Here is a 1,153,433-nt window from a genome sequence, read left to right on the forward strand (position 1 = left end):
CAAAATCCTGCATCGCAAATGCTTTCGCAGTTATGGACGACAGCCGAGGCAGCAGCCGAGGCAGGAGCCTTTCGCGAGTTGTTGAGTCCATGTCACGCGGAGCTGCTGCACTACACCGGCAGCAGGAGGTCCGACACGATATTAGGAGTTATCCCATGACTTTTGTCACCCCACTCTATATGAGATGGCAATATTGTATTGCAATTTATCTCACTGTCAGCTAAGGCATGCAAAATTTCACGACTGCACGAAGTGCTGCACACATTCGGTTTGAGGCTCGGCCTATCTCGGCAGGGATCGGCTTTGCTCGGCCCTTCTCGGGTCTAGTCTGTAAAGCGCGACATTTTGTTTAGCAGTTCGGGGTGCACTGTTTTGTACAGAATTTGGTGTGGCATTTTGTGGTTGGAACGATTTCCTTCAGTTCCACATAATCTTGGTGTCAGTGTTGTTAATCCTTTGCTATTTATTCGTGGTATAAAGGAAGTTCGTAGGTGCAGTGGTTGTATGCAGCAAAAGAGGCAATCTACGAGCGATCTATTGCTCCAAGGTTTAAAAATGAATGAGTTTCAGACAAGGAAAGAATGAGAATACTCAGTTTCTACTACGCAGTTGCGTAATTGATGAGTGCCGCAAATCTCCTATGGAACGGCTTTACAACACCATGCAAAATTAATTTAACGATTTAATTGACGATAAAAGAGCAAAAAATCACAAGCAATCGTCAGACGATTTGTACAGGATTCATTATTCTATACATCAAGCATCACTTTCTGCTAAATAGCAAGCACTGAGCACTTAATGAAATTTGTGTTACCAACAGTAAATTTTCTGAAGTCACACGCATTATTACATCGTCATTTGCCACAGTTTTTGGTGGAACTGAACGAAGAATATCTAGACATTATATATTTCTGCAAAGAAAGTTGGTTAAGTCAAGTGGCATGTTTGGAACAATTTTTCGATTTAAGACCTACTATGGGTGATTTTCTGAAGAAGAACGAAAGTTATACTATCCGGAATGGGTTGCAGAAACCTCACTTGAAGAGGGCTTGACTGCACACTACTCGCAGGTAAAATACTGCAAAGTGAGAAACAACTTATACCTGATTTGGTGGTGATGCATCAGAAAGAAAATTGCGCTGTGCAAGGGCCAAAGTTTGACAAAAAACTCGTCCAGTTCCCCGAGATCAGCGCTTTTTCTTTTTCAAGAATTCATTGCGACAAATTACCGAAATAGTCTTCTAAACGTTCTGAGGGCACTGCCAACCTTACACACGTTTTCGAGCTGTTTTCGAGACCGTTTGCCGTTTCAGTTGACAGCGCCCGGTGTATGTGCAGATGGAACAGATCTATCTGCGACGTGGTTCTCTTTTAAAAGACAAATTCCTTTGCGATAAAACTGATCAGGAGTTCTAGGTTGTTTTCCTCGAGAAAATTTCCAAGTCTCCATAAAGGGGCTAGAAACATGGTAAGTTTCGGTCAATGTAAGAGCTTGAAAGCACTTTTACCGTTAAGAAACGGAGTCACAACCACGTGGCACCACGAGTGAAATCAGTCCGTATGCTGACTGTTAGTACCAAAATAAATATTAAAATGCCATAGTTTATTAAATAATATTGAAATTATTTTCGTCTGTGATGTATGTTGTTAAGGAATATGAACCCTTGTCGCATGCAAGATGTGCAGTGTTTGTTGCGTGATTGCATTGCCATCCAAACGGGGCGCGTTCATCGTTTCCCCGATCTTCCCTCTCAAAAAACGTGGCATGATAGTGGCGGGAATGTGCAACCAGGCGACAATACCACCCAGAGGTTTTTGCTGCCCAAAGCCAAAAATAAATAAATAAACAAATAAATAAAAACTCCAAAACACGCTAGAGCGCTGTACACGAGCAGAATTCTTGCTTGTCCCTTATGTAGCTACTAAGTATTATCGTGGGTACAGTTTAACTAATTTATAGCACGTGGTAAGCACAATTCCTCTCACACACACACACACACACACACACACACACACACACACACATATATATATATATATATATATATATATATATATATATATATATATATATATATATATATATATATCAGCACTGCGAAATTCAGCGTGGCTATGATGCTAATTCCAAACTTGCATTTATTCATTGTTTCATTATGCAAACAGTATATTTTCGAAAGAAGATTTCAAAATTGGTCCTGCAACAAATGTTGCAAGTCCACTGCCATGGACGGTACCAACTAGAACCACTTTGGAAGGATACTGTCAAGAATACTGTGATGAAAACAAAAAACTGGTAGTGAAATAAGATAGCTAGTATTTCTTTATAATTTATCTAAATCACAAAGTAAACAAGAGTGACCGTATTGGCAACCGTTTTCGTAGATGGGTAATCCGACAAATTTTTCTTTACTGACTTTATCTTTCGTCGCTCACATTTTTAACGTTCGGCTTACATTCGGGCACGCCTTTTGTTCAGGGCACTACGATGTTTATCCGCAGCAGAAATACTTCTAAATTGTTAATTTATACAGTATTATGACGTTTTAACAATCTGCTTCCGTAGATGAACTAGTTTCGCGTACGTAATTGATAATATTGTACCCCACTTGTGAAGAACGTAGAATACGTTCCTGAATACTAAAAGGGTGACAATCACTGTCTCAGGAAATCCAACACAGGATTACAGAGGATGAATTAACAAAAACTATCTGATTTGAAAAATATACTAAAACTTTTAAAAGATATGATTTGTTCTCATTTATTGTCAGACTTCAGGATCTCTAACCACAAAGGCACTTGGTCTTGTCAGAATTTCATTTGCATTGGAATAGCCTGTTCAACTCCCCCGCTCCTGGCTTTCTTGTAGACCCAAGTCCGTCCATTTTCCTTCGGTCAACAACGCTCTGTTTGCTTCTAGAACTTAGCAGGGCAACACTGTGCTGTGAGAACTCCTGCCCCCCACCCCCCTGGGAGTCTGTTATACATCTGTCCCTAAATAAGGACTGCACTGTCATGGGGTTGGAGAGACCCCCAGCTATGTCCGTACTGTCACACAGATATGATTCAAATGAAAGGCGAAACACTGAATAATTTTGAATCCCTTATTTCACAATCTTGCGTGCTGACAAATTTTCCCACTGTTTACTCTTACTCATAGTAAAGTACACGTGTAATACTTTCTGCGCTTAATTCAGGTACACATATGCTGTTACATTTACTGCGTACAGTTGTTGATGTAGACCAAATGTATCTAAGAGATCGGCGACTAATTCCAGCAAACCTATATTACACGGGGAACTTCACACACGATCTTTTTCTGTGAAAATGGACAAGAAATCATAGCTTCCCTCTCTATCACTACACATCTTTTTTTCTTATAACTGTTTAGACTGCCACTCAGCTCTCAGTCCTGTTTTACACGATCCAGCGAAGTACATTAAAGAATGAAAAACGATGCACTCAAGTGCCCTCACGCACATGTTTAAGCACTATCAGTTCTAAAAACTGAACGTAGCTATTCAGCTAGTGGAGGAGTGTGGCTGGAAACTGTATTTCAAATGTTTTCTGCGAGATTTTATAGTACTGGGGGCCTGTTCGTGCAGAAACGAGGGAGCGGAAGAAATTGAAAGGAGGAGAGCGCTGAATGGACCGGAACTAAAACGTTTCTCCGCGTACGACAGGAAGAGAATTACGTTGTGCGATGTCGTTGGGCGTCCGGATTTTACAAAGCTGCAGATTTAGTACCAGTCTTTTCAAGTAACGGATAAAAATGTAGCCTTAACCGTAGCCAAAATTTGTATAATGCTGAAACACACAGACTCCAAAATTACTATCGCCTCCATACTAAAAGCGAGTTATATGATCAGGGTAATTCCTTCTTCATTAGAATGCGCAAAAATTCTTAATGTATGTTGCGACGGTGACTAGCCTAAACAGCTACAGGTAACGCTTACATTTAGTAAAATAAAATTGATTCACAAACGACAACTATTTGTTCTGCAATATATTACGTATAATTTACGATAAGGACGAATTAGTGTTACGAAGGATGTAGGTCTAATGCTGCAGCTTAGCATTGGTGTTGTTTGACCTTTATATCGGAGAAGGAATGAAGACAGTAATTCATAGATCAATAAATAAAGCGCAATGGAAACAACTAACTATAACCCCAAATTTGTATGTGACATAGACCTTCTTATGGAAGGTAAGGAATAAATGAGCGAATTGAACCAACTACTGTCTCATAATATGAGTTAACAGCAAAAAAGGGAAAATCGGTAAAGAGTAATGAAGAAGGACCGTATATTAGGAACTAAGGAGATAAATGCTTATCTGTAAAACATTGTCAATAATTAACGTCATTTAGACAAAAAATATGAGTAACATATCACAATATAAACGTGAGAGAAGCTAGTCAACATTATTGTATTTCATTAATGTCAATTTAAGGTATTCGATTTGCTGTGGTCGCAAATAAATGCGTTATCGTTATTAGTTGCAGATGGCATACTATAAAAGAAATACATCTGTCTCACTCAAGGCCGTCAGCCACAGAATCTGGGTAATTGCAGCTCTTTGTATATAATTTCAGTGAAGTCCCACAAGCGTAAGTTTCTCGATGTCAACTTCATTCTTCAATATAAATTACTTTTTACAGTAAATATAACAAACCCAGTTTCACGATTTCGTCGCAAACTGGGAAGATAGGAAACATGACTGTGTGGAAACATAAGTAGAACCTTAAAAAACTGAAGATAACAAACAGGCAATGTGAATTATTCTGTTTATTAAAAATGGCGCCGTTCCTGGCTTAGAGCCAACAGTTTCCTCTCCAGACGTTATTGTATTGTATGTACTGAATCCCCCCGCCCCCCCCCCCCATGAACCATGGACCTTGCCGTTGGTGGGGAGGCTTGCGTGCCTCAGCGATACAGATGGCCGTACCGTAGGTGCAACCACAACGGAGGGGTATCTGTTGAGAGGCCAGACAAACGTGGTTCCTGAAGAGGGGCAGCAGCCTTTTCAGTAGATGCACGGGAAACAGTCTGGATGATTGACTGATCTGGCCTTGTAACATTAACCAAAACGGCCTTGCTGTGCTGGTACTGCGAACGGCTGAAAGCAAGGGGAAACTACAGCCGTAATTTTTCACGAGGACATGCAGCTTTACTGTATGATTAAATGATGATGGCGTCCTCTTGGGTAAAATATTCCGGAGGTAAAATAGTCCCCCATTCGGATCTCCGGGCGGGGACTACTCAAGAGGACGTCGTTATCAGGAGAAAGAAAACTGGCATTCTACGGATCGGAGCGTGGAATGTCAGATCCCTTAATCGGGCAGGAAGGTTAGAAAATTTAAAAATGGAAATGGATAGGTTAAAGTTAAATGTAGTGGGAATTAGTGAAGTTCGGTGGCAGGAGGAACAAGACTTTTGGTCAGGTGATTACAGGGTTATAAATACAAAATCAAATAGGGGTAATGCAGGAGTAGGTTTAATAATGAATAAAATAATAGGAGTGCGGGTTAGCTACTACAAACAGCATAGTGAACGCATTATTGTGGCCAAGATAGACACGAAGCCCATGCCTGCTGCAGTAGTACAAGTTTATATGCCACCTAGCTCTGCAGATGATGAAGAAATTGATGAAATGTATGACGAGATAAAAGAAATTATTCAGGTAGTGAAGGGAGACGAAAATTTAATAGTCATGGGTGACTGGAATTCGTCAGTAGGAAAAGGGAGAGAAGGAAACATAGTAGGTGAATATGGATTGGGGGGAAGAAATGAAAGAGGAAGCCGCCTTGTAGAATTTTGCACAGAGCATAACTTAATCATAGCTAACACTTGGTTCAAGAATCATAAAAGAAGGTTGTATACCTGGAAGAATCCTGGAGATACTAAAAGCTATCAGACAGATTATATAATGGTAAGAGAGAGATTTAGGAAACAGGTTTTAAATTGTAAGACATTTCCAGGGGCAGATGTGAATTCTGACCACAATCTATTGGTTATGAACTGCAGATTGAAACTGAAGAAACTGCAAAAAGGTGAGAATTTAAGGAGATGGGACCTGGATAAACTGAAAGAACCAGAGGTTGTACAGAGTTTCAGGGAGAGCATAAGGGAACAATTGACAGGAATGGGGGAAAGAAATACAGTAGAAGAAGAATGGGTAGCTCTGAGGGATGAAGTAGTGAAGGCAGCAGACGATCAAGTAGGTAAAAAGACGAGGGCTAATAGAAATCCTTGGGTAACAGGAGAAATATTGAATTTAATTGATGAAAAGAGAAAATATAAAAATGCAGTAAATGAAGCAGGCAAAAAGGAATACAAACGTCTCAAAAATGAGATCGACAGGAAGTGCAAAATGGCTAAGCAAGGATGGCTAGAGGACAAATGTAAGGATGTAGAGGCTTATCTCACTAGGGGTAAGATAGATACTGCCTACAGAAAAATTAAAGAGACCTTTGGAGAGAAGAGAACGACTTGTATGAATATCAAGAGCTCAGATGGCAACCCAGTTCTAAGCAAAGAAGGGAAGGCAGAAAGGTGGAAGGAGTATATAGAGGGTTTATACAAGGGCGATGTACTTGAGGACAATATTATGGAAATGGAAGAGGATGTAGATGAAGATGAAGATGAAATGGGAGATAAGATACTGCGTGAAGAGTTTGACAGAGCACTGAAGGACCTGAGTCGAAACAAGGCCCCGGGAGTAGACAACATTCCATTGGAACTACTGATGGCCTTGGGAGAGCCAGTCATGACAAAACTCTACCATCTGGTAAGCAAGATGTATGAGACAGTCGAAATACCCACAGACTTCAAGAAGAATATAATAATTCCAATCCCAAAGAAAGCAGGTGTTGACAGATGTGAAAATTACCGAACTATCAGTTTAATAAGTCACAGCTGCAAAATAATAACGCGAATTCTTTACAGACGAATGGAAAAACTGGTAGAAGCGGACCTCGGGGAAGATCAGTTTGGGTTCCGTAGAAATGTTGGAACACGTGAGGCAATACTGACCTTACGACTTATCTTAGAAGAAAGATTAAGAAAAGGCAAACCTACGTTTCTAGCATTTGTAGACTTAGAGAAAGCTTTTGACAATGTTGACTGGAACACTCTCTTTCAAATTCTGAAGGTGGCAGGGGTAAAATACAGGGAGCGAAAGGCTATTTACAATTTGTACCGAAAACAGATGGCAGTTATAAGAGTCGAGGGGCATGAAAGGGAAGCAGTGGTTGGGAAAGGAGTGAGACAGGGTTGTAGCCTCTCCCCGATGTTATTCAATCTGTATATTGAGCAAGCGGTAAAGGAAACAAAAGAAAAATTCGGAGTAGGTATTAAAATTCATGGAGAAGAAGTAAAAACTTTGAGGTTCGCCGATGACATTGTAATTCTGTCAGAGACAGCAAAGGACTTGGAAGAGCAGTTGAACGGAATGGACAGTGTCCTGAAAGGAGGTTATAAGATGAACATCAACAAAAGCAAAACGAGGATAATGGAATGTAGTCGAATTAAGTCGGGTGATGCTGAGGGTATTAGATTAGGAAACGAGATACTTAAAGTAGTAAAGGAGTTTTGCTATTATGGGAGCAAAATAACTGATGATGGTCGAAGTAGAGAGGATATAAAATGTACACTGGCAATGGCAAGGAAATCGTTTCTGAAGAAGAGAAATTTGTTAACATCGAGTATAGATTTAAGTGTCAGAAAGTCGTTTCTGAAAGAATTTGTATGGAGTGTAGCCATGTATGGAAGTGAAACATGGACGATAACCAGTTTGGACAAGAAGAGAATAGAAGCTTTCGAAATGTGGTGCTACAGAAGAATGCTGAAGATAAGGTGGGTAGATCACGTAACTAATGAGGAGGTATTGAATAGGATTGGGGAGAAGAGAAGTTTGTGGCACAACTTGACTAGAAGAAGGGATCGGTTGGTAGGACATGTTTGAGGCATCAAGGGATCACAAATTTAGCATTGCAGGGCAGCGTGGAGGGTAAAAATCGTAGAGGGAGACCAAGAGATCAATACACTAAGCAGATTCAGAAGGATGTAGGTTGCAGTAGGTACTGGGAGATGAAGAAGCTTGCACAGGATAGAGTAGCATGGAGAGCTGCATCAAACCAGTCTCAGGACTCAAGACCAGAACAACAACAACAACAAAAGTTGCCTTTCAATGGGCTACTAAAAATGTTAACCGGGGGCCTAGAAACGACGCCTCACACCGAACCACTCTTTCAGGGTTATTGTGCGGTTCGGCCCCCCCGTGGGTCCCACTCCCCCTCCCCCTCGTATGTTTGCGTTGAAGAGTAATGGTGGTGTGCGCGTACCTGGAGAACTTGTTTGCGCAGCAATCTCCGACATAGTGTAGCTGAGGCGGAATAAGGGGAACCATCCCGCATTCGCCGTGGCAGATGGAAAAACGCCTGAAAACCATCCACAGACTGGTCGGCTCACCGGATTTCGACACAAGTCCGCCGGGCGGATTCGTGCCGCTCTTTCCAAATCCGGAAAGCCGTGCGTTAGACGTCACGGCTAACCGGGCGGGCTCTTCAGACTGTTGTGAAGACCAGTATTACAAATTGGTTCATTAGGGCAACAAGCTGCCGTAACGTTTAGAATAGCATCCAGCGCTATAATACTTTAGAAGCGGAAGTGTTTTGGATCATATTAGTTTTAGTTTTAAATAATTATTGTACAATATTTACCTAACATAAACCATAAATTCAGTTAAGTACTGTGTCAGATGTAAAATTCGAATAACGTTCTAGCTTTTTAACCAGAGTCATCCGACAGACGAAAAGAGCATATCTTCGACAGAACAGTTGAGTTTCTCAGACACTGAATGTAAGGGAGTCTACTGAAACATATCGAAGAAATGAGCGGTGATAAAAGCAATATTCAACCTCCACCACTGAGTTAATCATTGAGCTACCTGTTTCAGAAAGGTTACTTCCAACCTATGATGTGTGTTTCGTTTTCCTTTTTTGAGCGATCAGTCTTCTGAGTGGTTTGATACGGCCTGCCAAAAATTCCTCTCCTTTGCCAGCCTCTTTCATTTCAGACCAGCACTTGAAACATACGTCCTCAATTATTTGCTGAATGTATTCCAATCTCTGACGTCCTCTACAGTTTTTGCTCTCTACAGCTCCCTTTAGCACAATGGAAGTCATTCCCTGTGTCTTAACAGATGTCCTATCATCCTGTCCCTCCTTCTTGTCAGAGTCTTCAATATATTCCTTCACTCACCGATTCTGCGCAGAACCACCTCATTACTTACCTTATCAGCCCACTTAATTTTCAACATTCGTCTATAGCACCACATCTCAAAAGCTTCGATTCTCCTCTGTTTCGGTTTTCCCGCGGTCCATGTTTCACTACCAAACAATGTTGTGCTTCAAACGTACATTCTCAAGAAATTCTTCCTTAAATTGAGGCCTATGCTTCATATTAGTACTCTTGGGCAGGAATGGCATTTCTTCCAGTGCTAGTCTGCTTTTAATGTCCTCCTTGCTCCGTCAGTCGTTGGTTACTTTGCTGCCTAGAAAGTAGAATTCCTTAACTTCATCTACTTCGTGACCATCAATCCTGATGTTACGTTAGTCGCAGTTTCTCTGTTACTTTTTGTTACATTCGTCTTTCTTCGATTTACTCTCAGTCCACATTCTGTATTCATTAGACTGTTCATTCCATTCAGAAGAGCCTGTAATTCTTCTTCAATTTCACTCAAGATTGCAATGTCATCTGTAAATCGTGTAATTGGTATCGTTTAACCGTCAATTTTAATTCCACTCCTAAACCTTTCTTTCATGTCCATCATTGCTTCTTCGATGCACAGATTGAACGGTATGGACGAAAGACTAAATAGCTCTCTTACACTCTTTTTAATCCGAGCACTTCGTTCTTGGTCGTCCACTTGGCTCTCGTACATAATGTATACTACCCGTCCGTCCCCATAGCTTACCCCGATTTTTCTCAGGATTTCGAACATCTTGCACCATTTTACATTGTTGAACGCTTTTTCCAGGTCGACAAATCCTATGAACGTGTCTTACTTTTTCTTTAGTCTTGCTTTCATTAACAACCGCAGCGTCAGAGTTGCCTCTCTGGTGCCTTTACCTATCATAAAGCCAAACTCATCATCATCATCATCATCATCTAACACATCCCCAATTTTCTTTTCCATTTTTCTGTTTATTATTCTTGTTAGTAACATTGATGCATGAGCTATTAAGCTGACTGTGCGATAATTCTCGCACTTGTCAGCTCTCGTTGTCTTCGGAATTGTGTGGATTATATTTTTACGAAAGTCAGATGGTATGTCGCCGGACTGATATATTGTACACACCAACGTGAATAGTCGTTTTTTTGTCTCTTCCCCCAATTATTTTAGAAATTCTGATGTAATGCTATCCAATCCTTCTGCCTTATATGATCTTAAGTCCTCCAAAGCTCTCTCGAATTCCGATTCTAATACTGAATCCCCTATCGCGTGTTTCTTCTTCTATCACATTAGACAAATCTTACCCTCATAGCGACCTTCAGTATACCCTCTCCACCTGTCCGCTCTGTCCTCTGCATTTAACAGTGGAACTGTCGTTGTACTCTTAATGTCACCACCTTTACTTTTAATATCACCTAAGGTTGTTTTCACCTTCCTATATGCTGAGTCAGTCCTTCCGACAATCATTTCTTTTTCGATTTCTCGACATTTTTCATGCAGCCGTTTCATCTTGGCTTCCCTGCACTTCCTATTTATTTCACTCCTCAGCGACTTGTATTTCTGTATTCTTGAATTTCCTTGAACATTTTTGTAATTTCTTCTTCCACCGATCAGCTGAAGTATTTCATTTGTTACCCATGGTTTTTTAGCAGTTAACTTCTTTGTACCAATATTTTTCTTTGCCAGCTCTTGACTGCACTATTTAGAGATGTCCATTCCTCTACAACTGTACGGCCTACTGAGCTACCCGCTTTTTGCTGTATCAATAGCCTTAGACAACTTCAAGCGTATCTCGTCTTTCCTTAGTAGTTCCGTATCCCACTTCTTTGCGTATTGATTCTTCCTGACTAATCTCTTAAACATCAGCCTACTATTTATCACTACTACGATGTGATCTGACTCTGTATCTGCTCCTGGGTAAGCCTTAGAATGCATTATCTAATTCCGGAATCTCTGTCTCACCATGATGTTATCTAACTGAAATCTTCCCGTACCGCCCGACCTTTTCCACGTATACCTCCTCCTCTTGTGATTACTGAACAGAGTATTCGCTATGAATAACTGAAATTTATTACAGAACTCAATTAGTCTATATCCTCTCTCATTAATTGTCACAAGCCCATATTCTCCTTCAACATTCTCTTCTATGACTTCGCCTACACCTGCATTCCAGCCCCCACGACTATTAGATTTTCATCTCCCTTTACGTACTGTATTAACCGATCAATATCCTGATATACTTTCTCCGTCTCTTCATAGTCAGCTTGCGACGTCGTCATGTATACTTGGACTATAGTTGTCGGTGTTGGTTTGCTGTCGATTCTGACAAGAAGAACCCTATGAACTGTTCACAGTAACACACTCTCTGTCCTACCTTCCTATTCATAATGAATCCTACTCCCGTTACAACATTTTCTGATGCTGTTGATGTTACCCTATACTCATCTGATCAGAAATCCTTGTCTTCTTTCGATTTCACTCCACTGATCCTCTCTAAATCTAGATTGAGTTTTTGCATTTCCATTTTCAGATTTTCTAGCTTCCCTACCACGTTCAAGCTTCTGACATTCTACACCCGGACTCGTAGAACGTCATCCTTTCGTTGGTTAATCAGTGTTTTTCTCATGATCATCTTCTTGGCATTCCTCTGCCATAGATCCGAGTGGGAGACTATTCCGAAATGTTTTGCCGATGGAAAGATTATCGTAACACTTTTTCGATTACATGTCACATGTCCTGTGGGTACACGTTATGTGTTATTAATGCAGTGGTTTCCATTGCCTTCTGCATACTCGCCCCGTTGATCTTAGCTGATTCTTCCGCCTTTAGAGGAAGTTTCCCAATCAAGGACAAGAGAGAGTTTTGAACCTTTGTCCGCTCAAAAATGGTTCAAATGGCTCTGAGCACTATGGGACTCAACTGCTGTGGTTATCAGTCCCCTAGAACTTAGAACTACTTAAACCTAACTAACCTAAGGACATCACACACATCCATGCCCGAGGCAGGATTCGAACCTGCGACCGTAGCAGTCCCACGGTTCCGGACTGCGCGCCTAGAACCGCGAGACCACAGCGGCCGGCTTTGTCCGCTCCTCCGCCCTCTTTGTCAAGGTCGTTGACCGAACGAAGATGACTTCCTATGCCGGAAATCTTTGGCCACCAATGCCGCTTACTAATCAAAAGTCAAGTAGTGATGCGTGTCGATCACGGGACCGAGGACGTTTTGATTTCTAATCAAAGAGGCTACCCCTGGACCACGAGTCAGATAAAATAAATAAACAAACAATTCAGATAATTTCCCAAACACTTCCCTACGTCTAGTACTGAAATGTGGCAGAAACCTGTAGAGTGACTGTAAATCAATTAGGAGCGGGAGAGGTTGAATATTCCTTTTATTCTTTTCAGACAGGTGTAAATATTACCGAACACATAGTTCAATGTGCTTTGGTTGTAATATCCCAAAACGAATTGCCTATTGAACAATAGATAGACTGGTGGAAGCCGAACTGGGTAAAATCTGCTTGGATTCCGGAGAAATGTAGAAATACGTGGGAAATGAAATGGACGCAGTAACCGAGGACGAGTGACACAGCATTACAGCTTATCCCACCAGCTGAGAGTCAATACAGTGCGATTTATAAAGAAAAACGAAGAGTAAATTCGGAAAAGAAAAGAAATTTAAGGAGAAGAAATAAAAAATTCATCCTTTATCTGTTACGTTGCAATTCTGCAAGAGGCAGCAAAGGAATTCGAACGGAAAGGATAGCGTCTTAAAAAAAGACGGAAGTAAAATGAACATGAACAAATGTCAAAACGGTTGGGTTAAGTGAACGTCCCAAGCCCGCTGCCTACTTTCCCACAACCCTGGTAACCTTGTAACCTCCCCCTCACTTATCGACCTTAATGACAGTGAAAGATTAAACCGCGTGTACCTAATGGAAATTTGGGAAAAGCAATCGTCACCGAAGTCAATTTGTCGGTAAAGAGGGAGGAAAGGGTTACATCTAAATGAAAGGAAAAATGCAAATGAAACTGGTGAAAATTAATTTCGAAAAGGGGTAAAGTTAATAAAGAAAGTAAATGTGCGGCCGTTACGTTAACAATTAACTAGCGGTAATTAGATATTTGAGATTTGGGGGAAATTACGGTCGCCAGTCCTAAGGACAATTACTATAGTAACTGAAAAAAGAAAGGTTATTACACATATAATTAGCACTAGAAGCGTGGCAACTGAAGATTGACACGTGCAGTGTGAAAACTGAAAGTTTGCCAGAAGTAATAAATTTCGCTAAACTCTGACTTAATTGAGCAAAATAATTAATAAAACCGGAATATTGAAAGTTAATTTAGTGACTGAGATTAATAGTGAACTTTGTTTCTGAAGCATATTGAAATTCAGTAAAATACAGTTAGTCTTGGACTACCTCAACAATCATTTCAAAAGCTACTTGAATCTACGCAATTTAGAAGTAAGAGATTTAACTTCGAACTTGAATTAAATGATTCTGAACAATTAACAATAGTAAAATTTAGTACGTACCAAGCTGAGCTGCAGTCACAGGTAAGCTAAAATATGCTAACAAAACTCGCACTCTTAATTTGTGCTCGTGTAATCTAAATATTGTAGCCAGCTATGAATACTCTAACTGAACTTTGAAATTAAAGCAGTGAAATCGAATTATATTATTTTAATGCTGGCGTTTGAATTTCAACGACACTCGGGTTCATTTCGGAAAAGGAAGGGACCCTGCTTGGCAATGCAATTGGGACAATGAGCAACAAAAGTTCATGCTAAGTTGCTGTAATTTTGTGATGCAACAATTTTAAAAGCTGAGGTCTGCCATACAGTTCTTTTACGTGCTTTTAGTCTTCCTTGTTGGTTGATTTAAGGTTTGAAGTCGTCGATCGAGGAGGTGGCGACAGTCACTCATTGTCGGCCGTCGCTGTTGCAGAAGCTGGATGCTGGCGCGCCTTCTTCTCGACACGGTCACCAGGCGAAACGGGCTCTTGATGTGTGCCAGCTAATGCTTCCCGTCCGCGACACCGTGCTAGAAACTGTTATAGCCAGTCGAGCACAATTACATGCCGTCCAACCCCGAACGCGCGGCAACTCGCGGGAGCGTCACACAACACACCTGCTCCACTCACTACTCCGGCCAGACTCCCCCTGCCCCGCGCTCCACGCGGCAGAGTTAACACTACCAAAGATCCTAAACACTTTCGTTCTTCACACGACCTATCGATGTATTCGTTCGATAGCATAGTCTTCTCTAGGCAAGACCCAGCGTAAAATACAAATAATATTTACAAAACAAACCAATTATACATCGACATACATACATACATATATATATATATATATATATATATATATATATATATATATACAAATAGTAAAACAATTACAATATATAAAGACACGGAAAACGTCATATCTTGGGGTAACAAAACATGGAAAAAAATTGTAGTACAATAGATGGAAATAGGAGGATATGCATTTCCGGCGTTACAACCTACATACACCGATGAACGAAGCATTAAACATGTGGAATAGCAGATAAATTAATGAGGAGTGGGGGAGGTTGATATTCCTTTTATCAATGCTTCATTGAGACAGGTGTGAATATTACCAAACAAACAAGTTAATGAGCCATGATTGTAAAATACTAATACAAATTCTATATAGAAGAATGGAGCGATTGGTAGAAGCCGAACTCTCTGGGTTCCGGAGAAATGTAAAAATACGTGAGGCAATATTTATTTTACGCGGCAGCTGCAAAGATAGGCTGAAAAAAGGCGAACTTACGTTCATAGTAATCGTATATTTAGAAAAAGCGCTTTGAAAATCTTAAGTAATCACAGATAAAATACAAAAAGCAAGAGGTTATCTAGAATTAGTACAAAAACAATACTGTAGTCGCAGGAATAGTAGGAAATGAAAGGGAAGCAGTAATTTAGGAGGCGTGAGAAAGCGTTTTAGCCTGATATGTTATTAAATCAGTACAATGAGAGTCATACAAGAAACTAAAGAGAAATTCGGAAAGAAATTAAAGTTCAAGAAGAAAAAAAATGCTTTGTGCTATACGTATGACATTGAAATTCTAATTCTACAAGAGACGTTAAACGACTTTGAAGATCAGTTGAACGGAATGCACACTGTCTTTTTTTTACAAAAAGAAAGTCGTAAGACGAATATTAGCTACTATTTACTAGGATTGGATGTATCTGTATGTACGAATCCCACTCTCCACTTTCCTACAACCCTGGCAACCTATATATGTACAGGTGAACGAAGCATTATGACCATATGGTTAAGAATGAGTTGATCCACCTTCGCCGGCCGCGGTGGTCTCGCGGTTCTAGGCGCGCAGTCCGGAACCGTGCGACTGCTACGGTCGCAGGTTCGAATCCTGCCTCGGGCATGGATGTGTGTGATGTCCTTAGGTTAGTTAGGTTTAAGTAGTTCTAAGTTCTAGGGGACTGATGACCTCAGCAGTTGAGTCCCATAGTGCTCAGAGCTATTTGAACCATTTTTTTTTATCCACCTTCGGAAACTACCAGATGTCTACGCACAGTTCTGGCAAGCCAAATGACGGTCCAGTGGTTTATGAATGCGGAGTTGGCGCACCAGGCCCACCTTGAAATCCAAATGTGTTCCACAGTCTTCGGGTATGGCGATTTGGGTGGCCAAGACTGCATAATGAGCTCTCTGTCATGCTGCTAAAACCAGTGTAAGATGATTCTTGCTATGAGGAAAAGATAAAAGATGCCATTGTCGTCGGAGAAGACGTAAAGGAATGCAGATGGTCGGCAATACTGTAGACGTGGTGCACAGCTGTCACTGTGTCTTCCATTACTACCACAGGACCCACTGAAGCGCAGTATAACACTCCCTCACCGGCAAGAGGCAGTGCGGTGGTTCATTTTTCGAGCATCCGCTTGCACAGATGATGGCAAATCCGGTCACGATCATCGAACGTGTGTAGAAGAGATGAGATTCATCCGACCAGTTGACATGTTTCCATTGATCCCGGTCCAATCTAAATGATCACTTATCCACTGAAATCGTAATTGGCGATGTCATTGGGTTAACGTGGGAAGATGTACGAAAATCCCATACTCCACTTGTGCCTGGACTTGCACTGCACTCAGTCGTCATAAAGCGGCAGTCACTTTCCATGAATGCTGGATGTTCACGACAACAGTAAGCAAAAAGTCAACCAAATTTGCAGTTTCCGAGAAGTCTGTCATTAGAGGTAGGACCATAAGAACCGGCCTGTTGTCAAAGTCGCTTCCGCCAATGAATTAAACCATCGTGGCTCGCATCGTAGCTAGGATGATCCCCATTCGTCTCGATTGCGCTTATGTACGATGGGCGTTCTATAAGTAATGCAACACTTTTCTTTTCTTAAAGCAGGTTAGTTTTATTCAAGATAGCAATACACCCTACTATTTCCCACTTTTGGCTACAAAATCATATTTTTCAAAATAATCTTCGTTCACTGCGGCGGCCTTGCGCCACCTCACCAGAAGGGTCTGTATGCCCGTATGTCGACGTTTGACCCAAAGTCTTGCTGCATCAATAACCTCTCCATCATCCACAATTTGTGAGCTCCGCTCGAGTGCGGCAGACTTGGTGATGCCTTGCATTGTCATGCTGAAGAAGAAGTTCGTTTTCATGCGTCGATCACTTCGAATGAGAGTGTCCGTACGTTCCAACATTTCAGGAGGCACAGCTGTATGCAGCCGCTGACACACGGCTGTACCGACAGGTTCGTGAGACCTCTATGCGATGGTAAAGGACGCCTCGCCCAATGACTCACCGCGCTTTTTTTTACCGCCAAGTCTCTGTAGACATTCTCCAAGGGCCTATGAATATGTGCGATGCTCTGCTTTTCGAACAGAGAAACTGAATGACAGCGCTCTGCTTGGAGCGCACTTCCGCTACGGCCGCTTCCTGTCGGAACTACATGAAACTACAGAGGATGAGGCGGGAACATTGCACCATGACTCAAAATAAATTCCGCGTTTTGTCAGTCAAAACTGGCTGAGAAAAAAACATATGCTGCATTATTTACTGAACGACTCTCGTACTTTTCTTAAAGAACTCGTTCTCGCGGTGTACAATCATCGTAATGATTTCACTCATCATAGTAAATTAGAAAATGAGACACCAAAGGTAATAGATGACCTTTTTCTCTTTGGGAAGCTAAACAACCAATGCTGCAGAAAGTAAAGAGGATTTAAAATGTAGTGTGGCAGCAGCAAGGACAGATTCAGTGAAGAAGAGAAATGTATTAGCATCAAATACAAATATAACTTTCGGAAGTTTTTTATGAAAGTATTCGTCCGGAGTGTAATCTTATGTGAAAGTGAAACATGTACCAAAAAGAGTGCAGAGAGGAAAGGCATACAAGCTTTTGAAACACTATGTCACATAAGAATGCTGAAGATCACGCAGGTAGGTACAACAGGATTTTAAAAATTAAGTTAAACATCTGAGGCCAAGTACCTTTTATTGAAGGCTGCAACACTCTTCAAAGTGACATAGGTACATAGCGCTGTTTTTCGATATTATCACCAAGTACATGTAAACAACGGTCGGAGCAATCGCAAATTTTCTCCACAGTAGAAATCCTCTCCTTTGGCACGGAGCCATTCGAGAACAGTTGGTATCAAATCGCTAGGGCGGAACGTGACGTTGTACCTGGTCCATGTAATTCCAGGACTTCGGGTGAATGTCTGTGCTCTTTAGACATTTTGTCCACAAGAACATTACTGTTCCATGTACTTCAGCTCTAGATTACATTCCCATTCCCACACTATGATTCACCTGCTGTCCGTATCACAGTACATCTTGTCTGCAGGAAACACGGAACGTGAACTGTCTTCTGACAATACGCCACTCCAGTTGACAACATGGAACGACACGTTTAACTTATTTTTTGTAGTCCCTGAGTAGGGTACCCAATGAAGAGGTATTGAAGGAAAGTTAGTATCGCACAACTTGACAAGAATGAGGCATATGTTAATATGATACGTTCTGAGGCATTTAAGTAATAGTTGATTTGGTAATAAAGGGAAGGTTGCTTTGGGATGGGGAGGGGGGTTAAAAGTTGTGGAAGGAGACCAAAGCTGGACTGTAATAAGCAAACTTGGATGTAGGCTGCAGTAGTTATGCAGTGATGAAGAGTGATGCGGGTCGGATTACCAGGCACAGCTGCTTCTTATCAGTCTTCGGACTGACGACCACAACAATCATCTATCGCGATACCACGGTCGGCACGAAACTGAGATGACAAATCATGCGATAGCGACTTTGAACGCTGTACGGTACTTGGAATGAGATGCATGAGAGATTCCATTTCGGAATTCAGTATTCAGAGATCCACAATGTCAAGAGTGTGCCGACCTTTCACCACGGGCAATGCAGTGGCCGACGGCCTTCATTTAATGACCCAGAGCAGCAGTATTTGCAAAGAGTTGTCATTGCTAACGGGGGTGCACTCAGCCTCGTGATGCCAATTGAGGAGCTACTCGACCGAATAGTAGCGGCTCCGGTCAAAGAAAACCATCATAACGACCGGGAGAGCGGTGTGCTGACCACACGCCCCTCCTATCCGCATCCTAACCTGAGGATGACACGGCGGTCGGATGGTCCCGATGGGCCACTGGTGCCCTGAAGACGGAGTGATTTTTTTTTTGTCATTGCTAACAAATAAGCAATCCTTCATGAAATAACCGCAGAAATCAATGCGGAACGTACGAGGAACGTATCCGTTAGGATAGAGCGGCGAAATTTGGCGTTAATGGGCTATGTCAGCAGATGACCGACGCGGGTGCCTTTGCTAACAGCACCGCACTGTCTGCATTGTCTCTCATGGACACGTGAGCATATCGGTTGGATCGTAGACTACTGGAAAACGTGGCCTCATTAGATGACTCCCGATTTCATTTGGTAGGAGGTGATGGTAGAGTCAGAGTGTGGCGTGGACCCCATACGATGCCAGGTACCCAAGTTGTCAAAACGGCACTGTGCAAGGTGATGGTGACTCCATAATTGTATGGGCTCTGTTCATACGGAATAAACTATATCCTCTGGTCCAACAGAACCGCTCAATGACTGGAAATGGTCATGTTCGGCCAATCGGAGACCATGTGCAGCTAATCATGAGATTCATGTTACCAAACAACGATGGAAGTTTTATGGACGACAGTGCTCCGTCACCATGCCACAATTCTACGCGACAGGTTTGAAGAACACTCTGGACAATACGAGCGAGTGATTTGGTCACCAAGATCGCCCGACACCGGATGTAATAGAGAAGTCAGTTCGTGCACAAAACCTTGCATCCGCAACACATTTGAACTTACGGACGGCTGTGAGACAGCGTGACAGTGACGTCCAACGACCTATGGAGTCCATATCGAGTAGCGGCAGTACGCCGCGCAACTGGGAGTCCGACACGATATTAGGACGTATCCCATGACTTTTGTCTTCTCACTGTCTTCTAACTTTTCGAAAGTTTAGCTCAGTGGCGCTGACTACAGAAGAAGTTTCAGGTTCGTTTCCGGGTCAACACGCCTATTTCTCAGTTTTCACTTGTTTCACCCGTTTGATAATGTTCAAAATGCAGAGATGTATAGTGGTTCTGAGTCCACGTTAAACAAAGGTCCCCGTATAACTGTTTGTGTAAGTCTGGAAGGAAGGGAAAGAAGTATCACTTCCAAGAGGACCATGCTAGAAAAGGACTGCAGTGTTCAAACCAACCTTCGGGTTGATAACGGCTTTATGTGTAAGTTCCTTCCAGAGACATATTGTAAACTTAATGGGCATTTCCAAATTGTGAGCGGGATTTATAAATCGATCTTTATGCACACTCCGCACCACTAACATACGCGTCAGTCTATTTGGCCGCTTACATTCGCGTCACAGAAAGACGATACGAGGCGCCAAACAGCGCTCTCCTGTTGACCCTTACGCTCTAATTAACACACGCGATTCGGCCGCTCCGTGTAGCTACATGCGCCGCATTGTCCATCCCACCGGCGCTGCCGTGTCGTTACAGGCGCCACAGATTTTGCTCCTGTTATTGGTGTTTCGGCTGCCGCCGGTGATGGCGTCACGGCTGGTGATTTCGCTGCCGGGCCCGGTCGGCTGCTGTTATTTATTTTATTCGTCGCCACCGCAAAACTGTTCCCCGGGCAGGACAGAACAGCAGAGAGGCTGTGAGCGCCGCGCTGCGCTTCACGGGCGCTGCATGTGCCACAGCTGTTTTCCAGCCGGTCGGTCTGTGACGGTCGATTGGCGAGCAAGCGGTGCCGAGGTGCTTTTCAAAAGCGGGCTTAATGTGGTTAAAATAATCAAAACAATCGCGACACGCATCGAGTATTTTAATAAGGGCTGGGATGTTGGGGGGGGGGGACCCTAAATTAGTGTCGTCCTGCTAGGGATATTGTCGGGTAATGTGTAGCTAATGGTCTGATTAAAACGTCCCCAAAGCCGCGCGCGGCCGATCGCGTTATAAAAGCGACGGGGCTTTTGTCTATCGCCGATTTCGCACACGCTGTATTAATCACTAGAGCGCTATGAATATAAATATTCATGGAAATCATTACACGAGCTGTTCTCCCCCACCCTCCTCTTCCGTTCACGCCCCTTCTTTCGTCCTCCCTTTGCCGGATGAAACTCGGACAACGGAAATTTGAAATTCACACTATACTACTGGGATGGTAGCCGATGCTCATGATTATGTATGGTAGCCTTCTCGCATCGTACTGACGGCCTCAGTGTTATATCTGCGGCCGCGTCATTTAAAAAATAGATATATATGTATACACCCACATGCTCACGCCAGAAAAAACGACGCGCCTGCATGTGCGAATTCGGCCCAGAGAAGCGTAAACATCCAATTTAAATATTCCTGCCGAAATGATGGAAGTAAATGTGTTTTACACTCGTCCGAGCATGGAAAATGCATTGCGATTTCACGTGACACACTACGGGGCCCGGTGCAGTGCCGTAAAAATACGTAAATTTGGTTTGAATTTTAAACTTCCTCTTTATGAACAGCTTGAAGTTTCGGGCGCGTTTTCTGCACTCTGGTGGTAACTGGAACGCGATAATAGGAGTAACAGAATGCGGGCGGTACAACAGCAAACACGGCGGGTACCTGCAGGAGCTGTTTGCACTGCAGTGAAGCGCTGCGTTTTCGTCATTTCGGCGCCTACTGTCTTACAAGTACTATTCCCTGGGCAACGTCACTGAACTCTGAAAGTCGCACATGCGTTTGCGGTTATCGGAGATTATCGATATTAACATCAAGCACTTCAGTTTCTGTGTCGCTAGTAGAGTACGATGGTGCACAAGCCGTGACAACGAATTCTTACTTGGAAACCGTGATGCGGTGTTGACGACGCTGAACCGTGTTAAAGAAGAAATTATGTATAAATTCCCGACAATTAAACTCTTTGTAGCGTTTCAGGCTAATCTCAAGAACTGCGTATGGATTTTGATACGACTTTCATTAATAGAAACAGATTCATGAGGAACGTTTATGTAGATAATATATTACCACAACGCGAGACTAGACGGCTGACTATAGAAAATTGGTGGTACCAGTGCGAAGCTGGGGTGGGTCCCTAGTTTAAAGCAGTATCTTCTCGATGTTGGAACCATATTTGGTATAAAATTCTCGACCGTTTGGCAGCTGCCTACCACATCGTCCTTAGGAGTACTGACCGCCGAGGTTGGAGCGATGTACTGTTTGTTAAGGTAACCCAGGGGATTATGACTTTTCAGAGGGAGAACGAAATGATGCATGCAAGGGAACACGTGTTGCGTAGCTTCCAACCACTCCGCCTAACCATGGGACCGAACTAGGGACAGGAAAAACCGACCGGTTAAAACTGATACCGGTATTTTAGTACTGGATAGCCGGTATTTTTCGATATATGTTTGGTTTCGGTTATAACAGGGTTTTTTTATTTTTTACTAAAAAACCGAAATATGCACCAGCCATAGCAACAGCACTAAAATTTTAAATAAAACGTTTTTTTAAAAAAGGAGTAATTTTTATTTGTAGAATTGACATTGCTTTGAAGTATCAATTCATTAGCAGCATATGATAAAAAAAGAAAGCAGCTGTTCTGCAGCCTGTGTCTGTAAAATATGCCTTCATCTGCTTTTAGCCCTTGAGAATTGACAAAATAACACGGAAAACAGATTTCTTCAATCTCAGTTTTCACCCTTTAGCACTGACCACTCGTAACGCACAAGTAGCGGTATGATCTCCGAATACAACGTGATTTTTGAGAGGAGTTTCAAAAACTTTGAATGAGTAGGAGAACACTGGTGATTTTTTGCAGTATTCAACCGATTATCACTTTTCGAGGGAAGCAGCGATCGGTGGACACACTAATTTTTCTTTTATTTGCCTATTTAATTTAATATTTTGATTCTATGTAACTTGAAACCGAGAGATTCAAAACGTTTGAGCCTTTCTTCGATGTCTACAATTACACAGTAAATAATACGGATAAGAAAACCGAAAATCGGTTATTCCAGAAACCGGTCGTTTTGGGCGGTTTTAACAGTCATGATAAACTGGCGTGAAAAATTAAAGAAGAGGAAAAAACGATGTAATCGAAAACCAACAGTCATGTTAAACTGGCATGAAAAATAAAACGATATAACCGGAAACCGGTTCTTTGAGCGATAACCATCATCTCTAGATCGAACGTCATCATGTGATGTGAAAGACTGGGACCATGGTTTAAACAGCCGCTCCTGCTTATCTGTATGAGTCAAGCGTTGTTGTTTTCTCTTGGTATCCATAATACACCTCACACCGTACTGTGTTCTCACGATCTCGGTTTAAATTATTACAATTCAGTCTTAACTAATCTCTGATCAGGGAAACACAGTAGGCCTAACACTGGCAGCTCGTGAGACCTGACATCAATTAGTCCCTTAGTAGGCCGGAGTTGGCAGAAGCAGCCATACTCGCCATACTGTGCATGTGTCACATCGGCGAGCCTTTAGAAGGTTCCAGACGCTGCTGGTACACCTGTATAGTGTGAACCCGAACACTACAGACACAATTTCGGAGTGTATTGAGAAATATTTTGTATTCAGGTATAAGAACCCGTGGTACCCGACACAACGAGACGACGGAAACCTCAAGAAGCCGGCCGGAGTGACCGAGCGGTTCTAGGCGTTTCAGTCTGGAACCACGCGACCGTTACGGTCTCTGGTTCGAATCCTGCCTTGGGCATGTATGTGTGTGATGTCCTTAGGTTAGTTAGGTGTAAGTAGTTCTAGGGGACTGCTGACCTCAGATGTTGAGTCCCGTAGTGCTCAGAGCCATTTGAACCATTTTTTTGAAACCTCAAGAGGGAAATGTTTTTACCGTTCTACGAGCTTTTTGCAGTAATAATCGAGTTTTTCAGCACATTTATTCAAGCCTTCATGATGTATTCAGATTATAATGTACTGGACAAACTGAACGAGGTCCACATAAAGTTGCAGCGAGAAAAAACTAATTTCATTAAATCTGAAAATATTGCCAAACTGGATCGTTATACCAATAACTTGACGCGAAATCTGTCGCTTTCCAACTCCTCAAGAAATTGCACGCTAAATGCTGAATTTTAAGTACACCTCAGTACCGATTAGTAATAGGACGGGACTTGAAAAGGAGAGTTACACATGTCTCCCCATGCTAAGACTGTTCCGCAACAAGAGGGGCGCTTTGTCACCAGATAGCCTACTTGTCCTGGATTTCAAACAGAGAGAATCTTCAGCGGTACGGTTAACAGATGCATGAAAATGTGTGGCTGAAATAGAGCGGTAACTCCAAAGCCGAAGTACGCGAAACATCATGATCCTTGTGGGCGAAACGTCTAAATTGTAGTGTTGTTGATAACTTATCGATGTATCGACATATATTCAACCACTATTGATATACACCTACGACACTTCTGAACGAAATATCGATACACCGAATCCGAAATGGCGGCATCGAATGTAGATATTTTTATTTTACCTTATATTTTTTCGCAATTTTTGGTAAATATTTGAAATTGTACTTTTGAAATTTTAGTAAAACATAATTTTTCATTCACTGCGTGAAAGATCTTTACTACTTTTTGAGCTTTCATCAGGTCCACTCTCTCTCTCTCTTTGTGCAGATGGCGCAAAGAAGTAGTCCAATTGCATTGGAGGTGGCGGTGCGAATGGAATAAACAAAAAAAACTTTTTAACGCAACTAGTATTCTATTTCTTCACACCGACATTCTTCAAAAACAGTTGCAGAAACTGATGAACAAAAATCTAAACGACAAGATTGTGTTTGCCGTGGGCGGAGACAGGTGAGGAGAAATGCTTACATAACTGCCGCTCTGTAAAGTTAACTTCACCACCCAATTTTGACACTGCTAGTTCGCTGGCGTTTGCAAAAATTAAAAAAAAAGAAAGTCGACATGAAGTGTTCCAGATGAATCCGATAAGTGACGAAACCGAGCGACGGAAACATCGGACAGCTTCTATTGTGCCAGTTACATGCCGTTACCATTGTCAACAAAGTGGTTATCGCCAAACGTGAACGTGCATCGTCTTCAATTCTTGCTCTAAGGGGGGGGGGGGGGGGGGACGACGACGACAAGTAAGCTGCTAGTTGATGATGTACAGAACATCTAATAATAAACCTATACTTAAATATACAGCTCTAAAACTGGAACAGTGCAGCCGAACTTTTTTTCTTGCCCTTCCTCGATGTCTTTTACGTCGTATATCGATGTATCGACAACTTTTCTCGATATGCTAATAACCGGTAATGGTACTGTTTTTTAAATATCCATACATCGGATTACCAATATTTTAAAAAAATATCAACAGTTCTTCTGAAATGCACACAGATTCACTGTGAATTCCTGGAGATATAATGACCAAATGCAATGTTGCGTCCAGCCATAACGAAACGGAACCAAAACTTTGGCCAAGGCAGCACTGAGGCGGGTGACGCTGATCGAGACGGATGGCAATCGACAAGGCCGATTCTCGACGATCACAGATTTTCCAACGATGAGGACGCTCACACAGGGTTTCTCTAATGACTCCCTAGCCAATCGTCGACGAACTGAGTGGTTGGCAGAACGTTTTTCCCGTTGTCTGCAGAGACTTGGTGATTATAGTGAAAAATAGTGTGGTGCAGCATTCAATGAAAGTTATTTTGGTCTGTCATAATAATGTGTGGCCTACTTTCTGAAGTTCTCTCTTATTAACGATAAACTTATTCATTATTTCAAACAAACAAAAACCAAAAAAGCACAAAAAATTTTCGCCTGCTGAACTTAATTATTAGTGTATTCTTCACGGATTATCCAGTTTTTAACTATTCAACTGGAGGATTTACTATTTTCTTCATTTTTCACAACTTAAACAAACTTGCAGTGCGGGCTTTCACGTGCGGTATTTGAATCCTTCCTGATACTTGTCATGTGAACGTTAGGCTGCGGTCTGTGGCACATTTATATGGCTAACGTTACGTCCCCTAATACTGGTGACGTCACGACCCGACCGTTGCGTGGATACATGCAAACAATTCGTATTACTGAGCTTGTTCAAAAGTGCGAGCGCGTATAGACTCCGGTGAGGTTTCGGCCGTTAGGAGCTGAAACGCTAGACGTAGTTACAGTCCTTAGACCACGGCTTAATACATACAACAAAAACTTTCCAAGAATAATAATCTGTTGAAAGTATTAAATTTGACCGAAATATTCACTGAGGTAACAAAAGCCATGGGATACCTCCCAAAACGTGTCGGAACTCCTTTTGCCCAGCGTCGTGCAGAATCTCGACGTGCCATGGATTCAACAAGTTTGTGACTGGTAGCGTTAATTTAAAAAACCTTTACATACTTCTTTGGAAGTCAACTGCAGAAATATTGAGGCATGTTATCTTTATAATTGTCCGTAATTGCAAAAGTGGTGCTGGTGCAGGATTTTATGCCCGAACTGACCTCTCCACTATGTCCCACAAATGTCCGATGTGATGCACGTCGGGCGCTCTCGGAGCCCAAATAATTCTATATAACTGTCCAGAATATTCTTCAAACCCATTCCGAACTATTGTGGCCCGGTGACAAATCCATCGTTGTGTGGTAACATGAAGTCCACGAATGGCGGCAGATGGCCTCCAAATGGCCGAACATAACCATTTCCAGTCAATGATCAGTTGGATCAGAGAAGCCAGTCCATTCCATGTAAACACAGCCCATGAAGCCACCACCAGCTCACAAAGGACCTTATTGACAAGGCTTCGTGAGGTATGCACCACGCCCGAAACCTACCATCAGCCGTTGCCATTTGAAATCGTGACTCATCTGACGAGACCACGGGTTCCAAGTCTAAATTAAACCGACATGGTTACGAGCCCAGGAGAGATACTGCAGACGATGGCGTGCTATTAGCAACGGTACTAGCGCTGTTCGTCTGTTTTCATAGACCATTAACGTTACATTTCGCCTAACGGATAGATTCGTGCTCCCAGTTATATTTCGGCAGTTATTTCTCGCAGGTTTGCTTGTATGTTAGCATTGAAAACTCTACGCAAACGCTTCCCGCTCTCGGTCGTTAAGAGTAGGCCATCAGCCACTGCGTAGACTGTGGTAAGAGGTAACGCCTGAAATATGATACTCTCGGCACACTCTTGACACTGTGGATATCAGAATATTGAATTCTCTAACAATTTCCGAAATGGAATGTCCCATCCGTCTAGTTCCACCTACTCTGATAACTCCCAGCGTGCGGCCTTTATCACGTTGGAAACCGCTTCACAGGCATCTACTGAGTACAGATAACAGATCCGCCTGTGCACTACCATCTTAAATCTCGTGTGCGCGATACTGCGGCCATATGTATGTGTACAAATCGCTATCCCACGATTTTTGTCACCTCACTGTGTATAGTGTAACGAAACGTGTGAGTCATTTTTGCATCAACTCGATTCCGATACTTCCAGAACCTGTACAGAAAATTGGAATAGAGATCAACATAAACATCATTTCCACCCTTTTTATTGCTGATGAAAAATACACATTGAATGTTGTTCCACCATACAACGAGGCCATCAGAGGTGATGGTCCAGATTGCTGTTCATACCGGTACCTCTAATAACCAGTTGCACGCCCTCTTGCATTGATGCAGGCCTGTATTCGTCATCCGCAGCTCGTGGTCGTGCGGTAGCGTTCTCGCTTCCCACGCCCGGGTTCCCGGGTTCGATTCCCGGCGGGGTCAGGGATTTTCTCTGCCTCGTGATGACTGTGTGTTGTGTGATGTCCTTAGGTTAGTTAGGTTTACGTACTTCTAAGTTCTAGGGGACTGATGACCACAGATGTTTAGTCCCATAATACTAAGAGCCATCTGAACCATCTGTATTCGTCGTGGCATACTATCCATAAGTTGATCAAGGCTCTCCTCAACGGCGATTCGGCGTAGATAACTCAGAGTGATTGGTGGGTCACGTCATCCTTAAACAGCCCTTTTCAATCTATCCCAGGCATGTTCTATAGGGTTCATGTCTGAAGAACATGCTGGCCACTCAGTCGAGCGATGTCGTTATCCTGAAGGAAGTCATTCACAAGATGTGCACGATGGGGCGCGAATTGTGGTCAATGAAGACGGATGTCTCGCCAATATGCAGCCAGTATGGTTGCACTATCAGTTGAAGGATGGCATTCACGTATCGTACAGCCGTTACGGCACCTTCCATGACCACCAGCGGCGTACGTCGGCCTCACATAATTCCATCCGAAAACAGCGGGGAAACTCCACCTTTATGCATTCGCTGGGCAGAGTGTCTAAGGCGTTCAGCCTGACCGGGTTGCCTCCAAACACGTCTCCGACGATGGTCTGCTTGAGGGCATATGCGATACTCATCCGTGAAATGAACGTGATGCCAATCCCTAGCGGTCCATTCGGAAGTTGTTGGGCCCATCTGTACCACGCTGCATGATGTCGTGGTTGCACAGATGGACCTCGCCATGGACGTCAGGAGTGACGTTGCGCATCATGCAGCCTATTGCGCACAGTTTGAGTCGTAACACGACGTCCTGTGGCTGCACGAAAAGCATTATTCAACATAGTGGCGTTGCTATCAGGTTTCCTCCGAGCCATAATCTGTAGGTAGCGGGCATCCACTGCAGATGTAGCACTTGGGTGGTCTGAGCGAGGCATATCATCGACAGTTCCTGTCTCTCTGTATCTCCTCCATGTCCGAACAACATCGCTTTGTTTCACTCCGAGACGCCTGGACACTTCCCTTGTTGAGAGCCCTTCCTCGCACAAAGTAACAATGCGGACGGGATCGAACTGCGGGTTTGACCGTCTAGGCATGGTTAAACTACAGGCAACACGAGCCGTCTACCTTCTTCCTGGTGAAATGACTGGAGCTGATTGGCTGTCGGACCTCCTCCGTGTAATAGGTGCTGTTCATGCATGGTTGCTTACATCTTTGGGCGGGATTAGTGACATCTCTGAACAGACAAAGGGAATGTGTCTGTGATACAGTATCCACAGTCGACAGTCTTCAGGAGTTCTGTGAACTGGGGTGATGCAAAACTATTTTTGATGTGTGTACTTTTATCTTATACATTTGCGTGTACAGTACGGAGACTTCTGGCGGTAGATCGTCGTCTTTTCCTAGTGTTCACCTGAATCTCTTCTTTCTTTGCAAGTGAAACTTTCCTCCACAGTTACTGTTGCAATACCCTTTTGCGACGTCGGAAACGACTGTATGATTCAACTGTCACAACAGCAGACGTGAGGCTATCGGATGGAAGCATTTCAGACTAAATGTCCTAATTGGTCTTTTTGTCTAAGTTTTACTGATGGTTAACCGGTTGTGTCTTTCGCGAATACATGGAATAAAGCCTGCGTCAATTACGTTATATGATTGCTTTTTCTGGTATATGTACTTTTGAAATGGTGCAGTGTCACTCGAACAACAAGACCACTGGAGGTGGAGTACATCCAATATTTAAATAGCATAAGGAAGTGAATGAGGGTTACCAAGTTAACATGACGTCTAGTTATTTTCGTCGATGAGGGAAATTAATCTTTCGTACTAGTGACACCTTCACAATGGTTGATGCACTATACTTGTAGAAATATCATGAATTTAATTTGATTTTAAACTCGATATTTTGGTCCCAAAAGAAGTTAATTAGTCCTTTGCGTAAGGCAATAATTACTTGTTTCTTTGCTATTTGAGGTAGTTGCATTTCCTTTTGGTCCGTCCCCCCCCCCCCCCCCTCCCTTCACGCCCTCTCCACCCACCTCTTTATTTCTCTCTCTCTCTCTCTCTCTTACACACACGCACACACACACACACACACACACACACACACACACACACACACACACACACACATAAAAGCGATTAATTCTGTACGTTATACGTTGCTTTCAGAAGTTGTAAGGAGAACTATATGAGATAGAAGGACAAAATAGGACTGCTCCGTCATAATGTAGCGAGGTACGAAAAGGATACTAAAAGTTAGGACAAAGTTAGAGGAAGCGGAATGAAGTCGTACCTGAAGACGAATTTACGTGAAGTAATTCTGCTATACCGCACCAGGCGCCTACGGAACAAAACTTACGAAGTAATTTTACGAATAAATGACAAATGTTCTCCAAGAACTTTGGGGCGGTAAGTCAGTTACTGGAACGCTACGCTCTGCGACTGTGATTATGTACACTAAGTCTGAAGTTGCGGAGTGAAACTGACAGTCTCCGTACTCGTGTACTCTATGACAATAGGGCGTACTCAACTTTTGTATGAAATGACGCCCCTAATAGATTTTATTGATTGTGACACTGAGCCTTGTTTTATAAGTTTTTTTATCTGGTGATGCCAGGACCCGAAACGACGTTATAAAGGAAGACATAAATTAAGCGATATAGTTTTATTCACAAATTATTCGAGACGATGGCATACTAATTCAGCGAATTTATTTTTCTTATTAATAGATTAATTTAAATAAAGGACTCTTGCACTGCGGAGTGTACATGGTGGTTGTTATTCAAAGATTAGAATGCGCTAGGGGTCTGGAGAGGGTAAGGCCGTCATTGCAAGTACGTGATTTTTTTAAAAAGTCCGCACTCAGTCGCTGTGTTTGATAGTACTGTGTAGGGCAGTGATAAATGCATAATGCGTAGTCTTGTGTTAACTTACGTATCAGTTTCCAACATCATAAAATTTTTCGATTTACTGTGGTTAGTAAAGTTTTTTGTTTACATATGGAATTTGCCACTAGGGTCAGCTTGTCACAGAGAGACACGAACAGAATGCGGGGCGAAAATACTGTGACGTTCTACTTCAGTATACATCACTCGTATGGTATTTTACTTGCGTTATAAGGAAAAGCCAAGTAAGTTTATACGTTATTTTTTAAGTGTAAGCTGTCTGCATAAAACTATGAGGCAGATTTTAAATAGTAAGTGAGGAGAGGCTGTTAGGTTGCGAGTGACTAAGAACATGTCAGACGGTTTTCTCGTAACTACAAAGCCTTCCTGTAATAGTGATTCAATAGATTCAATTCGTACGACGTAGCTGGTACAGAAAATTGTGGCTCTAGTATCAGGTTTTATTTATGTGGCGGACTAGGAATGAAGATTAAACTTACGTCTATACGCCGTAAGCTACCTTACGACGTGTGAAGGAGCGCTTTTCTGGTAACACTATCTTTTCCCCATTTCTTGCTTTCATTCGCCAATGGTGCCCGGCGAGAATTACACAAGCTCCGATTTTTCTGTTTTACTCCTCATGGTTAGTTCGTGAAACTTATGTGGAAGGAAGTAATATGTCGCCTGACTTCTTCCAATTGGCATTCTCGCAATCTGAAGACTCAAAGTCTATGTGATAACACAACGCCTCTCTTGCAGTTTCTTCCATTGGAGTTTGTTGAATATCTCCACATTACTATTCACGTAGTAAATGAAACCTACCACTTTTCGTTGGATTTCGTCTATTAATACAATTTGGGTCATGCAAAATCGAAATGAAAAAAAAAAAGAACTGGAAGATTATGAAAAGATATTAACATATTTTGAAAATACTGATAACGGTTGATTAACTGTACAAGTGTTAAAAGAAATTTAGTGTGTCTATAAGCGTTGTGCAGACCTTTCGGTCTGCAGGTTTGTGAGCTAACATGCCAAAGATGTTCGGGCTCACATGCCGTTCCTCTTCGTCTAAATGTCTTGGCTGAAACTCGTCTAGCGTTTGAACCGCACGTGTCGCATTTCACGCCCTAAATCAGACGCTTGTGACCCTTTGGTTAAACTGCCTGGCTGATGGCAAGTTTGCGAAATACAAAGTTAACATAACATACAGGGTGTTACAAAAAGGTACGGCCAAACTTTCAGGAAACATTCCTCACACACAAAGAAAGAAAATATGTTATGTGGACATGTGTCCGGAAACACTTACTTTCCATGTTAGAGCTCATTTTATTACTTCTCTTCAAATCACATTAATCATGGAATGGAAACGCACAGCAACAGAACGTACCAGCGTGACTTCAAACACTTTGTTACAGGAAATGTTCAAAATGTCCTCCGTTAGCGAGGATACATGCATCCACCCTCCGTCGCATGGAATCCCTGACGCGCTGATGCAGCCCTGGAGAATGGCGTATTGTATCACAGCCGTCCACAATACGAGCACGAAGAGTCTCTACATTTGGTACCGGGGTGCGTAGACAAGAGCTTTCAAATGCTCCCATAAATGAAAGTCAAGAGGGTTGAGGTCAGGAGAGCGTGGAGGCCATAGAATTGGTCCGCCTCTACCAATCCATCGGTCACCGAATCTGTTGTTGAGAAGCGTACGAACAGTTCGACTGAAATGTGCAGGAGCTCCATCGCGCATGAACCACATGTTGTGTCGTTTTTGTAAAGGCACATGTTCTAGCTGCACAGGTAGAGTATCCTGTATGAAATCATGATAACGTGCTCCATTGAGCGTAGGTGAACGAAACTAAAATGAGCTCTAACTTGGAAATTAAGCGTTTCCGGACACATGTCCACATAACATCTTTTCTTTATTTGTGTGTGAGGAATGTTTCCTGAATGTTTGGCCGTACCTTTTTGTAACACCCTGTATAATAACAGTAAGAATAATATCGGGAACTAAATTATCGATCCATGAATGATGTAGGCCACACGGTCGCAATTTGGTTAGAATAATGTTTATTCAGAAAGCAAACAAGCTGAAGTGGTCATACTTAGACTTAATGTTACACTCGAGAGCATATCCATTTGATACAGTTCGGTCATTCACAATCTCACCGCGAAATACAAGTTATCTATTCAAAAAGTAAGAGTTCACACCAGGCGCGCGATTGCTCACTGCTCGGAGACTAAGTCCCATGATACCACACAACGTGAAATTTTCTAAGTCGTTTCACTTCCTAGCTGCCTAAAGACCGACTGTCCGCTTTCGCGTCTCAATCCGAACTGTACCCGTTGGTGTCTCCAGCCGAACTGTCCGCTTTCGCATCTGCACCAACACTGTACCTCTGCCAGTCCCCGGCCGCGTTTCCTACGCGCCGATTATCTTCGCTCAACTGACTAGAGCAGTTCCCTTTCCTGAAGCCGTCCATCTGATAAGCTATAGCTTATTCTTCATTATTATACATTTTAACATACTTAAATAACCAAAGCTTGACCACTTTCACGTTCTAAATAAAGTAACAATAATATCCATTACATAATAAACGTTAAATTCTTTTACATAAAATGAAAACTGTTTCCTTCGTAACTTTGAATGTCACGGCCAGTAGCCTTGCATCAATGTGCTTTCTGCTAAATAAATGAAGAACAAAAGTAAGTATTATGCACTAAACTTTCCATCAAATATTCTATTACATAATGATTCAATACGGTGTCATGCTGTCACCTTTCAATGTGTTCTGTGTGGAGGAAACGATGATCTGATGCTTAACTGAAAATACTGATAATTTAAATTTACAAACGAATAAAGTTAGAGAGTTGATATTTACAACGTTTGTCATTTTAATGATGGACTTCTATATGAAATTTCGATCTTTAAGTTCGACCAAAGAGTCCAGATTTTAGCATTCAGGTCTTTGTTACAAAACTTTTTAATTTCACTTTAACAGTATACCCTAAACTATTATAGATATGATCAATATTCGAGTTTTATTGGGATCACCATGAAAGTTTATGGAGGATGGCAGATTAAAATTACTGTGGCTTCATTCCCTGCATTACTACGAAATTAAATAGTTTTTGTAATGTTTCCTTTTATTGTCAATCTCAGGTTCGCCATAATTAACACTGTTATGTCTCCTTGGCCACAAACGGTTTCTACTTGGTTTCCCTATGAGATAGGTTCCCATCTGTCTCATTCGCACACTGCAACGCTTAAGCCTCAATAGACAATAGATGTCTGTGAGTTTCCCCATCTCATGGTGAATCAGCACCCTTTGTGGCACCCAGTCCTGAACTACAGGGTTCGTTTCACAATTTCTGTAGGCTGACTCTTTCAGCCATATATTGAAATGAGAGCGCAGTGCTCGTTAACTCACAAGTTACTTGTCAGTTTTGATGTTTTTAAATTCATCTATTCTTTTGACCTTACAAGGCCTAGTGAAATGTCTTCCTGGTTCTTTGGACCATAGAAGAACCTGTGGCGGAAACTGAGAACTGAACCTGAGACCACTGTATCATTACCCTCAAATGAGAACACTAGACCATAGAGGTGGCCATGGCTGAAGTTATGAGGAGCCATAAAAATATGAATGAAGCGAGACCACGTAGAATATGGGTGGAATTACAGAATGGAAGTACATTGCTGCAAAATCCATACAGTTGGAAGCAGAAGTGGTTGGAGAAGGAGTAGTAGTAGTAGTAGTAGTAGTAGGAGAATGTGAAGGAGAAGGAGAAGAGGAGGAGATGGAGAAGGAGCAGATGGAGAAGGAGAATGAAGTGAGGTTACATAAAAATGGATGGAATTGTGAGATGGGGCAGCGTAACCCATATGGGAGACCAAGAAGTGAAAGCAGAAGAAGGAGGAGGAGGAGAAGGAGGAAAAGGGCTAATAGGAGAAGGAGGGGAGAAAGAGAACGAAATGGAACCATGTAGAAATGGATGGAATTGCGAAATGGGTGTACACTGCTATGTACTACAGACTGGATAAGAACAAATGGGTGGAGAAGGGAGGAGGAGAAGAAGAACGTGAATAAGAAATGGGTGGAGAAGGAGTAGGATTTAGGAGAAGGAGAAGAGGAGGGGATGGAGAAGAAGGTCATGGGCAAGGAGAATTAAGTGAGATTACGTAAAATGGATGTAATTGCGAAATGGGGCAGTGTACTCCACAGCGGAGGAGAACAATAAGAATTGCAAGGAGAAGTAGAAGGAAGAAGAGGTGAAGGACAAGGGTGAAGAGGAGGAGAAGGGGAAAGAGAATGTTGTGAAACAAAGTACAAATGTATGGAACCGCGAAATGGGATACATTACTGCGTAGTCCACGTGGGAGAAGGAAAAGTAAGTGGAGAAGGAAGCGAGATAGCGTAGAAATGGATGGAATTGCGAAATGGGAGTACACTGCTGTATACCAAATATAGTAGAGAATGAGGTAGGAAAGAGGAGGAGGAGGAGGAGGAGGAGGAGGAGGAGGAGGAAGCGGCGACGAAGGGCTTACGACGGGCGAATTCTTGAAGATGTGGATATATTGGACGGAAATCGTAGCGTGTCCACTTGGGAGGAGAAAATACCCCTCTGATTGTTTCCAGCCTTTGAGCAGGAAGTACACGCCGTCAGTGGAGCTTGCAGAGAACAAGCACTGTGGTAAAGAAAGGCGCCCGGCAAGGATCCGTAAAGCGAGCGAGTCCCTGGGGGCCGACATAATTTATCCACGGCGGCCGCGATATTGGCAGCGGGGTGGTCCCTTTTGTGCGCTAACCACGCCTTTCAAGCTGCCCGTGGCGGCATTATCCAGCGGCGGCCGGCGACAAAGCGGGAACCGCGCGCAATGGAAGCCCGGGCCCGAGCCGCCCACGACGGCTGCGGCTCAGCCACAACCCGGCCGGCGTCTTCCGTCCCGCTACCTGCTGAGCACACCCGCAGCAGACAAGACGTGTCGCTTTTGTCCCGCTTCTTCGTAAGGGTTTAAAATCTCAACAAAAGCCAAAGCCAGACAGAGATCAGAGGCGGCAACTACGGGAAATCAAACCTCCCGGAAAGCTGTGGTACCAATGCGGGACACCCAACAGCAGGCATATAAAACGGGAGATCTAAATAATGATGCCTCAGCCCGCATTTGCGACGTTAGTTCTCACGATTACAAGCTCAGCGATTGCGTCATTTCAATTTTGAAATAATTATTATGTCATGTGCGTGCCACTTTTCTTGAGGCAAGAGTCTGTAATATTTCTGGCTTATTCAGCCATCATATTAGGCTCCAGGAAGCTATTCCCAGGGCAGTGGAGATGCGAGAAGCATAGAGATGACGCAATGTGGGACGAGGTACCGGTGACAGATGTTAGATTCGGTACCATTCCCATGAGAAAGACCGCCTGCATGATGCTGCTGCTCTGTGATTGGCTGCTGTGTTCGGCGGTAGGGCGCCAAAACGTTAAACTTTAGTTGCTAGTATTAATTAAACCTCTCATCCAAATTACTTCATTTTTTTAAATAAACGTCTCTCAGCAGCCAGCTATCAATCAGTCATTTCAAAATTATTGAAATCAAAGTATTACTAAAACAAAAGACTGACGATATTACTGCTGATGCACTTCGGTGGCGTTCGGGTCACGCCTTGCTGGCTTGGCGCGCGAAGTGTCTCGGGCAGTCCGGCTCTCCAGTCCTGACCGTTCCAGTGGACAGACATGTTGTCTGTTATAGCAGTATTTGTTTCATGCAATTTTATTTACTACAGTTCCGACCGTCGCTAGGTACAGACATGTTGTCTGTAATAGTAGTATTTAATTCATGTAATTTTATTCTCCAGTTCTGACGGTTCCAGTAGACAAAAAAATGGCTCTGAGCACTATGGGACTCAACTGCTGTGGTCATCAGTCCCCTAGAACTTAGAACTACTTAAACCTAACTAACCTAAGGACATCACACACATCCATGCCCGAGGCAGGATTCGAACCTGCGACCGTAGCAGTCGCACGGTTCCGGACTGCGCGCCTAGAACCGCGAGACCACCGCGGCCGGCTCCAGTAGACAGACATGTTGTCTGTGGCAGGATGTATTTCATGTTAATTTAGCCAGATATAATGACGGTGGAAAGATATGTTCAATACATTATGATCAAGAGTAGTTTCTCGTGTCTATATCAATAAAAACGCGAGTGGCATCCCAAATGAGTTATAGTTTATTCGTAGCAGCAGTTTCTTGCGAAGTTAATTTCAGCCTCAAGAAAAAGAATCCACGACCTGCGTGCTGTTTTCTGGGCTGGGGACATCATCATCATGAAGACAGCAGGTTAGTGAAGTGTACAAGAACTTACGTATTCCACACAGGGCAGTGGAAACAACTAGGCACCTCACGTGTACTGCATACACAGTACAAATGTGCCAGGTGACACGTTATCTGCAGTAATGCAGAGGAGGTAAAGAAGGATGAAAGTATTAACACTACCTCGCATTTATTCCTTTTTTCTTGCCGTAGGTCTTCTGAACGGTTTGATGTGGCTCGGCACTAATTCTCTTGTGTTCCGCTTTCCCCACTGTCCATGTCACGCTGCTACATAATACTGTGCTCCAAACGTACATTCTCAGAAATTTCTTCCTCAAGTCACTGCTAGTCTGCTGTTTATATCCTTTCTCCGTCCGTCATAGGTTGTTTTGCTACCTGGGAAGTGTACTTCGTGACCATCAAACCTGATGTTAAGTTTCTCGCGTTTTTCATGGCTACTAATTTTCATTTTGGTATTCTTTAGATTTACTCTCAATCCATATTCTGTACTCGTTAGACTGTTCATTCCGTTCAACAAATTCTTAATTCTTCTTCACTTTCACTGACAATACCAAAGTCACCAGCGAATCTTATCATTGACATCCTTTCACCCTGAATTTTAATTCAATTCTTGAAACTTTCTTTTACTTCCTTCACTGCTTCCCTAATGTATAAACTGAACAATAGGAGTGAAAGACTACACCCCTGTCCTACACCTTTTTGACGCGAGCACTTCGTTCTTGGTCATCTAGTCATATTGTTCTCTCTTGGTTCTTGTACGTATTGTACATTACCCGTCCTTCCCTGTAGCTCGCACCTGTTCTTCTCAGAATTTCTAACACCTTGCATCACTTTACATCGTCGAATGCGCTTTCCAGATCGAAAAATCCTTGGGAACTTACCTTAATTTTTCTTCACTCTTGCTTCCATTATCAACCGCAACATCAGAATACTCTCTGGTCCAACTGCCTTTCCTAAAGCCAAACTGATCGTCAACTGATACGTCCTCAATTTTCTTTTCCATTATTCTGTACATCATTCTTGTCATCAACTGGGATGCATGAGCTGTTAAGCTGACTGTGCCTTAATTCTCGCACTTGTCGGCTCTTGAAATTCTCGAAATTGTGTGCATGATGTTTTTCCAAAAGTCAAATGGTATATCGCCAGATTCATTCAGTCTACGAACTAACGTGAATAGTCGTTTTATTGCTCCTTCCCCCAATGATTTTCGATCGTAAGTCTTCCAAAGCTGATTATAATACTGGATACCCTAACGCCCCTGCATCGACGCCTCATTCTTCTTCCATCACGTCATCAGACAAGTCTTACTCGTCACAGAGGCCTTCAGTGTAATCTTTCCACCTATCCGACCTCTTCTATACATTTAACACTGGAATCACCATTGTACTCGTAACGTTACCACCTTTGATTTTAATTTCATAAAAGGTTATTTTTGCTTTTCTATATGCTGAGTCAGTCCTATCGACAGTAATTTCTTTTTCTATATCTTCACATTTTTCTTGCAGCCATTTCACCTTAGCTTCGCTGCATTTCGTGTTTATTTCATTCCTAAGTGACTCGTATTTCTGTATTCCTGAATTTCTTTGACATTTTTGTACTTCCTTCTTTCATCAGTCCCCAACGAAAATAAACTCCGCTATTTACTGTATAGACTTAACGGAAAAGACTTTTTAAAGACTAAGTAACACACTTATTTTCGTTCTTTAACATGCATGGAAACATAAATACGTACATAAAGGCACGCACGCATAATTATATGCACAAAGTTTACAACAATGGTTCAAATGGGTCTGAGCACTATGGGACTAAACTTCTGAGGTCATCAGTCCCCTAGAACTTAGACCTACTTAAACCTAACTAACCTGACATCACACACATCCATTCCCGAGGCAGGATTCGATCCTGCGACCGTAGCAGGAGAGTGGTTCCAGACTGTACTGCCTAGAACCGCTCGGCCATCCCGGCCGGCTCAAAGGTTACACTCATCACGGAGGAGGACAGTGCAGGAAGAGGCCAAGAAGCAGAGGAAAACATTTGCAAAGTTCCAGACCCTCGTCCAAAACCCGACTAAGGTGGCGGAGCTTTGTCGAAGCCCAATGGTCAGCGTAAAAACAATAGGAAACAAAATGGTTCAAATGGCTCTGAGCACTATGGGACTCAACTGCTGAGGTCATTAGTCCCCTAGAACTTAGAACTAACTAACCTAAGGACATCACAAACATCGATGCCCGAGGCAGGATTCGAACCTGCGACCGTAGCGGTCTTGCGGTTCCAGACTGCAGCGCCTTTAACCGCACGGCCACTTCGGCCGGCAATAGGAAACAAGTAAGTAATCAAAACTTGATCACTGTCTCCACACCTCCACCACCATAAAATGTATCTCTTTCCTAGAACCGCTTTTCTAACTATCGCCATCCTTGTATTTTATACCATCTTTCTTTCTGTCACTGTACGTTATTTCCCTGAATAAATAGCAAACCGCCTAAACTTTTTGTACCTGCTAATTACCTAATCTAATTTCCTCAGAATCACTTGAGTACAACTACATACAGAAAACAAAAAAAGCCAGGAAAATGTAGAATATTTAAGTGAAAAAATGACTTACGATGTAGGTGTTTCAAATGTATGAAATGTATTTGGGTAAAACTCATATATCAGACTTCCTTCGAGCTGATGAAGGTCACGGTAGAGATCCCCTAATAAGGAAATGTCTAGTTTTCGAGTGATAAGGCCATGCATTTATGAGCCATACGTCCGTGCTGCTACTAAACGGCAGTATTATTCCCTGACGGAAGGAAACCCTTCTATATACTGCGCAGCCGTAACGGAAAAGACTGTTTAAACAGTTTCATTTATTTTCATCCTTTAACATGTACGAATACTTACAATCATAAATAAGTATATAAATAGATGCATAATTGTGCGTACAAAGGCTACAATCATTCATAATCAGTATAAGATGGAACTTTTCTACAAATACGCACTTATTACTACCCCCTCGTTTGAACCATTTTTTAAAATATATGCTTGACCAGTTCGTTGCTGTCATACCACTTCAGCATCGAATTAGTAGAGAGAATTTTCTTACAATTTACTCTTTACGTTCATAACCTATTATAATATTGGCGTGCAAATCTAAATGATGAAAATAACGTCCATAGCCGCGTGCCTGTGTAACATCTGCCCTCCCATCAGCTATTGCTACCCTTCAATATACTGTGATGAAATATGATCTTAAAATTGAACAGTTTGCTGTTAACATTGAGTTTATTATATCCTGAGTTCAGGAAATGGTCCCCAAAATCATTTTAAAGTCCACTCAGCGTATATAGGCGCACTATTCAGTTGTCCGGTCACATTAAAGAAAATACTGTACAACGTTAAATCATAGATTCGATAAATTATTGTGGTGAAGCTATCTGAGCCTTTACACTCTTCAGTAAAGTTGTCTAAAGGTTGGTCGCAAAGCGAAATCTCGAACTTCACTAGAAACCGAAAATCTTCCCATCAGACAGATCTGACTATTGCATCGAACAGAACACGCTAGTGTAATATTGTACACCATGTTGTAAAAGAATCTACGGGCTATCTCACCCTGTACATCTGGCGTGCTACAACAACAGATTTACACACGAGTGCGTTAGTGACATATCCATGTAGAGTGGCTGCCGGAAGCTGCGCGGGTAGCAGGCAGGCCCCTATACAGGGGCTTAGCGGCGTCGCGGCCATATTTTGTGTCGCATCCCTGCCCCACTCCGCTACGCTCCGGCACCGCCCTGCTTTATTACTTCCTAAAACTTTACGCCGAGATAAATGCGTAAAATATGGCGCCGCTGAAACGCGGTGGCATATTGTCCGATATTACACTGCCGGTGTCTTCCCGGCGCACCGCACGGGCTTAATTACGCCGCCGTGGGCGTTCCATCCATTATACATGCTCAGCCCGCAGGATTAGGCTTTTTGGGTGTTAACTTGTTCCAGAAAATTAGCTAGCTCCTTCTCTTTTTTTCTCGTATCCCCGCTGCAAGCTAAATTTTCAACGCTCTCCTCGAGAAATTTAGAACGAGACCGCTTCAGACCTCTGTAGTGGTAAGAGAAACTTCGGAAAGAAAAAGGAGAAGGCTGTATATGCAAAAGAAGTGAATATAAAAGACGCTATTATTGGCGTTTAGCGCACGAAAAGATCTAATGTTTCAGTATAGACTGAATCTTTAACTCTGGGTTTATTTTTCTTGGAGGCTGAGAATGACGAGATTAACGATTACGAAAGAATAATATTTATAAATTTCCTTCTATCATTATTGTTAAACGGCGTGTTGAGTGAACCTTCCCCAGCCAAAGGTATTCTGATAGTACTGAGTGACTGCATAAACATTTAAGAACAAAACAGCTGAAATATTACCCAACTGTCTATTCTAACATTATCGTCTGGTATGTTGTTGCAGTCGATTCTTTCTTCTTTTGTGTTTATGACGGTTATGATATATTTGTGGTATATGTGCTTCTTTATTTGTTGTCTAGTTACTATCTCGACTATCGACGATTTGATACTAACGTTCTAAAGCTATCAGACTCACTTTAACTGAAAACTGCAAACTGTGAATGTGTAGCCAGATGTAAGTTCTCTCAGCTTGCTCAATGCTGTGTACTAATTTTTGGGCTTGTCCTTCGATTCTACTTTTGTACTTCGCCACTCTAAATAACGAGGTTCACTTATTATAATCATTGCCAGTCCCAATAATATTGACACTGTTACTGCTTCCAATGCCACATTTCCTTATCTTGGTATCCTAGCAACCCGTCCTTTATTTTTTGGTAGTTGTTCTCAGCTGAATAATTTCGTCAGTCATTGCTACTAACAACTTTTCATTTGGTACTCTCTACCTTGGCCAACACCTTCCTGTTGCACAATGGTTTAGATACACTCAGTTTGTAAGTAGCCGTTCGGGTTCCAGACAGTCGATATCTGAGTACTACGAGGGCTGTCCAGAAAGTAAGTTACGATCGGTCGCGAAATGGAAACGACTATGAAAATCCGATAAAGCTTTGCAAAGATGTGTTGGGCAGTGTCTCTAGTATGACTCTAGGTAGAATTAAGTCGCACTTTTCATTCCGGAGCTCTTAGTGAGCGCGTAAAGATGTTATAGAAAATAGTGTCTCCCGCAAAGTACGGGGGCCTGGCGAATATTTTCCCCTGAAGCTATGCAACCAACATTACATAACTGTCGTGCGGTTTCTTCTTCAAGACAATTCTCAGCCTCAGTCTGCTGGGGCAATGAAGATGTTCCTGCATCGTTTCAATTGGAAATGTTTGGTTACCCACAATACAGCCCGTAATTGTCTCCCACTGAGTTTCATCTCTGCTCAAACGAACCACTGGCTATGAAGACAACATTCTGGCACAGACAACGAGCTTTAGGCCAGCGTAGAGAATTGGCGGAAAGCACTGGCGGCTGCCTTCTATGAAGAGGGTATTGGAAAGTTGGTACAACGCTACGACGAATGTCTGAGTCAGAACGGCGACTACGTAGAGAAGTAGCTGAAAGGTGTAGCTAACTGTTACAAATGAAACATTTCTGATTTTCACTGTGATTTTCATTTCGCGATCAATCGTAACTTACTTTCTGTACAGCCCTCGTATATGCTTTACTCCAGAGGTTTACTTTTAGCATCTCCTCCCTCAACGTCATACCAATTCCTGAGGCCTAATAGTTTCGTGAATAACGCTTTCTTTACAAGGCGAGCACAAGAAACTTAACACTCCCATGTATTCATATTAACAATATGTTAAAACCTATTCGCTTCAAACCTTAGCCTGAATACTTCTGTTTTTTTTTTTTTTTTTCCTTTTTTACGTACGGCCGCAATTATTTTGTTGCAGACTGCCGCCGTCAGAGAGTGGTAGAGTAGAAAAAGGCATGACAGAGGTGAGTGCATATTCACCAGGAGGCATCCAGCAGAGCGTTCGCGTCCATATACGCATGGTATAAACCGTTTGGACAGAAGGCTAAAATTCCTGGTGGGCCGTCTGTGTTGGAGGAAATTGTTGAACACGTTCGAGCTGCATTTCAGTGAAGCCCATACAAATCGACAAATCGAGCATATAGTGAGCTGCAAATCCCGCTAACAAGTGTTTCAAAAATTTTGCAGAAACGCTTGTTCATGAAATCGTACAGAGTGCAGTTGGTCCAGGCACTCATGTGGCACGATCTGACTTTTGCACCGAAACGTTGGCAGGAATGGACAATGAGAACGACATGTCAAAGAGGTTAAGTTTTCGTAACGAAGCAATATTTAACACATGGCAAAGCTAATCGGCACAGTGTCCGTTTTTGGGTGACAGGAAACCCCATTTTCCCGATAGAACGTGAATTCTCCAAAGGTCAATGTGTTCTGCGCAACGATGAGAGAGATTATTTTGGGACAGTTTTTTTCCAAGGAGAAAACGGCCACAGCCATTTGCTACCTCTATCTGCTTCCTTGTGGCTTCTGCTCAATTGCCGAAAGAATCCTACTTCTTCATCTTGCAACAATGTGGTGCACCTCCTCGCTTCCAGTTGGATGTACAGAAACACATCTTCCTGGACGACGGTTTTGCAGTGGCAGATGCTGATAATGACGTGTGGTTCAGACGCCAACTGCAGTCAGCAGACTTAACCGCTTGTAATCTTTGTATAATATTAAATGAAAGACAAACTGATTATCCCACCCCTGCCACAATCCTTTGCACAACTAAAGCAGTGGAACGCAGCTGCAGTTGAGTCCGTCACTACAGAAATGTTGGAAGACGTTTGAGAGCTGTGTGAGTACCTTCTCGACGTTTTCCGTGTGACTTGAGCAGCACTTACCAAATACCTGTAACCGGTAAAAAAGTTTCAGGGATAAGATCTGTACAAATCTTTGAGAATGTAAGGTTCTTTTGAGCTCATCACGTATCTCTTGCCCCTCTACAACCGCTTTGCACAATTTAGTTTTTTAATATGTAGGATTCTCTCATGTATTGTTCCCTGTTTTTAATCTTTAAAAGTTCTTGTTGTCGTGTACTGGAAACTTCGTCTTTTTGTGTTAATTATTGTGCCGTTGGTCGTTCAGTAGTAAACAACAAGACTAATTAAATAATTTATACTTTCCTTTCCTTGTCTCTATTCAGTGCTTTATTCAATACTGCATGTAGACCGATCAGAAAGTCAGATATTTTTATTTGACATATAGCTCTACCATTTCTTGCAAGCCTTTCGACTTTACACTACTTCGACTGGCTGCAGCCAAGGTGAAGAAATTTCGACCTCACATCTTGTCATTCACTGATGATATGTCAATGCTAGCCGACAGACAATTCCTCCCGGGCAGGTTTTCCTCCTCTAAATCCTCTCGTTTCAGAGTGTGAATTTTCTGCTCAACTCTCCCAGAAGCCCCTAAACGTATTCATTTACAGCCAGTTGCTGTGGTCGGATTTTCATTCACACGCCTCCTGCAAGTTTTCTCATTATTTTGTCCGACAGAACGACCGGTCATGCCAGGTTCCAAACAAGCTTACCTACTACAGGAACCTTCATATGGCTTCTGGGTGGTCGTATACCTACAGGAAGGTTAGCTTCCCCGTAATTCTTCTCACAGAGGTGCAGGCTTAGCCAGTAATTTGTTGTAATGGAGCAGAAGTTCGGTTGTAAAGCCTCTTCAGTGGGAAATAGAGCTCTTGACGGCATATCCGCTTTGTTCTTCGCTTGCGTTTCGGGAAGGGATTTACAAACCACCAACAAGTACTTTGAGATTCATTTTGTTCGGAAATCCTGTGAATCCCAGCCACACTCTGTCTTTTGTACTTTGGAATTCTTCGTCACTATTATTTAGCATATATGAGAGCAAGCAGGATGCTGGATAACTCTTCGTATAAGGTACGTTCTTGGAATTTCGACAGTTAACATCTCTGTTATGCACAACGTGTATCGTGTAGCATCTCCCATTGGAGTTCGATACTCAACTTCTAAACGCTATCGCACTTACCGAAGATGACAAAATGGTTTTCCGCTATCTCTTCTACACAGTAAGGCTACCACGCCAATGAGTTATCAGTATATATTATAAAAGTAAGTGTACAATATGCGTGCCGCTAAAACTCAGAAATGAGTCCCATTACGACCAAGGGAGTTATATGGTATGGTAGCCCTGTATCCCTAATCTATGAAAAGGGTTCAGGTTTTCCCCTGACGGGCGTGCTTTTGAAGTTGAAGGTCGCTTTTGAAGTTGCTTTGAAGTTGCTTTTGAAGGTCTGGAAAGTTTCGACCTCAAGAAATTTGAAGAACATTCCAGAACATTCGAGAGTATTCGAAAGCTTTCCAGAACATTAGAGAGAATTCTAGAGGATTCCACAACATTCCATAATGTTCCGGAATATTCCACAATGATCCGGAATGTTTTGGAATGTTCAGGAATAGTCTGGAACATTCGACAAGATTCTAGAATGTTCCGGAACATGCCGAAAGGTCCCAAATTATTGTAGAACATTCTAGAACATTCGCCAATGTTGTGGAATGTTCTGGAACACTGTGGACCATTCGAGGCCTTTTTGGTGTGTTCTAGAATTTGCCACTGGTGAGGCTACCCATTGGCAGGGGCACACAACGCAAGAACAGTCGTGGGTTCGAACGTCAGTTTCTTATCAGTGATGAAGGGAGGAACCGAAAAAGTAGTGCAGTGAGTGAATAAAAACAAACACTGAAAAGTGAGTGAGTGTCAAAGTTATACAATGACTGGATACAAATCGAAAACAGAGCGTGAAAAGAATGTAAAATGTACCTAGTGGATCTGTTAACAAAAGTTGATTTGAATATTTTAGACAATGCCCAAATGTGAAAAAGAAGGAGATATTGCCAGTTCTGAAGCAAAACGACGAAAAGAAAAAGAAAAGAAAAAGAACAGACAAAGAGCGCGAGCACGTTTCAGTTCCCAACGAACGACAAAGAGCGCCGTGAAAAGCAGAGAAACCAAAGAACAACGAAATGAACGGATTGAAGAATCGAGAAATGCGACAAATTCTTATAATCTGCACTCAAGCCAGTTATGAAAATATCATACGAGGACAAGTAAACAGTAGAACTTAAGAAATTAAGTACTCTACTACGATCCGACGAATAAATATAGCTAGCATAAACACATCGTAATCGAAAAATGGGTAACATCAGTCAATTTTGCAACGCGAAACAATTGAGCTGAGAAACAGCAGGATTCTGTTGCATGATTAGAAACAATCTATTACCTCCACGAGAAGCACCTCCACCGGAATTTTTACATTACACGATGGGAAAACAAAAAACCCAAAACAAAGTCTTCAAAATATAAAAGCGTACAACACCTGCTCCCAAATGACTTCTTTCTGTGTCACTTCGATCAGCACTAACGGATATGAAATCGATTATGTTTTTTTCCATCCAAGGACAAATCTATCACAACATGGGATCATTACTACCTCTAGCCAATGAGACCACAAATTTCTGCAAGCATATTTCATCGGAAATTAAGAATCGGAAATTGATTAACGATGCACAGTCTCCTATGGCCACACAACAGAATTCATCCCACGGATATCGACTAAATCGTCTAAGCTGAATTTCCTAATCCACAAGAATATGGCGAACTGTACGACTTAGTGGTGAGAAACATGATTCACGGATCATTCGGAACATTAAATCCTAATTCGCCATGTATGAGTGATGGAAAATGTACAAAAAAAATTGCTCAAAACCACACAAACCGGAGTTTATGGCTATCCGAAATACAGAAGACGATCAGCCAATATCAAAAATATGAATACGAGGCAGTGTCGAACTGGAAATAAATAATGAATACTTAGTACCATATAACACACTACTTTCCAAAATGATCGAAGCACATATGAACGTAGAACACCGCAGTTCCGTGAAATCCATTAAATGTATCTGCAGGTATGTTAAGAAAGGCCGTGACATGGCAATATTTCAAACAGCCAAAGACAGCGAACAACAAAACAGAAACGACGAAATTCTTATGTACCAAATGGGAAGATACATCAACAGTAACGAAGCAACATGTCGGATTTTCGGTTTACTCAACCACGAACGCGAACCATCTGTGCCATATCTAGCAGTGCACTTGGAGAATGGACAGAGAGTTTACTTCACAAATACACCGCCATTAGAACTGCAAACCAACAACCTCAGAGCACAACATTAACATCTTTTTATCAACTGTGCAAACGAATCCATTCGCGAAAACATTACTATATGTCGACGTACCTACCTATTACAAATGGCACACAACAAGAAAAATCTTTCAACAACAAAAACAAGGAATTCCAGTAGAATATCATCTACAAATCATGAAAACTGGCGCATTGCGCCGAGTGTAAACCGTACATTGTAACAATGCTGAATGTTTCTATTTCCGTAAATACGAGGACCAACAAGTTTCACAGATCTCAATACTGCTGAGCGTTACCTGTGCTAGACGTAGAGAGAAGCATGGAAACGCTTAGAACTACTGGCAATCGACAACCGCTGGGAAGTAACACTACAACAAGCTTCACTCACAGCCTCAGCTGAACAAACGAGAGACTTACTTGCCATAACTCTAACAAAATGCAACACATTGAATCCAAAACAGCCATGGGACTCAGATTCAGAAAGTGTGAACTTCCTAATATAATTTCTAGACTCTTTGCAAGTACCAGGAATGCCAATACATTGTCTTCGACGTAATCGTGGATCTGCGATCATTCTACAAAAAAATCTCAACTCGCCAAAACTATGTAATGGATGATCATCAAATAGCTATCGAATAGTATCCTCGAAGCCGAACGTATGACAGGAAAGTACAAATTTCACACACTATTTATCCACAGAACACCACTGATCTCTACTGAACCGCCTTTCCAATTTAAAAGACTGCTATTTCCGAGCAAATTACCATACAGCTTTACAATTAACAAAGCGCAATGACAAACTTTAAGGTATTGCTGCTTCAATCTGAAAGACTCCTGCTTGTCTCACGGTCAACCAAGCGTAGCTTGCTCTCAAGTAGGCAGTTCGAAAATTTGTACGCATATACCCCGGATAACAAGACGATAAATGTTCTTTTTAAACAAGTACTGTAAATAGAATACGTTTTCACTCAAAATTTTTTTTATCACTTGTACTTCAAAGTTTATCCTTTTATTCCAACCACCACAATCTCACACAGCTTCCTGAACGAAGCCGGGTACCCCCGCTAGTACTCAATAATTTGTGGAACGAGTGTTCTTTGAGCCATTTGTTACACGGATGAATTACGTTCCCTTACGATTCTTCCAATGAATCGTAGCCTGGCATACACTGTTCTCGCAGTTAATACTTCCTTTTTATCCCATGTAGAGCACCCACTGAATTCATGGTTTGGGTTATTTATTTTACATTAAAACTAGGTTTTTGCCAGCGGCAAATATACTGGTGATACTCAGCCGTGACAGTGACAGGATTTATTCTCGTCACCTGGTTGATACACTGTACAACAAAAATAAGAGACATAGGAGCATAGCGCTTCATACACTACTGGCCATTAAAATTGCTACATCACGAAGATGATGTGCCACAGACGCGAAATTTAACCAACAGGAAGAAGGTGCAGTGATATGCTCTCTTCAGAGCATTCATACATGGTTGGCGCCGGTGGCGACACCTACAACTTGCTGACATGAGGAAAGTTTCCAACCGATTTCTCATTCACAAACAGCAGTTGACAGGCGTTGCCTGGTGAAACGTTGTTGTGATGCCTCGTGTAAGGAGCAGAAATGCGTACCATCATGTTTCCGACTTTGATAAAAGTCGGATGTAGCCTACCGTGATTGAGGATTTATCTTATCGCGACATTGCTGCTCGCGTTGGTCGAGATCGAATGACTGTTAGCAAAATATGGAATCGGTGGGTTCAGGGGGGTAATACGGAACGCCGTGCTCGATCCCAACGGCATCTTATCCCTGAGTCAACAGATGCGGACGTCTGAAAGACAACAACCATCTGCACGAACAGTTCGACGACGTTTGCAGCAGCATGGACTACCAGCACGGAGACCATGGCTGCGGCTACCCTTGACGCTGCATCACAGACAGGAGCGCCTGCGATTGTGTACTCAACGACGAACCTGGGTGCATGAATGGCAAAACGTCATTTTTTCGGATGAATCCAGGTTCTGTTTACAGCATCATTGTGGCCGCATCCCTGTTTGGCGACATCGCGATGAACGCACATTGGAAGCGTGTATTCGTCATCGCCATGCTGGCGTATCACCCGGCGTGATGGTATGGGGTGCCATTGGTTACACGTCTCGGCCACCTCTTGTTCGCACTGACGGCACTTTGAACAGTGGACGTTACATTTCAGATGTGTTACGACACTTGGCTCTACCCTTCATTCGATCCCTGCGAAACCCTACATTTCAGCAGGATAATGCACAACCGCATGTTGCAGGTCCTGTACGGTCCCGTACGGGCCTTTCTGGATACAGAAAATGTTCGACTGCTGCCCTGGCCAGCACATTCTCCAGATCTCTCACCAACTGAAAACTTCTGGTCTATGGTGGCCGAGCAACTGGCTCGTCACAATACGCCAGTCAATACTCTTGATGAACTGTGGTATTGTGTTGAAGCTGCATGGGCAGCTGTACCTGTACACGCCATTCAAGCTCTGTTTGACTCAATTCCCTGGCGTATCAATGCCGTTATTACGGCCAGAGGCGGTTATTCTGGGTAATGATTTCTCAGGATTGCATGAAAATGTAATCACATATCAGTTCTAGTATAATATATTTGTCCAATGAACACCTGTTTATCATCTGCATTTCTTCTTGGTGTAGCAATTTTTATGGCCAATAGTGTACTTTGAAGGTATGTCAATAACAAAATACAGGTAAGAGATACCAACAGGTCGTTTTCGAACCGTTTTGTGTGTCACCCCTGTCATCTCCAGCACCACCCCATTGGAATAATAAAAGTATCTTACTTCCGCATTATTTTTATACAAGAAATACATCACTTACGAGTACCAAACTTGGTTCAATGTGAACAAGGCGCTTTTGAGTTCTGCTTTTCACTGTCTGGTCAAAAGTATATGGACAACTGTTAGCAGACATTAACACAGGCGTGTCCACTCATGATCTTTATGACAACTCTATTCCTGAAATGGACGCTTCCAAGAAGTGTCTTAATGTCTGTGGAGGAATGGCAGCCCGTTCTTCTTCAAAGGTCGAATAAGAAAAGGTATCGATGTCAGACGCAGAGTTCATGAGCGAAGTTCTAACTCTTCCCGAAGGCGTTCTTTTCGGTTCAGGCCGGTATTCTGGACAGGCCAGTCCACTTGATAAATTTTATTTCCACTAACCACTGCTCACAGATTGACCTTTACGTAAGTGTGCAACGCCATGCTGATGTAAACAATTATTTTCTCTGAACTGATCATCTGCTGCACGCAGTCACTATGCAATAAAATGTATTCATAGCCTTCATATCCACAATGGCAGGTATATCGTTCTTACTCCTACAGTGATATGTGCCTCATGTTTGAAAGTGGCAATCATCTGTGAATCATGCAAACTTTGTTTCGTATACTATCTCAATTTAAATGTTTCCGGATCGCATTTTCTGAGGTGAAGATTGGAGACCTGCCTGGTCGTTAAACCTCTGCGCGGAGTCGATCCAGATCTGAGTCACCTTACTGTCCCGGAAGCTCGCGCAGTGGACTTTGTGGGAGCAGGTCAACTAGTTTTATGTTACAATTCCGCGTTACACGGGACCTCTGGTGGACGTTACTGATTTAGCCATGCTGCTCAACTCTCCTTCGTTTACTGGCCAAACACCGGCGATGTTTTCTTTGTCCGCCGACGCTCGTGTAAGCGTGCGTTCAGATGCAGCTTCTGAAGAAGCGGAGCGGCTCGTGCTGCCTACGGCATGGCTGCTCTCAGCGCGGTCGTTATGCGGCCCGTATTTCGAGGCGTTATGTTTTATCTTAACAGCCAGGCACGGGATTATCAAGAGTTACTGCCCTACTTTCACTAGATAATTCCATTTTCGTTTCCCCGCTGAATTCCCATCTTGGGCGTAATCCTGCGACGAAGAACCACGGAAGAGGTCTTACGATGGCGGCCGAACGGCATAGGCGAGCATGCGGGCGAAAATGGTCCACATTTCGACGCTGGTCCTGGTGTGCAGAGTGACTTAAAAATTAATTTCTTGTCCTACGAATTACATGAAACCTGTAAGGTCTTGTGGCAGACAAGGTACTAGGATTACATTTGTTTCTTTAGAGCTTCGGGAACATAACAATATTAACTGAAACAACTCCGTGTTCGAGAAGCCTGACATGTATAGGTGCTTGACGAATGCCATGTATTCGAGATAACGCTGCATACAGTCGCAAAAATATGTTGAGTACACACCTTGAGGGTGTAATTCGTGAGCATCGTAAAAAGCTGTAAACTCTAAAGTTGGTTTGAACACCACAGCCTATTACTATAATGATTTTCTCTACTATACATGATCCTGTTGGATGTGCTATACCCTTACCTTCCTCCAGCCTTCGAATTCACTTATCACGCCCATTCCAAAGAGACCTCTAGTTTTATGTTTACTCTGAAATACTTTGCATTTGTCATTTTTCTGGCTATTACCCACTTTACCGTCGAGCCACATAAGGACGTCATCTATGCCTTGTAATAGAAGTTACTGCGGGGACTGTTAGGCAAAATCGGAACAAGGTTCACAATTGTGGACTGAAAACGGATAACCGTGCAGACAAGACCGACTTCCTGGACATTCAAGGGGACAATGAGGTCGAATATCTGGTATTTATTTAATTATTTGATTATCTGTTTTGTATGGAACGATTAACACTCTTACATTGAATCCCATACACTTCAATAATATATCGCGAAAATTACTAGCGCAGCTATTAAGGAAGGGAGCAGTAGAAATTGTTTGAACAATAATGGCATTCAGAGCAATAGATTTAGTTTGAGAATTATAACAATACTAAACTAATGATAAAAGGTATGATTATAATGAGTACGAATTGGGCCTCGAGACTGTGGAAACAGTGAATATGAAGAATGAAGTATCAAGTGGCTCGTCAGAAGGACAGAAGAATACACGCAATGATGGACGAATCGGATGGATTACATATAATATCAAATGGAAGAAACTTAATGGTGGATAACTGCAGATCTTCTTCATTGTACTGTTCTTGCTATTATTGTGATTATAGTAAAATTGCCATTAGCTAATCCTGAAATGCGATATGATGCTAAATGAGTAAAACGATAACTGCAGTTCAAGTGAAGAGACATAAGCTCAGTTTAAGAACGTTATTAAGTTGTTTTAACTTTTATACTGAATTAAAGGTAGTAAAAATATCCTAACAGCAGTAGCGTGAGGTAAAGGGCACAGAGAAACAGTAAGGGAAAAATTACAAGAAGGGCCAGAAACTAGAACAAGATAAACACGAAACTTGGGAAAGTTATATTAAAATTGAGGGGGAAAAAAACAAGTACTGCGTTCAGGTTCCACCTAGAACTAGACGTTCATCTATAAAAGAAACTGTAGGTAAAGATTTTAGGAAGAAAAATCAATGTGAGGTCATGGAAGAAATCCATTAGAAAATGTAATGGACGAAACAAAAAGGCAGAATTATCAAGACAGGAAGAGGGCAATACAAAAGAGAAATAAAGGCTGCAGCGACAACCTGTTGTTGTGGTCTTCAGTCCTGAGACTGGTTTGATGCAGCTCTCCATGCTACTCTATCCTGCGCAAGCTTCTTTATCTCCCAGTACTTACTGCAACCTACATCCTTTTGAATCTGCTTAGTGTATTCATCTCTTGGTCTCCCTCTACGATTATTACCCTCCAATGCTAAAATGGTGATCCCTTGATGCCTCAGAACATGTCCTACTAACTGGTTCCTTCTTCTTGTCAAGTTGTGCCACGAACACCTCTTCTCCCCAATTCTATTCAATACCTCCTCATTAGTTATGTGATCTACCCATCTAATCTTCAGCATTCTTCTGTAGCACCACATTTCGAAAGCTTCTATTCTCTTCTTGTCCAAACTATTTATCGTCCACGTTTCACTTCCACACATGGCTACACTCCATACAAATACTTTCAGAAACGACTTCCTGACATTTAAATCTATACTCGAGGTTAACAAATTTTTCTTCTTCAGAAACACTTTCTTTCCCATTGCCAGTCTACATTTTATATCTTCTCTACTTCGCCCATCATCAGTTATTTTGCTCCTCAAATAGCAAAATTCCTTTACTACTTTAAGTGTCTCATTTCCTAATCTAATTCCCGCAGCATCACCCGATTTAATTCGACTACAATCCATTATCCTCGTTTTGCTTTTGTTGATGTTCATCTTATATCCTCCTTTCAACACACTGTCCAGTCCGTTCAGCTGTTATTTCTGGTCCTTTGCTGTCTCTGACAGAATTACAATGTCATCGGCGAACCTCAAAGTTTTTGTTTCTTCGCCGAGGATTTTAATACCTAGTCCGAACTTTTCTTTTCTTTCTTTTACTGCTGGCTCAATATACAGATTGAACAGCATCGGGGAGAGGCTACAACCCTGTCTCACTCCCATCCCAACCGCTGCTTCCCTTTCATATCCCTCGACTCTTATAACTGCCATCTGGTTACTGTACAAATTGTAAATAGCCTTTCGCTCCCTGTGTTTTACCCCTGCCACCTTTAGAATTTGAAAGAGAGTATTCCAGTCAACATTGTCAAAAGCTTTTTCTAAGTCTACAAATGCTAGAAACGTAGGTTTGCCTTTCCTTAATCTTTCTTCTAAGATAAGTCGTAGGGTCAGTATTGCCTCACGTGTTCCAACATTTCTACGGAATCCAAACTGATCTTCCCCAAGGTCGGCTTGTACTAGTTTTTCCATGCGTCTGTAAGGAATTCGCGTTAGTATTTTGCAGCTGTGGATTATTAAACTGATTGTTCGGTAATTTTCACACCTGTCAACACCTGCTTTCTTTGGGATTGGAATTATTATATTCTTCTTGAAGTCTGGGGGTATTTCGCCTGTCTCATACATCTTGCCCACCAGATGGTAGACTTTGGCAGGACTGGCTCTCCCAAAGCCGTCAATCACATTTGAAAGCTGATTGAAGAAACAAATTTAGCTTTGTTGTGGTTCAAATTCCACAGTGAACTTTAAATCTATCTGTAAAAAAAAAAAAAAAAAGTCTAGATGATTTTGTTTTTAGGACTGTGATTATGGCAAGGGGATTTACTCTCCACAAGGAACTTAACTGGAAATATTCTACGGTATTGGAACTAAGTTTCAGTATGAGGACAACGTAACTTGTTAGGAATGTTGTGGATAATCTTCTGCAGTTTGAAATACCAATTGCTGACACGAGCCTTGTGATAAATTCCGCAATGAACGTTCATTTTGGTGGTGCAGATGGGACCATCGTTGGTTCGACTGTGGAAAGCCTTGCAGGCTACAGCAGGAACGCTACAAGGCAGATCGGAAGCACTGTGTGTCTGCGTGCAGTGTCTTGCGGGATCACGACCTGAGTGGACGCTGGTCAATACCAGTCCAGAGGACGCCGGCACGCCCAGACGCCGAAATCTGGACAGAGTAGGTGTACAAGAGGCAAAAGCAGCCACCTTAAAAGTGCGAATGTCTGGAGCTGGTGATTCTGCACGTACAAGAATTTAAAATAAAGGGCAACTGCACGAAGAAATCACTGCATCACACGAGACAAACAACACAGAAACCATAGCTGCTAATGCAGACACCTCTACAGAACCCACGCCATACCGTCACCGTAATGAAACTACTGGGATATCCAGGACATCAACCACACAACTAGTCCACTAGTATTAAGATGCCCGAATGTTTTAACACCCTTGACAACAATGAATGTGGATGTTTATAAATTACTTGTGCAATTAGTTTTTAAATTTCGGATTAAATTATTACAGTTCAATGTGTGTGTGTGGGTGTGTGTGTGTTTATTTAAATTTATTAGATATTTCTCGGTTAACCTAAGAGATCAATATATTATCCAATTTGTTATTAGTCATGTCAAAGATATTTATGTTTTAAACTTCTCAGAAATTGAAAAAAAGCAGAAAAAGCAAACTGCTGTCCCCAGGAGATAAGCAGCCACATAAGTTGAGACTGCCTGCATCGAAGAACCCAGAGAGAAAATAATAAATAAAAAGAACATAACACTCCCTGCTCTGTTGACAGGTAGCTGACCTCAGGAACTGTTGTTTCTACACTCATGTGCCTTGCATATGAACTACGTTACTTGAGGAAGGCTCTCAAATTTTAAGAAATTATTTTGTTTCACTCTGTCGATTGTGTGCTTAGCAAGAATTTTTCTTAGGAGGATATAGGGAATCTGCATAACATGAGACATGCAAGCTAGAACCTTCCCTATTCTGTCTACTAAGACGTGTAGCTGTCCTAGTGAAACATCATACCTACACTTGCATGTCTTGCTTATAATTTAAATCATATTACTGAGCCGGCCGGTGTGGCCGTGCGGTTCTAGGCGCTTCTGTCTGGAACCGCGAGATCGCTACGGTCGCAGGTTCGAATCCTGCCTCGGGCATGGATGTGTGTGATGTCCTTAGGTTAATTAAGTTTAAATAGTTCTAAGTTCTAGGGGACTGATGACCTCAGATGTTAAGTCCCATACTGCTCAGAGCCATTTTGAGCCATATTACTGATGACGTCTCTCAAGTGTTAGGAAACATCTGTGTCGTTTATGTACCGCGTAGACTTAACTTTTGTCTTCTAAAGATTCCCCAGAGTTTACGTTCCTTTCCGCGAAGAATTTGCAGAAAAAAGCACTGAGAAAATGTCCCGTATCACAGCTGTTCAGAGTTTTATTTCCAAGAGCAACGTTTCAGAGGACTTGGTTACGCTGGTTAACGAAGCCCTTCTTTAAAAACTGCTCCAAAGATTCAAAACCGTAGCAATTAGGAGAGACGATTCTGAGTGTCTTAAAGGAAGTTCAGTTGCTTTGTGACCTCTACGTATAGTCCTGCAAATGTGTTGTTTAACAACAGTCGCAGAAGAAAATGTGCGCCTTTATCTTCGAGTGTAGTTAGTAATGTTCAAATGGATGTATCACTATTTGTGTGTGTGCCCATGACATTCGTACTAAATGTGTAGGAACTGAAATTTAAAGAAAAGTTCAAAGAAAACATGTTTTGGTGCTAATCACTTTAATGTTTCTAATGTTTTGACGTTTAAAATTTCTCAGCTTTTTCATGCGTCTCAGTTAGTTGGGGAAACATTTGTTCCAGTCTGAATTTGTTACCACAAAGTAACTGTTTTGGATGGACTCAACATCATCTTGAGGTGATGAAAATCACTGTCCAACTATGTTTTTATTTGACACTAAGCGAACAAAATGAAGTCCTAGTCAGGTGAATAATGACAGTGAGACATAAATTCGATATTTCTGTCCGTCAAACAATCAAATGTTTAAAGTACTAGTACGATAACTCGTATTGTCAGGATGACGTGACGTTTCCAGTTGTTTTTCTTGACTTCACTGATGACTTGGGGCTAGAAATTATTATAAAGCAGCTAGCACTAACTGTTCTTCAGTTCTCTGAAGCAATGCTCCTCAGGTGTCCACTGTATCCAAAGAAACAAGTTCTATTTATCCTGAAAGTATTTTGCAGTATAACTACTAGTTAGTTTCTGTTCACTTTGGAACACGTGAACAGTTGATTGTTGCTTAGTTCTCGGCTCATACGAATATGTGAAAATTTCCTCACCTGTCATCATGTTGTATGCGGATTTTGTATTTTCTCGATCAAATTTATCGTCCAGACTACTTAATCTACACTCCTGGAAAAGGAAAAAAGAACACATTGACACCGGTGTGTCAGACCCACCATACTTGCTCCGGACACTGCGAGAGGGCTGTACAAGCAATGATCACACGCACGGCACAGCGGACACACCAGGAACCGCGGTGTTGGCCCTCGAATGGCGCTAGCTGCGCAGCATTTGTGCACCGCCGCCGTCAGTGTCAGCCAGTTTGCCGTGGCATACGGAGCTCCATCGCAGTCTTTAACACTGGTAGCATGCCGCGACAGCGTGGACGTGAACCGTATGTGCAGTTGACGGACTTTGAGCGAGGGCGTATAGTGGGCATGCGGGAGGCCGGGTGGACGTACCGCCGAATTGCTCAACACGTGGGGCGTGAGGTCTCCACAGTACATCGATGTTGTCGCCAGTGGTCGGCGGAAGGTGCAAGTGCCCGTCGACCTGGGACCGGACCGCAGCGACGCACGGATGCACGCCAAGACCGTAGGATCCTACGCAGTGCCGTAGGGGACCGCACCGCCACTTCCCAGCAAATTAGGGACACTGTTGCTCCTGGGGTATCGGCGAGGACCATTCGCAACCGTCTCCATGAAGCTGGGCTACGGTCCCGCACACCGTTAGGCCGTCTTCCGCTCACGCCCCAACATCGTGCAGCCCGCCTCCAGTGGTGTCGCGACAGGCGTGAATGGAGGGACGAATGGAGACGTGTCGTCTTCAGCGATGAGAGTCGCTTCTGCCCTGGTGCCAATGATGGTCGCATGCGTGTTTGGCGCCGTGCAGGTGAGCGCCACAATCAGGACTGCATACGACCGAGGCACACAGGGCCAACACCCGGCATCATGGTGTGGGGAGCGATCTCCTACACTGGCCGTACACCACTGGTGATCGTCGGGGGACACTGAATAGTGGACGGTAAATCCAAACCGTAATCGAACCCATCGTTCTACCATTCCTAGACCGGCAAGGGAACGTGCTGTTCCAACAGGACAATGCACGTCCGCATGTATCCCGTGCCACCCAACGTGCTCTAGAAGGTGTAAGTCAACTACCCTGGCCAGCAAGATCTCCGGATCTGTCCCCCATTGAGCATGTTTGGGACTGGATGAAGCGTCGTCTCACGCGGTCTGCACGTCCAGCACGAATGCTGGTCCAACTGAGGCGCCAGGTGGAAATGGCATGGCAAGCCGTTCCACAGGCCTACATCCAGCATCTCTATGATCGTCTCCATGGGAGAATAGCAGCCTGCATTGCTGCGAAAGGTGGATATACACTGTACTAGTGCCGACATTGTGCATGCTCTGTTGCCTGTGTCTATGTGCCTGTGGTGCTGTCAGTGTGATCACGTGATGTATCTGACCCCAGGAATGTGTCAATAAAGTTTCCCCTTCCTGGGACAATGAATTCACGGTGTTCTTATTTCAATTTCCAGGAGTGTATATATGTAAATGACGCTGCCAATATATGGCAAAAGAAAATGGAAGATCTCTACGCTTCGAGTTGTAGTTTTCAAGTCACTTCTGTTGACAGTTGACTCTGTTATACTCGCGGATACGAAAACATTGCTATAATGAGCTATATGATCCTTAAATACAACGAAAAACTGTATAATCTAACCACATTCACTAAGAAAACTGATGTTATGACTTTTTGTGGAATAAAATGTTATAGAGCTGAATCATAATTGAGAAAAATATGATCAACTACATGGGCTGTGATACATCTTATGCATATGACTGTGATCCTGAAAGGACACTACAAAGTTAATTTCAAAAGTTAGGTACGATTAAGAGACGGCTCCTGAACAAAACCATAAAAGAGGTAGTACATAAATTCCAAAATACTATGACAACACTTATACAGCTCAATGGATGCGAAGAGTGAACTTTAACGCCCAAAAAGTTCGAGAAATGAAGCGAAGAAATGAGACTTCTAAGGCCTTTGGTAGGATAGGAATTAGGAGATCGTATGAGGAACAGTGAGGTGGGAGAGGAGTTCAACGTTCTATGAGTAAAAATCAAAACGCACAGTGCATACCTTTGACATTGTTACTGTTGTACACTATTAAAAATGTTCACAAAAATTTTGGCATGTGAGCATATTCTCACTCTAACATGTAACTCACTTCTCACTCAGAAGCTCCACTAGCCGTATCTCGCTCACATCCACTATTCCATTGACGTCAGTCGCTCATAGCAATTCAGTCTCAATTACCCAACGGATTGTTCTTATTTCTCTTGTCTACTGTCTCACAGCCACAGTTTCCTTCGCCCTGTCCTACTACTACTGTCTCCCCTCACTGTCACCTCTTATCCTTCCAGCTCCCTCTTACTGCCACAATCTCATTAAACCCTTCCCACTGCTGCTGTATCCTCTTACTTTCACTATGTCTGCCTTTCTCGTCGTCATTTTCATAGACTCTGTTTCTAATTATCATTGGCCCTCAGCCACTCCCAGTTTCTCCTTCTCTCTATTTCTCTCCCACTGGCACTTAGCACTGTCTTCTTCACTCTTTCCCTGCCATTGTTTTGTCACAGCCACCGTGTCCTCTTTCTGTCCGACAACCACTATCTTCCAGTATTTATTACTTTCCTGTCTCTTACGCAATGCCACTGCCTCCTATCTAAGCATAAAAAAAGCGAGAAACAAAATGTTTCGGAAAAATTTTACAGGTGCCGAGGAAGATAGAATCAGGCAGTTGGTATGCCACTTTTCAGTCACCGTCTTTCGCACAGGGGCATACTTGCCTTTCTATTTCTTCATTGATTCCCTCCCTTTTCGTGCTACAGCAGGGTATGTCACTATATGAAAAGAACTTTAAGGATCAATAAAATGTTTAAGGCCTACTTATGTAAAATTGAAATAATACCTTCTGATGGTAATGGAGATACTTTAGAGCATATTTATCCGTGCTACGTCACCTTATAAAACACGTTCTCGTCTCACAGCGGATTCTGCATCCGTAATTTACATGTACAGGTAGGGTGACTTTGAACCTGCGTGTCTCGGAAACGGCTAAAGAAATAAAGAAAATTTTTATGGTTGTTAGAGGTCGAAATCTTAGAAATATATAGTAAAAATTTCAGCCGTTTGCTGTGCAAATCAGTCTTAGAAGAATTTCTGATTTTAGATTTTTTTTCTTAATCTATCTGTCTATCTATCTATATCCAGACCCCGCTCCAGCTACTGCCGGGTCTGGGAGCTGACGAGTCCTCTCCATTTGGCTCGGTCCTCCCACCACTTTTCTTCCTCCACTTGCTGCCAGGTCACACCCCTCCTTTCCACAGATATTCTCACTCCCATTTTCCACCGTGTTCTTGGGCGCCCTCTAGGTCTTTTTCCTTCCATCTTTAGTTCTTCTATAATTTTGGGGAGTCTCTGCCCATTCATCTTCTTAACATGCCCATACCACCTTAATCTCTTTTTTTCAATTTCTTCTCTCGTACTTTCTTGTTTAAGGTCCTTACTAATCTCTATATTGCTTCCTCTGTCCATTCTTGTTTCTCCCTTAACTGCTCTGAGAAATTTCATTTCCCTTGCTTGCAGTCTGCTCCAGTCCCTTTCTGTCATTGTCCATGTTTCTCCACCATAGGTGACAATAGGGAAGAAATAATTCTTATACATAACAAGTTTTGCTTTTTCTGAAACTTCCTTATTCCAAATCAGGTGTTTTATTGTTTGGTAGAAATTGTCTCCCTTCTGTAACCTCCTATTAATTTCTTTGGTTATCCATCCCTAGATATTTCACTCCCTAAGTAAGTGAAACTTCGTACTATTTTGAAGGGTTCTCCATTCTAGGTAATATTTCCTTTGATCCCTTTCTGTCGTTCCAAATACCATTACTTCACTCCTATCTTTTTTTATTTTTAATCCATACCTTTTCATTATTTCCTTCCACGCATCAAGTCGTAACTGTACATCTACCTCTTTATCACCCCATATTACCATATCATCTGCAAAAGTCATCTTTTTGTCTTATACCTTTAACTGCCCTATTCATTCCTTCCATCACAACATTAAAAAGTGAAGGAGATAGAATACTCCCTTGCTTAAGTCCTTTTCTTATTTCGAAGTATTCAAAGTTCCTCAGTTGTGTTCTAATTCTACAATTGTGTCCTCTGTACATTGTCTTTATTACATTAATGTATCCATCTTCTATATCTATCTTCTTCATTTCTTCCCAGAGTCTTACCTTGCTAACTGAGTCATATGCCTTTTCTGTGTCTATAAAAACTATTAGCGCCCTTTCGTTATACTCCCAACTTTTTTTCCATCAGTTGACGGATAGAAAATATCAGGTCGATCGTACTTCTTCCCTTCCTAAACTCATGCTGTTCTTCCCTCAGCTCCTTTTCTATCTTTACACTTATTCGATTTAGTAAAATTCTTTCAAAAAGTTTGGCTGTATGACTCTTAAGGGTCATTCCCCTGTAGTTTTTACAAAGTCTTTTAATGCCTTTTTTGAAGATGGGAACAATGTCTCCAGTCGTCAGGTATTGTACTATTTCTCCACACACTTGATAGTACTCTATACAGCCACTGCATTTCCACTGGACCTGCTGCTCTTATCATGTCCACTAATACTTCATCCGGTCCTGGGGTTCTCCCCCCATTCATCTTCTTTACAGCTATTTCCATTTCTTCCAGTGTAATTTTTCCTAATTCTGCTTCCCAACTTCTCTCAATTTTTCCATTATTTGTTGTTTCCCCGTGTACCTGCTACTCAGCGTTTAACAGTTTCTTAAAACGTTCTTTCTAGAGATATTTTTCATTCCCTGGATCTTCAATCCTTATTGGTACTTCAGAAACCTTTCTTTTATTTTTCATCATTTTATGGAATATTTTCTTATTGCTCTTCACATCTTCAGGTTTTTTGTAAACTCTCCCCATGCCTTTTTGTTTGCTGTTTCGACTATTTCTTTGCAATTCTATTTTTCCTCTATGTATCTGGTATGGTCTTCGTCATTTTTAGCTTTCCACCACTTTATCCATGCTCCATTTTTTCTTCTAACTGCTTGGATTGTGGTATCATCCCACCAACTAGTCTGTCTTAATTTTTCCTTTCCAGATGTTCTACCACATACTTTTTGTGCTGCTTTGACTAAAGTGTCTTTAAATAAACTCCATTCTTTTTCTACATCACAAAAAACTTCTTTTGGAAATTTTTGTGTGATTAATTCTCTATACGTCTCTGCACTTTCACTCTCCTTCTGTTTCCAATCCCGTATCTTCATCACTTTCTTCTGCTTTCTATTTTTCACACACTGATTCATTTTCCGTTGTCCCACCAGTGATCTAAGGTCTCCATATGCACTCACACTTAGAATTACCTTCACATTTGTTACTTTCTCTCCCCATTCCCTATCTTCTAGAATATAATCAATTACACTCTTGGTTCTTCCATCCCAACTATATGTGGTGATAACATGACTTTCTCTCTTCATAAACCAGCTGTTTGCTACTTTCATTCCATTCCTCTGGCACAAATCCAGGAGTCTTTCCCCTTCTGCCTCTATATCGTAAACATCCCAACACTTGCTCAAATCCGTTTCTGTCTTTGCCTACCTGTGCATTAAAGTGTCCCATCACTATATTACCACTCTCTATATGGTTTTCTAACTCATTTTCATAGTCTTTTTCTTCTTCGCTACATCCAACTTGAGGTGCTGAAATCTAGATTACTTTTAGTGTTTCTTTTTGGAATAACAGGTTTAAGATCATGATCCTGTCTGATATATATCTCACACTTTGTACATTCTTATTCACCATCACTGCCACACCATTTCTTCCAAACCTGTTATTCCCACTCCAGTACTTTCTTAAAATACGTAAAATGTCGTGCGTAAGAATTACATCCGCATCGATAAATATTATAAAAATGGATGTATTTATGTACGTTCCACTTGGTACACAAATCACTTACGAAATGCACCATTTTGAGAGTAAGAACCACCTACATCTCAGAGGGCCTGTAAAAAAGAATTTATCTACTACGAGCCGTAAGGGTTCTTATTGATCTTGTTTTCTGACTGGAGCTGTAATCGCTGTCTGTGAGCCCATAGCCGCGTCGGGAGTGCCAGATGGCGTGCGTAGAGAGCAGACAGTGTTCAGAGCGCCGGGAGAAGCTGTGGAATGATATGTCAGACGGGCACCAGACAGTGAACAGCAATACCGAGTGGAAGCGCGGAGGCAGGAGTAGGATTTAGGCAGTTGGCCACCTGCGATCCCGTACCGAGCCATCTGCACGGTACGGCCCTGGTCCGTGGAACGGCTTGCTCTTATCAAGCACTTCGATGACCACTGACTGTACTGGCGGTGTTCATGTACTAATTCACCTGGATATTTTCCAAGAATACGTGTGATTCGGTGAGCAATTTCGTTGCTTGTGTAACATGGAGCTGTCGTTTTTATGTAGACGCCAGCGTGTGTCTCAAGTTTAGATTCACTGTAAAAGCTGCAGAGGCAACTTGTTCCATTGTATTACAGGGCAAACAACAAATTAGAAAAAAATTAAATGATGATTAAGTCCACTCGTGTGCGTGTGTGGCGGAATTACTCATTGGGTGAATGCAACACAAATCATGTATGATAGCTTTTGCTTGTTTGGTATTTCGTAATCAACCTTTGAACGAGTATTGACGCCAAGCTGCTGAGCGAATGTTCTGAAGTATTTGTCTTCAGGTTGCATTGTGCTTAATAAGACCAAGTGCAAATGGTTCAGATGGCTCTAAGCACTATGGGACTTAACTGCTGAGGTCATCAGTCGTCTAGAACTCACAACTAATTAAACCTAACTAACCTAAGGACATCACACACATCCATGCCTGAGGCAGGATTCGAACCTGCGACCGTAGGAGCAGCGCGGTTCCGGACTGAAGCACCAAGAGCTGCTCGGCCACAGCGGCCGGCTAAGACCAAGTAGAACATGTTGGGACTTTCGTAAGGAAATTAAATATTTCAAGGTTTAAATTAGTGGTAGCCGTTCATGCTCAGCCAAGCTCATTATGTATTTTTTAAAATTATATCATCTGTCTTCTGTGCCTTGATTTACGATTTTAAGGTGTTTCAGTTCTGTTTACATTTGAAATGTACTTCAAGTTTTTAGTTCTTGTACTGATTTGACTTCAACTGTCCTTCTACTCATACCTGTGGGTCCTGCTGGGTGATCCAGTAATGGGTTGTGACTGTGACCAATGACGCCCATCTAAAGATTTCGTACAAAATCTGATTCTTATTTTTCGTAAAAGCTTTTCAAACAATAATTAAATAGTTTCATTAGAAGTGATGCGTAAACTAATCCTTTAAAATGTTTATTGATATTTGTTATTAAATTGTGAATAGTGTTCGAAATATTATTTCCATTTACAGGCTGTGGCCTAGCGCTCCCACTCAACAGCTAATTATGCTGACGCCGAAGCGGCAAACCACGTTTCACATTACTGTGCTACATTTTCACTGTTTATGCAGTAAAATTACCTCAACAGGCATTCTCTTCCAATTTATTGTTTTTTTTACTATTTGCTCTATTTGCAACACATTTTGCAAATAGTATTCACATAAACCACTAAATGTAACTGCTAAAATATATCATTGTACGACATACAGTTCTGAATATATGACGCCATCAACACTGATATGCAGGGTGTTTCAAAAATGACCGGTATATTTGAAACGGCAATAAAAACTAAACGAGCAGCGATAGAAATACACCGTTTGTTGCAATATGCTTGGGACAACAGTACATTTTCAGGCGGACAAACTTTCGAAATTACAGTAGTTACAATTTTCAACAACAGATGGCGCTGCAAGTGATGTGAAAGGTGTAGACAACAGCGCAGTCTGTGGGTGCGCCATTCTGTACGTCGTCTTTCTGCTGTAAGCGTGTGCTGTTCACAACGTGCAAGTGTGCTGTGGACAACATGGTTTATTCCTTAGAACAGAGGATTTTTCTGGTGTTGGAATTCCACCGCCTAGAACACAGTGTTGTTGCAACAAGACGAAGTTTTCAACGGAGGTTTAATGTAACCAAAGGACCGAAAAGCGATAATATAAAGGATCTGTTTGCAAAATTTCAACGGACTGGGAACGTGACGGATGAACGTGCTGGAAAGGTAGGGCGACCGCGTACGGCAACCACAGAGGGCAACGCGCAGCTAGTGCAGCAGGTGATCCAACAGCGGCCTCGGGTTTCCGTTCGCCGTGTTGCAGCTGCGGTCCAAATGACGCCAACGTCCACGAATCGTCTCATGCGCCAGAGTTTACACCTCTATCCATACAAAATTCAAACGCGGCAACCCCTCAGCGCCGCTACCATTGCTGCACGAGAGACATTCGCCAACGATATAGTGCACAGGATTGATGACGGCGATATGCATGTGGGCAGCATTTGGTTTACTGACGAAGCTTATTTTTACCTGGACGGCTTCGTCAATAAACAGAACTGGTGCATATGGGGAACCGAAAAGCCCCATGTTGCGGTCCCATCGTCCCTGCATCCTCAAAAAGTACTGGTCTGAGCCGCCATTTCTTCCAAAGGAATCATTGGCCCATTTTTCAGATCCGAAACGATTACTGCATCACGCTATCTGGACATTCTTCGTGAATTTGTGGCGGTACAAACTGCCTTAGACGACACTGCGAACACCTCGTGGTTTATGCAAGATGGTGCCCGGCCACATCGCACGGCCGACGTCTTTAATTTCCTGAATGAATATTTCGATGATCGTGTGATTGCTTTGGGCTATCCGAAACATACAGGAGGCGGCGTGGATTGGCCTCCCTATTCGCCAGACATGAACCCCTGTGACTTCTTTCTGTGGGGACACTTGAAAGACCAGGTGTACCGCCAGAATCCAGAAACAATTGAACAGCTGAAGCAGTACATCTCATCTGCATGTGAAGCCATTCCGCCAGACACGTTGTCAAAGGTTTCGGGTAATTTCATTCAGAGACTACGCCATATTATTGCTACGCATGGTGGATATGTGGAAAATATCGTACTATAGAGTTTCCCAGACCGCAGCGCCATCTGTTGTTGACAATTGTAACTACTGTAATTTCCAAAGTTTGTCTGCCTGAAAATGTACTGTTGTCCCAAGCATATTGCAACAAACGGTGTATTTCTATCGCTGCTCGTTTAGTTTGTATTGCCGTTTCAAATATACCGGTCATTTTTGAAACACCCTGTGCGTAAAAAACTGTCGCATTATGCATGGCGTTTCAATTAATTACTTCTTTAGTACTAACTCTATTCGCAACAAACTTTGGAGACAGTAACCCCATAGACCAATGGACATATCTGCAAAATTTTTTCATTGTATGACACGTTGTTCAGGAGATACGACGTCATAAACGTTAAGCTGCTTGAAAATGAAACTGCAGGGAGAAATTCGCTCGAGATACAGGCGTTATATGTGAACAACTGTATGTGAAATGCCTTAAATGTGTGTTAAATATAGGTGACGTGTGTACATGGGCAAGCCACATGCGGAAAACTACTCCTAAACGTCTGTATCGATTTCAACCAAAACTGATGTACATATTACTTATTGGCTGGAAAGAAATACTGTGGGAGGTAAGAACCAGCATCCTCCTATTGGGCCGGCCGAGGTGGCCGAGCGGTTCTAGGCGCTGCAGTCTGGAGCCGCTCGACCGCTACGGTCGCTGGTTCGAATCCTGCCTCGGGCATGGATGTGTGTGATGTCCTTAGGTTAGTTAGGTTTAATTAGTTCTAAGTTCTAGGGGACTGATGACCTCAGAAGTTAAGTCCCAAAGTGCTCAGAGCCATTTGAGCCTCCTGTTGGAGTGGCGGTGGTTAGCTGGAGAGACAAGTGGGGAAGGAAAAGATGGACAGGTAGAGAGGGGGCAAAAGGAGATTGACACACATAGGGGTGGAGGAGGGGATAGGGAGGAGATGGACAGAAAGGGAAGAGGAGGAAGTGGACTGGGAGAGAGAGGCAGGTGGAGATGAAGGCTGGAAGAAATATTTACCTGGGCGATACATGGTACTCAGCAAGTTTAAAATTAAAAAAAAAAAGTGAAAGATACACTTGTAAATAGCAGCGTGTAGCAACAGTTACATACGAATGTATCATGTGAATGTATGACTGCAGTTATGTTCTACCAAAACTATGGTTCGATAGATTTGCTACACTACATAAATCACGTAAATGGTAATATTATCGGTATTGTTGATAGAATTGACAGGGAAAGAAATATAAATGAATGTGTAAGAGAAACTGGTTGCCGACAACTTCTGTTTACTTTTTTTTTGTTTGCTTGTTTTACGCATAATTAGAACCGCACATCGTTCACTATTAGTCCATTTGTAACTTATATCCTTACGCAATCTAAACCGCATTTTATAAGTAATAAAAATTGGTTGCTCGCGTAATTTCTGCACTTCATGTAACGAAAGCAAAGCCAGCCGGTGTGGCCGAGCGGATCTAGGCGCTTCAGTCCGGAACCGCGCGACCACTACGGTCGCAGGTTCGAAATCTGCCTCGGGCATGGGTGTGTGTGATATCCTTAGGTTAGTTAGGTTTAAGTAGTTCTACGTTCTAGGGGACTGATGACCTCAGATGTTAAGTCCAATAGCGCTCAGAGCCATTTTTGATGATCAAATGCAAGAGATTCCTTTCTTTCTTGATAAATGAGAAAGTTGTCTGCGATAAGGAAAACATGCTTTATCTAGTTCGATGAAGTACTGAGGTTTTGTTTTTCTTTAGCATTTTTTTTCAGTTTTGTCTTTTTGTTGAGGAAATTGCGTTTTCTGGGGCCATATGATAAATTTGTAATGTTTTCTTTATTTTCAGTACAGCATCCCTCTACTTGACATTACAAATCAACAATTTTCGGATAAAACAAGAATTAAACATTGACAATTTCAGTTTTTCTGTACTGTTTACTTTTGAATAACAGATAGCAGCATAACTATGTAGAACAGAAATGTTTCGTAGGTAGTTCAGCACTTTGTACTGGGTGTCCGAAGTTCCCGTTACAGACTTCTAGGACTTGTAGAGGAAAGTGAGTACATAATATTTTGAATTGCAGCCCAAGTCCGGAAACGAGCAGCTACCGTGCTACAACTATAAAATTTGTTGATGACTCGACTACCTCTACAAGTAATTGATTAGGCATGACGCAGTACATCACTTTTTTACAATTCCACTCATTATTTACCAAAGAAATTGCTGATGAACTCATTAAAGGGTTCTCTTCAACGTGATTCCAATTCCGTTGTGCGGCGTTTCCGTGCAGCACCAAAGTCACCTCTACTGACGGTGGAGGTACCCCTTTCTCAAAGCCGGTGATTAATTGTGAACGAAAAGGCATGCAATGGAATCGGATGTTGTGGAGAAATATCTTGATAAACGCAACTAGCACATCTTCCATTATCGAGAGCTTCGCCATTCAGAAGGGCCACGTCGGCATATTCTGCAATCGTATACTCAACTCTGTTGATCTAACACTCGTACGTGAACGAGTCGAACCAGGTCAGATGTAGGACAGGCGTCAAATAACATGAGCCGATCCGACGTAGCCCACCGGCCACGTCCCAACCATCATGAATACCCTGCTATAAACAAGTTTTCAAACGGCTGTAGCGTGGAAAATACTATGTACTCATTCCTCTCTTCAAATCCTAGAAGATTTTAACGGGAATTCCCGAACACACTATACGTCGTCACTCAGTCTGTAGTCAATTCACCGTTTCCGTTTTTTTGTGACACTGATTGAGACACTGATCGCATACGTAAAGAAAGCGAGATAATGCCCGGTAGGTATGCAAAACACGTAACGTACAGGTAATGAGGGTACGTACGACCTTAACTGACCAAAGCTAATAGGAAAAATATCGTGGTCTAAGCTTATTTACGATAGCTTACTGTAGTTTTACAGCACTAACAATATCACGCTCCACATCATTAAGATTAATCGTACTAAACATCCATGGAACATGAAAGTAATTAACACGTAAGTTTTCATCAAGCACTTAGAACTGATCACAGTGCTCTTCAAATTCTTTCCGGCAAAAGCAGTTTAATCCAGACTAATTGCAGACAATTTAACCCCACCTTCTTTGACGCAGACGCCGCCGTCGACACTAGAAAAATCTGGATTTCCACGTCCACAGGAGTAAACCGGTAGAGCGGCCGATCTTGAGCCGTAAGTAGCATTGGAGAAATAGCTGCATGCCCTGCTGGTGCAGCGGTGCTCGAAGGCGGGCAGCAGTGCGCGGCTGCAGCGGGCGGCCGCAGCGGGCAATAAATCCACGAGTGGCCGGTGTTGGCGGCCCCAATATCGGCGCAGCACGGCAAACACTGCGCGCTGCGCGCTGGAGGACCGCTAAGTGCTCCACCAACGCAGAGGCTACTGCGGGAGGCTGTACACGCCGGGATTAAACGCCGCCCGAGACCTCATTAGGAAAAAGAGTGCGTCACTCGCTCGCCGCGCTCAATGCGATCTCCTCCGTACGAAATTAAAATCCTTGTTCAAAAGCCAGCTGAATTCGCTTCATCCTCATTTTTCACGTCTCGAAAACTTCCCCGGGGCAACTTACTGCGACTCGTAGTCTGACGTCAGACTATAAAGGTCGCAAATAGTAGCGAAGTTTCACTGCTGTACCTGCACGTATTGAGTCACGTTGGGTAATGCTTTTGCAGCTCGCAGGAACTGTGCAATACCCGGACGTAGTGCTTGTTCGTTGTTTTCATTCTATAACATTAAATTAGATGACGATCATTTTGACTTTAGGAAAGGTAGACGTACCAGAGAGGCAATTCTGACGTTGCAGTTGATCACGGAAGCAAGACTACAGAAAAATCGAGACATGTTCATAGGATTTGCCGACTTGGAAAAAGCTTTCGACAATGTAAAATGGTACAAGATGATTGAAATTGTAAGAAGAATAGTGGTAAGCCCTAGGGAGAGACGGGTAATATGCAATATGTACAAGAGTGAAGAAGGAACAATAAGAGTGGACGAGCAAGAACAAAGTGCTCGTATTAAAAAGCGTGAAAGACAGCGATGTAGTCTTTCCCCCATACTGTTCACTCTGTACATCGAAGAAGCAATGATAGAAATAAATGAAATGTTCAGGAGGGGGGTTAATATTCGAGGTGAAAGGATATCAATGATATGATTTGCTAATGACGCTGCTGTCCTTAGTGAAACTGCAGAAGAATTACATGTACTGCTGAAAGAAATGACAGTTTAATAAGAACAGAATACGGACTGAGAGTACATCGAAAGAGACGAAAGTAACGAGAAGCAGCACAAATGAGAACAACGATAAACTTAACATCAGGATTGATGGTCACGAAGTAGATGAAGTTAAGGAATTCTGTACCTAGGCAGCAAAATAACCAGTGACGGACGGAGGAAGGACATAAAAATCAGACTATCAATGGCATGAATGGCATTCCAGGCCAAGATAAGTCTACTACATAATCAAAAAAAGTTTTGCTTCACCTCGGTTCCGAGAGTTGCGGAACCTGTACAGAAAATTGGAATAGAGATCAACATAATCATCATTTCTGCCCTTTTTATTGCTCATGAAAATCACACATTCCATGTTTTACTACCATACAGCGAGACCTTCACAGGTGGTGGTCCTGATTGCTGTACACTCCTCTTGCATTGGTGTACGCCTGTATTCGTCGTGGCATACTATCCACAAGTTCATCAGGACACTGTTGGTCCAAATTGTCCCACTCCTCAACGGTGATTCGACGTAGATCCCTCAGAGTGGTTGGTGGGTCACGTCGTCCATAAACAGCCCTTTTCAATCCATCCCAGGCATATTCGATAGGGTTGATGTCTGGCCACTCTAGTTAAGCGATGTCGTTATACTTAAGGAAGTCATTCACAAGATATGCACGATGGGGGCGCGAATTGTCGTCCCAAAAAAAAAAAAAAAAAAAAAAAAAAAAAAAAAAAAAAAAAAAAAGGAATGCCTCGCCAATATGCTGCCGATATGGATGCACTATCGGTCTGAATATGGCATTCACGTATCGTACAGCCGTTACTGCGCCTTCCATGAGCACCAGCGGCGTACGACGGTCCTGTATAATGCCACCCAAACAGCGGGGAAACTCCACCTTTATGCACTCGCTGGACAGTGTGTATAAGGCGTTCAGCCTGACCGGGTTGCCTCCAGACACGTCTCCGACGATGGTCTGCTTGAGGGCATATGCGATACTCATCCGTGAAGTGAACGTGATGCCAATCCCTAGCGGTCCATTCGGAAGTTGTTGGGCCCATCTGTACCACGCTGCATGATGTCGTGGTTGCACAGATGGACCTCGCCATGGACGTCGGGAGTGACGTTGCGCATCATGCAGCCTATTGCGCACAGTATGAGTCGTAACACGACGTCCTGTGGCTGCACGAAAAGCATTATTCAACATAGTGGCGTTGCTATCAGGTTTCCTCCGAGCCATAATCTGTAGGTAGCGGTCATCCACTGCAGATGTAGCACTTGGGTGGTCTGAGCGAGGCATATCATCGACAGTTCCTGTCTCTCTGTATCTCCTCCATGTCCGAACAACATCGCTTTGTTTCACTCCGAGACGCCTGGACACTTCCCTTGTTGAGAGCCCTTTCTCGCACGAAGTAACAATGCGGAAGCGATCTAACCGCGGTATTGACCATCCAGGCATGGTTGAACTACAGACAACACGAGCCGTGTACCTCCTTCCTGGTGGAATGACTGGAACAGGTCGGCTGTCGGACCCCATCCGTCTAATAGGCGCTGCCCATGCATGGTTGGTTACATCTTTGGGCGGGTTTAGTGACATCTCTGAACAGTCAAAGGGACTGGGTCTGTGATATAATATCCACAGTCAACGTCTATCTTCAGAAGTACTGGGAATCGGGGTGATGCTGAACTTTTTTTGATGTGTGTATTATTAAACATAGGCCTCAATTTGACGAAGACATTTCTGAGAATGAATGTTTGGAGCACAGCATTGTATGGTAGTGAAACATGGGCTGTGGGAAAACCGAATAAAAGCATTTGATATGTGGTGCAACAGACGAATGTCGAAAATTAGATGGACAGATAAGGTGAAAAATGAGGAGGTTCTGCAATGAATCGGAGAGGAAAAGAATATGTGGTAAACAGTGATAAGGAGAAGGGACTGGATGATAGGACATCTGTTATGATATCAGGGAATGACTTCCATGGTACTAGCGGTAGCTGCAGAGTGCCAAAACTGTATAGGAAGATAGAGATTGGAATACGTCCAGCAAATAATTGATGACGTAGGTTACAAGTGCTACTCTGAGATGAAGAGGTTGCCACAGAAGATGAATTCCTTGCGGGCCGCATCAACCTGTCAGAAGCCTGGTGACCCTCCAAGAAAGAAAAAAAGAAAAAAAAAACAAATTTTCGCGAAGATCCCTGTAGAGCCTTAACTGTAGTGATAAAACGTGTTTTAATTGATTTAAACGCACTGAAATTAAATGAATGTATCGATTCTTCTTTTCTTCACGGAGTACATCGCTATCGTAGTAGTCTTGAGTCCGCAGACTGATGTGATGCTGCCCTCCACGTTACCCTAACCTGTGAGAGCCTCATCATCTCCAAATAACAACTGGCAACTACATCGTTCTGATTCTTCTTATTCATATCTTGGCGCCGCAATTCTATTCAGTACGCTCGTTAGTCACGTGTTCTATCGACCTTATCGTCAGCATCCATCTGTAACACCACATTTCAAACACTTATATTCTCTTCTTGACTGAACTGTTTATCGGCCGTGTTTCACTTCCATTCATGGCTGCACTCCATAGAAATACTTTCAGGAAAGACTTCCTAACACTTAAATCTGTATCCAGTATTAACAAAGTTCTCTTCTTTAGAAACGATTTTTTTTGTCATAGCTAGCCTACGCTTTTTATCTTCCCTTCTTCGGAAATAATCCGTTAGTTTGCTGTCGAAATAGCAAAATTCCTCTATTACGTTAAGTGTCTCGTTTCCTAATCTAATTCCCTCAGCATCACCTGACTTAATTCGACTACATTCCATTATACCTGTTTTTCATTTGTTGATAGTTATGTTATGCCCTTCTTTCTAGACACTGTCTAACCCGTTCAACTGCTTTTCCCAGTCCTTTACCTTCTCTGACAGAATTACTCTGTGATTCCGAACACTCAAAGTTTTTATTTCTTCTACCTGAACTTTAATTCCTACTCCCCGATATTCTTTTGTTTCTTTTTCTGCTCGCTCAGTGTAGTATCGGTGGTAGTCTACAATCCTGTCTCACTACCTTCTCAGTCACTGTTTCCCTTTCATGCCCTTCGACTCTTGTAACTTCCGTCTGGTTTATGTAAACCCCTGTATTTTACCCCTGTTCCCTTCAGAATTTCAAAGAGAGTATTGCAGTTACTATAGCACATCTCTAATCTATTGCAATTTCAATCATTTCCCGGCGTTTGGTTTTTAGTTCAATTCCTTTTTTTTTTTTTTTAGGGTACCGCAGCTCAGTAGATAAAAACAGAACCTTTATAGCACCACTTTGTTGCTTGTCTGTCTGTCTGTCTAATAACACCCCTTTTTTCCAGAACGGGCTGTGGTATCAAGTTGAAATTTATGTCAATTAGTACGGGCTACGGTCCCTTGGCCGTGAAAAATATTTAACCTAAGTCAATGCAACAAAAAGGTACGGCCATTTATTTCATATATTTCGGTATTCGCAATCTCACTCAGCAGAATCTGCATTGCCGATAGAAAGTACTTAAGCTTCTAAGTCCATGTAATCATTACATACGAACATTTATGTTATACACTTCGATACACGCAAATTCAGCCGTATCGAATCTCGGCCGGACCACGGATTCTCCCGTCTTCGTTTTAAACTAGCCTTCGCCTCTAAACGATGAGTCGCCGGAAACAACATGTTATTCGGGTTCCACGTTAAACTGTAGGACCCCTTCCCACGGTCGGATTACTAGCTCAGGACAGGGACATGCACATCGCCGAAATGGCGTCCGATAGGAAGAAACAGGCAACTGAGCCGCAGGATTTATTATTATTATTATTATTATTATCTTTCTTTCTTTCTTTTCTCAGACGTTATGTCTGGTCAAAAATGGAAAGTGACGCGGACGTTGATCAAGCGTGACTTCCTTTTAACTGTACGGTACATGTTATATTGCATTTAGGAACTTTCGGGTAATTGAACATGTATCAATAATTACGGATTTCTGTAGTTGTATATATAAGTTTGGATGTAGCTGTATTGCATTGATGTACTGGTGGATATTGTGTGGTATGACTCCTGTAGTTGATAGTGTAATTGGTATAATGTCAAACTTATCCTGATGCCACATGTCCTTGACTTCCTCAGCCAGTTGGATGCATTTTTCAATTTTTTCTCCTGTTTTCTTTTGTATAATTGTTGTATTGGGTATGGATATTTCAATTAGTTGTGTTAATTTCTTCTTTTTATTGGTGAGTATGATGTCAGGTTTGTTATGTGGTGTTGTTTTATCTGTTATAATGGTTCTGCTCCAGTATAATTTGTATTCATCATTCTCCAGAACATTTTGTGGTGCGTAATTGTATGTGGGAACGTGTTGTTTTATTAGTTTATGTTGTAAGGCAAGCTGTTGATGTATTGTTTTTGCTACATTGTCATGTCTTCTGGGGTATTATGTATTTGCTAGTATTGTACATCCGCTTGTGATGTGACCTACTGTTTCTATTTGTTGTTTGCGAAGTCTGTATTTATCTGTTGTGGTATTGGGATCTTTAATAATATGCTTGCTGTAATATCTGGTGTTTATTATTTGATCCTGTATTGCAATCATGAATCCTTCCGTCTCACTGTATACATTGCCTTTTCTTAATGTCATTCTTAGCCATGTGTTGGATGCGTCTTGATCGATGTGTGGCTGTGTTAGATGATACGGGTGCTTCCCATGTAGTGTTTTCTTTTTCCAATTTACTTTCTTCGTATCTGTTGATGTTATGTGATCTAAAGGGTTGTAGAGGTGGTTATGAAATTGTAGTGGTGTAGCCGATGTATTTATATGAGTGATTGCTTTGTGTATTTTGATAGTTTCTGCTCGTTCTATAAAGAATTTTCTTAAATTGTCTACCTGTCCATAATGTAGGTTTTTTATGTCGATAAATCCCCTTCCTCCTTCCTTTCTGCTTAATGTGACTCTTTCTGTTGCTGAATGTATGTGATGTATTCTATATGTGTGGCATTGTGATCGTGTAAGTGTATTGAGTGCTTCTAGGTCTGTGTTACTCCATTTCACTACTCCAAATGAGTAGGTCAATATTGGTATAGAATAAGTATTTATAGCTTTTGTCTTGTTTCTTGCTGTCAATTCTGTTTTCAGTATTTTTGTTAGTCTTTGACTATATTTTCTTTTAGTTCTTCTTTAATATTTGTATTATCTATTCCTATTTTTTGTCTGTATCCTAGATATTTATAGGCATCTGTTTCTTCCATCGCTTCTATGCAGTCACTGTGGTTATCCGATATGTAATCTTCTTGTTTAGTGTGTTTTCCCTTGACTATGCTATTTTTCTTACATTTTTCTGTTCCAAAAGCCATATTTATATCATTGCTGAATACTTCTGTTATCTTTAGTAATTGGTTGAGTTGTTGATTTGTTGCTGCAACTAGTTTTAGATCATCCATGTATAGCAAATGTGTGATTTTGTGTGGGTATGTTCCAGTAATATTGTATCCATAATTTGTATTATTTAGCATGTTGAATAGTGGGTTCAGAGCAAGGCAGAACCAGAAAGGACTTAATGAGTCTCCTTGGTATATTCCACACTTCATCTGTATTGGCTGTGATGTGATATTTGAATTTGTTTGGATATTAAGTGTGGTTTTCCAATTTTTCATTACTATGTTTAGGAACTGTATCAATTTAGGATCTACTTTGTATATTTCCAATATTTGTAGTAACCATGAGTGGGGTACACTATCAAAAGCTTTTTGGTAATCAATGTATGCGTAGTGTAGCGATCTTTGTTTAGTTTTAGCTTGATATGTCACCTCTGCATCTATTATCAGTTGCTCTTTACATCCTCGTGCTCCTTTGCAACAGCCTTTTTGCTCTTCATTTATAATTTTGTTCTGTGTTATATGTGTCATTAATTTCTGTGTAATGATTGAAGTTAATATTTTGTATATTGTTGGTAGGCACGTTGTGGGGCAATATTTAGCTGGGTTTGCTGTGTCTGCTTGATCTTTAGGTTTCAGATAAGTTATTCCTTGTGTAAGTGTATCAGGGAATGAGTATGGGTCTGCAATGTAACTGTTAAATAATTTAGTTAGATGTGAATATGTTGATGTGAACTTCTTTAGCCAGAAATTTGCTATTTTATCTTTTCCAGGGGCTTTCCAATTGTGAGTAGAATTAATTGCTTGGGTGACTTCATGTTGCAAAATTATCACTTCAGGCATTTGTGGTATCATCTTGTATGTGTCTGTTTCTGCTTGTATCCACCGTGCATGCCTGTTATGTTGTACTGGGTTTCACCGTATGTTGCTGCAGAAGTGTTCCATGTCTGTTATGTTTGGTGGATTGTCTATTTTAATGTGTGTGTTATCTATTGTCTGGTAAAATTTCTTTTGGTTTGTGTTGAATGTTTGGTTTTGTTTCCTTCTATTTTCACATTTTTTGGATCTTCTAAGTTGTTTGGCCAATGCTTGTAATTTCTGCTTCTTTTCATCTAATTGCTCTATCGCTTCTTGTTGTGAGATTTTACCTAACTTTTTTGTTTTTTTTCTGACATTTCATTTCTTATAAACTGTGTTAGCTGTCCGATGTCTTTTCTCAGCTTTTCTATTCTGATCTGTAGCCTGTGTTGCCATGCTGGTTTTGTGGGTTTCTTCTGTGTGTTGGTTTGTTCTGATCTCTGCCTAGTGTGTATATTGAGTGTAGTGAGTGCTCCTAAATAAACCAGTAGTTTAACTCTTCCATAGTTGTGTTTTCATTTATTTTGTTGTGTATGATTGTGTTGATAGTTTTTATTGTTGTTTCGACTTGTGGGTTATTTGGTGGTCTATGCAAGAATGGTCTAATGTCTGTATCTGTGTCTTTGTATTCTATATATGTCAGCTGAAATTTTTCTTCTATATCTAACATGTGTGTCACTTCGTGTTCTATTTGTGCTTGTTCTGGTGGCTGTCTTAAGATTTCGTTTTCCTCTGATTGTTTAATTGATGCGTGTTGTTCTTTTTTTGTTTGCTCTGGGATGTTTGAGTCCATTACTGTATCTTCTTCTTCTTCTGATTGCACATTATTTTGTTCCAGTATTTGTTGTACTTGTTGTTTGATGTTTTCTAATTCTGACTGGGGTATCCTGTTATTTTTTATTATTACACGGATCTGATCAGCTAGTCGTTGTTCTGTTAAAAATTTTAATTCTGGGTATCTGGTAATAAATGTTGTGTATACTTGTGATCTGTATCCAGTTGTGTTGGTTCCCAGGTTTGTTGCTTGGTAATAACAGAACACGAGGTGTCGATTAACTTCATCTGACCATCTCATCCTCTGTCTTTGTTTTCCTTCTAGGGTGGTTGCAGGAAGCATATCCTGCAAAACACCTCTATTTGGATTTAAATCATTTTCCAGTTGGCTAGCAGTGTTTATTATTATTATTATTATTATTATTAAAATTATCTTTAAACATAATTACGTTTGTTCGGAAACCTCAGAGCGCAGACCTACTCATATTTGTCGGGTTTTCTCTTGTATACTATCGTTGTGTTGCAGCCATTTCACATCTTAGTTTAATTAATTCGTTAAATGAATACAGTTGAAACTCAGTTCCGAGTCTTCATTCCCTAACTGATCCATCTGACTACACCCTCACGCCGCAAGCATCTTATAAATTTAATTTCTGCGGCACACAGGAGGATCTTCATCTGCATCTACACTCTGCAAACCAGTGCATGAAAGAGTGTACGTTCCATTTGACAGTTATTAGGGCTCTCTCTCGTTCCATTCACGAATGGACTGCAGGATGAATGAATGCTTAAAGGCGTCAGTAAGTGCTGTTAGTAGCCTAATCTTGTCTTCTCGAATCTGATGGCAGCAATACGAAGATGGTTGTAATACACTTCTAGATTCATTACCGTTGGTTATTGAAACTTTATACGCAAGTTTCCACGCTATAGTCTGCTGTTATGTTCAAGCGTCCACCAGTTCTATTAGTCAGTATCTCCGTGACACACTGCCACGGGGTGAAAAAACCTGTGACCATTCACGCTTCCCTTCCTTGTATCGTTTCGGTATCACTGTTAGTCCCATTTGGTATGGATCATGGGCAAATGCCAGGATGGTTCCTTTGAAAGTGCACGGCCGACTTCCTTTCCCATCCTTCCCTAATCCGCTGTTTGGTCCCTTCCACCAAATCAACCAAACAACCAATCATGTATTTGTATGAGTTGACCGATTCCGACTGTGATTGATTGATGTTATAGTCATATGAGACCATTTTTTTTATTTTTATCAGTTGCACAATTTTACATTTCCATTCATTTAAAAAGCAAGTTCCCAATCTTCGCACGGCTCTGAAATCTTATCAAGATCTGACTGAACACTTGCATAATTTCCTTATAGGTAACGTCTAAATCTGCGAAAAGTCTGAGGTTAGTAGTAACATTGTCTTCAATGTCACAAATATCAAACGTAAACAGCAGGGATCCCTGCGAAAGAGCCGAAGTAATTTCTACATCTGTCGATTACACTCCATCCAGCTGCGTCCTCTGAACCAGAAAATCTTGAATCCAGTAACAAATCTCTCTTGATACCCATACGACCGTACTTTTGATAACAACAGTGGATGTTATTCGGAAATCGAGGGGTACTGCATCTACCTGACTGCCTTGGTCCATGGCTCACATCTTTCTGCATGTTGCAGAGAAACTCCAATAAGAACACACAGATCCCTCGCATAAAGCGCTAAATGTCACACCTGTCCTTGACGGAATGATTAAGCAGACCGGGAAAAGTGTGATAGACTAATCAACAGCGAACAAACATCCAAACCACCAACAGAATCACAACGACGCGTAACAAGGTTCAACTGCCTATATCGATAGTACATCATCTCAACAGCGGCCGCTGTGGCCGAACGGTTCTAGGCGCTTCAGTCCGGAACCGCATGACTGCTACAGTCGTGGGTTCGAATCCTGCCTCGGGCATAGATGTGTGCGCTGTCCTTAGGTTAGTTAGGTTTAATTAGTTCTAAGTTTTAGGGGACTGATGAACTAAGATGTTAAGTTCCATAGTGCTTAGAGCCATTTGAACCATTTCATCTCAACAATGTTAAGTAACTATGACCCAGGAAAACATGAGCAAATCATACAAACAGCTAATATCAGTCATGCCACCATACCTACAAGAGAAATACATGTAGGCTTAAAATAGAAAAAAAAGACATAAATACAAGAAGAAGCAACAAAGAAGATAACAAATCTAACCCCAGCTGAGGTTTTAGTGGTTTCTCTCATATGTCAGACTAATGACGTGATTGCGATTTTCCTCTCACGACAAAACGAATAAGTTACTTGGCTAGCTATCGTTGTTATCTAATGTATCACCAATACAATGCTTTCATTATGTTATACGACCAGAGTAAAGATAAGTAGTTGGAAAATATATATGGTTTGCAGGGGAAATATTTCAGTTTTGGAAAACTTCTTAAATCTCAACGGGAAGTTGCCCAAGCTTTCAAGTGGCAGGATTTCGCAATGTTGGCGTTGCTGGCTGACTCTTAGACGATACGGTAGTAATCTTATGGTTGAGAAATTGGCGTCATTATCCAGTGTGTCTGTGACGGATGTTCGTCGTTCCGGCTGTTTGAATTCGCGCGTCCGCTCGCCCGACGGCGAAGTGGGGTGGCGCTGATCTGCAACTTGGCTCTACGTTGTCAGCAGAGCGTGCTCTATGAGGAGGTAGGAGTGATTGGGACAAGCAAATAGAGACAGTAGGCTCTGGGATTCACTTATCGGAACATCTGTTTGTGAGCTACCGATGTGGTGTAAGGTAGTACGGTGTCATAGCACCATAGTGCCAAATATTTTTCTTCTGGGAACACAGAGTTGGCTGACAGTAATGAACTGCGGATTGCACCTAGTTCTTTGAACTATCCGTCCCAAGGAATCATTTTATTATGCCTGTGGTACTGATAATGCAAAAGCGGACGTTACGTGTTGAAATAAGGTGGTTGTAGCTGACTTGTGGTTTATACTGTTTGTTGGTGAGAGTTCCTAACGTCATTGTAGCAATTGGTCGGATTTGTCAGCTTCTAAGGTGATGTTGGGTGAAGCAAGCACAAGCATTTACTGCAATGTGCCCCGTTACTGAAGCCTTTAGTTTCACGGTGTCTCCGAATGTTCACTTTTGATATAGAATCGAAATCGGTAGCGGAAGGTGGTCTGATTGTATTACCAACAGCTAACGCTGAAAATTGAGTAAGCTACTGGACGGTGTGCACTACAGAACAAATACTGCTGGTTACTACGGGTTTCGTGCAGCATCAATCGGCACGGAACATGATTACTGTTGTTTGAGTCTGATACGGAGTGATATCACGAAGTGTGGGCCTTTTAGCTGTTCCGTCGTAGTCTTGTCGCTCGATGTGATTGGTCTGGTTTTGCCGAATTTACGGAGAGTTGTGCTTTGTTCATTTGTTCTATTTTTCTCAAGGCGTTAAGGGCTTTACAACCTTACTCGGGAGTGTGGTTGTCTGTCCAAAGGACTATCCAGTTTTGCTAAATTATTGAAGCGTTAGCGTCTGGCTCCATCTGGGCAATGCAACGAATTTCCCCTGTATTCATAGCATTGGTTAAGGTGCTATATGCCTTAAGGATTATAGGGATTAAACATTAGGGGTGTGATAGCCCCGCATGACTACGTAAAACCGAGGCGTTAAGGGGCGGTATGCCAGAATGCTGTTTCACTGCTGGCGGGTGTATATTCAAATTCTAAAAAAAAGTTAGAATCGCTGGGTGCCTCTACCTGCCACCTCTTTAATCTTAGAAGTGATGCACCACGGTAATTCAAGTTACTGTTTACCTTTTGGTTTAAGATAATTTATGTCAGAAGTAAGGCTGTTAAGCCAGTATTCTTTAGCATAACGTTATCTTAAGCTGCGCTCAACTATCAAATACCACTGCGCGATTTGTTTGGGTTATGGCGTTTGGGCAGTAACGAGTCAAAGCGCAATGCTGCTTAATAAGCGGGTGTATTGGGCATTAGTACTTGTGTCGTATGTGTGTGGTTTGTAGTGGTTGATGTCCTGCGTGTGTGTATGTCCGTTGTATTTGTTTTACTTGTATTGTGAGTAATTCTTGTCCACGGAGCCGAAGTAATTAAACTCAGATTGTATTTCTGATCATTTTTATTAATTAACGTTTCATTCAATTAACGTTTTATTCAATAAAAATTTTACTAATAAATGATATACTTTAAAGATAGTAATTTCGATAAGTCTGTCAGGACAGATGTTTTAATTTTTTTATTTAAGTTATTGAGAGGTTAAAGGAAATGAAATTCCTTTTGTTATATGAATTCAATTTTAGCTATCCGCAGTACTTTCAAAGTCTGCCTGTATCGCTGTTGGATTAACTTTTTTCATTGTGATTAAAGGCTATGGCAACACTGAAAGTGGCCCGTTGCCTTATATCTATCTTAGGTGCAGGTGCTTATGACTGGAGGAACCATGGTGTCCAACGTGTACCTCTGAGCTAATGGTCCTGCAACAGTGAGACCGGCAGCCTATAACCACACAAGAGTACTTCTTCATCTACGGGATGCTTCCGTTATTCAGCTCAGTCTTATCATTTAATCACTCCAGCCCTCCACCCCAACCTTGAAAATTCCTACAGTGAGTCTCGTGCGAGACTGTTTTCATGATGTCTTCGTGTAAACTCAAGAAACTCGTAGTGTTCTCTCTGACAGAATGTGGAGCACCCAGAAGACGTAGTCGGATATCGCTGTAACTTCTTACATCTACCCACCATCGACAAACATATAAGTGATCAGGTGCAGTTCTCCGTGACAGAACGATCACCGGAGTGCTCTAGTGCAACTGGGGCTTCACAGTGCCTCTGCGAGGGCTCCACCAATATAATACCAGCCTGCAGAACAAAACACAAAATCTTGCTTTACACCGAGAAAAAAAATCTTAATAATGTATCAATTTTGGTTTCATGAAAGTTATTTTTTCTTTAGAGCGTAATAGCCGAAAGAGAGCCGACAAGCATAATAATATATCTTTCATAGACAAGCACCCGCGAGAAAGACGACACCGCCAAATGTAAAATTGGTTCTTGATGAAGCAATAAAATTGATCAGTTACATTAAATGACTCCCTCTTCACTGCCGATTGTTTTCAATACTGTGTGAAGATTCAGGGAGCAAACATAAAGCACTACTGCGCAACACTGACGTTGGATATTTATGTTCAAATGTGTGTGAAATCTTATGGGACTTAACTGCTACGGACATCAGTCCCTAAGCTTACACACTACTTAACCTAAATTATCCTAAGGACAAACACATACATCAACGCCCGTGGGGTGACTCGAACCTCCGCCGGGACCAGCCGCACAGTCCGTCACTGCAGCGCCTAAGACCGCTCGGCTAATCCCGCGCGGCGTTGGATATTTATCTGGGGCTAAGTACATAAAAAAATTATCCGAAGTAAGAACTGAATTATAAATATTTATGACTGACGTTTTTTTAAAGTAAAAGACCATTTGAAAGATGTGACTTGGTTTGCCAGACAAACATGGAAAAAATAACCAATTAAATGTAGCTTAGCAAGGGAAATAGCAAACAATTCTCAATACTAATAACAAAATAAGCTGCCTTAAAAATTATATTTTCGAATTTTTGGTGCTGAAAAGAAAGAACTAGAAAGGTTTAGGACACTGAATGTGTTCTTTGGTGAAACAGTACCATTACCAAATGAAATATTTGAGGAATTGATCCAATATCTCCATCGTATGCGTGTATCTTTAGAAACATGTTTCCCTGAAGAGCAGAATATAAAACAGAAAAGGAATTCTTTTGTAACGAATTTGCAGCAGCCAGAAAATCTCTCAGAAGAAAGTCATGAACCCTTTTGAGTAATGACATGAGATTCAAGTACCGAATCATTGCTCTAAACTATGGCACTTGACAATTTTTGGTGCAGGGTTCGTGATGAATATCCACAGCTTGCCACACAGGCTCTGTTCTTTTCACGTTTCCAACAACTTACTCTTGTGAACGTGATTATCAGCATATGCAGAAACAAAGACAAAATACTGCAACAAGCTGGATACAGAACCTGACATACGTCTTCAGCACCAAAGGTTTCGTGCGACGCTTGATACAAGCCTTTGGTTTAAAAAAAAAAAACAACTTCATAACTCCCAATACACGGAAACAATTTCATCAGTTTACAGTGGAATCATTGCAGTGTTATTTTGTGTATTGTATTACTGTGTGTTACATTGTATATTGTTCTGTAAGTCAGTAGTATACAGTGTATGTATCTTTGTATGAGAATCACTAAATATTTACGTTAAAGAATGAACATAAAACCAGATTTTGCGTATGTTAAGGCTCCGTAAAATATTTAGTATTTCAAAAGGTATCAGTCGCCAAAAAGGTTAGAGAATCGGAATTCTATCGTAGTTCGTGTTTAGTGTGGTTACCCAGCCTCGTAGTCTATATAAGGGTCGCGAACAACGTCAGATGTTACCCTACACTGTGGATCTGATATATGACCTATCGGACACTAAACGATGATGAACCCAAGAGTTAGATGTACGCTGACGCTGACCGAGAAGTCAACACGGGCACCCAGCAGCAGCCGCCGAGTAACACCACCGAACAACGTCAAAGGCATCCTCCTACATAACACCACTAGTAATAAAGCCTAGCCTTGCATGACCTTTCGCAGGCAGCTAGAAAACCGCTACTGCTCTTGCAACACGACCCAACTATCGCAGAGGTTTTTTCCCTTGGCTCTTGCCTTGGCACTTTTTCCTCTGCCCTTCAAAAAGCTACCCTTCGTTCAACTTTTGACCCAATCTATCTCTAGAAGAGCGAGTGTCAATGGTTAATCGTAACCAGACGTACGCATCGCAGTACCCACATCCTGCGAGACCTCACATAGTGGAAAATAACCTATATGCAGAGATGGCAGTAGGCCTTTTGTGTTCACCACTATGCGAGTGTGAGCGTGATGAGGCACCACCCAAGAAAAAAAGTAATCGCCGTGAAGAATACAGAGATACCGCTTACTTATCTGAGGCAGCATTATAAGCATGTGACAGATCTCCATTTGGCCGGCTGGTCGCATCATGCAGTAATAATATTTGTGGGGCATTCGGATGTGACAGCGCCCCGATGTCGGAATGCAAGGGAACGAGAGAGAAAGCCTACCAATGGTCACGTTCCCAGTCGCTCACGACTGAACACTACAAGGGAGGTTCTCAGCACTGTACACGTCACATCCCATTCACATTCGCTCCTGCCATCCGAGAACAGGTAACGGATTCCCTGCAACGTTCTGTGTTAACCCGCAACGATGGTCGGAGGCTAGCAGTACCATTCGTAGTCTGTGTTCAGCAATGAATCGCAGCTCTGAAATACCCCGGATAACCGTCGTCGGGGAAAATGGTTCAAATGGCTCTGAGCACTATGGGACTTAACATCTATGGTCATCAGTCCCCTAGAACTTAGAACTATGTAAACCTAACTAACCTAAGGACATCACACAGCACCCAGCCATCACGAGGCAGAGAAAATCCCTGACCCCGCCGGGAATCGAACCAGGGACGTCGTCGGGGAGTTTGGTGGCAACCTGGGGAGACGTCGCATTCTTCCAATGCTTCATTCTGGCACAGAGGTTTTACTCCTAGCGCCAAGGTGTGGGGACCCATCGGATATGATTCCATGTCACGCCTGGTAGAAACTGACGGAAATCTGACAATACAACACTGCGTCACGGATTCTTGCGTCCTCATGTGATGCAAGGAACGATATCGTGACGCTATTGTTCAACAGGACACTGCTCGTCCACACACGGCACAGGCCTCTATGAATTATGTGCGTGGTGTTCAGGTATTTCCGTGCCCAGTAAGATGCCCACCTTTGCCACTGACAGAACGCGTGAGGGACCAGCTCAAACATCAGCCCTGTGCTACTGCAAGTATCCTTGACGTCAAGGACCAGTTAACAGCAGTTGTGGGCCAGCCCCAGAAGATGATACAAGAGCTTTGTGTTACCTTTCTCAACAGAATCAGTGCGTACCTCTAGACCAGAGGAGGTACAACGTCATTATATAAATGGGCTCAAACTGCCTATTTATTTATAAATTTCATTCGATATGATGATCAATGAAATAACATGATATACACTACCTGCCATTAAAGTTGCTACACGAAGATTACGTGCTACAGACGCGAAATTTAACCGACAGCAACAAGATGCTGTGATACGCAAATGATTATCTCTTCAGAGCATTCACACAAGATTGGCGCCGGTGGCGACACCTACAACGTGCTGACATGAGGAAAGTTTCCAACCGGTTTCTCATACACAAACAGCAGTTGACCGGTGTTGCCTGGTGAAACGTTGTTGTGATGCCTCGTGTAAGGAGGAGAAATGCGTACCATCACGTTTCCGACTTTGATACAGGTCGGATTGTAGCCTATCACGATTGCGGTTTATTGTATCGCGACACTGCTGCTCGCGTTGGTCGAGATCCAATGACTGTTAGCAGAATATGGAATCGGTGCGTTCGGGAGGGTAATACGCAACGCCGTGCTTTATCCCAACGGCCTCGTATCACTAGCAGTCGAGATGACAGGCATCTTATCCGCATGGCTGTAACGGATCGTGCAGCCACGTCTCGATCCATGAGTCAACAGATGGGGCCGTTTTGAAGACAACAACCATCTGCACGAACAGTTCGACGACGTTTGCAGCAGCATGGACTATCAGATCGGAGACCGTGGCTGCGGTTACCCTTGACGCTGCATCACAGTCAGGAGGGCCTGCGATGGTGTACTCAACGACGAACCTGGGTGCACGAATGGCAAAACGTCATTTTTTCGGATGAATCCAGGTTCTGTTTACAGCATCATGATGGTCATATCCGTGTTTGGCGACATCGCAGTGAACGCAAATTGGAAGCGTGTATTCGTCATCGCCATACTGGCGTATCACCCGGCGTGATGGTATGGGGTGCCATTGGTTACACGTCTCGGTCACCTCTTGTTCGCATTGACGTCACTTTGAACAGTGGACGTTACATTTCAGGTGTGTTACGACCCGTGGCTCTACCCTTCATTCGATCCCTGCGAAACCCTACATTTCAGCAAGATAATGCACTACCGTATGTTGCAGGTCGTGTACGGGCCTTTCTGGATACAGAAAATGTTCGACACTGCCCTGGCCAGCACATTCTCCAGATCTCTCACCAATTGAAAACGTCTGGTCAATGGTGGCCGAGCAACTTGCTCGTCACAGTACGCCAGTCACTACTCTTGATGAACTGTGTTATAGTGTTGAAGCTGCATGGGCAGCTGTACCTTACACGCCATCCAAGCTCTGTTTGACTCAACGCCCAGGAGTATCAATGCCGTTATTACGGCCAGATGTTGTTGTTCTGGGTACTGATTTCTCAGGATCTATGCACCCAAATTGCGTGAAAATGTAATCACATGTCAGTTCTAGTATAATATATTTGTCCAATGAATACCCGTTTATCATCTGCATTTCTTCTTGGTGTAGCAATTTTAATGGCCAGTAGTGTATATGTGTCCAATGAACACCCGTTTATCATCTGCATTTCTCCTTCGTGTAGCAATTTTAATGGCTAGAAGTGCATAATCCCAACCCGCGAAGTTTAACTTCGTTTCGTCCCCCTCTTCTAGATGCCTCACTTTTATTTTGGTCAGGCTGTGTTATCAAAGATCGAGTCGATCCTCTATGCCAATATGAGTTGCAAGAAGACCAGAAAGCTAAATAAAGCTTTCACATAAAGGTAGAATTGAAGTTAAATATCCCACCTGGATGCCATGAACGCTTCGTAACTTCGGTCCGTCCCAGCATAGCTTTGATAATGAATTCGTGGCGAGATCAAAAGTGATCTATTACTGAAACAGTTTATTACCAGTTTCGGATGATTCATTAAGCGTTTTAATATTCCTCATCGATATAATTTCCTTTCGGAACATTACAAACAATATAACTCTCTAAACACGCAGAAAGCCTTTATTCTCTTGTCTTGAAACGACAACACACGGTACCTAACCCGAAGTTTTTCGTTTTGAGGTAACTACACATTAAATATCTGGCGTAGTAACAACTCCCATCTTCGTCTTTCACCTGCAGAGGCGCTTTACACAGTTCTAAAATTTCTGTTTTTTCAACAACTTTGAACAAAGTACCAGAAATTAAAAAAAAGGGTGGTTGGGGGATGGATGTACGTCTTGCAGCATGCTCGTTAGCCGAATCCTCTTTCAGAGATTACGCCGTCACATATCCTGCTTTGAAGATTAGCGCATGTGACGCATAACTCCATCTGCTGCTAATGAGGGAGGGGAGGGTTTTCAGAAAGATAAAAAGATATGCTCTGCGCTTCTCTACCTGGAGCCCATGATATAAATCTTGTGCTGTTAGTGGAGGGCCTCCAGTACCAGCCGCGAGAAACACCTGGCACATGTTTATCTGAAAGAAGATGGTGAAAATAATTTCGTTAAACTACGTACTGCGGCCCACTCCATCCAGTGATTTATTGTCTACAAACATTCACGTGTACGTTCCCACAGAGAAAAGTCGAAGAGCAAACATCTTAACAAAACTGCTAGAAAGAGAGTAAGTTACTGCAGCGTTAGGTTGTGAACAATGCATTCATTGTTTTTTCTGTATTCATTAATCGATGTCAGTGGCAGACCTTATCGATATGGCTACTGTTTAGACCTCAGACTTCACCACACAATTTGCTACAAATGAAAGGAACAACATTAGTTATTACTAATTCCGTGGCCCACAAATCAGAGTTCAACACATATGAACATCTGTACGTCCATCTCGATCGTGTCAATAGTCCATAGCGTCAGATGCAGACGGCATGACTCTACAGATTCTTATAACAAGTTACTGAGTGACTTCCTCTAACCCTGAATAATTAGTGTGGTCACTATAGTCTGACTCGACACTAACGTTTTCAAGAGCAGTGTTCCGTATAAAGGCAGAGAAGTTAGTAACGTTTGCTCTAAAAATGCAGTAATCTTCCGAAAAGCATTTGACTCAGTTCCACACCAAAGCTTACTGACGAAACTACGATCATATGGGATATAAAAAAAAAATTTGTGACTGGGTTGAGGATTTATTGGTATAGGGAACATCTTGAATGAAGTGTCGACGATAGATGTAGAAGTAATTTCATCCGTTATAAAGGAAGCATACAATTTTTTGTCCAGCTTATGGAGCCTGTTGATGCGGGTTGAAGCATATAATTTCTTGTCCAGCGTATGGAGCCTGTTGATGCAGGTTTCGCACCAACTGATATTCATTGAAATATCAGCACAAGTTACAACCATGTAAACTACAGCAAAAACGAAATTCTTAATGAAGAAAAAAATTAAAGAAAACTTTCAGAATGTGTTTGATTTTTTACAATGTCACTGCATGTATCACTTTCCCATTTCGTTACACAGTACGTTCAGTTCTTCTGGAAGCATGACGCTTAAGAATCATTGTTTGTGTTTAGAGACACCCTTTCTTTTTCCGCTGGTTTTTCACCGTTCGTTCCTGCGGTCGACTCTTCGTTAGTCTTAGGTTCTCTGAGCGTCTTCTGTCGTACTCACTCTCTTCGTAATATTACTTCTTACATGTCTTTTTCTAATGCATCTATGTTAATCTTTTAATACCATATAGTTTTTTTTTTACTTTCAGTCCATACTACCTATATTTTTATCATTACTAACCTGAGTCTGTTTACTTCCCTGCCATCTATGAAGCCCTCGCCACACGACATTCATTTCATGTCATTATTTTCTTGGGGTACATGAAATGAACCTCCACGAAGATTGCAATAAGAGAAGAACAAAAAATGAGTAGCAATCGGGTGTACCCTGGGCAACGTCAGAAGACGCTACGAAGCGCGCTAACGGCAGATCCTCTCACAACAGGTCTCCATTCAAACGGACTCCATTCCGACCGGTCTTTCTCAAGACCATTTGTTTTTATTTCCATAAACATTGAGGGATTTTCCCGAGAGAAAGAAGTTTTAGTAGCAAATTTATGCCAAAAATATTAATGTGACGTTAAATGGTTCAAAGGGCTCTGAGCACTGGGACTTAACATCGGAGGTCATCAGTCCCCTAGAACTTAGAACTACTTAAACCTAACTAACCTAAGGACATCACACACATCCATGCCCGAGGCAGGATTCGAACCTGCGACCGTAGCAGTCGCGCGGTTCCGGATTGAAGCGCCTAGAACCGCTCGGCCACACCGACCGGCAATGTGACATTATTTTAGACCAGGAAACACACAGGAGAACTACTAAAAACCGTCCAGGAATTGCTGGTATGGAATTAATACGACAAATACGGCAGTGCCATCTTTGCCAGACCTAACGTGAATATCACATCAGCCTCACTGACTGAAAACGACAGCATCGAGCTCCTCGACTTCCATTCTTCTGTGTAACATCCGTCTACAAACCACCCGATCTCAATTTCAGCATTAAAACACCGGCCAACTTCAACGATCAGGACGTGAAGTTTGTCATAGTGGATTTCCATTGCAGAAGCACATCATGGGGATACCCAGCTACCGACACAAACGGAACGAAACATGGGCTGAGGCTCATAACCTACATCTGATCCGTGACCCGAAGCTGCCACCTTCTTTTAACAGTGGCAGGTGGAAAAGAGGGTACAGCCCAGACAACATCTTTGTATCTTCAAAGGTAGCTGTACAATGTATGAAGACTATAGGAGAGCCCATTCGCCGTACCCAACATAAACCTGTCATATGCACAGTGAATCCTGTAGCAGCTCCTGAAAAGGTACCATTCAACAGGAGGTTTAACTTCAAGAAGGCTGAATGGCGGAAATTCAGTGACGAGCTTGACTCAACAGTGATAAACATTCCACCGCAACTTGAAATGTACGAAACCTACATCAAATGTGTCCAACAAGTTTCGAGTAGAGGATGCAGAACTCAGTATGTTCCAGTCATGTCCACTGACGACAAACTGTTGTTAGAAATATGCCAAACCAAAACCAAAAAACGTTGACATGAAGCTGAACAGTAGATACGCCTGGAAACTGCTTAAAACCCTGAGTGGCGACCCTGTGAAATCACAAGACAATTTTACGAGTGTGACTCCTGATAAAGTGGCAACGCTACTCCTGCAGAACGGCAAAATAAAAGGAAGGACGCCCAAAGAAGCTAAACACAGCATTATTTTCTTAGCGGTGGCTGAACTCAAAGATGCCATCTCCAGCTTGAGGATGCATAAGGCTGCAGGTATCGATAACTTTAAGAGTTGAATAGATAAAGAACTTCGGCTGTGAAACGCTGGGGTGGCTACTAAGCCTAAGGAACACATGTGTCCCCAAAATTTAGCGGAAGTCTCGAGTCATTGCAGTGCTTAAGCCTGGGAAGGAACCCAACGATGTGCCCGCATCTCGTGGTCGTGCGGTAGCGTTCTCGCTTCCCACGCCCGGGTTCCCGGGTTCGATTCCCGGCGGGGTCAGGGATTTTCTCTGCCTCGTGATGGCTGGGTGTTGTGTGCTGTCCTTAGGTTAGTTAGGTTTAAGTAGTTCTAAGTTCTAGGGGACTTATGACCAAAGCAGTTGAGTCCCATAGTGCTCAGAGCCATTTTTTGAACCCAACGATCCAAAAAAATTTTCTACCTATCTCCCTTTTATACCACACCTTCCATGACGGACGGAGCAAAGAAGACATCCAAAACAGACAAGCACTGACACTTAGGGTAATTCTGACCAAGAGAAATCTACTTGTATCGAACATAGGCCTTCATTTGAGGAAGAAATTTCTGAGAATGTGCGTTTGGAGCACAACATTGTATAGTAGTGAAATCCGGACTGTGGGAAAACCGGTACAGAAGACAATCGGAGCATTTGAGATATGGTGCTACAGATGAATATTGAAAATTAGGTGGACTGATAAGGCAAGGAATGAGTAGGTTCTGCGCAGAATCGGCGAGGAACGGAAGTGTGGAAAACACTGATAAGGATACAGGACAGGATGAGAGGACATCTGTTACGGCATCTGGGAATGACTTCCATTTTAGTAAAGGGAACTACACAGGACAAAAACTTTAGAGGAAGACAGAGATTGAAATATATCGAGGAATTCGAGGCGGACCGCAGCAAACCAGTCGAAAAACTGATGCAAAAAAAAAAATTAATTCTTTAATCATGGACAAATTTATACAATAATATACAGATGTAATTGTAGACAAGTCATTCTTCAACATTATGATTTTTGAGAAATTATCCGCTACTTATAAGTGTGTTGGGACTCATGCTGTTTGTGTTGAATATTAACTAAGCACCTGTATTAAAGTTCTGGTAGGTAGTGCAAATAACAATTTCCGATATTTTCCAAATGACACAGTTATCTATAAATAAATATTACCAGTAAATAACTGCAGAAATATTAAGGTAAGTCTTGATAAACATTTGCAGTTAGGATGAATGGGATAACGACGAGAGTGCCGGCCGGTGTGGCCGAGCGGTTTTAGCAGCTTCAGTCTGGAACCGCGCGACCGCTACGGTCGCAGGTTCAAATCCTGCCTCGGGCATGGATGTGTGTGATGTCCTTAGGTTAGTTAGGTTTAAGTAGATCTAAGTTCTAGGGGACTGATAACCTCCGAAGTTAAGTCCCATAGTTCTCAGAGCCATTTGAACAATTTTTTGAACCACGAGAGCGCTCCGCACATCGTAACTCCAGTGTGTCTAGCCACAGACAGGTTGGTTGCACCTGGCCTTCTTCTGACCTGCACACAGCCATCGCTGGCACTGAGACAGAACCGGCGTTCATCTAAAAACACAACAAACCTCCAATCAGCAGTACAGTGACCTCTCGCTTGACACCCCTGAAGCTGGAAATGGCGGTGGTCGGGGGCAGTGGAATGATTGCTACATGGCGTCTGGTTCGGGGCTGTCCTTGAAGTAACAAATTTCTAACAGCTTTTTGTTTCGCTCGAATTGCTACTGAAGACGCAGTACGATCGCTGGACACCACGGTTCTCCCTCTCGGTAGCGCCACCTAGCCGTCCAGAGCCCCATTTTCGTGCGACGGTGACTTCTGCCGAGTCGTTCTCCCAATATCGCGGAAGGAACATTCAGATTTTTGTAGCCTTGTCACACGACATGGTTCAAACGCAGTGAGCATTTGATAAAGGCGTCTTCGTCGTCTTATAGGCGTCTTTGATCAAGATCAATTCGCCACTTCCAATCTCAAAGGTAACTAATGCTCACGACCGTTACAGCGCATCGTTAAAGAAAACCAGATTTGCATCCAAGTTGTGGTGCTACTAGCGTCACTTATGCGACTGCCGCGAAATTTGAGTAGACGCCGTCTTTCAGATGCAGAAACACGCCCACCAACTTTCGTTTATCTCGTACAACTCCTTCTTGGTGTTGGGATTTTTTCCCCATTACGTGTAACACTTCCGTTCTTTTTTTTTTATCCCGACCTGATCTGATCGAATAGCATCCCAGGATGGGGCTGGTAATCAGAACTGACTGCTACGGAAGTTGTTACTTTGCAGTTCGTCCTGTTCAATACTACAATACTGAATGTATGGTAATAAGGAACAAAATGGCTCTGAGCACTATGGGACTCAACTGCTGTGGTCATCAGTCCCCTAGAACTTAGAACTACTTAAACCTAACTAAGGACATCACATACACCCATGCCCGAGGCAGGATTCGAACCTGCGACCGTAGCAACAGCGCGGCTCCAGACTGGAGCGCCTAGAACCGCTCGGCCAGCGCGGCCGGCTAATAAGGAACACCAACACAGTTTTACTAATTACGAACTTATATTCTTCTCAAAACACAAAAAGGAGACAACCACTGCCTTCGTCATACATATCTAAATACGGCTAATCTCAGAACAGGCTTTCTTCATTTGCCATTATCGTCACACGCTAATCCATACTGCATCCAACACTGCAATCCAAGGTTAGGCCGGCGCGGTAGAAGTGAAACTAAATATCGGCACTAGTAACGTCACTGATCACTTTTATAAAGATACTTCATCACTTTCCCGGTATTTAGGGGTCTAACCACGACGATGGTGACACCCTTCTCGGTTAAAAACCCTGTATTCCAATAGTGGCCTCCGCACACAGCCCATTCCCGCCAACCACTCTGTCGCATCTCGACACTCGCTCTCGCAACACGTCACAATCGATTGTTCGCCCTATCGACCTGTGCCGAGTGCAAAGTTATAGTAAGGGCCTACGGACCCCTTACAAACGGAGACTGCAGCTGCGCGAAAACGAAGCAGCTATGCAGCGCTTTATTGTTGCCAGGAAACGATAGATCGAGAGGAAAACAGCACAACTGCATGGAGCTCCGACATTTGAGGTGCTTCGCTGCTTTGTCTTCATCTCCTATGCTGCGCGAGAAGTAATAAAAAAACAGAAGAGAGTTAAAATGAGCTTTGCTGCCAACCCGCCGACCGGAACTGCAGCTGGTGCCGCGGCTACTGCTGCTGCCGTCGCCGCCATACAAGAGAAGGCAAGGGAAGGGGCGTCCAGCGCTCCAGCAGAGCAGACAGCAGCCGGCAGCCAGCAGACGGCAGCTCGGCACGCCTTTGTTACATTCGATTAGCGCGGCCCGGCTGCGCCTGCCTTGGCGTGGCGTAGAGGCGCGCAGTTCTTCCTCTGGCCAAATATTTACTTTGCGAGGCGGCGGCGGTGCCTGAGAACAGCGGCCGGCAGCCGCAGCTGGCCGCGCGCCCACTCGCTGCCACCCCTACCGCCCCGCCGCGTCCATCGCCACGGCGCGTCAGTCTTTCGAAAAACACTCGGCTACCTCACGCAATGCTTCACCAACCCCTACCATATCACCGGCTGTCTCATCACTTGCCTCATGCCAAGAGCGATTCCCCAATATACGTCGTGAATACACGAGTCGGACAGGTATTACTCGACAACGCGATCAGACAGCAATGTGTTGCACGTGGGAATGAGAAATCTGTTGGGATTTCCCTAGAGGCCAGTCCTGAGCCCAGACTCTTTTCGTAACATGTCAATTGCATTTCATCGGTTCTGTGGTCCTGTATATACAGGGTACTCTAAAATTCCCCTTACGAACTTCTAGCACTTGTACCTGGTACTGATTAGACAATACGAGGGTGAGTCAAATGAAAACCTTAAATATTTTTTAAAATATTATTTACTGCGCAGAAGTGGTACAAAGCTGTATCACTTTTCAACATAATCTCCCCCACACTCAATGCAAGTCCTCCAGCGCTTACAAAGTGCATAAATTCCTTTAGAAAAAAAATTCTTTTGCTAGTCCTCGCAACCACTCATGCACCGCGTGGCGTACCTCTTCAGCAGAACGAAACTTCTTTCCTCTCATTGCGTCTTTGAGTGGTCCAAACATATGGGAAACAATTGGGGCAAGGTCTGGTGGGTATGGTGGATGAGGAAGACACTCAAAATGAAGGTATGTGATTGTTGCAACTGTTGTACGGACAGTGTGGGGCCCTGCATTGTCATATTGCAAAAGGACACCTGCTGACAGCATTCCACGTTGTTTTGATCTGATTGCAGGCCACAGATGATTTTTTTAGGAGATCTGTGTATGATGCACTGGTGACAGTGGTCCCTCTAGGCATGTAATGCTCCAAAACGAGGCCTTTTTCGTCCCAAAAGAGAGTCAGAATAACGTTCCCTGCTGACGGTTCTGTTCGAAACTTCTTTGGTTTTGGTGATGGCAGCAAAGCTCATTTCCTTGCTCGATCTCTTCATTTACGGTTGGTGGAAGTGAACCCAGGTTTAGTCCCCAGTAACGATTCTTACAAGGAATCCATCACCTCCTCGTTCAAAGCGCCTAAGAAGTTCTTCACAAGCATCGACACGTCGCTCTCCCATTTCAGGAGTCAGCTGCTGTGGCACCCATCTTGCATACACTTTGTAAAACTTGAGCACATCATGCACAATATGGTGTGCTAACCAATGACTAATTTGTGAACATGCTGCAATATCATTCAGTGTCACTCGGCGGTTTTCTTTCACTATGGCTTCAACTGCTGCAATGTTCTGTGGAGTCACAACTCGTTGTGCCTGACTTGGACGAGGAGCATCTTCCACTAAAGTCACACCATTTGCGAACTTCCTACTCCATTCGTAGACTTGCTGCTGTGGCAAATATGCATTACCGTACTGAACGTTCATTCATCTATGAATTTCAATAGGTTTCAGACCTTCACTACGCAAAAACCGAATAACAGAAATCTGTTCTTCCCTGGTGCAAGTCGCAAGTGGGGCGGCCATCTTTATACTGATACTGCGACGGTATGTGTGCATCTGCACTACGCTGCCTCCTACAGGTCATTCTGCACGCTGTTTGTAGCACGCTTACCAACTTACAGGATAACGGCGCGAAATTTCGATTTTTTATTAGAAATTTAAAGTTTTCATTTGACTCACCCTCGTATTTTAAAATGGAACCTAAGTCCGGAAACCATGGTTGTTAGGTAGGTAGGTATGCAGCAGGGTAGCCCTGGCTGGATTGGCTGATGTGTTTCCATGCTACAGCCGTTTGAAAACGTGTCACGGTGCAGTATGCTTACGTCGGATCTTATGATGTCATTTGACTTCTATCCTACCTCTCTGACATGATTCGAGTCTCATTCACGTGTCTGTTAGTGTAAGAGACGCATGGTTGAGTATAAATTTGCAGAATACAACGACATTGTGTTTCTGTATGGCGAAACTCACGGAAATGGAAGAGTGGCTCGTCGCCTTTGTCAAGATCTTATCCGCAACGTCCGACTCCATTGCATACCATTTTCCCCACAGTTGCGCAACGTCTCCGACAAAGGAGGTACCTTCACCGTCAGCAGACGTGATTGGTGCTCCGAGCAGACGCCGCACGCCATAATTGGAAGAGGCCGTACTGCATCACTCGAAGAAAACACAATCGTTCGTAGGCACAATGTGTGCACTGAACTAGGTGTTCGTCACATCGAACCCTACTTGTAGTGGCTCAGAATGCCAACCCTCCATTGAAAAGGACGAAAATTGTTTAACGTTATCTCTAAACAACAGTGTTTGTGAAAACTGATTAAGTTTCCTTTTTGTTTATTTGGTTATTAAATAGGTGTAATTGTAAAATAAGTGATGTACTGGCTCAAGTGTAATAAATTACTTCTACAAGTGGTCGCGTCACCAACATGTTTTAAATCTGTTGTAGCACGGAAACGGTACGTTTCTTGAAGTGGGCACCAATTCAAAATATCATCTAGTTCGTCCCCGCTACAAGTCCTAGAACTTTGAAAGGGGAATTATAGAGCACCATATAAATCAAGTCTATGCCAACGATCTTCCAGTTCACGCAACTGCCAACCTGATGGTATTAATAACGCCATCTTCCACACAAATAATGGTCTTTCGTCTGTGTTAAGATGGCAAGAGGACCTGAGATTTAACTAAACGCGGATAAATGACAAATAACTCTAGCATCTCATCAAAAACTGATTCATCTACATGTACATGATTACTCTGCAATTCACACTTAAGTGTTCGGCAGAGGGATCAAGAAACCATTTCCAGACTATTTCTCGACCCTTCCACTCTCTAACAGCACGTGATGAAAATGATTATGACATTGTCATGCGGCCCGCATCTCGTGGTCGTACGGTAGCGTTCTCGCTTCCCACGCCCGGGTTCCCGGGTTCGATTCCCGGCGGGCTCAGGGATTTTCTCTGCCTCGTGATGGCTGGGTGTTGTGTGCTGTCCTTAGGTTAGTTAGGTTTAAGTAGTTCTAAGTTCTAGGGGACTTATGACCACAGCAGTTGAGTCCCATAGTGCTCAGAGCCATTTGAACCATTGCCATGCGACCTCCTATTTCTCTTATCGTACTACATTTTTTATTTTTTTATGAAAAATATTTTCGCATTCGGAGAGCAAAGTTGGTGATTAACATGTAGTGCAAAGATCTCATCACAACGCAAAACGCCATTGTGTTAACGACTGCCACCGCAAATCGCTTATCATATCCGTGACACTCCCCTTCCTATTTTGCGATCGTACAGTAACGCCTGTCCTTTTTTGAACCTGTTCGCTGTCCTCCGTCAATCCCACATAGTAAGGATCCCGTACCGTGCAGCGAAATTTCAGAAGTGGTTGCACAAGTATAGAGTAGACACTCTCTTTAGTAGATTTGTTATATTTTCTAAGTCCTCTGGCAATAAAATGCAGTCTTTGCCTTCACCTTACTGATGATGTTTTTATGTAACGGCAGAAATTTAAGTTGTTCGTCATTGTAATCGCTAAGTAACTGGTTGAATTTACTATCTTTGTGTGCTTTATTGTGCAGCCGAAATATAAAGTCTTTTGTACAGTGTGGACGACATCACACTTCATATTATTCAGCTCAATTGCAGCTCTTCGCACCATGCAGACAACTTGTCCAAATCATTTTGTAATTCGTTCTGATCTACTGATGACTACAGCAAGCAATATCAACAGATGGACACAATCTAAGAGTACAGTTCAAATTGAGTTGCATTTACACTCCTGGAAACTGAAATAAGAACACCGTGAATTCATTGTCCCAGGAAGGGGAAACTTTATTGACACATTCCTGGGGTCAGATACATCACATGATCACACTGACAGAACCACAGGCACATAGACACTGGCAACAGAGCATGCACAATGTCGGCACTAGTACAGTGTGTATCCACCTTTCGCAGCAATGCAGGCTGCTATTCTCCCATGGAGACGATCGTAGAGATGCTGGATGTAGTCCTGTGGAACGGCTTGCCATGCCATTTCCACCTGGCGTCTCAGTTGGACCAGCGTTCGTGCTGGACGTGCAGACCGCGTGAGACGACGCTTCATCCAGTCCCAAACATGCTCAATGGGGGACAGATCCGGAGATCTTGCTGGCCAGGGTAGTTGACTTACACCTTCTAGAGCACGTTGGGTGGCACGGGATACATGCGGACGTGCGGACGGGATACATGCGGACAGTTCAAATTGAGTTGCATTTACACTCCTGGAAACTGAAATAAGAACACCGTGAATTCATTGTCCCAGGAAGGGGAAACTTTATTGACACATTCCTGGGGTCAGATACATCACATGATCACACTGACAGAACCACAGGCACATAGACACTGGCAACAGAGCATGCACAATGTCGGCACTAGTACAGTGTGTATCCACATTTCGCAGCAATGCAGGCTGCTATTCTCCCATGGAGACGATCGTAGAGATGCTGGATGTAGTCCTGTGGAACGGCTTGCCATGCCATTTCCACCTGGCGTCTCAGTTGGACCAGCGTTCGTGCTGGACGTGCAGACCGCGTGAGACGACGCTTCATCCAGTCCCAAACATGCTCAATGGGGGACAGATCCGGAGATCTTGCTGGCCAGGGTAGTTGACACACCTTCTAGAGCACGTTGGGTGGCACGGGATACATGCGGACGTGCATTGTCCTGTTGGAACAGCAAGTTCCCTTGCCGGTCTAGGAATGGTAGAACGATGGGTTCGATGACGGTTTGGATGTACCGTGCACTATTCAGTGTCCCCTCGACGATCACCAGTGGTGTACGGCCAGTGTAGTAGATCGCTCCCCACACCATGATGCCGGGTGTTGGCCCTGGTGCCTCGGTCGTATGCAGTCCTGATTGTGGCGCTCACCTGCACGGCGCCAAACACGCATACGACCATCATTGGCACCAGGGCAGAAGCGATTCTCATCGCTGAAGACGACACGTCTCCATTCGTCCCTCCACTCACGCCTGTCGCGACACCACTGGAGGCGGGCTGCACGATGTTGGGGCGTGAGCGGAAGACGGCCTAACGGTGTGCGGGACCGTAGCCCAGCTTCATGGAGACGGTTGCGAATGGTCCTCGCCGATACCCCAGGAGCAACAGTGTCCCTATATTGCTGGGAAGTGGCGGTGCGGTCCCCTACGGCACTGCGTAGGATCCTACGGTCTTGGCGTGCATCCGTGCGTCGCTGCGGTCCGGTCCCAGATCGACGGGCACGTGCACCTTCCGCCGACCACTGGCGACAACATCGATGTACTGTGGAGACCTCACGCCCCACGTGTTGAGCAATTCGGCGGTACGTCCACCCGGCCTCCCGCATGCCCACTATACGCCCTCGCTCAAAGTCCGTCAACTGCACATACGGTTCACGTCCACGCTGTCGCGGCATGCTACCAGTGTTAAAGACTGCGATGGAGCTCCGTATGCCACGGCAAACTGGCTGACACTGACGGCGGCGGTGCACAAATGCTGCGCAGCTAGCGCCATTCGAGGGCCAACACCGCGGTTCCTGGTGTGTCCGCTGTGCCGTGCGTGTGATCATTGCTTGTACAGCCCTCTCGCAGTGTCCGGAGCAAGTATGGTGGGTCTGACACACCGGTGTCAATGTGTTCTTTTTTCCATTTCCAGGAGTGTATATAAAACAGAGAGGCCATTAACACTTCCTTGAGCAATTTCGATCTCACTCACGTTTCACTAGATGAAATCCCGTCGATTAGTACGAACTGTGTACTTTCTGATAGCAGATCGTGGAACCAGTCGCACAACTGATACGATACTCCATATGCACCAATAAATTAAATGCCTCTGAGAGGAACAATGCAAAAAGCCTTCTGGAAATCTAGAAATGCAGAATCAATTTGAGATATCCTGTTGATAGCAATGATTACTTTTTTGAATGAAGAACTAGTTAGAAAGAATGGTGTTTTCTAAATCTGTGCTGGGTATATGTCAATAGTTCGTTTTCCTTGAAGTATCTCAGAGTGTTAGAACACGTCATATTTTCCGACATCCCGCTACAAATCGACGTCAGTGAGATTGGTCTATAATCCAGCGGTTGCTTTTACTTCATTGTAACATCTAATTTCCTGATTGTGCCTTATGTGCTCTTCCTTCACCTTGACAATGACAGGGTTGGCTTCTTGGGAAGGAGCCTTTCTCCAGCCAGAGCTGATGGACTGGCGTTTCCGTAAACCTCCTAAACGGATTGTGGTCGGGTCACAGGAGGCTGGTTAACAGGGCGAATAATTCCCCCTTAATGGCCGGTGTTTCCAAACCCAGTGGCATAGAAATTTCTAAAAATACTGCCAGAAAGCCACCTTACAGATTCTCTGTAAACAGGTGCAGGAAATGCCAATGAACAAGCCTACATTGTTCCTCTATTTTGGGCTGACCGGAAACATAAATCAGTTTCGCGGAGCAGGAAGGACCTCGTGAAATGGAGGCGGCGGCTCACATGGGATCAATGGCGTTGGGATAGAGTTTGTGTCTTCTTATTTCGGAAGCCTAGAATTAGTGATCCTGCGAGATAAACGATGTTTTTGCCGGCACACAAAGCCTACAAAGCATTCACAAGTTTCTACCCGTGCGTGGCGTCAAATTCTGCGTAGGCACATCTCTCTTTTCCCCGTCATGAGTTTCGGATTAGTGAGCGTGGGCTTACTAGTTAAAAAGAGGCCTCAAATCACTTCGTGATAGCTGTAACTGGTATTGAACGAAAGTGACCGTCTTCGTCAGTGAGGATTCGTGCCAATAAATATCGTTTGTTTCCTTGTAAATCTGAGAGTGAAGACTTTGAGTGACGTTCCCTATTGGTTCAAATGGCTCTGAGCACTATGGGACTTAACTTCTGAGGTCATCAGTCCCCTAGAACTTAGAACTACTTAAACCTAACTGAGGATATCACGCATACCCATGCCCGAGGCAGGATTCGAACCTGCGACCGTAGCGGTCGCGCGGTTCCAGACTGTAGCGCCTAGAACCTCTCGGCCACCCCGGCCGGCCGTTCCCTATTGTCTTTGAGCTATATTACTGTTTATTGATGATTGGATTGGAAATGAATTCCCATGCTTCTTGACAGAGCGTAGGGGAACGATGCGGGAGACCCGCACCGCCGTACTAGGCAAGGTCCTAATAGAGGTGGTTTACCGTTGCCTTCCTCCGACCTTAAGGGGGATGAATGATGATGAAGAAGACGGCACAACATCCAGCCGTCTTGGGGCAGGTAAAAATCCCTGATCCTGTCGGGAATCAAACCCGGTACCCAGTGCTCGGGAGGCGAGAACGCTACCTCGAGACCACGAGTTATGGACTGCTGATGATTATCTACGGGATGTCAGTTGGAGGCGTGTATGAACTGTTAGCATGTATATATGGAACTCTACAGGGCTTTGTTTATTGACATTGGAGTATTGGCAAGTTTAATACTCTCTCGTGGGTCAAAGCGCAACGATAATGCAACAGAGCAGAGGATTAATTCAGGCACACCAATAAATGCGTCCAGTTTGAATCTGCTGACCAATACGTCACATAGTTAGTCTCGCTCGTCGGAAATCGCCGAGAGGGTGTGGATTCTGGCACTGCCACCTGGTGGTGTTGATTCTGGCCGCTGCTGCAAGTGTGAGCGGTCATGTATGATTGTAAGAAGTGGAGTTATTTCACCAGAATACTCCGAAAGGAAACTAACTGGTACCCAATCTGAACCGGAAGTTCCTAATTATGCCAAAACTTGTTACCTATTCTTGTTAACGTTATCCCAATACCGTATCAGCACACAGTGAAACACTTGGGTGTAACTTTAGACGAGCACATCCAATGAGCGGACACTACAGTCCTCGAACGCTAGTACAATTCCGCTTGCCCCTTCGCCTTCTAGAGGCTTCACACACTATTTCCACGCATTTTGAAACGTATGACTGTGCAGTCACACGTTTTATCGAATCTCCATTATTGCGATGTGATCTAATACAGCACCAATAGGGAAAACGGTAGAGGACTCTAGCGAGTCACGAACGCTTGTGTGTGTGTTACATGTGCAACATCCGTCTGATTGTCCATTCAGTGCTTCCTATGGCCAGTTAGTATGGTTCCTGCCAGGCAGGTTACGTGACTACTACACTACACTGATCGACAAATTTTCACTTTTTAGTTTTTACAGAAACGAAAGTAACTGCGCTTTATAGATTTAGATGCGCTGAACACGAATACCCAGATTAAAATTGCCCCTTAGCTCGGGGTCACAAGTCGATTAGCTGTTTACGTGTCAGTCACACGTATTGGACACTGTAAGAGCTACAGGCAAAGAAAGGTACCGTGACAGCACTTCCTCTGCCGTTAACTGAGTGAGACGGTCGTTTCCAGCACAATTTGGGAACACCGTGATTCACGTGCGCACCATCCAGTCACGTGAACTGATCGAACATAGATACTGAACGTAATTTTAATTGTCGTTTGTCGCAGATGTGTGCTTTTGTGCTGCGCACCCTGAAATGGAAAGCATATGGTGTTAAACATTATCTTTAAACTGTACAACTCTTTTAGTTTATCTATATCATCATCACAGGTCGTCGTGCCCATTGCTGACTTTCGTGATTCTAAGGGCCAACCGTCTCCGTCCTGGAAGGATTCCAACTTCTCTTAGAGCCCTCTGAACAGGCAGATCGGAGATCATCTTGATCTGATCCATCCACCTCGATCTCTTCTTCCACGATTCTCTAGATATTCTCGATCTCTTCTCACAATAAGTCCAAGGAACTGGAGAATTTTTTGGGTGACACGAGAAGAAAGGCTACTAGAGTTACTGAGTTGCTCAATAACGGCCACGGCTGTTATTCTTTCGGTCCACTGTACGTGCAGCATCCTGTGCAAGCACGAAAGTACAAATGCATCAATACGCTGCTTGTCTCTGGTCTTAGGAGCCCATGTTTCACAACTACAAAAGAAGATATTTGTGGTATTAGTTATCGCTCTGTTCTGCCAGATCTTGGTGAGTTTTCGTAGCCACTCGCCCTAGCGCGATGGATGACTTACAGAGCCTTAAATTCATCTGTGAATTGGATCTGTGGTCCTCGATGAGTTGTCTTGACTTAAGTTACTTTGAGTTTTGACTTTCTGAGATTGAAGCCTAATCCATATAATACACTAATATCCTTTACTTCTAATAGTTTACGTGTACATGCAGCTCTGTTTTCTCGTCTGCCATGAGAGCATTGCGCGTATGAAGTCTTAGTTCAAAAGCTTGAGCACGCTGATTCTCGTCTTGTTCAAAACTTTTCATCTGCTTCGTTTTCCATTTACGTCCGCCGTGTAGCGCTGGCGAGCGCTGCTCTGTGAATTGGCAAACAGGGAAGCCAGCGTCTTTAGAATTTCGCTCGCGCTGCCTTGCTGTCGGCTGGCGCTATTTCTTTCCAGTTTTACGAGCAGGGAGAGGAGCGGGCAGGTAGTCGATTGCGCGAGGAAGATGGGCTTGCGGGTTTTCTTTTTACGACGCCGGTGCAGCTGGCGACGTCATTTGTTTACGGTGGATATAAGCGACGCGAGCGCCGCTGCAGCAGCTACCAAGCCGCTGAGCGGACAGGGATGTCGGGTGGTGGGGGCGGTGGGGGTGGTAGTGGGAGTGGGAGGGGGGCGACGCCGCAAGTAGGCATCTGCGCTGTGGTTGGGAACGCTCGTTCACTTTGTCTTCATATGGAGAACTTCAGCTTTATCTATGTAACAATTTTTTAAAAGATGTTTCAGTTCGATTTGTTGGTTGAAAATGAAAATTGAAGAATGAAAAGCAGTAAAAGTTCATAAATGCCTGCTCGCCCAAAAACAGTAACTATAGTAACCGTCCGAAATACGTTAGTGTTGCCTCACGCTAGCACGAAAAGGGATGCATGCGAGAATGTTCCGAGCGCTAGGCGTCAATTCGTCTATCGGAACTGCTTATAGACCTGACTCGATGTAACTGCAGTTAATCTATAATCTAGCACCAAGCAAAAGTTTACATTCATGAACACAGCACAGTTGAGTTACAGAATGTCAGCGCAGTGCTTCTGTCCAAACACAAAATCTGAAATGCTTTTAAAATCTTTAAAATTTGTACACGTTAGCGTTTCACAGAAAACATTGTAAGACCATACTGATGATGTACTGTATTGTGTTGTATTAAACCGGGTACCTAGAAACGACGCAGAGGCTTCGTCCCACCGTAGCCCTCAGTGGTTCACAACCCCACAACAGGCCACAGCAGTCCCACCCACCCCACCGCCGCCCCCCCCCCCCACACCCGTGTCATATCAGACGAGTCTAACCCCAAGTGTTTGTGTGGTAGAGGGTAGAGTAATGATCTTGTTTGCGTAAGTGGAGACAGTGTTTGTGCAGCAATCGCCGACACTGTGCAACTGAGGCATAATAAGGGGAAGCAGCCCGCATTCGCCGAGGTAGATGGAAAACCGCCACAGGCTCGTCAGCACACCAGACCTCGACACTAATCCACCGGGCGGATTCGTGCCGGGGACTGGCACGCCTTCCCACTCGGGAAGCAGCGCGTTAGACCGCGCGACTAGACGGGCGTGCTTATATTGATGTTACTTTGCTCGGATCAGAAAATCTAGAGACGCGGTTTAGGCATAGGTGCAATGCGATTAAGTCTCCGTCACTAGGTTCCCACCCCTTATATGTCCAAAGGGAGTGGATCGCTTACACAACGCTTTCATTTGCTAATTGCCCAGATCACGCAGTGACTAAGTGTCCACATTTGGGGCGTAACCGCCTTTCTGAATTTTCCTATAAAGTAGATCCTCTGCTTTCTCCTCAGTGCAAAGCCCAAGGTGGGGCAAATAAAATTGGCCCGGACAAGTAGATACGATTGGAAGTGAATGCATGCATATAACCACACCCCATGACTCGCACACTACGTGTTCGCCCGCTACATCATCCACACCGGTTCAGAGCGTACTAAGTGCTGTGTCATCGAGAGGGGAGCAGCGCAAAGGGGACAATGGTGGAGCAGAGCGTGTTCGTTGTGAAAACCTAATTGACAACAGTGTCTTGGAAACGGTGTAATCAGTTGTTTGCTGATAAGTTAAATGGTGTTAAAGTGCTAGTAAAGAGTGCCATGCAACTCGTAGTCTGAAAATGGCGCCTGACAGGATCTGTTTCGAAAAAGTCAAAAAACATTCCAAAACTTGCTCGCACACCAGAAAATGAGGCTGCGGTGCACCAGAGTATACTTCAGAGTCCTACCAAATCAAACCAGTATATCGTGTCGATTATGCGGACAAATGCTCCACTTGCATCCCTACCGAGTATCTTTTTGTTTGAGAGTTAAAACTATCAGATGGTCCCCAGCGCCTCCATTTTTGAGTGACTGGTTACTGAGATAACAATGAATGGCTTGGACATGGATCTGTTCTTTATGTCTGGTGATGCCTGGTGTCACCTGTGTGGTTATTGTGGCTATGTGAGACCACAGAATCACCGGTTCTGGGCAACGGAGAATCACCTATAAATCACCTATAACTTCCATGAAACACCATTGCATGTTCAGCAAGTTGAAATTTGGTGTGCAGAGTCTGCACGTCACATTATTGGTCCCATTTCCTCTCATCAGACCCTGAATTCGGCGCGTTAGATGATCATTTGTGCCAGCATTAACGGAGGAGGAAAAGACCTTTACTTCCTACAGTTACATCCAACACCACGGAGCACATTTAAACAATCTTCAAGCCTGACAGAGCTGTTAGCGGAGGTCAGTCTGGTCGCGGCCCTAGCTGGCCACGCAGGTCACCTGATCTGTCAGTGTGCGATTACTTTGTGTGGGGAGCCCTCAAGTCTGTGGTGTATCGCAAGCACCCTCATAGTCTTCAAGAACTGCAACAGAACATTTCGGATGAGAGAGCAGCAATTCCACCAATCCAACTTCGATCCACCTTCAGCAGCTTGCTGACCAGGGCCCAAAAGTGCCAAGAGATGAATGGTGGTCAGGTTTAACATCTGCTACAGTCAGGTTTGTACTGTGTTTCCTCTCCTCGGCTGTGTTTCATTGTACTGTGGAACTCTGTCCTCCGGGCCACTTTTATTTGCCCCTCCCTGTATCTACTAAAGTGTGTCTCTAGGAACTTTTCCAGCTGCCAAAATTTTGCCTTTTACAATTTCTGTGACGTTTAAAAATTCCCATACCCAGGGTTATCCGTCTGAAAGACCTCAAAAGGAACACTTCATCATTTAAACTAAGCTACACATTACCATTAATAGCCTTTACCCCAGACCGAAATAATACTAGATGATCTACAGTGATACGATCAAAACCGAAAGCAAAATCCACTACTCCGACAACAACATTGCACTAACCCCATGATTGCAATGCATAATTAAATCGACATATCAAATCTGGTTTTCGTAGCTTTAATCTTAACTCTAAAACTGTTGAACACAAGAAATTCAGGGTTCTGGGGTATTTAACTGTACAATCACATTTACGTTACCACCTGACAAAAGCCCTAATAACAAGATATTGCACCGCGTACGGTCAGTTAGGATGAGGATCCATAGTCCGAACAGCCACAGATTATCAATGGATTTAAACCCGGGTAGTTTGGCGGCCAGAGGACTGCTGTAAACTCATCTGAGTTCTTCGAACCACGCACTTCCACTGCAAACTGCGTGACAGGTTGCATTGTCTTGTTGGTAGATGCCATCGTGCTGGGAAAAAACAGACTGCTTGGAGGGGTTGACATGATCCCTAAGGATATATAGATGCATTTATTGATGCATCGTGTCTTCCAGAACGATGAAATCACCCGAGGAATGCCACGAAAATATTCCCCAGACCATTATGCACCTTTCTCCGGCCTGGATGTTTGCTTTCAGAGGTTTCACGCTGTACACGCCAATGGCAACCTCTCCGATGGAGCATAAAACGTGTTTCATCTGGAAAGGCTACCTGTCGCCAGTCAGTCGAGGTCCAGTTGCGGTACTGTCGTGCAAATTCCAGCCTTCGTCGATGTGAGCAGCCGTCGGCAAAGGTGCTTGAACTGGACGCCTGCTGCGATTGCCCAGATGCAGCAACGTTCGCTGTTCGGTCGTTGAGGAGACACTCCTAGCAGCCCCTTGGTTCATCCGTGCAGTCAGCTGCTCAACAGTTGCACTCTATTCACCAGCAAACATCTCTCCAGCCTTCGTTCACCCTTGGTCCATGGTGGACCACAGTTACCTGAGCGCCGTTTTACCGCGCATGGTAAACTTTAACTGCGGAGGCGTGCGTACAGTTTATAAACTCAGCCGTTTCGGAAATTCTTAAACTCTTGGCACGAAAGTCAATCATCATCCCTTTTGTTGGGCGTCAGATAAAAAGCACTGTTTCCGTATTACAACAACGACTGCAATGTTTTCGACACCCCCCCTCCCCCCCTCCCCCCCCCCCCCCCCGATTCACTTCATAAACCCTCCACCGCTCCACATCGTTGTGATAAGAACAGATTGTTCTGTACTAACACTAGGAGTACGCCCCTCTCGGCATGTGAAGCGATCTGCAGTTATTTGTTCAAATGGTTCAAATGGCTCTAAGCACTATGGGACTCAACATCTGAGGTCATCAATCCCCTAGACTAAGAAATAATTAAACACAACTTTTTTGAGCAGTCAGATTGCATCGCGCTAGAATATTGTGGGTCAGCGTTGACATGATAAGAAAAATTAAAGAGAAAGTAGGCTCAGTGGGTTCAGTTTTACTCAGCTGTTTCAGAATCAAATAACGTAGAAGTTTCATCTCCTCAGTCATTCAGCAATTTGAGTACCGATACACACATTTAAATAAAGAACTTTCATAGTGATAGCGTCACAATCAGTAGCTGCTATGTGCCAGTTCCACTGTATCAATTCTCCGCGCTAGTCGGTGTCAGGCTGTGTGGTTGTGGGTATGTAAGAGAACAGATACAATTTATCAGAATCACGTAAGTGTTATATGCAGACTTCCTCGGCGAGATACGCAGATGAATTATCGCTAGAGTAAGCAAACGTAGATTACGGTAGGTTTTCAAAGTTGCTTTGGTCACTTAAGGTCTACTCGTATTACCGAATACTGGGTGTGTTGCACACCTATCGGGCGTTGCCTCATACCGATCACTTTCTTTACATATGCGATCAAGGTTAGAGTTCCCTAAAAACGGGAAGTGGTGAACCGTCTAGAAACGGAGTGAAAAGATAAAATAAAGGGCCAGGTAACACAAGGAACATTTCTGTCCTACATAGCTATCCTCCTGTCTGCTATTTTAGAATGAACAGTATTTATAGAAAACTTGAAATTATCAACGTTTAATTGAGGTTTTATTCGAAAATTGTTGATTTGGAACTTGAAACAGAGGAATGTTGTAGTAAAAATAAAGAAGGTTCAAAATGGCTCTGAGCACTATGGGACTTAACATCTATGGTCATCAGTCCCCTAGAACTTAGAACTACTTAAACCTAACTAACCTAAGGACAGCACACAACACCCAACCATCACGAGGCAGAGAAAATCCCTGACCCCGTCGGGAATCGAACCCGGGAACCCGGGCACCCGGGCGTGGGAAGCGAGAACGCTACCGCACGACCACGAGATGTGGGCAATAAAGAAGGAACACAGATTTATCATATAGCTCCAGAATAGACTATTTCCACAACAACAAGGTAAAATTAAAAAAAAAAACGCAAACAAAAATAGATCACACATCGCTTCAACACTTCGAACTTATATAAAATATGTTTCTCTTATTAATAAGCAACTTCCGCATTTACCAATAATAACAGAAAATTCTTGCCTTTGATTCTAATGTAGATTGCTGTTTTCAGTACAAAATAACAACGTTCGTACATGTAAATCGTTCTTCCATCAAAAATAATTCCTTTGGCTGCATAAAAGAGCAGAAGTTACGCGATCAACCGATTTTCATTAATTAAAAAAACTCAATTTATATTCTGTGAGGATGTAAAATAAAGAGCGAACTCATACTGATTAATGTGCGGTTCTAATTACGTGCCGGCCGCGATGGCCGAGCGGTTCTAGGCGATACAGTCTGGAACCATGCGACCGCTACCGTCGCAGGTTCGAATCCTGCCTCGGGCGTCGATGTGTGTGATGTCCTTAGGTTAGTTAGGTTTATGTAGTTCTAAGTTCTAGGGGACTGATGACCTCAGCAGTTAAGTCCCATAGTGCTCAGAGCCATTTGAACCTCAGATGTTAAGTCCCATAGAGCTCAGAGCTATTTTAACCATTTGATCTAATAATGTGCAGAACAAACAAATAACCAACCAAACAAAGAGAAGTCGTCGGCTCCCAGTTTCTCTCTTAACTTTTCATTTATGTTTCTTTTTTCACCAATTCTGCCAGAGAAATCCAGCTAATCCTAACATTCATTAAGTCATTTATGTAGTGTATCAAAACCACCGAACCGTAGAATTGGTGGAGCGCAACTCTAGTTATCACGACATAGAGTAACGTTCATTTCGGAGTGACGCCATTCTTACTCGCCACCTTCTGACAAGGAGATGAGAAATAAAAATACTGTCGAAACGTCGCTCCAAAGCGAACAGATTAGTCGGCTGATTTCCCATGTAGAAGTCATCATCACTAACGAGTTTGCCGGCCGCGGTGGTCTAGCGGTTCTGGCGCTGCAGTCCGGAACCGCGGGACTGCTACGGTGGCAGGTTCGAATCCTGCCTCGGGCATGGGTGTGTGTGATGTCCTTAGGTTAGGTTTAAGTAGTTATAAGTTCTAGGGGACTTATGACCTAAGATGTTGAGTCCCATAGTGCTCAGAGCCATTTGAACCACTAACGAGTTTCCGGTCAGTATGGGTGAATGTAGTGTTTTGACTTGGAGCAGTATATTTTAGAGAGATGTCACAGCAGTTAAATGTGCCCGGCTTAGCGATGTTACTCTGTAGTGCAGACATCAGGTAACCATTGTTACAGTTATAACAAATTAACTAACAAAATCCGCTAAATCCTATTACGATGTACTGCTATTTCTTGTACCGAAATCGCAATTCTTTTTACCAATTCGCTGACAACTTCTAAAAAAAAATAATAATCCATCATGGAGTACATGAGTCTGATGTCCCTCGACATTCTCTGGAGATGGCTCGTTTTCTCTTAAGGCTTTCCCGCATAAAGCAGGATATCGCCGCGGCGAACTGAGGGTCCCGAGTAAACACGGGCTACATGCAGAAAACTTTGCCCGCGGAGAGAGAGATGAATTTCGCCAACTGTGGCGCCGCCGCCGCCGACTACGAAGAAGAAAAGTTCTGTCGCAGGAAAGATATCAGCATTACGGCGGGACAGGAGAGAAACGCTTGTATCGAGGAGGGCAGAAATGGAATACGACGCCCGCGGCCCAAGTTTGTTAGCGGCCGGCGTCGGCGCAGACCCCGGGGGAGAACGGCGGCGCGGCGCGGCGCGACGCGACGCTGAGACAAAGCGAAATTTATAGACGACGACGTGGACGGGCGCTGGCGACAGGCGCTGGCGGCGCTAAGCGTGGCCGCTTTTATTATCCCGCTGCGCGTATTAAAAAGAAAGGGAGGATGGAAGAGTGGGGGGAGGGGGGGAAGGAAAGGCCGGAAAAGTTGCCCAGAGGAGGCGGAAGCTCTAAAGGAAATGGATACGATGAGAGCAGCCACGGTTTGTGAGAGCCACGCCCTGATACAAGCAGAAGACGTAAATATCTGTTTGTATGCGGGAGGGCGGGGGGGGGGGGGGGAGGAGGAGAAGGAGTTGCGACGGCACACAAATCAGACAGCACTGGAGGATTTATCGTGCATACAGACAAGTCAGCACTGTGATGTATATTTTTATATTCCGAGTGACTGTCGTAAAGCACTACAGATGTAACAGAAAGTGCTAGCGAGATTCCAGGCCCTACTATCTACGCAATATCAGTAGAAGAGTTCTGATTTGTAATTCTTGTACTGACATGATGGGTTGCTTACGCAGCTATACAGGGAGATTCAGCTGCCCCTATCGCTGGGTTTTATGCAGCCCTCAACGCCTTCAAAAACCACACACTAGAATTTTATATTCTCTCGCTCGCTTGCTGCAAACTGTTAGCCCTACAGGAAAAATAAACAAGACTATCCTGTGGGAAAATTCTTACAGTTAAATTTTGTACTGGGATACGTTTACGCTGCAGACCACGCTATTCGAGCTATTCAAGAGAAACGTGTTCGAAGATCACTTTTGTACGATTTTCTTGAATAATTCGAGGACTACGGCTTTAGCGAAAACAGGCCTATCCCAGAACAAAATGTAACTAAATTAAACTTCCTGCAAGTAGGTCCCGTTCATTTTTTTCTGTAGTTTGTGCCTTGTGAGCGAGAGAATATAAAACTCTTTCACGTGGTATTTGAAGGCATTATTGCTTGCATAAAAACTCATGGGATGTCTGTGCGGTCTGATCATACAAAGTGTGAGGTGCCACAGGGGGCTATTTCGGACCCGTTGTTTTTCTTGATATACAGGGTGAATCACTGAAACTGCCCCGCAAATATTTCGGAAACGATAGTACTATCGGTATGCAGTATTCACAGAATGGACTGGTAGTCAGGGGCTCCTGTTGCTGACCAATCAAAAGATAGTAACAATACTTAGAAAGTGTATTTCTGTGCAAACATACACTTTTTTAAAAGGCATAGAGCTTATTGACATTAACAAACTAATATTATGGTGTATTAGAATAACAGTGGTGTTTCCTGCAGGATTCTTGTGTGAGACGTGTACGAGATATCGTATTCTGAAAAGTTTCCACACCGACATTTGTTTGTTCAAAAAATTCAAGTGGTTCTGAGCACTATGGGACTTAACATCTAAGGTCATCAGTCCCCTAGAACTTAGAAGTACTTAAACCTAACTAACCTAAGGACATCACACACATCCATGCCCGAGACAGGATTCGAAACTGCGACCGTAGCGGTCCCGCGGTTCCAGACAGGAGCGCCCAGAACCGCTCGGCCACAGCGGCTGGCTTTGTTTGTTCCATTCAGCCTTCGTAGTTGCTTTGTACGATGTTTTTATGTTTGCTTACAGTGTACGTGTGTGTTCCGCGAATGCACTGCGACTTGTTAGTCAGCTGGTGTGCGACTATTCAAGAAGTAGTCCATGACTGGACGATGAAGTTTACCAATGCAGAAAAGCCGACATCCCAATAGATGTAGACCGTCTCGGCAATTATTTATCAGCTTCTTCAAACAGTTATGTGAAAGTGTCAGTGTAATACCTAAACAACGTAACCAAACAAGTGGTGACAGAAGAGGGGGAAATTAACGTTTTTGCTGTTGCATTCGCGCGAAGAAATGGCGAAGTCAGTCAAGTGTCTTAGGCATTCTCCATCGAAATAATTTCCATCTCTATTACATCTCTCTCCATCAAGAGTTGCATGGACACGATTGTGAGAAACGTGTTAACTTCTGTACATGGGCTACCCTATATGTATCATGTGCGTTTTTTAGTGATGAAGCCAGATTTACCAATAGAGGCCAGACAAACCGTCGAAACATCCACTTTTGGTCTGTTGACAATCCCCGTAGGTTTCGTCATGTAGAACGTCAGCATCCTGTAAACGTGTGGTGGGGGGTTGTAACCATCAGCTCACAGACCTGCTTTTCATAGACGGAACACGAAACGCTCACAAATGTCGCAACCTACTAAGAGACCATCTGTAGTGGACTGTTAAGGCAGCCAGTCCACAGTGAAGTAGCCGAAAGGGCACGCGTCAACTCACGCCGTCTGGCGTTAAGTCTGGAACAGGATTCGTAATGAATGTGATAAAGAAAAGAACGTAGCTACTAGAACACTTAACTTTTATATCGTCCTTTGGTATACAGCATTCTTGATGATACAAGTGAGACTATCTTGAGATACATGCAATGGTACAAATGGCGCCTTGCTAGGTCGTAGCCATTAACTTAGCTGAAGGCTATTCTAACTGTCTCTCGGCAAATGAGAGAAACGCTTCGTCAGTGTAGTCGCTAGCAACGTCGTCGTACAACTGGGGCGAGTGCTAGTAAGTCTCTCGAGACCTGCCGTGTGGTGGCGCTCGGTCTACGATCACTGCCAGTGGCGACACGCGAGTCCGACATGTACTAATGGACCGCGGCCGATTTAAGCTACCACCTAGCAAGTGTGGTGTCTGGCGGTGACACCACACCATCATCCACAGACGCAAGATGATGTTCCTCTGCAGACTAGGAAAAACTTGTGGTACCAACATGATGGCTGTCCAGCCAATAGTGCACGAAGTACTACAGCCAGTCTTCCCGAACTGTTTCCAAATCGTTGGACTGGACGCGTCACTGGAGCCTACTCGCGCATTTCCGCGGAAATGGTAGCACGTGTGCAGCAGTCGTTCCATACCAGAATGGAAGTACGCACTACCGCTGCCAGTGATCATTCTGACACAACCTGTAGCGCTGAACTGTCTCGTTACTGGTAAGATTCCATGTAACTAGTGTATGCGCTCGCGTTGTCTTTTGTGTGCATGGCCACAGGTATTGTACAAGTGTCGCTGTGGGAACCTTTCAAAATGTGATATCTCGTAAGTAACTCTACTAGAATCCTGCAACAAGACCAATGACGTTATAATTTACCCACTTTTAGCCTGTTAATGTCAGATTTCGATAAATGTGAGCGATTTCTGTTTGGGAGGAATCGTTATGTAAAATTAGCAAGGCGACGGGAATCTATTCATTTATTAAACTGTAAGACGTGTATATTTCCATTGGCTATTGTCAAACCACTATTTATGAAAGATGTTTATATTTTATTAATAGCATTAAGTAGGAATAATTAATATTTGTCGTGTTGGAAATAACTGTGGTAGCAGGGAATGTCTGCACCGAAGTATTGTTGGCAGGAGAGACCGCACATTGATATAATTTTAAAACTGGCGGGAGAGACCGCGAATGGATACATTTTAAGAAAAGAGCAGGAAAGACCGCGCATTGATACTTTTCGTAATGTTAGCAGCGATTGTCTGTACCAGAAAGCATTGTTGGCGGGAGGGACCGCACCTTAGCGTTCGTAGGAAGTCAGTAGTAAGCAAGAAGTGAAGCGAGTCGGTAGCAGGTCTGAAGCGAGAGGTTGAGAGGAGCGGTGTGCCTGCCAGCCACGAGCTATGATTTACAAGAGATTATAAACGGATGTACGGAGACATCAGCTAACTATTATTATAAGAGGAACTAATATTATTGAATTAATTTTTTGAGAAAATCAAGACTACTGAAGATATGTTTGCGCAATTCTAGTTGTAAGATTATTGTAAAAAGTAAGTCTCATTCGAACGTTTGTAAAATCATATCATTCAGAATATGATTAATTTTTGCAGGCAATATTGCATTATTGACTATAATCCATCCCAAAAACCATCAACGTAAAACTTTGCAAAATTTTATTGTTATCAAGAAAAAGTTTAACTAAGAATTACGTAACTTCAGTAAAATTAATTAAAGAATAAAGTCAGCATTGCTAATAAATACAGCCATTTATTATGACAATCCACCAGCAGCTAATAGAGTATAGTAAAACAGAGTAAGTATATTCATGTCGCAGTTCGATGTAGCAGTCAGATGGCGATCCATTAACAGTAAAAAAGGTAAGGAACAGTTTTAGGTTACTGCAGGTAACGACTGAGGGCCACGACGACGACACATTCTATATTTCGTCGAAATAATCAGAAAGTAACTTTTAATAAGCAGCATTTACATTTGTTTGCGAATATTGAGAAAGAGAAGTAATTTCTGAGGGAAGATTTCATTTGTTAATATTAAGCAAGAGATAGAAATCCTAAGGGAAGGTTTCATAGGTTATTGTAGAAGGAAAGGTTGCGTAACAAAAGAGATATAGAGGAGACGGGAAGGTTTCAAAATTAACTACACATTCACAAAGAGAGTGAGGGGATGATTACTTGCGAGATGACTCTTGTGTATTCTTGAGAAGATGTCAATACTTGCGCGCAGAAGATATACCAGCAATTACCAGAGTGAAAAATTGTCGAGTAGGACAATTTATATTTAATAAGCTGACGATAATTAATCCAACGACCCGTGCTGATTGCTCACGAACTGGTTAACCACGTGTGGCGTGAAGTGGCGCGTGCCGCCAAAGAGAGGCGGCTGCTTCTTGGCGGAGGGTTCTCCCGCCCGACGCCCACGCAGCCACTTGGGCGCACCTCGTACCGGCGACGGGAAATTGAGATAATTTCCTCGCGTTTCCGCCTGGTTTGCGCCGCTCGCCGAGGGGGAACGGCGCACAGTGGCCCCACCCCGCCACTCGCCGCGCCCCACACACAAAGGACGCGCCGCGCCGCGCCTCGCGCCGCAGCCACAACAAAAACGATCGCAGCAGTGGCTGGCGTGGCGTGGCGTGGCCCGTCCTGCCGTCGCAAGAAGCGGCCAGCATTTATCAGGCAGGACGCAGCCGCGCCGGAGCCTGTCCGGTCGGCTCCACATTACTTGTGCCGCCCCACGCCCCCAACTGTCCCAAGGCGGACAGTAAAAACTGCACGCCGCATTACACACGACATTAACTACTACTGTCAATACCTATATTCAGACTTCTTTGAACTGTTGTAACGTATAAAGGAACTATTGTTACACAGACTAGGCATAGTGCTAGACCTGGATCGAATCCGTACAGCGACATTTGGAGGCCTAGTCAACATACAGGGCCTCCCAAAAAACAGCGACGAGCTTGAGGGGCAGGTTCCTTACACCAAAACAAGAAAAAAGTCCTATAAAAAAGGGCTCTAAAATGCACTTGTTCATTTTCGATACTATGAAGTAGATCTAGTCTAACGCAAGGACTTTTCTTTCCATGTTTTGAGAGGCAGGAGTATGGACCGGAACTAGGAAAACGTGTCTAGTAATCATGGGTTCTAAAGTCCACACCTTAAAAGCTATGAGCACACGTGCAGTAGAAGTGATGTGTCACTCACAAGGGAACCTCCCCATCGCACCCCCCTCAGACTTAGTTATAGGTTGGCACAGTGGATATGCCTTGAAAAACTGAACACAGATCAATCGAGAAAACAGAAAGAAGTTGTGTGGAACTATGAAAATATAAGCAAAATATACAAACTGAGTAGTCCATGTTGAAGATAGGCAACATCAAGGAGAACGTGAGCTCAGGAGCGCCGTGGTCCCGTGGTTAGCGTGAGCAGCTGCGGAACGAGAGGTCCTTGGTTTAAGTCTTCCCTCGAGTGAGAAGTTTAATTTTTTATTTTCAGACAATTATTATCTGTCCGTCCGTCCGTCCGATGCGAGGTAACTGCGCCGTAGTATGGGGACGCTACACCTATACAAACATCGTAACACACGACGTCAGTGAAGAGAAAGTCAGTGAAGAGAGAGTATTCCTGCTAACGAGTCTCCCTGGCTGGCAGTTGACAGTTCGCTACTTTGGACGAGAGTGCATTAAATACGTGAGATGTATTCCGTGGGCAATATGAATCCAGCAAATATAGCTCACGACTTCAATAACGAGGTCAATGAATATTTTCCGAACTGTAAGGAATCGGAAAGTTCCTTAAGGGATCGAACGATTGTCGAACATTTGTATGATTATATCTTACATTTGTTGATAAACAGTACTTGTGGTGATGGTTGTCTGAAAATAAAAAATTAAATTATTCACTCGAGGGAAGACTTGAACCAAGGAGCTGTCGCTCCGCCGCTGCTCACGCTAACCACGGGACCACGGCGCTCGTGAGTTCACATTCTCCTTGATGTTGCCTATCTTCAACATGGACTACTCAGTTTGTATATTTTGCTTACTTTTTTCATATTTCCACACAACTTCTTCCTGTTTTCTCGATTGATCTGTGTTCAGTTTTTCAAGGCCTATCCACTGTGCCAACTTATAACTAAATCTGAGGGGGCTCCGATGGGGAGGTTCCCTGGTAAGTAGCGAAGATGAATAAGCTTTCACGTCTCCTGAAGTATGCATTTCAGTGCACATGTTTACCGAAAATTGGCATCCTATATAGAAGAACAAGAACAGAGAGCAAATTAAAGTAAGGCCTGGAAAAACACTGACTTGTTCAACAGCCCGGTACACCTACAGAACTGAAAGTTGAAAATATTTTTAAGAGGTTTCCTTAGCTGCAAGGCCAATTCTCAGTCCTGGGCGAGGTGCTGCAGTGGTTAGCACATTCGACTCGCATAGGCGGGGGATGAACGGTTCAAACCCGCGTCCGCCTATCCTGATTTAGGTTTTCAGTGATTTCCCTAAATCACTTCAGGCAAATGCCGGGCGTTTTCCTTTGAAAGAGCACGGCCGACTTCCTTCCCCGTCCTACCCTAATCCAATGGGACCGATGACCTCGCTGTCTGAGCCTCTCCCACAAATCAGCCAACCAACCAACCAGTTCTCAGTCCCTGTTTTATCATACCACCTCGAAGATGACTATATTGATTCCTTTATGTATTTCTTCAATTTCACCCCGTGGTGTCAGCGTACAGTAACATCTCCTAAATTGCATCTCCTTTGGATTACCTTCCTCTTAATTATTTCAGTTAGCCTTTGTTTCTTTTACTGATCACATTTGTCACAGGGAGCTATCTGCTATCTTTATTTGTAGAAAACAGGCTTACATTCTGTTTTTCTACCGCTGTTTCTATTTCGAAAGTCCGCCCCGATATCTCAGTGGTCAGCATGGCGGTCTGTCACGCCGAGGGGCCCGGGTTTGATTTCAGGCTGGGTGGGAGATTTTCTCCACTCAGAGACTGGGTGTTGTGTTGTCCTCATTATCATTTCATCATCACCAGTGGAAGGCAACTGGAAACCACCACTGGAATCATTTCCCTAGACGCTCATGTGGTGGACCTCTCTGACGAGGCTTCCCCAATGACCAGACCTGCCGTAAGGCAGAACCCAAAGAAGTCTGTTTCGAAATGACCTGTTTCGGGCTCTGTCACTTATTTTCACATCATGTCTAGTAGTTATAGATAAACCTGTCTGAATGGAACATCATACTATCACATGCTTAATGACAGTAAATTGTTAGTTGCGTTAAGTAACTACGAGGTGCGTTCTAAAGATGAGCGACATTGTGTGAAACAGGTCATTGCAAAATAGAGGAGCGTTTGACTGAAAATAGCCTATTTAGTTTCTTTCACTGGCTTTCGTAGCGAAATGGCACGCATCGCATACTGCCCGTGGACAACCCAGTATACTTTCTTGCATCACGGAAAGAGGAGCAGTAATGTTAGGAGTGATTGACGTCTGCAGTCTTATAGAAACGAGGCAGCACTTCGATGATGTATCCAGCACCATGTAGGACGCCGAGTACCTGTGAGCAGTGTATGTAATTCGTGGAATCGAACCCGCAGTGCCGGCGAGTTCGATGAAAGCGCTGCGCCACCTCAGATGCAGATGAAAGAAGGGCGGCCCCTGTGTGGCTGCAGTGCCTGCAGGGGAAGGGGGGGAGGGGAGGGGGAAGACAAGCCCGCAGCTGCGACTGTTTCCTGGTCGTGTTTGTGTGTGCGTGCGGCGCCCAAGAGTCGGCCGCTAGTCACTCAAAGGGTAAACCGCCGCCTCCCTGACACTAACAAATAGACGCGCAGAGAAGTGAAACACGTGGCGCCGGGTCTTAATTTGAACACTTGTAAATACATTGTTAGTGAATGAGCCTGGCGTCCATTACTCACCGGCGCGGCGGCTTCTCGGCGCGTCTGGTTTCTCTCTGGCTGCGCTGTGGAGGAGCCACCTGAAACACAAAGGGCCGCGCGGTCACAGGGCGAAACAACGAGCGTGGCCGGCTGGTCGGAGGTGCTGCCAGTGCAGAGAGCAGCGTGGGCCGTCTGTTAATTCCTACATCAATAAATTAATTTGAAAGGAGAACATTTTGGAGAAGACCAAAGTTTCGGCCTGCACTGTTGTTAAACGTATTTACTTACCATGTGAGTTGTGCACGTTATATTGGCTATTACGTAATTGTTAACTTCTTACTTTCATATATCGGTAAGCACATATCTTAGAGCAAGCCATGTTGATCCACGAACGTTGGTTATGTTGTTACACTGTCTGTCTTCAGGCGCTAACATTATTAGTCGAGGTCCATCGGAAAAAGGACGTGGAACTGAGAGGTCAGAAAATTTCCATCTAGAGTTGAGCTGCTGAATGCTGAATATAGATTTGCTGGAAATGTTTCATTAAGATGATGATGAGAATATTTATTGATTTTGAGAAGAGTTTTGTGCAGAATTGTGATTCAAGGTAAATCTGCGTACTCGTGCGTAGTTAACACTCTGTTGGAAAATTAATTGACGTACCGAGATTTGGCTGAAATATTTATTTCATGGATTGTTCGTAGCCAATTTAGCTCTCCCCAGCCTTACAAAGAGTGACATTTTCCAAGATGTACAAACTCTGGGGATTGATTGATGAAAGGATACGGAACAAAAAGGTTATAATGAACTTACGTACGGAAATGCATGGTTTGCATGCTAGAGACTATTTATCCAATCAGACATTGTTATGGAGGCTGTGGTCTAATATGCGCTGAACCATGCAGCCACTGTTACAGTATACATGGTTTCCCCCCCCCCCCCCCCCCATTTGGACTGTTCCTCTTACGTCATGCCATAGACCCCTCTTCTGCCGTAGTAATTGGTAATGTTGTGTACGATTCACTTCTCTTGCTGACTCAACTTCTAGTCGATATGATACAGCGTTGTACACTATGGTTCCGTATTCGAATCGAGAGCTTGTCGACACGGTGTTACGGGAAGACAGATGGCAGCGGGCGGCGGGCACCAAGGTTGAATCGGAGATCTGTCCCCACCACAAGAACCACAGCTTTTAATGTTTGCAATACTGTTTCGCCGTTTTTTCTGAGGTAGGGTCGCTTCAGGCAGCAGGAAATCATGAAGGATGTACCCGAAATGTTCGGACACCAAACTTGGAGGAAAATGTGATTAACACTATAGAGAGCACCTGCCGTGTCGGTACCAGGCAGCTGGCCCGTCAATACACGATAAACCAGACGACCTTGTGGAACATTCTCCATGACAATTGTTACTACCCTTATCACTTACAGCGCGTGCAGGACTTAACTAGCGACAGACTTTCCACATCGGGAGCAGTTTTGTCACTGGTTTCTTCACCAGGCAACCACAATCCTGGGATGTGTGTGATTCATCCTATGCACAGATGAGCCATCTTTACGTGGAGTTGCATCTTCAACTTTCATAACAATCATCTGTGGGATAGAATGCAGAATCCCCATGGTATGGTGGCAGTGAATCTTCAGCGTCGGTGCAACCGGAATGTGTAGGCTGGGATAATTGGCGACCATATTCTGGACCATCTTCCTTCCACGTCGCCTAACAGGCCGCAACTATTATCGTTTCTTGCGGCTGAATTTGCCTCCCCTACTGGAAGAACTGCCATTGACAATTAGGAGGGTTATATGGCTGTGACATGATGGTGCTCCAGCCCACTTTGCCGTTAACATCCTGACGCATCTTAATCGTGTCTCCCATGGTCGACGGATCGGACGAGGGGGTGCAGTTGCATGGCCTGCTCGTTCACCGAATCTCAACCCATTCGATTTCTCTTCATGGGGCCACCTCAAATTATCGTGGATGCAGAGCCCATTCCAGATGTGGAGACACTGGAGCAGCACATTGGTGCTGCCTTTGACACAGTTCGGGTGCAGCCTGGCCAATGTGAACGTGTGAGACAGAACTTGCTACGGCGCGTACACGCATGCGTTGGCTCACGTGGAAACCATTTTTAATACATACTGTAACTGTGACTGCATAGTTCAGTACGTATTAGACCTCTGTCTCGGTGAAAAAATGTGGCTGAATAAGCAGCCTCTATCATGGAAACCATGTATTCCGGACATTAGACCTATTTCGGTCCATATCATCTCATCGATCAATCCCTACAGTTTGTACACGTGGAAAAAAATTCACCCCGTATTTTGTAATAACCTATCTGTTAGAAATGTTCCTAAAATCTGTCATTTTTGTATAAAGCCAATATTGTTCAGGGTCTTCTAGGTGAGGTGACTCGTTGCTAAAAAATTGATTAAGAAAACTCATTTGTAGAAAGTCAGTAGCCAAAATTATTTCCATGCGAGAAACGCTACGTTGCATTTGTCTACGAGGCGGTACACACGTTTTTGAATATAACTTTTAGCTTCCTATTTGAAGTTAGTTTTGCAGCGGTGCTCCACTTTCCACTTTTGAGAGAAAAATCATACTGTACTGAGTGAGGTCAAGAATAGTTCGGGGGCGCAGTCATACAGTTACTCAACGACATTACACAGTTAAGGAATTAGGTCAGATAGCTTACATTCAGTTTGGAAGTTATACTATTCTTATACAAAGTAGGCCTACACTTTAGTGAGCAGTGTGATGTAACCGTGTGTGAAACATTTTCTGTATTTTAAGTTTTGTTTCGCAAGTTAGCTACGCAAATCATCAGTAGGCTTTTATTAAAGCAATTTGGGAATTTGTTTAGACAAAAATTTAGTAGTGCACTTGACGTGTAATTTTTATTGGTTTTATTTTGGCGTATTTTTGAGATGTTGTCAACTCTCCACTCTTACGTCAGGCAACACAACGCTGTTTACTCGACTCCACAATATAGGGTTTAAGTAAACACATTCTTCAGTAATTAGTTTCTTGCACTTACACTCTAGACTACACACACACACACACACACACACACACACACACACACACACACACAGTTATAAAAAAGAAAAGTTACAACCACGATCGCTATTTTTTCCTATTATACGATCTCAAGTGATAGCTGAAATATCGATCGGTTAATGACCAGTTTACGGACACACACTGTTCCCAAAATGCGTTATAAAAATAAAATTGGTTAAAATATAATTGTATCCTTTCGTGTCCCACTATGATGTGCGTCAATATATGTAGCAGCCCGACTTCTCACATGCCAGCGATAAAAAAATGTCTGTCACAAAATTTCGTCCGGCAACTACATCTGGCAGAAAAAGGACGTTAAGGAATGGCAATCTGGCAACACTGTAACCACATGTACGGTAACTACCTCTGTCTGCAGATATTAACTGTGCTGTACAGTTGGTGCAGAGGGAAGATTTTTGGGTTAACATGCAGCAGGTCGATGGTTCAATTCTGGGTTGAAGCATATGTTTTTTATTTGGTTAATGTAGTCCAGGTGGTACGGTATCTGGCATCTTAATCGTCAACAGCAATTGCAGCGGGTCTTCTAAAAACATTTGTACTTACAAACTACAATCGTAGAAATTGAAGATTGGTCAGCTTTGAAAGAACCCCTTTCCACGTCGTGGGCGTGAATTTATTCGCACCACTTCGTCTACTAGATGCGACACCTGTTCTCTTTGTATTCCCATCCAACGGTCCCATAGACTAGAACCAACTATTATTCATGCCTCGTTCAAGTCCAGTACATTTCGTTAGGGCCTTACGTTACCAGCAGGACTAGCAACGTGCTTTGCAAATAATATCCAAACTCATCTACTATTTGTACGTGTTTTCACCATGGTCCCACTAATTGTGCCTTTCAACATTGAGTCTGGTAACCGCATGCTGTTTAGTACGTATCTCAATGCATTATTGTTATTATTATTACTATTATTATTCTATCGATGGAATTGTGGAAACATCACGTCTGTTACCATTAGGGAAATAGTGTAATTCCAAACCGAACTTTACACAGTTAGCGGTGTCGGGATGAACATGCAGAAAAATATCTGTCAGAGGGATAATGTGCGTTATGTGGAACACTGCGCTGCACTGACGGCGTGTTTATACTGCGTGGGCTGCACACCAGACAGGGACTAGTTGCGAGCGGAGTAACGCGACCGTGACAGACTCCAATGTTTATGCGTACACGTATCAAATTTTCTCATTGTAAACCTCTAGACTAGTATGGCAGACGTATGCCATACACAAACAATGAGTATGTGGATATGCTTCAGGTCCTTGGTACATCTGACGACCGGGCTGGCGTCGCTGTTCTTGAATATGCTGCTAGATATCCTCGTCGACGCCATCCAGATAAAAATGTGTTTCACAGTCTGGAGCTGCGCCTTCAGGAGTCAGATTCTCTCCTTCCACCATCGCGTGACAGAGGTCGTCCACGGACTCGCCATACTCCAGCAACTGAGGAAGCTGTTCTGGAGGTCATACACCAAGAACCTCAGCGAACTACACATAGCGTAGCAAGGCAGCTGCGTGTCTTGCAATGCACGTTCATTAACGTGGTGCACGTGCATAGTCTGCACCCATGCTTACATGGAACACCTACATCCTGCAGATCGCCATCAACGGATGCAGTTCTGTGAATGGTCCCAACAACAACAGGAAGCCAACAATGACTTCGTGAACACTGTAATATGGTCGGATGAAGCAGCATTCACTCGTAAGGGTGACTTCAATATGCACAATGCCCACCATTGTTGTGAGGTTAACCCACACGTCACCCGCGACCGTGGATATCATGTTCTCTATGGTATCAGTGTCTGGGCCAGAATATTGGGTGAAAGGTGTTTGGGCCCCTACATGTTGCCTGACCGGTTAGCTGCATGAAGGTATCATGCGTCCCTCTCAAACTATCTGCCAGATGCGTTGAATGATGTTCCACTACTTGTTCGCCAAAGGACATAGTTCCAACATGATGGTGCTCCTCCACACTCTAGGATTAATATGCGACAGTACTTGGACAGAAAATTTCCAGGGAAATGGCTTGGACCCGGAGGTCCAGTTGTATGGCCACCGCGTTTACCAGATTTCTTCCTGTGGGGACACCTGAAGGAGCACGTATACTCTACTCCGCTGACGAACGTGGAATATCTGGTAGTGCGTGTTCATGTAGCTTTGCTGCGAAGGGTCCAGAGCTGTATGATCCGGCAGGTTGCGCTATGTTTAAACGTGCAAATATGGTTCAAATGGCTCAGAGCACTATGGGACTTAACATCTGAGGTCATCAGTCTCCTAGAACTACTTAAACCTAACTAACCTAAGGACATCACACACATCCATGCCCGAGGCAGGATTTGAATCTGCGACCGTAGCAGACACGCACTTCCGGACTGAAGAACCTAGAACCGCTCGGCCACCGCGGCCGGCTTGGACGTGCAGGGAGGTCGCTTTGAGAATGTGTTGTTCTGAGCCGGCCGCGGTGGTCTAGCGGTTCTAGGCGCTCAGTCCGGAACCGCGCGACTACTACGGTCGCAGGTTCGAATCCTGCCTGGGGCATGGATGTGTGTGATATCCTTAGGTTAGTTAGGTTTAAGTAGTTCTAAGTTCTAGGGGACTGATGACCACAGATGTTAAGTCCCATAGTGCTCAGAGCCATTTGAACCATTTTTTTTGTTGTTCTGAGGACAACGTATTCTGTTGTGAAGGCCATGCAGTTATTAATACGGACATTATTATTGTCACTGGTTGATAATGTGCAACATCTGAGAGCTTATATTATATGAAATAGAAATGATAAGTACATATTGTGTTATTTTTCTGTGCCATCATGTTTAGCATCTCGAAATAGATATTGTTTTTGTAGTTACTCTGCCTATGACAAGTCATTTGTTTCAAATGCCTATTTCTTATTTGTCAGCGTTACAAAATGTAGTTAATTTAGGAAACATGTGACCTAAGAATCGGTGTGTATTACAGAACGATATGTCAGAAAGAAATAAGCAAATAAAAAAAAATGCGCCCCAACTCAGGATCGAACCATCGACTTCCTGCATGCTAACCCAAAAGTCTATCCACTGCACCAGCTTTACAGCGAGACTAATTCGTGAGGACAGAGGTAGTCAGCGTACACGTGGTTACAGTGTTGCCAGAGTGCCACTCATTAACGTCCTTTTGCTGCCGGGTATACTCGCCGGACGATATTTTGAGACAGACATGTTTTTGTCACTGGCATGTGAGGAGTCGCACTGCGAAGCCCGAGTGCGCGTATTTTGATTCGAACGTAGTACTTCACTAACAAGAGAACACTGTGGCAAACCAGATGTTAAGAATGTATTCAGTCACCTGTATTATAAACACATTACTGTCGAAACTGCTATGGAATCCAAGTCATCAGTGAACATATTTTCCACTGCGCGCCCACCACATGGGACATTCGAGAACGTTCCCGTTTTAGTGAAGTGCCCACCCCGCACTGGTGCTCGTCTTTGACGAAAGCCAATTCGAATTCTGGTGGTGAATGGAACTTTCTCTTCCAGTGCTTCGCCAGGAGGGGGAGGAGAAGTGGTGCAGTAAGGTTCCTGATCATCAGTCATTGCGCCAGTTTGCTGGATTAAATTCCGAACCTCTCCGCAGTGTCCCGTGAAGTGGGGACGCGTGACGTTGTTGACGGTAATCCGTCCGTCGAATAACGACGTTAAGCTCGACGGGCCCCTTGGTGGTCTTCGAAAGGAGTAGGCTGCCGGCCGGCAACGCATTTCGTCCTCTTCCTTCTCTCGTCATCATCATCATCATCATCATCATCCAACACAAAAATAACACTACACAATACGTGCATCCATTACATTCAACTACACACCACAAATACACGGCCCCCATCTCGTGGTCGTGTGGTAGCGTTCTCGCTTCCCACGCCCGGGTTCCCGGGTTCGAATCCCGGCGGGGTCAGGGATTTTCTCTGCCTCGTGATGGCTGGGTGTTGTGTGATGTCCTTAGGTTAGTTAGGTTTAAGTACTTCTAAGTTCTAGGGGACTGATGACCATAGATGTTAAGTCCCATAGTGCTCAGAGCCATTTGAACCATTTTTGAACAAATACACGTACGACAAAACTCTCGCATATCCGCAAGGAGGGACGCCAAGGTGCGACTGGTGGTTGAACCAAACCCGTGGGATATCCCAACCAACAATGCTGTACTACATCTACATTTTTTAGTGAAGTGCTACGATTTTATGTAACTGACGAAGACTGTTGTATTACGTACATGGAGTTGCAAACATAGTTCTCACGAGGACAGTGTCTCAATAGGAATATGCATTGACGCGTTTCAAAGTGAGTTAGGAGGAGAAATAATAATTATTTTTAAACAATTTTGCTTTTATAAGTCTTTTGAGAACAGAGCATGTTCTTAAAGCGTAATTGGTTTTTAAGTAATTGTGGCTGTTACATCTGTCACTTCAAACTGGCGTAGTATGTCTGAACCCGCGAAGGTGCTCGATAATTACATTTAACAATAGTTCAGCCGGAAATTATCCTTTCTGAAGTACTGCAGAGCCGTGGTCACAAGTAAACAGAAAACTAATTAACTTCACAATTAAGATTTCAGCGAAGAAAGACAGTCAACCGCCTTCGTCATTATTTCTTTTTATACGGATTACTGGGCTTGACATTTATTTGCTTGTCATTTTCAGATCCGTAACTAATTACTGTGAACTGCACTTCGTCAGCAGGCGGAGGTTTAGATAAATCTCAACTAAGCTGAAACTTCAGCCTGTTCACAAACTACTATTTGGAACAAATAGATATAAATCTGATGATCTGAAAATAAAAGGCGTAAACGGTAACCGAATAAACATAAAATGTGATCCAGACAGTGTCTTGTCTTTCGTCATTACATTAAGTCACGGTACCTAAAGACGTCATGGCTTCGATTAAATAAGATTTAAGTATTCGGCTGATAAGCGCTGTTTTCGGTCAAGGATGACTGCTCTGAAATTTTATACGAGTGTGATCACCTTTGAGACTTAATTTTAATATATTCCTCTTGTCCCATTTCCCCCCCCCCCCATATTATTTAATAGTAGTTTTATGACAGTACGACACAGCACCCACAATGCTGCACAATCTTACGGTCCGCCATTGTAATCAAGGTGGCACTTTGCATTGATGTGCAATAAATGACAATCTGTGTTCTTCTAGCAGAATCTTAGTCCCTATAAACATAACAGTTGTGAAGTTTTTTGAACAAGTAGACGTCACTGTGAGAACCTTCAGGAAATATCCCATTAATATCTCCAACGCTTATACTGATAATAAATGCTAGACTTTTTGTAGTCTGTACCGTTTCTTTTCCTAAAATTTTTTCTGTCATTTTACATACTCTTAACTTGAGAAGAACTCGATGGAATAACGAAGTACTCATTCCACACTACACCACACAAACACACAGAAACACGCCTACACCACACACACACACACACACACACACACACACACACACACACACAAGAGTGTTTGGCATTCCTACGAACATGAAGTCAGAATAACTTGGGAGAGGAAGCTGGATGGAATGCTGAAGCGGCGGAAAGTTGGCCAAGGCGCGGAATGCGCACTGAGCTGTAGCGGCGATCGTCAGCTGTCTGGCATAGCGTCAGCATTCTGCACCTACCGCTAATAGCAGGGGCAGGCTTGCTTTTCACTCTCACAGGCAAGTCTTGCCTCGGAAATGGAAGAGATGATAAAATGGAATGCTTCAAAATTATTACGATAGTACAGGGTGTTGCTTTCGATGTTAATGGGGATGGTGGCGATGATGGTACGGCTGCTCGCTGCTGAAGCTTGTAGCCTTGGTTGTAGTAGTTGTTGTGGTCTCTTCTTTCGTGTCGTACAATTAATATGGCGAAGCAGATACGAGATCAGGACAATTAGAGGAACATCACAGTTTGAGCCCCCATCAATGGTGGTGGTGGTGGTGGTGATGTTATTGGTGATACTGGAGTCATCGAGTGAGATCGTAACATACTGGACAAGCATTTTCGGTCAGAGGCATCATGTTAGCGCCTACTAGTACTGAGATGAGGCCTGCTAGAGGAATACTGATAACGTCTAGAAGTACTGAGATGACATCTCTAATAGTACCAAGTAGGCGTGTTGCATTCATACGTACGACCTTCAGAGCTGCGCTTAGTCCATACTTCCTACAGAGTATGACATGGTTAAAAACTGAAATGACCTGTTGGATGACGTATTCTGAGGGGAGGATGACTGGTGGTCTGCTTAAGATCCGTCTAACATCGAATCGCCTATATCGTTCCCCTCTTCTAAATTAGTTGTGATTGCAGATTCAGTTATTTTCAGCATGACAGAGAAAGACTGTTGGAGTAGTGCAGGGCTGACGACAATAATTAACTTTCTCCATATAAAATCATATATATATATATATATATATATATATATATATATATATATAATTTTAATTGACCTCAGCGTATGTGTAGAAGTTTGATTACTATGTATATATGGGGTTATTACAAATGATTGAAGCGATTTCACAGCTCTACAATAACTTTATTATTTGAGATATTTTCACAATGCTTTGCACACACATACAAAAACTCAAAAAGTTTTTTTAAGGCATTCACAAATGTTCGATATGTGCCCCTTTAGTGATTCGGCAGACATCAAGCCGATAATCAAGTTCCTCCCACACTCGGCGCAGCATGTCCCCATTAATGAGTTTGAAAGCATCGTTGATGCGATCTCGCAGTTCTGGCACGTTTCTTGGTAGAGGAGGTTTAAACACTGAATCTTTCACATAACCCCACAGAAAGAAATCGCATGGGGTTAAGTCGGGAGAGCGTGGAGGCCATGACATGAATTGCTGATCATGATCTCCACCACGACCTATCCATCGGTTTTCCAATCTCCTGTTTAAGAAATGCCGAACATCATGATGGAAGTGCAGTGGAGCACCATCCTGTTGAAAGATGAAGTCGGCGCTGTCGGTCTCCAGTTGTGGCATGAGCCAATTTTCCGGCATGACCAGATACACGTGTCCTGTAACGTTTTTTTCGCAGAAGAAAAAGGGGCCGTAAACTTTAAACCGTGAGATTACACAAAAGGTTAACTTTTGGTGAATTGCGAATTTGAAAACAAGTTTTGCACTGAACGCATCCTCTTCCATGAGCTGTTGCAACCGCGCCGAAAATTCAAAGCGTTTGACTTTGTCATCGGGTGTCAGGGCTTGTAGCAATTGTAAACGGTAAGGCTTCTGCTTTAGCCTTTTCCGTAAGATTTTGCAAATCGTCGGCTGTGGTACGTTTAGCTCCCTGCTTGCTTTATTCGTCGAGTTCCGCGGGCTACGCGTGAAACTTGCCCGCACGCGTTCAACCGTTTCTTCGCTCACTGCAGGCCGACCCGTTGATTTCCCCTTACAGAGGCATCCAGAAGCTTTAAACTGCGCATACCATCGCCGAATGGAGTTAGCAGTAGGTGGATCTTTGTTGAACTTCGTCCTGAAGTGTCGTTGTTCTGTTATGACTAACTGATGTGAGTGCATTTCAAGCACGACATACGCTTTCTCGGCTCCTGTCGCCATTTTGTCTCACTGCGCCCTCGAGCGCTCTGGCGGCAGAAACCTGAAGTGCGGCTTCAACCGAACAAAACTTTATGAGTTTTTCTACGTATCTGTAGTGTGTCGTGAACATATGTCAATGAATGGAGCTACAGTGAATTTATGAAATCGCTTCAATCATTTGTAATAGCCCTGTATATTAGCCCCAACACCCCATATAGGCTGTTAGGGCTATAAGTGCAGATGTAGAAAGCATTCGTATTGTAATATGTACCCACTTCAGCTTCTCTGTTGATTATTTCTCTGCGTCTTGCAGTCTTCCAGCAAACAAGTTACATAATTTGCTACCAGAAGTTGTCTGCACGGTCTTAACTGCACCACCAGCAGGACTACGGCTGTCACTATAGTCTAAACATTCTGCGTCTACACGTCCATATTACAACACCTCATCTGCTGCCCAGATGAAAATAAGCAGTAATGGCTTGCTCTCGTCACATTTATTTGCAGGTACTAAGCAATCGTAAAACATACTACTCCTAATAATTATTAGCCTGCAGGTGAAGTAAATAATGATGTAATGTTGTTCAGTACACTGTCCTCAGTCACCAATAGAAAAATATATGCACGTATACAACTAACATACAACTAACATCAAGTATATGTAGGCCTATAATTAAAATTGTATGCTACTGACAGGTGCAAACTATATCCGCAAAATTTTTTGAAAATTCTCTGTAATAATAAATGGTTCTCTTCCAATAAAAGTACGAGCAGATAATCCAGCAAAATATTATTCTTCACCTCCAGTTAAAATATTCCGCGAGCCCTCTTCTGACTTCCAAGCACGCAAAAATAAATGGGAAACCCGTAGCAAACGTGGTTTATCTGTACTGGCTAAGCCATGTCTCCGCAATTGCATCACGACGTCTTCCGACTCCAGTGTTACGGGCTGCCTGGATATAACTGTAGGTAGCATTGTATGCGCTGTAAGCTATGGTAGATTCTCAAGTACCGCGGCGATTACAGAGTCTAGAATACTTACTCGAAAGGAACGCTTCTTATTGTCTTCGATGATGCAGAGCCACAGTTACACAACATTGGCGTCTGCTGGATGACACCTGTGGGTTTGCGACTGCGAGTAATCTTCGTTATATCCTTCTCTCGACGCTCTCTAAGATAGCATTTGTTCATGGGCGCTGGATTTTACGAGAAATCAGGGTGAGCATCCGATTAGTGTGCACGTCACTTGGTGTCGCGTGGTGGTTATGTTGACTCTGTACCCTGGTTGCCCGTTGTTATATATATAAATGTATTATTTATGAAGATTTTGCCCGGTACTACTTGAGTTCAGTTCTGTCAATGTTGTGGGCTTGTGGTAGTTACTATTCCAAACTGATTTTAGAATCTAAGGGTATAGAATGCAAAAAAAATGGTTCAAATGGCTCTGAGCACTATGGGACTTAACATCTGAGGTCATCAGTCCCCTAGAACTCAGAACTAGTTAAACCTAACTAACCTAAGGACATCACACACATCCATGCCCGAGGCAGGATTCGAACCTGCGACCGTAGCAGGCGCGCGGTTCCGGACTGCGCGCCTAGAACCGCGAGACCACCGCGGCCGGCCTCAATAGTCATGTCAGAGTTTTCTGCTTAGCATTCGTGCTTTTATGCATTCGCAGTATGTTTAACTTTTGCTAAGTAATTAACGAGTTGTCTCTGTGTTACAGGGTAGGTGACTGTATCTCTTGTTAACTGTGGTCAAGTTAAAGATGCCTGTGTACCGTGACTGAAATTGTTAACGAAGGTTTCTAGTACTGTGGTAGCTGGAACCGCCGTCCTATGTTAGCAGAGAAGGAGGAATTATTGCTAGTGGCGTTGCCTCTGCCACCGCCTTTATCATCATAAATTTGTACCACATTTGTCAGTCATTTTGGCTATTGCGAAGGCATTGGATGTTTGATAATTACTGGCAATAGCCGATGGTTGATATTTGTGGCATATTCATTTGATCATATGTTTTGTTGTTTGTAATGTAAATGTATTTTTATTTCATTTAATATTCTTTACCAAAAGGAAGTGATTTTATACTGATGCCATTTTGAAGTGTTTGCTATCATTTGAGTTAATTAAATTTAGTCGTTTCAGTTCTGGAGGCAATTTGTTGATGTTATTCTTAGATTTTTGTTTTTAAAAATAAATTCATTAATGTTATTAGAAACGTTAATAAACTCATTATGTGTCAGTAACTTTCCCCTCAACACCAGCTCCCTGCCGCATTACAACACAGTCAGATGGCGGTTTACTCTTAACCCTTTGACTGCCGCAGCTGCGTGTCCGGATGGCTTTATCGAGAGCGCCCTTGAAGCCGCTTAAGCTGTTTTACCTGCGCTATAGCCGTCTCCGCGTGCTGGTGTCTCAGGCTGAGCTCTTCGCTCGACCACCCCGCCCTGTGCTGAGTACTTCTGGAGCCAGGCGGTTGCGCCTATCTGGCGGTCTGAGTGTGATCACCGACGTTACAAATAAACGCAATGTATCTGGATATTTATTTCACAGCTTGGAATGAATTGCTCGACAGATAATGTACATGGAAACTGATTGTGCTGCTAACATGTAACTACTCATCAACGGCTTTCTTTCGTTTGCAATTAGTTCTTGCGAATCAACCAAAGGTCTTTGAATACATCTGAGTTTTCTTTGACACCCACTTGATTATCAGGTTTTTGTACGTAACGATGTAAACTCTGGAGAATCCGTAACGATCAAACGTTGACGTTCGTCTGAAGTAGCACAATAATTCGTCTGCAAACAACTTTAGAGGGAAAAGTCTGGATGCCGAGACACACTTTCGAAGCTAATCACTACATTTTGAGCTCATTAACCTAATAAATTACCCTCAGGGAAACTTAAAAACCAAAAAGTCAACGTTTCTGAATCCTTTTTATACGCGACGCCATTGTTATTATACAAGAGAAGTAAACATGGTGTATAACTTTACATATACATACATCAAAAAATGTTTTGCATAGCCCTGGTTCCCATAACTCCTGAAGATAGACGTTGACTATGGATACTGTATCACAGACACAGTCCCTTTGACTGTTCAGAGATGTCACTAAAACCATTCAAAGTTGCAAACAACCATGCATGATTATTTGGACGACGTGACCCACCAACTACTCTGAGGGATCTACGCCGAATCGCCGTTGAGGAGTGGGACAATCTGGACCAACAGTCGCAGGTTCGAATCCTGCCTCGGGCATGGATGTGTGTGATGTCCTTAGGTTAGTTAGGTTTAAGTAGTTCTAAGTTCTAGGCGACTGAATACCTCAGAAGTTAAGTCCCATAGTGCTCAGAGCCATTTGAACCATTTTTGATAGTATGCCACGACGAATACAGTTATGCATCAATGCAAGAGGACTTGCTACTGGGTAGTAGAGGTACCGGTTTGTACAGCAATCTGGAACACCACCTCTGAAGGTGTCATTGTATGGTGGTACAACATGCAATGTGTGGTGTTCATGAGCAATAAAAATGGCGGAAATGATGTTTATGTTGATCTCTATTCTTATTTTCTTTACAGGTTCCGGAACTCTCGGAACCGAGGTGTTGCAAAACTTTTTTAATGTGTGTGTATATAATAGTGATAAATATATAAAATGTATAATGTATATAATAATATATATAATACTGGTCAACAAGAGTGACATTCAAAAAAGATGAAGGACACACTTTACACAATTACTCAAGTGGAATGATCCACAATCTTACTTTAAATTTGATGAACCTGATACAGTCGATGTATAAGTTACCACCCCGTCAGTAAATTAAATACAAGCCATGCAGAAATTAAGGAATAACAAGCCTAGTGGTGAACATCAGATATACGCTAACCTATTAAACGTTTAATAGAAACAATTTGGAAGACAGAAACCATACCTGCATACTGGAAAACAGCAATTACATGCCCCATATTTAAGAAGAATGGTCCCCTTGTGTGCGATAATCATAGAGGAATTGCTTTACTGGATGTTACTTATAAAATCCTATCTACGTGCCTATTAAACAGACTGATCCCAATTACTGAAGAATTAGTTGGTGACCACCAATGCGATTTCCGCAGAAACAGATCCACATTAGATCATCTTTTCACTCTAAGACAGACGACTGAAAAGGCGTGGCAATTCGCTGTAGATGTACACATGTTACTTGAAAATTTCAAAAAGGGCTACGATAGCATACACCGACAGACACTTCTAAATATAATGAGGGAATTTGAAAGACCATCAAAGCTAATCAGATTAATTAAAATCTGTACAGATGAAACTTTATGTCGTATCAAGACACCTGTAGGAAAAACAGAAAATTTTAAGGTGTTCACTGGAGTGAGACAAGGAGACGCCATTTCACCTATTTTATTTAATCTCGTCTTAGAGAAGATTGATAGAGAATTTAGTAAAACTAATCCACAAGGGATCCCAAAGCAGGAGATGAACATAACTAGACTTGAATGAGATTTTCCCTCAGCAGCGGAGTGTGCGCTGATACGAAACTTCTTGGCAGATAAAAACTGTGTGCCGGACCGAGACTCGAAGTCAGAAGCTGGGCTGTGGCTAAGCTATGTCTCCGCAATTTCATTTCTTTCAGGAGTGCTAGTTCTGCAAGGTTCGCAGCAGAGCTTCTGTTAAGTTTGGAAGGTAGGAGACGAGGTACTGGCAGAACTAAAGCTGTGAGAACGGGGCATGAGTCGTGATTGGGTAGCTCAGTTGGGAGAGCACTTGCCTGTGAAAGGCAAAGGTCCCGAGTTCGAGTCTCGGTCCGGCACACAGTTTTATTCTGCCAGGAAGATTGATTACAAGTCTTGTCTACACAGATGATGTAGCATTAACAAGTAGTTCCAAAACAGAACTAATCAAAATAATGCAAAATTACTACAAAATTGCTGAGAAAGCAGGATTACATGTTAATGAAGAAAAGACAGAATATCTGGTCCTAAGTAAGAAAAACCAAAGTGATGCACCTTTGGCTGTAGATGGACTCACTTTCAAAACCGTTGACCGCTTCAAGTACTTAGGGAGTCTGTTTAGTAACAATAATGGAATGGATATAGTAGTAAATACCCATCTAGCAAAAGCGATAAAAACACTCTTTAGTTTTATTAAAATCTTACAGAGAGGATCACTTAGTATTAACTTCAAAATCCGCTTGCATCAGTCGTCTATTATACTAGTGACATTATATGGATGTGAAGCAATATTATTTAAAAAGAAAGATGAAGAAAAAATGGTAATATCTGGAAGTAAAATACTAAGAACAATTTTAGTCCTGTGTATGATGAAGATAAAATTGAGTTGAGGATAAGAAAAATTGAAAAATTAAGAGAGTTGTAAGAACACCGTAAATCAGTAAATGCGCTAATGAAGAGAAGGCTGAACTGGGCAGGACATATAGCAAGAATGACAGAAAACAGAGTACCTAACATAGCATTCGGAAGGACGATAGATGTAACGAGAGTAAGAGGAAGACTCAGAAGTAGGTGAAGTGGTATCATCCAGCAGGACACAAGTAGGATGAACACGAACGAACATTAAATGCACAAACAGTGCAATCAACAGAAGGAAATGGAAGTGGCTTGTAGAGCAGGCGTTTGGTCGATAAGGCCCTTACCTCTTGTAAATAAAATTGTATCAACTCTATATAAAAAATGAGCTGCTATGCGTTGTCTCACTAAAACTCGATGATGACTTAACCGATTTGGATGACCCTTTTTTTGCGTTCATAATTGTTAAGGCAAGGTTTGCTTAAAACAAAAGTTTGGAAAACTTGCCTAGAAAATTGGAAAATTCTGGAAATACTGAAAGAGCTATTTTCTATGGGATTTCTCACGATTTACGTTATTCAGTATTGAAAAGACTGATATGAGTAATTCTTTTTTCGTTTTGTGCATTACGGTCTTGGACTTGAAGCATCCAGTCTGTGTTCGTCAGCACAGACTGGATGTTCCACATGTTCGTACGTAAGGTGTTTGGCAGCAAAATAATTCATCTAGAGAGGCTCTTCAAGCTAGATAATTCTGTGTGTTTATTTATTTGCTTTTATTTTTATTTATTTCATTTAATTTAATTTTTTTGCGCTGTTATAGTCCCCATCCTTCTTTCTCATCCGGGCCTTTGACCGGCAATGGCTAAGTTAATGTTTTTTTAATTTTTGTACTCATTTTCTATTCTTTTAATTTTTAAATAATTTTTTTAGAAGTAAAGGCTTAATTTCATCGTTCAGAATAGCATCTTGCCTAAAAGTATTTCCTTCTGAGGTATGTTTCAAAACATGGCACAACACACAAGGGTACACTGCATGTTTTGCATTCATATTTCGTTTCTCTTCGCACATTCCGTAGCAACATCTACGCCATAGTCCACGTTTCCAGGATTGGTCATTTGGAATGACATTTGGGAAGTGCCTTCCAGTAAAGCGCAGAGGATTCTCGTAATCAGAGTATGTTTCCTACCTCTTTTCCGTTCTGTAGCAAATTTTTCCACAAGATCTCGTACCGGACATAAATGAAAATCTGCTAATGGTATTTTTCTCCCTGATTTATGCAAAGATCCAACTGAGCTTAATAGCACGTCAGAGCGGTCTGCTGCACCCATTCTTACATTGTTCTCGACAACACATTGCGCGTTCAGTACTTTCTGAAGAATCATCATTATCATTATAGTCACTGAAGATGCCACACTCACTGACACTGACAGTCCTTGTACCTTCAGTCTCTCTTCGTCAGTGCAACCACGCCGAAGTGCCGTTTGCTTGTGAACTTAAAAGTGACACCACTCTAAAAATCCTGATGAATAGGCAGAAGGCTATACGACATGACAGAAGCAGCCAACTAGCATCAATATCGAACAGCAATTGTGAAATCCGACAGAAATACCACTGAGCGGCTATGGACTCCACAGGATCATAGGTAGCGGAACCGGCTAATGGTAAATGCTGTCATTAGATCGATGTATAATAGTACAGTTCAGTTAGTGATGTAATTTTAATGTGAGTGTCGAAACAAAACGAAACAAATTGCAAATATTGTATTTCTTAGGCCTACAGCAGTTAAATTATTACAAACGTCCGATTCTACTTTACAGTAATAAAATTTGACCCACAGAAGATGATACATTGGTGTCGAAACATGTCTGTGTAAATATAAAAAAACAAACTTACTGTGTTTGCAAAGGCTGATTTCCAAAACCATCCAGTTTTTAAGTCGCAAATACGGAAGAAAGAAAAGAGGAGCTTGAAACCTTAGTAAAATGAGTAGCACTACAACAGCAGCGATCCTGCCGTTCGTCACTAATGGGCAGCGCGTGGTGAATGCAGAGCAGCGGCTGGCAGAAACGGCGCAGGCTCCACATCGAACCCAGGACCTTTTCAGACAGATTAGAGTGTGAGGTGATGGCACACATTCGGTGGCCTCGCCTCGGTGGATGCAGTTCGAGGACTAGAATCATCAGCGGTAGAGGACGGCTAGATCAACGGCTTCACGCAGCTGTTAACGCTCTCAACAAATGGCTGGCATGGAGAGCTCACCAGGTAAAAAGATGCCGAAGGAATGCTGCTATCGGCTGAGCTAGGAGCATTTCTGCTTGTTGTTTTTAATGGGAGCCTTTTACTACAATAAATGGCAATGTATTTTCAAGGAAAGTATCACACCCACTTCTGTTTAGCCCTGCACTAACTTATTTTTCCCGGTAAGAAGTGACTCAGATGGAGTCTTTCTTCATTTGAGCTGGCACAACTGAAGGTGATAGTGTGGATGTGAATCGTGCCTGGAGAGCTTAATAGGTAATAGTAATGCCTGCGCAGCAAGAGCTGTCTCAGTCAGACACATAACTCCCAATATCTGTTAACAAGTAAGTCTTGCCTGACTCCATTTCTCAGTCCGTCTGCCCACTGTACGTTATTATATCGTTCTCAGTGCAAATGTTGACAAATTACGGTCCTCGACCTTGCTAGCACTAGTGTCCCTCTGTTCCTCTGCGCATCGCATTCGTCTACTGGCCGCTGCTGCAGCAGCAACTGTCGAGCAATGCACGCACTCCAGCTGACAACGCCAACAAATAGCCCCGGCAGGCTTGCTTAAGAGCTCGACACCGAGTTTACAGGCAACAGCTCCTCAGAATGCAGTCCTAGGGAGATCCGCCTCGACAACCAACTGCGGCGTCGTCGCTGGGCGAGACGAGGCACTATTCAAACAGAAACAGGCCGCAACGGCGATCCGGCGCGAATGGAGCCGGTCTCGAGTTTCCGAGTCCGCTGCGTTGCCGAGGAAGTGCCTCTCCGCCTCGCCTCATCCCCGGCGCGCCGGAAGCGGAGCGGAGCGGGTCCCGCCTCTTGCAACCGGATAGCGGCCGGCCTCGCCTCAGGGCCGGCGGCTGGTGGCTGGTGGTTGGTGGCCGGCTCCCATTCGTTCTCACACCCCGACAAGCCGCTGCTCCTCCACTGCCGCCTCTTCCCTGTGGAACGCCACCTGCTTCAGCGCGACTCCGCGTCGTTTCCAGAAATACCGTTACCTCTGTGTTTTTACAAGCACACAAAAGGTACCTGACGTAGCTAATCACCTTTAGACGTGAAACTTCCTGGAAGATTAAATCTGCGTGCCGGACCGAGACTCGAACTCAGGACCTTTAGACGTAATTGTACAGTCTCTATACCAAAAATCAAAGATGCACAAAATAGTGAATTGAAAGCATTCAAACTCAAAACGCAAATACTTGGTCATTTCTTTTAATTTCAAAGGCAAATAGAAAATGGTGTTAAATAAAAGTGTTTAAATACAAAACACAAAATACCTAATTTCGAAATACCTTTATCGAAACAAAATAACTTTAGTTAGTGAACGTCTTACATGCCCTGTATTTCACTGATTTTAGAGTGTAAGTAGGCTGTTTAGGTTTTTATGTTGGTAACGCCACGTAGCGCTCTGTATGAAAATCACTGGCTGTGCTGTGTGAAGTCTGTAGCTGGTTGGCATTGTTGGAATAATCGCTATTGTAGTGTTGGGTAGTTGGATGTGAACAGCGCGTAGCGTTGAGCAGTTGGAGGGGAGCCGCCAGCAGTGGTGGATGTGGGGAGTGAGATGGCGGAGTTTTGAGAGCGGATGATCTGGACGTGTGTCCATCAGAGACAGTAAATTTGTAAGACTTGATGTCATGAACTGATATATATATATATATATATATATATATATATATATATATATATATATATATATATATATATATATATATAAAGCACAGGCGGCTGCTTTCTATGACGAGGATATTGGAAAGTTGATACAACACTAAGACAAACTTCGAAGTTGGAGCGACAAATATGAAGAGAATTAGGTGGAAGGTGTGCCTAACTGTTGCATATAAAACGTTTCTGGTTTTCACTGTGGTTTCCATTTCCCGACCGATCGTAACTTACTTTCTGGACAGCCCTCGTATAATGAGTTTTGAACACTATTAAGGTAAATACATTGTTTGTTCTGTATCAAAATCTTTCATTTGCTAACTATGCTTATCAGTAGTTAGTGCCTTCAGTAGTTAGAATATTTTATTTAGCTGGCAGAATTGGCGCTCGCTGTATTGCAGTAGTTCGAGTAACGAAGATTTTTGTGAGGTAAGTAATTCATGAAAGGTATAGGTTATTGTTAGTCATGGCCATTCTTTTGTAGGGATTATTGAATGATTGCGTTGCGCTAAAAATATTGTGTGTCAGTTTAGTGTTGATCAGAATAAGTAAAGAGAGAAATGTCTGAGTACGTTCAGTTCTGCTCAGCTGTTTGAAAATCAAATAACGTAAGAGGTCTATCAGCACAATAATTCACTAATTTTTCTAAGGGGATGTTTCAAGAGAAGCCTGATATTGCCAGGGAACAGACGGAGATCTTAATGTGGTCTGCTAAATAATTTTGTTTAGAGTGAAAAAAAAGTTCCGTGCTTAGACTCTAATTTTCCTACCGCTATTAATGTACGATAGCTAGTTTCTGTTGCTGTTGGAAAACATCTTCATATCGTTCAAAAGGGGAAAAAGTGGTAAATATGCATTGGAAAGCATCATTAGCTGTAGTCATGCAATAGTATGTATTCGCAAATATCAAGACAATAACAGTACGTAGTTTAAAAACATCATCGTGAGCAAGCTAGGTTGTCGACCGTAATCTCACAGGATGAAGGGGGACTGTAATATAGTAAAATATGCAGTTGCCTGAGTAAAAGTAGCATCAAAAGCACATTATTGGCAGTATATAGCAGGTATTATCGTGAGAATATTAGGCCTATATACAACGGTTCCGCAAATTTTCGGCTGTTACTTACCCTGGCCTGCAAAAGAATGATCCCGCACGGCGTAAGGAGTAGTGAACTTCATAAAATGTGCACTGATTGGAGAATAAGAAAAATGCTGCAAGCTCACCAGTCTGACAAGACGAAACAGCTGACAGTTTTCGGAACCGTTGCGTATACTGTTCTCAGGATAATACCTGTTATACTATTGCCAATAATGAAAAAAGCTTTTGATGCAACCTTTACTCATGCCGCGGGAGGTTTTCGTATACTATCGTCATCCTTCGACCTGCGAGTTTAAGTTCTACAACCTGGCTTACTCACTGTGATGCTATTATACTACATGGTGCTACTGTCATGATATTTACGAATGCATGTTATTGCGTGACTACAGCTAATGATGCTTTCCAATGCGTATTCACCGCTTTTTCACATTTTGAACGATCTGAAGATGGTTGCAGATAGCAACAGAAACTAGTTGTCGTACTTCAGTTGTGACAGGAAAATTGCGGTCTGGGCACTGAAAGTTCTTGTTAAATATTATTTTAACACCTATAATTGTTAATGTATTTTACCTCTCCAGTTCCACGTATGTGACCTCATTATTATTCCTCCAAAGGAAAATAATCATTCAAGAGGAGTAGAACTTGAAAACAGAAGACAGGAGGCACGAAATGATCCGAATTGTGCAGATACGGCACGGAAAGAACCAGTGGGCAAGGAGATTTCTTGGCTCCTCTGAACTGTAGACAGACAAAACCTGAGAGTGCTGTAATATTGAGCTTCAGAATCTCTTAGCGTACATTATGGTGTTCACAAAACGACTCCCGAGCAACGCCGGGTACTGCAGCTGGTGTAAATTAAAATTTTTGAATACAAATTTACATGTAACCCAAAGAAGGTTGGTGGAATTTTATTTTAGGTTATATTACTAGAAAAAACTGTACTATGAAGTGTAACAAGTTGATGTCTAGTTAAAAACTATCGATACTAATCTAACTGACGAAAAGAAAAAGCAGTTTTTCAATTACTCTATAGATGTAGGCACTTTTTTACAAGGGTATAGCTGTCACTTTCAGACTGAATGAAGTGTCTTATTTTTGTGACCTCTCAAAAACGCGATACTGAGCTTGTTCCTTTATTTCCTTTTTAAAGCACTAGGCATTATCAAATGATTCCGGTACTATTTACATTACACAAGCAATAATGGTAGACATATAATATGTACTGGAATCTTCCTGTATTTTCTAATACGTAGAGTCATGGTCATATTCACTTTGCAGGTATACCCTTAGCGCTTACTGAGCCAGCTGCATACGCAGTGGAAATACTTTTGCTTAAACAAATGGCTCATTAACTGTTTGAAAACTACGAAATATGAAATTAAAAACATGCAAGAGATGCGTTTTACATTTTAAAAATACAGTATATATATGTTTCAGTATTTCAAATAAAACAGGAAAGGCTTTTAGAAAAAAAATCAGATGCAAAAAATAGGAATCTCAAATACACTATTTCACATAATTCACGTCGCTGCAGAAAACACCGAAGTAGAAACATCTCCACCGAAGCTTACTTACTGACGTGCCCTAGAATTAGCTTTGTGCTTTAGCACCTTTACAGCCTCCAGTTCAGGTGTATCATGTGAAATGAATTAAAAGCACTGGACACTGGAATGAAACGAATGGATCGGTGAGAATGACATATGCAGGGGCTCTTTACACAAACCAAGTAATGAATGCTACCAACACGCCACTCCAAGTCGATTCCACGTTGCTACGTTTTCAGACGGCTTTTCATGTTCTTCCTTATAAGCGTCTTGCAATGAAATGGCGTGCCTATGGAGTAGGGTCTCAGCTTTGCGTCTCGTTTCATAGTTTCCGGTCGGAAATGTCACTGTTAAATGTCGTATAGCTTTGTTGGGAAAGGGTGTTCTTCAAATGGTGCAAATGGCTCGGAGCACTATGAGACTTAACTTCTGAGGTCATCAGTCCCGTTAGAACTTAGAACTACTTAAACCTAACTAACCTAAGGACATCACACACATCCATGCTCGAGGCAGGATTCGAACCTGCGACTGTAGCGGTCGCGCGCCTCCAGACTGTAGAGCCTAGAACCGCTCGGCAACTGCGGCCGGCACAGTGCACAGTAGGTCTTTCCCTGCGGATAGGTGAGACTTCCGTCGTATATGCATTTGTAGGGAGCAGGTGAGTGTAATGGAATACTTGCGTAATGTTATGTTTGTGTTGCACGATGACGAGGGAAGAGAGAGAGACAGATAGATAGAGAGAGAGAGAGAGAGAGAGAGAGTGGGAACCGGTTCTCGCATAGGCCCCGCTATTCTCGAACTATACTAAGGGGGCCGCCAAGCTTAACGCCCTCATTTGACGGACGGATCACCTCCAACAGCGTCACATGCTCTCACGTCATGAGACACTGCGGAGAGGTTTTGCAATTTAATCAAGGGATTTGGCTCAAGGGTTTTGATCAGGGATCTTGCCCGTCGCTTCTCCTCCCTTTGCCTGTAAAATACTGCCAGCGGACATTTCATCCTCCACCCAGATTCGAACCTGCGTGTCGAGGTCAGGCGTGCCTTACCGACCTTGGCTAGATAGGTCGATAAGATTGCACTTCGTAGTAATTGACGGGAAATCACTTAGTGAAACACACGTGGGGTCTGACGTTTCCCAACGAAGTGTTACACGACATCTGCTCTCCTTAACCTATACAAACGATTTAGAAATCTATTTGAGCAGCCCTCTTGGATTGCTTGCAGATGATGCTGTCGTTTACCCTCTAGTGAAGTCATCAAAAAATCAAAACGAATTACAAAACAGACATCTGCGCGGTGCGACAAGTGGTAAACTACGTTAAATTTCGAATTTTATAAGTTATAGATATAGGTAAATACCTATGGATAACAAATTAGGAACAACTTAAATGCAACCATTATACAAAAAATATTGTGGAGAAGGAGAACCAAAGCCAGCGTTTTGTTTGCGAACAGTTAGAAGATACAACAAATCTACTAAAGAGATTTTTGCGTCATTTTCTGGAGTATTTCTATGCGTTGTGGCGTTCTTACCAAATAGAACTGACGGAGGACATCGACAAATTCAAATAGGGGCAGGTCGTTCTACACTATCGCGAATTAGGGAAGAAAGTACCACGAACATGATGGGCGACTTGGGATGGCTAGTTTCGTTGTGGTGAGGACTTTCACGAATTTAGATCACAGCTTTCTCCCCTAAATGGAAAAATATTTTTCTGACTCCCAGCCACATAGAGAGTAATGGTTGGTTGGTCGGCTGTGGCTAAGGAGTCGCTCTAAGACCTTTCGCTTCGGCAGTATCCTCAGTGCCAACCACGCACCTTTGGTGGGCACCTTAAAACTGTGTCTGTACAGGGACACCCACCCCCGGTGGTACAGGCAGTCTTCTCGACACTAGTGCCTGCTGGAAGCTTGCGAAATCAACGCCGAAAGAACTGAGGGATCTCAGAGGGACGCTCTGAGTTTTTGTCACGACCCTTCCCCCCCTCCCACGGGCACAGACCACAGGAGGAAACGAAACGGAGGGATGAAAAAACATGAACACCCTTTTGTCCTCCAGATTACATTCAAATTTCGTCGAATGATTTTAAATGGTGCATATTGGTTCCGTGGTGTATACCAGAGCAAAGACCGTGGTCACATTACATTCCCAGAGGGGTGAGATCACGTTCGCTGGGTTTGCAACTCCAATAACTAAGGTTGCACAGAACGTCCTATGTTGCTCATCGCTGTACCGCTGTGTGAAAATGAACGCACCAAGGGAACAAAAAATGGCTCCAAGCACTATGGGAGATAACATCTGATGTCATCAGTCCCCTTGACTTAGAACTACTGAAACCTAACTAACCTAAGGACATCACACACATCCATGTCCGAGGCAGGATTCGAACCTGCGATCGCAGCAGCAGCTCTCTTCCGGACTGAAGCGCCTACAACCGCTCGGTCACAACGGCCGGCAGCAAGGGGACAGATTCTGGGCCGCGGTGTTTTAGAAATGTTTTCCTAGGCACTCATAAGAAAACCGTGTGATTTCAACTCTGCGCGTCACATTTCAGACAGGCATCAACAGAAGAAGTGAGATGTGAGTAAGGGGAGATGTGACGACCTTCGCATGGTGTGACATACCCACGGTGCCGCTGGGCATAATTGTGGTGAGAGTTGGTGTCAGTGAGACGTGATTATCCCACCTTACACCTCACATAAACGTCTGAGCTCTGATTCATTTTTCCACGCGTCAGAATCTTGCTTACGAAGCGTCGCCGAGCTCGAGGTTCACTACAACGGTCACAGATGAAGCTTGTATAACCTCCGAGCCAAATTTCAATCCGCGTCGCAATAGGAAAAAAATCGCCTTGTATGAGCATACGTCGGCGAATACCAAAAACATCGCAACGGCAATTCACTACAAACGTTGAAAAAGTGATGCCCTGCCAGTGCTTGAGGTTCTCGTTCACCGGAAACCAAATAAATACCTTCTCCAACGCGTCTAACAACGTACACAGATCTGTACCTGCACTCCGTCAGTCAGCACAAAGCACTCTCTTACAAAAACATTGGTATGTCGTGCAAAGACATAGTAAGACGTTCAAAGGCTGCCCCATGACGTGGGTGCTCCACGCAAGGTCTTCGGGAATAACGGCTACAACGGTAACCAAATAAATGATGTGATCGAGGAAAAAAATCACAATAAGACCGCTGAGAGAGGATAGGAACACAGCAGTCAGTCGGAATCCAATTTGCTGTTATTACTCTCGAGTACCCATATTTCAGCTACAAATAGCCATCTTTAGTGCATTATGGCGTACGATCACTGTGGACAACGGTTCCTTATGGAATCAAAGTTGGCTATCAAAACCACTGAGGAGGAGATGGAAAGGAAGTTTGCATTTTTGTCGCTCTGTACCTACACTTCAGGCAAGGTCTTTATCAAAAATCCGCCTATTAGTGAGACCAGTTAAAAATGCGTCAGTCTTAGAACACATGGTGTCCACAAGAATCCCTGCGGTCACGGCCAATCTTACTTCGGACAAACATTGTGCTCTTTACAGCATAGGAAGTAACATGAGACATTTTATCGCCTACGATATCTCGAAATCCTGCTTCAGCTGAATATGCTCTGGAAAACATTCACTGGATCAAGGCTGACGAAACCTCAGTCTAGGCTCGCACTAACGGCTGCTGGAGCAGTTTAGTTAAAGAAGCATCAAAATAAAAATCATTGACATTAATCTTAATGTAGAAAGCGATCTGCAGCTCAGCGCATGTATACATATCTTAAATTTCATGTAATTCAATCGAAATTTCACAACATTGCTATTGTGCGACGTAGTCTAAGCTCCACAGTCCCCAGCCCGTAGATTCAAAACCCATGCCTTAATTAATTACGTAATTTACACATGCAAGTGTCGAACCTTGGCCTGAAGGGCAGGAGTCCTGGGGTTTGAAACAAAGGCCTGTGGGCTGTGAAGGTTAGTCTGCCTCGTACAGTTGCTGCGTTGTTGCGAAATTTCAATTATATTACATGAAAACTGTGATAACTACGTCTGCTGGGGTCGAACCCTGAACCTTCAGGTTGCAGAGCTTAGGTGTTGTTGCGAAATAGTTCGTAACATCGTATGCCCTTCGTCTTTTGTGTTGTTAGTTGCGTAAGACTATTTATGTCGCTAGAAACCAACTGACTAAAAGTGAAAATAAGTCGGTGAAAGTGACCTTCAGATCGTCCGGGAACTGTCAAAGACCCACTACTAACAGCAGTCATTCCACTTGACAAAGGCCAAGGAGTTTATAAGGCAAAACTCTTGGGGCTGCTTAGCCATTTCTCGAAGCTGGAAGGCCGGACTCATATTATTAAATGTTACCGCCATGAAGATCTGAACTATTACAAGTGACGTAATGATGGGAATGGGTCTTTCACCTTAAACTTCAGTGTCATATGATAGGACGGCAGCTCCGCCCTGAAGACAACACGGGTATCTATCATAATTGGCATTAAGATTGGCCAGAAGTGTACTTCTTGGTTTATGCAAAGTATAATTCAGCCATTAGCTTCACAACTGGAGAGCCACACATAAGAGACGACATTGTCGACAAACTAACAACCCCTGCCGGTTTGAATAAGCCAACTTCCGCTGCCGAGACTAGCGCATCCTTGTTTACCGGGACAGACACAGTCGTGGCTGAGAAGCCGCGTAGTTAACCGATGAGTGGAGAGAAACTCGACGAGAGCGGCTCCGGACATGGTGCGCGCGGCCGCCGGGTCGTTACTCGCGGGCCCTCGAGTGCCGGAGTGGGCGCCGCCTTGCAGCCTGCTGGCAGACTCGTGGCCAGTTCAGCCCGGATTTCGCACCTCATTAGGTCGGACACCGGCGCACCTCGTTATCTCGAGCAGCAGCATCAGCAAAACACACCAAAACATAAACTGGCGGTAGCTCACCCCGGCGCTCTCGCGTGACTTGAGAGCGTTATTCAATGTAACGCCAACTCGCTCAGCCTCACTTTCGTGCTTCCGTCTTCGCATTAAACATAGCCACGCAGGCCAAACCAGCTGTACGTGTCCTCGGGATACTACGGTGCAAATGGTGGCCACTAGAGACACGAACAACAGCATACAGTTAGCGTAGCAATTTATGGTTTAGTTTCCAGTGAAAAGAACAGTTTTGTCAGCGGAAGAGTATGATTGTGAACAAGTATTTAAAAACTGCTGAAGAGTAGTTCCCGACAATGTTCGAGAAGTGACAACTTTTTTTTTTTTTTTTTTAATGCGGAGTACAGTTTCTAGTAACAGGCCGCTGGTGGTTTTCCTTCGGACTGTATCACGTGAATACTCACTTCCGTCGTCAAGGGGCGAAAGTTTCAAGTGCGTCCTCAAGTGCGAGCTCCAGACAGCCAAAGCTCATTAGTGGAATGAGATTGATTTTGGTAAGCGTCTCTGTACATGACCTTATACCCCGAAAAGTTTACCAGCAGCACTGTCGTGTTGTCGAGTTGTTACAATTTTTTCAATAACTTTTCTACAAAAATTGTTTGCGAGCTATAGTGCATGAGAAAAAAGTCAAGCACACAGTAGACGTGGTCGAATGTTTATGTAACCTCGTACCATCGGATGGTATGTAAATGATTACACTTCTCTGTGACAGGTGGTACGGTCACCAGAGCCATAATGCCACGTTCTTTGTAAATTTGAGTTGATTTTATAGCATCTGAAATAACATCACATACCCATAGAGCCCGTGTTTGTTTGCTCTTCCTCTGCTGCGTGCTTCCCTTTTCTATTTTACTGTGACGTGCTTTATCATTTAGCACCATCATTGTAGAATCGCCTCGTATTTCTTTCCTTATATTCAACAATTAGGTATGTTACTGATTTGATACAGTTTCCGTTCACGCACATTTTAACAATTTCCTGCCAAATGAGGCATGTTGTTAAAGTGGGCAGTGTAGCCTATCAAGCATTCCAAAACATTATAATTTTGTAGTATTTGCTGTTATTTTTATCTTACATGTAATTTTTGGCCAATAGTATAGGAAATTCGGTTTTGTTTTTACAAAATGCTGGTAATGTTACACCTTTAGGAAGCCTTATTCTAATTTAGTATCTTAAATTTCATTATCAGAAATCCAATTTTTTCAAATTTAATATTTATCAAAAATTGGCACAGTAATCATGTGCCCATTCTCTACATGTAGTACACTGAAACCAAGTTGATGGTTGCACTGATTTGGAACTGGAGTCAGCACAATCAACAAAGAACCAGTCGTCATCTTTCCCAGATGACCTCTTTCTCTCGCTCTCATCCCAACCTACGTCCTCAGTCTCTGTCTTCCTCTACAGCTCCCTCCAGTAGCATGGAAGTCATTCTCTGATGTCTTAACAGATGTCCTGTCATCCTGTCCTCCTGTCCTTTCTCCGTGTCAGTGTTTTCCACATATTCATTACCTCTGCGATTCTGCGCAGAACCTCTTCATTCCTTATCTCATCAGTTCACCCAATATTCAACATTCGTCTGTAGCACCACATCTCAAATGTTTCCATTCTTTTCCGTTTTTCCCACAGTTCATGTTCCACTACCAAACAATGCTGTGCTTCTGCTTACGGCTCACCTAAACTTTGTCAGATACGGAACCTAATTATTATGTGGATTGACGTGGATTTCTTGTTTCGATGTGGGAGGACCTGATTCTGAAGCTGAAGCTGAGCTACTAGAAATAGACCTGTCAGTAACGACGTTCATCCTCAGTAGTTTGGGAGGATCATTCATCGCTGATGGTGAAGTGCCTTCATCACCAACTGTATCTCCACTGAATGGTCAGGTACCAGTCGGCATGAATCCTGCTATGAAGTTTTTTGGTGTTACTGTATTTGCGAGTGCCTTCTGCTTGACAGGACATCGTAACTAGTCATAGCTTTTCCAGGTTATTCGTTATCCACGCATCACATGCACTGTTGGCGAACTTCTACATCTGCTTCCTACACAAATCACCGTACCGTGCGTGGCGGAGGGTACCCTCCACAACTACTAGTTGTAGTTTCCTGGCCCATTCGTACATAGAGCGAGGGAAGAAAGACTATGCCTTCGTAGGAGCTTTAATTTCTTTATATTCGTAATCATAATGGTCGAATCACACTTCCCTGGAGCACTCGGCAGTCTTGAAGACCTGCTAAAAGGCTCTAATTATGTAATGTGTGTGGTGGAAACGACAAAAGAAGTTTTTCTTTGACCAGGTGCGGTGTTTCTAATTCCATATGGAACAGGTGATTTTGCAGAAGGAACGAGACAGGCCTGTCTATAGTGGCCCTCGAATAGCGTACATAATACTTCTCAAAACACTGAAAATCGTATCCAGTCATCTATCCACACTTATTAGCGGAACCTGAACTTCCTTGTGTTGAATTTGAAAGGAAGTGCTGTTTACAGATACTGATACAGAAAATAGTGGCAGAGAATTGCCACTTGAACTAACAGCAAGGGCCAAAATTCTTAAGGTCCCTGTCTCTGCAGAACTAATTTTCATTGGCTTTTGACCTGTTGTCGCAGCATCCTTGTCTATATTGTAGTCGTCTTGATATTGGAATGTGAATCAGAAATTAACATTAGGAAGATTGTTGAAAAAAGATTCGCACTTTCTGATTATTCAGTACGTGGCTAAAGTTGGCCTGTAGGCTGTGGGCTGCGTATGGGCAGTGGCATTCTGCAGATAATAAATGCTGAAAGCCGCCTTAATTCCGCCCATCTGCCACCTGGATTTGTTATTTGATTTTTGATGGTAAACTGGTACGACTATTTCTTTACATCTATAGTAGAAAACCTGTAATAAGAGTATGAGGCAGTTTTCAAGTAATACTCGAACTGCGATTCTTATTCATGTGAAAAGACGTAGAGACTTTTTTTTGTATCTAACATTTGGCAAGGCTTGATATGGGTCTGAAATTGAGAATAATATATTTCCATTAATATCTCCATTAAATAACGGTAATACAGTCTGCAAATAAATATGTTATATTGTTTTATGTATTGGTTCCCTATGTTTGTTGAGGATGATATAAATAACTTTGTAAGTTAATCCACATTAAGATGTCCATTCGATTAATTTCATGTAAAATTATGTCTCCTTAGCTAACTGCACTGCAGAATTACGTGTAATTACAAATATTATTACCAGGAGAATCGGTTTTCATGTTTCGAGCCGGCCGAAGTGGCCGTGCGGTTAAAGGCGCTGTAGTCTGGAACCGCAAGACCGCTACGGTCGCAGGTTCGAATCCTGCCTCGGGCATGGATGTTTGTGATGTCCTTAGGTTAGTTAGGTTTAACTAGTTCTAAGTTCTAGGGGACTAATGACCTCAGCAGTTGAGTCCCATAGTGCTCAGAGCCATTCATGTTTCGACAGAAAAGTAGGAGCGTCGTAAGATTTATTCCATATTAATTAGCGGCCATCTTCAGTGATAAAGCATTCACTACTTATTTTGCCATTGCGCTGTTGTTTCTTTTAGCGTTGTACCTCTGTCTTCTTTTTGTAATTTCTCATGTTACTTTCAAAAATAAAATACGAAATATGAAACTGTATACGACATGGGGCAGAGTGTTACATCGGAACACGTAGCCCCAACGAAATTGCTACAAGTGGGCTCATACGTGTAAATTTTCTATTGGGATATACAGAAGCTTCAATTTTCATTTGTGGAGAATTTCTAACATTGTTGAAGTCACCTTAAATTAAGAAAGGGCTACATTGTTATATAGGAAGGCTAAGTTACTATATAAATAACAAACAAAAACATGGAGACGAAAAAGTTTCAAACGTAGAAACCAACGTTTCCTCTGAGTCTCTCTAATACTGAAAGTCAGGAGAACTGTTCTACCAGTTGCTACCACCTACGAAAGGAAAGTGCGTTGTTACCCTGCACAACAACTAGCCCTGGACTTCACTGCCTTAAGCGCAAGTAGCTAAAAGTGAGTAACCAAAGCTGATAACCTACAAAATATAAAGAAATAGTCGGAAACGCACAAAGCGAACGATGACGTCTAACGGTAAGGTGAGTCGAAGGGAAATGGTTCAGGTGAAAAGAGAAAATCTAGTAAACGAATGAGACGGTTATTGGAGAGTCATTTTATTCAAACATGGGTAGCGCTGCGGGTCACATTTACTACAGTGATTCAAGAATCACCTCCTCGAGCAGCGCGTTAGCTTGAGAGACAACTGTATCGAATCCGCGATAGATTAATGACCACTGATTTATGACACTAGCCCACCTGATGTGCTTTTTATGCGTTTTTTTTTCACGATCGCTTCGTTTTAAAGAAATATTTGTTGTCGGTGACAAATTTCACAAGGTAGTTTGCACATTGCGGAATCCGCGTAAAAATGGTTCAAATGGTTCAAATGGCTCTGAGCACTATGGGACTAAACTGCTGTGGTCATAAGTCCTCTAGAACTAAGAACTACTTAAACCTAACTAACCTAAGGACAGCACACAACACCCAGCCATCACGAGGCAGAGAAAATCCCTGACCCCGCCGGGAATCGAACCCGGGAACCCGGGCGTGGGAAACGAGAACGCTACCACACGACCACGAGATGCGGGCGCGTAAAAATCATAGCTTGTTCAATAGTGAAGACGCAATACGAAACAGGGAGGCAAGCTAGTTCTCTTCATGACAGTAGTGAATTCCAGCGAAAGGCGAGTGTGTCTGATAGTTGCTGTATAAGTATATTCTAGTTTTCATGGACTGAAACTCTCTCTCTTTCTCTCTCCTGCCCTACTCCTCTATTAATCTAACCTGATAAGGATCCTAGACTGATTAGATTGATGAGCAACACTCAAGAATCGGTTGACAAGTAATTTGTAAGATATTTCGTCCACTCTTACTGCAGCATCAATAAAACTGAAATAATAAAAAGTTCCACGTCACTGTTGTCAAGGGTAAAATGCATTTACACAACTGCATAATCCTACACTGCCCATTTATTACACCGCCCATTTCTATATTCACCGCTGCCGTGCGGAGTGTAGTCTGCATACTGACCATCTGGAACTACAGACGGCGTGAGGCAATAAACTGTGACAATCAAGGCAACTGCGTTCCGCGTCCTAAGGAATCACGTGCACGCTGTCTTTGGGTAGAAACCAAATGCCAACGGTTTCACACCAACCTTATCCTCAATATTTGCCCCCTTGCGGTTTTTTACTGCCCCATAACGAATATCTAATGTAAGCCGTGAAGTAATAACCGTCAAACACGTGAAACACTGTTTCCGACAACCAGCCAGAGTGCTTCTTCATGGATGGTGTTTGGTCAACTGAATCAAAACAGTAGAGCCATCTAGCAGGAGAACCCGTCACTGCCACCCACTCCTCCAGCAGGAAAGGAGTCGTAGTTACCTTTTAGTGCCCTATTGTGAGGTTACATACAGTTCTGGGATAACCCTTTAGTCCGCATCTCGTGGTCGTGCGGTAGCGTTCTCGCTTCCCGCGCCCGGGTTCCTGGGTTCGATTCCCGGCGGGGTCAGGGATTTTCTCTGCCTCGTGATGACTGGGTGTTGTGTGATGTCCTTAGGTTAGTTAGGTTTAAGTAGTTCTAAGTTCTCGGGGACTTATTACCATAGATGTTAAGTCCCATAGTGCTCAGAGCCATTTGAACCAGTTGATAACCCTTTAAACTTTCCATTTTAAATTAAATAGTACAAATGTCACACTGATATTGTGAAGGTGTACGAAAGTAAATTTTTCCATGTTAGATTACCGCAGTACAAATAGCAGAGCTGTGTTGCAGAGCTGCGTGAAAGCAACCCAACAGCGTAAATATATAAGCATCCACTGTTCATTCTCGGAATCAAACAAACATATTCTGTTTCAATACAAAGTGGAAATATTCTAAGCAGAAATGAACTTCGTGCTAAAGTGAAGGTAATGATTTTATGGACGTCAGTGACCGAAGCGTTCGCAAAGCTGTCACAAAGGAAATCCGCGAGTTTGTTAATTCAACGATCCAGAAAACATTGATATAATTACTAGCGAAATAATGCACAACATCTAAGTCTAGAGCTTACGTACACATAATGTCATTTTTATGGTTACATAGCGACTATTTATGAATCAATAAATAGCAAGGTGGATTAAATTTAATAGAAATGAATTTGACCTACTACTGTTACTATTGGAAGATACACAAATTTTAAAATAAAAGGATACATGCTTCGTGTACGCTACTGAATTTCTACATTTTTTTTAATGTAGGAAGTTATCAAGATGATATTATTTCAAATTAATATGGAAAGGAAACACTTTCCTGATGTTCGATATAACTTGTTCTGCAGGACTTCAAGAAACTGATACCTTTTTCATATTTTTGTCGTGTTCTACCCAGGCCCGATAGAAAGTTCTGTGTCCCTTAAGGTAACTTGCTTCCAACAGCCCGAAGAAATGCGAACAATTTTCGTAAAGTTTATATGGCTCTAACTTAAAAGGTGAACTCTTAGTAGGATGAAATTTGTAGGACAATTGGAGTGTTTCTTACTGAACATTTTCGTACACAAATAATCATATTATTTCACTCATTGGCTTGATTACAGTTTTTTTTAATATCAGTAATTTACGTTTTTAAATGCCTGTCTACACTTGCAATGCATGCACTGACTAAATGTCTTACTTAGACAAAATGTCTATCTAAAAGGAAGACTATAATCATGTCATTCTAAGCAAACGTTTTTTATTTTAGTAATATTTACATCTGATAGTCAAAATTAAGGTTCTTTTTTACAATTAGTGAGTATATATTTTCCTTACTGTTGATATGTTAGTATGTGAAGTCTACTTCTCTCCAAATAGTATCCTGAAACTTCCCAATAAATTCAGACCTCTATCACATATAGGTTTTTTGCATAAAATATACAGGTTAAAAAGTTTAATTCTATAGAAATTCAATGTTCTGTTTAATCTATGACTCATCTATGTCTGCCGGCCGAGGTGGCCGAGCGGTTCTAGGTGCTACAGTCTGGAACCGTGCGACCGCTACGGTCGCAGGTTCGAATCCTGCTTCGGGCATGGATGTGTGTAATGTCTTTAGGTTAGTTAGGTTTAAGTAGTTCTAAGTTCTACGGGACTGATGACCTCAGCAGTTAAGTCCCATAGTGCTCAGAGCCATTTGAACCATTTTTCATCTGTGTCTATGTCTATACATTCCCCTTGCATAATCTTCTTGCTTTATATGCTCATCATCTTCTCTATTCCTTTTCTTTCCTTTCCTTGTTATTGTGGTGTCTTCAGCTGCCTCAGAGACTCATTTTTAGCTTCAGCCACGCTCACGGAATGAATTATCAACAATGACTGTCTCATATTAAACCCAGAATGTATTCCTAGCAACTCTACAGCCTCGCGCTTACTAACTCCCCACCATTAAAACGAATTACAGGCATAAAAACTTTGGTATGACAGAGAACTTCATGGGGAAAACAACGCCGCTCGAACACCGCACACATAAATTAGAAACAAAAGGGTACCACAAGACATATATTCTAACAGAGCTACCAACTCCAAAAACAGCTGTATAATACGTGTTTCTCGAGAAGGAGTCTAATGACGACACTGACATGTGAAAAGACCGGAAACATGGGTGTGGACACATACCGAGAGATCTTTAAGTTGAATTTTAAACAACCTCCCGATGTCCAGTTCAGTTCTTGTACGTACTATTTTGTTCAAGAAAGTCTAAACATCAGTTTAAGATGAAAAATTATCGACTTTTTTATTCACAAGCAAGTGACCTTAAAAACAACAGAACCCTTGTTGTTAAGAAATTCTATTAGATTCGTTTCGTGCATAGCCCAACCTCAGAACGGCAAATAAAATGCCTTCATACACAATACTGCGTCAGGTAATCACATTCTGATTCTCGATGTCACACTGGTTGTTTAATAATGTAACAATACTAATGAGTGAAATCCACGATTTTTCAAAAAATTTTAGAAGCTATAAACCATCACCTCCTAAAAATAATGTAACACAAAAAAAAGATAATGCGTAGTGGCACTTTATTGCAACTTACTACCGCTTTATCTTGTCTCTCAGTTTTTCTTAGAGCCCGGTGCACTTTTCCAGTCAACTAGTACGCCACAGATGTAATAAGGAAGTCGCCAGAACTGACCAAACACACAAATATAGCGGCCGGCGGGTCGAACTTTGCCTCAGAGGGCCGGCAACTTGGCGGCAACTTAGTGGCCGGCCATTGTAGGAAATAATAGCCCCAGAGTGAGTGGACGAGAGAGCTTTATCTGCGACGCATTATCAGCTCCTACGTCCACTCCAGCAGCAACTCGCCACCCCCACCCCGCCGCGGCAGTTCCTGCAACGGTTCTGTTTGCTTTCTGCCGTAGCCCTCGTGTTTTTCCACTCTCCGTCCTCATCGCTCCGTAAAGGCTCTGTCTCTCTCTCTCTGTCTCTCTCTCTTTTTCGAAAGGTAGCAGAAACCTGGCGTGCACGGCATTTTTGTCAAGTGTGGAGTCATTGGATGCCCAGATGCCGTTGAAACAGACTGCACACTTTTGTCTATTTTTAGGGTTCTCTAGCTCAGTCCGTGCGAATGGAACCCTTATAGGATTACTTTGTTATCCATCTGTCTGTCTGCCTGTCCGACTGTCAAAAACCCTTTTCCTCCGTAACGGGCAGACGTATCAAATTGAAATTCGTGCCACATCCTAAGGTCTACTGTCCCTCGGTGAAGTAAAGAAAATGTGAGCAAAAGATACGGCTGTTTGTGTCAAATATTTTTATAGCTTGCCGATATCGACAAACGCAAAAAATGTCGAAATTTTCCATTTACGGGATAGAGTAACTGTCCGTATACATACATAATTTAGTTTGTACGGAATCCTCGGTGTGTGACTCCTAGTCTCACTTACCCGGATTTTTTTATTTGCAAGTCAATAATGGCAATAATGGTTTAGAAATAGCTTGAAAAGGAGAATCACACAAATAAAATGCGTGTCCCCGAGTACTCTATTCAGGCCAATCGACTGGCGATTTTATACTGTACCATATGGAGGACGTCAAGCGAGGTCTAGGTGAATAATGTGCAGAATGACAAATTGATACATTCATTAACAACAACAGATACGCTAAAACAAGAGATTTTTTTAAACGGAAGAGCATGTCCTCACATCGCAAGTCAACGTTGACCAATCGACTGACCAACTCGTCAAGAAATGATTTTAAAAAACTAAAACCATGACCAATATTTACTTTCTTAAGACATAACCTTACAAAAATGGTTCAAATGGCTCTGAGCTCTGAGCACTATGGGACTCAACTGATGAGGTCATAAGTCCCCTAGAACTTAGAACTACTTAAACCTAACTAACCTAAGGACAACACACACATCCATGCCCGAGGCAGGATTCGAACCTGCGACCGTAGCGGTCGCGCGGTTCCAGACTGTAGCGCCAGAACCGCTCGGCCACCAGCGGCCGGCCTTATAAAAACTGAAACATAATAAAAGATGTACTTCAATGGCCACTAGTTGATACTGATTTAAAATGCGGCGACGTATCAGCTTAGTGCTCTTCTACAACCCAAATACACAGGTAGTTCAGAATGAACTGCGACATGAAATAGTAGCTTGAATTCAGATTAAAAGAAATCGCAACACAATGATGTACAGTTAAAGGAAACACAGTACACCACTGTTTGAATAATGACTAACAAGGGGAGGCCACGACGTTGGGACCACGGATTTACTTCAAACTTTGTACACCTTTGGTAGGCCATTAATGCAACATAACGTGTAAGTAGTAAAGTGTACTACTCTGACATTTCGAGAAAATCACAAGAGAAGTTTTACGCGTCTACTATGTAACTGCTGTATCCGTGCAAAGGCAGCACGTTCGGTCAGAGGATTAGCTGAAGAAATATGCAAATGCAAATGCAACGAACAATACCGAACTAAAAGAGATTAAAAAAGTGGTTAATGTTCGCGCTAGATAACAGGACGTGGACGAAGCGACGTTTCGAATCCTACCAAAACTTACTTTTTAATCTATACTTTTTTCATCGCTGGTCACGTTATTTAATCTATATTACATTTGAGCGGTAATGGAATGTAAAGAAACGAAGTGCATTTTCATGAAGTTATAGTGAATTTCATATGTCGTTTGACTGTTAACTATCTTTAGTTAAATTTTCAAGGATGAGGGAAGGCTTGCAAAGTCCAAGTCAAACTCGATAAATAAATATGTGAATGATTTTATTCAGTTATACAGTAAGTCACAATGTGCCAAACCGCAAGAATAATGTACAATAACTCGTCGGATTTGCTTTTGCCATCACACTAGCAGGATGGAATCTGTCATACATACATGGAAAACATAAACTGAAACGGCATCTACTACATCGAACATACTGTCAGAAGGAGGACTATGAGCATATTAATTTGATTGTGAGATATTGTGGTAGCAGATCTTTGCTTGAACTTTGAATAGTTTCGGAAATGGTTGCGCAGAGAGGCTTTTCATTGTACACTCCTGGAAATGGAAATAAGAACACATTGACACCGGTGTGTCAGACCCACCATACTTGCTCCGGATACTGCGAGAGGGCTGTACAAGCAATGATCACATGCACGGCACAGCGGACACACCAGGAACCGCGGTGTTGGCCGTCGAATGGCGCTAGCTGCGCAGCATTTGTGTACCGCCGCCGTCAGTGTCAGCCAGTTTGCCGTGGCATACGGAGCTCCATCGCAGTCTTTAACACTGGTAGCATGCCGCGACAGCGTGGACGTGAACCGTATGTGCAGTTGACGGACTTTGAGCGAGGGCGTATAGTGGGCATGCGGGAGGCCGGGTGGACGTACCGCCGAATTGCTCAACACGTGGGGCGTGAGGTCTCCACAGTACATCGATGTTGTCGCCAGTGGTCGGCGGAAGGTGCACGTGCCCGTCGACCTGGGACCGGACCGCAGCGACGCACGGATGCACGCCAAGACCGTAGGATCCTACGCAGTGCCGTAGGGGACCGCACCGCCACTTCCCAGCAAATTAGGGACACTGTTGCTCCTGGGGTATCGGCGAGGACCATTCGCAACCGTCTCCATGAAGCTGGGCTACGGTCCCGCACACCGTTAGGCCGTCTTCCGCTCACGCCCCAACATCGTGCAGCCCGCCTCCAGTGGTGTCGCGACAGGCGTGAATGGAGGGACGAATGGAGACGTGTCGTCTTCAGCGATGAGAGTCGCTTCTGCCCTGGTGCCAATGATGGTCGTATGCGTGTTTGGCGCCGTGCAGGTGAGCGCCACAATCAGGACTGCATACGACCGAGGCACACAGGGCCAACACCCGGCATCATGGTGTGGGGAGCGATCTCCTACACTGGCCGTACACCACTGGTGATCGTCGAGGGGACACTGAATAGTGCACGGTACATCCAAACCGTCATCGAACCCATCGTTCTACCATTCCTAGACCGGCAAGGGAACTTGCTGTTCCAACAGGACAATGCACGTCCGCATGTATCCCGTGCCACCCAACGTGCTCTAGAAGGTGTAAGTCAACTACCCTGGCCAGCAAGATCTCCGGATCTGTCCCCCATTGAGCATGTTTGGGACTGGATGAAGCGTCGTCTCACGCGGTCTGGACGTCCAGCACGAACGCTGGTCCAACTGAGGCGCCAGGTGGAAATGGCATGGCAAGCCGTTCCACAGGACTACATCCAGCATCTCTACGATCGTCTCCATGGGAGAATAGCAGCCTGCATTGCTGCGAAAGGTGGATATACACTGTACTAGTGCCGACATTGTGCATGCTCTGTTGCCTGTGTCTATGTGCCTGTGGTTCTGTCAGTGTGATCATGTGATGTATCTGACCCCAGGAATGTGTCAATAAAGTTTCTCCTTCCTGGGACAATGAATTCACGGTGTTCTTATTTCAATTTCCAGGAGTGTATTTTGCTACGGAAGACGACAAGCAACTTCATATGTCAAACTTTAAGATTACTATAAGAGTACGTCCGTGGCTTTGAACTGTGTGAGAGGTGGAAGTTTAAAAAGTGAAAATTCGTAAAACATAAACTGTGAACTATGTTAATCACACGCTGAAGCATAGCTAAGTATGATTTGTTCATAAAAGCTGTATGAAAGAGAGTCGATTTCGTACGCACAGCGAAGTGAAGTTTAAGCAGATAGAAGCTACCGGTTGTAAGCGCTGTTCACGAATTTTACGTGTTGTGTGTAGGCACCAAAATAAATGTGTACCCTCTGATAAAGAGGAACAGCAGTTTACTGTTTACTGTATTAATTGTGTTTAGCACTAACTGGACACCAAATGCACATCCTAGCACCTATCGGTCATTGTTGAGAGATTCAGGGAATCGGAAACTGTCGTAATGTGGACTCCCGGAGCAAAACTCCGAAACGTTCAGTTTAAATCAGCTGTTTATGAATATTAATTAAACGCTTGAAACGCACCATTAACTAGTTGTGTGTTTTGGAGTAGAGGCGGTCCCAGATTTTATTGAAGAATCAGCGAGACTACGGCATCCAAAAGCACGTCATATCCGACATTTGTCACAGGAACGACAAGAAAAATACGTGCAGCGAAAACTTTGTAGTGAATGTTTGAGTATGAGAATGAACTCCACAAAGATATTCTTTATTATTAAGCATAAAAATAACTTATCTGCTGTAGAAGATTTTGTAACGTAAATACTCAACCCCTTGCAGAGGGCGAAGTATTTAAGTGAAAACTTGGCGACAGCATCCTACAAAATTATTCTACTTGAATAGCTAAAACAGAGCAGAAAACAATGTTTATCAGATAGTTTGAAAATGCCAGATATAGAATGTTATACAGACTTATTTCTCGCATTCATGTTCATTACGAGTCATTATATAAGCTAGCGTCACTATCGTATTTCACTTGCGTAACAGCATAGATCACGAATCTTAATGTGTAGCATTATACAGAGAGAGCGCTTGTGTTCTGTATGCACCCCAGTTATGCTTACATTTGACAAACAGGAACTGAATTTAGCATTTTGGTAGAATATCCATTTCGTGGGGGACAACAGTTTCTGATAGGCGCGGACATAGTGTTCCGGGCGATTAATTTTTAACAAGAACAGGCAAGCTGAAATAGGTTTGACTTCAATTGACAGAACAAGCTGCATAGTATTACAAATACATTAGGAGACGGAAACAAAATAGCAGAATTATAACGTCACATCTGTTTTTTGTTGGATTACTCTGTGTTCTGAGTTATATGATTAGATGATTGTATGTTCCACACTTTTCCAGTGCTGCAGAGGGAATCTGACAAACAAGGAAAATGTGGCATCACAGCGAATAAATCATGATTACACGAGAGGGACAAAGAAGGATTTCAGGAAATAGGATGAGCAACGTACTGTCGGATGAAATGCAGTTAGAAGAAGATGAATGGGGAAAGTTATAACTAGTATGGTGGAAGCATCAGAAAGTCTTGAGAGAACCAGTAACCAGAAAAAGTGGAAGTAAACTACCTGATGCAGATAATAGTAAGGAAATTAGCTGCAAAGAAAAATAAAACATACCGTACATGATAAGTGTATACTAAGAAAGAATACACTAAGAAGAAGAAGGTGACTACATAGTAGCAGAGGAGACGAGGAACTGTACGGTAATGGAGAAAGTAATGGAAGAGGACACTGATGGGAGTTACAAGGTCCTCTATGGAATGGTTAAAACTAATAATACAGCCATACAGACTAATAATACACACTAATAATACATAATTTCAGGATGATCAGTAAATAAGGAAAGAAGATCAGAATGTGCAGTAAATCAAGGAGATGTGATGGAGCATTCTGAAGAGTTACCAAACTGCAGTGGAAATATGGAAGACGACGATGGGCGTGTGGAGGCTATCGAGATGGACCTAACCTGGGCAGAAGTAGAAAACAGTCACACTGGATGAAGTAAGTGCGGAGATGGTGAGAGCAGGTGGCACTGTTGGAGTGCAATGGCTACATCGACTCGTGAGAACATTACGGAAACAAAGGATACCTGAAGAATGGATAAAGGGAATCATAGTACCAGTTTCTATGAAGGGTTGCAGAATTATAAGGTAGTAAATTTTATGTGTCCTGCTTTCAAGATTTTTTGAGAAGATTCGGGGTACGGAAAACAGTAGGAGGAGAACTAAGAAAGGAAAAATATGAGTTTGTACCAGGAAGATCTACAGGGGATCTAATTTGTAGGACTACGCCGATCCAAAAGAGATACTACCAACAAGAACATCCTGGAGACTGAAAATTCGTATGTTAGTGTGAAAAGAAGAAAGATCAGGGAACCCCTTCAGAATTCTAAATCCCTTCAGAAAAAGGGGATTCGAAAGCTATGAGAAAGATAAAGCCTATGTATAACGAAATAGTGTAATAGTAAGAGGAGAGTGGAAAAGCTCGTTAGAACAGAAAAAAATGGGCTATGGCATCACCGTTATTGATCAGATGGTGACACAAATGACAGCATGAATAGCAGACGAAAATACGAGTATGAAAACGTTGGTCTTTGCGGATGATTTAATGTTGAGAGGAAATGGAGAACTAGAATTACAAGAAAGGCTGAGTGTATTGAGAAATGTGGTGGAACAGTAGGGATGAGAATTTACTCAAACGAAATGTGAAGTGATTGTTACAACGAAGAAGAAGAGGAGGATAGCAACGGTTATACGTATTAAAGGGCAAGTATTAAAGAATGTGGAACGTTTCACATAATCGGGGAGCATAACACAAAACAGTAGGGAGAATGATAAGTAGGTAAGTGAAAGGCAAAGTCAAGCCCATGGATCTACATCTACATCTACATTTATACTCCGCAAGCCATCCAACGGTGTGTGGCGGAGGGCACTTTACGTGGCACTGTCATTACCTCCCTTTTCTGTTACAGTCGCGTATGGTTCGCGGGAAGAACGACTGTCTGAAAGCCTCTGTGCGCACTCGAATCTCTCTAATTTTACATTCGTGATCTCCTCGGGAGGTATAAGTAGGGGGAAGCAATATATTCGATATCTCATCCAGAAACGCACCCTCTCGAAACCTGGCCAGCAAGCTACACCGCGATGCAGAGCGCCTCTCTGCAGTGTATGAGCAGCCTGTTTTGGAACAAGAAAGTAAGCAATTCGCATGCAAGCCCAAGTTGCTTCGGGTACATTGCACATCTTTCGCTGGGAATTCCTTATGCACCCTCCATACAGTCCCGATCTTTTCCCATGCAATTTTCTTGTTGTTGGAGCCCTGTCGATTTGCCTCGAGCTAAGAGATGGACACCTGGGTGCAATCGTGATTCTATGAAAGCATCGATCTTCTCATATATATTACCAGTTATTGCGATTACATTTGAAGTAACAAACAGTTTAGTTACTTTTTTCATCTGTCCCGTTTTCATTTGACTGCGCCTAATATTTAACAAATAATAATTAGTGAAAGCATAAGTTTTAACACACACGCAGCACCCCTGTGGCCAATGAGATGGCTCCACCGCTGCCGCATCAGCTAAATGAAGTAGCCCACGGCACTATGGTGCCGTGTGCAAAATAACAAGTGTAGTGTTTGTTAGTCATGTACACCAATCAATACTTTCTAATGATGTCAATCAAAAATTGACAGTAATTATGGCTGTAAGGAACAGAACAACATTACAGACTATGGAAAGATTGCTAGTGCAGTTAAACTTTTCGTCTCGCTGCTGTGTTTCTCGCAGAGATCTCAGAAACGGAGATAAGCGACGTGGCTCCATCTGCACGTGCAGATGTTCGAGAAGGGGGTTTGAGGGTAGGCAGCCCGCGGAACGTCGGTGTTTAGCGATGCGGCGTCATTAGAGTGAGTAGGCGCCGGGCGCCGCCGGTGCCGGCTGAATATGCAATCCCAGAGAGGAGGACGGCGCAGCATCTGCGGCGACAGGGTCGCCCCACTAATCTGGCGCCACACAGCGCCGGCCGGCTGCGCTCATCTGCATTTCGCACTCTCCCACGCGCCGCGGCTCACGCTCGCTGCCACTATTCTCTCACTCGGGCGGCGTATGCCAAACTCTTGTTGCAATTTACGCTGCCAAGACAGTTCCAGACATTTGTTGATAAAATGGCTGTCATAGAGACACATTTTACCGAAGTATGACTGCAGATTAATGGATAAAACACAGGGTCTGTAAACATTTTGTCAAAATAAAAAATGTATTGGCATTCGATACAAGCCTGATTACACTTTTAAGGGGCTCCGGAACGCCCTATACTTGCAATGTTAAAATAACGCTTATAAATTACATCTTCCCTCACAAAGTATTTGAGGTAGGAAGTTGAACTTTTTACAGATTATTTATTGGAATATGGGCTACAACTTAACACAGGGATTTTACAAAATTTTAGTTCAGTTATGAAAGATGATTTTTTTCAATTGTAATGAAAATTCTCAACATTTTTTTGCAATTTTTTTATTTATATATTCAAAAATATACAGTTTTTTGGAAAAAGGCTGTGTTAAATTATGTAGAAGGTACTGTGTAACATTTACTGAAAGTTTGAAACAAATATGTTTGGAAGATCCTTAGAAAACATGTAATTAGTATGAGAAAATAAAAGTTTTGGGAATCGAGCGACAAAGATTGGATTAACTTTTTAGTGCATTCCAGGTCCATAGGATGGATTATCTTCATCCTCTGCAAACTCCTCCTCCAGCTTCCTCTTGTTCCTCCTCCTGTTTACTCTTGCTTGTATTTCTAGACTCTTTACAGCCCTGTCTGCAGCCCGAAGGAGTTCCTTGTCTAAAGCAAGCATCGCTCGTACCATGTTAGAACCTATCTTCATTCCCATATTTCTAAATACCTTGCACCTTACAATGTTGCCATCATTGAAAATCGCAACAGCATCATACACACCAAAGTGAAGTGTTTCTATTCCAACAAATACAGTCTTGGGGATTCTCGACCATATAACACTATTTACACTTTCATTGGGGTTTTGAGTTTTTCCGTGAATACACTTTCTCAACAGTTCAGGTGCTGCTAAGTCTCTGAAAAAAGGTTTTATCACCTCCATTATTGCATGAGGCAGACTATGCTTATGAGTGTACACTTCACCAGTTAGCAATCCTTTGTTATATTTACACCAACTGTCTTCTTCTTTGGGACACAAGCTATGTTGGGGATTTTCATCGTCTTTATTGTTACAGTAATAACACATACCTTTGGCTTTCCAGCATTTCTCCTTTTCTTAAAAGCCTTCAGAGGATTTCTAATAACTTTACTTTTACTCATTATTATACTTCAACAAAACAGAGACTCAAGAAACAGAATTAATTACGAATATTTTCGAGATAACGACAGAGTAAATGAACATGAAACAATCGACAATCACACCAGCGATATATATTGAACCATCACAGGTTAGCCACAACACATACTTTATCTCACATCACTAAAATGTACCTGATGAACACGGACGTTAATAATAACACCATTTGACAGCAGTTTAACAGCGCCACAGTGGGTCACGCCCATGTAGAACACATTTCAAAAAAAAATTTAAAAATAGTTATAGTCTTCGGAATTGAATAAATTATATATCTATTAAAAGGTAATAGTCTGCAGATTCAGAAAACGCAAAAAAGTAAAAATTGAACTTTTCATGATTTTGAGCCTTTCCGGAGCCCCTTAAGGCATTGTACAGCACCGTGTTTCCGTGGCACAATGAAAGCTGCACTATCGTGTTTCCGTGGCGCAATGAAAGATCCATCCAATTTCTGGGGTGTAACCTGATATGACGTCCTGTCTTCTCAGAAGTTCAGTTCACAGAGGAGAAATCTGACGCGTGCAGTAGCAGGACGAGCTTCTACACTTAAAACGACTGACATATGTGAACTCATTGACCTATCACACAATTATTTTACTTTTAATAACAAAATTTATAAACAGGAAGATGGTCTTCCAATGGGTAGTAGTTTGGCAGGAATATCTCGAGATATTTACATTAACCACATAGAAAACAAATTTTTCAGATCAGATAGTTCACTTGAAAATAAAATAATATACTAGAAACGGAATGTGGATGATACTATTATCTTGTACAATGGTACAACCGAGGAGATTGAGAATGAGAAATTTGCTAAAGGCCTCATCAGCATGCACAACAATATCAACTTCACTGTAGAACATCAAGTAGATAAAGGCATCAATTTTCTTGACCCTACAATATATAATGTAAACAACAAACATGCCTTCGAGATTTACAGAAAACCTACCACTAGTGACGTTGTCATTAACAACTCCTCATGTCATCCAGCACAACACAAAATGGCATTCTTCAGATCCACACTTAATCGTGTACATAAAATCCCACTCAGCCCCCAGGATGAACAAAAGGAAATTAACATTATAAAAGAAATTGCACGTAGAAATGGATACATCTCAGATGTAATTGATAAACTTAACAACAAGATCAAAAAGAAACAATGCGCACCTACTAAATCAGATTCACAAGGAGGAAAAAACACATTCGCCTGCATACCCTTTAAAGGTAAAATTTCATACCAAATCGCCAACCTCTTTCGGAAAACTGGTATTCAAATTTCTTTCAGCACTAACAATAAGCTACAAGAGCACATCATCCACAACAGTAAGACAAACAACCAATGGCACCACAAATCAGGTATTTACAAACTTTTATGTGACAATTGCCCACCGTTCTACACAGGCCAGACTGGAAGGAGTTCCACTTAAGATACCGTGAGCATATGGCTGCCTTCCAGCTAAATAATTTTGATAAGTCCACCTTTGCAAAGCATCTAAAAGACCATGGTCATTCACCCACAGCCATTACAGAAAACCTACAAATACTACACGCTATGAACAAAGGAAAGAAAATGAATCAGCTTGAAGAGCTAGAAATTTATATCCACAGCTCTAACTCACCAAACCTTATTCTTAACGAACAAGTGGACCTTGCAAACAAATCCTATCTTCACATATTCCATGAAATATTCAAAAACAGAAACTAATTATCCTCTGATATAATAACAAAGTAATATTCTATGGAAATTCGATGTAACAGTCATACAACAGTCCAGGTGTCATTATCATAATTTGTAATAGTCATATTGTAAACACAAGTTGTAACTGTCATTGTATAATGTGTAATAGCTTTCAAAATTTCATGTGTGTAACTTTATTGTACCTTCTAGTTCTAAGTTCTCTGACAACAGTGCAGCTCAAAACAGTTCTAGCTGTCATTTTTTAATTTGTAATAACTTTTAGTAATTTCATATATATAACATCATTGTACTACCTAGCTCTAAGTTCTCTGACAAAAATGTGAATCAAAGAATTTCATAATGTGTATCAAAAAACTTCGCAGTTTATAATAGCTTTTTAAATTTCTATAGATGCAACACCCTTTCACGTCATGTGTCTAAGTTCTTTGACTATAACCTACATGTTTCTGTATGAGCAGCATCTTTACATCTGCTACGTCTACGTTCTTTGACCACTGCCCACATGTTTGTATGTAAACACAGTGTATTTCACGAGCGCACATGGTAATAGTGGAATATGAAGCTATACTAGGTAAAACTGAAATATGGACGTGAAAATGATAGTAAGTGTGTAACTAAATGGCAAAACTGTCACCACAGCGTAACTGTAATAATGGTGCTTCATCTTTATGCAAGTACAGATATATTTTCGTCAAATGCTGCCTTTCCACTTGCCGGCCGGAGTGGCCATGCGGTTCTAGGCGCTACAGTCTAGAGCCGAGCGACCGCTACGGTCGCAGGTTCGAATCCTGCCTCGGGCATGGATGTGTGTGTTGTCGTTAGGTTAGTTAGGTTTAATTAGTTCTAGGCGACTGATGACCTCAGAAGTTAAGTCGCACAGTGCTCAGAGCCATTTGAACCTTGCCACTTACAATTGTCCCACTTGTATCTGTGTAGTCACCAGCAAATAATTTTTTTTTGTATTTATACAGTGATCTCCAGCAGTATAAACATGTACATGAATGTATAAATACCTGAGGATGGGCACAAGCCCGAAACCCGTCGTGAGACAAATAAATAATCTTTTATTGTGACTGGTAGCGGATATTTTTCTACACCCTAATCAGTTCGTTGTCGTATAGGTTGGTTCCATAAGATGTGGTTCCATAATATGTTACAAACATTCAGGGATGATGAAGGGTAAATGTATCAGTTTGATATGAGGCACCACAGTCCTGAAACGGCCGAGTCGGAAGTTAAAGGCGAGAACCCTTCTTATACCTCTGACTGAGGACGTCTTCACTGCAAGCTGTTTTCTTTCCATATATCTGTAGGACTGAGCGTGGACCAAACCAAGGAAAAAATCCAGTAAATATGCATTTTAAAATTCGTAGTCTAAGAGCTATGGGCATTTGTTCAGTATGAGAGGTGTGTTACACACAAGTAAAGATGAAGAAATGCTCATAGCTCGTAAGGTATGCACTTAAGAGCTCATGTTTACTGGTTTTTATTCTTTTGATACGAACTACCTCCTACAAAAATGTGGAAAAAAAAGAACTTTCAGTAGAAAGGTCCACTGCCAGAAGTATCAGTTCTATTTTCACTTACAGCTTTCAGCTCGTTTATTTCCCAACCAGGGTCCCTTACCTCAGATTGATTGATTTACGCTTTTCCCATCATCCTCGAAAGTTTGTAACATCATCACGAAGTCACTCTCTACGACGGTGAAAAGATACTTCAGCTAGGAAATATTACTATGTACCTACGAGATGTGATATGAAGACGAGCGACAGTCAATAAAGCCTTTTAAGACCGGTTGTCTTAGCTGCTGGAGAGCCTTCAAGGTAGTACGACCGAGGTTCAAGAAAATATTCGGTTTCTGATTTGTCGTTCACAGTTACGCTGGACGTGTTCGGAGGTACTGCTGACGACATTGCGTCGATAAAATTCAGCGTCGTCAAGGCAACTCCAAAAATGTCCAGCTCAGGTCTGGACGAAACGCCAGAAACCAAAAGGTTTCTTGGATCACGGCAATACAATTCGGAACAATCATCAACAACGATGAGTGACATTCCTAGAAACTGGTCACTGTGAAATGGAAATCGCGGTCGCAGACAGAAAAAAAGTCTATTTTTATGAATAATGATACGGATAACCATTGAAAATGCCTGGTTATGAAATACCGAGAGACTGACACGATAGCACCAGCCAGCCATTGGGATTTCTGAACTCTGGGATAGAGCTGAAGCAGCATGGAATGACGTTCCCGAATCTGTCATTCAAGCTCAATTTCACTCGGTGCCCAAATGGAGCCATTGTTGTTGCCAGATATGGCGGCTCTTTGTGCTAAATTTTGCACTTTGTCTACCCCCAAATCCCCTACAAATCTATACTCCATATTCTTCCTACAATACCCACAGTCCTTCCTGCTATTACGAATTTAATGGCCATGAGAGCCTGTTGATTGCTGTCATATGTTAATATTGTGCCGGTTGTTGGTGGCGCAACCTGTAGGCCATGTTGGGGAGGCGTGAGCAGGAGCGAGGCAGTCGTTTTCATATTTTTTGTTTTGTTTTGTTTTTCTCCTTGGGACGTGCCCGTTCAGACATCACAGTAGCGGAAATGTGAGTTAAGACGATACGAACGAACATAGGACAACGCAACACCCAGTCCCCGAGCGGAGAAAATTTTCGACGCAGCATATAATCAGACTCGAGCTCCTTCGCAAAGCAATTCATCGCGCTGACGGCGCAGCTACTGAAGCGGACAACGAGGTAGATCTCAACCTCTCTTAATGTAGGCCGTGAGTTGCCCAGCAGGTTGCAGGAAAAGTGTGTTGTATTGGGTCCGGTATACGGTGTGGTGACTTGCTGCAGCACTATGGTGGACTGTACTTCCCGTTCCTGGCACTATTAACGGATGTGGAAACGACTACCCGATGGTAGTGGATTCAGTCACAGCTAACCTTCCTGGAAAGGAGTTACATACGAATCCAGCCTACGCCAGTACCGGGAACGGTGAAATTAGTGGTACGTTTCTTCTAAATTTAAATTGTTGGCCGAGATAAGTAATACTTCAGCTTTTTCCACCCGCTTAGTAACGGCACTAACGGTGTTTGAGATGTGTGACTAATTCGAGATTATTTTAAACGACTCGAATACTGTGTTCACAGACGGCGTCTCCATTTAATCCTTGTGAAGTTTGTGTAATTAGTAGTCGTTCGCACTTGTGCTTTGAAAAAGCTATTGTAAGTGCAAGTGAAATTACGTGCAAGTGGCCATGACTTACGTAAGTCAGCTAAGGCTCAGTGAGTTTACGGGCAATTACTATTAAAGCGCATATGTAATACGGTTGCCTACTGGTTCTTCGAATTGTCAAAACTTAACTATCCAGTATGAGTTGAGTACTACATGCTGTAGGTTATGGTCATTCACGAGAAGTTAAACGAACTTTGCTTTTTTTAATCTGATAACGGTGGTCTTCTCTTGTTTATTACTGCTTTCCCTTCAGGGTAAACATAATAAACCCACCCCAGATTGGAAAGGTAACATTATATTGATGATTGGTGAGCAGTAACTTAAGATTTCTTTTCATATAGACTGAGCTCTTGTGTACCCGGCTATGTAGCCGTACCAGTTGTACAGGGAATCATATTGCGTATGATGCATTCCAAATAGTAATGTTACATGTCACTGTTGATCAAATCTTACATGTTGATAAAAAATATTCATTCCAACGTGATTGGTGACGCTGAGGAAACAGCTCAGCATATCGTCTTTGTGCCTTTCTTCTATGCCATTCAGTGAACGAAAACACGACATGCATATCACCCAAGAATTCATCAGTAAACCTAGCAATAATGCTGTGTGTCACTGTCAACGAATAGTGAACAATGAACCGAACAGTACCATAGCTTGAGGGTGAGAGTAAAGTGGGCAATGCCGTTGACAGCAGGAAACACCATGCGTGAATGGTACAGAGTTGTTTCCCAGCAGGACACACAATAAATGCTGTCACCATTTTCATTGTTGTGCAGATATTTTAGTGCAATAACATTTTCATTTTCGTGCAGATATTTTAGTGCAATAACAACATAAATATAAATGGAGCTAAATCAGACGAAAAGCAATTACTTTGTAACGGAGCAATTGAGACAGTGAGTCGCTTGTGCCAAGATTCTCAGAAAATATACAGGAAAACCCTTCGCAATTTTGTCTGTGGAGTTAAAGGTTCATCCTATTTGCACTAGTGGTTTATGTCTTAACTCGAGTATTTCCATCATTCAGAACACGTCATTCTAATTTAGAATGAAAAAAAAAAACATAAGATAGAAACATTACTGTAATGACCCAAAGGGTCTACCGATTACTAAAACCCTCTCAACCACTAAGAAGATTTAATGAATGCAGTTCCGACCGTACATAGGATATTGCACATAATTTTGCTATCTCGGACATCTAGATACACTAACGGAAAGAAATCGAAATTCCTCTTCCCCAAAAAATATTTGCGTAATACGTCTAAGTAACATATTTAAGTGATTAACATCACAAGATCACACATTGATATAAGCAAGAAGTAAGCCAATCCAGATGTGAAATGATAATACATTGCCGGCCGCGGTGGTCTCGCGGTTCTAGGCGCGCAGTCAGGAACCGTGCGACTGCTACGGTCGCAGGTTCGAATCCTGCCTCGGGCATGGATGTGTGTGCTGTCCTTAGGTTAGTTAGGTTTAAGTAGTTCTAAGTTCTAGGGGACTGATGACCACAGCAGTTGAGTCCCATAGTGCTCAGAGCCATTTTTTTTGATAATACATTAATAACCGATGAACCCCAGAATGTTGAACCCAAGCAGGCATACGTGCATGCATTGTGTTGCACAGTTATCTTACGATAGTTTTTGGGATGGAGGGCCATACCTATTGCACTTGGTCGTTCAACACAAGGAATGGTTAATGCTGGTTGCGGATGGCGCTAGCGTTGTCGTACGATGATGTCCCATACGTGCCCGACTGGATACAGATCTGGTAATCGAACAGGCCAACGCAACAAGTCGACATGTGTAGAGCACGATTAGTTACAAAAGTGGTATGTGGGCGAGCGATATACTGCTGCCCCCCCCCTCCCCCCCCCCCCCCCGAAAATGCTGTTCATGAAAGGCAGCACAATAGGCAGTCAGGGTGCGTGAGATAACCAGGAGAGTGCTCCTGCTGTCATACGAAATCGCACCGCAGACCATAATTACATGTGTGGGTCCATCGTCTCTAGCACGCACAAACGTGGCTGCAGATTGTCAACTGGCCTCCTCCTAACTCCGTCACTGGCACCGGGGCAGAACAAGATTTCATCAGAGAACACAATAGGGCTCTACTCTGACATCCAACGAGCTCTTGCTTGACACCAATGACGTCCCATATGTCAATGGTTTGGAGTCAGTAGAATGCACGCCACACGGCATATGGATCGGAGTTGACCTTGAAGTAAGCGATTTGTAACAGTTCGTTGCGTCACTGTGGTGCCAACCGCTGTCCTAATTGCTGCTGCAGATGCAGTACGATGCGCTGAACAGTACGCCAAGAAAGATGGTCTTCCCTCTCGGTAGTACCACGTGGCCATCCGGAGCCCAGTCTTCGAGCGACAATATGTCCCCTTGGTCACTGCTGCCAGTAATCTGCATTCATGACAAGTCTTTCTACAATATCGCAGCAGGAACTTCCAGCTACTCGTAGCCCTATTATACGACCTCGTTCAAAGTCAGTGAGGTGCTGATAATGGCGCCTTTGTCGCCTTAAAAATGTTCTTCACTAACTTCAAAGCACCACGTCCAATCTCAAATATACCTAACGCCGACGACCGTTACAAAATTTATTTAAAGTGGGTGTCCATTCGTCTCGTGTTTCCCGGGACAGTCCCTTTTTTTACCAAAATGACCCGCTGTCACGAAAGTTTTTTTTGGGGACGTCAAATGTCCCGTTTTTTTATGATTCCGCTTGGCTAGAGTATTTTACGCTACTGGTTGTTTGACTTGCTATTAACTGCGCAATTATTTACGCTAGGAAGCGTGTGATGACTTTCAGCATACCCTAAACATGTACCGAACTGTCAAAAATCGCAAGTAATTTTAAACGCACTGTAGGTTACGAACAACAACGAAGATTCTTCTTTTCTAAATCGATCCACTGAATCCGTCCTTTCGGTCCAGAGATACTCTACACCACTGATACTTGCTCTCTGGCTTTCGTCACCACACTGTTAATGTTTTGCACTGTGCAATCACTGTTTCATTATGCCAAAACGAAAGTGTAATTTTAACAGCAATATGAAAAGCGAGTTTCCTTTTATCACTGGTAGTGGAGAAACTGTAGAGTGTACGTTGTGCAGATCAAAATTTGCTATTGGTCATGGTGGAAGGTCTGACATTGTGAATCACATTAAGACGAAGAAACAACGCATGAGTGATCAAACGAAAAGAGCAAATAAATGCGTGAGTGACTACTATGTAAACTTAAAATCATTAACAGAAACGGATAGGCAGTTGGCAGCACAAGAAGCTACGTTTGCATACCACAGTGCAATGCATAACCATAGCTTTAAGTCAATGGACTGTACTACAGCAGTTGTTAAAAAACTTTTCAATCTTAAATTCACATGTGGACACAAGAAATGTAATGCAATAATTTCAAATGTTATTGCACCGTATGCAGCTCAGCAGGTTTTAAATGAACTGAAAAGTTCTCGATTCATTTCTGTAATGATTGATACATCGAATCATCTGGATTTGAAGTTGGTTCCTCTCCTCACCAGGTATTTTCACCCTGAAAATGGCATCACGGTGAAAGTGCTCGAATTGGTTAATTTAGCTGGAGAAACTTCAGATTTACTTCAGAATTATGCGCTGGAGGTTTTAAAGAAATATGATCTTGAGGGAAAGATGATTGAAGTTTCTGCAGACAATAATAACACCAATTTTGGTGGTAAGCAGAGGAAAGGAAAAAACAATTTGTTCTATAAACTGCAACAGAAAACAGTGAATAATATAGTATGTGTTGGCTGTCCAGCACATGTGGTGCACAATTCCTTACAAACTGGCTAAGGTTGCCTACCCATCGACTGCCAATTGATTGTAAACAAAATCTACCAGCATTTCCACACATATACAGTAACGGTTGAATCTCTGAAGTCATTCTGTAAGTTTACTAAAACTGAATACAAAACTGTAGTTGGGCACAGCAAGACAAGGTGGCTATCTCTGCTACCAGCATTGGAAAGAATTGTAGAGATATTTCCTGCTTTGAAATCATATTTCACTTCCCTTGATAAGTGTCCTGTTATCCTTAAACAATTCTTTGATAACCCTGTGTCTATTGTTCTTCTACATTTTCTTGTTAGCCAGCTAAAACGTTTCTGCACAACAATTAAATGTATTGATAGACAAGAAATCACAATAGTGAAGTTTATCAAGAAATAAACAAATTATTGGGTAAATTACAATGTAGAAAATGTGAAAGATTTCTCACATCCTTTGTACATGAGACTCGAAGAAAGCTGGAAGAAGAGGGTGAAATTACCGTAGAACAATATCATATTTATGCTGACATCTTCTATGACTCTTGCATTGAGTATATTAAAGAATGGTGTTTACCATTTCTCACACCTTTTAAAGCATTTGACTGGGTTAGTACTGAAAAGGAGCAGGTACACTGGAAGGATGTTCAGGACTCTTGTGTTTTTGTTAAAGCTATTGTACCAAATTTTCCTGTTGATGAAGACGAAGTGTTCGATAAATTTTCATGTGCACAGAACTTCATAAAAAGTGAAGAATGAGACAAAGAAAGTGTTAGTGCAACGTGGTTTAAAATATTTGCTTATTTCAAAAGTAAAAACATCAACATGAAAAACATGATTCATTTGGTGGAGTTTTGTCTGGCAATTCCTGGGTCTAATGCTGCTGTGGAATGTGTGTTTTCGTTAGTGAACTCTTTGGTCAGATGAAAAAAACAGAATGAAAGATGAAACAGTGAAGGCCTTGCTCATTGTCAAAACACTTTAATGGTGTATCGTGTACTGACTTTTATGATACAATTTCAAACGAAAATGCACTTATTGATAAAGTACATAAAAGTGAAAAGTACGGTGATAGTGTGGCAGAATAAAAAGTGATTTGGGATCATCTGAGTGTACGTTGGAAAGGTAAAGTTGTATGTGTATTAAATTTAGTCAATACAATATTTATATCCCGTTTTTTTTCTTCATTGTCCCAGGTTTTTCTCTAATTTATTTTAAATGTACCCTTTTTCAATCAAAATGAAATTGACACCATAATTTAAAGCAAACTTGATATGCATCTTCGTAGTGGCGTTACTAGCGCCACTCTTATGCGACAGGCTAGAAATATGAATAGCCATAACCTTTCAAATGCAGAAACTCGCCTACCAACTATCGTTTATGTGACACAACTCATTCTTGGTGTTGCGACTCTTTTTTTTTTTTTTATGTCGGTGTACCACCGAGTCAGGACACAGAATTTCAAAACATAATACGTAGTATGGGCTAGGTGCTGCAATATGTTCCATAAGCGCTGGTTATCTTTGTTTAGATCTTCAGAATCATGCTCAGCACCGTTAACAAATTCCAGAAACGCATGTTTTTTGCACTCACACAGGTAACGGATGGTCGCGTCAGCTAGATTTTCTTTATCCGGTGGATTAGCAATTTATTCACTGTTAATTTACTGAGGCAGAAGGAAAATGAAATAAAAAATTTCACCAACATAACTACAGCACACGTTGCAGGTAACAAGAAACGACCAAAAATAACCAATAACATAAATTGAAATGTTTTGTGTACCTTGTAACTGAAACACAAATTGGACATGAAATTTCAGATTTAGCTACGTCTCCTGTAAAATAAAAACGGCAACGGATAAAGCTGTACACATATCCCAATACCAAGAGCGCGAATGTTCTCGCCGGGACCCGACTCACAGGCGCGCGCGCAAACACACAGTGCAATTACCCAAACGCGAACAACAATAGCGTTGACGCTACAGCCAAGCTGCGTGTCTTTCGGAGACGAGCGGTCTGCACCGCGGCGAATTTTCAGAGCACAGGCGGAACGAATGTGTCCCGCGTACATTTTTTGCCTGTTTTATTTATTTCTGCGGATCTAAATGGAACCAGATTCGGTACTCCTCAGATAACGCTTCGCTGCCTGCTTTTATTACGCTCTCTGTGAATCACACGAAACGAGAAACTCCGTCGCCGTTATTCACTGCTGATAAAATTCGACAACAAACAACTCACTCCACATCAATTATGGGTCCCGATGAAATATATGGCGAAACTAAATCAAATTCCTTCAGAATGGAGGCAGACAGACGCATCAGGCCTCCGACTCGGACACTGGTCCTCAAATTAGGAACTCCGCAGCCGATAGCTGTTTTTTTTCATGTCTACAAAAGAATCCGTATTTCAGCCACTGCACACAAAGCTCTTCGTTACCTCTCTTAGCGCAGTTGTTATATACATGAAAGGCGTAAATATTTCAGCATCGTTTATTCCGTTAACAAATTCGCAGTGTTAACACAAAGGTCTCATTTCGTCCTACATCGTGCTTCGTATATCTTTTGTGTAGACTACGCATCGGTTGCGATATTTGTCTAAAAAATACGGAAATGTGGAAATGATCGTGTAATACTGTCACAGCCAGCAGCAGGTCCAAGATATTCACTCGCACGTACAAAACAGAATATCTGCGTGTGATTACGGAAGAGGGGTTGGAGCAGTCGGAGGGGGGGGGGGGGAGGGGGCGGGAGGGGTTGGAGGGGGGGGGGGGTAGTACACTCTCAAGAAACAAATCTAAGTATGGTTGAAGTGAGAAGTAATATACTATAAATATTCTCCCCGATTATGTTCCTTCTTATACTGGAGTATATAACGTGTGAGCTGTTTTTACTACCATTCGTCCTGGTTTTTTGTTGCAGGGATAACTGGAAACTACTTAATATCTGCCAACACAAACGCTCTGTTTTTAGGCTGTTAAACCGTTTAAAAGTTACGGCACAAGAAGGATCTATTAATGACGTGGGTGCTGTCCTGTCCTTCCTCTTGGGATGTCAGGTTATAGCAGCTACACAGTGATTCCACTTGTCTAGTTCCTGCCTTCTCCATAAAGCGTACTTTTGTGTTTACACCACGTGTTATGTCGTCCACGTACACAATACTACCCAAAAGAGTTCAACAAGCTTTCATTTGCCATGAAACCAATTTGGGCTTTTGCATGTCTCCAAACGATTAACGACTCTGCTTACCGATACAACTGTTCAACGCATCTGCGTTTGCAAAGCACTATCAGATGACTGATGCTGTCATGTTTGGGATGCGTAATCTTCTTAACGAATCTCTCGTGCCTGACATCCACAGTTATGTAAAACTTCTGAAAGCCGTCAGCGCCGCCTTTCACCGAGATAATTATGCATAAACTCCACATTTGAAATTTCGACCGTTAGAATTTTTAAATTATTAAAAAAATTAAAGAAGTATCTGTCATGTGATGTCATGATGAGATAAAAGAAATTATTCAGATAGTGAAGGGAGACGAAAATTTAATAGTCATGGGTGACTGGAATTCGAGTGTAGGAAAAGGGAGAGACGGAAACATAGTAGGTGAATATGGATTGGGGGGAAGAAATGAAAGAGGAAGCCGTCTGGTAGAATTTTGCACAGAGCATAACTTAATCATAGCTAACACTTGGTTCAAGAATCATAAAAGAAGGTTGTATACATGGAAGAATCCCGGAGATACTAAAAGGTATCAGATAGATTATATGATGGTAAGACAGAGATTTAGGAACCAGGTTTTAGATTGTAAGACATTTCCAGGGGCAGATGTGGACTCTGATCACAATCTATTGGTTATGAACTGTACATTAAAAAACAAGAATCTGCAAAAAGGTGGGAATTTAAGGAGATGGGAACTGGATAAACCGACTAAACCAGAGGTTGTACAGAGTTTCAGGGAGAGCATAAGGGAACAATTGGCAACAGTGGGGGAAAGAAGTACAGTAGAAGAAGAATGGGTAGCTCCGAGGGATGAAGTAGTGAAGGCAGCAGAGGATCAAGTAGATAAAAAGACGAGGGCTAGTAGAAATCCTTGGGTAACAGAAGAAATATTGAATTTAGTTGATGAAAGGAGATAATATAAAAATGCAGTAAATGAAGCAGGCAAAAAGGAATACAAACGTCTCAAACATGAGATCGACAGGAAGTGCAAAATGGCTAAGCAGGGATGGCTAGAGGACAAATGTAAGGATGTAGAGGCTTATCTCACTAGCGGTAAGATAGATACTGCCTAGAGGAAAATTAAAGAGATCTTTGGAGAAAAGAGAACCATTTGTTTGAATACCAAGAGCTCAGATGGAAACCCAGTTCTAACCAAAGAAGGGAAAGCAGAAAGTTGGAAGGAGTACATAGAGGATCTATACAAGGGCGATGTACTTGAGGACAATATTATAGAAATGGAAGAGAATTTAGATGAAGAGGAAATGGGAGATACGATTCTGCGTAAAGAGTTTGACAGAGCACTGAAAGACCTGAGCCGAAACAAGGCCCCGGGAGTAGACAACATTCCATTAGAACTACTGACGGCCTTGGGAGAGCCAGTCATGACAAAACTCTACCATCTGGTGAGCAAAATGTATGAGACAGGCGAAATACCCCCAGCCTTCAAGAAGAATATAATAATTCCAATCCCAAAGAAAGCAGGTGTTGAAAGGTGTGAAAATTACCGAACAATCAGTTTAACAATCCACAGCTGCAAAATACTAACGCGAATTCCTTACAGACGCATGGAAAAACTAGTAGAAGCCGACCTTGGGGAAGATCAGTTTGGATTCCGTAGAAATGTTGGAACACGTGAGGCAATACTGACCCTACGACTTATCTTAGAAGAAAGATTAAGGAAAGGCAAACCTACGTTTCTAGCATTTGTAGACTTAGAGAAAGCTTTTGACAATGTTGACTGGAATACTCTCTTTCAAATTCTAAAGGTGGCAGGGGTAAAACACAGGGAGCGAAAGGCTATTTACAATTTGTACAGTAACCAGATGGCAGTTATAAGAGTCGAGGGATATGAAAGGGAAGCAGCGGTTGGGAAGGGAGTGAGACAGGGTTGTAGCCTCTCCCCGATGGTATTCAATCTGTATATTGAGCCAGCAGTAAAGGAAAGAAAAGAAAAGTTCGGACTAGGTATTAAAATCCATGGAGTAGAAATAAAAACTTTGAGGTCCGCCGATGACATTGTAAATCTGTCAGAGACAGCAAAGGACTTGTAAGAGCAGTTGAACGGAATGGACAGTCTCTTGAAAGGAGGATATAAGATGAACATCAACGAAAGCAAAACAAGGATAATGGAATGTAGTCGAATTAAGTTGGGTGATGCTGAGGGAATTAGATTAGGAAATGAGACACTTAAAGTAGTAAAGGAGTTTTGCTATTTGGGGAGCAAAATAAGTGATTATGGTCGAAGTAGAGAAGATACTAAATGTAGACTGGCAATGGCAAGGAAAGCGTTTCTGAAGAAGAGAAATTTGTTAACATCGAGTATAGATTTAAGTGTCAGGAAGTCGTTTCTGAAAGTATTTGTATGGAGTGTAGCCATGTATGGAAGTGAAACATGGACGATAGATAGTTTGGACAGGAAGAGAATAGAAGCTTTCGAAATGTGGTGCTACAGAAGAATGCTGAAGATTAGATGGGTAGATCACATAACTAATGAGGAGGTATTGAATAGAATTGGGGAGAAGAGGAGTTTGTGGCATAACATGACGAGAAGAAGAGACCGGTTGGTAGGACACGTTCTGAGGCATCAAGGGATCACAAATTTAGCATTGGAGGGCAGCGTGGAGGGTAAAAATCGTAGAGGGAGATCAAGATATGAATACACTAAGCAAATTCAGAAGGATGTAGGTTGCAGTAGGTACTGGGAGATGAAGAAACTTGCACAGGATAGGGTAGCATGGAGAGCTGCATCAAACCAGTCTCAGGACTGAAGACCACAACAACAACAATCTGTCATGAAGCCCGCCCGGTTGGCCGTGCGGTCCAACTCACAGCTTTGCGGGTGGGAAGGAGCGCCTGGTCCCCGGCACGAATCCGCCCGGCGGATTTGTGTCGAGGTCCGATGAACCGGCCAGTCTGTGGATGGTTTTTAGGCGGTTTTCCATCTGCCTCGGCGAATGCGGGCTGGTTCGCCATATTCCGCCTCAGTTACACTATGTCGGCGATTGCTGCGCAAACAAGTTTTCCACGTACGCGTATACCACCATTAATCTACCACGCAAACATAGAGGTTACCACTCGTCTGGTGTGAGACGTTCCCTGGGGTCCACCGGGGGCCGAACCGCACAATAACACTGGGTTCGGTGTGGGGCGCATTAGGGGTGAAGTGGACTGCTGTAGTCGTCGTGGGGTTGTGGACGACTGCGGCTGCGGCGGCGACGGAGCCTCTCCGTCGTTTCTAGGTCCTCGGTTAACATACATACGTACATACATACATCTGTCATGTATGTATGAGATATCCACAGCCATATGCTGAGTGTTTAATGCTGTCGCAGTCTTTGACACAAATAACATTAAATCACTAAACATGCTCACTGTTTGATGTCAGATGAGGCTGCTGACTAGATGTCAACAACGTAAAATACGAAGTATTTGGACGTGCTGGTAACGTATATACATGTAAGATTTTTAAAAATTTTGACATGCACTATATCGCACTTTATTTTTTGTTGTACCATCAATCTTCTAACAGAGTTGGTGTGCCCCGCCACCAATTCCTCCCCTGTGACAACCCTTTCATCTCAAAGTAACACTTGCACCTAATCTCCTTGATTATTTGTTGTGTATATTCCAACCTCCGTCTCCTCTTACAGCTCTTACCTTCTACACGTCCTCTAGTAACATGGAAATTATTCCTTGAAATTTTGAGTTACCCTGTAACTCTGTCAATTTCCTCCACATCTTTCTATCCTCGCTGATTCTACAGAAATCCTCCGTATTCCTTATCTAATCTGTCCACCTAATTTTCAACAACCTTCTATAGCACCACATCTAAAACGCTTCGACTCTCTTCGTTTCCGATTCTCCCACAGTCCATGATTCACTACCATACAGTGCTGTGCTTCGAACGTACGTTCTCAGGAATTTTTTCCTATGATTGATTTGAGAAGACATTTCTTGACCAGGGATGCCCCTTTTGCTTGTGCTAGTCTGCTATTTGTGTCTTACTTGTTTCGTTCGTCTTGTGTTACTTTGCTTCCAGTGTACCAGAATTCCTTAACTTCGACTGCTTCGTGGTAAGGAATTTTGATTTTAATTTTATCGCCAACCCCATTTGTGATACTCATCACTACTTTCATCTTTCTTCGGTTTACGCTCAATTTATAATGCGTATTCATTTTGTATTGTTCATTCCATTTGATGATGTAGTCATTGGTATTCTGTTAATCTCTGTAGCTAAATAAGCGCGTAGTCGTGAATTTTGGTGAGAATGGAACATGATGCTACCAGCAAATGCACTAACATTTTGTTGGCAGGGTTGTCCCAGTTTTGCATAATGTTTCCGCAAACGGACCTAAGAACCTCATAGTTAATTAGCAGTCTTTGTCTCAAGTTAGTGATAATTTGTAGTAGCTTCGGTCATCTATGTTTCAGCTGACAACAAAAAATATGCATGTCTGATACATAAGATAAAATTCTTAAAGTTATGTTGTTTATAGGATTAAGACTAAGCAGCATGAATCACATAAAACTTACATCGCAAATCGTTCGATAATGGAAGGCGCCACTGGTATGCGGATTTCACAGATTCGAAAGGAAGGCAGGGGCCCCTCTAAGCAGCCTGTACACAGAGTGTTGTGAATTTATTTAAAAAAAGGTAGAAATATTTCCACGGAACAATCCCTACTCACAGTACCAAATTCAGGAGTCTAGTGCAAGTGGTTTACGAGCTATAGTATTTTGAATATTGTTAACACGGTCTGTTGTTTATTACATGTTGTAGCATAAACGAAAGTGAATTTTGACATGCGTGCGTATGTGGAGCTGGATACATATGTTAGTAAGACTCAAGAGGTGTAGTGTTGTTAAATGAGACATTGCCTACGACAAACGAAAGACAACCAAAATGAATGGAGTACCTGTGCGAAGTCCGATACGTAAAGAACCAACGTACCTTCAAAGCCTGTGCTCAAAATGACCATCACAGCGTCAGCAGAAGCTTGCAGTCTCCCATGCAACGATTGCTGCACACGTTCTAGCATTTTGGCGAAAACTGCAGCGCAGGCAGCGGTGATACGCCGTTTCATATCACCTGTAACTGTTTGAAGAGTCCGACATCTATTGGGACATCTTCCGACCTACACGGTACACGAACGGAAGGCATAGTGCCTCCATCCCCCATAAAACGTGTTATGACTGATTTTTTTTTTTCGCGTTGGGAAAAACATCTTCCAAGCGCGTCTTACTGGGTCCTCTAAAACACAATAAGTTAAAGGACCGTTGGAATGGAATCGCAGTGTACACACAAGACAATAAAAACAAAAATAACATCGTCTCGTAGCATGTAAGCTATAGTATGGAACACACAACTGTCGGTGTTTGCCGGCCGAAGTGGCCGTGCGGTTAAAGGCGCTGCAGTCTGGAACCGCAAGACCGCTACGGTCGCAGGTTCGAATCCTGCCTCGGGCATGGATGTTTGTGATGTCCTTAGGTTAGTTAGGTTTAACTAGTTCTAAGTTCTAGGGGACTAATAACCTCAGCAGTTGAGTCCCATAGTGCTCAGAGCCATTTGATTTGAACTGTCGGTGTTTACAGTGTTCGCAATACGATTACTCGCCAACTACTTGCACTTGGTTTCTGGAACAAACAGCTTTTACATTCTCAGTTACGATACTTTTAGGATTTTACCTTCAACAGGCGTTGTCCCACTTCAAAATTTTTAACGGTTGAAAAAAGCTGCACTTTCTTCAACGTCTCGAAATCTGTGTTTTCGCCGCAAATAGGCACCCTTGCCTCCAATTCAGTTATGCGAAAATAGCGTATCGATAGTGCCTTCCATGACCGAAACATTTGCGGTGCAAGTGTTAGGTGATTCATCCTTTTTATGATACATGTTCGTACATACATCTTCCAGTAGATCATGGAACAACAGCAAGCCGCTGTGACCGAGCGTTTCAAGGCGCTTCAGTCCGGAACCGCGCTGCTGCTACGGTCGCAGGTTCGAATCCTGCCTCGGGCACGGATGTATGTGATGTCTTTAGGTTGGTTAGGTTTAAGTAGTTCTAACCCTAGGGGACTGATGACCTCAGATGTAAAGTCCCATAGTGCTCAGAGCCATTTGAACCATGGAACAAATGCTGTTATTGTATCTTTATAAAGGAGGGATCACACCTTCAGCTGTATTTAAACGTCTTAATTTATTTGCAGTTGATTTCGACATTACATCAACTCATCTTCAGGCCCCTCTGTAAAGTAACAGAAGACTTCATCCCCACTACATAACTATACTTGGCATACCCCCTTGGAGAAGATTTCTCGTTCTTGGCTGGCCACCAACTGATTCCTCAACTGTAGCACGGAACACCAGCGGACTCCATTCAGGGCCCTGCTTACGGCACACACACGGCATGACGAACAGCCGCTGGTGTCCGCAAAACTACTCCGGAAGTACGTTCCTTGCCATCATAGGAATGAAGCGCACCACGCGCTGCCGCTCGCAGTGTAAAGCCGTCGGCACACGGACCGTGCTGTCAAACGTTAACGTTGAGCGTGCCAAGTTCAACGTGCTGCGGAACGCTCAGGAACCATGCGACTTGTGCATACGGTACGTGGGACCCAACGTGGTATACACGATCGCAACGCACTCCATCGGCAGTTGAGGAATGTTTCTAGTTCGTAAATCACACTGTTTGCTCAACTGGCGCCCGTAAAATTCCCACATTAGCTCTATTAAAAGGCACATTTCCTCCATCGTCCACCAAAAGGAAAGTACTATGTTCAATCAATAAGGACACAGGCTTAAAAAAGTTCCATTACAAACAGTGCGGTACACATTTGGAAGACTTTTCCGCATAGGATGGTTCAAATGGCTCTGAGCACTATGGGACTCAACATCGGTGGTCATCAGTCCCATAGAAGTTAGAACTACTTAAACCTAACTAACCTAAGGACATCACACACATCCATGCCCGAGGCAGTATTCGAACCTGCGACAGTAGCGGTCACGCGGTTCCAGACTGAAGCGCCTAGGACCGCACGGCCACAGCGGCCGGCTCCGCATAGGATAAATATTATTTCATCATTCCCACATTTAAGTAAAACCCCAAGGTCGGTCTTACTTGATGCTGTTCCTACCCGATAGCAGAATCTTTGTAACATGTGAATTTCGAAGCGTAAAAGAAAAAGGAGCAAAATATCTTTATAGAAGTAGCGCAAGTTGTCCTGTAGATTAAGCCAATCGAAAAAAGGTGAACTTATATTTACATAACATCAAATATTATAGCTTATGCTTATATTAAAATAATAATAAAGTATCAGATCCTAATAAAAACGCAAATCTTAGAAAAAAACTTGGAAGGGTCGAGACGCGAACCACCGCCGTAACACGCGTTTCAATGAGAAATAGTAACACTACTCACTACCCTACACCTATAACACCCTTATTACTTACAGTCATAGCATCTTACCTCCTACTGAAAACCTTAATCGTAGCTATGTTACTAATAGAAATTTAATTATAACAAATTGTACCAAGAACATTGCATTTTTGGCGGATCTTCAGTCTGTCACTGAGTTCAAACAGCATACTCTCATAATAAGCAAGTTACAATAATTATTTTGCCACGAATATGATGTTTCTCATTATTTTATTGGAATAATGAATCACACAGTTAACAACGGGTTTTCCAGTGATTCTCAATTTGCTGGTGCTGAGAAACGGCATATATACGTATAGGCTTGAAATGAATGCCAATATGGTGCCTCTCAACTCTGTACTGAGGGGAGACGACGTGTGTGTGACGTAGGTGACGTTGTACCATCTCATTGGTCAACGCTCAGACGCACGCTCAGAATATCTGACATGCTAGATATTGCTCTGCACGTTCGAAAAGACTCCCGAACGTGCTATCCCACGCTATGTCAGAAACCCGGCACGCTCAACGCTCAACGTTCGGATGTACGGTCCGTGTGGCGACGGCTTAAGGTCCGACTGCTCTGTCCGGTTCACCCGCTGGTCAGTGATGAAAATTTGTTGCAAAGTGTTATCCGTCCAGTGTTGTGTCCACATCAGCTATTTGGTTTGGCTACAGCAGAAGCAATTGCGTCTGCAGTGACATGTAATTTTCAGGTAACGGCAGACCAGATATGAAAGGAGGAAGAGTCGACGAGGGCCGTGGGAAAGAATGGGAAAGCAAGCCGATGCCGGAGCGATAGGCGGCGTAAACAATACGACTGCTGCATCGTCCCGGTGGAGGCGCACTCCAATCAGCGGCGGTGGCTCCGCGGGGACAGCCAGTTGGCGCGCGACGCGTTTTTCTCGCAGGAGCTGCCGAGTCGGCAATTACCGTCGTCCGCGCTGCCGGAAGAAGTGGGCAGGGCGAGGGGAGGGAGGAGGAGGAGGAGGCGGAGTAACGGCGCGCACAGGGAGGAAGACGGGGCGACGGAGAAACCGCGATGAATGATGATGATGAAAACTGTCGCCGGTGCAGGCGAGGCGCCGCGAGCTCAATCTCCTGCGCGTTAAGGACGGCCAGCGCAAGGAAACCGGCGCGGCCGCCGCTAATGGCGAACGCCGGGAGGCAGCTCCGCCAGGAAACGGTGACGGCGCATGCGCAGTATCGGCGAGGCCCAATATTAAAAAAAATCCTCTCGCAGCTGTTGCTGAGCAGTGAATGCGGCCCTATCACCGCTGCACAGTAGGAAGCGGGAGCGGTGAGAGAGCGTGGGGGAGAGGCACAGAAAAGGGGGAAAAAAGGTAGAAGAAAAGAAGGTTTTGAAAAGAAAAGGAGGACGAGCGCACTAATCTATCGGAGCCCCCCGGCAACACTTTAATTATTTGCACCCTGCTCCGGCCGTGCCTCGCGGGACAGGTAATCTCGGACGAAAGCACAGGTGTGGCGGTGACGGCGCAGATGAAACCGCTGCGCGGGACTGCAGCTTTTAGCTACCGTTGCCGTTCGAATTCTAGCGTCATCACTCCGGCAATGCGAAGGGTACTCGCTCACATAAAGTGAGGAACACGTGTTATAAGTAAGGTAACAGGAACTGTCGACCCCATTTCGTTTTGCGGTTATACCGGGTGATCAAAAAGTCAGTATCATTTTGAAAACTTAATAAACCACGGAATAATGTAGATAGTGAGGTAAAAATTGACACACATGCTTGGAATGACATGGGGTTTTATTAGAACCAAAAAAAAAACCTCATATTGCTAGACGCGTGAGAGATCTCTTGCGCTCGTCGTTTGGTGATGACCGTGTGCTCAGCCACCACTTTCGTCATGCTTGGCCTCCCAGGTCTCCAGACCTCAGTCTGTGCGATTATTGGCTTTCGGGTTACCTGAAGTCGCAAGTGTATCGTGATCGACCGACATCTCTAGGGATGCTGAAAGACAACATCCGACGCCAATGCCTCACCGTAACTCCGGACATGCTTTACAGTGCTGTTCACAACATTATTCCTCGACTACAGCTATTGTTGAGGAATGATATTGGACATATTGAGCATTTCCTGTAAAGAACATCATCTTTGCTTTGTCTTACTTTGTTATGCTAATTATTGCTATTCTGATCAGATAAGCGCCATCTGTCGGACATTTATTGAACGTTTGTATTTTTTGATTCTAATAAAACCCCACGTCATTCCAAGCATGTGTGTCAATTTGTACCTCTCTATCTACATTATTCCGTGATTTACTCAGTTTTCAAATTGATACTGACTTTTTGATCACTCGGTACATATTTACACTACAGGCATTAAAAGTGCATCGCCGGCCGAAGTGGCCGTGCGGTTAAAGGCGCTGCAGTCTGGAAACGCGAGACCGCTACGGTCGCAGGTTCGAATCCTGCCTCGGGCATGGATGTTTGTGATGTCCTTAGGTTAGTTAGGTTTAACTAGTTCTAAGTTCTAGGGGACTAATGACCTCAGCAGTTGAGTCCCATAGTGCTCAGAGCCATTTGAACCATTTTTAAAAGTGCATCAGCAGGAATTTGGCATGGAACAAACGAAAAATTGGTGGTAATTTACGACATGCCTGTAACGGCAAACGATTAGCATTTCAGAGCAGTCGCTCAAATTAAAAAGGTATTTGGTGACCGTAACGGAATGAGTTACGTGATTTGAACCATCCTTTGATGTTGAGTCGCGTCAACAAGTTGTGGAATCTTGTATTTATGAGGAGATGAATACAGAAATTTCCTTTAAGGAAATACGTTCTTTTCTTTGATGTCTAATACCGTCTAGTACTCGTTCAGTACGTCAACCATGATCTCGTGGGCCGGCCGAGTGGCCGTGCGGTTCTATGCGCTACAGGTTGGAACCGCGCTGCTGCTACTGTCGCAGGTTCGAATCCTGCCTCGGGGCATGGATGTGTGTGATGTCCCTAGGTTAGTTAGGTTTAATTAGTTCTAAGTTCTAGGCGACTGATGACCTCGGAAGTTAAGTCGCATAGTGCTCAGAGCCATTTGAACCATTTTTAGAGACAGTCATCGACAGCTGGAATTGTATCCGAGTTTGACGCGACACGGCAACCGACGACTTTTTTATCCACTACTTAAGGCCTTTTTTCAATCGGGACACACGGAGAGATTTACCTTTCTCTTCGAAAATGGCAACACGTGGAACGGATCCTTTTCAGGTATTAGCGACTCTCAGCGGTGGGCGGAAGAAATAACGGGAATGGTTGGGAAGAGGTCAGTTCACACAGAGCAATTCTCGTTCTTTTCCTTTAAAATATTCAATCTATACCTTGCTTTATGAAGGCAGCCATTTTAAACAATGTAGTGTCAGTTGTTTGGTATGGTAACAAATCGTATCGTCTAAAATGTGAGGCATAATTGATACATCTTTAATGTCACGATACGTTAAATAGATTAATAGAAGGCAAATTCTAACACAAAAATCGCCAAATAAGTCACATTAGCATCAAAACGATGTAAAGAGACTGCTCGGTGGAATGAAGTCTTGCGTGGTATTTAGCCAAGTGCGACCAAAAATTCCAGAAAACCTGCTGTTCACATCAGGAAATGCTTCGCAATGCGAGATTCCACGTTATGGGGTCACAAAAGTCGTCACGTTATGCATTCACGTACGCGTTCAACGTCGATGTAAACACGGCTTAAAAGTTCCTTCTACACTCAACATTCGCACTGTGTAAAGTGGTGTATGCCGTAACCTTATAGATAATTCCCGATAATTTAAAATTGTGACCCGAATGAATAATCGCAAAGACACTGGCTGACGCGACTTTAGCAACTCATAAAGCGCGACTGGATAGCAGACACTAAGAGCACGGCATGAAAACCGCTTGGCTTCGATTTTGAAACAGGGTTCGCCACACAAATGGAGTTAGGGAGGTGATGAAGTTAAGCACTGGTACAGAACCAAGAATGCATGTACTGGAATAATACTTTGGAGCAAAGAACTCCACTGAAGTAATACGTAAGCATTTGGCGAAGAGCAAGGTACTACCAATAGACACTATACATTAGATGGATGGAAACAATACTATTTTATTACGAAGAAAAAAAACCGTGAGTAAACCATTATTGATCAACAACGCACACATTTAGTTATGAATTCTGGAGCAGAAAAAGCGGCAAGAAAATGGAAAGAGATAAATGTGCTGAACTGGATGGTCTTCATACAGAGTTATTCAGTGTATGAATGAAAAAGGCAGAGCAGAAATGAGACTTTTTCGCAATGCGATCTAAGGAAGTGACACGAGGCCAGCAAACTTTGTCCAGACAGTGATGGTTGCAACCCCCAAAATATCATGTACAAAGAAATGCACAAAATTCAAAACAATAAACATAATTTCTCTTGTTGCCAAAATTATATTGAGGGTATTGAATCGTAGATTACACATAATATAAGAGACTGTAGGAGAAGAGCAGTTTGGTCTCATAAAAGAGAGAGGTTCAATAGATGCTGCTGGACTAATTAAGATCACTGAGGCGAGATATGTATAGAGAGAAGGGGTGACATTGTACTACATACATCCTGAAAAGACCTTTAAGCGCATGAAATGGGATAAGTTGATGGGGAACCTATACCTGGAGAAGTTAAACTGAAAGGAGAGCGATATTAATTAAAGAGTTAGACGTAAGTCAGAAAGCAACCATGGAGCTATGATATGATAGGACATTCTTATTTTCAATCGATAGAGGATTAAGACAGGGTTTTTGTCTTTCACCAAGTCTATTTACAATATATGTCGAAGACTTGATAACGAAGAAGCTAAAAGCAGAGAACAAAGGAGTAAGTGTAGGAGCCTTGATTTGCTGCTGATATGGTACTGCTTAGAAGACAAAACATATCTCTTCAAGCAACATTATCGACACGTGAAGGATTGCAAGAGTACGGGATGAAAATTAAAACAAAAAAGACAAAAGTTATGAGTGCATGACAAAGAAGAGATGAAAGTGAAAACAACATAAGGTCAATTGAATAGGCTGCACAATAAAGGTACTTGAAGAGAATACCAGATCATAATTGGTCGAGTAAAAAAAGTAAGATAAAGAATTGAAACAACGGAGCAACCTTTCCAGGAAAGGAAGCGTTTTTTGTGGAGCGAACTGTGGCTGGAATTTTTTTTTTTTAAAAAGGCTGCTTCAATAATTTGTGTGGAAAATTTTTCTGTATGGCTATGAAAGCTAAACAATGAAGAAGAGAGAGACAGAGAGAAAACTGAAGCATTCGAGATATGGATTTGGAGGAGAATGTAGCAAATAATATCAGTAGATAAAGAGAGGAACAGTAAAGTACTGGAAAGGATAAGGGATCAAAGATCTGGTTAATAAAAGGATAGTGCGAGGAAATGGAATTGTAACAACAGCTATCGAAGGTGCTATGGAAGGACGGGAGAAAATAGTAAGAAGAAGGATAAATATTCTGGGTGAAGTGAAAAGAAGAAGATACCAGAATACCAAGCATTTAGTCAGGAAGAGGGTCGGACGCGGACAGCAATGGTGTGAGGAAAATAGGCGGACTTAGAGACGTACCCTGGAGTAGTTTAAGTATAATTGGAAGAAACTGTGTATAAGGAATATTAAGGAGGATGATAAACCTGGAATACGTGGTACGGATATCTGGAAAGGTTCCGTCTAGCAGGTAAGTAGAGACGAGCAGAAACACTGGTGAATCAGGGTACATTTTAAACATACACTATGTCTCTTCCTGCATCACGAAATACCAATTCGTAACGTCAAACACGTGATTGCACTGACAGAGAATAACTCGAATTGGTAAGCCTGTTTAGCGAGTTTATTGCTCGTGTACATTTGCAGAGGACATTTGTTATTCTGCATTTACGAGGATTTGAACAGCGCGTCGAATCGTGAGCGTTTGTGACCCACTGCAGTAAGTGGCAGCTTAACATAGTAATCCTCAAATGCGCCTTTCAGAGGCAAATAGTAATGGTGGATGATGGAAACCCGATGTAACTGCATGCGTCGTGAGATGTTCAGTTGCTCTCCGTTTAGAAAACTAGGCGATTTCCTGACTCGTAATTTTGTGAAAAAGGACAAAGGAAGTATAAATTTTAAGATAACGGTCTTTTAGCTTGTCACTATTACATTACATGGGTATGAAATACAAGCAGCAGACGAAACAGAGTTGTAGAATGGCTTTACAGTTACTTCATGCACTCTGTTATAGTATAGGGGCTTAAAGCATATATCTTTTTCTTCTTTGCCGTGTGTTGCCTTAGGGAATTCTCTAATAGCACTGGTTCACCTCTTGGCCGTTATGAAGTACTACAAGATTAATCCACACAAATCTTCAAGTGTATTTATGAAGAACCATATACAAGGTTGTCTCTGCTGAACTCAAACTGAAGAATAGGTCGGAAACATTCATATTTCTCCACTTGGCACTCTGTTTAATAGCGTCCAGAGCTCAACTCACTGTCTCCAAATGACTAAATGACACTTTGTGAATTCAAACTGTAACATGGACTGCAAATAAAAAATGGCGATCGATAAATAGACCTCTACAAACCGGAATAGCAACATACAAAACAAAGACGCTACGAAGTTATGCAGCAACTGGACATAAATAAGTAAAAACATAATTCGAAAAGGTGTAGTAACGAAGTACCATTAACTTAGTAGGGGGGGATCAGCTACATGAAAAGAATGTGCATAAACTGGTCTTTGAGAAACCGCGATCAGTCAGCCTTCTTTGTTAATATGCTGAAATTATTAAAGTTACAAGACGTTTCAAGGTATAACTTCGTCAGTAGACAAAAGAATAAGTGGTTCGAGTAGCTCAGGCGCACAAAAACGCTAAAGTGAAATTAATTTTTTTAAATGCCTTTTCTTGCTTGATGCCGCAACATTAAAAAGTAAGGAAGCACGTAACCAAACACACAAAGTATTCAGATACACGTGGCTTCATAATAAACAAATACACCTAAATGGTGTGTGTGTGTGTATGTGTGTGTGTGTATGTAATCTGGCTAAAATACAAATTACAGGAACAGATTTTTCATAGTTTCCACCAGACAATACAGTCCTCACGACAAGTTGCATATGGTCCAGGAAATAATAATCCTGTAACACCTGTTCGCGTCAAGCCATTCATTCCAGCCACTAAGTAAGATACTAATGATTATGCTACTTTTGCACGGTCGAAATACCGCGGGTCTTTAAAAAACCGCTCAGTGAGCAGGCCAGACCTCAAAATATTTTCAAGAGGACCAGTTGAAGTTGAGCGTGTAGTGGCTCTAAAACTAATCCGTATCGATTTCAAAGAGCGACTGGTTGCACACTATAATCACATAAACCATGCTTCTACATCGTAGTTGCAGTTCGTCATCCACAATGAGCAATGACTGAGTGTGAGACATGAGTTACGGGAATACAAGAGAAGAAAGACGCAAGATATTTCCGACCGTTCCAGTGTTTACTTGCTACTGAGAGCATCCCCACAGAAGTATTCACGGTCAACACTATTGAAATTATTCCGCAGCTAGTAGTATAGTGGTTAACCCCGCTGCCTCAATATCGCGGGTCCTGGGTTCGTTTCTCACTTTCTTCGCTCGGGAATGAATCTTCATGTTGCCCTAGTTATTTCAACTCATCTTGATCGTACAATCACTCAAGTCGCGAAAAAGGCGTCAAGTGGAAAGAGCTGACCAGATGGACGAACATCCCTAGAAGGTGGGAGGGAGAGAGGGGGGGGGGAGGGGGGGAGCGGAGCGAGAGGGCTCCCCGACAGTAATGCCATATGATCATTACATTTCACTGAAATCATAAACTGAACAGGTAAAGGTAACAGAAGCGCAGAGATAGATGGACATAAGGAAAAAGGAGAGGAGCAGCGAAGTTAAAGGGTCCTAACAACTACTGCTAGAAAAGTGAAGAAATGTAATTGTTGTGAGTCGTTTAGCATCGATGCCGAACTCACACCCACCTTCCTATTGTGAACGAGCTACAGTAATCACACAGGCGGGAGTACAAATGATATACCGAGATAGGACAGCCATTTGTCCCCCGTTCAATACTGGAGGTGATTGTGAAGGCTAAGGGTCGTGCGGCGGGCGCTGTGCCTCCTTGTAAGAGGATGAGGCGGCGGCTGAGCCGCCACGGCAATTAGGAGCGGCCGGCTAAGGCCGTACACACACACACATGGCACAGACTGACAAAGCACACCCGCAGCCAGGCTTGTTAGGCGCCGCGGATAAGCGCGCCGCGGTCGCACACACAGCCTCGGCCACCACGTGTGGCGCGCTCCCTCCCGACGGGCCGGTCCGCCCCTAACCACAACGGTGTCGCAGCCGACAAGATTTGGCTACATCGCAATTCCTCAGACGATACAACGAACCCGCTTTTCGGCAACGGCACCAAGTGGATTCCTTCAACATTTTTAACCAGTGCGGTCAGAGCAACACTGTATCCACAACAGGTGTTATTTCCACCATTTGGTAATGTGACAATGTTACAGTCACGAACCAAATTATTTTATTTTAACGCTGCTTGAATCATTACAGTGAAAATCGAGGGAGGTTAATTTCTTTCGCTTACTTACGCAAACGACTGAATCTAATTGACGAGAGAGGAAAATATAAAAATACCGCAGATGTAGCGGGGAAAAGTGAATATTGAGGTCTAAAAAGATTTACAGGTGGTGTAAATTAGCGAAGCAAGAATGGCTAGATGCGAAATACAAGGCCGTAGAAGCACGAATGACTGTGTGAAAGAAAGAGGCAGTATGTGGGAAAATTAAAGAACTCTTTCGGGGAAAGAGAAGTACCTCTATGGACCTCAATGGCCCAACTGGCAAACCTGTTCGAAGTTTACGGGCAACATACTTTATGGCAATACAGTAGAAAGAGAAAATTATTTCTAACTTACAGAATTCCTAGGTGTCCGAATGGTTCGTAAGTTCCCCTCGATATTTCGGCAAACAGATTTGGTGTCATTTTCAGTTGGTTCCTGATGACTGCCACACTGCTAGGGTGGGTTTCGTACACATGATAGTTGTTACTGTCTATGTCAGTACGCTCCTGTCGCTGTCCGTACGCCGGCCGGAGTGGCCGAGCGGATCTAGGCACTTCAGTCTGGAACCGAGCGACCGCTACGGTCGCAGGTTCGAATCCTGCCTCGGGCATGGATGTGTGTGATGTCCTTAGGTTAGGTTTGAGCAGTTCTAAGTTCTAGGGGACTGATGACCTCAGATGTTAAGTCCCATAGTGCTCAGAGCCATTTGAACCATTTTGCTGTCACTCGTCGATATCGCCGCCGTGTGATGATCCCAATGTACGCAAACGCTTTGCTTTTTCTCGGCTCAGCGCCAGGTTCCGCACCTGATTCAGTTGTAGGCCGCTATCTTTGTTAAGACGTCGTCTCGGACTTTGATTTCAATGGTGTCTTTCATCACGCAATCCCAGAAGACAGAATATTGTCTAACTATCTTCGTTTTGTTGTAATCCGCAGCATCGTCAGTTTTCATAACACCGCAGGAAAATATGGTGTCAGCGCTCTCTCTCGCTTTAAGGGAGTGGATTAACACTGTAATATGGACAAAGGCCGACAGTTAACGAAGAGAATCTGGAACTAAGCAGATATGGAAGTAGAAACGTCTTGCATCACGATATGAAGCTACGCAAAACCATCTAAGAGAACTGTGATCAATCTTATTGCGAGAACGATTGACGATGCAGTAACGTCGGTGCTTGGTAAAGGAGTAACTTTGCCCCACCTCCAACATCACTACCAAGTGTGGATATTAGGGGGGCACTCGTTACTCAACATTCAAAATGGTTCAAATGGCTCTGAGCACTATGGGACTTAACGTCTGAGGTCATCAGTCCCATAGAACTCAGAACTACTTGAACCTAACTAACCTAAGGACATCACACACATCTATGCCCGAGGCACGATTCGAACCTGCGACCGTAGCGTTAGCTCGGTTCCAGACAGTAGCGCCTAGAACCGCACGGCCACTCAGGCCGACAGTGTTCATAATAAATATCACAGTTAATAGGAAAACTCTAATATTGTAAGTACAGACGGCTATAGTAGCCAGTTGAGGGTGAGCGAGACCTCTTCCTTATATTAGTTTTGAGACTGCTACAGCCTAGCACTGAACTCTTACAACCAAGCAAAGAGACCACTGTGGTACTCTCAGCGAGCTCCGTGGAGATAGTTGTACGCAATCGTCTGCTGAGTTATTGTTTGTGTTTCGTATACGTGTAATGTGAACAAGTGGAACTCAACCGTGGAATTATCTCTAAACAGACTCGGGTTTTGAAAGAGAGCTAATGACATAATCACTAAAACAGTTTTCATCAAGCGTCGTGAGCTTTTCTGAGAAACACTATTCTGGGGTAACAACACTGAACTCAACAACTCGAAATACAAGTTTCTTTAATAAGACAAAAACGAAGAGGATTTATTTCGTGCATGGAGGGAAGCTGAAGAGTTCTTGCAAATTAAATCTATATGCTCAAAGCAGTTTGGGTTTTCATACTTCAATCTTCAACTTGTTTGAGGAACAGAAATTATATTTTTGCCATTTGTGATTAAAGATTATAGGAGTTCGACAAATTTCAGGTCTATGGGCACAAATTGTCCAACCAGGGCCTCTCGCGTTTTAGAAGGACAGAGAATTACCCCATATTGGGTGTTAACCCTATATTCTGTACCCATTTTGATACGTTCAACGTGCACGGAATATAAGGGTTCACATACAACCAGCGTTATACGTAACATTGTTGAGTGACGTTTTCGACTAGTTTACTAGTGTAGTAAAATGTTAAAGCTTAACAGACACGCCGGCCGAAGTGGCCGTGCGGTTAAAGGCGCTGCAGTCTGGAACCGCAAGACCGCTACGATCGCAGGTTCGAATCCTGCCTCGGGCATGGATGTTTGTGGTGTCCTTAGGTTAGTTAGCTTTAACTAGTTCTAAGTTCTAGGGGAATAATGACCTCAGCAGTTGAGTCCCATGGTGCTCAGAGCCATTTGAACCTTAACAGACAATTGTTCAACACGATGGCATTTGTCAGTCCTATATCTATTCGTTTCTTGATAATATATTTGGCTACCTTTTGCTATTACCAGAAACGTCGTTCGAAAAGTTATGAAAATCTTTTTGTAGAAGATATTTACTTGCATTAATACCAGTGCACACCATATACCGCTTCCACTTCCTTTCTTCTACGTCTGCAGCGGTAATTTTCACGAAACCGAACAATGAGTTGCTGATAGTTCAAAGGATACCGGATGTCATTTCTACCTCTTCATCCTCTTCTGCATAAATTGCCAAACTATCTACTTTTATCGCCATGAGAAATGTGAAAAATGAGTACGACCGGATGCAGATAATTTTGAACCTTCTTCCTTGCAGCATTAGCGTTAACAAATATAACGTACTGCGCATAAATCAGCAAAAAAGGAAAATCTACGGGAAAAAGAGGCGTGAAATATCTGGGACTACAGTCTGGTGTGACCTGAAGTGGAAAGATGACATAAAAGTGTAGCAGGAAAAGCAGATGCCAAGCTGAGAATCACTGAAGAGTTCCTACGAAAATGTAATTCGTACGTAAAGAATCCAAAAGACTCATTTGACCAATTTTTCGGAATCGCTCATCATAAAGACTCTTAGTGACTAGTAACAGCTAAGATAGAAGTGAGCAGAGCGTTTCGTTGCGGGTTAGTCTGGCAATCGCGAGAGTATTAACGGAGATACTCATAAATCTCCTTTGGTAGGCGCTACAATAGCGGCGTTGTGCATTACTGACAGTTTACTATTGAAATTCACACAGGTTCTTGGTGACCGTCGTTCTCCCAACGGAACATTTACCTTCGAAACGGGAAAGAGAGGTACCAGAAGTTCCCTGCACTAAACATCATCAGATGACTTACGAAGTATAGATTCGGATATAAGAGGATGTCCACCGGGGAAGATCCAGTGGGGCAATACCTAAGTGGAAAATACACTTTCCCTTTCATGTAAAGCTATGTGTCTCTTTCCCATTCTCCATAAAAATCGTCACTCAGTTTTGGATTTAGACGCATTGGCCTACTGTGCAATAGACTTAAGTCGAACAACTTTTTTCTCAGCTGCCATCATAGTTTCACACGCTAAACAGAGTGTTGCAACTAAAACGAGAAAGTGACGCATGAAAATCAGTCAGGTGCATTGATGGAAGAACGCTGTTACACCACTAGAAGCTATCCAAGATCACCGAACAAAATGAATGACTTTCTAAATATGTTTGTTAATAGTAGACCACAGAAGGGCATAACAGTCTCTCAGACTGGTTCTATTTCTCTTCTCCACAGGCAGTCTACAACACCCACGAAGACCATAAAAAATGAATGTGGAAAATGTGATGCTGATAGAGTGGGTCATAACACGGGACTAACAATGAACAATACCTGATTAAAAATTCAGTTCACAATTATATTTGAGTAAACTTTACCTTCTTGCACATTTCACGTAGTAATCCATGTACGCATCCCTCAGCGTACGGCAGTACGCACTGTTGAACAGCGTCGCGCGCCGCCAGGAGGTAGGTACACAACAAGCCATCCGAGCCGTCATGGTAGCAGATCTGCTGAGCTATGATTTCATTGTGAAATCAAGGTAAATGAGGCATCGAGTTGAAGTCGTATGACCTTTATTTTGAAACGCTGTTGTCGACATAGCTGTGGATATTCCAGACGGGACAACAGTACGGGCTTTTCCGCCTCTTACTGGGACGTAAACGCGTTGGTTCTTGGTGTGCATATGACTGAAAGATGTTGCACAGAGAGCAGAACTTGTGCTCACTGCGGATTCTGGTTTGGCCTGTATCAGTTTGTCATCGGACGTTGTTTGTTAGTGTGTGGAACGGACAGGAAATGGAGCGCTGTTCTAGCGAGGAAAGGGCCGACATACACTGTGCGTACGAGGTGCCGGATGGAAATGCTCACGTTGTCCAACGTTTATACGTTCGGCGGCTTCCGAAACGTCGAGTGTCAGATCCATGCACATTTGTTGCCATCCACAGATTCCTACCAGAGACAGGTTCACTTGAGGTACGTCTTCCACTGACATGGTGGTGGTTAGTGTTTAACGTCCCGTCGACAACGAGGTCATTAGAGACGGAGCGCAAGCTCGGGTTAGGGAAGGATTGGGAAGGAAATCGACCGTGCCCTTTCAAAGGAACCATCCCGGCATTTGCCTGAAACGATTTAGGGAAATCACGGAAAACCTAAATCAGGATGGCCGGAGACGGGATTGAACCGTCGTCCTCCCGAATGCGAGTCCAGGGTGCTAACCACTGCGCCACATCGCTCGGTCTTCCACTGACGTGTTCTCGTAATGGCACATGTGATTTTAAGGCCTACTTCGAAACCCGACGTATTCATTTTGGTCCAACACAGTGCGTACGCTAGGTCTTTAAGAGGAAGCGTCAGCACTACTGGATGACACACCCTCAATAAGCTCGCGACGTGTTGCACGGGAAATGGGTGTGGCATGAAGATGATTTCCACCCTACCGCCTTCAGAACGTTCACGCTCTTAACCCATCCGATTTTCCACTTCGAATTGAATTCTGCCTGTGGTCTTTGCAAAAGTGTGCCATCCAACATAACTTTTCGAACTGTCTACTTTTTACGGATGAGGCATCTTTTACACCAGAGGGTATGTTAAACAGCCACAATCACCATGTGTGGGCACGGGAAAATCCGCGCGCCGTCTTTGTTCGTGGTCACCAAGATCGCTTCGCTGTCAGCATTTAGCCCACCTTGGTAGGCGATAACCTGTTTGGTAAATACATGTTTCCCTGGCGGCTAAACGCAAACGGATACTTCATTTTTTTACGAGAACTCTACCAGATTTGTTGGAACATGTTTCACTCAACGTGTGACAGCGAACATGGCACCAACACTTCACACATGTAGTGCGAATGCATTTGGATGAAACCTTTGGTGAGAACTGGATAGGGCGCGGTTGGTCGGTAGCATAGCCTGCCTATTTCCCCGACTTGACGCCCACTGATTTTTTCGACTGCGGCCACCAGGAATCCTTTTCTGTGGAACACCCATTGAGACTGATGAAGAGCTGGTAGGGTGCATTATGGCACACTACGATGCAATATTCACTTTTCCAGGTTTGTTTGAAAAAGTGTGACAGTCACTCCTGCATTCAAGCAGGAGGGCATAATTTCGAGAACTTTTTGTAACTCTTTCGAAAAGAAGGCTACAAAACTTCATCCAGATTTCTCATTTACCTTGATGAGACAAATGCTTTGGAAACGCTGCGCTGGAGAACTGCAACCTTGACGGCTCAGATGACACGTTGTGTGCCTACCCTCGTAGTGGCGCGCGACGCTGTTCTACGACGCCTGGCCCTGTACACTAAGGGTGCGGACGTGGTTTGCTATGTGAAATGGAGCGCTATTCTTGCGAGGAAAGGGCAGACATGCACTGTGCTTTGGGGGCGCTGGATGGAAATGCTCACGTTGTCCAACTTTTATACGTTCTGCGGTTTCCGAAACGTCGAGTGTCAGATCCATGCACATTTACTGCCATCCACAGATCCTGTGTTTCTTATGACCCACTCTACCAGCCCTCTCATTTTCTACGTTCATTTCAGATGCATCATGTACATATTAATTTCGAAAGGTGCCTGATGATGTTTACACTTCATCTTCTACTTCCAGATTTTAAGGAAGATTCCAACTGACTGACAGCAGCTACTGTTCAAGTATGTACTATTTTTAACCCAGAGACACAACAGTAAAGCAGCCAACGTCACTATAGTTAAGTAAATAGTTTAATGGCTTCATCAATGAACACGTCTACTTCGTTTCCAGGAACAGACTTTTCCGCAAGAGTATTGCCCAATCGAGAAAATCAATTACATCGGCAGACATCCTGAGTAACATCGAGCGGTTTTTCAGTCACTCACACTAAGTTGCTATTACACTTTTTCAGACTGACAGCACGTACCTGACATCAAACAAAGGCCTTCAATGCATGAGCGATCCATCTAAGGTATATAGCTCTGAGCACTATGGAACTTAACATCTGAGGTCATCAGTCCCCTAGAACTTAGAACTACTTAAACCTAACTAACCTTAGGACATCACACACATCCATGCTCGAGGCAGGATTCGAACCTGTGACCGTAGCAGCAGCGCGGTTCCGAACTGAAGCGCCTAGAACCCCTCGGCCACAGCGGCCGGCCCATCTAAGGTAACATTGGGTTATTTCGTAGTAAAACACTGTTTGTGTGTGTGTAATACCAATTTATTCTCCCGTTTAGGGTTTTCTTGTTCGATTAGGTGGTGGTAGGGTCGCGGTTATTACGCTGTTTTGTCTTGAAGCACATTGGATGGAAGTGATCGGAAGATGTGGCAGTAGCTTCAGCGGTGCTGCAGGGAAGTGTGTTGGGGCCATTACGGTTCATGTTGTATATTAATCACCTGGCAGGCGATAGTATAGTAACCTCGGACTTTTTGGGCGTGATGCAATTATTAGTATTTAAGTACTATGTCAGAAACAGTCCGCCTCCATAGCCGAGGTCAATAGCCCACGCTCCTGCGGTGGCAGTCAACTCTCAGGTAAGTCGTTTCGGATCTTGGAAAATTTTCACAGGCAGTATCTGGCCGTCAAGGGGAGGAGAAGTGGTGACGTAAAGTTCCTGATCACCGGTGTTCGCGCCAACACCCTGGATTAAACTCCAAACCTCTCCGCAGGGTTTCAGGAAGGGCGTGTGGCACTATTGATGGTGAACCATTCCGAGGACGGAGACGTTAAAATCAGGGCCCGTCTTGGTGCTTTTCGAGATGAGGATGTTATAAACCAGAACCGTGTTTCACCCTCTCCGTTCCCTACATCCACAGCAACACAAACCCGAGACCACCACGCGGTACAAGCACGCATCACAATCATCCACAGGGTCGAGATACTTGCTTGATAGCTGATCAGAAGTCGGAAGAAGACAATGGCACATCGCCTTCACTAGGACCTTGCATGAGCGGCGATACATGTTTCCTGCATCTGCATCCAATTCCCTCAGCATGTCACCACTTGAAAATCAAAATACTGCACAAATATTCTATCGGTTCTTGACGAGATGTTAAAGTATTGCAAAGATCGGCAACCTCCTCTAAATGTTCAGAAATGTAGAATAGCGCACTTCAGAAAACTAAAAACACTATGGCTATAGTATCAATTAGTCACAATGATAATCCGTCAATTCATAGAAACAAGCGGCTGTAAAATGTTGAAGGAATATGAAACAGAATTACCACAAAGGCTCAGTCGTAGTCAAAGCGAGTGGTAGATTTCAGTCATTGGCAAGAAACTGGGAAAAAGCGCTCAGTCTACGAAGCACACTACTTACAGAACTATCCTGTATCCCATTTTAGGGTATTTGCTCAAGCGTGTGGCAGACATAGTAAAGAAGACTAATAAGGATGGTGAACGTATAGAAAGACAGCATGAAGGGAAACTGTCATGGATACAATGAGAAACCTGACCTGAGTGACAGCTGCAAGCAAGCGCCAGCCTCGTATCTTGGGAAAGCCTACTGGCAACGCTGGAAGCACTAGCATTAATTGAAAAATTAGGGAGTCGTGGCTAATCACAATGTATAAAGAGGTATTTAATTCATCATTTCTTTTGCGCTCCATACGAAAGTGGAACTAGGAAAAACACTGTGGTATTTCTTGGGGGTTCAGTGCCCGAAGTATCTGAGGTCATAATCGCTCAAATCGTGACTTAAAATGGCCAGTTTTTAGGGTAAGCACTCTGTGGTTCTTGAAGTTTGTTGACACGTAGGTCATTAGAACATGGGTAAACCTGTAACGAGTAGTGGATAGGTCAAATGAATACATAAAACAATCTTTCTATTTTAAAGTGCCTTTTGGTAAAAGTTTCCAGGACAAACGATGACCACAATTAAACATTAAACCTCCTTCGCCATGTCGATAGAGCTACAGAAGAAAAGCAACTAACGGATACAAGCTGTCACTGTGACAGCTTTTTATCCGTTAGTTGCCTCTGTTCGTCCATTGTGGAACTGGGACAGCGGCTGGTCAAATATTAAATAAAGAAATTAGCCAGTTTCGACAATTCATTATGCCTCTTCACACCCCGTAAGCACCCCCTCAAAAATAACCGATATTGGCAAATTATGGCTGGTCAAGTCCTCAAACGAAGCACTTGAGAATTCACGATATCCAGAAACATGTGGCCCCAATATGCCAACATCGATTATTTTTTAGAGGTACTTGGGGCCTGAAGATGGAATAATGAATTGCCGAAACTGTTAGTGAAAATAAAAGAACTTCTTAATTTCCAGTGCATTTCGGCGAATTTATTTGTTAACTAAGGATTAGAAAGTGGCACGCAGTGCAAGGGGCACTTCCTTACGTCATGCACTTGGAAGTGGTTTGCAATGGTAATTGTGGGTCTTACAGAGTCAGAAGGATACCATACCGCAAAAAGTTTGGTTCTGCTTCCTTACTTCGTCTTACCTGGACTCTCAATTCAGGAATGTAATTTTGTTCTATAGTACGGGGACGCTTCACCCTCCCGGAAGCCGCGCGTGTTAAGTGCCACTTATGAGACGGAAGATACGCCGGTCCCATACAGAATCCGCTCGGCGGATTTAGATGGTTTTCCATATGCCAGATCAGGACGGTATCCAAGTGGCTCTTCAGTTAGACGATTCGCAAAAAAATTAGAAAACTTGGGTTCACTTTCACATGAACAACACTACACGCAGACAAGTGAGGCACACACATTCCGTCTCGGGAAGTAACGGAAAGGCGACAGGAAGGACACCGACGATCCTACAAACTAAACAGTCTAAGAGGAGCGTTCAATAAGTAATGCAACACATTTTTTTCTCCTTCAGTTTCGGTTGAAAAAGTGCAGAATTTGTTATGGAACTTTGTGGAATATTCCCGCTTCAGCCCCTATAGTTTCGTGAAATTCCGATGGATGGTTGAGATATCATAACCTTCAAATGGGCGTCTGTAACGAAGGTGCGCCTCCAGCAGGGATCAGTCATTGAGTTTCTTTCGGTGGAAAACCATAGCATTACAAATATTCTGATTTGATCCATTATAAATGGGTTTTGAAAGCCTGCGACTGTAGATACAATAGGTTTGTTTATAAATAAATAAATCTTCTACTACCAGTCACGATTTATTCTTGATTTTACTATTCGCACGACGCGACACACACAACAAACACAATACATCAGCAATAGCAACACACATACATAATACAGGACATCCATTTGGAAAAATAGAGCAAAATGTCAAAGTACTCCACCGACTAAATGAAGGACATAAAATGGATTTCCTTGAAGAACTGGAGATATATTCATATTACAGAAAATATGAAGATAAAATATTAAATGAAAAACTTGAAAGTGAACCAGTGAATTTCTTCACATGTTTGGATAATATACTTAAATAAAAATAGTAAAACATAGAAATAAGCACAATTGTAAAATCAATATAAGTAATTCATGAGCCAAATTGTTAAGATAAATTACCTCTTTACAAAAGCGTATCACAATCTGTGGAAGACCTATAATGTTCTCTCTGTGGACTACCTGTAAGAAGATCTATGTAATTGTTTTGTTTATATAAGATATTTTCGACGTGTAAAGTGTACAACAAGTTGTGTGTGATGTTAAGTGTGTGTGTGTCTCTACACAAATGGACCATTAGAAAACTGTAAGTACAAATTCTTCTAAATTTTAGCCACTAATCTCACAAAAAGAATTGATACCCAAATAAAAATAGCGTGTTTCTTATATATTACAGTAAAAGTCAACAAAATGGACCGATGACCGTCGCAGTCTGGTCCCTTGAATCCCCCAAACCAACCAACCAACCAACCAAACAACAAAATGAAGCAGACTGACAACATCAAAAGAAATGGCTTAATACACACAAAAAACGCAATTGAAAATGGGAATTATTTCTCGAAACGCGTCGTGCGAATAGTAAAATAACGAATAAATCGTGACTGGTAGCAGAAGATTTATTTATTCATAAACAAACCTATTACAAATATTCATTGGCGCTTCCAGAATTTCTACGGACAGCTGGCTGTTAACAAAGTCATCACTGCAACAAGGCCCCACAAACCTGTCCGGACTCCCGCGTGACGGAACGGCCACACACAGCCGTGACTCCTGCAATGTTGGCTCACAAAGCTTCTTTGGACAGTTCTTCCTCATCTGCCCTACAGTTTAGGTCTCGCACCTTCCGTGTGTTTGGCCCAAAGAAGCATGCATTCCCCGGTAAGCGGTTCCTGGATGACGCGGAGGTTACTAATGCAGCAAGAGGTTGGCTCTGACGCCGAGTGCTACCATGCGGGCATACAAACCCTCCCAGAAGGTCGTGTATGGCCGTCACATGTTCAAAAATAGAGGTTTGTAGCCAAAACAAGGGGAATAATATGTTGTAATAATATGTTGTACTTGAATCCTGAACGAATCCAAAGCAGACCGGAGTGACCGAGCGGTTCTAAGCGCTACAGTCTGGAACCGCGCGACCGCTACGGTCGCAGATTCGAATCCTGCCTCGGGCATGGATGTGTGTGATGTCCTTAGGTTAGTTAGGTTTAAGTAGTTCTAAGTTCTAGGGGACTGATGACCTCAGAAGTTAAGTCCCATAGTGCTCAGAGCCATTTGAACCATTTGAACGAATCCAACCTGCTTTTAGGGCAAAAATGTGTTGCATTACTTACTGAACGCCTCTCGTAAAATCGTTAATAACTATTCCGACCCTGAGCCGACGCGGGACGAAGGCACAAGTAACTGACTGAGCTACATGTCCTCCAAAGGAGTAAGATATAGGCAGTGTAATGTTTAACAGTAACCAGATAAACCGAAACCCACCTGTGGTATGACTAACTGCTGGCCGTTGGAAGACTTGGGAACGACGCACTAGCACAGGCAGGTGGCGAGTTGGCGAGCGCGGCGATAAGACCTAATTCCAGCCGGCGGGCAGCGCCGTCTCCGGAGGCGGAGAGCCGCGGGCGGCCTCCGGGCGGCCGTAAATCGCCGCAATTAGGAAGTTTGTTTTATGGCCGAGTCCGGCGCGGGCCTTGTCTGCCTGTTCGTTTGCCGGCGATGACGATCGCGTGCGCTGCCCGCCTCGCCTATCGCCGCCCCTGTACTGCGCCCCGCGGCGGAGAGACCCGTAATTCCGGCCGGTCAGCGGAATCTCTCCAGCTGGCTTCTTATCTGAATACTAATTTACGACGCGTTTCGTAATTAAAAACTAAGCGGATCGTGAATCACGACTGCTACGCTATTATTCTGTCTGCTGCGCTGCCCCGCGGGTTTCTACTTACATGTCCTCGACGCACGAAACCACTTCCAGGATTCGTTGTTCCAACTGGATGCAATGACGGCCTACTTCTGAATCTAAACCGGATGTTAAGTACAGTTTTTTGATCGAAAGAAATGTTAACATTCCTGCAATGTCTTAATAGAGTACCCTTTGGAATTACAAACCGCTTAAAAACGTGTTGCAACATGAGCACGTACACTGTCTGATAAAAACTTCCATAAACCAGTATATAATACGGAACTGACGACTAGATGTCACGAGCGGCGCATCGGCTTTATGAAGTTTGGGGGGGGGGGGGGGGGGGAAGGAGAGAAGTGTGTTGTCAGTAGGGAAGCACTAACACCGTATTTCTTTGAACAATGGTAACAAAACAGGCGGCTGTATTTGAATGTACGTCGTTTATTCTTTTTACCACACGCTACCAGTTCCGACACCGAATGGTCTCGTCTTCAGGTCCCAAGCGCAACCTGCCATCCCCAACCGTTTTCATGTGCAGTGAATAGAATAGTCCGCAGCAGGCCATGCTGGGCTTGTTACTGCCACGGAAGGTACGGAATCGAGTTAATTTTGGCCCGCTGCATACGATTCTGTTCACTACACATGAAAAAGGTTGTGGATGCCAGATTACTCTTGGGACCTGAAGATAACACCTGCTAGTGCGTGTTAAAAAGAATAAGGGAAGTACATTGAAATACAGCCGCTGGTTTTGTTATCATCATTGAAATACTTCGTCTCCGGCTGCAGAACCGCTTTCCTTCATGGATTACCAGGGACTCCCTTCATGGATTACCAGAGACTCGGCAGCGTATTTGGCGAGCACTGTGACTTCGAACGTCACTTGATGCCACCTGAGGACCAAGTATGTTGCATGAGATCTTCCGACAGAAACAAAGAGCATGTTATAAACCAATTCCCCTAAATTCTGATCACTAATTCTAACCTCATAATGCTACTAATCAAATGAATGGAATCACGAGGCGATTAAATATGCATTAAACAAGTATATAAACTTGATATGGATATTTCTCACTGTAAATTAAATATGTGCGAAATTCTATGACTCCCAATCCGTTGTGGAAGGATAAGACTATCAGTCAGTGATGACATATTAATCAAGCGATTATCTTTTATCACTTCTGTTTAAAATCCCTGTAGGGTCCTGCCCACACGTCGCTTATAGGGTGCCTAAAAGATGCTGCGTTCTCGGAATGCTATACAACAATTCAAGCAAATGACATTAATAGTTTTTATTACAAATAAAGCAGATTGACAACACTTAACTCTGAATTTACAACGGTGTCGCAAGCGATGGGTGACATGCAAACAATCAAAGTCCTTTGCTATATATTATATCCATGTAGGCAATTGATATGGATCACTAATAACTGCTATCGTAGTTACGGACTGCAACCGTGCTGGTCTGCGAGTTCCGGTCTGGTATTGTCCTAATACTGTGCGGTCAAGGCTGGCGGGAGCGGCGCTTATATTCTCTTCGGCTAGAGGACGCTCCTGTGGTGGTGCTGTCAGCGGGCTATTGCGTGACGTCATCTCACAGCCTTCTTTGCTCTTGCATTCTTCATCTTCGTGCCGTCGCTTATCGTTACGCCGGAAAAATCACAATATGATGTTGGCCGATAGGAGAAGCTGTTTCCGTTCAAACTTCGTTCGTGGCCCACACGGTCATGGCGGGAGACGTTTATCTACGTGTGCGTGCGTTAGCGTCCTACGGACAGGGGCAAGCCTAATGCTCAAAAAGCCCTCGCCCCCTCTATGAGCCGACCGCTGTGGCCGAGCGGTTCTAGGAGCTTCAGTCTGGAACCGCACGACCGCTACGGTCGCAGGTTCGCATACTGTGTGTGATGTCCTTAGGTTAGCTAGGTTTCAGTAGTTCTAAAGTTCTAAGGGACTGGTGACCTCAGATGTTAAGTCCCATAGTGTTCAGAGCCATTTGAACCATTTTAACCCCTCTATGAAGACTAAGAGAGGTAGCATCGCAGCAGAGTTGGCAACGCTATGTGTTTAAGTGAAGAAACGCTCTAATCAGGTTATAAAATGGCAAGAGATACAGCGTTCTGTCTCCCTGCCATGCTGAGTCATGTCCCACTTGTTTCTCGTTCGTTTGCAGTGGTTCCTTTATTCTTTGCTAACGTGAACACTGGCGCAGCTCTCCACCGTCGTACTAGATAACAGCTTGCTCTGACGTCCATTACCTTTCAGAGACCAGCCTTGCTTATAATTCAGTCGCGTCGCGAGAACATCGTATCGACGGAGGTCAGAGTTCAGGCCGAGCACTCCTGGGGTTGACGCTGCGGGCTGTCGGCCACCGACATGCTGCTGCTATGCTGGTAAGTGCTTCTGTCCAAATCCTACCTCGCAACGAATTCCCTAGAACTCTCGGGGCTAGTAAACACCCCACAATCTCTAAGATTAGTTTTGTCCCAAGCGCGTATGAAATTCTAATTATTTGCTACATATTCTACGGAAGCATGGTAGTTAGTCCACTGGCGTATTATTATTCTGCTTTAACATACAATGGGTTGTAGTAAGTGAAGTTATCTCTCTCTTTAATACTTTTCCAGTTTTAATCTCCCGTTGTCTATAACAGGGCACTTTCCATTGATACTTTGGCACTGTAGATTAGTGGATTCCATAAGACAGACTACCTCAAATCTGATCTATGTCGAAGAACGTAAATTTCACCCTAACTGCTTCATATCAATAAGCTCCAATTTTTCCCGATATATTGATACAGCAAACTCTGGAAATTAACAACTGCGGTATGGTCAGAAATCCGACGCTGTCGCGGTCATGGGAACTGGAAAAAGTTTCACTTGAAGTAAGATATTACTTATCGGAGAGTAGACAAGGAAGAGACTAGGAATCGGGCAAAGTCAGATAAATCTCCTTAATACGAGAGCTATTCAGAAAGTAAGATCCGATAGGTTGTGAAATGGAAACAATGAAAATCCGATGAAGCTTTGAACAGATTTGTTGGGCTGTGTCTCTAGCATGCCAGTGGATCGCGTCAAGTGGCTCTTTTCAGTTCTGAACACCACTGAGCAGATACAGATGCCTAGAACAATAGTGTCTCCCGCCAAGTACGGGTGCCCGCTGAGAGGTTTCGCCTGGAGTTCATACAACCTCGCAGAACGTGCCTATCATGCATTTCCTTCTTCGTGACAATATTCTCGGCCGCGCACTGCAGGGGCAATGAGGACATCCCTGCTGCTTTTTAGATGAGAAGTTTGCGATCATCCACGATGCAGCCCATACTTGTCGCTCTGCTCACATAAACTGCTGGCTATGAAGAGAGCATTGTGGCACAGACAACGAACTGCAGGCCAGCGTTGAGATGTGGCGAAAAGCACAGGCGGTTGCCTTTTATAATGAGGGAATTGGAAAGTTGGTACAATGCTTCAATAAATGTCTACGTCGGAGCGGTGACTATGTAGAAAAGTAACTAGAAGGTGTAGCAAACGTTACAAATAAAGCATTTTTATATTCACTATGGTTTCCATTCCGCACCCGATCGGAACTTATTTTCCGAACAGTTTCGTATTCCATCAGCAGGATTTCGCTAGTTCCTTCATCAGATAGAGTTTACAAAATTCCATCACATTAATCGAACCTATGGTTACTAGATTAACCCCAAGTGTTATAAGGATGTGTGCGAACGTGTGTGGACTTGATGGGAATGAAAGAATAATCCTTATGAAATAAAACCTAACCATAATAATAATAATAAAGGCAGTATGTTCGAAATAGCTCAAGTTAGCATGTCCGTTAACTTGAAAGCTGCTGCTGTGTAACAAATGGTTCAAATGGCTCTGAGCACTATGGGACTTAACTTCTGAGGTCATTAGTCCCCTAGAACTTAGAACTACTTAGACCTAACTAACCTAAGGACATCACACACATCCATGCCTAAGGCAGGATTCGAACCTGCGACTGTAGCGGCCGCGCGGTTCCAGACTGTAACTGTGTAACATGCAGTTCCGTGGTGCTTTACCCTATGCGTTGTAACGTGCACGGAACACTCCTGTAGATGCTCCCACGAGCTTCACGATAAGTTGACGCTCAAGCTTGTTGCACTTTCCGAGGGCGGTCCACCTGTAGGTCATCATGTGAGAATGGTTCATGGGATGATTCATTTCTAAGTTTCAGCTGGTCCCAAGAGCTGTATCCGACGGCCACAGCGATGACTAGCGTAGCTGCGATGTTGATTCAAATGTTCAAATGTGAGTGAAATCTTATGGAACTTAACCGCAAAGGTCAGCAGTCCCTACGCTTACACACTTCTCAACCTAAATTATCCTAAGGACAAACACACACACCCATGCCCGAGGGAGGACTCGAACCTCCGCCGGGACCAGCCACACAGTCAAGACTGCAGCGCCCCAGACCGCTCGGCTAATCCCGCGCGGCTGCTGCGCGGCGTCATTCAGCGGAGCGGCGCTGTTGGACACCGGCACCTTCAGAAGCGGCTTCAATAGCGGACCGCGCCTGCAAGCATCCGTCGATAACCCACAAGCAGAAACAGCTGCCAATAGACGCGTGGCCGTTGCTAACGGATGAACAGTTGTATCGGAAACTTGTGTGGATGTCGGTTATTTTCCGCTATCCACGTAACCTGCGCCAACGCCCGGCTACGAACTAGGGTCCGGAAACTGTTGTTCTGCTACACGACGTCATGTTCGTGACTGCTTTTCCGTGTGTACTCTGATCGTGGACTGCCTTTATTCGACGCTACTGACGACCCAGCTAGCTGACATTTTGTGCATGAACTACGTTCTATGACGATTTGTTGTGAACAGTACTTTTAGATAGCGATTACAAAAGTAGAGGGATTGCGGTATGCACATATGCAGGTGGCGGTAGTATCGCGTACACATTGTATAAAAGATCAGTGCATTGGTGGAGTTGTCATTTGTGCTCCGGTGATTCATGTGGAAACGCTTCCGATGCGATTTTGGCCGCACGACGGGAATTACCTGACTACAGTAGTTTGTAGGTTGAAAATATCGGCTTAGGGATGGGCAAAAAATACCTGTATGTCAAAGTTTATATATTACTTCAGTATGATAACGATACATCTCGATGGCATTTAATTTGTAGATATGTCGATTAATTGTTGTTTAACGTAGGCTATCGATACAGATATTTTTATTGTCTGTTTTTTTCTTGTTCAAAAAAAAATGGTTCAAATGGCTCTGCGCACAATGGGACTCAACATCGTAGGTCATAAGTCCCCTAGAACTTAGAACTACTTAAACCTAACTAACCTAAGGACATCACACACACCCATGCCCGAGGCAGGATTCGAACCTGCGACCGTAGCAGCCCAGCGGTTCCGGACTGCAGCGCCAGAACCGCACGGCCACCGCGGCCGGCTTTCTTGTTCAGACCCGCTATAGTTCTCATCAGCAGATTTCTTGCCCACACGATATCTTTTAAATCTGACAGTAAATGTCTTACAGTGGACTTAATTTAATTTCAAATTCAGTATTCATGAAACCTCGTTATTTCCGTGTTTATTTCTGCCATTGCAAATGATACGTATAGAGTGTAATGAGCACACATTTGGTAATGGCACTGTATGAGAATGACAAAAATTATCTCTCCCTGCTCTCAACTAGAGGCAGAATGTGCGCTTTTCTTACCCCCTGAAACGATAGACGCACTGTAAAAGTAACATTCACTCGATGCAAAAATCACACACATTACGGCACTGGTATTTCATAGCAAATGGACTGTGTTGCTGAAATGTTGATGGTAAGTATAATAGTTCGTGCCCAGAACACATATCAGAAGTATTTCACTCCCAAGAAGCGGTTACTTCTCTCTCGTCAGCCGTTACGCTTTTGCTGGCTCGTCATTTGTCAGGTACGTCTGGCACGAACTACAATCCTAAGAACGGTGCAACTCAGTCTAGCATATCGCATGGCCCATGTCCTCTATTGACGATACGGCGAAGCCATTCAGGTAGTACCTAGAACATGCACTGAAGAATGACGCATCCTGACGCTTTCCTACCAGTTATATCTTTAGTTGTTTAGGCGCTCTGCTATTATTAGCTGGATATCGCGACGTGACACATTGTCTATAGCTGAAATGAACACAGTGTCAGTGTGCGAAAAGAATTAATATGCCAGTAAAAGTGTTTGGTTTGGCTTCAAGTTCATCTGAATTCCCAAAACAACTATGTCATCAATCTGGAAATTCTTTCCAAAACAAGGCAACAACGAACCCGTTTCCTGAGATTTGTGTGGTAAAACTTATAAGATTTGTGGTAACTCAACCAACATGGCTACTCATCTGAAACTTAAACATCACTTTGTCTAAATGCAACTGGCGAAACAAGCAAAATCGGTGTCGTCAGTGCCAACTCCATCAACACCCACAAACAGGCAGACAACTTCTGTTGAAGACGATGTCAATCATGCAACTTTAGATTCTTCACTGATGGGCAAAATGGATGATTCTGCTGTTTACGAGCCGAGCGGTTTAAGGCGCTGCAGTCATGGACTGTGCGGCTGGTCCCGGAGGAGGTTCGAGTCCTCCCTCGGGTATGGGTGTGTGTTTGTCCTTAGGATAATTTAGATTAATTAGTGTGTAAGCTTGGGGACTGATGACCTTAGCAGTTAAGACCCATAAGATTTCACACACATCTGAACATTTTTGCTGTTTACGATGTTAGTATTATGTAATGATCACACAAAATTAACTTAAAAGGTTATTTACACTAATAGCCCAGTTTTTCATATCGCAGATTTTATTTTACTTTCTTGTACATAACGCGGTACAGTCATCTTCAGGTACTCAGTAGTAATAATTATATTTCTGAATTATAGTCATAAACTAGTTGACAAATCCTTTCGTCTCCCTCTCCTTCCCGTCTCACATATGAAAATCGTAGCAATAAAAGAGCTTTCGACGTAACAACGGCTGTTTGCTATTATTATTGTATTTATGAATTATTAGACTATGAATTAACCTTTTCTACCTGTATGTTTTATTTTTACGCTACGTCGTGCAATGGTAATGATTCATATCAGGTCACAGCCAATTCTGAGGCACAGATCTCTTCTCTATGAGGCTCTCATGATGGAAAAAAAAAACAACAAGCAACCGACCGTAGGAGATGTTTTGAGAGATGTACAAGCTTTGAAGGTAAGGTGTCGTATTTGTGAATTTAGTTCGCATTCGTCGAAAATATTTATCTTTTATTCACAATTAAAATTCAGTTTTAACATAAAAATTATCTGAACAAATTATTTAGAGTGATAACATTTCTATTTTAATTTTTCAGACGGTGGCAAAAATTATCGTGAGATTACAAACTTTGATCTACATCATTTGTAAAGATAAATTGCCATTTTCATGCGGGGAAGAAGTTGGTGTGAAAAAAAAATTGTGCACACAGCTTGCCCCCTCTATAACATGCCTTCCACAAATAATGTTTGTTAATTAAATTTTAATTATTTCTATTTAATGAGATACATATTACAATGTACAATAATTTATGTAACTATTCTGCAATTAATACTTATATTTACCTCTAAATTGTAAGTAAAAAGGTAGAAAAGAGATATAACAGTAGAGGTCATTCTCAGAAAAACCTGACTGAAGCATAATCTATTTCTTTTACAAATGACATACTGATTGTCACCAACTCCACAAGGAGTTTCTTCGTATTGACAGTTCACTTGCTTGACAACGGCGGTGGCTCTTCTGTGCTTCAAGACATATCTGCGGACAGACTGTCTCAGATAAGATTTGTTTGATAAACAGGTACTTTCTTAATTACAATATCAAATATATGAAGATAACTAGGTTACGAATAAAAACAAAATTTATATCATAATTGTACTGAATACTCTTTCATGATGGGCATTATTTTTCAGCAACACGCAGGAGAGGACATCGAAAATCGCTGGGAGAAAATTATAGAAGACATTAGCATAGACAGAAAGAAATGTCTATTACTGCTGATGGTAGCGCAAATTTAGTGGTAGCGGCACGATTGTTTTTAGGAGACGAGAAGCGGATTCCTTGCATGGCGCACCTGCTACATTTAGTAGTCGATGATTCACTAAAGGAGAATAATACGTTTTCAGTGTCTATGAATAAGATTAAAATCATTATTTTAAACAATCAGTTAATGTTATGGACTTGCTAAGCGCTGAGCACGAAGCATCTGCAAAAAAAAAAGGACGATGTGTTGACTTTAATACAAACTGTAATCACAAGATGGAACTCCTGCTTTAACATGATAGAGAGATATATGCGATTATCAGCAACTGTAACTAAAATCTTGGCTACGAAAAGTCAGTCACTAGGAATACATCTGATACGGTTGTAACACCGCAGCTTCAAGTGATAAGAAATCTTTTTGACCTTCTTGCCCCCTTCAAATGAGACACAGAAGAGTTTAATGGTGCTAACTAGGTGGTGTAAACTTAGACAATTCTATAATAAACCTAATTCGACCAGAAATGAAGCACTCAACGCCTTCTACTGATTTAGGACGGCCTGTAGAAAACTCTCTATTCACAGAAGTATTTGACTGTTTCGTTTGGAAAGTAAAACTTTTCTGCCGGCCGGAGTGGCCGAGCGGTTCTAGGCGCTACAATTTGGAACGGCGCGACCGCTACGGTCGCAGGTTCGAATCCTGCCTCGGGCATGGATGTGTGTGATGTCCTTAGGGTAGTTAGATTCAAGTAGTTCTAAGTCCTAGGGGACTGATGACCTCAGAAGTTAAGTCCCATAGTGCTCAGAGCCATTTGAACCATTTTTTAAAACTTTTCTTGCCATAGCTACAATTTTTCAACCCCGATTCAAGCGCATTCACTTTCAATCTACCCTTGCGGCGTCAGCTGCAATAGTGGAAATAACTATGCAAATTCCTTCCCAGCATAGGTGGATGGGTCAATTGTCACCTGAACAAAGAGTTTCAGATGGAACAAAAGAAGATCCTAACAAGCCTTCAATTTCATCACGGCATGGAAAACTATTCTCCGAAAGCTCAATCACACAAGAACTTCCCAGCTCTGATTCTCTGCGAAACTAGCTGAAAAAATACCGCAATGAACTATACTTAGGCGCTACAGTCTGGAGCCGAGCGACCGCTCCGATCGCAGGTTCGAATCCTGCCTCGGGCATGGATGTGTGTGATGTCCTTAGGTTAGTTAGGTTTAAGTAGTTCTAAGTTCTAGGGGACTGATGACCTCAGAAGTTAAGTCCCATAGTGCTCAGAGCCATTTGAACCATTTTTTAAAACTTTTCTTGCCATAGCTACAATTTTTCAACCCCGATTCAAGCGCATTCACTTTCAATCTACCCTTGCGGCGTCAGCTGCAATAGTGGAAATAACTATGCAAATGCCTTCCCAGCATAGGTGGATGGGTCAATTGTCACCTGAACAAAGAGTTTCAGATGGAACAAAAGAAGATCCTAACAAGCCTTCAATTTCATCACGGCATGGAAAACTATTCTCCGAAAGCTCAATCACACAAGAACTTCCCAGCTCTGATTCTCTGCGAAACTAGCTGAAAAAATACCGCAATGAACTATACTTAGGCGCTACAGCCTGGAGCCGAGCGACCGCTCCGATCGCAGGTTCGAATCCTGCCTCGGGCATGGATGTGTGTGATGTCCTTAGGTTAGTTAGGTTTAAGTAGTTCTAAGTTCTAGGGGACTGATGACCTCAGAAGTTAAGTCCCATAGTGCTCAGAGCCATTTGAACCATTTTTTAAAACTTTTCTTGCCATAGCTACAATTTTTCAACCCCGATTCAAGCGCATTCACTTTCAATCTACCCTTGCGGCGTCAGCTGCAATAGTGGAAATAACTATGCAAATTCCTTCCCAGCATAGGTGGATGGGTCAATTGTCACCTGAACAAAGAGTTTCAGATGGAACAAAAGAAGATCCTAACAAGCCTTCAATTTCATCACGGCATGGAAAACTATCTCCGAAAGCTCAATCACACAAGAACTTCCCAGCTCTGATTCTCTGCGAAACTAGCTGAAAAAATACCGCAATGAACTATACTTAGGCGCTACAGTCTGGAGCCGAGCGACCGCTCCGATCGCAGGTTCGAATCCTGCCTCGGGCATGGATGTGTGTGATGTCCTTAGGTTAGTTAGGTTTAAGTAGTTCTAAGTTCTAGGGGACTGATGACCTCAGAAGTTAAGTCCCATAGTGCTCAGAGCCATTTGAACCATTTTTTAAAACTTTTCTTGCCATAGCTACAATTTTTCAACCCCGATTCAAGCGCATTCACTTTCAATCTACCCTTGCGGCGTCAGCTGCAATAGTGGAAATAACTATGCAAATGCCTTCCCAGCATAGGTGGATGGGTCAATTGTCACCTGAACAAAGTGTTTCAGATGGAACAAAAGAAGATCCTAACAAGCCTTCAATTTCATCACGGCATGGAAAACTATTCTCCGAAAGCTCAATCACACAAGAACTTCCCAGCTCTGATTCTCTGCGAAACTAGCTGAAAAAATACCGCAATGAACTATACTTAGGCGCTACAGTCTGGAGCCGAGCGACCGCTCCGATCGCAGGTTCGAATCCTGCCTCGGGCATGGATGTGTGTGATGTCCTTAGGTTAGTTAGGTTTAAGTAGTTCTAAGTTCTAGGCGACTGATGACCTTGGAAGTTAAGTCGCATAGTGCTCAGAGCCATTTTGAACTATACTTAGGACGGAATTGTGACCATGTGAAGCTCTGGATTTATAGTCATCGTTTCACACCTGTTTCATCAGAAACTGCGCAAAAATACTTAATATGCTAAGCCTTTTCTATTTCGACCGGATGAGTGCCTTCCTTAGCTAGCTTGGTTGTGCCAGATAATAGGACCAGACTGACAGGGAAACGTATTAAACATAGTGTTCTGATAATGTCTAACGATTTCATTAATTAGTTTTTTGTAAATAACTGAATTTACAGTACATTGTGTCTTTTATCGGTTAATGTTGAATATAATAAAGTATTTTTCAAGTTTTAAATGTATGTTTATTATTCCTGTGACCCTAATCAGTTGTTTTAAAATTCCAGTAAATATTGTAAACAACGAATGATATGAAACTTCCTGGCAGATTAAAACTGTCTTCCCGACCGAGACTCGAAATCGGGACCTTTGCCTTTCGCGGGCAAGTGCTCTACCATCTGAGCTATCGAAGCACGACTCACGCCCGGTCCTCACAGCTTTACTATATCGACTGATATATTAAAATGCCGTCATTTTTGTGTAGATAATATCGGTGTCACTATAAATACCGATACAACAGATATCGGTATTTTTTAAAATTTGCGCATTTCTATATCGGCTCGTGTTTTGACCTCCAGCGCAGCGACCACGACTGTAACAGTGCACCTTAGTACAATGATGTTGTTACCGTGACTACTATGTACCATTGTCCAATTACGATGCGCTGGCACTGTTTGTGCAGTTACAAACACACCGAAAATGAAAACTTCCTAAAGTAGCTGAATGAGACAGGCGAAAAAGTTTTTAAAACATTACTTAAGACACTACTACTGTACACAATGAATAAAATTCAGAACTATGAGGACAAAATCAAAGAATTGCTGTAACGAGAAATAATATTATTAAAATTCGTTTACAAATGCTAACTTGCAATATAGTGAGTATATCAGCTCAGTTAGCAACGCGTCCTCTGAATTGTTGCCATTACAGTGTAATTAATTTACTTGTTTTAGATGTATGTTCATGTTTCACTAATTCTGAAATATCTTTATATTTATTTTCCTCTTACAAATCTGAAAGCTATAAAGCCGAAACAGATTGGCTCCAGATTACAAATTGACCAAATTCTGCCGCTTTATTATACGGAATATTTTAAAACAGAGGAACATTTTTTTCCGTTACAGGTTGACGTAAGGTATCAACTGGACACAACTGCTGCGGAAGATCGGTGAACGTCGCAGGCGGGGGACAGTCAGCCGAAACGGGACTTCTATACTGGCGCTGGAAAAACGCCGACACCGTCGCGCCTGTCGTGGATATTACGCAAGGAATTTGAATGATCGACTATTGACTTGTGAGGAGACGAGCCTCGTCTCTCGGTACCGAAGAATGGAGAAGCGAGGAGCAGAGAATTGAAGTTATTAGTCTAAGTAGGAGGGCCGCGCAAACGAAGTTCCCACTCCAGCGCCCGCAGAAGTGCACACTTCAGGCGGCATTTTTCATGAGACGTTCGCGACTCCTATTTCCATAATTTAAACGATTTATTGTCACGGCGAATGATGAACTGCCGAGTTAGAAATTCATATCGCACAGGTGACCGCGGGAGAGCTGCTGTCTCATTACGTAGGGGCTGAGTACGAGAGACGCGGAGATTTGGCTTCCTTCCTCACTCTGGTGTCTCTGCGCGGTAGCGGGCCGTTCTATGTAACAAAGTCATTGGCAGGTAGATCTGGAAGTTGCTCGCTGTGAGACTCTTATGGAGCAGGGGGTCTCCCTTTTCTGTACATCGTGACAGATTTCGTGGTTCTCTTATCCTATACAGCAGGGCTCCTATAGGACGTCGCCTGTCTTCCAAAGACGTCCATTTAAATTTCCCGAGTGTTTCTCGTACACCCTCGTATGCGCTTTACCGACTTGCGCCTAAAATTTCGTGTTTACTTTGTCAGGACGAAAGGCTGGGACAATACTCCGAAAAATTCTTCCAAGATCTTTTTCGGTAATCGCCGCTATTACTGATTATACTTGTTCTTCCCATTACGTACGACTTCTCAATACTGCTTACAAATATTTAAATTTTGTGATCTGCGCCAGAAATATGTCAGCTGCTTTTTGGCCGGCTGTTATCGGTATTTTTGTCCTTTGTCAGGACTATTACCTTCATTTAAACATATTTAAGAGACCTAGTGTTTATTAAACAAACTAAAAATGGTATTCAAGAGATTATGCATTTTCGTACTGTCCTCCAACAACGATACTTTCTTGTACACAACAGCATTGTGAGAGAGCAGTCTGAATTTGTCACTGTCTCGATCTGATTAAATGTTTACGTATATTCAGCATTTTACCAGTAATATTACTCTTCTTTGGGAACAACCAATGTTGTTGAACGTACACCGCTTAGTACAACATAGTCCGTTCTATTAGTCAACAATTACTAGAGCAAAATCTTCGAATACCTTCCTTAAGGTTGGAGCTTGCTTATCGTTAGATCATCTGGTACAGTGTAAGTCTTCCGGAAGTCTAGAAAAACGGAATCTACTGGTTCTCATGTATCTACTTCCCTTTCTGGAAAAAAAATATAATATCGTTTGTAAGCAAAGCGAGACGTATTTTAACACAACTTGTTCTCCCTGAACCAGTTCCTATTGTCTCAAAGTACGTGCCGTCTTTCGTCTAGGAATGTTACAGTGGTAGAGCCTAAAATATGCTCTAGGATCCTACAAAGCAATATTGTCCAGTGCTTCTGGACGTCCGTTCCTTTGCCATTTATGTAAACAGTTATGCCGCACTATACACTGCGTGTTAGTTTCTGAATAAATACGAGCTAGGAAACTGGGTTAATTCGACAGAACAGCACCTAAGACCCCAGTACTGTATTTACGATGGTGCATTCGATATAAGCTGTTCAGTTAAATCAGTATTGTATAATGCATCCATTTAATGATGTACTTGGTTTTGAGCCATTTTGTGTTTTTTCCTTACTGCACCTAAGAAACGGACACAAATTCCAATGGTACGTTATTGATACAGGGACCAATGCAGCTCTTGACCAGCTTCTGTTTACGAAGTAGCAGTGTCTTTGCATAGTCAATCAGGGAGAATTTGTATTTAAGCGTAGTTTCTTCTCATTTAATGCCGATTGCATTTAGTACCAGTGAACATGTGCTGACCAAATGATTGAGACAATAAATATAAATGAAGTTTATATTACTTTTCTGATCTTTTTTGCAAGTCGTCAGGAGTTAATTGTAGTCAAGTGCAGGGAAATTCTCGGTGTGAACTAAGATACTCGCCAAAGGTGACGTAATGCATAATTTTTAATTTTAGTACGATGTTTGCAAGTATTCAGAATTACATTGTCTTACAAATTTAAATATTTTTTTTAAGAAATTACGGTTTTACAATATGTACAACAAATATAAAACTGTGTCATACCTGATTTAAATGTGACAGAATCACTCGAATAAATGGTAGATACACAAATACTGTATAAAAAACTAAATAAGCGATCTGCACCGCTCATTACGAAAATAACAGAATAAGTTACGCGACGGGGGCAACGAGGCAGTAAATCAAGCGACCGATACCAAGCTAAACGAAATCCTGTTCCTCAAACAATAAGATGTTCCGTTTCCCCGACGACATGAAAAATTTTAGCAGAGATGCTCGATTGGAAATGATTAAGACTGCAACTAAGTTTGGAATGGGTAATTGAAGACGTTTACACACGACGAAGGCTTGAGACAACTGTAACAAAACTATGGCAACCGTCGTTCTGTGGCAACCCTCATTATAAACACAGATGGAGAAACTGGGAATGTATTTTCTAGCAGAAGGACCACCGTCAGTACAAAGTGACGATAGGAAAACAGACCGTAGTAGAAAGGGGGAGGTGAGAGGAGAGGGGGTGTGAGAAATGTGGTGTGAAAGTAAAGGCAAAGGGATGTAAGGCGGTGTTTGGATACGGTGGGCGGCGCTGGGAAGCGACTGCAATATTGTGGCGCGAGGATCACAGCCTGATGGAAAGGGCGCCGAGGGAGATTGGACACGCGGCGGATCGGAAGCGGAGACTGAGGGGTGGCGCCAGCATTTCATATTCGCCAGTCCGCTGGTGCTGCAGCTGGCGACATCGATACCGCACCCGCTGCTCACGCGGCGGTCGCTCCGTCCCCAGAGAGTTTATTTATTGAATACTCCTTCCTCCTGGATACGTGCTCAGTATATCGCGAGGACACCTCCACATTCTTTGCATACCTCCCCCGCCCCTCCAGCTTCCTTTCCCTTCTTTTTATCGTCATTCTTTACGAATTTTCTTTCTTTCCGGTTTCTTTTATTTTTGTGCAGCCTGTGAGAACAGCGAGGAAGGAACACCGCATCATCACCTTCGAACTTTTCCAGCGCTGTATCCCTATCAGCGGCAATCTTTCATTCAAAGCATTTCATCTCAAGAAATTGATGGAGCTCGGCAGTTGTTACTAAAGACACCAAATACATGGAAACAACAAATTACCTCTGATAATATGCGGCAGGCTTTGATGGCCGGTATATACGCCCTTGGTGGTCTCTGTTTTATGGGGATTGGGCTGTGGTCTAAAGCGTGTGCCTAACGTTTCGTATCCTAATGGTGCAATTATCGTAAGATTCTGTCAAGTAGTAGTTAATTTTCAAAGTGAGAAAAGCTCGGTAAAAAAACTTTAATAGCCAATATCACATTAACTATTCTTTAGTTTTGGCAGCCTGTTTCAATAGTCGCAGCTACATACTGGCGTTCAAAATTTTTTAGCTATACTACATGTTCATTGAGAATTACAACCTCATGTCATGTTGTCGTAATTGTGGATAAAATTAGCCCATTACGTAAAAGTTTGTCAGAAATAAAACATTTACTAGCACCTTGTGCCCTTCGCTATGTCCCTAAATATGCGTTCACGCTGCTTTTTAGTTGTAAATGTTTTATTTCTGGCAAACCTTTGTATAATGTACTATATTTTATCCATCATTACGGCAACATAGGAGAAAATTCTGTGAAACAAGCTCAGCAGACCAAGTTATTTATACATAGTGTAACATCCACGTGATAAATTTTTGGCTACAGTGCGACGAGAGTAAATTATGCCTGTAACAGTTATAAACATTTTTTATTCGACATATGAAAAAATGTAATTGGACATATCGATGTGTATCATACAAAGACAATGATAATTGTAAATTCCTTTTATGATCTGCGTTTGTCTTCCTTTGTTTTTACCTTTAGTTGGTTGGCTTTTGTAGGTTCAGCACGCAAGACGCATATCAAATTGAGGTCTGTTAAGAAAATGTAATTATTTGTTAATTATTACTTGAAAATAGAGTTCATTATTGTTATAAATATGAGTGATTAATTATTTGTAACTCTAATTCCTCTCTCAGTAAGCATTATCTGTGTCAATTATTTCTTTCCGCTGCAACGAGCGCAGCCATTGATGATAGCGATTTGTATCGTGTGTTTGTCTGTGTTTTCCTTAGAAACAAATCAAATGTTTGCTTGATGAAGTCTAAATAGTGCACAATACGAAAGTAGAGTTTCTGTAAAGTTCAATAAGCATTTAAAATACTTATTTGCTCTAACAATAGAAAGTCTCTATCAATTGTCTGCCGCCATCTTAACAATTATCACAGCGACAAATTCTAATTACGCAACTCTGCAGACATAAATGCTGAACGTAATACAAATGTGTAAAAATAAATGTGCAGCGGTGGTCCCGAACTCATTTTAATGAAAATGATTCGAATCGGATTGGTTCTTTAAAAACAGTGCTCATAGCACGATCCTTATAAGTAACTTTTCTAGCTGATGTATGGAGCCGAAATCAATTACGCACGAGTTGCGAAGAATATTGTTTCAGGTAACATACGTCAGTGTTGTGCGCGGCTGATATTCGGTGGTTTTAATGATCATTTTGCTGAAGATAACTGCTTCCGTCGTAATCCATAGTTGTATAGAATCTGTTGTATGAACTGTGATTTAGTCACACTTACACAACTTACAGACAACACTTTAACACGACGCCGGCCGCGGTGGTCTCGCGGTTCTAGGCGCTCAGTCCAGAACCGCACGACTGCTACGGTCTCAGGTTCGAATCCTGCCTCGGGCATGGATGTGTGTGATGTCCTTAGGTTAGTTAGGTTTAAGTAGTTCTAAGTTATAGGGGACTGATGACCACAGATGTTAAGTCCCATAGTGCTCAGAGCCAACTTTAACACGACGTTAACTTGGAGTTCTTTAGCAACTTGATCAAATCTTTAGCCGGGATAAAAATTATTTAGTAATTACTCAATGTAATAAAATAAGATTATCATTTCCATTTACAAATTTGTCAAATACCAAACCACTGAATAACACAGTGAACGCCACACTGGCGCCCAACGTGGGGCCACCAATGCACATTTATGCATTTTAATAATTGAAATTGTGATCTATTACAGGTACGGAGTACCAAAACAAACTATTAATAATTGTTTATATACTTGTTTCATGAGCATTGACATTTTCTTACCGAACTGCCGTACGAATCTGTGTCTGCACCGGTGCGACAGTAACTTCTTTCATGTTCTGTAAGTACATAGCAGTACACTAACAACATTCGCAGCGTGTGCAACTTTACTTTGAACTCAGTACCTGCAGCCATAAGTAGTAATAATTGAATATTCTGGCTGCGAGAATAATATTTTTGAGTGTTATTTGTGTATATGTGTTAATTATAAGATCATTTTGTGTCAACTTGTCAGTGATTTATATATTTGTTGTGCTATATTGGTGATAGAATGGTTACACAAAAGAGAAATAAACCGAATGAGCATACTGATGCAGAGATGACATCAGAGTCTCAGGTTAAACAATCTACCCATATTTCTGTCGAATTATCAGAAAATTTAATTATGAATGATAATTTAGAAACTGATGTCCCGAGTGATAGCAAAAACGAGGAGTTTCCAAAACTAACTAACACTCCTGGATTCAACCAGTTAGGAATTAATGACAATATTTGTTCTGGGCAAGGGGCAGAAGTTAGCAATGCTCAAGCTATGTCCATACAGGATATGCTAACAGCATTTTTTGAAAAGTTTACTATTAAAGAGCAGGAGCGTGAAAGACAACGTCAGCAGGAAAAGGAAAAACGTAGACAGGAAAAGCTTATAGAAAAACAGCAACAGGAGCTCAGGGACCAAGAAAAGAGAAAGAAATTTATGGAAAATATAAACAATATTTTTCTGGAAAGAGATAAAGAAATTGTCCATAGGATAAATCAAGTGTTGGTCGATCGTGATAATGCTATTACTACCCATTTTATGCAGGAGATCGATGCGGTAAAAACCACTATTGAACCGTTAACAAACATTCCAGTTCAGGTCAATAGTCTTCAAACTGAAGTCAAAGAGAACCAATTCAAAGCCTTGGCTACCCCTGTGGAAACAATGCAGGAGGACATTCCCTCGGAAATCCGAAAGCAAGTCCGAACAGAATTAGCCAGAGTGCTGAGCTCTGAAAATCAAAACTTTGAAAATCTGACAGTATGCAGTAATGACAACACTGGTAATGACAGGCAAAAGATCGCAGATAATCTGACGGCGAATTTTAATGCACCAGAAGGAAGACCAAATTTTGGTAATCAACCGATATTACCAGAGCAATATGTGACACCAAGGAACAATAATAGTGGAACAGAATGTACTTGTAATAAAGTAACCACACCACCTGCGAATGATAGCAATTCCATGCGCTTAACTACTTTGATGCATGAAGAAAGCCTCATTAAGCATAGACAGTTTCAAATATTTAACGAAGAAAGCAAGAAAAACATACAACCAGTATTTTTCATTCGAAACTTCAAAAGTGTTCTTCCAAAATCATGGTCGGAAGAACAGAAAATACAGTTTGTGGTTTCACATATTTCTGGTGATCCGTCGCTCTGGGCATTAAATGCAGCAGAAAACTGCAAGACTTTCCACGACTTTGAGAAGGCGTTCCTTTACCAATTCTGGTCAGCGTCTACTCAAGAGCGACTCCGTAAAATTGTTTACAATGCAGAAATGTACAATCCGAAGTCAGGTTCCTTAAGAAAGTACTTTGAAAAATATATTAACATGACCCGATACTGGGATGAGCCAGTAATCACCAGAGACGCATTGCGAGTGTTAAAATCTAGATTACCCATACATATTAGAGAAAAATTATTTAATGTTACAGACACCGATCTGAAAGAATTTCTGTCTGTAATTGATTCTCTGGATCTAGTGCAAGAAGGCGCCAGAAAAAATGCTGACGTGATCAGCAATAATAATAGTACTAATAGAAAAAATTCATGGAATGGAAATAATGGAAATAGGGGGGAAGGTAGTCCAAAGAAAAATAAAAGTAAAGCTTATAGTAACGGAAAATACAATAATAATAATAGTAGTAGGATTCCCTAAAACCAAAATTTTGGTTATCCTAATAATAATAACAGTAATTGTCAAAAGGCCGAAGAACACCAGCAACCGAATGGTAATGAGAGGCCGTACCACAATGAAAACCCAAACAATAACAATAGCAACCGAAAAAGTCGAAATGACAACAGGTCAGACAGTCGATATAAGGACAAGCCTAAAAATATGCGGGGTGACAGTGAATATTGGCGACAGCCAGGGCCAAGTCATTGGCAGCCGCAGCAAAATTCTATCAATTCAGGTCAGCCAATAAATTATGTACAGGCTATACCTATACCAAGCAATCAATATCCACCGTGGTGGGATCCAAGCAGGCCTCCTCCGACTGAAAACTCACAAAATGTTAGAATAGTGGAGGTACCTTCGGAAACAAAACAAAACACTCAGAAGCCAACAAACTAATTTCGGTCCCTGTAGGCCTTCGCCAGGTGACCGAGGCCAACAATGAAGGCAATAGGTCGACGGAACAAAAAATAAACATGATACGGTATCAGGATGGCAACAGGATCGAAGATGAGCTATATCAGGAACCTGCTGTCTCTGATAAGCCACAAAGGGAAAATATCCAAGCAAGTGTCACCGGAGCTGTAAATGGTGTGGCAACTACTATTCTGCTTGACACAGGTGCGAATGTATCAGTTATGAACACGCAGTGTTTCAAGAAGGTATCGGAGATAAGTAAATTGCCGATTTTGCCGGTTGCAAATTGTAAGGTTATAGGGGCATTGGGAAAAAAGGCACAGAGTATGAAATACCAGACAAAGGTGGAAGTTTCCTTGGGAAATTATCGCTTATTATGCACGTTCGTACTAATGGATAACTTGTCCATACCGGTGCTTCTGGGTCTTGACTTCCTTCGGGAAAGAGAAGCTGTAATTGATCTCGCCCGTGGGACATGTGCACTTAAGTACCAACAGCGACCCATAACATTAATGCTGAATCGGGAGTTCGGTGTGAACCTTCTGCTGATGAGAAAAATGAATATTTCTGTCAGCAAACAGAAGTTGTTAGTGTTGGATCATAAGCACCCACAGATGTGTCACAAAAATCGAAATAACGATGCACCCAGCAACGTGAGTGACATCGTCACAACAATAGAAGAGAAAGTACAGGAGGCAACTTGCATTAATGCTTCAGAGGCTAGACAATTAACAGAATTATTATCCGGATACCTAGAAGTATTCACTGAACGCCCTGGAATCATAAAAGATTACCAGTATAATATGAAAGTATATCCGCACAAGACCTATTGCAGAGCATGTTACTCGGTCCCCTGTTCTAAGAAAAACGAAGTGAATATACAGAGGACCAATCAGAAGTGCAAATGCACTATCCCATAACTGTAAATATAATGTTTATGGTAAAATAATTAGCAGTAATAATGTGATAATATTATGTATGTATTAGTTTATAAGCTTTTATGTCAAGTATTACACTATAATGTTCTTGAATTATTTGAAAAAGGAGTAGAGAATCCCCAAAATAAATAACTTGATAAACACTTGAGTGTTGTTGCATTAAATGTGAGGGATTTTACCTTTCTATACGTAGCATAGAAATGATTAAAATGCTTAAGTAATATATTTGTTCGTGTGTAAGAATGGATATAAAAAAAATATTTTCATAAGATTAAGCCATGTAGTCCCACACGCGTAGCGAGTGTTGGTGGTGTGTGAGCTGTGTGACTGAGAAAAAATAAATAAATAAATAAATAAATAAATAATAAAATAAACTGCTTTCACCACTAGTGAAGCGAAATCTGAATGTGTACTGATTTACGTACACGGTTTCATTACAAAGTCATTTAAAATGCTCTTATGAGCAACATTCCTGTTAGATAAACCGAACATGGACATCTGTCCCAAAAACATGGTAAATAACAATCCCAATAAAAAAATAAAAAATATAAATATATGTATCTGTAATAAAAATGGAAATGTACTGTTATCTGGACAGTTCAGTAATGATCTCATGGTCAAGATAATTTAGCAGATTCTGAAAGTTTTATATTGTCTCATGTTTATGTGACAGTGCAAAATTTTAAATTTTATTATTCAGTCATGGTGATATGAACTTACGTGCAAGTGTACCAGACCTCATTATTTGAAAAGTGTCATTTGCATATAGATTGTCTGTTAAGTACTCTGGAAAACTACTGACAGCAATCAGAACAGTGAAACGTGTTTCGCAGGAACTAGTGGACGCGTGAAGAACTGTGATTTATATTGTGAATAATGATGAACAGTAATAAAAACTGTGATCATGTAACCTTATGAACGCTCTTGGAGTGTCAAATTTAGCAGCAACGCTATGAACGTTGAGTACTGTTGACTGTATTAATAATTAACTTGAACTGATGACCTTTAGTAGTTTGATATGAAGCGTCTCCGCGTGCCAAATTTAATGTGACAGACTGTACAGCCAGCCGCGCGACAAAATGCAACGTTGGCTACGCAGCGCGTCGCGAAAATATTTACGTTCCGCTTAAGTAAACGAAGCACACTACGGACACTTGTATGATTAACGGTGCCAGTGTTCAAAATGTGCATATTTTGTGAACTTACATGTGAATCACTACATTGTGTTGAACAGTGTCAAAATACAGAACATACTCCAAAAACAGTCTAATTCCATCCGTGTGAATGCAAGTGAAATGGACACTAATAAACTTTTCCACAGGATGAGAATAGTAATTATCTTGTCACTGATGCTTATATTTTGACATTTCATGTACCCGTCTTAAACTGAGGGACGTAGGAAAGGAGAAACAAGACCTGCTGCAGCGCGACTTCTAGCCAGCAGCAGATCCAAACCACGATGCAGCCGACGGCAGCCGACGCCCCACCGACTCGGCCGGGGCGGTCCAGCAGCAGCCACTACCTGTCTGCGGTACAACGGCTCGACACGGGGGCGGTCTTACGACGTCAGCAGCAAATTCTTATGACATTCGATAAATGAGTGATATACTACCATGAAAAAACATTCATTATCTCAGATGCTTACAACAGAGTCATAAATTTGCATTTTCCAACATATTTTATTACATTCGAGTCAACCCTGACTGTTAAAAGGTAGGTGTCTGTATTTTCTTGATGCCCCTTGGACGGTTTTATTCCCGGTTTTCCGAGTCCAGTGAACCCAAATGGAGGGGGGGGATAAGTTAATCCGGGAAGTATCCGCAGCAATTTCCGAGATAATACAGTCACTGAAATCATTTAAAGTACTCAACAATAATTTTATCATGTCTAAAACAACATTGAAATTAACATTTGCATCTTGAGAGTAGCAAATCTACGTGGATTACGTGGACTGATAAAAAAAAATATACAATAGATAAACTAATTTTTTTTCTCAGCCCAAGGGGCATTGTAACATCCACGTGATAAATTTTTGGCTACAGTGCGACGAGAGTAAATTATGCCTGTAACAGTTATAAACATTTTTTATTCGACATATGAAAAAATGTAATTGGACATATCGATGTGTATCATACAAAGACAATGATAATTGTAAATTCCTTTTACGATCTGCGTTTGTCTTCCTTTGTTTTTACCTTTTGTTGGTTGGCTTTTGTAGGTTCAGCACGCAAGACGCATATCAAATTGAGGTCTGTTAAGAAAATGTAATTATTTGTTAATTATTACTTGAAAATAGAGTTCATTATTGTTATAAATATGAGTGATTAATTATTTGTAACTCTAATTCCTCTCTCAGTAAGCATTATCGGTGTTAATTATTTCTTTCCGCTGCAACGAGCGCAGCCATTGATGATAGCGATTTGAATCGCGTGTTTGCCTGTGTTTTCCTTAGAAACAAATCAAATGTTTGCTTGATGAAGTCTTAAATAGTGCACAATACGAAAGTAGAGTTTCTGTAAAGTTCAATAAGCATTTAAAATACTTATTTGCTCTAACAATAGAAAGTCTCTATCAATTGTCTGCCGCCATCTTAACAATTATCACAGCGACAAATTCTAATTACGCAACTCTGCAGACATAAATGCTGAACGTAATACAAATGTGTAAAAATAAATGTGCAGCGGTGGTCCCGAACTCATTTTGATGAAAATGATTCGAATCGGATTGGTTCTTTAAAAACAGTGCTCATAGCACGATCCTTATAAGAAACTTTTCTAGCTGATGTATGGAGCTGAAATCAATTACGCACGAGTTGCGAACAATATTGTTTCAGGTTATGCGCGGCTGATATTCGGTGGTTTTAATGATCATTTTGCTGAAGATAACTGTTTCCATCGTAATCCATAGTTGTATAGAATCTGTTGTATGAACTGTGATTTAGTCACACTTACACAACTTACAGACAACACTTTAACACAACGTTAACTTGGAGTTCTTTAGCAACTTGATCAAATCTTTAGCTGGGAGAAAAATTATTTAGTAATTACTCAATGTAATAAAATAAGATTATCATTTCCATTTACAAATTAGTTAAATACCAAACCACTGAATAACACAGCGAACGCCACAGTAGACGTTTTATTCCATATGACATTTACTTCCAAATATATATGAACACCACACAATCGGCCGGTACCTCTGGTACCACTGTCTGATGCCTCCTTCCCTGTTCCATTTTCTAATGGAGCGTTGGAAGAACGATTCTCGGTAACTCTTTGTACTAGCTCCAGTTTCTCGAATTTTCTCTTTGAGGTCATTTCGCGAGAAGTAATATGTTGTCTGTCTCTTCCCGGAACGTATTTTCTCGAAATTTCGATAGTATATTACTCCGTGATACACAATGCCTCCGTCGTAGTGTCTGCACTGGAGTTTGCTGAGGACCTCGGTAACGCTCACCATCCACTAAACTATCCTGTGACGAAACGCACTGTTCGCGTTAGGTATATTTTATCCCGGTCTGTTTGTCCTATCTGGTGAGGGTCACAGAGTGATCAGCAATTCTCAAGAATCGGTCGAACAAGTGTTTTGTAAGCCACTTCTTTCGTGGATGAGCAACATTTCCCTAAGATTCTCCCTATGAATCTCAGTCGTGCATCTGCTTTTCCTTTTTTTATATGACCATTCCACTTACGGTCGCTGTGGGTATTTACTCCTAGATATTTTACGGAAAATACTTTTCTAGCAATTTGTCATCAATATTGTAGTTGTGCAGCAGTGTATGTCTTTTCTTATGCATGCGCACTATGTTACATTTACTTACGTTCAGGATAACGGCCAGTCCCTGTACCATTCATGAATCCTCTGCACGTGCTTCTGCATACCGATACTGACTTCTGGTGTTGCTATCATCTGCGAGTGGTCATATGGAGCTGCCGCCGCTTTCTACCAGATCATTTTTATAAATTGTAAACAAAGTGGTCCCATCACACTTCCTTAGGCCACTTCTGAAATTACCTTTACATCTGTCGATTTTGTTCCGTTAAGAGCGACGTGAAGTCTTGACCCCAGTCGCATCTGGTCCACTATTGGTAAACTCGGATTTTTTTCATTAAAAGACATTGCGGAATTGTGGAAAATGCCTTTCTGAAGTCTAAAAAAACAGCAACAACCTGAGTACTGATGTCAGAATCTCACTATCTGGCATTTAGATGGTCGTACACATATTTTAACATTGATTGGAAAGGCTAATGAAAAGACACTCCTTAGAAAGTTGTGTCACATATGTTAAACATTCCTAAAGAAAATATCGATTGTTATTAGAGGAGACAGATAACGTATAAAAGCCTCCCCATTAACCAACGACACAGAACACCTAGTAGCCATAGGTATAGTAGATATAAGATTGCTACTTTCTGAGCAACGAAATAAAATTATACACATTAAAAATTACTTATACCTATATGAATTTCTTAATTTTCTGAATAAGTAAAGAAACTTTCGTTTTGTTAGTGAGGAATTCACTGTCTCATAATTTTTTTCTCGTCTTCCTCCATTCTGCTGGAGTTAGTTAACCTCACAGACTCTTAATAGTAAAATAATTTCTTCACATATATATTAGAAGTGACTTTTTACTGTATTATGATCACAGTCATTTATTCCACGGTATCAGATGATTTGGCACTGTGTCATTTTTACGCGCTTACACTATACTCGTAATTTTGCAGTCACTATGCGTGGATGCGCATTGAGACGGCAGTTACAGACAGGGTGATTCATCTGCCTCTACCGATATCGCTTTATGCACCCCGCAATGTTGTATCTGGCCTTCAAAAACCACGCGCGAAATTTTCATATCCTCTCGCTCGCTGTGCACAAACTATTTGAGCAATAAAGAATGAAGAAGACCTTTTTGTAGCAAATTTAATATAGTTTGTACTGTGATACGCTTTCGCTTGAGGCCACGGGTTTCGAGTTATTCAAGGGATACGTACGGAAGTGACCTTCAAACTCACTTCCACCCCCAAACAGATCCCTCACCATACTAAATTTCTAGTCTGTTGTTCGTGACACTCTGTGATCGCTGCAGTTCTTCACCAGGACGATGTCATCTTTTGCTAAAATACTTCTTTAGTAATACTAAGAGTTTCTTGTCTCTCTCTGTTGATGTAATGCATCCTTCACGACTGTCACAGTGGCTCAGCAGGGAGGAGGGAGCCAGTTTCTGGCTGCTTCATAAAATGGAGAGAACTTAGGTGATTTTCCTTTGATCGACTAACAACGTCAGAGAAAGGGCATCATACTATTAGTCGTATGAGTCAATGTTGAAGTTTATATGTAGACTTCTCATCACGGTCGGCTGGTGACCATGCTGTTGCCACATAATGAGTTAAATGCTTCCGCAAAATCGATGTTAAATATGGATATAACAGACAAAGGGGGAAACCAAAGCTATACACTCACATAAAGCCATTTAACCCTTTGCCGTTTTGAATGCGACTCTTTTGTTTCTACTTATTTTACAACAGGTCAGAACAACACAGGTCACCTACTACATGTTTCTCCTACGCCACAGGTTATTCAGGAATCAATATGCGTGTCTGTCAATTATCAACGATACAGTAGACAGAAAGAATGAATACGCACGAAGGAATAAGAACGTATGCGGAGCAACTGAATCAAGTATCGCAATTAGCATCCACGAGCCACGAGTGTGAAGGAATTAACTTTTCCTAAAGATTCTGTATACCGGATTACGAAGGAAAGGGAGCTGGTGACCAACTATTAACTATATGACCTCTGACGATTCGGACGTGGTGGCCAAAGCTTGGAACTCATTAGGGAGCAACGCCCACTGGAGCACGGGTATGATGAAGTGCAAACCATTCCGATTTGATGCCTACGATCATTTGTAGGAACTTCTAGCATATTGGAAGACAAGGGGCTGGAATTCAACACTGTGCTTCATGGTATTATATCATCAGAACGTACGTATTTGGCATTCGCGTGGAAGCTGAAATAAATTAGCGAAATTAGAGCTAATTAATCAGATTCGTCGTTTTATTACCTCGGTCATCTAGATGTGACATAAACAGTCTTTGCTGCCGTCATGCTCCTATGTCGACACAAGGCGGAATAGCATGAAATCTCGGTTCTTACTATAGGGTCGGCAGATGGACCATGGGGGGGGGGGGGGTGAGGAGCTGCTTTCTGAAGTTGGTAGACGAAAAAAAAAAGTCGAACTTCGAAGAGGTGGCACCCCTTTGCACAAAACAAGAAAGATTTTTCAAGTGGACTGGCCGCCACCTCAGTTAACCCTCTCAGATACTCTGGCCACTGTCGTGTACATTAACTTTCGATCTGTGTTAGCTGCAACAGACGTATTTCTTTTCCAGTGGAAACTTGAGGTACATATTTGTGAAAGTTCAGCTTTTCATCAGGAGCAGATGCTGCCAACTGTTGGGCATCACTATGGAAATATCAAAAGGCCACTATAGTAGCGTGCACCAGCTCGTGACATCAGAATACAGAGATGTGGTTGGTTCCCTTTACTCCATTATATAATTGAATATTGGTATTGTTATTTTGCATCATAATCATCGAATGATCATTTTACTTTTTATTAGAACAGGCAATATTTCGTAATTAGTTATTTTAGCCCATAAAATGATGTCGAGTGTACAAAGTACGTTTTGAAAATGGGCACATATTTTTCTGTAAATCATGCATCTAAAATTATTTAAAACATCACCTTAGAGCATTACCACGTAAAGAAAAATTTTCCTTCCTCTAGAAAAAATTCAGGTCTGAAAGAAATAATTTCCTAAATACTAGAAAGCGAGATGATAACTGCACAGAAACCTCTAAGATAATTGTCCCGTTTTTCGGGGGTAGTATGGTTAGTAGATCCTTTAATTCTTTCAACTGGAATGAAATTATACTATCAACTTAAAGAAATTATTGTTTAAACATATAATCAAAATTTTAAAACAAGGATTTCCACATCGATTCCTCAATCACTTTTTACAACTGTTGATTTGAGGCTTTATTCTCTACATCTCTCAGAAACATGAGGCTTCACATATTTTTCACCGCCAGCGTTTCGGCGGCAAGACAGAGGACGGCTGGGCTATGATTTCCGAACACCAGCTTTCAACAGCGCCCTCAATAAAATTCCAAACCTCTACTCCGTGCCTCGGGGAATGACGGCATGCGACTTCCTTGGTGGCGATCCGTCGCTGAGATGGAGACGTTAAGCCCCACGGCCATTGGTAGTGCTGCTCGAGATAAGTGAGCTACGGGCAGGCATGCAGTTTCACTTCCCCCTTCCACTCATCCATAACGAAACACAAACATAGAACTAAACCGTACGAGCATTCATCACAGTCACCCAAACGACACAAATACAAAACTTATACTTCAAAACAGGCCGGAGGAAGGCAATGGCATAGCATTTCCACTGGAACCTTGACAAGGACGGCAATGCTAGATTCGAGCATCTGTGCGCAACATTTATATCCTGTATACGGGACTAACACTGCCCATCATGAACAGGGAATCTTGACTCAGAAAATTACATTGCAAGTGCTATTTGGAAACTACATCGGCAAAAGAGATTTGTACGAAGTATTGATTAAAGAAGTATCTCATTTGCTTCAAAAAATCTACAAATTTTAGCAAAGGATGCACTTTAGATTTTACCTTTCAATATCTTTTTTGTAAAATTTTGGACGGACAAACCACTTTTAAAATAGTGCCTACTGACGATTCAAAGCAAGGGGACTCACTTGCCTGTTCAGTGGTGTCCCCCAACTGCATCTTCAAGATTCACCTTCCCAGTATTAACCACAGAGCTCCACCCGATCTTGAAGGCATTGAAGCAGATGAGCCATTTTCAGAGCAAAAAGTTTCTCATTTTCTCCTATTCCATTACTGCCCCACAAGCAATGATAAAATGACCGATACAGAGGAAAAAAATACACTTCAGGAGAATATGCTTCTTCAGGTACTAGGGAAGACTGTATTATTCCACTGTGTTTCAAGACACTTGGGAATTTGAGAAAATTGAGCAAACCAAGCATCCAAGAAAGCCTACAGGAATGATGATGTGACACGCCATTTCGGTTCGGTTGTTTGAGGAAGGAGACCAGACAACGAGGTCATCGGTCTCATCGGATTAGGGAAGGATGGGGATGGAAGTCGGCCGTGCTCTGTCAAAGGAACCATCCCGGCATTTGCCTGGAGCGATTTAGGGAAATCACGGAAAACCTAAATCAGGATGGCCGGACGCGGGATTGAACCGTCGTCCTCCCGAATGCGAGTCCAGTGTCTAACCACTGCGCCACCTCGCTCGGTACGACCAATAGAGAAGGCCATTTATGTCACATGATTTGATGCAAACTCACTGAACAAAAGCTACAGGGTACTACCGTTGATCTGTAGTCATGAAATTTTCCAAGAAGCAAGGTTTTACAACATAACCAAAGGAAAAAATTCCAGAAATTGTTTATTTGCAATTATATCACAAGAAAAAAATTCTTGACATTAGTTGTAGGACAGTCTGTCCTTCTCTTAAGACCGATTATTCTCAGGTATGGGTAGGCATACCGAGATGCCTATAGTCACTTGGCGGTGTAACAAATGTAAGCTTCTAATCCAGTGTAACCAACAGATAAGGCCATGTATGTCACATATTTTGATAGTCGCAGAAAAACTATATCTTACTTTCCTTAGGCGAAGAATCATTAAAGTTCACAAGAAGAAAGGATTCACAGTAAACGTGAAACAATCAAAAAATTGTTAATTCGCAATTATAACACACGAAAGCAATATTTCTCATTTGTTAAATGACTTCAGACTTGAAACTGAAACATTCTCGAAAGTCCTGTAACCCCTAAGACCAATATCTTGCCAGTGTGAATGTCAACAACAGAGATCTTCGATTCCCGGAATAGCTGAACTTACTTTGTACATAATTAAGTTCGTACAGAACCCTCAGCGCATGAGTTTTACTCGCACCTGGCCAATTTTAATTAAATTTATAATTGTGCTTTTTTTTGTAGTTTGAGATTTTTATCCAAACTCTTCTAATAAAATTTTAGCACCGGTTCTAAAGAGTTTGCTGTGGTGTGGCCAAAGGTCATCACCATCATCCTCATCGATAACAACAGAATCTACAGTACTTGTATTGATTTACAATCACATGATTTGAATAACAAGGAATTGTTTGATGCTCTAATATATCCACTACCAATTATTTTTATGTGGTATTGGGAAACGCATTAGTCAAAAAGTACGTCGCTGTAACGCAGCACACCTAGGCGTGTCAGGTCCGCATGGTGCCGGCTTTAAAGTAAATGACAGCAGTTCTCGAGTGAACAGAGGGCGGGGAGAAGGAGAAGCGGTGTTATTAGGAGGTGGGCGGCGAGTGGCCGGGTGACCGCGCAGTTGAGCTCACGCTAGGCGCCTAACAAGCACAGCCGCCACTCCGCGCCACGCCACGCCGTGCCACACAGGCCGTTGCGTGCTGCGGGAGCATTCGGCAGCTGATGGACGCCGTGACACGCCACGCTCGAACATACCGGCACACCGCAAGCGACTGCCCGCTTCCAGGCGGCGCCCGTCGCCGCTCTGTTGTCTGCAACTACAACTCGTATACGAGGTGTGGCTAGAAAAAAACCGGACTAGTACTGGTGAAACAATAAAACGAATGCAATAAGGCTGAAAGTCGCGTGGCCTGTCACGTGACTCTCGCTCCGCCTACTGCTCGAGTTTCATCTGCCTCCTGCACTCAGTCTGCCTGTGGCGTTTGTTTTAAGTAGTTGACGTTTTGTCTGTGCGTCGGAAAATGTTGAGTGTACAGAAAGAACAGCGTGTTAACATCAAATTTTGTTTCAAACTAGGAAAATCTGCAAGTGAAACGTTTGTAATGTTACAACAAGTGTACGGCGATGATTGTTTATCGCGAACACAAGTGTTTGAGTGGTTTAAACGATTTAAAGATGGCCGCGAAGACACCAGTGATGACACTCGCACTGGCAGACCATTGTCAGCAAAAACTGATGCAAACATTGAAAAAATCGGTAAACTTGTTCGACAAGATCGCCGTTTAACAATCAGAGCAGTGTCTGAGTTAACAGGAGTTGACAAGGAAAGTGTCGAACAAGTTTACCGATTTTCTCAATGTTTGCATCAGTTTTTGCTGACAATGGTCTGCCAGTGCGAGTGTCATCACTGGTGTCTTCGCGGCCATCTTTAAATCGTTTAAACCACTCAAAAACTTGTGTTCGCGATAAACAATCATCGCCGTACACTTGTTGTAACATTACAAACGCTTCACTTGCAGATTTTCCTAGTTTGAAACAAAATTTGATGTTAACACGCTGTTCTTTCTGTACACTCAACATTTTCCGACGCACAGACAAAACGTCAACTACTTAAAACAGACGCCACGGGCAGACTGAGTGCAGGAGGCAGATGAAACTCGAGCAGCAGGCGGAGCGAGAGTCACGTGACAGGCCACGCGACTTTCAGCCTTATTGCATTCGTTTTATTGTTTCACCAGTACTAGTCCGGTTTTTTTCTAGCCACACCTCGTATTTGTAGTCCGTCAGCCACGGCACAGAGCGCGACGGACATTACCAGGTGCGCCAGTGCCATAGTCTCCACAGCTATTCGATAGATTCACTACGGCGCTCGCGATTTCACGATGACCGGCCGTTGCAAAGTATTCGTTACTCGTTAGTTTCTTTCACGACTGATGAAGCCATTGCACATAAATACATTTTTGTTAACGTAGCGAGTTTTGGGTATAGCCGTGCTCGTGGACGCACCATTTCAGTGGGTTCTTTCTTTTTCCCTTACAGATTTGTCTACATAGACGCCGGTAATGGTAATAGGTTACGCTGCAAAAGTTGCACTCCTTGTATTACAATAATGCCAGACGGAATCGTCACACCACTGCGTTAAGTAGGCCACTACAAACAGACACGGCAGTTCTGCCGTACGGTGGGCGGCCTCTGCAGCGGCAAGGTAAAGGCACGGCGACGAACGGTCGCCAGACTGCCGTAGCTGTGTTCCGTCATCTTGTCGCAGCACTACTATAACCCCCTTTTAACACTACGGGATACAGAAGAGCTGGCGACTTACTGTTCCACAGAGTCTTAAAAGAAGGAACTGGAGAGTACGAATTCTACCAAATCCGCTCGAGTAGGACACACGAATTTCACTCCGGGAAGAAAACAAGGCGCTGCCTAAGTGCATTTGGAGCTCTGTGCCACTAACCAGTTCCCCCGTTGAGTGTAATAAACTGGAGGAATACGCAAACCACAGGTACGGCACAAGCGTGAGTGAAAGAAGACGGCAACTAACGACACGTTTCTGTTACAACGAGTTCGCAGAGGGTAACAGAGGAAAATAACTCCCGACTAGAACCGAGTCGTGTTCGAACCGCTTGCGTGGAAGAAAACATTGGAGTAGCGAGACGTTTCAGGCAGTAACGAAACGGTACTTCAGTTCTCGCGGAATACACGTTACCCAGTAACGAGTATATGCGACACGCAACAGCTCTGTTATTGAGTTGTGCTCCTGGGGGCTATCCTTCATTTAGGCCCCATTTCCTCTAGTTCCCACAGCTTACGGTATTAACTTTTGTTTCCTGTACTGCCTCCATCACCAGAGCATAGAGTTATAATGAAGTCTAGACCTTTCGCTGCTTACAGGTGTTGATAAATATCAACGGGGACAGCTGAGAAATGTGTGCTCCTACCGGGACTCGAACTCCGGACCTCGTGATCTCATGGCAGACGCTCTATACGACTGAGCCACCGAGGACACAGGCGATAGTGCGACTGCAGGGACCTATACCTGGCACGCTCCCCGCGAGACCCACACTTTCCAACTTTTTGTCCACACACTACATTTGTAGTGCCCCTGCCCGCATGTCCGAAAGAACAGATACCATCTTCATATAGATAAGGCTTACCTGTAATCACCTAAATGTCTAGATTTCATTATAACTTCACTCTTCAAGAGCTGCAAGATCACCACAGAAACCAGTGCCGTGAAATACCAGCGAAAATTGAAATGGATGGCCGAATACCTTACAACGATTTCTATTCGGACAACGAGGCAGGGTAATCTCTCTGGTTGAACCCCGCTGAACCGACTGTTTGTCTCTAGAAATGTTCCATAGAAATGGAAACACATACTCTTACAAAAGGAGATGGTATTCGTACGAGGATAATACCAAAAGTAAGGACTCCTAATTTTTATAAGTACATAGACCTGTTTATTTCTACAATGGTTTACATAAGTTCACAGCTTGAACATTTAGCTATTTTTCGACATAATCACCATTTCTGTCGATGCATTTTTGTAGCCCGTGTGGCAGCTTTTGTATGCCCATGTCATACCAGCTCGCCGCCATGCTGTTCAGAAAATTTCGTCGTCAAACCCAGGCTTACGTTGTGTACATGTATTGTGATGTTCACTTACTTGTATCTATGTTGCTCCGGCAAGTTTTGTAATATAATCTATCCATCTTCCATTACGTCATGGACTCGTCCTTTCTTATATCTTCGGCTATGATTCTCCTAACTTAATACTGTAACCATCGTCATTCCATTCTAATTACAGTCATAATAATTCCTTCCAACCCACACCCTTTTCCTGATTCATTTACTTGTTTTCTTGCTCCTCCCACTAATTCATGAACTGCAACTGTTCATTGCTTATTATGCTAGTTTTGATTTTTAAATTATTTCGCATCCAAAGCATTTGACAGCTACATGTTAAAACAGTGTGTGCTGAGCGAAAACTTTCCGTTGCAGACACATACGAAGTATAACTAGCATTATTATGCAACGTGCGTTATATTTGAATCCGGGAAAAACTATACTAGTACAATTTCTAAGCAAAATCCTGAACGAGGCATGTGTAATAATTTCCAATCCAAGCAGATTACCACTCCCATTGGCACAGCTGTCGGTTGGTACCTTGTCGGACTCTGGATCAGTTAATGGAGCTATTATGTCAATATTCTATGCGTGTCATTGCTACATAATGTGGTGGTTCAAAATGGTTCAAATGGCTCTGAGCACTATGGGACTTAACTTCTAAGGTCATCAGTCCCCTAGGACTTAGAACTACTTAAACCTAACTAACCTAAGGACATCACACATATCCATGCCCGAGGCAGGATTCGAACCTGCGGCAGTAGCTGTCGCGCGGTTCCAGTCTGTAGTGCCTAGAACCGCTCGGCCACCCCGGCCGGCATAATGTGGTGGTATTAATACGTAAGTGTTGCAATCCATTTCGAAAGATAACGGTGGAAATTCAACGATGTGTTTGTATCAGATTCGTAAACTATGAGGCGGTATACACGAGTACGTCCGAATATCTGAAGCATAATATACGTTCTGACTCATCTCGAAAGAAGACACGACGCTAACACTGTAATTTTGTATGAGAGAATGTGTATCATGCTCTAGGTATTTATTTCGTATCTGCAACCGTAACTGATGATATAAGTCTGTAGCACTTCCACCCTTCCACCCTTCCATCCTATCTTCTTCAGTAAAGATACAACAAACAGATATAAAGACTGCTGTACTTGGAACCTTCACATCTCTCCTAACAAGATTCCTAGGTAAAGACCTCGAGAAAAGAATTAATTAGGTTTGATGCTTTTCTTGTACACTGCCACCATCGTGCATAAACTATTACCTGAATCGTTCAAGAGCATCATGACCCTACATTTGGTACTGCGACAGCAGTATCCATATGCTTATTACGCATGAAGTCCTTCAGCGATAACTCTTAAGTATTTGAGTGTTGTGACTGATACTAACGGCTCGCCACATAAACACAACGCATCAACAGCTTGAATTAGAAATCCAGCTACAATTTCGAATGTTGTTGAGGAATGTTTTGTAAGTGTTTTGGTTGATTCTTGACATAACATTTGCATTTTGTTTGGTCACAGTGGTATTCCTCTCGTACATCAATCTAATCATCTCATCAAGCACTTGCACGTGCGCCCTCAATTATTTTAGTGACGTACTATAAACCAGTATCTTTCCAACAGTTTTCATTCTCTACAGCAACCTCTAGTACCATGGAAGCTGTTCCCTGTTAATACATATCCTACAATCTTGTCCCTTCTTCTGATGTATTTGAGCACAAGTCTTCCAAAGTTTCTGTTAAAGTCCTAAACTAATAATCTCCCTTTATCTTCTGTCACATCTGTATCCTACCCCTCGTAGCGGCCTCTATCCACCTATCCTCTCTCTCTCGCTTTTAATCACACTGAAGGTTGTTTTGGCTTTCCTGTATGCTGAATCAGTCCTTGCGACGAGCAATTCTTTTTCGATTCCTCCATTTTCTACAGCCATTTCGCTTTGGTTTCCCTGTATTTCCCATTTTTCCATTACTAAGTGACTTACATTACTGCATTCCTGGTTTTCTCTGAATAATTTCTGAATGTAAGTCTTCCGTCGTCAATTGAACTATTTCTTCTGTTACCCAAGATTACTTCGCAGTTACCCTCCTTGTACACATACTTGTCTGTATAACTTTTTGATTGCCATTCTTAGAGACGACCACTCCTCCTCAATTAAACTGCCTATTATGGTAAACTTCATTGCAATGTCTACTGCCTTAGGGAGCATCAAAAGCATCTCATCATTCCACAGTACGTCAATTTCTCACCACTTTCCAGATCGATTCTTCCAGACGACTCTATTAAACTTCAATCTGCTCTCCATAATTTCTAAATTGTGGTTGTAGTCTATATGTGCTCCTGGGTACGCCCTACAATCCAATATTTGATTTCAAAATCTCTGTCGGAGTATGATATAATCCAGCTTTTGTCTTCCAATGCCTTCCGGCCTTTCCCAAGTGTATTCCCCCCCCCCCCCCCATTTTTAAACAGCTGAAATTATTCTTTTTCATTCATACTACTAAGTCCACATCCCCCGTAACTCTTCTGTTCCTTCTGCTACGAGAACATTCCAGTCTCCCATTCTTATTACTATCTCCCTTTACATATTGATTTACCGATTCAACGTCATGGATTTTCTCTATCACTTCACTTCTACTTGCGACATCGTCAGCATGTAACCTGAACTATTGCTGTTTGCGATTGTTAGCTTTAGTTTCAGATGAGACAACCTTACCATAGACTAACATGAAAAATAAAAACACGTACGGCCGTCCTTATGATTTTATTTTATTTTGTCGCTACCAGTTGATGGTTCGAGTGCTGACACGTAGGTTTCAGATTATCAGCGTATCCAGTATTGCTGGCAACTGATGTATTATGCATGGGGATCATATCAACCTGTACGCCATCAAAAACAGCCTGATGATGCCACACTGAAGCGTTGAAACTGGTAGTGACAAAATAAAATAAAATCGTAAGGACAGCTGTAGGTGTTTTTATTTTTCACGATAGTAAACGGCCGTCATCCCCGAGACCTCCTGCTAAAAGGATGGATATACAAAAGCTTACCATAGACTGTTCGCAGTAACTCATTCTCTGTATTAGCTTCCTACTCATAACAAATCCTGTTCCCGTTGTAGCACATTCTTCTGCTTTTCATATCTCCTTATAGTCGCCTGACCAGAAATCCACTTCTTCATTCCACTTCAACAACCCACACTATATCTAGATTTCGCCTTTTCATTTCTTTTCAGATTTTCCAGTTTTCCGACAGAGTCCAATCTTTTGAAAGTCTTCGCTTCAACTCCTAGAATGCTACGCTTTGGTCGGTCATTCAGCCTTTTTCTCATGATTACTTCCTCGTTTGCACTCCCTTCCCAGGTCCTGGAGATATGAATGGAGGACTAAACCGAAATCTTTTGACAATAATCAGATCATCATGACAGTTTTTGAATTACAAATCTCATATCCTAAAGATACATATTATCCGCCTTCAATGAAGTGGCTTCCATTGCCGTCTACATCCTCATGCCGTTGATCATTGCTGATTCTTCCACCTTTTCGTAGCAGTTACGCCAGAAGTTCCTGTGAAGCTGTCCGTTCCACGCCAGTTCCCTACCGAGTTTTATTATGCTCCACGATAGTAAATTGAAACGTCTCTTCGACCGTAACATTAAAGCACTGATTTTTTTTGGCAGAAAACGTAAAATGGTATTTCACCTTCATAAACGGCTCCTAGCAGGCCACTCATGTGTGCGCTTATTTTGCAGTTTGCAGAAAATGTAGCGTTTTGCGTGCCATCACTGGAGCGGACGTGTTACCGCATGAACAAAACAAAAAAGTCGTATCCGCAAAATATATATTTTTTTCAAATAATCGGAGTGCAATCACGTAAAAGTGACGAGATGGAAGGGGCCGCTTTTCGTTAATGATATATACTGTTCACTGTTCTGGAAGAGTTATATCGATACGTAATAAAATCAGTTTCGGCGCCCGTTATTTTAATCAGTAACTCTCACAGGGGAACTCTAATGACACGGAATTTATGAACCGGAAATCTGAAGGGCCAAACAGTAAACACACTCTCTCTCTCTCTCTCACACACACACACACACACACACACACACACACACACACACACCGTTTCTGTCTCTGTCTCTCTCTCTCTCTCTCTCTCTCTCTCTCTCTCGATAAAGAAATTTATAAATTCAGTACGTACGAAAAGATTTTGAAAGTCTTTTCATTGTCAATATAGTGTGTTAAGAAAGTGAATCGTGGATTACGGGTGATACTGCATGTGAAAAATACAACGTCATGTAAAAATATACCCAGAAGCTAAAATTGGTTGATATACACGCTGTTTTACTTGTGACGAGAACGGCGAGTATTCAGTGGGGTAGGCTGACGTTCACTGCCCACTGCTTACAGGTTGTGCTTGTATCTGCACTTAATCTTCCAGTTACGATGTTATTTTCAGACACTGAATTCACCAAAATTAATTTTCACTGCAGTGAATATGAAACAACTGGCGGAATTACAGCTGTGAGGACAGCTCGTGAGCTATGCTTTGATAACAAGTCGGTTGAACATTTGCCCGCGAATGGCGGAAGTCCCAGGTTAGAGCCCCAATCCTGAACATAGTTTTAATATGCCATGATGTTTCGTCGAACTTACAGCTATCTCCTACAGGAGCCATTTTCCACGTATCGTTTTCAGCTGGTGCTAGTTTCAGAACACAGCTAGTGTTTCCGTGGAGTGTGAACAACATAAACGTAGAAATGGAGTCCTGTCATCGGATATGACAGCAGGTGTTTTTTATGCACAGAGTGGCACAACATTACCTTCTACGCCTCGTCCGACAGTACCTGGCGTATTTATTGAGGTTTGACTAGTCGAGGAGATCCGGTAGCCTTCTCGCCCGCCCGATCTTAAGTCCGGATACTCCTGTTTATTGGGACATTAAAGGGATTGATGTTCTCCACGCCCATCGATAATGTGCACTCGTTGCATGGGCACGTATACCATGAAAATGAGCAAATCCATCGGCAGTCACGTGTGTGCGACCACGTTCGTGATTCTTTGCGGAGAACGACTAAAGTATTAGTATGGATGAATACGTATTTTGCAATGTCGACAGCCAGATGGATGTCTTAAGTCAAAATGGCCTATTTTCTACAAGTATTTGTTTGCGGATCTATTTTTCAGGAACTGTTTTCTAGGCTTTAGTAGTATTTTATCAAATATAGAAATTTTACATTACTCTCAGGTACTTCTTGTTGTTTTTTATTCACAAATGTCTTGATCGCATATGGCGATTAACCGGTTGGGCTGTAACGAATCATCGTCAGAAGTAAACATTCAGTAAATACAGAATTCAAGTTACTATTATGAGGGTGTTCAATAAGTATTGCAATATATGTTTTTTCTGAAAGAGGGTTGGTTTTATTCAGAATTCCACTACATCCTATTATTTCCCAGTCTTCTGGTTATGAAACCGTATTGTTAACAGACTCTCCGTTCAATGTGATGGCCTAAGGCTACCTTACTGGGATGACCAGTATGCCTGCTTAACATCTCTCTATTGGTCCCCATAACCCACGTACTGCTTGCCGCAGAGTGCATCCCTCATTGGGCCAAACAGATGGAAGTCGGCAGGTGCGAGATCCGGTCTGCAGGGTAGATGAGGAAGAATAGTCCAATGAAGTTTCGTCATCTCCTTTCGGATGCGCAGACTTGTGTGAGATCTTGCATTATCATGAAGTAGGAAAAGTTGAGCAGCGAGGTGAATGATTACGATCCGTCTATCATTTCGAAAGAGAGTGTCCGGACGTTACAACATTGCAGGAGTCACGGCAGTCTGCGGTCAGCCAGCACGCAGTAGATCGGACAGATCCGAGCGCCTCGTTGCAATAGTGACAGCCGCCTCGCCCAATGACTCACCGTGCTTTTGTTCACTGCAATGTCTCCACAGACATTCAGAAAGTGCCTAGAATATCTGCGATCTCTGGTTTTCTGCCAGAAGTGACAGCTCTCTGTTTGGAAAGAACCTCTGTTACAGAAGCCAATTTGAAGGTTACGTATAGCGTCGCCACGTATTAGAACTTCATGCAAGTATAGAGGCTGAAGCCGGAAAAATCAACGTTGATCCATAAGAAATTTCATTTTTTTTCTCTTTTTTATATTTTTTTTCAACCGAAATAGACCAAGAAAAAAGTGTGTTGTATTACTTATTGACCAACCTTCGTAAAAACTAAAATTTAGAAAAGTATTAAAAATATAAGTAAAAAATAAATGTCGTCCACCCCGATTTTGAATCTCTTTCTAGTTGATTAGATTTAAGAGGCATTTTGAATTTTTGTCTTTTTTTTATTTTTGGTTCTGATGGTCATTCAATACAGTCGAAACTCACAAATCAAGCAAATACAATCTTGACATTTGTTCATCAAACTCTATTTTTCAAAATTACGTGTTGTACTCTAATGATCAGCTAGCTGTTCTCAACGTTTTATGGCTGGAGCATTTTCATTTAACCACGAGGTTAGCAACAGTTAGAACTGAGTTTAAATGTTTAGCATGCCTTGGGAGGGATGCAGCCGTGCTCGGGACTGGGCTGTCTGCTCGTGAGCCGCAGCACATGCCGCTGCGTGGCGAGGGAGGAAGCCAAGCCGCAGTCCGCAGCAGTCTGCGAACTTGGGCCTGCGGTCTCGCCCTCCACTGCCGCAGCACATCCACGGGACTAGGCACCCCGGCCGTGCCAGCAACCCGCACAGCAGCGCCATGGCAGCCTTCTCCTCTTAGGCGGGAGTATCTACGACGTCAGCGCGAACCACAACACTGGCACCAGCTGCTGGCGCACCTTGTACTCATCGCTTCTTATTTGGTTACTCATCATACTTTTGCTGGAATCAAAGTATACTGAAGACGGTTCATTCGACAGAGAGTAAAAGTTATCAACATTCGAGGTAAGAATTGAGTCGCGTTTCATGTTGAAATGGGCGAGTAAGCTTTGGCAACTGTCAGTACATTTGACCTTGAGTTCTTTAGTAAAAGGTCCTCATACCAATTGCGCAGATACTTAACTGAATCTGAGTTCATCAAGACTAAAATCCAAAGAAGATGCTACCATATCGATGGTGAATCAACTATCCGCTAAAAGGAGCTCTTGAGTGTTTACGTGACTCGGCACAGTTCCCGTACTGTGCTGAAGGTCTATGGTGAGTTTCAACCTTTTTTACCCCTTACAATCTAATAAATCGAGTCACTGTTCATTGTTCCTTCTTGATGCAAACCAGTAGCGCAGAGAACAGACTTACGTTGTTACCGACAGAATGCAACTCAAGTCGGAGTCGAATGGTGTGTACATGACTACAGTGGTATCAACTGTAAGAGTACATGCGCGAAAGGCAATGTGAGAAAGTTTAAGGTGTGTATTGCAGCCAGTATTTATATTTTGGAAGATGTTGCTTTTATGGGTATTAGACAACAGTTTAAAACTTATGGAAGTTCCTAATGCTTCGTCTCCTTCTATTGAAGACATCTTCAGGGGCTATAAAGACTTGGTTAACTAATATACAAAGCATAAGTATGTTTAAATAGCCATAACACCCATTTACTGATTGGTGATTCGGCCACATAAACAAGTTTACGTTTAACGATTTAAACCTTAAATTATTTCTCAGGTTTAACTCCTAAACTTGAACATTGTGTCCTTGGTTTTATGGTTGTCGGCTCGATCTTGCACGATGTTACATGTATATTTTTGACCTGTGTTTATAGTTTACGTGATGTTAATATTTGCGACTTGACACTGCAATAATTACCGTATGTGCCGGCCGGAGGGGCCGAGCGGTTCTGGGCGCTACAGTCTGGAGCAGCGTGACCGCTACGGTCGCAGGTTCGAATCCTGCCTCGGACATGGATGTGTGTGATGTCCTTAGGTTAGTTAGGATTAAGTATTTCTAAGTTCTAGGGGACTGATGACCTCAGACGTTAAGTCCCATAGTGCTCAGAGCCATCTGAACCATTTTTCTAATTACCGTATGTGCGTAAGGGGGACAGCTTGCGTATAGCGTCAGCCCATTGCGATTGTCATATCTCTACTTATTCCTAGACAAAAATATATACATTTACATCCACATAAGCAGGAGATCTTCCAAATTTTCTATTTCACTTTGCTATGAATTTTTTACTGTCGAATTTTTTACAATCGTCTTGAAATAACGCAATAGATTTCGTTCTGCAACTATACATATCAAAGACTGTTGTGTATGAGGTACATGAAGTAGCAGAAATGAGAATATCTGTGCTTCAATTACCTCTTTGATATCTACTTCGTAACATAGCGTACACCGTACGACAATCAGCTGTTACCTGCTGTTACACCCTCGTAACTGTTAAAGCACTTAGTGTCTTTTATATGTGCATAACTGTGAAGATTTCATGTGTAGTATGTTATTCTCCAGGTCGGTACTGTTACTATATGTTATTAGTATTAATTTTTTCGTAAGTAATACTTCATATACAACCTATAAGCAAACGATGTATTTTCGTGTCTATCTGTGATTGCTTTTGCTTTCTTTTGGTTGACAAGAGATGCCGACCAGTCACCAACTGCGTTACAGGCGAAATCGTGGCAAGTCATGTAGGTCTGGTTGGTAGGAAGGTGTGTACTACTTTTGGCTCTCTTGTGTGTTAGCACATGAGCAGTCTTCCTGCGGAGCAGTGGAGGAGCGAAGCTAGAATGTACAGGAAGGAGTGTTGCACAATTCGCCCTGAATGCATCGTGAAGATGCACACTCGTGCAGTTCACGTAGGCGCTACTTCGGCAGTGTCCCGGAGGGGCAGAGGAATTTGATGCCCAGGGGAGCAGAATGCTGCAATGGCGGATGAGCGGAACCACTGGCTACAGCCAATAACATATCTACTTCACTAGTTAACTATTTCAGCTGTCTTCAAAAGAATTCTTGATCCTGAGAAATAATGTATATTAGAGCTGGACTGAATTTAACGGTTCTGTTCCAGAAATGCGAATACATTTATCTGAAAACAGAGATGTCTTCGAGACATCACTACTACTACAAACCACAAACACGACTGCATTAACCAAACAGGATGTAAATATCCTTGCTTACAAAGGAATCATTCGTCATGACATATAACATAGTCAGCCTTACAATATGTGCACAAGTTGATGATTAAAAGTAAAATGCCACAAGGACAACCAGCGTGGAATGATACGCCAAAACTATAACAACCTGAATGCACGTCATTGCATGATTGCTGTTGATGTTTTTCAATGTATATTCAACTATTTGTTTACGATTTGAACTATCTTAATATGGTTGTTGTACACCACCCAAAAATAAACATGGTTTAGTTATACAATGTAAATTGTGATCTTTGCAGTGGCAGTTTTTTATATTAAAATTTTGTATTCGATAAATGACGTTAAAACAGCAGCCTCCTACCTAACAACGTCAGGTAAATTCGCAGAGTAACATAGATTTGGTTTTTGGTGTTGCTGAAGTATCCTACTTCTGTATATCAAAAATAGAACCATGGACAAATACGTCATCACATAGTCATCATGTTTTGAACGAGAGAGCTAGAAAAGAGATGAAGAGAAAAGACTAATAATTTGCAGACAACATACAGGAATACAGCCGTGGGATGTCTACGAAAATCACCGATAATTCGACAAGTGAACACCATGTCCTACTGAAGGCACAAATGTAACGACACAACGTTATAAAAGCATATATAAACCCTCGATTCGCAAGGTTGCCAACGTTAGAAGTCAATGACAGTAAATATTACTTTAAGAATTACCAGATAACGTAATGCCGTCAAATCTAAACAAAGACAAAAATTTCGTTCAAAGCGTAAAATTTGCGTTTTTCACTTACCTATATCTGCGTTTCTGTGACAAGACAGCGCTTCACCTGCAAGAAAAAACAAATTCGTTACACTTGAAAAATATTAGGCTGGTACGTACAAGTGGGAGCGTTAAGTTATAAGTATTTCTCTTGCAACTTTACGAACATCTTCCATCGGTATTGTACGATTGATACATTTACAATGATTACTGTACACGAATAGAAGTGAATTTAGCAAAGTACAACAGCTAATTATTGTTCATAAATCTACTCACTACGACAGTGCTTGAGGATCTCAAACGTTTCTCCTTAAAACCAAAAGGACGTACCTAAATTTGATTGAGCTCCACTGGCTATCCTTGCTGCTGTTTTAATATCCAGCCATATCGAACAGCTGCACCAAAGTATTTCCTCCGGTATGATTCACAAATTAAATTAGGAACACATGATTTTATTTAGACAGAATACGTAATCATTATCCTCTTTCGCCGCTGTGATTGGGAGTAGAATAATTTATAGACAACAAAAAAAAGATACACGATCCGTTACAAGAAAACAAATTTTATTGTTAATCAATAATCACCATCCAACTCTTCACTGGCGCAATCTACATAAATTTGTGTGCCGAGTTACAAGTTTCATCTTCAAGGGTCAGGCAGGAGAAAGTATTCATCTACTTCAAACAGTACTATAATTTTATGCTATCGCCTCTTGTCTTCAAATATATTCCGCTAGAAGCAAACTAGCGTTGAACACAACCGCACTGATGAAAATATGAATCCCTGTATTTATAGGAATTATTATCGTGTAAGTATCTGAAGCGTCTCCTCGCTGATCAGGACATCGGAATTCATAAAATTGCTATTATTATTAATCAACTATACGGCTTAACTCATTCCGTCGATGACCTACTGTTTCCAAAACCAGAAAATAATTTTGTGAAAAAGAAGAACGATGTATGTGAACTATAGAGACTTTTCGAAGGATATATATATATATATATATATATATATATATATATATATATATATATATATATATTTATTATTCATTCTTTGTGCTGCACGTATTACGTATTTGCTTGTTACGCACTACTGGTTGAAATCATTGCTCTTCCCACTTTTTCCTTGGTTCTCCTAAGGATGTTCTGCCCACTGGCTAGTAACTAATCGTGGCCTAATTAATATGACCACTTCATAAAATTGATGAAATCGCGTAATATTTGAAAATTTCAAAGTTACTAATATTTTTACGAACAGTGTAGGTATTTTTCATGACTATGTGTGTTCTTGTTGAGGGAAATTCCATTAAAACAATTGTTTGGCTTTGTCGTCGTTGAAATAATGGTATCATTTGTATTTTATAGAAGGGAAAACACACAGCCAGAGAGTTCTGTTGTCGTCTACAGCTATTGAAAATTAAATCTTAAATTGGCTCTAAGTTAATATTTTTATTCACAGTATGAATAAAAATAGTTTTAGTTTATTTTAATCTTTTCTGAGCAGGACTGTTGTTGTTATCTTGATTTACTAATATTTTAGTTAACTTAACCTAATTCACTGTGTTGAGAGTGACTATGATGTTGGGTCTGAGTGGGGCACGGTCAAATGGGGGCTGCTACAGGGACCAGTGTTAGCGTTGCTCCTGTTCCTTATTTATGTAAATGACGTGCCCTCTAGTATTACAAGTGATTCTGAAATATTTCTGTTTACTGCTGACACTAGCTAGGTAGCAAAGGTTGTTGTGTGCAACAATGACACTGTTTCAAATGGTGCAGTTCACGACATAACTTTATGTCTTGCAGAAAATAAACTAACGCTAAATGATAGAAAGAGTAAGTTTTTACAGTCTAACTCACATTTCAACAAAATCCGACGTTTCAATTTCACGGTTAGTGAAACTGAACAGTTCAAATTTCCAGGTGTTCAGATAGATAGTAAACTGTCGTGGAAAGCCCACGTTCAGGATCTTGTTCGAAGACTTAATGCTGCCATTTTTACTATTCTAATAGAGGCTGAAGTAAGTGATAGTTCGACACCAAAAGTAGTTACTTTGCTTATTTTTATTCGCTTATGACGTACGATATTATATTTTGGGGTAATTCTTCCCATTCTCAAAAGCTATTTGTGGCCCAGAAGCGGGCGGTTCGGGCAGTGGGTGGCGTAAGTTTGTGAACCTCTTGTCGACCCTCGACCCCTGTTAACTAGTCTGGGTATTCTGACACAAACACACTATATATATATATATATATATATATATATATATATATATATATATATATATATCAGCTTCTTCCCAAGAAATATCAGCTTTCACTCACTTAATCTGGGTATTCTGACACACACACACACTATATATATATATATATATATATATATATATATATATATATATATATATCAGCTTCTTCCCAAGAAATAGCAGCTTTCACTCACTTAATACTAGGCAGAAAGCCAATCTGCATTTATGTCGCACTTCTTTTTGACTCTTTGCAGAATGATGTGCAGTATACCGCTGTATCCATTTTCGATAAGCTGCCACAAGAATTCAGATGTTTTAGCAGTAGTAAACGCGTTTTCCAATCTAAACTGAAGAGTTAGTTCTCGGGTCAGGCCTTCTATTCTGTCGAGCAGTTCCATGAAAAATCAGACGGATTCTGTGTTATATTGTTGATTGCGTTTACATAAACTTATGGCTTGTCTTTTTATGGGTTCATAAACATTTTATCTTATCTCTTATTTGTTGTATCTTGTAATTTCTTGTACAGACACGTTCCATGACCTTGGAGATTTGCTCCTCATTTTGGTCCTTCTTAACTAGACGTGTAAAATAAAATAAAATTAAATTAAAATATTTTTAGGTATCGGATTGGGGTGAAGACCTTTCATCAACAAAAAGGGACTTTTTAAAGATCATGTAACTATTACCAATCTCTCACAACGAAAAATTGCAAAAAATTTGGACTTTACACAATTCAGTGGCTAATATCGCCTCGTGGTATGCACAAGATGAAAGAGAAACTGCTGTAAGACATTTCGTCAACATATACCACTGCCAGAAAGAAACCAGAAAATGCGGTGGTTTCCATGTCTACCACAACTGATCATAGAAGACTGACTGACGTGAGCTATAGAAGTTGCAGACCTCTTCATAACCTCAGACTGAACGGCGGAATGATGAATCGACAACTGAATTGGGCTAAGAAGTACAGGCACTTCACTGTGAATGAGTGTAAATCAGTATCTCCCTAATATTTTCTCTTTGTATTATATTTGAAATTAGATTACATTATTTGTTTTATAGGTATGCGTCAGTGCCGAAATGACCATTCAGATTTTGAAAATATGACAAAGTCAATTATGAGAAAGCCTTCAGGAAAATAAAATGAAAATTCCGTCGTAAAGACTATCAAGTATACAATCTCAATCATGTTATGGTCTTTAGTATCTGGTAAGGAACCGGGAAGACTCTACGTCGTTCAAGGTAGAATGAGACTACAGTTGGACAATGAAGTTGTACGGAAGCGCCCGTTTTAGCAACACGAGATTGGTTCAACAAACAAGAAAATCCAATATTTATGCAAGATGGTGTACCCTGCCACACCGCAAAGCGTGCAGAAATTTCCTGAAGAGTAAAAACACACCTCTAATATATTGGCCAGGCACCTCTCCTGACCTACATCCCACTAAGAATGACTGAGAGTTGCTAAAAAGGGACGTGACCAAAGACCAAGTCACAAAGAAAATACATTTCCAGGAAAGAGACATATTTTACTAGAATCAAAAGGAAGATTTGAGGGATATGTCCGTGCGATGCACAGACAGCATACCTCGCATGGTTCAGCCTGTGATTGCTGTGAAGCGTTGTTTGACTGTTGTTGTCATCTTCAGTTCGAAGGCTGGTTTGATGCTGATGTCAAAAATGGTTCAAATGGCTCTGAGCACTATGGGACTCAACTGCTGAGGTCATTAGTCCCCTAGAACTTAGAACTAGTTAAACCTAACTAACCTAAGGACATCACAAACATCCATGCCCGAGGCAGGATTCGAACCTGCGACCGTAGCGGTCTTGCGGTTCCAGACTGCAGCGCCTTTAACCGCACGGCCGCTTCGGCCGGCCGATGCTGATGTCCATTCTTCTCTGTCCTATGTGAGGCTCTTCATCTCCGACTAACTATTGCAAACTACATCCTTCTGAATCTGCTTACTGTATTCATCTCTTGGTCTTCTTCTACGATTATTACCCCCCCCCCCCCCCCCCCAACGTTCCCTACAACATTAAATTGGTGATCCCTTGGTGTCCTATCAACCGATCCCTTCTTTGGGCAAGTTGTGTCACAGATTTCTTGTCTTCCCAAATCTGTTCAGTAGTTTCTCATTACTTATGTGGTCGACCCATCTAATCCTCAACATTTATCTGCAGCACCACGTTTAAGAAAAGACTTCCTAACTCTTAAATCTATATTCGATGTTAATAAATTTCTCTTCTTTAGAAATACTTTTCTTGCCCTTACCAGTCTACATTTTATATTCTGTCTACATCGGCCATCATCAGTTATTTTGGTTCCCAAATAGCAACACTCATCTACTACTTCAGTGCCTTGTTCCTAATGTAATTCCCTCAGCATCACCTGATTTAATTCGACTACATTCTATTACCCTTGTTTCGCTTTTCTTGAGGTTTATCTTATATCCTCCTTTCAAGACAATGTCCATTCCATTCAAATGCTATTCCAAGTCCTTGGCTATCTTTGATAGAATTACAATGTAATCGGCAAACCCTGAAGTTTTAAAGTTTTTTCCCTGAACTTTAAATTCTACTCCAAATTTGTCTTTGGTTTCCTTTACTGCTTGTTTAGTGAGCGATGTTTGACTATATACAGTATTAATAAAAACGGTAAAGGAGGCTTAAATCTCTTTGTTGTGCGATTATTTTTATTCTGAAACATGTATCTGTATAAGCCCAGGCATACAGTATACGCACGAGCTAACCCACTGCAAATGTGAAATGCTGGTAAATTAATAATCGGTGTAACCGCCAGCATGTTGAATGCACGAATTCAAATGTGGATGCATTGTGTTGTGTCGGAATTCAGTTTGTGGAATGGAGTTCGATGCTTGTGCACTTGGTCGGTCAATACAAGGACAATTAATGCTGGTTATAGACAACTCTGGAATTGTCGTCTCATCATGTCCCCTATGTTCTCTATTAGAAGACAGATCTGGTGATCAAGTAGGCAAAGGCAACATTACAACACTCTACAGAACATGGCCTTTTCTCACATTAGTGTCATTTAATGTTGCCTCACGTAATGGAAACTGCATATCCAGGAACTCGATCGTCCGAACACTTGAGAACCCATCCGTGTGTCAATATTGAGGTCTCTGGCGTGTACGAGTTGTACTGGTACTTTATCACAGGTTTCACTTTTGACGGCTCTTCAGGGCTGAAGCAGCTTAGTGTAACAGTGATCTACCAGAGCATACTTTCATCAGAATGTGTGTGTGTGTGTGTGTGTGTGTGTGTGTGTGTGTGTGTGAGGGAGGGAGGGAGGGAGGGGGGGGGGGGGAGAGAGAGAGAGAGAGAGAGAGAGAGAGAGAGAGAGAGAGTGAGAGAAGGGGGGGGGGGCAACTCGACACGCTGTTCTTTCATCATCCCAAGATTCCTCAGTGGTGGTGCGCTCATACTTTACATTACTATGTCGTCGATAAGGTGGCACCGCAGACTCCTGCCACAGATATTTATCGCCGCGTGGTCAGGATTTTATGCGCCTGCGTGCCGTGAGGGCCTGGTGGCGAGTGTGGGAGGACTCCTTCCGCAGTGGGGGCGTAAATTTTTCGTCAAGCCGCGGCGCGTCCTCTATCACGGCTGCCCGCGCGCTGCGGGACCCGGATGCCGAAGCGCCGGCTCGCCGCTTTATTCACGCCGGTATATCGGCGCTGACGCACGCGGCTCTTACTGCTCACTGGTCCGCATTCGCATCCACTGTCCGCTGCTTCTCACTGTCTCTCTCTGATCGACATCGGTTCCCTTCTATGCCATCCATTATCCGTGTGCCCATTTCCAGGGGTTTTTAGTCTGTTACGCTTAGTGTGGCTCGGTGTTAACACGCTGGACTACGGACGGGATTTTCCTCCGTCATGTATGACTTCTTTCATCTGTGTAATTCAATGTTAACGTGAAAAATGCCAAGCTGTCTAATAGTTCGGAGTATTTCTGTACTAAACATTTTGTCTTCCCATAAATGGGTGGTAAAGTTCAAAGGTCGGAGGAAAACTACGAGATACTACCCCAAAATGTGAATCACTGTGTTCTTCGTGTTGTGTTGGCAGAATCGCCAACACCGTGTTACTAGTGGAGGCCGAAATGCACGCGGTTTAGCTCACGCAAGCTGGCGTGAGGAGGGAAGAACTATACTGACGTGAGGTCTGGAACACGACAAGGAATTAGAATTCAGGAAGCGGACGTAATTAGTTTGATACCTAACTTTAATCCATTAATGATGAACGTCGCTCTTGACGGAAAATGATTCACAATATTATCTGTTCAGAATACATTCATAGTAACTGAATATGGAGCCTTGCTAGGTCGTAGCAAATGACGTAGCTGAAGGCTATGCTAAACTGTCGTCTCTGCAAATGAGAGTGTATGTAGTCAGTGAACCATCGCTAGCAAAGTCGGCTGTACAACTGGGGCGAGTGCTAGGGAGGCTCTCTAGACTAGACCTGCCGTGTGGCGGCGCTCGATCTGCAATCACTGACAGTGGCGACACGCGGGTCCGACGTATACTAACGGAAGCTACCACCTAGCAAGTGTGGTGTCTGGCGGTGACACCACACTTCAAATCAGTTTTCCGGTTGATGACAGCTTCACTATTTACATTTCCCTGGAGAACACATTACGTAACGTTCTACAGCTGTCTGGCTTTAAAAAAGGTTCCATGCTTGTGGAAGCGACGCAAAATTGCAGCTGACACGTCACTGGGATATCAGACGTGTAAACAGTGAACGTTTCCCCTCTGATCCTGTTTCTTTCATAGAGAAAGAATGCTACCTCACTAACTACTCGTACATGCCAAACAAAGTTTTTCGTTGTAAACTGTACCAGGACATTACTTCCTTTCTTTTTGCCTGTCGTCATTCAGGACACTGTTGCTGGAGATTTGTAAGATGCAACTTTTCTACTAAAAACTCTGAAGCCTAACGAGGTGAGTCGTAGTTAAGGGCAGAATGGGATGGCGCAGTGGTTATCACACTGGACCAGCATTCAGGAGGACGACGGTTTATATTCGCGTCTGGCCATACGATTTAGTTTTCCTGTAATTCGCTAAATCGTTCCAGACATACACTGGGATGGTTACTCTGAAATGGCATCCTTTAAAAAATAAGAAAAAGGATCGAACTTGTCCTCTGTCTGTAATGACCTCGCAGTCGATGGGATGTAAAACTCCGTTAGGATACAGTATTAGTGCATTTCTTGACGCATCCACGTCGATTAAATATCAAGGCGTTACGCTACAAAGAGTTATGAAACGTAACGAGCAAAACGTCGGTCGTTAGGGAGGTGAGTGACAACTTCAGTTTATTGGGAGAATTGTAGAATAGTGTAACTCATACATAAAGGAGATAGAATACATAACACTTGTGTGACCTATTCGTGAGTACCACTCGGGTGTTTGGGGTCCCCCTCAGGTTGAAGTACAGGAAAGCATCGTAGAAATTCAGAGGCGCTGCTATTTTTTTTTTTTTTTACCAATAGGTTTGAACATCACGGGACTGTTACGGAAATGCTCCTACCACTCAAAAGGGAATTGCTCGAGGGAAGACACTTCCTTTCCGCGAAACACTATCGACATATGCCAGTATGTCACTCCGTCAGGTATCAGGCGGCATTGAGTTTCTGTGGCAAAATGTAAAGTTTCCGGACGTATCTCACTAGTGTCCCACATGAAGGCTTCTCAAGTGCTTAAAGGCCCATTGCAGGGCAAGGACCTTCCCCATATCATCAATGGTCTGTATAGTTGGCAGCGTTGGCTCTGCAGTCCTTCGACGTTTTCAGTACCGTGCATCTTATTGGATCTAGTGGAGGTGAGTTGGTAGTCAACATCTAGACGACGACAAGGTCATTGACGAATCAGTAAGAGGTTGGAGAAGAAAATCAGTCACGTTGTCTTCAAGGAAAACATCCTGGTATTTGGCTTGTTCTACTTATAAAAACCATGTAAAATATAAATCTGGATCACCAGTTGGACTTTAAGAACTCAGTCCTTTCGCGAAAGAGTCACCTCGTTCGGTTTCACAGGTCTGTATGGATCACAAACCACGCGCGAATAGCGTTGCAGGCTGCCATCCGTATAGACCAAGACTGTCGTCAGAATTCTTCTAACGGAGCCATGTAGTGGGCCTCGCTTCACCTGGTCCAGATCATGTTGACTGCAACCGTAATTCACACCGATGATTGTGTTTCAACCTACGTCGCCGTAACAGTATCAGCTTCTAACGGCAAGTCATGTCACTAAAAAAACTCTACTAAAAACATAAATTCTGCAGCGCACAGACTGAACACCATTTCTATTAAGTTGGCTACCCATACGATAAATAACTTTTCGTCTACAGTGGCTCAAGTAGCGAAAGTTTAATTGTCATCACCCTGCAGGTCACATGGTCTCAAACCAGGAGATGTGCTGTTCTGATTGGGCATCTTTGGACATGCAGTTTTTCACACTTTGCCAATGGCCTCCGCCGTCTTGTATTGTTGCTGGTATACTAAGAGGTCTCGTATTGGCGTACCGTATATGTCACGTATTTCTGTGTAATTTCGCAACAACTTAGTCACTTCTGTGTACCATGACACAGTATTTTGTTCATGTACCCCTAAAATCCTTGTCTTACGTAAAAACAGTTGTCGAAACTGTTCGTCGTTAAGTAAATTTCAATGTCACTTTGCATATCTCGCATAGACTACATCCACTATAATATATAATTAATATAAACATAAACATTATCCATGAACTACATTTAAAGGGAAGGTAAAAATGTTGACGTTAATGAAATATATGAATTAAGATTCAGAACATTAGGATGATGATGAGCAATAAATTTCACACATAAAGCATACACAACTATGTTCTCACAACCAAGGAAGGCGTCTGACTGTTGTCGGTAAGAATACATTAAAACATAAAAATACAAAAAAAAAAACAGTAAATTGATGCGAACAAATAAAAAGACGTAATACTAGAGTTAAACGAATGGCAATTTGATTCTGCCTGCAAAGAGTGCAATTTCATTTAGAAATGGGTAGTTGTTATTACTTGCATTAATAGCCGTAGCTGTTGGTAAATACGTGTAAACAAAGTGAATTTTAGTTATTTCTTTTCCCCACAACATACATATTCGTCATAAGTCGGAGAGGACGTCTTCACCAGCTCCTGAAAGAGGAATGAAACTGACGCAACCTATCCGGAACGCTGTAGTCAGAACTAAACAAAAATATTCTCGCACAAAACAAATAAATAAATAAAAAGAGAGACGAAAATAAGAAGGGAAAAGGGAAACTTTTGAAGAAAACACTGTTTATAAATTTGCTTGATGTTCAGTTTGTTTGAGAAATTTCTTATGAGAAAATTGAAAAGGTTATGTAAAGTACGCATTAGAGCCACTCGCCTTTACTACAGTTCCTTCAATTTAAATTCTCTATACACTGACAAAGCTCCTTTGCCTTGAGGTCATACAGCGTACAATCAAAATAAATTCATTACTTATTTCCACATATCTCCATGAAAGCGAAGATCGGGAGCAGAGCCCATTCAGACGACTAACCTATTTTTAAAACAAAAAGTCATTTTCGCGAAACTGGAGTAAGATGTTGGTTGGTCACGAAAAGTCCAGAAAAAATGATGAATGTATCTAACTTTTTTATATTCTAACTAATTATATATTTTATTTTTGACACAAAGTACTAGTTGTTCGTTAGAACACAATATGATTTCTGTGCTGGAGACTGAACTCTACTTTCTACCTGTGATGGCAATATCACTCTCATCGCATCCTCCCAATAAATTTTTGTATGTATTGGTTCTATACCCATATTTTATTGATCATTGGTATTCTTTATTGTAAAAATGCGCAAAACAGCTAATAAACACATGCATGTGATGTGAGTTTTGTTTCGATGGCTCAGGAAGAGCGTAGTTCATCGACAACTCGCTGACTGGTATATGTTTATTAGTATGTCTTCCATTAATTTTCAAAATAATTGCATATTGGGTCAGTTTTAATCCGTTATCGAAGGAACAGATTGAGCATATGTCTCATTAAAATAAACCTAGAAATTTCCTTTTCGTTGGTGGTCTTACAGTGTCAGTACCTCTTGCACTAGAACATAAAGACACTTGCGACCTCTGCAAGTCCACTTACAATGGCTATAAAAGCGTTCGTCACTGCAAAAATCCTGCGCCTGCCTGCCCCCGACTTACGTCTTCGCACCGTCTGCAGTCTGTCAGGGCGCCTTCTTAAAGCTGTGACCCATCCACCACGTGACCTACCAACTTGGCTTTCTTATAGCTGCGGTGTACCGTAGGTCGATGGAGGAGAGATGCTTTACTGATCACTGAAAAAATAAAAGCGCAGGTTATTCCCATTTCCAAGAGGGTCGTCGAACAGACGCACAAAACTACAGGCTTATGTTACTGATATCGCTCTCTTATAGAACTTTTTTAACCTGTTCTATGCTCGCGTTTTACTTGACTTCCGTAAGGCATTCGATACAGCTCCGCCTGCCGCTAAAACCCAAAATACAATTGTATGGAATATCAGAACAACTATGCGTTTGGATAGCAGTGTTTCTGACAAACGTCACACAGCATATCATTCTCAGCGGAGAGAAAGCTTCAGACGTAAAATTAACTTCGTACGTACCCCAAGAGAGTTTTGATAAAACCCTTGCTATTCACAATGTGTATAAATGAGTGAAAAACGTCGGACGTTCCGTGAGGCTTTCGCGTATGTTGCTGTTGTATACGGAGAAGTCACAAAACTAGAAAACGTTGGCGAAATGCGGAAAGACCCATAAGGCTCTGAGCACTATGGGACTTAACATCTATGGTCATCAGTCCCCTAGAACTTAGAACTACTTAAACCTAACTAACCTAAGGACATCACACAACACCCAGCCATCACGAGGCAGAGAAAATCCCTGACCCCGCCGGGAATCGAACCCGGGAACCCGGGCGTGGGAAGCGAGAACGCTACCGCACGACCACGAGATGCGGGACCCATAAGGGAAATATCTATTATATCTTGCGAAGAGATAATGAAACAAATAGAGAGAGATTGGAGCCCGCACCGAGCCTTAACAGCAGTCGCTCTTCCAGTGAACAATTCGCGACTGGAACAGGAAAAAGTGAGAGTGGCAGTGATAAAGTACCGTTCACCACAACTGCGGAGTACAGATGCAGATAGAGGTGTAGATGCAGATGTAGCACAAAAGCCGCGTGTCTCACAGCAGCGCGGGAAAGTTCGTCACGTCACTAGCATTCTCATCCTATAGACGAAGGACACAAACAAATCGTTTCCATTTATAACCATGTAGTAACAGCGGCACCGATTGATCTGGCGAAGCTGAAGCAGTCGCTGAACTTTCAGTTATGGGACCACCGCAGTATCTTATTGTAGGTGAGACATCATTTCGGCCCTCTAACGCTGGAAGAAGAGAACCAGCGAGGAGCACGAAGAATGGAACACCAAGAGAGAAGTGGTCGGTATACAAAAGGGCATATGGTAGGGATTTATCTCATACTATTCAAACCTGCGCACCGAAGAAACAATGACAGAAATAAATCTTATGAGTGAGATCAACAGTCAGAGTGAAAGCGTATGAATGATAAGATCCGGCCGTTGACATAGTTATCCCTGGTGAAAGTAAGGAAAAATGCCAACAGCCGTCCAATGGACTGCACAGTTTACTGAACACAGAATATGAATTCAGATGGGGTTTGGAACAGTAGTGCGGAGTAACGCTTTAGTGGAGAGACATTTACAGACCCTAGGACTATTTCTGGGTTAAAATGGTTCAAATGGCTCTGAGCACTATGGAACTTAACTTCTGAGGTCATCAGTCCCCTAGACTTAGAACCACTTCAACCTAACTAACCTAAGGACATCACACACATCCATGCCCGAGGCAGGATTCGAACCTTCTACCGTAGCGGTCGCGCGGTTCCAGACTGTAGCGCCTAGAACCGCTCGGCCACTTCAGCTGACTATTGCTGGGATGAGCTACTTTTCGCAGGTAACATACATGCACACTAAGAATTTGTTTCCTGTCTAGCAGTGTAGCACAGCTTGCTGTAGTCTAGGAACTGAATTTAATATATGTTTAAAGATCGAAAAACCTCCGGTTAGTAACTTTTTAATGATATTTATTCAGCCTTAACTGGTTACAAGGAGGTTTTCCCATGCTCAGACGAGGTCTAGGTGAGGTTCGAATGTACCAGTTTGTTAGTGAGTTGGCGAAGTGATCGAACTTGAAACCAAAATATTGCCTGAGTATCTTGTGCTCTGCAGAAATCTCAACACATTCGACCTCCGCACAAATATTAGGCCACACAACTGTCACAAACTCGCTTTGCTGTGTCGCTCGTCTGTCTAGTTCAACTGAACCAGTGAGAACTAAAGCCGTGCGCTGTCTGGGAATCGTGACGGAGCCGCGGCACGGTTAACAGTGAACACTCCACACTGTGTCTTCCCTACGCGTAGCTCTGACCCGAATGTTAGGCTCGTCATCCACGGTCAAGGACCGTGAAAGATCTCATTCATTGTCGCAAAGAGCTACATTTTAATGCTGTGAGATTCGACGGGTGGCCGTAGTGGCAGGGAGGGATCCCCTGGTGTGATGGAGCAGCCTCAGCCTCCCAGCAGGCGGCGGAGGCACGCAGGTGCGTGAGGTGCGTGCGTCACTAATGAGCAGCCTGAGCTCGGGACTTCGCTGGGGCACCTCGTTACACGTTCCTCCACGTCCCGCCGCTGGCCACGCTATTTATACAGCGCGCTCTCCATATTTTGTGTCTATTTTAATGCAGCCACAACGCCCCGCTCTGCTGCTCCTGCACCATTGTCTCGCATCTCGAGCATTTTCTCCCCGCCCTCTCTACCTCCTCCCCCCACCCCCCGGCCACCTCGCCTTGTCCTTCTTGCAGTGGGAGACGGTGCGCTCCTCAGTTCCACAGCTGTACTATCCTCTTCGATAAAGTAGTCTTTTGCGAGCGAACAAATACGCGTCCTTGAGTCACAGAGTTCGCTTGTTATCGCTTATCAAGAAGTCATTAATTTCCTTCATAGCTTCAAATTGCACAATAACTTTATTATTATGCTGAATAATAAATTCAGACCCGGGAAAAATATTTGACCGTACAAGTTCAATTATCTTTTAATTTCGTTTGTTTTAGTGCCTCTGCCAAGTAATACAGGCTGACTTTGAGAAATCAGAGAAACGAGAGTCTGATTCACATACACATCGTTAAAGCACGTATCTGCATCAATCTTATGAATTTGTCAATTATCTTATGAAATTGGCAGATATACTCTCCACAGGTACCAAGACAGTTCGTAAGTCTAAAAACTGCTACGAAATAGTAAGAAAGACCAAACTGCTGACTATTTTGTGTACTGTGCTTAAAGTCATTATTCTCTGGAGTTAAGTAAATACTTTAAATTAATTTTTCTTTGTAGTGAAGTGGACGTTACTATTGTGGACATCAGTCCAGGGACTTATTTCATGCAGCCATCAACGCTACTGTATCCTGTGCAAGCCTCTTCATCTCTTCATACCGATCGCAGCTTGCATCCGTATTAACTTGATTAGTGTAGTGAAACCTTTGTCTCCCTCTAAAATGTTTACCCCTGACCCTTCCCTCCATTGCCAAATTAACTGAAGGCCGGAGTGGCCGAGCGGTTGTAGGCGCTACAGTCTGGAACCGCACGACCGCTAGGGTCGCATGTTCGACTCCTGCCTCGGGCATGGATGTGTGTGATGTCCTTAGGTTAGTTAGGTTTAAGTAGTTCTAAGTTCTAGGGGACTGATGACCTCGGAAGTTAAGTCCCATAGTGTTCAGAGCCATTTGAAACATTATTTGATTTGAACCAAATTAACTGGTCGTTGATAAGAGTTCCCTGTCAACCAACGCTTTCTCTTACTGGCGTTGGACCATAAATTTGTTTCCTCCCTAATACGATTAAACTAATCTTCAGCATTCTGCTGAGACACCAGATTTCACAAACTTTTTGTCTCTTCTCCTGTGAACTGTCTATCGTCCACTTACGTATAAGGTACACTCCAAACCGAAACAATTCATAACACTTCACGTAAGACGTTAAATAATCTCTACTTTTTAGCTATTAGTAATCTGTATTTTACAAGCTCTGTACGTCAGCAACTCTTGTCATGTATTTTGATGCTAATATGGCAAAACTAATTTAATACATTTAGTGTCTCATTTCCTAATCTAACTTCCTCATCATCACCTGATTTAATTCGACTACACCCTGTTATGCTTGCTTTCTTTTTGTTAAGGCTCATCTTAAAGTCTCTTTTTAAGGCTACTAGGTTTCCGTTCGATATATCTTCTAAGATAAAAAGTTGGGCACTATATAAACTGGAGAACCACACCAACACATACGTTCAATTGTATTACGAGAAATCTTGAAAAACGAACGCTCACGTTACGATACTTTAACTCTTTGATAGTATTTAATTACGACGGAGATGAACTGTGTTTAATATGAACATAATACATGATATTTAAAAAAAATTAATGTGTCTTGCAGTTCTTGTGTAGAGCTCAGATTAGGGTTCCTTATTCTGGCTCGTACTTCAATATAAATCTTCCATCTGATGTGGGGAAAGAAACTGAACATTTCTATAATTTCAAAACAAAAATACAATTTAACCTCATAGCAAGTATTCCTAATATCTGTCTAGACCTCGGGAATGAATATTTATTTTGACTGTAAAACAAGCTATAATGTTCACTGCATACGGGTATCTCTTCTTGTTGCACGTATATAACTAATTTTCTCTGAAAAATATGAATCTGACCAAGTAGATATTAAAGCTAGATAGGTGACAGAAAGTAGTTTTTCGTTATAGTTGGGGAAGCAGGCTTTTTTTTCTTTCTTTCTAAGAAAGTAGCTGCTTTCATAAATATTACAGTCCAGTAGCTGTGCCATTACTTCACTTTGTTAGTGTATACCTTCTCTCGTCTATGATGCGATGCACGGATAAGGAACGAACGAATTAAGAGTAATTTTGTTATGTACACGCCTGTTGGTAATCTTGATTATTAAATCAGTGAAGTTCACCCTACCTTACCTTCTCTCCTCACTGATGCGATGCACGGATCAGGTCTCCTCCATGACGTGATGCACGGATGAGGAGTAAATGAATTACGAGTAATTTTCTTGCGGACACGCCTGTTGGTAACACGATCATTAAATCAGCTTAGTTCAGGCTATCAAATTTACAGCTATATTTTGAACTTATCTCCCTTATTTGTATTTACACGTTTTTTGTAAAACTGAATGGAGAAGTGCAGTGATGAAAGATACTAACTGTTCTGCACCACCAATTAAAATCGTTTGAAGCCAAATGAATTGAAACGTGGTTGTGTATTGTAGATCTGACACATTCCAGGTGCCCATTTTCTGCTCTTGCCGAAGAACAGGTCAGTGGAATTCTTGAAGGTAGAATGATTGTTAGGTTGCCTCGCGTACACCTGTTGTCTATTGCAGCAGATGACGTAGTTGAGTTTATGACAGCAAAGTACTGTTTCATCACGAGAAGCGAAAACAATTCACTGAAGCCAGTCAGTCGTTCTGCACCGTTTCGTTAGTGGCATCAGTTCACCAAGTTACGTGCGGTTGCACGTGCTCCTTTCACCCTGTCTTGGACATTTCCTAAGCAAACTGATTCTTCCCGTAAAATATGGTCGGCACATAAAAAGCGGAAAGCTTCTCTTGCTTAATGCCTCTAACTTGTTGCCGGTGTGACTTTCTTCCAAAACGCTACCGACCGAGGAATACGTACCACTTCGACCAGCTGAGCGTTTTAATTTCATCAATATTATACAGTCTGTAGTGTGCGCAAAATTCTCTCAGCTCCAGAACGCTGATGTTCTAGGACGTTACAAATATAACTGTTAAGAAGAAGTACAGTAACTGTGTCATATGGCATCATTTGGATGCATGTGGTCAGCGCACCGCTCTCCCGGGTTTTTCTCAGCTTTCCAGTCTATGGACTCACTGCTTCTCTTGCAAGTAGCTCTTTCATTGGCGTGCATCCCGGTTCAGTCCTGAATGGAAAAATCGCTGGCAGTATCGGGAATCGAACTTGAGTCCTCTATATCGCGGTCTGACGCAATGAGTTGTCGTCTACCGTGCCGGACTGTTGAAGAAAAAAAAAAAAAGTCCTTGCATGAACTGGCACCTACATTTCTGACGACAGCACCGCTCCAAGTCTCAACAGTGTACACAGCATTAAGACCGGTAAACTGTGAAGTAAGGTTTTGACATAGTTACGTTGAACAATTACATTATGCTATCGATACTATCGAAACACATTGCTTGGGAGAAGCAGGTTTGTTAGTGCCTTGTAAAAAGTTTGTCTGTATTGTACTATGTGGACAATGATAAGTGAGGCATAGATGCGAAAGCTGATGCGAGAGCTACTTTAGATGCAATGAAACTGTCTGCGTGTAAAATGTAGCCAGGGTAACAGCATTCGTATACAGCAAACACCTTTCATGGTAGGAAATTCTCGATCTCCGGGCCCCGGATTCGATTCCCAGTCGAGTCGGGAATTTTTTCCGCTAGGGACTGGGTGTGTTTCGTTTCATTTCATTTCATGGCAGGACATTAATAACTAAAAACGGCAGTCAATAAAAACCAATTGACAGTTATCTGGGTCGACGAATAGTGAAAAGTCTCGCGTACAGACAATGCGATACAGGTGGCTTTCATAGCTCACTAAGAATCTCGAAAAAAATGATTCTTCGCATATGAGATAGAAAAGATAGATCTACGGGTAGAGGATAATCTCCAAGCATATGGTAATCCCTCAAACGCATTAGCAGAATGTCAAAACCATGTAAAGGGAATTAAAATCGATTAGATCTCAGGCATTTGTTCCGATGAGCAAACTTTTACCTTGTTCCGGAAAACAAAGCATATCTACGACGAAAGCAACTAGAAAGACGAATTGTCGACTTCCTAAGCTATTTGGGTCATGTCACTGGTTCTACTGGTTACAGTCAAGTCACTTTACCAGATTAAATTCAGACACTCCCAGTTCAACTAACAGAGCAGAAAATATCGTGAATAAAGACAATCCAATGTAAAATAAGGTTATTATATTAACCCGACATTTTCTTGCAGAAAAAGTTTTCGTACCAATGGATTCGGATCGTAAATTTCTGTTTACCAGACCTGTAGCGCAATCCCTGGCTACCCTAGAGCTGTAGCAGAATTCCTCGCTGCTTAGAGCACAGATAATTACGTTAGCACTTCATACTCCTGAAGGATCCCTATCGAAGTGGCATCGGTTGCTCGTCGGGTCGCTAACAATATGATCCTTCAGAAACCAGCAATACTAACACTCACCTTCTCAAACGAATCATAGACCCACGGGTACTGCCTAGCAAACCTATATCTTAACGGACAGCTGAATATAAACAACAGTTGAGTGAAACGATACACAGAAATTGTGGTTACAGAACCAGTACACTGCAAGAAAATAAACGGCAGTATTTATCTAACATTTACCTCATTAAGGCTCAAAAACTGAGACTATACTCCATCCCCCATTCACTATGACAGAGTAGTACCATGAAATACTGATCAGCTGTAAAGTGAATGATACAGTAATATCCGTAATTTGCAGTGCTCATCTAATGCCCATTTGAACCAAAGCGGCAAAGATAGACACACATCAGTGTGATAATAGAATACTTATTCATTGTTAATGGCGTAAAAAGGTTTGTGGATTCAACGTTCTCTAGGCAACAGAAACTTCCCTGTTTCTCTTGGGATGAAACAGAATTAAGAGGTGTATGATATTTGTGGACTTTATAAAAAGACGAAATTATTGCAAAAAAGTCGAAGAATGTCAGGGGTAACGGCGAGTTGTATAATATCATCAAAATGAGGAAAGATTCAGTATGTAGAAAGAATTTGCTATTGATATGAAAACTGCACGTAGTGGATAGACTATTAAAGAAATTTACAGCTAAATGGGATAGATATAAGGAAACTTTCTTCATCCTATTGGTATAGTATACTCCGCTATAGAACGATTACATAGAATGCGGTTGTGAGGAGAGTTTCTATTAATACAAAGAATTTATACAGACATGAGAAGCATCTGAAAATGTATGTTTCGGATAAATTTACCTATGAAAATGCTACTTGGGCCGTGGCTGTTTCTAATTGGGGTTACCTAGGGGTATAATGAAAATGTCCGGACGGGAGTTCGGACACAGCTTCTAATTACCTAATTACGACCATGTGCGGCTCAGTCGCTACATCTTAGACGACTTAGCCATCAAACACGCCTCGTAACGCCAACCCTCCCTCACGAGAGAGTTGTGGACCAAATGAAAAATATCCATGAATTATTACTCTGATACGTGGACGATGAGCAGAAATGCGATGTGTGGTGACACCGCCAGACACCACACTTGCTAGGTGGTAGCCTTTAAATCGACCGCGGTCCGTTAGTATACGTCGGACCCGCGTGTCGCCACTGTCAGTGATTGCAGATAGAGCGCCGCCACACGCCAGGTCTAGTCTAGAGAGACTCCCTAGCACTCGCCCCAGTTGTACAGCCGACTTTGCTAGCGATGGTTCACTGACTACATACACTCTCATTTGCAGAGACGACAGTTTAGCATAGCCTTCAGCTACGTCATTTGCTATGACCTAGCAAGGCGCCATATTCAGTTACTATGAATGTATTCTGAACAGATAATATTGTGAATCATTTTCCGTCAAGAGCGACGTTCATCATTAATGGATTAAAGTTAGGTATCAAACTAATTACGTCCGCTTCCTGAATTCTAATTCCTTGTCGTGTTCCAGACCTTACGTCAGTATAGTTCTTCCCTCCTCACGCTAGCCTGCTTGAGCTAAAACGCGTGCATTTCGGCCTCCACTCGTAACACGGTGTTGGCTCTTCTGCTAACACAAAACGATGTTTAGAAGGAAAACGTATATCGGAATATGTAGCACAGTATGTCTGAATATTCGGCGTGGTACTTTAACGGAACTGAACATGACAAGACACACGACCTACGAAAAGTAGCCGAATGTACTACGGACATATCTTTGTAAACCACTAACGCCTTCCATCACCCCTTCCCCATCTTTTTCATTCCGTGACACACTTAGCACATGCAAGTGATGTAACAATTACGAAGCAAGTATCTGTTGTACTAAAGGATACGGCGATAGGTAGGTACTTTTCGAGTATTTAGTGTGTTTCCGCTAGAGTCTGTCTGGGTACGTCAGACTGGGAATTCTGCGAGCGTTGCCGCCATTACCGGCGCCGCCGCCGTCGCCGCCGCCGCCACGCGTCCGTCCCGGAGGCTCAGGACGGAGGCCGGCCAGCCAGATCGATTGCTTTTTTGCCGGCTGCCGGTCCCAGCCACCCCCGCGTCTCGCCCTCCCCCAACCCTTCTTACTCCACCTCCTCTTCCCCTCGTCATCCTCCTCCTCCTCCTCCTCCTCCTCCTCAGTAGCCGCCGTGCGCCTGTAGCCCCGCCTCCAACACACTCCGCTTCAACTTCAATTTAACTTTTCGTAATTATTTAACTTTTCACATCAGAGCGTCACGTTTTTCTGTCGCCTGCCCTTTTTGCAGAGATGACCCACTGGCACGACGTTTTGCCTATTGAAAATGCTTCTTCGATCTAATTATCTGACTTTAATTACGGGACTTTGGTGAAAAATTCTAGGGACGTAGTAGCCTCGACCACTGGCGCAGCAGATACCATCGAACGTATGGTGTCGTCTACCTATGCCGGCTGTATCCGGTGCGCTACTGCCTAATACTGTTTCACGATCCACAGTCCCGAACATCTCATCTACTCACACGAGGAGGGATGTCACTCAGTTATGGAAAATCAAAATTAATTCTGCGCGTATACAAATGACGGTAGTATCGCGTACACAAGGCACAAAAGGGCAGTCAATTGACAGACCTGGCGTTTGTACTCACGTGACTCACGTGAAAAGGTTTCCGATGTGATTGTGGCCGCACGACGGTAATTAACAGACTTCGAAAGCGAAATGGTAGTTGGAGCTACAAGCTACATTCCATTTCGGAAATCATTAGGGAATTCAATATTCAGACATCCAGAGTGTGAAGGGCGTACCGAAAATAGCACAATTCAGGCATTACCTCCCACCACGGAAAATGCAGTGGTCGACGGACTTCACTTAACGGCCGAGAGCTGCGGTATTTCCGTAAAGTTTTCAGTGCTAAGAGCCAAGTAAATAACCGCAGAAATTAATATTGAACGTAATACGACTGTATCCGTTAGGGCAGTGCGCTGAATTTTGGGTACGACAGCAAACGACCAATGCGAGTGCATCTGTATGAATGCATGGTACTTTTGCTAACGTCTGTAACTCCTATCGTGGGCTCTTTACCATGTTAGTTGAACCCTAGACGACTGTAAAATCCTGGCCTGGTCAGATGTCTCCCGATTTCAGATGGTAAGAGCTGATGGTAGGATTCGAGTGTGGCGCAAACACCACGAAGGCATGGACTCAAATTGTCAATAAGGACTGAGCACGGTGGTAGTGGCTCCAAAATGGTGTAGTCTGTGTTTACATCGAATGGGCTGGGTCTCTGCATGTTCGGCTACTTGGAAAATATTTGCACCCATCGATGTACGTCATGTTCCCAAACGACAACGGAATTTTTATGGATGACAATGTGCCATGTCAACGGGCCATAATTGATCGCAACTGGTTCGAAGAACATTCTGGACAATTCGAGTGAATAGTTTTGCCACCCAGATCGCAAGATGTGAATCCTATCGAACATTTACGGGACACAATCCAATCGAGAGATCAGTTCGTGCACAAAAGTCTGAATCGTTAACACTGCAGCAATTATTCTGTAGCGCAATTCCAACGGCGTATCGAGTCCATTCCGCGTACAGTTTCTGCACTACACCGGGCAAAAGGAGGTCCAACACGATGTTAGGAGGTATCGCTTGACTTTCGTCAGTTCACTGTAGGTTGGTCTACATTACTGCATTTAGCACTCTCAGTATTCCCTGTCTAGAGCACTGAACACCACTCCCCTAAAAGAGGCAATGATGGGGATAGTGAAGCAAGTGAGATGGGAAATACACGTGCACGGTTTGGAAACACTTTCCCTGTAACAACTTGCGGCGACTTGTAGTACTCATAAGTCAATAACAGAAAATAAAATCGTATCCAATGATCGTCATTCGACGAATGAAAAGTAAGAAGTATTTTATACACGCCATTAAAATTGCTACACCACGAAGATGACGTGCAACAGACGCGAAATTTAACCGACAGGAAGAAGATGCTGTGATATGCAAATGATTAGCTTTTTAGAGCATTCACACAAGGTTGGCGCCGGTGGCGACACCTACAACGTGCTGACAAGAGGAAAGTTTCCCACTGATTTCTCATACTCAAACACCAGTTGACCGGCGTTGCCTGGTGAAACGTTGTTGTGATGCCTCGTGTAAGTGGGAGAAATGCGTACCATCACGTTTCCGACTTTGATAAAAGCCGGATTGTAGCCTGTCGCGATTGCGGTTTATCGTATCGCGACATTTCTGCTTGCGTTGGTTGACGTCCAATGACTGTTAGCAGAATATGGAATCGGTGGGTTCAGGAGGATAATACGGAACGCCGTGCTCGATCCCAACGTCCTCGTATCTCTACCAGTCGAGATGACAGGCATCTTACCCGCATAGCTGTAACGATTCGTGCAGCCACGTCCCGATCCCTGACTCAACAGATGGGGACGTTAACAGACAACAACCACCTGCACGAACAGTTCGATGACGTTTGCAGCAGCATGGACTATCAGATCGGAGACAATGGCTGCGGTTACCCTTGACGCTGCAGGAGCGCCTGCAATGGTGTAATCAACGACGAACCTGGGTGCACGAATGGCAAAACGTCATTTTTTCGGATGAATCCATGTTATGTTTACAGCATCATGATGGTCGCATCCGAGTTTGGCGACATCGTGGTGAACGCTCATTGGAATCGTGTATTCGTCTTCGCCATACTGGCGTATCACCCGGCGTGATGGTATGGGGTGCCATTGGTTACACGTCTCGGTCACCTCTTGTTCGCATTGACGGCACTTTGGACAGTGGACGTTACATTTCAGATGTGTTACGACCCGTGGCTCTACCCTTCATTCGATCCCTGCGAAACCCCACATTTCAGCAGGATAATGCACGACCGCATGTTGCAGGTCCTGTACGGGCCTTTCTGGATACAGAAGAAGTTCGACTGCTGCCCTGGCCAGGACATTCTCCAGATCTCTCACCATTTGAAAACGTCTGGTCAATGGTGGCCGAGCAACTGGCTCGTCACAATACGCCAGTCACTACTCTTGATGAACTGTGGTATCGTGTTCAAGCTGCGTGGGCAGCTGTACCTGCACACGCCATCCAAGCTCTGTTTGACTCAATGCTGAGGCGTATCAAGGCCGTTATTACGGTCAGAGGTGGTTGTTCTGGGTAATGATTTCTCAGGATCTATGAACTCAAATTGCGTGAAAATGTAATCACATGCCAGTTCTAGTATAATATATTTGTCCAATGAATACCCGTTTATCATCTGCATTTCTTCTTGGTGTAGCAATTTTAATGGCCAGTAGTGTACAACGATAATTGTCCTACAAAATCAAAGCAAATAATTCACCGTAAAAGTAATTTTAAAAGCAAAATCATTTATGACGATATTACCAGTGATAAACCTCTGGACCCTATTACATCATTTCATTCCCAAGGAGGAACAGTAGAAAGTGATATTAAATGGTGATTTCCTAGAAGAATGCTAAAAGGTGCAAATACCTAGTGCGTCTAATCCTAGAGTACTGCTTCCATTTTCTTTTAATCAAGTCTGCTGACAAACTTCGAACGAATTGAGAGCAACGTTGTAAATTGTAACAGAACGATACAGACTACGTGAAAGTGCAAGAGTGTTTCACAGGGAATTTAAACTCTAGTCTCTGGAAGAACTTCTCCTTTATTTTCGCGAAACCCTTTGGTTTAAAGTTGTGTTACTGATATTCTGTGTAGACTCTACGAAAATTGTACTCCTTCCATGGCATATACGAAGCGTGAAAGTCAAAAACTTTGTAAGAGCAACTCCGATATTTGTCAACAGAATGGAGAGCAGCGTATCTGTATTAGCACACAACTGATTTGTGTGCAAAAAACGAGAAGGTATTCTAGTAACACATAATTATGCCGCTCTTCGCCGGAAAGAATAATGAGACACGTTAGAAAATGAATACTTTATTTAGATCGTTCTAATTACTAGTAAGTAACTTTTTACAATATGATTAATGTAAACGGTACAATTATGTACATGGGCTCCTCCTGTGTGTGTGTGTGTGTGTGTGTGTGTGTGTGTGTAACAAATTCTTGCGCAGAATTACCGATAACTCTTAATGTAAATATACTGGGCTTTTCCAAATTGACAGTGAAAACTGATACCCGCAGAACTTTACGACAATACACGTAAAATACTCCCAGTAGAAAATGGTCTGAAATCGAGTCATTTACGAGATAGTCGCAACTGCGAATATGTAGTTACGAGCTGGCACGTAGTTCACTATGAAATATTGTCTTAGCTAGGGCAAATGTATTTGAAATGTAAATCTTTCGTTTTTGGAAATGGCTGTCTCTCAGCAACCGTATATAAATTTCAACGGAGGAATATCACAGCCAACCGGTTGCAAACAATTTTTAATATATTGACCTAGGTTTCGACACCTCGAAGGATGTCTTCATCAGAATAAAATTTTAACAACCGTAAAGTTACATTGTCAGCAGACAAGAGTGAAAATTACGAGCAGACATGCACAAGCTAAAAAGTAAAGTTGAAAACGTTCCAGCGTTTGTTACGTATACCTTGCAGTGAACAACACAACAAGGTATACGGACCAAACGTTGGAACGTTTTTAATTTTTATTTCTGACTGGAGCATGCTGCTCGTAATTTTCACTGTTGTCTGCTCACAATGTAACCTGACGGTTGTTAAAATTTCATATTGGTGCAGAAATTCTCAGAGGTGTTTATACACTCCTGGAAATGGAAAAAAGAACACATTGACACCGGTGTGTCAGACCCACCATACTTGCTCCGGACACTGCGAGAGGGCTGTACAAGCAATGATCACACGCACGGCACAGCGGACACACCAGGACCCGCGGTGTTGGCCGTCGAATGGCGCTAGCTGCGCAGCATTTGTGCACCGCCGCCGTCAGTGTCAGCCAGTTTGCCGTGGCATACGGAGCTCCATCGCAGTCTTTAACACTGGTAGCATGCCGCGACAGCGTGGACGTGAACCGTATGTGCAGTTGACGGACTTTGAGCGAGGGCGTATAGTGGGCATTCGGGAGGCCGGGTGGACGTACCGCCGAATTGCTCAACACGTGGGGCGTGAGGTCTCCACAGTACATCGATGTTGTCGCCAGTGGTCGGCGGAAGGTGCACGTGCCCGTCGACCTGGGACCGGACCGCAGCGACGCACGGATGCACGCCAAGACCGTACGATCCTACGCAGTGCCGTAGGGGACCGCACCGCCACTTCCCAGCAAATTAGGGACACTGTTACTCCTGGGGTATCGGCGAGGACCATTCGCAACCGTCTCCATGAAGCTGGGCTACGGTCCCGCACACCGTTAGGCCGTCTTCCGCTCACGCCCCAACATCGTGCAGCCCGCCTCCAGTGGTGTCGCGACAGGCGTGAATGGAGGGACGAATGGAGACGTGTCGTCTTCAGCGATGAGAGTCGCTTCTGCCTTGGTGCCAATGATGGTCGTATGCGTCTTTGGCGCCGTGCAGGTGAGCGCCACAATCAGGACTGCATACGACCGAGGCACACAGGGCCAACACCCGGCATCATGGTGTGGGGAGCGATCTCCTACACTGGCCGTACACCACTGGTGATCGTCGAGGGGACACTGAATAGTGCACGGTACATCCAAACCGTCATCGAACCCATCGTTCTACCATTTCTAGACCGCAAGGGAACTTGCTATTCCAACAGGACTATGCACGTCCGCATGTATCCCGTGCCACCCAACGTGCTCTAGAAGGTGTAAGTCAACTACCCTGGCCAGCAAGATCTCCGGATCTGTCCCCCATTGAGCATGTTTGGGACTGGATGAAGCGTCGTCTCACGCGGTCTGCACGTCCAGCACGAACGCTGGTCCAACTGAGGCGCCAGGTGGAAATGGCATGGCAAGCCGTTCCACAGGACTACATCCAGCATCTCTACGATCGTCTCCATGGGAGAATAGCAGCCTGCATTGCTGCGAAAGGTGGATATACACTGTACTAGTGCCGACATTGTGCATGCTCTGTTGCCTGTGTCTATGTGCCTGTGGTTCTGTCAGTGTGATCATGTGATGTATCTGACCCCAGGAATGTGTCAATAAAGTTTCCCCTTCCTGGGACAATGAATTCACGGTGTTCTTATTTCAATTTCCAGGAGTGTATCTAGGCCTACGTATTAAAGCCGGCCGGAGTGGCCGTGCGGTTCTGGGCGCTACAGTCTGGAACCGAGCGACCGCTACGGTCGCAGGTTCGAATCCTGCCTCGAGCACGGATGTGTGTGATGTCCTTAGGTTAGTTAGGTTTAATTAGTTCTAAGTTCTAGGCGGCTAATGACCTCAGATGTTGAGTCGCATAGTGCTCAGAGCCATTTGAACCATTTGAGCCTACGTATTAAAAATTGGTTACATGCGGTTGTCTGTAGTATTTTTCTGTTGTAAATCTTTCGATTATGACATGTAATTCGCCCTAAAATTCGTCCCTGGTCTGCCTGGTTCAAATGGCTCTGAGCACTATGGGACTTAGCATCTAAGGTCATCAGTCCCCTAGAACTTAGAACTATTTAAACCTAACTAACCTAAGGACATCACACACATCAATGCCCGAGGCAGGATTCGAACCTGCGACCGTATACGTCGCGCGGTTCCGGACTGAAGCGCCTAGAACCGCTCGGCCACCGCGGCCGTCTCCTTGTCTGCCTGAACAAGACATTCAGTACGACCTCAGTTCGTTACATGTTACAATCTACGGCACACTCGCACCTGTTAAGGATACTGCACAAGTCACCCTATCATTTGGATGCAATACTGCATTTGTCTGGTGGACCTTGACATGACAGTTCAATTCGCTATTCCAACGCGAATGCAGTACACTACGGTTGTAAGATGACATCAGACAAAAATCCAGAGGAATGAGGGCAAGTGATCTTTGAGCCCAATTCACAGGCTCTGCCCTGACCAGCCATCTTGGACCGTACTGACACGTTAGATATCGCCTCACATCATCATCAAAATAGTCAGGTGCCCATCGCGCATGTATCTCATTCCCTAGTCGTGGGTCACGGGTGAACATTGACTTCAATTAAGTGGGACCTAACCGGGCGGGGACTACTCAAGAGGATGTCGTTATCAGGAGAAAGAAAACTGGCGTTCTACGGATCGGAGCGTGGAATGTCAGGTCCCTTAATCGGGCAGGTAGGTTAGAAAATTTGAAAAGGGAAATGGATAGGTTAAAGTTAGATATAGTGGGAATTAGTGAAGTTCGGTGGCGGGAGGAACAAGACTTCTGGTCAGGTGACTACAGGGTTATAAACACAAAGTCAAATAGGGGTAATGCAGGAGTAGGTTTAATAATGAATAGGAAAATAGCAACGCGGGTAAGCTACTACAAACAGCTTAGTGAACGCATTATTGTGGCCAAGATAGATACGAAGCCCACACCTACTACAGTAGTACAAGTTTATATGCCAACTAGCTCTGCAGATGACGAAGAAATTGAAGAAATGTATGATGAAATAAAAGAAATTATTCAGATAGTGAAGGGAGACGAAAATTTAATAGTCATGGGTGACTGGAATTCGAGTGTAGGAAAAGAGAGAGAAGGAAACGTAGTAGGTGAATATGGATTGGGGCTAAGAAATGAAAGAGGAAGCCGCCTGGTAGAATTTTGCACAGAGCACAACTTAATCATAGCTAACACTTGGTTTAAGAATCATGATAGAAGGTTGTATACATGGAAGAACCCTGGAGATACTAAAAGGTATCAGATAGATTATATAATGGTAAGACAGAGATTTAGGAACCAGGTTTTAAATTGTAAGACATTTCCAGGGGCAGATGTGGACTCTGACCACAATCTATTGGTTATGACCTGTAGATTAAAACTGAAGAAACTGCAAAAAGGTGGGAATTTAAGGAGATGGGACCTGGATAAACTGAAAGAACCAGAGGTTGTACAGAGTTTCAGGGAGAGCATAAGGGAACAATTGACAGGAATGGGGGAAAGAAATACAGTAGAAGAAGAATGGGTAGCTTTGAGGGATGAAGTAGTGAAGGCAGCAGAGGATCAAGTAGGTAAAAAGACGAGGGCTAGTAGAAATCCTTGGGTAACAGAAGAAATATTGAGTTTAATTGATGAAAGGAGAAAATATAAAAATGCAGTAAATGAAGCAGGCAAAAAGGAATACAAACGTCTCAAAAATGAGATTGACAGGAAGTGCAAAATGGCTAAGCAGGGATGGCTAGAGGACAAATGTAAGGATGTAGAGGCTTATCTCACTAGGGGTAAGATAGATACTGCCTACAGGAAAATTAAAGAGACCTTTGGAGATAAGAGAACGACTTCTATGAACATCAAGAGCTCAGATGGAAACCCAGTTCTAAGCAAAGAAGGGAAAGCAGAAAGGTGGAAGGAGTATATAGAGGGTCTATACAAGGGCGATGTACTTGAGGACAATATTATGGAAATGGAAGAGGATGTAGATGAAGATCAAATGGGAGATACTATACTGCGTGAAGAGTTTGACAGAGCACTGAAAGACCTGAGTCGAAACAAGGCCCCCGGAGTAGACAACATTCCATTGGAACTACTGACGGCCTTGGGAGAGCCAGTCCTGACAAAACTCTACCATCTGGTGAGCAAGATGTATGAAACAGGCGAAATACCCTCAGACTTCAAGAAGAATATAATAATTCCAATCCCAAAGAAAGCAGGTGTTGACAGATGTGAGAATTACCGAACAATCAGTTTAATAAGCCACAGCTGCAAAATACTAACACGAATTCTTTACAGACGAATGGAAAAACTGGTAGAAGCCGACCTCGGGGAAGATCAGTTTGGATTTCGTAGAAATACTGGAACACGTGAGGCAATACTGACCTTACGACTTATCTTAGAAGAAAGATTAAGGAAAGGCAAACCTACGTTTCTAGCATTTGTAGACTTAGAGAAAGCTTTTGACAATGTTGACTGGAATACTCTCTTTCAAATTCTAAAGGTGGCAGGGGTAAAATACAGGGAGCGAAAGGCTATTTACAATTTGTACAGAAACCAGATGGCAGTTATAAGAGTCGAGGGACACGAAAGGGAAGCAGTGGTTGGGAAGGGAGTAAGACAGGGTTGTAGCCTCTCCCCGATGTTATTCAATCTGTATATTGAGCAAGCAGTGAAGGAAACAAAAGAAAAATTCGGAGTAGGTATTAAAATCCATGGAGAAGAAATAAAAACTTTGAGGTTCGCCGATGACATTGTAATTCTGTCAGAGACAGCAAAGGACTTTGAAGAGCAGTTGAACGGAATGGATGGTGTCTTGAAGGGAGGATATAAGATGAACATCAACAAAAGCAAAACGAGGATAATGGAATGTAGTCGAAGTAAGTCGGGTGATGTTGAGGGTATTAGATTAGGAAATGAGACACTTAAAGTAGTAAAGGAGTTTTGCTATTTGGGGAGCAAAATAACCGATGATGGTCGAAGTAGAGAGGATATAAAATGTAGACTGGCAATGGCAAGGAAATCGTTTCTGAAGAAGAGAAATTTGTTAACATCGAGTATAGATTTAAGTGTCAGGAAGTCTTTTCTGAAAGTATTTGTATGGAGTGTAGCCATGTATGGAAGTGAAACATGGACGATAAATAGTTTGGACAAGAAGAGAATAGAAGCTTTCGAAATGTGGTGCTACAGAAGAATGCTGAAGATTAGATGGGTAGATCACATAACTAATGAGGAGGTACTGAATCGGATTGGAGAGAAGAGGAGTTTGTGGCACAACTTGACCAGAAGAAGGGATCGGTTGGTAGGACATGTTCTGAGGCATCAAGGGATCACCAATTTAGTATTGGAGGGCAGCGTGGAGGGTAAAAATCGTAGGGGGAGACCAAGAGATGCATACACTAAGCAGATTCAGAAGGATGTAGGTTGCAGTAGGTACTGGGAGATGAAGAAGCTTGCACAGGATAGAGTAGCATGGAGAGCTGCATCAAACCAGTCTCAGGACTGAAGACCACAACAACAACAACCGAAAACTTTAGATTTCAAGAAAACATTATTAGGACAATATTTAATTCGTAATTGAAACTGTGTGCCGGACCGAGACTCGAACTCGGGACCTGAATAAGACCTGAATTAGAGCTGTGAAGACGGGGCGTGAGTCGTGCTTGGGTAGCTCAGTTGGTAGAGCACTTGCCCGCGAAAGGCAAAGGTCCCGAGTTCGAGTCTCGGTCCGGCACACAGTTTTAATCTGCCAGGAAGTTTCATATCAGCGTACACTCCGCTGTAGAATGAAAATTTCATTCTAGTAATAATTCGGAGTTGTTTCGCCAACAGTCACATTTTTTGCTCTCTTATTGTATACTTCCACCAGTGTCAGTTTTCGCTATTTGTTACGATACACCCTCTATACGCAAATGGAAAAGATAACGATGTTAAGAACCAGAAACAAGTAGCGCATCATAAGGAGTTATACAAAACATAAATGAGAAACATGCAGACAACTACTTAGCTATCTGCCTGATACCTAACGTATACGTAACCTTCCACTGCAAAAAGTGCCTACGATTGTATTTTGGTGTAGTTGACATAAATTTCTTTTTCAACATATTATAATCTCAGCTAACATTTCGGCTGTTTAAAAGAGTTTAGACGATTCATACTTTAAATGTATTATACAAACAAAGAAGTCGGTATTTGTGAAGACATACAGGTTGAACCGGAACTCCATCGACAAGCTTTCCGAGGTGGCAGGAGGGGCCGGAAACAAGAAAAAAAAGTCCAGTAAACATGGTCTCTAAAATGCCTACTTTAAGAGCTATGCGGACTTTTTTGTCTTCGCAGTTGGGAGAGATAACTGTACTTAAGGTGGTGTTATGGGGAAGAAGTCCAGTAAATATGGGCTCCAAAGTGCATCTCTTAAGAGCAATGAAAAATTGTTTATTTTCGCTACTGTCAAAAACATCTTTTTACTGAATAAATGTCACAGCTCTCACGATACGCATTTTAGAGCCCATATTTGCGGCACATTCATTGCTTGTTTTTTGCCATACATAACCTTCCAAACTACCAAACAAAGAATTTGCAGCGTAAGAGATCTGTTTCACAGTATTGAAGATGAACAAGTGCTCATAGCTCTTATGGCATACACTTCAGGGTTCATATGTACTGGACATTTGTTTTTTGTTTGGGTCCATACTACTATCTCTGAAGGTTTGCCGACGGAGTCCTGGTGCACCCTGTACAGGCACGAGGAGAAATCGTAGCAGCACGCTCTTGCCTTCCATTGAATTTCACTTCTCTCCGGTGCAGTGGCAGGGAGGGACAGAATGGCGGCTGTTTGTTTCTGCAGAAGGCGAGGGGCCGTCCTCCGGACAAAGCCAGGGAAATGTGACGGCAGAGGAAGCGCCGACACGGGTCACTGCGCGCCGTGACTCATCTGCGGAAGGCCGGCGCTTCCGACATTTCGGTTCTCGCTTAGGGGAAGGCCCTGTCTGCGCCAAAGGCGATAGGAAAGAGCGGCTCCGTCACTGCGATTTATGGCTGTACGTTTAGCACCCGCGAGTGGTAGGGAAATGCTACTTGCCAAACCTGACAGAGTAGATGTCATATTTAAAATATTGTCTTTTTGAGCTACTAATGTTTATGATATTGCCAAAATCTCCTTCACACGAATGTGGGACGTAATCGGTACTGCCACAGCTGTATTAAGATAAATTTATTATGTGACGACCGATTTCGTTTAATGACCATCATCAGGTGACACTGGCAACAGTCTTCGTAACAAATTCTCAGACAATTGTGCCCATATCAAGACTCAAGAAGTCTTCGTTTTACGTAATACTAAAGGCACGGTCAGCGGAGTGTTCGTGAACTTGACATGTTTCAGAATGTGCCCTCAAGGTTACAGAGGATGAGTCATGATATCGGCATAATTCTGTGATCATTTGTTACGAGGTCTTTTGGTATTGCTACAAGATGATATTCATCGAGCGAAACCGATCGTGACATAATAGATATACTGTTGTGAATTGGCAGGAGCAAATTCACGGGGTTTGGAGGAAGCCGAAAGGCACGCATTTAAGCTCAGGCAGGCTGGCGTGAGGTCTGGAAAATGACAAGGAAATTAGAACTTAGAAAAACGGACGCAGATGGTGAAATACTTAACTTTAATCCATAATTGGTGAACATCGGTCTGACGGTACATGCATCACAATATAAATAGCAAATGATAATGGCGCCTTGCTAGGTCGTAGCAAATGACGTAGCTGAAGGCTATGCTAACTATCGTCTCGGCTAATGAGAGCGTAATTTGTCAGTGAACCATTGCTAGCAAAGTCGGCTGTACAACTGGGGCGAGTGCTAGGACGTCTCTCTAGACCTGCCGTGTGGCGGCGCTCGGTCTGCAATCACTGATAGTGGCGACACGCGGGTCCGACGTATACTAGCGGACCGCGGCCGATTTAAAGGCTACCACCTAGCAAGTGTGGTGTCTGGCGGTGACACCACATATACCTTAATCGATCTGTGATGGGTTTTACGTACTAACATTAAAATGAATCAAATGTGGAGTACCAAATGATAAGATTAATCTATACTGCCGGAAAAATACAGTTCCCTAAAGGACTGTGCTCAGTGGCACCACGGCATAACGTTTGCAAACTGAGGGGTTATAAATATAGTGATTCGCTTGTCACGGTCATCGGCGATCAGACATCAGAAGGCGGTCAGGAGACCTGTCTGTGCACCTCTCTTTCGACTCTGCAGCCAGTAAATGAGCTGAATTTAGCGGTGAACAGAGCTTGCAATTCATTCTAACGTACAACCATGCCCCACGGACGAGTATGTACTCTTGTGGAACAACTTCAGCAACACTACTACCCATTAAAAATGCTACACCAAGAAGATATGCAAATGATATACGGGTATTCATTGGACAAATTATATTATAGTAGAACCGACATGTGATTACATTTTCACTCATATGGGGGCATAGAACCTCAGAAATAAATACCCAGAACAACCAACTCTGCCTTGATACGCCTGGGCATTGAGTCAAACAGAGCTTGGATAGCATGTACTGGTACAGCTTCCCATGCAGCTTCAACACGATACCACAGTTCATCAAGAGTAGTGACTGGCGTATTGTGACGAGCCAGTTGCTCGGCCACCATTGACCACACGTTTTCAATTGGTGAGAGATCTGGAGAATGTGCTGGCGGGGCAGCAGTCGAACATTTTCTGTATACAGAAAGGCCCGTACAGGACCTGCAACATCCGGTCGTGCATTGTCCTGCTGAAATGTGGGGTTTCGCAGGGATCAAATGAAGGGTAGAACCACCGGTCGTAACACATCTGAAATGTAACGTCCACTGTTCAAAGTGCCATCAATGCGAACAAGAGGTGACCGAGACGTGAAACCAATGCCACCCCATACCATCACGACGGGTGATACGACAGTATGACGATGACAAATACACGCTTCTAACGTGCGTTCACCGCGATGTCGCCAAACACGGATGCGACCATCATGATGCTGTAAACATAACATGGATTCATCCGAAAAAATGACGTTTCGCCATTCGTGCTCCCAGGTTCGTCGTTGAGTACACCATCGCAGGCGCTCCTGTCTGTGATGCAGAGTCAAGGGTAAACGCAGCCATGGTCTCCGAGCTGACAGTCCATGCTGCTGCAAAAGTCGTCGAACTGTTCGTGCAGATGATTGTGGTCTTGCAAACGTACCCATCTGTTGACTCAGGGATCGACACGTGGCTGCACGATCGTTACAGCCATGGGGATAAGATGCCTGTCATCTCGACTGCTAGTGATCCAGCACGGCGTTCCATATTACCCTCCTGAACCCACCGATTCCATATTCTGCTAACAGTCATTGGATCTCGACCAACGCAAGCAGCAATGTCGCGATACGATAAACCGCAATCGCGATAGGCTACAATCCGACCTTTATCAAAGTCGGAAATGTGATGGTACGCATTTCTCCCCCTACACGAGGCATCACAACAACGTGTCACCAGGCAACGCCGGTCAACTGCTGTTTGTGTATGGTTGGAAACTTTCTTCATGTCAGCACGTTGTAGGTGTCGCCACCGGCGCCAACCTTGTGTGAATGCTCTGAAAAGCTAATCATTTGCATATCACAGCATCTTCGTCCTGTCGGTTAAATTTCGCGTCTGTAGGACCTCATCTTCGTGGTTTAGCAATTTTAATTGCCAGTAGTGTATTTAAATCGAGTCCCACCGTGGGCCTGCGAGAAGCTAGATGGACGTATCGATGGACTGCTGCACAGGTTGGACACAGTGTATGGGTAGTGTGTCACTGCTTTGAGAACATCTTTGGAACATCCCCGGGTACTGGACGTCCGCGTAGTGCATTGGCACATCAAGATGACGCAATGTGCGAGCAGCGGTGGCTTTGCGATCATCATCCACGGACAAAATCCGGACACATGTTGCACACACTGTGTCATCAGGGATCATTTGAAAACGTCCACTGGCAGCACGATTGAGAACAGGCTACATCTGTCACCACGCCCCATATAGCATTGCTATTCTGGTGTCGTGAAAGAGCTGACGGGAGAGTGGAATCGCACTCTGTTGTCTTCAGTCATGAGAGTAGGTCCTTCGCATGTGCGATTGATAAACGTACACGTGTATGGTGTAGAAGTAGAGAGGTCGGAGGGCATTCGGCCACAACGCAAAGGTCCCATCCCATGCTTCATGATGGGGAGAGGGTGAGGGCAATGAGTTAATACTTGAGATTACATTTGGCGTTCCTGCACATGAGGTAACCGGTGTCCGCTAAATTGCAAAGGCCGTTATCCCCGTACTACTGCCATTTCTTCGCCTAGAAGATGACTTGCTTTATGACTACGATGTCCACATATGGTTGCTTCGACCCCACATGTTCTTTAGAGTGTCCAACATCTGCCCTGACCAGCAAGATCACCACATCACCGTGTGTAATGGTGCGTCATTATAGAAAAAAAATGTTTGGCTTGCTAAACTTCACGATTTTTGGACTAGATCCTGCTCTGCTACAGCTGATTTTTCTGTTTGGCCACACAGATCGCCCGACATGCATGCCATCGAGCATTTTTGGGACGTGAGCGAGAGGTCAGTTCATGGACAAAATGATGTACCGGAAACACTTCCGCAATTGTGGGCGGCTATAGAGGCAGCATGGTTCAGTATTTCTGCAGGGGGCTTCCATCGACTTGTTGAGTCCATGCCGTGTCGATCTGCTGCACTACGCCGGGCAAAAGAAGGTCCGACACGATGTTAGGAGGCATCCCATGACTGATGTCACCTCAGTGTAGACGCCGCGGAGCGTGCCTGTCCATTCTGTACTTCGTCCACCCGGAATAAATGTGAGGAATTCAAGTGTCCATCAGTAGAAGTGCATTCGAAATACATGACCAATACAACAAGTTTGATCCCCACCAGGCGAAGGGGGCGATATACTGGCCTTTTGTCTACTTTGTGCAAATCTTGATGGACCATGATTTCGCTATTTCACTGTATTCTTAAACTTGACAGCAGAATTTCCGTAAGGTGTTTCGTGCAAAAACAAGCTGTTCATGAAAGTTTACTTTTTTAATATTCATTACGCACCTCTACAATATTAACGGGTAGATTAACGACTTTTATTTTCACAAGTCCATCTTGATCACATAGATTTCTCTACACTTCATGACCGATTTCGGCTTACCGCCATCTTCAGATCTTTAAAATATTCTGATGTAAATCATGCAGTTAAGACGGACATGTGAAAATAAAAGTGCTCAAAATAAAATGATCGCGGACTCATCTACCACCTTATGTCTTTAGCTGATTCACGACTGTTACGTCTACGGTTTGGACATTCTTGACGGACTGTGTAACTTACGTAGATGGTATACGATTCCCTTGTTAGTACCGTCACTTTGGTCCTTTCATGGCATGATAAAATCTCTATGAATATTTGTCACAAGTACATTCTCTAACATTATAGGAAATCAGGACCGCCTGATAGGCGGAAACTATTCTTAAATCATGCTTCGGCAACTCTGTGACATGGACAGCGGCTACTTCTAGCCAAGTCGGTGAAATGAAGACTTGTTTCCAGCAGTCATTATTGTAGCTAAAATTAGCTTAAAGCATTCATGTCTTCTGATATTACTTTATTCTATAGACGTCTTTGACAAAGTAACACTACCTTTCCATTATTTTATAGTCGTCCTTGTTATGTGAGGAGTTCGAACATGTTTTGCGACTATGCGATTACTTAGAGGCTAATCCTCTCGTACGGATAAGTGACGAGGCACTTGGAAGTCGTCAAAGAAAATCTGACGCGCATTCCTGACGCAAGTAATTTCGATGATACTGTGAAACGTTCCCTTTGAACAATTATACATGACTGTGCTTAAACTGACACACAATATTCTTTAGCGCAACGCAATCTGACTTTCAAGAATCCCTACAAAAGAATGGCCCTGACTAACATTAACCTATACCTTTCACAAATCACTTACCTCACAAAAATCTTCGTTACTCGAACTACTGCTATACAGCGAGCGCCACTACTGCCAGCTAAATAAAAGATTCAAACTACTGAAGGCACTAACTACTGATAGGTATAGTTAGCAAATGAAAGATTTTAATAGAGAACAAACAATGTATTTACCTTAATAGTCATAATATACATAGCAGTTCATGACATGCAGTCTTACAAATTTCAAAACTCTGCCATCTCTCTCCCCACATTCACCACTGCTGGCGGCTCATCTCCAACTGCGCAACGCTACGCGCTGTTAACAGCCAACAGCCCAACACTACAATGGCAGACAACAATGCAAGCTAGCCACAGACTGCACACAGCACAGCCAGTGATTTTCATATAGAGCGCTACATGGCGTTACAAATAAGAAAACCTAAACAGCTTACTTACAACTAAATGGATCTGAGCACTATGGGACTTATCTTAGGCCATCAGTCCCCTAGAACTTAGAACTACTTAAACCTAACTAACCTAAGCACATCACACACATCCATGCCCGAGGCAGGATTCGAACCTGCGACCGTAGCAGTCACGCGGTTCCGGACTGAAGCGCCTAGAACCGCACGGCCACCGCGGCCGGCTTACTTACAACTGTAATGAAATATCACAACTGAGCTAATCCACAAACACGGATAACTTGTCAGGCACATTTTGGTCATTGACGCGAGCTATTTTTGCGTTTGCTGTCTTCATCTGCAGGCTTATCTGTTACCCTGTTCCGGCGTTAATAAAAGTCTCTAAAGCCGTTATATCTTTTGTGTTTATTAAGCTGCAATCGGTTTAGTTCGAAATGAACGTCCTCAGGTGATAAAATTTGCCTTTGCAATGACATAAAATGGCTAATCTCAAGACAAAATGCTATAACCTGCATGCTAAAACATGGCGAGGACACTGATTGACGTCACCGGTCGCATGTGAAAAGCGTAGTCAGCAATGATAATGACATTTGCACATTGCTTCACCTGTATGTGTTCATTTAGAAAGAAACTGGTTGTGACATAATAAAAGTGCATTTTATTATAGTTGTGGTGGGTGTTACTGACATTCGAATTATTTGGCTATGGAGGCACAAAATGGTGAAGATCGTTGTTCACTTGCTCTTATTGTCTTCCTGGCTACCTATCTCACCTTTATTTTCTCGTTTTTTTTTTTTTTTTTTTTTTTTTTTTTTTTTTTTTTTTTTTGCTGTGTGTGTGTGTTTAATTTCGTAGGGTGGTCTTTTCAAAATGACAGGGCATCTTAGAAAAATTTTGTCCTTGTTAATATGATGAGGTTTTTCAATTTCAATTTACACTCTAAGAAAAAACGCCCTACGAAGGAATTACCCAAATGGGATGGAACTCGGTATGTGTGATGCAGATGTGTAGACAAACAATTTATTACAATCTCAAAAATATTGGATGACTTATTGAAGAGAAAGAGCTTCACAAATTCAGCAGGTCCCTAACGAATTGATCCACCTCCGGCGCTTATGCACGCAGTTGTTGAGCTTGGCAATGACTGACTCAGCTGTTGGATGTCCTTGTGAGGGATATCGTTCAAAATTCTATCCAACTGCGCACATTAGATCGTAAAAATCGCGAGCTTGTTTGAGGGCCCTGCCCGCATTGCTCTGCAGCGCACCAGAATGGCGAATTTCAGGTTATGAGGGACCATCCTGTGTACGAAAAAACCGAAATGTAGTGAGAGAATATAGGAATAAGAATTAATAATGGCGTTTATTGATGACCGAAGCAAAAGTCACAGTTGATAATATTGACAAAGAGAGTATGGTAAATTCTCCACACTTTTGATAACTAAAGTGTCGTCCAACCATTTCAAAATATTCCTGACAGGGTCCTGTTCATAACGTTGCTAACGTTCTCAGTTAGGGAGAGATCCGGCGGCCTCGCTTGACAAGGAAGGATTTGGCGAGCACGACAACAGGCAGAAGGAGCTCTCGACTTGTGCGAGCGGGCATTATCCTGTTGGGATGTAAGCCCAGAATGGTTTGCCATGAAAGCCAACAAATCGGGACACAGAATATCGTCGACGTACCTCTGTCCTTTAAGGGTGCCACGGATTATACAACCATAGGTGTTCTGCTATGAACAGAAACGACACCCCAGACCATCAATCCTGGTGTCGAGCTGTACGACGGACGACCGTCACGTTGGTATCCTACCGCTCTCTGGGACGTCTCCAGACATGTCTTTGCTGGTTATCGGGGCTCAGTTGGAAGCACTAGTCAATACGAAAGACAGTTGTGCTACAGTGAATGATATTCCAGGCCGTCGTTGTCTCAAGAGTGTTTTTAAAAGAAGAACAATCCTGCTTTTTCCAACATCATTGCCTCCTTCTTTTGTATTAGTTCGTCATTTCATATTCACAATAAAGCTGTATGGTAACCAGGCGCAAAGTGCATGACGTCTTTAACTCCGTCTTGAGTTCCGCCATAGTCGTTGCTGAAGAATTCCGTTCGGCATCTTTAACAGTGGACATAATCTTTTAGGCTGCTTACGTGATACTGGCTGCGACCTTTGCCGAAGGTCCTACGCGATGTCGAAAAGCAGGGGAGCCTGGAAACTCGGCTGTAGTTGGCACAGGCCTCAGTGGGCGTCGACTCCAGGGGGAACGGCTATACAAGAGGTGGAGTTCGGGGGTGCTTCCGCAGAGCCGCGACAGTAGGAATGCGGGCGCACGAGGGGAACGACGAGTGGCGCCGGCAATGAAATGTGACGGCGTTTGACGGACGCGGCGGCGGCTGCGGCGACGCCGAGGCGCCGGAAGGGGCTGCAGCGGCGGCGGCGGCTGCTGCCGTGACGGATCGCTGGCGGCTGTGAGTCACCCCGCGGCACGCATCACGCGTCACGGGCCGCCTGACGCACGGCCGCCAGTGGAAGGCGATGCTGTCCGCTCTGCCGCCCTCTGCCACTTGTCACCGCAGCCATACTCAACTGGCGCGCTCCCCCTGTCTCACGCGGCTATCGCGGCGTCCCACAGGACTCGTCGATCTTCGCTAACAGGCGCTAAGTGGACGTGTACAGGGATTGCACAAAAATATGGTAACGCCACAAGGCATGCTTGCTTGAAGATAAATGCTGATGGTAGCCAAGCCAGCAAGCGTTATTGTACTTGACAACAAACGGCAACTGTGTAATGCTCTCAATGCGTTGCAAGCGCCACTCGTGGTCAAAACAGTGTTGTGCGCAGTTGCGGGTGTGATATATCGGAGCGAAGTGAATTCGAAAGTAGGTAATTCGTTGGCCCTCGTATGCCCGGTGCTTCCGTAATCCGGTAGCCGAAGTATTTAACGTTTCAAGAGGCACCTTGTGGAAGATTTACGCTGCCTACAGCTAAAGCGGAAGAACATCATTTGCTAAGTCATAGAGTGGCGGATCGTTGTTGAAGAGGATTGTGACGAGAAATAAGAGTGTAAGCGTATTGTCATATCGTTGCCTTAGTTGTGGAGTATCTTTGCGGGCAGCAGCGTCTGTAGTGAGTCGAGCGCGGGACACGGAACGGTTATGTTGTCTAGTGTGTAGCTCTGCATGTGAGAGGCATTGTTAGTATGGAAATTGAAGTGTTGCTACAAAAGTTACAGTAAAGTGGTTAAATATGGAAGTAATACAGAGGAAAGTGCGTCAAGATATAATTAAAAATGAGCAGTGCCGCAGATAACGTATTTTGTGTATCCTCTCGTTACGTGTCGCACAGCATCAATCACCAGCGCCGTGTTCGGTCTCCCAGAATGAACTGATGTGAATCAGTAGAAATTAGTTACCATAAAAGAGTGCAGTCAAGTGCCAGTGTCTTGTAGCGAGCGTGAGGACGTGCGTTCGATAATCGCGTTTCCGCATTATCGACAATCAGCCGCGCAGCGACGGTTACGCGCACGCTCCTACAAGTGAGAACTGAGAACTGAAAAATTAACTTTACGAACAGCGTTATATCATTACAAGTGACAAGGAGGACTATTACCAGATATCTGTATGTGTGACGATCGTAAGAACTTTCGTTCGATCATTCGGCTTCCGCATCATCAACAATCACCAGCGTCGTGTCCGTTACGCGTACGCTCGTCTAAATGATATTTTGTGGACTGTTAATCATCCATTAATTGGGATAACACTTCTGAATTGGAATGTAAACAGCGCAACCTGCGAGTTTCCTTTTAATAGTCTCAGAATATAGATGTTCATACCAGACATAGGACAGTGTTGTGTTCTAACGTTGAGTGGCTCCCCTAAACCCGCTTGCATATTTCGACAGATAATTTCAGGCAAGCCAACAGCAGTATGGAGCAGGACAGTACGACCGCCGCGGGATTACCAGGTACGTGGTGTGGACAGGCCGCAAGGTCAAGAAAAGCAGAAACAGTAAGAGTTTAAGGGTCCCCCACTCCCCATTTGTACTCCCGGGCGTGTTACAAGAGGACGACAGACGCGAAAGTCACTGCTGAACTGAATGTCGCATTCGCGAACCCTGTCAACTTCCGAACAACACGAAGGGAGCTTCAGAAGCAGGAAACTGCAGGGCCAGCTGGAAGTTCAAAACCACTCATCAGTGGTGCAAACGCCCGTGTCAAGAAAATATGGTGCGAAGATACTTTTAAAAGAATAACTTTATTAAAAAAATCGCAATCTCAATTATTTTAATCTATCATAAACATCCACACGACGACACAGAAGAGAAATAATTCTCCTTTGACGTTTTCTGTGATGTACACGACAAACTCTCGAATTCTTGAAGAAGTAAGACTGTGAGGACGGGGCGTGAGTCGTGCTTGGGTAACTCAGATGGTAGAGCACTTGCCCGCGAAAGGCAAAGCTCCCGAGTTCGAGTCTCGGTCCGGCACACAGTTTTAATCTGCCAGCAAGTTTCTCGAGTTCTTGATTGGCAGCAGCGATAAGAACTGATACGTTAGTGGGCTGGAGCTGTCGGGGTGTGACGGCTGACTTGCTGCTGGTGCAGACCAGGAGGAACTGGGCCGGGTCTGCCAGCATGGAACAATGAGGCGAAGCAACTGCTGGTAGTGTCGACTTGAGGCGTGGGGCGTAACTGACAATTGAAGAGTGAGACAGGGCTGGGGTTCGGTGATGATTTGGGCGACCATATCGTGGAATTCCGTGGGCCTCATAGTTACTTTGCAAGGTCGCATTACTGCCAAGCATTATGTGAAGGTTTTGGCTGATCAGGTCCGTCATAGCCGAGCGACCGCTACGGTCGCAGGTTCGAATCCTGCCTCGGGCATGGATGTGTGTGATGTCCTTAGGTTAGTTAGGTTTAATTAGTTCTAAGTTCTAGGCGACTGATGACCTCAGCAGTTGAGTCGCATAGTGCTCAGAACCATTTGAACCAGGTCCGTCATATGTTACATTTCCCCGAATGGTGGTGCTGTATTCCAAAAAGAAAATATCCTTATTCACACAGCTCGCACCGTCGACGAATGGTCTTGTGAGCACCAGGATGACTTATCACATCTCCCCTGGCCATCGCAGTCACCCGATCTTAATATTATGAACTACTTTCTAAAGAAGCGTGCGTGATCGTTATTGACCCCCATAATTGTTACCTCAACGTGCCACTGTTTTGAAGGAAGAATGGCATAAAATTCCCTTGAAAACAAGCCAGAAGATGTATTTATCCATTCCAAGACAACTGAAACCTTGTTTGAATGCCAACGTTTGCCTACATCATATTAGAGATGGTAATGTGCTGCGTTCGTGGTGTTTTCATAGTTTTGTTCAAAAAATGGGTCTAATGGCTCCAAGCACTATGGGACTTAACATCTGAGGTCATCAGTCCCCTAGATTTAGAAGTTCTTAAACCTAACTAACCTAAGGACATGACACACATCCATGCCCGAGGCAGGATTCGAACCTGCGACCGTAGCAGCAGCGCGGTTCCCGACTGAAGCGCCTAGAATCGCTCGGCCACAGCGGCCGGCCATATTTTTGTGTCAGGGAACAGCAGATACTGTTCATGTAAGAGATGAAAGTAGTTTAGTGAGACCGAGAGCTGGTAGTACAATTACTCGCTGTCAGGCAGTAAAAGTACCAGCCTAATTACATTAGTTACCGTACTACCGTGTCTGATATGGGTTTTCGATTGAATTTCATAACGTCATGATTTATGCAGTTATACATTGGAAAAACCTTGTTACTTTTTTATGCCTAATCATGTTCGACTGCACAATGAGCAACATTTTGTTCTTGATACCTTCTGAACGTTCTCTGACAATGTGATATGAATTTTTTCAAAATGGCAGTATTATTTAGATATGACACATTTGAAATGCTGTATTTGAGAAAAAGAAACATTTTAGAACGGTAGTGGGTCTGAGTTGTGGAGAAATTTAAAACAAAATTACAGAATTATATTTTGCACAGTTTCAAGCGTTCTCTCGATCTCCATAAGGAAAGTAGTTGCTATTTTTCACCGTGAATAAAATGATTCTTATCATATTCACCCTCATTGCTTCCTTTATACATAATGTCACCCATAAAAACGTAGCAATACACAGGAACACACTCTGGAATCAGCAGGTAGACTGAGCTGTGTACAAACGACTTCGGCAACTTATATAGCCACATGACACTAGAACAGGCAGTGTTCTAAAAAATGGAGACTATTCCTGAAACGCTTGAGAGACCTAGGAAGCTGCTCGCGTATTTGCTACTGGCAAACTGCACAATCCGACAATTTTTGGAATGCCGGGACGTTATACAGGGTGCTCTAATATTCCCTCACAAACTTCTAGGACTTACAGACGGGGCTGAGTAGGTAATATTCTGAACCGGAACCCATGTCCGGAAACGTATCATTCTCGTGCTACAACCATTTGAAAACATGTTGGAAAACCCGACCACTTTTACAAGTAATTTATTCGGCGTAACCCAGTGCATCAGGTGTTTTACATTTCCACTCATTAATAACCACAGAAACAGAGAGGAACCTTAATCAGTTTTCACAAACATTTTTGTTTACAGCTAAACCTTATTTGTCCTTTTTCAAAGGAGGACAAGCATTCTGATCCACTAAAACTAAGTTTCGATGTGGCGACAATCAAGGTCGGTGCACACAGTGTCCCTATGAATGATGTCTCTGCACTTTGTCCTGCAGCAACCCCAACAGATGCCACCGGATCTTCTGCCTCTACAGGTGTCATAAACCAATCTCTTCCTTCGACCCCAGAGGAAAAAGTCCAATGGAGTAAAATCCGGAGATCGTGGAAGCCATGCGATTGGACCACCTCAACCTATCCATGTGTCAAAATTGTTGGTCCAGATGTTGCCCAACATGATGCGAAAAGTGAGTAGATGAGCCATCATACTGAACCCCCTTATCTTCATGGACATTCAGTGGCTCAGCATCCAACAACACGTAAAGTACTTGTAGGCAGGTTAAGTTCGAGTAGATGGGCCCCGTGAGCTTAGATGGAAGCATGTACAGTCCGGTCACATAACAATAAAGTTAAGCTGCACAGACACTGATATCTCATCTGTGTTTGATATCCCGTCTGTGTTGGAATCCCTGGAATGTGTGGCATGTGGGTTTCCGTTTGCCCAGATGTACATTCACCTGTGAAAAGAATGCTCTGTGGAAATACTCTGCGACTCGCAGAGGGGCAGAAACTGTGTAGAAAACTCGACGCGTGGTGCAAAATCGGCGGTCATTTGTGGCTGTCTCCTTTGGAGGTGGTACGGATGTAGTTGTTGGTCATGTAGAGCATAACAGACGGAGCTGGCAGCTACATCCATTGCACCCGCCTTTGTTCGTGTTCTCGTTGACGGGTTCTCTTTAACGTGATGCAGTACTGCCTCTACCAATTCAGATGTACGGCGTCTAATTGGAGCACTACAGTCATGTCTGCTTACGGTGAAGGTACCCTTTCTCGAAGGTGTTGCGAAATTCTGGCGAAAAGGTTATGTGATCGAATCGGACGTTATGGCTAAGATGACGAGCAGCTCTTCCATTATCGCGAGCTTCACCATACAAAACGATCATATTGATGTATTCCGCAAAAGTGTACTCAACTACACACATCAAAAAAAGTTTTGCATCACCTCAGTTCCGAGAGTTCTTGAACCTGTACAGAAAATTGGAATAGAGATCAACATAAACATCATTTCCGCCTTTTTTATTGCTCATGAAAAGCCACATTGCATGTTGTACCACCATGCAGCGATACCTTCAGAGGTGGCGGTCCAGATTGCTGTACACACCGGTAACTCTAATACCCAGTAGCACGTCCTCTTGCACTGATGCATGCCTGTATTCGTCGTGGCATACTACCCTTAAGTTCATCAATGCACTGTTGATCCACATTGTCCCACACGTCAATGGCGATTCGGCGTAGATCCCTCAGAGTGGTTGTTGGACCACGCCGTACATAAACAGCCCTTTTCAATCTATCCCAGGCATGTTCGATAGGGTTCATGTCTGGAGAAGATACTTTCCACTCTATTTCAGCGATGTCATTATCCTGAAGGAAGTCAGTGCGGGGAGCGAATTGTCGTCCATGAAGACGAATGCCACGTCAGTATGCTGCCGCTATGGTTGCACTATCAGTCGGAGGATGGCAGTCACGTATCGTACAGCCGTTACGGCACCTTCCATGGCCACCAGTGACGTACGTAGGCCCCACATAATGCCACCGCGAAACAGCACGTAACCTTCATCTTGCTGCACTCGCTGAATAGTGTGCCTAAGGCTTCGGCCTGACTAGGTTGTCTCCAAACACGCCTCCGACGATTGTCTGGTGGAAAGCATATGTGACACTCATCGGTGAAGAGAACGTGATGCCAATCCCGAGTGGTACTTTCGGCATGTTGTTGGGCCCATCTGTACCGTGCTGTATGGTGTCGTGGTAGCAAAAATGGACCTCGCCATGGACGTTGGGAGTGAAGTTGCGCTTCATGCAGAATATTGCGCGCAGTTTGAGTAGTAACACGACGTCCTGTGGCTGCACGGAAAGCGTTATTCAATATGGTGGCGTTGCTGTCATGGTTCCTCCGAGCCATAATCCGTAAGTAGCGGTCATCCACTGCAGTAGTAGCCCTTGGGCGGCCTGAGCGAGGCATGTCATCGACAGTTCCTTTCTCTCTGTATCTCCTCGATGTCCGAACAACATCGCTTTGGTTCACTCCGAGAGGCCTGGACACTTCCCTCGTTGAGAGTTCTTCCTGGCACAAAATAACAATGCGGACGCGATCGAACCGCGGTATTGACCGACTAGGCTTGGTTGAACTACGGACAACACGAGCTATATACCTCCTTCCTAGTGGAATGACTGGAAATGATAGGCTGTCGGACACCCTCCGTCTAATAGATGCTGTCGGGCTGGGTCAGCACTTGAATGGGTGACCATCCGGTCTGCCGAGCGCTGTTGGAGAGCGTGGTGCACTCAGCAATTGTGAGGCAAACTGAGAAGTAGCGCCTCCTGTTTCGGCAACTAACATACGGCCGGGAAGGAGGTGTGCTGACCACATGCCCCTCCATATCCGCCTCTAGTGACGCATGTGGGCTCAGGATTACATGGCGGCCGATCGGAACTGTTGGACCTTCATGGCCTGTTCTGGAGGAGTTTAGTTTCAGTTTTTTAATAATTGTTAAAAAAGGTTTTTCTGTTGTTTTTTTATGTATTGGTAATTAATAAACTACTGAAACACATCTGCTTCAGCATAATCCAGTTTTCAGACACACAGATTTTGATATTTTTCATGTTTTGATTCCGAGTTTCAAACTGTTATTTCATTAGAATATTATACCCTGCCTGTGTTCATTACTAATTTTATAAAGTAACTAGACGTTTTACACATTTCCTAGGTAAAGTATTAGAATAAAATTGAACACTTTGCCAAGAAGTTCTGAATATCAATTACAGGAATTGGATACAGCGTCTTGACGTGACACTTTGCCGGTAACATACATAATCTACTTCATAATGCAATGACGGGATCCATTTTGTGTGGTACAAGGAAGCTCCATGTGAATGGTGACACTGCTGTGTCACTATTGGAAAGTGGGGGAAAAAAAAAGTTGAAAAATCTAAGTTGATTGTCTCTCTGAGAGCGACGTCAAATCTGTCTTCAGAACAAACTTTGTTGGTCCCAATTTCAGGGCAGAAAACAGAATTTGTTTCAGTCCCGTGCTGACAGGCAGTAACAGCGTTCGCGAAGATGCGATTGTACTAACAGCAGCATGCGCAAAAGTAGTCTACACAGGCAATCATACTCACACTAAGCAGGTGATTGTTAACCAACAGAACCACCTCAGCCAAAATAAATCATGATTGCCAGGAGACTGTTTGGACCGCTGTCCTCCTGTATAGCCAGTTGGTTGGAGGCTGAGTACCCATACGTTAAGAAGCTAGTGAGTATAGTTTGTTAACCACTGTGCTCTCTTGCTTGATGCGATATGAGTAGATATGGGGAAAACTATGACATGTGTGGTAAAGTAAAAGCACACTCTACGATTTCCAGAGAATAGATAATTGTGCCTGTTTCTCATGTTCCCTAATCCATACATACTATAAATATGGATGTACGTATGTATGTCCCTCACTGTTCGTGTAGTAAAACTGACGGGTGATGCATTTTTCATTTATTACTTCCGTACTACAAGCTGTATTCACGACACATTTTGCAGACAGTATTCATGTATACCGCTGAATGTGTCAACATAATTATATCACTGTACGACACAGTTCGGGACATATGACGTCATGAACACTGAGACGCGTGAAAAACTGCCACATCAAGCGCGATGTTTTAATTTATTACTTTCGTACCGATGAGTCTACGCACAACACATTTAGCAGACAGTAGCCATATATACAACGGGATGTAACAACAAAATTATATCATTGTACGATACATAGGTCAGGAGAAGTGATATCATAAATATTGAGACGCGTGAAAATAAAACTGTAAGGCGTAAATCGCTAAATATACGGCTGATACGTGTGAACAAATACGTGTGAAATATGTTAAAATATTTTTACTTGTGCGTAGGTGGGCCAAGGCATAGATAAAAAGCGCATCCGAAACAACTGCAACATTTTCAATCAAACTTGGAACGCGTAGTAGTTACAATGTGGGTTAAGAACCACCAGCCTGCTATTGGGGTGGCTATGATAACGCGGTGAGAGAAAGCGGAGAAAGAGATGGACAGACAGAAAGGGGAAAGGAGGAGATAGATATGGGGAAGAAAGAGACAGGGAGACAGAGGGGGGGGGGAGGATGAGATGGGCAGACAATGGAGGAGTTCCACAAAGAGAGGAGGAGGAGGAGGAGGAGATGGAATTAAAGAGGAGGAGGAGGAGGAGATGGAATTAAAGAGAAGGAGGAGGAGGAGAAGGAGGAGGAGATAGAATTAGAGGAGGAGGAGGAAATGCAATTAAAGGAGGAAGGAGGAGACAGATAAAGGGGCCAGGAACAAATGGAAGAGAGAAAGGAGGGATGAGGGGATGGACAGAGATAGCGCTAGAAGGCGATGGAGAGAGAGTCTGGGTGTAGGAGGTAAACAGAGAGAGGTGGTTGAGGAGAAGAAGGATAGAGGGGGAAAAGGAGATGGATGGAGAAAGAGGGAATGCTGAGATGGACTAAGAGAAGAGTGGACTAAATGCATATCCGTGCAGTGCCGAGTACTCAGTTCGTACAAATATAAATCTCTGTATAGCTGCCCTCCAGTCTGGGTTTCCTCTTCTGAATTCGACATTTATAAACAAAAATTAGCTGTTACATGTAACACGCTAGGTGTGAAGCAGCACCCTACAGGAGAGTCTACACTAGGCGACACAGAGCAATATCTCTGTCCTCCACGGTGTGGCGTTCACGTTAGCAGTGTTCCGGGCAGGGCGACAGGGCGCGCCCCGAGAAACCGTGACAAACGACGCCGCTCAATAGCCCGGCTGAAGGCAATGATACGTTCCGGAGACGGGTCCCGAATGCCGTTTCGGAATTCTCATCCCACCCAGTCTTACTAAGAGATAGATTTGGACTCTCTTACTACAGAGAGAAATGTAACTGCTCCAGGCTGACGATTCTTTAACAGTATTGTGTGACACATGCTGTGTAACAAATGCTTCAGTTAATCTTTGTACTTTCTGTGTACCAGTAGAAGATGTATACTAATGATATCACGAAACAGAATCGTTAAGGCTTTTGTGGCCATTTGTTGACCAACAGTCTGTTGGTTTCTGTCTCGGGTTCGTCGGCCAACGTCTGTTTGATGATTTTTCTGACTAGTGGCTGGCATTGCCAAAGCTTCACCTTCCATTGCTCGTGGTAGAATGGAGTCGAGATCGCTGCCTCACATTCTATGTACGTAACTGGTACGCCAATGTCCAAGGGCTTCTTTGTTGACCTTTCCCGTGCCGTTCCCCCATTGCTACATACAACGATCGTTCGCTGCAGCACGTAAGGCTTTCTTCTTTCTCGTTGAAGCTATTCTCAAGCTTGTGGATTTCTATGACTTCTCTGAGCAAGCGGGTGTGGCAGCTCTTCTCTACAGCGGGAACTTCCGTGTCAGTGAAATTCACTATGTAGTCGATCTCACTCAGCGCGTTTTCTGCCACGGCCTATTTCTCCACCTGCTCCAACCTGCAACGCCGCTTATGTTCTGTGATCTTGGTGTTGATTGACTGTCCACCCATTCCAACAATCTTCTGGAGAAAGAAGGAGCCTGACACAAGTAAGTGGAAGCAACGTCAGACTCAGCTCGAGGCCTAGATGAAGTCCCCTGGGAATCGCTGGACGATCAATCAAACCCAGGATCACAGAACGTAGGCGGCACTGCACGGCGGGACAAATGGAGCAATCGGCTGTGACAGAGCATGCGACGTGCGAGGCCGACCACATAGTAAAATACGCCGTCATGGAAGTTCTTGCCATAGAGAAGAGATATCACATCAGCTCGTTCAGAGAAGCTATAGAGATACACAAATATAAGAGTAGCTTGTGAGCGCATCTTGGATTCGCGTGCTGCAGTGAATGACCGTTGCCGGTAGCAACGGAAATGACCAGGCAAAGGCCCTAGGACGTTGGCGCCTCAGGTACATCTAACCTGCGACCATGAGATGCATACCATTCCACCAGCGGCAGTGGAGGGTGAAGCTTGGACAAGGCCAGCTGCTCGTGCTGGCGAACCGTCAGAAAAATCACCAAACAAACGACGGCCGGAGAACTCGAGACAGAAGCCAACAGGCAGTTTGCCGATATCGCGAAACACGACCAAATATAAAGAAAGACCTTGATAATGTGCCAAACAAAAATGATACGAAAGTTAATGGAAAAATGAAAAACTGGTACAAGCCGATTTCGGGGGAGATTAGTTTGGCTTCCAGAAAAATGCAGGAATACGCAACATAATTCTGAACCACCGATTTTAGAACAAAAGTTGAAGAATGTGTTTATGTTTTCATTATTTGGGATTTAGACAATGGAAGAAAGGTGAAACTTTGGAAGTTTTTTCTGAACACTTAAATATACACTCCTGGAAATGGAAAAAAGAACACATTGACACCGGTGTGTCAGACCCACCATACTTGCTCCGGACACTGCGAGAGGGCTGTACAAGCAATGATCACACGCACGGCACAGCGGACACACCAGGAACCGCGGTGTTGGCCGTCGAATGGCGCTAGCTGCGCAGCATTTGTGCACCGCCGCCGTCAGTGTCAGCCAGTTTGCCGTGGCATACGGAGCTCCATCGCAGTCTTTAACACTGGTAGCATGCCGCGACAGCGTGGACGTGAACTGTATGTGCAGTTGACGGACTTTGAGCGAGGGCGTATAGTGGGCATGCGGGAGGCCGGGTGGACGCACCGCCGAATTGCTCAACACGTGGGGCGTGAGGTCTCCACAGTACATCGATGTTGTCGCCAGTGGTCGGCGGAAGGTGCACGTGCCCGTCGACCTGGGACCGGACCGCAGCGACGCACGGATGCACGCCAAGACCGTAGGATCCTACGCAGTGCCGTAGGGGACCGCACCGCCACTTCCCAGCAAATTAGGGACACTGTTGCTCCTGGGGTATCGGCGAGGACCATTCGCAACCGTCTCCATGAAGCTGCGCTACGGCCCCGCACACCGTTAGGCCGTCTTCCGCTCACGCCCCAACATCGTGCAGCCCGCCTCCAGTGGTGTCGCGAAAGGCGTGAATGGAGGGACGAATGGAGACGTGTCGTCTTCAGCGATGAGAGTCGCTTCTGCCTTGGTGCCAATGATGGTCGTATGCGTGTTTGGCGCCGTGCAGGTGAGCGCCACAATCAGGACTGCATACGACCGAGGCACACAGGGCCAACACCCGGCATCATGGTGTGGGGAGCGATCTCCTACACTGGCCGTACACCACTGGTGATCGTCGAGGGGACACTGAATAGTGCACGGTGCATCAAAACCCTCATCGAACCCATCGTTCTACCATTCCTAGGCCGGCAAGGGAACTTGCTGTTCCAACAGGACAATGCACGTCCACATGTATCCCGTGCCACCCAACGTGCTCTAGAAGGTGTAAGTCAACTACCCTGGCCAGCAAGATCTCCGGATCTGTCCCCCATTGAGCACGTTTGGGACTGTATGAAGCGTCGTCTCACGCGGTCTGCACGTCCAGCACGAACGCTGGTCCAACTGAGGCGCCAGGTGGAAATGGCATGGCAAGCCGTTCCACAGGACTACATCCAGCATCTCTACGATCGTCTCCATGGGAGAATAGCAGCCTGCATTGCTGCGAAAGGTGGATATACACTGTACTAGTGCCGACATTGTGCATGCTCTGTTGCCTGTGTCTATGTGCCTGTGGTTCTGTCAGTGTGATCATGTGATGTATCTGACCCCAGGAATGTGTCAATAAAGTTTCCCCTTCCTGGGACAATGAATTCACGGTGTTCCTATTTCAATTTCCAGGAGTGTATAGTATGGCTGAAAAAATATTTTTTATCTTCTCTACTTCGAAAAGCATCAGTTAGTTAGTTTGTTTGTTACCCGAGCAGCACTTTTAGAGTCTCGTGTCCTAATCTAATTCCCTTAGCAATGACTTATTCAATTCGAGTATGTTCCATTAAACTTGTTCTACTTTCTTGATGTTCATCTTAGAATCTCTGTCCAATACACCATCAATCCCCGTTAACTGATTTTGTAAGTTCTTAGCCATCTCTGACAGAACTGCATTGTTAATCAACAAACCTTAGAGATTTCATTCCTTTTCACTGAATTTTTATTCCCTTTTTAAATTTGTCTTTGTTTTTTTTCTCTGTTTGCTTAATGTACATTGTCTCGTTACCGTCTCGACTAATTCTTTTCTTTCAAGTCCTTTGACTTCTTGTACGGCATTCTGGTTTCTGTATTAGTTTTAGGTAACTTGTAGCTCCCTGTGTTTTACCCCTGATGTCCTTAGTACATGATGTATGTACTAAAATAGTGTTTCCTTCCCCTCCATTAACAAATACCGCCAAAGTCGTAATGCAACACACACATACCATACTAATCCACCTAATTCAACTGATCATCAGATGGTGAAGGTTTAAAACTCCAAAACGCGTTGTGATATAGATGAATAGTAACTAGTAACAGTAAATTTTTTTCAGACAATAGACAAAGCAGTCACGGTAAAGTCTAATCAACAATATTTACATTCAAAGCATAGGTGCTGTCTATGTCTTGACATTCATCACTGTATATGTAAATAACTTTTCGCAATGAACTCATCTTCCATTCTTTACGTTGCTTTTACTTACGTGCTGCCGCACTAGGTGGACGTCTAGCCAAAATGAGCATACGGGTTGTTATGAAATTCGTCCGATGCACGTTGTAAAGCGCGTAAGTAATTTCAGTTGCATGGTATTAAATTTATTTCATCTTACTTACTATAATTTTTATGGCTATGACGGTGCAGTGACATATTATTCTATTCCTGAATACATTCGATATTCACAGGGTGAATAAGAAGGAGAGGTACGTGCTTTGACGAGTGATGGTATTACTCATTCTGACCAAAAAAACTTCAGTGGACCTATGCCCTGTTCCGAATGGTTCCCAAGATAGAACACATGTAGTATCAGTTTTGTTAGTTTTTGTTGGATAATTCGAAAAGCGCTCTGTCCAGCGAAAACTTTCCGCAATATAAAATTAAACTTCATTTAATTTCCTACAAAAAAACTCCTGTTTTCTCTCTCCCTACAACTAACAGTTTACGCGAAGAAAGTGCGCGAGTATTGCAAATCTCTCGCGACGAGCATGCGCTGTAGGTTACGTGGTTTGTGTAGGCTAATTTGGGTCTGTTTCTCTACTTGATAGGCCAGAAGTGCGCTGTATCGAATTGTGCGGTTCAGCTTCCTCTACACTGCTGTTGTACGTCGTAAGCAACTATAATGTTTGAATAATACATATAATGAATAACACTCTACGTCAATTATGTTCTGTCTCGGCAATCATTCGGTATAGCGCTTATGTCCACATGAAGTTTTTTGTTCAAAGTCAGTACTACTATCACCCCTCGAAGCCTGTACCAATCTTCCTGACACACAGTGTATTTATAATGTTTCATATATCACTTGACAACTCAACACTAATCTAGTAGGCCTAAATGTAGAAGCATATTAACTTAATGCTGATTAGTAGGAAAAACAGACCCATGATGTTAGAGTGCAGCATTATTAGTGTTCTGGTTGACACAGTCGCGTCGGTTAAATACCTAGGCGTAACATCGCAAAGTAATATGAAATAGAATGAGCATGTGAGGATTGTAGTAGGGAAAGCAAGTGGCCAACTTTAGTTCATTGGGAGAATGTTAGGAAAGCGTAGTTCATCTGTAAAGGAGACCGTATGTAGGACACAAAAGGGATCCATTGTTGAGAAGTGTTCGAGCGTTTGGAATCAGTACCAAGTCGGATTCAAGGAAGACATCGCAGCAATTCGTAGGCGAGCTGCTAAATGTGTTACCAATAGGTTCGAACAAGACGCAAGTATTACGGAGATGTTTGTGGAACTCAAATGAGGTTCACTGGAGGAAAGGGGGCATTGTTTTCGAGGAGCATTATTGAGAAGATTTAGAGGACCGGCATTTGAGGCTCACTGCAATGATTCTACTGCCGCTAACATACTTTTCGCGTAAGGACCATGAAAGTAAAATTTGAGAGAGTAGGGTTCGTACGGAGGCATATAGATAGTCGTTTCCCTGTCGTTCTATTTGTGATTGGAACAGCAAGGGATATGATTAGTAGTGGTACAGTGTACCCTCCACGGGCACCGTGCAGTGGCCTGAGGAGATTGTATGTGGATGGGTGGCTGAATGTAGTGAAGGACAATAAATTTTCAAATTCCTGAAGACAGTACTGATGGAAACGACGGTTTTAACATTCGAAATGTACCTAGAAATTTCTCAGTGGCGGCATGGCGTCCTGATTCCTTCTGACGACATATTTCCGTTCGATAGAATAGAAGAATAATATACCGAAGAATGGAAAAGAAAATTGAGAAAGCGCTAGGTGACGATCAGTTTGGCTTTAGGAAAAGTAAAGGGACGAGAGAGGCAATTCTGACGTTACACCTAATAATGGAAGCAAGCCTAAAGAAAAATCAAGACACTTTCATAGGATTTGTCGACCTGCAAAAAGCGTTCGACAATATATAATGGTGCAAGCTGTTCGAGATTCTGAAAAAAGTAGGGGTAAGCTATAGGGAGAGACGGGTCATATACAATATGTACAACAACCAAGAGGGAATAATAAGAGTGGACGATCAAGAACGAAGTGCTCGTATTAAGAAGGGTGTAAGACAAGGCTGTAGCCTTTCGCCCCTACTCTTCTATCTGTACTTCGAGGAAGCAATGATGGAAATAAAAGAAAGGTTCAGGAGTGGAATTAAAATACAAGGTGAAAGGATATCAATGATACGATTCGCTGATGACATTGCTATCCTGAGTGAAAGTGAAGAAGAATTAAATGATCTGCTGAACGGAGTGAACAGTCTAATAAGTACACAGTATGGTTTGAGAGTAAATCGGAGAAAGACGAAGGTAATGAGAAGTAGTAGAAACGAGAACAGCGAGAAACTTAACATCAGGATTGATGGTCACGAAGTAGATGTAGTTAAGGAATTCTGCTACCTAGGCAGTAAGGAGCAAGGAGGACATCAAAAGCAGACTCACTATGGCAAAAAAGGCATTTCTGGCCAAGAGAAGTCTACTAACATCAAATACCGGCCTTAATTTGAGGAAAAAATTTCTGAGGATGTACGTCTGGAGTACAGCATTGTATGGTAGTGAAACATGGACTGTGGGAAAACGAACAGAAGAGAATCGAAGCATTTGAGATGTGGTGCTATAGACGAATGTTGAAAATTAGGTGGACTGATAAGGTAAGGAATGAGGAGGTTCTTCGCAGAATCGGAGAGGAAAGGAATATGTGGAAAACACTGATAAGGAGAAGGGACAGGATGATAGGACATCTGCTAAGACATGAGGGAATGACTTCCATGGTACTAGAGGGCAAAAACTGTAGAGGAAGAGAGAGATTGGAATACGTCAAGCAAATAATGGAGGACGTAGGTTGCAAGTGCTACTCTGAGATGAAGAGGTTAGCACAGCTCTGCCTCGTGATGACTGGGTGTTGTGTGATGTCCTTAGGTTAGTTAGGTTTAAGTAGTTCTAAGTTCTAGGGGACTGATGACCATAGCTGTTAAGTCCCATAGTGCTCAGAGCCATTTTTGGTTAGCACAGGAAAGGAATTCGTGGCTGGCCGGATCAAACCAGTCAGTAGACTGATGACCAAAAAAAAAAAAAGAATGTACTCTTATGTCATTGATGCCCATGTGACGGTGTAAGGAAACAAGGAAGTGACAGACACTTAGGTTAAACGCTTAGTTTACCACCACTTATTAGTGCGGAGTAGGCACTCGCGGAGCCAGTGGCGATTATTTGAAAGTCCGTAAATTCGTCGCCCGGTGTTGACTCTGACACCCAGCCGCGGCGCCAGCAAAGCGCGAGCAGCGAATAACGAGCGGCGCGCGCTCCGAATTCCCGGCGGCGCAGCGGCGAGGCGAGGCGAGGCTTTAAAAGTGCGCCGCCGCCAGAGGCGTCAGCGCCGGCATTGCCGGTAGACGTCTCGGGGCCCGCAATAAAAGGCGTCCGCCCTGCGACCTCCGCCTCCATAAACAAGAGCTGAGCTGAGCCGAGCCGCGCCGCGCCTCTCTATCGGCGACGACAAGGCGTGCTGTCCGGCCATGAATTATGCAGCGCTCGACCGCCGCTTGTAAGATTCTTAATTTGGGTTGCGCGGACGCCTCCGCTCCACCAGCAAGAGCGCCGCAAAGCTGCCGGACTCATTCCGGACTGTGGTCGCGCCGGGGGGCTGTCGTTTTGTTCTGATGAGGCTGCTCCGCATCAAAGTTAGCAGTTAAGGTCACCAGCGCTTTAAAATTTTCGTATTCCGATTGACGTGTTTCAAGAAACCAGCTGTAAAGCACTGCAGCAGAAAAGAGAGTTTATGTTCCCCTCAGTCCAGCACAAGATATTAACAAAACCGTGGTACTGCCAGGCCACTTTGGTGAAATGTGACAATAATTATAGGGTGGTTCATGCACGTTTTGTGTAAGGGGTGTTCAACAGCTTTCATAAAATCTAATTTTATTCACACTGAGGTGATGAAGTCTTGGGATAGCGGTACGCACGTATCCAGATGGCGCAAGTATCACGTACACAAGGTATAAAACGGCAGTGCATTGGTGGAACTGTCATTCCTACTCAGGTGATTCAAGTGAAAAGGTTTCTGACGCGATTGTAGCCGCACGACGGGAATTAACAGATTCTGAACGCGGAATGGTAGTAGGAGCTAGATGCGTGGGGCATCCCATTTCGAAAATAGTTAGGGAATTCAGTATTCCGAGGTCCGCAGCGTCAAGAGTGTGCTGAGATTATCAAATTCCAGGCAGTACCTCTCACCAAGGACAACGCAATGGCCGAATGTGTCCACTTAACGACCGAGAGCAGCGGCGTTTACGTAGAGCTGTCAGTGCTAACAGAGAAGCACCATAGCGTGATATAACCACAGAAATCGTTGTGGAACGTATGACGAACGTATCCTTCACGATAGTGCGACGAATATGGCGTTGATGGGCTATTGCAGCAGACGACAGATGCTAGTGCCTAAGACGTGACGGTAAAGATCGAGTATCGCGCAGATCCCATAAAGCCTTGGACCCAGCTTGTCAATAACGCACTGTACAAGCCGGCGGTGGCTCCATAATGGTGTGGGCTATGTTTACAAGGAATGGACGGGATCCTCTGGTCCAGCTGAACCGATCATTGTCTGGAGAAGTTATGTTCGAATACTTGGAGACCACTTGCAGCCATTGATGGACTTGATGTTCACGAAAGATACATTTTTTATGGATGACAACGCGCCATGTCATCCGGCCACAATTGTTCGTTAGTTTGAAGAACATTCTCGACCATTCGAGCGAATTATAAGAGAATGAAACACCTACAGCCGTCCTTATGTGATGTTGTCTCACCAAACTTCCACTGTCAAATGATAGTTGATGGTTGGAAAGATGACATCACAATTACAGGTACTCTACGTAAACCAGTTGCTGTCCACTGATGCACCTTATATATGGATCGTGATAGCCCTTACAGCGTCAACTAAGGCCTGAACATGGTGCACTGAAGCGCCGAAACTGGTAGGTACACAATAAATGACAACACAAGGACGCCTGTAGATGTTTCATTTTCTTACAATCGTGAACGGCCATAGTCCCCCACATCTCCAGGTGCAAGGATGGACATACACAAAATTCGTCCTACATTAATCTCATCGAACATTCATAGGACATAATCGAGATATCATTTGAAACTTCCTGGCAGATTAAAACTGTGTGCCGGACCGAGACTCGAACTCAGGACCTTTGCCTTTCGCGGGCAAGTGCTCTACCGACTGAGCTACCCAAGCACGACTCACGCCCCGTCCTCACAGCTTTAAGTCCGTCAGTACCTCGTCTCCTAGCTTCCAAACTTCACAGAAGCTCTCCTGCGAAACTTGCAGGACTAGCAATCCTGGAAGAAAGGATGTGTGCTTGGGTAGCTCAGTCGGTAGAGCACTTGCCTGCGAAAGGCAAAGGTCCCGTGTTCGAGACTCGGTCCGGCACACAGTTTTAATCTGCCAGGAAGTTTCAAATCAGCTCACACTCCGCTGTAGAGTGAAAATTTCATTCTAGAGATATCGTTTGGTGCAGAAAATCAGCACTGCTAACACTTTAACAATTATGAACGGTTATAGAGGCAACATGGCTCAGTATTTCAGTATTTCTGCATGGCACTTCCAACGACTTGTTGAGTCCATAGCACACCGAGTTACTGCACTAAACTGGGCAAAAGGAAGTCCGACACGATATTAAAAGGCATCTTACGATTTTTGTCATCTCATTGTAGGCTATTGGTATTGGTCAAATTCGGACAGTCCTCAGGCCATGAAAGACATAATACAACAATTCAAGTGTGATTAGTTATTGCAAGGACATGGACGAGCAAATGAACGGAAGAGTGCCCTGAAAAGAGGGCATAAAATGAGAATCAGCAAAAGGAAAACAAAGGGCGTGGCATGCATAGAGTTGAGCGATGCTGAGGAAATCAGAATAGGACAAAAATCATTAAAAGTAGTAGATGGGTTTTGTTGTTTGGGCAGTAAAATAACTGGTGATAGCCTTAGTACAGAAAATATAAAAATACGAGACTGCCAATGTCCAAAAATTAATTTCTGAAGAAGAGAAATTTCTTAACATCGAATGTAAATTGAAGTGTCAGGAAATATTTCCTGAAGATATTTGTATGGAATGTAGCACATTTCGGAAGTGAAATGTGGACGATATGCAGTTCAGATAACAAGATAACAGAAGATACAAAAGAATGCTGAAGGTTAAGCGGGTAGATCGTATAACTCATGAGGAGGGAGAACTCATGAGAAGGTACTGAACAGAGCTGGAGAGAAAAGAAATTTCTGGCACAGCTTCAGTAAACGAATGAATCAGTTGATAGGATACATTCTGAGACATCACGGAATCACAAATTTAGTAGTGGAGAAATATGTTGGCGGTTAAAAATTGTAGGGCCGAACAGCAAATGGATACAGTAGGTAGGTTCAAATCGATGTTGGCTGCATGAGTTATTCGCAGTCTAAGAGGATTTCAGTGGACAGGGTACTATGCTTAACTGACCCAGACCACTCTTTGGGCAGAAGACTACTACTACTTGATCCAGATAAATACCTTTTTTTATCGCCTGAGGGTAGACTTAGTTTGACTGAAATCGATAATCTGAATAAAAGAGTACATACACCCGTTTATTACATGTTATAATTCCTGACATTCACGCATATGTCTCTGCGCAGTTGTATAACATGCAGTGAACTTCTGAAGATGGAGATCTGAAGTATATCCTTTTGGGATGTAATAAATATACTCCACACCAAAATACACTGAAGGAAGAGGTTGCACAGATGTGGAATGCCCTGCCAACAAATACTACACTTTGAATTTCTCATGTTGTCTCAAAATCAACATTTCAACAACAATATACCAGCAAAAAGTGGACCTAACTTTCTGGAGTTTCAAATTCAGGAGTTTCAGAACTTGTGTATCTATAAAATGATTGCATGTTTAAGACTTGACTGAATGTAAATTGATGTACAATTTCTAGCACGACGCTAATAGAATAATTTTTTTTTAAAGTAAGCCCTTTTCCCCAAAATAAACGCAAATTATAATCAAGGTACTGAGAAGATGGGAAGAGTGTTAAGTTAATTTTTTTCGTTTGATTTGGAAGTATGTGAAGAATTTTTTTCTGTTTCGCATTAAATTCCCTACACAAGAAACTCTTCACGGACTCACTGATCTCGCTGCCAGAAAAAACGGATGTTGCTGTTCAATTAGTTGTTGGTAGTATGAAACGTCCTCTTTGAAAAATTATACGTGACTGTGCTTAAACTGACACACAATATTTTTTTTAGCGCAACGCAATCTGACTTTCAGAAATCCCTGCAAAAAAATGGCCCTGACTAACATTAACCTATAACTTTCACAAATCACTTACCTCACAAAAATCTTCGTTATTCGAACTACTGCAATACAGCGAGCGCCACTACTGCCAGCTAAATAAAAGATTCAAACTACTGAAGGCACTAACTACTGATAGGCATAGTTAGCAAATGAAAGATTTTGATAGAGAACAAACAATGTATTTACCTTAATAGTCATAATATATATAGCAGTTCATGACTTCCAGTCTTACAAATTTCAAAACTCCGCCATCTCTCTCCCCACATCCACCACTGCTGGCGGCTCACCTCCAACTGTGCAACGCTACGCGCTGTTAACATCCAGCTGCCCAACACTACAATGGCAGACAACAATGCAAACTAGCCACAGACTGCACACAGCACAGCCAGTGATTTTCATACAGAGCGCTACGTGGCGTTACCAATAAGAAAACCTTAACAGCCTACATACAGTAGGTATGCGGCAGCAAATGGCTACGCCCAAGCTTCACGATTACCGTAAATTACGGTCGGAGGTTTAAGGATTCGCGGTTGGCGTCAACAGCGTTCCGAATGTGCTCATCGGGTTCAGATCAGGCGAATTTGGTGCCCAAAACATCAACATGAATTCGCTATCATGCTCCTATAGTTATTCTGGTAGAATACGCGATCGCCGTTGACAGCGTTTCGATCAAGACATCAAGTGTGAAACGATGCTTTACAGAGCGGGGAGCTTGCGACTGCCACGTTCTGTGATGAGGCGTGGGTGTGTAAGATCGTTTAGTTGTGGTTTCATCGTCCTTAACCACCGCTCGGAAACATGAAAATTGAAACACCTGCAACCATCTCTTTAGCATTTAATTTATTTACGCAAGCAGTTTCGGTGTTCCACTACACCATCTTCAGGCCTCTTGACCAACGTAAATTGGGAGGAATCCAATCTCGCGTGCAGCCATAACAGAAGCCAATGTTAAACAACTGGTGTCCTTAGATTTCTGGTTTGCACGACCTTATCTCTTCGTCCATCAACCGAAGAATTGCTACTACTTGTATCTCTTCTCCATGCAACTGCCTCTGCACATCCTACGAGTTACAAGGTGTATTTTTGAACAGCCGTTGTAGGCAAAAGACAGCCGTCGTCGATTGATGAACGAAGAGATAGTGTCTACGGACACTAGTTATGATTACAGAAGAGATTAAATTCTTCTTAATTTACGTTATTTGGGAGGGCTGAAGATGGTGTAATGGAACAACGAAACTGGTTGCGCAAATAAGTAACTGTAAGAGAGACCATTGCAGGTGTTTTAATTTTCATTTCTTATTGAAGGGCAGAAGTCATTGAAACCATCTATTTCAAGGATAGCCATTAGGAAGAATTTCCGTAGATATAGCAGTAGTGGGAGAATAACTGACTAGCTTCGCAGTTTCAAAGTGGCATTTTACATAAACAGTGGCCAGTGATGAAAGGAGAAAATATAAAAATGCAGTAAATGAAGCAGGCTAAAAGGAATACAAACGGCTCAAAAATGAGATCGACAGTAAGTGCAAAACGCCTAAGCAGGGATGGCCAGAGGACAAATGTAAGGATGTAGAGGCTTATCTCACTAGGGGTAAGATAGATACTGCCTACAGGAAAAATAAAGAGACCTTTGGAGAAAAGAGAACCACTTGCTTGAATATCAAGAGCTCAGATGGAAACCCAGTTCTAAGCAAAGAGCCAGCCGGAGTGGCCGTGCGGTTCTAGGCGCTACAGTCTGGAACCGCGAGACCGCTATGGTCGCAGGTTCGAATCCTGCCTCGGGCATGGATGTGTGTGATGTCCTGAGTTTAGTTAGGTTTAAGTAGTTCCAAGTTCTAGGGGGCTGATGACTTCAGAAGTTGAGTCCCATAGTGCTCAGAGCCATTTGAACCATTTTTTTTTCTAAGCAAAGAAGGGAAATCAGAAAGGTGGAAGGAGTATATAGAGGGTCTATACAAGGGCGATGTACTAGAGGACAATATTATGGAAATGGAAGAGGATGTAGATGAAGATGAAATGGAAGATACGATACTGCGTGAAGAGTTTGACAGAGCACTGAAAGAACCTGAGTCGAAACAAGGCCCCGGGAGTAGACAACATTCTATTAGAACTACTGACGGCCTTGGGAGAGCCAGTCCTGACAAAACTCTACCATCTGGTGAGCAAGATGTATGAGACAGGCGAAATACCCTCAGACTTCAAGAAGAATATAATAATTCCAATCCCAAAGAAAGCAGGTGTTGACAGATGTGAACATTACCGAATTATCAGTTTAATAAGTCACAGCTGCAAAATACTAACGCGAATTCTTTACAGACGAATGGAAATACTAGTAGAAGCCGACCTTGGGGAAGATCAGTTTAGATTCCGTAGAAATATTGAAACGCGTGAGGCAATACTAACCTTACGACTCATCTTAGAAGAAAGATTAAGGAAAGGCACACCTACGTTTCTAGCATTTGTAGACTTAGGGAAGGCTTTTGACAATGTTGACTGGAATACTCTCTTTCAAATTCTGAAGGTGGCAAGAGTAAAATACAGGGAGCGAAAGGCTATTTACAATTCGTACAGAAACGAGATGGCAGTTATAACAGTCGAGGAACATGAAAGGGAAGCAGTGGTTGGGAAGGGAGTGAGACAGGATTGTATCCCATACCAAATGTTATTCAATCTGTATAATGAGCGAGCAGTGAAGGAAACAAAAGAAAAATTCGGAGTAGGTATTAAAACCCATGGAGAAGAAATAAAAACTTTGAGGATTGCCGAAGACATTGCAATTCTCTCAGAGATAGCAAAGGACTTGGAAGAGGAGTTGAACGGAATGGACAGTGTCTTGAAAGGAGGATATAAGATGAACATCAACAAAAGCAAAACGAGGATAATGGCATGTAGTCGAATTAAGTCTGATGATGCTGAGGGAATTAGATTAGGAAATGAGAGACTTGAAGTAGTAAAGGAGTTTTGCAGTTTGGGGAGCAAAATAACTGATGATTGTCGAAGCAGAGAGGATATAAAATGTAGACTGGCAATGGCAAGGAAAGTGTTTGTAATGAAGAGAAATTTGTTAACATCGAGTATTGATTTAAGTGTTAGGAAGTCGTTTCTGAAAGTATTTGTATGGAGTGTAGCCATGTATGGCAGTGAAACGTGGACGATAAATAGTTTAGACAAGAAGAGAATAGAAGCTTTCGAAATGTGGTGCTACAGAAGAATGCTGAAGATTATATGGGTAGATCACATAACTAATGAGGAGGTATTGAATAGAATTGGGGAGAAGAGGAGTTTGTGGCACAACTTGACCAGAAGAAGGGAACGGTTGGTAGGACATGTTCTGAGGCATCAAGGGATCACAAATTTAGTGTTGGAGGGCAGCGTGGAGGGTAAAAATCGTAGTAGGGAGACCAAGAGATGAATACACTAAGCAGATTCAGAAGGATTGCAGTAAGTACTGGGAGATGAAGAAGCTTGCACAGGATAGAGTAGCACGGAAAGCTGCATCAAACCAGACTCAGGACTGAAGACCACGACGACAACAACAACAACAACAACAACAACCGTCGTTATAGCGTTTCTACCAGAAATGAGCCCTGCGTTTGCTACCGACGGCAAGCAGTTAATGCCTTCCGACAGCGGCCGCCTGCTGTCCGCTGACAGGTCAGCCGGACGGAGCAGCGGAAGCCGCCGCGCCGGCAGCGCCGCTATGATGGATGCCCGCAGTGATTCCCGCCGCGGCTCCCTTAAAATAACGCCTCCGGGCCCGCCGCCGTCTCAGGTTACCTTTTAATGCGCAGCCCAGGTTCCAAACTGTGGTAATGGCCTCGCAGCATAAACTGAGGACGGCTTCTGAAGACGCCTGCGTGGCAGATGTCAACACTTCAGATACCGGGACTTCACTGCCCCCGACCCTAAGCTGCCTTTGAGAAATGGGCTTACAACTGGTTCTGTGGTGACGACGGCCGTCTTCTGTCTACATAGCCTGTTGAAAAAAGCGCCTTGTAAACTCTTAGGATGTGCAGAGACTGTTACGTGGAGAATAGTTTAAGGTAGTAACCCATGTTTCCACGCTAGAGGAGGCAACGTATTACACTATTGTCAGTACGTTTTTCACGAGAGATTACCGATTTTAAAAATTTTCTCGGCTATTTTGCTGTCTGACATGCACAATTATTTCTATGATAACACTAAGTTCTGGCGCAGTGGTGCTTCAGCGACCAGACACTCGCTTGCCTTTCCACAGACGGACGGCCGGACCAGTGCAGAGCTACGGCAGACTGGCCTTGGCCGCCAAGTCGCTATGACGCACCTGTAACTGTCCCCCAATGTAATATTATATCTGCCGTCCACTTTTACCTACCACGTACTTTCATTTCCAATTGCCTTTCCTTTGCTACGAGTCTATACATCTGTCAGGACTATGGAATGAGCCAGGCAGCTCAGAATTACGATACATTTTGCAGGTGCCTACATTCTGCTCTACCAGGCTCTTTCCACAGACCAGAAAGATGCGCACACTCGTTGCAAAGGAAAGGCGCAGAATTATCGCACATATTGCTGCTGCTCACTACAGGCTTCTGACAAAATTGATTACCTTTAGATCTGTATAGTTGCGCAAGTAACACATTGTATCCTTATGGAACTACAAAGTACTGATGTGTAAAAATTGCAGGAAGAGAAATCAGCCGGTCTTTCTTTCCAGGAAATTTTATTGCTAAATTGAAGATATAAATCTTCCAATTAGTCAGAACTCTGAAGAGGAATACAACGCGGCCTAATAACCCAGAAAATTTGGTACTGTCTTCGATTCTAATCCGTGTTGTTGAAAACATCCATACGGTCTTCTTCCTGTGTTTGATCCATTTTGCGCAATGCAGAACTTTGACATTTATCTCTATTTATATGTAACAGTAGCTGACGAACACGCCATGCCTAGGTATGCATTTTGCTGATTTCTATTACAAACGGAAACAAAAAAATTAGCTGTCTTTGTACCGCAGTATCGAAGAAATTTCATTTCCATGTCTCGGTGAAAACAACTTTGACATTATGAAACAGTCATACAAAAAATATGCATAACGTAAATATGCGTAAGTAGAACTGCTTCGCCTGTCTACAGCGCGATTTTGTAGACGTCTCGATGCCAACTCCTCTTCATAGCTCTAAAGTCGGCTTCTGTTTACGCCTACAGCTTCACAGTTGAAATCTATCAAAAGCGCTGCAAGGTGTCAGGGATTTACGTAAGTTCATTCCGCTGTATATAATGTCTTCATAGTAAGGATTAAATGTATTAAAACTTCATGCATGATACGGTATTTTTTTATGCGTATCATTGTTTATGATGTCATATCTCTTGAACTAAGTGTCATACAATGATGAATTTGTTTAGGTACACTCAGCGGCATATGTGCATACGGAATGCTAAATTTATGACAGAGTCAGTATCAAAGAAGTAATACACTTTAACGTCATGCACAATGAGGCAGGTATCCACACTTATCATTGTTCACGACGTCATAGCTCCTGAACTATCTGATGTAATGATATAATTTTGCAGGTCCATTTAGCGGAATATGCGAAAATTGTCTGCGAAATTTGTTGCTAGTAGAGGTGGTTGCACCGAAGCAATAAATTTAGACTCGTGTATCATGCGACAATTTATCGCTCGCTCCACTGCTTTTGACGTCACATCTCCTAAACTGTGATAGGCAGGTGGTACCTAATCCGACAGCGATTGATTTCTGACAGGAAGGGATTGATTGAAATTGGTCCAGTGGTTTAGAAGGAGATGTGGAACACACACACACACACACACACACACACAGAGAGAGAGAGAGAGAGAGAGAGAGAGAGAGATGGATGTATATTTGACACGTCCCGTCTGTCTTTATTACTATTGTTTATATCAACCACATCGATAGAGTTACGTAACTGCATCTGTAGATTCCATGTTCCTACTCAATCAATCGAATAGGATACACAGAGAACAAATCAAACAGCGTGCACGTAGAAAACACATTAATGTACTGAGGCGACTGCTCACCGTTAGACTGAATGCCACCTTGTAGCAGTGTGGGCACGTGAAGTGGTTAGGAAAGTACATTAACTTTGGCGTGATATGTCACTACCAAGTAACGTAGCTCGATGAAACCTGGCCCATACACAGAAAGAATTGCTAAAATATTACACAGAAGATAATCGAAAGAAATACGCCATGAGATGAACAGAAGTGACACTTCTATTCGAAGACAACAGTTACACTGAAGTCACAGCGATTCATTATAGTCCCCTGAACAACACAAAAAGCGGGACACGGTTCCCAAATGTGTGGTATCGTCCAAAGGGCTGTGCCCTGACGTCAGCAATGTACATACATACAAAAGACCTTAACGATATTTCTCTGCAGTCCGCAAAGACGAGTAGGAGGCAATCCTGAAAGTGGCGGCTTGTCCCTTAATTCTTCAGCGCCATCGCACGTAGCCGAGCATGGACTCGCACTGCCTCAGTTCTTCACCTGCGATGAAGCAGCCGTTTTCATCTAGTTAGGAGTCCAGTGCTACTCATGTCTCAGATGGAACTCTACTTAATGCAAATTTTTACTTCAAGAGAAGAGTTTCTAATCGTGTGGACCATGTGATGTGAAAAACAGGTTTTAAATATTCGAGACGCCCCTGTGGCGATTGACTCCTTTTTATCATTCTAGTAAAGTGAAATAATGTTTCATAGATTGTAATTCCGATCAGACGCCTCCCAGAGCAATCGAAGAACCCACTGTCATGACTGAACGACTGTAGTTTCGTCGTGTCACAAGAAATAGGATGCGTGATTACCACGGACGGCAATTTATGTTTTGCAACGTGCTCCCATGCTGGTCACAAGGTTGGCAAGGAGTTCTTATGATAGGGCGTCCCATTCTTCCACCAGTGCTGTTGAGAAGTGCTGAATGGTCTTTGATGCATGCGGACGTGCCGCAGTACACCTCTTCACCATACACCACACGTGCGCGATGGGATTTAAGTGGGGGGAACGGGTAGGTCATTCCATTCCACGTGCCCTGTTCAATGTAGTCTCTCACTGCCATTCATAAAAATTAAGCCTTAGCAGCATCTCCCTCCGAAAAGATGCATTTGGGAAGTACCGTGTTCAAAGATTTCAAGGTCAATACGCCGATGCAATATTGTGCCTCCCACATGACAACACTTGGATACCAGAAAAAATGTCCGCCCCCGGTAGCTGAGTGGTGCCGGCACGGTAGCTCAGCGTGTTCGGTCAGAGGGCTAGCTGCCCTCTGTAATAAAAAAAAAAAAAAAACTGAGTTAATGGATCAGAAACGAACTGAAACGGGTGTCTTTCGGCGTCCGCCCAGAGCAGATACAACGAGCGAAAACGAACAAAATAAGATTTTTTTTTAAGTGGTCAGTGTGACGGAATGTCAATCCTAAGGGCCCGGGTTCGATTCCCGGCTGGATCGGAGATTTTCTCCGCACAGGGACTGGGTGTTGTGTTGTCCTCATCAGCATCATTTCATCCTCATAGACGCGCAAGTCGCCGAAGGGCGTCAAATCGAAAGACTTTCACCAGGCGAACGGTCTACCTGACAAGAGGCCCTCGTCACACGACCAGAACAATCATCTCCGACAATGTTCCTTGGTGCATTATGTCATCTTCCGCCATAAGAAAATACGTCCAGCAAGAAGACTTCTAGTATCAAAAATGTGCGAGGAAGAAATTTCTGAGAATGTACGTTTGGAGCTCATTCACGTATGGTGGCGAATCACTGAATGCGGGAAAAGTTGAGAGAACCGTATGGAATGCGATGTGGTACCTTTTCCTCCATTATGTTCAATCTACAGATCGATAGAGCAGCGACAGGAATAAAAAAAGGTTCAAGAGTGCGATTAAAATTCAGGGTCATTCGTTGATGACAATGCTATCCTAAGTGAATGTAAGGAACTGCAGGACATATTGAATGGAATGAAGTTTAATAAGTGCACACTATTGATTCTGAATAAACCTAAGACGACAGGAATGTGGTGCAGCGGACATGAAATTAACAGTAAACGAAATATCAAAACTGGATATTACAAAATAGAAGTAGGACCTTCAAGGCAAAATAACACGTAATGGACGTAGCAAAGACGTAATAAGCAAACAGTCACAGGCAAAGAAGGAATTCATGGCCAAAAGAAATACCTACCGTGCGCAACGTACAGTAGCTGTGCTGTGGATGTTTCTCATACTGATTCTACGTCTGCTGGAGCGACATGTATTATAGGATGCTCTAACTTACTTTGTTTTTTATTAAAGCGTCTCTGCAAAAACGTCTTGGGAATCGCGTGATTCACTGTACGAAACTCGATATCTATGTTTGCCATATGAGCTTCTAGTACAATACCACCAATTACGAGTCTGAAGCATTGGCATAACAAACAGTCGCCCTTTTCACATTTGCTTTGTGGTCGTATCACCCAATGGGTTCAGTTTGACATTTACGTACGGCACCTAATGCCAGTCTTACTACTGACAGCAGCCTATAATGGATCAGTATTTTCTGTTTGCAATTGAACTATGGGCCATCGTAGCTTCCCCATTATTTGAGGGCTAAGCATTGCATCACCTGAGACTGCATCTGTAATGGTGCGAAACCGGTAGTGTTCTCAATAAAGGACTGCATAGCAGCTAAAGAGGGTTTGGAGATCCCTAACTCTTTACAAAAGAAGTTTATTAGTATCAAACGTAAGCCTTAATATCAAGACAAATTCCTGAGAATGTACTTTTGGAGTAAAGAACTGTATGGTAGTCAGTCACGGACTGTGAGAAATACGCAAAAGAAGAGAATCGAAGCGAATGAGATGTGGTGTTGTAGAAGAAATTGGGTGGACTGGTAACAAATGAGGAGGTGAAAGACGTGCACTTCATTCACCATTCAGTGCTCGTATTTCATATCACTAATCTCAGCTTTCTGGTTTGCGGTACAATAATAATTCAGGCAATATTAATCATTTCTACCGGTTGCCTGATTTATTTAACGATTTTTACAGCTTGTCTCTCAGATCTGTGACAGGAGCTTGGCGTTAGAAATTTTCTTTATTTATGGGCGAGGCCAGCAGTTCCCCTAGCAGCCATGATGGCTTCCCGTTTCCCGTCCCTTTTCCGATCGCCAGGGTAGCACGTGGTGTCGTTTGAACATTCAGTAGTGGCCAAAGTTTCTCCTGTTCTCAGTTCCCCAACCTGATTATCAACGTTGAAAACGCCACTTCTGCTCCATTTTTAACGTCGCGGGGTCGCCTCCCTATGAAATTCAGGCCCTATGATTGGCCAGTTCAGATGCGCGGCCGTTTCTCGCGGGCGGGCGGCAACCGCCCTCCGTGGATGGGTGGTGGACAAAGGGACAGTAGTTCAGTTCTAGTGTGACCGTGCCGGAGACCGGAGGTGCCGCTTCCAGGAGATTAAGTGCGGTAAGCATGAGCGCCGACATGCACTGTAGATTCGCGCCCTGCTGCCCAGAGGGAACCTGATACGTCATCGTGAATAGTTTCGCGTCTTGGGGGTTTTATTGCTTTAGTACGGAAGGCTACCGAGCGATTCTTCTCAGTCTTTGGCTAATTCCTGATGGTGGTCGTTGCACGTCTGCAACCCCTTCTTTTAATAAATTGGATTCTATTTGATAATACGGCGATCGTTACTAAAATTCCTTTCCACCTGCTGTCGTGGGGTTTTATGAGCGTACGTTGGGGCAGGCTGCTGAACTCGAATCTTTCTTCCCCCCACCCCCTTTGGTTGTATTATTGTTCGATTCCCAACTGTTTAATAAATGAGTCCGTTAATCTTACATTCTCTCTCTTTCCTTACGTGAACTCACCCCTAGTGTACCAGAATAAAGTGGAACTATAACGGTTGCTGTACGGTCGTGCAGGTCTCGCGTCACTAACGATAGCATGAAGATTCAATATCGAGCGCCTGGCACGACCATTGGACGCATGGCACCGATAACAGTAGTAATCATGTTCAACTATTCCCCAGTGATAAACTGGGAAGTGTTTACGGCTCAGTGTGAGTGCGTGAGCACTAAATCCTCTTGATGTGGTGGAAGTAGTAGCCCCTGTTTTGCCTTGCTGGTTTAGACAAAAAATATCAAAAATCACAGCCAATACAGCAAGGAATAGTAACTTGATACAAACGAGCCACAGCTTTTTTGGACACGTGGTAGGACATCAGGGAGTAAGCCGGCCGGTGTGGCCGTGCGGTTCTAGGCGCTTCAGTCTGGAACCGCGTGACCGCTACGGTCGCAGGTTCGAATCCTGCCTCGGGCATGGATGTGTGTGGTGTCCTTGGGTTAGTTAGGTTTAATTAGTTCTAAGTTCTAGGCGACTGATGACCTCAGAAGTTAAGTCCCATAGTGCTCAGAGCCATCAGGGAGTAACTTCTATAGTACTAAAGGGATCTGGGGAGGATAAAAACTGAGAAAGGCAGAGATTGGAATAGACGGTGGATTCTCCGAAATGAAGAGGTTGGCACAAGAGAGGAATTGGTGGCGAGGTCACATCAAACCACCAGAAAAAAAGAAATGATGATATTTCTGGATGGGTGGTGACATAGTCGATTACAATGTGTTGCAACTGATAACTATGACTATTTTGAATGTAGGATTGTGTGTAGTGTTAAGGCAAATATTTTTTAAAGTAATACATCAATGAAAGAATATATTGGTGCTACCGGCTTGCAAGTCACGATATATTCGGTGGTGTTTCAGCGAGGGTCAGTAGCTAATTTAAACAGACGAGTCGTAAGGTTCATCAGAAGAGTTACCCGCTCAGCGTGGATGAAACTATAGTCCTACAGAATGTGTGATTAACTTCTAGTTTAGACGGTAATGCCTGCACATTGCGACCAGACTTTGATTAGCTGGCGGGAGAAACGTGAGAGGCGCACATTTTGAGCAACATGAGCCCGCCTCATTAACTGCGCAGATAGCGGATCTCGACTCTAATGGTTTTGTTTGCACGGTCGGTTGCGTGCCCGTGCGCAGTACCATTGTTTCCGATGTGCGAGCAGCTGGGATTGCGATCACGAAAGAGCTAGCGAAGCGGACGGAGATGTCGGAGTTTCCCGCGCGTTCCAGGGTCGGGGAGGGGAAGAAGGGGGGGGGGCGATCCGGGATGGGGGGAGTCGGGCGGCGATGAATTGCGAAGCTCGACTCGACGGCACGGCGATGTAAATGGATGAGACGCGGCGTGGCGGCGCGTCCTGGGAGAGCGCGGCCCACCGGGCATAAATGGATGCTAATTGACGGATGCCGACCGGAGACAGTCCCCGGGGCCGGCCGCGAGATGGGAATATCGCGCTGACGTAATAGTCGCTGCTCGCAGGGGCGGAAATCTGTGAACGGCGCGGCTAGGCGCCCGCTCGCTTTGATGTAGCCGCCGCGTCCGGAATAACGGAAATAATGCCGGCCGGCGACCGCTGTGTCGCGCCGGCTCACTCGTATTCGTCTCGCTGCCGCGGCGCGGCTATTGTGCTGCCCGCAGAGTGGACTGCCGGCGACCTTTAGCATACGGCAACGCCATTACGAGAACACGAGCCAGTGCGGTCCTTTTTTTGTAAAATGGGATCCTGTGCTGAGTACAAACAGGAAGCGGTGGCGAAAAGGGTAGAAATTACACAATTCTGCTTCCTGGAGATTACTGAAATGGTTTAAAGATGCGGAGGTGGGATTCGGGGCTGGTAAGAGAGTGAGCCCATTGTTACCAAAAAAATTCACAATTTTATTCAAAGCAAACAATTTACATTGGGCAAATCCTGGTAACCTGAACACATTTAATTATTCAGTTAAGCATTTGTAAAATAGTTATTAAATTGTGTCAAAGCCCCAGTAAATAATTTAAGGATAACAAACATGTAGGCCGATTTTTTTTTTTCTATTTCTTATGGTATCAAGAACACATTACTCAGACTGAGCAGCAATAGTGTTGAAGGTAATATAGATAAAATAAATTATATTCACTCGTGATGAGGAAAGTATTAAATGGTTCAAATGGCTCTGAGCACTATGGGACTTAACATCTGTGGTCATCAGTCCCCTAGAACTTAGAACTACTTACACCTAACTAACCTAAGGACATCACACACATCCATGCCCGAGGCAGGATTCGAACCTGCGACCGTATCGGTCACGCGGTTCCAGACTGAAGCGCCTAGAACCGCACGGCCACATCGGCTGGCAGAAAAGTATTAGATTAAGTCGATAAGACAATATGATCCATATGAACAGAAAAAAATGTAAGGAAGACTTGGATGAGTTACACATAACAGAAGAAAAGGTAATATTTGTAAACAGAATAGACTTTTTAAGTGTAAGATTGTAATAGACTGGGAAGATCATTAACTATTTGCAAACCATTTGTTATAGGTGGACTCAAAGTTACCTTTTCCATGAAAAATAACTTGCAAAAAATTCCATTCATACCCTCGAGTCCACAGTTGGTCCTATAGATAATTCAAGAGTTTTTATAATCACTTGTGATACTTGTCCCGTTTATTATTTCGGAGAAACTGGAAGGTCCTTCAGTGTCAGGTAAAAGGAAAATTCATTGGTAAAAAGAGGCACTAATGTACACAATTCCACTTTTGCTGATCATCAGCTAATTTCCGGACCCAAACCGAAAAGCGTTGTAGAAATTTTCATTTTACATGGTGAAAGAAAGGTCATGATATACTCTAACAGCTGGAGATTTTCGAGCATATTTCCGAGAACGATTTCCTCATCCTCAATGAACAAAATGGTTCAAATGGCTCTGAGCACTATGGGACTCAACTTCTGAGGTCATTAGTCCCCTAGAACTTAGAACTAGTTAAACCTAACTAACCTAGGGACATCACAAACATCCATGCCCGAGGCAGGATTCGAACCTGCGACCGTAGCGGTCTTGCGGTTCCAGACTGCAGCGCCTTTAACCGCACGGCCACTTCGGCCGGCATCCTCAATGAACAGTTACAACTATGTAACAAAGGCTGTTTCAATTGTTTCAATCCACTGCTCGCGGAATTTTGATTCCTCTGTTTTTACTGCATTTTCCTGCCTCTGGCTCCGAAACATCATCTTCGTCGAATCTCATAGATATGTGCCACTAAAGTTACATTCATGCCGATATTTTCTTGATTTTACAGTTGTTTCTAAAAAAAAATTATATTTTTCGGTTCTTTAGCTAATAGTAATTTCTGTAAAGCCTAAAAGATGGCTCTTATTTCTATTTTATCTGCTTGTCTAATGTGTATTTTCAAAAATACACTAAGCTCTCTTCGTTTATATTTCATTTTTAAAATCAACTGTAGTTTTCTTCAGTTATTTCTGTTACAGTGTTTGAAATGGGCACATTTTAGTGTCCTGTGCCCGATAGGCGAAGCAACTTGTATTGGTTCAAATGGCTCTGAGCACTATGGGACTTAACTTCTGAGGTCATCAGTCCCCTAGAACTTAGAACTACTTAAACCTAATTAACCTAAGGACATCACACACATCCATGCCCGAGGCAGGATTCGAACCTGCGACCGTAGCGGTCGCGCGGATCGAGACTGTAGCGCCTAGAACCGCTCGGACAACCCTGCCGGCGCAAATTGTGTTGTTTTCGTGTCAGCAATGTAACTCGTCGGGCCGATCAGTCTGGTATTATTAACTTGAGCATAGCTGCTCTAAAATCTGACCATTGCTCTTTAGCAATGTACTTTTACGTAAGTAAATTTTTTACGTCATGGCGATTGTCATCTTGGTTAATCCGCATCTTTTATACTAAATTTTCTATGTATTATTTTATAGGGTTTCCCGAAAGTTCATTCTGATGAAGAACCCTTAGCAGATGTAGAAACTTAGGTCAGTGTACTAAACAGTAATTTGCAGCCGGTTGGCTGTATAATCCTATGTTGAAACTAGAATACGGTTGCTGAGTGACAGCCATGTTTAAAACTGTAAGATTACTCCAGTGTGAACGATAATATATTATCGATGACTTGAGTGTTTGTCATGTGTATCTGTTGTATTTATGGATATACATCCTACTGCATGGACGAGAGACTTCAGCTGATGATAGACATGAGAAAAAGTACCACCACGATGATACACATGATACACATGAGAAAAAGTGCCATCACAGCTGTATCTTGAGAATGACTTTATTGTCTCACACGACTAGTTTCGACGGCACGTTAACGTCATCTTATGCCCCGCCACTGCAAAAGGAGAATTAGATTTCCTTGGCGCATTTATTGTGGTGTCTTTGTTACACTATTGGCCATTAAAATTGCTACAACACGAAGAAGACGTGCTACAGACGCGAAATTTAACCGACAGGAAGAAGATGCTGTGATATGTAAATGATTAGCTTTTCAGAGCATTCACACAAGGTTGGTGCCGGTGGCGACACCTACAACGTGCTGACATGAGGAAAGTTTCCAACCAATTTCTCATACACAAACAGCAGTTGACCGGCGTTGCCTGGTGAAACGTTGTTGTCATGCCTCGTGTAAGGAGGAGAAATGCGTACCATCACGTTTCCGACTTTGATAAAGGTCGGATTGTAGCCTATCGCGATTGCGGTTTATCGTCTCGCGACATTGCTGCTCGCGTTGGTCGAGATCTAATGATTGTTAGTAGAATATGGAATCGGTGGGTTCAGGAGGGTAATACGGAACGCCGTGCTGGATCCCAACGGCCTCGTATCTCTAGCAGTCGAGATGACAGGCATCTTATCTGCATGGCTGTAACGGATCGTGCAGCCACGTGTCGATCCCTGAGTCAACAGATGGGGACGTTAGCAAGACAACAATCATCTGCACGAACAGTTCGACGACGTTTGCAGCTGCATGGAGCATAAGCTCGGAGACCACGGCTGCGGTTACCCTTGAAGCTGCATCACAGACAGGAGCGCCTGCGATGGTGTACTCAACGACGAACCTGGGTGCACGAATGACAAAACGTCGTGTTTTCGGATGAATCCAGGTTCTGTTTACAGTATCATGATGTTCGCATCCGCGTATGGTGACATCGCGGTGAGCGCACATTGAAAGCGTGCATTCGTCATCGCTATACTGGCGTATCACCCGGCGTTTTTTTATTGGTAACGCCACGTAGCGCTCTGTATGAAAATCACTGGCTGTGCTGTGTGCAGTCTGTGGCTGGTTGGCATTGTTGTTGGAATATTCGCCATTGTAGCGTTGCGCAGTTGGAGGTGAGCCGCCAGCAGTGGTCGATGTGGGGAGAGAGAGAGATGGCGGAGTTTTGAGAGCGGATGATCTGGACGTGTGTCCATCAGAGACAGTAAATTTGTAAGATTGGATGTCATGAACTGATTTATATTATGACTTTAGAACACTGTTAAGGTAAATGCATTGTTTGTTCTTTATCAAAATCTTTCATTTGCTAACTATGCCTATCAGTAGTTAGTGCCTTCAGTAGTTAGAATCTTTTATTTAGCTGGCAGTATTGGCGCTCGCTGTATTGCAGTAGTTTGAGTAATGAAGATTTTTGTGAGGTACGTGATTCATGAAAGGTATAGGTTATTGTTAGTCAGGGCCATTCTTTTGTAGGGATTATTAAAAGTCAGATTGCGTTGCGCTAAAAATATTGTGTGTCAGTTTAAGCACAGTCATTTATAATTTTTCTAAGGGGACGTTTCACAGTATGGGGTGCCATTGGTTACACGTCTCGGTCACCTCTTGTTCGCATTGACGGCACTTTGAACAGTGGACGCTACATTTCAGATGTGTTACGGCCCGTGGCACTACTCTTCATTCGATCCCTGCGAAACCCTACATTTCAATAGGATAATGCACGACCGCATGTTGCAGGTCCTGTACGGGCCTTTCTGGATACAGGAAATGTTCGACTGCTGCCCTGGCCAGCACATTCTCCAGACCTCTCACCAACTGAAAACGTCTGGTCAATGGTGGCCGAGCTACTGGCTCGTCACAATACGCCCGTCACTACTATTGATGAACTGCGGTATCGTGTTGAAGCTGCATGGGCAGCTGTACCTGTACACGCCATCCAAGCTCTGTTTGACTCAATGACGAGGCGTATCCAGGCCGTTATTACGGCCAGAGGCGGTTGTTCTGGGTACTGATTTCTCAGGAATTATGCACCCAAATTGCGTGAAAATGTAATCACATGTCAGTTCTAGTAGAACATATTTGTCCAACGAATACCCGTTTATCATCTGCATTTCTTCCTGGTGTAGCAATTTTAACTGCCAGTAGTGTAGTAGTATAAGAACGCTAGGTTTACTTAAGAGTCACTACTCCGCACCGTGTGGTTGGAGACAACGTGGTGTCGAGTGAGACTCCGGAGAAAGGCTGGCACATGCGTACTAATAACAAGGATTCCACAATATATGCGTCAAGGAAATCTAACACTCTTTTGGCAGTAGTGGGGCCTGAGGATGCGGTAATGTGACAGTAACGTCATTCTCAAGGTACTATTGTGGTGATACTCTATCTCATATGTGTCTGTTGCGTTTATTAAACTTATGGAAAACTCTACGAACCTGAGGATCTACCTCATAACTTTGATGTATAAGTTGTTAAGATAACTGTATGGAAGTTCTCGCATTTATCTGCGTTAGCCATCTTCGAGATCCGAGAATAATTTATGGTATACTTTGATGGTATGTTCCAGAATCACAGATTCTACAAATCAAGTTGAATAGTCTGTTTCTTGCCGCTTCTTCCAATTATTTTAGATATTCTTCAGGACTGTAACCCATCTATTCTGTCTTGTTTTTTCTGTCAAACTCTGCTAATACAGGATCCCCTTTGCCTTCCAGTTTGACAGTACAGTTGTTTCTGCTCCTCGTGCAGGTCCTCGCTGTATTTCCACCTACCTCTTCTTCTAACAGTGTAATTTTGCACTCTTAACGTTTTACTTTCACAGAAATCTGATTTTCTTTTCCGTTTCCTGAATTTGTTGTTCAGTTTAGGCTGAAGCAAATCATTTTCATTCAGGTATAGTGCTTGTCTCCACCAGCTGACAACGCTGTTTGCTCTCACACATGCTACTTGGAGCTTGCAATTTAAAAAGTATCAGCCGATGGAGAAAAGGCTTTTTCGTTGTGTACTGCAGTCAGTAGTGGTCGAAGACCTCATGTGTATTGCCAAAGCCATGTTGACTGGGAATGGAATAAATTTTACTTTACTTAGACCCACTGACTGTAGTCAATCGTTATTAAGTCTATAATTGAAATGTGAGAGCCATTTACATAGCTGTATTCAAATTGTTATACGTACGTGGGATGTGTACCTAAGGCCTGAACTTTTCCTTCGTCAGTTTGAGACGAGAAGCACAGGAGTCTGCGAGCAGCGGCTATACCTGTGTCTGCGGTCCGCTCCCCATCAGCCCGCTGCCCCGCCTGAGTCGCCCCTGCAATCCATCATGAGCGCCCGGCCGCCCCCGCTCGCTGCTGGCGGAATACAAAGGCGCAAGGGGACCTCTTCCTGGGGAATTACCGCATCAAGTAGTCTACTTAACACCGGCCGCGCCCGCTTCCTCCCACTGCCCCACCCCACAATTGCGGCTACATAATTGCAGGGTCTAGGAAGGGGAGAACCCAGCTTTTCTGCTGTCACCGGTTTCCTCATATTGTCACCACACTGTAATGTGGGCTCAACAACGTTGTGGGAATGTGAACGTCGCTGACATCGCATTTTCACAAAACTCACGTACTCTTTCCTCTGACACCAATAACTGCCTAAGAAAGTGACTTTGCAAATTAATTTGTAATTAGTGTTCATCTGCTGTAAACTTGAAATGGCCCCCTTCTGGTGCTATCTCACCTCATGTGAGATGACAGTATTGCACCTGAAATGGTTTCAGTTAAGGGAAATGTTCCCAAAGATTGAAATTTAAGTGTTCTACAAAGTAGTAGGATTCTGTCGAAAAGTTTGACCTATGAGATGTGCACGCTTTGGATCGGAGTGTGAAGTTCCAGCATGGGAAGAGATGCCATCTCAGTGTCACTTAGCTGTAAGTGCCTACTCCATCTAGAAGGAGCTTAGCCGGATAAACAAATTAGTTTCTATATATGAAAGACTCAGAAAACTTACCTATGCCCATATTAATGGGAATTTAACAAACCTCTTAAATTACGTGTTAAACTACAACTTACAAGGTGGTATGAAATACAGGATGTAACAGAAACTAAGAACATTAAAAATACAAGTTGTATGAATGTGACACTACAAGTTGTACTGAAAGATCAAAGTAAGGGGTAGTGGGTGATGACAGTTCTATTGTATGTAAGTTTGTACACGTGAATGAGATATGGGATTGTATGACCGGTTGACTGAATCCCGTGTAGCCACTCACTCCCAGTCCTCAGTCCAAATGGATACACTCATCTCCAAAAGGTGGGAACTGTCATATAGCATACAGCTTCTATACTTTAATATTATGTATTTCTGTTATGTATTGGGTTTGATACCATCCGTCTTGTAAATTGTAACTTAACACTATGTTTGGCGCACAACACAAGAGTTTCTTTTGACATTTCAGACCTAATGTCATGAGCAATACTATGTCCGTATTGTAACATCTTTCTCTCAGACGCTTGCTTTCCTACACGCTAGTCAGCTGTGTCCAATAAGAAGAAAACCGGTTCAAAATAAATAAATTAGAAGAACAAAAATCCGGTTTATTTCTCTGGATAAGCCCATGCAGATGCCAGACATAATCGAGAATTTAGTGTTGTTCGTTGTACGTGGTCCGTATTATAGTATATAATAAGTAAGTTTATCAAACGTCAAGTTACTGTGATTCTTGCATGTGCAATCTATGAATGCTATGAATGATTCTTGTATGTGCTATGGAATCAACTTACAGACACACACACACACACACACACACACACACACACACACACACAGAGGGCTTTCGCACTGTTACTAAACATTTTCATTTCAAGGGTTGAACTGCTGAGCAGAGCGAAACCGACAAAGCTTTGGGTATCTCAGCTACAGCACCGAAGATTGTTTTCTTTTGAATGGATGAGTTTAAATTTGCGTTGTAAGAACTGAAGAAGAAAGTGTTCCGGTCTCAATGGAGGAGTCGAAGCAACTGAAATATTATCCGAACGGAAAAAAAAGATACAATTAAGGCAATAACAGCCCTCGGTCGCAAAAAAGGAGTCTTTTGACATAGGCTTCGGTGCTGCTATGAGTGCCTTCATCAGAAGTAAAACTCTCAAATTGGCACGTCACGTATAAAACTAAATGCTGCCGTACCTCGCCGCGTGTGAGCAACCCATAGTGGGTTGCGTTCTATATATTCCGTTTAAAAAAAAAATTGTGACTAAAGCTTCATCGATTGATATTTAGTTTTACACGTGACATACCAATTCGAGAGCCTTACTTCTGATGAAGGCACTCGTAGCAGTGCCGAAAGCTAGGTCAAAAGACTCCTTTTTTGCGCCCGGGGGCTGCTAATGCTTTAATTTTATTTTCTTAACAGTCGCTGGCCACGCAGCCATGTTCAAAACTTAAAAAAAAAATGTATCTGAAAAGTAAGACCGTGCGAGAAAACTGAGACTGTAGGTATTTGACACAGAGCACACAAAGTTTTCCACAAGAAACTGGAATTCGAAAATACTGTGCGCATAACGGTTGCAGGCTGTTGGTCGGAGACGTACTCAGAGGGATGGTTCAACGCAGTGTTTGCCAAAGCTCTTGACTTTAGGCACCGGTTCGTAAATACGGAAGAAATGTGGATGCATTATGGAGTAACAGAGCTGATACCAGTTAAGATAATTCACAAAGGGCTGATAGACTGTGACGAAGGAGTCAATCACCTTTTCTTCCTCCACGTAGAAGACGATCAAAGTTTTTTATTATCCAGAAATAATCTATGTAGATTATATGAAAGAGGGCAGAACCATAGCGAAAATAATCGAAGTGGACTACACGAAGGAGGGCAGAACCATAGCGTGGTGAGTCTGCTCTGTGTCACTGTTGCATCTTTTGAAATTCTGCCGGCCGGAGTGGCCGAGCGGTTCTAGGCGCTACAGTCTGGAACTGCGTGACCGCTACGGTCGCAGTTTCGAATCTTGCCTGTGGCATGGATGTGTGTGATGTCCTTAGGTTAGTTAGGTTTAAGTAGTTCTAAGTTCTAGGGGACTGATGACCTCAGCAGTTAAGTCCCATAGTGCTCAGAGCCATTTGAACCATTTTTTGAAATTCTGATGAGAAGTGACGAACATTGACAATATATCAGTGCGCTTTTACAAGGACAATGAACCTCCTTACATGACAGTAGTGAAAATGGAAAACGTGCACGAATTCTGATTGTATCTTGTTTCTCATCCGTTCTGTTCTACAAGCAAATTACTAAGCAGCATTGCTTTTTCCCTTTCCAAACTTTGTATTGATGCTGAGACATGTGCATCAAATAAAGAGAGTCCTGCCTACCGCGATTTTGAGTAATTTAAATGTAATGAGGAGGCGATCGCTTTCAATTATTATTTGGAATACTTTGACAAAATCTATTTTTATGATGCACTGCAAGAATAGACAATCGCTGAACCAAACATATAGCCAAAGATGTTTCATCATTACTCCACTCTCTTCAGACGGATGTTATTGCACTCAAATCTCAAGTCCAGTTTTACTTTTCTTGTGCCTTTGTCGCGGATCTGCGCAGGGTCAGCAGAGTCATGAACGGACTTACCACGGGTACATTAATGGGCGGCCGGATGCCCTTCCTGTCGGTACACCATTATCCTTCGGGACGGAATGTGTGCCCTCTAACTTTATGTGTGTAATGTGATTCGTGCCAAAGCCTGCGAAAGTTTTCAGAATGTTTGAGGACCGTGTAACTGACGCGGGACTTGGGTACCCACTCGCCCTACATCCTAATCGGATGTACGAAATCGGCTAGAAACCACAGATCGGCATAACGACGCACCTAGGTAACCTGGCAATAGGACTCGGCCCAAGGCCAGCACACGTCCCCGAGCCGGAAACAGCGAATTAACACGCATGGCTATGACCCCTGGTACATCACTTTATTTCCAGTCATTGATTACAAAGAAAATTCCTAAGCTATCGATTTCGGTCTGTAAACACCATCTTCAGATGTCGTTAAAATAGAAGCTGCTTTATATCATATGATTAAGCCAAAGTGCCGTCATAACATTTGCTTCTTGGCATATCTTCTGATGGTATCACTTTGGACCAACCATATTGAGATAATACAATGCTTCTTCTGTTTCAATCAAAATTAAAAATGTTCGTTATGAACCGAAATCGATCGTTTGTCGACAACTTTTTTCTTATCCTTGACTCCAACTAAAAAAGGAAATTCCCTACTTTCTGGCTCACTGGCTTTGTTCCCGAATATGTCAAAGCTTATACTGCAGTTATACATGGAAGCGCCAAACAAACTGGTATACACACGCGTATTCAAATACAAAGATATGTAAACAGGCACAATGCGGCACTGCGGTCGGAAACGCCTACATAAGACAACAAGTCTCTGGCGCAGTTGTTAGATCGGTTTCTGCTGCTACAATAGCAGGTTACCAAGATTTAAGTTAGTATGCACGTAGTGTAATAGTCGGCGCACGAGCGATGGAACACAGCATCTCCGTAATGGCGATGAAGTGTACTGTGAATATGATAAATCCAGTAAAACATCAGATGTTAGACAGCGCTGTGGCAGAAAAAAGACCCTGCAAGAACGGGACCAACGACGACTGAAGAGAATCGTTCAACGTCACAGAAGTGCAACCCTTCCGTAAAGTGCTGCAGATTTCAGTGCTGAGCATCAACAAGTATGAGCGTGCGAATCATTCAACGAAACATCGTAGATTGGGCTTTCGGAGCCGAAGGCCCACTCGTGTATCCTTGATGACTGCACGACACAAAGCTTTACGTCTCACCTGGGAGCGTCAGCATTAGACTGTTGATAAAGGGAATCTTGCTGCCTAGTCGAACGAATCTAATTTCTTATTGTATCGAGCGGATGGGCGTGTACGGGTATGGAGACAACCTCATGAATCCATGTACCCTGCATGTCAGCAGGGAACTGTTCAGTCTGGTGGAGGCTCTCTAATGGTGTGGGGTGTGTGCGGTTGTAGTGATACGGGACCCCCGTCACGTCTATATATGACTCTGCCATCCTCCCTGGTCACCTACATCCATTCATGTCCAGTTTGCATTGGACGGACTTTGGCAATTCCAGCAGGACAATGCGACACCCCACACGTGAAGAATTACTACAGAGTGGCTCCAGGAGGACTCTTCTGAGTTTAAACACTTCCCCTAGCCAGTAAAAACCCCAGACATGAACATTATTGAGCATATCTGGGTCACCTTGCAACTTGCTGTTCAGAAGAGATCTCCACGCCCTCATACTCTTACGGATTTATGGACAGCCCTGCATAATTCCTGTTGTCAGTTCCTTCCAGCACTACTTCAGACATTAGTCGAGTCCATGCCACGTCGTGTTGCGGCACTTCTGCTTGTTTGCGGGTGCCCTACACGATATTAGGCAGGTGCACCAGTTTCTTTGCCTCTTCAGTATTTATAGTTTTCGTTGCCAGGAATGCAAAAATCCAGCGTTTCCTTTGCGATAATCTTCACTTTCGTTCAGTGTTGTTCTGACGACAATAACCACTTTGCAAATCATACCACTTCATCTTCCGGCTGATGGTACACCAACCTCTTGAGATTTTCGGGAAAGAATAGGCAGTCTCGGTAGCAAAATGCTTCTATTTATTCAATTTGCGACGCGTTTCACTCACACAGAAGCACTGTCAAAACATCGGGTAAAAACACTCGGGAACCACTGGCAAGTGTGCAGGAAGTGGTGATTGCGGGACTTTCTGTACACTTGCCAGTGGTCCTCGAGTGCTTTTACCCGATGTCTGAGGATGCTCCTGTGCGAGTGAAACGAGTCACAAATTAAATAAAAAAACTGTTTCGCAACGGAAACTGCTTATTCTTTCTTAGACGACGACTTTGCATCTGCGTAAGACTTCGATAAGCATCAGGATAAGTCGTCTACTGCGCACCATTTTAGGATTTCAGCTTTTTCCACCAATACGTCACTGATTGATAGGGACGTTAAGAGGGATCAGAAGTGAAATTTTTACACGCTAGAGCTGCTGTTGTGGACCAGGGATGCACCCGGATGACCGTCTGCCGGTTTTCTGCTGGAGAAGAGCAGGGCCTGCTCGCTTGGCACAGCCTCAAGCCCAGCTATTTCCAACGCACCAGCCCCAATCCCATTTCGACTCGCAGAGCAGATCAAAGAGTCCACCAGTGTGTGCTCTTTTTTATTTATTTGTATGAAATCGACTAAGAAAGAGTGCCTCACAACCATATTAACTACATTCCTCTGAGAGACCAGATCCGAGATTTTTAAGTTCCACCAGATAATGGACATTCACTAAAAGCCAAAGCCATTATGTTGACGGTTGATTGCCTTTATTTTACGGCTTCCTTCTCAAGATGTGTCCTGTTAAAATGTTTCGAGCACGTAGCGTATCGTTTATCAAGCGTATCAGATCGTTTCTGTAGGATTTATTATACTGGAAGATCGCTGCGAAACAAAGTGGCGGTACAAAGTATCAAACTAAATTAACATATTAGAGATAAGGATTTATTTGTTTGATAAAAGACTACTTGAATTAAGTTAGTAGTAGACAGTAATACAAAGCAATTCCAGCAGGAGAAAAAGCATTGTGCAATATTTCAGTCATGTGAAAAAAGATGTTCTTTCCACGGTTAGTACTTCGCGCCTGAATCTACGTGGAATTAGCTAGGCGAAATGATTTGAGACATATGCATCTGATCAGTGGCATTAACGTGACTTTCATAGAAAACACGAAGATTTTGGCATACGATAGGAGCACACGGGCGTATTAAATCTACTTTTACTGTTGTCACAATTGAAATGCTAAGGGTAGGATTACTTATTTTTATCTTCCTCTTTTATAAAGGAGCGATATAATAGCATTGGAAAACTCTAGAAAATACAAGTACATCGAGTTAACGGCTATCAATGTTGACACTGAAACTTTTAACAAAAATACCAGAAAACGAACTAAAATTGAATGACAGGGCGCCCGACATTGACTACTAACGTGTCAACGCAACCACGCGGGGCTTTCGTGACAGTTTCTGCCCTTGTATCAAACTTTTCCACTGTTCTCACTGGGGCGATACGATACGCAATGCGACCCGCGATACGGCGCAGAAGCAACCTGGATTGGTTGAGCGTACAGAAAAAGTAGTTGATGCGACCTAACTGGTTCACAGTGGGACGATAGACACAGACACGTATCTCCCAGCACAATATGGAGTGCTGATTCCTCCACGAAACCACAACTTTCAAGTCATCAGGAGTGACTCGAAAAAACTGTAAATGAAGCAAAGCTACATGTGTTTCTCTACTTACTTTCTCATTAAAGCTTTTACTTTCTGAGTAAAAGCTTGAAAACCGCGAGCCTTAGATTCACGTGCGTTCTGGGCTAAGGAAGCTTTCTTATTCGATTCCAAGGAAAGGGATAAAAGGAACTGATTTTTTTAACATCTTACAGTTCCACATCGCAGTTAACAATGCTAACACATCGAAATTGTGCATAACGGTGGAAGCAGTCATATCCCTTTCCATTCTCAAGAAAATATGTGAGATATATTGGAGGTTGCCGCGAAGGGGATGGCAGCTACGATCCACGTGCAGGTCTATTCCCACTCGATATGGCCTGCTACACAGTTTTGGGAGCTGCCTCCTGTTTCTCTTTTTCATATGCTTCCGGTACAAGCTGAAGCAGGATACAAAAAAGAAATTAATAAACTGCAAAGACACAGGGATTTATCAGCTGAAGAACCTGAGTGGATGTTTCTTCGGTCTATGCGCCCCAATGCCAGGAAACTTTGTGACAGGCGTAAAAGATATTTGAAAGCTAAATTCCGGTTACTTCTGAAAGAGCGGCTGGACGAAGCCGAGAATGACACTCCGGGATTTTCCTTAACATCATGAGCTTCTCCCATTTCTTTCAACACATTGTCTACTCCTGCGCAGAGTTCACTACCCAATGCTACGCCATCGACGGTAACTGATCTCATTTCAAATCTAGCGTTTCTTCTGAACACTCCTCAAGTTGAACCACATACTACACTTTGAAAGTGAACACTTGTGGAAATAGTATCCCAACTTTATTAATTAGTAGTCATTACGTAGAACGGGTGCCCGAGAAGAACTTCGCGCTGCTTTATCATATGACGGTTTTTTTCATGTTTGTTACCTGTGATCCTTCCCATTAGTAGCCTGATACCTTTTGTGTGGTGAGCACTGTTGTGTGATGTTTATTTTTGTCATGGAGTCGACGACAACTGAGTAACGTATCGAAGTGACAAGAAGTTATTACAAAACCGGCGAAAGTCCCACAGCAACCGTTAGTGAATTGCGTGTGAGACTCTGACGCAATGCTGCTCCAACAGAATCATCAGTTCGGAAGTTGATACGGAACTGAGATCGCGGATTCGATTTCAAACGTTAAAAGAACAGGACGATCGCGTTGTGTTCGAACACAAGAAAACAATGCTGTCGTGCGTGACCGTGCGACCATAAGACCCAGAAAATCGTTTCGCCGACGAGCTTGACTTTATCACTGCTTGAAATTCTTACGAAAGATCTGAAAATGCATGCGTAGAAGATTCACTTTGCACAAGAGTTGAAGCCTGCAGATCATGGATAGAGACATCGATTTTCTCAATGAATCTTGGCACGACAAACGGAGACCAAGAACTTCTCATATACGGTGCACTTCCATCTCAGTGGGTACGCCAATCAGCTGATCTGCAGAATTTGGGGTAACGAAAAACCGCTAGTGGCTGTGGAAGATGAGGTGGATCCACAACGCACGACTGTGGTGCGAGTTCTGGGCAAGAGGAGTAATCGGGCCGCACTTTTTTGAAAAAGGTGATGGTGGAGCTGCCATCACTGAATGTTGATCGTTACCTAAACATGTTTTCTGATTGATTTTTCCCTCTTATTGATGAAAATGACGATTTTTGGTTCAATAAGATGGTGCGACAGGTCACACATCACGCGAAACAATTGTTCTGCTTAAAACGGCCACTAAACAGGTCATTAGGATAGTGGAAAAGGGCCAAATAATGTGTCGGTCAGTTTCAATTCAAAACTGCAATTTATTGTAATTCAATAACACCTTTAAACCAAACGGAACATAGCCCAACCTTTACAACTCCGAGTTTCAAAATCCAATCCTTTCACGGCTGAAGGCCTCCAAACAAGAAATCTTAAAAAGCAACAAGATAAATTTCAAGTGTCTGAAGACATGCAGTTAAAATTGATACATATATAATCTCACAGTTAGGCGGAAAGCCTCAAGCCAAAAGTGGATAGAACAAACATATGCAAGGTGCAATACAAACAGCTGAAGGCTACAATTAAATTACAAAATTTCAAAATATATTACCATAATCTCTTAATGTTTTCGCTTAAGGGGAAATTTTGAGAATAAGGCTTTAAGCCGTTGAAGACCCACAGTTGATTTTCCAAAAATTCAAAAATACCTTACCCTTTAAGTTTTCAATGACCGAATGCACACTAAATGAAAAGGCAACGCAACGACAATAACTAGATTTAGGAATAAGGTTTTAAGCAGATGAAGGCCCACAGTTGATTTACATAAATCGATTTACATAAAACATAACAAAAAATTTTTTGTTTAAAGCATTGGCTATAATAGATTACCAGCAGACCATTAAACACCCCTGAAAAGGACAGTATAAACAACGGCACTCAGAAGCCTCCAGGGGAAAGGGGGGGGAGGGGGGGGAGGAGGGGTCGGGGGGGGGGTGGGGGGGCTGCCCTCGAAACATTAACGGTCAGATAGGTGTGACAGGTGGTGGGTCCAACTGCACGTGATCCGTCGGTAACACAACCAAGGGACAGTCACGGACCGACCGACCAAACGACTTGCTTGCCGCCAATCGGTACATAAAAAACTCAAAGACCAAACCGTTACGGACGTGATTATCCACAATGAAGTATGTATTAAGCTATGAAAACTACACACCGTGTTGGACGGTGACAACAGGTGAGGAAGGACGCTACCTGAAATTACGTTAGTGGCCAGGGCAGGTAACCGGAACACTAACGGCCACAAGGCAGAAAATTCCGCTGGTGCACTCGAATTGTAGTGAACCAAGATAGTTAATTCCACTGCACGGCGGCTCGATTTCACCAGTGCAAACACTCTGTGTTGCTCACAGAAAAAGCTCCCCTACAGCGAACCACCGAAATGAAGGACACAACATGAACGGACGTGGCACGGGTACTTAGGGCATCACTCAATTTTGGCGTCCTGGGTCGGTGAGCCACGACGCTCGAAGCGATCGGACAACTCCACACACGCTCCGACACTGCGCAGGGACCGGCAGCGGACCCAGCCGACTACGCCACACAGAGATATCCTCCCTGGTCTGCACCAACCAACCACTGCCGTCAGAATGCCGACTACATTTAAAATAATCGTCAGTGGAAAATACGCCAACTACACACACAACCTTACAAACACTTGCACGAAGACCTAAACGATACCCAACAGTAACTAAGCACGCACGAAGACAAATCGGGAGCCGATGCGCGCGCGCGTGCGCACACACACACACACACATACGACTCATGAACGATCGGCAAGCCAAAACGCGTCGCCCGGTAGGACGACCGACCGATGATCCACCAAGACAATGGCCCGGCTCAAGTGATGCGTGGTACAAATTGTCGGGCGAGCTATGTCGACGCAGACCTCACTGCTTCAATCCGACTGCTATAGTGCCACATTGAAACTCCCCGACTGACACGTCTGGAATGCGTTCCAGACATGTTCCAACTAACTGGCAGCCCGAACTCGCGACCCCAACTGGCTTACGACAGACAACGACGGGGAAGCTGTCGAGCAAAGAGACTACGAGAGTGGATATATGTGAAGCAAGCGCCGCTCACTGTCAGGCAAAGCAGCAACTCAGTGACACCAGTATTTAAATTAACGTAGTGAGGTGGAAGAACGTTAAAAAAAGGGTGTAAAATACATGATGGCGTGAACATGAGCACACTAACGGCTCCCTGCTGAATGAAAAGTTTACTAAAAAAAATTATCTCTCTGCGTAGCAACCAGGAATGGGCTGCGAGATCATGCGATTTTACGCCTTGTGACTTTCTTTTGGAGGTATTTTCGAAAACAAAACTGTACGTGAACAAACCACAAAAAATAAACCAACTGTAGGGTGAAATTTAAAGGGTTCGCTCTCACCAGATGTTTCAGAACTCGTCATCGAGATCTTCAGTGAATGCATTGCCCGAAACCGCGGGGTCTTGGGTGATCATTTGGAGGGCATAATTTTTCGTATATAAATGGGAGAAGTTACTTAAGGTGTTTGTAAAAATACATTGTGTTCTATAGGACTTTAATATTCGTCCCTACTTCCCGGACACCCTCCAGATGTACCACATTGAATGAAAAAATGGTTCAAATGGCTCTGAGCACTATGGGACCTAACTTCTAAGGTCATCAGTCCCCTAGAACTTAAAACTACTTAAACCTAACTAACCTAAGGACATCACACACATCCATGCCCGAGGCAGGGTTCGAACCTGCGAACGTAGCGGTTGCGCGGTTCCAGACTGTAGTGCCTAGAGCCGCTAGGCCACCCCGCCGGCTATTGGATGAAGTACCGTACTACGTGGTCCTACAAAAAATAAAATTTTAATGGAGAAATTTTTAACATCAATCACTCACTTCCACCATCTTGCCTTATTTTAATGAGTAGCTCCTCAGCGGAAGAAGTTGAAAACTTGTGTCCTGCTTTGGCAGAGTAGCTGATAGCATTGCTTCCAAAACGTGGAAACTGTCTGTACCCATTCTGTAGAATTATTGGGATTTGTGTTCATGCTGAAAGAACTCACGAGAAACCACAGCCGAACTATTTCAAAAATGGTTCAAATGGCTCTGAGCACTATGGGACTTATCTGCTGAGGTCATCAGTCCCCTAGAACTTAGAACTACTTAAACCTAACTAACCTAAGGACATCACACACATCCATGCCCGAGGCAGGATTCGAACCTGCGAACGTAGCGGTCGCGCGGTTCCAGACTGTAGCGCCTAGAACCGCTCGACCACTCCGGCCGTCCCGATCTATGTTTAATATTTACACGATTGTACGGATGCACTCAGTACAATCTCTTGTTTTGCAGCTTTTTGCGCTTCATGTAAATAACAAGTCATGATAGGGTCCTCTCAGAAGATCTCTGAGCTGCATTTGAAACAAACAGAAACGTGATTCGTTCTACCTTGTTACCTGTCATACAGGGAGTCGTATCGTGTGTCGCATCACACATAGTATTGTCCCAATGGCAACACGGAAGTAGCACCGTTTAGGTGCGTTTACGTGTGTTCGGCTTGTGCCTAGTCGCCGTGCGGCTGTGCTTGCCCCACACGTAAGTAGAGGCACGCGCGTAGGTGAGTGCGTTTTTCCACATTTGCGCACGAGTGATTCCATTCACACCTGTGTTCGCACTGGCCGCAACTACTCGCGTGTGGGGCAAGCACGGCCACACGGTGACAAGCCGCAATGCGCAAAGGTGTAAACGCACCTTTAAGGGTCGCTTCACAACGTGCCGCATCGCACATGGTAACGCCTCAGTGATAACCACGCCTTAAAAGTTAGTGATGTTTCCATTCAAAACAATCGTTGCTGGCGCTGTATCTCTCTCGTATAAAGTAGGCCCAAGGGGAATTACGTTTCGTCTAAGTAGCGTACGCCCATCTCCGAGCTGGATGTACTGACAAGCGTGGCATGAAAGCCCCACTTAGCGGTATTTAAACCGCTGTCGAAGAACTTTCGAATGATATTAAAAATTATATCGTTATATTTAAATGCAAATTTGCGTAAGTATCTTGGTCCACGTAAGAGTTAATTGGATAAAATATGCGAAATAATATACCGGAAACGCCTTTTGCCACACCGAACGATCCGAGAAGGAGATGCTGAAAAAGGCAAAAAATGAAAAGGCAAGTGGACTGGGAGGAGTTGTGATGGAATTGTGGAAATACGGGCCCCTTCAAATGGTGAAACTTATATGTAAATTGTTCAGTCAGATTGCGGAGGGAGAGGAAATACGAAGAGAGTGGTGGGTATCATACGTATCTGCAATCTACATAAAAAGGAAACGAGAAGCTTCCAAATAATTATAGGTAATAATAATAATAATAATAATGTCGCGTGACGAGGGCCTCCCGTCGGGTAGACCGCTCACCTGGTGCAAGTCTTTCGATTTGACGCCACTTCGGCGACTTGCGCGTCGATGGGGATGAAATGATGATGATTAGGACAACACAACACACAGTCCCTGAACGGAGAAAATCTCCGACCCAGCCGGGAATCGAACCCGGGCCCTTAGGATTGCCAGTCTGTCGCGCTGACCACTTTTTTTTTTAAATCTAATTTTGTTCAAATTTGTTCGTTGCATCTGCTCGGGGCGGAGGTCGTAAGACATCCGTTTAAGTTCGTTGTCGATCGATTAACTCAGTTTTTTTATTACAGAGGGCTGCTAACCCTCTGACCGAACACGCTGAGCTACCGTGCCGGCTACGACTCAGCTACCGGGGGCGGACAATATTTATAGGTGAATTAGTGTTATGGCTTCCAGCAGTAGACATTTTAGTGCTCTACTGAATAACAGGTTGGAAAATGAGATTGAAAGAAAGATACGAGAGGAACAGGTAGGTTTTACAGTTGGACGATCTCGAATGGATCACATTTCTAGCCTTAGACAAACAAATGAGAAGTACACCTAATATTTGATGAGTTAGAAAAAGCATGTGACTATGTACCCATCAACGGACTTTGAGGAGCGATGGAGCATATACATGTAGAAGCACAACAGATACCCCTAATTAAAAGAATATATCCACCAATCGTACGCAGCAGTTAAAAAGTTGGGAGAAAGTTGAGTGAGGCATTCCAAACATCGAAATGACTTAGACACTGCTGCAGTATGTCACCGACCCTGTTTAAAGCATATATGGGGTATATATTGGAACGGTGGAATCAGTTATGCGGAGGTATAGGATTTTATTCCCAGCATTGTATTATCTAATTATCATTTGCCGATGATCAGGTACTGATAGCAAAAAGTAGAGAGGTTGTCAAATATATGATAAAGAAATTAATGGAATTATTTGAACGAGGCGAGATTAAAATAAATATGAGCAAAACAGAACGTCTTGTCGTGGGAGAAGATGGGATATAGTACTGGCCCAAGGAATTATTAAAATTGTAAAGCACTTTAAATGCTTAGAACCGATTATGCATTCCCCTGGAAGTTGTGAAACAGATGTGGAATGCAGGATCCAGCAGGCAACAGGAGCAATTAAAATGCTAAATGGAGCTCCTTGGGGCCGGCAATATCAAAAGAAACAAAGACGAGGATTCAGCAATCGGTAGTGAAAAGTATACTAACCTATTGTGCGGAAGGATGGACCCCGCGGGAGCGGCAGAAAAGCAGAGTGCAGGAAGCAGAGATGGATGGAATAAGGAGGGTAGGAGGATATGCAGGACAGAAGGGAGAAGAAATGAGAAAATTAGGGAGATAACTGATATGGAACAACCAGTCCTGCTAAGAACGAAGAACAGAGCTCTTTAATGATATGCCGTGTACGGCGAATGGAGCAAGGACAATGGCTAAAAGCAGTCCTGGAATGCTATCCGCGAGCAGGAAGAAAGCGTGGACGGCCGAGATTAACAGGGAGAGCGGGAATAACTGGAACGATGATGAAGAGGGATCTGAAAGAGGAAGACAGTCATAATCGTGAGAGCTGGTGAATGGGAATACAGGGCACCTGCTGAAGAGTGGAGAAGCCCTAAAGAGTAGTAAAAGTAAGTAAGCGTTGCTTTACAAGTCACGATTAATTCCAGTTATTTGCTGTGTCTGACAGAATTACAATATCATCGACATATCTTAGAGTTTTTTATTTTTCTACCTGAACATAAATTCCGTTCACAAATTTCGTTCACACTTTTTTACTGCTAGCGCAGTGTACAAACTGAAAAATATCGAGGACTGGCTACAATGCTGGCTCACTTCCTTCTCAGCTACTTCTTCCTTTACACGTCCCTGGAGTTTCATAACTACTATCTGGTGCTGTACAACTTGCACGTAACATTTTGCTCCAAGTATTTTAACACTCGTTGCTTCACTATTCCAAACTGTGTATTCTGCTCGACTTTGTCAAAATCTTTTTTGATTCAACAAGCCACCATCAACATCATCATCACCACCACCACCACCACCACCACCACCACCACCACATCAGCAGTTGGTTTATTCATTCGTTAATGTATTGATCCCATTTATTCATTCATTTCTTAAGTAGCTGAATCTTCGGCTGGATGACTTCACCCACAGCGATTTTCAGATCGGAGTAATACACTGTCGGAAAAAGTAGTATATCTGGAAAGACGACGTCGGTTTAGATACGAGAGCAGGAAACACCCTCCCCTAAACCAAACATACCGTTAGGACGAAACAAATGCATAAATCTACACGGAAAAGCAAAGAGGAAGAAATACCACATGGTCGTCAGAGATATAAGCTACCAGATCCCTCTCTGAGGTATGAGGGTGGCATCATGGTCTACGAGAGTGCCAGTGCCGTCATCCACATTTCTAAATTCAGGATGGCTTTATTGAACCTATTTTTGAGATAGGCCGTAGAATCAGTATAGCTTTTATTTTCCTTCAATTCTCTGGAAAATAAACTGATCCTCAGAACAAATGATTCGCTTTGCTCCAATGTTTGGACATAGCTGAAATGAGGTCACAAGAAGAAAAGCTACATGTCTGGTCCAGGATGTGGAGCATATGTAATATGGAATTCATCAGAAAAGCACTGTGTTGTGGTCTTCACAGTCCTGAGACTGGTTTGATGCAGCTCTCCATGCAACTCTATCCTGTGCAAGCTTCTTGATCCCCCAGTAATTACTGTAATCTACATCCGTCTGAATCTGCTTAGTGTATTCATCTCTTGGTCTCCCTCTACGATTTTTACCCTCCACGCTGCCCTCTAATGCTAAATTTGTGATCCCTTGATGCCTCAGAACATGTCCTACCAACCGGTCCCTTCTTCTTGTCAAGTTGTGCCACAAACTCCAAACTCCTCTTCTCCCCAATTCTATTCAATACCTCCTCATTAGTTATGTGATCTACCCATCTAATCTTCAGCATTCTTCTGTAGATGAGTGTTGACCAAAGTGTGTGAGCTGTTCTATGACTACTCGTCCCAATAGCACGTCCATGCGTTGGTGGTTCTCCAACGCCAATTCCCGGATCCCTACACAGAGCGTATTATCGATAACGACCCGAGATATCAGCTTTTGTTTCAAACTATAACAGTGATGAGGACACTACTACCAGTCATAGTTTTGTCCAAGGTATGATTTATTTAGCCATACATCGAAATAACAAGCAACCACTTTAAAAAAGAAAAGGAGAAAGAGTTCTTTAAAGAATTTCAGGCGCCTAGTGTAACTTTCAGAAGGCTATATGGCAAAATATACCACAAATAAGTAAAAGTAGATAAGAATATTAAAATTAAGAACACAAGGTTTAAAAATTTTAAGATAAAAATTGGTACATACTGATACGTATCGCATTATTCACGAATGTCAACAGTAAGGTGCATGCATCATATTGTTGTGGTCCTAGAAAAATAGAAGAGCACTATGTAATACAATAATGAATCTGTTAATACAAAAAGAGCTCGTAAATGCTTACATGTGGTTCGTAGTATCTATAGAAAAGTGGTATAAAGAAGCCGAACACGTGCAGACACCATGCTAGAACCGCAGATAACCAACTTATGACATTTATATTGGGGTAAAAGTGCGATAAAAAAATAAAACAAAACCTTACACGACTATAGTTGTCATAAGGCATGAACGAAAACTTAAGGGCGCATAAGCAGCACAATAGCAGCTTAATAGTACTGTTAGTTTTGACTCTTGGTCTACGTATTTATGTACACTATTCTGAACATGTCTGAAGGTGTTATACCGGTTAAAGAAATAAAATTTCTTTTGTTCAACTGGTTGCTTACTATCTCGATGTATGGCTAAATAAATCATACCTTGGATAAAACTGTGACTGGTAGTAGTGTCCTCATCACTGTTATAGCTTGAAAACAAAAGCTGATATCTCGGGCCGTTGTCGATAATACGCACTGCGTAGGGGTCCGGGGACGTGGCTCCTCTGCAGACGGAAATGTCGTTAGCGTAGGGGGAGCGTGACGTACGGCGGCCACGCGTAAGTCGACGTGTGATTACGGCGCTGTCACAGGGAGACAGTTGTAGCGTCGCTTTTTGCCCTGTGCCGGCTCTAATTAAAGCCGGGCGGATACTTTAGTGTCAGTTCTGAGCCAGAGCTGCCCGCCCCGTGCGCCGGAGCCTGATGAATGCCCTGCCAGAGGCGCTGAATCACCGCCACTCGCATTCCCATATGCTTCGCCGCCTCGCTTCTTTACCTCAGGAATTTACATATCTGTCCTACCGCGCCGGGGGAAGCGCCCGCGCGCGGAGAGGTAGACAAGAAGGCCGCGTAAGAACGAAGGAGCCGACAATGAATGGGACCGAGAGAGTGAAGAGAGGAAGATAGGTGGCAGGAGGGAGGGGATGAAGCAGTAAAAAAGCGGCTGCCACTACATTAGGATAGAAACTAATTCAATTCTCACGCGTACAAGCGGTCCCGAGCTCGCCCGGCTGTCGCGGAGGCTGACACGGCAGCGTCTTGGGAGATGCATTATCTCATCTTTATCTTGATAATGCCTTTATTATCCGGGGCTTCCCCGCGAGCGAGCGCCGCCCCGCGGCAGGATGATTTACATTCAAAAAGCGCGGGGGAGACGCTAGAAGAAGCACGTCATTACATCCTCTTTAAGTCTTCCCTCTCCTTCGCCGCCGTCGAGGGAGTTCGATGGGGAGAAAGCGCAGTAGGGGAGGGGAGTGAGAGGGGCGGCTTCTTCGTTACTCTCCTCCCGGTATCCTGGCAACTGGTGCCAGCGGCGCGGCATTCCGGGTTGGCGGGAGGTGGCAGCGTGGTCGCTGTTAATATGACAGAACATCTCTCCGCGCCGCGCGAGGAGGCATTAGATATGGCAGAGCGAGACATCTGACAAGCGGAATGTGCGCGCCTCCTCAGCGCCGGGGGAGGGGGCCCGGGCTCCAGACCGCCGCCGCAACAATTCCGGTGCCATTACGAGCTCCTGGGGCGCGCCCGCGTGTCGAGCACTAATGGAAGACCGCCCCCCGACAACTATAACTACAAGAGCTATTTATAACATCTATCTTTCAGCGGCGGACAGAGTTAAAGGAAGCTGCTCGGAGGACGAGTCGCAATAAGGAGGCGCCGGGAGGGGAGTCCTCTTAGTGGAGTCGCCAGCGGCGCTGACCACAGAGCTCTCGGCACGGTTGAGGACCTCACTGTAACGTTAATGACCGTACGCTGCTTTAGCAGCTAACCTAGACACAAGCAACGTACTCTTCTGTGTGAACCGACGCAGTGGTTGATCTACTGTCAGTCTAGTAATGCTGCTGTCTTTCTGCTTTAAATGCTTTGCTTTTATGTCGGGCTGAACAAACCGTGGTAATCTTACAGACACGTGCAACGAACGTTGGTTCTGTCTTGAGAGGCAGTGCTGTTTGTACGGCGCACGGCAGTTAGATCTTCTGTATCAACACCAATTATATATTCGTATATTATTTCTCGTGTCAACATCCCTGTCTCTCAACACATACTAATCGTACAGGGATGAATGAGGTATCGTTAGAAAGATTTCTTAACCGGCTTCCGACATTGCATACGATTTGCCCTAAACCTAATTATTTGTAAAAAATTTTACACAATAAAGACTGTTAACTATCATAGGCAAAATGGTATCATGGAGACCAATTTCATCCTATATTTTCGGAAGCTACCTTATTAATCATGAGTAAGAGACCCCATTTTGATTATACCACTACTAATACCATCTTATTTTTTTTAAAGTGCTTATTAATTGGATGATTTGTTTACAGAATCATCATAGATCATAAAAGTGACCATTGTGGTAGGCCATTATCTCTGCCCGTCTTACAAATTGACTTCAGTGAACGACGATACCCTTCCGAAGCGAGAAACATATTTGTCATTGCCGCCCTGAATTGTGATTTACAGGGTGGCGCAGGGGAACGGGAAATTTTGAACGTTACAGTTGGCAGCACTGTAGCCCCGGCAGATGTTCGAAACTTTGCACAATTGATGTGAACGCATTGCCATTTAGTAATCATGGAGAATTGGACTGGTGCGGAACGTGCAGTAGCTATGAGAGCGTTTTACAAAAATGATGATAGTGCGACTGCCGTGCAGAGAACATTTCGACAGCATTGCCAGGTTGGACGTCATGGATGTGTCCCATCTGCGAATGCGATTACAACGTGGGTGCATAATTTTGAAGAAACAGGATCTGCCTTGAAATAGAAACCTCCAGGTGGCATTCCAACGGTACGTACCCCAGAGAACATTGCAGCTGCTAGAGCTGCAATCGAGAGAAGTCCTCGCCGCTCCGTTCGACAGCATGCATCTTCGCTAGGGATTAAGCGACGAAGCTTACAAAGAATACTGCACGAATTAGACTTCCATCCCTATAAGTTGCAGATTGTGCAACACTTACATGAACAAGACCCAGCGTCACGTATGGAGTTTAGTAGTGGAGTTTAGTAGCTGGATATTGGCTAAAAATCAACGAGGACGCGAATTTCCTTGGTAACTTATGGATATCAGACGAAGCCCGTTTCCACCTGGACGGATTTGTGAACAAACACAATTTTCGTTATTGGGCACAGGACAATCCTTGTGAGTTTCACCAGCGACCACTACATAGCGCCAAGGTCACAATATGGTGTGCTGTATCATGTCATGGTGTTATCGGCCCTTATTTTTTTGAACGTGAGGATGGTAGTTCAGTGACACTAACATCCGCTCGATATTTTGAAATGCTTCAAACATTCTTTACACCGAGACTGTACGAGCTTAATCTTAACGTCGAAAACATGTGGTTTCAGCACGATGGAGCCACGTCACACACTGCTCGACAATCGATGGCAGCAGTTCGTCAATTGTTTGGAAGACACATTATTTCACGTAACGGTGACATTGCATGGCCTGCGAGATCCCCTGATCTTAGTGTGTGCGACTTCTTCCTATGGGGATATCTTAAAGGCAAGGTGTACCGTACACGTCCTGCAACAATCCATGAACTGAAGGAGAACATTGAAAACGAAATCACTGCCATTCCCCAAGATTTGCTACACCGCGCATTCCAGAGTTTTCATAACAGGCTGTTAGAGTGTGAACGCTGAATCGGAGCACATCTTTCCGATGTCATCTTTAAAAAGTAAAGAGACACTTTTGGACATTTTGATTGTAAAGACATACTGAATAATGGCATACTGAATACATTCACTTTCGTTAATAAATTGCTAGTTTAATGAATTTATTCATGGAAATGACGTTATTTCGAAATTTCCCGTTTCCCTGCGTCACCCTGTACCTATTGCTACTAAGGCGTAAAGTGCGTGCAGTAGCTGAAAATATTTGTTGAGTTAAAAGTTATAGGCTATGTGACCCTACGGACAGTCCGTGATCTCTGTCAGTCGCACAAGCCAGAACAAACATTCCGAAAGAAAAACACATTTTTGGACACACATAAATATTTTTAGAAGGATGCATAATAAATTCACGATTATTATTTCACGTCGTTCCATTCACTTCCAATGATGTTTTCTCCTAATTCGTACAGCTAGCACCCCCCCCCCCCCCCACACCTCCCAAAAAAAGAGACTACACTTATTCCAATTATTGTCATTATTTAAAAGTACAGAAGTGCGAAAGTTTCGCTCTGTTCCTAGATTTGATACAGGCGCCAAAGCATGAAAAAGTCAAACACGCGTCCGTAGTTGGTGCATGGCCATTGTGTCAAGCGGCGCTTCCCTCTCGAGTTCCAAAATTTCGAAATTTTTGTTGACATCGCTTCATCTAGTTAAGAATCTAACGTCGTATTTCTGTACTTCTGTACTTGTATTATCACGAACAGAATTAAAGTATTAATGAAACATGAAACAAAAGTTTCTTTCCGCTATTATGTCAAAAACTGACGTTTTCGAGACGGTGTCTGTGTACAAAATACAAGTTAACTCCTGCAAAGAAGAAAGCAGGGACCAGCTAATGTTAATAATATTCGTTATTTACAAAAATAGCGCCGTTCACGGATTCGAATCGTCAGGTTACTCTTCAGACGGTGGTTCACGTTTATGTGAGATGTGTCGTTTAAATTAGTTGTTGGAAAAAAAAAACAGCCAACAAGAAAAGTAATATAAAAGTGAACCGTCGTCTGGTGAATAACCTGTCGCTTCGAATCCACTATCGCCGCTATTTGTGTAAACAAATAGCATTACTAGCAGTGGTTGGTTGCCGTTTCCTTCTTTGTATGAATCAAGTAGTAAAACCGTTCTTAATGACCATTTCTAAAAGACATCAGATTCGCCACTGACAACAGAAAGTATTTATTTCCACTACTTCAAGTTCGACATTAAGGCCACAATAAAATGGTATACTGCAAAAGACTGAGCTTCAGCTCATGTCACAAGTTATGTATTATTATACATATTACCGATTTCGGGCCGAGCGAGGTGCCGCAGTGGTTAGCACACTGGACTCGTGTTCGGGAGGACGACGGTTCAATCACGCGTCCGGCTATCTTGATGTAGGTTTTCCGTTCAAAATGGTTCAAATTGTTCTGAGCGCTATGAGACTAAACATCTGAGGTCATCAGTCCCCTAGAACTTAGAACTACTTAAACCGAACTAACCTAAGGACATCACACACATCCATGCCCGAGGCAGGATTCGAACCTGCGATCATAGCGGTCGCGCGGTTCCAGACTGAAGCGCCTAGAAACGCACTGGTACACCGGCCGGCTAGGTTTTCCGTGATTTCCCTAAATCGCTCCAGGCAAATGCCGGGATGGTTCCTTTGAAAGGGATAGGTCGACTTCCTTACCCATCCTTACCTAATCCGATGAGACCGATGACCTCGCTGTCTGGTCTCCTCCCCCAAATAATCCAACCCGGTTTCGGTACGTTATTGCTATCAACAGATGTTGAACATACATTCCAGACGTATTTTCGCGAATTAGTGGTTTGTTCTGCAAATGACTTAGGGAAGTAATTGTTCCTTGGTTACGCACCATACACTTAAACATTCCACTCCAAAAGCAGCAAGCTTCTCTATATGTGGACGCCTTCAGCAACTATCTAAGCTATGAGCGAATAGACGAAAACGCAGGTGTCAAATTTTACGTCTCGTCCATTCTGAATACAGCGACAATGTACTTCCTGCTAAGAACTAATTCATGGACGTTAAGGAGAATATATGTTATCTTCTACGATTCATATAATGCCCAGTCCGCTTTAGCGTCAGTTTCTTCTTGTCGGGCGTCTTCGTACAGTAGAGAAAAATATTTTTCGAGGTCCTCAAGGCTATCAATCGTGAGCCCACAAGAACTCTACAGTACGTTCTCGCAAGCATTAGTCTCAACGGGTCTGTTCATCATTTCAGTATTAATATTAACTTAACGATAATGCAATTAGCAGACGAAATGCGGTAACCCAAAAATTTTTGTACTGCACTCGCATCATTTTGCTTTGGACTTGTCGTCATTCAGCTAGTGTCCTGTTTCAGATGTCCACTAGTACCATTTAATGTTGCACACCACAGATTGGTTCAATACTTGCACATCATTCTTCGGCGCCTCTACAGGCAGCGCTTGTATTCTAAGCCATTTGATAGTACCGCAGTTTAATACGAACAGTCGCGATACACTCTGCTGCGTAAGTTGTTACTTTATGACAGCTGGCGCGATTGTAGCACTTCAAACGGTAAAAAAGTAGATCGTAACATGCACCGTAAGGATAACGTGTGTATTAATTGTTTCCCTTTTTAATTAACTAAATAATTATTATATTTTGTGTTGTATTCATTAGTAAATTACAAACAGACATAATTTATCGTGAAATAAGTGTAAAAACAGCTGAATCTCACTGTTCCAATGAAATAAGCTACAACTTACACATGAAATTATGTCGTATATATGCATAACTACAGCTTACTCCACTGAAAGTGACAGTTTAAAAACACATATTTCATTCACCAGAAGAATAAATTTCGTCTGTTGTCATCTCTTACTATGATGGACACTTTCCTTCACAGGCAAAAATTTTGTTAAGAGTCTAATGATTCGTTCATTCTTGTGGTGTCAAATACCCGAATATTTTTGTAAAAGTAATTACTTATGCTTCAAAAGCAAGTGCGTTGAAGATTCTTGCCGTTTGTGCCGAAGATGTAGCAACAACTGCGGAACTGGTTTCTTCTGTGTTGAGTAAAGAGTTTTATTGCTTTTGGCATTATATTACAAAGCCTGCGTCGTTTTCCGTTCCGCTGAAAGTGTGTGGGCTTATCTGGTACCTTAAATAATGTAGGTATTACAAAAGTACAAGTTTCCTACCTTCCACATTCACTGATTTGGCTGGAATTTTAGAGAACAAGTAGACATATGACGTCTTTGTGCAAAATGTCAGGTCTTCTGGTGTGTACTGACAATATTTTGTCTTCGATGAATATCTACATGTCAAAAGAGAAACGTAAATAAAATGTCCTCTAATGTATCGTTTCGTACCTCCCAGGGTAATTCAAATGGCTCTGAGCACTATAGGACTTAACATCTGAGGTCATCAATCCCCTAGAACTTAGAACTAATTAAACCTAACTAACCTAAGGACATCACACACATCCATGCGCGAGGCAGGATTCGAACCTGCGACCGTAGCAGTAGTGCGGCTCCAGACTGAAGCGCCTAGAACCACTCGGCCACAGCGGCCGGCTCCCAGGGTAGTACTGCAACTTACCGATGAATACCACATTTGATCCCTCCGCCATATTAATCTGTGGTTGGCTCGCATAGAACCTAAAGATTTTTTTCCTGGTCGGTGAACTCCAGCCACACTTTTGGTATTACCTGTACTTGTCAATATACGTGATTTATTGGATGAACTTAATTATCCATCGTAGTGCTCAGTTACGTGGCGTGTAACAATGACTACACCTCTAGCCGTGGCAGCGGCGTTAAGGCTACCGCTTTAATTTACTCCGCTTGCGTCATGATCTATGTCACAAGCAATGTGCTTTTGACTGGCCGCTCTCAACATCGTCCTTCGCTATAGTTGCACCCTGACAGTGGATTGTCTTCGAAGTTTCCGGAGGATTGCGTTCGAATTACTGTCCGTCCATGCAGATTTAGGTTTTCCCGGGTTTCCCTGAATCGCTTAAGGCGCATTTTCGGTTAATTCCTCTCAACAGTGCACGGCCTATTTCATTAACCATACTTTTCCATTCCGAGTTTATGTTCCACCTGTAACGTCCTCGTCGTCGGCGTGATATTAAGCCCCAGTGTTTCCTTCCTTCCATTTGAAGGGCTGCAGCAGCTGGCCTTTGGCTGTGCCTACAGACTATTTTCAGGTCATAAATCTGGCAATGTCAGTACTTTGCCGAACCGCTGTAGCAACTTCGCCGCCCGATTTCTGATTGTGTATCACTTTATTCACAGTTTTTATTTCCATTAAATGTAAGCTTACATCACACCGAACACTTGCGTAGCATACATGAGCTAAAAGCTTATAAGGTATCTTTGTAATTATTTACATGTGAGCTTTGAGCAATTATTTTAAATACCAGAAGCGTGACAACAGTAGTAAATATTCGAAGATACTTGCCGTAATCGAGGAAAGAATTACATCTCACTAGAAAGGTGCGATTGTTAGTCGAGGGACTGCACAAAACTAAGAAGGAAGGAAGGAAGATTAGGACTGAACAACCCTTCGACGACAAGGTCTTTCGAGCAAAATCTCGGAGAACAAAGAAACCAACCAGGCATCTGACTTAAGCGGTGTAGTAATACCACGGAAAATTTAAGGTTGGGTAGATGGACGGGGATTTGATTTGCTGTTCATCCAATGCATGTTCAGTGGCTGCACGACTCCTGAAGACTAGGAACGTTGAGCCGTCTATACTAGTTATGTAATTTGGTGCCAATAGTTGAGCAGCCGATTTGGTCTTTGTTATATGCAGCATCATAAGAATTATGCTGATCACGATGTTTCCTACATAACATCAGAGCATGGGAGAATTATAGAACAACGAAGTAAAGGAAATAAAACCAATAACGAGGTATTTGTCATTCGGTTGCGCAGATAGCCATTTATTTCTTAATACAGCCCGTAAGACAGCCACTGATATTAGTAATCTATGCTCGACACCGTTAGTGCAACTCATTTAGAGAATTTTCGTGGAGGGGGTATCGTTATGTATACATGTTTTGCCGTCATGAGCAAGCAAAGAATGAAAGAAAGTAGGAATTTGGAACGGAAAACAAATTCCAGGGAGAACAAATAAGACTTTCAGGTTTACTGATAACTTAATTTTGTCAGAGGCGGTTCAATCACGCGTCCGGCTATCTTGATGTAGGTTTTCCGTTCAAAATGGTTCAAATTGCTCTGAGCGCTATGGGACTAAGCATCTGAGGTCATCAGTCCCCTAGAACTTAGATTCCAACTATTTCTATGGGAAGAATAAATGTTTCAAGTGGAGCAAGAATCCCCCTGCACTTGGACGTACACGTGGGCATAACATTGTTATCAGATTGCCAGGTGTTCGTGGAGCTGCAAAGCATGTCCGTGACAATGACGTTTTAGGTACTTCACAATTATACTTTACTGACACCATGCTACATATCATAGTGAATCATTCAAATGACAAAATCCGTCAAATGAGAAGCAGGTTCAAACAACCTCTGCCATCATTTGTGGGTGATGTTGATACGATTCAAATCAAAGCAGTGGTAGGACTGTTATACCTGACAGGTGTATTGAAATCAGGAAACAAAGATGTTTCTAGCCTTTTTGCTTCAGATGGTACAGGTAGAGAGTGTCAAGAGATTCTTGTTCATTCTTGCAGCCTTGCGGTTTGACTGTGCCCAGACACGAGCAGAGCGAAGGGAAACAGATAAACTTGCTCCTATTCGTGAAATTTGGGATGCATTCATCAATAATTGTATTCAGTATTTTGTTGTTGGAAGCTTTGTGACTGTTGACGAAATGCTGGTACCATTTCGGGGACGATGCCCTTTTAAAATGTACATGCCTAAAAAAATCTAATAAATATGGAATAAAAGTTCTATGCCTTGCAGATTCCAGGGACTTCTATATGAATAATGCTTTCATTTATATTGTTTGAAAGTGAAGTACGCAGAAACATGTCAGTGCTAACGCAAACAGTGCTGCGATTAATTAATCAAAGGGACAAATCTAAATGTGACTGTTGACAATTGCTTCACATCCACTGAACTTGCTGAGAAATTGAGAACACAGAAGCTCACAATCCTGGGAACAGTGAGAGCCAACAAACGTGAAATTCCACAAGAATTCAAAGCTAGCCGGCCTAGACAAATTGGATCTACTCTTTTTGTACATACTGCAGACCTCACGCTATGTTCATATGTTCCGAAGAAGAAGAGAGCATGCATCACGACCAGAAGATAACAGACTCTGGAAAAACTGAGATGATAGCCAACTACAATGAGACAGAGGGTGGGGTGGATACCCTTGACCAGCTGTGTGGTATATACGCTACTTCGAGGCGCACAAGGAGATGGCCTATGGCTATTTTCTTGGCGATGTTGGACATTGCTGGTGTAAACAGTGCTATTGTGTCATACTGGAAGCCTAATTCAACAGCACAGAAGATGCCAAGAAGGAAATTTTTGACTTCATTAGGCATGGCACTTATTAAAGGCCATATGGATAGACGTGAAACCAGATATCTTCCAAGGGAGCTGCAGCAGGTTGTTGCAAAAAATAGAGGTGGAGACGAAGAAGTGGGGAGTCCAGAGCCACGTGTCATAAAGGGGCATTGTCAGTTGTGCCCTCGAGAAAAAGACAGAAAGACAAAATTTTCTTGTGTGAAGTGTCATAAGTTGCTTTGTTTGGAACACAGTGTATGTATTCGCCCAGACTGTGCAAAATAACATGGCTTACTTTACATGCACAATTTAATTATGTAATCACACATAATTTATGTATATACACATAGTTCATGTCTTACACATTCACATGCAATAATATGTATCTCATTTGACAAGTAAATTCAATTATTTGTGATAACATCTTATTTTCAATCATTGGGATTTCTCAGACCCCACTAGAGTTTTAATGCAATTTTTTTTCACCGGACCAGTTAAGGGTTAAATACAAATAATATACGTAGGCAGCAACACTCATGAAGGTTATGTACACAGTCGTAACCGCATTGTTGTGTTGCCAGAATTTAGCAACAGAAGCGACTTTCTGTCCGATGGGCAAGTTGGTTTTGGCATCGGGTAAGTGGACGTACACAGCAAAGCAGATGGGCGAAGCATCTCTCACCCGGCGAGGCGTCGCGTTGATTCAGCCGCCTTCCGGAGCTGGGCTCTCTGTGTTTGTTGCTGCAGTCGTATGGAAAGGAGCGCATCTCGCAGCCTTCTTCGCCGAGACTATTTCAGTTTTTATGTTTGCCGACGCGTCGAGGTGCTGGACCAGCACCAAAGGCAACACGGCGCCTCGCGGGCTGTGATTTAGCGTCGCTGTCCGCCGCTGCAGTCTTCCCTCGCTGACGCTCCCGCACTTGCGTCACTTGTCCCGGTCCGTCCCGTCCTGCCGAGTATTTATAAAAGCGCCGCACGCACCCTCAGAGGCGATGGCGTGGACGGCACTCTGAAACACGACACTTTGCTACGAGTTCGGTTGTATTTACAACTGACTTTCCTGGCTTTTACTACTGTTCGCGTGACAGAACGCGCTTCATAAATAAATGTTCTTTCCGTGTCTATTGCAATATGGCCACACTAAAATATAGAAGCCGAACATCGTAAATGTGAAGTCTTTGGTGTAGGATATAGCGAAGGAAGTGGGGGATCAGGGGTGCCTTGTAGTTAGTCTCTGATGTTCAAATGTGTGTGAATTCCTAAGGATCCAAACTGCTGAGGTCATCGGCCCCTAGTATTACGCACAACTTAAACTAACTTATGCTAAGAACAACACACATACCCACGCCCGAGGGAGGACTCGAACCTCCGGCGGGAGGGAGTTAGTCTCTGGTGTTATTTAAAAACTTATTTTTCACTAAATTTTTACTGGATTTGAATTATTAGAAATCATTTCGAAATTTTTCCGCGTGGGTTTGGTAAAGCAGCTATTGCAGTTCTGCTGATAGCTAGTGGTCTTTCTCAGATTAGTAGGAGCCGCTCTTAAAGCTGTCTTTTGAAATGTCGCTTAGCTCGCAGTAGTAGATAATTTGAGACGTTTCCTCTACGGCGCGTCATTGCTGGATGTTTAATATCACTGTTTTGGTAGTGTTAAAAACTTTTGTTTCTGTCATTAGTAACTCTGTCTGTTGTAGCAAAGGCCTTGTAAATTTAAAAACATCCCACTTGAATGCACTAGAATACTTTAAAGTGTCACCAACTACCGAGAGTCATTACAAAAAGTAAAGGCTCGAGACGTGTGCGGCACTTTCAGTTGCTGTCAAGTTACTTCGCAAAGCTTTTAAGACAGTTTTCCACTGCGATCTGACGATTTTCGAGATATGTACATCAGAGAAAAACGAAAGAAACACTTATTTGGAGACAGAGCTGAAGGAGACAGAGCATTGGTAGAACTCTCCAGCACATGTGAATTCGGCCACAAGTAGCGTTTCTGGACTAACCCTTCTCTTCCTCAATAGTTAACTTCTAAGTGCGTTCATGTCTTAATGCGCATCGTGCATAAAGTAGGTAACAGTATCATTAGTGTTGCAATTAAGGTATGATACAATACCTTGTTTAGTAAATTGTGATTCTGAAATATTTTAACACCTCGTTCCTTCATATCGGGAGGGAGAGCCTCAAATTTCTTAAAACACGTTTCCATTTTAGATCTTGACTGTATTATGGTCTAGTAGTTTACTTCGCAATGTCAACTGATATTGGTAATGTGCCTAAAGCGATTAAAACTACAGTGGTCAGCAAAACTTAAGACGAAAGTAACTTTTGCATGATGTGTGACTGCCAAGCAACATACGTAGTTCGATGAAACTTGGATAGTACATACAGAGAACGTCTACAATATAGTATAGAAGGTAACCTGAAGGAGTACGCCATGAGACGAACAGAAGTCACAATTTAACCAAAGACAATACTTACACTGAAGTCATTGCGATTTATGAAGCTCCTCTGTACACTACAAAATGTGGTACATCATTCTTAATAGGGTATATGATAACTACAAAAAGCAATGGGCGTTCTGCATCGTTCTCGCACGCTGGCTTGTTGTATGGCTTTCCATTCCTCTACCAGCGCGGTTGAAAACTCCTGGATCGTAGTTGGTAGATATAGGCGTGTTGCAATATGTCTCCCCAAGCCATACCACATGTGCTCGATCTGATTTCAAATGGGGAAACGGTCAAGCTGTTCCATCCGTCTAATATTCTCCCGTTACAAAAGCTCCACCACCAGCGCTGTTCAGTGCGGTCGCGCATTGTCATCCATAAAAGTGAAATCAGGAAAAGACGTACGTGAGGAAGAAGCGGTATCGCAAAAACGGTGAGCGGTGTGAATCGTGCGGCTCGCCTGGATCTGCCGATTGTCGGTTGTGCCGCTATGTGGCCATCTTTCCCCGAGCGGCCTTCTACGGCGTGACAGCGAGCCGTGAGCCCGTTAGCGATGGCGGGTGTGCTGGACGGTCGGCGGCGCTGCACGCAAGGAACGCCATAGTGACTGAGCCTTGTTCGCTTATTGTGCCTGCCGGGGTATATCTCGGGAAGCAAGCTTATAAGCGACAGACTGAAAAGTAGATTTGCGGCCATCCCCTACCAGACGCGAGCGGCCGGTTCCTGTTGTCAAACAAAATCCTGCTGAGCAATTGAAACTCTGGCTTACATTGTGAACTGTGGAGGTGCTGTCCTAACTCATTCCTCAGTGAAGTTAAGACTTTGACTTTTACATAAACATTGCGGACGTTAAACTGTGTGTAGTTACTGTATGTTCGGCCGCAAGGCATTCTACCAGTATAGACCAAAGGCCGTGCTTATTCTAAATTCTACCATGCGCGAGTGAATGTGCGAGTCCAAATTACTTTTCTGCTTATTTAATTGATACTGCTGTACGGGCCGTAACGGTTGTCTTATTGTGGGCTATTTTTAAGTGACTGGAAATTTGGAAATCTTTCCTTGTTAACTGTATAAGCAACTTGAAGTAAGCATATTGATTAAGCTTTCTAGAGTTTTGTTGTATCATGAATTCATGGTTGTCAGTGAACTACGACCTGAGTATGAGCATTGTGTTACTCTGGAATTCTGGAGGGGTCTACTATTTACCCTTACCTGACGGCCATTAGCTGTAGGCCGAATTATTATAAATGTTTCCTGAAGATTCGCCCAAGTTGTAACTATAATTTTTGTGATAATTGGCGAATTATTAAGCGCTCTTGTACAGGTGTAAGTCCATCTCTTCGGTAAGTTGTGAAATGATCTCTGGAACTATTTAATTAATATTTAAGCCAGTTTCATTGCGACTACTGACAAGTTTTAAAAAGCCTCCTGTGGGATCAGACCTTGTCAGTTGAGCCTGGAGCCGCGCAGGATTAGCCGAGCAGTCTCAGGCGCTGCAGTCATGGACTGTGCGGCTGGTCCCGGCGGAGATTCGAGTCCTCCCTCGGGCATGGGTGTGTGTGTTTGTCCTTAGGATAATTTAGGTTAAGTAGTGTGTGTGAGGTTAGGGACTGATGACCTTAGCAGTTAGCTCCCATAAGATTTCACACACATTTGAACGTCAGTTGAGCCTGGTCATTTTACTATCATGCCCCTCTCTCGGCCCCATTATAACGTTGTATTGCTTTGTGTGTTAAGTGGCTTGTAATTGTGCAGTCTAACTTGGGTTTTAGTTTTTTCTTTATGTTTCGGTACTGCTCTCTCTGGTCTGGCCGGTTCTTAACTTGCCTTGCCGCGCGAACCTGGGAATTTGCTCGGCTTTCTACCTTACTGCTTCACTGCGGGTTCATAAGGAGCTTTATTTTACAGGTCCGTCTTGATCACAAAAACTTTTACACTTCACTATTACCGGTTTCGGCTACTGCTATCTTCAGATCTGTTGAAAACAAAACCAGTATATAAACAACTAAGTCCGCGCCATCTGGCACTGAAGACGCCTTGCAGAAAATAAAGGCGAAACGCTTACGGCACGAAAATTGTGTTTCATTCAGTTGTAGTCAGACAGTCCATAAATTAAAAATTATCAATATACCGTAATGTTACACACAACTGAGGAAGACAGGACTACGAAAGTTGAAGATGTCAACTAAGTTCAGTTTGCTGACGCTAAATCTATAAAAGGCCTGGTGCTACATAAGAAGGATAAAAAGTATTTATATAATTAACAGCCATGTATACCGGCCATACATACCATAAAATAACCCTGATTAAAATAAAAATCAGCCGGCTGCTTTGGCAGAGCGGTTCTAGTAGGCGCTTCAGTCCGGAACCACGCGGCTGCTACGGACGCAGGTCCGAACCCTGCTTCGGGCATGGATGTGTGTGATGTCCTTAGGTTAGATAGGTTTACGTAGTTGTAAGTCTAGGGGACTGATGATCTCAGATGTTAAGTCCCATAGTGCTTAGAGCCAATATAAACGTCAGACTGAACATGGAGGTACATAGTAAGTGCTGGTGATGATCAGAATGCTCTGGTATTTATACAAGGAATCTAAGGCTAGTAGAGGGCACTATAGCTATGGTACATGATTAACGCGTATCGCAAACGTAATGGTTAAAATATGTATGCGCAAACATTAATTAAAATTGCTTAATTATTAATTAATTAAAATTACTTCACATGGAAAAACAAACGGCTGACACCAAAACATGAACTGACGATACATCTGACCTTACATCTATAATTAACCACAATTGTAGCGTAGCTAACGAAACAGTGACTTAACTAACTAATTAGCTACCTTACAATTACGGTTACGGTAATTGATCTGTCACACTGGAAGATTTCATTATATGGATGTGTTTTTAATCTTGTACTTTTTATACTGGCTTTATACAATTGTACGTTTTACCTTGCTGGGCTTGGAGCTTCACATTATTGGTATTTGAACTTCTTATGTGGATTTTAATTATGGATCTAAGGTCAGATCTAATGTCAGTTCATGTTTTGTTGTCAGACGCTTGTTTTGCCATGTGAAGTAATTTTAATTAATGACTGCGTAAGCCGCATTTCATTCACTACATTTGCGATACGGGTTAATCATGCACCCTAGCCATAGCGCCCTCTGCTGGCCTTAGATTCTTTGTATAAATACCAGAGCATTCTGATCATCACCAGCACTTACTATGTACCTCCATGTTTAGTCTGACGTTGATATTACATCAGAATATTTTATGGTATGTATGACTGGTATACATGGCTGTTAATCATAGGCCGGCCGCGGTGACCGTGCGGTTCTAGGCACTTCAGTCCGGAACCGCGTGGCTGCTACGATCGCAGGTTCGAATCCTGCCTCGGGCATGGATGTATGTGATGTCCTTAGGTTAGTTAGGTTTAAGTAGTTCTAAGTTCTAGGGGACTGATCACCTCAGATGTTGAGTCCCATAGTGCTCAGAGCCATTTGAACCATTTTGTTAATCATATAAACACTTTTTATCCGTCTTATGTAGCACCAGGCCTTCTATAGATTTAGCGTCAGAAAACTGAACTTAGTTGGTTACACACTATTTTGTTTGTAACAGATCTGAAGGTGGCAGTAGCCGAAACCGGTAATAGTGAAGTGTAGAAATCTGTGTGATCAAGACGGACCTGTAAAAATTAAGTGCCAAAAATATGATCACGGACTCATTTTCAGACTTCATGTTTTCAATTCATACAGAGCGTTAGCCAGTTAAGCCACTTCCTTAAATATTCTATTATCGTTGTAACTCATTTACTGTTGTGAACTTTAGTTATGAACATGTTTACTAAGCAACTACATTCAGTGGTTGTTTTGAGAGTTGAACTTTCCATTTGTTGATGCTGCTAGCAACCGATTTACACCAAGTTTCTAAGTTCTTCACGCAGAGGAAGGTAACTTGCAACAGTCACCGAAACGCCGCTGGTTTTACATATTGACAATGCGGTCACAAACCCAGAAAAATTTTATTGACTGCGACAATGGCCGAGCGCTCAGCTACGATCTACTCTTTTCTGCAAGAAAGAAGTCAGTACCAAGACTAAGTTATCTGTGCACCGTTCAATCTTTGACCAACTTTGTCGTATGGGAGCGAAAGCTGGGTGGATTCAGGTTACCTTATCAATAAGGTTGAGGTTACGGATATGAAAGGAGCTAGGATGATTGCAGGTACTAGTAGATGGGAACAATGGCAGGAGGGTGTCCACAATGAGGAAATCAAAGAAAAGCTGGGAATGAGGTCTATAGATGTAGCAGTCAGGGCAAACAGGCTTAGATGGAGGGGTCATGTTACACGCATGGGAGAAGAAAGGTTACCCAAGAGACTCATGGGTTCAGCAGTAGAGAGTAGGAGGAGTCGGAGTAGACCAAGGAGAAGGTACCTGGATTCGGTTAAGAGTGATTTTGAAGTAATAGGCTAAACATCGGAAGAGGCACCAATGGTAGCACATAATAGGGGATCATGGAGGAATTTTATGTTCCAGACTGAACGCTGAAAGGGATAATCAGTTTTGATGATGATGATGATGATGATGACAATGGCCGCGGAAGCCCATGTTTGCTCGCCGCCAGAGACGGCTGCTGGCACTCCTAATACCTGCAATGTCACGTGCTGTGACGTACTCTCTCGTGGGCTTCCCGTCAACAAGAAGTAAAGGTCGTTACGTTATCGTAAAGGCTAGGCGTACCTTCTGTATTCTAACCAGTTGATTACCGGAAACGCTTACAGTGGTGCGTCGCCAGTGTGTCTGCATTCCCAAAATACCTCCGTTCCTCGCGGCAGCAACGAATAGGCCGCCATCACTTTCACCGCGGACGTGGCGGCGGGCGCTGTCGTCGGCTAAAATTTACTGTGGGCGTCAGTGCGGCAAAAGTGAAGTATAATATTAGGGCTCTCTCTCTCTCTCTCTCTCTCTCTCTCTCTCTCTCTGGCACTCGCGGCTCGGCGATATTACTCAGCAGGGCGGGGCAGGTGGGCGGCCGCGGAATTCCTGCCGACTCGGCCGGATGCCGCCCCTAACAAATGCCGGGTATTTGTTTCGCGGCCGACGCCGCCGGCGAGCGCCACGTGGCGTAGCGGCGCGGCAGGTTGCGGAGGCAGCCCGCAAGACCCACGGCGAGCCTCATTGCCCCTCACCTAGGGGTGCGCTCTGCCACAACTACGGTTCGGTAGTTTTGGTACGGTACTAAAATGGCGTAGTATATGGTCGGATTGCTGGTAGTACGAGGGCTGTCCAGAAAGTACGTTACGATCGGTCGCGAAACGGAAACCACAGTGAAAACCAGAAACATTTTATTTGCAACAGTTAGGTACAGCTTCTACCTACTTCTCTACATAGTCGCCGCTCCAACTTCGAGTTTTGTCGTAGTGTTGTATCAACTTTCCAATATCCTCGTCATAGAAAGCAGCCGCCTGTGCTTTCGGCCAGGTCTGCAGCTCGTTGTCTGTCGGAAAATTTTGTCTTCATGGCCAGCTGTTTTGGTGAGCAGAAATGAGACTCAGGGGGAGCCAATTACGGACTGTATTGTGGGTGATCAAACACTTCTCATCGGAAACGCTGCAGGAGCGTCTTCAGTGCCCCTGCAGTGTGCGGCCGAGAATTGGCTTGAAGAAGAAACTGCTCGACAATTGTGTTATGTGGGCTGCATGACACAGGCGAAATCTCTAACCGGGCCCTCATGCTTGGCGGGAGACGCTATTCCCTACGCATCTTTACGTGCTCATTCTTCACTCAAAACTGAAAAGAGCGACGCGACACGATTGACGGGCATACTAGAGACACTGCCCAATACATCTGTGCAAAGCTTTACCGGATTTTCCCAGTGGTTTCCGTTTCGCGACCGATCGTAACTTACTTTGTGGACAGCCCTCGTATTAGTAGAATTGGTAGGTTCAAAATGGTTCTAATGGCTCTGAGCACTATGGGACTCAACTGCTGTGGTCATAAGTCCCCTAGAACTTAGAACTACTTAAACCTAACTAACCTAAGGACAGCACACAACACCCAGCCATCACGAGGCAGAGAAAATCCCTGACCCCGCCGGGAATCGAACCCGGGAACCCGTAATTGGTAGGGAATGAAACATAAATGAATGTGTAAGAGAGGAACTGGGAGCCGACGCCTTCTCTTTGTGTTTTTGTTTGTTTTGTTGTTTCTTCTGCTCGTAAGTAGAATCGCATATCAGTCACCGATAGTCCACAGTGTATCTTACATCCTTAGAGAACATAAGTTGCAAAAATGGTTCAAATGGCTCTGAGCACTATGGGACTTAGCTTCTGAAGCCTTCAGTCCCCTAGAACTTAGAACTACTTAAACCTAACTAACCTAAGGACGTCACACACATCCATTCCGGAGGTAGGAGTGGAACCTGCGACCGTAGCGGCATTAACTGCATTTTTAAGTAATAAAAATTACTTGATGGCGCCGTTTCAGCACTGTTAGGCAACAAAAGCAATTACTTTTGATCAGGAATAGTTCACATGCACAAAAATTATAAATCCTATGTAATTACTGTTGATAAGTTGTACTCAATATAACGTTCTTCGTGATGGTCAAAGCGAAGAGTTTCCTGTTATTACTCAGAAAAGCGGAAGTTTTTTACCAGTGGCAGAAACCCGTTTAATATAAGTTGCACCAAGTATTGAAGCGACATGTGCTAGATTTTTGTTTTGCGTTTTTTTTAATTTTTTTTATGGAGGGCGGGAAAACTGGGTTTTATAGCGCTATATGATAAATCTGTATTTTTTTCTTTGTTTTTACTAATCCCTGTCTTTCACGTTATAAAATCAACAATTTTCTAATAAAACGTGAATTAAACATTTCAGACCATTTCAATTTTGTTATAAATAGTGTTTATTTTAAAGTATCAGACAGGAGGATAAATATATAGAACAAAAATCTTCCGTAGATTATGTGGCCTTTAATGTGTCCTAATTCGGTTTATAGACGTTTCACCGCTTCCGGTTTTTAAAGGAAGCTAATGAGACACTGATCACATACGTAATCAAAGTGACCGAGATGAGCTAGAGCCCGATACGTATGCAACCCACCTAACGCACAGGTAATGCGGGTACCGTCTTAACTGACCAAGGCTACCTGGTAAATTACCGTACTCTCCGCTTACTTATGATGGTCCACGATCGCCTTAGTAGTTTTACAACTTTACCCACACCTGACGCCTTCAGTTTGCAGAACGAAATGTGTATTGTTCTTCCAGAATAGATAAACACGGTGCAACACACACACACACACACACACACACACACACACACAGAGAGAGAGAGAGAGAGAGAGAGATGAGCGCGCACGAGCGCGCACGAGTGCACACTCACAGGGACACACATTATTATTAAAATTTCCCGCAGCGATTTCTTGTCTTTATGTTCAGACTAATTTTAGGAACTACTGTAGGGACTTAGATGCAGTTTTCAGCATTAGGACATTTTTCCCGAGGACATGCAGCTCTACTGTATGATTAAATGATGATGGCGTCCTCTTGGGTAAAATATTCCGGAGGTAAAATAGTCCCCCATTCGGATCTCCGGGCGGGGACTACTCAAGAGGACGTCGTTATCAGGAGAAAGAAAACTGGCGTTCTACGGATCGGAGCGTGGAATGTCAGATCACTTAATCGGGCAGGTAGGTTAGAAAATTTGAAAAGGGAAATGGATAGGTTAAAGTTAGATATAGTGGGAATTAGTGAAGTTCGGTGGCAGGAGGAACAAGACTTTTGGTCAGGTGATTACAGGGTTATAAATACAAAATCAAATAGGGGTAATGCAGGAGTAGGTTTAATAATGAATAAAAAAATAGGAGTGCGGGTTAGCTACTACAAACAGCATAGTGAACGCATTATTGTGGCCAAGATAGACACAAAGCCCATGCCTACTACAGTAGTACAAGTTTATATGCCAACTAGCTCTGCAGATGATGAAGAAATAGATGAAATGTATGACGAGATAAAAGAAATTATTCAGGTAGTGAAGGGAGACGAAAATTTAATAGTCATGGGTGACTGGAATTCGTCAGTAGGAAAAGGGAGAGAAGGAAACATAGTAGGTGAATATGGATTGGGGAGAAGGAATGAAAGAGGAAGCCGCCTTGTAGAATTTTGCACAGAGCATAACTTAATCATAGCTAACACTTGGTTCAAGAATCATGAAAGGAGGCTGTATACATGGAAGAAGCCTGGAGATACTGACAGGTTTCAGATAGATTATGTAATGGTAAGACAGAGATTTAGGAACCAGGTTTTAAATTGTAAGACATTTCCTGGGGCAGATGTGGATTCTGACCACAATCTATTGGTTATGAACTGCAGATTGAAACTGAAGAAACTGCAAAAAGGTGGGAATTTAAGGAGATGGGACCTGGATAAACTGAAAGAACCAGAGGTTGTACAGAGTTTCAGGGAGAGCATAAGGGAACAATTGACAGGAATGGGGGAAAGAAATACAGTAGAAGAAGAATGGGTAGCTCTGAGGGATGAAGTGGTGAAGGCAGCAGACGATCAAGTAGGTAAAAAGACGAGGGTTAATAGAAATCCTTGGGTAACAGAAGAAATATTGAATTTAATTGATGAAAGGAGAAAATATAAAAATGCAGTAAATGAAGCAGGCAAAAAGGAATACAAACGTCTCAAAAATGAAATCGACAGGAAGTGCAAAATGGCTAAGCAGGGATGGCTAGAGGAAAAATGTAAGGATGTAGAGGCTTGTCTCACTAGGGGTAAGATAGATACTGCCTACAGGAAAATTAAAGAGACCTTTGGAGAGAAGAGAACCACATGTATGAATATCAAGAGCTCTGATGGAAACCCAGTTCTAAGCAAAGAAGGGAAGGCAGAAAGGTGGAAGGAGTATATAGAGGGTTTATACAAGGGAGATGTACTTGAGGACAATATTATGGAAATGGAAGAGGATGTAGATGAAGACGAAATGGGAGATAAGATACTGCGTGAAGAGTTTGACAGAGCACTGAAAGACCTGAGTCGAAACAAGGCCCCGGGAGTAGACAACATTCCACTAGAACTACTGATGGCCTCGGGAGAGCCAGTCATGACAAAACTCTACCATCTGGTGAGCACGATGTATGAGACAGGCGAAATACCCTCAGACTTCAAGAAGAATATAATAATTCCAATCCCAAAGAAAGCAGGTGTTGACAGATGTGAAAATTACCGAACTATCAGTTTAATAAGTCACAGCTGCAAAATACTAACGCGAATTCTTTATAGACGAATGGAAAAACTGGTAGAAGCCGACCTCGGAGAAGATCAGTTTGGATTCCGTAGAAATGTTGGAACACGTGAGGCAATACTGACCTTACGACTTATCTTGGAAGAAAGATTAAGAAAAGGCAAACCTTCGTTTCTGGCATTTGTAGACTTAGAGAAAGCTTTTGACAATGTTGACTGGAATACTCTCTTTCAAATTCTGAAGGTGGCAGGGGTAAAATACAGGGAGCGAAAGGCTAGTTACAATTTGTACAGAAACCAGATGGCAGTTATAAGAGTCGAGGGGCATGAAAGGGAAGCAGTGGTTGGGAAAGGAGTGAGACAGGGTTGTAGCCTCTCCCCGATGTTATTCAATCTGTATATTGAGCAAGCAGCAAAGGAAACAAAAGAAAAATTCGGAGTAGGTATTAAAATTCATGGAGAAGAAGTAAAAACTTTGAGGTTCGCCGATGACATTGTAATTCTGTCAGAGACAGCAAAGGACTTGGAAGAGCAGTTGAACGGAATGGACAATGTCTTGAAAGGAGGATATAAGATGAACATCAACAAAAGCAAAACGAGGATAATGGAATGTAGTCAAATTAAGTCGGGTGATGCTGAGGGAATTAGATTAGGAAATGAGACACTTAAAGTAGTAAAGGAGTTTTGCTATTTAGGGAGTAAAATAACCGGTGATGGTCGAAGTAGAGAGGACATAAAATGTAGACTGGCAATGGCAAGGAAAGCGTTTCTCAAGAAGAGAAATTTGTTAACATCGAGTATAGATTTAGGTGTCAGGAAGTCGTTTCTGAAAGCATTTGTATGGAGTGTAGCCATGTATGGAAGTGAGACATGGACGATAACTAGTTTGGACAAGAAGAGAATAGAAGCTTTCGAAATGTGGTGCTACAGAAGAATGCTGAAGATAAGGTGGGTAGATCACGTAACTAATGAGGAGGTATTGAATAGGATTGGGGAGAAGAGAAGTTTGTGGCACAACTTGACTAGAAGAAGGGATCGGTTGGTAGGACATGTTTTGAGGCATCAAGGGATCACAAATTTAGCATTGGAGGGCAGCGTGGAGGGTAAAAATCGTAGAGGGAGACCAAGAGATCAATACACTAAGCAGATTCAGAAGGATGTAGGTTGCAGTAGGTACTGGGAGATGAAGAAGCTTGCACAGGATAGAGTAGCATGGAGAGCTGCATCAAACCAGTCTCAGGACTGAAGACCACAACAACAACGACATTCAAACTGCACGGTTGGCCGCGGGGCATGATAGGAATTAGTATAAGCTTGCATTGGTTGGTTTAGCGACGAAGCCCACTTGTGCCGGCCGGGGTGGCCGAGCGGTTCTAGACGCTACAGTCGGGAACCGCGCGACCGTTACGGTCGCATGTTCGAATCGTCCCTCGGGCATGGAGATGTGTGATGTCCTTAGGTTAGTTAGGTTTAAGTAGTTCTAAGTTCTAGGGGACTGATGACCTCAGAAGTTACTTTCCATAGTGCTCATAGCCATTTGAAGCTCACTTTCATTCGGATGGGTTCTTCAATGTGCAAAACTGGCGCATTTGGGGGTCTGAGAACCCGAATTTCATGGTGGAGAAGTCTCTTCACCCTCAACGAGTGACTATGTGGTGGGCTATGTCCAGTCAGTCACGGAATAATCGGTACGATATTCCTCGATGGCACGGTGACTACCGAACGGCAGATGAAGGTTTTGGAAGATAATTTCATCCGCATTATCCAACGTGACCCTGATTTCAACGATATGTGGTTCATGCAAGATGGAGCTCGACCCCATCGAAGCAGAAAGTCCTGGAGGAGCACATTGGGGACCGCATTCGGGCTCTGGGATACCCAGAGGCCACTACCATGGGCCTCGATTGGCCGCCATATTCTCCGGTTCTGAACAAGTGCGTCTACTTTTTGTGGTTCTACATAAAAGACAAGGTGTACAGCAATAACCCCAAAACCATTGCTGAGCTGAAAACAGCCATTCAGGAGGCCGTCGACAGTATCGATGTTCCAACATTTCAGCGGATCATGAGAATTTTGCTATTCGTCTGCGCCACACCATCATTACCAATGATGGCAGGCATATCGAATATGTCATAATCTAAATCCGAATATGTGTAGTGATGTTGAATAAAGTGTGTGCACGCCTTATTGTAACTAATTTACGGTTTTTTTCATGTAGTTGAATAATTGTCACCCTATATGTATGTTTAATGATACAAAGTGAGTGTCTGCGGTTTAAGGTCACTCAACACCGAGGTTATAAGCGCCGTATAAATTGAAACAAAGCGCTGAAGAATTCAACTTGAATGTAATGTTTTGGGATTACAGTGATGTACGATCAAGTAAACCATTCACGGACCCGGAGTGCTATATCGTCTCGAGCTGTCTGACCTCTTCCCCAAGAACGGCCGGTAATAACTCCACCGGACAGCCACTTCCCAGTCCCTCCTTTCGCCCCTCATCGCGTCCCCACCCTCCTCCCCATTGGCGGGAAACATCTTAATGACAACATTCCAGCGAGTTGTCCAATAAAGGCGAGGCGAGGCGACGTGCTGTGCAGTCAGACGCGGCCGAGTCGCCCTCAAAGTAGATGCCAGTCCGTCCACCCGTCCGCCCGCCCTTCTGAGCCGCACGGGGACACAGGCGGAAGCGGAGGACACAGGCGGGGGTGGCGGCCCATCGCTTCTGGAGCCACAGCCTCGTGCCTCTCCAGCCTCAGCACTGTGCGCGCTTCCTAAGCGATCACCCTTCGAAGCAGATCGCTCTGAAGTCGTGCTGACTGAAGCTGTCTTTCAAAAGCACTCTGTACGGTGGCAGACTTTTTGTATGTAAAACAGGAAAATAAGTAATTTTTAGGATACTTTACTTGTTTTTGGATTTACAACGTTACATTGGTAGACGATCAGAAACCAGTATTCATTTCACTGTTATCGTACATGCTCAGATTTATTTCTGACAAGTTTCGGGCACGAAGAGAGCCGCTACGCCCGATCAACCAAATATGTCGTCATTGCTGATGATAAATGGGTGGAAGGTGGCCAAAGGGAATTGTCGCTGTAGTAAGCAGGAGAAGTAAGCAAAAGATTTGTTGGCACAAGTGCACGTTATTGACAACTTGTGCCAGCTGTGGCCAGCTGCAAGCGGAGGCCCGACACGGGCATTCGTCTATGTACACTCAATATTTGCCAGTAAAGCCAGCTATGAACAGCTCGGTGTAACGTTCGGCACCAGGTAGCGACTAGAAGTAATCTTGAACTAGAAGACTGGTGCTCAGGTGCCAGTCCCTTATAACAACGTCCTGGCGACCTTCATTTGTCAGTGGCCTGAGGGTTCTTCACTGGAGGCGATGTCGAATGTGCCGTCTGCGGAGCCCGCAGGAGTCTTAGAGGCGCCGTCTACGGCAGTATCGATAGGCTATAATATTACAGTATTCATTCTAAAACCATTACCTGCCTTGTCAGCAGGTGAAACTTCATGAATATATTTAATGCAATAGCTAAGCATCTAAGCACAGTACCCATCTATAAATTTCATATACACTGATGAGCCAAATCTTTATGACTACTACTTAACAGCGCTGTGGACCCGGCTTTGGAATACAACAGCAGTGATTCTACGTTACTTTCGACAAGTCTTTGGTAGGTTTCTGGAGGTTTTCAGCACCAGTGTCACCAAATTAGTGCAGAGTTCTTGCCGTTGGTTAGTAGACACGGAGTTGGTGCCCGACGCTGTCCTAGACGTGTTTCTTTAGTTTCAAATTTGGGGAATTTGGTGGGCAAGGCACGAACGTGACTCCGCTGCCATGCTCCTCAAACCACTGTAGCACGAGTCTGATGTTGCGACACGGACAGGTATAATCCTGGAAAATGCAGTCGCAGTTGGGTAAGCAGGCTCCCAGGTAGATGCCATTTTCCTTGACTTCCGGAAGGCGTTCGATACAGTTCCCCACTGTCGCCTGATAAAGTAAGAGCCTACGGAATATCAGACCAGCTGTGTGGCTGGATTGAAGAGTTTTTAGCAAACAGAACACAGCATGTTGTTCTCAATGGAGAGACTTCTACAGACGATAAAGTAACCTCTGGCATGCCACAGGGGAGTGTCATGGGACCATCGCTTTTCACAATATATGTAATTGACCTAGTAGATAGTGTCGGAAGTTCTATGCGGCTTTTCGCGGATGATGCTGTACTATACAGAAAAGTTGCAGCATTAGAAAATTGCAGCGAAATGCAGGAAGATCTGCAGCGGATAGGCAGTTGGTGCAGGGAGTGGCAACTGACTCTTAACATAGACAAATGTGATGTATTCCGAATACATAGAAAGAAGGATCCTCTATTGTATGATTATATGATAGCGGAACAAACACTGGTAGCAGTTATTTCTGTAAAATATCTGGGAGTAAGCGTACGGAACGATTTGAACAGAATGAGCATATAAAATTAATTGTTGGTAAGGGGGGGGGGGGGTTGCCAGGTTGAGATTCACTGGCAGAGTCCTTAGAAAATGTAGTTCATCAACAAAGTAGGTGGCTTACAAAACACTCGTTCGACCTATACTTGAGTATTGCTCATCAGTGTGGGATCCGTACCAGGTCGGGTTGACAGAGGAGATAGAGAAGATCCAAACAAGAGCGGCGCGTTTCGTCACAGGGAGATGTTTAGCAAACTCAAGTGGCAGACTCTGCAAGAGAGGCGCTCTGCATTGCGGTGTAGCTTGCTGTCCAGGTTTCGAGAGGAGATCACGAATGTAAAATTAGAGATATTCAAGCGCGCACGGAGGCTTTCCGGCAGTCGTTCTTGCCGCGAACCATACGCGACTGGAACAGGAAAGGGAGGTAATGACAGTGGCACGTAAAGTGCCCTCCGCCACACACCGTTGGGTGGCTTGCGGAGTATAAATGTAAATGTAGATGTAGATGAAGGGACACGGGTTGTCCGAAATCACATTCTCATAGTCCACAGCTGTCAGGATGCTTTCGATTACTACCACAGCCCCAGGGAAGCCCAGGTCAGTGTCCTCCACAAGACAACACTGCAGTGGCGCAGTACGTGACTTCGAGCAGTCGACTTTGTGTAGTAAGAAATGCCACTCATTTGACCAGGTGACAGGTTCCCACTGATCCACGGTCCAGTCTCTATGAGGCCGTGCCCAATCCAGCCGTAACTGACGAAATCAACAAGTGAACACACAGCAGTCGTCTGTTACTGCTTCCACCAGTATGGTATGTGATTTGAACTTCCACAGATTTACACCTTCCCTGCTTTACAGAGCGGGCGAGCGTCCGAGCTCGACGTTCCGTGATGAGGCACCAGCTACCAACATCTGGTCGCCTGCTCGTGGTTTTGCCGTACTTCAGTCTCCACACACGCTCGTAACGGTTGCTCGCTAACCGCCGTCCATATTCGCCCTCGTTCCCATGCACTGGGCCACAACAATCCGATCTTCGTGGAAGTCGTTTATGCCAGTGAACATCCCCAACTGCGATCCCTATGGTAGACAGAATAATACCTTACTCGTTCTGCTCCTTATATACCATCCTTATCGTGTTAGTGCGGCATTCAGTCTCGCGGCGGGCAGTGTTGTCTCATCAGTGTATTTATGAGTTGTTCTGCATCCATGCATCTACCTAGAGTCTGCTACACACGTCCTCCTAAGGATCTTAAACAGAGAAGCGTGAGACTATTAATATCTCATTTTTTTGCCTGTGACGACTTAATTGTCCTTAGTTTATGAGGTGAAGGGATGATTGCCTCATACTTCTGTCCGAAAAGAATGTATTTAACCATGTAAAAACTCAACGGTGATTTAGACTACTATAGAATCTAAATTCAGCTGAAAGTGTAACATTTTCCTTTCCATGTCACCCGTATCTGTTAGACACTGTCGCAAACTAATCTTAGTCGTTATTCCGATGCACAGATTCGGCTAATGTAAACAGTTTTACAGGTTCAACACAGGTACAGTTAATTTTCATCTTCATGATATTGCTTAATTTCTGATCCATATAGTTTCGCAGCGCTGGAGTCACATTTTCAGGACACAGCTTTATAATTTATTTCAAACGATAAGCAGTAGATAGCGCAACATTCTTTGTCGCATTGTGATAAAACTGCTTTATCAAGCCGGCCGAAGTGGCCGCGCGGTTCTGGCGCTGCAGTCTGGAACCGCGAGACCGCTACGGTCGCAGGTTCGAATCCTGCCTCGGGCATGGGTGTGTGTGATGTCCTTAGGTTAGTTAGGTTTAACTAGTTCTAAGTTCTAGGGGACTAATAACCTCAGCAGTTGAGTCCCATAGTGCTCAGAGCCATTTGAACCATCTGCTTTATCATCTAGGGGACAGTAGTCCAGCTTAAGATAAAGCCAAATGAAGCATGAGGTCCGCAGTTATCACCTCGACCAACGCCTATTGTATATTACCCGTTTCCCCCTATAGCTTGACCCCATTTTTCGCAGGACCCGTTTTCCAGATCGACGAATCCTATGAACGCGTCTCGATTTTTCTTCAGTCTTATTTCCATTATCACGCAACGTTAGAGCAGCCTCTCTGGTGCCTTTACCTTTCCTAAAGCCTAACTGATCGTCGTCTAACAGATCCTCAGATTTCTTTTCCGTTCTTCTGTATATTATTCTTGCCAGCAATTGGATGCATGACCTATTAAGGTGAGTGTGCGGTAATTCTGGCTCTTGTCGTCTCTTGCTATCATTGGAACTGCGTTGATGATGTTTCTCCGCAAGTCTGATGGTACATCACCTGGCTCATACATTCTACACACCAACGCGAATAATCATTTTGTTGCCACTTCCCCCAATTATTTTAGAAATTGCAATGAAGTGTTATTTAACGCTTGTGACTAAATTGATCTAAGTTTTCTAGTTAGTTTTACTGTTTCTAAAAAGTTCGGCCGTGATCACTCAGAGCCTACTGACTGGGCAGTTTTGAGGATGTCGGCCCACTACAGCGTGGGGACGCTGCTCTCAGTTTCTCTGCAGTGCGGCCGCTGCTCTGCTGGAGCCGCAGACGAGCGCCGGCGCGGCTGCTGCTGCTGCACAGTAATTAATAGGCCGGCGGCAGGGGCGGCGGGCGGCGTTGTTCCTGCGCCTCTGCGGAGCCGCCGCAAGAATTCCTGCGCCCGCCGTAAATTATCACCTTATCGCCGCCACCGCCGGCGCCTCCCCGCTGCGGTGAACTCCCGTCCTCGTTATTAGAGATGCCCGCCTTGGGGGAACGCGGGGACTGGTGTGGTGCGTGGCGGGCGGCTGGCTCCACCTTCTCCCACTATCCCTGAGGCGGCGGCGGACACGCACTCTGCTTTCCTCTACGACATCCGTAGTCTCTACGTCTACGGAATGACACCGAGACTTTGCGTTAAAAAGTGCCTTTATCTTTCACATACTATGTGAGCGGTTTTTCGCGTGTCGAACCATTTTGTTCAACATTATTTTACTACAGCCCGAATAATGGGAAGTTTTCTAATGTGCCAAATAGACTGTGGCCGAGTACAAGAATTAACAGAAATTTATGACATTTAAGTTATATATGTCGGACATTGTGTCAACCGCGGGGGTGTTCTGAATTAGTTTATTATTTTGAAATATCTGGTACGCCAAGATCAGTTTTAAATATTTTATTGATTACTTGTTTCGACATGTTGCAAGTTCCAAAGATAACAGCACAGATCTGTCGAAACTGCTAATCAACAAAATATTTGCAACCGATCTTGCGTATCTTTTATTTAAGAATGACAGAGCAGTTTAAATTCTCTTTAGACTAGAGAGCAAGCTGAGGAAGACAGCTGGAAGGGTGAGGCTGAGGATCGCCTAAAGACAGTTGGGATTGGAAAACACAGGAAGGCACCGAGCAAAATAGAAAAAATAGAACAGCAGGATCAGTGAGGCAGTAATACAGATAATGAGCAAGATGAATTTGGCCTTATGTACAATCAGAGACATCAACAGTAAAAATATACACTATTCGATCAAAACTATTTTGACACCCCTATCGAACTTGGGAGGAGGACAAGCCAGTATAAAGGGAGGCGAGGAGTGCCCACAACCATAGGTGGAAGCACAAGCGGCCAAAGACACTACTAGCTAGGGTATAGCCACCTATGGTAAACTAACATATACCAACAGGTGACAAACGTCGGTAAGCCCCTGCATATCAACGACACTGACTGGTAGTTACTAGCTGCTACTAGAGCCGACCAACAGGCCCCAACAGGGACCCCGACGAGCTTGCCCACTAACGCACAAACAATTCGCCAGCATCACCCTACAAAAAAATGGTTCAAATGGCTCTGAGCACTATGGGACTCAACTGCTGAGGTCATTAGTCCCCTAGAACTTAGAACTAGTTAAACCTAACTAACCTAAGGACATCACAAACATCCATGCCCGAGGCAGGATTCGAACCTGCGACCGTAGCGGTCTTGCGGTTCCAGACTGCAGCGCCTTTAACCGCACGGCCATCACCCTACACTGTGCATCCGATATATGACCTATCAGACACAAAAACGATGATAAACCTAACTGTTGCAGGTTGCTGACGCTGAACGAGAGCCCAACACCGGCACCCAGCGGCAGCCGGCGAGCAACACCACCGCACAACGTCAAAGGTATCGACATGCACGATACCCACTACTAACAAAGCCTACCCTTGCACGACCTATCGCAGGCAGCAAGACATCCGCTACTGCTCTTACCACCCGACCTAACTATCGCAGAGGCTTTTTTTTCCCTTGGCTCTTGCCTTGGCACTTTTTTTCCTCTGCCCTTCAAACCGCTACCATTCGTTCGACTTCGGCCCAATCTCCAGATGTTGTTGTTGTTGTTGTTGTTGTTGTTGTTGTGGTCTTCAGTCCTGAGACTGGTTTGATGCAGCTCTCCATGCTACTCTATCCTGTGCAAGCTTCTTCATCTCCCAGTACCTACTGCAACCTACATCCTTCTGAATCTGCTTAGTGTATTCATCTCTTGGTATCCCCCTACGATTCTTACCCTCCACGCTGCCCTCCAATACTAAATTGGTGATCCCTTGATGCCTCAGAACATGTCCTACCAACCGATCCCTTCTTCTGGTCAAGTTGTGCCACAAACTCCTCTTCTCCCTAATCCTATTCAGTACCTCCTCATTAGTTATGTGATCTACCCATCTAATCTTCAGCATTCTTCTGTAGCACCACATTTCGAAAGCTTCTATTCTCTTCTTGTCCAAACTATTTACCGTCCATGTTTCACTTCCATACATGGCTACACTCCATACAAATACTTTCAGAAAAGACGTCCTGACACTTAAATCTATACTCGATGTTAACAAATTTCTCTTCTTCAGAAACGCTTTCCTTGCCATTGCCAGTCTACATTTTATATCCTCTCTACTTCGACCATCATCAGTTATTTTGCTCCCCAAATAGCAAAACTCCTTTACTACTTTAAGTGTCTCATTTCCTAATCTAATACCCTCAACATCACCCGACTTAATTCGATTACATTCCATTATCCTCGTTTTGCTTTTGTTGATGTTCATCTTATATCCTCCCTTCAAGACACCATCCATTCCGTTCAACTGCTCTTCCAAGTCCTTTGCTGTCTCTGACAGAATTACAATGTCATCGGCGAACCTCAAAGTTTTTATTTCTTCTCCATGGATTTTAATACCTACTCCGAATTTTTCTTTTGTTTCCTTTACTGCTTGCTCAATATACAGATTGAATAGATGAGCGCGTATTAATGGTTAACCTTAACCAGACGTAAGTAAACATCGCAATACCCACATCCTGCGTCACCTCCCTTTAGTGAAACTAACCCTTATGCAGAGATGGCAGTAGACCTATTGAGTTGGCCATCATGCCGGTACGGGCATGGAGGGGCTCCCTTTCTGTAAAAAAAAAAAAAATAAAAAAATGCTGTCAATAGAGAATGTCGCAAAAGTGGAACGGGTCGGTTAGAAGCATGTGGACTAATCACTGGATTCGGCCCTTCTACAGATGGTCAGGTCAGGCCGATTGTTGGTGATGTATAGCGAAGAGGAAACGCAGTACTACGAGACTTCCTGTATTAGCGGACTCGGACCTCCAGCACTGCTGACGGTGGTTCTAAAAATCGAATGAAATAATTACAACTGATCTTGGCGTACATGATACTTCAGCGGTTGACACAATGTCAGACATATATAATCCAGATAACAAAAAGACTGTGAGCAGGGAGTTAAAAAGAATGGGGTACAATGCTGGAGCACCTCCTCGTAAGCCTCACACTACTGCAGTCAGTGCTAAGTAACGCTTGAAATGGTGTAAGGACAGAGGATGAATGGAAACGAGTAATTCTGAGTGATGAGTCACGCTGTGACAATCCGATGGAGGGTTTTGGATTACCTGCCATCATGAATACAGTGAAATACAGAGGACGTCGTGTTACGTCGTGGGGGTATTTTCGTGGTTCCCTTGTTACTCTTAAGAAAACGCTGCATTGGGAAGAATATGAACATATTTTACAATACTTTGTGTTCTGTACAGTAAAGTGACAATTCGGAGTGATGACTCTGCATTTTCATGACAATGCACTCTGCTATAAAGCGGCATCTAGATAACAACATTTCTCCCCAATGTCCCGACCTGAACCCAACAGACCATATTTGCAATGAATTACATAGTTCGCTTCACTTCAGATCCCATCACTATATTCTCGGGTTTCGGCTCTTGAGGAAAAACGGGCTGCCGTTCCTCCACTGACATTCAGGCAGCTCACTGAAAGTGTCCCCAGTAGTATTCAATCCGTCATAAAGACAAAAGATCGACACACCGCATGTTAATGTCCGTTAATACTTGTCCTAACACTTTTAATAAGACAGTGTTACATACAGACGCAAAGAACAGACAGTACAAAGTAACGGTGAGGAATGCGGTACAATATGCTGCCGAGACGATCTGAAAAATACGTCGTAGAATAACTGGAAGAATAAGATACGGAAATACTGAAGAAAATACTGTGCCCTAAAAGAGGTGTTGGGAGATGGCTTCGAAGACCTAGGGAAGATCTGTACCCCACCTTGAGGCAATATCAACTCAGACCAAAATGGTAAGATTTATTGGACATGCGAATACTGATAAAACGACTAAAAGGGTACGGGAAACAACAGGGAGGGTAAGAGAAAAGCAGGAACTACGGGGGTTGATGAACTCAGGAAGGAATGGTAGTAACAGGGTAACTTGTTGTTGTAACGGAAGAAAAATTGGAAAAGGAATTACAGACCTTCTGATATGCCAGAGATAAAAGACACAAAACGATACAAGAAAAGGACAGAGAGTAACCAGTGGAACAGACAGGAGAAGAAGACACTGAAGACGTCGGAAGAAGAGTGGGAGAAAAGAAGCAGAAGAATGAAGAGTTTCTGGGAGGAGGAGGAGAAGAAAACGCAATGCATGAAAGTCCTGTAAAGCACGAAGACAATGGAAAGAATAAGAAAGGAATGATCACACAATGTGTGTAATTTATATTTTTTTATGTGCGTCGCTGGAGGAGTTAATTATTTTTCGCCAAGTCACTGGTGGAAGGGGTTATGCCTGAAATTGATCTTAATTTAAATGAGTGTAGCTATGGATCATCAAGAGACTATCTTGAAAGGTACGCCACAGTAATAAAGAGCAGAAGAGAGGTACTGATATGTAAGCGTAAGATCATTATGTTTGTGTAAAAGGCTGTCATAACTGGAAATGGCATATTTGCTGTTCTCGTAGCAGAATATGATCAACTAGATACACTAATCAACTGTAATTATACTTGTATTTATTGACCAGTTTTTCACCCATGATTTTGCCAATGAAAGTTTAAGTTACAATTCTTGCACACAAATCCTCGTACCCTCTCTCTGTCCTTATTCCCCCCCTATTTCTGTACTTTTTCTCTCTCTGTCCATCTCGTCCGCCATCTTCTCTCTGTCCAAATCCTCCTCCCCCTCTCCTTGTCCATCTCCGCGTCCCCCCTTCTTGACCATCTCCTCCTTCTCCCTCTTCCAATCCATCTCCTCTCCCCCATTATCTATCTTCCCCTTGCCCTTATCTCAGTCCAGCCATGCCAATACGCACTCCCAGAATGCATTCCGATACCAACCGCAAAACGCATGGGTTCTGCAAAGCATAAATGGTTCAAATGGCTCTGGGCACTATGGGACTTAACATCTGAGGTCATCAGTCCCCTAGAACTTAGAACTACCTAAACCTAACTAACCTGAGGACATCACACACATCCAGCCCGAGGCAGGATTCGAACCTGCGACAGTAACAGTCACGCGGTTCCAGACTGTAGCGCCTAGAACCGCTCGGCCACCCCGGCCGGCTGCAAGGCATAACCAAACCTTTTCACTCCAGAGCAACCCCTACTGAAGTTATGTGCTTTTTACTATCACAGTGCTTTTTTCCAGACTGTAAATGGTATGTGTACCAAGTTTGGCTGAAATCAGTGCAGTGGTTTAGGAGGAGATCTGGAAGAGTTTCTGGGAGGAGGAGGACAAGAAAATGTAATCCATAAAAGTCCTATAAAACCGTCGTATGTTTTTAAAGTATTCCGTCCGGTAATGCACAATTTTTCTCTTCCATACAATGTTTAGAAAACTTCTGTATGCGACATAGATCTGTATTTGCTGTATCCTTAGAACTTCACAATTCTGACACAGTTGTAGGAGCAACTAAAAGGAAACCAAGTTCGGTATGTCTAGTATGCTTAGCTTTTCACTTTTATTGTGTAGCTTACGGTAAATCTTAAGACCGAGTCGTTTTTCGAGCAATCTCTTAACCACATTCTCTAAATTTTTAATTCCGCGTAAACTGAAGTATTTTTTCCGTGCATAATATAGTACTGTCAGTCTTTATATCTGGTGGCTTGGGCTAGTTGTTACGGATTTCTGTAGAAAAATGCCGGTGACATGTTTCCTTTGAACGTGTCTACTCTCCTTAATTTTTATACACCACACAACACAGAGAAAGGCGGCGGGGATGAATATGCTCAATGTTTGCTCTTATCGAGACAGACATGTTCAAGCAAGGAAGGAAGCTTCCTATCATATAACAAGCACAATTCGTTATAAGCTAGAACCTGTAGCATCCTCCTCTAGATTTCTATTGCGTAACTCGCTGCGAAATTCAAGAAATGTGACTCTTCGTTCTGCTATTCCGTTCCACAATGCCCAACGAATGTAGAAAATCAGCCGCACTTGTAGTAACTTCATTGTTGCTGACTTTTAACGAGAATAGAATGTTCTATGGCTGTCAGTTATAGGCTGCACTCATTGAACGGTGTAGCAGTTCACAGAGGTTTAGTTACAGGAAATCACAGACCAAACCCTATTTTATCGAACAGGTGTCGAGAAACACTGTGGGCAAAGTACCTATTACATGTACACCGAGGTGACAGTCGTGGGGCCGGTCGCGGTGGTCTAGCGGTTCTAGGCGCTCAGTCAGGAACCGCGCGACTGCTACGTCGCAGGTTCGAATCCTGCCTCGGGCATGGATGTGTGTGATGTCCTTAGGTTAGTTAGGTTTAAGTAGTTCTAAGTTCTATGGGACTTATGACCACAGATGTTGAGTCCCATAGTGCTCAGAGCCATTTGAACCATTTTTTGACAGTCGTGGGACAACGATACGCACGTACAAAGGTGGATGTAGCATAGAGTACGTAAGGTATAAGAGGGCAGTGCATTGGTGGAGCAATCATCCGTACTCAAGTGATTCACAGGAAAAGGTTTCGACATGATTATGGACGCACGACGGTATTTAGCAGGCTCTGAATGCGTAATGGTAGTTGGAGGTAGACGCACGGATCATCCCATTCAGGAAATTAGACATTCCGAGATCCACAGTGCCAGGAGAGCGCCAAATTTCGGGAATTATTTCTCACCACGAACAACGCAGGGGCCGACGGGCTTCAGTTAACGCCTACGAGCTGCGGCGTTTGCGTATAGTTGTCAGTGCTAGAAGATAACCAACGCAGCGTGAAATGACAGCCCAAATCAATGTGGGACGTACGACTAACGTATCCGTTAGGACAGTGCGGCGAAATCTGGCGTTCACGGGCTATCATATCAGCCGATCGACACGAGTGCCTTCGGCAGCTTTAGGGAATCGCCTACAGCAACTCTCCTGCGCTCTTGAGCATATCGATTGGGCGCTAGGGTATTGGAAAATCGTGGACTGTGATTTTAGTTGGTAAGAACTGACGGTCAAGTGCCAGTGTGACGCACACGCTACGAAGATACGGACCCCAGTCGTCAACAAGGCATTGTGCAAACTGGTGCTGTGTTAACATGGAGTGCACTGGATCCTCTGGATGTTCGACTACTTGGAGACCATGTGAAGCCATTCGTGGACTTCATGTTCCCAAACAGCGATGGAATTTTTATGGATGACAATGTGCCACGCCACCGGCCACAATTGTTCGCGATTGGTTTGAAGAACATTTTGGACAATTCGAAAGAATGAATTGGCCACCGACATTGCCCGACAGCCCATCAAACACGTACGAGACATAACTGAGAGGTGAGTTCGTGCACAAAATCCTGCACCGGCAACATTTTCGCAGTTATGGACGGCTATAGGGGCAGGCAGCATGGCTCAAATTTCTGCAGAGGCCTCCAACGACTTGTTGAGTCCATAGCACGTCGTGCTGCTGCACTACTCCGGGCAAAAGGAGGTTCGGCGTGAAATTAGGAGATATCCCATGACTTACGTCACATCAGTATACAGGGTGATTCAAAAAGAATACCACAACTTTAGGAATTTAAAACTCTGCAACGACAAAAGGCAGAGCTAAGCACTATCTGTCGGCGAATTAAGGGAGCTATAAAGTTTCATTTAGTTGTACATTTGTTCGCTTGAGGCGCTGTTGACTAGGCGTCAGCGTCAGTTGATGCTAAGATGGCGACCGCTCAACAGAAAGCTTTTTGTGTTATTGAGTACGGCAGAAGTGAATCGACGACAGTTGTTCAGCGTGCATTTCGAACGAAGTATGGTGTTAAACCTCCTGATAGGTGGTGTATTAAACGTCGGTATAAACAGTTTACAGAGAATGGGTGTTTGTGCAAAGGGAAAAGTTCTGGACGGCCGAGAACGAGTGATGAAAATGTAGCACGCATCCAGCAAGCATTTGTTCGCAGCCCAGGAAAATCGACTCGCAGAGCTAGCAGAGAGCTGCAAATTCCACAATCAACTGTATGGAGAGTCCTACGAAAAAGGTTAGTTATGAAACCTTATCGTCTGAAATTGGTTCAAGCACTGTCTGCAGCTGATAAGATTACAAGAATCGATTTCTGTGATTTTATCCTTGCTCAAATGGAAACAGATGAATCTTTCGTTTCAAAGATTGTGTTTAGTGATGAAGCAACTTTCCACACTAACGGGAAAGTCAACCGTCACAATGTCTGTATATGGGGTACTGAGAATCCGCGGAAAACAACTCAGTATGAACGTGACTCGCCTAAGGTGAACGTCTTCTGTGCCATTTCAGCCAATAAAGTTTTTGGTCCCTTTTTCTTCGAAGGTGCTACTGTAACTGGACTACAGTACCTGGAGATGTTAGAGAATTGGCTGTTCCCTCAGCTCGAACAAGAAGCACAACAATTCATATTTCAGCAGGATGGAGCGCCACCACATTGGCACTGATCTGTCCGTAACTACCCGTACCTGAACGTCAACTACCCGAGGCGATGGATCGGCCGCCAGGCAGCCCGTGACAGAGCACTTTATCACTGGCCTCCAAGAAGCCCTGATCTTACCCCCTGCGATTTTTTCTTATGGGGGTATGTTAAGGATATGGTGTTTCGGCCACCTCTCCCAGCCACCATTGATGATTTGAAACGAGAAATAACAGCAGCTATCCAAACTGTTACGCCTTATATGCTACAGAGAGTGTGGAACGAGTTGGAGTATCGGGTTGATATTGCTCGAGTGTCTGGAGGTGGTCATATTGAACATCTCTGAACTTGTTTTTGAGTGAAAAAAAACCTTTTCAAATACTCTTTGTAATGATGTATAACAGAAGGTTGTATTATGTTTCTTTCATTAAACACACATTTTTAAAGTTGTGGTATTCTTTTTGAATCACCCTGTATTTAAGTAAGTAGCAGTAATTGAGGGATTCGATGAATTCGAAATTAAAATGTTGGAAGGCGTAAAACCTAAGAAGATTTAAAGCAGACACGTCACCGTGATGAATGTGTAGTGCCTTTGCGTATTACCGACAACAGCTCCGGGTTTGATCAGTCACTGCCTAAATTTTGAATGAAAAGGATGCAAAGCAGTGATTCAATCTTTCGCTACTACTGCTCCAATCATACCCCTATCTCAGCAGCAGCTCAGGCACAACGTGGCAACCAACCAAGGGATATGCAGGCCAGTCACCTATGTCATTCCATAGCTGGCCGCTAGAATAATGGTGTAGCGTTCTACAGCGCGGCGCTCTGCAAGATCGCTGTATGACGTAGCACAGTGCTACACTTCTGTGGCCGGCCAAGTCACTGAATGGGGACTGCTGTAACAGCACACGCTGCCGGAGCAGTTAAAGATGCTTTCCTCTCAGCCATGAGTAGCATTCCGACGGCCGACTTCCAATGGCCGACCGACAGTCTCCGCATCAGTCATCGATAAAATGTTTGGTCCAACAGCTTGGGCCACTTCGAGCACCAGCATCAGCTAAGCGAAACAGCTGGCTTACGAGCGGCTGGGTCTGCACGCAGTCTAGCCGCAAGCTCGCTGGCTGCCGTCAGCGAAGCTGATGAAGAATTACGAGTCACACTACATGGAATGAACAGTCTACTGGCCACAAACTATCGACTGAGCGTAATCCGAGCTATGACGAAAGAAATGAGGTGTACTGCAGATGAGACAAGTAGGAAATCTAACATTGAAACGGGGGACCACGAAGTAGTCGTAGCGAAGGACTTCTTTGAAGCAAAAAACACATAATGGACGAAGTAAGGAGGATATAAAAAACAGACTAGTACTAGAAAAAAGGGCTTTCCTTACCAATAAAAGTCTACTAGTGTCGAATATCGACCTTAATTTAAGCAAGATATTTCCAAGAACGTCCGTCTGGAGAACAGCATTTTGTGGTAGTGAATCATGGACTGTGAGAAAGCAGGAAACCATGAGAATCGAAGCGTATGGGATGTGGTGCTGTAGAAGGATGTTGAAAACTTGATGGACTATAAGGAAAGAGGACGTTCACCGTGCAATTAGTAAGGAGAGGTACATGTGGAAAACACTGACAAGAAGAACGGACATCAGTTAAAATTTAGGGAACAACCTCCATGGTATATGATGTAACTGTAGGGAGCAAAAACTGTAGGGAGAGACAGAAATTGGAATACATCCAACAAATAACTGAAGACGTAGGATGGAAGTGTTACTCTGATATTAACAGACCAGGAGCACATGAGATGAATTAGTGGCGGGCCACCTGTCAAAAGAATGATGAAAATCGAGTATCGTGTAGAAGTTCACTGGACCTTGTTGCTACTGCTTTTCAAAAATTAATACTACTTGTCAAGGTAGGCAGGCATTTAACAGTACGCTAGTACACTCCAGTTGGTCACCTCACCCAGACATCAGTATCGAGACAGTAATCCAGCTGATTTAAATTATCCGTTGTGATAAGCAGTAACTGTGTTATTCTCACACCGATCACAAGGAAGAGCGGACTAGTGTAGTAGGTCTCGCGCTCTCAGGGTTCCATACAAACTTAATTATGAACAGTTCATCTGTAGATTTTGGTGAGTGAGTTTGCGAGTATCAAAGTATCATAAATGGCACTGACTTAGAAGCTTACATGTTTTACTCCACCAAGGGACTGTAGACCGTAGTATTTGACATAAATCTCAACTTGATACCTCCACCACTCCCTGAGAAAAAGAGATCTTAAGAGGCGGACAGACAGACGGACGACGCAGTGATCCTGTAAGGATTTCGTTTCTACTATCGTTCGTAACCTGAAAAATTTTATTCTTCTAGCTCTGGTACATTTTAAAACAGTTACTGTTGTAATCGGTCAAAAAAAATGTTCAAATGTTTCTGAAATCGTGTGGAACTTAACTGCTGAGGTCATCAGTCCCTAAGCTTACACACTACTTAATCTAAAGTATCCTAAGCACACACACACACACACACACACACACACACACACACACACACACACACACACACACCCATGCCCGAGGGAGGACTCGAACCTCGACCGGGACTAGCCGCGCAGTCCATGACTGCAGCGCCCAAGACCGCTCGGCTAACCCCGCGTGACTGTAATCGGTCAAACTCAAGTGCGTTATACACTTAAATGGTCAAAAAGAGTGTCTTCTCAAATTAGCCAAACATTGCAGTTTTACTGTTCTTAATACTTACGCATGTTTACAGATTAAGATAACTATCATTCAACGTAAGTACCAATTTCACCACATTAATGTTTCACATCAGATAAGTTACGCAAATATTGTTGGTTTAAATTATCTTAGATATTAGTGTAGGTGTGTAGTACGCGAATTTCGCATAAGCAGCTTCCTGTTTACCGTCTGATCCGAATAAAAGTCCATGTCTTTACACACAATAAAATTTGTTTGATAGTTTAGTCGAACAGAAATTGTCTGAAGATTTCCATCATCTTTCTACAGTTCGAAATACTTTTTTCGTGGATAGCTGCAAAAATATGCTTCAGCTGTACCAACGTGGATATGTGCGATCCGCTTTAGAGAACACTGCAGTCCAGTCTTGATCCACGATTTCTTTTTCAGTAGGCTGTTTACTGTTTGGCCACCCAGTGAACTGCCAACGACCTAGCGTCTGAAGGCATGGACAAGTGCTGTGTGCCGCATTTACAGTGACACTTGCCGAACTGTTGAAGCCTAATTCACTTCGCCTGTCTTTATGCAGTTATTGTTATTAAATTGATGCCTAATCCGACGAATAAATGACGGAATGATAAATTTTCGTAATCTGCATTGGGCTTCCTGCTAGAACACTTAGGTAACTACATTTATTTAATTACTTTAAAACAGTCATGAGTCTTCGTGGCCGCGGTTCCATGAACAATGAGAAGTTTAAACACAGATATTAAAACACTGCACCAAGTTTATAATTTACGCGAGATCCAAAATCACAGAGGACTGTATATCATAACCCAGAAATGCAGGATACTTGCGGACTACTCCAGAGCACTAAGCTGGTGCGAGACACTAGAAAAATTATTGAAAAATAACATAATTCAAATACAACCAGACCCAAAGGCGCCAACAATAGCGGGGACCAGAGAAATCATAAAAATAGCAAAGCATAAAGAGCACCCACGTGACATAATTATTCTATCTCTAAGAGAAATCATGAACGAAATTTGGATACAAAAAGCTTACCATTACAATGGATATCACAGTTAATATATCCAGTACATAAAAAAGGAAAGAAAACGGATCCCAACAATTACAAAGGAAACTTTATCTTGCCAGTGACGTATAAAATCTTGTCTATGGAATTTTTTAAAGAGATCTGAGGGAATACAAGCCTCCTCAACCTGTAGAATATCAAGCAAGAATTAGGGAGGGAACGTTTTATGCAGAGAAAATACTAAATCTACAGAACTTAATAGAAATGAGGAAACTCAGAAACTTGACAAATGTTGTAACTTTGCAGATTTCACAAAGGCCTCTGACTCAACTGACAGAAACACACTTATCAACATTATATAGGAATTCAGACAAGACAACAAAGAAAGAGAATAACTAAATGAACATTAACAAACACAACATGGAAAGTAAAATTTATGGGTGAGCTGTTAGAGCCTTTTGAAATAAAATCAAGAATAAGACAAGGAGATGATTCGTCACCTCCACTTTTCAACTGTGCATTAGAGGTAGCAGTGAGAGACACGAGAAAATCCGCCATACTATGGGCGTTCAACTAGAAAAACACCCAAATAAAATTACAAACAATTGTGCAGCTTTTGCAGACAACGTCGCGTTAGATAAAAACTAGCTGGAAAGTGCCAAAGAACAAATTACCTATCTACAAGACACGGCAGACAAAATAGGACTAAAAATATAATCTGAAAAAACAATGTCCACGACGAATAACGATGAAGCATGCCAAAATCTTAAAAACCATAACAACAACACATCCAAAATAGCTGTTTTAAATACAAACTTGTTGACAAACTGCCTATTGGCTTCTGGCTCGGGTTCTTCGGCCGACGTTCATCTAATGATTTTTCTGACGTTTCGCCAGCACGAGTGGCTGGCATTGTCAAACCAGCCACTCGTGCTGGCGAAACGTCAGAAAAATCATTAGATGAACGTCGGCCGAAGAACCCGAGACAGAAGCCAATAGGCAGTTTGTTTTAAATACTTAGGAGATTGGGTAAAAAGCAGTACATAAGAAAGACAGAAATAGAAAACAGGGTACTTAAAATGGAAAGGGCATGCAATGTGACAAAAATTTATAACAACCAACTAAAACAAATCTATGACATTGTCACTCAGTTTTAAGGCCTGAAACTCTGAAAGTAGCGTCAAAATAAACTTACAAGACCTGGGGATACTAAGAAGCTGGAGAAGATAAATGGTGTAATGAGTAAAAGAAGACTGTACTTTTATATACACTTACACCGAATGGATGGGAGCAGACTAACCAAGCATATCTTCAATGTAGTTAACAACTACAAATCCAAACGCATATGGTTCACTGAAACTGACATACATGTGAAAAACAGTGGTATCGTAATGGACATAATAGTAACAGAATACTTTTTAAAGAAGCAACACAAAGGCAAGACTTCAGGAAAAAAATATGTCTGCAAAAGGAGCGAAGTGAACCCAGCAAAAGAAAAGGAACGACACTTTAGAAGGATGAAGGAAACCTGGAACCAACGAAACCCAAACACAAAGAAACAAAACCAGAGTTGATTTATCATGCTTCCAAAAGGATAATTCGAATACAAAATAATAAAACGTTGTCCTATTGAACTTCTTGACACAGAAAATTGTAGTGGACAAGACTTTACCGACATGTCCCCAGCCCCTCCCCAACTCTATCTCTCTCTCTCTCTCTCTCTCTCTCTCTCTCTCTCTGAGACACACACACACACACACACACACACACACACACACACACACACACACACACAAGAAATATGAAGGGAAACATGTCTCATTTATTTCTTTGAAAGCAGAAATAACGATGTAATTTTCCTTCCAATGTATATTGTAGCAGGCTTGTCGAAACAATTTCAGTCTCAACACCCTTTAACAACAAAATAAGTATCAACATTCACTCACAAGAATGGACGTCTTCACCAATAAAATGTACAATCAGTCTGTCGAGTTGGAAACGACAAGGTATTTTAATCGCTCACTCCCTCTTAAATCAGGCATCGTCCCACGTGCCTACTTCTGTTTCTTGTCCGCGCACGGCAATTGCATATTAAAAACATTTCAGGCGCTAAATTCGCAGCCAGCGCGCTGATACGGCACATCAATAACTAATGCTAGCGAATCAGAAAAAACCGTGGAATAACGGAACGCGTACTTCTGCAACAGGTTCCCAATTACCGTGAGCACACACAAAACAAGTCCGCAGCGCGATTACAGACGCGTAGGAGCGAGGATGGGTTGGGCTGGGGCGGGCGCAACGGGCAGGTCGCGTATTTGTATTGAATTAGCAGCGGCTGATTGCAAACCGGAACCGGCCAGCAGGCGGCGTGGGCAGGCGCTCGCCGCCAGGCTGCAGCAGGTGGGGGTGGACCCCGACTGGCGAGTGTGTGCCGTGGACAGTCTAGTAGTGCTGCCGCATCACCTGCTGCTCACGTGCAGAAACCATTTGGTTCCTTAATACGTTAAAGATAACACATATACTTCCGCGGCAGAGGTCAGTGACGTAGCATACCTGTAACCTTTCGGACTCTTGCTGCCGTCGTTACTTTATTGTCATTCCAAGCGTCTTACTTTGGTATTAAATAGTTGCTCGGATTAAAAAGATTGCAAGACAGGAATGTAGTATTTCGCCCCCTATCGTTCAATCTATACATCGAAGAAGTAATGGAAATTAAATAAGGGTTCAAGAGTGGAATTAAAATTGAAGGTGAAACGATATCAATGATAAGATTCGCTGACGACATTGCTATCATCAGTCAAAGCGAATAAGAATTACAGGACCTGTTGAACGGAATGAACAATCTAATGAGTACAGAATATGGATAGAGAGTAAATCGAGGAAAGACGAAAGTAATCAGAAGCAGCAGAAATGAGAACAGCGAGAAACTTAACATCAGGTTTGATGGGAATGAAGTAGAATAAGTTAAGGAATTTTGCTACCTAGACAGCAAAATAAGCCTGACGGACGGAGCAAGAAGCATATCAAAAAAATGACTAGCGCTGGCAAAAAGGGCATTCCTGGCCGAGAGATGTCTACTAGTATCAAACTTACGCCTTAATTTGAAGAAGAAATTGATTAGAATGTACATTTTGAGCACAACATTGCATGGTAGTAAAACAAGGACTGTGAGGGAACTGGAACACAAGAGAATCGAAGCATTTGAGATATGTTGCTGCTGATGGTTCAAATGGTTCAAATGGCTCTGAGCACTATGGGACTTAACATCTGAGGTCATCAGTCCCCTAGAACTTAGAACTACTTAAACCTAACTAACCTAAGGACATCACACACATCCATGCCCGAGGCAGGATTCGAACCTGCGACCGTAGCGGTCGCGCGGTTCCAGACTGAAGTGCCTAGAACCGCTCGGCCACACAGGCCGGCTGCTGCTGATGAATGCTGAAAATTTTCAATTAAGTGGACTAATAACATAACGAATGAGGAAGTTCTGGGCAGAATCGGCGAGAATAGTAATGTGAAGAAAACACTGACAGGAAGAAGTAACAAGATGATAGAACATCTGTTAAGACACCGTGGAACAGCTTCCATGGTACTGGAGGGGTCTGTACAGGAGAAAGACAGTCACTGAAATACATCGAGGAAATAATTTGGGACGTATGTCACAAGATGCAACGTTCCTTTTAGTGCTGCTCAAGGAACTTCCGCAGTACATGAAATGTATTCCCAAAGGTTACCGAAGGTTCGCAGGAGAGCTTCTGTAAAGTTTGGAAGGTAGGAGACGAGGTACTGGCAGAAGTAAAGCTGTGAGGACGGGGCGTGAGTCGTGCTTGGGTAGCTCAGTTGGTAGAGCACTTGCCCGCGAAAGGCAAAGGTTCCGAGTTCGAGTCTCGGTCCGGCACACAGTTTCAATGTGCCAGGAAGTTTCATATCAGCGCACACTCCGCTCCAGAGTGAAAATCTCATTCTGTAAACATGTTGCCTGCTCGGACGAGTCTCGTTTCTAATTTTATCCAGCGGATGGATGTATACAGCCTTAGAGACAACTTCATGAATTCATGGACGCTGCCTGTCAGCAGGGGACTGTTCTAGGTGGTGGAGGCTCTGTAAAGGTGTGGGGCGTGTGCAGTTGGAGTGATAAGGGACCCCTGATAGTCTAGGTGCGACTCTGACAGGTGAAATGTACGTGAGCATCCTGTCTGATCACGTACATCGATTCATGTCAATTTTGCATTCCGACGGACTTGGGTGATTCCATCAGGGCAATGCGACATACCACAAGTCCAGAATTGCTACAGAGTGGCTCCAGGAACACCCTTCTGAGTTTAAACGCTTCCGCTGGCCAGCAAACTCCCAAGACATGTCATTATTGAACATATCTGGGGTGCCTTGCAACGTACTGTTCAGATGAGATCTCCACCTTCTCGTAGTCTTACGGTTTTATGGACAGCCCTGCAGGATTCATTGTGTCAGATCCCTCCAGCACTAATTCAGACTTATTCGAATCCATGCCACGTCGTGTTGCGGCACTTCTGCGTCCCCTCGGAGACACTACACGATATTAGGCAGATCTACCAGTTTCTTTGGCTCTTCAGAGTAGGATGTCAAATAGGAACATTCGAAACGATTACGAGTCTCTCATCGACGTTGTCATTATATTGCATATAAATAATCTAACACTTGAAAAATTAGAACAGTTGCGAACAGCTTGAATCACTTCGTGCACTATCGGATTGTGGTGCGTAATGCCCCGAGGAAGTGGCTCGTACTGGCGTCGGTCGCTGAATAGTAGCCTTGCCAGAAGCCAGTAAAGAAGCTGCGTGTCAATGGGCTAGTCAGTGAAAGTTCAGATGTTTCCTTCAGGCAGGAAAGATGGGCTATATGTGGCGAGTCTGCAAGCTATGCAGACCAATTACATATTTGAAAAGTTATTTATTGTTCATTTGTGCATGAGAAACATATTTGTAAAATATATAGATTATTTAGCGTGCAGAGTTTTAATGTCATACCCATGCGAGCATATGACTTTGTGAAGAGTGTTGTTTTGTTATTTTAATCAAATTCAATGACTGGCATCCTTTGCGAAATTTAGACCACGTCTCTTGACAGAGTGTCTAAGGCTGGATATGTCCGAATCACTAATGTGATGTAGTGATGAATCGTACGACGCTGTACCTTAACGTAGGTTTGTGGCCTCGAAGTTAGAGATGAAGTATGTTCTGTATTTACCGCTTTATGCATGATAACTCTTTTTCTGCAGTAGTAGCAATTTAATATACTAAATTACAAAATGATTGTGTTTCTTTATTGCATGAACAACGTAGAGATAGAACGAGACTTGCGGCTGTTCTTTATGCAACAAGGAGGTTTAAAATCGACGATAAAATCTTCAATTGATCGACGGCCGCGTATCGCTAGAAGAGGCCCAATTTCTGCGAAGACGGTTTTTATAATGAAAAAATTAAATATATGTGAAAAATATTACTGTTCATGCTGAGTTCAGTTCTGACTGACCCACGCTTGCCGATACATACATGTTACAATATAAAGTTTTTAATATGTGCCATATGTTGTACGTTGAGATAAAAAATAAACCAGCTAGAAGTCGATATATGAAAATAGAAAATCCCAAAATTATTTGAACGGAATTTCATTAAAATGTGTCCTGGAGATATACTGCAACGAACTGATGTTACTAAATTAAAACGGAAAGACAAATACGGCGCCAAACAGAAACAGTTCATTGGTCTCTCGTATTGATACGTGACGATGAAGAGAATTTATTAAAAATTTAATATTATCTGAAAAGAAGGAAACATAAATTGTCCATCATTGTAAAACAGTATACTTCATTAATTAAAAAGTGGTAAGTGAGAATAAATCTAAGAAAAAGCAATTCGGATTTAAATGTGCGTAACTGGCCTGTATACGCTTGCTGCACATTATGTTATCACATCTCTGGTTCCTACAGCAACGGAATATCAGGTCATTAACACTTAAAAAATTCTTTAACTGTAAGTTGTTGCTAAATGACTGTAAATCATCTGTGCCCATATTCCGTCTAATAAGCATTTAGATGAATCTTCAACCCAAAATACCTCGGAAACAAAATGATCTACAATCGTTAAGTAGTGAAGTGGTTATAATTTTGAACTTCGAATGTTGACCGAGGGGAGCAAGTACACTCCTGGAAATTGAAATAAGAACACCGTGAATTCATTGTCCCAGGAAGGGGAAACTTTATTGACACATTCCTGGGGTCAGATACATCACATGATCACACTGACAGAACCACAGGCACATAGACACAGGCAACAGAGCATGCACAATGTCGGCACTAGTACAGTGTATATCCACCTTTCGCAGCAATGCAGGCTGCTATTCTCCCATGGAGACGATCGTAGAGATGCTGGATGTAGTCCTGTGGAACGGCTTGCCATGCCATTTCCACCTGGCGCCTCAGTTGGACCAGCGTTCGTGCTGGACGTGCAGACCGCGTGAGACGACGCTTCATCCAGTCCCAAACATGCTCAATGGGGGACAGATCCGGAGATCTTGCTGGCCAGGGTAGTTGACTTACACCTTCTAGAGCACGTTGGGTGGCACGGGATACATGCGGACGTGCATTGTCCTGTTGGAACAGCAAGTTCCCTTGCCGGTCTAGGAATGGTAGAACGATGGGTTCGATGACGGTTTGGATGTACCGTGCACTATTCAGTGTCCCCTCGACGATCACCAGTGGTGTACGGCCAGTGTAGGAGATCGCTCCCCACACCACGATGCCGGGTGTTGGCCCTGTGTGCCTCGGTCGTATGCAGTCCTGATTGTGGCGCTCACCTGCACGGCGCCAAACACGCATACGACCATCATTGGCACCAAGGCAGAAGCGACTCTCATCGCTGAAGACGACACGTCTCCATTCGTCCCTCCATTCACGCCTGTCGCGACACCACTGGAGGCGGGCTGCACGATGTTGGGGCGTGAGCGGAAGACGGCCTAACGGTGTGCGGGACCGTAGCCCAGCTTCATGGAGACGGTTGCGAATGGTCCTCGCCGATACCCCAGGAGCAACAGTGTCCCTAATTTGCTGGGAAGTGGCGGTGCGGTCCCCTACGGCACTGCGTAGGATCCTACGGTCTTGGCGTGCATCCGTGCGTCGCTGCGGTCCGGTCCCAGGTCGACGGGCACGTGCACCTTCCGCCGACCACTGGCGACAACATCGATGTACTGTGGAGACCTCACGCCCCACGTGTTGAGCAATTCGGCGGTACGTCCACCCGGCCTCCCGCATGTCCACTATACGCCCTCGCTCAAAGTCCGTCAACTGCACATACGGTTCACGTCCACGCTGTCGCGGCATGCTACCAGTGTTAAAGACTGCGATGGAGCTCCGTATGCCACGGCAAACTGGCTGACACTGACGGCGGCGGTGCACAAATGCTGCGCAGCTAGCGCCATTCGACGGCCAACACCGCGGTTCCTGGTGTGTCCGCTGTGCCGTGCGTGTGATCATTGCTTGTACAGCCCTCTCGCAGTGTCCGGAGCAAGTATGGTGGGTCTGACACACCGGTGTCAATGTGTTCTTTTTTCCATTTCCAGGAGTGTATTTTCAACGAGCCACCGGATAGGACAGTGTCCTCTTTTTCCTTTGGCAGCAAGACTCAAAGGTGTGCAGCGCTTGTGTTGTACAGGTTTCGCTACGCCACATTTTAATTCAATGCGGTTTATATCAAGCCATGAGGGCAGCAACCCGCTTATCAGTTTACCTGCCCTCTATTTTAGGTGGTGATGAATCGAATGATGTTAGTCTTACGATCCTGTATGATGTCTGGTCTTCTCAATAGTGTCTGAGGTAGAAGGTTTTAATGTGTTTCAAGAGTATTGCGTTGTATGGTATGGCACTGGGGACCTAGAAACGATGGAGAGGCTTCGTCCCCGCCGTAGCCGCAGTGTTACACAACCCCACAACAGGCTACAGCAGTCCACTCATCCCAACGCCACCCCACACCGAACCCAGGGTTATTGTGCGGTTCGGTCCCCGGGGATTGCACTGTTGCCGGTAGTAAGTGACGGTTGCGATAAGCGTATACATGAGCGCTGCACTTCAAGAAAGCGTGTATAGTGCAAATGTTGTCTCTCGGTTGCTTGGGAGGGGGGGGGGGGTTATTGCTTACCACCACCGTTAGCCGTGACATCTCGTAATAAATGAAATAAAAATTCGCGAAACAACTCGCTACGATCACGTTTAACGCTCCTAATGGCGGTTTCATTCACTGCAGAGCGCCGAGAACAGTACTGAACGGTCACCGGTTGTCGGAGAACGAGGTGACGTAGATGCTTGGAACAAGCCTAAAATCGACCGCCATCGTTCGTGACTCCTACTATAGTTGAGTACGAGCGCTGAATACCTCGGTGTTGAGCAACGTACACTATGTGATCAAAAGTATCTGATCTGGCTGAAAATGACTTACAAGTTCGTGGCGCCCTCCATCGGTAATACTGGAGTTCAATGTGGTGTTGGCCCACCCTTAGCCTTGATGCCAGCTTCCACTCTCGCAGGCATACATTCAATCAGGTACTGGAAGGTTTCTTGGGGAATGGCAGCACATTCTTCACGGAGTGCTGCACTGAAGAGAGGTATCGAAGTCGGTCGGTGAGACCTGGCACGAAGTCGGTGTTCCAAAACATGTATAGGATTCAGGTCAGGACTCTGTACAGGCCAGTCCATTACAGGGACATTATTGTCGTGTAACCACTCCACCACAGGCCATGTTATTATGAACAGCTGCTCGATCGTCTTGAAAGATGCAATCGCCATCCGTTTAGAACTGATAATGAAAGACGTTTTTGACACTCATCGTTGACAAGAACGCTAAGCATGATCTATGATGGTAGCTTGCAGTTTTTGATTATCAGACTACCATGTCACTATGTAAAATCAATGCTGAACACCTTTCCTATAGTATCTTCAGGCACACTGACAGAATTTGAAGAAACCTTTTAAATTAGTACTCCCGTTTTAAGTACAACTGTGGACTATAAAAATGCTAAATACGTCATTGACATCACTATCTTAGAAATAATGATCAACACGGCAGAATAGTTTGAGTACTGCGGGTTAATAACATCTCTAATCTTCTTGCAGTGGGAACAAGTGAAACGACAGTTAAATCCTATTCAAGTATGTCTGTATTTCCGCTAAAACATATCACCCGAAGACTGAGGCCTTTCCAATGTTAAAGGCGTAATGATACAGTGATCAAGCATGGTCAAAGAGATGTTCTGTCTCTTTGTAATGGGTAATCTGCACGTGAACCCTTAGATTCTAGCAAACAACAGAAAAATATAATCATGATATTGGGTAGTTGCTACGAATTGCGGGCCTCGCTGTCTTTGTAATTTGAATACCAATCTTAGAGTCGTGCTTGATGGAATACAGGTTTATTGTGCTACACCAAACTGAGCAAAATATTTTGGCCCTAATGACTACTGTCATCAATAATACCTATGTAATTCGTGACACTGACTCACCTTGTGATCCATCTTCGTGATGACACCACGGTTTTAAGAAAGATAATACCAACAGAAAACTCCTTACCTGCAAAAAGAAGAAAGAGAAAATATATGTATTAACAGTGTCTCAGTTAAAAAGTAGAAATAATTTATCTCACGCTCACCGATTCCTTATAAACAGCATTATATTTTGCACAATGTGCGCACCCGCGTGTACCAATTAAAATTATTTTATTTTGTTCGCCCAATATGAAATACAAGCAGAAATTAGCCGATAATAGTGAAACAAATGCTTGCAATATATATCGCTTTGGTTTATTTTATTTATTTATTTATGAGTCATCAGTCTTCTGACTGGTTTGATGCGGCCCGCTGCGAATTGCTATCCTGTGCGAACATTTTCATCTCAGAGCAGCATTGCTACCTATGTCCTCAAATACTTTCTGGACGTATTCAGATTTGTTACACACCACGTATGTTGTAAAATGATGTACCACTGTTTCGGTTAGTGTTGTAAGTAGTCTCGATTACAGTACTCATTTATTTTTGTTTATTTCCTAACGTTCTTCACATTGTTACAGTTCAGCGAGACAGTTGTGTATGTCCTACGTTAGTCAAAGGAAAGAAAAAAGGAAACGAACTGGGGAACGATACTTTTAGAAATGTGGGCAGGGAGGTGGACGGCAGCCAGGGGACGCGATAGGACCTTGCAGAACCGGCACGAAAATGTATCCAGGAAATTAAAGTGCGGCAGATATCTCGGAAAGAATAATGTTGCTTGTGGCAGGGTGGTGGCAGCAACAGAGAGAGGGTCCTCGGAGCACTTGTGGTCGCCCAGCTATTTTTCGTGCTATGTGTGGCTGCGTTAGTGAGGGACGTGTGGGAGGAGGCATGATCCAGCCAGCTATCGCCGTCTGCGATCGCCGTGGGAGCGCCAACTGCCTCATTAGCAGCGCCGTCGGCAGTCACGTCCCCAACCGCCTTGGCCTCCAGCAGCGAAGAGCGGCTTGTTTGCGCCTGCGTCTGACGACCACGCTCAGCACACTGCGCCTTGACGTCTGCTGTCCGCGCCCTCTGCCAGCTGCCAGCTGCCTCCCCAACTTGTCACGCTCTCGTCATTAGCGAAGCCAAATTGAGATTCTATGCTAATGTCGGAAATGATCGATATATTACTGGCAGCCGCCACTGCCGACAGGCGAAGGGCCCCCACTTCTCGTCAGCCACAAGCAGCTGATGGCTCCCTGAAAATGATCTGTTTCGAATTGTTTTAGTAATCTACCGTTGCGTCTGTCTCATCTCTGCACCGTCATCCAAAACAGCTGCAACCGTTATTTTCGGCCTGTGTCCTGACGTCTGAGGCAGCAATATCTTTAAATTCATTTTGCAACTCTTATTCGCGAATTTAGAAAAAGATACTTTTCGGACAATACGAAAGTTTCGTACAATACGCTATGAATAGATTTCTAAACGGCTTACTAAGGGCACAGTCCCAGTTGCATGTTGCCTTCCTAAGGCTTCCAAGGGCAACAAAAGATTTATGTACAATATTTCATAGTTCAAAAAATGGTTCAAATGGCGCTAAGCACTATGGGACTTAACATCTGAGGTCATCAGTCCCCTAGACTTAGAACTACTTAAACCTAACCAACCTAAAGACATCACGCACTTCCATGCCCGAGGCAGGACTCGAACCTGCGACCGCAGCAGAAGCGCGGTTCTGGACTGAAGCGCCTAGATCCGCTCGGCCACAGCGGTCGCCATTTCACTGCTGTTGACCGAATTTGAAAATATAAAACGCTGACACTATCCGCTTGTTGAGAGCTATAAGCTTATGTTAAAAGTTTAATATAGTAAGTCCCGTATTACCATTAGAAACTGTGTATATTTCTTGACGCACAGTAACTCACGGCACGGAAATTTATCTCACTATATTCATAGGGTGTTTTAAAGTGAAAGCACTTAGCGATTCGGAGCAAATTTTATATATGATTTCAGACCTTTAGTTAAACTCTTTCTCACCGACAGCCCTCACAGAACGATGAAAGGATAAATGTTTATCACTTACTACATTCTCGCTGTTCACCCAGTAAAAATGCAATATCAGAAAGGACGTTTTAATTTATTACTTCCTTACTTATAATTCTATTATATTAACTACACATTGTGTATATGGTAATCACATATACCACTGAATATACCTCCAAAATTATATCATTGTGAGACACACAGCTCGGGAGCTATCACGTTTTATACACTGGCGTTCGTTTCTTTAAAGAATCGGGGTGGGTCTATTCTGTTTCCTTCTAATAACACATCACCTTCTACTGCATGAAGATATTTCAGCTAGTAAACTGTAGGCTCCATTTCAACCGTAAAATCAGCCTATCCCCCCTGCAACAGGGAAGTAATGGAGAAGGGATAGCGGTGACTAATATTTATAAAATGTCAGATTTCGCGGGGACACATACGTTTGGTAAATTATGAGCCACAAGAGAATCGCAGGTAGATACGCTGAGCCTGCTACAGAAACAACCTGAGTTTTCCCACACACACACACACACACACACACACACACACACACACACACACACACAGAAAATTAATTAAATAGCACGTTCCACCACTGGAATAATATTTTACAATACATGAAAAATAACATATTTTATGCTGCCGAATCCCCATTACATACCGTTTCCAATCATATTCTTTATTCCATTGACAGAAACAGTACAAGAACTTTGGAAAAGTCCGCAGCTCGTGGTCGTGCGGTAGCGTTCTCGCTTCCCGCGCCCGGGTTCCCGGGTTTGATTCCCGGCGGGGTCAGGGATTTTCTCTGCCTCGTGATGACTGGGTGTTGTGTGATGTCCTTAGGTTAGTTAGGTATAAGTAGTTCTAAGTTCTAGGGGACTGATGACCATAGATATTAAGTCCCATAGTGCTCAGAGCCAACTTTGGCAAAACTTTATTTTTGAAGGTAAATCTCATAGTTTGTCTTAAGCGAATTAAAATAAGCAAAGTAAACCGATTGTGTGTCGGACTGTACCTACTTTTCTAACGGCAACTATAGGTGGCTTCAGATTTTGAGGACGATCCTGAACATGGGCTTTCAATGACAGCTTACCATCTATCTGAACACCAATGAATTTGGACTGTTCAGACTCACTAATCATATTACTGTTCTCTGTGATTAGAATGTCAGTTTTAGTTGAACTTTGTGTTAGAAACAGCAATAACTAAGTCTAGCTTTGATTTATTGATACGTTGCCGATGTAGCACTTAACATTCTTCACTACCAAACTAGTGTTTCACAATTTATACCATTCTCAAAAACGTGGTTACGATTTTAAATTCATGACGAATATCGACATCCTACTGGGTTAACGGGCAGTTGTGTGATGAAAGATATTCTGACGAAACCAAGCCCTGGCTGTTTTTACAACCATTATTAAAACAATTCAAGAAACTGTGTAAAAGGTCACATTTTGAGCACATAATACCACAGTCATAATACAATGATGTGACAAAAGTCACGGGATATCGATTTTCACATATTCAGGTTGCGATGGTATCGCTTACACAAGGTATAAGATGGCAGTGCACTGGACAAGCTGTCATTTGTACTCAGTTGATTCAACTGAAAAGGTTTCCGACGTGATTGTGACCGCACGATGGGAATTGATAGACTTTGAACGCGGAATGCTAGACACATGGGACGCAGTATTACAAAAAAGAGAGCCCAGCGTCAGGAGTGTGCCAACATTACCAGGCATTACCTCACACGACGAACGCATCAGTTACGACAGTGCGACGAATGGTGGCGTTAATGGTCTATGGCAGCAGAAGATCACCGACGCGAGTGCCAACAACACGACATCGCCTTGCCGTACCTGTCCTGGGCTCGTGGCCAATCGGTTGGAACCTGGACGACTGGAAAACGGTAGCCTGCTCATGTGAGTCCCAATTTCAGTAACTAAGAGCTGAGTGGGATTCATTATGAATAGGAAGGTAGGGCAGAGAGTATGTTACGGTTAACAGTTTAGTGACAGGGTTTTTCTTGTCAGACTCGACAGCAAACCAACACCGACAACGATAGTTCAGGTATACATGCCGAAGTCGCAAGCTAAAGATGAAGAGATAAAGTATATAAGGATATTGAAAGGATAATACAATACGTAAAGGAGGTTGAAAATCTAATTGTAATGTGGGACTGAAATGCAGTTGTAGAGGAAGGAGTAGACTAAAAAGTTACTGGAGAATATGGCTTGGGACAAGAAACGAGAGAGGAAAAAGAGTAATAGAGTTCTGTAATAAACTGCAGCTAGTAATATCGAATACTCTGTTCAAGAATCACACGAGGAGGAGATATACATGCACAGCCGGGTGATACGGGAAGATTTCAGTTACATTACACCATGGTCAGACAATGATTCCGAAATCAGATATTGGATTGTAAGGCGTACCCAGGAACAGACACAGAGTCATATCACATCGTACTAGTAGTGAAGAGTAGGGTGAAGTTTAATAGATTTGTCAGGAAGAATCAATACGCAAAGAAGTGGGATACTGAAGTACTAAATAATGACGAGAAACGCTTGACGAGGTGATAGATCCAGTAAAAAGGAATAGCTTAGAAGGCAGTACAGCTGAAGGGGAATGGACATCTCGAAATGGGTAATCACAGAAGTTGGAAAGGAAAACATAGGTACAAAGAGGGTAACTGCTAAGCAACCATAAGTAACAGAATAAATACTTCATGTGATCAATGAAAGAACGAAGTACAAAAATGTTCAGGAAAATTTAGGAATACATAAATACAAGTCCCTGAGGAATAAAATAAATAGGGAGTGCACGGAAGCTAAGACAAAATGACTGCATGAAAAAGTGAAGAAATCGAAAAAGGAATGATTGTCGAGAGGACAGACTCAGCAAACAGGAAAGTCAAAACAACCTTCGGTGAAATGAAAAGCAAGGTTGGTAACATTAAGGGTGCAACGGGAATTGCACTGTTAAATGCAGAGGAGAGAGCGGATAGATGGAATGAGGGGACATTGAAGGCCTCTATGACGGGGAAGATTTCTCTAATGTGATAAAAGAAGTAACAGGATTCGGTTTAGAAGAGATAGGGAATCCACCGTTAGAATCAGAATTTAAGAGAGCTTTTGAGGACTTAAGACCAGTTAAGGTAGAAGGGATAGATACCATTCTGTCAGCATTCCTAAAATCATTGGGAAAAGTGGCAACAAAACGACTATTCACATTGATGTGTAGAATGTATGACTCTGGCGACATACCGTCTGACTTTCTGACAAATATCATCCACACGATTCCGAAGACTACAACAGCGGACAGGTGCGAGAATCATCGCACAATCAGCTTAACAGCTCATGCATCGAAGTTGCTTACAAGAATAATATACAGAATAATATTTAGGAATATGTGGGAAACACTGATGAGGAGGAGGGACAGGGTGATAGGACATCTGTTAAGACATCAGGAAATAACTTCCATGGTACCAGAGGAGCTGTAGAGGGCAAAAGCTGTAGAGGATGACAAGAGACTGGAATTGAGGAGGAAGGTTGCAAGCACTACTGTGAGATGAAGTAGTAGGCACGGGAGAGAAATTCGTGGCGAGCCGCTTCAAACCAGTCAGAAAACTGATGGGGAAAAAAAAGAGCTGATGTTAGGGTTCGAGTGTGGCTCAGACCGCTCGAAGCCATGGACCCAAATTGTCAACAACGCACTGTGCAAACTGGTAGTGCCTCTATAACAGTGTGGGCTGTGTTTACGTGGAATGGACTGGACCATCTGGTCCAATTGAAGCGATCATTAACTGGAAATGGTTGTCCAACTACTTGTAAACCACCAGCAGTCATTCATGGACTTCATGTTTCCATACAACGGTGGAATTTTTATGGGTCACAATGCATCATGGCATCGGGCGACAATTGTTCGCGATCCTCTTTGAAGAAAATTCTGGACAATGTGAGCGAATGATTTGGGCACCCAGATCGCCTGGCGCGAATCCCACCGAGCATTGATGGGATGTAATGGAGGCATCAGTTCATGCACAAACCCTGCACCGGCAACACTTCCGCGATTATGGACGACTATAGAGGCAGCCTGGCTCAATGCTCTGTAGGGGACTTCCAACGATTTGTTGAGTACATGCCACGTCGAGTTGCTACACTACGATAGGCCAAAGAGGGTCCGACACATATTAGGAGGTATCCTACCTCAGTGTAAAGGTATATTAAAAAACACGACCCGAACCAGGCTTAAGAGTTTGCTTGTCTTTCATAAGCAAGGGAAAATGTTCATGAGACCTCTTCTCCTGTTAACGGGCAGTAGTTTGTAGACCCTTTATTACCGTTTGATCGAATACCACATATGTTTTGTCGCTGAGGTCCTCTTTGGAGGCTCGTTCCAGTGCGAAAGAAAGAATTTATGGTTTCAGTTCTTATAAAACTAAATTCTATGACATAATTCCGTACCTATTCCATTTAAAAATTACTTGTGTATATAAGAAAATTTGCCATATTTTCTGCTGTAGCTCATCGAAAACGCCTCCTCGATATACTTAGTGACTTCGCTACTGAGTGGTGTTCAAAACTTTAGCCTGACGTGTCACTGTCAAGTAACATAGCTCGATGAAATTTACACCATACTGAGAAAGAACTGCTAGATTATACTACAAAAAATAACTGAGACGAGCGGATGTAACACTTTTATTTAAATAACAAAAATTACATTGAAGTCAATGTGATTTAAGAGGCTCCCCTGGACCTTAAAGACCTTGGGACATGGATCTTAATAGGGTCTGTGATGACCGCTGACAGCAGTGCATTTTCTCCGCTACGCACTCCCATGTTGCCACAAGGTTAATAACGAAATCTTGCGGTAGGGCGTTCCATTCCACCAACAGTGCGGTTGACAACTGCTGAATAGTCGTTGGTGCATGTGGGCGTGCCGCAATTACGTCTTCCTAACCTATCTCACACATGGTCAATGGGATTTAAGTGCCGGCTTGGTGGCCGAGCGGTTCTAGGTGCTACAGTCTGGAACCACGCGACCGCTACGGTCGCAGGTTCGAATCCTGCCTCGGGCATGGATGTGTGTGATGTTCTTAGGTTAGTTAGGTTTAAGTAGTTCTAAGTTCTAGGGGACTGATGACCCCAGAAGTTAAATCCCATAGTGCTCAGAGTGAAACGTTCTCTTAGAAAAATTAGTGAATTACTGTGCCGATGAACCTCTTACGTTATTTGATTTTCAAACAGCTGAGCATAAGTGAACGTACTCAGCCATTTCGCTCTTTACTTATTCTGATCAACACTAAACTGACACACAATATTTTTAGCGCAACGCAATCTGATTCAAACTACTGCAATACAGCGAGCGCCAATACTGCCAGCTAAATAAAAGATTCTATTGAAGGCACTAACTGCTGATAGGCATAGTTAGCAAATGAAAGATTTTGATAGAGAACAAACAATGTACACTCCTGGAAATTGAAATAAGAACACCGTGAATTCATTGTCCCAGTAAGGGGAAACTTTATTGACACATTCCTGGGGTCAGATACATCACATGATCACACTGACAGAACCACAGGCACATAGACACAGGCAACAGAGCATACACAATGTCGGCACTAGTACAGTGTATATCCACCTTTCGCAGCAATGCAGGCTGCTATTCTCCCATGGAGACGATCGTAGAGATGCTGGATGTAGTCCTGTGGAACGGCTTGCCATGCCATTTCCACCTGGCGCCTCAGTTGGACCAGCGTTCGTGCTGGACGTGCAGACCGCGTGAGACGACGCTTCATCCAGTCCCAAACATGCTCAATGGGGGACAGATCCGGAGATCTTGCTGGCCAGGGTAGTTGACTTACACCTTCTAGAGCACGTTGGGTGGCACGGGATACATGCGGACGTGCATTGTCCTGTTGGAACAGCAAGTTCCCTTGTCGGTCTAGGAATGGTAGAACGATGGGTTCGTTGACGGTTTGGATGTACCGTGCACTATTCAGTGCCCCCTCGACGATCACCAGTGGTGTACGGCCAGTGTAGGAGATCGCTCCCCACACCATGATGCCGGGTGTTGGCCCTGTGTGCCTCGGTCGTATGCAGTCCTGATTGTGGCGCTCACCTGCACGGCGCCAAACACACATACGACCATCATTGGCACCAAGGCAGAAGCGACTCTCATCGCTGAAGACGACACGTCTCCATTCGTCCCTCCATTCACGCCTGTCGCGACACCACTGGAGGCGGGCTGCACGATGTTGGGGCGTGAGCGGAAGACGGCCTAACGGTGTGCGGGACCGTAGCCCAGCTTCATGGAGACGGTTGCGAATGGTCCTCGCCGATACCCCAGGAGCAACAGTGTCCCTAATTTGCTGGGAAGTGGCGGTGCGGTCCCCTACGGCACTGCGTAGGATCCTACGGTCTTGGCGTGCATCCGTACGTCGCTGCGGTCCGGTCCCAGGTCGACGGGCACGTGCACCTTCCACCGACCACTGGCGACAACATCGATGTACTGTGGAGACCTCACGCCCCACGTGTTGAGCAATTCGGCGGTACGTCCACCCGGCCTCCCGCATGCCCACTATACGCCCTCGCTCAAAGTCCGTCAACTGCACATACGGTTCACGTCCACGCTGTCGCGGCATGCTACCAGTGTTAAAGACTGCGATGGAGCTCCGTATGCCACGGCAAACTGGCTGACACTGACGGCGGCGGTGCACAAATGCTGCGCAGCTAGCGCCATTCGACGGCCAACACCGCGGTTCCTGGTGTGTCCGCTGTGCCGTGCGTGTGATCATTGCTTGTACAGCCCTCTCGCAGTGTCCGGAGCGTATGGTGGGTCTGACACACCGGTGTCAATGTGTTCTTTTTTCCATTTCCAGGAGTGTATTTACCTTAATAGTGTTCAAAAGTCATATACATCAGTTCATGACATCCTGTCTGACAAATTTACTGACTCTGATGGACACACGTCCAGATCATCCGCTCTCAAAACTCTGCCATCTCTCTCCCCACATCCACCACTGCTGGCGGCTCACCTCCAACTGCGCAACGCTACGCGCTGTTCACATCCAACTGCCCAACACTACAATAGCGAATATTACAACAATGCCAACCAGCCACAGACTGCACACAGCACAGCCAGTGATTTTCATATAGAGCGCTACGTGGCGTTACCAGCATAAAAACCTAAACAGCCAACTTACAAGAGCCATTTGAACCATTTGGGATTTAATTAGGGAGAACGGGCTGACTAATCTATTTGCCGAATATTTACTTGTCCGAAGAGCTCAATCATCTGCGCAGTTCGATGCGGGTGGGGGGGGGGGGGGGTCGTCATTCATTATTATGAAGTCAGGACTAAATCTACCATTGAAGGAAGTCACATGGGGAAGGAATACAGTGTCAACAATAAGGCAGACCAGTGAGTGTACAGTGTTCAAAGATTTGGAGGTCAGAGTGTCCTCGAAACATTAACCTTCCTACAACTGGACCATCAAAATGGTTGTGTTCGACAATGCTGGGCTTACTCTAACATGTAGAGAAATGCGAACATGTATTACACCCAGGAACATTGTCCAACATGATCGTTTTGATGGTCCAGCGGGTGTTATGGTGTGGGGAAACATAATGTTTCTTGGGTGATTTCCAAATATTTGAGAATGGTACGCTTCACTGGTCAACGCTAATAGGACACTATATTCGCCAGCCGGGGTGGCCGAGCGGTTCTAGGCGCTACAGTCTGGAACAACGCGACCGCTACGGTCGCAGGTTCCAATCCTGCCTCGGGCATGGGTGTGTGTGATGTCCTTAGATTAGTTAGGTTTAAGTAGTCTAAGTTCTAGGGGACTGATGACCTCAGATGTTAAGTCCCATAGTGCTCAGAGCCACACTATATTCCTTCCCCATTTGCTTTCTACAGTGGTGTATTGGGCCCTGACTTCATTTTCATGGATGACAATGTGCGACTGCATTGAACAGTGCAGAGGGTGGAGTCCTGAGAAAGCGAGAATATTCGGAGAATGGACTGACCTGAACGTTCCTTAACTTAAATCCTATCCAAAACATGTGGGATATGTTCGGGAGACGTACTGCAGTACTTCCGCGTGCACCAACGACCTCACAGCAAGTGTCATTCGCTCTGGTGGTTGAATGGAACGCCCTACCTCGACAATTACTCACCAAACTAGCAGCCAGCATGGCGGCATGTTCTAGAGCATGGACTGTCGTCCGTGGTGATCAGAACTTCCTAAGAAACATTTCCAGCTGTTTTTAATGACCAGGGAACCATTGTGAATCGCGGTGACTTCAGAGTAATTACAGTCTTTGAGTAGAAGTGTCATATCTGTTCGTCTCTTTGTGTATTACTTTCAGGTACCCCCTGTACTACAGGGTGTTCGGAAATGCCCATTAAAAAATTCTAGGACTTGAAGAGGGAAGTAGGTAGATTATATTTTGAACTAGAACGTACGTTCGTAAACATACCATTTCCGTGCTACAACCACTTGAAAAAATATTGTTAACACGACCACATTTACAAGGAATTAATAGGACGTGTCCCAACACTTGTTTTACAGTTCCACTCATTAATAGCCAGATAAACTGCACGTGTACTCGTTGTCGGGTTCTCTTCAACGTGATGTATGTACGGCCACTTCTAATTCGGGTGTGCGGCTTCTCCTTGGAGCATCACAGTCACACTTGCCAACAGTTAAGACACCCCTTTCTCGAATATGTTGCATAATTGTGACGACAAGGGTATGCGATGGAGTCGGGCGTTGTGGAGATCTTGATAAAGGCGAGGAGCATCTCTTCCATTACCGTGTGCTTCGCCATTCAGAAAGATCATGTCGGTTTACGCTACAAACATGGATTCAACCACATTTGCTCTAACACTCACAGACAAATGAATCACACTCCAACCAAGTGAGAGAGGTGGGACAGACATAAAAAAGACATAAGTCGATAAGACGTAACCACCCCCCACCTATTGTGTGTCTACCAGGAAAACACGATTTCAAACGGCTGTAACATGGTTTTTTTCTGGACATGGGTTACTATTCAAAATATTATGCACTCCCTCTACTTTGCAAGTACTAGAAGTTTGTAATGGCAGTTTCCAAACACCCTGTCTACTGTAGCAGTTCTTTCCATGTGTGGTCCAAGTTTCAGAGAGCTATGTTACTTGGCACTGACACATAATGCGAAAGTGGCTTTCTGTCTTACGTATTGCGCACCAATGTATCTGGAGTCGCCTGCCTTGGATACTACATCTTTCTCAGTATTATAGGTGTACGGATGTAGAAGTCCGCTCAGGTGAAGCACGGTACAGCTAGTGAATTATTAGGTGTTTCATCTCGGTAAATAGCGTTCCACGTGCAGGCTGTTAGCGCAATGGTAGAGGTTCTGGGCAAACTGCCTTGATCTCTTCACGCGCATCAGTGTTCTCCCCTGACATATATCAGTTTATTAAGCTGTCTGCATAGCGTAGCGGCGAGACGGGTGAGCGCCTGACGCACGCTACGACTTCCCCACACTGGGTAGGTGTTCCGCTTGCGTGACTGTGTTTACCCCAACAGCTCCCAGCAGGGCGCGCATTAGACGATACGAAGCGCCCTCGGCGATAATGTCGTGTCGCTGCGGAAGGCAGCGAGCCGTATAGTATAGCTGGCTCCACACACGTACCCCTGGGAAGCGCGCCACGCGCCCGCTGATAACGCACGACTCGCCTGAGCATTCTGTTTTAAAGACCATGCCTGTCGTTGATACACTGTAGCCTATTAAGCAGGAAAAATGTGTTTTGATCGTCAGATTCCGATTACATGCGCCGAGCCATGTTCGTATTTCACCACAGAGCATTTTTCCCCCGTAATACCACGGCGAGCACCCTTAGGCCTGCTCTCTACGGTCAATTGTTTCTTTTTCGCCTCTTATACAGCACGTAAACGGGTATGAATTAGAAAAGCTACATAATACGGCACCCTACAATAATAACATTAACAGAAATCAACTTTTTTCTGCGCCACTTAACAGTAATTATTGCACAGTGGTATGATCTTCTACAGATGATGGATGAGTGTTTATTACATCTATATAGGAGCTTCCGATTTCTCCGTGTATTGATCTGTGTGGGGAGCCTTATACAGTTGTTTGTATCTACGTTTGCTAGTCCACTAACCAGATGGAAAGGGAAATATTTTTTATTTTATTTTTATTTTTTAAATCTTATGGGACTCAATTGATTCAAATGGCTCTAAGCACCATGGGACTTAACATCTGAGGTCATCAGTCCCCTAGAACTTAGAACTACTTAAACCTAACTAACCTAAGGACATCACACACATCCATGCCCGAGGGAGGACTCGAACCTCCGCCGGGACCAGCCGCACAGTCCGTGACTGCAGCGTCTTAGATCGCTCGGAAGGGAAATACTGCCTGCAGGCTGTGATAACTTCCTCCTATGATCCATTCGTGAAGGATCGTTTTAAGGAAAATTTCGTATACGAGGGCAATTCGAAAAGTAAGGAAATGTAAATGACAGTGAAAATCTGATGCTTAGCGCAGATGAGTTGAGCAGTGCCTCAAGTATGCCTGTCGATCGCGTCACGTCGCTCTTTTCAGTTCTGAGCACGCAACGAGCACATAAAGATGCCTAGAACAATGGCGTCTCCCGTCAAGTGTGGGTGGCCGCTGCGAGGTTCCGCCTCATTTCATACATCCCCACAGAACATACCTGTCAGGCATTACCTTCTTTACGAAAATTTTCTGCCACACACTGCAGAGGTAATGAGGACGCGCCTGCAGCCTTTTAGATAGGAAGTGTTTGATCACCCACCATACAGCCTGGACTTTGCCCCCTCTGATGTTCGTGTCTGCTCAGCTGTACCGCTGGCTATGAAGACAACATTTTGGCACAGACAACGAACTGCAGGCCAGCGTGGAGAAGTGATGGAAGGCGCAAGCGACTGCCTTCTGAGACGAGGGTATTCGAAAGTTGTACGACGCTACGACAGATACCTAAGTCGTAGCGGCGAGTACGTAGAGAAGTAGCTGGAAGGTGTAGCAAGCTGTTGCAAATAAAACATTTTTGGTTATATGTAAACTGCAGGGCATCAGTGCTGTCAGCTGCAGCGGGACACGCGGAATCAGCGGCGACGAGGGAAAATGCTTACTATGCAGTTATGTTAACCACAGCAGTGCCGCAACTGCGAAGACTTCCTCACCTCGGCAGGCCTCACGGCCGATCCACATCCCCACCGAGCTCCACTCCACCTATCCGCCGTCCCTGTCCATTTTACTCAATGGTCACTACTCCGGGATTCCCACAGGAGGCCACTCTTGTTTTGACTGGACAGAATTACAGAAGCGCGCCTCTTCGCTTTGTCGACTTTTCCATTTAATCAGAGGTGATGAAGATCGAAAAATTCCATCATCACGCACCAGGTCAGACAAGTCTGGCATGTGTTCCCCACCTCCAGCTGCCCTTCACATGCCTCGAATTGTCTTCGCTGGTGGTCTCCATGTTTCTGAGCAATGTCAATGTTTCTTGAACCGGAGGTTGCGGGTTTGAGTCCTGCAGTCACTGCCATCTACATGTCTACTCCGTAATTGGCATTTAGATGCCTGGCAGAGGGCGTCATCGAAAAGATTTCGCACTATTTCTCCACGGTATCATTCCCGGAAAAACGAACACTTAAATATTCCCGTACGAGCTCCAATTTCTCTTATTTTATTACGATGATAATTTCTCCCTACGTAGGTAGGCGTCAACAATTTTTTTTTTTTTTTTACATTCAGAGGAGAAAGCTGGTAATTGAACTTTCGTGAATAGGTCTGGCCGTAGCGAAAAATGTCATTTTTAATGGTTGCCCCCAATCTCGTGTATCATATCTATGACACTCCCTCTCCTATCTCCCGATAATACAGAACGAGCTGCCCTTTTTTGAACTTTTTCGACGTCCTCCGTCAATACTGTCAATCACCCACTGAAGATAGCACAGAAAAGCGGTGAAACATATCTGGGTAAAACGAAGCTCAAAAGTTGTCTTGCATAAGGCGGAATTCCTCGTCCTATTTTCATAGCAAGCACGGACATAAGAAGAACTTAAACACCACAAGATGATTATTACATAAGCGATCATTCCTTTTTAATTCGCTCATAATTATTATTCCCAGGTATTTAGTTGATTGACAGCCTTTAGGTTTGTGTGATTTATTGTGTAATAGAAATGTAATCGATTACTTTTAGTACTCATGCAAATGGCCTTACGTTTTTGATTGTTTAGAACCAATTGCCACTTTTCGAACCACACAGATACTTACATGAATAATTTTGCAATTGTATTTGGTCTTATGATGACTTTATAGGACTGTAAACGACATCATCATCTACGAATAATCTAAGGGTGCTGATCACATTGTCTCCAAAATAGCTTTTATGGATTCGAAAGAACACAGTGTCTATAACACTTCTTTGAGGAACACCAGATATCACTTCTGTTTTAATCGATGTCTTTCGTACGTTACTACAAACTGTGACCTTTTTGAAAGAAAATCATGAAACTAGATGCACAACTGAGCCGCTGTTCGACAGGCATGCAACTGGATTAGAAGATTCTTGCGAGGAACGGTGTCGAAAGTCTTATGGAAATCTTTAAATATCAAATTAATTTGAGATGTTCTGTCCATAACTCTCACTTCTCTGTGTGAATAAAGAGTTAGTTCTATTTCACAAGAACGATATTTTCTGAATCTCTTCTAACTGTATGCAATAGATCGTTTTCCGCTAGGTAATTCATAATGTCCGAACTGCATGTATGTTCCAAGTCCCACAGGAAATCGACTCAGTGATACGGGTATTAATTCTGCGGGTTACTGTTGTGATTGTATTTGTATGACGTGCGCAATTTTCCATTCTTTAGGTACGGATCTTTCGTAGATTGAGCGTTTTGTATACATGAACCGTCTGAGAGCCTTTATCGGTACGTCCTCAGGACATTGCCCGTAACTGTGGTTCGGGTGTCCCGCCAGGAGCATTGGCGTCGTGCTTCGCGAAGATAAAGACTCGCGCATGAGTTACGGGAAGGAGGTTGGTTGAGCGCCCACTGCAGTATTGCGACTAGTGGCCGACAATTTGCTGACGGCTCCCGGTAACGTCCGAGGCACTAGCTTCAGTAGCTGGGCCAGGATGGAGTGTCGAGGCAGACGTATTGACCGTTAACGAGGCGGCCACTCTGAAATGACTGTTTCCTTCTCGGGCAGAGGCGAGTAGCAGGTTGCAGCCCATGGATACGCTGTTTTGCCTGGTGGTCAGGGGCTTGTGTTGGTTTTGAGCTGAAACGGTACAAGTTTATTTGATCTAGCAGTTTAACACACACCAAACTTGCTTCCTACTGGTTCGATATGATTGCTACGCATAGAGCTGTTAAATGGTTCAAATGGCTCTGAGCACCACGGGACTTAACATCTGAGGTCATCAGTCCCCTAGAACTTAGAACTACTTAAACCTAACTAACCTAAGGACATCAGACACATCCATGTCCGAGGCAGGATCGAACCTGGGACCATAGCGGTCGCGCGGTTCCAGACTGAAGCGCCTAGAACCGCTCGGCCACACCGGACGGCTAGAGTTGTTAGATCAGCATATCCGGACAGGAATATAACTAGTACACAATCTGGACTGCAAGACTTGCCTTTATTGATTTAAGCTGGTACGCTACACCTTGGATATCTACCTTTAACTGACTTACGTTGTGAGCTTTATCTTAAGTATAATATGTAACATTGGCGTTGAGCGATGTTTAAAATGCAGAATATCTGTAAGAAATACGGAAATCACTTGGGATCTCGTCCATTCAATGTATGACGATTAATTATCATCACAGGCTACATGAACTACCCATGATCATACAAGTTTTTCATTTTTCTGAAGGGACCCACATGCTCACACAAACGCTGATAAATGGTGACAAAGTTTTTGTGAGTTGGGTAGTGTGGTGTCACCGCCAGACATCACACTTGCTAGGTGGTAGCCTTTAAATCGGCCGCTGTCCATTAGTATACGTCGGACCCGCGTGTCGCCACTGTCAGTGATTGCAGACCGAGCGCCGCCACACGGCAGGTCTAGAGAGACTTCCTAGCACTCGCCCAGTTGTACAGCAGACTTTGCTAGCGATGATATACTGACAAATACGCTCTCATTTACGGAGACGATAGTTAGCATAGCCTTCAGCTACGTCATTTGCTACGACCTAGCAAGGCGCCATTACCAGTTTATATTGAGATTGTAATTATGTATCATCAAGAGCGATGTTCTCCAATTATGGATTAAAGTATTCCAGAAGCTATGTACTGGCTCAAAATGGCTCTGAGCACTATGGGACTCAACTGCTGTGGTCATAAGTCCCCTAGAACTTAAAACTACTTAAACCTAACTAACCTAAGGACAGCACACAACACCCAGCCATCACGAGGCAGAGAAAATCCCTGACCCCGCCGGGAATCGAACCCGGGAACCCGGGCGTGGGAGGCTATGTACTATTTTTGGCTACTATAATTACGTTACCTTGTTCCAGACCTCACGCCAGTCTGCGTGAGCTTAAACGCGTGCATTTCGGCCTCCTCTAGCAACACGGTGTTGGCTCTTCTGCCAACACATCATGTAGTACTGTCTATCAAGGGGTTACGTAGATCAGTGCGGCATCTCGACTGCGCGCTTCAGTGTGTATAAGGTGGTAAAAATTAAACTTCCGCTGCTTGAGAGGACCCCCGTAAAAATAGAGTGATCGTAGGACAATGAAACTTTGTGGAAACATTTGTAATGGCATGTGCAAAACAAAAAATAAAGACTAAACCACTGAAAGACACACATTTTAATTTCCATGTGAGAGGGTAACATTCGTTAACTGCGTTCCATGTTTAAGTTCAAAGTTACAAACGTTGCTCAGTGTGACGACCATCTGCATCCATGACTACGTGGAACGGCACTAGAGATTGCTCTACTGCTGCCTGAAACATCTCAGACACGCTGTTGCCTACCTACCTCGCTATGCTCATCTTCAACCTCTAGCTTGTGTTCGTGTTGATGAACCCTGTCCTGTAAATGACCCCACATGTAGAAATCACACAGGTTCAAATCTAGTTATCGTGGTGGCCACGCAGTTTGGAACGATTCGCCAATGCTCCAAATGTGTTACGGGGTAACCAAGTGACCTCACAAGCAATGCGAGGTGGGGCTCCACTGTGCATCAAACCAACTGATTCCAAAGCACATCTCTCTCGTAGCCCAGAGATCACATGTTGGGGAAGCAGATCATAGTAGCATGTGCCGTTGAAGCTGCACGTTCTTTATCCTTGCGGTCCGAGATCCTCCTACGTCGCTGAAACAGCAGCTCATGACACTAACACTACTAACACCGCAAATCGTGCAGCGTGCAGACTCAACATTTTTCCAAATGCGTTGGGCACTCATGCGTAAATAGTTTTGCGCCTGCACTATCTCAAGTAGAGAAAGCTTAATGGTAACCACACTGTGGAATAAAACCATAGCGGGTTGCTCCTGGAATGAATAAAGGGCACTTCGGGCTTCGACCCATCTGAAATCACACAACTTGCCACAAAGAGAATGTATTTCGCAAGTACCATCTACACTGGCAAACGTGTATTAATAAATTCGTGACATGCAATGTGTCTGGGCTACTGAGTGGTGCGGCAAACTATTGTCGCAGGAAAGATGGGTAGGAGCAGAAATGATTAGCGAACAAGTTTACACAATGAACAGAAGATTTACTTCACTTTTATTTCTCATGTTGAGTCCCATAGTGCTCAGAGCCATTTGAACCATTTTTTATTTCTCCGAGTGTACGAAGACTCATTACGAATATGTAGCAAGAAATAGAACACAATGTCAACTAGGATGAGGATCCCTGCCCTTCAGCACGAGCTTGGTGTCGACGCGAGGAGGCTCCATGCGCAAGTGGGCTGAGCAGCTGCCGCCGGCCGTCCTATATTGCGGCGGCAGAAGGCGCTTGTAGTATAGAGCTCCTGTAGGTGTGGCTCAGCAGATGCGCACCATTGGGTCCATCAGACCCTGTGCAACCTGTGTTGGCGTCAGGAACTTGCCATTCTGTTATCAACGTCGACACACTGTGGCGTGATATCGATATGTGATACCACATAATGTAACGTCCAGTGCTAACTGCTTTACTGCAGACTCACTGTCTATTTCGGAACATTACGTTACTATGAAATTTTTTGTTCATTCTCTTGTCAGGAATCGCCTTGTGATGTTCGTTGCTTTTCTTAATATTCCTCATATAAACATATAAGGTCAAGTATTATTCCTTCATTACATCAATCTGATATTGTGACTATATCTTTCCTCAAACCCAATGGAGACATTTAACTCACATGATTGCAGTGAGCCAGCTATGAGTGTGTTCCTCATACTCACAGAGTGGTTATACTACGAACATTGATCAAAGAGTCCCTGACACGCTTCTTTGGAGAACTCCAGGTGTTCTTTTGATTTTATTAAATTCCAACATATGTGAAAATGTATTTACAGAGCAGAACGGAGATGTGACAGTAAATTTTGTACCTTTGTAATCGAGTGTCCAGAGTGGTTACCAGCTCAAATCAGAGGTAGCTTTCTTCATTTCCGCGCCGTTGGACAGGTTACGTGTAACAAACAAGTATGGAAATGAGAGAGAGAGACTGCGGCACAGACTATATAATTCGTTCATTTAGGGGCGGCGCAATTTCATTGTAGGGAGCCAAGGCGGGCACGCTCGCGCCGTAAATGAATTTCTGCAAGCTGCTGCAGCGTAGCTACCGGGAGGCGGCCGGAATAACAAAGGCCAGGCGGCGCTAAAGCAGGCATGGCTGTAATGCTGAGCGCGTTTGCCCGCTTTTTTATTCTGCATTTTCTGGCTGGGCAGCTTAACGTTCCGCTGGCCGGGAGCTTATTGCAAACGAGTTGATGTACAACACCTACGATGGAAACTGTCTAGTTCCGGAGAACTAAAGCAGAGATATTAGAAAAGCAGTTTGCAAAAGGAAAGCATAACTAACTAGTTACATTATTAATTAAAAAAACAACGGGCCAAAAACGTAAAATGGCAGATGTAGACGTCACTTTGAGAAGAGTCTTCCAACTATTTCACTAAAATTTTTTGATCCGATATTCATATTGGTAACCTGTTTTCATCTAAAAGAAAATCGCCAAAGAACATCATAAAAATGATGATTAACTTGTTTCCGTAATTTAACCTGCAACGGAAAAAAGACAACTACATTATTCAATGAAACGCCGAAATCCAGCAACAGCTGTATCTACGTATACACGACTACTAGAAATTCAGACTTCAGTGTTTAGCAGTTGGTTCTGAAAAACATGTGAGCTCCGATTTCTCTTACTTTATTGTGATGTCCATTTTCCGCGTGTATAGATAGGAGTAAACAAAATACACTGTTGTAGTTTTTTCATTGTGAGCCGCAAGGGGCGATCTGTGATAATACATCAGCTAACATTAACTTCTATTCCAATTTCGATAATAATAATCTTTATTTTCGATAACTGGTTTCGGTAAACAATGTTACCATATTCAGATCTCAACGAACAGGTCATTGCATATTTCTTAAAATAACAATAAACTGCTCTTTCTCATGAATTAGCACGTAGTTCACAGACCAGAAGACTGATGCATCGGCATGTCAAAATTGAGACAACTATATACACAGTTATTCACCAGGGACATCTGTCTCAGCCCGCATCTCGTGGTCGTGCGGTAGCGTTCTCGCTTCCCACGCCCGGGTTCCCGGGTTCGATTCCCGGCGGGGTCAGGGATTTTCTCTGCCTCGTGATGGCTGGGTGTTGTGTGCTGTCCTTAGGTTAGTTAGGTTTAAGTAGTTCTAAGTTCTAGGGGACTGATGACCATAGATGTTAAGTCCCATAGTGCTCAGAGCCATTTGAACATTTGAACATCTGTCTCAGTCACAAGCAGGGCGTCGCTAATTTTAACATGCCGTTACACCAGTCTTCGCGTCTCTTAGGTACCTACCAATTCGTAAGAAGGAGAACTTTTACCACTGTTTTAACAAATTTCCAATGATCTGTTTGTCGAGATCTGAAGATGGTAACATTGATTACTGAAACCGGTTATCGAGAATAAAAGTTACTATTAGCGATCTTGGCAAATAAGTTTATCTTCTCTAGTGTATAGACTGCTGTGTAAAAGTTAAAGACGAACGTAGAATTCGCATGATGTTGAAAAAAATATAAAACAGTCTCCGTTTTGAATGTTCTATTAACAATGATGTGTTTCGCACGGTTAGCGCATCTTCACATTATCTGTAATAAGTGACAACGATCTTGTTACATAATAGTTCATTCGCGAATATATCTAGCACCGTTCAATAGGGCAGTTAAGCTAAAGGTGAGAAGTAAACCCGTGCCTTGAATAGCGGAGACCACATTGGTCATGTTAGAAAGCCACTGATATGAAGGTATTGAGGCGGTGCTGATATTAATAGGGATTTAAATAAAGTAAATGCTGAACAGAGCCGATTAAAATGCTGAGATAGAATAAAACATTCATAAAAATGGTAACATAGAAAGTAAATCTTTCAGTGAACTGCAACTATTAAGATGGACCGAAATGTCGACTGCATGATATGTCTCTGCCAAGAAACAGAGCTCGATGAAACCTGGACCATATAGAAAGAACTGCTACTGTACAGTACAGAAAATAGCTGAAAGAAATACGCAGTGAGTCGAACAGAAATCACACTTTTCTTCAGAGACAATAATTGCAGTGAAGTAACCTCGATTTATTATCATCCCGTATACGTTACAAAAGGCTGGATATTGTTCTTAATGGGGTGTGTGATCACCACGGCTGGCAGCGCATCCACTGCAACCTACTCCCATGCTGGCCACAAGGTTGGTACAGAGTCCTTGTGGTAGGACGTTCTATTCTGGCAACAGTGCTGTTGACAACTGCTGGTGGTCGTAGGTGCGTGTGGACGTGCTGCAATGCGTCTACCCAACGCACTCCGCATGTGCGCGATGGGATTTAAGTTGGGGGAAAGTGCAGGTCAGACCATTCTCCGAATATTTACACATTCAAACAGCACCTCCATACGTGCTGTTCGATGCTGTCGTGCATTGTTATGAGTAAATATGAGGTTAAGACCAAAACCTTCGCTGGATAGTCGCACATTGGGATGGGGTACAGAGTCAACAGTGACTGGTGAGTGCAATGTGTTCAGAGATTTGGAGGTCAGTACGCCTATGCAATAAGCCTCCCCGTACCCTAATTCCAGAACCACAAGAAGTATCCTGTTCGACAGTGTTGCTGGGCGCATTACATATTCCCACCTCTGGCCATATGGCCATTCTCCAGCTGTGTTACTTGGCTGTGACGCATCATCCAAAAGTTACTTTTGTTCTTATGTTTTGGACAAAATTGGCATTCGGAGGAAGAAGTTCGTGGTTCGTGACAGAAATTATGTGAAAGGTCTCGCTGCTTTGAAAAACGCATTTGGTTTACTGATTACCACCGCATCCCATATATTATACTCCTGACACTCTCTTCACTATTTTACGATCGTAAAAACGAGCTGACCTTTTTAGAATGTTTTCGATATCTTCCATCAATCATATCCGGTGAGGATCCAGTACCACGCATATATATTCCTAAGAGTGTAGGCAGTCTGTCCACTACATTTGCTGTTCATATTATGAAACTAGTTTCGATCAATGTTCATCATGGTGACATGGTTGCTATAGATGTTATTTCAATTTTAAAATAGAGCTTCCCTTTACCCCTTTTCGAGGAAGGCGGTTCTCAAGAGATAAAAATCAGTTGTATTAGTCTCTGATGTTCGTAAGGTGGACTGGATGCGCATTTTTGTGCCTCTAATGAGAAACATATTACTCAGGGTCTCAGGGATGCATGTGTATCGCACTCCAGGAGTCTCAAAAACTTGATGGTCAGAACTGTAGCGAGAGTAAAGTGAATATCTTTAAATTAGGTATAGATGGTTGAAAATGAATATTTAGTTTTTACTGAGGTATCTGCCTTATAACATTTATCATAAAAACCGCTACAGTTATCAGAATTATTTATTTCTAGAAAGGTAAATACAGCCCTGTTTTATAACCATAGAGGATATTATCATTGATGACAAATAACTATTGTGGGTGTCCAGTCAAAAGGAACGTCCTTATAACAATTTAAGCTCCTAGCAAATCTTGCATGTACGGCAGGCAGCATCCATCCTGAAACCACAACGGAGCATAAAACGTTTCAACTCTGAAACACGCCTGCCATCTGTTGTACCACAGACAGGCATCTTAAATCGTACTAATTAGTTTCATATCTCAACGAAATACTGTGGCACCACAGTAATATATCAGAAGAATAACAATCGGCTGTGGGAGAGAACGCCTCCTAATTCAGCAATGAGGATATACGTTGCTCAGGATCTTACGAACATAAGCACCTAAATGTGTCCTGTTGAAACCACACGCCGTCACAGCTAACAATGGTACTCAAATGGTTCAAATGGCTCTGAGCACTATGGGACTCAACCGCTGAGGTCATTAGCCCCTAGAACTTAGAACTAGTTAAACCTAACTAACCTAAGGACATCACAAACATCCATACCCGAGGCAGGGGTCGAACCTGCAACCGTAGCGGTCTTGCGGTTCCAGACTGCAGCGCCTTTAACCGCACGGCCACTTCGGCCGGCTAGCAATGGTACTGTTTCCAACAACTGTGGCAGTACATCTAGACTGAACATTCGGTAATGCGCATCATTTAAGCGGAATATGGGGCAGGCGGAAAGTCAGATCCTACACTGGTGTACAAAATTAAAGCAACAAATGAAAATTTTGTAAGTTTGGGTTTATTTTGCCGCCAAACAGTGTAAATAGCTGACAGCAGAGTAGAAAGAATATAAAGAACATAGAATATAAACAACTGCAACATGCATAACAGTACACGAAAATGTTCTTCGTTTCATCCAACTCAATAGATTTGTATACACATTCCGACAACTCATTATGTGGTCACTATGGGGTGTGGCAGCAAAAAAAGCCTGACAACGACGGAGCATGCTGTGAATAACGTCATTATTGTCCTGTTAAGGCAATAAAGTCCGTTCTTTCCGCGGAGCTGCTCGCAAAGTCTTATAAAGTGGCTGGTGGATGTTGACGTGATGCAACCCGTCTCCCTAGTGCATCCCACAAATGCTCTATAGGATTCAAATCGAGAGAGCGGGCAGGCCACGCCATGAGAACAGTATCTGCCATTTCCAAGAAAACATCAACCGCTCGTGCTCTATGAGGTCGAGCATAATCGTCCGTCACTACGAAGTCTGGGCGCACAGAACTTCGCAATGAGATCCCAAGACCTCGTTACAGTATCTGACAGCAGTTAAAGCTTTCATGTAGAGGCGTCCGAGTCGTCAACATAGCCGCTGCCCACACCATTAGCAACCCTCGCGATTTCGGGCTCTCTGCACAGCGTTCGGCTTTCGAAATAATGTTCCATATTCCCTTCAGATGTGAATCCGTCGAGAATTACTCTCCAGACCAATTTGCGACTCATCTGTGGAAAGATCATAGGCCCGACTGTCCAGGTGGCATGCTGACGATTCCACTCTAGACGTTACCATCTGTGTAGACGTGCCAGAGGCTCACATACAGCAGGTCTCTGACAGTAAAGGCCACTCTGTCGAAGACTTCTCCACACCGTTTGCCTCGATACAACATATCCATGGGATGCTGTGGAGTCAGATGCCAGTTGCCGTGCAGTACTAAGACGGTACCGTCATGCCCTTACAGGCAAATAACGGTCCTCTCTTTCTGGTGTTTCATGTGGTCGGCCCTGCCCTGGTCTCCGGGACACAGTTTCGGTCTCTATAAACTGTCGCCCAATCCGAGAAACAATAGAATAATTCCCATTAAGCCACCGGGCCACATGAATTTTCGACTGTCCTGCCCCAATTCTTCCTATGGCTCTCCACTGCAGAGAGTCTGGTAGGTGCTCTTTCGTACTACACCGTGTGTGACTGTGCACACAGTAATTGTGGATGTGAGACTACCCGGCAAACACAACTCCGTTCGATAGGTGCCCTGAAGTCATCGTTGGCGTGGTTTATCATTGACCGAAATGCCATCTTCGGTAAAGAACACGATAGTACGGACATTTATTAACAGTCTGCATGATTATATCGTGAATTAGACACAGGAGTGGGAAACAGCGTTTTGTTGCTTTAATTTCGGACACTGGTATATTACCTGATCATGCGAAATTCCATTCTCCAGTTAACAAGCTGACACACGAATTATTTGGGGTGAGCGTGGCGTACGGATCACTCTAGACATGCGGGAATTGAAAACACCATCGCGGTTGAAAGAAAATTAATCTGTGAACAATAAAAAATGAGGGAAATTCACCACTACAATACTCCACAGGGTAACCCACCGACTATACTCAGGCTTCAGAATCATTTGGCCCCATTACTTGCACACAGTTACACAAGTCTGTAATGGAAAAATTGTTTCAAATTTTTAGGGCGATTCTCATAGTACTTTTTGTGAAGAATACAGAAAAAATTGCAACAAAATTCCATCACCCTTTGTTTACGCGGTAATAACATACTGAATTTTTACTTTTAGGGTGTTTTTAACATACGAACACACTGCAACCTTTCGGTGAAAATATAAATAATAACTTTAAAATATAACATTTTTAGCCTAATAAGTTAACTTGCAAATGTAATCAGTCTAAATTTAGGTTCCCATCGTGATACAGCATTTCTTTTGTTAAAAAAACTGTACGGTAAAACTGGTAGAATCCTGTTCATACTAGATTTGCTGCCAGTGTGCTGTCTGTGTCAGTACCCCTTCGACTGTTCCTCCTTCCCCTTCCACATACTGTCTGTTCTCCACTGCAAGGTCAAGTTACTGTCAGTGTGGATGTAACCAGTCAGCTGAGCACATTTCCTTTCTTTTTTTCATTGAAGCGAAATTTAGTTTTGTGTTTATAATGGCTTATAGAGGTTGTGGAACTCTCCCGATTGTTTCTACTATATCTGTGAGACTTATAATGTTCAAAAGCAACTGAGAAACATTTATGATTTTGTTAAAAATTTATACTTCGCCTACTTTGGTATGACACTTGGCGATCAAGACAAGTCATGGACTCCTTAGAAAGTGTGTTCTATGTGTGTAGAAGTCCAGAGGCAATGGTTTCAAGGTAAGTAGAAATCATTTTGTTTTGCAATACCTATGATTTGGAGAGAACTGAAAATTCACAGTGAAGACTGTTACTTTTGCTCATGCTGTGTGCAAGGTTTTAACTTGAAAAATAGATTTCGTATCCAAACATTCCATCAGGTATGTGCCATTTCCTCATGGTCTTCATTTACCTGTACCTTGTCCTCCAGCTACACTTGAAAACATTTTAGATGATGCTGATCAGCTGTCTCAAGGCAGATTACAATGATGGTAGTTATGAGTCCCCCAGCAGTGAGCCAAACCCCTAACACAATCGGAAATAAAAGATTTAGCTAGACTTACGCCTTCCAAAGGATTCAGCCGAGGTTTTTTGAGTCGAGGTTGAAAGAAAAACGATTGTTGTCTCCTGGAACATGCTTTTCTTGGTATGGGAGTAGAGAAAAAGAGCTTGTGCCTTTTTTCTCTAGAGTGAGTGACCTCGTTTTTTTGTACTAATTTTCCTGGGTCGAAGGAGACATTTAATATCAAATAAAGACCCAATGAATGAAGACTTTCCATTGATTCCTCCAAAAGGAGCCTGAAAGTTGTTCTTCTGTACAATGGTAATCAATATGCATGTGCACCAGTAGGACATTCAGTTCATTTGAAAGAATGTTATGAGAACCTTGAATTGGCTTTTAAGTAGCTTAAGTTGTCTGATCGTAAGTGGACCGTTTGTGGGGATGTGACAGTGATTTCTACACTACTAGGACAACAGAGTGGCTACACAAAGTCCCTTTGCTTCCTCTGAGAGTGGGATAGCCATGACCGTAAGCAACATTAAGTTAAAATAGAATGGCCAGTAAGAAAAAATTTCGTACCTGGAATTAAGAACGTAGAGAAGGAGATTTGAGTGGATTCTAAAAATATTTTACTTCCTCCACTTCACATCAAGTTGGGAATGATGAAACAATTCGTCAAAGCAGTGCCTAAAGAATGAGAGAGTTTTAGATATCTTTGTTAGCAATTCTCTGGCCTTTCTGAGCGAAAACTTAAAGAAGGGATATTTGTTGGGCCTCATACAAGAAAACTTATGAACGATGAAAACTTCGAGTTGAAAATGGAGAATCAGGAAGGAAAGCATGAAAGTCTTTTAAATAAATGGTAACCGGCTTTCTAGGGAATAAAAAAGACTCAAACTACAGAATATTGTTGCCGATCTGTTAACTAACTACAAACTGTTGTTCTGCAACATGAGTGTTGCAGTTCATTGCCTTCATTCTCATCTGGACTATCTTCGAGCTGTCAGTGAAGAACAAGGAGAACGATTCCATCAAGACATAAAAAATATAGAACGAAGATATCAAGGGCGCTGGAACGTAAACATGATGGCACTGTTGGATGTCAAAAACAGAAAATCGTCACCTCCACAGCAGGAAAAGTACGAAAACAAGTTTGGAAGGAGTAAGAATACACTACGACAAAGACTTGTAACAGAGTTGTAGTAACGCCTTATCAACTTTTCTTCTGTGTTGAAGATTAACCAACTTTTAATGTGGTTTAATAGCATTGCACATAAATGATATTGATATAAAAATTGGCTTTTAGGATTTTCCCTAAAAGTTTTGGATCTTTTTGTAGCAAAAATTTACATGACAGAAAAAAACAATATCATTTCTGAAATTTGCGCCAAAAATATATAAAAATCGGTTATGGAATCAAAACTAAAACAGTTTTCACTTTTTTTGGCTGACCTGTGCTATGATACGGATACAACATACAACAGCTGCTCCAAGAGTAATCTCCGCATTGTTTTGTTTATCTTAAAACTGTGTATTTCACAGGAACGTTGGCGGATATTAATAAACGGATCTTCTCCCATACGATTCTATGCCGTCTGCTCTCAAATTCTACTTTGTGAGAAATTCTGTAGCGAGAATCTTGGCCACCTCTCTCCCCTTCCCCTGAGGTTTGAACGACACGTTTCTTGTAAGTTTCTTTGCAGGGTGAAACCTTTCTTGTAAATAGGACGAAACATATCACGAACATTTTCTATGTCTATTTGATCGTCTTTCCAGTCACTTTATCCCGCTGCAACATACATTAAATGCGTGTGTGTCAGTTATTACAGCGAGTAGTGCGTCATCTTTGACAACCTGTCATTAACTGTAAATAGCGGTAAACTCCGAGTTGGACATTATGACTGCGTGCTTCTTTTAAACATAGCGCCATATGTGCCGATGTGGCAGGTAGTTGCTTGTTATGAAAAATATGCAATACATAGTTTACAATCCTCTACTCTCTTTATCTTTTTGACACTGCTGATGGTTGAAGCACTGTCTATGTAGATAACGTTCGCTATATATTGCTAATTACACAGAATATGTTGTTCGGAAAACATTGTTTTATACCATGTCAGTCACTTTTTCATTTGATTACGTCATGATGGTCATGAAGCTTCTTCAATGTTGGGTGTTTCGACTGCTCTGAGGTGAAATTTCATCAGGAATCTTCAAGTGTCTACAGGTGATTGAGCACTTTTCCATTTTCAACACCGACCATAAAACTAAAAATGTATTCTTCGTCATTCCAAAAAATAGCTCATTTTTGTTTGAAAGTTTATGTTTCTGTATCGATGACTAATGACGTTACGACAGCACATTTTACGTTATTTTACGATCTCCTACCTATCGATAACTTAAAAGTTAGTGCCTTGCTCTACAGCAAAATTTTTATTTGAACACAAAATGTCGTTACCTGTAGAGTAGCTTTACATTTACTTTCGAAATGGTTGCACCTCTGCTCGCCACCTTTTCCTTTCACATATTTGACTGTTATTTGTGTATTCCGTCACACTGTGTGTGTTGCAGAGCCTCCTCCAGCTATTCATCAATTAAATTAATCTCAGATTAAAGCATGTTTTTGCTCGTCTAACTCGCAACGAGCAGGCTCGCTTATAATTCTCAATTACGGATATTGCAATTATTCTCGCAGATCACACTCTCACCAACAAATGCATTGTGTACAAGAGTGAATTCATGAACTTGAATAACTGCAGTGCTTTTTCTAGATTAGCTGCAAGCGACAATATATCACGTCATAATTTTATATTTACGTAATGGTGGCGCAACTTTTTCATTTCATTTCGCTGTTAATATCAGGCATTCGCTTACTTTGATGTCGTCGCGCAGTACATCTCTGCTGCTTTAATTTTTCATTTGGCGTATTGCACACAACGAGAAAGTCTGCAACCTTATTTTTCGTATCTGTATTTTTTACTATTCCTGTTTGTTATTGTGCCTCCTAGAACAGTTTCATTACCTACAGGTGTTTCACTATTTGATGTTTTTATTCGAAATTTATTTTTGTTAGACTTCTCTCGTACGACTACACACAGGAATCTGCACTTTACTCTCGGAGTTCGAGAGGCCATTTGTAGAGGGATGAACTCTACAGTGTTCCTTTTTTCTCTGTTACAGAGCTATCCATTGCTGTTTTCTTTACAGGTTCTAATCATTTCTGTGGAACAATGTTTCATAAATGCTTATGACTGCACTTCATCTGTTCGTCATAGTTCGGTACATAATTATCCAGACTCCTCACGGAAGCTTCATCTCCTGGAGTGTGTTACTGAAAGCAAAGAACATTGCTGCCATTTAGATCTTTTCGAGAGAGCTATTCCTAGTCAACATGGCGCAGATTTAGGTGGGAGTGGAGTTTGGCTGCGATATTGAGCGAGCTTGAGCTCTTAAAAAGGTACTTTGATTTATTAACATAACATTTACTATGCCAGAGAGCATTCATAAACAAACAAGGCAAGCAGCAGTTAACTTATAAATAACAGTATAAGGATGGTACAAAAATTAAGTTTGATGAAGATAATTTCTCGCATCACAATAATAAAATAATTAAAACTTGAGAGGCGCACCAAAGAACATAAGACATAACCTAAGACACCTGTATACATCTCTAAGATTATTGATTGGCGAATCCATGGAGTGTCCTGTGCTCCACGACCAGATAATGGATATACTTAGAAGGAGAGACGGCATTGGTCGTATTTTTTTTTGTTTTATTAACCGCAAAATCGATTTTCGGTCACTTGGTGACCATCCTCAGTGCTGTAATATACAATTTAAATTGGTAGACACTGGTGTCAACAAGCTTAGAGCGATCACATAAACTCAAATCGCTCTAAGCTTGTTGACACCAGTGCCTACCAGTTTAAATTGTATATTACAGCACTGAGGATGGTCACTAAGTCACCGAAAATCGATTTTGCGGTTAATAAAACAAACAAAAAATATACGACCAATGCTGTCTCTCCTTCTATCATATATAAGAGACATAGTTTCGCCCCACTTAAATCAATTTCACCGAGGGGGGCACTGAAATAATTCTGTAGCAATAATACTAGCTCACAACATAGTACAACAACACCGAACAACATACAACACCTTAACCAGACACCATACAGACATAACGTATGAACAACACAATCTTCACTGACTAACACACAGTCAACAAAGAAGGTACCTACACTGGTAACAGATTCCTACAGCTTGTCACACAATTATATCACACCACGGCCTAGCTGTGCTGTATCAAATCCTGTACCGTGCCCATGCAATTCAGGTACAATTACTTGAGGCACTGTTTACCACAGCAGCCCCATTATGTTTTGACAATTCAACTGATGCCGACACAAATACAAAGATGAACACCGCTCAACAGCGTAAGTCAGTCTAATGCTCTGATTACCAATCGTGTTAGGGAAATTCTCTTCCGCGATTCCTACTTGACTATCAGCTGCCGTATCTTCTGGACGTGTGGAGGTAACACTTGCTGCTGCCTCGCGGTACAACAGGCCACGCCCTGTGTTGACCGTTTGCATTCAGATTGTCAGAGCCATAATATGGGACAACCAATAGTTGCAATTGCAGCTTCCTCTGCTTGTCCACTCCTACGGTGCTCTCAATATTCGCGGGTTAACAAATCAGGCGTGTCTACATTGGCGGGGGAGCGCCCAACAAACACTTCTGCACTCTTTCAGGGCTGAAGCTGCTCTCCTCCCTCTTTGCTCGCAACGCGACCAAGACTCTCCATACGCAAAGATAAACAACGGCCCAGTGCTATTATTTGGTCGTTACTATCGATACATTTCAATAAAACTCCCTTGGCTATTACCGAGAAATTAAGAATATTTTTATTATAATTAGAATCAGTTATATACAGTCAAAAATAAGTACACTAGTACATCGATTACGAATTAAATACCGTTTCTGTAATACAGGTTACATATTCAGAATCAAAAGTACAGGGCAAGTTATCAACGGATATTAACCGGCGAAAATTTTGGATGGTACACAATGTACTTTATCTTCATTTTCTGTGTTACAAGCTTTGTGGTTTGTGGAATATTTTCGTGGCAATGCCTCGTCATTCTCGAAGGCACAATGGATCAACACAAGTACACATCTATCCTTGGCGACCACGTTCACCCCTACAAGCAGTTCGTTTTTCAGAAAATGGTTCAAATGGCTCTGAGCACTATGGGACTTAACATCTGAAGTCATCAGTCCCCTAGAACTTAGAACTACTTAAACCTAACTAACCTAAGGACATCACACACATCCATATCCGAGGCAGGATTCGAACCTGCGACTGTAGCGGTCGCGCGGTTCCAGACTGAAGCGCCTAGAATCACTTGGCCACACCGGCCGGCAGTTCGTTTTTCTTCAGAACTATGACATCTACCAGCATCCAGATGAGGTTAATGTTTTCTCGTGACCACCGAAGTCCCCAGATTTAAAACCAATTGACAATCTGTGGTACCGCCCCGATCAGGCTGCTCACTCGATACTCCCCTAAAGAAGCTGGGCACGGCAGTGGAGACGGTGTAGCTCCGCATGCCTATCGGTACATTGCTTAACCTTACTGACTCTTTTCCTGCATGTCTCACGCCGCAAAAGGTAGCTATTCAGGCTTGTGACTGGTGGTCACTTTAATGTGGCTGGACGGTGTAGAATAAGCTGAGAAAGAAAACTATTGAAAAGCCTTTCTAGAAGTAGCCGCAGATTGATGCTGCTGCAAGAGAGGAAAAAAAGAGGGATACAAATATTAATTCAAGGATCGGACTCCCATCACTAGCGCAGGATCGGAGATTCGTGAGGGGACGTATCCTTTTCGAAGGTACCAACCAGAATGCGCAGACTTAGTATGAACTGTCGGAAATATGTATGCATTCTGAAAACTACCGTACCACTTGGCTCGGTTTGACGTATATAGAAGTATTAATTGTGATGGGTGTAACTGATCTGAGATATAGAACGTTTGCGTGAGGCAGCTTGCGGACTACTAGCATCAAATATGATTATCACTAAAAAGTAACTTTAAAATCTTTAATAAATCAGTTGTTTTCTACTGATTCCAAAACAATTCCTCTATCTTTGTGTCGTTGTGTACTACCCCACAACCGACGCTTCTAGATAACTAACCTGTATTGCCATATAGGTGTCCAATCAAAACTGTAAATTATCATTTGTTGTGCAAGGATTTTTTATTAACGTTAAATTATGGACCTACAGACTTCAAAACGGTGGTGGGATAGTGACTGCAACTTAATTTTGTGACCAAGTGAGATACCTATGTGATAAAAGTCAAAGTCACCATAAGTTCTATTGTTTATTATAAATCCTCACACAAAACGAGCGCAGTGGTTGCACTGAAGTGTAACACGAACATGTTTAATTAAAATGGCTCTGAGCACTATGGGACTTAACATCTATGGTCATCAGTCCCCTAGAACTTAGAACTACTTAAACCTAACTAACCTAAGGACAGCACACAACACCCAGCCATCACGTGGCAGAGAAAATCCCTGACCCCGCCGGGAATCGAACCCGGGAACCCGCGCGTGGGAAGCGAGAACGCTACCGCACGACCACGAGATGCGGGCTCATGTTTAATTACATCCTATTCACAGACCAGTTATCACAAGAACAAGTGTAAGTAGGCTGTTTAAGTTTTTATGTTGGTAACGTCACTTAGCGCTCTGTATGAAAATCACTGGCTGTGCTGTGTGCAGTCTGTAGCTGGTTGGTATTGTTGGAATATTCGCTATTGTAGTGTTGGGCAGTTGGATGTGAGCAGCGCGTAGCGTTGCGCAGTTGGAGGTGAGCCGCCAGCAGTGGTGGATGTGGGGAGAGAGATGGCGGAGTTTTGAGAGCGGATGATCTGGACGTCTGTCCATCAGAGAGAGTAAATTTGTAAGACTGGATGTCATGAACTGATATATGACTTTTGAACACTATTAAGGTAAATACATTGTTTGTTCTCTATGAAAATCTTTCATTTGCTAACTATGCCTATCAGTAGTTAGTGCCTTCAGTAGATCGAATCGTTTATTTAGCTGGCAGTATTGGCTTTCGCTGTATTGCAGTAGTTCGAGTAATGAAGATTTTTGTGAGGTAAAGTGATTCTTGAAAGGTATAGGTTATTGTTAGTCAGGGCCATTCTTTTGTAGGGATTATTGAACGTAAGATTGCGTTACGCTAAAAATATTGTGTGTCAGTTTATTGATGATCAGAATAAATAAAGAGAGAGATGTCTGAGCACGTTCAGTTTTGCTCAGCTGTTTGAAAATCAAATAACGTAAGAGGTTAATCAGCACAGTAATTCATTAATTTTTCTGAGGGGAAGTTTCACAAGAAACAGATACAAGTAACTAAGGTTGGAGGAGATTCAAGACAAGAAACTGATAGGTAGGTCACTACATTATTACCACGCTGACCCGGTTCCCCAATATGAATAAAGTGACTGCCAAAATTTGAGTTCGTAAAGTTATGCATGCCAGAAGGGCGTCATCCTCTTACTCATTAACACACTAACATTTACGGAGTACATTACAACTTTTACACGGTGAAGTCGATTGCAAGTCTACCATTTTTCTAACAGCATCGTTGTGTTGTACGCCAACGCTGTTGTCGGCGGTCTCTCTCTCGGACGATTCCTGTGAATCCCGAAAAACTACTTAGCGCAGAGTTTACATCATGCTCCAGTTGGAGCTGCAAAGTGAAATGACTGCTTCTCGCATCGAATTCTGCAAGCTGAATTCGAAGTGATTCTCTCACCAGTAGGGTCCTCCTTGTTCGTCCTCTCTTCCCTCGTAACATGCGCCGCTTCTTCGAAGACCAGTCCCAGCCTTCACGAGCCATCATTCAGTAACAAGTGTCAGTTCTCCTGAAACATCCTCCCACTTCTCAATAATTTTCCGTCCGACCAGGACGTCCAATGAAATTCCCATATTTTCGCGCCCAGAGACCTACAGCTAAAGAAAGTTATGTTTGTTGGCTCTGTCCTCTCGGTGTCTCGAAGAACTGCGTTAGCATATTGTTTCCTACTACCCCCCTAAGATTCCTATCTGTTTTATGTATATGAAGGGCCAGATAAAGGTATTTTCGAGACGAGAAAGTTGCTGTCTCACACTTATAGAGCCCTCACACCTCGCCTGCCGTGTTCTGCCGAGAGCATAGAGCAATAAATAATTGTGGCTCTCGCCGAGCCTTCACAGTATCCACCGGTACATTGCTCTCTCATTGGCAGACCGGCGCCGTCTTCACTGCATTCGCCGCCCAAGACTCATTGTTCCCCACCGTCCGGGACTCTTCTGTTTCGTTCTTTACAACGCCCTCACCGCGGAGAAACGCTTTAGGGACGTGGGAGCGGCGATCATATCGTGCAGAATTCCAACGACGGCGTCACCTGCTGTCTGTGTTGTGCTGGGTCGCGATGGTCGTCCCCTCGCCTTCGGTGAACGCTGTCCTACCTGGCGTCGGCTAACTTTTTAGAACCTGTGTTAAGTTAATGGTGCCCTTGAGCCCGCTTTGATCTGCTGTTCGTTTGTGAAATTGCCAGCCCAGCCACACGTAATTCTCTAGAAATAAAAAGCCAACATGTACGCCATATATTGGCAATCACTATCGGATAATCTTCAATACACTGATAATCGCCGCGCGGGATTAGCCGAGCGGTCTGGGGCGCTGCAGTCATGGACTGAGCGGTTGGTCCCGCCGGAGGTTCGAGTCCTCCCTCGGGCATGGGTGCGTGTGTTTGTCCTTAGGATTATTTAGGTTAAGTAGTGTGTAAGCATAAGGACTGATGACCTTAGCAGTTAAGTCCCATAAGATTTCGCACACATTTGAACATTTTTTGAACTGATAATCGGTAGTATGAAAATCGACGAAACCGTACGTTTCACCGTCTTTCAGCTGCTTCGTTACCACTACGTTAGAGAGAGACAAAGAATACAGTCACCATTCATTTGAGTTAATAATTTTCCGTAGCCTATGTATTTACATACTTCCCTATTTTTCTTTCCTTTTTTTTTTTACTTTTCTTGTTATGGTGTTGCATTTGTCAACATTCAGGATGTTAGCGATGGAGCAGTTGTCTGGGTTCGAACAAGGTGATATGTCACGTAGTGTACTTCTGTTTTGAAGGCGGTTTCTTCCACGATTGGTCCCCTCCCCCACCACCACCTTCCCCCCCCTCCCCCCCCCCTCTCTCTCTCTCTCTCTCTCTCTCTCTCTCTCTAAGTCAGTAAACTCCAATTCTTAAGTTACTCGATGTCTTACAATGTTACGATTCCTTATTAACTCTCCGTTTTTTCTCAAATACACTAAAGTACATTCTTACCTATTTAACCAGTCATTTTAATAGAAGCCGAGTTTCATTTCCATTAAAACATCTCTAGTTTCAGTACCGACACTCGCATCGAATTCATATCGAGTGTCACCACTTCCTTTATTTGTATAATTAAATCAAGCTGAAATAGCAACTACACAAATCCTTTTTTGTTTCCTAATTAATATAAAAAATTCTCGTTCACAGTTGAAATACTACATTAGTCGTCTACAACTATTTAACTCTCACAAAACTATAAAGAAAATAAAATTTTTATCTATGGAATGCATCGAAAGGAGTAATATTGTGCACAAGGAAAGTAGCACAATGCAGTAAACGTAGGGTATATGGCACTTGTTTCGTAGACATATTTATATTGTTATCATCTTCACTGGGTAGAATGGTTTGATCTCTCTCCCCACTCTCATCTACTCTGCGCAGACTTCTCCATAACCACAGCAACCTACATCCATTGTAATCTGGTTACCGTATTCAAGACTTGGTTTCCCTTTGAAGCTTTTATCCCTCCTCCCTCCCCCCAACCCCTATCCTAACTACATCAAACTGACAATTCTTTGATGCCTCAGGAGTGTCACATCATCCGATCCATTCTTTTATTCGTGTTGTGTTATAAATTCCTTGTTTTCCCAATTCGGGTCAATATCTCTTTATTAACGGACAATGCCGTTTTCCACCCTGGTTGTTATAAAATCACTCTTATTTGCACCACTGTCAACTGATTTCGGTTGTTAGCCATTTTCTAGTGTGCACTTCTCTATTCGCAAAACCATGGGCACGATCAACGTCCTATACCCGTCCTCTCTACCATCTTCTGTAGCACCACATCTCGAAAGTTCCTTTCCTCCTCAAGTCTGAACTGTTTATCGTCCACGTTTCACTTCCGTACAGGACTGTGCTCCATACAAATAAGTTTAGAACAGACTTCCTGAAATTTAAGTTTATATTCGATATAAGGAAAATTCTGTTTTTCAAAAATTATTTTCCTACTTTTGGCATTCTGCATTTCACATCCTCACTAGTTCAGCAGCCATCAGTTGTCTTGCATCGGATACAGCAAAACTCCTCTGCTACTTTTAATATTTCATTTACAAATCGTCCTCAGCATCGCCTGATTTGATTCCCCTACATTCCATTCCTCTTATTTCGTTGACATTCTTCTTATCCTTCCTTTCTGACAGAATTACAAAGTTGTGGCCTAACTTCAAAGTGTCTACCCCTTCTCCCAGAACTGCAAATCATTTTCCTAATTTTTCCTTATTTTCCTTCAATGCTTGCTCAATGTATATACCTAATAAAGTCGCACAGATGCTACAACCATGTCTCACTCCTTTTTCAGTTACTGCTTATCTTTGGTAACCTCCGACTTATAACTGGAGTCTGGTTTCTTTACGAGTAGCAGATAGCCTTCCGCTCCTTTTATTTTACGCCTCTCCCTTCAGAAGTTAAATGAGTATACTTCTGCCAACTTTGAAATTTTCTCTATTACTGGCCGGAAAAGCAACCACTGCAATAGGGTGTTGCGCATACTGACGTTCCACGGAAACGCTCACTGAAGATTTAGGTGTAGGGATCCACATGTAGCAGTATAGGGTGATTCCGTGATGATGTTATAAACTTTCAGGGATAATGAAATGGGCTAAATGTACCCATGTGAGACAACGGAGCCTGGTTCGGAAATGACCGATACGAAACTTATAAGTGATACGTCAGACTGTGGCGGTCTTCTGCTGCAAGCCCTTTGCTTTCCATATATTTGGTCCGTCCCCGTTAGCTGAGTGGTCAGCACGGCGGACTGCCACGCCAAGAGGCCCTGGTTCGATTCCCGGATGGGACAGGAGATTTTCTCCGTCAGGGACTGGGTGTTGTGTTGTCCTCATCATTTCATCTCCGACGCGTAAGTCGCCCAATGTGGCGTCGAATGCAGTAAGTACTTGCCCTCGGCGGCCGAACTTCCGCAAATGAGGGACTCCCGGCTCACAATGCCGTACGCTCGTTCCCTAATCTTGGGAGCATATAGCATGGACCAAAAGAAGATAAAATTTTCAAGTAAAGGTAGACACTAAAATGCTTAATAGGTATGAGCTGGCACTGGAACGCATCTTCAAAATGTTCAAATGTGCGTGAATACCGAAGGGACCAAACTGCTTAGGTCATCGGTCCCTAGACTTACACACTACTTAAACTAACTTATGCTAAGAACAACAAACACACCCATGCCTGAGGGAGGACTCGAGCCTCCGGCGGGAGGGGCCGCGTAGTCCGTGACATGACGCCTCAAACCGCGCGGACACTCCAAGCCGCAGGAACGCATTTATACAATCTTATAACCCCCTCCCCCCCCCCCCCAGCCAGACATAAAAGGCATAAAAATCTCAAGTTTCGAATTTTCAAAACTTGTGATATAAGTCACAAAGAGGAATAATTTTTGTTAGAAATTGCTGTTATGAAATTCACTTTTTAAAACTTAGTTCTTTTAATGAAAACAATAAAACTACAAGATTTAAGATAAACAGGAGGTTCTCTCATCTGCCCCCGTAGCAGTGTCACTTTGCCCTAGTTCTGCTCGGCACATATCGAAAGTTTTCGTGACCACGACATCATGTTTTCAGTAGCTGGCAACGTTCAAACAGTTGTATAGTAGTTGCACCAACCGAAAGTTTTAAGTTTACACTGTTATTCCTTGGTTTTAGGAAAGATCGCCATTAATTTTCTGGCACCTTAAATTTTTGACTGAAATATTTCGTTTGTTAAATGTTGTCCTAGCTACACAGTACCTCACCTCATGTTCCTGCCTATCGCATCACATTTGTCATTCTTTGTCACTTTCGCTGGTTTCAGCGCAGCGGCAAATTATAGTTATGTTACGATTTAATACATATGTACTACTTTAAATCTCCTGTGTAGGCTAGTTCTAGTGAGTTAAAATTGTCCCTAAAACGTGCCAGGTCCTCGTTCCGGCGCGTGTCGACAGAAATTAAGCTTTGCTACGAGCGCTTGTTCTTTTTTACTACTGTGTATAACATCTTTCGTACTGGACAAGTGCTCACAGCCCTTAAGGTGTGCGTTTTGGAGCCCGTGTTTACTGGATTTTTGTTCATGTGTAGGTCCAGGCGACCTTCACCCAAAATATGGAAAGCGAGAGATTAACGATTGTTGCTTATAACTTTCGACTCGGTTGTTCCCGGACCAGGGTTACTTACCTCAAATTGATACACTTACTCCACTCCGTTATCCCGAAATGTTCGTAACATCATGACGGAGTCGTCCCGTATACTAGCAGTGACTTCTGAACTGTTTGCCAGGCTAGCCGCCTGGCTGTGGAACGTCAGAAGTGGGCGCCTCCTGCCTGACCTTCCGGCCGCTGAGCAGGACGTTATACGGTGGGCGCATTGTTTGCGCACTACGGTCCAATTACTGGCCGACGGCCACGTCCCGCTCTGGAGGAACCTCACCACTGTGGGCCACTTCCTGCCAGTGCTGCTCCCTAAATTAAATGCGTGCCCGTTGCCACGAGACGAGGTGCCCTACTGTTCCTCCTACCCTCGCTCATGTCCCGTCGCGTTTTTCTGACCGTAAGTTGTGATTTATCTTAGGTGCTACTGTAGTGATTCTAATACGGTTCTCACCAACAGACAGACTGATTCACGAGGAAGGTTTTGTATATAATTTATTTTTAATACTAACAACAAATGTATAATACGAGGGTAATCCCAAAAGTACGGTCTCCCACTTTTTGTAAGTACATAGACCTGTTTATTTCTACAATGGCTTACATCAGTTTACAGCTTGAACATTTAGTTATTTTTCGACATAATCACCATTTCTGTCGATGCATTTTTGTAGGTGCTGTGGCAGTTTTTGTATGCCCATGTCATACCAGTTCGCCGCCATGCAGTTCAGAAAGTTATGAACCTCGTCTTTCACCTCGTCGTCGTAGCTGAATCGCTGGGACCACAATTAACGCTGACTCTGAAAAAACTCGAACGGGCAAATCAGAACCGGAGAAGAGGAATGTTGAGCAAGGGCCTACTCATTCCCCATGACAACGCTGACCCACACATCGCTCGGCAAACCGTTCCTCTCCTGCAACAGTTTCAGTGGAACATAATCACCCACCCAACCTATAGTCCTGACTTGGCGCCCAGTGACTATCACCTGTTCCATAGGTTAAAAGAACATTTGTCCGGAAAGCGATTCAGCTCAGACGGCGAGGTGAAAGAAAAGGTTCATAACTTTCTGAACAGCATGGCGGCGAGCTGGTACGATATGGGCATACAAAAATTGCCACAGCGTCTACAAAAATGCATCGACAGAAATGGTGATTATGTCGAAAAATAGCTAAATATTGAAGCTTTAAACTGATGTAAATCATTGAACAAATAAACAGGTCTATGTACTTATAAAAATAGGATACCTATCTTTTGGGATTACCCTCGTACATGTTTTTTTTTTTTTTTTTTTTTTTTTTTTTTTTTGTAATTGGCACTTGCGGTAACATAGCGTGGCAGTGATAGGAGGTACGAGCTTGTGAGCTAGATAGGAGGCGGTATCTCTTCGGAAAAGCATAAAAAGGCCGCCGCAACTGCAAAGAACAGTGCAGCTTGACCAGAATATTTTCCTCTACATGTGCAAATGGAGAAAATGTGAAAGTGCAGTAAATGAAGCATGCAAAAAAAAAGAAGTGATCAATAGGAACTGCAAAATGGCTAGGCAGGGGTGGTTAGAGGACAAATGTAAGGATGTAGAGGCATATATCACTAGGGTAAGATAGATATTGCCTACAGGAATAGATACTACCTACAGGAAATAAAGAGACCTTTGGAGAAAAGAGAAGCAGTTGTAAGAATATCAAGAGTTCAGATGGAAAACCAGTTGTAAGCAAAGAAGGGAAAGCAGAAAGGTGGAAAGAGTATATAGACTGTCTATACAAGATCGATGTACTGGAGGACAATATTATGGAAATGGGAGAGGACGTAGATGAATATGAAATGGGAGATACGATACTGCGTGAAGAGTTTGACAGAGTACTGAAAGACCTGAGTCAAAACAGGGCCCCGGGGGTAGACAACATTCCATTAGAACTACTGATAACCTTGGGAGAGCCACCCCTGACAAAACTGGTGAGCAAGATGTATGAGAAAGGCGAAATACCCTCAGACTTCAAAAAAAAATATAATAATTCTAATCCCAAAGAAAGAAGGAGTGATATTTGCCGAACTATCACTTTAATAAGTCACAGCTGCAAAATATTGATACGAAATCTTTACAGAGGAATGGAAAAACTAGTATAAACCGACGTTGGGAAAGATCAGTTTGGATTCCATAGAAACTTTGGAACACGTGAGGCAATACTGACCCTACGACTTATCTTAGAAGACAGTCCAAGGAAAGACAAATCTACGTTTCTAGCATTTGTAGACTTAGAGAAAGCTTTTGACTGAAATACTTTCTTTCAAATTCTGAACGTGGCACGGGTCAAATACAGGGAAAGAAAGGCCATTTACAATGTGTACAGTGATCAGATGGCAATTATAAGAATCAATGGGCATGAAAGGGAAGCAGGGAATAAGACAGGGTTGTAGCCGAGCCCAGATGCTGTTCAATCTGTATATTGAGTAAGTAGTAAAGCAAACAATTAAAATCCTGGGAGAAGAAATAAAAACATTGAGGTTTGCCAATGACACTGTAATTCAGTTAGAGGAAGCAAAGAACCTGGAAGAACAACTGAACGGAATGGACAGTGTCTTGAAAGGGGGATATAAAATGAACATTAACAAAAGCAAAACGAGGATAATGGAACGTAGTTGAATTAAATCAGGTGATTCTGTAGGAATTACACCAGGAAATGAGACACTTAAAGTAGTAGCTGAGCTTTGCTACTTGGGGAGAAAAATAACTGACGATGGTCGGAGTGGAGAGGCTATAAAATGTAGACTGGGATTGGCAATGAAAGCGTCCCTGAAGAAGAGAAATTTGCTAACATCCAGTATAGATTTATGTCTCAGGAAGTCTTTTCTGAAAGTATATGTATGGCGTGTAGCCATGTATGGAAGTGAAACGTGGACGATAAATAGTTTAGACGAGAAGAGAATAGAGGCTTTAGAAATGTGGTGCTACAGAAGAATGCTGAAGATTAGCTGGATAGATCACGTAACTAATGAGGAGGTACTGAATAAAATTGTGGAGAAGAGAAATTTGTTGCACAACTTGACTAGAAGTAGGGATCGGTTGGTAGGACATGTTCTGAGGAATCAAGGGATCACTAATATAATATTGGAGGGCAGTGTAGAGGGTAAAAACCTTAGAGGGAGATCAAGAGATGAATACACTCAGCAGATTCAGAAGGATGTAGGTTGCAGTATGTACTTGGAGATGAAGAAGCTTGCACAGGATAGGGTACCATGGAAAGCTGCATCAAACCAGTCTCTGGACTGAAGGAGACAGCAACAACATACGTAAATGACGTGACAGATACGGTGAGCACCAGTCCGCAGTCGTTTTCCTAAGGATGCTGTAGTAGACGGGAAATTATCGTTTTATTGACTGTAGAAGGATATCGGATGACTTACACAATTTCTGTTTGATGTGACGAATGGTCGCTTTCTCTGAAATAGAAAAATGTAAGTTAATGCAGATGAGTAAGATAAACAATCCTGCGTTGTTTTAATACAGTATTATTTGTGTGCTGCTTGACACAGTCGCATCAATTAGATGTCTAGGCGGAACGTTGCAATGCGATATGAAATGAAATAAGCACGTGAGGACGATAGAGGGGAAGGTCAACGATCGGCTTACGTTTATTTGGGGGGGGGGGGCGGTATTGGGAACGCGTAGTTCATATGCGAAGGACGTTACATATAAAACACTTCTGCGACATGGTTTTGAATACTGTTAGAGCGTTTGGTACCCCACCAGGTCTGATGAAAAGGAGACGTTCCAGCAATTTAGAGGCGTGCTCCTAAATTTGTTACTTGTTGATTCGATCAAGAGGCGGATGGTACTGAGATGCTTCCTGACGTCAAATGGGAATCCTTGGATGGATGACTATGACAACATTATGTTTGCGGACCATTATTGACAAAATTACGAATTATTGTAGGGTTTTTTGTACGCTATTCTTCTATAGACTGTTCGCGAGGAACGTTTATAAACTCAAAAAAAAAAAAAAAAAAAGAGCTAGTTACCCCAATGGGACGGAAATCGGTAGATTTGATGTACATGCACACATAAACAAATGATTACAATTTCAGGAAAACTGGATAATTGTTCAAAAGAAAGAGCTTCAGAAACAGAGCAAGCCAATAACGCGTTGGCCCACCTATGTCCTTGGTTGTTGTGATCTTCAGTCCAGAGAATGGTTTGTTGCAGCTCTCCATGCTACTCTGTTCTGTGCAAGCTTCTTCATCTCCCAGTTCCTACTGCAACCTACATGCTTCTGAATCTGTTTAGCGTATTCATCTCTTGGTCTCTCTCTACGATTTTTACCCTCCGCGCTGCCCTCCAATCCCTTGATGCCTCAGAACATGGCCTACCAACCGGTCCCATCTTCTTGTCTAGTTGTGCCACAAACTCCTCTTCTCCCCGATTCTATTCAATACCTCCTAATTAGTTATGTGATCTACCCACCTAATCTTCAGCATTCTTCTGCAGAACCACATTTCCAAAGCTTCTATTCTCTTCTAATAGAAACTATTTATTGTCCACATTTTAATTCCATACTTGGCTATACTCCATACAAATACTTTCAGAAACGACTTCCTGACACTTAAATCTGTACTCGATGTTAACAAATTTCTCTTCTTCAGAAATGCTTTCCTTGCCATTGCCAGTCTACATTTTATATCCTCTCTACTTCGACCATCATCAGGTATTTTGCACCCCAAATAGCAAAACTCACTTACTACTTATGCGTCTCATTTCCTAATCTAATTCCCTCAGCATCACCCGATTTAATTCGACTACATTCCATTATCATCGTTTTGATTTTATTGATTTCATCTTATATCCTCCTTTCAACACACTGTCTATTCCGTTCAGCTGTTCTTCCAGTTCCTTTGCTGCTTATACAACCAATTACTCGGCTTGTCATTGATAGACAGAGATGCCATATGTCCTCCTGAGGGATTTCATGCCAAATTCTATCCAACTGGTGCGTTAGATCGTCAAAACTCCGATCCTTTCATGGCACGCCATCCTGCTCTTATATTCAGCAAGATATGGCGTCCACACACGATGAAAGTTTCTACTGCTTATTTTCGTGCTTGTCGAACCGTATTTGACTAGCAGGGTCGCTGTATCTCTCTCCACTTGAGAACGTTTAGAGCGTTATGGGCAGGACCCTCCATCCAGCTCGGTATTTTGACGATCTAACGCGTCAGTTGTACAGAATGTGGTACCATATCCCTCAAGAGGACATCCAACAACTCTATTAGTCAATACTAAGCCGAATAACTGCTTGCATAAGCGCCAGAGGTGGAGCATCGTGTTAATGACTTATTGTGACGTTCTTTCTTTTGAGTAAATCATCTTTTTTTTCTGAAATCGTAATCATTTGTTGGTGAATGAAGCAGCAATTTACGGTTACCAGTCTCTGTTTATTTATATCCAAAACGCGTTTCGAAGGTTTAAACCTCGAACATCACGAGTGTATACATGTTTTAGCACGACATGTGTGCGTTGTGTTACGATTTTAGGGCATCTGTGGCACTGTCTAATGGGTAAACAAAAAACATTGTTTCAGAACATGGTTTTATGGAGGTATTTGACTAAAAACTAAACTTGCATCTAAATGTGTAAGTGTAACAACTAAAAAAGAACACCTCCAGTGGTAGTACATCACATGCAAACTGCCATACCTTGTAAGCAAAGATGGTTTCTGGAAATACTAGTTGCAAGGAACATATAGCGAAACAGAAATATTATCCCTAAGAATAAAGAATATATAGCAAAACAACATTATTGTTTCAGAGCAACCTTTAAATTATTGTGGAGATGTTTGGTTGAGGTGACGAATACATGCGTTAGAATAAATATTTCAAGTAGTACGCAAATCCCTCTCTGTCAAGTTTATGTACCTGAAATGTCAGGTGATATGTTGTAGTACTTACGTACAATAATTATGTTGTCAACAGTGGCAAAATTATATATAAATAACAATTTCGTCTGGGATTCAGAGATATGGGATGAAAGGATTGCGAGAAAGTGAGCTAAGTTTTGGACACTCTAGAAGAATGGATTTGTTAACTTACATCTGTTACGTGTTATAATTATGTAAATGCTGATCAAACACGTTGATCTCGAGTTAAAGATACGCAGATAGATATACTCTTAACAGATACAGATTTATGTAATATCAATCTGACATGGGTTGCAAGGTGATGGTTTTATTTTGGTGGATATATTGGGTTTTGAGAGTTAGGTAAGTTATTGTCATTTGGAAAATATCAGAGGAAACATGGAAATAACTGCATGTGACTCAACGTTGTAAGTACTTCACCTGCAATCAGCATCAAAATATACATCACAATAACTCATTACCTTTACGGAAAAAAATTCATTGTAAATCAGTGTTACGGTTAGCCCTTCATACAGAGCTTAGTCAAAAAGTAGTGGTAGTAATAAAATGAGACTCTAACTGTCTAAATTATTCCTTCCATTCTCCATATTTTATAGCAGTTGCTTCATTGTGGCCAGTAAGTCTTGAACCCTTCTATGATTTGATAATTAGTTGTTTGTTTGCTGAAGCTGCATATAACTAATGTCTTTCACTTCATTAAAAGCACTTACTCCTTTCATAAACATCTCAAATTCACACTTTCGAGAGCTGCAATCGTACTCACTTGAAACTTATTCATTAGAACTAATGTTCTTATTGGCGTCTGGTGTTCCAAAATTTAATACCCGTGTCGTAACTTAAATAAGAAAGTGGCGGAATACGTGAGTAAAGCGTTCTGCACCGAATGTAAGTGACGAGAAGCTCTCGGTTTTCTACACGGAATGTAGAATCTACATACCGCGACGTTCCGACGAGCAGCATTGTCTGGCGAAGATGAGTGCGACATTCGTCGAAACGTCGCGGTATTTCAGCACGGCCAACCGGACAGAAATCCTAGGGCTTTTCAAGCAGCAGAGTAGTTTTCTAGAAATGAAATGGCTGATTGGTTCATTCAGCCATTCCAATAGCATGTGCAGACTACAGGATGATTCCGTGATGGTGTTAAAACTTTCAGGGATGATGAAGGGGGAATTTATCAATTTGTGGTAAGGGACTCTGGTCCGGAAACAACCTTTGTATTACCAATGAGTGGAATACCTGTACCGGTACTGTTGTTGCTAAGTCTGTAGGGCAGGCGGAGTTCAGTGGTGGTGGTACGGACAAAAAGAGTCCATAGCTCCCCAGGTATCCATTATAGCCCCCTTATTTACTCGACATTGTTTTCTTGTTTCGTTCCGTACAACGAAAAAAAAATGTTCAAATGTGTGTGAAATCTTATGGGACTTAATTGCTAAGGTCATCAGTCCCTAGCTGATGTGAAAATCACTTTAATGTGCGTGGCCTTGAGCAGGCCTGTGTGGCCGAGCGGTTCTAGGCGCTACGGTCTGGAACCGCGCGACCGCTACGCTCGCAGGTTAGAATCCTGCCTCGGGTATGGATGTTTGTGATGTCCTTAGGTTAGTTAGGTTTAAGCAGCTCTAAGTTCTAGGGGACTGATGACCTCAGAATTAAAGTCCCATAGTGCTCAGAGCCATTTGACCCATTTTTATTTCCATCAGTCCGTAAGCTTACACACTACTTAACCCAAATTATCCTAAGGACAAACACACACACACCCATGCCCGAGGGAGGACTCGAACCTCCACCGGGACCAGCCGCACAGTCCATGACTGCAGCGCTCGAGACCGCTCGGCTAATCCCGCGCGGCGGTCCGTGCTACTTCTCTCAACGTTACCTACCATACAGTCTTAGCAACAACAATACCGATATATGTATTCTACTGTCAGACGTATCAGAACTAGATTCGCTTGTAACTTTCGAATCGATCATTTCCGGGCAAGAGCTCTACACCTCGAATTGATAAATTTGACTTTCATCATCCCTGAAAACTTGTAACATCGCGACGGACGCACTCCGCATATAGACGCCATTACAGGCTTGTTCTACTTCCGTGTGGAAGGTACTACACTAGCTAAACTCCTGACAGGAATGTGCTGTGAGGGGACGAAGCAAATCGCCCATTAATATGGATCTGTATTACTTTTCAGCTTCTCCTCTGTGTTTATAAGCTCACTGATATTTCTAAAGACGCGTGACAAGCGTCAAATGTTCAATCATGGCAGGTTGAGTTCTCCTCTGTATCGCGCACAACTAAGTAATTCGAAGACTTGTGACTGCAATAAATCAGACGTCGGAAATATTAATCATTTAATCTTCACCTGCTCCAAGTTAAAGCAGCACAGAGAAAATTTCCTCACAGAATTGAGATAGTTTAGAGAACCACTCTCTGCAAGCATTGCTGCTTTTATTATTAAAGAATGATAACGCAGTTCCTAGATTAGATTTATTTCAGCAGGCAATTTTGAAATCTGACCACAGACCTATGGAGAAGATGTTATCACCACTTTTACTGGTTAATTAAAAATTGATTGTTTCTCAAAGAGTAGTTACTATAAAAACATGTTTTTAAATATTTTTTGTGAAGAACAATTTAATTATTTCTTCTGTGTTCAGAGATTAAGAAATATATCCTTCCTTTTTGCTAAGAACGAATAAATATTGCTTACTTGCTTTAAAGTAATTTATTCACTTATATATTTTTAAAACAAATCAGTTTTTTGTAACCGATGATGGCTAGCCCGCATCTCGTGGTCGTGCGGTAGCGTTCTCGCTACCCACGCCCGGGTTCCCGGGTTCGATTCCCGGCGGGGTCAGGGATTTTCTCTGCCTCGTGATGGCTGGGTGTTGTGCGCTGTCCTTAGGTTAGTTAGGTTTAAGTAGTTCTAGGTTCTAGGGGACTTATGACCACAGCAGTTGAGTCCCATAGTGCTCAGAGCCATTTGAACATTTGATGATGGCTAAATAGTGCAATGGCTAAATAGTGTGTTCTCGCTGAAGGTCAAATAAAAATTGGAAAAAACTGTTACGTGCTGTTTTTCTTGCTTCAATTGAAAACATCCATTTGGTTAATTTTTGCGTTTTTGACCATTGTGAGAAGTTTCTGTTTCGTTCCGCGAATGGAACAATCGGTTTTCGCAAAACGATATTCCTTCAATTAGATCACCGCATTACTCCTCACTGGAGGAATCAGTGGTTTAACTTGCTGCTTGACCCTCTCAATCCCTACCACCCTCCACGTAAAATATTCCGTGCACCTATACAATTCGTTAAGAAGAAATAGTGCTTACATGTGATTGCTCCTTTAACTTTGACAGAAAACCTACGACTTCCTGACGGCAATACCTTTCGTTCGTTTCGCGAGCTGCTCCTTAATGTTTCGGCCGCTCTATTTGCCGAATGTGACGCCGTGTCAACCGAGCGGAATTAGCACGTTTGGCAGACGCGGGGCTAACGGGTAATCGATGTGGCGCACTCCCCGTAGATAGTGGTTGGCGGGGGAGGGAGGGAGGGGAGGAAATGGAGAAGGCCCGTGTTCTCGCATTACGTCCGTAATGGATCTGTCTTCGATATTTTAAAGTTCCTAGAAAGCAAACTTCGCTAGAAGCAATCAAGAGCAGATTGATTCCGGGTGAATTTGGTTATCGGGCACACAGCGGAATACAGCGATCCAACTTGGCCATCCACAACTTGGGAAACGAAGAAGTTCCAAATGCGGACGGCAGCGGACTGTTGGATGCTGTACTCGCTGTACCGCGACTCGTCAGCAATTTTTTGATAGTACGAACTGCATTCGCAATATGGAAGTACTCAAGTTGCTTTGCGAAAGGCTTGTAAAGGAACATTAAATTTAGAAGGAGAAGAATTTTTGCTTACAGGGGAGAAGTATAGAGGCGTACTTAAATATCGAGCTTCTTGAAATAAATATGTTTCGTCTAACTGCTGTTTTAGTTTCTATTTTATTTTTATTTTGTGTACGACGACGTTTCGGCTGCGTATACATTCTCAAGAAACTGCATACATATCGCAAAAAATCAATTAGAATAAAATTTACAAAGAAACATTTGTCATAGTCACCATAGTAAAATGAGATTAAAAGCAGAACATAAAGGGTACTTAAAATGCTTAACCCGTTACGTAATTATATTTTGGGTTGTAGACATATAATTTCATGGGCAGTCCGTAGCTTGCCTGATATAGAATAAACTAAAAATCAAACACTAAGCAGATACAGGAAATATAATAAATAGGTGATTACTGAAAACATTATATAATAAAATGGTGTAGCATATTACCGGTCTTTATAACTACAGCCATGAGTTCCGGTTCAGGACAAACAGTAACACACAGCCAAGCTAATTACTATTGTTGGTGCAGCGACGCCTCGTGGCAAACAAGTCAAAGATAAAACTGTGTGGCAAAAATTGGAAATTTGTGGTAAGCTCCTATGGGACCAAACTGCTGACCTAACTTAAACTAACTTACGCTAAGGACAACACACACACACCCATGCCCCAGGGAGGACTCGAACCTCCGACGGGGGAAGCCGCGTGTACTGTGACAAGACGCCTCAGACCGAGTAGCTAACCCGCGCGGCAAACTGTGTGGACAGGTACGCTCTATGTATGGGCATTCTTATCTAAGAAATTAACATTAGTGGTGCAAGAGAGGGACAGAAGGATTATTTTCATTTTATATTATCGAAACATAAATGTCCATTTGTAAAAGCGTTTCAAATACTTTGCAGCAATAATATGAAATAAGATAATGTATAGAGTCTCATCTTCGTTCTTAAAAAAGATCCATTAGAAACATTACGATAAAATAATAAAAAAATGTAACAATACGTAACACTATTTCGTAACACTTTTGTTTGACATCGCATGTAACAATAAATACAAGTCAAGTCCACGTTCACGCTTCTGTACAATTCTGAAATGCAATTGTCAAGATAAAAGTATGAAATCCACGAAGGAAAACACATTGAAGATTTAAAGAAACTGATACACCCGCCTAATATCGTGCAGGGCCCCAGCGAGTACGCAGAATACCGCAACACGACGTGGCATGTTTGACATTAGTCAGATAAAAACCGTAGAATTGATAAGGGATGGTACAGACTACATCGACATGTTCAGATTCTAGCAGCCCATCTCTAAATTCCATACGTACCTGCTGCTGCGATTACTTAATAATAGCCCCATAAGCTGGAGCAGTGCTCTGAAATGCGTGTCGGTGCTTCAGTGGTCAAGTTCCACACCCATAGGTCACGGGGTCCATCCCTAATCAATCCTACGGTTTTTATCTGCCACTAATTGCCTTTTACACTCTGGCAATGTTTGCTATGGTGAAAAATGCCAAGCTGCACCGTCGTTCGGAGTCCACTTTACACTGTGGCCATCTCTACAACTGGCTGGGTAAGTCAGTGCAAAGGTCGGAGGAAGGCAGTGGTATACCATCTCCCAAGAAGGCCACGCAAAATGGCTATGGGACTATGGGACTATGGGACTATGGGACTTAACATCTGAGGTCATCGGTCCCCTACAACTTAGAACTACTTAAACCTAACCAACCTAAGGACATCACACACATCCATGCCCGAGGCAGGATTCGAACGTGCGACCGTAGTCGTAGCGCGGTTCCAGACTGAAGCGTCTAGAACCGCTCGGCCTCACCGGCCGGCTCAAAGCCACGCATATTAAAGTGATTTTCACACCAGTCTTCGGGTTGATGGCGGCTTTGTCTTTAGAGTCCTGTATACGAAATCTTTTACAACATCCTGTATACGAAATTATTTATAATTGCACTTGATTTTCCGAGAGATCTTTCAACAACATCTATGTCCTGAATTCGCCATTGTTACAGTTGGTTTTCCATATTCAGCATATTTAATAGTGCTTCATAATATTTTCCCTACATATTCAAACCATGTCATAAAATTTTTTTTGTATATTTGTGGTAAGTTTCCACGGGACCAAACTGCTGAGGTCATCGGTACCTAGTCTTACACACTACTTAATCTAACTTAAACTAACTTTCGCTAAGGACCACACACACACACCCATGCCCGAGGGAGGACTCGAACCTTCGACGGGGAAACCATGTCATAGTCCCCAGTAGTTAACTACTAATCTTTTAACTAAATATTTGAGTTGGAATATTTATTTACTTGTATGTCTGAAAGAACACACATTACTGACGATCGACAGCAGTAGACCTACAAAATTATTTCGAGGACTGAGTTCTGTGCACGTCTAATAGGTACTATATTTATGCCTACTACAACCGAAGACAAGATATTCACACACAGCGAAGTGTTTTTGAAATACACTAACGAAAAAAGAAAGGAAAGTGACGCACCAAGAAAGATTTATCCGAATGGGAAGGTAGATGTACCCATAATACTCCAAACATTCTCCATTTGGGAGACATCCGGAGTTCTCCCTGGCCTAGAAAAAGTTTGGCAAACACGAAGGCAAGCAGTAGTGCGGGCGGGCGTTATCATGCTGAAACATAATCCCAGGATGGCTTACCATGAAGGGCAACAAAACGGGGAGTCCAATACTCGTATCGTCGACGTATTACTGTGCTGTAAGGGTATCGCGGATGACAACCAAAGGGATCTTGCTATGGAAAGAAATGGCACTCCTAACCATTACTCCTGGTTGTCGGACCGTCTGGCGAGTGAGTCGGGATGGTATCCCACTGCAGTCCAGGGCGTCTCCGGATATGACTTCGTTAGTCAGCGGAGCTCAGTTGTAAGCGGGACTCTTCTCATAGTACGGCCTTTAGTTTGTCTTTCGAGGCACCGTCGAACACAGCAATACGTCGACTATATTCTACGCCCCGTTTTGTTGCCCTTCATAGCAAGTCATCCTGGGTTTACGCTTCAGCAAGATAATGCCTGGCCGCACACAGCAATAGTATCTACTGCTTGTCTTCGTCCTTGTCAAACTCTACGTTGGGCTGCGAGATCGCCGGATCTCTCCGCAAGAGAACGATGGAGCATCGTGGACAGGACGCTCCAACCATCATGGAATTTTGACGATATAAAGCGCCAGTTGGACAGAATTCTCAATGATATCTCTCAGCGGGACATCCAACAACTCTGCCAATCGATGTCACATTACATCTTTTTTCTTTTCTTTTTTTGCAGTTAGTTCTGGCTCCCATGTATCTCCATCTGAGGAAATCGTTACACCAGACGCAAATTGTGTACACGCCTTCTCCATTTCCTTACGGTAGTATAAAGACGATACCTTCCTGCAGAAAGCAGCATAGTCAGTCATCAATCCGACAGTGCTGCTGACCCCCAGAAAGCGTTCGTTTGTGTTTCGAGAACATCTGCTGCTCGTTCGTGCTTCGTCGAAGCTTATCTTATGTTTATTCTCTTTCCGTTGAATAAGTCCAGTACAGAGTATCTGGGCCCGTGCTAGATGCTCCTTGATGAAAGGTGCTGAAGCAGGTGTACACTGAGTTGCAGCCGGCTGGAGGGGCCGAGCGTTTCTAGGCGCTACAGTCCAGAACCGCGCGACCGCTACGGTCGCAGGTTCGAATCCTGCCTCGGGCACGTATGTTTGTGATGTCCTTAGGTTGGTTAGGTTTAAGTAGTTCTTAGTTCTAGGGAACTGATGACCTCAGAAGTTAAGTCCCATAGTGCTCAGAGCCATTTGAACCATTTTTGAACTAAGTTGCATTTGTCTTGAATATTATTACCATGATAGCACCGCCCTGTTTCCCGCACAATTACAGCTGGGTTATTCTATAAGTTTCATTTACTTGCGAGAAATTTTCAACCAAGAACAGTCTTTGTGAGAGCAAATGGTACGACACGTGAGAAACATTACAATGACCGTGTACTTAAGAGGCTTGTTAACAAAAAATGGCTCTGAGCACTATGGGACTTAACATCTATAGTCATCAGTCCCCTAGAACTTAGAACTACTTAAACCTAACTAACCTAAGGACATCACACAACACCCAGCCATCACGAGGCAGAGAAAATCTCTGACCCCGCCGGGAATGGAACCCGGGAACCCGGGCGTGGGAAGCGAGAACGCTACCGGCTTGTTAACATGAGCCAAATAATATTTCAACATTGCTTCGTAATGAAATACGAATATAGTGTGAACGCTACTCTGAAATAAGATTTTTAATCAAGTTCTGAAACTAAGCAATTTTCAGGTTTTTTGCTGTGAATTTGAAGACTTAAACCCATAAAGATAATTCTCCTTGATCCAGAGAGAACTACAGGGTGTACGACATAACCACAAATTTCCGAGCCGTAAATGGTAAATGTATTTTAGGTTGGTTCGAGTGCAGTGGGAATGGAAAACTGAAAGATGAGGAGAATGTTGTAAATATTTCTATAATTGTTGTAGGAGAAAAGTAGTCCGGAACAAAATCACAATTTTTTGGCTCTGTAATAAACTGAAGTATTAATCACTTGAAGCTCTACTGGAGAAGAGCGAGTTGAAGATCAACAGAAGTAAAACAAGAATAATGATGTGCATAAGAGATGGGAAACAGAACGGAGTCGTTCATGCTGAAGGTGGAATTTTGGCACAAATACCTCGGAAGTTGTATCATAGCGGATGATAGAAATTCAATGAATGTTAAAGCTAAAATATCCCAGGCAACATAATCAATTACCCAGGAAAGTACACTACTGACATCACTGCCTCCTTGAATACGAATAAGAAGTTTTGAAACTGCAACATCTGGAATATATGTTTGTGTGGGGCAGAAAACTGGGCTCTGAGCAAGGCTTCCGCTATCTGCTATTCAAAGAGAGTGTTAAAAGATAGCATGGACTGAAAGAAGAGCGTTCGGCAGGGTGTGAGAGACAAGAAGCCTACTCAAAACAATAACTGCTAGGAGGAGAAATATTGTTAGCCACCTAGTATGCCGTTCATCCCAATTCACTGTTCCTACCAAAGGAATAGCGGGTGGAAGAAGACATAGAGGACTAAGATATTTCATGGATGATGCTGAAGCTGGGAGGATACGAAAGCACCAAGAAACTAAAATCAAGGAGGGAGAAGGTACGAGCGAACCCAGCAGCTCTCGAAATGAGAAGAAAAAGAGGTTACAGTCACCTAAATATCTTATACCTACGAAAAGTCGGCTGAAGCACGATTTATGGAACTAACTCAAGTACGACAAAACTTCATGTCGGGGAGAAATACAGCTCCTGCTAATATAACCTGAATACTATTTCTAGAAGCAATTATCAGTAAATGTCGATTTTGTAATTCTACCTGTACGCTACGTTGGAATAAGCCTGCTTATAACTTTAATATAAAAGCAATGAAATAAAATAAGAGTTTTCCTGATTCTTGTGCAATAGCTCTGCAATGTCCACTTGTATTTGCGACGTAAGAGCAGAACGGTTTCCATCAGTGTACTTGCAGGAAAAAGTGTTTATTTTCCCTTCACATATTATTTAAGCATATGAGAGAACATATTCGCACAATGGAGCTGGAAGAATTGCTTCAATTTTAAAACCACAGTTCCTAGAGGAATGAATATTTCGCATATGAGGGATGTCATTGTCCTTGCGTTCTTATGCAACTCAACATTTTTCTACGCAATCTCGCTTGAATCTACGGCCTTTCCCATTACAAAAACGAATGATTTCTTTATACCCAGAAACTTACGCACAATGTCACGTTTAAAAACTTTATACTTCAGCTCATTACTATGCGTAGAGTCTTACATGTTTCGTAATTTGCACCTTTCAGTTTCAGTGCAATAAACGCAAACTGAGCGGCCAAGTACATCGTGCTCCTCTGCCTCAGTCGGTGCGATATGGTGCAAGGCGAGAAGATTAAAGGAGCATCGTGAAGTAGCGAATGAAATGAGTCTTGGCATCTTTCAGCCTGTGGGAATCGCAGCCGGAAAAGCTGACTTTCTCGCATCAATCATTGGTATCCCTTTCATCGCAAGAGGAACAAAGGACAAAGCGGGAGAAGTCTGCAGTGTTTGTCATTCACTTCTGTTCTCCCCACCCCTCCCCAGTTCCCCGTTCCTTGTAGGCTTTCATGAGCCACCCTTGATCAGAGCGGATTCTCCACTATGTAATCGGTCCTGTGAAGACCAGGCAGAAGTTTATTTTTGCCCTCTCACATTCCTTGCCCTTGCTCTTGCCTTTTCTTTTTTCCTCTTGTTTACACACAGAAGCCGCAATAAATGCATTGCAGACTATGGGCCGTGTCTTTGGGCGTAACTGACAGCGACTTAAATTGAATTTCTGCTGAGTGTACACTGCCTTTCACAGACAGAACTCCCAATCTTGCCTTCCAAACGTTACCCACACATCATGTAACTAATTTTGCACGTGCCAGTTTTTCTAGGAAATATTTTTTGTCTCATTGTGTAGATAAGTAACGACAGCCATTGTAGTGAAGAAGGATACTGTCACTCTGGAGGTTCACTACCTTTTTAGTAGATTTATTACGCATTGACGATAGCACCATGCTTATTCAACACTTTTCTGATAACGATAAATATAACGGCAATAATTTATTGCAGTTTCTATGTTTCTCCTGTAAGAAAAGTCAGTGTTACTGAGACGGTAGCCATTGCCGCAGTGGTCAAAATCTTTTTTCAGATATTAAGATAGAGAGTAAATTTCGAAGAATATAAGTGAAAGGTGCGCATTTCTGGGCCATTAGATACGGATTTATTTACTTAAATACTTCTGTCTGATTTATTATACTAATTTCCAATAATGTTATTCGCAGATATTTAATTTACTTCGAAATACAAATAGGTATAATACGGTTTGAATGGAGTTCTAAAGTGTCAGTAATGATACACTGGACTTTAATATTTTCTAAAGTGCTGCGTTACTTTGAAAGTGAAAAAACTGACTCGTGAGATGTAAAACAAGAACAAGTGATTACCAGGATGAGCCCCTCAGTGAATAAATACATCAGGAGATTAAGCAAGTAGTTGATTAGACATCAGAGTCGGGCTTACTGAAGCGACCCGTAAAGGCAGCGTACCGGAGAGATTTTCATTCTGCTAAACATCGGTCGGCAATGGTAGTGCTAGTCAGCTGCTAAGGGATGCTTGCAAAAATAGTGTGACATGTTCTCTCATATCTGAAAGCACGGCGACGTTTGTCAACTGGAACATGCTGTAATGTCCCACAATCGGATTTCGCGCGGATGTTTGTCCTAATTCTGTTCGTGTTAGCAGAACAGTGGAAACAAACGCCTGTGACAGAAAAACAAACAGTGTAACTACATTGCGGGTCGGCATAAAATCTCATATAAATTCCCCATTAAGTCACGTACAGCGGTCGGAGTAATTCCGTAGGGCAAATCCCGTTAATGCGTACGACAAACACATTTCAGTTTAACTATTATTTGCGAACCGATTCTAGTGTGAAAGCTGAACGCAAATTACTCGTACTTTCCCACAGACTATCCTGCTTTGCACTTCCTATTGAGTAACATTTGATAAGCGGGAAATGTATCGACAACATCGTTGCCCACATCCTGGCAGGGGAAAAAGAGATAAATTTCTTAAAAAGAAGATGTTAATTCTTATGTGATAATGAGAGTACTCGACCATAGCATGCGTGTATGCAGCAAAAGAAGGAAGGAAAGAATAGGTGTTCCTTATCAGCAGTGACTGAGACAGATTGACAAAACAAATGGCTGGTTCAAATGGCTCTGAGCACTATGCGACTTAACTTCTGAGGTCATCAGTCGCCTAGAACTTAGAACTAACTAAACCTAACTAACTTAAGGACAGCACACACATCCATGCCCGAGGTAGGATTCGAACCTGCGACCGTAGCGGTCGCTCGGTTCCAGACTGCAGCGCCTAGAACCGGCCACTCCGGCCGGCGACAAAATAAATAAAATTGACGAGCGAATTGAGCGTGACGATCTCAGTGCAGGAGTGAACAATGCTCCAATAACAGGAGAAGTGGCGACATTCAAAAACGACTGGTACAGTCCTTAAATAACCTGTTTTCGTAAGTCGTCCAGAAGAACCAGTACACTTTTCTGGGGAGAGGTTACTCCGAAATATATTTGATGAGCAAAGGGATACAGACCAACAATAAATTTTCTTTGTAATAAATGATCCATTTAACATACGTGATAATTATTAGAAAATATGACATTAGATCATTACATCTTAATGTCAGGTTTGGTAAAGTGAGAGAGATCCAGGAATATTGGTAGCAACGTCCGAAAAAGAAATGTTCAATATGCATTCATTAGAAGACAAAAACATATTACAGAAGTTGCAGATAAAGTTGAAGTGTCATCAGAAGATGGTTGGGAGAAGGAATGGCAAAATTTCGTGATTGTAAAGGCAATAGAATAGCCTGTTGATAAAATGAAGAAAATAACCGTTTCAGATGTTATGGTCACACAGAGGACGTAATTATAAAATAAATAACGTATCTACGCCAGCACCAAAAAACGCCAAGGAAAATAACCATAAACATAAAGACAAAAATATGCTAAAGAAGTTATAAGAAGCTCGTGAACGAAGTTGGACAGCGAGCACGAAATCCACGAACGGAGAGGAGCCACCTCAGCATATACCGTAAAGTAACCTAACCAATTGTGCTGTTGTTTGTACATAAAAGCGGGAGGCCCGCCAGCCTTATGACCTGCCCCCGCCTGTATACACAGTTCAACAAGGCGCTGTATGTTCGTGAACGTGGCTGTGAGAGTGCTGGATTTCATGGCGGATGCTCACACGTGATTTATCATCACAGCGGCGCATCATCGGGCCGAATTTTTTCCACTTTTGACACCAGTCGAGTGTATCAGGTTGTTTCACGAAATTGTGAACCAGTTGGATGACTAGGAACTGACTCTTGACTGGTACCAGCAAGACTGGGCAAATGCCACACGTCTAAATCGCGTATGGCAGTTTAAATCATTTTTTCCCAAGAGGTCACCAGGCTTGACCCAGCTGACTTTCTTCTGTGGTGACGTGTACAAGAACGAGCCACGCACCACCGGCGAGTTGCGCGACAACACGCGTCGTCAAATACAGGCAGTCACAGTCAGTACTCTGTTAGTAATATTCACGAACATGCAATGGCCTGTTGAATTGTGTGTTCAGACGGTTGAGAGGCTACTTCCATCACCTCTTGTAATGTACCATCATTTCTCAATCATAAAGGTAGGCCATGTGTAAATTTGGTGTCATTGCTTCTTTTATTATGATTTTTGTAAGACATTTCCCGGGACTCCTTATGAGTGGAACAGTCTTTACTATCTGAATAATGAGAATTAAAACCGCTGCACAATACGAGGGTGTAGGAGTGACGCCAGTGTCATTTCAACACTCTCTCTACAGTCAGTCAGATGGATTAACAGTGGGGTCCCAACTGCGTCCCTTTTTAGCTGAGATGTTTGTGGATAATTTTGAACAAACATTTTTAGATAAGGAGCCTCTAAGTTCTAAAATACAATATTGGACTAGGTATGTGGATGATGTACTGTGCTTCTGGACAGGTACCACCAAAAAATTAAATGATTTTTTCAACTTTTAAATTCATCTCACAGAAAAATCAAGTTTATAATGGAGGTGGGAGGAGATTCCATCAATTTTTTAGATCTCACCATTGACATCATTATCTAACAGCATCTATTTAAGATATACAGGAAAGTAACCTCAAGAGACACAGTAATACCAGCTAGTTCGCAGCATCCCGTAACACACAAACATGCAACCTTCCACTCCATGGTCTACCGCCTACTGTCTATACCCCAAACCAAGATAATTTTGAAAATGAATTGAAAATAATTGAAGAAGTAGCATACAGCAATGGTTACAGTCCTACACTGATTCACAATATACTCAGCAAAAAGAAGAGGATAACAGTTCTCCCTTATCCGCCTCAGAACAAAACCACATTCATAAGAAATGGGCCCCCCGTGCTATATGTGGCTATGAAACCACGGGTTCTTGCCAGGAGATATATTTCAGCTTTTTACAGTAGGAATACTGTTGCCCACTTTATATTCAACAGTAAAGATAAGATTTCACCTGTAGAAAAGAATGAACTTTATAGAATTTCCTCCAGTCTGTGTGCCAAACTGCATGGAGGTCAGTCATGCAGGACTATAACTACTAGACTGACTGAGCATGAAAGGAGTTGGGGACTCAGAAAGAAAGATTCCACCTTTGATCAACATGGCTCTGAATGAATGTGACTGATATGATGTGAAATGTGATGTTCTCCATAAAGGAACTAAAGGGAGAAAGCTAACATTACTTGAAATTCTGTCCATTAATAAACACCAATCAAAGAATTTTAACCTGGTCCTTAACGACCAAACACAGTTCCGTTACTCACCCTTATTGAGGTAGTAGCCAGTTATTGGTCCTCTCACTATTAGCTAATAAGCCTGTTATAATTATTACACACCCACATTCAATAGAGGTCTTTCTTCCCCTCTTTTTATTCGATCTGCTCTTCACATTTACCATTTTGTCCATATGACATAGTAGCCTGTGCCATTACTCACTTACAGAAGTTTCTGCTTTACACACTCACATAGTTTTAATATTTGAATATTCAGTAATATAAGATTTATTTCTACAGTGGCTCTTTAGGTAGTACATCATGCTTGTGTTTTGTATCGACATAGTCATAAATGTCACATATCCCTGAACACCATCCTTTGTACAGTTATGAATTCTCGCTGAAGTGTCGACTATCTGTTTAGCATGAAGTTACCTGAAGATGGCCTGAGGAGCCGAATGTTGGTTCATAACGAACTAACAATGTGGAAAGTTAATACGTTCTATTCAAGTTATTAATATGTCTATGTTCCTCCAAGAACCGACAGAATATTTCATAAATATTATTTAAGAGAATGGTAAAGGAGTTGTCAACTTATAACATCTTCGTGCAAGCCATGTGAATGGATAACTTTGTCTAATCACATCTGGACAATCGAATTAAGAAATCAATAAAGAAAAAATTCCACTAAAACCTTCCTTTTGTCGAACGCATCATAAATTATGCGCAGGCAAGAAATGCAGTGACAAAATTACCTGAAAATCTTCACAACTGTCAAAACAATCGTTAGCAAATCATATTACCAAAGTTCAACATCCTCTGCATCTTTAGTTCTGTACTCTGCTAGCAATTTCCAGATGGCTGAGGAGATTGGTCACCACCCGAGTAACTTCTGTTTGAAAAATATCCGTTGTACAGATATTAAATATGAAGCATAGAATGAAAATATAGAGCTCACGCACTTTCCTTTAATACCAAAAATAAGCTAGAATTCTTCCACCTATTCCTCGTCAGACAGCCTGTGTAAGTGGAACTATGAATGCAGGATCGCATGTTGTATTTGTGCAGTATATTTCTAAACTCCATAAGGGCCATAAAAAACATACACGCTATACACTGATAAGCCAAAACACTACGACCTCCTGCTTAATATTTTGTTTTTCCTTTTTTGGAACGAAATACAACACTGAATCTACGTATTAGGTATCCGACTATCTGTTGGAAGGATTGTGGAGTTATGTGGCATTAGATAATGTAATTCTCGTAACTAACGAGAACCTGGTTCGTGTACCAGGTAATGACGCCCGTCAGCGACCCACGTGGGTTCCAGTGGTTTTACATCAACCGAATTCGGTCGCCGAGGCGCCAAAGTGGGTTCAGTATAATGCTCCTAAAACCACTGTAGCACGGTTCTGGCTCCGAGACACGAACAATTACACTGCTGAAGGAAGACCTGGCCGTAGGGGACAAGATCTACATCTACGTGATTACTTTGCTATTCACAATTAAGTGCCTGGCCGAGAGTTCAATTAACCACCTCCAAGCTGTCTCTCTAACGTTCCACTCTCTAACGGTGCACGGGGAAAACGAGCACTGAAATGTTTCTGTGCAAGCAATGACTTCCCTGATTTTATCGTGATGATCATTTCTCCCTAAGTAGGTGGGTCCCAACAGATGTTTTCGCAATCGGAGGAGAAAACTGATGATTGAAATTTCATGAGAAGATCCCGTCGCATCGAAAAACGCCTTTGGTTTAATGATTGCCACCCCATTTCACGTATCATGTCTGTGGAACTACACTCCTGGAAATTGAAATAAGAACACCGTGAATTCATTGTCCCAGGAAGGGGAAACTTTATTGACACATTCCTGGGGTCAGATACATCACATGATCACACTGACAGAACCACAGGCACATAGACACAGGCAACAGAGCATGCACAATGTCGGCACTAGTACAGTGTATATCCACCTTTCGCAGCAATGCAGGCTGCTATTCTCCCATGGAGACGATCGTAGAGATGCTGGATGTAGTCCTGTGGAACGGCTTGCCATGCCATTTCCACCTGGCGCCTCAGTTGGACCAGCGTTCGTGCTGGACGTGCAGACCGCGTGAGACGACGCTTCATCCAGTCCCAAACATGCTCAATGGGGGACAGATCCGGAGATCTTGCTGGCCAGGGTAGTTGACTTACACCTTCTAGAGCACGTTGGGTGGCACGGGATACATGCGGACGTGCATTGTCCTGTTGGAACAGCAAGTTCCCTTGCCGGTCTAGGAATGGTAGAACGATGGGTTCGATGACGGTTTGGATGTACCGTGCACTATTCAGTGTCCCCTCGACGATCACCAGTGGTGTACGGCCAGTGTAAGAGATCGCTCCCCACACCATGATGCCGGGTGTTGGCCCTGTGTGCCTCGGTCGTATGCAGTCCTGATTGTGGCGCTCACCTGCACGGCGCCAAACACGCATACGACCATCATTGGCACCAAGGCAGAAGCGACTCTCATCGCTGAAGACGACACGTCTCCATTCGTCCCTCCATTCACGCCTGTCGCGACACCACTGGAGGCGGGCTGCACGATGTTGGGGCGTGAGCGGAAGACGGCCTAACGGTGTGCGGGACCGTAGCCCAGCTTCATGGAGACGGTTGCGAATGGTCCTCGCCGATACCCCAGGAGCAACAGTGTCCCTAATTTGCTGGGAAGTGGCGGTGCGGTCCCCTACGGCACTGCGTAGGATCCTACGGTCTTGGCGTGCATCCGTGCGTCGCTGCGGTCCGGTCCCAGGTCGACGGGCACGTGCACCTTCCGCCGACCACTGGCGACAACATCGATGTACTGTGGAGACCTCACGCCCCACGTGTTGAGCAATTCGGCGGTACGTCCACCCGGCCTCCCGCATGCCCACTATACGCCCTCGCTCAAAGTCCACGCTGTCGCGGCATGCTACCAGTGTTAAAGACTGCGATGGAGCTCCGTATGCCACGGCAAACTGGCTGACACTGACGGCGGCGGTGCACAAATGCTGCGCAGCTAGCGCCATTCGACGGCCAACACCGCGGTTCCTGGTGTGTCCGCTGTGCCGTGCGTGTGATCATTGCTTGTACAGCCCTCTCGCAGTGTCCGGAGCAAGTATGGTGGGTCTGACACACCGGTGTCAATGTGTTCTTTTTTCCATTTCCAGGAGTGTATCTCCCCTATTTTACAATAATACAAGACGATCTGCCCTTCTTTATACTTTTTCGATGTCACCCGTGAGCCCCATCTGATGCGGATCCCACACCGCACAGCAATACCCCAGAATAAGGCGGACAAGCGTGGTGTAAGCCGTCTCTTTAGTAGACCTGTTATACCTTGTAAGTGCTCTGCCAATGAATCACAGTCTTTGGTTTGCACTACCCACAACATTATCTATGTGCTCGTTCCAATTTAGGGTTTTGGTCATCTGATGACTTTACAAGACGGTAACAAAGAGTGCGACAACCGCAAAACGTAAGTCTACGCTAAGGCTCGAAAGGACATTAAGCCCTCCATGAGCCCGTCTACACCCATCTGGTGAAGGAATGATTTTTTTTCTTTATCTTTTTTTTTCTTTTTTTTGGACGTTCTCTATATTAAGATTGCCACATCTTGTTTATTCTTGTCGGGCATATTCTACACATGCGAGAGAGAGAGGGGGAGAGAAAGAGAGGGAGAGAAGGAGGGAGGGAGGGAGGAATACGGCTGTACTTGCTTTAAATTCATCCTGGCGTATTTGGACAACAGTAACTGCGTTTAGTGTCCCGAAAACCATTCCGGATTGCGCGTTGGCTCGGTGCTGAAACTAACCAAACAGAGCGCAAAGGCGCAAGAAAAACAAGGTGGTCTCTCTCTCTCTCTTCTGGGCCGACGTTTCCGCGTGGAAAGACGCGTGGAGGCAATTTTCAGGAACAACGAGCAGCAGCGGCGGCCGCCGCTTACGGCTTTGTCGTTGTCGCTGAATGTGACGGCGGGCGCTGTTGTTGCAATCAATAGACGGTAAATTGAAATTCCGCGCCGAGCCGCGGCACTATACGGCGGGCCGCGCGCGACGCATCCACATCGCATCACGTCGCTGGCCCGCGCTGCCCCGCCGCGCCGGATGGGTCCGACACCGGCGCTGCCCGCCCACGCGACCCGTGCGCTCTTCCACTTCACGCTCCACGGCAGACCTCTCGCTGCCTGCGCAGGCCACAGTACCTACGCGTTGCGTGTAGCAGCTAGGTCATCTTCAAATATGACTGATAATGAACAGGTTGCACAAACCCTATGCGGTATTTTTGCGTGGTCATTAGAGACGAAGCACGACTTGCATTGAGGTAGGATGTTGAGCACGTCTCGTTCACGGGCACCACCGCGGTATACGCCCTAAGCAATACAGGAGAATCACGGAAAACTAAAATGTGGATACCCGAGAGATAGAAAATTGCAGCGAAATGCAGGAAGATCTGCAGTGGATAGGCACTTAGTTCAGGGAGTGGCAATTGACCCTTAACATAGACAAATGTAATGTATTGCGAATACATGGAAAGAAGGATCCTTTATAGTATGATTATAAGATAGCGGAACAAACACTCGCAGCAGTTACTTCTGTAAAATATCTGGGAGTATGCGTACGGAACGATCTGAAGTGGAATGATCATATAAAATTGTTGGTAAGGCGGATGCCAGGTTGAGATTCATTGGGAGAGTTCTTAGAAAATGTAGTCCATCAACTAAGGAGGTGGCTTACAAAACACTCGTTCGACCTATACTTGAGTATTGCTCATCAGTGTGGGATCCGTACCAGATCAGGTTGACGGAGGAGATAGAGAAGATCCAAAGAAGAGCTGCGCGTTTCGTCACAGGGTTATTTGTTAAGCGTGATAGCGTTACGGAGATGTTTAGCAAACTCAAGTGGCAGACTCTGCAAGGGAGGCGCTCTGCATCGCGGTGTAGCTTGCTGTCCAGGTTTCGAGAGGGTGCGTTTCTGGATGAGGTATCGAATATATTGCGTCCCCCTACTTATACCTCCCGAGGAGATCACAAATGTAAAATTAGAGAGATTCGAGCGCGCACGGAGGCTTTCCGGCAGTCGTTCTTCCCGCGAACCATACACGAGTGGAACAGGGAAGGGAGGTAATGACAGTCGCACGTAAAGTGCCCTCCGCCACACACCGTAGGGTGGCTTGCGGAGTATAAATGTAGATGTAGATGTAGAAGATTTGAACTGCCGTCCTTCTGAATGCGATACTGACCTTCGTAGCGTCCACATATGCTTGAGACTCGTCTGTTTCAATTTAAGTAGCCACATCCTACGTATTTTGTTGTATTAACGAAACCTGCACGACACAACATACCTGATGTAAAATTACAGAATTTTGACATACGACTTAGGGTGTATATCCAAACGAGATGTTTCTTCCGACTTACTGTTTTATCTCTACATGGACACGTAAGTTATTTCTCTTTTTAGAAAATATTTTGGAGCTACCTTCTACCTGCTCGGACATGCCCGAGAGAAAAGACACCATATCCATATAACCATATATTTCTGGCAATATCGGCCACGACCTCTTTCTTCTGTACGGATGCACACATACTACGCGAACTCTTACGGGACTTGGTAAGAATGTCTTCCACGAGTATTGAGGGTGTTGGGTAGGGACACTACGATTGTAGTGTGTGGACATGTAAGGTGAAAATGGGGGTCTCGCGGGAGGCGTGCGCGAGATAGTCACTGCAGTCGCACTATCCTCTGTGCCTTCGGTGGCTCAGATGGATAGAGCGTCTGCCATGTAAGCAGGAGATCCCGGGTCCGAGTCCCGATCGGGGCCCACATTTTCACCTGTCCCCGTTGATAGATATCAACGCCCATCAGCAGCTGAAGGTATTCATAGACAATTCTAATTTCGTTCGAGACGGCTGCAGGTCATCAATGGTGTTCCAAAGAACAGACACCATATCCATATAAATATATTTAAAATAGGTCGCATGCTCCACCACACTAATGCTTTCGCGAGTTTTCCCATGGTTGCAAGGCAAACGCAGGAGCTGGAAACTCTTACCGAAATATTCTCAACTGGACTTCCCTTTGTCCAACTACCATCTCCTCTGGTAATTGGCTGTAAAGTCCTCGTCTCCACATGGATCATTACTCGACAAGCCAGCTTTACATTTAAATGTGGGAGATAAAAAGAAAATTACTAGAGAAAATCTCTAATTCTTTCAGAGAAATATACATGAACCGTTCGTTGATAATCATTAAAAGAAAATACAAAGCTATAAACAGAGAAACTGGACAAACATACATATCAGTTTCAAGGCAAATCTCAACAATCTTGCCTGATGAGCATTGAAACGTTTCATATATCCTTTTTGACACATGTATTCGTTGCATCGAAACTGACGCTCATTAAACTTCTGTGCACTTTGTATCACAACGATGGCTTCTTTGGAATCCAGCATTGTTGTTTGTCGACCTGACGCAGCGGCAGGCGTGCTCTTCACTGGGGGAGTTTTACCTGCTGTTCCGCATGGTGTCTACGGTTGTCATTTTATTGATGGTGGTACGTAACTGTGAAAATTGCGCCTATGACTTTCGGAGTGTTACTGCTTCTCACTGCCTTCGTTGTCGCGAGTTCGGTTCCTCAGAGACATCGCAGTTTCTATGATACTGCTTCGATTTGTGGATGCCAAACTGCCAGTATTTACTATATAGCCCAGGACCGCCATGGAAAGAGAACAGTGGGTGCCTTTTGTTCCGTACACTAAATTACTTGTTGTGATTCGTGAAAACCCCTGTCTTTGTGCGACGCCTCATTTGGGTTCTCGCATATAACGCTGTCTACGTTTTATGAGTGACTTATATTTGTCTCAGTCGTCAGTGTGAATTAGGATTCCGAGTTACCATACCGTGCCGGAGTTATTTTTTAGCTCACCTGTAAAAAGCAATATCTTGGCAAACCGAAATTGTTTGATGCAGTAATGCCTGGATACAAAAAGAATTAATCATTTTAAATTTTTTGTTTCCATTTTAAAAACCCATGTGTTAAAACTGCCATGAAATATAAAATTTTTGAATTTTTTGTTACCTTTTAAACACTGGTATGTTAACTCGTCACAACTCTTTCTTGTTTAATTCCAGATCATTGTGTCTATTTATGAGAACTTATATTGCTTAAAGTTAAGGCCTGACAGGGCATTATGAGATAGTTGGCTTACGATCGGTAAATCATTTCTGTTGTTGTAATCTTGTGGGTATATGGTTTTAACTTTTACCCTGTGTGTGTTTTAGAGTACATAATATGAGCTGAATGAAGGATCCGACTGTTGTCTAGGCGAAGCTCAACCTGGTCATTTTATGTAAATGTCTGATTATTAACTAAATGTGTTTGGTTTCAGCTCTTTGAACTGTGATTTAATACTGTTAATGATTTCATTGTTCATGATGAGCTGTCCATTTTATTAAATCATCTATTGAACAACGGAAAATTGTTGTGAAACTTGTAAATTTTGTTGCTATTGTTCGTCTCACTGCGTGTGGAATTTAAAACTAGCGTGTGTTTAAATGAAAAACTTGAAGTGTCATTCCGATTGTTGATGCATTAACAACTCTGTGTTGTGTCCTATAACGCCTGTTTTTGAAGAAAGCAAAATAATTCTGTGTTAACTAAAATATTACCTTTCTCAGAAATTCAGTTGCCTAATATTGTCAATATTGTTCGAAAGCCGCTGATGGGAATAAATATTGTAGAAAAGAAATCTGTTTTGTTTCTGGTAATACTGAGTTCAACACTTAATAACTCCCAACTCTATGCTGGCTCTCGTCACCATTTCACTTATCAGCCAATGAGGGTAGCGGCAAGATTGATCTTAACAGAAGTACGATCGTATTGGATATTAAACGAAGTTTTCGACTGGAATGAACATCTCTTGTTAGAGAAGACGCAGAAGATTGCTCAATTTTGCAGAACTCACATCAGATAGGACTAACAAGGATTTTGACAAAGAAGAGAAGTGCGAATGGGTGTAGGTTTGTCTGAGCCAGAGGACAGTTTGGAGGTCAACTGCCACGAGTAAGCCTTTCGACAAAGTTTCAGAAACTGCCTCTAAGGAATGAATCCACGAATATACTACAGCTTCTACGTATCGCTACCGCAGGCACTGCGAAGAAAAGGACTACACACAGCATGCGCAGTGGCATTCAAGCCATCATTCCTGCCGAATCCCATACGCTAGTGGAACAGGAAGAAACCGCAATACGCAGTAAAATGAGAAGTTCTCTCTGCCATGGACTTCACAGTGGTTTTGCAAAATATAGATCTAGATTTAAGTCTCCGTACGTTATTACTCAGATGGAATAGTAACAGTGTGTAGCTGCCTTGGTCTTCAAGATGTAACTTTATCTGCCACGTGAAGTACTTGTCAGTTATGAGTGTGACATTTCTACAAATACTTGCTTTAGATTTACGTATATTTCTGTCGTAATGGCGGTCATACATTCAGTTCGCAACAACAGAAGGGCACTGAATTGAAGAGAGGCGCACATCAAAATTTTACGATGTGATTACATGTTCCTTACTGTGATTTACTGTTTAAGTTAATGACTAGAAGCGACAAAACGGAAACGGTGTTGGAGAAATCTTAAACCATTCAGGAGCACAGGGGAAGTTAACACATTACGAATGGAAATAATAACTTGAGATTAAACAACTTCAATATTATAAAATGAAGGATAAAGGTGCAATAAATGTATCGGAAAAAGATGAGGCGGTCTTCAAACATGAAACATGGAAAGCGTATCTCAAATTAGGGGAACTTTCACTTAGTTGTCCTTCACACGTGAATTACCCATATTCCTTATAAGACAGCATAAAATTTATTTTATTACTAATCAAATTCTGCACAGATAATTATAAATTATTCGCTTTTTAAGCTAATGATATGTAACTTAACAAATTCACTTATTTACGCTACAGTTAAAACAGTAATAGCAATAACAATAATTGCAGCATCGACATGAATGTCATCAACAATAACTATTATTAGCATGTGGGGGTTTCTACTGGGTAGATTACTTTAAACCCAATAAATAAGATTAATTTGGCATTTCCCAATGTCTGTAGAGCAACAAGGGTCAGTGATGATGATATTATGATGATTTTTAGTGTGCTTTTATGTTACAGTGAAGTTGCCTTGACGCTGGGCATCATCAACACACAGAACGCCTCACACGTAAGTTGTCATTCTGTATGTAGTTTAAGGAAGCTGACGAAGTCTATATTAAGGAATCCAATAGTCTTTGCCCGTAGGACAAATTTGTATTGAGAGATATGAAAGGAACGATAATTCGAAGCAAAATAGTATAGTGAACATGGACCGTAATATACTTTCCTTAAGAGCTATACGCAGTTACTCCTCTTTGATACTGCGTAAGTAATCTCTTCTACTGCAAGCTCTTTTGGAGGTGGTAGGAAGGTAAATAATAAAGTCAAATAACCATGGGATCTAAAACGCATATCTTAAGAACTTTGAGCAGTTGCTCAATTGTCAATATTTTAACTGCACATAACCAGAACATGGATCTTTAACACTCTTGGGGACGGAGTAGATGCTTTTAAAAGCAATAAAATTCATTCACACAAATCACACAAAGTCAGTAAGTGTCTAAAAATAGTAAGATGATTTACTTCAGGCAACGGAATTTCTCTGGGGTGAAAGCGAAAGCATTCACAGCAAATTTTTATAAAAACGTAAAACTAATTCCGTTAACGAACGTTCTGCACAGGTGTACGCGATCTGTTGTGTCCGAACGTGAGGTCGGGTTTCTGTAAGAAGGTTTCAGAGCAGCCAGGATACGGAAGCGTTTCTGCGGGTAGTAGAGCCGCGGTGTACATCGGCAGCACGGTGCGCCCGTCCCTCCAAAGGGTGCAGGGCGGGCTACCTGAGCGTTTCAGCTGTGAAAGGAGACGACATGGCGACCTGCAGTAATTAAAAGGTGACGCTCCGTGCAGGCCCGGTGCCGTAATTCAGGTGCGTCCTTTCAGTAGGCAACCGCCACAGTGTAGGCGCTGCAAACTGGAAAAAAAAAAAGGGTAGAACAAAAATTTTGCCGTGCTGAGCGGCGCCAAGTGATGCTACTGCGGCAGCACCGAGCCCAAACGAGGGGCAGCCTTCAGCGTGAACAACTCTGTACGGTAGTACGAGATGTTTCTCTGCTTTAGCTGAACACGAAGAGACTTACGAATACGATTACGCACACGTGCCTTACAATGCGGATAAAGAGACTGTTTTCAAACACAAGGAAAAAAGTTGGTGGCATACACTACACAACTAGACTTGGGTATTAGGATAACATTTAGCTTGCTCCCCCCACCACAGCGAGTATTGTAGATAGTGAAGAATGTCTCATTGCCCCTATATGCTCCTTGATAACGGAAATGACTTTTATTTCATCAACCGTTTGCGCTCTGCCGATTATAGTAATCCGTAGTGTAGAGGTCTGAAGAGACGCTTAACATATGATTTGGGGCAAATGTAGTAAAAGGACTGAAGGAAAATGGTATAAAGAAAATTAGGCGAGAGACGATAGAAGTTAGGTAAATGTAATAAGCTGATTCAGGCAACGACAGCTTTCGTTGTACTGACGTACACAAGATAAAGAAGTTTTAACTTTGTATATAAAGAGTGAAACACTGTACAGAAGCCGGCCGTGGTGGCGAAGCGGTTCTAGGCGCTTCAGTCCGGAACCGCAGTGACTGCTACGGTCGCAGGTTCGAATCCTGCCTCGGGCATGGATGTGTCTGATGTCTTTAGGTTAGTTAGGTTTAAGTAGTTCTACGTTCTAGGGGACTGATGACCTCAGATGTTAAGCCCCATAGTGCTCAGCGCCATTTGAACTGTACAGAAGTGAAACGATATACTGAAGATAAACTGGAATCACTTGAAACCGGGTACTGTTGCGGATATTATGACTGAAATGGACAGTACCAAACGAGGATATATATATATATATATATATATATATATATATATATATATATATATATATATATCTTGGCCAGAGGAAGAAAACCGGAAAGGCGTCCAGAAACAGTTAATCTATCACTGCAAGGCGTGGATGACGAGAAGCATCATACAAACTTCCATTAGAATATCTAAAGCACGCCATCAAGTAAGTGTGCTGTATCATATATAGAGTAAGATAAAGACTGATAAACATATTAATGCATTAACTCTTAGAGTTTTCACTCTTGCTGCCCTCCTCTTTAACTGCCGTATCTTTGTTACGGAAATCTTTAGCTAATCTTGATGAGTGTCTTAATAGACTTCTTTCTTCTCATCGTCTAGTATTTTTCCGTTTCATCGTTTGATCATTTCATTTTACGAATTTTATGTAAAATAGGAATACATGTCTCAAGACAACAGTGACCTACGTATCATCCCAGAGGTTAATTCTTTTTCATTCTATCTAGTACCGCAACCATTTTAACCAGAACAACCAGATGAAATAAGACTGTGCTCTTATTAGCTCAACGAAGAAAACAGTATGTGTTTGTAGTGCATCCAAATTTATGCATCCGTACGCACTAATCAGCAAGATGCTACTCAATTGAATAAGGCCTCGCAACTTTCTTCTCAAGGTCAGTTTCTCCAACCTATACACCCAAGGTCAGTTCACTATACATAGCCCCATCCTCCTCTTTAATGTGTAATTCCGTTCACCGTTTAACATCATAGACGATACTCAACACTTCACATGACTGGTTCTACTCCATCCACGGCAGCACCATCATCATCAGCAACAATTACATCATTCCAAAGTTATGTACCGCAGCCGTACTGAACGTCACTTACGGCCACGTTGAGTCAAGATTTTGCGTCCTTAAATGTTACAGTGCACTGTTAAATTACACTGAATTGCCAAAGAAATTGGTTTAGGCATGCGTAATCAAATACAGAAATATATATACAGGCAGAATACGTCGCTGCGATCGGCAACCCCTATATAAGACATCAAGTGTCAGGCGCTGTTGTTACATCGGTAACTGCTCCTACAATGTCCGGTTATCAAGATTTAAGTGAGTCTGAACGTGGTTTTACAGACGAAGCACGAGAGACGAGGTAGTGATGAAGTGGGGAATTTGCCATTCGAGCATTTCACGAGTGTACCGTCAATATCAGGAATCCGGTAAAACATCAAATCTCTGACATCGCTGCGGCCGAAGAAAGATCCGGCAAGAACGGGACCAACGAAGACTGAAGAGAATCCTTCAACGTGGCAGGAGTCCGATCCTTACGCAAATGTTGCAGATTTCAGTACTGGGCCATCACCAATTGTCAGTATGCGAACCATGCAACGAAACATCATCGAAATTGGCTTTTAGAGCCGAAGGCCCACTCGTGTACCCTTGATGACTGCACGACACAAAGCTTTACGCCTCGCCTGGGCCTGTCAACATCGACATTGGACTGTTAATTACTGGAAACATGTTGCCTGGTCGAACGAGTCTCGTTTCATGGTGTATCGAGCGAATGGACGTATACGGATGTGGAACAGCCTCATTAATCCACGGATCCTGAATTTCAGCAGAGGACTTTTCAAGCTGGTGGAGGCTCTGTAATGGTGTGGGCCGTGCTCTCTTGGAGTGATATAAGACCCCTAACACGTCTAGATACGACTCTGACAGGTGACACGTACATAAGCATCCTGTCTCGTCACTTGCATCCATTCATGTCCATTGTGCATTCCGACGGACTTGGGCAATTCCAGCATGACAATGCGACACCACACACATCCAGAATTGCTACAGACTGGCTGTAGGAACATTCTTCTGTCTTTAAATACTTCCGCTGGTCATCAGACGCCCCAGACATGAACATTTTTGAGCATATCTGGGATGCCTTGCAACATGGTGTTCAGAAGAGATCCCCACCCCTCTTACTCTTAAAGATTTATGGAGAGCCCTGCAGGATTCATGGTGTGAATTCCCTCCAACACTACTTCAGACATTAATTGAGTCCATACCATGTCATGCTGCGGCATTCTGCGTGCTCGCGGGGGCCATCCGCGTGAGTGTATTTTAAAATATCGTGGATTGCCGAAGAGAAGGTACCTTTGCAGTGGACCGACATTCACAGGGGACCAAAACTACAACAAGGAAGAAAAATCAGTTAACCTACGCACCTTACGCGTATGCGAGACGTAGTTAACTGCACCGAAGGTGAATTCTGACGCTGTGTAAAGTAACAGCAGACTGAGAACGGGCACGCCTTTCCCCTGTTGAACCTTAATCGAGATTTCATGTGGATTTCTTTAATATTAGCGTAATGATAAATAACTGAGAAATGAAAGTTGAGTAAAGATAATGTAGAACGCTGACAGAAGCACTGGACATTTCACGAGAGGTACAGGAGCAGCTACAGCTGTACACTAACTTCGCTACAATGTCGTGTGTGGAATATGAAAGAACAGCGAAGATATAACCTAGCAGTAACGAGAAAATATGAGAACAAAGTGGACCAATGGGGCTAGGGCACTTTACATAAAGGAGAATTATGGGGCAATGTAGGAATTCATCTTACCCTTCATTTTTTTTTCGTCTCTGATTTCACCTGTCGCTTCCTTTCCCCAGATTTATTGTGTTACAACACAAATTTTCGTGTGTGAGGCAGTAAAAAAGAGTGAAAAAATTGCCCTTCATTCCATTTGAGTAAATGAAACTTCGGCGTTAAAGCAACACTTTTACTCGGTAACAGTGAAGAGGCTTGCTTCAGCAACTGTGATCACTTTGCCATACTGTATCGTTATTTCACATTTGCTATCTATCTAGTACCTACAATATCAAATATTCAAAACCCCGAGAGTTTAATACGTTGTATAACTGTAAATAAGCCATTTACTAACTTCATCTATCTGTCAGTATCATACATTGCCGGAATAAACTAGGGGCTTCCAATTCATTAAAGCTTTATTGCTGCAACCGTGCGTATGGAATATATGAAATGATTACATTTACAAATTGATATCGAACGGTTCTGACAAGGGAACCTCCCCATCGCACCCCCCTCAGATTTAGTTATAAGTTGGCACAGTGGATAGGCCTTGAACAACTGAACACAGATCAACTGAGAAAACAGGAAGAAGTTGTGTGGAACTATGAAAAAAATAAGCAAAATATACAAACTGAGTAGTCCATGAGCAAGACAGGCAACATCAAGGATAAAGTGAGCTCATGGGCGCCGTGGTCACGTGGTTAGAGTGAGCAGCTGCGGAATGAGAGGTCCTTGGTTCAAGTCTACCCTCGAGTGAAATATTTTCTTTCTTTATTTTCGCAAAGTTATGATCTGTCCGTTCGTTCATTGACGTCTCTGTTCACTGTAGTACGTTTAGTGTCTGCGTTTTGCGACCGCACAGCAAAACCGTGCGATTAGTAGACGAAAGGACGTGCCTCTCCAATGGGAACCGAAAACATTTGATCGCAAGGTCATAGGTCAACCGATTCCTCCACAGGAAAACACGTCTGATATATTCTATACGACACTGGTGACAGCATGTGCGTCACATGACAGGAATATTTTGTCGACCCACCTAACTTGTACATTTGGCAAATGGGTAAAAAGATTCTTATACCTTGCCCGATTTAGGTTTTCTTGTGGATGTGATAATCACTCCCAAAAAAGTGATGAAAACATAAGAGTTTGTCACATAAACTGCAACAAATAAATGCAACAGTTTCACAGTCGCACAGTTTTCCCTGTGCTCTATTAAAACATATGTTTTGTTTCGATGTTTGTTTAGGTGTAGCGTCCCCATACTACGGCGCAGTTACCTCGCATCGGACGGACGGACGGACAGATAATAACTGTCTGAAAATAAAAAATTAAATATTTAACTTGTGGGAAGGCTTGAACCAAGGACTTCTCGGTCCGCAGTTGCTCACGCTAACCATGGGACCACGTCGCACCTGAGCTCATACTATCCTTGATGTTGCTTATCTTGCACATGGACTACTCAGTTTGTATATTTTGCTTATTTTTGTCATAGTTCCACACAACTTCTTCCTGTTTTCTCGATTGAGCTGTGTTAAGTTTTTCAAGGCCTATCCACTGTGCCAACTTATAACTAAATTTGAGGGGGGTGCGACGGGGAGGTTGCCTTGTGAGGTACCGGATATCAGCTCATTCTGAATCACCCACATTATTTGGCGGTGTAGCCTCCAAGGGCGGCGATGCAGGCACTGACTCTGGCATCCAGTCTATCATACAGACGGCGAATACTGCCCTGGAATACGTTATGCCACTGCGCGACCCGTGCACGTAATTGTGTGAGAGTTGTTGGTCGACGAGTCCCACCATATCCTACAAGCGCTCGGTTGCAGACAAGTCCGGAGATCGTGCTGGCGGGGGGAAGTTGCTGCACGTCTTGCAGTGCACGTGGAGATCCACGGGCAGTGAGAGGGCGAGCATTATCCTGTTGGGACAACACATCACTTTCCTGCTGCAAGAGCGACAAAAGAATTGGTTTAGCAACATTCTGCATGTATCGAGCTATGGAGGGGTCCAGAACAACCAAAGATAAACGAGAGTCGTCCCTTGTCGCACTGGACGAACGCACTCCACGAGACAGCGCTCACCAGGTCTACGATATAAGCGCACCTGCGTGCGTGCGAAATCTGCTTTCATCAACGAAAACCACGGCGCAACATTCCATCTTCCAGGCGATCCTCCGACTGCATCAGTCGATCCGTGCACGTCGATGCTATGACGTTAGTGGAAGACCGGCTAGAGCTGTGCGTGCCCGTAATCCCACTACTAACAACCAGTTCGCAACAGTTCGTGTTGACACGTCTGGCCTCACAAGCCCTCTTACAGGGTGTTTCAAAAATGACCGGTATATTTGAAACGGCAATACAAACTAAACGAGCAGCGATAGCAATACACCGTTTGTTGCAATATGCTTGGGACAACAGTACATTTACAGGCAGACAAACTTTCGAAATTACAGTAGTTACAATTGTCAACAACAGATGGCGCTGCGGTCTGGGAGACTCTATAGTACGATATTTTCCACATATCCACCATGCGTAGCAATAATATGGCGTAGTCTCTGAATGAAATTACCCGAAACCTTTGACAACGTGTCTGGCGAAATGGCTTCACATGCAGATGAGATGTACTGCTACAGCTGTTCAATTGTTTCTGAATTCTGGCGGTACACCTGGTCTTTCAAGTGTCCCCACAGAAAGAAGTCTCAGGGGTTCATGTCTGGCGAATAGGGAGGCCAATCCACGCCGCCTCCTGTATGTTTCGGATAGCCCAAAGCAATCACACGATCATCGAAATATTCATTCAGGAAATTAAAGACGTCGGCCGTGCGATGTGGCCGGGCACCATCTTGCATAAACCACGAGGTGTTCGCAGTGTCGTCTAAGGCAGTTTGTACCGTCACAAATTCACGAAGAATGTCCAGATAGCGTGATGCAGTAATCGTTTCGGATCTGAAAAATGGGCCAATGATTCCTTTGGAAGAGATGGCGGCCCAGACCAGTACTTTTTGAGGATGCAGGGACAATGGGACTGCAACATGGGGCTTTTCGGTTCCCCATATGCGCCAGTTCTGTTTATTGACGAAGCCGTCCAGGTAAAAATAAGCTTCGTCAGTAAACCAAATGCTGCCCACATGCATATCGCCGTCATCAATCCTGTGCACTATATCGTTAGCGAATGTCTCTCGTGCAGCAATGGTAGCGGCGCTGAGGGGTTGCCGCGTTTGAATTTTGTATGGATAGAGGTGTAAACTCTGGCGCATGAGACGATACGTGGACGTTGGCGTCATTTGGACCGCACCTGAAACACGGTAAACGGAAACCCGAGGCCGCTGTTGGATCACCTGCTGCACTAGCTGCGCGTTGCCCTCTGTGGTTGCCGTACGCGGTCGCCCTACCTTTCCAGCACGTTCATCCGTCACGTTCCCAGTCCGTTGAAATTTGTCAAACAGATCCTTTATGGTATCGCTTTTCGGTCCTTTGGTTACATTAAACCTCCGTTGAAAACTTCGTCTTGTTGCAACAACACTGTGTTCTAGGCGGTGGAATTCCAACACCAGAAAAATCCTCTGTTCTAAGGAATAAACCATGTTGTCCACAGCACACTTGCACGTTGTGAACAGCACACGCTTGCAGCAGAAAGAATGGCGCACCCACAGACTGCGTTGTCTTCTATATCTTTCACATCACTTGCAGCGCCATCTGTTGTTGAAAATTGTAACTACTGTAATTTCGAAAGTTTGTCCGCCTGAAAATGTACTGTTGTCCCAAGCATATTGCAACAAACGGTGTATTTCTATCGCTGCTCTTTTAGTTTTTATTGCCGTTTCAAATATACCGGTCATTTTTGAAACACCCTGTATCTGTGCTGTGGTAGCTGTACGATCTGCCACTGGTGCCCTTACAGTGCGACGGCCCTAGCGTGCGTCTGTGCGGCGCGGATGTCCAGAACGTCGTCTACAGGCGTGAGAATGTTCACGTGATCACTGATACCAGCATCGTTGCACAACAGACGCAGAACGTCCTACTTGTGTGTCAGTTCTCCGAAAGGACCATTCCGCCACTCGGAAGGCCGCAATGTGAACCCTTTCAGAGAAGCTCAGTTGGCTGCAGGAAGCACTAGTGTGTCTCCGTGGCATGGCTGCCTGCTTGCTTCATACGTTAGCACCACCCCGAACCTCCTGACTGTGAGCATTTCCTATTAAAGAGCAGACACAGATGGCGCTCTGATACCTGTGCCACTATGCTATCGTCTGGCGGACGATGTTGAAACAATTATCAATACATCTTCTATTCTCCTCGGATCAAAATCGACATCGTCTTTCAAGTGTACTAATTTTTTTCCTGCAGTTTATTATGCAGTGAACTTGTCCGTGATGTAATATTTCTTCAATAAAGATTTTTCCGAAATAAGTAATACACAGACTTAGCCTACAAATGGCAGAAATTATGACGTTGCGTTTCCGCCTCTCTCTGCCTCTTTCAAAGCAGATATCTCAAGTATATCTTGATTCACATAAGCTCGAGAGGCTAAGATTGTAACGAATCATCGCCAAAGAATGAATCCCTTTGCGCAAAAACGGCTGAAGGCCAGAGTTTTCACCACCGCTCTCTCCGTTTTTTTCTTTTGTTTTTGTTTGAAAAATGTGGACGTGATGTTTTATTTACTGAAAGAAACATTATTTAAAGAGAATAACATCTCCGAACGTTGCACCACTGCCTTTTTATTATCTTCCGGGGAATTTCCACATTTTTTGGAACAGTGGAATCATATCGTCAGTTTATCTGTAGCAACCCGAAACCATACAGTTGCTACACTGTACACAGCAATTTTTGATTAATTCGCGACGAATCAGGAACTGCTGTTGGAAGTCAATGATAGCGCTTCCCAATGACCGCTGACCAAATTCGTCAACGGAAATGCGTCAGTTGAACATCATTGGAGGAGAGTTATGGTGAAGAGAGCCTGCCTACAAAGTTGGTCAATTAATGTGGAGTACGAAGCTGTTATTGGATTGAGAAGGATGGTTAACAATTGTCTACCTCACACCAATTAGAGGTTTTTGTATAAAACTATTTAAAGCCATAATTACTGTTAATAGGCGGTGATTGTTTCAAAAATTATGAAATGTTTTTCAGAGGCCGCTAACAGCCACAAAATCTGTTGACTCCTTAAATCATTAACGAGGCAACGCGCTTCGAGGTATGAATCTCATCTTGAGGCTACAATAGCTTTAATATCGACGTATACTTTTGTTAACGTTTTCTTATTCCAGTTGTAGCACGAAGAAGAGGTTTACAACTCAAAATATATTGCTTCACTGCAAATTTTTAGTGGTCAACAAATTTTGTGACTGATCCATCTTTCCAGATTTTCGTGAACTTCACGAAATCATCCGGAAAGTTTGCACGTAGGAGGCGTGCGGGCTAACTATTCTGAAGGAACTGCTCCTTTTGTTGCGGTGGCTTCAGCTCAAATGGCTCAAATGGCTCTGAGCACTATGGGACTCAACTGGGGTGGTCATAAGTCCCCTAGAACTTAGAACTACTTAAACCTAACTAATCTAAGGACATCACACACATCCATGCCCGAGGCAGGATTCGAACCTGCGACCGTAGCGGTCGTGCGGTTCCAGACTGTAGCGCCTTTAACCGCTCGGCCACTTCGGCCGGCGTGGCTTCAGCAACCTGTCTCTTATACACTGAGTTGTTCTTAAGTAGGATTTACAGTCTTAAGAGTGCAGATGTCAAACGATTTTAAGTGTCGATCTCACACTTACTAGGAGAATCAAAAACTTATTTGTATTGACAAAATTGAGAAGTTATTCTGATACCGCAGAATTACGCTGCTCACTTCACCACTGAAAAAATTACGCGGAAAATTAGAAAATATACCAGTTATTAACAATGTTCTAAGTGTCATATCACGGAACTGAATGGTTCTAAGTGTCAAATAGAAGGTTTTGTTTCAAGTAACATTAATACTGATGCAATAGGATCTATTTGCTATACTAAAAGCACAGAAATACAGCAGTAAAGTTTTAACTAGCAGAGGTGCATTCAACAAAATCCATTTTTAATATATTTCAAATTTTTTGCAATAGCATAACAAAATCAAATTCGAGGTAAAAATATGTCAGTACTGATTTCTGTTCCTTACAAAACTCCATTCCTGGAATCGAATGTTGCAAAGTCTACCGCAGAACTCCCTGTGTTGTTGTCGAAGAAATGGCAACATCCTCAACTGGTCTTTTTGTTTTGCAGCTTACAAACGTGGCTGGTCTTCCAGATGAAGTAAGGCACCGCATGTATCAGCCGTGGTCTTTCATCTCTTGAAAACAATTACATTTCTCCATTCTTCTGTTTTAAAGAGAAATTTTCATAAATATTTGAAACTACTGTGCGTGAGATACGTTGATCACACTACATTTGGGAATGCTACACCCTTGCATTGACAAGAATGTATCTCTGTTCATTTCTCCAACATTTACTAGTTTCGAAATCCGAATTATCTCCTCCAATTACAAAAATATTTCATCGATATATGCAAAGGTTACTTGTTCTCGTTCAGCACACAGACTGTGCATCGGCTAAATGGACAAGACCTTGACGCATGACACTTTGAACTCCAAAGCGGAGACGCTTCCTGGCATGAAGACATTGCACCGTCTAGTAATGAACATTTGAAACATTTTCTCGTTTATTCGGTACGTAAAACAGATTACCGAGAACACAATAGCACTGAAAACGCGTTTTGTCACAAAATGGCACTTACAACGTATGACATATTCACTCTTCATTTGTTTGTTATTTTCATGAAGGTCACAAAGTGACCTGGCAGTTTTTGAATGATTACATTTAGCGGGTCCTTAGGGTAAAACTGTGACTGGCAGATGTAGGGAGTATTCAGGAGATTCATTGAAGCAAATTCCCTAGATCTGAACATGAGTGAATTCACTGCGCCGCTGCTGAGATCAACGAGCCAGATTCCAGGGACGGCGTACATTCCATTTTCCCGAGCCGCGAGAGTTGTTTTGGTAGGATCGGTTGCGCACTGAAGTGCCTTATAACAGAAACCTTGCTCAGCCTCTGCCACTGTGAGCCAACTTTAATGTCAAAGATGATAAAACTGCAACTGTAAAATCGGTCATTTCTTTCTGAAACACCCTGTATCAGGGATATTGTTCAAGTTGGTGTTAGCATTGACGAGTTCTAGGTGACACATTATTGTGGTACCCCTTTTAAAGAGTAGAAGTGCAGCCCACAACACTGTCTGTAAAATAACAGAAAAGAGGAAACGAGGTTCCAGTTCAACAGTTAAGTGTAAGCGATGGGTGACTGTATCTCTGATCTTTGCTTTCATATTTTGCGCTTTACTTGCTTGTGTTTCGGGGTCCCGTTTGCATAAAAGGCATTAAAAGACCCTGTAAATCATGCTAAATGTTTCTAACGCTTCAGTATCTTCGCCCTCTTGGAACGCGAAGACACTCATGGGCGTTAGAAGTAGATAATGGATGAAGAAGTACTATCAACTCAAGAATTTGAATGCCTTGTTAAGCGAACGCCTTTGTGCTATGTTGTGTGTTTGAAATGGGTTGCACACTCCTGTTTCAATTTGATTTCTTAATATGATACAAAAACTATCTAAAACTATACTGACTGATTTCCTATATGTATTAAAAACAACAGGGATATGGCAGAGACATCGCTTTGCGGAACTCATGAATTTCGCTGAAATATAAATAGTGTCTCCTGACTTCCAACTTAGTAATGCAATTATTGACGAATACATTAAAACAGTTGTTTAGAGAAAAAAACAGAGGGGAGAAACGAACTATAATGTTTACGTGAATTATGTTTGACCAAGCGGCGAATGTTATCAAAACTATAGAGGAATTTAGGAACTACATGAAGGCCTAAGAAACAGTACTTTCGTAAGAGAACATAAAGAAGCGTGCTTTTCGAATGCATGCTCATTCACCATGTTCTTATTTTTCATTCCATATCATCTAGAAATAATATGATGCACACGTTATACGACAACCATTCGTAAGTGAGGTAAAAAGCTGGAACTGTGGATTAACTCCACCTTAATGGTGGGCCATAATGTGGCGATTAAAGTCATTATTTTTCATCTTATTCATCATGCCTTTTTTCCCTGCTGTTTGCATTAAGCAATTCGTGATGAGCTGGTACAAAAGTCATGGAAGTTTCGTTAAATTCGTAATCACGTACAGTAAAATACTTTCAATGTTGTTTTTTTATATCGAACTCACTGAGCATGAAAAAGAACGAAAGTATTAAGTGGTGAATCTTAAGATAGGTTAGGCTACGGAGGGAATGGTCCGGCCTTGAAGGCAGTTCAGCCTTTTCTTTTTATCTGTCCTCTGACGGTTTTGATTTCCTCACCTGTGCCAACCTCTTTCTCTTAACGTAGAGCCTCCACCAAACATTCTTAATTATTCATTGCATCTATTCCAATCTCTGTCTTCACTGAAAGCATTTAACATCTATAGTTCCCTCAACGACACGAAAATTATTTCTTGATGTCTTAACAGTTGTCCTATCTTCCTGTCTCTTCTCCTTATTAAAGTTTGCAACATATTCCTCTCCTCTGTGATTATGTGGAGAACTCCTACTTTCATATTATTCCATTTAATGCTGCTACAGCATCATATCTCAAACGCTTCTGTTCTCTTCTTTCCCAGTTTTCCCGCTGTCCTAAGAGATGGAACATAGTGAATAATAGCTCATGGGTAAGCAGATGACCCCAGCAGTGGAGGTCAAAGTACTAAGTGCTGGCAGTAAGATTTGGCCAGTCCTCGAGGGCGTCTTCAGTGGACTGTGTACCACGTGAAATAAATACGTGGCACGATGGTCTTTAACGAAAACATACCATGGAGTAGCCACAAAAACCACTTTTTCGGTATTTCTTTATAATGTCCCTCGAATGTCTTGTCGAAGGTTCCTCAACCCCATGGATCGACAGGGAGAGGTGGTCGGCCACTCATTGGTGAAGACAGCGCAGTTAGACAGAAGTGAGTCTTCAGTTAATTTTAAGGGATCAACTCCTGTTCATTGCACGCAGGTCCCCGGAAACGGATGGTGCACGGCTTGATTAACACGGTACAATGTTGCTCTCAGACTACATCTTAATCTAAAAGGCTACTATGCAAATCACACTTAAGAGCTTGGCGGATGGATCATCGAACTACCTTCACACGAATTCTATATTATTCCACTCTTAAACAGCGCGCAAAACAACGAAGAACTGTATCTCTCCGTGCGACCTCTGTTTTCTCTTATTTTACTTTGATGAACTTTCCTCCCTACGTGGGCTGCCGTCAACATTTTCGCTTTCGGAGGAGATATCTGGTGATTGGAATTTCGTGAGATGATCTCGGCATAACGAAAAACGCCTTTGTTAATTATGTCCACCCCAAATCCTGTATCATGTCGGTGGCGCTCTCTCACCTATTTCTCGATAACACAAAACGTGCTGCACTTCTTTGAACTTTCTCGACGTACTCCTTTAATCCTATCTGGTAAGCATCTCATATCGCGCTGCAGTACTCCAAAACAGGACAGACAAGCTCAGTGTAGGCGGTCCCTGTAGCAGATCTGTCAAATTTTCCAAGTGCTCTGCCAGGAGATCGCCTTCCCCACAACATTTTCTGTGTGTTCTTTCTAGTTCAAATTGTTCATAATTGTAATTTCAAGGTATTTAGTGGAATTTACGGCCTTCAGATTTGACTGGTTTATCGTGTAACCGAAATTTAATGGATTCCTTTCAGCGCTCGTGGTGATTACCTCTCACTTTTCACTATGCAGGGTCAACTGTCAATTTTGGTACCATACAGATACCTGATCTGCTACGCAGTGATCGTCTCTGGTTGAAGTCTGCCCCTGGCTGTCGGCCGTTGATGCCGTCGCCTACGCACGCGGGGGCGGCTCCAGGGCGACACGTGGCTCTGCGCCCCGCCCAATTCCAGCTCCAGCTCCAGGTCCACTCCAGCCGCCGGGCCTGGACTGGCCTGGCCTGGCCTGGCCCGGCTCGCCCGACTACCGAAATTAAAATGCATGCCTCGCGCGCCGGCCCGCACGTTAAATTGATTCGGTAGAGGAGATGCGACGGCCAGCGTCGTCCGCCGTGTCCACGCACGCTACGGATTTTCACCCGCCGGCTGACCGTAATGGTTTCACTGACCATACTGATGACCGCGGACTCTCTAACGCAGAACCGAGAGAGATGAGATGGTGAAGTGCTTAAGGAAACGTCTCCTAATTCGGGAGGACATCAGATCAAATGATTGTCCAGTCATCTATATAACTTTTTCCGAGATTTTTCTAAAACTCGTAAACGGCAAAATTACTTCCCCACGCTTCAACAATGGCTCTTAGCACTATGGGACTTAACATCTATGGTCATCAGTCCCCTAGAACTTAGAACTACTTAAACCTAACTAACCTAAGGACATCACACAATTCGGGAGGACATCAGATCAAATGATTGTCCAGTCATCTAGATAACTTTTTCCGAGATTTTTCTAAAACTCGTAAACGGCAAAATTACTTCCCCACGCTTCAACAATGGCTCTGAGCACAATGGGACTTAACATCTATGGTCATCAGTCCCCTAGAACTTAGAACTACTTAAACCTAACTAACCTAAGGACATCACACAACACCCAGTCATCACGAGGCACAGAAAATCCTTGACCCCGGTGGGAATCGAACCTTCAACAATGACTGAGTCGCCAATAGATGATATTTACACACTGGTGAAGTTAGTAAATGACTTCTTGACAGTTACACGGTGTATTAAATTGTCGGAACGCTGAATATTTGACACTGTAGGTACTATACGCATGGCAAACGCGAAGAAACCATGCATTACCGGAGACAACGGTTAAATTTGCTGAAGCTTGCTTCTTCCCTGTCTTACCAAGCAAAAGTAGCTGACGTTTCCTTTATTGAAATGGAGTCAAAGACAATTTGTTAGTTCCATTTCCATATCGCAAACGCTCTTTTGTGTTGCGAGACATTAATAAATCTCTGTAAAGGAAATTGCAGATAAAATCAGAGATGACAATAAAGTAAAATAAAAGATTACACGAATTCTTACACTGCTCGTCTTTCTTCGGAATACACAGGGTGTTCGGAAATTCCCGTTGCAGACTTCTAGGATTTGGAGAGGGGAGTGAGTACATATTATTTTGAATAGGAATCCAAGGCCGCAAAAGTGATTCAACGTTGCTCCAGAGCGTCAAAGCTACAGGCGCCGGTGTCTTTAAATGTATGTATATACAGATTTATTCCATGATGATATTACAAACTTCCTAGGATGACGGATAAATGTATCAATTTGAGGTGAGGGTTCCTGGTTCGAAAACGAACAAGTCCACAATTAAACGTGAAAATCATTCTCATACCTCTGACAGCGGAATACATATATGCTCGTAGTGTTGTTGGTAAGAATGTAGAGCTGACAACTTTAAGAGTTGGTAGTATGGACCAAAACAAGGAAAAAATATCCAGTATAAAACGGCCTGTAAACTGCATACCTTAAGAGATACGAGCACTCGTTCAATAGGAAAGTGAAAAAGTGCTCTTAGCTCCTGAGGTACACTGGGCACTTTTTCCTTCTTTTGTTCCATACACCACCTTTAAGAGATGCATACCGTAAATTCTTAGAAAAAACGGTAGCGGTACATGTATTCCACTGTCACAGGTATCAGAACGACTTTCGCTTATAACTCTGGATTCATTAGTTTCAGAACCAGTGACTCTTAACTCAAATTGATACGTTTATCCATCTTCCTAGAAAGTTTGTATTATCATCATGGAATCGCTCTCTACATACTTGCATTTACAGACAGCGGCACGTATACGTTCGACGCTCCGTATCATCGTCGGATGACGTTTCGGACATGGATTCATGTTCAAAATAGTATATACTCACTCCCCTCTACAAATACTAGAAGTTTGTAACGGGAATTTCCGAACACCCTGTGTATTGGCACAGCCCAATTTCTACTACTTTGTTTTCATCTTTTCTCCTTACTGCAAGTTTTATCTTCACTGTCGTTAGATTTTTTCCCGACGTTATGGCCAAACTTCTGTATCGCTCCTCTTGTGCCTCTTGTTTACTTATGCACTGCTTCAAACAGCATTCTAACCTCGCTTCCTTCCTTTGTTGTTTATTCGAATATACACGTATCCTTTGCCTTTACTTTCATCGCCTGGTAAAAAACACTAGTAAACGGTGAGCTTGGACGAGAAAAGGCTTTCTGGGTCTTGTGGAACTCCTCATCTATAAAAAAGTTCGTAGTCCTCCTCGCAACAGGCGAACTCAAGGAACGAGAAACAAGCGTGATAACTTTACGGTCGTTTGGCCCAGTGCAGGAACAGTCATGAGTGATATGCACAACATTACTCGAGAAGAATCAGTAAAAGATAATGGGGAGCTCAGGCAACGAGGCGGAAGCAGCTTTCATTAAGAAAACACAACAAACTTCTACCCTGTATATGACATAGCTCCGTACAGTAATGGAAACGTTCTCCAAAACAGTGCATTAAATTAACGATTTAACAACAGCAAATTCTGGGAAAGCTTGCCAACAGGCTGGGATGAGGTGTACAGGGAACTTGATACTAATTTAAAATTTAACCTTTTTCATGATACATTTGTGAAAACAGTTTCCCTAAGAAAATAGTCAAACATAACTTTAAGAAACCATCTAAAAAGCCGTGGCTTACTAAAGGGATAAAAATACCTTGTAAATAGAAAAGGGAAATGCATCTTATAGCTAAGAGTCGTAATGATCAAGAAACAAACGTTATAAAAACTAGCTGCACTATATTAAGAATTTCAGGCGTATGTGTATTATGTCTGATATTAGCACCTCAGATAATGGAAGTAAAACAATTCGCAATATTGAAAAATGTAAATAATGTCTCTCAGAAAAATATTAAGTGGTTCTCTCTACATGCTTCTCAATAAATTTTGAGAGAACAGTCCGCCTCCGTTCCGCAGCGGTTGCGTTACCGCCTACCACGCAAGGGGGGCCGGGTTCGATTCCCGGTAGGTATTGTGTGTCCATCATTATTTTCATTATCACTGATACGCAAGTCGCAGAAGTGGTGTCAAGTTAAAAGACTTGCAACACAGCGGCCGAACCCCGAAAGGGGATATCCCTGCCTAAATGCCATACGATTATTTAATTTCATTTTGAGAAGACAGTAGCACAGTAATTGGCATAATACCACTGACAAACACACAGATTGAGTAAAAGTCTGTTGCTAAGGCACAATACGCTAAATTACTGGGTATGTGTACTAATGAAAAATTGAGTTGGTAGAAACACATTGACAGTCTGCTGAAACGTTTGAGTTCAGCTACTTATACTAAGTTGGTTACTGAAAACTTTTGGAGATGAACATATCAGTAAATTAGCATACTATGTCTGTTTTCATTCACTGCTTGCATATGGCATCATAATTTGGGGCAATTCATCACTAAGAGAAAAAGTATTCTTCACACAAAAGCGTGTAATTAGAATAATAACTGGAGACCACCCTAGATCACCTTGCAGACTTCTATTTAAGGTACTAGGGATATTCACAGTATCTGCACAATACGTATACTCACTTATGGAATTTTTTGTCGATAACCGACACCAGTTTAAAAAATAATAGCAAAGTGCACAGCTACAACACTAGAAGAAAAGATGATCTTCACTATCCAGCGTTAAATGTGAATTTTTCGCAGAAAGACGTAAATTATGCTGCAACTGAAGTCTTTGGCCCTTTACCAAATAGCATTAAAAGTCTGATATATAGATGACTAGCATTTAAACCGAATTGAAATAATTTCTAAATGGCAGCTCCTTCTGCTCAATATATAAATTTTTAGGTGTGTGTGTGTGTGTGTGTGTGTGTGTGTGTGTGTGTGTGTGTGTGTGTATCACTACTTCATACCTATGTATATACATTTACTTTCAGTTCAAGTAAACTAACTCCACATAAAAACACGAGCAGTTAAAATCCATTCCATTTGTATTGAGTTGGGCCGGCCGAAGTGGCCGTGCGGTTAAAGGCGCTGCAGTCTGGAACCGCAAGACCGCTACGGTCGCAGGTTCGAATCCTGCCTCGGGCATGGATGTTTGTGATGTCCTTAGGTTAGTTAGGTTTAACTAGTTCTAAGTTCTAGGGGACTAATGACCTCAGCAGTTGAGTCCCATAGTGCTCAGAGCCATTTGAACCATTTTTTTGTATTGAGTTGTATTTGTGTTTCTTAATGAAAACTGTGTAAAAATAAATATTACAGTTAAATTCAGTAATCTGTTCTCCATTCACATCCTGTCATCATCATCATCATCATCAGAGTTAAACAGCATAGAGGGATCCAGTTACTTGTGTTTCGGAATACTTTATTGAGATATAACTAAGGCAAGTAACATTACTCGAACTCCGAAAGGGCTGTATGCTGCATTTCTGGTTAATGTTCTGGAGACCTTAGAGTTGAGATAATTTGTTCACTTGATAGAACCAGTTGAAAATTAATGAAAAATAAGCTTGCTTACGTTAGAACTGATTCCACGTTTCAGTCATCTCTTGTAAAATCAAATGAACCTTTCTGAAGCACGATGTATTACGCCATTACCAAGCTACGTCACGGGATGTGACGCTGCAGATGAGCTAGTCGGGCAGAGCAAACACAAACAGTGCGTAATAATTGTGTGATTGTTCAGTGGCGAACGGAGAGTGGGTGTCAGTGTGGCTGTAGAGAGGCAAGGGTACGTAAAGAGCCGTGGGAGCGCCTCCCGCACAGCGGAGAGGGCGCTTGCGTCTGTCCGCCTCTTCCCAGGCCGCCGGCTGGCCCGCGCTACGTGGCCCCGGGCTGGGCTGCTGATAGAGCGCTGTCGCTTCGCGCTTTGTCTCCCAGCCGCTCATTTCTGGTGCCGCTGCGAACGGCTTCCGCGCGCGCTGCAAATGAGCGACACCGCCTCGGCGGGCACGCGAGATGGATGCAGGAGGAGGAGGCGGTAGCGGAGGGAATGGCTGAGCGATGGGCCCTGAAAATTGTACTGCGCCGCTTTACGGCGCTGCGCTAACAGGCCGAAACGCCCTCGCCTCGCCTCGCCTCGCCTCGCCTCGCCTGAGGGATTGGACCTGTTATCGTCCACGGAAGACGTCCACACGCGGGCGAGGCAGAACCTCCGGTCACGGCGACTGGTGTGGGTGATGACGAACTTCCAGTGGCCCGACGCATCATGGCTGCTTTGTTATAAGTTAAACTGCCAATGAAAGAAAGAAACTTTAACAGGATAACAAATGTAGGGTATACTTTGTCATGGAACGGTGAAATATGTTTATAAGCAGAGGCAACGGATTTTTTGTATCCTTTCCTCCATTACATTCCGATACGAATGGGAACGAGTTTAGAAGGGATGTCTTGAAACACCATAAAGAAGGTACTGAACTCTAAATAAAGCTAGCTTGACTCTACTAGCACCAATGGGGTCAATATCATCCCTAAGCACACTGGACATAAATCTTATCTCCCTTGGTTTCAAAGCTGGTAGACTCAAAATATACACCGACGGGAAAGTTGAGTAAAAAATTTTCGGAAATACATTTGTCTAGGAAACATATTTAAGTAATTAACATTGCAAGGTCAGAGTTTAATGTAAGTGCGAGATAAGCGATTGCAAATGTGGAACGCTGGTACATTAATAATCTGTGAAACAGTCAGAATGTTGAATGCAAGAATGCAAACGTTCATGCATTGCATTGAACAGGTGCCGGACGTCAGTTTGTGGGATTGAGTTCCATGCCTGTTGCACTTGAATGGTCGATACGGGGACGGTTAATACTGGTTGGAGATGACGCTGGAACTGTCGTCGAGTGATGTCCCATATGTACTTGATAGGAGACAGATATGGCGACGGAGTAGGCCAAGTTAACATTTCGAGTATGATGGTTTACAACAGCATTATATCGGCGAGCTTTATCCTGCTGGAAAACACCCACTGGAATGTTGTTCATGAATGACCAGACTGACAGTCAATTTCGCAGTCAGTGTGCTTCTGCTGTCACATGAAATCGCACCGCAGATCATAACACCAGGTGTATGTCTAGTGTGTCTAGCAGACAGACAAGTGGGTTGCAGGCGCGCATCTGGACCCCTCCTAACCAACACGGGGTCACCACTGGCACAGAAGCAGCGCCAGCTTTCATCAGCAAACACAACGAACTTCAAACCTGCTCTCCAATGAGCTCTTACTTGACACCACTGAAGTGGCATGTGGAGTTCGTTTGGGGTCAATGGAACGTACGCTACAGGGTGTTAGAGTCGGAGCTGTGCTTCATGTAACTGATTTTCGATGATTTGTTGTGTCACTGTGGATCCAACTGCTGTTCGAATTGCTGCTGCAGATGCTCTATTCGCATAGCCATACGCTGAACAGACGGTCCTCCCTCTCAATAATGCCCCGTAGCCGACGGGAGCCCTTTCCTCTTGCGACTGTACATTCATCTTCAGTGGCTACCTTCCCGCTATGGCTTTCTGCAGTATCGAAGAAGGATCATCCATCTTCTCATAGCCCTACTATACGACCTTGTTCAAGTTCGGTGAGGTGTTGCTAATGGCGTCTTTGTCCCCTTAAAGGCATTCTTGAGTAACATCAACTCAACACGCCAGTCCTAAATGTTAACTTACGCCTATGACCGTCATAACGTGCATTTGAAGCATCTTCAAAGTAGCGCTACTAGCGTCTTTCCTAAGCGATTGGCCCGAAATTGGAACACATTACATTTCAGAAGTAAAAACACGCCTACCAATTTTCGTTTATGTCGCACAATTCCTCTTCGTGCTGCGATTTTTTTCGTCAGTGTTGTATAAGCATCGGTTCTGGCTGCTGTACAGCAAAAAGTTGCTACGAGCTCAAATTGTTGTATGGGGTTTACAACAATAATTATTCAGGTTCAATTGTGTCCAATGACATTTCGCTCTTTTTTATATTTACAACACATTAAAATTTACTTATGTTTCTTTTATATTGAGTACCACTAGGGTAAATATGACCCTAACTTAAATTGTTTGTTTCTTTCTTGGATGTAACTTTTTTGAACATAGAATGACAAATGCTATGTTGAACAGCCTAATACGAAACACCTGCAACAATGAAAATTCTAATTTTTTGTATCCATTGTTAGAATTTCTTGCATCAGCCGTTGCTGTACCCTTTCTAGTACCGTTTGGGTCAATATGACCCCATAAGCACACTCTAAAGTCTTATTTCCTTTGTTTTCAAACCTATTTTTCCCAAAATATATGACTTTCTCTCTCTGAGTCAGTTGCATACAATAATGTTTTGTTCAGTTTTATATTTACAAACATTAAAATTTATTCATAGTTTTGTGCACTGAGTGTCACTGAGGTCAATATGACTCCGGTATAAATATCTTGCTGTTTCTTGAACGTAAATTGATGAAAGTAGTATCATCACTGTTACTTCGAGTGACAGTAATGTACGTTTTTATGTTAGTTCATTAAAATACTGCCAATATTCCAGTGTAAATTACCTACAGTCTATGTGACCTCAGTGGTAATCAGTGAAGCAAAAATATTCTGGCAGTAGGGGGGTTAAATAAGAGAACAGACGGCATGATAAATCAGTTAAAATTTTCCTTTTCTGTTTATTTTCACGTAATTACATTTTGGCGCGGAATGCCAAGTGAAGCTTTTGGCAAGGAGTGGAATTGAGCTCATGAAACGAAGGAGGGTATGGATAAAGTCAACAGCGATCACCGCTCGAGACAGCGGAAATTACGATCTATAAGAAGAAATTTGAAATTATCCACAGAGCAACCTACTCACAGAGACAGAAGCGAAGTCCAGAATAAAATTCGGTAGGGGAACTTAGGAAACATTTGAAATGAAAAATGTTGAAAGGCAACCTGATTGTCTCTCCCCAATGCCCTTCAATTGCGTTTGAAGGATAATAAGGAATCCAAGAACACAGGTTCGGATATAAAACCTCGAACGTCAGACTCTACCGTCTAGTCTTTGCAGATAATTTAGAAATATTTACAGAAAGCATCGACGCAGCAACTGTTGAAAGAGACGGGGAAAACGTTGGAATATATATTTCTTTTCAGAAGACAGAAATCATAATGAACATTAAAAATGCTCATAAATTCGCAAGCACAAGGTACAATAGAATCAAAAGAGTGAATATACAAAACTACTTAGGGGAAACAATACAGCCCAACGGTCTAAATAAAGAAGCAAAGATAAATAGAGCCCAGGAAATGAAATGGCTTATCTGTTAACAAAAGGCCCGCATCTCGTGGTCGTGCGGTAGCGTTCTCGCTTCCCACGCCCGGGTCCCGGGTTCGATTCCCGGCGGGGTCAGGGATTTTCTCTGCCTCGTGATGGCTGGGTGTTGTGTGATGTCCTTAGGTTAGTTAGGTTTAAGTAGTTCTAAGTTCTAGGGGACTGATGACCATAGATGTTAAGTCCCGTAGTGCTCAGAGCCATTTTTTTGTTAACAAACGCCATTGACAATAAACAAATCACTCTCAGTAAAAACAAAAATCCAAAGCTACAAAGCTGTCATACAACCAGAATGTCTTTATGCAACGAAATGTTTAGTCCTCAACAAAAAGATAGAAATTGAGGAGTTAGATAAAGGAGGAAGTGGTCTTTGACTTAATGCATTCGAAAGGCTATTAGTTGAGATAGTCCGACTGGACACAAACACATTTTATGTAACGTGAAGTTACGATAGCCTTTTTAAATTTTACTTTTGACTACGATTTTACTACCCATGGCGTGGAATCAGTCTTGATTTCATTACGCTGTTACAACTAACTACTTTTCCGCTGAACTTGCTTACTATATATGAGCAAATTATAGCATGATATGATTTTCATTGGTACATCTAGATATATTTCAACGTGCGTCTCATACAAGGATGTGTGGAACCAGTCTCATTTTTGTTGTTGCTGTTACCACTAAATATCTCATTTAACTTGCCTCTGACACAATTGCAAGTTACTGCGTGATACGGTTATTACTGGTACATCCAGTTTTTGCTCCACCTGTGTCTAATACAAGAATAATCTGAGGACGGTAATCATATTTCCATTGTTATATGTGTACGCTATATAGGCAATTAAAAAGCTTTACACTTCAACAGATTACGTATGATCACTTTCTCCTTTCCTGAAATTGTCAGGCATCACTACTTGCACATATGATCACGAAAAAATTAATCAGTAATCTTAAAATATCAAGGAATTCTATGCGATAGTGTGTGCAATAGTGTGGCTAATGTTTAAGGGACAATATATGCGTCCTAGGTTCTTTTCCGTACTTAAATGACAAGAAGGTAATTTTCCGTCTTTATAATTCTTAAGGAAGCTGTATGACACAGTAATATTTGTTACAATAGAGTGACGCAAGCAAACTGAAATTTTCTGTATTTTTTCATTCTTTCTAAGGTTGTAAGTACCACTAACTTGGGAAATACTGCACAAACAGTACCGTCCATGATCACTGATCATTATATAGACTGAACTCTTCAAAAGGGAATAAACATAAAACAGATGTTCCTACCGAGGAGTAAACTGTACAATATACTACCCAATGAAAGAGTTTACAAAAACAAACTTATTTAAAAAGGTAACTAAAAAGTACCCGTTAAGCAATACAGTACATGTAGTGAAGAAGGAACATTCAGATCAAAAGCAAATAAAATATTTAAAAGTATACCAACTTTCTTCCTAAATAAGAAAAACTCAAGCTGAAATTCTTGGGCATATTAAACGAAAGAAACCAACCACATTAACTGGAAACGTTGTGCATTTCTATGAAGTCGCAGTAAGGCCAACAACGAAATAATAAAAAGGCTCGCGTAATGTATCACATAGAGATCACGTTTGCGATTTTTTAACTCCACTAATGTTCACGTAAACTTCCAGAGGCGATATGCGCGCAGGAACTTTGCAAGTTTGTGTCAGTTTTCTATTGTGCTCCCTGGTGTGAAGAAATAACAACAATTATGAAAAGTCATTTTCGAACTCTATTTTATCTGTATGCTTCGTGCTGACTGGAACTATAGGAAGATAGTGCTACTATATTCTGCTTAAAGCAATAAATGAGATACTTAGTTGAAAAATGTTAAACTGAGTTCATAATTTATATTAAACGTTTGGTGATTTGTATTCAGCTGCAATATTTAGGAAATAATTTTCATTATTCAGAAACAGATTTCGGCAAGAATAGAAGAACATAGCGTGTGAGGAGTTTAAATTTCTAACTAGTTGCTAGTAATGGCGGTAGTATTTGCTCACATACCTTACGGCGCGAATTCAAACCTGCAACTTCGTAATAATTTTTAGAAATTCAATTCAATTTTTGCTTACAATAAACTTAAATCATTTTATGACTCATACAACCAGAGAGACGAAGCAAACATATTGCAACATTTCTGCTTGGCAAATGCATTACACGTTGTAATGGAGAATTAAAGGAAAGAAGAATAACGCACCTTGAAACATAAGAAAGAAAAATATTTCAGCAGAAAATTCGTGGTTAGGCAGTTGGTCTGGAAGAAAAACCAAGAAGGCTGGTAGGATTTGGTGTACTCTTGAGAATGTGTTAGGCACAAAGAAAACCTGGAACGAAACTCTGAAAATACCATTCGCCGTACATGGCGTAGTCCAGTGGTCGGCAAAGTCATTAGTGAAAAAAGCCAATTTTCAACAGAACAGCGACTGAAATTTCTTTTGAGAGCCATATTTTTTAAACTTTAACTGTAAACGAAGATACATCATTATTAACTTAATTAGGGTACTCCTAAGCTGCCCTTTGTTAAAAACGTTCTCAAAAGTATAACGTACCTTCACTGAGGTCGCCCCTTTGAACCTACCCCCCAACACTCGTCGTGTATACTTATTTCGCCTATCTCCATCCGCTCATCCTTCTTGTATGTCCAAACCATCACAATACACGTTTCTCAATACTCAACACGATATCATCTTTTACTTATTAATGCTCCCTAAAATCAACTTACTAAGTTTTAAATAAAGTCTTATGTCTTACTTGAACATTCTGTTCGTTGAATAAAATATAATACGTTACGATATTCTTTATTGGTAAAATTAGAGTGTAAGGTGTTTATAAAATTAATCATGACAAATACTGCCAAAAAGTAATGCGAACAGTAGCCTTGCATCTGCTTGGAAAGTTTTGGTAGGTACTGTTTGTATGCTGTTTTTAATTTTCCGTGCGAATACAGGCTCTCACCAATAAGAGCTTTTCAATTTACTGTTGATAAGGTTAATCCTTGAAAATGATTGTTCGCATGAATATGTAGACCTGAATAAGGACAGAACAGCAAACGCTGTCTTCTCTTCAGAGCACTCGCCTAAAGATAACGACGCACCAACTAAGTATGTAAAAATAGAAAAAGAAAACCAGTCATATTTAGAGGTACTCTTAGCTGCTACTACAGACGCATACATTTATTTGTCACAATCATTGTCTGTTTCACTTATTTCCGACTCAATTAGAATGTCATTATGTTCTCCTGCGGATCGCACGCTTTTTTCCATACGTCACAAGAAACTGTTCCACACTCTTCAGCGGAAAAGACATCCCTTCATCTGTTTTATTTTGCGTCAACTTCAGCACGTTAAAAATTATTATGTCACAAGCAACAGAAGTGGTGGGGGTAGGAGCAAATACGTGTTGTCTGTCTCCTTTACACTGCCTAAAGCCACTTCAAAATAGACTCGCCCAGGCCGAAAACTGACTTCTCTCCATGGGTCAAGACGTTTGATTCGCACTGTCTATAAGCGCACGCAAATCTATTTTCTGGAAGAGCGACATATAAGTGGCCAAAGAGCAGCATGTGGATCACGAGCCGCGGTTTGGTGACCAATGGTGTAGACCGACAAGGCCCAAACGGTAGTAATAATAATAATAATAATATCGTTTCACACAATATTTTTGCATTATTTTCATCCTTTCCTTTTTTTCTTTTTCTAACAACCATTACTCTCAAAAGTATGCATTCTGTAATAGTAAAATCTTATTCTTCTTTCTCAGCCCAACGTCTCGAGGCAAGCAGGTAGGAGGTTACTGTTCACAAAACTGAAACCTGATATTCTCGCTATGGTCCTCGTATAGAGCGAGCAGCGTGAGGAGCGATTTTTAGTGAGTAATGAATGAGTAGTATAGTACTAGCTTCTCACTTTTGTAAATAACTTCTACGAAAAACAGTACTGTACACTTCGAATGAACCTATTAAGGTAGTACTGTTTTAAACTTACTGGAATTGTGTTCGGATGAATGGAGGCTTCTGTCTCAGTTCGGCTTTCCTGGTTTAGGACTTCCATGTTTGCCATAAATTACTTCGCACAAATGAGGGGATGGTTCTTAGTACACTGTCGAAAACAAATTGCAGCCCCTCAATGACAAGTGAGGTTACAGGTAGTTCATCATTGTAGGAGTGTATGATAAATTCAAACCAAATGAAAAACACATGTCATAATAAAGGGTGTCCAAACAGCCGCATTAGTACACAGATGGGTATCCGGCGAGAATACAGGCGTGTTTCTCCGCATGCAAACGATCGTGAAGGTGCCGAGTGTCATCCTGCGGTACGCTGTCCCAAGCACCTTCCGCGCCTACTGTTGCAACACACACGCGCGCACACCAAGTGGCCTGACATTAGACTTGTGTCGTGGGCGAATGCCCTCTGGAACAGGTACCTGGCCAGGACTACGCAACACGCATGTACGTCCATAACTCGCATACTGTCATCACTGAAGACAACAGAGCACCATTTCACTCTCCAGTCAACTCTCTCACTACACAGGAGTGGCCATCTTAGGCGGTGCGGCGTTTCACTGGTAGCCTGACCAGAAACACAAGTGATCTTAGTCATGCTGCAAGCAGACGGTTCCCTATGGCCTCTGAGGACACAGAAGGTGCAACACGTGCCCTAGCTTTTTTCCGTGGATGATGTTGGGTCGGTCACAGCTGCTAGCACAGCGCATCGATTTGACCTGAGTCCGTACTACGCGGACGTCCAGAACGTGGTCTGTGGCTGTGGGAATCTTTCCCAGACCACTGCTGAAAGCAATGGCATATCACATACACATTGTGCCCAACATGTGCGGCAGTCTGTCGATATGACCACCCAGTTTCCCACAGGCCCACAATGCGACCCTCTTCAAAATGCTCTAATCAACAGGAGGACGTAATCGTCGGTGGTGAGTGCTTGAACCCTAGAGTGGATGTTGCAACCACTATTAATCTCTAAGCTGAAAATAGTTACTGCCTGCAGAATCGAAACAGAGGCCGCACAGACAGAACTCCTGAGTCCCATCTGATCGCCGATGACCGTGACAAATGAATCACTAACACAACAACCATGAATACGCACATATTATACCCTGGTACCAGTGAACACAGCCCTTGAGAACGTTGCACCTTTTTTGTGTAAGGCCACGAACGACCCTCTGTCCCATCCCTGTAAAACCAGACCTACAAGTATGTAAATGGCTGACCATATGAATGATTTTTTCCTTGTTCTTAAATTGTATATCCATAACACTTCCTCTCTCCTTTTAAAAGTGAAACACAGTTGTTTAAAACTGATACTACTATTGCTACTAGTAGTACTCCATTTCGAGTACACTAGTGACCTGAATGTATACCATGTGATCAAAAGTATCCGGACACATACTAAAACATACGTTTCTTATATTAGGTGCATTGTGCTGCCACCTACTGCTAGGTACTCCATATCAGCGACCTCACTAGTCATTAGACATCCTGAGAGAGCAGAATGGGGCACTCCGCGAAACTTACGGACATCGAATGTGGTCAGGTGATTCGGTTTCACTTGTGTCATATGTCTGTACGCGAGATTTTCACACTCCTAAACATCCATAGGTGCACTGTTTACAACGTGATAGTGAAGTGGAAACGAGAAGGGGTACGTACAGCACGAAGGTTGAAGAGGTTCGTAATGTGTAATAGGCAGACATCTATCCAGACCATCACACAGGAATTCCAGACTGCATCAGGATCCACTGCAAGTACTATCACAGTTAGGTGGGAGGTAAGAAAACTTGGATTCCATGGTAGAGCGACTGCTCATAAGCCACACATCACGTCGGTAAACGCCAAACGACGCCTCGCTTGGTGTACGGATCGTAAACATTGGACGATTGAACAGTGGAAAAACGATGTGTAGAGTGATGGATCACTGTACACAATGTGGCGATACGATGGCAGGGTGAGGGTATGGCGAATGCCCGGTGAACCTCATCTGCCAGCATGTGTAGTGCTAACAGTGAAATTCCGAGGCGGTGGTGTTACGGTGTGGTCGTGTTTTCCATGGCGGAGGCTTGCACCTAGTTAATCTAGAGCCAACAAAATAGCCCACAAATAAAATGAGATGGGGGGAAAAAGTACAGTGCAGCAGGTTGTACTCATCACGACAGGTAGTTGAAAACGAAGCAAATGCTTCACACTTGAGCTGCTACGACGCTTCGTTTATGAGAAGAGAACCGATTTCAGTTTTCAATTTTCTCACATATACTCAAATAAACAAATAGCGCTCTCCAGCTATATTACCTTAACTGCAAAAACATCTCTTGAATCATACATACGCATTATCATCAACCTCTTTCATTTATACACTACGAATAAATTTTACTCTCGAAATTCAGAGAGCGCTATTAAAGAGTGTCAGAGGTTATATTAAGAGTAGTGTTAACAAAATAAGAAAGTTCTCAACATCTGCACCGTCGCTACGAACAGCGAAACAAGGATTGCAAATAAATGGTACAGCACAATTAAATTTACACGCAACGGTGAACGACTTCGGAGAAGTTTTATATTGTCAACAATATCACTGGACTGTAAAACATTTAGAACTGTAATTATCCTACGAAAACAAGTAAACAGAGCATGTTAGCAGTGTGATCGCAAAAACAGTTCACAGGGCAACATACTCATCTGTAAAAATTGACTACTTATTTCTTGTCGATAAAATGAATGTAGCTGTGGTAATAACACTAGACAGGAGGAACTACAGAGATGAGGGATGAAGTCCGATAATGTCGATGAAAATACGTGCTGGCTGTCAAGTTGGAAAAGCGTTGTATACACAGAAAAACAGGATCGTTCATGTTGATTATATATCACGATTCGCTGTTGGCTGACACCTATCACGTAACAGTGAGACGTTTAAATTTTATAGTTTCCTATTGCGCTAGCGTGTCTGTCAATAATCTGTCTGTTATATACCCCAAAGTAGAAATGTTATACGACTGCCATAGACCACAAGGTCCCTTGCGGAGTATAGGATAGTTGAGGAAACAATGCTTTCAAGTTTCTGGGCACAAAATCAAAATATTGTCGTAAATTTAACCGTACTGCTTCTAAATTTCCGTCGAAACTAGATGATGCGTATTTAGAGCAAGAAATGTATAATGACGCATTCCCTCTGCACTGCACCAATTTGATAGCGATTTCATTACAATGCGAAAAAACACCACTCCCTCACCCTCCGTGACCCAAGGACCTTGAAATCACAGTGGTCACATTAATGCAGCAGCCTATTCAAACTCAACATTCCTCCCTTCTCGCTGTTGTTCCATCTACATTCCCTTTTCCGTGCTTAAAAAAAAAAGGTTCAATTGGCTCTGAACACTATGGGACATAACTTCTGAGGTCATCAGTCCCCTAGAACTTAGAACTACTTAAACCTAACTAAGCTAAGGACATCACCCACATCCATGCCCGAGGCAGGATTCGAACCTGCGATCGTAGCGGTCGCGCAGTTCCAGACTGTAAAGCCTAGAACCGCTCGGTCACTTCGGCCGGCTGCGTTCTTCATCCGTACATTTTTATGACCTAAGCGTCATATGATTATGCCGTAGTAAAAAATATTAAGAATGTGAACACACATTCTGAGCCACGGAAATTCAAAAACCCAGTTCTCGTTCTGCTTCTTTTTATAGGGAATTCCTGTTACGCAAGTAAACAACTTTGGGTGAATTCTTATAAGATTCTTCGAATGCGTCCGGTTTCTTTTCCACGCCCTTCTCCATTGCTGCATATGTTTCGCCTGTAATGATCGTGATGACAAGGACGTGTTAAAACCCTTCCTTCCTGCCCACGTGATATTCATAACCGTTGGAAAATAGTGACAGAAAACTAATAAAGCTACCTGACATAATAGATAGGAGAAATCAAAATTTTAACGATCACAATTACCTTCATCTCCAACATCACAGGCACCATCCGATGTTTAGCAAGCTCGAACTCGCGCTGATCGGATCTAGTCCTGGACCCAGTCACACACTTCATCATCCGTTGCGAATCGATGTCCGCAAATAGCTTGTTTTAGAGGTCCAGACACGTTAAGTCACACGGTGAAAGGTCGGGACTGTACGGTGGATGTTCCAGCGTTTGCCACCGAAACTGCTGCAATGACGTCTTAACCGCATTGGCCGTGCGTGGGCGGGCATTATCATGCAGGAGGATAACGCCACGCCATTGGACAACATGCCTCGGCGTTTCGACTTGATGGCTCGTCTAAGGCTCTGTGAAGTGGCTTGATAACGCTGGACATTGATGGTGGTTCCCCGTTCCAGGAACTCGACAAGCAGTGGGCCCTTGTGGTAAAAAAAGGACATTATGACCTTCCCAGAACTGGTGTGCACGGCCTTTGATTTCTTGGTGGTGGCTAAGTCTCATGTTTCCACTGCTTGCTCTGACACCTGATTTCCGGTTCAAAATGGTGACACCATGTTTCCTCACCTGCGACAATACGCGACAGAAAGCCGTACTACTCCTCATAATAAAGTAGCAGATGACTTAAAGAAAGCGCCATTCAAGTATTGCGCTGTTCGGCTGTCAGTTGGTGGGGAACCCACTACGCACAGATTTTTCGAAAGTTCGAGTGATGATGCATTGTGTGGGCGGTGCCCACGCTCACACCCGGTAACCGATGGATCTCGTCCCCGGTGATTCTGTGGTTGTCCAAGACTAAAGCATTCACTTCCGTAAACATTTCCGATATGACGACACGATGAGCCTGTCCAGGACGAGCATCGCCTTCCAGTGACTCGAGCCCCTCAAAGAATTGTCTGCGCCATTCCACAACACTTGATCGACTCAGACTGTACTCACCGTACACAGCCTTCATCCGTACATGCATTTCAAGGCCTCCGACTCCCTCCGCCGCCAAAAACTGAATCACTCCTCATTGTTGCTGCTTACTCGCCTGCATGTTCCGTAGTGGACGATAACCTGTGTGACCACCCTCTCTTCGGCGTGAAACCACGCTGGTGCTATGTAACATCAAACGGTGCGCAAGCGTCGGTCTCTCTACCAATAGATGGCGCCACCATATCCGCAGTTACATGGTGCCACTCTAAGTGTAAGGCAAAGGCAGACGCACTGACCAGGTTTCATTTGAATGAACCTCATATTTATAATTTTTCTTGGGCTAAACTCAAGTTTGGTTTCATTACGTGCAAAAATGAGCTGTGCGGGGTATGTTCTCAATAGGATAAGGGAATATTTAACACCGGAAACATCCGGTACTATTGGAACCCAATAACCTTTGCAAAATATTACTTTTGCATAACAAATGAATTCATTGCGTAATGTAGACATGGTGTTTTCTTCAGACCCCGTAACTGAATGCATTCTAATTTCAGAGATCACATTTGTCATGTGACGCGACGCGTCACTACGAGACTAGACGTTCCTTTCTATGGTGCAAGCCGGATCTCCCCACTCGCCTTTCACTTTAGAGGGAAGGGAGTCGTCTCAGAAAGTGCAATTTCTTCGATTTCAGTTCGTATATGGGAGACAACACCCTAACACGATTGTCACTCGCGTGAGATAACTGGAAGTAAACCGTTATCTGTTAAGCAAAAGTGAACAGTTTTCTTTTACAATTTGCGTGTTACAACTATGTGGGAATGTGCGCTATATATTGTGCGTGAAGTAATTATTTATTTGGGAAAGCATGAATTATCGACGTAGGAGAAGAGAAACTGCACACTGAAATTAACATTTTCACGTCAATAATGAAGGCAGCAGCTGGAAACTAGTCCAAGGTTGATAAGCATCTAAATGCTTTTAATATCATTAATGTTGTAGAAGGCCTTTTTGATCAACCAACGGTTAAACGGACCACCAAGGATTATTCTTATCTGTTCCTAGCTATTTCCGAAAAAGATAAGATCTGAGAGAACAGAGGCTACTGTGAAGAAATGTCAGTGAAGTGAATATGAAATTCAACAGTTCATTAAATTCTATATTCATGTATATAAGAAGAGCCCACTACTCTACACCAACCTTGATAGAAATTAGAACACTTGGTCTGGAATCGATTTTAATAAAATTCAAAGTGGAATTCAATAGCCAGAGGACAAGATACACCAAGATACACACGCATTAAGTCAGTGTGTCTCGAATCTTCCATTTCAGTTGAAATACATTGAAAAGTTTGCTCTCATAGAGTAAATTTTAAAGACTACCTCTCTTGGTGTTTTGAATTATTAGTACAAGAAGAAATGGAAATTTGTAATATTTGTACTCCCCTTACCATTTGCATGTAGGCATGTTTATATGTCTCTTCTAAGACCAAAGCACTCTATTTAAATATCAGAATTACTCGTATTTCAAAATTTTATACATATCTGCTTGTCCCCCGTAACGTCTTTAATACGACTTCAGATATACTGAAAAATCATTTACGGTGCTTGGTTCCCGTTACGCCACTTTGGCCATCTTTGTTCCTTTTTAGTTTGTATTTAAAAAATGAAAATGATCGGTGCACTGAATGGTGTGGCGGAACCATCAGATGAAAATACTGGAAAAGTTCAAGCAGGAATCGATCGAATTAAAAAATATATGAAAAATGAGATTAAATATTCTTGTTTCTAATCGAAAAAGACGCTCTTATCAAATTTCGCTCCTTGAGGATTAAACATGAAATTATTAAGGAAAAGGAATTTTTGAAACAAAAAGTGATTTTCGCTTGAGCTTTACTCATTGGATTATGAACGTTAATATGACAGTAGCTGTAATTAAGTTGAGAGCAATAAAGTTATTTCCTAATGAGCTACTTCTGCAACTTTTCTAAATAGAAATATTTTTTTTCATTTTTCTCCTTTTCCTACAAAACCAAAATTGCACACATCTTTTTTGAGGCCAATGAACCGAAACAGGAGGATAAAAAAAAGAAAACTAGAAAAATAATGGCGACCCTAGTGTTGCATCTACCCACATCAAATCTGTGCCTCCTCTGCCAGTTCATCAAACCATCTCGCTTACTTAATCGATCAGTGGTCTATAATGTTTATGGTTCTACCCATACTTCCAATCAGATCTCGGAGCAAAGTTTTTCCCAGATATTTTCACATGAAAAGCACGGTCGATCCAACTGCTTCTCTCTACGCTTGTACGCCGACCGCTGTGCACAATACACTTACCACAATATCATATGCGTTCGTCATCGCACATCTCTCTTAGCCGCAGAAAATTACACCGTTCAATGATTCCCTTTTTACCTTTTCTCCAAAGACGTAAACCTTCTTCCTATCGTACCTCCTAGTTGGCTACATTACGATAAAGTAGTGTGTAATGCATGAAGTGATGGCGCGGCCTATCTTGTATTTCGTTCTGCGTAATAAGGGCCAGCATTTCCTCCGAAATTTATCGCCGCAGTGTTATTGAAACGGAAGAGTATAATCACTTGAATATCATTCTACATATCGTCCATTTGGTATGAATTAAATCTCTTTTTACAACAAAACTATTCATATTGTTGTTATTCCTAATGATGGGCACATCACATTTTTCCTTTAAAACGACCAATCTGCTGTACAAAATGCAAAATAAACATTACATAAACAATTTAAACTATATTGTCAAAGAGATCTTTTTCAAATTTCTAACATCTATGACGTACATATGCAGACTCAAGTGACGAATGAAACTTTGTACCAAGGCCAGGATTCTAACCCAGGTCTCCAGCTTATTGGTCAGATGCGCTAACCACTACGCCACCCTGGCACAGTGACTTTGCACGACTGCACAGACTATCCTAGCACGCCTCCCTCCTCAAAGCAAATTCCCATTCCAATACAGTTGGAGAGCCTCTGTATTGCTCAGGAGTGAAAAGGAGTTTGAACTGAGGGAGGCATGGTAGTTCGTACAATTGTAAAAAGCCATTGTGGCAGGATGGTGTAGTGGTTAGCGTATCTGCCTACTAAACAGGAGATCTGAGATCGAATCCCGCCCTTGGTACAAATTTTTATACATCGCTTCAGTTCTCATATATACATCATATTGTATAAACTATTTTTCCAAATATTGATCACATTCATTTATAGGTAGTAACTTGACTGCTAAGGGGGCGCACATCCGAGAGGTTCATTATTCAGTGGTCTGTTTCTTCTTGAATATTTTCGGTTATTTATAACTTCTTTAACTAAGGCCAGAGATTCGCACCTGTAAAAACGCTATGTCTCTTCATGATCATATGAAAGATGATTCATGTGTTCAGAATTCATCACGTTATTGCTCACATTCAGGGCCTTTGATGCAGCGCAGCATTGTCGTTTAGTGAACGGAATTTGTGGTTGGATACTGCAGAGAGAGATCAACTCGTCGCTCATAACGGAGCAAACGATAGGTTGAAACGTTATTTCAGGAGTACCACAAGTAAGTGCGATAGAATCGTTATTGTTTACAATATACGAGTGTATAAATGATTTAGTGGAGTACGTCAGTTGTCTATAAGCGTATTGCAGGAAGACCACCAGATTGTCACTGGGCCAAATTATAACACAAAAACCACATTACGGCCGCATTTTTCCCTTTCTACGGAGACGGCGAACGTCAGAGACAGCTATGACTATCATGGGTGTGCAAAACTTGTCGCATGCTACTTCTTCCACATAGATGAATGGAGGGTATGAAGCTACACACTTACAATTTTTTATTGTACTGTACTAGCTTGGTAATTTCCAAAGGAGGGGGAGAGGAAGATAGCTAACGGCTAAATCACGAAATAAAATAGTTATTTCGAAAATAAAACACCGTGCAGAGGAAAATAACGATCCTAAAAAGGACACAGCAGTTGTATGTAGGACCATACATACTAAAGGCTGTTCTCTGCCTGCGCTAATATACTTTTTGTGTCCTCTCTATTTCGTCCGTAATGTTTTATTTTGCTTCCAGGATAACATAATTCCTTACCTTCGTCTGCTTTGTGAACATCAACTTTGATGTTAATTTTAGCAGCAATCTCATTTCTGCTCCTGGTCATTTCTTTCGTATTTCTTCGGTGAACAAGTTGTCTGTTGTCTGTTTGTCCGAGTCCTAGAATATAGAAATGACCACAACGTCCCTCTAGACGGTTGTTCAGCGTATTTATTTACGAAGATGATTAGTCTGTTATGACAATCTCAATTGACAGCTCCTCCGATCTCACTATAAAGCCCGACAGTGCATAGGTGTTTCTTTTAGGATTACAATTCCCTCATGTCAACGAAGTTTAATTAATCCATATGAATTTAAAATCGTTACAGTAAAGATCGCAGGACTTCGTATCATAATTGCTATCGGATTATTGTCATCTGCGCACATAATTTTCACTGCATCCATCAAGTGTTTCAACGTATCGGTACTGTTATTATCTTACTTTATTATTTGGCTTCAGTGCAATACTGCTTTCACCAAACACATAGAAACATTCAAAAACAAAAGAATGACATGTGTGAAACTTAGTACGATTGTAGTTCCTGTTAACTATTAGTGTATTACTGCATATCGTTAATGACTTATTTTACTTTCTGTACTTACCAATAGATACAGAGATCATACAAACTATGGGCACCACAAGCAAATAAACTTATCGACTGCCTAGTTAATTCGGCCAGCGTATTTTTTTTTTTTTTATCAGTCTACTGACTGGTTTGATCCGGCCCGCCACGAATTCCTTTCCTGTGCTAACCTCTTCATCTCTGAGTAGCACTTGCAACCTACGTCCTCAATTATTTGCTTGACGTATTCCAATCTCTGTCTTCCTCTACAGTTTTTGCCCTCTACAGCTCCCTCTAGTACCATGGAAGTCATTCCCTCATGTCTTAGCAGATGTCCTATCATCCTGTCCCTTCTCCTTATCAGTGTTTTCCACATATTCCTTTCCCCTCCGATTCTGCGTAGAACCTCCTCATTCCTTACCTTATCAGTCCACCTAATTTTCAACATTCGTCTATAGCACCACATCTCAAATGCTTCGATTCTCTTCTGTTCCGGTTTTCCCACAGTCCATGTTTCACTACCATACAATGCTTTACTCCAGACGTACATTCTCAGAAATTTCTTCCTCAAATTAAGGCTGGTATTTGATATTAGTAGACTTCTCTTGGCCAGAAATGCCTTTTTTGCCATAGCGAGTCTGCTTTTGATGTCCTCCTTGCTCCGTCCGTCATTGGTTATTTCATTGCCTAGGTAGCAGAATTCCTTAACTACATCTACTTCGTGACCATCAATCCTGATGTTAAGTTTCTCGCTGTTCTCATTTCTACTACTTCTCATTACCTTCGTCTTTCTCCGATTTACTCTCAAACCATACTGTGTACTCATTAGACTGTTCATCCCGTTCAGCACATCATTTAATTCTTCTTTTTTTTTCACTCAGGATAGCAATGTCATCAGCGAATCGTATCATTGATATCCTTTCACCTTGTATTTTAATTCCACTCCTGAACCTTTCTTTTATTTCCATCATTGCTTCCTCGATGTACAGATTGAAGAGTAGGGGCGAAAGGCTACAGCCTTGTCTTACACCCTTCTTAATACGAGCACTTCGTTCTTGATCGTCCACTCTTATTATTCCCTCTTGGTTGTTGTACATATTGTATATGACCCGTCTCTCCCTATAGCCTACCCCTACATTTTTCAGAATCTCGAACAGCTTGCACCATTTTATATTGTCGAACGCTTTTTCCAGGTCGACAAATCCTATGAAAGTGTCTTGATTTTTCTTTAGCCTTGCTTCCAATATTAGCCGTAACGTCAGAATTGCCTCTCTCGTCCCTTTACTTTTCCTTAAGCCAAACTGATCGTCACCTAGCGCATTCTCAATTTTCTTTTCCATTCTTCTGTATATTATTCTTGTAAGCAGCTTCGATGCATGAGCTGTTAAGCTGATTGTGCGATAATTCTCGCACTTGTCAGCTCTTGCCGTCTTCGGAATTGTGTGGATGATGCTTTTCCGAAAGTCAGAAGGTATATCGCCAGACTCATATATTCTACACACCAAGGTGAATAGTCGTTTTGTTGTCACTTCCCCCAATGATTTTAGAAATTCTGATTGAATGTTATCTATCCCTTCTGCCTTATTTGACCGTAAGTCCTACAAGTAATTCTGTTCCTGATAGGTAAGACAAAGAGTTTTTTAAACTGTGTATTTGTTCTTGTTATGTACACGCGATGGTTTACTTTGTTCTTTCTGCTGTCAATGTTTTCCTATGCTCAAAAACGTATACAAAGGTCTGACAACGGTGCCGACAACGTAGGAAGATGGTAAGTGATGGTGCAATACTTGTTTTTGTTTGCTCAGATGGCGTGACGGCTTCCTTCATTTCACGCAAAGATGCTTTAAAATGATTACCGATCCACGTAGATGAATAATTGGCTGAAATGAAACGACTTTTCTGAAAAATACAAATAAATTTTGAGCTGTAATTCCGTCACAGTGTGACATTTGACAGATCATGCATCACTGGACTTCATAGTGAGATAGGAATAGCTATCACTTGAGAATGACTTTTTTTTGTTTTGGTTTAATAAACAGTACTGCCAATAACTTGATACAACTATAAATCATATATACAGAGAACTCAGAATTTAAAATTTGGAACAATGATTTAAAATTATTTTACCATGTCTACATAGATAAAGTACGTATTGTTATGACCAAACAATCCATAACTGTGGATTCTTTGATTGCTCTGGGAGATGGTTGATTGGAAATACAACATATGAAAAATTAGTTCATATTACAAGAATGATACAAAGATGTAATTAACTTTATGCAATCCACTGCCACAGTAAGAAGCCGAATATTTACAGCTGTCTTTGAACAGTAAGGCATCAATTGATGCCCACAATTACAAACTCTTCTCTTGAAGTTTAGGTACAACTTTTAGAAAAGTACAGTCCCTGACCTGAGTAGCACCAGTGTCCTAACAATGCTAATGATGCTGACTGCTATAACTGGGAGGTCAAAAACTGAGCAGAGTAAATGCTTGCTTGGTTCTATATCGCCTCCTGTGCGACGACGTGCGGTTTTGAGAGGGAGGGTGTGTCTTCCATTCATCGTTGCGGATTGCAGCGAGACATAGCTAATGTTGTGGTATCGATGCGCGTTGCCGACTTTGGTGTGGCACCACGATCTTTGGACGGTATGACTCATATAGCTAAGGGATCTTGACTTATTCGTAAAGGACCAAAAAGAGGCAGTAAAAAGTACTCAACATGGACGAGGAAGCGTACACCTGGATGTAAGAGTGTTTTTGCAACCACTGTTAGTACAAAAAAATTGATATATACCGCACATGAATGGTAGAAGAAATCGAAACTGCGACCGTGGATAAATAGAATTAAGAACACTCCAGGCGGATAATGTTGTCAATGTTTAGTCCAGATAAGAATATCAACACCTATAAAAAGCACAGGTTGCTATTCACCGTACAGATGACACGTTGAGTTGCAAACAGCCGCAGCGAAATGGTTGTTACACACTAAGCTTTCAGCAAAAGTCCTATTCAGAAAAGAAAGGAAAACACAATTGCACTAACTCAAACATGACCGCTATCCACAGCTGCTTTAGCCGGACGCCGGTCTTGTGTGAATGTATGAGTGGGTTTTCCTTTCTACTCTCAAGAAGATTTCGGCTGGAAGCTGAGTATGTAACAGCCTTTTCGCTGTGGCTGTCTGCAACAAACGTGTCATCTGAACGGCGAGTAGAGATCTATCCTTTTCGCAATTGTTAAAATAATGTTAACCTTATTCGCGGACTGGGGTAACTAATTGTGGCTCCCTAATGATAACCTAATAGCCTGAACTACGGCACGCAATAAATAAACACATCTAGAACAACCAGTCTGTGTCCTTTAACTTCTATGATTCACTAACGTAAAATAACTATATGCCATCACAAAATATAATTATTATCCAACGAACTGAAACACACTAAATAAAATACGTGAAATTCCTGGTGTGATTTAATATGACGACTAACTGAGAGGAGCGGCTCGAATGAACAAACTGAGAGGACTTGTCTCTCAATTTTTTGATTTTATATCAACAACAAATGCGGCAATCGATACACGTCATCAATAAGCTTATGACAGAAACGAGTAAGCTTAATCCACTCTGATAATCGAGCTCAATAGAGTGCTGTTTGTAACGCCAGTATAAACCGGGATGTACCGTTATTTTCGCGTACCTTATCGGGGGCGGATAAAAAAGGACGCCGCGGACGCCGCAATGGAAAAACCGTGTCACCGCCACCGCGCCGCAAATCGCTGAAACCAACCTCGTCCCAGTTGCTCAGTACAAATACTGATGAATGTAATTAATGAGTAGCGCGCTGTATCGGGTGACGAGCTTAAAGCACACGATCCGCCGTCTGGGCGTACAGCGCCCTGCCGGGCTGCTCTGTGCTGCGCTGTGCTGGACACGTGAAGAGAACCACGACAATGGCGCGTGGATCCCGGCCGGTCGAACGCGCGGCCGGCGAAGAATCGGTCGCGGACTGCTCTTCTAATGCAGGGCCATTACTCGCCGCCATTGTCTATTGTCGGGTGTGACGCGTATGATTGATTTGGAGCGTTTGAGCCTTCACCGGCAGCCGCTGTCGACGTCAGCGCAAGGTGAATGGCTGCTGATGAAAATATCTGTCTGCCGCCGCCTTTGTTAATTAGTACCTCTTGTGGCGCCAGCCACCGAACGAACAATGATGCGTCGCTTCGCCGTTGCCTAATAAAGGGGCGTGCAGTGATTACCGTCCTACCTGCTCATTTTGTCCTCTGTTTCTATGTAAGACGCCGAGGTGCTTGTTTTGGAATAACGAAATTCAATAATTACATTCCAACATTCACGATAATGAATTCAAAACAATGCACTGCAGCCTCCCTGTGTGAGTGTGTGTGTATGTGTTTGTGTATGTGTGTATGTGTTCGTGCGTGTGTGTGTTCGTGCGTGTGTGCGTATGTGATTTAGCGGACGTGTGTGATGTGTTGAGCGTGTGTGCGCGAGCACCCATGCGAGATAGATACGGTATGTCCTCCTCTTCCTTCGACTTCTGAAAGTGGTCTGTTTTAGAGAGACATAATTTAACTTAACACTCACGGTCCACATAAGCCCTTGCACAATATGAAACCATTTCCAGAGATACAAGGTATGGCAAGTGCCAAAAATTCCCTAGGTGATTGGGGATCGAACCACCCACCGCTGGGTTTATATTCTATCCAACAAATAAACAATTTAAACAATCACATCACAGTGTCATCTTCTATTGGCACGAGATTTAGGCCCAATGACACGATGTTGGCTTCAGAGACCAGGCCAAAACCATCTATAAAGTGGTGTGCAGGAGGAATGGAGAAGTATCTCTCTTGAATACTACATCGTATTTAATGACAGATGGGATCATATCTCATATCCGATTTGCCCATATGTCTGTATTTATTTAAGATTTTATCATGTTTTTATACACTTAATAGCTTGTACAACGTGTATCACTTTTCTGCCTCAAATATCCTTATGAGAATTTCTTTTCACCAGATGCATGGAAGGAGGATGGACCGTCGGATCGCGGCGGGGTGGAGGAACATGACTTCGTAATCACGTTTTCTAACCAGGCGTGTCTTCCGAGATTTCGTTTTGAATGTTTCCTTTGTATGTTGTTTCACGACTACAAACTGTATGAAATTCATTGTAATGATAGTTCACCACGGCACATTTTTGTATAAGTTTTTTTATTTATTGCTTCTGAGCATGGCTCATTTTCAAGCAGCACCTAAAAACGAGTCGAATTAAACTACTATCAGTACACAAACACACACACACACACACACACACACACACACACACACACACACACACACACCTGAAAACGTAAGATTGACAGACAAGTGCAACAAAAGATAAGTTTACTGTGAAAGATGCAAGAATTTTAAAAAGAAGTTGAAAAATAGTTCGAAAAACTGCTGACAGGTGGTGCACTGCGCTGTGCAGGTCGCACAGAGTGCATAATTAAAATCGTCCTCTCCAAGCAGCCACGGCACAGCTTTTTGATGTTTTCTTATCACGAATAATAATAAATTAAATAAATAAGTAATCATCTACTAACTAGTAGACTTGCTGGCTCTTTAAATGAGTTTAAACCTGCAAATTCAGTCAGTCCCTTACAAAACTTTCGTTCGTCCCTACCCAAGTAGGTCTACACATACAGGGTGGCAATTGTTGAACAACATGAAATCGTCATAACGTCTATACGGTTTGAATCAGGACGTTCAAACTGCACAGTTGGCCGCGGAGCACCATGGGAATTAGTACGCGCATGCGCACACGCTTTGTTATGAGCCATTCGAATGTGACTCTGTCACGGTACAGTGTGCCTGAGCGAACAGTGCTTGTGAAGGCCTACTGTGCGAGCAGTAACAGCCCAACTGCGCTCGAAGGAATTTTGCGACCGAGTTCAAGCTGATGACAACCGGTCCAACTATGCTACCAATCAAGAATGTCTTTCGCGAGTTTGAGAGAACGTGTAGTGTTGGTGATGACAGTGTTGGCAGTGTCGGTCGTCCAAAAGGGGCGAAAACGCCTGAAAACATCGAGAAGACACACGCTGTGTCTCAAACCATTCCCAGGAAATCGATCAGACGAGCTGCACAGCAGGTGAGAATCAACCGAGAGACACTGCGACAAATTGTTGTTTCGCCAACGCTGTTGTCCATAGATGGTGTTTGGTTTGTGGGGCGCTCAACAGCACGATCATCAGCACCCATACAAAGTCCCAAATTTTCACAGTACAATTACTTTTACAGTCCAATCTAGCCACTGTCACGAATGATGAGGATGAAGATGAAATGATGAGGACAACACAAACACCCAGTCCCCGGGCAGAGAAAATCCCAACCCAGCCTGGAATCGAACCCAGAACCCCATGATCCAGAGGTAAAAATGTCAGCCACTAGAGCACCAGCTGCGGACGTTGTCCGTAGAATTGACGAACATGACTTTGATGTGAATATCGTATCGTTTAGCGACGAAGTCCACTTTCATTTGGATGGGTTCGTCAGTAACCAAAACCAGCACATCTTGGGAACTGAGAATCCGCATTTCGCCTCGACACATCGCTTCACCCTCAACAGGTGACTGCCTGGTGTGCAATGTCCAGCTGTGGAATAATCGCTGCGAGATTCCTTGATGGCACGGTGACTACCGGGTGGTACGTGAAGGTTTTGGAAGATGATTTCATCCTCATTATCCAAAGTGACCCTGATATCGACAAGATGTGATTCATGCAAAACTGAGCTTCACCTCATCTATACAGCAGAATGTTTGATGTCCTGGAGGAGCACTTTGGGCCACTGTCATGGGTCTCGATTGGCCGCCATATTATTAGGATCTGAATACATGTGACTCCTTTTTGTGATGCTGTATTAAAGACAAGGTGTATGGCAATAACGCTAAAACCATTGCTGAGTTGAAAACAGCCATTGAGGAGGTTATCGACAGCATCAATGTTCCGGAACTTCGCTATTCGTCTGCGCCACATCATCACCAATGAAGGCGGGTATATCGAACGTGTCATGACCTATATCCAAATATCTCTAGTGACGTTTTCATGTTGTATAAAGTGTGTGCACACCGTACTCCGTAACTAATCTGCGTTTTCGTTTCATGTAGCGTAATAATTGTCACCCTGTGGCTTTGGTAAGGAGAAAAGACAGCGCTTTCAGTGTTTCTATGATCTGACAGGGCAGATAATCTAAGGAAAATTATACAGCTGCTGGCGCCCACTTCCTTTCACGGGCCGCCCCCGACGGGCAGCCAGACAGTGCTCACCTTTATTCCGGGCTGTCGCGCCGCGTAATAAACTCACGCCCACGGCGACGGCCGTAGCAGAGGGGTGACCCTGCGCCGCCTCGCGGGTAAACAATGGCCAGATAGGGCGGGACGGTAATTACGGTCTTTCCTTCTGCGCGTCCTGTCCCGCCCTGTCTGGTAGGAAGGCCGCCCCACGGGGACAGGTGCATTACGAGATACGGCCCTCTGTGGGGCCACCTGACAAGGCGGCGCGACGGACCCAAAAGTAACAACCTGCAGGCCGAGGACGCCGGGGTGGAAACCGAGATGGGAATCGCGTCACATCTCCACCAGCAGAACAACTTCTAGAATAACGGCTAGCTTAAATCAAACACAGGTTCCCTGTCTGTCTCTCTCTCTCTCCCCTCTGATTTATATTTATGATGAAGAACCCCGCAGTAAAATTTTGGAAATTTTTCAGGGATATTTTCTTCGTATTTTGGTAAATGAAGCCACAGTACCGTACAAAGGGTGTTGTGAGATAGACGCACCCCCTCCCCTTATAAAGAGAGTCCGCGTAGCAAATATTAACATGGAGACGTAAGTGAGTTCTCTTATCCATCGAGTCCTATCTTCTGCCACTGCAAATAAGCCTTTCCCTCAACTCGTAACTGTCTGCGCACCGCTGTTGTCACACTGTCATTTCGTCCAAGTAGCGCCATTAAGAACCGACAACTATTGCTTTAACAATTTGGGGCTGGAGTGTGCCACTCAACTATTGTGCTTGTATCAGTCCGTTCTCTCCTATTGTCGTTCCTCATTGTACCTGGGGTAGTACCCCTCCTTGTGACGGCAGAATAAAAGTGGTCGTGCTTCCGATTTAGGCTGAAATGGTTCAAATGGCTCTGAGCACTATGGGACTTAACTTCCGAGGTCATCAGTCCCCTGGAACTTAGAACTACTTAAACCTAACAAACCTAAGGACATCACACACATCCATGCCCGAGGCAGGATTTGAACCTGCGACCGTAGCGGTCGTGCGGTTCCAGACTGAAGCGCCTAGAACCGCTCGGCAACCTCGGCCGGCCCACCATTATATAGACATATACTGTGTCATTAGCCATCGGCTGCATTGCACAAGCGTTTGGTGTCGTAAAGTCATTGAAAGTGGGCTTCATTACCAAAAATATTTTGGTTCTTTACTAATCGCTTTATTAATTGTTTGCCGGCCGCTGTGGCCGAGCGGTTCTAGGCGCTTCAGTCCGCAACCGCGCGCCTGCTACGGTCGCAGGTTCGAATCCTGCCTCGGGCATGGATGTGTGTGTGATATCCTTAGGTTAGTTAGGTTTAAGTACTAAATTCTAGGGGACTGATGACCTCAGAAGTTAAGTCCCATAGTGCTCAGAGCCATTTGAACCATTTGAGCCCAAATCGAAAGCACGATCACTTTTATTCTGCCATCACAAGGAGGGGTACTACCCCAGGTACAACGAGGAACGACAAGGAACGCGGTCCTTTCCCTATTGAAACTTCTGCTTTTGCTTTAGCTGGCTCACCATTAACGAACATACAACATAATAAAACACAAACCTTAACAAATATGCAAAAACAATACAACATATTACCAATCTTCATACCTTCGCTTTTTGTTGCTTACTAAAACTGACCCCAACAAAAATACAGCTGGTGCTTTCTCTAAGCACAATGAAAAAGGAATGTTGCAAAGACGAGTGAATGATTCCTCATCCTGAAAGCAGATCAGGTACATTGACCAGTAAGGCAGTTTCCCGGCGAGGACATAACAGAATGTCTCCATTACAGAATGGCTCTGTCACTCAATTTGGAAACAAGAAATAATCCAGAAATTTATATTTGAAAATAGTGTGCTTTAACGACCTGCCATTTTGAAATTGGATCTCATTTTTCCTGTGGCGGAATGTTTCACTAATTCACATGTCACACTCACAGACTGTCACATTTATTTTCTTTCTTGCGAGGTGAGTTTTCGGTTCATAGATCTAGCTCGTATACGGATCCAACAAATACACAGGCAGTAACGTACATTTTTAAATCGGAAAACGCTACTTTTAAATATTAGTTTCACCTTTTAAAAAGATGATATATGTACATGAAATTACAGTAGATGTCGAAGGGGAGGAGAACTGGAGTACAATGTGAAAAAAAAACCGCTACTGATGCGCGTTGGTAGCTTATAAGCAAATGAATTCTACCGCCACAAATAACATAATCGTGTATCTTTGCGACAGCTGACCACTTCATCTGTCGAATCCCTAAGGACGTCCGTCATCAGAATCATATTGGTGTAGAATTTTAAACCAATTTGGTCATTCAGGTAGGTACGAGGGGTAGCTGAATTTTTCCCCTACATATGCAATTATTCTCTCATGGTTCCTTTGAAAGGGCACGGCCTAATTTCTTCCCCATCCTATGGAACCGATGACCTCGTTGTTTGGTCCCCTCCCCTCCCAAGTCAACCAGCCAACCAACTACGGTCAACAGATTTCAGCAGGTGTAATTTGCAACTGTGAGAAAGTAATGTAGAATAAGAGGACACTTACCGATATAGTAGCTGACAAAACCCTGTTCAGCTCAGCGTCTTCTGAAAAACAGAGATAATAACATTAATAATAACGATCGTAATGGACAACCGAAAAACTTACATTTTACAGATATTTTGTTGATGACTAGCTCCTCTCGCATCAATAAAGTCATAAAATGAGAGAAACGATATTTTCGTTTCCGTTTTCCTGGCCGGTCTTCGATGAATGAATTACATACATTTACTGTTTGTAGTTTACAGTTATTATATGGTAACACACACATCATACAAAACACAAAAAAATGGTTCAAATGGCTCTGAGCACTATGGGACTAAACATCTATGGTCATCAGTCCCCTAGAACTTAGAACTACTTAAACCTAACTAACCTAAGGACATCACACAACACCCAGCCATCACGGGGCAGAGAAAATCCCTGATCCCGCCGGGAATCGAAGCCGGGAACCCGAGCGTGGGAAGCGAGAACGCTACCGCACGACCAAGAGATGCGGGCTACAAAACATAAGGTCATGTGAAATAACTGATATTAAATTGTCTTAACAGAAGCGCTGTATAATTTACCTGGCACACCCAGCATAAACATAAACATCGCAAAGTGTGTACTTCACAGAATAAGTATTTCAGCATACGGTACCATCTCAATATGGAATCGTGCAGCCCAAAATAAGCATGTGAAATTAATTCTGGTAAAGTTTTGTGAATAAGAAACGTTTTACTGAGCATCCTTGGGATAGAAGGCTGTTTTTGAATCGTTAAATGCTATGATGATGAAGCCGCCGCCGTCGTCGTCGTCGTCGTCGTCGCCGCCGCCGCCGCCGACGACGACGACGACGACGACGACGAAGAAGAAGAAGAAGAGGACGCTGATGGTGATGGTGGTGGTGACGGTGGTCTGTGCTAATGCAGGTCTATCACTACAGATTTCGTATACTCCTGCCTTCCCAGTTTTCGCTATTCTCCTCGTAGTTGCATACGATGCATCTGTCGACGATCTTGCTGCAGTGTAACACCAAGGCCCGTCATATCACCGAAGTTAAGCGCTGTTGGGCCTCGCTACATCTGGGATGGGTGACTGTCTGGTACTGCCGAGCGCTGTTGGCAAGCAGAGTGCACTTAGCCCTGAGGAGCTGTTTGACTGAGAAGTAGAGGCTCCATTCACGAAAACTGAAAGGCGCGGGGAGAACGGTGTGCTGACCACAGGCCCCTCCATATCCGGATCCAGTGACGCCTGTCGACTGGCGATGACGCAGTGGTCGGTCGGTATCGCTGGGACTTCCGAGGACTGCTCGAACGCAGGCATATGAAGGATTTATCTTGGGTCGTCAGCTAGGAGATATTTCCTTCTTACATTGATCTTCTTCCGTCACTGGTTCCTCTAAAGGCGGGTCCACACTGAGCGCGCCGCGCCGCGCCGCGCCGCGCAGCGCAGTTTTCTGGCTGTTGTCGGTACATCAAAGGAAGTGGCGCGTTTGCGCGCGCTCAGTCTAGGCAGGGCTTCGGCTCGCTCCATCTTCAGACCGTGCGCGCGCTCCAACTGGAACACAGTGCTCGCCTAGGAGCGGCGCGGCGGAGCGCGGACGGCGTACTCCTCCCTGTTTACAGCTGTGCGCGGGGTGCAGCAGCGCGGCGCGGCGCGGCGCGCTCAGTGTGGACCCGCCTTTACGCATCCATTAAGCAATCTCTTCTCATTCAGTGTCCTAGCCAGTTTCTTTCCTCCGCTTAATTGCTTATAGTATTCGTCTTTTCTCGTTTATCCTGCGTAACACAATCGTATTCGTTATTTAATTTGCGCATTCCACACATCCTATTCTTCGTCAAAGACACATCTCAAAAGCTTCTAAGCATTTCCCCTCTCCCATCGCAGTGGGGGACCGTTTAAGGTCCAAGCGACCAAGTCGCGCCTACGTGGGAAAGGGCACCAGGGGCGCCCGAGTGTATGATCTGTACACAGTGCGTCCCATAACGATAACTGAAAACTGACACGGGTAAAAGCGTAAATGATAAGTCGCTTGTGTGGAAAAATGTTATCGATCCGGATCGGCAGTGGCCGCAGTGTTCATGTTTCGATGCCTTACAGGGCAAGAATCGGGGGGGGGGGGGAACCCCTAGTATTTTCCCTTACTGTTTATTTAATGGACTTCAGAAAACACTCCTCCTTTAAAACATTCCTTTTGTAATAACTATCCTTGCTTTTATTCATGATTACATATAGTGTTACTGGCTAACTTCATCCGAGGTACATGAAATTATTAACAATTTACATTAAGCCATTACAAATTTTCTCTTCTTTCCTCTTAATGTTGTAACAACTTTTGCTTTAGTCTTCTTCACATTTTTTTTTTCATCCCGTATACTTCGCAGCTGCTGTTAAGTTCTTGTAATATATTATTAACTGCTTTTTTATTTTCACTTATAAATATTAGCATGTATCCTTATTAGCTGTAGATGACAAATTTGCATGAAGAACTATATTAGACATAGATGACAGCATGCTAGACAGCGGCAGCTGCACGCCATTCGTAAGTGTACGCTCAGAAAGGACAAAGCATATCCCTATTTATCCCAGCTTGTAACCAAGGATATGCACAGCGTGCACCGTATGCCACCACTTCCCTTACCCAGAAGTCACAAAACGTAGATTTACATTAATGGAATTGTTTCCTTTATTCCTCTTCGACCACGGCCTCTCTTCCATGTTTATTAGGTATGGTACGAATATTCACCGCACCTCTCTCTTCATTGCCGGCCGCGGTGGTCTAGCGGTTCTAGGTGCTCAGTCCGGAACCGCGCGACTGCTACGGTCGCAGGTTCGAATCCTGCCTCGGGCATGGATGTGTGTGATGTCCTTAGGTTAGTTAGGTTTAAGTACTTCGAAGTTCTAGGGGACTGATGACCATAGATGTTAAGTCCCATAGTGCTCAGAGCCATTTGAACCATTTTCTCTCTTCATTCTGGTGATCCACCAGTTCTCACAGTTAGTGTCTAGTACGCAACGGCATGAACATAATATTAAAGACAAAGCGAACGATGAGCCAATGAGCAGGGTTGTCCCTCTGAGCTGACTTCTCAGAGAGAAACCACAGAATACCTCAGAAGATGAACAAGAGCACCCATAGTTCGTCTCTCCGGTACTACAAAGAAATTTTCTGGTATTCTCTCTATGAATGTTGCTCTCACCCGCTGCCGGAAAAAAAAAATTGAAGACGTAGCCTCTAACGGGAGTTTGAAGACAGCAACCGTAAAGTTAAGGCTACGTATTGCTTTGCTAATAAAAAAATGGCTCTGAGCACTATGGGACTCAACTGCTGAGGTCATTAGTCCCCTAGAACTTAGAACTAGTTAAACCTAACTAACCTAAGGACATCACACACATCCATGCCCGAGGCAGGATTCGAACCGGCGACCGTAGCGGTCTCGCGGCTCCAGACTGCAGCGCCAGAACCGCGCGGCCACTTCGGCCGGCGCTTTGCTAATAAACGCAGATTAACAAGCAACAGTTCTTGCCTCTTTTTAATCGTGCGGTAGTTACGATCTGTCAGATAAGTGAAATCGGTGGTGAAGGTACGATAGTTTCTGATCGCTTGGATAAATAAATTAGTATTTATCAGAAAAAGTAGACGACTGCCCTTGTCTCTTAAATAGTTATGTGGAACGAAATGTACGTGTGCTTTGTTTCCATTCCTGGCATAAATATTGATATTACCTGGGGGCAACATCAAGCTTAAGCAATGAGAATAAAGAATGACAGGCCAAAGTTGTGGGCAGATCGTAAAGAATTATCATATAGTGTCCAGAATATTATTTATTCTTCCCTTCATTATTCTGCGTCTCATAACAGAGTTTTTCTCCCTATCGCGTCGTAAAGCTGTACGTAAGTGTTGTAGAAACAATAATTGCCCAAGCTTTTCTTCGAATCAGTACACGATTGGTGAGGTGACAGCAACTAATGTTTCACCTCATAAGCTTTTTCATTTTGTGGGGGGCTTTTGTCCTTACAAATCTTTAGTTTACGGCACGTAAGACTATAAGCAAACAGCCTGTTTGCTGCCGAATAGCTGACAAATGTCGCGAATACAGCGTGCACCGTATGTCACCACATCCCTTACCCAGAAGTCACAAAACGTAGATTTACATTAATGGAATTGTTTCCTTTATTCCTCTTCGACCACGGCCTCTCTTCCATCTTCGAGACAGACTGTCCAATTATTTCTGACGTATCGAAGGAAATAATTCCTTTCAGGGAAACTCACGCGGAAAGCTGAATTGATTGCTTATTTCCCGTGAAGGAAACTAAATAACGCGAAATCCGCGCTGCAGCCGTATCGGCTTATCGACTCGACAGTAGCGGAGGCGCGCCGCCTGGCGCAAATATACTGGCGTGCGCGGGTCTGGCAACGCGAGGCTGGCGCCAGCGGGCCGCCGCTTGTTACCGCGGCCTGTGGTCCCAGTGTTAAGAGCTCCCTACCGTTTGTTACACGCCACCGCGGAGAGGACGGTCGAGATTAAAATGTCAACCGCACCTAACCCTATTCTCACGGCAAGAGTTTTACTCCATTAACGCTTTGACAAATTTAATGTAGAATGAAGACAATCGATGTAACGTTTCCAGACAGCGGGACGATGCAGAGTTAGATTCGGCTAGGAACACGGTATCGAATGATAAGTATCGATTCCTAGAGGTGTCAATACAATGATAAAAATATTAGATTATATAGGCACCAATTTCTTCATCTCTGCTTTTAACATCCATCTATAAGAGAAGTAATAGAGTTTCACAAATTTAAAATAGAATAATACAAGCGTTAAATGAAGCAATGTTGTGTCTCTATATTACAGTATAATTTTTTTTTAAGCCTGGAATGTGAAAAATGAAATTACGCGCAAGATCAGTAGTACCCAGAGGTAAATAAATTAAATCATGCTTAAGCCATTCAAAAACAAAATTTTAACCAGTCGTAACTTTGATAATGTACTGCCTGAGTTTGAAAATAAACGCTCGGAGCCCGGAGAGCAACGATATCGCTGAAACTGTCAAGTTCTCGGCGGCTAGCTTTCATAGCTGACGGAATACAACTTCCATGTCTTCCCGTTGCTCTAACTGGTTATTCTACCTTGTTGACACAGGTGTTGCCAAAAAAGGCATATTCAATCTTTTTCACCAGCCAGAACGTATTCGAAAGAAGCGATTGTTCCCTCATTTTGCTTTGTACCGACGTCTTATCGTGACTCTGAAATTCATATACTGTTTTAATATGTGGTTCACTGCTGCTGGTACCAGCGGCAGCACCGAGATTAATTGGTAATAAACGTGTTATTGCAGATATAACCCAGGAAGAAGCTATGGGGTCCTCTATACTTTTGAATTTTGGGTCAAGTAAGAATACTGCAACCAAAGATTACATTCAGTTTGTCCAGATCTGTGTTATATTCGCTTGTTTCGTTCATCTTTCATTGTCTCTTGCACACTGCTGTGATTGCTGTCATCAAACTGACTTAAACCATTTATCTGTGCTTTTAAGCAGTTGACCATTAATATAATTTTGCTTATGCTCGCGTTGTGCACAACTGACGGCTCGTTGGTAACATGTTGTAATGGCTTCAAAATATTAAGTAACCATTCAGTAGTGCACATTTCTAAAGCCGTGAAAGTAGATGGTACTTTTCCATTTAGCATGATAATTCGATGAAAAATAGGAGCCAGTTCACTGTACTGCTCAAACAGAAAAATACATAAAATTCCAACGAGTCTCTATATCTAATATCAGCTTGTGGGGTCTATCAGTTGGTTTTTCTCTCAGCGACTCTCTCTGAGTTACATCTGAAACATTTAACAATCTCTGTTACCCTGTTGACTAATAAATGGAAAATGTTGACTTACATTAACTAAATGTAATAAATTTCGGCTAAGCTCCTTCGATGTGACACCAGCTATAAAGAACTGTTATAAGTAATATTATAAATTGAAAAGTATCGATATCTAAAGTGGTCTGTACCAGGAACCATCGTTACTTTTTCCATGTCCGTAGACGAGGATGATCAGAATTTCTTTCGCAATATAACAGCAACTCTCGCAGAATCTATATTTTCAAATAAATCATTGGCTGCGGTTAACGTTTGACGCATAAAAATGATCTCTAGCTCTTATATTTTAAGATTACCTGAAATTCGCCGGTTTCTTCCCTCCACTGCCTGGAAGACGATATTACGGGTGCAGCCATACAGAGGTGAGTGATAGCTTAATTGTAGACTTAATATATAATTTGCTAGCTATGGTGCTAGCACAGGCACATAAAATGAGAAGCACAATATTTCTTAGACTGACGATGATGATGATGATGATGATGATGATAATGATGTTTGGTTTGTGGGGTGCTTAACTGCGCGGTTATCAGCGTCCGTAGAAATTCCTAACCTTCGCTCAGTCCAAACTCGCAACTTTCATGAATGATGATGAAACGATGTGGCAACACAAACACACAGTCATCTCACAGCACGTGAAAATCCCTGACCCCGCCGGTCATCGAACCCGGGACCCCGTGCTCGGGAAGCGAGAACGCGACAGCGAGACCACGAACTGTGGACTCTTGACGAGGACGCCAGTACCTCTAGGCAGCAATGACACAATATGCCTTTCGCAACATGATAGAAGCTACGTTACTTTTGAACTATGCCCATTGTTACGAGCAAGTTCGCTGTGCAACAGAAGTTTTGCTTTACATTTCCAAGCTGTTAAATAGCAGACGCCGGCCGGAGTGACCGAGCGGTTCTAGGCGCTACAGTCTGGAACCGCGCGACCGCTAGGGTCACAGGTTCGAATCCTGCCTCGGGCATGGATGTGTGTGATGTCCTTAGGTTAGTTAGGTTTAAGTAGTTCTAAGTTCTAGGGGACTGATGATCTCAGAAAGTTAAGTCCCATAGTGTTCAGAGCAAACTCTTTGGCGCAATCTCTGGCGCTGTGACTCAGTGTAGCCACCTTTCAAAGTTACAAATGTTTTAAAATTATGTACAGAAAGCTTCAAGATTCTTAAGAAATTAATTATAATACAAGTTTGTGGAACATATTATTTGTTAGAGTGTAACTTGTAGAATGTGGAAATGAATCTGCAATGTCATTACTAGCCATACACTAGTCACCTGACTGGTGCAACACCTACAGCGTTGAAACACGCCTTCGGTATGTAGAGATCGGACTGATGTAATCTATAAAAATTGCTCCTGCGTATATCATAAAACACAGATGCGTAATGTAATAGTATCAAAACATTTTAAAAGAACATTACAAACAACAATTAAAACTTTTGTTAATTATTTTATAAGGATCCTAACCAGCGCAAAATTTTACAGAGCCCGAAAAATGTACACTGTGGACTGATATCATACATAAAACATGTTGTAACAAATGTAAAATCGATGAAAACCGTTTTATTGCTAAATTCACAGAGGGCACTTTCTGACGCTACAAAACTTTGCACCAGTTAGGATGCATATGAAATGATTTTTAAAAATTGATTATTGTGTTCAAAAATGGCTCTGAGCACAATGCGACTTAACTTCTGAGGACATCAGTCGCCTAGAACTGAGAACTAACTAAACCTAACTAACCTAAGGTCATCACATACATCCATGCCCGAGGCAGGATTCGAACCTGCAAACCGTAGCGGTCGGTCGGTTCCAGACTGTAGCGCCCAGAACCGCACGGCCACTCCGGCCGGCTGATAATTGTGTGTAAAGTTCTTTTAAAATAGAGGAAAGCGATCTGGATATTAAATTTGGACACTTTTTTTTTTAGAAGTAACGATCGCGGTAACTCCATGTAGACGAACACATATAGTTTTGATATCATTTTAATTGGGGGTATGTGATGTGCATTAACTGTAACCTTATTATGAACTAGATCCAGAATCGATTATTACCTGCTAAAATGGGGGGGGGGGGGGGGGCGGAGTGTTCAAATATTGAAAGGTCTTCTCTGTGAAACTTGTCGACGATACGTTTTTAAAGCTGTGCGGCGACAGTAGCCTGGGAGAACCAATATATTATTAGAACTTACACAGAAAATTCTTTCTTGCTACTTTGATCCCTGATATTATACAAAAACGTGTAGCAATGATTCATGGTAGCAACATACGAGGGTTGGAACTTAAATAGTTGCAACTATTTATTCAGAACTGATACAAAAGAGTTACATGTTTGCACCTGTTACTATCCTTCAAAACAGTCACCAGAGTTGTGTAGAGCCCGTTGCCAGCGATGTGGAAGGCGTAGTATACCGTTAGCAGAGACTGTTCTTTTGATGTTGACGTTAATGTACTACGTTTAATTTAAATGTATGTTTATCGCTTTTCTCTTGACGAATTCCCATAATCTTTCGCAGCACTATATCTTACTATTCTGTGTTGTCCCTGGGGCAGTGACCCCCGTCAGCGCCACAGCTCAACTGGCGTCACCTCCTCTTTGTCCCGCCCAGCAACCTGACCCCATCCCCCCACGCCAAACCGCTCCACGCTACCGCGCCATCAGATCCCACGCACGGGTCATAACTTCCACCTTATCGTCGGAATTTCGTTTAATGTTTCGGAAATACAATAAAAACTCCAGAATCAGACAAAGAACTTCGCCAGCCGAACAAAAAAAAAAGTATATATATATACTGCTGACTCCATTCGTATAAAGTTTCTCTTTTCCTCCCTCCTGTTGTCGCCTAGTTCCAGTAAATGGAGTGGAAGAGACAGAGGGAGAGGGGGTGTGGAGGGAGAGATGGGAGGGAGGGGAAGAAAAGAGAGCATTTTTTGCCTTTTGTAATTACTCATTTTCTTTTTCACAACCAAGTCTTACATCTGATTATTTATTCTATCATGACAGTACTGAGCCTGTTCATGGCACATTTCTAATGGTGTTCCAAACTATTGGATATAAGCAAGCCACACGACGTTACAAACAGACGCAATAATAACGTCGTGGAAAGAATTATCCATCGGAAAATGGCGCGCTAGGAAAATCATCACTGACAGTCACCTAAAACCTGCAGTTTTATACCTGATTTAAAACTACATATTCATCACGGAATCTCCAAAACGCGATGTATTTTTATACAAAATCTTCGTCACGTTTTTCCCTGAGATAATTTACTGAGCTTTTCCGATTAGATCAAATTACAAGCTGTGAAGGCGTCACTCTGAAAGAAAAGTCAATTTTTTAATGACAGTATTGAGAAAACATTAGATTCTTCTGACTGAAAAAAGATTTAAGTGAAAATCTTTCTTCTGTGTTTCCGACTGATTTGTTATCATCCATCTCTTCCTGTCTGGAGCTGACATTTTCATCTCCACATACCTGCTAATTCAATAAATCACACAGTGGTTTTAATACTTCTTAGAACGCCAAATTGAAAGCTAACTGAATCGAAAGAATGTTAAACGAATCGAAATAGATCGTGGTATTGTGTGCGTGTGTGCAGTGCTATTATTGCCTTAACACTGGCGTAATCGCGACAACTTTAAACAGGAGGTGACAAAAAGCAGCCACTTCGGAGAAAGTCTTCCTGCTTAGCCACTTGCGCCTAATAGAGGTATTTTTGATAATTTTATTATGTTCGTTTATATACCGTATAGACAAGTTTCAATGCAATAGGAGGTGATCATTTTCTTTCATGGGTTTTTGTGTTGGTCTTTTTTGGACCACAGTAAGATTAAGCAGTGAATAATGGAGGTAGTATTTATACCTGGTGCTACAGTTATGCTGCTTTCAGATTCTGAACAGATGTTAATGAAGAAATTTACTATGAAGCTGCTGTTAGTAAAAATGGTTCAAATGGCTCTGAGCACCATGGGACTCAACTGCTGTGGTCATAAGTTCCCTAGAACTTAGAACTACTTAAACCTAACTAACCTAAGGACAGCACACAACACCCAGCCATCACGAGGCAGAGAAAATCCCTGACCCCGCCGGGAATCGAACCCGGGAACCCGGGCGTGGGAAGCGAGAACGCTACCGCACGACCACGAGATGCGGGCTGCTGTTAGTATGTCTAGTGTAATTTCACACTAGCTACCCTGAAGGCAGACGGCTTTCGGTTCAGATGTGCATTTTTAATAACGAAAGCACTCCGTCTTCAGGCCGCCAGTGGCCCATCGGGACCATCCGACCGCCGTATCATCCTCATTGAGGATGCGGATAGGAGGGGCGTGTGGTCAGCACACCGCTCTCCCGGTCGTTATCACGTTTTTTTTTTGGCCGGAGCCGCTACTATTCGGACGAGTAGCTCTTCAATTGGCATCACGAGGCTGAGTGCACCCCGAAAAATGGCAACAGCGCATGGCGGCTGGATGGTCACCCAGCCAAGTGCTGACCACGCCCGACAGCGCTTCACTTCGGTGATCTCACGGGAACCGGTGTATCCACTGCGGCAAGGCCGTTGCCAATATCGAAATATTTTCCTTTTATTATCTTTCCGAATATGTTTTATTAATCCATAGTGGCGCGCTCGTTGGACCAAGAACGGAAGGAACTGTTTTATCTTGCCTAGTTGTCAGAGATGGGGTGTCTAGGAAACCTGCTTCTCCGATCGCCAGACAAAAGTTCAAGCAAATCGTATTAAAGAGTTTCATCACGAAATGAATCAATGACAATACTAAACTTTAAGAAATACATACAGGTGTCGCAAGCAAAGAGCGACGTGCAGTATAATCAATGTTCTTCAGTATTACGACTCCAATGCAAGTAGCGAGCGAGGTAGCGCAGTGGTTAGCACACTGGACTCACATTCGGGAGGACGACGGTTCACTCCCGCGTCCGGCCATCCTGATTTAGGTTTCCCGTGATTTCCCTAAATCGCTCCAGGCAAATGCTGGGATGGTTCCTTTGAAAGGGCACGGCCGACTTCCTTCACCGTCCTTCCTTAAGGGGCTCCGGAAAGGCTCAAAATCATGAAAAGTTCAATTTTTACTTTTTTGCGTTTTCTGAATCTGCAGACTATTACCTTTTAATAGATATATAATTTATTCAATTCCGAAGACTACAACTATTTTTAAATTTTTTTAAAATGTGTTCTACATGGGCGTGACCCACTGTGGCGCTGTTAAACTGCTGTCAAATGGTGTTATTATTAACGTCCGTGTTCATCAGGTACATTTTAGTGATGTGAGATAAAGTATAAAACCTATTTTCAGAGACTTAGCAGCACCTGAACTGTTGAAAAAGTGTATTCACGGAAAAACTCAAAACCCCCAATGAAAGTGTAAATAGTGTTATATGGTCGAGAATCTCCAAGACTGTATTTGTTGGAATAGAAACACTTCACTTTGGTGTGTATGATGCTGTTGCGACTTTCAATGATGGCAACATTATAAGGTGCAAGGTATTTAGAAATATGGGAATGAAGATAGGTTCTAACATGGTACGAGCGATGCTTGCTTTAGACAAGGAACGCCTTCGGGCTGCAGACAGGGCTGTAAAGAGTCTAGAAATACAAGCAAGAGTAAACAGGAGGAGGAACAAGAGGAAGCTGGAGGAGGAGTTTGCAGAGGATGAAGATAATCCATCCTATGGACCTGGAATGCACTAAAAAGTTAATCCAATCTTTGTCGCTCGATTCCCAAAACTTTTATTTTCTCATACTAATTACATGTTTTCTAAGGATCTTCCAAACATATTTGTTTCAAACTTTCAGTAAATGTTACACAGTACCTTCTGCATAATTTAACACAGCCTTTTTCCAAAAAACTCTATATTTTTGAATATATAAATAAAAAATTGCAAAAAAATGTTGTGAATTTTCATTACAATTGAAAAAAAATCATCTTTAATAACTGAACTAAAATTTTGTAAAATCCCTGTGTTAAGTTGTAGCCCATATTCCAATAAATAATCTGTAAAAAGTTCAACTTCCTACCTCAAACACTTTGTGAGGAAAGATGTAATTTATAAGCGTTATTTTAACATTGCAAGTATAGGGCGTTCCGGAGCCCCTTAACTGTTTCACCAGTACTAGTCCGGTTTTTTTCTAGCCACACCTCGTAAACAAATTATTGGGTAAATTACAATGTAGAAAACCTATGACCTATACCTATGACCTCGCTGTTTAGTCTCTTCCCCCAAAACAATCCAATCCAACAAGTGAAGTAATACAGTTGATGCTTATAGCCAGATCACTGGTCTTGATGCATCTGTAGAACTGGTAGCACTGGGCCGCGGCCAGTCGGGGCGGTGCTTATGTCCTCTTCACGCAGAAGCCGCTGCTGACGCGTTGTTGTCATAGAGAGGGGTCGGTTAGCGTGCAATTGGCTGAGGTCTTGTCCTCTGTCGTTTCCGACTGGCGTTCCGCCGCTTGACTTCACGCCGCAGCAGTAACCGTGGCTCTCCAGCTGTGCCGGCCGAAGTGGCCGTGCGGTTAAAGGCGCTGCAGTCTGGAACCGCAAGACCGCTACGGCCGCAGGTTCGAATCCTGCCTCGGGCATGGATGTTTGTGCTGTCCTTAGGTTAGTTAGGTTTAACTAGTTCTAAGTTCTAGGGGACTAATGACCTCAGCAGTTGAGTCCCATAGTGCTCAGAGCCATTTGAACCATCTCCAGCTGTAGCATGAATAAAGAAGGCCGCACTGGATACTTCTGTTGTTCACTACAAAGATCGGACGCATTTCACCGATTCTCCGCCTTTTTATTCAAAAAAATGGCTCTGAGCACTATGGGACTCAACTTCTGAGGTCATCAGTCCCCTAGAACTTAAAACTATTTAAACCTAACTAACGCAAGGACAGCACACACATCCATGCCCGACGCAGGATTCGAACCTCCGACCGGCTTTTATTCAAGCATCCACCTTGAATTTAGTTTTTAATGTCGAAATTTATCTCTCAATAAACAGAACATGGTACAACGTATGTGTTTAGTGTGCATTATTCCAATATTTTACGTCCCTGTTTCATGAAAGCTGACTGGACTCGTGTCTTCGTTTACTGAGTAATTTCATGCAAGAACTTCTCTGTCATCCAAATTATCCATCGATTAGACGCTTCACCAAATATCTGTCACAGGACTGAGTATGTAAGGTACATGCAATACTTATTATACCTTAGTTCGTTGTTTATTCAGCAGCAGATAACACTTACAATGATAGTGACAGGTCGCCTACAACAAAGAGGGAACATTAAAAGTGAACCAGTTCTAATCCATAAAACGTAGTTAATAACACATGTATCTAATGATTTATACGTTGTATACAACGAATTTTAGTTAATACATAGGAAACAAAGGCGTTATGTACACACAAACACAAACAGAAACACAAACACACGCATTGGCAACGCGTCAGTATGGGACTGAAACAGAATGTCCCCATGTAATGTCAATGAATGAAAACGCGAGATTAAATTATAGAAATTCATCTTTGCATACTTAGTTGTTGTTTGCATAACACGAAACCAAATTCCATTATTTATAAGTTTCACTGTAAATAATTAATTTACTGTGGAGAAGTTGTATTTGGAAGCTAGTTTTTCCCTTTACAATTTGAGTTTGCCCACAACCTTGAATGTTCGCTTTCACGTTGTTGGCTACACGACACGATGACTGATTTCTTTAAACTTTTCATTCTCATGGTGGAGCAGGCTCTTCCGGCAATGACACATGTTAGAGTCAGAGAGTTTTCACGGAAATATCAGGCGTAATGGTAGTACGGCATAGAGATCCAAATTGGGAATATTTGGTAGGGTATTTCCAGTCCCAGAATTTGCCTTGCAACAAAGAGATATCTTTCGAACACATTGGCTAGGCACAGGGGATAGGAACTACTTTAAATTTAATTCTGGGACGACATGTAGTACACAAAAATATGTAAGCCTTGTGCATCTGTGATGTATTTATTTATGTTTATATAAGGCAAAATCGATGATTTGATTGGTACATAGGGTGTACCTTTGCTGCTGCTGTGAATGTATGCTATAAATACACTGCTAGTCTTCTGGAAGGATAGCAAACAACGTAATCTTACTTGCTATAAATATACGTCAAAGTAGCAAAACGCGAGAGTAAATATGTAGGTGATTTGCGTGTGTACAAGATGCGTAAATTAGTACACAGTGTTGCCACTTCTGGCACCAACATTGGCTGTTTCGCCGCAGGGCATCAAGTCGAACTGAGCTTTGGTGACAGACGCTCATACTTCATTCGTAACTGCTTCAGCTCTATGACAGAGTTTATCAATCACAGCGACTGGCGAGGTTTGTCGAGTCGTAGTTTGTGACGGGGTGTTTCCAGCGTGTCACCTATCTAGAGAAGGTGCTGGAAAGGGAAACGCTAGGCCATACGCCCTATCAATGCAGGTTGGGACAGGAAGGGCAATATGCTGTCTTTCGTTACCTTAGTGAGAGAGAACGTCTCTAAGACCTCCAAGTTAGGGCACAGCAATTGACATTATAACGTCGGGAACGTAGTGCCTGCCCTGTAAATCACGAGGGGTGATGGTGTTGTGTAACATTACGCCAAGTGCTTAGCTCGTATGACGGTGAAGAATGCAATCTGTCAAATTTCATTATTCCCAGAACCTCCATGTGGATACGTTGATCCTGTTGTTGTACCGGATCTCGTCTGAAAATACAATGCGGCAGCACTTGTGTGTCTATCCGTTGGCAGAACGTCTATCGACACGCGTCTCTCTGCTGTCGCATCAAGGAATGTATCAGCAATGGTCTTTCTGCTGTCTCTCAGTGGCGTTCCAGACGTAGTCGCTCTGCCTGTGTGAGTTGTAAACGAAGTGTAAACAAGCCGATTTCTTGACTGGAGGTACGTGATGTTTACGTTGAGGTGGAAGGGGAGAAGGGAAATGAAACGTAAGGAACTATTGATGTCAGCCGCATCGGGACTTTATACGGAATCAGCGGCCACGAGTGAAAATAAGTGACGGACCGGGATTCGAACTCGGAATCTCCTGCTTAATAGGTGTTAACACTGCGCCATCCAGACACGACATTTCTCGCAACTGCGCGGACTATCTCGGCGCGCGCCTCGGCCGGACCACACTCCCATCTAGCATCACCTGTCCGCAAACACTGTCCATGTCTATGTTCTCCATGCTCGCTACTCCGAGATTCCCGGAGTTGTTCATCCGCACTGGAGGTTGTGGACTCGTTGACCATCGAGGCGAGTCAATTGTATGGGTGCTTGCACAAGGCTTTACATTACTATTTCTTCTCTGACAGACCAATTACGTTGTAAGGTCGGTGAATAACATCGATAAAGGCAACGTGGAACAAAAATGGTTCAAATGGCTCTGAGCACCATGGTACGTAACATCTGAGGTCATCAGTCACCTATAACTTACAACTACTTAAGCCCAACTAACCTAAGGACGTCACACACATCCATTCCCGAGGCAGGATTCGAACCTGCAACCGTAGCGGTCGCGCGGTTCCAGACTGTAGCGCCTAGAACCGATCGGTCACTTCGGCCGGCCCAACGTGGAACATACATATGGAAATAATACTAACAAAACAAATTTGCAAATTTACATGGAAGCTTGTCTTAAAAAATTTGAAATGACAGTAATGTATCTGAGTTGTATAAATGCATTTCTCTTTCTTTGTAAGTTGATAAATGCAACGAAGTATATGTGCTGTTCGAAATGCAGTGCCATAACACTATCATTAAACAAATGCAACACAGCAGTTCAGTTAGACATCCTGGAAAGTCAGTATGCAGACTGTCTCTATGGACCGTCACTCCTCCATCTAACAACACTAGCCTCAGTCTGTTTGGTTGATACTGGTCAGACATGAACATACGTTTCATTCATTTCGAAGCTGTTGTCAGCTTGTATGATTTGCGTGGACATATCATTTGACTCGTTAGTAATTTTTGGCAACGGTCTTGACGTAGTGGATACGTCGATTCCCGTCAGATCACTGAAGCCAAGCGCCATCGGACGTGGGCGGTACTTGGATGGGTGACCGTCCGGGCAGCCATTTGTCGGGGTGCGCTCAGCATAGTGATGCCAATTGAGGAGCTGCTCGACCGAATAGCAGCGGCTCCTGTCAACGAAAACCATCATAACGGCCGGGAGATCGGTGTGCTGACCAAACGACCTTCCCATCCGCATCCTCAGCTGTGGATGACACGGCGGCCAGATGGTAACGAATGGCCACTCTTGGCCGAAAGACGATGAGAGTTTAGTTCAGTAATTTTTAGCTGGAAATGTGGAGGTCCATAGACACAGTGTGTGTGTAGTAAGACTTCGACAGACAGTGGACTTTAACTGCTTTGTGGCCTTTTTTTAATGACACAGTTATGGCACTGCATTTGGAACAACCGATGTACTTCAATACATTTATTAACTTATAAAGATATATTTATCGATGTCATTCACCGACCTTAACACATAATTGGTCTATTAGTGAAAAAATAGTAATGGGAAGCCTGGTGAAGACACACATTAGTCGAATTACGAAGATACGTTAACCGCCCCTGATTCTGTCATGAGATAAATCTTACAAATTGACAGTTGAGTTAATAACAGTAATGGGGCAATCTTTAAGTTACAGTTGGTATACGAGTGTGAATATTCATACCTAAGTTGCTTTTGGAAGTGTCCTTTTGAATAATATGTTACGCTCTAGATGTAATGTCTATGCACATAACGGTTCTGTATTTTGCTTGTGGTGCGGGAGACGCTGATAGTCTGATGTTGAACTGAACATATACACTACTGGCCATTAAAATTGCTACACCACGAAGATGTCGTACTACAGACGCGATATTTAACCGATAGGAAGAAGATGCTGTGATATGCAAATGATTAGCAGTTGACCGGCGTTGCCTGGTGAAACGTTGTTGTCATGCCTCGTGTAAGAAGGAGAAATGCGAACCATCATGTTTCCGACTTTGATAAAGGTCGGATTGTAGCCTATCGCAATTGCGGTTTATCGTATCGCGACATTGCTGCTCGCGTTGGTCGGGATCCAATGACTGTTTGCAGAATATGGAATCGGTGGGTTCAGGAAGGTAATATGGAACCCCGTGCTGGATTCCAACGGACTCGTATCACTAGCAGCCGAGATGACAGGCATCTTATACGCCTGGCAGTAACGGATCGTGCAGCCACTTCTCGATCCCTGAGTCAACAGATGGGGACGTTGCAAGACAACAATCGTGTGCACGAACAGTTCGACGACGTTTACAGCAGCATGGACTATCAGCACGGAGACCATGGCTCCGGTTACCCTTGACGCTGCATCACAGACAGGAACGCCTGCGATGGTGTACTCAACGACGAATCTGGGTGCACGAATGGCAAAACGTAATTTTTTCGGATGAATCCAGGTTCTCTTTACAGCATCATGATGGTCGTATCCGTGTTTGGCGACATCGCGGTGAACGCACATTGGAAGCGTGTATTCGTCATCGCCGTACTGGCGTATCACCCGACGTGATGGTATGGGATGCCATTGGTTACACGTCTCGGTAACCTCTTGTTCGCACTGACGGCACTTTGAACAGTGGACGTTACATTTCAGATGTGTTACGACCCGTGGCTCCACCCTTCCTTCGATCCTTGCGAAACCTTACATTTCAGGACGATAATGCACGACCGCATGTTGCAGGTCCTGTTCAGGCCTTTCTGGATACAGAAAATGTTCGACTGCTGCCCTTGCCAGCACATTCTCCAGATCTCTCACCAATTGAAAACGTCTGGTCAATGGCGACCAAGCAACTGGCTCGTCACAATACTATGGTATCGTGTTGAAGCTGCATGGGCAGCTGTACATGTACACTCCATCCAAGCTCTGTTTGACTCAATGCCCAGGCGTATCAAGGCCGTTATTACGGCCAGATGTGGTTGTTCTGGGTACTGATTTCTCAGGATCTATGCACCCAAATTGCGTGAAAATGTAATCACATGTCAGTTCTATATATACTTGTCCTATGAATACCCGTTTATTATCTGCATTTCTTCTTGGTGTAGCAATTTTAATGGCCAGTAGTGCATACATAATACAACTAAGATTCAGATGCGACTTTTGAATGAGAAACCCGCCGTGTTACTACTACCTACTTTACGCCATTGCGATGAAATACTGATCATTAGTAAAGAAAATAGTAATGGAACGTCTGGTGTAGGCACTCATTGTGGAGACATGAATGTTACAAACAAAATATGTTTAACGCGAAATTTTACGCTCCCATTCGACATGGCGGTGCCGAATAAGTCCAGTGCGATGTTTGTTTTATTGATTTTTATTAAGAGGGAGAGCAAGTGTACATTTCATGGCAATTGTTACTTGCCTTCTCAATTGTGTTGCAATTTTAGTGGCCAGCGGTGTATTTGGATCCAGTACCTATTTTGGCCCTGCTCCACAGTTCAGCGAAGCGCGTAATGGGTGACTCAGGTAGTGGGAAAACCGCTAACATAACGGATGGGCGGCAGCTGGGCCACACAGGAGACAGAACAGTGTTTTCCGGAGCAAGTAAGTGGTTCGCATGCCGCCAGCCGGTATCGGCAGGCAGCTTGCCAGTGGCCGGCCTTTTGTGCAGCCGGTGCCGCCTTTGTTGGGGCGGCTGTCAGCAGCGACTGCCCGTGGCCGCGGCTACCCACTTGGCACTTGAGCCGGCCGCCAGGTGGGGGATCGCCCATCTGCCAGTGGGCGCGCTTATTTGCGTCCTGGCACACCCGGCGCGGCTTGACTCACCTCGTGTCTGCTCGCCCGCTACTGAGAGTGCAAGGCTCCAGAGCCACTTATCGTTGTTCCGGATGGAGACCCGTGTCACGCGACAGACTAAAAAAGATACGCACACCGGCCAAAGTATTCTCATCCCTTTGAAAGAGCACCCTGGCCACTGTATAGCGCTGTAGATGGTGCAGAAGTAGAACCAGGCCTTAACGTGATCTTCCACCGCTGACCTATGTCTTGGCAGTGAGGTGGTGTGTATGTAGATTTGCCAGGCGTCCGGAATCCTACGGTCGTGCCCGGACAAACATACACAAGTCCAGCCTATCCGGCTTTCGTTAGCCTTTTAGTGATGAAGTAGAGAACGCACAAGAAAAGCCAGTTCCAAGCTAATGACATAAACTCGAGGAATAAATGAGAGGAGGAATAAGAAGATATACCGAAAGGATAGACACACATACAAACCAATGCTACTCTTACGTCTGTGTCCCATATTTTCCTTCGTAGACCGAACGAGCTTGACACACTACGCCACAATTACGCTAAGCGCAGGGAGAACAAGGCAAAAAAAAAAAAAACCATGCCAGTCAGCTCGTGTCAACCTGCCCTGTTTCGTCACGCTTGCACGTCGCTTCTATCGTTGTTGAGGAACGCAAGTGCAGAATGGAGAATTTAATTCGGAACTGTTTAAAGTGTCAGAATATTACTTTGTTTCCAGGCCATAATGCTCATCGCGTCTTTCAATGTCGACGGAGAGCAGTTTGTTTCCCACTACAAACAAAATGATCTTTAATGCGGAATTTTACGCCCCCATTCGACACAGCGGTCCCGAATTAGTCCAGTGCGATGTCTGTTTTATTGGTACGCATTAAGAGGGAGAGCGAAACACCAGTACTCCAGCAGCAACTGTCGCCGACGGTGTTCTGGTTAGTCTTCGTGTTTTACCGTGAGTGTTAATATACATTGATAACAGGAATTACGCTCTAGACTAATTTCAGACCGCTCTATTGAATGGGCACGTAAAATTCCGCTTTAAACATCATTTTGTCTGTCATGGGATACAAACTGAGGCTTTGGCATGCAAACTGACGCTTTCCGTCGATACTGGGCGCTGCAAGAAAGTCGTGATGAGTAGTACTTGTTTGGACTGACTCTAGTTACACACTGCAGTAAAGAAATTGCATATACGAGGGTTGGAACTTAGTGGCAACTATTAATTCACAACCGATACAACAAAAATGGCTCTGAACACTATGGGACTTAACATCTGAGGTCATCAAACCCCTAGAACTTAGGACTACTTAAAACTAACTAACCTAAGGACATCACACACACATCCATGCCCGAGGCAGGATTCGACCCTGCGACCGTAGCGGTCGCGCGGTTCCAGACTGTAGCGCCTAGAACCGCTCGGCCATTCCGGCCGGCCCGATACAACAGAGTTACATGTTTGCACCTATTACTGTCCTTCAAAGTAGTCACCAAAGTTGTGTAGAACCCGTTGCCAGCGACGTGGAAGGCGTAGTATACCGTTAACAGAGCCTGTTCTGATGATGGTGCGAATGGAGCGGTCTACTGCCTGTCGAATCTCTGGAACAGTTCTGAATCAAATGCCGCGAAGTGGTTCCTTCATCTTCGGAATCAAATAAAATTCAGAAGGACTTAAGTCCGGGGAGTATGGTGGATGGTACAGTACTTCCCAATCCCATCGACCGAACAGAGCAGCCACAGCTTGCGCTGTATGCGCACGCGCATTGTCGTGCAAAATGATGGGTGGATTGCGCAAAAAGTGTCTCCGCTTCTTTCGCAATGCTGGTCGCAGGTGATGTTCCAAAAACGAACAGTAGTACTGTGCGTTGACGGTCTTCCATGGAGGAACGTAATGCGTTAGCATAACACCGCCACAGTCGTGCACGAGAGTCACCATAACTTTAGACCGCTCCATTCGCACCTTCAACAAAACAGGCTCTGCTAACGGTATACTACGCCTTTCACATCGCTGGCAACGGGTTCTACACAACGCTGGTGACTACTTTGAAGGACACTAACTCTTTTGTATCGGTTGTCAATAAATAGTTGCCGCTATTTAAGTTCCAACCCTCGTATCTAGCGGAACAGAGGAGAAAATGATCCCTGTAAAGGGTGTGCGTGTTTGTGTTCCTGCATAACCGTTTTACGATCGGAATAATTATCCTTAGAACGTTTCATAATAAATTTCAACATTCATTACACGAAGTTGTTAAGGCAAACAAATAATATAAAGAATACATCGATATAATGAACCATCTGCCCTTTGACTGATTACAATCTCATTACTATTCAATACCGTGTAGCAGCACTAATAACAGTATAAGAGAAAGACATTGTGGTATATGTTGTAGTCTGCACTGTGTGGACGCTAAGGATGGAAGGATGGGGAGCGGAAATGGCGAGGGGAGGAGGGGCAAGAGAAAGAGAGAGAGAGAGAGAGAGAGAGAGAGAGAGAGAGAGAGAGAGAGAGATCAACAGCGACCTACGGCAGACAGAATGCATTCATCATTATTATCTTTATCCCATTAAATTAACACTGACGTTTGAGTGAGTCGAGTGGTAGGGGCCATCCGGCAGTCAATTGTGGTTCTTTCAAATGGTTCAAAAGGCTCTTAGCACTATGGGACTTCTGAGGTCACCAGTCCCCTAGAACTTAGAAGTACTTAAACCTAACTAACCTAAGGACATCACACACATCCATGCCCAAGTCAGGATTCGAACCTGCGCCGTAGCGGTCGCGCGGTTCCAGACTGACGCGACTAGAGCCGCTCGGCCACCACGGCCGGCTGTGGTTCTTTCAGGAGCGTCACGTGCTCGCTGTGCTGCCTGTTTCGGAGCGATATCCCGAGCCTTGCCAAGCGTGGCTTCCTGCATGTCACCAACACTGGGGATTTGAACCTCAATCCCCTCGAATGCGAAGGCGATGTCTTAATCATTGCATCATCTCGCTCGCTTTGATACAAACTGCTGAATGACGCAAACAGTAATCTTAGTATGCGTTTGGGTTAGTGATATACAACGATCGTATGAAATGCAGCTCATATACGAGACCAGGACGACAGAAAGACACTGGCACCATGGTCGACGATGACTTCATCGGTTTACAGAAGGCATTCACGTAATGAACAAGACACGACCAACGGAATGATACTCCAGCTGTCTAAGTAGAAAAGTACGTGGCAAATATAATATAGCATGACGTTCTTAAAGTAATTTCGGACGTACATGAAGGGAGTGTTATATGATAAACATGTAAATGACCTAGTGGATAAAGTCAGAAGCTTAACGAGATTATTCAGAGGTGATTTTTTTTTATGTAATGCTAAGAGATTACAGCGAACTGTAGGATGACTTACATGGAATCTATCGTTGGAGCAGGCATCGGCATTTGACCCTCAACAGTAACAACTATTACGTATTATAACACTCCTGTCTGCTACAGCTATACCATAACCTAGAAGCTGGAGGCAGGTTGTGAAACAAAATTATCTTATTAAAGCAATTATGGTACAACCCAAGAGAACAGTGTTACCCTCTGTGAGGAATTTTGCTAGGTTGACAGTGTTGTACCTAACGGAGGTGGCTTATCGGAAATGAAAGTCAGAATTACGTAAATATTTGAACAGTAACAAACAAAATTTTGCCTATCTGCACTGTTTAACTGATAAAGAAAACGGTCGCCAGCCTAACTAGGCAAGAGAATGATTAACATTCTCGTTCAAGAAAATAGTTATTAGTAACTTTGCCGGCCGAAGTGGCCGCGCGGTTCTGGCGGTGCAGTCTGGAACCGCGAGACCGCTACGGTCGCAGGTTCGAATCCTGCCTCGGTCATGGATGTGTGTGATGTCCTTAGGTTAGTTAGGTTTAACTAGTTCTAAGTTCTAGGGGACTAATGACCTCAGCAGTTGAGTCCCATAGTGCTCAGAGCCATTAGTAACTTTAATGGATAAACACAACCTATATTTTGTCACACGCGAGTGCAGTGAACTCTGACACATACATATGTTTACGGTAAGATTGAAACTAACAGATAGAGCAGCACAAACTATTTGCAAAATTATACCAGATACCGAAACACACTATTGCTTTCAGGGCTTACACAAACTGAATGGTCTTTATAACGTTATTATTACTATTCACTGCAGAATCATTAATTGGATATAGGTTAAGTCTCTCTCAGTTAAATACTTTACTATTTAAAATGAAAGTTACTTGGAATCCACTAACAGGTTGCTTCTCACTGTCATTTGAATAAGGAAATTATGGTTTTCCTAATTAGTGGTCTTTCCGTTACTTGTTACCGAGCATTAACACAATAGACAAACTGTGGATACTGTTATATTATTAACATGCACTTCCAATACACAAGAGAGACAAACACTTAGCAAACATGAGTATATAACGTTTCACAACTGCAGTTTTCCACTTTTACTACATTGAGAGACAAAATTAACAAATATGTAAGATACTGGCTCACCTTCTGCGATTTACAACAGGCAGTAATGTGATCATTTACTAAGCAAAACTTTATAAGCCTCAGTCTTAAGAACTTTTAATTTGAAGTTGGCAAGAACACATTAATAAGCAGTTTTACTAGGAAAATTATTTTCAGCAAGCATCATTAACTTTAACTCACTCTCTCGCCACATTAACTTTAACTTTCTTTTTACTATGTTCAAGAGGCATCAATTAGCAAAAACACTGGTCTTTAATGTTCTTTCAGTAGGGACACTCGGTAATCACTTTAGTTCAAACGGAGAGGAACCTGAGAGGTGTTATGATAAGGAAAAAAATCAGGGTAGGTACATAAATTCAGTTAGAAGTTACCTTATATTTGTGCACACTAAAACATCCAATGAGCTGATCCTTCACTGTACATTATTATAACATTCCGATACAGTGATTGCGCAATGTGGTGGCAACTGCATGTTGGTAGGTGGATTTGCAGGCATAATTGCTGGACTCTGTCCCTTCTTGGTGGCTATTTCCAGCTATTTATCCATCCATCCGAGGCATGGGAAAGTGGCAGAAAAAAACCTCTGTCGGAACCAGCACAATATACAACATTAACATGGCAGTGCACAGTTGGGTAGCTCGTCCCCGACTGACTGTCGTTCCACCTTTTCTACCTAGGCCAGCCACAGTTTGCGCGCGATACACAGTTCCGTTCCCGAGGGGAACCACTACACCTTTTACATACAAACTAACTAAGAACCCTAAGTGAAGGTCAGCAGTTTACATAACAGCAACCAAATGCATTAAATAAAACAGAACATTTGCACATATTGACATTTCTACAAAAAATTATTCACACAGAAATTACAATTATATAGAGTAAGTTTTGTTCCCTCCAAATGGGACAAAGAATTTAAATGACAGATACACTACATTGCATAGAACCAAACCAAGACATCAAAGTTCTTACAAAAAAAAGGAGTATACAGTTTTGTGTTATCGATTCAAACAAACACATTTACAGAAGATAACCGATGTAACATTAAATGAAAACAAAAGGCAAAATAAATCCGTACAGCATTAGAGCCATGGTGTTACAGTATTATGCATACATAGTCGGAAAGAAAACCATCATTATTTGGTTATACAAATGCCGGACGCTCACTGGAAACAGTAACAGACATCAAATGTTTTAAAGTGAATGTACGAAAAATCTGAAGTGGAATGACCACGTAACATTAATTGTAAGACAAGTAGGTGCCAGAAAAACACTTTGGAAGAATCCTCGAAGGTAACTCAGTCTACCACCAAAGTTATCACGGGTGCGAAAGCGACGTTTGACTACACTTCGGTATTGCTTCTCTATCCGAAAACCTTACCAGGTCGCTTAAAATCAGTCGTTCTTACCAAGCGCCACTCGCGGCTACGATAACAATAAGTGGAAGTAACAGTGGCGACAGAAATCCCCCTGCCATACCTCGTTGCAGAATAGAAAAATGTATTAGCACAATTTGGCAGTAACAGGGGTTACATATGTGAAGTACGTACTGAGGCACCTAAGTAATGTAGGTAAGACAAGTGAGGTTGCGTGGACGGTTTCAAATTGTAATGTACGCCAGAGGCCTACAAATAGGAAGCAATTTCTAAAGGATATAGGTTGCAGTAGTTATGCAGAGATAAATGCAAGCGTGGATAGCATCAAACCCCTCTTAGGGCTGACGTCTCCAACAACAAATTTAGAAGAAAAAAAAACGCATGAAACTTAAACTTTGATACCCCCCTCTACGATAAGTGTGGAATATATTAACCAAAGCGCAACCTCACTCGCTTTAAGGCAGTATTAATAAATTATTGACCATTGGATGACACAAAGCGGAAAATTGTTATTGGAAAATGTATCCATAACATTAATTAATGAATCAAGCACACGGTTACATTTAATTCAGCTGCTCACGGACAGTAGTATCTAAATAGGATGATGCACCGTCGGTTTTGAAGTCACACACTGTCGTGAACAACGAGAAGTAGACTACGGTCTCCAACAACTGTCGTTGAACGATCTACATCTAGCGCGCACAAAAAAAGGGCTCTGAGCACTATGGGACTCAACTGCTGAGGTCATTAGTCCCCTAGAACTTAGAACTAGTTAAACCTAACTAACCTAAGGACATCACAAACATCCATGCCCGAGGCAGGATTCGAACCTGCGACCGTAGCGGTCTTGCGGTTCCAGACTGCAGCGCCTTTAACCGCACGGCCACTTCGGCCGGCACTAGCGCGCACAGTACGGACGGTATGGTATCATTTAAGGCTCCATTACATGAACTTTTACTACTACAGCCAAGAGCCGCTTGAAATATTCATAACCGCCGACCGTTCAATGAATATTGCGATCCTTTACCGTTTGTACAACTTCGACTCTTAAGGTTTGGGACACCATTATACACGCGCCACTTCCCAGTATGTATTGGCAAAAACCATAATTTCTCACATTTCCTATTCCATTTGCGAATGGCAAGAGATTGATTATCGGTAAGCCCCCACTGCTGCAGCCAGCGGTTATTTACTGTAGTAGCTCCCACAACCGGCTGCGCAACATACTCGCTGCAGAGACGAAATCCTTCTCGCGACTCCCGAAATGGTGAATACTTTTCTGTTTCTCCCGAAAATATCTCTAGTCTGATGGGTGGAAGTTTAACAACAAGAATCACAGGCAAAAGTAGTTGCTGTCGTAACCGAAGGAAGCTTAAAATGGTTCAAATGGCTCTGAGCACTATGGGACTCAACTGCTGTGGTCATAAGTCCCCTAGAACTTGGAACTACTTAAAACTAACTAACCTAAGGACAGCACACAACACCCAGCCATCACGAGGCAGAGAAAATCCCTGACCCCGCCGGGAATCGAACCCGGGAACCCGTGCGTGGGAAGCGAGAACGCTACCGCACGACCACGAGATGCGGGCGAAGGAAGCTTAAATGTCAGGTTTGTAACGGATGTAGACAAACTCTCTCGCACAAGCACTCTCAAACGATCTGACGTTTCTTTAAGTCTCGCCCGAAAGTACTCATGATCTGTATCTTCGATTGGTTTCCTTGATCAATTGTTGTCTTGAACCGTGTTACTGTAATGTTCTTTCCTTCATGGGGCACCACAAAAAATGTTTTTCAATGATGTCACGTCACAGATAGGCAATACATATTTTAACATTTCAACATGCACCTGAAATGGCTATAAAGCCGATATCATAGTTGTATGAAAGAAACGAACCCTTCGGTCAAATCACGGAAGACTTTTTTTAAAAAAAAAAAAAAAACCGTTTCCACCACCTTACTTTATTGGTTGAGCAGGACCGCAAATCCTGCCGCACCCAGTCCACTGCAACTGTCAATGATCTACTTACGCGTTCCTTCAGTCCGTTTGATTTTCGAATGTTGCTAACGTACTTCTGTATCCGTCCGAATTGCGATACCTTGAACTGCCGTCGCACGCGAACAATCAAAGAATGTAGTAGTAAGAACTATCGATAGATGGCGCTGTCTCAGATGACCGTTATGTGGGAACATTCACAGGTTTTAGTAGCATAAACAAACTACAGATGGCGTTGCTTACGGTTGTATATTTTGTAACATTCAACTGTCACTACATCTATTACTGATATTCCACAGTAGGTGCAGTTACGCGTACTCTCACCGTAAATGAACTTCACAGTACTTGCAGAGCTTATTTAACACGCATTTTTCAGAGAAGAAAAATGTACTACTTAATTGGTGCGCCGAGGTTTTTCTGCGTGTGCGCAGCACTGCTCATGTTGTCTCCGTTCTTACCTTCATTCCAGGACGTGAAACAAGCAGACACCTTTTGCTGTCTTGCAACTGCACTCTCGCAACGCGTCACAGATTCCTAGGTTTCACCATCACGTTATATGTCATGGATTAACGAACAAGACACCACAGCTTTGTTATTACTACTGCATTCAAAGTCTTACATTGCAGAGACAAATAATAAACAGAGTATTTATTTCAAACCCTCAACAGTCTCGATCAAGTAACCTATAACCGTACCGAAACACATACAAAATAGCACATGTAATGTGCAGGACTTCCATACAGTGAATGAAATGGTTCAAATGGCTCTGAGCACTATGGGACTCAACTGCTGTGGTCATTAGTCCCCTAGAACTTAGAACTACTTAAACCTAACTAACCTAAGGACATCACACACACCCATGCCCGAGGCAGGATTCGAACCTGCGACCGTAGCAGCAGCGCGGCTCCGGACTGGAGCGCCTAGAACCGCACGGCCACCGCGGCCGGCAGTAAATGATTTATTCGTTTTCGAAGCTGTATATTTTTTAAAGTATTGTGTGCACAAATATGATTGACGCTAGAATAGATCGGTGAACCCAGAACCCACCAAGTTTGCATTTTGCTCTCTACAAATGTTCTGTCAGTGCCACTGATCACACGACACACGTACAGAGCGAGGTGGCGCAGTGGTTAGCCCGGACTCGCATTCGGGAAGACGACGGTTCAGATCCGCGTCCGGCCATCCTTATTTAGGTTTTCCGTGATTTCTCTAAATCGCTCCAGGCAAATGCTGGAATGGTTCCTTTAACAGGGCACGGCCGGTTTCCTTCCCCATCCTTCCCTAATCCGATAGGGCCGATGACCTCGCTGTTTGGCCCACTACCCCAAATCAACCAACCAACGACATACGTCCAAGCGGTGATCAAGTTCGTTCCATACCTTGTGTAGCAATATCCTCTCAAACGTCATCATGACAGCATTGATGCATTCTCTAACCTGTTGCAGTGCTCTTGGCAGTTGTGTACTAAACATGGTCCTTAATAAACACCCAAAGGAAAACGACAAACGACCTCAAGTCACATGACGTGGGGAGTGGGGAAGGGGGTGGGTGGCAAGGGAGTGGAGCCGTATCATCACCATTATGCCCAATTCAACAACGATGCGGAAGTTAGTCGTATAGGTGGCCGCGAACAATGACGCTCCAATGAGGGCTGCCCCTTATTGTTGAAACTGTTACCTACCACCTTAAGAGGTACCCGCCACAGACTTCACACAGAAGAAAAACGCCCCATACAGCCACGTCTGGGACTCTTCACAGAAACCATTAACATTCGGCGAATCTAGTTCATGGGGCACAACTTCGTAAGGGTTTTCAGTTACCAATACCCTCACATTGTGACAATTAACTTTTCCAGAGAAATGGAAAATTTCTTTGTCACTCAATGTCAGTTTGGAGGCATATTCCAACCAGTTTTGCCTACGTGATATAACTTTTTCCAATCAGATTGAGAGTAAAAATGCCTTGAAAGCACTAGATTTTAAATTTTTATTCAGTGGCATAAAAATGATAATGGAACGTCATTCACTCGAGAAATAGACTAAATAACAATATTTTTTTACTGAACTTACCTAAAACTTGATAAGAATGTCGTCTTCGTCGTTATCGCCATCGTCCTCATGGGAAAGAGAAACTTCAGTAGTAACTGATGTCTTGATTTTGATGCTTCAGTCGTCCCAGCTGTTTTGAAAACTGACTCAGGAAGTACGTAGTTATAGCAGCACCGATTCATTCTGCGAAGACTTGCACATCTTTCTCTAATATGTTTTGCTTCTTCTTGAATTATTTCGTTTCTAATTTCTAGATTTCTTTCAAATGAGCATGTAAGATATGGCTATTGATGTAGGTCGTTTTCTCTGAACTGGATAGGTGAGAATGACAAGTTGCTTAAGAAGAGATTGAGTAAGAAATACCAGGTAATCTAATAGCTTGCATGGGTCCACTCCATTTGATTCGAATTCCTTATTGACTCTCTGAAGGCAACAAAGGATAGGTTTCAAAAATAATAAATATACTATATTAAGCTCGTAACTGAACACAGAATAGAGCGTTTCAGCTGTACAACATTTTTCGCTTAACGTAACAATTTAAAATGAGTTTTTAACTCTAGCGATTGATCGGTTATTCTACGTACCGCAGGTTCAATGGATAACAATCTCGTGTCACAGGCCTCGGGGATTCTGCGTGGCTCCTCCCCATTATTTAGGATTGAAAAAAATGTGGCGACAAAAGAGCTGTCGTGAAGAAGATCTAGAAAACCAGTTGTAGCATTCCATAATAAAAGATTCCAAATTTCTTGGAAGACACTTTGTAGTTGCTGCAGAGGTTGCAGCTCAATGAAAAGACACATTTTGTAACTATGAAGTATCGAAACTCCCTTTTAAGTATTTCATACCCTCCGTTATTAATACCGAACTTCACATTAGTATCTGTTCCTGTTCCCTGCAATTTCTTTAATTCTGAATTAACTTCTTTCAGTGCTTTTGCCGGCCGGGGTGGCCGAGCGGTTCTAGGCACTACAGTCTGGAACCGCGCGACCACTCCGGTCGCAGGTTCGAATCCTGCCTCGGGCATGGATGTGTGTGATGCCCTTAGGTTAGTTAGGTTTAAGTAGTTCTAAGTTTTAGGGGACTGATGGCCTCAGATGTTAAATCCCTTAGCGCTCAGAGCGATTTGAAGCATTTTTTCAATGCTTTTTATATATCTGATACAACGGACTCAGCACTTTATTGTGAATAGCAGAGTAGACACGTAGATATAGATAGATGTAGAGCATTACATTTTTGAAGTTCGACTAGTGTAAGAAACGTCGACCCAATGTTGTGAGCGCGACTGCTACGGTCGCAGGGTCGAATCCTGCCTCGGGCATGGATGTGTGTGATGTCCTTAGGTTAGTTAGGTTTAAGTAGTTCTAACAAGGGAACCTCCCCATCGCACCCCCCTCAGATTTAGTTGTAAGTTGGCACAGTGGATAGGCCTTGAAAAACTGAACACAGATCAATCGAGAAAACAGGAAGAAGTTGTGTGGAACCGTGAAAAAAATTAGTAAAATATACAAACTGAGTAGTCCATGCGCAAGATAGGCAACATCAAGGACAATATGAGCTCAGGAGCGCCGTGGTCCCGTGGTTAGCGTGAGGAGCTACAGAACGAGAGGTCTTCCCTCAACTGAAAATTTTACCTTCTTTATTTTCGCAAAGTTATGGTCTGTCCGTTCGTTCATTGACGTCTCTGTTCACTGCAATAAGTTTAGTGTGTGTGTTTTGCGACCGCACCGCAAAACCGTGCGATTAGTAGACGAAAGGACGTGCCTCTCCAATGGGAACCGAAAACATTTGATCGCAAGGTCATAGGTCAACCGATTCCTCCACGGGAAAACACGTCTAATTTTTTCTATACGACACTGGTGACGGCATGTGCGTCACATGACAGGAATATGTTGTCGACCCACCTAACTTGTACTCTTGGCGAACGGGTAAAAAGATTCTTCTGCCTTGCCCGATTTAGGTTTTCTTGTGGATGTGATAATCACTCCCAAAAAAGTGATGAAAACATAAGAGTTTTGTCACATAAACTGAAAATAAAAATTAAAATTTTCACGCGAAGGAAGACTTGAACCAAGGACCTCTCGTTCCACAGCTGCTCACGCTAACCACTTGACCACTGCGCTCCTCAGGTCACATTGTCCGTGATGTTGCCTATCTTGCACATGGACTACTCAGTTTGTATATTTTGCTTATTTTTTCATAGTTCCACAAAACTTCTTCCTGTTTTCTTGATTGATCTGTGTTCAGTTTTTCAAGGCCTATCCACTCCAACGTATAACTAAATCTGAGGAGGGTGCGATGGGGAGGATCCCTTGTAAGTTCTAGGGGACGTACGACCACAGATGTTGAGTCCCATAGTGCTCAGAGCCATTTGAACATTTGAGCCAATGTTGTGAGGTATTTTCCTATGATAAATTACAGCTACTGCTAGTAATTTAGTGACACCAATATTAGTTGATTCGTCGGTTAAAATACTGTACTTAGCATCATCAAGATATGTTCTCAGATTTTTCGGAAAATAGGGCCGAAGAACATTTTTGATAATATCACTACACTTTCTACGATGTAACAATAACATATTGCTTGAAATAACACTATCTTTGTTCCGGTTTTTACAAGTTTCTGCTAAGTTATCACGCGACATTACATCACAATGCGCAGACACATAAAGGGAAAGTGACCCACGGAATCCTCCATTGGTTTCAAAAATAATTTTTACCTGTCTTTTGGAGAAGAAGGAAGAAACAAGAAACTGTAGATTTATGTTTTTTTTTCGATATTTTCTACGTCGCTAACCGAGGTGTATCAGTACAGTGACACACTTAACTGACTGCTTTTGTGTTATCTCCTACAGCTTGTCATAACCACCGCACAGCTTTCTGAGTTTTCTTCACTCTTCCGTAAACTTTTGAGTGTATTGGGGTTTAAATTTACCCATTTCAACAGAACTGTAATTAATCACTAGGACAAGAAGTACAAGCACTACTACTACTACTACTACTACTACTACTAAATAACAACTGAATAATAACTGAATAATATGAATAATAACAGGCAGCATTCGTCATTGCTCGGTCCTCGACAGTGGAAATACAGTAATTATAATGGAAATAGTATATCGTATCATGCGTCACTGAAATCAGTTAAATCACTTCATTGTTTCAAACTTTTAAAACAGTTTAACACTTTGTTCCAGAAATTTGAATATTACCTTTATGCCTTTAAATAATCCAAAAATAAAGTATGTTATTTCCATGCTTACGCAATTCTTGCACTCGTTATTTACATTGGTGGTACCAGTATCAAATAAACTTGTGTTTCTTAACACAGTTTATAGTAGAACCGGTTGCAGGAAAGTAATTTTTTCTATAACGTGTTAACGGAAGGTTGAAGATACTGAAATGCAACTCCAAACTTTAGGAATGAACAAGAAATTTTCCGAAAAAGAAAGTATTAAAAATTAGAAATCAAACAGAGGCAATGTTTCAAAAAGATTAAATTTCTTACTAGCAACCAGATCTTAAATTCTCCAACCAGATGACCTAAACAAATTCTAGCTGAAAACAACTAAATTGGCAACACTGATCACGTCACAGAAAAACCATTTTCTTGCTTTGTCGCCACTTTGTCAAGGCACTGCAATCGCAACGACAACTGGTGGCCACAGTGCAAATTTGGTGAGTTTATGGTTCAGTTCATACATCAGTCACTTTTGTATATGTAATGCTTTGGAATATATACAGCCTTAAAAACAAATGAATCAATTTTAGTAGCCCTGCGTATAAAAACTAAATGTATCCTATGTTAAACTGACACCGCCCTCATTTGAAGTTCTTTATATTAGTATATAAAGAACTCCAAATGACAGCTCTGTCAGTTAAATATTTAACATGGGATACAACGCTGCCATTTGGTTTTTATACACAGGCTATAAATGATTCATTAGTTTCTTAGGTTTTATATATTCCAAAGTATTACATACACAAAAGTTACTGACCTATGAAATGAACCATAAGCTCAGCAAGTTTATACAGGGTGTTACAAAAAGGTACGGACAAACTTTCAGGAAACATTCCTCACACACAAATAAAGAAAAGATGTTATGTGGACATGTGTCCGGAAACGCTTAATTTCCATGTTAGACCTCATTTTAGTTGCGTCACCTACTCTTCGACCTACGCTCAATGGAGCACGTTATCATGATTTCATACGGGATACTCTACCTGTGCTGCTAGAACATGTGCCTTTACAAGTACAACACAACATATGGTTCATGTACGATGGAGCTCCTGCACATTTCAGTCGAAGTGTTCGTACGCTTCTGAACAACAGATTTGGTGACCGATGGATTGGTAGAGGCGGACCAATTCCATGGCCTCCACGCTCTCCTGACCTCAACCCTCTTGACTTTCATTTATGGGGGCATTTCAAAGCTCTTCTCTACGCAACCCCGGTACCAAATATAGAGACTCTTCGTGCTCGTATAGTGGACGGCTGTGATACAATACGCCATTCTCCAGGGCTGCATCAGCGCATCAGGGATTCCATGCGACGGAGGGTGGATGCATGTATCCTCGCTAACGGAGGACATTTTGAACATTTCCTGTAACAAAGTGTTTGAAGTCACGCTGGTACGTTCTGTTGCTGTGTGTTTCCATTCCATGATTAATGTGATTTGAAGGGAAGTAATAAAATCTATTATTCGGTATATATAATACGGGTTTTCTGCTAACGGCTAAAATGTCGAATCTGACCAACAGCAAATAAATCTGAAAATTCTACAGTCTGTAACGGAAAGTACTTTCATTTGAAAACTAATAATAATTCTTTCCTTCCGTAGGTGTTGAATAGGTCACATTCATCTAGTTGATGATCAACAATCAGTCCCTGTGACAAGTTACGATCGTCTGTAAACAACAAAATTATACGAGGTTATCTGACGTAGCCTCTGACGTTAAGCAGTAAGTCGAGTAAATACATCTTTAACTGCAGAGTGCAGCTAAGCACCCACGCCGTGACATGCCCCTTCGGCTTAGCTCCAGCAACAGCGGCCGGCCACGTGCGCGACACGTGTAGCCGCCGATCAGCGCGCTGTCAACGGAAGCCCCGCAGCGGCCCCGGTGCCTCCACTGCCGCGAATACCGCGGCCCGCTGAGAAATTACGCTGCCGGCTGCGAGCACTAAAGCCGTAGGCCGCGTAATTGAAACGGCAAAAAGCCCTGTCTAACCGAGTGTACGCAATCAGGCCTAATTCTGAGTCGCAAAACTTTGATTTCATCGGGGATACCCAGAGGAAGTCTTTTGTCTCTCTCTCTCTCCCTCTCCCTCTCTTTCCCCGCGTTTTATTAGCTCGCCCATGTGGAAGTCGATCGGGTGGGCGGAAAAAAAGTCATTCGCCCGTCCTCTGCCGCAGCCAATCCGCAAGGGCTCGAAGGCTGCTTCACAGTTCTGACGAAGCGTTTGGCCACGAAATAAAAAGGGTTATCCGCTTTTTCTTCTCCTGCACGTTCGGAGCGCAGGGATTTCGAATTAGCTCCGTTTGAAACTAATTTGGTATAATCAACGTTGCGCTAACGATTTTCGCCAAGCCTTTTCAGCTCGAGTTAACTGACCAGCCATTTTACCTTCACATGGCCTTTTCTGTGCTTATTGAAGTAATGAATGTCTCAGTTTGATATAACATTTGGTCTCTGAAATTGTAGACCGAAAATATTTCTGTGCTCTAAACGAAATCATCCCTTATAGAACGACAGGCATTCCACAATATTTTCGTAATGAATGAAAAGAAATAAAATTAAACGATACGAGAATACCGTATACGATTTTCGAAGTTATAGTTGATGATTTCAGGCGTCTGGCAGTGTCAAGGAATGCGCTTTAATGCCCAATATTATGACAAATGATTTAGCCGTTGCGAGGGGCTGCAAACAACTGCCCTGTGTGAGCTCAGCGCCTCCGCTGCAATAGCGTGCTTACAGAATTTTAAGAGTAAGTCTCTCTATACCTTTAGCTAGTTATGTAGTGGTAACTGATTTATTCATCCGTAGATCACATTTAGAAGAATATTGGACGTGCGGTATTACAATTTAAGATCAACAAAATACCTTGACTCATCTGTGTATCGTATTGTGCGTATTCTGTGCGTGTGTATTGAACCGGGGATCTAGGAACGACGGAGAGGCTTCGACCGCGCCGTAGCCCTACTTCAGTGGTTCACAGCCGCACAACAGGCTACAGCAGTCTACTCACCCCACCGCCGCCCCACATCGAAAACAGGGTTATTGTGCTGTTCGGCCCCCAGTGGAACCCCCCCCCCCCCCCCCTTTCACGGGTAAGTTCCATACCAGACGAGTGTAACTCCAAATGTTTGCGTGGTATAGTAATTACAGTGTATGCGTACGTGGAGAGAGTGCACAGCAATCGCCAACATAGTGTAACTGAAGCGGAATAAGGGGAACCAGCTCGCATTTGCCGAGGCAGATAGAAAACCGCCTTAAAAACCATCCACATGCTGGCCGGCACACCGGACCTCGACTTATTTGTGGTATATGTTATTTCTACTCTTTGTAGCCTATCTGCTGCATATAGTCTGAACCCGTCATTAACTAAACCTCTTATTCCTGACGATTCTAGCTTCTTTAGTAGAATCTTGTACTCAGTAGTATGAGAAGCCTCAGAAAGATTTAAAAATATTCCTGATACACACACATCATTGTCGAGAGTATGAAGTACCACTTCTGTGAATTCTACTACAGCTGATTCCGTATTTTTTTTAAAATCTTTATTTACCATCAACAATAATATTTATACATCCAACCCACCTCCTTAATTGATTAGTGGGTCATTACTTGCTACTGTTACTTACAATTAGCAGCTGATTACAATATATATAGTAAGTTGTGAGCTACAGCTAATCTAAATTCAATGGGCAGCTATACAATTGTTTATTTTAACTTCTAAGTTTATAACTAGACCTACATTGTAATTCCTGCAGCGTCACAGATGTGTCAGCGATGTACAAACCTGCTTTATTGCCTTGCCCATCGAGCTAATCCCGATGGGCGTGCCCCTGACACTGGGCAGGCCAGGATGTTAATCGCTGCAGGTTCCTAAATCTAGATGTCTAGTCTAATTCCTACTAACTAATTCTAACCTACGTCATTTCCAGTGTATTGTCAATTCCGGGTTATTCATATTCCCCCCCCCCCACCCCCCCTCCCCCCTAATCCCGTGCGTGGCGGATTCCAGACTAAAGGGTCGGCCTATCCACGCACAGGCGGAATGGGAGTAGGGCACATTAGTCATAATCTGTGCTATTCAGTCTTGTGCCCTCATGTATTCCCTCAACACCTTCTGTGATACCTCGTTGGCAAGTCTATTTATTATCTGGAAGGTGTCTTCTTGTCTTATTAGGTTGTAAGTGTCGTGGCAGGTAGTTGATCCCGTAGTGTAGAGGCAACATCATTGAAGAGGGGGCACTCGTAAATCACATGATCGGGAGTGCCCTCCGGTTCACCACATTCACACGCGGGTGTGGCCCTTTTCCCAAACCGGCATAAGTATGCCGGGTAAGGTCCATGTCCAGTGAGGAAATGGATTAGCCCTCTGGTGGGTTCAAAGTACTTCATTCTTAGCCGTTCCGTATTTCTACCACTTTGGAAACTTAGAAGGTTGTATCTGTGGTGTCACCGCCAGACACCACACTTGCTAGGTGGTAGCCTTTAAATCGGCCGCGGTCCATTAGTATACGTCGGACCCGCGTGTCGCCACTGTCAGTGATTGCAGACCGAGCGCCACCACACGGCAGGTCTAGAGAGACTTACTAGCACTCGCCCCAGTTGTACAGCCGACGTCGCTAGGAATGGTTCACTGACAATCACGCTCTCATTTGCCGAGACGATAGTTAGCATAGCCTTCAGCTACGTCATTTGCTACGACCTAGCAAGGCGCCGTATTCAATTGATATTTATCTTGAAGCATGTACAGTCAAGAGCGATGTACTCCAATTATGGATTAAAGTTAAGTATTCCAAGAACTACGTTCTTTTCTTATTAGACTCAACTCCTTTAATTGTTCCACACCTCACGCCAGTCTGCGTGAGATTAAACGCGTGTATTTCGGCCTCCTCTAGCAACACGGTGTTGGCTCTTCTGCCAACACTACAGTATCTATTGAAGTAATTTGTTAACTTGTCTTACATAATTGATTATATCACTTTTTAGAATGACCAGAGCACGGACGTCGGTCGATAGTCATCTGCATTACCTGTGGAAAATTATACAGGGAAGTGGAAGAGGAGGCACAAAATGATTTAGACATTTATCCCGAGCTATGCTTATATCTTTTACTCTTTCTTCGGCACGGTAACGGTGTACTATCAAACAGTATGGGTTGAACGGCTTGACGTAAGTGTTTGTTGATCCATTTTCCCATCAGAGTAAGAACATGTGACTTAGAGGACTGAAACTTTCGGAGACAGCAAAGATCACATGGTTCCTCTAAGATTACTGTGATTTAGAAACAATTCCTTGAGGCTTATTTGTTATTTTGATGTCAATCCAAACGAATACACTCTTTATGAAATTCAACTGTTCTGCTTTTCGAAGGTAATTTATTGCAATCAATGATGTGAAGTACCTTGCTGTCAGCTGTTCATAGAAAACATATTCAAAGGCGGGTAATATGGTGATCTGAATACAGTCAAACAATGTTTTTGGGTTATCATTTTTGGGCATTGGTCGAATTAAGTTTTGTTTCTACTCGGTTGAATATTTGCGCTAACGAGAGAGACATTTAAGAAATATAAAGGTAATAATTTCAGTAGCATTTTTGATCATGTTCTTGTTCAATCTGTCATGCCTCAGAGGATATTCTCATGATGGATTTTCGCTTTGTGCTTGAAGAAATAAGTTTTAAGCAAAATGACTGTGTCCCGGCTGTTCTGTCCTGTGGCTCTACTGAATGATAATTTGTAACTGCTTGAGAGTCGAATGGAGTCGAGAATAACTTGTCTACTATGTTTCCGCAGGCCTGAAAAACAACATCAGCTTTTGCCCTATTTTAGCCAGGGCAGCAGGATTCGACTCGCTGTGTACAGGACGCCCGTGTTTGGTGTTATATATCATTCGGCGTAACTCTTTGGTCATTCATTAACTAGGAGCTCTCTTTAATTAGACTGTACGGTGCCGGCTAGTGAATTCTCTGAATTTATCGCCTAAAGTTGGTCCATTTTGTGTTACGCCCCTTCCTTTGATAAACGACTACTATTTTTCTAGATACTGCTGATTGTTTTACGTTATTATGCTGCTTGTTTTTCTGGCGGTTGAACAGGGTATCACATCCTGACAGAAAGGCCAGAAGCAGAAGTCTAATTCACCTCATCAATTTTCTGACGGGTGCTGGGAGAGTAGCTACTGTGTTTCTGTGCAATATTATCATTACAGTTCAGGAAGCTCAGGAGCGTAAGCAAGTCTCGAAATTGTCTTACACTTTAAGCGTTGCTGACTCTCTCAATCACAGCTGTCCCGATTCGATTCCCGCCGTGTCGGGGATTTCCCCCGCTCGAGGCGTGTGTGTGTGTGTGTGTGTGTGTTCTGCTTATCAGTGCAGTCACTGAAGCGGCGTCAAATAAAAGAGTCCGAAGTCCCCAGAAGGAAGCTTCTGGTGAACAGTAGCATACGCTCATTCATGCACCGTCTAAGATACACTTTTTTGCGAACTCGGTCCTTAGCCACAAATTATATTTATTTATGATCCTATGTATAATTATACGAGCCTAGATTGTTTAGAACAGATATGCATGTATATGCTGTGTTTTGAATAATCAAATGGCCAGCACTGTTCCATGCTTAGGGTTGTAGAATTCACCTACGTTAGTGAAATGGTTCAAATGGCTCTGAGCACTATGGGACTTAACATCGGTGGTCATCAGTCCCCTAGAACTTAGAACTACTTAACGCTACTAACCGAAGGACATCACACACATCCATGCCCGAGGCAGGATTTGAACCTGCGACCGTAGCGGTCACGCGGTTCCAGACTGAAGCGGCTAGAACCGCACGGCCACACCGGCCGGCACCTACGTTAGTGGTTAGTAATTCTAGTCAATGTCAGTGCTTAACATTAAGTCCTTGTTCTAAGTTGAAGTGACAAATGTCATGGGATAACAATATGCACATATAGAGATGGCGGTAGTATCGCGTACATAAATTGTGAGACGGCATTGCATCTATTACGCTGGTCAACACTCATTTTCTTGCCAAGGATATTTGAGTGGCTTTAGGATGGGTTAGTGGTGCTGAGGACGAATATAGCAACCATTTATGCAGTTTGGCTCTAGTTTTTGAGATAATGCATGATTTATCCAAAAAATTAGAAAAAATTGCTAATACTGAACTCGAGCGCTACAAACTACAATGAAAAAAGAAAATAATCTTTATAAATAGCTTCTATGAAAACCTGATAGGCATTTGTCCACGTATAAAACATAATTGAAAAGTTTCTCTATAAGTATATCATTTTCCGTCCATGACGAACCGCTTCCTGCACGCTTTCCTTTTATAGGTCTCTTCAGAACAGTCACGTTGCAGATTCCAGCAGTAAACTGCCATCATATGCCTGTCCCATCTTCCTTTATATCTTTGCTCTATTCCTTTCATATCTTGATGGAACCGCTCTCCTTGTTCCTCACTGAAATCACCTAGATTACGAGGAAATCGATCCAAGTGGCTGTGAAGGAAGTGCAATTTTATGCTCATGTTAGCTCCTAAGTTTTGAAAGTTAGTGAGCATGTTTTTGACCAGTTCCTCGTAATTGGGAGCTTTATGATTGCCCAAAAAACATTTTACAACAGCGACAAAACTGTTCCAGGCCGATGCTTCAGTGACAGTCATGACACTTGTAAAATTGGTATCGTTGATAAGCCTGCGAATTTGAGGACCATCAAATATTCCTGCCTTAAGTTTTTCACTACTGAGTCCAGGGAACGTATTGCAGATGTATGTGAAGCAATTACCATTTCTGTCTAAAGCTTTGGTGAATTGCTTCATTAGTCCTAACTTAATATGTAATGGTGGAAGAACAATCTTGTCCCTACTAACCAGAGGTTCATTAATGATGTTTGCTTCACCAACAGCCATATGTTCCCTTGGAGGCCATGTTTTCTGCTTCCAATGTTCGTGCTTTGCCCTACTATCCCACATGCAGATAAAACATGGGTGCTTTGTGTATCCACTTTGTTGTCCAAGCAAGAAGTTCACCATTTTCAAATCAACACAAATCAACCACTGGTGCTGCATATACTGAATTTTCTGCAGAACCATCTCGATGTTAGCATATGCTTCACAAAGTTTTGTTGAGTGGGCAATTGGAATAGATGCGTAACGATTGCCATTGTGTAGGAGAACACATTTTAAACTTCTAGTGGAACTGTCTATGAAGAGACCCCAGTCCTCTGGTCTATATCCCGGCAGCCCCAATTCAAGTAAAAGTCCAGGTATATTGCTGCAATACACTATAACCTCTTCTTGGTTGAAGTATGGAAGAAGGTTTTCTTCTCTCGTCCGGTAAGCTGTTATTTTAACACTTGGATGAAGACAGTTCTTTTCCTTAAGCCTGGATGCTAAGAGTTCTGATTCTTGCTTTGAAAGATTGAGTTCTCGTATCAAGTCACTGAGCTCCTTCTGGTCGAACTGCTGGGGTTGTGTCTCACGTCCTTCGTATTCCGAACCACTACTTGTACATTCCTCGCCGTGCACATCGTCATCTGATGATGTTAGCGTGGGTAATGTTGTGAAGGTTGGTACAGGAACATCGTTGCTGTGCACCACCGGTCTTCTTGCTGACTCCAAATCGGGATATTCCCACTTTCGTTTTTTGAACCTATTAAAACCTTTCACATTAACAATGCAAAAATAGCAATCATCTGTATGGTTCTTCTGCTCTCGCCATACCATAGGCACTCCGAAGTTTAAGCTTTTCCTTTTTCGTTTTGTCCACTGCCGTAAGCACTCCACACAGCATTTACAGACTTTATGGGGTGCCCACGCCTTGTCTTGATCTCCAAGTTTAATTCCGAAATATGCCAGATACGCTTCCTTCACAAAAGGAGTGATATTCTTCCTGTTCTTTTGAAGAACGTATTCACCACAAATGTAGCAGAACTCATCTGGATGGTTCACGCAAAGACGGCGTGAAGAACTCATGTTTTCCTAAAACAAAATTGCACAAATACTACATATTATGCAGAACTTTCTTGTATTTGCATGTCAATCACATCCAACAAACATCATTAATTGTTTTGTGTGAAATGAATACTCACCTCTTATTTGCTACGTCACGATGAAAAGGTTCTATCTCCTTGAAGCTGCACTGCACATGTGTGTGACTTTCGACCATCGCCATTTTTCTTGTTTACACTGAACGCTACCTATCGGCTGTTGCGGGGATTACCTCGGCCAACAAATGAATGTCGAGTGCCGCCGAATTCAAATCTGCACAACCCTCAATATCTTCAACACACGCACCGCACAACAGGACTGAACACATGCTGACAGTGTGATGTTTGCATGATGTAATCCTCAACCACACAGATGCACTCCCTGAGCACAATTGTTTAATAAAAATAGTACAATATCACTAATTAAAAAACAGGTAGCAAATACATTACACCATATATGGACCCTGCAGTCGATATTATCCACATGAAACTCTCATTTCCACAAATAACCTATATCTCAAAAACCAGAGCCAATTTGGAAAAAGTACAAATATACTCGGAATGAGTATCATAACAATATCCCATTTTCGTTCAAACTTCCCTGGCAACGAAAAAAAAATTATTTTGTAGAGCTGTGTTATGTATGTAATGAACTGGGGACCTAGAAACGACAGAGGCTTCGTCCCCGCCGTAGCCCTCAGTGGTTCACAACCCCACAACAGGCTACAGCAGTCCACTCACACCACCTCCGCCCAACACCGAACCCAGGGTTACTGTACTGTTCGGCCGCCAATGGACCTCCCTGGAACGTCTTATTCCAGACGAGTGTAGCCCCAATGTTTGCGTGGCAGAGCAATTATGGTGTACGCGTACGTGGAGACAGTGTTTGTGCAGCAATCGCCGACATAGTGTAACTGAGACAGAATAAGGGGAACAAGGGGAACCAGCCCGCATTCGCCGAGGCATATGTAAAACCGCTTTAAAGACCATCCACAGGCTGGCCGGCTCACCGGACCTCGACACTACTCCGCCGGGCGGATTCGTGCCGCGGACCGGCACGCCTTCCCGTTCGGGAAGCAGTGTGTTAGACCGCACGGCTAGCCGGGTGCGCATTGGTGGAGCTGTCATTTGTATTCATACGATTCATGTGAAAAGATTCCCGACTTCATAATGGCTGCAAGACGGTATTAACAGGCTATGAACGCAAGATGACAGTTGGAGCATGATTCATGGGACCTTTCATTTAGTAAATCTTTAGGCAATTCAGTATTTCCAGAGTCACAGTGCCAAGAGTATTCCGAGAATACCAAATTTCAGGCATCACTTCTCACCAAGGACAACGCATTGACTGACGGCTTTCACTTAACGACCGAGAGCAGTGGTGTATCCTTAGAGTTGTCAGTGCTAACAGAGAAGCAACACTGCCTGAAATAACGGCAGAAATAAATGTGGGACGTACGACGAACGTGTCCGTTTGGACAGAGCTGCGAAAGTTGGCGTTTATGGGCTATGGCAGCAGACGACCGACACGAGTGCCTCTCCTAAAAGCACATCGCCTGTAGCGCCTCTGCTGGGCTCGTAACCATATAGATTGAACCATAGACGACTGGAAAACCGTGGCCTGGTCACGTGAGTCCCTATTTCTGTTGGTAAGAGCTGATCGTAGGGTTCGAGTGTGGCTCATATCCCAAGAAGCCACGGTCCCGAGTTGGTAACACGGCACTGTGCAAGCTGGTGCTGGCTCCATAACGGTATGGGTTGTGTTTACTTGGAACAACTGAATTGTTCACTTACTGGAAACGGTTAAGTCTGGCAGCTTAGAGACCATTTACAGCCTTTAATGGACTTCATGATAGCAAACAACTATCGCAGTTTCACAGGGCCACAACTGTTAGCGATCCTGGACAGTTCGAACGAATGATTTGGCCCCCCAGACCACCCGACATGGATCCCCTCGAACATTTATTCGACATAATCGAAAAGTCAGTTCGTGCACAAAATCCTGCATGTACAACACTTTCAAATTATGGACGTCTATAGAGGCAGCATGGGTCAATATGAAAGGTATATACACAGGATAAATTAATTCAAGTTTTGTAAGGAAATATAATATTGATTCAGAGATGGTCAAATCTAGTATTGATTGTGTAGTAGCCTCGGTACTGAACAGCGATCGTTGATTCAAGGTATTATGCGTAACGTGTTAGAGTAACTTTAGATAGACAGATGTGTGGAGGGCTCTCAAGTGTAAAGAGGTGGTGTATCTGGCGTGTGCTGGATATATACTTAATCGATACGGGCAGCAATGATTTTTTTTATTTGCAAGATACTATGATGTTTGCGAACTGCAAAAGTAATCTCAACAGAAATTGGAAATAATTAAGGTAAAGAAAGTTGTTTTGTTACTAATGCAATGCGAGTGACGAAAGAGACAACCTACGGCACTCACATCCAATGATTTTGTGAAGCTAACTGTCAATGTACTTCAGTTTATTGACCTAGCTAATTGTGAGCATTATTAATTTTTGAAAAGTCAAAATACAAGTTTTAAAGTTAGTGCCATTCTCTTACTTAACCCAAGTCAATACTGGTTCTCAGATCCATGTGATTTTTGATTAACTATGTTTCTCAAGAAGTTATTGTCTCAGTCATATTCGATATAATTAAAATGTGTGCTAAGCAACACCCGTGCACAATAGCTATTTGCTAATATACAATTTAAAGTACTAACAGAGAGCAATGCGAAGAGCGTTACCATTGCGCAGACATAGGTAAGAAATTTTATTATTTCAGGGATAAAATTCATTAAGTACAGGGGCCATTATTTTCAAAGAGATCAAATTTTGCTTTATTAACAGGACAATTTTAAGTCAATAGTGTCGCGTCTGATCCAGTTTTTGTGTTAGGTACATTGATGCTGCTTTGGATTAATTTGATGTTGTTAACAGCTTACATTCTCGCAGCTGAATTAAATTAACATTCTCGCAGTCAGAAAAGATCAGTATAGGGTAAAGCACATAAGCGACGAAATAAAACCATGTGCACATGCGATTCCCACTTCAACAGTTCTGTTTCTTACTACTGTCAGCTACATACTTACAATAATATTTCAAAGGTACATGTCTGAAATATATCTGCAGGGGTCTTTCAAAGACTTCTTGTGTCCCACTTCAACAGTTCTGTTTCTTACTACTGTCAGCTACATACTTACAATAATATTTCAAAGGTACATGTCTGAAATATATCTGCAGGGGTCTTTCAAAGACTTCTTGTGTCCATGTCACGTCAATTTGCTTCAGTTTTTTTTCCGAATCATCGGTCTTGTGTCTACTTTCATGCAGCCCGCCATGAATCCTTTCCTGTGCCAACCTCTTCATCTCGGAGTAGCATCTGCAACCTTCGTCCTCAATTATTTGCTGCATGTTTTAAAATTTCTATTTTCCTCTACAATTTTTACCCGTCTCTCCCCATAGTTTGAAACAAGTCTATTGGGAGTTTGTTATATGCAATTTTGGAATTTGTGCATACTTTCATTATTTCAAACGCTAAGGGACAGTTTTGAATCGCTTATTATTCTCGCGGAGAGTAGCTGTGTTGCTGGAATATGTGCTTGTTTTTGTCATCGCGCTTGGCAGGGGCTCTGTCGTTAGAGGGGTTGAGAAAGACGCCGAGCAGAGGACTCGTGGCACTGCAGACTTAAAGTTAAGTGCATCTGCGTTTAAGTAAAATTATTTGTCTGAATATTGTGAAACAGGGGAGAAAGAATCGATTAGTAATTTAGAATGAAATGAGATTTAGTGATCTTGGAAAACACTATGAAGAGGACTAAAGGTCACGTTTTTTATTTAGTGGCACTGCTGTAGCGCGTAGTTTTAAACCATTGTTGAATAAGACATCCATATCAGGGAACTTAGGATTTTCATCGAAGACTGTATAATTTTCACTGTAAGATATTTTTTATGTTTATCAATCGTTGTCCAACATTTGTGAGAGTAGACGTTTGATATCAGTGTCGCTCTTTGTCTATGTAATGAGAGTTTGTAACATGAATTTCTTGCAATTAATAATATATCAAATAGTTTAAAAACAGTTCGTTAAGGTGAGTACGAATGATGAAATTGGTCAAAAAGTAACTGTTTCTGATTATTATCTCTTAATAATATTTGATCTCTCCTGAATAATTTGATGCGTCATTTGTCGATTAATTCCAGTTGGAAGTGCACCTTTAATCGTCTCATAGTTAATAGTGCAAGTGTAAAAAAATCTGGTCGTTCTGCACTGACTTGCTATCTCCAGAACTATTCAATCTACAAGACTGTGGTTTTCAGCAATTTATTCCTTGAATTGATATTAAGAGGTTGGATGCATTGTGTAAACAGAAATGGCAGTATTGCAGACACATCTTGTGGATTTACTTTGTGGGCGTAGTGTTTTATAGGTGTTGAACTGTATACATAGCGGTTTGGTGTACTATTGCACGTTCTTATACCTCTTTTCAACATGACGAGAAGAAAGAGTTCTTTTAAGAAGCGACGTTTCCATGGAAATCAGCATACAACTGGATATGAATCCAGTGCTCATCCTGAAACAGATGTTTCACAGACACACGAAAAGGACACGCCTACTAGTGCTTCAAGGAGTAAACTTGGAAGCCACGAGGATTTATTTATTGAGAAAGGAAATCTTGTAAGTCATTTAGGTTACGTTTTACTAGATTTGAGTGTGTTAGGACAAGTTTTAGAAGATGCTGTTTGTGGTGGGCAAATTATCATCTTTGAAGACACATCTGCACGGATTGGACTAGCGAGCACACTTGTTGTTCAGTGCAAAGTTTGCAGGATCTCTATGTCATTTTGGACTGCTCAAAAGTGCAGAAACGACTTGTATGAGAACAATGTTAGTATCTTGTATGGAATGAAGTGCTTAGGTAAAGGATTACTGCCGTGTTCTAGTATTGTATGCGACGCTGAACTTGTCAAACCCACCAACCGGACCAAGTAAGTACACAGAGGTGAATGTGTCAAGCCTGTTGCTGTTGCTTCTATGAAAGCAGCTGCTAAAGAAGCAGTAGAATTAAACAACGCGACAGACTTATCTGTGGCAGTTGACGGCACATGGCAGAAGAGAGGCCACCAGCTAAAAACACAGTTGCAACTCTCACTAGAGTAGAAACAGGTAAAATTTAAGACATCGAAGTGCTAACTAAATACTGCCATCAGTGTAAATCAGTTGACAGTGAAACAAGTGAAAGTCATAAAACAAATTGTGCCACGAATTATGAGGGAACTAGTAGGGGTATGGAGGCTGCTGCAGTTGTTTCTATGTTCAGACGTTCACGGCAGTAACGAAAGTATGTGCTATACTGAGTACTTGGGGGATGGTGATTCTCAGGCCTTCAAATCAATCGTGGAAAGCCAACCTTATGGTGAAAAGCATCTTTTGAAGATTGAATGTGTGGGCCACGTTCAAAAACGGATAGGAACACGCCTTCGAAAATTGAAGCAGACAAAAGGAAAGGAGAAGTTATCGGATGGAAAGATTCCAAATGGTAAAGGAGGACTTACAGACAAAAACACTGATGAACTCCAGCAGTATTATGGAATGGCAATAAGGAACAACACGCATGACCTACAACGAATGAAAAAGAGCAGTGTGGGCTACAGTCTTCAACAAATCACCCACTGATGTTACACCTATACATGGTCTTTGGCCACCTGGTGCTGATTCATGGTGCAAGTACCGCAAAGCACAGGCAGCGGGTACAGAGGAACAATTTAGACACAAAAACAGCATACCATCAGCAGTGATGGAGGTAATTAAGCCAATATATAGAGAGTTACCTCATCCTGATCTTCTTTCCAAATGTCGCCATGATCGAACGCAAAACCCTAATGCGTCTTTCAATAATGTTATTCGGGCCCACATACCAGAAAATGTCATTGTAGGTGTGTTGTCACCGCCAGACACCACACTTGCTAGGTGGTAGCCTTTAAATCGGCCGCGGTCCGTTAGTATACGTCGGACCCGCGTGTCGCTACTATCAGCAATTGCAGACCGAGCGCCGCCACACGTCAGGTCTAGTCTAGAGAGACTTCCTAGCACTCGCCCAGTTGTACAGCCGACTTTGCTAGCGATAGTTCACTGTCTGCATACGTTCTCATTTGCAGAGACGACAGTTTAGCATAGTCTTCAGCTACGTCATTTGCTATGACCTAGCAAGGCGCCATATTCAGTAATTAGAATGAATTCTGAACAGACAATATTGTGAATCATGTACCGTCAAGAGCGACGTTCATCATTAATGGATTAAAGTATGAAACTAATTACGTCCGCTTTGTGAATTCTCATTCCTTGTCATGTTCCAAACCACACGTCAGTATAGTTCTTCCCTCTTCATACCAGCCTGCGTGAGCTTAAACTCGTGCATTTCGGCCTCCACTAGTAACACGGTGTTGGCTCTTCAGCCAACACTACAGTAGGCATGCAAATACTTTGCTCGGATGTTTTAGATGCTGTGACAACGTTTAATGATGGCAATAAGGGAAGAATTAGGGTGCTGGAGCAGCTCAGTATCACTCCAGGAGCCAGCACACTGCAAGCCTTCCAGCAAATAGATCGATTGAGGATCATGATAACGCAGTGTGCAGCAGAGGAACTGACTTAAGAAGCAAAAGGCAGGAAAAGAAGAAAGCTTCTAGGTTTGCAGCATGATCAAATACACGATCCAGATAATGCTGATTATGGGCCTGGCTGCTTCTAGGAGCTGGCATGGCTGCATATGAGAGTTAATATCAAATAAAATGTTTAAACTTGAATTACCGGAAATGACAATCTTTAAAATATTTGACCCATTATCTCAGGAACTATAACAGATACATGTCTTTTTTTACACTATGTTACCTCTTAGTATACTGCACCTGCTGAACCACCAAAACATATCCACTTTTAACAGTTTTTACTTCATTAGAGAAGGAACCGAGCACTTAAAAAAAAAAAAAAAAATGAACATAATTTTTAAAAAAATCATAACTAATTATTTGTCTGTATATTCTGATCCTGGTTCAGTGATCAGAAAAGGAGTGAAACCAATACTTCCTAAAAATTTCAGATCTCTATCTCTCAAGGGTTCTGAAATAATCTGTCACCAATATTGCAAATTTAACACTAGGTATAGGACGTACGTACTCCCCTTAAAGGAATATTTTGCCTAAGAGCACTGTCCGCATTCCCCACCCAAGTAACTTTCATTTAAAGAGTGTCTCACTAAGTGATGTCTATAAAATACACTGCTGGCCACCGTAAATGCAACACCAAGAAAGACAAGAGGTAGCACAACAAAATTTATTTTGTAGATAACATGTTGACCAAGTATCAAATGACTACGTTTACAGACGTCTGTGACATGTGGTTCCTGCCAGAATCAGTAGCCAGAGTAGCCGCCATTGATGGAGATCACCGCTGCCACACGTCTCGGCATTGACTCAAAGAGACGTTGGATGTGTTCCTGGGGTACAGCAGCCCAAGTAGCTTCCACACGTTGTCAAAGATCATCTGGTGTGGCAGCTGGGGATGTAATCTGGGTCACTCGTTGAGCAACCATGGACCACATGTTTTCTATCGGCGAAAGATCCGGAGAGCGAGCCGGCCAGGGAAGCAATTCAATCTGGTTATTGACGAAGAACCTTTGGACAATGCGTGCCACGTGTGGTCGCGCATTATCTTGTTGAAATATGGCTGTGGCCGACCCCTGAAGGTAAGGAAGGACAACTGGCTCCAGCACCTCGGATATGTAGCGCCGGCTATTTAAAGTACCGGCAATGCGTACTAGAGGCGTGCGAGAGTAATATCCAATACCGCCCCATACCATAATACCCGGTGCAAGACGAGTGTGGCGGTGCATAATGCAGCTGTCCAGCATCCTCTCTCCACGGTGTCTCCACACTCGAATCCGACCATCGTGGTGCTGCAGACAGAAGCGTGCCTCGTCAGTAAAGACAACGTCATTCCATTCTGCCGTCCACATCCGTCTGTCATCACACCATTGGCGACGGAGACGTCTGTGGTTCTGCGTCAATGGTAGACGAAGCAATGGACGTCTTGCCGACAGACCACTCTGCTGTAAACGGCGTCGAATGGTACGCGCAGACACTGGATGATGCGTTACAGACGCAATGTGCTGTGCTATGGTTCGGGATGTCACTGAGCGATCCGTCACTGCCATGCGCACAATTTGCCTATCAGCACGTGCAGTGGTGCACCGAGGTGAATGCGATCGACGACGTTGGTCCGTCGTACCCTCCTGCATCCAACGGTCACATATCCGCATTACAGTTGTTTGGTTTCGTCCAACACGACTAGCGATTTCTCTGTATGATAATCCACAATCTCGGTAAGCCACTAACCTTCCTCTGTCGAACTCGGATACTTGATCAAAAGATGTTCGCTGTTGTCTACGAGGCATAACTGATCGTCTTGTGAAACAACCACAAGGTAAACACACGTGCCGAACGTACACTCGTCGAAATCGCCAAGCCTTAAATGGCGCTATGAGGTGGCGCCACAGGCGCACGTGATGTGCGTCTGCGCTGAAATTCTGATCAGTTGCATATCTCATCGCTGCAAACTCATGGTGTAAATTTCACTTGATTCGGATGCTTCCTTCAGGGTGTTGCATTTACGGTGGCCAGCAGTGTAGTTTACTTGCTATCTGGAGCACTGCACTAAGCTCTCAGCAACTATAATTAGAAGTTTGCAGCTGGCGCACAGAGAGCAGCATGCACCACATCTCCAAGCAATTACATTACGTGGAAAGACATTTTCATTTCACGATCGGTTTACTACGAAAATTGTCAACGCACTGGGGCCATTTCATGAATAACATTACTATGCAGATCATTAACGTACAGGGAACGCTTTGTTTAATTAAAGAGATTAATAGTATAAGACACGATTTGATCAGTTTGCATATGTCCATTCCTCTTCAGCTGAATTGCCTACTGAGCTATTCCTTATCGCAGTATCTATAGCCTCTGAGAACTTCAAGCGTATCTCTTCATTCCTTAGTGCTTTGAGCATGGGTTCTTCCTGATTAATCTCTTTAAAGTTCAGCCAACTCTTCATTACCACATTGTGATCTGAGTCTACACCTGCTCCTGTGTTCCTTTTAGAATACAATACCTGATTTCGAAATCTCTGGCTGACTATGATGTAATGTAACTGAAATCTTGCGTTCCAGTCCCCCGTGACTACTAGATTTTCATTTCCCTTTACTTACTGAATTATCCGTTCAACATCCTCCTACACTTACTCTGTCTCTTCATCTTCTGTTTGCAAAGTCGCCATGTATACTTGAACTATCGTTGTCGGTGTTGGTTTGCTGTCGATTCTGATGAAAACATCCCTGTCACTGAACTGTTCACAGTAAATCACTCTGTGCTCTACCTTCCTATTAATAACGAATCATGTCCCGTTACACCATTTTCTGCAGCTGTATATATTACCTATACTCATCTGACCAGAAATGCCTATCCTCCTTCCACTTTACTTCACTGACTCCCACTATACCTAGACTGAGCCTCTGCATTTCCCTTTTTCTGATTTTCTACTTTCCCTACCACGATCAAGCTTTTGACAAGCCAAGTCCCGACTCGTAGAACGTTATCCTTTCGTTGATTATTCAGTCTTTTTCTCATGGTCGCCTCCCCATGGGCAGTCCCAGAGATCTGAATGGGGGAAATTCCGGAATCTTTTGCCAATCGAGGGATCATCATCATGACACTTGTTCAATTACAGGCCCACATGCCCAGTGAATACACATTATGTGTCCTTAATCCAAGAGTTTTCATTGCCTTCTGCATCCTCATGCCGTTGATCGTTGCTGGTTCTTCCGCCTTTAGGAGCCATTCCCAACCCAGATGCCTAGTAGTGCCCTGATCCTCTGACCGTTCTTCTTCCCACTTCGAGAAGACCATTGGCAGAATGAGAGATGACTTCTTATGCTGGAAGTCTTCGGCAGCCACTGCTGATGGTTTTTATTCAAAATTTAAACGGTGGCGGGTTTCGAAACCAGGCTCAAGGACGTTTGGGAGGTCCAGTTCGATATTAGGAGGTATCCCCGACTTTTGTCACGCCAGTTTTTGTTGGTTCGTCTTCTCCTCTGCTGCTGTCATTTGATCCGCTACCATTACTTTTTTGCCTGTCTTACCAGTATTCTCTGCCGGCCTGTGTGGCCGAGCGGTTGTAGTCGCTTCAGTCTGGAACCGCGTGACCGCTGCGGTCGCAGGTTCGAATCCTGCCTCGGGCATGGATGTGTGTGATGTCCTTAGGTTAGTTAGGTTTAAGTAGTTCTAAGTTCTAGGGGACTGATGACCTGAGATATTAAGTTCAAAAATGGTTCAAATGGCTCTGAGCACTATGGGACTTAACTTCTGAGATCATAAATCCCCTAGAACTTAGAACTACTTAAACCTAACCAACCTAAGGACATCACACACATCCATGCCCGAGGCAGGATTCGAACCTGCGACCGTAGCGGTTGCGCGGTTCCAAACTGTAGCGCCTAGAACCGCTCGTCCACTTCGGCCGGCTCAGATGTTAAGTCCCATAGTGCTCAGAGCCATTTGAACCAGTATTCTCCGCAGAAAGATAACAATTCGTGTTCCAAGAACAGGGCGTAATATTTTGTAACATCGTGTGATCGATAAGTTTTGGGTACGAAACTGTAAGGACATTGTTGACTGTTTTAAGTTTTCCCCTTGGCAGCTGCCAATTGTTTTGCGCTTCTCTCAGACATATACTTGGCTCTGTTAACCTGTGTCGTACGTCCCAGGTCGCGCCTCTGCATGCTGCAGATTGCACGCACTGTACTATTGTTTCGGCGTGCTGGCACATAATACGGAATACCGGCTGCAGCTTTCATTGAGACCACTTTGTCCGGCTCACAGCAGAGTCCTTCCAGCTGGCAAAGTGTCAGACACAAGCAGACCGCAAATAATGGCGACGTTCGAGGAACAGTGGCCTGCGCTGTGGTGGCTTTGGCACTTACGTTCCCCAAATCACTCTCCTTCTCACTTTACTGTTTCAACGAGCTGTCTGTAGCAGAAAACAGATATGAGGAGTTAAGGGAAAACTTTATTGATTTTCTCTTCCTTACCTGTAAACGAGAGTAGTGCTATTTTGTATCTCTCTCTTCGATTTTGCGCTGTACAAAGATGAAAAGTGACTGGAAGAAGCGCTAATTTTGTGCTGAGTGCGGAGATGAAATGATCAGTCTGCACGATTTTAGCGTGTCGACGTGAAAGGTAAACCATGTAATTTAATGCACAAGGCGTCTACAGCGTTCGGAAGGTGTAAGGCAAGCCTTCTAACTCCGTAAGGACCACTGACGCATAATTCAAATCTTGCAACATCCCCAGTGATGGAATTACTTATTTGTTTTTAGTTAATTCCTACACTACACGGACAGGATAACTAAACTACATAAACTCATTTATCTAATTAGTTTTCCTCGTTTCTTTCGAGAGCAGCTTGCACTTTTAATTTTTAGTTTTAAAATTATTTGAGAGAATTACAGATTCACTCTTTGTCAGTAAGTGGCACTGTTTTTTCTAATAAGGGCGCTGAAACAAGGCTTAAGAACACTAGATTGTCTTCTTCAAACATAAAACAATTCAATGGAAGCCGTGAAGTTGAAAATGCAAAACAGACCGCATTTCAGAAATTAAATTTTCTTTATAAAATATTTTGAAATGTAACATCCTAATATATTGTTTCCCCTTAATAACTGCGAACGAAACTGTATGTTTATGTCTTCATGAATGTTTAGCTTATACACAAGATAGTGGTACTTTAATTCCTCAAGCTCAGTGATATTTTTAACTGCAAATTTATACCAGGAGTGTGGATTTATGAATACTAAATACCCTGACGATTTCATAACTGGAATGTCCCATGTCTCTAACTCCAGCTACCATTTCGCATTTAATGTCAGTTAATTGCCGTCGTGCGGCCATGATCACGCCCGAAACTTTTTCACGTGAATCACCTGAGTGCAAATGCCAGCTCGGCCAATGCATTACCCTTTTATGCCTTGTGGACGCCGTACTACCTCCCGCCAAATATGTGCGTATCGCTGTCCCAAGACTTGTCCCTTCAGCGCAAACCACAGTCGGTGTCTTTTTGCAAGAGTAACATTCTCCGATACCGCTGATGATGTTAAAGAAATCAGCAATAACAAGAAGCATCTGTTTGTTTAGTAACGTGTATGGCCCTGCGAGTCTGTCGGCGGAAATTCCTCCCCGTACCTTGATAGTGAAGCGATCCAGAGGTGTCATCTGCGCTATTGATCGAGGATTTGTGTCAGTGAGGTGGGAAGACACACTACGATGGCTTCTGGCCTCTATTCTTCGTTGTTGGCTGATAAGGAGACCACACGGCAATCGGATTTTTGTAATTTTTTATATTTATGGTACGTGAAGTGAAGAACTTAAGTATCAGTCACAGAAGCAGTTCCATGCAATTATCAAAAATTATCGAGAAAATCGACGTTGAAGTTTCCCGAGTGGCTTTAATATCGTACAGTGAATGCAAATTTTCGACAGGTGCTATGATTATGAGGCAGAATGCTCGCCTGCCGCGTGGGGAGCCGGTGTTCGATTTCCGGCCGATGCAATATTTTTAAACAAGATTGCATATTCTACTACCATTACCGTGAAGTGTGAGATGCACAAATATGGAAAAAATCTGTCGCACACTAGACGTAATCGTCGGTTTGAGTCTCCTTCTCCGTTCAGTTTGAATACTCACGTCGTTTCAATATGAAATTGATAAATAACAGCCGGCAAGAGTGGTCGAGCGGTTCTCGGCGCTACAGTCTGGAAGCGCGCGACCGCTAAGGTCGCAGGTTCAAATCCTGCATCGGGCATGGATGTGTGTGATGTCCTTAGGTTAGTTAGGTTTAAGTAGTTCTAAGTTCTAGGGGACTGATGACCTCAGATGTTAAGTCCCATAGTGCTCAAAGCCATTTGAACCATTTGGTAACTAACACATATCTAATCGTCATATTTATGAAAAACGCCCGTCTCTCCCTTTTTTTTCTTAACATATTTGACACCAAAATACAGTTTTCATTGCAAATAGATATTCGTAATTACCGATATTTTTATGAAACATGGTTGATATTTAAAAGAAAATATTATAAATAACATTTTTTAATCTTTATGTACTTTAAGGTTCACGGAAATGCTAGTATAACACGTATAAAAGTTGCGTTGACCAGAAATCTAATCTGTGTCCAGCGAATGGCTGACGAGAGCTTTACCATAGACTCACGCATGCTGTCGATAAAATTGTCCTTGATTTTTGGGTATTAAAAGAAAAATTTCAAAGTCGATTTTCTGGAGACTTTTGGGAGTTGCATTTAAATGCTTTGGGGTACTGATATTTGACTTTTGAACTTCACGTACCATAAACATAAAAAAAAGAAAAAAATCAGGCATCAGAGTGACCTGTGGCTTTTTGTGAGCCAGCTGTTCTTCTTCGCATTCTGCCCCTCATGATTAGGCTGTTGCAGAAAGCAACCACTGGAATAAACGCACTCTGTCTAAAGGGAGAGAGACGATAGTTGGGTCGCCACCTACATGCGACTTGCGGTACCTTACTAACACATCTCTTATGAATCCTGCCACTACGCATTTATTTCCACAGCCGAAATGACCCGAATCTCAACAAGTATTTCATGCATGAGATATAATTATAGCAACTTTTCCTCCAATTCAGATCAATACTGTCGCCTCTAGGTACGTGTGAGACTTTTTACATGTCCCGTTTGCTGTAGTCTCTCACAATCCTGCGGTGGAAGACCTGGGTAGGCTTTTCTCAGCTACTTGATTACAAAGGAACTTTTTATTTGTTACTAGCGCAGGAACTCAGCGTTTTTAGGTATTTATTTCTTGCTGTGCGTTCACGTCCGTACCATGCAGCGTCTGTCCACGGGTTAAGTGTGCATGACGTCGTAACTCCTGAATTACGTGTCGTACCATAATATCATTTTGCAGGGAAATTTAGCGGCATATGTGGATAATGTCCGAAAAATGTTGCGAATGGAGTTAGTAGTAATAGAGTAATAAATTTAAGCGTCGTGCACGATGTGGCTGGTTTTCACTAATCTCACTTTATATGATATACTGTCTCCTGAACTGTCTTTTGTACAGGGTTATAATATTGCGAACTAAGTTTAGTAGCAACGAAGTAAAAAATTTAAATGTCATGCATGATGATCCAGTTTTTTAAGCATGTCATTATGTATGACCTGTTATCTCCTGAACTGTGTGTGGTACAGTACTATAATATTGCATTCAGTGATACACGTGCATACAGTTCTGTACAATGTGTCGTGAATACAGTTAGTAGTAAAGGAGCAATAAATTACATCATGCTCCATGCGGTACTTACACGGTAGGCACGGCGTAAAAGTAGTAAGCGACAAACATTTTGTAGGGGATTTCAGCGAGAAAAAATTTCATAAATGCTTGGAATTACGTTTAAAGTTTGTTGCAAACTGCAAAGCGGCATAATTCTCAAATAATCGATGAATGAAGTCTGGGAATTCAAACGTGACCGATTACGCTCCTTTTGGCTCCACGTCCAACCGTTTGGTACGTGGGAGATTCTTACCGTACATCGATTGTCACCTGACAATAAGGTAAATGGGTACCAAGTTTGGTTGCAATTGGTCCAGTACTTTAGGAGCGAATTATGAACATATATACACTATGTGATCAAAAATATCCGGACACCTGGCTGAAAATGACTTACAAGTTCGTGGCGTCCTCCATCGGTAATGCTGGAATTAAATATGGTGTTGGCCCACCCTTAGCCCTGATGACAACTTCCACTCTCGGAGGCATACGTTCCATCAGCTGCTGGAAGGTTTTTGGGGAATGGCAACCCGTTCTTCACGGGGTGCTGCACGGAGTAGAGGTGTCTATGTCGGTCGGTGAGCCCTGGCACGGGGTCGGAGTTCCAAAACATCCCAAAGGTGTTCTGTAGGATTCAGGACAGGACTCTGTGCAGGCCAGTCCGTTACAGGGATGTTATTGTCGTGTAACCACTCCGCCACAGGCCGTGCCTTATGAACAGGTGCTCGATCGTGTTGAAACATGCAATTGCCATCCCCAAATTGCTCTTCAATAGTGGGAAGCCAGAAGGTGCTTAAAACATCAATGTAGGCCTGTGCTGTGATAGTGCCATGCCAAACCACAAGGGGTGCAAGCTCCCTCCATTAAAAACACGGACACATCATAACACCACCGCCTCCAAATTTTACTGTTGGCACTACACACGCTGGCAGATGACGTTCACCGGGCATTTGGCATACCCACACCCTGCCATCTGATCGCCACATTGTGTACAGTCACTCCACACTGCGTTTTTCCACTGTTCGATCGCCCAATGTTGACGTTCCTTAGACCAAGCGAAATGGCTGCAGGAAAAATGTGAAGACATCGAAAAAGATATGATTGTCCGAAGGACAGACTCAGCATACAGGAAAGTCAAAACAACCTTTGGTGACATTAAAAGCAACGGTGGAAACACTAAGAGAGGAACGGGAATTCCACTGTTAAATGCAGAGGAGAGAGTAGATAGCTGGAAAGAATACATTGAAAGCCTCTATGAGGGTGAAGATTTGTCTGATGTGATAGAAGAAGAAACAGGAGTCGATTTAGAAGGGATAGGGGATCCAGTATTAGAATCGGAATTTAAAAGACCTTTGGAGGACTTACGGTCAAATAAGGCAGAAGGGATAGATAACATTATATCAGAATTTCTAAAATCATTGGGGGAAGTGGCAACAAAACGACTATTCACGTTGGTGTGTAGTATATATGAGTCTGGCGACATACCATCTGACTTTCGGAAAAGCATCATCCACACAATTCCGAAGACGGCAAGAGCTGACAAGTGCGAGAATTATCGCACAATCAGCTTAACAGCTCATGCATCGAAGCTGCTTACAAGAATAATATACAGAAGAATGGAAAAGAAAATTGAGAATGCGCTAGGTGACGATCAGTTTGGCTTTAGGAAAAGTAAAGGGACGAGAGAGACAATTCTGACGTTACGGCTAATAATGGAAGCAAGGCTAAAGAAAAATCAAGACACTTTCATAGGATTTGTCGACCTGGAAAAAGCGTTCGACAATATAAAATGGTACAAGCTGTTCGAGATTCTGAAAAAGTAGGGGTAAGCTATAGGGAGAGACGGGTCATATACAATATGTACAACAACCAAGAGGGAATAATAAGAGTGGACGATCAAGAACGAAGTGCTCGTATTAAGAAGGGTGTAAGACAAGGCTGTAGCCTTTCGCCCCTACTCTTCAATCTGTACATCGAGGAAGCAATGATGGAAATAAAAGAAAGGTTCAGGAGTGGAATTAAAATACAAGGTGAAAGGATATCAATGATACGATTCGCTGATGACATTGCTATCCTGAGTGAAAGTGAGGAAGAATTAAATGATCTGCTGAACGGAATGAACAGTCTAATGAGTACACAGTATGGTTTGAGAGTAAATCGGAGAAAGACGAAGGTAATGAGAAGTAGTAGAAATGAGAACAGCGAGAAACTTAACATCAGTATTGATGGTCACGAAGTAGATGTAGTTAAGGAATTCTGCTACCTAGGCAGTGAAATAACCAATGACGGACGGAGCAAGGAGGACATCAAAAGCAGACTCGCTATGGCAAAAAAGGCATTTCTGGCCAAGAGACGTCTACTAATATCAAATACCAGCCTTAATTTCAGGAAGAAATTTCTGAGAATGTACGTCTGGAGTAAAGCATTGTATGGTAGTGAAACATGGACTGTGGGAAAACCGGAACATAGAGAATCGAAGCATTTGAGATGTGGTGCTATTGACGAATGTTGAAAATTAGGTGGACTGATAAGGTAAGGAATGAGGAGGTTCTACGCAGAATCGGAGAGGAAAGGAATATGTGGAAAACACTGATAAGGAGAAGGGACAGGATTATAGGACATCTGCTAAGACATGAGGGAATGACTTCCATGGTACTAGAGGGAGCTGTAGAGGGCAAAAACTGTAGAGGAAGACAGAGATTGGAATACGTCAAGCAAATAATTGAGGACGTAGGTTGCAAGTGCTACTCTGAGATGAAGAGGTTAGCACAGGAAAGGAATTCGTGGCGGGCCGCATCAAACCAGTCAGTAGACTGATGACCAAAAAAAAAAAAGACCAAGCGAGGCGTCGTTTGGCATTTACCCGCCTGATATGTGGCTGATGAGCAGCCGCTGCACCACGAAATCCAAGTTTTGACACTTCCCGCCTAACTGCCATAGTACTTTCAGTGGAGTCTAAGCAGTTTGGAATTGCTGTGTGATGGTCTGGATAGATGTCTGACAACTACACATTACGACCCTCTTCAACTGTCGGCGGCCTCTGTCAGTCAACAGACGAGATCGGCATGTACGCTTTTTTGCTGTACGTGTCCCTACACGTTCCCACTTCACTGTCACATCGGAAACAGTGAACCTAGTGATGTTTAAGAGTGTGGAAATCTCGCGTACAGACGTATGACAGAAGTGACACCCAGTCACCTGACAACGTTCGAAATCCGTGGGTTCCGCGGAGCACCCCATTTACTCTCTCAAGATGTCTAATGACTACTTAGGTAGCTGATATGGAGTACCTGGCGTTAGGTGGCAGCATAATGCACCTAATATGAAAAGCGTATGTTTTTGGGGGTATCCGGATCCTCTTGATCAAGTAGTGTACATACACACACATACATGTATGAATATATGTATCGATGACTTATCTCATCGAAAACGATCGGCAGATTTAACGTAGGTGCATCTACTATACATACACCATCATTAGGCCGTCTATTGTAAACAGCCGATGAATTTTTCAATAACAAAATATCTGACATACGTGAAAAATAACAGGCCTTCGCACCAGTTTATATATCCACGACTTTAGCAAACGTCAAGAGTTAGAATGCAACCAGTATTCTAGCTGTGTATAATTTTTTTAAATATTTGTTGTGTCATCAGATCTTGTGTGTAATTTACCATGACGCCTAAAAAATCTTGTAATGCTTTTCTTTCATAGCCGGCCGCTGTGACGTAGTGGTTCCAGGAGCTTCAGTCCGGGGCCGCGCTGCTGCTACGGTCGCAGGTTCGAGTCCTGCCTCGGGCATGGATGCGTGTGGTGTCATTAGGTTAGTTAGGTTTAAGTAGTTCTAAGTTCTGGGGGACTGATGACCTCAGATGTTAAGTCCCATAGTGCTTAGAGCCATTTGAACCATTTTTTCTTTCATATTAAATAAAAATAACCTTTTGTGATCCAGACAGTGAAGAAATTTTACAGGCAAACATCCATTTAATATATGCTTCGCACCACCAGGATGACCAACTTCCTGGCCCATTTACTCAACATAGTGTCATTCCACTGGGAAGAGTCGCTGTTCCTGTTCTGGTCGAAACGTTTGCTGCAAGTTATAAGCACTAAATGAAATTATGTTTTGTTCCGTCCACTGAAGGAGAGCTGCATAAAAAGGGTTCAAGTGGCTCCGAGCAGTATGAGACTTAAGTTCTGAGGTCATCAGTCCCCTAGAACTTAGGTTTACTAACTAACCTAAGGACATCATCACACACATCCATGCCCGAGGCAGGATTCGAACCTGCGACCGTAGCGGTCGCGCGGTTCCAGACTGTAGCGCCTAGAACCGCTCGGCCACTCCGGCCGTCCGGAGATCTGCAGATAATGCATAACACAAGAGAGGCATGTATTTTCACACTCCATGATGTATACCGTCTGTAGTTTGCTAATGAAATGAGAAGGCACATAACAAGCAGAGAAAAGAAATGCTGGGATCCCTTTGGACGGAAGCAACAGCGGCGGCGGGAACTGGCGAGGCAGTAGCAGCCCGGTGGCCGGTCTTCGGTGGTCTGTTGCTGTGTGGCTGTTCTTGCCACGCGCGGCCGCAGCCGCTGCGGTCCTGGAGTCCGCCCCGCCGCGCCCTTGCTGTTGCTCCCTTGCTCTCGCTCTCGCTCTCTTGCTCATGCTCGTCCTCTCGGGGCGGACTTTAATTAGGGCGCGCGGCGGCGCTACAACTTCCGTCGCTGATAGTCGGCCGCCGCATTTAGCCGCCGAGTTCCGCAAACAGTTGCGCAGCGTGCGGCCGCACACACACACACACACACACACACACACATGCGGGAGCTCATACACACACGATTTCACGCACGCACACTCCCATGTAAGGGATGTACTGCGCAGCGCGAGCAGCTTAATTACTCGGCCGTAGAGTGCAGATGTAATGCGTCGCCCGTGTCTTTCGCTGCTGCCCTGATGACCGTTTGTTACTTAACTGCGGAGAGGAGCGGCTCGGAATGCGAGGTACACAGCGGGGGATATGTATCTCGCTCCCTGAGGCGAGGCAGTGGTGGCTCAGTCCGAAGAGTTCTGCCTCCGTAGTGCAAGCGATTGGGTTCGCATCCCCGTACAGTCCATTGTTGTAAGTGAGAAAGGTCAGGTTTAATATGTGTCAGTTAAAGCTGTATGTGTTTATTTGCCGAGCGGCCTAAGGCGCTGCAGTCATGGACTGTGCGGCTGGTCCCGGTGGAGGTTCGAGTCCTCAAATGGTTCAAATGGCTTTGAGCACTATGCGACTCAACTGCTGTGGTTATCAGTCCCCTAGAACTTAGAACTACTTAAACCTAACTAACCTAAGGACATCACACACATCCATGCCCGAGGCAGGATTCGAACCTGCGACCGTAGCAGTCGCACGGTTCCGGACTGCGCGCATAGAACCGCGAGACCACCGCGGCCGGCGGTTCGAGTCTCCCTCGGGCATGTGTGTGTGTGTGTGTGTGTGTGTGTGTGTGTGTGTGTGTGTGTGTTTGTCCTTACGGTAATTTAGGTCAAGTAGTGTATAAGCTTGTGGACTGATGACCTTGGCAGTTAAATCCCATAACATTTCACACACATTTGAACATTTTTTGTGTTTATTTTATTTATTCAAAACCTTTTCCGGAATAGCCGTACATCAGTAGCGACTAGAACATTTATGGTCAATGGATATTAAAATTCATCATCTACTTACTGCTCTTACAACCCCTTACACAGAATTTCTTGTAGCTGCTACCAAGTCATCGGACTGCACATCGTATGGTTTTCATGCAGCACAGTGCTATGAACGACCTACGGTTTCACCGTTGCGTATCTGTAAGCATAAGCAATCATCGTACATCATACGGACAGTAATACTGTAGAAGACGCCTAGACACGGCCTGTCTTTTATAGGCGCACACATTAAATTTCGTATTGTGGTGACGTGCAGCAGGGTAGGTTGAAGCATCTCCATGTTTACTATTACCCTAGCAACTTCATAGTTTAGTAAGTATGCACCTAAAGAGCTGGAAAGCTCTCGGTGTAACCTACATTATTACTAACCGCACGGTGGCGGACGAATGCTTGTATTTACATAAACGCAACGGTATCGTCATGGATAGTTTTCTGCCTCTGGATCACGGGGTCCCAGGTTCGATTCCCGGCCGGGTTAGGGATTGTCTCTGCCCGGGGACTGGGTGTTTGTGTTGCCCTCGTCATTTCATCATCACCATCATCATCATCATCATCATTATCATCATCATACGTAACAGTGGCTAGACTCGACTGCGACAAAAAAAAAATTGGACTTTGCGAAAATTTGGGATTTGTACGGGCGCTGATGACCGCGCAGTTGAGCACCCCGTAAACCGAACATCATCATGGATAGTTTTTAGCGCGATGTTTACTTTCTGGCATACTAGCCGTAAGGTGCACAGTTCCACTGGGAAGTAAGACTGCATGTACTGCTCTCTTTAGTGATAAATATAAAACAGAGGAAACAATATTTTACTACTTGTATGAGAAGGAAGGTTCTCGAAATTTTGAGATTAAGGTTCTAAGCGATACTCGGCGACTTTCTTCCTCATCGAAGTTTATTGGGCATTTATCATTGAATTTCAAACTGGATAAACAAACAAAGGGCTTAAGGGTCCTTTGAAACTTTTGTCTCCGTTAATATTTCTTGTTAAAGGTGGCATTCCGATCAACAAAACTCAGGAATTTGTCGCCTCTGGGTTTTGCACTTTAAGTGCCTCGTAGGTGAATTATGCTACTTATGATTCTTCTGTTAAGTCTCAGTCTGGCATCTGTCTTTAACACACCCAGATTAGTGTGCCCGTTTTCGACAGTTACTTCTGGACGGTTGACGATTGAGACTAACTCTGCCGATTACTTGTAGATGGCGTAGTTAAGCTGAAACGGTTCTTTTTTTTTTTTTTATTTACGCAAGTCTATAAATCCTACATGTAATTCAGAGTCCTCCGCTACGATTTACTATCCGAAGGAGGTAGGAAGGAAAATTAGGGCTTGACATCCCGTCGACTACGAGGTCACTAAAGGCGGAACACAAATTCGAACTGTTTCAAGTGTGGTGTTCTTTTCAAACGAACGATGCCAGCATTGCCTGGAGTGATCTAAAGAAATCTTAGAAAGCTTAAATATGGATGGTCGAACGCGGATTTGATTTGTCGTCCTCCCGAATGCGCCATCTCTCGTTTTTTTTTTTTATGGATGTATGTGAAGGTTAATCTCTGGGACAGCTGTTACGATTTTGATACGATTTTCACTTATCAATAAACTTCACAAGAAGAGTTTGTGTGTATCTACATCTACATCGATACTCTGCAAATCACATTTAAGTGCCTGGCAGAGGGTTCATTGAACCACCTTCACAATTCTCTATTATTACAATCTCATATAGCGCGTGGAAAGAATGATCACCTATATCTTTCCGTACGAACTCTAATTTCCCTTATTTTATCGTGGTGATCGTTCCACCCTATGTAGGTCGGTGTCAACAAAATATTATCGCATTCGGAGGAGACAGATGGTGATTGGAATATCGTGAGGCGATTCCGTCACAACGAAAAACGCCTTTCTTTTAACGATTTTCAGCCCAAATCCTGTTTCATTTCTGTGACACTGTCTCCCATTTTTCGTGATAATACAAAACGTGCTGCCTTTCTTTGAACTTTTTCGATGTACTCTATCAGTCCTATCTGGTAAGGATCCCACACCGCGCAGCGGTATTCTAAAAGAGGACGGACAAGCGTAGTGTAGGCGCTCTCCTTAGTAGATCTGTTGCATTTTCTAAGTGTCCTCCCAATAAAACTCCGTCTTTGGTTAGCCTTCCCCACAACATTTTCTTTGTGTTCCTTCCAATTTAAGTAGTTCGTAATTGTAATACCTAGGTATTTAGCTGAATTTGCGGCATTTAGATCAGACTAATTTATCGTGTAACCGAAGTTTAAAGAGTTCCTTTTAGAACTCATGTGGATGACCTCACACTTTTCGTTATTCAGGGGTTATTCAGGCTGGTGCGACATCGAAGCAGTTCAGAAGCGGGCTGCTAGATTTGTTACGGCAGGTTCGTACTACAACACGTCAGTGTTACGAAGATGTTTCAGGAACTCACTTAGGAATCCACGGAGGGGAGGCGACGTTCTTTTCGAGGAACACTATTGATAAAATGTAACGAACCGGCATTTGAAACTGACTGCAGAACGATTCTACTGCCGCCGGTCATGTAAGGACCACAGAAACAAGAGAAATTAGGACTCGCACGGAACCTTAGAGACAGTTGTTTTTCCCTCACTCTATTTGCGAGCGTAACACTAAAGGAAATGACTAGTAGTGGTACGGGATACCCTCCGCCACGCTCCGTATGGTGGATTGCGGACTACCGATGTAGATGCAGAACAAGTTCACGGATGGCAGCGTTTGTCGGCTCGTTGCGTGACTTGTTGTGGGCTTCACTCCCGAGCAGCGCCCTGATCGCCTGGAGTCAAAGGGAGGGAGCGGGACGCCGCCACACAGTGACTGCTTGTCAGGGCGGGGTAGTCCGTGCCACCAATCGCGTGGTGTGCTTCGCGTGCTCCATTACACTCCCAACGGTCGCTTCGAAAAAGCGCCCATTAATCGGATCTCTCTCTTCTTGTCAGTGGCAACAGATAGACCGATAGCGGCAATAATTAATAGCGCGCATAAATTATTTAAGCCGCCGCAACGGCGTAAACAAGGGCGTTCGCCAAGTCGGCGCCCTCTGGCTTGCCAGTCACGCAGCCGACAGTACCGGTGGCCGTTTACTGCTGCCTCGCCGGCTGGACATTTCACTGATAACGAGGCGGCTGTGCCCGCACCACGCGTTTACTGCCTCGTATCAACGCGCGCCTCTTAAGTGCTTCGGTGGACGAGGAGGGGTGGAGAGCTCTGCGATGCGTTTGCGTGAAGGAAATCACTTTTTCATCCAGTGCGTCCACCGACTGAGGTGACGCAGTGATAAGACATTGGATTCGTATTTAGGAAGACTAGGTGTGAAATTCCCTTCCCACCATTTACGACGGCCGTTCAGTAAGTGATAATGCAACATTTTCTTTCTGAAATCAAGTCAGTTTCATTCGCGATTCGAATACACCACATTATCCCGCACACTTTTGGCCACAGAATTCTAGTTTAGGCCGGCCGCTGTGACCGAGTAGTTCTAGGAGCTTCAATCCGGAACCATGCTGCTGCTGCTGCTACGGTCGCAGGTTCGAATCCTGCCTCGGGTATGGATGTGTGTGATGTCCTTCGGTTAGTCAGGTTTAAGTAGTTCTACGTCGAGGGGACTGATAACCTCAAGTGTCAAGTACCATAGTGCTTAGAGCCCTTTGAACCATTTTAACGATGACTGGGTGTTGTGTGATGTCCTGAGGTTAGTTAGGTTTAAGTAGTTCTAAGTTCTAGGGGACTGATGACCATAGATGTTAAGTCCCATAGTGCTCAGAGCCATTTGAACCATTTTTTGAACCATTTTAACCATTTGAACCATCCTAGTTCTCAAAATAATCTCCGTTTAGTGCGACGGCCTTACGCCACCTTACTGGGAGGGCCTGTACACCCGCGAGGTACCACTCTACTGGTCGACATCGGAGCCAGCGCTTTGCTGCATTGGTAACCTCCTCATCATCCACGTACTGCTTCCCGCGGATTGCATCTTTCATTCAGACAAACAGATGGAATTGAGAAGTTGCGAGATCCAGGTCACAGGGTGTACGAGGAAGAACCGTTCAATGAAGTTTTGTGAGCTCCTCTCAGATGCACAGCCTTGTATGTGGCCTTGGGTTGTTCTGGAGAAGGTGAAGTTTGTTAGGATTTTGTGGTGACGAACATGCTAAAGCCGTTTCTTCGATTTCCCCTGCAGCAGGCTTAAATGTTGACCGCTGCAAAATGGCTCTGAGCACTATGGGACTCAACTGCTGTGGTCATAAGTCCCCTAGAACTTAGAACTACTTAAACCTAACTAACCTAAGGACAGCACACAACACCCAGCCATCACGAGGCAGAGAAAATCCCTGACCCCGCCGGGAATCGAACCCGGGAACCCGGGCGTGGGAAGCGAGAACGCTACCGCACGACCACGAGATGTGACCGCTGCACCATCAGGAAGAACACCAAATAGTATAGCCGCTTCAGACTCTCAGAAGACCGTCGGTATAACTACACCGTCAGAGGATGCAGCATTGAACTTTTTCTATGGATGAAAGGTGGTGTGGCGACACTCCGTGGATTGCCGTTTTGCTTCCGGTTAGAAGTAATTAACCCATGTTCCATCGCCCTTGATGATGTTCGACAAAATGTTGCCACGATCAGCAACGTAACGCGCAAGCAATTCTGCACAGATCGTCCTTCGTTGCTCTTTTTGATCTTCCGTTATGCGGCGAGGAACACAATGGGCAGGCACCTTCGACTACCCCAGCTGGTGAAGGAGTGTGACAGCACTACCAACAGAGACGTCCAACTGTGCAGCGAGTTTTCTTTTTTGATCTGTCGATCGCCTCGATTGAACGTGTTCGCACTTTCAACATTGCAGGAGTCACAGCCGTCTGCGGTCTTTCGGTACATTGGAGATCGGAGCGGTTTCCACGAGCTTGTTGCCATGATGACAGACGCCTAGCTCAACGACTCAGCGTACTTTCGTTCACTGCCAGATCTCCGTACACATTCTGCAAGCGCCTGTGAATATGTGGGATGCTCTGGTTTTCCGCTAAAAGAAACCCATCTCCGTTACAGATGCCATTTTGAAAGGCTACGTATAGCGCGGCACCTATCGGAACTTAAAGGAAGTATAGTGGCTGGAGCGGCAATATTCCAGGATTCCCACGACAAATTCCGCATTTTTTCAAACGAAATGGCCGAGAAAAAATTATTTTATTACTTATTGAATGCACATTGTCTTGCACACTGAACGTACAAACGTACCCGACACAGGGCAGCAGGGACTTCAGCAATGCTGTCCAGTCCATACGCCATGTGTTTCTTGCTCGTTTCCGTCGGCATTGTTATTAAAACAGCAAGATTTCTTTTCCCATTTTCTATAGTAACGCAATATTTAAAGGCAATGCAAATTATGTGAATAAAAATTACTCTTTTTCAAAGAAGTATGTACACTACTGGCCATTAAAATTTCTACACCACGAAGATGACATGCTACAGACGCGAAATTTAAGAAATTTAACCGACAGGAAGAAGATGCTGTGATACGCATAGCTTTTCAGAGGGTTCACACAAAGTTGGCGCCGGTGGCGACACCTACAACGTGCTGACATGAGGAAAGTTTCCAAACGCTTTCTCATACACAAACAGCAGTTGACCGGCGTTGCCTGGTGAAACGTTGTTGTGATGCCTCGTGTAAGGAGAAGAAATGCGTACCGTCACGTTCCCGACTTGGGTAAAGGTCGGATTGTAGCCTACCGTGATTGAGGATTTATCTTATCGCGACATTGCTGCTCGCGTTGGTCGAGATTCAATGACTGTTAGCAGAATCGGTGGGTTCAGGAGGGTAATGCGGAACGCCGTGCTGGATCCCAACGGCCTCGTATCGCTAGCAGTTGAGATGACAGGCATCTTATCCGCATGGCTGTACTGGATCGTGCAGCCACGCCTCGATCCCTGAGTCAACAGATGGGGGCGTGTACTAGACAACAACCATCTGCACGAACAGTTCGACGACGTTTGCAGCAGCATGGACTATCAGCTCGGAGACCATGGCTCCGGTTGACGCTGCATCACAGACAGGAGCGCCTGCGATGGTGTACTCAACGACGAAGCTGGGAGCACGAATGACAAAACGTCATTTTTTCGGATGAATCCAGGTTCTGTTTACAGTATCATGATGGTCGCATCCGTGTTTGGCGACATCGCGGTGAACGCACACTGAAAGCGTGTATTCGACATCGCCATACTGGCGTATCACCCGGCGTGATGCTATGGGGTGCCATTTGTCACACGTCTCGGTCACCTCTTGTTCGCATTGACGGCACTTTGAAAATTGGACGTTACATTTCAGATGTGTTACGCCCCTTGGCTCTACCCTTGTCGTGTACAGGTACAGCTGCCCATGCAGCTTCAACTCGATACCACAGTTCTTCTAATCGTCTAATAACTGCAGTCAGGTAGTCGTAACTATGGACGCAATGTAGTTGTCTCTGCAAATTATGTGTTTTCTCCGGTAACAGAAATTTTTTTACCTTGTAAATTGCACCAGCGTCGGCTGTACCCAGAGAAAGCACAAACTCTTTAATTTTGTCAAAATTTTCACTCAACATAGCAGCACACACAATCCAACTTCCCCAACGAGTATGGCCGAGCGGTTGTAGGCGGTTCAATCTGGAACCGCGCTACCGCTACGGTCGCAGGTTCGAATCCTGCCTGGGGCATGGATGCGTGTGATGTCCTTAGGTTAGCTAGGTTTACGTAGTTCGAAGTTCTATGGGATTAATGACATCAGCTGTTGAGTCCCATAGTGCGCAGAGTAATTTTTTGAACCCAACGAGTAATGACTGGGAAAGTTGGAAGAGGCAGGCCAGTGGTTTCCTTGTACCCAACAACCGTAGATTCTTCTTCAGGCACTGGACTCGTATTCGGGAGGACGACGGTTCAATCCCGTGTCCGGCCATCCTGGTTTAGGTTTTCCGTGATTTCCCTAAATCGCTCCAGGCAAATGCCGCGATGGTTCCTTTGAAAGGGCACAGCCGACTTCCTTCCCTATCCATCCCTAATCCTATGAGAGCGATGACCTCGCTGTCTGGTCTCCTTCCCCAAACAACACAACCCCTTCTTCAGGGCAGAGATGAATTTATTTGCGACGTCGTATTTGTTCCTTATGGATTCACAAACTCTGTAAAGGGCATGAACGAAGCATGTCACATGCTTCGAGGTCGGAAATAAAAATAGCAATTAGTTAACAGCTGAAATTGTGTATGCAGCCTACTCTGCAAGCACAAGAAGAAGTTGTTCAAATTCGATACCAGTAGGCCACAGGTTTTGGCACTAGTCCATAACTGACTGCTTTATTGTACTTGCATTGACTTTCTGCAACTCATACATTTTTAACAACATGGGCTTAAATTTCTCCCCTGCTAAGGGAAAATGCTTTCATCCACAATGATTCCCACATTCTAATCAAACATTTTCCCCTTGATTCTTTATGGTTTCTTGGTAAACAGGCACCCTGTAGTTTTTTCTTTAAGTACTCCCCTCGGACATTGACTTCTTTGTGTATTTTTCTAGCAATCCGTTGATGGTTCACCTTACTGAGTGGAATTCCTGCTTGTGTAAGAGATGCACACGAATCACTGTTTAATTCCTTCACATTTTGGCTTTTTGAAGCACTCTGTTGGAACGCATTTCGTAATGGAAGTTGCCCCGATGTAGTTGCTTGATGGGTGTTATTCATTTGATGCTTGGAGTTAGAAATGTGTTGCTTGATGTGATCTCGACGGTGTTTTTCATCTAACAACATTCATTAATCGCAGACAGTAAATCGCATAACAGTTCCTCCAGTGTCTATGAAACATTGTTTGAATTCCGTAGCCAGAACAATAAATCGGGCACTGGACACATTTGGCATGATAAGATTTAGTAGTACACTCGTTTAGTTATGTAACAAGAGCTGACACCAGTTAACTTGCTAACTCAATGCGACTGCCATACAATATTCTTGCGCCCACTCACTCACTGGCTGTGAGTGAGTGGGCGCAAGATATATAAAAACAGTTATATATAAAACTCTTATATAAAACAGTTACCAGAACGTTCTCATTCATGCTGGAACTGCAGTCTCAGCGTTTTCTAGTAGGTTCGAGCAGAACCCGGTCTTCATCCTCGGAACTTGGCGGGTGCGGATACTGCCGCCTCTTCGTGACCAGCCTCCACCTCCAGGCGAGCAGATGACGTCTCTCACATTAAAAAAAAATCACATTCACAAACAGCAGGCCACTGATTCTGGTGGGACAGAATCGCTCATTCTCAATTGCATTATAGCGGGCTATTTTATAGCGATAAAGCGAGAGAAAGAGGTTTTGTCGACCACACAATTAATTTCCATTGTTGCAGGTGCGTTTTCAACTCCAGCGCGGCATTTATCGAAAGAGGTAGGCTTATACCATTCGCACGTACATAGCAAGTTGAAGAGTCGTTAATTGAAAGTTAAATATTTTATATTGACTAGAAATCTTATAGAATAAATTGGAATGAAACCTAAAAGAAGAAAAGGGAAAAAGGAGATTATGGACTTGGTTGAGGAGAAAAAAAAGGACATAGGTCCGAAAAAGGGAATAAGGTTCGTAAAGAAATGCCTCTTTTTGCAACTAGTTACAAAATTTCACACTGTGTTATCTTTCCGAACAATTTTAATATACCTTAAGAAAATAGGTACGCACCTAAAAATCCTAATCCTGCTCATCAAACACTCATACACCTATCTGAAAGTGTCTCCAGCAGAGTCCAAGCTGCCATAAAGTCGAATGGTGGACTTACCCCATATTAACGCGTGGATACGTTTTATCAGGTTGTGAAGGTTAACTTGACAAATAAAATCAGTATCCGTTCCTCCTAACAGATTAACAATGAAATGAAGTAATGATTCATACAAATGAAATTAAAAAACAACGAGAACTGGAGTTGGAGGGAGGTTGTGGTTATAATAGAATACGAGGTGTGGCTAGAAAAAAAACCGGACTAGTACTGGTGAAACAATAAAACGAATGCAATAAGGCTGAAAGTCGCGTGGCCTGTCACGTGACTCTCGCTCCGCCTACTGCTCGAGTTTCATCTGCCTCCTGCACTCAGTCTGCCCGTGGCGTCTGTTTTAAGTAGTTGACGTTTTGTCTGTGCGTCGGAAAATGTTGAGTGTACAGAAAGAACAGTGTGTTAACATCAAATTTTGTTTCAAACTAGGAAAATCTGCAATTGAAACGTTTGTAATGTTACAACAAGTGTACGGCGATGATTGTGTATCGCGAACACAAGTGTTTGAGTGGTTTAAACGATTTAAAGATGGCCGCGAAGACACCAGTGATGACACTCGCACTGGCAGACCATTGTCAGCAAAAACTGATGCAAACATTGAAAAAATCGGTAAACTTGTTCGGCACTTTCCTCGTCAACTCCTGTTAACTCAGACACTGCTCTGATTGTTAAACGGCGATCTTGTCGAACAACCCGCTGCTGATTTTTCTTCCCTCGTCCTATTTTCAGATCTCTCTTGTCGTCGATGGGATGTGAAACGTTAGTCTTGCTTCCTTTCTTCCTTAATATTTTAATGGGAAAATGAAAAATAAAAAAGGCAGATATTGACGGTCTTGATGATTGGTTCACGGAAAATAATCAGAGAAATGTGTCTCGCTTTACATTTAAAGAAAGATGATTTCATGAATTCACAAGAGGGGTGAGTGAAATACTGTCAAATGTCCTTTGAAAACGATTATCAGTTTACGCCCTCTACGAATTATCACTGTAGATCATTTAGTCTCGTGATTTATGGAGTTTACTCCGTCCTGAATGTGATTCCTTCATAGGCACTGAATTTTCTTTTGTCAGTTGAACAGTTTAAGAGAGTACCACGAGTTATTTTAGCAATTAAATTTGCTATAAAACATCTTACACTTAGATTTTAGTGTCTAATCATACTCGATATGGTTGGAGGTTAATTAATTTATATATTCCCAATTGGACACATCGAAAACAGAGCTATTTCTTTTTTTGTTGGTTAATGATCGACTAGTAATATTTTGCTAGCGTGAAGAGAACTGACCTCAACTTGGTTTAAACACCAGCTCAATTTGCATTTCCGAGGTCGGTTGCGGAGGAGTTCCTTCTTTTAACAATGTAACAGACATGCGGTTACACAGTCTTCAGTTGTAAAGATTCCAGCTGAGCTTACTCAATAGTTTCGCAATGAAGTTTAGAACTCGTGAGAACTGTAACATTTATTTATTCATTTACTACTCTGAGCTGGTAATTCGTGGCGGTAAAAAGCGTGTCTTAGAACGTTGTTCGCTACAAAACCCTGAAAAGGATATCCGGAAAAGAATGTCTTCCTCTGCGTACAATTTCTCCTTCCCTCGCGGTGTAAGTGAGTTGTAAGCATGTCTCTGGGTGTGGCTGACTAATAGACGCGTGAGTAGAGTAATGGTATCATGGTCGATCGCTATAAGAGGATAATGGCACCATTCCAATCGGCTGATGTACAGCGACTTCGTAATATAGGAATCTGGACACTTGCCGAAACGTTCGTTTCGATACTTGAGTGGCGAAATCAATTCAGTCTAAACACGGGTTGCCAGCATCGCGTTGAGCCGCGAAGCATGATTAAACATCACGCTACTCCGAAGTGAATAAAAGACCCCTGCAGCTGTCTAACTAGTCTCAGAAGGATTCCGAGATCTGACCAATGGACTGCATATATTACACCGCTTAAGTTGATGCACCCGTGAGGGCAATACGGAAGAGCCACTTTAAAGAAAAGTAATTTAACAGAATTAAAAATGCTCCTTTCGTAGGAAAAAAAAGGAAAGGCGAACAGCCGCAGAAGTGGCCGAGCGGTTCTAGGCGCTTCAGTCTGGAACCGCGCTGCTGCCAATGTCGCAGGTTCAAATCCTGCCTCGGGCATGGATGTGTGTGATGTCCTTAGGTCAGTTAGGTTTAAGTAGTTGTAAGTCTAGGGGACTAATGACCTCAGATGTTAAGTCTCACAGTGCTTAGATCAGTCTGAACCATTTGGAAAGCGAATATGTCCTGGGCAGAGTTAGGTATGTAAACGAAGGGAACTAGCTTTTCGCCTTGTCTGGCAACTTCAAAGGCTTATAAATCGAAACATTTTTTACTTGTTAGTATCAGCACCTATGTCATATAAAATAATGCATAGCGTCAAGTGAAGTAACATGATACATGTCGTCATGTCATATAACAATGCATCGTTACAAGTAACGTAACATGACAAATGATGTCATGTCTTATAACATGACACACGCTAGACTTTCATCCAAAGTGACATTTGTCATGTCGTGCGATGTGACACAACGTGCCACTTAAGTTCAGGACGCAAGGATCTCCGCTCTGGGGTACTTCCTGTTATAGATGGATCCCCAGTCTCGGATAGGTCCTATTGTAGATGGATCCCACTCTTTTGACGCACACATATTTTGGTCCATCAGTTCTTACGCCACCTCACCATACAAGTCAGAAAGTTAGTTTTCTCATTTTTCATCCCAAACTCTGCCCAAGTTATATTCGCTTGTTTTGTAGTACGGCAGGAGCATTTTTCAGTCTGGTTCCCAACTTTCACTTGACCATAATTTTGACATTAGGCCGCCATAGCTTAGCAACCGGTTCAGCGTTTCGTTGACTCGAGCGACGACTGGTCAGCTATATGTTTTTTATTGCCTTTCGAACCATGTTATTTATCTGGTAACAACCCACAAAACTTTCACAAAGCAACATAACCGCCACCAATTACAGGTAATTGCCTATCTGTCAACAAAATTTGATCCGATTCGCACAAGTGTGAGACACAAAAGTGGCACGCGATTGAAGCCTCACAAGTCAGATGTTTCTTGCTCGTGAAATCCGACTGACGCTTGACTTTTGAAAGGGGGTTTCGGTTTTATCGTAATAATGAATTTTTTATTTATTCGGATCATTTTAAACCGTTTCAGCAAATCGACATAAGAACGAACTTTACGTGCTACATTTAACTCGACTTTAAACCATTATATCTCTAAGAGGATAAAGATTATAGGGTAAAAAATAATTCGTTTTGACTTTATCCTTTATTTACCTTTGTGCAAAGCTTGAATCGATTCGTGTAAGTTCAAGGCATGGAAGAGGCGCGTTGCTATAACCTGCCAGAAAAACGTTAAACCATCGTATCTCGACAACGGGTAAAGATTGGATAAAAAATTTCGTTTTGACTTTATTCATTTATTTGCCTTCGAGCAAAGTTTTCCGGTTGAAATTTATCTCAGACCATTACTCGATACACCGATGGATCAGATCTGAACTATCAGCCTCGCTCCAGTCCGAAGTTCTTTAAGATTGGGTGTTTTTGCGCGTAAAATGCGAGAGGTGCACATACAAATGATACTATTAGCTGAGCATTAATTTCAGAACAATTAAAATCTTTTGCAAAAGGAAATAATCGGTTCGCACAATTTGCCTGGGCACTAGCTCTGGTTCATCGTTCAAATTTCGCTTAATATACTGTATCATAGCTACAGTAAGACAGATGTTCGAATGGCTTTACAAATGACAACTGGTCCGTACTACACCAAAAGCTTCTCCCCCCATGTTCCTCACTCAAATAGGAACCTAGCACCAAGACCCTCCCATGATTCCCACGCCCGGGTTCCCGGGTTCGATTCCCGGCGGGGTCAGGGATTTTCTCTGCCTCGTGATGGCTGGGTGTTGTGTGCTGTTCTTAGGTTAGTTAGGTTTAAGTAGTTCTAAGTTCTAGGGGACTGATGACCATAGATGTTAAGTCCCATAGTGCTCAGAGCCATTTGAACCATTTGAACCCTCCCATGATCATAACCCCCCTATCCCCCCCTCCCACTCACGATTCTGCGCGTGGTTTATTCAGATGTATTTGTTACAGCGCTTCAGTGATACGTTCGCCACGATTGTTTCGTTCACCAAGCCTCCAGCATCCTGTGAGCTACTGGCTTCGCGATCTGACGTAATGGCTCCACCAAACTAGCGAGTGCTTGCTCACTTAAAGAAACAGTCGCCTATGAACGTGGAATAAGTTGACGCTGTCTCATAGGGACGCATTTCCAAATGCTTTCAAAGTTATTATAATGGAAAAATAACTTGGCTGATAACACAGGAGAACCATGTACTGACTTGAGAGACGTAACTGAGAACACTGCCTCCGCCACAGATGGAACACGACACTACGTACCACAGAGAGGATTGTCGGCCGACCCCTCGACTTCACGTAGTCACCATACGCTCAACCAAATTATTTCGGGCCAAACAGTTCTATAAGGCGCTGCTTCCTTCCAGGACCTATTGAACTTTCTAATCAAAGGTGTCCAAAACCATTGACTACAACAGGAAATAAAGAAAACTTTAGTCGGCCCCGCATGCTCAGATCAGTAATTTAGGAGGAACAAAAACAACTATCCCTGGCGTACACAATAGCCACAGATAGGAGAAACCGGCGCGTTGTGGAGTTGGTAAGCTACTACTGCCGACTACTTATCGCGAGAGAATTCGGTATCTCTGTTGATATTTAAATTTCTTTACCAAAGATTGGTGAATAAGTTCGTTTTTTTGTTTTGCATGCTGGTATTCCGATTGCAATGGATTTATTTATCAATTCTCGTTTTGTATTTCTAGTTCACTGTTGTTGTTTCAGTTTTCATATCGTCCTTTGTCATTTGGTGATAGCGGAGGTGTGCACGCTAGAAAATGGGCTGCCAAATGGAGATACCCCGACTTTTCCGACATAGTTTTGTGTGAGTTCAGTGGGGAGTGAACGCAGCGGAGGCAGTCATAAATATTTGCGCCGTGTATGAGATAACGCTACTGGACAGAACACGGCAAGGAAATATTTATCTCATTTTAAGGAGTATACTTTTGACATTAGTGACTCTCAAAGTTAAGGAAGACCTTCGAGGTTTGATGAAGATCGTTTAAAAGCGTTAATCCATAACGATTCAAATCATTGTACTCGAGAACTGGCAGATGTGATGATCTGTGATCGTCTCACTATCGCGCGACATTTTTACACGATTAGGAAGATTCAAAAATCGGCAATACGGGTACCGCATGTTCTACGACATAATCACAAAGTTCAGCGGGCGGCCATAACTGCACCACTGTTAGCTCGTCAACAGTTAGCTCGTGATTTACACCGACCATTCCTACCCTGTATCGTTGCTGCTGACGAGTGATGGTGTCTTTATGCTAACATGAGGAAGAGAGAGAAATGACTGAGCCCGAACAAAGCAGCAACAGCCGGTAGAAAGACCGGCGCGCATGCACAGAAGAGAATGTTATGCATCTGGCACTACGGCGACGGTGTGGTCTATTACGAATTGCTTCCGCGCGGTGTCACCATCACTGCTGACATATATTGCCAACAACTGAGAGCTCTTGCAGACGCATTCCAATAACAACGATCAGGAAGGCTGCATGAAGTGCTACTACTACACGATAAGGCCCACCAGCTTCTGCTAGATTAACTGATGACGCTATACCGGAGTTAGGTTGCGAAGTCATTCCGCACCTACCTTATTCATCCGATCTCAGATTTTTATCTCCTCCATGTCCGAAAGAACAGGCACCATTGATGACCTGCAGCCTTCTACAACGAAATTAAAATTATATTAATACCTTCAGCTACTGACGGGCGTTGATTTATATCAACGGGGAAAGGTGAAAATGTGTGCCCCGACGGGGACTCTAATCCCGGGATGTCCTGCTTACATGGCAGACGCTCTCTCCACCTTTTTATTTCGGTATTGTTCGTTGCGTTTGGTCGGGACGGACGTCACGAGACATCCTTTCAAGTTGATCGTCGATTTCTTTATTCAGTTTTTTTATTAGAGAGGGCTAGCAGCCCTCTGACGGAACACGCTGAGCTACCGTGGCGGCGTCCACCTGAGCCACCGAGGACACAGAGGATAGTGCGACTGCAGGGACTATGGTGTCGCGCGGGATTAGCCGAGCGGTGTAAGGCGCTGCATACATGAACTGTGCGGCTGGTCCCGGCGGAGGTTCGAGTCCTCCCTCGGGCATGTGTGTGTGTGTTTGTCCTTAGGATAATTTAGGTTAAGTAGTGTGTAAGCTTAGGGACTGATGACCTTAGCAGTTAAGTCCCATAAGATTTCACACACATTTTAACGTTTTGAACATGTAAGTATATAGTTCTGGCAATATCGGCCATGACCTCCTTGTTCTGTGCGGATGCACACATATTCCACGAACTCTTACGGGGCTTGTTAACAATGTCTTCCACAATGAGTGTGTGGTGTGGGACACTACGAATGTAGGGTGTGGACATACGAGTTTTGCGGGAGGTGTGCGTGAGATAGTCCCTGCCGTCTCACTATCCTTTGTGCCCTCGGTGGCTCAGCTGGATAGAGCGTCTGCCATGTAAGCAGGAGATCCCGGGTTCGAGTCCCGGTCGGGGCGCACATTTTCACCTGTCCCCGTTGATATACATCAACGCCCGTCAGCAGGTGAAGGTATTAATATAATTGTAATTTCGTTTTTTCCGCTCTCTGTCGAACAACCTTCAAGGAACTTACTTTCGAGATGAAAATGCGCTCCTAGCATGGCTCAATCAGTTTTCACCTCTAAACAACGAGATTTGTACAGTCGCGGAGTCGAAATGTTACCTCAGCGTTAGCAGACTGATGTAAATAATGAAGGATAATATATTACTGATAACTTAAGTCTCTGTTATGTATGTCTGTTGTCTCTATTAAAGTTATGGGAAAATGCTACGAAGTTATGCACCAACCAAACAGTTTAATAAACTGTCTGAGCTACAAATTTATTTTACAATGTAACTAGTTTCGATCAAAGTTTTCGTGTTCGTATCTGTGTGATTGCGTAAAGAACCTGTCGTGCCCATAGAGGAACTACAGATCAAAGTATTCTGAAGAATTTCTGTCTAATGTGTGACGGAGGTGTGCGAGCTTTTTCTGTCTTTTGGGAGTTGGGTTACCGAACTTGGCACTGCAGTGAAGGGGAGTTCCGCTTTGGGCTGCAGGTCCTCCTCCTCCTGCTCGCCCAGCTGATAAACTTTTCGGCGTCCGGGCGCCCCAGAGACGGGCAGAGGTTCTCCCCCGGCCGCCGGCCGCCAGCATCATCGCAAGTTGGCCAGCCCGCCGCCCGCCTGATTGCTCCCCAGCGGTCCCTCCCTGCTGATTGCTGCCGGCGCTCACAACACGCATCGCCCCGCCGCGCCGGCCGCTTGACCTAACGCCAGCCGCCACGGGCAGTTACTCGTGGCGGACACAGCGGGGCTACAGCCACCGACCTAGTACTTCAGTTCAAGTATAAATGGGACTACCATGATTTAGTTCTATTACTGTTCAATAGACAGGTGAAATACCCTCAGACTTCAAGAAGAATATAATAATTCCAATCCCAAAGAAAGCAGGTGTTGACGGACGTGAAAATTACGGAACTATCAGTTTAATAAGTCACAGCTGCAAAATACTAACACGAATTCTTTACAGACGAATGGAAAAACTGATAGAAGCCGTCTTCGGGAAAGATCAGTTTGGATTCCGTAGAAATGTTGGAACACGTGAGTCAATACTGACCTTACGACTAATCTTAGAAGAAAGATTAAGGAAAGGCAAACCTACGTTTCTTGCATTTGTAGACTTAGAGAAAGAGACGATTTATTCATAGGCGATTCCAGTGTCAATCTCATCAGATAGCATGTACGGCATCTCCATTAAAATCGTCATCACGGTGCCGTCAATCCGAGATGTTTGGGTCTTTTTACGATAGTGCTGGTGTATACAACGTATGAGACTGGCGATATATCATCGGACTTTCGCAAGAACATCGTCAACACAACTCAGAACATACCGGGAGTCGCCAAGTGCGATAACTATTTCACGATCAGTGTAACGGTTTACGCGGTCGAGTTATTGACAAGAATAACATAGAGGAGAATGTTAAAGAAAACTGAGGATGTGTCAGATGACGATCAGTTTGGCTTTAGGAACGGTAAAGGCACCAGAGAGGCAATTGTAACGTCGTGGTTGGTCACGAAAGCAAGAGTGAAGGAAAATCAAGACACGTTCATAGGATTTGTCGACTTGGAAAAAACGTACGATAATAGAAAATGGTGCAAGATGTTCAAAATGCTGAGAAAAGCTGTAGGGAAACGATGGGTAATGTAAAACAAGCACAAGAGCCAAGAAGGAATAATAAGAGTGGGAGACCAAGAATGAAGTGCTTGGATTGAAAAGGATGTGAGGGAGGGATGTTGCCTTCCGCCCCTACAGTTTAATGAGTCTAGAGTACAAATTGAGCGTAAATCGAAGGAAGACGAAAGTAACGAGAAGTAGAAGAAATGAGAACAGCGATAAACTTAATCTCAGGGTTGATGGTCATGAAGTAGATGAAGTTTAGGAATTCTGCTACCTAGACAGCAAACTAATACATCAGGAAGGAGCAAGGAGGACATAAAAAGCGGACTAGCACTGGCAACAAGGGCTTTCCTGGCAAAGTGAACTCTACTAGTACCAAATATACAAGAAAGTTTTGAGCATATAGGATTGAAGCACAGCATTGCATGAAAATGGGATTTGGACTGTGGCAAAACCACAACAGAAAATAGAAGCATTTGAGTTGTGGTGCTTCAGAAGAATTTTGAAAATTAGATCGACAGATAAGGTAAATATGAGGAGGTAGTCCCCAGAATAGACGAGAAGGAGAATACGTGGAAAACACAGACAAGAAGAAGTGAGGCGTTGATAGGAGATCTGTTAAGAGATCGGATAATAACTTCCGTGGTAGTAGAGGGAGCTATAGACGGCAAAAACTGTAGAGAAAGACGGAGACTGGGTTACATGGCCCACGAAATAACTGAGGATTTCAGTTGCAAGTGCGTCCCTGACATGGAAAAGTTGACAGAGGAGAGGAATTCTTGGCGAAAAAAGAACAGGTAAAAGAGTCACAAGGATTGCGCGAACAATGATCTTGTGAAATGTAGTTCGCTCTGTTCGTCCAGAGCTCCAGAATACATGGCGGACGCACTTGATGACGTTGCAGAGAAGCGGGTGGGCCTTCCATAAAGTTACGCATTATTGTTTGACGAACAAAATGCAAGGGTATAACTTAAGGAAACGGAAAAAACCCAATGTTTTTAATGAGGAAAAGCCTTCTCTCTAGTACCATGGAAGTTATACCCTTATGTCTTAATGCATGTTCCTTCATACTGCCCTTTTTTCTGATCAGGACTTTCCATATGTTGCTTTCTTCGCTAAACCTCCTCATACCTTGCCAGTACACCTTGTATTCAACATCCTTTTATACCACCACATGTAAAACGCTTAGAGACTCGTGTTTCCAGTTTACCCACAGTCCATGATCCACTGTCATACAATACTGCACTCCAAACACACATTCCTTTACAAAATACTTGGAAATTTCGATGCCAAGTTAAGCTCTACGTTTCGTATTAGTCGACCTTTTGGTTTGGAGTGACGACTTCGTTAGATTCCTGTTTTAGTCTTCCTCAGTCCGTCTGCCTGGTTATTGTGCCTCCAAATAAGGAGAATTCTTTAAAGCCGTCTACTTCGTGATCCCAAATTTTGATGTTAAATTTTTCGCTTACGCGATTTCTCCTATTACGCATCACTTTTATTTTTCTTACGTTTACTCTCAGTTTACGTTCTATATTCACCAGACTGTTCATTCGATTCAGCAGGTCCTGTAACCCCGCTTCAGTTCTCTGAGAATAGAAGTGTCATTAGCAAATCTCATCACTGGCATCTTCTCATCCTAAATTTTAATCTCATTCATGAACCTTTGTTTTATTTTTCCGTGATTGCTTATTCGACGTGATGACTGAACAGTAGGAGCGAAATACTGCAACCCTGTGTTACCTCCTTTTAATCAGAGCACTTCGTTTTTGACCTGCCATTCCTACTGTTCCTTCTTCGTTCTTGTACAAACTGTACATTGCGTGTATTTCTTTATAGGTTACTCTTAAGTTTCGTAGCTTCGTTCACGGTTTTACACTGTTAAACCGTTTTTGTAGGTTGACAAGTGCCCTGAAGGTGTGCTGATATTTTTCAAGTCTTGCTTCCGTTATCAAGCGCAACGTCAGACATCGTGCTTTTACCTTTACGAAAACTAAATTGATCGTCATCTAACACATTCTCGATTCTCTTTGCAGTTATTCTGTTAATTATTCTTGTCAGCATCTTGGATGCGCTACGGTCGCAGGTTCGAATCCTGCCTCGGGCATGGATGTGTGTGATGTCCTTAGGTTAGTTAGGTTTAACTAGTTCTAAGTTCTAGGGGACTAATGACCTCAGAAGTTGAGTCCCATAGTGCTCAGAGCCATTTGAACCATTTGAACCATCTTGGATGCGCAACACATCGGCGTTAGTTTGGTGTCGATTGTGATGAGAACAGCTAATCACTGAACTGTTTGCAGTAATTCGCTTTCTGCCCTACTTTCCTTTCATAACGAATCCTACTGTTGTTGTAATATGTTGTTCTGCTGTTGACAAAAAAAATTCGGTTATTCAATACTGACAGCTGTAGGCGATTTGTGTGTTTCTCACACAAATTTTATACTTCAAATGCCGTTGAATGCTGCTGAATGTTTCTTGTATTTCCTCTAGAGTATTGCTGATTAGAACAGTTAAGTCAGTGGGAGAGGTAAGGGCCAATCCCGTTGTCAGAAGTGAGTGAGGCGGATACGAAGCCTCGTAGTATCATGTGACTCACGTTCTTGTCCGTTGCAAAACTCTTCTGTGCCCACGAATGTCTTTCTCATGTCATTAGCAATTTGAAAGCCTTGTTGTGGAACCTCGATTAATCGCATTTGTTTTTCTGTCACAATGCCAAGTCGCGCTTCACTGCTACGGCTCGTGCTCTACTCTTCATTATCCACTCTGCAGCCCAGCTAGTCCACTGTGTCACCTCCACGTATCAGAAGACAAAGTGCGTCTGGCGGTGGTGAAGTTTTAACTACGTAATTAATTTTATTGTTTGCTTATGGGTACTTGCGTGAAGTTCTGGGAAACATTGAAATCTCCACGCTATATTACCGAACACGCCACTAAAACAGAAGGCTCTTATGCGTGCTCAATGGCGATGTTACCAGCACAGAGCAGCCAAAGCAAAATGCCGTAGCCCATTTCGTGTTAATTAGTGCTCTGTTCCTTATTGTTCCCGCCGCTCTAGCGGCGTGTTATTACGGTACAACTGCGCGTAGACTGCAACATGTGCCAGGAATTCACAAATACACCGGCAAGCTAATAATCAAATCAATTAAGTGAGTTCGTTTTTTGGGAGTGATAGATAAAACATTATGACCGCCCTTCGTTAAACATTTATGGGCTGCGTCTAAATGTGTTCGAGAGCTCCCCTCCTCGGACAAGTATTTGAGATTACAAGTACCCCGTAATAAAGAGTATCTTACAGTAAACGTTCGCATAGTCGCCAGTATGCAAGTGAACCAAATTTTGAAGACTAAACATTAGAATACAGTACATGTATTCGCACTTGAGAATGTAGACAACCGTGAACTGTGTAATGGAATGACGACAATTTATGCCGGACTGGGACTCTAACCCTCGGGCATGGATGTGTGTGATGTCCTTAGGCTAGTTAGATTTAAATAATTCTAAGTTCTAGGGAACTGATGAACTCCGATGTTAAGTCCCACAGTGCTCAGAGCCACTTGAATTTTTTGGATTCTAACCTGGATTTCCGGTGATTCGCTAGCGGTCGCATTACCACATGACCTTCCGACCACGACTCACGGCCAGACACAAACATCTATATATTGTCATCCATGGGTCTACATCCTTTACTCGTAAGTCTGTTACGTGTATTCCCGTACAGTGGAGACATTTCACTTGGAAGTCGCTCTTCGCTCTGTGTCGGCGGATAAATATAGTATTAAAGTACCTGTGTTATTCGGAAATACGATGCAAAGTTCGTTCGGACATGGATGCACGTAAAATTTAGAACTGAAGGCCAAGAACGACCTACTCGGATTAGAAAGAGTGTAAGACAACGATGCAGTATTTCACCAGTGTCCAGTATGTACATCGAAAACACAATGACGGAAATAAAAGACAATCCCAGGAATGGGATTAAAATTCTGGGTGCAAGAACATCAATTATAAAGATTCACCAATGAAATTACTATCTTCAGTGAAAGAGAGGAAAAATTGTAGGACTGTTAAATGAAATGGACAGTCTAAGAACACAGAGTCCTGACCGAGAGATAATTCTAGAAAGACGAAAATAATAAGGAGTAACAGGAATGAGATTAGCGATAAACTTATCAAGATTGGTGACCGCAAATCACACAAAGTCAATGAATTCTGCTACCTTGGACGAAATAACACATTACGGAAGATCCTAGGAGAACATAAAAGGCTGACTAGGACGGGCAGTGAGGGTATTTCTGGGCAAAAGAAGTTCACTTGCTTTAAACATCGGTTTTAATTTGAGGAAGAATTGCCTGATGTTTGCTGGGAGCACACCATTGTACACGGTCCGTCTAAAATAACCGTTTTATTCCTGGTACGGTAACTACGGTGGCGCCTTGAAGTAACAATGAACAGGTGTGGATGCGACCTGTCAGCTGTGAACAGGCGGCATTAATTAGTGGGCGTGCGATTGTAATATGTCAACACTGTTTCAGAAATCGCAATGGAGTAACGAGTTGAACATCTCCGAATCAAGTGTTCAACACATTCTCCACAACGTCTGAAGAAGAGAAGATTGTTTGCCAACTTCGTCGCGCACATCTTGACCGCCTTAAAAAAACACGCATGGGCACCTGCTGCGACTTCGCTGAAATGAAAAATGCGGACAGTTATTTTATGGAAGAAATCATCATGGGTGACAAGAGTTAGCGTTATCAACACGAACCTACTACAGAACGACAAAGTGCAGAAAGGGTCCTGATGGCTCGCCAAGACCGAAGATTGTCCCAATGTGATGCGCGAGTTGAAAAACACATCAAGAAGGACATTTCTAGCAGTTTCACGTAGTTCTATGCGTTGCACCGAAGCAAGGGTCGACAGTAGCATACCTGAAGCATTATAACCACCATTTTAACTTTTTCTGTTCTTTTTATAATCCACTCTCGAAACATTTTAGACTACCGCGGTAATGTAGTGAATCATGTACTACGGAAAAACAAGAGAATCGAAGCGCTTGAGATGTGGCGTTCTGTTAGGCGGACTGATACGAAATTATGAAGTCATCCGTAGAAACAGCGAGGAGATGTACCTACGGAAAACACTGGCAAGAAGAAGGGACAGGATGACATGGTATGTGTCAAGACACCAGCTACTAGACGGAGCTATTGAGTGTAAAAACTGTAGAGGAAAATACTGAAACAGGTCTAACGAACAATTATGGATTCTGAGTGCATGTGCGGCTCTGATATGAATTGGTGGGCACAGGAGAAGAAACCGTTGTGGGTCGCAGCAAACCAGTCAAAATCTTGATGAAAAAAACAATGAAAACTAAATGCAAAGTGATAAGAAAGAAAATGTCATATGTGCTCAAACAACGAACACATGAGAATAGTGAAATATCGAATGTAAGGTTGATGTAGCGAAAAGTTATGTAGGATATTAACGAGTGAAGTGAGGTTCCTTCAGGAGGTTATGATTTCTGTGACAAGGGAGCAATTCGTAAAGTACATCTCCTTACCGGTGTCCTAATAATACACTGACGTAAAAAAAAATCGTAACACCAAAAAATTAGAGAAATTTCGGGAATACGTTTGCATAGGTAACATATTTAAGTTGTAATCTAATGGTTCTAATGGCTCTGAGTACTAGGGTGGGACTTAACTTCTGAGGTCATCAGTCCCCTAGAACTTACAACACTTAAACCTAACTAACCTAAGGACATCACACACATCCATGCCCGAGGCATGATTGGAACCTGTGATCGCAGTGGTCGCGCGGTTCCAGACTGTAGCGCCTAGAACCCCCCGGCATATTTAAATGATTCACATTGCAAGACAACAGGTTAATGTGAACGCGAGATAAACCATTTGCAAATTGGGAAATGCTGTAATATTAATAACCGATATAACCGCCAGAATGTTGATTCAAGAATGCAGACATGCATACATTGTGTTGTACAGATACGGGATGTCAGCTTGTTGGATGGAGTTTCATGTGAGTTGCACATGGTCGGTCAATAAAGGGACGGTTGTTGTCTTTGATGTCAGAAATGTGGTAGACTGGAGACAGACGAGCGGGCCGAGGACACATGTCTACACCGTGTAGAGCTTATTATGTTAAGCAGTGGTATGTGGGCGAGTGTCATTCTGTTGGAAAATACTACGGGAAAGATGTTAATGAATGGCAGCACCACAGGTCGAATCACGAGACGGTTTGGCAGTCAGAGTGCGTGGGATAACCAAGAGTGCTCCTGCTGTCACACGAAAACGCACCCCAGACCATAACTCCACATGTAGGTCCACTGTGTCAAGCATCCAGACAGTTTGGTTGTAGATCCTCAACTGGCTTCCTTCTAACGAACACACGGCCATCATTGGTACCGAGGTAGAGTCAGCTTCCAACAGAAAACACAACTGATCTCCACCCTGCCCTCCAATTAGCTCTCGCTTTAAACCTCCGAAGTCGCAAATGGCCGTGGTTTTGGGTCAGTAGAATGCACGCTCCAGAACGTCTGCCTCTGAACTGTCCTTGAAGTAACCGATTTGTAACAGAAGGTTGTGTCACTGTGGTGCCAGCTGCTGCTCAAGTTGCTGCTCCAGATGCAGTACTATGTGGCAGAGCCATAAGACGAACACGATGGTCTTCACTCTAGGTAATGCCAGGTAGCTGTCCGGAGCCCAGTCTTCTTGCGACGGTACATTTTCGAACCACCACTGCCCGCAGTCAGTTACAGTGGCTACATTCCCGCCTTTCCAGCCCTATTAGAAGACCTCATTCAAACTAAGTACGATGTTGATAATAGCGTCACTGTCGCCATAAAGGCATTCTTGGTTAACACCAACTCACCACGTCCAGTCTCAAAGGTAACTAACGCCCACGACCGATACAGCGTGTATTGAAAACAAACCTTATCTGCATCCACATAGTGGCGCTGCAAGGGCCACTCTTTTGCGACTGGCGCGAAATTTGAATATAAACTATATTTCTGATTTAGAAACACACCCACTGCCTTTGGTTTATGTTGTACGTCTTCTTCTAGGTGTTTTGATTTGTATTCCGTTAGTGTAGTTTTAGTACATCACCAGTGTATCTGTTTCAAAACGCTCCTGCGTAACAAGCCACATCGGGTTCTCAGAAGGGCGCAGACTCACGGTCATCTATTTGCGAAGTGCCGTTGCACACACTTAGTGCATTGCTCCACTCCTTGACTCCCTGTCAACGGCGACATGCATTTCCGCTTACCAAAGAGATCACGCGCCGACGACGCGTGCCTCGCGCAGCTGGCGCTTGCGCGACTGCCAGGAGGACCGCAAATGTATTCTCGGCGCGGTTCACAGCTTTCAGCGGCGCGACGAATGTGACGGATGACACGAGTCACGGGCCAACAGTGGCGACACTCCGTTCACTCGCCTCACTACCTGAGATCTTAACTTCGTATTTGGTCATCGAACCTTGTATCAATATGGGCGGTGAGAACTTATAATTTTATAGCCACCGCATGTCTACGAAAAACAACTACCATTTTGTTGGACTACTACATTGACTGGATGCTGGGAGAGTTCGCAGAAATATCGCATGTTTAACACATTTCTCATACACTACTGGCCATTAAAATTGCTACACCAAGAAGAAATGCAGATGATAAACGAATATTCATTGGACAAATAAACTATACTAGAACTGACATGTGATTACATTTTCACGCAATTTGGGTGCATAGATCCTGAGAAATCAGTACCCAGAAAAACCACCTCTGGCCGTGATAACGGCCTTGATACGCTTGGGCATTGAGTCAAACAGTGCTTGGATGGTGTGAACAGGTACAGCTGCCCATGCAGCTTCAGCACGATACCACAGTTCATCAAGAGTAGTGACTGGCGTATTGTGACGAGCCAGTTGCTCGGTCACCATTGACCAGACGTTTTCAGTTGGTGAGAGATCTGGAGAATGTTATGGCCAGGGCAGCAGTCGAACATTTTCTGTATCCAGAAAGGCCAGTACAGGACCTGCAACATGCGGTCGTGCATTATCCTGCTGTAATGTAGGGTTTCGCAAGGATCGAATGAAAGGTAGAACCACTGGTCGTAATACATCGTGGTGTAACAATTTTAATGGCCAGTAGTGTATGCCATCAGCTTGTAAAGGAGCCTTTCTGGATACAGAAAATGTTCGCCTGCTGCCCTGGCCAACACATTCTCCAGATCAAGAACGTCTGGTCAATGGTGGCCGAGCAACTGGCTCGTCACAATACGCCAGTCACTACTCTCGAGGAACTGTGGTATCGTGTTGAAGCTCGCATGGGCAGCTGTACCTGTACACGCATCCAAGCTCTGACTCAATGAGCAGCTGTATCAAGGCCGTTATTACGGCCAGAGGTGGTTGTTCTGGATACTGATTTCTCAGGATCTATGGACCCAAATCGCGTGAAAATGTAATCACATGTCAGTTCTATTATAATATATTCGTCCAATGAATACCCGTTTATCATCTGCATTTCTTCTTGGTGTAGCAATTTTAATGGCCAGTAGTGTAAAATCTTGCGGCTATTTGCCGCAGGCGCGCCCACCGAAGGGGTAACTACAATGATGCGTCTTTTCTGCGGTGCTCTCGATCCTGTCTTCATATAGGAGGATGACAATACACGAGCGTGTCGAACAACGCAAGTGGCGGAGCTCTTGGAACGAGAGAATATGCATGGCGGGTTAATTAAATTTTTGAAAATAATTTATATTTTTCGTAGCTGTATGTACGATTACGTAGTCTCGTAAACGGTAAGCCCTGACTAGTTTTGTACGCAATCTGACTGCATAGAACAACAACAAAGAATGAAATGGAAATTTTCATTAACACAATTAATTAATTAATTAAGTCCCCAGCAACTATAAAACCTACGAAACCAAATCACAAGTATAACTGTTCTGTGTGTGGAAGTGTGATTCAACGTACGCATCTGGCACGGTTCTTCTTCAATAACACAAGAAATTTTCAATATCATTTATACTGAATTAATTAAAGAAAATAGAAATACCATAATTACTCAAGAAAACCAGAATTACATTCTAATACAAGAACACAAGCCAGATGCTTTGTTGACTGAACCTGTAATGACGCATTATTTAAGACACTGAAATAATGAAAAAAACACGGAATATTTTACCTTCATATATATTGATGAAAAGCACTCTAATCATTACAATATCTCCATTAGAACAACATCAGCTGTCTATCCCATCAAACAACTGCATAAAACATGGAACAACCACGCTCTACTACGACATCTCAGCAAACACTTTTCACCACGACCTCTCGACATGAACAGACTACTGCCACATCTCGACACGAACTGCCAGTGGAGGCGGCGGAACAATACTCTCTAGCGCGATCTCTGGCGCTGTGGCTCAGTGTAGCCCCCTTTCATATGCCCCTCCTCCACAGGCTAGAATTTGATGGTACTTTTGCCAGCATTGGTGGTGAAAATACCACCAAATTCGTCCAAAAAGAAATACAGACAAAAATAAAAGATAATATTAAGACGTAAATATCATATAACTAGATAAAATTTTGGCTTTGCACTGACCTTTCAATAACCTAATGTATAAAATACAGTAAGCAATACAAATTCTTTCATACATGTGACTTTACATAATAGTTTACACAATACACAAAAAATTAGTTTATGCAAATGTTCACAAAAATGCTTTTAATTATTCAAAAAAAAAAAAAAAAAAACAAGTAGTTGATAGTTCCAGCAGTAGCACCCAGCAATGGTAAACAGGTGCAAATACCAACAAGTGACATCATTTTAGTAGAATCAGTTCCATTAGTTGCACCCAGCAATGTTGAACAGGTGCAGATACCAACAAGTGACATTATTTCAATAGAAGCAGTCCATCAGTGGCACCCAGCAATGTTGAGCAGGTGCAGACAGCAACAAGTGACATCATTTCAGTAGAAGCAGTCCATCAGTGGCACCCAGCAATGTTGTCAAGTGCAGACAGCAACAAGCGACATCATTTCAGTAGAAGCAATTCCATCAGGGGCACCCAGCAATGTTGAGCAGGTGCAGACACCAACCAGTGACATCTTTTCAGTAGAAACAGTTCTATTACTGGCACCCAGCAATGTTGAACAGATGTTACAACAACAAGTGACACCATTTCAGTAGAAGCAGTTCCATCAGTGGCACCCAGCAATGTTGAGCAGGTGCAGACACCAACAAGTGACATCATTTCAGTAGAAGCAGTCCATCAGTGGCACCCAGCAATGTTGAACAGGTGCAGACAGCGGTCCATAATATTCACTATCACTAACCACACTGTTCATCAGAGTTTATAAGCAGAAATTAAACATGTCCTAGTGGCACCAATCATGTAGAAAAAGTGCAAGTAACAGTCCATAATATTCACTATCACTAATCAGTAAGTTAATCAAAGTTCATTAGCACAAATTAAACATTTCCAAGTGGCACCCATTATGTTGAACAAGTGCAGGTAACAGTCCATAATATTCACCATCACTACTCAGACAGTTCTTGCATGAACAACAGTTTGAATGCACACACAATTGCTTTAACAAAATTATTATCAATGCTCTTACACTAAACATACAAATCATAATAAACACACAAATGATATCAGGTAATTGTCATATTAACTATTACAGTACACAAATAACAGTAAACCTATAATGTTTATGGGTGTCAGTGCAAGCCACAACAAACAAGTAAAATAATATTTAGGAGATAGGTTGGTACCAATTTGGGATAGGGAAAGGAAAACACACAAAACACACTCACTCATCTTTCATCCACATTAGTGCTACTGTGTAACTGAATAGTGTTAACTGTGTAAATGCAATTCTGTCAAAATTTTATGTTCATCATGTGTATCAAGTAGTAGTGGCAGCAATGTATAACAGTCAATAATAGTTAGTCAACGTCATAGTCATCATGTCAAGACCAATGTTTGCCAAGCCAGATCAAAATGTACGGTTGCTGAACAACTGTCAGTGAGTCAAGATATGCAAATGCTTCCTCTCTCAAAAAAAAGTATGTACTGCTTATCGATTTAACAAAGTGTGTGTAGACAATCTTCCTTCTACTTAAGTGTTGTAGTCTGCCATCTTCATCCACCTTGTTCCATATAGACCAACAAAAAAAAAAATATGCTCCTCACTTACTTTACCTCTTATCCACCAAAACTCCAATAATCATCAGCATCACATAATCTTAATACTTCAATAATACCTCTTACGTCGATACATATAAACCTTATCATCAATAATACCTCTTCATTACGTCGATACATATAAACCTTAGCACTAATATCATGTCACTTCCATAAGAACTCTTTCCTCTAGTCAGTCTCTTCGAACAAGTACAGACAAAATCCTAGTGCAAACTTCAATTCAGCATCCCATACAATCCGAAGACACAGTGTCCACACACAACCTCTGTGTAATACATTTTGGTTACCTTGTCCATCATTAAATAAAATAAATGCATATATGCCTTCTAACAGCCTTTAGTTCGAAGAACTTTCAGTAAGTAAGTACGATTACGAAGTGTGAATAATCGTGATATTTCAGTGTGTACACCACTTCAAGAATTACGGCAGAAGCAAACATGTGGAGTATTTCTTGTGTCAAGTGTCACTTGCTATTTCAATTGCTCACGAAGAATGCAGTGTAATAACTGTCAATGGTCTAAACCTAGTGTTGGTGTGTCATGTCGTTAGCTTCCTTCCTATTAGCATAAATTTATACAGATTCCAAAAAACCTCCAGCTTATGTGACTTCAATGCAGTTTCTTATACCAATGTCGTTCGTAGAATTATAGCAGTTCATTTTGTATCTTAAAATATAAAGCACTGAGCGTAAGCAAAACATGCAATAGCGAGTAAACATACCAGTAGAGAACAGAATGTCAACAAGTGGATGCAGCACAATCCCTACAACGAGGCTCTGCCAAGCAAACAATCTATAATTAATACCATAGTGTGACCTAAACTCTATGTTTGTACACAGTATATCAGCATTTCTATATACCAACTTATAGTTATGACAACAAAACAGAAGTGTGTAAATATGCAATCCATACGCACAGCAGCAAACATATATCTTACGTAATAAACAAGTCATTAGCATCATTCAGCATAAGCAAATAAATGTTCATATGTAATCTTAATAAGCAAACATGAAGGCGCAAGCAGATAAATCACAAAGTATAACTTACATACCTAACCACATCAGCACAATTAATCAGTTGACAATTACAATTTAAATAAATAAGCACAGCAGGCACATAATTAAAAAATATGACATCAGTGAAAAGGCAGTGCAGCCAAGCGATGCATAATATACATACGTAACAACCCTGTTCATTAATCAATAATTGTCAAAATCAGCAAATGTACACAAGCACGTCGCTTCACAAGTAAATTCATAGAACATGAAATTTAGCACAAAGTATGAGTCACGTAATCGCAAGCAGCAAATTACATCTAAAATACGTACCTAAGTGGAATTATGTTACCTGATAAGTAAACTCAATTAATAGTTACCCTTTTTAGTTTATTACTTTTTTCTTCGAAATTACATTCTTCCTGAAAATTTTCTCGATAGCAAGTCCTCTTAACGTCGGACACACACAGAATTTACCTGAAGGTCTTAAATATTTTACACAACCGTATCCTGAAAAATACTGAACGTTAATAACATAATTCATTAAGTCACTATAGCTTTATACTGAATTTATGCGGAGAAATTAGACTGTGTATTTGTTTACGGCTGTCAGTGCATTCACACTGTGCGCTCGATCAGCTGTAGGCGCGTGACGTAGGAGGTGATTGTTTGCGGTCAAGGACTGCCTCGTGCGCCGCGCAGACTTGACTGTTGCTTTGAGTCTGTGCCGCCGCCGGAACACGGCGCGGTATCCTTGTATTCTCCGCATGTTTACGTATAACTGTTGGTTTCTCAAAAGTATGTCATTCCACAAAAATTTTAACGTTTGATATATGATGTATTCCCTTGGAGCGTCGAGATTTAAGAGTTTCTACTTCGACAGTGTTATCATGAATAATTTTGCGAATCCTATATGGACCGTTATAAAGCAGAAAAAATTTGCGACACAAGCCTTTTCCTTTATGAGACAAACGATGAGATTTAATTAACACCTTCTGACCAACTGACAAGATTTTTAAACGACCAGGACGTTTAGCTGATTTCTCTCTTCTAGCAGCCGCAGATGCAATATTTTGCAGAGCCAGGTTCACAACTTCAGAATCCCGTAGTTTCCGTGAAGGCGGAAAAGGAACAATTTCAGAAATGCGATTTGACGGTGCTTTGTTTTTTAATATCAGTATAGGCGGTAAAGAAGTTGAGTCATTAGGCAGTTCGTTCAGAATGTTTTGAAAAATATGAAGATACTGATCCCAAGTTCTGTGATTCTGATGACAATAAAGTCGACACAATTTATTGATGTCCTTCATCCATCTCTCTGAAGCGTTAGATTGAGGGTGAAAAAGTGAAATGAAAATTGGTTTAATCTTACGACGCCGTAGAGTACGAAGCCTAATTTTAGAGCGAAACTGTGATCCATTATCTGATATAACCTTATCAACATGACCAACTTCTTTAAGAAAATGTTTGATGAAAGCATTAGATACTGAACGAGCTGTTGCTTTGCGTAACGGTGTAAAACACACATTTTGATGTCAATTCCACTGCTACGAAAATGTACGCAAAACCATTAGTAGAACGAACCACTGGACCGAACAAATCGACTGCAGCCATGTCCTTTAATTTTGCTGGAATGATAGGAAACAACGGTGCTCTGTGAGAAACAGTTGGCGGCTTAGCCTTTTGACATAATTTGCATTTGGCAAGAACAGATCGAATACGTTTTTCCATATTACTGAAGTAGCAATTTTCTCGCAATTTATGAAAGCATTTTCTGGGACCAAAGTGCGCATAACTGAAATGTGTATACCAAATCAATTTATTGACCCACTCATCAGGAATACAAACTAACCAAACAGAGTTGTCGACCGATTTCCGTTTAAAAAGAATGTCATTGCGAACTAAATAATGCTGTCTAATCGCTACGCTTTCCTTTCTCCTCCACTTCTCCTTAATGTCCTTCCAGATTGGATCCTTATTTTGCTCCTTAGCGATGTCCTGGAGCGAAGACGAAATAAAATTCTCAAACGCAACACCTTGAATGTACATCAGACAATAATGGTTTTCTTTGCAGTACTCTTCAGCACTTTGTTTCAAACCCATAGGTGCACGTGATAAAGCATCAGCAACAATATTTGAAGATCCCTGTATGTAAACAATACTAAAATCAAATTCCTGTAGATACAACGCCCATCGTGACAATCTGCCATGAGTTAATTTTGTCGACTTAAGAAATTCCAGAGCTCGATGATCGGTGTAAACCTTAGTATGTCTGCCAAACAAAAATGTGCGAAATTTTGTGAAAGCCCAAACAACAGCCAAAGCTTCAAGTTCCGTAATCGAATAATTCTTTTCGGATTTAGAGAGAACACGACTTCCAAATGCAATAGTCTTCTGTACTACAACGCCGTTTTCTTCTATCTCTTGAAATAAATGTGCACCTAGGCCTTTGTATGATGAGTCCGTCGCCAAACAAAAGTCTTTAGATAAATCCGGATGTGAAAGAAGTGGAGCAGCAACTAAAGCATCACGAAGTTGTTCAAATTCTGACTGAGCTTCCTCATCCCAACACCAATTAGAATTCTTTCCAGATAGTTCACATAAACGAGGTGTGGCCAAATCATCCAATCTAACAAAGCGTCTAAGAAAATTACAGACACCAGGGAAACTACGAACATCACGTTTTGTGGAAGGAACAGCATAATTACGAATAGCGTCTAGTTTCTCTGGATCAGGAAGAATACCTTCTGTAGAAATAATGTGACCGAGAAATTTCACCTGTGAACGACCAAATTCAGATTTTTCCAAGTTCACCGTAATGCCAACTCTTGCAAAAATACGTAATAATGAATACAAAATTTTGTTATGCTCACTCCAAGAACGTTTAGCAATAAGAATGTCGTCAACATATGAAGTAATATTGTCACGAAGATAAACAGGTAAAATTTCATTTAAGCTACGAATGAGTGCTGCTGAAGATACAGTAAGTCCAAACGGTAATTTCCGAAACTGGTAACAGTTACCAAAGGCTAAAAAGGCAGTGTATTTTCTACAATCAGGGTGGAGTTCTATTTGCCAAAAACTTGCGCGCATATCAATCGTGGACAAAACTTTAATTCCATGGAAATGTTGAAGAAGTTCATCTAAATTTTGTGGACGGTCAGTTTCAGGAATGATGATATTATTTATCTGTCTGGAATCCAGAACCAAACGAATTGACCCATCCTTTTTAAGAACAACGTGTAATGGGCTGGTATAAGGACTGACTGCTGACTCAATAATGCCCTGATCTAACATGTATTGAAGTTCATTCTTAACCTTGTCTCTGTAAGCCAAAGGAATAGCGTACGTTTTCCCCCGAAATGGTGTGTGTTCTTTTACTTTAAATAAATATTGTAAGCCTTGTATAGTTCCTGTGTGATGACTAAACACTGTAGCATGTGAAGTCAAAATGTGGTGCAGCTCTTCTCTTGCAACGTCATCTGGCACTTCAGCTTTCTTAACCTTTTCATTAATTAATTCTTCGCTATTAATTATATCCTCCATCACGTCTCTGTATCTATTGTCATTGTCATGAATAAACACACTGTCGTCATAATGCTCAACGAAAACATGAGAAGTAAGAAACCTTAAACATTTTGTATCTGATTCAGATCTTGCTAAACACTAGAAAAATTTCAAACATTTCGGCATTCCGGCAACAGTCAAATTCACACTTCCTTCTTTAAAGTTCAAAATTGCCTTATGTGTGTTAAGAAACGCCATACCTAATATAATTTGTGTGTTGAGTAATGGAACAATTATAAAATTAGCAGAAAATTCGTATCTTTGACAAATGAAATTTAGGTTGGTCTGTTGTTTAATTTCCACGCTTTTTCCAGAAATCGCTCCTCGAATTGTAGTTTTAGAAATAGGTAACACAGGACAGGCAATAGTTCTTTCACATATACGAAAAACTGATTCACTAATGACGTTCAATGGGCTCCCAGAATCTAAAACTGCAGTGAACTTATTCTTACCCACACATACTTCAATAACAGGATGTAAAAATGCGTCTACATTATTTTCCTTTTCGTCTAGCAAAATGTCTCTCATGTCTTCCAGGCGTACGTAGTGTAAAGTCGTAGTGTCATTACTTTCTGATCCGTCTATATTGCCGCCAGAAGCCGAAGCTGCAAGTCATTGTCGATTGTTTGCGTCACGTCTTTGATTATTCGCGTCATTTCGCGGATCAATTTCTACTATTTGCACTTGTCTCTCTGAAGTTCTGTCACGTGGAGGATGCCTCCTGTCTGTTAGATGCAAATTCTTGGTTGTGTCTGTTATTAAAATTTCTGTTTTCCTGTCTGTCTGCATAACTACTTCTTGTGTAATTTCGACTGTCACTTCTGAAATTACTGTTAGCCCTACTACCCTGGTTATTTCTGTAGTAAGAATTTATATTACTGTATAGATAATTTCTGTCTTGATGATACCGATTACTGTTTCCGTATGATTGATCATTCCGGTACGAATTACCGTTATTATAATTGTCTGTGTAATTTCTGTTAGAACGTCTGTTATTGTCATAAGGCTGGTATCTATTGTCCTGTCTGTTACGTCTGTCATTCTCAAAGTTACCCATATAACGCCCGTTCCGATCACTATCCCTTTTCTCTGAAAATCTATTATAATTACTGTTACTGAAAAAATTACAAGAAGTCCCGTCGTCGTTGTCATACTCAAGTTCTTGTAACAAAGTCTTAAAAGTCTCAATGTCGTCTTTACATCTTCCGGCTAAAGCAATTTGTCTTATGGATTGTGGCAGCTTAGTTAAACAAATGCGAATTAATTCAGTCGGGCTATAAGGGTTGGACAGGAACTGATTCTTTCGAATCATGTCTTCAAAGTATTCTGCCGGTGTGCGGAAATCAGACTGTTTAAAATTACGCTGCATAATCAGACTATGTTTGACTCTGTCTTGTGTGTTTTCGGACCAATATGCCGATAGAAATGCATGATAAAAATCATTCAGGTTATTACAATCTCTAAGGAGTGCGCGCATCCGCGTCGCCGGTTCGTTTTCTAAATATCCACACATAAATTCCAGTTTGTGACTTAGTGGCCAATTTGGTGGGAGTGCATACATAAATTGATCTAACCATGCACATGGATGTATGTCATTCTTAGAATTGCGGAAGATCTTAAATTTCCGAACAGTCAAAAAGTGTTTATAGTCAAAGTTTTCGCCTCGTGGCGACAAAGACCTACCGCGTCTGTCCCAGTTTGAATGTCGATTATTGTCAAGTTCGCGCGCCTGGCGCTCTCTTGTTGCGTCCCGTAAATGAAACAAATTACTTTCTTCAAACCCCTCTGCTACCTGTGATTCTAAATTTCTTTTTCTGTCTTTTCCTACAATTTCACCTTCGATTTGTTTGACTTGCTTTCGTAATGCCTCAACTTCCTTTTTAACGCGTTCATTAAATTTTCCCTGATTTTCAACATGCTTATTTGTTCTGGTACTCTTCGGTTTCTGCAAATGGTAATTGAGCTGTATCATCCGAATCTCTGTCCCCATGTAAACTAAGACTTGTAAATTTATCTGAAATCTCTTCAACTCTTTCCGATAAGTCACCTATTTTTTCTTTCTGTTTACTTACGTCTTCCGTAAGTGTCGCGACTCGGGTTTCAGTATTGACACATTTGGTAGTTAACTGTTCATATTGTTGTGTTAGATTATTTATTCTGTCATTTGGTACGGATTCCTCGATTCTCTCAAATATTTCTTCTTTATCATGTGCACGTTGTAAATTTAACTCTGAAAATTTTTGTACTATCACGCGATCTCTTTCTTCCTGTTCTCTATCTTCTTCCCTTTGTCTAATCTCTACTGCAATTAATCTATTATTGTGAGAATTCAAAATCGGTTGTACTTCTTCTCTAATTTCTTTCTTTAATTCATCTTTCATGTTTTTGAAACATGTCCCTATTCGTGAATCTAACCGTGTTTCCATTGTTTCCATCTCTGTTTTAATTGTTCCTATTTGTGATCCCAACTGTGATCCCAGTGAGTCTAACCGTGTTTCCATTGTTCCCATCCGTGTTTCCATTGTTCCCATTTGTGAGTCTAACCGAGATCCCAAATTTAATATTGCACCCATCAACTGCTCCATATTAAATGGTTCAAAATTCTTTTCGCCTCTAACATTTCCCGCAAAACTAACTTCCTTCTGCATAGCCATAAAGCTATCTGTGTTCGATACTATTCCAGAGTCTTCTGTCGTTAATCTCGGATTCTGTGAATTTTCTGATTGAGAAAAATTTTGAAATGGTTCCGGACTATTTTCCCGACTTATTAAATTGTTTTCCACTTCATTATTCATGATACTGTTTTCCTCTGTTGGTGAGTTCGCCATGTTAACAATTTCGTCATTCTCACTATCCATCATTTTTGCCTTTTTCATCGATCGCGTAATCATTTACAAAACATACAAAACTCGTCACTGTACGAAAATTACACACAATGCCTCCTTATCTACAAACAATACCATTCACACGAAATGTTTCCCTCAAACACGATTAACGAACAATTGAAATAATTGCACTAAATTGTCAAACGCGTATACAAGACAACAAAATTAAATTTTGAAAAAAAATACCATTAGAAGAATGACAATTACCAAATCAACACATGCAAAATAGACTACAATTACTAAACTACAAATTACTACAACAATACTACTGTCTACTATTTTTACAATCAGAAGAATTCCAAGGGACGATCCGAAGCAGCGGTCGCCACGTGCATGGGGGCTTAATTAAATTTTTGAAAATAATTTATATTTTTCGTAGCTGTATGTACGATTACGTAGTCTCGTAAACGGTAAGCCCTGACTAGTTTTGTACGCAATCTGACTGCATAGAACAACAACAAAGAATGAAATGGAAATTTTAACACAATTAATTAATTAAGTCCCCAGCAACTATAAAACCTACGAAACCAAAGCACAACTGTTCTGTGTGGAAGTGTGATTCAACGTACGCATCTGGCACGGTTCCTCTTCAATAACACAAGAAATTTTAAATATCATTTATACTGAATTAATTAAAGAAAATAGAAATACCATAATTACTCAAGAAAACCAGAATTACACTCTAATACAAGAACACAAGCCAGATGCTTTGTTGACTGAACCTGTAATGACGCATTATTTAAGACACTGAAATAATGAGAAAAAAACATGGAATATTTTACCTTCATATATATTGATGAAAAGCACTCTAATCATTACAATATCTCCATTAGAACAACATCAGCTGTCTATCCCATCAAACAACTGCATAAAACATGGAACAAGCACGCTCTACTACGACATCTCAGGAAACACTTTTCACCACGACTTCTCGACAGGAACAGACTACTGCCACATCTCGACACGAACTGCCAGTGGAGGCGGCGGAACAATACTCTCTAGCGCGATCTCTGGCGCTGTGGCTCAGTGTAGCCACCTTTCAAATATTCAACGTATGGACTGGCCAGAAGGTTCCTCCGGTTTAAATCCCATCGAGAACGAATGGTATGTTGCTGGAAGACATGCACAGAGGTGACAAAAGTCATCGGATAGGCACATGCACATGTACAGATGGCGCCAGTATCGCGTACACAAGGCATAAAAGGGCAGTGCGTTGGCTGAGTTGTCATTTGTACTCAGGTGAGTCATGTGCAAAGGTTTCCGACGTGATTATAGCCGCACTGCGGGAATTAACGTGAAATGGTGTTTGGTGCTAGACGCATGGAACACTCCATTTCGGGAAACGTTAGCGAATTCAATATTCCGAGATCTACAGCGTCAAGAGTGTGTCGAGAATATCATGCATTTCCGCCACCACAGTGGTCGATGGCCATCACATAACAGCAGAGAGCAAAGGCGTTTGCGTAGAGATTTCGGTGCTAACAGACAAGCAAAACTGCGTGAAAACCTACAGAAATAGAAGTGAGGCGCTGTCATAACGTATCCGTTATGACAATGGTGCAAAATTTGGTTCAAATGGCTCTGAGCACAATGGGACTTAACATCTGATGTCATCAGTCCCCTAGACTTAGGTTAGTTAGGTTTAAGTACTTCTAAGGTCATCACACATATCCATGCCCGAGGCAGGATTCAAACCTGCGACCGTAGCGGCCGCGCGGTTCCAGACTGAAGCGCCTAGAATCGCTCGGCCGCTGCGGCCGGTGCAAAACTGGGCGTTAATGGACTCGGAAGCAGACGATCGACGAGACTGCTATTGCTAACAGCACAACACCGTCCGCACCACCTCTCCTGTGCTTATGACCATATCGGTCGGACCCTAAACGGCTGGATAACTGTGCACTACGCAAGCTGTTGGTGGCTGCGTAATGAGGAGAGCTGTGTTTACACGGAATAGACTGAGTGTTGTGGTCCAACTGAACCAGTCATTCAATGAAAATAATTATCCTAGGGTACTTCGAGGCCATTTGCAGCTTTCCATAGATATCATGTTCCCAAACAACGATGGAATTTTTAGGGATGACAATGCACCATGTCACCGGGCCACAATTGTTCGAGAAGACTTAAACATTCTGGACAGTTGGAGCGAATGATTTGGCCACCCACATCGCCCGTCCTGAATCCCGTCGACATTCATGGGACCTAATCGAGAGAACAACTCTAGCGCAAAACCCTGCACGATTATAGACGCAGTACGGCTCAGTATTTCTAACGGGGACTTCCAACGAATGGCTCTGGGCACTATGCCACTTAACTTCTGAGGTCATCAGTCGCCTAGAACTTAGAACTACTTAAACCTAACTAACCTAAGGACATCACACACATCCATGCCCGAGGCAGGATTCGAACCTGCCACCGTAGCGGTCGCTCGGTTCCACACTGTAGCGCCTAGAACCGCATTCCACTCCGGCCGGCCACACACACTATTAAGAAACATTTTCCGCCCCTTTTAATGTCCAAGGAACCATCACAAATCGCCGTTACTTTAGTATAATTATTGTCATTTCTTCCCGTACCTTTGGCGTATTGGGGTAGTTATTTCTGTATATGGTCCAAGATTCATCGAGTTATCTTACTTGGCAGTGATACGTTAGGAGAAAGTTACTTTTGTCCTTAAGTTTTGCACACCATTGCATATTTTGTAAAATGATCATTTCCTGCTAGTTGGCAGTTATTTGTAACATATCTCCAAGTCCCGAAGTCATTAGAAATAAGTCGCTTACTAAGTTTTCATGCCTCAAAAGATTACAAAAATCTGACACTATTCAGTGAGAATATCGCTAGTGCCCACTACTTAAAATTGTCATTTTAAATTATACGCAATATGTTATTTATTGTGTGAATTCAGTAACTAAAATGCGTACCTGTACACATTACCGTGCATAAGAAATACAGTTATTTTAAATGAAAATATTATTTGCTTGGGACTGAAGGGGCTACGAGATAAAACTGATTTACATTTGAATTCTGGTATGTCTCATAACACTTCTGATATACAGGGTGTTACAAAAAGGTACGGCCAAACTTTCAGGAAACATTCCTCAGACACAAAGAAAGAAAATATGTTATGTGGACATGTGTCCGGAAACGCTTACTTTCCACGTTAGAGCTCATTTTATTACTTCTCTTCAAATCACATTAATCATGGAATGGAAACACACAGCAACAGAACGTACCAGCGTGGCTTCAAACACTTTGTTACTGGAAATGTTCAAAATGTCCTCCGTTAGCGAGGATACATGCATCCACCCTCCGTCGCATGGAATCCCTGATGCGCTGATGCAGCCCTGGAGAATGGCGTATTGTATCACAATCGTCCACAATACGAGCACGAAGAGTCTCTACATTTGGTACCGGGGTTGCGTAGACAAGAGCTTTCAAATGCTCCCATAAATGAAAGTCAAGAGGGTTGAGGTCAGGAGAGCGTGGAGGTCATAGAATTGGTCCGCCTCTACCAATCCATCGGTCACCGAATCTGTTGTTGAGAAGCGTACGAACACTTCGACTGAAATGAGCAGGAGCTCCATCGTGCATGAACCACATCATGTATCGTACTTGTAAAGGCACATGTTCTAGCAGCACAGGTAGAGTATCCCGTATGAAATTATGATAACGTGCTCCATTGAGCGTAGGTGGAAGAACATGGGGCCCAATCAAGACATCGCCAACAATGCCTGCCCAAACGTTCTCAGAAAATCTGTGTTGATGACGTGACTGCACAATTGCGTGCGGATTCTCGTGAGCCCACACATGTTGATTGTGAAAATTTACAATTTGATCACGTTGGAATGAAGCCTCATCCGTAAAGAGAACATTTGCACTGAAATGAGGATTGACACATTGTTGGATGAACCGTTCGCAGACGTGTACCCGTGGAGGCCAATCAGCTGCTGATAGTGCCTGCACACGCTGTACGTGGTACGGAAACAACTGGTTCTCCCGTAGCACTCTCCATACAGTGAGGTGGTCAACGTTCCCTTGTACAACAGCAACTTCTCTGACGCTGACATTATGGTTATCGTGAACTGCACGAAGAATTGCCTCGTCCATTGCAGGTGTCCTCGTCGTTCTAGGTCTTCCCCCGTCGCGAGTCATAGGCTGGAATATTCCGTGCTCCCTAAGACGCCGATCAATGGCTTCGAACGGCTTTCTGTCAGGACACCTTCGTTCTGGAAATCTGTCTCGATACAAACGTACCGCGCCACGGCTATTGCCCCGTGCTAATCCATACATCAAAAGGGCATCTGCCAACACCGCATCTGTAAACATTGCACTGACTGCAAAACCACGTTCGTGATGAACACTAACCTGTTGATGCTACGTACTGATGTGCTGGATGTTAGTACTGTAGAGCAATGAGTCGCATGTCAACACGAGCACCGAAGTCAACATTACCTTCCTTCAATTGGGCCAACTGGCGGTGAATCGAGGAAGTACAGTACGTACTGACGAAACTAAAATGAGCTCTAACATGGAAATTAAGCGTTTCCGGACACATGTCCACTTAACATATTTTCTTTATTTGTGTGTGAGGAATGTTTCCTGAAAGTTTGGCCGTACCTTTTTGTAACACCCTGTATTAGAAGAGCGATCAAGTATATTTGTTGCTTCATAATATGCCTTTTTTTACAAGGTATAGAGTAATACATAAATAGTGAGGGTTATTTTATGCATAGTGGTATACTGTATTTCTGAACAAGTTTTGAAATTTGTAACGTAAAAAAGATTGTAATTTTGTCATTAGTATTTCTACTTGTTTAAATATATATCCACAGGATACGTCAGCGATGTGTGCCACTGTTTTATGCTGTGATTATTTTGTATCTAAGAATAAAACTGCCCAGAATACTATTCCATAGGGCATTAATTAACGTCCCAGGCAACCTGCCCAAGCATTTACTGTACCTCATTACTAGTGCATCCGCTATTCCTGTAGACGAATTTAGCAGGCTGTGAAGTTGCAGCGATTTCTCTAGTTGTTTCGGCATTTATTGTGTGATTAGAATCTGTTAAGTCAGCGAGTTGCCTAAAACATTTAGTCTATTGTAGTCTTGCAAACATAGGTGGCACATGACATTCTGCGGAAGAAGTGTTAGATCGTGTTAGTCTGGTATGAAATGAGGGTCACCGCTTAGTTCAAGGCTATTTGAAGCCTAAGTGGAGATTTACGGTAGTATTCTTAGCAAAAGCAAATGCTCCCGGTCACTAAAATATGAATGTTTTATCGATTTAATTCTGTCTGCGTATTTCGCTGTTGCAGCAGGTATGGTGTGTTTTAGCTGAAGCTCTTATCACATTGATATTACAGCAGGTAGTTACAGAACAGTCAAACAGGTACGTTGTATTAAAGTTGCAGATTTTTCAGCACAGTAATTACGCTATAAACTTAGGTTCCAAGAGACTGCACATAGGTGACACTGTCATAAACTGAAATGTTTTTAATGTCGGTGAGTACAGTGAATAGCAAAGTGACGCGATAACATTGTCGTATAACATTTTTCACTGGACGTTTCATGTTTACTGACTGAATGTCTGATTTGAAAATAGGATCCTTTTGTGTCCTCTACTAGTCATACGGTAGAATAGGTGACAGTAATACCTCAGGAATTTATCCATCCATTCTTTCATTCTAGAGTACGACTTGCAATTGAAAGTAAAGGTTACCAGCGTTAAAAAAGTAACAAAATAGAAAAACGAATTGTTTATGCGTCAGTATTATGGATTTGTGATTAGAAAATTTGTTGTGGTTTTTCCTCTTCTTTTTCCCTCCATATTCCTGTTGATACGCCCGCTGGGCAGAACAGGTAATTAGGATTGTGGGAAGGGCCAAGTAAGGTTGGGGCTGTTTCACCTTCTAATTGTAATTTAATAACACTTTTACAACCAAAGCGGCACGTAGCCGGACCTTTACCGAATGCAACTCTTTCACGGCTGAAGGCCTGCAAACAAGAAATCTTAACAAATCAACAAAATAAAAAAGTCCAATTAAGATAACAATAAAACAATTACAAAAACATCACAGCAAGGTGGATAGAACAAACACATACAAGGTGCAATACCAAAGTCCGAAGGCCACCATTAACATTCAAAATTTTAGATTGTCTTACCATAGACTTTTAAAGGCAGAAGGCCATAATGTTTAAGATTGACAGATAAAGAATTAATTTTGCAAAATTTTTGCACTCAGAAGCCTCCAGGGAGATCTGTCTGCCCTCGCTCACTTAGGCGAGACAGGTAGTGAGCCCAGCTACACTTGATCCGTCGGAACTCAACCATGAGACACAGCCACAGACCGACCGACACTACTACTTGCTCCCCCCCCCCCCCCCAATCAGTACATGTGAACTTAAACAGAAAAGGCTACAAACTTGATAATCGACAATGGAGTATGTATTAGCTGTCAAAATTATACACCATGTTGAACAGCGACAACAGGTGAGCAAAGGACGCTGCCTGAAATTACGTTAGTGGCCTGGGCAAGTAACCGGAACACTAACGGCACTAGGCATAAAATTCCACTGGTGTACTCGAATTTTAGTCAACCAAAATAGTTAATTGCACCGCATGGCGGCTAAATTTCAGCAGTAGAAACACTCTGTTTTACTCGCAGGAAAACCTCCCAACTGCAAACCATCGAAACGAACCACCACAACATGAATGGACGTGGCTTGAGTAGTTGAAACCACTACTCAACTTTGACGACCTGGGTCGATGAACCACGAAGCTCGTAGCCATCGGACAGCTCCACACACGCTGCGACGATGTTCAGGGACTGCCAGCGGACCCAGCCGACTGCACCGCGCGGGGATAACTTCCCTGGTCCGCAATAACCGACCGACTCCTCTCAGAATGCCGACAACATCTCAAATAGTCATCAGTGGCAATAACACCAACTACACACACAACCTGACAAACACTTGCACGAAGACCTGAACGATATGGAACAGTAACTAAACATGCACGAGGACGAATCGGGAGTCGATGCGCGAGCGCGCTCGCGCACACACACACACACACACACACACACACACACACACACACACACACACACAGCCGACTCATCGGCGAGCCAAAACGCATCGTCCGGTAGGACGATCCACCGACGATCCAACAAGACCGTGGCCCAGCTCAAGTGCTACGTGGCGGCAATGGCCTGGGGACCCATGTCGACGCAGACCTCACTGCTGCCCCAACCGACTGCAAAATGCCGCATTGCAACTCCCCGACCGGCAGGTCCGGACTGCGCTCCAACTGACTGGCAGACCCGACCTCGCAACCCGAACTCCCGCCGAGCTGTCCTACGACAGACAACCACCGGGAAGTAATAGCAGTCAAGCAAAGATACTACGAGAGGGAATATATCGATACCCGCTGCTAACGCGGCTCACCGTCAGGCAAAGCAGCAACTCAGTGAGAGTAGTAATTTAAATTAACGTAGTAAGGTGAAAGTACGTTAAAAACAGGGTGTAAAATACATGATGGCGGGAACACCAGCCACGCACGGCTCACCTGTATTTCATGGTAGTCAGTCTTTATCGCTTGAATCACTATAAATTAACAGGTCCAACAATCTATTCCCACGTTATGGAAAGTATTTCATTATCATTTCAGCTTCCCACATATTGAACCTAATATATTTCCATTCCACATTTATGTAGATTTGTCATGAGTTGGGGCCTTACTGCTGTCAAATAATTGTGAAACTTCATAGTAGATGATCATCAGTTGTTCATTTTTACGCTCAGTGCTACAGGTTTCCATCAGTAGACCATTATCAAGCCGAAGCAAAGTGTAACCAGGTTGTCACACAACATTTGAAGTGAACAGCTTCGATGTAGGCAGAAAAAACATAGCTTCTGATACAATAAATAATATGCAAAAGACATAGTCATGCAGGACACGCCCATAAGATGATCGTACACGATGGTCGTCTTGTGTGCGTCTCCTGCATACCTGTGTCTTTTGCATATTATTTATTGTATCAGAAGCTGTGTTCTTCTACATACATCGGAGTTGTTCACTTCAAATGTTGTAGTGAAAAGCTTCTTACCCTTTTCTTTGGCTTGATAATGATCCAGTGTTTGAAACCGGTAGCACTGATCATAAAAACAAACACCTGATGGTTGTCTACAATGAAATGTCATCCGAATTTATTTGTTCACTAGGATTTTAACATGGTCTAAAACGATGACTTGTTATTTGCATCATATTCGCCTTATTAACTCCTGTACAAATCGTATGTGGCATGACCTGAAATTTATCGCTACATACCTCTGCAGCAGGCTGCGAACGGATCTAGGTTATGGTAAGAAGTGTGAACTCCTACACGACACCTTTCACACGACCCATCAGTTGCGTCCAAACGGCACAGGTTTAAGAAATTTTCATTTTGTGTGTAGCGTTCACGTATTTTCGTAGTTCACGCACTGTTTTGGCATAAACAGTATCCTCATAAACTTAAAAAGTCGAGGAAACTCCAGTGCAAGTGTAACGTTTCTTGGAAAAATGTCGCAACTTCAGCAGCCGGCTTATGAAACTTATTATGCAGAATAACGAAGACATTTTGTCGTATATTTAAAACTGTCCCACACCTCAATTTCTGCGTAACACGTATCTGTCTGAGGTGACTAGGCTACTCATTAGACACAATAATCCCACAATACTTGTTCTTCTACGACGAACTAGTTTTAGTAATATAACTGATGCGTTACATTCTCGTAACGGCTGGAAAGCATTCCGACTTACGAAGTAAATGATTTTGTAGTACGTATCGTTGACTACTTGTTTACAATTACTGCGCATGTCGGTGAGGCCAAGTAGTTTCATCTGCATAATCCACGTAAGCTGAGTTGTTACCGTGGCTGTAGCACCTCCAATTACCCCCCCCCCCCCCCCATGCGTTTACCACACAGCGGAGAATTTGTGCAGTGCATCTCATTTCTGGTAATGGCCACTTTGGGCTCGTAATATTTAAAAGTTGTTCCAATATGCTTTCGTTTAGGTTAGGAACGTTCTGGAAAAAAAGCAGTAACATTAACGTTTATTTTCATGATGTAATTAGTGTGTGTGGCGTGGAGGGTGGCAAAAATAACAGGGAGAGAAACATGAGTGTGTAAAATGAGAAGCTCATCACGGTATGATTATCAAAGATACAATTGTTTTAATGTAGCGAACTGTTTGCGTACTTACACTCGTCCAACGACCGTTAGAATAATCATAGTGTCTTATTAATTTTACGTGTATATCGCGTGATTTTATCTTCAATTTTTAGCAAGTATGAAAAACAAGTTACCTAGTTTATTCATCCGAATATATTGCGAGTTGCGTAAGTCTATGAAAAATTCGTAGCAATAAACAGTAAATATGCCTTTTAGTTGATTTCGCTGTTGCCAATTTTGTGTCAGAATAAAGGTCAACCTTCAGGTTTGGGCACTGCTTGAAGGTGTGGTTCTCTGCACGAGATGTGGAACATATCACTATTTACTATGTTTACAGCGTTATTAATATAGACGGAAATTCAGAAATTTCCAGGCACGTTGTTTTTAATGCTTTAAACTTCCCGAATGATATAGGAACTACACAATTTTTCTCACCGACAAAAACCTTCTAGTGCATCCTAAGGGAAGCCGGCCAACAAAGTAAGCACCCCTATAGCACGAGAAACTGTTTCACAAAAATATTGTGCACTTTGTACGAAAATTGAAGAATGTTACACCAGCGAACCCTGTATTCGATTACAAGCAGCTTTTGAAGTACGTTTTCCGGAAAACATAAGCCAAATTTTTTCCTGTAACTACTTGACTTTCACAAGGGCAATAGTAACACGCTTTCGTTTGATCGCTCACAAAATAATTTCATAATAGACGCTTACGCATAACACGCAAGCAGTGCTATCGTCTTGACGCTGGCGTGTACGACGAGGCTTCCGATCGGTGATGAAGCAACACTAATCGCATGGTTGCAGATTCTTGCCTGCCACTAATTAAAAGATGCGGTGATAAACAGTGCCCAAATCCTCCGCATTCGCATGCGCGTCTTATGAACGGACTTTCACCAGGTCCATGGAATCCCTTCTTAATGAAACTGTGCTTCCCTCGTAGCGCCATGTAGACGGTAGTCAATTCAATAATGGAACTGGACTGAAAATGTTAGCCTCCGGAGCTACAGCAGCTTGCGGACATCTACACTCCGTTCGTCTGCACGTTCAGATATGGATAGTGGGCACAGCACGAGTCGTACGCAGTGTAGTGAAATCTCAAGTAAACACGCTACTCTGCGGCTACGAAATAGTCAACCGCATTTTCTAGAAGCAGCTGGAGAGTCTCCGTTACAAATGCAGTACATAAAGACCATATCGCCATATTCAGCATTTGTAAATAAGTGTGCCGTGCCTAAACAATACAGTAATATTAGCGAACAAATCACAATCACATATGAAAATTTCAGTTACATAGACTCAACCAGAACTTCGCAACTTTGACTTTGAAACAAAAATGGCAACAAACGAGCCAATAGAAACTAGGGTACTAACACGTGAAATGATTGATTTCCGTAATCATCCGTATCTCTGTCAGATATCAAGACAACAAATCTTAAGTGCAACTGCTCACTGAGGTCCGGTATGGGCTGTAATTATAGTATGGCAGCAAAACTTGGTAGGTATGCTAAGGCGATAATACGGAACCGATCTGCACTGGAAAAAAGTTAGTTCCAATCTTGACCGCAAGGTGGGAAACTGGCGCTCTGCAGCATCTCGTCGAAATCTTTGGTGCTCATACTGAACAAACTGTGTAAGCGGTGGTTAATAATAAAATCAACTTCACGCCTTTCTAATTTGTTTGACCTTTTCTGCCCAAGTCCCGTTCCTAATCCATTAGAAATGTAAACACTTCTGTATGTCTCTCTCGCATTCATAGTGCCACGTTTGCATCTCGTAGCCGAATGTGGAACTTATTCTTTTACAGTCTACTTCAGTTCTGGAATAAAGGCTTAGAATATCTACGAAGTTTCACTGCCATACGATAATTACAGCTGAAAATGGACCTTTGCTATTAGCTGCACTTCAATTATAACAACCCTGTACAATCATAATCATGGATGAAGAGGGGAATCAGTCACCTATGGATTTGTATGTCATTGCTGGTCTAGCTGGATATGAGGCAAAGTATAGCCATCAATAATGTTTTAGTAGCGAGTCATATAGACCCAGATGTGGATGCACATGATGTTAAAACGACCTTAACCTGTCCAGTTGCTTAAATTGTCCAACTGCTGAATTAATCCCTGATTGGCTCAAATGGCTTTTAGCACTATGCGACTTAACTTCTGAGGTCATCAGTCACCTAGACCTTAGAACTAATTAAACCTAACTAACCTAAGGACATCACACACATCCATGCCCGAGGCAGGATTCGAACCTGCGACAGTAGCGGTCGCTCGGTTCCAGACTGTAGCGCCTAGAACCGCATGGCCACTCCGGCCGGCTAATCCCTGATTATAATCATTTAACAGCATCTTAGCACAACAGGTCCTAGTAGAATTCATCTTGACTTAAATATAACGTTTTATGCGAATTATCTTCACCACCACCACCCTCGACAACATCCTGTGTATAGAGAGTAGGCTACAGTTGAGACCCATTACGCAGCCGCCAGCAACAAAGAGGGTGGTTATATTTTGGGTTACACAACGGACAAGCATAGCCCCTCCTTGTCTGGAGGATTCCTGAGTAGCAGAGGAGTTGCCGGAACCGCGAGTCTTCAGGGCACGCGCGACCGCTTTAATATATCTTCGTCAGAGTGGTTGACAGTTTTAATCTAGGACCGGAGTCATCTTGCGCGCAGCGTGGAGGACAACCCTCTTCTGTCGCCACCCTGCTCCTTCCTTCCGGCCACTCCACTCCGCTGCCGCCATACGCGGCTACCTTCACAAAAACTAAAATAGCAGGGACTGGAACTCCGGAGCGCGGCGTGCCGCTCGGTAGCTGGCTACCCCTCGTACGATTTCATCCCGGGTTCGTGGCGTGTGAGGTCGCCTCCTTTACGCACCGCGATCCGCCTTGCGCCACGCGGAGCTCGCGGGGAGGGAGGACCCCCCCCCCTCCCCCTGCCTGGTCGGCCAAGGCTCGTGGAATAGCAGCATCAGCTCCACTTCCCTCCTGCCGCCGGTTTTATCGCTTCTGAGCGAGCGGCCCGGCTGGCCGCAACTTGTGCCACATTACGGCGGACACACTTTGCAACTTTCCAGCTGAACGCGGCAGGTGCATAGGCTTGGTCTGACTTATTACGGGCGTCACTCCAAAAGAAATGCACACTATTTTTGCAAAAATACAGTATTGATTCTGCATGTGTGAAAGTTTTACAGTGTGTAGATACATCCTTCCCGCTTGTTTTCAAACTTAGTTCGACCTGTTCCCGTGAATGGCGCCGTCACAGCATGTCTTCAAGATGGCTGCTACACTTGACGTTCGTCAGAAGCAACGTGCTGTCTTAGAATTCCTGTGCTGTGAAAACGAGACAGTGGGAAAGATTAACAAAAGATTGAAAAAGGTGTATTGAGATGCTGATCGCAGTGTAGTTGGTCAGTGGGCAAGCAAGTTACGTGATGAAAGCGGGCACGGTAATATTGAGGATTGCCCTCGCAGCGGCAGGCCTCGTACTGCACACACTCCAGACAATGTGCAGAGAGTTAACGAATTGTCACGCTACGTTGGGATAGGGGAAGGAAGTGTTTCCAGAGTACTGAAAGTGTTGGCGTTACAAAGGTTTGTGCCAGGTGGTTTCCCAGGATGTTGACAGTGGCTCACAAAGAAACTCGGATGGACAACACTGAAACACCCGCCTTACAGTCTTGACCTGGCTCCATGTGACTATCATCTTTTTGGGGCCGGCCAGTGTGGCCGAGTGGTTCTAGGCGCTTCAGTCTGGAACCGCGCTATAGCTACGGTCGCAGGTTCGAATCCTGCCTCGGGCATGGATGTGTGTGATGTCCTTATGTTAGTTAGGTTTAAGTAGTTCTAAGTTCTAGGGGACTGATGACCACAGATGTTAAGTCCCATAGTGCTCAGAGCCATTTGAACCATTTGAACTCTCTTCATGGAACAAGGTTTGAAGATGATGACTCCCTTGTGCACGCTGCCAAATAGTGGCTCCAACAGGTTGGTCCACAATTTTACTGTGTGGGTATACAGACGCCGGTTCCAAGATGGCGTAAGGCAGTTGAGAGGGATGGAAATTATGTGGAGAATTGAAAATATTGTTCTTAAAGGATGTATCTACACTCTGTAAAACTTTCAAACATGTAGAATAAAAGATGGATTTTAAACGATATTGTTACTTACCGGCAAATGGTATTTTTAGTTGTTATTTGCAACAGTCTTACACGATACAGTGCCATTAATGTGACTACCGCCTTTGTTAGACGTCAACGTGCAGTAACCATTTGCAGAAGGAAGGTGGCAGCGCTATGAGTGGACGTTATACGTAGCGTGTCGGGGGATGCGGAAAACAGTGTGGTGGTTGTCGTAGTGCGGAAACGAGCGATTTATCAGAGTTCCGAAGTGCATGATGACTGGCTTTTGTACCAAGGGTGCAAGCGTTACCGGAACTGCTAAGTTTGTAATCTATTCGCCGCCGTGGCTAAAGTATACCATTAAGGTACACCGCTATCCAGAGCCAGAGTCGAGGCAGTTATGGTGTACCACGGGTCACAGATGGAACAGGTGAATGATGACTGTGGAGATGCGTACGGGCGGACAGACGGGCAACTGTTGAGCAGCTGACTGCCCAGACGAAACAAGGGGCTTCCAACTGTGTCCCCGCAACGTTCGTTCAGCTAACGTTGCTGGGTATGGGCTTGCACAGCAGACGCCTGGTTCATGGAGTCATGCTGAACGCTGTTAATCGGCGACGATTGCTGAAATTTGCACGTAAGTATCGCAACTGGACGTCCACTACACCAGGTTCCCGAGTTAGATTCCCGGCGGCGTCAGGAATTTTCTCTGCCTCGAGATGACTGGGTGTTGTGTGATGTCCTTATGTTAGTTAGGTTTAAGTAGTTCTAAGTTGTAGGGGACTGATGACCATAGATGTTAAGTCCCGTAGTGCTCAGAGCCATTTGAACCATTTTTTTCGTCCGCTACGTAGCGACAGGTAGCCTTTTGAGATGAATCTCGTTTTATGCCTCGTCGCAAACATGGAGGTGAGACCAGGTATAAGCAGTTTTGCAGATATACAAAGTTACAAACAAAATTATTTTTCAGGCCATGGGATATCGAAAGGTACATACACAAATGACGGCAGTATCGCGTGCACAAGGTATAAGAGGGCAGTGCATTGGCGGAGCCGTCATTTGTACTCAGGTGATTCATGTGGAAAGGTTTCCAACGTGATTGTGGTCGCACGACTGGAATTAACAGACTCTGAAAGCGGAATGGTAGTTGGAGCTAGACACATGAGACATGCCACTTGGGAAATCGTTAGGGAATTAAATATTTCGAGCTCCACCTTGTCGAGAGAACGCCTAGAGTACCGAAATTCACGAATTACCTCTAACCATGGACAACGCAGTGGCCGACGGCTATCACTTCAAGACCTAGATCAGCGGTGTTTGCGTAGTGTTGTCAATACCAATAGACAAGCAACACTGTGTGAAACAATTGCAGAAAATCACTGTGGGGCGTACAATGAACATATTCCTTAGGACAGTGCGGCGAGATTTCTCGTTAATGGGCAATGGCAGCAAGCGACCGACGTGAGTGTCCTTTGTAACAGCACCACTTCCCGTGCAGCGCCTCTCCTGGGCTCGTGACCATATCGGTTGGATCGTAGACGACTGGAAAACTGTGGCCTGGTCAGATGATCCCCGATTCCGGTTGGTAACAGCTGATGGTAGAGTTCGAGTGTGGCTCAGGGCGCAGACACCACGAAGCCATGGACCGGAGTTGTCAACAAGGCACTGTGTAATATGGTGGTGGCTCCATAGCGGTGTGGGCTGTGTCTACATGGAATGGACTCGGTCCTCTGGTCGAACTGAGCCAACTGAGACCATCTGCAGCCATTCATGGGCTTCATGTTCCGTAAGAGCAATGGAATCTTTAATGGAAGATAATGCGCCAAGACACCGAGCAATAACTGTTTGTGACTACTTTGAAGAACATTCTGGACATTTAGAGCAAATAATTTGGCCGCCAGGATCACTGGACATGAATCACTCGAACATTTGTGGGACATAATTGAGAGGGCAGTTCGTGGACAGAACCTCCTGCATCGGCAACACTTTTGCAATTATGGGCAGCTGTAGAGACAGTATCGCGCAATATTTCTGCTGGGGTCTTGTTGAATCTATGCTATGCCGAGATGTTGTTGTATGCGGGGCGAAAGGTGTCCAACACGATACTGGGAGGTAACCCATGACTTTCGTCACCTCACTGTAATGTTACTTTAGTTGTTACTTGTTGCTCTGTTCTTACAGTCGAAACGACATTATAACAGCCAAACAGCCCGTCGTTGTATGAATACCATGAAACATAGGGCACATGGTCTAGTTGTGACTGAAATTACAGCCAGATACTCACAACTTCGTATTACAAAAACTGCGACTTCTCATTAACTTCTGATTTGGGTTAGTTTATTTATTGCGATTGCTTGCCCACCCCTACCGGCTAGTCTGTTGCTGGCGCAGCTGCGTGTACAGCGACACATCTTACAGGGATCAGGTTGAGCGCGGGGGAGACGGTTCATAGTTAGTTGCAGTCTCCCCCCCCCTCAACCCTCTCCCCAATCCACACATTTGATGTACCCCATAAGAATACAATTTTAGTGGCAATGAAATATATAAAATGTTTTAATATATTAATAGTAATAACTTCTTTAGATAGTACTCAGTACATCGCGTACCATGACATCCAGTAAATTGCAGTTTATGGAAATGCAGCATCTGAAAAATATTTATCCTAAAATTTGTCACCACCGTGCCTCACGCAATTAATTTATGAAGTACAGTAGTAGACAGCCGCACAGGATAACCAAACACTGTACGTAAAACGAAAGTGATGGAAATACGGGGCAAACAAACTAAGATTAAGTGTAATCTCGATTTACAAAATCTTCGAGAAAGTTAAACCCTCTACCGTGTATTGTGTCAGAGCTGCTGGAGGGGTGTGTTTGAGTTACGTTGCCGTGGTGCGTCACATGAGGGGTGGCCAGTAGAGCTCAGGAAGCGTCTTGAGTGCCTCCCGGGCGACGACAGAAGGCGAGGAGCAGCAAGTGGCAGTTGTATTACGTTGCCGGAAGTATATGGAACCTGGACAAGAAGAACAGTGCCATGGAGACGAAGAGACAGCGCAGAGATAGCAGACCGGTTGGCATAGGGTGCAGCCGTCCCTTGTGTGAGACGTCGTTAGGCTGCTGCGACAGGTGACGTTTACCTCTGTAGAGCCAATAGATACAGCAACTTAAGCCACGAAAGAACTACGGCAGAGCGTTTCTGTTACCACGACGGACTGACTTATGCTGCTGAGTGGCACTCATAATTACATTTGTACTGACATAAGTGTGTTTGTGACCAAGACTTGAGTTGTCAAAACACCGTGGAGTCGCCGTTGCAGCCACATTCATAGCACATTATCTTATATAACTGCGCTGGAAAAACCATTGTGTGTTCTGTATTGTAACTGTATGTGATTTGATTATGAAAAGCGAGGCTATGGAGTGTTCTAATTGTATCCTAAAGCTCAACCACACATATCAAAAAAGTTTTGCATCAGCCGGGTTCCCAGAACTCCTAAAGATAGACGTTGTCTGTGGATATTGTATCACAGACACAGTCCCTTTAACTATTTAGAGATGTCACTAAACCCGCCCAAAGATGTAAACCATGCATTAGCAGCGCCTATTAAACGGAAGGGGTCCAGCAGCCGAGAAATTCCAGTCATTCCACCAGGAAGGAGGTACACCATTCGTGTAGTCTGTAGTTCGGCCATGCCTAGACGGTCAATACCGCGGTTCGATCGCGTCCACATTGTTACTTTGTGCCAGGAAGGGCTCTCAAACTAGGGAAGTGTCCAAGCGTCTCTCGGTGAACCAAAACGATCTTCTTCGGACATGGAGGAGATATAGAGAGGAATTGTCGATGACATACCTCGCTCAGGGTGCCCAAGGGCCACCACTGCAGTGGATGATCGCTACCTACGGATTATGGCTCGGAGGAACCATGACAGCAACCCAACCATGTTGAATAATGCTTTTCGTGCAGCCACAGGACGTCGTGTTACGACTCAAACTGAACACAATAGGCTGGATGATAACGTAACTCGACTTCCGACGTCGATGGCAAGGTCCATCTTTGCAAACACGACACCATGCAGCGTGGTACAGATGTGTCCAACAACAAGCCGAATGGATCGCTCAGGATTGGCATCACGTTATCTTCACCGATGAGTGTCGCATATGTCTTCAACCAGACAATTGTCGGAGACGTGTTTGCAGGCAAACCGGTCAGGCTGAATGCCTTATACACACCGTCCAGCGAGTGCAGCAAGGTGGAGGTGGAGGTTCCCCGCTGTTTTTTTTTGGGGGGGGGGCGCATTATATGGGGCCGAAGTACGCCGCTGGTGGTCATGGAAGGCGCCGTAACGGCTGTACGATACGTGAGTGCCATCCTCCGACCGATAGTGCAACCATATCGGCAACATATTGGCGAGGCATTAATCTTCATGGACGACAATTCGCGCCCCCATCGTGCACATCTTGTTAATGACTTCCTTCAGGATAACGACATCGCTCGACTACAGTGGCCAGCTTGTTCTACAGACATGAACCCTATCGAACCTGCCTGTAATAGACTGAAAACGGATGTTTATGGACGACGGGACCCACCAACCACTATGAGTGATCTACGCCGAGTCGCCCTTGAGGAGTGGGACAGTCTGGACCAACAGTGTCTGGATGAACTTGTAGATAGTATGCCACGACGAATACAGGAATGCATCAATGCAAGAGAACGTGCTACTGGGTGTTAGAGGCACCGGTGTGTACAGCATTCTGGATCGCAACCACTGAAGCTCTCGCTGTATGGTGGAACAACATGCAATGTGTGGTTTTCATGAGCAATAAAAAGGGCGGGAATGATGTTTGCGTTGATCTCTATTCCAATTTTCTGTACAGGTTCCGGAACTCTCAGAACGGAGGTTATGCAAAACTTTTTTTGATATTTGTACGATGAGGCTGTTGACAGTCTATGTTCCTTCATAATAGATCGTGCGTCAGTTTATTGTGCCCATGTCGGCTGCACTTTTCGTATTTGTTGTCACTCTGGTGTATGATTAAACTGTTGGTGGCTGTTGGGTGGTGCTGTCGCAGATTTATTTCAGTGTCTCCTTTGCAAGGATAATTTTACTGGAGCGAAGTAATATTTCTTACAAAAGACATGTATACATGCAGAATGAGATTTTCTCTCTGCAGCGGACTGTGCGCCAATATGGAACTTCCTGGCGGATTAAAACTGTGCGCAGAGGAGCTTCTATGAAGTTGGGAAGGTAGAAGACAAGCTACGGGCAGAACTGAAGCTGTGAGGACGGGTCGTGAGTCGTGCTCGGGTAGGTCAGATGGTAGAGCACCTGCCCGCAAAAAGGAAAGGTCCCGGGTTCGAGTTCAATCTGTATTCATGTATCGAAAGTGCGGATGTACAATTACGTCTGATCTCCTGCAGAAATGTCACAGTAGCGAGCATGGACGACATGGACAGGGACTGTAGATAGGTGGCACTGAGAGGGAATGTGGGTCGGCAGGGAGGCGTGCCGAGATAATCCGCGAAGCTGGAAAAACATTGTGCCTGGGTGGCGCAGTGGTTAAGGCCACTGCCCAGTAAGCAGGCGATCCCGAGCTCAAATCCCGGTCCGGCACACATTTTCACTCGTCGCCACTGATTCCTAGTGCAGTCTTGATGCAGCTGATATCGATGGTCCTTTCCGTTCCCCTTCCCCCCCCCCCTCCTTTCCCACTCCTAGATTGAGCTTACATATAACGTAGGAAGGCCTTACAAGAGTTGGAGTACCGTAGCCAAGCAATGACATGCTTAATGTGCTTCTATCTTTTATAGTTTGTCTGTAATAAACCACTGGAATCTGTTCTTTTTCTTTTGAATCATCCTGCAAAACGATTATCTGCATACAATATTACGTAATGTTGAGAACTAAATGGAGGCCAGTTCTTGAAATAAAAATATTTTACATTACGTCTCGAAACTCGCACTGTTACGGTATGATACAATCAAGAGCCATTTCCCCAAATTTAGAAATATGCTTCTAATATTTAAGCCTGCACAGCAAATCATAGATTCCTGAAAAAAATACGTTTCCTTGTATGTGACGATAAGCAGCAAGTACACGGCTCACATCACAGGTCTTTTAAACAGTTACATAAAGATTTGAAAAGAAAGACATAGTATCATCGACATCCTAGTCAAGAAGACTACATAATAAAGATGATTTATTTGGCTTCAGCAATGCTAAAGATATAAGTAGTTTTCAGATCAATATGGGATGTAACAACTTTTCCTTAAACGCAAAATTAGGGGAGAAACAAAAACAGAACATTTGCAGTTCCCATCCTGACATAATAAACTGCCCCACACAAATGATTGGAACGAAGGGGACAGCAGTACTACCATCAACTGAGAAGCAGTATCTAAGAATAATCATGAAATAAGCGAAGAGCGCGATATAAATAGTAAAACTTGTGTAAGTTAGATGTGATGACGTTACTTTGCACAAATATTGCCTCAACTGGCTCTGTCACAAAAGACACACAGGTAACAATAGAACACCAAAACAACCTTGGAGCCATAGCCAACTGGCAGAACACGTTTAGGCCGTTTAATAAAGCGATGGACTTTCGAACTGGCAGCCTTGCTCAACTCATGATGGGATAGTGGTTAAATTTATTGCACTTGTCTCCAACTGCTGCTCACATTTTGATAGCTTAGGCAATTGAAGACCTTAGTGCTACAAGAAAATTATTCTGAAGAAATAAGAAGAAATTAAAAGCATCAGCACAAACAATATGTGCCTAATGTTTCCAGTAGTATCGTATCGACCTAACTTTCAATATATTTAATAAAGATAATGAAACAGCGGATCCTAATGCCCAACTGATTGCTGACGAGACTTGTTTGGCGAATTTTATAGTATATTAGTTTTACTGAGGGCGTTAATAATTATTGCCCCTGTAGAAGATCTGTTTCTGAAGCACGGAATAATATGTATACTAGGAGGTGATGGTTTAAGCAGTTAATTATATGTAAATACAGATGGTCAAACATGGTGCATATGGCGATGTTTTACTAGTCATTAGTTTATATGGTCTCGAACACAGTTTTTTTCGTGAATAACGGATTCGGTTTCTTTGTAGTAGTAGTAGTAGTAGTAGTAGTAGTAGTGGTGTCAGTGTCAGGAATCATCATGGCCTCAAAAATGGACGGATCGCTGAAAAAAAAAATAGGGAAGCAACTATGCTTCTCTTATTGAATTCATTTCCATTGGGTTTCCTCCAGTTGCTTTCATTATTCTGTCTTACACCAAAATTTCTGATTTAGATTTCGCGATTCTCGGTTAATATCTGTTGGCTCAGAGGCCTACTTTTAAATTATCTCACATTTTTCCACAATTTCGTTATTTGCCGGGCACTGTGGTCCGCGTCCACGGAGGACAATTTAACGTTTAACCTCTCATTACAGCCGGCCGGAGTGGCAGAGCGGTTCTAGGCGCTACAGTCTGGAACCGCGTGACCGCTACGGTCGCAGGTTCGAATCTTGCCTCTGGCATGGATGTGTCTGATCTCCTTAGGTTAGTTAGGTTAAGTAGTTCTAAGTTCTAGGGGACTGATGACCTCAGCAGTTAAGTCCCATAGTGCTCAGAGCCATTCTCATTACAAATGTTCTCAAAATAATTTCGGCCTAGGAACGATATTGTTTCGCTTAGGCTTAAGAGTGAGTAAAGTACTTCGTCACTATAATTTAAACTTCGTATTTTTTTCTTGGTTGTAAAGCAAATGCTAGAACTGGATATTACACTCAAATATTCCAAAAAATGGTCCATCACCAGTTCTTCGGTACCTGACTGATATCTGTAAAGGGCCAAGATTTCAGACAGTTCAGAAACGACCTAAAAGGAATACTGCTATGCTCTCACCGCGAGAGTGTTAAAAAAAGACCAAAATTGCGGGGACTGCCAGATACCGACACACTTTAGGACAGTCTAAGCTACGAGACGTGTTAAATAGCCAGTCAGGCACGGAATTAAATGCGTACATCACGTATACGGCATGAAACATTTATGAGCTGCAAATTCTGAGCTGTAAGCGTAAGTGCAGATCAGCTACAAGACAGCGATGTCAATTGCCAAATATCAAATACCATTTCTTCTTATTAGATACTCTTTGTTCATCAGCACTGCATCTTATTTTCAATTGCTTGAAAGTGAACAAAACTGTAACTTATCACTGTCTCCAGTCGGTTTCAGGTGATCAACAACTAAGTAAAGCTAGTACCCTGCCAGGTTACAACGTGCAAAATAAACTTTAGACAAATCACTTTTTATTTGGAGAGTGTAAAAGATAATCATTGTGGACAGTTTCTCAATAATCAGAGCTGACACTCTGCGCTATGAATTTGAGATTAACCATGGACCTTCACGCCAGAAGTAAATTGTAGTAACTTCAATTACGTCTAATCACAAAGATAAGAAAATTTCTGTCTTTTGCAGTTGAAATATAATCTTGAGTACCAGACGTGTTTCGCCTATATAGGTAAGACATTTCCTGAGGTCTGCAATACATTATACACATTATACACATTTTGATGTGAGATTTGTAGTGATTCTTTGCCAGTTTGTATAGATCGAGATATTTATATTTATAATTATACACAGCGATTCTTATTAATGTTTACAAATCCCCGGCGACATATGGGGAAGCAAATGTCGGGAACTACTCCAAAAGTATATGACAAGTGTTGAGCATGTGGCGTCACAAGATGACTTTCGTCACCGCACGTATGGGCCAACGAGATATATGGGCCCTGCAACGAACCTGTGATGTCACACCAGTGGACTTGTTCGATGCACTTCGTGAACGCTCGGCTTCTTGCAGGGCCCACGGGAAACCAATATTTAATTGAGAAGATACAGGTCTTAATTTTATCGTGTGCTATCGAGAACTTACATGCATTTTAACGGGCAGTTAATAATTATTAAAATCGTCCGAAATAGTTACTAGCTGCCCACCAGAGACTGCTGGTGGCAGTCGTGAGACCCGCAGTGTGACGTACCGGTCATGGCCTGTCTTTCTCGTGGGCTTCGGCGCAAGTGTAGTGGTTGGACCTATCGATTCCATCGTCGCCTATAGCGGGCAGTGCTACGCATCGCTATGCTAGGCTACTCTGTTTTCGTTCTTGCATTATCTGATGTGTTACGGCAGTTGCGGTAGTGGTAACATAAGACTAAGGTGAATCGGTTTACATTTAACGAAGAGTTAAACTGTGTTACGGAGCAACTGATTAAAATGCGCTTCCAGCAAGACCTATTTACACAAAACTGTTCCACAGAGTTTTCATCTTCTTACACATGGTTTATTACTGTGTATCGTTGAATGCGTGAAACGAAGACAAAAAAATTTATTGACGGAAGGTAACACAGTGTTCAGACATGCTGTGTTCTGAAATCAGGGTTAATTGTCAGACAGATCTATCGTATGAAATGATTTCTATTTCCCTGCTAAGTAATGAGCACTATTGTGTCACATCGGATAATGTAAGAACAAAAATGAAGCAACTAAGCGCAGCGACATGTAGCACTGCCTCCTAAGATCGACGACCCCAATCACTGCACGTGAGCCGCGGTGGTCTCGCGGTTCTAGGCGCGCAGTCCGGAACCGTGCGACTGCTACGGTCGCAGGTTCGAATCCTGCCTCGGGCATGGATGTGTGTAATGTCCTTAGGTTAGTTCGGTTTAAGTAGTTCTAAGTTCTAGGGGACTGATGACCACAGCAGTTAAGTCCCATAGTGCTCAGAGCCATTTGAACCATTTTGAACCACTGCACGTGCGGCGAGGTGATGTCACATGATCAACATCTGTTATCTACTTTTGACAATTCCGACATTTGTGGCCCCATGTGTCTTATATTTTATTGCTTGCTTCATTCAGCGTCCTCTTCATCGCGTCGTGGATTTTTACGCGTTAATAAGAATCACCCAGAATGTTTGTGTTTTCTGCTACGTTTTTGTCTCCTGTTCACGCAGACTTTTGTTGTTCTATATGTACGAAATGTACATGGTATAGCTATCTTCCAGTAAATATTTCTTTTTACATAACCTATGCTGTAGGAAACTGAACATGTTTGCGCTGCTCTTGTTTACATGCCTTAAGCTGACTGGGGGATGGTGGGAACTGGTTGGGTGATCGTGAGAGAGTGTCATAAGGTGATGGGGGTGGGGATGGAAGGAGGATGGGTGGTGGGGCACTGTGTGTGTGTGTGTGTTATTTTTTTATTTTATGATTTTTTAAATTTTTATAAAATACGTTGTAAATTGGTTTGAATATTGGTCTTCTCTACTGCTCTTTGCTACAATGAGGATATTTTCATGTTTATTTATGGGCTTCTGCAGCAAATGTTCTTCTTTTATTGTGAGCGTTCCCATATCCGTTTGATGTTCACTATATTATAGTGGTAACTTTTCTCTCAGTCCTTAATTTCCCCTTCTGTATCCCTGCCTTCCCCACCCCCACTCCCCCTCCTACCCTTCTGTCTAATCCCCTCGGTCCTCCTCTCCCTACCCCTGTCGGCTAGGCGTTCTCGAATGGCGGCAAATGTGGCGCGCTTCCCCATACAAAAACGGTAACAAGTTGACCCGGGAGGTCGCGTAACGAGGCCTGATTGGGCGCCGGCGGCCACGGATCAGCCGCCGCCGCCACTAATTACGCAGCCACTAATTGCCCGCATTGAGCAAGCCGCCTGCCGACTGCCGGTGCGTGCCGCGCGCTCCATCGTAATTCGCCACAGCTGTTTAGTCGCTGTGACGTTCCGCGACGTGCTGAGCCCCGCCACTGTGCGAGCGTTTAAGCCTGCCGTCTGCGCATGACGCTCTGGAACAGCGCTGGCTGTATTCTTTCGATATCTTTGCAGCATGTGGTGCTGGCGAAGCTGAACAAAAATTAATATAATTTAGTAATATTCATAGTCCAGTCACATTAATGTGACATCCGCCTATGTTCGACATCAACGTGCAATAGCCACCCAGAGACGGCAAGTGGCAGCACTAGGAGCGAAGCGTATACACTACTGGCCATTAAAATTGCTACATCAAGAAGAAATGAAGATGTTAAACGGGTATTCATTGGACAAATATATTATACTAGAACTGATATGCGATTACATTTTCACGCAATTTGGGTGCATAGATCCTGAGAAGTCAATACCCAGAACAACCATCTCTGGCTGTAATAACGGCCTTGATACGCCTGGGCATTGAGTCAAACAGAGCTTGGATGGCGTGTGCAGGTACAGCTGCCCATGCAGCTTCAACACGATACCACAGTTTATCAAGAGCATAGACTGGCGTATTGTGACGAGCCAGTTATTCGGCAACCATTGACCAGATATTTTCAATTGGTGAGAGATCTGGAGAATGTGCTGGCCAGGGCAGCAGTCGAACATTTTCTGTATCCAGAAAGGCCCGTACAGGACCTGCAACATCGGTCGTGCATTATCCTGCTGAAATTTGGGGTTTCGCAGAGATCGAATGAAGGGTAGAGCCATGGGTCGTAACACATCTGAAATGTAACGTCCACTGTTCAAAGTGCCGTCAATGCGAACAAGAAGTGACCGAGATGTGTAACCAATGGCACCCCATACCATCACGCCGGCTGATACGCCAGTATGGCGATGACGAATATACGCTTCCAATGTGCGTTCATAGCGATGTCGCCAAACACGGATGCTACCAACATGATGCTGTAAACAGAACCTGGAGTCATCCGAAAAAATGACGTTTTGCCATTCGTGCACCCAGGTTCGTCGTTGAGTACACCATAGCAGGCGCTCCTGTCTGTGATGCAGCGTCAAGGGTAACCGCAGCCATGGTCTCCGAGCTGATAGTCCATACTGCTGCAAACGTCGTCGAACTGTTCCTGCAGATGGTTGTTGTCTTGCAAACGTCCCCATCTGTTGACTCAGGGATCGAGACGTGGCTGCACGATCCGTTACAGCCATGCGGATAAGATGCCTGTCATCTCGACTGCTAGTGATACGAGGCCATTGGGATCCAGCACGGCGTTCCGTATTACCCTCCTGAACCCACGGATTCCGTATTCTGCTAACAGTCATTGGATCTCGACCAACGCGAGCAGCAATGTCACGATACGATAAACCGCAATCGCGATAGACTACAATCCGACCTTTATCAAAGTCGGAAACGTGATGGTACGCATTTCTTCTCCTTACACGAGGCATCACAACAACGTTTAACCAGGCAACGCCGGTCAACTGCTGTTTGTGTATGAGAAATTGTTTGGAAACTTTCCTCTAGTGAGCCCGTTGTAGGTGTCGCCTCCGGCGCCAACCTTGTGTGAATCCTCTGAAAAGCTAATCGTTTGCATATCAGAGCGTCTTCTTCCTGTCGGTTAAATTTCGCGTCTGTAGCACGTCATCTTCGTGGTGTAGCAATTTTAAGGGCCAGTAGTTTAATATAATTTAGTAATATTCACAGTCCAGTCACATTAATGTGACAACCACCTATGTTCGACATAAACGTGCAATAACCACTCAGAGACGGCAAGGGGCAGCACTGGGAGCGAAGCGTACGTAAAGCATATCGGTGGGCGCGGAATACCCTGCTGTCGTTGTACTGTGGATGCGGAGCGATTTATCTGATGTCCAGAAAGGTGTAATTGGTGTCTTTCGGGCCAAGGGTGGATGATTTTCCGAAACGAATAAATTTGTGAACTGTTCAAGTGCTGCCTCGGTTAAAGTATACCGTGCTTGACAAAATGGCGCTATCCAAAAGCGGTACCGAGGGAATAGCTGATAGGGATGGACGACGGCTGTGGAAATGTTTACTGCGGAACAGACGTGCAGCTGTTCAGCAAGTGACCACTCAGGTGAACAAGGAGGTTACCAACAGTATCTCCCCAACGACTGTTCAGCAAACGTTGCTGCGTATGAGCCTCGGAAGCAGGCGCACCCATGCTGACTGCTGTTCATCGAGGACGAAACTGGAATTTGCACGCTAATGCATCAACTACACTCGCACTGAGATCACATTTTATGCTCCATCGCACAGGAAGCCGTTGGCGGGTACAGCATGAAAAGTCTGAAACACTGCAGCCGGGAGCGAGTATGATGGGAATGTTTTTGTGGTATTCGCCGGGTGATATCGTGATTATGGAAGGCACAACGGATCAATTCAAGTATGCACCAATCTCTTGCGACCAAGTCCACCACTACATGCACGATGGCGTCAGTCATCAGGATAATGCTACAGTGTTACACGACTCGCAGTGTACGTTCTTGGTTCGAAAAGCAGGACGAGCTAACCGTACTCCCCTGGTACCAAACTCCGCAGATTTATACCCAATCGAGACTCTGTTGGACCACCCCGATCAGGACGTTTGCGCCATGGATCTTCAACAGGGAAACGTAGCGCGGCTGGTCACGGCACAGTACTCGGCACGACTCCACATGCCTGTCCGTGCCTTCCAGAACCTCACAGACTCTTCTCCTGCATGTTCCGTGCTGCAAAACGTGGTTATTCAGGCTTTTGACAAGTGGTGACAATAACGTGACAGGACCGTGTATTTGGCAGATGAACGATATGTCAGGATGAGGGCAATGAAGAGATTTAGACCTCTTCGAGGCATTTGATTTCCGGTCGTGGCTATGTTATTTCAGGACTACATATATTACTTTTGTTAATAGAGAGATTATACGCAGTTCTCCTAAGTGATCGCCGGTACTTCCTTTAAACCACATGGAAGCTACCTGCCCCGAGTATGCAAGCAGTAGATGCTAGTATTTACTTTTACGTACAAAATGCTTGTGTACGCATTTCAACCTCTTTTTGGAAATTTATCTGGAATTCCATTTTTTCCCTCTCCTTTTCATGCCTCCTTACATCTCATTGTCAGAATAGCAGCTGCTACCTACGCCCCCAATTACTTGCTGGATATATTCCAATCTCCGTCTTCCTCTACAGTAATTGTGAATTGTGTGTATTATGTATTGAACCGGGGACCTAGAAATGGCGGAGAGGCTTCGACGCGCCATAGCCCTCAGTGATTCACAACCCCACAACAGGTCACAGCAGTCCACCCACCACATCGCCGCCCTTCACTGAACCCAGGGTTACTGTCCGGTTAGGTCCCCAGTGCCGCTCTTCCCCCTCCCGCGGGAACGTCTTATATTAGACGAGTGTGACCCCAAATGTGTGCGTGATAGAGTAATTATGGTGTATGCGTACGTGGAGACAGTTGTGTAAGACATTTGAATTGATGAAAAACCGCAACAGTAGCTTCAAACTGTCGTACTGATCACGACTAGTTTCATGACATTATAGTCACATCTCCAGATGGCAAACTGCTGGCCTTTCAATACAGAATGTACGTAAAAATCCTCGTAAGAGTAAACAGTACGTCCGGTATCTTCCTGCACTTCTGTTTTTTACTCTTAGGGAAGTTTCAGAGACATTACGTATTGAAAGATTAACAGTTTGTCACTGAAGATGTGGCTATAAACTCATGAAACTAGTCGTGATTAATAAATGATTCTGAAGCAGCTGTGCGGTTTTCATGAATTGTAAAGCGTTATTACAGCTACAGCTGCCCCTCATACCAATAGGTTTGCAGTTAGGATGTGTTTCATACCTGACTCATTAATGGACTTCTGTCCTAAATAGGGAAACTTGCATGTCCAAGATGATCACCTCTCAATCCCGACAATACTGGTTGAAGTCCTTGCAAACGTTTTCCAGCGCACCCAGTTGTAACACAAGTATGGAACTCAACTACTTAGGATATTCTCCTTCCTGACTCCTTTATGAAACGAGGGTGATCGCCTTCGACCAGCGAAGATTTTTTAACGACCTTACAAACGTTACTGGGCGTACGCAGCTGCAACTCCTGTGAGGGAAAAAAATCCTCATGATCCACGTGAAACTTCATACTCTCATCGAACGCTTCCTAGTTGTGCCCACACCTTTCTGTTGACCAGGCACTCTCTCCATCTGCCCTTTTAAACCTGGGAAACCTTAGTGTCGTTGTGTGTCTGGGAAGTGACAGTCATGGACTCATTTGTAGTCTGGGGAACCTAGTCTCGACAATGGGTGCATCTGACCAAAAGAGGCGAGAAGCCTCTCGTGGCCCAAACAGCGTCGACAGTGCTCGGCGCTTCAGACTGAACACCGTAAGAACGCTGCGGTTAACGTAGAACACTGACTCTGCCGCACCGCCTCAGCGTGCTTACCTGTGGCCATTATCCAGTGGGATCCAAAACGTGCTGACCATTGGCTACAGATGGCTCCTCTATAGAGTGTCTAAACCGTTTCAAAATGTCAATTCTGCTGAATCGCGTCCCGGTCTCTTTGTAATGGACTGAAAATTGGAGATTGCTTTAGAATGCACTGGATGGAAAAGTGTACCTACAACAGATAGTGCCGTCAGAGTTCCAGCCATGGAGCGCAGGAGCCCTGTTGAACATTTTCTTGCAAGATAACGTACTGGAAAAGGAGGCACTTGAGATCAGATGGGAGTACGGGAAATCTTCCCTTCCACTGTTGAATGATGTTAAGACAGCAGTTTGATTGTATGTTGATGTTATATATACAGTTGTAAGTCGCGTGTGAACTTTATATTTAGTTCTTTTAGAGATTAGTATCAGTCTATTTTATGCGAATAGAAAAAAGCTAAAGTAAAGCTGCTCACATTTCGAAAATTGCTCGAAATACCGACGTCTTTTACTATGCATGGTGCTGTTGAAGGTGGTGTGCTGTTATTTTCCTCAAACTTATGACTTAACTTACCTAGTCATCAATACTAAGTGGACCTGCTGTCTTACGTGAAATCCACACCACGGTACAACATGGTATTGCCAGAGTTGATAGAAGAAATAATTGAAGAAAATACTGACAAGAGTCAGTGCTTTCACTACGGAGAAATTAGTTTCTCGCCTTCCGAATGTTAGTTTAATGTGGAGCAGACACTTTGCACCAGCTGACTTGGAATCCATAAGCTTAGAATGTGACTGCGTAATGGAAACTACTGTCATAACCATGTCCAAGCCGAAATAATACCGAAGGACTGTCTGACAGAGAGAATCTTCCAAATTCCTGTACCATCGTCTCCAGTTGCTTCATCACGCTGTAGTAATATCACGAGGTGATTGAAAATTCGCATTCCTCCCGAACACAAGACCAGTGGGTAACTCAGTGCGCCACTTCCCTCTATGGATGGGAGCAGTTTAACGACAAGTCAATTTAAAAGCCTTTAAATAAGGAACATCAATTGTCGCCGAGGATGTTGGCTTGCGGCCCTTTTGAGGTTACCATTCCGGTATTCATATGAAAAATTTATACAGAAAAAGCTCCGTAAACTTAAATCAAGATCAGTGACATGCTTCCGGGCGTTCAGCCGAGTTGTTGCTTCCATTTTTGTCACAGTATTTCGAAGACCGACCTAGTCGTTTTGTCTTTACGAATTGTGCAGTAATGTGTACTCGCTTTCTGTAGGAGACCAGCCAGTTGCTACACATAACAGTAGAGTTCGCAGCACCTGAAGAAGATGGACAGTCCTCAAAGTGTTGTGCATAAATTGGAAACAACTCGCCTAAATACCCGGAAGTGCGCGCGCACACACACACACACACACACACAGTATATATATACTGAAGCGCCAAAGAAACTGGTATAGGCATACGTATTCAAATACAGATATGTAAACATGCAGAATACGGCGCTGCGGTCAGCCTATATAAGACAACACATGTCTGGCGCAGTTGTTAGATCGCTTACTGCTACTACAATGTCAGGTTATCAAAATGTAAGTGGGTTTGAGCGTGATGTTATAGTCGGCGCACGTGCAATGGGGTACAGCAACTCCGAGGTAGCGATGAAGTGCGAATTTTCCCGTACGACCATTTCACGAGAGTACCGTGAATATCAGGATTCGGGTAAAACATCAAATTTCCGACACCTCTGCGGCCGCAAAAACGCCCAACAAGAACGGGATCAGCGACGACTGAAGAGAATCGGTCAACGTTGCAGAAGTGCAACCCTTCCGCTGCAGATTTCAATGCTGGGCCATGAACAAGTGTCAGCATGTGAACCATTCAACGAAACATCATCGACACGATCTTTCGGAGCACGACACCAAGCTTTACGCCTCGGCTGTGCGCGTCAACACCGACATTGGACTATTGATGACTGGAAACATATTGCCTAGTCGGACGAGTCTCGTTTCAAATTGTATCGAGCGGATGGACGTGCACGGGTAAGGACACGACGTCATGAATCCATGGGCATTGCCTGTAAGCAGGGGACTGTTCAAGCTGTTGGAGACTCTGTAATGGTGCGCGGCAAGTGCGGTTGGAGCGATATGGGACCCGTGGTACATCTAGATACAACTCTGACAGGTGACACGTACGTAAACATCCTGTGTGATTACCTGCATCCATTCACGTCCATTGTGCACTCCGACGAACTTGGGGAATTCCAGCAGGACAATGTGACACCCCATACGTCCAGAATAGCTACAGACTGGCTCCAGGAACACTCTTCTGAGTTTCAATACTTTCACTGGACACCAAACTCCCCAGACAATCACATTATTGAGCATATCTGGGATGCCTTGCAACATGCTGTTCGGAAGAGATCTCCAGCCCCTCTTACTCTTACAGATTTATGGACAGCCCTGAAGGATTCATGGTGTCAGTTCCCTCCAACCCTACGTCAGACATTAATCGAGTCCATGCTACGTCGTGGTGCGGCACTTCTGCGTGTTCACGGGGCCCTACACGATATTAGGCAGGTTTACCAATTTCTTTGACTCTTCAGTACATATTCTCTCTGTGGGTTTAAGAGGGGGGAGGGGGAAGGGGAACGAAGTATCGTCAATGAGGGTGCAGTCAATTTACATACAGCACTACCGCACTCCTTTCGCCTACACTGACTGGACATTCAGCTGATGATGATGATGATGTTGTTTGGTTTGCGGGGAGCTCAACTGCGCGATCATCAGCGCCCGTACTAAGTCCCAATTCTTTCGTAGTCCAGTTTTTACACAGTCCAAACTAGCCATTGTCACGAATGATGCTGATGCTGATAAAATAATGAGGACAACACCAACACCCATCCCCGGGCAGAGAAAATCCCCAACCCGGTTGGGAATCGAGCCCGGTTCCCTGTGATCCAGAGGCAGCAAAGCTAGTCTTTTTTTCTCATTTAGTTCGATATTATTCATTGCATTTGTTCGGTGCGGATGTCCATGACACCCGTTCAGGTTCAGTGTTTAGCCGTTGACTCAGTTTTTTATTGGAGAGTGCAGCTAACGAACACGCTGAGCTACCGTGTCGGCTTGATTAATGAAAACATATTGTCACTAGACCACTAGCTGTGGATGGACGTTGAGCTGTAGCTTTACAGGAATTAATGTGGGTCTTTGATTTAGGCGCCACCGAGGAACAGTTTTCACGTCACCTTGCACTCGACATTCCTTATTTGTACGACAGACAAGTTTGTAGGAAAGTGATCTGCACGGTGGATACAGCAGTACCACTCTAGAGCAAATGCTGCAGCTCTAGTAGTGCCCGACAACTTACAGTTGGCAAGTAAAACGGTTCCCGGTAATGATTATAAACAAAACATAACACGATTCTTTTTCTTATAAATCCACATATTTCGCTGAGTTGTTACTCAAAAAACGTTATAACAAGGCAACATCTCATGTGTCCCTTGTATTATTCAGTAAGTTCTGTGTTTTGTCGACTTAACAAGTCGGAGGACAAAAGGGGAACGTCGTTATTTGATACAAAAATAAAGATCAGAGATGGTGATTATGTATGTAGAAAATATATAAAGGACATTCCACTTACACTGTAAGATGTAGTAGTTAGGCAAAGTACTAAACAGTAGCTTCATCAAATTTATCAGCACTTTGGAACATTTCTCTCACTTCAACGCTGATGAGTAGCAATTCCGATGTTCATATCGTTGCACGAATCTTCCGACCGGGGCTGCAAATTAAAAGCCATGCTTGTATGTTGATCTAAAAACAAAGTAACTGGACAGTGATCTTAACAGGAAATTAATTATTTGAGAAGGTATGAGAATATTACCTGCAGTGCCTCGTATCCTACAACAGAGGAAACACTTGAAAGTAGACCACTACTGGCCCCTCTAATGTCGTGTATAAATCTTCGATGGCGTAAAGAGGCGATGATGAAAGAGGCTGAAGGGATGTGGAGAAAGGCTGACGGAAATTGGGGGATTTGCCAAAATCCTTCATTATCCAGGGGATGAGGAACGCCAATGTAGAGAATGGGTAACGCGTGTAGTCAGTTCATAGCCACGTAAATTGCTTTAAAGCAATGCAGACATCTATTTACAGAGTATATGAAAAAACTGAGAATGTATCAGAACAATGAAGATACTCCTCATCTTACTACGATGAAACGGTCTCCAATACGAAGTTATAGGGTAAACAAGTCTGAAGAAGAAATCTTGCTCGTCATTGATATTTTTGAATGCAGAAGACAGGTTCAGTTATACCTGACCACAGAATGTAAATAAGGTCTTTCGGGAGAATCTTTGGATGTGTCATATGCAACTAACAGCATTTTTTATTTCGCCAACGGTCTTACGACTAGTTTGCTGCAGCTTTCACTTGTTGCGTGCCGCCGGCCGCGGTGGTCTCGCGGTTGTAGGCGCGCAGTCCGCAACCGCGCGACTGCTACGGTCGCAGGTTCGAATCCTGCCACGGGCATGGGTGGTGTGCTGTCCTTAGGTTAGTTAGGTTTAAGTAGTTCTAAGTTCTAGGGGACTGATGACCACAGATGTTAAGTCCCATAGTGCTCAGAGCCATTTGAACCATTTGTTGCGTGCCACTTCCTCAGCCATGCATATTGCAGCATCAAACACTTGCGTACCTATTTTGTACTTCAATATTCGTTTATGTGTCCAATTTTGTCCCCCTTATGCTTCCTTCTATATGAAATTACTTGGTCCTATCTGAATGTATTCCTAACTTTTCCATTGTCCTATTTAGTTCAGTATCTATTCATTATGGACGTCTTTGTCCATTTCTCTCATGGACATTTTTCTTTTGTCTCAGTTTCTTAAGCAATCTTTTTTTTTTTATTTCGCAGGTTGCTGCACTGCAATCACTTAGTTCCAGTTTTTCCCTCAAGTCATAGTTTACGGGAATAAATCAAGTTGACTAGAAAGAGTTGTTGTCCTTTTCGGCACTCGACAATATTCTATTCTCCGGACCTCTTGTCATATTTCGCTTTTCAGATAGCGATTTACTTCGTCTTCTAATCTTTGCTTTGTCTTTCGGAAAGAATAATAGACGTTTTATCACCACTAGTGATAGCAATGTGTTCAATGATAGATGTCCTCTAACAACTTGTGATGTTTTTCTTTGACTTTTTAAGAGACGTTTACTTTTAAAATAGAGTCAAATGAAGGAACAACGAATCCGCGGCGCCAACGCACACTAGCCAGCGGCTTATAAAGTGACCAGAACACCTAATCGTTCACACAAAATATTAGGATAAATGAGATGTCTACCGTGACACGAACAAATGGTTATGGTATGATTATATGAAGAATTATAAGTCTAAAGAGACTGGCTGGGGCCGGCCGCTGTGACCGAGGGGTTATAGACGCCTCAGTACGGAACCGCGCGCCTGCTACGGTCGTAGGTTCGAATCCTGCTTCGGGCATAGATGTGTGTGATGTCCGTAGGTTAGTTAGGTTTAAGTAGTTTCTAACAAGGGGAGGCCACAACGTTTGGAACGAGGATTTATTGTAAACTTCGCACACTCTTAGTACTCCATGAGGACAACAAAATGTGTAAGCAGTAGTGCGTACTTCTCAAACGTTACTGAGAAAATCGCAAGAGAATTTCGGTCGTCAAATATATATCTGTGCGTGGTCATTTTTACAATGACGCGGCTGCAGCCGAGTTGTGCCGGCACGGTAGTTCAGCGTGGTCGGTTAGAGTGTGAGCTACCCTTACCAAAAAAAAAACTGAGTTAAATGATCAACGAACAAACTGAACGGGTGACATCGGACGTCCGCCCTGAACAAATTCAACGAGCAATAGAGAATTTTTTTTTTAAGGTGGTTGGCGTTCCAAGCCGCTGGATCGCTGGATCGAGTTCCGTTTGTCAGGTTTTTTTTATTTTCAACACAGTCATTTTCTTTACTATTTATATAATGGAAAAAATACGTGTACTCTGATGAACTTTTATTAAATTTACAACGTTATTTGGCAGTCTACTAATTTTTCTTGTTTGCCGACCGGAGTGGCCGAGCGGTTCTAGGCGCTGCAGTCTGGAACCGCGCGACCGCTGCGGTCGCAGGTTCGAATCCTGCCTCGGGCATGGATGTGTGTGATGTCCCTAGGTTAGTTAGGTTTAAGTAGTTCTAAGTTCTAGGGGATTCATGACCTCAGAAGTAAAGTCCCATAGTGCTCAGAGCCATATCGACATCTCCTAAACCACAGCACATTTTAACGTGGGATGTTATGGTGCAATATTGAAATTCAACTAAACAAACGTTTTCAAAAGTAATGTTCCATAAACTGATGCTAAAGGACAGAAGATCATGTTTTACACATGCAACTTTAGCCCAATCTCATCAGGTGAATTAATAGACTATTAATAAAGTATTAATCATAATATTAAACTGTCTGCAACTTCGGAAACATTACAGACTTTCAAAATCTAAGATCAGTTTGGAAATCAGCACAAAAATTCTTTAAGGTAAGAGATTTTACACGGCATTTCAGAGCTGCATTAAATTTAGTGGACATTACATTTTTTAAATTTTTTATTTTGCTAATGTGACAGAACGAGTTTGTAAGGAATAGTTGACTCAGATATGGTTCCTACATGTTAATAAACATTACGACATATTTAATATACAATCGAGAAACTCTTATGCTAAAACTAATATGAATTAAAATCGTGTTTTTCATCAGGTTGCTCAATTCTACTATGGAACATATATTTATATTTTGTTTTTGAGTCATCACATCTGTTAAAGTGGTGGGAAGAGGGACGCTTATATATAGACTTTTGGGTCGATTTCAGGTCGACATAACGAGCCGCAGCACTATATTTTTGTGACTGCCTTCCACAGTTAGGTTAGCAGCCACGCAAACAAATGGCCGATGCATGTTGCCACTGAACTCTGATTGTCGACGGCGCTTACGTGATGGCGACATGTTTTGACTTATTACTTGGTATGCGGAACACTGTACCCAGCACAAGTAAACCCTGGGACTGAACTCCAGGAATGGACTGCAGGCTTTTAATTAATTCGTGAATGATCATCGATGAAATCCAAAAATTGGAATTGTGTCTTTGATTGATGGCTCATAATTTAATTGTTTATTGAGCTGGAGTTCAGAAAGCCCAACACAGTCCACGTTCTGTACGCATGAAACTCTTCATTGCAGTCAACGTATCCTGCAATTCTTCCTCACTTCCACTGAGGGTAGCAACGTCGTCACCTAATCTTAATCATTGTTATCATTTCACCCTGAATTTAAATCCAAATTCTCAGCCTCTCTTTTACCTCCAATAGTGTTTCTTCGTTCTACAGTCTGGGCAACAGGGGTGACAGACTGCATCGCCGTCTCACACACTCAGAGCACTTCTCTCTTGGTCTTCTGTTCTTATTGTTCTCTCCTGGTTACTGTACATATTCTGTAACAGTCGTTTTTCCCTGCAGCTTGTACCGGTTTTCTGATAATTACAAAAATCTAGCATCATTTTATGCTGTCAAAAGCCGACAACTTCTGAGCAGGTGCTTGAATTTTTCATGAACTGCCTCTATAATCAAGAGCTCTATTAATGAAGTGTAAAATCGGAATTTTCCGTCTTAAGCCTTTAGCTTACCTAAAGCAAAAGCTACTGTGAGCTAACAAATCGCCTGTTTTCTTTTTCATGTTATTCTTATCAGCATGAGATGTTGATATAAGGTTACCCCGGCTAAAATAGACTAAAAAAATATTAACATGTAAAATCGACTTCAGAAAAATATCGAAACACCTAAACGTTCACTTTTCGCTGCGAAACATGTTGAAAGATTTTTTCTGGAGCCATTGGAATATTTCATACACAGACATATCAGCGGAAAAATGCTCCTATCGGAGTACAAAAAATACGACTTTGTTGCTTTTTACTTAAAAGGCTGACTGAAAAATGAGGTATCAGCCATCTTTTTCTACCTCTGCAGGGGGGCACGAAACTCGTACAAAAAGAAATGTATTGGTAAGTAAAATTGAGATGGGTTACTTTTGCGAAACTGAAATAATCAAAAACTAATTTTACATTTCACACCAGAGTTTAGGTGCAATGAATATTTTTCGTGTGCTTCAGGACTACAGCATGGGGTTCCCAGATGATAAAAGAGACACTTTACAGCATATTCCTCTTCTGTATCTTGGGAACGGATAAAGATATGAAGAAAGTTTTCAAGGTTGTTAGAGATCGGAATCTTAAGAATATAACATAAGAATTTCAGCCATTTGCTGCTGATAGCCGTCTGAAAGCTGAGCGTGGGTTTTTACCCACGTTCCTCGACAGCGCATCAAAATTTTTGAACACGGGGAGATGAATCTTCTAGATAAAAGCCTAGAGAATGTACTGTTAAGATTTGAGCAATCTGCTGCCTTTACGTATTATTTACATTTCGCCTCATTCTCGAATTTACACGTAGATGTAAAGTAACTTTCAACATCTGTATTTTGGAAACGGATAAGTTACATAAAATTTTTAGGATTGTTCGAGATCGTGTTCTTATGAATGTATTGTAAAAATTTCAGCTGTCTGCTGCGTATAGCCGTCTTGAAATCCTCGCTGGGTTTTGGTCCGCAGGTGACGGCGAAAATATAGCAAAGAAACGCTTTTTCCTCGGGTTTTCCGAGGAAGTTCCCATAGACTAATGGTCCCTTCGCAAGTCCCATCAAGCGCACCGTAGATCACATCAAATGCAAAAAGAACCAACCCATTTGCTCCATTTGCTTACGCAGGAGGAAGTGTCTAGTATTCATAATTTGACCCAGTATCGTAGGAAAGTCACAGTAAGACGATTGTTCTGTGGGGTACAGAAATGGTTCGCAGCCCAACGGCTATCCGAAACAACTGATCCTACCTTTTTATCGCTAATAGAACCAGAAGCATGAGTACCAGAAAATCTGGTTTTTATCCAGGGCGTTTTGGAACATATTATGTAGGCATGCTGCGCATGCATACCGTTACACGGAAACTAAAATTGATGAAAACAAGTGTCCTGCAATAATTAATATTTACGAACCTTCAACATCGCAGCGCGTCAGCAATCGTTGGTTAACTAAAAACCCGCCTCGATTGCGAAAAAAGCACCTAGTGCTAAGTGTTAACCCAGGTTTCGGGGTAGATAACTACACCTTCTTCAGAACAACAATAAAAGTCACAATTGCCTAAGAAGACCTTTGTCAATGATTAAAAGAACACCATAGCTATACATTTATTGTTTTTCTTTTTCGTTTGTAATTGTATATCTATGGTGTTCTTTTAATCATTGACAAAGGTCTTCTTAGGCAATTCTGGCTTTTATTGTTGTTCTGAAGAAGGTGTAGTTATCTACGCCGAAACCTGGGTTAACAATTAACACTAGGTGCTTTTTTTCGCAATCGAAGCGGGTTTTTAGTTTTTTAATAATTAATATTACTGTCTCTATGGGGTTATCCGTATGTTAACGAGGCACCGTGTTTTGTCTGTGGTGTGCGGCTGGGAAGCGGAGATACGGTAAGCATCTTAGACGGATAACACCCCGCTGACGGTTTGCCGCTGTGATCCGCTCTGACACGCGCGACATCTGGCGAGCGTATTAGCAGATATTAGGCAACGGCGCACGTCTGGACGTCGCACGCCTCTCATTATTTATTCGCGTGTACGTCGCTGCCGCAGCCGCCTGCGCCGCCGCCACCGCCGGTCGCCGGGCGTCGCGGAGGCGTCGCGTGACTGCCGGCGCTACTCTGCAGTAATAATTACCTCGGTACGGCGCGGCCGCCTCGCCGCCTGATCGATAGTCTGGCCACCACCAGCCGGCCTGCTTACGTTGTCGAGCGGCACGCGCTCCCGTGCCAGCGGAGCCCGTCTGTGGCGTCGGCGGTTGGCGGCCTCCAGGTGACCGCTGTAGGGCGCCGAGGGTCCGGCTTCCAGGTGTCGGGTACGACGGTGGTTTGACAAGTCTGCTAAGTGGGTGCTATCGACTGGGAACGTCAATTTGATTGATATTTTTTGATTTCCAGCATTTTTAAAATGTTATTCACAAGCAGCTTCCAATAAAATCGCTTGCCTATGGAACATCGCCTCAGTAGTGTGACTGGATTAGTAATTCCCTGTCAGAAACGACATAGTAATTCACGGAAAGTCATCGAGTAAAACGGAAGTAATATCTGGCGTTTCCCAAAGAAATGTCAAAGGCCCTCTATTGTTCCTGATTAACATGAACTATTTAGGAGAAAGTCTGAGCGGTCATAGTTTGTTCGCAGCTGGCGCTGTCATTTTCTGTCACGTAAAGTCATCAGATGGTCAGATCGAATTGCAAAAAGATTTAGACAAGACCAGTTTCAGTGATTCAGTACAATGTTTTCAGGCCTTAACTGAGGCTGAGAGGATTACGCGAAGCGACATGTAGTGTGAGGAGGGCTATGTGAGAGGCGTTCAATGAATTCGAAAGTAAAGTTCTATGCACTGACTTGGCAGAAAATCCCAAAAAATTTTGGTCTTATGTCAAAGCGGTAGGTGGATCAAAACAAAATGTCCAGACACTCTGTGACCAAAATGGTACTCAAACAGAGGATGACAGACTAAAGGCCGAAATACTAAATGTCTTTTTCCAAAGCTGTTTCACAGAGGAAGACTGCACTGTAGTTCCTTCTCTAGATTGTCGCACAGATGACAAAACGGTAGATGTCGAAACAAACGACAGAGGGATAGAGAAACAAATGGCTCTGAGCACTATGGGACTTAACAGCTGTGGTCATCAGTCCCCTAGAACTTAGAACTACTTAAACCTAACTAACCTAAGGACATCACACACATCCATGCCCGAGGCAGGATTCGAACCTGCGACCGTAGCAGTCGCGCGGTTCCGGACTGCGCGCCTAGAACCGCGAGACCACCGCGGCCGGCAGAGAAACAATTAAAATCGCTCAAAAGAGGCAAGGCCGCTGGACCTGATGGCATACCAGTTCGATTTTACACAGAGTACGCGAAGGAACTTGTCCCCCTTCTTGCAGCGGTGTATCGTAGGTCTCTAGAAGAGCGTAGCGTTCCAAAGGATTGGAAAAGGTCACAGGTCATCCCCGTTTTCGAGAAGGGACGTCGAACAGATGTGCAGAACTATAGACCTATATCTCTAACGTCGATCAGTTGTAGAATTTTGGAACACGTATTATGTTCGAGTATAATGACTTTTCTGGAGACTAGAAATCTACTCTGAAGGAATCAGCATGGGTTTCGAAAAAGACGGTCGTGTGAAACCCAGGTAGCGCTATTCGTCCACGAGACTCAGAGGGCCATAGACACGGTTTCCCAGGTAGATGCCGTATTTCTTGACTTCGGCATGGCGTTCGATAAAGTTCCCCACAGTCGTTTAATGAACAAAGTAAGAGCATATGGACTATCAGACCAATTGTGTGATTGGATTGAAGAGTTAATAGATAACAGAACGCGGCATGTCATTGTCAATGGAGAGAAGTCTTCCGAAGTAAGAGTGATTTCAGGTGTGCCTCAGGGGAGTGTCGTAGGACCGTTGCTATTCACAGTATACATAAATGACCTTGTGGATAACATCGGAAGTTCACTGAGGCTTTTTGCGGATGATGCTGTGGTATGTCGAGAGGTTGTAACAATGGAAAATTTTGCTGAACTGCAGGAAGATCTGCAACGAATTGACGAATGGTGCAGGGAATGACAATTGAATCTCAATGTAGACAAGTGTGCTGCGAATACATAGAAAGAAAGACCCTTTATCATTTAGCTACAATATAGCAGGTCAGCAACTGGAAGCAGTTAATTCCATAAATTATCTGGGAGTAGGCATGAGGAGTGATTTAAAATGGAATGATCATATAAAGTTGATCTTAGGTAAAGCAGATGCCAGACTGAGATTCCTAAGGAAATGCAATCCGAAAACAAAGGAAGTAGGTTACAGCACACTTGTTCGCCCACTGCGTGAATATTGCTCGCCAGTGTGGGATCCGTACCAGATAGGGTTGATAGAACAGAGAGAGAAGATCCAACGGAGAGCAGCGCGCTTCGTTACAGGATCATTCAGTAATCGCGAAAGCGTTACGGAGATGATAGATAAACTCCAGTGGAAGACTTTGCAGGAGAGACGCTCAGTAGCTCGATACGGGCTTTTGTTGGTTTCGAGAACATACCTTCACCGAGAAGTCAAGCAGTATATTGCTCCCTCCTACGTATATCTCGTGAAGAGATCATGATGATAAAATCAGAGAGATTAGAGCCCACACAGAGGTATACCGACAATCTTTCTTTCCACGAACAATTCGAGACTGGAATAGAAGGGAGAACCGATAGAGGTACTGAAAGTACTCTCCGCCACACATCGTCAGGTGGCTTGCGCAGTATCGATGTAGATGTAGATGCCTATGGAACATGGCCTCAGTAGTGCGACTGGATTCGTGATTTCCTGTCAGAAACGACATAGTAATTCACTGAAAGTCATTGAGTAAAACAGATGTAATATCTAGCGTTCCCCAATGAAATGTTAAAGGCCCTCTATTGAATATAGAGGGAGAAAGTATGAGCAGTCCTCATAGTTTGTTCGCAGCTGGTGCTGTCATATTCTGTCACGTAAAGTCATCAGATGATCAAATCCAATTGCAAAAGCCGGCCGGTGTGGCCGTGCGGTTAAAGGCGCTTCAGTCTGGAACCGCGTGACCGCTACGGTCGCAGGTTCGAATCCTGCCTCGTGCATGGATGTGTGTGATGTCCTTAGGTTAGTTAGGTTTAATTAGTTCTAAGTTCTAGGCGACTGATGACCTCAGAAGTTAAGTCGCATAGTGCTCAGAGCCACTTGAACCACTTGAACCAATTGCAAAAAGATTTAGACAGGATATCTGTATGTAATAAAATGGAACACCTGCGGCCGTCCTTTCGATTGTTTATTATATAGTTATCAGTTTCAGTGATTCAGTACATCGTCTTCAGGCCTTAACTGACGCTGAGGGGATAAACTCCGATCTTTTACACTATCCCATCAGTGACCAACATCTACGAACTGGTTTCCGTAGACTGTAACACCGACGTTGTGGCTGAAGAAACAACGTCGTTGAGTCTGCAGGTGTTCCGTTTTATTACTTAAGTGAACAGCCAAGGTCCCTCAAATATTCATTTAGAAGGATGGACATACAAAAAAATAGATATCGGTATTGTCCAAAAAGTGGTAACTGACTCTAAGTCATGAAAAGTGTGGAGTCATCCACATTAGCGCTAAAAATAACCCGCTAACTTTCAGTTAGACAGTAAATGACAAAAATTTATATACTGTAAACTTAACTAAATACTTAAGGATTACAATTAAGAATTTTTTTTTGGAAATTTGTGGTAAGGTCTTATGGGACCAAACTGCTGAGGTCAGCGGTCATTAAGCCTACACACTACGTAATCTAACTTAAAGTAACTTACGCTAAGGACAACACACACACAATGCCCGAGGGAGGACTCGAACCTCCTACGGGCGGGAGCCGTACGGACCGTGACACGGCGCCCCTTAAAGGTACCCCGCGCAGCTTACGTTCGAAAGATCGTATAGGTAATGTTGTGGGTAAAGGAAATCAAAGACTGTAGCAGGTCTACTAAATAGAGTGCTCACACTAAGATCACACCTCTCTTCTGGAGTACTGCTGTGCGGTGTGGGATCGGCATCAGATAGGACTGACGCAGGGCATCGAAAAAGTCCACAGAAGGGCATCTCGTTTTGTATTATCGCGAAACAGGGAAGAGGGTGCCATGCATATGATATACGAACTGGTGTGGCAGTCGTTAAAAGAAAGGTGTTTTTCAGAGCGGCAGCGCATTCTCATGAAATTTCAACATTTCTTCTCAGTAGAAATTTGTTTTTGGCGCTTACCTACATAGGGAGAAATGATCATCATAACAAAATAAGAGAAATCAGAGCTCCCACGGAGCTACATGAGAGTATACCGATAGAGAAGTAGCTTAAAGTGGTCCGGCGAACCCTCTACAGGGCACTTATTTGTGAATTCCAGAGTAATCATGTAGTTGCAGGTGCATGTAGGTGAACATTTCTGTTGCGTCTTCATGGCTGATAAGCTTGATTATTCGAAATAATGTACCGAGTTAGGTGGCTCAGTGGTTAGCACACTGGAGTCGCACACGGGAGGACGGCGGTTCAAACCCGCGACCAGCCATCCTGATTTAGGTTTCCCGTGATTTCCCTTAATCGCTTCAGGCAAATGCCGGAATGGTTCCTTTGGAAGGGCACGGCCGACTTCCTTCTCCGTCCTCGCTGCTTGGTCCCCTCCCCTCAACCAACCAACCAACCAACCACCCACCCAGTCCAAGTATCGTATAAAGAATTTCAACAGCGTTTAGCGTACAGTTCATTGAACTGAATTGGTCATTGTGTCGATTACGACTGAAAATGGAGTAAATCGAGCTTCGAGCTATTATTAAACATTTTCATATGAAGGGTTGAACTGCCACACAGGTCGAAACAGAATTGCATGATATTCACGTGGACTCTGCTCCATCATTGAATACCATTTACTTTCGGATTAATGAATTTAAACGTGGTCGGACAAGCAAAGAAGTCGAACCGTGCGCTAGCCGTTCAATTGAGACCATCACAAGGGAAACCATTGACAAAATGTTAGGTAATGCAAGACTGCTGCATAAAAATTCATGAGATTGCTCAGACTATATGAATCTCAACTGAGCAACTTGAGAGTTGCGTTATACCGAAACTAAGATTTAGCTGTTTTGGTTCAATTCATAAATGACGTAGTAAATGGTTGGATTACCGGTAATACTAGTAGCCTTGGAAGGGAAAGAAACACAAATAAATGTATAAGGGAGAATGTGTTAATGGAAAACTTCACTTTCTTTTGTTAGTTTGGTTGTTTGCTTTGTACGTAATTAGAACGGCACATCATACAGAGTCAGTTACTTGTGTATTTCATATCCTTACAGAGTATAAATTGAATAATGGAAGTAATGAAAATCAGTTGATCGCGTAACTTCAGCGGTTTTATGTAACAAAAGCAATCACATGCACTACACAAAATATACTCATTAGAACGTTCTTCATCAAGACCAAAGAGAAGAGTATCTTGTTATTATTGATAATTGCGACAGATGTTTACGAATAATCGAAACATATTCTATACATGTTCGACGAAGTATTGAAGCGATGTTTGATAGATTTTAGTTTTGCGTTTTTTTTTTAATTTTAACTTTTCTTGATTAAACGGCGTTTCCTAGCGCTATATGATAAATCTGTATTTTTTCCTTTATTTTTACTGCCATATCTCTGTTTCATGTTACAAATCAATTATTTACGAATAAAAACTCAATGAAACACTGCTAATTTCAGGTTTGCTACCAAAACTGTTTATTCATAGACAACAGACGGAGGTTAAATATGTAAAAAGAAAAGAAATGTTCTTTTGGTTATCCAGCGTTTTACATATCCTCACTCAGTTTCTAGACGGTTCGCCGCTTCCGGTTTTTAGGGGAATTTAGTAAAACACTCGTCACATACGTAAAGAAAGCGATCGATATCAGCCAACACCTGACAGTATGCGACACACTTAACACTTAACGTACACGTAAGGCGGGTACGACCTAAACTCAAATGGCTCTGAGCACTATGGGACTTAACATCTATGGTCATCAGTCCCCTAGAACTTAGAAGTACTTAAACCTAACTAACCTAAGGACAGCACGCAACACCCAGCCATCACGAGGCAGAGAAAATCCCCGACCCCGCCGGGAATCGAACCCGGGAACCCGGGCGCGGGAGGCGAGAACGCTACCGCACGACCACGAGCTGCGGACGACCTAAACTGGCCAAAGCAACCAGGAAAACTTCCGCAGTCTACAGGGTTATTACAAATGATTGAAGCGATTTCGCCGGTCGAAGTGGCCGTGCGGTTCTAGGCGCTGCAGTCTGGAACCGCGAGACCGCTACGGTCGCAGGTTCGAGTCCTGCCTCTAGCATGGATGTGTGTCATGTCCTTAGGTTAGTTAGGTTTAACTAGTTCTCAGTTCTAGGGGACTAATGACCTCAGAAGTTGAGTCCCATAGTGCTCAGAGCCATTTGAACTATTTTTTGAAGCGATTTCACAGCTCTACAATAACTTTATTATTTGAGATATTTTCACAATGCTTTGCACACACATACAAAAACTCAAAAAGTGTTTTTAGGCATTCACAAATGTTCGATATGTGCCCCTTTAATGATTCGGCAGACATTAAACCGATAATCAAGTTCCTCCCACAATCGGCGCAGCATGTCCCCATCAATGAGTTCGAAAGCATCGTTGATGCGAGCTCGCAGTTCTGGCACGTTTCTTGGTAGAGGAGGTTTAAACACTGAATCTTTCACATAACCCCACACAAAGAAATCGCATGGGGTTAAGTCGGGAGAGCGTGGAGGCCATGACATAAATTGGTTCAAATGGTTCAAATGGCTCTGAGCACTATGGGACTCAACTGCTGAGGTCATTAGTCCCCTAGAACTTAGAACTAGTTAAACCTAACTAACCTAAGGACATCACACACATCCATGCCCGAGGCAGGATTCGAACCTGCGACCGTAGAGGTCTCGCGGTTCCAGACTGCAGCGCCAGAACCGCGCGGCCACTTCGGCCGGCGCCATAAATTGCTGATCATGATCTCCACCACGACCGATCCATCGGTTTTCCAATCTCCTGTTTAAGAAATGCCGAACATCATGATGGAATTGCGGTGGAGCACCATCCTGTTGAAAGATGAAGTCGGCGCTGTCGGTATCCAGTTGTGGCATGAGCCAATTTTCCAGCATGTCCAGATACACGTGTCCTGTAACGTTTTATTCGCAGAAGAAAAAGGGGCCGTAAACTTTAAACCGTGAGATTGCACAAAACACGTTAACTTTTGGTGAATTGCGAATTTTCTGCACGAATGCGTGAGGATTCTCTACCGCCCAGATTCGCACATTGTGTCTGTTCACTTCACCATTAAGAAAAAATGTTGCTTCATCACTGAAAACAAGTTTCGCACTGAACGCATCCTCTTCCATGAGCTGTTGCAACCGCGCCGAAAATTCAAAGCGTTTGACTTTGTCATCGGGTGTCAGGGCTTGTAGCAATTGTAAACGGTAAGGCTTCTGCTTTAGCCTTTTCCGTAAGATTTTCCAAACCGTCGGCTGCGATACGTTTAGCTCCCTGCTTGCTTTATTCGTCGACTTCCGCGGCCTACGCGTGAAACTTGCCCGCACGCGTTCAACCGTTTCTTCGCTCACTGCAGGCCGACCCGTTGATTTCCCCTTACAGAGGCATCCAGAAGCTTTAAACTGCGCATACCATCGCCGAATGGAGTTAGCAGTTGGTGGATCTTTGTTGAACTTCGTCCTGAAGTGTCGTTGCACTGTTATGACTGACTGATGTGAGTGCATTTCAAGCACGACATACGCTTTCTCTGCTCCTGTCGCCATTTTGTCTCACTGCGCTCTCGAGCGCTCTGGCGGCAGAAACCTGAAATGCGGCTTCAGCCGAACAAAAGTTTATGAGTTTTTCTACGTATCTGTAGTGTGTCGTGACCATATGTCAATGAATGGAGCTACAGTGAATTTATGAAATCGCTTCAATCATTGGTAATAGCCCTGTACATTTAATTCTGGTAGCCTACGATAGTTTTACAGCTCTGGCTATGATGAAGCTGTATGCAAGGTTGGAGCTGCGATTTCTCACAGACTACCAAACGCGTTTCCAGAAATATTTCAACACAGTCTCTGACAATATTTAACCGTCATCCGCAAAACGTTTTGCACTGATCTCTGACTGTTGACGAAATTTGGTTATATCAATACACCTCACGGTCAAAACGGCAGTCAAAACAATAGACAAAACCTGATGAAAGTGCACCGAAGAAGGCAAAGACCATTTCTTCAGCTGGTAAACTGATAGACACCGTTTTTCTGGATTCTCAAGGAGTAATCTTCGTAAATTATTTGGAAGAAGGCAGAACCATAACTGGACTCTCTTACGCTTCATTGCTGGCTCGCTTGATACATGTGTTGGCTGGAAAAAAAAGGCGAAGTTGGCGTGCAAAAAATGGTCTTTCATCAAGATATTGCTCCGTATGACACATCAGCGATAAAATAGCAGAAGTGCATCAATTGGGCATTGAACTGGTTCCTCGTCCACCATATTCACCAGCATTCTTAGCCACAAGTGTTTTCTCCCGGTCCCCTAAGTTGAAACTGCGGTTTGCTGAGAAGAAATTTTCATCAAATAAGGAAGTGATAGTTGCAGTCAACGAATATTTTGCAGAGTTTAGCAGAACCTACTTTGTCAGTGGGATGAGAAAGCTGGAGGATTGCTGGACCAAGTGTAAATCCCTCAAAGGAGACTATGGCGAAAAGTAAGGTGAACTTCTTACGAAACAAACATTTTTTCTTTTGTTTTACGAGGCTTATTAAACTAGCCTCGTACTTCAGCTTGCTCAAATACAGGGTGATTCCGTGATGATGTTACAAGCTTTCAGGGATGACAGAGAAGGGTAAATGTATCTATTCCAAACAGGTTTCGCCTTAGCCTCGTACAGCGCTCAAAGCAAGGGCCCCAACTTCTCAACGCTGATAGTGAGGCACAGGCTTCCGGCCGAATACTCGCCAATACTCTCAAACAAATCACCCTGTTGATACACTATGGACGATGCACGTTAACTTCATATCAATCAGACCGAAAATCCTGTCTAGTGTACAGTAATAATGAAATATTTGATTTACCTGAGGAAGTTTCACAAGCTCCTACATTTACAATAGTTCTTCAAAATGACGTCCCTCAGCCCCGTCAATGCTGGTATGACATCATCGCACAAAAGCCTGTTCTACCCGTTCTAATATTCCCGGTGTTGTTTGAATAATGTCACAGACTGGAAGAATTCCTGCCAGGAGATCCTTTTCATTCTCGATAAGCGTATCGTACACAAAACTTTGCTTAAGTCCCGACAAAAGCAAAGCAAATGAGTCATTCTTCTCATGTCTCACCAGATTTATGGTTGGTCGCAAAGTGTCTAAACTGTATCTTCGTATACCCATTCTGGCGAAAGGCAATCTCAGGGTAGCCCATTTCATGTGACAAGCTTTCGTATGCTCATATGACACAGATCCTATATATCAAGTTACTAAGTGCCCTGTCATGTTCAGACAAATGGTGACAGTTGTAAGTATAACTTGTAGGATTCAAGAAACTCGGTCAAATATGTTGTTGTGGTCTTCATGTCAAGGACTGGTTTTATTTAGCTCTTCATGTAAGTATATTCTCTGCGTAACTACATCCGAGCCTAGGTCTCTCTAGAATCGCCTACCCCCCCCCCCCCCCCACAAACACACTCACACACACTTCCCTCAGTTACCAAACCAACGATGCCTTGAAGCCTCAAGGTGCGTCCTGTCAATCAGTCTCCTCTTTTAGTCAAATTCTTTTCGCACAATTAGGTTCAATACCAGCTTCACAGTTGCTAGACTCACCTGTTTAATCTTCAGCATTCTGTATTTATAAAACTTCTGTTCTCTTCTTGCCTCCACTGCTTGTAGTCCACCTTTCTCTTCCTTACAAAGGAACGGAAAATATTTCTTAATTTTAAATTTATATTCGATATTAACTAATTTTTGTTTTATCATCTCAGGAAAGTTCTTGGTACTGCCAGTCTGCATTAGCCTACACCTAGTTCTGTCGTCATTACTTATTTTCGTTCCCAAATAACATCACTGTCGACAAACTTAAATCGGGTCACCTGAACCTACCAATACACCTATTTCCCTTAACGTAATCATAATGAAGTTTGTAATGTCGTTTTTGACGAAACGGAAAGAGAACAGAGCACTGACAATACTTCTTTGGCTTCTGTTAGGAACGTAGGATGTGGAGACTGGTGTAGTATACTCAAGAGATTAGACGGTGAAAGGTGGATGTGAAGCGGTATTTAACGCTTCACTTAATTCGTGGTGTCACTACGAGGATGAAAATCTATAAATGCGACCGTATGCAGACGTACAAAGTTTCTCGTTTCTGAAAGTTCCCGCACATGGAGAGAAAGACATAATAATGATTTTGGTGGATTATGTACCAACACTAGTACGCTTCGGTCGCACTCCACGCTCACGGGCAGTGAGTCTTCTTCCGGGCGGGTGTTAGTCCCGTGGCAGAGGATCTGGCGGTGTGGCGCTCGTAACTGATTTGCCGGGCGACCGCGCCTTGCGCAGCGTTATTGTTTGCGCAGTGTATCACAAGTCGGCTGAGCCGCAGCGTCTAATTACGCGCACGCCGCGCGCGGTCTACCGCCGCCGCTGTGAGCCGCCGCCGCCGTAATTGCCATTTCGGCGCGGCCGACCTCGGGGGCTCCGCCGGCAGCCGACGAACCGTTCGGAAACTTGGTCCGCGCCGCCGAAGTTGGCCAGTTCCTCGCCCTCGTCTGCCGCGCCCGCGTCCGCACTCGACTCGCCCGCTCCGCGCTCGAGAGCCCTAATATTTTACTCGCGAGCCGGCGAGCTGGGCCGTCCCCGCGCGCTGAGCTGTCTGAGAGGCGAGCGGGTTAATATTTCAGGGAGGCGCGCGCGCGCAATATTCGGCGGCTGCAGCGCCAGACACGCGCTCTTGACCCGCCACCCGCGGCGCCGGCCGAGCTTACGCTGCTGCTGCTGCTGCTGCGGCCGCGCACTGCAAACAGCAGAAGTTGCGCCGGCATTTATCAAACTTGGCGCGCTCCGCCCCCACCGCGCCAGCTTGCTTTATTTGCGCGCGCCGTTGTGCGCCGTGTGCTGCCCGCCTCGGTGCGCTGTGCTGCACTGCCGGCTGATGGAAAACAGAAAGCGGCTCATCTGTCACCACCTCTCGTTCGACGGCCGCCGCCGGCGCTGCGCCAATAACAGACGGGCTGACGTGACGCGACCAGCTGGGGTTTCGCTGCGCCCGCGCTACACTGGGTCACGCCGTTCCGTCCAACAGCATCTGCTTTTGATTTCATCGCCCACTGGGCTCTTGCGGGCCAGTCTTTGATACCATACTTTTATTTCTTTTTCATTTCTGATCATTTCCGGTTGTTGCTTGTTGTTGGGTGAGGGGCATTTTTGTTGGGCCTAACCCTCCTACAAGAATGGTAGGCGGAGCCAGAATTCTGATCTCAATAGAGATATATTTTCCGTGTGACGGTAGGTGTTTTCTAACACCTGTTGCTGAAAAACAGCTAACAGTCCGTGTAAGAAGTAAAACATTGCAGAAGCGCCGTAAGCAGGAGCAGGGAAAGGCCAATGAAGATGCCAACATTCTTGTCCAGAGCGGCTGGCAGGCCTAAATTTTAATATAATGGCTGGTTATAACTAAAGTACATCTATTCACGGTGGTCCAATGTGGGTGTAATTATCGTATTGCAGCAAAACTAGGAACGCTTTCTAATGCGTTAACGCGGAAAGAATAGTTGCAATTGTGACGCCCCCACCCTCTCCCTCCTCCTCTGTGCTGATCTGGCGATGTGAATGCAAGAAAGACATAGAAATGTTTCCATATGGAATGGATTAGAAACGAGATGTGGGCAGAATAAGCCTAACAAGTGAGAAAGGCAGAATGTCGATACCATTATTCACTGCTGCTTACAAATGGTTCAAAAAAAATTTTCAAATGTGTGTGAAATCTTATGGGACTTAACTGCTAAGGTCATCAGTCCTTAAGCTTACACACTACTTAACCTAAATTATCCTAAGAACAAACACACACACCCATGCCCGAGGGACGATTCGAACCTCCGCCGAGACCAGCCACACAGTCCATGACTGCAGCGCCTTAGACCGCGCGACTAATCCCGCCTGGCGCAAATGGTTCAAATGGCTCTGAGCACTATGGGACTTAACTTCTGAGGTCATCAGTCCCCTAGAACTAAGAACTACTTAAACCTGACTAACCCAAGGACATCACACACATCCATGCCCGAGGCAGGATTCGGACCTGCGACCGTAGCGATCGCGGGGTTCCAGACTGTAGCGTCGACGAGGTGCTATACAGTGCCATATTTCCACCTGCTGGACGAAACTGGAACCAGTATCGTTCCAGAGTAAATCCGTTCCTCAGCTGCACTTTGATTATAATCATACGGTATTATAAAAATGTATGTATGTATGTGTGTATATTCCACATCTTCAGCCGGCCGGTGTGGCCGAGCGGTTCTAGGCGCTTCAGTCTGGAACCGCGCGATCGCTTCGGTCGCAGGTTCAAATCCTGCCTCGGGCATGGATGTGTGTGATGTCCTCAGGTTAGTTAGGTCTAAGTAGTTCTAAGTTCTAGGGTACTCATGACCTCAGAAGGTAAGTCCCATAGTGCTCAGAGCCATTTCCACATCTCCTCCTAAACCACTGGACCGATTTGTACCAAGTTTGGCATATATTTCCCCTATTATCTGGAAGCAAGCACGGTGGCAGAAAGGCCTACCAATCTGTCAAGGGGAAGGCTGCAGTGTAGCAACAGAAACGCGCAGATACCCAAACTGTATTCATCCAGAATTCGAGAACGACAGCAATTAGATACTTTCGACAAACTTTAAACATAATTTCAAACCTTTCCTAAGCTCTTTCGCCTATCAGTGCTCAACGTCAACTGTTTATCACATTAACTGGTTTGTAAAGTAAGCAGAAGTTCAAAGCTGTTTTAAGGACGAGAGTTCGATTCTTTAAAGACATGAGGTTTATTGGATGCTTACTATCTGTAAAGAAGCACTTCGTGGTCAAGAACCATCTACACCTCATAGGGAATGAAAAGCGAGCGCCACTGAAGTTAAATAATTTCGTTGGCCGCTTTGATAGCTCCTGAAATCTGTGACACGGCCGGCAGCCCTTCTGGGCAGTGTAGAGATCGTGGGAAGATGGTCCCTCAAGACCAACAAGTTATTGCCTGCTCTGGGAAAAATTGAGACGTTCGACAGTGCGTTCCCGCCTGCGAGCGTGCTTTGCGCGTTGTAGCGTTTCCGGAATTGTGGGAGAGTTTGGAGAAAGTGAAGAAATCGAAAAAGAAGTGATTGTCGGAAGGACTGATAAGGCATACAGAAAAGACAAAACACCCTTCGCTGAAATTAAAAACAAGGGAGGCAACATTACGAATGCAACAGGAATTATATTGTTAAACGTAGAGGTAAGAGATGAAGGGGACGACTCGTCTGATGACTTGATACGAGAAGAAACTGCAGCTAATACTCAGTACGTAGGGGACTTACTATTAGAACAGAATTCAAAAGAGCTCGAGAAGGCTTGTGATGAAATAAAGCGGAAGGGATGGATTCCATCACGATGTCTGATATCCTTGGGGGATGTGGCGACCAAATGATTATTTAAGTTGGTGTATAGAATCCAGGAGACTGCCGTTGTGACATCAAACTTTCCGAAGAACGACACCCACACAAGATAGCAATGGCAGACAAGTGCTGCAACCATCGCTCAGCTTATCAGCATCCAAGCTTCTGACAATGATAACATACTGAATACTGGCAAATAAAGTTGAGGAGCTGTTAGATGATGGTCGTTTAGAGAGACAGCTCGAATTTGTGCTTGTTAATGGAAGCAAGAACTAAAACAAAATCAAGATATCTCCAGAAATGTGTCAATCTCGAAAAATGTTTCACAATGTGGAATGGTCCAAGAGGGTCGAATTTCTGTAAAAAGTATCTTCAAGGAAAGACGGTACATGGGCAAGAACCAAGAGGGAACAAAAAGATTGGAAGACCAAAAACGAAGTGCTCGGACAAAAAGTATGGAACACAAGGATGGTGTCTTTTGCTCCTTGTTGTTTAGTCAGTACATCGGAGAAGCAACGACGGAAATAAAATAAGGGTCCAAAATTGTGATTACGATTCAGGTGAAAGGATATCAATGATAAGATTCGCTGATGATGTTGACATCCTTAGTGAAGGTGAAGAAGAAATACAATATCTGTTGGATGCTATGAACCGTCTAATGAGCACACGATATGGACTGCGGGTAAAATAAGAGGTAGCAGGAATCATCAGAAACGAGAATAGTGAGAAACTTAACATCAAAATAGGTGGCCAGGAAGTAGACGAAGTTAAGGACTTTTGCTGGCTTGGAAGCAAACTAACCCACGACGAACGAAGCAAAGAAGGGTATAAAAAGCGGACTAGGAAGTGAAAGAGGGTAACCTGGCCAAGAGTGTGTATTGATAGCAAAATAGGCCTTAACTTGAAAAAGGAATTTCTGAGTATGTTCATCTGGAGCACAGCATGGTAGTAAATGATGACGGTTGGAAAAGCGGAGCAGTAGAGAATAGAAGCATTTCAGATATGGTGCTACAGACGAATTATGAAAATCATGTGGACTGATAAGATAAGGAATGAGAAGGTTCTTCTTAAAATCGGCAAAGAAAGGAACACAAGGAAAATACTGTCAAGGAGGAGGGCCAGGATGATATGACATCAGGCATCAGGTAATAACCACCGTGGTACTAGAGGAAAATGCAGAAAGTGAAAAGTGTAGGGGAAGACAAAGACTGGTGTTCATCTAGCTAATAAATGAGGACTTATTGTACAATTTCAGGTCTGAAATGAAGGGGTCGGCGCAGGAGAGGAATTCGTGGCGGGCCGCATCGAAGGAGTCAGAAGCCTGAGTATAAGGGAAAAAGTTTGATGTTGTCGTTCAGCGAGTTTGCACACGCACGGTAGCCAGAGGCCACAAAATAGACTGTGGAGCCAGGTCTTGCCGAGGCGCTTAGTGAAGCTAGAGAATGATATTCGTTTTCGTGGAAATTAGGGTGTGATGTTTTTATGTTACACTGCTCGTATCGACTTTGACCTGTATTCCTGTTTTTCGTTATCCGTGGAATTTGCTAGGATCCAGTTTGAGGCGCTGTATGACCTGTGCATATATTCCACCAGTGCTCTGATTTCGGAATCTTTTGCAAACTAGTGGCATCGCTACATGGTTTTAATTACTGACTTTGGGACACTGAGAACTTCAACCGTGTCTCGTGGATCAAATTGAACCTGGCTTACTAAAGACTGATTTTAGATTTGTAGCATTACAGAGAATAGTCCGGATCTACCCATTAACGATCACAGTTAATCTACGGAGCAGGAAGTCGCGAAATATGTTTCGCGCGGACCGCATCGACGTAGTGAGTTGGCTTCTGGCTGCGGCCTCAGGTGGAATATCGCTAGACGCCACGGGAACTCCGTGGCACGAACTTCTAGGAACGTTTCGAACGGATATATTTGGGCTATTGAGACATGTTACCCCTGCTACATGTAAACTGACCTTATGCATTTCCTTTTATACATTTTCTAGCTTTCCTACAATGTTCAAACTTCAGACATTCCATGCTCCCACTCTTAGTATGTTATCCCTCCGTTGGCAACACCCTCTTATTCTCACGGCCACCTCCCCCTTGGCAGTCACTTCTGCGAGATTCGAATAGGACACTAATCCGGAATCTGTTGTCAATGGAAAGATCGCTATGACACTTTTTCAGTTATTGGCCACATGTCCAGTGCGTACACCTTATGTATCTTTAATTCAGTGGTTTCCGTTACATTTCGCACCTCCATGCCGTTGATCATTGCTGATTCATCCGCCTTTTGGGCGCAAATTCGCACGCCAACGGCAAGAGCCCTGAACCTTTTCCGCTCCTCTGCCCTCTTTGACAAAGCCTTTGGCAGAGCGGGGATGGCTTCTCGGAATTTAAGCTGTGGCTGCGTTTCAGCTCCGGCTCTAAGACGTTATAATTATTAGTCAAAGACACTACCCCTAGGCCAATAAGAACTCTGGAATGTGTATTAGAAAGAACTGCAACAACAGAAAACGTTAAAACAGCTTAAATTGGAGAATAAAGTAGTTAGTAACTCAAAAAGAGCGCGCTGCTAATGAAGTAAACGAGAAGAATAAGAAGAGCAAGAAGAAGAAGAAAAGCGCTTGGAAGCAGCTGTGGTAATATGGGGTAAACATAGTTTTGCACAGTGGCGCAATGGCGGAGTAAACAGTGTGGTCATTAGAATCTGATCACTAGCTCATTTGCCGGAATACACAGGAGGAAATCCCTTCGTGGCTTTTGAAAAGAACACACTTATATTTTTCTGAAATGGTTTAGGAAATTAGCGAAAACTCAGAACTGGGATAATTTGATAGTTACAGACCCTTAATTTCATGCGTACGGGATCAGGTTCTGAATGGTTCGGTACATGGATTGAAACCCTTACCCGTGCGCAAGACGAGAATTGAATTCTGCATCCTCTGACTCCTTCCACGTGGCCAATCAGGTAGGTGAACACAGTAGTATTCTGCTATAGGAAAGTGCCGTAAAATTTTATTCCAAGCCAAAGTTATATCTATTACCACATAATTACATTTTGACCCACTATTTTTCAATAATCTTGTTGATTAGCTTTTTGAACAGCGCCAGGATATCTGATTCGACAAAGTGAAAGTTCAGTCTGATCTTAACACAGAAGATTGTAAACGCTTTGAGTTGTTTAATGTCACTAGTTAAACATGGCGGAAAATCAGCTTTGCATTCATATGTGCTATTGGCATAAATATATGATTGATAAATCGTAACGCCGTCGTTAATTTCAGAAGGGATTACTGAAGAAAATAAAAATTATTTATTGTTTACTAATATATATGAATACCTGAACACGCGTAAGTTAGAAGGTAGCTGACCCACTTGAACAACCGTTTTAGGTGAACTGAAGTAATGAGCTGGTTCCTTAACTACACGTAGGCCAATAGGTAGGAGGAATCGGTATTAATCTGAGTCAACGTCAAACTCACGTGTAGACCATTGTAATTGAAACTAAACTTCCTCTGACGTCCCTACGTGGCGTTCGGTGTGGTCAGTCACAACTACCTGTTATGAATCATTTCCAAGTAGGCTAAGGTTTTCCGAATATGTAGTGGTGCCTACATTTACTGTAGGCTTGAAAATGCCCCACATTTACGTTTATTTATTAATGTAGCACATTTGATGAGAACATGGTAGGAAGGCGGTCGAGAGCTTCATGGTCGCGAGAACATTTCAAAAAAATCCGTAATCTGGTAAAGAAAATTTTATGTCAACGTTCCTCTTGTACAGTTGCCAACACTTGCTGCAGCTGCGTCGCGAGATGAGGTTTCTCTTTTAATCTGAAATGTTACATCAAGGTGGCATTTCACTTGCTCACATACCTACAGCTACAACGTTGTCAAAGGGATTTTTGACTTACAGAATTAAAACTGTAATTCCGCAATCCTGTACCGTCGCAGTAATTTTTTTTAGAATCCTCATGAAACCTCGCTGCAGAGCTTTAATTTGCACTACAGAGCACTCTCCTCAGAAAAGAAAAGCGAGTCACTGTGTACGTACAAGCAGGCGAATGAAAATATTAATTAAATGCGCAAGTGTGTCGCTTGGCGAGGAGATCATTAGGCCGTGCACCGCCTTTGGAAGACAGCGCGAGGCTGGCTTGTAGTGCATTAATTAGCGAGGAGCGGCCGTCGTTACGAGGTGCGGATCCACCGGAGGTCTTTGCACCTCAACCGCGCTGCCGGTTCGTGGCCTCTTCGCACGACGCAGCACGACACACTGTCGGCGGCAGCGTGTCATGCTGTGGGCTTCCGCGGGTCTGTGACGTTCTTGAAGAGAAACTCGACAGTATGGATCTGTGCAGAGGAGGGACTGCGATTTTTTTTGGTCCCCTTTAAGGGCGTCCCTCTGAAACAGCTGTGCAGCACATAAAACTACGATCGAGATCAGAGCCAGGACTCTGAGTTATCTGCTTTAGTGCAGAGCGGTTTGTGTTTTATTCTACCTCTATGAACAGAGCTAACGAACAGCTACGCTCAGTCCGGAGCCGCGCAACTGCTACGGTCGCAGGTTCGAATCCTGCCTCGGGCATGGATGTGTGTGATGTCCTTAGGTTAGATAGGTTTAAGTAGTTCTAAGTTCCAGGGGACTGATGACCACAGATGTTAAGTCCCATAGTGCTCAGAGCCATATGAACCATTTGAATAGCTACGCCCTGCCACGACTTCCCTCCAATAGCACCGAGGCTCACTAATGTTTGCCTACTCAATCATGCACTGTCGGTTTCTGGAACAGATTAAGTGTTTCACTGATAGCCCTAAAGATACTAATCTGACTTGGAGCTTTTGACCCGGGCGCTGTTTTGATATCTACAGTGGTGTGTGAAACTTGAAGACGAAAGTAATTTTCCCATGAAGTGTCACTTACAAGTAACATAGCACGATGAAAGTTTAACGATACAGAGTTGGTTCACTTGTTGGTTGGTTGATTCGTTGAAGGGACCAGACAGCGAGGTTATCGGTCTCACTGGGTTCGGGACGGATCGGGAAGAAAGCCGGCCTTGCACTTTCAAAGGAACCATTCCGCCATTTTCCTGAGGCGGTTTAACGAATTCACGGGAAAACTAAATCAGGAAGGCTGGAAGCGGGTTTGAGCCGTCGTCCTTCCGAAAGTGAGTCCAGTGTGCTAACCAAAGCTCCGCCTCGCTCCCTGACGACGCATAGAAAGGTAATGACACTGAAATCACCGCGATTTATGGTGGTTCACTGGATATTAGAAAAGGCGGAACTTGGTTCTTAATAGGATGTATGGTCACCAGGGACGGCAGTACATGCTCCGCAAGGTGCTCCCATGCTGGTATGGAGTTGTTCTGGTACGGCGTTCCATTACTCCAACAGCGAGGTTGACAACTGTTGCACGGTCCCTGGTACTTCTGGGCGCCCTGCAGTACGTCTCTCCAATGTGTCACAGACGTGATCAGTGGTATTTAAGTCGGGAGGACGGAGAGGCCAGCCCATTTGGTGAATATCCTCTCGCTCCAGAAACTGCTGTACCTACGCTGTTCGAAGCGGTTGCATGTTGTCATCTATATAAATTAAGTTAGGGCCGAATGCTCCCCCAGAAAAGATGATCTTGGGGAAATAGTGCAATGACTCCATAGCGTTACCAGCGAGTGTATTCAAATGGTTCAGATTGTTGTGAGCACTATGGGACTTAACATTTGAGGTCATCAGTGTCCTAGAACTTAGAAACTACTTAAACCTAACTAACCTAAGGACAGCACACAACACCCAGCCATCACGAGGCAGAGAAAATCCCTGACCCCGCCGGGAATCGAACCCGGGAACCCGGGCGTGGGAAACGAGAACGCTACCGCACGACCACGAGATGCGGGCATGTGATAACATCTGGACCACCAAAACGATCACGTCTGACAGTTTTCCTGGATGCGTTACATGTTCCCACTCTCGCCATATGATGGTACGTCCATAATCACTATGCAAACTGAATCTACTCCCATCCCAGAAAAGCACGCGAACACATTCGTCCTTGGTTATGTCCCTGTGCTCCTGGCACCATGGCAAATCCGTGAACGTAGTACACTCAGCGATTAACTTTATTGTGATATAGTACTCCTTCCCCCTGTGCGTCGTGTGTCGTTTCAGAGGTGCATTCGGACCTGTCGTCGTTTTTACGGATGTCGATATGAGACCCCTTCGAACAGCGCAGTTGAAGGAGCTCTTGGAATGTGAGGATATTCGGCGACTGGACTGGCCTCAGCGTTCCCCCATCTCAAATCCAATCGCGCCCGCGAGAGATACATTGGGGGGACTTATTGCAGCACATCCACGTGCACCTACGACTATCCAGCAGTTGTCAACCGAACTGGTGGCAGGGTGGAACGCCCTACCACAAGAATTCCGTAACAGCTTTGTGGCCAGCATGGGAGCACGTTGCAGTGCCTGCGTTGCCGTCCATGGTGATTACATTATTAAGAACCATGTCCCGCCTTTTGTTATGTCCAGAGGAATATTACTTTTCATTCCGTGACGCCCAGCTTTCTGTGCTCGACTGGGAGACCTCTGACAACACGCTTCTGCAATTTAAGTAATTAAGTTAATATGATGTCAGCCGTTGTGAGGAAAATTTAGGAGCTACTTGATTGAGAAGTAGCGGCTCCGGTCACTAGAATTCAAAACGGTCGAGACAGACCTGTGCTGACCACACGCTCCTCCATATCCACATCAAGTGACTCATATAGTCTGAGGATGACACGACGGTCGGTCAGTACCGTTGGGGTCTTCCGAGACGCATTTGGAGTTAAGAAAGTTAATGTGGTACTTTGTCGGTTTCGTCCTTATGTTTTGAAGAACAATGTAATGCCTGTAGCTGAGCAACGGCCGCCTTTGCGTCTCGCCAGGTGCCATGCGCGGGCGCTTCCGCACCGAGTTAACGGCGGTCCAGACCTGCTCAGTCTCAGTCGTGGATCACTGTTAAGTGGAAAACGGCCATCCAAGGACAAGTGTTAACAACCATGGGAGGACATGGACGCTATCATGAACTTCCTAAATTGAATATCATTAGAAGCGATGAAGGCTTGATGATCTATCATAAGGACGCCACTAAGAACTGGTGGAAGATGGCTCTGAGGTCTGGTCTGTTATTTGGTCTACAGGAATCACGGGCATGGTATTTGGTCTACAGGAATCACTGGCAAAGTTTAATTAACGGTGAGGGGTATGGACTTGGTTCAAATGGCTCTGAGCACTATGGGACTCAACTTCTGAGGTCATCAGTCCCCTGGAACTTAGAACTACTTAAACCTAACTAACCTAAGGACATCACACACATCCATGCCCGAGGCAGGATTCGAACCTGCGACCGTAGCGTTCTCGCGGTTCCAGACTGTAGCGCCTAGAACCGCTCGGCCACTCCAGCCGGCGGTATGGACTTGTTTGGTGAACTCCATTATGTGTAGAATGTTTGAGCTGTTAGTCGGACCTTTCTGCTGTGCCGTAGGGTTAGTTTTACTATGTGCTTTAGGTTCGAGTTACCACCGTTTTATTTAAAGAATTTGCCAACCGGGCTAACTTACTTTGGTAAAATTCGTTATGTAAGTCTTACTTTTATATCTATAGGTTAGAGCCTGGTTTGAAATTTATGAATATTATTTGTTCTACCTTTATGAAATCGATTTTGGTACTTAAGATTAATTTTACTGACGCTGTTTCATGTGAAGTCCTCAGAGCGTTCTGGTTCAAATTTATTTATACATTCTATTATGAAACTATCCACTGTAACCTCACTGTAAAGTTAAGCTTTGTACATTGGTATCTGTTCATTGGCTGAGATCTGGATTGTACTTAATTATTTATGAGCGATCCAATAAAATTTCTGTGATCTGTCCTTCAAATTGTTTTCTAATCGTTCCTTACCTATTCTGATTTCCTGTCTTAAATGAACCGTTAGCGAAATGTTTTCCAATGCTTGATGTATATTTTGGGAAACATCAGTCAGTTAAAATATTTTGTTTTTTGTTTTCGTAGTAAATGAAGTCGCATTATGCCTTCTTCAATTTACGTAGCAGGAGAACCTCCTAAGTGAGCTCAAGGCTTGCACTATTTCACCATTCCTAATTTCAACCTAAAATTCGAATATTACTTTTTATTGGCCATTCCCTGCATCTTTCAGAGCTTGTTAATTTGACTTGTTCATAGAAAGTTCAAGCAACAGCTTCGATAAGTTTTTATTCAAGAAACGTGACCTTTTTTGGGTAGAGTGCTATTTTTTTGTAGCATGGAACATCACCTCTACCAGTCCTCGCTACCTAAAGCATTTCAGCTTTTTAACAAGCGAAGCCCTCCGAAGCTGTTTGTCTCAGTGTACTCTACATGCTCGAGTGCGCATATCGGTTTTTGTCAACAAACACGCGAAAGCCAGGAGATGTCATTGTCCCCTTTCTCTGCCTTCCCAGAGTTACAGCTGTTTTCTTTTATATTTTCCTTCCTGTCTACATTTCTTCAGAGCGTCTTATACTGCATTTGTATTACATTTGGTGTTCATCATTTGTCAGTGAAAAAATACTGCTGTACCACTGTCTTAGTGTACGAAGGTAGCCGTCAGCGTTAACGTGAGCGAAACTGAGACGCGAATCAAAAGCATGAAATAACAAGGGTGAACGAACAGTAGAAATGCCAATGCTCTTTCTGTACGTCCCACCGAATACAGCTTCCCGACTGTGTAGCCCAACCGGAGGCGTTGAAGTCAGCTGTCACTTCATATTGTGAGTCGAACATTATGAATTACCTCGAATATATTGGTCTATTAACACAGAGCCAGCAAGGATTCAGAAAATATCGTTGTTGTAAGAATAACTAGCTCTTTATTCGCACGAAGTAGTGAGTGCTATCGCAGGGAATCTCCAACTGATTTCGTATTTCCAGCTTCCCTGAAGGCTTTTGACACCGTTCCTCACAAGAGACTTCTAATCTTATTACGTTCCTACGGTATATCGGTTCAGTTGTCCGACTGGATTCGGATTTCCTGTCAGAAAGGTCACAGTACGTAGTAATAGACGTAAAATAATGATATAGTGAAATCCGGCGTTCCCCAAGGAAATGATGTAGGCCCTCTGCAGTTCCCAACCTACTCGTACACAAATAGTTAGGGGATAATCTGAGCAACCCTCTTAGACTGTTTGCAGATGATGCTGTCATTTACCACCTAGTGAAGTCATCAGAAGGTCAAAATCAAATGCAAAATGACTTAGAAACGATATTTGCATGGTGCTTAAAGTGGCAAATGCCTATGAATAAGGAAACGCGTGAGGTCATCCACGTGAGTACAAAAAGAAATCAATTACATTTCAGTTAAACCATAAATCACACAAATTTAAAGGCTCTCAATCAGATAAAATGCCTACGAATTACAGTTACTTAAAATGAAACGATCAAATAGATAATGTTGTGGGGAAGGCAGAACGTTTAGAACGGCAGCTGGTTTACTAAATAGATTGCGTGCACTACGCTTGTTCGACATCTGCTAGAGGAGTTGCTGTGCTGTATGGAATCGTTACCAGATAGGATTGACGCATGACATCGAAAAACTTAAAAGAAAGGTAGATCGTTTTGTATTATTCCGAAATAGGCAGAGGGTGTCGCCGATGTGATAAGCGAATTGGGATGGCAGTCATGAACACAAAGGCCTTTTTTCGTGGCGGCGGGATCTTTTCACGAAATTTCATTCAACAACTTTCTCCTCTAAAATGTGAGAATATTTTACTGTCGCCAACCTACGTAGAGAGAAATGATCCTCATAACGAAATAAGCTCGCACAGTGTTCCTTTCCCCTGTCACTATTAACGAGTGAACGATAGAGAAATAGTCTGAAGGTGGTTCGAAGAACCCTCTGCCGGGCACTTAAGTGTCAATTGCAGAGTAGTCGTGCGGGTATAGAAAAGAGCATCTGTCAGTCGCGTCAATGTTTCGAGTTGCAGCCGGATCAGGCCTGCTTACAGAACGTGATTGCTACCTTCCATTCGTGCGGACTCATAACCCAGCCATCTTATAGGCATGGGAACGCTGGACATGGCGTACAAACACAGGGTCCCAACTTCGTCAGAGGAGAAGTAACAACAGTCAGCTCCGCCCCTCAAAACACCGTATAGGCATCGACTGTTAATACTGTTTATACCAAGAAGGCAGCTAACCCTCCCTTGCATCGATACACGGAGGGAAATTGACGCACTACGGATAGTTCCACGAAGGTCTGAGATATCCATCACGAGGGATTGGCCGCCTGTCTCTACCTGAGGGAGAATGGAGATTCGAGGCTATAAAACGCCACGAACCTGTAATGGTCGACACCTGACTGAAGTCATACCCGATCGCTCCTCACACCATGATGCTAAGAATAACATCGTAGTCACCGACGATGGTCAGCCACGGAAGTGTACAACCGTGGTTCTTCGCTCAACACAATACGACGCCATTCATAAGCAATACGTGTGTCCTGGTAGTGGCACCACTCCGAACACCGCCGTTTGTGGGGCAGTAATTGATTAGTATTTCTGCTGCTCGCCTCGAATGGTGGTGCGGGATGGTTCAAAATGGTTCAAATGGCTCTGAGCACTATGGGACTCAACTGCTGTGGTCATAAGTCCCCTAGAACTTAGAACTACTTAAACCTAACTAACCTAAGGACATCACACACATCCATGCCCGAGGCAGGATTCGAACCTGCGACCGTAGCGGTCGCACGGTTCCAGACTGACGCGGGTCATTACTTGTTTTTGGATAGCCGGCGCAGATGAGAATGGGTTACAAAGTGCTTGGTACAGAATACGACGATCCTCACTGGCGGAACATCCCACAAGTCTTGATACCGCACGATTCGACCAATCGGCCAAACTGGAGTTTCACAGTGAAGCCTCTCTCAGATTCCGTCACGTACGATTATGCGGCATCTTCGTGTCTCCAGTGATCACTCAACATCTGACGCTGTTCACGACCCTTATTAGTCCTAACAGCTCTGGAAACATCAGTAAACACAAACAAAATTGATACACTCTAGTGGCCATTCTACATGCCACAGAGATTTGCAGTGTAATTATTTAGATACCCACCGATAGTGTGTACATCTACAAAATTATATGGACGTCAGACTTTGTCTTACGGGTGCTTCCTCTTTGTTAAGCAGTATATACACCAGGTGCTTCTTCCAAAAATCATCTCTGATGTTTCGGCAGATATTTGTGATTTCGTTTACCCGAACAAATTGCACTGATGTCTTTCATGTGACGCCTTGTGTCGACGATACGCTTACGTTTGTTTCCTGCCCCTAAGAAAATTATTTTTAAAGCGGAATTTTATGTGACCACCCTAGAGAGCGACCCTAAGTTAGTCTAGTGCAGTTTGTGTTTTGTCAATATGTATGAACAGGGGCATTAAACACGAGAATTAACGAGTACTGTAGCTGCGACAGCAGCTCCCTGGCCCACGCTGACTGTTACCGGGGAACAGCAGCACTGTTCAGTCGCCGCTGGAGAGCTGTTTATTCTTCCTGGTTTAGTGTCTCTGTTAATACATATCTATAAAACGAATGTGGCACTAAATTACTTTGGGACCCTTCTAAAGAACGGACAAGTAAAATTCCGTTTTATAGATAATTCTGTATGAAACGTGAAATAAACCGACGCTTTCCGTCGACACGGGTGTTACAGGAAGGACGTGATGAACAGCATTTGTTTATGATGACTGCACACACACACACACACACACACACACACACACACACACACACACATACACCTACACCGCAGAAAGATGTGCCTGACGAATCTTAGGACAGATTAAAACTAAAACCGAACTCCGTCAGAACAGGCCCTAGAAGGCCCTAAGGTACTGACCGATCGCCGTCTCATCCTCAGCCGACAAGTGTCATTGGATGGGGATTCTATTCTATTACTTGAGCCTTGTCCCGTAGTGACGCAGGGTCAGCCTTCGTTAATCTGATTTGGCATGTTAATGTTGAAGGGGTGGCCGGATGCCCTTCCTGCCGCTACCCCGTACCCCCGGGGACAGAATTAGTGTATGCCAACTGTCTGCGTCGAGTGGAACCCATGGAATAGTGCGAATGTGTTCAGATGTCTGCGAGCCGGGTAACTGAGGCGGAACATGGGGACCAGTCCGGGATTCACCTAGTGGGATGTGGAAAACCGCCTAAAAACCACATCTAGGCTGGTTGGCACACCAGCCCTCGTCGTTAGTCCGCCGGGCGGATTCGATCCGGGGCCAGAGCGCCTACCCGAGTGCAGGAAGCAGCATTTTAGCGCTCTCGGCTACCCTGGCGTGTCTGTCATTGGATGGGCATTTGAGTGGACATATGATCAGCACACCGCTCTCCTGTGCGTTGTCAGTTTTCGTGACCGAAGCCCCTACTTCTCAACGAAGTATCTCCTCAGTTGGCCTCACAACAGCTGAGTGCACTGCGCTTGCCAACAGCGGTCGGCAGACCCGGACGGTCACCCGTCCAAGTGCTAGCCAAGCCCGACAGCGCTTAACTTCAGTCATCTGAAGGCCGTTAACCTTACGGGTATCACCTTGCATACATATTGAGGAGAGATGCAAGGAAGGCAGCAATCTAAGTGGATGAAATAATCAAGCACATGAGATGCCACGTAGTGCAGTCTCGAATATGGTACAGGAATGAAGTACGGCGAGACCAGATGCGTGGTACAAACGCATTTCGGGACAGCAGAATTAAGGGGTATATCGAAATAAAGATCTCGGAAAACCTAGTGAAAGGCGACGGAGGTTTCATTTTAAACAACGATGGGGTCCAGTACTCAATCTATTGTGGTCTCTCGAGCCATCACATCCATCAGAGCTGGGAAACGCTGAGATTATGTGCGTTTCGCAGACTACTATCGCGGGTTCTGAAAACGCACTGGGCATCGAAAGACGGTGGCCGGTGCCGGGGGTCCAACTCAGCTATAAATAGAGGCACAGTACTAGCGATACTTCACAATACGGTTGGGGACACATAAAAACACAGCTCGCAGCACCTGAAGAAGGTGGTCGGCTCGGTCTTCGATATGTTAGGAATAAAATGGAGTCATCAGCTCGTGTCAGGTCCCCAGAGGATTTAATTAACAAAATGACATAGCTACTCTTAGCAACGCATAATGTAAAGGTTCAGCCAGTATGCCGGCCAGAGTGGCCGAGCGGTTCTAGGCGCTTCAGTCCGGAACCGCGCTGCTGCTACGGTCGCAGGTTCGAATCCTGCCTCGGGCATGGATGTGTGATGTCCTTAGGTTAGTTAGGTTTAAGTAGTTCTAAGTTCTAGGGAACTGATGACCTCAGAAGTTAAGTCCCATAGTTCTCCAAGCCATTTGAACCATTTTTTTTTCAGCCAGTATTTCTTACGCGGACGCCGCGCAGTGAAACCCGAAGTTCCGCAGACACGGAAGGGAAAGTGTCACACAGTACAAATAGCCTGAGTTAGTAAACACGTCGAGGATACGAACAGCGCGTCTCTCGGACCTTGGAGGGCGAGAAGGAACTTTCCGCCCCGGGACATATCGAAACCAATATAGGTCTACAGCGACGAAATGTCCGGGAAGACCGAAAAATAAGTTAGAGAAAGCGGATGCGAGGGCTGCATCGGAGAAGGGCAGACCTTCAAAATGGGTATTTAAGGGCATCCACGAGCAGCAAGAAGCAGACGAGGCCCGGCAGCATCGAGAAGGTAGCATCCGCTACTGATGAGTCTATAGGAACCGCAACTACGAGAACACGGTGATGCTCTGGTGGAAGCAACTACAACTGTCAGTTAAGTAGTTTTGCATTTGAATAGTACTGAACAGGGCCAGTTTGTCTCAAGTAGCCTCTACAGTTAGTTTCAGCAATAGACGGAACAAACCACTAGCTGGTGCTTGTCTCCTGTGAGATAGGACAAGGGTCCATTATTTAAACGAACAGTGAATTCAAAGGTGGTAGTTCTCGTGAGTAGTCGTTTCCGACATAGAGTGAGAAGTGGAGATTCTGGCTGAATCTATAGAAGTGTACAGAGTAAGGGGAAGGGTCTGACACCTCACACGTCCTTTGTGATATTAGTTCAATAAATTGCGTTAAAAGAGAAATCGCACCTTACTGTTGTGACAGTTCAGTGCTGTGAATCCCCCCTTGTACCCGCTACCTATTGGAAGTATTGTCTAATGTATCTACACCTCCTACACGCCCTTAGACAGTCCAGGAGATTCTACTCCCTCTCACCTCGGTAATAAAGACTAGTTAAAGGGAACCACAAACCCATAATTGTCGTCAACATCCCGATTACCAAACGCTGGCTCGACCAACACAATATTGGTATCCGGGACCTGTGCCGGGACGCGACACTCGGCTGAACGCCTGCAAGCACAAGATTAATTGCATAAGGGAGTTTAGTTTCCATTTCGAGCTAGCACATTGCTTTGTTCAGCCATCACTACGTTGTACTGAGGAGGGTTCGAACCCCCCAGGAGAAGTGCCGTTGCACGTCAGTTCGGTGATCCGAAGAGAAGGGACACACTTGTTGGCCGGTGTGAGGGCCGCCCGCTCAGTAGGGGGCAGCCGGCGTGGTTTGTACGAGGCAGCGGAGTTTCCGTGCAGCAGGCCGCGCGTGTCGTGGCGGGCGCGACCGATAACTGACGCACGGAGTGACGGCGGGGCGGGGCGGGGGCGTAGGCGTAGGCGTGCTCACGAACACGCGCACGCACACGCGAGAGCGCCTGATAGCGGCAGCACGGCATGGCCCAGGCTGGCTTCCTTCTCAGCCCGCTTCCTGCAATATGGCCAGATAAATTGTGATCCTCCGCCGGCGGACAGGAGCGCGAACCCGCCCCCTCTCGGCGCCAGGCGAGCAGAGAGCAACACGCCAGCGCCAGCGCCAGCACGCTAGCCATACGCGTCGACGCTCACCGACGAGTGTGGTTCTCTTATTTCGACGTAATCCAACGTCTGCACGTGGTTAGTCTTTTGCTCACCGTGGAATTGGCACTTGCTAGAGATACCTGAAACCCTTCCTGATTTTACTACATCTTATGCAGTCTGTACACTGAATACCGTAACACAACTGTTTCCGACCCACACAGTCACCTCTGTCCTGCCACACAACGGATATAATCAAAACGCTGCGTGTTTTGCAAATCAAACTGCCTTTGCCTGTTCCTAGTTACTTTAGTTACAGCTGCAGAATACTAACGCGAATTCTTTACAGACGAATGGAAGAGCTGGTAGAAGCCGACCTCGGGGAAGATCAGTTTGGATTCCGTAGAAATGTTGGAACACGTGAGGCAATACTGACCTTACGACTTATATTACAACAAAGATTAAGGAAAGACAAACCTACGTTTCTAGCATTTGTAGACTTAGAGAAAGCTTTTGACAATGTTGACTGGAATACAGTCTTTCAAATTCCAAAGGTGGCAGGGGTAAAATTCAGGGAGCGAAAGGCTATTTACAATTTGTACAGAAACCAGACGGTAGTTATAAGAGTCGAGGGGCATGAAAGGGAAGCAGTGGTTGGGAAGGGAGTGAGACAGGGTTGTAGCCTCTCCCCGATGTTATTCAATCTGTATATTGAGCAAGCAGTAAAGGAAACAAAAGAAAAATTCAGAGTAGGTATTAAAATCCATGGAGAAGAAATAAAAACTTTGAGATTCGCCGATGACATTGTAATTGTGTTAGAGACAGCAAAGGACTTGGAAGAGCAGTTGAACGGAATGGACAGTGTCTTGAAAGGAGGATATAAGATGAACATCAACAAAAGCAAAACGAGGATAATGGAATGTAGTCGAATTAAGTCGGGTGATGTTGAGGGAATTAGATTAGGAAATGAGACACTTAAAGTAGTAAAGGAGTTTTGCTATTTGGGGAGCAAAATAACTGATGATGGTCGAAGTAGAGAGGATACATAATGTAGACTGGCAACGGCAAGGAAAGCGTTTCTGCAGAAAAGAAATTTGTTAACATCGAGTATACATTTAAATGTCAGGAAGTCGTTTCTGAAAGTATTTGTATGGAGTGTAGCCATGTATGGAAGTGAAACATCGACGATAAACAGTCTGGACAGGAAGAGAATACAAGCTTTCGAAATGTGGTGCAACAGAAGAATGCTGAAGATTAGATGGGTAGATCACATAACTAATGAGGGGATATTGAATAGAATTGGGGAGAAGAGGAGTTTGTGGCTCAACTTGATAAGAAGAAGGGACCGGTTGGTAGGACATGTTCTGAGGCATCAAGGGATCACTAATTTAACATTGGAGGGCAGCGTCGAGGGTAAAAATCTTAGAGGGAGACCAAGAGATGAATACACTAAGCAGATTCAGAAGGATGTAGGCTGCAGTAAGTACTGGGAGATGAAGAAGCTTGCACAGGATAAAGTAGCATGGAGAGCTGCATCAGACCAGTCTCAGGACTGAAGACCACAACAACAGTTACTTAATTTATCCCATACGCGTTTCGCCTTCTCCTGTTGTAAGGCATCATCAGTGGGATCTATAACGATACAGTTTTGTTAGTTATAGATTATCAAACAGTTCACTTCGCGTTTTTTTGTAAAAACAGTAATTACTTACGATTTGCTGATCTGCGTTTCCTCACATCTGGTCTGGAGGTCGCACTACCACTTTTATCACTGCCAAATATTCACATCTTTGTGTTCTCGCCATCCACACACTGTTCACCTTGTTTCTTACTCTTTTTCGTGGTGGAGTGAGAAACATTATATGCTTGCTGCGAAGGATGGCCACAAAAACGAATTTGTTAAAACTGTGCGTATAGAACGCAATCAACACCAGCAGGGATTATTGAAACGGTAACGTTGCCACCAGATCTCAAAGCGAAAGTAAGTGAAGCTAACACTAGATTTTTTAGACCAGGGTGGATCAAAAAGTAATGCCTCATGTGTCATGAGAAATGTAACAATAAACATGTATGAGCGGAATTACTGTAGATCTAACCTCAACTGTCCTCTACGGAACGCTACCGTTCACCACAGTCACCATGTAAATTTACAAATTTGCGCCATCGTTCAGTTCAGGCATTAAAACCAATTCGGAAAAATTAAGAGTTCGGCTTCTTGAACCATTTTTCTCAGAATGATTTTAAAGCTATTGATTGTGAACTCTATACCGTCTGTCTCCTCGAATAACTTCATCAGCACGTCCTCGATTTGCGACAGATCTTAAAGGCCGGCCGCTAAGGTGGCATATCTGAAGCGTCTGTTTCTCCGTTACCAAACTTCTTCACTCAACGATGCACATTTATGAGGTCCATTACAGCGTCTCCATACACTTTCTACGTGCGTGAGGTTAAAATTAAAATCGTGGGTCAAGAAAAGTCTGAATTCGTCGAGACTGATTTTATATCCGACTTCGACGGTGCAAATGTGTACAAATGAATGGTACAAATGGTTCAAATGGCTCTGAGCACTATGGGACTCAACTGCTGTGGTCATCAGTCCCCTAGAACTTAGAACTACTTAAACCTAACTAACCTAAGGACATCACACACATCCATGCCCGAGGCAGGATTCGAACCTGCGACCGTAGCAGTCGCACGGTTCCAGACTGCGCGCCTAGAACCGCGAGACCACCGCGGCCGGCACAAATGAATGATCACTATCTAGAACCGTAAATGATGGTTCAGGATATGAACTGTACTAACTGTGCTGTTATATTATTTTTTATTAATTTTTTTTATCACACAGGAGGCATTACATTTTGATCCAGACTCGTATGATGATGGCCCATTTACAACTGCTTTAGGTAGCATGGGAGAAATCTGTAGTTAATCATTTACTCGAATAGAACTACGCCAATGAATTGGTGTTATGAAGCACGAGTTACCTCCCGTAGTAACAGTTTACATTAAAATGAAAATGCTACGAACTGGAGTTTGATACGGAGGCATAAGGCTAATACGCTGCCCATCACTAGGCTCAAACCAATCGCTGCCGAAATCTCTGCATTTTCACCACTGAAGAAGGACTAGCAATAAAAGTAGCTCTCTGAAGTTCCTGTTATCTATACTGGCTCGCGCGACTTGGGTTTGTGTAAGCCAGTTAGGAGCCGGTACCTCCGTCTTAGCTTGTAGTATAGTTTTTGTATTAATTGCTGGATTGAAAAGACTAATAAATCTCCCCAGATGACGTGATGGAATATAGATGATCTTTGCCTGTCTGTATTGAATATAAGTATCCCTTTTATGGTAAAGAGAACATGCACAGTTCAATAGCCAGACTGTGATTTGACATTTTGGATCTCGGCCGTTACCAACTTTTTCGGAGGGAAGGAAGAAGTCCCATAGCAGCCGTTGCGGCATGCTCAACGAGGAAAGCGCCCTTCTGACGGCGGTATTTCGCCCAGCTATGCCCTTCAGCGGCTTAGCCATCCACACAGATTAGAATGATTTCACAGCACCTGGCCATAAACTGTCTACCTCTCCAGTCATTTGCTCCGTTACAGTGCGAGGGACAACATCTAATTCGAAAACTTCCAGTTAGAACAGTAGATGAATAATTACTTTGTGCAGCTAGCCAGCTTCACGAAAGCAACCACTGAGTTGGTTGACGGCGAAATCAACGTGACAAGTTTGGTGTTCCGTCTTTAAAAACTTTCTCCAAGTATCAGTTAAAATGACAGCTGACCTCGCTCACTCAGTCACGATATTAACACCAAAGAAGCCGTTCCACAGAAAACATCGAATGCGGCCGAAACATGGGAAAATGTGAACCGGAATGATATCGGAACTGGACCCAGCTCCTCTCTACTTGTGATACGCTTCAACATGCTCCCCTCACTAGCTATTCCGGTCGCTAAGGCTATGATTTCTATCTGTGACTCCACTCTAAAGCGCGGTACATTCCCATGCGATACGAGAACTCTTAACATTATATCTACAATGTTGTGCATGGTCGATTATGTTTATCACCAATATTATAATGTTAGTTAATGTTAATTTGTCATACTACGAATTTCACGGATTTCCGACGTAACACTTGAATTAAAATCGTTTCTACAGTGCTGGTAACGACTTTGTTGGCAGCCTGAAAATTCTTCACTCTAGGCTTTAAGCGCTGTAACATCTAGTTCCCTTGGTAGGAGACTACACCGAATACTAGGGAGATAATTTTTTGAAACAGAAGAAGGAAAAAGAAAGGGAAAGGGGTAGGTGCGAAATCACGAGTATTGCAATGGCGTATGTGGAAAATCTGTGCCACATCGGGACTCGAACCCTGATTCTCTGCGTCTTTAGGACGGTTGCCTAAACCAGCTCGGTCACCCGGACACGACTCCCGTCCTACTCAGCTTCTCAACTTATCGCACGATGCACTGCAGCGTCCCTAGTTCATTACACCCCCTACTCGCAAGTTCTTGATTCGAGTAGAGGTCCGATCGATATTTGTTCATCCGCACCGGAACATATGTCACGGAGACGTCGCCCTAGAGATGACGTGGCCTGTAATTTGTTTTCTGAAATACAGGAAGGGGGAAGACTGGAATACGGTTAAACCCGGCACAAATGTTCATCTTACGCTACAGCAATACCGTAATTGCCTGTGCGACTGGGAGTAATGACTTCCCACCTACCCCTTTCCCTTTCTTCCCCGTTCCTCTATTTCAAAAAATGAAGTACAGGCCCCGTCATGCCGAATGTTGTCTGTTGCGTGGGACACTTCTGACATGACAATCAGTTGCACTAAAGAGACAATGTCACGGCATATTCTGTTCGAGTGTCTTGAAGGTGACGCTGCTTTCTTATGCTGTGGCGAGTTTCATCAAAGCATATTAACTCATTGTTGGCACGTATATTAGCGGATTGTAAATAATGCAAGTGATTACTGGCCGTGAGTAACACGGTATTTTTGGATCGACATATCCTTTACTTCTGCCATAGGTATCCAAGAGTCTCCATAGAGCGCGGTAACGCTGTCGTTAGGACACTGGACTCGCATTCGGGAGGCTGGCGGTTCAAAATGACGTCCAGCCATCCATTTAAGTTTTCCGTGATTTCCCTAAATAACTTAAGGCAAACGCCGTGATGGTTCTTTCGAAGGAGCACGGTCACTTTCCTTCTCCATCTTTCTCTAATCCGAGCTTGTGTGCCGTCTCTAATGACCGCGTTGTCGACGGGACCTTAAACACTAATCTCCTCCTCCTTCAAGTACCACCAATCATTCTTTGTGAATTTAGCGGTATAATCATACAGGTCTTGGATGTCTCTGTAGGTTTATTACATTTGTAGTACTCAGTCTCTCGTAAACGTTTCAGAATCTTTGCGTTATAAATTGTTTCACCACGGAAAACAACGAAATTAACAGGAGATATTAAAATGAGAAACAAAAAATCGTTCAAATGGCTCTGAGCACTATGGGACTTAACATCTATGGTCATCAGTCCCCTAGAATTTAGAACTACTTAATCCTAAATAACCTAAGGACATCACACAACACCCAGTCATCACGAGGCAGAGAAAATCCCTGACCCCGCCGGGAATCGAACCTGTGGAACCCGGGCGCGAGAAGCGAGAACGCTACCGCACGACCACGAGCTGCGGACAAAATGAGAAACACAGAAGTAACAAATTCGCCGTACATACCCTCTGAACCAGGTAAGAAATATATACGTACTAAAAATGGAGTGAAACTAATGAAACATCCAAAATATGTATAACTACACCGCTAGTTGCACAAAGAAAGAATGGAGACATTTGGGTAAGACTGGCAGAAGTTAGGTATATCTTGATCGAAAAGAGCTAAGTTACTCATGGTCAGTCCTCATTTATATTTTTTATAGTATGAATCCGTTCACTGACAGTCACACTGAGCTCTCAGAGGCAACTTATATGGATTACGTGGTTCTCGCCTGTCAGGATACTGTTCCTGGCACAGATGTAGTGCAGGTAACATGAAATGAATTAGTACTGGCAGCTGAATCGCCCAGTATCAGACATTTAGAGATTTTGCAATTAATAAACAGTAAAAATTTTCACTTTGCAGTGGAGTGTATAGTGTAGTGAAACTTCTTGAAAGATTTGAAAACCTGAGTAAAATTTAATCTAACCTACTTAGACAAAGCGCAGTCAGTTCGATTCTTTAAACTTCCTGATCCGCGCAGGTAAGAGAGAGTAACGTTGGTTTAGTGATCTGTCGATATCTGCCCTCAATTATTTACTGGATGTATTCCATTCCCTGTCTTCCTCTACAGTTTTTGCCCTCTACAGCTCTCTCTAGTTAGATGGAACTCTTTCCCTGATGTCTGATCAGATGTCCTATCATTATATCCCTTCTCCTTATCAGTGTTTTCCACATATTCCTTTCCTCTCCGATTCTGCGCAGAACCTCCTCATTCCTTACCTTATCATTCCACCTAATTTTCAACGTTGGTCCGTAGCACATCATCTCAAATGCTTCGATTCTCTTCTCTTCCGGTTTTCCCAAAGTCCATGTTTCACTATCTTACAATGCTGTACTCCACACGTACGTTCTCATAAATTTCTTTTTCAGATTAAGGCCTGTGTATGATACTAGTGGACTCCTCTTGGCCAGGAATGCCCTTCTTACCAGCGCTAGTATGCTTTTGATGTCCTCCTTGTTCCGTCCGTCATTGGTTATTTTACTGCCTAGTTAGCAGAATTCCTTAACTTCATCCTTTCGTGAACATGTCTTTAGATACCATAACGCGTCAAAGGAACAGACATTAAAACATATCTTTTACAAAGTTTAAACATCAATTTTCTTGTCGAGACTATGTTGAGTCGGCTCTACTGAGTAATGCGAAACGAAAAAATCGTAACGAAAATTTTTAGAGCATTACACTATCGATACATTAGATAAGTTGAGAAATGGAGAAGGTAGGACGAGAAAGTAGATCCTGCAGATGTTGAAATTAACTTAGTGTCATTTGCTGTATAATTTAGAGAAACAATGGACATCCTGACATTGGGCAGTCAGTGACCTAAGTCTCGCTTCTCGCGAACACTTCTGTCCTAACCACAGTTCCACTTTAACTATCTCGAAGAGGTATAATTTATGGGGGTGCTAAAACGCTTAGCGTATGAATGTTGCACATAATAAATAACGTTCGCCAAAAGAAACATGGCGTTAAATGAAGTATGAATGAGTCGTTTAAAACTTGAAACAGTTCCAGAGTTTTAAAGTTTCTTAGCCAAAGGTGTAACGAGTCCTTTTGACGTTTTTATATCGTACTTTAGCCGTTTTATCGTTTCTGTTATAGCGGCGACAATTGCTGTGCGAGTTACCTTACCATTCACTGTTATGACAATCTGTTTGAACTGTCTCCCTAGTTTTTCTGACGGAAAGCAGCCATAAAAGTAAGTGACTTTGTTTGTCGTTACAGAGAAGCTCACATATTCCACGTAATGCTACAGTAAACTAGGAGAAAGAAACAAGTATTTTAATATGGAACGCAGAATGGAATGAACTAGTTGTTAAACAGACAGTTCTGTCGTTATGTTCGGCATAAAGCCTTGGTATTGAAAGGATTAAACCTGAAGTACACTAGCGAATGTAGATCATCGTCGTGATTTGGACCATGTAATAGAGGTATACCTATGTGGTGGTTTGCCTCTTATTTGAGAAAAGAGCAGAATTTTAGGATTCAAATGGTTCAAATGCCTCTGAGCACTATGGGACTTAACATCTCAGGTCATCAGTCCCCTAGAACTTAGAACTACTTAAACCTAACTAACCTAGAGACATCACACACATCCATGCCCGAGGCAGGATTCGAACCTGCGACCCTAGCGGTCGCACGGTTCCAGACTTAAGAGCCTAGGACCGCTCGACCACACCGGCCAGCTTTTAGGATTCATTGTATCGTATACACACCTCATATTTAACTGCGAACTAGAATTTCAATAGTTAGATATCCGCGTTTTAAGACACGGGATGGCAGCAATGGCTGCATTTGCGATAAGGTTGTCATACTGTACATGCAACGACTTCCTCCACAGTTAAACCAGCTGTTTTCTGGACTAGTTTTGAGTAAGATCTGCTGTGACTGTTTTAATTTTGCTTAGAATTTTTGGTGATACAGTTTTAAAACGATATCTGTAAAAAATTAAAGGAAGGAAAGTGCTGTAATAGCTAACTGACAGTTGGAATCAAGTGCAGCTGCCATGATTTCTAATACTGTAAGTTAAGAATACATAGCAGCAAGGGATTCTCAATGAGATTTAATTGGTACATAAATAACACGATGTTAAAAATCTCACTAAACTTTACATCTTTACCTGGCCGACAATGCAGGGATACGTGATGAGTATTAGACCCAGCTGTGCGCTGTTTTTAAGGCTGTTCTTTAATTGTGTAGACAATAGTGAGCCACAGAACGTACTCATAAAAATTAGGTAAAAAAATCGCTCTTCACAAAACAAAACAAAAATTAGAAATTATCACCGTGTCAGGTGCAGTTTTCTGATCCGTAATATGGATCTATATTTTGTATAGCTTAACAGATATCTGAAACAAAACCCAAGCAGAAAATCAAAGAAGATTTATGCAGTGGAAACAATAGTGCAACGTTTTCTAAATGAATATTGTAGAAAAGAGAGTTACTTATATCTTTCAGTTAGCTATATAGAGCGTAGACGCAAGAGATTAGTTTACTCAGTTACATATTGCCGTTTGATATGTGCTGGTGAATCTCCAGACTGTTGTTTAGCTTTTTTTATTGCTGTACTTCACAAAACGTGTTTAAATTGTTTTGTTAGGAGACGATTTAATTCGAATATCTAAGGAATAAATTTGTTCCTGATATTTCACTATAAAAATACACCAACCCGCCACTTTTTAGTGGCTGGTTGCTGTATTTTTATAGTGAAATATCATTATCCACGGCCACGGAGCTCAACAGTCCAAATAAAATGGACAAATTGAAATTTGTTCCTTCCACTTCTCTTTACGATTCAGTCCGGTATTACATGGAAAAAAGGAATATTTAATAAGAATGTGAATGACAACAAACGGTAGTAATATGTGAGTACTGCGACATTCACTGAAAGCGACAATGGATCCCGAATGCGACAAGTATTTGGAAGAGCGCAAAGATTTAACACTGATACTCTGGACATGGTCTTGGGGATGGTTTACGACAGAGAGCAGCACGCTTCGTTACAGGATCATTTAGTAATCGCGAAAGCGTTACGGAGATGATAGATAAACTCCAGTGGAAAACTCTGCAGGAGAGACGCTCAGTAGCTCTATACGGGCTTTTGTTGAAGCTTCGAGAACATACCTTCACCGAGGAGTCAAACAGTATATTGCTCCCTCCTACGTATATCTCGCGAAGAGAGCATGAGGATAAAATAAGAGAGATTAGAGCCCACACAGAGGCATACCGACAATCCTTCTTTCCACGAACAAAACGAGACTGGAATAGAAGGGAGAACCGATAGAGGTACTCAAGGTACCCTCCGCCACACACCGTCAGGTGGCTTGCGGAGTATGGGTGTAGATGTAAATGTATATCTTGCAACACGGAGGAGGAGACTAGTTTTTAACGTCCCGTCAGCAACGATGTCATTAGACGCGGAGCACAATCTCGGTTAAAATGGTTCAAATGGCTCTGAGCACTATGGGACTCAACCGCTGTGGTCATCAGTCACCTAGAACTTAGAACTACTTAAACCTAACTAACCTAAGGACATTACACACATCCATGCCCGAGGCAGGATTCGAACCTGCGACCGCAGCAGTCGCACGGTTCCAGACTGCGCGCCTAGAACCGCGAGACCACCGCGGCCGGCACAATCTCGGTTTAGCGAAGGGTGGAGGAGAACGGCCGTGCCCTTTGAAAGAAGTCATCCCGAAATTTGCCTTAAGCGATATAGGGAAATCAAGGAAATCGTAAATCAGGATAGCCGGACGCAGGTTTGAACCGCGGCCCTGCCAAATGCGAGTCCAGTGAGCTAAACACTGCGCTACCTCACTCAGTATCTTGAAGTAGGTCGAAGTAGTATGTGTACCTTATGTCGAGGTAGGGAATTTGAAACCCGCATTCGATGTGTGTGTCAGAATGGGAATGGGCTTTATATTTGGTTTTATTTAACATGCTGTTCGTAGTGACAAAAATAAGAGTAATACATGCATCAGCGACGAATATTGAACTACAGGATGGTTATAATCAAACTTCCGTTATCTGAATGACCACCCATGATAAATGGTTTATCATAGGACAAAGAAACTTCGTGAAAACATTTGTAGCGACGCGCGGAAGAGAAATAACGATTGGCCCACTGAAAGAAACGCATTTTAATTTTCATTTGAAAGGGTAACATTTGTTGATTGCGTACCATGTTTCCATACAGGATACAAAAGTTGCTCAACGTGACGACCATATGCATCCACGACAGCCTAGAACCGCAGTAGAGACACCGTTTCATTATAGTTCGTATCATTTTTCGTACGGTGAAGCGCAGAACATTCAGCTGTCGTTATACAGCTGCTTGAAGATTGTACCTCGCGTCCAGCATTCTCCGTCACGGCAATAATAAGTTTTCGAAAATTTGTGGCGCAATTGGCCTCCGACCCCTCCCAGGAGAAATTCCTAAATCGCTGGTTAATTCCAACTTCCGAATCATGTTCTTCAATCCCGGTGCGGAAAAAGGGTCTCTCCGTATTCCTTTAATGTGTCGATACTCGCGTCTTGTCGAGACCCATGTTGACTGTTCGCATCTGTAATTCATACTGGTGATTGGGTTTCAGCCTTCATCGCCGTAACAGTACCGGAGTCTAAAAGCAAGATATCATCGTAACTCTACTAACAAAGCAAATACAGCAGCGCCCAGTCCGAACATCACTCCTATTTGGTTGGGCACCGATATGATAAACAGCTTTCCGTCTACAATGCCAAGCGGATAAGATGCCTGTCATCTCGACTGCTAGTGATACGAGGCCGTTGGGAACCAGCACGGCGTTCTCCTCCTTACACGAGGCATCACAACAACGTTTTAGCAGGCAACGCCGGTCAACTGCTGTTTGTGTATGAGAAATCGGTTGGAAACTTTGCTCATGTCAGCACGTTGTAGGTGTCGCCACCGGAGCCAACCTTATGTGAATTCTCTGAAAAGCTAATCATTTGCATATCACAGCATCTTCTTCCTGTCTTAAATTTCGCGTCTGTAGCACATCATCTTCGTGGTGTAGCAATTTTGATGGCCAGTAGTATACTATGGTGAATCGAGGACTTGCTCTGGGTGTGGCAAGGAGGGTCGTCTCCGTTCGGAATGCCTGCAACGGCGCATCACTCACCTGTCGCCCTCTGAGGTGCAGAGAGAGACGCCACCAACAGCATTGCCTTCCAACTGCGTCGGTGACCAACAGAGCCACTTCTTCATTTCTTCATTTAAACACTACAGAGTAGCCCACCACCTGGGTTACTAAGGTGGGCCGTGTGCTACTTAAAACAAGTAACAAGCCAGGCAGTGTTTGGTCTCTTAGCCGAAATGGCTACTTGCAAGTTATGTCAGCTTGGCAAGTCCCCATTCCGTTACCGTCCCTGCCACGTGGAGGCGGACCTTTTTCTAAAGTTTCTGCCCTGGCTGTTGCTCTGTGTGTTAGTGCGCTAATTAATACAGTAAGTAACGTTTATATACAAAATTGATAAAAAGTAATATAATTATTTAAATATAAAATAAAACATAAAAGATATAAACAAGAAATATACACGAAGGAAAACAAAGAATAAAATAATTGTATCTCATAAGGTGTCTGCAGAGAACCAAGTTCTCACTGATGCAATTTTAAAGTACAGTTTAAGCATATGCCCATAATTTGAAGTGGGCTGAATTTTATATGTATGATTGTAAGTAGTATTAAAATTTCACACAAAACATAGTAACATAATGAATATTAAAGTAACTTGCATAGGCAATCTTAGATACGGGTGGTATTAATAGAAGAATATGATTATATTTAGAGTGAAAGGAAATAGGTGTCTGGATCTCTCATATGCAAGTCCTGTAAGTGGAGGCTATGTATGTGCCTGTAGACTGAACATAGCTAGATTCCTATATATAACATTTAAAGTGAAATTTCAAATTGCATAAATAATTGAACAATATAAATTTTAACATATAACAATGCAATTTTATCTTGCAATCTATTAATCATAAATAATACCAAAGTTATCCCCTACACAAATGAAATTACAGAAATATTCAGATAGCTGAGGATCATTGTACAGGGTTTTATTTGGGGCAATAGATTACAAAAACAGAAAAACAATATTAATATATCATAAAAACTAGAAAACTGTATTAGACAAGTCAAAAATAAGTTACATAAAAATTTAAATTATGATAATTTAAGTGTAAAATTGCTTAAATTAATACAAGTAAATCCTGGAATGTAGCAAGACAAGTGACAAGGTTGTGAAAACCAGGAAGGGGAATCCACATGAATGTCCAATGAGATCTCTGATGCTCTGTGAGACAAACCTGGGAGCCTACAGTGTATGTTAAATGAAGTACATAATCTTTATGTGTGGCGCAATCATCGTGAGTTAGGCCCATCTACATCCATGTAGTATTGATCAATATATTTTTCACAGCCTTTCTACACTTTCCGTCTAGATTAATCACTGTCTGTTCTATTGTCTGTGTCACTGTCAGAGCTAGTATCTTCCCAGGTAATATGTTGATGTTCTGTCGCTGTCGGTATTCTTGTTCTGGCAGTAGGATTTTGATGTTTATATATGTCAAACAGTGTGGTTGACACTGAGTCAGCCAGACTATTTAAGGTGTTCCATGTATCTGGGTCCCGAAGAACCGTACTGACCTCATCATCTCTTATTACAGGTCGTGCATGGTCAAGTAGATTACACCTTAGCACAACATCTTCAGGCGTTCCAAGAATGCCACATGGGCATATCTCTGTTTGTCTTACTCCCATACGGTGTAGATGTGTTGGATATGGTCCATGCCCGGTCAAGTAGTGAACCATGCCACGACTTGGCTCCACATGTTTTAGTTTTAACCTCTCAGATACATTTGGAAAAAAGGAAAATACACGCCGCCCTTTGTCTGATGTCTCCCATTCTCTTTGCCATGTGTCTAACTTCCATTTGTGTAGCTGTAACTTGGTTTGTATGTTTTCTCCCGTTATTTGGAAGACCCTATCGAAATCACTATTTTTCAACCAATATAAGGCAGCTCTACAGCGAATAGTGAGGTCTATTGGGCATGTTCCTAGGACCACATACAGGGCCTCAACAGGTGTTGTGCTAAACGCTCCTGACATCCTGAGTAATACACTTCTTTGCCCTCTCCTGACTATTGTTTTGTAAGTTACTAAACTTAAACGATGTGCCCAGGCACTTGCTGCAAAACATGCGATAGACTCAAATAGTGCCGTGTGATAGATCCGCATCGTCATTAATGGTACTCTAAACTGCGCTGAGTTTAATCTCGCAAGTTTGTGCATCATTTTAGCAGCTTTGTCTACAGTGCGCTGTATGTGTTCTTTGAAGAAGAGCCGTTCATCTAGATGGAGTCCTAAGTATCTTGCTACATGTTTCCTTTGTATATTAATGTTATTGAATTTTATACTAGGATTTCGCTGAAGCATTCCCTTAAGCAATAAGTAGACTGTTTTATTTCCTGCTATTTTCAATTTGTTCTGATTACACCAGTAATTGATCATCCGTAATGTTAACGTGCATTTATTTTCCAATTGCAATCTAGATGGTGCAGAGACAACAACCAAAAGATCGTCTGCGTAGGCGACAACACCTTCTACAAGTGTGTCCCTATCCAAAATGTCCAATAGGGGCTCAATCGCTATATCCCAAAAAATGGGACCACAGATTGATCCCTGTGGACATCCCCTGGTTACTCTCTTAACCACCTTCTGTGTTCCAGCTTTCCATTCTACAATTCTTCCCCTACAGTAGTCCATGAAACTAGAATATAAAGCAGTAGGTAGTCGAAGTTCCCTTAGTCTGGCAAATAGTGACGGCCACCAAAGATTATCAAAAGCTCCAGCGATATCAATGAGTACAGCAACCACATATTTCTCCGTCGTATTCCCCAAAACTTGTAGGGCGCGGTTTATGGCGTCATCTATCGATTTTTGTTCTCTAAATCCAAATTGATGAGGAGTTAGACCAAAGAGGCGCCTATGTGCCTGTAGTCTATCGCACAGGAGCCTCTCCTGCACCTTAGCCAGTGTGTTCAGGAGACAAATAGGTCTATACGATTTCGGGTCAGTAGGATCCCTATCTTCAGACTTTTTAATAATGACATTAGCCATTTTCCAAACTGTAGGGATTCTTCCTTGTACAAGGGCTTCATTAAAAAGGTCAGTTAGATACGGGGTGATCAATATACTGGCATTCTTCAATGTTTCTGTGTATATTCCATCAGGGCCTGGCGCCTTTCTATTTTTAAGTTTATCTATTGCTAGGGCTACTTCTTCCTGCGAAAAAGGGAGTGTGACATCCTGATTTACATATGCAGATTCCATACCGTCACGTAGGTCACGATGATGTCTCTCGTCCTCTATGTATGAGTCATCTGGTAGGAGCGTATTTAAGAGATATTCTGCTGAGCATCTCCAGCCGCTTGTCATGGTTCCGTCTGTTCGTTTTAACGTTGACAGCACCATCGGGGTTTTAATGCGATCAGTCATTAGTTTAAATGGTTGTCCCCATATATCTTTCTGTAAATTCGTTTTAACAAAGTCAGTCCAATACTTTTGTCTGGTTTTACAAAGTTCAGTTTTATACTTTAGTTTAGCATTCCGGTACTGTTCCAGTCTAAGCTGTCGTTCTTGGGCTGATATAGCCCTCTGATAGTACTTTCTCTTATTCCGCGAGTCTTTCCGTAGTCGAGTCAGTTCAGCTGTCCAAGATCGTTGATGCCTCCGCTTTGCACTGGCCAGTGGGATGGCACTCTTTTGTGCTTTTTGCAGGACATCTGTCAAAACATGTGTTTTGAAGTCTATACTACCTTGGGTAGTGTACAATGCCGATTCTTCTATTACATTTCTTAATTTGTTCCAATCTGCCCTACCAAAAGCTAAATATTGTTGTTGTGTCTGAGTAGTTTGAGTGTTTCTATAATTGTCTGTGTGGATAGTAATAACATTGTGATCGCTATGTGTGGCCCCTTCCATGACTTCCCACATGTTTATATGTGGTAAGGAAATATCATTTGCCAAAAAAATATCAATATTACTTTGGCCACCAGCATGACCACGAAAGGTTGGGGGTTGTCCCGCTCTGTTTAATGGGAATAAATTACACTCATTTATTACATCCTCGACCATGTGTCCTCTAACATCTGTCCTATCAGCATGCCATATGGTTGACCGTGCATTTATGTCTGCTAATATAAGCAATCTTTTCCCTTGTGAGAAACGTGAAATATCTCGCATTTTTTCAATAAAGGGATCAATTTCATACGAATATTGGGCATATATAGATGAAATTATCCATATGTCACGCCCATGTACAATCTCTGCTGTAGCAATGTGTTCTGTACAGAGCTGGGATATCCTTGTAACAGTCAAATTAGGGTTAATCAATACTATTGCGGCTTTAGCATTTTGAGTTCCCACAATTGTGGTAAATTGCATCGATAAACCGGTAACTTTGCCACCCCGCATGTGTGGCTCTTGCAGGCAAGCTATATCAGCATGTATTTCGTCTATTAACCTGTTAAGTTCGATACCTACATGGGTACTTCCCATACAGTTGAGTTGGATTATCGTCATTTGTTTAGTATGATTGGGATTAGATGCCCGTGCGAGTTCTACCGTGACTTGTTGGGGGTGTACTGTCTCGCGATTTAGATTACAGTTCATATTAGTGAGCATTATTCAGTATATCGTAATCTGTACGTTCAATTTGTCTTTCATAAAGCATTTTATATGTTTGACATTCAGACCCCCCTGCCTTGTCACAAACCTTGTTCCTATACTTGCATGGTATACATCCAATTTCTGTCTCCTCTTTACAGTCAATTCTCTTATGCCCTGTTTTGGCACATCTTCCACACACCTGCATCTTATCACATCGTTTAGTGGAGTGTCCAAGACCCCAGCAGTTGAAGCATTTCTGTACACCTACAAAATCTCTAATATTTAATGCTTCAAACTGAATATACACCCTATCACTCAGTAATAGCTGCTGACGAATTTTTGGTGATACCTCAAGGACATTATTTACTGTACGTTTTCCTCGTGGTCCCGTTTTAAACTTAATTGAAACCCCCTCACTAAATTCTTCCCTTGAAATGTACTCACTTAGATTAATTTCATACAATTCTTCGAGAAATTCATCATCAGTTAGAGTTGTTGGTACTTGATACACAGCAAGCAGTGGCCTAAATTTTCTAGGTTCCTCACATCTGATATTCTGAAGCTGTGCTGTTTTTTCCATTATTTTTATTTTATCTGCTTGTGTTTCTGTCTCCAAAATTACAGTATTTGCCGTCGATCTTATTGCCTTTATTTTAACTTTGTCCTGTTTCGGATTTATTGTCTTTGTTACCACTTCCCTTATTGTTTTAACATCTGTATTATTATCTGACTTAAAAAAGAGGGTGCTAGTCTGTTTCGCTTTCATTTGACTAATCTGTTGTTCCAACTTACTTTTCAAATTTCCCTGGGGGACACTAGCAACCGCAGTTGCGAAGGACACTGGAAGGGATCGATTTTCAGATCTCAACTTCTCGTTCTCCGCTTTGAGTTCTACTAACTCTGCCTGTAGTTTCTCAAAACGTGCCTGCAAATCAGGAGCACTTACTGCTGCTAATTCCCTACTTAACCTAGTATTTTCTACTCTGAGTTCTTCTATTTGCCCATATAGTTTCGCCTGCCCCAATGCAAGAATCCATATTTTATTCTTTACAGATGAGGATATAACAGTTGATGTTTTCTTTCCTCTAAGGTCTGTCTGAAGTTCTGTAATTATTTCCTCCACAGCCTCTGTCATGCGACTTTCCATGTTTGATCTTCTAGGTGTCTCTCCCCATGGACTGCTACGTGGTATCTCCCTACTATGCCACAGAGCCACTGTGACAAGTGACACGCCACTCCGCGGCGTCCGACGGAACAGAGGCGCCTGCGTCCTTCCTCCTTCCTACCACATCCACCCCGCCGGCCGAAGTGGCCGTGCGGTTAAAGGCGCTGCAGTCTGGAACCGCAAGACCGCTACGGTCGCAGGTTCGAGTCCTGCCTCGGGCATGGATGTTTGTGATGTCCTTAGGTTAGTTAGGTTGAGTCCCATAGTGCTCAGAGCCATTTGAACACATCCACCCCTGCCAACACCGTGCTGGATCATTCTATGGAACTTTCAGCATTCATCGTTCCTACGACGGCTGTTGTGGCTGTTGTGGCGGAACGTCGGGAGGCCCTTCCGTCTTCCGATAATGGAGATCGGTGCGCAACCTGCGGTCACAACAGAGGCTGACCGTACGCCCTGGTGTTTGCGCTAGATCGTATGGGCACAACTGAGGCGCCGACGACATCGGCATGGAGCGACGACGTCGGGGAAGCACAGGACCCAGCGCAGGTGTCTGCGGCACCCGCGACGGAGCAAAAAACGCACGGCAGCATCGGCGGGTTCCAGGGACACCAGGCGAGCGACGCTGATGGCTGCTCCCCCACCCCACCCCTTTTGGTACCTACCAGCCGAACTCCCCCACGTGGCGGTCCACATCTTCAAACGTACTAAGTAGCTACGATTAACATCAACAACATTAGTACCCGGGTGAAAATCCAAATTCTGCGGGAAATAATTTGGGTTTCCGACATCGACGTCGTGCTGCATCAGGAGCTATACTTGGACGCCCTGTCGGATGTGGCCGGTCACTCCTCTTACGCTTCTGCTGGTGCCGACTTTGGACGCGGAGTATCCGTTCGTGAGGGCATATCAGATGAAGAAGTCATGTACCTGCCTTCCGCGAGGGTATGGCACTTACACGCATTGTAAACGTGTACGCCCCATGGAGCTCTGGTCATAGAAGGGACAGAGCTTTACCCTGAGGAGATCACTCCCCTCCTCTTGACCGCTAAGAATATTGTTTTTTTTTATTTTTTTTAAATAATCATTATTCAAATCATTACATTATACATATTAGCCCACTACCTGAATACATTAGTGGGTCCTAATTCCATACACATATTTGCAGCTATTTTTCTACACTACAGGCAAATCTTAGATTTTGATCTTACCATAAGGGGCTCCTAATTCTACTTAATCTACGAGGAAACTTATGCTACCTGCAGCGTTACAGGTGTGCCAGTGCTCTATAAACCTGATGGATGTTGGCTGGCCCACTGAGCTAGTCCCAGTGGTCGTGCCCCTGGCACTGGGCTGGCCAGTAACTTGGTATCGCTGCAGTATATCCTAGAAAACCTTATCATATATTACGAATACTGTTTGTTTGTCGGCGACTTCAGTTTGTTTTACATCGGAAAGACCAACAACCACAATTCAACCCTTGCCAGGACCTGTACATTGCCGTCCGCGACCATTCCCTCTGTGACACATGGGAGATTCGCCTTGGCAATGCACAAGGCTGTACATATCAGGCGGTCTGCGAATCGCCTGGATAGGACTTCATCTTCCGGGCGCTCGTCGATGCTATCCAGGATTACACATTACACAGTGGTGCAACAACAAAAAACTCAAGATGGCGGAAAATAAAACAAAATACACCTTGCTGAAATGATTCCTGCTAGGGAACCTAACGGTAAAAATAGGGGACGCGAACATAAAACAATCTAACTTCATCGCTATCTTGGGGAACACATAGATGAAAAATAAAATTTCTGGGAATACAAAGATCGTAACTGACAAAGCAGAAAAAATACTCCACAAGCTGGCAAGACTAAATTCAGACCATTATAGACTCCCTTGTCAGTCACAATAATATACTACTGCGCTCTCTTCGCGTCAGTACTAACAAGGGAACCTCCCCATCGCACCCCCCTCAGATTTAGTTATAAGTTGGCACAGTGGATAGGCCTTGAAAAACTGAACACAGATCAATCGAGAAAACAGGAAGATGTTGTGTAGAACTATGAAAAAAATATGCAAAATGTATAAACTGAGCAGTGCGTGCGCAACATAGGCAACATCAAGGACAGAGCGAGCTCAGGAACGCCGTGGTCCCGTGGTTAGCGTGAGCAGCTGCGGAACGAGAGGTCCTTGATTCAAGTCTTCCCTCGAGTGAGAAGTTTACTTTCTTTATTTTCGCAAAGTTATGATCTGTCCGTTCGTTCATTGAAATCTCTGTTCACTGTAATAAGTTTAGTGTCTGTGTTTTGCGACCGCACCGCAAAACCGTGCGATTAGTAGACGAAAGGACGTGCCTCTCCAATGGGAACCGAAAACATTTGATCGCAAGGTCATAGGTCAGTCGATTGCTCCACAGGAATACACGTCTGGTATATTCTATACGACACTGGCGACGGCATGTGCGCCACATGACAGGAATATGTTGTCGACTCACCTAACTTGTACACTTCTACCTTGCCCGATTCAGGTTCTTGTGGATGTGATAATCACTCCCAAAAAAGTGATGAGAACATAAGAGTTTGTTACATAAACTGCAAAAAATGAATGCAACAGTTTCACAGTCGCACAGTTTTTCCTGTGCTCTGTCAAAACATAGGTTTGTAACGTTTTCAAATTTTTCCTTGTGATACCGTCGAATCCTGCATATGTCCAAGCAAATCTGAACATGACCTGGAATTTTGGAGAGCGAAGTTGATTATATAAAAAATTAAAATTTTCACTCGAAGGAAGATTCGAACCAAGAACCTCTCGTTCCGCAGTTGCTCACGCTAACCACGGGACCACAACGCTGCAGTGCTTACACCACCATTAATGTTGCTTATTTTGCCGTGGGCTACTCAGTTTGTATATTTTGCTTATTTTTTTATAGTTCCACACAACTTCTTCCTGTTTTCTCGATTGATCTGTGTTCGGTTTTTCAAGGCCTATCCACTGTGCCAACTTATAACTAAATCTGAGGGGGGTGCGATGGGGAGGTTCCCTTGTAAGCTTTGCCGCAAGTACATGGGCTCACGAACTGAGCCTCTTAGCAAACAGGACAGCTCTCAGGAGTGAACAGAGAAGCGTCTAATTGAGACTGTCGGGGGCTTGTGGTACCACCTGAGCTGAAGCGCTTTGCCTGGCGCTTGAGTATTCCCGATAGACCTCACGATAAGATAGAGAGCGGCTGTGTAATGGCTAAAGGTGAGGAGACGAGACCAGGCTCCGAGATCATTGGTGTATCATTACATGCAACACGCCAACTAAAGACATGGCGACTGGATACCTGGAAGGGTGAGAACAACATCAGCGATGAGGGTCGGAGACTACACAGCTTTCTCCCTAACACTAGGGAAACACTTAAACTAAGACATATCGATTCCAGCCGCGGTATGATACATATCCTGACTGGACACAGCCCTTTTCCCACTCACCCAAACCGCGTGAGTCTGCAGCTGACCCTTAGTTCTCCAAGCGGGAAAGATGGTTCCCCAGAATACATTGTGCTCTTTATAAACAAAGTGAGACATTTTGTAGATTAGTGACGGAAATTCCTTGTGCCACCAACGTATCAATGGGCTGCTGTCCGTTGGAGGCCATGGTCCAGTGCTTTAGAGAATCTCTGCACCAGAGACAAGTCGGCATAGTTTCAGTGTGCATCAGTCCGTAGGTATTATGACGTGTGAAGCTGTTACGCTGCAGCGATTCTGGCTGTTTAATTATATTTGCACCTATAAACCACAAATCGGCACAGCCAAATTGGGTCACTGATAGCCTTGGATACTGCTGTCAGCCGAGCGCAGCGTGAAACTGTACATATACATACCTCACGTCCATCGATGCGCGGACGCCAGAGCGCGGGCGACCTGCAATTAAAGAGAAATATGAAAATACAGCGCCAGCCGCAGATTGCACTCTAGAGTTTATTACGGCCACTGCTTTTTGTTTGCGAAAATGATTTAATCTCGTGCTGAAATTTCATCAGATGTCGGTATTGAGCTCGTAACGTGATGAAATTTTCTCCATTACGCGATGCAGTAAGTCACATACCGAAACTGACAGAGCAATAGCTTTCATTGCATCTGATTTCAAGTACAACGCGTAAAAGCAGACACCGTAAATCACTCCTGATCGCTACATCGAACCACAATAAATATTCCATTTTCGTTTTAAATAAATCGGGACACTACGTGATAAAACAAAATCTTATTTCTGAATAATGGTATCACCACATAAACTCTTTGAAAAACGAAATAAAAATTGGTTTCTCTCTCTCTCATCATTCTGTACAAGTAGAAGACGTTCATCTGTATCAAAAACGTTACTCTGCCGTTCATACTAACTTGTTTGACAGGAAATTGGTAGACTCGCCTTCAGAGTATTTCTATACTGTTCTACTCTCGCACAACACGAGGGAGACGTGAACACCGTGCAAACCCTGATTTCTCTTAATTTATTACAATAGTCATTTCGCACCGTGTGGTTAGGAGTCAACAAAATACTTTCGCTTTACGAAGAGAAAGCTGATGACTGAAATTTCGTGAAAAGATCTCACCGCAACGAAAATCGTATTTGTTCGAATGATTGCCGCCCTAACTCTCTTATCCGTGAAACTCTTTCTCACATTTCTTGATGATAAAATACGAGCTGTCCTCCTTTGAAATTTCTCTACGTCTTACGTCAATTTTATCTGGTAGGGATCGCATATCACTCAACACTGCTCCAGAAAGGACACAGAAACTTAGTGCAGTCAGCTTCGTTACTTGACGTGTAGCCAATAAAACTTAGTTTCTTGTTCATCTTGCTCAAAATGGTTCCAAATGAAGTTACTCGTAACTGCAGTCATTAGGTAATCAGCTTAACTGTCAACATATTTTTGCGTGATTTATCATGTAGCCGAAATTTAAGGGAACTTTTTAGTAGTCTTGAGAAGAGCCTCACAGTTTATATTGTCAGGGTGACTTGGCAATTTAAGCACCAAGCAGATATCTCGTCTAAACTATTCTGTAGTTCGTTTTGATCTTCTGGTGACTTAACCAGATGGTAAAGGCTTGCACTTCAAGATTTCCGAAAGTCAGTGCAAAACTAAGGGTCTGTTTTTGTGGGGTGATCTAATTCACTGATGCCTAAGGAATTCAGGTGATCTCATAAAAAGATGACACAGTTAATTAGCTGATACTCTAATATAATTTAATAACAAACTGTCTCAATGAAATTCTGTAGGAAGAAAAGAATTCCACTATATCTTATTGGAGGCACATAAGTTTACCCACATTTTAAATAAGGATTCGTATCCGTATTACACCCTGATTGTTAAAGGAATTAACATGTAAACAATGTCCTCTGCCATATGAAGCAGTAATACGGATTTAAAGAGACCCTCTTCGTTATTAAGCTTACTAATGCAAGAGGCAGCGAGTACGACCAACGTAATTTAGGTTTCTTCATTGAAAAAGGACATGGAAGATTTCCTTCTGCCCTCTTATCCACCCGAGACAGGTAATGAGTGAAATGTATTGAGGTACACGGGTTAGGAATAATTCTCAGTATTGTGGAAATAATAGAATATATTAAGGACTGTGAAAAGGGGCGTTGATAATCAGTGCTAAAAGATACACTTAGTAGAAAATGTGATACAATAATAGTTGCGTTTTGAAATTCTTTTACTGAATTTTTCGAACTCTGATCACATAAGTGGTGTTGTACCTGATTTCGACTTCTTAGTACGTTAAATAAAACATCGCCAAAGTACAAATGATGGCCAGAAGAGATGGTCATTGTGTGTCCATATCAAAATGCTCTGCGACAGTTTGAGTTTCGTTCTTCATTTAGTGCAATGTAATGGGTTTCAAATGCAATAATGAACTCTATCACGGAAAATTACGATAATGAAAAGAAATAATGTTGGCGATCAAGGTTACGTCCGCTATGCATACCATGAGTTCACCACAGTAAGAGCACACCTTGTTAGTTTGTCCTTTCCATCAAGAGGTAACTAATGTACTGAAGTTCCTCTGAAATCGCTTGGAATATTCTAGTCCCTGTGTACTTCTACCGTTTTCCCTCTCTAGCACTGCATCCATGGCCAAATTAACTATTCCAGGTTACAGCAGCAGAGGTCCCAATAACCGTTCCAATTTCTGGTAATGATATTCCATGTATCTCTATCCTCGCGGCTCTTTCAGGAGCTCCTGATTCCAAAAAATGTTCAAATGTGTGTGAATTGCTAAGGCAGCAAACTGCTTAGGTCATCGGTCTTCGGACTTACACACTACTTAAACTAACTTATGCTAAGAACAACACACACACCCATGCCCGAGGGAGGACTCGAACCTGTGGCTTGAGGTGCCGCGCAGTCCGTGACATGACGCCCCTAACCACGCGGCCACTACGCGCGGCTCCTGATTTCGTACCTTGTCTGCAAATATCATTTGCAACATTATTCAATAACACAATACAGTTCTACCTATTCCTTCTTCTCCTCATTTCGGTGAACAATTTTACGGTTCCATACAATGTTGTTCCTTTAGGTGTACATTTCCAGGAACTACCTCTTCAATTCAGCAATAAAATATTATAAAAGCAGAGCTCTGTAAAAGAAGGCCAGCTTCATATGCGCCACACTATTTCTGAAATCTTTCCTGTTTCCACCATTCTACGTGTCCGTACTTTCTACACAGGAGAATTCCGTTACTTCTTCCACTATCAATTTTGATTTCACACAAGTGGCTGTTCTCCTTTTCATTCTCAATCACCTTTCCCTTTCTTACTTTCATCCACAAGGGTTATTTCGTCTGACAATCCCTTTCCCTTCCTCTTCAAAAAATTTCATTGCTTTCTCGGTGTAGAGTATTTGCTGTATCTCAGTAGAAGTAAGCTACAACGCCTGCCTTACTCCCTCCTTAACACGAACCTGCCTCTCCTGCCGTTCCACTTTATTACTCTCATCTTTGGTTTTGTAGGCATAGATTACTCTAACAACACTGTACATCACCCCTTGTCTTCTAATAGCTATTCTGACGGGAAGTTCTCAGGCTAGTTCCTACTCCTAGTAATCTGCCTCGAGATGACTGGGTGTTTGTGTTTTCCTCATCATTTCATCATCATTCTTGAAAGTGGAGAGATTGGGCTGAGCAAAGGTTGGGAATTTGTACGGGCGCTGATAACCGCGCAGTTGAGCGTCCCACAAACCAAACATCATCATCATCATCATCATCATCATCATCATCATCTACTCCTAGAAAACTTAGCAGTGGTTAGAGGTTGCTTGAGACACTATATTATTACGCTGGTACATACATCAGAAGGGTTTTTGTTTTGCATGTTTTTATTCCGGTTGCTACGGATTGGTTTATCCATTTTAATTTTCTGTTTGTAGTTCACTGTTGCTATTGCTGTTTCTGTGAGTGGAGCTGTAGACTCTAGAAAATAGAGCGCCAAGTGGAGAAATCGGAACATTAACGACATATTCTTGTGTTTGAGTTCAATGGAGGGATGACTTCAGCGGAGGCAGCAAGAAACATTTGCGCCGTGTATGGGATAATGCCATTGGATAGTGCACGCAAGAAAATAGTTCTCTCGTTTTAAGAAGGATCGTTTTGACATTAGTGACTCTCCACTTTCGGGAAAACGCTCGGGGTTTGATGAAGATAATTTGAACCCATTAATCCACAATAATCCACGTCAGTGTACTAGAGAACTGGTAAATGAATGAAATGTGATCATTCCACCAATGCGTGACATTTGCATGCAATGGGGAAGATTCAGAAATTGGGTGTATGAGTACCACATGCTCTAAGACAAAATCACAAAAATCAGCGAGTGGCCATCTGCTTGATCATCATCAATGGGCTCCAGTCCTGCAACGTTACTGGAGACGAGAAACGGTGTCCTTGTGCCAAAGTGAAGAAACGAAAGGAATGAACGAAGCACCATCTCCGCGTACAACGACCTGTGCGCATCCACAAAAAAGATAATGTTATGCATCTGGTCGATCGTCGATGGTTTGCTGTACTATGAATTACTCCCCCGAACTGTAACCATCACTGCTAACATTGGATATCAGCAACTGACCTGTCTTGCAGTCAATAAACATGTGAAAGGCTTTAATGAACCAAATAAATTCAGAAAGAGTTTCGCGGACGAAATTACGTGAACATTTCTTATTTTTACTTAGCGTTTTTATAGTACTTATGTAAATGGCCAACTATAGTTTAGGAATTTACATGTATTCTTGCCTTGTCGACCACATTATTATTGTGCCTGGGAGTGAGGGCGGTTTGGTCCTCTTTTATCACGAGTCAGCCCGTAATCGGGCTTGACAGTATATGCAGGACCGACCTGACAGCATCGACAGTACGATGCACTTTTCTTAGTCCTTGCTGTACTTTCTTACTGCAACGTGACCGCGTGTTTCCGGTAATGGTCAAGTGCAGTAATATCGTGCTTCAGTGGTAGCTACTTTACGTAAATGACTGTTTTTGTAACAAGCAGTAAATTCAGTTACACCGTGCAACATAATTATTGTTAGCAGAATGATTCAAATTATGAACATTTTACAGGTGTTATTATTGGGTACTGGAATGTTTACGTCTGTCTTTAGAATTAAGACAGACGCGGAATTAAAGGTTAATAGCGGAACCGCAAAAAAAAAAATTACTACTTAATGAGAAAGACGACAGTTATACACTGTACAAGGTACTATAAAACACTCCATGTCTTGTAACGTAACGCTTTGCTTTTGTGTGTGTGTGTACACACACACACACACACACACACACACACACACACACACACACACACACACACACACACACACACGAGTCCGTTTCTGTCAGCCAAAGACCAGTACTGTTTATGAGACGTGTATCAGTTGTGCTCTTCCGACGTGGTGAGACAGAGTACAGGGCCGCAGACAGCGGCTTGTGCGGCGCTCTCGTCGCACGCAAACCTCTAGAGTCAGTTGCCTGCACGCCACGGCGAACTTCCGCTTCCCTGAGCAATCGCACAGATGACGAAGACGGGGCTTCCGCGCACAACTAGTTTGACAAAGATGAGACATCGGGCGTTTTCTCTGTGTGAATTCCGAGTTGTAGCGCTTGGGTTCCATAGGCAAAGGCTGTTACAGACTAACAGTTCTGCTGAAGAAGATAAATACATAATACGGAACTGGTAATCAGACAACAATATCCATATTATTTCCATTAGTTTCAGCAGCTTATAATATCAGGAAGTAGGAACGTAATATGTCCACAGCGAATTTGTGACTTCTTTCTATAGTCACACTATAGCTTAGTTGACGGAAGTTGTTTCTGGAAAGTGACGCTACAAAAGAATGCTGAAGATTAAATGGGTAGAATGGATAATTAAGAAAGAGCATTTGGGGGAGAAGAAATATGAAGCCCAGCTTCATCCTGAGGCATCAAGGAATGGTCAGTTTGGCCACTGTAGTGGGGTACAACATCTTTGTCACAGCAAGATGTTTAAAATTGATGCAAGTTGCAATAACTATACAGAGAGGAACAGGCTAGCACAGGGCAGAGTAGCGTGACTAATTGAATCCAACCAGTATTCAGAGTGAGGAATACAACAAAAGCAGTGAGGAAATACCCAAGGTCTTGATGAGATATCTGTTTGACTGCATGTTGATAAAACGTAATAAGTATACAAGGTCTTCCAGAAATGTTGCGACAGACATCAGAGGCTGTAGATGGTGTCTTGAAGAACAAATAGAGGATAGGAAACCATTACCAGAAACGTAGCCCAACGACGCTGAGAGAGTGTAAGTTAGAGGCACCGACGCCTGCCACTAGGTAACCCATTCGGCAGCATACGTGATTTCGTACAATGACGGACCGTAGGTGGAACATCTTACAATGTTGTTTGGTTTTTAATGATAGCGACTGATTGCCACGATCGCCAGTCGAGAATACAGAGCTAGCTGCTATGAATGTGATGCTTTGTTGCCTTGGTGGATAATGGTTTCAGACACACGTTTATCCACAGTTTAATTTTTTTCTGGTGCTCCCTACAGTCTCCAGTGTTTTTTATTATGCACGAGAAAAATGAACTGTGGATGGAAACTAGTGTCCGAAACCGTCATCCAATGAGGCAACAAATCACTTTTATAGGAGACAAGCCCTTCTAACGTGGTAGCTAGCTCCATCTTCTCCAATGGCGATCGTGTCAGTCAGCTGCGATCACTGAATAACAAACAACATTGCGAGACATTCCGTTCACGGTCCATCAGCGTACAAAGTTACGTTTGTTACCGAAGGGGTGGCCTAGTGGCATGAGCGTACAGTCGTTGGACGGTGTTTTTGGGAAAGGGTTCCTATCCTCAATTTGCTGCTCACGACACCCTCTACAATTTCCACTTTGTTGCAACAGTTCAGGGATACCCTATATGTAGTAGTCTGAATAATAAAGCATTCCAAACTGTCTAAAAACGGCGAGGGTCATTCCTGTTTTTAAGAAGAGGTACATGAATCACTAGCCTTAGTTTGATGTGTAACAACGAGCTACGTTCCATGATTACCTTCCCAGAGACCACAGATCTTCCTCATGAGAAAGAACAAGAAGTCCTTTGACATCAGTTGGGTAAAACTCAAACTTCTCTGTTAGCTCACGAAATCCATAAGACATTGCATAATGGGGCTTAGTTTGTTTCCAGAAGGCATTTTACAATTCTATATTGCCATCTAATCATGAGAAAGTTTACTGAATGAAAGACCGCAACTGGACGGAACAATCTACACGAACGCGTTTCTAGAATCCGTAGCTGTGAAATATATTATGCAAATTGAGGGAGGGGAAGGGAGAAAGGAAAGGAAATGGAATAGATTATTGATATCAGCTGCATCTGGACTTTGTGCAGCATCAGCAGCGATGAGTGAAAATGTGTCTCGGACCGGGATGCGAACACGAGATCTCCTGTTTACTACGAAGTTGCGTTAACCACTGCGCCACCCGGAAGAAATGTTTATCGCATCTGCGCAGACTATCTTGGCACGATCTCAGGAGGTTGGATGTAATCCTGCATCCGCACTGAATGTGGTGAATCCATTGCCCATCGAGGCGAATCAGTTATATAAATGGCCGGAGTGGCCAAGTGGTTAAAGGCGCTACAGTCTGGAACCGCGCGACCGCTACGGTCGCAGGTTCGAATCCTGCCTCGGGCATGGATGTGTGTGATGTCCTTAGGTTAGTTAGGTTTAAGTAGTTCTAAGTTCTAGGGGACTGATGACCTTAGAAGTTAAGTCCCATAGTGCTCAGAGCCATTTGAACCATTTGAAGTTATATGAATGTGTTGTCTGTTTTTTCGGACGGAGTTAGATGGGAATGTGGGTCGGCAGTGAGTCGTTCCGAGATGGTCCGTGCAGTTGCAATTCACACTGCGTTGGGTGGCGCAATGGCTAACAAAACTGCCTATTAAAGCTGGAGATCCCGGGCGTGAATCCCGGTCCGGCACACACTTTCACTCATCCCCACTGGTGTTGCACAAACATGTGTGAAAGAACAGAAATGCGATTAAATTATCGTGGAACTGGTTGTGTATGATTCTGTAGTACAGGAACTGCTAACAGCTAATGCGGCAACCAGAAAGTTTTTTTACAAGGTTTTACTAGCTTTTTTTTTAATTTAAAGAACAGCGTATATCAAAAAGAATCATCCATTTAAAAAAATTATAACTTTTATATTATGGGAGATGTAAGCGTCAACAATGTACTGTTGGAAAGAATTTTACATGGTTCCCGTTAGGTAGCAGCAGTGTGCGGCCACTTCAGTTCGAGTAAAAATGATGTCGGGACAACAGAAAGCCCGGATGCGGGTCAGTAATAACTGTTCAGCGTATGGTGTGGTGTGGATCCTCCTATAGCACAGAGCATTAGACGATGGCAAAAACAGTTCGGAGAAACAGGTAGTTTGTGCAACGGCGAATCGCCGGCCAGTCCCCGAGTGTGTGACACAGACCTCGAACGCATCCGCCATACTTTCACGGGTGTTCGAAGAAATCCTTTCGCCGTGCAGCTCGGCAGCTCAACATGCCCCAGATGTCCATCTGGGGTGTGTTACGTTGATGTTTATACATGAAACCATAGAAAATTCAGCTACGGCAAGCTCTTCGTGAAGGTGACAAACACTGACGTGTGAAGTTCTGTAATTTCGTTCTTGGCAAGATGGAGGATGACAGTTTCCTTGCACGCTTAGTGTTTAGTGACTAGGCAACTTTCATGTAAATGGAAAGGTAAACCTTCTTTATGTGAGAATATCAGGTACGGAACAACCACATGAAGTTGTAGACCATCAGAGGGACTCTCCGGAATTTAATGTGTTTTGTACGGTTTAACGGGAAAAGGTGTACGCTCCATTTTTCTTTGCCGAGAACACTGTTATAGGAAACACAAATCTCAATTTTCTTGAGAACTTTCCTTTCCCTCAGTTGGAGTTTGATTCGAACGACTTCATTTACCAACATGATACGGCACCGCCAGACTGGCATCTCAAAAAGCGTGGGTTTTAAAATCAAAGGATTACTAAAGGATGTACGGGTCGCTCTGGGGAAAATGATTCAGCCGCGAAGGTCACCGGACCTGACTGCGATTATTTCTTGTTGGGTCTTATAAAAGACTATTTATGTGCCTCCGTTACCAACAACAATCAGTGAACTGAGACATCGCTGTAACTCAAGGCATGCTCGCTGCAGTGTGGGAACTATTTGAATACCGCATAGACGTATATCGTGCAGCTCAATGGGGACATATTGTACACCTATAAAAATTTATGAAAATAAACTTCGAGTTTCCCATTCAGCGCCGGCCGATGTGACCGAGCGGTTCTAGGCGCTTCAGTCTGGAACCGCGACACCGCTACGGTCGCGGGTTCGAATCCTGCCTCGGGCAAGGTTGTGTGTGATGTCCTTAGGTTAGATACATTTAAGGAGTTCTAAGTTCTAGGGAGTTGATGACCTCAGATGTTAAGTCCTATAGTGCTCAGAGCCATTTGAACCCGTTCATCAAAAAACAAATTTCATTGTGTATGTGTATTAGTTTCTTAAATATAGACCTGCGAAATAGGATGATACTTTTTGATACACCCTGTATTTTATCTAGTAGAAAATATTCTGACTTCAAATGAGTTGTTTCCGAGATGTGCAAAACTGTACATCGTAACATTTTGTTCGTAATATTCAAGAGTTTCTTTGTTTACACGCCCTACGAAGATATTGCGCTGGAGAAGGGAGCTGCAAGCAGATGGCTGTCTAGAAATGGCTCTAAGCACTATGGGACTTAACTTCTGAGGTCATCAGTCCCCTAGAACGTAGAACTACTTAAACCTAACTAAGGACATCACACACATCCACGCCCGAGGCAGGATTCGAACCTGCGACCGTAGCAGCAGCGTGGTGCCGGATTGAAGCGCTAGAACCGCTCTGCCACAGCGGCCGGCTAGACGGCTGTCGGGCAGTCACTCCAGCATGGTGCAAAACTTACCCATTAGCTGATTGTCACTGTTCAGTTTGATATCTGTCATGTTATGAAGCTCATATTTGTCTCCATTTCTGTTCTACGAACGGCACGAAACTATTTACATTCTGTGAAAAGTAATGTTGTTTTCCCCGCGTCGCGGGCGATATCGGAATTCGCTTCCAAGTTTCCCGCTGCTGCTGACAATTTCTGCTCGCCGTGATTCAGGATAGAGATCCAGGTCGCTCTCAGCATCACGCGCACGTAACGTCGTTTCTCCGCGGTTTATCCGTCGCGCGACATCTTCGGGAACGGGTGGGCGCCCGCGGCAAAGTACGCAGCCGTAGTATCTGCTGCACACGAGGCGAGCCGAGGCGACGCGAGTCGTACGGCGGGATGCCTACACGTGAGGGGCGCTGTCGCCCGCGGCGGGTCCATTTCAATCCCGCCACGTATTCCATTTCCTCCGGGTTACAGCGCCGCCCCCGTCTGCTCTGCTGGTCGCACATCCAATCGATCTATCGATCGCATGCTCGCAGTTGCGTCGGAGGCGATCAGACGACAGAAGGCCCGTCTCGGTCGACTGGACTGGACCAGGCCGGGCCGGGCCATGGCAGGCCAGTCTCTCGTGCGTGGTGGCGCGTGGATTTCATTTGGTGAACCGATTTGCGAACTGGCCGAAGGCAGTGCCGCTCACCGGCTTGTGGGATCAGCTCCCTTCTGCGTAGGAGAGAATGTGGCATCGCACAGACGCTACTCAAGAAAGTGTCAGTGATGGCGGAAACTGTTGCTGCTGCCTCTACCTGCCTGCCTCTCTTTCCATTCGCCTGTGCGTGTTTCGTTTCTCACAAGGAAAGGTGACATTTCAGCCGCAGGTATTTGCCCGTATTTCCAATCTGTTCAGCATTTTGCCAGATGAAAATTTAGACACGTTCAGTTCTGTGTGTGTTTCACGGCGGTTTATCATTTCATCCATAACACCCTACAATCGTTCTGGTCCCACTAATTTATTGTTACCACGAAATCCTCGCCAATTATTTCACGCATCCTTTTTTTTATTGTAACCATGTTTCCAGAAAGAATGCACGATTAATAAGCATACTACGGAAACACCGAGGATCTGGCTTCGACATCCGGACCAGCAGTTGGTTTCAATGTGATATGATGTTCCACGCTAGAAACATCCGAGAATAGCTTACATCTACATATACATCTACAACTACGTAAATACTCCCCAAACCACAGTACAGTGTGCAGCGGAGGGATACCTTGTACCACTAATAGTCACTTCCATTCCTGTTCCACTCGCAATTAGAGCGAGGGAAAAACGACTTACGTGCCTCCGTCTGACCCCCACTCACTCTTTATCGTGGTTCCACTAAATGAACGTTGGCGGAAGTAGAATCGTTCAGCGATCAGCGTCAACAGCGTCTGACGAAAAAAAAAAGGTTTAGAGTGGAATTTTGCGTATCGATTCTGTAGCGTCGTCGTAACTTAGTCTACAGAGCAGCGCTGGTGCACGGTGGTAGGTGTTAGCACAGCCAGGGCTTTGCAGGTGGAGTACTGGTTATTCCTCTTGCTTTACTGTCTCTGATGATAAAAATCGATAAAAGGAATATCGCACTAAAATATTTTGGACCGCTTTGTCGAGTGGGCTCATAAATTCCTTTTTAAAAATCAGTTTCTTGGTAACGAAAAACAAATTCACGCTTTCAATCGACAGTGCCCGTCGCATGAAAGACTTGATCAGCAGTATTTGTTTGGGCTGACTGAGCTACACATCGTAAAAAATAAATTGCAAATATCTGCCGAAACACCAGAGAAAATGCACCTGATAACCCCTAGGAGAGACATCCTGTGTACCAGCGAAGTTTTTCACATGTGTGTTGTATGCTGGAGAATAACGTGCCACACTCTACGTTTACTTGTTTCCACAGTGTTAATGATGATGATGATCGTATGGCATTGTTGGCTGGGAGGCCCCATGCGGAGAAGTTCGGCAGCCGTATTGCAAGTCCTTTTTATTTGACGCCACTTCGGCGACTTGCGAGTCAATGATGATGAAATTATGATGAAGAACACACAACACCCAGTCACCACGAGGCAGAGAAAATCCCTGACCCCGCCGGGAATCGAACCCGGGACCCCGTGCGCAGGAAGCGAGAACGCTACCGCAAGACCACGGGCTGCGGACAGTGTTAATTATAAGCACTGTTAGTCATTAAAATTGCCGAATGCCGCAAATCTCAAATTGGCATGAAGTGTTCTACGCACCGACACGGTGGATGTATCCGCCAGTGGAGGCTCCGAGGAGAATTAACACTGCCAGTCTGCATTAGTCGTCATCCTAAGGTACAGCACCTGCCGTATGGTCTAGGCAGCCACTGGGTACCCTGTGCAACTACCTCTCGTTTGCAAAGTCAGTAATCTGGACAGCAGCTGTTACATTTCCGAGACGATAAGGCAAGTGGATTTGCACTGTCTTCTGGACCTACGCGATGTTTTCTTTCAACAAGATAAGGCAACACCCCGTGTTGCCCTATCCCGTTACAGAGGATGTTTACTGTTACAATGACCAGCAGGTTCTCCGGATCTCTGGACCATTGGAAACTTCTGATCATGCCTTGTCTGCCAATAGAACTTTTAAATGTAGCTCCATCTTGGGCTCAGGAGCGTGGGACAACGGCTAGTCGATGAAATGTAATAATATTTTATCGACAGCCGTTATTTTGATATTGTTGTATTAGGCAACCAGTTTCCACTAACCAATCACGTCATCTTCAGGCCTGTCGCATGAATGACATCAAGTACCACTCGAGCATGTGTAAGACGAGGCACAATATTCGCATTTGGCTTCGTAGATGTCCGAAACTAACATTAGCTCGGATATCTACGGAACCCCCTTTTAATATTGGTGCCTCGTATAATACATGCACAAGTGGTGCTTAATGCCACTTAAGCGACACGCCTGAAGACGACGTGATAGGAAAGTCTGAACTGGTTGCCTAATAAAAGAATATCAAAATAACTGCTGTTAGTATCGTATTATTAAATTTCAGTACAACTTATGGTCTGTGGAATTGAGATAAGGCAGCGTGGACTGTCGTAACCATGTTTGCAGTTCAGCTCAATACGACTTGATGCGCAACCGGGTTACACCCATTTTTGCTGCAAGAGGTGTACTGAATTTCGCACACTGTACGTCCCCAAATCACCTACAAAGTCAGTTACGTATTCGTATCAGTACAACGGGTACACACGAGAAGTAAAACTTCGTTATTCGCAACCATTACAGGTGTTGAAATTTGAGTGGCCAGTAGTGTAAATTGCAGTCATGGTCTACACCACCTTAACAATTGAAATCCCACCAGACGGTGACGCTATGTCGAAACAAATTGCAGAAAAATAAAGTTTTATTTAATAATAGTGTTCGGTGGTAGTAAAAAAAATAAACCTTCGAACGACATGCCGAGCTATTTAAAGAAGATTTAAAGAAAAATTTACCTAGTGAACAATTTAAAGAGTCTTCATCTAAACGTGCCAACTTCCTTGATGGTAACTACTGTTTCTGTCAGATCACCGAAGTTAAGCTCTGTAGGACTTGGTAGGCACTGGGAGGGGTGAACGTCCCGTCTGCCGAGCGCTGTTGACAAGCGGGACACATTCAGCCCTTCGAAGCAAATTCAGGAGCTACGTGTTTGATATGTAGCGACTCTGGCGTCGTAAACTGACAACGGCCAGAGATCGGTGTGCTGACCACAGGCCCCTTCCTTTCCTAATCTAGTAATGATTATAAGCTGAAAATGACAGGGCGGGCGGTCGCTTCCGTTGATGTTTCCGAGGTCTGTTTGGACGTAGTTTTTAGTTTCAATTTATTTAAATGCACAGTCGGCCGCGGTGGACGAGCGGTTCTAGGCGGTTCAATTCGAAACCGCGCGACTGCTACGGTCGCAGGTTCGAATCCTGCCTCGGGCATGGATGTGTGTGATGTCCTTAGGTTAGTTAGGTTTAAGTAGTTCTAAGTTCTAGGGGACTGATGACCTCCGATGTTAAGTCCCATAGTGCTCAGAGCCATTTGAACCATACACAGATGAAAAAGGCAATCGCATAATCAAGAAGGAGTTGTGCGACATAAAAGAAAGTTGGTAGGCGTATTTCTATATCTCAAATTTGGTATCTGTTCACAGTTCGCGGCAGTCGCATAAGAATGGCGCTGGTAGCGATACTATGAGGTGGCAAATGAGAATTGCTTTAAATACAAGCTCTAATGGTCATGAACGTTAGTTATATTTGAGACTGGACATGGTGAGCTGATGTTAGTCAAGAATGCCTTTAAGACGACAGAGACGCCATTATCAACACCTCACTAAGTTTGAATGAGGTCGAGTAATAGGGCTGCGAGAAGCTGGTCTTGATAGGAATGTAGCCACTGTAGATGATTGCTGACAGTGGTGGTCATGGAAGTGTACGGTTGCAAGAATTTCGGCTTCCGGACGGTCACATGACACTACCAAGAATGAAGACCATCGTGTTTGACGTATGGCTCTGGCGCATAGCACTGCATCTGCAGCAGTAATTCGAACAGCAGATGGCAACATGGTGGCACAACGGACTTTTACAAATTGGTTACTTCAAGCGCAGCTACGAGCCCGACACGGTGTACCGTGTATTCCACTGACCCCAAGCCACCGCCATTTGTGACTTCAAAGGTGTCAAGCCAGAGCTCATTGGAGGGCAGAGTGATGGTCTTTTGTGTTTTCCAATGACAGCTGATTCTGCCTTGGTGCTCGTGATGGCCGCGTGTTGGTTAGGAGGAGGCCAACGACCAACCTTTCTGCGTACTTGACACAATGGACCTAGACCTGGAGGTATGGTCATGGGTGCGATTTCGTATGACGACAGGGGACTGTTGTATTCCACGCACTCTGACTGGAAATTTGTAGACATGTTGCCTTGGTCTACTCGATCGCCAGATCTTTCTCCAGTCGAGCACATGTGGGACATCAATGGATAACAGCTCAGGCATCATCCACAACCAGCATTAACCCGTTGCTGTATTGACCCACCCAGTGCAAAAGGGATGGAACTCCATCTCACAAACTGACATCCGGCACCCGTACAATACAATCAATGCACGTTTGCATGCTTGTGTTCAACTTTCTGGCAGTTACACCGGTTACTAATGTACCAGCATTTCATACTTGTAGTTGCAATGGTTATCTCGCATTTACATTAACCTGTGGTCTTTCAATGTTAATGACTTAAATATGTTACCTAGACAAATGTTTCCCGAAATTTCTTTGGAAATGAAGTCTTAAGCTTCCTGACAGTGTAGGAGAACGATGCGGAAGAGCCGTACCGCCGTACGAGGCAAGGTCCTAATGGACGTGGTTTGCCCGTAATGGGGATGGATGATGATGATGATGATGACTACACAACAATACCCAGTCAGCTCGGGGCAGGTGAAAATCCCTGACCTCGCCGGGAATCGAATCCGGGACCCCGTGCTTGGGAAGCGAGAACGCTACCGCGAGACCACGAGCGGCGGACGAAATTTCTTTACTCTTCATTAATTATTCTTTGGTGTTGCGATGGTATTCCGTCAGTGTGTATACCCCGCAGGCCACCTTACGGTGTGTGGCGGACGGTAATTTACGGACCAGTGTCAGTTCTCACTTTTGTTTTCCAGTCGCGTGTGGTAGGAACGATAGGTTGTAAGCCCGCGTGTGGTGTGGTGTGGGCAATCTTCATGGACTTGAGAGATATACGTAGAAGGAAGCGATATATTGGTTGAACCTTGTAGGTAAGTACGCTCGCGTAAGTGTAACACTATACCACACCATGATGCACAACGCCACTCTCCCTGCATCTGCCACTGGAGTTGGCTGAGCTTTTCTGTGACGCTTTCAAGCGTAGTAAATGAGCCTGTAGCGAAACGTATAGCTCTTCTTTGGATCTTGTCTATTTCCTGTATCTATGTGGCACGGATCCCATACTGACTAACAATAGCCGCGCGGGGTACTCGCATGGTCTTGGGCGTCTTGTCACGGTTCGCGCTGCTATCCCCGTCGGAGGTCGAGTCCTCCCTCGGGCATGGGGGTGTGTGTTGGCCTAATCGTAAGTTAGTTTAAGTGAGATTAAGTAGTGCGTAAGCTAGCGGACCGATGACTTCTGCAGTTTGGTCCCACAAGATCCAAACAACGAACAATTTTCAGGTATGTGTCGAACGAGTGTTTTGCAAGTTGCTTGCTTTGCTCACCGACTACATTTTCCGACGTTTCTTCTAATGAATCCCGGTCTGGCATCTACCTTAACCGTGATTAATTTTATGTGCTCGTTCCATTTTAAATCGGTCCGTACACATACTCCTCCGTATTTTATGGAAGTAACTGCTTACAGGGACTGCTTTGCAATCATGTAATCACATAACTAAAACAATTTTGTCCATACGAGACTTGCAGTACCTTATATTAGATTAGGTTAAGGGGTGACTGCTACGCTCTGCACCATCGGGCGGTCTTCTACAGGTCTTCCAGCATTTCGTTTCATTTTCTAGCGTTGTGATTTCCCTGTGTACAAGAGAATCATCTGTGAAAAGCCGCTTGGACTGAGTTTAACGTCCCGTTGATGTAGATCTCATTAGAAAAAAAGCCTCATGGAAATTCTGGTGTTACCTGCTAGGAATTTTCAGATAATGTGAAAAGTTATGGTCCGATAACACTCCCACGCGGCTTGCCCGAATTTACTTCTACGCCAAAAACTTCTCTTCGTTCAGAATGCCATGCTGTATCCTATTCGCTAAAAACTGTTCAGTCCAGTCATACAGTTGGTGTCATATTACATATGCAGATATTTTGCTCACAAGATAGCAGTGCATAACTATCTTGAACGCCTTCCTGAAGTCAAATAACACTTGATACATTAATAATCTGTTTTTAGTGATACTTTTCCCCGGCCGTAATTTGAGTTTCCTCTCATCTGTCCAAACGTTAGGGGTCGCACTCTCACTTCAGATAATAACTTATAAATACATAAAAAGATCCGGATGTTTTTTAAATGAAGTGACAGTGCGACCTCTAACCAATGACAGACGAGAGGAAACGCAATTTCAGGCGTAAAAAAGTAATTAACGTAAGTAATAAATTATTAATGTAACAATTAGGACCCGAACTGTTTTCTGATTTGCAAGTACCATATATAAAGCCAAAACTGTATTATTCCAGATTTGATCCATTAAATATGCGCTACAGCAAAACAGACGTAACGACTGTTTAAGAGAAAAAAATTATAACAAAGAAAAGTCGGCTGAATTTTTAAAACGAATGGATATAAATGTAAATTTGTCTCTGTAGTCTTCTTTCTAGCACTGGAACTACCCTAACGCTTATATTTTTCAGTAGACCGACACGTTACCAAACTATTCACGAGGCTAAATGTTGTAACAACGCCACCCCAGAACGGGTTCTGCACAATGAAAATGTACAGCAAAAGTGTTTTTTTTTTAATTTTTTTATTTTAGTGTCCAACCTCACGAAATTGCAGTAAGAAATATTTTGTTTCGGGCGTCACCGGCCATCTACAAATCAGAAAACAAACTTCGATATTCACTTACACCACTGAGGAAAGCACATTGTCACTGGGTGTAATTGTACTCCATCTGGCCAAAAGTATCTTGACACCGCTATGTAAAGTGGAAGTCACTAGATGTCACGAGAGGCAATGTACATGACAGAATGGTATCAGCAGCTCAGTTGGGCATCCGGGGCGCTTTTCCTACACGTAAAATGAAAAATGCTAGGATTCAGAGAAAAATGTTCCGCCCCCCCCCCCCCCCCCCGAAAAGTATAACTAGGGGGCACAAGCCGGCTGGCTAGCTGTGCGGTCTAACGCACTGCTTCCCGAGCGGTAAGGCGTGCCGGTCCCCGGCACGAATCCGCCCGGCGGATTAATGTCGAGGTCTGGTGTGCCGGCGAACCTGTGGATGGTTTTTAAGGCAGATTTTCCATCTGCCTTGGAGAATGCGGGCTGGTTCCCTTTATTCTGCCTCAGTTACACTATGTCGGTGATTTCTGCGTAAACACTGTCTCCACGTACGCGTACAACATAATTACTCTGCCACGCAAACACTGGGGCTGCACTCGCCTAGGAATGAGACGTTCCCGACGGGGGTGGGGGGTGGGGTGGGGGGGTTGTCCACTGGGGGCCGACCCGCACGATAACCCATCCTATGTTCAGTGTGGGCGGCGGTGGGGTGAGTGGACTGCTGTAGCCTGTTCTGCGGTTGTGTACCACTGAGGGCTACAGTGAGGACGAAGCCCCTCCGTCGTTTCTATGTCTCCATTTCAATACATACATATTAGGGGCACAATATTCACGAGAACTGACTTCGGCCGCGGAGTGAACCGCATATGGTACAGAAAGAGTGTTTCGCCTTCAATAGGATGGAGTGGTGGACACGTCCAGAGGGTAAGGAAGCTGGCAGGCAAGAGAGTGACCCGCTCTCGCAGCCGCTACCTCGCCGACCCTCTTGCGTACCTCACGTGAAGGCACCCGGTCCTCCCATTGACTGCTTCTTGGCGGAATGTTGGCCTCTCTCACTCAGCATTATCATTGCAGCGCCCCTAGCTCAATCTAATAGCGTGGGAGTCGGCCACAAGTACTGAGGAGTACTTTATGTAACTGCTCACGCCTCTGCCTGAGGCTAAGCTAAAATGATGGAAGCAGAACACAGTAAAATTTTTTACCATTACTACCCGTTACCATGTGCAGCACACCGCCGGCATAAAAAGAGGCAGTGAGTATTGTGTTGTCAGTAGGGTAAGAGTAACAGCAAAATGGGCCTTTCAGGAGAGCTCAGTGACTTCGAATGTGGCCTAGTCGTTCGATGTCAGCAGAACAACAGATCCATCTGAGGCGTTTCAATCCTTCAGAAGCTGCCCTAGTCGACTGCTGGTGATGTGAAACCGAAATGGAAACACAAAGGAACAACGACGGCTAAAACAAGAATGGGCGAACCTTACGTACAGATGGACAAGCGCCACCGAGCATTGCTTAGGGATTTGTAAAAAATTGAATTAAATCAGAGGGAAGAATCAATCATGAGTTTCAAAGAGCTTATGAAGGTAAAAAGAATGAAGTGCAATTTTCGAGCAGCACCTTATAAGCCACACGTGTCTGCAGTCAGTGATAAATGTCGCGTGAGGTGAAGTAAAGAGCGGCGCCTGGGCAGTGGATAATTGGAAACGAATGACTGCGAGAGATAAATTACTCTATACCCTTTGTAAATCGAGTGGAACGGTTTGGCTTTGCGGAATGCTTTATGAACATATCCGCCGTCTTGTGTAGTGGAAACGGAGAAGTACGGTGGAAGTGGTGTTAGGGTACGGCGCTGTGTTCCGTTGTCAGGGTATTGTCTTATTATTGTGCTTAAGGCAACGTTAATTGAAATTGTTCTCAGCAGACTTCGAGGCATGGTAAAGGGCAAATCCCATGTAAATTTTTGCTAGCAGGTGCCTGAATATGAAATATACTCTCATATTACTCTTCCAGTTGAGTTACCCAAGCACCACTCACCACTTGCCCTCACAGCTTTACTTCCGCCAGTACCGCATGTCCTACCTTTCGACTACACAGAAGCTCTCCTGCGCAACTTGGAAGACTCACACTCCTGGAAGAAAGGATCATGCAGAGACATTGCTTAGCCACAGCCTCAGCGATTTTTCCTGAGTGAGATTTTCGCTCTGCTGCAGAGTGGACACTTTTGATCAAATAATGTACTTTCAGCACAAGCATTTGAACAGCCCCTCACGTACCAGCACTACCAGAAATCCGTTCTTTCCAACCGTGTTTCCGATTCACGCTTTACGCTGCTGTAGCCCGCAACGCGCGCTTCTGCACGGCAAGTAGTTTCTGGTGGCCCGGTCTGGCGGCTGGTGGGCTGCACGTGTGCAGGGAGACAACGGGAGCACCGGCGGCAGAGGCCAGAGTGCGGCGTTAACGATGCTCTGAAGGCAGCCTATCGCCAGCCCCATAACAGTTACGTGGCAGGGACCGACCCGGCCGTAATTAGGTCTTATGGGGATCCGTCATGCGATGCGGCCCCAGGCTCGCGGCCCGCTGCCCTAGACTGCTGTGAGGTCACGTTCCGAGACTCGACACCCACATGAAAGACAGCCGAGATGCGTACTCACAGCACGTGACACTACGGGTCTTACGAGTGCCAGCAGCAGCCTCCGGTGGGGAGCGAGTACCTGTTTCAGACGAGTTTAATAACTCTTAACTGCGCGTTTAAATGTATGCAAGCTCTCGATCGCACTCGACAATGTTAAGACCTGTGCTGGGTATTTTTTTATCGATATATACTGCAGCTTTTTCGAGGGCTCTGGACAGCATTGGCGAAGTACGGCAGACAAGCCGACTGATGTACGTCACATTTTCGTTGCGAGGTCCGCATTTCTCGTGGGCCCTGGCAAGACTCCACAGGAGTATTAGGTCAGCACTTCCATTAAAATGACTTTCTTGAGTTACTGGGAACTGGGTGATGATTGTTATTGTGGCTGTTGGCCTTTAGAATACTGAGTCGTCAACGTCCCTACACAAAAAGTATAAATAGGTATGGAACTCAGCCTGTATCTTTTATTTTTCAGTGTATTATGGTTCCAATATGACCACCCTCCTGCCAAGTGTAGGAAAGAATAACCCAATATATGAAGCAAAATGTTTGATCAAGCGAACAGTCCGAACTGAGGATCATATTAGTAGAATAAAAATGCGCTTCGGCTGCCAATAATTTATTATTTTTTTCACGACGGGTTTCGAAGCCTAAAACTCAATCTTCATTACGATTAATAAGGTTGTTTCTTTTTGAATCTGCTCTGCGTCTTCGTTGAAATCAATGAAGAATACTGCACCATAACATAACTTTCTTTTAGTAGTAATGTGAAGGAATGTTGAGTGTAGTAAAATAACGTCAGTCGGGCCAGTCGGTTAGTAGGGATCACACCCACGCCAAAGAAACTCATGGGAGCGTAGGGCTAGCAACGCGACGGCCCCTGCAAGCGCTTCCCTGTCGGCTGTTGAGGCTGGCGCCCCGGTTGCTAGTCCTTCTGCCGTGTGCCTCGTCTATTAAACTTGTTACATGTGTGTTGATAACTAAGACTGTTAGAAGCGTTTTGACAGATTACTGTGGAAGGAAAAGGTAATTAGTTATTTCGTATGTTATACGTCAACGTTTTGATCAAATATTGCTGTTGTGAAATGCGCAGTTAAGTAAATTTCTTGTAACTATATTCTTTGTATACTTGCAGCGACACTGTGTATGATATATGCGTACTTGATGAAAAGTGGTTTATAAGTAACTAATTAAAGTTGTATATAATTCATATACATTGTTCTTCTTTGTTATAGCTGGCCCAACGATGGTCAGATTCTGATCAAAATCTTAATTCGTTGTTGTCGTTGTTGTGGATGTGGTACGAAGCCTGGCTTGAAATTCGATGCGGAAGTTAGAAAGCAGACTTCCACAACCAACGGCCCGCAGCTCGTGGTCGTGCGGTAGCGTTCTCGCTTCCCACGCCCGGGTTCCCGGGTTCGATTCCCGGCGGGGTCAGGGATTTTCTCTGCCTCGTGATGGCTGGGTGTTGTGTGATGTCCTTAGGTTAGTTAGGTTTAAGTAGTTCTTAGTTCTAGGGGACTGATGACCATAGATGTTAAATCCCATAGTGCTCAGAGCCATTTTGAACCACAACCAACGACTCCGCCAGTTGATCCATCGTTGGTAAATATGTAAAGCACCCAGGGCTGAACATTTAGCTAAGGAATACCACCATCATCATGCTTACAGCTGACGATTAAAGCTTTATGATTACCCATCATACGTCTTGCCATGCCTAAAGGGAGAAGACCTTTCATGTCACCATGGAGTCGCTGAGAAGGTAGACCTGACACTGGTCTCTATTTCCCTGTGAAACTGTTGCCTGAAATCATAAAATGTTATGCAAAATAACACTTGATATCTACACTAATTAAAGTTAGTGGAAGCCAGTCAGTACTTATTATGAATAATAAGGTTGTTTCTTTATCCATCTGCTCTCCGTCTTCGTTGAAACCAATGATGAATACTGCACCGTAACGTAAGTTTCCTTTGGCAGTAATGTGAAGGCATGTCGAGGATAATAACAATGTCAGTGCTTTTTGTAATTCTCACCAGCATAAATGACTTTTTTGTTTTTGTATACAAGATGAGGACTGAATCAAACATTACAAGTATGCGAATCTTATCTTTTTAATGATTCAAAATTTCAGTCTTTCTCTGCGAGATTGAAGTCAGCGAGCAAAGGCATATACCATAGCGGAGACCTGAACTGCTCCGATGTGTCGCTGGTACAGCAGGCATACACTATTAGACCAAAGACGCAATTTCATATGTGTCATATTATAAATATTGTTTCATTGAGACATTACACGAACTAAAAACTTCATGCACGGGGCATAGTCATTATTCTCCCGCCTAACCTGTAACAGATCCTGCTAAAAAATACAAAATTTATGGGATAACAGGATAATTATACTAACTTTACACTGATTTTGTAGGTGTATATTTGGTACCAGCTGCGATAAACGTTAACACAACTACAACCACAGTCACCACCATTGCCACCACCAGTGCCACCCCCAACAACAACAACAACAACAACAACAACTAATACTACAAAGCCACTGGAAGTTCCTAAGACAGAAAAAAATTTCTTAACAAAAGCCATAAAAATTGGAGGTCAATTAGATCAAAAAACTTGTGAATTTAAGTATGGAACAAAAATAAATAAATAAATAAAAATAAAAAAGTTACTAAACCGACGAAAAGTGTTTGTCAGTTATGAACTGGAGGGAAGACGTGTCGTTGGAAGTGACAATACGTCTCTGTAAGTTTGTAATACTAAGCGATTATCCCGGAGCTGGCCGGGGTGGCCAAGCGGTTCTAGGCGCTACAGTTAGGTTTGAGTAGTTCTAAGTTCTAGGGGACTGATGACCTCAGAATTTTAGTCCCATAGTGCTTAGAGCCATTTTTTTTACTATCCCAGAACTCCGAACGTAATACTAATTGTACGCTGCTTACCATGGCTTTCAAGGGGAAAACAATTCTCCTTTCAGTATTTCACCCAATTACTGACCGAACTTAAAAATGTAAAATGGTCTCACTATTTAGTCATTAAAAGCTACAATATTATGTTAAAAGTTTAACACAAAACAAGTATTACAGTATGAAAGTGTGAAGGTTTCTCGAGACAGCATAATTCACGGCAGAATATCTTCATCCAGTATTAGAGAGTGAGGGGACTTAGTGACTTCCAAAAAACTTTACACATAATTCCAAATCTTTGCGGAACTTTTTCCCGCCTCCCCTCCCCACCCCCCCCACCCCCCACCCCCAAACCGATGAAAAGAAAATAGTTTATTGTTTACTACATTTTCGCTGTTTATACGGAAAACTTAGGCATCACAAATGGCTCAACTTATTGCTTCTTTACTACCTATTCTATTCGTAACACAGATTGGAAACAGTAGCTATACGAACCCTGAATGTACCTGAGAAATTATATAATCGCACGACAAATAGTTTAGGAACAAGCCATCAACACTGAGATCTGTGAAGAACCAGCTTTTTGTTGAATCGGAGTTCAAATACACAGACTATTCATCCATTACCTGACAAAGAGAACACTCACAAGAAAACATTATCATGTGTCAGTAAACGACAATACTAACATGGTTCAAATGGCTCTGAGCACTATGGGACTTAACTTCTGAGGTCATCAGTCCCCTAGAACTTAGAATTACATAAACCTAACTAACCTAAGGACATCACACACATCCATGCCCGGGGCAGGATGCGAACCTGCGACCGTAGCGGTCGCACGGTTCCAGACTGACGCGCGTAGAACTGCTCGGCCACTCCGCCCAGCGACAATGATGAAACCTGGCGGGTCGTTAGAGGGGGGACAAAAACTGCAATACATAATTATTTATTTTGTATCAGTTTCACTTTTAAGGCGTAAAACACAACTTGAAATCTACTTTGTTATTTTAGGTTTAGAAAGAATAACTTCCAAATGATGACGAAAAAAAAATTTTATTCGTATAAAAGTTGTTCTTAAAAACTGAGAAATCGACTTCGGTATTAATTCGAAATTTTGTAAGAAACTTTTTCATCTGGTGATGCCAAAGGGCTCGACGGTACAAGTACGGCCGTGGGACGTATGCAGATTTCGATGTGGGGAGAAATGTGTGAGAAGACATACAGATCAAGTTCTTTTCAATGATTATGATGTCAGTTTCCATTTCCGAAACAATATAATCAAGCTTCAGTCATTATCACTTAATCAATTCTCTTCGCCAAGGCTTACCGATGTGCTGAAATATGCCTGATATATGCGTAATATAAGAAAATGTTGTTTTAAGGATCTCCTTACAAATTATCATTATTGTAATTATTTTCTATCGTAATAATGAGCTATTTATTACTTTTAATTAATAAAATAATGTGAATCATAAACTAAAAAAATATGAATGTAAAATTAAAACAAACACAAGTAAAACAAATATTTAGAATAGTAATTAATGTTTTGGTACCTTAATAGACTGGTTGAAGATACTTCGACAGCATACTGTGCACAGCTTGTTTTGAAAAAATGGTGTTCCAGGAAACCGCTTTATTGCAGAGGAGTGTATTTGACTTGAAAGCTTCTTTGACATATATATTAACAAAATTTTTCGTTTTTCAAAAGTAATTAATAGTGTGGAGTATTTTTTAAAATTTCAGATTATTACGAAAGTTGATTATACATTTTTCAATAATAGTTAATGTCAACGTTTATACGAAAAATGTTTTTGCACATCATCCTTTCGAAGATATTCCCTCCGAACCCAAAATGGCAAATTACCTTTCGAGATGCGTTTTACGCTTAATAGTGAAACTGGACAGAAATAAAAAATATACCGCACTATTTTTCCACCTCTACACAACCACCAAATTTCATGAATATCGTTCATTGACACTTGGGAAGGTTCTTTTCGTTGCGAGTTCCAACAAACTTTAAACATGGTTTCAAACCTTACCTGAACTTTTTTTTTGGTTACATACGTACCGTCAACTACTTAACACATTAAGTCATTCGTAAAGTAATCGCGGCTGGAAGAATCGATGGTCGAAGATTTAGTGGCGATCAAGAGTAGCAGAACGGACGGCAATGGCGATGGGAAGCCACTGCTGATAGGAGCCGCGCAGCGTGGCGGGCAGCGTCGCCCAAGGGCGCAGGGGCAGGGGCAGGGGCAAGGCGGCCGGTGCTCAACAGGGCTTCGAATTCCGGCCCGGCGATGCCTTTGAACTCGTCACCGCTGCGGCCGCGTGCCAGCGCGCATTCCGTTCAGTGACGTCACCGCCGCGGGCCGACAGCTGCCAGCCGGCAGACAGCGGCGGCCGCTTAAGCTGCGCCCCGGCCCGCTGCTGATTGACGACGAGATGTCAAACGGCGTGCCGCGCCGCTGCCGATGCGCGGAACCGCCGTGCCCGGAAATATTTCATTAGTGCACCTGTCAAGCATGCCGGATGCAATAGCAACCGCTGGCATCTGTCACTCTTTGCTGTGAGGGAGGGTGGGAGGGACGGAAGGAGGCAGAGGGGGAGAGGGGGGAGGGGTGGAGGGGGAGATGTCGGGGAGGTGGCGGTTGGACCAGTAGGGTCTGCTGGAAACATAATAAGGGTGAAGTTTTAAGCATCACTTCAAAAAATTCAACCTGCTACCATGAAACTCTGTGTTTGGCATATTCTACTCGTTCACCCTTAATGCGACACATTTTTGCAAGCAATGAAATGTATCGTCATTTTTTTCTGTCGTTCCTTAATTACTTCAAAATTCATGAAAACGCAGTTTGTTTGTTGCCATATGTGTTTCACTTCCTTTATTTGTGAAGAATCTTCAGCGGCCTGTAATACGTGTTTGTTTTTATACACAGGTTGTTCGGAAATTCCCATCACAAACTTTTAATATTTTTAGAAAAATGGCTCTGAGCACTATGGGACTCAACTGCTGAGGTCATTAGTCCCCTAGAACTTAGAACTAGTTAAACCTAACTAACCTAAGGACATCACAAACATCCATGCCCGAGGCAGGATTCGAACCTGCGACCGTAGCGGTCTTGCGGTTCCAGACTGCAGCGCCTTTAACCGCACGGCCACTTCGGCCGGCAATATTTTTAGAAGGAAGTGAGTACATAATACTAGGGCATTTCGAAAAGTAAAGATACAATGGCTCGCAGTCCTTAAATAGGACATATTTTATAAAACGTCAGTTACATCTTATTAATTGGATTATTTTTTATTTTTCGACATAATCACCCCCGTTACCCAAACATTTGTTAAGTCGGTGCACAAGCTTTTGCATCCCACAGTCATAGAAGGTTGCCGCCTGTTGTCGGAACCACATTTCAACTTCATCTTTGATCTCTTCATCGTCGTGGAATTATTTTCTACCAAGATGTGACTTCAGGTAACGGAAGACATAGATGTCGGTGGGCGCAAGGTCCGGGCTGTATGGAGGATGGTCCAATACGTCCCATTTGAATTGTTTGAGTAGTGCTTTGGTTACGAGAGCTGTGTGGGGCCGAGCGTTGTCATGAACCAAGCGGACTCCACTTGTCAGCATTCCCCTGCGTTTGTTTTGAATTGCCCTTCAACGACGTTTCAAAGTCTGCCAATATGCAGCAGCGTTAATTGTCGTTCCAGGAGGCATAAATTCCAACAGACGAATGCCTTCTCTGTCCCAAAAAACAGAAGCCATGATTTTCTTCGCTGAAATCGACGTTTTGCTTTTCTCGGCTTTTGGTGAATTCGAATGGCGCCATTGCATTGATTGTTGCTTGGATTCAGGCGTTTGGCGATAAACCCACGTCTCGTCACCTGTTAGAATGTGATCAAGGAACTCATCACCTGCTTCAGCACAGCGTATGAGGAAGTCGAGTGCAAAGCCCATCCTTTTCTTTTTGTGTTCTTCCATTAACAGTTTTGGAACCCAGCGCGCACACAATTTCCTGTACCCTAACTTGACAGTCACAACACCATAAAGAGTTGTCATTGACACGTCCGGTATGATCTGATGCAATTCTTTCAATGTGAGACGTCTATTCGCACGAATTGCTTCCTCCGTTATCCGAGGAAGGGCATCAGATATCACAGATGGCCGACCTGTTCTTTCTTCGTCATGAACATCGGTCCTACTTCCAGAGAAATGACGACACCATTTCGTTACATTTTGTCGATTCATAATGTTCCCATAAACAGAAACAATTTCTTTGTGAATATCCGCTGGTCGCTGACCTTTTGCACGAAGGAAACGTATGACGGAGCGCATTTCGCATTTGGCGGGATTCAGAATCGGCGCAGCCATTTTAAACACGACCTACTCCAACCAGAAGCAACGTTCAACTGCCGAACGACCGGCCGGCCGCGGTGGTCTCGTGGTTCTAGGCGCGCAGTCCGGAACCGTGCGACTGCTACGGTCGCAGGTTCGAATCCTGCCTCGGGCATGGATGTGTGTGATGTCCTTAGGTTAGTTAGGTTTAAGTAGTTCTAAGTTCTAGGGGACTGATGACCAAAGCAGTTGAGTCCCATAGTGCTCAGAACCATTTGAACCGAACGACCGCGAGGAGAAAGCTAACGGTTCAAGGTTAACACCAGTGTTGGCAACTTGCTGGCCAAAACTCTTCTGTTCCTCTGGCGAACGGTGTATCTTTACTTTCAGAAATACCCTCGTACTTTGAATAGGAATTCATGTCCGTAAACCTTCCGTTTACGCGCTACAGCCGTTTGAAAAAATGTTTGCCAGATAAATACGCAAAAATGTAGTCTTGGTGGGGATTGGTTATGTCGGATCGGCTGATGTCATTTGACGTCTGTTCTACCTCTGCGACCTGGCTCGAGACTGATTCAAGTGCCTGTGAACGTTAGACCAACGTGGTTGTGTATACGTTTGCAGAATAGACGGACGTGATCCTCCTGTACGGCGAAGCTCACGGTCAAACGTCGCTTTTATGAAGATTTTTACACGCAAGTCCGACTCCATTGCATACCCTCTTTGTCGCAAATAAGCAACAGCTTCGAGAAAGAGGTACCTTCGCCGTCAGCACACGTGGGCTTCAGTGAGACGAAGCACCCCCGAACTGGAAGAGGCCGCACTGCATCATGTTGAAGAGAGTACATCAACGAGTACACGAACAATTGTGGATGACCAACAACTACATCCGAACCAGCTGCAACACTCTATACCAACTGCAAAACTCACAGGCACGTGAATGAAGCTCGAACCAGATCAGAGGGCTGGGATGGACGCCACCACGAATACCTTGTTGGAAACCTACCTGTCAAACATAGCTTCAAATCGCTGTAGCACGGAAACTGGTTGCTATTCAAGATATTAAGTACTTACTCCCTTCAACAAGTACTAGAAGTCTGTAATAGTAATTTCCAAATACGGTGTATAATATAAATGCATTATGTACTGGAGTTAAATATGTGTAGCACAAGTTTCGTGAGGTTAAATAAATTGACACCAAACGTCAATTTAGCTTAACGAATCTCGTGTTACAAACTTGTTTGTAGGCTGAAAAGCAAGCGGAAAGCACGTGAAAAGGTACATTAGTAACACATTCGTAGCCAGTACACTGCGCCAGCAAGTGATACTCAATTGACACTCAGACTGTGGTGTTCTCCATCTCTCCTATTTTTTCGTAAATAGAACCATACCTGTAGTTAAACATACTCACGATTGTCAGGCATAACTCAAGCAGAAACGCGAGCTATTTGATTTAATAAAAAGAACTGATGAGACACTCTACAGTGCTTTATACTTTTAAGTTACGAAATTGTTTTAACTGTGTACTTGTTTTTCATTGCTCTTTACTCAGACAAATCCAATTTTCGGTATGTTCATTGCGCAATTTATCCTAATTTATGTCTCTGGCCTCAATTGTATTTAATTTGCTTGTATTTTTATCGACCCCCCAGACATTGTCATCAACCATCTTGCCATTAAAGAACCTTATAACAGTTACGAACCTCGCTTCAAATTTGTGAACAGGCAATATCAATTTTTTACCACCCTGCATCTAATCTTGCTAACATTGCTATGTCAAAGTCATACTTAGAGTATAACTAAACCTTAATATCGACAATCTTAGAGTTTCATTTTTGCTAAAATATAGTTATGCCTGAACCCATACTCCAACTTCTGTTAGCGATAACTTTTCCTTTACAGGGAGTATAGTGGAACTGATATTGAGGTCGTTGTCTGATTACATCTCTGTCCACACTGTTGCACTTGTCTGGACTCTGCATGTATCTTCCCACCTCGCAGGCCGTAGGTTCAACACCAAACTCCTAAAACACGCACACAGCGTTCTTACGCAACTGTGGTAGGAAGACAGATCAGAACTAGTCTGACACATGTTACAGGTTGTGGACCCATTATTATCTGTTTGAATTTGACGTAAAAGATTTGAGTTACCTTGTATGTTAAGCTATAAAGTCGTTGTATTCATAAAATATTCATAATGATCAGACTTTCACAGAGGAAATTTATTTCTCTTGCTAATAAAGAGATCCAGTTGTTAGTCAACCGTTTGTAACCCCTCAGGTCACTCGTTCGAATTTGTACGCTGCAAAGATACATTTACTGTGCTTTAAAAATGAAATCATCACTGGTACCTTCAGTGGCGATGGAAGGATCAGATTTTTTGGTGTACGATTAGAAAAAAGATGATGAGACTGGAATGTAGTACAGATATACTTCAAGTCTGCCGTTTGCAGATAAAGACAACAGATTACGAAAAATTACTGCCTATGCCTATTGTATCTCTCATTCATTATGTTATCAAGTTTTTTTCTGTAACTACTAAAATCTTTCCATTATTCTAAACTTTCGTTTGCAGCTAGATAGTACATCTACTTTCTTAGTCTCATTGTCTCCTTCGTTCTATCTTTGCTCCTTCCCTGTATCATTTTATTTTCATTAATTCATTTTCTTATGTTCAAGTAGTTATGTGGTATATTGTGTTGCTGGGTTTGGAGCAGTGCGGATAACTATTTAAGAGGAAAACAAACAATTTTAATAATCTTCTTGAGGTCGTGCCTCACAGCTTGCACAACAGATATTAAAACCAAGCTGTTAAAAAGTTTTTGTTTTATTACTCTGTAACTCATTTCGGCGTAACAGTCGTCACTTAGCAGAAACTTTACAAAATTTTCACGGTGAACACAACATGTCTATAATTTTAGGAAGTAATCCGCAATTACTTGTCGCTGTGGATTACATTTGTAAATTATGTGTTTGAGACCTAGCCCAGCACACGGTATTTATGGCCACACTGTCTGGCATTGCGGTAATTAAGAGTATAGCGAGACGTTCCTTTTGAATCAGGCTATCTATAAGTGAAAACCATTGGAAAGTCCATAAAGTAATTCCACACATTAGGCTTTACACCAGGCATGGACAACCTTTGGTGAACCAAGGGCCTCACTTAAAAGCTAGTGGGCTGCCTCGTTAGGAGGCGGCAGTAGCGCTCCTAGCGGTGTTTATTGCGTTCGTGAAGTTACCGTTTATGGTGTAACGTACGGATATGAATGGTACCCTTTTCCAACTCGCCACACCAGCGAATTATGTATGAAAACAATTGTTTCTGAGAGTACGTTCATTTTATGTTCTCCTGGAATTTCTTCTGAGGGCTGGATTGAAACAAATCGTAATTTACACGGAAAAAACACGAAAAGGGACCTCAATTTGTAATATGTAGAGATACCTACTGATATGTACATATAGATACAGGTCAAATGTCACTGTTCTCTAGATTTGCGGTGGCTATTTACTGCTTTTCCTGCCAGACATTGCCTCTCTGTAGCACCCATCATTGTCACGAGATGTCAGTCTGAAGACCAGTTAAATATGGAACAGGTAACAACGTAGGTATTACACACTCATGATTACTATAATCATATCTTATATATACAACTCTCCCTCGTAAATTATTTTATATGTTAGTGACAACCCCTGCAGTAGTTCCTCAGATTAGCATTCAATACCGACAGGAAAATGTTGCAAGGACTTTATAATATTTGTAGATCGAATTTACCACGAAAATTGTAAAGATTCCTGCTGGATGATGACCGCCATGTTGGAACTATTTGAAGAGCAATAAAACAAAGACTTTTAACAGCTGGGTGTGGTTATGTTGAAACAAAATAAATTTTATTAATATACTGCAGATGGTAGTAAATGTGAAGAACGTCCTGCATGGGTTTCTAAGGCAGTGGCAAATTAAATATTAGTGCGACGCGTGGTTGTCAGCATTATTTTATAATACTATCCATGACTGCCGACTCTAAAAAAACGTCAACTAACGCTAAGAGCTTCTTAATAGTGTATTTTTTCGCTCAGTAAAGAACAAAAATAGTTAGAGAGACAGGAATATTTTAAGATGTGATTACTTTTACTTAACGTTACTGAATTCGTCCTTGAGCTAATTAATTCTGCCACTTACGTCTGGGGCAGAGTGGTATGTAGAGCGGACTGTGGAGCGTTGACAGAAGTGAGGGGAGGGAGGGGGGGGGGAAAGAATTTCAATATTTTAGTTAATGTTTCTGATCAATAGAACATACTGATTTATGGAAGTTACCAGTTAATAGTAAGATCGGTAGGGGAAGGTGTGGCAAAGTGACCAGGACGGGAAAAGTGACCATTATATGTCTTTTACCCTGGGCAGCGCTCGTGTTTGCCGAAAAGTCGTCAGACAAGTTCTATTATACGTAGCCATTGTTGTCAGTGAGTCACAGTTGAAGAATGTTCCGTTATTTTTAAGTAAACGCGTTTTTTGAGTCTTCTGATGTAAAATAAATCACTTATACTATTCTTCTTACTCACTTGTATGGAAAGTAATAGTATTTTACTATATAAAAGTATAACTGCCGTCTTTTGGACTCTTTGTTTTTTTTTATTTCAGTCTAACGGTCTACACCATGGATTACTTATGACGACGTGGTGTCCAATCGAGGAAAGTGATGACACTACGTGCCAGAAAAAGTGGACAAGGTGTTCACCCCCAAAACAGTTAGCTGCTTACACATATCATGCAAAATATTACAGATGAAACTGACTTCAAAAACCCTTTAGATACAAAGCTATCATCCGCTTTTCTATTCCTCTGTGACTGTTTCGAATTAATTAAATTATGTTACTGAAAACAGTTTCTGTTCTGTTGTATTTGGCCTGATAGAAAAGGCCACTTGTAAACCGTCTGCTGCACCCACTTCAAATAGTAAAGTGCAAAGACACCTAGTAAATGTGCCCGGAAACGAGAAAAACAAACGAGAGATCATTTTGCGATAGTACTGGTACGCGCATAGATACGCAAACTGGTGCCGGCCGAAGTGGCCGTGCGTTTCTAGGCGCTGCAGTCTGGAACCGCGAGACCGCTACGGTCGAAGGTCGAATCCTGCCTCGGGCATTAATGTGTGTGATGTCCTTAGGGTAGTTAGGTTTAACTAGTTCTAAGTTCTAGGGGACTAATGACCTCAGAAGTTGAGTCCCATAGTGCTCAGAGCCATTTTTGCAAACTGGTCACCATGTAAGCCTTAAAAAAAAACTACATTTAGTGCCAATATATAATTCTCTTTTTTAGTCAAGATACAGAGGCGACCGAGTGTACTGGTCTTAGCCCGGTTCACTACTACTAACAACACGTCATCATAACGCGCCTCTGCGTAGTATACGAATTATTGCACCATAATCTAAGAATGAAATTAAAAATTAAAATACTTTTTCCAAACTCTGTCAGTGTGAGCAACAGTATATTAATGTTAACATTCCGACGTCTCAGAATGATCTAATGAAAATGTTTCGCTAAGTACATTATTTTAAGAAACAAGTAAGTGGAACTAAATAATGAAAGTAGAAACCTAAAAACTGTTCAGAATGTGCCAACGTATGTCACAATCCAAAGTTACGAATTCATCTTGATTGGAGCAATATTTTGGCCAAAATAGGCGTTTTTACGAAAAGTTGAAGGCGTTAAATATTAGACTCAGAAAGATGAAAATTCTTTTGTAGCCTCAGTTTTGTATAAAAACAGTAACTAAGTTACTCCATTAAGCTAACTCTATTAGTTTCCATGTTATTCACTAAAAACTAAATTTGGAATGGAAATGTCCCTATTCATATTAGATTAAGTACTATTTGTATTTGTTAATACTAAGTTATATGGTTCAAATGGCTCTGAGCACTATGGGACTCAACTGCTGTGGTCATAAGTCCCCTAGAACTTAGAACTACTTAAACCTAACTAACCTAAGGACAGCACACAACACCCAGCCATCACGAGGCAGAGAAAATCCCTGACCCCGCCGGGAATCGAACCCGGGAACCCGGGCGTGGGAAGCGAGAACGCTACCGCACGACCACGAGATGCGGGCTACTAAGTTATAATTCAAAAAATGGCTCTGAGCACTATGGGACTCAACTGCTGAGGTCATAAGTCCCCTAGAACTTAGAACTGCTTAAACCTAACTAACCTAAGGACAACACACACATCCATGCCCGAGGCAGGATTCGAACCTGCGACCGTAGCGGTCGCGCGGTTCCAGATTGTAACGCCAGAACCGCTCGGCCACCAGCGGCCGGCTAAGTTATAATTACAGGACTTGATTACACTCATTAAATAATTCTGCTGAACCAAGTTTCAAGACTTTGTAAATAACAATCATTACAAGCAAACTTACGGAGGCAGTTCAGAGTTCAAAAAATGGCTCTGAGCACTGTAGGACTCAACTGCTGTGGTCATAAGTCCCCTACAACATAGAACTACTTAAACCTAACTAACCTAAGGACATCACACACATCCATGCTCGAGGCAGGATTCGAACCTGCGACCGTAGCGGTCGTGCGGTTCCAGACTGAAGCGCCTTTAACCGCGCGGCCACTCCGGCCGGCCTCAGAGTTCATGTTCTATTCTTGATTCCATTCTAAAAATTCTAACCGACAAAGTTTAAATGCACTCGAGCTAAAACTTTTTCAGTAACTAAAGCCGACTGAACCCCATTCACATCAAAATTAAGAAGATTGTAAGCTGTTAAACGACAGACTTATTAATTCATACAAGTCCGAGAAAGGGTTTATTTATATGCTGTTACCTGTTCCTAGAGCAGTTTGATGTCCACTGCGCCCATATATAAAGCCCGAGAGGTAGTGAGAGGAGACACTTTGCACCCGAATGGCAATCTGTCCACATCAGTCAAACGCCTGTGAACGCTGTGTTTCGGATGACGCCACAGCCGGATAACAACCAAAAGTGTTTTCCGAAAAAGTAGGAAGTGAACCCGCGAGGACTGTAAACCATTCTGGATCGCTTAGCTTTCACGAAAGTGACTGTTTGTGTGCCACCCGAAGTATTGACAAAACAGAGTGGCAAGTGGTGAGCAATTAATTGAGCAATTAATTTTAATAATTAGAAAGACGGGTGATAGATTATTTTACTTGAAACTTCCCATGGAGGTCGCCTCTGAACTGCAAATAGTGCTGACAGGGATCTATTTATTATTGTCAGGAGTATTATGTGTGTGCACATGACCTTTTACTGAATGTATTAATCTCTTAGAACACGACACTTTTATTTACAGTCATAGTTCCTGATACCTGAGTGAATATCAAGTAGGAATATTTTCTTTCAGTGAGCACAAGAACAATGTAGACTCACAGACTGGAACTTATGGTAAGTATGTTCTCCATCGCTTTCTGACTAACTGCAGAAATAATTTTCAAGTTCTTGTAAACGACGATAATTTACCCGCTGCCCCGCATCTGATAAGCTTCTATCGGACACCATGGACTGTTGAAAACTAAATTTCCCTTTGAATGGCCCCTTAACCTGCCCCTATCCCACCGTCTATCGTTCTAAGTGGCCTGAGATATCGTCCTAGATGTGAATATTTGAGCTCAAGTAAAAAAGATTGACGCCAACGTAGAGTAGATGGTACAGTCCGTCCATAAAGTCTATCACCAGCGGCAAGATCCGAATGTCTTGCCTTGCGGGACGCGTAAGGTTGACAGCACATTCACGTCGCAGTATAAGCTAGAGGCCGTGGTTCACTACTAGTGGTTGCAGTTATGCTGGAGATGGAATTCAACACTGTGGCAATTACAAAAAAAGTTAATTACTTATATTAATTACAATTAAATCCACTGTATTCACCAATATCGCAGTAGTCGCTGGAAATGTTTTCCTCTTTCTTGACGGTATAGTTCAACATGTTTACACTTATTTGGGAACACAAAAGGCAGTATCGCTGTCTACAGTTAATGTGTTATCTTTGGATTATTTTCATACACAAATTTTTCAACTGCACCAGAAATGAAATAGGCGGGCGGAGACAAATGTGATGAGCGAGGGGGCTAGAGAACTTTCCTAATTACTCTGCCTCCAAGGATTTCATCAAAAAGTCGTAGAGATCGCTGTGTCGTATGAACAGTTAAGTTGTCCTGTTGAAAAAATTAATGACTGATCTCATTTTCATTCAGCAGGGCAATAAATGGTTAAACTGTTAGTGAAAAATAGACATAGAAGTGACGGTACTATTGGAAAAGGTCGATCCTATAATTCGCGCTCGTGTTATGGCAACCTACACTCCAATTTTCTATGTGTGGAATGGCGTTTCACTTAAGGCATGTGGATTTCCTGATGACGAAGTTGTGGTGTCACTGCCAGACACCACACTTGCTAGGTGGTAGCCTTTAAATCGGCCGCGGTCCGCTAGTATACGTCGGACACGCGTGTCGCCACTGTCAGTGATTGCAGACCGAGCGCCGCCACACGGCAGGTCTAGAGAGACGTCCTAGCACTCGCCCCAGTTGTACAGCCGACTTTGCTAGCAATGGATCACTGACAAATACGCTCTCATTTGCCGAGACAATAGTTAGCATAGCCTTCAGCTACGTCATTTGCTACGACCTAGCAAGGCGCCATTACCAGTTTATATTGAGATTATAATTCATGTATCAACAAGAGCGATGTTCTCCAATTGTGGATTAAAGTTAAGTATTCCAAGAGCTTCGTACTTTATTTATTAGACTCAACTACTTTAACTGTTCCAGACCTCACGCCAGTCTGCGTGAGTTTAAATGCGTGCATTTCGGCCTCCTCTAGCAACACGGTGTTGGCTCTTCTGCCAACACATCATATGGCGCCGAGGATTTTGTGTTCCTAACTATATTACCATAATTTACTTGTGTCATGGCTTCGCCACATTCTCCACATGTACTGTCCGAATTTTATCGCTTACAGAATCAGCAGACGCAGGCCTTATTGGATGCCCTTGGACAGCTCGTCCAGGGTCAACGTGCAATACAACACGGTGCGGTAGCCGCCGCTCCACCGCTACCGCAGTCACAACACGCTGTTGCATCACCTTTTCGTCCTTTTGATGCTGCACTGGAAAGCTGGACGGAGTGGTCACGCCAATTTGGATTCCATCTCGCCGCCTACAGAATTCAAGGTATTGAGCGGCAGCCTTTTTTGCTTTCTTGTGTAGGAGTGTCCACCTACCGTGTGATACTGAAATTTTTTCCCCCGACGCGACGTAGCAACTCTGTCCTATGACGAAATTTTGTCTGAATTAGATGCATATTTCAAAGAATCTGTCAATGTCGTTGCACAAAGGTATACGTTCTTTCGTACAAAACGTACGGCCAGTCAAACTAATAGGGAGTGGGTTGCAAATTTGCAAGGCCTTACTAGGGATTGTGCTTTTGCGTGTGAATGTGGACTCCCTTATTCAGATACTATGGTACGTGATGCAATTGCACAGAACCTTTCTGATGTTCGTATAAGGGAACAGATTTTGAAACTAGTCAATCCCTCATTTCAACAAGTGATGGACATATTGGATGGGCAAGACACACTTGACTTTGCTCAGGAATCATTTGCAACTTCGCCAGCCGTGTGTCACGTTAACTGGCCCGCCGGGCGAGCTGCACAGAACAGTAAACAGCCCTCGCGCCCGTCCGCGCAGCTGCCACCAAGCTCTCCGCTACGTGTGCCGTGCAAGCAAGCAAATGCAGTGCTAAAATTATGCCCGCGGTGCGCTACTAGACATTCGCGTGAGAATTGCCCGTCACGCCAAGCTATTTGCTTTTTCTGTAATAAAAAAGGACATGTTCAAAGTGTTTGCCAGAAACAGCTCAGAACAGACACTCACAACCATTCCAGGCCCTTTGCTTCGCGCCTGAATCGAACCAAGAATACTCAGGCTCGTGAACCTTCGCCCATGGACATTCATGTAGTTCATTCCACTCCGCCCAGTGCCGCTCTTTCTAACAGTGACTGTGTTCGTCCCACAAATAGTGTGTGTCGACATCGATGGAAATCCTGTCAAGTCGCAAGTGATTCTGTACCAGTGTCAGTTTACGTTGCACAAGACAGTCGCTCTTGTCGTCAGCAGGACAATAAACTTTTTCTAGATTTGGTCATTAATGGCAACGTGATCCCATTCCAGCTCGATACCAGAGCTGCAGTTTCACTGATCAATAAAGACATGTACAAACAACTGGGCACACCTCCGTTGAGTGCTGCAAATGTTAAGTTAACTAGTTATTCAGGTCAAGCTATCCCTGTGTTAGGACAGTGCAGCCTTCTTGCAACATACAAGGGACAAACAAAACTTGTGTCATTTTATGTTCTTCGTTCTTCTTCTGCAGTGAACTTGTTTGGTTTAGATTTGTTTCAGTTGTTTAACTTGTCTATCGTCAATCAGGTCCTATCAGTGAACCAGACTGTGCCTTCAGACAGTGTTTCTCGTCTATGTGAAGAGTTTGCAGACATTTTTGCACCGGGCCTTGGTTGCGCTAAGAACTATAAAGCACATTTGGAACTGAAAGTAAACGTGCAACCGAAATTTTTCAGGGTGCGCAATGTTCCCCACGCATTGCGTGATGAGGTCGCAAGAACATTAAACGATTCGGAATCACAAGGTGTAATTGAATGTGTGCAGGCTTCTCTCTGGGCCTCACCCTTAGTAATTTGGCAAAAGCCTTCCGGAAAATTGAGACTTTGTGTGGACTTCAAAGCTACAGTGAATCCACAACTAGTGATTGCAACTTATCCTTTACCCTGCCTGGAAGATCTTTTTGACAAACTGTGCCCGGGTGAATATTTTTCGAAGTTGGACCTAGCAGATGCGTACTTGCAAATACCAGTGGACGACGATTCCCAGTGTGTCTTGGTGGTTAACATGCATCTTGGTTTGTACCAATTCAAAAGACTGCCATTCGGGTGTGCATCCACCCCTGCATTGTTTCAGCAATATCTGCAAACTGTTTGTGCCTCGGTCCCTACTGCAGCAAACTATCTGGACAATATTGTGATCTCCGGAAAGACTGAAGAAGAACATTTAGCCAATCTCAGAACATTATTTCAGGTCTTGCGACAAAATGGTCTTCGCTTGCGGAAGGACAAATGTGTGTTTTTTGCTCGTGACTTACCCTATCTGGGACATGTATTCAATGCCCAAGGCATACATCCCAGTCCAGAGCACCTCCGTGCCATACAGGTCTTGCCTTCGCCGCAGAATTTGAAGCAGCTACAGAGTGTACTGGGAAAACTCAATTACTATAACAGATATGTGCCACATGCCTCTTCCATTTCAGCTCCGCTTCATCGCTTACGCCGTAAAGGTGTTCCGTTCGTCTGGACGACGGAATGCGAACGCGCCTTTCGCCAGTTGAAATCGGCGTTGCTTTCCAATACTTTCCTTACGCCATTCGATCCCCCAGAAACCCCTTTTGTTGATGGTAGATGCATCGGATTTCGGGATCGGTGCTGTGCTTGCGCACACCGATGGATCGCATGATCGCCCTATTGCCTTTGCGTCCAAATTGCTCTCGTCTGCGCAAAGAAATTATTCACAGATAGTGAAAGAAGCTTTGGCTCTCGTATTTGGTGTTACTAAGTTTCATGATTTCTTGTATGGTCGTCACTTTACCATCATCACAGACCACAAACCTTTGACATCGCTTTTTCATCCGAACAAGCCTGTACCTCCACGTACAGCGCAGAAATTCATTCGCTGGTCTATTTTCCTCTCGCAGTACCGCTACGATATCTTGTATCGGTCCACTGCTAAGCACGGAAACGCCGATGCGTTGTCCCGTTTGCCTGTTGCTGGGGATAGAGCATTCGATTCCTCCGAACTTGCTTGCATGTTCATTGATGCGGAAACCGATGACGTGGTCGCATCGTTTCCGATTGATTTTCGTCGTGTAGCTACGGCCACAGCTGCTGACCCTCTCCTTGCTACCGTTTTGCGTTTTGTTGCTACGCAATGGCCCTTGTCAAAGTCACGGATCTAGGATCCTTTGGTTCGCCGATTTTTTGCTCACAAGGAGAGACTTTTTGTACGACGTGGTGTTTTGCTGTTGCGTTCTGATAATGATCAGTCCAGGGTCGTGGTCCCACGTTCGTTACAGTCCTCTGTCTTACGGCTTCTCCACCAAGGACATTGAGTCAGCACTGTACTCGGTTCGGAATCGATGCTGCGATTACGAATATGTGCTCTTCTTACATGGCGTGTGCCGAACAACAATCCGCACCACCGCAGAAATTCTTTGCATGGCCGAAAGCCACTTCCCCTTGGCAACGATTACACATCGATTTTGCTGATCCATTCTGGAATGCTCGATGGTTGGTTGTGGTAGATTCATTCAGTAATTTTCCTTTTGTTGTCAGGATGTCTTCCACGACGTCATCTGCCACCATCCAAGCGTTATCTGATATCTTTTGCATTGAAGGTCTTCCACAGACTATTGTTTCCGACAATGGCCCACAATTCATGTCCGCAGAATTTCAATCATTCTGCAAGGCCAATGGTATTCAACATCTGACATCCGCGCCGTTTTCGCCTCAGTCAAACGGTGCCGCTTAACGATTGGTCCGGACTTTCAAGTCACAGATGTTGAAGTTCAAAGAGTCGCATTTTCGGGAGGACGAGTTATTGCTCTTTTTGTCCTCGTATCGCTCTCAGCCCCGAGATGGTCGCTCGCCGGCTGAGTTGCTCCACGGTCGTCCTCATCGAACCTTGATGTCTTTGCTCCATCCGCCGCATCAGGTTCCTGTGCAGCGGCAGACACCTGCTTTTGTTCCAGGCGACGTTGTATACTATCTCAACTATCGAGGTTCACGGCGTTGGCTCGCAGGGCGCATTCTTCGCTGCCTCGGCCGCGCTATGTATCTGGTTTTGGGGGCCTCTGGTGAGGTGCGTCGGCACCTCAATCAGCTGCGCCTCTGTCGTCGCCAGTGTTATGCCGCTCCCCGTCTCCTTTCAGCGACGGTGCCGTCCGGTCAGCGCCCTGGGGACCCATCTACTGGCTCGCCTCATCCCCAGGTGTTGCCGACGCTGCCTTCCATTTTGCCCCATGGCGACGCGCCGCCGCCGCCGCCGCCGCCTGTTCTCCCGCCGGCGACGCCCGAAGTGGACGCGTCGCTGCAACCGCCGGGTGCCTCCCTGGGTCACGCGCCGCCGATCGCTTCCCGTGACCAGCTGTCCTCCAACATGGAACTCTTGCCCGTTCCGGACCAGATGTCGTCCTCGCCCGTCGGGTGCCCTGACCCGATGGAGGTCGACCCTTCGGCCCCTCCCGTCTCTCTAAGGGCGCATACACCGCATGTTGGCGTGCACTCTGGACTAGGTTTTCAGGCGTTTCCTAGCTCCCCTCGGACCGAATGGCAGGGTGCGGGTGGCACAGCCTCGCCTGTTGTTAGGCTCCCCACCTCGTCGAATACGTCAACATAGGGTCCTCCCCACGGTGGGCGGAAGCCTTATAACACAACCGTCCGCCGATTTGCGGGGGAGGAATGTGGTGTCACCGCCAGACACCACACTTGCTAGGTGGTAGCCTTTAAATCGGCCGCGGTCCGCTAGTATACGTCAGACCCGCGCGTCGCCACTGTCAGTGATTGCAGACCGAGCGCCGCCACACGGCAGGTCTAGAGAGACGTCCTAGCACTCGCCACAGTTGTACAGCCGACTTTGCTAGCAATGAATCACTGCCAAATACGCTCTCATTTGCCGAGACAATAGTTAGCATAGCCTTCAGCTACGTCATTTGCTACGACCTAGCAAGGCGCCATTACCAGTTTATATTGAGATTATAATTCATGTATCAACAAGAGCGATGTTCTCCAATTGTGGATTAAAGTTAAGTATTCCAAGAGCATCGTACATTATCTATTAGACTCAACTACTTAACTGTTCCAGACCTCACGCCAGTCTGCGTGAGCTTAAATGCGTGCATTTCGGCCTCCTCTAGCAACACGGTGTTGGCTCTTCTGCCAACACATCAGAAGTTCGTGAATTTTAGAAATTAATGTAGCCAATATCTGAAACTAAGACTCATCAGTGAAGAAAGTTCGATCTAGAATACCAACTCCATGTCGATTAACAAATCACTGAAACCATTCATAATATGCTACACATTTCATGTGGCCCATACAATGTAATTGTTGCACAGTAGTAATTTTATACGGAAACATCCCTAATTCTTTGGTTACGACCATACGTGCTGTCGGTAGTCTACTCACTGAAATGAAATAATCGTGTGGCATTGTTGGCCGGGAGGCCTCATCCGGGGAAGTTCGGCCGACGAGTGCAAATCTTATTTCAGTCGACGCCACACTGGGCGACTTGCGTGCCGGTTATGAGGATGAAATGACGATGAGGACAACACGCAGTCCATTTGCGGAGAATATCTCCAATCCGGCTGGGAATCGAACCCGGGCTCGCTGCACGAGACCACTCAGCCAAGCAGGCGCTCAATCTACACACTAATTTTGTTAGACTGAGCATCATTATGTCGGAAATGTCGTCAAGCTACCGTTCTGTTAAAAGTGTTGGCCTACCAATTCGTGGTACATCACGAGCTGAATCTGTCGTCTGAAACCTGCGAATTAAATAAGGTACAGTGTCACCGTGTGGGCACAGCGAAGCAGGAAAAAGCAATATAAATGGCCACCTGACATGATCTGTCAAGTTTCCTCCTGCACGGAAATTCTCCTCCACTAAAAACGCTTCCTTAGCAATAGTAGAAATTGTCAGTACACTCAGCTTACACAAGAACTACACATTAACAGAACTAACAGCTGCAACGCAGATGAAACACTCTTACCCCCACCCTAATACTGCAGGTCTAAGGAAGACGTGCAAGCGAGACAATGTGCTGCCAACCTTACGAGCCCCGCCAGGCGAGACACTCGAGGATCGTCGCTGCGGAGTGACACTGCGGATGCACGGTATCTAAACAGCAGCAACAAACAGAATGACGGTTCGCACTCTTTGGTGCTCAACAGGCACTTAGATCCTCCAACCTCGAGTTCTCGATAAGGCGTAAACATCGTATGGCGTTAGAGCAGTTTTCTTTACAGGTAAGAGTGCTGTATAATATGTGGAAAATCAGTAAATTATCAGACGAACGCTTCCCTTGTGAAATGCAGAACAGCCGTAGAGTAGGGCCGCACGGCGTTCGACCCGCAGAGCAGCTGCCGCCTGCGTGGCCACCGCTGGTTGGGCCACGTGGTGGCGCAGGGTTGCCACCACCATCACCACAGCCGCCGCCGCCGCTTCAATAATAATTGCGGCCACTGAATGGAGGCACGCCGCCCTGAATAATGAACGAGCCAAGTTGCGCTGCGCTTCCCGAGAATACAGCGGCGCTGCGCGCGGCGCGGCCGACTCGGAATTATTTTAAGGAGCCCGGAGGGCCGGCGGTGGCGGAAAATCGCACCGAGGCCGAGGCGGATGCCGGGGCGAGGCGCAGGCCTGTTGGCCACAAAGACATAACCGCCATTACGGGCGCAAAGTGCGCGCCGCGACAATGAGGAAGTGAGCGGCCCGGCGCACAATGGCCGCGGCCGACGCGTCAAACTTGGCGCCGACAAAAGCTCTTCATTATAAGTTGCGGCCGCCAAGTTTGTTTCGGGCGCCGAGACGCGCGCGCCCGAGGGCGCCAGCCGCCACCCGCCAGCTGCTACCTGCCCCCTTCTGCAGGCCGGCCGTTTGGGGAGCGGCGTCCCGTAATCAGCGGCCCGGCTACGCTTAAACACCACGGCTTAGCCATCGTTATGGCGGTGCAGCCCATACTTAACCTTTATGATGTAACTGCCAAGTCCTGCGCGTCTGGTACCAATATTCGGAGTCATCGAAGCGTGGGCTGCATCGTAGAAGGGATGGGAAAAATCCATCGGTTAAAACATATGTGGGTATTTTAGTTCCCAGTGTCCGGTATTTTTAGGTATTTCTTTGGTCTCGGCTATAACAGGCTTTTTTAACAGTTACCGTGTAAATAAACATTTTGAAAAAACGAATAATTTTTATTCATTTAAATCTGCGTTTTTTTAAAATATTGCATAATTGTAAAGAATGGGAAACGCGGTCACTGCCTCGTACCGCTAGTGGAACAGAAAAAAAGAGATGGATGTGAGTGGCTGTATAGTTTCTGAGAAGATTTACCTCCCGTGCTACATTCTTCTACGATGACCAGAGGAAAGATCCACGAACAAGAGGAGGGGAGGGGAGGGGGGAGGCATTAAAAAGTTTCCGTTCATGTGCGTTGCTGCAGCGTATACGCACCGTAGCGCGACTCCGATGAGGCTATATAGCCTCCGATATGTAGACAAGGGGTTAGTGCGGCATTCGCGCGTTTTTTACGTTCGTACGGTAAGTGCGGAAACGTGAACTATGGGATGTTATTCCCAAATGCGACCAAATAAAACCTAGTGCTGTTATTCTTTTCTTGGCTGCCGAAGGGCAAACATCGGTATACATCCATTGGAGAATGAAAAATGTGTAGGGGGCAGCATGCATGTCGGAAATCACCGCTGTGGAATGGTGTGCCAACACAAGATGTGCTGCTGCTTGATGATTACGCACGCCCCGTATCTTAAATGTCGTAGCGCAGATGTTACAACAACTCAAGTGGTGCTTCGGTGGGGTGAATGCTTCAGTGCTCACTGCGATTTTGCGTAATTGGCATTCAGATAATGGGCTGTACGGCCTTCGAACGGAAACTTTTTGGTGGTCCATTTTACCTGCAGAGAATATGGCACTCCAGACAAATCTAGAAACTTACTGGAAGTCATATGTAAACTCTCATAGTCAAACTCCTCAAATCACTGTGACGTTACATGGCAGGATGTACGAACCATTGTGCTAGCTATTACGGTTTTTTCCCAGTCCATTCGAATATGGATCTTGGGAACGATGACTAACAAAAACCCTTTGCGCTATTAGTCTAATAATGTTCTATTCTCGGTCCCTGCGGGAGCGATACGTAGGGGAGTGTTGTTTAATCGTGGTAAGGTGAATCACTTTACTTTGCTACCAGTTTCGACCATAGCCAATCATCCTCAGGAACAGAACCAACTCGCGTCTAGGGACGCTGTCTGTACGCTAACGTGGGATGTATTAGGCAGCCACACCTGGGTCAAAATGACTGAAACGATCTGAAGAGGATTTAAGGCACACTGGCAGCCTGGAGCATCGCACTCAGTATTTTTAATACACTTTCAAGGATGGCTTGGCAGACACTTCATCGTTTGAATCTACACGCGCGTCTTGTACTACATGATATACGCACTTCCTTTTCATACCGCGCCGATAGCGTACATAGTCAACGTAACAGACTAAAGATAGATGAGGTTCTCCACCAATATACTGCTACTTTCAGCGACGCCACCTAATGGAATGCCTGGAAGGTAAACAGTCTCCTGGAAAACCATGAATAACAAATAAACTAATGCTTACGCCACAGTTGGTAGTGATGAGTAATAGGAAGCCGTTAAGTGTGTAGTTACTGACAGATAGCAAAGTGAGTTTAACCTAAAATCGTTTCTCCTAGACCCCTTCTATTCCACGGACGAATTGCTATTTAAAAACAGGTGACCTATAAAGAAAAAGGCTTTTGAAGTGTATTTATGTGAGTAGAACTAAAGGATAATGTGTCAGTTAATGTTAACACTAATCATGTGCACATATCCTGTAAACTGACTCGTTCCGCATCATCTGTATAAATAAAAAAGTAAATATTGGTTTTTTCAGAATAGTTTATCTCAGAATGTTCTTGATAATTTGCTTTGAAATTTTACCACTACGTTGTATTCTAATACAGACGTGCTTCTAGGTACTTATTTCTTTAGTATGAAATATATAATACAACAATTTACATAACCGTGAGATTATTGTAACAATAGTTCACTATTATTAACTTTATAAAAATTGTATATAATATACATTAAAAAAATTGGTATATAAAAACACAGGGGTATGCAAGTGCAACGTTGTGTCAAAATTTCGAAGCTTTCGATCAACATCTTTTGGAGATCAGCGGCTGGGAATATTTATGCTCTCTATATAAGTACGCACGTAGATTCTTTATTTGTGTGGCCATAGAGTCCGCAGTTGCTTTATAAATCTTAAGGGTAGGTTTGTTCCGTCGTTGCAGCTACAAAAATGAGTGACTTTTTCACCAGAAACGTTTCGCCTTATTGAGGTAAAGCATCATCATCACGTGTTTTTATACACCTACCGGAACCATGTATGGTATATACAGGGTGTTTCAAAAATGACCGGTATATTTGAAACGGCAATAAAAACTAAACGAGCAGCAATAGTGTAAGTAGGCTGTTTAGGTTTTTTTTGGTAACGCCACCGCTGTTTGAAAATCACTGGCTGTGCTGTGTGCAGCCTGTGGCTGCTTTTCATTGTTGTAATACTCGCCATTGTAGTGTTAGGCAGCTGGCTGTGAACAGCGCGTAGCGTTGGGCAGTTGGAGGTGAGCCGCCAGCAGTGGTGGATGTGGGGAGAGAGATGGCGGAGTTTTGTAATTTGTCATGAACTGCTACATTTATAAATGATGATATAAAGGTAAATACATTGTTTGTTCTCTATTAATATCTTTCATTTGCTAACTATCCCTATCAGTAGTTAGTGCCTTCCATAGTTTGAATCTTTTATTTAGCTGGCAGTAGTGGCGCTCGCTGTATTGCAGTAGCTTGAGCAGCGAAGATTTTTGTGAGGTAAGTGATTTGTGAAAGGTATAGTTTAATGTTAGTCAGGGCCATTCTTTTGTAGGGAATTTTGAAAGTCAGATTGCGTTGCGCTATAAATATTGTGTGTCAGGTTAAGCACAGTCTTGTAAAATTGTTAAAAGGGGACGTTTCAATAGAAATACACCGTTTGTTGCAATATGCTTGGGACAACAGTACATTTTCAGGCGGACAAACTTTCGAAATTACAGTAGTTACAATTTTCAACAACAGATGGCGCTGCAAGTGATGTGAAAGATATAGACGACAATGCAGTCTGTGGGTGCGCCATTCTGTACATCGTCTTTCTGCTGTAAGCGTGTGCTGTTCACAACGTGCAAGTGTGCTGTAGACAACATGGTTTATTCCTTAGAACAGAGGATTTATCTGGTGTTGGAATTCCACCGCCTAGAACACAGTGTTGTTGCAATAAGACGAAGTTGTCAACGGAGGTTTAATGTAACCAAAGGACCGAAAAGCGATACAATAAAGAATCTGTTTGAAAAATTTCAACGGACTGGGAACGTGACGGATGAACGTGCTGGAAAGGTAGGGCGACCGTGTACGGCAACCACAGAGGGCAACGCGCAGCTAGTGCAGCAGGTGATCCAACAGCGGCCTCTGGTTTCCGTTCGCCGTGTTGCAGCTGCGGTCCAAATGACGCCAACGTCCACGTATCGTCTCATGCGCCAGAGTTTACACCTCTATACATACAAAATTCAAACGTGGCAACCCCTCAGCGCCGCTACCATTGCTGCACGAGAGACATTCGCTAACGATATAGTGCACAGGATTGATGACGGCGATATGCATGTGGGCAGCATTTGGTTTACTGACGAAGCTTATTTTTACCTGGACGGCTTCGTCAATAAACAGAACTGGCGCATATGGGGAACCGAAAAGCCCCATGTTGCAGTCCCATCGTCCCTGCATCCTCAAAAAGTACTGGTCTGGGCCGCCATTTCTTCCATAGGAGGCATTGGCCCATTTTTCAGATCCGAAACAATTACTGCATCACGCTATCTGGACATTCTTCGTGAATTTGTGGCGGTACAAACTGCCTTAGACGACACTGCGAACACCTCGTGGTTTATGCAAGATGGTGCCCGGCCACATCGCACGGCCGACGTCTTTAATTTCCTGAATGAATATTTCGATGATCGTGTGACTGCTTTGGGCTATCCGAAACATACAGGAGGCGGCGTGGATTGGCCTCCCTATTCGCCAGACATGAACCCCTGTGACTTCTTTCTGTGGGGACACTTGAAAGACCAGGTGTACCGCCAGAATCCAGAAACAATTGAACAGCTGAAGCAGTACATCTCATCTGCATGTGAAGCCATTCCGCCAGACACGTTGTCAAAGGTTTCGGGTAATTTCATTCAGAGACTACGCCATATTATTGCCACGCATGGTGGATATGTGGAAAATATCGTACTATAGAGTTTCCCAGACCGCAGCGCCATCTGTTGTTGAAAATTGTAACTACTGTAATTTCGAAAGTTTGTCTGCCTGAAAATGTACTGTTGTCCCAAGCATATTGCAACAAACGGTGTATTTCTATCGCTGCTCGTTTAGTTTTTATTGCCGTTTCAAATATACCGGTCATTTTTGAAACACCCTGTATGTAATATATATGTAATAAAAAGAGAAAGGTTACAAAAATGTAAATGTTTGTTTGTTCAAAATTGTTATCTCCGAATGTTCTTGACTGATTGCTTTGAAATTTTGACAAAACATTTAATTCTAGTACGGGATTGTTTTTAGGTTTCTACCATTTACATAAAGGGAAAATATTGTTACGAAAAATCTCAAAGGAACCTTCACGATTTACTTCAAATCTTTCCACGATAATGTGTAACAAACGTTTAGGCAGGTATACAATATTTACTTTTTAATATAGAAATATATATAAATATTCATGGACAATATACAATAGTGAAACGTTGTTAGCAAATAGAAAAGTTGTATTTATAGCATACTAGTTTATGATTAGGATACGACTGCTGATCCTAAATTAGCAGTAACAAGAAACAAGACTTAGTGTTGGAGAGTGGGAAGGGAAAGAGTAGGTGGACGGAGGGTGTGGTGGCGCGGTTCTTTCCGTCCCTTTACGACCAACCTGCACCTACCTGTGAACATTGTCTCAGCAGGTCATCAGTAGGAAAGCCGAGTGATACCTACTGTACTTCGACGTGAACCAGGCTGCAAATTAAGTCACTAATCTACGTTTCGGGAGAAAGTTTTCACACAAATGAAAGGTTGGAAATTCTGAAACTTCCTGGCAGGTTAAAACTGTGTGCCAGACCGAGACTCGAACTCGGGACCTTTGCCTTTCGCGGGCAAGTGCTCTACCAACTGAGCTACCGAAGCACGACTCACGCCCGGTACTCACAGCTGTACTTCTGCCAGTACCTCGTCTCCTACCTTCCAAACTTTACAGAAGCTCTCCTGCGAAACTTGCAGAACTAGCACTCCTGAAAGAAAGGATCCTTTCTTTCAGGAGAGACTTTGGTAATTTCCTATCTATTCCCTCGTCATGCCCATATGTGACGCAGCCTAAATAGCTAAAATTATTTGATCTATTCTTTTATTTTGTTATTTATTTGTCTTTACGGGGTATTTTTCTTCAAACCTATTCATTCATTTTATTTTGAGATTCATCAAATGTTACTCTTTACAAGTATTACGTAATGTACAAGGTATTTCAGAAAGATGTTTTAAAAATTTGGGGATAGGTTCCGTACACAATAAAGGGTCCAGTGCACATGTGCTCTAGAACGAGGTATGCACACTTCATCATGGATACTGTGAAACACACCTCTTCTAATGGAAGTTCTTTGCTTTTCATATTATGAGCAGGAGGTACTATGATAAAAAACGAAGGAAAAAGTCCAGTAAACATGGACTCTGAATTAGATACCTTAAGAGGTATGAGCACTTGTTCAGTAGAAGAGATTTGTTTCACAGTAGCGAAGACGAACAAATGCTCATAGCTAACAAGGTATGCACTTTGCAACCGATGTTTCCTGGACATTTTTTTCTTGTTTTGGTGTAAGGAACCTGTCGCAAAATTTTGAAAACATCATTCTGAAACATCCTGTGTGTATTTCTCTTTGTAGGTAATTTTCATTCTCCGCCATCAGTGTGGCGTCGTTTGCATGTAAAAAAAGTTCAAGCGGGGGTTTTTGTTGATCTTAATTCCCCTATTCAAAAAGTTTCTTGCATATCCGGATTGCATGTGCATTAATTTTAAAAATAAGGTGAAATATTGCACCCCTGTTGAGCTGCTTTGGGATTAGGAATACAATTCAATGCTTGTACAGACGGTTTAAAATGTTTATTAGGTGTTGTCGTTATTCTCTTTTCCTCGTAATTTCTCTACATCAATACCGACAATAAAAGAGTTAAAGCTTGGAACAAGGCGGCGTTTTGCCGCAGACGACAGTGATCTTATTGTGACGATGCCGGATGTAGCAACCATCCTGTTGCGAGTTATTTGTGAAGATGGCCTAAACGGCAGAAACTGCGTAAGACAGTTAAATAAAAAGGCCGCGATCTTGACTGTTTTGTTGACAAATTCCATTTTTCATTGACCACGTAATCTTAGTGCCTCCAGATAATTTCTTTTTTGATTTCGACACCCGCTTTTAGAAACACTCTACCATATTCGCACAATGTCTTTTTAAAAAACGAATCACTTTGAGGTGCGCCTACGCTTGGAAGCAACAGGCTCGCTACCGGACATGAGCCGCTCGGAGCGTAAACTATCGCTTGGAGACTCACCTGATCATTCTGTGGGCCACATCGCGCTTAGACACTCATGAGCTCGCGACACCGTTTTCACTGAGCGTGAGCACCATTCTGTTCTTGTTGGAAAAAAATGATGGCATGCGTCTCACGTGGAGTGGTTTACGAGCCACTCCCGAGCGATGTACGTACTTGCGAGCAAGGGGTCGCGAGTGGTTCATGAGCCGCTCGGCTCGCAAGTGTAATCCCTTTAAGTATGGGGCTTTTACTGAGCTACAGAATACAAAGGAACTCTGCTTCCTTTTTTGCATTTTAATTCTAATGAACCAGTTCCACGGAAGTCTGGTTTTGGACAAATCTGATAAGTTCGGTAACACAAACTAAGACTATTAAGCCCTTGAGAGATTACTATGGTCTACTTCAGAAACTGATAGGAAAAAGGTAGCTTTTGAAAACAATAGCCGGCCGGAGTGGCCAAGCGGTTCTAGGCGCTTCAGTCCGGAACCGCGCGACTGCTACGGTCGCAGGTTCGAATCCTGCCTCGGGCATGGATGTGTGTGATGTCCTTAGGTTAGTTAGGTTTAAGTAGTTCTAAGTTCTAGGGGACTTCTGACCTCATCAGTTGAGTCCCATAGTGCTCAGAGCCATTTGAACCATTTGAAAACAATAAATACAAGCAAAAGATAGCTGGAATTATCAAAATTACGCCGATGCTCAACTGCATGGCGAATATTATCTTTTGTCTAAAGTTGCGCTCTAAAATACTACAGTTCGATAGCTTTGGAGCAGTACGTACGTGACGTACAAAGTGGTAGGATCATTGGTGGAATTGTTGGCATTGGTAAGGAAATAAATACAAAGGGATATGACAGAGAGTAATGGGGAGCCTATGATTTCTCCTCCTTTATTTCTTCGTTTCGTTGTTTGTTTTGCACGTAATTAGAAGCAGTCCAATGTGTGTTTTGTATCCTTACAAAATACAAATCACATTTTATAAGTAATAAAAATTAGTTGTCCACCTATGTTCTGCACTTTTATGTAACAAAGGCAACTGTTTTTGATGAAAGTACGTTTTACTTGTGGAAACATAAAAGAACATATAATTATTATTGTTATTTTGTACTCAACAGAACGTTCATCATCGTGATCAAACGCAAGACCTTGCTGTTATTATTGTTGAATGTGAAGGTTGTTTATTGATAACGGAACGTTTTTAGATACGCTCGACGAAGTATTCGAGCGATCAAGCGATATGGGACATATTTATTTATTTTACCTTTTTGTGAGGAAATTGCGTTTTCTAGCGCTTTACGATAAACCTATGGTTTTTTTTCACTACAACATCCCACTGTTTCACGTTATAAACCTGTCGTTTTCGAATAAAAGCTGAATTAAACATTGACGATTTTAATTTTACTGTGAATATTATTTTTTTTAAAGTGACGTACAGGAGGATAACTATTCAGAACAAAAATGTTCCGTAGCTTACGTGGCCCTTTATATATCCTCACTCAGTTTCTAGACGGTTCACGGCTTCCGGTTTCTGGGGAAATGTAGTACGACACTGAGCTCATACGCAAAAAGAGCGATCGATATCCCTTAACGCCCAATGGGAACGCAGCACACCTAACGTACAGGTAACATGGTTACGGTCTTAATTGCTACGGCTGCAAGAAAAGCTACTATAGTCTATGCTTACCTATGATAGTCTATGGTTGCGTACGGTAGTCTTACAAATCTACTTCTGTCTAACAGTCTTTACAGAAGAAGGGTCAAATGCCCCCCTTTAACATGACGTTCCGGTGTCGGAATCAGGGCAGGACTGCAGTAGTAAAATATCGCATTAGTGGATTGGATTACATAATGGCCACAAGCAGGCTGCCGTAGCGAAGCCTCGCATGTGACCGCGCTAAAAGATTTTCCCACAGGCCGAGCGGCGGAACGTGAAACCTGTTGACGCGGACGCGTGTGTAACCCCACACCGGTCGGACTCTGGCTGTTCCGGACGTCCGCCGCTGGGTCAACCACGACGTACCGTGTACCTGCAGCGCCGCACCGGCACTACATACGGGGCCCGCTCTGCCAGAATGCAGCTGCCACGGCTCAACACACAGGGCCCACTCTTGTCCCGACTGTCTCCTTGCTGTAACGCGCAGAGAGAGAGAGAGAGAGAGTAACGCGTAGTTTAGTCCCGATCACAGAAATAAGTCTGCCAGAGCCCGTCAGCTTTAAAGTTTTCTGGTTACGATACCGCATCATATTGTAAAATAACTGTCACTGAACGAAATCAATTTTTCGGCGACAGCTGCGGTGGTCTTACTCTTACGCCAATGATCACTGAAAATCACTCTAGCTCTATTATTACACAATTTACTGTGTCAATCCGATTTCGTTTGTAGAACATCATCAGGTGGCCGATTGAGTCTGCTCAAATGAAGTCGAAACGTCGGTTTTCAAAATGGTTCAAATGGCTCTGAGCTCTGTGGGATTCAACATCTGAGGTCATCAGTCCGATAGAACTTAGAACTACTTAAACCTAACTAACCTAACGACATCACACACATCCATGGCCGAGGCAGGATTCGAACCTGCGACCATAGCGGTCGTGCGGTTCCAGACTGAAGCGCCAGAACCGCTCGCCACCCTGGCCGGCAAACGTCGGTTTTCTTCAGTGACAGTACACTGAGCTGATAGAAGTCACTGGGTACCTACTAATATCGTGTTGAATCTCTTTTTGCCAGGTGTGGCGCAGCAACTGGGCATGACATGACTCAATATGTGGGAAGTGCCCTACAGAAATACCGAGCAATGCTGCCTCTATAGCAGTCCATAATTGCTAAAGTGTTATCTGTGCGGGATTTTGTGCACGAACTCACCCTCGGTAATGTCCCATAAATGTTCCATGGTGCTCCTGTCGGGCGATCGGTGTGGCCAAATAATTCGCTCGAATCGTCCAGAATATTGTTCAGACCAATCGCAAACAACTTGGTCCGGTTACATTCCGCATTGTCACCCATAGTAGAATTCTATCAACGGTTGCAAATGGTCTCCAAGTAGCCAAACATAACCATATCCAGTCAGTGATCGGTTTAGTCTATGTCATGTATCTACAACGTAAACACAGCCCACACCATTATGGAGCCACCACTAGCATGCACAGTGCCTTGTTGAGGACTTCGGTCCATGGCTTCTTTTAGTCTGCACCATATTCGATCCCTACCATCAGCTCTTACCAACTGAAACCGGGACTCCTCCGACCAGACTACGGTTTTCCTGTCTTGTAGTGTCCAATCGACATGGTCACGAGCCCAGAAGAGGCGCTGCAGGAGATGCTGTGCTTGTAACAAAAGACACTCTCGTTGGTAGTCTGCTGCCACAGCCCATTAACACTCAGTTTCGCCACTGTCCTAACGGATACGTTCGTCGTACAACGCACATTGACTTCTGTGGTTATTTCAGGCAGTGCTGCTCGACTGCTGACACTCACAGCTGTCGTTATGTGATGGCCGTCGGCCACGGCGCTGTCCATGATGAGAGGTAATGCATGAAATCTGGTATTCTCTGCAAATTCTTGACACAGCGGATTTCGGGTTATTGAATTCCCTTAACATTATGAAAATGGAATGTCTCATGCGTCTAGCTTCTACGACCATTCTGCGTCCAAAGAGTATGAATAACCACAGTACAAAAGATAGCACCGCCAACGCACTACCCTTTTATACCTTCTATACGCAATATAACCGCCATCTGTATATGTGCGTATCGCTATCCAATGACTTTTGTCACCTCAGTATATTTTACAATATGACTCACTGTCACCCCCTGGGACAGGCTTGCATGATGTCACGAGAAGAGTTTGATAGACCACTAAAAAGTCTAAGTCGAAAAAAGGATCCTGGGGTAGATGCCACTCCCTTAGAACTACTGTTATCCTTGGGAGAGCCAGTCAGACAAAACGATTCAACCGCTTGCGCGAGATCTATGAGGCAGGTGATATATTTTCAACCACATTAATTTTATTTAATCAAATAAACTTTTTCTCATTTAAACCAAGAATAATGGAATAATTCCATTTCATGAGAAGGCAGGTACTGACATGTGTGAATACCACGAAACCATCAGTTTGATAAGTGATGGTTGCAAAATACTGACACGAATTATTTAATGAAAGTAGAGAAACTGGAGGAAATCGACCTCGAGGAAAGCCGTTTGGGTTTCGTAAAAACGTAGGATTACGCAAGGCAGTACGTATCCTAAGACCTACCGTAGAGGACAGGTTGAAGAATGGCAAAACTACATTCACAGAATTGGCAAGTTTAGAGAAAGGTTTTGACAATGTTGATTGGACTTTATTCTTTGAAATTCTGAAGGTATCAGTGATAAAATGCAAGGAAGAAGGATGTAGAATATTAATAATACACTCCTGGAAATTGAAATAAGAACACCGTGAATTCATTGTCCCAGGAAGGGGAAACTTTATTGACACATTCCTGGGGTCAGATACATCACATGATCACAATGACAGAACCACAGGCACATAGACACAGGCAACAGAGCATGCACAATGTCGGCACTAGTACAGTGTATATCCACCTTTCGCAGCAATGCAGGCTGCTATTCTCCCATGGAGACGATCGTAGAGATGCTGGATGTAGTCCTGTGGAACGGCTTGCCATGCCATTTCCACCTGGCGCCTCAGTTGGACCAGCGTTCGTGCTGGACGTGCAGACCGCGTGAGACGACGCTTCATCCAGTCCCAAACATGCTCAATGGGGGACAGATCCGGAGATCTTGCTGGCCAGGGTAGTTGACTTACACCTTCTAGAGCACGTTGGGTGGCACGGGATACATGCGGACGTGCATTGTCCTGTTGGAACAGCAAGTTCCCTTGCCGGTCTAGGAATGGTAGAACGATGGGTTCGATGACGGTTTGGATGTACCGTGCACTATTCAGTGTCCCCTCGACGATCACCAGTGGTGTACGGCCAGTGTAGGAGATCGCTCCCCACACCATGATGCCGGGTGTTGGCCCTGTGTGCCTCGGTCGTATGCAGTCCTGATTGTGGCGCTCACCTGCACGGCGCCAAACACGCATACGACCATCATTGGCACCAAGGCAGAAGCGACTCTCATCGCTGAAGACGACACGTCTCCATTCGTCCCTCCATTCACGCCTGTCGCGACACCACTGGAGGCGGGCTGCACGATATTGGGGCGTGAGCGGAAGACAGCCTAACGGTGTGCGGGACCGTAGCCCAGCTTCATGGAGACGGTTGCGAATGGTCCTCGCCGATACCCCAGGAGCAACAGTGTCCCTAATTTGCTGGGAAGTGGCGGTGCGGTCCCCTACGGCACTGCGAAGGATCCTACGGTCTTGGCATGCATCCGTGCGTCGCTGCGGTCCGGTCCCAGGTCGACGGGCACGTGCACCTTCCGCCGACCACTGGCGACAACATCGATGTACTGTGGAGACCTCACGCCCCACGTGTTGAGCAATTCGGCGGTACGTCCACCCGGCCTCCCGCATGCCCACTATACGCCCTCGCTCAAAGTCCGTCAACTGCACATACGGTTCACGTCCACGCTGTCGCGGCATGCTACCAGTGTTAAAGACTGCGATGGAGCTCCGTATGCCACGGCAAACTGGCTGACACTGACGGCGGCGGTGCACAAATGCAGCGCAGCTAGCGCCATTCGACGGCCAACACCGCGGTTCCTGGTGTGTCCGCTGTGCCGTGCGTGTGATCATTGCTTGTACAGCCCTCTCGCAGTGTCCGGAGCAAGTATGGCGGATCTGACACACCGGTGTCAATGTGTTCTTTTTTCCATTTCCATGAGCGTATTTGTGTAACACGCCCTCGTATATGAACGGGAAACAGAGGTTGAGAAGGGAGTTAGACAGGGTTATTTAAACTGTACGAGTACATAAAGCAAGCTGTGAAGGACAGCAAGGAGAAATTTCGAAAGGCGTTAGAAGTTCAGGAAGAATAAATAAGATGACAGAGGTTGCAATATTTACATCAACAAAAGTAAATTGAGGTGATGGAATTTAGAAAGGTGATGCTGTGGAATTAGACCAGAAAATGAGACACTAAAATTAGTAGTAGAGTTTTGCCATTTGCGCACGAAATTTCTAACGATGAAATGAAATAGCTCACAGAGGACGCTCCCGGGGTAAAGTAACTCGGCCATTGACTCGGGCTCACACTGAATAAATGGAGAAACAAGGAAAATGAGCATATGTCATTAAACGATATGCTGTTTAAGGTTTGTGAGAGTAGAAGGTCCACCAAGGAGAAGGAGGCAGAAATACTACTGACCTATGGAGAATATAATTTTAGGTTGAAACTTGCAGCTTCCTGAAGTGTCGTAACAAGCCAAGAAAGAACCCATAGGGAAGGTGAGTTCTTATTTGGATATCGCTCTCCGTAGAATGCCTCCATCAGATTACAATTACGACTAACGTCAACTATAATAAAAAAGTAATGATGACGCAGTTCTCAAGAAAGACTGCCTTTACTGTACAGCACATACACCATCGTTCAAGAGTACTGCAATACTGTACTACATGTGACCATATTTCAAATACGAAATCATTATACCAATTACTGTTAATTTACTACACGTGCCTGTATTGCAAATACGAAATAATTATACCAATTACTGTTCTGTTATCTTGCATTCTCCATACGTGAGTAGCATTTCTACTTCTTCTTTGCTGGTGTACAATGTATTCACACAAAACTTCACCTGAAGACGGTCGACTGAAGGACCGGTGTGCAGCTCATGTTCGTTGTGTTTGCATTTGTTTACTTTCAGCACCAGCAAGTGGACGAGTTATGTTATCTCTAGTACTTACATTATTTGCTAGTGCAGAGGACTTAAAGAAGACATACTGCAGTTCAAGTTTTCGTAACAAGGAAAGCTACCAGAAAGGAAAACATGCTTGTTAATGCCCCCTGGTAGCTCAAAACAAAGTTTTCTTGATAAATTTCTTTATTCTGCTTCTGTGAAAAAGCTTTTTCGGGTGGTCAAGACGAATGAGACACGTTCTACGCGATGTCTGAGGAAATAATGAGTCTGATAATACTGCGAGCGATCTGGCAACGCTGTATTATTTTACTTTGTGTACACCGGTAAGTGCATCATTTCCAGATGCTCAGTCCGAGGTTCAGCGTCGTACAGTCTTCACGTGAATTCTGAGAGCGCCATCAGTGAAGTTGTGCTTTTTTTTTGTGTTTTACGAAAATGGAACAGCGGAATTTAGAGCAACGTTAAGCAATTAAGTTTTATGTGAAACTTGGGGAAACCACGAGCGTGACCTTTCAAAAGTTGAAACAGGCCTAAGGGGAACATTCATTATGAAGAGCACAAGTCTTTAGCTGGATCAAATCATTGAAGATGAACCTCACTCAGGGAGGCAATAAACTCCAAAAAACCATGAAACTGTCGAACGTGTGCGTGCTCTTGTGAAATCGGACCTACTTTTAAGACTATGGATGACCTGTTAAATACTTTCACGGAACATTAACTTTTAACCGAAGTTTGACACATGCGAAAGGTTTGTGCCAAAATGATGCCGAGAAACCTCACAAGTGAGCTGACGGACAATCGAAGAAACGTATGTATTGATTTTCTTGAGAGGATTGCCATTGAACATGAATGGTTCAGCCTTGTGATTACAGGTGATGAATCCTGGATTTTTGAGTACACTCCTGAGACAAAGCGTCGAACTGGTGGAGCGCCACACTGGCATATATCCTCGACCGAAAAAAGTTGGAATGAGCAAATCAAAAATCAAAACAATGCTGATTTACTTTTTTGACAGCTGAGGTATTTTGCACAAAGAATTTGTTCCTCCAGTATCAACTGTCTACAGCCTTTTTTACAAAGATATTTTTTAAAGCCTCAGGATAAATCGAGTGAGACCGGCATTGCAGACAAGTGGGTGATGCATCACGCCCCATGTCACACGGCCATTTCCATTACGGAATTGTTGACGTCAAAAGTTTCTGTTGTTCCACAGCCTCCCTATTCACCTGATCCGAATCCTTGTGCCTTTTTGCTTTCCTGAAATTGAAAAATGTCTTAAAAGGGCGTCTCTTTGGGACCTTGGAGAACATTCAAAAGAAAGTGACCAACATGTTTAAGGGCCCTATAAGTTGAAGACTTTCAGCGCTGCTACCAAGACGGATCCTTCGGTGTACAGCTGCCGCAGGCAACAACTTTGAAGGGAACAATACTGATGTACGAAAAAAAAGTAGAAGGTTTGGTGAATAAAAAATCAGTCTCATTACTTTTCTCACACATCTCTTATATGTAGATGTGGATGCAGAACGCGAACTGAAAGTGCAAACACTACGATTCATTCGAAATATACCGGTGGGTGTACGACGGACAAAGTGCTACACCCCTTCTGCTGCTGCTGCTGCACTACGTGATGGCTAAGTAAGAATCAAAGAAAAATGAGCGAAACCTTTCAGTGGAAAGAGGCAGCAATAGCGAGGGGCTGCCCGGACGGCCTCGGTGGCTCGTGGCTGGCTGCTGCCGGCGCGTTGGCCGGGCTGAGATAAAACCCGGCGGCCGGCGCGCTATTCCTCGTCGGCGCGACGAGTTCTGAAAGTGGGCCGGCGAGACGGGCCGAGGCGGTCGCCGTTTCGAGGCAATCACATCAAAGCTGTCTGCCGGCAGATAGCTTTCATAGCACTCACAAGGACGGCGCCCAGCTTTCAGGCCAGACGCTTATTCACCGTCCCAACCCAGACTACCCCACAGCGTTATTCCTTCCTTCCTTTCGCTCCCTCTCCGCCTTTCCCTCCCCTCTCGCTGAGAATTTCCGCCGCACTGGTCCGTGGTCAGTTCCTTGACTGCATATCTTTCATCTCCTTCCAGGGCTGAGGCGAGTGGATCGCGGCCGGACCACAGTTTCCGTTTCGTTATCCAGTTAACTGCCTGAAATACGTGGTGGTCCATTCCGTCCACATCGATTGTGCTCTTCCCAGGACTTTTATGTCCTCAACTGGCTGTATCTACAGTTCAAAGACATCTTTTATTGCAGGGTTTTCGGTAAAATGATGCTACAGCGTTCACGTCTGCGTCAGTGGAAGGCCCCACACACCTCCTGTCGAGTATGATTTTCTTTAACTCTTTTTCTGTGTCGTCAAATAGTGGTCGCCGATAGCAGTGAATCATTATACCGGGAGCCGCCAAGAAGTCGGGGAGCTCACGGGGGTTGAGAAGGTATTCTTAGACAATATTACAAATAGGTGAAGACGATATTTTTCCCACTTTGCACTTCCTGTCATATACACTATGTGATCAAAAGTATTCGGACATACACAAAAGCATACAGTTTTCGTATTAGGTGCATTGTGCTGCCACCTACTGTCAGGTACTCCATGTCAGCGACCTCAGTACTCATTAGACATCGTGAGACAGCAGAATGGGGCGCTCCACGGAACTCACGGACTTCGAACGTGGTCAGGTGATTGGGTGTCACTTGCGTTATACGTCTGTGCGCAAGATTTCCACACTCACAAACGTCCCTAGGTCCACTGCTTCCGATGTGATAGTGAAGTGGAAACGTGAAGGGACACAAACAGCACAAAAGCGTACAGGTCGGACTCGTCTGTTGATTGACAAGAGATAGGGAACGCTTTAAGACGGTCGTAATGTATAATAGACGGACATCTATCCAGACAATCACACAGGAATTCCATACTGCATCAAGATCCAACGCAAGTGCTATGACAGTTTGGCGGGAGGTGAGAGAACTATGATTTCGTGGTCAAGCGGCTGAAGCTGCACATCAGGACGGTAAATGCCAAACGATGCCTCGCTTGGTTTAAGGAGCGTAAACGTTGGACGACTGAATAGTGGAAATGTGTGTCCAGTGACGAATCACGGTACACAATGTGGCGATCCGACGGCAAGGTGTGGGTATGGCGAATGCCCAGTGAACGTCATCTGCCCGCGTGTGTAGCGGCAACAATAGAATTCGGAGGCGGTGGTGTTATGGTGGTGTGGTCGTGTTTTTCATGGAGGGGGCTTGAACTCCTTGTTGTTTTGCGTGACACAGCATAAGCCTACATTGATGTTTTAAGCACCTTCTTCCTTCCCACTCTTGAATAACCATTCAGAGACGGCGATTCCATCTTTCAGCACGATCGAGCACCTGTTCATAATGTACGACCTGTGGCGGAGTGGTTACACGACAATAGCATCCCTGTAATGGACTGGCCTGCACAAAGTCCTGACCTGAATTCTATAAAGCACCTACGGGATGTTTTGGAACGCCGACTTCGTGGCAGGCCTCACCGACCAACACCGATACCTCTCCTCAGTGCAGCACTCCGTGAAGAATAATCTGCCATTCCCCAAGAAACCTTCCAGCACCTTGGGCCAACACCATACTGAATTCCAGCATTACCGATGGAGGGCGCCACGAACTTGTAAGTCAGTTTCAGCCAGGTGTCCGGATATTTTTGAACACGTAGTGTATGACAAAGTGTGGTTAAATGGAGTGAAATGCCTAATGAGTACGGAATATGGATTGATAGTAAATCAAAGAAAGAAGTACGTAATGAGAAGTAGTGGATATGGCATCTGCGAGAAACTTATCATAATTGCTGACCACGAAATAGATGAAGTTAAGGAAGGAAAATTACCGATGTCGCGCGGAGCTACGGGAACGTAAAAGGCAGATTAGCACTGGCAAAAAGAGCATTCCTGCGCATCAGAAGTCTGCTAGTATCGAACATAGACCTTAATTTGCGAAGGAAATTTCCCGGAAAATACGTTTGGAGCCCAGCATTGTATGGTAGCGGGACATAGACTGTGAGAAAACCGGAACAGAAAAATTGATATGTGATGCTACAGAAGAATGCTGAAAATTAGGTGGATTGGCGGTACTAGAGGGAGCTCAAGTGGGTGAAAACTTGAGAGGAAGACAGAGACTGGAATACTTCGGTCAAATAATTGAGGACACAGGTTGCAAGTGCTGCTCTGCGAAAAAGTTGGCACTGGAGAGGCATTTGTAGTGCGCCGCATCAAACAAGTACATACAGAAAGCTTGTAAACTTGGGTCGATAAATGTCTGGATGTATTTCGGACATCAAAACATCACAATAAGGCCACCTGAAAACGAGTCCAAAATTCCTTCGCCACAGAGTTACGAAAAGATTTACCCCTAGTGACCCCTGATCACGCAACGCACTGCGGACGTGTATTTCTGCTCACATTTTTCTTTAGAGACGGTCTTGGAATTTGATTTTAGTTTCTACCTTTAGTTCTACTTTTTGTTTGACTTTCGTTGTTTTGTGTTGTTTTCATCCATCACATCACTGAATGATTTATTAAGGGAGTGAACTGAAGGACATACAATACATGTTTGGTATAGCACATGGAAATTAGGTACATCACGTCATATTTAAGCAGATAGTTGCCCTAGGAGACGATTACCTTGTGTGATGACGTTTGCTCGACTTTGTCAACGCTTGGAAGAGACAAGCGGACAGGAAAGTATGAAATGCAGGCTCAAGGCACACATCGAAGCAGGAGGAAGTCTTTCGGAGTAATTTTTGGAAATGTACGTTGTTAAATGAGTTACAAGTAAAATAAGGAGCAAAACCATGTAACTTTATAACGATTAGTGAATGTCCTGATGTGAGGAACACCTCTTCACATTCACTGACACCATTTTATAAACATCCTACATATACAGGGTCATGCATGCATATCCAACATAATTCGGAAAAAACATATGCATTGCTGCATCATATTTTCCACCAACACCGGGCAAGCGACTTCCAAGTAAAATGTCTCACCTGTATGAGAACACCAGTATGTATAATGGACATACGAGTACAGGTTGTAGATGCATGGTTGACGATTTATGGCAGTTTGAGTTGACTCGTGCTGGCGTAGCCAAATGGACAGTCTGCTTTCTGCAGCGTTGCGGAGAGGACGTGCTGTTTGTGTCCCGTCCGCGCGGTCGCGAATGCCCGCAGTTGTTTACTACTTCGTCGCCGCTAGTTCACAGTTCATCATTACCGACATAATGTGGCACATTCATACAGACAAACCACCATCAAGACCAGTTTTCAACCCGATCATGGACGGCCGCGAGCTTTTGAAGTGGAATGTTTTCTATGTGAAGACGTTAAAATTGATCCGCAGGACATAATTGGTATCCATCTCTCTATCACGAGCCGTGTTGTCTACGTCAACTTAGTAAGTGATGAGGTGTGCAACAGAATAGTGCCCGCACATGCGAAGAATCTTAAATTAAAACAATCTGATGGTTATGTTGGGGCAGTCTCTACCGATCACGCGGGGCTTGGCCTCCGTACGATACGAGTCTTCGAACTCCCGTTCGAAATTCCAATGGACGTAGTCATCGCGGCTTTCCAGCCTTACGGCAGAGTGTAGAGTCACATGGCCGAAGAATAGACCACTTTTACAACGTATCCGGTTCTTAACGGGGTACGAAAGATCTAAATTGAACTACCAAACCTGTACCATCCTATCTTGTCATTGACGGATGTAGGGCGATTATTATGTATGAAGGACAGCCACGCACTTGCTCCGATTTTGGCCAAGAAGGGCACGCCACGTCAGATTGTCTCCGACGACAGCTTGTTCAAATCCCAACAGGTGTACCTATGACTCCTTGTACGGTGACAGCCCTTCCTGTCAATTATGCCGGGGTTGCACGTAAGGCCACCCTTTCCGATTCCGATAACATTCGTCTGATAGCCGCCCCGATAACGAGGGAACGATGCATTCTGCAGTACAGGATCCAGACCCTACAACGGCGCCCCGTCCTGAGGACAACCACCGACAGGCCTTGCAAGAAAGCACGGATGACAGGATGGACATTGACCTACGGGTTGTGTCGACAGCGGCTTTTCTTCCAGACACCGGAGCAGCTCAAGAGACTCACCCCATTCGGATACTGAAACACACGTCCGTAAACAGCGCTCCCCGCGGAAACACAGAGACGGCGGCGTGCTCCATCGGACGAGTGCTTGCAGCGAACGTCTGACATGGATTGTGGACAATCCGACGAAGGTACCGGCGATAAGAGGCCGCAGTAGCATCCCATCTAACAGATCGCCATGGTGACGACTTCAGTCCCTCCGACCCCACAGAACAGCACCATCACATGCAGACAGCCGCTGCCGATTACCAGCACGTAGCGCCGAAGGAGTCTGCACCGAGTGCCGCAGCAGCCACCAACACTCGATGATATTTCATGGCGACTGTCCGGATGACGGTGAGAAATTTCCTTGCCCATCATGTCTGACGACACGCGGGGGATTCACCCCACCAGTGTAGATCCTTTTCCAGTGACAGCGATGAGGCAGCCTGACGTCAGGTGCACACACCCCTTCCAAGGGTGTTGATGACCAACAAGCGTACTATGGATAGACCTCAAACATATCGAGTTGCGACTATAAACATCAACACTATACGGACGCGTGCTGTTATCCTCGCTTCAGGATAATCGATATAGCCCTTCTCCAGGAGGTGTACGTCGACGACTTCCCAAGCATATACCGTTACGACGCATGCGTCTCTCCAGGTTCCCCCATAGGCAGCGGCGTCGCTGTACTTCTTGGTTAAGGCATAGTGGCGTACGATATCCTTTTTCTGCCTGGGGCAAGAGGAATGGCACTCACAATACTGGGTGCCCACCTTATCAAAATATACGCACCTTCCGGGTCGGACAAACGTCGCGAACGTTCACGATTCTTTGCGGAAGACGTTGCCCGCTCTTCCAAGGCCGCCACGACCATCGGGTGTTTGGAGGTGACTACAATTGCGTCCTGGCACCAAGAGACCAACTCCCACGAGATAATCCATGTCTGGAACTCGAGACCCTAATCCGAGACCTGCAGATGGTGGACACTTGGGAACATCTTCACGGTCAACGGCCGGGATTCACACACTTCAAGAGTCACTCTTCAAGTCGCATCGACCGGATTTCTGTCGCTCTCTTGCCGCTAGGACACAGGAACTGTGGCCTGATGGTTTCTCGGACCACTCAGCTTACATTTGTGCCATCACCCTACGGCGACAACAAGTGTGGAGAAGCCGCTGCCCGTGGAAATTAAACGTCGCTTACCTGTCGTACCCGGATTGCCGCCAAGCCGTTGAAAATAACTGGCATTCGTGTGAAAATCGCCTCCGTGCATATATCTCAACGATCCGCTGGTGGTTGGACAGCGCCAAACTGGTACTGAGGCGAACGTTGATGACTTACGGTCGCAACCACGCTGCTTGGTTTAGACATACACTCGATTTTTACTTCAGAGTACTGCAAGACTGCGATGCTATGTCGCCGTCTCCGAAACGGCAAAGGGCGGTCCAACGGGCTAAAGCTCACGTCATCATTAATATGCGACGCCACCTAGAGCGGGTGGTCATCCGCTCGAGGACGCAGGATAGGACAGCGAGGGAATGCCCGCCTATGTTCCACGTGCTTCACGAACGTAAACGACGCTAAAGAGCGCTGATACGTTTCATCGACACGGAGGAATGCCGTCGCCTCACCACTCAAAAAAACATAAGCACAGCGTTCTACGATCTTTATTATCAGCTCCGTTCAGCTCAGACTCCTGATGCAACAGCACTGGAGAAAGTCTCTCTGAGGATTTACGGCACCGTCGCCCCGGCAATGGAAGCGGCCTTGACAGAAGAAATTACAGAAGAAGAAACAATCAACCCCATTAGAAAAGGAGCTGTAAACAAGTCTCTAGATCCTGATGGCCTCCCCTTGTAATTTTACCGGACTTTTCAATATTTATTAGCCGTCCGATGGACGGACATCTGTCACGAACTACTATCCCCAGAAGTGCCGCTCCATCAGGTCCTTGTAGAAGGAATGATTATTCCTACTCGCAAACCTTCCGATGGCTCACGGACGCAGTACTACCGCCCGCTGACGCTACTGTATTGCGACTTTAAGATCTTTCCTTGACTCTTGGCGGTGTGCATGCACCAGACCTTTTAACACGTCATCTCACCCTATCAAACGTCATTAGGAGGTGACAATAATATTCAAACAGCACTCAGTGAATATCGTGACTTGATCACACTGGCGAGGGCATGTCGTTTGAAAGGTGCGCTGGCGGCATTCGATTTCAGTCAGGCTTTCGATCGCGTGGATCACGAGTATTTGGAAGCACAGCCATTTGTTACTGTCGTCATGTGACTACTCCGTGGCGCGACATCCAAGGTGATCGTCAACGGCCGACCTACGCAGCCCTTCACCATTTCTCGATCGATACGCCAAGGCTGTTCTCTGTCCACTTTACTTTACGCTGTGGTCATGGAACCACTCCTATGCGGCCTGTGTCAACGTCTAATGGGTATGACGTTACGAGGCCACACTTTCCGATGTAAATCATACGCTGACGATCTGATGATTGTCATTCTCAACGGCGACGACACCGGCAACGCACTGAATTGGAGCCGGCCGCGGTGGCCGAGCGGTTCTAGGCGCTTCAACTAGGAACCGCGCGACTGCTACGGTCGCAGGTTCGAATCCTGCCTCGGGCATGGATGTGTGTGATGTCCTTAGGATAGTTCGGTTTAAGTAGTGCTAAGTTCTAGGGGACTGATGACCTCAGATGTTAAGTCCCATAGTGCTCAGAGTCATTTGAACCATTTGAACCACTGAATTGGATAGCTACACAACAGCATGGCCACTGGTAGTCGTATCAACGTTGCAAAATCAATGTCGGTGAACATCGGGATCGGACCACCTGAGGACAGCGTCACCCCCTTACAGCTCAGAGATCCTTTGAAATGCCTCGGCATTCATTTCGCAGACGATATACGACGAACGGCTGCTCACATCTTTCGTCGACTTTTACGAAATATTGAGACTGGGGCAGCCAACAACCGCCTACGAGTAATGGACATCGTCTAACAGACCCAGTATGTCAACACACATATAGCGTCACGCATTCCGCACATCACCCAGATATAACCTGTACCGGTGATGTTAGCTCGCCGTATGCTGGCGGTTTTTGGGTCCTCCGTGAGATCAGGAATGCTTTTCCAGATCACATATGAGACTCTCACCCTTCCCCCGTACCGGGGAGAGCTTGGCCCTTATCACTTTCATGACACAGCGGTCGCTCTATTTGTGAGCACGTTAGTCAAACTGTGGCACCTCCGCCCGGACAGTCTGACGAATTTGTTATTAGAGGAACTAGCGCCGCCTTCCTCTCGCCACCTGTGCCGACACACCACATCCCCTCGTCACTCTTCTACATCGGTGTCTTTTACTTCGAACTTAGTTACGTTCGACTTGCCTTACCAGAGACTCGACTGGCGACGGCACGGACGGTTTTTCGTGTCCTACAGAGTGGACGACACGATAACATTGTGGAGTGGAAGCACCCGAACGTTAACTTGCGAGTAGTGTGGAGGACGACTCACCACGTAACACTGGACACTGCCGTCACTGCGATGTGGTTTACCACGGTAAGCAGGCGACCCGATCAAGGCTACATGCGATCCATATGGTAGACTCACCCACGTGCACGAGCTGTGGCGTTCATGACAACGATGAACACCGTCTTAGCTGTGGCGAGTCTACGGCAGTGTGAGTGAAGCAAATGTTAGCGTACTTCCTTCGAGTGACGCCGAATCATATCGAACCCATGACTATATTACTCCCGGATGAGACGTATTACCCACGCACGAAAACTAATGCCGTGACGTGGCTTCGTGGCCATGCAGTGAATTATTTGTTTCAAGATGGCACTAAGGGCACTTTAGACTTTTGGAACTATTGCAGGAACGACATTGCAAGATCCTCCGTAACACAAAGTATCGACAATATTTTTCCAATTATTTGTGGAGAGCGTTCCACGACCCTCCACGCAGCTGGATTATTGCGGATAAGAAAAAACTAAAATTCCAAGTCGATGATAGAATACTACACGGTACAACGTGGGTTCGACGTTGGTTATTGCGAGAAGTCATACCTGGATGATAAAGCACGTGGAGAGTTTCGTAGTGAATCCTCGCACTGTGTAGCAGTATTTGCCCCCTTTCCTCTTTTTGCTCCCAGTGCGAAAGGTTCTTCGCAGTTTGTTTCACATCCGGTGGAAGATGTGGTACTGGTTAATGGTGGTACGGATTCCACCCTTAGGTTTCACTTAATGGCTTCCTTAGCCCCACACTTTGCTCTCTTTCTTTTCGCCCTTTGCGGCAACTACAAGTATGTTTTCAGTTACTGCGTTCCCAATTCGACGCAACGAGTGTACTTATTAGTTTGTTACTTACTGCTTAAAAACAAATTAATTAAATAAAACAACAAAAACAAGTAAACAAATAAAAGTACAAATAAAATAAATAAAATGGTTAGGAGGTTCACTCCATAAGCGGGAAATCCGGGTTCGAATCCCGGTCCGGCACAAATTTTCATAGTCGTCATTCCATTCTACAGCTGATGGTTGTCCGTTTCACAATTGAGAATACGCCCTTAAACAGTTCTTGACGAGAGAATTACCAAATAAAAAACAAAGGGTGCTGGTGAAAAGAAAATGTACTGCTATTCATATCTTCATAACACCCCCAAATACACAAGAAAGTCTGGAAGGGAGGAATACAGAATAGAAACATTGTTTGCTGTTGGAAAGAAAACATACTCCGGCTCATATTTTCATAACACATCCATGATGTTGATGTCCCTCTAGTAGCAAAGCAACAATTGCTTGATATATTTTTTATTTTGCTTTTGAACAAAAATTACTTGGGGTGCTCCAGATAAATGATTAGTGTGTGTGTGTGTGTGTGTATTCCACATCTCCTCCTAACAAATGGATCGATTTCAGTCAAACTTGATCCCCATAACACTCACTGTCTGGAAAGAAGTAGTCGAACTAGCTCCTATAGAGGTAGGGGTGGGGGTGAAATGATTGGTAATGCTTGACGGCTAGGTCACGATGCAGGGCTGCTACGTTGTGCAGTTAATATCAGAATGCACTTCAAGAATATATGTGCAGCCAAGTGTGGCTGATCAGAGAGGGTGGGGGGGGGGGACTGGTGTACAGTGAGCCAGGATAAGAGATGATGGACAGGCAGAGGAGAGAAGAGGAAATGCACAGTGAGGGAGGCGGGAGGAGGAAATTGACAGAGAGGAAGGGGAAGAGCAAATGGCCAGAGGAGGAGGAGGAGGAGGAGGAGGAGGAGGAGATTAACAGAGAGAAGGGGAAGGAGGAGATGGACAGAGAGAGAAGGGGAGGAAGACAGAGTACAGCCAGAGAGGAGGGAAGAGAATAGACAGGGATGAGGAGATAGACAGAGGCGGGAGAATGCGACAGAGAAAGGAGGGGGGCAGGTGGAGAGAGAGAGGGGGGAGGTGGGGGTTAGGTGGACAGAGGAGGGGAGTGGAGGAGAAGAATGGAAAGAGTGGGAAGAGCAGATGGACCGAGAGAGAAGGCTCGGGTAAAAGGCTAGTATATATTATGTAAGGAAGCGGGGCTGGTAGCATCCATATAACTTCTGTTTGGTGGTTCAATGCCCAGCTGAGTTGTGTGCAACAATCGGAGCAGCCGTCTCCAGGGTGGGGCACAGCAGAGCACGCACGGAACGGCAGCGCGCGGGTGGCTGGTGACGTGTGACGGGCGGGCGCAGTTAATTGCGTCACAGGAATCGGCGCCCGCTGCAGCGCTATTAATACCCGCCGGTGTCAGCGAGACACCCGGCCATTACTGCGACGCCTCCCGACGCCGCCGCCGTCACACGACAGCTGCCCTGCTCCGCTCTCCCCTGCCCTCTTTTTTTTTAATTTTTTTGTCCAGGCGTGACCGGTCGGCAAGCGCCACTGTAAAAACTGCCGTTCAGGCTACCTTGTCGCCATGACTGCGCTGGAACGTTATCCCAGAGGTATTAACCGAAAAATGCTCGCATCGACGGATACCGTTTAACAGCGGGCATCAGCCGTGTTGCCATCCGTCACTTTCTGCAATATCTATGTGGATTGAGCCCTCACCCCTCTGACACGATTCGTTATCTGTCGCATTCGGAAGCATTTATGTTTCCGAGATACGAATACGATTGAGTACTGCTGTGAGATGACGGCTAGAAATAAATTGCCACGTCGTTCTCTGAATGGGTGACGGTTTAACAATTGTGCAATTTGTCAGCTTCTGACTACCTCGTTAACAAATTAATGATGTATGTATTTCCAACGTGAAGTCAAGACAGGGTCAGAAACTTGGGTAACATAACTTCTTTATTGTAACTACGTTACATTTAAGTTTCATTAAGCTGGCGACTGGTTTCGAACTACAAAGTTCATTTTCGTGCCAGGCCTAGTAAAACTAAAGTACTGAACATTTATAAGAACACATAAAAATAGGAATTAGAAGATATGAAACGGTAGTTTTTTTTTTTAATTTCTGATGTTGTTCCCTGAACTGTGACATATCTGCCCTAACGATGCTTAGTTAGGTGACAACGAATTCACACATAGGCAATATACACACTATACGTAGCACACATGAAATTTTAGATAAATCTCACAATATGTAATCATGAAGTGCAGCTGAAATGGACTAAGCACAGTTCCATAGCAAAACAGGTGACGTCTCTCCAGTCTCGTATAATATCCATAGGCAGCCTAGAGCCAACGGTGCGACACATCTGAAATCCAAAATGTTCAGGCCCACCCTCATAGAGCGCGTCGCAAATCTTACATGACAGATAACAAATGGCAATGTTTGCTCCATTATCGAAACTTACAGTGAGCTATACGAGGTGCGGCTAGAAAAAAACCGGACTGATGCTGGAAAAAACATTTATTTACAATTATTTACAATTTCATGTTATCTCCTTCAATGTACTCTCCTCCTCGGTCTCTACACCGCTCCATACGAATTTTCCACTGTTCATAGCAATGCTGCAGATCATTTTCGGTATGTCCATACATTACTTCCGTCGCTTTTTATTTTACTGCTTCAACAGTCTCAAATCTAGTTCCTTTCAAAGCTGACTTGACTTTAGGGAAAAGAAAAAAGTCACAGGGGGCCAAATCAGGTGAGTAGGGTGGATGATCTAAGATGGGAATGTTGTGTTTTGCCAAAAACGTCTACACTGACAACGCACTGTGAGCTGGGGCATTGTCTTGGTGAAAGATCCATGACTTTTTTCTCCACAAATCGTTCCGTTTTCTCCGTGCTCGCTCACGTAGGGTAGCCAGGACGCTAATGTAGTAATGCTGATTCACTGTTTGTCCCTCTGGTACCCAATCAATGTGCACAATCCCTTTGATGTCAAAAAAAAAACAATCATCATTGCCTTGAATTTCGATTTTGACATTCGTGCTTTTTTTGTCGTGGAAAACCAGGAGTTTTCCAATGCATCGATTGGCGTTTAGTTACGGGATCGTAAGTAAAAAACCACGATTCATCGCAAGTAATAACATTTTGTAAGAAGGTGGGATCACTTTCAATGTTTTCCAGGATGTCAGAACAAATAATTCTTCGGCGTTCCTTCTGTTCAATTGTGAGACACTTTGGAACCATTTTTGAACACACTTTGTTCATGTTGAAACTTTCATGAAGAATCTGCCTAACACTTTCCTTGTCAACTCCTGTTAATTCAGACACTGCTCTGATTGTTAAACGGCGATCTTGTCGAACAAGTTTACCGAGTTTTTCAATGTTTGCATCAGTTTTTGCTGACAATGGTCTGCCAGTGCGAGTGTCATCACTGGTGTCTTCGCGGCCATCTTTAAATCGTTTAAACCACTCAAACACTTGTTCGCGATAAACAATCATCGCCGTACACTTGTTGTAACATTACAAACGTTTCGCTTGCAGATTTTCCTAGTTTGAAACAAAATTTGATGTTAACACGCTGTTCTTTCTGTACACTCAACATTTTCCGACGCACAGACAAAACGTCAACTACTTAAAACAGACGCCACGGGCAGACTGAGTGCAGGAGGCAGATGAAACTCGAGCAGTAGGCGGAGCGAGAGTCACGTGACAGGCCACGCGACTTTCAGCCTTATTGCATTCGTTTTATTGTTTCACCAGTACTAGTCCGGTTTTTTTCTAGCCACACCTCGTATGCACGAAAAAAACAATATGCAAAATTCTTATTATACAGTCTATGGTAACACAATTCCAATTCACAGTTTACAATGACATTTACTTGCCGCTAACAGTTAACGTCCAAAAATTAGATATAGATCGCCTTACGAACAGGATGCTCCGAGTAGTTAGGCCACCAGCATTAATATACAGCTGACATTATTGGATTATACTTGTATTACTGTTTCATGAATGGTGCGTATGTCAAACTTGTTTTATTTGTATTATTCGAATATAAGGTCGTAAACATTGAAGCTCGTGCTTTAATAAAGTTTCGTCATTTTAACGAATTACTTGTCAGTGACAAGTAAATGCCAGTGTACACTATGTAATTTGATTCATGTTAATTAGATTGCTCAATACGAATGTTGCGTAATTGTTTTCTATTTATATAAACCACTGTACGTTCTGATAATGAAGCGAACACTGCCATGTCTTATTTGTCATGTAAGATATCTGACGTGCTATATAAAGATACGCCTGAATATATCCCATTTGAGATTTGACGAGCCGCTGGCCGCAAGCGCGTACACGGATACCAGATGAGACACTACCGACGTCAGCTGTTTTCCTACGAAACTGTATTGAGTGCTAGTCTTTAGTCTAGCTCAACTGCACTTCATGACTCCAAATATAATACCAATTTGGTTGACCTTCTATGCGACTATCTACCGTGTGTGTATTACTTATTTGTGAATTGTCGCCTAACGATCAGTACTGTTGTTACAGTTCAGTGACCAAAAGCTGTTCTTAAGAATTGTATTTTGTTTAAAAATTTTATTTTTATGTTCTTCAGAATGTTTTGTATTTTATGTTTAATAGGTGTGGCTTTAAAATGGTCTGGGTGGTTCGAAACTAGTCGCCACCTTAATGAAACACAGTTGTGACGGATTTACAATAAAGAATTTAAACTAGTGATGTAACGTGTATAACTAGTCAGTTACTGACCATTTCATTTAAAAAATACAGATGTAACTCTCTTGGGAAGAGCATGACAAACAGATTCAACCTACATTTTCCGATGTAATGCGTCGTAGGTACACTCCATTTACTGTAGTCTTTCCTTTGGTTTGTAGACTGCACTACTGCGGAAGTCAACATGTATAAAAACAACTAAAATACCTAAAAATCTTAACTACGAAGGAAAGGAATAAAGTGATGCAGATGTGACATGTGATCGAGCAATTGAGAAGATGTCCACACTTACGGGATGGGGTTGTGTTGCGTAAAATTCCCAGTGGTACCTCTTCTCCAAAGCCTGCTAGTCCTACAGACCCTCCGTGTGAATGTAAGGTAATGACAGGAACTAGCGTTATGTGAATGTCGGAGTTGGGTTACCCTGGTGTGAGGAAACAGGTAGCACACTGCCCGCTAAATGCAAGTGTGCCACATCGTATTCCAAACCAGCAAACAGGTTTATTCTACCTCACACGATGTACATCAGGAATTATAAATGGAAATTTTAAACTACGTTGTCCCTGAATACCATATGAAACATCAATAGCAGTTAGTTATCTTCCGATAAGAAAACAGCAAAATAAGAAGACAAATGGTTCAAATGGCTCTGAGCACTATGCGACTTAACTTCTGTCATCATTCGCCTGGAACTTAGAACTAATTACACCTAACTAACCTAAGGGCATCACACACATCTATGCCCGAGGCAGGATTCGAACCTGCGACCGTAGCTGTCGTTCGGCTCCAGACTGTAGACAAATCGTTCGCAAAAAAAGAACAAAAGGAAATATTTCCGCAATATTCACTGTGAACAAAGTAACTGTAACCCAAAAGAATAGGGAATTATAAATAAAAAGTTAAGATACAAAAGCAGATAGAATATTGGTAGATGTTAAGAAGTCAGAGGAAGTTAGTCGGTTGAAATAATATCAACGACAGTCTTTCACAGTCTGGTTTCTTCCACAGAAAATAATTTAGAGAAGCTGGTTGCGCTGTGGACTGGAAAGGAAAGGATTTTACATCAATGAAAACTAGTATCTGTGATTTGCGTTTCCATAACTTTTAGACGTGAGGTGAGTTAGAAATTGATATACACCAATCAAATAGTAAAGTATCAGAGTGCGAACTCTGTACTTGTCCGCACACATCCAGCACGACCGCGTGGGCGAACATTTTTAAGTGCATGAAGAAATACTGGCTGTTTAACGAAACTTTTACTTGTGTTTACAGCCGTGTTTAGAGTTTGGCCAACTTTAATTCTAGACCCTTCGCTGAAGAATGGAAATAATTTTTCCTTTTATTTAGACCAAAAAGTTGGGGTTTCTAAAACTACGGTCTGAAGAACTTTAAGTCACCATATATCGCTACACTTTACTGTTTTTTATATAATTTATTTGCATTTCGGCCTTTGCGGCTAGTTTCGGAGTTGCATTCGCTTTCTCAAACACTCCTGTATAAAAATAAGACATAAATCCCAAAGAATGAAATGTAAATAAATAAAGTACTTACTGTAGTAGTGTTACTGCGGTTCTGGGAACCGTGTTTCAAAAATTACATTATCAGCTTCGGATCAGGGAAGATAATTCTCCGTCTATAATAATAGAGAAGATCGTCAATTGTTGTTGTTGCTGCTACGGTCGCAAGTTCGAAACCTGCCTCGAGCATGGATGTGTGTGATGTCCTTAGGTTAGTTAGGTTTAAGTAATTCTAAGTTCTAGGGGACTGATGACCACAGGTGCTAAGTCCCATAGTGCTCAGAGTCATTTGTTGTTGTTGCTGCTGCTGCTGCTGTAGTCTTCAGTCCAAAGGCTGGTTTGATACAACTCTCCAGACTTCTCTATCCTGTACAAACCTCTACATTTGCGTATGATTACTGCAGCCTACATACTTCTGAATCTACTTACTATATTCATCTCTTGGTCTCTCCCTATGATTTTTACCCCCCCCCCCTCCCGCCCTCCATACAAACACATGCTTCTCTCCAATAGAAAATTGGTGATCCCCTGATGTCTCAGAATGTGTCTATCAACCTAACCCTTCTTTTAGTCAAGCTGTGCCACAAATTTCTTATCTTCCCATTCTATTCAGTTTCTCCTCGTTGGTTACTTGATGTATCCATATAATCTTCTTTTTGTCTAAATTGTTTATTGTCTGTATGTCGCTTCCATACATGGCTACACCCCAGACAAATGCCTTCAGAAAAAATCTTCCTAAAACTTAAATTTCTGTTTGACGTTAACAATTTTCTCTTCTTCCGAAACGCTTTTATATTCTTTCCACTTCCGCCATCATCAGTTATTCTGATGCTCATATAACAGAACTCATCTACTGTAAGTGCCTTATTACCACATCTAATTCCAAAAAATGTTCAAATGTGTGTGAAATCTTATGGGACTTAACTGCTAAGGTCATCAGTCCCTAAGCTTACACACTACTTAACCTAAATTATCTTAAGAACATACACACACACCAATGCCCGAGGGAGGACTCGAACCTCCACCGGGACCAGCCGCACAGTCCATGACTGCAGCGCCTTAGATCGCTCGGCTAATCCCGCGCGGCAAAATTTAATTCCCTCGATCGTCACTTCGAACAAAATTTTTCAACACTGTATTCTTAGCCCTAAAGCTGGGGGGACATCTTATACTCTTCGTCCATATTCCGACGTCATAGTTTTTGTGGATGTTAGGGGGTACGTCTGACACGAACGGAGTCACTACACTGTACGAACGGAGTCAGTGTACCAGGCTTGGCTGGCAGACCGTTATGGAAAGATTCGTTGAAAAATAAAATGTGCAAGAACGTCGTCTCTTGCCTCATATTGTGTGCTGCTTTCCGTAAAACACGTGTATTGTTAAAAATTATACCTTTTGAACAAAAAACTAAAAAAAGCTTCAGTACGACCTACCGGTAGCGAATGAAGCAAATCTTTCCAGCCAGTCACGATGTTCTGTTCCCAGATGTACTACGGCCAGGTGTGCCGGCGTGGTTAATCTGAACCGAGCTCTGCAGCCTCGCCCTATAAAGGCCCCGGCGGGGCTGCTGCGACACGGCGTGATGGCCCATAAACAAGTGTGGTGGATCGCGGGGGCTATTAGCGCTGCCAACAGACACACTGCCACTAATTACAGGACTCGGCTGGCCAACGGCAGCAGGCAGCGCGTACCCCAGGCACTGAGGACCTCGCAGTCAATCTGCCAGCCCCAAACACATCTGATGCGACCGTCTGGTGAACCTCTCAGTCAAGGGAAAAAAATGATTACCCGAACATCTTCTCATTCAATAATGTTTGTAGCGTAATCGTTACCTGTACATACAAGCCTTCGGCAGTTGCGCCTCCGTCGAATCCGGCTGAAAAACGGTTGTCAAAAATAGGCTGCTAGCAATGATGTAGTCTGCACTGAGATTATTATTCAGACATTTTAAAGTGGTATCGTTCGTGAACAATACACACTATTTAAAAGATGCACCATATCCAAATTTTTAAGATGATGTTGACATTGTTGTTATAGGCAGTCTGATGTCTGATTTGCTGCAGCTCTCCATGCCACTCTATCCTGTGCAAGTCTCTTTATTTCCGAACAACTACTGCAAGCTACAGCCATCTGAATCTGCTTACTGTATTCATCTCACGATGTCCATCTATGACTGTCACCAGCCACACTTCTCTCCCTCACTTAATTGGTAATCCCTTGAGGTCACAAAATGTACCATATAAACCGATCGCTTCTTCTAGTCAGGTCGTGGTTCAAATTTATTTTCTCCCCAGTTCAGTTCAGTATCTCATCATTAGTTATTTAACCTAACCATCTAATTTTCAGCATTCTTTTGTAACAACACATTTCAAAAGCTTCTATCCTCTTATTGTCTCAATTATTTATCGCCCATGTTTCACTTCGAGAAAAGACTTACTGTCATTTAAATTTACATTCGATGTTAACACAGTTCTCTTCTTCAGAAACGCTTTTCTAACCATTGCTAGTCTACATTTTATGTCCTCTCTATTTCGGGCATCATTAGTTATTTTGTTGGCCAAATATCAAAACTCATCTACTGCTTTACGTGCCTCGTTTCCTAATCTAATCCTCTCAGCATCACCTGATTTAATTCGGCTACATTATATTAGCCTTGTTTTGCTTTTGTTGGTTTCATATTATAACTCCTTTCAGAATACTGTCCGTTAAGACATTTACTGTTAAGTTCCTTCGATTATATTAATTTATGATTTTTACGGAATTTAAAAATTTTACTTTCAAAAAATAAAATACGTACCTTTTTCCCACAAACTATTCAATATCTATCTACAAAGTTTTCTCAGTTTAGTCTCTGTGCATGTACGAGGGGCGTTCAGAAAGTAAGCTCCGATCGGTCGCGAAATGGAAACGACTATGAAAATCCGATAAAGCTTTGCACAGATGTGTTGGGTAGTGTCTCTAGTATAACCCCAGTTAGCATCACGTCGCTCTTCTCATTTCTGAGCTCGCAGTGAGTGCGTAAAGATGTCTAGAAAATAGTGTCTGACGCCAAGTACGAGGGCCTGGTGAGAAATTTCGCCTGAAGCTATGCAGCTAACATTACATAACTGTCGTGCTGTTTCTTCTTCAAGACAATTCTCAGCCGCATTCTGCAGGGGCAATGAAGATGCTCCTGCATCGTTTTCAAATGGAAATGTGAGATTACCCACAATACAGTCCGCAATTGTCTCCCCCTGAGTTTCATCTCTGGTCACATGAACCGCTGTCTTTGAAGACAACATTTTGACACAGACAACGAGGTGTAGGCCAGCGTGGAGAATTGGCGGAAAGCACTGGCGGCTGCCTTCTATGATGAGGCTATTGAAAAGTTGGTACAACGCTATGACAAAAGTCTAAGTCAGAACGGTGACTACGTAGAGAAGTAGCTGAAAGGTGTAGCTAATTGTTACAAGTAAAACATTTCTGATGTTCACTGTGGTTTCAATTTGGCAATCAATCGGAGCTTACTTTCTGAACAGGCCTCGTAGTAAGCTGCTCTGATGAAGCTTTTCTTGAATATACCGAATACGAGAGTTTTAATAATTTCTAATTATAATTCTATAATATAAAAGTCATGCAAATTCTAAGCACTTTGCAGTATATCTCAGCTTAGACTTTACGCCGGCCGAGGAGGCCGATCGGTTCTAGGTGCTTCAGTCCGGAACCGCGCGACCGCTACGGTGGCAGGCTCGAATCCTGCCTCGGGCATGGGTGTGTGTGATGTCCTTAGGTTAGTTAGGTTTAAGTAGTTCTAGGGGACTGTTGACCTCAGTGCTCAGATCCATTTGAACCATCAGACTTTACAAAGTTACTCTTGAGACACGATTTCTTGGGTGTATAGATGTAAGTGCACAAAATTTGATAAGTCTATGCTTCATAGAATCTGAGAAAAATGTACAGAAACTTTAAAAAAAATAATTTTCAGGAAACGCTATTCCATCAACATAATGTTTTTATATGTCAACTGTTCAGACGGCGCCGCATTTGAGCTCAGGGTCCTGGCTCTGATCACTATGGGACTGAACTTCTGAGGTCATCCGTCCCCTAGAACTTTTTTTTTTTGTCATCAGTCTACTGACTGGTTTGATGCGGCCCGCCACGAATTCCGTTCCTGTGCTAACCTCTTCATCTCAGAGCAGCACTTGCAACCTACGTCCTCAATTATTTGCTTGACGTATTCCAATCTCTGTCTTCCTCTACAGTTTTTGCCCTCTACAGCTCCCTCTAGTACCATGGAAGTCATTCCCTCATGTCTTAGCAGATGTCCTATCATCCTGTCCCTTCGCCTTATCAGTGTTTTCTACATATTCCTTTCCTCTCCGATTCTGCATAGAACCTCCTCATTCCTTACCTTATCAGTCCACCTAATTTTCAACATTCGTCTATAGCACCACATCTCAAATGCTTCGATTCTTTTCTGTTCCGGTTTTCCCACAGTCCATGTTTCACTACCATACAATGCTGTACTCCAGACGTACATCCTCAGAAATTTCTTCCTCAAGTTAATGCCGGTATTTGATATCAGTAGACTTCTCTTGGCCAGAAATGCCTTTTTTCCCATAGCGAGTCTGCTTTTGATGTCCTCCTTGCTCCGTCCGTCATTGGTTATTTTACTGCCTAGGTAGCAGAATTCCTTAACTTCATTGACTTCGTGACCATCAATCCTGATATTAAGTTTCTCGCTGTTCTCATTTCTACTACTTATTACCTTCGTCTTTCTCCGATTTACTCTCAAACCATACTGTGTACTCATTAGACTGGTCATTCCGTTCAGCAGATCATTTAATTTTCTTCACTTTCACTCAGGATAGCAATGTCATCAGCGAATCGTATCATTGATATCCTTTCACCTTGTATTTTAATTCCACTCCTGAACCTTTCTTTTATTTCCATCATTGCTTCCTCGATGTACAGATTGAAGAGTAGGGGCGAAAGGCTACAGCCTTGTCTTACACCCTTCTTAATACGAGCACTTCGTTCTTCATCGTCCACTCTTATTATTCCCTCTTGGTTGTTGCACATATTGTATATGACCCGTCTCTCCCTATAGCTTACCCCTACTTTTTTCAGAATCTCGAACAGCTTGCACCATTTTATATTGTCGAACGCTTTTTCCAGGTCGACAAATCCTATGAAAGTGTCTTGATTTTTCTTTAGCCTTGCTTCCAATATTAGCCGTAACGTCAGAATTGCCTCTCTCGTCCCTTTACTTTTCTTGAAGCCAAACTGACCGTCACCTAGCGCATTCTCAATTTTCTTTTCCATTCTTCTGTATATTAGTCTTGTAAGCAACTTCGATGCATGAGCTGTTAAGCTGATTGTGCGATAATTCTCGCACTTGTCAGCTCTTGCCGTCTTCGGAATTGTGTGGCTGATGCTTTTCCGAAAGTCAGATGGTATATCGCCAGACTCATATATTCTACACACCAACGTGAATAGTCGTTTTGTTGCCACTTCCCCCAATGATTTTAGAAATTCTGATGGAATGTTATCTATCCCTTCTGCCTTATTTGACCGTAAGTCCTCCAAAGCTCTTATAAATTCCAATTCTAATACTGGATCCCCTATCTCTTCTAAATAGACTCCTGTTTCTTCTTCTATCACATCAGACAAATCTTCACCCTCATAGAGGCTTTCAATGTATTCTTTCCACCTATCTGCTCTCTCCTCTGCATTTAACAGTGGAATTCCCGTTGCACTCTTAATGTTACCACCGTTGCTTTTAATGTCACCAAAGGTTGTTTTGACTTTCCTGTATGCTGAGTCTGTCCTTCCGACAATCATATCTTTTTCGATGTCTTCACATTTTTCCTGCAGCCATTTCGTCTTAGCTTCCCTGCACTTCCTATTTATTTCATTCCTCAGCGACTTGTATTTCTGTATTCCTGATTTTCCCGGAACATGTTTGTACTTCCTCCTTTCATCAATCAACTTAAGTATTTCTTCTGTTACCCCTGGTTTCTTCGCAGCTAGCTTCTTTGTACCTGTTTCCCTCCCCAACTTCTGTGATGGCCCATTTTAGAGACGTCCATTCCTCTCCAACTGTACTGCCTACTGCGCTATTCCTTATTGCTGTATCTATAGCGTTAGAGAACTTCAAACGTATCTCATCATTCCTTAGTACTTCCGTATCCCATATCTTTGCGTATTGATTCTTCCTGACTAATGTCTTGAACTTCAGCCTACTCTTCATCACTACTATATTGTGATCTGAGTCTATATCTGCTCCTGGGTACGCCTTACAGTCCAGTATCTGATTTCGGAATCTCTGTCTGACCATGATGTAATCTAATTGAAATCTTCCCGTATCTCCCGGCCTTTTCCAAGTATACCTTCTCCTCTTGTGATTCTTGAACAGGGTATTCGCTATTACTAGCTGAAACTGGTTACAGAACTCAATTAGTCTTTCTCCTCTTTCATTCCTTGTCCCAAGCCCATATTCTCCTGTAACCTTTTCTTCTACTCCTTCCCCTACAACTGCATTCCAGGCGCCCATGACTATTAGATTTTCGTCCCCCTTTACATACTGCATTACCCTTTCAACATCCTCATACACTTTCTCTATCTGTTCATCTTCAGCCTGCGACGTCGGCATGTATACCTGAACTATCGTTGTCGGTGTTGGTCTGCTGTCGATTCTGATTAGAACAACCCGGTCACTGAACTGTTCACAGTAACACACCCTCTGCCCTACCTTCCTATTCATAACGAATCCTGCATCTGTTATACCATTTTCTGCTACTGTTGATATTACCCGATACTCATCTGACCAGAAATCCTTGTCTTCCTTCCACTTCACTTCACTGACCCCTTCTATATCTAGATTGAGCCTTTGCACTTCCCTTTTCAGATTTTCTAGTTTCCTACCACGTTCAAGCTTCTGACATTCCACGCCCCGACTCGTAGAACGTTATCCTTTCGTTGATTATTCAATCTTTTTCTCATGGTAACCTCTCCCTTGGCAGTCCCCTCCCGGAGATCCGAATGGGGGACTATTCCGGAATCTTTTGCCAATGGAGAGATCATCATGACACTTCTTCAATTACAGACCACATGTCCTGTGGATACACGGTACGTGTCTTTAATGCAGTGGTTTCCATTGCCTTCTGCATCCTCATGTCGTTGATCATTGCTGATTCTTCCGCCTTTAGGGGCAATTTCCCACCCCTAGGACAAGAGAGTGCCCTGAATCTCTATCCGCTCCTCCACCCTCTTTGACAAGGCTGTTGGCAGGATGAGGCTGACTTCTTATGCCGAAAGTCTTCGGCCACCAATGCTGATTATTTATCAAAATTTAGGCAGTGGCGGGGATCGAACCCGGGACCGAAGACGTTTTGATTATGAATCAAAGACGCTACCCCTAGACCACGGGTACCACCACCCTAGAACTTAGAACTACTTAAAGCTAACTAACCTAAGGACATACATCCATGCCCGAGGCACGATTCGAACCTGAGACCGTAGCGGTCGCGCGGTTCCAGACTGTAGCGCCTAGAACCCTTCCGCCACCTCGGCCGGCAATTCAGAGTCCTCTTTCCCCTCAAGGCTTCTTTTGTGGTTTCTTGTTTTCTGCCTTCTTTCCTTCCCCAGGTCTTCAACTGACTTTTCAGCTGCGGAGAAGTGCTATAAATCTGTCTTTCTCAAAATGTGTTGAGCGACATTTCCTATCTTAAAGCTCATTCTCTGTAATATCTTCATCCTCCCTACATTACCATCATTAAACAAAAGAACCGCATCATAAGTTGCAAATACGGCAACTGTTAACACATGAAAATGTGGCAAAACAAGAACTATTTCTTCATAAATTGTTTCTAAGGTACCGATCAGAGTCGCAGATGATCTGTGAAACCAAAGAGTACATACGAGTATCACAGGCTTCTAGATGTACTCTACGCAAGTCTTCTTGACAGTAATCCACGAAATTGTTGTTCACAGAGCTAGTAATGATGTGTTGCATCAGAAAGTGGGACTGACAGGAAGGTCGCGTCACAAATTCATAATTTTTCCAACACTTCGGATGTGAGGTCATCACTGAAAGTTGGGAATTTATTATCCATGAATTACACTGATAAATAAAAAATGTATTGAAAATTGATATTTTCGGTCAATTCATGAAAGTCCCTCCTTAATTGCTCTTTGAAGTGGAAAAAACTATTGGTTATGATCAGTTCGAACTATATTATGCTCAGATAAAGAGTTACCTACATACTACTCTTGGTTCTTGTCCTATAACAATCATGTTCGAATGCAGTAACCTAACCCATACGTAATTAAACACAGTTATTGTGGTGTGTGTGAAGTAAATAATTAACACAGTCACTGCATACAGTTCTTAAACCACTGTCCTTGAAGTCTAACAGTCATATTAATTCGAAAACGGTATGTACAGTAACTGACTATCGGAAATAATACTATTCATATTCAGATCCTATTGTCACAGTTAGCATTACTGAAGATTGGCACAGTTCAAAGTAATAATTAGACATTCACTGTTCAATAAATCAGTGAAAACAGTCAATAAGTTACAGAATGATCTCCTGAATACGAAATTTGGATAAAACACTGCACATTTCATGACTTGTACTTTGCACTGATTTGTCAGCAGTACATTACCTTTTGTAGGAGGAGACAGATGTTGCTCCTTTCAAACTCACCACAGACTGACATAAAATGACTTCCAGCACCACGCCTTTATTAGATGACAATATTTTAAACTAACGTTAGGTATTGTTGTTAACTAGGTTATCACGAACTACAATTAAAGATTTATGTTTGTGAGTAGCTGAACAGTGAAGGAGTTTTTTTAGATTGGAAGTTTTAAATACAGAAATTATTTCTATTTAATTGCACTGGCTAGTTTTCAGAACAATGTTTCCGGTAAGAATGCTAATTGCCGGCCGCGGTGGTCTAGCGGTTCTGGCGCTGCAGTCCGGAACCGCGGGACTGCTACGGTCGCAGGTTCGAATCCTGCCTCGGGCATGGGTGTGTGTGATGTCCTTAGGTTAGTTAGGTTTAAGTAGTTCTAAGTTCTAGGGGACTTATGACCTAAGATGTTGAGTCCCATAGTGCTCAGAGCCATTTGAACCAATGCTAATTACTCCCTAATTAAATAAGTGAAAGAGTTGCTAACATATTCTTATAACTGAATGTAAGAATATATTCTTTATACATATACTTTGTCAAGAAGTTATTAATTGTGTACATATTCATAAATGATCAGTGATAGCGAAATCTCATATTACTGGTATTTTGTAGTTACACAGTTTTCATGTAAACTAACCACAGTAATAGATTCTAATTAACCAAAGAAATGTAACAGATAGTAAAACTTAATTCGATAAACCCTGATTCAGTATTCGAGGTCTTTGTGTGCTGTACACATTCTATATAAAAGATAACATTGAAGATATTTGAAAAAATAAGGAACAAATTTTTGCCAGAAGGAAAACGTAACAGCAGTAAGGAATCTATTCTAAATAAGTTAACTATTACTCCTACAGAGAGGATGACCAGTACTTTTTGGTAGAAAATGTCATTTAGTTTAATTTTGTACTGGGATAGGTTTTCGTTGGAAGCCACGGTTTTAGAGTTATTCAGGTAAAACCTACAGAAGTGGCACTTAAACGCAACTCCATCCCTACATTCATCCCTCACCGGTCGGGATTTTTATTATGTTGTTCGCCTCTGAATTGCGCGCACGGTGGTGCAGGAGTCTCCCCATATCAGACAAAGAGACGCGTGTCTCTACTTGTGTGTGTGGGGAAAGCACAGCCGCACGGCGACTAGCCGCTAGGAGCACAGGCGTGAACGCACCTTTACAAGTACAGTAGTTTCGTAGTCGGAGGACCTTGCGAATACAACGATGTAATTGTTTGTTTATGGTGTTAAAATTCACGAAACCGTTAGGTAAAATGTACGCAGACGTCAATTTGGTGCAGTAAGGCCACTCTAGGTCGAATGTGGAAAGTAATTCAAGCAGCCGCCAAATTTTGAACAATGGCCGGAGGGAGTGTCATGAAAAACATATGTGAAATCTATACGGTGGGGGCTGAGTGTTGGAGTGGAGGTGCGTCTGAGGATCATCTTTTACTTGAATAACTCGATTACTATGGGCTCTAGTGAAAATGTATCCAAGTACAAAAATTAACTACATTAAATGTCCTACAAAAAGATTGTGTTCATTTTTTCTGAACGACTAATAGTTCGCACGTAGCGAACGAGAGAATATTACATTGTGGTTTGCATAAAACGAAATCATTTGCGCATAACTAGCAAGAGAACATGAATACCTGGTGTATAGATTTTGAAGGCCAGATGTCATTGAAGGTTGCAGAAAACGACATTGCTACGGCTGGCTGAATCACTCTGCATTTCCGTAGAATCGTGTATGGTATTTTGCCCATAACATAGGCCTGCAAAGTTATCAGGACCTCCTTCTAGTATTGCCCAGTTATTTATTGACGTATGCTGATAAACCATTTCTTGTGGCTGAGAAAATGAGATGACAATCAGAAGCTACCACATTTACTCTTTTGAGGGTTAGTGATGAAGATTTCCTCACTGATCTTTCCTCTTTGCTCTCAGGGTTAGAATGTTGTAGACAAGTTTCAGCAGCGATTACCGCCGGAGGAAACTCCGGATCTTCCTGTAAAATCAACTTCGACTACATGCGACAGATGATAAGTACAGTATCACCATACGCGTTTTACCCAAGGAAACCAAGAGTGCCAACAATGAAACTTGTACGTCGTGTGTGGTAAACATTAAGTTAACAGAATATCATAAGTCTACAGGGCGTAACTGTGACTATAAAAGTTCTTATCATTGTCTATTTAACAGCCTCTCATATAGTAATGTACCTGATCGAAGAAAACTAATCGGACATATAAGGTACCACAATGGAGGATATTTTTATGCATAATTGTGTTTAATTGAAATGTTTCCTATGAATATGCCAACATAAGCTTTTCGTTTTACGATTTTACTGTCTGAAGAATTTTCTATGATGGTATAGAACAGGCAAAAAACTGTCAAAATTCATTGTGCGTATTGTCTATATCTGTGAAAAAATTGATGATTGTATTAATACATGCAGCAAAAAATTTAATCTGTATTCAATCTAATGCGATGCTTCGTTTCGGCACATTAAAAAGTCTTTGAAATTAAAGCGATAAATTTTACTTTGTTAAAAAAGAGGAAAGGACTGTAAGTGGCCTCGAGAGGGTGGGGATGTGTGAATCGAGTTGTGCAATAACTTCGGGTCAAGACTTATTTCGAAGTGTGAATTATGTTGGGAGACCCGTAACAAAAGAGCATTATGACGTTTTGCTGAATGAGTCGACTTCGAGTCTGTTGAAAGAGACGAGCATTAGAAATCTACAACTGCGGACATGAACTCCCTTCGTTTTAGTACGATGAGCAAATGGAGATTTCTCAAGTAGAAAAGTTGAAGAATTACACCTTAAGAAGTTAGGTCTAGAACAGTATGAACAAGACGTTGTGGACTAAAGAAGCCCGTTATAAAATTGTTGTAAATCGACGGAGAAGTCTACCCACAAACTGACTGCTTTCGAAAATATATATACGCCAGACGAAATAATGTAATTAGTACAATGCATTGTCGTCCCCGGTAGTAACAGCAGCCATCGGAATATCATATTACAGTCACATTACTCACGAATTATTCCATATCCAAACAAATACAAAGGGAAAACTAAAGAGGGAAGAGGGGTCGGGGGAGGGGATGAGTGGGTGTTCATAGGAAACAATAATGTTGGTAGCCGACAGAAAGGCTGCACTTAAGATTCCGTTAATATTACATCAATTCGAGAGGACGAATGGGACCATGTCCTTATGGTAGGAATACCACGGTACTCGCCCGTAGTGCTTTAGCAATCTTAACACCCCTCAAACCCTCCCAACACTCAACAAGGTTTCACCACTATACGACTTTCCGTGGTTCTTATTAAGGGGCATGAAGTGCTGATGACACTGACAGGTGACCGGCTCAGGGTATTAACAGAAATCTCTGATGGATTTGTTAAAAAATTACAGCGACGGCTATATAAATATTTATAGATGATTAAAGACTATGTAGTCTTGATTATGAAAAAATGTGCATTTACAGTGGATCAACTCTTAAGTGTGCTCCAGTGCGAAGCGTAACTGAAATTTTTTGTTTCATGTGTGTGTGTGTGTGTGTGTGTGTGTGTGTGAGAGAGAGAGAGAGAGAGAGAGAGAGAGAGAGAGAGAGAGCGTGCGTGAGTATGGAACAAAACAGAAGGCGCACTCAGGCAACTCTAAGCCAACTGAAGGCAAACTCTTTCTGTGAGAGAGTACGAATAAATCATCAAACATGTATAATGCGTTAGCCACTGTAACACACTGTTCTGAATTAGAAGCTGAAACTTTCAAAGAGTTTTCAAACCACACATAACGACTTGTTTTCAGCATGAGGAAACTTGCTTGGATTTCATTTACATGCGGAATTGTTAACTGGGTTGTCAGCGGAGACCAGCTCTACACTGTTTTTCGTATTTTTACATTCGAAATTATTATTGCACAGTACATTTACATATATCGCTGTCGTTTTCGAATCGGACGTATAGCAAGAAAGTCGACACATAAATAGTGATTAATTTTCCTTTTATTCTGCATGCATCGTCACCAATACTGGTTTTCTCGAAAATTCTTGTTTTTAGTTAATAAAACTTCACCGACAACAAAGTAACTAAAATCATTCAATAAATATTCATTACACTTTTTCACTTACATTTCGACTTTATTTTTATTTATAGGACTGAAGAGGTACTACTTCGATGGTTGGCGGTGTCTCCCAAAATGGTTCAAATGGCTCTGAGCACTATGGGACTTAACTGCTGAGGTGATCAGTCCCCTAGAACTTAGAACTACTTAAACCTAACTAATCTAAGGACATCACACACATCCATGCCCAAGGCAGGATTCGACCCTGCGACCGTAGCGGTCGCGCGGCTCCAGACTTTAGCGCCCAGAACCTCTCGGCCACTCCAGCCGGCCCCCAAAATAGCACTGGCTAGTTCAGCTGATCTGATCCAGGTTAGCGAGTACGAGCATAATGTTACAAAGAGTAAAAACAAAGGAAAAGGATCTGTCAAAGAAATACATGGAATTCGACTTTATTGCTTTAATTTATCTGTAGTCTACGTCAGAGACGGGTCAATGCACAGCAGATTAATTCCTTCCGGATGATTCCAAACTGCTCGCTGACGATGTTTCTGAAAGATGTTATAAAATTGTATCTACTGACACTTTGGTTCCCACTATTAAGGTAGGAACACCAGCAAATGTGGCTACTTCAAACACCACCATTGCAATTATGTTCCAGTTTCAATACAAGTTTTGTATTCTTATGAGTTCATACGGTTTGATACAGCTCATGTCATTTTTCATTCACTTCGGACAGGGCATGATGTCGTACAGCTCTGCAATATTCTCACACTGGCCGTAGGGCATTCTACGGACCTAATAAGGTCCCAGTAGAGAACGGTTCAGTTTTTGTAGAATGCTAAACTGTAAGGCAGTTTACCGTAACTCTAGAAAAATCCATAGTCATTCATGTAGTCAAAGATATATTTAAAAATCTTGAACGTGGCCTTAGACAGCAATTGGAAAGCTATAGTCTTGGAAAAGAAGAAAAAAATCTACCAACCTGTTGCGTAACGCATAATTATCAGACGTAGTATATTTTCAAATAATAATAAAAAAAAAACAGAGAGCGTGACGCGCACACGCGCACACACACCCGCACACGCCCGCGCACACGCAGAGAGAGAGAGAGAGAGAGAGAGAGAGAGAGAGAGTAAAGTACCTATGGCTGGGTTTTAGGCAGGGCCCCGTTTTGTATGATGTTGAGGTTCTATTCCAGTGCAGTTGGAGAGCCTTAGCAGTACAGTTCGACTTTAGGGGAGGGGGAAATACAAACTGAGATTAAGCGTGCTGTTGTGCAAAATCACTGTGCCAGGATGGTGTAGTGGTTAGTGCATCTGCCTAGTGAACAAGAGACCAGGGTTAGATTCCCAGCCTTTGCACAAATTTTCATTCATCCATTCACTCTGCACATATACACCGAAGATTAAACAGCCACGGTGCGCAATGCAATACGCAGTTTAACAGAATAGCTGTCGTTCAGTGAACGTACAAAATAATGTTTATGAGTCTCTAACCACCTGGTATGTGCTTTAAATGGGATAAGGGAATATTTCTTACAACGTCCAGCGTCGCTATTTCTCGACCACAATATTATTGCACCTGGGTGCAAGGGCCTTCGGTTAGCACGTTGTGGCTTTTTGTCTTGATAATTTCACGAAGACACGCTGAACTACCTATTAGTATATGCGCAACTGTCGTGAAAGCGTTCACAGTGCGATACGTATCCCTTGGCGACCGCTGCACCTGTTAACTGTAACGTCATCGCGTGGTTCCGATAACCTTCACGGACCGCAAAGTGCAATAATATCGTAGTCGGATAGTACAATCATAAGTAATAACACAAAGAAGTCAACTACTTACAGACAATTTGCCTAGATTTCATACAGTACATTAGTGCATCTACATCTACATATGAATCTACGTAACTACCCCGCAATTCAGACGCAGATGTCTGGCAGAGGGTTTCATCTAACCACTTCCACACTATTTCTCTACTGTTCCATTTCCGAACAGCACGCGAGAAAAATAAAAATTTGAATCTTTCCGTGTGAGCTCTGATTTCTTTTACTTTATTACAATGATCATTGCTCTGTAGGTGGGCACCAACAAAATAATTTCAGATTCAGAGGAGATAGATGGAAATAGGAATTTCGTAAAAACATCTAGCAACATCTAAGAACGCTTTTGTTTCAATGAAATCCACCCCAACACGCGTATCATTTCCGTGATACTCTGTCCCATATTTCGCGAGAGTCCAAAACGAGCTGCGCTTCTATGGAATTTTTCGATGCCATCCGTCGAGATTCACATTAAAGGCAAAGTGGAGTGAATACAAATACAAGGAGTAGTCGGTTTCCCTGCGAATCTTCTCCGTTAACAACATTTAAGTCGACGAAAGACACTTTACGCATCTATCATAGACCACCTGTGGAGCCACGCCAATTTTGGTCACCGGAGAAGATACCTACGAATACATACGTAACCTACAAACCACTGGAGTAGGCCTGCATGTAAGAGGCTACATGTCATCCTCTTTAAGACAATTTTTATTTTAGGGTGGTTTTAAAAGATACTGGGAGAGATACTTCATTTTATCGTCGCAACAAAAGTGCATCGTTCTTAGTTACTTACGTAAATTCCCAAGATATATGAATGTTACAGTGACCATTGAATGGCACATACTTTTACTTAGTCGTTAATTACGTAAGTTGCTCAGCACTGTCCAGAATTCTGTATTTAGTTTCATTATTTAATATGGATTACGAAGCTTGTATCTGTTTGTAGTATTTTAAAATTATGAAAATAAACTGACAAACGAGAGAGCCCGTGTAAAAAAATGTTTACCATAAATAGTGCTCTTTAAGTATGAGATTTATGTGCGTAGAAAAGATGAAAATAAAACATGCTGATGGTGCATAAGAACCCCACATAGTGATTGCGAACCAACGTTCCAACAAAAGTGATGTACAAAAGGAAAAAAACTGAGACATGACATGAAAATCTCTCATCCTCTGTGATGGTGTAATTATTTTTGTTCATTTGATAGCAACTGTGATAAGTCATTTTAAGCTTCCAAACAACACTAGTAAACGTTGGCTTGCTAGATATTTATAAAAACAGCATTTTAAACATTCCGGCATACCTGTAATAAGCTGACACAGCAGCAACTTCTGTGGCTGAAATACTGTCCCGACAATACGGTTGGAACTGCAGTGAAGTAATTAAGTACGTTAATTAAATTATTAATTAGCGGTTCACTATATTTCAGTACTTAAATCAATGCGTGTTCCCAGCTAAGCCAATAACAGTCGTCATGAAATGCTAGACAATAGAAAAAAATAAGCGGTGCACAAAAGGACAAACATTGATTTACTCACTTAGAGAAGCCAAGAAATTCAGAAATCTATGTCCAGCTCTTCATATACCTGTTACTCGCGAAAAAAGATGAAAGAATACTGTCTTCTACAAACAGTATATTTCATCAGTGTTACATGAAATACTTTAAGCCACTTTTGAACACCAGCTGGAATTTTATCCCCTTTACGAAATAATAGTCTTCCAACAAGTCCACTAACTTTTGTAAAATCATCAAAATCACCTTGGATACCTTAGGTACGTTACAGGTTGTTTTAGAACAGTAAGCAGTATAATACAAAGATATCATCCGGCCGCTGTGGCCGAGTGGTTCTACGCACTTCAGTTCGGAACCGCGCTGCTGCTACGGTCGCAGGTTCGAATACTGCCTCGGGCAAGGATGTGTGTGATGTCCTTAGTTTAGTTAGATTTAAGTAGTTCTAAGTCTAGGAGACTCATGACCTCACATGTTAAGTCCCATAGTGCTTAGATCCATTTGAAGCAAAGATAATATCCATGATAAAGCGCATTTAGCAAAAAAATAGCAATAATTACGAAATACGAGTAAGTATAAACAATTACAAGGATCTAGGCGGTAAGAACACGATTGGTCAAAGCCTACGCATTCTAATGATATTCAAATTTTATCACACAGACAGATGACTTGTAAAATTAGTTGAACAGATTGGAGACCACCTTGAAAACAGTTTATATGTTGAACATAAAGGTACCGGGGTTGACGAATTTAGATGTTGCTGATGGTATGAGCTTAAGAAATGACACAGTAAAAGTAGGAGATAAGTTCAGTTATTTGGGTACCACGACATGTGACTATGGGTGAAGTAGAGGGTATAAAATGCATACTTTCAATAACAAGAAAAGAGTTTCTGAGAAGGAGAAATTTGTTAACATCGGATATAAATTTAGGTGCTAGGAAGTTTGTTCTGAAGGTATTTGGGTGGAATGTAACCTTGTGATTAGGCGAAAAGTGGCTTACAAACTAATAAAGAAGAGAAAACATGTGGTGCTGTAGTAAATACTGGAAGTTAGATGGGTAGATCTAATATCTAACGAAGCGATAGTGAGTCCAACTGGGCAGAAAAGAAATTTGTGGTAAAACTTGACTAAACAGAAATTCTTGGTGCAGCTTGTCTAAAAGAAGGGATCTGTTTATAGGAAAAATACTGAATAACTATAGAATCGTCACTCTGGTAATGGAGGCAAATGTGGGATGGAGGGGGAGAATGGGCAAAAATTTCTTTGGGAGACTAGGACTTTGCTACAGGAATCTGGTTAGTAAAAAAGTGGATTGCAGAAGTTTGGAGAGAGGAAGAGACTTGCGCAGGACAGAGCTGCATCAGAATAGGTTCCGAACAGATGGCCGCAAGAACACCAATAACTGGAAACATGCTTCCGACACATGGGTCATTCCATTCGATTTGGCACAAGCACTGAGTTTTATAGAGACGCAGGTCACCAAATTGAGAGGGGTGTTCAATAAAGACTGGCACTAACGTCCTTACAAGAATTTACTGTAAAAAATCACACACACAGTCTTTTTTCCCCTAAAAATACTCGGAACCCCCCGCCACCAAATACAATGCACTTGTCTCCTACCTCCTTTTCTATTCCTGGAAGACGTGCACGGAGCCGTTCCTAGGTATTCTTTTCAGGGTTGTCTCTAAGATTTTCACTGCCTTGATCCCGTTGTCGAGCCTTCCTCAATTTTCTTTTTGGCCGTCACATTAAGAAAAACGTCACAAGTCACATGGAGCCAGTTCGGGACCATAAGGCGGACGGAGTACCACAGAGATGCGCTTCTGTGCCAACATCTCAATCACAGCGTTTAGCAACATGTGGCCTGGCATTGTCGTGATGAAGCGTTCATCGCCTGATGAAGTTTCTTTCCTTTTTTTAATGTAATCATGTACCAATTGCTTCAGGATGTTCTTACAGTAATTTGCTTTGACTATAATGTGTCTTGTAAGTGTGAGAGTGTGAACCGTCCTCCAGTAATAAAAGGAAGAGATTGTCGTGGCCTTTTTGGCTGACCTCTGCGCTCGTGCCTCTTATGGTGGGTGTTGACCATGTTACACCTATTTTGTGCTGCTCCGCTTCATCTCCAGGTCATAACGGTACACCCATGTTTCATCAGCAGTGGTGTGTTCTGCCACTAAGCACCACACTCTTCCTCAATAAATTGTTTACAATAGAAATCACATCGCTGCGAAACCGTATTTGCTGTGGAGTGAAGAGTCTCTGTATCCATCGTGCACATACCCTAGGTATTTGTAAATGTTCTTTTTAAATTGTGTGAGTGCTTCCAACTGATATTGCAAGAATGTGTGCAAGCTTTCCCATAATGAGACATGAGTCACCGCAAATAATGGCACTTGCTGTGTTGATTGTTGTTTCTGTTAGGGAAGTAACAGGTGCGCCTGATTCTCCCTGCAATTAACATTTTCCCCATATTCGAAAGTATGATGCCAAAGGAAACATGCTCGGCTAGATATTTCAGAGTGCCCAAAATTTCTCTTCAGATCGTCGTAGGTTTCGGTAGCGTTTCTCTTCAAGAGAACTTTATTGCGTCACGCTGTTCATGAAAATCAGACATGACGATGCTTAGAGTCGATGGTGAAACACGCTCACTCCACACGCTGTCAACAATCAACTAAAAGAGCTATTGTTGTGAAATTTTCAGTGGCTAGCGATTAGAGTACGTAGTTCAGCAGCGCGTGAACGGATGTCATAAGTAGGCACTTAACGGAAAGACAAAACTTCAGTGCCTGTCTTTATTCAATATATTTCTACTGCCCAACTCGGTGCTGGACAACAATAACCGCTAAGGAGACGTGCCACACAGAGACAAACCGTCTCTTTTGACATAGAAGTCACAACTACGTAGCTGCAGTTTTCCTCACCACTCATCTTGGGGCAAAAGTTGCGCGAACACCGTCATGGAACGCTCGAAGTAACGAAAAAGAGCTATATTACGGTTGCTCCATCATGGCCACAGAGTGGGAGACAAAAATTTACATTACTGATGATTCGTGGTAAACACTGCTAGACGCTGATAGCGATGTAAGGATGTCAAAATACACACGAGGCGATATATCGCGCTTATCAACAGAGCACCATTTAGGTATGTTATGGAAGTACATCCACGAGAGATATGTTTACAAGAAGCCCTGGTATGTCTGACATCCCACAGGTGAACGGTACCTTCAGTGCGATCAGGCTACCTGTACCTTCAACAGGACGAAGTACCACCCCTTCGTTCTAGAATTCTGATACGATGCTCTAAGAATCAGTCCACGGACCTGAGGGTGTTTGTGTAGTCCATGGATACGATCCGCCGTTGAGCGAAATGTTCGTGCACTGTATACTGCTCTGATACATAAAAGCTGTGGGTGATGAATGATCTGTACTAGTTTAAAAAGGCTCCCGTTTGCTTTAGATGCCTCGTGGAAACTTAGTGCCACCATCATGGTGAAGGAATGTTGTATATGTTTCTAGATAGGCACACCTGCCCAATATGTGTAGACCCCCAGCGAGAACGCGGAAGTGCCGAAACACGACGTGGGATGGACTCGAATAGTGCCTGAAATACTACTGGAGGGAACTGACACCATAAATACTGCAGGGCTATCCATAAATCCTTAACATTAAGAGGGAATAGTGATCTCTTCTGAACACCACGTTGCTAGGTATTCCAATAATGCTCATGTCTGGGGAGTTTGGTGGCCAGTAGAACTGTTTAAACTAGGAAAAGTGTTCGTGGAGCCACTGTGTAGCAATTATGGACGTGTGGAGTGTCGCATTGTCCTCCTCGAATTTCCCAAGACGGAATGCACAATGGACATGAATGGATGCAGGTGATCAGACAGGATGCTTACGTACGTGTCACCTGTCAGAGTCGTATCCAGACGTATCAGGGGTCCCATATCACCCCAACTGCACACGCCCCACACCATTAGAGAACCTCTACCAGCGTGAACAGTCGACTGCTGACATGCAGCGTCTTTGCATTCACGAGGTTGTCTCCATACCCACACACGTCCATCGATACAACTTGAAACGAGACTCGTTCGACCAGGCAACATGTTTCCAGTCATTAACAAGTCCAATGTTAGTGTTGACGGGCCCAGGCGAGGAGTAAAGCTTTGTGTCGTGCAATTATCAAGGTTAAAACCGGATTTCTGATATTCACGGTACGGTCTTGAAATGGTCATGCGGGAAAATTCCCACTTCATCGCTATCTTGGAGACGTTGTGTCCCGTCGCTCGTGCGCCGACTATAACACTACGTTCAAACTCACTTAAATCTTGATAAGCTGCCATTGTAGCAGCAGTAACCGATCTAACAACTGCGACAGACCCTTGTTGTTTTATATAGGCGTTGCCGACCGTAGTGCAGTATTCTGTCTGTTTACATATCTCTGTTCAAAAATGGCTCTGAGCACTATGGGACTTAACATCTATGGTCATCAGTACCCTAGAACTTAGAACTACTTAAACCTAACTAACCTAAGGACATCACACAACACCCAGTCATCACGAGGCAGAGGAAATCCCTAACCCCGCCGGGAATCGAACCCGGGAACCCGGGCGCGGGAAGCGAGAACGCTACCGCACGACACATATCTCTGTATTTAAATACGCATGCCGATAAGAGTTTGTTTCGCACTTCATTGTAGTTCAGTTGCTTAAGAGCGTAGAGAGAACAAACAGCACCTTTTTTTCATATCGTTGTTACTATTAACCTAATAGCAAAAGATCAAATCTGCAGCTACAGCATGCAGAACGATCAGTTCAAAAAATATGACCGCTTCTTTATCGCTGGAATGAAGGCCACGGTCACTGAAGAATTCATGGTTTTGTAAAAGTTAGTGACAACTGATTATTTGTGTGCGATTGACGGTGTGAATCGTATAAAGCAATCGATGGAATATCTGTTCAGGTAATACTGAAATCGAACTTTGCAAAGGGCAAATTCTGATTATTCAGTAACTGAATCGAATATTTACCAAACTGAAACGAGTGACTCTGAAACCAGTAGTAGAAAAGGCGATGAACGTCGTTACCTCACCCATGGTTCGCTCTTTTAAGAGAAGTACATAAAACTATTACGTCATAGATGCAGTGAAGTTCAGTAACAGAAAAGGTGCAAATGTTTTGTCGAACGTTTAGAAACAAGGCTGCTGGGAAAACAATTGTAGCAGCGGACTTGGACTGCAGCACTCGTGTTGTGTGGCGGCTCCCCGCGAGGTGCCGCGAATGACGCGGTGTGGAGAGGAGCCGGGGAAAGTGGCTGTGGTGTGAGCACCCTGAGAGACAAGTCATGGTGCTGCGTGGTGTGCGGGAATTCTGTGACGCAGAGTCTTGTGGTGCCCGCACTGTGTCGCTGACACTGTGATGCACTGTTAGGGGAGTCTCGTCGCTCCTCCTTCACTCTGGTAGTCTGTGGCCACCATGTTCTTGCTTGTTGGTCTTGAGAGTTAAGCTACGGTGCAGTGTCTCTCTTTTCCCGGGTTCTGAAATCGTTGAGAACTGTTGTGCTGCTCCCGTTCCCTCGTTACGCCTACAATCCGGTTAACGTGTTTACTCTTCGGTTAAGTTCTGAACAACGTCATGACCTCAAGTTGGTCACGTTTCATTAAGTTTCAGATCAGTAATTATTGTGTGTAACAGATGCCGCGAATTATGTCGTAGTTTAGCGTATAAGCGCCGTCCACTACGTTTTATGTATGACGGTTGCTTGGGGTAACAAATTTATGTTTCAGTTATTTATATCCAAATGCATTGTAAAATGCATTGTAAAGACCACATTGACAATTGACGTTTTAAAAAATGCACAGAGCAGCTATTTGACAGTGGGAATCGTACCTGCGTGCTATTGTTTAGAGCCATGCTCTTCAGTAATCTGTTTTTTTTTTTTTTTAATTTGTCATTTTAAGTTAGTCGATTGTAATTATTACTTCACTTTTCAAGTTCTCTGTGCTGTGGGGACTATTAGTTACCGAAATTTGCTATTTAATTCGAAGCTGTAATTACTGTTTTTATAACAGCCTGACTGAACTGAGTGCCTTGTAATACAGTAAATCGGCACCCATAGGTAGATCCCACTTTGAAAAGGGTGTGTTTCTGTGATTAATGTAATTTCTTATTTGTGTACTTAGGATTCTAGCTTTAAGAGCTGTTCAGTAATTGAAGTAAGTAACAATTGTTGTGTTTTTTTTTTAATCTGTTAACTGCGCTAATGTTTGGCATAACGCAATTTGCAAGGCGTAATAATTTATTATAGTTCCAAGTTTATATTAGTTTGATCAGTTATAACGGGATTACGTCAAAATTTCGTAAACACAATTACGTTTCTCAACTCAGGGCTTAACTTGACTTGTATATCTAGTGGATAGAAGGTATCAAAAGTTAGTTTGAAAGGTTTTTAATGTCAAATATAAAGTGGCAACTTCGTATTTGTCATCTAGAGCCTTTCAAAATAAGTTTTGATTCCTTCTATTTTCTTGAGCTATAGTGAGTATGTAAAATTTGTAGTTACAGTTTAGTTTCATGTGGATCATCATCAGGCTGTTTAACTGTTACTTCTTGTAGCACTTTGTCATCAGGAATGGTAATATGAAGTACAGGGCATGCGTTATTAATTCTGTGAAAGTGAAACAATGTTTCTGGGTTTTAATATTGAAGTTTGAATGGCTGTCTAATAAATTATTTTAAGCAAAATATGTAATGTACTTTCCATCCAGCACTTTATCAATTCCTCCCCCTCTCCTACCACTTCAGTTTCGGCTTTGTACACACCAGTAATCCGATGCTAGAGGTTAGTGGTCTTGCTACGGCGTCGTTGTCGCCAGCGATTTATTTCTGGCGGCGTGACTCGCACGCCGACTGAATGCTTGGCCCGGACACTGTTGTCTCTCATATCACGTCCACAGAGCACTATATCAACAGTTAAAAATACGTTTCGAAGGAATATCGAATTCATATGAGTAGGAGCACTGCAATGCGATGAGGCTGGGAAGGAAGGATAAAGTTTACAGTGCCGACAGGTCGAAGACATTAGAGTCGATACCCAGCTAGAACTAGACTGGAGTGGAGGAATGCATCATCTGTGCCCTTTTCAAGGAAATAATCCAAGAATTGTCCCCTATCTATTCACGGAAACTACGGAAAATCTAAATCTGGATGAGTAGCGGAAATTTGAACTCCGCTCCTACTAGATGAATGCCTACTGTCTCATCGTAAGGCCACTTAGCTCAGCTTGGAGCGAAAGGACTGGGCGCTTTCGAAGGAATATTTCCGTGCTTTCGTCTGATATCAGGAAATTATATAGAACAAATAGGATGACAGAACGGAATTTAAAGCCCATCTTTCAGTTAATATGAGGCCAGTGGCTTTAAGAATTACATATCTTTCTCTGTGAAATAGTTTAGAGCTACAGTAGTAAGCACAGCAGCCAAGAGAATTGAAACGCCTATCAAATATCCCGTGAAAAACCATATGTAACCATGATAATGGCATCAGTTCGGTGGGGAAGGGAATCCACAAGATTCTTCACCGCGCTTAGATAATTAGATCTCTTGTAGCTAAAAAATTGCGGAGATGTTGATTACTACGTGTCACCCATTGCATAGTCTGTGAGACTGAGATCGGATGACTTGGCGAGCTACAGTTGTTGCGACAGGGTGCCCGAGTGTTCACCAAACCAGAAATGTAGGCGTGAGCACCTCTGTTCTCATCTTGGAAGAGGGGAATGTCCAGAGCATACCCATCATGAAGATGTAGAAAAAAGGGCCTCTTTGGTTGATATGAATGTTAAAATAAACATCTTGTGTAACGTTCACGGTAACGCGAAATAATAGGCTCAAGTCAAGGAACAAAGAGTTCCTGAAAACATCACAGTCGTCTACGTTCCAAATTAGTCCCTCCACATTGACCGTTCGGTTTGAAAAGGGGCAAAACACGTTGGACCATCTGTATGCCTCCATTCAGCTCTTGTCCAGTTTGTGTGTGCTTCGGTTCACTGAAGTCATACGTCGTTACACGCCGGTGTGAGACAGTGTGAGGTACCTATTCTCAAATGTCCATTGCATGCAGTTGCGTTCACTATGTTCACCAAGGAGCTGGTAGACAGACCCATATCCACAGACAGGCAGCAACTGCTATAGGGTTTGAAACCGTTCCTGTCGGTTAGGAACTTACTACGACCTCTGTTCTTCTCCATGTTACATGGTTATGAGTCGTACATCATTCATTGTAGACACATGGGACATCGAGGTGGCATACCAACAAATTGGCAAACTTCACTCACGATGTAATCAAGGGGATGCCCAAACACGATAGCTCCTTACTGCCATCCTGCCGTACCTTAACGTCGACCTATCGTACAACGCCGATTCCAAACAATCTTCTATAATACACACACACACACACACACACACACACACACACACACCATAGATCAGATGGATTCGACGTTGAGTACGGAATTGAGCAATATGGCACCGAAAAATTTTCAGAGGGTATCCCAAATGAGTTGCGACAAACTTTGAGAGGTTGTAGAAGTTATGTTGAGGCACAAATCAAGTCTAGGAACACGTGTCCGGACACGTCATCCAACGACGCTGCGGATTGTCGAAGCTACAGAAGAAGCAGACGCCTGCCACAAGGCCACCCCCTTGACAGCTAACATGACTTTTTACGCTGATTGACCGTAGACGGAGCTGTCGCAATGTTGTTTGTTACTCAGTGATCGTGGGTGATTGCCACGATTGGCTGTAGAGAGTCGGAGTTAGCTGCTGCATAGAAAGGCCTTATATTAATACGATGCTCTATCGCTTCGGTAGATGACGGTTTCGGACAGAGGTTTCGATCTGCTGCTTATTTTCCTCACGTATACCGAAAAACACTGGACATACTAGTGTTCCAAGAGAAAAAAAAAATGTTGGTGCAAACCTGTGTCCTAAATCGTCATCCAAGGAAGTAACAAGCATCGCATTCACAGGAGTTAAGGTCTTCCCCACTGACGATCGTGGCAATCTGTCGCTGTCACCGAATAACAACATCACGTTACCTTCCATTGGGAAAGCTGTGGCACTCATCGACTGTTATATTGACTTGTAAACTATATATTGCAGCAATGAATACTATTCAATGTACTGTGGATGAAGCCCGACCAACAAGCATTACATGCATTGAGTATAAATAATAGTGCATAGTCATTGCCGTTGGTGGGGAGGCTTGCGTGCCTCAGCGATACAGATGGCCGTACCGTAGGTGCAACCACAACGGAGGGGTATCTGTTGAGAGGCCAGACAAACATGTGGTTCCTGAAGAGGGGCAGCAGCCTTTTCAGTAGTTGCAGGGGCAACAGTCTGGATGATTGACTGATCTGGCCTTGTAACATTAACCAAAACGGCCTTGCTGTGCTGGTACTGCGAACGGCTGAAAGCAAGGGGAAACTACAGCCGTAATTTTTCCCGAGGACATGCAGCTCTACTGTATGGCATGGAGAGCTGCATCAAACCAGTCTCAGGACTGAAGACCACAACAACAGTGCATAGTCAGCTTCTAGCTGAAACCAATAAATTTAAAAAGGACGTCTCAGTGCTGCAATATATAATTTACAAGTCAATAACAACATATTGAGAAGTTCCACCTACGATCCATCAGCGTAAAAAGTCACGTTTGCTCCAGTCACTTGAAGTTCCTCTCAACATTTGTGGGACACACAGTAGAGTTCATGGGGGAGGAAACGTTGGTCCTTCTCGGACATGCTGCCACCAACGAGGCCAACAACATTCCCCCACGTACTCTCTGTTGTTGTACTGTTCGTCCTTTGTTCCTTAGCTCCTCTAATTCTGAGATGAAGAAGAAGAAGAAGAAGATGATGATGATGATGATGACTTTTGGTTTGCGGAACGCTTAGCGGCGTGGTCATCAGCGCGCGAACAAATTCCCCGTTTTTTCACCATCCAGTTTCGCCATTTTCCCGAATGATGATAAAATTATGAGGAGAACACAAACACCCAGTCCCCGGGCTGAAAAAAATCGCTTGTCCAGCTGGAAATCGAACCTGACACTCCGTGATCCTGAGGCAGTAAACCACTAGACGAAGAGCTGCGAACTCCTCTGATTTTGCGTTGTTTTTAATTTCTTTGGCTATTTTAGTGACACAATAGGAGCAATATTTGTACAGTATTTTACAGTTATTCGTTAATACATGTCATTTAACATAGACAGCATAAAAGAAAATCATCTGCAGTATCTACATTCATGAACTAGGTTCGAGGAACCTGTTCCAGCGTCAGATTCCAAAATCCATCGTTCCATTCCCGCATTTAGGTGTTGATTTATTATGTTATCGCACATACTGTATTTTAAGCTCGTTTCTAATATCTTCGTTTCTTAATGTATATTCTAGCTTAAATCCTTGAACTGATCTAAGGAATTTCATTTCTGATGTCACTATTAGATTTATGTCTTCCTTGTTTATTATTCAAGCCTCAGATCCCTAAGATTGCACCGCGCAGCAAGTTTCTTACAGAATTTGAGTTGCATTTCGTTAGTCGCGTTTTTTTTTTATTCCACCAGACATCCTCAAACTTCGCTGTTTTATTCTACATACCTTAATCATGATCAAAGAATTGTCACAGACCAGGTACTTTAAAGGACACATTATTGCTAGATTATTTTGTTCTCTATCACTTGTTCTGATGGCACCCGTTTCTTACCTCGGAATGCCGTTATTTCTGTCCTTTCTACAGATATTTTAAAATTGTAATTTTGGCGATAATGACCGGTTACGGCTGAGACAGACAACTTCTTGTTGAAATTATATTTCATTGTGACTGAAAATAAATCATAAAACGTTCAAGCTTATCGCGGAATCGTTTTATTACAGCATACATTCTTATAAAAGAGGTTAGGAGAGATGTAAGTAGAGTGCTATAATCATTTGATTCGAATGTGCACGAAATACCATTCAATTTGTTATATCAGTGAATGCTATTTACTCGCTATCGTCCACAATAATTAGTTCCACTGTTAGACGCGGCGGCAGTTATATCACACTGGGGCGCTACGTGTTTCCCGCCGTTATGTACGCGGCGAGGAAATGTTGTGGTCGGCGTCACGGCGGGCAGAGGCTCCGCCGGAGATTAAAAGCGAGAAACAACGGCGGCAAGGCAGCGGTGCGTGCCGGCGTGTTCCGCCAATAAACTTGATCGCACTCGTTAAGATAACGCGGCAGAGCTGCTTTAATAACACCGTGTTAGGGAAAGGAGGGCGGCGCCGCGGAGCAGCGGAACTCAGCGCACGGGAAGTACCGAAGAGAAATGGTTCTCGGGGGTGCTCCGGAGGAAACTGAGGAGTGAAGCGGAGGCGGAGCGTAAGGGGGAAAAAAAGGAGAGTGAGAAGAGTCCGATTCTGGCCAGAAGACAAGGAAAAAAGGGGGCAGCGGCACGAAGGTTTTGCCAACTTTGTGTTTCTGACTGAGAGAAGTGGAGGGCTGCTGCAACCAACCACCCACACCGTACGGGGTGATACAACAACTATTAAACCTACTCACCACTCTTCTCAACAGGAATGCCTTTTGGGAACATGGAGCGGAAGAGAGGTCTTAGTTTACTCTAAATTCTTTCGTGTAATTTATTATCCAAACTGATAACGACACATTACCTGCTAAATAAATCGAGGCATTCGGGAGACATGATCGAATATCAGCGAAGCTTTGTACACGTACACACCATCGGCGGGTATGTAATCGACTACTGCTGCAGTTTTCTAAATGTTCAAGTGTGTGTGAAATCTTATGGGACTGAACTGCTAAGGTCATCAGTCCCTAAGCTTACAAACTACTTAAGCTAAATTATCCTGAGGACAAACACACACACACCCATGCCTGAGGGAGGGCTCGAACCTCCGCCGGGACCAGCCGCACAGTCCATGGCTGCAGCGCCCCAGACCGCTCGACTAATCCCGCGTGGCTTCCCATCTCCAGCTGGTTTTCTGACCAATTGCTCAAGGCTGTATGTTGAGAGCGCTCCTAGAATAACTTCACACTCGTCTTTGTGTCTGCCCCCTGCGATAAACGTGTAATTTTCCCAGTCAATGGATGCCAGAATAAAGTCTCCACCTATAACTAATGGAAAATTTGGATATTTATTTCCTGTGTAATCAACACTTTTCCTGAAATGTTCTGCGACGCTTGTTGCTGATGCTGGTGGCCTATAAAAATAACCTAATACAATGGTCAATCCTTGTCTTATTGACAGCTTTATCCAGACCATTTCACAGTCCGACCCAGTATCGATACCAACTGCGTTTAAACAGCTTTTAACTGCAATGAACACGCCACCTCCCATAGCATCAGTCCTATCCTTCCTAAACATTGTCAAAATTTCACTGCTATTTATGTCTGGTTTCAACCAGTTTTCGGTACCCAATACAACATTGACATTGCTACTGTTTATTTCGGAGAGTAACTCTGGGATCTGAGGCCCTCCTAGTAGGTTCGTGATGACGTGACTGTGTAATGAAAGGCGAAGGAACAACCACGGCTAAATCGAGACCAGACAGGCTTCCAGTGGTGACGGACAGGGAGCATTGAGCGTTGAGGAGGTGGTTGTAAAAGTGGGCTGAATCAGCAGAAGGAATCACTCGTGAGTTTGAAAGTGCTACTAGAAGTCCAGCCAACAAAATCACTGTGCACAGGGAGTTAAAGATAATGGGGTGCAATGGCCGAGCAGCTCGTCGTATGCTTCACATTCTTGTGGTGAATCTTAAGCGGCGCTTGAGGTGCTGTAAAGAGCTTCTTCATTGGATATTGGATTATTGGAAACGACTGATTTTCGTGTATAAATCACATTGTATCCTATGGCAATGCAGTGGAAGGGTTTGGGTACGGCGTGTGTCTCGAGAACGTTATCTGCCATCATGTGTAGTTCCTACCCTGAAGAACAGAGGAGGTGGTGTTATGGTTTGGGGGTATTCTTCATGGTTACGGTTTGGTCCCCTTCATACGCTTAAGAAAACGATAAATGCAGAAGGATATAACGCCTTTTACAGGACTGTGTGCTGCGTACAGTAGAGGAACAGTTCAGAGACGATATCAGCGTGACAATGAAACTTGTCATAAAAGAGTTAAGTGTCCGTGGTTTCACTGTGTTGGAACTGCGTACCGTCAGTGTGCCAGTTTTGGCAAGCCGGATATAGGTTGCAAAGAATGTGCGATAATGTGCATATCTTCTGGCTGGGAAACGTTCGCTGAACACTTCCACATTACGTTCAGCTACACCGTAAGCAAAACGTATGCTTTGCAGGTCTACCTATGTGTAGCACTCCACGTTATGTACTGTTGCCATGAAGCAGACACGACAGCGTTACATACTGTTTACTTGGTCAGGATATCATTGCATTACATACCTCACAACTACTTTGGTGTAATTCTGTATGATGCAGGTAATTTTTGTTTATCTCTTTCGCCATGGGCGTGCTTATGCATGCTTAGTGCTTCTTAAAAATGCATTTCGTACAGCTGGTTACAGAACCAAGTATTTTTGTTGTTGGATTCCTTTAATACCCGTCAGTTTTGGCACTGAAGTTTTGAATAGCCTGTACATTTAGCAGACCACTGTACATTGCATAGTCTGGGTAAATCGTGCCAATATTATCGATTTGATAGATTTAGATCTCTAGGAAGAAGAATACACTGACAAGTAGAGGCGTCAGAAACTGGAATCCGAAGGGCTACTGAAACTGATGTCTAGACTCTATCGAGACATACCATCATACATTCGGAAAGATAGCATCTACACAATCCCAGATATAGCAAGGTAACATAAGCCCGAGAACTAATCTCACAATCAGGTTGACAACTTGCTGACAAGAGTAATGCACGGAAGACTGGAAAACAAAATTGTGGTTTTGTTAGATGACAATCAGTAAAATTTATTGAAAGGTAAAGGTACCAGAGAGGCAAGTCTGACGTTATGCTTGATAATAGAGAGCAAGATTTATGAAAAATGAAGACACATTTGTCGGCTTAGAAAAATATTTCGACGATATAAAATGGTGCAACCTGTTCTAAATTCCGAGAACATTTTTTTTTTTCGTTACACAAGATGGCAACTGCGCCTCATGTTAGACTTCCGCAGGTTATTCTTTAATATGCTCACATCGCAGCACGGTTCAAAATGCGTAGATGAAAAAGCATATTCAACTTGTTTTTAGGCTATTGTTCTGCAGATTCGCTACGCAGGGTGAACCAAACTCCACCGACAAAGTTTCAGAGGCTTTTCGGGGATACCTTCTGAGTAAGGAACTCCGGTGGCTCGTTACAGAGTAATGATGTAATTACGATTTATTCAGTTTGTTACCGCAGTCACCATTGTTTCCATGGAAAGATCTGCACAGCATTAAAGACGACTGTAGAATGCAGTAACCGAAAAGTACAACTCACAAGGCAGGATAATGCAACAATCATAAATGTAAGCACGTACACTTTCATTACTGTTCAACGTTTCGACCACCAAGATCACTGCAGAGTGTACAGTGATGCACTATCGACTGTCAAGAATTCCATGAATTTTGGTACTGCTTCTGCGGCTGCGATAACTGTAGGAACTGGCCGTGCGGTTAAAGGCGCTGCAGTCTGGAACCGCAAGGCCGCTACGGTCGCAGGTTCGAATCCTGCCTCGGGCATGGATGTTTGTGATGTCCTTAGGTTAGTTAGGTTTAACTAGTTCTAAGTTCTAGGGGACTAATGACCTCAGCAGTTGAGTCCCATAGTGCTCAGAGCCATTTTTTGAACTGTAGGAACCAAGTCCATGTGAGTTATCAATCCCAGTTCGTAAGAAAGCAAATTGAACAAATTTGTTACCATACAAGACACACAGCACATGCCATCGACATTTGCATTGTTGTACACCATTTTCCGTGCAATACAGGTACAAAGCTAATTGGGGCGAGAAAGGAGCTGGCGGAGACCGTACATACCTCATAGCAAAGGACTCAGGAGGTAACCTCGAGCAATCTCTGAAAGTTTGTCGATGGACTTCTGGTTCACCCTGCCTAAATCACAGTATATCTGTGAGGGATCGATATGTGACTTGAGTATCTTTGGTAGTCACTTCCATGATGGACACAGTTGTTCTGACGTTATTAATAACCAGTGAGCTCACTGCAGTTAAGACAGGTCTTACAAGAGACTCGTTCGCAAACTTGTGCAACGAAAGTACAAGTGTATCCAGATATCCAAAGTGTGGTAGTAACTCGTAATAACAACAGCGATGCTTACCTATTTAACTTAATGTCATGGCAGCAATTTTTAATGCATAAAATAATAAGATTTGCAGTGAATTTTTTGGTGAGCGCCAGCAGATGGTCCATACATAGGGTGTATCAAAAGGTACATTACAATTCGTGGTCGATGACACGTGGGTACCACGGGAATATATTTTCCTAATAAATGTATGTTCGAAAATGCTTCGTTTACATGCTAGCGTCTCTGGAATGTGGAGGAAAATGTTGGCAGCTTGGGGCGCACAATCTAGGCAGTGAGTAGAGGAGAGATTGTACAATAGTGTCAGTAAAAACCAGTTTAATTTACATACAGAAGGTGCTCAATATGACCACCAGCAACTTCGATACAATTTGTGTATCGGCTGATGATGTCTTTTCGAAGAATCCTTGGGAAGATTCCTGACATATCACGGATGATTCCTGCTGCTACCTGTATTCGCGCCAGATCTAATTGTCTACGTTGTTAGTTTGCTGATGATGTTCTTCCGCTTTGCCTGGATTTAGTGTAAATCGGTGCTTCTTGGAACACCAAAAACCTCGTTTCTGTCGGTTATGAAAGCTTTCAGGAATGAAATAATGAAGGCAGCAGAGGATCAAGTAGGTAAAAAGACGAGGGCTAGTAGAAATCCTTGGGTAACAGAAGAAATACTGAATTTAATTGATGAAAGGAGAAAATACAAAAATGCAGCAAGTGAAGAAGGCAAAAAGGAATACAAACATCTCAAAAATTAGATCGACAGGAAGTGCAAAATGGCTAAGTAGGGATCGCTAGAGGACCAATGTAAGGATGTAGAGGCTTATCTCATGAGGGGTAAGATAGATACTGCCTACATAAAAATTAAAGAGACCTTTGGAGAAAAGAGAAGAACCTGTATGAATATCAAGAGCTCAGATGGAAACCCAGTTCTAACCAAAGAAGGGAAAGCAGAAAGGTGGAAGGAGTATATAGAGGGTCTATACAGGGGCAATGTTCTTGAGGACAATATTATGGAAATGGAAGAGGAGGTAGATGAAGATGAAATGGGAGATATGATACTGCGTGAAGAGTTTGACAGAGCACTGAAAGACCTAAGTCCCGGGAGTAGACAACATTCCATTAGAACTACTGACAGCCTTGGGAGATCCAGTCCTGACAAAACTCTACCATCTGTTGAGCAAGATGTTTGAGACAGGCGAAATTCCATCAGACTTCAGGAATAATATAATAATTCCAATCCCAAAGAAAGCAGGTGTTGACAGATGTGAAAATTACCGAACTATCAGTTTAATAAGTCACGGATGCAAAATACTAACGCGAATTCTTTACAGACGAATAGAAAAACTGGTAGAAGCCGGTCTCGGAGAAGATCAGTTTGGATTCCGTAGAAATATTGGAACACGTGAGGCAATACTGACCCTACGACTTATTTTAGAAGAAAGATTAAGGAAAGGCAAACCTACGTTTCTAGCGTTTGTAGACTTAGAGAAAGCTTTTGAGAATATTGACTGGAATACTCTCTTTCAAATTCTGAAGGTGGCAGGAGTAAAATACAGGGAGCGAAAGGCTATTTAAAATTTGTACAGAAAGCAGATGGCAGTTATAAGAGTCGAGGGACATGAAAGGGAAGCAGTAGTTGGGAAGGGAGTGAGGCAGGGTTGTAGCCTCTCCCCGATACTATTCAATCTGTATATTGAGCAAGCAGTAAAGGAAACGAAAGAAAAGTTCGGAGTAGGAATTAAAATCCATGGAGAAGAAATAAAAACTTTGAGGTTCGCCGATGACATTGTAATTCTGTCAGAGACAGCAAAGGAAGAGCAGTTGAACGGAATGGACAGTGTCTTGAAAGGAGGGTATAAGATAAACATCAACAAAAGCAAAACGAGGATAATGGAATGTAGTCGAATTAAGTCGGGTGATGCTGCGGGAATTAGATTAGGAAATGAGACACGTAAAGTAGTAAAGGAGTTTTGCTATTTGGGGAGCAAACTAACTGATGATGGTCGAAGTAGAGAGGATGTAAAATGTAGACTGGCAATGGCAAGGAAAGCGTTTCTGAAGAAGAGAAATTTGTTAACATCGAGTATAGATTTAAATGTCAGGAAGTCGTTTCTGAAAGTATTTGTATGGAGTGTAGTGACTCGTGGACGATAAATAGTCTGGACAAGAAGAGAATAGAAGCTTTCGAAATGCGGTGCTACAGAAGAATGCTGAAGATTAGATGGGTAGATCACATAACTAATGAGGAGGCATTGAATAGAATTGGGGAGAAGAGGAGTTTGTGGCACAACTGGACCAGAAGAAGGGAGCGGTTGGTAGGACATGTTCTGAGGCATCAAGGGATCACCAATTTAGTACTGGAGGGCAGCGTGGAAGGTAAAAATCGTAGAGGGAGACCAATAGATGAATACACTAAGCAGCTTCAGAAGGATGTAGGCTGCAGTAGGTACTGGGAGATGAAGCAGCTTGCACAGGATAGAGTAGCATGGTGAGCTGCATCAAACCAGTCTCAGGACTGAAGACCACAACAACAACAACAACAACAACAAGATGAAAGCAACCACGACAAGAACAGCGACAATTTTCCTACATTCGAATTCATTTAGATATGCATAATTCGCTCACGGCCAACGGCCTTGTCGCAGTGGTAACATCGATTCCTGTCTGATCACCGAAGATAAGCTCTGTTGGTCTTGGCTAGCATTTCAATGGGCAACCGCCCGGTCTGCCGAGCGCAGCAGGGTCTGCTCAGCCCTTGTGAGTCAAATTGAGGAGCTACTTGACTGAGAAGTGGCGGCTCCTGTCACGAAAACTGAGAACGGCCGGTAGAGCAGTGTGCTGACCACCTGCCCCTCTGTAACGCATCCAGTGACGCCAAAAGGCTGAGGATGACGCGGCGGTCGGTCAGAACGGCTGGACCTTCCGAGGCCTGTTCAAACGGAGTTGAGGTTCTTCTAATTCATTCACAAGTCCGTAGACCAATACTCTGACCACGATTGACACCTGGATCATACCGAGGACATCGCCCAGGTGCCGTTAGAGATCAAATACAATATCGCGGCCAGTAGGCTTGGCATTTACGTTGAAGCGTGCATTTCTAGTAGCGCTCCCATATTTTTGTACAACCCCTGTAAAAGCATGTTCCATGCAATCACTTTGTTGAAATATTTTTCATCGTTCGCGGTTGGAAAACGAAATGGGAAGAATGCTGCTGGAACGTGTATTCTGACATATGGTTGCCTGAGTACGAATGAAGATGTAGATGACCTCATTCGTGAAGTACACTTCTCGACGACAGGTAATTTCACCGGCCCTCTGAGCTGCCGTCCCCACCACCACCACTGTGTGTGTGTGTGTGTGTGTGTGTGTGTGTGTGGCGTCGGGAGGTGGGGAGCAGTCGCGATAGCATCGCGTGATTAGGCCGGCGCGGCGCGGCGGCAAAGTGCGTGTTGCTGTTGAGGGGGTGGGCAGAGCAGGCGCTCAGCAATCTGCACGGACCATCTGCCTAGCCGACAACCAGCCGCTGTCCTGCCGCGGCGAGCGGGTAGCAGCTGCGGCGAGAAAGGGGAGGGAAAAAAAGAAAGAGGGAAAAAAAGTTTCCTCAGAATATGGTAATGCCGCTGATTCATCTTAATTTCTCGTGTCCAGACTTGACAGACATCCGACCGCCCTGCACGAAGAAAGCTAATCAAAAAAAGTTGGCGGGGCTCTGCGGTAAGGGCCCCATGAGTTGGCGATATTAAAACCTCGCGCTGCGGGTGGACAATAATGAAGGGTGCAGTTGCGTATAGGTTCAGCCTGTGGTGGAAGTGGCGCGTCATCGTATAAATATTGATTCTGAGGTTCAATAGAGTGCTGTATCAGATTTGATGACACGCAAAATACACAGCTGTGGGTAGTGCTGTAGTAGGTAGCTCAGTACCCTTCTAAGTTTTCAAATATTGTTAGAGAAATGTCTTATTGACCTACAACAGTGGCCGGCCGCAGTTGTCGACGTGTTCTAGGCGCTTCAGTCCGGAACCACGCGGCTGCTACGGTCGCAGGTTCGAATCCTGCCTCCGGCATGGATGTGTGTGTTGTCGTTAGGTTAGTTAGGTTTACGTAGTTTTAAGTGTAGGGGGCTGATGACCTCAGCTGATAGGTCCCATAGTGCTTAGAGCCATTTGAACCATCTGAATCTAGAACAGTGACTCCCAGCCTGTGGGTAATCCCCCTCCCCCAGGGGTAAAATGAAATTTATTAGGGCGTATAAACAAAGGGGTTTGATTGCAATATGTCACGAAACTAAATTATTTTTAAGAGATCATTACTATTATTATTTTTTCCTTAGTCACAACCGATTACGTAAGTTACCAACAATGGGACAATGTGGCGAAGATTATAGCTTGTGAAAAGAAAATAGGAACAATATCTTCCTCACATAGTTAATCCAATACAAACATACTTTGCACTTGGTTCCATGCCTCTGTGACAGTAAAAATGATACATAAGAGAACTGCTGACTCGGACGGCCACCCATCGAAGTGGCACCCAACCGCGACACCCTTTAACTTAGGTGATCTGACGGGAACCCGTGTTACCACTGCGGCACGGCCGCTGGCGCACACATTTTAATTCTCATTGTTATTAGTGGCAGTAATCAGACACAAAGCGTTGTCATGAAGGCTTCCAATTTCTGTAGGTTCAAAAGTAAGTACTCCAGCATGGAAGCTATTTACAAACAATAAGTGTAAGGTTCAAATGGCTCTGAGCACTATGGGACTCTACTGCTGTGGTCATCAGTCCCGTAGAACTTAGAACTACTTAAACTGAACTAACCTAAGGCCATCACACACACCCATGCCCGAGGCAGGATTCGAACCTGCGACCGTAGCAGCAGCGCGGCTCCGGACTGGAGCGCCTAGAACCGCACGGCCACCGCGGCCGGCCTAAGTGTAAGGAATGGTGCTGAAGAAGCAATAGTGTGTAACAGGTGTCTACCCTCATTGTGGATAATTAGCTTTATGAAGAGGAGTCGACGGTAGCACTCTATATTCACTGAGAATTGCTTCGTCATTCTATACCAAAAGTCGTTAGAAATAAGCAGTGCCAGTTGTATCATACACTTATTAGTTACTGCTGTAATAAAATACATTGAAAAATTTTTTTTCGTTATTTTGAAAGCAAAATTGTTGAAATGAAATTATTTTTCGTTCTACAGTTCAGTTAGACGCTAATGTTGCTCATGGTGAAGGCACCGGGGGCTGGATGGGGTAGGGAGTTACTAATTAGTATTTAAGTACACGATCGTTCCAATAACGATACTATGCCAGTAACAATTGCATCCAGCCACTTCAATGGTACTTCATACAATTCAACTAAGCGGTTTAAAAGAGACAATCCTCTCAACAGATTGTTAACAGTTTATGGCGTTCGTTAAGTAAATGAACAGTTTTAAGCGTTTAGTATTTCTTGGAAGTGATAGCTAGGAAGTCGAGAGGCTTGGTATCCACAGCTCAAGAAGTGGAAAGAGGTGTTGCACAGGTGCGGTGCATACGTAAGACGAGAGACGTTGCATATGTAAGGTGAGGGCCCGTAGTTCAATACGCTTTTTATTGTTTTATTTAATAACCGCCACAAATTGTCAGCAACTTGATGACGAAAGCATTGTCTCTTGAACCCTATCAAGTACTACTAAAGTAGCAAAGCGTTGTCATGAAGCTTTCCAATTTCTGTATAACAACCGCCATGTAGCATCCCAAATGTAGATAATATTAAATTACTATTGTGCACTTGGAAATAAATCAAAGCGTTTGCAAGTATCAGATATACTAATTTTCGTCACTTAACGTGGCTGAACTGAAATAATTCTATATCAGTCTTGGAACAACCAGTCACTTCAGTAAGCTTACAAATGCTGCTCGGTACAACAGTTCAAGCATACAGCTTCCTTAGTCTTACAGAAAATTATTTTTATGTGCACTACGAAAGATTTTGCTTCGCAGTTGACTCACGCGACGAATATCTAATAACTAAACTACAGCTGTATTTACTGACGGTCAGGAGCAGTCTGACCTTACAATGAGTACGAATATTGTTCTGTGTGTTTATTCCCTATAAACGATTAACACACGAACTGGTAGCGTCGCTAACCTTTACGTGAGCTATCTAGCTAGAAAACTGCGTTAACTGCGCAATATATATGCGAATAATTGTACAAACGCCACAAATACACTTTGCTACCTCTACGAACGGCTGAAACTCCGTAGCATTTGAGCCTTTAGGGCACGCTTGAAGGATAAGGCGGATACGTAATACTAGTAATTTCAGGGGCGACAATTAGTTTCTAATCAGCGTCGTGGGCAAGAAGTTATTAGTCTTAGAAACGGACGACACTCGCAGATTGATGATTCGAGATGGATTTGCAGATGTGTTTAGGTGAATCATTCGGTTTAATGTTCTCCGCATTCACTGAAGGTCAGGATTCTGTTCTGGGGTGCGTATTTGAATGGTCCAAATGGCTCTGAGCACTATGGGACTTAACATCTGAGGTCATCAGTCCCGTAGAACTTAGAACTACTTAAACCTAACTAACCTAAGGCCATCACACACATCAATGCCCGAGGCAGGATTCGAACCTGCGACCATAGCAGTCGAGCGGTTCCGGACTGAAGCGCCTAGAACCGCTCGGCCACCACGGCCGGCTGCGTATTTGATGTCAAGGAGGTGAAATATATGAGCAGTTTTTTTAAACAGTTTCTGCTCAAAATCCCCATTTCGTATGTTTGCTGTCGACACCTTCTATACACGTTTACATGGTAACCTATACAGGATAGTCCATTGATAGTGACCGGGCCAAATATCTCACGAAATAAGCATCAAACGAAAAAACTGCAAAAAAACGAAACTCGTCTAGCTTGAAGGGGGAAAACAGATGGCGCTATGGTTGGCCCGCTAGATGGCGCTGCCATAGGTCAAACGGATATTAACTGCGATTTTTAAAAATAGGAACCCCCATTTTTTGTTACATATTCGTGTAGTACGTAAAGAAATATGAATGTTTTAGTTGGACCACTTTTTTCGCTTTATGATAGATGGCGCTGTAATAGTCACAAACGTATAAATACGTGGTATCACGTAACATTCCGCTAGTGCGGAAGGTATTTGCTTCGTGATACATTACCCGTTTTAAAATGGACCGATTGCCAATAGCGGGAAAGGTCGATATCGTGTTGATGTATGGCTATTGTGACCAAAATACCCAACGGGCATGTGCTATGTATGCTGCTCAGTATTCTTGACGACATCATCCAAGTGTCCGGACCGTTCGCCGGATAGTTACGTTATTTAAGGAAACAGGATGTGTTCAGCCACATGTGAAATGTCAACCACGACCTGCAACAAATGATGATGTCCAAGTAGGTGTTTTAGCTGCTGTTGCGGCTAATCCGCATATCAGTAGCAGACAAATTGAGCGAGAATCGGGAATCTCAAAAACGTCGGTGTTGAGAACGCTACATCAACATCGATTGCACCCGTACCATTTTTCTATGCACCAGGAATTGCATGGCGACGACTTTGAACGTCGTGTACAGTTCTGCAACTGGGCACAAGAGAAATTACGGGACGATGACAGATTCTTTGCACGCGTTCTATTTAGCCACGATGCCTCATTCACGAACAGTGGTAACGTAAACCGGCATAATATGCACCATTGGGCAACGGAAAATCCACAATGGCTGCGACAAGTGGGACATCAGCGACCTTGGCGGGTTAATGTGTGGTGCGGCATTATGGGAGGAAGGGTAACTGGCCCTCATTTTATCGATGGCAATCCAAATGGTACAATGTTTGCTGATTTCCTACGTAATGTTCTACCGATGTTACTACAAGATGTTTCACTGCATGACATAATGGCGATGTACTTCCTACATGATGTATGTCCAGCACATAGCTCGCGTGCGGTTGAAGCGGTACTGAATAGCATAATTCATGAAGGGTGGATTGGTCGTCGAAGCACCATACCATTGCCTGCACGTTCATCGGATCTGACGTCCCCGGATCTGACGTCCCCAGATTTCTTTCTGTGGGGAAAGTTGAAGGATATTTGCTATCGTGATCCACCGAGAACGCCTGACAACATGCGTCAGCGCACTGTCAATGCATGTGCGAACATTACGGAAGGCGAACTACTCGCTGTTGAGAGGAATGTCGTTACACGTATTGCCAAATGGTTCAAAATGGCTCTGAGCACTATGCGACTTAACTTCTGAGGTCATCAGTCGCCTAGAACTTAGAACTAATTAAACCTAACTAACCTAATGACATCACACACATCCATGCCCGAGGCAGGATTCGAACCTGCGACCGGAGCGGTCACTCGGTTCCAGACTGCAGCGCATAGAACCGCACGGCCACTCTCGCCGGTCGTATTGCCAAATGCATTGAGGTTGACGGACATCATTTTGAGCATTTATTGCATTAATGTGGTATTTACAGGTAATCACGCTGTAACAGCATGCGTTCTCAGAAATGATAAGTTCACAAAGGTACATGTATCACACTGGAACAACAGAAAAAAAATGTTCAAACGTACCTAAGTTCTGTACTTTAATTTAAAAAACCCACCTCTTACCAACTGTCCGTCTAAAATTGTGAGCCATATGTTTGTGACTATTACAGCGCCATCTATCACGAAGCGAAAAAAGTGGTCCAACTAAAACATTCATATTTCTTTACGTACTACACGTATATGTAACAAAAAATGGGAGTTCCTATTTTTAAAAAACGCAGTTGATATCCGTTTGACCTATGGCAGCGCCATCTAGCGGGCCAACCATAGCGCCATCTGGTTTCCCCCTTCAAGCTAGACGAGTTTCGTTGTTCGTAGTTTTTTCGTTTGACGCTTATTTCGTGAGATATTTGGCCCTGTCACGATCAATGGACCACGCTGTATATTGTGATATTTCCTTAGTGTACAGTCAACTATGAAATGGTGGAACGGAATAATCTGATTGTTTATGTTACGACTCTCGGCTGTATCCCTTTGTATGTCTTGTCATCAGTTTTTGGTCTATATACGATCACATAAGCTATACCTTATAGCAATATATTCATGGATTTCACAAACAACGAATTAAAACACACAATTTTCCCTTCATGCACTTCAGCGTTCCTTCTTTTCTTTTCCGTTTTACATTTTTCAGCAAGTGCAAAGACTGGCTGAAACAGAGTTCCTCTATTGACAGAAATACGCTCTCGCTTGGCTTTCACGTATCTGTGAGTAAACAACAGCAGGGAAAAAGATAGGAATCAAAAGCAACACATTGCATACAAAAAGAGGTAACAAAATTAATAAATATTTTCGATTATTACCAACATGATAAATATATGTTTACCAAACATTTCAGCGAAAAGTTTATGAATGTCCACAAACGCATACATGACTACACAGGTACGCGGAGGGAAATTAATTCCGACCACATAATAAGCTCATTTTGTCGCAAAAATCAGTGGCACTGCTTCGCGCAGCGATCGACGGTTTGTGGCGTGATCGCTTTCCCGTGACACAAATGTGTCCTGATGCCAATCACATCCCGACCATTCCAATATGTTAATCTCAATAAACAAACGCTCTTATTTTTCATACTGTTTCGTTGGCATTTCACATACCGAAAACAGCAATGTAAACCGCATGTACGTATGACTCGAGCTAGAAGCACATCAAAGCCACGGACGTAAGCTCGATATTTACAGCATTATTGAACCATTTTAAGTTGGTCTGTAGCTGGACATTCGATGGCAGTGTCAAACATTAGTTACATCACACAGATATGAGAAAGGCTCTAAGTCAGAGCCGGCCAAACGTTGCACAGTGTGAAGACGTGCGGAAGTGCTGCACATGTCCGCACGTGTGCGCCAGCGAGCGACAGCGACATCTGTTATTAGACATGTGTCCTAAATGAACGGCGGCGGCTCCACTTCCCTGTTTATGTGGTACAAGAAAGAACGCAACATACCCAGTCTGGTTTACCCCTTAACAGATAAGTACTGAGAAATAACAGGTACTGTGAAAAAGCAAAGGACGGGAGATCTATGTTCAGTCGATTAAAAATGACTGGGAACTGTAATTCTTTTTTGTAGCCGTTGGTGAAAACTCACAGCGTTTGCTATGCCGCCGAATTATAGGCGACCAGCGTATGTTTTCAATTGAAAGATACTGTCGGCAGCTCGTGATCGTGTGGTAGCGTTCTCGCTTCCCACGCCCGGGTTCCCGGGTTCGATTCCCGGCGGGGTCAGGGATTTTTTTCTGCCTCGTGATGAGTGGGTGTTGTGTGCTGTCCTTATATTAGTTAGGTTTAAGTAGTTCTAAGTTCTAGGGGACTGATGACCATAGATGTTAAGTCCCGTAGTGCTCAGAGCCATTTTTTTTTTTTTTTTTGAAAGACACTACGATACATATCACAAAGACCAGTGTAGTGTACTCAACAGTGAAGAACGGCAAGCAAAATTAAATGTCGTTAAGAAAATGGATGAGACACATGAACTCGATTTTACTGCACTTCAAAGTAACTGTTACTTCTTGAACTCTTAGTTTCTCGTGTTACATTTATGTCTATTTTACTGTACGCTGTACAATGTACTGCTTTCAAATTTCCAGAATGACAACCACACTAAATCTTCGCTGCGAGAAAGTTTTAAAATCGCATTAAGAATTGCACAATCTGGGAAACCCTTTCCTGAAGGGAAGTTTGTGAAAGGATGTCGCATTGATGCTGCAGAGCTTGTGTGTCCCACGAACGTTAGCAGGTTTCAAGAAACCAGTCTATCCAGACAAACAGTGACAAGATGTATCAGTGCTATGGCCGGCGATTTGCACAGGCAGCTAATAAATAAGGCTAAAGACGTTGTTGCTTTCTCTGTCGCGCTCGATGATGCAACAAAAAAATGTTTCAAATGGCTCTGACCAATATGGGACCAACTGCTGAGGTCATCAGTCCCCAAGAACTTAGAACTACTTAAACCTAACTAACCTAAGGATTTCACACACATCCATGCCCGAGGGAGGATTCGAACATCCGACCGTAGCGGTCGCGCGGTTCCAGACTGTATCGCCTAGAACCGCTCGGCCACTTTTTTTTTCAGTTACCGTGGATGACCATGCAGCTTTGCTAGAAATGAAATGATAATTAAATGAACACCCTAGCTGCAAGCAGGCGTTGATGTACTTCATTGGGGACACGTTGAAAATGTGTGCCCCGACCGGGACTCGAACCCGGGATCTCCTGCTTACATGGCAGACGCTCTATCCATCTTTTCTTTTTAGCGCTTTTTTTATACTGGTTTCTCCTTCCAGTAAACAAAAATGAGTCTCCTTCGCCTTGTTGGCGAAGAAGCAATCTTTTGGAACAAAAAAAAAGTTTCTCAAAGCCAAACTCAAATTTCTTTTTCCTTTAAGAACAAATTGTGAGGAATAAATAAGGAAAAGTTGTTTTTTTGTTGCAAAAGAAAACAAAGACGCCAATTATACTGGTTTCTCCTTCCAGTAAACAAAAATGAGTCTCCTTCGTCTTGTTGGCGAAGAAGCAATCCTTTGGAACAAAAAAAAGTTTCTCAAAGCCAAAATCAAATTTCTTTTTCCTTTAAGAACAAACTATGAGGAATAAATAAGGAAAAGCTTTGTAAGTCATCGTGCGACTTGTAGCTAAAGTCCAGTTCTTACAGGAGCTCTTGAAGTGTATCCGCCTACAGCATGCCAGCTCGTCCAAACGTGTCTTCTCCTGGCGTAGGCGTGGGTTCTGGGTAGCAGATCTGTTCAGGTCGGTTCGTTTTATACAGTTTTCAGCTTCTCAGGGCTTGGACGTTCCAGCTACTAGGTGGCTAATCGAAAGTGCTCCGTAAGAAATTGGAAAAATATTGTTTATAGCGTGGGTTGCGTATCAGGACGCAGTGTCGTTCGTTGAGATAAGTCCAATATCCTAGCGTAGATTTGTCGCCAGAAGTAAAAAGATAGCGGATCGTGTGGCCACAGATCCAATTCACAGAGTTAGTTTTGGCGGAGGGGTAGAAAGTCTTATCGGGGTACAATAGCATGTGGACGTCGATCTGAGCCGGTGTCTGGCGAGTAAGAAACGCCAAAATTCGCCGCGCAAGTGTCCAGACGTCTAGCGCTGTGCCACAGTGGAACCGGTGGACATCCGTGTCATCCACTCCACAGTGGGTGCAGAGGGATGAATCGGCGAGATAGATGCGGTGCAGACGATCTCGGTTAACTTGTTTGCCATTCACGGTGATGTACCACGCTGATTGAATGTCTGATTCGAGAAAACGCGCATAGATCGCCTTCCATATGTGTCGCCACACGTACTGTGGATTCTTACGTTCGATGGGGTTGGACGGGCGGCACTGTTGTAACAATTCGGAGACTGTTTTCGTGAGGTACAAACGTGGAAGTGGTAAGGACCGGTAGATATAACTGAACTCCAGGAAAAATCGTTGGATGTAATAAAAGGGGGTTGGAATGGTCGATACCAGTACTGGGGCGGACAAGGAGGCCGGTGCAAAGTTGTGAAGCAGGAGGCTAGTAAGGCTCTGTGGGCAACGATGCCAAAGTTTTAGTTGGGAGCTGACGTATAGTGCCTTGACACGAGTCGGCACGTGGATGAGTCCCACCCCGCCACGATCTCGTGGCAGTGCAAGGGATTCATACTGCACCTTGAATAACATCCCCGAGCTGACGAAGGAGCCGAAAGCCATCAACAGTCGTCGCGCCAGGAGATTTGGGACTGGTAGTACTTGAGCCACGTGTGGTATACGGGAAGCATGATACATGTTCACGTACTGCGCGCGTTGGATAACGTCGAGAGCTCGTAGCCGGTGATCTGCGACATTTGCTCTGATTGCCTGTAGCAAGCGTCTGCCATTGATAGTCGCTGAGCGGCGCAGATCTGCTGTGAAATCAAGTCCAAGACACCGTATGGTGGCGGCGACACGAAGGGGGGCAGCGCATCTCTCCGGCAAGCCCTCACCAATGAGCAGGACCTTGGATTTTGACACGTTGAGGCAGCTCCCCGACGCTTCGCCGTAAGTCGCCACCCACCTCAGTGCTGCTCGTACTTCATCTTCACTATGTCGTCTGCGTAGGCTGTACAACAAAAACGGTGGCCTTGCACAGCCATGCCTTCCAAACGTTGGCGCATGCCCTGGAGCAGGGGTTCCAAGGCGAAAGCATACAAAATCGTGGAAAGAGGGCATCCTTGACGTACAGATCGTGCGATGACCAGGGACGGTGTAAGACGACCATTGTACAAGATTTTAGAGGTTGCACTACTCAACAGGCGCATAATCACCGTTACAATACCGCCAGGAAAACCCATATGCTGAAGAACTGTCCGTAAATAGAAGTGGTCAACACGGTCGAAAGCCTGGCTAAAGTCCAGTGAAGCCAAGGCGCCAGGGAGACGCTGATGATGCGCTAAGGCTATCATGTCTCTGTAACGGCAAAGGGCCGTACGGATGTTGTTGTCGCCTCCTAGGGAAGTCTGGTCGCAGGATGTGACGTAACAGGTGACCTTCTTGAGTCTCGATGCCAGTAGCCGTGTGAATATTTTCATGTCGCTGTTGAGCAAAGTAATTGGTCGATAGTCCTGGACCCTCGATAACCCGCGCGGTTTATGTACGGGGATAATAATTCCTTCTAGAAAGGCGCTCGGGACCACTGTCATCGGTGACATCAGCTCTTGTGCGATTGCCGTCCACGTGGAAGCCAACAAATAGCGAAAACTTTTATAAAATTCGATGGGGATACCGTCAGGTCCAGGAGATCTGTTATCGGAACCCTCCTTGATAGCGTCTAGCACTTCATCGGTGGTTACGTCGTCTTGGAGGTCATGCACTGCATCCTCTGGAAGAGTGTTCGTAGTAAGCCGAGCGACTTCTGTGATCAGTGCTGCAGAATGCGGTACGGCTGCGTATAGCCCGGCAAAATGAGCATGGAGAGCACGACCGATGCTTTGTTGGGTGTCGTGCCGGCGCCCTTCCACATCAGTGAGGACTTGGATCAGAGCTCGTCGTCGTCGTTGTCTTTCCTGAAGGAGGTGGTACATCGACGGACGTTCTTGAGGGATTCGATTAGAAGCTCGAGAACGGACTACAGTGCCTTCCAAGTTACGCCGCATGATCAAGGAGATCTGCTCCTTCGTGCGATGGACCATCGACTGCCGGGCTGGCGAGAAAGGCATCGTCGTACAGTCTCGTAGAATGGTGTAGTAGAAGTGCAGGGTATTAGTTTGCCACGCCTTTAATTCCTTCCCATAACTCATCAGAGTCTTCCTGAGGGTCGGCTTTGCACAGGAGAGCCACCATGATAAGGTGGAGTCATAGGCTTCTCGACGATGGTGGCAGCGTGCCCACGCTTCTTCGAACATACGGCGACAGTCTGAGGAGGTCAGGTGAGCGACATTGAGTTTCCACTGACCACGACTATGCCACACTTGCTGTCGGGCGAGAGTGACGTCACAGAGGTACGCATCATGGTCTGAAAAGACCAAGGGCCAGACTTCCGCATGACGTGTGCCATCAGCAAGGGAGCGGGTAACGTAGATGCGATCTATGCGGCTTGACGAGTGAGAGGTGTAGAATGTATAGCCCGGTTGAATTCCGTGGAGCTTCTTCCACGTGTCAAAAAGTCGGAGACGGTCGATGACCACTGAGAGAGATGCACAAGGGGAATGTCGCGGGAGTTGGTCCGCGGGCTCTTGTGTCGAGTTAAAATCCCCACCGAGTACCAAATCGTCCTGCGGACCGGTGAATAGGGGCGTGACGCTTTCGGCAAAAAAAGTTTGTCGGTCATGACGGCGGCCAGTGCCGGACGGAGCGTAGATATTAATAATACGCACGCCGAACAGTGTGAGGGCCATACATCGCGCAGTGGGGAGGTAGATGACGTCCTCTGCAGGGAGTCCGTCGCGTAGCAGGATGGCGACGCCGCTACCGGTATCGGATGCGGGGGAAACATGGGCGTTGTATCCGGTGGGAACTAGGAATTCAGCCACAAACACCTCTTGTAAGAGTGCTATATCCACATCCGCAGAGTAAATAGTGTCTCTGAACATGGCCAGTTTATGGGGGGCACGAATGGTGGCAAGATTCATCGTGGCGATACGATATCGTTGTGTGCGGCCGTCCTCAGTATTTGCAGAACGTGCGGTAGAAGTAGCCGGCAGGTGGAGACCCGCCGGTGGTCCCTCAGTGGTGATAATTACTGGCGGGGCGCCAGCCCCAGTGTCGCCGAGGTGGACTCCTGTGCAGACACGCTGGCAGTCTGTTCCGCTTCTTCTTCAACGTCATCGGCCCAGGAAGCTGACGACGTGGACATGTGACGGTCACGTACTTCCGGAACGGGTGTTGTGGATTCCGCAACATGAGTGGCAGGGGGACCGCCGGCATCATTCGTGGACAACGGCGAGGACACGTCCCTGGCTGGGAGAGTAGGCGTCACAGGAGGGGCGCCTGGTGCTGCCACATCGCGTGACTGGACGCAATGTGGGAGATCACCGTCAGACATCAGGTCGACATCTCGTAGGGCCGTCTGAGAAAGGGCGTCATCGGAAGGCGTTCGTCGTCGTTTCCTGTGTTTACGAGGCGACCGCTGTTTTCTGATGTGGCCTTCTGAATCAGAATGTGGTCGCCCGTCGTCTGATGCCGAACCAGTCTGGACAAAGGCAGACGTCGGCACGACACCGAGGTCGACGTCCATGTTTCCTACACGAACATCGGTTTCGGTCTGCAAACCGGACGGTCCTGAAGCGAGCACTGGAGGCGACGCCGTGCTTGTGTCCTCGGCGCGTTGTGCTGCGGCGGGTGGCGTTGACGAAGCTGCTGACGCAATTGAGATTGGTACGACGAGGTCCTGTGCAACCTTGGCGTAGGTGATGGGTAAGGACGTGACCGTCGAAGCCTGGGTCTCTTCACGTAACGGCGTCTGAATTAAACAGCGGTGTAAGCATTCGGAGCGTACATGTCCCTCCTGGCCACATCCTGCGCACGTTCGTGGCTGTCCATCATACATGACGGTGGCCCTCACACCGCCAATCAGCAGCTACGATGGGACATGTTTCGTCAGCTCAATTTTTATTTGCCGGACGCCATTTAATACGGGGTAGGTGGTAAATGTTTGCCACTTCTCCGCGACGTGACCCAAGACGGTGCCATATGGTTGGAAAGCGGCAATGACCACATCCTGAGGCACCTCGAACGGGAGCTCAAACACCCGCAATGTCCGGAGACCGAATCCAGCATGGGCGACTGTCACAGCACCCATATGTCCATCAGAGTGTTTAAATTTCAGTCCGGTGGCATGACGGTGAATGATGTCATTGCAAAGTTCCTCCGTCGACATCTTGATGTAGACAACACTTCCAGTGATGGAAAAATGTATGCCTAGTACGTCCTGGGGGTTCAAACGTAGATCCTCACGTATAAACTGTTCGACTTCGAATGCTCTGGGTCTTGGATGTTCGGCCTGAAACGTTACTTTGATCGTTGCACGGCGGTACGAGTGCGCCATGGTGTACGTTAGTACTGGACTCGATAGACACAAACACCGCGACGCGGAAGTAAACACCGCCGAGAGCGGAACGTCGGAAGGCGCGCGGAGCAGCTCCGCACGCTAGCACGGCTGCGAGCCGATTGTGTCCCACTTCGGCCGGCGATGAAGCAACAGATCTTACAGATACAGCCCAGGTTTCAAAAATGGTTCAAATTGCTCTGAGCACTATGGGACTCAACTGCTGTGGTCATAAGTCCCCTAGAACTTAGAACTACTTAAACCTAACTAACCTAAGGACAGCACACAACACCCAGCCATCACGAGGCAGAGAAAATCCCTGACCCCGCCGGGAATCGAACCCGGGAACCCGGGCGTGGGAAGCGAGAACGCTACCGCACGACCACGAGATGCGACAGCCCAGCTTTGATATACATACGAGATGTCGATAATGCACTTTGTGTAACAGAGGACGTTTTGAACTCAGTGCCTTTGAAAGGGACTACTACAAGCGCGGACTTACTCCAAACTGTCGAGCAAGCGATTGATGGTGTCGGTATGGACTGGAATCGGTTAGTCTCAGTGACCACAGATGGAGCACCATCAATGCAAGGCCATCAGAGAGGACTCATAGCACGGATGCGCAAAAAGCTAGGGCGCACAGACGAGACGTTGTATGGAATTCACTGCATTCTGCATCGAAAGGCGCTTTGTGCAAAATCAGTAACGTTAGCAAACTTCATGCAAATTTTTGTGCGTACTGTAAACTATCTGAAGACACATGGGCTTACGCATCGCCAGTTTCGGTGGTTCTTGGAGGAATTAGGAGCGGAGTACGGCGACATACCTTTCTATACCGAAGTACGCTGGCTCAGTCGAGTTAAAATGATGAAAATATTTTTTGATTTACGTATGGTCATAGTAACATTCTTACATGAGAAGGGAAAAAGTGAACCTATGTTGGAAGACCCTTGTTGGATATCAGACCTTGCATTTATCGTGGACATTACGTCTCACATGTACAGCCTGAACTCAGTTTGCAAGGTGGAAATAATTTAATTTCTGACATGTTGGAAAAAGTAAATGCCTTTGAAAGGAAGCTTGCGCATTGGGAGAACCAGCTATTGACAAAAAATACTGCACATTTCCCGACTCTTGGACTGGTCCATAAAAGATTTCAAGAATAGGTGTCAATAATTGTAAAAAATAAGGATTTGTAGGTGTTACGAGTTTGTCTCCTGTCATTCGCCTCTTTGCTCGACCGTTCTCGTCGTCAGTTGAAGATGCTCCGAATGATTTACAGATGGAACTGATCGACCTACAGTGCAATACAAGAGTGAAGGACAAGTTCTTTGCAGTGCGAAGCACAAAAGAATTCTACGAAAATGTTTCACAATAAGAATTTCCACGCCTACACTGAGAAGCCGCGAGAGTTATGTTCATGTTCGGGTCGACATACACTCCTGGAAATGGAAAAAAGAACACATTGACACCGGTGTGTCAGACCCACCATACTTGCTCCGGACACTGCGAGAGGGCTGTACAAGCAATGATCACACGCACGGCACAGCGGACACACCAGGAACCGCGGTGGTGGCCGTCGAATGGCGCTAGCTGCGCAGCATTTGTGCACCGCCGCAGTCAGTGTCAGCCAGTTTGCCGTGGCATACGGAGCTCCATCGCAGTCTTTAACACTGGTAGCATGCCGCGACAGCGTGGACGTGAACCGTATGTGCAGTTGACGGACTTTGAGCGAGGGCGTATAGTGGGCATGCGGGAGGCCGGGTGGACGTACCGCCGAATTGCTCAACACGTGGGGCGTGAGGTCTCCACAGTACATCGATGTTGTCGCCAGTGGTCGGCGGAAGGTGCACGTGCCCGTCGACCTGGGACCGGACCGCAGCGACGCACGGATGCACGCCAAGACCGTAGGATCCTACGCAGTGCCGTAGGGGACCGCACCGCCACTTCCCAGCAAATTAGGGACACTGTTGCTCCTGGGGTATCGGCGAGGACCATTCGCAACCGTCTCCATGAAGCTGGGCTACGGTCCCGCACACCGTTAGGCCGTCTTCCGCTCACGCCCCAACGTCGTGCAGCCCGCCTCCAGTGGTGTCGCGACAGGCGTGAATGGAGGGACGAATGGAGACGTGTCGTCTTCAGCGATGAAAGTCGCTTCTGCCTTGGTGCCAATGATGGTCGTATGCGTGTTTGGCGCCGTGCAGGTGAGCGCCACAATCAGGACTGCATACGACCGAGGCACACAGGGCCAACACCCGGCATCATGGTGTGGGGAGCGATCTCCTACACTGGCCGTACACCACTGGTGATCGTCGAGGGGACACTGAATAGTGCACGGTACATCCAAACCGTCATCGAACCCATCGTTCTACCATTCCTAGACCGGCAAGGGAACTTGCTGTTCCAACAGGACAATGCACGTCCGCATGTATCCCGTGCCACCCAACGTGCTCTAGAAGGTGTAAGTCAACTACCCTGGCCAGCAAGATCTCCGGATCTGTCCCCCATTGAGCATGTTTGGGACTGGATGAAGCGTCGTCTCACGCGGTCTGCACGTCCAGCACGAACGCTGGTCCAACTGAGGCGCCAGGTGGAAATGGCATGGCAAGCCGTTCCACAGGACTACATCCAGCATCTCTACGATCGTCTCCATGGGAGAATAGCAGCCTGCATTGCTGCGAAAGGTGGATATACACTGTACTAGTGCCGACATTGTGCATGCTCTGTTGCCTGTGTCTATGTGCCTGTGGTTCTGTCAGTGTGATCATGTGATGTATCTGACCCCAGGAATGTGTCAATAAAGTTTCCCCTTCCTGGGACAATGAATTCACGGTGTTCTTATTTCAATTTCCAGGAGTGTGTGTTTTTCTCGGTGATGAAAATGAATAAATCAAGGTTTCGATCAAGCATAAGTGATGAAAATCTTCGCAACTGCTTGCGTTTGTCAATGAGCCGTGCTTTTGTGCCCGATATTAACTATATCATTTCTCATGACCAGTGATAAACGTGTCTGGATTTATTCCTTTGATAATTAAAAATTATTGTTTACTAACTGTGCATTATTGCCTCACTCTGCTCCATGTTACATTATTATCAGGAAAATTGGTCATTAAACCGATTGTTCCAATGTATACTTACGTTTAGGTTTTTTTTTTTTTTTTTTTTTTTTTTTTTTTTTTTTTTTTTTTTTTGGTGTGAAGGGCTACGCTCAGCTGAAATCGATAAAACATAACATTCCATCTAATTTTCGGTTATTATGCAGATTTCAGACGGAACTGATGAAAGCTTTAGCAATAATGGTATTGAAATAACAGGTGATCATGGAGAGGTCTGTGGTTATCATTCTGTTCAGAGGTCAGTGAGACAGAAATTATGTGTGTGTAACTGAGGGCACCGAGAATTAGTTAGAAGAAACCTTGCATTAGTTTAATGTTATTTGAAATCATGAATAAGGTTCGTTTGAAGTCGCTAAGGGCTCTCTTTCTTAAATACTAGATCAAAAACGTTACGCGTATTTACATGCCGTCAGTCAAGCTGCCTTAATAAGAACCCACGGTTGTTAACTGTATTACTTGTCTTACTTGGGTAAACTGTTAACATAAATGTAGACGTCTCAATGAGCAGACTGTGACAGTATTTTAAATGTTTAATACGCGAAATACCTTCCCATGGTTGGCTTGCAAGCTGTGGAAAGAGTATCCCAGCAAGTGGATAAAGCGACATCTGTGCGTAGGAACATGCACTACATGAACGCTGACGGCTTTGGCGTGCACGCTATGACCCGAAAGTTGCACATGTGCAAGAGCACCGCAAGCGTGAAGAATTTCTGGCAGGCTCTGCTCTAAGTCGTACAGTAGAGGAACGATTTTGGCATTCGACTGCAGTCATTTACAGGAACGGACTGCGGTACTGAGTTTTTATACTCTCCGATCCATGCTGGAATACTTGTGTTACACTCAGCACGAAATATCTCGCCAGGTGAGCCAATATTGATACGATGATAAGACGTTGTTTTCAAGACCTGTCAGCAGCACAGTGGATATATACGGTAGACTACATATAGTATAAAAAGTGAACAAATAGGTAAAATTGTAGTTCGTGGACAACTATGGAGAAAAGACAGACTTCGATATGGATATATTCGAGTCGAAGCCCAACTAGCCATTATGAGAGCTACACAGGACACAAGACAATAAATAACGTGCACGAAGGATTGAGATGTCGGGATGAGCGCACACTTCTGATATCCCTCTTCAGAGTGGGAATGACAACTGTAAATACTCAGTATGAATGAAGGGAAACATTGAGAGAAAAATACACTAAAAAAAAGTTGAGTCACAAAGAGAGTAACCGAGCGAGGTGGTGCATTGTTAACCCGTGATTCATGAGGTGACTTTTCTATAACGTACACTACGAGGTCGGGTCTCTGGGACCCCAATGTTTAACACGAGATTTAAAGCGCAAATCATTTGAAATGTTTAATTGCCGTTAAAATTATTCAAGTGTTTTTAAATATCCCTTATTGATTTTATTACTCTAAATAGTGCCTGCAGTATTTTACTTTTTATCACACAAAACCATATAACGTTGTACGTTCTTTTTTCTAAAACAGTTCACATAAAGGAAATGTTATAGAACTAACTTTTACATTCTGAAAAATTGTAGTGTCTCTGTAGAAAGTAAATGTTCAGATAAAACTAAATCCCAAGGTTGAAACTTGCACACAAAATTACACTAGATAGTTCCAGAAAGAAACTCTGCAAAACTGACATTTAGTACTGGGATATACATGTTTTTTTTTTCTGTTAACACTCAAAACATATTTGATTTTAATTAATGCTTTAAGAGCTTCTTTGGAGAAACAGAAAGGTTTCCATCACAACAGTCCTGGCGTTCGTCTTGTTCGCTAGTAGAAATGTGGTTACTGGCTATTGTAAAATCGTTGTCTTTTTCGTCTGTTTCTTGACCTACGCCACTGTCATCTTCCTCCATCCACTGATTAACAATTTCATCAAACTTACGATCGATGAAATTCACACGTTTCTGTGACCAAATTTATTATTATACTGAAGAAAAGAAGTACGTAGTTCATGAAGCGCAGTCTAGAAGACTCCGACACGTGTCAGAAACACTTGTGAACAACAAACAACAAAGGCGATAACTCAAACGGCAGTAAAACAATATAGGATAGTGATTTAAGGAAGCTATGTGGAGTTAAGAAGCACTCAGCCACAAATGACCTTGTATAGTGAGCTCGAAACTTTTCGCGCAGTCGTGAGTCAAGGTTTAATCTACTGGTCTCGGATTTGGGAGATGCGAGTTTCAATTCCACATCCAGTTACCAAGGTTTAGGTTCTCCGTTGTCTACCTAAAAATTTCAGGATGATACCTTTGATAATGACACGGCTGATTTCTGTGTACTTTCCCGATTCGAGGTTATCCTACATTCGCAATGACCTCGTCGTCGTCTGGCGGCAAACACTAATCGTCCTTCCTGTGTTTCTTAGACCAGACAACACTATCACTATGCAGTGTTCCGAAATTTCAGAAGAAGTTGGGAGCAATGAAATAGATGTTTTGGTGTAATTAAGTATTTCCCTTACGAAAACGTCACGAGTAGTGTAATCAGCTTCCGAAACCGCTAAGACTTGACGCTGCTTAACGATTTCGTGAGAGGACACACACGTCTGATTTCAATTTAGTTTTTCTTCAGTTTATAGCTGCACTGTGTCAGACCTCTAATAGGGGCTGCAATGCTGTTGAATCTACGAGAAGTGTCATTCAACTGTGTTAAGTGCGGCAGAAGTTGCATCCTACACCTATCCAGCACATCCTTAATGTACGTAGAGATTTGTGTGTGAGCGTGTGAAAATATTAGTATGTAAGTATGTTTTCTCATCTGAAAATCAGATGAACATAATATGCCCTTACTTCTTGCTTGGAAAACTAACCTGTTCTTGGTTCACAATATATACAATGTCGACAGATAGCTACTTAGGTTACTTCCCTTGACAACATGTATGACATTCTATCTAAACTTATCGCTCTTAACAAACATATGTTTCATCTTATGTTGTTCACAGTAAATGAAACTTGTTATATGATGTGAAAAATGAGTGAGGAATGACCACATGGTCTACACTGCAAAGGTGAGACGGTGGACGTGTGTAACTGTGAAAATGTGGAATATGAGTGTGTGAATTTGTGCAGACATCAAAGTGTGATTAATCGTGACTTTGCATTTTGCTGCTATGTTGAGATAATCTTGTGTTGTTGCTGCGTATTCATCCACAAGTGATTAAATTAAGTTGACTGAATAAAGCTCTGTCCGTGTTATGTTGTATGTATAGATGCAATTGAAACTGTGTATACCCTGAATACATCCATACAATGGAAACTGTCCACAGATGTATTAATGAAGAAGTAAAGAAAATCGTACGACATTTGTTGGTAAACACATTCCTGAATATGTGTCATGTGCAGCGTACGATAAGAAGTATGAACCGAGATATTTGACAAAAAAGGAGTCTTCATCAACGTAAAGAAGTAGGTGTCCCCAGCTTACTAATACAATTTCACAGCATTGCTGACGTCGCACTTTTTTCATGCAGAACACAGAACTGTGTAGCTAACAGCAGTATTTATTTATGAGAAGACTTAGAAATTAATATAAATTAATTTAATCAATCGCGATATTTGGAAACCTCTTTATGGTTGGGATTTGAACTCGTATCTCGAGCTTATCCTGAGCTAAACCAACGACGTCATCTGAGCATGCCTTCGGTAAGACACTCCTAGTGTCATAGACATTTCTGTCCCATTACTTCCAAATACTACACTCAAAGATTCTCTTACAAGCTATGTCACACAGGCAGCACTAAGAAGAGAACGTTACTGACTTTGAGGATTTGAATTTCTTTCGGATACGATCACGTATTGTATTTTCTTCATTTAGATTGCTGTTTATATTAGCAAGAGGGGCGTCTGCATGTGTCTTATTTTGATCTTACAATTAATGCGACTTAATTTTGTAATAGATTCTTGACACTGGATAACTAAATCTTCGCAAAATTTAATATTGCAGTAGAGTATAGACCAGGACATTTTGTGCTTAATTTGGTGAGTAACATACCATTGGAGATGTGATACATGTAATTAATTAATGCATAACATATAAATTAAGACTTCTTTTCAATAACATGTGGAGTAGTAGAATCTTACGATGCTTTTGTAACATTTCCCCCCTCTTTAGCGTTCTAAGGTTAATGCACTAGCGTCATTCTTGCTTTGGATATCTACGAGGCACAGCGGAGACTAGAGCACATTAGCCGAATGAGTGCATGCGCTGGAGAGATATTTAACATTGCTCTACTTCGCTTCGTGGAAAACAACAACGGAAGTTTTCGTAGAAGGGCCAACACGGGTTTGTTTACAAATGTCAGCTCCATTGTATACTGGACTTACAGAGTAAGAAGGTCCGCAGTCGGCCACGGTGGTCGCACAGCTGTCGCTGATCGCCCCCCCACTGTCTTCGCTGCAGAGCACGCCGTCACTTTGCTTCCGCCGGCCGGCGCGCCGGGTCGTGTCTCGACGCACACCGCAACAGAAGAGGAGTAGCGCGGGCGCGTGTGGTCGGTGGGCGCGCCACGAGGAGACTGAGCGCGCACCACGGCGAACCCTCCCGCCGCCGCGCCATGAGCAGGGGCAAGGGTGGGGGTGGGGGTAGACGTGGAAGTGGAGGGGGCACAGCAAGTGGCGGCTGCGGGCCTCCTGTCTTCCTGGCGGCGCTTAGCACGGCGCTGCCGCATCATCCCGTCCACCAGGCGTGTCCACCCAGCCGGAACAGCGCGTCTTTTCAATTATATGTGCTCAGGGTACACTACCATCAGTTTTGAATCGTACTCCGCCAGTGAATGTAACGAAAGAGAAAGTAGGTTAACGGGTCTTCCGTGACCCTAAAGACGCACTCTTGTGTGCAATGCCGGTGAAGTGTCAACATACCTGTAAATCAACGTTTATTTACTCCACCAGAGGCATATTACAAATGACAGTCAAAAATAATTATCTACCCATTTCATTCTCCAGTGTACAGGGTGAGAAATAAAGTCTTTCACAGAGTAACTTTTTTCTCCCCTAAGACCTGGGGAGCAATATTGAGCAAGCAATAAAGGAAACAAAAGAAAAGTTCGGAGTAGGTATTAAAATCCATGGTGAAGAAATAAAAACTTTGAGGTTCGCCGATGACATTGTAATTCTGTCAGAGACAGCAAAGGACTTGGAAGAGCAGTTGAACGGAATAGACAGTGTCATGGAAGGAGGATATAAGATGAACATCAACTAAAGCAAAACGAGGATATTAGAATGTAGTCGAATTAAGTCGGGTGATGCTGAGGGAATTGGATTAGGAAATGAGACACTTAAAGTAGTAAAGGAGTTTTGCTATTTGGGGAGCAAAATAACTGATGATGGTCGAAGTAGAGAGGATATAAAATGTAGACTGGCAATGGCAAGGAAAGTGTTTCTGAAGAAGAAAAATTTGTCAACATCGAGTATAGACTTAAATGTCTGGAAGTCGTTTCTGAAAGTATATGTATGCAGTGTAGCCATGTATGGAAGTGAATCGTGGACGATAAATAGTTTAGACAAGAAGAGAAAAGAAGCTTTCGAAATGTGGTGCTACAGAAGAATGCTGAAGATTAGATGGGTAGATCACATAACTAATGAGGAGGTATTGAATAGAATTGGGGAGAAGAGGAGTTTGTGGCACAACTTGACTAGAAGAAGGGATCTGTTGGTAGGACATGTTCTGAGACATCGAGGGATCACAAATTTAGCATTGGAGGGCAGCGTGGAGGGTAAAAATCGTAGAGGGAGACCAAGAGATGAATACACTAAGCAGATTCAGAAGGATGTAGGCTGCAGTAGGTACTGGGAGATGAAGAAGCTTGCGCAGGATAGAGTAGCATGGAGAGCTCCATCGAACCAGTCTCAGGACTGAAGACCACAACAACAACAACAACAACAACAACAACAACAACAACAACAAGGCCTGGGGTACCCCTGAGGATGTTTTAGACAGTTTGATACTCCCATACGGCATTCACAGAACTGTTAAGGCCGGTATTACAATACAGCATTTTCTGTGCTATAAGGAACTTTGTCAATGTTAGGCATACGTCAAAAATTTTTTCATCGAATCTAGCTCCTTGCGTTACACTTGATCAAAAAAAGCGTTCGTCTTCTGTTTACTGCATGGAGAAATGTAACTGCTTGGGGCGCTAGCATCCCTGCAGCAGTCTGATACATAGCATTTATCACATGGCTCCAAAATTTACATGATGAGTCTACAAAAAAATTGATAAAAATATACGAGGGAGATGAAACACTGTATCATTTGTGTCATCCAGCATACAAAAATAGAATAAGAAGCGAGAACCGTGAAAGTACTGCGGAAGCCATTACTCATGGAGTATGGCCAATATGTACCCCAACGACATAAAGAAGAAAATCTACTACTTTCGTAGAAACAAAAACATTTCTTTATGGCTATGGCATCTAATAAATATTTACTTGCTTTCGGATGTTCCTCCGTCAGTGATTTATACGCTTCACACGTTTCTGGCATTATATTCGTCAGTACACACTGTGCTTCACCTTAAAGTAGAGTAGCTTCCTCCTGTTGCAAGAAATCGCAGCGTTATGATAAGTCTGTCTCTTGCGGATGTAGGATTTCTGAGGCATGTGTTCCTTTCTTAAGCACATACTGAAACGTACTCTCGTCCATTGACAAGTAATTCTCTTACGATTTTACGTCCTCGACTTGCAGCTCCAGTAACAGATTTTGTTGGATGCTTTTAGCATCTTGCTGTGAAACCCGCGACATCAACCAAAAAAGGTTTCCTTTTTCGTTTCTGCTGCTCATCTTCCAAATGTAAACACAATTCAGTTGTGGTACACACACCGACAGAGCACAATAATATGACTTCATCGGCCATTCTGAATCAATTATGACGACAAAGATCTTTGTTAGATAAACTTTGATGACATTATTTGTGCCACGTCAAATAGATTTGTCAAAGAAAATATGATGAATATTTGATCACTTTACTTTGTTATAGAAAATTTGGTAGTGTAATACCGGCCTAACAATTGGGGTGGATTTTCGCTGATAGCTAATCTCTGACAGTTACTTGTGAGTACATTCCATAAGTCTCTCAGAGTCTTACGAGAGCAGATGTCGGAATCGCTTGCATACAGCAGGGTGAAACTGTCTGTGAGAATTGAGAGATCACTGTCGGCGTGATTTTCTAGTCTCATTTCTGTGCGTGAAGGATGATACTGTGATGGATGAGCGTCATGTTGCAGCTGCACTTTTAATACTTTTAGGGTCAAAGGAAAAAACGAAAACGATCGTGTTCGCGTTCGATAAGAGCGGATTATGCTGCGGGATGAGTTTGTAGCATTCAAGAATCTGACTGTAGCGGTTGTGATGGAAGAAATAGTCCTTGTAATTGGCCTAAGCTACATACTGTTACGCGTAAATCCACTAGTGTAAAAGACGGACTGGTTGCGAAATTAAGATTTTTAGCATCATATACGTTTAGTCCCTTTAATATATTTGGTAAAGTAACGATTACGATGAAATAAGATGAGACTAGTTTCCACCTTGATACCCAGACCCATTCAGAAGCCACTTAGGGCGGATATCTGATAAATGGAGCATTACCGGCCATATACTTACGTAAACGTTTTTACATTATATTGAAGGTCTGCACCTAATATAGTTCAAATGGTTCAAATGGCTCTGAGAACTATGGAACTTTACATCTGAGGTCATCAGTCCCCTAGAACTTAGAACTACTTAAACCTAACTAACCTAAGGACATCACACACATCCATGCCCGAGGCAGGATTCGAATCTGCGACCGTAGCAGCAGCGCGGTGCCAGACTGCAGCGTCTAGAACCGCTCGACTACAACGGCCGGCACCGAATATAGTAATAAAATCAATAAGTACCACGAAACATAAAATTATTAATGCCGCTGTATTACAAATTAAACAGTAATTTTCCGCGTTCCGAAACGATTACTTTCAAACAGACCATTTGTTTCTCTATGTTAGTTGATCTGTGTCAGAAAACTATTTTGCCTGATTCCTTAAACTGTGGATATTCTGGTAAATTTCTTCGTTGGAGGTGCTACGAACTACATCGCTTTTTATCTCAGTTCCTGTAGTCCAGTAATTGTGCATTCCATAACGCTGGCCTATCCTGGTAAGAACTAATTAAATGCATAGCTTCGTTCTGAGTCCACAAGCTGGCAGCTTTCATCACCGCTTTTTCTGCCGACTTATCGCTGAAATTCACTTCACAGTACGTATCCATCGTGACAGTGGTTACAGCTGTTCCTACAATTCCGGCACCCGGTTATACAGCGGTTAATTGGAATGTTCATTTGGCACAGCGGTCCGTAACCTGTGGCCTAGTGGCTAGCGTTGATGCATGCGTCTGGATCACGGAGTCCCGGGAACGTATTCCGGCTGTGTCGACGATTTTCCCAGCCCGGGGACTGAATATTTGTCTTGTCCTCATCATTTCATCATCAACGGGAAAGTGGTGAGACTGGACAGTGAAAAGACTGGGTCTTTGGTATGGGTGCCGATAACTGCGCCTTCCAAACCAAATATCCTCAAGTGGCGCACTGGGAATGCGCTAGTCTCTAGTTCATGTTTTGACGTGCGAGGAATCGAGTCTCTTCGGAAACAAATTTTTTGTTTAGTAATTCTTTTTTGTTTATTAAATCTATGTAAAATGTTCATGATGTTTTTATACGTCATTTGCAGCGTGCATTGTTTAAGTGTAGAAATTTCGAAATAGGCTGACTGCTCGTGCTGTTCGCTTTGCTCGGAAACATGCCATGGTCATAATTTATGGCCCAAAACTGGCAGTTTCATCGGAACTTTTATTTAATGTATGCACAAGTAAGGCAAAATATATTACTGAGATGTGCTGGCGTACAAACTGCGAGTTGCAGTACAAATCTGGCCGCTCAGCACTCTCCGAACAGTACTCCCAGCTCTCCCCCGAAAGTGCAGGTATAGTTTTTCTTGTCAGAGAGCTACAGTGAGCAGTTCTCGAGAGATGGAGGTTGCCGTTTACGCGATAGGTTTAAACTCGCACAGCTCGGTTATTTGAGATCTCGCCCCTCTCTGGGACACTGCGGCCGCGGTGACTGTCAGTGTTGTTCACAGGACACGTATTACTTGCAAAAGCTCTCTGAGTGAAAAACTCTCAGGTGTGTGGTTGCGGATTGTTGCAAATTAGAGCTTGACTCAAAAGGTTTTTGTGGAGACATTTCCACATGTCTACGAGATTGTATGCAAATGGTTCCTTATTTCGTGAAGTTTTTATGAATACATTTACATCTACATGACTGCTTTGTATCTCATACATAATTACCTAGCAGAGGGTTCATCGAACAACTTTCACATAATTTACCTGCGGTTCCACTCTCGAACAATTCGCGGGGAAACGAAATCTTTCCGTGAGAGCTGTGAATTCTCTTTGTTTATTGCGATTATTATTTCTCCTTTTTTAGGTAGGCGTCAACAGAACTTTTGGAGAAGAAAGTAGAGATTAAAATTTCTAGAAAATATCTCGTCGCAAAGAAAAACGCTTTTGTTTCAATGATTCCGCGCTAACTCACTTATCCATAACACCCTCGCCCAAACTCTGTGGTAATACAAGACGAGCGGAACTCCTTGAACTTTTTCGACGTCCTCCGTCAATCATTTCCTTTAAGGATCCCAAACAACACAGAAGTACTACGGAAGGGGACGGAAAAGAGTAATGGAGGCAGTTTCTTTAGTAGATTTCTTTCATCTTCTAATTGTTCCGCTAGTAAAACACAGTGTTTCATTCACCTCACCCACAACATTATTTTTATGATCGTTTCAATTTAACTTGTTCGCAATTGTTCTCCTTAGGCATTTAGTTGAATTGGCACTCTTTTGATTTGTGCAATTTATCGTATAATTTAACGGATTCACTTTAGTATTCAAATGGATAATCTTACGCTTTTAATTATTTACTGTTAACTGGCACTTTCCGCATCATGCAGATATCTTGTCTAAATCATTTTGCAATTGGTTTTGATCTTCTGACGATTTTATTAGGCAGTAAATCACAGCATCATCTGCAAATAATGTAAGATGGCTGCTCATATTGTCTCTTAAATCACGGATATACAATAAGAAACGCAGAGGGCATGTAACACTTTATTGGGGAACGCCAGATATCACTACTGTTTTACTCGATGACTTCCCGTCAATTACTACAGACTGTTACCTGTCTTACAGGAAATCACGAGTTCAGTCGCACCACTGAGATGATAATCCGCAGGAATGCTATTTAATTAGAAACCACTTGTGAGGAACGTGAACATGTGCTCTGGTACCTCAGTCGCAGGAATTTCAACCATGAATAATGTTTCAACGATATGTCACACCGCCACACTGTAGGTTATCTGTCCGGCAGTTCTTGGATGAAACCTTTCCAGACAAATGGGTCCAACATCATGCTCAACAGGTTCACAAGACATAGATCTTCTTGACATTTTTCACGGGTTATATTACAGTTCAAACTCTAACGGCACGAATAGAGGCGGTTACGAATCAGACATGGAGAAAAATTATGTATCCCCTAGACATTCTACGGGCGCCAAAAAGAGTACATATTTCAATGTACCGATCGAAAAAATCTTACCATTTGCAACAAACTGCATAACTGTAGCTAGTATAGTTACACAGAAATAAATTTTTGTAATCAGGGAAAGACTTTATGCTCTTCTCGTATTTGCAAAACAAATATGATTCAATATGTACGTTATTTTTCAACATATTCATCTTCTGTTTCAACGCACTTGCGTATTTCTGTCAAGGGAATTTTCGGTAGGTCGTAAAGCCACTCTGCATCGCTTTCTGCAACTTCATGTAAATCGAAAATCTCGCAGAACATACTCGAGCAGCCAAAACTTCGGAGGGAGCAATACTGGGGCTGTGAGGAGGGTGTTCCATCAGTTCAATTCCCAAATTAATTTTGTTGAATTTTTTGGATCGTGGTGGACGCTGACAGACGTCCTGCTCCCTCATCATATGTCACACTCGACCGCCGTTTTCAAACGTTACCATCCACAAATACATTGGTGTGCAAAAATCAAGAATGAAATTGAGTTTCGCGCGACGTGTCACAGTCAAATAACATAGCTTGATGAAACATGGAAATACGTAGAAATAACTACGACAGCACAGTATGAAGGTAACTGAAAAAATATACGATGAGACGACCAGAAATGACACTTTTATTCAAAGACAATAGTTGAATTCAAGTCACAGCGCTTCACGACTATTTCTTGTACTTTAAAAACGACGGGATATGTTTCTTTATAAGGTGTGTCAGCACCACGGTCGGCAACGCATAGCCTGCAACGTGTTCCCAAGGTGCCCGCGAGCTTGGTTAAGCCGTCGACACGCGGACCGTGCATTCGAACAGTGAGCGTTCGGCGTGCGGAGTTTCTGACGTCATAGCGTGAAAAAATCGTCTTTTGGAACATGCGTGGCAGCATCTAGCACGTCAGATTTGTATAAATACCATTTCTTAACAAACAAACTGCGGATATCTCGAAAACATGTCGTTAATTGTACGATTTTTTGTAATAAAACGACGGGACAAGTAATTTTAGTGGTTAAAGAATCATTGCATCGTGCGTACTACGGAAGTACGCCGTCTCATAGGAACAGTATGCTGATACTGCATTCAAAATGCATTGTTTTTGGTACAATTTTTTGTAATTAAATGTCAGTTAATAACATATCTACGAGGAAAGCTTTCAGGGGATAATAAGGCGCCAAGTATTGTGTTAGAAGAGTTTTGGTCGGTGTAGCGGAATTAATATAGAATCAAGTTAATTATGTGACACATGATGTGTTGCTGGTTCGCGTTCCGTTGGATCCGAATATATTTTCACTAACCTTTGAGTCTTCTAGCAGATTCCGATACTTTCATATTCGTTTAATAGAAGAATATTCGTTGTTAAGCAAATATAAGTGCGCTCTTTCTGAGCAGTGTTCGATCGATTGGCTTTATCTAAATGAAAACTATTTGCAGAATATATTATGCAGTTTCTTGTTTCAAGTTTTGTATTTCACATATTGCGTAGATTCTGTCACTGAACAGAAACAGTGGCCAAGTAAGAATGACTTTAGGGCTTCACTAAGAAGTTAGAAAGATGAAGTAGTTTTCATCTTCGCACTTCGGTATTTTTAATGTAACTGGTACTTTCCTTTTTGCCTTATACCATGTTTATGGATAATGAAATTTTTATTTACCCCTCTACTACAGACATAACTACATGATGAGTGTATTGAAAAGGGAGGAAATGATCGTTTTAATAGAGCTAATATAGGAATTTTACGCCCGTTTATTTCGTGGACAGTGTGATTTGCACGTCGAGTACAGCCGACAACTGTCGTTGGATCACGCTGCGATCACATTACATTGAGGCACACGCACTATATGTACAAGTCGTATCGTCTCTGAGCCTAGAGGAGCACGTTGAATTCTGGACGCTCAGCGTTGACTTTCGAAAGTACAGTCCGTGTTTCATTTCTCCACGACCGCGAATGACGACTGCTGGAGGGTCGTTGGTGGAAGTGGTGAGAAGCTTACGGAAACAGCCGTTAGCCGGTTGAATCACCTGACGCACTCTGCCTAGTGCGAACGGTTTCCACAAAACTGTTACCAACTGTTTTTGTTTTCTCCGGGAAGTTACTGGCAAATTTGTACCGCGAGTCCTACAACATGTAAGCCAATTAATGGAACGGCATCATGATGAGTGCAACAGCCATAAAATCATAAAAGCTGACAAAAGAAACCTATCATGTTTTTGGACAAAGTTTTCCCACCTCACGTAAAAATGGAGCCGCTTGCGTACATTGACCGTGAAGTGGGGAAAGCGGACTGTCTTTATACGGTGGGCTGATAGTCGATGAAATCAGAATACCGACGTGTTCATTAAAAGAAAGTTCTGTTAGTCATGCGACGTACACCCTTATCGGCAAGTAAAGAATCATATTCGCCGTTTACATAAGTATCTTGTTCTCACCGCAAAGTAAAGGGAACTAACAGGTAGCGGGACACAATTAAAATATATGCCTTAATCCATATGTACGCAGTTTTGGCTCTAGCTTTCAAGATAATGCTTTGATATGTGTGGTTTGCCGCGATGTCTTTACCAACTTAAACGAGGTTATTTTTCCTAACAATACTCACAATACAATATGTGATAGTGGCAAATGTACATTCTTAATTTCTCCTTTTGCTGAAAATTTTTATGCTCTGAATGTTTTTATGATTCGTGTGACCCTGTGGAATCCACTGTTTGTCTAGAAGCGTAAACGTAAAAATTAAAGGAAAAACTGAAATTCTTAAATTTATATTTTTCAGTTTCAGTTAATTTTAATTACATAACATTACATAATATTTTTGCTGATTAAGTCTGCTTCTAATAGCCGGCCGCTGTGGAAGAGCGGTTCTACGCCCTTCAGTCTGGATCCGCGCAGCTGCTACGGTCGAGTGTTCGAATCCTGCCTTGGGCATGGATGTGTGTGATGTCCTTAGCTTAGTTAGGTTTAAGTAGTTCTAAGTCTAGGGGACTGATGACCTCAGATGTTAAGTCCCATAGTGCTTAGAGCCATTTGAACAATTCTGTTTCTAATATAATTTGAAATGCTTATTTCTTCAGTAAATAATTCTATTGTATTTCACGATGCCGTAAAAAAAAAATACATGGTGTCATGTAATTTCGCGCCATGCTTTTATGTACATATTTATTTAAATGTTGGATTCGAACAGGGGCCACAAAAATTGGAAGCAGTGGCGGTAATCACGGCAGCTACTGCCTCATTTGTTTTTGACCCACACGAAGAGATTGATGAAGTCACTTCGAAACTTTAACCTTCATTTTATTTCAAACTACTGAGCGTTGGCACATGAGCGAAAACATGTGTGGCTTTTTTCTCGCCATTCTTTCACTTTGTGAAGTATAGACTACGCTGGAGAGCACCCTATGGAGGCTTCCCTTTGGTAGTTCCATCTACCTCCAATTCACTGCAGATAAGAAAGAAATCTCTCATTCCACTCTACTCTACCTTCATGTGACATTAGTGACTGAAAACTATTCAACTCGTCTGTAATTGGGGATATCTTAAGCGGAAATCGAGAGCCGCGCGGAGTGGTCACGCGGTTAGAGCCGCCATGTAACGGAATGTGCGGCCCCTCCTGCCGAAGGTTCGGATCCTCCCTCGGGCATGGATGTGTGTATTGTTCTTAGCATAAGTAAGTTTAAGCTAGTTTAAGTAATGTGAACGTCTAGGGACCGCTGACCTTAGCAGTTTGGTCCCTTAGGAATTGACACACATTTCTGAACATTTGGAAATCGACCAATATTCGCCTGTGACAGCGTGTGTCACAGAGTAGCCTACTGTAAGGCGTAATAGCTGAGTGACTTGAAATCGAGGTGGAGCTCTCTTTCCGCTTGTCGTCGGTTTAAACCGGAAAATACAGTGATAAATTCGCTGCTTCGTCTGAGCGATGTAAAAAACAGGGTAACATGTATTCTGTGAGAAGTTCACTTCTCGAGCACTATTGCGTTCCTTAAGGTTACTTCCTTAGGGATCCAAAGACGCTTCGAAGAGTGTTTCGTCACTGCTGGGCTGAGTGAAATTCAATCTTTCTTATGTATAATGTGGATTCTCCTTCTTTTGCTTAGAGAAACAGAGTGTTAAGTAAATGGGATATGATAAATATTGACATTTAATTTAAAAAACTATGCCTGCCATCTTATATTAAGGCAATGAAGTTTAACCAGGTAATCATTTTTATGCCAAGTAAACATTTTTACTCCTACTTTGCATAACTATCTTCTGCTTCCATCATTTCTACCTATAGTTATCGATACCATACACTTCCTGTAGTTTATCACAAACGGGCTTTCTGTCATTCATTTAATAAATGACAGTCAGCCTAGATTAATGAAATAAATACAGTCAGAAAAGGAACGCAAGGACGTGGCCGCTTTTCCTAAACTTATAAATACATGTATTAACTCAAGAACGGAAATGTTCTGTTAACGGATAATTTTCAGTACCAACAGTGAACCAATGCTTGTGATTAATTATAAGTGATGAAGGTCTCTAGAAAGCTAATGATTAGACCTACTACGGATGCATCGCCGGGGCAACCCAGACGGTAGAAATATCAGGGAAAAAACACATACATCAGCTCCTATGCGCAAAATAACTACCTCAGCTCTCAGTTCTCCAGCTGGTACAACAAGTACACATTTAATTACAGATAGTCGTTGCTTGTATATCAAGATGTGCAACCCAATACCAAACAGTCCGCCAGCCAGAGTGGCCGTGCGGTTCTAGGCGCTACGGTCTGGAGCCGAGCGACCGCTACGGTCGCAGGTTCGAATCCTGCCTCGGGCATGGATGTGTGTGATGTCCTTAGGTTAGTTAGGTTTAATTAGTTCTAAGTTCTAGCCGACTGATGACCTCAGAAGTTAAGTCACATAGTGCTCAGAGCCATTTGAACCATTTTGAACCAAACAGTCCTTTCTCGCACAGAAACTTTTCTACGTTGGTAACAGAGAATGCAAATAGAAATTTTTCGTGTTACATCACAAGTAGTCACGGACACACAATTTTCTGTACATGCTGTGACCTTGTATGAACTGCATCAGATACCGAATAAAGTAAATCCACGTATTCAAAGTATTCCACAAAAGTGGCAGCAAAACCAGAAGCTTTCGCTGGCCATTTAAGTCTGGCGTATAGTGGAAAAAAGTAAGAAGCTTTCTCTGCCATTTTCTGTCTCATTAACAGAGAATATTCAGCGGCTCCTGAAGCGACAAGGGGGGGGGGGGGTAGTGTTCTGATTATTTTGATACAATCTGTCACCAATTCCTCTCATGTGGCAACCTCCTCATCTAGGAGTAGCAAATGCGACCTGCATCGTAATTTATTGAATGTATTGTAATATCTGTCTTTCCTACTCATTTCTTATCAGAGCACCTAATTTTCAGCTTCCTTCTGCATCACTAGATTCTCTTCTTTCCCGAATTTCCCTCTGTCCACGATACAGTTCCACACAATGTTTTGATTCAAATGTACATTATGAGAAATTTCTTCCTTAAATTAAAGCACCTGTTTGGTACCAGTTTTGGCCAATCCTCTTTGCTTCACCCGTCATGTGTTGTTTAGCTTACAATGTAGCAAAATTTCTTCAGTTCGCTTATTTCGTGGTCCTCAATTTCGATTCTAAGTTTATCGCTAACCTCATTTCTGCTAATCCTCATCACTTCGTCCTTTTCACTTTACTCTGTAGTCACTAAAGAACTACATCAACCTCTTCTGTTCATTAAATTTAACAAGTCTTTTAAGTCTTCCTCACTTTCAATGACGATAGCAACATCACCAGCAAGTGTTATCATTGATATCCTTTCACCTCGAATTTTGATCCCACTCTTGAAACTTTATTTTATTTCTATCATTGCTTTTACGATGTATAAACTGAACAGTGGAGGCCTTTATACATATTACGTACCATTCGTTTACTAACACTCACATATAATTTCCTGAGAATTTCGAGCATTTTGGATCATTTTAGAATGTTGAACGCTTTTTCTGTATCAAGAAATCTAATGGAAATATAATATTTCTTAAATCTTGCTCCATTATTAAGTGGGATGTCAGAACTAGATTCATTTGACAGTGGTACACGAAGAACAGATCTCCCGCCCCGCCATCGCAAACCAACACACACACACACACACACACACACACACACCGTTAGGTATCTTGCGGAATATAGTGGAAAGAAAAATAAAGAAGAATCTGGATAAATTTTTGGCCGGTGTGTACCCACAAAAATATTTCGACAAAGCACGTTGGACCAAGATGATAAAAATGCAGAGATGAACTGGTATAAAAATGCGGATGCCAACGTGTAATTTACACGTCTACAGCAATCAAGAGAAAATAATAAACCTGGACGCTCAAGAAACGATAGCTCCTGTTAAGAAGGATGTGGGACAATTTTGCAACTTATCGTGTGTACTGTTTAAATTATTAAGAGTCATTAAAGCTTCTTTACTACTGTTGCACAACGCAGTAAAGTAACTGTAATAAGAAATAATGACGGTGAACATGCTACCGGCGAAATGCATCAGGAGTCGTACTTTGTTGGTAAACATTGTAGATTGTAGTATATAGTCGTACACTAATTGTAATAAGAAACCTACGGCGGTGAATACGCCACCAACAATGTGTGACATCGGAAAGAGTCGAATTTTGTCGGCAAACTTTGTACTTTGTTAATTTACTACAGAAAGAAAACTAAAGCATGAATTTCAGATTGAAGAGGAAAAACGACAATGTTAAATGCAGATGGCAATTCTATAGAGTGCGTAACAAATGCAAAGTTTCTAGGAATGAATATTGATTCTCAGTTGAACTGGTGTGAACACACAAAGGTACTTGCAAACAGAATGTCACCAGCATATTATGTCCTTAGAATCCTATCATCAGTGTGTAACATCTGGTGTCTTTTAGTTACATATTATTCATATGTACACTCAATTCTGAGCTATGGCATACTTTTTTGGGTAACAAACGCACAAATTGTGAACACAGTTTTCAAACTCCAGAAATGAGACGTAAGAATAATAACCAAAAATATTAGTCGGGCTAATTTTAAAGATCTGTTCAAAACACGGGGGATTTTAACTGCCCCATGTGAATACATTTACCAGTCAGTTGTACACATCAAAAATGACATTTGTAATTACTGCACAAACAGTTCTGTCGACGACCATGCAACAAGAGATACATTCAACTTACATTTGTCAAGACAAAATAAACATAAAACTCAAAACAGCATTTTATACTAAGGAATAAAACTGTACAATAAATTACCAAAAGAGATTAAAGATATTGCAAAAATACACTTATTTAAAAAGGCAACTAAAAAGTACCTGTTATGCAATACATTTTATACATTGAATGATTATTTAGATAAAACAGAATAGGGGTTTGTTAAAAAGTGTTATACAAATAATAATAATAATAATAATAATAATAATAATAATAATAATAATAATTATTATTATTATTATAAAACATCCAACATTCCACATAACACCTTCTCTTTATGTTTTTCCCTTCTTTTCTCCTTTCTAGGAATACTTACACCCCAGCTATGCTTAGCACAATACTAACACCTCTTCCTCTTTCTGAGCTCAACATCTCACTCATTATGGAGGGATGCTGACTCAGTTTTTCAGGATAGCAAATGAGAAGCTGCGGTACAAAATGGCCCAGAGATCACCAGTGTGTGTGTGTGTGTGTGTGTGTGTGTGTGTGTGTGTGTGCGTAGTGAGTGAAGTGTTATGAAACAATGTGCGTATAGTGTATGCAGTGACCGTTAGTGAGATATGAGTGGAGTGAACAGTGTGTCATTACATTATTTAATAAGTTATTTGTAAAAAAAACAGTATTGTATACCAGGAGTAAATCTAATGAATTTCTCTAACTAGAAGTCTGTAAATATATGTGTATACGAATTAGCTTATTTTAAATTGGTCTAAACTTGTAAATACTTTGACATGTCCTACATCCTTGTAAAAAGAGATCTACAGATGAATAAAGCTACTACTACTACTACTACTACTACTACATAGTGTGATGATAATAAAGAAGCTTTAATGACTGTTAGATTCTTCCTGTCATTTATTACGTTAAAAGCGGATTCTAACAATATTTGATACAGGAAAAGTAGTTGCTTCGTGTCTAAATGTCGGATGGTCTCTGGCGTCTACGACTGCTGTGATAGATACGCTCTCATGCCTCGTTCTGAGAAAGGATTATAGAGGACTAGTGCACTGTAACTCCTCAAGCTTTTCTCAGAATAGCCACGAGTTCGTAGAAGCTGACATTGGAGCTGTACAGATGAACTGAGCTTGCCTTTTCTCCCGAGACCGTGTAGGGAAGGTAAACCTTTCTTGGATTACCTTTGCGATACTTATGCTGAAAGGTAGAACGGTAAAAAGTGACTTGTTTTGCGTCCTATTTGGAAACGACTCAGTGGTAGAAGAATTCTGCTAACTTGCAAGTAAAATTGCTCAAAATGGACGAAGTAAGAGAAACTATCGGAGTAGATCAGCGCAGGCGAAGAAAGCTTTCTTCAGATAAAGAAGATTAGTGAAGTCAAATATTGATACGGAATTCAGGAATAGAATCAAAATATTCTTCTGGAATGATGCTTTGTTGCTTGGTGGGCTGATTCGGGGGTGGAGATCAAACAGCGAGTTCATCAGTCCCATCGGATTGGGGAAGGAACTATACTGGCATTTGCCTGAAGCGATTTACAGAAGTAACGGAAAACCTAAATCAGGATGGCCGCACGTGGGTTTGAAGCGTTGTCCTCCGGAATGCGAGTCCAGTGTGTTAGCAACTAATGTTTTGTTTAGAAGTGAAACGGGAACTATGGAAACTCCTGACTAAAAGAGACTAGAAATACCAGAAATTTAATGCTACGGAGAAAGGTCACAATTAAGTGAGCAGGTAAGTCACTGAAGTAACAGGTACTAAAAAAAAGATAGGTTGGGAATAATATGTATAGAAACATCTCATCAGCAGAAGACGAGACAGGTCTATGGGACTTTAGCTATGGCGACTACGATGGTTAAATTGGTTCTAAAATTAACGATTAACAGGAAAATGTATAACGACAGACAAAGATAAGACGATGATATACCGATTACATATAATGTAGTGCATGCTAATTACAAAGATGTGAAAATTTAGCACTAGACAGGAGGAAAAGTATGATGGCATCAAACGATTTAGTAGACGATTAAAAAGGAAAGTGAAGATGCTCAGCTGTCACCTGTAAAGATACTGACATGCCACTGCAGGGTGAGCGATTGTATTTGTAAATATTACCTCTGCGTTATGTCTCACGATGCACATCATCCATGATACACTTAATATCAAGTAATCTATACTATGGAATAAGGCAATGAGAATCATTATTTGGAAAAATTCATGATATACACTGTGCTAATGCATTTATTCACAACCAGTTTCGATCATGGAGCGTCTTCACAGTCGAAAAATATCTACTGCAACAATCCCTTTACTACTACCACATTTACTATTAGCACGTTACATCGGGTGTATACGTTGATGGTTAGCTGCAGTTCCCTGCACTAAGAGTCCATTCTCTGCAGATCATCCTGAATTTCACTAAAACTTTCTAGGTTTTAGATTCTGTATCTACAACGGCATCCCGCGCGAACAGATTCATTGAGCTTTCGACGTCATTCACTAAACTATTTACGTACATCGTAAGTGGTAATGGTTGTATAAAACTGCACTGGGGCACTCTATGTGACACCAGTAACTTTTCTTGTCGTCTGAGTGTCCTTTAGGAGGCGCGTCATGTTAAGCATATGGGAAGATGGGCACTCGGTTGAAAACCTCACTTATATCATACCTCCGCCACCCGAAAACCCATATGAACACAATCAGCAGTCTACAGCGTGTTGCATCGAGACCTAAAACTCCGTAAGCTTCTAGCTTATTGATAGAAATTTGATCTAAATAGATTCGCACACAGTTGGCTGGGTGATGTGGGGCGGCGTGTGGTTACAGTTCTCACGGGTGTCAGCGATGCTCTCCCTGACCAGGAGAGTTGTCCCCTGCAACCGAGGGGCAGACAGACAACGTGGGAGGCTGATGCAACCACAACGTTCCCTGTAGTGCCTAACGAGATGGCAGGATGTGCCTACGTATCGGGGAGCGACGAGGTGCATTGTAGATCGTGACAGACAATTACTGATGTTATTAGCGTATAATAGTAGCAGACATAGATTTTGTAGCAGGTGTAGGTTTTATTAAGAGCAGAATTAACTATGGTGCTGGAAGCAGCACTGTGCTGGAGGTAATAATGTATACTGTATATAATCACCTGCCAATGTATGGAATTTGTTTCTTTGTTTGTAGTAATAATCTTTGTAAGAATGAATACAGCCTGTGTTTACATAATGGATAACAGGCTATAATGTAATAAATATGTAAATAAATAAAATAAGGTGGTTTAAATTCATAAGCATATGATAAGGAAAATAACATCTTATTTGAAAAAGTATAACAATTTTCTGTACCTCTCTCGAACAATAACTAAATTGACTACATTCATAGCTCTGTAGTAGGAGTAAGGTTTATTTCCTTCGGTTATCTAACTAAATATTACTCTCACTTAATATTGTGTAATGTTTTTAAACACTGATGGAAGTCAGTGAAAACAATGAAATATTTGAGACGCGTGTCTTAAAAGGTGACCGGTTCCGATCATCACATAATCGTCTTCAGACCTTCAGCCGTATTGATGCACAATGGCTGTGCATGGAGCAGGAAACGCTGAATGACAGCAGGCAACTGCAGAGTAATCCACAGAATTGCAGTCTGCAGACCAGTTGTCTATTGCGATTCAGAGTTTCCTTCTCCAAGCAGAGCCATTGTCTATCAGTGTGGGTGAAGATCTGAAGATGATCATGTGATGATCGAAACCTGTCACCTTTTAGTGTCTTGCTATCTACACTGTTTTAAAACTAATTTCAAATATTGCTTTAATAGATACAGAGAAAAGCCCCTCGCACGTCAATAATAGGGATGGACCCAAGATTGAGCTCAATGGTACTGTATTCGGGATATCTCCCTAATCATTAAAATTTCTCTCCTTTCCTGAACACATGGTCAGCAATGCAAGCGTTTTGTCAAGTGGCGAGATGTGGTCACTTAGCTCTATCCAGGCGCAGGAATGGACCGAAAATTGAACTCTATGTGACTCCCCTCGAAATTTCTCCTCTTCCTTTCGTAACACATTATCCACTATGCCAGTGGTTTATGAAATGGCGAACCACAGTCAAGCAAAGGAAACAGGCCTCATCCTATGTTACTTCTCACGCTAGCGTGTACGTCCCAGCGGGCGCGGATTTGACGCGTCGTAAAGTGGGCGGTCTGTGCGGACGTGAGGGCCGCTTCCGGCGCCCATATTTTTATTGCGCTTTACGGCTCGGCGGGTGGGGCGAGCTGTTTCCGACAAACCGCGGCTCCGCGGCCGCAGCCCACCTGTTTAGGCATTCGGCGCGCGCCGTCCGGCTGCAGCCATTACTGGTGGCGGGCTGGTGGCGGGTGGCGGGTAGCGGCTGCGCCCCTGAGCAATGGCCTACGGCGCGGGCCTGCCTAATGCCGCCCCGCACACCCCACCAGCCAGGCTCTCGTAGCGCTCGGATGCATCAGAGTCCTTCGTCCGAGGTTGCTTTGACTGGCTCCCACACGATACCGACTTCTAATCGTCTTATTATCACACTTTTGGACTCTAAAAAGCATAAGACTACATGGAGGGAGCGTCATGTTTACCTCCTCAGCCTAAAGAAGCGTTGACACCTGTTCGCCTTGGTCCTAGACGCACACACAACAGGAAGCATGCGCGTAGGTGTGCACCCCTCTTGCTCAAGCCGGCCGGAGTGGCCGAGCGGTTCTAGGCGCTACAGTCTGGAGCCGCATGACTGTTACGGTCGCAGGTTCGAATCCTGCCTCGGGCATGGATGTGTGTGATGTCTTTAGGTTAATTAGGTTTAATTAGTTCTAAGTTCTAGGGGACTGATGACCTCTGAAGTTAAGTCCCATAGTGCTCAGAGCCATTTGAACCATTTTGAACTCTTGCTCAACATGTGCACATGCTGATTCCATTCACAGCTGGAAAGAGGCACGTACGCCATTCCACTGATAATACAATGCAACAAAAGTCATGCAGATGGCGGTAGCATCGCGGAGCTGTCCAATCCTACCCCAACGCAACTTCAACCAACTCCTTCTCCCTGATGATGGGATCCATTCCAATATTTATGCCTCCTACCAACTTTAATTCTTCTCCATATATCCCACTCCATATCAGGGCTCCTCTCTCCTTTCCCTCTACGTCCATCCTGTTCCTTTGCTCTTGAAACCACTGTCCTACCAAATGACACACTACTCTTCACCCTCTGCTGTTCCCACCTATTGTATTTCCCACTACACCAACTCCTACTTCTCACCTCCACAGTTTTCCTGCCTATTAGATCCCTACGTTTCTATCCACACCCCTCAACCTGATGGCACATATTCTCTCCTCTGGCAATACTTCTCACCATAGCACAAGTGCTTCAGATTTTAACTGAAAGTGCCGTGTTTCTATCAGAAGATTTTTGTATTCCTCAGACGCGTTTTTAAAAGTATACATTTCCGTTTTTTAACTGTCTGTCTCTGTTTCTTTTAATTTAAAATAAAAAACACAGCAACAAGTTTTGTTTATATTTCTCATTGTAATTTTTTTTTAATTCACTTGACTGAACCGCCGACAGCCCATATGGGGCGAGGGAGACGAAAGAAGAAAAGCGGAGCTGTCATTTGTATTCTGGTGATTTATATGAAATGTTTGCCATGTCATTACGATCGCATGGCGGGAATTAACAGACTTTGGACGTGGAATGGTAGATGGAGCTATAAGAATGGGACCTTCCATTTCTGAAACGTCTAGGGAATTCCATGTGCCGAGATCCGAAGTGTCAAGAGTGTGCCGAAAATACTACATTTCAGGAGTGTCCTCTGACCATGGAGAACGGAGTGGCAGACGGCTTTCACATAGCGACCGATAGTAGCGGTGTTTTCGTAGTTTTCTATGCTACCAAATAACTGACACTGCGTGAATAACCTCAGAAATTATCGTGGAACGTACGACAAGGCATCTTGCAAGCTGGTGGTGGCACAATAATGGTGTTGGTTGTGTTTACATGGGATAGACCGGCCCCCTCTGACCCATTTGAACCGATCATTGACTGGAAATAGTTATATTCGGCTACTTGGAGCCCATCTACAGTCAGTCATGGGCTTCATGTTCCAAACAACGATGTGCCAAGTCACCAGGCCACAACTGTTCGCGAATGATTCGAAGAACCTTCTGGACAGATTGAACGCACATTTTGTCCACCCAGATCACCCGACATGAACCCCATCGAAAATTTCTGAGACATAATTGAGAGATCAGTTTGTATACAGAATCCTGCACCTGCAACACTTCCACAATTATGGATACCTATAAATGCAGCATGACTCAGGGTTTTTGCAAGGACTTCCAACGACTTGTTGAGTCCACGACATGTCGAGTTGCTGCACTACGCCGTGCAAAAACAGGCCCGACACTATACAGGGAGGTATCCCACGACTTTGGTCAGCTCATTGTTGTCCGATTTGCCAGAAGTAGCTGTCAATGAATCCGTTATATCCATACTACTACAAAAAGAAATGTGGTTATTTAAAGTTGTTACCAAAAATCTCGAGAAGTTCTTGACCGATTTACTTCAAAATTGTACATGATGCTGTAATAAGCATCCGGACGGACATAAGCTACATATTTTTGACGTCCGAGCTATCTAAATAGATATATGAAATCTATACTGCCATTGTAAGTAGGGTGTTTACGTTTTTATGTTGGTAACGCCATGTAGCGCTCTGTATGAAAATCACTGACTGTGCTGTGTGCAGTCTTTGGCTGCTTTGCAGTGTTGGAAATTTTGCTATTATAGTGTTGGGCAGTTGGATGTGAACGCCACGTAGCGCTCTGTATGAAAATCACTGACTGTGCTGTGTGCAGTCTTTGGATGCTTTGCATTGTTGGAAATTTTGCTATTGTAGTGTTAGGCAGTTGGATGTGAACAGCGCGTAGCGTTGTGCAGTTGGAGGTGAGCCGCCAGCAGTGGTGGATGTGGGGATTGAGATGGCGGAGTTCTGAGAACGGATGATCTGGACGTGTGTCCATCAGAGAGAGTAAATTTCTTATCAAAATCTTTCATTTGCTAACTATGCCTATCAGTAGTTAGTGCCTTCAGTAGTTAGGATCTTTTATTTAGCTGGCAGTATTGGCGCTTGCTGTATTGCAGTAGTTCGAAAAACGAAGATTTTTGTGAGGTAAGTGATTCATGAAAGGTATAGGTTATTGCTAGTCAGGGCCATTCTTTTGTAGGGATTATTGAAAGTCAAAATGCGTTGCGCTAAAAATATTGTGTGTCAGTTTATTGATGATCAGAATAAGTAAAGAGAGAAATGTCTGAGCACGTTGTTTTGCTCAGCTGTTTGAAAATCAAATAACGTAAGGGGTTTACCAGCACAGTAATTCATAAATTTTTCTAAGGGGAGGTTACACCATACAGAGACGGGTCAATGTTTACAGTTAATAAGAAAAATGTCGAATAGTTCTTCACCGATTTACTTCAGGTTTTTACTCCAAACTCTAATGAAAGTTCAAACGGACATAGACTACATATTTTTTAACGTATATGGTACATAAAATTATATATAACACTATCTAAGGAGGGAACGTTGTTAGCAAAAATCTCGTAATGATACTGACCAATTTACTTCAAATTTTTATATGATACTCTAACGAACATGTGGATAGACATAAGCTACATATTTTGATACATACGATATAAATACATATCTAATACATTGTAGGGACATGTTGTCATCAAAAAACTCCAAATTTCTTGACCAATTTAATTCAGATTTTTACACAATAGTCAAATAATTATTCAGACAGCTATATATTTTATTTAAACGAAAATTCGCAGGTTTTCTGTTAAAACTGAATGTGAAGAACAAATTGCCCTACTACGCTGTGCTGAAGAACGTGCGTTTTCCTTCTCGTAGTCACTTTTAACTAGAGCTCATTTAAATAGTGGGTAAATTGTTTCGCGCCTACAGATTCTTTCTCCTTACGTATTATTAAAAATAATTGTTAAAACACTAGGTAATGTTTTGTTTCCGTCTCGCAAACTAATGTAAGAGAAAACGGGAAAGTTGTGATTATGGCTTATCGGATTATCCCTTTCCAGCCTGATCCGCATGGTCGTGCTGGTTTGGGTTTAACTTTTCTGCATCACTCCGGACTGCAGCGATTGTGCGAATTCCAGGCTTCCGATTAGAATACTACTACGGAATCTGAATCGGTCGAATCCAGAGCGTTTGCCGATTAAAACTACGTGGACTACTGCCACTGAAACTGCTACCCTCTCTCACTGAGCAGCAGGAGAGGTGTCTCATATTCCGCATACGAATGATCCCACCTGATTATCCCATTCATTTTAAGCGACTTTAATTCGCAATCACGGTTTCTTTGGCAGTAATAATGATCAAGACTGAAGGTCAGAAAGAGGGGTAAGACGATAAGGTTAGAGAAGGGAAAGGGGGGGGGGACATAAACAGGTGGAAGCAGACAAGAAGAATTGGCAGATGGAGGTACAGAGATATAGGGGAGAGGAGACGATGGTCAGGAATTAGAGGGGGAGGGGGAAGGTGGAGATGGACAGAGAGACTGGGCTGGACTTTTAGGATGTATATCCGACTCCCACATGTATTTAGTAATTGCGAGGCATTGCCGGGATCGCTGGTTTTGACATGAAGACGAAATCGTAGGAAGAGGCGCAAGTACTGTAGTAATTAATACCTTCTGTATAACGCATGTGTGAGGGTTGTGGGAGAAATAAACTTGGCCAAATTATCCTGTTTAATAAATATTCTCGTTTATTCGAAGTTATATTTCATCTTTTTGGTCACTGGTTGCGAAAGAAAATACAAAATACAGAGAAGCAATACCAGTGGGACAACGTCAGCTCTGACGCTTCGAAATCTTGTTGCCGGGAACAGTAACAGCGGTCTGAAGATCCGCTTCATGATATCTACTGCACCAAAATGTAACGTCATCCCAGACGTTTCCCAAGATCTGGTGAAATCCCTGAAAAACTACATTAGGCTAAGTTGATGATCGCTTGCCAACGGCTTGCCGCAGTGGTAACACCGGTTCTCGTCTGATCACAGAAGTTAAGCGCTGTAGTACAGGGCTAGCACTTGGATGGGTAACCATCCGGTCTGTCGAGCGCTGTTGACAAGCGGGGTGCACTCAGCCCTTGTGAGGCAAACTGAGGAGCTACTTGATTGGCCGCGAGAGCGGTGTACTGACCACGTGCTCCTTCATATCCGCATCCAGTGACGCCTGTGGGCTGAGGATGACACGGCGGCCATTCGATACCGCTGGGCTTTCATGGCCTGTTCGGGAGGAGTTTAGTTTTTTTAAGTTTAGATGATCGCTTAACGTTTCTTTCCTTGGGAATCGAGGCACCTATTTGATACTTAACGTATGCACTCAATACACAGAGAATATTCAAATATATGTTTATTTCTGAATATGCAACACTGTAGAGCTATAAAAAATGGAAGCACTTAAGGAATAACGCAGTTCTCTCCACTTATCTGCCACCAGTCCCATCAGCGTTGTGTGTGTGTGTGTGTGTGTGTGTGTGTGTGTGTGTGGGTGGGTGTGTGTGTGTGTGTGTGTGTGTTCAAAATGATTCAAATGACTCTGAGCACTATGGGACTTAACATCTGTGGTCATCAGTCCCCTAGAACTTAGGACTACTTAAACCTAACTAACCTAAGGACATTACACACATCCATGCCCGACGCAGGATTCGAACCTGCGACCGTAGCGATCACGCGGTTCCCGACTGAAGTGTCTAGAACCGCACGGCTGTGTGTGTGTGTGTATGTGTCTATGTGTGTGTGTGTGTGTGTGTGTGTGTGTGTGTGTGTTTGGTGGGACAGAGAGGTCTCATTTTGTCAGAAACGTTCAGTTACATCTTTGAGTTTCATTTTCGTTTTCCTATAGCCTCCAAATTCTACGGAGGAGTAACTGTATGAAGTGCAAGACATCGAACTGAAGTTCTATTCTGCGCTCGATTTGGGGATCTGGACGGTAGACATAATGATTCTGCAGCAACCATAGAATAGAGGAAACAGCTATTTCAGTTATAACCACGATTTAAGGTTCTTTTATTTTATGTCATCGACACAGATGACTTACGAATCAAAGCTGCTCCTAAAGAAACAAGGACGGCTTCTGCAGATCCAGGTCTCCGGCATCACTTCTCTTCTTTAACAAATATTAATCGTAAGTGGGGACGAAGGCTTGTTGTATAGTCCATATTTGCTGTTGTTGTTTCCAGGTTGCACTCACTTGTCAGAAACAGTAAATCCGTTTCACTTCTTATAACAACCACATCGATCTCCCACAATCAAGGAAATGCTGGGTAACGCTCTTGAAGTCCGTGTGTTTCTCGTTAGATTACTTGGTCAAAGTGGTAACGGGAAGGAAAATCTGAATGCGTGCGTAAAACGTAATATTTTAAAAGATATAAACTCCTGGGTTTTTGCACATATACGACGTCTGTATGAGTGGTGCCTAGTACTGTGTCAAATATGAAAATATCACGCCTACAAATGAATTAAAAATAGCCATGCAACTGATATCCTACACCTAAAGGACGTATCTAGTCGTGATGGTTTTCTACTATAGTTTAATTAGGAGATCGATAATGTTGAACAGATATCCTACTAAAATGGCCACAACTGGATACCCGATAGTTATTTATTTTCAAAAATGCAAAAATGTATTAAATCAATAACGAAGCTAAGTGCTACTCTTAGCCGGGCTTTGATATTGAAAAAACACGTGTGATTTTCCTCAAAATCGGGCCGCCATGTATGAGCCAGGCATACTAAGTTGGCTGATACTTAATAGCCCCGAGAAAGAGAAGAACTCCACCTTGACTGGCACTGACATTATAAAGAGCTCAGAGAACAAGCAAACGGAATTCAACACACCTATTGTGATATTGTTTCCCTACTCGGCGAGACGTGGTTCGTGTATCATCGATTACAATGCCAGGCTGAGTGTTACTACGGCGCCGATCTGCTCGGTACCGTTGGTCGCTGTGCAGAGGACGTACGTTGCGTACCTACGAATTATCTTCACACAATGGACGTAATATACCGTCTGCACACTTCTAGAGCTGAAACTACTTCAGAACGTCACAGAACACGAGTCAAATTTCTATTCCCTCATAAGTCAAGAACAGAAACTCAACTCAGGTATTCATTTGTGAAGAACCCACAGACAAGCAAAGAATCATCTCTTACAGAGAAACTACTTAACCCAGTCCTAGCGGTGAAATCGACGCTTAGCAGATACTAACAGTAAGACCCTTCACTGCCGCAGTTGCCAGCGAGTTCTCTAACTTGTTCGCAAGGGCGATGTGTTCTCTTTCGGCAGCCGCAGAAGAGTCCCCTTATACGCCGTACACTGGTTTCCAGTGAGGCTCGCAGCGTCTGCACGAGCGCTTCCTGCAATGAATCCCTGTACCCGTTTCAAAAGCAGTGCCTCCCACCACATGGGTCATGAAGCTGTCAGCCAATCGCCTGCAGTTCATACTTCTACAATTCATCCTACAACTAAGGACTCCGCCAATCAAACTCATTTCTCTGTATCTGTTTTTTTTTCTTTTTTTTGCTGGATATGTTGCTCGCCGTATCCCGTGAGAAGATATGCGAAGGGTCAACTCGCGTCCGCCGTTCGTGACCCCTGCGGGTTCCTTCATACTAAAACGATGCCTCCTTCTCTTGTAAGATGCTATAACTCTTCACCCTTCAGCTTCCCGCACTTGTCTGTTTTCACCTATTATTTTAGCGGCAGAAGTGAGTCTTGCATCTGCTCATGGGCATCGCCAAGAGGGAGAGCGCCAGAATGGCTGTAAACTCACTGACTCCAGACTGTCCTGTTCATAGTAGCAAGAACATCCCTCCCAATCGAACATGACATGGGTTGGGGTTGGGTTGTTTGGGAGAAGAGACCAAACAGCGAGGTCATCGGTCTCATCAGGTTAGGATGAAGTTGGCCGTGCTCTTTCAAAGGAACCATCCCGGCATTTGCCTGCAGCGATGTAGGGAAATCACGGAAAACCTCAATCAGGATGGCCGGACGTGGGATTGAAACGTCGTCCTCCCGAATGCGCCACATCGCTCGGTGTACATGACATGGCGTCTTTTCTAATCCCCGTTCTGGCTATCGCCGCTTTCACAGGAACGTGTAACCTCACTGTTACCTGCTGTCAGCGTCCAGTTCAGGTTAATTCTTAAGCATGCAACACCACAGAAAATGTTAGTCTTTTTCAACCAAAGAAACGATAAATTTTTCGGTTCCCATCGTAGATCTCGATCTCATATCGAATGAAATACGCAAATGAACTTTTCGAATATTACATGTGTGGTGACAAAACATTGCCGCCTTGAGCAGGTAGACATAACAACACAAAATGCGAAATAGAGATAATCGCGAGGAGGCGTACCACTGTTGCACGTGTTTTCCCGACCAACGGGGCAGGCTGTGGTGCCTGTGCAAAACATGCGTAAATTCGAACTGTTGCAAGTGCGCTCTTGCCTCTTTGGGCAATTTCCGCACGCACCTAGTGCGAACAGAAAGTTGCACAGATGGAAACTGAACCGGAACACTTAAGGTGTTTCTGTTAGAACAGCGTGGCGAGGGAAAACTCGACAGAGGCCAGAGCCTCCAGAATACCGAATAACTTACACCTTACTGGAATAAAACCAGCATCAGCCACCTTTTTATATGGCTTTATTATATACATAATAATAGATCTCGGGCTTTTACACGTCTTCGTAATCCCTTACAGAATTAGATATTTTTGTATACCTTGATTTTCACCACTGCAGTTTGAATGCTATAGCTGCCATCTGCAGCTAAAGTGAAGTTACAGTCTCTTGCATATTCTAAAACTACTTCTAAGAGGACAAAAGTCAGTTATAAACTTATTATTACTGTCTTATATGATTAAAAATTTAGATGAATAAACGATGCAGGCAGTGTGATCTGTTACGTCATTGTACTTTAAGTACTCATAGTTAAATAGTTAGTTCTCTATTGTTGCGTCTTTGCAAGCAAAACTAATCTAGCGGAGACGTGCAGAGTAATGTGTCACTTGCTGAAGAATATTCCGTAGAAAGAGAAAGTTCAATAGATGAGAAATGCAAGCAGATGCGAACAGTAAACAACTGGGCAGTTTCACAAACGCGTCTCTTTGAATCCATACCTGTGAAACCTTCGATTTCACCAGCGCGTTCTATTCGATGTGACGCGTCCCGCGGAGCTGGTCGACTGGAAAGTGACACACCTGTTCTCCACGACACAATGAAGATTTTAAATGTACTTGACTAATGATCTCCTGTTTCTTATTGGATCATTGTTTTGCTAGTATTAAATACTAGCTGTTTCCACCCATGCGTTGCTTTTGCTCAATCTGGTTAAATGGAAAAGACAAAACACTCATTTCTAATGTGTAAGAGTAATGGATACACGTCCTAATCTCCTTCTCTCTCCTGTGTCGTCCATTTCCTCTTCCTCCTTTCTTTGTCCATCTCCTCCTCCTCCTGCCTCTCTCTACCCATAACCTCCCCCACTCCCTTTCCATCCCTTCTTCACCCCTTTCTCTGTCCATCACCCCTTTTCTCTGTTAATCTTCTCCTCACCTGCTCTCTCTGTCTCCTCCGTCCCCTCTCTCTCCCCTCTCTGGCCATCACCTCCTCTCCCCTTTCTATGTCCATCTTCTCTTCCCCCTCTCTCCATCTTGTCCTCACTCCTGTTGTAACCTCCTTGACACAGTACTCGTTAAAGCCTGTGCTATGGTAAGTGAGCGGGATTCACCTTATGAGAAAGGATTTTCGTATAGTTATCGACCGCGTGTACCTGAATGGTGGCAAATCAGACTTACATCCACTCTGCAATAGCAATGATCCGTCAAGTAAGTTCGAAATGTAATTACACGTCAGGATGGATCAAAAGCAACCCAGAAGATGCTACCAATTAGATAATTATACGGCCGCCTGCCTAATTAGGCATTAACTGAGTTTCTTCCCTATACAAGTTGGTAGATATTCGTGCAAAATAACAAGTTGTGACACTGCATAATATAGTCGAATTTTAGAACCATAAAATCTATTGAACTGATAGTTTCACGATCTGTACTGATATGGAAACCCATGAATACATAACACTACACTATAATGTATACTACAAAACTTTATACTGTCTATTAATCTGATTAAAATCGGGCATAGGTTATCCGAGAAATTGCACTTTCGTGCTACACACAAAATGTCAATTTTGATAAAGATAAAACTCTGATAAATTTTGACTTTTATATTGACTTTAACTTTCGCTGGTCAAACCAATTTAGAACACTTCAGAATTCAAATAAATGAGGGGGGACCCTGAAACTGTTATGATCGCTGTATTTAAAAAAAAAATGATTACTGAATTTATTATGCGTTCAAGATTTCCAGTATATAAGTAACTACTCTTTTCATCTTATTTACTGCTCATTTAAATGCCTTTAAATCTGTCTCGAAATAATAAACTTCATTACTATATCAATACTAAAGTTATCTTTCAACTTCGTTAGACCTTCGTTATTCATTTACTGGTTCGTTAACAAAACATTTCTTTAAACACCATTCTAACGTAGCTAATTCTGCAAATAATTATTATTAACACAAATTTTAATTTTCATTTCGGGACACTCGGATTACACAACAATTGGAAAGGACCCTGTCTAGGTTAGTTGTGAAGATAATTAAATGATGGGAAAGTTCTGGTAAAATTTAGGTTATTATTGCACCAAACTAACACAATTCACTCTCTGATCCACACGAATACAGTACTAAAAGTTTCAACCTTCTTGTATCGATGCGGCAGTCGGCGGGCGGCGAGGCACAGAGCACACATACAACCACAAAAAAATGGTTCAAATGGCTCTGAGCACTATGGGACTCAACTGCTGTGGTCATAAGTCCCCTAGAACTTAGAACTACTTAAACCTAACTAACCTAAGGACAGCACACAACACCCAGCCATCACGAGGCAGAGAAAATCCCTGACCCCGCCGGGAATCAGGGATTTTCTCTGCCTCGTGATGGCTGGGTGTTGTGTGCTGTCCTTAGGGTAATTAGGTTTAAGTAGTTCTAAGTTCTAGGGGACTGATGACCACAGCAGTTGAGTCCCATAGTGCTCAGAGCCATTTGAACCATTTTTTTCTTCCAGGAGAGCCTCCTCGCTCCAGAAAGTGTTGCTCAAACCAATGCGAAACTCCAACTACTGAGCCCATTGTGCCGTGCGCATTTTCCCGCGCTCGCCTGCCATCCACTTTTTACCGCTCCCTTACAGACACGGTATTCACCCGAGGTTTTGCATTCTACATATCCTAACACATTGCCTACGTATGGACCAGACGCACAGTTACAATTTTAAACATCTTACAAAAGTTTCAACATTTGTTACATTTCAATTCTATTACAATATTACTTGACATTTGACATAAACATTAATATTCACATTGAAACTTATTTACAGTTTTCTATCACTATGGCATGAAACAAAAAAAAAATTGAAATCAGAACATCAATTACACAAGTTTATCGAAAAACCAGATGGATAAAATTACTTATATGTACAATAGTACAGAGTCGTTGTTGTTACACTCTCACTGTGCATGTCCTCCTTTCCGCTTCCTATGTTCATTTCTTCCAGCCCCTCTATCCGTCTCTCCTCCTCCCTCTCTCTCTAACCTTAAGCCTTGTTTATTGTTATTACTAATTCTGATCTGAATTAGTATTCTAATAATAAACCTTCGTAAATTCAATTTTCCTGTTTGCTAACAACGTTTTACTGTTATACAGAGGGTGGAGAAAAATTGTGTCACGAAATTTCAACCGTGGACACCTGATGCCAGTAGGAACCGAAATTGCTAATGTTATGTAGGTTGACAACGCACCATTTTTAAACTGCGGAAACTTGGCACCACGCGCTCCGATTGGCCTTGGAATTGCCCTGTTGCCGTTCGTCGTTTGACGGGCAGCGCTATGGTTATCTGTAACAGGGGCAAATGTTCCTCGCCCCGTCACTGCCCCAACGTGATACGCACACGCGTCGAACAGGCCTTGCTCTTTGTCTCCACGTCACGTCAGAGGCATTCACACGTAGGCTTTACTTCAGAGCACACACGGGTCACCTGAGATTTAGTCATGACGAACGGTAGCCAGCAAGCCGTCAGCCATACCCGACAACGTTTACAGCAATTTACCGGCTACTTGGGAAAACAGGCTCGTTAGCGGGATATCATGGTGATGCTGGAAGATCTCGAACACAACTGAATGCTGCGTTTGAAGAGAACGTTCTCGAGCGCTTCGAGGAAGCACCTACGGCAAGTACTCGAGCGGCTGTACACGACATGTGGGTCACTTATAAGTTAGTCTGGGAGGTAGTGAGGGACGACGGCCAGTATATACTTAGTTTCTACCCTGTCCAAGACGTAAATCCTGGTTTCTGTGACGTGTTGCACGAAATACCGACTTCCCCGCCATTGTGTTGTTTACCGACGAGTGCACGTTTTCCTTCAGGATGGCCTTTGCAACACTCGAAACATTCATTACTGGGCAAGGGGAAATCCTCACGTCACTTTCGTCCACGGAACGATTTTCGTTCAACATCTGGCCAGACATTGTGGGTGATCATCTGATTGGGCCGGTCCGGCTACCTCCTCAACTTACCGGGGCAAAATTACCTTCAATTTTTGCGAGAAACTCTACCCAGCCTGCTGGAAGATGTTCCCCTGGACATACGGCTACGGATGTGCTTGGACGTAACAATCGTACTGTGCGCAGATATTTAAATTAACTCTTCGACGGCCGGGTAATTGGCACAGGTGCTCGTAGGACATGGCCCCCACGATCGCCAGACCTCACGCCACCGGATTTGTCAAGGTTCTAGTTCACCCACCCTGATGCGAACCACCTAGAAACGAAGAGGAATTAATGAATAGCATTCAACATGCCGCTAATCACATAAGGGCAATGCCAGGAATCTTTGAAGAGTTCGGCAAAATACCATTCGACGTTACCAAGCTTGTGTCGCGTCAGAGGGTCGCCAGTTCGAGCACCTGCTTTAAGTAAACAATGTCGTAGCTACAAGAAAGGCTCTTTTCAGGGCCGACACAATTTGTAAAAGACTTTCTGTACTCGAACTAACAGCTGTTGACGGGTTTGTTCCTCGTACGTCTTATCATAAAACTACAGTGGATGTGTCGGGACCCAAGCGAATTTGCCTCCAGAGTGGAAGGCGCTACCACCGAGCGTGCGGGCCGCCTTGTATAAATCGCAATCTCCGGCAGGCGAAGAATTCATGGTCATGCGTTGTCCAGACCATCCGCCAACAGGGCAATACCGCGAACAATCGGAGCGCATGGCGCCAAGTTTCCGCAGTTCAAAATTGTGCGTTGTCGACCTACACAACGTTAGTAATTTTGGTTCCTACTGGCATGAGCTATCCAGGGTTAAAATTTCGTAACACAATTTTTCTCCACCCTGCATACAGACACTTATCGAAAATGGTAGGGCTGGTGGAGTGGGCCATAACAAGCATATTTTACACAGCCCATGTCCGCATCCCTTAGCATACGGCTCTAGGCGTCGTTGAACAGCGTCGCGCACAGTCAGGAAGGTAGGCGGACATCATGCCATCCGAGCTATCATGGTACAGGCCTGCAGGGCCACGTTCTCATTGTATTTGTGGCAACAAGGTAAATGAAAACTGGAGTGTAGTTTTATAATCTCTATTTGAAAACAGTTACAAAAAGTGCTCGAAATTACGCGCTCCTGCTTCAGTGCGCACCGTGCAACGATGCTGGAGTGACTGTCACACTCTTTCGAACACTCCTGGCAAAGCGCATATTGCATAGGAGGCTGCCATAAAGTGCGCTCTCAGCTCGTCATCAGTTTGAATGGGTGTTTCAAAGATAACGATTTTCAGATGACCCCGGAATAAAATGTCAATCGGCGTCAAGTTGGAGGGACGTGCAGGCCACGCCAAAGGCCCGCCGAGCCCTATCCAGGTATCACCGATGATTTCACCCATTTGCCTTCGCACTGCAGAGTTTCTCGTAAAAGGATTAAGTACCTGATTGGGTTCACTCACCGGGGAAACATGTGTGGAGCGACCAGATTATCGCCAACCAAGCTGGCCCTGATGTTCACAGGGAAGCGATCTTCGTGACCACGAACGTAGGTGGCGTGTAGATTTGCCTGTCTCCACCGTGCTGATTGTGGCTGTGGAACGTAGTCTTTCGCATAAAGAATACCTCATCCGTAAAACGTACACGATTTGGAAATTCCTGTTGAGTTGGACATCTTTGCAAAAACTACTGGCAGAATTCAGTTCGACGTGGAAAATCGTCTGGGTTAAGGGCGTGAACCTTCTGAATGCGGTGGGGATGCAATCATCTCAATGCCACACACACCAAGTTTTGGAGTGGATAACACCCATTTCCCGTGCGACACGCTTTGAGCTTGTTTAGGGTGTGTTTTCCAGAAGTGATAATCTCTCCTCTTCAAGCCCTGGTGTACGCATTGTGCGTTGACGAAGGCATCCTTCAGGCCTTCGCACATGTAACACAAAGTAAATACGCCGGGTTTCGAAGTAGGCGTTAAATGCACATGTACGATTACGAGAAGGCGCCAATATAAAACATACCTCAAGTGAATCTGTCTCTTAGGGACCTGCGGATAGCAGAAAATGTTTGTGGATTTGGCACTCGACAAATAGAGAACTGCCGAACGTAGAAATGTTGGGCAACGTGAGCATTTCCATCCATCGCCCCGTAAGCACAGTGCATGTCGGCCCTTTCTTCCCAAGACTAGAGCTCCATTTCCTGTTCGCTCCACACAGTAACAAACACGAAAGTGTCGCCGTTTGATGACAAACTAACACAGGGATTACCAGACCGCCCTCTGTCTATCACCCCTCTATGCAACACGTATCAAAGAGGCATTTGCACAACTAAAAGCAACGCGTTCACGTCCCAGTAATAGGCGGAAAACCCCGAAGTGTTGTCCCTCCTGGAATACCCGCAAGTATCTCGACTACAGCGTTAGAAAACAGAAGTGTAAAACTTCAACTAGACGTCTCTTTTAAATTGATGATACAAATACATTGAAATCGTTGCTCTACAGATCTACTATCATAACGGCTTTGGTGGCATGTTGTGTGTCCACCCTCTTGGCGGCGCTCGACGCTGTTCGACGGCGCCTAACACCATATGCTAAAGATTTCTGACGTGGGTTACTATGTGAAATATACTAGTTAGGACCCATTCTGTTACCCCTCTCATTTTATACATTCATTTAAGATACACCATGTATATATATTATATTTGTACATAATAAAAAATGGGTACATAAAAAACATGCCCCTATTCGAATGCAACGTTGTGTCAAAATTTCGAAGCAGTTGGTGGAGAACTTTCAGTGATATGTGATTTTTAACAAAAAACTTTTATATTATTATTACTTGTATTTATATATTATATGTGGCGATAACGTAAGTATATGAGACACGCGGTTATTTGAATGCAACGCTGTGTCAAAATTTCAGAGTAATCGGTGAAGAACTTTCAGAGGTATACGATGTTAAAAAAAAGTGAACGTTTACATTTTTTTTTACATAGATATTACCAAGGCTGTTTTTAATCGTTTCTTAAAGTGTATCTGAAAATATGGTGCAGGAGACTCTACACCTTTAAGGTAAAGGACATTGTTTCTGCTATGTTTTATTGCGTCTCTGTTATTGTTGGCGTTATTTTCATGTAAGACACAATCGACTTCGGCTGCGGCTAGTCAGCAAAAATAAACAAATGAGAAGCTAACATATAAAGATTTAGCCACTGTTAATGATTTACATAATGGTGCTTCTGGTATACAACCTCACCATCGGATTTACTTTATTCTTAAACATCAAAGGGAAAGGAGTGAGTATCGAAAACATTGCAAGATCAGACAATGAAATGGCAGTATTTTATGCATGTGTGTTTCCTCCTAACCCCTTAAATATTTAGCACTTTTTTAGGTGTAACAGTGGAATACTCGAAGTAAACTCCATTTCTTTCTCTCTGAAGATAAACACCGTGTGTTTACCGGCGCTCGTGTTCATTCAACAAAAAGCCAGACAATGGATTCATAAAGATGCATCGGAGGAATCATATGTATTCGGTGGCTCAGCCTCAAGACGAATAACCTGTATCCGCGAGCTCTGGCCTCGTGAATAATTCATGGATCACGTACATGTGTCACTGCTCCCTTAGCGGCCTCGTGGTTGGAATTCTCGAGGCTCGCGTGACTGGGAATAAGGCATGAAATGTGCAAGTGAAGCCACCCAGGGAAGTTCAAGCGCGCCGCGCCTTCGCGGCATGTAGTGGGACCACACAGAGACAGCGGTATGCTGCTGGAAACAAAGTTAGTTTACAGGAAGCTTAGTGGGTAACTTACGCTCGCGGCTTTTTATTTTATTGGCGTGTGGGATAGACAACACATATTAACCATCACATTACAAGTTCACTTACGTCTACACTCTGCGAAAGGCGCTTCTGGTGTCACAATATTCCTCTCTCCCCCCCCCCCCCCCTCCGTTTCTAGTCCAATAGATACTGTTACGTAGGGAGAAGAGAATGGCTCTGAGCACTATGGGACTTAACATCTGAGGTCATCAGTCCCCTAGAACTTAGAACTACTTAAACCTAACTAACCTAAGGACATCACACACGTCTGTGCCCCAGGCAGGATTCGAACCTGCGACCGTAGTTGTCGTGCGGTTCCAGACTGAAGCGCCTAGAACCGCTTGGGCACACCGGCCGGCACGTAGGAAGAAGTGCTATCGACAACCCTCCGTATGAATTCCAATTTCTCCGATTTTCTCTCGTAGTTATTTATAGAAACGTATGTGGGAGGTAGTAATACGTGGCCCGACTCGTCTCGGAACGTTCGCTCTCGACATTTCAACAGTAAACCACTACGTGGTGTGCATCACCTCTTTTTTAGCATCTTCCACTGTAATTTCTTGAACATATGCGTAGTACTATCGATCCAACTAAACGATCCCATGACGAAATGCGTCGCTCCTGGTTGAATCTTTCCTCTTCTATTAATCCAACGTGGTAAGAATCCCCCAGAAACGAACTGCCCTGAAAAATCGGTAAGCCTCTTCCTTCATGGATGAATTTTATTTTCTTAAGTGACTCCCAATAAATCTCAGAGTAACACCGGCGTATGCTGCCATTTGTTTTCTGTGGTGTAATAGAACGGAGCAAATAAATAAGGAGACAGCCTCCTTAGCGTCAGCTGCTGCGGTTGCGATGAGAAGTGGCATGAGGGTGAATGGCGGAGAGGAAAGCGGCCGAACAGCTGTAGCTGGGATTTTGAGAGACGCTATAGTCTTGTTTGAAAGGCGCAGGGTTGATGGTGGTGGGGGGGGGGGGGGGGAGGGGGGCGGTGGAATGTGACACGGAGAATTCCGTCGAGGGTCTGATGTCAGGCTAAAAGCATTGAACGCCCATGTGGCACGAGGAACAGTCTATCCAGCCCTGCACGTCAAAATACTCCTGGAGTCTTCCAGAAAACGGAGTCAGCGAATCACTGCCCTGCATTTAAACTGTATATGTTCTGTTTACTATGAAAAGTAATATATTTAGGACATATAACCAATGAGGGTCTGGATGCCACAGAATTATTTGGAAAGCGTAATTGCTTTTTCTAAGTCGCAGTTAGTACATAATGACGTTACAAGCTGAAATAACACAGAGAGAGACATTGGTCCTTGACTAGCTGGCACAAAATTCGTTTTGTGGGCCAATATGTAGACTATATCTGGACCGAGGTAATTTTCAACATCTTCTTACAGCTTCACATCGCTCACTTCCTCTTAGCTACCTCCATCACAAGCTGTTTTGCTAATAAGGTAGCAGAACACCTTCACTTCGTTTTCTTTATGGTCCCCAATCTGATTTATGTTAGTCCTCATTAATTTCGTGTTCTTCGGTACATTCTCAATACAAAATGTGTGGGTGTGCTCATTAGACTGTCCATTCCATTCTTCTTCACTTTTACTGAGGACGCCAACGTCATCAGAGAATCTTATCAAATTGCTGTTTTTTCACCCTGAACTTTAATCTCAGTGTGGAACCTTTATTTTATTTCCATCATTACTTCTTGCATTGCATGTACAGATTGAATATTTGGGTGAAAGACTGCAACTCTGTCTTACACCTTTTTCATTGTTCCTTCTTGCTTCTTATAAATTATGTATTTTATCCGTCTTTCACTATACATTGCACCTATTTTTCTGGGAATTTTAACATCTTGCATCAGTTTACATTGTCGAACGCTTTTTGTAGCATGAGAAAACGTATAAACGTGTCTTGATTCTTCTTAGGTTTTCTTCCGTTATTAAGTGCCTGTCTGATGCCTTTCCCATTGATAAAGCTCAACATCGCCACCTATGAGATTAACAACTTTCGTTTCTTTATTCTAATTAACATGCTGTAATTAGAAGTATATGAGGATATTGAACAGTTAATTCAGTATGTTAAGTGACATGAAAATGTAATAGTATTTACGATTGGAACACGGCTGCAGTAAAAGCAACATAAGAAAGGTTTACGGGAGAATATGGACTTCAATTGATCGACAGAAGGGAGAAGTGTAAAAATGTTCAGAGAAAGACAGGAATACAGCAATATACGTTCCTTAGGAAAGAAGAAATTGCAAATGCAGAGCAGCCAAGGCGAAATGCCTAGATGAAAGATGTGAAGAAATGGAAAAAGAAATTTTCGTCGGGAGAACTGATTTAGCATTTAGAACTGTCAAAACAACCCTATGCGAAATGAAAAGCACTGACAATTCCACTGTTAAAAGTAGATAGGTGAAAAAAGTACATTGAAGGCGTCTGTGAGGGGAGGACTTGTCATATGACGTGTTAGATGAAGAAATTGGGGTCTACAGGGTAGCGATACGGGATCAAGTATTAGAACCAGAATGTAAAAGAGCTTGGGAATACTTAAGATCCAATGATGTAGAGGGGACAGATAACATTCCATCGGAATTCTAAAATCATTGGGAGAAGTGGCAACCAAATAACTACTCACATGGGTGTGTAGAATATATGAGGCTGGCGACGTACCATTTAATTTTCGAAAGAATATCATCCTTACAGTTACGAAGACAGAAGGGGAGACAAATGCGAAAGCTGTCGCACAATTAGCTCAGCTCATGCATCCAAGCTGCCGACAAGAATAGTACATAGAAGAATTGAAAAGAAAGTTGAGGAACAGTTACATAACAGTCAGTTTGGCTTTAGCAGTTCTCGTGTTGCACTTGATAATGGAAGCAACGTTGAAGAAAAATCAAGACAGGTTCTCAGCAGTCATCTGCCAACAATAAGCGATCGACTACGAAAATAGTGCAAACTGTTCGAAATTTTGAGAAAAATACGGGTAAGCTATAGGGAAAGACGGGTAACACACAATATGTACAAGAAACAAGAGGGAGCAATTAGACTAGAAGACAAAGAACGAATGCTCGGATAAAAAAGGGGTAAGACAGAGATGCAGTCTTTCGCCCCTACTCTTCAATCTATACATCTAAGAAGCAGTGACGGAAATAAAAGAAAGTTTCAAGAATGGGATTAAAATTCAGTCAGAAAGGAAATCAATGATGAAATTTGCTGATGACATTGCTTTCCTCAGTGGATGTGAAAAACACTACAGGATCTGTTGTATAGAAAGAACAGTCTAACGAGTACAGAATATTGACTGAGAGTAAACCGGAAAAAGACAAAAGTAATGAGATGCAGCAGAATTGAAAATGGTAAGGAACTTTACATCAGAATTGGGGATCACGAAGTAGATGAAGTTAAGAAATTCTGCTATGTTGGGAGTTGCGCGTGACGGACGAAACAAGGAGATCTTAAAAAGCGGGATGGCAGAGGTAAAGAGGGCATTCCTGGACCAGAGAAATCTGCTGGTATCAAACATTTGTCTTAATCTGCGGAAGAAAATTCGGACAATGTACGTTTGGAGCACAGCATTGTATGGTAGTGAACCATAGACAGTAAAGAAACTTTGAAAATGGTTCAAATGGCTCTGAGCACTATGGGACTTAACATCTATGGTCATCAGTCCCCTAGAACTTAGAACTACTTAAACCTAACTGACCTAACGACATCACACACATCCATGCCCGAGGCAGGATCCGAACCTGCGACCGTAGCAGTCGCGCGGTTCCGGACTGAGCTCCTAGAACCGCTAGACCACCGCGGCCGGCAAAGAAACTTTGAACGGTCGAGAATCGAAGCGTTTGAGATGTGATACGGAAGAATATTGTAACTCAGGCAGACTGATAAGGGATGAAAAGACCTGAGCAGAACAGGCGAAGAAAGGAACATACGGAAAAACACTGACAAGAAGGAGGACCGGATGATAGGACACCAGTTAAGACGACAGTGAATATAACCTTCATGATAGTAGAAGTAACTCTAGAGAGTAAAAACTGCAGGGCAAAACAGAGATTTGAACACATCAAAATAATAAATAAGGACGTAGATTGCAATGCTGCCCTGAGATGAAGACGTTAGCGCAGGAGAGGAATTCGTAGCGAGCTGCGCCAACCCAGTCGGAAGACTAGTGACACAAAAAAGAAAATTTAAAAGGCGGGTACCTGTGTGACAAGTGACAAGTGCAGGTGTTATGAATTTCGCTATGATCTCGCTGTTATAGCGAGAAGTTGAGAAAAACAGGTGCGACACTGATGTTGGTAATTCCATTGTTTAGCCAAATGGTTTCAAAGATTTCTCTTGCCGCAATACGGAAAGGTAGAGGCGATCAGTGTTCACTCGTAGATCTCCCCTGTGGAACAGAGAGTGTGAGGAAGCTACGTGGGCGGGCTGATTACAGCGGAACGAGCAGAGCAGGGTGGAGGAGGGCAGAGGTGCCAACTTGTAGCCACTGATAGCTGCCGACGATCGCGAGCTTCCAGCGGCGGGTCTGGGAGCCACCCAGAACAATGGAGTCTGCGCCGAGAGCTTCGCTTTTATGCGCGGCAGGCGTCAGGCTACGGCGACAGGAAACGGAAGGCGGCCCGACGGCGCTTATCTCGCGAGATAAGGTCGGGCCCTCTGCTCCCCGGACGCGTGCCCGCGGGATGCGTCCCCCGGGACATGCGGGCCCGAGCCACCTGGGACTCTGCAGGGCTGCTGGACACCGACTTGACATCGTGAGCAGTCACGCCTCTCACCAACTGCAGTTTCTCTGTAGCAGTAAAATAGGGCGACAGAGAGGACGGGCTGTCAATTGAGTCACTTGGGTCTATGAGTTCGAATGGTGCTAAATGTTCCAGTTAATGAATTTCTTTTAATGTTTCCATAATAATTTCTTTGACCACTTCGCCTCTCTCTCTGCTTCGGTATTCATAATTCCATAAACATAATTCCATTTCGTGTAGAATAAAAAGAATGTACAAATGTGTGTGAAATCTTATGGGATTTAACTGCTAAGGTCATCATTCCCTAAGCTTACACACTACTTAACCTAAATTATCCTAAGAACAAACACACACATCCATACCCGAGGGAGGACTCGAACCTCCGCCAGGACCAGCCGCACTGTCCATGACTGCAGCGACTCAGACCGCACGGCTAATCCCGCGCGGGTCGTGTAGAATAGATGTGTGGGAACAAGCTCCTATTTTGGTTTATTAAACTCACGAGACACTTCGGACAATCAGACACCTACCTCTCCTTTATTTCACGAGTTCATTGGTATGCGACCTTGAACACCTTGAACAATAACTCTCCCACCATTATTTTCACTAGTCGAGAAAACTGGCGTTGCCCAGTATTTATTTATAGCTAAGCGTCCACATCTGTATCATGTAGCGTTTGGGCTTGTGCGTAATGTTTATGATGTCGTATTTCCTGAACTGTGTGTCGTACAGTGGTACTTTTAGGTACATTCAGCGGCATGTGTGGATAATGTCAGCGGAATTTATTCCGAATAGCGTTACTAGCAAAGAAAAAAATAAATTTTAACGTCAGCTAAGATGGGGCAGTTTTTCAAGCATCTCATTGTTTATGAGTTTAAATTCTAATCTCTGCGTCGTACCATGGTACAATTTTCCAGCTACATTGACTGGTATATGTACATACCGTTTGTAAAGCATATCGTCGTTAGATTTAGTTGTAAGGAAGTAATAAATTTTAAAGTCATGCCTTATCCGGTACTTTTACTGCATTAATAACGGAAAGGTGGTGAGCGTTAAGCATTTTTCCCTACATAATTATTTAGGAGTTGTCACCAACGAAAAGTTTCTTAAGGATTTGAAATAATGTGCGAAGTTTGCTGCAAGTCACTAAGCGCTGTTATTCTCAAATAGTGGATGAACAAAGTTTGGGAATTCATTCGTCGCGGTCTGCCCTTCTTTTTCACCCACACCCCCACCTCCACCGCTTTAATAGGTAGCTGGTTCTTACTCCCAAAGCGATTGTCGCCTCACAGTAAGGCATAAGTGTACCAAGTTTGTTTGAAATCGATTCAGTGATTTAGGATGAGATGTGGAGTACACACACACACACACACACACACACACACACACACCAGAGAAGTAGGAGAAGATGTAAATATATATACACACACACACACACACACACACACACATACACACACACACATTTTTTTTTTTAATATTATGTATGTATTACATATGCCACTGTACCCGCAGACTTTCATGTGACGATGGATTAAATCTCATATATATCAGGTAAGAGTAATGGCGGATAAGAAAGCGAATATGTCTGATATAAGTCAGTGGGGTACAAAAGTAACTGCCTTCTTCAGAAAAAAGGGAAGGCAGAGGAAGGAAAACATAGAAGAATTAATATTATCACCTGTAGACTATTGAATCTTATTTGGAAAGTTACTTACATATATTCTCCTTAATATAATATTACAAGGACCGTCAGAGTGAGGCTGATCACCTTGGCTTCCTCCAGTGTTTTACTTTTCAGCCGTCCACGATTACCTGGCTGTCCTGTGACAATCTCTTTACAGTAGCACTTACACAAAACATCCTGAATTATTTATTTTACATGGTGCAGTTTCAGTCTTTCCTTACAATGTTTGCCTTCTACGGCTCCCATAGTACCGTGGAAATAAGTTCCTGCTTCTTAACACATGTCCTATCAAGCTGTCTCTTCTTAGTGCTTCCCACATAAACACGTGAACCAGAAGTTAAATATGAGTCAACGGTTATAGTAAGTGCATGTAAGTTCTTAAGTATCCATGTGAGCATGAATCTCTTTTATTTTTCAATCTCTGTTATTTTTCCTCCGTGGTCAGTTCGCGAGATGTACCTAGGAGGAAGAAATATGTTGATTGACTCTTCCTTGAACGTGTGTTCTCGGTGACAGGAGCATAATTTCGACAATTCCTATTAAATTTCCCGTTGGCCTTCATAAGTTTCAATCGTTAACGGAGTGTTCGTCTGATATGACTGAGAACTAGAGCGGGAGCTTATTGGGGACTGCATAACAAACACACACGACCACACACACACACACAAACACACACTTGAGAACGCATTACCCATTTTCCATCCCACGCCGCTCCGCACTTTGCAGGGGACGACGTTGTGTTGCGTAGACGCAGATCGAGGGGAGAGGCTCGCCATCCGAAAGTGAGGCGGCGGCAGCTGCTAACAGCGGGAGGACGCGCAGCTGCGAAAGAGCGGCCGGCCGCCTTATTAAAAGTTAGCCGCATCCGAATAACTGCCGCCTCCACTCCCGCGGTCTGCATTATTAATTTGCGACGGCGCTCCAGGGACACTGCGCTCATCTCAAGTAGCCATTGATTTGCACTTAAGAGCACACTTTTTCTCGAGTTCCGCCAACTTCTCCCGGCGGATACCTCTCGTTTTTCTTACGCAGTTTAAAACGTCGCTAAGACATACGTCTGCAACAGCCGTAGTGGCGTCTACCTTTCTTCTCCCTTTTTCTTTATTGCTGCAGCAGCAATCCTTACCAACAGTAAGGAAGGCGTTTCTAAATCATCACCTACTTGCGATTAATTCTGTTTCACGTGCAACGTCATGGCGGTAGCCTGGTGGCTTTGTCATCGAAGCGGTGCAATGCGTTATGCGCGAACGTACTTTGAGTTCAGCTACTTGTAAAATAGGTTCCTGAACTGAAGTTTGTTAAGTGCTGAGTATTGGTTTGTTATATTTATGGCAACTGGGCGTGTAGCAGGGTGTGTTGTGGGGAGCAGGCGTAATTGCGTCAGTGCACACTGTGGGCGTGATTAAGCAAAGTAAACAGACGTTGATTGTATTCGCCACAAGCGTGAAACAGTTGTTTATTCAGTGGTTTTCAGAGTTGATTGTGTACTGAATTCTTGTGATTGGACCAGTGGTTCACATCTGTGCATTAAGATTTTGTTGTGTGACTGCCATAAATGAATAAATTGTGATGCGTGTAAAAAACAGTAATACATGTTTTCTAAACAAAGAAAGTGATAAATATTTCTAGCTAGCTTTATCAGAGAAATGAGATGTAGTAACAAAGAATATGTTGCAGCAACTACGAACCATGTTAATACGAGTATTAAGAATGAAGCCGATGAAATAACGGAAATGGTAACTATTTTACAGCATTACTTCAACTGAAGATGGGAATTCAAGAAATAAATTACGATGGAGAAATTAAAACAAGAAAAGTATTTATATTTTCTGTATTTCTCGAAGGAAATGAAATCCATGGTTTCCAACTTCCATCATCTAAGGTGGAACAATTGTTTTCTGTTACGTCAAACGCGAATGAGAAGAAATTTCATGTAGTGGCGCATCATTGCTCCGAGCGTATCGGTTGATAAGTGCTTGTCTAACTCGAGTATTGTTATTTTTAGTGCGTATAGCGTGACAAGGGCGTGACGTATAGCGTGGCTGTGAAACTTCAGGCGTGAAATGTGCGGAAGAAACAATCTAATGCGATCTACAGCATGTGTGCAACAACACAATTAGCGTTAAGAATCTCGTAGGAAACGAGTGACTCAAATTATTTTGTAGATGGATTGTGGGAAGAAAGCCCCGACTAGGAAAAGTGAGAAGTAAATAAACGACCGAAAGGAAGCCGTCCCTCTGTATAACAAATTGTGTCCGGCGTCAGAGGTCGTGGCGCGGCATTACTGAACAAGGCCGGCTCGACAGAGAGCGCGCCGGACGTGAGAACCGGCGCTACAAAAGGAGAAGGCGAACCATGGGTGCGGTGGCGCGGGGGCCGGGGGAGGGGGGGGTGGAGGACCCGCGACGAGTAATGGCGGGTGGCCGGCAGGTGGCAGTGCCGGCGCATCGACAGATGCCGCGTCATCATCACCACCGGCTCCAGCGCCTCAGCCTCCCCCAGCCAGCAGCCTACAAAAACACGGCGTCGGCTGGCCGCCTACCTGCTACCTGCTACCTGGCCGGCGCCGCAGGGCCCAGGCTGTGAGGGCAGCTGTCTGACGAGCAGACAGGGCTCCAGCAATCACGTACTGCGGTGCATGTTAACACCGTGGGGGGACGCTGCACCCTCTGAACGATTCCGCCTCTGCTTCCGGCCGGCTGGGGTGGGCCACCCACACCTCGTTCGGAGTTTAAATTCAGTTGTCGTGAGGAATCCCAAACACGATGCGTCTGTCTCTTACTCTACGTGTGGAATTCGTGCCTGGGATTACCCACAACAGTCCCCCCCCCCCAAGTGTTAAATTGAATAACTGCACGAAAATGGTATCTAGAAGATGATCGTGGACATTCAATGAAAAAAAAAAAAAAAGGAAAATGTCTCATTAAAGAAGAACTGATCTCAAACAAATAACGACATCCAAAACAAGATCAATACCAAATGTCGTTGGAAAGAGTTTTCGGAGCAGTCACAGAGAATCAAACATTTAAATGTTTGGGAGAAATCATTCAAAGCAAAGGAATGACCGAAGAAGCAAGCAAAGCGAGATGTCAGAAGATGGAGATTGCGTATCAACTCTCCAAGGACACCTGCGTTAAAAAAATATCTATTTCCATTAATGCGATAATCAGACAGTCATAACACTGGTCATAAAACTCCGAGCTCTCTGTGCAACAGACAGCATTATCACAGTTAAAGTGCGAGAAAAGAAAAAAAGAAGAAAAAGAAAATTTTTCGAAAATGCTTAGGACCCATCACAGACGAAACTGGTAATTATGATCTGAGAATCAGTGAAGAAGTCTATCATAAATTCCCAAACTCCCTAACACAACCGGGAGAAGGTGGATCAGTATCTATGGACGGGTGAAAAGAACGGAAGACACTAAACCAAGTAAAGGAATCTTCCAACATTTCAACTACAAAAATAACAAAAATCAACTGATCAAAGATGGTTCAAATGGTTCAAATGGCTCTGAGCACTATGAGACTTAACATCTGATGTCATCAATCCCCTAGAACTTAGAACTACTTAAACCTAACTAACCTAGAGGACATCACACACATCCATGCCCGAGGCAGGATTCCTAACCTGCGACCGTAGCAGTCTCGCGGTTCCAGACTGAAGCGCCTAGAACCGGTCGGTCACAAAGGCCGGCTAGATCAAAGATACTCAAAAAGACTTACAAGATATGAACTTAGCTGAAGAATACATTCAAAATAGAGACAGGTTCAGAATTAAAATATAAAACTTAGAGGAATTTCATGAGAAGAAGGAGGAATCGTGAAAGTATCTTAACCCAGGAACAAAATCAAGAGCAGAGCGAGATAATTAAAAAGTTACTAAGAAGGCAGGAAAAAAGAACCACTCGAAAGCACTATTCCTTCGAGCAGTAGTTTTACGTGATCCACAGTTGACCGGTTTCGACACAGGAATAATGAATACAGGTCGCCGGCCGTGGTGGTCTCGCGGTTCTAGGCGCGCAGTCCGGAACCGCGCGACTGCTACGGTCGCAGGCTCGAATCCTGCCTCGGGCATTGATGTGTGTGATGTCCTTAGGTTAGTTAGGTTTAACTAGTTCTAAGTTCTAGGGGACTGATGACCTAAGATGTTAAGTCCCATAGTGCTTAGAGCCATTTGAATACAGGTCGGATTCAACTATAGAATAAGAAGTCATACTTGTAACGTGTCATTTAAGAACCAATACCGACATGATGTTATGTAAGTAGCTTAGCCGGCCACTATTTAAAATCGGACTGAGGTCTCAAGCATTTCTGGTGCAGTGTGCTAGGCCAACACAATCTGTTGTGCGACGAGTGAGTGTCATATCTGTTGATATCCCGTGCAAGTTGAGGGATCTCCGCACTTGTCAATTGGGAAATTTCCGTAGTTTACTCGTCTCTCAGAGGAGGATTGACATTAACCTAATCTCATCCTCCTTACGTGACAAGGATGACACTTACATCTGTATTTACAAGTCTTATTTTATTTGAAATCGATTTCAATGTTACATTAAACCATCTTCAGGCATCGCAATGATATAAGGGGTATCTACATCTACATCTACATTTATACTCCGCAAGCCACCCAACGGTGTGTGGCGGAGGGCACTTTACGTGCCACTGTCATTACCTCCCTTTCCTGTTCCAGTCGCGTATGGTTCGCGGGAAGACCGACTGTCTGAAAGCCTCCGTGCGCGCTCTGATCTCTCTAATTTTACATTCGTGATCTCCTCGGGAGGTATAAGTAGGGGAAAGCAATATATTCGATACCTCATCCAGAAACGCACCCTCTCGAAACATGGCGAGCAAGCTACACCGCGATGCAGAGCGCCTCTCTTGCAGAGTCTGCCACTTGAGTTTGTTAAACATCTCCGTAACGCTATCACGGTTACCAAATAACCCTGTGACGAAACGCGCCGCTCTTCTTTGGATCTTCTCTATCTCCTCCGTCAACCCGATCTGGTACGGATCCCACACTGATGAGCAATACTCAAGTATAGGTCGAACGAGTGTTTTGTAAGCCACCTCCTTTGTTGATGGACTACATTTTCTAAGGACTCTCCCAATGACTCTCAACCTGGTACCCGCCTTACCAACAATTAATTTTATAAGATCATTCCACTTCAAATCGTTCCGCACGCATACTCCCAGATATTTTACAGAAGTAACTGCTACCAGTGTTTGTTCCGCTATCATATAATCATACAATAAGGGATCATTCTTTCTATGTATTCGCAATACATTACATTTGTCTATGTTAAGGGTCAGTTGCCATTCCCTGCACCAAGTGTCTATCCGCTACAGATCTTCCTGCATTTCGCTACAATTTTCTAATGCTGCAACTTCTCTGTATACTACAGCATCATCCGCGAAAAGCCGCATGGAACTTCCGACACTATCTGCTAGGTCATTTATATATATTGTGAAAAGCAATGGTCCCATAACACTCCCCTGTGGCTCGCCAGAGGTTACTTTAACGTCTGTAGACGTCTCTCCATTGATAACAACATGCTGTGTTCTGTTTGCTAAAAACTCTTCAATCCAGCCACACAGCTGGTCTGATATCCCGTAGGCTCTTACTTTGTTTATCAGGCGACAGTGCGGAACTGTATCGAACGCCTTCAGGAAGTCAAGAAAAATAGCATCTACCTGGGAGCCTGTATCTAATATTTTCTGAACAAATAAAGCGAGTTGGGTCTCACACGATCGCTGTTTCCGGAATCCATGTTGATTCCTACATAGTACATTCTGGGTTCCCAAAAACGACATGATACTCGAGCAAAAACATGTTCTAAAATTCTACAACAGATCGACGTCAGAGATCTAGGTCTATAGTTTTGCTTATCTGCTCGACGACCCTTCTTGAAGACTGGGACTACCTGTGCTCTTTTCCAATCATTTGGAACCTTCCGTTCCTCTAGAGACTTGCGGTACACGGCTGGTAAGAAGGGGGGCAAGTTCTTTCGCGTACTCTGTGTAGAATCGAATTGGTATCACGTCAGGTCCAGTGGACTTTCCTCTGTTGAGTGATTCCAGTTGCTTTTCTATTCCTTGGACACTTATTTCGATGTCAGCCATTTTTTCGTTTGTGCGAGGATTTAGAGAAGGAACTGCAGTGCAGTCTTCCTCTGTGAAACAGCTTTGGAAAAAGGTGTTTAGTATTTCAGCTTTATGCGTGTCATCGTCTGTTTCAATGCCATTATCATCGCGGAGTGTCTGGATATGCTGATTCGAGCCACTTACTGATTTATCGTAAGACCAGAACTTCCTAGGATTTTCTGTCAAGTCAGTACATAGAATTTTACTTTCGAATTCACTGAACGCTTCACGCATAGCCCTCCTTACGCTAACTTTGACATCGTTTAGCTTCTGTTTGTCTGAGAGGTTTTGGCTGCGTTTGAACTTGGAGTGAAGCTCTCTTTGCTTTCGCAGTAGTTTCCTAACTTTGTTGCTGTACCACGGTGGGTTTTTCCCGTCCCTCACATTTTTACTCGGCACGTGAAAGGGTACAGTACCGCCCGACATTGAAAATAGGTACAACATACTTCATTATTCTTGTCAGAACAACATATTTTTTCTAATAATAACTCAATTTCAATTAATACAGTGAATCCGGATACCAGTGTGGGAAAGAATGACAATTTATTTATTTAATTGATCACATGTGCACTTCCACAAAATAAATCCCTACATCCAGTTTGGTGAGATCTGTGAAATGAATGAATGTATGGTCGTCTGCTAACTGCAGATAGTGAATGTGAATATATGATCATCTTTGAGACGATCCTTTGGCCACCTTTGGTGGAACCAAAGAGATGAAACTTACAGGAGCTTTGAGCGCCTGAAATGTGGCTGACCAATACGGTAGCATGGTCTTCCCCCACCTCGACAGAGGTGCGAGATGACCTGAAGAACGGCCATGTTTCAGCACTCTGCCGCTGGATCTTGTGCTGTTAAGACCTGTCTTAGGTGTGCTCCGTAATGACCAAAGAGTGGAGACATGGTAAGCATGTGGAATATTTAAGAGTAGTTTGAAATAATAATTTCTCTATTTCAGGAACTTTTGTGGGGAGAATTAAATGTCATGCAAATAATAATAATGGGATCTTAGTACTCTTCGGAAGTGACCAATGGTCACAATGAAACCACGTGTAGCAATAAGCTGAAATACTTCCATGTGCTTAAGTTAAGCTGAATTGTTGTAGTTGTGGTCTTCAGTCCTGAGACTGGTTTGATGCAGCTCTCCATCCTATCCTGTGCAAGCTTCTTCATCTCCCAGTACCTACTGCAACCTACATCCTTCTGAATCTGCTTAGTGTATTCATCTCTTGGTCTCCCCCTACGATTTTTACCCTCCACGCTGCCCTCCAATACTAAATTGGTGATCCCTTGATGCCTCAGAACATGTCCTACCAACCGCTCCCTTCTTCTGGTCAAGTTGTGCCACAAACTCCTCTTCTCCCCAATCCTATTCAGTACCTCCTCATTAGTTATGTGATCTACCCATCTAATATTCAGCATTTTTCTGTAGCACCACATTTCGAAAGCTTCTATTCTCTTCTTGTCCAAACTATTTACCGTCCATGTTTCACTTCCATACATGGTTACACTCCATACAAATACTTTCAGAAACGACTTCCTGACACTTAACTCTGTACTCGATGTTAACAAATTTCTCTTCTTCAGAAACGCTTTCCTTGCCATTGCCAGTCTACATTTTATATCCTCTCTACTTCGACCATCATCAGTTATTTTGCTCCCCAAATAGCAAAACTCCTTTACTACTTTAAGTGTCTCATTTCCTAATCTAATACCCTCAACATCACCCGACTTAATTCGACTACATTCCATTATCCTCGTTTTGCTTTTGTTGATGTTCATCTTATATCCTCCCTTCAAGACACCATCCATTCCGTTCAACTGCTCTTCCAAGTCCTTTGCTGTCTCTGACAGAATTACAATGTCATCGGCGAACCTCAAAGTTTTTATTTCTTCTCCATGGATTTTAATACCTACTCCGAATTTTTCTTTTGTTTCCTTTACTGCTTGCTCAATATACAGATTGAATAACATCGGGGAGAGGCTACAACCCTGTCTTACTCCCCTCCCAACCACTGCTTCCCTTTCATGTCCCTCGACTCTTATAACTGCCATCTGGTTTCTGTACAAATTGTAAATAGCCTTTCGCTCCCTGTATTTTACCACTGCCACCTTTAGAATTTGAAAGAGAGTATTCCAGTCAACATTGTCAAAAGCTTTCTCTAAGTCTACAAATGCTAGAAACGTAGGTTTGCCTTTCCTTAATCTTTCTTCTAAGATAAGTCGTAAGGTCAGTATTGCCTCACGTGTTCCAGTGTTTCTACAGAATCCAAACTGATCTTCCCCGAGGTCGGCTTCTACTAGTTTTTCCATTCGTCTGTAAAGAACTCGTGTTAGTATTTTGCAGCTGTGGCTTATTAAACTGATAGTTCGGTAATTTTCACAACTGTCAACACCTGCTTTCTTTGGGATTGGAATTATTATATTCTTCTTGAAGTCTGTGGGTATTTCGTCTGTCTCATACATCGTGCTCACCAGATGGTAGAGTTTTGTCATGACTGGCTCTCCCAAGGCCGTCAGTAGTTCCAATGGAATGTTGTCTACTCCGGGGGCCTTGTTTCGACTCAGGTCTTTCAGTGCTCTGTCAAACTCTTCACGCAGTATCGTATCTCCCATTTCATCTTCATCTACATCCTCTTCCATTTCCATAATATTGTCCTCAAGTACATCGCCCTTGTATAGACCCTCTATATACTCCTTCCACCTTTCTGCCTTCCCTTCTTTGCTTAGAACTGGGTTGCCATCTGAGCTCTTGATATTCAGGCAAGTGGTTCTCTTCTCTCCAAAGGTCTCTTTAATTTTCCTGTAGGTAGTATCTATCTTACCCCTAGTGAGACAAGCCTCTACATCCTTACATTTGTCCTCTAGCCATCCCTGCTTAGCCATTTTGCACTTCCTGTCGATCTCATTTTTGAGACGTTTGTATTCCTTTTTGCCTGCTTCATTTACTGCATTTTTATATTTTCTCCTTCCATCAATTAAATTCAATATTTCTTCTGTTACCCAAGGATTTATACTAGCCCTCGTCTTTTTACCTACCTGATCCTCTGCTGCCTTCACTACTTCATCCCTCAAAGCTACCCATTCTTCTTCTACTGTATTTCTTTCCTCCATTCCTGTCAATTGTTCCCTTATGCTCTCCCTGAAACTCTGTACAACCTTTGGTTCTTTCAGTTTATCCAGGTCCCATCTCCTTAAATTCCCACCTTTTTGCAGTTTCTTCAGTTTTAATCTACAGGTCATAACCAATAGATTGTGGTCAGAGTCCACATCTCCCCCTGGAAATGTCTTACAATTTAAAACCTGGTTCCTAAATCTCTGTCTTACCATTATATAATCTATCTGATACCTTTTAGTATCTCCAGGGTTCTTCCATGTATACAACCTTCTATCATGATTCTTAAACCAAGTGTTAGCTATGATTAAGTTGTGCTCTGTGCAAAATTCTACCAGGCGGTTTCCTGTTTCATTTCTTAGCCCCAATCCATATTCACCTACTACGTTTCCTTCTCTCCCTTTTCCTACACTCGAATTCCAGTCACCCATGACTATTAAATTTTCGTCTCCCTTCACTATCTGAATAATTTCTTTTCTTTCATCATACATATCTTCAATTTCTTCGTCATCTGCAGAGCTAGTTGGCATATAAACTTGTACTACTGTAGTAGGTGTGGGCTTCGTATCTATCTTGGCCACAATAATGCGTTCACTAAGCTTTTGGTAGTAGCTTACCCGCGTTCCTGTTTTCCTATTCATTATTAAACCTACTCCTGCATTACCCCTATTTGACTTTGTGTTTAAAACCCTGTGGTCACCTGACCAGAAGTCTTGTTCCTCCTGCCACCGAACTTCACTAATTCCCACTATATCTAACTTTAACCTATCCATTTCCCTTTTCAAATTTTCTAACCTACCTGCCCGATTAAGGGATCTGACATTCCACGCTCCGATCCGTAGAACGCCAGTTTTCTTTCTCCTGATAACGACATCCTCTTGAGTAGTCCCCGCCCGGAGATCCGAATGGGGGACTATTGTACCTCCGGAATATTTTACCCAAGAGGACGCCATCATTATTTAATCATACAGTAAAGCTGCATGCCCTCGGGAAAAATTACGGCCGTAGTTTCCCCTTGCTTTCAGCCGTTCGCAGTACCAGCACAGCAAGGCCGTTTTGGTTATTGTTACAAGGCCAGATCAGTCAATCATCCAGACTGTTGCCCTTGCAACTACTGAAAAGGCTGCTGCCCCTCTTCAGGAACCACACGTTTGTCTGGCCTCTCAACAGATACCCCTCCGTTGTGGTTGTACCTACGGTACGGCTATCTGTATCGCTGAGGCACGCAAGCCTCCCCACCAACGGCAAGGTCCATGGTTCATGGGGGGAAGTAAGCTGAATTACTAGCGTGTATACTATAAGTTGAAATATTTAAGAAATGGCGTGTGCAGGACTTGAAATTAGATACGAGTACTTCCACGTGGTGAGTACTGTGAGAGTCTCAATCTGTGTATGAGACAAAGGATAAAGAGAAGTACCCGTCCATGGAATCAGTTGAGGACTCGCGTGTGTGATGAATATGTTCTTAATATTACTTTGCATGATATGTTTCCGTGTGACGCTTGATTCAAACTCTGAGAGAGAAGCAAGGTGAGTCAGCCGTCTATCCAGCAACGCCACTTGGCTTGCATTGCACAGGAAGACGTGCATATATCTCCAGAGTTCATAGTAGGAAAGTAGAATTACGAAGTGGGGCAGTGTCGTGTGAAACTGGGATAAATATTAATTGAAGTGGGAAAGCTGAAAGTGATAATGTTGTGACTATTCCCTGTGTTGTATTTCATGTTTTAGTGTGGTGTATGTCATGTAATTTAAGTATGTGTGGTTTGCATGGAAGAGTAGCAAGGTAGTTTCAGAGGTAGTGGGTTATGCGTGTTCCTTTTGTACTGCTCGGTTTGGAGGAAAGTTTCGTGATGATGATTGTGAGAGTCGAAGTGTGAGAAATAATAAAAGATCGACCATCCTATCCAGAAAGTGCACTGTAGCGTTAAATAATTACGAGACCATAAGATAGAGATTCACCAATGTAAAGCCATGCCCACTGGGCGGAATTTCTCATGTGTTATTGTTGTAGGTTATAGAATTTGTGTGTTTAGGTTATAGAATTTATCGGAATAAATAAGATAGTGAAAAGAAAAAGATTGGTGGCCTTTTCCTTCAAATTGTATGTTGTCATGATATGCAGAAATTATGTGTGCGCCACTCAAATTCAGTGCGATGGCCACGTGTTGATAAAAGCCGTTAAATAAAAAAAAAAAAAAAAGAAAATGTGGTATTGCCAGTGCGTAGTGAACAGTCAGAGTTCTGTAAATTACTGATAGTCAGATGTGCGTTTCCGTTGCGTATCATTCATACAGGAAGATAATTTGAAACTTAATTGTGAGTACGAGAGTTCATGTTACTCGATAAATAAGAATGAATCCACTCGCTTGGCAGACCACTCATCTTGCAGGCCTGACTGCTTGATGACACAGTATGAGCAAGGCATGTGGGTGCCTCTCACACGTACCTGTCTAAAACGCATTTTACGATTGCCTTGAACTTTTTCCATAAAAACTCAACATTGTCAGTGTCGGAACAGAAATTTTCGTTTTGATCTGTTAGGTAGTCTGAAATCTGCCTTGTATTACTCTTGCTAAACAAATAAACCTTCCTCCCTTTTTTTATATTCCTATTAACTTCCATATTCAGGGATACTGCAACGGCCTTATGATCACTGATTCCCTGTTCTGCACATACAGAGTCGAAAAGTTCGGGTCTGTTTGTTATCAGTAGGTCCAAGATGTTATCTCCACGAGTCGGTTCTCTGTTTAATTGCTCGAGGTAATTTTCGGATAGTGCACTCAGTATAATGTCACTCGATGCTCTGTCCCTACCACCCGTCCTAAACATCTGAGTGTCCCAGTCTATATCTGGTAAATTGAAATCTCCACCTAAGACTATAACATGCTGAGAAAATTTATGTGAAATGTATTCCAAATTTTCTCTCAGTTGTTCTGCCACTAATGCTGCTGAGTCGGGAGGTCGGTAAAAGGAGCCAATTATTAACCTAGGTCGGTTGTTGAGTGTAACCTCCACCCATAATAATTCACAGGAACTCTCCACTTCTACTTCACTACAGGATAAACTACTACTAACAGCGACGAACACTCCACCACCGGTTGCATGCAATGTATCCTTTCTAAACACCGTCTGTACCTTTGTAAAAATTTCGGCAGAATTTATCTCTGGCTTCAGCCAGCTTTCTGTACCTGTAACGATTTCAGCTTCGGTGCTTTCTATCAGCGCTTGAAGTTCCGGTACTTTACCAACGCAGCTTCGACAGTTTACAATTACAATACCGATTGCTGCTTGGTCCCCGCATGTCCTGACTTTGCCCCGTTGAGGCTGTTGCCCTTTCTGTACTTGCCCAAGGCCATCTAACCTAAAAAACCGCCCAGCCCACGCCACACAACCCCTGCTACCCGTGTAGCCGGTTGTTGCGTGTAGTGGACTCCTGACCTATCCAGCGGAACCCGAAACCCCACCACCCTATGGCGCCAGTCGAGGAATCTGCAGCCCACACGGTCGCAGAACCGTCTCAGCCTCTGATTCAGACCCTCAACGCGGCTCTGTACCAAAGGTCCGCAGTCAGTCCTGTCGACGATGCTGCAGATGGTGAGCTCTGCTTTCATCCCGCTAGCGAGAACTACTTAAACCTAACTAACCTAAGGACATCACACACATCCATACCCGAGGCAGGATTCGAACCGTCTGTGGATACCGGTTAATCATTATTATGCATCTCACACAGGCTGCAAAAACCGAAGTAAACTATAATGGAATTTATTTCCTGCTTGTGGTATGAACTGTGACAGCACAACTAGACAGACTGTACTAGAAAAGTCTAACTGATACCCTCAGCAAAACACCTAGGCGATTCGCGGCATATAGATGTAGATGTACAAATTATGGGGCCGTTTACTCGCACCTAGCCATGCGAAAGTCTTTATAAACATTTATTTAAACTTATTACGTTTCAAATTCGTTAGTGAAACTTGACTTCGAAACGAAATTCGAGAGAATGAATAACTATATAACATTTTCGAACTTATGAGGTTGTCTTAAAACCTTCATGTCTGTAGTACTCCGAAGAACGTTTCATCTCTGTAATATTCCGAACCTACATGGCACGCAACGAGTTTGGCATTAACTTTCAAGTCAAATACGTTCCACATTTTTTACGTATTCGTCTTCCTTGAGGACCATTTCACTCTCGATCTGCCTAAAGAACAGTTGCATGTCCCGTTTTACGTAAATACATGATCTTTATGAAACAATGGAACGGAAAATAATTAATTTTGTGGTAAGTTCTAAGGGACCAAACTGCTGAGGTCATCGGACCCTTGGCTTACACACTACTTAAACTAACTTAAACTAAGTTACACTAAGGACAACACGCACACCCATGACCAAGGGAGGGCTCGAACTTGTGGCTGGGAGAGTAGTGCGAACCGTCGCGAGGCGCCTAAACCGCACGGCTACCCCACGCGGCGAACGGAAAATATATCTACCTATATGTACATCAGTCTGTCCCTTTGCAGCTTCAAAGAGTAAGTTACAAGTTATTGTGGTAGCCCAAGTAACTTACGTTTCATGCTGCATTACACTTCAAAGTGACACGATTGAGCTGTGCGAGAGCCTTTATCGTTACGTGCCAATGTAACGCTACGTCCCGTTGTGTGGTAACAAGGCTTGGACATCTCGCTGGGCCTTTATCGTTAGCTGCCACTGTAACGCTACGTCCCGTTGTGTGGTAACAAGGCTTGGACGTCTCGTTGGGGGGGGGGGGGGCAATGGCGTCGTGCTTCGCGAGGATAACGGCCGTGCATTAGGTACGCAAAGGAGTTTAGTTGAGCGTCCACTGCAGTACTGTGTTGGTGGACGGCACATTGTTGACGCCTTCATGTAGCAGCTGAGGACTGACTTCGGCAGTTGGGTCCGTTCGGAGTATCGAGGCGGACATGTTGACCGTTAACGGGGCAGCCACGTTGTTGGAAGTGGTTTGCTCCCTGCCTGGGCAGAGGCGAGTCACGGGGTGGAGTCCGAGTCCATGGTGGACAGGGGTTTCGTGGAGGTATTAATTTCACTGGAACAAAGTGGAAACTACCGCAGGCATCTGCTTTTCAGCCATCGGATGACGGTGAGGGGAATTTTGGAAAATCCCAGGATTCTGCCGTAACGTGTAGTCATCCTGGTTATAGGGACACATTGTACTGTGTGGTCGACACCAGTGTGGGCGCATTGGTTATGCTCTGTTTTCGTAATAAGTAAGTGTTTTACTTCTGTTAATTTTTTGTAAAGTTCTGTCTCAGTTTCGTGGGAAGGTTGCAATACGCAGTTCACTTGCAGGCCCCTGGTCCTGCATTCGTACATTTAAGTTTGGAATGTGTAGTACGAGAGGACTAACTGCCCTCGCGTTATATCCACTCCACATTTAGACTGAACGCAACTTGTTGTACCATATCAAAAAGCATTATTCCGTAATGCTTCACAGGATGCTATTCCTTAATAGTTTACAAAGAGCATAAGATGTCCATGAGCTGTGGCCCCTGACAGATCGAGACATTCGTCTGCACGCTGTGGTGTCTTCAGGCTACCTGCGACATCCTCTCTGAATGGGCGGTGAACAGTAGCTTCGTGCACGTAGGACCTGGAAAGTCCAGTTCCGCACGCACGGAGTTAGAATATTTGTTGACAGAGAGCAGATTGCACTGGGCAGAGTGATCTGCCCAGTTTGCAAAATGCCACTAGATGGCACATGGAGTGACAAAGTGAGTTACGGATATCAACATTGGCTTGTCAGTATACAGGCAGTGGGCCGGCTAGCGGACATTGTCTGTACGTAAGCTATTTTATTTGTGCTTACGTCGTATATAAAACTGAGTGAAACCTGTGTGTATGGAAGCAGTACTGCTCAAGTTTTTATTATTACTTGCTTTCAGCATGTTCTGTGCCACTTCGGCGTTAACTCGTATTTATATACGGCGACTTTATATCCAAATAATTTTTGTTGATTTTACATTATGACCTTGTATGTTTTTGAAGTACGACATAGACCGCCAGACGATGAGAGCTTGACTCCCGAAACGTCTCACTGAGGATTACGTTTTTAGTAATAGTGGTTCTATGCTAAAGTATTAATAACAGCTGTCTTTTTAATAGTAAAGTATTAATTCCTGCCAACGCAAAGGATACTTCTATCGCTGGGTATATCAGTCTCAATATGACCAGGTCTTTCAGGCAAATGGACGCCGAGGTCAGTGTGGATGCAAGCGCCAAAAGTGTCACCTCGCTGGGGCTTTGGGGTGGGCGATTCCCAACTACCGCTTCGGCTGCGGCCGACGCTATTGGAGTGCGGATCACGCGCGGGGTGGGCCACGGCGCGATGAAAGCTTTCGCTTGGTCAGCTTAACGCCGCGCCGCGCCGCGCCGGCACAATTGAACGCTCGCAGCACACCCCGCCGAACTCGGGCACCCTCCAGTGCCCGCGGAACGGGCAGCCGTGTCTTATAGTCTCCCGCCGGGCGAGCGGGCGCGATCGCTGTTACTGCCACCTCGCCACTTTTCTGTCGTTTTCCTTGTCGCTGCAGCAGACACGGCAAACAACTGCGAAGCAATCCGGTGCTGTATCACGCCCGGAATATTTCATTTTCGCTAACGCCATTTCTGTTGTGTGGTAATTAAACGGAACGTCGTCGATTTGCCGAGACCCCAACTTCAGTCCGTCACCAGTTCGCCAATGACATCGCCTTCCTAGCCCTCAGCCGTACCCTCCAGTAATTCCATCAGTACTTTTAGTGCCGTCTCAGTCAGTTCACTATCTCGTGCAACAAGTCTCTTCTCATCTGAATGACGAATGTGACGAATGGATGTCAAAAACTCAGTTTTTAAATTTTATAGTAAAATATTCTCAGCATTTTTCTCAACATGAAAATGTTTACTTAAAGGAAGCTGGATCGAAGGAGACCCCAAAATTGGAGGAATTTAAAAGTGGCTGCACCCATGACGATGTCACCTTGTCACGCAGACTGAAATTTTAAGAACAGAATTTGGTCCTCATTGCTTTTTTGTTTTTACTAATTTTTGATCTCTGATGTTGAATAACGCCGCGCGGGATTAGCCGAGCGGTCTAGGGCACTGCAGTCATGGACTCTGCGGCTGGTTCCGGCAGAGGTTCGAGTCCTCTCTCGGGCATGGGTGTGTGTGTTTGTGATTAGGATAATTTAGGTTAAGTAGTGTGTAAGCTTAGGGTCTGATGACCTTAGCAGTTAAGTCACATAAGATTTCACACACATTTGAACTTTTTTTTTTTTTTTTGAATAAGCTGTGAGAGCATCATGGTCGCTTTACTTTTGTGTATGCAGAGAGGTTAGCCATTATTTTGACACTAGTATTTGTGGGATTAGGCGCGATAGTTCTGTCTGGGCCTTCAGCAAAATCTTGAGAAAATTTGATATGTATTTTAGTAGTGGAGGAAATCTTTTAAAATGTATCACATTATATCCTTTGAGAATGGCAGTATGAGCTACCTTCTTTCATATGACACCCTCTAGTGATAACCCACGTCATGTACTTGGCCCACCTGGCAGTACGTCATGGTGTGGCCACAGCAGAACTGTTATTCAAGGTAAGACCTAAAACCATAAGAATTCTTCGCCATTTGCTATAATGGAAGTCGTAAAAACGGTGTATAGAGATCTTAGTGACACGAGATAATTAGAGAAGTAGGACTCAAAGCCCAAATGAGAGTTTTCATAACAATGAATGGGAACAGATACCAAAAATGTTGTGGTAGGACTAAATAATTATAAAAAAAAATTGTGCTGGATGCTATTCTATGTTTGAGTGGTGGTGCAGCGTCAAGGTTTAAAGTCATGGAATTGATGTAAGTGCCTGTTCGATGAAATTTGCAAAGTGCTTTAACTGCCTTTGACTCCAGGTGATTTATCGAAGCAGAGAAATCGCTTTTGGAACCTCTAAAGAAGCAAGTAAAAGAAAAAGTAGCCTGGATGCATTAGTGTTATGCAGGTTAGACAGTGAAAGAGGTTTTAACTTTATATTGAATTACCCGAAAGTTGACTTGATTGATGTTCTGGTACTCACTGGTTAAAAACTATTAAAGACAGAGGGCTAAAATTTTGTATATATTCCTAAAACATATTTAACTAAAAAGTCACCTGTTTTTATGACTTAAGTTTTAAAAATAAGGAGTTTTTTAAACTAAAACTTTGAGCAAATTAGTAAAAATTTTGATAAGCGCGATTAAAAATTTCTTGTATAATAATTTATTGCAGCAACATATTTTGAAAAATCTGCTTTAAATATAATAATGTCAAGAATTTCCAGGGTGCTACTTGTTTTTTATTCGAGATATATGTATTTTTTATTGTTGATATTTTCCTCTATATGAAGGTTTTCCTCAAACATAAGAAGTACCTAGAAATTATTACATCTGTTACATAAGATCTCAATTTGTATCCTCAGTATGTTCCTCCATTTGTTTGGATCTTGTATATCTTCTTCCTTAGCGCAAATTCTTCTCATTGTCAATTGTACATTTTAGAGTCAGGTCGTCATAGGGCGTCCTCTTCTCTTCTTTCCCTCCGATTCCTATTCCATGATCATATTTGGTATTCTTGCTTCCTCTAGTCTTCTTACATGCCAGTATCATTGTAACTTACTTTTATCCATCTCGTCATTTATTCTCTCTCCTAATACCATTTTCTTTTTTATTTCCTCGTTTCTTATTTTCTCTTTTCTAGAGATTGTTGTTGATCTTCTCCAGAAGTTCATTTCTACTGCCGGCAGTTTTTTACATGTTTCAGATTAGTATCAAATGTCCCTACTCAACAGGAAACTATGCTCTCTAGTATCGATTTTATATGATTCTTTTCGTTCGGTTTATTACATTTGCGTTCCATAAATTTGAGCTGAGCATACGGGTGACCTTCCTTCCGCTGCTATTTCTTTTCTCTGTTTTTCCTTCCGTCTCTAAAATGGATCCGAAGTAACGGAAAGTACTGACTTTTTAATTCTCTTTCCCTCTGTGTATAACTCATCTGGATCAGTAGTGAAGTACTCTGTTTGAAGATAATTCATCTTCAATGCCCAGTTTCTGTATTCCATTGCTAACTGATGAAATATATAATTTACATCCTTCCCGCCTTGTGCTGTAACTGCTTGATCACTAGCAAATAGTAGGTGATATAAATAAACTCCATCTTTAATTTCTAGGCCGATCGCACTGAAATAACTGGAACATGTCTTAAGAATTAGATTTTAAATAATGTTGGTGACATGGGGCAGCCTTGTAACAAACCCTTTCTTGTTTTAAATTTTTGTGGAAGTGTGTTGCAGATTTTCACTTGACATATGTTATCTTTATGTATTTCTTGTATTATTTTAATTAAAGGACCCTTTCTGTTCGCCATACGTTATGCTCAGTGGCAAGGTTTACAAGAGAGACGCTGGATTTCACAACGTGGTTTCCATTTAAAATTTCGATAACGTACATTCCTAGAAGAGTCAGTCGATACAGCCCTTCCTCCTACTTGTATTTCGCGAAAAGGCTGTAAAGGTAAAATTAGAGACATTTGAGCTCGCATTGAGGCTTAACAACAATCTTTCTACCGGCGGACCATTCGTGAACCGACAGGAAAACGGAGGGGGGATGGGGACGGGGAATGGCAACGGCACACGAAATACCGTCTGTTACACGCTATAATGTGGTTTGCAGAGTGTAAACGTAGGTGTTATAGTAACTTATGTGGTACCGTTCCTACTGTGGAGATAATAAAATTAAAGTTATACAAGTGTCATTAAGTAAACCAGTGGAAAATAAAAACTTGTTTCATTAGCAGCTCCGTGTGGCACATAAGTATTCTTTTGAAATATTTATGAGCCACATGGCAATACCTGCACAAAGCATTACGTTTTTTTTTATCAAGTTCGTGCTTGGTTGTGGGTGAGTGTGGGGGTGGGGTCACTGTTTTCTCTGTGGGTGTGCCTACCGTGGAATTTCCGACAGTTCATCTCCAATATATGTATATCTCTTTCTTAACTACTTCACTTGCTTACGTTGGTGAATTGACAACCGGTAGTGAGCTCGTGAGAACCGAGCACTACATTAGTTTGGAAGTAATTTCTGTTTTTTTTAAGGAAATAGACGCAGTTTATATAAAAATGAACTGTAGTAATTGTAATTTTCGACGTAGCAATACATTTCTGTTTGCACAATCTGGAAATGCCAGTTTAGTGGAAGGCTAAGCTCGTCGTTAGCTGAAGTACGCAACAAAATGTCTGCGACCTCGTTCCGGAACTGATCCATAGTTAATGCTGCGGTATTGTTAATTCGATATCAAATACCGTAAAACTACAGGTGTGGTTGCCTCACTACCGTAAGTTACATTGCGTTCAGTCAAAGCCCTGACAAACAGCTTCCGAGCAACGATCGGTGACCCCGACCGCCACATTATTAATGAACCACAGAAACCAAAAGATATTTTACTCCTTCACAGGAACGTCAATGTATCGAACTATTTTGATTTTTAAGGTCAGAGCCTGTACGTGTATCTCTGCCAAGTACAAGCCAAATTACAGGTTCTTGAATGTAATTGTCCAAAAGTAAATATCTGCCTCTGTTATCGGAATTCTTCATATTTTTGTAACAGCATAGAGTTCGATTATTGTAGGGATATAACTGAAACGTCACGAAGGTTAAATATTTATTTTAGAGTCCTGTTTCAGCGTGGTATTCCTAGGGCTCCGTACCTCAGTCGGTGAAAACGAAATCATTATTGATCACTTTGTTGTCCGTCCATCTGTCTGTCCGACTGTCGGAAACCCTGTTTCTCAGGAATCAGTACACGTATCAAGTTGAAAGCTGTGTCACGTATTGAGGCCGTCGGTCCCTTGGCGGTGTAAAAAATTGAAACTTCTAAGACAATGCAATCAAGACACGGCCATTTATCTCACATAATTTGATACTCTCAAACTCACTCATCGAAACATACTGGGTACTTCTGGGTAGCCTAGAATCTTGACCTTTTGGAAGAAGTATGGTTCACAGTACAACTGAAGGAAAAAATAGAAAATGGTTAATCTGCAGTTACACTCCTGGAAATGGAAAAAAGAACACATTGACACCGGTGTGTCAGACCCACCATACTTGCTCCGGACACTGCGAGAGGGCTGTACAAGCAATGATCACACGCACGGCACAGCGGACACACCAGGACCCGCGGTGTTGGCCGTCGAATGGCGCTAGCTGCGCAGCATTTGTGCACCGCCGCCGTCAGTGTCAGCCAGTTTGCCGTGGCATACGGAGCTCCATCGCAGTCTTTAACACTGGTAGCATGCCGCGACAGCGTGGACGTGAACCGTATGTGCAGTTGACGGACTTTGAGCGAGGGCGTATAGTGGGCATGCGGGAGGCCGGGTGGACGTACCGCCGAATTGCTCAACACGTGGGGCGTGAGGTCTCCACAGTACATCGATGTTGTCGCCCGTAGTCGGCGGAAGGTGCACGTGCCCGTCGACCTGGGACCGGACCGCAGCGACGCACGGATGCACGCCAAGACCGTAGGATCCTACGCAGTGCCGTAGGGGACCGCACCGCCACTTCCCAGCAAATTAGGGACACTGTTGCTCCTGGGGTATCGGCGAGGACCATTCGCAACCGTCTCCATGAAGCTGGGCTACGGTCCCGCACACCGTTAGGCCGTCTTCCGCTCACGCCCCAACATCGTGCAGCCCGCCTCCAGTGGTGTCGCGACAGGCGTGAATGGAGGGACGAATGGAGACGTGTCGTCTTCAGCGATGAGAGTCGCTTCTGCCTTGGTGCCAATGATGGTCGTATGCGTGTTTGGCGCCGTGCAGGTGAGTGCCACAATCAGGACTGCATACGACCGAGGCACACAGGGCCAACACCCGGCATCATGGTGTGGGGAGCGATCTCCTACACTGGCCGTACACCACTGGTGATCGTCGAGGGGACACTGAATAGTGCACGGTACATCCAAACCGTCATCGAACCCATCGTTCTACCATTCCTAGACCGGCAAGGGAACTTGCTGTCCCAACAGGACAATGCACGTCCGCATGTATCCCGTGCCACCCAACGTGCTCTAGAAGGTGTAAGTCAACTACCCTGGCCAGCAAGATCTCCGGATCTGTCCCCCATTGAGCATGTTTGGGACTGGATGAAGCGTCGTCTCACGCGGTCTGCACGTCCAGCACGAACGCTGGTCCAACTGAGGCGCCAGGTGGAAATGGCATGGCAAGCCGTTCCACAGGACTACATCCAGCATCTCTACGATCGTCTCCATGGGAGAATAGCAGCCTGCATTGCTGCGAAAGGTGGATATACACTGTACTAGTGCCGACATTGTGCATGCTCTGTTGCATGTGTCTATGTGCCTGTGGTTCTGTCAGTGTGATCATGTGATGTATCTGACCCCAGGAATGTGTCAATAAAGTTTCCCCTTCCTGGGACAATGAATTCACGGTGTTCTTATTGCAATTTCCAGGAGTGTATATAACATGAGAAAAAAACATTTCTTTTGTCATTTGTTATCCAAATTGAGACTTAAAATTATAGCATTTCTCGGAAGCCTTGGAATTCTCGTGACCAGCAACTTGCAGTGTCAGTGTCGATAACAGGTAAAAGTCGTAGAGATCGTTGATTCCCGGAACTACGTTTAGGCGGGGCCCACAGACCGAGAGCACTACTCGCACCCTGCCAGTTACTTTTTGTTTTTGTTTTGGTTCTCTTGTTTCATTGCACTCTCAATGAACAGTCCACCATGCTGTTAATTATTGCCCAACGCTCCGGTCACGATTCAGTTCTTTCTTTCGCTGCATACTGTAGATTTAGATGGTTGACATGTCGAATGCTGATAAGGCTGCAAAATGTCGAGTCTGTGGCGCTCAACCCGTCAACGGGCTTAGTCTGGCTGCTGGCAGGGTGCAGCCTATCGTTCGCAGCGAGCCTATCGCTCCTGCCACTGGTAGATACCCGGTACTCGATCTGGTACCAAACTGAGTGGACCTGGGACCACCCTGGAGGGACTGCAACGAAGAAAATTCCCCGTTCCTATTCGGTACTGAACCTGGGACCTCCAGTTCCCAGCACATAGTGCTCTACCCTATAGATCACCACGGCCGTTTCCAGTGCTCAAAAGACTCTAAATCACGTTTTCCGTGTGGTGGCAGCCATACCGCTATTTTTCACTTCCGGCTAGGAACATTTATTTTATTTTACTTCTCGCCATCCGACGGCGAGGATCTCGCATGAGTCCCTCGCCCTCACATAGCGTAATCTTACATCTCGGTTAGGTTACTGTACAGGTGAGCGTGTTTTTTCCTCTTTTTCTATATTTCTCCTAGAGTTTAATATTACTGTGTAATAAACACTAGTTGCCAAAGGCTGTCCTCAAGGCTCCATAAGTGGTCAATTGTTATGCGATGTTAGTACTGAACGCCTATTACATGTTGCTGTTGAAGTGTTGCGTGCGTAAATGACTTCTTAATGGTTGTGTCTGCAAACTCCAGGGTCAGACTTGGGGGAAGGACGAATGATGTCGATTTGTAGATTCAGCATTAGTACAAGGACAACAGACTATCTATAACTGTTCATAAAACACATTCACACTTCTGAAGGGAAGATTGCTTCTTGCAAGAAATCTGTCTCCAACGCTTAACGGAATCCCTGTAAAAGAGCACTGTTTGTAGATATTTAGGCTTCCACCTAGACGAGGAAAGACAGTTTCTTGAAAATGTGAAATCTGTTACGCGAAAGCGGCTTAACTTATGCACAAGATAATAAATTACCGTTGCACCTGATGCAGTCATATCGCGTAGCTATCTTCAACGATATTTTGGGATTCGCTGCCAGCGTCCTGGTGCATCGCCATCGACTTGGCAGCTACAAAACGATGCTGCGACGAATTCAGAAGAGCGTATTTCTGAGGCTTACCGGCGCCTTTCGCACTACACCTGTCGATGTATTACTGGTAGTTCTAAGGATATGTCCGAACGATATCGTGATACCTTATATAGGGCAGCTCTATGGTGGTTGGGGCGTGGACAATATGATCGTTCGTACGAGACCGCAGGAACTGACATTACAGGTAAAAGACATTTACGAGCATGGAAATTAAATGAATAGCAGTCTGACTGGGACGGTAGAAGCACTGCAAGGCGAGTTTACAACATATATCCGAGTATCAGGAACAGGCTCAAACAGCGCGACATTGACCCTACTAGAGGTATCATGCACCTATTAACAGGTCATAGTCCGTATCCCAGACAGCTGCATCGAGTGGGATTTAGTAACACAACAATCTGCGAATGTGGAGAGGAAGATATCGCCGATCATTTCGCTTTCTGTTGACCTTTCTTTTTTTAGGTAAAGACAGACTGCAGACAGTTTGACTGCGATCTGCAAACAATTGTAAGTACCCAAAATTTGTGGACTGTATTTGATATCGTGGCACACAGAGTATCTTGATTTTCAGTGGTGGTGGTAAGTTCCTATGGGACGAAACTGCTGAAGTTACCTGTCCATCGGCTTACACACTACTTAATCTAAGATAAATTAACTTACGCTAAGGACAATGCACACACCCATGTCTGAGGGAGGACTCGAACCTCCGACGAGGGAAGCCGCGGGAACCGTGGCAATACGCCTGAGTCCGCGCGGCTACCACGCGCGGCTTTGATTTTCAGTTTGTAAGATCAAGTAGACGCTATGAGTATCAAAACAACGTCAACAGATCACAAAAAAACCTTTCCTCCGTTATACACAATGATAGGCATATAGATATTTAAGAGAAACTTCAAAATACATATATTCGTAAATAAACAAGAAACGTTATAAAAAATGAAAGAAATAAAAAAATGCTGTGGCTACCGACACAGGTATGCGTAGACTCGAGGACTGCCGACGCACGCCATCCCAATGTGGGCAACGTACAATATTGTATCAGCCGGCCGCGGTGGTCTCGCGGTTCTAGGCGCACAGTCCGGAACCGTGCGACTGCTACGGTCGCAGGTTCGAATCCTGCCTCGGGCATGGATGTGTGTGATGTCCTTAGGTTAGTTAGGTTTAAGTAGTTCTAAGTTCTGGGGGACTGATAACCAGAGCAGTTGAGTCCCATAGTGCTCAGAGCCATTTTGAGCCAATATTGTATCAACAACAGGTTTACAAGTAGGCAAACCTTGAGTTATTCCGAGGCTGCCAGTAACATATAGTAATACAAAATGGGATTTATTTATTTGCAACTCGTGTTAAATCATTTTATTTTATATTTTTTATTCATTACTGTTTTTCAGTTGTCTGTTTTATTGTTACATTAATTTTACCAATGGTCGCCGTAAAGTAATTTATTACTATATATGAAATATGCATGACTGTGTGTCACCGTGATCATTGAATATGTACGACCTGTTTAGAATTTCTAGATAACTGGTCAAAAATTCGTGATAATACATTGTATGAAAATTGTTTAACGGATACCTGTTCTGGTGTCACTCTGGTGACTACGCATTTAGTCCTTAATCTGTGTTTGTCCGTCTTCGCCTCTGGCGCTGTTGTCTGACTTGCTGCCTACTCTCGTTGCCACCTCCGCTCTCGTCGCTGGTAATTTTTACGCAGATATTGTGTCTGCACAGTCGTTGACGTCGATCCACAAGATCTTGTCTAAGTGACTGCGTTATGTCGTCGTGTGAGTGTGCTAGTCCTCTTTCCTGCGACCTGTGGTCACAGAATAGAAGTACCCACTCCGTCCACAGACACAAGCAGCTTCCTGACGGAGATTTACAGGTACCAAATATGCGGGGTACGACCCGTGCAGTTGCGATTGACATGTTTCTTTCTCATCAGTCCCTTATAATGGGGAACAAGAATGCATACACTCTACGAGCTTTTTCGCACTGTCCCATTCCCTTTCCAATTTTTTAACGGTAACTATACTCGCCACCTTGCAGGATGCAGAGGCTTACGTAAGAACGTTCGTCAGGAGTGGGGCGATTTGCGGCGCAACCTGGTCCGGCACTGCTGAATGAATTCCGTGAAGTCCGTGAGCCTCCTCACTCTCATTAACTTCTTAATGGATAAAGAGACTTCCTAATGTGCGAAGGGGCGAACAGTAGTGTCCGTCACGTACTGTGTTTCATGCTTTGCTCGTAATTGCATGTTTTTAAGATTCGTCAATCTGTGGATCATCGTCAGGGTGAGCTCATACGGCAGAAATTCCGATCTGTTGGTCATTCCACCACTGCTCTGTCTCACAAAGAGCATCAGCACGTTTGCGGAAATTGCTCTTTCACTGCCACTGATCTATTTTGAATGAAAATCGTTAAAGCGCGGGGTCAGGGTTCCACGCAGACAGGCAGCTGTGTACTGATGCATGACGACAAACAGTTCCATAGTAGAGCCAGCAGAGTGGCTTCGTCCCATTCCAATAACTCATATATCACACTGTTCCCTAAGGGGCTGAGATGTTGGTAGCAATCATCTTGCCCCATTTCTTTCATCCGCTGTAATTGAACCATGCACCACTATAGTACTTCTCGTGCGAGTATCCGCTGAATGTACCACATGAGACCTAACCGGTATCGATGCACACTTTCCCACCATTCCGATATTTTAGTTTCAGTGGCGTACACAGCCAAAATAAATTTTCCGAACGAAAACGTCTGCTCCTTCTATTATACCACTAATGTCGTATAATTCAAGACACACGGCTTTTCTTTGAGTAAACACTAATTCTTCTTGTTTAGCACCCAAACATTTTTGGTGAAGTTTCACCTTCGTCAGAAGATTCACTTTTTTGTCAGGTAGTATGTAAAGAAGTTAACCATTATAATGTATAGAGTAATGACATTATAGTGCTTACTTTTATAACATTATTAAGAGAAAATGTTTACATTAGTATCACGTACTAATAGTCATATTTAACTTGAAGCTCTTGTGTCCCTGTTTGCATACAAACATCTTTTTCCTTTTTTTTTTTTTGGCATGGAATCCGCTTTGAACAAACACAATTTTTCATCTCTCACCCAGACATGTTTCGCTGGAAGTACATTATCGTCAAGAAATAAATACATGAATAAATAAAAAATAAAAAAACGTCGACGATGTAGCTTCAGCTAAATATATCTGGGTAAAAAGAAATGAAAATGTGTTTGCTCAAGGCGGACCCCGCCCAAAAACGAATTTATGTGGCTACCTGACATTTGTGACACAGCCGATATTTTTCTGCAGTCTGTCATCTGAAATTAACATGTTTAGCGTCGCGGACACGCCGGCAGGGACAGCAGCGGTTAACGCCTGACGCAGTGTGCTGCACGCCCCACAATGTTTAGTTCTTTCGATCGTACGTGCAGCTAAAAAAAAAAAAAAAAAAAAATGCCTCTACACCGGCCTCAGCTCAATCGAGAAATACAAACTAATGCAGAGTACAGCACTACATGCTGCACTAAACGTAGTGTAGGGCGAGTCTGCCAGTAGCCAAGCCTCAGTCAACCTCTTACTCAGGATTTTTCAGTATCATTTTGCTTATTTTTACTAAGATGTTAAGGCTAAAATGAAACTATTGCCTTTTTCAGGTTTGCTAATGTTATATTATAGAACCGTCATTATCTTACATTCTCTCGTCAACGCCGCTTTGTTGTTTTATTCCTTAAGTGCACTTTTCTACGCATAAAATTTTGTGGATGTGGACTGAGCTGTAGGAAGACGCTACGAGGTCGAGAGAGAAGTGAAAGCATTAGAAAATGATGTAAAGTGGACTCCATTGATGAGTGGGTACCACAAGGGTCCATGGAAGGAACGAACGTGTAGACAGGATGGATGAACGGAAGAGAGTGAAAATCGTAAGAAATAAATTACCAGCTGGTGAAAGATATATTAATATTGGCCGTCCACAGGTTAATGCAAGTGCGAGGTAAGCCACTCCAAATGTGAAATGCTGATACATTAATAAACCGAATTTTGAAAGCGAGAACACAAACGTGCACTCGTTGTGCTGTACAGGTGCTGGATATCAGTTTGTGGGATGGAATTCAGTGCCAGTTCTACTTGGTGGGTCAATATAGGGACAGCTAATTTTGTATGTGGAAGACGCTGGATTCAAACGGCTCTAAGCACTAAGGGACTCAACATCTGAGGTCATCAGTCTTCTAGACTTACAACTACTTAAACCTAAGTAACCTAAGGACACCACACACACATCCATGCCCGAGGCAGGATTCGAACCTGCGGCCGTAGCAGCAGCGCGGTTCTGGACTGAAGCGCCTAGAACCGCTCTGCCACAGCGGCCGGCTAAGACGCTGGAGTTGCCGTCCGGTGATGTACCATATGTGCTCGATTGGAGACAGATCTGGTGATCGAGCAAGCCAAGGCAACGTATCGATACTCTGCACGGCATGTTGGGTTACAACAGCTGTATGTGGGCGAGCGTTATCCTGTTGGAAAACACCACTGGATTGCAGTACATGAATATCAGCACAACAGGTCGTATCAGCATATTGATGCACAGTTTTGCAACCAGGGTGCGTGGGATAACCTCGAGAGTGTTCTTGCTGTCGTACGAAATCGCAAGAAGACCAGGCTCTTCGTGGTCAATTGACACTATGAAGAGGGAAGACCATTGTGTTCGGCATATGGCTCTTGCCCATCATACTGCATCTGCAGCAGCAATAAGTTCGGGGTATATCCAGTGTGTCAAGCACGCAGACAGATGGGATACAGGTCCTCACCTGGCCTCCTTCGAATCAAAACATGGTCATCACTGGCACAGAGGCGGAACTAACTTTCATCAGACCTTCCCTCCTGCCATCCAATGAGCTCTCTGAATTAACCGTTTTGTAATACTTTATTGTGTCACTGTGGTGCCAGCTGGCGCTCAGTTTTCTGTTGCTGGGGATGCATTATGGGATGTGAGAGCCATACGCCGAAGACGATGATATTCCCTCTCAAAAATGCCATGAGGCCACCTGAACCGTGGTCTTTTTGCGACCGTACGTTCTCGTGACCTCTCCTGCCAGCAACTGTGTACAGTACCTTCATTCCTACTAAGTCTTTCTGCAGTATCGCTGAAGGAATATCCAGCTCCTAGTAGACTGGGTGCACGACCTCGGTCAAACTGAGTGAGATGTTGATATTGGCCTCTTTGGCGCCTTAAAGGCATTCGTGCCTAATATCAACGCACGACGTTCAATCTCAAAGGTAACTAACTCTCGCAACCCATACTGCATGTATTTAAGGCAAATCTGATTTGCATCCTGATACTGGCACTACTATCACCTCTATAATGCGGCTGACGAGGAATGTGAATAGTCATCTTTCAGACGTAGAAACACATCTACCAACTTTCGTTTATGTCGCGCAAGTTTTTGGTGTTTCTTTCTTTTTTTTTGCGTGAGTGTATTTATCTTCCTGAACAGGTGCCTTTATCGACACGTAATCCCACTGGCACACACAGCGAAGGAAACTAACCTTTGTTGTTGTTGTTGTGGTCTTAAGTCCTGAGACTAGTTTGATGCAGCTCTCCATGCTACTCTATCCTGTGCAAGCCTCTTTATCTCCCAGTACCTGCTGCAGCTTACATCCTTCTGAATCTGCTAAGTGTATTCATCTCTTGGTCTCCCTCTACGATTTTTACCCTCCACGCTGCCCTCCGGTACTAAATTGGTGATCCCTTGATCCCTCAGAACAAGTCCTACCAACCGATCCCTTCTTCTAGTCAAGTTGTACCACAAATTTCTCTTCTCCCCAATTCCTCAATAGTTATGTGATCCACCCATCTAATATTCAGCATTCTTCTGTAGCACCACATTTCGAAAGCTTCTATTCTCTTCTTGCCTAAACTAGTTATCGTCCATGTCTCACTTCCATACATGGCTACACTCCATACAATTACTTTCAGAAACGACTTCCTGACACTTAAATCTATACTCGATGTTAACAAATTTCTCTTCTTCAGAAACGCTTTCCTTGCGATTGCCAGTCTACATTTTATATCCTCTCCACTTCGAAACGTAGGTTTGCCTTTCCATAATCTTTCTTCTAAGATAAGTCGTAAGGTCTGTATTGCCTCACGTGTTCCAACATTTCTGAAGAAACCAAACTGATCTTCTCCCACGTCGGCTTCTACCAGTTTTTCCATTCGTCTGAAAAGAATTCGCTTAGTATTTTGCATCAGTGGCTTATTAAACTGATAGTTCGTTAATTTTCACATCTGTCAACACCTGATTTCTTTGGGATTGATTTTATTACATTCTTCTTGAAGTCTGTCTCATACATCTTGCTCAAGAGATGGTAGAGTTTTGTCAGGACCGGCTCTCCCAAGGCCGTCAGTAGTTCTAATGGAATGTTGTCTACTCCCGGGGCCTTCTTTCGACTCAGGTCTATCAGTGCTCTGTCAAACTCTTCACGCAGTATCGTATATCCCATTTCATCTTCATCTACATCCTCTTCCATTTCCATAATATTGTCCTCAAGTACATCGCCCTTGTATAGACCCTCTATATACTCCTTCCACCTTCCTGCTTTCCCTTCTTTGCTTAGAACTGGGTTTCCATCTGAGCTCTTGATATTCATAGAAGTGACTCTCTTTTCTCCAAAGGTCTCTTTAATTTTCCTGTAGGCAGTATCTATCTTGCCCCTACTGATATAAGCCTCTAAATCGTTACATTTCTCCTCCAGCCATCCCTGCCTTTATCGACACGTAATCCCACTGGCACACACAGCAAAGGAAACTAACCTTACCACATTACAATTCTTAAGTAACTGTAAATGCACCTGATGGTGGTAGCATGCTGCCGAAACGCATCGTGCTAGTAAAATATTAGTAACAAGTGAATGTTGCAGCACATATTATTCATTTAAAAGAAGATTAATTACTACTCCTTCTGCTATAACCATTACTAGTGCTACTTCATCCGTGTTGTAGTCCATAGCACTTCTGAACGCTCCGTGATGCGCAGGTGTGTTGAAGACGCTTGCGCATTAGACGGAGGCACTCTGCCTCGGTTAGGGCTTAACGGGCGCCACGTGTGAGTTGGCGGCTAGCACGGCGGCCTTCGCCTCCCGATGAGAGCGGGCATTCCGGGGACACGGCACGCACCTGGAGACGCTGAGCCGGCGCCTATTGTCTGCTGTCAATGGGAAGCGGCGGCGGAGGAGGAAGAGGAAGGCGCCTTTATGAGCCGCTGGCCTTGATTTATAGAGGCCGCCTCCTGCCGCATAATTTATGGAGGCATTTCCCCCCTTTTTTCTTCTCATTTTAGCCGCAGACACGAAATTCTTAAGAGGCTCTTGTCAGAACGTCGGCAATTTCGTCAGGTCATGATTAAAGCTCGTTACGGCGTTATTTTGAGGCTACACACGCCGAGGGCCGTAAAGGAGCCACCCCGCCCCGCCCCGCCCCACCCCACAACTTCGTGAGTCGCCGCCGCAGTTGCTGCGCAGTCACTCAGGCTGCCTCGGCACCCGCAGAAAGGCCACAGTGTCACGGGAGTCAAATGCCAGACTCATTTACTTCGCTGGCGCAAAAACCATCCGTCCTCGAATCGGCACCTTCCGTTCGTCGTATTATTACCCCAAGAGATCTTCGTAGTCACTTCGCAATGACTGTGAAAACTAACTTCAATTTCTCTGAGATAGAGTGGAAGAGGGTTCTTCGAGCTACGCATTTCTTAATAAAATATATTCAGAGTTTATTCTTTACAAGGCATCTTCAGTGGCCAGGAATATGTACATATTTTTCTTTATAGAATTTAGTTTACATTTGGCGCGATTTATATACGGGTCATAAACAGTTCCGCCCCCCCCCCCCCCCCTTGAACCATGGACCTTGCCGTTGGTGGGGAAGCTTGCGTGCCTCAGCGATACAGATGGCCGTACCGTAGGTGCAACCACAACGGAGGGGTATCTGTTGATAGGCCAGACAAACATGTGGTTCCTGAAGAGGGGCAGCAGCCTTTTCAGTAGTTGCAGGGGCAACAGTCTGGATGATTGACTGATCTGGCCTTGTAACATTAACCAAAACGGCCTTGCTGTGCTGGTACTGCGAACGGCTGAAAGCAAGGGGAAACTACAGCCGTAATTTTTCCCGAGGACATGCAGCTTTACTGTATGATTAAATGATGAAGGCGTCCTCTTGGGTAAAATATTCCGGAGGTACAATAGTCCCCCATTCGGATCTCCGGGCGGGGACTACACAGGAGGACGTCGTTATCAGGAGAAAGAAAACTGGCGTTCTACGGATCGGAGCGTGGAATGTCAGATCCCTTAATCGGGTAGGTAGGTTAGAAAATTTAAAAAGGGAAATGGATAGGTTAAAGTTAGATATAGTGGGAATTAGTGAAGTTCGGTGGCAGGAGGAACAAGACTTTTGGTCAGGTGATTACAGGGTTATAAATACAAAATCAAATAGGGGTAATGCAGGAGTAGGTTTGATAATGAATAAAAAATAGGAGTGCGGGTTAGCTACTACAAACAGCATAGTGAACGCATTATTGTGGCCAAGATAGACACAAAGCCCACGCCTACTACAGTAGTACAAGTTTATATGCCAACTAGCTCTGCAGATGATGAAGAAATTGATGAAATGTATGACGAGATAAAAGAAATTATTCAGGTAGTGAAGGGAGACGAAAATTTAATAGTCATGGGTGACTGGAATTCGAGTGTAGGAAAAGGGAGAGAAGGAAACATATTAGGTGAATATGGATTGGGGGGAAGGAATGAAAGAGGAAGCCGCCTTGCAGAATTTTGCACAGAGCATAACTTAATCATAGCTAACACTTGGTTCAAGAATCATAAAAGAAGGTTGTATACCTGGAAGAATTCTGGAGATACTAAAAGGTATCAGATAGATTATATAATGGTAAGACAGAGATTTAGGAACCAGGTTTTAAATTGTAAGACATTTCCTGGGGCAGATGTGGATTCTGACCACAATCTATTGGTTATGAACTGCAGATTGAAACTGAAGAAACTGCAAAAAGGTGGGAATTTAAGGAGATGGGACCTGGATAAACTGAAAGAACCAGAGGTAGTACAGAGTTTCAGGGAGAGCGTAAGGGAACAATTGACAGGAATGGGGGAAAGAAATACAGGAGAAGAAGAATGCGTAGCTCTGAGGGATGAAGTAGTGAAGGCAGCAGACGATCAAGTAGGTAAAAAGACGAGGGCTAATAGAAATCCTTGGGTAACAGAAGAAATATTGAATTTAATTGATGAAAGGAGAAAATATAAAAATGCAGCAAATGAAGCAGGCAGAAAGGATTACAAACGTCTCAAAAATGCTATCGACAGGAAGTGCAAAATGGCTAAGCAGGGATGGCTAGAGGACAAATGTAAGGATGTAGAGGCTTGTCTCACTAGGGGTAAGATAGATACTGCCTACAGGAAAATTAAAAAGACCTTTGGAGAGAAGAGAACCACTTGTATGAATATCAAGAGCTCAGATGGCAACCCAGTTCTAAGCAAAGAAGGGAAGGCAGAAAGGTGGAATGGGTATATAGAGGGTTTATACAAGGGCGATGTACTTGAGGACAATATTATGGAAATGGAAGAGGATGTAGATGAAGACGAAATGGGAGATAAGATACTGCGTGAAGAGTTTGACACAGCACTGAAAGACCTGAGTCGAAACAAGGCCCCGGGAGTAGACAACATTCCATTAGAGCTACTGATGGCCTCGGGAGAGCCAGTCATGGAAAAACTGGTAGAAGCCGACCTCGGGGAAGATCAGTTTGGGTTCCGTAAAAATGTTGGAACACGTGAGGCAATACTGACCTTACGACTTATCTTAGAAGAAAGATTAAGAAAAGGCAAACCTACGTTTCTAGCATTTGTAGACTTAGAGAAAGCTTTTGACAATGTTAACTGGAATACTCTCTTTCAAATTCTGAAGGTGGCAGGGGTAAAATACAGGGAGCGAAAGGCTATTTACAATTTGTACAGAAACCAGATGGCAGTTATAAGAGTCGAGGGGCATGAAAGGGAAGCAGTGGTTGGGAAAGGAGTGAGACAGGGTTGTAGCCTCTCCCCGATGTTATTCAATCTGTATATTGAGCAAGCAGTAAAGGAAACAAAAGAAAAATTCGGAGTAGGTATTAAAATTCGTGGAGAAGAAGTAAAAACTTTGAGGTTCGCCGATGACATTGTAATTCTGTCAGAGACAGCAAAGGAAGAGCAGTTGAACGGAATGGACAGTGTCTTGAAAGGAGGATATAAGATGAACATCAACAAAAGCAAAACGAGGATAATGGAATGTAGTCAAATTAAGGCGGGTGATGCTGAGGGAATTAGATTAGGAAATGAGACACTTAAAGTAGTAAAGGAGTTTTGCTATTTAGGGAGTAAAATAACTGATGATGGTCGAAGTAGAGAGGATATAAATTGTATACTGGAAATGGCAAGGAAAGCGTTTCTCAAGACGAGAAATTTGTTAACACCGAGTATAGATTTAAGTGTCAGGAAGTCGTTTCTGAAAGTATTTGTATGGAGTGTAGCCATCTATGGAAGTGAAACATGGACGATAACTAGTTTGGACAAGAAGAGAATAGAAGCTTTCGAAATGTGGTGCTACAGAAGAATGCTGAAGATAAGGTGGGTAGATAACGTAACTAATGAGGGGGTATTGAATAGAATTGGAGAGAAGAGGAGTTTGTGGCACAACATGACTAGAAGAAGGGATCGGTTGGTAGGACATTTTCTGAGGCATCAAGGGATCACAAATTTAGCATTGGAGGGGAACGTGGAGGGTAAAAATCGTAGAGGGAGACCAAGAGATGAATACACTAAGCAGATTCAGAAGGATGTAGGTTGCAGTAGGTACTCGGAGATGAAGAAGCTTGCACAGGATAGAGTAGCATGGAGAGGTGCATCAAACCAGTCTCAGGACTGAAGACCACAACAACAAGAAACAGTTCCGGTTCTTTTCTTTACTATGATGCTGCCCTGCAGCAATGGTAACACCGGTTCCCGTCAGATCACCGACGTTAAGCGCTGTCGAGCTGGGCTACCTCTTGGATGGGTTGCCATCCAGTCTGCCGTGCACTGTTAGCAAGGGGGATGCACTCAACCCTTGTGAGGTAAACTGAGGAGCTACTTGATTGTGGCGTAGCGGCTCCGGTCTCGTAGCTTGTGACATATGGCCGAGAGAAGAGAGCGCTAACCATATACCCCTCCATATCCGCATCCAGTGAAGCCTCTGGGAGAAGGATGACACAGCGACCGTTCGCTACCGTTGGGCCTTCCAGGGCCTGTTCGGGCGGAGTTCATTTTAGTAATAATTTTAAGATAAAAGTCGTTCCACTTGTAGACACAGCCACTAAAACAAATACGTTTCTCTCTCTCTCTCTCTCTCTCTCTCTCTCTCTCTCTCTCTCTCTCTCTCTCACACACACACACACACGTCCACACAAACAGATCAGAGATAACACAAAACTACATTCAATAGTTGGCAGTAACATTCGGCAGTTGGCGACACCAACCAAAACATACCACCAAAACAAGTGTCTAGTTTCTAGTGCTTTGAAGTCTGAAAAACAAAATTTCAAGTGCCAATCATAAAAAGAAGAATAGTGCCACAAACGAAACAAAAACACAACGTGTAAGCAGAAACATAAAACCATGTTGTATCTCCTTCCATCTTTCATATCGCCCAGATGTTGAATTCTTCTTATTCCTAGTCCTGCGCTTCCTCTGAGTTTCCCTTCGATGACATCATGTATGAGTCCCTCGTGTCTAAGTACATGTCCAATCGAGTTAGCCTTTCTCTGAAGAATTGTACGCGGAATACTTCTCTTCTCTCCTACTCTTCGCAGTACATCGTCATTTTTTATGCGATCTGTCCACTTGACCTTTTCCATTCACCATAGAAAAGCGAACTGCCAGAACTGTCGGTAACCTATACATACAACTTCCAAAAATGTAAACTAAATAGCATTAAAAGAAATAAGCACATACATCAGGCCACTGAAGATGCCGTGCAAGGGATAAAGGCGAAACGCGTACGACACAGAAATTATGTTTCATTCACTTGTAACTGGACGGTCCAAAAGTAAAAATTATTAAAATTATCGATGTACCGTATTCTTAATAAGAAGATTTCGTAGCTACAAACGAAAACATATTTTTAATCTGCGTTTCACAATTTTTTCATGTGATTTAGGCATCCGTTTACAACCCCATAATCTATTTTTTTAACAATTATTATTATGCAGTATTCTGCCTAGTGGCAGGTCCATGTCTTCGTACGGAGAATTTCAGATTGCACTGTTCCCTGTATTCAGCTTCTTCCTTTGTCTGTTGTATCTCCTTCCATCTTTCATATCGCCCAGATGTTGAATTCTTCTTATTCCTAGTCCTGCGCTTCCTCTGAGTTTCCCTTCGATGACATCATGTATGAGTCCCTCGTGTCTAAGTACATGTCCAATCGAGTTAGCCTTTCTCTGAAGAATTGTACGCGGAATACTTCTCTTCTCTCCTACTCTTCGCAGTACATCGTCATTTTTTATGCGATCTGTCCACTTGACCTTTTCCATTCTCCTCCAGCACCACATTTCAAAGTTCTCTAAGTATTTTTTCTCCTTCTCTCTAAAGGTCCATGTCTCGGCTCCATACAGTGCAATGCTCCAAATGTAGCACTCTATCAGTTTTTTCCTCAATGCCAAACTCAACTTGCTGGTCAGCGGAGTCCTCTTCTTGTTGAAAGCAGCTTTGGCCATGGCGATTCTTGCTCGGATTTCGTTGGTGCAGCGGGCATCCTTTGTGATAAAACTTCCCAGGTACTTGAAATGATTCACATTTGCCAGTTCCCGATTGTCAACAGTTATCATCAAGTGTTTCTCATGTTTTTAACAATGGCACGTTTTTTGCATATGAAACAAAGAATCTGCAGAATCAACTGACGTTTAATTTTAATATCTTAATTACATGGATCAGTGCTTCAGAGAACTTCTCAAAGCTACAAAAAAATTACGATTGGTTTTCAGTAAGCAAGAGGGACTATGTGTTGAGCTGAAACGTAATTCATATTCGTGGAATGCTTCAGTATACAATGATCTAAGTAATCATCATGTTTCTGTTGCTATATTCCTGTTTTAATCAAAGAGAAACTGATACGAAATAAGCTGTTAATGTTATGATAATTAAGATATGAGTAATCCAGACTTAATGTAATTGTTTCCGATGAAATATACTTTAAAATGAGATGTTTTTAATATGGACGTCATGCGTTAAAATTTGATATTTGGAAGCGCACAGGCTTTTGTAATGTTTAAAATTCATGACTGCACACAACTGCATTACTCCAAAATTTATTGACAATCGATTTCAATCGTTAATAGATCTTCATGTGGCGCATTTTGAAATCGTAATCAGATGTGGTGGCACAGCTCGTAACCATCGTAAATCATCACTCCACAAGCCGACCTCTCCACTTAGCTCAAAAATAAGAGCAGATATAGCGCCTCCTTATTTCGTCATGAATCACATGACAAAACTGGTTTAAAACGTGATTCTCATTAAAAAATGTTTGGAATGGAACATTTTCAAAAGTCAAGATTTGACGGTTCTTTACATTTTGTTCCCTGTACTTCCGCAATTCATTTTCTAAGTTGGTCACATTTTCCTTAAGACCGTATCCTATGAGAACCCAGTGAAAAGACCAACGCAGAAACATCAATAACAATTAACATTTGAGTTACGTCTGGAGGCAGGGTCAGCTGGAGTAGCAAACGGTGGTGGTCGAGTTTAGGTTTGCTCTTCGCATCTGCGTCACGTATTCTCCAACAGCCAATGAGAGTTCAGTACGCACTGAGCGCTCTGCTGTGAATGACGTAGCTAATGCGAGCATTAAACGCGATGTAGTGAGTTGTTTAGTGAATTTCGATTCCATTTGTTGCGAGTTTTCATCGCTGACTGTGGTGGAAAATGATGAATCCTGCAAAGCAAGCGAGAGACATAATTTGCAGGATATATGCTTTCTGCAAGTGGAAAGCTCGCGCTAACGCGTACCGCAACTATCCGTTGCCTCGACATGCACGAACCGCCATCGTTCGTATGTCGGACTACATCAGCCAGTTATCGGAGGTTCCTGCTTTAAAAAAAAAAAAAATAGTTTCGCAACATGATCTGTTTCCAAGGAATAAGTTAGAGACCAAAGAATTTCAGCGTCATGAGAAATTGATTCTACAACAAGAACCCTTAGCGCAAGAAAGATTATTTTCGCAGAAGGCATTCAGTTTACTGAGAATCGTAACGTGTTCATGCAGATAATGTTGATTTCTTTGGACTCATTATGCAAGGAAATATTTCGAGAGGAAAATCAATTATAAACACAAAACTTGAATCGAAGAAGGTTTTGGAGAAATTCAGGTAGGTAGGAGGACCGACAAATTATGTTAAGATGACTGCAAACGTTTTGCAGAGATTCTGGGATCGAGTTGCAGTTGGCCAAAACATTTGACTACTCATGACATATTCATTACATTGTGGGTCTGGCATTACTATCCAGGTTCATATTACTGAATTGTCATTGATATCATTCACCTCATCTATTCGTTTTAGAGTAATTAATTAAACTGATATAGAATTACGTTTACTAGATGACTGTGCGTAACTGTACGAAATGCCTTGGAGAAGCGGAGGAATCGAGGAATATATTTATTTACTTACTGCTCATCTAGTGTCACCAAAATAGGGCCTTACTCGTACATCTTACCAGGAACAACATATACCAAAGATATTGTAAGACATCCCCAGGAATAAATATAATAATAATAATAATAGTAATAAAAATAGACCAAAGTGATAATAATAATAGTTATAATAATAACAACAACAATGGGCATGAAGAATGGTATAGATTAGTTTCGCACACATTAAGTCATGTTTAGTTTTATGAGAAGCGGAAAGGACAAAGGAGGTGAAGACTGAAATGAGGCTGACAGTGTCTGTCACGAAAGAGCAAAGCTGAAATAGAGAACCCCGCCAACAGTGGGGGTGGGAAAAGTTGTAGAGGAGGGGGACTGACTGAGCGAATCTCAGACTAGTAAATGGAATGTGCGGCTATTGTTGTAGAAGGTGGACCATTAGTTATCCTTTGAAGTTTGAAGCTAATTTCTCTGGTATTCTGAGGAACATCGTTCCAAATTCGTGTTCCAGATACAGAAAATGATTTATGGAGAGTGCAAAGACTGAGAAGACGGTAGAACAAACATACAGTATGATATTTTATACGCTTATCGTTACATAACTAAGGTAATCTTTCGTAGGCAGTAGTGATATGGATGAAACAGCGTACATCGCAAATGTATAGTATACAAGCGTTTATCGCCAGTTCTAGCGCGCATGAGCGTTCGTACGAATATCTTTGGAGAGTATCATCACCATGGTCGAGTATGGGGAATATTAGTCACTGTATGAGCTTCTTTTAACGGCGAAAGGAAATATTTTTTTATTTTTCTGTGGAAAAAGGAAGTGATGCTGACACCTTCCTATAGACTGCAACTGAGTATTCAGACCACACTTAGTGACGGGTCAGAATTATCCCTAAGCTCTTAGTAGGAGAAGGAAAGTTTATGTTCGTACCGTTTAGGATTACGTGTGAAAGAGATCTTACGAACTGATAAGAAATAAGCTGAAAGGCAAGACGCAGTATTAACAAAATATGCGTTGCACTACAGTACAATAACAAAGTAAGACAGAGCAGTATACGCCGGCCGGTGTGGCTGAGCGATTCTAGGCGATTCAGTCTGGAACCGCCCAATCGCTACGGCGCAGGTTCGAATCCTGCCTCTGGCATGGTTATGTGTGATGTCCCTAGGTTAGTTACGTTTAATTAGTTCTAAGTTCTAGGGAACTGATGACCTCAGATGATAAGTCCCTTAGTGCTCAGAGCCATTTGAACCATATGCCTTTTGTGAGTGACTAAATTTGCTTGCGTTTTCGATGGGTGAAATTTCAATCCTGTGTTCTGCGCCCGCTCTGACAAGGCAACTAAATCAACGTTTACATGCTGGGCGACTGTGTGCAGGTTTGTTGGACTTGCACCTAGAATAAGTGAGGGTCGTCAGCGTACAAGTGATATTTGTAGTGGGAGAGAATTCAGTGGGAGAGAATACTTGACGTATCATTAACATATAATGAGAAAAGGAATGGACCCAGTAATGATCCTTGTGGGACCCCTGCTACTCTGCTACTACATCGCACCATCCCTCCATACACAGCATAAGTGCGAGCGTTGCTAACCACTGCTTTGTCGATCATTAGTAGATCCTACCAAAAGATAGACCAATGGTGAAGTGATCCTCGTAGTTTTTCTGGAATCTCTCAACGAGGATAGTTTCGAACGAGAGGAGCATAGCCTCTTATCGTTGTAGGGAGACGACATTTCATGATTGAAACGATATCACATATTAAGTTAGTAGATGATAGTTTGTGGAATTACGAGGGATATGCCGAAAGTTTTTAGCAGCCCGTGAACCGTAAGGCGGAGGACAATGGGGTTGTTTTCATTCGAAAGGGCGATGTTTTTCAACCTTGGGACGTGCTCGCGCAGCCCCTGGCTAGCGGTGATCCACCCACAGCGCGGTAAGAATGCACAGGCAGTGCTGAGTCAGAGACGGTGCAGGATGGAGCTGTCGTGCCGCGACTTTCGCGCCATGATTTTTTACGATTATAAAAAGGGTTTAAGTGCCGAAGAATGCCATTCTTCTTTGCTGCGTGTTTTTGGTGAAGCTTCCCCTTATAGGGCCACAGTTGGAAATTGGTTTTCGAGAGGTCGGCAGTCAATTGAAGATGAACCTCGTCCCTGTCGGCCAGCAACAGCTGTGGCTCCTGAAAACATTGATGCTGTGAGGAAAATGATCAAAGAAGATCCACATCTTACATTTTGCGACATTAAAGGGACCCTAAATATTGGATCAACAGCAGCACAGACCATAGTCACTTAGGCCTTACTAAGAGATGTGCCCGTTGGGTGCCACATTCCCTGACAGAAAGCCAAAAGGAGGCGAGAGTGGACTGGTGTCGTTTCATGCTCGAAAAATTCAATGGAGGGAAGTCGCAAGACACAAACAATATCGTCACAAGTGATGAAACGTGGGCCTTCCATTATGACCCTGAAACGAAGAGACAGTCTTCTGTGTGGTGCTTTCCAGGGAAGGAACCACCCACAAAAGTTCGACGAAATCGGAGCTCTGGAAAAAGATGGTGGCAACTTTTTTCACAAAGATCGGGCAACTCACCTCTGTGACCTTGGACACACGTCGTACAGTCAACGCTTAATGGTACATGAACGATTGTCTTCCAAACGTCATCCACACATGGAAGTCACAGCATCCAAAGTCCAAGAGTGGGCACCTTCTGCTGCATCACGACAATGCATCTGCGCACAGGGCTGCCAGAACGATGGACTTTCTGGAGAAGGAAAAAGTGCGAGTGTTAACCCATACCCCCTATTCACCTGACCTGGTCCCCTGTGACTTCTTTCTGTTGCCTAAGACTAAGGAAAAAATTCGAGGGTAGTGGTTTTCATCAGATGAAGAGACCATTGCAGTGTACGAGAGTGCACTAAGTGACATCCCAAAAGAAGCTTGAACTGACACATTTTCTAAATGGTTTCAGATAATGAAAAGTGTATACATGCTAATGGAGAGTATTTTGAAAAGTAGTAAACTTTTTTTGCAAATTAATTTTTACCTAAGAAGCGATCAGAAGATAAATCACAGTGGTACTGGTATTTGAAACGGTCCCATTCTCCCGATGGATCAAGAGTTCGCCACAGCTTGACACCGCGTCCGCCCACCCAGCACACGCCGATAGAGCGTGGTGTCGGCGGCCAGGTGACGACGCCGGCGTGCGGGCGGAAGCCGTGTCGGAGCGCGGCTATGTATAGCCGGCCACGATGCCTGGTGACACTGAGTGACGCGGCCGCCCCTCCCTCGACCCTCCACGGTCTCGCCCAGAAGACGCGACCCACGCTTCCGCCGGACACGGCCGCGTATTTGTCCTGGAGGCGAGCCAGAGGTGTCACTCCGTCCTCTGTGTCTGTGTGGATGGCCGCCGCGCCGGTCGTGGCCTGCCCGCTTTGAAGTCCCTGTTGCCCCGGCCGTGTTTACTTTGTCGCTGAAGGCACCGTCACGCTGCGTCTGACAACAGTCGCCCTACCTTCACACGGAAAATTCCTCGCTTTCCCCAGGCCAGTCGATAAGCCGGTGCAGTCAAAAGATTCCTTTGGAATCTGATGGCATCTGAAAGGAAGGAACCACCAAGAGCTGCTGATGACATACACCTTTATTCAAATGGTTCAGATGGCTCTGAGCACTATGGGACTTAACTTCTGAGGTCATCAGTCCACTAGAACTTAGAAATACTTAAACCTAACTAACCTAAGGACATCAGACACACCCATGCCCGAGGCAGGATTCGAACCTGCGATCGTAGCGGTCGCGCGGTTCCAGACTGTAGCGCCTAGAACTGCTCGGCCACTCAGGCCGGCCACCTTTATTCACAAGGTTTAGCTTAACCAGTCATCATTAGGTGTCACAAAACATTTTTAACAGCCTTACAGTAACGTTCTTACGTGGGGTCAACAAAAAAGGAAAAAAGAAAGAAATGGACCGTACTGCGACAATGAAACTACCGTCAGTAGCAAAATACATAAAAACAGTGAACAATAAAGTACACTCAGAATGAGATTTTCACTCTGCAGCGGAGTGTGCGCTGATATGAAACTTCCTGGCAGATTAAAACTGCGCGCTGGACTGAGACTCGAACTCGGTACCTTCGTATTTCGCGGGCAAGTGCTCTACCAAATACTTGGGTAGCTCAGTTGGTAGAGGACTTGCCCGCGAAAGGCAAAGATCCCGGGTTCGAGTCTCGGCCTGGCACACAGTTTTAATCTGCCAGGAAGTTTCAATAAAGTACACTGACGGTATTAAATATTCTACGTATCCTGTCTATCGACGGTGGCCGGGGAGCAATGGTCAGTATCCAAGCATATGACTGCAACGATGGTTCGAAGCAAAAAAAATCTGCCGAACATGGGCTGTAAAATAATACTAATAACAACTAGGAGCATTTCTTCGTCTTCGATATTCTGAAAGAGATCTCTTCTACTGCATGTTCTTTGCTTTCCATATTCTGAGAGATCATAGTATGGACCAAAACGTGAGAAAATTGACTGGAATACATGGGCTCTTAAGTTGCGTACCTCAAGAGCTAGGAACACATTATCGTCTTCGCTACTGTGAAACACACCTTTTCTGCTGAGGAAGTGCGCTTAGTACCTGTATGGACTGTACTCTGCATAGTCACTACACACTGGCAGGTGGAAACTGAATGAAGAGCACGAAAATTATTTAGCTAAATTAATGCATTTTACTATTGACAGCAGTGACAGTGACACAGGATGACTTTTCAATTCATTTTATTGACGTCTCCGTAAGAGTGATACCGCACAGACTGATGTAAATAATTTTATATCACCTGGACCAAACGAGGTGGTGCAGTGGTTAGCACACTGGACTCGCATTCGGGAGGAAGACAGTTCAAATCCGCGTTCGGCCATCCTGATTTAGGTTTTTCGTGATTTCCCTAAATCGCTTCAGGCAAATGCCGGGATGGCTCCTTTGAAAGGGCACGACCGACTTCCTTCCCCATCCTGCCCTAATCCGATGGGGCCGATGACCTCGCTGTCTGATCCCCTCCCCAAAATGAACCACCCAACCAGCCAATCACCTGACGGTGATCTTTTTACCGAAAACGGTTGTGAATAAATATTTATTTCATCAGCAACACATAGTGGTTCTTATACGTTGTATTCAGCGAATACTTTTGGCGTCCAACAGAAATGTGACAGAAAGGGAACAGCCTACCTCAGATACTAATGCCTTTTATTGAGGTGTCTTGCTTGCACACCGCAACTATACATCCCCATCACAAGGCCAGAAAGGTTTAGGCACGCTACTAAGAAACTGAGGGCGTCACAGATTAGTAAAAATTAACGTTGGAACAATTTACAATAAGTTTCTCGAATGCAAAGAAGATTAGTGGTGATTCATAACTGATATATGTACATTAGTCTGGTCCTGAATCCAGTGAATCTTATATAACAAAAAGTTTTGAATTAAGCTATGTACATACTAAGGTCGTGTAATAGCATGTGCATTTACAAGGCTGTTGAGTGTGCGTGAATAATTTCAAATGCATTGATGGTAGATATACTGTAGCTGAAATCCCGATCTGAGGCTTTATTCAGACGTGTTGTTGATACTGTCCATTGGGAACTTCTTGTGTGCGCCCGCGAGGGCGTCCAACCGTAACTACGTAGCATCTCTCTGAAGATGGGCCCTGTGCAAAGCTCTCTTTGTAGGGCTGCGTACCGTATCTTCTGGTGGACACAGCATTATGTACGACTTTTCGAAATACTTACGAGCTATGGGGCACCACCTACTTATAGCTACTTTTGTGCTATTATTCTGTAGAAAAACAATAACTGAATATAACAATACACCATCGAGGTGTCGGTAGTGAAGAAAGAAACGTGACAGTCCTTTCGATACCATTACAGCATTATCTGATTACAATCCACAACGAGATACACGAATGGTATTTTCTGCTGGAGGATGCCATCGCCGTGAGCGGAAACATGAAGCAAGAAAGGATGTAAGTGGTCCGCTATAATGTTCACGTAGTCCACAGCTGTCATGGTGCCATCGATTAATACCACAGGTCATATGCAAGTACAGGCCAATGTCCGCTGTAGCATAATAGCGCCCCCATCGGCGAGCGTCCGCGATGCGGTGCGTGTTTCGAAAGCCGTTGGCATGGATCACGACGTAACCGGACACGACCATCCACCTGGTGTAACACAAAATGGGATTCATCCGATCGGGTGCTATGTTTCCGTTGATCTATGGTCCAACCACGATGATCCCTTGCCCACTTCAGTCGTAAATCATGATGTCGTTGGGTCGACATGAAAATACTTTGACGTTGTCTGCTGCGAAGACCCATGTTTGCTACATGTGCTGAACAGTCTGCCCCGAAGCACTTGTGCTTGCACCAGTATCGTACTCTGTTGCTAAATACACTACTGGCCAAATTGCTACACCAAGAAGAAATGCAGATGATAAACGGGTATTCATTGGACAAATATATTATACGATAACTGACATGTGATTACATTTTCACGCAATTTGGGTGCATAGATCCTGAGAAACCAGTACCCAGAACAACCTCCTCTGGCCGTAATAACAGCCTTGACACGCATGGGCATTTAGTCAAACAGAGCTTGGATGGCGTGTACATGCACTGCTGCCCATGCAGCTTCAACACGATACCACAGTTCATCAAGAGTAATGACCGGCGTATTGTGTGGACCCAATTGCTCGGCCACCACTGACCAGACGTTTTCAGTTGGTGAGAGATCTGGAGAATGTGCTGGCCAGGGCAGCAGTCGAACATTTTCTGTATCCAGAAAGGCCCGTACAGGACCTGCAACATGAGGTCGTGCCTTATCCTGCTGAAATGTAGGGTTTAGCAAGGATCGAACGGAGGGTACAGCCACGGGTTGTAACAGATCTGAAATATAACGTCCACTGTTCAAAGTGCCGTCAATGCGAACAAGAGGTGACGAGACGTGTAACGAATGGCACACCATACCATCACGCCGGGTGATACGCCAGTATGGCGATAACGAATACACGCTTCCAATGTGCGTTCACCGCGATGCCGCCAAACACGGATGCGAGCAGCATGATGCTGTAAACAGAACCTGGATTCATCCGACAAAATGACGTATTGCCATTCGTGCACCCAGGTTCGTCGTTGAGAACATCATCACAGTCGCTCCTGTCTGTGATGCAGAGTCAAGGATAACCGCAGCCATGGTCTCCGAGCTGATAGTCCGTGCTGCTGCAAAAGTCGTAGAACTGTTCGTGCAGATGGTTGTTGCCTTGCAAACGTCCCCATCTGTTGACTCAGGGATCGAGACGTGGCTGCACGATCCGTTACAGCCATGCGGATAAGATGCTAGTCATCTCTGGCCGCTAGTGATACGAGGCCGTTGGGATCCAGCACGGCGTTCCGTATTACCCTCCTGAACCCACCGATTCCATGTTCTGCTAACAGTCACTGGATCTCGACCAACGCGAGCAGCCATGTCGCGATACGATAAATCGCAATCGCGATAGGCTACAATCCGACCTTTATCAAAGTCAGAAACCTGATGGTACGCATTTCTCCTCCTTGCAGGAAGCATCACAAGAACGTTTCACCAGGCAATGCAGGTCAACTGCTGTTTGTGTATGAGAAATCGGTTGGAAACTTTCCTTATTTCAGCACGTTGTAGGTGTCGCCACCGGCGCCAACCTTGTGTGAATATTCTGAAAAGCTGATCATTTGTATATCACAGGATCTTCTTCCTGTCGGTCTGTAGCACGTCATCTTCGTGGTGTAGCAATTTTAATGGCCAGTAGTGTATGTCTCAGACGGCTGCATATCTTGCTTTACAGAGGAGGCAAGCCTTCGACCTCCGCCAGTGTGTCCATGCCCCGTGCCAAATTTTAACGCTTACTGTTACAACAGGCTTCTAAATCAGAGAGAGGAGCACAATTAATTTACACATTACAATAAGGCAAACCAGTTATATATTAATTCGTAGTATTGCCCAGCGCATGCATGCAAATGGGTGAAACGAACAGCGAGAAAAATTAACTCTTAACCAATGTACAAAAAATTTCAACACTGCTTGTTTGACAAAATAAAATGTTCCATAAAGGCCTCAGTGGCTTACTGCTCCCTGCAACCAAGCTAATCTGCTCCATGGGTAACTACCACCATTCCAATGCACCTCAGCAATAAACTCTCATAGGCTCGCGGCAAGAGTTCATCCAGTTCAACGCTCCAACGTTGTCGACCGCATAGACTGCAAGCTTAGGCTGCAATGTCGGACCTTTCTACTTCTAAGGTTATAGGCATCTCACAGTGTCACACATGAGATGTATCGGTGAACACTCCACACCAACTGAAACTGGCTGACGGTTAGCAAGACTCTGCTGTGAGAAACTGATGTGCCGCGACCTCCAGCCGAGTTCCTGAGATGAACAGTGGGTAGTCCACGTCCATTTCTTGTGGCGGTTCCCCTTAATGTCTTCCGCCTTCTGCCTCTGCCGCTAATTTATGTAACCCCTCTTCCTCTCCATTACGCAAAACATTCTCGCTCCAGTGCTTCTAACTTGAAGACCCGAGACACGGTGGTGTAGACTCACTCGATTCTAAGCATTGTTTCTAACTAGGTCTGCAATGATGTTTGAAAACAAGCTCTGAGAGAAGGTCATCATTTCTCTAGTTATACTCGTAAACCTCGTAAAGAAATCAAATAGATCTGCAGATATTATACTAGTCATGTGTTTTATGAATCATTAGGCTAAGTTCTCTGCTGAAATAAACAATACAGCTAATGGGCAGATCTTTGCTGTCCTTGTATATCTGTACAGTGATAATGCATATTCAATAATAGAGGTTGAGGTTTATTCTATGAAAATGAATTCCTTTGATATATCGATGGCAGTACATAAATGTGAAGCATTTTTCGCTAGTGCTATTCCGCAGTCTTAATGTAGTTAAAGAATTAATGAAGATTTCGTCTTTATCGTAAAATACAAGTTATCTAAACACGTAGACCGTAACTAACAAACGAAATTAAAATTCAGTCTTAAATATGAAAGGAAGGCTGAGTTGTTTTTTAGACTCCCCCAGCAAAGAAGTCATTAAAGAAGAAATACAATATCTGTTTGTGGCAGGGCGGGTCACGAAACGGTCGCGTCGTTTTCAGAAGAACATTTCTGTCAGTTTCCACAATAGATTTAGGGAAGCCACCAGAAACCTAAACCTTTATGGCAGGAACGTGATCTGAACTTTGTTCCTTACGAATGTGAGTCCCTAACCTTGACGACAGAGCTATTTCGCTCGGTTAGCCTTAAGGAAGCATACTTTGAAAATCAGTATCACTGGCAAAACATGAGCTTCCTGCCAAAATACTCTCAAATTTGTAGTTTGGAAATTTATAGCCTTACTAGAAAAATAATTTATTAACCGTAAAGGCAACAACAGCTAAGAATTTGTGGCGCATAAGGACACATTCTTCGCAGGGCGAAATGGTTATGATGCACTACATTTGCTGCGACGAATTTACAGATCTAAAGATGCCCTGCAATGGTTGAAACAGGTCTTCGAAAATAAATTAAACAGTCATCTAGACTGCGTTTTCCGGACGATACAACTGTGGCTGAGACTGTTCGATCTTTAGAAGAAAGGGGGAATACACTGCTCTGCTACTGGGGAGGAAAAGACAGTACTAAGGGATGTCTGTGTTCTGGTGGCCACAGAAAGACATTTAATCTGTGAACAGGAGATTTTATTCACAGCGTACCTGCCCATCAGCTCCACGAAGTCTTCGTAATTTCTAGTCGTGAAGGAATATCTAGCGTTTGTAGGAGAGGATGAGGACTATGAGTGAATTTTTCATTCACTCCTACAAACGCGAGATATTCCATCACAACTTTTAATATGTTGTGTTCAGTTAATAATCTTAATAGAACTAAAGTCTCCTGAATATAAAGCATGGGAAGACAGGCGGTCTGACAGATTCAGATGCAGGCAATATTTGGCACAGATAGATTAGGAACGCAACACAATAGATCGGTACAGAAAAAGAAGACCCGAAGGAAAAAAAGTGCATCATTCTTTTAGGCAGAAAATTCACGACTAGACTTCTGGCCTGACAGGAACACCCATGAAGGACAACACAACTTGGTCTAGCGGGCACCACACGTGAATAATAATAATAATAATAATAATAATAAAAACACGGGGTAAGAACCTAGCGCTATGGTGTAGTAACATCTCTGCAACTCTCAAAGCAGTACGTTATAACTTAGCATAGAGTCTTCTGCAGAGAAACTCACGTAATCATTAATTCGTTTCCAAATAGAGCCAATAGTTTGAAAACACTTTTACGTGATTTTACGATGTTTCTATTACTTTAATGAGCATGATGAAGCGTCCACTTCTTGATTTAGATTTTTTAATTTAGGATGTTAAGTCCATTTTTTTTTTGTTATTTTTCAGTGTTCTATGAGAGAAACACGACAGAGCAGGCAATAATAATGATAAAGGTATTTATAGATCATTTTGATTTTGTAATTCTAGTTTATAATATCACGTAGTGCTTGTGAGTCTAATATGATGCACTGATTTGTGGCAGAAAGGCTATCTCTGAACTGTTTGTAATAGCGTAAAAAGCGAATCTGCATGTAGTTGAGGCTTTTTCTGGAAGAAGGGTTCTATGTGCAGTCTTTAGGGAAATTGTGTACAATCAGTCATCGGTATACGTAGAATTTTCTGTCAAGGTTCCGTTTCACTATCTCAGTGCTAGAGGTCAGGGCAGCATTTTCTTGAGCCTTGTGCGCGCAGCACTTCTCATTGGGTTTAGTGTACCGAGTGGTTACGTGCGGGTCAGCTTTCTTGAAGAACCGCAGTTAGTTCAGTATTAAACTGATCAAACATACAAAGGTCCAAGTACGTTATTCCGACTTTGGGGAAAAAATACGCTTATGGAGTACTGGAAAACGAAGACTATCAACAGTGGCTTTTAATCCAGTGAAGCTAGAAAAGAAAACAGGATTTCAGGGTCATACGAAGTGCGACAATAAAGTAATGAGACTGATGTGAGAAAAATGTTGCTTACCGTTTTAGTCAAGGTTAGTGTTGTCTCCTTCAAAGTAGTTCCCTTCTGGTTGCACACACTTTTTCCAGCTCTTCTGCTATTGATGGTAACATTTCTGGGACTCATCTTCTGTAATATTCTCCAAGACCCTCGTCACACCTTTTTGGACATCTTGTGTTGTTTGAAAATGGTGTCCCTTGACCGCCGTTTTGACTCTTGGAAATAGGAAAAAGTCGCACGGAGCGATATCTGGTGAATAAGGTGGCTGTGGTAGTACTGAAATTTGTTTTGAGGTTAAAAATTCCGTGTTTCTCACTGTTGTGGTGTAAGACTTTTGCGGACCACTTTTGCACAAATTTTTCTCATACCAAGATCTTCAGTTATTATTAGACGAACCGTCTCTCGATTGATGTTCAGTTCTTCTGCAATCATTTTCACGGATAATCTTGAGTTCACGCACCCTGGCCAAGTTGACATCCGTCCTTGAGGTTGATGGTTGTCCACTACGGTCTTCATCATCAAGATTCGTTCTGCCTTCACTAAACATTTCATGCCAACGATAAACTTGAGCTCTTGACATAACCTCCACTCCAAAAGCGTTCTGAAGCTTAACGTAAGTTGTCGTCGCGTTTTCACCTAATTTAACGCAAAAAGAAATGTCATACCGTTGCGCAATATTATGCGGCTTCATTTCCGTGACGAGACACACAAACACGTGTGAACTTATTACAGCACAACTCACAACTGAGCAATTGATCGATGTGCTGCTTGGACTAGAAGCAGCTTATAGATCAAGGTAAAAGATATTGTGCCTACGCAAGCCTGCAGGTTTGCCACATCTTGCAAAGAAAATCAGTCTCATTACTTTACTGTCGCACCTGGTATTTAAATACATGGATAATGATAGTAGAAAATGGTTGCACAATATGCCTGAAGATAGTCATCAGCAACCAGATGTTATTTTGAGAACAGACATCCATGGAGGACTGAAGAAGATGTGGAAGAATAAGAAGAAGGGAAACAACAGGTCGTTCGGTATCTAGAAACTACTTGGAGAAACTGTCCACCATTATGTGTGGAACACAGGACAAAACAGTTGTGTTTTATTTTTATAGATGTATCTTGTTATCAATTTACTTTCTGTTACTTTATTTTTGTCCTTACTGAAGGTTTCCTGATCGTAGGTATTATTACGAATAATGTCCCTGTTATATTTTAACGCGTTACGAGGGTTAAAATAACATTAGATGAAAGATACGTTCGCTCATTGTAACCTACTGACACTGATTTACAGGAAACAGGACAGACAATAATTGTTCTACGAAGTTAGCTGGCAGCTTTAAGAATAACGAAATATAGGAGACTGGTTGTTAGATTCCATGAGCGCATGCATATGCTAACAAGAGCAGCCGCCATTCCAAGGAGCGAGGAGTATGTAGTAGCGCTCCTCTTTCCGCTTTGCCAAGAAGGCTACATCTACACCAATAATCCACAAGCAATATCATGGTGTGTGGCGCACTGTATGGTCCTCCCTCGCCTATTCTACTTGCGAATTTTCTCTTCGTAGTCATTTCGCGAGACGTATGTGGTAGATAATAATATTTGTCCGACTCTCTCCGGAACGTATTCTCCCAGAATTTCAATAATGAACCTCTCTATGATGCACAACGCCCATCTTATACCGTCTATCAGAGACTTGTTTACTCTACATCTTTTTTACAGTCCTTACCTTCACAAATCCCTTAACAGCTGCTGACAACTTTGGATGCAACTCTAAAGGTCCGTGTCGGGATCGCGTCTGTCATTTCTGACCTGGTACAGATATGATTTCATATTAAAACCAGCGTCCGTAGCCTGTGTCGTGGCGCTCGGGCTCGGAGGTGGTCGGTGCGAATAATGGTGGCGGAAGAAATTTTCAGCACAAGTATAAGTTGTATTTTCTGATCACCAGACTCTGAACCAATGTCGTCGATTAGATTCCAAACCTCCATGCAGCGCGGACACATGACACTGTTGACGGTAATCCGTTCGTTGGATAGGGATGTCAAGCTCAGCGGTCCCCTTGGTGCTATTCTAGAGGAGTAGGTTATGTGCCGGCATTGTTTTGCACACTTTCAGTTTCATCAGAATACACCACAAACATGAGACTACACTGCACACGTATACCTTACTGTCACCTACACTCAACTGATACACTTACGACACAACTCACACACTGTGAGGTAAGGGTCCATTGTGCGTTGAGGTGGTAAACTTTCCTACTACGCGGCTGAACCGTCCACTCGGGGTTTTCCAGCCAATAAATCCGTATGAATCTTTCTTCCCATAGCAGTACATTCTTCTTATTTAACCTTGAGGTTGGTTTGAAGCAATAAGTCATTCCTCTCTTCTGTTCGCCTTCTTACTTTCCGCGTACAACACTCTACTTCACTCATAATCTGCTGCATGCACTCGTATGATATCTTTGTCATCCACGGCGATCCCTTACTTCTATAGCTCCTACTGCTATTATTTCCGCGTGGGCAGTACGTCTTAAAATGTGTCCTTAGAGTTTGTCTCTTCTTGTTTGGATATATGTCCAGATATTTGATTTGCTGTACACTTCTCAGCATATTTTCATTGGTAACTTGACGTCGCCAGCTGACCTTCGTCACACTTCTGTAGCAGTAAATATTCAGGGCTTCTAGCCGTCTTGTTTCGTTTCCCTTCTGACCAAATTCCAGATCCATGTATAGCCACACTCCAAATAAATGATTTCTGATCTGCTTTCCTACTTTCATTCTGGTGTTCTTGCTGAAGAATAAATTCTTTCTCAGATTAAATGGAATTTAGACCCGTTGTATTCTGCTCGCAATCTCTTTCTGCCTTTTACCTTCTATTTTGATTCTGCTTGCAATAAAGGTAAATTTCTCTCTTCTAACTTCTCTCTCCCAGTTCTCAGGCTTAGAGGTTCACATCCTTCTCCTTACTGCATGACATTAGAAAAAAAATAGTTTAGCCTTTCCCTTGTTTATTCTTATCCATGCTGATTACAGAAATTCCTTTCCAGTGTGCTGAGTTTGTACGGCATCACTCTTATCGTGACGTCAATAAAATGGACCGAAAAGTCATCCCGTGTCACTGCCACTGCGGTACTGCTGTCAATAGTAAAGCGCATTAATTTAGTTAAATAATGTTCCTGCTCTACATTCAGTTTCCATCTGCCAGTGTGTAGTGGCTATGCAGAGTACACTCTATACTAGTACTAAGTGCATTTCTTCTTCGTGATTACAACAATGTAACTTGCGTACCGCAGCATAACTATCCTCAGTGCATTAATTCTGATACCTACTTTATTTATTTCACGAACTTGGTCTATAACTTCCTGTGTGTAAGCACTGAATGTAAGAAGAGAGAGATCACACCCTTATCTCACACTTTTTCTAATTTTTGCTCTTGTTGTGTGTGATAAGTCCTACTCGCAGCCAATTCGTTTTTATAGAAGCGGAGTATAACTCCCATGTCTTTATGTTTTAGGCTAGCTTGCTTCAGCACTCTGAACATCTCTCGCCAGATAATACTATCAAATGCCCATTTCAAGTCTACAGAGGCTACATAAATTCTTTTACTTTCTGTAGTTGTTTTTCTATAAGATGCCTCAGTGAAACGCTTTTCTTGTTCCTAACCCCCTCTTCAATTCAATATCACCTTCACTCATCGTATCCTCTGCCTTCTTTTGAACTCTCTTCAGAACTATCCTATTGAGACGTCTTGATGTATGTTATATTAGGCTTAAGGTTCGGTAGTGTTCACATTTTGTAGCTGCCACGTTTTCCTGTATGGAGCTGTGATACGTCTCTGGAAGTCGGTTGGTATCTTTCCTGTGCTATACATCGACCTAATCAATTTCAAAACAATAATTTTCTAGATGTCACCACTATTGTTGATTAGTTATGTAGGAACGTGATCAACATCCATTGCTTTCCTCTCTCGTAGGTCTTCTTCAGATTTTCCAAACTCTTCATGCGGAATGTCGTCTCCTTTGTAATCTTCGTCTGCTTACTTTTCTTTAGTATTACATCTCCTGATAAAGGTGCTCAAGTCATACAGTCCTCTTGTGTATTCTTTCCATATCTTTACTAAGTCTTCATTTCTCACCCTTTATCCTCTACTGTACTGGAGAGTGTTGCTTTGCTTTTGTTAAACATGTGTTTACTGTTCTGTAGGCTATATCAATTCTTGTATTTCGTAACTTTTTTCCACTTCTTCACACGTTTCTTCGAGAAAACTAGCTTTTGCTTTCCTGCTTTCACTAAGGACGATGTTTCCCAGTCTTCTATGTTCAGCTTTTTCCTATTGGTCAGTTGTGTTTTCACATTTCTTTTGTTTTCAGTGAGGTGAATAGCGTCTGCTGTACTCCATTTCGTCCGAAGCTCGTGGTCGTGCGGTAGCGTTCTCGCTTCCCGCGCCCGGGTTCCCGGGTTCGATTCCCGGCGGGGTCAGGGATTTTCTCTGCCTCGTGATGACTGGGTGTTGTGTGATGTCCTTCGGTTAGCTAGGTTTAAGTAGTTCTAAGTTATAGGGGACTGATGACCATAGATGTTAAGTCCCATAGTGCTCAGAGCCATTTGAAGCATTTTTTGTACTCCATTTCCTCTTATTTTTGGGTACAGTTTTCCCAATTATCTTTTCTGCAGCTTGTATATACCATATTTAATTTGTTCCCATTTCTTTTTAGTCCGCCACTCTGATAGCTTTTAGCTAGGTTGTCTATTTCTTACGTCCCTCAGTTTGCAGTTTTTCTATCTCCAATTTCTGGATTACCGGCTGTTTCAGAATCTAAGTGAACTTTTCATCGGGAAAGGCTGGTGGCAATAGCTATTCAGAAATAAAGAAGTGCAATAAGTTGATCCGGATCCTCCGAATGCTTTTTTCCTTCGGCGCTAATGGTTAACTATGTTGCGTGCCGAAATAGCGTGCCGCGTAACTACTTGCACCATGAGGATGACGCAACGCATGTTAGTTCGCGACTTAAAAAGGGAAAGAGGAGAAGAAACTTTCTAATATTTCTGCAGCTGTTTTAGTTTTGACGTATTTCAAACCTTCTTCTTAGACTGGGAATCAGCCCAAATTTTTGTATAGTTGCTTAACTAAAATATGCGGAAAAGGACGAACACACTGAGAAATATGTGTAACACTGATCATTATTGAAGTGGTCTGACATTAGTTGTGTTCTCTTTCACAGCATTAATCTCGAAACCAAAGCTTATGCTGAATTATGACGCGTTTACTCTAATTTAGAGCTTTGTTAATAAAAAAACACATTAACGCATTGACCTCTCTTATCGCAAAATAAAAAAATATACCAGAAATAGTTACATAATGTTTTGTCAGACCTGTTCTTGTTTCTGGCGAAATTATATGCAGTGAAAGTATTTTACGTCTCATTCGCTTCTACTTAATCATCTTATCTTATGATTTCCCTTTCCTACGGGGATTTTTTCACCAGAAAAGTAGATTCCAAACGCTAGTTGAAAACATAACCGAATATTTAAGAAAGACTAAATAAAATGCTGCAGTTCTACAAATTAAGCTGTACGTAGAATATCTGTGTCGTTGCGTGTAAAATATGTGCGCTTGTACAGGGACATGTAGATGTGACAAAATACTTTTATTTGGTGCAGGGTTGTCAATGTTAACAACACGCAACATTGAGTGAAAATAAATGTGGAGCGTACGACAAACATATCCGTTTGGAGAGCTAGGCGAAATTTGGCATTAATAGGCAATGGCAGCTGAGGACTAACGCGAGTGCCTTTGCTAAGAGCACGACATCGCCTGTAGCGCCTCTCCTGTGCTCGTGACCATGTCGGCTGGATGCTAGATGACTGGAAAACTGTCGCCTGATGAAATGAGATACGATTTCTGTTGGTAAGAGCTGATGGTAAGGTTCGAGTGTGGTGCAGACCCCACGAAGCCATGGACTCAAGTTGCCAACAAGGCACTGTGCAAGCTGGTGGTGGGTCCATAATGCTATGAGCTGTGTTTGTATGGTATGCATTGGGTCCCCTGATCCAGCTAAACGGATCATTGATTGGTAAAGGCTATGTTCGGTTGCATTTGCAGCAAACAACAATGGAATTTTTATGGATGACAATGAGCCATGTCACAAAGCCACAATTATTCGTGACTGGTTCGAAGAACTTTTTCGACAACTCAAGCGAATTATTTGGCCATCCAGATCACCGACAAGAATGCTACCAAATATTTATGGGACATAATCATGAGGTCAGTTTGTGTACAAAAACTTTCAGCAGCAACACTTCCGCAATTATGGAAGGCTATAGTGGTATAATGGCTCAATATTTCTGCAGGGGACTTCCAACGACTTGTGAGTCCATGCCGTGTCCAGCTGCTGCACTACGTCGGACAAAAAAGGGGTCCGACACGGCCAGCCGCTGTGGCCTAGCGGTTCTAGACGCTTCAGTCTGGAACCGCGCGACCTCTACGGTCGCAGGTTGGAATCCTGCATCGGGCATGGATGTGTGATGTCCTTACGTTAGTTAGGTTTAAGACGTTCTAAGTTGTAGCGGGCTGATGACCTCAGATGTTAAGTCCCATAGTGCTCAGAGAGCCATTTGAACCATTTGGTCCGACATGATACTGGGAGGTATCCCATAACTTTTGTCGCCTCAGTGTATTGTAATCTATGTTAGTGTATTATTTTATGTGTAGCTCATTCGCAGCAGTTACTAATAATTAATTTCACTAACTGGTACGTTCGTATCGATATATTTAGGGTAAGCTGGCGATGGTGCTTAGCTTTGAGCTCTTTAGAAAGCCGCGAGAGCGCGTTATAGCTGACGATGGTGATAGGACGCTGCACAATCGCGGGAAAGAGAGAAGGTCTTGGGCAGTACAGATGGAAGGATCCGCCAGCAGCCAGAGATACGTGAAGGTACCGTTTTCTCAAGCGCAATAAGTGTCTTTCATCATAACTAAAACACTAAGACACCCTCATAGCGGAACACCGTCTCCTTTGTTATTCACCTGGGGCACTACACATGATCGCACGTAACCTTCTCAGGGTTTCGCCAAAACCAAATCCTAACTCTTCCGCCGGATTGCTGCAGGACATAGCAGGATTCTTCACACCAAATCACTCGTTCTTACTCGTGCACTGTCCAGTGCCTTCGCTTTTTACACCTCCACTAACGTCGGTTAACACTGGTTTATGAGGAGTTGCTCGACCGCTTTACCCCATTCTCTTTAACTTCATATGCACAGTTACTGTGCTATTTGGATTGGTCGTAGCACTTTGAAACTCATTAGTGATCGTTCCGGTTGATATCACGCGATTTTTTTAACTGTCTACCGCAGTGCTCGGCAGTCCCTGTCCGTAATATTTAGCTGTGATTGTTCCTTCACGTTGACACTTTACAACCACGATAATCGACTCTGTCAGGTTTAAAAACTTTGAAATGTGCTTCATAGATATGTAATTCAGGTGACATTCAATGACAAGTCCACGTTCCAACACTGAGCTCTCAGGACCTATCCATTCTGTTGTTACTGATTTTCTACTGACGACGCAATACTCCCCGCCTCGTTTTATACTATTTGGCCCACTTCTGGTGATATGTAGTGGTCAGTTTTGCATTACAGGGGTGTCCATATACTTTTGATCCACATACCAACAACTCATGAATCTCAACGTCCCACGCCCTCTAACACAAATCGTCAACAGGAAACAAAATGCTAACTTCCGCACCCTCTAGACCATTACCTCTGAGTGTTTATGAGTCTAATGAGTTCTCGGGATTCGCGTGCCGGTTGGTAACACTTTCTTAAAAAGTTTCAATTATTTTATGCACCTCATGCTCCTTGTAAGTAAAAGGAATGTTCGAAATTTACTTTCTACATGCCCGAGATTACTCACTTTGTACATGCACCCTGAACAAACTAATGTCGAAATCTCTCTTGCAGTGTACTATGAATTGGACTAAGGAAACTATCCCGGGGGTTTCATCTCTCCGTAGACAACAAAGGAATATGGCTTCGATGTAGAACGTAGCAAACCACAGCTAACAAAGGCTAGCCGATTTTATTCTTATTTCTTTCAGTGATGGGCGAAAGAATTTCTCCAGCGTTACACAAAAGAAAGCCCGTTTCGTTTGGCAGCCAGTGATAAATCATATTTCGCACACTTCTTTTGCAGACGGCTTCTCTGTTGCCACGCAACCTGTTCCGAGAGAATCGAGTGTGACTCGCCAGGGGCGCGCTCGTATGATTTACGTTCTCCAGCAATAGAACGAGATGCTGGAGCTTCATTTAGCAGCGTGGTGGTGTCTCAGGTGCGTGGCGTCTAGAAAATCTCCGCTTACTGATTCATGCATTGTTGATGCTGTCATTTTGTCTTTCATTGCATACGTAGTGACGTTTTATGTGTCGACGACATTATGGGATCAGCAAATTACACAGTAGCTTTTACGACATTCGAGTTTAATGTAATAGAAGAAAGCCTATGGCTTAAAATTTCGTCGACGTCGAGATCATTAAGAGTCGGAGTACGAGCGGGGGTTGAGGGAGGATTGACAAAGAAACTGAAGTGTCATAGTCAAAGAACGCGTCCCGATAATTGCCTTACTAGATTTCGGGAAAGCACAGATCAGCTAAGTCTGTGTGACGAGATGAGGATTGGATTTGTCGTCCTCTCGAACGCGAGTCCGGTGTCTTAACAATACGCCATCTCATGCGGTGAAGAAGAAAAGAGGTGACAATTAAAAATTTTCATTTACTAATAGAAAACAGTTTGGGTTCCTGTTTGGATAGCGTTGTACCGAGTAGGTGAAAATGGTAGCGGAACTAAGACAGTTCAGTAAAACTGCTTGATCCATACGCCATATCGGCTCCTTGCCTTATCTGATAATTTGCCGTATCTGCACAAGAGTTGATGCGAAAACACTAGCGGAAACAAATATTAAGATACAGTTGTGAAAAAGTAAGTTGCCGAGAGGCAGCTGTGCGTAAAACACACGTGAGAGGTGTAATATTTTATATTAGCTGCAGTTGTCAAGGTATGCAAAGTAATTTATTCCTGTATTGAGCCTCAGATGAATTGTGAGCAGGCTCTGCTACGAGACAAAACCTTTTAGGGGTATATAGTAATAACATGGGAATATCAGTGGGAGATTAAGTTCTGTTTAATGTTATCTTTCCAACTACCAGCAAATTGTTGCTGGACAATGGAAATACGGTAGTTTTATGCTTGAAGAACGGCAAAAAGAATATAAAATACGACTTGCTGGAATCAGTATCAAGAAAATAGTGTAACATCAGCTACATAAGCAAACGTGAACAGAAAGTCCGTACTTTGAAACACAGAAGTTATGAGGAGCACAGAACGTATTATCAAACTGATACTGCGTGAGAATTGGAAAAGAATTAGAAGTGGAACAAAAGACAGTATTCTCACACAACCGGTGAAGGAATCGCTTCTTTCACATCAATAAATGACGCTGGAAGAGATCTTGTACACGGTGTATACAGGGTAGTAAGAAACAACCTGAAAAGTTTGCAAGGGTGTTGAAGAGTAGGTTGTGCTCACAAATAACTGTTAAGAAAAATGTTTGATAGGTTGCGCCGCTTCCCAGTTATTTAACATCGAATTTAGACAATCAGATGGCTGAGCGCGCAAACTGAAGCGGCCTGCCAAATACAAACAGTGTCAGCTGTTCTCACAGCGTAGTGATATCGCCTGAGACTGCCCAGCCTTTGGATCGGGTTCGCTCCTTACTGTCGTCCCATGTCCAAGTTTTGTATTGCTTGTCCGTGTCTAGGAAGTCAAACTAGGAGCATGTTTGGCGACTCTTTTACTGCCGGGCCGTTGAATTTGTACCCACAGCGACCTGACTAGTTAACTGCAATGCTGAATAATTAGGAAGCGGAGCAACTTATTTCTCAGTACTTTTTCTGAGCGCCTCGTGTGTTGGAACAATATATGGAAATATAAATGAAAAAAAAGTTTTCATTGTTAAGGCCGTCTCTAGAAGAAAGTAGATGGCCCAAAAATGCGCGAAAACAGAGTCTTCCATAAAGAAACAAACGTGTCAGCCTAGAAATAGAAGTTCGCATGAGAACATTCATAATGCGGTACCCACACGAGCATTGCAGACGCAGCATTGACAAGATGGGGGAAGGTAAGTTGGAGGATAAGACGCGACATTCTTAAAAACACTTGCAATCTAAATGCATGCGCAATAAAACCGTTTCCCTAACTGATTGCTGTTTCTAATACACTCCTGGAAATGGAAAAAAGAACACATTGACACCGGTGTGTCAGACCCACCATACTTGATCCGGACACTGCGAGAGGGCTGTACAAGCAATGATCACACGCACGGCACAGCGGACACACCAGGAACCGCGGTGTTGGCCGTCGAATGGCGCTAGCTGCGCAGCACTTGTGCACCGCCGCCGTCAGTGTCAGCCAGTTTGCCGTGGCATACGGAGCTCCGTCGCAGTCTTTAACACTGGTAGCATGCCGCGATAGCGTGGACGTGAACCGTATGTGCAGTTGACGGACTTTGAGCGAGGGCGTATAGTGGGCATGCGGGAGGCCGGGTGGACGTACCGCCGAATTGCTCAACACGTGGGGCGTGAGGTCTCCACAGTACATCGATGTTGTCGCCAGTGGTCGGCGGAAGGTGCACGTGCCCGTCGACCTGGGACCGGACCGCAGCGACGCACGGATGCACGCCAAGACCGTAGGATCCTACGCAGTGCCGTAGGGGACCGCACCGCCACTTCCCAGCAAATTAGGGACACTGTTGCTCCTGGGGTATCGGCGAGGACCATTCGCAACCGTCTCCATGAAGCTGGGCTACGGTCCCGCACACCGTTAGGCCGTCTTCCGCTCACGCCCCAACATCGTGCAGCCCGCCTCCAGTGGTGTCGCGACAGGCGTGAATGGAGGGACGAATGGAGACGTGTCGTCTTCAGCGATGAGAGTCGCTTCTGCCTTGGTGCCAATGATGGTCGTATGCGTGTTTGGCGCCGTGCAGGTGAGCGCCACAATCAGGACTGCATACGACCGAGGCACACAGGGCCAACACCCGGCATCATGGTGTGGGGAGCGATCTCCTACACTGGCCGTACACCACTGGTGATCGTCGAGGTAACACTGAATAGTGCACGGTACATCCAAACCGTCATCGAACCCATCGTTCTACCATTCCTAGACCGGCAAGGGAACTTGCTGTTCCAACAGGACAATGCACTTCCGCATGTATCCCGTGCCACCCAACGTGCTCTAGAAGGTGTAAGTCAACTACCCTGGCCAGCAAGATCTCCGGATCTGTCCCCCATTGAGCATGTTTGGGACTGGATGAAGCGTCGTCTCACGCGGTCTGCACGTCCAGCACGAACGCTGGTCCAACTGAGGCGCCAGGTGGAAATGGCATGGCAAGCCGTTCCACAGGACTACATCCAGCATCTCTACGATCTTCTCCATGGGAGAATAGCAGCCTGCATTGCTGTGAAAGGTGGATATACACTGTACTAGTGCCGACATTGTGCATGCTCTGTTGCCTGTGTCTATGTGCCTGTGGTTCTGTCAGTGTGATCATGTGATGTATCTGACCCCAGGAATGTGTCAATAAAGTGTCCCCTTCCTGGGACAATGAATTCACGGTGTTCTTATTTCAATTTCCAGGAGTGTATTTTTTCAGACTAATCTAAAGAAAAAAAACCTCATAATTTCCCCATAATTTTAAAACATCACTGTTCAAGCAATAAATATGGGCTAAAATTAATTCGTGATTTTAGCTCATTTTAAATTCACTGAGCACTAATCTTTTTTCCCCATTTCGGCAATTGTGCAGCGACTGAAAGAAACAATTTTGGAAGTCCGAATTCAATTTTTCCACCTTCACTGTGCCGTCTACAGTTTACAGCAGACGCCAGCATAAATGAGTGTGATCAATTTACTGAATTTATTTAAAGCTAAATGTTGTTGGGTTTTGTGTCAGATTGGTAGTCCTAACGTTACATTCGAATTCATTGAATGCATCATGTATTGCTTTGTTTTGTGTCCACGTGCCTCTATGTCACAATCACATACGCTCGATGACCATACTTTTCAAACAGAAGTTGTTATACTATAATAAATGTCGAAAAAGCGTGGCTGTTATATTGAACTATATGGCTCAAAAGTGTGGTTTCTATGTTATGAATACATGTCATTAACCATCTTTGGATTTTTGGATTCCTCGTTTTCTACGACCTTAAAGGCACAATGTTCTGGAGGAAACAATACACATCTTAGTGCAAGCGGTAAGAATTAGTCAGATTGACACTAACGTGGATTTTATTCTCATCAGTCACCATTAGTGAAATATTATTTTTCCTTTTCTTTACATTATTACACACACGAGGGCGATCTGAAAGGTAATGCCTCCGAATTTTTATGTGAAAATTCTTAAAGCGTTTTAAATAAAACAAAAGTTATCACGATTCTATATCTTTTTTTCTCATTTCTACCTAAGCCCTCTGCTGCTGGAGGCTCGAAATTATGGAGTATATCACGGCAGTGGGTAACATACCTATGTTGCTGCGTGAGAAACATAGTGCTGTAATCGAGTGCCTGATTCCAAGAGTTCGTCCACATACGGAGCACCCTATCCTTTAGCTTGACGATACCAGACCACACATGAGTACTGCGACACCTGCAACAGTCCGACGCCGCGAGTTCACCGTCATCGATCATCCTCCATACAATTCCTAATTGGTCCCATCCGATTTTCAGCTGTTTCCAAAATTTCAAGGACACCTTCTGGGACTTCACTTTGATAGTTATGGACATTCCATAACGACGTGTCAACAAACTAGTATCTCGTTGGGAGAGACGTGTTGGTCGCCAGAGTGACTATGTTCATAAATTAATATGCAGACAAGAAGAATAAAGATGTAGAAAGTTAGTAACGTTTGTTTTATTTAAAAAAAGCTTTCAGAGATGTCACATTAAAAATGGGAGGCATTACTTTTCAGTAAGTCCTCGTATTATTCATTGTGACAGACAATCAAATGATTTATGAACATTCTGAAATAATCAGGAACTTCTATAAGTTGTAACTGCTATTTTTTGCTAACTTTGAGCACCATTTCGTAAAATGATAACAGTAGACACACATGTAATGCCAGCGACTTAGCGGTATGTAAAGTAGTCTGAGTGGCAGGTCAAACAGAGTCTTGGCCGTAATAGTAAAATTTCATGGACGAAAAGTGGTAGGCTGTCGAGAAATCGATTAAAGAGAAAAGTGGGAAGTGGTGGTGGAACTGAGAGAGGCCGGTGGTGGTGGGGGGGGGTGGGGGGGGAGGGAGGGAGAGAGAATCCAAGGATGTGGCTTTGTCGCGGCGGAGGTGAAAGCAGCAAGAGCTTGTGGCTGCGAGCTGCATTTCAGGAGACAGGGGGAACTGTATACTGGCTGCTAATTATGAGGCTCCGGGACTTTTAGCTGTGCAGAAGGCTTGCCGGTGTTTTGTGCAGTATGGCTCTGAGCACTATGGGACTCAACTGCTGAGGTCATAAGTCCCCTAGAACTTAGAACTACTTAAACCTAACTAACCTAAGGACAACACACACATCCATGCCCGAGGCAGGATTCGAACCTGCGACCGTAGCGGTCGCGCGGTTCCAGACTGTAGCGCCAGAACCGCTCGGCCACCAGCGGCTTGGCGTGCAGTATGGAGTAACGGTACTATTCACGTATGGAATGTAAATTCAGATAATGGTAATCATTGCCCTAAGTTATTATTACCTGGAACAGGACCCATGTTTCTCTATTCATGATGCATGGGTAGTTCAGTATGCTCGCATGGTATTACAGTGTGTTTGGTCGGCGAACTGTACACGCTCTGTAATAGTAGTAATAATAATAATAATAATAAAAGCGAACTTTTGATATTTCATTGAACATCTGCACGGATACACTGATGAATGATGAATAAACGACGAAGAATGAGGCCGAAAGAAAGAACAAAAAAAAAAAAAGTCTGCATAGCGACTGCACACGGAAGGCAAAGGTCCCAGGTTCGAATTCCAGTCCGGTACAGTTTTAGTCTGGAAGGAAGTTTTAAATTTCCTGACGCTGGGAGAAAGTAAAACTAAAATTCCCCCTTGCTGAAAGTTCAGGTTAATGTTAAGGGATTAACTCGTTATTCCAAATTTGAATAGCACAAGTAGGAATTGAATTTTGAAGTTAATGTCTGCAAGAATTTTGTAAATTCCAGTAATTTCTTTTTTATTTAAATACATAGATTAATTTTTGTGGATATTGTGATTTTTATGTATTGATATCTTGGCAGTCGTGTTCCAGCGTTGTAACAGTGGTCATTCGCAACAAAAATGTGTTTTCCCTTTTGCCTCTCTGATACTCTTATTATATCAGAAGTTGTAGCCTGAGGCGAATTGTAAGTTAGTTGAAATGAGCGGAATTCGTCGTACGGATATTAACTTGTCCGTTTCTTTTCTCATTAAAATTTCCGCTTCTGTAATGCTGTTTAGCAGTTGTTTTCGCCAAACCATACAGAAAAGATGGGGCGGATTTAGAAATTTTGCCTTGGTTCTTCAGTATATCAACGGATTTAAATATTTTCCCCTTTGGTAAAATTCGTATTCGATGACCTGCTTGTTCAGCTGCGTCATTTTTTATTGCTAAAATTGTTTGCTCATACAATCATTCTTTGTTTACATAGTTTGCCTCTGCAACTGAAAACACTTTTTCGGTTAGCTGTTCCTCCGTCTCTGTTAAGCTGTACAATTTACCGCATAAGGCAAGTTTCTTTAGTATGGATCAATGCGATTGTGTCCAGCTGTATCTTTTTTTGGGTCATCAGCCTACTGACTGATTTGATGAGGCCACCACGACTTCCTCTCCTGTGCTAACGTTTTCATTTCACAGTAGCACTTGCGCCTAATATTCTCAATTACTTGATGAATTTATTCCGATCTCTGTCTTTCCTTACAGGTTTTACCCCCACAATTCCCTCACAAACCATGGAAGTTGTTTCCTAATGTTTTAACATATGTCTTGTTCTTCATATTCTTGTTTATGTTTTCCATAAGCTCCTCTCCACACCGATTCTGCGGAAAATGTTACAGATTCTTATTTTATAAACTCTCCTATTGTTCTGTATCCTTCTCCCCTTCTATAGCACTACATCACAAACCGCTTCGATTCCTTTCTCTTCCGGGTTCTCACACACCATGCTTCACTTCAACGTAATGTTGTGCTCGAAAGCTACCTTATCAGAAAACTCTTCCTCAAAATATAGCCGACGTTTGAGAAAAGTAGATTTACATTCGCTGGGAATGTTCTCCTTTCTCGCACGACTGGCGCCTGTCAACTTTCAGGAGTGTATGTGCAACTTACATAACTCTGTCAAATTCTGGCTATGTTGCAATCTACATATGTTATTGTTAAATCTGATATACAAAAGTGTCTTCTGTGACAAATATGCATTTTTAAACCAACAGATGTTATAATTTTTCTTCCAGTTGATGATGGTTGAAATAACCAAAACCAGTCAGGAATAAATATAATGTGTACAGCTGATAGGAGACCGGGCGGTTCTCGGCGCTACAGTCTGGAACCGCGTGACCGCTACGGTCGCAGGTTCGAATCCTGCCTCGGGCATGGATGTGTCTGATGTCCTTAGGTTAGTTACGTTTAAGTAGTTCTAAGTTCTAGGGGACTGATGACCTTAGAAGTTAAGTCCCATAGTGCTCAGAGCCATTTGAACCATATGAACAGCTGATAGGAAGTAAAAATGGTTGTCAAATTGCATGAACGGATTTCTGACGGGAAACAGACGAAGAACGGTCTTATAAACACGTATCCGGAAATGCATCGTTGCCACGATAGATGACGCTGACGAATGAAAGTTTCTCTGAACATGTTCGGTGGGCCGTCAAATACGATTGTATGTATCTTGCATGACAACCGCTACTATCTCTATCACCTGCAATGTACTATCAGCAGCGAATTCCCCCTCTACAGGGAGGATTCTGTCGATGGTTTTTGCATCAAACCATCACAATTTTGGGATATCCGTCATCGGTCCTCTTTACCGACGAAGCAGTATTTACCAGACCTGGCACCATCAACGTACATGATTGTCATCTGTGGGCTACGAATGATCCTCAGAGAATGGTTGAGGTTTCTCCTCAGCAACGGTTCAGCATCAGTGTGTCTGCAGGGATGCTTGGCAGCCACAAACTTAGACTGGTTACTATTCCACAACGCCTCAACGGAGGATCGTACCTGGACTTCCTGTGGAATAATCTGCGTGGGTTGCTTGAGAATGTGCCTTTGGCAGTGGTTCCTGCGTAACGGAACACCACCTCCGCATTACAGCTCGCCGACAGCTCATCAGCATCTTTTCCGGACGTTGGATAGGACGCGGAGTCCCTGTAGCATGGCCTCCTAGATTACCGGACTTAAACACTCTAAGGTTTTACCTTTGGGTCACCTGAAAAGCGTTGTGTCTAATGAACCAGCTCCTAATGTGCAGACCCTTCAACAGCGTGTTCATGACGCCTGTGACGCTATTTGGAGAGAGGCCGAAACGTGCGAAAGCGTGCGGTAGTTCATGATGCGACGCGTGAGTGCGTGTATTGAATCCCGTGTAGGAACTTTGGACACCTGTTGTGACGTGGATACTATGTAGCTCGTACTGTGTACGGGGGTGATTTCTTGTCGTTGCACGCACACTGTCCATTTCCGGACACATGTTCATAGCACCTTTTTTCCTTCATTTCCAATCAGGTATCCGTATCCGCAGTTTGTCGGTTTTATTTATGTTCACCCAGTATCAATATGCTAGTACAGATTTCGCTACAGATGGCGTTGTCATCGGAGGGATAGAAATGGGTACATAATCGTAAATTAAGACATCCTACTCAATGGCCCTTGAGTATCCAATGGCACGTTGGGACCCCACCTGCGAGGGTAGACAGGCTAGTAGTTCGCAACTTCTAACTGGAAAACCCATTCGAAACGTTGTATTCCTCCTACGTAACTAACGGGTTTACTCGATGCGACACTGTGGCTGTGGTTCGAGGTGAACGTTACTGTACTATCCAATTCCAGTAAGTGGGTTGGGTTGTTTGGGGAAAGAGAGCAAACTGCGAGGTCATCGGTGTCATCGGATTAGGGAAGAACGGGAAGGAAATCGGCCGTACACTTTCAAAGAAACCATCCCGGCATTTGCCTGGAGCGGTTTAGGGAAATCACGGAAAACCAAAATCAGGATGGCTGGACGCGGGATTGAACCGTCGTTCTCCCGAATGCGAGTCCAGTGTGCTAACCACTGCACCACGAGATAAGTGTTCAAACCCAGTACCGCCAACTCCAATACACTTACTGATCCGCTTTTCAAATGAACGTACACAGGACAGAACCATATCTGCGGGAATGTCAGCACAGACATTTCTGATCTAGTCGACTGGGTCTTCACGGTCTCTTGGCACTTGCTGGTACACTTTGTCTTATAAATAGCCCTCACAGAAAGAAATTTGGAGACGTTATACCCGGCGTTCCAGCGGGCGAATTAAGAGGGTCACCTCTGCCGATCCGCCAACCCGTGTAAACACGGTCTAATACATCTCGTGCTTCACTTGCGTAACGCGCTGGGCAACGGTCACGCTGAAACCACGTACCTTGTCGAACGTCCAAGGAACATCGTGTAGTAGTATCGGTAATTCCTGTTGGGAAAACGTCTCCCTGTAAGGTGTCAGGCAAATCCAACACCTTCCATGAAAACCCTGACATCTACATCTACATCCATACTCCGCAAGCCACCTGATGGTGTGTGGCGGAGGGTACCCTGAGTACCTCTATCGGTTCTCCCTTCTATTCCAGTCTCGTATTGTTCGTGGAAAGAAGGATTGTCGGTATGCTTCTGTGTGGGCTCTAATCTCTCTGATTTTATCCTCATGGTCTCTTCGCGAGATATACGTAGGAGGGAGCAATATACTGCTTGACTCCTCGGTGAAGGTATGTTCTCGAAACTTTAACAAAAGCCCATACCGAGCTACTGAGCGTCTCTCCTGCAGAGTCTTCCACTGGAGTTTATCTATCATCTCCGTAACGCTTTCGCGATTACTAAATGGTCCTGTAACGAAGCGCGCTGCTCTCCGTTGGATCTTCTCTATCTCTTCTATCAACCCTATCTGGTACGGATCCCACAATGCTGAGAAGTATTCAAGCAGTGGGCGAACAAGCGTAGTGTAACCCACTTCCTTTGTTTTCGGATTGCATTTCCTTAGGATTCTTCCAATGAATCTCAGTCTGGCATCTGCTTTACCGACGATCAACTTTATATGATCATTCCATTTTAAATCACTCGTAATGCGTACTCCCAGATAATTTATGGAATTAACTGCTTCCAGTTGCTGACCTGCTATATTGTAGCTAAATGATAAGGGATCTTTCTTTCTATGTATTCGCAGCACATTACACTTGTCTACATTTTGATTCAATTGCCATTCCCTGCACCATGCGTCAATTCGCTGCAGATCCTCCTGCATTTCAGAACAATTTTCCATTGTTACAACCTCTCGATACACCACAGCGTCATCTGCAAAAAGCCTCAGTGAACTTCCGATGTCATCCACCAGGTCATTTATGTATATTGTGAATAGCAACGGTCCTATGACACTCCCCTGCGGCACACCTGAAGTCACTCTTACTTCGGAAGACTTCTCTCCATTGAGAATGACATGCTGCGTTCTGTTATCTAGGAACTCCTCAATTCAATCACACAATTGGTCTGATAGTCCATATGCCCTCACTTTGTTCATTAAACGACTGTGGGGAATTGTATCGAACGCCTTGCGGAAGTCAAGAAACACGGCATCTACCTGTGAACCCGTGTCTATGGCCCTCTGAGTCTCGTGGACGAATAGCGCGAGCTGGGTTTCACACGACCGTCTTTTTCGAAACCCATGCTGATTCCTACAGAGTAGATTTCTAGTCTCCAGAAAAGTCATTATACTCGAACATAATATGTGTTCCAAAATTCTACAACTGATCGACGTTAGAGATATAGGTCTATAGTTCTGCACATGTGTTCGACGTCCCTTCTTGAAAGCGGGGATGACCTGTGCCCTTTTCCAATCCTTTGGAACGCAACGCTCTTCTAGAGACCTACGGTACACCTATGCAAGAAGGGGGCAAGTTCCTTCGCGTACTCTGTGTAAAATCGAACTGGTATCCCATCAGGTCCAGTGGCCTTTCCTCTTTTGAGCGATTTTAATTGTTATACTTGAAAGGAGAGACAGCATTGGTCGTATATTTTTGTTTATTATCGCCGTAAGCTTATTGACACCAGTGCTTACTAATTTAAGTTATATATTACAGCACTGAAGATGGTCACTAAGTGACCGAAAATCGATTTTGCGATAATAAACAAAAATATACGACCAATGCTGTCTCTCCTTTCAAGTATACCTATTATCGGTCGTAGTGCACAGGACACTATGGAGTCGCCAATCAATAAGATTTTAATTGTTTCTCTATCCCTCTGTCGTCTACTTCGATATCTACCATTTTGTCATCTGTGCGACAATCTAGAGAAGGAACTACAGTGCAGTCTTCCTCTGTGAAACAGCTTTGGAAAAAGATATTTAGTATTTCGGTCTTTAGTCTGTCATCCTTTGTTTCAGTACCATTTTGGTCACAGAGTGTCTGGAAATTTTGTTTTGATCCACCTACCACTTTGACATAAGACCAAAATTTCTTAGTATTTTCTGCCAAGTCAGCACACAGAACTTTACTTTCGAATTCATTGAACGCCTCTCGCATAGCCCTCCTCACACTACATTTCGCTTCGCGTAATATTTGTTTGTCTGCAAGGCTTTGGCTATGTTTATGTTAGCTGTGAAGTTCCCTTTGTACCCGCAGCAGTTTTCTAACTCGGTTGTTGTACCACGGTGGCTCTTTTCCATTTCTTACGATCTTGCTTGGCACATACTCATCTAACGCATATTGTAAGATGGTTTTGAACTTTGTCCACTGATCCTCAACACTATCTGTACTTGAGACAAAACTTTTGTTTTGAGCCGTCAGGTACTCTGTAATCTGCTTTTTGTCACTTTTGCTAAACAGAAAAATCTTCCTACCTTTTTTAATATTTCTATTTACGGCTGAAATCATCGATGCCGTAACCGCATTACGATCGCTGATTCCCTATTCTGCGTTAACTGTTTCAAATAGTTCGGGTCTGTTTGTCACCAGAAGGTCTAATATGTTATCGCCACGAGTCGGTTCTCTGTTTAACTTCTCAAGGTAGTTTTCAGATAAAGCACTTTAAAAAATTTCACTGGATTCTTTGTCCCTGTCACCCGTTATGAACGTTTGAGTCTCCCAGTCTATATCCGGCAAATTAAAATCTCCACCCAGAACTATAACATGGTGGGTATATCTACTCGAAATATTTTCCAAATTATCCTTCAGGTGCTCAGTCACAACAGCTGCTGAGCCAGGGGGCCTATAGAGACATCCAATTACCATGTCTGAGCCTGCTTTACGTGATGACTGGGTGTTGTGTGCTGTCCTTAGGTTAGTTAGGTTTAAGTAGTTCTAAGTTCTAGGGGACTGATGACCATAGATGTTAAGTCCCATAGTGCTCAGAGCCAGTTGAACCATTTTTTTTCTGAGCCTGCTTTAAGCGTGACCTTCACCCACATCATTTCACATTTTGGATTCCGACAATTTCCTTCGATACTATTGCACTTCTTATCGCTATAAACACGCCTCCCCCTTCACTGTCCAGCCTGTATCTGCGGTATACATTCCAATCTGAGTTTAGGATTTCATTACTGTTTACGTCTGGTTTCAGCCAACTTTCTGTCCCTAGTACTATATGGGCGTTGTGACCGTTTATTAATGAGAGCAGTTCTGGGACCTTTCTATAGACGCTCCTGCAGTTTACTATTAGCACATTAATATTGTTATTCCCTGTTGCATTTTGCCTACTCCTACCTTGCCGCGTCTCAGGAGGCATCTTGTCGGGCCTAGGGAGGGAATTCTCTAACCTAAAAAACCCCCATGATATGCAAATCCAGTAGAATGTCACATAGCTCCGAATAAATCGTGACATTAAATTAACCACAGTAATACGAGTAACGAGTGAGCAAATGGAGTACCACAGACTAACACAAGAATGCCTAAATGCATGTCATACCTTCCCACCGTGAGACAGACGCAGTTCCGAGGGGAGAAACGAGAACAGAAGCCGAGAGCAGAACCGTGTTAAGCTAGAAGGCCCTACGATAAGGGACGGACACCCACGTGGCCATCTAACCACCAGGACCACCCCCCAGCCCATGTTAAAAGCTAGAGCCCTCCAGAAGAACGGTATAGATCTTACGATAACACAAAAAGGGCCACACCAGCCGCAAGTTTTAGCGGCAAAAACCGTCGTTGTCGTTTGAATTTGCATTCACAGAACACTACGCGGATTATGTAAATTGGCGCCATGAAGTGTTTGATGCAGTGACACCTGGTATGGATGATACTTATGACGATACAGTATTGTGACAATAATACCCACGGACATATCGGAATCGCAGTGTAATTAGTGAGCTCTTATCCGTAAGTGGTGCTGCACTGCTGCTATTACAGCTATTTCATTAGCTTCTCCTGTGCCACATTTGCTTCGTTTCTTTATGTCAGTCTGTACACTACCATCAGATATAAAGGAGTTCACAAACTTGTAAAAGAAAGAACGAGAGCTAGCTTTCTCTGGAAAACGCTCGACATACAAGGTAACAGCAACATCAACATTTATCCCACATTCTCCGTAAACTACGAGGGCTATTCCGAAAGTAAGGTCCGATAGGTCGCGAAATGGAAACCACGGTAAAAATCAAAAATGTTTTATTTGCAACAGTTAGATACACCTTGCAGCTACTTATCTCCATAGTCGCCGACCCGACTTAGACGTGTATCGTAGCGTTGTACCAACTTTCCCATACCCTCGCTATAGAAGGCAGCCGCCAGTGCTCTCCGCCAATTCTCTACGCTGGCCTACGGCTCGGTGTCTTGTGCCGAAATGTTGTCTTCATAACCAGCGGTTCATGTGACCAGAGCTGAAACTCAGAGGGAGACAATTACGGGCTGTATTGTGGGTACTCTCACATTTCCATTTGAAAACGATGCAGGAGCATCTTCATTGCCCCTGCAGAATGCGGCTGTGAATTGTCTTGAAGACGAAACAGCACGACAGTTATGTAATGTTAGCTGCATAGCTTCAGGGGAAATTTCTCACCAGGCCCCCGTACTTGGCGGCAGACACTATTTTCTAGACATCTTTACGCACTCACTGCGAGCTCAGAAATGAGAAGAGCGACGTGATGCTAACTGGGGTTATACTAGAGACACTACCCAACACATCTGTGCAAAGCTTTATCGGATTTTCATAGTCGTTTCCATTTCGTGACCGATCGGACCTTACTTTCGGAATAGCCCTCGTAGTATCATTTCAAATTTCTCTTCTGAGGTTGCAACATTCATCACTTATTTACACGTGTGTTCTCGAAATGATGGGTAGGTGTGCAGGCAATAGACACTGCGCAACTATTGAAATGTGTAGAGCCGCTGTCTGTTCTACGTCTGTACGACACGTGAGCTCCGGTCGCAGTTTAGTGCGTGTTATGACACGTGGCAGTTCGCTACACGGCCACGATGGCGCGACGAGTAGTCCCCTGTTCGACAGGTTGGAAGAATACAGTGTTGCCAACAGAGTTTCCTGAAAGAAGTTAAAAATACTGGCGTGTCCTACCCTCGCAGCATGGAGGCGGGGTTCCACTTGCAATTGACTATTCAAATGCCGTTGAGTAGCATGTCGTAAATTACGATTGTGTACGCATTTCTATTCCTCCGATAACAGCGTCATCTATGGCGAAACGAAGAAAATGTTTCAGACACAACGTATGTAGAGTCTACCGTAGAAACGTAATCGGCTATAAAGAGCGGAGGTTCCTTTTGAATGTTTCAAAGTTGCCCCTTCCACACACGCACAGTGTTGGGTGGTGGATCGAGTGTGGTATCACTGGACTTCCCTTCCGAGGCAAATATACTAGGATTTTTAACTTTTTTTGATCCAATTTGTAGTTTTCGAGACACTTCAATGTCTACGGTTAAGACGAACACTGTATACATAATTGCCACTTAAGTTATTTGCCATTTTCTGTTAGGAAATTAAAAGATTGAATTAAAAATACACTACTGGTCATTAAAATTGCTACAACAAGAATAAATGCAGATGATAAACAGGTATTCATTGGACAAATATATTATACTGGACCTGACATGTGATTACATTTTCACGCAATTTGGGTGCATAGATCCTGAGAAATCAGTACCCAGAACAAACACCTCTGGCGGTAATAACGGCCTTGATACGCCTGGGCATTGAGTCAAACAGAGTCAGTTGCTCGGCCACCATTGACCAGACGTTTTCAATTGGTGAGAGATCTGGAGAATGTGCTGGCCTGGGCAGCAGTCGAACATTTTCTGTGTCCAGAAAGGCCCGTACAACACCTGCAACATGCGGTCGTGCATTATCCTGCTGAAATGTAGGGTTTCGTAGGGATCGAATGAAGGGTAGAGCCACGGGTTATAATACATCTGAAATGTAACGTCCACTGTTCAAAGTGCATTCAGTGCGAACAAGAGGTGACCGAGACGTGTAACCAGTGGCACCCCATCCCATCACGCCGGGTAATACGCCAGTATGGCGATAACGAATACACGCTTCCATTGTGCGTTCACCGCGATGTCGCCAAACACGGATGTGACCATCACGATGCTGTAAACAGAACCTGGATTCATCCGACTAAATCAGGTTTCGTCGTTGAGTACACCATCGCAGGTGCTCCTGTCTGTGATGCAGCGTCAAGGGTAACCGCAAACATGGTCTCCGAGCTGATAGTCCATGCTGCTGCAAACGTCGTCGAACTGTTCGTGCAGATGGTTGTTGTCTTGCAAACATCCCCATATGTTGACTCAGGGATCGAGACGTGGCTGCACGATCCGTTACAGCCATGCGGATAAGACGCCTGTCATCTGGACTGCTAGTGATACGAGGCCGCTGGGATCCAGCACGGCGTTCCGTATTACCCTCGTGAACCCACCGATTCCTTTTTCTGCTAACAGTCATTGGCTCTCGACCAACGTGAGCAGCAATGTCGCGATACGATAAGCTGCAATCGCGATAGGCTACAATCTGCCCTTTATCTAAGTCGGAACCGAGATGGTACGCATTTCTCCTTCTTACACGAGGCATCAAAACAACGTTTCACCAGGCAGCGCCGGTCAACTGCTGTTTGTGTATTAGAAATCGGTTGGAAACGTTCCTCATGTCAGCACGTTGTAGGTGTCGCCACCGGCGCCAAACTTGTCTGAATGCTCTGAAAAGCTAATCATTTGCATATCACAGCATCTTCTTCCTGTCTGTTAAATGTCGCGTCTGTAGCACGTCATCTTCGTGGTGTAGCAACTTTAATGGCCACTAGTGTGTATGTAGGTAACTAGCCACTGCTGTGAGCTAAGGAGCAGGTCGAATCAATACTTAGCACTGACCTGGTTTTTGTTATTATATCACCAAAACTTCCAGATCCTTTTACTTTACACCTGTCTTCATTCATGTGTCGATGAGTTTTTAAATTTCAAATTGTTTGCTATCGGGTTTTCGAGTTTGAAGTTGTTTACATTCTGTACACATTTACAAGAATCAGTGCATGTGTATGTGTAGGTTCCACATCTCTTCCTAAGCCACTGTATCGATTTCAGTGAAACCTGTTACAGTATCATTTACTATGAGGAAAGAAGCCTGTGGGAAAAGAAACACCTGCCTCCCGGGCATGGGGATGGGAATGAAAGGCAGGTGACAGAAGCGTAAGTCGGGAATGTGTGGGGCAATTTAAACTAAATGTTATATACAAGTTACTCATTCTTTGCATTACTTTTATAATTCTTCGCGATAAAAAATGCTGTCGAGGTAGTATACTTACCACTCGTAGGAGTTGGGGGAAATGTAAGAAGCAGTGATACATAAAAATACTGGATAACGACCAATAATAATATCGAATCTATAGTTTTCATGGTCGTTGTTACGCTCACTGGTGACAGTCTCGACTATGTTCTATGTTTCACCTCCCCCCCCCCCCCCCCAGAGGGATCTACGTGTAGAAATACAGTGACTTGTAACCTATCTCTGCAATGCCTCAAGCAATTTCCTCCAAACTTGGGACATGTAATCATCTGCTGTCAGGAAGAAAGTTACTGTGACAGTAATTCATTTGTAGCGCCCCTGAGGTTGTAGGTGAGGTTGAAAAGGAGTGGCTCAACTCTGGTACTCCTGCAGCAGTTTCACTCAAATTTGGTATATGGATGAGTCATTAATCGTATTAAAGTGTTGTGGGAGTAATCAACGATTACTGCTTCAAGAGGGGGTGGTGGGGCGGGAGGGGTTGTGGAAAACGTGGCACATAAAAAAATGTTCAGAAACGACATGTTTAATAAAAGAAGGAATGTGACGAAGTGAGAGGATATACTTAGCCTACAAGAATTGTAAAAGGTGTTTGTTCCATTTTTACTTCTAAAAGCTGCATCATTGCCCACATCTATTTGCATACTTCTTATCCTGGAGAATCACGTGAAACTGCAGAACGAAATTCACTATAGTCACAGTGTAAATATGTGAATAAATTTGTGGGAAACACGTTAAATACATGTGAATTACATATGTGTGAGTGAGATATATGTGGCATATCTATACGCGTACGAGGCCGCTGGCAAAAGGCTAGTTTAGTGTAAGTATCCCCTCTCAGTACCGCTTTTCCATAACCACTGTCGATAGATACCCAAGGATGGCGGAACCAAGGGCATTTGCATCTTTGTGATATTTTCAGCTGAAATTCATTGAATTTCTTTTCATTTAAATTGAACTACTGTAGCAAAGTACAGAAACTACAGCAACATTGCTTACAGTTTGTTTTAGTTTATTATGAATTTTCAACAGTAATACTATTTTCAAGGATGCGCACTATTCTCCCCGACCCGAGCGTTGCTTCGATGTGATACCGGAAGCGCGACGTAATCTCTTTGCCGTTATTGCTCACAAGGGAACCTACCCATCGCACCCCCCTCAGATTTAGTTATAAGTTGGCACAGTGGATAGACCTTGAAAAACTGAACGCAGATCAATCAAGAAAACAGGAAGAAGTTGTGTGGAACTATGAAAAAATAAGCAAAATATACAAACTGAGTAGTCCATGCACAATATAGGCAACATCAAGGAGAGCGTAAGCTCAGAATTGCCGTGGTTCCGTGGTTAGCGTGAGCAGCTGCGGAACGAGAGGTCCTTGGTTCAAGCCTTCCCTCGAGTGAGAAGTTTACTTTCTTTATTTTCGCAAAGTTATGACCTGTCCGTTCGTTCATCGACGCCTCTGTTCACTGTAATAAGTTTACTGTCTGTGTTTTGCGACCGCAACGCAAAACCGTGCGATTAGTAGACGAAGGGACGTGCCTCTCCAATGGGAACCGAAAACATTTGATCGCAAGGTCATAGGTCAACCGATTCCTCCACAGGAAAACGCGTCTGATATATTCTATACGCCACTGGTGACGGCATGTGCGTCACATGACAGGAATATGTTGTCGACCCACCTAACTTGTACACTTGGTGAATGGGTAAAAGGATTCTTCTACCTTGCCCGATTTAGGTTTTCTTGTGGATGTGATAATCACTCCCAAAAAAGTAATGAAAACATAAGAGTTTGTCACGTAAACTGAAAATAAAAAAATACACTTTTCTCTCGAGGGAAGATTTGAACCAAGGACCTCTCGTTCCGCAGCTGCTCACGCTAACCACGGGACCGCGGCGCTCCTAAGAGAGTTGATGTTGCCTATATTGTGCATGGGCTACTCAGTTTGTATATTTTGCTTATTTTTTCATAGTTCCACACAACTTCTTCCTGTTTTCTCGATTGATCTGTGTTCAGTTTTTCAAGGCCTATCCACTGTGCCAACTTATAACTAAATCTGAGGGGGGTGCGATGGGGAGGTTCCCTTGTCAGTAACCGCCTACTTGGCGTCCCGCCAGAGGACATGCACGCTCCCTACCGCGGCGACTTGACGGTGATGCGTGTGAGCTCAGCCTCACTCACTCACCACCGATAACTGCAGGATGATCATCGAGAGGGAAGTGCTGACGTTCATGTGGGATATGGACGCTATGAGAAATTCCCGCAATTGGATATCATTTTGAGCGAATATGCGTCGCTATTGTATCAGCTCAAATGCCTAAAAGTGCTTCTGTTGGATTTGGTGGGAGGCGGCCTTCAAACTTGGACTTCTATCCGTGGCCACAGAATTTACAGTGAAAGTGAAATTACTGAGCTGCATGTCACCGGCAATTGTTGGACATGTTTGGTGAGCATCTTGGCGTGAAGACTGTGGGAACGGTTATTAGAAACTGCCGACTGTGTCACATGGTTCTTTTTATTGTGTGTTTTTGGTTTATCACCGATTTTATTTATGGAGTTTACCAGTTCCAACTTGGCTAACTTACAATCTAAAGGGTTCTCTCTGCCTATGCGACTGTTATTCCTGTGTATCGGTTTTGAGCCCGGCTTGTAATTTATGAATTACATTTCTGCTGGCCTTGTGTAATTTGTTTCTGCACTCAGGATCAATTTTACTGCTTGCTCTTTTAGTTGAGACCTTATGGACATTGTGTTTAAATCTTATTATACATTTTTCTGTAGACTAACCTGGGTCACTTGCATTCCAATATTTCTCCTAATTAGGTAAGGGTAATATTTCAGGTTATTTTATATTTGACTGTAGGTTGTTTTGGCTGCTGGGCGTGGAGGTGTCAGTTGATGTGTTGTCTAAATATTTTTCTTTTGAACATAAGTCAACTGAAATCTTTCTGCACGTTCTAGTAATGCCTGAATTTCAGGCTGTTCTTTTCTGAAATTATTATTATTATTATTATTATGTGCGATTTGACCCATACGGATCACGCAAAGCTTTTCCGATTCAATTTTTTAATTCTCCAAACTTCTCTCATTCTTTCCCCATGAATTCTCTTTCTTTCCTCTGTCCATTTTGTCCCCTGTCTCTTGCAAACTTCATTCTCGGGTTGTACTTTCCAACTATTGATTTTTTGCCTGTATACATTTCTGTTTATAACTTCTGCAGAATTTATTTGTGCATTTGCTAGATCTGTTTTGGTTTCTTGTATCCAGGGTATGGTTTTCAATTTTTCAATGTATATTAAAATTTTGTGGGAGAGTCTGGGTGTTGGGAGTCTGTGGATATGACCGTAAAATTTTAGTCTTCTTTTCCGGATGTCTGCGGCGAGGTTAGATAATTTTTCTGTAGTTTTCCGAGACTGTAACCTGTATCCATCTTCAGTTCTTTTTGGGCCAAGAATCTTTCTGATAATTTTGCGTTCCTCTTTCAGGATGCCTTCCAGGTCGCCTTTTCTATGGAGTGTGAGTGTTTCGCTGGCATATAGTGCTTCGGCCTTGATTACTGTATTGTAGTGTCGTATTTTTGAGTGAATGGAGAGACACTTTTTATTGTAGATGTTGTGGGTTTTCCAGTATGCTCTTTTCAGTTTTTGCAGTCGAACTTTTTGTGCAGTTTTCTCTCTCCCTGTGGGTTCTAGGACCTCGCCTAAGTATTTAAAGAATGGAACTCTCTCAATTTGTCCATATTTTGAAGTCAGTTTTTGAGTTTCAAATTTTGAGCAGATGAATTTGGTTTTTTGGAAGGAAATTTGTAGCCCAACTTTTTCGGCGCATTCTTTGAGAATGTCTATCTGTTTAATTGCTGTGGTCTCGTTTTCTGCTAGAATGGCCACGTCATCTGCAAATGCCAAGCATGAAATTTTAATACCATCTTTAGATCTTCCTAGTTGTATAGGCTTCCAGTAATTTTGATTCTTCAGTTCTTTTTCCCATTCTCGGATGACTTTGTCTAAGACAAGGTTGAAGAGGAGTGGAGACAAGCCGTCACCTTGTCTGTCGGTGGTTTTGATCAGGAAGGGCTCTGATATTTCACCCAGGAATTTTATCTTAGAAGTTGTGTTTGTGATCGTTTCTTTGATAAGGTTTAGGGTTTTCGGATCGAGTCCTAGCTCCTCAAGGATAATAAAGAGAGATTGCCTATCGATTGAATCATAAGCCTTTGCGAAATCAACAAAGGAACAAATGATCGGACTGTTTCTGACTGCTTTGTATTTTAGTGTTGTCTTCAAATTGAAAATTTGTTCTGCACAGGATCGGTGAGGGCGAAAGCCAGCTTGGTATTCACCAATACTGTGTTCGAGTTGTTCTTGTGTTCGTTGAAGAAGACAAGCTGAGAGGATTTTATAAGTGACTTGGAGAAGGGAGATTCCTCGATAGTTGTTTATATCTGCCATGTCTCCCTTTTTATGCAGTGGATGAATTAGGGCGCATTTCCAATCTTCTGGTAGTTTTTCTGTCTGCCAAATGTCTGTGATGATTTGAGTGAGTTCTTTGAGGGAATTTGGTCCAAGATTTTTAAGTAGTTCTGCGGTGACATTATCTTCTCCGGATGCCTTGTTGTTTTTCAGTCTATGAATATGTCTTTGGATCTCCTCTAGTGTAGGTGGTGGGGATTCTGGATTTGTGTAGACAGCAGTTTCTTGAGGGAATCTTGAAGAAGGTTCAGGGCAATTGAGGAGTCCGGAAAAGTATCTTGCCAGCTCCTCACAATTTTCCCGATTTGTGAGCGCTAGTTTTCCATCTGGTTTTCTGAAACATAGATTTCGTGAGCCGTATCCATTGATTCTCCCAGCAAAGGTCTTATAGAAGTCTCGTACATTATAGTTACGGAAATTTTCCTCAATAGACTCACACTGTTCTTTGAGGTACTTCCTCTTGACTTGTCTGATTGTTTTTGCCACTTGTCTTCTGGTGTTGTGGAAGTGATCTAGATTTTCTGGGGATTTTTTACTGTTATACTTCAGAAAGGCTTTCTTTCTTTCTTCCAGCGCTTTTTCACATCCAGAGTCCCACCAGGGGTGTTTTGTGTTCTTTTTCAATGGGATCAGTTCTTTTGCCTTCTTTGTAATTTTTGTTCGAAATGTTTCCCAAGAGTCAGCTGGTTCCTTTTCCCACTCCTCCTTCAGATTGGTTTCTTTGATTGTTCGTGTGTCAAATTTCATCATGTTTGTTTTCTTCGGATAGAATTTTTTTGGGGTGAATTTCACTTTAATGCGTGTTAAGTAGTGGTCTGAGTCAATGTTCGCCCCTCTGCGGACTTGGACATCATGTATCTCTTTCTGTACGAAATAGGAGATGGCAATGTGGTCAATCTGATATTCGCCGATCTCTTGTATGGGGGACCTCCAGGTCTTTTGTTTTCTAGGTTTTTTTCTCAAAGATGTAGACATTATTTTTAGATTATTTTGTTGGCATAGTTCAATAAATCTCAGTCCGTTTCTGTTGGTGAATCTGTGTGCTGGATATTTTCCTACAGTTTTTTGGTGTTCTTTCTCTCTGCCTATTTGTGCATTGAAATCTCCCATTAAGAATTTGATATCATCCCGGGGAATTTTGGCCATGACATCTTCAAGTTTAGTCCAGAATTTTTCAGTTTGTAGTTGGCGTTTTTTGTTGTCTATGTTTGTGGGTGCATGAACATTTATCAATGTGTATTTCTTGTTGGCGCACTGGATACGCATGGTCATGAGGCGATTATTTATGGAAGAGACCTCTCTAATTGAGCCTAATATATTTCTGTGCACCGCAAATGCCATGCCCAGGAGTGGCGTACCATTGGCAATTCGTTTGTCAGTCTTGCTCTTGAAGATGCGATAGTTTCCATAGTCTATTGTATTATCATCCGTGAATCTAGTTTCTTGTAACGCTAAGATCTTAATTTTTTGTTGGTCTAGTTCTGTTACTAAGTTGTGTAATTTTCCAGGTTGAATTAGGGTCTGAATGTTAAAGGTACCAATTAACATGGGAACCTTGGGACGAAGTTTGCTTGAGAACTCTGATCGTGATGGCCCGGGTTCCCCAGAATCGGAAAACCCAGTTGTCGTCTGTCGACGAGTGGATTGGTTACCACCTGGGGTAATTCTGTCATTACTCTCAAGAATCATGATAGCTTGTAAGTTTTGGTCCAGTGTTTCCACTGGGTGTTTAGAACCAGGGATTGTCAGTTCCTGGAGCATATAATACAGCCGCACCTACTAGATGGACAGACGCTGACCTCGCTGCCGCTCGACTCGAGTACAGACGAATTGAGGATTTGGAATGTGAGATTTTTTTTTTCAAGGTTTTCTCCTATAGATCCGCCGTGTTCTGAAATTATTTTCATAAGCTCTACGAAACGTGTCACTTGAAAGCTACAAACGAAAATTTCTCGATTTTCAAACATTAGTTAAGCTTGTTTTCTTACATTCGCTTAGGATTGTTTAATTTCATGTGTTTAAAAGAAAAAAGTTACATCATGTTCGTAAAGTCTTTACTGCGTAAATTCTTTTCAGCATGATGCATTATGTTTTGAAATACTCTAGCAAACAGGAGCTTGCAGCGGTAAGGTCTCAAGCCACAAAAACGCAACACTTTATCCAGAAAAAGACTTTAGTGAAGAAGTTGTAAGGCTTTTTTTTCTTTTAAACATATGAAATGTAATAGTTCGAAATGAATGTACGAAAAGAAGCTTAAAAAGCTTTCATATTTGAAATACTGAGAAACTTTCAGTTGGAGTTTCCAAGCGAGACACTGCGTAGAGCTTCTGTCAGAATAATTTCAATAAAGTACACTGTGAAATACAGTCATTACTGTAACAGACAGAATGATTTCAGTTAAGACATGCTCTAAAGAAAAATACATCAGTCATTACTAAAAATTTTGTCGATACATCAGTTGAATCCTGTTAGGCCACGTGGACTGGGAAAACCGGAACAGAAGAGAATCGAAGGATTTCGGATGTGGTGCTACAGATGAATGTCGAAAATTAGGAGGGCTGATAACGTAATGAACGAGGAGGTTCTGTGTGGAATCGGGGAGAAATGAAATGTGTGGAAAATACTGACAGGGAGAAGATATAGAATGATAGGACATCTGTTAAGACACCAGGAAATGATTTCCATGGTAATAGAGGGAGCTGTAGAGGGCAAAAACTGTAGGGGAAGACAGAGGTTGGAATACATCCAGTAAGTAATTGAGAACGTAGGTTGCAAGTGCTACACTAGATGAAGAGGTTGGCACAGGAGAGGAATTCGTGCCGGGCCGCATCAAACCAGGCGAAGACTGATGACTCAAAAAAAGAAAGAAAAAAGCCCAGCAATCGTAATAACCAATGGGCAATTATAAAATAGCGTGCAATATAAACTTTATCTAGGTCAGAGGAATATTACTTGAAGTATTTGAGTTGAATGCAGATAACTGTGGCTAGTTGTATAAAGGATTTATAAATAAAATTTAAACAAAACGCAAACAAGGCTTAAACTGAAACAGCTCCCAGCAAAATTAATCGTATTTCACTACCTATTTCTTTTACAAGTAATCATAAGGGGCGAAAACAGTCGGGACGTGACTTTCGTGGACCCGATTAGCTGCTAGCTCTCCTTTGATGCCCAAATTCTGTGTGCAAAATTCTGAGGTATAGCGTTGAAAATAGTAAGACTAGTCTTGGCTCCAGGTCTGCACTGCATACAGCGCAAGGGAGCCAGATGTTGCGTTCCGGCCTCGCGAATATTCATTCCGTGCGGGCAGCTGGCGAGTTGTTTTAGGCAGAGCTATGTTAATAGGCCGGCCTGGCTGGTTGTGTGTGTGTGTGTGTGTGTGTGTGTGTGTGTGTGTGTGTGGAAGGGTAGGTGGGTGGGTGGCTGGATGGATGGATGGGGGGAGGAGCAGGGATGAGAGAGGCAGCAGCGCGTCACAGCGAGGGGATTCCCCACTAGGGGGGGCTGCGCACGGCGTCACACAATTGGCGCCCTCTCCCGGCGCTATCCTAAATTATTCCTAATATTCAGACAAGTTTCCACATTCGGAAGAGCTATCTGTATAAATCTGCGCCTGCTGCCGCCGCGCCGCCCTATGCGTCTGGCAGAACAGATTCGCGCATGCGCACTCGCTGCTGTTGCCACCGCCGCCGCGCATGTATTATGCATGTGTACGTCTAAATTATACATTAAAATGCGAGTCTGTTTCGGCACCGGCGCGTTTATCTCGTGTATATATTTGATCAGTTGCCAGTGCGCCGTGCTGCCGCTGCCGCTGCTGTCGTTGCGGCCTGTCGTTGCTCGCTATCCGCTGTTAAACGTTTCCGTAGCGAAAGCGACCTGCGGATTCGGTGGGACACGCAGAGTTGATCCTGCAAACTCAGTTTACCTCCACTGCAATACGCGGCTGAAAAAGTGTTGTTCCAAAATAACGACTCAGATTCGAAAGCTAAGCGGCTGTTTCCTTCAGTCCTCATTTAAAAACTGCTCCCGTGATTTTGCGGCGTTCGAGAGCTCTTCAAGTACTAGGTCTGAGAACTTGAAAACCGGCATGGAATCATTATGAAATTGGAAATATCGTCGACGAGAGGATTAACTTTTGAGTGTGCACTTGTTAGTAAGCATTACTATTCTATAGCCTCGCTTCCACAAGGAGTGCCACGTATTGGCTCGTTTGCTCAGCTTGTTTAGATTTCGGTGTAACAGTATTCTACGGTACCTTGCTTTATTGCAGCTTAATAAAATCTAAAAGAGACTCAGGGGCAATGCTATTCTGTCAACCAAATGCTATTTCTTTTATTGCTAAGGAATCGTGTGATTATTAATCCGCCTTAAATACAACCGGAGAAAAAAATTATTCAATTTATTTCAAGACAGAAGTTTTAGAGATTAAGGACCTGTCAACGCCAGTTCATTAGAGACGAAGCCCAAGCTCACATTGGACAAAGTTGGAGAAGCAGATCGGTTTTATTCTTTTCAAAAAATTCCGACATTCACCTTAAATGTTTAGCGTATTCACGAGAAACTTCAATCTGGATGGCGAACGAAAGTTTTTAATCTCGTTCTTACAGAAAGTGGGGTCAATGCCTTAACCACTGCACCACCTAGTTGTGGTCGGACAATTTCGTCCATGTATGTGTAACAGATATTTACAACGATAGAAATGTATCAGACTGTCCACAGTACGAACAGTGCGAAGATGTTGTTATTGATGCTTTTGGTTTGTGGGGTGTTCAACTGCGCCGGTCGGTGTGGCCGAGCGGTTCTAGGCGCTTCAGTGTGGAACCCCCGACCGCTACGGTCGCAGGTTCGAATCCTGCCTCGGGCATGGATGTGTGTGATGTCCTTAGGGTAGTTAGGTATAAGTAGTTATAAGTCTAGGGCACTGATGACCTCAGATGTTAAGTCCCATAGTGCTTAGAGGCATTTGAACCATTTGTTCAACTGCACGTTCATCAGCCCCCGTACAAAGTCCCAATTTTTATACAGTCCAGTTTTTATGCACAGTCCAATCTATCCACAGTCACGAATGGTGACGATGAAATGATGAGGACACACAAACACCCAGTCGCTAGACAGAGAAAATCCCCAACCCGGCCGGGAATCGAACCCGGGACCCTTGAACCAGACGCAGCAACGCTAGCCTCGAGACCACGAGCTGCAGACAGCGTGCGAAGTGTGTGGTGCTTTACGCACGATTCAAACCTGCAGAAGAAATCTTATAGACAGACTCATAAGTAGGGGAATTGTATGCTATGTGAAGAAGTTGTCTTAAAGTTTTGCGGATATGTTTTACTGACGTGACTATAAGTATTGTAACACAATTTGTAGCTCACGTTCCACTTGTTTTCCAGAATTGAAACTAGAGATACAAGTAAACAACCAGAACCTTGGAGTAGATACTCCATCTACGGATGGAATAAAAATGCGGCCGAAAGATGCGAGATGTTGTCTAGAAGACTCTTCATGATGCCCACAGCGATTAGCTGCGTGCATCAAATGGGCGTGTCGCCATGTCATTCACTTTGTAAATACTTCATACTATGAGACAAATCCCCTCGCTTCCATAAAATTGCATAATACCCTGTATACAGTACATTTTACATCCCACGGTATACACTTTACTGCTTGCACGACAGACAAAAAGCTTTCCTGTCTGTTTTATCACACTTTCTCCTGGTGGTCACGGACATTTTGCATTACTGGTATCCAGTGCCAATTCTGTAAAAGAAAAGAAGAGTAAATAAATATGTTTAGGGGTAGCGTTCCATCCTTCGCTTTTATTTCCACTGTCTTTATATAAGCTGTTTCACAATTCCTAGCCGACCAGTGTGGCCGTGCGGTTCTAGGCGCTCCAATCTGGAACCGCGTGACCGCTACGGTCGCAGGTTCGAATCCTGCCTCGGGGATGGATGTGTCTGATGTACTTAGGTTAGTTAGGTTTAAGTAGTTCTACGTTCTAGGGGACTGATGACCACATGTTAAGTCCCATAGTGCTCAGAGCCATTTGAACCATTTTTTTCACAATTCCTATTAGGGTTCTCTAGGGTTTGTAGAAATGACTTTGTAACTACTGTTCTGATTAGGAGTCCAATTCCGGAAATGTACCTTTTGGATATAAAATACGTTTGAAGATCGGATAACATTAAAATCTGCCGTTTCACGGTACGCATACAAACGGAGAAGAGGGCGTCGTCTTCAGCACATGTTGTATTTACGGCATTACATACCATTTTCGTCAGACGACTACGTGGGGCGTTCAATAAATGATGCAACATATTTTCTTCCTCTGCCGATTTCAGTTGAAGAAATACGGTATCTGTCATGGGACATCGTGAAATATTTCCGCTAAGTCTTCGTACTTTCACAAAGTTCCGAAGGTTGCCGACCTATACGTAGCCTTCAAGATTGCGTCTGTAACGGAGGTGAGTTCCAAGCAGTGAGCTATCACTTAGTTCCTTTTTGGCGGAAAACCAGAACATCACGAATATTCATAAGCGCTTGCAGACCGTGTACGGAGACCTGGAAGCGAACAAAAGCACGGTGGGTCGTCGGGCGAGGCATCTGTCAATATTGCAACAAGGCCGCGCAAACCTGAACGATCTCCAGTGTGCCTCCATCCGCACGCAGCTGTGACTTCTGCAGTGTTCGAACCTGCGGACTCTCTCACAATAGGTAATAGACGGATCAAAACCAAACACCTTGCTGCTCAAGTGGACGTCTCTTTTGGTGTTACTGACACAGTCGCCCACTAACTGCGTAACTCAAAGCTGTGTGCGCAGTGGGGCCTTCTGATATCCATCTCTTTCACAGAATGAAAGGTGCACTTCGCGGGAAGCAGGTGATGTGGAGGTTACTGATGCAGCAAGACACTCTCATACTAGGTAATCGACATAACAAAACCAAACATCTAGCTGCACAAGTCGACGTCGATCAGCAGGGTGGTACCTTGAGGCCTTAAAAACCCTCTCAGCAAGGTGGCGTAAGACCGTCGCATTGATCGAATATTATGTTAAAAATAGGGTTTTGTTCTCAAAAGAATAGGGTATAATATGGTAAATTGGAATCCTTAATATAACGAATCTGGTTTTAGGAAAGAAAAGTGTTACCTTACTTTTCGGACGCTCCTTGTATAACGACAAGAAACTGGTACCTCCATAACTTGAAGGGCTGACGGTGGTGTTCCACGGAGGCTCTGCACTTTCAACTCTGAAGAGGACGACGTTCATCATCTAGAAGAGAACCCGACAACGAGTACAAGGAACATGGCCCGTGCCATGGACTCCTATATAGGACGAACATCACAGCTCTTTGTTTACGCTGGGAGCGTGCAGTGAAGCGAAAGATTTCCACGTGACAACGTGTGTGGAATTGTGAAACGCCCTGTATATATATATGACTTGTTACACCATCATCACCTTCAGCGACCGCTACCACACGTCTACTTCCGTGTTTCCATGTCTATGCGGAATACGGATTAAAATCTCACCCGTGTGCTAGTTTATCTTCACTAGTCTTACTAAAGAGAAACACCATGTCTGCAGATGAAGGACAAAGAGAAGAATAAGGTCTCTGGGTGTGGATGCCGTTCAGACGGAGATCGGAATGCAGCATATCCAGAGGAAGTGCATGTGCATGTAGAATAATTGCCGTCAGGAATGTGATGGTATCACACAGACATATCGCACATAGAGTTGGCCTTAGTACAATTACTGCCGAATGAGTGGTGATCAGAAGGAGCCAAGACAACAGCGTGACAGTTAGGCACGTGTATTTCCAGAAGTACTGCACCACGAGAAGATTGTAGGAATTTTCGGCAGGTTCTGACGAACAGATGGATAATAACAGCTGAAATCCTGACAGAGGTTACAGGCATAAGGTTACAATGAATCGTCGGGAACGAATTACTGGACGTTGGATTGAGATCTCGAGCTGTCATGTATCGTTTTTCAGCACTCCATAATCGGCAACACAGACTTGCATGTTTAGTCTACCGCAACAGTGATTGGCACTGCATGGTGTTCACCTACGAGTCTCTCTTCTGTTTGTGGCTATGAATTTCACGCCTACATATCCAAACGTTACAGAAAGCAGCGATTCTTTGAGATTCGGTACGTCTCCTATTGCTCTAATGACGGTGCGAAAATCTATTGGATGTGACATCTGGCCTGATTTAGTAATTGTTAAAAGAAAGGAGGGGGAGTCTGAATGCACGTCAGTATATGCCCAGAACTCTATTCTCATAAATTTCATGACCAGGCTACCAACCGTTGTTCTGCAGCAGGATAACGGGAGGCCCCCTATATTGTACTTCACACAACTAGTGCTTGCTTGTATGAATCGCAGACCGGTCTGCCCAATGCCCAAAATTTTCACACACAGACAATGTGTCAGATGAGATAGGAAGACGTACATTCACACAAGCCTGCAGCTAGCACATGTTTCAAAGATAGCATGATGTTCCTCAGAATGACATTTGGAATCCATTCAGAGATGTTTCTGGCTTGCAGTTTGTGATCATAACTATCTAATATATTAAGTTGAAAGGAAAGGTATAAATCATACAGAACTGACAAACTAATAACACATAATATATTTAAAGAAAACAAGTTATGAAAGAAATCAAACTTAGAAATAAGACTACCTAAATGATAGGCTAAAATAACATCAGTAATTGTTAAAAATTTCAAATTATAAGGTAAAGCAATAATATGAGGAATAGAAAAAATTAATCACAATGAAACACTACCACCAAACACCTCAATGAACAGTAAACCAGTTATACCAAAGTAGATATGCTAACCATTACCATCAAAAGAAAATCTTGAATAACCAGACATAAAATAGTAAAATAAACAAAAAAAATAAGAAGCTGTTAAAACTGCAGAAAAAATAAAAGAACAAATCAAACTATTAATTCATCTCAAACAAACCATCTCAAGAATTAAATTCTTTGAATAACATCCAGCAATACCACACAAAGACAAACCAGAAATATAAAAACAAACAGAAATTAAAGGTACAAAATTCACAGTAGAACGTACAAAGTGAATATCCTGAGAATCCTTTAAATTGTAAATTACTGAACCTGCACACATGAATAAAAATAGCTTCAATAAAGTGTGAGTCAACAAATGTAAAAGAGCAACCTTTGGAAAACTCATTGTCAATACTCTTATTATTAAACCTAATTGTTTTAAAGTAGAAAGAGCAATATTTTTTTTCAAATCAAACTCAAAATTAGCCCCCAAACCAGCCATAAACATAGTTATACACCCAATCAATAATAAGAACCAACCACAATTTCAGGCATCTAATACTGGACTAAAATGAATCAATAAATAAACACCAGCAGTAACATAAGTAGAAGAATGAACCAAAGCAGAAAGAGGAGAAGAAGCAGCCACAGCTGCAGGAAGTCAAGCAGAGAAAAGAGTCTGAGCTCTCTGGTGTTACAGACATAAAAACAATCAATATAGTAATAAGCATTATTTCAAAAGAATTTGAAGTAATTCACAGTAGTAAATGTAATTTCAACCACCAATTAGATAAAGCAGTCAATATACATGCGCTATAAGACTACATTTCGATAATAAATAACCAAACAATAAGAAACTAAACTCAAACCATCTCAACCTAATAAAAATTCTAATGAAATTTGGACTAATAATTAACAACCCTGTTGAAGAAATCAATATAAAAACAATAATAATGAAACAATTAATATCCTTTTCACTGAATTTATAATCCTCTCTATAATAAATTACCAAAGAAGAAATATACATAACAAAAGGCACAAATCTAAGCGATATTGAATCTAATATTAATGTTATTACAGCTATAGAACCATTGGGTCCATGATTTCGTGGGGTCTGCACCACACTCGAACCCTACCAGTGGCGTTTACAAACCAAAATCGGGCTTCATGGACCAGTTCATAGTTCTCCAGTCGTCTTAGAGACCAACTGACGTAGACACCAGCCCAGCGGCAGACGACGTCGTGATGTTATTAAAGGCACTTGCGTCGATCGTCTGTTGCCATAGCCCATTAACGCCACATTTCGCCTCAGTGTTCTAATCGATACGTTCGTCGTACGTCCCACATTGATTTCTGCGGTTATCTCGCGCAGTGTTATCTGTTAACACTGACAACTCCACACGAACGTCGGTGCTGTTTGACGTTAGGTGAAGGCCGTCGATCACCGCGTTGTCGATGGTGAGAGGGAATGACTGAAATTTTGTATTCTCGGCACAGTCTTCACACTGTGGGTCTCGGAATATAGAATTGGCTAACGATTTCCGAAATGGAGTGCCCCATGTTCTAGTACCATCTACCATCCCGCGTTCAAGGTCTATTGATTCCCGTCGTCCTGCCATACTCCCCTCGGAAACCTATTGACATGAATTATTTGAGTGAAAATTACAGCTCTGCCAATGCACTGCCCTTTTATACCTTGTGCACGCGATCCCACCGTCATCTGTTATATGTGCGTGAGGTTAGCCCATGACGTTTGTCTCCTCGGTGTAGTGAACGGCCTGTATCATTTGTTTAGCATTGAATCCTAAGCTGGCGTTGCCAGATGATGAAATGTGAAGCTGCTCGTGGAAGTAAAGGAGGGAAGATTAATTAAACAGCTGGTGGATGCAAAACAGATTCTATCATTCGCCATATTGTGAGATTACTCGACACGAGTGTGCTTATTGGCGACGGGAAACACGGGCGCACCTTGGAGTTTTAATGAGGCTCTCTTGTCGGAGAAGAATAATGATGAAAGAGAGACGGCGGAATATTCCTGTCAGGATAATGGGCGGCCGGAGAGCCGGCACGCGCGCCAAGGTAGCGGAGCCCGTGGCCTGCAGGCGCGCCCGCAGCAGGTGGGCGGCTTCTGCCGTCTGGGAGTGTCCGGGGCGCCGAGAAGCCGCCGTAACCTGACACCGCCAGCGCCGCGAAGTTGCCCTCTCCTCGCAGCCACTGTGAGTTCTTTGATACGTCAGTCCGTTCGTGTACCTCAGTTCATCGGTATCTGCTCTCAGGTGAGAAGCTCAAGAACATAAGAATCTGTGCTATTACTTTCCTTCAGCACGTACCACAGTCATAGGAATGTTCTGGTCTGACAACATTGTCCGGTTTCGACTTATCTTCACAGCGCTTCCACGCTGTAATAAATTTCTATGAAAAAACCTCGTGCATAATCGTGGATTGGTGGTGGGGGGTGGGTTGGGGGGTGGGGGGTGGTCGTATTGAAGCTCGGTTTCTATTTGAGCTAGGACCATGACATGAATAGTTTCTAGTTTACCACGGACCAGCGGCCATTTGTGTAGCAATTCGAGCATCCGTCGTACTGTAGCTATGTTACGACTACGGTGTATTAAGCAAAATTTGAACGACGAATCTGAGCTGGCGGCCAGGGATATTGTGCGAATCGATTAATTCCCCTTCCAAAAAAATTTTAATTGGGCTGAAATTAATGCTCAGATAATTTCACCATTTGTGTGTGCACAGTTCGGATCTTACGTGCAAAAACAGTCATCCTTAAATAACTCTGGACTGGAGCGAGACTGATGTTCAAATTTGGTCCATCGGTATATCGGACCATCGTCAAAGATATATTTCAAACATATGAAAAAAATATTTTGTTTGTATTTTATGAGTAAGAAACACGTTTCTGAAGCGTACAGTTTCCATACTTTAAATTTGTACGACTCGGTTCAAACTTTGGAAGATGTAAGATTAACGGGTTGGGGTTGATTTTGGAGTAGGGACGAAACACCGAGGTCATCGGCCTCATCGGATTAGGAAAGGATGGAGAAGGAAGTCGGCCGTGCTCTGGAAATGGAACCGTCCCGGCATTAGTCTGAAGCGATTTAGAGAAATCACGGAAAACCTAAATCATAATGGCCGGAAGTGGGATTGAACCATCGTCCTCCCGAATGCGAGTCCAATGTGCTAACCACTGCGCCACCTCGCTCGGTCAAAAAGAAGTAACAGAAATGGATAAAGGCGAAATGTAATATTTTTTATCCAGTAATCCTTACCTGTTGTCGAGATACGATAGTTTAAAGTAGAGCTGAATGTAACACGTATAATTCATTCTTACTTGAACTGAAAGCGCGGAAACGGTTTAACGTGAATCAGATAAATAAGGAATGCTAAAATTCAAAACTCTCTTCAAAAACTTTTGATTCATTTCGAATTTACGTGCAAGAACTACGTGGCTTTTTTTCTGTGTTTGTTGTTTCTGCGAATCGGTTTAAATTTAATAACAAAGTAAATAGATACATGCAAGTAATGTTCGTCTTGTTGTTTTGTGAAAGCTTTATCAATTGCAATGATAGAGACACCATGGTTACAAAGACAATAAAAAACAGTACCGGATCAATCGTACCCGAATCGACAGAAATCTGCATCTTTTGCCAAAGTGTGACGGTCTAATGACTAAATAATGGCAGAGTACAAGTTGGGAACAAGAATGAATATTGCTCCTACCATGCCACAAAAAAGGCATATATGCCCTGGGCAGAATTACGGATGTAAAAGAACGGAACTATCTCTTTGACTTACCTAGAAGATTCAAAGACATTTAAAACAAAATATCTTGACATATTCACGAATTTTATGGGTTAAATATATGTCCCCGGCGTAGTGACCTGTCTTAGCTATACGGTGTTGTCACACCTGCTTCTTGTAGTTTATAGGCTATAGCCCCGGATTCTGTGCCCCAAATCCAGGAGATTCACCAGCCATAGTAAACAGTATATAATATTGTATTGCTAAAGAGCAAACATATAATAGCTAAACAAAGTTTTTCCAGAGGAATAAAGTGTCTGGAGGTGGATACACTGTGCACTCAGGTGATAAAAATTATGGTATAGCGATAGGTACATACACAGTGGGCAACAGTATCGCGTACTTGAGGTATAAAATGGCACTGCATTAGGCAAAGTGCTCAGGTGATTTATGTGAAAATATTTCCGACGTGATAATGACCGCCCGATGGGAATTAATAGACTCTGAACGTGGAACGGTAGTTAGTACTAGGCGCGGGGCATTCCATTTCGGAAATCGTTAACGGATTCTATATTCCGAGACCGACAGTGTCAAGACTGTGCCGAGAAGACAAAATCTGAGACATTTCATCAACGCGGTGGCCGACGGCCTTTACTTAACGGCCGACAGCAGTGGCGTTTGCGAAGAGTTGTCAGTGCTAACAGACAAGCAACTCCGCGAGAAATAACCGCAGAAATCAATGTGGGACGTACGACGAACGTATCCGTTGGGACGGTGCGACGGATTGTGGCGTTAATGGGCTCTGGCAACAGACGACCAACGCGAGTGCGTTTGCTAACTGCACATCATCGCCGGCATCATCTCTGCTGGGCTCGTGACCTCAACGGTTGGACCCTAGACGACAGAAGAACCGTGGCCAGGTCAGATGAATCCCGAATTCATTTTGTAAGTGCTGAAGGTATCGTTTGAGAATGACGCAGACCCCACCAAGCTATGGATCCAAGTTGTCAACAAGACAATGTACAAACTGGTGGCGCCTCCTTAATGGTGTGGGCAGTGTTTACATGGAATGGACTTGGTTCTCTGGTCCAACTGAACCGATCATTGATTGGAAATGGGTATGTTCGGCTGCTATTAGGCTATTTGCAGCCATTCGTGGACTTTGTGTTCACAATCAACGATGGAATTTTTATGGATGAGAATTCAATGTGTCACCGGACCACAATTTTTCGTGACTGGTTTGAAGAATAATCTGGACAATTCAAACGAATGGTTTAGCCACCTAGATTGCCCGACATAAATCACATCGAACATTACGGCATATAATCGAGCGGTCAGTTCGTGCTCAAAATTCTGCACCGGCAGTAGTTTCGTAATTATGGACAGCTATAGAGGCAGCATGGATCAATATTTCTGCAGGGGTCTTCCAACGACTTGAGTCAAAGCCACGTGGAGTTGCGGCACCAGGCCGGGCAAAGGAATCCTGTGACTTTCCTCACCTCAGTGTACTGCATGACATAAGTACTAACAGTACCAAGTAAAAAAGCTCGAATATGTTATGGTGTTGTGATTTAAGTGACCTTGAAGCTGACAGGTATGTCGAAAACTTAGTTCCCTTCTATTACATCCCTAACTCTGCCGAGTACATATTCTTCTTTTGTGCTATGATGGGAGCATTTTTCAGTCTGGTATTATTATTATTACGATCCACTCTTTGCTAATTTAGGCTATTATTATACTTTCCAGTGGTAGCTGACTTGTAATGCGCTATTTCTTCGTGATTAAATTGTGCTCTGTGAAAACTGGGCGAGGCGTCTTCCCATTTCTTCCCTCAATTAACCTACTCTTTTCGCATCACTTCCTTTTCTTGGTTCAAATGGTTCAAATAGCTCTGAGCACTATGGGACTCAACTGCTGTGGTCATCAGTCCCCTAGAACTTAGAACTAATTAAACCTAACTAACCTAAGGACATCACACACATCCATGCCCGAGGCAGGATTCGAACCTGCGACCGTAGCAGCAGCGCGGCTCCGGACTGGAGCGCCTAGAACCGCACGACCACCGCGGCCGGCATCCTTTTCTTGCTATGAGATATTATGCTTCATGTCACCAGACTTGTGATCATTTTCTTAAACATCTGTGGAGTTAGTAGGCATATAAAGTGGTGTTGTTTTGGTTTCTATCTTGATTACGATAATGCACTCAGTTTGTGTTGCATGACAACTTACCCACGTATACTTCTCAATTGATTGCCGCGTAAGATACATACAGGAATACATAACACATTATATTTCTTTCAGTATTTAAATTCATTTCCTTACTACTTAATTGAATCTTTCTTTTCCTGTATTCCCAGTATATTGTACGTTTCTGGTAGCAATAAGTGAGCAAAACGGCAGTGAAAAAGCGTTAACTCAGGAAACGATTCAGCCCTTGCTGAATCAGTTAACTCAAATACGGCCTGATGATGTGGATTTATATAAGATGGTAGACTTTCTTGTTCATCATCAGACCTACAGCTGCATTACCCTACACAATTTTGTGTTCATAGCTCTGTTATCCAGCGTCCATAAATACAGCACTTAACCATTTCCCGATATATCTAACGTCAGTCTGTCCAATTCCCATTTTAACTTCTCTTACCTATATTCCCGATTTAGGGATTTAACATTCCAAGTTCCGACTCGTAGAACGCCAGTTTTGTTTTTCCTAATGATAACATCCTTCTGAATACTCTCTGACCAATTTTCCTGACGAGGGACTATTTCATTTCCGAAATATTTTACCCAAGAGGATGCCATCGCCGTTAAGGCATGTAGTAGATCTGTGTGCCTCGGAAAAAATAGTGCCTTGTTTTCACTCATTCGCAGTACCTACATAGAAAAGCCATGTTGGCTAGAGTTACAAGGCTAGACTAGTCAGTCATCTTGAGTGTTCATTCTACAACTACTGAAAAAGCTGCTGCTCCTCTTAATGAACTACAGACTGGCCTCTCCACAGATAACCCTTCGCTGTGATTGGACCTACAGTAGGGCTACGTGGCCGGCTACCTCGTAAAGGTCTACGATACATCAGAGGCAACATCTTGTAATAGCTGAAATGTTCATTTCCTACCATTCTGTATACATAGTTTATACAGTGTATATACTTTTCATCTGATAAATTTGGGAGACCCTGAATGAAACGCCCGCATCTCGTGGTCGTGCGGTAGCGTTCTCGCTTCCCACGCCAGGGTTCCCGGGTTCGATTCCCGGCGGGGTCAGGGATTTTCTCTGCCTCGTGATGGCTGGGTGTTGTGTGCTGTCCTTAGGTTAGTTAGGTTTAAGTAGTTCTAAGTTCTAGGGGACTGATGACCATAGATGTTAAGTCCCATAGTGCTCAGAGCCATTTGAACCATTTGAACCTGAATGAAACAGCGTTTTTACTAATGAGTGACGGGTCATACTCCAAAGAAAGGTTAGGTTACGATATGTTAGGTTGTAGCGTCTCTTAGATAGTGAAGTAATTAATACGGAGAACTATGTCAAGTGAATAGATGGGCGATGGCCTACAGAATCGTGAGTCACAATGTTGAATAAACCATTCAGATATTCAACTGTAGTTATTCCTCATTACAATGGTGTCCGCCCCCGGTAGCTGAGTGACAGTCTGCTTTAGGCAGTGGCGCGGCACGGACCTGCTGTCCCGGCCGCGGGCGCGCGTGAACGAGGAAGTGTTTACACCGCCGGTACTCGCGCGTGTTGTCTGCCTCGATCGCCATGGCACTCAATTTTCGAAAGACTACCCTCCAATTTACGTTCGACAACGAATATGCCAGACCCAAAGCTTTCGAAATAGAGCGTTTTTTGAGGGACGAAGTTCGTTTACCTGCTGCAGACATAATTGGAATACACCTGTCCATTGTAAGCAGTACAGTGTACGTAAAGATGACCGATGAAGCTGCGTGTGAAAGAACTCTCTCCGCTGCTCAAAGAGGATTTAAATTTCGACACTCTGATGGCCATATCAGCGATGTAACAGTAGCTCCTTCAGGATTGGGTGTGAGGGTCGTTCGGATCTTTGAATTGCCGTTTGAGGTGCCAAAATCGATGGTTACTGAATCGCTGCGACCATATGGAACGGTACTTAGTCATACGCCTGAACGCTGGGCTAGTTTTAATACCTATCCTGTGCTAAACGGCGTGCGACAGGTGCGGATCGTCCTTACTAAACATATCCCGTCTTATTTATACATTGGCGGATGTCGAGCTATTGTGATCTACGATGGCCAGCCACGCACCTGTTCTGGCTGTGGTGGAGAAGGACATATCCGCTCGGGGTGCATACAACGCCGCGTCGTGCAACTGACACATGGAGACGCGTCACAGCGAGAAGTTCCCACGCAACTGCCGATGACGTACGTGTCGGTGGCCCGCCGGGAAGTGTTGCCAAGTTTGGAGCGTGACAAGGACGTGTTTATGCAAGAGCAGACCGAGTTACGGGAGCATGGAGGTGACTCGGAGAATGTCCCTACACCCATGTCACGACAGTTGAGGGAGGAACCTTCCGAAAACTCACATGTAGCACGCGACGTGGAAGTGGAGGTCCAGACGGTGGCGACGGCAACGGACCAACGAACGACCGACGAACACAGTGAGGCAGCAGAGGGCAGGGCACGCAAACAGCGATCGCCGAAGCGTCGCAAAAAGCGTCGCCATAGTTCGGATGACACGTCCCCCTCTAGCCTAGGGGACACGGAAGTTATCCTAGCGGAAGAACTGTCTGACACAGAACACGTGCCTTTAGAGGACGCTGACAGGATTCCGTCCGATGGTGACCGGATGTCCTGCCCTTCAGATGGTCCCTCTTCATTGACACCGACTGACCCAGCGCTGCCGACGAAGGAGTCAGGGACACCAATGTCCCGGCAGCCACGTCGAAATACATCAGAGGACGTTTCTCGGATGGATGACCACCGCGACTGGGCGGAACCAGTCGAAGACCTACAGGAATTGCCACCCCCAAATGATGACCACTCACCTACAGGATGCACACCACGGAACGACAACGAAGGAGGGCAGCCCGTTGGCGGGCACCCCTCTGAGCACGAATAGTGGACTAAAGCCATTGGAGTTCTCAATGACATGACACGAGCATGACAACGACAACAAACCAAGCATATAAGGTAGGCACAGTGAACATTAACACCGCACGTTCGCTTGCAAAGATGCAACTTCTCCGGGACATGATTTACGCCACAGACGTTGATATTCTGCTGATGCAGGAAACCTTCAATGCTGCTTTTCCCGACGTGCATGGATACACCACTTATCTAGCGCCGACTCCAGATGGAGGACGTGGCACAGCGATACTAGTCCGGGAAGGGATTCCGATGTGTGACCTCGATTACCTTCCTTCGGCTCGGGGTTTGGCTCTGACCGTGAACGGCATTCGTATCGTCAACATCTATGCACCCTCCGGATCTGAAAATCGACAGGCGCGTGCACGATTCTACTCGGAGGATATTGCCCCCCTATTCCATGGGAGGTATGACCACATCTTGGTAGGGGGGGATTTTAACTGTGTACTCACACCGAAGGATCAAACTCCTAATTTCAGCTCCTGCCACGCATTGAACACGATCTGCCGGGACATGGCCCTTATGGACACGTGGGAAAAGATCCATAGGCAGCGAGAGGGCTACACGTATTTTACTAGCCACTCGGCGAGCAGGCTGGATCGGATTTATGTTTCTGACGGATTAAGAGATCACGTGTTGGCTGCTGAACGTTGGCCCACAGCTTTTACGGATCACCTTGCGTATTTATGCACGTTAACCCTCCCACGGCAGCGGGTCTGGCGGAGTCGTAGTTCCTGGAAACTTAATTCCTCCTTATTGGTGGATCTCGAATGTCGCCAGCGGATCGAAGAAACATGGCAGACTTGCACTCGCCGTCTGCCGCTGCACCGTACGGTTCTTTCGTGGTGGCTGCAGTGTGCAAAACCGGCGATACGAAGAGCTCTCATAACGTATGGCAAGGAAAAAGCGAAATGGCTCCGAGATACACTTGACTATTACTACATGGTGCTCCGCGACCTGTCCTCCAGGGCCCCATCGCCCGACCGTCAAGCGGAAGTCCATCGCATTCAGGCCTGCATTTTATCGATCACGAGACGTCGACTGGAGGGACTTTCGATCCGTGCTCGGTGCTTGGACAACGTCGATGGAGAACGTATTGGCATGTATCATGTGTCCAAGGGACATGCGCGTAATCGCCGATCCCTAATCACAGTCCTCCATGATGACGATGGTCGGCCCTTGACGTCACAACAGGCCATTGCTGCTGAGTTTCTGGAGCATTACCGCCTCCTTTTCACTGGGACGCCGACGGAAAATCGGACAGAAGAAGAAATTTTGCGACAGATGCAAACGGAGGTGGATGGTCCGGATGCAGAGGCGCTATTGGAACCCCTAACGGAAGATGACATCCGGGGCGCACTCGCGAAGGGTGCGGTGCATAAATCCCCTGGGCCAGATGGGTTGACACTCGAATTTTACCGCGCATTTGCGGATTTAATGATGTCCCAGTTGGTATTGATGTATAACGAGTCATTGAGCCCTGACACGGACGTTCCGTCGCAGTTCATGGCGGGACTGCTTATACCAATACCGAAATCGACAGCGAGTGACAGCGCCCATCAATTTAGACCGCTCACGATGCTCAATACTGACTATAAGATCTTTGCGCGAATGTTGGCGGCAAGGCTCAAGATTGTAATATCCAAGACAATACCACCAGACCAGGCTTGTCTAGGGGTTCGGAGCAACATACATTCTATCCTCGGCGAATACCGTGACGTAATTTCCCTGACGGAAGCTTGTCGCATGCGAGCGGCGTTCGTATCGGTGGATTTTGATCGTGCCTTTGACAGGATCAACCATGATTTCCTTGACTCGACCATGAGACGTATGGCGATACCACAGGATTTTATTACCGTCCTCATGCGCCTCCTTAGCGGCGCTTCTTCGACGGTGAGAGTCAATGGCAGGGAGGTAGGAACGATTCCTGTTCGCAGCTCAGTTAGGCAAGGATGTCCCTTGTCGATGATACTGTTTACAATAGCGCTCGAACCATTGATGCAGACTCTTAGACGGACTCTAACAGGCGTCCGACTCCGTGCGAGCTCCTTCACGTGTCGTGCATATGCCGACGACTTGATGATACTCGTCCGGTCGGAGAACGAAGTCAGTCAGGTGGTTACCCCTCTTACTACGTACGGGGTAGCTGCGGGAAGCAGGGTCAACACGAATAAAACCAAGATCATGCACATCGGTCGAGGGCTGGACGCTCTGCGAAGTCAGTTTACGACGGTGGACATCTTGCGATGTTTAGGTGTCTTGTTCACCCGATCGCTACGGCAATCAGCGGCGGCGAGCTATCGACGTCTCCTCCAGAACGTCCGACTGCACATACGCAACAATTCACTCCGAACGCATGACCTGCTCCAAAGGGTGGACTACACTAATGTTCACCTGGCCTCGCGACTGCCGCACTTGGCACAGGTACTGCCAATGCCACATGGTATCGCTGACAGATTAATGGCGGCCTTTGGATACTATGTCAGCCAAGGAATGTTGTTTAAGATCAAATACGAGACTTTAACTCTCCCACACCATTCTGGAGGACTTAACCTCACGGATGTGCGGAACAAGGCTCTAGCTCTATACCTGCGAGCGACGCTACGAACTTGGAACCAGCGGCAACACGCCATCACGTCGGCCATCATGGATGTGCTTCTTCCAACGTCCTTTGAACCACCGGTAGCAGTAGGCACCATCTCGCCCTCGTTTTCTCACGTCGCGCGATTTTTTGTTGATTTTAGTTATGTTCAGTTACAGATACCTTCTACCAGAATCCCCACTACCCGTGAGATATATCGATATTTGCGGCGTCATCATGGCAGCAATGTTGTCGAACTTAAATACCCAACACGAAACTGGCGACAGATTTGGCGAGCTGTCCACACACCACTCCTCACCACAGCAGCGCGATCGTCATGGTATACATTAATCAACCGAAAGACGGTCAACCGCCAACGATTGTACGACATTCGCATGGTGGATTCCCCGCTCTGCCTTAGATGTGGCATGCAGGACACCGACGAACACTCTCTGCAGTGCGGTGAGGCAAAGGATGTTTGGCGGCTGACGCAACGCATCATGGCCCTCCTCCGACACACCGACGAATCAACGATCACGACGGACGCTTTATTTTTCCCTGACCCTGTCTTTTTCCCCTCACAAAAAACATCGGCAATCCGATGGATTGGAGGACACGCATCGCACTACGTGCTCTCGCGGACCTTGATATCGGGCATGGACTATTGGCATTATCTACTAGAACAACACGAAATCATCAGACGCCACTCTAAATATAAAACGCATTTTGCGAACTTTCTAGGCAGCATGTTTCATAACCCCCCGAAGCGGTGGGGAGTCCCAGGTTTACGTTGTTTCGAGGGATAGGATTTACTCCCAGTGAAGTGACGAGGATGTCACTTCGGCCCTATATTTATTTCCCTTCTTTTTTTATATATGATTTTTCTTTTGGGACATTAAAATTAAATGAATAAATAAAATATTATTGTTACTAAAAAAAAGTGGTCAGCGTGACAGACTGTCAATCCTAAGGGCCCGGGTTCGATTCCCGGCTGGGTCGGAGATTTTCTTCGCTCAGGGACTGGGTGTTGTGTTGTCCTAATCATCATCATTTCATCCCCATCGACGCGCAGGTCGCCGAAGTGGTGTCAAATCGAAAGGCCTGCTCCAGGCGAACGGTCTACCCGACGGGAGGCCCTAGCCACACGACATTTCATTTCATTACAATGGTTTGCTTGGAAATTTCTGGAGGAATTAAGTAATTGTGGCATTCGCATAAGGCTACTTTATTGCACAGAGGTGCTGCTCATTTTTCCACTTAAAATATTTAAGCTGCATAGTAGTTCTCGTATTCTTATAAAATAAGTGAGATTAAATATTGTTTCTCTGTTTCTTGGAAGGATACTTGCTGTGCTGGGGTAGATAGTTATAACAAATTAAAACTGTGCGACTGAGTGGAATTAAAAACTATGTTTAAGTCACAGTCCACTATACAATTGTGTCTCAAATATTGAAAGTTGAAGTAAGTTTACAGGTTATAACGTTAATTAAATTCAACTAAAATGTGTTAACAGCATCTTCAAAAACATTTCCAGAAATTATGAAAATGTGTAGAATGAATGAAAGCGTGAGAAATATATTTCTATGTAATTTTGTATGTTCATAATATGTCTTTTTTTTTCTTTTTAGCATTTTGTCACAGCTACAGACCAAAACCAAACAGCTCTGTGTCAGTGACGAGCAGTTTAGTGCAGAAATGTTCTTGCTCTCTGTCGTGTACATGTCTGATGCTGAAAACATATGTATTCACCGAATATGACCAATTAATGGTGGTCACCTTCAAGGTAGCTGCAGTTGAAGTCCCAACACATGCCTGCAGTCTGTCCTCCTATTCTTTAAAAACATTTGTGCCAACAGTTTATTGCAGTACTGTGTGGAGACTCGTCTGTTTTAGCCTTCCACTTGGGTGCCATACACGTTTGCAGTAAGTTACTCATCCACTGCTTCTGAGTAGTCTGATTTTTACGAGGCATAACACTGCGTAAGAACATTGCGGATCGTCGAAAACCAGTAACTTAGTAATATTCCTTGACAAACAATACGTCAGCAGTGCAAAATGTCTTATTTTTCACGTTCCCTCGCCTTTTGACGTACGTATTGTATATCATACTGTTCGCAATTGTCTAGACGACCATCGCCCCTTTCGCACCGACAGGGGGACGCATTACTTAATTCGCATTGCTTGAGAAGAATGTGTCGCGTCGCCGACTATGTATTGCGTGATTAAGACGTCTTCCGAATCATTAATAACTTTCTTCCTTCACAACATCGTTCTTACTTCCTTACTCCATGGCACTGCGGTCCTCTGAGGACCTTGACCTCCTCAGTCACGGACTCCCCAGTCGTCTCGGTCTTCAGCACGCCTGCGCCGCCTCCTCACTCCCACTGCTCTCAGGTCGGCTTCCACATCATCCAGCCATCTCACACTCGGTCGTCCTGTCCTTCTTCTACCACCAGGATGTCCCAGCACTATGTCCACTGGACATGTCCTAACCATCTTAGCCTTCCCATTTTGACTGAGGTTACCATATCAAGTTCTTTTGTACAGAGGTCTCATATCTTCATAAGTCCTAATTCTCCATACCTCTCCTTCTTTTACAGGACCAAACATCTTTCTCAGCACTTTCCTTGCCCAGATATTTAGCTTCTTCTCCAAAGCCTCCGTCAGTATCTATGCCTCACTGCCATACGTAAGAACTGGTTAGATCACTGTTTTGTAAAGTCTAAGCTTTAATTTCCTACTTAGGATCTTACTTTTGAGCATGGTATGTAGTGCTGTATATGATTTGTTGGCAGCCTTAATTCGGTTTGCTATATATGCCTCCACTTTGTTTTCTGATGTTCTTACTGAGTCAATATATATAAAACTGTCTACTCTTTCGAAGCTGTACCCTTCTAACTGTAGATCATCTATGTTTTTTCTAGCTCTCTCAGTTACCATATACTTAGATTTTGTTTCACTAATTTCTAAACCAGGGTTCTTGGCAGTGACTTCAAACTCTATGGAAGCTGATGTCAGCGCCACCGTACATCTAGCACTTATTACCACATCATCTGCATAGGCTAAAATTTGAAGGAGTCTATTTTAAATATTGTCTCCTGGGTTTGTGGTTATTGATCTTACTGCATTCTGTAATACCCGGTTGAATAGTACTGGGGATAATGGGTCTCCCTGTCTTAGGCCTTGCCGGCCGCGATGACCGAGCGGTTCTAGGCGCTTCAGTCCGGAACCGCGCTGCTGCTACAGTCGCAGGTTCTAATCCTGCCTCGGGCATGGATGTGTGTGATGTCCTTAGGTTAGTTACGTTTAAGTAGTTCTAAGTCTAGGGGATTGATGACCTAAGATGTTAAGCCACATAGTCCTTAGAGCCGTTTGAATCTTAGACCTTCTTCCGTTGGGAATGATCTCGACAGACACCCCTGAACTTTAACCAGGCTTTTGCTGTTTACGAAGGTCATCTTAGTTAATTTTATTAGCTTCTTAGGAAATTTGAATGTCTGTATTGTTTCCCACGGTGCTGATCTTTTAAATCTGTCACAGGCCTGTTCAAAGTCTATAAAGAGATGTTCTAATCGTACATTATATTCGTAGGTCTTCTCCAATATCATACGTACTATAAAGATATGGTCAGCTAAAGACCTCCCAGATCTGAGGCCTGCCTGGTACTCGCCTAGAATCCTTCCTACTCTTCTATTTATTCTCTTTGTTATAGCAGTAGAAAGGAATTTGTAGACGATGCTCAGCAGAGATGTTCCTCGGTAGTTCTTAAACTACATGCGTGATCCTTTCTTATGTACAGGGCAGATGGTAGCTAAATTCTAGTTCTCTGCCATTTTCTCTGTTTCCCAGACCATTTTAATTATTTAGTGTATCCTCCTTACTAATATTTCACCTCCGTGTTTTACCATTTCTGCAGGAGCTTTGTAATTCCTAAGTTGCTTTATACACTACTGGCCATTAAAACTGCTACACCACGAAGATAACGTGCTACAGACGAGAAATTTAACCGACAGGAATAAGATGCTGTGACATGCAAATGATTAGCTTTTCAGAGCATTCACACAAGGTTGGCGCCGGTGGCGACACCTGCAACGTGCTGACATGAGGAAAGTTTCCAACCGATTTCTCATACACAAACAGCAGTTGACCGGCGTTGCCTGGTGAAACGTTGTTGTGATGCCTCGTGTAAGGAGAAGAAATGCGTACCATCACGTTTCCGACTTAGATAAAGGGCGGATTGTAGCCTATCGCGATTGCGGCTTATCGTATCGCGACATTGCTGCTCACGTTGGTCGAGATCCACTGACTGTTAGCAGAATATCGAATCGGTGGGTTCAGGAGGGTAATACGGAACGCCGTGCTGTATCGCAACGGCCTCGTATAACTAGCAGTCGAGATGACAGGCATCTAATCCGCATGGCTGTAACGGATCGTGCAGCCACGTCTCGATCCCTGAGTCAACAGATGGGGACGTTTGCAAGACAACAACAATCTGCACGAACATTTCGACGACGTTTGCAGCAGCATGGACTATCAGCTCGGAGACCATGTCTGCGGTTACCCTTGACGCTGCATCACAGTTAGGAGCGCCTGCGATGGTGTACTCAACGACAAACCTGGGTTCACGAATGGCAAAACGTCATTTTTTCGGATGAATCCAGGTTCTGTTTACAGCATCATGATGGTCGCATCCGTGTTTGGCGACATCGCGGTGAACGTACATTGGAAGCGTGTATTCATCGCCATACTGGCGTATCACCCGGCGTGATGGTATGGGGTGCCATTGGTTACACGTCTCGGTCACCTCTTGTTCGCATTGACGGCAGTTTGAACAGTGGACGTTACATTTCAGATTTGTTACGACCCGTGGCTCTACCCTTCATTCGATCCCTTCGAAACCCTGCATTTCAGCAGGATAATGCACTACCGCATGTTGCAGGTCCTGTACGGGCCTTTGTGGATATAGAAAATGTACGACTGCTGTCCTGGCCAGCGCATTCTCCAGATCTCTCACTAATTGAAAACGTCTGGTCAATGGTGGCCAAGTAACTGGCTCGTCACAATAGGCCAGTCACTACTCTTAATGAACTGTGGTATCGTGTTGAAGCTGCGTGGGCAGCTATACCTGTGCACGCCATCCAAGCTCTGTTTGACTCAATGCCCAGGCGTATCAAGGCCGTTATTACGGTCGGAGGTGGTTGTTCTGGGTACTGATTTCTCAGGGTCTATGCACCCAAATTGCGTGAAAATGTAATCACATGTCAGTTCTAGTATAATATATCTGTCCAATGAATACCCGTTCATCATCTGCATTTCTTCGTGGTGTAGCAATTTTAGTGGCCTGTAGTGTAATTTCTCTTAACTCTTCTGTCGAGGATAGTTCTGTGTCTAGTATGTCATCATCTCCATCCACATCTTGTTCTTCTTCGTTTTCGTCTCTACCCCTCCACTTCTCTCTTCATTTACGATGTGTGTGTTTGATAGTAACACTTCAAAATACAACATCGTTCTGCCCAAATGAAAAAAGAGAAATATGGGTAGGGTCAAAACTCAGTGCAATATTGTGAATCTGAACTGGAGCAGAAAAATTTTGAAAGAATTCCTTCCGAACATTCTACGTCCTTAACTGTAAGTACAGTGGGCGGACAAAAATATATAAGCGCCGCAAACACAACACCTTATCATGCCTAATACGGCGTAGGAACACAGTTGGCTTCAAAACGGCTTCCAGTCATCTTGGAATCGATAAATACACGTCCTGTTCGGATATCAATGGATTCTGAGCATCATTATTCCGGCAAAATAGTGGGAAGTTAAGGTAAGAATAATGGAGGTGGATGGCGATCACGCACCGTTCTCTGCAAAGTAGACCAAAACTGTTCAACAATGTTACGATCTGATGACTGTAGTGGCTGGGAGAGAGGCGACAATTCATCCCCGAGCTCAAAACCAGTGGTGGGCGATGTGAGATGTTTCAACAGGGGCCCTGTCGTCTTGGTGCACAGAATCACCATCTGGGAACAAACATACCCTGGGATGGGCCTGATCAGCTATAATGGTCACGTAATCCCTGGCATTAATGCGACATTGTAGAGTACCCATGCCGTCAGTGGAAAACCAGGATATGCCTGCCCAAATCATCACCGAACTCACGCCATATTTCACTCATAGGACATAAATTGACCAGCAGTGTGAAATGGTACCCATACGACCAAATGACTTTCTTCCGTTGCCTCATATTTCGGGTTTTATGGCCTCAGGACCACGTTTTCCCGTTGCGGGTATTTTCATCACTGATGAGTGGTTTTGACATTCCAGTTCGCCCTGCCAATCTCTGATTGTAGAGGTCGCTTCGCGTTGTTTTGGTGCTAACATGGTTCGCGAGTGCGACATTAATTTCTGCGTTTACCGTTGTCCCCTTATTCGAATCTCGGTCGGGCACACAGTTTCAATTCGGCTAACTTGTTTGCGAAAGCACCAATCACACGAGTACCGCCAGTTTGTCCACTTTCTCCCCGCGGGATTAGGCGAGCGGCCTGGGGCGCTTCAGTCATGGACTGTGCGGCTGGTTCTGGCGGAGGTTCGAGTCCTCCCTCGGGCATGGGTGTGTGTGTTTTTCCTTAGGATAATTAAGGTTAAGTAGTGTGTAAGCTTGGGGACTGATGATCTTAACAGTTAAGTCCCATAAGATTTCACACAATTTTGAACGTTTTGTCCACTTTGGATTTCATTTAGGTCCGACACAGTGCACTCACGACTACACCGAACACTGCCCTGACCACAGCTGCCACTTGCACGCAGGACACTGCACAGTTGCCGTACAGGGTCAAACAGAGCAGCGCAAGCTGCAGACCAGGCTAGCACCTGCGTATGTGTTCGAACAGTTTTGTCCAATTCCTGTGTCTGCTGAAGACGACTTGAGTGAACCGAAAGTAACATCAATTAAAACATTAAATTTTGACGCCTATATACACGAAAGTTACGAGATAGCCATTGACTTAAGCACCCCCAATTACAAGAAGTAGGGTATTATACAGTTGCTACTAACGCAGGTCCATGTGCTGTACGTATCCACGAAGAGATTTCTTCTTATTTGTGAGTCAGTAATACTATTCTGTGTGCAGATGTGTTCCGGTCCAGAAGAAATAGTCTTTGCGTTATATAGGTCAATCAAATTAAAATTTGGTCGGTGGTACAACAAAGTATTGAAAACCTAGTCACAATGGGATACTCACTTGTATTGCCCACTATACTCGTAAACTAGAAAAAGATTTCATCGCTACGGCCTACAAGTGTTATGTGGCGCAACAAAAGCCACCAAATTGAATAACTGTAAAAATAAGCAGCTAATTGTCATTTGTGGCGACCACTGATGCAGAATATTGCAATTATCCAGTTAACAAGTAACCGGCATTACAGAGTATTCTCCATAAATCCCTTTCCACTCGTTGTTAATGAATATCAAAGGAAGAATAATACTAATATTTACAATCATCACGCATCATTGTGTGCCATTAAGTTTCATAATTATCCCGAATAACCAGCAGAATTACTGATTAAATGAATAGAGCAGACCGAAATTGTATTAGAGAGAAATTTATTTTCTGTGCCGATCATTTCCCATAAAAGCAATGATACATGCGCACATGGAATCGTTTACACAGTTTACTCCGTTCACTGTGTGTGTGTGTGTGTGTGTGTGTGAAGGAGAGAGAGGGAGAGATAAAGGACAGAGGATTCACGAACGCAGACCGCAACTGATGAATCTTTTGTCTTCTGGGTGGTAACCCTTACTCTTCGTAAGAAATGTGTTATTTTACTATACATTTGATTATCGAGCAAGCCGCGGCAATTGTAAAGGCACTGAATTCCTAATGGAGATGAGCAGATGAGCAGATTCAAAATCCCTTCCGGTCGTCTTGCTTCAGGTTTTGTGTGGTTTTCAAAAAAGTGGTTCAAATACCTCTGAGAACTATGGGACCTAACATCTGAGGTCATCAGTCCCCCAGACTTACAACTACTTAAACCCAACTAACCTAAGGACATCACACACATCCATGACCGAGGCAGGATTCGAACCTGCGACCGTAGCAGCAGCGCGGTTCCGGACTGAAGCGCGTAGAGCCGCTCGTCCACAGCGGCCGCCTCTGGTTTTCTCTCTGCCGATTAATGTGGATGTCGGAATGGTTTCTTTGAGAAAGTCACAGCCTACTTCTCATGACAATGTGTTCTTTTTCTAATAACACCATCGCTGACATGACACCTATCCCAGTATTATTTTGCTCGTTTATTAAGTAAAAAGCGTTCATTACAGTGGTTATTAATTAAATGCAGTACTATTTCCATATAGATAAAGATGGTTTCGTTATTTCATCTACGGTGCAGAAGCAGTCCACTGCACAATTGTCAATTAATCATAGAAAAATTGCTTAGAACAACAAATATCGTTGTGCAATTAACATTTATACTTTTATTTGTACTTCAGTGCGAGAATATTTGGCCCGATCACAGCTGGATTGGAGTCCTTAGAGCGAACATCTGGGGAAGATAACTAGAGGAACCTGTCCAAATACTGTAGCATACAAAGTAAACAACGACTCCGCTGCATCCGCAAAAACTTGTTAACCGTCAATTTAGCGTAGAAAGGTTCAAATGTGTGTGAAATCTTATGCGACTTAACTGCTAAGATGATCAGTTCCTAAGCTTAAACAATACGTAACCTAAATTATCCAAAGGACAAACACACACACACATGTCCGACGGAGGACTCGAACCTCCGCCGGGACCAGCCGCACAGTCCATGACTGCATCGCCTAAGACCGCTCGGCTAATCCCGCGCGGAAATTTAGCGTAGAGCGTAGAATGTCTAAGAGAAAATACCTGCACCGTATGTACTTTGTTTTACTGCTAGTACCCTCCGCCACACACCGTCAGGTGGCTTGTGGAGTATGGATGTAGATGTAGTGTAGAGAAACTTAGCTACAGTAATAAGAATTTAACACAGTAAGTTTGCAGACAGGTCTGCAAATCAATTAAAATAACGCTAAAATATTGCTTTTTGAACATATTCGGGGTATAAATGCACTAATTAGCAATTAAATGATAAAACACGGTGGTGAGTTCTTGGACTGGAGCCACTTCGAAACAATGACGGGGCGGACAACACAAGATCAGTAAATGTGGTCTGATGTGGTTTGATAAAATAAACTACTTTTCAGAATTAAGCTTCCGATGTGTTAGCCGACACAAGCAGTTGAGCTTTCGTTGGGCTCCACATTTCACGTCGTTTTTATGAGACATGCTGACAATGAAGTGTTCATCTTTGTCATGCTAGTGTAAAACGGCCGGCCGTGGTGGCCAAGCGGTTAAAGGCGCTACAGTCTGTAACCGCGCGACCGCTACGGTCGCAGGTTCGAATCCTGCCTCGGGCATGGATGTGTGTGATGTCCTTAGGTTAGTTAGGTTTAAGTAGTTCTAAGTTCTAGGGGACTGATGACCTAAGAAGTTAAGTCCCATAGTACTCAGAGCCATTTGAACCATTTTTAGTGTAAAACGGAACACAAACTAAGCAAAGTGATAAGTCCGAGTGGAAATTTGGAAATTTGTGATAAGTTCTATGGGACCAAACTGCAGAGATCCTCGGTCCATAAGCTTACACACTACTTATTCTAACGTAAACGTACGCTAAGGACAACACACAGACCCATGTCAGAGGGAGGACTCGAACCTCCGACGGGGGGAGCCGCGCGAACCTTTGCAAGGCGACCTAGATCGCGCGGCTACCCAGCGTGGTGAAATTCCGCTTGATTTGCACATTTATCTACTTGTATTTACGTACACAAGCAGACATACGTTATTTCTTTGTCTCCAAATAAAATCAGATGCGTCGGATGGAACCGTTTCAAAAACTTTGGCCAAGGTTTTTGAGATGAAATGTAAACATAATTTTCATGTCGTTTTTATCAGAACACAGGCGAGTGTCGTGATACTGTTTGTAGTACTTTGTCGTATATGGTAAACGTAGCCTGAGATTTTCAGAACTATTATAGATTGTGTAGTATTATATCGTCAATTGCAAAAAAAAAAAAAAAAAAAAAAAAAAGAAAAACTGGTTTTCAGAAAAGTTTGGCCACAATTCAGACCTTCCAAACCAACGTTTCACGAATTTAATTTAATATTTATGTGTAAAAAGGTATAATTTTGAGAATGTTAGTACGCTTGCAGACATGTGATTCTGAGAATTTTCGTAAGTTACGAGTGTTTTGCATAACCTATTTCGTAGTAAATCTGCGTTTGTGATTTACAGTTACTGTAAATGAGAAACATATCGTGTCACATTAGATGTCTCTTTTAAAAGCAGGGAATATTGCCTGTATTTATCTTGAATTTATGTTGTTGTCGAATCCGTTAGTAACCATAACCTGAAAACCGTTTGAGAGAAATAGTACAATCGTACCAAGATGCTGTTGTCGTAATAAATATCTCGTTTTGTCTGTACGTCACTTTAGTTCTAAAAGGTTACTGGTAGTACTTGTGGCTGATCTGGCTCATAAACCAAAACGGAATCAGCAATCTTAAAGTTACTTGTTTACTGTTCTGTAAAATAATGCACCAGGAACATCACATTGTGTTTGCTGTTTTTGGGCAGGGAATGAGTTTGTTGCTGTTCGTAAGCAGCTGGGAAGCGCTCACACTACGCTCAAGGGATAAGAAGCAGTTGCGAATGGGTGTCTTGTGAGGAATACGGATATTATGCACTGGCTATTCCAAAGGCTTCTTAAGTTCTATCCTGTGCATACTCTCTCTTAGGGGGAAATGCAGAATACATCATTACTCGTCACTTGACAGTGACCGACGTTTCAATGGTAGGTCAAGGCGTACTGTATGGAGAAGACAGGGACCAGGGAAAACTCAGGTTGCAACATCCATCCTCCTAACCAACAAGATGCAGTTGCCGTCTTCCACTGAAACCGAAACTACGCGAGGGAGAATCATTTACCCTGTTAAGAAAACAGTTGCGTTATAAGTCAAGAGGATATAAACGCAAACGGATAGGGGTTTATTAATTATCGGTAATTCAAACATACGGCGAGTAACGTACTCCTTAGGTAAACGGACGCAAGGGATGGAAAGGACGCCAGGTGCACTCATTGTGCATGCCTTGAGGGCCTCAGTCAACGTCTTGAAGAGGTTATTCTGGAAGGCACTTAGGTAACATGGTGCAATCAAGTACAGATCATTCCAGCGACTTGCAGAGAAGGTTGAAAATACCAGCCTTGCTCAAGGAGTTTCAACGAAGCTCACTGTCTGCGCAATTGCCACCAGATCAGATCGTCGCCATCTGCATATCAATGGAGGCTTGAACCAGAGACTGTGAAGGTTCTGTGACAAGGTAGGCTGTGACTTCCTACACTTACACCATTGGGTTGAGAAGTGTAGCGTCCAACTAAATGACTCAGGTGTGTGCTACACATCAGAGGCAGCTACGCAGATCTCCAAAGTTTTTCCAGCCCGCCACGAATTTCTCTCTCCAGTGACAATCTTTTCCTCTCAGAGTAGCACTTGCAACCTATGTACTCAATTATTTGCTGAATGGAATCATCTCTACAGTTTTTACACTCTTCGTCCTAGAACGATGGAAGTTATTCCCTGATGTTTTAACAGATGTCCTATTATCCTTTCTCTTTTTTTAGTCAGTTTTTTACATACATTCCTTTCCTCGCCGAATCTGCGGAGAAGCTTTGCATTCCTTGCGTTGTCTACCTAATTTTCAAATTCGTCTATAGACATGCCTCGAATGCTCCTGTTCTCTTTATTCTGGTTTTCCCACATTCCACTTCTCACTACCATACAACGCTGTGCTCAGAAATTCCTTTCTCAAATTAAGGCCTATGTTTGATACTAGTAGACTTCTCCCAGCCAGGAATGCCTTTTCTGCTATAGCTAGTCTGCTTTTTCTGCCCTCCTTGTTCTGTCCGTCATCCGATATTTTGCTGTCTTGATTGCAGAAACGTGATGACTGGGTGTTGTGTGATGTCCTTAGGTTATTTAGGTTTAAGTAGTTCTAAGTTCTAGGGGACTGATGACCATAGATGGTAAGTCCCATAGTGCTCAGAGCCATTTTTTTATTGCAGAAAGTTTTAACTTCATGTACTACGTGGTCACCAACTTTGACATTAAGTTTCTCGCTGTTTTCATTTCTGCTGTTTCTCATTATTTTCGTCCGTGTTTGATTTACTCTCAGTCCATATTCTGTATTGATTAGACTACACATTCCATTCAACAGATCCTGTAATTCTTCTTCGCTTTCACTGAGGATAGCAATGTCATTAGCGAATCTTATCATTAATATTATTTCGCCTTGACTTTCAATCCACCTTTCTTTGATTTTCGACGTCGCATCTTATATGTATAGACTGAAGCATAGAGCGAAAGACTTACACCCTTTTTAATCCGTGCACTTCGTTCGAATATCTAGTACTATCTTACACTGTCGAACGCTTCTACGACGACTACAAATCCTACGGACATGTCTTGATTTTTCTTCAGTCTTGCTTCCATTATCAACTGAAACGTCAGAACTGCCTCTCTGCTGTCTTTACCTTTCCTAAAGCCAGACTTTTCGTCATCTAGCACATCCTGAATTTTCTGTACCATTCTTCGCTGTATTATTCTTATCAGCTACGTCGATGCATGAGCTGTTAAGCTGACTGTGCGGTAATTCTCGCACTTGTCACCTCTTGCAATTTTTTAAATTGTGTGGATTATTTTTCCAAAAGTCGGATGGTATGTCGGCAGGCTTACACATTTTACACGCCAACGTGAATAGTAGTTTTGTTGCCACTTCCCCAATGATTTTAGAAATTCTGATGGAATGTTATCTGTCCCTTCTGCCTTAGGGGCCCTCAATGCAATCATTCCACCTATCCGCCCTCCTCTGCATTTAACAGTGGAATTCTCCTGGCACTCTTAATACTACAGCCCTTGTTTTCAATTTTACCAAAGACTCTTCTGACTTTCATATATGCTGAGTCAGTCCTTCCGAGAATCATTTCTTTTTGTGTTTCTTCACATTTTTATGCACCCATTTCACCTTAGCTTCCCTGCACTTCCTACTTAACTCATTCCTCAGTTACTTGTATTTCTGTATTCCTGAATTTCCTGGACCATTTTTGTACTTCCTTCTTTCGTCGATCAGCTGAAGTATTTCGTTCGTTACCCACGGTTTCTTTGCAGTTGCCTTCCTTGCACCTATGTTTCTCTTTTCAAGTTCTGTGATTCCGCTTTTCAGAGCTGTCTATTTCTCTTAATGAAATGCGTACTGAGCTATTTATTATCACAGGTATCTACAGCCTCGGAGAACTTCAAGTTTATCTTTTCATTCCTTAGTATTTCCGTCTCCTTCTTCTTCGCGCATTCATTCTTCTGACTAGTGTCTTAATCTTCGACCTGCGCATAATCATTAGTATATTGTGACCTGAGTCTCTATCTGCTCCTTGTACGCCTTACAATCCATTATCTGATTTCTGAATCTCTGCCTTACCATGATGTAATCTAACTGGAATCTTCCCGGGTCTCCCGACTCTTTCCAAGTCTACCTTTTCTTCTTGCTGCTGTTGCTGTTCGTAAGCTGCATGATTCCCTATTACTAATTGAAATTTATTGTAGAACTCAATTAGTCTTTGTACATACAATCCACCGAGCGAGATGGCGCAGTGGTTAAACACTGGACTCGCATTCGGGAGGACGACGGTTCAATCCCGCGTCCGGCCATCCTGATTTAGGCTTTCCGTGATTTCCCTAAATCGTACCAGGCAAATGCCGGGATCGTTCCTTTCAAAGGGCACGGCCGACTTCCTTTCCCGTCCTTCCCTAATCCGATGAGACCGTTGACCTCGCTGTCTGGTCTCCTTCCCCAAAACAACCCAACCCATCCATACAATCCAGATAACAACAGCTGTAGGGAACCCAGAAGTATTAGTGCAAGATCCAAAGAAACGCTGTCTTCCACCGCAGGTGAGAGTATTAAAATTCCAATAATTAAGAGTCGAAGCATTCGCAACAAAGCCCCAGAGTTTGAAGGACTCCTAAAAGCAGTAACACTCACTTGACACAAGGTACAGAAAGCTGGTTGAAACTTGAAACTGACTGCAGTGAGACTTCTGGAGAAAAGTATACCGATGTGATGGCCTAATGGGAAATGAAGGTGGTGCATTTGTTGCAGTGGACAAGAAACTCACATCCACTGAAACTGAAACTGCATGCGAGACTGTTAGGGCATGATTCAGTATTAAGTGTGGGCATAATATTGTAAGTGGATCCTTCTACCGACCACCAGATTCCCCTCCTGATGTAAACGAAAAACTTGTAGAAAACCTTAGTTCGCCTCTACATAAGTTTCCTAGCCACACTGTAAGAATTGGAGGAGACTTTTAATCACCCAAAAAGCAACTCGGAAAATTACAGTTTTCGTAGAGTTGAGTGTGACAAGACACCCTGTGACTCAGTTAGTTACTTGTTCCAAAGATCAAATTCGCGATAGTCTTTATGATGAACGTGTCAGCAGAATAAACATAGAAGTTATATATCTTCAATTAAAGAAAAAAAATAAAAATATTATTTATACGACGGCATGCAGGCCATTTACAGGCCTTTTTTTCCTCGCTGTCTTTTTTTTTTCTTTTTTTAAACGAGTGAGTGTATCTTCTCAAGAAATCGTCTACGGTATACAAGGAGTTGTTAAGGAGAAAATTCTCCAATCTAAATTTCAAAACGTTTCTGTCAGACTTTGTATTTCCGTGGGAAGATTTTCTGCATTTTCACCCCTCTCTGTGCCAAAGTTAGATTCATTACAGGGCAAGGGCAATACGTATCACTTTTCCTTCTAATGTTGTGAATATCTCTGTTAATCGCAAATTTAGATTTATTATTGATGACAAATTTATTAAGTGAATAAATGTACTGTGTGACTATGGTTAACATTGTCAGCTGCTTTAAGAGATATCTCATGGTGCGCTTTAATGAATTCCACAATTAACTTTAATTACACCGCCGGGAACCACAGTAATCTAGAATTTTTTGAGTTAAATTTCCGCCGTTTCACTGTCAATTATTCATTTATTTAACACAGTCGTGAGCTCGGCTTTATAGCCATTCTTAAGAGCACGTTGAAGTGTTAAAATATGTCTGACCTCTCTGTGTCTAGTGTTATTGTTGGAAAAATATATTTCTCATCTGATAGACAAGTTGTCGTATTACAGTTATATATCGAAGAATCATAATGTGGCTGACACTCTGCACAATGAAAAATCATTAACACGCACTATGACGTATTTAACAGCTAATATTCCTGTGACCTGAATTCATCACTTCTGTTCATCAGCTGACAGATCGGTTGGTGACAATATCAGAGTGGGATGTACCCTCTACCATGATAAACACAGTGGTCTGTGAAATATGGATGCAGATGTATCTGAAAAGCAAAGTGTGTTACAGGCTACAGGAAAGAAGACGTAAAAGGATCAGAGAAAAAATTTAAAGAATGGGGTGACTGTGACTAATAAAAATGAATGGGAGGCAGCCGACTCGATGGTAGGTGCATCAAATAAATTTTTTGTTGGACTCCAAGTGATAAGAAAAGACCTAGCAAACGAGTGGAAAAATCTATATTTATAACGTAATTTTCGATTTTTTAGGTTTTGGTAATGAAACTCATCATTTAGGAAAAGGACCATATTTTAATTAGATTCAGACTACATTGATAAGCAGAGTCCGCTTAATGCTCAAGCAGCACAAGCTGTCGTTTGCAACTCCAAGCTGAGAGAGGCGCCACGAGCGCCCAAGTCTAAAATTTTTACGAGGTGCCTGTCACAGGTAGTAGCGAAAACTGACATGACTGAAAGCGTTCGAGGGGATGTGGGGGAGGAGGGGGGGGGGGCAGGGCGGCGCCAAATGGTATGTCGTTTATGTGGGATAGGGCTAACCGGTACTATGCTAACACAAGGTAAACATGGTAATTTAAAAGATGAAATAATCAGCTTTGCAAACTAATCTCGGTATAAGCTGATTAATCCTCATATACAAACTCTGCCTCTATAGCAGGCAATTGTAAAGCACTGCCAAAATAGTTCACATCTCGCCAGGTAGAGATTTAAAGCATGTATCTCTCGCAGTTTATTGATACCGATCTGATGGACCATCACTAATAAGGATCAGTTTCTTTTCTATATTGCGCATCTCGTTTTTACGTAAATAAAAAGTACCTCATATGCAGACTTACTAACTTCATCTTCATGGTAAATGTAGATTTCGGACTTGTTGCTTTTCATATAATGGGTACCAAATACGTAAACCCATAACCGACAAATGTAAAAAAATTTCCTGTGCAGGAATATTCGGGAGCAGCAACTTTTGCATACACTGAGGTGACAAAGGTCATGGGATAGCTATCTGCACCTATGCAGATGGAGGTAGTATCGCGAACACAAGGTATAAAAGGGCAGTGCATTGGCGGGCTGTCGTTTGTACTCAGCCGATTCACGAGAAAAGATTTCCGACGTGATTGTGGCCGCACGACGGAAATTAACAGACTGAACGCGGATTGACAGTTGGTACTAGACACATGGGCATCCCATTTCTGAAATAGTTAGGGAATTCAATATTCTTAGAGCCACAGTGTCAAGGGTGTAGCGAGAATACCACATTTCAGGCATTACCTGTTACCACGGACGACACTGTGGCCGATGGCCTTCACTTAACGATCGAGAGCAGCGACGTTTGCGTATAATTGTCAGTGTTTACAGTCAAGCAATACTGTGCGAAATAACCGTAGAAATCAAGGGGGGTGGGACGTACTATGAACATACCTGTTAGAACAGTGCGGCTAAATGTGGCATTCATGGGCATAATGGACAATGGCAGCAAACGACAGACGGAAGTGCCTTTTCTAACAGCACGACATCGGGTGCAGCAGGTCTCCTGGGCTCATGACCATACCGATTGGACCCTAGACGACTGGAAAATCGTGGCCTGGTCAGACTAATCCAGATTTTCCTTGGTGAGAGCTTATTGCAGATTTCGAGAGTGGCGCAGGCCTCACGAAGTCGTGGACTTACATTGTCAACAAGGCACTGTGCAGGCTGGTGGTTGCTCCATAAGGGCAGTTTCTACATGGAGTGGACTGGGTCTTCTGGTACAACTGAACATATGGTCGACTGGGGTAGACCATATGCAGCCATTCGAACTTCATGTTCTCAAACAACGATGGAATTTTTATGAATGATAATGGTATGTGTCAAGAGACCACAATTGTCAGTGATTGGTTTGAAGAACGTTTTGGACAATTTGAGCGTATGATTTAGCCACCTTTAATATTTTTTGTGTGGAATCTAAAATTTAAAAACCTCTCTCATACCGGCCTCATTTAGCTTCACTGATCAGGATAGTAAAAACATGCGTATGTTAAGCGAATTTTCATTCACAAAGCAGGCTTATCACATTCACACAATTCAACACTGTTCTGTCCTGATTAAATTGAGCTTAACTCAAATTTCATAAGGCAGTGAAGCAATTTCGAAGTCTCGGTGCGACGAAAATTGTCAGTCGATCTCCTGGAAACATTTGTAATAATTATTAACTTTCGGTGATCACATGGGGAAGACCGGAGATCTGCTGGTAAGACCGTGTTAGCCTATTTATTTGAAGTAACTGGATATCTTGAGCATACAAAACGGCAGGTTCGTCCAGTGTAAATCAGACGTTCCCTACTGATCCCGTGCAACACAGCGTAGTAAGCAGACACTGACAATAATAATCAGTTAAAAATACGCGAACACATTTACTTTAGTTTAGTTCATGTATTATATTCCTTCTCACACAGAATCTCATCAAGATGGCGACTAGCTCAACAATACATACATATACTTTCTCCTTCTTTCACGACTAATCAGCAAGAATTCCTTCATTCTTTTCCTAAGAGAAAACATACATAGCAGAGAAGTTATTCCATGGAGTAAATGGACGCTCCAAGGAATAATTGGGCTTGAAACTACTTTGCATTGATAATCGGTAAGATCAGAAGAGATATTTCGAGATATGTACTGAGTTATATAATTTATAAAATTTCTGAAAATATCGCGGGGAGACCGCTGCAAGAGACATTACACACCCATCGTAATGGCGGAGTTTTGAAATTTGTAAGACTGGATGTCATGAACTGCTATATATATTATGACTTTTGAACACTAGTAAGGTAAATACATTGTTTGTTCTCTATCGAAATCTTTCATTTGCTAACTATGCATATCAGTAGTTAGTGCCTTCAGTAGTTTGAATCTTTTATTTAGCAGGCAGTAGTGGCGCTCGCTGTATTGCTGTAGCTTGAGTAACGAAGATTTTTGTGAGGTAAGTGATTTGTGAAAGGCATAGGTCAGATTGCGTTGCGCTAAAAATATTGTGTGTCAGTTTAAGCACAGTCATGTATAATTGTTCAAAGAGGACGTTTCATAGAAGTTAAGTCCCATAGTGCTCAGAGCCATTTGAACCATTCTTCTTCTCGGATCAGAGCAGATTCAACTTGTGTAGTGATTACCGACGCACCCTCATATGGCAAGAGGAGGAAACATGTAATGCACCCAGGAAGACTGCCGAACGTGATAGCTTTGTTTGTCCAGGTGTTATGGTGTGGGAAGGCATAATGTTGTACGAACGTACTGACTTCCAAAACGCTGAACATGGTGCACTCAGCGATCAGTGTTATTATGACACTGTATTCATTCTTCATATGCGTCTTTTCAGGAGTGCGTGCGTTCGGTCCTGACGAGATTTTTATGGATGACAACGTTTTTATTTTATTTATTTATTTATACGTCAAGTTCCGTAAGACCAAATTGAGGAGCAAATCTCGAAAGTCATGGAACGTGTCAGTACATGAAATTGCAACATAAAAGTACCGAACAGCACAGGTGGAGGAGTTCTTGGAGCCATTCAGTGAATGGAACGGGCAGCCCGTGTCCCCGACTTAAATTCCATCGGGCTCGTGTGGGATGCCTTGGGTTGTCAATCGCGCTGATGGAGGAATGGAACGCTCTGCCACAAGAACTCCGTGCCAACCATGTGGTCAGCATGGCAGCACGTTCTAGAGCATGCATTGCCATCCGTCGTGATACACACCCTATTAATACCGTGTCTCACCTTTGGCAATGTCCTAGAAACTGTCATAAATAGCGATGACTTCAGTATAACTACCGTCCTTAAATAAATGCGTCGTTGCCCACGTGTCACTGCGTGTTTCTTTTAGTAATTGTAGCAGTTTTCATCTGTATATGGTCAGAGTTGCATCGAGCTTTGTTATTTGGAAGTGACGCGTTATGCAACGGTTACTTTCATCCTATCGTTTTGCACATCATTATAGGAGACATTGTATTAAAATGACACTGTCTGCAAAAGTGACATATCTCGTTTTTCTTATTACTGCTACAAGAGGCAGCACTTTTTGTGACACAGTTGTTTTCATGTGTTGGCGATTCTGTTACACCAGAAACGACGAGGCCGTTTGCTTGGACGGTTTCGTGTTATGTGAAAAATCCGTGCACATCGTGTTTTATAAGTTGTTGACAACTGTTCTTCTGTGCCGTACTGTATCTGGATCATTTGATTTATAACATTTTTGCACACAGAAGGTGAGTAAAGACTTTCTTTAAGTACATTTATGGGTATGTTGCACCACGGATTTATAAGTTGTGTATTTGTACGCGTAATGCTGCAACTGCGGGTAAAATGACATGCTGTTTCCATATAATTTTACCCACAAACACAGTTTACGTTTCTTGTCTGTCCATTTGCTTCTATTTATGGTAACATAACGTGTAGATCATAATTATTATTACCATTATTATTAATTCCGTAATATTGATTGGAAATTATAAGAGAATCAGTTATCTCTAGGCATATGATTCAGAGAGTATGCAGAAGGTTACTGACGCTGTAAATAACGAACAAATGGGCCAGCAGCTTCTCTCAAAAACGTTCTGTGTCCCTCAAAATACTTTAAGAAAGAGAGCACAAGGCAAGAATAAGCGAGTTGTAAGAACTGATAAAGTTTTAGGTAGGTTCCAGCAAACGCTTCCGACATATCCAGAAGTTCAGCTACTACAGCACTTTAACGACCTTGACTCCAGGCTATTGGGGCTCACTCTGAATAACGCAAGGAAACTGGCATCTGAGCTAGCCCAAAGGATAAAACTGGCAATCTACTGAGCAAGCAGACATTAATGGTAGGTAGATACCTATTTAATTTTAATCATACAGACGATAGGTATTTAATACGCTACCTATAATTCTAGATCTGAAGTATCTGTAGAAGACATAAGAGTATATAATTTTTCCCTGTCACTCTCATGCTGTAACATTCTGTAAGATTTCTACTAATACATTGCAATAATCATACAAGCTGTAGTATAGTGTTGTTTAATGAGCACTGTGTAGTAAATAGTCTTCAACGTTAACTTATAAAAAATAAATCTTACAATTCAGAATGTGTAATCAGAATAATTTTTTTCCGTTTCGGTATGAAACTTTAGGACACCTTCCACTACTTTACTAATAATTAGTTAGGGAAGGATGGAAACTCCGTACGACTTTACTGGTATATTGGCTATTTATAGCTAAAATATGGATGTTGTTGTTGTTGTCTTCAGTCCTGAGACTGGTTTGATGCAGCTCTCCATGATACTCCATCCTGCACAAGCTTCTTCATCTCCCATTACTTACTGCAACCTACGTCCTCCTGAATCTGCTTAGTGTATTCATCTCTTGGTCTCCCTCTACGATTTTTACCCTCCACGCTGCCCTCCAATGCTGAATTTGTGATCCCTTGATGCCTCAGAACATGTCCTACCAACCGGTCCCTTCTTCTAGTCAAGTTGTGCCACAAACTCCTCTTCTCCCCAATTCTATTCAATACTCCTCATTAGTTATGTGATGTACCCATCTAATCTTCAGCATTCTTCTGTAGCACCACATTTCGAAAGCTTCTATTCTCTTCTTGTCAAAACTATTTACCGTCCATGTTTCAGTTCCATACATAGGTACACTCCATACAAATACTTTCAGAAACGACTTCCTGACACTTGAATCCATACTCGATGTTAAGAAATTTCTCTTCTTCAGAAACACTTTCCTTGCCATTGGCAGTCTACATTTTATATCCTCTCTACTTCGACCATCATCAGTTATACTGCTCCCCCAATAGCAAAACTCCTTTACTACTTTAAGTGTCTCGTTTCCTAATATAATTCCCTCAGCATCACCCGACTTAATTCGACTACATTCCATTATCCTGGTTTTGCTTTTGTTGATGTTCATCTTATACCTTCCTTTCAAGACACTATCCATTCCGTTCAATTGCTCTTCCAAGTCCTTTGCTGTCTCTGGCAGAATTACAATGTCATCGGAGAACCTCAAAGTTTTTATTTCTTCTCCTTGGATTTTAATATCTACTCCGAATTTTTCTTTTGTTTCCTTTACTGTTTGCTCCATATACAGATTGAATAACATCGGGGAGAGGCTACAACCCTGTCTCATATCATATGGATATGCAAGTGTAATAAGTACTAGTGGGATTGCCACTGACTGCTGTGTTACTATCATTCCTTAATCTACGGTCGCTGTGCACATCGGACCACAATGGAATCAAAGTTGGTTATAACAGCTAGTGACTGCATATGTTGTCTGTACCGCGTAATCCAAGAGTAAGTCCCTGATGGCAGGGGCACGAAAGAGATGTCGCACAATAGGAAGAAAGGCTTAGTGGAAATTCCAGAAAATAAAAACTGGTACCAGCCAGCAGGCCGGTCTTCATTTGCTGTCGCGTGAACGCACAGCATTGCGGCACAGCGCAGTCAATTTATGCTCGCGTAAAGCATGTTACGACCGAAAATGCAAAGGTCCAAGTGTCCGGCACCGTAACGCGGCTGGCGAATTTTTCGGTCGGCGCCCGTTTTTATCGTCGCATGCATAATGAAACGCACTCGACTGCGCCGATGCTGCAGCCTCGTAGGAAATATTTATTGCCGGCGACTGTGGCAGCTACTGCTTTTGTATAGCGCCACGCCGCCCTGGTTTCCACCGATAAAACTGCGCGCGCCTTCGCCGGAGTCGCTCCAGATCAGAACCACTCGCCCGATACCGCGTCCGCGACTATCGCGATGTGTCTGTCACGTGTATCGGCAAATATTTTATGGCCTGTGGAAGGGGCGCTGATATCCAGAGGCATCGGCGTGGGGTAGACACATTCGAGCGACGCTGGGTGGACAGGGCAGATTTGGAAGCTTTCTTATTGAACACCGGTTGAAAAACGAGGTACAATTCGGTGCTTTGCACTACTTTGCCGTAATCAACTGAACTTTCTACAAATTTTTCAGAGGCGATGCTGGAACGATATCGCCACGATTATCCTCTATAGCGATCAGCTTCCCAGGTTACGATTTCTGTTAAATCTGCTACATAGACTATCTGATAAAATGTGCCGGAAAAGTCCTATCTAGCAACGAATTCAACGCTAGACGTCGCGAGGGCGGACCTGTCAGTACAAAAGAGAGAGTTGTGGTCATCAGTCCCCTAGAACTTAGAACTACTTAAACCTAACTAACCTAAGGACATCACACACATCCATGCCCGAGGCAGGATTCGAACCTGCGACCGTAGCGGTCACGCGGTTCCAGACTGTAGCGCCTAGAACCGCACGGCCACTCCGACCGGCGTTGGATATCACCTGAGTAGCAAATCCACCAGGGACGCTTCAATCCCTCTAAAACTGCCACAGACCACTGTCGATGTCGTGGCTGTGAAGAGGAAACGAGAAGGAACAACTACAGATACACCAAGTCCAGAGTGGACACGAACGGTCGATCACTGTGGGTAGCGGCTGTAAAAAGTCGCGTGAAATCGACGAGGGAATCACTCGTGATGGCTACCAGCAGTCCAGCTTGCACGGTTACTGTGGGAAGAGAGTTCAAAAGAATGGGGAAGAGCACCTCCACGTAAGCTAAACATTTCTCTAGTCAGTGCTGAGCGATATTTAACGTGATGTAAAGTGAGACGCCGCTGGACAGTAGACGACTGGAAGCAAATGGTTTGGAGTGATGAATCACCTGTACCGTATGACACTCCGATGCAAGGGTCTGGTTTGGTGAATGCCTGGATAACGATACTTGCCACCACGTGTAGTGCTAAAAGTGAGGCACAGACGAGGTGATATTACGGCACGGAGGCGTTCGTGGTAGTTAAGGAAAACCTAAACGCGGAACGATATGAATACCTTCTACGGTATTGTGTACCGCGTACAGTAGAGTACGGAGACGATGATTGTTTTAGTACGACAATGCAACTTGTCACAAAGCAGCATCTGTGAGGCGCTAATATTCCTGAAATGGAATGGTACGCCCAGAGATCCGATCTGACCCCACTGGGGCTTGAGTGTATATGATGGTCTTTGTATGTGATTAGGAGAATTGTGTTGCAGATGAAGGGGCTGTTCAAGATTGGCAGTTTGTATCGATAAATGGATGAAACTGAATTTATTCCGAAGTTCCTACAACACTCTTCCCGAATTTCAAGAATTAGAAACGTTTCTATCAGGGAGAAAAAAGTATTGACTGTTAATTCACAGTTTTCGAATGTAGCAGGCTATCCACACCGCAAGCTTACTGATACGAGCACTTTACATCACATCTTTATCAGGCGTCTTGTAGATTTGATTGCCGCTTCCCATTCAGTTGCTAATGCAGGTCGTTCGGTTCTGCAGCAAGTACGCAAAAGTATATGTTGCCAAACTGCAGCACCGTGTACTTAATTGACGGTGATGTGCGTTCTTAATTGACAGTGTGTTGCAATCAAATGCTAGAGATCCTCAAAACTTCTATCAACACTGTTTCTCGAGTAGATCAACGCCATCTCAACTCTTTTTACAGAAGTTAGACGAGGATGTTTACAGTCAACATAGAAAGCTATGTAACTCCTGTCAGTCACACTGTAACGAATTTCAGGCGTGTTCCTCACTGAGATTAACAAAACCCGAGAACGAACAGTCGACGTATTACCGCATCACTGCTAAAAACAATACGCCGCTAGTTCGGAATATGTTGCGCCCGTGAAAACTTTTCTCTTACCACTGACAAGCCGCGTTTTACGAGAGTTGCTCTTCACAAAAGACGAAACAACCCGTGCAGCATTAATCAATCCTCATTCCATTTACTTCCATGGATTTTGCTTCTACTTCGGCACCAATATGTGCTTTTGCGGTAAATACTGGCTTAGGTCTCAGAAGACATGCAGCTTACCAATGGTGATAAATATAATTTGTGCAGATGATGGAGCCCCACAACGCGCAGGTATCTGAAAATGTCTTATTTCAGTATCACCAAGACCTGCAGGTGAAAAAAAAAATTATATGTCGGTTTCTGTCATTTGATCTTCTTCAGTTACCACAAAATTATGTACACCGGCCTGTATGGCGTCAAAGTAAACAGCAGAGTACACACTGCACGGAAGGACAGACCCTGCCTATGACGGTGTACCACTCAACTACAGCAGGGGATTTTACTGTTGGATGTATTCTGCTTTTTGCTAGTGACGGCAGGACTTAGGACAATTTTATACAGGGCGACAATTATTGAACCACACAAAAAAACGTAAATTACGAGTATTTACAAACTACGGCGTGCACACACTTTGTTCATGTAAACGTCACTACAGAAATTCGGATTTAGGTTATGACACGTTCGATATCTGGCGATGACATGGCGCACACGAATAGCGAAATTCTGCATGACCCGCTGAAGTGTCAGAACATCGATGCTGGCAATGACCTCCTGAATGGCTGTTTTCTTCTCAGAAATGTTTTTGGGGTTACTACTGTATACCTCATCTTTAAATATAGCCCCACAAAAAGGAGTCGCATGTGTTCAGATGCGGAGAATATGGTGGCCAATCGAGGCTCATGCCAGTGGTCTCTGGGTACCCAAGAACCAGAATGCGGTCCCCAAAGCGCTCCTACAGGACATCAAATTCTCTCCTGCCTCGATGGGGTCGAGCTCCCTCTTGCATGGATCACATCTTGTCGAAATCAGGGTCACTTTGGATAATGGGGATGAAATCATCTTCCAAAGCCTTCAAGTACCGTTCAGTAGCCACCGTGCCATCAAGGAATATCGCTCCGATTATTCTGTGACTGGGCACTGCACACCACACAGTCACCCGTTGAGGGTGAAGAGCCTCCTCGATCGCGAATTGCAGGCCCCCAAACGCGCCAATTTTGCTTATCGACGAACCCATCCAAATGAAAGTGAGCTTCGTCCCTAAATCAATGCACGCAGTGCATATTAATTCCCGTCATGTCTCGCAGCCAACCGTGCAGTTTGCACGTCCTAAGGCAAACCGTTAAGAAGTTATGACGATTTTATTTCAGACAGTTCAATAATTGTCACTCTGTATTTTATTTGACGTCACAATAAGATCGTTTCCATACAGGCCTCTGTAAATAATATTATTTTTACCTGAAGATGATCTGATGATAGAAATCGGCAATTAAAAGAGGTTTATTTCATCAGCGGCTCTCGGCGGTTGTGAAATTTGTCTTTTCTTATAAAAAAAAAGAATCGCGATGAATGTTGTTTCTGAGATATGGCGAATCAGCACATTGCCAATTTGTATGTAGCATCCGGGAAGACGTTGAAAGGTCGAGATAGAAAAGGGGTACGGAAGCCAAGATCTGCCAATTTATTTAAACTTTTGCCTACAGACGTTCGTAAGGAGTCTCGATTATAAGTTCACTATGCAAATGGAGGAAGATCTGGTTGTACGAGTTATGGGTGTACCAGAAATAAGTCGCCGTTCACAAGGCATTCTCGGCGGGATGAATCTTAACAGCGCAAATGGATACTGCAGTCTTCTGGGACAGCTTGTATGCAAATAACAACCTATGTAATACCTGATTAATACTTCATTCGAGCGAGGACATTACTTCACAGCGTTCATTTTCCACATTCCGCAAGTGCTATCATTGCGACGTGGTTTATTACCTGCTTTGCTCTCTGCTTCGGCTGAGTGGCTGCACTTACTCGTGGAACTGATCGCTGGCAAAGCAGCGTGACAGCACTTTTTTAATGAAAATCAGTCATCACGCTATCACGTCTCGCGTATTTATAGGCAACATCACCGTTTATACTCATGCCCTTCCATCTCAGACCCTTTGACTCACAGAATCCGCTCTGACTTAATTCCGCCTTAAACGACTGAACGGCCATGAAAGCCATAGTCGAGTCGTAAACTGGCATGTAAACTGGCCCATTGGGGTTCCACGTCTTAGCGGGGTCTAAGTGCGTGCTGTCCACTTAACACGCCAGCTATACGGCCACCGGCAGTCTGGACGATCGTCTACTACAGCAGACTTTACTGCCTCGGCACTCACGACTCCTTGTGCTAACGGGACGACGTGTCGTCTCGAGACTAGGTACCAATCGTAACTACCTTTCTTGCGTTCCTCTATGATACTGCCTGAAGTGAAACATGATTCAGTGAGTCCTAGTTTTTCGGTTGTCCTGCTGCTCCGTAACATCTCTGACTGAGCAAAGAAAAGATCGAAGTCCATCCTGATTTTAAAACTAATGAAAAATGCTACGTATCTAGGAAAATACGATAAATATTTTATTCAAAATATCGTGTGCAGTAAAAAGAGGAATGGCCATGCATTGTGAAAGGTCGTCGTACGATTGGGACGTACTAGTCTCCAAGAGCTCTACCGAAATCTAATTCAGAGTCCTTGTGGTGATCCGAGCAGCATCTAAGGTCTTAGCACTATTTTGTTCCTCATATGCTACTAGGTTCAACAGATACGGCGAGCTAGCGAGCTGATAGGGAACGTAGAAATTGAAACGCAATGCCTTACTTTACAAGCAAACAGCAGCCTTGTTTCTGTAACTAAGTATCGTCCTTAAGTTGGTGGCTTAAAACATAAAAATGAAGATTGAGAACTGCTACATGCAATACGCAACTGCATTTTTTAAAATTAAATTTTGAGTATCTGTTTCGCTTAGACTATCCTCTGGCTACCTGTACCCAAGGAGAAGAATTATCGTATGGTATCACAGTCATATACTCCAGCCATCCAATATAAACATTAACCTGAATGTAATTTTTACTCAGCATCGGAGAGTGCGCTGATATGAAACTTCCTGGCAGATTAAAACTGTGTGCTGGACAGAGACTCGAACTCTGGACATTTGCCTCTGGCGGGCAACTGCTCTACCCACCGAGCCACCCACGCACGACTCATGACCCGTCCTCACTTCCGTCAGTATCTCGTCTTCTACCTTCCAAATTTCACAGAAGCTGTCTTGCAGAGCTAGCACTCCTGGAAGAAAGGATATTGCGGAAACATCGCTTAGCCACAGCGTGCACTTGCGCGCAGTAGGCAAAGGTCCCAGTTCGAGTCTCGGTTAGGCACGCAGTTTTAATCTGCCAGGGAGTTTTTAAAGATTAACCTTCCTGAAGCAACGATAGTAGCTTGGCTAATGCTGCAGTTGCCCAAAGACTCTAAGTTACGTGCCTTTGGCACTCCCAACGTTGTGTCTATTGATAAATTCTGAAGAATCACATGTTCAGGACGTCGTATCGTTCTAAAATTCTATAAACCATCACAGAAACTAGATTTTACATGAATTATTCGTTCGTTAGATAGTAACAATTATCCAAATTAAATCATTACAATGTCATCTATAAAAAGCACTGAAAACACACATATAAATGAATTCATGTAATAAAAGTAAGCCAAACAAATAAAATTTAATACTGAAAGAATTCAAGTTATGCATTTCATTAGACTTATTGCATCGAATGATGGTTCCTGACTTATCCTTGACCATTGGCCGACCTGTATAACATCATTTTTCAAACGCTTCGAATTCCATCGTGTTCTGTTTTCCCACAGCCATTAATTTACTGTCGCACAATGCTGCGTACGGACATTCTCTAAAATTTCATCCTCAAAATAAGGCAGATGTTTGATAGTATTGTATTTCCTTTGGCTAGGCAAAACCTCATTGCCAGTACTGGACTGCCCTTTAGTCCTCCTTGTTTCGTTATTTTGCCTCCGAGGTGAGAGAATTTCTCAACTTCATCTACTTTCTGGTGTCCAATTTTGATTTAAAGTTCATCTTCAATCACCTTGCTGCATCTACTCATTACTTTGGTCTTCCTTCGGTTTACTCTCAATCGATAGTGTGTGTTCATTGGACTGTTCATTCCATTCAACAGGTCTTACGCCTTGTGATCTGTCAGGTTTCCTGGCGTGGTTGACTAACAGTATGCCTCCGGATCATCTACCGAGTTGTTGTTTCCAGTTTACGCACAATACTCTGACGACCGACATAGATGACTTCGTCAGGTGCCGCAAATTTTGCTGTTCGGTGTCCTTGTTGCCCAGACTCCAATCAGATTGTGAATTGTTGTTGGTCACAAGCACGTCCTACATTTCTTCATGTATAGCCCAACACATTCGGGAATTAGCTTCGATCTTCGAGCGGTACAGAAGTTTGTATTAATACTAACTGAGAAGTCCGGTGTTGCCCGCTACAGAAAATGTGACACGGGAGAAGTCATGAGTACCATTCTAGATACATGATGCGTGCAGACGTAGTTCTTATTAAGGATATTATGAGTGCAATTTTTCTCTCGGGATTGTTTTTTCTTTGTGTCTCCGTTGATCTTCGGTAAAGAGTGAGTGACGAAAACGCGCTGAGAGATTAAAAAGTGATTAATTTGATATTGCACGTCGCTATAAAGTATGAATGACGAAACCACACAAGCATCGTATTATGTCAGATGAATCAAACAATAAACTCAGTTTCACGTGTATAATTTGTAAGTCACTCGGCATGTAGCTTTACTTAAGAGCGTATTTTGCTCGATATTTCGCGGATTTTTGCTCGCCGCACTCATCCACTGCTACGCGCAGCAACAAAACTCCCTTTCTAACAGCATGAAACGAAGGGCAGTCTACCACCATAACCGTGAGTGGGTGGCTGTGAGTGGTTATTGAAAGAACGTCTGTCAGTAAATAGACACACAAGCCTTTTGTATATAGATTGTATTTGAGGTCAGCGCGTGTACGTTATGCTTCTCTTTCCCTGCACTGGCCTTAAGGTATCGTTACGCAGAAAGTCACACTCACACGTAACACATCATACAGACTGTTTGCTTACGATAAATCGTAGTATGTTATAAAAACATTGGCATGAATACCTGAAAAACACACAATGCTATGCAAATCATGGCAAGTAATTTATTATTTAAAATGTGATAGGTTTAACATCTCGTGATCACCTAAAGATTTTTCTACGATGGGATAATTTTAAATGCCGTCCATTCAGTCTCTTGTCGATAAATAGGGTACTCGTTAGTCTGGTCAATTTAAGTGTAGGCCGCTGAATTGCCAGTATAATGAAGGCTTCCCCGAGGCAATGCTGACATTATCTTCATTTATCTATAAAAATGGCAGTGAAACATTCAGACACGTACAATTCATCTCACTTCTCCTACCGAAGAGCGAAAGCAATTTCAATATCTTTTACTTGCCGTTCAAAGTCTTAAGTGTAAGCAAATAATTGTTTGGCTCTACTTCTAGACTATAATGCTCTTATGGAAATAAAACACTGTACCTTTCTCGGATAGCAGCTGGAACCTCACTTCTGCTGTACCTGCAACAAAAGACGTTGATCAGTGTCGTAATTCGTAGATTGATTTAAGTGCGAGATAACGCGTGAATGAGGGTGAGATAACACAGGTTCATGGCGAGTTAAAACAAAATGGCCCGCTGAACACCGTGCTCCGCGCGCTGCGCCAGGTCGCACCCGGCGCACCTTTTTGGGTGTTTTTGCTCTCTCGGTCACGCGGGGTTTGGGATTTATGGGCGCCCAGAGCTGATAGCGGCCTGTGCACTGTTGACGCTTAGCTGCGCGGCCGGCGTTAATGATCGCTGTTGATACCGCTGTTCTCTTCCCGTGCGCGCTGCATGTGAAATACACAGCGGTCGCTCAATGAATCTCGCAGACCTGTGCGGCAAATACTCCACCGGTGTTTACTGGACCAGTGCAGGCACGTACACCTGCCACGCTATCACACGTTACAGCTCACCTGACTAAAACGAGATATTTATTTCTAATAGCACATTTATAACGGTCGCAGGTGCGGTTCAGTGGGCAGACGTGGAAATGAAATTTCGCTGCTTTTCAAGCGTGTCGCAAAATACATTTAATTTCGCACGCTTCGTTGTCGTCTGCACTGTTCCATACAAGCCGAAAAGGGTAGTTAGATAGTTTATTTAGGACATGTTTAGAATCATCTATATTTAGTTCAGCTGTTGCAATCGTTCTGAAATGATTTTGGCCAATTTAATATACAGAACAAAGCTTCAAGTTTATTGAAAAAATGAACGCCATATAAATACATTGTGCCTCATTTTTTCACTAATTGTGGGGACACTGATCGACTTGCCACAATGACGACCGAAGAAAAGCAGACATCAGAACCAATGCGGCTGAAATTAAAACTTTATACGTTTACCAAATGGTTCAAATGGCTCTGAGCACTATGGGACTTAACATCTGTGGTCATCAGTCCCCTAGAACTTAGAACTACTTAAACCTAACTAACCTAAGGACGTCACACACATCCATGCCCCAGGCAGTATTCGAACCTGCGACCGTAGCAGTCTCGCGGTTCCGGACTGAGCGCCTAGAACCGCTAGACCACCGCGGCCGGCTATCGTTTACCCCTACGGTATACTCCACAAACCGTTTTACAGTGTGTGTGCATTTATATCACATTACGATATCTAAAACCCATTAACTGGTTTTAACATTTACGACACGCAACTGAGTTGTTTCTGTTCGACATGACATTTCTTTCTTAATATCATTACAAAAATTGGTATTGCTTAAATTTCAAGATTTGCTTTTCCGCACACTATTGTCACTGTGGACATGATTATGACCGAGCATGCCGTATATTGGCAAGTAAAAAAACAAATGTAAAAGAAGTCCCCATACTTTGTTTTATTTTTTCGATTAAGAAGATATTTCCTACGAAGCACTTGTTCGTCCTCATTTCCTTCTGCCGAAGTTCTGTTATGTAAAATGTAAGACCTAAATAACAATGCATGCCCGAACAATAATATTTATAATGTGTCTGCTCACAAAATAGATCTATACTTACAATCAGTTTCGAGTGGAAAGGTCATCATCAGGTAACACAAAATTCTTATAAAGCTTAAATGGTACCACTTTTACTGTGACGTCATTAATAATAAAACTAGATAAACCCATTCAGCGTCTCTTACTATCAGAGTGACAACGTATTTTTTTTTTCATCTACGGCACCGTAAGAATGATACCACGTAAGCTGATACAATAGTTTTATGTTGCTTGATGCTTATCACTTCAAAACTTGTAGCCAACAATGATTTGGTTTATCAGCAGCTCCTAGTGGTCCACAAGTATTAGTTTCTTTAAATAATTACGAGCAATGGGATATCACAAGCACAAAATTATCGAAGGTTTATTTCTGTAAATAAACAAAAGTAATAGTAATGAAAGGGAAACATGTAAGAAAATCAAAAATAGTGATGAACAATAAGACAGCAGAACAGGTAAATTCCTTTAAATATCTAGGGACAGAGATATCAACATGCAAAACTGATTCGAATTTTGTTCAAAATATATAGAACGCTGTAAAGGGTGGTGTAAGGACGTATTTTGGCAGAACTGTTGGGAATGATATAGGTTACACATGTTTCTGTGATGGGAAAGAGTTGTCCAATTATTGGAAAGAAATTTCTTTCGAACCCAAGATCGCCAAATATTATTTATTTCACTATGATCGGTGTCGACACGGGCTTGGTGTCATCATTTAATCTTCGGAAATTTAAAATGTGTCATTGTAAAATAAATAATATTTGACGATCTTGACTTCAGATGTAACTTCTTTGAAATATGAGGAAAGAGATAACACTAAAACTACGCAACGTGGTGGTTAAGCTTATTCTTGTAGATGGTAGTGAAAACAAGATTCTAAGAAAAGTAGAGGAACAAGGAATTGAAGAAGTTGAAATGAGGTTTCTGAGGTCACTTCTTGGACTAACATAATGGGACAAGAGTGCGGAGTGAAGACATAAGACAGCAACTAGACTTTAAAATAACAGTGACAGAAGAGTGTAGGCACCCCCTTCCCCTGAAAAAAAACTTAAAGTGAAAGTTAAAAAAGAAAAACGAAAACATTGCGTGACATTAAAGGAATGCCACCTGAAAGCCTGCCATGGCAGGCATTACATTCTAACCAAACTGAAGACGGGGCGTAGAACGGCCAGGGAGAGATGGAAACAACAGATCTATTAAATTCTTTTGGTTTTGGAATTGGCCAAAACTCAGTCCTTGAAATAGAAGTGGAAGAAGAAGACCATGTCTACTACTACAACACCCTTCGTAACTTGGTACTTACTTCTGGTAAGTTGATAACGGAGGAATAGAAAGAAAACGTTGGATTCGCTAGCAAAAATTCCGCTTCCAATGCGAAGGTACAAGCGCGCAGTTATACTGCGCGTATTCCATTGTCTCCTGTGAATTATGAACAGTAAATTTGCGTTATCCCTACTTAAGTAAATATCGTGGATGATAAACATACTTGTAGAAGTTTGTGGCCATAACAGGTATGTCCCACAAATAGTCAGATTTGGAACAGCTGCTAACTGAATACAAACGAAGCGATCTCTGTTCCGTTTCTCACACTGAGTAAGCGTGAGAATATCACGACAAACGCTACACGCTCAGGCGCGCACTGTGAGTGGCTCGTAATCTGAAGGGTCGCCAGGCGCCAAGGCATCGCCGAGACGAGGACGGCAGACGCGCAGCCGGGATTTCTCGGGCAGGCGTGCAGATGAATATTGAAGCACCCCCTAGCGAGCGCTCCCTTCATAACGCCTTGCCTCGGACTGCTCGTGCCAGCTCACTGCACGCACAGTTGGAAAGTCCCTCCAAGATCCTCAAGATAATCCTGCGTAAATATATGACCGTGCTTAGCGCGCGTGTCATTTGCATGTGTCAACTCATTCCGTACTTGAAGATTAAATTACGAGCACTGTAACTGATCTTCTTCTGGAAATAGCGCAACGTTTAACACATCTCTTACATTTACTGCTGCTATTTATATTATACCTACGGAATACTAAGTGTGGTATGAAAGAAGTATGTTGATGAGCAGACACATATGGTGCCCTGAGATAGTTGTACCATTGTAATATACTGGCTTTAGCAAGTACTGCAGAAGGAAACGTCTTAATTTTAAGAAAATGTAGCCAGTGAAGTTAACATTAATGAAAATTACAACTCTAATAGTTTTGTTTCTTTTTTTTCAAAATGCGGTCCATTTCCTGCTTAATAAAGACTTTACTTCATAATTCTACAAATAGCTAATTTTGCTTCCTTGAGCATTATCAAGCTAAATCAAAATAAAAATTCTTATCCTTAGAGCATGTTATAGATCACTTATGAGTGTATGCACAGCAACTGTTATTACGTAGCCTAATGATGTCCAGAATGCGACATTAGATGATTTCTACGTAAGGAAATACACTGAGGTGACAAAAGTCAGACGGCCTCTGTGGACGATCGGTTCTAGGCGCTTCAGTCTGGAAACGCGTGACCGCTACGGTCGCAGGTTCGAATCCTGCCTCGGGAATGGATGTGTGTGATGTCCTTAGGTTAGTTAGGTTTAAGTAGTTCTAAGCTCTAGGGGACTGATGACCTCGGATTTTAAGTCCCATAGCGCTCGGAGCCATTTGATCCATTTTTTTTTTTTTTGACAAAAGTCATTAGCTACCCTTAATGTGTCTGACCTCCTTTTGCCTGGCTTGGTATGGACTCAACAAGTTGTGGAGCGCCCTTACAGAAATATTGAGTCATACTGCCTCTATAACCGTCCATAACTACGAAAGTGTTGGCGGGACAGGATTTTGTGCAAGAAATGAGCTATCTGTTATATCCCATAAATGTCAGATGGGATTAATTTTGGGCGATCTGCGTGTCCAGATCTTTCCCTCGAATTGTCCAGAATGTTCTTCAAACCAATAGTGAACAATTGTGGCCCGTTGACATGGGGCACTGTCATCGATAAAAATTCCTTCGTTGTTTGGGAACATGAAGTCCATGAATGGTCCACGTAGATGAACACAACCATTTTCAGTCAACAATCGGTTCAATCGGACCAGAGCACCCAGTGGAACCACCACTTGATTGCGCAGTGCCTTTTTAATAACTTGGGTCCACGGGATTGTAGGTTTCGCGCCACACTCGAACCCTATAATCAGCTGTTACCACTGACATTGGCACTCATCTGCCCAGGCTGCAGGCTTCCAGCCGTCTAGGATCAAATCGATATGGCCACGAGTCCAAGAGAAGCGCTGCAGGCGATGTAATGCTGTTGGCAAAGGCACTAGCGTCGGTGGTCTGCTACCACAACCCATTAATGCCAAATTTCGCCGCACTGTCCTACCGGATACTTTTGACGTATGACCTACATTGATTTCTGAGGTTATTTCACCCAGTGTTGCATGTCTGTTAGCACTGACAACTTTACGCGAACGCCGCTGCTGTTGGTCGTTAAGTGAAGGCCGTCGGCCACCGAGTTGTCTATGGTGTGTCCTTGCCATATGAATCACCTGAATGCAAATGATAGGTCCGCCAATGCACTGAACTTTTATACCTCGTGTACGTGATCCTACCACTGCCTGTGTATGTGCATATCGCTATCCCATAACATGTCACCTCAGTTTAAAATGGTTATGTTAATGTAAGAGAACTCTCTTTAAATACGGCATTATTGTTCTTTGCGATGAAAGATTCATTCATAGCTAAAAATGGTGAGAGGTATTCGCACAGAATTTGACTGAGTTCTTTTGTTCTTCTTTTTCCTGGTTTTGTTCTTAGTCTTACTGGCCTGCACACCGGCCCTCATCGTTAATTAACTGGAAACATTCTTTCCGTGCCCGTACGCCTTCCCCCAAATACCGAAAGCGGCATGCTAACGCACGCGGATATCAAGGCGGGTACAGAATTTGTCTGAGCAGTTCAACATTAATACTTATGTGTGTCAATACCCGTCCTCAGATATCTGACAATTTTGAGCATTGGTCGAGAAGTGCTTTCTTCCGTCAGAGATCAACAGAACGTAGGCGCCTAGTTTGTCGGAAGGATGTGTTACGATCTGAGGGATTGCTTTGAACATGACGGGATTTAAGTAACATTCTTTACCGATTAACTAAGAATCTTTCACAAATGAAGACATGCACATTTTGAGAAACAATGACAAATATTGGTGCAACGGAAAAACAGCGTCTGCGCAGCTCACTACACTTGTATTTGTTTATATAGGCAGTTTTAACCTGGTGTACAAATCGTCTACAGATCCCAAACTAGCGGAAAAGAATATAGGGGGCCATATTGAAAAAAAAACTGTGATGATGTGACGCTTAGAGAAATGCAACTAATGTCACTGTGGAAATGAAGTCACATCTAATGCTGCAATTTACCAGGGCGAAAATGTGATAGCAAAGTACAGAAAAAATACATATGATGCGATAAGGAAAGTTACGATGGACGTTCAAAAATGGTTCAAGTAGCTCTGAGCACTATAGGACTCAAATTCTGAGGTCATTAGTCCCATAGAACTTAGAACTAGTTAAACCTAACTAACCAAAGGACATCACACACATCCATGCCTGAGGCAGGATTCGAACCTGCGACCGTAGCGGTCTCGCGGTTCCAGACTGCAGCGCCTAGAATCGCACGGCCACTTCGGCCGGCGAGGGACGTTCCGTAAGTACGCAAGCAGGTTGGTTTTATTCAAGATTCCAATACGCCATATTATTCCCATCTCTTTTGGCTGCAAAACCCTATTTTCAACATAACCTCCGTTCAATGGGGTGGCTTTGCGCTACCTGACTGGGAAGGCCTGCATGCTTGCATGGTACTACTCTTCCGCTCGACGTCGAAGCCAACGTCTTCCTGCATCAACAACCTTCCCATCATCCATGTAATTCTTCCCATGGAAGAATTCGAGACCGCTACGGTCGCAGGTTCGAATCCTGCCTCGGGCATGGATGTGTGTGATGTCCTTTGGTTAGTTAGGTTTAACTAGTTCTAAGTTCTATGGGACTAATGACCTCAGAATTTGAGTCCTATAGTGCTCAGAGCTACTTGAACCATTTTTGAACGTCCATCGTAACTTCACTGGGCCAAACAGATGGAAGTCGGAAGAAAACATAACAATTTAATTTTCAAGGCAAAAATGAAACACCAAATCCTCTTTATTTGGACTGTGTCCTTTGTTTTATACCACAGAGGTAGATAAGTGTCGTAGAAACTTGAAAACACCATTTTCACAGAATCGACACATCAAACAAATGCTGCATTTTTACACTTCCTACTGTACCATTACAATATGAACCCGACAGGACTGATCTGGAGCCAAGTTGCGGGATTTGGCGCGAGAAGTAACAAGACTGTGAAGCTGTCAGACATACTGGTACTAACGCAGGCAGCTTTTTCACATGTCACTGCCGAACGCTGATGGGATATAGTACGGCTCGTTGTAAAAGAAGAAGAAAAAATGCAGCGCCCGGTTGGCTTCGTGGATTCTGTTGTTGATAGCCTCGTTATCAACGTAGCAGGTGAAACTTCCAGATTTGAAATGTATTTCTCGGATTAGGATAAGGAAGGAGCTAAGTGATTACCAGACGACTGACTGTAATTAATACCTTCAGTGGCTTCAGTGTTCAACAGTAGGGTGAAATGGTTCAAATGGCTCTGAGCACTATGGGACTTAACTTCTAAGGTTATCAGTCCCCTAGAACTTAGAAGTAGTCAAACCTAACTAACCTAAGGACATCACACACATCCATGCCCGAGGCAGGATTCGAACCTGCGACCGTAGCGGTCGCGCGGTACCAGACTGAAGCGCCTAGAACCGCTCGGCCACCCCGACCAGCTTGCATTTCATGAGGCGACTATTCAAGCTGGTGAAGGATCTGTAATGGTGTGGGCGAGTGTAGAAGGAGGGATATGGGACCTCTGATATGTCTAGATACGCCTCTGACAGATGACACGTACATAAGCATCCTGTCTGATCACGTGCATCCATTCATGTCCGTTGTGCATTCCGAACGACTTGGGAAATTCTAGCAGGACAATGCGACGCACCCCACACGCCCAAAATTGCTATAGAATGGCTCCAGGAACACTGTTCTGAGCTTTAACACTTCCTCTGGCCACCAAACTGCCCGGACACGGCCATTATTGAGTATGTCTGGGATGCCTTGCAACGTGCTGTTTTGAAGAGATCTCCACCTTCTCCTACTCTTACTGATTTGTAGACAGCCCTGAAGGACACGTTATTAGGCAGGTGTACCAATTTCTCTGGTTCTTCAGTGTATATGGCACTACAGTTCCATCGGTGCCGGTTTTGGATAACGCCTTGTTGCCATACTCATTATTCTTTGAGCAATGTGGCAAGCGAGATGTTTACAAATTTAACCGCATGATTCTGCCCTTGTCCCGAAAGCCAATGATCATGCCCTTTTTGAGGTCAGGTAAATCGCTACATTTCCTCGTTACGACAAGACTGCACTGTTTGTATGTTCCCTTGACACGCTTTATATATCTTCCATTGCTAGTGGTGCCACCTGTCGTCTGTGAATGGAACGCCATATTAATATCAGTGAAACGTGTATTATATTTTCTGTCCTTTGGTTTTATTCTCTTATTGTAGTAGATGGTAATATATTTTTTCTTTTAGTTGTAACGCAGATGGTGAACATCACTATTATATAGCCAAACTCGACAACTCTGTACACAAAACTTTGCGATCAAAAAAATTAAATAGAAATTATGATCTCAGTTATTTACGTAACGTGTTGTATGACTGAAATGTTTGAGATTAGCCTGAGGGACAATTATTTTGTGTTTTTCGCTCATTTCATAGCGTGGTTATCAGCGATGAAGCTCTAGCCAGGTAGAACAGGCAAAGTTTCTGTCTGTGTGTGTGTGTGTGTGTGTGTGTGTGTGTGCGTGTGTGTGTGTGTGTGTGTGCGCGCACAGCAGGGATATAAAATGGGCGATCAGTATTCATATGCGAGCTACAGAAAGTAATTATAGAAAATGCAAATAATTATATACGTTTTGTGCAATCTGCGTCATTATCGGACACTGATACCACGATGAACGAGAAACTGAGCTGGCAGGGCGGCCAGCACCCGACTATCCCGCCACATCGGGCACGCAGCCGCAAACAACTGCACGTCGCCTGGCAGCTCGGCAGCCAGCACGTCGCGCGAGTGGCGCATGATTTATGTCTCGCTTGCGTGTAATCCGCCGGCTTTCTGTTCAGTAATGGTAACTCGGTTAGCGCTACGTTTGCATTAGGCTGCTACGTGTCTCTCCGGACGAAAATACAAAACGCCTAAGGCTGGCACGCAGTGAAAATGAAACGCGAAGCTCATGCCTTGTCTGAAACTTACGCAGTGTCCGAGGTTGTCGCTTGTTTAAAATTATTAAAAGTTTTTCGCTCAGTTCACAGCGTGGTTATTAGCGATGAAGATCTGGCTAGGTAGAACAGGCAAAGACGGCTATAGCGCTCCTACGATCTGCTATCTCGGTACAAAAAATAGCCGGCGAACCTAAGTATGAAGCTTATTTACCAAATAAAGTCACCAAACAGACGTATGTTTTCAGAATCTGCCATTTTTTTTACAGCACGTTAAAAACAACGAGTATACATGTAGTATATGTCAAGGTATACCACTATTTGACATTACAGAAAATGAAGCGCAATAATAGAAGTCATTAAAATCTACAAAATGCAATGTGTAGCGTTAAAGAGAGTAACTTTGCACACAAAGCACATAAAAGCAGAATATGTGCACGTATCGATTAGTATCGAAATTAACTATTTTGGCGGAACAGAGTTGTAATACAACGTGCCAAAAGAATAAACAGTATGCATAAATGGACGCACAAACGAATAAAGCCGGTCTAATTTTCTTTTTATAAAATGTTTCCACAGCGTATGTAGATGAGAATTACCATAGCTCTTAGGGAAAAATATCCTCACAAATTAAATCTCGCGATTCGACCTATGAAGTAAACTATAGTGTGCATATCTATCGCCCAAGTAATACCTCCAAGAGTAATATATGAGAGTAATTTGTTACAGTATCAAACAATGCAACCAGAGGCAAAACCTATAGTCCGATGCATTACTAAGTAAATAACGGTATGCAGGGAAGTTGTGAGGAATACTCATAAAATACCTAGAGGGCAAAACGTTATATGTCAATTCAAAAAATTAAATTATATGACATAGAGTCCCTTAAACATCAGCTAATCGGTGGGAAAATACTAGGAGGGAACAAGCAAGGAACCCAAAATACCATATTAACCAAAAGGAGACCCGAGAATTCTCAATGGACCATGTAATTACTATTGCCTGGGAAATATAAGGCATCATAATATTGAACTCTTTATAGAATGACGAAACACCAGATAACCAGGTTAGTATTCGTAAGACAAAATCCACTTATTCGCCTGCAGTATCAGTCATCGAAACTATGATCTTGTGCGCGATCTCAGAGCTTAGTGAAGTTTAATGGTTATTGTAACAACAAAATACGAATATTGCATTAGCTGAGTAACTGAATATTAAGTAACATAAGAGACTAACGCCTAACAACAACGCAGAAATTCAAATTCGAGACAAATGATATGAAGGAACCAATACCCCCTGCCACCATACTTGACCCCCCATTCTTCCCCACGGGCTCCACCCACTCTTCCACCACCCACGCCCTCCTCGTACACGCTTTCCTTCTTGCTACCACCTGCCCATCTGTCTGTAGCAGTTACGTGGATTCCTTTCTATAGTTGAGTGTAGGGATGATTACTTCGTAGGGATGTGGATGATTTACTTTTCTATCCTTTCCCAAGTCTGTTAGTGCTTCTGTTCCCGAGCAGCAAACATTTGTGAATGCAGGTTCAGTGCAGCATCGATGTTTGCGTTGTTGGCGACGATGAGAACGAGAAGCGAACGGATGAGTCCCGGCGCCATACAAAAACTTCTGTTCCGCAAATAGCACCGAGGGTACGTTGAACCTTGAAGTTTAGATCAAATGTGGAGATCTTCATTAAAAGTAGTACATGCTCTCACCCAGCAGACACTAAACAGAGTGTTCTAATTCAACACGCTGTATACGAACACTGCTTTGTGATCAAGAATTTCAAGTGATCCCTTACATGATACGCACTGGTGATTGATTTTTCACCTCCCAGGAATTGAACCGTTTGCCTCTACGGCAAACGCCATGATTTCGAGATAGTTGTGCTACCTGTGGGTGACACAGAAAATAAAGGATTTGTTTTCTTAAAATATTTACGTTTAGATGGCGTAGATTGGAGATAAAAGCTCACTGTGAGATGATGTAAATTACAGCATATCATACATTAGCCGCAGGTTTTCGCTAACGTTATGTTGCTGATAAAAGGAAGTTGCATTCTTAGATAGTCTTCTACTAAAATAAGCAGCAAAACCATGGCTCGTGTCATTATTGTTAATCACGTACTGTGTGGAACAACTTTTCAGATCAGTACTGCTTGAAACAACTCTGTGCTAGAAACCATGCATTTCTCACTGTAGTAGCTAAATAGCGTCCTAACAATAATAAAAGAACCATCGAACAATGTTCTTGCAACGGCATGAAAACTAGCCTATGGAAAAAAATATTACTAGTAATAAATCGCCAAGTGAGAGTTGTTTCTGCTCAATGATCCTCAACATTCCGTATGTGACAGTTTAAATTTCACATATGGATAAGACATAATTTAATCTGAATTACAAATATATTATGACGAAATATAATGTGACTTCTTTGCTGAAATTTGACGCCTGGGAGTTTGAAAGAACTGTGGTAAATACTTTGTTTCTGTTATTATCAATCGTAGCCTACTATGAATATTTCAGGAGATATGGCTTTTATAACTACAGTATGAGCATCGATCTAACATAAAACTATGCTGAAATTAATTAATAAAATCTAAGTAGCGTTGGCAGTGTTAAAAGCCCACTTCTGTTAAGAGCCCTCCTAACATAGAAGCTAATATTGCTTCATTGCAGTATCAGCTATTAGATTTTGACTTACGACACGTTGAATAATTAATAGAGCCGCCTGAAGGCTTCACAAGAAACGCGGCAAATAGCTAATATGAATAATTGATGAGTCAGAAAGGAGATAATCTCGGGCTAACGATTATATGGATTTTCGATGTCATCGAAGAGCCGACCATTTATCAGAGATATTAAATTCCTGCCTGCACGCCAATGCGCTTACAACTGATGTCCGTCGAGCATAATTGCTTTTATTATGCAGCGGCAACCGACGTATCTGCTGCACGAACTGTAATGCACTGTGGTGAATATGCGTGAAGCCCGATCATCGGGCCGATAGCTGTCGCTGGAGAGGGAAGACGCAGTTCAGTCGCTCGATATTCAAAACCCGGCGTCAGAGCTGGCTTTGTCAAAGAGTAATTGTGGTCACCAGAATTACCAAGCTTACAGCAACGTGTCAAAAAGTACCTGCCTCAGCTACGTAAATTTGTTTCGTCAGTTCATCGTTCTGTCCGTTTCAGTTTTTAACAAAGCACTACTTTAAATTCGTACAAAATTTGAAAACTAAACGAGCTAAGCGAGGCTTTCATGCCTGAGTACGTCTTTACACGCAGCGAGAAGATGAGAAGATTAATGTTGTCCATACAGGCTACGTCTGGAAACCGTGACTGGTGGAATAATGATCTATTTATATTTTCTGCTACCAGTCACTTATATTTGTTTTATGTTTAATTTAACATAACGCAACGCGTTTCGAGTATGGTTTCCCAATCTTCAGGCGTGTATTAGGTGTGAAGTCTTTACATGTATGTAGAAAAAAAATTGTGCAGTGAACGTCAAAAAACAGTGACAAAATAAATAGTACAAAGTTTTTTGTAACACAACAGATCCGCCAGTGTACCATGGATGAAAAACGAAGCTTTGGGACGCCAAAATCGCTGTGGTATCAATCATAATAAACAAGGAGATACAGCTGTGCACAAACAGAAGACATCACGGGACATAAATTTCTGCTAACCACTGCCTTTCCCCTCCCTCCAAATACCCAAACAGAAGTTACAGCAGCGAGCAGTAAACAAAACGTTCTAATTTAATACAGTTTAAGAAAATCTATTTTTAAGTAACAGTATTCTGTATGCATAAAAGTTTGGACATGGGTAGAACATGCTCTAATCACATTGCGTTGTTTAAATACATACAACAAATAAAATTGCTTGCTGAAAATACCAATAAATGCAGATTAGAGTAATTTACATCGCAATAGCGGATTCTGGACGTCATGCCTCTCAGTTTCAGACCATTTCTCAGTATATTTTATGAAAAGTTTCAGTGTCAGTACTCACAACCTTTGTCTCACTATACAAATATTTTCAAAGTTCTCGAACGCCATCATGTCATTCCCTTAAAAAAGCTGTTTCAATATTTCTGTCGAGACAAGAGTGACGAGTATAAACCATGAAACAAAACTATGAGCCTCTCGGCATAGTATCATTTGCCGCAAACCTCGCCTTGATATACTGAACTATTTACGAAGTACAAGGATCGTTATATTTTCGCAAATCAACCTGAATATTTACGTCACCGTGTCGCCTACATAATTTTCTTTTCCCGTAGATTCAAAGGGCCTTACAATATGAAGAATACGATTTAGCTAACTGTTCTTTCTGCATACGTATGCGAGAATTCCGGTGTTGTTGTTAATGGTTCAGAACAGGACATTGGGTAACATGAAATATACACCGTGACAAGTACTGTGATTTTTAATAAACAGTTACACAATGGTCAATCCTCATTTCCACTGCCCAATGGCGTCGCTCTTTGCACCACCTCAGTCCTCGCCTAGTGCTGACTATAGAAATGTATGCTTATAAGCTGCTGCTCGACCACACTACCCCATTATTTTTATCTCCATACACACAGTCACTGTGGTAGCGGGACTGACGGTAACTTTTTGCAACTCACGTGTGACTCCTGCTGGTTTCACGCAAGTTTGTACAGCCACCCTCAGTAATGCTCCACTGTCACCGTCATTAAAAGGGTTGTGCTTGGTATTGCTTTAGTTGCAGTATTTCCCTCATTTTTCCAGCTGACAGTGACATTGCCAAAATGGCAACAGTTGATGTGGGCAGCTGTAGAAGGGTAGAAATGTCTCTGATGGATCTGTTACTCGTGTTACATCCAATGACTGATCCAAGCCCGAACTCACTGATCTCTCCTGAGAGACTCATTCTGCTGTGACTGCTGCTCTACTGACAACACGATACTTCCCGCTTCCTTTTATGCTGGAGGGTCCCTCCCTCATGACATCTCGTGATCTAATCTGCACTACGTAGAAGTATCAGAGTAGTTTTGAACAGACAGTGCATTCAGCCAATAGTGTACCGCATGTGGTCCCAGTCTTACCTTCTCTTCAACTGGGCGACTGCGCTCGCGGTCACTTGTTTGTGACATGTCAACTGCTCGTGGTGGTCATATTTTGCGTGAAGTCAACTGCGCGCGGAAGAAAACACTAGTTACATTGGCCTACAGCATATTGCTTTCCATTTCCAGAAACTTAGAACTCTCTGTGACTCCTAAGATGGGCCAGTCGTAGTTATGGTTAAAACATGTTTGTGGTAAAATATGCCCATAGTGGAGCACATGTGAAGATATTTAAACAGACACGGAAACTATTTTCATTCCTTAACTAAGAGTGATAACCACTTTTTAAAAAAATCAAACTTGCCATATTTCCATCTCTGTTGATGACCTTAGAAGTTAAGTCCCATAGTGCTCAGAGCCATTTGAACCATTTTCTTATACGTATTGCACATATTTATCGTTTATTTATAGTTAGATGAGACCTGTCTGTATCATTTATTTTAATGTAGTTGATTGAGTTTGAAAGACAGCGTCAACAACATAAGTTACACTTGGATGTGCACTCTGAAAACTAAGGACGAAAGCTTCTGTGAAATACCTCACAAGCAGTGGTGGATCCTTCAGAAGTTAATCCGAACTTTCTGGCGGAAACCAACCTCCTGAGTTTATTAGGTTCGTAGTCAAATAATCAGAAAAACAAGGAACACTTTCACTTTGTAGTTGATGTTAAGTGCAAAATGTTTAAGGAAATACGTGACTTACGTGTTTCTATTAGGCACCTCCACGCTGCTCCACGGTGTGTTTCTCTATCTTTCCGAAACTGTTTCTTACGACAACGACCAACTTATCGATTCTTTCACTTGTCATATGCTCCACAGGAACGTTGCAATTCATTTCTAATTTACTAATAATATACGTGGAGTAGCAGTTGGAACCAGTGGACAACAATCAGAGAAAGTGACTAATGATAACAATTCTACCAACAGTCAAGCGCCAATTTTACCTAGGAGCAAATAAAACACCTGCGCGCCGTCGGTCAGTTCATAACCTGTCTCATGCCGCGCAGTTCGGCAAACGGTGAACCTTTCTGCGCGCACTCGGTACCCTTCCGTGCTACTAGCTTAGCCTGCGACAGAAGACGTCGAACAATCGGGACCGACATAACCCCATCCGTTATAGAATTGCAGCTGCAACAGTATGGATGAAAATGTACAAAAATGGTTCAAATGGCTCTGAGCACTATGGGACCTAACTTCTGAGGTCATCAGTCCCCTAGTACTTAGAACTACTTACACCTAACTAACCTAAGGACATCACAGACATCCATCCCGAGGCAGGATGCGAACCTGCGACCGTAGTGGTCGCGCGCTTCCAGATTGTAGCGCCTAGAACCGCTCGGCCACCCCGGCCGGCTGAAAATGTACATTCTGCTACAGCGTTGTGGGTAAGTAAACTGTCTTGCATGGTGTAATCACATTGTGTTGTCTACTATCTACTCGATGCTGCGTTCGACACCCTTTCCACTGGCTCCACACTTGCTTCGTTATCTGACAGTGTATCCTATATGACCCGATACTGCGGTACGTCACACCCAAATTTACAGAGACCGAGCATTCTACCCAATTATAAGTAACCCATGGGCTTACATTGCGCTGTTTGGCGTCGACGAGATACGTTGGAAGCTTCCTTTCAAGTTTCCACTTCAGTTGACGGTTTCGCACAGCACACTTCTGTAATAATCTACATCTACATGGACACTCCGCAATCACGCTTAAGTGCCTGGCAGACGGTTCATCGAACCACCATCTATCCCAGTCTTGAACAACGCGCGGAAAAAACGAACACCTATATCTTTCCGTGCGAGCTCCGATTTGCCTTATTTTCTTATGATGATCGTTCCTCTCTATGTAGGCCGGAGTCAACAAAATATGTATTTTCGCATTCGGAGGAGAAAATAGGTGACTGAAATTTCGTGAGAAGCTTCCGACGCAACGAAAGTGCCTTCATTTTAATGACGTCCACCCCAAATACTACATCATGCCACTGACGCTCTGCTACCTGTTCCGCGATAATACAAAACGTGCTGCAGTTCTTTGAACTTTCTCGAAGTACTCCGTTAATCCTATCTTGTAAGGATCCCACACCGCGCAGCAGTACTCCAAAAGAGGACGGACAAGTGTAGTGTAGGCAGTGTCGTTAGTATATCTGTTACGTCTTATAAATGTTCTCCCAACAAAACGCAATCTTAGGTTTGCCTTCCCCACAACATTTTCTATGTATTCTTTCCAATTTAAGTTATCTGTAATTCCTAGATTTACGGACTTTAGATTTGACTGATCCATCGTGTAAGCAAAATTTTATGGACTACTTTTAGCACTCATTTGGTTGACCTCACACTTCTCATTATTTAGTGTTAATTGGCAATTTTAGCGCCATACAGATATCTTTTCTAAATCGTTTTGCAATTTGTATTGATCTTCTGATGGCTTTACTAGATGATAAACGACAGCGTCATCTGCAAGAAACCTAAGACGGCTGCTCATATTGTCTGCTAAACTGTTTATATAGATAAGGAACAGCAGAGGACACTACCTTGGAGAAAGCCAGAAATCACTTCCGTGTTACTCGATGACTGAACGTCAGTTACTATGAACTGAACCTCTCTGACAGGAAATCACGAATCCAGTCACGTAATTGAGACGATGATCCACAAGTACGCAATTTGACTTTAAACCGCTTGTGTGGCACAGTGTCAAAAGCACTCTGAAAATCTATCAGTACGGAATCAATGGAAATCGCTTTTTAATAGCACTCAACACTTCTGGTGTGTAAAGAGGTAGTAGTCTTTCAGAAGAACGATAATTTTTGTATCAATGTTAACTGTGTGTCAGTAGACCGTTCTCTTCCAGGTAATTCATAATTTTCGAGAGCAATATTTGCTCCAAATTCCCGCTACATATCGACGTTAATGGCACAGGCCTGTAATAATGGGAAAGGGGAATGGTAGTCCCAGTGTATACCAAGTCTCTGCTGTCTTAATCACTTTCCTCTGTATGAATTCGCAGTGCCTGTGGAGTGTAGAGGTACTACGCAGTGTTCCTCCGAACACGCATGCACGTCCGAAGGAAAAGCCACTGCGGCGACCACAACTGCTATTAAAAACATGGAATTTTGTATTTATCGGCTGATATTTGGGCCTACGACATACAAATAAAATGTCTCCCCAGACGGGAATAACATTAATGGGATGTACGAGTATAGGCGCGACACATGGACGACGACATATTTAAGATTGGGTCCGGCCTTGAGCCCGGCTCGGATAGTTGAAGTAGGTAACGTGACCGCTCGTGTAAAGCGGAAAATCCGTGTTGGAGAACCGGTCCTGCACAGAGTTTTACTGTGGACGTTCTATTATACAGGGTGTATCATTATTAATGGCGCGAACACGTACAGTTGAAATTACACGATACTAGAAGCAAAAAAAAAAAAAAAAAAAAAAAATCTGAATAAAAATAGGGTCGAAAATATATACCTTAAGAGCTACGGGCAATTTTTCATCTTCGATGCTGTGAAACAAATCTCTTTTATTGCAAGCTCTTTGCTTTCCATATTTTGGGAAGTGGCAGAGTGGACCAAAACAAGAATAAATGTCTAGTAAACATGTGCTCTGAAATGCATACGTTAAGAACTATGAGCACTTTTTCATTTTCGCTACTTTGAAACGTAACTCTTCTAATGAGCAATTGCTCGTAACTTTTACGGTATGCATTTCAGAGCACATGTTTAGTGTACAAATTGCTTCTTGTTTTCGTCCATACTGCCACTTTCCAGAATATGGAACGCAAAACGCTTTCAGTAGAAGAAATTTGTTTCACAGTATCGAAGGCGAAAAATTGCTCATCGCTCTTAAGGTATGCATTTTCGACCCTATGTTTACTGAGACTTTTTTGCTTCTAGTATCGCGTACTTTCAACTGTGCGCGTTTAGGCCATTAATTATGATACACCCTGTACAGCAGGAGGTGGAACGTGTTCCTAACTGTGAATACATTTCATGACTTTCCTCTATCGTGAAACACTAATCCATACATCCGCCGAGCTAGTGTTCCGCTCACCTGTTGTTATTTTCACAAACGTGTCACTTCCCTTGAACACGATACTGATTATGACAACATTGTCATGGAGTGTTCATTAGTGTATTCATTTTCATTCCCGCTTTTGCGTTCGTGATTGACAGCGCATTTTGAATGAGTGACTGACATTATTTTATATTACTTTTTTATACAGATGGACGTCTATATGAAAGCCATTCTTTTTATTCACCCAGACGGTTAAGGCCAACACGGAAGATGGAGAGGTGAATAAATGGACGTTGGGAATGAGGGGATAATAACTAGGTCTTTCAAGTTCTTTATTGCTAGGATTCATTTGCCTGGGCTTATTTTTTTCATGGTATATTCATTTTTCCATTTTTAAGAAAACTCAGTTTGGAACAACTGTAACATGTATAAACAACAAGTATTATGCAAAAAACTTTACCTACAGCCTTTGCAATTTTATCTTGCGTACGAAAAGCAGAAAAAATATAATTTTTGTTTCAATACACAGATAAAATTTTGCGTTACTTAATAATCAGCTTTTTACTTCTTGGGCAGGTAGATATAGACTGTCACCGTTAAACCCACGACGGACAACGGTATTAAATTCTAGGATATGCTGCGCGCATGCGGGTTTGTTTGTGTGTATGTGTGTGTGTGTGAGTGACTCCGAGAGAGAGAGAGAGAGAGAGAGAGAGAGAGAGAGAAACGTCGCTTGGTCAGCCGTGTAGTGTAGCAAACAGGTGGCACAAACTATGATAGGGAAAAGAAAGGAATTAATTGTACCGATGTTAGTAAAATTGTGCAGCTGTTTTTCTTTTCTTTTTTTTTTGAAACAAAAACGTCCTTTTATTGAAATAAACAATGCCTGCGTATATTTCTCCACGTTGGCAAGTGTGATTGCACGCTCTAGTTGACAGTCTTACGACTTGCATGTCACTTTTTTCAGTGGGCATACTTTGTGCAGCACAACGTTAATTGTATTTAGTAGAAAAATGAACAATTTTTTTTCTGTTTCATTTCTTCTGGCTATAAAGCGACATCATTGGAATCTGCAAGTATAAAAATGCATTGCTTGCTATTTAAATGGCAAACAAAGTATTAACATTTGAAAATATTTGCATTTTTACCATGTTTCATTTCACAATGTGATTCCAACGGACCATAACCGCTTTTACATTTTTATCGTTTTATCGAAACTTTGCATGTTTTCAAGAATATTAATATTTACAAGTCATCACTACTCACTGTAGTTGTTCAGAAGTGTTATTCAGGTTTAATATCATTAATGCATATTTTCAGAACATTTCACAGGCGCCATTGTTACATAAATTTCGAGCTCAGTGAACTTTTGCATGCCGATAGTGTATCTGCATGAAGTTTTTTTTTTTTTTTTTTTTCCACCAGTCAGAAGTTGTTGAGAGAATCCGCCTGCAAAACGTAGCTGTCTTACAGTAACAGAAACTATTAATTAAAACAGCGAAAATACTCACAGTTATATTTAAAAAATCAAGAAGTGAAGAAAATTGCCAGTCAGTTTTAATATCTCCGATCGAGCAAATCGAATTTGCTTTTGCTATTTGGAACTCTTTGACAATATGCACATTTCTTAAGGACGTAGGCAATTAAAAGCTTGACATGGTACCATTTACCAGCGGAGATCGTCATAAATTACATTGAAACTTTCGTCTTTAATGACTGTGCATTACATTTCAGCGTAATCACGTAACCGTCAGTGTGTGAGATCGACCGTACGAAAATAACGGCTGGCCGGGGTGGCCAAGCGGTTCTAGGCGCTACAGTCTGGATCTGCGCGACCACTACGGTCGCAGGTTCGAATCCTGCCTCGGGCATGGATGTGTGTGATGTCCTTAGGTTAGTTAGGTTTAAGTAGTTCTAAGGTCTAGGGGACTGATGACCTTAGAAGTTTAGTCCCATAGTGCTCAGAGCCATTTTTTTTTAAATAACGGATGTATCTCAAATTCACTAGCTTTGGCACTTTTTGCAGAACAGATAATATAGTATTGGTAGAACTAATCATTAACTATCGATGATTTTCATCAAGGATACCAGTTAACCTCACATAGCCTACCCATTCTCTTTTAACTCTATAGAAAGGTGACAACGTTCGTGAAATCTTCTCGGGTGATCAGCCGAGTAAAGGCGTCGTCTTCTCGCAACGTTTCGAAGGGTTTCGTACCCATCATCTTCGCTTGAAGATGATGGGTACGAAACCCTTCGAAACGTTGCGAGAAGACGACGCCTTTACTCGGCTGATCACCCGAGAAGATTTCACGAATGGAATACGCCGAGAAAGTCTCAATTCACAGGTGACAACGTGCCTTACTGTTCTGGATTAGAAGCGCATTTGCTGATACGATTAATCATACAGAGTACATGATCAGCGAACTATAATGTAGGGGAGGAGTTACAAGTAAATACCATGAAGGGCCACGAAAGAGGAGAACTGCGGTTTAAAGTTCTCGCTGTAAATAGAGCAGAGTCGTGGCACCGATATTCGTTTCTGACGTCTTACATGTTCGAGATGAAAAAGCTAATTTGCGTTAAAATTGTGTTTACAACCTTTTTGTCTTTATGAAAGTTTTTCCTAAGAACAAAACATGGTCCTATGAATTGCGCATATATTTGATGTTTACTGTGGATTAAAATTTATACCGGAATGAGAAATGCTGGTATCACAGAACGAAAAGGGGAGACTTTGGCCTGGGCAGAGTCAGGGATGTAAAAGAATGGAACTAGTTTTTCGACTTATCTGGAAGCTTCGAAGACATTTAAATCAAAACATAATGACCTATTTGCGCCTTTTTACTAGTTGGTATTGTTATCCATCTCAACTAAAGTAACATGATACATGATGTAGTGTAGTATAACAGGAGGCATGCCATCATGTCATGTTTACTATGACTGTCGAATCTTCTGGATTTTAGGCACAGGACCATGGACTTCACCCTATACATTGCAAGATGCAGGTGTGCCAACACCTTGCAGCTAAGGGAGCTCGCTGCGCTGGGGAAGAATGGTTAACTCGTAAAAAAGCACGAATATTTCAAGATATTTTGATTTAATTGTCTTTGAAGCTTGCATATAAGTCGAAAAGCTAGTTTCCTTCTTTTATATCCTTACCTCTGCCCGGGATATGTTCGCCTTTATTTTTGCTACGACAGGAACATTTTTTATTCTGATGCTCAAGTTTTACTTTACCATAATTTTGACATTAGACCGCCATAGCTTGACAAACAATGTAGATTTTTGTTGAATCGGCTGAAGAGTGATCCAGTATATGTTCTTTCTATGCTTTTCGACCCACTTTACTTATATCATGGCAACGGATAAAGGTTTCAGAAAACAACAGGACGACCATTAATTATAGAATTTGAATTGAATCGAAAAAATATGAAACACAGAAGTGGCGCACGCAAAAGAACTCACACAATACGTGGTCTTTTGCTAGTAAAATACGAATGAAGCTACATTTTTCAAAGTGAGATTTCAATGTTATCGTGAACATGCATTTTTTTTACTTATTTCATTCGCTGAAGATAGTTGCGCGCGTTCAATTCACGTTAAGAAAGAATTTTAAATGCTACATTTAGCTCGACTTTAGAACATCGTACCATGACAACGGATAAAGATTATTGGATAAAAATTTTTTGGTTTTGACTGTATCCATTTATGAACCTTTGTGCGAAGTTTGAACTGATTCGTAAAAGTCTGAAGTACGGAAGTGGGCGGTTCGACAACTTTCCAGGAAAACGTGGTTTTCGCACATAAAAAGTGGTACGCTTAAAAACCTCACAAAAAACTTGTTTTTCCACGTAAAATCTCGATGAAGTTAAATATTTGAAAGTAAATTTGCAGTTTTACGGTAAGAATGCATTTTTTATTTATTTGGCTCACTTTAAACCGTTTCTGCACGTTCAACTAGTGTAAGAACGAACTTCACGTGCTACATTTAGCTCGACGTAGCAACCGTATCTTGACAACCTTCCCGCAAAGTTTGAACCTATTCGTACATATTGAGGGTACAGAAGTGGAGTTCTTCAAAAAATGTCTTTTTGCAGAATTATGCACATAAAATGATTATACAAATGGTGCCATTATTTGAGCATTAATTTCAGTACAATTAAAATCGTTTGCACAATGAATTAATCAATCCACTACATTTGCCTGGGCGTCAGCTTCGATTTGTCGTTCAAACCTTGCTTAACACACTGCAACATAGCTACATTAAGACAGATGTTCGAATGACTTCACGTATGGCCGGTACTCCAGGCTAAACCAAAAACCTTTGTCCCATGTTCCTAGCTCAAATACGAACGGAGCGCCAAGACATACCCCCCCGCCACCCCCTCCCCCCAACCCCCACCCCACTAACCACCATTCTGCATGCGGCCTTTCCATACATATTTGTTACAAAGCTTCCACGCTACAACGATATTTTATACCTTAAACAAAGTTTTTCGCAGTCATTACTACCGAAAATTATCTTTGTCATAAAGTTTTAATCATTATCTAAAAATTGCTACGAAATTAATTTTTTTGGTTTCCTATTTTTTTTAGTTTCCCGTACCTCAATCGGGAGAAAACAGTATCGTCATCGGATCACTTTGTTGTCTGTCTGACTGTAATCAGAAGAAAGTAAAAGTACGGCGAGCACTCGAAAACACGTATGACCTTTTCGACCGTCAACGATAAACTAAATATTCAATAGATCTGAAAATGCAGACGTACGTTAGGAACATGTTTACAAAAAGGGAGAAAAAAAATTGAAAATCGGATGTATAAAGCCCATGAAATTGAAAAATTCGCTTTACTTTTTGATTACAGCTCGTATGTTTGAAAAAAAGTCTACAGGGTAGTGGCGTAAGTCTCTGAGGACCACGAACACTATTGTTCGGAATAAAACCATCAATATGCGTTCGTCTGACGCCATGAAAGTGTCAGCTAACCCGCTACCCAGCCTGACGGGCACCTCAATCGCATAGAGTGCCGCCGGTGTCTCAGAAAATTTCGCAGCCGAGTTGTTCGCCTGGGAACTCCTGCTGCGCGCCGGGGTCGATTCGTTATGTGCAGTGACACCGAAAAGAGCGGTCGGCGGCGTGATTAAGGGCGATACGGCATGCACCGGCAGCCGCTGTCGCCTGCCATTTGGCTCGGGGCCGATCTCCGCCGGCGGCGGCGCACACGTGATTAACGATGTGCATAGGGGGCGCGCCTAGTGCGGGCGCCTGTTAATGGATTAACCGGATTTAAGCTCAAAGTGGGCCAGCTGTGCGCCACGGTTTTTGTTTCAGCCGCGCAACACGGCGCGAGATGAGCTAGCGGCCAAGAAGAAGCGCCCTTCATCCCTTTTAACCACGCGGTATGTCCCACCACCGTCACCCCCCACTCCTCATCAAGTCCGTGTGTCTCCACCCCATCCTGCCCCCACCGCACCACGCATGCACACACACACACACACACACACACACACACACACACACACAAGCCCACGACATAGCTGCGACGGGAATGGAAAGCTCGGACGTGAAAACGCGAGCACGCGGGCACAAAATAAAAGAAAACAGGCAAAGGGTCGCAGGGGAAGTGCTTCAGGGCTTGGCTTGGGGAGGGGCGACGGGGAAGAACGGAAGGGAAGAGCCATCTGAAACAAAAGAAGGGCGGTGCGGCACATCCGCGGAGGAGTTTAACATATTAGGGCAGCTAAGAGCGTTCCTGTGTAGGCGGCACGGCGCAGCGAGGCGTCTGCCTTTAGAGCGGGGACCGGCCAGTAAATATGTGGCGGCTAATCTCTATGGGAAACCGCAGTTGCTCCTTTGTAGGATCGGCCCTCTCGCCCTACTCCCCCCCCCCCCCCCCCCCTCATACAAACCACTACCCGCCACGTCCTCACGTTACCGCCTTCCAAACCTTCGCCAGGACGTTCTAAGCTTTAATTAAGGCCTGCCGCGGTTCCCTGAAACATCGGATATTTATAGCGGCCAACGATTATTGCAAAGAAGGAAGGGAGTGGCGCCAGATGAAATATTCAGAGCCGCAGGTCGTGACCTTACGGTGGCCTCATGCCGTCTGGCACGGAGCGCTCTGGTCGGCCTTCTACAACAGGTCTCCTTTAATGGTACGAACACCACTTTGCGGAGGGGGGATTTCACCGTCGTCTCAAAATCGTGATTCTCCCCGAAGTAGCTCTCCGCTTCGATCACCACCTAAAATGACTTAGTTCATTCACAAATTCTGAGTCCCGAAAAGCGAGCTAAAACTATTTGTTACGATAGTTCGCGAACTTCACGAAGACATTTCTCCGCGTGTTTCACTTAAGCTAACAGCGTCGATAGAGGAAGTGAATGAGTTCTGTTACTTTGGAAATGAAATAACGCGTAATAGATGTAATGCAGAACAAGTACAGGATATGAATACAGACTAAACCGAAGAAAGATGAAAGTAATCAGAAGTTTCAGAAATGAGAACAGCGAGAAACTTAGCATATGAACTGGTAATCATGAAGTAGACGATGTTAAGGAATTCTGCCATGAAGGCAACAAAATAATCCATGATGGCCGGATCAAGGTGTAGGCCTACGTAAAACGCAGACCAGAACTGGCAAAAAGGGAATTTCTGGCCAAGAGAAGTCTGCTAGTATCTATCATAAGCCATAATTTGTGGAAGAAATTTCTGATAATGTTCGTTTGGAGATCAGCATTGTATCGTAATGAAACATGGACAGTGGGAAAACCAGAACAGAAGAATGTTGAAAATTAGGTGGACTGCTATGGTAAGGAATGAGAAAAGTACTACACAGAATAGGCAAGGAAAAGAATGTATGGGAAACATTGACAAGAAGAAGGGACAGGATGATAGGACACCTATTGAGATATCAGGCAATGATTTCCGTAGTACTAGAGGGAGCTTTAGAGAGCAAAAGCTGTAGAGAAAGACAGAGAATGGGATACATACAGCAAAGGACGTAGGTTGCAAGTGCTACTCTGAGATGAAAAGGCTGACACAGGAGAGGAATTGGTGGTGGTCTGCATCAAACCAGTCAGCAGCCTGATGACTGTACACGACACACACACACACACACACACACACACACACACACACACACACACACACACACACACACATTTTTCGCCAGAATACGTCTGTCGGTATCAAAGAGGTAATTTGAGAAATGAATGCTGAGAATGTGTGTGTGTGGAGCATCGCAGTGTGTGTAAGCGAATGACGTGACAAATGAATCATATGGCAAATAATGTAGAAATCACATGGGAGAATTGGAAAAGCGGAGAATCGAAGTCTTTGAGAGATCTGGTGGCAGAGAAAACTGGAGTATATAGAAAACGTTTGTGAACAACTTCTATGTTACTGGATCGATCTGTAGGGTGGAAAATATGGACGACGTTTGGAATAAATTTTACTTCAATGTGACTTTCAAACAATAGGAAATCATAGCTGGCCATAGGAAGCCACGAGAAATCTAAGGAGAATATTAAATAAAGTACTGCATTCAATCCAGCATTTACCCAGCGAATACTGGAAAGATGGGTGACTAGAACTTGACTAACATACTGCTTTCAATATTATACAAGGAGACAGGTGTAGAAGTGAAGATTTTTTATTGATGACGCAACAGAATTACATCAATATTTACTTCATTTACAGATTAATAATTATAGCTACTACGAGTATTGGGTGTTCAGATTGGTTCGTACCTCTACGTACATGTGACAAGAGCAACTTATTAATGCTTATTTTTTCCTGGTCACAGGTCAGGTGTTGATGTGTGAGCGCATGAAGGCAAATAGGTTAGTGCACACTGACAGGTGTTGTCCACTTAGCGGTGCTGTTACAAAAAATGGTTCAAATGGCTCTGAGCACTATGGGACTTAACATCTATGGTCATCAGTCCCCTAGAACTTAGAACTACGTAAACCTAACTAACCTAAGGACATAACACAACACCCAGTCATCACGAGGCAGAGAAAATCCCTGACCCCGCCGGGAAGTGCTGTTACAACTGCACGGTAAACATCAGATATGTCCGCAGCTCGTGGTCGTGTAGTAGCGTTCTCGCTTCCCACGCCCGGGTTCCCGGGTTCGATTCCCGGCGGGGTCAGGGATTTTCTCTGCCTCGTGATGGCTGGGTGTTGTGTGATGTCCTTAGGTTAGTTACGTTTAAGTAGTTCTAAGTTCTAGGGGACTGATGACCATAGATGTTAAGTCCCATAGTGCTCAGAACCATTTGAACCATCAGATAGTAAATTATGTAACGTGTTTGCGAAAGAATGTTAGGTGCAAATAAAACGACTAACGTACTGAAGTACGTACATTTTAATGTGCCAATGATCACAATACCTAACACACTGTATAGTAAGGTGAGAAATATTGTGCCATGGTGTCAGATTTTCAAGTAGAAGTTTATACCTTGAGACTCGCTTTTTGTACTCTCAACAAGCTCTCCTAACAATAGCCTTTCTTTACTCATGTTGCTTTTACAGCGTAAAGTAAGATATCTAGCTGACGTCATTTAAATGTATTGCCTTTCAGGCGTCATTTAACTCTCATTGTGTCGTGTAGGTGAGTGCAATGCGCGAATGTGTACTGCAGTGTCGCGATTATTTTCATGATGATAAAGGAATGCGAGAGGCCGAATCTAGGTGTGCTTGGTCGTATTGTGATACTTGTGTGCAGATACTATTGAAAAACCAATTTTCACATCGCTATTGTCAGTATTCTATAACCCATGTCCCGTCCAACGAGTCAGTAGCATTTGATCGATGTTCCTTGCGAAACATAAGAAAAAGAAATAAAATAAAACATTATTTGTGTCTTTGGCTGCTGAGACAACATCTCAGACTGACCTGGTTTCAACGAAATTAGTTTTCTGTGGCTTTAACAGAATTATTGCTAAGAGATTTCAGAGTGGGAAGTGAGGCATATTTATCATTAGTTTCCAGAAAGGTGTAAATGTGTCTTTTCAAAATTTAATAATACCACACATCTGTAGCAGTTTCTGTAGGATGCAGTTAGATGATCCCAACAGAATTATTCTTTTTGTGTAAATAAAAATACTATTTTGAATGATACCAGTCTGCCACATTCCGTGTTAGGATTAAACCCTTCTTTTATTTGACGTTGTTCAGTGCTACGTAGTGTCTACGTCACACACATTTGGGGACAGAGCGTCGCTGGCCCCTATACAATAAAGCAACCTCGATTCAAATAAATATGCTAAGTGTACTGAAATGATTTATTAAACTATGAAACTACAGGTTTTAGAATTATAGAAAAGTATTGCGACAAAATAGCTACTCAGCGCAAGGAACAATATTGACTCAACTGTTTTTCAAAGAAATGTGCGATCTTATAGATATAGCGAATGATATGAATTTAAACATAAGTTAAATGTATTAAGTAAAAACTGCAAATATTTTGCGCATTATAATTAACTGCAGTGGAGGTTAAAGACAGTAAGAAGCCTACAGGTCAACATCCTACAAACAGTGAAATTATTATAGGAAAAATACCAGCTTCCTAGGTCTGTATCAGTTAGCATAGAATTATAGTAATAGGAATTGTCATTTTTTAAAACTAAAGTAAAGAAAAAACGGAAACTACATTTCGACCGTCTTTGCACGTGTCCTCTTCAGAGCAGATGAAACATTTCCGTTGTCCTGAAGAGCTACGCTGCAAGGACTATCGAAACATCGGTTTCGTTTTATATTTGTTTTTTGTGTTACAAAATGATATGGCCTAAGAACAAGATAATTTTATTGGAAGTTTCAACGCGTTTGGGAAGAATTGTGATGAATTTGTCGAAGTGTTTCTAAGGAACCATTTCGGAACTCGCCTGAAGTGTTTCAAGAAAATTATGGAAACTTAAACTGTGGATGACCAGATTGATATTTTAGTTACCTTTCTTCCATATATGAGCCCCGTGGGACAGCCAAGTCGCTTACTATACTGCTAATATTCAGACACGTATATGGCAGACTGTACCGAACAAAAGCATTTAACATAGCTTATGACGAATATACACTAACATTTCTGTTCGAAGGAATCCAAATCTGAAAGTTGTATAGAACATTATATTAGCAGTAAGTACAGATTCCAGCCCGCATCTCGTGGTCGTGCGGTAGCGTTCTCGCTTCCCACGCCCGGGTTCCCGGGTTCGATTCCCGGCGGGGTCAGGGATTTTCTCTGCCTCGTGATGGCTGGGTGTTGTGTGCTGTCCTTAGGTTAGTTAGGTTTAATTAGTTCTAAGTTCTAGGGGACTGATGACCATAGATGTTAAGTCCCATAGTGCTCAGAGCCATTTGAACCATTTTTTACAGATTCCAGATATATCTCACACTTGTGGCACCAGTAGCGCGCTCTGTCGTAAGACCAGGAGTACGAACCAGTACCTACTTTCTGCTAGTGCAAATATCATCAAGTAAAGTGAAAAACGTAAAAGTAGGTGCTATCATGCTTCATTAGCGTAAACTGAGAAATGAGCTAGTTATTGCGTGTTATATCGGCTCTTACAGGGCATGAGGTTACGAGTATGATGTAGATGTGGAAACAATGAGTAAAATGCTTCACACCCAGTGACAGTTATACAGTATATTGGATCACGCGGTACGATAACACAACAAGAAGATCACCATCCTATCCGTTTGACCATCAAGCACTTCCTTCTGTTATATACATACTCCTGGAAATGGACATACTTGCTCCGGACACTGCGAGAGGGCTGTACAAGCAATGATCACACGCACGGCACAGCGGACACACCAGGAACCGCGGTGTTGGCCGTCGAATGGCGCTAGCTGCGCAGCATTTGTGCACCGCCGCCGTCAGTGTCAGCCAGTTTGCCGTGGCATACGGAGCTCCATCGCAGTCTTTAACACTGGTAGCATGCCGCGACAGCGTGGACGTGAACCGTATGTGCAGTTGACGGACTTTGAGCGAGGGCGTATAGTGGGCATGCGGGAGGCCGGGTGGACGTACCGCCGAATTGCTCAACACGTGGGGCGTGAGGTCTCCACAGTACATCGATGTTGTCGCCAGTGGTCGGCGGAAGGTGCACGTGCCCGTCGACCTGGGACCGGACCGCAGCGACGCACGGATGCACGCCAAGACCGTAGGATCCTACGCAGTGCCGTAGGGGACCGCACCGCCACTTCCCAGGAAATTAGGGACACTGTTGCTCCTGGGGTATCGGCGAGGACCATTCGCAACCGTCTCCATGAAGCTGGGCTACGGTCCCGCACACCGTTAGGCCGTCTTCCGCTCACGCCCCAACATCGTGCAGCCCGCCTCCAGTGGTGTCGCGACAGGCGTGAATGGAGGGACGAATGGAGACGTGTCGTCTTCAGCAATGAGAGTCGCTTCTGCCTTGGTGCCAATGATGGTCGTATGCGTGTTTGGCGCCGTGCAGGTGAGCGCCACAATCAGGACTGCATACGACCGAGGCACACAGGGCCAACACCCGGCATCATGGTGTGGGGAGCGATCTCCTACACTGGCCGTACACCACTGGTGATCGTCGAGGGGACACTGAATAGTGCACGGTACATCCAAACCGTCATCGAACCCATCGTTCTACCATTCCTAGACCGGCAAGGGAACTTGCTGTTCCAACAGGACAATGCACGTCCGCATGTATCCCGTGCCACCCAACGTGCTCTAGAAGGTGTAAGTCAACTACCCTGGCCAGCAAGATCTCCGGATCTGTCCCCCATTGAGCATGTTTGGGACTGGATGAAGCGTCGTCTCACGCGGTCTGCACGTCCAGCACGAACGCTGGTCCAACTGAGGCGCCAGGTGGAAATGGCATGGCAAGCCGTTCCACAGGACTACATCCAGCATCTCTACGATCGTCTCCATGGGAGAATAGCAGCCTGCATTGCTGCGAAAGGTGGATATACACTGTACTAGTGCCGACATTGTGCATGCTCTGTTGCCTGTGTCTATGTGCCTGTGGTTCTGTCAGTGTGATCATGTGATGTATCTGACCCCAGCAATGTGTCAATAAAGTTTCCCCTTCCTGGGACAATGAATTCACGGTGTTCTTATTTCAATTTCCAGGAGTGTGTATATATATATATATATATATATATATATATATATATATATATATATATATATATACACTCCTGGAAATTGAAATAAGAACACCGTGAATTCATTGTCCCAGGAAGGGGAAACTTTATTGACACATTCCTGGGGTCAGATGCATCACATGATCACACTGACAGAACCACAGGCACATAGACACAGGCAACAGAGCATGCACAATGTCGGCACTAGTACAGTGTATATCCACCTTTCGCAGCAATGCAGGCTGCTATTCTCCCATGGAGACGATCGTAGAGATGCTGGATGTAGTCCTGTGAAACGGCTTGCCATGCCATTTCCACCTGGCGCCTCAGTTGGACCAGCGTTCGTGCTGGACGTGCAGACCGCGTGAGACGACGCTTCATCCAGTCCCAAACATGCTCAATGGGGGACAGATCCGGAGATCTTGCTGGCCAGGGTAGTTGACTTACACCTTCTAGAGCACGTTGGGTGGCACGGGATACATGCGGACGTGCATTGTCCTGTTGGAACAGCAAGTTCCCTTGCCGGTCTAGGAATGGTAGAACGATGGGTTCGATGACGGTTTGGATGTACCGTGCACTATTCAGTGTCCCCTCGACGATCACCAGTGGTGTACGGCCAGTGTAGGAGATCGCTCCCCACACCATGATGCCGGGTGTTGGCCCTATGTGCCTCGGTCGTATGCAGTCCTGATTGTGGCGCTCACCTGCACGGCGCCAAACACGCATACGACCATCATTGGCACCAAGGCAGAAGCGACTCTCATCGCTGAAGACGACACGTCTCCATTCGTCCCTCCATTCACGCCTGTCGCGACACCACTGGAGGCGGGCTGCACGATGTTGGGGCGTGAGCGGAAGACGACCTAACGGTGTGCGGGACCGTAGCCCAGCTTCATGGAGACGGTTGCGAATGGTCCTCGCCGATACCCCAGGAGCAACAGTGTCCCTAATTTGCTGGGAAGTGGCGGTGCGGTCCCCTACGGCACTGCGTAGGATCCTACGGTCTTGGCGTGCATCCGTGCGTCGCTGCAGTCCGGTCCCAGGTCGACGGGCACGTGCACCTTCCGCCGACCACTGGCGACAACATCGATGTACTGTGGAGACCTCACGCCCCACGTGTTGAGCAATTCGGCGGTACGTCCACCCGGCCTCCCGCATGCCCACTATACGCCCTCGCTCAAAGTCCGTCAACTGCACATACGGTTCACGTCCACGCTGTCGCGGCATGCTACCAGTGTAAAAGACTGCGATGGAGCTCCGTATGCCACGGCAAACTGGCTGACACTGACGGCGGCGGTGCACAAATGCTGCGCAGCTAGCGCCATTCGACGGCTAACACCGCGGTTCCTGGTGTGTCCGCTGTGCCGTGCGTGTGATCATTGCTTGTACAGCCCTCTCGCAGTGTCCGGAGCAGGTATGGTGGGTCTGACACACCGGTGTCAATGTGTTCTTTTTTTCATTTCCAGGAGTGTATATACAACATTGACACTCCTCACACAAACGCAACATTTGAATTTTTCGCTGAGACGACATCCTCAAGCAAGTAAATAAAGACTTCTGCCGGAAGACTTCTGCGGGGATTGGTAAGCCCCTACCATATATTCCCAAATGGGATTTCACATTTGCCCCACTATCAGGCTGTTAGACCGCACGGCTCCTAAGAGTGAAAAAAAAAAATCGTTCGGCAGTTACACGCAGTATATCAGCCACTTATTTGGGTCGTGCTGGTGCACTGCAACCAATGTGTAGCTGTCTGCTGTGGACTAAACACGCATGTAATTTTTTACTGCTAAAAACTTTCGATCGTGTCACACGATGTCGCTGAAATGCTGAGAGACAAAATGTAATCTTTTAAAATGCGTCCCACTTAAACGGCACCTGACTGACTGACGAATATAGGTTTTACTCTATCGGTAAGGTTAATGATTTAGCGATTACCTTCTATCTCTGCTTAAAGTGGAAACATATGCCCTTACGCCGTACTTAATTTGAATAACACGCTGTCACAGCTGGCTAAGAGTGGCAAGCCATAATCGAAGCCTGAATTCCTCGTTCAGCTGTCACACATCGAACGTATGTAGAATATGACTGATTTAAAAATTATCGTACAGTCTTGTTTGTGCTTTGTGGATTCGCACAAAGAGCGGGTCTGAGGAAATCTTCCACGAAACATAAATCGACTTGCTTTGTTTCTGTGTTACGACTTCTCAGTCTCTGATTGCTAAACGTAGACGGTTCTCGCCGTAATGAATTCCCAGATATGATGTACATTTATGTTCAGTTCTGCATCATAATGTACTCAGTCTATGGCATCAAATTCTTTTCACTCAAATAATTTCTACGTAATATTTAGAAACGTTGGTGTCACGTTCAACAACGCAAATTTACGCCACAGTGAAGAGACAGTACCTGATACGTGTAATACAGTTTAAAAGTACGAGGAATCGATTGATGTCTCATGGCAACGGAGTTAAAAATACCTCTAGGCGCTTGCGTTGGAGAGGAACTATGAGAAACGACACGTCATACTCGTAGCTGAAGCTGATTTGTCTACTGCGAGCAATCGAACGCAGCAAGCGTAACTCAGATAATAGAGCTATGGAACAAAGCAAACACGTTTTGTTGCAAACTGCGAAGGAAGCACGACGAAAACTCATCTGATGCGTGTGAAAGCTTACACGACCATTAGGAGCAAACAATAATATTTACGACAGCGCAATTGCTTTTGGAGCGGAAAGAAATACGCCACGCCACACTGCAGTCCACTGTAAGATAGAGTAATACAAACAACATGGTGGCAGGGCAACAGAAGATGACATAATATCTGGAGCTGCGTCTGTGAGCGATAACGAATGAATTCATGGATGTACACGGCCAGTGTGATCCCAATGATTTTCAGTAAATTAGATAGTAAGCTTCCCTTCAGGTAATTGCAGGATAAATTCAGTGGTGGTCAGGTGCAGCACCGATTTAAACTAGGGGATATTTTATTGACACTTGTCACCGACAGCAAACTTTTCTGGAATCAGTGTAAAATTGATAGGTGAAGTAGTACAGGAAACTAGTATAACTATTATAGACAACCAACAGGGCCACAGTGCACATCTGTCTACATCACATTTCAGTGGACCTGTAATTATTTATACATGTTATCGGTGATGTTCTGTGAGGAATGGAGACTCCTTTTAAAATGAATAGAGATATTTTCTTGAAGCATTAGGTTTAGTTTAGTTTATGACTAACGTCATAAACAAACATTATATGCATAAGAGCAGTAAAAACAAATGTAATAAGTTGGTCTGAATCGCAAAACTTCCTGCAGACAAATATACTTTTACATATCAGTGTTACTCCACACGTTTCTAACCAGTATGGCCACGAAAACGGACAGGGATTGGACATAAACATGGAAACACTGCGAAAAATGCACGCATGAACATAAATACAGATACTTGATAAGTTTCCAGTTCGTGCTGTTGTGTTTGATCACAAACAGAACCTGTGCAATGAACTCCACACTTTGCAAGTGTCAATGATAGTCAGAACAGTATTCTGTGTAGTTGTGAGTGGATTATGTCGGAGGAAAGTGAATTGGACTATGGGCAAATTATTGGTACTCTTATGATGGTAGTTTCCGTAACCAAGGGAGCCGAAGTGTTTGGTATTTTAAGAGGCACCGTATCGAAGATTCAGAAGAACATCATCGATTAAGTCACAACGTGGACGAAAGTGTATGTTTAGTGATCGTGACAGACGATTATCGATAAATGACAGGACAATAGCTACCAAAGTCACTCAGTGTCGCACTGGTGAACCGGAGAATCCCTGAACTGCAGTGCGAAATGAGATTCGAAAAAGCCGCATCAGTGATGCAAATGCCCGTAACGGAAAAACGTGTTACCAGAGCCATAAAGCGTTAACTACAATGTAATGGAAGAAAGTATCTTACTCTGTTACTCGCTCCTGTGAACGGGAACGCATTATGCAGATCTCGGTGCCTCTCGCGGCCATCTTGAAATGATAACCTGAAGATGCCTAAATAAGGCGAAACGCGTCGTTGAAAAATAAAAAACTAAAATTGCAACCAAGACTGTTTTTATCCAATACTGTTAAGCACTGGTTTGCTGTATACCACATATACACATTCCGTCGTCAGGCCGCAAGTGGCCCATCGGGACCATCCGACGGCCGTGTCATCCTCAGTTGAGCATGCGGATAGGAGGGGCATGTGGTCAGCACACCGCTCTCCCGGTCGTTATGATGGCTTTCTTTGACCGGAGCCGCTACTATTCGGTCAAGTAGCTCCTCAATTGGCATCACGAGGCTGAGTGCACCCTGAAAAATGGCAAGAGCGCATGGCGGCTGGATGGTCACCCATCCAAGTGCCGGCCACGCCCGACAGCGCTTAACTTCGGTGATCTCACGGGAAGCGGTGTATCCACTGCGCCAAGGCCGATACCGTATGCTATATAGGGACTGGAAGAATTTCTATGAGAGAAAGTCATTTGGTCGATTGTGTCTTGTTTATGGAGCAATGGAAGAAAGTCATTTGGTCGATCGAATCTTGTTTCACACAGTTCCTATTTTTGGCCGAGTTCATGTCTCCTGTACGCCGTCCCAGGTCTAGGATACAGACTGCCTGCTGCTAGGAGTGAAACATGGCCGGGTTTAGATGATGATTTGTCCAGCTATGTTCTGATAGTTCATGGGCCCTACGGTTACTCTGCAACGCTGCATTTTTTCCTGATCAGGTCCATCCAGTGGAACACTATTTGATTCCCATTGTTGATGTTGTGTTCAAACATGACAGGTTCCTTGCTCATGCAGCTCTCATCGTGCAGGACTGGTTTTGTGAGCACGATGATGGACTGTCGTACCACCCCTGTGCACCACATTCATCAGATCTCAGTATCATTGAGCGTTTGTGGTCTACTATGGAGACAAGGGTGCTTGGCCGCTATCATCCTCTGTCATCAATACCTCAACTTGCTACTGTTTTGCACGAAGAATGGTGTAAGATTCCCTTGAAAATCACGAAGACCATCTGTTTATCATCTTTTACACGATTGGGAGCTGTTTTGAATGTCAACGATATCTTTACACCATACTACGAACGGAAATGTGTTGTATTTTCCGTTCTTCTATATTTTTGTCCAATTTCTGTACATGTCCTGGCATTGAATTTATGGACTGCGAGTACCACGTTATTGAGTACTCGGAGAAGTGCCACTGCTGCAGATACACTGTTGTCTATCTTCATTGTATAACATCTACATCTACATCTACATCCATACTCCGCAAGCCACCTGACGGTGTTTGGCGGAGGGTACCTTGAGTACCTCTATCGGTTCTCCCTTCTATTCCAGTCTCGTATTGCTCGTGGAAAGAAGGATTGTCGGTATGCCTCTGTGTGGGCTCTAAGGGCGCTGCTCTCCGTTGGATCTTCTCTATCTCTTCTATCAACCCTGTCTGGTACGGATCCCACACTGCTGAGCGGTATTCAAGCAGTGGGCGAACAAGCGTACTGTAACCGACTTCCTTTGTTTTCGGATTGCATTTCCTTAGGATTCTTCCAATGAATGTCAGTCTGGCATCTGCTTTACCGACGATCAACTTTATATGGTTATTCCATTGTAAATCACTCCTAATGCGTACTCCCAGATAATTTATGGAATTAACTGCTTCCAGTTGCTGACCTGCTATATTGTAGTTAAATGATAAAGGATCTTTCTTTCTATGTATTCGCAGCACATTAGACTTGCTTACATTGAGATTCCACTGTCATTCACTGCACCATGCGTCAATTCGCTGCAGATCCTCCTTCATTTCAGTACAACTTTCCATTGTTACAACCTCTCGATATACCACAGCATCATCCGCAAAAAGCCCCAGTGAACTTCCGATGTCATCCACAAGGTCATTTACGTATATTGTGAATAGCAACGGTCCTACGACACTCCCCTGCGGCACACCTGAAATCACTCTCACTTCGGAAGACTTCTCTCCATTGACAATGAGATGCTGCGTTCTGTTATCTAGGATCTCTTCAATCCAATCACACAATTGGTCTGATAGTCCATATGCTCTTACTTTGTTCATTAAACGACTGTGGGGAACTGTATCGAACGCCTTGCGGAAGTCAAGAAACAAGGCATCTACATCTACATCTACATCTACATTCATACTCCGCAAGCCACCCAATCTACCTGGGAACCCGTGTCTATGGCCCTCTGAGTCTCGTGGACGAATAGCGCGACCTGGGTTTCACACGATCGTCTTTTTCGAAACCCATGATGATTCCTACAGAGTAGATTTCTAATCTCCAGAAAAGTCATTATACTCGAACATAATACGTGTTCCAAAATTCTACAACTGATCGACGTTAGAGATGTAGGTCTATAGTTCTGCACATCTGTTCGACGTCCCTTCTTGAAAACGGGGATGACCTGTGGCCTTTCCCAATCCTTTGGAACGCTACGTTCTTCTAGAGACCTACGGTACACCGCTGCAAGAAGGGGGGCAAGTTCCTTCTCGTACTCTGTGTAAAATCGAACTGGTATCCCATCAGGTCCAGCGGCCTTTCCTCTTTTGAGCGATTTTAATTGTTTCTCTATCCCTCTGTCATCCATTTCGACATCTACCATTTTGTCGTACTGATTTGGGACCGTTGCGGTTTTTCCTTCAAAGCTGTCAGGTGACAGTCTGTAGTCCTGCAACTGACATTACTCTTTATACCATTCCTCGAATACCGGAGCCATTGGAATGCCGAGGTTTTGTATAAAATGGTTACATGAGATACGAACAGGGGTTGGCTCACTGCTTATCAGGAGTGAGAGTTTCGGAGTCCACGGACGCGCACCGGTACGCTGCGATATCCACAGACCGCGTGTTAAATTTTTAACGCCGCAGTCTGTCCATTCCAATTCTCTGGAATTTAATGGGAGCACAACAATTTTCAAAACCGATATTGCCCTCCGAGATGAGCACTCCACATCGTTTAGTGCGCAGGATGTGGTTTGTGGAACAGGAAATCACGCGGCAGAGCGCGCCGAGAGAAACGACCACTAAAAGCCGCCAGTTCGCGGGGATGACCATTGCTGCGTGGTGCCACTGCTGCCAACCTGCCATCACAAGATTCAATGCCCGACGTGCTTTCGCTCATCACGACAATTTGCGCTGATAGGAACATAGCAGCAGCAAACAGCGACTGCTTTGTCGCGAACACACGGCGAAAAATTAACAGGCTGTTGGTCAAGGAATAGTAATTTCATCACAGCTGTAGATAATTTACCCTAAGTCGATATAACCGTCTTGAGAGATTAAGAAACTGTTTATATAATTAAAGTAATTCTCATTCATTTTTGCATCTCAGCTGCTCATTTTTAATTACATTTCATGTTTCGAGCACTTATGTCCCTCTTCAGTACTCTGATATATGGTTCTGCGTAGACAAGACTGGTTGCTGACGCAACTACTTGAATCTGAAGATGATCCAAAGTGCTCGAACCATCAAAGTAATTAAAAATGTGCAACTGAGACGGAACAGTAGATGAAAATAACCTCAAGAAGGTAATTTAGCTTGTATTAACGAAGAATCTGCGAGGGTAAGTAAAAAAGAGTCTGTTCTACATTTTGTCTTATTTATTTCAACGACTGCAAAATTCACAACATCGATTTTTACTCTGTCCTTTGCTCCATTGTAACACACACTGTAAGGGGTACTACTGATGACAGTGATATGACGTAGCCAGTCGTACCGCTTAAGCGTCGCTGTTTCACCGGACATTCAGAGCGTTTTCGGCAGGAGGCATTATCTAACTGTTTCGATTAACAATTTGTTGTTGAGGCTTCGTGTGGAATGGTCGTATGCAGTCGAGTACCACAAAGAATCTATGGACAGTTGCAGATGCTGATAAAATATGACAATTTAGTGTGGTGACTCGATACAGCTACTAACAATTTTAAGAAGGGCTTGTTTGCCATCAGCTGTAAAAATTTATTTTTCATTTCCTATCGATTACGTCGTAGCGACCATATGCACAGAAAGAAGAAAAGCTGTAAATTAGATGGATATGCAGTTCAACTTTCATCTGCATAAATTGAGAAACATCAGAGTCACTAAACGTTCATTGAACAACTTGTAAGAGACCACGTCTTGGATACCAGCACAAAATTGGCTTCACTATGATTAACCAGGTCAATCATTAAGATACTAAAACGAATACTGACGGCTCGTCCTCGTGTTGCTACCTCAATAATCGATCTGATTAATCATATGGTTCAAATGGCTCTGAGCACCATGGAACTTAACATCTGAGGTCACCAGTCCCCTAGAACTTAGAACTACTTAAACCTAACTAACGTAAGGACATCACACACATCCATGCCCGAGGCAGGATTCGAACTTGCGTCCGTAGCGGTGACGCGGTTTCAGACTGAAGCCCCTAGATCCGCTCGTCCACAACGACCGGATGGTTAGTCATAGTGCAGTGCCTTAACACAGGGCTTCAGCACTTGACTGTAACACCTCCAAGCTGATCACTGTACTGTAACAGTATAAAACGTATCAGACGATTGACGCTGAGTTGCTACGTTAATCGCCAGAATTTTTTCTACATTGATAGTATTTATGTTCCATTTTCATATCATATTGAAGCAGTAATTGTTTAATTTTCTCAGATTAGATGATAAGAACCGCCGAAATTAGCCATTAGTCATTTACATAAAAGAACTGTGTTCTTATGTGAATTACAGAACAAGAAACCACAATTTAGTTATAAAATAACAAACAAAGTGTAGAAGTTCCTTCACGCTCATAGGTGACGCATAATTTTGAATGACATTCGAATAACTCACTAACAAGCTAACGTTAAAGGAAATTCTGTATGCTAATTCAGGAAGGAATGAAATGATCATACGGCATCGATGGCGTGGAGTCCCCCATTTGGAAGTTCGGCTGTCGAGTTGCAAGCCTTTTCAGCTGATGCCACATTGGGTAGCATGCGTGTCGATGATGATGAAACGATGATGGGGGACAACACAGCGCCCAGTCTCTGAACGGAGAAAAGCTCAAACCCGGCTAAGAATCGTACCCGGGCCCGCTGAATCGCAGTCAGACGCGCTGACTACTCAGGTAAGGAGGCGAACTACCCAGGAAGAAAGAGTAACAGACACAGACGAAGTAATTAGTATGCAGGTTGTTGGGGATATAACTGCAGTATTCTTATTGGCGGCTAAGGATAGGATACAAAGCATCGTTACATCAATATTTGCTTCACTTGCAGACTAATAATTACAGGTATTATGAGTCGTATGTTTTTAGGTTGGTTAGTACCACCAAGTACAGGTGGCAACAGCAAGCCATTAGTGCTTATTTTTCGTTGGACAGCAGGTCAGGTGTTGAGTTGTGGACATTTGGAAGCAAAACGGTGAGTCTCAACTGACGCGCGTAGTCCACCTTAGTGGTGCAGTTATGACCATGCAGAAGACATTAGGTAGTAAATTATGTCACATGTTTGTGCGAAGACTTAGACACAGAGAAAAAACAACTAACACATAGAAGTAAGTACATATTAAGATACCAACGATCACAATATCTGCACTTACTAAGTACTCATTAAACAGGAACTTAGGAGTTGTCAACCAATAGGCTGCATTGTCTGACTCAGAAACCTAGAAATCCACGAAGTTCATCATAGAATTCATAACATGTTGCGACTCACTTGTTAGTAGCTACGATTAACGTACTAGTTTCCAATTTTGTGTCACATAATGTGAAAGAAATGAATAAATTCCGCTATCAAATAGATTTTTAACCGCGGACAACTGCGGTTTTTACCGGACGCCCTATGAATTCAGCTACTGCGTGGCACTAGGTCTTTTATTTCCCGACCCACAGCTTCGTTTCCAGCCTTCCGCTTAAGCACAATATTGCTGTAGCCAGTTGGCAGGCGGCAGAAGGGGAGGTACGCAATCTGGGTTGAGGGGTGCGGCGCGGTGCTGCGGGCCCGCGACTTTGGCGGCGGCGGGTGTGGGGCCTTTATGGCTCACTAGCGCGCCCATCGCATCTGCATCTAAATGGCTAGCCTAACCGCCGCGGGGTCGGACAGATAACAAAACGACGACGACGGCGACGCTGCCGTGCCTGCCTCAGCCATTATTGTCCAATATATCCACCGGTTACGGCTGCCGTGCTTGATCTCTTAATAAAACCGCGACAAAAATGTCGCATGCGCACTTCGACTGCTGTTGCCATTTTTCCTCTTTCCCAGGGGTTTCGCTTGCGCGTCCGCGCCCGAGTAATTTCTACTGCCGCGCGCTCTAATTTCCAAGCGCAGTGGCACTCACAGTCTTATATTATATACTCTCTGGACAGCGTTCAACGAAATTAAACGCGGCAGTGAAAACGTTGGCCGGCTTCAGAACTGCGTTTTTGCCTTTTATCAACAGTGGCGGGGCAGAGATTACATCTCACTGCGCTTTAGCGATTTAGGTGCATTTCACAGTCTCATCACTCCAGACGGCATGCCAAATCGAAGAAAGTTACGCCAATAAATTCTGGACCGTTCTGAAGGTACTTGTTTATAATGGGTGTAAATGGTTCAAATGGCTCTATGCACTTTGGGACTTAACATCTGAGGTCATCAGTCCCCTAGACTTAGAACTACTTAAACCAAACTAACCTAAGAACATCACATACATCCATGCCCGAGGCAGGATTCGAACCTGCGACCGTAAAAAAAAAATGTATGTGAGTTCTTAAGGGACCAAACTGCAGAGGTCATGGGTCCGTGAACTTTACACACTACTTAAACTAACTTAAACTAACCTATGTTAAGAACAACACACACATACCCATTCCCGAAGGAGAACTCGAACCTCCAGCGGGAGGGGCCTTGCAGTCAGTGACATGGCGCCTCTAACCGCCTCTAACCGCCTCTAACTCAGCCGACCGTAGCAGCACCGCGGTTCTGGACTGAAGCGCCTAGAACCGCTCTGTCACATCGGCCGGCCTATAGGTGGTGTATCTGTGGTGGAACACTATCAAGGACAACGGGAACCGCTAAAAGAGCTGACGAAGATAACGAGCGGATTCACAATTCTGGTGTGGGGCTAGGGGACAGTGAGTGCCACAGTGCCCTTCTATCCACCCCCTCCGTTCCCCCGCTAAATAATGTCATCGCTCGGACTTAGTGCGTGCCACAGATATGTACCGTGTTAATAACAAAACATTATGATACACACCAAAGAATATTTAAGGTTTGTTGTTGTTGTTGACCTCAGTCCTGAGACTGGTTTGATGCAGCCCTCCATGCTACTCTATCCTGTGCAAGCTTCTTCATCTCCCAGTACCTACTGCAGCCTACATCCTTCTGTATCTGTTTAGTGTATTCATCTTTTGGTCTCCCTCTACGATTTTTACCCTCCACGCTGCCCTCCAATACTAAATTGGTGATCCTTTGATACCTCAGAACATGTCCTACCTACCGATCCCTTCTTCTAGTCAAGTTGTGCCACAAACTTCTCTTCTCCCCAATCCTATTCAATACCTCCTCATTAGTTATATGATCTACCCATCTAATCTTCAGCATTCTTCTGTAGCACCACATTTCGAAAGCTTCTATTCTCTTCTTGTCTATACTATTTATCGTACATGTTTCACTTCCATACATGGCTACACTCCATACAAATACTTTCAGAAACGACTTCCTGACATTTAAATGTATACTCGACGTTAACAAATTTCTCTTCTTCAGAAACGATTTCCTAGCCATTGCCAGTCTACATTTTATATCCTCTCTACTTCGACCATCATCAGTTATTTTGCTCCACAAATAGAAAAACTCCTTTACTACTTTAAGTGTCTCATTTCCTAATCTAATTCCCTCAGCATCACCCGATTTAATTCGACTACATTCCATTATCATCGTTCTGCTTTTGTTGATGTTCATCTTATATCCTCCTTTCAAGACACTGCCCATTCCGTTCAACTGCTCTTCCAAGTCCTTTGCAGCCTCTGACAGAATTAAAATGTCATCAGCGAACCTCAAAGTTTTTATTTCTTCCCCATGGATTTTAATACCTACTCCGAATTTTTCTTTTGTTTCCTTCACTGCTTGCTCAATATACAGATTAAATAACATTGGGGCGAGGCTACAACCATGTCTCACTCCCTTCCCAACCACTGCTTCCCTTTCATGTCCCTCGACTCTTGTAACTGCCATCTGGCTTCTGTACAAGTTGTAAATAACCCTTCGCTCCCTGTATTTTACTTTCAGAATTTGAAAGAGAGTATTCCAGTCAACATTGTCAAAAGCTTTCTCTAAGTCTACAAATGCTAGAAACGTAGGTTTGCCTTTCCTTAATCTTGCGTCTAAGATAAGTCGTAGGGTCAGTATTGCCTCACGTGTTCCAATATTTCTACGGAATCCAAGCTGATCTTCCCCGAGGTCGGCTTCTACCAGTTTTTCCATTCGTCTGTAAAGAATTCGCGTTAGTATTTTGCATCCGTGACTTATTAAACTGATAGTTCGGTAATTTTCACATCTGTCAGTACCTGCTTTCTTTGGCATTGGAATTATTATATTCTTCTTGAAGTCTGAGGGCATTTCGCCTGTATCATACATCTTGCTTACCAGATGGTAGAGTTTTGTCAGGACTGGCTCTCCCAAGGCCGTCAGTAGTTCTAATGGAATGTTGTCTACTCCTGTGGCCTTGTTTCGACTCAGGTCTTTCAGTGCTCTGTCAAACTCTTCACGCAGTATCGTATCTCCCATTTCATCTTCATCTACATCCTCTTCCATTTCCATAATATTGTCCTCAAGTACATCATCCTTGTATAGACCCTCTATATATTCCTCCCACCTTTCTGCTTTCCCTTCTTTGCTTAGAACTGGGTTTCCATCTGAGCTCTTGATATTCATACAAGTGGTTCTCTTTTCTCCAAAGGTCTCTTTAATTTTCCTGTAGGCAGTATCTATCTTACCCCTAGTGAGATAAGCGTCTACATCCTTACATTTGTCCTCTAGCCATCCCTGCTTAGCCATTTGGCACTTCCTGTCAATCTAATTTTTGAGACGTTTGTATTCCTTTTTTCCTGCTTCATTTACTGCATTTTTATATTCTCTCCTTTCATCATTTAAATTCAATATTTCTTCTGTTACCCAAGGATTTCTACTAGCCCTCGTCTTTTTACCTACTTGACACTCTGCTGCCTTCACTACTGCATCTCTCAAAGCTACCCATTCTTCTTCTACTGTATTTCTTTCCCCCATTCATGTCAACTGTTCCCTTATGCTCTCCCTGAAACTCTGTACAACCTCTGGTTCTTTCAGTTTATCCAGGTCCCATCTCCTTAAATTGCCACCTTTTTGCAGTTTCTTCGGCTTTAATCTGCAGTTCATAATCAATAGATTGTGGTCAGAGTCCACATCTGCCCCTGGAAATGTCTTACCGTTTAAAACCTGGTTCCTAAATCTCTGTCTTACCATTATATAATCTATCTGAAACCTGTCAGTATCTTCAGGGTTCTTCCATCTATACAACCTTCTTTTATGATTCTTGAACCAAGTGTTAGCTATGATTAAGTTGAGCTCTGTGCAAAATTCTACCAGGCGGTTACCTCTTTCATTTCTTAGCCCAAATCCAAATTCACCTAATACGTTTCCTTCTCTTCCTTTTCCTACTACCGAGTTCCAGTCACCCACGACTATTAAATTTTCACCTCCCTTCATTACCTGAATAATTTCTTTTATTTCCTCATACATTTCTTCAATCTCTTCGTCATCTGCAGAGCTAGTTGGCATATAAATTTGTACTACTGTAGTAGGCGTGGGCTTCGTGTCTATCTTGGCCACAATAAGGCGTTCACTATGCTGTTTGTAGTAGGTTAACCGCACTCCTATTTTTTATTCATTATTAAACCGACTCCTGCGTTACCCCTATTTGATTTTGTATTTATAACCCTGTATTCGCCTGACCAAAAGTCTTGTTCCTCCTGCCACCGAACTTCACTAATTCCTAATATATCTATCTTTAACCTATCGATTTCCCTTTTTAAATTTTCTAACCTACCTGCTCGATTAAGGGATCTGACATTCTAAGCTCCGATCCGTAGAACGCCAGTTTTCTTTCTCCTGATAACAACGTCCTCCTGAGTAGTCCCGCCCGGAGATCCGAATGGGGGACTATTTTACCTCCGGAATATTTTACCCAAGAGGACGCCATCATCATTTAACCATACAGTAGAGCTGCATGCCCCCGGGAAAAATTACGGCTGTAGTTTCCCCTTGCTTTCAGCCGTTCGCAGTACCAGCATAGCAAGGCCGTTTTGGTTAGTGTTACAAGGCCAGATCAGTCAATCAAGTCAATCATCCAGACTGTTGCCCCTGCAACTACTGAAAAGGCTGCTGCCCCTCTTCAGGAACCACGTGTTTGTCTGGCCTCTCAACAGATACCCCTCCGTTGTGGTTGCACCTCCGGTACGGCTATCTGTATCGCTGAGGCACGCAAGCCTCCACACCAACGGCAAGGTCCATGGTTCTTGGGGGGGGGGGGGGGATATTTACGGTAGAGTAGTGAAATTTTGGGAACCAGTTTTCCAAGGTAACATATTTAAGTGATTAGCATAGCAAGTTGACAGGTTAATGTAAGCGCGAGGTAAGCCGTTGCAAATGTGAACTGCTGGTACGTTAACAACCGGTTTAACAGCCAAAATGTTGAATGCAAGCAAGCAAACATGCGTGCATTGTGTTGTACAGGTGTCAGAGGTTAGTTTGTAGAATGGAGTTCAAGGCCTGTTGCACTTGGTCAGTCAATACAGGACCGGTTAATGCTGTTTGTAGATGACGCTGGAGTTTTCTTTAGATGCTGTTCCATATGTGCTTGATTTCAGACAGATCGCTAAGGGCAAGGCAACATGTCGACACTCGGTAGAGGATGTTGGGTTACAACAACGGTATGTGGGCGAGCGTTATCCTTGTGAGAAACACTATCTGGAATGCAGTTTGTGAGTGGCTGCATAACAAGTCGAATCACCAGACTGGAGTACAGATTTCCAGTCAGGGTGCGTGGAATAAGCAGCAGAGTGCTCCTGCTGTCATAAGAAATCGCACCGCTGACCGTAACTCCCACTATATGTCAAGTGCGTCTAGCACGTAAACAGGTTGGTCGTAGGTTCTCAAATAGCCTTCTCCTAATCAACACACGGCCATCACCTGCACCGAGGCAGAAGCACCTTTCATCAGAAAACACAACAGATATCCTGTCTGCCCCCTAGTGAGCTCTCGCTTGACACCACTGGAGCCGCAAATGGTGGTGGTTTGGGATCAGTGGAATACTCGCTGCAGGACGTCTACCTCAAACCTCTCCTTGAAATAACCTGTTATAGTTCGTTGTGTCAATGTGGTGCCAACTGATGCTCAAATTGCTGCTGCAAATGCAGTACGATGGGCCAGAGCCATACGCCGAACACAATGGTCGTCCACCTCGGTAGTGCCACGTGGCCATCCCGAGCCCGTCCTTTTAGCGACCATACTTTCTCGTGACCACCGCTGCCAGCTATCATGTACTACGGCTACATTCCCGTCAACTTCAAACTCAGTGAGCTGCATTCGTCAGCGAGGTCGCAGATGCAAGATCATCTGCCGATTGCGGATAAATGGGGAAGCGCAGTCATTCTCAACCAGTTCCAGCAGTTACTCAGTTGGGGATCCAGCTGCAGTTCATCAGTTCTTCCGTGCTACAGTTCCACTCAACAGTGCTATCCGAAGCTGGTCTACAGTTGCTGCTTCGATAACGAGCAGCTATTTACAAGTGATCGTCGGACCGCTAAACGCCGAGTGTCTAGTGCAATTCAGATTCAAAGACTCAAATGATGACTGCAATCCAAACAGAACTCTATAGGTTAGACATATAACTTAAAACAGTTCTCATTTATTCTTCAGTCTCAGCTGCATATCTTTAAAATACGTGATATGTTTCGATCTCTCTGGATCATCTTACAACTACAAAGCTTCGACGATGACCCGAAGAGTTCGAAACATGTCATTTATTGTATAAATGTACAATTTATATTGTAGAATAAATAAAAACTGTTTCAAACATCAAAACAGCTCTTTTTCTCTCTCGACGAGTATGTCGACTACAGTTAAATGGTTAACTTTTGTGAAGGCTTGTAAGGGTGTTGCAGGATACGTTATGCTGAGATATAACTGTTAAGAAAAATTTCGATACGTTGCGCCCTTTCTGAGTTAATTACCATTGAAGACAGTTGAGCACGCAAATTCAAGCAGCCCAACAGATGCATTGAGTGCCAGTTAGTTCTCTTATAGTGTAGATTATTGTGCACGAGATGGCTCATCCTTCTGCTCGTTTTCGATCCCTTCTATCGTCCGATGTTCAATTTTAGTATCGCTCTCTTTTTCGCTGTTTAGGAAATCAAATATAGAACACGTTTGGCAACACCCTCTCCGGTGAGCCGTTCGACTTTCCACGTTCAACGGCCTGACTGGCTAACTTCAGTGCTAATTACTTCGGGAACGGCGCAAAGTATTGAATTCTTTTCCTTAACAGTTTTATACAGTGTGTTACAAAAAGGTACGGCCAAACTTTCAGAAAACATTCCTCACACACAAAGAGAGAAAATATGTTATGTGGACATGTGTCCGGAAACGCTTACTTACCATGTTAGAGCTCATTTTCTTACTTCTCTTCAAATCACATTAATCATGTAATGGAAACACACAGCAACAGAACGTACCAGCGTGACTTCAAACACTTTGTTACAGGAAATGTTCAAAATGTCCTCCGTTAGCGAGGATACATGCATCCACCCTCCGTCGCATGGAATCCTTGTTGCGCTGATGCAGCCCTGGAGAATGGCGTATTGTATCACAGCCGTCCACAATACGAGCACGAAGAGTCTCTACATTTGGTGTCGGGGTTGCGTAAACAAGAGCTTTAAAATGCCCCCATAAATGAAAGTCAAGAGGGTTGAGGTCAGGAGAGCGTGGAGGCCGTGGAATTGGTCCACCTCTACCAATCCATCGGTCACCGAATCTGTTGTTGAGAAGCGTACGAACACTTCGACTGAAATGTGCAGGAGCTCCATCGTGCATGAACCACATGTTGTGTCGTACTTGTAAAGGCACATGTTCCAGCAGCACAGGTAGAGTCTCCCGTATGAAATCATGATAACGTGCTCCATTGAGCGTAGGTGGAAGAACATGGGGCCCAATCAAGACATCACCAACAATGCCTGCCCAAACGTTCACACAAAATCTGTGTTGATGACGTGATTGCACAATTGCGTGCAGATCCTCGTCAGCCCACACATGTTGATTGTGAAAATTTACAATTTTATCACGTTGGAATGAAGCCTCATCCGTAAAGAGAACATTTGCACTGAAATGATGATTGACAGATTGTTGGATGAGCCATTCGCTGAAGTGTACCCGTGAAGGCCAATCAGCTGCTGATAGTGCCTGCACACACTGTACATGGTACGGAAACAACTGGTTCTCCCGTAGCACTCTCCATACAGTGACGTGGTCAACGTTACCTTGTACAGCAGCAACTTCTCTGACACTGACATTAGGGTTATCGTCAACTGCACGAAGAATTGCCTCGTCCATTGCAGGTGTCCTCGTCGTTCTAGGTCTTCCCCAGTCGCGAGTCATAGGCTGGAATGTTCCGAGCTCCCTAAGACGCCGATCAATTGCTTCGAAAGTCTTCCTGTCGGGACACCCTCGTTCTGGAAATCTGTCTCGATATAAACGTACCGCGCCACTGCTATTGCTCCGTGCTAATCCATACACCAAATGGGCATCTGCCAACTCCGCATTTGTAAACATTGCACTGGCGTTCGTGATGAACACTAAACTGTTGATGCTACGTACAGATGTGCTTGATGCTTTTACTGTAGAGCAATGAGTCGCATGTCAACACAAGCACCGAAGTCAACATTACCTTGCTTCAATTGGGCCAACTGGCGGTGAATCGAGGAAGTATAGTACATACTGACGAAACTAAAATGAGCTCTAACATGGAAATTAAGCGTTTCAGGACACATGTCCACGTAACATCTCTTCGTTATTTGTGTGTGAGGAACGTTTCCTGAAAGTTTGGCCGTACCTTTTGTAAGGTGTCAGGCAAATCCAACACCTTCCATGAAAACCCTGACATGGATGTAATGAGTTTCCTTCTCGAAAGTGTTGAAATTTTCTGACTGTGAAGAAATGATCTTTGTTATACATCGTCATAGTTCCATATGAAATTCGCGATTCTTCACCACTTTTGTTTCTGATCATATCTCCCGTCGTTCTTTCCGGTTGTGGTAGATCCATTGGATATTGTCCACTGTAGCTTTCGCCTACCATTGCGTAGTATCGTTGGAGTGGTACGCAATAATTTTCTTCCATCGGTTGTGAACGTGTAGCTGAATGCATTGCACTGTACTCTTCGCGACCTGGCTTTCCATTGTCACGTATTGGTTGGGTATCTTGTCTGGCTAATCTTGCCGCTTCATTGCACGATCCAAACTGTCTTGAAACATACGTTTGTGGTTCCGCATGTGTTTGTGATGACGTTTGTTCATCAAGAATTTCGAAACGTGTTCGTTGCTGTGCAGGCTGTCTGATTTCACGTATGTTACTTTCCGCCTGTGATTGGAATCGCAAATGCGTAATATCTTCGTTAATTGCTTGTTTTTCCGGTGTTGTTACAGATACGGATGTGGTTGCAGACTCTGTGCTTGTTCGATCCTGTTCACTACGCTCTTCAATGGTTTGCAACAACTCTGTTCGCAATTTCTGACATTGTCGCTTCGCTGGCGCATCTATTTTGACTATGCGGTTATCATATCTTTTCAGCGCTGCTTTTGTGATACGTTTGTGTAACACACTGTTTTCAACAACTTCACTTGCTGTACCTGCTGCTTGTCTAGTAATTACATTTATCTGTTTCTCTAGTTTCTTGACTTCTCCGTGGGTGTTGTTACGTAATGTTTTGATCTCGTCCTGAATGTCATTACGCAATGTTTGTACGTCCACTTGTACCTTGTCAATGTCTGTTCTCTATTGATTGTGACCTGTTATTAAGTTTCCTATCCAGTAGTATGTCACATAGCTCCGAATAAATCGTGACATTAAATTAACCAAAGTAATAGAAGTAACGAGTGAGCAAATGGAATACCACAGACGAACACAAGAATGCCTAAATGCATGTCATACCTTCCCACCGTGCGACAGACGCAGTTCTGAGGGGAGAAACGAGAACAGAAGCCGAGAGCAGAACCGTGTTAAGGTGGAAGGCCCTACGATAAGGGACGGACGGACACCCACGTCGCCAGCTAACTGCTAGGACCACACCAGATCAAGTTTTTAGCGTGTGACTTTGTCGCGTCTCTGTTACTTTAGGACCACCCCCCCAGCCCATGTTAAAAGATAGAGCCCTCCAGAAGAACAGTACAGATCTTTCGATAACGCTAAAAGGACCACACCATCTGCAAGTTTTAGCGTGAGACTTTTTCGCTTCTCTGTTACGTTGCAAACTTTAAAAACATTGCCCCACCACGAGAAGTATAACGTTTCTCATTGGATCTGATTGGTCAGATGAAAATACAGCCAGATAGTTTTTTGTAAACCAACTTCAGTAAATTGTAGTAAGGAGAAGTTAGGACAAGAGTTGCTTCCGAGAGGGCGAGCTGGACGGAGCTGCGCCGGCTGCCGCCCCCTGACGAACACCGACATGGTAATGAACGCACGCGATGCCGCATTTTTGAACGCATAAGGCTTCACTCAGAGCTGCAGAAGTCTCATCTGTTACATTCCCTTTTTTGCGTAATACTAGTGTCGATCGTCAATTAAAGCTCATGGTGTTCACATTTGCCACTTGAAGTAAAAATCTGAAACGCGATGATTTTTCTGTTATATAGTTATTGAGAAGCCACATCAGCCACTGTAACTTACGACAAGTTAGATAAGTAATTAACGATAATTGAGGGTCACTGTAGACCATTTTGATAGTTTTCTCTTTTGTTAAACTTAATTTAAACTTAGATTATGGATGTGATATGGCATAGGTCATCCTTCGATCCATTGTAGAACTTGGAAACCCATTCAGGGAATATTCGTTCACATTTTTTTGAAGGCAGTCGGTTTTTACCATCCTGTATCAAAACATTTCCTTTTATCAATAGTGCAATTTATAAGCAATGTTTTGTGAGTAGAATAAAATTTCCTATGGTAAACTTAACTGCTTTTTCGACGTTATTTTACCAGCTACCTAAAAATAGGAAAGCCTTGAACCCCTTCCACTAAATTTAGTTAGTATTAAGATTCTTTTACAGGGAGTGCAGTGGATCTGACGCTGAAATCATTGAGTATTTGGTTATATCATCGCTGGCGTCTCCTTACCAGCAACAGGTCCCAGGTTCAAACTAGTCAATTCCCTAAAAAACACACTCAGAGCGTCGTTGCGCGAAAGTGGTTGGGAGACGCGATATAGAACAAACAGACACCACGCAGAATGTTTAGAAAATGGCGACCCTGCCAGGATGGTAAAATACCATGATTGAAGGTCGACCAAACGCCTAATTAGGTCAGAAAAATATCCTGTTGAAAAATTTTCGGAGTAACAAATTTTTTTTCCTACAGTTTTAAATACTCGAAATCAGTAGCTGCAGCGATAGATAAAAAGAAAGTGTTAGAGACAATAGCATAATTAAGTTGTGAATTTTAATATTGTTAGAATTAAATTTTCTCCTCAATCCAAGCGCACAGGTGGCGGATACATCGTTGACAAGTTGGTTCTGACCCAACAAGTAAGTGAATGGATTGTCAGTCTTGGTAGTGTCAAGTCGTGTGAACAAAAAGTTTATTAAATGGGTGAGATCGTATGAGCGCATGTTGACGCGAAGTAGGGTGCGGGAATTGCTTTTACAACAGAAAATAAGGGATTCGGAAAGATTAGCAATGGCAGATCGAGACCTTGACCGAATTGAGGTAGAGACCCAGCATGAAAATCGACAGAGAATAGAGGACAGTATAACAGACGATGCAGTATCGCGAGAAATAGGACAGATAACGCACCATAACGAGGATAATGTACGTCAAGGCACAGAAAACCTAGGTCAGCATACAGCACAGGAGCAGGAAAGTAGAGACAGGCGATGAGGATTCTAACTTGCGTCTTGAATACGTAGAACTCATAGTACAAGCAATCAGAGCTCCCTCACCACAGAGTACAAGGAATTCGAGCAGATACGTGTCACCGCACAGTTCAATGCAATCGGTTGCAAACCAACACTTGGGCGAAATCACAGAGCGTAGGACGTCGGAAGAAAACGCAATAGGACCCACTAATCTGGCAGAATTATTACAATTAATGACGGAAACCATGACAAGACAAAATAAATAAATTTCGGACCAAATTCAAATTCAAATTGCAGAAACCAAGAGACAAAGGCATGAGATTAAAGAACAAAAAAAAAAAATCAGTTACACCTAAGTCATATTGAAGACGAGGCAAAAGAATCTCGAGAAGTGATAGGAAACTTAATAACAGGTCACAATCAATTGAGAACAGACATTGACAAGGTACAAGTGGACGTACAAACATTGCGTAATGACATTCAGGACGAGATCAAAACATTACGTAACAACACCCACGGAGAAGTCAAGAAACTAGAGAAACAGATAAATGTAATTACTAGACAAGCAGCAGGTACAGCAAGTGAAGTTGTTGAAAACAGTGTGTTACACAAACGTATCACAAAAGCAGCGCTGAAAAGATATGATAACCGCATAGTCAAAATAGATGCGCCAGCGAAGCGACAATGTCAGAAATTGCGAACAGAGTTGTTGCAAACCATTGAAGAGCGTAGTGAACAGGATCGAACAAGCACAGAGTCTGCAACCACATCCGTATCTGTAACAACACCGGAAAAACAAGCAATTAACGAAGATATTACGCATTTGCGATTCCAATCACAGGCGGAAAGTAACATACGTGAAATCAGACAGCCTGCACAGCAACGAACACGTTTCGAAATTCTTGATGAACAAACGTCATCACAAACACATGCGGAACCACAAACGTATGTTTCAAGACAGTTTGGATCGTGCAATGAAGCGGCAAGATTAGCCAGACAAGATACCCAACCAATACGTGACAATGGAAAGCCAGGTCGCGAAGAGTACAGTGCAATGCATTCAGCTACACGTTCACAACCGATGGAAGAAAATTATTGCATACCACTCCAACGATACTACGCAAGGGTAGGCGAAAGTTACAGTGGACAATATCCAATGGATCTACCACAACCGGAAAGAACGACGGGAGAAATGACCAGAAACAAAAGTGGTGAAGAATCGCGAATTTCATATGGAACTATGACGAAGTACAACAACGATCATTTCTTCACAGTCAGAAAATTTCAAAACTTTCGAGAAGGAAACTCATTACATCCACGAACTTTTATTGATCAATTCCGAGTAGGATTACCAGAGCACTGGACGCTAGCACACAAATTAGACTGTATATGTGCACACATGTCAAGAACAGTCGCAGAAGCCACGCAGAATGTTGCAGCGACATGCCGATCGTACGAAGATATCAGAGAGAAGTTTCTCTCACGATATTGGGCCAGCGAAGCGCAGAACAGAGTGAAGTACGAATTATTACAGAACCCATATTTTGAAAATTCAGGACAGAAGAGTCCCGTGAAATTTTTCGAATTAATGGCAAAGAAATATCAATGCTTAGATGTACCATACAGTGACGGAGAGTTGATTAAACTATGCGCGATGAAGCTGCCATTGAAATACCAGCAATCATTAGTAGGTCGCGGAGGCAATGACGTCGAAGCATTTAAAGGTATTCTAAGGGAACTAGAGTTCATATTTTCAGAAGATGACGCAAGAAAAAGACGAAGCACACGTGAAAACGAAAGCAAAAAGCAGTGGAATCCACAAGACACAGTACGAAGAAACAATAATTACGAACCATGTGGTAACTTCGCACCAAGAAACGACAATAGATTTCAACAAAAAACCGGTTATGGATTTAGAAGATAATATGGCAATAATTATAATTCACCCAGGAACGGCAACAACTATTACAGAGGGAATAACGACAACCAGAACGGGTACTGGAGAACCAATAGACCGACAAATTATCAACAAAGAAACCACTATCAACAAGCTGAACAAGAAAAGAGAATACAGATAGAAGAGGTGGAGCTAAGACCACCAAACCCCGATAAACGTTCGAAATGACAGCTAAGCGCCCATGCCAAAGAGAATGACGCACCGGCGCAGGACAATTGCAGCACCTTGAACAGAGAAGTAAATACCTTATCATGGGAAGAGAAGGAAGAAACAAATCCGCAGGGACCAGATGAAAACGAAGACAAGAAAATAACAATATCGTGTTGGGACGAAATTAATTGGGAGAATACTGACGAGGAAGATGAATTAGCAGAGGCATGCACAACGAATGTAGGAGGAAAGGACGAAGTAATGAGTATTGCAGAGCTATTTGAGATGGAAACCAGGGAAAGCGAATTCAATGTGGATAATGCGCAGTCGACAGAAGTTGAAAATAAGTTATGAGTGGGCACACAACCCAACGTATATAATGAAGGAAGTTATGAAGCGATAATTAGGGCATTTAGATGCGATTATGTGGAAGTAGCGACGAAGAAGGAGAAGATAGACGAGGATGAGGAAAAAGTAGAGGATGTTGAAGAAAGCGCTAATGAAGGAAGAAATAGAGAAGAGGAAATAAAAGAGAGAGAAGTAGCAGGCGAAGCTAATCCTACAGAAAGTTCGAATTCACAAGGGAAATTCCTAAAAAGACTCATGTATGATTCAGTGGAGGATTCGTTGATGCAAGAAGAAGAAGAACAGAACCAACCCTTTCAAATTCAACCAATTGTGAAAGCCATGGTAAAGCATATCCGAGTCAATATTGTAATTGATAGCGGAAGTGAACTGACTGCGATCTCAGAAAATTTATTCATGCAGTGTAATGCCAATGAGGAATTGCCAGTTCTGAAAACACGTAAGATTAAAGTACGAGGTCCTATTAGAAACAATGCTGCGGAAGTTACGAGACGCCGGCCGAAGTGGCCGTGCGGTTAAAGGCGCTGCAGTCTGGAACCGCAAGACCGCTACGGTCGCAGGTTCGAATCCTGCCTTGGGCATGGATGTTTGTGATGTCCTTAGGTTAGTTAGGTTTAACTAGTTCTAAGTTCTAGGGGACTAATGACCTCAGCAGTTGAGTCCCATAGTGCTCAGAGCCATTTGAACCATTTGAAGTTACGAGACAAACAAGGTTAACTCTTTCGTGCCAAGGTCAAAAGATCGAAGCCAACTTTGTGATTATACCTAAACTAACTGTAGATTTGATTATAGGTGCAGATTTTTTAAATGAGAGACGAGCGATAATAGATATGGGGAAAGGTAGCGTAACATTCAGGAATGTCACACTTCTCTTTGAGCAAAAGCTAAAATTAGAAGAAATACCAGTCATAAACAAACAATTAAGAATGACGCAAGATAAAGAGGATGAAGAATTAGAATGGTATGCACAAAAGGGGGAATCGCCTCAACTCATGTTAGAAGTCCATAAAGAAATCGACGAAAAATTGCAAGAAGTTCAAGGTATTTTGGAACAAAGTAAAAGAGAATTAGAGGGTATTTTACGAGATAAAGCAGAGGTATTTTTACCTAAGACTGGCTGTATTAAACACTTTCAGTACAAGTTTGAAGATTAATTTTATTACTGGTAAATAATCAGCACAGTATTTCAAGATTATGTTGCAGATAAGATCGTCAGGAGAAAGAAGAATGAAGAGAGAGGAAGGTGGGAAAAAGAAAGTAGTTTCAATAAAAATAAAAACAAATATAACACCAATAGTACCATAGATTAAGGTGAAGGGATAAAGTGTAGATAGTCTAACAGCATGAAATACTAAAATGCTATACACCATGACACTACACAAAAAATAAAAATAAAACGAATTTGAGGATTTTTGTAGAAGTTAAGACTCAAAATATCTTACAATTGTAACATGGAAAGGGCACCGAAATTTGTAAAGCTTTTAAAAAGGCGCAAAATAATGTAGGTACTAGACATATGTTAGATGACTATAAGTAAAACTTTTTGTAAGAACCATTGTAAAAAACTCCAGCGAAGACCAGATGCAATGACCCACAAGTTGCAACGTGAGAAGTATCAAGAAAGAAAAGGACGTAATTAGCAAGACGTGATTCCTACAAGGCAGAAGCGTCGAGAGAAGGGAAAGGACAGCGAGACCAACAGAAGGCCCTTGTAACTGAAGTGGGCAATAAATTTAACCGCTAGACGGAACCCTGCTGGGACGGAAGTCCCTGCAGACATGGGACACCACGCCGAACGCCAGAAAGGTCTCCGAGCGCCACCACTCAGCGGAGCGAGCAAAAAACAGCCCGACGAGAAGACCGCTTGGGTACGCCACCACTGGCAAAAAATGTGTAAAAGTCACACTACCACTGTTAAACAGCACGCTGATGCACGAAACTGAAGAAAACGTCCACAAAGTGAAGATGACATGCCCAAACAATTTATCAAACTGTTACTAAGAGGAGAACTTCAAAGCGACTAGTTATCAATAAATATTTACATATCCTGCACAGAGAAGAACCAAGAATCAAGGAAGAAGCAAAGAAATAGCAGGAAGAACAGAAGTTGAAGATTCGCAAGATTGAGATCAAGAAAGAAGATGAGTGAAGAATAGACGACATACGTTCCCAAATCCCTATCCTATTGTAAACTAGTCATCTGCGAAGTAGTACAACGAAAAACGACCGCTTTCAGCGACACATAACGATGACTTTCACACGTACAAATCCAGTAAACCACGAGATTCGGCACTCACAGCTCCATTCCATTATGGGACCTCCACAACAGCAACACACACTTGCAAAGCCGACAAGGAACGATGAACGAAGCTTTACATCAAATACTTGCCCAAATTCATCTCGCTCAAGTCCATCACCTTCGTGGAAAAACATTCGCCAACCTCATGCTTAAACATTCATAGGATTGTATGAATGTGTGAAATCAAATTGTGTGATGTAGGAATTGTGCAAAAGAAACGTGTGAAAAACTAAATAAATTAAGCACACCAGACAGCTAATAAATTACAAAATAAAAGTCATTGTCTATGGACTTAAGTAAAAAATAGACTATCGATAAAAATAAGTCATTAGTTCTGAAATGGACAGTATATAGAGAACAAAAGTAAGGCATAATAAACACTAAAACTATATGCCGCTTATTTTCTCCTCATAAAAAATAAAAGAATAACTATATTTTACTTATTTTCTCCTTATAAAAACAAAGAATAAAAAATTATCTTGTTGGATGTTTCCCCTTTTTTTTAACATTTGTACCATTTGTTAGGATAATATCTCAATACTTGTGAATGTATATTTCTTTGTCAAAGCAATTCTTGGAAGTAATTCTTATTTGTTAGTGTAACAATGTTGAAATGAGTGTCTAGAAACAAAAACATTTTACTAATTGTACATGATATTTAGAAAATGTGTTAGGAATAGATTTTACTTAATTACTACATTTATAAAAAAATATATTTCTAAGAAAATCGATGTGATAGACTCCTCACTTTCGACAACAAACTTCTTAAAAAACAAACATCACACTTAAATAAAGAAAGAAAATAAATAAAAATTAATAATAGCATAAAAATATTCTTCTCTTGCATTTTTAAGAATAATGTGGAAGAATATAAAAATATAAATTAGTAATACAAACTAGCATAGAACCAGAATAACGTGGCCGAACAGTAGGCAACAAATTTACATAAAGCAATAAATTTTGACTGACTTAGACAACGACTCAATCATTGCCGAACTTCAGTGCAAAAAGGAAGTTCGAAGGGTGGTGATATGTAAGGTGTCAGGCAAATCCAACACCTTCCATGAAAACCCTGACATGATAAGCAAATCCAGTAGTATGTCACATAGCTCCGAGTAAATCGTGACATTAAATTAACCAGAGTAATACGAGTAATGAGTGAGCAAATGGAATACCACAGACTAACACAAGAATGCCTAAATGCATGTCATACCTTCCCACCGTGAGACAGACGCAGTTCCGAGGGGAGAAACGAGAACAGAAGCCGAGAGCAGAACCGTGTTAAGGTGGAAGGCCCTACGATAAGGGACGGACGGACACCCACGTCGCCAGCTAACTGCTAGAACCACACCAGATCAAGTTCTTAGCGTCTCTGTTACTTTAGGACCCCCCCCCCCCCCCGCCCATGTTAAAAGATAGAGCCCTCCAGAAGAACAGTATAGATCTTACGATAACGCTAAAAGGACCACACCATCTGCAAGTTTTAGCGTGAGACTTTTTCGCTTCTCTGTTACGTTGCAAACTTTAAAAACATTGCCCCACCACGAAAAGTATAACGTTTCTCATTGGATAGACAAAATTTTTGTAGGCGGAGCTTAAGGTTAACATTGAGACCCTGAGTGGTCAGATGAAAACACAGCCAGATAGTTTTTTTTTAAACCAACTTCGGTAAATTGTAGTAAGGAGAAGTTAGAGGGGAGTTCCTTCCGAGACAGTGAGGTGAATGGAGCTGTGCTGTCCGCCGCCCCCTGACGAACATGGACAAGGTAATGAACGCACGTGATGCCGCATTTTTGAGCGCATAAGGCTTCACTCAGGTTGCAGGAGTCTCATCTGTTACATTCCCTTTTTTGCGTAATACTAGTGTCGATCGTCAATTAAAGCTCATGGTGTTCACATTTGCCACTTGAAGTAAAAATCTGAAACGCGATGATTTTTCTGTTATATAGTTATTGAGAAGCCACATCAGCCACTGTAATTTACGACAAGTCAGATAAGTAATTAACGATAATTGAGGGTCACTGTAGACCATTTTGATAGTTTTCTCTTTTGTGAAACTTAATTTAAACCTAGATTATAGATGTGATATGGCATAGGTCATCCTTCGATCCATTGTAGAACTTGGAAACCCATTCAGGGAAAATTCGTTCACATTTTTGTTGAAGGCAGTCGGTTTTTACCATCCTGTATTAAAACATGTCCTTTTATCAATAGTGCAATTTATAAACAATATTTAGTGAGTAGAATAAAATTTCCAGTGGTAAACTTAACTGCTTTTTCGACGTTATTTTACCAGCTAACTAAAAATAGGAAAGCCTTGAACCCCTTCCACTAAATTTAGTTAGTATTAAGATTCTTTTACAGGGGGTGCAGTGGAGCTGACGTTGAAATCATTAAGTATTTTGCTATATCATCGCTAGTCTCACTGACCTCTTCTGAATTCTATATGTCATGTGTGGTCTGGAGTCTCCTTACCAGCAACAGGTCCCAGGTTCAAACTAGTCAATTCCCTAAAAAACACACTCAGAGCGTCGTTGCGCGAAAGTGGTAGGGAGACATACACTCCTGGAAATGGAAAAAAGAACACATTGGCACCGGTGTGTCAGACCCACCATACTTGCTCCGGACACTGCGAGAGGGCTGTACAAGCAATGATCACACGCACGGCACAGCGGACACACCAGGAACCGCGGTGTTGGCCGTCGAATGGCGCTAGCTGCGCAGCATTTGTGCACCGCCGCCGTCAGTGTCAGCCAGTTTGCCGTGGCATACGGAGCTCCATCGCAGTCTTTTACACTGGTAGCATGCCGCGACAGCGTGGACGTGAACCGTATGTGCAGTTGACGGACTTTGAGCGAGGGCGTATAGTGGGCATGCGGGAGGCCGGGTGGACGTACCGCCGAATTGCTCAACACGTGGGGCGTGAGGTCTCCACAGTACATCGATGTTGTCGCCAGTGGTCGGCGGGAGGTGCACGTGCCCGTCGACCTGGGACCGGACCGCAGCGACGCACGGATGCACGCCAAGACCGTAGGATCCTACGCAGTGCCGTAGGGGACCGCACCGCCACTTTCCAGCAAATTAGGGACACTGTTGCTCCTGGGGTATCGGCGAGGACCATTCGCAACCGTCTCCATGAAGCTGGGCTACGGTCCCGCTCACCGTTAGGCCGTCTTCCGCTCACGCCCCAACATCGTGCAGGGACGAATGGAGACGTGTCGTCTTCAGCGATGAGAGTCGCTTCTGCCTTGGTGCAATGATGGTCGTATGCGTGTTTGGCGCCGTGCAGGTGAGCGCCACAATCAGGACTGCATACGACCGAGGCACACAGGGCCATCACCCGGCATCATGGTGTGGGGAGCGATCTCCTACACTGGCCGTACACCACTGGTGATCGTCGAGGGGACACTGAATAGTGCACGGTACATCCAAACCGTCATCGAACCCATCGTTCTACCATTCCTAGACCGGCAAGGGCACTTGCTGTTCCAACAGGACAATGCACGTCCGCATGTATCCCGTGCCACCCAACGTGCTCTAGAAGGTGTAAGTCAACTACCCTGGCCAGCAAGATCTCCGGATCTGTCCCCCATTGAGCATGTTTGGGACTGGATGAAGCGTCGTCTCACGCAGTCTGCACGTCCAGCACGAACGCTGGTCCAACTGAGGCGCCAGGTGGAAATGGCATGGCAAGCCGTTCCACAGGACTACATCCAGCATCTCTACGATCGTCTCCATGGGAGAATAGCAGCCTGCATTGCTGCGAAAGGTGGATATACACTGTACTAGTGCCGACATTGTGCATGCTCTGTTGCCTGTGTCTATGTGCCTGTGGTTCTGTCAGTGTGATCATGTGATGTATCTGACCCCAGGAATGTGTCAATAAAGTTTCCCCTTCCTGGGACAATGAATTCACGGTGTTCTTATTTCAATTTCCAGGAGTGTAGAACAAACAGACACCACGCAGAATGTTTAGAGTTTTTGTAACACCCCGTATTAGCACAGCCTGCCCGGCAACGCCCTTACAAGCTATTTGGGTGATGAGAACATGATAAATTTTTATTATGTGTTTCACAACGGGGCGTAATCTCTAAACCAACCGTGCTGACTAGCTACTTTGTACGGCAAAGAAATTTTTGTGATGGGAGGTTCGTTTCCTGGTATCTTGGATGTTGGGCGCTGGATTGGTCTCTGATGAAACAAATATTAATAATACTCGTAGGATTGAAACACGAACATTAGTAGTAAATTCCTTATAAACAACTAACTGTTCAAATACTTCATTGTAATAATAAAGCTTTGTTTAAATCGGTGAACAGTCCACTGGTTTAGCACGACATCCACAAAATTTCATTCCAGAAAAACGTAGCCTTTGAAAAGCGTACGTCCGAAAAATTGGAAAAAAGTTGTACTCCTCAGCTAATTTAAAAACTATAATAAGAACAAACGCTCATAACTTTGATAACGTCATAATTTAAACACATTCGAATCGGGGATCCATAATTATCAGTATTTCCATTGTGGGCACTGCTTTGCAAAAGTGTGGTGGAACGATCGTGTGAATGAGGGGACTGTATCTTCCAGTAGTTTCTCCCTAAGTGAGGGAACTGAGAAGTGCCTTACTTTTAACTTTTAAGTTCTAGATTTTTTTGTCTTCTCAATAATTTTCGTTTCCGTGGTACTTTCGTCTTCTAAGGTTATCTGCGAAATTTGGAAACTGGTATGTGTAGAAATATAAACTCTTCCACTAAAAGTAGTTTTGGGGGACTCAAAACACCAAGACGAATAGCCATTCCCCATTACTGTTTTCCTGATGCATTTTCCGAGAACAGTCAACTGGTTTGCGTGGAGCTTCGTCACTTGTATTGCTCCGTAGTCTATTAGGTTTAGTATCTGCTCAGATTTCAATTTTGTTTCTAAAAATTAGTACCAATTTCAGAGTATTTCACACAATGGAATCGACAATGACGACAAGCCACTTGTTCAAAAAAATGGCTCTGAGCACTATGGGACTTAACATCTATGGTCATCAGTCCGCTAGAACTACTTAAACCTAACTAACCTAAGGACATCACACAACATCCAGTCATCACGAGGCAGAGAAAATCCCTGACCCCGCCGGGAATCGAACCCGGGAACCCGGACGTGGGAAGCGAGAACGCTACCGCACGACGAGCTGCGGACGCCACTTTTTCATACGCTTCAAATTATTACCTCTCCTGTGTGACTTCAATGTTAACAAACATAGATGGTAGTGGAAGAACAATGTCAAGTAACAAACGGTAATTAACTGCAGGCAACAGAGATCCTCCATAACATACGCTTTTCTATTAGACAGGAACAAGACGCAACACTGCATCTCTATGTTTTCGAAGCGCAATGGTTGTTCCATAAATTGCACGTCTTCTCCAAATACTTCGGCTGTACACTGTCCAGCCGTCTTCAGAATTAGCCGAAGTATGTCGCTCCAGCAATTGCTCCATCCTTGTAATCCCACGGACCGCACCACTGCGCATGCGGCAACAAGTAAATAAGATATCAGAGACGTTGGTCGGCGGCAAAAGATATAACATATGCATCGAATTAGATCTATGGCTGTGCAGTCGATTCACACGGTGATATCGTAGTATCACTGCGAGCTGCACGGTCACGAGGTCTTTGTAAGTTTATTACAGGAAGTGTTGGATTCCACGATTTGTTCAAGCTGAAGCCGCTATCTCTATTAACTAAATTCGTCGCCAACCGAATTTGATTTGCTTCTTTGGCTACTAAGTCCCAAAAGGATGTAGTTGAGGATAAAGTTTCGACGTTATCGTACACCATAAGGTGGGTGCCCAATGTCAATTCAATGCTCTGTCACTGCAGATTTATAGGTTGTAAGAGCCGGGTGTACCTGTGGTGCTCTGTGCATCTCAAATGAAGTATACGTGTCGACTGTCTGATGTATGAAGGGCCACATTCACAGAGGATCTTGTACGCCCCAGGCATCCGAAGCACTAAATCATCTTTAACGGAATCCAAGAGTGCTTCTGTCTTTGGAGGAGGGCGAAAAATCTCTTTCACTTTTTTTTTTTTTACTCAGGATCCGTCCTTCCTTTGACGATAGGCTTCCAGCTTATGGCAGAAAGGCGTGGATTTAAAATTATCCGTGTCTTCTTCTGCATTCCTTATACTCACTGTTGGTTTCATTTGTAGTGCCTTACGTATCTGCTGTGGAGAGTACCCGTTGGCTTCGAAACCTTTTCTCTAGTCTAGAAGCTCGTCCTCCAGATTGCTGTCATCAGGGATGACGGTCTGCTGTGTGTACCAGAGTTCTGAGTACCCTCACCGTCTATAAAGAATGGTGAAATCGCTATTTGCACGTAAATATAAATCCGTATGCGTCGGCCTTAGAATACTGTATATCCCAAAGTGCCATCATCTTTGCGAACTACCAAAACATCAAAAAATGGAAGGCACCCATCGTTTTAGTTTTCCATCGTGTCTGTGGATGGAATTCAAATGATTTAAAAATTCTTTTAATCTGTCTTTACCATGGGGCCACACTATAAACCTGCCATCAACAAACCTCCAAAAAATTGTGGGCTTCAAGCTAGCAGATTCCAGCGCCTTCTCCTCGAAGACGTCCACACAAAAGTTGGCCGCCAAGGGCGACAAAGCACTACCCGTGGCGACACCGTCAGTCTATTAATAAAATTCGTTATTGAATAAAAATATGTCGAGATCAAAACATGTTCAAACAAAGCTGAAACCTTTTTTATCGAAAATTATTTTGCCAATGAGAAATACTGATTCTGATGGAGGGTTCTTTGTGAAAAACATCACTACATCGTAACTGACTAACGTATCGGAATTGTTCAGTTTGAGCGATTTTAGTTGGCCAATGAAGACCACATAGTTACACACGTGATGAGCGTATTTCCCCACTCTAGGCCTTAATAACAACGCTAAGTGTTCGGCACAGTCATAGGTCGGAGAGTCAATGTTACTTAGTATCGGCGGCAGAGGAACACCATTCTTATCGATCTTTTGAAGTCCATAAAGTCTTGGAGGAACACACCACTTGATTTCAATCTTGGCACAACTTGTGGTGGAGAGGGGGAGGCATTCAGAAGCGAAGCAGTCTTGCTTACCACCTGGTTGATTGGATCCCTGCTTTTCTTCCGGTATGTGCTGCCACTCAGTAAACTGTTCGTTTTATATGGATAGGCGTCACGAGACATTAAAACATTGGCATTACCTTTATCAACAGAAAGAACCACCGTCTCCGTATCCTGACGAACCCTACACTATGTAGCCGTCTCTGCCACACATATTTTACTCCTTTGTGGGCGAGCCTTCATAACTGCTCAACCAGTTTCACGTCTAGTTTCTTCTGCTGATTCCGTAGAAAGAGAACGAACAGATTCTTCAATGGCACTGATGAACGCTGGTACTGGTAAAACCTTTGAGGTGGGTACCAAGTTCAGTCCTTTACTTATAACCATCATCGTAGCGTCGTCTAAATCTTTATCCATCATATTAATGACGGAGTGTGGAATAACAGCTTCTTGCGCGAAGACGTCTGAAGTCGGCTAAACTTTGCCATGTGTGTCATAGTGTTTTGGAGGTATGTTGATGACACGTTTGTTGTGTAGCCCCGTGATAAAGACAAATTAAAAGAATTTTTAAATCATCTGCATCCCGTCCATAGACAAATTCAGTTCACAATGGAAATCGAAAAAGATGAGTACCTTCCATTTTGCCTGTTTTGGTACGTCGCAAGGATGATGGCACTATGAAACATGCAGTATATCGAAAAACGACCCATAGTGATTTATATTTACGTGCAAATAGCTGTCACCATCCTTCGCCGACGATGAGTGTAGTTACAACTCTGGTACACAGAGCTCACGACATTGGTGACGAGAGCAGTCTGGAGGACGAGCTTCTAGACGTGGCAAGAGGTTTTAAAGCCAACGATTACTCTCCACAGGTGATACGTAAAGCACTCCAAATAAAACCATTAGTGGGTATGAGGAATGCGAAAGAAGACACGGAAATTCCTCACTTTTCTGCCATATGCGGGAAGCCTATCGTCAAAAATAGGACGGATCGTTTGTAAAAAAAGTGAAAGCGATTTCCTGCGTTCCTCCTTTGACAGCAGCAATTCTGGTTTCCGTTAAAGATGATTTAGTGCTTCGGAAGGCTGGGGTTTACATGATCCCCTGTGAATGTGGCCGTTCATGCCTCGGGCAGAAGACACGTATACTCCCTGAGAGGTGCACAGAGCACCTACAGGTACACCCAGCTCTTACAGTCTAATAAATCTGCGGTGGCAGAGCACTTTATTGACACTGGGCACTCGATGGTATATGATAACATCTAAATTTTAGCCTCAGCTTCATATTTCTGGGACTCAGTAGTGGAAGAAGGAAGTGAAATTCGATTGGCGAGGAATTTAATTAATAGAGATAGTGGCTTCAGCTTGGACAAGTCGTGGAATCCTACACTTTCTGTAATAAGCTCACGAAGACGTCGTGACCGTGCAGCTCGCAGTGACACTTCGATATCACCGTGTGGATCCACTGCGCAGCCATAGATCTAATGAGATGCATATGTTATACCTCTATGTGGTTAATCAACGTCTCTGGCGCCTTGTGTATCAGTGGCCGCATGCGCAGTGATGCGGTCAGCGGGTTTAAAAGGACGGAGCAAGTCCTGAAGCGTCAGTCAACTCGGCTCACTCTGAAGATGACTGAAGGGTACACAGCCGAAATATTAGAAGAAGGAGTGCAATTTAGGCGAAATTTTTTGGAACAAAACGAAACACTGTCAACCGGCCTGTGGACGTGGTTTCACCGTGAGAGACAAATTACAGTATTTGCTCACTTCAGCTGCTGGTGAGCGCACGTGGGATGTTTGTATGAGACACTTGCCGGCTACGCCGATGGTACACGCATCATCCTACGTGTCGATGAGAGGTTCTTAAAAACTGTCTGTCGCCGAGGATATCAAGTTATTCAGACAACGCTGCCTTTCTGATTTCTATGACTTGTTAGCTTATCGTCACTGAAGCATATTAACGACGAACGAAAGAGATAGTAACGGATGGATTAGGTTTGTGTATCTTCACATGTATTGACCAGATTTACAACTGAGTGGAGACGGAATGTATGGTACTTTCGTTCGTTCGCCATATTACACTATCTTCCGATGTCATTTCACTGATGATGCTGACAAAGATTACTACAAACGAGTTTGTTTCTGGCGTAACACCACATTTCTTAACCTTGTATCGGCGATGTGGCACTAAGATTTGGAAATTTCAGCTTTCTTTATTGAAAAGGCCAATTAAAACAATTACTTGTGTCACTCGCCTACTTTCTTCCGCGACAACGTTTCGAGAGCTCACATTGTAATTGTGTCTTCTCTTGGATGTATCAAACTTCCTGCCTTACATTTCAATTACAATACAAATTAGTTATTAAGTGTCACTTGTTAACTCAATTCAAGTTCACGCCACGTCCCCCCCCCCTCCCACACACACACACACACACACACACTAGTAGCAGGTAGATCCACTTTACACAGAGTATACACCCTGCTGCTTAGCGATGAAATGCATCGAACTGAAATTGAAATAACTAAACAAGTAACGGATGCAAATTATTTCCAATCTGCTAGCACACACAAAAAGTGTAAGAAATTATGAAATGGTAGGCAAATAAAAAGAAGAACCACAAAGAGAATCACAAGCCATTCCATATTTTTTGGGCTTTTCACGGATAACTGATTATGTGCTGAAACCATGTAAGATCAAGAGTTCCTTTTCCCACCAGTAATAAATTGTTTTTCGCTACCACATAAAATTAAAGATAGCAAAGACGAATTTTTCAACTGGGGCATCTACAATGTGCAGTGCTACGTGTTCCCAATACAATATGTGGGTTAGACTGGACGAAGCTTCCATATCGGTTTCGAGGAATATATAAGTACACTCCCAAATAAATCTACCATAGCTACGCACGTTAATGATACAGGCCACACTTTTGACAATACAGATGCAAAGTATTAATAATTGATAAAATAAACAAACAATACAAAATGACTTTTTGAGGGGTTGGTAATTTTCTTTCACTACAGAAATTATGGACACAAATAATGACAAAATTTAGTCTGTGACAATGAACGTATTTTGAAGTTTCTCTAGGATACTAGACGGTATGCAGTCTTTCACTGCCATCGGCTGCTCAGTGACTGAATTTAAGAAAACCAGAACATAGTGATAGAAACGCTTCTCAGTCATTACCATGCGTAAAATTTATGTTAGTAAAACTATGATTATGTTCTAAAGAGGACTTTTCTCTGTGTCTTTATTTCCCAATGTAAGCTGGTGTGCTCTTTTACTTGACATTGTGCTTCGACACCTGTATGATCACTGAATTCTTTTTGTTTTGTGTTTATGCGTGATTTTCAGGGATCAAAATATGCATAAAGAATTACATCAAGTTTGTTTTTTATTGTAACATCTCGTAAACATCTACGTTTTTTTATAATGCGTGACCTCAGTACCACATTATAATCACAAATGGCACATAATAATTTATTAGTGGCAAAATGAAGAGTATGGCAGACACGTGACTATATACTGGAAAAGAAGTACTAGTAAAACCGCTAATACACCTGAAGATGGGGTTGTAAGTCTTCGAAAATAGTTGTGGAAGAAAATAACATATATTTGTCTTAATTTGTATTTTATTAACACATTTAATTGCAGTAATAGCTATTCGCTATCTGATGACCTGCTGTTTTGCTCGTATGTGGTTCAAATGGCTCTGAGCACTATGCAACTTAACTTCTGAGGTCATCAGTCGCCTAGAACTTAGAACTAATTAAACCTAACTAACCTAAGGACATCACACACATCCATGCCCGAGGCAGGAGTCGAACCTGCCACCGTAGCAGTCACGCGGTTCCAGACTGAAGCGCCTAGAACCGCACGGCCACACCGGCTGGCGTCTGTATGTGGATTGATGTTACTAGAATTGGTATCAGGTAAAAAATTCTCAAAGGAAACTACGACAAACGCGAGAAGTCCGAGATTACAACTAGTGCAATCTGCTTGGGCATTAATGTATAACATGAATGGTTGTAATCCAATCATTTTCCTTAACGCACATTTGAAATTGCCCCTTTGTCTGCGACTGGCTCTTCGTGTAGCGTTCTAAATCTCAAGAAGTCATGAATCAGGAGAACAGAACCGTGGCATAGAGTAACAGGCAGTAGATACTCGGAGGCGTTACTTTTCAACACGCTCTCGTACAAAATACTCTTTCATCGTAGGTCAAACACGACATTTAAATCCTTGTTTTCGTGTACTGCGTGGAGAGACAGTGTGAATTCATTTTTAAATAAAACAGTTATACGGATTTCTAAGAGCATAGAAATATGAGATTCCACGGTTTAGTTAACTGATTTTCGTCCAGTTAGAGTCCACCAGATTGGGTGCCCACGCTAAATAACAACGCAATTGTAATATCATCTTTCAAAAACAGTGAGCTGGGCTACTATTATAATCACGTTGTCAACTAACGTTACTCGGAAATATTGAAATTCGTGAAATCTTCACCGCGTTCTCCAGGCCTATTACGCAAGACATAATTCATAACTCAGGAAAGATACTCGTGTCATGTTTATACTCGTGACGCGTGACAGAGGTGTATATTTCGTGAATGAAATAAGTTCGAATTATCTCAATTAAGCATTATCATTCAGGGCTCAGGTTGGCGGTCATGGCTAGTAGTAGTTGCAATACTTAGCTGAGACAGGTGCTAATGATGGTTTTCTTCAAATTTATGGATACTATTTCCCAGATATTTCCGGAAAAGACACGTACGTTTTACGCATAGATAAAATATTATAAGAACTTGTGGTCTGATGAAACATACGGCACAAAGAACATGGAGGATGAAAGTAAAACGTGATGTGTAGATTATTTACGTGTGGATGAACGAACAGATATCTTCAGCTCTGCAAAGAATGGAAAAGCTGCTATTATGGACAGAGTAAACGCTGAACAGCTAACATGTGGAGACTCTTTACTACATAAGAGACTACCATATTTTTTTAATATGTGCATGGGTTATTCCAGAAGGATGCTACAAACAAACGTAACATCACTGTTTAAGTAAGGAGATCGCAATAACTGTGGGCACTATGGAGGACTCAGCTTACTGCACACCGCATACGAAGTTCATGCAAGAATAGTAAACGAGAGGTTTAAGGTTGTAGCTGAGTGTTTGTTAGGCGAAGAACAAATGATATTTCGGGAGGGCTGGTCAACAACGGATGCAGTATTCATAATTAAAAAAAAAATTGAAGAACAGAAGGAGTATAATAGGGAAACACATTCAGCGTTTATTGATTTTATTTAGGTACTCCATAGTATTGGTACTGGGATACAGCGGATTGTGAGAAAAAGAGGATATCCAAAACATCTAATAAACTTTTTAAAAAATCTGTACAAACACAGGATTGTAATTTTAGATTTAAATGGTACTGTAACACAGGCTGTAATAACAAAGGAATTAGACAAGGGTGCAGCATTTCATTCATAATTTTTAAGATTTATTTATATGATTCCATCAGGAAATGGAAGGTGGTACTTAAAGGGAGTTCAACGGATGTTACCGCTCCAGTTACCTTTTATACGCAGACGCCACACAGCTGGCGGAGAGTGAAGATGGTCTACAAAGATCAACACATTTATTGGGTAGGATTTATGAAGAGTAAACACTTTCTCTTCTTTTCTGGAATCGTGAAATATTAGTCAGTATCTTTTAAGGGAAAACGTCCAGTACAGAAGAAATAAACATTAATAATAGAACAGGCCTATCATTTTACGATTTAGGTTGCTACCTCACACGTGAGTATGACGCAAACACAGAGAAAAAGTTAGCAGAGTTTGAGAATATATGTGGAAGTACGAACAAAAGTTTAAATAATGAAACTATGATATAAAGAAGAACGAAGTTTTATAAGACAAAATCACTTTCAATGTGAGGATCGTGTATTAATGAAAGCCAAGAAAGTCACGTACAAGCGACAGAGATCAGATATGGAACAACAGTAAAGGGATGCACAAGAGCCGACAGATTTCGAAGTCCAGAAGTTAAGGAAGAATTGAATACATTTAATATGCTCAGTAAAATACAAGGAAACAGGAGAAATTGGAACGAACATCCCGAGAGAATGAGAGACGAAAGATTAATTCTCAGGGTTAGAAGATTGCACTTAGTTGGAAGCAGAAGTCAAGGAAGGCCGAGGAAGGTTAGAGTGTCTCAAGAGGCCAAAAAAAAAGAAAAACGCCTAGTGCTTCAAGCATATCTTACACATATGTCTGGCACATTCGCAACACACTTTTTGGGTTCAGATGGCTCTGAGCACTATGGGACTTAACATCTGAGGTCATCAGTCCCCTAGAACTTAGAACTACTTAAACCTAACTAACCTATGGACATCACACACATCCATGCCCGAGGCAGGAGTGGAACCTGCGACCGTAGCGGTCACGCGGGTTCAGACTGAAGCGCCTAGAACCGTTCGGCCACACCGGCTGGCAATACACTTGTTCAAAATTTTCATCTAGTTGCTCACGTCCATAGCAAACAAAACGGTTCATTTCTCATATCTTAAAAGGACATAGACTTAATATAATGGTACATTTGTGTCTCCCTATAGATTAGCATTCTGCAGATATTGTCATCCCTCCATCCCTCCCTCTCTCCCTCTCTCTCTCTCTCTCTCTCTCTCTCTCTCTCTCTCTCTCTCTCTCTCTCGCTCATACTTGAATCCTTCAGTTTCACCGTCTCTGATGCTAGACATCGCTAACAAGATTTGAATTACAGTAGCTCTCTGAGAAAAGAAGCTTCAGATAAAAAAATCTGACATTGTTTTGAAACATCCATTTGCACTGGCACTAAAAAGATTACTCAAAAGAGTTTCAGATGGAAGCTTCTTTACAAAACTGTGAATAGAAAACGTTCTATAGGGAATTTAATTACATTTCTTTCTGTGGTGTCACCGCCAGACACCACACTTGCTAGGTGGTAGCTTAAATCGGCCGCGGTCCATTAGTACATGTCGGACCCGCGTGTCGCCACTGTCAGGATCGCAGACCGAGCGCCACCACAAGGCAGGTCTCGAGAGACGTACTAGCACTCGCCCCAGTTGTACGACGTCTTTGCTAGCGACTACACTGACGAAGCCTTTCTCTCATTTGCCGAGAGACAGTTAGAATAGCCTTCAGCTAAGTCCATGGCTACGACCTAGCAAGGCGCATTAACCATATCTGGAGAGAGTCTCACTTGTATTATCAAGAGAAATGTACCACAACGAATTAAAGTTAAGTATACGAGAAGCTCCGTTCTTTTCTTTATAGCTTTCATCACGTATCCTGTTTCAGACTTAACGCCAGTCGGCGTGTGTGTACACGTGCCTTTCGGTTACCTGTCACTGTGGACTGGCTGCCTTGTCAGTCCACTAGATTGGCGACGAGGATGGGATGTGTTCTTTCTACTTTGCACTAATTTGCTTGTGTCATGGCTTCGCCACATTCTCCAGATGTACTGTCCGAATTTTATCGCTTGCAGAATCAGCAGACGCAGGCGTTATTGGATGCCCTTGGACAGCTCGTCCAGGGTCAACGTGCGCTGCAAACCGATGCGGCCGCCGCCGCTTCATCGCTACCGCAGCCACAACACGCAGTTGCACCACCGTTTCGTCCGTATAAAGTGGACGAGGAGTCTTGGACGAAATGGTCACGACAATTTGGATTTCATCTCGCCGCCTACAGAATTCAAGGTAATGAGCGGCAGCCGTTTTTGCTTTCGTGTGTAGGTGTGTCCACCTACCGTGTGATAGTGAAATTGTTTCCCCGGCGCGACGTAGCAACTCTGTCATACGAAGAAATTTTGTCTGCTTTAGATGCCTATTTCAAAGAAACAGTAAATGTCGTTGCAAAAAGGTATACGTTCTTTCGTACAAAACGTACGGCCGGTCAGACTAATCGGGAGTGGGTTGCAACTTTGCAAGGCCTTACACGGGATTGTGCTTTTGAATGTGAATGTGGACTCCCTTATTCAGATACTATGGTGCGTGACGCAATTGCACAGAACGTTTCAGATGGTCGCATAAGGTAACAGATTTTGAAACTAGTTAATCCCTCCCTTCAACAAGTGATAGACATATTGGATAGGCAAGACACACTTGACTTTGCTCAGGACTCATTTGAAACTTCGCCAGCCGTGTGTCACATTAACCGGCCCGCCGGACGCGCTGCACGGTCCGGTAATCAGCCCTCGCGCACGTCCGCGCAGCTGCGGCCTAGCTCTCACACACGTGTGCCGCGTAGGCAAGCAAATGCAGTGAAATCATGCCCGCGGTGTGCGACTAGACATTCGCGTGACAATTGCCCGTCACACCAAGCTATTTGCTTTTACTGCCATAAGAAAGGACATGTTCAAAGTGTTTGCCAGAAAAAGCTCAGATCAGACAATCACAATCATTCCAGGCCCTTTGCTTCACGCCGGAATCGAACCAAGGACAATCAGGCTCATGAACCTTCGCCCATGGACATTCATGTAGTTAATTCCACCCCGTCCAGTGCCACTATCTCAAACAGTGACAGTGTTCATCCCACAAATGTGTGCCTCGACGTCGCCGGAAATCCCGTGAAGTCCCGAGTGCTTCCGTACCTGTATCGGTTCAAATTGCACGTGAAAGTCGCTCTTATCGTCAGCAGGACGGTAAACTTTTTGTAGACTTGGACTTTGAAGGCAAAGTGATACCATTCCAGCTCGATACCGGAGCTGCAGTTTCATTGATCAATCACGACACGTACAAACAACTGGGCAAACCTCCGTTGCTTGCCGCAAATGTTAAGTTAAATAGTTATTCCGGACAAGCTATCCCTGTATTAGGACAGTGCACTCTTCTTTCCACATACAAGGGACAAACAAAACTTGTGTCTTTTTACGTCATTCGTTCTTCTTCTGCAGTGAACTTGTTTGGTTTAGATTTATTTCAGTTGTTTAACTTGTCTATAGTAAATCAGGTCCTATCAGTAAACAAGACTGTGCCTTCAGACAGTGTTTCTCGTCTGTGTGACGAATTTGCGGACATTTTTGCACCGGGCCTTGGTTGCGCTAAGAACTATGAAGCACATTTGGAACTGAAAGTCAATGCGCAACCGCCATTTTTCAGAGCGCGCAATGTTCCCCACGCATTGCGTGATGAGGTCGCAAGAACATTACACGATTTAGAATCGCAAGGTGTAATTGAACGTGTGCAGGCTTCTCTCTGGGCCTCACTCTTAGTCATTTTGCCAAAACCTTCCGGAAAACTGAGACTTTGTGTGGACTTCAAAGCTACAGTGAATCCACAACTGGTGATCGCCACTTATCCTTTACCCCGCCTGGAAGATCTTTTTGATACACTGTGCCCGGGTAAATACTTTTCGAAGTTGGATCTAGCAGATGCGTACTTGCAAATACCTGTGGACGAAGAATCCCAGCACGTCTTGGTGGTTAACACGCATCTTGGGTTGTATCGCTTCAAAAGACTGCCGTTCGGGTGTGCATCCGCCCCTGCATTGTTTCAGCAATATTTACATACTGTTTGTGCGTCGGTCCCTACTGCTGCAAACTATCTGGACGATATTGTGATCTCCGGAAGGACAGCAGACGAACATTTAGAAAATCTACGAACATTATTTCAGGTATTGCGACAAAATGGTCTTCGCTTGCGGAAGGACAAATGTGTGTTTTTTGCTCGTGACTTACCCTATTTGGGACATGTCATCAATGCCCAAGGCATACATCCGAGTCCAGAGCACCTCCGTGCCATACAAGAATTGCCTTCGCCGCAGACTATTGTTTCCGACAATGGCCCACAATTCATGTCCGCAGACTTTCAGTCATTCTGCACGGCCAATGGTATTCATCATCTGACTTCCGCGCCGTTTTCGCCTCAGTCAAACGGTGCCGCTGAACGATTGGTCCGGACTTTCAAGTCCCAGATGTTGAAGTTGAAAGAGTCGCATTCTCGGGAGGACGCGTTATTGCTCTTTTTGTCCTCGTATCGCTCTCAGCCCCGCGATGGTCGCTCGCCGGCTGAGTTGCTCCATGGTCGTCCTCATCGAACCTTGATGTCTTTGCTGCATCCGCCGCATCAGGTTCCTGTGCAGCGGCAGACTCCTGCTTTTGCTCCTGGCGACGTTGTATTTTATCGCAACTATCGAGGTTCATGGCGTTGGCTCGCAGGGCGCATTCTTTGCTGCCTCGGCCGCACGATGTATTTGGTTTTGGGGGCCTCTGGTGAGGTGCGTCGGCATCTCAATCAGCTGCGCCTCTGTCGTCGCCCGGGTTCTGCCGCTCCCCGTCTGCTTTCAGCGACGCTGCCGTCCGGTCAGCGCCCTGGGGACCCGTCTACTGGCTCGCCTCATCCCCAGCTGTTACCGACGCTGCCTTCCATTTTGCCTCATGGCGACGCGCCGCCGCCGCCGCTGCCTGTTCTCCCGCCGGCGCCGCCCGCAGTGGACGCGTCGCTGCAACCGCCTGGCGCCTCCCTGGGTCACGCGCCGCCGATCGCTTCCCGTGACCAGATGTCCTCCGCCTTGGAAGTCTTGCCCGCTCCGGACCAGATGTCGTCTTCGCCTGTCGGGTGCCCCGACCGCATGGAGGTCGACCCTTCGGCCCCTCCTGTCTCATTACGGGCGCATACACCGCATGCTGACGTGCACCCTGGACTAGGTTTTCAGGCGTTTCCTAGCTCCCCTCGGACCGAATGGCCGGATGCGGGTGGCACAGCCTCGCCTGTTGTTAGGCTCCCCACCTCGTCGCATACGTCAACATGGGGTCCTCCCCACGGCGGGCGGAAGCCTTATCACACGACCGTTCGCCGATTTGCGGGGGAGGAATGTGGTGTCACCGCCAGACACCACACTTGCTAGGTGGTAGCTTAAATCGGCCGCGGTCCATTAGTACATGTCGGACCCGCGTGTCGCCACTGTCAGGATCGCAGACCGAGCGCCACCACAAGGCAGGTCTCGAGAGACGTACTAGCACTCGCCCCAGTTGTACGACGACTTTGCTAGCGACTACACTGACGAAGCCTTTCTCTCATTTGCCGAGAGACAGTTAGAATAGCCTTCAGCTAAGTCCATGGCTACGACCTAGCAAGGCGAATTAACCATATCTGGAGAGAGTCTCACTTGTATTATCAAGAGAAATGTACCACAACGAATTAAAGTTAAGTATACGAGAAGCTCCGTTCTTTTCTTTATAGCTTTCATCACGTATCCTGTTTCAGACTTAACGCCAGTCGGCGTGTGTGTACGCGTGCCTTTCGGTTACCCGTCACTGTGGACTGGCTGCCTTGTCAGTCCACTACACTTTCTAGTGTAGTTTTCAACGGTTTTCATTTACGTATTTCGTCTACTCCAGTGTGCATTACTGTTGACACAAAAAATGTTAGGCCGTGTTCACTCTAGCACGGCATTATTTGTAATAGGATAGTTTTTGGACAATGTTGTTTTACATAGAAATGGAATACGTTACTTTAATTCATATTTGTGTACTGGGAATTTCCTGTAATGCTGACCGTTCACTCATATCAAACTAAAACATAGGCGGTTTCAGTTGCAGGTAATATCAGACTACGTGAGAACGGAACGACAACCGCTGGTACGCCAACGCCATTGCCTGCAGAATAATTCATAGCAGGTCGTGCAGTTACCACATTCAGAACGCCACGTCCGATTTTCCGCCCCTACGTCACTCTGGTGATCGGATTTCCTCTCAGCTACGATACTCGCCGTGGCAGCCGTAAAATACGAACAGGCTCCGGCCCAACTGGTTAGCGTGACAGGTATTTATATATGCGCATACGGCGGCGGCTTCCATTAGCGTCTCCTGCAAAAGCGTTGTGTTATGCATTAGCGCCAAGTGTTTTACTAAGACAGCTGCGAGACCACATGTATATTCATGAGCAGTTTATCAGCGAAATTCATTTAAAAGACAAAACATTTGCGTTCCACCTTTCAGACCGCCCTCGCCAGTTTTTTGCAAAAATCAGCCTCGTATTTAATTCAGCAAAGAACTAATCAGTGACAGGCAGAGCAGGTATTGGCATAGTGAATTTTAGCAAGTGGGAAATATCCATAGGACGGCTTTCACGTGGTGAGATGACAGAACAGCGTTTAATGATAAACATAAAGTTGTTGGACTTACAACAACGCCTCCGAGTATTTTATTTGAAATCTCTTGGAGATTTTTAAATAAAATAAACGTTTTTAAATTTCTGCATTTTTATTCTTCGTGTCTACATATTTATTTCTCAACATAGTCACCCTGGCGACACACACGTGTCTTCCAACGACAGACTAGTTTGTTGATATCATCACGTGAATGTCTGACTTTGTTGACGGAACCACAGCTTCATTGGAAGCACAGTGACGTCCTCGAAGGTGTTCTTTAAGTTTCGGTAACGGAAGAAAATCGACTGGAGCCAAGTCAGAACTCTATGGAGGGTGATCTATGACGATCAAACGAAGGCATCGGATTATTGCAGATGTCGCAGCGCTCGTCTGAAGTCTGGGATTGTAATACTGAAGGACAGGGTGCTCCATGTGTCGACCAACTCATCTAACTCGAAAATCGCTTACAGTACGCTGTTTCTCACGCGCCTACATAGTTGCAATACACAATGTCATGTTACAACTTACAATTTTGAACCCTCTAGCGGCAGAGGGTTGCAATTTGCCTCAGCGAATCGGGGAGGTCGACCAGCAACATGCATGACATGTAACACCTCAACCACACATTTTACATACTGTGCATGTTGTCTGACCAATGTAGGACGAGACAGTTTGTCCTCGACGCAGCTGTGTAGATGTAGTTCATAAGATTTTACGAAACGCACATAGTATAAAAAGCAACCGCCTGATAGGAAGACAATACTAGCTAGGACATAACCACCTATGGCAAGCTAACATACACCAACAAGCGACAAACGTCGGCAAGCCCCTGCATATCAGCTTTACTGGAAATTACCAGCTGTTATTAGAGCCGACCAACAAGTTCAAATGGCTCTGAGCACTGTGGGACTTAACTGCTGAGGTCATCAGTCTCCTAGAACTTAGAACTACTTAAACCTAACTAACATAAGGACATCACACACATCCATGCCCGAGGCAGGATTCAAACCTGCGACCGTAGCGGTCGCGCGGTTCCAGACTGTAGCGCCTAGAACCGCTCGGCTATCCTGGCCGGCGACCAACACGCTATAGTAGGGAAACCGACGAGCTCACCCACTGGCGCACAAACAATCGCCAACATCACCCTCCACTGTGCATCTGATATATGACCTATCGGACACGACGATAAACGTAACTGTTGCAGGTTGCTGACGCTGACCGAGAGTTCAACACCGGCACCCAGCGGCAGCCGCCGACCAACAGCACCGCTCAACATAAAGGTATCGACTTACATGATACCCACTACTAACAAAGCCTACCCATGCACGTCCTATCTCAGGCAGCAAGACATCCGCTACTGCCCTTACCACCCGACCTAACTGTCGCAGAGATTTTTCCCTTCGCTCTTGCCTTGGCACTTTCTTTTCCTTTGCCCTTCAAACCGCTACCCTTCGTTTGTCTTCGTTTGTCTTCGACCCAACCTATCTCCAGATGAGCGCGTATTAATGGTTATCCTTAACCAGACGTACGCAAACATCGAAGTACCCACATCCTGCGACACCTCACTTTAGTGAGAGCTAACCCTTATGCAGTGATGGCAGTAGACCTTTTGAGTTTGCCATCATGCCGGTGTGGGCGTGGAGGGGCTCAACCTCTTGTAAAAGGAACATAAATAAACATAATATATTGCACCTAAATAGTCGAAAGGCTCAATATCATTTGGCCTACGATGAGTCCTCTGTCACTTGTATCAATTATAATCGTTAAAGTCTTGGAACATCTGCCAGGAGTAATATAAGGTGGAGCCAACTCATACATATTCGTATATACGCGGGAAAGGCAGATAACAAAGACTTAAAGGAAGAATAACAAGGAGAAAGCTCTTTTGTTCATATATTTGGTAGCGTACGCCAGTCTGGGATTCTTACTAAGTAGAACTGAGGAAGAAAGAGAGACAGAGGAGGAGAAGAAGAAGAAGAAGAACGCAATTTATCGTGGTTTCGTTTGGTAGGCGTGAGAGCGTCAACAAACTCCACTCGGAGACGCCGTGCACGGCAGGTAGCCTTACTCTCGCTGTTCCGAGAACCCGTGCCCCAACACGCGCGAAGAAAAACATTATTTTCTACATCTTACATCTCTCGTAATGTCCACGATAGCAAGAACAGAAGAAAAAAAGTCAAGCATATACAAAGGGATACCGAGTTCTACCTTCTCGTATACCATCTGTAATGGAACGTGAGTGGGAGAAAATATTTTTCTTTTGCATCATGTTTGCTCAACTTCACAATCTGCGAATGCAGACGTGTGTAGACGTAGTTGTCCCATTATTTCGACTCTTTTTTCCTGCATACAACACCCCATCTGTGCTTGTTATTATTTGTATCTGTCTTCAAGCGAGTGTGACCACGTTCAAAAAAATGGTTCAAATGGCTATGAGCACTATGGGACTTAACATCTGAGGTCATCAGTCCCCCAGAACTTAGAACTAATTATACCTAACTAACCTAAGGACATCACACACATCCATGCCCGAGGCAGGATTCGAACCTGCGACCGTAGCGGTCACGTGGTTCCAGACTGAAGCGCCTAGAACCGCTCGGCCACACCGGCCGGCTGACCACGTTCACATTCTGTCGCCAGTTTCTTGTTGAAAAGATCCCTTAAGAACCAAAACTCACTTAAAATGAATTTTTGTTGTTAGTGGACTGTCCGAAAGAAACAACTTTAAAAGGTGACAGATATTCCACTTCATCCATCTCAACGAAGCACAAACAACAAACATAATTTAACCACAAACTATCCCGCTGCTCAAGTTCTTAATTAGCTTGCGTTATGGAACAATATGGACATATTTTTTAAAAACGTTTCACTAATACGACGGCCAACTCTATGACAGGCAGAGAGATTTTCTCCTGGGCACTGTTGCCGACGTATAGTGAGATGCAGCCCCATACGGATACGAAGAGTTGCTTACGCTGCTAATATATCTGAAGATGTGCAGAGAGTGATTTAAACTATCACATCATTAAAATAAATGTGCAACTGAGAAGACAACTAAAAATAGAATCGAAGTGCGGACAGGACTCGCGCTCTGAACGTTCCCTACAACCTTAATATATGCATAGATAGTTCATCCATCCTAGGAATCGAGAAATTAGATTATTTTTCCCTATTATCGACACTGCCAAGCTGTCAGTCCTTAGGATTCCAAGACTTTCGAGAATGTTTTAATTTAAAGTTTAAATTTTTGTTCTACTTTTTCATTTACTGTTGTAATCCATGAGAAAGATAAGTTTTAACAGAATGAAAGACAGCAGTCGGATAACAAATGACAAATTTTTTTTCTTGTCAAATAATTAAAAATAAACAATTTTCGGATTTTACCTTATTTTTACTGTGAAACCTTGCTTCCTGCCAAATTTCGCAGCTGCAGGTCAACGGGAAGCACCCTAAACGTTTTGATGAGTAAGTTTGTGAGTACCATAATAGGTGACGTAAATGGCCGTTTGGTTTGACTGCTTTGACTTTGAAGCTTGAATCTTTTACACCGCCAAGAGACCACAAATATACTTGTGTTACATAAATTTCAAGCTGATATACCCAGACCTGATAAAACGCGGGCTCAGCGAGTCGCAAAGACAGGGAGACCGTGATACAGACCGACAGACGGACAACAAAAGTGATCCGTTTTTGCCAGCTGAGTCGCGGAATCCTAAAAACGACAACTATTTTAAATTGTATCGACGGATATAAATTAGTCACACAATAAAATTAAATGTCCTACTAGGACGACAATAAAGACAACGATAAAAATTTTAAATTCTCACGAACCTAAAACTAAGATGCTTACTGCGAAATATTGTTTCAGCCTGGGGGCATATCAACACCTTTTTTTATTGCATTCAATATCATCTTAGCCAGACGTTTAGGAGAAAGGCACGTAGATCTTAAATGTCCTAAATTTTCAATCCTTTCTACATGATGTAGAGCTTTTAACAGGGATGTAGAATCGTCTGGTATATTTTCTCATCACCAACAATTCGTATTTTACAGCTGATCAGTAGATTCAGTCCTCACTGAGTTAGCGCACGTCGATAGCGAGGTCAGTAGACACGGAGGACAAACTCCGATTAAAGAAAGAACCATCACGGAGTTGGCCTTTATCAGAAAAATCACGGGAAACCTATACTCGATGGCCGTACGGGAATTTGATCCTCTCTGAGAATTGTCTTCAGGCTTGCACATAAAATTACTACATGGGCGTTATGTGCGAAAACATTGCAGGAGGTGACAGACTCAGTTTAAGGACACTTCAATGGAAGTAATTACCTGACACCACGACGGTAATGAAATTTTATTTTATTCTCACTTGGTTTTTATGTCTATAAACATTTGGAGGAAGCGCAAAATTGTTTGCGAGCTGGACTGAACATTAACCAACAAACTGAAGCAAGCAGTACTGTCTAATAGCATAATGACAACCACGTGTTCAGTTCCACAGATTAAGGTCAGTTTCGCTAAACTGTTCGACCCGAAATTCCATTCTTTAAGCTGTAATTAAGCAAGTATAATTCATGTGGCAGCGTCCTGTTTCTGGTGGTAAATTATTCGGTCGTAGCATGATGCAGTATGGAAATTCCATTTTGCCCCGTCAGCTTCTTCCTGTAGCGTGTGAGATTATCCCGTTACAATCAGCTTACTGCGTTTCCACTTTGACCGCCATAAACTACATGCGTGTGAAGTTTATTTATCGAAATCCGGAGAGAGATACGCACAAATGCTGATCCGTCTTTACGGAATGGAAAGTCAGAGTTGAGGAATAAAAGAAACGTCAATTTTCAATTTTATTTTTCTGCAATTTTTACGTTTTCCTGCACCAACAATGTGCGCTAAACTTTGTTTACTTCAGCTCTAAATTTGTTTCGTCGAAGTATTCGAAGAAAACATTGATTTAATCTGCAAATGTTTCAGTTTCTCTTTCATTTCCAACGTGGCATATTTGGTTTGGAGCAAGAGACAAAAGAATCCTAGTTTAAAATACAGATATGTAGACAGTTCTTACAATATTTTGAAGGTCTGTACAATAACGAAAACTATATATGTTACTTTACAAAGAAAGACCCACCAAATCACACAAAGAAAAATTTATATAGAAAAATTAACAAACGAGCAAGAATCCTAGTTTAAAATACAGATATGTAGACAGTTCTTACAATATTTTGAAGGTCTGTACAATAACGAAAACTATATATGTTACTTTACAAAGAAAGACCCACCAAATCACACAAAGAAAAATTGATATAGAAAAATTAACAAACGAGCAAGAATCCTAGTTTAAAATACAGATATGTAGACAGATCTTACAATATTTTGAAGGTCTGTACAATAACGAAAACTATATATGTTACTTTACAAAGAAAGACCCACCAAATCACACAAAGAAAAATTGATATAGAACAATTAACAAACGAGCAAGAACAATTAACAGAAATAGAAACTTTCATAGAGGAAGGAGACCTCGAAAAAGCAACAGATCAAATAGAAGACGTCCTAAAAAATTCAGTGATACAAACAACCCCCAAAACAAGGATGGCCAAAAGATGGTTCGATGCTGAATGCTACAGCAAAAGGAACACTGTTCTAAGAATCCTCCACAGACTAAGAAACCAGCATGACGAGGAAACATACAAACTGTACGCAGAAGAGAGGAGAATCTACAAAAAACTAATAGAAGAGAAGAAAAAAGAATACATAGAAAGTGAGGCAAAAAGAGAAGCGGATGAAGCAGAGAAAGACCCATACATAGCAGCAAGACCAAGAAAAATGGCTCATACACCAAATATAGACCTGAAGGAATGGGAAGACCACTTCAGTAAGATACTGAACAAACGAGGACTCAAAACAGCCCCAAAGAAAGAGAAACAACATCAAACTAAGGAAAAAGACAATACATGGGATCCCCTAAATGAAGATGAGTGAAAGAAGTAATAAAAGCACTGAAGAATAAGAAAGCAGCAGGACCTGATAATATATATAATGAACATATAAAAGATGCAAAAGAGGCCCTCCAACACATACGGACCAAACTGTTTAACAAATGCCTGGAACTTGGAAGAATTCCGACACAATGGAGACACTCGACAATAAAAGTTCTCTACAAAGGTAGAGGAGACCCAATGGACCCAAACAAGTACAGAGGCATAGCCCTGGAAAATACTCAATTCAAGATGTTTTCAAAAATAATAACACAAAAAATCCAAGCCTCTGTGGACAGTCATCTCCCAGAACGACAAATGGGTTTCAGATCTGGAAGATCAACACTTACGGCAGTCAGGCTTCTTCTAAACAACATCGATGATGCACTACAAAAGAAACAAATGTTCTACACAGTGTTCATAGACTTTACCAAAGCTTTGACCTATTGGAAAGAGAGCTCATAGTCCGAAAACTGGAAAACACAATGGGAGAAGATAGCGTATGGGCAAGAATAATCAAATCAATCCTCGAATACAACTTAATTACAATAACAGACAACCTCTCTTTTTCGAACCCCATTCTGCAATCGAACGGAGTCTTACAGGGTGACCCAATGAGCCCTTTGCTGTACATTCTTGCCACTGAAGAAGTACTCCGAATTGGAGAAAATGAAGAAGATGTGTATGTATATGCATACGCTGACGACATAGCCGTAGGTTCAACAGATATACAGAAACTGCAGAGAATCATTGAGAAAATAGACAAATGGTGCAGTGAACACAAACTACACATAAACATAACAAAGACAGAAATGGTAATTTTCAGAAAAGGAGGCAAAACTCCCAAGAATGCGGAAATCAGTATCAGAGGACAAAAAATAAAAATCTCATCAGACTTTAAATACCTAGGAGTGACATTGCAACCAACAGCCAAATGCTTCACAAAACATACAACAGAACGTGCAGCCCAAGCAATAATAGCAATACAGGACATCAAAAACATCCGCCTACTGAGTCTAGAAACAGCCATGAAATTATTCAACACAAAAATCTTGCCAATCCTGGCCTATGGGATGGAGGTTATATGGGACCACCTGACAGAAAAAAATCTAGAAACACTAGAAAAGGTAAAATCGACCTATCTAAAAAGAGCACTAGGTCTCTCAAAGACAACAAGATCTAGACTAGTGTACCTGCTAGCGAGAGAGACATTCCTAATTGAAGACATCAGACTTCGATATATGAAGCAACTGAAGATCATGGAGGACAAACGAGAAAAAATACGGCCGGAGTTTTATGGCACCGAAGCAATGACGAACCGCTCATGGACAGCACCAAACTTCGAACAGCGACATGTCGTAACTAGACTTTCTATTCACGGCTTTCATCATCTAATCTGCAAGAACAAAACTTATCATGACCCAACCGCAACATGTGTATGTGAATCGTGTAACGAAGCCTGTGAACGATATCACATAGAACTGTGCAGTAAAAGAGTGAAATCGATAAATGAATTTGCAAAAATGTAAAATGTAAATGTAAAATATTAAGCAAAGTAACTGTATATGGCTATTTGGCTGCAATTTTATTAAATAAACTTACTTTACAAACGTCTTGACCGAACGCTAAAAATCTTCAATTTAAATTTCATTCTTATTTTAAGTATTTTCAGTCCAAAAAGCGCTATTCTTGTGGACAATGAATAGCGTGAATACGTGGTTGGTCTTGGGTGTGTCAAACATTACTGCAACTTGTCGTGTGGAGGCATCAACACGGTTGCAGAGGAGATGCACACGCAGCTTCTGGTATCTCACATTGAAACGATACTGCGGGCTTTGCGAAGGTGGCACCGGAATTACAAGTTTTCGACAGACGCCGATAGAGGTCGTGGGGGATCTGACCAACCCAATGGCGCGTGTCCGCTGTGCCAAACTTCCAGTGGCTCTGGGCTACGAGCGACCTCTGCCGCCTCGATATAGGGGAGTCGGCGGCAGCCGCCCTGCCCACTTGGATCTGGAGCCGCTCCATTACTACACCATCGTACGTGCTTAGCACGGCGAGCTTCATACCAGTTGACATTGTGATATCTGGACTGTGTTTCTTGCTGCATTATTTGTAATGAGTCTTCATATCTTTGGACAAATATAAGTTAAGTAAAGATTCTGTTTGTTGAGGTAACTCGTTCACTAATCGTTACTGCTCCTCTCCAACTTTCTTGCGACGACGATTGGTGCAACACTCTATAGCCCACCTTCCCTTAATGTCGTGTACAAAGTCATACATAACATAGCTTATTGCTACCGTCATACTTTGAAAAAGGCCGAAACATATCTGAGAAGCATGAGAGTATCATAAAGACAGTCTGCACTGACAGTTGGCTGTGGTGCAACGAATGCAGGACGAATTGTAATGGGATGGGTTCAGTAACAGTGTGACCAGAAAAGAAGCCGCAGGCCCCACGAGGAGATGGTAGAATTGTTCAACTGACTCTGAAAAATTGATAAGTGAACACATCTGAAATCCAGGCAGAAGATAGAGGCAGAAAGCCAGCAGTAGTCCTCGGGGACTGGGAAGGTGAGTTGAGGTCGCTCCAACCATTAGTTGTTTATCGCTGGAAGGTCAGGTGAGACATGTGTGGTGTAGAGGTAGAGTCCATTAGAGTAGTCAGTGATGTTATGTGGAGCTCCGTGACAGTCTGTGGTGGTCATATCGACATTAACGTGCCTGTAGACGACATGATGAAAAGTCACAGCAAGCACTGATTCTTGAGGTCCACACCTCTACAACCCCTAGAGTCATGATGCGAACAGCTTTTGGGTATGATAACAAGACTAATTTTGTGATTGTTCAAATTGGCTCTGAGCACTATGGGACTTAACATCTGAGGTCATCAGTCCCCTAGAACTTAGAACTACTTTAAACTAACTAACCTCCTCGTGGGGCCTGCGGCTTCTTTTCTGGTCACACTGTTACTGAACCCATCCCATTACAATTCGTCCTGCATTCGTTGCACCACACATCCATGCCAGAGGCAGGATTCGAACCTGCGACGGTAGCGGTCGCGCGGCTCCAGACTGTAGCGCCTAGAACCGCTCGGCCACTTCGGCCGGCCTTTGTGATTGTTGCAAGGACGCTTAAGGCTCGTCATTGTGTGTCATATCGCCGGCCGGGGTGGCCGTGCGGTTCTAGGCGCTACAGTCTGGAACCGCAGGACCGCTACGGTCGCAGGTTCGAATCCTGCCTCGGGCATGGATGTGTGTGATGTCCTTAGGTTAGTTAGGTTTAAGTAGTTCTTAGTTCTAGGGGACTGATGACCTTAGAAGTTAAGCCCCTTAGTGCTCAGAGCCATTTGAACCATTTTGTGTGTCATATCCTTCATAACCAGGGTACGAAACAGAATATTCCAGTGGGATAATGCTAGGTTCTACACTGTAGTTCACATCACAAGTGCCTTGAACTTATTTATCACTGTAGCCGACACACTTGTATTGCGTGATTCAGCAATTGTACTGATATTTTAGATAATTCTCATTTATTGTTCCATCTCAGTTACATATTTTTCATTAGATGACATGTTTTGATCACTGAGGATCATTTTCAAGTTTAAAACAAAGTGAAACTAAATATGTACCATGTAATACTTTACAACAACTATAAATGGAAGTAAACGTGGGATTTACCTATATAGTTGCGCCAGCAACCCGTGTTGTCTACTCAGAACCACATATCAGAGTACTCTCTGTATCATATGCGATCAACGTATTGAGTAGCAGATGTTGAAGGTAGAGAAGAGTCGGAGAGGGAGAAAGAGGAATGAAGTGAGGCAGATTAGAGGAGATGTAAAGAAGCAAGGAGAGGTGATGGGGATGTCACCAGTTTAACAAGGTGGGTCGTGATAAGATTATACAATGTATAATTATATAAAAATTCTCGTTAAAAGATTAATAGTGTAGAACAATGGCTACGTAAAATGCAAACGACACAGAATATGGAAATTATAATATGGAGCGAGGGGTATTGGGAATGGGCAAAGAAGGCAAGGCAGGGCAATGGAGGGATAATGGCAGGGATGCTATGGATTTAACGAAAGAGAGTCTTGTACTAAAATTGCAAAAAGTCAATTATGTAAGAAACATCCTGTTAAAATAACAGAATGGGTGTGTGACATTGTGAAACGGAATGAAATAGTGAGTTATAAGAGTGGAAATACAGTAGCTGAAACTGAATTATTATCTTAATATAATCGAAGTGTGGAACTTTCAGAGTAGAAGCTTCCAGGTTTTACTCTGAAAGTATAAAAATATTGGTGTAAAATCTTTTTCATTAAAATGTCAAAAGTATATGCCTAGAACAATGTATGTATAAATAGTGAAAGAAATAAAAGTCGTGAAATTACACAAATAGAGTACTGAAGAGGACCTAGGAATGCATGAAGTGTTATTACAAAGATACTATAATCCTCGAAAAAACAATGAAATTATAAAAGCGTAAAAAGTATAAAACAATAAATTATAAAAGTGGAACAAAGTGCAGCAGCTTTTATAATCAATTTTTTTAGCCCTTTTAAAGTTTTACGTATTCACTCTGGTATTTTAACAGAAGATTTTTAAAATAATTGACTTTTTGAAATTTTAACATAAGATCCTGTCTTGTTAAACCCATAGCATCCCTGCCACTATGCCTTCCTGCCTCCTCCCTTGCCTTCCTTGACCGCTCTCAATCCCCCTTGCCCCATTTTATAATTTTACTATTTTATGCCGTTTATATATTACATACCCATTGTTTTACATCTTTAGTATTTTATACATCTACATCTACATGATTAGTCTGCAGCTCACAGTTAAGTGCCTGGCAGAGGGTTCATCGAACCACTTTTAACCTATTTCTATATCGTTCCACTCTTAAACAGCGCACGGGAAGAAATTACTCAAATCTTTCTGTGCAAGCTTAACAAGAATATTTGCTTGATTATACGATCTACAGTTTTAGCACGACTCCTCTTGTAGACTCTAGACATTCTTATCATGCCCCCCTGCTTCCATTTCCCTCCTGCAATCTGCCTCACTCCATTACTCTTTCCTTCACCCAGCCACCCCCTTCCTCACTACCAGCAACGTATACTTTTTTAAAATGTAGATCGCAGTTTGAAAACACAGTTCTCTGATATGTGATTCTGAGCAGAGAAGGCGGGTCGTTAAAGCAACTACTTATTAAATTCTACGTTTGCTTAGAATTATTTTCTTTTCTATCGATTGTAAAATAACAGATTTTTTTACTTTGTTTTGGATCTGAAAAAGGTCCTGAGTGATCTCAACCTATAATCTAATTAAAAATGTGCAACTGAGGCGGAGCAGTAAATGAGAACTATGTTGAATTGGTTTATCCTTGCGTAGACTAACTGGTCCCGTGATTTGTCACCCATGGACCAAGGGGGGATGTATTGGAAATACGTACTGGCATACTTTCATAATAGTCTCCAGCCAGCAGTCTGTATGAACTGGCACATGATGTATTTCAGGCACGGCAAGGAATTCCCTGAGATGAAATTCGGAGGCTGTTTGCTTACATGCACAAACGAATGAAAGACTGTATTCGTCTCCGCCGCTCACGGCTGTTAGTTGGGAATGCAATGACTCTTTAACCGTTTAATACCTGCGAATTGACGAAAATCTGTTGCTAGCACGGGGACGTGCTCAATGTTATCGAGGTAATGGTGTAATGATCGACAGGTGGCGTCGCGCAGTGCGCTTTGATGGATTCAGTGGGCGACCACGGCTCGCTGAGAAATCACGGCTTCCCGCTTTTGCAACCTCAATTAATACTATGGCATACCATGGCGGTGGGGCTTGTGTTGGCGCAGCCATTCTGCAGCGCATGTACGTTGCGATGCTTTCCACTGCAGATGTGATTTGTCTTTTAACTTTTGGGCAACACTGTTTTTGTTAACCGAAGACCACAGCTGTGGCAACATTTGGTATGCGTCAGCGCTGACCGAGGCCTGGCAGCCACAAACAGCTTGTATACAAATATCATCGTAGAAGACACTAAATGAAGCAGTTGCTACGGCTTCTGCTGCATACGGTCCAGGCCACGTTGAAGCTCGTGAAAAGCATATGAAATGCACGGAAATTTTGGATAGTAAGTTAGACAGTAATACCAGACATGTTCTCTGGCACCATCACCACACACATACACTTTCTGTCCAATTTTATGCAGGGTAGTGAGCAATATCTAGGGATCGAATTTCTCATATAAAGATGAGAACATGAGACCACGGATGCCTAGCCTCCTCATTTTTTTAGTAATTATGATTTTACTTTATATTTTGTAAAGGTAGTGCCCCAGAGCTCCTAAACATATTATTGACGGAGTTAAACAACTTGAGGCAATGCAGCCAAGTGACGTCTTCGACAACCGTGTTATTTCGACAAGTACACAGCCTGTCATCTTTCAGGAACAAATGCAACAGGCATACTGGCTTTTGCTTAAAATCTGCGAGGAATCCAGCTCTCCCTCCCTCTCTCTCTCTCTCTCTCTCTCTCTCTCTCTCTCTCTCTCTCTCTTGTCAAAAAGCAGAGTGACATAGTTAACGCATTATCAATAACTTCTTATGTCTGGCATCTTTGGTAGCATGGTTTCGCTTGTGTATAGTGTGCGTGTGTGTTTTATCTTCCCGGAAATGATCCGCGTAGCGAGGTTTCAAATTTCCTTACACAGAGCTTCCTTTCTGTTTTTGTTGACAAAGGACACCTGGTTGCATTACTGCAAGTTAGTGTAACACAGTATACGCCGGGAGAAACTCAGTTTCCATATCAGACGACGTTAGTGCATTACGTTATGTAACTGACAAAGGAAATAATTTTACTACTTACAACAGTGACGTCCGACGCATTGTGAGTTATTAGGCGCTACAGTTTTAATATCCTCATGAAAACTGTTACAAACGACTCTGATGCTTAATGGTGATCTGAAGGTAGAAACTGGTCGTGAACAAATAACTGACCGCTCACCGCTCAACCAGGACTTTTTTAAAGATTTTACGTCATTATTATTTTAGTGTTGTTATTGTCGTTATGTAACGAATTGCTACATAGTCGAAGCAAAACGCAACAGTGATCCAGGAAAATGTTTACGTTTCATTTCATTATGAACCACAGTCTTATACAACAGGTAAATAATGTCGGTCTTTGATGATCACCTCCAAGACCTGAGTACAAAACCTTTTCTAATGGATCCAGGGAGTTCGCACCATTTGTTATTATTCAGACTGAATACTATATTGGTGGGACCACAGACGAAAATAGGGAAAAGCTTGTAACACATTACAAGACAATCAGCTATTAACGCTGTGTGGAATTTCTAACGCCTTAAGCATATGAGCAAAATACTGCGGCATGTTCTACATGGTGAATTAACTAAGAGAAATTTTTGTGCAAATGTGCCCGTTATTTCTGGAATGTCCATCAAATCGTGAATGCAGTTAGTTTTTTTAAATTGAAAAAATTATTTTGATATCATACGCCGAATTGTTGGTTTTGATGGGATGTGACTACACTACGCTGTCTATAAACACAACACAGGCATTAGAGCCCTGTGTCCTGAGGTAAAATCGGCGAAATAGCCAATGTTATTTACAATATTTTCTGAGGTATGAAAGTAAATATTCCCATTCATTATTGAGCCTAGAGTAAAATAGTATACGGCATAAAATAAAAGACTTCTGTACCAAACGGCTGACTAAAAGACCAGAGAAGAGCACAGGATTACGAAAGAGAAATAATTCAGCTTCAGGGCAATGCATTGGGAAAATAATGGCTACGAAAAGTTGAAAGATCCATCTCATTCATCCCATTTAACACTTTCTAGCTCTTGCCTATTCGCACATTTTAAGGAATTCGAATCTGGAAAATAAGAATCAAATGTTATTGTAGCCATAGCTGGATATTTTGCAGGCCTTTCAAAACCACAAATCAAATATGGAATCTACACATTGGGATAAAATCGAAAAAAAGTGCAATGTTACCTAAAAACAAATCTGCCAGGTCGTAAATTTCTCTTTGCATTTGCACATTTCGTTTGTTAGCTAGGCATCAGAAGAAGGAATAGAGAACGTAGATAACTAGCCCCCCCCCTCCCTCTCTGGCAGAGTGATGCCGAACCACTTTCAGAATCTATGGAAGAGCGTCATATGGTGATTTTATTCCGCCCAAACATGACTGTGTCGTCTCTCGAACAACATGAACGGGCCACCGTGGTCAATGTCACTATATTCCTTCGTCTTCCGGAACCAAATTCTGATGGTGAAAATTTTTGTTGCCCTCCTGGGTTCGAACCCATTCTTTCCTCATCGAACGTCATCGTGTCAGCCACCCTGACAGCACCCTTAAGTCGTGCGAAGTGCATGCGGTAGTCCACTGGGAAAACAGAGCACAGTTCACTCGGGTGAAACAGTTAAGTATGTTACAGCGATCCACTGATATTCATTGCGTTACGGAACTGCTTTGGCTGCTAACTCGCTGCAAAGCCGTCGGTGCGGTCATATGCGTGAAACTGAAACTGTGTCAGGCGGGCGAGTCTACCTGCCCGGCGCATGCCGACTCGCTCGGCCTCCAAACGAGTCTCGCGGCGTATAAAACGGTCATAAAAAGTCCCCATGCGCTGCTCTGCCACCAGCGAAGCTGCTCAATTATACACGCTGCGGGTCACCTCTGGAGCACACACTCTCACTCGCCGGTGCAAGTGTCCCCCGTGATGTAGTTGCTCCGGTAATGCTAGAACAGCTATGGATCAGGCCAAGTTGGATTTACCTGCTCAGACATTTCCACCCAGCATATTCTCGTCCCAAAAAAAACAAAGAATTTCAAATATAATTGTTGATGAGACATATTAATAAAAGATTAATACTTCGCGCAATGAGTAATGCTTTTTTCTGGATCATCATTCTTCGAGCTATTTGCTATGGCCCGCCACGAATTCCTCCTCTGCGCTAAATTCTTCTTCTCACAAGGGGAGGCCACGACGTAGGGATCAGGGATGAACTACAGCCTTTGTACACATGTAGTAGGCCATTAAAACAACATAATGTGCAAGTATCAAGGTACACTACTCTGTAAATTCCAAGAAAATTACAAGAGACATTTTACTCGTCTGTTATGTGGCTTATGTGTCTGTGCGTAGGTGCCGGCCGGTTGAATTCACGTACTCAAGTGGTTAGCGTTCGAGCTTTGTAACACGAACGTGTATGGAAGGACGGTTCGACTACCGCCCAAACTTAATTTTTGTAGTGCGTCGTAAATTCTGTAATATTGAAATAAAGTTGTACCCCGCTCTTCGTTCTTGCTACGTTAGCAACGTCTCACCGTTACGCAGGTTAACTGACAAATGGGGCCTGCCTCTGTGTTTACAGCTCGAAGTGTCGATGTGCAAAGTAGTTCCCGGTACTTTAACAGACTGCATGTATAAGGGATTTCGCAGATCACGACAGGCATACACTTTCAGGAAAATTCTATGCGTTTCTTCGTTTACTTGTCGATAGTTAGAAATATGTTTGTTCTAATAATTAAATTTAATTAAAAATAGTAAGTAGTAAAAGAACACAAATATTACTAAACTTTCATGCAAATGAACATTTTTTTAAAATTGTGTTACCTCTCAACTGTATCTAGATTAAATAATACGATCACTGATGAAAAAAAAAAAAGATTAAAAATTAAGTTTGAGTGGGTGTCGAACCATTGTCTCATACGCTTTCGTTTCACAAAGTTCGAACGTTAACTACTTGATCTCCACGAACTCTAGCGTCTAGTACATACGCACAAATACATAAGCCACATATTAGACTTCTCTGGCGATTTTTTCGGAATTACCACAATAGTGCACCCGACTACTTGCCCATTACGTTGTTTTAATGGCCTACTAAACGTGTACAACGTTTGAAGTAAAGTTGTGATCCCATCGTTGTGGCCTGCCCTTGTCAGAGTAGAACTTGTACCCAGTGTCCTCAAATATTTGTTGAATATATTCCAATCTTTCTCTTCCCCTAAAGTTTTTATCATCACAGCTCCCACAGGTATCGTCGGAGATACTCTTTGAGGTCTTAACACGTGTCCTATTGTGTCTCTTCTTCTTCTTCACCAGTTTTTCTCTTCGCCGATTCCGCGGACAAGTTCTTTATTTCTCATCTTGACAGTACACCGAATTTTCAGCATGTCAAACAATTCTATTCTCTACTTTCACTGTTTATCCATGGTCCATGATTCATTACTAAATAAGCTTGTCCTTCAAACTAAGGACTATGTCTGACACTAACAGACGCCCCTGCGTCAGGAATTCTGTCTTTGCCGTTACTAATCTTCAACTTATGTCCGCGTCGCTTCATTCGTTATACGATTTTTTGCCTCTAACAAATCAAAATTCCTTAACTTTGTCTACTTTGCTGTCACCACTTTTGATATTAACTCTGTCGCTAATCTCATTTTCTTCTCCTTCTCACTTCATCAGTATTTCTCTGCTTCACTCTAGACTTTTCATTCCATTCCACAACTCAAGAAATCTATCAAAAGTGGACAAATTCGTCACCAAGGAGCGTCCGCAGTCGTTACATACACAAAACTGTTCACATTCAGTATCCATAGAGCTTACCTTTATTTCCAGCGGTTTAGGGCCAGCTGCCCATTTGCAGATGATTTTCTACAGTTGCAGAGTAATCCGTTGAATATGCAGCTGAAAGTTCACTGCCCTGTAATTGTTCTGCAGTTTCACTGAGAATGGGAATACCATCAACGAATCTTATCACTGATATCCTTTCTCCTTGAATTTTATTCCAACACTGGAACCTTACTATATTTTCCGTCCTTTAACGGTAGGGGTGAAAGTCTACGTCCCTGTATGACATTAGTTTTAATCCGACCACTTCGTAATTGGTCTTCCATTCCTAAGGTTCCCTCTTGGTTCCTTTATGCATAGTATATTACCCGTCTTTCCTCACAGCTTAATTCTGTTTTTCTCTCGATTTCGAACAACTTGCATCATTTGACGTTGTCGTACTCTTTTTATGGGTTCACTTATTCTTTGAAGGTGTCTTGATTTTTCTTAAGCTTTGCTTCCTCTGTTGACTGCAACACCAGAACTACCTCTCCAGTTCCTTTACTTTTCCGAAAGCCAAATTGATCGTCATCCAACTTACGATCAATTTTCCTTACCATTATTCTGTACTATTCTTCTCAACAACTTCGATGCACGAGATGCTAAGCTATTATGCAGCAGTTCGTACACTGAAGAGGAGTGTTAAAGGAGAGTGCAGTAGTACTTTATAAAAAGCAAAATACTGTTCTTGCCTTCGACACTAAAATAGCTGACATAGTACCTACCACAAATCAGAAGAAATTATTGATTAGAAAAAAAAAATCGATGGTGTAGATAGTGATTTTCGCTTGCTACACACTTAAAAATTATATGTATATGGCTTGAGAGTATGAAGGCGAAACGTGGGCCATTCATATATCGTGGGAGAAGGAACTGGAAGCATTTGTATAATATAAAAATGGTGTAGGAAAGAAAGTGAACAAATATAAAAAATGAAGAGCTCCTACAAAGAGTAGGAGAAGGGAAGATGTATATGGAAACTCTAACCAGTAGGAGAGATATGTTGGTGGAAAATTGGCTACGGTATCAGGAGTGATTAATTATATTTGGAAGGAGTAGCAGACGGGTTAGATAAACTGCGGGTGAAGATTAAGAAATGAAGAATGGTTTATGTGCGATGTTGTGTGCAGAACATAGTAGAAATGAACAGAGTTTCATAAGATAGGATAACATCAAAGCAGTCGAAACACTTTTTCCTTTCGATGGTGCATCAGTGGTCATTAAGGCCATAGAGAAAAAACCCTTAATGACAGAGTTGATTTTAATCGGTAGTTTGAAGAAGGGAACGAATCCAGAAGCTCCTTTTGTGGGAAAATACAAAGAAACGTCCCCCTGTTCTCATTTCTAATTTTGTCTTAGCCAAATATCTATTTGAGAGTCCTTATGTCAACCTCCTATCTCAGTCCCTTGGAAAGATGAATTACATTGTCCTGGATGATGCATCACAGTATCAAAAACAGAGGATTTGTTCTCTTATTCAAACTGATTATGAGTTACGCATTAAAAGTTTTAAATATAATATCGTAAAGAGTTATTTTGCACAAAACATTCATAATAGAACATATACAGGAGATATCTATACTACTCACAGGTTTTGAAAACATTACCTATTAAATTTATTCTGAAAATCATCACTGTTCTTTACTGCAGCAGTTGCTGTTGTCTCATCAACACCTTCTCACAAATTGGCCTGTACTGACATGAATGTACATAACTATCTTCCTTATGCTCTTGATCTTCTTGTGTTGTACTGGATTGTATATAGCTAACTTGCGTAAATGTTTATCTTCTTGTATGGTATTGGGTTTTTTCCATCATAACCATTTCTGTTGGAATGTGGGACACCTTGTTCTTTTGCAACAAAAAAGTGTTCTTTACTACACCAAAACTGATCTCAGATGCGGTTAAATAACTTTTAAGTAAGACATATTCTGACCGCCTGTACTGGGAAATCGAAAATGAGGACATGACTAGATACTTCATCTCGTTGCAGGAAAAATAAGACGCTTTTAAACCATATAGAACAGTTACCGGCAAACACAAAACAGTATTCTGATGCACAACAAACACGAGGTCTTAAGTAACTGCACAGTAGTACGAACACCAGCTGTTCGAGCGGTCACAGCGTTGATGGTAGACAAACTAACCAATGTTTCCAAGCCCGATTAAGCCTGCATGTGAATGGGGTGGTTTACCTTCCTTTTCTATAGCTCACAATGTGCATCTGTACGGGAAGACATTTAGTGAAAAATAAATCGATTTTTTCACTCTTGTTCCCTTCTTTAAACAACCGATTCAAATACTACAATCTCTTCCAACCCGCTCGTAGAGTCCTTGCCCTTTCAAACTGTAAACGAGTGCTACTTAGTTCTCGGTGCGTCAGTGAGGCCGAGGGCACTGTTAGCGAATGTCCTACTACGACGCTCTTTCATGGTGAAGTGGGCCTAATAAGGAGCAGGTCTGTTGGGGGCATTTTTCATGTCAGTTTTACCAAAGTCGATTGATGACTGTGAGAAACTGTGCAGACTGAACTGTGTTGCTCTATGTGATGGAGGTGGTCCATCTAAGTGTGGCGCATTATCGTTGGAGATAGCCGGCCGTTGTGGCCGAGCGGCTCTAAGCGCTTCAGTAGGGAACCGCGCGACCGCTACGGTCGCAGGTTCGAATCCTGCCTCGCGCATGGATGTGTGTGAAGTCCTTAGGTTAGTTAGGTTTAAGTAGTTCTAAGTTCTAGGGGACTGATGACCTCAGATGTTAAGTCCCATAGTGCTCAGAGCCATTTGAACCATTTTTTATCGTTGGAGAAAAAAACATCGGACCACACTACCTGGCGCTTTTACCGTTGGCAGTTTACAATTTAGGAGCTCTTCTAGATAAATGTCGGTCTAGACATTAGAGGCCGTATGCAGATGCAGCACGATGGCCATCCATCACATTCTGTATATAATATTATGTGAGAATTGAACAACAGAGATCCTGGTAGATGATAAGAATGCTGTGGTTCTCATGAATAGTACGCAAAATCACCCGGTTTACTATCAGTAGGTTTTTTTGTGGGGATACTAACGAATTCAATTTATGTCACTGATTCCACAAACCCATATGACTTGAAACAACATACCGAGAAATCTTGTCGGTTCGTGACACTAGCACATCTCGTCAGCGGGTCATACAGAGGGCGTATTGAGTTGCGCATTCAGAAAAATGGGCTCTTGTTCGAATATCTCACTTAAATGAACGTTAAACCACTCGAAAATCCATGTGAACACAGCCAATTATGTACAGCATTTTCCATTCATCTGCTAAACTCCGAACGTTTCTAGCCCCTTAACTAAACTTGGAACACATTTAATTTGAATGTATCTGCGCACAGCTTGCGTAAACACTTCAGCTAAATGCCAGAAAAAATTTCTGCTTAAGAAATTGTAGCTCGTTATTGCAACTCTCTGGAAAATAACTAAATAAATTAGTTCATAAGTCCGTAGACAGAGTAATGTTTCTTACGTTTACCCGCCTAAATTAATATTCCCTTTATTTGTTATTTTGTAAATTACAGAGAATAACATCTTATTTATAAAGTACTACTGGAAGACAAGCGGTGCTGGTAAAATGGAACCGCCGTATATGAAGATTATGTGTTATCTTCCAAAACTGAAAATATATGCATCCCGGCACTGGAAGTGAGACATGATTCGTTGTGAGGAAAATATTGTCAGAGTGGTTGTCACTCTTGATGGCTTTAATCACTTCTTAATCATTAACACTGTGCAACAATGAAAATGTATGAGCTGCTCGGGGGAACAAAATGGTAAGCGCCAAAATCATAGTTTCGAGATACAGCGCATCTAAAGTTTCAATTGATCTCCAAATCTGAATAATTTTTTTTGAACAGTCCTTTTATTCTGTACTGATTCTAACATCTAGCTTCAACTATACAGACATAAATGAAACTCAGAACTGACTAAAACAAATGAAATATACAAAATTTATTACATTACCATACATCATTAATAACACACAGTGATAGAACATTACATATTAAATTTTGCAGTAAGTCTTCAACACTTTACTGAAACTGCAAAATCATTCATCACTCTCATTACTAATGTCTTTTTCATCCAAAACTGTTGGCTTTAGTGACAGGAAAAATCCATGGTGGACAGGAGGTATATAATTTAGGAGTGACAGGACGTCAGCAACTTTCTTTTTTTTTTTCAATAAACCTTGGCCCATTTATTTAAGTCGAAGCGTAGGAACTGGTCCTTGCCTTCCACGTTTCCTGAAGCTTGTTTCATGCCAAATGTCATGACAAAATGTCTCGCTGATGAATAAAGATAATGGATATCCGGAGGTCACCTTCCACCTACATACTTTCCTTAGGTTGACATCTCGACCATCAACTGTCTTCTTTCTGAAGACAAACGCTTCTTTAGAGTGTCGTATTTGATAGAAACTCTCTCTTTTCATATTATATAACAAGCAATGGATTCTTCTTAGCCGACTTCTTGATGATCTCGCACCACTGATCTGGACTGGACTGTACACTCCTTGTACTTGTCGGCGAACGTAATTTTCAATTGTACTTCAGGAACATAATGGTATGTACATGCACTTACCATTATGTTCGTGAAACGTACTAAAGACAGTATATTTACAATACCTCAGAGTCATCTGAAGTATTAAATACGGCACATAGACTTCTTCAAACCATCTAACTCACATTTGTTTACTTTGGCACTTAGATGCTTTCTGATTCGTAGTATTCAATCGTTGTTTCTTGTGTCCTTCACCGGGTTCTCTGCGGACACATTGGCGTTGATCTGATCAGCACAGATAGAAGCGAGACTCATCTCTGAACAGCATAGAGCTTCACTCATTGTCCCAACTGTCTCTTGCTCTCTATCTTGCAAGTCTCTGTTGTCTGTGGTATGGTGGCAGAAGGAAACCACGCCTAGGATTCGAGATCTCAACTCCTGTTCCCATCAGCTTCTTCGTTAGAACTAGTCGAACACTTCGACGATTTTCTCACGGTGTCGTTCCTTGGGAAAAACCGCGGCTACTCTTCTCCTGGCATATTGTCTTGGATATGATCGTTGCCAATGCAAGAAAACCAGATTTCTGCACAGTATGCGGACACATCCCTTATGCCAATAGTTTGGTGTTAAGTTCCTATGAGACCAAACTGCCGAGGTCATCGGACCCTAGGCTTACACACTACTTCATCTAACTTAAACTAACTTACACTAAGGACAACACACAGACCCACGATCGATGGATGGCTCGAACCTCCGACGGGGGGAGCCGCGGGAATCGTGGATAGGCGCATAGAACGCGCGGCGATGCCAATAGCTGAAGGTACACGTCCCTCAGTTAGGTTGTGTTGCATTCTCCACTTGACAAACTTCAGTATTTGAGAGACCATTCATCACCTGTATGAATGGCTTCCTTTTGTACTTAAAATAGAATGAAAATTTAATAAACATGATAGTGTTAGTCAATGTGTACACAGTGTAACACTGTCTATCTCGGTAAGTGTAACGTTGGCTGTGCTGTCAACAAATGGCTGACTACATTTAACAAATGCTAGAATATGAAGTGACGGTGAGAAGGCAATACGGTACGGAGCAGTTATTCACTGGAGCCGTAGCAGCCACGGGCTGTGTTTGCGCGAGCAGCGCGCCCCCGTGGCTAGCCGGGCGGCTGCGGGAGGCTTTAAATAAATGCTTCCGTTCGTTGAATTCTAAACAGCGCGCCGAGCCGTCTGGTCCATATAAATGGAGCCGTTCGCTGCAAAAGAGCAGGCCGCACCTGGGGCCACCTCCGCGGCCTGAACTGGCGCGTCGCCAGCTCCGTATGCTGCTCTGCATTATATGGCGCCTCTTACACACTGCCACGTTCTGCAAACGGCCCCTCTGATATTAATCGTTCTGCAGCCAAGTGAGGTGATTAGAAACTCGTCAGCGTTTACCTCACACGTAGTAGCCATTGTGCATGCTCTCCAGCTTGGTAAACAGGACTGAGGTCTACTGCGTGTGGCAGTGGGTGGTAGCATCTAGCATCCGGTACCCAGACGCAGCACTTGACCAATTCTTGTCAATAAGTTGGTTAGAGTTTTATTCTTTTAATACTACCTGCCAAAAAATACCCAGAAGATATGGTCGAGCGTCAGAGTAAATTCAACACGTACACCTTATCGGCGTTTATGTAAATTCTATGTGACAGGTAGAACAGCCACCAGAGATCATTAGTGTTGTCCGTGTTTAGTGCTGTCACCAGGCCTTGTAGGTTACACTACTGGCCATTAAAATTGCTACACCACGAAGATGACGTGCTACAGAAGCGAAATTTAGCCGAAATGAAGAACATGCTGTGATATGCAGATGATTAGCTTCTCAGAGCATTCACACAAGGCTAGCGCCGGTGGCGACACCAACAACGTGCTGACATGAGGATAGTTTCCAACCGATTTCTCATACACAAACAACAGTTGACCGGCGTTGCCTGATGAAACGTTGTGATGCCTCGTGTATGGAGGAGAAATGCGTACTATCACGTTTCTGACTTTGATAAAGGTCGGATTGTAGCCTATCGCGATTGCGGTTTATCGTATCGCGACATTGCTGCTCGCGTTCCTCGTGATCCAATGACTGTTAGCAGAATATGGAATCGGTGGGTTCACGAGGGTAATACGGAACGCCGTGCTGGATCCCAACGGCCTCGTATCACTAGCAGTGGAGATGAAAGGCATCTTATCCTCATGGCTGTAACGGATCGTGCAGCCACGTCTCGATCCCTGAGTCAACAGATGGGGACGTTTGGAAGACAACAACCATCTGCACGAACAGTTCGACGACGGTTGCAGCAGCATGAACTATCATCTCGGAGACCATGGCTGCGGTTACCCTCGACGCTGCATCACAGACAGGAGCGCCAGCGATGGTGTACTCGACAAACCTGGGTGCACGAATGGCAAAATGTCTTTTTTCGAGCCGGCGGGGTAGCCGAGCGCTTCTAAGCGCTACAGTCTCGAACCGCGCGACCGCGGCGGTACCAGGTTCGAATCCTCCCTCGGGCATGTATGTGTGTGATGTTCTTAGGTTAGTTAGGTTTAGGTAGTTCTAAGTTCTAGGGGACTGATGACCTCAGAAGTTAAGTCCCATAGTGCTCAGAGCCATTTGAACCATTTGTCATTTTTTCGGATGAATTCAGGTTCTGTTTACAGCATCATGATGGTCGAATCCGTGTTTGGCGGCATTGCGGTGAAGGTACAATGGAAGCGTGTATTCGTCATCGCCATACTGGCATATCACCCGGCGTGATGGTAAGGGTTGCCATTGATTACACGTCTCGGTCACCTCCTGTTCGCATTGACGGTATTTTGATCAGTGGACGTTACATTTCAGATGTGTTATGACCCGTGGCTCTACCCCTCATTCGATCCCTGCGGAACCCTACATTTCAGCAGGATAATGCCCCCCCATGAACCATGGACCTTGCCGTTGGTGGGGAGGCTTGCGTGCCTCAGCAATACAGATGGCCGTACCGTAGGTGCAACCACAACGGAGGGGTATCTCTTGAGAGGCCAGACAAACATGTGGTTCCTGAAGAGGGGCAGCAGCCTTTTCAGTAGTTGCAGGGGCAACAGTCTGGATGATTGACTGATCTGACCTTGTAATATTAACCAAAACGGCCTTGCTGTGCTGGTACTGCGAACGGCTGAAAGCAAGGGGAAACTACAGCCGTAAATTTTGCCTATGGCATGCAGCTTTACTGTATGATTAAATGATGATGGCGTCCTCTTGGGAAAAATATTCCGGAGGTAAAATAGTCCCCCATTCGGATCTCCGGGCGGGGACTACACAAGAGGACGTTGTTATCAGGAGAAAGAAAACTGGCGTTCTACGGATCGGAGCGTGGAATGTCAGATCCCTTAATCGGGCAGGTAGGTTAGAAAATTTAAAAATGGAATGGATAGGTTAAAGTTAGATATAGTGGGAATTAGTGAAGTTCGGTGGCAGGAAGAACAAGACTTTTGGTCAGGTGATTACAGGGTTATAAATACAAAATCAAATAGGGGTAATGCAGGAGTAGGTTTAATAATGAATAAAAAAATAGGAGTGCGGGTTAGCTACTACAAACAGCATAGTGAACGCATTATTGTGGCCAAGATAGACACGAAGCCCACGCCTACTACAGTAGTACAAGTTTATATGCCAACTAGCTCTGCAGATGATGAAGAAATTGATGAAATGTATGACGAGATAAAAGAAATTATTCAGGTAGTGAAGGGAGACGAAAATTTAATAGTCATGGGTGATTGAAATTCGAGAGCAGGAAAAGGGAGAGAAGGAAACATAGTGGGTGAATATGGATTGGGGGGAAGAAATGAAAGAGGAAGCCGCCTTGTAGAATTTTGCACAGAGCATAACTTAATCATAGCTAACACTTGGTTCAGGAATCATAAAAGAAGGCTGTATACCTGGAAAAATCCTGGAGATACTAAAAGGTATCAGATAGATTATATAATGGTAAGACAGAGATTTAGGAATCAGGTTTTAAATTGTAAGACATTTCCAGGGGCAGATGTGGATTCTGACCACAATCTATTGGTTATGAACTGCAGATTGAAACCGAAGAAACTGCAAAAAGGTGGCAATTTAAGGAGATGGGACCTGGATAAACTGAAAAAACCAGAGGTTGTAGAGAGTTTCAGGAAGAGCATAAGGGAACAATTGACAGGAATGGGGGAAAGTAATACAGTAGATGAAGAATGGGTAGCTCTGAGGGATGAAGTAGTGAAGGCAGCAGAGGATCAAGTAGGTAAAAAGACGAGGGCTAATAGAAATCCATGGGTAACAGAAGAAATACTGAATTTAATTGATGAAAGGAGAAAATATAAAAATGCAGTAAATGAAGCAGGCAAAAAGGAATACAAACGTCTCAAAAATGAGATCGACAGGAAGTGCAAAATGGCTAAGCAGGGATGGCTAGAGGACAAATGTAAGGATGTAGAGGCTTGTCTCACTAGGGGTAAGACAGATACTGCCTACAGGAAAATTAAAGAGACCTTTGGAGAGAAGAGAACCACTTGCATGAATATCAAGAGCTCAGATGGCAACCCAGTTCTAAGCAAAGAAGGAAAGGCAGAAAGGTGGAAGGAGTATATAGAGGGTTTATACAAGGGCGATGTACTTGAGGACAATATTATGGAAATGGAAGAGGATGTAGATGAAGATGAAATGGGAGATAAGATACTGCGTGAAGAGTTTGACATAGCACTGAAAGACCTGAGTCGAAACAAGGCCCCGGGAGTAGACAACATTCCATTACAACTACTGATGGCCTTGGGAGAACCAGTCATGACAGAACTCTACCATCTGGTGAGCAAGATGTATGAGACAGGCGAAATAACCACAGACTTCAAGAAGAATATAATAATTCCAATCCCAAAGAAAGCACGTGCTGACAGATGTGAAAATTACCGAACTATCAGTTTAATAAGTCACAGCTGCAAAATACTAACGTGAATTCTTTACAGACGAATGGAAAAACTGGTAGTAGCGGACCTCGGGGAAGATCAGTTTGGATTCCGTAGAAATGTTGGAACACGTGAGGCAATACTAACCTTACGACTTATCTTAGAAGAAAGATTAAGAAAAGGCAAACCTACGTTTCTAGCATTTGTAGACTTAGAGAAAGCTTTTGACAACGTTAACTGGAATACTCTCTTTCAAATTCTGAAGGTGGCAGGGGTAAAATACAGGGAGCGAAAGGCTATTTACAATTTGTACAGAAACCAGATGGCAGTTATAAGAGTCGAGGGGCATGAAAGGGAAGCAGTGGTTGGGAAAGGAGTGAGACAGGGTTGTAGCCTCTCCCCGATGTTATTCAATCTGTATATTGAGCAAGCAGTAAAGGACACAAAAGAAAAATTCGGAGTAGGTATTAAAATTCATGGAGAAGAAGTAAAAACTTTGAGGTTCGCCGATGACATTGTAATTCTGTCAGAGACAGCAAAGGACTTGGAAGAGCAGTTGAACGGAATGGACAGTGTCTTGAAAGGAGGATATAAGATGAACATCAACAAAAGCGAAACGAGGATAATGGAATGTAGTCAAATTAAATCGGGTGATGCTGAGGGGATTAGATTAGGAAATGAGACACTTGAAGTAGTAAAGGAGTTTTGCTATTTAAGGAGTAAAATAACTGATGATGGTCGAAGTAGAGAGGATATAAAATTTAGACTGGCAATGGCAAGGAAATCGTTTCTGAAGAAGAGAAATTTGTTAACATCGAGTATAGATTTAAGTGTCAGGAAGTCGTTTCTGAAAGTATTTGTATGGAGTGTAGCCATGTATGGAAGTGAAACATGGACGATAACCAGTTTGGACAAGAAGATAATAGAAGCTTTCGAAATGTGGTGCTACAGAAAAATGTTGAAGATTAGATGGGTAGATCACGTAACTAATGAGGAGGTATTGAATAGGATTGGGGAGAAGAGAAGTTTTTGGCACAACTTGACTAGAAGAAGGGATCGGTTGGTAGGACATGTTTTGAGGCATCAAGGGATCACAAATTTAGCATTGGAGGGCAGCGTGGAGGGTAAAAATCGTAGAGGGAGACCAAGAGATGAATACACTAAGCAGATTCAGAAGGATGTAGGTTGCAATAGGTACTGGGAGATGAAGAAGCTTGCACAGGATAGAGTAGCATGGAGAGCTGCATCAAACCAGTCTCAGGACTGAAGACCACAACAACAACAACAATGCACGACCGTGTGTTGCAGGTCCTGTACGGACATTTCTGGATACAGAAAATGTTCGACTGCTGTCCTGGGCAGCACATTCTCCAGATCTCTCACCAACCGAAAACGTCTGGTTAATGGTGGCCGAGCAACTGGCTCGTCGCAATACGCCAGTCACTACTCTTGATGAACTGTGGTATCGTGTTGTAGCTGCATGGGCAGCTGTACCTGTACACACCATCCTAGCTCTGACTCAATGCCTAGGCGTATCAAGGCCGTTATTACAGCCAGAGGTGGTTGTTCTGGGTACTGATTTCTCAGGATCTATGCACCCAAATTGCGTGAAAATGTAATCACATGTCAGTTCTAGTATAATATATTTGTCCAATAAATACCCCTTTATCATCTGCATTTCTTCTTGGTGTAGCAATTTTAATGGCCAGTAGTATATATAAGGGACATGAACAGCATGGAACGTTGGGTAATCGCTGTGAAGGACACAAAGATGCTAGGGCTCATGTGGGACAGCGTTGGCAGCACCTCACTGTGTTTGACAGGAGTCTCATTGTGGTTCTCCATTTGGCCAGCTGGTCGAATCGTGCAATATTCAGATATGTGGGGCATTCGAATGTGACAGTGCTCTGATGTTGGACTACATCGGAACATAAGGTCAGGCACACTTGTCAACGTTACGGTCGACCGCATCTGACCCCTACAACGGACCTCATCTCAACTGCGTCTGCCTTTCGACAAGAAGTATTGGACTGCCCGTAAAATTCTGTGTCATTCCGCTTCATTAGCATGACACTAGCAGCTGCTGGAGTATGGAATTAGCCATCCACGCATAGGCTGCCGTTAGCACCACAACACGAACGGCTGTGTTTGGAGCTGTGCTGTGACCAGGATGCACGGACTGCTGATGAAAGACGCCGCATTATGTTCGGCAATAATGACGGCTCTGCACTATGCCGGAAGACCATCATCTGCGAGTATGGCTACGACCTGGAAGGAGGTCCCACCCTTTCAATGTTTCGAAGAGGCATAGCGGTGCTACTCCTGGTGTCGCGGTGTGTGGAGCCATCGGCTGTGACTACAAGTGATTGAGGGGTTTCTGAGACACATCGGTACGTCGCGGACATTCTCCGTCTCCATTTGTGACTTTTCTTGTTACAGTATGCTCGTCCACAAATGGCACTTGTCAGATCCGTTCTCCAACAGAATATGTGTGAGAGCTACTCGGTTATCAATTCAGTTCCAGTGACCGTATCCAGGATATCTACGATGAAATATAACAATTTTTGACTAGCGTGGCTCAGGAAAAGACACTGTGGCTTCATGACGCCCTCCCCCATCCTAATCAGTGGAAATCTCCGTAACAGATGACGTACAACGTCGAACTGACAAGTCGACTCTTACAGTCAAGTCCTTTGTAAATCTGACTGGATTTAGCAATCGCTAAAATAACCTCACGTTCCCTCTCAACTGTTAAAGTTTCATATCGTTTCCTCGTCCCTTTCTGGGAGATTCACTTCTATTGTCAAGCAGGTGTATATAATTTTTTGAAAGTGAGACGGCGTAACCAGCCCCCTCAGCGGTTCGTCCAGCATCCTCAATTATTTCTTGTACGTATTCCAGTGTCTGTCCTTCCTGCAATTTTTGCCCTCTGACTCTCTCTCTCTCTCTCTCTCCAGTAGAGAAAAAATTATTACTAGATAACCTCATAGCGTATGCCTTATAATACTGTCCCTCGTAATGTTTACCACGTATCCGTATCGTCATCGACTCTGCAGAGAATCCCCTCATTTCTTACCAATGCACTTCGTATTCAGCATCATTCTGTAACTGACGCCCTTTCTCCCAGGTCTCCGACAGTCCTGGAAAATATAAGTACTTGATGAACATGATTTGGAAAACCGGTTATATTCCCGTCTGTTCTAAGAGACGTAGTTGCAGTATATCATTTTCAAAAGTTTACACTTAACTTACGATGTCCAAATTGCTTCAACTGTCAGGCACGCTATAAAAGAAAAGAAAAGAAGAAATAAAAAAAGGTGAATGAGAAACCCTGTGTCTCAGTTGAGAAAGACTTCTTAGATATTCAGGAAACGAATACAAACAAAACGAAGTTTGGACGAGGCACAGACAATGATGTCATTAAGTTTCTTCCGCTGGGATGATTGACATTTGCGGATACAGGAAAGGCATATATCCGCAGACACTAAGTACTGGAGTGATAGCCATAACTTAGACTGGAAACTGTCTATGATTAGTTTACCCTTCTAGACTTCAGGAAAACGCTGAAGACAATGATAAACAGCACGCGGTTCTGTCAAACAGATTGGTATTATCTGTCACCCTTAAGTGAACCGCGCAGAGCCGTTTGCCATTGGCCTACAGTTAGATGATTAGTGATTATGCAAAAAGTCATTGTTTGTCTTGCTGAGCAAAACAGAAATTCTCTTTTCCTATCATCCTGAGTCGAGTACCATCCGGCCAGCGTTTGTTACTTGCCCCTCTTCCAGAAGCGCAATGCTGAAACACACATATTTATCAAGTGCGACATTACAATCGCATGGGCACACGCGTAAGTGCTATATTACACAACGATCATCATCGTATCTTAAAACTGGAACGGAAAAATAGTCTGTATCACTTTACATAAAATATATTTTGCTTCTTTTTAAATGTCTATCTCCCGCACCTGAGGACAATGCGATGCTGACCGACCGCCGTGTCAGCGCCTGCGAAAACTGTCTTCTGGATGTGGTACAGAGGGTCATGGTCTGAACACACAGCTCTAATCATTCAAGTAGCTCAACAACTGCCCTCAGAAGACGAAGTGCGCAACAATTATAATCCTCCCGCCAAGGGATAATTGTAGGCAGCACCGGGAATTTAACGCGGATTCCCAACGTGGCAGTCGCACACGCTGACCGCTGAGCTACGCAGGCGAACCAGTTTAGTTGCTTTTTTATTCTTCTTTATTATTTTTTTAGTACCATGCAGGTTGTTTAGTTGTACAAAACAATATTTCTAATACCAACATTTGCAGTTGTGATACTGGCCTCGTTGTATAGCAAATCTGATAGAATAAACCGCACCGCCAATACCTTCAGGTATTGGGCGGTTCTGCTATAAACGGACTACCATAATAGCATTATACCTTCTTAATTTACTAACAGTGAGCTTATGATTACAGCTTTGCACATAAACGTGAGAACTTTATGTATTTTGAATGCTCCTGTGTCCTCCTGTCTGTTCCTTTTTTAAGACCTACACGTGAATGTATGATAGGGTTCAGTTCCATCATGTAAGAAAGAGTACGTGATTGTGTAAGGTATTTAACAAAGAAGTATCATTTATCGACAAGCAATAAAACAAAGAAACACACACACACACACACACACACACACACACACACACACACACACACACAGGCGCGCGCGAACACACACACACACATACTGAACAGGTACGTACACTTGTACAACATACGAAGGGCTTTCAATAAGTAATGCAACACATCTATTTCTCGGATAATTTCGGCTGAAAAATCTGGAATTTGCTGTGGGACATCGTGGAATATTCCTCCTCCAGCCTATATAGTATCATAAAGTTTCGGTAGGTGGCGGTGCTATACGTAGTGTATGTAACGGGGGCGCGTTCCCAGCAGAGACATGTCAATGACTTTCTTTGGCGAAAAACCAGTGCATCGCAGACATTCATAGGCGCTTGCAGAATGTCTACGGAGACTTGGCAATGAACAAAAGCAAGGTGAGGAGTTGAGCGAGGAGTCTATCATTATATCGACAAGGTCGCTCAAACCTGTCCGATGTCCTGCGTGTCGGCCGGTCGTGCGCAGCTGCGACTTCTGCAATGTTGGAACGTGCTGCCACTCACTAGAGGTGACAGACGGATCACAGTGAAACACCACGCTACACAAAAGGACGTCTCTGTTGATAGTGCTGACATACTGTCAGGTCCACAGAGGATTTAATTAACAAAATGACATAGCTATTTATTATGAAAAGGTTCAGCCAGTATTTCTTACGCGGACGCCGCGCAGTACCGCAGACACGGAAGGGAAAGTGTCACACAGTACAAATAGCCTGAGCTAGTAAACACGTCGAGGATACGAACAGCGCGTCTCTCGGACCTCGGGGGGCGAAAAGGAACTTTCCGCCCCGGGACTCTGCCGGACATATCGAAACCAATGTAGGTCCACAGCGACGAAATGTCCGGGAAGACCGGAAAATAAGTTAGAGAAAGCGGATGCGAGGGCTGCGTCCGAGGAGGGCAGACCTTCAATGGGTATTTAAGGGCATCCACGAGCAGCAAGAAGCAGAGTCGTCGCAGAAGTTGAAGAGGGCACAAGCAGCGCCCAAGGTCCGGCAGCATCGAGAAGATAGCATCCGCTACTGATGAGTCTATAGTAACTGCAACTACGAGAAGACGGTGATGATCTGGTGGAATCAACTACAACTGTCAGTTAAGTAGAAGTTTTGCATTGGAATAGTACTGAACAGCTACAGTTTGTCTCAAGTAGCCTCTACAGTTAGTTTCAGCAATACAAGGAACAAGCCACTGGCTGGTGCTTGTCTCCTATGAGATAGGACAAGGGTCCATTATTTAAACGAAGAGTGAAATGGAGATTCTGGCTGAATCTGTAGAAATGGACTGAGAAAGGGGTAGGATCTGACACTTCACATGTCCTTTGTGATATTAGTTTAATAAATTACGTTAAAGGAGAAATCTCACCTTACTGTTTTGACAGGTCAGTGCTGTGAATCCCCCCTTGTACCCGCTACCTATTGGAAGTATTGTCTAATGTATCTACACCTCCTACACGCCCTTAGACAGTCCAGGAGATTCTACTCCCTCTCACCTCCGTAATAAAGACTAGTTAAAGGGAACCACAAACCCATAATTGTCGTCAACGTCCCGATTGCGCCACGCAGGCTCGACAAACTCTATATTGGTATCCGGGACTTGTGCCGGGACTCGACAATACTCCAGTTGGCGAACCCAAAGGTGGTTGCCCGCTGCGCTCCTCGCAGTCTAACAGAACATCATAACGAGCAACCAAGGACTATCTGTTTGGTCCAACAAAAGGTGCACTCCAAGAGCAGCAGTGCATGGAAGATGCTGAGGTTACCGATGCGGCAAGACGTTGGCTCTGGCGTCGAACGGTAGAGTGGTGTCATGTATACATACAGGCCCTCCCAGAAAGGTGGCGTAAGGACGCCACATTGAACGGAGATTACGTTGAAAAATAGTATTTTGTAGGCACAAGTGTGCGGAATAATACGATGCCTCTTACAAGAATGGCAAAAGAGCAGGTCTAACAAAATTCTGCACGTACTGAGCACTGGGTAGTGGCCCCTCCAGAAACACCAATCGTGATCGCGAGATGTAGCTTATCGCAACCTAGACCATAAGGCATGGGGCGGGGCCGTTGTGTCTTGGACGAATGCATTCTACGTCACAGCGCTCAACAAGTCTGCTTCGTACGCTCAAACGACTATCACTTGCTTGCAGGCAGAATCTGCTTTCAACGCTGGAGACCACGGCACTAGTCGAGCCAATCACGTCGATGCTGTGGCGTTAGTGGAAGATGGGCTAGGGATTTGCGTGCCCGCAGTCCCACTACTAATGACAGTTTCGTAACGGTTCGTGTTGATACGCCTAGGCACACAAGATTTTTTTTTCTGTACTGTGATAGCTTTACGATCTGCCACGACTACCCTCACAAACGTCTGTGCTGCGTGGACGTCCGGAAACTCGTCAACGGGTTTGAAAATGTTCATGTGACCACTGATACCAGCATTAATCCACAACAGATCCATCACTTCCAACTTGTGTAGCATATCTCCGAAAGGACGATTCCGCAACACTTTATCCCCTTTAAAACTCGCTCAGTTTGCTGTAGGAAGCACGCCTGCGTCTCTATGGCACGGTTGACTTCTTGCTGCACACATCTGCACAACGCTGAGCCTTCTACCTGTGAGCATTCCATATTAAAGGGTACACACTGATGGCGCTCTGATAGTTATGCCTCAGCGCCATCTGTTGGCGAGCGATGTTGAAACCATTATTAGTACATCTATTATCCGACAGGTGGCATACGCTGTCATCGGAACGAAATCAATGTCCTCTTTGCAGGTGTGCTACTTTTTTCCGAGTGTGTGTGTGTGAAAAGAGTTGAATTAGAAAAAAATGAGCGAACTATACTTCGTGAGAGCTGGCTTCCTAATTCACGTATCCGCACACGTTAGCGGGGAGAGGCCGCTCAGTCAGTCTTAGCCTACCAAACACAGACCCTAAGCCGATGTCTGACGGAGCGTCTAGGTCATTGCTGGCTAGACTTAGTTATCCCAGTGACCAGCATCTTTGTAAAATATATGGGTATATATAGTAAAGCGGAGCGAGTTGTCGCGGCTGTTGAATCACAAAGCAGCGGCGCACATTTCCATATATAGTGGGGAGCACGAGAGGGTCAGCCGCAATACGCCGGCGCATGCATATCTGTCCAGCGCGGCGGCGTCGTTTAGCTCACACGCGAACCGCGTCCGCGGCGCCGCACCCACAGTCACCGGAGATTGGTTCCTGCGCCGCGCCGCGCCACGCCGTTGGCCAGGTAGCACGCAACCTCTCGCGTCCCACATTATGCGGTCGCGCGGCTTTTGAAGATGCGCGGGGGTGGTTTCCAGTTCGTGCAATGTCGGGATGAGTTGTGGAGTTGCTATTCTAGGCACGCGAACGGACAAGTAGCGCTGCAAGTGTTGTTACGACTCTTCTGGCGGTGGTCGTCATTTCGCCTCGTGCTGAGCTCGGAAGTTTCAGATTTGCGCTGAGTCCGCGCGCCTTTACGTCGCAAAATTTGTCCGCAGTACTTACCACTACGATGCCTCTTTGCCTACCGTGTTCTTTCAGCACTAGAGCGGAACTTTAGAGATAGCAGTACTAGCAAAAGAGATCAAATCTCAGAGAGAACCAAAGGAATAAGAAGCCACGAGTAAAGAGTACATCTTTGATGACAGCTATTTTTCTCGTAAATGAAATTCAGTTCGAGTTGCAGAATAAGTTTCAGAAACTATGCGCCTCAACTGCAGTACTATATGTTAGTGAAGCGAGGCCAGACGGAACACTGGATAAGTAGGTACTGGAAAAGAGGGAAGGCAGAGCAGTGTACTCTCCGCTGCACAGTGAAAGTTCATTCAGGTAGTATCTGGTCTTAAAGCTACGCTTTCAAGTGCTGATAAGTTCCGTGGGCCTGTAGTAGAGGCTATGAGGCGTGGCTACTATATAATACATCTCTAATGGTCCCTCGAATGACTCAAGTAGCTGAGCGTATGGGAGTCGTAATCAATGAAGCGTAATCAGCAGACTGGTTGAACCGAAAATGTCTTTATCGCTGCGTTGTGCTTCCATTCGTAATGAATCGACGTTTAATATTAATGTCATGACAATTTTAAGATACTCTTTTTGTATTTCTGGCACTGGAAATTCCATCCTATGTGGTAAAGACATGCGAAGTCTGTAAATATAGTATATTAGAATAGAATAACGTAAATGTTACGATCTAGCAAGGCTTTCACGAATGATAAGATGAAATGAGAGCGTGAAACGCGTGTCTTTACTTGCAGTTGCTAAGAATTTCCGAACTTGCTGAGCGACTTTTGCTTGATAAATTGCGTTATTTGCAAATTACTTGTTGTTACCTGAGATGTATTTTGACTGTTATCGAACTTCTGCATTAAATGGAACAGTCAAAAACACGTATTTTAAGACATCAGTGAACAAAAAACTCTGTACGGCCCCTCGACGCCTCAATAATTGGTCACATTGGTTAAAAGACACGAAGCCTTTCCTAATACTGAAACCCCGAGCCGCCCATGCTGGAGGTGCAACACAAGTTCAGTTTGGGGAAGAAAATCGCCACTCCTTTTCAAAGAAACCAGTCTCGTGTTCTCAGAACAGGTAAATGAGGATGGAGGAGAAGTAAGAAGTGAAAAGGATCAAACAAGAGTCGCGACAAAAGAAATATTTGGGAAACCGCACCAAAGAAACGTACAGGTCAATGGGACATCAGAAGATCATAACTCGATGCTAATGGCAGACTTTGATTAGTACGTTTTCAATAATTTATTTGGTTTGGTAGGAATGTAGGTTCACCAAGTTAACATAAAATAGGAAAATAAACATCTCTAAGACATGTAACAGTTTAAAAAAAATGGAGTGTCACATCATTCATCTTTCTAGAGATCGAAAACTGAGATATGTGAGAGTGTCAGCAGCAGATTAGGTTCTTAAACAGATGTGAATATAACTCTCTTTGAATCAACAAGGTAGGAATAACTGCCAGTAACACAACTCATGACTGTAAACAAGGTAGGTGAATCAGAACTGGAGATGAGCCCAGCTTTGGCACAGAGACTGGAACGCAGCCAGAAAGTCTCTGATGCCCATCGCCAGGCGGTGCAGGGTGTTACCGAGTTGGGCGACGCTTGGTTAACCACTGGACTGGCATTCAGGTGAAAGACAAATTAACAGCTGTTGTTTTCCAGCTACTGCCGCTGGTGGGGAACGTCACCACTAGATATTCTCTGTATCGTACGACAGTGTCTAACAGAAACGTCCAGTGAACGAAGGTTTGGTCAAGGAAGTTCACTAGCATAGATTCCCATTTTATCTTACGTTAATTCCTTTAGATTTTTGCTTGTAAGCGCAAAAGTAGAGACGTATTCCACACCCACTGAAGACTTTCACATTAGGGTGTTGTTGTTTCTGAACTTTTTTTATGTTGCCCCATGTTGACATAACTTCTTAGAAAGAGAGTTTTCTTTGTGTGCTACACTCAGTTTGATTTGATTGCATAGAAAGAGAGTTCTTCGGTTATCTTGGCTCAATAGAAGAAGGGGAAGAAGAAGGTTCTGGTCATTCTACACCCATCAACAACGTACAGTCGGTTTACAGAAACACCAAGCTTGATATTAAATCAGAATGCATCCAAGTATTTCACGCAAGTACAAGATCTCTTGACAAGAAGGGCTGAATGATGATATTGTCCTCGTTTTTTGTCTCGGGTCCTAAGTTCAACACGAGCCGATGTTTCGGGGATCCATTAGTCCGCCATCTTCAGAGAACGCTGCTTCTGGGTCCCGCAAAAACTGATCCCAAGGCTGCAAATCGTTGTCCTATACAGAGTTAACATTAATGAAAGGAACAAACTGAAGGGATAGATTCATGACTGGAAATGCAGAAAAATAGGTCCCATGAAGGTGTGCCACGGCATATGGCGCCGACGAACGAGAAGTTTCTATGACCACATGCCATGTGATCCTTGCGTGTTTCAGTCTGTGTGATTGACGCAGCGTGCTGTGAGCAGCAGAATGGCCCGTTATTCATGTCGGGAACAAACGGAGATGATGTTTGTGTGCTGCCAAGCAGACAAAAATGTTCGACAGGCAGCGCGGCTGTATATAAAAAAAAAAATACCGTCATAGACACCAACCGCCGGCCGGAGTGGCTGAGCGGTTCTAGCCGCTACAGTCTGGAACCGCGCGACCGCTACTGTCGCAGGTTCGAATCCTGCCTCGGGCATGGATGTGTGTGATGGCCTTAGGTTAGTTAGGTTTAAGTAGTTCTAATTTCTAGGGGACTGATGACCTCAGAAGTTTAGTCCTATAGTGCTCAGAGCCATTTGAACCATAGACACCAACCATATCACAGATTTCAAGCTCTTCTTGGGCGTTTGTGTGATTATTAGTCCTTTCAGACAGACGAACGAACATGGAGGCGGCGGACTGTGCATATACCACATTTAGAATACCGTGCTCCATACGGTATTGAGGCGAACCCTAGTATAAGCTCCATGTAACCGACAGACCAACATTACGTAAGCCAAAGTGCAGCAATCCATGATGCGACGTTGAACGTGTGCATTGCATTACATGGAAGCCACTTTGAACATCTGTTGTGATGTGGATGCGATGCAGCTCTGTGCTGTGTTCCGGGACGGTTCGTTGTCGTTGTACGCACACTGTCCATTTCCGGGCACTTATTCCTAGAACACTTTTTCCTCCGTTTCCAGTCAGAAATCCGTCCCTGCAGCTTGACGGTTTTATTAACGCTCACCCTGTATTGACCTTTCTACAGTACACGACGCATGTGCCACCATCCACAGTTACTGTCTCCCAGACCGTGCCGATGCCGCCGCCACTAATACAACACCGACATCAACCACAATATGTATGGCACTCAAAGACTGTCTTCAAACACTAGGCCGGTTGCACCAAAGAGCAACTGTGGCGAGCCACGCATGCGTCGTGTATGATACTGGGGCCTATATAGAACAATCTGCAACCTTGGTGTCAGTTTTCAGCACGACTAAGCAGCAGCAGCATTGTCCTGAGAATGGTGGACAGATGGACTACCGAAATATCGAGTCATGTTGATTATGGCACGCGGCAGCAACCCAGGGGAGACTAGGAAGAATTATTACGCCGCGACAGCCAAAAAGTCATAGGGCTGACTGGCGTTTATTAATGAGTGGCAACGACTTTCAGCACCTGCTCTAGTGGATGGGTATCATTTTACAGAATGGCCCTTATCTCAGCAAGTAACTGTTATCGGACGTATGTTTACATCACTTTATTCTCGTTTTGGCCAGTGTTAATTCTTATATATATATATATATATATGTTTTCTTTTTGTGTGAGCAGTCTTCTGACTGGTTTTTTGCTTCCCGCCACGTATTCCTCCCCTGCGCCAACCTATTCATCCCAGAGTAGCACTTGCAACCTACGTCCTTAATTATCTGCTGTATGTATTCTAGTCTATGTCTTCGCCTACAGTTTCTGCCCTCTAAGTTCCCTCTAGTACCATGGAAATCATTCCATCATGTCTTAACAGATATCCTATCATCATGTCCCTTCTCCTTATCAGTGCTTTCCACATATTCCTATCCTCTCCGATTCTGTGCAGAACCTCCTAATTCCTTACCTTATCAGTCCACTTAATTTTCAACATTCGTCTGTAGCACCACATATCAAATGCTTCGATTCTCTTCTGTTCCTGTTTCCCCACAGTCCATGTTTCACTATCATACAATTCTGTACTCCGGACGTACGTTCTGATAAATTTGTCCCTCAAATGAAGGTCTATGTTTGATACTAGTAAACTTGTCTTAGCCTCTCGATTCAGATAAGAACAACCCTGTCATTGAACTGTTCACAGTATCACGCTCTCTGTCCTTCCTTCCTATTCATAACGAATCCTACTCCTGTTGTACCATTTTCTGCTGCTATTGATATTAACCTATACTCATCTGACCATTAATTCTTGTCTTCTTTCCATTTCACTTCACTGATCCCTACTATATTTAGACTGAGCATTCGCATTTCCCTTTCCAGATTTTCTAGTTTCCCTACCACGTTCAAGCTTCTGACATTCCACACCCCGACTCACAGAACCTTATTATTTCATTGATTATTCAGTCTTTTTCTCCTCATGGTAACCTCCCCCTAGCCAGAGATGGGAATGGGGGACTATTCCTGAATCGCCGTGTGGGATTAGCCGAGCGGTCTAAGGCGCTGCAGTCATGGACTGTGCGGCTAATCCAGACGGAGGTTCGAGTCCTCCCTCGGGCACGGGTGTGTGTGTGTCCTTAGGATAATTTAGGCTAACTAGTGTGTAATCTTAGGGATTGATGACCTTAGCAGTTAAGTCCCATAAGATTTCAAACACAATTGAACAATATTCCGGAATCTTTTGCCAAAGCAGAGATCTTCATGACTCTTCTTCAATTACAGGCCACATGTCCTGTGGATACACGTTACGTGTCTTTAATGCATTGGTTTCCATTGCCTTCTGCATCCTCATGCCGTTGATCTTTGTTGATTCTTCCACCTTAAGGAGCAATTTTCCACCCCTAGGAGAAGAAATTGCTCTAAATCTCTGTCCGTTCCTTCGCCCACTTTGACATGGCTGTTGGCAGAACGAGGGATGACTTCTTATGCCGGAAGTCTTCGGACGCCAGTGCTGATTATTGCTTCAAATGGCTCTGAGCACTATGTGACTCAACTGCTGAGGTCATAAGTCCCCTAGAACTTAGAACTACTTAAACCTAACTAACCTAAGGACATCACACACATCCATGCCCGAGGCAGGATTCGAACCCGCGACCGTAGCGGTCGCGCGGTTCCGGACTGTAGCGCCTAGAACCGCTTGGCCACTCCGGCCGACAGTGCTGATTATTAATCAAAATTTAGACAGTAGCGGGATTCGAACCCGGAACGCAGGACGTTGGGATTACTGACCAAAGACGCTACCCCCTGTTTTTTATCTCATTTTGTTCGTAAATGATCGTTGTATTTGCTCGGGCCGGATGTCCTATGACACTTGTTCTAGTTCACCGTTGAGCCTCGAACTCGGTTTTTATTTTTTATTTTTTTTTATTACAGAGGCCAGCTAATCCTCTGTCCGAACACACTGAGCTACCATGCAAGCGCCCCTAGACCCCGGGTGCCAGGAAGACGTTATATATATGTGATCGCTCATAGATAAAAACTGCTGCTCTGGAAGACCTTCCGGTACGTGTCGAATATTAGCCAGCCGCTTAACAGCGCGTCTTCCCAGACAGTGCCCATGGCTGGCCGTGTAGGTGACGCGACTGTCCCTCTGGCATTCATTAAAGGCACAGCGGCGAGGCGGGCCGAGGTCGGCGCACGTTGTTTGCCGACATGCAAAACAAGCTCGCCTGTTCGGCCGCCGCTGCCCGAGCTCAGGCCCCTCCTGCCATCTCTCTCTCTCTCTCTCTCTCTCTCTGTCTCTCTTTGTCTCTCTCTCTCTCTCTCTCTCTCTCTCTCTCTCTCTCTCTCTGTGTGTGTGTGTGTGTGTGTGTGTGTGTGTGTGTGTGTGTGTGTCCTCTGTTTCGTGCTCCCACTGCTCTTTCTCTCTGGTTACGCGCCTGCTTTCCTTCTCAGTGCCATTTTCCCATCATCTTACTAACCTATCTAATATACAAGTCCTCTTACACTCCATCTCTCTCGCACTCTCTCTCCCTCTCTTACACACACACACACACACACACACACCACACAAAAACACACACACACACACACACACACACACACAATGTCGCACAGACCACAACCCACACTCCGGTCTGTTTCACTTGCTTTGTTTTACTAACAGTGACCAACTGGCAGTAGGAAGGGGGCAGAGTTTGCAGGTCGTTCGTGTTAATGCTTCATTCATCGACCGAGCAGACACAAGAATTACTGTGAAAGACGTAGAACGTACCCTAAATAATGAAGGTAATGAAGTAGTCAATAGCATGAGCTTTCAAAGAAGAGATTAGCGCTTAATTGCAACAAAACGCCATGCATACTCTTTCTAACAGAGAACTACATCTACATATATATCCATACTCCGCAAGCCACCTGACGGTGTGTGGCGGAGGGTACTTTGAGTACCTCTATCGGTTCTCCCTTCTATTCCAGACTCGTATTGTCCGTGGAAAGAAAGATTGTCGGTATGCCTCTGTGTGGGCTCTAATCTCTCTGATTTTATCCTCATGGTCTCTTCACAAGGTATACGTAGGAGGGAGCAATATACTGCTACATTCCTCGCTGAAGGTATGTTCTCGAAACTTCAACAAAAGTCCGTACCGAGCTACTGAGCGTCTCTCCTGCAGGGTCTTCCACTGGAGTTTATCTATCATCTCCGTAATGCGATTACTAAATGATCCTCTAACAAAGCGCGCTGCTCTCCGTTGGATCTTCTCTATCTCTTCTATCAACCCTATCTGGTACAGATCCCACAGTGGTGAGCAATATTCAAGCAGTGGGTGAACAACTGTACTGTAACCTACTTCCTTTGTTTCCGGATTGCATTTCCTGAGGATTCTTCCAATGTATCTCAGTCTGACATCTGCTTTACCAACGATCAATTTTAAATGATCGTGCCATTTTAAATCACTCCTAATGCCTACTCCCAGATAATTTATGGAATTAACTGCTTCCAGTTGCTGACCTGCTATACTGTAGCTAAATGATAAAGGATCTTTCTTTCTAAGTATTCGCAGCACATTACACTTGTCTACATTGAGATTCAATTGCCATTCCTTGCACCATGCGTCAATTAGCTGCAGATCCTCCAGCATTTCAGTGCAGTTTTCCATTGTTATAACCTCTCGATATACCACAGCATCATCCGTAAAAAGCCTCAGTGAACTTCCGATGTTATCCACAAGGTCATTTATGTGTATTGGGAATAGCATCAGTCCTACGACACTCCCCTACTGCGTACCCGAAATCACTCTTACTTCAGAAGACTTCTCTCCATGGAGAATGACATGCTGCGTTCTGTTATCTAGGAACTCTTCATTACAAACGCACAATTGGTCTGATAGTCCATCACTTGAAGAGAAGAACTCTTGTAAAAGGCAAATCTTGTCGTCTCACTGTGGTCAAACAGTTAGTAAAATCGTCAGTTTTAAATTGTTACTACTAATTGTAAACAGAAGTATTGCGTTGAAGACCCTGTCCAGCAACCGAAAGTTCCAGTTTTACCTACAAGAATGATCTCCACTGTCTGCGACACTTGAACGCCAAGGCTTGTCTTCTTTGCTTACAGCCCTGAGTCACTCACTGATCAGTCTGGCCTGGCAACGGAAGACAGCAAAACGAAAGCTGAAATTTTAAATTCAGCATTTTAGAAATATTTCACGCAGGCGGATCGTACAAACATACCGCCGTTTGAGTCTCGTACAGATACCCGTACGGAGAACATAGTGATAGACATCCATGGGGTTGTGAAGCAGCTGAATGCGTTGAAAATAAATAAATCGCCAGGTCCTGATGGGATTCCAATTTGGTTTTACAGAGAGTACTCTACTGCATTGGCTCCTTACTTAGCTTGCATTTATCGAGAATCTCTTGCCCAACGTAAAGTCCCGAGCGACTGGAAAAAAGCGCAGGTGACGCCTGTGTATAAGAAGGGTAGAAGTACGGATCCTCAAAATTACAGACCAATACCCTTAACATCGCTTTGTTGCAGGATTCTCGAACATATTCTCAGTTCGAATATAATGAATTTCCTTGAGACAGAGAAGTTGCTGTCCGTGCATCAGCACGGCTTTAGAAAGCATCGCTCCTGCGAAACGCAACTCGCCCTTTTTTCAGATGATATCTTGCGAACCATAGATGAAGGGTATCAGACGGATTCCTTGACTTCCGGAAAGCGTTTGACTCGGTGCCCCACTGCAGACTCTTAACTAAGGTACGAGCATATGGGATTGGTTCCCAAATATGTGAGTGACTCGACGACTTCCTAAGTAATAGAACCCAGTAAATTGTCCCCGATGGTGAGTGTTCATCGGATGTGAGGGTATCATCTGGAGTGCCCCAGGGAAGTGTGGTAGGTCCGCTGTTTTTTTCTATCTACATAAATGATCTTTTGGATACGGTGGATAGCAATGTGCGGCTGTTTACTGATGATGCTGTGGTGTACGGGAAAGTGTCGTCGTTGAGTGACTGTAGCAGGATACAAGATGACTTGGACAGGATTTGTGATTGGTGTAAAGAATTGCAGCTAACTCTAAATACAGATAAATGTAAATTAATGCAGATGAATAGGAAAAAGAATCCCGTAATGTTTGAATACTCCATTAGTAGTGTAGCGCTTGACACAGCGTAACATTGCAGAGCGATATGAAGTGTGACAAGCATGTAATGGCAGTTATGGGAAAGGCGGATAGTCGTCTTCGGTTCATCGGTAGAATTTTGAGAAGATGTGGTTCATCTGTAAAGGACAACGCTTATAAAACACTAATACGACCTATTCTTGAGTACTACTCGAGCGTTTGGGATCCCTATCAGGTCGGATTGAGGGAGGATATAGAAGCAATTCACAGCCAGGCTGCTACATTTGTTACTGGTAGGTTTGAACATCACGCGAGTGTTACGGAAATGCTTCAGGAAATCGGGTGGGAGTCTCTAGAGGAAAGGAGGCGTTCTTTTCGTGAATCGCTACTGAGGAAATTTGAAGAACCAGCATTTGAGGCTGACTGCAGTACAATTTCTCTGCCGCCAACTTACATTCCGTGGAAAGACCACATATTAGGGCTCGTACTGAGGCGTAAAGGCAGTCATTTTTCGATCGTTCTGTTTGGGAGTGGAACAGGGAGAGAAGATGCTAGTTGCAGTACGAGGTACCCTCCGCCACGCACCGTATAGTGGATTGCGGAGTATGTATGTAGATGTAGATGTATATGTGTGGCCATATCTTTTTATTGCATTGACTTCCAAGCTTAAATTTTTTATATCGCCAAAGGATCGTAGGCCTTAGTATGTGACTTTATTTTCAACTTGTTACCTATAGCCGTTCCTGAGAAAAAGTGGCCTTACCAATAGGACAGACAGACAGATGGTAAACAACGTGATCTCATAAGGATTCCGTATTTACCGATGGAGTTTACAAGGGAGAGTTAAATTCCTCGTCAACACAGAAGTCATTAGAGGACGTACGACGGATGTACAGGAGATTCCATGTGGTCTTGCTGACATAACAATTTGGCATTTGGACTGAAGAGATTCAAGGAAACCACGGCAAATGTAAATAACTAAACAAATTTAAATTTCGAAATCCATTGCATTCTTTAATTCACTGGGCATACCGCCGGTTAAGAATTTCAGTTACTCACTAGCATTAAACTGTTGTAACCAGAATCAAGCATAATTATAATGAAGCTACAAAAAGTATTACAGATAAAAATTTTTAATAGTCCAGATGGCAATTGTACGACGTTGAGTGGTTACTAGTTATACAATTGTGATCTTGACTATTGAAATGTTTTGTCTACAATTTTGTTTAGATTCATTAAACTTTGTAGATCGCTACGTCGGGAAATAATTATCAAGCGTTACTGTTTCAACATTTTCCGCTTCAACTTCACCTCATACTTAGCGAGAACAGGCTGAAATCGATAAGTAATATCAGAAAAGTTACACTGATATTTGGTCCAAAGTGATTTTGTTGCTCTGCTCGGGTTAATCGGTATTTGTATTCTGGACCGTCTAACAACCCTACCACAACAAAGGTCTGCATTTAATAACGATTGTGGTGTTGCTCACGCTGCTAAATACTGCATTTTCGGGCAACAACAGTCATATTATGTGGCAGGTGTCATTAGAGCACAGTTAATAAAGTCATTTCATGTAATAATTAAAAAAAACTAGGCACTCATCTTTTTTGTGTTTCCCACGCTGGTCTCGTCGTAAAATCATAGCTCAATCGTTGAAAATCTAGGTGGTTATGATTCCAAGCTCGGATGCAAAGAGGCATAGGTTTTATTCTGCTATATTCAAAAGTTTTGTAGATGCGCTTCACAAATCATTATTGAAGATTACACTTTTGCAGGACAATGGTGATGTAAAAAAAGCAATCAGCACTCCGAATTTAAGTTACACTTCCTTTTAATTGCAATATCACGTAAACACAAAACATCACTTCACAATACAAAACATACTTGAAAACATGTTCCTCACATTTTATAAGCCAACTAAAATATGCATCTTTCCAACATGACGTCCAAGACTTGACTTTTTTCAAGGTCCGACTCTCTCACAACTTAACAACTAACTAACTATCGCTTACTCGCCCAAAAATCAGAGTTACAAGTATGTCAAAGATCATAGTGACAAAAGAAAGAATACACATAAGCATAATATCATTGCAATATAAACATATCGATGTATCAAAATTATAAATCAAATCTGAATGTTGTCTCAGAAATATGTTAAGTAGTTAACAAAATGGCTCTGAGCACTATGGGACTCAACTGCTGAGGTCATTAGTCCCCTAGAACTTAGAACTAGTTAAACCTAACTAACCTAAGGACATCACAAACATCCATGCCCGAGGCAGGATTCGAACCTGCGACCGTAGCGGTCTTGCGGTTCCAGACTGCAGCGCCTTTAACCGCACGGCCACTTCGGCCGGCTAAGTAGTTAACAGAAATACAGTAGAATATTACTGGTATCGAGAGGTTCAGGTGAGGTACCATAATGGTTACGTAATTCAAGTACCATTACAACCGGCTTTCAAATTCTAAACCACGTCATATGACGCAATTCTGGACAGGCATTCGGCGAGACGACTGCTGGTATACCCGTCCGGCCATTACTTACGTTTTCCGTGGACTCGCAGCGCTTTAGGCAAATACCAGGATGGATCCGTTGACAAGGACCCGGTCGGTTTTCTGTCACACTATTCCCCGTTCCAAGCTTCTTCTGCGTCTCTGAAAGACTCGTCATTGACGGGAAATTACAACATAGTATTCCTTTCTTATCTCCATAGTTACCCACAATCCTGATGTGTACTTAACTAAACGAATTGAAATTTCGAAATCGAGTTCATTCTTTAATTCACTGCGCATACCGCCGGTTAAGATTTCAGTTACTCACTAGCATGAAACTTGTTCCATTCATGGTTCACTACCTGCCTTCGTTGCTTAAATTCTGCCAGTACCTCAGTCCTATTTTCCAATAGTGATTCTTCACTCAAGTCTCCATCTGGTACAGAAAGATTAATTTTCTGCGATATTTTCTCAAATGTTCAAATGTGCGTGAATTCCTAAGAGACCAAACTGCTGAGATCATCGGACCCTAGAATTACACACTACTTAAGCTAACTTATGCTAACAACAACACACACACCCATGCCCAAGGGAGGACTAGAACCTCCGGCGGGAGGGGCCGCGCAGTCCGTTACATAGTGCCTCTAACAACGCGGCGACTCCGCGCGGAGATATTTTCTTAATGGAAATGGGTCGGATTCTCTTGAACACGGGGTTTTCAAATTTTTATTGGTTTACGATTCTTTTGCGTGATGATGACTTGTAGCTATATCACTTTGTGAAAGTGAAGAATTTCACTCGAAAATTGGTGCCCATATCTCAGAACTTTAGAATACCATTTAAATCTCGTGTATGATAATTTTTCTTCTCAGAACTATTGTGTAAGGTAACACTTTTCACATATGTTGTTTTCGCAGTTTTTTTCACAAGCTGTATGGTTTTCGTCCTTAGAGAAATGCAAATAATTTCTCGCAGTACACGAATGATTTTTTTAAAAAAAGAAAATGTTTTGAAACTATGTATGTAAAGAGGATGTAGTACTTAATATTTTTCGTTTTTCATGTGGCAAACGACTGAGAGAGAGAGAGAAAACGGGAGAAGGAGAAGGAAAGAGAGAGAGAGAGAGAGAGAGAGAGAGAGAGAGAGAGAGAGAGAGATAGAGAGAGAGAGGATCTGTGACAGATCACATTATTCACGTATTTTGAGATTAAGAAGGACTCGATAAAGAGAGCATTGAATGAAGACAAGTCTCATATCTGTGAGCGAGTGCGTAAAATAAGTTTAGAACTAGACCAAACATGTCATAAATATAATTAAAAATGACGACCTTTATTCTTTGATGTTGCTAAGTAAAGAAAACTTGTTATTAATTAATATTCCGGGGCTTTTGAAATTATGTGTGGCTACTCTGACTTTTATGAAGTAATTAAAGATTTGTCTGTGAGACTACGGTCATGAAAAAGCGTTTTGTTCGGAAACTGCAAAAGGGGATGTCACTGAGAACTGGCGAAAAGTGCAGATATTTTAACCTAACTTTTGTTTCAGTTTAAACTGCAATATATTGTAAGGCAATTGAAATACTGCTGCCATGTTTCGTTATTCATATTGCAGCCTGCTATTTTCCTTCGACGATTTCAGTAACAATTTTTCAAGAGTATTATTTCCGAAGTTTTTGTGTTGGTTTAAGTAATAATTGCAAGTCGGACCACGTGGCACATATGTCAGGACCGATTACATCTCTATTTTTAGAAAGCAGCGTAGCTTGACATTTTTTAACCAAGTAAGTAAATATAAAAATATATTTCACGAGAGCTGGTGACAGGTTTGAGTTCAGTTGTGTCGGTGGCGATTTCTCAAGTGGCATCCTGACCCCCTAGCGTGTGACACAGGAGATGCGAGAAACGTCCTTCCAAAATTTAAATATTTGTTGTTTTTCTACTATCTGCTGACTGTAGCTTGTCAGACTGTAGATCGCCACTTAATCTTTCAAAAGTAAAATAAAGTACTTCTTGTGAAACACAGCAGTTAACGTCACAATTATTAACTTACCAACAGGAAAGCCGCTTTCTTTACTTTCGGAAACAGGTTCTGGCCAAGTATGCAGGCGACCGAATTTTAAAATATTCACTGTGTAAAATACTACGGATTTTGTGATAGAGCAAATGCTAACACTTTCAATATTGTTATTACATTGAGCTAACAGCATTTAAGAAAGGGTCCTAGGAAAGAGATAGGTCGATAGATGTAAAGGTAGGTAGAGAGATAGAGATAGATAGACAAATAGATAGATAGATAGATAGATAGAGGGGGAGAGAGAGAAGCACTGCGTAGCTACACTCATATCTGTACGATAGTGATGCGTTGTTTGTATGTAATTATTTAGGTTTGTAGAACATACGAACTTTCGTTACTTATTTTCTGCAAGTTCATTTCTGAAAACGAATAGTTTTCACACCGTTAATCATTTATATAAAACGGCAGTGAAGTTATGTAGTTGCCATGTCACTAATTTTCTGTTATTTATCCCAGTTTAATCACACCACGTTTCCTGTGCTCATAAGACTGGAATCAGGAAACATTTCCCCTAATTATTGTGTACCTTCTGTTATGATTACGGCGTAATCACGAATTTTACCAATGATATCTTGTAACCTTGAATTTAATCTCACTCCTAAATCCCCTTTTTTTCGTTATTGCTGGTTTAAAGTACAGTTTCAACCAGTAGGGGAGAAATACTGCATCCCTGCCGTACACTCTTTTTATTCCCAACAATTCGCTCTTAAGATGTAATTTCTTAGACTTTCCCGGAAATTTGATGACATCTCGTGGAAATCGGGTTTTCTGCCGGATATGAGCGTCTTCCAAACACGATATTTCGACGTTATTACTTGACGTCTTCATCAGGTGTTCCCTGAGACTGGCTGCTTGCTGGACCGGGTCGCATATTTATGCCTGCCCGGTGCCTGGTGTTCTGTTTGCCGTTCCCTAGTCGGTCCGCGCCCGCGAGTGGCGCTATCCTGCCGCTCTAGGTGTTCCCTATTCCGTCCGCGCCTACTCCGGCCGCCTCCAACTGCGGTGGTGGCCTCCTGGCCTCAGACATCCGCACACTATGGGCAGGAACCAAGAAGGGAACACCAGGAAGCCTCAGCCGCAGTCGGAGGCGGCCAGAGCGGGCGCGGACGGAATAAGGAACGTCCAGAGTGACAGGGGAGCGCCACTCGCGGGCGCGGACCGAGATGGGAACACCAGGAGGCCACCACCGCAGTTGGAGGCGGCCGGAGTGGGCGCGGACGGAATAGGGAACACCTAGAGCGGCAGGATAGCGCCACTCGCGGGCGCGGACCGACTAGGGAACGGCAAACAGAACACCAGGCACCGGGCAGGCATAAATATGCGACCCGGTCCAGCAAGCAGCCAGTCTCAGGGAACACCTGATGAAGACGTCAAGTAATGACGTCGAAATATCGTGTTTGTAAGACGCTCATATCCGGCAGAAAACCCGATTTCCACGAGAATTCGCTCTTAGTCTTCCAATTTTATTTTTCCCTTTTGATACCTATGCCTTTCCTGAAGAACTGAGCTTCATCAGCGAATCCTCAGTACTATTTTCTGTTCTTTTCAATATTACCTTTGCCAGCAACTTGGATGCGTGAGCCTTTAAGCTGAGTTGTCGATAGTTCTTGCATTTATCGATCTTTAATATCTTCGGGACTGTGTAGACGGTATTACTCCCAAAGTTCAGTGGTATGTCCTCACCCTCATAGATATTACACAACATTGGTCACAAGTTTTCCCAGCTCTGAATCAACGCTGTCGGTACTGAACCGTTACTGTGACAGCCTCAGCTATCCATCTCAGAGAGGTCTTGCGGCTAGCGCTGGGATTGACAAGCAGCCTCTTTGACCAACGGCTGAGTAAGGCATGCACACCGAGCTGGTGGGCTGTGAGGGAAAAGCCGACAAGAAAGCATGACGGCGCAGCGGGAACACGGAGGGTTATCATGTGGCGGTCATACAGCACTGGAGCACTGGCTTCCCTACCCCCCCCCCCCCCTCTGTCTTGTACGAAGCACAGCACATTGCCATGTGCTACGTCGGTGACTTCCTGTAAATGTTCGACATGGAAGTAACGGTTACGGCTAAGTGGAGAGGCAGCTGGTTCAACAAGACATAGCCACTAGCAGAGGCCTAAATAAACCTTCTTGCGAGTAAATGGTTCCGTGGACTCCACATCTCGGCCAGGGCCATTCAAGATGGTTGCCTTTTGGTTGTAGCGAAGCGGTATTTGGAAGGCATTGCTCTGCAGAAATTTTGGTGTGATCGTAACTTCAAGTTTCTTAGAGGCGATTCTGAAACGCGCCCTTATTGATGCATACAGTAGGAGGTTGTGTCAAATGTTCAAATGTGTGTAAATTCCTAAGGGACCAAACTGCTGAGGTCATCGGTCCCTGGACTGACACACTGCTTACACTAACTTATGCTAAGTACAACACATACACACTCACGCCCATTCGAACCTCCGACGGGAGTGGCTGCGCAATCCGTGATATGGTGCCTCAAACGGCGCGGCCACTCGCGCGGCGACGTTGTGTCCTAGAATAGAATTCCAAGCCGTAACTCATTCGTTTAAATTCATTGATTCTTAATTGGCTGAGAATAACCGGTTCTGGCCTTTTCTAAGTACTGCCAAGTCACATTAAGGTCTTACATGATTTATGAAAAGTGATTACATATAGTGAGCTACACTATGAGATCAAAAGTATCCGGACACCTAGCTGAAAATGACTTACAAGTTCGTGGCGCCCTCCATCGGTAATGCTGGAATTCGATATGGTGTTGACCCACCCTTATCCTTGATGACAGCTTCCACTCTCGCAGGCATACGTTCAATCAGGTGCTGGAATGTTTATTGGGGAATGGCAACCCATTGTTCACGGATAGCTGCACTGAGGACAGTTATCGATGTCGGTCGGTGAGGCCTGGCACGGAGTCGGCATTCCTAAACATCCCAAAGGTGTTCTATAGGATTCAGGCCAGGACTCTGTACAGGCCAGTCCATTACAGGGATGTTTTTGTCGTGTCATCACAGCGCCACAGGCCGTGCATTATGAACAGGAACTCGATCGCACTGAAAGGTGCAATCGCCATCCCTGAATTGCTCTTCAACGGTGGGAAGCAAGAAGGTACTTAAAACATCAATGTAGGCCTGTGCTGTGATAGTGACACGCAAAACAACAAGGGGTGCAAGCCCCCTCCATGAAAAACACGACGACACTGTAACACCACCGCCTACGAATTTTACTTTTGGCGCTACACACGCTGGCAGAGACGTTCACCGGGCATTCGCCATACCCACACCCTGCCATCGGATCGCCACACTGTGTTCCGTGATTCTTCACTCCATACAGCGTTTTTCCACTGTTCAATCGTCCAATGTTTACGCTTCTCACACCAAGCGAGGCGTCGTTTGGCATTTACCGGCTTGATGTGTGTCTTATGAGCAGCCGCTCGACCATGAAATCCAAGACTTCTCACCTCCCGCCTAACTGTCATAGTACTTGCATTGGATCCTGATGCAGCTTGGAATTCCTGTGTGATGGTCAGGATAGGTGACTGCCTATTACACATTACGACCCTCTTCAACCTTCGGTGGTCTCTGTCAGTCAACAGACGAGGCCGGCCTGTAAGCTTTTGTGCTGTGTGTGTCCCTTCACGTTTCCACTCCACTATCACATCGGAAACAGTGGACCTAGGGATGTTTAGGAGTGCGGAAATCTCATGTACATACGTATGACACAAGTGACACCCAATCACCTGACCACGTTCGAAGTCCGCGAGATCCGCAGAGCGCCCCATTCTGCTCTCTTACGATGTCTAATAAATACTGAGGTCGCTGATATGGAGTACATGGCAGTAGGCGGCAGCACAATGCACCTAATATGAGAAACGTATGTTTTTGGTGGTGACCTGAGACTTTTGATCACGTAGTGTAGTAACTGTAGTATTAAAGCACTAAAGCCCTGATGGCAATACATATTATACCAGTTTAAAATTTATCTTTTCCTTCATGTTGTTTTAAGAAGAACAAATTTCTGTGATGTCAGAATATTTGATATTTAAAATTACATATATATCCTGACTAACAGTGAGTTTGTCACTGGGAAGTAGTCACTGAGGTTATGTACTGAATCAATTTTGTATGGGTCTGAAATGCCTCGAGTTTTCGCTTGGATTAATTGCATTATTATTTTGTGAGCCTCATTTGTGTAACTGTTAACTTTTGCTGTTTGGGTTTTGTAAAGGGGCACTTTGAGTCAGATATAAAATTTTGGATTTTTCCTTTTTTTAAAAATTGTCAAAAGCGTAACTTACCCGGAATGATTCCAGCACATTACTCATCAAACACCATGCTCCCTCCACATAATGTACATTATGATTGGTTTAATACTAATGTCGTCCATAGGCGTTTCACACGCTGACTCTGATTCTGACTGATGTACCAATGCTGCTGTAAAGGGTGAAACACCTAAAACTGGCACCGCAAATAGTATTTCCGTAATGGAAGGCTCCACCGATATGTAGATTTCACAGATTGGAATGCTAAGCAGGGGACAACATGTGCAGGCCATACGCTAAGTGTTTTGAGTTTCAAATGTGTATATTAAAAAAAAAATTACATATTTCAGTGGAACAATGCCTACTGACAGTTCCATAGTCAAAATAGACTAAATTGAAACGTCTGTGGTGTTTGTTGCAGGTGTGCAATGCAAGTAGTTTACGAGATATCATAGTCTGAACACCGTAAACATCGACAGTTGTTTGTTGCAATTTTCGGCGCAAACGAATCTGGATTTCTCATGGGTGCGTAAGTGCAGCCCTACACAGATGTTAGTAGGACTCCGGAGGGATTGTGTTATTAAATGGAACAATGCGTAGGACAAACGAAAGACAAACAAAGGTGAATGGAGTAACTCTGTGGGGTCTGACAGGTAAAGAACCAATGTACCTTCAAAGCCTGTGCTCAAAATGTCCACCACATGCGTCATTACAAGCTCACAGCCTTCCATGCGACAATTGCTACACGTGTCGTAGCTTTCGGCGGAAATAGCAGCGCCGCAGCGTTAATACCATGTTTCATATCATCTGTAACTGTATAAAGATGTTGAAGAGGTTGACGTCTACTGGAATATATTTCGGGATACACCGTACACGAACGAAAGGCATCCTTCCTACATTCACAATAAACAATGAGCATGCCCGTTTTTTTCCCACTGGGAAACAACGTTATCCAAGCACGTCCACTATCACACAATTATTTACAGGACCGTCGCAATGTAGTCGAATGTACACGCAACACAATATAAACTAACATAATCTCGTTGCCTAACATCTAAGCAATAGGATGGAACAAACAGCTGTCACTTCTTACAATGTTCACAATCCGGCAGCTCGTAAACTAATTGCACTAGTTTCCTGCAACAAATACCATTAACATTCCCATTTATGGAGTTTTGATTTTACTGTTGATAGACACTGGCCCATTAAAAAAATTGTAACTGTCGTAAGAAACAGCACTTTCGTCAACGTCTCAATGTCTGTGTATTGGCGCCGGGCGGGATTAGCCGAGCGGTCTGAGACGCAGCAGTCGTGGACTGTGCGGCTGGTCCAGGCGGAGGTTCGAGTCCTCCCTCGGGCATGGGTGTGTGTGTGTGTGTGTGTGTGTGTGTGTGTGTGTGTGTGTGTGTGTTGGTCCTTAGGATAATTTAAGTTAAGTAGTGCGTAAGCTTAGGGACTGATGACCTTAGCAGTTAAGTCCCATAAGATTTCACACACATTTGAACATTTTTTTCTGTGTATTGGCAGCAAATACGCCCCCTTCAATTCTGTGAAAACAGCTTATCGATAGTGCCTTCCAAGCCCTAAATACTCGTATTTGCGGTTAAAGTGTTAGGCGATCCACCGTGTATAACGAGGAGTTGATTTGTCATGGCAACGATGCGTGATGTCTGTGAGCAATAGGATCGTCACTTAGGCTCGCGAAAACCCAGATATAATAGACAGGCACAAAGTCTTATTCAGAATTTGGACAGTACGTCCGAAGTGAAAGGAGAACTTCGAATGGTGGTTCAGCATTTCGTACGCACGCCTCTGTTCGAACGGTTCCCGAAAACAGAGATACGCGTAGCGCACACGAAAGACGATACCGTAAAGCGGCCAGGAGTCGCTATTAAACCAGCCGCCCCTCACGGACGTAAAAAGCGGAATCCCGCGCTTAATAGGAGTTGCCTAGCGCGCCGCGGTTTTACGAGAGGCGTCGGGGTCCGACGCCCCGCACCCCCCATTCCCCTCCCCAACAAGGCAGGGCTGGTATTTACGGAAGTATCGCGGCTAGTGGTACGCCAGTGCTCTCGGTATGCGTCGCCTCCGTGATATCATTGCTGATGCTGTGCGCAGACGGCATAGATACCCGTAGCCATGTTGCCGGTGGCTTCCCTTGAACACTGGAGTGGAACAACGAGCAGCTGTAAATCTGTGGCGCAGCCTGACGCCAAAATGTTATTGCTGTTGTTCTCTGTGCATAGATTGGTTTGACTCCTGTGCGTCTTCGTCAGTGTGTAACAGCTGAAACCTATATCCCTTTCAGGCTTTCTACCGTCTTCAATCCTTTGTCTCGTTCTACAGTTTTCAGCTTCCATGCTTCCTACGAATAGCGGTAAACTGGTTATACACTGATGCCTCAGGCTCTATCCTACCAACCGACCCCTTCTTGTAGAAATTTCAAGCCACAGTTTTTATCTTCTATTCAGTACAGTATCTTTTCAGTAGAACATCCTGTAACGTAGGAATAGTATGATTGGATGGTAATCAGAATTCCCTCGGTCCTGGGTTCGAATCTAACCTTTACTTCAATTTCGAATAAAAATGATCCGAAATCCCAAACAGGACTTCCGGTTTAAGGAGCCACACACATTAAACCAAAGACTTCCTCAAATGTCAGAGGAGAGGACAGAGGTTTGGGGCAACGTTTTGTCCTAGGCATGGGAAACTAACGCCAAAACGCGGAAGAATCAACAATGATCGACGGCATGAGGATGCATATGGTGATGGAAACCACTGCACTAATGACATAATGTGTACCCATAGGACATGTGGTTTGTAACTGAAACTGTGTCATAGTGACGTTTCCATAGGGAAGATATCTCTGTTGGTCCCCCATCCGTACCCCTGGGAGGGAAGTGCCAAGAGAAAGTTACCCACGAGAAAAACATTGACAAATCAACGAAAGAGTGAGATTTTAAGAGCAGGAGCGTTGAGTGTAAGTAGTTTGAACGTTGTTGTAAAGCTAGAATATTAGAAAAGCGAAATAAAAAGCCTTACTCCAAATATAATGGAGATCAGTTTAATGAAATGGAAAGAAGATACAAATACTTGTTCAGACCAATGTACGGTAATGTCAAAACCGTCAGAAATTGGTGTAACTAGAGTAGAATTCGTTCTGAATAGGGAAGTAGGGCATCGAGTGAGTTACTGCCAACAGTTTAGAGTTGAGGCTGCTGTCAGCAGAATCGACAGCGAAGTAACGCCATCAAGAACTGTTTAGCTACACTTGCCAATTTAACAAACGTCAGATGGAAAGGTAAAGAAAGCGTATAAGGAAATGGAACGGGTAATTTTATATGCAAAAGGAGGTGATTATCTAACAGTCATGGGAGAGTGAAACGAGGTATTAGGTGAAGGAACAGAAGAAAGAGTTACGGGAAATATGGGCCTGGTAGAAGGTATGAAAGATGAAACAGACTAATTGCGTTCTACAATAAATTTCAGCTAGTAATACTCTGTACAAAAATCACAAAACGCCTGCAGAGAGCTGTATTACATCATGATCGGACAGAATTTCCGAATTCACATACTGACTTGTAGAGCATATCGAGGAGCAGACATACGCTCAGATCAGAGTCTAGTAAGAAACAAATGACGTGTAGGCTCAAGTTTACAAGAGTCATCCAGAACAGTTCCTGTGAAGAGAACTGAGATACAAAACTATTGATGTACGATAGTATGCGAGGCTATACAGGGTGTTACAAAAAGGTACGGACAAACTTTCAAGAAACATTCCTCACCCACAAAGAAAGAAAATATGTTATGTGGACATGTGTCCGGAAACGCTTACTTTCCATGTTAGAGCTCATTTTATTACTTCTCTTGAAATCACATTAATCATGGAATGGAAACACACAGCAACAGAACGTACCAGCGTGACTTCAAACACTTTGTTACAGGAAATGTTTAAAATGTCCTCCGTTAACGAGAATACATGCATCCACCCTCCGTCGCATGGAATCCCTGATGCGCTGATTCAGCCCTGGAGAATGGCGTATTGTATCACAGCCGTCCACAATACGAGCACAAAGAGTCTCTACATTTGGTACCGGGGTTGCGTAGACAGACCTTTCAAATGCCCCCATAAATGAAAGTCAAAAGGGTTGAGGTCAGGAGAGCGTGGAGGCCATGGAATTGGTCAGCCTCTACCAATCCATCGGTCACCGAATCTGTTGTTGAGAAGCGTACGAACACTTCGACTGAAATGTGCAGGAGCTCCATCGTGCATGAACCACATGTTGTGTCGTACTTGTAAAGGCACATGTTAGTCGATTTAATTAGACAACTTTCCATTACCCTTGTTTTACTTAAATTTCATTTTATAATTTCTTCTCAAGACACAGCCTACACCGTTTAACTGCTCTTCAAGTGTATTGCCTTTTGTAACAGAATTACCATGTCATCGGCAAACGCAAAATTTATATTTCTTCTCCTTTGAACATTAATTCGTTTCCCCAGGGCCCCCTTGGTTTCCTTTACTGCTAGCTCAACGTACAGATTGCCTAACATCAGGGAAAGGCTACAACTCTGTCTCACTGTCTTCTCAACTCCTGCTTCCCTTCCATGCCATCCGACTCTTACAACACTAGTCTGGTTATTTTAAAAGTTGTGAATAATTTTTCGCTTCCTATGTTTCACCCCTGCTACCTTTGGGATATTCCAGTCAGCGGTGTCAAAAGATATCTCTAAATCAATGCACCTTCGACTTAGTTGCAGCTACGACACAGCTATGTATCACACATGCACACAAGCCACCTCCTTTCGGCTAGGTCCATTGACATGGAATTTAGTCACTTTCACTTTCAGAGACTAGGCTTGGCGCCTGTTCCGCCTTAGTGGGTCAGACTTATTCATGGATTTTCAAGGACTTTACTTGCCATGTGATACATATCAGTGTTTTCTAGTGGTAATCACCACTTTAACGGTCTTATTTGTCTCTACATTCATGTTCTACATAGTTTATTGTTTCAACTTCAAACTCTTTCTTTCTAACGACTCAATTTATTTATTTCATTTAGGAGCAGTTGTGTAAATCGGTTCACAGGTCTTATGCATGTCATTTCCATCGATTAAATCTCATGTCTCTGTCGTTTGGTAAGAGGTGAGGTGTCATTCCCGTAGAGAAATACAAGAACGCCAAGCTATATACAATTTTATTCTATTCCCTTTATTCAATTTATTTTTTAAAGTTTTGTTTTACAAGTTTTTATCTACATCTTCTACGTAACTTTTTTGATTTCCAATTTATTTAACACTTTCATTAGTGCTATTATCTTGTCACAAATAGCCGGCCGGAGTGGCCGAGCGGTTCTAGCTGCTACAGTCTAGAACCACGCGACCGCTGCGGGCGCAGGTTCGAATCCTGCCTCCGGCATGGATGTGTGTGATGTCCTTAGGTTAGTTAGGTTTAAGTAGTTCTAACAAGGGAACCTCCCCATCGCACCCCCCTCAGATTTAGTTAGAAGTTGCACAGTGGATAGGCCTTGAAAAACTGAACACAGATCAATCGAGAAAACAGGAAGAAGTTGTGTGGAACTATGAAAAAATAAGCAAAATATGCAAACTGAGTAGTACATGCGCAAGATAGGCAACATCAAGGACAGACTGAACTCAGGAGCGCCGTGGTGCCGTGGTTAGCGTGAGCAGCTGCGGAACGAGAGGTCCTTGGATCAAGTCTTTCTTCCAGCGAAAAGTTTAATTTCTATTTTCAGTCAATTATCAAAGTTCAGGCACTCACACATAATCAACTTCGCTCTCCAAAATTCCAGGACATGTTCAGATTTGCTTGGACATATGGAAAATTTTGAAAACGTTAGAAACGTATGTTTTGACAGAGCACAGGGAAAAGTGTGCGACTGTGAAACTGTTGGATTCATTTGTTGCAGTTTATGTGACAGACTCTTATGTTTTCATCTCTTTTTTGGGAGTAATTATCACATCCACAAGAAAACCTAAATTGGGCAACGTAGAAGAATCTTTTTACCCATTCGCCAAGTGTACAAGTTAGGTGGGTCGACAGCATATTCCTGTCATGTGACGCACATGCCGTCACCAGTGTCGTATAGAATATATCAGACGTGTTTTCCTGTGGAGGAATCGGTTGACCTATGACCTTGCGATCAAATGTTTTCGGTTCCCATTGGAGAGGCACGTCCTTTCGTCTACTAATCGCACGGTTTTGCGGTGCGGTCGCAAAACGCAGACACTAAACTTATTACAGTGAACAGAGACGCCTTGAACGAATGTACAGATCATAAATTTGTGAAAATAAAGAAATTAAAATTTTCGCACGAGGGAGGACTTGAACCAAAGACCTCTCGCTCCGCAGCTGCTCACGCTAACCACGGGACCACGACACTCCTGAGCTCAGAATATCCATGATGTTGCCTATCTTACGCATGGACTACTCAGTTTGTATATTTTGCTTATTTTTTCATAGTTCCACTCAACTTCTTCCTGTTTTCACGATTGATCTATGTTCAGTTTTTCAAGGCCTATCCACTGTGCCAACTTATAACTAAATCTGAGGGAGGTGCGATGGGGAGGTTCCCTTGTAAGTTCTAGGGGACTGATGACCTCAGAAGTTAAGTCCCATAGTGGTCCGAGCCATTTGAACCATTTGTCACAAATAAGTGCCGAAATAAAGTTTGTTTAGTAATCAATGGAAAGGCTATGTGGGGTGCGTCTGCTGGCTACGCAGCGGTATCGTAATAGAATGTCAACATGGGATGCCCGAAGTAAAAACAGGCTGGGAGCCCAATTCATCAGACTTTGCGAGGAGGAGGCCAAGAAAAACTGATTCATAACTTTTTCCACAGTGCGAAACACACAGAACATGCTGCTGTAACGATGGCAAATGTAGTAACTTCATTTAGAGGTGTCATAAGAATACCTTTGTGGATGCAAACTTCGCACAAAGCAACTCTCTGAAACCCTTAAATTAAACAACAGAGTAGCCTAGAGCACTGACAGGATCAGAAAACGAGAGCACATTTGATCCCCTGTCTCGAGGGCGGGGGATAACGTCATCGCCTTCTATAAAACTTCCTCTCTCCTCAAGCTCATTCTCATAGGTAGGCCATTCCATCCGCATTACTAACTTTGATAGAATACCAGTCCTATTGTGCAAAATATCCTTTTGAAGTCACCAAATGTCTAAAATCTGTTGCCAATTTGGAGTTCGTCCGGTCTTGGAGGCGACTTATGATCTGCAAAAAGCATTCCTTTCCGTCAGGATGGTGACTGAGGATGGCGACCATGCCGATCTTCCGTGGATGAAGAATCGACTTGCTCGTCTGCAAGCTGTTCAGCTCAGACACTGGGCGCCTGAGTCGCCGCTACTGGGGCAGAACGAGTACTGCCTTACCGGCTGTATGCTGGGACTGCCAGTAGGGTCGTCCTTCTTGTTGCTGCTGGGTCTTCCGCCTACACGACATCTCGACCACTAACAATAGGGGTATGAAGATTTCTGGGACCGAGCCTAAGCGCAGCTGCACTCATCCAGAGCGACGAGGCTTCGACGGGGCCACAGGCAACGGCAGGACCTGTACTCAGCAAGTTCCTCGCCGGGCACTGATGTGCTAACCAGCGTTTTCAAGCAGCGCGGTCGCTGCCAGGCAGCGCAGGGAAGAAGACGGAGTGATTGTAAAACACTCGCCAGCTAATGATTGTTTACTGCATGCTGTATCGTTAGCTTACAGGGGCTTTACAGGATCACTCAACCCATTCTTCGCTCGCAACTCTGATAACAACGCGCCGAAGCAGGGTCGTAACAATTGTAATACCGGAGTTGTGTGTATTGAACCGGGCACCTAGAAATGACGGAGAGGCTTCGTCCCACCGTAGCCCTCAGTGAATCACAACCCACAACAAGCCACAGCAGTCCACCCACCCCATCGCCGCCCCACACCGAACCCAGGATTATTGTTCGGATCGGCCCCCAGTGGAGCCCCCGTCCCCTCTCTCTCCCCCGGAAACATCTCATACCAGACGAGTGTAACGCCAAATATTTGATTGGTAGAGTAATTATGGTGTACGCGTACGTGGAGACAGTGTTTGCGCATGGATCACTGACATAGTGTAACTGAGGCGGAATAAGGGGAACCAGCCGGCATTCGCTGAGGCAGATGGAAAATGGCCTTAAAAACCATCCACAGGCTGCCCGCCACACCGGACCTCGACACTAATCCGCCGGGTGGATTCGTGCCGGGAACCGGCACTTCTTCCTGCTCGGGAAGCAGCGCGTTATATCGCGCGGCTAGCCGGGCGGGCAAGGTTAACTTTCTCCTCCTGAGTCGGCTGTCTCCAGTTAGCACCTCGTGCCTGTGAGTCACATTGGTTTGGCCAGATCAGTGAATTGGTGCATCTCACACTGAAATCTGCTGAAATTTCAGGGTCCTGACAGGGAAACTTCTCGCGTTCTGTTAATCACAACGCCAGACCACGTAGTAGGCAAACAGTACGCCGTTTTCTCCTGCTGCCTGAATCAAGGTGAAAGGGTAAAATATTGCTGCACCGACGCAGGGCTGTTAAGTGATATAAGTGATACTCACAACTCCCTGTTCTCAGGTGAACCATAGTTTGTGGTATACTTGGTCGTAGTTGATTCCCTTTGAATAGAGTTGGGCCTCGCAGTGGGTAACGTAAGCAAAGTCAGATTGTGTTGTAAAAGGGATTAAATCAGGAGAGAATTTGTATAGCTTCCACCCCAATGTATGCTTTGTCAGTAAAACACCTTTCGTTTTTTAATCTGTGTTTGTCATTTTTGTGTAAGATTTATCAGTTAGTTTTAGTTACTAAATGATTAATAAAACTTATCATTATTTTGTAAACTTAAATACGCCGCTGTACTCATTCATACTCCTTCGGCTATTCACTGTTTTTATTTTATTGTGGTGGTACGAGGGGTAGACCAACAGTTAAATGTTCCATCTTATTAAAGTAATTAATTTGATTTTTGATTTGAGTTCTCAAAGTGACTATAGGCATAGACAACAAACGTGCCATGATTAAATTCACTAATCCATACATAATAATTATGGATGTAGCTAACAATCTGAGGGTTATTGAGAAGATTATACTTTTCTTTACTTAAAAATAATAACATTTAGCATCTGTGACACGGATATTTACGATAAAAGCAAGCGGATGGCTTGCAATTGGCGTCCCTTGGCCAGAACCTCCAATCATGACACTTTTTTGAGGTAGTTAGTGTATTATCTTGCTGAACAAATGGCCTATGTCTGTCTTTTTTTTAACTGAGTTTATAGTGCTCTAAGAACATTTGGACTCGGGCTTAGCACTATGCGTGGCATCACAGTAATTTGTGGTATGCTGTAGCCATTTTCAAACTGTGTATGAATTCCTAAGGAACCAAGCTGCTTAGGTCATCGGTCCTTAGACTTACACACTAGTTAAACTAACGTAAACTAACTTATGCTAAGAACAACAAACACACCCACGCCCGAGGGAGGATGCCATAGGGAGGACTCGAACCTCCGGCGGGAGGGGTCGTGCAGTCCGTGACAGGGCGCCTTAAACCGCGTGGCCACTCCACGCGGCTGTAGTCATTTTATTTCAATGTATGTGTTGTTCGTGTCATTTATTTTTTGTCTTTGTTTCTCAATGTCAGTGACTTCTGTGTCACTTCTTGTCGGAGGTTGCGTCATTGCTAACAGCGTTGTGCAAGCTTTTGTGGAAAAATTTGTTTATAGGGATGTATACGACATTTTGCAGTAGGTTTTGTTTCACGGCTTAGGTATAAATTGTGCGTTACTTAAAAGAAGATCAGAGTAGAGTTTTGGCACGTGAAGCATTAGAGACGGAAACTTGCGGAAGTAGCAATCGATTTGAATACTTACGAGGAGCAAAGCTCGTGTGTATAGTGAGAAAGGCCTCGAACTAATGTCGACCGAAATGGAAGACGAGTCAGCTATTGATGCAGAACAAGATAGAAAGGTGGTAGAAATTAATTTAAATTAGTCCGAAAACAGCGTGCAAGTGTCTAATGCGGAATACTGCGATTATGAGGACTCAGTTCACTCAAGAAATTAAACTGAAATGGATGCCGAGGCGAAAGGTTATGTAGGTTCTGTAAATACGGAAGGAGGTACAGACAGAGAAAATAATAGTCCTATTTCTCGGACAAGTTGTCATAGAGTAATTGAATCACGTGCATCTAGTCCAGGATAGGTTGCCGGAAGTGCGCAATTAGAATCGATCATTCAGCTAATGCAAGAGGCAGAGAAGGAACGACAGGAGAGCGAAGAAAAGAGATAGGAGATCTTCATTCACGAAATTAGGGAAATTCAGAAACGACACGACAAAGAGGAATAGAGACAGAACAAGGTTATGAAAGAAATTGACGAATTTGAAGGAGGGCGGATGAGTTTGTGGAAAACGTAAATTAGGTCGCGTGTAAAAGCAGAGGTTGAAGACATTAGGAAAACGTCAGATGAGACGCGAGAAGTAGCAGTAGAGTCAAAACGTGAGGCTATGACAGCCACATTAGCAACACGTGATACGTAAAAAATTGCACAAATTTCGCGAGATCAGGACGCGCTGGCTAAGGTCGAAGTGAGTGCAACCAAGAAGTCTATTTCTGCTCTCAACAAACAGGGACAGAGAGTAGTTGAAAACACCCAGTTAATTGTAAGTGGTTTCTAAAAAATCTTTGGCTTAATTTCATTTCACTTATTAGTTATTGGTGTGTATTAGATTAATAATGTCACAGTAGACAATTAGAAACATTATTGGCTACATTTACTCGACTGCAAGGTTTTTAAATTTCAATCGAATATTTATTGCTGGGTACTGACCATGTGTATTGCAACATGTTTTCACATTTGGAAAAATCTTAATTTTCCTGAGTAGTTTTTGTATTTTCATAAAACGACTGCAGCACATAGAGAGACAATGAAATGATTTAAAAATGGAATAGGAATAAGAAAATATAATGAGTTTCTCTTACAGGTCTAGCTAGAGGCGAAAGTTTTAAAAATATTCCACGGTACAACACTGCCCTACACTGTGTGCTCGAGTGGACTTCATGACCGCGAATAAGATTAAAGGCTTTTTTTTTCCAGACAAGCTGTGTCCATTTTTCCTCTATGTCCTAAAGATCCTCTTGATTACCGCAAGATTCCACGATTTTAAAAAGGAGATGCTGCACTGTTGCTCCTCGTAACTAGGCTTCCCGTTTTTACTACAGTTTGATAGTAGTTCAAGCGCCATTTCTATCCATGAATTTTTACGATCAGTGATTTTTAAATGAAACACAGCTACTAAACATGCTAAAAGGTACCTGCATTACTTATACAGTTAGCAAGGTAATGTGCTACGTTGAATTTCTTATTGCTTATGGACTATAACGCAGTGTGTGTCAAATAAAGCAAAATTTTTTAAAGTTCCTACCTACATTGTTTTCATTAGCGTAGGTATCGCGTTAGTGAGAACGAAAATTCTCTCTTCACATTTATTCATTGTAGGCTTGTTAATTCTACTTCTGCTGTTTCAATGAGTCATCCATAGCTGTCCACATTACTAATTTAGGGCTTATATTATTAACTCACTTTGCTTACTGTTATAAATTGTAGGCAGGACAGAATTTCACGAGTTCATTACACATAATTTTGGCTGACATCATTTAGTTCAGTGATTTAATTTTAGCATTTTTTTTTTATTTTTTTTTAGCGTTGCGAAAATTTGGAAACTTCCAGAAAACAGTCCAACCAAACGACGTTCAGAAAACGGTGTTAGACAGGATGAAGTTAGATAAGCCACCAACAATAATTTGTGATATTCTGATAACCATCGAAATCGGCCAATCCAGTTCAGTCTCTTTCGGCTGTTTAGGTATCTCTTCTGTAGCTTACGATACTGTAATGCGGGAGGGATTGTATTACTGGAGCCGGATGTTCCCCACCGAAGCAATATTCGCGACCAGCGTTTCAGTCAATTTGAGTTCCCTATCCTTACCGTGAATGAGACGACTGAAATTGAGGAAGCAAGGAGCTACGTAGGCACTTTCAGACATTTACTGGGCCGTGCGACGAACATTCAACAGCGGCGGGCTCTTCCCCGTTCCTCTACAGTCTTGACTATTACGATTTGCTCAGATAACGGTGATGGCAGCATTCTCGTCCACGTCCTGCAGTATCCATCTCCCAGCACAGTAGGAATGTTCCTGAAGCTTTTCCAGAATCGTTTACGTTGCCGAACGTTTATCCTTTCTGTGATTTCCGCCATTCGAGGACGTGGAAAGAACAAATAAAAATGTTGATTATATTTGTATGAGGTACATCATTGATTCTCAGTCTAACGGAAACTCTCAGTTTACCCGTTCGAAATTTCGAGCGCGAAATTTCGGTTATATATAGGGTGTCCCAATTATCCTCACCACCCGAAATAATTTTTTCTCCAGAAATAAAATAAGAAATGTATCGAACAAATGGTGCTTAGCATGACTTCCTTTTTGTAGCTATTTTTACATAGATTTGAACAGCAACACGTCTTCTTTAAATAGAACCCTATACATTTTTATATTCTGTGATCCATTTCCTCTGCTTAAAATCTGTTCAAAAAGTATCAGAGTGCACCATTCAGGTAAACATGTTATTAAAAACGTAGCACAAAACCGTGACTTCCCTTTAACAGGACATATTGCAGGTAACCGGGATAACGTAACTCGTCCACTTGATAGAGTAGACAGTAAACAAACGGAAACACAACGAAAATGGACGTCAGCCATTCAGTCAGTCATCTTCAACTGAAGGTTTGGGCGAGTGCAGTATACTCCAACTAAGAGAAGGCAGAAATGATGTTTATGTACGGAAAATGTTAGCAAAACACTAATTCCAATAAGTTTTTTTTATTTACAATACGGGTGCACGTGACACACAACGGTAGTACTTTTAAACGATATTTCATGTACGGTAAAGCTAGTCCCTGACTAAAAAAGGCATTATCTTTATATTTATTTACTCATGGTTAAAGGTAGGCGCAATGTTGTTCAGGCAATGGAACACTAGAGAGATCGGTATTCCTACACGAACCCTCCTTTCCGACGGATGCTATCTCGTCTCTTTATCACGCTTGAAGATGGTCAACTGAATCAAGTGAACAAGTTACATTACCGCGAGTACCTGTATTGTGTGTTACTACAGGAGGGTCAAAATCAGTATTGTGTTACGTTTATAAGAACGTCATGTCTACATGAATGGCACACTGTAATATTTTATGAACAGGTTAGAGGAGGAGACATGGATTACTAAATAAAAAAATATAGGGCGCTATTTAAGAAAGACTTACTTCTGTTTACATCTTGGCAATGAACAGAGTTACGAGAAAGGCAATCTTTCTGGTTAATGTCCTTCTCGTAGTTGCTAGACAGTATTTTTATTTTGCTTCTGCATAAAAAGTTATTTGGAGTGGTCAAGGTACAAAGGAATCACATTTCAATTATGAAGTTATCTTATCCGTCACTAAGATAAACGAATCTGCAAAAGGCGTTAGATAGTGAACGTGCTGTCCCCCAACTGCTGCAACTCCACATAAGAAATCACAGCGTAGTTCAGTGACGCACGTAGGCAGTAATGTTCAGCACCTACAGACGATGATGAGTGACTGCATAGACCAGGCAAATACTCGAGAATGGTTTCATGGAGGCTTCCTTTCTCTTCAGAATTACTCTACAGTCCTCCCGCTTGACTTCTGTTCACAGAGCGGCGAATGTACGGTGACAGCGGAGCTCAACATGCTGATCGTCGGGCAAAGAGACTATCCCCACGTAGTCTTCGGGCCAGTGTGGAGCGAGATTGTCCAATGTTGTGTTTAATGCTGTAAACCGCACCTGCTGTTTGACGGGGGGCCATTCTGCCATGTTGCACAATATAGTGATCATCTACGAGGGGCGTTCAGAAAGTAAGCTCCGATCGGTCGCGAAATGGAAACGACTATGAAAATCCGATAAAGCTTTGCACAGATGTGTTGGGTAGTGTCTCTAGTATAACCCCAGTTAGCATCACATCGCTCTTCTCATTTATGAGCTCGCAGTGAGTGCGTAAAGATGTCTAGAAAATAGTGTCTGCCGCCAAGTACGAGGGCCTGGTGAGAAATTTCGCCTGAAGCTATGCAGCTAACATTACATAACTGTCGTGCTGTTTCTTCTTCAAGACAATTCTCAGCCGCATTCTGCAGGGGCAATGAAGATGCTCCTGCATCGTTTTCAAATGGAAATGTGAGATTACCCACAATACAGTCCGCAATTGTCTCCCCCTGAGTTTCATCTCTGGTCACATGAACCGCTGTCTTTGAAGACAACATTTTGACACAGACAACGAGGTGTAGGCCAGCGTGGAGAATTGGCGGAAAGCACTGGCGGCTGCCTTCTATGATGAGGCTATTGAAAAGTTGGTACAACGCTATGACAAAAGTCTAAGTCAGAACGGCGACTACGTAGAGAAGTAGCTGAAAGGTGTAGCTAATTGTTACAAGTAAAACATTTCTGTTGTTCACTGTGGTTTCAATTTGGCAATCAATCGGAGCTTACTTTCTGAACAGGCCTCGTACTTGGGTAGTGATCGACCATCTCCTCTCCTCCGGACGGGAACGCTTGTGGTTCAGAACGCTTCCCATGCTCGTGAAATAATGATGTGAGCAATACCAGACTTCTGGGGTACACTTGTTACACTTTGCTTTTCTTCCAGTTTTCCGATTATTCTTCCCCGTGCTAAGTTATACAAACGTTGTCTCCAGGCCATGATTCGACGAAGAACATCACTGACAACCTTAATAGCTTGCTGACTGACAACATTGTCTTTCCTCGATACTTCTTTCAAATGTCTCATGTGGAGGCGCCAGTCCAGTTTGGCGCTACAGTTACGCTGATCTCACCGTGTGACGTCAGGATTTCTGTGCACTGCTGGGATACCTCTGGCAACATGCTCCCGCACTTTCATTCATTTCCACCAAATACTTAACACGTGATTTATATTCATAATTGCGAATCCATCAGCTGTATAATGAAATGACGACAGCGAAACTCTGTGCCGGCTGTGGACTCGAACCTTGATTTCTTGCTTAGTGCGAACTGTCGCTTTACTGGTGGACGAGGAGGAGGAGTAGGAGGAGGAGGAGGAGGAAGAGGGGGAGGAGAGGAAAAGATTAATGTTTAACGTCACAACGAGTTCATTAGAGACAGAGCACAAGCTCGAACTAGGAAACGAACCATTCCGGCATTTCCCTAAGGTGATTTAGGGAAATCGCAGAGAAGCCAAATCGGATGGCTGGAAGCGAGTTTGAACTGTAGCCCTCCCGCATGCAAGTCCAGTGTGCTAACCATTTCGCTCGGTGTCGCCTTACCATTAGCCTGTCAGATCACAACTCACGACCAGACCCAAACTTCCATTTGTCGTCGACCACGTCCCTAAAACACGTACTCGTACATCCATTATGTATGTTCCAGTACAGGGGAGACATTTTTTAAATAGAAAGTGGTTTGCCCGGTGTCGGCTGATAAATACGATACTGCAGCGCCTGCGTTGTTCCAAAGTAAGATGTAATATTGTTTCCAACATGCACCCAAGTATGAAGGAAGAGACACTGTGGCGACTACAGCCATTGTGAAGCACATGAAACATATTCGCAGTTGCGAATACCGACAACCATCGGCTGTATAATGCAATGACAACAGTGAAAACCTGTGGCGGACGAGGAATCGAATCCTGGCTACCCTCTTATCGCTCCACCGTGCCTTTTCCTTCGGTCGTGCCTGCATGTCCGAAGGAATATTGCGTCGTACTTTGGAACAACACAGGCATTCCATTATCGTAATTACTGAATATGTTATACTACTTTACCTAGCTGTCCGTAACCTTTGGAGAGCACTGTAGTTCTCTCAGAACTTGGAAAACTCCGCCAGGTCTCGGAAAAAACAGTAGAAAGCAACGGAAAATGTGTTTAAAAGTAATAAGATGAATGTCATCGTAAATAAAATAGGGTAATGGGAAGCAGGTGATTAGATTAGTAAACGAGACACTAAAGGTAGTTGATAAGTTTTTTTATGTGGACAGCAAGGTAAGTGACAATGATCGAAATAGAATGGATATAAAATGCAGGCTGACAGAAGCATGAAATGATATCTGAAAAAGAGAAATTTGTTAACGTAGAATTTGTCAGAACTGTTACGTTGTATTGAGCTGAAGCGAGGGTTACAAGCAGTTCAGACAAGAAGAGGATAGGAGCTACAGAGGAATGCTGCAGTTGGGTAGTTCGGATAACTAATGAGGAGTTACTGAAACAAAGTAGGAAGAAAAAATGTTAATGGCACAACTACAATAAAAGAAGGTGGGCCATGAATTCCAGGCCGCTACAATGGGTGCTGCAGCGTTCGCTCGTCGTCTTGTCGCCAAAGGGCTGCGTCAAGCACGGCGGTCCGCCGACAGCGGCGCGCCACACGAGCTGCGCGGCGCCGCAGCTGGAGCAGTCTGTGGAGGGGCAGCGAGGGAGGATCCGACCAGAGAGCGGTGCGGACGGAGCTGCGAGATCGCACGCCTAGCAAGGGGGCAGACTCGTGTCTTACCTCTACACACGTACTCCGCAAGCCACAGAACGGAGCACGGCCTTTGGTGCCCTGTACCTCTACTTGTCGTTTCCCCTCACATTACACTCCCAGACAGTTAGCGGGAATAACGACTGTCTATATGCCTCCATGCGAGTCCTAATGTCTCGTATCTTCTGTTCGTGGTCCTTGCACGAAATGTACCCTGGTGGCAATAGGATCATTTTCCAGTCGGTTTCAAATGCCGGTTCCCTGAATTTTCTCAGTAATGCTCCTCGAAAAGAATGTCACCTTCTCTTCAGGAATTCCCATTTGTGTTCCTGAAGCATCCCTGTAACACTTGCGTCTTGTTCAAGCTTACCGTTAAAAAATGTGGCAGGGCGCCTCTGAACTGCTTCGATATCTTCCTTTAATCGGATCTAGTGCGGATCCCAAACACTCGAGCAGTACTCAACAACACGTCGCACTAGCGTCTTACATCGGGTCTTCTTTTGCACGTGAATCATAGAACCACACTTTCCTAAAATTCTTCCAATAAACGTCAGTCGACTATTCGCCTTCCCTACCACGATTCGCAGGTGCTCGTTCCATTTCATAGCGCTTTGTAGCGTTACGCCCAGATACAAGTCTTCGAGCCACTCACATTATCTGCCAACCTATTTCGTATGCTTGTTGCACCTTCGTTAACAGTCGCAGTTGTACACCATGTCAAATGTTTTGCGGAAATCTAGAGATATGGAATATGCGTGTTACCCTTTGAAATACGGAATATGCGTGCTGCCCTTTATCCACAGTTCGCAGTGCATCATGTGAGAAAAGGGCAGGCTGAATTTCGCACGAGGGATGCTTTATAAAACAAGCTGAATTTAGCACGAGCGATACTTTCTAAAATAGTGCCGATTCGTGGGCATAAGATTTCCGGTCTCTATGAAATTTATTGTATTCGAACGCACGATATGTTTCAGAATTATGCAACAAACTGATGTTATAGATATTGGTCTGTAATTTTGTGGGTCCGTTCTTTTCCTCTTCTTGTATACAGAAGTCACCTGCGCTTTCTTCCAGTCGCTTGGGACTTCGCGCTGAGTGAGAGGTACGCGATAAATGCAGGCTAAGTAAGGGCCAATGCCATGCAGCATTCCTTGCAAATCGAATTGGCATACCGTCCAAACTTGGCGATTTATTTGTTTTCAAGCCTTTCAGTTTTTTCTCTACGCCAGGGATGCTTATTACTACGCCATCAAATGTTCCAATGTGTGTGAATTCCTAAGGGACCAAACTGCTGAGGTCATCGATCCCAAGACTTACACACTACTTCAAATAACTTACGCTAACGACAATACACACACACACACACACACACACACACACACACACACACACACACACACACATGCCCGAGGGAGGACTCGAACCTCCGGCGGGAGGGGCCGCGCAATCCGTGACATGGCGCATCAAACCGCGCGGCCACTCCGCACGGCTGCTATGCTTTCCATGCGCGACTTTGTGCTATGGTCAAGCGACCGTATGTTTCTACGATTCTCCTGTCTGAACGATTTCTTAAACGCGCAGTTTAAATTTTCTGCTTTCGTTTTACTACGAGTATCTTCAACTACCACACCAGACTGGTCGACAAATTAGTAGATGGAGGCCTTAGACCCGCTTAGCGATTTTAAGTTCAAATGTTCAAATGTGTGTGAAATCTTATGGGACAACTGATAAGGTCATCAGTCCCTAAGCTTACACACTACTTAACCTAAATTATCCTAATGACAAACACACACACCCATGCCCGAGGGAGGACTCGAACCTCCGCCGGGACCAGCTGCACAGTCCATGACTGCAGCGCCTGAGACCGCTCGGCTAATCCCGCGCTGCGCGATTTTAGGCCCGTGACTGAGTTAGCATCTGGCGGCAGCTTGTTATCAACTTGCAGACATCGGTTCGTGACCCGAGTGGGTAGACAGAGCCTGCCACATTGGCTCCAGCGAAGACTGTGCTCGCTATACACAAGTGAATGCTACCCGTGGTGTGTGCTCTTGAACGCCAGAGCACTAGAAGAGTACCTTGCGGGTAGTGCCCGATAAAAACTACGGTTGTGCAGCCGCCTGTGTTCTACGCTTTGATTCACCTCAGGCGCCGCTCGCGCTTATATGATTTAGTGTTTTTTCGATCAGTATTGTCTTAACGCCAGTGTCACCGCAAGGTGAAGCTGACCTTGTCTGAAATATCCTTGAGTTGTGAAGGTTCTTGGGATGTTCTCTAATAATATTGTTAAGTTATGGTTAATTTTTTAACATTTCTTGTATGTAGCGTACTGGTATATTGTTTTTACATTTGGTGCATCAGTCTATTCTCACCCACATTCCAGCATTTTGTAATCCTTATTCTGTGCTTTATAGACTATTTCTTGCAGTTTTTAGTTTTGGTAGCAGAATTATCATCAGATTTAGTTTGTCTTATGAGAACTGTACTTGTATCCAACAAACTTGATTTATTATTGTTTTTTTCCAGCTATCGCTTCACCTACATATGCATTCAGCACATGCTTTGAACACACCTCTTTCGTCCACTGTCTATCCATCTCATCCTCCCACAATCTAAGTCTGTCTATCTCGTCCTCCCCATAATCTCTGCCTCTTCATCTCCTCCTCCTCCCTTTGTTCATTTCTTTCACCCCCTCTCTCTGAACACACATCTCTTTCCTGTCCCTCCCTCTCTTCATTTCGCTGCTCTTCCGTCTGCCCACTACTCCTCTGCCTATTCCACCTGCCTCATGCCTCTCCCCCTCAGTTATTCACTCTGTCAATCTCCTCCTCTATGCATCTCAACCTGTCCCCAGCAATGCAAATTGTCATGTGTAGCCCCTACAATACAGTTCAACAATGCAGGCCGATACCACTCCCAAAACACACGTCATACACTGCCACTGACATGTAGGCTACCATACAAATATTCCTGTTGTTCAGGGCAGCCTATAAGCCAGGGGATAGAAAAAACATGTTTCTGCCAATATCTCTCCTCCTATTTGAGCTGTGATGTTATAAATCCCACAATGCTGATAGATGTTTGGCTTACTGTTTCTGTGCAAACTTTGACTGAAATTAATACAGGGGTTTGGGATGAGATCCTGGAGACACACACACACACACTTTCTCTCTCTCTCCCTGCTTCATTAGTTATAGGCGTGTTGGTTGACATTGTGTTCCTCTATTATTGTTAAAGCGACGTTTATTTAAAGTCTCATGACTTTTGTCAAATTTATTTTAAGGTGAGATATACAGTTGATGTGTTTTTTGTTTGAGTTGAATGCAAATAATGCGTCCATATTTTCTTATTTGATCCACAATGATTAGCTACTTTGTAGCATAAATAAATATTTTGAAGCTGACATGTATATAATCTTCTCGCCCTTCTCATCCCTATTGTAATGCCACCTGTTACCACTTCTAGTGTTTTTGTGCAACAAAGTGAATGGTTGATAGAGTACATTTTGAGGCACCGAGAATCTGACAATTTGAGAGCTGTAAGAAGTGTGGGAAATAATCATTCTGGAGGGAAACAAAGGCTCAAATACAGTAAGATGGTTAATAGAGGTGTTGTTACAGTACTGACGCAGACAGTTGCTTCCAACAATTATTCAGACTGGAGACCACAACGACAATGAGAACAAGAACAACAAGAACATGGTATACGAGATTTTGTTTTAGAATTCTCGTATCCCTGTTTATATTGTGAGAGAACAACAGAGACGAGGATCGCGGCTACTGTGGTCTCGCACCTTCAGCAGCGGCGGCAACAAGGCACTCGCGTGCCGTCGGTCCGTTGCAGCCAGCCGAGCCGTTATTGGGAGGCGGCGCCTTGTTTGCGTTTATGTAGAGCGGCGGCGCCAGCCGTCGATAGAGGGAACACACACACACACACACACACACACACACACACACACACACACAGAGAGAGAGAGAGAGAGAGAGAGAGAGAGAGAGAGAGACGGGCTCGTGATTTTAACGGCTGCCCGACCATCCAGCGTACTGCCAGCTAGCAGTCTAGACGCCTCGACGGCCGAAGCAGAATTTACGGCCGCCGCAAGCGGCACAGTCACGCCGACCCTGCGAGAATGCGCCCTGCGCCCTGCGCCCAGCTATTTCAGGGCAAGGCCTTATTGCTCACTGACGGCAGCCCACACAATGTCACTAACACTAACGACGCTGCTTTTCTTTTGCTGCGACGGAGATTAGAAGGCGTCACTATCTGTTTTTGTTTCAATTCGAAGTCATTATTACACTGGAAAGCAAGTGTATGATTCCGGAGAGCCTCAGACATGTACGATATATATGTGCAGGCTGAAGCAACAAATGCAAATTTGTACCAAGGCCAGGCTTTTAGCCCGGGTGTCCTGATCACTATCCTGAAACACTAACTACTACGTCACCCTGGCTCAGTAGCTTTGCACAACTTCATGGGAAACACTAACAAGTCTCCCTCCTCAATCCAAATTCCCATTCACGTCTCAGATTACTTAGATTCCCTCCGAAACTGAACGGCATTGCAGAGGCTTTCCATCTGTATTGGAATAGCATATCAGCATCGAACGAAATGGGGGATCCTCCCTGAAACCCAGTGATAGATGCTTTAATCAAATAAAAATATATACAGGGGGAGGGGAGGGGGGGGGGGAATACCACGTAGGCTGAGTCTTGAATAGGGATTTGGACTGAGAAGGGATGCGTTCTATGGTAGTCTGTGCAGTTGTGCAAAGCTGTTGCGCTGGCTTGGCGTAGTGGTTACCGCATCCGCCTATTAAGCAGGAGACCCATGTGCGAATCAGGACCTTGGTACAAATTTTTATTCGTCGCTTTCGTTTACACATACACATTATTACACTGTATAGCGACATATTCGTCGGCAAGAAAACAGCGACGACCATTGATATTAGAATTACCCTTCTTTTTTCACGACCTCTGTTAAAAAATGTTATGGTCATTACTAGTTTCTCTAATACAAAGTAAAATAAAGCAAATTAAAAGACTAGGTATCTATATAAGCTGACAATGTGAGTTAAACATTATGGATATCACTACAACGCTTACATTTGTATCTACAGTGGCATCGTGATTTCTATTACGGTATATTGATGATTTACTTTTGGACCCTGTGATTTCCACTGAATGAAAAACAAGTATTTTGTGGCACATACGTTTGGCTTCTTTTTCACTTGGCGTCTTCCATGGCCTGGAATACTTACGTATTTTTGTTTATAGCATTTACTTTACAGTTGGGACGTTGTATACAGCCTCAATCACTAACTATTGCCATCTAGAATAACTTCGAAAGTATGATAGTAGCTGAAACGTTTGTGGGACAAACGTTGCATCCATAACTGGGGCCATCACATGAAGTGGGTTTTTTGTTGCTAGGTGGGGTCGCATCAGAGATATGAAAGTCAACTTTGTTTTATTTAAATTTTATGCAATACTTTGGTACTTATTTTCTGATAGCGGCTATCGAGACGAATCCAATGATGTTTAACAGTAAGGTCTTCGTAGGTCAACGAAGGTCAGAAAGGTGGCATGAACGTCCATTTACAGAATCTTGGATTGAGTGGAATTCCTTACCACTTCGGTACTTATCGAAGCACATGCTCTGACAATTCTCTCTCCCGTATATCGTACCAGTAGTAAATATTCGCCGAATACGGCGCATCTATCTAACGTCCCATTGACATGTAAACACCATTTGACGGTTTCGCAATACGACACTAATAGGAAGGGTAAGACTAGTATCGTCGAATCAAATCGAATGTGAATGATGTATTCCTTCGAAGAACAAGTCGATGTGCTTCTCATTTACGGACAATGCCAAAGAAATTGTCTTGTGACAGCCAGAGCGAGAGCACCAGCAGCAGCGAGTACTGTTTGTATAAAGCGTTTATTTTGCATTTTGTTTACGACCTTCCACTAAGGAAGGGATTCTATTTGTGTTTATCTGCTCTGCATAGAAACTAACAGTTCTTGATCGTTAGGAGAGAAATTTATTTTGTACTTATTTGCTGCGCTTAGCTTTTAAATAGTTTTTCTGGGAAAACCTAGCGTAGTTTTCGCGTCTCGTATTTCAGTGAGTGTTTCTTGATTATCAGAGTAGCTCATCAGAAGATTATCTTGGGAATTTGTCACCGTATAGAGTAGGGTAAACATAGTCATGTGTAGGGACTGTGGTTGTTGTGAGCGGACGCAAGGAGAATTGGCCACTCTTCGGGGGCAGGTGGAGGCTTTGTCTGTTAGGCTCATCGAGCTCGAGGCGCAGGCGTCGGCTCGTAGTGGCGTTGGGGCAACTGTGGTGAGACCTATGCCTACTTCGGTGGCCTTGGAATCACATGGAACCCCTGATGTCGCTGCGTCTTCCGGCAGTGAGCATCTTACCGGTCAGCCATCACTCCAGGGTGAATGGCGGACAGTGGTGGGCTCGCGCGTGCCTGGCCGAAAGGCGAAGGTGGGATCTGGCCGCGTGGCAGCTGCCTTGCCCCTTTCCAACAGGTACGGGGTGCTTCCTAGTGGTGATGACATCGTTTCCGAGCCACCACAGGATGCCTCGCCTGTTGGGCCAGTGGCCGATTCTCCGGCAAGGTCCCGACAGTCACAGAGGGCGGGCCTATTAGTTATAGGGAGCTCCAACGTTAGGCGGGTTATGGAGCCCCTCAGGAAAATAGCGGGTAGGTCGGGGAAGAATGCCAGTGTGCACTCGGTGTGCTTGCCGGGGGGTCTCGTCCGTAATGTGGAGGAGGCCCTTCCGGCAGCTATTGAACGCACAGGGTGTGACCGGCTGCAGATAGTAGCACATGTCGGAACGAATGACGCCTGCCGCTTGGGTTCTGAGGCCATCCTTGGTTCCTTCCGGTGGCTGGCTGATTTGGTGAAGACAACCAGCATCGCACGCGGAGTGCAAGCTGAGCTTAATATCTGCAGCATAGTGCCCAGAGTCGATCGCGGTCCTCTGGTTTGGAGCCGTGTGGAGGGTCTAAACCAGAGGCTCAGACGACTCTGCGACTATAATGGTTGCAAATTCATCGACCTCCGTTATTGGGTGGAGAACTGTAGGGCCCCCCTAGACAGGTCAGGCGTGCACTACACACCGGAAGCAGCTACTAGGGTAGCAGAGTACGTGTGGCGTGCACACGGGGGTTTTTTAGGTTAGAGGGAACCCCCCCCCCCCTGGGCGAAACGATAAAATACCTGACGGCTTACCAGAGAGAACATCAGCATCGTTGATAAAGAACGTCCGTCCTCAGAGACCAAAAACAGGAAAAGTTAACGTAATATTGGTAAACTGCAGGAGTATCCAGGGCAAGGTTCCTGAATTAGTATCGTTTATTGAAGGAAATAGTGCGCATATAGTATTAGGAACGGAAAGTTGGTTAAAACCGGAAGTGAACAGTAACGAAATCCTAGACACAGAATGGAATATATACCGCAAGGATAGGATAAACGCCAATGGTGGAGGAGTATTTATAGCAGTAAAGAATTCAATAATATCCAGTGAAGTTATTAGCGAATGCGAATGTGAAATAATCTGGGTTAAGTTAAGTATCAAAGGTGGGTCAGATATGATAGTCGGATGCTTCTATAGACCACCTGCATCAGCAACCGTAGTAGTTGAGCGCCTCAGAGAGAACCTGCAGAACGTCGTGAAGAAGTTTCGTGATCATACTATTGTAATAGGGGGAGACTTCAATCTACCAGGTATAGAATGGGATAGTCACACAATCAGAACTGGAGCCAGGGACAGAGACTCTTGTGACATTGTCCTGACTGTCTTGTCCGAGAATTACTTCGAGCAGATAGTTAGAGAACCAACTCGTGAAGCTAACGTTTTAGACCTCATAGCAACAAATAGACCGGAACTTTTCGACTCCGTGAATGTAGAAGAGGGTATCAGTGATCATAAGTCAGTGGTTGCATCAATGACTACAAGTGTAATAAGAAATGCCAAGAAAGGAAGGAAAATATATTTGCTTAACAAGAGTGATAGGGCACAAATCGCAGAATATCTGAGTGACCACCATCAAACGTTCATTTCTGAGGAAGAGGATGTGGAACAAAAATGGAAAAAATTCAGAAACATCGTCCAGTACGCCTTAGATAAGTTCGTACCGACTAAGGTCCAAAGCGAGGGGAAAGATCCACCGTGGTATAACAATCATGTACGAAAGGTACTACGGAAACAAAGAAAGCTTCATCATAGGTTTAAGAGTACTCGAATCATAGCTGATAAGGAAAAGCTGAACGAAGCGAAAAAGAGCGTAAAGAGAGCAATGAGAGAAGCATTCAACGAATTCGAACATAAAACATTGGCAAAAAATCTAAACAAGAACCCTAAAAAGTTTTGGTCATATGTAAAATCGGTAAGCGGATCTAAATCCCCTATTCAGTCACTCGTTGACCACGATGGCACCGAAACAGAGGACGACCGAAGAAAGGCAGAAATACTGAATTCAGTGTTCCGAAACTGTTTCACTGCGGAAAATCGTAACACGGTCCCTGACTTCAGCCGTCGCACGGACGCCAAAATGGAAAATATTGAAATAAACGATATCGGAATTGAAAAACAACTGCTATCACTTAGTAGCGGAAAAGCATCCGGACCAGACGAGATACCCGTAAGATTCTACAGTGATTATGCTAAAGAACTTGCCCCCTTTCTATCAGCAATTTATCGTAGATCTCTGGAAGAACGTAAAGTACCTAGCGACTGGAAGAAAGCGCAGGTCGTTCCCATTTTCAAGAAGGGTCATAAATCAGATGCGAATAATTATAGGCCTATTTCGCTTACGTCAATCTGTTGTAGAATAATGGAACATGTTTTATGTTCTCGTATTATGACGTTCTTAGATAATACAAATCTCCATCATAACCAACATGGATTCCGCAAACAGAGATCATGTGAAACTCAGCTCGCCCTATTTGTCCAAGAAATTCACAGTGCCGTAGACACTGGCGAGCAGATTGATGCCGTATTCCTGGACTTCAGGAAGGCATTTGATACGGTTCCGCACTTACGTTTAGTGAAAAAAATACGAGCTTACGGAATATCGGACCAGGTTTGTGATTGGATTCAGGATTTCCTAGAAGAAAGAACACAACATGTCATTCTTAACGGTTCAAAATCTGCAGATGTAGAGGTAATTTCGGGAGTACCGCAAGGAAGCGTGATAGGACCTTTATTGTTTACAATATACATAAATGACTTAGTTGACAACATCGGTAGCTCCGTGAGGCTATTTGCAGATGACACGGTTGTCTACAAGAAAGTAGCAACATCAGAAGACTCGTACGTACTCCAGGAAGACCTGCAGAGGATTAATGAATGGTGCGACAGCTGGCAGCTTTCCCTAAACGTAGATAAATGTAATATAATGCGCATACATAGGGGCAGAAATCCATTCCAGTACGATTATGCCATAGGTGGTAAATCATTGGAAGCGGTAACGACCGTAAAATACTTAGGAGTTACTATCCGGAGCGATCTGAAGTGGAATGATCACATAAAACAAATAGTGGGAAAAGCAGGCGCCAGGTTGAGATTCATAGGAAGAATTCTAAGATAATGTGACTCAACGACGAAAGAAGTAGCTTACCAAACGCTTGTTCGTCCGATTCTTGAGTATTGCTCATCAGTATGGGACCCTTACCAGGTTGGATTAATAGAAGAGATAGACATGATCCAGCGAAAAGCAGCGCGATTCGTCATGGGGACATTTAGTCAGCGCGAGAGCGTTACGGAGATGCTGAACAAGCTCCAGTGGCGGACACTTCAAGAAAGGCGTTACGCAATACGGAGAGGTTTATTATCGAAATTACGAGAGAGCACATTCCGGGAAGAGATGGGCAACATATTACTACCGCCCACATATATCTCGCGTAATGATCACAACGAAAAGATCCGAGAAATTAGAGCAAATACGGAGACTTACAAGCAGTCGTTCTTCCCACGCACAATTCGTGAATGGAACAGGGAAGGGGGGATCAGATAGTGGTACAATAAGTACCCTCCGCCACACACCGTAGGGTGGCTCGCGGAGTATGGATGTAGATGTAGATGTAGAAATTCAGTAAGAGCTAGAGACTTAAACGCTGAAAGATATCCTCAACTTACTCACCCTACCTGTCGGACATTTAAATATGTGTATGGTAAATTTGAACAACTGCATCTTTAACGTATCGGAAAGTTACTAACGAGGAAACGGAAATTGGTACTCATGCGACTGTGGCTCGAGATACTTGTGTTAGCTCGCGTCAAATCGCAAAGGAATCTGGCATGAGCCAGAGCAGTGTTATCTGTGTTCTGCATCGCCGTAAATATCATCCTTACCATATCAGTCTCCACCAAGATTTAACTCGTACGGATTGTACGTGTCACATTGAATTCTGCCGATGGGCTCGACTTCACAATCAGAGAGATGACACTTCATTAATTTGATTTTATTTACTGACGAATCTACATTCACGAACCATGGAAATGTTAATTTGCACAACATGCATTACTGGGCAACTGAAAATCCATATTGGCAGCGACAAGTTGCACACCAAAAACCGTGGTTGGGAAATGTATGGTGTGGGATTCTATAGGTCAGTATTTTAGGCCCCTATTTCATCGAAGGAAATGTTAATGGTAGGAAGTACACCACATTCCTGCAAGAAACAGTAGGTTTGTATTGGAAGAGATATCTTTAGGAACAAGGAACAATGTGGTATCAACACGATGCGTGTCCGGCACGCTTTTCGCTGATGGCTAGAAACGAGTTGCAGAGATGATTCCCAAATCCTTGGATTGGAGAGGAGGAAATGTGTCGTGGCCGGCTTGTTCCCCAGACTTGACGCCTCTGGATTTTTTCTTGTGGGTAGTCGTAAAAGACATTTGCTTATAAAGACGTTCCAACTACACCTGAAGATATGCGAGAGAGCAGTGTCAGCCGGCCGGTGCGGTCTGGAACCGCGCGACCGCCACGGTTGCAGGTTCGAATCCCGCCTCGGGCATGGATGTATGTGATGTCCTTAGGTTAGTTAGGTTTAAGTAGTTCTAAGTTATAGGGTCTGATGACCTCTGATGTTAAGTCCCATAGTGCTCAGAGCCATTTTGAACCATTTGAAGAGCATTGTCAGGGCATATGCTTCGATAAGTGACGATGTGATAAGGAATACCACTCAAGCCATGATAATAAGACTGCAGCGCAGCATTGATACCAATGGTCAACACTTCGAACACATTCTGTAAATGGACGTTCATGCTATCTTTGTGAACTTCTTTGACCTTCAAAGACTTTACTGTTACACATCATTGGATTCGTCGCGATAGTCGCTATCAGAAAATAAGTACCAAACTATAGCATCCCATTTAAAAAAAAAAAAAAGAAGTTGACCTTCATATCCTTGAAGCGACCTCTCCTACCAACAAAAACCCAACGTTATATTATGGTCCCCTTGTCCCATGCAACTTTTGTCTCACAAACTTTTCAGCTACTATCATACTTTCGGAGCTATCCTTGGTGGCAATAGTTAGTGACTCACCCTGTATTAAGATTGTAAACAGTCTGGCAATTAGCTCATATATATATATATATATATATATATATATATATATATATATATATATATATATATATGTTCAAGCCACTGAAGATGCCTCGCAAAAGATAGAGGCGAAACCCGTAGAAACTGTCATTACACCGTAATCCTGTGTACAACTGATTATGCCAGGGTTACAAAAGTTGAAGGAGTTATTTCTATACTGCTAAAAGAGCAAGGCACATACATCAGAAAATAAAGTACTGCATCACCCCGGTTCCCATAACTCCTGAAAATAGACGTTAACTGTCGATATTGTATCTCAGACATCGTCCCTTTGACTGTTCAGACATGTCACTAAACCAGCCCAGAGATGTAAACAAACATGCATGAGTAGCGCCTATTAGAAAAATGGTTCAAATGGTTCTGAGCACTATGGGACTCAACTGCTGAGGTCATTAGTCCCCTAGAACTTAGAACTAGTTAAAACTAACTAACCTAAGGACATCACAAACATCCATGCCCGAGGCAGGGTTCGAACCTGCGACCGTAGCGGTCTTGCGGTTCCAGACTGCAGCGCCTTTAACCGCACGGCCATTGCGGCCGCCCGCCTATTAGACGAAGGGGGTCCGACAGCCCATCAGTTCCAGACATTCCACCAGGAAAGAGATACACGGCTCGTGTTGTCTGTAGTTCAACCATACCTAGACGGTCAATACAGGGGTTCGATCGCTTCCGCATTGTTACTTTTTCCCAGGAAGGGCTCTCAACAAGGGAAGTGTCCAGGGGTCTCGGAGCGAACCAAAGCGATGTTGTTCGGACATGGAGGAGATACAGAGACAGAGGAACTGTCGATGACATGCCTCGCTCAGGCCGCGCAAAGGCTAATACTGCAGTGGATGACCGCTATCAGCCGGCCGAATTGGCCGTGCGGTTAAAGGCGCTGCAGTCTGGAACCGCAAGACCGCTACGGTCGCAAGTTCGAATCCTGCCTCGGACATGGATGTTTGTGATGTCCTTAGGTTAGGTTTGACTAGTTCTAAGTTCTAGGGGACTAATGACCTCAGCAGTTGAGTCCCATAGTGCTCAGAGCCATTTGAACCATTTGACCGCTATCTGCAGATTATGGCTAACAGGAAACGTGACAGCAACGCCACCATGTTCAATAATGCTTTTTGTGCAGCCACAGGACGTCGTGTTACGTCTCAAACTGTGCAGCAGGCTGAATTATGCGCAACTTCACCCCCGACCCCCATGGCAAGGTCTATCTTTGCAACCACGACACCATGCAGAGCAGTACAGATGGGACCGCTCAGGATTGGCATCACGATCTCTTCACCGATGAGTGTCGCATATGCCGTCAACCAGACAATCGTCGGAGACGTGTTCGGAGGCAACCCGGTCAGGCTGAACGCCTTAGACACACTGTCCAGCGAGTGCAGCAGGGTGGAGGTTCCCTGCTGTTTTGGGGTGGCATTATGTAGCGCCGACGTACGCCGCTGCTGGCAATATAAGGCGCTATAACGACTATACGATACGTGAATGCCATCCTCTGACCGATAGTGCAACCATATCGGCAGTATAATGGCAAGGCATTGGCGCCCCCATCGTGCACATCTTGTGAGTGACTTCCTTCAGTGTAACGACATCGCCGTAGAGGAGTGGGTCAGACTGGGCCAACAGTGCCTTGATGAACTTGTGGATAGTATGGAAAGACAAACACAGGCATGCTTCAGTGCAAGAGGACATGCAACTGGGTATTAGAGATACCGGTGTGTATCATCACCTCTGAAAATCTCACTGTATGGTGGTACAATATGCAATGTGTGGTTTTCATGAGCGATAAAAAGGGCGCGAATGATGTTTATGTTGATCTCTATTCCAATTTTCTGTACAGGTTCCGGAACTCTCGGAACAGACGAGATGCAAAGTATTTTTTTTTTATGCGTGTATGTTTCATGCGATTTTAGACAGTAACCCCTGTCTTAACTGATTACTGGGTCACTGCTTGGTAGAATAACTGCATATTTAGGAACGAAAAGCAAAAAAATTTTAATGTTCTGCATTACTCATTTATCCGCCTAACCAGATTTCGGCTTAAGAGGCCATCGTCAGGTTATAAATGATTGCTCTATAGTGACTGTCAGTTCATATACTGTATGTTGAAACTTCATGGCAGATTAAAACCGCGTGCCAAACGAGAACTCCCTCGCGGCGCTTTTACCTTTGGCGGGCAAGTACTCCACCGACTTGGCTGTCCAGGCATGCCCACAGCGCCACTTTCGCCAGTACGTCTTCTCCCACCTTCCAAAATTCAGAGACGTTTCTCTGGGAAGTTTGTGGAAGTCTACGCCACAGAGAGAAAATTCGTTCTGGTTAATTGATATTTTTGCAGGACATTCAGTTCTTCTATCGGATGTACATCTTCTATCCTTCTAAGAGTATTTCTTTATACTTACGTATATAAATCTGTCATTTATGTAGTAGGCATACTTGTAACGATTACAAATTTAAATTTAGCCGTCATACTTATCCCCGCTCTCTTCCGCCTCACTATAGTGTTACTGTCAACTCGTATGTACCTCTTACATTTATTTATTATTAAGCTCTGTCACAGGTGCACTGGCGAAGATAAAATATGCTATGGTTTTGCACTTCACTCACGATGTGGTGCTCGTAGGAGGTCACCTACACTGTACCCGCTTTCTCGATAGTCGGCTATAGTTTTATGATGGCCTTATGAGCCGAAAACTATTTACTAAAATAAATAAATCCTGCATAGCAACCAAATTTTTATGATTTTCATTTTATAAATAGTAAAACTTGTTCTCTTGTCCATTTCCTGCTAGGTACGTGCAACGATTGCTGAAAGGGTGTAAATATCCATAGGACTGGGTGGAGGTACAGCTAGGGATGATACGAAGGCGAGCTGTACATTATTTGTATTTGTATAGTTCATAAAGCTGTAACTGGACAAGAGGTAACTGGGGCCATTTCAGTTCAGGTGCTACTGAAAATATGTGTGCACAAATTAAGTAACAAATGAGAAATACTGATAAAACAGAAATGGAAATAAGTATTTTGAAGATTCATACAAGAAGAAGGGACAGGTTACTGAGACACTAGCTACGACATCCAGGAATAGTTGACCCGGCGCCTGGAGGAAGCACCAGAGGGGAAAAGCCGTGGGTGGAGAAAACGATTAAAATATGCAGAACATGAATGAGGAAATAAAACGATAAGGGCGGTATTTAGGTAGACATGAAAAAGTTGGAAAAAATGGAGGGAAGTATGAAGCATTCGACAGACTGATGACTTGATGGTTTTGACAATACAATAATTTTCAGATAGCCGTGTTTTGCGTCTCTAACATTTCAAAAAACGACTAGATACGTCATTTTGCAAAGATACTTACCGGCTGACATTCCGGCTGATAGTCGACGACGAACAACTCTTATAGATTGGAAATTCGTACGCACATTCTCTGTCACCAGAGTTACCAGTTGGATGAAGCAGCAGACAGCCCGAAAAGTTAGATCACCAAACGTGCCAAGCAGACTGTACAATGTTCGTACTCTCCCTCCGTCACAGCCCTATATTCATACACTTCGTATTATTTTCTATTTTTTGGCATTTTTAAGTTTTTTTAGTTTGGCTACATATTGGATATCGATAGCCAAGCAGCAAAAAGTGGTTAACCTGTAACCAGCAGGAAAAGTAATTCTTGCCTGCTGACAACGTATCATGAACTGTCGTTATTGTTCATGATGATCGCACGCTGGGCGTAATGTGTTAATCGCTCAATTCGGCGGCATCGCTCTTGAGATGCAGATTCGTTGTGATGTGTGTGTCTTGATATAACATGGATGACATTGCACCTATCTCGAGATTATGTTCAGTTTAATCATTCGCGCGGCGTTCGCAGTATATCTGTGATTTTCGTCGCGGAGAAATTCACTTGTGTCGTGGTAATACGGTATTTTTCTGAATGAAGTAGCAAGTTGAATTTTATAGGGAAAGAACGGTTCCAAAAATAAACAGTTCATTTTCTGATCCGAGTATGAAATGAAACTGACACCACTGAAGTCGCAAACGGCAGTGGTTGGGATCAGTGGAATGCATCCTACAGGGCATGTAGCTCAGAGCTGTCCTTGAAGTAACCGATTTGTAACAGTGTGGTGCCAACTGCTTCTAGAGATGGTGCTGGTGACGCTGTACGATGCGCCACAGCCATACATCTCACCGCGACGGCCTTCCCTAGAGTAGAGCCACGTGGCCATCCGGAACACTGTCTTCTTGCGCCCGTACCTTCCCGTGACCACCGCTGCCAGCAGTCATGTACAGTGACTACGTTCCTGTAAAGTCTTTCTGCAGTACAGCAGAAGGAACATCCAGGTTCTCGTATACCTATTACACGACGTCACTCAAACTCAGTGAGTGTTTGGTAATGAGGTCTTCGTCAACTTTGAAGGTATTCTTGACTAACATCAAGTCACTACGTCCAGTCACAATGAGCACTACCGCTCACGACCATTACAGCGCGTATTTAAAGCAAACCTGACTTGCATCGTGATAGTGCCGCTATTAGAACGACTCTCATGCGACTGGCGCGAAATTTGAATAGACGTAATTTTTCAGATGTAGAAATATGTTCTTCAGCTTGCTATTATCTTGCACAACTCGTTCTAATTGTTGCGTTAGTGTATACGAAACCTCGTAAACGAATATGTTCTCTTCCCATTCTTGTGTGGCTCATCCACGAACACTTTGACTCTGAGCACTTTGGGACTTAACATCTGTGGTCATCAGTCCCCTAGAACTTAGAACTAATGAAACCTAACTAACCAAAGGACATCACACTCATCCATGCCCGAGGCAGGATTCGAACCTGCGACCGTAGCGGTCGCTCGGTTCCAGACTGTAGCGCCTAGAACCTCATGGCCACTCCGGCAGGCACATGAACACATTAACGGAATCGTTTATGCAGACAAAATCCAAAGGCGATAGTTGCTCCAGAGCTAATCAGTTCGTGACCTGAACACAGCACACCTCTAGGAAGTGGACAAAATAATTTGAGTGTACTCCAGAAGTGCTGCTGTAACTGGTCTGCCGTGGTATACGGACGTGGACGCAGGACCACTGGTGGCCAGTTTACTGCTCCAGCAACCGCTCTGCTGCGGATGACCGCGGGTCCGCGTTATCATTTCATATTACCGCCGCGCCGGCTGCGACCCAGCAAAGCCGAACGAGGGGATCTTCGCGAAACATTAAGTTCGGAACAGCGGTGCCGCCAAATGTACTTTAACGGCGACATTACGGCAATATGAGTTAAACGCAACTCGCGATCTGCATATTAACAAGCACCGGCGCGCCGGCTCCGTGCCGTGCCCTGGCCCGCCGTGCTGTGATGTGGCGTGGTGTGGGGCTTTGGACGATCCGAATCCGATATACCGCAAAAGGCCGTTAAGCTGACCGCCCGCCAGCCGCAGCCTGGCTCGCAGCCGAGGGCGGCGCGCTGGACAAAGCGTAGCGCCCCTCCCGGTCTCTGCACTCGCAACTGGCTGCAGAGCCGGCCAGTCTCACAGCTACAAAGAAGAGACGCGCAATCTATTAGAGTTACGTTTAACTGAGACCTGACCTCATGTGAAACAGTGTTACCCCCTGATTACACTTGTACCCGGGAGAACGGAATTAAATGCTCTGCAGAAACTTGTTTTCTATATTACGAGGCGCGTTCAATAAGTAATGCAACTCTCATTTTCTCCACCAGTTTCGGTCGAAAAACTGCAGGTTTGGTTGTGGGGCATCGCGGAACAGTCCCCCTTCACACCTATTGTTTCATGAAGTACCGGCACAAGTAGCTTTCAAAAAGGGTATCTGTAATGGCGGAATACCAGAACATCTCAGATACTCATAGGCACTTGCAGAATGTCTACGGAGACGTGAAAGTGAACAAAAGCACGGAGAGTCGTTGGCGAGGCGTCTGTCATCATCGCAACAAGGTCGCGCAAACCTGACAGACCTCTCGCGGGCCGACCGCACACAGCTGTGACTCCTGCAATGTTGGAAGGTGCGGACGTTCATTCGAGGTGATCGGCGGATCACAATCAAACACCTCGCTACTCAACTGGACGTCTCTGTTGGTAGTGCTGACACACTCGTCCACCAGTTGGCGTGCTCAAAGGTGTGTGTCCGCCGTGTTCCTCGCCGCCTAACAGAAGACCACAAAGACCAGCTGAGGACCATCTGTGCTTTACGAGACTCGTCATGATCATTTTTTGTCGAACTTCCTCACAGGCGATGAAACATCGGTTCACCACTTTGGACCCGAAAGGCAATACACGTAGTGGTGCCAAACCACCTCTCCCCCGAAGAAAACATTCAAAGCCGCATCCCCTTCCGGTAAAGTCATGGTGACCATCTTCTGGAGCTCTGAATAGGTTTCTCTGTCTGATGTTCTCTTGCATGGTGCAACGGTCAATTCTGAAGTGTTGTGCGCTACCATCAGGAAACTGAAGAAAGGAAATCAGCGTGGTCATCGCGAAAAAAAAAGAAAAAAAAAAGACGCAGCAAACGAACTTCTCTTTCTCGATGACAATGCAAGGCCTTACACAAATCTGCGCACCTGAGAGGAGCTCACAGAATTTCACTGGACTGTTCTTGCTCATCCACCCTAGAGCCAGTATCTTACATCTTCCCCCTTCCATTTGCTTGGCCCAATGAAGGATGAACTCCTCGGGAAGCAGCACGTCGATGACGGTGAAGTAATTGATCTAGCAAGACTTTGGCTCCGACTTCGACCAGTAGAGTGGTACCATACAAGCTTAAATGCCCGCTCAGTAAAGTGGTGTAAGGCCATCGCATTCAGCGGAGAGGATGTTGTATAATGTTGTACAATAGGGCTCTCTAGCCAAAAGAGTGTGGAATAGTAGGGTGTGTTGAAATCCTGAATGAAACCAATCTACTTTCCGGCAAAGCGTTATTGCTTTCCTTATAGAATGCACCTTGTATATAATGTTTTGTGCTGTTGACCAATTTCGAACTGATGAACATTTTCAAGCTACCATAGAGGACGTATCAAAGAGTTTTTAAAATTTATGTTATAAATATTTAAAACACGCCTTAGTTCATCGTCAACAGCTGCTAACTAACACGCCGTCCGTCCAAAACGTTCTGAGATTGATTTTATTGCTGGCTTTTAAGTGGCAGCGTCAATTAACAGCGGTAAACAACAGACGAGCATTCGATCTAACAGTTAGTGGTGGTAAGCTCCCATGGGACCAACCTGCTGAGGTCATCCGTCCCTACGCTTGCACACTACTACATCTAACTTAACGTAACTTACGCTACACACACACACCCATGCCCGAGTGAGGACTCTAACCGCCGACGGGGAGAGCCGCGCGAACCGTGGCAAGGCGCCTTAAGCGCGCGACTACCCCGCGGTGGTTCTGTCAGTTGTGAGCAGGCAGTGTTAAGTGGTGGACCTGCGGCTGTAGCGTTCCAACGTTATTGTCGCAAATCACAACGGAGTAACATATCTAAATCAAGAAAGATGCTGGGAACCATAAGTCCCAAATGCACACCGTCGTCAGTTTTGAGTTTATAGCAAGTATGTATGCTCCTGACATCAGTTGAAATTCCAGTGAACCAACTTTATCAGTGTTGCACATCTGCACTGTGTGTACGAATATTTACGAGAAGCTGTCCCACCGATTTCTCTGATATTTACTCCACATGGGCCCAAAGCACAAATTTCCATTGCTGTGGGGACGCTCACTGGCTATACTGATGAACGTTTCTTCATAGAAGCAGGGAAATCTTGACGGAATGCATCACCATACCGTATGTTCCGTGGTTTCAGCACTCTAGTTTGTAAAGCAACGCTGAGGATTTCAGAACCTTTAACAGTGTTACCCACGTCACTACCAAACTAAGAGATGAAGTTCATAGTAACAACGTACATTTTAGGAATTTTAGGATGGTGAAGTTTTCAGCAGGTTGTCATGAAGTGTCGTTTAAAGTAACCTATTCTTAATTGGATTCGTGGGAGGCTACCATTTTCTTCGTCACATCGAGGAAGACCACAATTCGTCAGTTCCCCACAGTATGTACATACCTTCCAAACTATAGTGCCAAAATACGTAGATGGAAGTCTAATATCAGCCTTGAAACATAAAGACGCACCAGAACTATTGCAAAAAAGCTCGAAACTCGTAGACTTAACAAAACTACTAGATTTCATGGGTGAAGTGAACTGACGGTATTATCTGAACCTCGAGTCAAAGTACGTTCTTAGTGAAAATGATGGTAGCGATCGCCATGAAGTGTTGGTATAGGTCGTAACTGAATGTGTGGTTCATTTAGTATTTATTCTTTATGTTCTGACTCTAGTTTCACATTAAGTACATACAGAAAAACAGCCAAAAAGACACTACTGTCAATAGTATATATAAGAAAATTTTGTGGTTTATCATTAATAACAGCAAATCCTAAATATTAATTAAAATGTCGTGACATAAAACGGTTATATTGTTTTTGCACTGGAAATATCGGATGTAGAGACTTCGTTAAAAAACAAGTTAAGCGTGTGTGATTGGTGGTTTGCATACAAATACGAATTTTACAAATATCTGTTTTTCTTAAAACTTTACGTCTGTGCTTCGAACACTCATGGTTCGCAGCGCCTCAGGTGTTACAGATATTTATCACAATATTTTGAAGAAATGAAAAATGTTTGTAAAGCTTATTCTGCACACATAGACTCCCTAACAAAACAATGGAAAGTGGTCTTTTTGAAATGCAAAATGTAGACAATTCATTTCTAGGGTAAACCATTAAGAGTGACTTGGTATTATGAATATAAACCTACCACAAAGTGACACATGTGTTGGCAACATCCCACACTGTTCTGAGTTTCGTATGGTTGTATAAATGTTGTGTGTGGAGCATTATAACCACCATCCTAACTTCTCCTGCTTTTTATTAACCACTCTCTAAACTTAACGGACTGTCCGTATACTTGTTTATTGCAACCCGTATCAATTCCGTGTACGTCTTCAGGTATCTTACGTCATTTGGAACCGCTTACGTGGCGATGTTAAGTCTATGGCGTCAAATAGCCTAAAATCGATAATGAGTCACTTTTATCAACTTGTAAAATATACAGCAATGTCAACAGGTAGCAGTCTGTTCGATACATTTTATTATTGACAAGGAAATGTATTTTAGTACTTGACAATAGGTACTGCCGGTGATCTGATGCTGTTTTGTGCCATGGGCTTACATTCAGGTGACAAAACTCATGGGATAGAGATATGCACAAATGCAAATGGCGATAGTGTCGCGTACACAGAGTATAAAAACTATAGCTCATTCATGGAACTGTCATTTGGACTCAGGTAATTCATGTGAAAATGTTTCCGACGTGATTATGGCCTCATGACGGGAATTAAAAGGCTTTGAACGCTGAATGTTGGTTGGAGCTATGTGCTAACAGATAAGCAGAACTGTATGAATTAACGCAGAAATCAATATGGAACGTACGACGAACGTATCAGATAGGACAGTGTAGCAATATTTGGCGTTAGTGGACTGAGGTAACAGACTACCGACGCATGGCCCTTGCTAACAGCACAACATCGCCTGCCGCATTTCTCCTTGGCAGGCTCCTGACCACATTAGTTGGGCCCTAGACAACTGGAAAACTGTGGTGTGGCCAGCTGAGACCAGATTTCAGTTGGTAACAAGTAACGGTATGGTTCGATTGTGGCGCACACCCCACGAACCCATGGACGCAAGTTGTCAACAACGCACTGTGCGAGCTGCTGGTGGCTGCATAGTGATGTGAGTTGTGTTTCGTGAAATGCAGTGGGTCCTCTGGATATTCGGCTACTTCGAAACCATTTGCTCACATTCACAGATTTCATTTTCCAAAGCAACGATGAAACTTCTATGGATGAGAATGTGCCATGTTACAAAGCACAATTGTTCGCAATTTGCTTGAAGAACATTCTGGACAATTCCGACAGAATGTTTGGTCTACCCAGGTGGCCCGACATGAATCCCATCGAACATTTATGGGGCCGGCCGGTGCAGCCGAGCGGTTCTAGGCGCTTCAGTCTGGAACCGTGCGACCGCTACGGTCGCAGGTTCGAATCCTGCCTCGGGCATGGATGTGCGTGATGTCCTTAGGTTAGTTAGGTTTAAGTAGTTCTAAGTTCTAGGGGACTGATGACCTCAGATGTTAAGTCCCATAGTGCTCAGAGCCACTCATAGGACATAATCGAGTGGTCAACTCGTGGTCTAAATCCTGCACTGGCAGTACTTTCGCAATTACAGGTGGCTATAGAGCCAACTTGGCTCAGTATTTCTGCAGGGGACTTCCAACGACTTGGTGAGTCCATGCCACGTCGAAACGCCGCACTACGCCGGACAAAAGGAGATCCGACACGATATTAGGACGTATCGTATGACTTTTGTCATCTCAGCGTAAAATCGCCAAGTAAGCTGTTTTACATCACTTAAGGTACTTGACTACCTGAAGTTTAAAAGTGTTTGTAGTACGGAATTTCTCATTAGCAGCCCCAAGTAGTGAACTAGGCCGTTTCCTTAAGTTTTTAAAAACGAACATAGGCACACGATAAAAATATACTATAAGGGGCATTCAAATCAAACCTGGTAGCTACTGTAAAGTAACGACAAAGATTTTATTAACTCAAAAATACAGCTATACACAGCACACATAAGCAAAAACAGTCGCCAAAACTGTTGGCACATTTATCCCATTGCGACACTAGCCGGTCGATTCCATCCTTGAAGAAGTTAGTAGGCCGCTGTCGAATCCAGGTCTGGACCCAGTCACACACTTCGTCCTTCGTCGTCCGTTGCGAATCGATGTCCGCGAATAGCTTGTTTTAGAGGTCCAGACACATGAAAGTCACACGGTGAAAGGTCCTCCGTGTACTGTGGATGTTCCAGCGTTTCCCACCGAAACTGCTGCAATGTCGTCTTTAACGCATTGGCCGTGTGTTTGGGCGAGCATTACCATACATGAGGATAGCGCCATTGGACAAAATGCCTCGGCGTTTCGATTTGATGGCTCGTCTAAGGTTCTGTAAAGTGGCTTGATAACGCTGGGCATTGATGGTGATTCCCGTTCCAGGAACTCGACAAGCAGCGGGCCTTCTGGTCAAAAAACGGACATCATGACCTTACCAGAAATGGTGTGCAGTGCCTATGATTTCTTTGGAGGTGGTGAAGTCGCATGTTTCTACTGCTTGCTCTGACACTTGCTTTCCGGTTCAAAATGGTGACACCATGTTTCCTCATCTATGACAATACGCTACAGAAAGCCGTATTTCTCCTCATGATAACGTTGCAGATGACTGAAAGACAGCGCCATTCGATTGTTGCGCCGTTCGGCGCTCAGTTGGTGGGAAACCCATTGCGCACAGATTTTTCAAAATTTCAAGTGTTGATACATTATGACGTGGGCGGTGCAGACGCTAATACCCAATAACCGATGGATCTCGTCCACGATGATTCTGCAGTTTTCCAAGATTAAAGCATTCACTTCCGCAACCATTAGCTGTGTGGCGACACGATGAGCCTGTCCAGGCTGAGCATCGTCTTCCAGTGACTCGCGGCCCACAAATAATCGTTTGCGCCATTCCACAACACTTGAACGACTCACATTGTACTCACCTTACACAGTCTTCATCCGTCGATACATTTAACGGCCACCAACTCCCTCCGCCGAAAAAAATCGAATTACTCCTCGTTGTTGCTGCTTACTCGCCTGCATGTTCGGTAGTGGGCGATCACCTTCTCTTCGGCGTGAAACCACGCTGGCGCTATGCAACATCAAACGGTGCGCACGTCTCAGTCTCTCTACCAACAGATGGCGCCACTATACCCGCAGTTACCTTACGTGGAAGGCAAAGGTAGACGCACTGACCAAGTTTCATTTGAATGAACCTCATAAAATCTGAGGGTGAGGGAAAACGATGTAACATACTTTCTGATCGAAAGACAGTCTCATGCGACACCAGACAAACGAGTTTCAAATAAAATATCTCCCCTGTACGGGAATATACATAACGGATGTATGAGTACAGGTTGTAGACACATGGTTTACGACATATGGAAGCTTGGGTCTAGCCGTGACTTCTGCACAGAGAGCCAAGTGACAGAGCGACAGCTCGCAATAAACGGGAGATACAGGTTAGAGCCCCGGTCCGGCACAAATTTTCATTGTCGATATTCCATTAGACAGCTGATAGTTGCAAATATTCACAGTTCGAATACATTTCTTGTATAATATGATTTGACTCTCCTCTATGCCACAAATTATGCTTAAACGTCGTGTGCCATGATATATGGACAGGGATGCTGGGCGACATCCCCCAAATGTGCGAGAAACGTAACGTACTGTCTATTTTAGTGGCATACTACAAATGCTACGATCTCCGATGACCGAGAACCTACATATAAGCACGATGAGTTGTAGGCTGTTCTACAAATATCACCAAATGTTGACCTATGTGAGAATGTACTATATACAGTGACATCACGCTGGTCTCTACGTACTCCTCGCGTAGTCATTGTCATCTAAGCCTTATGAACAACTACTCGCTATTAAAACACATCCGAAAACTTTGTTTTACAAAAAGAGCAGTGTACATATAGCAGCAACCCCTCATCACAATAGCAAAGACGTGTGCTTTAGACCACAGAATAAACTACTTTAAAGTGAGTAAGTACATATTTTATACAGATTGAGGTACTCCAAAACTTAAAACAACGGTACATCTTGTGTATACAGAGTGCCCCAGGACAAATGATCAATATTCTGGGATATGACAGAAACGATCCTGCGAAGCAAGAAGTCTACTAAACGTGGTCTCTAAGATGCATACCTTAAGAGCTATGAGCGCTTCATCTTCGATACTGTGAAGCAAATCTCTTGTGATGCAAGCTCTTTGCTTTCCATATTTTGGGAGTAGGTAGCGCGGACCAAAACAAGAAAAAGTTGCCTGTTAAACATGAACTCTAAAATGCATGCCTTAAGAGCTATGAGCCTTTGTTCAGTAGAAAAGATTGGATTTCACA

General features: G+C 43.4%; 1 long non-coding RNA gene, 1 other non-coding gene and 1 pseudogene across 2 annotated transcripts; 1 reads left to right on the plus strand and 2 right to left on the minus strand.

Annotated features, from left to right (window-relative positions):
* Positions 1 to 245,767: 245,767 nt before the first annotated feature.
* On the minus strand, positions 245,768 to 816,262 carry LOC126237239 (uncharacterized). The gene is made up of 4 exons (XR_007545055.1): positions 816,168 to 816,262; positions 687,672 to 687,711; positions 503,140 to 503,180; positions 245,768 to 245,798 (listed from the first exon to the last, which is right to left on the minus strand). It is a non-coding gene; the product is annotated as an uncharacterized LOC126237239 (long non-coding RNA).
* Positions 513,444 to 513,560, minus strand: LOC126206076 (5S ribosomal RNA; annotated as a pseudogene).
* On the plus strand, positions 579,434 to 579,508 carry Trnat-ugu (transfer RNA threonine (anticodon UGU)). Its single transcript has one exon. It is a non-coding gene; the product is annotated as a tRNA-Thr (tRNA).
* Positions 816,263 to 1,153,433: the final 337,171 nt, after the last annotated feature.

Source organism: Schistocerca nitens, chromosome 1, assembly GCF_023898315.1.
Source record: "Schistocerca nitens isolate TAMUIC-IGC-003100 chromosome 1, iqSchNite1.1, whole genome shotgun sequence".
NCBI classification, from domain to species: Eukaryota; Metazoa; Arthropoda; class Insecta; order Orthoptera; family Acrididae; genus Schistocerca; species Schistocerca nitens.